This window comes from Bubalus bubalis, chromosome 11 (genome assembly GCF_019923935.1).
Source record: "Bubalus bubalis isolate 160015118507 breed Murrah chromosome 11, NDDB_SH_1, whole genome shotgun sequence".
NCBI classification, from domain to species: domain Eukaryota; kingdom Metazoa; phylum Chordata; class Mammalia; order Artiodactyla; family Bovidae; genus Bubalus; species Bubalus bubalis.
The window spans coordinates 30984908-32056122 of NC_059167.1; the positions used below are offsets into that span (position 1 = coordinate 30984908).

General features: G+C 40.1%; 9 protein-coding genes, 1 long non-coding RNA gene, 1 other non-coding gene and 1 pseudogene across 41 annotated transcripts; 6 read left to right on the top strand and 6 right to left on the bottom strand.

The window, feature by feature from the left end:
* Positions 1–3009: 3009 nt before the first annotated feature.
* Positions 3010–26951, top strand: DHRS7 (dehydrogenase/reductase 7). Its single transcript, XM_006069646.4, has 7 exons — positions 3010–3277; positions 13904–14056; positions 15960–16066; positions 16522–16761; positions 19076–19198; positions 20618–20833; positions 26726–26951. The coding sequence occupies exons 1-7, from the start codon at positions 3145–3147 to the stop codon at positions 26771–26773; spliced, it is 1020 nt and encodes a 339-aa protein (XP_006069708.1). The 5' UTR covers positions 3010–3144; the 3' UTR covers positions 26774–26951.
* On the bottom strand, positions 17167–72957 carry PCNX4 (pecanex 4). 6 transcript variants are annotated; one of them, XM_044924900.2, is made up of 13 exons: positions 72816–72957; positions 72326–72499; positions 58155–58898; positions 52598–52777; positions 51984–52498; positions 51648–51748; positions 51410–51532; positions 48712–49072; positions 46116–46219; positions 42162–43192; positions 41627–41813; positions 34367–34445; positions 17167–21426 (listed from the first exon to the last, which is right to left on the bottom strand). In XM_044924900.2, exons 3-13 carry the CDS (start codon positions 58841–58843, stop codon positions 21392–21394), a joined length of 3405 nt encoding a protein of 1134 aa, XP_044780835.1. In that variant the 5' UTR covers positions 58844–58898; positions 72326–72499; positions 72816–72957; the 3' UTR covers positions 17167–21391. The 6 variants fall into 6 exon arrangements, with proteins under 6 accessions (XP_044780835.1, XP_044780836.1, XP_006069709.2 ...); XM_044924901.2 differs by lacking the exon at positions 17167–21426 and adding an exon at positions 33714–34132; XM_006069647.4 differs by lacking the exon at positions 17167–21426 and having other exon boundaries at positions 33714–34445.
* Positions 72958–113151: 40194 nt separating this feature from the next.
* On the bottom strand, positions 113152–234387 carry LRRC9 (leucine rich repeat containing 9). 6 transcript variants are annotated; one of them, XM_025295428.3, is made up of 33 exons: positions 232674–234385; positions 222869–222949; positions 222386–222604; positions 221194–221334; positions 219851–219914; positions 219411–219481; positions 214492–214674; positions 201076–201231; positions 198280–198476; positions 197233–197364; positions 189020–189196; positions 188573–188690; positions 186344–186476; positions 185003–185125; positions 184281–184396; positions 177866–178078; positions 174069–174188; positions 161058–161249; positions 159760–159885; positions 157361–157495; positions 154664–154841; positions 150660–150880; positions 148252–148374; positions 143218–143348; positions 140029–140137; positions 139009–139148; positions 135955–136091; positions 130933–131150; positions 128763–128831; positions 123849–123932; positions 119115–119259; positions 116908–117076; positions 113152–114454 (listed from the first exon to the last, which is right to left on the bottom strand). In XM_025295428.3, the coding sequence occupies exons 2-33, from the start codon at positions 222914–222916 to the stop codon at positions 114415–114417; spliced, it is 4428 nt and encodes a 1475-aa protein (XP_025151213.2). In that variant the 5' UTR covers positions 222917–222949; positions 232674–234385; the 3' UTR covers positions 113152–114414. The 6 variants fall into 6 exon arrangements, 5 of the variants coding, with proteins under 5 accessions (XP_025151213.2, XP_025151211.2, XP_025151215.2 ...); XM_025295426.3 differs by having other exon boundaries at positions 123849–123989; positions 232674–234384; XM_025295430.3 differs by lacking the exon at positions 189020–189196 and having other exon boundaries at positions 123849–123989; positions 232674–234384.
* A 38573-nt stretch (positions 234388–272960) lies between these two features.
* On the top strand, positions 272961–514226 carry RTN1 (reticulon 1). 2 transcript variants are annotated; one of them, XM_006069649.4, is made up of 9 exons: positions 272961–273503; positions 392544–393317; positions 402993–403736; positions 499629–499836; positions 502342–502480; positions 504036–504105; positions 504612–504658; positions 504744–504802; positions 513432–514226. In XM_006069649.4, the coding sequence occupies exons 1-9, from the start codon at positions 273263–273265 to the stop codon at positions 513472–513474; spliced, it is 2325 nt and encodes a 774-aa protein (XP_006069711.4). In that variant the 5' UTR covers positions 272961–273262; the 3' UTR covers positions 513475–514226. The 2 variants fall into 2 exon arrangements, with proteins under 2 accessions (XP_006069711.4, XP_044780840.1); XM_044924905.1 differs by lacking the exons at positions 272961–273503; positions 392544–393317; positions 402993–403736 and adding an exon at positions 483060–483258.
* On the bottom strand, positions 409462–410607 carry LOC102407284 (annotated as a pseudogene).
* Positions 514227–521417: 7191 nt separating the features above from the next.
* On the top strand, positions 521418–602786 carry CCDC175 (coiled-coil domain containing 175). Of its 3 annotated transcripts, XM_006069654.4 has the most exons (21): positions 521418–524024; positions 525982–526067; positions 527857–527968; positions 532024–532159; positions 535506–535734; positions 550165–550287; positions 553378–553487; positions 557582–557663; positions 560289–560425; positions 562839–562949; positions 564305–564376; positions 565431–565566; positions 566088–566219; positions 571544–571682; positions 574776–574855; positions 580629–580781; positions 584789–584891; positions 588335–588378; positions 590236–590398; positions 601747–601867; positions 602653–602786. In XM_006069654.4, the coding sequence occupies exons 1-20, from the start codon at positions 523847–523849 to the stop codon at positions 601830–601832; spliced, it is 2412 nt and encodes an 803-aa protein (XP_006069716.3). In that variant the 5' UTR covers positions 521418–523846; the 3' UTR covers positions 601833–601867; positions 602653–602786. The 3 variants fall into 3 exon arrangements, with proteins under 3 accessions (XP_006069716.3, XP_025151223.2, XP_044780843.1); XM_025295438.3 differs by lacking the exon at positions 521418–524024 and having other exon boundaries at positions 525522–526351; XM_044924908.2 differs by lacking the exons at positions 521418–524024; positions 562839–562949 and having other exon boundaries at positions 525522–527968.
* Positions 602611–626005, bottom strand: LOC102407940 (JNK1/MAPK8 associated membrane protein). 5 transcript variants are annotated; one of them, XR_328551.4, is made up of 8 exons: positions 625875–626005; positions 623393–623484; positions 622700–622854; positions 612805–613011; positions 610594–610775; positions 609915–610171; positions 604446–604522; positions 603414–603503 (listed from the first exon to the last, which is right to left on the bottom strand). XR_328551.4 is itself a non-coding variant. In XM_006069650.4 (7 exons), the coding sequence occupies exons 1-7, from the start codon at positions 625876–625878 to the stop codon at positions 603285–603287; spliced, it is 936 nt and encodes a 311-aa protein (XP_006069712.3). In that variant the 5' UTR covers positions 625879–626005; the 3' UTR covers positions 602611–603284. The 5 variants fall into 5 exon arrangements, 4 of the variants coding, with proteins under 4 accessions (XP_006069712.3, XP_006069713.3, XP_006069714.3 ...); XM_006069650.4 differs by lacking the exon at positions 609915–610171 and having other exon boundaries at positions 602611–603503; XM_006069651.4 differs by lacking the exon at positions 609915–610171 and having other exon boundaries at positions 602611–603503; positions 623393–623466; positions 625875–625961.
* A 4-nt stretch (positions 626006–626009) lies between these two features.
* L3HYPDH (trans-L-3-hydroxyproline dehydratase) lies at positions 626010–728764 on the top strand. 10 transcript variants are annotated; one of them, XM_045162053.1, is made up of 8 exons: positions 626010–626665; positions 630416–630585; positions 633128–633250; positions 633335–633472; positions 636819–636882; positions 654205–654270; positions 722599–722635; positions 723068–723759. In XM_045162053.1, exons 1-8 carry the CDS (start codon positions 626158–626160, stop codon positions 723072–723074), a joined length of 1113 nt encoding a protein of 370 aa, XP_045017988.1. In that variant the 5' UTR covers positions 626010–626157; the 3' UTR covers positions 723075–723759. The 10 variants fall into 10 exon arrangements, with proteins under 10 accessions (XP_045017988.1, XP_045017987.1, XP_025151224.3 ...); XM_045162052.1 differs by lacking the exons at positions 722599–722635; positions 723068–723759 and adding exons at positions 657820–657977; positions 661557–661736; XM_025295439.3 differs by lacking the exons at positions 722599–722635; positions 723068–723759 and adding an exon at positions 727757–728764.
* GPR135 (G protein-coupled receptor 135) lies at positions 639909–723759 on the top strand. 3 transcript variants are annotated; one of them, XM_045162050.1, is made up of 5 exons: positions 639909–650482; positions 654205–654270; positions 681259–681402; positions 682035–682092; positions 682531–684441. In XM_045162050.1, the coding sequence occupies exon 1, from the start codon at positions 642985–642987 to the stop codon at positions 644473–644475; it is 1491 nt and encodes a 496-aa protein (XP_045017985.1). In that variant the 5' UTR covers positions 639909–642984; the 3' UTR covers positions 644476–650482; positions 654205–654270; positions 681259–681402; positions 682035–682092; positions 682531–684441. The 3 variants fall into 3 exon arrangements, with proteins under 3 accessions (XP_045017985.1, XP_045017986.1, XP_045017984.1); XM_045162051.1 differs by lacking the exon at positions 682035–682092; XM_045162049.1 differs by lacking the exons at positions 681259–681402; positions 682035–682092; positions 682531–684441 and adding an exon at positions 723068–723759.
* Positions 707640–707743, bottom strand: LOC123464740. The gene has a single exon (XR_006639765.1). It is a non-coding gene; the product is annotated as a U6 spliceosomal RNA (small nuclear RNA).
* Positions 713784–896794, bottom strand: DAAM1 (dishevelled associated activator of morphogenesis 1). 3 transcript variants are annotated; one of them, XM_025295436.3, is made up of 26 exons: positions 896679–896794; positions 819901–820119; positions 797801–797890; positions 770835–770906; positions 765232–765326; positions 762977–763310; positions 761922–762032; positions 761704–761807; positions 760483–760549; positions 760145–760262; positions 759368–759506; positions 759020–759078; positions 755733–755920; positions 754954–755253; positions 754539–754646; positions 748341–748370; positions 747181–747287; positions 739921–740005; positions 734683–734789; positions 732799–732887; positions 728763–728931; positions 725499–725606; positions 723549–723609; positions 720612–720743; positions 717959–718129; positions 713784–716497 (listed from the first exon to the last, which is right to left on the bottom strand). In XM_025295436.3, the coding sequence occupies exons 2-26, from the start codon at positions 820081–820083 to the stop codon at positions 716288–716290; spliced, it is 3237 nt and encodes a 1078-aa protein (XP_025151221.2). In that variant the 5' UTR covers positions 820084–820119; positions 896679–896794; the 3' UTR covers positions 713784–716287. The 3 variants fall into 3 exon arrangements, with proteins under 3 accessions (XP_025151221.2, XP_044780841.1, XP_044780842.1); XM_044924906.2 differs by lacking the exon at positions 896679–896794 and adding an exon at positions 896532–896648; XM_044924907.2 differs by lacking the exon at positions 748341–748370.
* Positions 896795–897233: 439 nt separating this feature from the next.
* Positions 897234–902027, top strand: LOC112587811. The gene is made up of 4 exons (XR_006542712.2): positions 897234–897370; positions 899328–899448; positions 900085–900161; positions 901898–902027. It is a non-coding gene; the product is annotated as an uncharacterized LOC112587811 (long non-coding RNA).
* The last annotated feature ends 169188 nt before the right edge of the window (positions 902028–1071215 follow it).

The window sequence follows — 1071215 nt, forward strand, 5'->3', positions numbered from 1 at the left end:
ATCAAGGCAAGTTGGAAGTGGTCAAACACGAGATCCATTGGATCATCCATTGGATCACAGAAAAAGCAAGAGAGTTCCAGAAAAATGTCTATTTCTGCTTTATTGACTATGCCAAAGGCTTTGTGTGAATCACAAAAAACTGTGGAAAATTCTGAAAGAGTTGGGAATACCACACCACCTGAACTGCCTCCTGAGAAATCTGTATGCAGGTCAAGAAGCAACAGTTAGAACTGGACACGGAACAACAGACTGGTTCCAAATTGGGAAAGGAGTACATCAAGGCTGTATATTGTCACCCTGCTTATTTAACTTATATGCAGAGTACATCATGAGAAATGCCAGGCTGGATGAAGCACAAGCTGGAATCAAGATTGCTGGGAGAAATATCAATAACCTCAGATATGCAGATGACACCACACTTACGGCAGAAAGCAAAGAAGAATTAAAGAGCCTCTTGATGAACATAAAAGAGGAGAGTGAAAACATTAAGAAAACTAAGATCATGCCATCTGGTCCCATCACTTCATGACAAATAGATGGGGAACAGTGGAAACAATGAGACTTTATTTTTGGGGGCTCCAGAATCACTATAGATGGTGACTGCAGCCATGAAATTAAAAGACGCTTGCTCCTTGGAAGAAAAACTATGACCAACCTAGACAGCATATTAAAAAGCAGAGACGTTACTATGCCGACAAAGGTCCATCTAGTTAAAGCTATGGTTTTTCCAGTAGTCATATATGGATGTGAGAGCTGGACAATAAAGAAAGCTGAGAGCCAAAGAATTGATGCTTTTGAACTGTGGTGCTGGAGAAGACTCTTGAGAGTCGCCTGGACTGCAAGGAGATCCAACCAGTCCATCTTAAAGGAAATCAGTCCTGGGTGTTCATTGGAAGGGCTGATGCTGAAGCTGGAACTCCAATACTTTGGCCACTTGATGCAAAGAATTGACTCATTGGAAAAGACCCTGATTCTGCCTGATTCTGGGAAGGATTGAAGGCAGGAGAATAAGGGGATGACAGAAGATGAGATGGTTGGATGGCATCACCAACTTGATGGACATGAGTTTGAGCAAGCTCTGGGTGTTGGTGATGGACAGGGACGCCTGGCGTGCTGCAGTGCATGGGGTTGCAAAGAGTCAGACACAACTGAGCAACTGAACTGAATTGAACAGAGTTTAAAATGAGTTGTTTTGTTGTGTAATCATTAGCTTTGGGCTTAAAGAAAAAAAACAAACAAAAACAAAATGTTTTATGTGACTAAGAGAAAGCAATGTAGAAAAAAGTTTGTCCTTTTCTCCTCAAGAGCCCCAAACCCCTTTCTCCTCCTTGGGGCACTGGACTTCTTATCAACCTACCTAAGAGTTGACTCTCTCAAAATGATATTTATAATAGAAATAATAAATAATACTAATTAATTCTAAGAACTACAAAAGAAAAAACAAATATTATTACTGTGTATGAGCCACTGTGCCCTTCACAGGCTTTTTTTTTTTTTTTTCATTTAAATTATATATTCTTCGTGGGTACAGATAAGGAAAAAAATTAGGGTCACTGAGGGCTGGGCTACCTGGACTCCAACCTAGTTGGAGTTGGCTGAAGTCCTCAGACTTCACAAGCTGGAATCAAGATTGCCAGGAGAAATATCAATAACCTCAGATGTGCAGATGACACCACCCTTATGCCAGAAAGTGAAGAGGAACTAAAAAGCCTCTTGATGAAAGTGAAAGTGGAGAGTGAAAAAGTTGGCTTAAAGCTCAACATTCAGAAAACGAAGATCATGGCATCCGGTCCCATCACTTCATGGGAAATAGATGGGGAAACAGTGGAAACAGTGTCAGACTTTATTTTTCTGGGCTCCAAAATCCCTGCAGATGGTGACTGTAGCCATGAAATTAAAAGACACTTACTCCTTGGAAGGAAAGTTATGACCAACCTAGATAGCATATTCAAAAGCAGAGATATTACTTTGCCAACAAAGGTCCATCTAGTCAAGGCTATGGTTTTTCCAGTGGTCATGTATGGATGTGAGAGTTGGACTGTGAAGAAGGCTGAGCGCCGAAGAATTGATGCTTTTGAACTGTGGTGTTGGAGAAGACTTCTTGAGAGTCCCTTGGACTGCAAGGAGATCCAACCAGTCCATTCTGAAGGAGATCAGCCGTGGGATTTCTTTGGAAGGAATGATGCTAAAGCTGAAACTCCAGTACATTGGCCACCTCATGCGAAGAGTTGACTCATTGGAAAAGACTCTGATGCTGGGAGGGATTGGGGGCAGGAGGAGAAGGGGACGACAGAGAATGAGATGGCTGGATGGCATCACTGACTCGATGGACGTGAGTTTGAGTGAACTCCGGGAGTTGGTGATGGACAGGGAGGCCCGGCATGCTGCGATTCATGGGGTCGCGAAGAGTCGGACACGACTGAGCGACTGAACTGAACTGAACTGAAGTCCTCAGAAAAGGCTCCTGGCACTAGGCTCAAGGGCAAGTGTTGCCCAAGCTGCACTTTCCTATTCAACAATCACACTAGAATCACTTGCAAGGTGCTTTCCAAATGTTGGTAGACACAGGGCCAATCCTACTCGTATACTTGGTTAATTTGGTGAGGGAGTGGCGATAGCGCGGGGTGGAAAACAAAACAAAACAAAACAAAACAAAAACACGGGTGGTCTGTTAGGTCCCTGTGGTTAAAGATAAGAAGGGAGAGGAGGAGGCCGAATTCATAGGCTGGAATATTTGTACTCTTCTTGAGCTTCGAAAACTATTTGCATCTCAAAACAACTGTAAAAGAATCGGTCTTGAGATTACAAATGCTGTGACTACCTTACGAATAGGAATATCTCCAAGTGCTTAAGTGACCGACGCCGTTTGTTCCCACTGCAACCTCTTACTGGGCGCCCAGGCGGACAAGACCTGGGCAGCGATCTCCGAGCTGGGCGCCCCACGCCCATCGCGGGCAGAACGGGGGAGGGCTCCCCGAGGCGGGGTTCGGGGCGCGCCTTGCGGCTCCTCCCTCCTGCCTGCTCTCTGGGCTGGCCGGGGCCGCGAGGAGGGCGGTGGTGCGGACGCGAGATCGCTGTCAGGCGGCCTAGGCGCAGTCTGGAGTTGGGGGGTCGGTCTATCTTCCTCCCTTGGAGCAGGGCGCGATGAGCTGGGAGCTGCTGTTCTGGTTGCTGGTGCTCTGCGCGCTGCTGGCGCTCGTGGTGCAGCTACTGCGCTTCCTACGGGCCGACGCGGACCTCACACTGCTGTGGGCCGAGTGGCAGGGGCGACGACCAGGTGAGGACCTGCTGCCGCCTCTCTGCACTGGGAGCCCGGGTTCCGTGCGGTCGGATTTCCGCTGCCCCTGCGTTCCTCCGGGTGGCGTGGAGCTTCCGGGCGGCGAGGCTGCGCCTGTCTCAAGGGCTGTGGTTCGGGGTGGAAGGGGCCGGGGCCTTTTGTCTTCCGTCCTGGTCCCTACGGACTTGCCTTTTACTTGCTGAAGTAAAAGAGCCTTGGAATCGGCGGGAGCGCCTTCAGGTCTCTGAGTTCTCTGCCTGGCTCCCAGGGATTCTGAAGCAGCGTGGGAGGGCAGTACTTGGAGAAACTGTGCGCTTGTAAAGGAGTGTCCTTTTGAGGCTACTTCCTGAAGTTGTTTATCTGCCATCTCTCACTCTACTCAAGAGTAATGAAATGGAATTTGAGATAATACAGTCACCTACAAAGCTGCCTACCCATTGGGATAAAAATAAAGAACTGGATTGGGTGCTTTGCCTGAAGGAAAAGCACATTATTGGCATACTAAAAGACACACACACGTTATTGGCATACTAAAAGACATTCTACCTTTTATCTATGCTCAGCTTAATATTTGATGGTCGTTTACTAAACACATTCTATGTGCTAAGCAGTGCACTAGGTCCTTTTCATTTGTGACTGTTCACCTTTACAATGACTCTTATAAAGTAGGCATTATTAATCTTATTTTCATAATACTCAGAGAAGTTCAGTGGGCTGTCCAGACCTAGGCTTTGGGTCTACAAGGGCCAGCAGGAAGTGGGGTTTCCCTGGACCTAGTTTCCCTGCATGAAAATATCTAAATCTTGTGAGGAGGTTTGCTTGGAAGTGATTAAGTGAAAAAGTGAAAGTGTTAGTTGCTCAGTCGCTTCCAACTCTTTGGGACCTCATGGACTGTAGCCCGTCAGGCTCCTCTGCCCATGGAATTCTCCAGGCAAGAATCCTGCAGTGGGTTGCCCTTCCCTCCTCCAGAGTATCTTCCCAACCCAGGGATCAAACTCCTGATCTGCACTGCAGGCAGATTCTTTACTGTCTGAGCCACCAGAGAAGCCCTGGAAGTGATAACTTTAAAAATGGAGCCAGAGAGGGAAGGGGAGCCCTATCACTTACATGGGGGTGAAAATTGGTTCTTGGGGACTGAAAAAAATCTTAGATGGAAAAATGTTTTATGCCCCTCCTAAGCTCAACCCTAACTGACAAAGTATTATTCCTTAGTATTTAATTTTTCTTGTTTCTTTTCTTGGAGGGGGGTGTAGCACTTACACTGAGTTCACGGAAAATATGTAAAACATGTGCAAGATCAGGGTTACAAAACTATGGCAAATAGATGGCTGTGATTGGCAGACTTTCTCTTGGTCATTGGCCCATCTCAGCAGATGGAATGCATGTACCTGTTGGCTGCTTGGTTGACTTTAGTGTTTGATCTTATTTGTGCTTAGTGTTAACTTGGACTTTGAGAATTACATAAAAATACTTTATATTTTACTGTTCTACAAAAGTTACTCAACTGATGTCAAGTGCTAAAGAGAAAAAACGTTGACAATATCTAGCAGCTAGTTAAATGAAAAGTTATTTTCACATATCAAGCAAAAGTTAAGGTGACTAAAGATAACTGTGAAGAAATTCATTTGGTGTTTTCAGTGTTTTACTTTTGCTGGAAAAATATCAGTTTTGAAGGATTTTTAAACATTTAATTACTTTGCTATTATTATCATGTAGTTATATAATTTGCTGATTTACAAATGTAATATGATACATTACAGTTCATGTAAATACATGTTATTCAGTAAAATAACTTTTGTAAATTTACAGTTGTAAAGTTAAATGTTAATAGCTTTTAAATTTTAATTTAACTTTTAACTTTTCAATTTCACCATGCTTAAACCTGCACTTACTGAAGAATAAACTTTATAGAACTCCTTTTATGTCTAAAGCATAGATACATACATGTAAGGGCTTCCCAGGTGGCACTAGTGGTAAAGAACCTGCCTGCCAATGTCTTGCAGGTTCTATCCCTGGATGGGCAAGATCCTTGGAGGATGATATGGCAACCCACTCCAATATTCTTGCCTGGAGAATCCCATGGACAAAGGAGACTGGCAGGCTATGGTCCATAGGGTCACAAAGAGTTGGATATGACTGAAGCAACTTGGCACGCAGATATATGAAGATACATAAACAGATATGCAGTATATTTGTGAAATTAAAATGTTATAGGGATGTTATTAGGAAAAATGACTAAAAAGACTTCTAGGGGCTCCGGAAGGGGGATATTAGGGGGTGAGAGAGTTGGAAGGGAGGTGAGGGAGATAATGAAATAGAGTTAAAGGAACATGAAGATAGATTCAAGTTCCAAAAACAGCTCAGATTGGAAAGATGGGCAGACTCTATTAAGGTTTAAAAAAAAATTATCCTCTTTTTCATTTTTATGTTGTTGTTGTTCAGTTGTGAAGTCATGTCCAACTCTCTACAACCCCCTGGACTGCAGCATGCTAGGCTTGCCTGCCTTTCACTATTTCCCTGAGTTTGCTTAAATTCATGTCCACTGAATCAGTGATGCCATCCAACATCTCATCCTCTGTTGCCCCCTTCTCCTCTTGCCCTCAATCTTTCCCAGCATCAGGGTCTTTTCCAGTGAATCGGCTCTTTGCATCAAGTGGCCAAAGTATTGGAACTTCAGCTTCAGCATCAGTCCTTCCAGTGAATATTCAGGGTTGATATCTTGTAGGATTGACTGGTTTGACCTCCTTGCAGTCCAAGGGACTCTAACACCACAGTTTGAAAGCATTAATTCTTCAGCACTCAGCCTTCTTTATGGTCCAGCTCTCACACCCAAGCATGACTACTGGAAAAACCATAGCTTTGACTCTATGGACCTCTGTTGGCAAAGCAATGTCTTTGCCAACAAATAGCTTTTCTTCCAAGGAGCAAACATCTTAATTTCATGGCTGCAGTCACTGTCCACAGTGATTTTGGAGCCCAAGAAAATAAAATCTGTCACCGTTTCCACTTTTTCCCCATCTATTTGCCATGAAGTGTCACTTTAAAAAGTTGACAATATACTCACATAAGGCAACTTTTAAAAATACAAAAGGATACATGGTGACAAGTAAAGCTCTCTCTCACCCTTGTCTCCCAGCTGCCCAGTGTGCCTTTTTGGAGGCAACCACCATTTCCTGCCTTTTATGTATCCATCTAGAGATACCTTCTGTGTCTCCAAGCATGTATCTCACATGGTAAAATTTCAGAGTGACTAATTTTAGGTATTGCACATAGATATAGAAAAATCCATAGCACCAGTCCAGAGTAGGAAAAGTCTCAACAGCAGAACATATGTGAGGAAAACAGCTCTTATTTTACAGTGACCTCAATGAGGGTCAACTGTGCAGTGCCAGGAAAGATTAGGCAACCTTGTTGGAGCTGTTTCGTGTCTTATGGAACAAACTGCAAACAACAAAAGATGTTTTCTGAATACCTGCTTGTGTTGGCCTCTGTGCTGGGCACTGGGGACACAGCAGTGACTGAGCCAGCCACTGTCTGGGTCTTCATGGCATGTCCCTTCTGAAAGACAAGGGAAGTGGTTTAGTCAAGTCACCCTACTTGGAGCTGTTTAGACCCCTGGGAATCCTGTATCCTGCTCTGGCCAGCTCCTTTCAATAGAACATTGACCAGTGGGAGCTTGTACAGAGGGTGTGAGAAGAAGGGTGACAAAACCAGATGCCGTGTCATCTGAGGGAAAGTAGCAGAAATTGGAGGTATTTATTTAGCCTTAGAGAAGCAAGAGATGAAAGGACTTAGGGAGGACAGAGCCTTCAAACAGATGAGACACTGTCATGTGCAAGACAGGCCTGATTTATCCTTCCTGATACCACAAGGCAGAACTGCTGCCAGCTGCTGCTGGTCTGTGGAAGTTAAAGGTATCAGTATAAGAAAATTCCTGAAGCCCTTGAATGATTGTGCTCACTGCTCAGTCACTTCAGTCATGCCTGACTCTTTGTGACCCTATGGACTGTAGCCTGCCAAGCTCCGCTGTCCATGGGATTTTCCAGGCAAGAATACTGGAGTGGGAGGTCATACCCTCCTCCAGGGGATCTTCCCAACCCAGGGATAGAACCTGGGTCTCCTGTGTCTTCTGCATCACAGGTGGATTCTTTACCCTGAGCCATCCGGGAAACTCATCTTGAATGATTAGACTTCAGTTCAGTTCAGTCGCTCAGTCGTGTCCGACTCTTTGCGACCTCATGAATCGCAGCACGCCAGGCCTCCCTGTCCATCACCAACTCCCGGAGTTCACCCAGACTCACGTCCATCGAGTCAGTGATACCATCCAGCCATCTCATCCTCTGTTGTCCCCTTCTGCCCCCAATCCCTCCCAGCATCAAGGTCTTTTCCAATGAGTCAACTCTTCGCATGAGGTGGCCAAAGTACTGGAGTTTCAGCTTTAGCATCATTTCCAAAGAAATCCCAGGGCTGATCTCCTTCAGAATGGACTGGTTGGATCTTGCAGTCCAAGGGACTCTCAAGAGTCTTCTCCAACACCACAGTTCAGAAGCATCAATTCTTCGGCGCTCAGCTTTCCTCACAGTCCAACTCTCACATCTATACATGACCACTGGGAAAACCATAGCCTTGACTAATGGACCTTAGTTAGCAAAGTAATGTCTCTGCTTTTGAATATGCTATCTAGGTTGGTCATAACTTTCCTTCCAAGGAGTAAGCGTCTTTTAATTTCATGGCTGCAGTCACCATCTGCAGTGATTTTGGAGCCCCCCAAAATAAAGACTGACACTGTTTCCACTGTTTCCCCACCTATTTCCCATGAAGTGATGGGACCAGATGCCATGATCTTCATTTTCTGAATGTTGAGTTTTAAGCCAACTTTTTCACTCTCCTCTTTCACTTTCATCAAGAGGCTTTTTAGTTCCTCTTCACTTTCTGCATAAGGGTGGTGTCATCTGCATATCTAAGGTGATTGATATTTCTCCCAGTAATCTTGATTCCAGCTTGTGTTTCTTCCAGTCCAGCGTTTCTCATGATGTACTCTGCATATAAGTTAAATAAGCAGGATGACAATATACATCCTTGACATACTCCTTTTCCTATTTGGAACCAGTTGTTCCAAGTCCAGTTCTAACTGTTGCTTCCTGACCTGCATACAAATTTCTCAAGAGGCAGGTCAGGCGGTCTGGTATTCCCATCTCTTTCAGAATTTTTCATGGTTTATTGTGATCCACACAGTCAAAGGCTTTGGCATAGTCAATAAAGCAGAAATAGATGTTTTTCTGGAACTCTCTTGCTTTTTCGATGATCCAGCGGATGTTGGCAATTTGGTCTCTGGTTCCTCTGCCTTTTCTAAAACTAGCTTGAACATCTGGAAGCTCACGGTTCACGTATTGCTGAAGCCTTGGTTGGAGAATTTTGAGCATTACTTTACTAGCGTGTGAGATGAGTGCAATTGTGTGATAGTTCGAGCATTCTTTGGCATTGCCTTTCTTTGGGATTGGAATGAAAACTGACCTTTTCCAGACCTGTGGCCACTGCTGAGTTTTCCAGATTTGCTGGCATATTGAGTGCAGCACTTTCACAGCATCATCTTTCAGGATTTGAAATAGCTCAACTGGAATTCCATCACCTCCACTAGCTTTGCTTGTAGTGATGCTTTCTAAGGCCCACTTGACTTCACATTCCAGGATGTCTGGCTCTAGGTGAGTGACCACACCATCGTGGTTATCTTGGTCATGAAGATCTTTTTTCTACAGTTCTTCTGTGTATTCTTACTATCTGTTCTTAATATCTTCTGCTTCTGTTAGGTCCATACCATTTCTGTCCTTTATTGTGCCCATCTTTGCATGGTATACCAAGGGTATAGCCCTTGGTATCTCTAATTTTCTTGAAGAGATCTCTAGTCTTTCCCATTCTGTTGTTTTCCTCTATTTCTTAGCATTGATCGCTGAGGAAGGCTTTCTTATCTCTTCTTGCTATTCTTTGGAACTCTGCATTCAGATGCTTATATCTTTCCTTTTCTCCTTTGCTTTTCACTTCTCTTCTTTTCGCAGCTATTTGTAAGGCCTCCCCAGACAGCCATTTTGCTTTTTTGCATTTCTTTTCCATGGGGATGGTCTTGATCCCTGTCTCCTGTACAATATCACGAACCTCAGTCCATACTTCATCAGGCATTCTATCTATCAGATATAGTCCCTTAAATCTATTTCTCACTTCCATTGTATAATTGTAAGGGATTTGATTTAAGTCATACCTGAATGGTCTAGTGGTTTTCCCTACTTTCTTCAATTTTAGTCTGAATTTGGCAATAAGGAGTTCATGATCTGAGCCACAGTCAGCTCCTGGTCTTGTTTTTGTTGACTGTATAGAGCTTCTCCATCTTTGGCTGAAAAGAATATAATCAGTCTGATTTCAGTGTTGACTATCTGGTGATGTCCATGTGTAGAGTCTTCTCTTGTGTTGTTGGAAGAGGGTGTTTGCTATGACCAGTGTATTCCTCTTGGCAAAACTCTATTAGTCTTTGCCCAACTTCATTCCATATTCCAAAGCCAAATTTGCCTGTTACTCCAGGTGTTTCTTGACTTCCTACTTTTGCATTCCAGTCCCCTATAAGGAAAAGGACATCCTTTTTGGGTGTTAGTTCTAAAAGGTCTTGTAGGTCTTAATAGAACCATTCAACTTCGGCTTCTTCAGCATTACTGGTTGGGGCACAGACTTGGATTACTGTGATATTGAATGGTTTGCCTTGGAAACGAACAGAGATCATTCTGTTGTTTTTGAGATTGCATCCAAGTACTGCATTTCGGACTCTTTTGTTGACCATGATGGCTACTCCATTTCTTCTGAGGGATTCTTGCCTGCAGTAGTAGATATAATGGTCATCTGAGTTAAATTCATCCATTCCAGTCCATTTCAGTTTGCTGATTCCTAGAATGTCGACATTCACTCTTGCCATCTCTTGTTTGACCACTTCCAATTTGCCTTGATTCATGGACCTGACATTCCAGGTTCCTATGCAATATTGGTCTTTACAGCATCGGACCTTGCTTCTATCACCAGTCACATCCACAGCTGGGTATTCTTTTTGCTTTGGCTCCATCCCTTCATTCTTTCTGGAGTTATTTCTCCACTGATCTCCAGTAGCATATTGGGTACCTACTGACCTGGGGAGTTCCTCTTTCAGTATCCTATCATTTTGCCTTTTCATACTGTTCATGGGTTCTTAAGGCAAGAATACTGAAGTGGTTTGCCATTCCCTTCTCCAGTGGACCACATTCTGTCAGACCTCTCCACCATGACCCGCCCGTCTTGGGTGGCCCCATGGGCATGGCTTAGTTTCACTGAGTTAGACAAGGCTGTGGTCCTAGTGTGATTAGATTGACTAATTTTTTGCGTGGGTGGCTGTGACCAGTGCACTTAGCGCGGCCCAGAGGAGCTACCCCACGTCCGAGGTCAGGGGCGGAAGCGGGGAGGACCGCATGCCCGAGGGGAAGCGGCCAAGAGGAGTTACCCCACGTCCGAGGTCAGGGGCAGTGGCCGAGAGTGCCAGGCTGTGACGGCGCAGGAACGGCGGAGAGGAGCTACCCCACATCCAAGGCCAGGGGCGGTGGCCGGGAGGAGCTACCCTGCATCCAAGGTCAGGGGCGGAGGCCGGGAGGAGCAACCCCACCTCCAAGGATCGGTGGCTTCGCGGGTGCAGGTGGGCCTAGAGGAGCTATTTCACATTCAAGGTCAGAAGGGGTGGCGGTGAGGAGATTCCCCTCCTCCAAGGTAAATAGCAGCGGCTGCGCTTTGCTGGAGTAGCCTTGAAGAGCTACCCCACGTCCAAGGTAGAGAAACCCAAGTAAGACTGTAGGTGTTGCAAGAGGGCATCAGAGGGCAGACACACTGAAACCATACTCACAGAAAACTAGTCAATCTAATCACACTAGGACCACAGCCTTGTCTAACTCTAACTCAATGTCTAACTCAATGATTAGACTTATCCCTCCCAAATGAGCTGGTGCCTCAGAGGTAACTAGATTACTCATCCTGTGAGGGAGTTAAATGGTCAATAGCTTGAGGGGAGAATTCTTAACCTGGGTTGGGGGTTGATCAAACAAGTCAATCCTGAAGGAAATCAACTCTGAATATTCACTGGAAAGACTGATGTTGAAGCTCCAATACTTTGGTCACCTGATGCAAAGAGCCAACTCATTGGAAACGACCCTGATGCTAGGAAAGATTGAGGGCAAGAGGAGAAGGGGGTGACAGAGGATGAGATGGTTCGATGGCATCACTGACTCAACGGACATGAGTTTGAGCAAACTCAGTGAGACAGTGAAGGACAGAGACACTTGGTGTGCTGCAGTCCATGGGGTCGCAAAGAGTCAGAGATAACTTAGCTACTGAACAACAATTTCCCAAAAAATCTGCAGAGTTGTTCAGTTGAGCCTTTCCATAAAAGTGCATCAGATTTAGGAGTTCCCTGGTGGTTTACTGGTTAGAACTCAGAGCTTTGACTACTGTGGCTTGGGTTCAATTCCTGGTCAGGGAACTGAAATCTCACAAGCTAAAAAACAAACAAAATACATAGTGCAATAGATGATAGGAAAGCACTGTAGCCCAGACACAGTATTTGGGATGTTTCTGTCCTTTGTTTAGATATTTACATGAAATCGCTTTCCTGAGGATATTTTCTCGAATGGCTAAGATAGTTGGGTCTACAATATTGACCATATTAAAATGTGGCAGCTTAGGCTAGAGGTCAGACATACCTCGAAAAATATCCTAGCTCTGCCAGGATTCTTGGGTGGAGTCCTTTCTCTAAGCGAGTTTCTGTGCTAGGCACTGAGGACAGAGCAATGAATAAAGGAGACAGGGTCCCAGCCTTAAGGAAATTTACAGTCTAGTGGTGTAAATCAATCTCTGTAAACCTCAGTTTCCTTTCTTGTAAAACTGAGATAATTCCTGTTTCATAAAGTTCTTGTGAAGATTTTAATAAGGTAATATGTTTAAGCACATAGGAAGCAATGGAAAAATGTTAAGCCATTGAAGTTAGTAAACCCATTGACCCTGGCTGGAGAAATTAGAACATTCAATGTTTTGCTGCCAAAATCCATTTGTTAAATAATTTTGCAACAGTTAGAGTTGACATTTTATTATGCACTGAGTCCCCTGGAGGAGGGCATGGCAACCCATTCCAGTGTTCTTATCTTGAAAATCCCACGGACAGAGGAGCCTGGCGGGCTACAGTCCATGGATGGCAACAAGTTGGACATGACTAAAGCAACTTAGCTCACACTCCCACACGTGTGTCAGTCACTGTTCTGAGTGCTTTACATGTTTTAACTCATTTCTCTCAACAATTCTATGAAGGAGGTTTTACTATTAATTCAATTTTCCACTTTTGGAAAGTGAAGGCATTGAGTTCCCACATGGGAGAATTTCACCGCTGTGTGTGACACAGCTGGCACTTGAACCCTGGGAGTTAAAACCACCAGAGCACATACTGACTCACCAACACTTAGACCTGAGAATTGTTTGACTAAAACAGTCAACTGGCTTCCTGATTTTAACTTTTCTGATCCAAAATCAGCAATGTGTATCTTAAATAATACCTTGTCTCCTATTTTTGACAAATAACACATTTTAATAAGGTACACAGGAGCATTGCACTGCCCTGACTCGATGGATTCAGATGGACAGTGGCTATCGTGTGCTGCAGTACAAATAAGTTTTTCGTTGGAGAATAAACCACTTGTCAGTGCTTTATTTCACATTTTTACAATCTTTAACAAGATGATACCTGGCAAGCAGAGTATAACATTTCATCTCGCTCTCATATGTATTTCATCTTGGGTGAACTACTAGATTCTTCTAAGATGAAGGCTCAGGCATTTGGAAAGCTCTTCTACAAAATGACCTTTAGTTAGTTGCTAGGCATCAGATTATGATTGACAAATGGGGAAAACATGACTTCAAAAATTCAGGGTGATTCTACCATACCATAGAGTAGAATTTGGTATACTCAGATTTATCATCAATATCACCAATGTGAGCAATTAGAATAATAGAATAGAAAACTGGATGGAACTATAAGTGATCATCTTATCTGAAGCCCTCATTTATGAATAAGGAAGGTGAGAAAATGAGTCCAGATACTTTCTATCTACTTACCCTTACTTTTCATGATCAAATATGCAGATAAATAGAGCCTTAGAGTCAGACCATGGAGTTGTAAGGCTTACCTTGAAGTAAAGTCTGGAAAACTCTCAAAGAGTCTAGAATACACAAAATAATACAGTTAGTAATAAACTGTTACTAATATGATTTCTAACACTAGGTAGAAAGTGTTTCCTTAAGATATTTAATTTAAAGCATTTTAAAACCACTTTATTGAGGTATGATTGTCATATGAGAAACCGTCCATATTCAAGGTACACAACTAGATGAGTCTGGGGTAAGTATACACCTGTGAGATCATCACCACAATCAGGGCTGTAAACAGGATACTTAAATTTTTAAGTTCCACATATTATGTCTTCATATTGTTTAAAACTATTTTTTTCCTTTGGTCAATCTTTGATTTATGGATGTAACCCATAGCTTATTTTCCCCCCTCAATCCCCACCCCCTTTTCAATAGAATGGGAGCTGACTGATATGGTGGTGTGGGTGACTGGAGCATCAAGTGGGATTGGAGAGGAACTGGCTTACCAGCTGTCCAAACTAGGAGTTTCTCTTGTGCTGTCAGCCAGAAGAGTGCATGAGTTGGAAAGGGTGAAAAGAAAGTGCCTTGGTGAGTAAATCTAAAATACCAGCAGTGCTGCCTAGAAGTAAATCAGAGCCCAGAGTCAAAATTTGGGAATTTTAGAGGGAAGAGGGGGATTTTCATGGGCAGTAGACTCTGGTTCCAAATGCTGAGTGCTTTGATCCAACTCCTTTTCCTTTTGTCACTTCTTAGTTAGCTGACCTGACCTTTTTCTTCTTTTTCTGCCATCTTTCTACCTTTTTTTTTTTTACACTAATTCTTAGCATTAGGGATTGATCATCAGTTCTCTCAAATGCTGGTTTGGATTTTTAGTGACCACATGAATGTCTTACATTTTTATCTTAGACAAAGAACAATTTGGTTCTTATGAATGGCATACATATATGTTACCATAGAAATTTAATTGATATTTTGTTAAAATGTCCAATATTAAAGTCATATGAAATAATATAAGATTTTTGTTGTAAAGGACAAAAAAACAGGAGTGGAATTAAATTTTTTTTCTGCACGTGCTGTGCAGCATGTGGGATCTTAGTTCCCTGACCAGGGATTGAAACAGGGCCCCTGCAGTGGAAGTGTGGAGTCTTAACCACTGGACCACCAGGGAAATCCCAGAGTAGAATTAAGTTTGAGAAATGCAACTTGATATAATATTTTTCATATATACAGGACAATAGTGTTTTTGTTTATCTGTTTGGGTTTTGGTGTAGTTCACAGTAAAAGCAGTCTCAAGTAATACAGTTATTATTTCTCATAGGAAATTTAATATCTACACTGAAATAATTTTGAAATTTCCAGAAGATCTTTTTTTTTTTTTTTTTGTCATCTACTTGTCATTCTTTAAAAATCTTTCTTTCACTTTGCTGATGGAACTAATCACCCAGATATGGAGTTAGCTGATAAGGCCACAAGCCCTCTTTCACGATATTGCTCTTAAAGGCCTCTTGTGTTTTTCCACTGGGCCACTTCTTTTGACGGTTGCTCCTCTGCTGTTGAGACTTGCACGGGAAGAAATGAAGCGTAACAGTGTTTCTTAGCTTGAGTAAGATTGTTTTCCTTTTATCTGTCATATCATGGGTGCAGACTTTTCTATTGCTTTTGGAAAACAGTTAATATTTCACAATTTACTCCTGTGCCCATAAAGCCTTTTCACCTCTTCTCCACTTACTTGTTTTTCTCACCAAAACACAACTTTGTTGCATTTCAGGGCTAGAATTCAAGGAAATTAGTTTGAACTGTTCTTTTGATAACAGAAATAGAGAGGCCATTACAGCCCAATGTGTTTCTTGGTTGGGAATTTCAGAATTGTGTCCTTTTCCTTATTCACCTCCTGGAATCCTTAGCCTCTGAAAGGAATCTTTTCTGTGTCACATGACTGGAAGACCCAAATTCTCATTGATTGTCAGCATAAATTTTTTAAAATTGTGTTTAAAAATCAAGCCGTGAACCTATCATATAACAGATGTATAGAAATAACTCTGTACCTCTAAAGGAACTGATCTAAAATGTTTGCTTTTTTTAGTTTGTAGTATAATCTTGATTGCTTCTAGAGGCTGTTCCAATACTGAAATGGGTAGCCTATCCCTTCTCCAGCAGATCTTCCTGACCCAGGAATCGAACCGGAGTCTCCTGCACTGCAGGTGATCTCTTTACCAACCAAATGAGCTGTCATGGAAGCCTGGTCCAATGTTAGGCTGTATATATTTAAGTAGAAGAGAGGAATTCTGTTTCCTGTGTACCTAGCCAGTTTTTTGTTTGATAAGATGTTGCCCATATCCCTGTCAATCCACTTCTTGGTCCTTAAAGAGAACCTCATCCACAGGGCTTCACCCAGAAATGAGCTCATTGCTAAGTGTGGTTGTAGGGTGGGTGTTAAATGTAATGTGAATAGCACATGACTTCCATATTAATTTTAAGTGTCTTTATTTAGAGAATGGTAATTTGAAAGAAAAAGATATACTCATTTTGCCCCTTGACCTGACTAACAGAAGTTCCCATGAAATGGCTACCAAAGCAGTTCTCCAGGAGTTTGGCAGAGTAAGTAGCATTTTGAGTGCATGAATCTTGCTCTGAAGTAGCTGTAAAAGAGATTCCCATCTGTGGTGCTGTAGGCAAATGGGTTCATGAAGCATCTCACTTCATCTCAAGGGCCCAGCTGGGTCTCTTAATCTCTGAATCTGTGGCTTCATGTATTAATAATTGGAATTTTTCCTACCTTAATAAATTAACTCCTCCATGTACAACAAAAGAAGCTAAAGATTCACTGTGCCTTTTATTTCTGTTACATTATTTTCCATAAAAAGTAACTTAAGGTGGGAATTTAATTCCATAGGTGAATTTTGGTTTTATCTTTTCCATTGCTGACCTCTGGAAATGTACTGTCCTGTTCCATTGATTCATCAAGTTAACAATATAACCAACCATCCCTAGGAATTCCAACAATCCATCTAAGTCATCCCTAAAGTACCCCCTTTCTGATTTTCTTTACTTAGATCGACATTCTGGTCAACAATGGTGGAGTATCCCAGCGTGCTTTGTGTGTGGACACCAGCCTGGATGTCTTCAAGGAGCTAATAGAGCTTAACTACTTAGGGACGGTGTCCTTGACAAAGTGTGTTCTGCCTCACATGATTGAGAGAAAGCAAGGAAAAATTGTTACTGTGAATAGCATGGTGGGAATTATAGCTGCACCCCTTTCTACTGGATACTGTGCCAGCAAACATGCTCTTCGGGTAAGGCTGTCAAAACTTAACTCTGATAGAACTGACCTGAACGTGTGTATGGAACATTTACTGCAAGAGATCATTGGAACTAGGTAGTCATGTTTGGAGACAGAGAGACCTAAGAAGATCTTGGGTAGAAGACTCACCCAGAAGATGCTAAAAAGACTTGAGCCCACATGCCTCTTCCTAATTCTGCACATATGCAATGAGTACCTACACTGTGTCATACACTGCAACATATCCTGGGAGTATAAAGATGATATGATCCCTGCCCTTACTAACTGTATAGTCTAGCTGACATGTCACCCTTTACCTTGTCCTCATTTCTACCACATCTTAATGGCAAATTTGGGGTCTACCCTGTTTCTTCTACACACATTTCAGGATTCTACATACATTTACTTGTCCTTCTCATTTCTGTGACTTTGTTTCCTTCCCCTTTGTTGTTGGTGTTTATTTTACCTGAATTTCTAAATGTACATGCCTGTCAGAAATAGCAACTTCCCACTGGGTAATTAGCCCTGAGTGTCAAATCCCTACTGGGTCTAGCCTTGATTCTGTTTACTCTGACTTCATTAGAAGAAGAAAATCTAGTTAAGGCAGAGTCTAGGAGAAAGTTTAATTTGGCTTGTGTAACTTATGAGATATGAGTACTAGAAATGAATAAATTTTTAATGTTGGCATAAGAATGGATAAGAAGAAACTGTAACTATATACACTATAACATGGAGCAAATTAAATTGTAAGGCCAATAGGAGGAAAATGATTAATAGAGACATGTGATATATAATTAATGCCATTGAAGGTCAGTTTACATAGAATGTTTCACCATTGGAATAATAAGATGCAATAGCTGAATGGTCATCAGTTTCATGAAAATTTGAAGCTTTGGTTCCATAGGATCCTCTTTCTGCTGTGAAGAGCAGACAATTGCAGTGAGTGATGAAACGAAATACTGCACTGATGATTTTCTCATATTTGGTAATAGGGTGTCAGTTGGACAACTCTCAGGCAGGCACATGAGGGAAGGTGGCCACCCCCTCTGTTTGGTACCCAGTATCCCATAAGACATGCAGGATACTTTCAAACACAGTAGAAGTTGTCTGGCCTGCCCTCCAATACTGTTTTGTACTGGATTTGATTGTCTTGATACCACGTGTCAAGTTGAGATCTACTTATACCAGTAGCCGAACACTGAAACCAGGAGTCTCTTTTTGAAGGGCACATTTCCTTCCCTGATACTCAGCAAGCTAGAGAGTGAACTTACTTGTTGAAAAGGCCAGACACTATACTAGATGTGATTTCAAGCAAGGAGAGGTTTTAGTGTCTGGAGTATTGGCTTTCATGGTGTCCTCTCCCCTCTTTTGCTATAGAGGGGCAGAAGGTTAAAGTTCATGCATCCATTTACAAAGCCTTTTTCCTGTCCATCTGAGTCAGGCACTGCATTAGTCTCAGACAGCACAAACCCTCAAAGGCCTTGTGTTTGTTAGGCATCAGCATTAAAGGCTGGTAACTGTTTAATGTTATTGGATCATAAATGAATGTACCTATGTTGGCTGCTTAGGCTTTTCAAAGTTAACTCGGTTTATCACAATGTAGTCTTGGGATATTTCCTGATTTAGGAGAAGCGATGAGGAGAAGTAGATGTTTACTTCCTATTTGGTTTAGAAATAGGCAATATCTTTTAAGTCTAGAGGGTCTAGGTTGTTTTTACAAAAGTCATTGAGTAAGCAATCATATTACATTTTTAACTAGCCGTGTACTCTCTTACTACACCTAAAATAAAAAATTTTTGCTGAAACTAATAGTCTCTTCAGATAGTAATTGAAAAAATGGAACTGTTCCTCTATGCTAGTTTCCTTTAAGTATTAATTCCAACTTGTTCCCTGTTGCCCTACCATCTGTACTTTAGGCCACTTTGAGGGATCATCAAAAGAAATCCAGCCTCAATGATGCTCAGTGAACATGCAACCCTTTTGGAGTGGGGAGCTGGCGACTGGGTATCAGACTCTTCAAGGGTAGTCTCTCACTAATCCGGTGCAAAATCACTGATGGCACAAGCTAAACCACTGCCATCAGGGGGATGAACCACTCATACCTGGCAGGAGTTAAGAATGCCTGTTATAGATTGCCTGTGGTCTTATGTTTAAAAATGCCTCATCTTGTGTAATTACATTCCCTGTCCTTTACTCAGGCATTTCAGAACACATTTTGATAATGTGCTGCTATTGTCCTTCATAAAAAGTAGAAGAAAAGTAATTTTGTACTATTAAACATGAGATATGTGTCTGTATTTATTTATTTATTTATTTTTGTCTATTAGGGATTTTTTAATACCCTCCGAAGTGAACTTACCACCTACCCAGGTATAACAATTTCTAACATTTGCCCGGGACCTGTGCAATCAAATATTGTGAAAAATGCCCTAACTGAAGAAGTCACAAAGGTAAAATTTCTAGTTGGGAAATGATTTGAATGCTTTAGTAGTCATACCCTGGCCTTACATCACTATGCCTCAAGATTTTCATGTTAGAATCTCTTATGAATTATTTACATAACTCAGCATTAGGAAAATTGTTAAGGTTAGTTGATAGTGCTTTGGGATCCAGCTTTAGTAATAGCTAAAGAAATTACTAAGATACTGCTTATAAGTGATCCACTATTATGTGGGCTATCAATATTTTAAAAACCCAGTTTTAATCAATTCACAAATCATAGCAATGTCAAAAGTTCTGTGTGGCTGAATTTTAGTAAATTAAACTTTACTGGGATTTTAAAAGGGATTATGGTGAAGGAACTTAGCAAAAACCCCCCTGTTGAGATGTAATAGTTTTAGGTTGGCCTCACCCAGGCCTGTGCTTCCCTCAGCTCATAGATTACAAGTAATTAATCTACCAAATGAATAATAAATGTCTCATGAAGAATCCAGTATCACTCCATAATATAAAAAACTCTCTAAAGACCATGAAAATTTCCTTCTTCTCCACTAATATTTCTACTGAGATATAAATCTATATGTTTCCATGTAAATGTTTACATATACAACTTATATTTTGCATTTTCTATGGAGGCACTATAGTAAAATAGAATGAGCACAATGTTACAGGAATCAGGGGACCTAGAATATAGAACTGGTTACTACTAAATGGTCTGTGTGAGCACAGATAAAAGTTACTGTATTTCTGGGCCTCAGTTTATTCGTAAAACAGTAGTGGGTTAACTAGAGTAGCAGTTCCAAATTTTTTTGATATCAAAAAACCACTTTTATCTTCTTTCTCTATTTCATCCTCACGGGCTTCATGTTTTATAGAACTTCATTTGCTAAATGTATGTATTAATAATTTGTTTTAAAATTTTTATTATTAAAATGACATAGTTATCATTAAGTACTTTAAGATGGTACAATACTAACTAAAAGTGAATAACTGTTATCTTTTAGTTAGCCTGCACACTTATCTGGTTAAATATATGAATTCCATTAGGTTTTCTGAAATATATAGCTTATGTGTGCATGCTTAGTCAGGTCTGACTCTGCGACCCCATGGACTGAAGCTCACTAGGCTCCTCTGTTCATGTAATTTTCCAGGCAAGATTACTGAGGTGGGTTGCCATTTCCTCCTTCAGGGCATCTTCCAGACCTAGGGATCGAACCCACATCTCTTGCATTGTGCTTTCAATGGCAGGCAGGTCCTGTGCCACCTAGGAAGCCCATAAATAGTTTACAGGCACCCCTTAGTGCCTATGGGGACTCCTGAGGGGCACGCGGTCACAGTAAGGGAATCATTCAACTGGATGTCTCCTAAAAGTTCTGTGAGATACCCTAGATAAATACTTATCACTCACGAATTTTTCAAAATTTTCTTAGTCTACAGGCAGCACTGCAGACCAGTCCTACAAGATGGCAACCAGTCGTTGTGTGCGGCTGACGTTAGTCGCCATGGCCAATGATTTGAAGGAAGTTTGGATTGCTGATCAGCCTTTTTTGCTAATGATCTATTTGTGGCAATATATGCCAACTTTGGCCTGGTGGTTAACCAACAAAGCAGCAAAGAGAAGGATTGAGAACTTCAAGAGTGGTGTGGTAAGTCCAATTTATACATTTCTGAATTCATATCAATCTTGTAGGAAAGCATGAAATTTTCCAATACTTAAAAATTTTCTTACCATCTGCCAATCTCATGATATATTAATAAATACAAAAGATATAAAAAGTTTTCCATCCCCAATGCATATCTGTTGGTTTACTGTAAATTACTACTGGTCTTGGGGAAAGTTTTCTACAAGGTAAAAATTAAATCAAAGATTGCCATTTTTTTCTTCTATGTTGCTGTCTGGCCGGTGTATGTGCCAAAATGCTTTTTCTCCACCATGTCTTCCCACAAACTCCAATGCATCCTGCAAGTCTCTACATTCTGTGTCACCTCCTTGGGTTAATACCTGGCTTCCCCACCCGCCCCATTTCTCCCCAGGACTAGGTGCACGTCAGCCCTCTGTCAAAGCACTTCCACACTATTAAGAGATGTAGTCTCACCTGTAGTACTGGTTCCTTCGACTTTGTTCCAGAAGGTCAGTTTGCACATCTGAAATGTGCCTGTGTTGGTGTTTAGGAAAACTTGCTGATAGCTTATTCTTTCAGCACTCATTTTTCCAGAAAAGTGAGGAACGTTAAATGAACTGGTGAAAAAAGAAGCAAAAACCCAAAAACCCAAACAAAATACTTAAAGAGACTTAAAGGTTATAAAACTTTCAATATGCACTAACATGTTTAAAACTTGAAAAATCAGGAAGAGGGCTATTCATTTTATACTAACCAGTTTGTTTTGGGTCAAAACATTTATAAGTGATTTCATAATGCTGGAACTTGGTACTGTGGGGTGGTTTTAAAGGTAGAGCTTCATCAAATATTGCATCAGAGTCTGAAATTTAGAGGACAGCAGATAAAGTGGCACTGTGCCCAGTGATAGATAAGAGTTGAGGGGAAAGGCCACCTTACTAAAGAGGTGAACCAACATTCTGGTTAAAAGCATGGAGCACGATGCTGGGCTACCTAGGCTGAAATCCCAGCTCTACCCCGTACTCATCATATGATCCCAGGTAGGTTATTTCTCTATATCTCAATCTCCTCATCTATAATACTTTGGCCACCTGATGTGAAGAACTGACTCATTGGAAAAGACCCTGATGCTGGGAAAGACTGAAGGCAGGAGAAGGGGATGACAGAGGATGAGATGGTTGGATGGCATCACCGACTTAATGGACATAAGTTTGAGCAAGCTGGGAATTGGTGATGGACAGGGAAGCCTGGTGTGCTGCAGTCCATGGGGTTGCAAAGAGTCGGACCCGACTGAGTGAACTGACCTGAACTGAACCATCTACAAAATGGAAGATTACTGTTGATAGTAGCACCTAGTCATAGGATTGTTATGGGGATTAAATGAGTTAGTTTGTGGAAAGCTCTTAAAACATACCATGGTGTGTTATACTCATTAAGTATTAGCTGTTACTGCTTTTGTTTTGATGGCAGGAGGATATTTAGCAAACAGACAGTAAAGATTAAAGAATTAAATAATATGGCAGAGGGAGAATGCATTATAGAAATCACTGTTTCCGAGGGGAAAGAAGGATTAGGGGCTAGAGTTTCATTCCCATTGTAGCAGTTGTTCATAAGAAGGTTATTTTGTTTTGTTTACAGAATACCAACAGAATACCTAATGTAAATCTTGGGCTTCCCTAGTGCCTCAGTAAAGAATCCACCTGCCAAAGTGGAAGATGCAGGTTTGATACCTGGGTCAGGAAGATCGCCTGGAGAAGGAAATGGCAACCCACTCCAGTATTCTTGCCTGGGAAATCCCATGGACAGCAGAGCCTGATGGGCTATATACCATGGGGTAACAAAAATTGCCGGGAGCCGGTGAGGCATTCCACTCGTGACAAAGGTCATGAGGAAGGAGGCTCGGCATATGCAAAGGTAGGATCGAGCCAGGAGTCCCCCTGGATATTCTTGAGCATCTACCCCCAAAAAACCAGAGTCTGCCTACTTTATTGCTTTGTGCTCTCACCTCTGACTTTACTGGGGGCTGTCCCCCACCACCATCTCGCTCTCTCTGTCAACGAGTTAACTTACAGCTCCAATTAATAAAGTTCCTGGGCAATTTGGAGTGTTTAAATCCAAACCCCTCAGATAGCTCTCTAACTCGCCTGACAAGTTTACCCGGTCTCCTACAGCTATGCATACGATTTTTTACAGTCTCCCAGCCTCATGGGAAGCTTAAGATATTCAAATAGCTTAGAGCCTCTCAGAGAGTTAGAAACTGTCAGAATAAAACTAGTAAAAGATTTCATTGATGAGCCAATGCTTGCTGCCAAGTTTCCACATCCCCTGAATTGTATCCTTGAATGTGTATTAATATAGTTGGTATGTAGAAAAAATAAGTAGTGGCCTTAGTGTTAGCAACTTTAGACCCTTAAGGTAATAAATTCTTTCCTTTGTTGTAGACCCATTACACATCTGCCCTATAGGGATGCAATTTTATCTAACACCTTCGGAAGATGGCGCCAAACCTTAGAATAATTACTCTTAGAGAAAATAAGTCTTTGTCAAGAGTCATAAAATGTTAATAGGCCTTCTGGCCAGAAGATGATGTAAATCACCTAAACTATTTGTATATGATAAATTTGCAGGAAAGAAACCCTGGTTTTTGATAAGGATCAAAGACTGCTGACTTTGCATCCCCTATTATCCTCTATGTGTAACTTAGGATATAAAAACCCCTGTTGAAAATAAAGCTACTGGCCTTGCTCACCAAAGCTTGGTCTCCCCATGTCATTTTTCTCCTTAACTTCCAGCTGAGTCTCCATCTGGAGCACAGAGGTCCTCTGCGACCATTTATTTGCCTGGGCTTCTAAGACCCACTTGAGAAGGTGTCTAAGGTGGGGCACCTTCCGCTATTCGAGAGGGCGCCTGCGGCCTCCGTGGTCAGAGCTAACCTGGTGTCACAGGTTATATTGATTTTCCGCGTAAACCAAGCTACTCAGCCTCTTTTCTCCACTGAATTTTCCTACTGAGCTATCCTCATTCTATTACTCTTTATATTTTTGATGAATAAATAAATAAATAGTCGCTGACACGGTCTCCCCTTCAAATACCCTGGATCAGCCGGGGCTGGACCCCGGCAAAAAATGTCGGACATGAGTTAGCAACTAAATAGCAGTGTAAATATAGGCATTGCATTACATCTAACATTTGCTAAAAATCATGACTTCTCTCTTCCTACCAACATATTTGAACTATTGCTTATTACATGGTCTCACTGCTTTATCACTTTATGATAAACTGGGCATCCATTCATCTCCCCAAATCATTCTGAGATATATCTTATTCTTTACACAAAACCCTAGAAACTTCAAAAAGTTGTTCATTTTTTTTACTTCTCTCCTCATTGCTCTTTCCTCCCTACTGTTATTTTGTATTGTGTATATTCATCTCCTTATTGAAATTTGTTTGTAAGAATCTCAGTTAAGAGAATGCCACTATTATTCCCAAACTAAACGTTGTTGTTGTTATTCAGTCACTAAGTTGTGTCTGACTCTATGATCTCATGGATTATAGCTCCCCAGGCTTTTCTGTCCTTCACTATCTCCTGGAGTTTGCTCATATCCATGTTCATTGAGTCGGTGGTGCCATCTAACCATCTCATCCTCTGTTGCCCCCTTTTCCTTTTGCTTTCAATATTTCCTAGCATCAGGGTCTTTCCCAATGAGTCAGCTCTTCTCATCAGGTGGCCAAAGTCTTGGAGCTGCAGCCTTAACATCAGTCCTCCCAATGAATATTAAGGGTTGCTTTCCTTCAGGATTGATTGGATTGATCTCCTTGCAGTCCACACGACTCTCAAAAGTCTTCTCCAGCACCACAATTTGAAAGCATCCATTCTTTGGTGTTCAACCTTCTTCATGATCCACTTCTCAAATCCATACATGACTACTGGAAAAACTATGACTTGACTATATGGACCTTTGTTGGCAAAGTGATGTCTCTGCTTTTTAATACATTGTCTAGGTTCATCATAGCTTTCCTTCCAAGGAGCAAGTCTTTTAATTTCATGACTGCAGTCACCGTCCACAGTGATTTTGGAGCCCAAGAAAAGAACATGTGTCAGTGCTTCCACTTTTTCCCCTTCTATTTGCCATGAAGTGATGGGACCAGATCCCATGATCTTAGTTCTTTGAATGCTGATTTTTAGCCAGTTTCTTCACTCTTCTCTTTCACCTTTACCAAGAGGCTCTTTAGTTCCTTTTTACTTTCTGCCATTAGAATGGTATCATCTACATATCTGGGATTGTTGATATTTCTCTCAGCAATCTTGATTTTGGCTAGTGATTCATCCAGCCCAGCATTTTACATGATGTACTCTGCTTAGATGTTAAATAAACAATATACAGCCGTGTTGTACTCCTTCCCCAATTTGGAACCAGGTGTTCAACATCAGTTCTGTTTCGTCTTGACCCACATCCAGCTTTCTCAGGAGACAGGTAAGGTGGTCTCTTAAAGAATTTTCTGCAGTTTGCTGTGATCCACACAAAGGCTTTAGTGTAGTCAGTAAAGCAGAAATAGATGTTTTTCTGGAATTCCCTTGCTTTCTCGATGATAAAACAAATGTTGGCAATTTGATCTCTGGTTCCTCTGCCTCTTTGAAACCCAGCTTGTACATCTGGAAGTTCTTGGTATGCATACTGCTGAAGCCCAGCTTGAAGGATTTTGAGCATACCCTTGCTGGCACATGAAATGAGCACAGTTGTACAGTAGTTTGAACATTCTTTGGCATCGCCAAATGAACCAAGATCATTCTGTTGTTTTCTTGTCATCTCCTGCTTGACCACATTCCATTTACCTTGATTCATGGATCTAACGTTCCAGGTTCCTATACAATATTGTTCTTTACAGCTTTAGACTTTACTTTCACCACCAGACACATCCACAACTGAATGTTGTTCCCACTTTGGCCCAGCCACTTAATTCTTTATGGAGCTATTAGTAATTGCCCTTTGCTCTTCCCCAATAGCATAGTGGACACCCTGTGACCCTGAAATGAAGTGAAGTTGCTCAGTCGTGTCCGACTCTTTGCGACCCCATGGACTGTAGCCTACCAGGCTCCTCCGTCCATGGGATTTTCCAGGCAAGGATACTGGAGTGGGGTGCCATTGCCTTCTCCAGATCTCCCCAACCCAGGGATTGAACCCGGGTCTCCCGCATTGTAGGCAGACGCTTTACTGTCTGAGCCACCAGGGAAGCCTCTGTGACCTTAGGGGGCCCATTTTCTGGTGTCCTATCTTTTTGCCTTTTCATACTGTCCATGAGGTTGTCTAGGCACAAATTTGTTTCTGTTCTTTAGGCTAGGAACAGTATGTCTGGAACTTTGTTTTGATGAATTGTTATTAATTTTAGGCATCAAAAACAATAACATCATTCAATTTTGTGTTATAATTTGCTTTTGTCTTATTTAGTATATATTCTTGAGAGTGGTAAATGGGTATCTTCCCAGATGAAATGTCACCTCTTAAAAATTATTGAATTGCCTTGTTTTACTCTTTAAGCAATATACTAAAAGTTCACAAATGATTTTGGAGTTATCTTTCAAGTATTTTAATTCTAAAGACTCTTTGTATTTATTAAAGCAAGCCAGTGTAGGTATAACATGCTGATCAGAAGAGTAATAGTAGAAATTTCAGCATTTATGAAATGGCATACTCAGATGTTAACAAATGACAGGGAAATAATGTTGCTAAGCCCCTTAGAGATATTTTGCGTAGCTTGAGAATTTTGGCTATGATTTTTATTCCTATTTAAGTATTTTTCCAAGGATTTATAAGGATTCTCCAGTGAATCATAATGATATAGCTCCTCAAAACAGAAGGAATTAATTGTCAAAACCTGGGGTAGAAGAAACTGATTCATGTTTCTGTTATTCTTTTATAGGATGCAGATTCCTCTTATTTTAGAAGCGTGAAAAAAAAACATGACTGAAGGAGTATTTGCATTTTTCAAGCCACTGGAAAGAGAAATGGAAAATACGAAAAACAGTGATCTTCTTACACACTGAAGAATAATTTGTCATTTTATTTCTTAATAGACACAACTTTCCTTTCAATATGTAATAACAAGAATGACAGGAGTCTTTCAATAAATATGTTAACACATATTACATTCCTGGGTAACATACTCTAGTATATATGCTTAAAATCTAGGTTAGCAGAATGCTAACCCAAGAATTACAGTAATCCATTTACCATAAATGCATGGGCTATTATATGAAGCAGAGTGCTGGATAGCGGGCGGATACAAAGAAGTGTCTGAAAAGGTCCTGCCTCCAAGGTGCTTACACTCTCTTGGAAGAATTCACAGGTACAAATGACTGGAATTTGACACCGTAGGTAGGACTCATAGCAGCCATTATTTTTAAAAACCTGTTATATGTCATTTACTGTACTGAGGTGCTTTGTAATTAGTTAATTAACTTATTCCTCATAACAGCCCTCTAAGGTAGGTGGTATTATCCACCTTTGTAGATGAAGAAAGAAATGCCCAAAGCAAGTAGATGCTACTTTCCCAAGGTCACAGAGCTAGTAATGGGTAAAGACTGGGTTAAACTCAGCTCAGGAAGATTCCATTGGTGACTTTCTTTAGTTATTATTGTTAATTTTACTTTAACCTTTAGTGTCTTACAGTAGAAAACATGCATAGGCTACAACAGAAAACCAACAAACGTTCCTTGACTATTTACTATCAAGGGAGAAGAACAGGGGAAGAAAAACATGGTTCTCACTGATAAGTGGTTCACATTTTAGTTATAGACAAGGTTCAGTTCAGTTCAGTCACTCAGTAGTGTCCGACTCTTTGTGATCCCACACACTGCAGCACGCCAGGCTTTCCTGTCCATCACCAATTCCCAGAGCTTGTTCAAACTCATATCCATCAAGTCGGTGATGCCATCCAACCATCTCATCCCCTGTCACCCCTTCTCCTCCTGCCTTCAATCTTTCCCAGCACCAGGGTCTTTTCCAATGAGTCAGTTCTTCGCATCAGGTGGCCAAAGTCCCGGAGCCATCAGTCCTTCCAATGAATATTCAGGACTGATTTCCTTTAGGACTGACTAAATCCTAAGGTTGGATCTCCTAGCAGTCCAAGGGACTCTCAAGGGTCTTCTCCAACACCACGGTTTAAAAGTATCAATTCTTTGGCACCCAGGTTTCTTTATGGTCCAACTCTCACATTCATACATGACTATTGTTGGCAAAGTAATGTTTCTGCTTTTTAATATGCTGTCTAGGTTGGTGAAGAATCTGACTGCAATGCAGGAGACCTGGGTTCAATCCTTGGGATGGGACGATCCCCTGGAGAACGAAATGGCAGCCCACTCTAGTCTTCTTGCCTGGAGAATCCCACGGACAGAGGAGCCTGGCAGGCTACAATCCATGGGGTCACTAGAGTCGGACACAACTTAGCGACTAAACCACCACCACTACTAGGTTGGTCACAACTTTCCTTCCAAGAATCAAGCGTTTTTTAAGTTCATGGCTACAGTCACCATCTGCAATGATTTTGGAGCCCCCCCAAAATAAAGTCTGACACTGTTTCCATTGTTTCCCCATCTATTTGCCATGAAGTAATGGGACCGGATGCCATGATCTTAGTTTTCTGAATGTTGAGTTTTTCACTTTCATCAAGAGGCTCTTTAGTTCTTCTTCACTTTCTGTCATAAGCGTGGTGTCATTTGCATATCTGAGGTTATTGATATTTCTCCCAGAAATCTTGATTAACACCATAAAATAACTGGAATAGTTGTTGGGAGAGGCTGGAAGCCACCCTGGTGGCTACCACTGGGAAATGTGGAAGGTGTAAATGGTAGAGTGACACCATGGAGTACAGCATGGGGTACAACATAAAGCAAGTAAAAGCAATGGAATAAATGCACACATGGCAACATCCTAGAGCACAGTGATGAGTGAAGAAAGCAAATGATGAACTATAACACAATTCTGTTTAGATACACTTAAATTTATGTGCATAGAAGATAGTGCTCATTTTGCCCACAGGGAATCCCAGATAATGGGATTAGACACAGGCTGGAAAACTATGTTTGGTTTATTTAAAGATTTTGAAACACAAGATGGAGAATTTCAGCAGCAACCTGTGTCCATTGATGGATAAAGAAAATGTGGTATATAAATATTGATACAATGCAATAACTCGGCCATTAACAAAATCTTGCCACTTGAGACAACATGGATGGATCTAGAGGGGTATTATGCTAAGTGAAATGTGTCAGACAAAGAAAACTACCACATAATCTCACTTATATGTGTAATCTAAAAAACAAAACAAAACAACAGACACATAGCCACAGACAACAAACAGGTGACTGATGGGAGGGGGCAAAATAGGTGAAGGGGATTCAGAGGTACAAACCTCTAGTTATAAACCCCTGTGGGTTTGTTCCTATTGTCTGTTGTTTTTCTTGGATTTTGATCATGTTGTCTTATCTCCTCAGGTGTTTTATTTTAGATTTTCCAACATAAATATGAAAAATTATAAAAATAATTAAAAGGTCCAGAGAAGATTTATATTTGCTCAGGGTAGTAGCTAGGTACAGTACAAATCCAGGATCACCTTAATCCAGTTTTGAAAAGATTTGGGCTTAGTTGTTCAGTCGTGTCTGACTCTTTGTGACCCAATGGACTGGAGCCCACCAGGCTCCTCTGTCCTTGGGATTTTCCAGGCAATAATACTGGAGTGGGCTGCCATTTCCTTCTCTAGGAGGTCTTCCCGATCCAGAATTGAACCAGGGTCTCCTGCATTGCAGGCAGATTCTTTACCAGGTGAGCTACCAGGGAAGCCCCCTTGACAAGATTGCAAAGATTCAAAATTGATCTATTTTTTTTTTACCCTCCTTCTTTGGAGAGCCCCGGACTCCATCTTTAATGCTTTAACTTAGTAGGAAGTCTGCCAAAAGTGTTAGTTGTCTTCCCAGCCACCTCCTCCTGAATCAGCCAATGTTCCTAGAAGAAAAGCAGCTCAAATGCTGAGCTCAGGTCTTGAAGTTTCATTCTACCTTGGGTCTTGGTGATATAATCCTTCACTGTCTTCTTGATTCACTGATACTTTTGACACAGATTTAAAAATTTTTTGCACAGCTTCCACAGTTCTCTGTGAGAAGTTTGATGTGAATTATGTGTGCACTACTAAAAGTGGAAGTCAGAGAAGCTGGTTTTAGGGCAAGTTCAATAAGGTCAAGCTATTTTGATTGTATCAGATGGAGATAAATGGTTACATACACAGATGCAGTGCTAAGAGAGGCTGAGTACATGTATTTGAACATCATTCATTTATTGATGATATGTAAGGTTTTGGGAGTGAATGCGATTGTCTATGATGAAATGTAGAATAAGAAGAGGTGGCCTGAACCATTTATGAAGAAATTCCAAAATTCAGACAGAGGTCAGACAGAAAAGGAAAAGCAGCAAAAGCGACTGAGGAGTAGTCAGGGAGACAAGAAGAAAATAAAGATCATGTGGTGTCAGGGAAGTCCAAAAGAAATAAAGAAGGTGACTCAAGCAGTTGTCAAAAGTGTCAAGTGCTGCTTAAGAAAGTGAAGTTGCTCAGTCATATCAGACTCTTTGTGACCCCATGGACTGCAGCCTACCAGGATCCTCCGTCCATGGGTTTTTCCCAGGCAAGAATACTGGAGTGGGTTGCCAAATAAGACAGGAACATAAAAGTAACTATAGTGGACCCTTGAACAGTGCTGGGGTTTTAATATGTATATAATTTATAGTAGGCCCTATGTTTCCATGAAAAAGATATCAGACCTGTAGTAGCTTAGCATTTACTAATGAAAAGAATCCATGTACAAGTGAACCTGCACAGTTCAAACCTACGTTGTTCAAGGGTCAACTGTAGTTGGTTTGATAATATGAAAGTAAATAATGACTTTAATAAAAACTTTATTTTGGGGGAACAGTAGAAATGGAACCCAAACAGGAACACTTTGATAAGTGAATGAAGGTGAGAAAACTTGGCCATGAATGAATGGAGACATTGTGGCAGTTTGAGAAGAATCCATGGTAAAGGGAAAGCATGGCATGGCACTATTATAATAGTGTAAATCTTTAAACAACTTAAAATGCCTATTATTTGAGGGATACTCTAATACTCTGTTATTTATATCTATCAAAGTTATATGATCACTAAAACGGATAATTAGTGTTTCTTAATGATATGAGAAAATTTCCGTCAGTGACAAAAAAGATATATACATAATAAATATATGTGTGTGTGTATGTATGTACTGTTGCTGTTTAGTTACTAAGTCGTGTTCAACTTTTGCAACTCCATGGACTGTAGCCCGCCAGACTTCTCTGTCTATATGTATATATATGTATTTTTTTTTCCAGCTAATACATCTCAATTACATAAATCATAAGCCTGAGATCCAAACTCAGATGTAACACCAAATCCCATTTTAATAACTATACTATATTGCTTTCCCCAAGATGACTAACACACAAATCTTGTGAATTCATTAACTGAAATTAGTCCAAAAAAGTATCCTTTAACATTGCTGTACTGAACTGTTCCACATAATAAAGGAATAAGAGTAATAAAAATCTAATTGGTACATTTCAAATAATTTCAGTCTTTACTATAGACAATGTATTATTGTACTCCCAAACCAAGAGGCTACTACAGACTAAATAAAGGGTACTATAGATGAAAATAATAAAGGACAGAATAAAGGTAGAATAAAGGCACAATAAAGGACAGAAACAGTATGGGCCTAACAGAAGCAGAAGATATTAAGAAAAGGTAGCAAGAATACACAGACCAACTATGCAAAAGATATCTTAATGACCCAGATAACCACGATGGTGTGATCACTCACCTAGAGCCAGACATTCTGGAATGCAAAGTCAAGTGGGCCTTAGGAAGCATCACTACAAACAAAGCTAGTAGAGGTGATGGAATTCCAGCTGAGCTATTTCAAATCCTATGATGCTACTGTGAAAGTGCTGCACTGAATATGCCAGCAAATTTGGAAAACTCAGCAACAGCCACAGGACTGGAAAAGGTCAGTTTTCATTCCAATCTCAAAGGCAATGCCAAAGAATGTTCAAACTCCTGCACAATTGCATTCATTTCACATACTAGTAAAGTAATGCTCAAAATTCTCCAAGCTAGGCTTCAACAGTACGTGAACCAAGAACTTCCTGATGTTCAAGCTGGATTTAGAAAGGCAGAGGAACCAGAGATCAAATTGCCACATTCGTTGGATTATAGAAAAAGTAAGAGAATTTCAGGAAAACATCTGCATCTTTGATTACGCTAAAGCCTTTGACTGTGTGGATCTCAACAAACTGTGGAAAATTCTTAAAGAGATGGGAATACCAGACTGCCTTACTTGCATCCTGAGAAATCTGTATGCAGGTCAAGAAGTAACAGCTAGAACCAGACATGGAACAATGGACTGGTTCCAAATTGGGAAAGGAATACGTCAAGGCTGTATATTGTCACCCTGCTTATTTAACTTATATGCCGAGTACATCATACAAAATGCTGGGCTGGATGAAGCACAGCTGGAATCAAGATTGCCAGGAGAAATATCAATAACCTCAGAACTGCAGATGACACCACTCTTATGGCAGAAAGTGAAGAGGAACTAAAGAGCCTCTTGATGAAGGTGAAAGGACAGTGAAAAAGTTGGCTTAAAACTCAACATTCAGAAAACTAAGCTCATGGCATCTGGTCCCATCACTTCATGGCAAATAGATGGGGAAACAACTGAAACAGTGAGAGACTTTATTTTCTTGGGCTCAAAAATCACTGCAGATGGTGACTGCAGCCATGAAATTAAAAAATGCTTGCTCCTTGAAAGAAAAGCTATGACCACCATATTAAAAATATGACAGTATATTAAAAAGCAGAGACATTACTTTGCCAACAAAGGTCCATATAGTCAAAGCTATGGTTTTTCCAGAGTTGGACCATAAAGAAGGGCTGAGTGCCAAAGAATTGATGTTTTTGAACTGTGGTGTTGGAGAAGACTCTTGAGAGTCCCTTGGACTGCAAGGAGATCCAACCAGTCCATCCTAAAGGAAATCAGTCCTGAATATTCATTGGAAGGACTGATGCTGAAGCTGAAGCTCCAATACTTTGGCCATCTGATGTGAAGAGCCAACTCATGAGAAAAGCCCCTAATGCTGGGAAAAACTGAAGGCAGGAGGAGAAGGGGATGACAGAGAATTAGATGGTTGGATGCCATCACCAACTCAATGGACATGAGTTTGAGCAAGCTCTGGGAGTTTTTAAAGGACAGGGAAGCCTGGTATGCTGCAATCCATGGGGTCACAAAGAGTTGGACACGACTAAGAGATTGAACAACAACAGCATAGAGGAAAATAAAGGTGTAGAGAAAATTCATCTCAAATGATGCAGATTCATTATTTATCCTCCTTATAAGTTCCTGTAAAAAGTTCCTAAGCAGCAAAAGAATGAAAATAAAACCCTGATCACATTATGAAAATTTTTCTCTTATCTGTTTTTGGCTTGAGTTCAAACAACTTAAGACAATAGTAACTGGTAGTCGTATTGGGCAAGTCATTCTTCAGAATCAGTATATTCAGTGGAAAAGAAATGCACAATAAGCCAGATCTACAGAATGGCCTCTAACAGTCATAATCAGATTACCTTAATGTTGCTAATTCTGCTAAGTATTCACATGATGAATGGGATGAACCCTTTTCCTTTTAAATATATCAAAAGGATATATGGGAAAAAAATTTAAAAAATTTTTGGAAGAGATTTTATTCAAAGTTTTTAAGGTTTCTGAATTGAAGTATATGAAAAGAAACTGAATAGATTATATGAAAACATTCAGAGCATGTTAAATGTTAAAATAAATAGCACAAAGTTTGAAAATACTATAAAATTTAATATATTTCAAATAAATATATATACATTTTGTAACCTTCAGTAGGATCATTATTACGTAAAAAACACTGATATGTATATCTTTTAAGCATGTAAAAATTACATAGTTGTTGACTACTCTAAGGCAAGTCACTTATCACACATTAAAGAAAGCATTAAAAAATTCATTTTATAATCTTATACAAATGTTTTATATTTACCAAAGCCTACCACAATCCATAGGGCACAAATATTGGCCAACTAATTCTAACTTTTATGTTATACATAAAGTTGTTGTTTTATACCACTAAGTTATCTAAGAAAATCAACTTTATAGAGCTTAGCTTTTCTCAGGCATCTGACTTGTGGGAGGAGAGAGGGAAGTCCAGTGAAGTACAAGGAATCACAATGATAACTTTTCTAGAATGAAAAAATAAACACATCTCATTTGCTCACAATACATTTACAAGTCAAATGGCCTCTAAACCAAATGTATATGGAGAGGTTTTGAAGAATAAATTGGATATCCCAGGGGAGGATCAGCTGCTTGTACTGTAAGGTTTCTTAAAAGTAGTGGATGAGCTTGTATACTATAACGTTCCTCATCATCATTTGTGGCATAAAGCAATTCCCATGAAAGATTGGCCCACTGACCTCTAACAGCTTCAGCATTTAACTTCCCAACATGGATCAATAATTCTTGAAGGGTAAGTACTCTCCCAGTGTAAACTCCCTGTAAAGAAGAAAGGAGGTTGGAGGCAAAGAAAAAGAAGAGAAGATTATATTCAGGCCTTTATTTATAAACTTAGAGAAAAACTCCATTGTAGTTAAGCAAACTTAAATAGAAAGTAGTATATCAAAATGTACACGAGTTGCTTGTCTTCAAAATCAAGAATCACTTCTATTTGGTTGTTCTCCGACTAAGCGTGAAATAAAAAAATTTCCTGACAGACATGTACTCACTTCTTACTTTCTTCTCTATTCCCTCACTCCATGTGGCCTCAGCAAAACGTAAGTCATAAATATTAGTCAGTGAACAATCATCTAATTATTGAGATATATTTCATATTCCAAATAATTTAACGGCCTTTTAGTATATTCAGATATGTATAACTATCTCCACAATTTCTGGATATTTTCAGGACCTCAAAAAGAACTCTGTACTCTTAAGCTCTCACCCTCCTATCCCTAATTCCCCTAGTCATAAGCAACCACTAATGGTTGAGTAGTATTCATGTGTGTGTGTGTGTACATCTTTATCCATTCAGCTGTCAGTGGATATTTAGGTTGCTTCCATGTCTTGGCTATTGGTAAAGAGTGCTGCTATAACACTAGGGTGCATGGATCTTCTTGATTAGAGTTTTTGTCTTCTTTCAGATATATGTCCAGGACTGGGATTATTGGATCATATGGTAACTATTTTTAGCTCTTTAAGGAACTTTTGTATTGCTCTCCATAGTGGCTGTACCTATTTACCTCCCCACCAACAATATAAGAGGGTTCCTTGAACTCTCTACACTCTCTCCAGCATTTACTGTTTGTGGATTTTTTTGATATTCGCTATTTTGACTGGTCTGAGGTGATATCTCATTGCAGTTTTGATTTGTGTTTCTCTAGTAACTGGTGATACTGAACATTTTTCATGTTCCCTGATACCATGAGTATGATGTTAGCTCTGAGTGTCATATGTGGCCTTTATTACGTTGAGGTATGTTCCCTCTATACCCCTACCTTCTGGAAAGTATTTACCATAAATGGATGGTGAATTTCGTCAAAACCCTTTTCTGCATTTATTGAGATTATCAAATATTTTAATTTGTTAATGTAGTGTATCACATTTATTTTTTGTGGATATTAAAGAATCCTTGCATTCCTCAGAAAAATCCCACTTGATCATGGTATATGATCTTCTAAATGTATTGTTGGGATAAGTGGACTAGTATTTCAATGAAAATTTTTACATCTATATTCATCATTGATACTGGCCTGTTTTATTTTTTTGGAGGCTAATTACTTTACAATTCTGTGGTGGTTTTTGCCATACATTGACATGAATCAGCCATGGGTGTACATGTGTTCCCCATCCTGACCCTCCCTCCCACTCCCTTCCCATCCCATCCCTCAGGGTTATCCCAGTGCACCAACCCTGAGCACTTGCCTCATGCATCAAACCTGGACTGGTGATCTATTTCACATATGATAATATTCATGTTTCAATGCTATTCTCTCAAATCATCCCACCCTCACCTTCTCCTACAAAGTCCAATAGTCTGTTCTTTACATCTGTGTCTCGCATATAGGGTCATCATTACCATCTTTCTAAATTCCATATATATGAGTTAATTTACTGTTTTGGTGCTTTTCTTTTTGACTTACTTCACTCTGTATAATAGGTTCCAGTTACATCCACCTCATTAGAACTGATTCAAATGCATTCTTTTTAAACAGTTGAGTAATATTCCATTGTGTATATGTACCACAGCTTTCTTTTTTTTGGTACTACAATTTTCTTATCCATTCATATGCCGATGGACATCTAGGTTGCTTCCATGTCCTGGCTATTGTAAACAGTGCTGCAATGAACATTGGGGGTACACGTGTCTCTTTCAATTCTGGTTTCCTTGGTGTGTATGCCCAGCAGTGGGATTGTGGGTCGTATGGCAGTTCTATTTCCAGTTTTTTAAGAAATCTCCACACAGTTCTCCATAGTGGCTGTACTAGTTTGCATTCCCACCAACAGTGTAAGAGGGTTCTTTTTCTCCGCACCCTCTCCAGCATTTGTTATTTGTAGACTTTTTGATAGCTGCCATGCTGTCCAGCATGAGATGGTACCTCATTGTGGTTTTGATTTGCATTTCTCTGATAATGAGTGATGTTGAGTATCCTCTTTTCATGTGTTAGCCATTGTATCTCTTCTTTGGAGAAATGTCTGTTTAGTTCTTTGGCCCATTTTTGGATTGGGTCACTTATTTTTCTGGAATTGAGCTTCAGGAGTTGCTTGTATATTTTTGAGATTAATTCTTTGTCAGTTGCTTCATTTGCTATTATTTTCTCCCATTCTGAAGGCTAACTTTTCACCTTGCTTATAGTTTCCTTTGTTGTGCAAAAGCATTTAAGATTAATTAGGTCCCATTTGTTTATTTTTGCTTTTATTTCCATTACTCTGGGAGGTGGGTCATAGAGAATCCTGCTATGATTTATGTCAGAGTGTTTTGCATATGTTTTCCTCTAGGAGTTTTATAGTTTCTGGTCTTACATTTAGATCTTTAATCCATTTTTAGTTTATTTTTGTGTATGCTGTTAGAAAGTGTTCTAGTTTCATTCTTCTACAAGTGGTTGACCAGTTTCCCCAGCACCACTTGTTAAAGAGATTGTCTTTTCTCCATTGTATATGCTTGCCTCCTCTGTCAAAGATAAGGTGTCCATAGGTGCGTGGATTTATCTCTGGGCTTTCTATTTTGTTCCATTGATCTATGTTTCTGTCTTTGTGCCAGTACCATACTGTCTTGATGACTGTGGCTTTGTAGTATAGCCTGAGGTCAGGCAGATTGATTCCTCCACTTCCATTCTTCTTTCTCAAGATTGCTTTGGCTATTCGAGGTTTTTTTTAATTCCATAGAAATTGTGAAATTATTTGTTCTAATTCTCTGAAAAATCCCATTGGTAGCTTGATAGGGATTGTATTGAATCTATAGATTGCTTTGGGTAGTATACTCATTTTCACTATATTGATTCTTTCGATTCATGAACATGCTATATTTCTCCATCTATCTGTGTCATCTTTGATTTCTTTCATCAGTGTTTTATAGTTTTGTATAGATAGGTCTTTTGTTTCTTTAGGTAGATTTATTCCTAAGTATTTTATTCTTTTCATTGCAATGGTGAATGGAACTGTTTCCTTAATTTCTGTTTTCCCATTGTTAGTGTATAGGAATGCAAGGGATTTCTGTGTGTTAATTTTATATCCTGCAACTTTACTGTATTCATTGATTAGCTCCAGTAATTTTCTGGTGGAGTCTTTAGGATTTTCTATGCAGAGGATCATGTCATCTGCAAACAGTGAGAGTTTTACTTCTTCTTTTCCAATCTGGATTCCTTTTATTTCTTTTTCTGCCCTGATTGCTGTGGCCAAAACTTCCAAAACTATGTTGAATAGTAGTGGTGAGAGTGGGCATCCTTGTCTTGTTCTGACTTTAGGGGAAATGTTTGCTGTAGGTTTATCATATGTATGGCTTTTATATGTTGAGGTATGTTCCTTCTATGCCCACTTTCTGGAGGGTTTTTATCATAAATGGATGTTGAATTTTTTTTTTTTTTTTTTTTGGATGTTGAATTTTGTCAAAGGCTTTCTCTGTATCTATTGAGATAATCATATGGTTTTTATCTTCTGTTAATGTGGTTTGATTGATTTGTGAATATTGAAGAATCCTTGCATCCCTGGGATAAAGCCCACTTGGTTCATGATGTATGATCTTTTTAATATGTTGTTGGATTCTGTTTGCTAGAATTTTGTTAAGGATTTTTGCATCTATGTTCATCGGTGATATTGGCCTGTAGTTTTCTTTTTTTGTGGCCTCTTTGTCTGGTTTTGGTATTAGGGTGATGGTGGCCTCATAGAATGAGTTTGGAAGTTTACCTTCCTCTGCAATTTTCTGGAAGAGTTTGAGTAGGATAGGTGTTAGCTCTTCTCTAAATTTTTGGCAGGATTCAGCTGTGAAGCCATCTGGTCCTAGGCTTTTGTTTGCTGGAAGATTTCCGATTACTGTTTCGATTTCTGTCCTTGTGGTGGGTCTGTTAAGATTTTCTAATTCTTCCTGGTTCAGTTTTGGAAAGTTATAGTTTTCTAAGAATTTGTCCATTTCTTTGAAGTTGTCCATTTTATTGGCATATAGTTGCCGATAGTAGTGTCTTATGATCCTTTGTATTTCTGTGTTGTCGTGATTTCTCCATTTTCATTTGTAAGTTTGTTGATTTGATTCTTCTCCCTTTGTTTCTTGATGAGTCTGGCTAATGGTTTGTCTGTTTAACTCCTCAAAGAACCAGCTTTTAGTTTTGTTGATTTTTGCTATGGTCTCTTTTGTTTCTTTTGCATTTATTTATGCCCTAATCTTTGTGATTTCTTTCCTTCTACTAACCCTGGGGTTCTTCATTTCTTCCTTTTCTAGTTGCTTTAAGTGTAGAGTTAGGTTATTTTGTTTTCTCTCCTGTTCCTTGAGGTAGGCTTGTATTGCTATGAACCTTCCCCTTAGCACTGCTTTTACTGAATCCCATAGGTTTTGGGTTGTTGTGTTTTCATTTTCATTCGTTTCTATGCATATTTTGATTTCTTCTGTGATTTGTTGGTTATTCAGAAGTGTGTTGTTTAGATCCATATGTTTGTATTTTTAATCGTTTTTTTTTTTTTTTTTCCTGTAGTTGACATCTAATCTGACCACATTGTGAACAGAAAAGATGTTTGAGATGATTTCAATTTTTTTGAATTTACCAAGGTTAGATTTATGGCCCAGGATGTGATCCTGGAGAAGGTTCCGTGTGCACTTGAGAAAAAGGTGAAATTCATTGTTTTAGGGTGAAATGTCCTATAGATATCAATTAGGTCTAATTGGTCCATTGTATTATTTAAAGTTTGTGTTTCCTTGCTAATTTTCTGTTTAGTTGATCTATCCATAGGTGTGAGTGGGGTATTAAAGTCTCCCACTATTATTGTGTTACTGTTAATTTTCCCTTTCATATTTGTTAGCATTTGCCTTACATATTGTGGTGCTCCTATGTTGGGTGCATATGTATTTATAATTGTTATATCTTCTTGGATTGATCCTTTGATCATTATGTAGTGTCCTTCTTTGTCTCTTTTCACGGCCTTTATTTCAAAGTTTATTTTATCTGATATGAGTATTGCTACTCCTGCTTTCTTTTGGTCTCCATTTGCATGAAATATCTTTTTCTAGCCCTTCACTTTAAGTCTGTATGTGTCCCTAGGTTTGAGGTGGGTCTCTTGTAGACAGCATATATAGGGGTCTTGTTTTTGTATCCATTCAGCCACTCTTTGTCTTTTGGTTGGGGCATTCAACCCATTTGCGTTTAAGGTAATTATTGATAAGTATGATCCTATTGTCATTTACTTTGTTGTTTTGGGTTCGAGTTTATAAACCTTTTCTGTGTTTCCTGTCTAGAGAAGATCCTTTAGCATTTGTTGAAGAGCTGGTTTGGTGGTGCTGAATTCTCTGAGCTTTTGCTTATCCGTAAAGCTTTTGATCTCTCCTTCATATGTGAATGAGACCCTTGCTGGGTACAGTAATCTGGTTTGTAAGTTTTTCTCTTTCATCACTTTGAGTATGTCCTGCTATTCCCTTCTGGCTTGAAGAGTTTCTATTGAAAGATCAGCTGTTATCCTTATGGGAATCCCCTTGTGGGTTATTTGTTGCTTTTCCCTTCCTGCTTTTAATATTTGTTGTGTTTGATCTTTGTTAACTTGATTAATATGTCTTGGGGTGTTTCACCTTGGGTTTATCCTCTTTGGGACTCTCTGGGTTTCTTGGACTTGGGTGGCTATTTCCTTCTTCATTTTAGGGAAGTTTTCAACTATTATCTCCTCAAGTATTTTCTCATGGCCTTTCTTTTTGTCGTCTTCTCCTGGGACTCCTATGATTCGAATGTTAGGGCATTTAACATTGTGCCAGAGGTCTCTGAGGTTGTCCTCATTTCTTTTAATTCTTTTTTTCTTTTTTCCTCTCTGCTTCATTTATTTCCACCATTCTATCTTCCACCTCACTTATCCTATCTTCTGCCTCAGTTATTCTACTGTTGGTTCCCTCCAGAGTGCTTTTGATCTGTTACTGCATTATTCATTACTGACTATTTTTTATTTCTTCTAGGTCCTTGTTAAACTTTTCTTGCATCTTCTCAATCCTTGTCTCCAGACTATTTACCTGTAACTCTATTTTGTTTTCAAAATTTTGCATCATTTTTACTATCAATATTCTGAATTCTTTTTCAGTTGGACTCCCTATCTCCTCCTCTTTGGTTTGGTTTGGTGGGATTTGATCATGTTCCTTTACCTGCTGAATATTTCTCTGCCTTTTCATCTTATTTAGGTTGCTGTGTTTGGGGTGGCCTTTCTGTATGCTGGAAGTTTGTGGTTCTTCTTTATTGTGGAGGTTCCTCCTTGTTAAGGTGTCCCAGTCATTACCACTGGAAGAGGGAGAATCTTGTTAAAGACACTTGTAGTTTTGGGTGAGGTCTGGGAGGTTCTGCAGAGCTTCCAAGCCCTCTCCCTATGGAGTCAAGGTGCCTTATCCTTCCAGCGCATTGATGAGGTCACCAACCAGGAATCTAGAGTTTTTATTCTGGCCTGTTTTTTTTTTTTTTTTTTTTTTTTTAATGGTATCTTTGTCTGGTTTGGGTATCAGGTGGTGGCCTCACAGAATGAGCTTAGCAGTGTTCCTTCCTCTGCAATTTTCTGGAAGAGTTTCAGATGGATAGGTGTGACCTCTTCTCTAAATGTTTGACAGAATTTACTTGTGAAGCTATCCGGTCTTGGACTTTTGTTTCTTGTGCATTTTAAAATCATAGTTTCAATCTCAGTTCATAGTTTGTATTTCTGGTTCAGTCTTGGGAGATTGTACCTTTCTAAGAATCTGCCCTTTCTTTTAGGCTGTTGATTATTTATTCTTTTAATTTTTGGTTGTACTGTGTGGCATGTGGGATTTTAGTTCCCCAACCAGGGTCGAACCTGTGCTGCCTACATTGGGAGTATAGAGTCTTAACCACCTGACCAACAGGGAAGTCCCAATATAATCGATATATTTATACCTAGAATGTTATCTACATCACTGAGGTTAAATACTTTATAACTGATTTCTATTCTTTAAGATTTATATACAAAAATGTTTAAGAACACATTTTTAACCTTACCATATTAGGATCATATCCCAGAGAAAACAAGTATGGTTTTTCTTGTAAAACTGCTTCCTTCCACTTTTCATCAGATACCAAACCTATGTACCAGTCACTTTCATATTCTTCAAGGCAGTTAATCAACTCTTTAAAGTCTTCTATTGGACCCAAACTTGCTTTATCGATCATTAGTTTCAGAGTGTACCTTAAAAAATGGAGACACAAAGAATTTTAAGTTTGATCAATATTTTTAAGATATTAAATTACAATCATACATATTTCAGAGAAAAAGAGACATGATAAGAGTTAAAGCAAAAAAATCCAGAAAGCCATACAAAACATAGATGCTCCACATAAAAAAAAAGTAGTATATAATGTTTAAGTGTATTCCTGATATAATCATAGTACATACCAAGCATTTTTTTCTCATTTTTAGGAAAGTGATCATTTTTTAAAATTAAAAATGGAAGAGCATCTCCTTCTAAGTTATTTTTTAAAAAAATCAACATTTTCCCGCCAATATTAAAACTTGTATGTAATCAAAATAAATTACCTGAAAGCTTTCAGGGCTAGTTGGAACAGGTCTGGTTTTTCTGTGAGCCAATCCAAGGCAAGAGACCAAGGCAAAACACCACTGTAAACTCTCAATATATGACCAGGACTAGGAATCATATTGTCTACCCCAAACAAACTAAAGTAACAAGTCATTACTGCATGAACATAAAAGTCTTTTAGAACTCTGTCCTTTGCAATTTCTTCTACTACATTTGAGGCATTTTCTTTTGAAGGAAAACATTTCAACTGCCTTAAAATAAACTGGTACCAGTCTTCTGGAAATAATGAACTCATCTCCTTCATTTTGGAATTAGGCAAACAGTTAGACATCCACTCTTCAGGTAAGCTTAATAAGTGAGAATGAGAACAACTGAACTCCATGAGAGGGATATATGCCATGGCCTCCTGTTTTCCTTTGTCAATGGCAGGGTATCCAAGTGCAACTGCTTGGTAAAGACTCTTTTCAGTGTTTGTAGAATGACTATCAACATTCTGTGATTCTACTGATCCGGGAATAGGCAAATTTATACCTGGCAATACTTTCAACTGATCTTTTTCATCTTTTCCTTTTTTGATAGTTGGCTCTTCACCAAAAACATCATCAGACCAATCATCCAAATTTTCTGAGTTTAAACTATCTGTGTCTTCTGGAGATTCAGTTTGTAGTTCAGTATTCAAAGCAGGCAGGATTATTAGAGATGCTTTTCCTTTATTTTCAGTTTTGTGAACATTCTCCAGCATGCTAGACCTTCTAGAACAGTACTGAACAAGTATCCATACAAGTACTTTAACAAGGTCACATTTAAATTCTTTTAAGTTATCATGAGAATCAATTATGCCAGACAGGACATTCCTGGCATCAGAATAGAGTTTCACAGGCAAAACAGTACAGGGTGTCAAAACATTTCCAAAGTGTTCATTAATGGAACATAGTTTTACATATTCTTCTTGTTCAAAGGCACTTTCAAAAACTTCGTCAACTCTTCGAGCTTCAGCAGTGTGACAGGATGTCTCTTGCAATTCTAACCCCTAAAGAGGAAATTAAAAAGTACTTGAGGTTATGATCACTTCTTACAAAAAGAAAAGTAACCAGTTTTATAACTGTTCATGGACTGCATTCTCATAATAAAAATATGTAAAATGAAAAAAATTATTTAATCTGATAGCTACATCTTAAATCAAACTCAATGACACACTTTATATTGGATAAGAAAATGAAAAATAATGCTGCATTTTTAGACATTATAGAAATTCCAATAGAAATTGGCAAAACAATTTTAATGAGTATGACCATAATTTTAAGACTGTAGGTCAAAATTGAATCACACTTATTAAAAACTTTTTTAAATTATAAAGATTTGGGAAGGAGCAAAATTGGAAATATACAGTATGCACATAATTTTGTATCCTTTCCATTCTACTTTATATAAGAGCATTATTCTACTGTATAGATGTCATAATTTAACCAGTACCCTGTTCAAGTTTTTTAAAATTATAATAACATAAAAATAATAATATAGATTTATGTATTTGATTATTTTCTATCTCCTCCAACTACAATATAAACTCCATAAATCATCTCTCTTTTGGTTACTCCTATATCCTCAGTGCCTAAAGCAGTGTCTGGCACACAGAAGGTATGCAACAAATATATACTGAAAGAATGAATACTTTGAATATATTCCTATATAAATTTTAAACACATTTTGATTACCTCCCTAAAATGAATCACCTGAAGAGGATACATCAGGTCACTCTTTACTATTATTATTGTAATTATTGCTTACTTATTTATACATTTTCTCAAAACTACCAGCGTTTTTAATAAAAGGCAATGCCGGCAGGTTGTACTGTGATCCAGGGAAAGAACATGGAATGTGACATTAGAAACTACTTTTAAATAAGGGCTCTGCTCAGATGCTAGTACACAATCCTGAGTAGGTCACTAACCTCTGAGATTCCTTTTGCTTCTCTTTCAAAGAAAAATAGCCCTGGCATATAGGACTGTGAAGATTAAATTAAGTAATGAAAGTGCTTTGTCAAATTTTTAAAGTGTTACATGGAGCACAAAAGATTATAAAAGGACCTGCATAATTAGATATTTTAAAACCATACCATTTAAAAAATAGAACTAAACTAAGCAATGAAAATATCCTCCATATTTTGCATGATTTTTTGCCTTCTCCTACTTGTGTACATGTTAGACTAGAAAGCTAGTTCTCAAACTTTAGGTGAGTCAGAAACACTGGGAGGCTTGTTAAAACAGACTGCTGGGCACTGACCCAGAGTTTCTGATTCAGTAGGTCTGGGTTGAGGTCTCAAAACTGCATTTCTAATAAGTTCCAAGGAGATGTTAAAATTACTAGTCCCAAGAACTGGATTTTGAGAACCACTGGACTAAAGGAACAGCTTTCTAATCATAGAAATTTTATCCAATCTGCGCTAAGACAAAAAAATTCATTCATTCACTATTCATTCAACAAATACTTAGTAAGGGCCTACTATATGCCAGGCACTGTTCCAGGGGCTTAGGATATAGTCTCCAAATAAAAACAAAGATCCTTGGTCTTGTGACTTTTATGTTAGAAAATTGGGGGGACACAGGTAATCAACAATAAAATTAATAAGTAAATTACACAATTTGTTAGAAGGTATAAGAGCTATAAAAACAGAGAAAAAGTAAAGCAAGCCAGGAGGATTGGTGCAGTCAGGATGGGAATGGGTATACAATTTTAAACAGAATAGTCATAGTAGACCTTACTGAGGTGCCATTTGAGCAAAGCCTTAAAGCTGATGAGAGAGTTAGCTGTGTGGCTACCTGAAAGAAGGGTGTTCCAGGCAGAAGGAACAGCCAGTATGCTAGAGTGGAGTTAGACAGTTAAAGCAGCAGATGAGACAAAATAGAAAACAGGGAGCTTGACCATTTAGGGCCTTGGCTTTTACTCTCAACAAAAGAAGAAATCCTCTGTAGAATTTTGAGTAGAGAGGTGGCATGATCTGACTTAGATTTTAAAGATCGTTCTGGGTGGTAATAGGCTAGTTGTGGGACCAGAAGTAGAAGCAGAGACTCAACTAGGAAGCAATTGCAGTTACCCATGAAAAGGATGAAAGGGGCTGAGGGTGGGGTGGTGAGAAGTAGTGGGATACAGGATGACAAAGGCGGAGCCAATAAGATTTCTTACTGGATTGGATGTGGGGTATAGAAATAAACAAGGAATCAAATATCACTAGACTAAAGCCCAAATGTTTTTGAGCTGAAGGATGGAATTGTCAGCAAGAACTGGGCCAGTCTGATATTAAGAAGTCAAGGAAGAGGGAAGGTACCATCAGAAGAGACTGTCAAGGATTAATCCATGAAACAAGTGAAGAGATCAACTGTGTCAAATGCTTCTGACAGGTCAAATAAGACCAGGTGTAAGAACTGATCATTGGATTAAGCAATCCTCAGTCATTGGAGACCTTGACGTTAGTGGTTTTTCAGTAGCGTAATAGAAAGGGTCAAAAACTAGGGTAATTGAAAAGAAAATGGGAGAAATGAAAATTGGAGACATGATGATAAGCAATTCTAATAAAGCATTTTGCTCTGAAAGGAGAAAAACAGAGTGTTAGCAGGCAAGGGAAGTGGGGTCAAAAGAAGGTTTTTATTAAGTTGAGAATGCTTATATGATATAGGAGTGAAGAAAATATTACTCAGTCACCTTTTTGAGATGCTCAACCAGATAAGGATAAAAAGAATAAGACTGGATAAAAAAGGGGCAAGTATACTTTGTTATTATGCTCTATCATATAGTCAACACTAGTCCATCAATATGTGCATACTGAAATATACTTTAAAAATCCTAGGTGTTTCACAAATAATTAAAAGATACTCTTTCAAAGTGAGCTATTAAGTCTCTGATGTGTGCTTAACAAAAATTTTAACTTGTAAAAGAGATTTCAAATGCACAATGACCTTAATGTTAACACAGCAATAAGTATAGCCACATTCTAGAATCATTATCCATATTAAACGATCCTGAAAACGGCCCAAGTAATGAGACCCAGGTAAGAGGAGACCTAAAACAAATTAGAAAAAAAAGTAAGTAATTGTTCAAGCTTGTTTTATTTTGCCATGTGAATCTTTAAAAAATTGATAAAACACTAGGAACTAATTCATAACTCTTTCTACCCTCTTTTTATGTCAAAAATACAAATGACTATCCATTGCATATCAGGAGAAATTAAGCTTTTTACAGGAACAGTTGGAAGAAAAAACTATAGGTGATAATTAATAAGAATTTAAGAATATATTTTCCATAAAAACAACAATGAGAACCTCTTACATAAAATTCTAAATACATGCTAAATATATTAGGAAAACAAATATATTTTGGACATTTTTATACATGCCTATAAAAGTGATTTGTGCTGTTAAAAACTTACATAAAATGCTACCTACCAGACTCTAATACAAATACTCTTAAAACTTAGTTTTTCTCTTAACATTATGTCTCTGAGATATTTTATTGACTACAAAGCGCATTCACTGTAACAGCACTGAGAATTCATTGTATGAATGTAGCTAAATTTAAATATTCATTTCCCTGGTAATAAACACTTCATGTTTTCCAATTTTTCCCTATTATAAATAATGCTGTATAAATTACTTTGTACAAATCTGTTTGTACTGCTATCAAATAAAAGGCCTGCTTACAAAATTGGCCTTGGAAACTTGTATTTCACTACCCTAACTGATAAACAGTCTCTCTTTGGGCCTAAACTGTTTGTGCAAAGAATACAGTTTATACTGAACACTTGCTTTCCTTTTGGGAGGCTGGAATTTTGGCATGTGGTAGGCAGAGGGGCCTACACGACCACCCCTCAATATAAGGTTTAGGCACTGAGTCTCAAATAAGCTTCCCCAGTAGTCAACATATCACACATACTGTCACAACAAGTTGCTGGGAAATTAAACACGTTCTGTGTAACCCCACTGGGAGAGGATGCCTGGAAGCTTTCCAGTCTTTTCACCCTATGTGATTTTCCTTTGCTGTATTTGTTTTGCATCCTTTTGCTATATTAAATCTTAGCTATGAGCACAACTGTATGCTGAGTCCTATGTGTTCTAGAAAATCATCAAACCTGGGACCCCCAAAACACATATGCAAGAGTTTCTCTAGAACTGGAATCACTGGACCATAAAAGCTAAAACTGGAATCCTTAGGTCATGAGATATGTACATCATTACTACAGACTGTTAAATTTACTCGTCAAGATAGCTGTATGAATTTACACATTCCCTTCCAGCAAGGTTTGAGAGTTCCTATTTCCACTCCATAGCTAACACTTGTTAATACCAGGCCTTTTTTTTTTTTACATTTTGCCAATCAGATGTGTGTGAAATGTTACCTCACTGTTGTCTGTTTGCTTTTTCTCCAGGAAATACTTAAAACACACTTACTGGATGAATATAATTGATTTGATAATAAGGTATAAGGTATTTATTATTTCAGATGTGAGTTTAACCTTACAGGCATTTTAAAAAGTGGCACTGCACTAAATAATAAAAATTAATTGGAACTGGATAAAGTATTTAAAGTGTAGAATATTTCCTATAAGAAAGGAAAATGACTATTCATGAAAAATTTGTATTACAAAAAGTTTTTACTAAATTTTCTCACTTAATAGATAATGTTAAAAACTCAACCCAAGTAAACATAACAATTTCAATTTTAAATTGCTGTTCTTTGCTAGCGGAGTCAGTGTGCTAGGAAGTCACTGGCCATATTTAAACGAAATATGTGGCTAAGGTATATGGCAGGAGACAACGAACTATTGTCATCAGTTTGTACCTTCTCTAAAGCCAACCTTGAGAAATATAAAATAGTTGAACTTACATAGTGTATGATGAAATTAGAAAGCTATCACAAAACTATGATTATAATATTAGTCCATTCTCATCAAAAATCTTGCTAATATTCATACAGCACTTCATTTTGGAAGGCTATGGATCACGGACCAAAGCTTTTATGGTACCTTGCCTCTAGCTTTGTCAGACTGCTGAAGTTGGTAGATAGTAACTAGTAAGACACAGCACACTTCTTTAAGTTATTCAATTTGATACGTAATACTGGTTATAGTAACTAGTAAGACACAAGCACACTTCTTTAAGTTCTTCAATTTGATATATAAAACTGGTTTTCACTCTATGGGCTTAAGCTGTTACTTCTACCTGACATGAACTCATCATAAATTCATGAAAATTTTGGAAAATAAGGTGTTTTCATGCGTCATGGTGGGACTATAACCTGATTTGAGTCAAGAAAATGTTTCTTAAAAATTGTCAAAATTAAGGTGTTAATGAAATTTTCACTCAGTATTTTTATTTTATGACTTTATTTACCTCAAAACAAGAAGATATACTTCTTCATATTTAGTCTGTCTGCCTGCACATCAAAGTGTTAGAATCTGTATAATAGCTGGATCAAAATACTGTTTTTCTGTGTGTTCATTTTCCTATACTTCAAATACATTACTGACGATGTCTTAAGTACAACCCATTCACTTACCTAAACTCCCAGCTGCCATTGCAGACTGCAGCGCAGTGGTTAAACCCGGGACCATCTGGCAATAGTACACTGTATCTGCACACACACAGGCTGTGGTGCCCACTACTCCTGGCCAACTCTGAACAGGTCGAGGAAACCCCACCAAGAACAAAGGAAGGGTAAAGAGGGGGAGTAAGGGAGAAGAGAGTAGTGTAGAAAAAACTATGAAGACCAACACGAATGGAGAGAAGACAATGTTGAGTACACCCAAAGTGGTGGCTGATTTTCTACGTTTTTTCTCTGTCCATGATGCCACAAACACAGTCACAGCAAACTGCAGTTTAGCGATGAACTGAATCAGACGATCACGCATGATACCAACCTGGAGAGATATAAAAATGACTTTTTTATTCTTAAATACTTATCATGAATTTTCAAGATCATATAAGAAACACAATAAATATAATTTTATCATTGCCCCAAGATTTTTGAGAGGATTGCCCTAATGTAAGATTCTCTGTTATAATTTTATTGATTCCCACAATTAGCAAATGAGACTATATTTTTAAAAGTTTAGACTCTCTTAAAAAAAAGTAGTACTAAAGAGAAGTGACAGAGTGCTACATCTATCTTATGGTTGATTAAGCTCTGTGTTACATGCTTGTTAAGTCATAAGAACTAGAAGTAGTAAATAGCTAAGCAACTATACTTAATTTATCCTTATTTTAGAGAATACTTTACAGATTAAGAAATCTTAATCTTAATTATACATCATGCCATACGACAAATCTCAACTGACTGAAATCATACTAAAAATATTTATACAATCATAAAAGTATGTTCTTCAATCAAAACTGAATTAAATCAACAACAGAATGAAATGTGGACATTAAAAGACATATTCCTAAATAAACAACAGGTCAAAGAAGAAATCACAAGATAAATAACAAAACATTTTCAGATGAATGAAACACAAATCAAAACTTGTGACATAGCAAAAATAATCGTCAGAGGGAAATTTATAGTTACAACTGTATATATTAAAAGAACAGAAGTATCTTAAACCAGTAACTTAATCTTCCATCTTAGGACACTAGAGAACAAATAGCAACTAAATCTCAAGTAAGCAGAGGTAGAGAAATAATAAAGACTAGAGTAGAAATTAATAAAATAGAGGATAGAAAAATTATAGATAAAATCAATGAAACCAAAAGCTGCTTTTTGTTTTTTTGAGGAGATCAACAAAATTGACAAACTTTTAGCCAGACTGACCAAGAAAAATACATAGAAGATGTAAATTACTAAAATCAGGAATGAAACAGATAACATTACCAGCAAAAAACTGTTTTTTCTCTTACAGAAAAAAAATAAGAGAATATTATGAAAAACCATATGCCAACAAATTAGGTCACTTAGATAAAACTGACAACTTCTAAGAAAGACATAAATTACCAAAACTGATTCAAGAAAAAACAGAAAATCTGAATATACATATAACAAGTAGAGAAACTGAATTAGTAATTTAAAAGCTTCCCAAAGAGAAAAGCTGATAGCTTCAATACTACAAAATACTACATAGTACAAAATAAGATACATACTGAATACTATAAACATTTAAGAATTATTAATATAGTCAAACAATGTTGAAAAAAACCCACAAAGTCATAAGATCCACACTTCCAATTTTAAAACTACTACAAAGCTAGTATTGTAATCAAGGCAGTGTTGCACTGGCATAAGGACAGATATATAGACGAATGGAAAAGAGAATGAGTGTCTAGAAATGAACCCTTATATTTGTTGCTTGACTTTCAACAAGGTGCCAAGAGAAGTCACTGAGGGAAAAATAGCTTTTTGAATAAATGATACTGAAACCACTGTACATCCATATACAAAAGAATGGATTTGGAAATTTACCTCATAACATATACAAAAATTAATTCCAAGTAGATCACAGAATCAAGTGTAAGAACTGGAAGACACAGTAAATCTTTATGATCTTGAAAGCAGTGTTTATTAGATATGACACCAAAAAAATACAAGCAACAAGAGAAATAAATAGAACTTCATAAAAATTAAAACTTTTTTGCTTCAAAGGACATTATCAAGTAAGCTAAAGAAAACCTACAGAATGGGAGAAAATTTTTCCTGATCATATATCTGTCAAGGAACTTATGCAGAATATATGAAGAACTCTTATTAAACTTAACAGTAAAAAGGCAAATAACCCGGGTAAAAATGGGCAAAGAATTTGAATAGACATTTGCTTCAAAAACATACATAAATGGCCAATAAATATGCATAAAGATGAACCATTAGCATTCAGAGAAATGCACTATCAAAATCACAAAAATAGAGTTCACATTAATGAAAATCCTGTAGTGAAAAAGTAAGACAACTGTTGGGTGTCTTTTGCCAAATGCAAAAGACAACATACTAGATAATTTTGATCATGTGAAATGTCCAGAACCAGAAAGTCCTTGGAGACAGTAGATTAATAGTTGCTGGGGCTGGAGTAGTAGAATGGATGGAGAGTGGAATGGAAATGACTATTAATGTGTATGAGGTTTCTTTCTGGGATGTTGAAAATTATCTAAAATTAGATTGTGGTGATGGCTGCAAAGTTCTGAATATATACCACAGAACCTCAGACTTTAGGTGAATGATTTTATGGTATATGAAATATATCTCATTAAAGAGGTTAAAAAAACATATTCACCAGTAAGAGTTTGATTCCTGTATCCAGGCTTCTGCTCCACCATAGGTCTGTATTGGAGATCAGCAAGTGCACTGCTGATACAATGACTGTCTCCAATAAAGCATTTTCTGTATTTTGCCATACCTGCAGTACACAAATTAACCATTTTACTAGGCAGAATTTGATAATTTAAGTAAACTGCTAAACAAAATCATAATTTGGGAACAGGAACATACTATTAAGTGCATATTAGTATTACCATTCTAAAAGCTCTTGTGAATCCAATGGAGACAGATACAGAGTGAAGCCTTTGTAAGGAACTGTCCAATGAAAGAAATGCTATCATAGCCAAAGGTGACACTAAGACAAAAAAGAGACAAATTTAATGAAGGCAAAATAATCTTTTACCATATTTAATTCTGGCCTGAATTTTTATGAGCAAATTCAAGTAATTAATTAAAAAAGAATAAGCAAACAAACCAAAACATAAAGGAATATCTATATGCAATATAACATTATACAAATACAGGAATTCTGTAATATTTTTGTATACTTCCTAGATATAATGCAAGTTTATTATGTTTTATCTGCCTACCTAGATTTATTAAAATCCGTCTGACAACACCAATCTTCATAAGCTTTGTCTGCTTCTCTAGGAATAAAGTCACAGTTTGCACATCCTTTGGATAGAAAGGGTTCCGGAAAATTCCAAAGATATAGATACTTTGAATTTCTTTAAGTATCCACAGTATTATAAATAATATCATCAAAGTATAGCCAACAACAGCCTGAGGACTGTTTTTGGAAATCTGTGAGAAACTAGCAAAGTGATGCAACAAACCAGTTTCTAAGAGGGCCAAGACTAATACAACGCCGTAGAAAAGGTATTCCCTCCAAGTAAACTGGATTTCTGAACCACTGGATAAAGAATTAGATTTGGTTCCAACTCTGTGTCTGGTCACACTGTGTTTGAAGACAAGAACCATCTCACTTAGGTTAAGACTCAGTAAGAACCCAAGTCCAGTCATGAAAAGAACCACACCAACAGTGCTGGGAATGAAATAAGATGCTACAGCTGTTCCAGCAGAAATGATGAACATTATTAACAACCTGCAGAGGGGGGAAAGAAAAAAAAGATCTGCTTGAAAAGAAAAAAAAATGTTCCTTGAGAATAAATTACACTATCGCTTTAATACTGAAAATAATTACCGTAGGTGAGTTGACATAGATGAGCCTCCAAGGCCGAACTCTAAAACCTGCTCCATTGCCCATAAGAAAAGTGCATCAGGTGGGGGTAGGGTCCCAAGTGCCCAAAAAAAGGGTAAAAATATAAACAAGATGTGTAAAATCTGATTCATCTGTTCTAGAGCTGGCATATTTACCATAAACCTACAATAAAAAGAAAGTATTTAAATCATACAAAACAATAAATAGAAGATCTTTCCAGGAAAAACAATACATACATACATTTTCCCCTACACCCTACCTCCACCCTGAAACAAGAAATACATTTACAAAAAGGTCCTAGTACCAAACTGCAAAAGATCAAAAACACAAACTGTGCTCACTGTCCTTCTCCTATACCAGCAAGTAGTCAATTGTATACAAGTGTAGTACTTAGAAAATATATGTATTAAAATGTGAAAAGAAGGACTAAGTAATGAACTAAATAAAACTGAGTTTAGGGATTTGTAAAACTAAACTGAGCCCATGGCAAAAATACTTCTCCCTTAAATGTTTAAATATGGCTCCAATTACATTGGCTACAATTCCACTAATGAGTTTTTACAGTTTAAAATTTTTTAATTTAAAATTGCAGGCAACTCTAGAAAAGCCAAAGACTTCCTAGGGTTCATACATTAGCAGCTAGCAAAGAGAGAAAGCTCTTCTTTTCCTCCTACTCTTTCCTGTACTGTCTTGCTCCCAGGTCCTAGAATTTCAAGTCAGTATCCTTCAATATCAGAGGTCAGCAACCTGAGGTTATGAACACATCTCTGTGGTTTAGCCTGGGAACTTAACCAGCATATACTATTTCTATTTTGAATAAACAGTGGTACAGATTTGGGAACAGAAACTTGTACAACACAATCTCATTAATGAGTGAAGTCTTCTATCTTAAGTGGAGAAACTGGTTTTTGGTACAGCACTTACCATTAAATTGCTTCAAATAATTTGATAAAAACTTCAAATCACAGAAGAATAAACATTATCTATATGTTGTTAAGTTTTTGGAATAAAGTTAACCAAACACCTTGCCTGGAAACCAACAATGCTGTAGTACTTACAGAGTTCCAAAGACAATTTTCAGAAGAGAAAACTAAATCTCAAAACTTATAGCATAGTAATTGTACTTGAATATCTGAGCTGCTAGGAACCAAAGTCACGCAGAAAGGCAACTTCAGTAATTATCCACTTTAGTCTAAATTAACAGCCCAGAAATAAATGCATAGCAACTACGATAATAATAATGGTATAAATGTGCTTCCTCACACAAATACCAGGATGATGCAAGCTAATGTACTCTGCTTCATAATGTATGTCCTTCAAATTTTTATAAGCAGAGAGAATTAATGAACACAATTAATTAACAATGTGATGCTACATTAGAGGATAATACTTGCTGTAGTGTAGTTTTAAAATAAAATTCATTTCATTCTGAGATAAAAACACGCCAGTAACAAAAAAAGAAAATCAAACCACAAACAATATGCCGTAGAAGGTCAAGGAAAACGTGTAGATTTGTACAGCTATTTTTGTTCTTTTAAAAAAAATACAACAGTTCCCTTGCTAACATATTCAAAGAAAGGATAATTTGTATAAAAATAATGTATACTCGGGAACTATTTACGCAAGTTCTATTCCTGCCCCTTCAATCTGTTTTTGTCCTTAAAGTAAACAACAAGCAATAGTACAGAAGGTATAAATATATCACAAATAAATAAGAACACATAATTGAAGTAACCAAACACTGTGATTACTTTCCTATGTGTATGATTCAGGATAATCAAACAGATGATTAATGTGGTTCTTTTATACAGAAAAATGTTTAAATATTAAAGTTTCTGATAACGTAACAGGAATTTTCTAGAGGAAAAAAAAAAAAAAATCCAAGCCTGCAAGAAAAAAACCTGTTTTTCTAACAACCATAAAAATATTTCAAATTCTGTACACTCACTCACAATCCACGTACCTAGAAAAAGATGTTCTTAATACATAGTGAATAAGATGATATAAATATGTATCATTCATTCAAACAGTTCCTGAGAGTCTATGAATTAAGAATTGTAGGTTTAACATTTGTCTTTAATAAAATGTATAGAAGAAATCATTTAAAAATTATTAATATACAACTATACTAGGTAGAATAAAGGATGAAGAAAGAGAAATTTACTACACTGTATGGCTTATCTCTTAAACTTTAATATTCTCTGAAAGGAAATTAAGATACAACTTGACATATCTGACAACTCTCCAAACTTGAATACACATTTCATATAGTATTTATCTGCAGTTATCTCACCTACAGTGAGATAGTAACTCAATAATTTACATTCTGAAAATAATAATCTTATAAACTTAAAATCTTTTAAAAAGGGTCAAATGTATAAATATACATGTAAACTTGATTTTGTTAACTTCTCAAAATCAAGCAATTAACATAATATATTTTATAGTTAGAAATTCTAGTGGTACTCAGAAATCAATTATAACAGAATTTCCATAAATTCTCTCTTTACATATATGATTAGCTGAATAACTATAAAGCTCTTATAGTGTCCTCTGGTCCATCAATGTAACACAATTAGAAAAGATTAAGAGCTAAGGAACATCAGACATCTAAGAATCAGTCAGTTTCAGTACACAAACTGGCTACACATTTTTAAATGCCTTGTTTTCTTTTAGGCTACCATAACAAAGTAGGATAGACTAGATGGCTCAAACAATAGAAACTTACTTCTCACAGTTCTGGTACATAACAAAGTATCCTAAGACAAGTAGCTCGAACAATAGAAATTGATTTCTCACAGTCTGAGATCAGAATGCCATTATGATTGGGTTCTAATGAGAACTCTCTTTCTGGCTTCAGGAAGCCAATTTCTCACTGCATCCTCATGTGGTAGAAAGAGATGAAACTCTCTAGTGTCTCCACAGGGGCACCAATTCCATTAGGGACTAGGACTACCCCAACTATCTACCTCCCAAAGACCCTCACAAAATATCACTACACTGGGGGGTTAGGGCTTCAACATATGAGTTTTGAAGAGACATACAGTCAGTCTGTAACATCCCACCCCAGTCTCCCAAATTCATGTTCTTCTTATCTGAAAAATATATTCATTCCTTCTCGACAGCCACAAAATTCTTAACTCATTCCAGCATCAACTCTAAAGTCCAAAGTTATATTTAAATATCATCTAAATCATATACAGGTAAGACTTGAGGTATGACTTATCCTGAGGCAAAATCCTCTCCAGTGTGAACCTATGAAACCAGACAAGTCATGTGCTTCCAAAACCCAGTGGTGGGACAGGCAAAAGATGGACATTCCCATTCCCAAAGGGAGAAACAGGAAAGAAAGAAGGGGTGTTTGGTCCTAAAGAAGTCCAACATCTGGCAAGGCAAATTTCATTATATTTAAAGGTTGGAGAATAATCCTCCTTGGTTTCATACTCTGCTGTCCAGGTCCCCAGAGTGGCATGTGACCCAAAGAGCTCTAGGTGTGGGTCCTATGCACTATAGCTCTACAGACCAGTACCAGACCCAACGCTTCCAGCAGAGACCTTCTAGCCTGCTGAAACCTGATAATCTCAGAATCACTTCTGAGGTCACTTTTCTCTCTTCTTAAAGAAAAACACATATTCACAGCCAAATAACTCTAATATCCCTGTCCTGTCAAATTTAAGAAGCTGAACAGCCTTCGTTCATTATATCTTTGTTTCCGTGTTTCTACTCATATAATCCCAGAAACTCATTAAATTCAATGAGTGACAGTCTGGCCACACCTTTGGTGTTCCCTTCAGAATATGTTTTCTCATTTTTTGCAATATGGACAGGCTGACAGTTTCCTAAACCTTCAACCTCTGGTTCCATTTTGCTTAGCAATTCCTACTTCAATTCATCTCTCTTCTTTATATTTTATTATAAGCAGTCAGGAGAAAACAAGCTGTTCATTCAACACTTTGCTTAGATATCTCCTTGGCTATGTGACCTAATTTATTACTCTCAAGTTATACCTTTCACAAAACTTCAGAAAATGGTTCAGCTAAGTTCTTTACAAATTCTTTGCGACTTTCTAACAAGGACTGCCCTTTCCTCTAGTTTCCAATAATCTGTTCTCACTGCTGTCTTAAGAGCTCACCAGAATTGCCTTTAATGTCCATATTTCTAGCACTCACTTCAAAACTCTTCTAGTCTCTACCCATTATCCAGTTCCAAAGCTGCTTCTATACTTTAAGGTATTTGTTATTGGAGTACACCATCTTCTAAAAGAATCTTTAGTGGCTCAAATGGTAAAGAATCTGCCCACATTGCAGGAAACCTGGGTTCAATCCCTGGGTCAGAAAGGTCCCTGGAGAAGGAAATGACAATTCACTCCAGTATTCTTGCCTGGAGAATTCCATGGACAGAGGAGTCTGTCAGGCTACAGTCCATGAGATCAGAGTCGGACATGACTGAGCATCTAACACTTTCACTTTCACCCCAGCTTCCTGGTATCAAAATCTTAGTTAGCTCCTAAAGAAATACTATAGTCTGAATGGCTTAAACAACTGAAATTTATTTCTTACAGATCTTAAAGTCTGAGATCAGAGTGCCACCATGATTAAGGTATGGTGAAAACTCTTTCTGGCTTGCAGGCAGCTGCCTTCTCCCTTTACCTTCATATGTTAAAGGGAGAAATCAGACTCTCTGGTGTCTCTTCCTATAAGGGTACTAATCCCATCCCACTAGGGCCCCACCCTTATTGTCCTAATCAGCTTCCAAAAACTCCATCTCAAAATACCACCACAATGCAGGTTAGGGATTTAACATATGAATGTGCTCAGTCACTCAGTCGTGTCCAACTCTTTGCGACCCCATGAACTGTAGCCCACAAGGCTCCTCTGTCCACGGCATTTTCCAGATAAGAATACTGGAGTCAGTTGCCATTTCCTTCTCCAACATATGAATGGAGGGGCACAAACATTCAGTGGTGCCATAAGTGGTGCCTCTACATTTCTATTGGTGAAAGAGAAAACTACAAACTATAGAAAGAAATGTCAGATTTAGAAAAGGCAAGCAAAAGAGGTCAAATAATTGTGTTTAAAATTGCTATTTTCTCTTTTTCTTCCACAGTAAATTGATTTTGAAAAATCAATTATTTTCTATAGTTACAACAAAATTAAGTAAGTTATTCTACCCATTTTAAATCCATTCAATCTATGTATAACATTTATCAGTATCAATTTTAAATTTCTGTTTCCCCTCACAGGAAAGTTCTCTTTTCACAGGTTTTAGCCAGGCTATGTTACAGATTCATGGCTCCTTATTTAAAGTAAAATACAGGAATTAAACTTTACTTATAAAGGATTTTCTTTTTACTCTTCAATAAGATTTAACTACTGCTTTAGAATGAATGTTAACAAAGATTAGTCCTATGAGATTAATTATCAAAACAACTTATTTCTCAATGGTTTGGTGATTTAATTCATAGATTCTTTTTTTTTTTTAATACTAAGGACATTGCTTAAAAATAAAGAAAGTTATAAAGTGTTTGACAGTTTATTACCTGTGTGCAAGATCTACAGAAACGAAGAAAAAAATATAAACAGGTCTCATAAGAGGAGTGATTTCATAAGCATCCTGGGTTTGGAAAGTTGCAGACTCTGTAGGTGTGTTTACAATTAATGAATATTCTCCTATACACAGCGTCATCCATCCAAAGACAAAGAGTAGAACAGTGCCTCCTGCACTGCCATACAGCAGGGTTATTCTATGCGGGAGCAAATACCATGTTCCAAGACCACACAGTAATCCAGCAAGAACAGAATGAAAAACTGTGTTGGCTGTATGTTTTTTGCCAGGAATCAGAAATCTGATGGTCTCAGCACCAGCACAACCTGTAAACTCATGCTCATCTTCCTCTGCTAAGATGTCTGTGGTTAGCATTCTCTCCACTGTTACTGATTTGTTTCTGGCGTATAAACTTGTGACCTGGATGACAAATGCAGTGAAAAGCATCAGTCCACCTGAAAGTGCTGCTGTGTGATAGTCTTCCAGGATGCCTAATTGGTACAAAAGTGTTCCTATTCCGCCTAAAACCCATGGTACCAAAAAAAGGACAATCTGATGAACATATATGTAAGGAGGGGCACAATAGCCCAGTTTGAGTCGAGGGCCTCCAAGAACAGTCTGTGGAAAGCGCTTCAGGAAGAAGTCCTGTTTGTAATCGTTCAGCAGAGGCACATCTGGACTCATCCTTCTCACTCAGATTATTCTCAAAGTCACTTTCTTTTCTGTAACACAGCAGTCACTAAGAAAAAGAAAAAAAATCACTATTTGAAAACATCATACTTAAAACATAAGGGAGAAAAAAATCCACATTTCCATTAGTTAGTTCCTTAGGGCAGGATTTGTATCTTCACTTCTCTATCTCCTTTCCATTGCCTGACACATACTTGGCACAAAACAAACAGTTGCCAAGTGCTTTTTAAGTGACTATGAAAAAAAAATATTCACTATTAATTTACACAGAACTTAGATAAACTTAGAATTTCTTAAGTAACTCACATTTTGAGATTCTAAGGTCAAAGGCAAGTTCAAAAAGTCAGTACTCTCAACTCAAATCTGCTAGTGGTTTAACCGATTATTTCCCTGAGTGTTTCTGTTGTTTGTTCTTTTATACTTTTCTATTACAAGGGTGAGCAAAGTTTTTCTATAAAGGGTCAAATAGTAAATATTTTAGGCTTTGTGGACCATATGGTCTCTGTTTCAGTGACTCAACCCAGCTGTTGTTGCAGAAAAACAACCATAGATAATATATACATAAGTGGATATTAGTAGTCATGTTTCAATATATCTTTACAGTCTTTACCCAAACAGGCTGTGGGCCAGATGAGCCTGTGGGCCACAGTTTGCCAACCTCTGCTCTATGAAATAAGGATATTCTCTGTAATTCCCTTGAAGTGAAATGGAAATAGAGGGAGAAAATAGAGATACTGTTAGTAGTCGCATCTCTTAACAATTATAGTAAATTAAGGTTTTCTGCTAATTTAAAAAGTCAAATTCTGCTAAAATAGTAGCATTTCAGTAAAAAGCCATTTGCAACTCAACATGTAGTAGAAAGAACTGGAAACCAAAGACTCTAAGGGTCAGTTTACATGCATATTATTACCTAGGTTACCACATGCAAACCACTTCATGACTCAATTCATGGCACAACAATGTGACTGTACAGAGCACCACTGAACTGTACACTTAGAAATGGTGAAGATGGTACATTTTATGTTCTATGTATTTTTACCACACACAAAAAACTTAAAGCCATCTTAAAGTAACTTTTCTTCCCATCAGTTTAAGAGAGTCTTTCTGAAAGTTCCTCCTACCCAACCAGTATCAGCCCTGGAGAGAGCTCTTGGGTCACCATTGAGAATTATGACCTTACAGCACATCTCGGGAAGCTGGGAAGTTCTTTACCCTGTAAACACCTATTGTCTTATATCTTCCAGCTACTGGTCTTAGTTCTGCACAGAAGGTCATAGCTTTTAATCACATCACAGCCCTGCAAGTACTCACAAAATAACAGAACCAGAGGGCCAGAGGGAACCTTATTCGTTGATAGTTTAACCTCAGAAAATGCAGACTGCCTCCTCGCCCTCTGAACGAGCGTATCTCCTGCATACTGATGTCAGTGTACTGTGTTCTGATATGCTTGTTCAGCAGAACCATGGGCAGGTGGGCAAAGATTCTAATTTCAGCTACCTATGGATGATGCTCTCAGATAGGAAAATGAGCTTGGATGACTGGCTTGGGCATTTAAAAGCTGACCCCTCCTTCTCCACTAAGGGAAGTCAGGAACAATGTGAGATGACTTGCCGGGAAAGGAAGCCAGAAATTGAAAATACCTTATAAACTAGATTATCTAGCTGCATGTTACTGCCCATATTCAATTACCTTTTAGTACTTTTGAGTCTTCTGTAAATTTAAATGTTCTCGCCTATTTGGTTGAATATTCTGTGATTATATTCCAAAGAGTGGAATAGTCTAAAGAAGATCTATTGTTGACTTGGAAACTTGGAAAGATGCCCACAATATATTGCAAAGTAAAATAAACACATTGATGATCCCATTTGTAATAGAAAAAAAAAGTATGCACACTTCCAGGTATACATGGTTATTCCACGTGTGTAAGTATACAAACACTAGGCTTCGTTTGTATTTCACATACAACGTTGTGACACCTCTTCAAATTAGCAAATATCCTATAGGACTCTCAACCCATGCCCTGCAAACACATCTTGCGGCCTCTAAGTGGCCATGCTCATACCCTCTCCTTTGAGCAGGTTATCTTCCCCTTCCTTTCATAGTAATCTTAGTCAACTTTCAAGATTCAGTCTAATCCTTTCTGAAATTTTGCAGAGCACTTAGACCAAACTGTGCCTCTCTCCTCTCTGTATACTCAAAACACGGCTTATTTATAATATACTCATCTTGTAGCATGTATCAACTGGGGGCATTTCTTGTATTTACATGTTATCTTTTCAAAAATATTTTTCTCTATTAATAAATTATTTGTGGGTAAGGGCCAAATCTTGAGATACTTCTGAGTCTCTATAATATTTAGTAAAATACCCTGGCACAGAAAGGCATGTAGTACATTAATGGCATAGCTCAACTAAGATGATTAAAACTGAAGAAAATTAAATATTGCTGTTTGAAAGGGAAGTTGGATGTTGTTTATTGTTTCTGAAAACTTCTTCCAGCATATCCTGCCCCATTCAAAATAGTAAACCCATAAACTCTTTATTTCAAGTTTTTAAATGTTTGGAAGTATCTTCATTTACTTCTCTTACGGACTAAATAATGGCATCTAATGATAGTACTACCAGCTCAGAGAAGATTTTGCCTAGAGCAGTGTAGTCTCCCAGTAATACTGGAACAGAATGAGCCTGAAGGAGAAATATGGCTGGGTTTCTTCCACGGAGAAGGGAATGGCCAGAGAATTTTAACACGTCAGAAGTCTTAATTCGCTACATGTCTAATGATATACTTTAATCTCCTTCATTATCAGGAAAGAGGAGTTAGTTCTTACTGGGAGAGAAAAACGGAGGAAGAACAGCAAGCAGGCACAATGGACAAAATAAGGCCGGAGTGATGCTGAAGTGAGGACAGACCAAAAAGTATGAAGAGCACAAGTTCCCTCAAGAAGCCTTAAAGCACGGGGAGGACACTGGGATGGCGCTTTATTTTAAAGGGATATAAAAAGAAAGGCTGAAAGATACAGGACTGTTTGCCCTACAGAATGTTTCTTAAACAGATGTCTATGGTTAAAGAAGTTTGAGAAACTATTATACCAGACTGTCATCTTGAAGAGTCATAATGGATATCAGCAGACCAAAGATTCTGAGACATCTTCGAGTTAAAAACAAAACAAAACACCATTTCAAATCTGCTTAAAATATATCATTTAAGTTTTCCAAACTTATGTGGAAAACTTGGAAATTTGGACCTTGGAACCTATTTTCCCCTTGATATCTAATAACGGATCATGTGTGCAGTGTTTTATAGAAATTGCTTTCAGAAATATTGGCCTGGGCTTCAGTTGGAACCTTAAATATTTAGCCAGGTGGAGTTAAAAAAGATATACCATTTAAAGAAGAATGTCATGAATGAAGGTACACAAGAAAAAATAAATAAATAGAAATTTCATAGGCAGCAAGTACATCAGGTTGTTTTTTTCTCATACCGTAAGAATAAAAGAGTATTACATGACAAATGCTGTAAATTCATTTAGGCAAAAATTATGATAAATTAGTACTGTTTGGCTTTTACTTTATTACAGATCCTGGATTACTTTAAAAACATCTTTGTATGAAACGACAGTTACATTTATATAGACAGATTTTCTAAATCCTAATCTGGATTACTAGCATGAAAAATAGAATCAGATTAAAACTAACTCCCTAAATGAAAATTTGGCACACTCTGAGAGACTGTTAAAGACAGACTAATGTATTTATATGGCTGCTACTTACAATATGTTAAAATGAATAATGGCTCAAGGCTTCAGGGGAAAAAAATGTAAAAGCTGTGAAAAGAGAAGCTAAGGGATAAAGATGGTTGCCACAACAATGATTTAAGCCTTATGCTTTCTTCATATGCTACTCTGAAAGCAGGCCGACAAAACAGCCATAAATAGGTTGCTTTATTTGGAATCTGAGTCACATTTTTTACCTGTTACCCAATAGGAAACAGAGATCAATTTGGCAATGGTACAGATGGGAGTACTTAGTTACCAAAATCTTAACTTTGGTAATCATGCAAGATATCAGCCTGAAAATCCCTTAAAACAAAGAAAGAGATAACAAAAAGTGGCAGTTTGGGGGGATTATTCTGAATTCATAGTTCTCTATATTTGGCAAAAAGAATTCCTAGAAACAGAAGTTTTAGCAATTGCCTGATTTTGGTTAGCAAAGGTTACTTAAAAAAAAAAAAATCTAGCATACTGTTTTTATTGTTGGTTTCATTCACTGAATCCACACATTTATTTTCTACTAGTTTAGAATTTTTTCTTAATGAAAAAGATACTAACATAAGATCTACCCTCTTAGATTTTTAAGTGTACAATGCAGCATTGTTAACTACCAAGGTAATGTTGTACAGTAAGTCTCTAGAACTTATTCATCTTGTGTAACTAAAACTTGCTAAATAGTAACTTTCCATTTATTCCTCCCCCAAGTGCCTGGCATATCATTCTATTCCCTGTTTCTAGGACTTTGACGATTTTAGATACCTTATGTAAGTGGAATCATGTAGTATTTGCCTTTCTGTGACTTGCTTATATAATTTATCATGTCTTTAAGGCTCATCCATGTTGTCACATCTGGCAGGATTTCTTTTTTAGGGCTTATTAATATTCCACTTTATGTACATATCACATGCTCTTTATCCATTCATCAGATGATGGACACTTGGTTTGCCTCCACTTTTTGGCTATTATGAATAATGCTTCAGTAAACAAGAAAGTGCAAATATATTGAAAGACCCTGCTTTCAATTCATTTGGATAAATACCCAGAAATGGAATTACTGGATCACATGGCAGTTCCATTTTTAATTTTTCAAGGACTCTTCATAAAATGTTTTCAGTAGCACTGTACTACTTTTGTGCAATGTGCCATTTTGTATTCCCACTAACAGTGGGAAGGTTCCAATTTCTCCATATCCTCCCCAACACTTGCTATCTTTTTTTTAACAGCTATCCTAACAGGTATGAGGTGATATCCAAGGAGCACTTGTTCACTGTACCTCTACTAAAGTTTTGTTGTACTTTGAGGAACATCAAGTTACAGTAGATCTTTGCTCTCCTATTTTTAACTTCTAAAAGCACTTTTTCATCCCTAAATATTGCTTTTTATAGAATACTATTATTATTTTATGAATATGCTCTATCTCTCTGAGAATATTCATTACATATATGCATATATGTTGTGTGTATAGGTAAATGTCACATATTTTTTGTAATTGCCTCATGTCCTTGGCCTCTTTTCAACTGAAGTATTCATTTTTCTTATTTTAAAAAACTTTTTATATACGAAGGATATTAACTGTGACTTATGTTACGACCCTTTCCCCCCATTATGTTAACTTGCTCTTGAAGCACTGTTAGAAGATGCTGGCAAGGATTAACCATTACATTTTAATAGTTGTTAGACTAAATTCTTCCTTTAACAGAGAAACAGCTAATTGATAAATTAGTACTTTCCACAAATGTAAACACTGTGGACGTTCAAAGTCAGGAGAGGCGGCGGTGAGGAGATACTCCTCGTCCAAGGTAAGGAGCAGCAGCTGTGCTTTGCTGGAGCAGCCGTGAAGATACCCCACGTCCAAGGTAAGAGAAATCCAAGTAAGACGGTCAATCTAATCACACTAGGACCACAGCCTTGTCTAACTCAATGAACTAAGCCATGCCCGTGGGGCCACCCAAGACAGGCAGGTCATGGTGGAGAGGTCTGACAGAATGTGGTCCACTGGAGAAGGGAATGGTGAACCACTTCAGTATTCTTGCCTTGAGAACCCCATGAACAGTATGAAAAGGCAAAATGATAGGATACTGAAAGAGGAACTCCCCAAGTCAGTAGGTGCCCAATATGCTACTGGAGATCAGTGGAGAAATAACTCCAGAAAGAATGAAGGGATGGAGCCAAACCAAAAACAATACCCAGTTGTGGATGTGACTGGTGATAGAAGCAAGGTCCGATGCTGTAAAGACCAATATTGCATAGGAACCTGGAATGTCAGGTCCATGAATCAAGGCAAATTGGAAGTGGTCAAACAAGAGATGGCAGGGTGGGTGAACATCGACATTCTAGGAATCAGCAAACTAAAATGGACTGGAATGGGTGAATTTAACTCAGATGACCATTATATCTACTACTGTGGGCAGGAATCCCTCAGAAGAAATGGAGTAGCCATCATGGTCAACAAAAGAGTCCGAAATGCAGTACTTAGATGCAATCTCAAAAACGACAGAATGATCTCTGTTCATTTCCAAGGCAAGCTATTCAATATCACAGTAATCCAAATCTATGCCCCAACCAGTAACACTGAAGAAGCTGAAGTTGAATGGTTCTATGAAGACCTACAAGACCTTTTAGAACTAACATCCAAAAAAGATGTTCTGTTCAATATAGGGGACTGGAATGCAAAAGTAGGAAGTCAGGAAACACCTGGAGTAACAGGCAAATTTGGCCTTGGAATACGGAATGAAGCAGGGCAAAGGCTAATAGAGTTTTGCCAAGAGAATGCACTGGTGATAGCAAACACCCTCTTCCAACAACACAAGAGAAGTCTCTATACATGGACATCACCAGATGGTTAACACCGAATTAGATTGATTATATTCTTTGCAGCCAAAGATGGAGAAGCTCTATACAGTCAACAAAAACAAGACCAGGAGCTGACTGTGGCTCAGATCATGAACTCATTATTACCAAATTCAGACTTAAACTGAAGAAAGTAGGGAAAACCACTAGACCATTCAGGTATGACCTAAATCAAATCCCTTATGATTATACAGTGGAAGTGAGAAATAGATTTAAGGGCCTAGATCTGATAGATAGAGTGCCTGATGAACTACGGACTGAGGTTCATGACACTGTACAGGAGACAGGGATTAAGACCATCCCAATGGAAAAGAAATGCAAAAAAGCAAAATGGCTGTCTGAAGAGGCCTTACAAATAGCTGTGAAAAGAAGAGAAGTGAAAAGCAAAGGAGAAAAGGAAAGATATAAACATCTGAATGCAGAGTGCCAAAGAATAGCAAGAAGAGATAAGAAAGCCTTCCTCAGCGATCAATGCAAAGTAATAGAGGAAAACAATAGAATGGGAAAGACTAGGGATCTCTTCAAGAAAATTAGAGATACCAAGGGAACATTTCACGCAAAGATGAGCTCAATAAAGGACAGAAATGGTATGGACCTAACAGAAGCAGAAGATATTAAGAAGAGGTGGCAAGAATACACAGAAGAACTGTACAAAAAAGATATTCACGACCCAGATAATCACGATGGTGTGATCACTCACCTAGAGCCAGATATCCTGGAATGTGAAGTCAAGTGGGCCTTAGAAAACATCACTACGAACAAAGCTAGTGGAGATGATGGAATTCCAGTTGAGCTATTCCAAATCCTGAAAGATGATGCTGTGAAAGTGCTGCACTCAATATGCCAGCCAATTTGGAAAACTCAGCAGTGGCCATAGGACTGGAAAAGGTTAGTTTTCATTTCAATCCCAAAGAAAGGCAATGCCAAAGAATGCTCAAACTACCGCACAATTGCACTCATCTCACATGCTAGTACAGTAATGCTCAAAATTCTCCAACCAAGGCTTCAGCAATATGTGAACAGTGAACTTCCAGATGTTCAAGCTGGTTTTAGAAAAAGCAGAGGAACCAGATATCAAATTTCCAACATTTGCTGGATCATGGAAAAAGCAAGAGAGTTCCAGAAAAACATCTATTTCTGCTTTATTGTCTATGCCAAAGCCTTTGTGTGGATCACAATAAACTGTGGAAAATTCTTCAAGAGATGGGAATATCAGACCACCTGACCTGCCTCTAGAGAAATCTGTATGCAGGTCAGGAAGCAACAGTTAGAACTGGACATGGAACAACAGACTGGTTCCAAATAGGAAAAGGAGTTCGTCAAGGCTGTATATTGTCACCCTGCTTATTTACCTTCTATGCAGAGTACATCATGAGAAATCCTGGGCTGGAAGAAACACAAGCTGGAATCAAGATTGCTGGGAGAAATATCAATAACCTCAGCTATGCAGATGACACCACCCTTATGGCAGAAAGTGAAGAGGAACTAAAAAGCCTCTTGATGAAAGTGAAAGTGGAGAGTGAAAAAGTTGGCTTAAAGCTCAACATTCAGAAAATGAAGATCATGGCATCCGGTCCCATCACTTCATGGTAAATGGATGGGGAAACAGTGGAAACAGTGTCAGACTTTATTTTTCTGGGCTCCAAAATCACTGCAGATGGTGACTGCAGCCATGAAATTAAAAGATGCTTACTCCTTGGAAGGAAAGTTATGACCAACCTAGATAGCATGTTCAAAATCAGAGACATTACTTTGCCAACAAAGGTCCGTCTAGTCAAGGCTATGGTTTTTCCAGTGGTCACGTATGGATGTGAGAGTTGGACTGTGAAGAAGGCTGAGTGCCGAACAATTGATGCTTTTGAACTGTGGTGTTGGAGAAGACCCTTGAGAGTCCTTGGACTGCAAGGAGATCCAACCAGTCCATTCTGAAGGAGATCAGCCCTAGGATTTCTTTGGAAGGAATGATGCTAAAGCTGAAACTCCAGTACTTTGGCCACCTCATGCGAAGAGTTGACTCATTGGAAAAGACTCTGATGCTGGGAGGGATTGGGGGCAGGAGGAGAAGGGGATAACAGAGGATGAGATGGCTGGATGGCATCACCGACTCAATGGACGTGAGTTTGAGTGAACTCTGGGAGTTGGTGATGGACAGGGAGGCCTGGCGTGCTTCAATTCATGGGGTCGCAAAGAGTCGGACACGACTAGTGACTGAGCTGAACTGAACTGAAACACTGGAATAACTTTTGATGATCTACAATGTGTTAGGTGATGGTACAAAGACTGCTGTCTGACTCAAAGGAGTTTACAACCAAGTAGAAGAGAGATAATTTTCCTCCCAAATAATTTTTACTGTTAAAAGCAACTCTGGAATTATTTTAATTTTCATTATCAAGAACACAGAGTAAGCAAAGAACAGAAAGTTAGTTTACAAGTAAAAATATTAAAAAAGAATTAAATTTGTCAAGAAGAAGAAATTCCTGTTATATTTTAAAATGCTTACACAAATTTTGTCAATAATGAATAGAATGTGCCCATCCATTTTCCAAAAAAGTATTTTTTTTGAAATTTGAAAGGAGGGGCTTCCCTGGTGATTAAGTGGTGAAGAATCCACCTGCCAGTGGAGACACAGGTTCAATCCCTGGTCTGGAAAGATCCCATATGCTGGGAAGCAACTAAACCTGTACGCCTCAACCATTCAGCCTCTGTTCCAGAGCCCAGAAGCTGCAACTAGTAAGCCCATGTGTGGCAACTACAAAAACCTGGGCACCCTAGAGCTTGTGCTCCACAACAAGAGGAGTCACGGCAATGAGCAGCCTGTGCACCACAACTTGAGAGCTGCCCCAGCTCTCTGCAACTAGAGAAAAGCCTGCGCAGCAAGAAAGACCCAGCACGGCCAAAATAAACAAATTAAATTATTTTTAAAATATGAAAGGAAATATACAAAAGTTCTACATTTCTAAGCATAATCACCTTTACTAATTCGGAAGACAAAAAAATTCATGTTAGGAAAAAGAACTGTACACAGAAAATTATAAGACACTAATGAAAGAAATCAAAGACAACATAAACAGATGGAGAGGTATTTCACGTTCCTGGGTACGAAGAATCAATTTTGTGAAAACGACTATACTACCAAACACAATCTACCGATTCAATGTGATCCCTATCAAATTACCCATGGCATTTTTCACAGAACCAGAACAAAAAATTTCACAATTCATATGGAAACACAAAAGACCCTGAATAGCCAAAGAAGTCTTAAGAAAGAAGAATGCAGTTGGAGGAATCCACCTTCCTGACTTCAGATTATACTACAAAGCTACAGTCATCACGACAGTACGGTACTGGCACAAAAACAGAAATATAGACCAATGGAACAAGATAGAAAGCCCAGAAATAAACCCATGTACTTATGGGTACCTTATTTTTGACAAAGGAGGCAAGAAGATACAATGGGGTGAAGACAGCCTATTAAATAAATGGTACTGGGAAAATTGGACATTTATGTGTAGAAGAATGAAATTAGAACACTTCCTAACACCATACACAAAGATAAACTCAAAATGGATTAATGACCTAAATATAAGGCCAGAAGCTATAAAACTCTTAGAGGAAAACATAGGCAGAACACTTGATGACAGAAATCAAAATAAGATCCTCTATGACCCACCTCCTAGAGTAATGGAAATAAAAACAAAAGTAAACAAGTGGGACCTGATTAAACGTAAAAAGCTTTTGCACAGCAAAGGAAACTATAAGCAAGGTGAAACGACAACCCTTGGAATGGGAGAAAATAATAGCAAATGAAACAACTGACAAAGGACTAATTTCCAAAATATACAAGCAGCTCATACAACTCAATACCAGAAAAACAAACAACCCAATCAAAAAGTGTGAAAAAGACCTAAACAGACATTTCTCCAAAGGAGACATACAGATGGCTAACAAACACAGGAAAAGATGCTCAGCATTGCTCATTGTTAGAGAAATGCAAATCAAAACCACAATGAGATATATCACCTCAAACTGGTCAGAATGGCCATCACCAAAAAGTCTACAAACAATAAATGCTGGAGAGGGTGTGGAGAAAAGGGAATGCTCTTGCACTGTTGGTTGGAATGTAAACTGATACAGCCACTATGGAAGACAGTATGGAGATTCCTTAAAAACTAGGAATAAAATCACCATATGACCCAGCAATCCCACTCCTAGGCATATACCATGAGAAAACCAGGATTAAAAAAGACACACGTATCACATTGTTCACTGAAGCACTATTTACAACAGCTAGAACATGGAAGCAACCTAGACGCCCACTGACAGATGAATGGATAATGAAGTTGTGGTACATATACACAATGGACTATTACTCAGCCATAAAAAGGAATGCATTTGAGTCAGTTCTGATGAGGTGGATGAACCTAGAACCTATTATACAGAGTGAAGTGAGTCAGAAAGAGAAAGATAAATATTGTTTCTAATGCACATATACAGAATCTAGAAAAATGGTTCTGAAGAATTTATTTACAGGGCAACAATGGAGAAACAGACATAGAGAATAGGCTTATGGACATGGGGAGAGGGGAGGAGAGGGTGAGATGTATGGAAAGAGTAACATGGAAACTTACATTACCATATGTAAGATAGATAGCCAAAGGGAATTTGCTGTATGGCTCAGGAAACTCAAACAGAGGCTCAGGGGCTCTGTATCAACCTAGAAGGGTGGGATAGGGAGGGAGATGGGAGGGAGGTTGAAAGGGAGGAGATATATGTATACCTATGGCTGATTCATGTTGAGGTTTGACAGAAAGCAACAAAGTTCTGTAAAGAAATTATCTTTCAATAAAAAAAATAAACTTCATGTTGGGAAAACAAAATGGCCTACATCTAAGAGTTTTTCAATCACACCAAGCTACTGACATATGAAATGGAAGTTTTGGAGGTTTTTTGTGCATGAATTGAGAAACAGAAGGATAAATTTGGAAAAGGGGTTTTCAGAGAAGGGTGGGCCTGAGAGAAATCTACAAATGTCAAAATAGGAGGCTTTTGTTACCTAAGCCAGCATGGCAATGGCAGGTAGGACTACTTGATAAGACAAACACATACAAGAGGGGAAAGTGTCTAAAAGAAAAAGTTCTCACCATCAAGAAAGTGAAAACAAGGCAGGGGTGGGGGTAGGATGAATTGGGAGACTGGGATTCACATATATACACTACTATATATAAAACAGATAACAAATGAGAACCTACTGTATGGCCCAGGGAACTCTGCTCTGTGCTCTGCGGTGACCTACATGGGAAGGAAATCCGAAAAAGAGGAGGCATATGTCTATGTATGGACGATACACTTTGCTGTACAGCAGAAACTGACACAGCAGTATAAAGCAACTATAACCCAACTAAAGAAAAGTAGAATAAAATAAAAAGTAAAAGGTAATGGAAAAAAGGCAAAACCATTCATAGAATGGGAGAAAATTTCTGCAAATTATATATTCATTATGGGACTTGTAGAAAATATAGAAAAATGTCTTACAACTTAATGAAAATACAAATAATTTAAAACTGGCCAAAAGATCTGAATAGACATTTCTCCATAGATAATATACAAATGGCCAACATAAGCATACGAAATGATGTTCAACAACATTACTCATTGGGGAAGTGCAAACCAAAACCACAATGAGATATCTTCAAATCCACTTGACTGGCTATCTAAAAGACAAACAGTAACAAGTACTGCCAAAGTTATAGAGAAATCAGAACACTCAAATGATAATGTAAAATGGTACAGCTGCTTTGGAAACAGTCTGGCAGTTCCTTAAAAGGCTAAACATAGAGTTATCATATTCCACTCCAGTCTTCTTGCCTGCAGAATTCCATGGACAGAAAAGCCTGACAGGCCACAGTCCATGGGGTCTCAACAAGTTGGACACAACTGAGTGACTAACACACACACACACACACACACACACACCATATGACCTAGCAGTTTCATTCCTAGGTACTTACCCATGAGAAAAGAAAACATTAGTCTACACAAGTATTTGTACATGAACATTCATAGAAGAAATATTATTAATAGCCTCAAATGCAAACAACATAAATGGCCATCAACAGATGAAATAAAATGTGATATATCCATAGGTGCATGCCCAGTCGCTTCAGTCGTGTCCGACTCCCTGTGACCCCATGGACTGCAGCCTGCCAAGCTCCTCTGTCCATGGGATTCTTCGGGCAAGAACACTGGAGTGGGTTGCCATTTCCTTCTCCAGATATAGCCATACATTGGAATATTAATAAGACTACAAACAACAGTGAAATACTGATGCACGCTATTAATACAACATGAATGAACCCTAAAAACAGAATGCTAAGTGGAAGAAGCCAATCACAAAAGGCCACATACTGTACAATTCCATTTATATGAAACATCCAGAGCAAATCTATAAGGACAGAAAACAGATTAGGGTTTGCCTAGGGCTGGTGGGGACAGGGAGAATGGCTGCTAAAGGATACAGAGCTTTTGGGGGGCGTGATGAAAATGTTTTAAATTTGAATTGTATGGAATGTGAATTCTAATCTCAATAAAGTTCTTTCTTACAAAAGAAAAAGAAACAGAAAAGGTCCCCCACCTGGTACTTTCTGTGGCAGCTAATAACTAGTAGGCAGTTCTTTAAGTCGGAAATTAAATAAAGTGATGGTCAGGTGTCCAAACAATTAAACGACTAAAATGGCAACATCTGAACTGGCTTTGGATGCTATGATAAAGATGTGAAGATTTGGCATGGGTGATGGTAGACATCCAATAATATAAAGGATGGGCTCTGCTCTAATTGCAGAAATGAGAAAAAAACCCACCTAAGATTATACAGCTGAATAAGAGAAAAAAACAATTCAGAGGCCTGATAAGTAACTTCTGGCGGAGTAGACTTCACTGAAGTAAATGTTGGTCCTTGATAAACACAGGATTGTGGAGAGACAGTGTAGATGGGTGGGGAAAGAGTTGTTCCTATTGAGGAGTCCGTGATTTGACTGATTTAGGGCAAAAGTGGAGAAAAGGAGAAAATTAATACAGTAGTAAGGGCCATAGTTCATAATCTTTAGTTGGATAACAAGCCCATTCCTAAACCAAGACTGAAAGGGCCATTTTCCATTTCCCAAATATCTCTCAAAAATAAAATACTAAAATTCAACAGTCTAAAGAAGCCTTACGAAAGAAAGTTAAAAGCACACCAGACTGATGAACTCTAGAGACAGAGCTCATCTCATGTCTTAAAAAATGCAATCATCACTCTGCACAGGCTTGGAAATTAAGGCGGCCAAGGTGGGTATCAGGGATCTAACGTACCTGGAGTCACCTGAGGGAAGAGGCGAAGCGAAGGCATCCCGGTGAGGGCACTTTCGCAGATATACCCGGGGTGCGCGATCCCGCCGGAAGGCTGCCTGCGGTCCGAACGCCAAGGCAGAGGAACTGTGGCGGCCACGGCAACCAGCTCACCGCGGTGGCGTCGCGACCGGCACCTCGTTTCCATGGCTAACGTCAACTCCAGCAGGCGCCCCCGGGCGCGGAACGGACCTCGGGGGCGGGCCGCGCGCTCGGCTCGTCCCGCCCCTCGGCCTGAGGTTACGTCTGGGCCTCAGCCTGACCAGGCAAGGCCGAGAGTGGGGAGAGGCGCGCTCGGATGGCTCCAGCTCTGGGCCAACGCTCGCGTGATCCGAGACTATGGGACTTGCGTGGGCTCGGGCCTCGCCTAGAGCCCAGAAACGGCGGTGGGGGATCGCGGCTCTAGCTCTGAACTTTCACCCGCGTCGCGCCTCTACGCAAGAGCGTCGTTGCCCTGGTGACGCGACGTTCCTCCGGAGAGTAGAGCGCTCAGGCTGATAGATTTTAAGAGCCGGCGCCATTTTGAGAGCGTGTAGCAGTAAGAGGTCTGACTGACGAGTCTGGGTGTAGAGAGACTTCAGCCGCTCAGGGTCCCGCGACCTACGTTAACCACAGCCGCACTTTGGCCGTCGCCACCCAATACACTGACGGTAATAAATGCGTTTAAGTGATACTTCATACATATACGTGTTCGCTGTTGCCTCTTTATTGCATTTTTCCCCCAAGAGTGGATTTGTGACTGCATTTTAAATACTATGAACCAAAGTACCCATAAGTGAAACATGCCACCAAGGTATCAGTTTATTAATAAAGTCAGCCAAAGTTACCGTTTTCCATCTTTTTAAAAAAGCTATTTTTTAAATAATGGCGGACTATTATTGCTGCTCGGAGAAGGCAATGGCACCCCACTCCAGTACTCTTGCCTGGAAAATCCCATGGACGGAGCGGCCTGGTGGGCTGCCGTCCATGGGGTCGCTAGGAGTCAGACACGACTGAGCGACTTCACTTTCACTTTTCACTTTCATGTATTGGAGAAGGAAATGGCAACCCACTCCAGTGTTCTTGCCTGGAGAATACAAGGGACGGCGGAGCCTGGGGGGCTGCCGTCTATGGGGTCGCACAGAGTCGGACACGACTGAAGTGATGCTGGGAAAGATTGAAGGCAAGAGGAGGAGAGGACAGAAGACGAGATGTTTGGATGGCATCACCAACTCCATGGACATGAGTTTGAACAAGCTTGGGAGTTGGTGATGGATGGGGAAGCCTGGCGTGCTGCAGTCCATGGAGTGGCAAAGTCGGACAGGACTGAGTGACTGAACTGAAAAGAAAGCCAAGGCTAATAAAAAAAAAGATACAAATCTATCCAGAGGAATAGTGTAGTTTATTGAAATCTTGTGGAAGAAATCCCTTTGCAGCATCCATGGCGATAATGAGGTAGAAGTTACTAGGCAGTCAGTGTAGAACTGTGAGGCCTCTGGACTTTTTTTCAATAAACGTCCTGCTCCATTGTCCTGAATTTCTGGAATGTGTCTTTGGTCTGATCAATTATCAACATCCAGATCCAGGGAAAGTGAAAGTCACTCAGTCGTGCTGGACTCTCTGCGACCCCATGGACTGTACCGTCCATGGACTTCTCCAGGCCAGAATACTGGAGTGGGTAGCCAGTTCCCTTCTCCAGGGAACCTTCCCAACCCAGGGATCGGAACCCAGGTCTCCCACATTGCAGGCGGATTCTTCACTAGCTGAGTCACAAGGGAGGGCAGTAATTAGCTTCTGTTCCATATGTGTGAGGGAAAAGCAACTGGTGATTGTTCATCTTAAACCCATACATCTGGTCCATTGTAAAATGGCCAGGAGGCATGAAAAAGAGTGGTGACTTAATCCAAGGATCAGTTAAGTTGCTCAGTCCTGTATGACTCTTTGCTACTCCATGGATTGCAGCACACCAGGCTTCCCCGTCTCTCACGAACTTCCAGAGCTTGCCCAAACTCATGTCCCTTGACTCAGTGATGTCATCCAACCATCTCACCCTCTGTTGTATCTTTCCCATCCTGCCTTAAATCTTTCCCAGCATCAGGGTCTTTTCCAATGAGTCAGTTCTTCTCATCCAAAGTATTGAAGTTTCAGCTTCAGCATCAGTCCTTCCAATGATTATTTAGGACTGATTTCCTTTAGGACTAACTGGTTGGATCTCCTTGCAGTCCAAGCGACTCTCAGGAGTCTTCTCCAACACCACAGCTCAAAAACATCAATTCTTTGGTACGCAGCTTTCTTTATCATCCAACTCTTAACATCCATACATGACTACTGGAAAAACCATAGCTTTGACTATAGGACCTTTGTAGATAAAGTGATGTCTCTGCTTTTTAATATGCTGCCTAGATTGGTCATAGCTTTTCTTCCAAGGAGCAAGCATCTTTTAATTTCATGGCTGCAGTCACCATCTGCAGTGATTTTGGAGCCCCCCCTAAAATAAAGTCTGTCACTGTTTCCATTGTTTCCCCAGTGGAGGATAAAGAGAAGTCACAAAGTTGTTAAGTATCTTGACCTTTAACTTGATTGGTTAGAAATAACATGATTTAAGGAAGGATATAAAAACTACTGTAAGTCTGGCCTTGTGGGGGACTCTTTACCCCATCTCAATGTCGATGCTGAGAGCTTTGTACTTTCTTCCTCTTTAAAAAATCCTATTCACTTGCTACTGTGAGTGTTTGTGGATTTCCTTCTTCAGATCTGAGGGCAAGAACTCAGTTCCCATTTCAATAACATACATACATACTTGCTTTCAAGGATATAATTTGGAAATAGAACTTTTCCTAGTTTGTTTTGAAGAGGAAGTATGTATTTGGTTCATCCCTAATCTTTTACAGTCTTTTGGGGAAGATATAAGTTCAGTCATCATGGGTCATGGTACCACATTAAGCATCTTTGAAGCACATCAGCTACTCCTAGGAAGTCAGTATAGAGGGGTAAAGAGTAGATGCTCTGCAATCCAGAAACCTGAGTTAAAACTACTTGGACCTTGGGCAGGCCACCTCAAAATATGCCCCAGTGTCATATTGATTATTTTGAATTAAAGTTACTAAAGGAGTGGTGGGTGCCAGAGGGACCTTTGAACCTCCTCTCAGTGTCCCTGAAACCAGTAACTAAAGCTCCCATGTGAAAGGTACCCTCCCTGTACTAGAAAGTAGAAAGACATCCTTATCACCTAGAGACAGGCAGAGAAATCTGTATAAACAAAACTTGTTATTTAACTTACTACCTACCTCGAACCCAGAGCTGACTGTGGGTCAGATCATGAACTCCTTATTGCCAAGTTCAGACTTAAATTGAAGAAAGTAGGGAAAACCACTCAACCATTCAGGTATGACCTAAATCAAATCCCTTATGATTATACAGTGGAAGTGACAAGTAGATTCAAGGGATTAGATCTGATAGACAGAGTGCCTGAAAAACTATGGATAGAGGTTTGTGACATTGTACAGAAGGCAGTGATCAAGACCATCCCCAAGAAAAAGAAATGCAAAAACAGAAAATGGTTGTCTGAGGAGGTCTTACAAATAGCTGAGAAAAGAAGAGAAGGGAAAGGCAAAGGAGAAAAGGAAAGATATACCCATATGAATGCAGAGTTCCAAAGAATAGCAAAGAGAGGTAAGAAAGCCTTCCTCAGTGAACAATGCAAAGAAATAAGGAAAAGAAGAAATCTCTTCAAGAAAATTCAAGATACCAAGGTAACATTTCATGCAAAGATGGGCACAATAAAGGCCAGAAATGGTATGGACCTAATAGAAGCATAAGATATTAAGAAGAGGTGGCAAGAATACACAGAAGTATACAAAAAAATCTTCATGACCCAGATAACCATGATGGTGTGATCACTCACCTCGAGCCAGACATCCTGGAATACGAAGTCAAGTGGGCCTTACAAAGCATCACTGTGAGAAAGCTAGTGGAGGTGATGGAATTCCAGTTGAGCTATTTCAAATCCTGAAGGATGATGCTGTGAAAGTGTTGCACTCAATAGGTCCAGCAAATATGGAAAACTCAGCAGTGGCCACAGGACTGGAAAAGTCTTCATTTCAATCTCAAAGAAAGGCAATGCCAAAGAATGTTCAAACTACCACACAATTGCACTCATCTCACATGCTAGCAAAGTAATGCTCAAAATTCTCCAAGCCAGGCTTCAACAGTATGTGAACCATGAACTTCCAGATGTTCAAGCTGGTTTTAGAAAAGGCAGAGGAACCAGAGATCAAATTGCCATCATCTATTGGATCATTGAAAAAGCAAGAGAGTTCCAGAAAAAAGTCTACTTCTGCTTCATTGACTATGCTAAAGCCTTTGATTCTGTGGATCACAACAAACTGTGGAAAATTCTTAAAGAAATGGGAATACCAGACCACCTTATCTGCCTTCTCAGAAATCTATATGCAGGTCAAGAAGCAACAGTTAGAACTGGACATGGAACAAGAGAGTGGTTCCAAATCAGAAAAGGAGTACGTCAAGTCTCCTTTATTGTCACCCTTATTATTTAACTTATATGCAGAGTATATCATGTGAAATGCCGGGCTGGATGTGGTACAAGCTGGAATCAAGATTGCCGGGAGAAATATCAATAACTTCAGATATGCAGATGACACCACCCTTGTGGCAGAAAGTGAAGAAGAACTAAAGAGCCTCTTGATGAAAGTGAAAGAGGAGAGTGAAAAAGTTGTTTTAAAACTCAGCATTCAGAAAACTAAAATCATGGCATTTGGTCCCATCACTTCATGGCAAATAGATTGGGAAGCAATGGAAACAGTGAGAGACTTTATTTTCTTGGGCTCCAAAATCACTGCAAATGGTGACTGCAGCCATGAAATTAAAAGACGCTTGCTCCTTGGAAGAAAAGTTATGACCCACCTAGACAGCATATTAAAATACAGAGACATTACTTTGCCAAAAAAGTTCCATCTAGTCAAAGCTATGGTTTTTCCAGTAGTCATAAATAGATGTGAGAGTTGTTCCATAAAGCTGAGCACCAAAGGATTGATGCTTTTGAATTGTGGTGTCAAAGAAGACTCTTGAGAGTCGCTTGGACTGCAAGGAGATCCAACCAGTTAGTTCTAAAGGAAATCAGTCCTGAATAATCATTGGAAGGACTGATGCTGAAGATGAAGCTCCAATACTTTGGCTACTTGATGTGAAGAGCCGACTCATGAGAAAAGACCCTGATGCTGGGAAAGACTAAAGGCAGGAGGAGAAGGAGATGACAAAGGATGAGATGGTTGGATGGCATCACTGAGTTGATGGACAATTGTCTAGATGCACAAAGGCTGTATTTATAATTCCCATTTTTTGTCACCCAAATTACATATGACCCAAAGTGATGTGGGTTCAATCCCTGGGTTGGAAAGATCCTCTGGAGAAGGAAATGGCAACCCACTCCAGTATTCTTGCCTGGATAATCCCATGGACAGGAGAGCCTAGAGGGCTATAGTACATGTGGTCACAAGGAATCAACATGACTGAAGTGACTCAGCATGTGTGCAACCAGAATGAACATTTTTGTTGTTGAAATACCTGCTCTAGATAGTTGGTGGTTAATTTTTTTCCCAATATATTTGTACATTTTACTTTTTTAGAATAAAATTAGTAAAACTTATGGTACAAGGTCTTTGGTTACTTGTATATATTGATTCAGTATTTGTTGAAATAGTGGATGCTATTTTCCAGAAACAACACTGATTGCTGCAAATACAAAGTCAAATAAAAATTACCCCTGTCCTCAAGGAATTTACCAAAGTATGACTTGGGAAACCAATAAGGACATCAGTAATTACAAAGGGTATGATAAGCGGATATGTACCTGAGCTACAGAAATACAGAAATCATTCTGGGGAAATTGAGATGAATGCAGTTGAGTTTCAAAAGATAAGTAGAAATTAGCTGGATGAAGGTGTGGCAGAGGTGACCCAGGTAGGGATATATTCATGTTTCCATTCAACAAATATTGAGATCATACATAGAGCCAGGTACACAAGTGCTTTATTTAGTCTTTACCTTATGAGGTAGCTTATTGCTTTTTTCATTTTAAATAAGCAATCCAAGCTTCAGAAAAGTAAAATACAGTTAAGATCTGGAACTGGGCACATATGTGCATGTCTCCAAGATCCATATTTTTTCTATTATTCTGCTGATTCACATAAAATGAAACATTAACAATATGGAGCTGCTTCTTTAGCCAGAGAAGATGTTTATCCATATATTATCATGGCATACATTTTTTTGTGTGATGATATTGCCTGTGTAAAGCAGTTTATACCCAAGTCACTCCTCTTGCCTAAAAGTCGGGGGAGGGGGGAAGCTACCACACATAAACCCCTAACTCTTCCCCATTTCCCAGAGATCTCTGACCGTGACCTGACCATGGGTATGAAAAAACCATGCAGGGCTGCAGCACAGGTTAAAGAGAAGGTGAAATGGCCTTGGGAATTATAAAGTTGAACTTTCAGGGCAGACGGATAGAATACTAAAATTTGTTAAAGGGTTGCATTCGGCTAAGAATGGGGTGCAGTGGTAAGGAGACCAAAAAAAAAAATATGATGAACCCAGCTTTGAAACTGGGTGACTACAAAGTCTGACCATAAAGTATTCTAAAGTAAATAATGGATGGGAATGGGCAAATTTAATTCAGATGACCATTATATCTACTACTGTGGTCAAGAATCCCTTAGAAGAAATGGAGTAGCCCTCATAGTCAACAAAAGAGTCTGAAATACAGTACTTGGATGCAATCTCAAAACGACAGAATGATCTCCATTCATTTCCAAGGCAAACCATTCAACATCACAGTGATCCAAGTCTATGCCCCAACTACTAACGCCAAAGAAGATGAAGTTGAACAGTCCTATGAAGACCTACAAGACTTTTTATAGAACTAACAGCAAAAAAGATGTCCTTTTGTCATAGGGGACTGGAATGCAAAAGTAGGAAGTCAAGAGATACCTGGAATAACAGACAAGTTTGGCCATGGAGTACAAAATGAAGTAGGGCAAAGGCTAACAGTTTTGCCAAGAGAATGCACTGGTCATAGCAAACACCCTCTTCCAACAACACACAGACAACTCTGTACAGGGATATCACCAGATGGTCAATACTGAAATCAGTTTGATTATATTCTTTATAGCCAAAGATGGAGAAGCTCTATACAGTCAGCAAAAACAGGACCTGGAGCTCAGATGTTCAGCTCCTTATTGCAAAATTCAGGCTCAAATTGAAAAAAGTAGGGAAAATCACTAGGCAATTCAGATATAACCTAAATCAAATCCATTATGCTTGTGCAGTGGAGGTGACAAACAGATTCAAGGGATTAGATCTGATAGAGTGCATGCAGAACTATGGATGGAGGTTTGTAACATGGTACAGTCGGTGGTGTCCAAAACTATTCCCAAGAAAAATGCAAGAAGACAAAGTGGTTGTCTGAGAAGGCCTTATAAGTAGCTGGGAAGAGAAGCAAAAGGCAAAGGAGAAAGGGAAAGATAATACCCAACTGAATGCAGAGTTCCAGAAAATAGCAAGGAGAGATGAGAAAGCCTTCTTATTGAACAGTGCAAAGACATAAAGGAAAACAATAGAATGGGAAAGACTAGAGATATCTTCAAGAAAATAAGAGATACCAAGGGGACATTTCATGCAAAGATGGGCACAATAAAGGACAAAAATGGTATGGACCTAACATAAGCAGAAGATATTAAGAAGAGGTGGCAAGAATACACAGAAGAACTGTACAAAAAATGTTTTAATGACCTAGATAACCACAATGGTGTGGTCAATCACCTAAGGCTAGACATCCTGGAGTGTGAAGTCAAGTGGACTTTAGGAAGCATTACTATGAACAAAGCTAGTGGAGCTGATGGAATTCCAGCTGAGCTATTTCAAACCCTAAAAGATGATGCTGTGAAAGTGCTGCACTCAATATGCCAGCAAATTCAGATAACTCAGCGGTGGCCACAGATTGAAAAAGGTCAGTTTTCATTCCAATCCCAAAGAAAGGCAATGCCATAGAATGTTCAAATTGCTGTACATTTGCACTCATTTCACATGCTAGCAAGGTCATGCTCAAAATCCTTCAAACTAGGCTTCAGCAGTATTGGATCCAAGAACTTCCAGATGTTCAAGCTGGATTTAGAAAAAGCAAAGGAACCAGAGATCAAATTTCCAACATCCACAGGATCATAGAAAAAGCAAAGGAATTCTGAAAAATATATGCTTCATTGACTATGCTAAAGCCTTTGATTGTGTGGATCACAATAAACTGTGGAAAATTCTTCAAGAGATGGGAATACCAGACCACCTTCCCTGCCTCCTGTATGCAGGTCAAGAAGTAGAACTGGACATGGAACAACAGACTGATTCAAAATTGAGAAAGGAATACATCAAAGCTGTATATTGTCACCCTGCCTATTTAATGTATATGCAGAGTTCATCGTGCAAAATGCCAAGTTGGATGACTGACAACCTGGAATCGTGATTGCCAGGAGAAATATCAACAACCTCAGAAATGCAGATGATACCACTTTAATGGAAGAAAGCAAGAAAGATCTAAAGAGCTTCTTGGTGAAGGTGAAAGAAGAGAGCAAAAAAGCTGGCTTAAAATTCAACATTGAAAAAACGAAGATCATGGCATCTGGTCACATCACTTAATGGTAAAAAAATGGGAAAACGTGGGAACAATGACAGATTTTATTTTCTTGGGCTCAAAAATCACTGTAGATATTGACTGCAGCCACGAAAATAAAAGATGCTTGCTCCTTGGAAGAAAAGCTATGATAAACCTAGGTAGCATATTTAATAGCAGAGACATCACTTTGCTGACAAAGACCCATATAGTCAAAGTTACTGGTTTTCTGGCAGTCATGTAAAGATGTGAGAGCTGGTCCATAAAAAAGGCTGAATGCCAAAGAGTTGATGCTTTGGAACTGTGGTGCTGGAAAAGACTCTTGAGAGTCCCTTGGACTGCAAGGAGATTCAACCAGTCCATTCTAAAGAAAATCAGTCCTAAACATTCATTGGAAGGACTAATGCAGAAGCTGAAGCTCCAATACTCTGGTAACCTGATGGGAAGAGCCGACTTTGGAAAAGACCCTGATGCTGGGAAAGATTGAAGGCCAGAGGAGAAGAGGGCAACAGAGGATGAGATGGTTGGATGGCATCACTGACTCAATGGAAATGAGTTTGAGCAAACTCAGGGAGATAGTGAGGGACAGGGAAGCCTGGTGTGCTGCAGATTAGGGGTTGCAAAGAGTAGCAACTAAATAGCAATAACAACTCAGGTAAAGCACAGAGGAAGATAATCCATTTTGAGACATGTGATTGATAGGCTTATGAGATATGTCTTGTTAGAAACATATGATTGGACTTTGGGAGTGAGGTCATAGAGACAGACACATAGAGATTTGGGAGTATTCTACATTTAAAATAGAGTTGAAATCACAAGATTGGAAGAGAATGCCAAGGTTTGGATATTATTGACTGCAAAGAAAAGCATCAGGAGAGAAGAAGAAAGGGACTATAAAATGATGGATTTCCGTTGAAATTCATCTCATTGGTTTTGTATCACAGATAATGATATGCATGTAAATGTATACAAAGGCTAAGTGAATGGGTTTATGTGATCGGTAGAAATTTTAATGTTCTGGCATATTTACAGGCATGTGGGTTAGGCAACATTAAAGACAGGGAGTAACCAATAGTTAGCTGCAGTTTCCTACTGAAACTTCCTTTGTTCTAGAAAAAAGTCTCAGACCACATAAGTATTTATAAGTAGAATCATCAAATAATATATAATGTAATCATAGCTTTGCCATTAATTGGTTTTATGCTTTGTTATAAAAGACAATGCATTTTAAATTATAGTTCTGAAAATCTTACAGTAATTCTTGTGAGAAGTGTAGGGTGAATAGATAAAATTTCTCAGGTTTTGATTTTGATGAAGAATTTTGAATTTTATTATGCAGTTTTTAAATTTAATTATTTCACATCAGTAACTTCATAGCTTAGATTTTTTAAATTTTAGAACTTTTCAATTAATATTATTTTAAAAAGCTATCACCACTGGAACTTACTTTAGAGTCATTTAAAAAGAGAACAATTTTTGGTAGCCTGAAAAATCACTAAATTGAAGTATTTAAAAGTGTTTTCAAGTTGTTACATTTTGTAGAAGTTTGTGAATATAACTTCACTGAAAGATCAAATTTTAAGAGTAACCAAACTCTGTGTAAATATCGATGGGCATATTTACAATTTTACTCTTTATGAAAATTAAATTACATTCCACATGAATTAATAATGATTTTCCTTAATTTTGGCATATATAATTAAGTGTTGACTGTGCAGATTTCAAAATCTTTATCCCTGGTCTCCTGTATTAAGTTTGGAACATTAGTTAACTTCTTCTATTGACAGTTTTACCAACAATTACAATGTCTTATTAGTAATATTAATTTCTAAAGCTAGAACTGAAGTTGGTAGCCTCAAATAAGTGTCCTTTTCCTGGCATTTGCCTGCTAACTTTTTTGCTTATAAGTGAACCAATTGTTTAGAATTGTGTGAACATTATTTTCAGTTTCCTAGAATGAATGTAGTGTAAGGAAATGCAGTAAATAAATTCTCTGATAAAATTTCCATTTGAAGTTGTAATTAAGTAAGAATGTGACAGTGGGGGAGACTGGGTATAATTTGCGTAAAGGTAATATACCCTCGCATAGTGTCTCCAGACTCATGATACTATTGCTGTTGAATGGAAATGTCCACTGATTAGAATTATTTCCTAGAGCTTGCATTGTGATGCCCTCTTCAGGTTTAAAATATGCCCTCTTCATATTTAAAACATGAAAATTGGAGGTTACTCATTGGAGAAGGCAATGGCAGCCCACTCCAGTACTCTTGCCTGGAAAATCCCATGGACGGAGGAGCCTGGTAGGCTGCAGTCCATGGGGTCGCTAGAGTCGGACACAACTGAGAGACTTCACTTTCACTTTTCACTTTCATGCATTGGAGAAGGAAATGGCAACCCACTCCAGTGTTCTTGCCTGGAGAATCCCAGGACTGGGGAGCCTGGTGGGCTGCCGTCTAAGGGGTCGCACAGAGTCGAACACGACTGAAGTGACTTAGCAGCACAGATAAATAATTTAGGGGAAATGAAACCATATTTGGCAAATACAGTTGTACATCAAATATAAATAACAATATCAACAATAATCAACTTTGGTGGGATGGCATTTTAGAGGTACATATGAAACTTGGCCTTATCAAGCAAAATTTTAAATGCAGTTCCCTTTGATAAAAGTTTTATCTATAGAAATACCTTACAGATATCTTCCTTTACAGATATCTCACCTAAGTATGTAATGATATTTGTACAAAGATGTACTTAGAACATTTGCAATAGCAAAATGCAAAACATTCTTAAATAGGGGATAGTTTTAAATAAATTTAAAAGAATGTACATTTTTGGCATGTCCAACTTCTAAGTAAAATTTTTTAAATTACTGTGATCTTATATAAAAAGTAAATGTATGCATGAGCATGCTTTGTATATACTTACCTTTAATAGACACATAGGAAACTGATAGAATGCAACCTCTAAAGAGGCTAACTGGGGTTTGATAGGAAGGGGACTTTTACTTTTTACCATTACTCTTGTGCTGGTAATATATTTTTAATCAATATGTGTAGCTTTGATAATCTTAATAAAATAGCCAGCAAACAAAAATAAATTGACAATCAAAAATACCCTCCCTCAAACCCATCAAGCTGCTATATAACTAGAAAACTGGCATAGTGGATTTTTGTTTTTATAATAACACTTTTATCCAGAGAATAATTAAAAAATATAGTTACTAGTTTCTGTGAATAAATTACAGCAATGATGCTTTCCTAGGGAGAAAAGCTATATTAGTTTTTAGTGTTATATTACAGTTAAAAGTTACAATAAGTCATTTGGTATACTGGTAAATTTTGAGCTCTGATACCCAGAGACTGCCTAGAATATTGACCATTTTGGTATTATATCAATAGGAATCCTTAAAGTTAGTTCATTTTATGCTAAATGAGAATATTTACTGAATTTATGAATACATGCTCAAGATTATTAGGATTTCTTTATAATGTTAGATATAAAATCCTAATTTTAGTATATACATAAAATATACATATATTAGTGTATACATACAGATATAGATGTAAAATACTTATATATCAAAAGTATATGTTGTATATAACTTATAAAATAAAATACATGGGAATCCTATTTTATTGAACCAGCAATGACTAGGTATTAATGGAAGAAACTTTCATATGTGTTGTCTTTAGCAATATTATTTTAAACATAACAATTTTTAATAAAATTTATGCTAATCATTAAAATATTATTAGATCTGCTTTTTAGGTTCTTGGTTTAAATGAAAACCAAGTGTATAGAAATGAATATAAGAACAATTATTAAAAAATTCTGTCTATAATTTTCAAGCCAAATACTAGATTCATGTTTTTACATAGAAATTTTTCTCCTAAAAGACTTTGTAATTAGTGAGAAATGTCTATGTCAGTAAATAGCAGCATGCAAGAAAGAGATGCATTTACTTGTGGAAATAACCATTTATTAAGGAACAATCATTTTTATTTGTGGTTTTTATATAAAACTAGACTATGGATTTTTTCCTTATAACGTTTTCTCCAGGCAACAATAATGAATAAAATTTTAGAGATAAGCTTTCTTTTAAATGCATATATGCCCTTCCTAACACATGTAGTAAAACCAAGCAAATACTCATACTCTCTACTAAAAAAAATTAAATGAAACATTTTTTTTCCCCTGAATGGCCCAGTTAGTGTAGAGGCATCCACTCTGAATTCCACAATCCAGGATCCCTTGGCCACTTGTTTCTGTATGTTGATATGCCCAAAGTTACATTTACTCTATAAAGACTTCCTTTGTTCATATATGTCTCTTTTCTCCAGTATACCTTTTCTTTAAAATTATAGTACATATTAAAAATACAAACCTGAAGGTAATATGGATTCTTCCAGAAGGAGAATTTATTCCTTTTTCTCCTGATGCATACAGTGAATAGGTTAGCCTTATTAGACTGAACAGTCTTTAAGAACAATGAGGAGGGTCTTGAGCTGGTTTTCTCCTCCTTTCAATTATAGCACCAATATTCCATCCATTACTGTCTCCTCCCAAAGAGTATGACTCCTTCTATTCAGAAATAAAAGCAGCTCTACCTGACAACATTCTGAAATATTTTTCCCTCTTTTCATAACCTCCATTTACTAAAGCAATATTTTCCTTACTCCTAACCAAAGCATGAACTCAATATCTGCTTTCTTCTTCCATGTTGGATAAATGGATGTGGGAACTTTATTACAGATTAAAATAGTGGAAAATTAAGAAAACAGTGCTCTTAGTGTGAAGGGCAAGGCCAGTGATTTTCATGAACTATAGAAAGCATATTTAATCAGAAATAATGAGATCTGAATTATAATTCACTCTCTGTGAGAAACTCAATAACTTGACATTGAACAAGACATATAAACTCTCCAGACTTCACTTTCCTCCTTTTAAGAGACTGGGCTGCATCTCTTAAATTTCCATTTAATTCTGTATTTCTGCTTTTGTGTTATTTATGTGTTAAAAGTCTCATGGTATGGGTGGAAATAAAGACAGGCGATGATAATTTTGTGTGTGCATTTTGTTTTAAGCTATATGAGTTTTGTAGGTAACAATGCTTTAACAAAAGAGCAAGTTTTATTTATTGTTAAGTGGACCTAAGCAAACAGTTATCATTGGAAAACTAAACTAAACTAAATTATCATTGGAAAACTTCATTATTGACCACTTTTCCTGAAAGAGAGATTTCTGTCAATGTTAACATCAGGTAACATGTCACCTTTATCAGAGTTCATTAAGTGCCAACAATTTACTTTCTGAGGAATATCTCTTTAGGGTCAATTAAATAAAAATGTGAAAGCCAGTGTTGTTAGGATTTTTGCCACATAATAGTCCAATTATTTTATGTTTAGCCTCTTTGATTAAAAGCAGTGGTCAAAAGATTTGAAATCCTCAGAGGTGATTTTCAAGAAGGAGAAGTGCTGGAGCTACCCAGGCAGCAATCAGAAACAATTAGGAAAAATTTACCGAATGTTTCATTCTTTCTCTAGGTTGTATTGCAAATTATGTTAAATATTTCAGGCTTATTGCATTTAAAAATAAAGCCTCCAACTAAGCCATTTTCAAGATAGTCAAAAGATATTGCTTAACATTTTCTTATTGCTATAGAAATGAAAAGGGTGATTGTCTATGTTGATTAGCTTGAAGATTGCTTTGGGAAGAATTTGACAGTTCTAGTAACATTCCCATTATAATTTACAATCTATGAAGAAGAATTGAATACTACCTTGAGCGTCAGGAGAGTTTAAAGCTTCCTTTTCATCTGATAATTTTATTCTACTACTTTAACATAAAGAGGGGATCTTTGTCATGTGTATTTTTAATGCATATATAATTTATTTTTATCTTGATTCTTTAAAACTATTCTCAATTAGATCAAGTAGAAAATATGTAGCATAATAAATATACCAGAATTTTTACTGATACCTACTATGTGCAGATCCTTTTTTGTGCTAGTCAGTTTTGCAGATAGAAAGATAGAAAGAAGCACATTTAATGTCAAAGGACTCAACCGTTTAATCAACAGAAAATTCACAAGACCAAAGAACAAACAAAACTTGGAGCCGATTACATTTTGGTCATGATAAGGTGAGTGTGGTTGATACTGTTTCATTTTCTTATACATAAATGCTGAAATAGAATCTATTTCTACCTAATACTATAAACTGTGGGAAGTTAGGAAAGTGGTCCCACAATAATATTTTATGTTTAGAAAGAAAGGTTATAATTGAGTGGAATTATATTACATTTAGAAATGTATAGGAAAATGTTTAAATACCAAGACGACTTACATATTGGAAATGCATAGAAAAATGTTTAAATGCCAAGAAGGGCTACATATTGTCATTTTTTATGGACCTCCTGACTTGAAGGCTGAATTTTTAATTGTGTTAAAATAGTTTAAACCAGTCCAAAATGTACTAGTGTAAAGTGAAAGTCGCTCAGTCGTGTCCAACTCTTTGCGAGCCCATGAATTATATAGTCCATGGAATTCTCCAGGCCAGAATACTGGAATGGGTAGCCTTTCCCTTCTCCAGGGGATCTTCCCAACCCAGGGAAGGAACCCAGGTCTCCCACATTGCAGGCGGATTCTTTACCAGCTGAGCCACAAGGGGTTTCTCTTAAATTAACAAACAAAATAAGATTCAGTGATAGGATTCAATTAAATGGCATTCTCATTCATTTATTCATGAATGCCATTAGTAAACATGTATTATGTGTTTATAAGGTGATAAATGTTAGAGAATTGGTGATACAAAGAAGGATAACAATACCACCCATCACAGCTCCTTCTGGTGAGAGTGCTGGGGTAATGCAGAAGTATAAAAAAAAAATTTGTAAAAAAAAAAAATTAGTGATATTTATCAACACTTCTATAAAAAGTACATAACTTTTAGCTGATTAATACCTTCCTATGGAAAATATTCCAGAGAAGGCAATGGCACCCCACTCCAGTACTCTTGCCTGGAAAATCCCATGGACAGAGGAGCCTGGTAGGCTGCAGTCCATGGGGTCACGAAGAGTCGGGGATGACTGAGTGACTTCACTTTCACTTTTCACTTTCATGCATTGGAGAACGAAATGGCAACCCACTCCAGTGTTCTTGCCTGGAGAATCCCAGGGGTGGGGGAGCCTGGTGGGCTGCCGTCTATGGGGTTGCACAGAGTTGGACACGACTGAAGTGACTTAGCAGCAGCAGCAGCAGTATGGAAAATATTCAACAGAAGAAAAAGGATTTATATCTGTATGTGTTTATTGCATATTTCTTGTGATATAAAATTGGAATCAATTTGAATATTCAAAGGTATGATTAAGAAAATATTTCTCTTTAGTTGAATATAATTCAAACATTAAAATGTTAATTGTGCTCTAATATGGAAAATGCTTAGATTTATAATGTGAAAACAAAAGTTATGTAAAGTGTAATTCTGTAAAAATATACAAGTGAGAAAACACTTGGATTTTTTAAAATGATAGTTGTATTAGCATGGTGGTGTTTTAGATGATCATTTCGATATTTGTTTTGGAAGCACTGTATATTATTTAAAAAATAATTAATACTTTAATGTATAAAAGTATTCCCAAGCTGGAGCCCTTGTGCATTGATGATTGGAATATAAAATGGTGCAGCTGCTGTGGAAAACAATATGGTGGTTCCTCAGAAAAATTAAATTTGGAATTACCATATGATTCAGAAATTCTATTTCTGGGTGTAGTCCCAAAATAATTGAAGACAGGGACTTGAACAGATACTTTTACAATGGTGTTCATAACAGCATTATTTCACAATAGTCAGAAGGTAGAAACAAACCAAATGTCCATCAATAGATGAATGGATAGGCAAAATATGTTCTATAATTAAAATGGAATATTATTACAATGGAATATCAGTTTTGCAAGGTGAAAAGAGTTCTAGATAGATGGTTGTGCAGCACTGTAAGCATACTTAATGCCACTGGCACTGTACAAGTAAATATGGTTCAGATGGTAAATTTTATGTATTTTTCACCACAATTAAAAAATAAAAATGGTTAAAATGGTAAATTTCATGTTGTATATTCTACTACAATGAAAACTTTTTAAGAAGTGGTCTCAAATTATGAATGGATTCCTAGATATGTGTCTGAAGTTGAAAAGAGAGTTAGTTTGTAGAGTTAGTAGATTTAAGAGTACATGACAATAAAAAAATGAAGTGCATAATGTAGTTGGAAAAACAATTTTTAAAATGATCATCACCAAATTCTACTCAGTATTATTCTCAAATTAATGATTTGAAATCTATCCTGCTTATTTGTCATAATTTTCTAAGTGCATATATGTTGGTAGTTTACAAAAATGTAATTGTGAGTCCAAAATGAGCTTTGAATGCTCAGTTACAATTTTAGAGGTGAAAGAGATTCTTGTGTTAGAGGTGAAAAACCAGGGGTACAGAGAACTTAATATCATATAGATAGATAATGACCAACATGACTAGAATGGATGCCTTTACTTTTTGTGCTGTGCTAAGTCACTTCAGTTGTGTCTGATTCTTTACTTTTATTACAATGTTATTTAAACTTTATACTATGTCAAGCAAGCCAGATTCTAATCTTTTTTTAAAAAATTAATCTTATGAAACATTCAATTGTTTATTTTCTACTAGGAAATTCTTACATCAAACATGAATTTCCTATGTGCTGTGTGCTAAGTCACTCCAATCGTGTTTGATGCTTTGCAACCCCATGGACTGTAGCCCACCAGGCTCCTCTGTCCATGGGATTTTCCAGGCAAGAATACTGGAATGGATTGCCATGCCTTCCTCCAGTGGATCTTCCCAACCCAGGGATTGAACCTGAGTCCCTTTTGTCTCCTGCTTTGGCAGGTGGGTTCTTTTTTTTTTTTTTTTTTTTAAACTTTACAATATTGTATTGGTTTTGCCATATATCGAAATGAATCCGCCACAGGTATACATGTGTTCCCCATCTTGAACTCTCCTCCCTCCTCCCTCCCCATACCATCCCTCTGGGTCGTCCCAGTGCACCAGCCCAAAGCATCCAGTATCGTACATCGAACCTGGACTGGTGACTCGTTTTATATATGATATTATACATATTTCAATGCCATTCTCCCAAATCATCCCACCCTCTCCCTCTCCCACAGAGTCCAAAAGACTGTTCTATACATCAATGTCTCTTTTGCTGTCTCGTTACAGGGTTATTGTTACCATCTTTCTAAATTCCATATATATGCGTTAGTATACTGTATTGGTGTTTTTCTTTCTGGCTTACTTCACTCTGTATAATAGGCTCCAGTTTCATCCACCTCATTAGAACTGATTCAAATGTATTCTTTTTAATGGCTGAGTAATACTCCATTGTGTATATGTACCACAGCTTTCTTATCCATTCATCTGCTGATGGACATCTAGGTTGCTTCCATGTCCTGGCTATTATAAACAGTGCTGCGATGAACATTGGGGTACACGTGTCTCTTTCAATTCTGGTTTCCTCAGTGTGTATGCCCAGCAGTGGGATTGCTGGGTCATAGATCAGATCAGTCGCTCAGTCGTGTCTGACTCTTTTCGACCCCATGAATTGCAGCACGCCAGGCCTCCCTGTCCATCACCAACTCCTGGAGTTCACTGAGACTCACATCCATCAAGTCAGTGATGCCATCCAGCCATCTCATCCTCTGTTGTCCCCTTCTCCTCCTGCCCCCAGTCCCTCCCAGTATCAGAGTCTTTTCCAATGAGTCAACTCTTTGCATGAGGTGGCCAAAGTACTGGAGTTTCAGCTTTAGCATCATTCCTTCCAAAGAAATCCCAGGGCTGATCTCCTTCAGAATCGACTGGTTGGATCTCCTTGCAGTCCAAGGGACTCTCAAGAGTCATCTCCAACACCACAGTTCAAAAGCATCAATTCTTTGGCGCTCAGCCTTCTTCACAGTCCAACTCTCACATCCATACATGACCACAGGAAAAACCATAGCCTTGACTAGATGAACCTTTGTTGGCTAAGTAATGTCTCTGCTTTTGAATATGCTATCTAGGTTGGTCATAACTTTCCTTCCAAGGAGCAAGTGTATTTTAATTTCATGGCTGCAGCCACCATCTGTAGTGATTTTGGAGCCCAGAAAAATAAAGTCTGACACTGTTTCCACTGTTTCCCCATCTATTTCCCATGAAGTGATGGGACCGGATGCCATGATCTTCGTTTTCTGAATGTTGAGCTTTAAGCCAACTTTTTCACTCTCCACTTTCACTTTCATCAAGAGGCTTTTTAGTTCCTCTTCACTTTCTGCCATAAGGGTGGTTTCATCTGCATATCTGAGGTTATTGATATTTCTCCCAGCAATCTTGATTCCAGCTTGTGTTTTTTTCAGTCCAGCATTTCTCATGATGTACTCTGCATATAAGTTAAATAAACAGGGTGAAAATATACAGCCTTGATGAACTCCTTTTCCTATTTGGAACCAGTCTGTTGTTCCATGTCCAGTTCTAACTGTTGCTTCCTGACCTGCATACAGATTTCTCAAGAGGCAGATCAGGTGGTCTGGTATTCCCATCTCTTTCAGAATTTTCCACAGTTGATTGTGATCCACACAGTCAAAGGCTTTGGCATAGTCAATAAAGCAGAAATAGATGCTTTTCTGGAACTCTCTTGCTTTTTCGATGATCCAGCGGATATTGGCAATTTGATCTCTGGTTCCTCTGCCTTCTATAAAACCAGCTTGAACATCAGGAAGTTCACGGTTCATATATTGCTGAAGCCTGGCTTGGAGAATTTTGAGCATTACTGTACTAGCGTGTGAGATGAGTGCAATTGTGTGGTAGTTTGAGCATTCTTTGGCATTCTTTACTGGGTCATAAGGCACTTCTATTTCCAGTTTTTTAAGGAATCTCCACACTATTCTCCGTAGTGGCTGTACTAGTTTGCATTCCCACCAACAGTGTAAGAGGGCTCCCTTTTCTCCACACCCTCTCCAGCATTTATTGCTTGTAGACTTTTGGATAGCAGCCATTCTGACTGGTGTGAAATGGTACCTCATAGTGGTTTTGATTTGCATTTCTCTGATAATGAGTGATGTTGAGCATCTTTTCATGTGTTTGTTAGCCATCTGTATGTCTTCTTTGGAGAATTGTCTATTTAGTTCTTTGGCCCATTTTTTGATCGGGTCATTTATTTTTCTGGAATTGAGCTGTAGGAGTTGCTTGTATATTTTTGAGATTAGTTGTTTGTCAGTTGCTTCATTTGCTATTATTTTCTCCCATTCTGAAGGCTGTCTTTTTACCTTGCTTATAGTTTCCTTTGTTGTGCAGAAGCTTTTAAGTTTAATTAGGTCCCATTTGTTTATTTTTGCTTTTATTTCCAATATTCTGGGAGGTGGGTCATAGAGGATCCTGCTGTGATGTATGTCGGAGAGTGTTTTGCCTATGTTCTCCTCTAGGAGTTTTATAGTTTCTGGTCTTACATTTAGATCTTTAATCCATTTTGAGTTTATTTTTGTGTATGGTGTTAGAAAGTGTTCTAGTTTCATTCTTTTACAAGAGGTTGACCAGTTTTCCCAGCACCACTTGTTAAAGAGATTGTCTTTAATCCATTGTATATTCTTGCCTCCTTTGTCAAAGATAAGGTGTCCATATGTGCGTGGACTTATCTCTGGGCTTTCTATTTTGTTCCATTGATCTATATTTCTGTCTTGGTGCCAGTGGGTTCTTTACCACTAGTGCCACCTGGGAAACCCAGGAAATTCTTATATGAGACATGAATTTCCTATGGTATAGCTTAAATCTAAGTCTTTACTTCTGCTTTTGACTTATTCAAGCAATTGTTAACTTCACAACTTTTCGCAAGCGTAGTTCCTTTGATGCTTAGAGAAGATGCATTTCCTTTACTTTTAAAACTAAACTACTTTTTGAACTTTTTTTAGTGCTTCATCTTTTATGAATTGGTGCCCAAATATCCTTTCTACTTCCCTGATAGGAAGAGAGGGAATTATATTTTTCCAAATTACTTTCTTTGTAGGACTCAAAATAGAGACAATATTATCTTCTAGATCTTTTGCATTACGCTCGGGACACTTCTGATTGCAAATGAGAGAAATTGAACCCCCTAAAAGGATTTATTGGACTTCCCTGGTGGCTTAGAAGGTAAAAAATCCTACTTCAATGCAAGAGACCCAGATTTGATCCCTGGCTTGGGAAGAACCCGTGGAGAAGAGAATGGCTACCCACTCCAGTATTCTTGCCTGGAGAATTCCATGGTGAGAGGAGCCTGGTGGACTGCGGTCCATGGAGTCACAAAGAGTCATGCATAACTGAGTGACTTTCACTTTCACTTATTCACTTTCAAAAAGATTTATTGGCTTATGTAATTGAGAAGTCCCAGGGTAGATCTTAAGGAAAGACTGCAACCAGAGACTCAAATACCACTGTCAAGACTTTATCCGTCTCTTGGTTTGCTTTATTTTATTCTTCAAATAGATTTTCTCCTGCTGCTGCTGCTGCTGCTAAGTCACTTCAGTCGTGTCCGACTCTGTGCGACCCCATAGATGGCAGCCCACCAGGCTCCCCCGTTCCTGGGATTTTCCAGGCAAGAACACTGGAGTGGGTTGCCATTTCCTTCTCCAATGCATGAAAGTGAAAAGTGAAAGTAAAGTCGCTCAGTCGTGTCCGATTCTTCACGATCCCATGGACTGCAGCCTACCACGCTCCTCCGTCCATGGGATTTTCCAGACAAGAGTACTGGAGTGGGGATTTTCTCCTAGTGGCAGACAAATACCTTCAGAGGCTTCAGACTCACATCCTCGTGGTTAAGCAATTGTTGTGGAGGAAATAAAGAGCTCTCTCTCACGGTCTGTATCTCAATTTCAGGTCCTGTGTGCCCACCCCTATGATCAGCAGTCCCAGTAGTAACACATAGAGTCAAGGAGCAGTTCCCAAAGGAATCTGAAGAAAGGGGTGGGGGGAAGGAATTACCTGAGTAGACAAAAGGAATAATGCTCATAGTCTACTATACCCACTTTATAGTATGTTCAGTCAGTTCAGTTGCTCAGTCGTGTCCTACTCTTTGCAACCCATGGATTGCAGCACACCAGGGTTCCCTGTCCATCACAAACTCCCAGAGCTTGCTCAAAATCATGTCTATTGAGTCAGTGATGCCATCCAACCATCTCATCCTCTGTCACTCCCTTCTTCTCCTGCCTTTAATCTTTCCCAGCATCAGGGTCTTTTCCAATGAGTAAGTTCTTCACATCAGGTGGCCAAAGTATTAGAGCTTCAGCTTCAGCATCAGTCCTTCCAATGAATGTTGAGAACTGATTTCCTTTAAGGTTGACTGGTTGGATCTTCTTGCAGTCCAAGGGACTCTCAAGAGTCTTCTCCAACACCACAGTTCAAAAGCATCAATTCTTCAATTCTTCAGTGCTCAGCTGTCTTTATGGTCCAACTCTCACATCCATACATATGCTGTGCTTAGTTGCTCAGTCATGTCAGACTCTTTGCAACCCCATGTACGGTAGAGAATTTAAAGTGGTGAATTTAAGGATGATTCCTTTTTCATCTTATTTAATAGATTGAAATTCTAGAGATTATTCTTCTATGCCCTCTCCCCCATTATACTGATATTAAAGGACTTTGCAGTGACCTTCTAATATAACTTATTCAAAACCAGTTCCTGCCTTTATTTTTTATCCTCCATTTTATGCTCTTCCCTAAGATCTACATTTCTTCTTTGCTTTCTTTCTCAATTATCACTGAGTCATATTTGTCTGCTAAAATTTAATATAAACGTTCTTAGCATCTCTTTTCTGGTAATGTTCCTGAATCAGTTAGGAATAGGTTGAACTTCATGTAACAGATAAATCATAGTGACAGTGGTTTAATAAAGTATCAATTTATTTCTCTGCCATATAGAATAGATCTGGGTTTAGGTGTTCCAGGGTTAGTATGGCAGACATTACTTTGCCGACAAAGGTCTGTCTAGTCAAAGCTATGGTTTTTCCAGTAGAAGTGTGTGGATGTGAAAGTTGGACCATAAAGAAAGCTGAATGCTGAAGAATTGATGCTTTTGAACTGTGGTGTTGGGAGAAGACCCTTGAAAATCCCTTAGACAGCAAGGAGATCAAACCAGTCAATCCTAAAGGAAATCAGTCCTGAATATTCATTGGAAGGACTGATGCTGAAGCTGAAACTCCAGTACTTTGGCTACTTGATGCGAAGAGCTGACTCGTTGGAAAAGACCCTGATGCTGGGAAAGATTGAAGCAGGGAGGAGAAGGGGATGACAGAGGATGAGATGGTTGGATAACATTACTGACTCAATGGACATGATTTTGAGCAAGTTCTGGGAGTTGGTGATGGACAGGGAAGCCGGGCGTGCTGCAATCCACGGGGTCACAAAGAGTCAGACATGACTGAGCGATTGAACTGAGCTGCACTGAACATGGGCTGGTGGGTCCATCCATTTTATTATGCCATCCTCCCTATGGTCTTTTCTCTCCTTATCCAGCTAGAGCTCTTCCATCATATTCTTATTCTATACCACAGGATGGACGAAAGGGATACTGTTTTCCTTTTTAAGGAGACTTTCAGGAAGTTTCCATACAACACTAGCCCATGTATGTCACTGGCCAAAACAAATAGTCACCCTTAACGCAGGAGAAGCACTATGCCTCTCTAATAATGAGTTCTTCTACTAAAGGAGAATGACAGAACAGATGCTGAGTGGTAACTAACTGTCTCCTCCACAATTACCACTTCTTCTAAGCTATGTCACTAACTAATTTCTCATCTTTGTAGCTAAGACATAGTTTGGTTTTTGTTCTAGTACTACTTTATAGATTTTTTAGTTCAATTAATTAGTAGAGTAAAACCTTGAAACAAAAAACCCCCAAAATAGTGCTTCTTTTATAATAAAAAATCTTCTTTTTGTAATTATAAAGTTTTTTATTGTATAATTGTACTTATTTCAGTTCCCTGAATAGAGTGGTTAAATTTCCTTACCAAAAATTGCTAATCAGTTTTTTTCAAAATATCATGACTTCATAATGAGTTAAGTTCTCATGAAAGGAAGGCATATTTTGAAATAAACTATATTACTTGTTGATTCTGATATGAAAATAAAATTCAGAAGATCCCTAAGACCTTCCTGAACCCCCAATTTCATGAAGAATGTGTGAAATACAGTGGTAATTTGGCTTAATTATAGTTTTACTCCTACACATAAAGCATCAATAAAATGATAATTAAGAGTTAGTAACATTGTCCAATGGAGAAGGCAATGGCACCCCACTCCAGTACTCTTGCCTGGAAAATCCCATGGACGGAGGAGCCTGGTAGGCTGCAGTCCATGGGGTCGCTAAGAGTCGGACACGACTGAGCGACTTCACTTTGACTTTTCACTTTCATGCATTGGAGGAGGAAGTGGCAGCCCACTCCATTGTTCTAGCCTGGAGAATCCCATGGACAGAGGAGCCTGGTGGGCTGCAGTCCATGGGGTCACACAGAGTCGGACACGACTGAAGCGACTTAGCAGCAGCAGCAGCAGCAACATTGTTCAAAATTTATATTTCAGATTTCTAATTATTTTTTTAAAGGAATAATTTTAAAAATACAGTAAAGTTGCAGAAATAATGTATTTCTTTTCATTCAGCTTCCCCTAATGTTAACATTTTACACAACAGAATAATTGAAACTGAGCAATCAATAATGATACTGTTAACTAACCTACAGACTTGATCAGATTTCACCAGTTTTCCCATTAACGTCGTTTTTCTCGTCCAAAACCCAATCCAGAACCCACATATTACACTTAGTTGTGTCTCCTTAGTTTCATTCAATCTGTGACAGTTCTCCAGTTTTTGTCATTCCACACCCTTGACCTTTTTGAAGAGTTATTGATCCTTTATATATAGACCATCTCTTAGTTTGGGTTTTTCTGATATTTTCTCATGATCAGGTTATATATTTTTGGCAAGAATATCACAGAGCTGATGTTGTACCCTTATTAGTGTATCATATCAGGATATTGACATATCTTATTGTTGGTGATGTTAACTCTGACCACTTAAAGTGGTGTTTACGAGGTTTTTCTACAATAAAGGTTCTATTTTTCTATTTATAATGAAAAAGCATCTTGTGGGGAAATTCTTAGAGACCATTCAAATATACAAATTTGTTCTGCCATCTACTAATTTTAGTATCCATAGATGATTTTTATCAGCAATAATTATTACTGTGGTATTTGGATAGCTTTCAGTATTCTTCACACATTTCAATATGTTTGTTTCCCCCATACCACCAAGCATTTCTGTCTGGAGACACTGACTAGATGTCCTAGAAATTGAAATCATTTCTGACACTATCTTTCTGGAGATGGTATCAGGTGCCACAGGGTAAGGGTGTTCACTTTAAACACCAATTGTTATTTCAGGTTGTTACCTGTGCTTCTGATCCACTGCCTATAAACTGGAGGTTCCCACAACCCTCTCGTCAGGACTGATCAATTTGCGAGAGTGGCTCACAAAACTCAGAAACATTTATGTTCGCCAGTTCATTATGAGAGACATTATAAAGGATACAGATGAAGAGGTACATGGAGTGGGGTCCAGAAGGGTCCCAAACACAGGAGATTCTGTCTCATGGATCTGGGTGGCATCACCCTCCCACCACATGGAAGTGTTTACTAACCTGGAAGCTCATCAAACCCTCATTGTTAAAGCATTGTTGTAGATCTTTAATCTCCAACGCTCACTTGTCTTTCTCTCCCAGAAGTTGCAGATGGATTTGAAAGTTCCAACTCTAACTAATTACTTGGTCTTTCTGGTGACCAGTTCCTAGGTCATCACCTTAAGTTATCTCATTAGTGTAAACTATCCAGGACTCAGCTCCAAGTAATCTGTTAGTATAAACTCTGTGGTGCTCTAAAGGGGCTCTTTATGAATGACAAAAGACACTCCTATTACTCAGGAAGTTCCAAGGGTTTTAGGAGCTTTATGACAGGAGCCAGAGAGAAAGACTAAATATATTTCTTATTATGTCACACAGTCTTTTGAATGCAGGGGAAAATTATATACTCTGATTAGAAACAAACATCTATAAATATGAACCTGATTAGAAATTCTTTTCAACAGTGGGTTGAAAAAATGATTGAAATGCTTTATGGAAGATACAGGAAAAATTGTGTGCAAATGTTAAATTCTGGCATTTTCTGCTTCATCTGAGAAAAACCAGATATATGATTCAGTTATCTCTATCTGGGGAGTCAGTATGATTCTTGATGGGAGCCAGGAACTTCTGTGTTGACTCTTAGTTCTAATCTCACTTTTCTTTTTGTGCAGAATAAAACTTTTTTGTCCATAGCAATGTAAGAAACAAGGAATTAGAATTCCTTAAATTCCCATATCTTTTTTTTTCCATCCATCTGTTGATGGGTACTTAGGTTGTGGAAGCATATTAGCTATTATAAATAATTAGCTATTTATAATAGCTAATTAGAACATATTAGCTATATAAATCGGAGAAGGTGATGGCACCCCACTCCAGTACTCTTGCCTGGAAAATCCCGTGGACAGAGGAGCCTGGTAGGCTGCAGTCCATGGGGTCGCGAAGAGTCGGACATGACTGAGCAACTTCACTTTCACTTTTCACTTTCATGCATTGGAGAAGGAAATGGCAACCCACTCCACTGTTCTTGCCTGGAGAATCCCAGGGACGGGGGAGCCTGGTGGGCTGCCGTCTATGGGGTTGCACAGAGTCGGACACAACTGAAGTGACTTAGCAGCAGCTATATAAATAATGCTGCCTTGAACATTGGGGTGAATATATCCTTTCAAATTAGTATTTTTGTTTTCTTTGGATATATACCCAGTAGTGAAGCTTCTACTTTTAATTCTTTGAGGAAACTCCATACCATTTTCCATAGTGACTACAATTTACAGTCCCAACAACTGTGTACTAGGGTTTCATTTTCTCCATGTCCTCATCTAATTTTTTATATTTAGACTTCCTGATATTGCCATTTTGACAGGTATGAGGTGATATCTTATTGTGATTTTGATTTGCATTTCTCTGATGATTAGTGATATTGAACATTTTTTCATATGTCTTTTGGCTATCCATATGTCTTCTTTGGAAAAATGTCTACCTAGGTTTTTGGCCATATTTTAATTATGTTAGGTTTTTTTTTTTATATTGGAGCTGTTTATATATTTTGGATATTAACCTCTTATTGGTCATATCATTTGCAAATACTTTCTCTAATTTCACAAATTTTTCATTTTGTTGTTTCCTTTGCTGTGCAAAAACTTTAATTAGGCCCCATTTGTTTATTTTTACCTTTATTTCTTTTGTGTTAGGAAACAGATTCAAAAAATATCACTACAATATACATCAGCGTGTTCCACCTTTATTCTCTTCTGGGAGTTTTATGTTTTCAGGTCTTACATTTATGTCTGTAATCAATTTTGAGTTTGTTTGTTTGTTTTTTAATGTGAGGAAATGCCCTAATTTCATTGTTTTACATGTAGCTGTCCAATTGTCCCTGGGCTTCCATCATAGCTTAGTTGGTAAAGAATTTGCCTGCAGTGCAGGAGACCTGGGTTTTATTCCTGGGTTGGAAAGATCCCCTGGAGAAGGAAACAGCAACCCACCCAAGTATTCTTGCCTGGAGAACACCACGATAGAGGAGCCTGGTCGGCTATAGTCCATGGGGTTGCAAGAGTCGGACATAACTTAGCAACTAAAGAGAGTCCAGTTGTCCCAGCACCATTTACTGAAAAGACTATCTTTTCTACACTGTATATTCTTACCTCCTTTGTTGTAAATTAGTTGACCATTGTATGTGGGTTTATTTCTGGGCTCCTTATTCTGTTCCATTGATCTTTGTGTCTGTCTTTATGTCAGTACCATACTGTTTTGATTACTATAGCTTTGTAGTATAGTCTGATCATCTGAAAATTTGATAAGAGATTGTATGTAACTGATTGGTTTCTAAAATGTTGATGTGTACATCTTTTATAAATAGAATAATAAAACTATGATGTCATGAAATAGAAGTGATCCAAGTGATCCAGAGAAGGCAATGGCACCTTACTCCAGTAGTCTTGCCTGGAAAATCCCATGGACGAAGGAGTCTGGTAGGCTGCAGTCCATGAGGTCGCTAAGAGTCGGGCATGACTGAGCGACTTTACTTTCACTTTTCACGTTCATGCATTGGAGAAGGAAATGGCAACCCGCTCCAGTGCTCTTTCCTGGAGAATCCCAGGGACAGAGGAACCTAGTGGGCTGCCGTCTATGGGGTCGCACAGAGTCAGACACGACTGAAGCGACTTAGCAGCAGCAGCAGCAGCAGCAATGTAGCTGGACAGTTTTATTTATATCATTATTTTCTTAGTGTATATCTTCTATTCTCTGCTATAACATTACTCATGTGCTTAATTCTTTAACACATAGGCCATTTAGCTATAGTAAGCTCAATCACATATCCAAACATATAAGCGAATTTATTGGGTTGGCCAGAAAATTAGCTTTTTTCTGTAAGATGGCTCTAGTAGTGCTTGGTTGTCTAATTTCATTCAAAATAATTTTGTTGTTACATTGTATTGTGATAACTGTCATATCATTGTGCATTTAAAAAGGAACTTATTAAAAATTGGTGAATTTTTGTGTAACTATTTTAATATTGAAGATAGAAGGAAAAAAACTAAATTTTTTGACATATTATGCTTCATTATTTCACAAAAGGTAAAAACACAATTGAAACCCTAAAAAAGATTTGTGCAGTGTATGGAGAAAGTACTGTGACTGATCAAATGTGTCAAAAATGAACTTTCATGCCAGAGATTTCTCAGTGGATGCTGCTTCATGGTCAGGTAGACCAGCTGAAGTTGATAGTTATCAAGTTGAGCTATTAACTGAGAACAGTCAATGTTATACAACTCGGAGATAGCCAACATACTCAAAATAGCCAAAGCAAGCACTGGAAATCATTTGTGCCACCTTGGTTATGTTAATCACTTTGATGTTTGGTTTCCACATAAGTTAAATAAAATAAAACCTCTTGACCACATTTCCACAGTGCAATTCTCTACTTAAATGTAATGAAAACATTCCATTTTGAAAACACATGTGACAGGTGATGAAAAGTGGATCCTGTACAATAATGTGAAACAAAAAAATTGTTGGGCATGCAAAATGAACCACCAACAACCACACCAAAGGCTGGTCTTCATCCAAAGAAGTTGATATTGTGTATATGGTGGGATTGAAAGGGAGTCCTGATTATGAGCTCCTTCCAGAAAACCAAACGATTAATTCTAAAAAGTACTGCTCCCGATTAGACTAACTGAAAGCAGCACTCAGTGAAAAGCATCCAGAATTAGTCAACAGAAAATGAATAGTCTTCTATCAGGATACTTCAAGACCACATGTTTCTTTGATGACCAGGCAAAAACTGTTACAACTTGCTGGAGAAGTTCTGATTTCTCTGCTGTGTTCACCAGATACTGCACCTTCAGATTTCCATTTATTTTGGTCTTTACAGAATCCTCTTAATGGAAAAAATTTCAATTCCCTGGAAAACTATAAAAGACACCTGGAACAGTTCTTTGCTCAAAAATATAAAGTTTTAGAAAGATGGAATTATGAAGTTGCCTGAAATATGGCAGAAGATAGTGGAATAAAATGGTGAATATGTTGTTCAATAGGTTCTTGGTGAAAATGAAAAATATGTCTTTTATTTTTATCTAAAAACTAAAGGAAGTTTTTGGCCAACCCAATATATCAGAGGAATAGCATCAATTTTTAAAAACTTTTAAGTTTTTAATATTTTTACATAATTTATACCTTCATTTAGTAGAGTAGATTGATTTTGTTATTTTTCTAAAAGTCATTTTTGTTCTTTCCACCACAAATATCATGAAAAGACTCATAAACATAATAAAATTATAAAATTCAGTGGGAAATAAAACAGTATTTTTTTATTAAAAATAACTGTTTTATTTTATTTATTGAGATCAATAACTGATCTCAAGACAAAATAACTTAAACATTTATGATGTAGCAAGGGAATTCAAGCTTCTTTATAACCAACTGGGCTTCACTGGTGGGTCAGATGGTAAAGAATCTGCCTGCAATGCGGAGACCTGGGTTTGATCCCTGGGTCAGGAAGATCCCCTGGAGAAGGGAATGGCAACCCACTCCAGGATTGCTGCCTGGAGAATTCCATGGACAGAGGATCCTGGGGGGCTACAGTCCATGTGTTCGCAAAAAGTTGTACACCACTAAGCAACACAAACACATACATAAATAACATTACTTTGGATACCAATAATGTGCTTTGTTTTCATCTGATTTTTCCCATCTAGGCTCACAATAGTATTCCGTATTGATTTTTGAATATAATTGAAAATAAATGATCAAAATTATATAGGATTGAATAGTAGAAACAAATACCTCACTTTTTAAAGGTGTTTTTGAGTTTCAAAACATCTAACCACAACCTAAGTTTTTACTTTTGTTTCCTGCATGAAAATAATACTCTTTAAAAAGTAAGCTTGACATTTATTATCTTTAATAGCTTATGATGTTGTCTCTTCTAAGTACTGAAGTGACTGAAATATTCATGTGATATGTACATATTTCCACTCTTCTTACAATATATTGGAAAAAAGTCTGGAAATAGCACTGTATTAAAACAGTTCCATGATACTAGAAAGTCTTCACTCCTTCTGAAGTCTGTTGCAGCTGTTGTCTAAATTCTTGATAATGTCAATATTAGTTAAAACTAAGTCTTAAAAAGAATAAGCAGACATTTAAAACTTTAAATAACAAACTATTAAAGGATGACATTATATGGCTTCATTTTCATAGCCAATCGTTTTGAGAGTTAACAATGGCCTAGCTTGTGAACACTGACAGATATTTGGACTTTAGTTTTACTTAGTTTACCCAGGTCTCCCATTGCAGGCAGATTCTTTACCGTCTGAGCCACCAGGGAAGTTAGAAGTTTTAGTTCTACTTCCATAAATATAAAGATACCTTCATTCAAACCTTAATATAATAATATAGTATGCTTCGGTTTACTATACTTGAAAAATAATAGCACCTACACCTACCTTGAAAAATTATTTAAGCATCATAGTTATTGAAGGAACACACACAAAACGCAATCCAGAAGACAAAAGCACAAATTAATAATCTTGGTCATAAGCAACTTTCAAGGTTATGTCTTCAATTTAGATCACATTCTACACAGGGATCAAGAACATCCCCAAGAAAAAGAAATGCAAAAAAGCAAAATAGCTGTCTGAGGAGGGCTTACAAATAGCTGTGAAAAGAAGAGAAGCGAAAAGCAAGGAGAAAAGGAAAGATATAAACATTTGAATGCAGAGTTCCAAAGAATAGCAAGGAGAGATAAGAAAGCCTTCCTCAGCAATCAATGCAAAGAAATAGAGGAAAACAATAGAATTAGGAAAGACTAGCGATCTCTTCAAGAAAATTAGAGATACCAAGGGAACATTTCATGCAAAGATGGGCTTGATAAAGGATAGAAATGGTATGGACCTAACAGAAGCAGAAAATATTAAGAAGAGTTGGCAAGAATACAAAAAGAACTGTACAAAAAAGATCTTCACGACCCAGATAATCACGATGGTGTGATCACTCACCTAGAGCCAGACATCCTGGAATGTGAAGTCAAGTGGGCCTTAGGAAGTATCACTATGGACAAAGCTAATGTAAGTGATGGAATTCCAGTTGAGCTATTTCAAATCCTGAAAGATGATGCTGTGAAAGTGCTGCCCTCAATATGCCAGCAAATTTGGAAAACTCAGCAGTGGCCACAGGACTGGAAAAGGTCAGTTTTCACTCCAGTCCCAAAGAAAGGCAATGCCAAAGAATGCTCAAACTACCGCACAATTGCACTCATCTCACACACTAGTAAAGTAATGCTCAAAATTCTCCAAGCCAGACTTCAGCAATACGTGAACCGTGAACTTCCTGATGTTCAAGCTGGTTTTAGGAAAGGCAGAGGAACCAGAGATCAAATTGCCAACATCTGTTGGGTCATTGAAAAAGCAAGAGAGTTCCAGAAAAACATCTATTTCTGCTTTATTGACTATGCCAAAGCCTATGACTGTGTGGATCACCACAAACTGTGGAAAATTCTGAAAGAGATGGGAATACCAGGCCACCTGACCTGCCTCTTGAGAAACCTGTATGCAAGGTCAGGAAGCAATGGTTAGAACTTGGCATGGAACAACAGACTGCTTCCAAATAGGAAAAGGAGTACATCAAGGCTGTATATTGTCACCCTGCTTATTTAACTTATATGCAGAGTACCTCATGAGAAACACTGGGCTGGATGAAGCACAAGTGGGAATCAAGATTGCCAGGAGAAATATCAATAACTTTAGATATACAGATGACACCACCTTTATGGCAGAAAGTGAAGAAGAACTAAAGAGCCTCTTGATGAAAGTGAAAGAGGAGAGTGACAAAGTTGGCTTAAAGCTCAATATTCAGAAAACTAAGATCATGGCATCCGGTCCCTGCCAGAGTCCAGCTCCAGCAGCCAGGGAATCAGCCTGAAGGGGTGAGCGGTGTCAGCAGACGATGATGTAGCCTCTGACTCATAGTACAGAACTACATGTTTATTTCAAGCTTCCGGTTTTCTTTTATACTTTGACAAAAGCATTAGGTCAGAGGTTTGACAGTTTTAGTTTCCCCCACCCAGATTTACTGTCTCCAGAAATCATTGTTGCCCTACAAACAGAGTTCCTGTTTCAGCGATTCTCTCAGAATTGGCTTTACTATCTATTATCTGCTTTCTCTTATGTGTCCTATACTTAACTTGTGATTACATTGTAGCTCATGCTACATTCCGCAGTTTATTTCTTATCTTTCTAAATCCTGTTTGCCCCTAGCATCTTAAGATCACTATCTCATAAAAAGGCTTCTCAGTTCAGTTCAGGTCAGTCACACAGTTGTGTCCGACTCTTTGTGACCCCATGAATCGCAGCACGCCAGGCCTCCCTGTCCATCACCAACTCCCGGAGTTCACTCAAACTCACGTCCATCGAGTCGGTGATGCCATCCAGCCATCTCATCCTCTGTCGTGCCCTTCTCCTCCTGCCCCCAATCCCTCCCAGCATCAGAGTCTTTTCCAATGAGTCATCTCGTCGCATCAGGTGGCCAAAGTATTGGAGTTTCAGCTTTAGCATCAGTCCTTCCAAAGAACACCAGGGCTGATCTGAATGGACTGGTTGTGCCTCCTTGCAGTCCAAGGGACTCTCAAGAGTCTTCTCCAACACCACAGTTCAAAAGCATCAATTCTTTGGCGCTTGGCTTTCTTCACAGTCCAACTCTCACATCCATACATGACCACAGGAAAAACCATAGCCTTGACTAGACGAACCTTTGTTGGCAAAGTAATGTCTCTGCTTTTGAATATGCTATCTAGGTTGGTCATAACTTTCCTTCCAAGGAGTAAGTGTCTTTTAATTTCATGGCTGCAGTCACCATCTGTAGTGATTTTGGAGCCCAGAAAAATAAAGTCTGACACTGTTTCCACTGTTTCCACATCTATTTCCCATGAAGTGCTGGGACCAGATGCCATGATCTTCGTTTTCTGAATGTTGAGCTTTAAGCCAATTTTTTTCACTCTACTCTTTCACTTTCATCAAACTACTGCACAATTGCACTCATCTCACACACTAGTAAAGTAATGCTCAAAATTCTCCAAGCCAGACTTCAGCAATACGTGAACCGTGAATTTCCTGATGTTCAAGCTGGTTTTAGAAAAGGCAGAGGAACCAGAGATCAAATTGCCAACATTCGCTGGATCATGGAAAAAGCAAGAGAGTTCCAGAAAAACATCTATTTCTGCTTTATTGACTATGCCAAAGCCTTTGTCTATGTGGATCACCACAAACTGTGGAAAATTCTGAAAGAGATGGGAATACCAGACCACTTAACCTGCCTCTTGAGAAACCTATATGCAGGTCAAGAAGCAACAGTTAGAACTGGACATGGAACAACAGACTGGTTCCAAATAGGAAAAGGAGTACATCAAGGCTGTATATTGTCACCCTGCTTATTTAACTTATATGCAGAGTACATCATGAGACATCCTGGTCTGGAAGAAGCTGGAATCAAGATTGCAGGAAGAAATATCAATAACCTCAGATATGCAGATGAAACCACCCTTATGGCAGAAAGTGAAGAGGAACTAAAAAGCCTCTTGAAAGTGAAAGAGGAGAGTGAAAAAAAGGCTTCTAGCTATTCTTAATTATTCCTAAACTCTAAACTCAGCAAACTTCTTTTGCCATAAATATTTCCCTCACAAACAGGTCTCAGAAAACAATGCTTCACATGGCCTCAAGCTGTGGCCTACGTGCTCATCCTGGGACATTCTTTGTAAAGATCCTTGAACAAATGTCAATGGTTATTTTATAGATTATTTTCTGGGCACAACTGCAGAAGGCTTTGTGCTTTATCATGCTTCTCTCAAGCACCTTAACATTCTTCCCAGCCAACTCAACTGAAGAAAGGAAAGAACAAGCCAGAATCACAAGGCCTAACTCCTTCATCCTGGGACCCTACCTGTGAGATGAGGAGAGGTGGTTGGGGCCGTGCCTCCATTTTGTCAGTAATGCCTAACGTGGCTCCCGACCGGTCCCATCACTTCATGGCAAATAGATGGGGAAACAGTGGCAACAGTGGCTGACTTTATTTTTGGGGGCTCCAAAATCACTGCAGATGGTGACTGCAGCCATGAAATTAAAAGGCACTTACTCCTTGGAAGGAAAGTTATGACCAACCTAGACAGCATATTCAAAAGCAGAGACATTACTTTGTCAGCAAAGGTCTGTCTATTCAAGGCTATGGTTTTTCCAGTGGTCATGTATGGGTGTGAGAGTTGAACTATAAAGAAAGCTGAGTGCAGAAGAATTGAAGCCTTTGAAGTGTGGTGTTGGAGAAGACTCTTTCTTGAGAGTTCCTTGGACTGCAAGGAAATCCAACCAGTCCTGCCTAAAGGAAATCAGTCCTGGGTGTTCATTGGAAGGACTGATGTTGAAGCTGAAACTCTTAATATTATGGCCACCTGATGCGAAGAGCTGACTCATTTGAAAAGACCCTGATGTTGGGCAAGATTGAAGGCAGGAGGAGAAGGGGACGACAGAAGATGAGATGGTTAGATGGCATCACCGACTCAATGAACATGAGTTTGGGTAAACTCTGGGAGTTGATGATGGACAGGGAGGCCTGGCATGCTGTGCTTCACGGGGTCACAAAGAGTCAGACACGACTGAGCGACTGAACTGAACTATACAGTTCTCTTGGCTATATTTCTTTAAAATTGTAAATCATGCATAACTGTCACCTCAGGCACTATAAATCGTTGAAAATAAAAATTTTCATTTACTCTGATCACTAAAACAGGAAAGTATGTCAATACATTTAATAATAGCTTTCTCAAAATGTAGAAAACAAATCTGATTGACTTCCAGCTAACTAAAAAAATATATTCCAAAGTATCCTATCCTACCAGTTGTATATGTTATCTAGATTAGCTTTCTTTTTCAAGTTTTTGTAATTGTACACTTGCACCTTTGCCACTAACTTTAAGTTAGGCCATTTGTTTTTGGAGGATAGAAGTTTGACATAGTGTCCTGAATGCTACAGACCACAGTATTAAATTGCTACAATTATATGAGACGTATATGTTGTAGTTTTACTTGTATGTATCTATGTATGTTTATCTGGTGTTGGGGCCATCGTAAAATATGCTTCAATGGCATATTGACTATTTTGAATTAAAGTTACTTATAAAAATGAGCAATGCAAGAGGGACACATTGACCTCTCCTCTGTTTCTCTGAAGGTAGGAAATAAATTTCCCATGTTAAATGTGCCCTCCTTGTACCCGGAGGCAGAAAGACAGGGAGTTCAGGGCCCACAGCTTGTATAAATAAACCTTGTTACTTCTTTACTAACTTACTATCCAAGTCTAAACTTTGCTTAAATTCCTTACTAATTAAGAACCTAAGCCTGAGTTTGTCCTGTCAAATCCTCAGAAATTTTCATGTAAAAGACATACAAAAACTCCCTGCTCTGGGTTACTCAGAGCATCATTTTATGATCTGTGTGCATGAAATTAAGTTGCTTTTTCTACTGTTATTTCTCGTGTGTAAATTTTATTATTAGTTCAGCCATAAGAACTCAGGAGGCGTAGAAGGGGAAATTTTGCCCTTGTCCCCAAAGACAGTTTTATGTATACATTAAATTCACAGAGTCTCAGAGTTGACAGTACAAATTTCATTCTAAATCCCACATATAAACCATTTAAAAACACCTAAGCTCAATCAAGAGAAGGCAATGGCACCCCACTCCAGTACTCTTGCCTGGAAAATCCCATGGGTGGAGGAACCTGGAAGGCTGCAGTCCATGGGGTCGCTGAGGGTCCGACACGACTGAGCGACTTCACTTTCACTTTTCACTTTCATGCATTGGAGAAGGAGATGGCAACCCACTCCAGTGTTCTTGCCTGGAGAATCCCAGGGACGGGGGAGCCTGGTGGGCTGCCATCTATGGGGTCGCACAGAGTCGGACACGACTGAAGTGACTTAGCAGTAGCAGTAAGCCATAGGAGGAAACAAACTACAAAGCGTCAGATTATTTTCCCTTCTCTATACAAAATTAAAAGGAGGTTTTTCTTAAAATTCTGTGTTGCCATGACGACGACACCTGAACTTAACTTTTCTCAAACCTTGAGCTAACCAATGCGTTTTTCTTATGGAAATGTTTTTCTTAAGCTATGTTAATGAAACTACGTATTTGCTTTAGAATTTGCCTTTCTTCAAAATGGTTCTATCTAACTTTTTTTCTTTTCTCAAACCTTGGGCTGATAATAGTTCAGCAAACCAGTATTCATATCAATTGTTTTATGGCTGGGGTATGACACACCTCTTGCCATCCTATCTTAAAAATGCATATTGTGGGAGAGGGGCCTAGTGAAACTCCCTCAGCCTTGAGCTGTCCCTCTTATCTGATTAATAGCTTTCTAACAGCCATGAAATTAAAAGATGCACACTCCTTGGAAGGAAAGTTATGACCAAACTAGACAGCATATTAAAAAGCAGAGATATTACTTTGCCAACAAAGGTCTGTCTAGCCAAGTTTTTCCAGTAGTCATGCATGGATGTGAAAGTTGGACTATAAAGAAAGCTGAGTGCTGAAGAATTGATGCTTTGGAACTGTGGTGTTGGAGAAGACTCTTGAGAGTCCCTTGGACTGCAAGGAGATCCAACCAGTCCATCCTAAAGGAGATAGTCCTGAGTGTTCATTGAAAGGACTGATGTTGAAGCTGAAACTCCAATACTTTGGCCACCTGATGGGAAGAGCTGACTCATTGGAAAAGACCCTGATGCTGGGAGGGATTGGGGGCAGGAGGAGAAGGGCACGACAGAGGATGAGATGGCTGGATGGCATCACCGACTCAATGGACATGAGTTTGGGTAAACTCCAGGAATTGGTGATGGACAGGGAGGCCTGGCGTGCTGTGGTCCATGGGGTCGCAAAGAGTCGGAAACGACTGAGTGACTGAACTGAACTGAACTGAACAGACATAAAACATCTTGCTAAAGACTAGCAGGGGGGCACCCTTTCTGCCCCCTTCTGATGTCTGTCAGAAATTTTGTCTATCTCTTTTATACTTTATTAAAACTTTATTAAAAGACGCTTGCTCCTTGGAAGAAAATTTATGACCAACCTAGATAGCATATTGAAAAGCAGAGACATTACTTTGCCAACAAAGGTTCATCTAGTCAAGGCTATGGGTTTTCCAGTGGTCATGTATGGGTGCGAGAATTGGACTGGGAAGAAACCTGAGCACCGAAGAATTGATGCTTTTGAACTGTGGTGTTGGAGAAGACTCTTGAGAGCCCCTTGGACTGCAAGGAGATCCAACCAGTCCATTCTAAAGGAGATCAGCCCTGGGTGTTCTTTGGAAGGAATGATGCTGAAGCTGAAACTCCAGTATTTTGGCCACCTCATGAGAAGAGTTGACTCATCGGAAAAGACTCTGATGCTGGGAGGGATTGGGGGCAGGAGAAGAAGGGGACGACAAGAGGATGAGATGGCTGGATGGCATCACTGACTCGATGGATGTGTCTGAGTGAACTCCGGGAGATGGTGATGGACAGGGAGGCCTGGCATGCTGTGATTCATCGGGTCGCAAAGAGTCGGACATGACTGAGCGACTGAACTGAACTGAACTGAAAATTTTGTTACACAAAAGCTCTGAGTGGTCAAGCCTCGTCACTGGCCCTGGATTGAATTCCTCTCCTTTGGAGGCCAAGAATCTTGGCATCTTTCATGGCTCAGCAACAACCTTTCATACCCACTCCAGTATTCTTGGGCTTCCCTTGTGGCTCAGCTGGTAAAGAATCCTGCCTGCAATGTGGAAGACCTGAGTTCGATCCCTGGGTCATAGTTAAAAGAAGATCATCCAAAATTCTAAGTTTTATAGCAGAGTAATTTAAAAAAGTCAGCCAGTTTCTACACCAAAACAAAACAATATTAAATTCATTGACTAACAGAACTCAGACACAAGTGCTTGCTTCTACTCATAAAATTATAATTTACTTCTTTTTATGTAACATTTAATTGGAGCTAAGAGCCTACAGCATGACTAAACAGTAAGATCTAATGTTTTAAAACATTAAACACTTCTCATAGTGTATGATAACTTATGAGTAAATAGTGAAATGACATGTTACTTAAATATAAGGACTATTTTAAAACTAGTCATGAGTGCCTGCAAACACACACACACACACACACACAGCCACACTAAATATTCTATGCAAGGGTATGTTCATAACCATAGTTACTTTTGTGTAAGTAGTAGAAAAATAAAGTAAATAATAAAAGTTCTAGTTAACATTTACAGTCAATCTTCATAAAAGTCAGAAGACTACTTCATAGAAATCAGATCACTTCGACATCTATATACTGTTCAGCAATGCAGTTTCCTTGCCTATAGTTAAAGGGCCCTAATTTTTAGCTTTCCAGATTGTTTGTAGAATTGTCCTTTAATTTAAAACAAATCATTTTATTATGCATTTGACTGCACTCAAACTTATCAAGACATTTGCTAGGGGGTAAAGAACTAATTTTACTGTAGAAATTAAACATTTTCCCTAAGCTAAATACATTGAAAGAAAATGAATAAATAGTTTGCAGTTTCTACACACATTAGGGCTCAACAACAGCTGATTAAACAGCACATTAGGAATGATTACATGCCAGTTCATTTGCAGTAATTGAAAAAGCAATGAATTTAGAGTTGAAAGAATATAGAATTTGGTGTGATATCTTTTCCTGTTAAGGCCTTTTTTTTTTTAAATCTATGAATGGAGACAGTGCACGTTGTATCTACTTCATAAGTTATTAGGATTGTTGTTGTTTGTCGTTTAGTCACTAAACTGTTTTGCAACCCCATGGATTATATAGTCCACCAGGTTCCTTTGTCCATGGGATTTCCCAGGCAAGAATACTGGAGTGAGTTGACATTTCCTTCTCCAGGGGATCTTCCCAACCCAGGGATCAAACCCGAGTCTCCTGCACTGGCAGACAGATTCTTTACCACTGAGCCACTAGGGAAGCCAAAAACATAGACTAGTGGTTTATAAAAATAAGCACTACTTGCTTGTTTTGTTATAATTGGTGGTGAAGTTTATTATGAATAATGCAAAATTTCACAGTTGATTTACTTAAAAAAATCACTTAGAGCAGATCTAAAGCAGATCTGTAAAAACAACTCTCATATTCAATCATATTTTCATTTGTTTTGTTGAATAGGAAGGGGATGAAGTTATATTGCTTTAAGAACTTCACATACCAACAGCTTAACCTGTCTGGGCATTCCTAGGGGAGTATGTTGTATCATCATCTGCTTTCATGGTAGAAAAATCTTCAGAACTACTATGCCAATTATCTTAGTAATCATCCCCTCATTGCTTTCATATGGAATTATTTATTATATATTTAATATTAAAATGTTCTTAAGGTTGAGTCAGTGTCTGTTTCTGTACAGCACCCAGAAATGCCTAAATATGTTTGTTATTATTCTCAGTGTTTGTTACTATTAAGTATTACAAATTTACTTTCAGGAAGAAATTCAGATTAAAATGTTATAATAAAAATATCTCAATTGAACAGTGTGTTCATAAAAAGTCAAATGGTAGATCTCAAATATATTAGAAATGCATAGAAAAAATGGCTAAGGAAAAAAAATTTCAAACATTAAGTGGATGCTGAATAAGATATGTTTTTCTTGCTTTATACTTTTCTACTCTTGTAAATTTTTCTCCAGTGAAAACCTGTTTTTCCCATCCAGTTTATTATTTACAAAGACACTTTTTACTATAAAAGTAGAATATACTGAGCATTTCACTTACACATAATCATGAGAGGAAGAAAAAGCAAATGATGTCAAGTTAGTAGCAAATAATAATGAGCAGATGCTTATCAAACACTAGTGAAAGCAGTTTTCAAAACTAAAGGGTGACAAAGACATCTTCTGGACATCTTAAGAACTGCATAGTTCCTTTTTAAACAAAGGATCTTATTTGTACCTTAGAGTAATAGTTTAAACACCACGCATTAAGAAGGGTAAAATCAATCTGTATTGTTTGAAATTTTAAATATTACATGATTAAGTTACAAACATACAGTATTTAAGAAGACACAAAATTATTGCATGCACATTGGAATTTCTAAAATATCCTTACAACTATTTCCAGATAGATTATAAAATACAAATATTTTAGTAAAAATAATTTATTTTCATGAAAGGAACACTTTAAATAATCTGAAAATTACATGCAATGTTGAACCGCTTCCTGAAAAATTTAAACAGAATACTTCATGAATCATGGAACCTTTTGATATAAAAATATGATTGGCAATTTAATCATTAAAAATAATAAATGTGTTTAATAAATTCAAAACCACATTTGATTGAGATTTGTCCTAGTAGTATGCAATATAATTATTTTAGAAAAATTATTTCCGATGAAATATGAGTCCGTATTTTAAATGTGTCCACTCATTTTGAACATCTGTTTACTTAGCCTACAACTTATTTGTAAAATTATATCACTATGGGCACATTTAATGAATTTTGTATATGAAATAGTATTCTTTTATTCTTGTAGCATGAGTTGCACTCATAGTTAGCCACCTTTAGGAAGTATTATTGATGCCTATGATTTACATCTCTAAATAATTGTTAGGACAAACCCTGTTTAATGCTATTTTTTTTAAAAAAGTATAGTCCTAAAAAAACTAATCTGTAGTTCAACTAACAAAACTCAACCTGATTTAAGAATAGTTGTGTTTGGTAAGAAATGTGTGCTTTAGTTTTAGATAAGCCTAAATGGATAGATAGTCTACAAATGAAAACATACTTATTTCCTAAAATTACCTTTGCTTAGTGTCTTTATATATCAAGTCAAAATGAGATTTTACAACTAAACGCTTCCAGTAACATGACTAAATATTTGATTCTTTGGACTTGATTTTCTGTCACTTGTATCTTTTCAAATTGTTGTATATTTCATGATTTTTCTAACATAGAAAATCAAATGAATAAGGTAACTGTAAAGAAGGTTTAAGAGAGGTGATATTAAATAAAATTCACCAAGGATGATAGAGATTATCTTCATATGGAACTGAAGTGCTTCAGTAACATAAGTAACATGATTATCTTATATATATTTTTTATCACCAACACTGTCTGCTAGTTTTTGCACAACTTCTAAGCGGAAATTGGTTTCTTGGTGTATATTCAGTTCTCCTTAGGCAGTTACATTCGATTTGATCTTGGAAAGTGGCTGCCAGGAATTCTGTCAGAAACAAAATATTTATGAGTTAAACAGTGGTGACAATTCCTTAATGGATCAGCTAACTTAAGGTAATTCTGAAGTAAATAATTTTGGTATTTTATATGTGTACAATTTTAAAAAGACACAAGAGAGAAAAATATCATGAGGATAACTCATTGATATAAAAATATGATATCAACATAAAGTGAAGTGCAAGTCGCTCAGTCATGTCCAACTCTTTGCAACCCCATGGGACTGTAGCCTGCCAGGCTCCTCTGTACATGGAATTCTTCAGGCCAGAATACTGGAGTGAATTGCCATTCCCTTCTCCAGGGGATCTTCCTAACCAGGAATTGAACTGGGGACTCCTGCATTGCAGATTATCAGCTGAGCTACCAGGGAAGCCCGTGATATCAACATAGTATACTCAGTAAATATACTTAGTGAGACATGCCTGATTATAGCAGGGAAGTCAGTACAGCAAGAGCCAGGCTTAATAGGTGTTCCAGAGATTGGCTACAAAGAAGCTGCTAAGTCACTTCAGTCGTGTCCAACTCTGTGCAACCCCACAGACGGTAGCCCACCAGGCTCCCCCGTCCCTGGGATTCTCCAGGCAAGAACACTGGAGTGGGTTGCCATCTCCTTCTCCAATGTGTGAAAGTGAAGTCACTCAGTTGTGTCTGACCCTCAGTGACCCCATGGACTGCAGCCCACCAGGCTCCTCCGTCCATGGGATTTTCCAGGCAAGAGTACTGGAGTGGGGTGCCATTGCCTTCTCTGACAAAGAAGCTAGAGGGCAAATATTAACTGGAAATCTGGGTGGATAGGCTTTGGCAGCAAAGTGAAATCTTAATAAGAATATCAGGTTCTTTGGCCTTCAGCTGGTCTCTAAGGACTAGGATCCAAACCGGAGGAAGGGCAAGTGGGAATTATAAGAAGTCTGAAGAATTTACATAATTCTCAGCCTTTGTGATTTCAGAGTTGAATTTATCTGTTGTTCAAAATATAAGTGAACTGCTTTGCATATTCAGTAAGTAGAAATGACTTGGAAGATAATACAATTAAAAGTGGTTCCCATAGTTGTTTCAATGTTCCCTCACATAAGTACAAGGTGAGCATTATTCTACCTTGAAAGCCATTTCTGTTTGAATTATGATGTATATGCTGGACTTTGAGAAAGATTCAGTGAATGTGAGAGAATAAGCCTTATGCTGACAGTCTTCCCCCAGCTCACAGAGTAAATATATATAGTATATAACAATATTTCCTATTTCTATACATGATTAGCAAATTTGGGAGGTTTTATGATGAGAAGCAGACGCTTTACCGTCTGAGCCACCAGGGAAGTCTATTTCTGCTTTATTGACTATGCCAAAGCCTTTGACTGTGTGGATCACAATAAACTGTGGAAAATTCTTCAAGAGATGGGAATACCAGAACACCTGACCTGCCTCTTGAGAAACCTATATGCAGGTCAGGAAGCTAGAACTGGACATGGAACAACAGACTGGTTTCAAATAGGAAAAGGAGTACATCAAGGCTGTATATTGTCACCCTGCTTATTAAACTTATATGCAGAGTACATCATGAGAAACGCTGGGCTGGAAGAAGCACAAGCTGGAATCAAGATTGCTGGGAGAAATATCAATAACCTCAGATATGCAGATTACATCACCCTTATGGCAGAAAGTGAAGAGGAACTAAAAAGCCTCTTGATGAAAGTGAAAGAGGAGAGTTAAAGTTGGCCTAAAGCTCAACATTCAGATAACGAAGATCATGGCATCTGGTCCCATCACTTCATGGCAGATAGATGGGGAAACAGTGGAAACAGTGTCAGACTTTATTTTTTGGGGCTCCAAAATCACTGCAGATGGTGACTGCAGCCATGAAATTAAAAGACGCTTACTCCTTGGAAGGAAAGTTATGACCAACCTAGATAGCATATTGAAAAGCAGAGACATTACTTTGCCAACAAAGGTCCGTCTAGTCAAGGCTACAGTTTTTCCAGTGGTCACGTATGGATGTGAGAGTTGGACTGTGAAGAAAGATGAGCACCGAAGAATTGAAGCCTTTGAACTGTGGTGTTGGAGAAGACTCTTGAGAGTCCCTTGGACTGCAAGGAGATCCAACCAGTCCATTCTAAAGGAGATCAGTCCTGGGATTTCTTTGGAAGGACTGATGCTAAAGCTGAAACTCCAGTACTTTGGCCACCTCATGCGAAGAGTTGACTCATTGGAAAAGACTTTGATGCTGGGAGGGATTGGGGGCAGGAGGAGAAGGGGACGACAGAGGATGAGATGGCTGGATGGTATCACCGACTCGATGGACATGAGTTTGAGTAAACTCCAGGAGTTGGTGATGGACAGGGAGGCCTGGCATGCTGTGATTCATGGGGTCACAAATAGTCGGACACGACTGAGTGACTGAACTGAACTGATGGTAAGAAGTGATATTAAAACACAGAATAGCTTTACCTTCCCTCGTCCTGGTTGCTGTGGTACATCTGTGCACTTGGAGATGCCATATTCTGGTGCGATAAAAGAGATGGAGAGAGATTTATCCCCCTGAGTTGCCGAAAAGCTATTTCTGCATGGATGCTCCGAGGATTATTTGTTAGAATCCCTGCGTTCTTGGATTTTTTGTCTGAAATTAGGAATTATGAAACAATGAAAGGCATTAATAAAATAAATTAATAAGCTATGGTTGTCCTTCAATTGACTGTATGCTATACACATTTCACAGCATGAATTAAAAATTTTAAATAAAAGTTAAAATTGGAATATATTTCTAGCACTTAAATGCTGTTTAAATTTTTCCGAGTTAGTGAATCAATTTGGCATTTTCTTGGTAATTTTAAAAAATATAAATATCCAGAGCTGTGTGCTGTAAATAAATACATAGATAAAGTGACCATACTTCTCAAGCAAAAATTGGGGTACTATATATACTCAGAAAATAGGAAAGAAATAGGACTTTTCCAGAAAATCCTAAAAAGTAGTTGCACAATGAATCTTAAAGATATATCAGGAAAAAATTATGGAAATGAATCCAGGGTTGAACTAATCCCCAACCCCCACCCCCACCCCCCAGAAAAGATATTGAAGACATTCCTGAAGATGATAGTGATGAAACTATACTCTTAAGGAGGCTAATAACAATTTGGTATACCAGTTTTACTGATAGTTATGTCTTCTGGACAAAAGCATTAAAATTCTCACTATGTAAATCTTAAAGCTATAAGGAAGTATAAGTATAAAGAATAAGTTTAAAAATAACATCTTAGACTAAATTATATTGGATTTTTAAAAATTGAGTTTCTTTTAAGAATAATTGCATAGAGAGATCTACTATTCTTAGTAGGGTTTTAGATCATTTTATCAATTATTGTGATACTCAGTTTTAGAGTTTTGTTGTCTAACAGTAGTCTGAGGCAAAGTGGGATATGCTAAAAAGAATGGAAGAGGTGAGCCCTCAGGGAAACAGTAGTCACTAAGTCATGTCCGACTCTGCATTCCCATGGACTGCAGCATGCCAGGTCCCCCTGTGCCTCGTTATCTCCAGGAGTTTCCCCAAGTTCATGTCCATTGAGTCAGTGATGCTATTTAACCATCTCATCCTCTGCTGCCCTCTTCTCCTTTTGCCTTCAGTCTTTCCCAGTATCAGGGTCTTTTCCAATGAGTCAGCTCTTTGCAATCAGGTGGCCAAAGTATTGGAGCTTCAGCTTCACCATCAGTCCTTCCAATGAGTATTCAGGGTTGATTTCCTTTAGGAACGACTGGTTTGATCTCCTTGCAGTCCAAGATACTCTCAAGAGTCTTCTCCAACACCATAGTTCGAAAGCTCAATTCTTCGGTGCTCAGCCTCCTTTATGGTCTAACTCTTATGTCCATACATGACTACTGTAAAGACCATAGCTTTGACTATACAGACCTTTGTTGGCAAAGTGATATCTCTGCTTTTTAATACACTATCTAATTTTGTCATAGCTTTCCTTCCAAGAAGCAAGGTCTTCTAGCTATCCCCAATTTCATAAAAATGATAGCCAGCCAACATCTGGAATTAGGGAAAAGGCTTCATCTAAGCCTGAATGCAAATGTAATAATAGAATGAACCATTTCCATGCCTTGACATTTTAATATACTCCCTTCCTTTACAGAGCTACCTCTTGAAACACTTCCCTACTAATAGCTTCATGAATATATAAAATAATATTGTGGTTTCAAGGATGAAGTTTGATCTTCTCTTTGTAAGACACATTTTGAGCACCAAGAGTCTGTTGTTATGAATATTTTTAAAACCTCTACTTTTAGCAGAATGCACTACAGGTTTTAGTAGTCATTTGCTATGAAATACACAAAATGGAATAAAAGCTTTGAAAGGAAATGCCACGAAAAATCCAGTAAGTATCACAAAGTTCTAAGTGCAAGCAAATCTTTAACTATTAACTAATAACAACATATTAGTAGTTGAGTAGAACCAAAAAATACAATAGATTCTTTGAAATCAGAATGATCACATGAAACTTGAACACAAATTCACTTTTAGGAAGTGTAAATTTGTAAATTTAAAATAGGCAGTTTTAAGTAGTATTAGAAATCAAAGTGAGATTTTTGTATCAAATGGAGTGTTTTTTTGTTTGTTTGTTTTTTGTTTTACATTCATTCAGAAACTCTCAAAATACCTTCAACTTCAGGAGTTAAAGTGAAGTCAGATCCCAAGTAATGGCTAAATCCACCAGGCAGAATTACATTTGTTATCTTTATGGGAGGAGCTTTCACTTGGCTAAACGATGTACCATCCACAGGAGAGCTGGTAACAGGAATAAACTACATGATAAAAACAAAAGTTAAGAACACCTTGCCTCTAAAACTCAGATCAATAGGCTTAGCCTTACCACAAAGCCCATTTGAAATTCAACTTAAAATTTTTTAGGTCAGAAATTAAATGGTTGCTTTAACTCAGAGTTGGTAGAGAGGCAAAAACAGTGAAATAGACAGCCTTTGGGGTCCTTAACCCCCCATCAGAACCTTATTTTTTATTTTTTTCAGACTGCATTGTACACATCACTACAATTTAGTGTGATGGCACCTCCCCATTCCAAAGGGTCCTAATGTGGTAATATAAAATTAGGAAAATGAGAAATAAGCCTTTCCTCTTTTGTAATATCTTTTTTTCTGAACAGGAGTTTCTGGATGGTAAGAGTTATATCTTCTACATCCTTGTACTCCTCACATTACCTCTTCAATTGTCTTGCAGTTAATTAGTTTTTCAAAAACAAATAAAGTGGGGACTAAGGAAAACATCTGGCTTCCCCAGCAGTGCAGTGGTAAAGAACCCGCCTGTCAATGCAAGAGACATAAGAGGTGCGGGTTCGATCCCTGAGTTGGTGAGATCCCCTGGAGGAGGGCATGGCAACCCACTCTAGTAGTCTTGTCTGAAGAATCCCACGGACCTAGAGGAGCCTGGTAGGCTATAGTCCGTGGGGTCAAAAAGAGTCAGACATGAATGAAATGACTTAACATAAGAAAAGCATCTTACAACAATCACTTTTAGTGAGTGCACTAACCCTCTAAACAGTGTTTACATTTTGTGTTAATTGAGAATTAAAGTGAAAGTGTTAGCTATTTAGTCCAACTCTGTGACCCCATGGACTATAGCCCACCAGCCTCCTCTGTACACAGGATTTCCGAATTAAGAGGTTAAAGAGCTTCAGGAATCAACAAATTAAAAGAGCTCAGGAATCAACAAATGGAGGAGCGGGGTATTATAGACTGGACGCTATTAGTGTCACTAACAGTGTCACTGGACACTTACTAGAAATGTATGCCTGCTCGGTCTTTAGGAAGACTGACCTCGTTTATACTTTAAAAAATATGAATTCTGAATATATGATTCAATTTATTCGAGATATAGGCTTATGCATTTGTGTAAAATTATACATTTCCTTCATATTTCAGTAAATGTAACCAAAATGCAGCTTTGTAATGAGCACTAAGGTATCAGGCCTTTTAGTAAAGCAGATCCCAAATTCCTCAACTAATTCCTTCATTGGAGTTTCTTCCCATCACTAATCCAGAAAACTGTCAAATTTCTTCTGAAACCAAAGCACCAAAATGTTATGGTTTAAAGGGCAACTTTAGATTTCATTTATTCCCTCTTTATTTGCTGTTAGAAAAAAAGAACAACAGCAACTAAAACAAAGGACAATACATTAGAATGAACTGATAACATTTGAAAAGTATTCTATTCTTCTGTCTTCTGAACAGCTAAATGAAATAATCACTCAATTTTGTTCTGGACAGGAAAATAAAAATTATTATTGTATCTTAAAAAATAGATTTATCTGAAATAAAGATTTCAAATACTCCCTTTATTTTACTAATCATATATAAATGAATATTAAAAACATAACTGTAAAATAAAATATATATATATAGGATAAATGGAAAGATATTCTTTCTATTCTTACCTATGGCACTGATTCAAATAGCAAGAATAGGTATCTAGAATCACTGAAAACAAATCATAGTATGCTGCTGCTGCTAAGTTGCTTCAGTCATGTCCGACTCTGTGCGACCCCATAGACGGCAGCCCACCAGGCTCCCCCATCCCTGGGATTCTCCAGGCAAGAACACTGGAGTGGGCTGCCATTTCCTTCTCCGATGCATGAAAGTGAAAAGTGAAAGTGAAGTCGCTCAGTCATGTCCAACCCTCAGCGACCCCATGGACTGCAGCCTTCCAGGCTCTTCCGTCCATGGGATTTTCCAGGCAAGAGTACTGGAGTGGGGTGCCATTGCCTTCTCCGAAATCATAGTATACACTGGGGGAAATGTTAGTTCACTATATGATAAATAGAAAAGAACCAAAAAAGAAAAACTTTTAGTGAAATACACATCCATCAATGACTAAAATTTGAGTTTATGTTTTTTTTTTGCTATATTAAACCAATTAGAAATATATATGGAAACTGATATCTTTGAAGTTGCTCTGAGTGATTTCTTCATATGGAATTTAGTATTTATGAAGTTATATGGAATTTTTTAAATGTTAGCCAGCATTACCTTAAAATAGAATTTATAAAGTTTAATGTTACAATTCATATAGGTCTCTCACTGGAGGCCTCACATATGTGGTATGGTAGACATTATAATGCTACCCCCCACCAAGATGTCCACATCCCAGTCTCCAAAACCTGTGAATGCTTTATGTGGTATAATGGACTGTACAGATATAATTAAATTAAGGATTTTGAGATGGGGAGATTATGCCGTATTAACTAGGTAGGCCCATCACAATCACAAACATCCTTATAACAATGGAGAGAAGATGTTATGATGGAAGCTGAGGCCAAAGTTATGCTATTTGTTGGAAGAGGGCCACAAGCCAAGGGATGCAGATAGCCTCTAGAAGGCTGAAAGGCAAAGGCCAAATTCTCTTGAGGAGCTTCCAGAAGATATTGCAGCCCTGCCAGTACTTGTGCTTTTAGCTCTACAGGACTAATTTTTGGACTTAGGACCTCTAGAAATTTAAGATAATAAATTTGTGTTGTCTGAAGATACTAAAATTGAGGTAATTTGTTACAACAGCAACAAGAAACTAAAGTTTCCTTTAGTTTTTCACTTCTGGAAGGAAGAAGTGACTTGCTCATGGAATATAAGAGAAAGGGAAAGGAAGCTTAAATCTTTGGACTAAATTTTATTTGTTCTCTTTTTAAAGACTAGAAACTGTGACAATAATTTTGGTAGATGACATTTAGATGGTACTCTCAATTGTATCATATAGATTAGTAGCTAACATTGTTTTTCACAAAGCATAGTTCTTAGAAAAACTTTTGTAGATATAACCTGTATATGAACCAATTTCCTTTGCCTAATCTAGATAATCTTTATTAACATTGTACAACTGTAAAAGTTTCACATGTCTCTACAGCTATTTTGATCTATAATAGAATCCCCTTGGTTAATAAAAAAAAAGTCCAGAAAATAATAAGAATTAGATCTATAATCTTTTTATAATCCTTTAAAAGATTTTAAAACATAAAAGTACATGGGCCCACCCATGTTTGGATGAAGGGCCAAGGCCTTTTCTGTAAGGAAGTATCCTTTGCCTGGTATTTTGTCTGATTTATAAAGTCACCACAATTTCCAGTTTGGTTTCATTAAAGTAACAAGAATTCAACAACATATGAAGAAAATTTGAATACAAGAAACTGCCTAGATTTTTAAAAATTTCCCCACATATTTTATCTGACTTTTTATAATTCTCTCCCTTATTTTGCAGGGGTTTTTTTCTCCCAACCTAATTTGATATTATTTGTGTATGTGTGTAGTTGATCTTTATACAGATTCTGCAGAGGATCTCATTTGGTTTTCAAAGAAACATGAAAATAATAATTTAAAATGTGTACTTGTATATCTATTTATTTAAAATAAAAGATTGGCATAAGTTTTTAAAAAAACATAGCCAACTTTTAATAAATCTGTGATTCTATTGCTGAAGGCAGAAATTAGAGAGGAGCCTACTAGTATTAAATGCTAGGAATTGGTTAGTTTGTTTTATAGAGGGAATGGAGAGTGTGGGGTAAGCCAGTGAGATAAGTGAAAGCATCTACAGTAGTCTTATCTCTTTCCTCTTCAATTAACTTTTAAAAGTAATCTTTGTTCACTGACTAATGCCCTTGCTCTCTGGCTTCAACTTACATTAGAGGTTTACTTACATTTCACTGCCCCACCCTAGTCCAGGTCTTCATAATTTCTCTCTTGGATTATCCGAAAAACCTCTTAGTTGATTTTTCTGCCTCTAGGCTTTTCTTCCTTAAACTTTGCAAAGGCACAGCTCTAATAATATTACTTCTTTGCTCAAAAACCATAGCTTTTCTGTGTTAAGTTTAGTCTTTTGAAGATGGCTATGAAAAATCCGGGTGGTCAATGATAGATTGCCAAATGATATGCTTCTGTGGCTTCTTCCCTCTCTAACCTCTTCCCTATCACAGTCAGATATCTTACTAGGGTTCATGGGCAAAAGGCCCAATGCCCATGAACAATAAAACTCTTTCCATTTAGAAGATAGAAAGGGAAAGAGTTTTATTGTTAGTCACAGTTTATAAGAGTGATATGCTACAGTTTCTTAACTTCTAGCAGCACCTGATATACACAGCAAGAGGCACACAGTTTTAAATAACTTGCTCTACATTAAAGTATGTTTTTAGAATAAGGAGCTTTCCTAGTTTCTATGTGTGTGTATGTGCTCTATTCACCAGATCAAGCTGCTTTTGACAATAATCATTAAATACATACTAAAATAGTCTACAGAAGCATCATACACTAGATTTAAACATTTAAGTAAAAATCATGACCTAATGTTCATCTACTACTAATTTATATATTTTAAAAGGAAAAGTGTAAATAATTATTACCGAATTTTTCTTTGCTTGTAGTTCAGAGAAGTGAAATTCAGCTTTTGCCCTGTCATCTGAATTCACAGGAATTCCGTCTAACATCTGTAAGTTAGGCAGTCGAAATATAAGCACGTGGCGATGTAGCATTTTTCTACAAATCTGAATAAAGTTAAAAATAACAATTCATTCCTTAAAAAAGCTCTTTATTTCAAAGATTAACCTTTATAGAAGGATATTTAGCACAGACAGCAAAGATGACAGGTAACAGCTAATATATAGTATTAAATGACACAAATACAAACTCCCTTTTTAAAAGATTTCTCAATTTTCTGTTATGCTAAATGAAGATAAGAGTTTTTTTTTTTTAAACCAAAGCTACCATGTGGAGGTTTAGTTTCTCTGAAGAGTATATGATATTGTTCATTAACTACAGGCAATCCCAACTTATGAATAGGATTATAAAAGTTTATTTATAAGTAATTAGTTTGAAACTTACAATTTCCCATAGGTACTATGCAATTTAATTCAATGCATTTCTGTTGAACTGTATGAATCATCACTTCATAGTGTTAACCTTACAATTTCCCATAGGTACTATGCAATTTAATTCAATGCATTTCTGTTGAACTGTATGAATCATCACTTCATAGTGTTAACCTACTCTAAAATTACTTGCATTTATGCATGAGAAAGTGTGTAAAAGAGTTAACATAGTTAGTTTGAGGCTGTTAACTTTAGAAGGATCTGTTTGCAAGGGTAAGTTTTAACAAGTGTTTGGTACTTGGATTTTGGAAGATTTCCCACCATTCCTTAAGTGATAAAGGTAATTCATTATGCCTAGACTACTTTTACAAACAGTAGGATTCTTGTTCAACCTGCTTTCCTTCTCAGGTCCTGGAATTTTTGTATGTGATAGGCAGAGGGTACCTATGTGACAAGCCTCCAAAAAAAATCCTTGAAATCCATTAAATCTAATGGGATTTCCTGGTCAGAAAATAACATTTGTTATTGGGTGAAGAGTGTACACTGTGTGACTCCCTCATGTGAGGAAAAAAGCATAAGGAAGCTTGCACATGGATTCCTTGACTCTGGTTATGTTTTTTTTCTTCATCACCTGGCTTTGTATCCTCATTATGTCACAGTAATAAACCTTTAGCCATGAGTACGACTATATGCTAAGTCTCATGACTTTTAGCAAATCTTCTAGCAAATCTCTGAATATGGATATGATCTGGGGGACTGACAACACAGATGTATGCAGCACTGTTTGTGATTGAACGAAAGGAAGGAAGGAAGAAATAAACATTATCAAAAGGGAATAAATAATCTATTTTTTTAATGTAGTAGATACATATATGTTAATGAAGAGTGATCTCTAAGTCATAAATTGAGTTTAAAAAATAACCACATTCTAGGCCACAAAGCAAGTTTCATAAAACCAAAGAATGTATAAAATGTCTCTTCTGATTAAAATATAGCAACACTAGAAATAAATGACAAAGAGATAACTAGAAATACATGACAGGTTTGAAATTATCACACTTCAATAATTCACAGTTAAAGAAGAAATCTTTTGTAAAGTAGGTTCTAAGAAATAACTGGGAAAACACTACATATCAAAACTTTTAGGCTGTTGCTAAAGCAGTATTTTGTATCCTAACATTTATTAATTTAGAAGAAATATTAAAAGTTAATGAGTAGGCATTCTACTACTTCCGATTTTTTTAAAGTAATTCCAAGAAACTAAAGATAGAGGGTAGAAATTAATGAACTAAAAAAAGAAAAATTATACTTGATAAAGCCAAAATATGGTTATTTGAAGATATTAGCATGATAGTAAGGCTCATCAAATACGAGAGAAAAAGCAAAAAAAATAATTTAGCTATAAAATAGGTGACAAAACACAGATATAATCAAGATTTTAAAAATTTATGAAAGTGTTATGATGGAAGTACATTTAAAAGTTAGATAAAAGGACAATTTTATGGAAAATGTAAGTTCTCAATATTGAACTTAGTATCTGTTCTTAATGGAGAAGGAAATGGCAACCCACTCCAGTATTCTTGCCTAGAGAATCCTGTGGACGGAGGAGCCTGGTGGGCTGCTATCCATAGGGTCACACAGAGTCAGACATGACTGCAGCGACTTAGCATGCATGCATGCATTGGAGAAGGAAATGGCAACCCACTCCAGTATTCTTACCTGGAGAATCCCAGGGACAGAGGAGCCTGGTGGGCTGCCGTCTATCGGGTCGCATAGAGTCGGACACGACTGAAGTGACTTAGCAGCAGCAGCAGCGTATGTTCTTAAGTATACTGTAGTATATGTTCTTATCAGTTTAATAGAAAATGACAAGATATATATCCAATTCAGTTCAGTTTCTCAGTCATGTCAGAGAATTTGAATAAGTTGTTCAAAGTCTAACTTCAAAAAATATTAAGTTCAGATGGTTTTAGAGATAAGATCTAATTATCCTTCAAGGAACATACAAGTCTTCTTTTATATAAATTAATTCATAGACTAGAAAAAGAGAGGAAGTGGAAGTGAAAGTCACTCAGTCATGTCTGACTCTTTGTGACCCCATGGACTATATAGACCATGGAATTCTCCAGGCCAGAATACTGAAGTGGATAGACAGTTCCCTTCTCCAAGGGATCTTCCCAACCCAGGGATCAAACCAAGGTCTCCTGCATTGCAGGTGGATTCTTTACTAGCCAAGCCACCAGGGAAGCCCAAGAATACTGTAGTGGGTAGCCTATCCCTTCTCCAGGGGGTCTTCCCAACCCAGGAATTGACCCAGGGTCTCCTGCATTGCAGGCCGATTCTTTACCAACTGAGCTACCAGGGAAGTTCAACATATCTCTATGGAAATAAGTAAAATTATTATGATTTTGTTCTCTTATGCTATTCTTTTCAAGTTGATCAATGCTGTTTTGCCTCATAAAATTAATTGGAGAGTTCTTTCTAGCTCAGCTGGTAAAGAATCTGCCTGCAATGGCAGGAGACCCTGGTTTGATTCCTGAGTCAGGAAGATTCCCCTGGAGAAGGGATAGGCTACCCACTCCAGTATTCTTGGGCTTCCCTTGTGGCTCAGCTGGTAAAGAATCCGCCTGCAATGTGGGAGACCTGGGTTCAATCCTTAGGTTGGGAAGATCTCCTGGAGAAGGGAAAGGCTACCCATTCCAGTATTCTGGCCTGGAGAATTCCATGGACTGTATAGTCCATGGGGTCACAAATATGTTACATGAAATTCTAACAAATGAATCCAGTAAAGTATAAAAGATGACCAAGTAATATTCATCCCAGGAATTTAAGGATGGTTTAGCACTATATTCTATTAATTTAATTTGCATATTAACAGATTAAAGATAAACACTATATTACCAATTAGTTAAAATCCAGTGTCCATTCATGATAAGAACAAGTAGCAAACTGGAATTAGAAAGGGACTGCCTTAAAATGCTGAAGGTTATCTACCCATGGCCTATAGCAAACATCATATTTAATAGTGACAATTCAGAAGCATTCTTTGAAGTCAGTAACTATGAGTGTGTTTATTCAATACTGTACTAGACGTCCTAGTCAGTACACTGAGAGGTGTAAAGGAAATAAAACCATATGGATTGGAAAGAAAGATCAGAGTCATTGTTTGCAAATATTATGATTGTCTACAGAGAAAATCCAACAACATTTACAATCCATTAGAATTTAAGAGAGAGTTCAGAAGCTATTTGGATAAAGAGTAATATGCAAAAAATCAGAATTTCTATACTCTAGCAGCAAACAACTAGAAAAATATAAAAAAGATATTGTTTAAAACAGCTATTAAAAGAACAGAAATGAAAAAAAATAAAACAACAGGATGATTAAACTAAAGACGACTAAAACTTTTAGGAGAAAATCACAGACCTTTATTGAAGGACATAAAATAAACGCAGGGATATTTATATTTGTGAATGAGAGGGATGAAAGCTAAAAATATTGGGGGAGACTGCTTACTGTGTTTCTTTCTTGGTGGAAGTAACTCTATGATGCGGCACTACGGCTGTCTCAGTCCCTTCACTCCTCTACTTGGGGAAGTAGAGTGACTTAACTGATAAATCTGGGAAGATTAAACTGGTCATTTAGTTCCTGTCTTTTCTCTTCAGAAAAAGCTTATTGCTTTTGCTCCTGCAGGAGAAGCTCTCCTTCCATGTGGAAAGGCCTCAGTCAAACTATTCCTGCTACTGAGTCATCAGGATTAACTCTGGCAACTGTTGGCAGGGCCATTTGGCTTTGTCAAAATTCTAAACTAAGCAAAACATTCTCACTTCTCTGTCTGCCACTGTCATATTTCTCAATTTGTTCAAATGTTAGGTGAGTAAGGGTGGTTGCTTATTTTATCCCTTCAAAGACTCCAACAGTAAAAGCAGCAAAATTTCCCCAAAATTAATTTAAAAATACAATGCAATTCCAACTTCCAATTAAATTATCAACAAGATTCTCAGATAACTTGAGAAGCTGTTCCCTGAAACTCACAGGAAGTGTAAAGGGCCAAGGATAGCTAAGACAGTGAAGGAAAAAAGAGAGAAGGAGGAAGAGAGGGAAAATTAGAGGTTCCTACTCAACCGGATATCAAGACTTCCTATGAAACTTTAGTAATTAACATAGACTGATATTTGTTATAGGGACTGACAAATAGACCCATGAATACAAAGTAGAACCAAGAAGTAGACCCTGTTGTATATGACAATGACAATTTATATTGTAATCAGTTGGAAGAAGACACTAGTCAATAAATTGTATTTGTCAATAATAAATTGGATAACTTGTCTATGCATGTGGAAACAGATAAAATTAAATATTTTATCACAGTATACAAAAATAAATTATATACAACTATAGATTATATTTAAAGTAAATTAACTGATAAATTAGAAAAATAACACTCACCGGATTGCCATAAACTGTAAGTTCTCTGAGGGAAGATATACCATCAAGTTTTTCCAGTTCTGCCATATCCTATTAAAAATTAAGCAGTAAATTATTATTTGGTTATCCAACATCTTCAAATATATGCTGATTTGAAGTTATAATATGTAGGTGTTGGACTGTAATGAGTTAAATCTTCTGAAATGAGCTTGAGTGACAATATTCTGTATTGTTGATTAAAGATAGATCTGTTTACTATTGATTTCAAATACATGATTGGGTAAAGATGATGTGCCAACATGGAAAACAGGCCATACAGCAGTCCTTGTTAGGAAAGACCATAATTTTTCAGAAGAGTTATGATCTATTCTAAAACTCAGATTGTATTTGGTTAATTCCTAAGAGGACTGACCTAGATGTATGGAAAAGGAGGTGAATTCTAGTCTAAACAATTTCAAAGGTATATATCAAGCACAACCTTAACCAGGAAGGAGCATGTCATGTTGAATGGACTGAATACTGACATATTTTCTGGGAATATTTATGGTAGAAAAACTGTTTCTCTAATTAAATGAGTTGCTTTTGCTACTGAATGGGATCATTTATCATTATTTAACATTGGTGAAAGTTTGCAAATACATTTTAGTTTTTGCAAAATTATTTTTAAAACACTATTGCTGACAAAATTTAGGCAACACAATCAGCTTAAGGTGGTTGCTGCTGCTGCTGCTTAGTCACTTCAGTTGTGTCCAACTCTGTGTGACCCCATAGATGGCAGCCCACCAGGCTTCCCCGTCCCTGGGATTCTCCAGGCAAGAACACTGGAGTGGGGTGCCATTGCCTTCTCCAATGCATGAAAGTGAAAAGTGAAAGTGAAGTCGCTCAGTTGTGTCTGACCCTCAGCGACCCCATGGACTGCAGCCTTCCAGGCTCTTCCATCCATGGGATTTTCCAGGCAAGAGTACCGGAGTGGGGTGCCATTGCCTTCTCCGTAAGGTGGTTGCTAGTTCACAGTAATGAAACGGTTCTTGATATGCTCCTATTCTTATTTGGAATGCCAAGTGGGTTTAGCCAATTAATCGAGTAATTATAAAAAAAATTTACACCTATTTTAGAGAAGGCCCCAAACCATGTGTATCCTTTAAATTATTAGTAAAGCTTGATACTGGATAAAGTCTCAGATTCATATAAGTCTGATTTGACAAATCCTTTGTGTTAGCTCAATTTCTATCACTGGAAAGAGTTCCTATAGGAATGCAAATTTCCTAATTTAGATTTCTTCTAGATAAAGCTTTGAAAGAACCGTTGCCAGCTTTGGCATTCATCTTCTCAGATGAATGTTGTTTGAACCTTGATATATTGATCGTATGTTACTTTCTCTGTATATATATTTCCTAGTTGCTAGGTAGAAAAGGGTACTGCTCAGGCTTTTATATCACTCCAGAAAATCTTCCTGAACTTCAGCAAGTAGAGTCACAAACAAATATTAATCATGTATCTACTATGTACCAGGCACAATGCTATATACTAATACAAATTTGGGCAAGAAAAACTTGGTCCCTGCCCTTGTGGGGCAGTACACAGTTCAGTTTGTCTTCAAGGTTGTCTTAGAGGTATAGGCAGAAATAACAAAATTGGTTCAAGGAGGGCTAACCAATCATCAGCGAAATACTAAGAGAAATGTTAGGATTGTGTATGATTATGTGTATACTTATCTGCATACTATCTCAGAAGAGAGCTTGGGCAGGGCTGATTGGGGCAATGGCCTAATGGAAATAGGCTGAATTATGATCAGGTGAAACAAAGGCAGGAAGCCTTTAGTGGGGAAAGATGAAATATTAAAGCCAAGTCAAAGTTCATTATCAGGAGTTGATTCAAACGTAGGGTAGACCAAGTACAAATGTTAAGTTTAAAGGCCCAGAAGGAGTCTGGGGTTGAGATGCACAAACAGCTCGGACCAACAGCAGTCAGGAACTAAAAAGATCTCTTAGAGGATATCCAGGCAGATTCATGTGGGTTGGTCAGGTTTATAAGTCTAGAAGTAGGGTGAGCATTTCTGCATCCCAGAGTATTTACATGTCATATAAGTGATAAGTAACTCACTAGCAAAATATTCATTGGTGTGTTTGACAGCTTTCTGTTTAGAGGGGTTAAGTCTTGCAAATCTTGTAACAAAACAAAATAATGTTACCTGGATTTTATTATATCCTAGGAAGAGTTTCTCTAGTTTTACCAAAGGTTGTAATTTGCTCAGCTCTCGTAGTCTGTTTTCCTCCAGGTGAAGTGCCAACAGAGAGCTTGGTTTGGCAAAGGCACTATCATTAAATGCTCTGATGCGGTTATGGTCCACTACCAATTCTTGAAGGACTTCTAAGTTGTCAAGCCCTTCAATTTGACTAATTTCATTTCCTGAAAAAAGGTAACTCATGATACGTCAAGTGAGCCCAAACTGAATAAATTAACTATCTTTGTTTAAATATTTTTATCAAATGATTTTTTAAAAGTGAAGTATTAAAAGAACATGTTTCCAAGGAGAAAAATATTAATTTATAGGAAGGTAGCATCATCATCAAATAATACTAGGTAAAATTATTCCTTTATGTGTGAAAGATCAAGATATGATATAGAAAATGTAGTGAATTGACCCAATCTGTCTCTTCAACAGTTAAGTGCTAAAATAGTTGATACTGATAAAAGTAGATGTATAAAAGTGCTGCAGAAGATATGCTTCCTAGCTCATACAACTCAATAACAAGAAAAACAAGCAACCCAATTAAAAAATGGGCAGAAAACCTAAATAGACATTTCTCCAAAGAAGAAATACAGATGGCCAAGAGGCACATGAAAAGATGCTCAATATCACTCATTATTAGAGAAAATGCAATTCATACTACAATGAAGTGCCACCTCATACTGATTAGAATGGCCATCATGAAAAAGTCCACAAATAGCAAATTCTGGAGAGGGTGTGGAGAAAAGGAAACCGTTTATATTACTGGTGGGAATATAAATTGATGCAGACACTGTGGAGAACAGTATGGAACTGCCTCAAAAAACTAAAAATAGAGTTGCCATATTATTCAGCAGTCCCACTCGTAGGAATTTATCTGGAGAAAACAATAAACCAAAAAAGATAACTTTCACTCCAGTGTTCACTGCAGCACTATTTACAAGAGCCATTTCCATTTACAAGACATGGAAACAACGTAAATGTCCATCAACAGATGAATGGATAAAGATGTGGTACATGTATACAATGGAATATTACTCAGCCATAAAAAAGAATGAAATAATTTCATTTGCAACTACATGAATGGACCTAGAGATTATCAGGCTAAGTGAAATAAGTCAAAAAGAGAAAGACAAATACCATATGATATCACTTATATGTGGACTCTTGAGAGTCCCTTGGACTGCAAGGAGATCCAACCAGTCCATTCTAAAGGAGATCAGTTCTGGGTATTCTTTGGAAGGAATGATGCTGAAGCTGAAACTCCAGTACTTTGGCCACCTCATGAGAAGAGCTGACTCATTGGAAAAGACTCTGATGCTGGGAGGGATGAGGGGCAGGAGGAGAAGGGGACGACAGAGGATGAGATGGCTGGATGGCATCACTGACTCGATGGACGTGAGTTTGAGTGAACCCCAGGAGTTGGTGATGGACAAGGAGGCCCGGCGTGCTGCGGTTCATGGGGTCGCAAAGAGTTGGACACGACTGAGCGACTGAACTGAACTGATATGTGGAATCCAAAGTGAAAGTGAAAGTGATAGTCACTCAGTTGTGTCCGACTCTTTGTGACCCCATGGACTATACAGTCCATGGAATTCTCCAGGCCAGAATACTGGAGTGGGTAGTCTATCCCTTCTCCAGGGGATCTTCCCAAACCAGGAATCAAACCAGGGTCTCCTGCATTGCAGGCGGATTCTTTACCAACTGAGCTATGAGGGAAACTCTGTGGAATCTAAAATATGACACAAATGAATCTATATACAAAACAGAAATGACTTAGAGACATATAGAGAACAGACTTGTTGTTGCCAAGGGGGTAGGGGGTGGAGGAAGGATGGACTGGGAGTTTGGGACTAGTATATGCAAACTATTATATATAGAATGGATAACAACAAGGACCTACTATATAGTACAGGAAACTATATTTAATATCCTATGCTAAACCATATTGGAAAAGAATATGAAAAACAATATATATGTATATAAATATATGTATTTATATATATATGTAACTGAATCACTTTGCTGTATACCAGAAACTAACACAACGTTGCAGATCAACTATGCTAAATAAAATGAAAACCAAAAAACAAACAAAAAAAGACCAAAATGTACCAGGAAGTAGTTAAAAAAGAAAAAAAGAAAGATATGCTTCCTGAGTATACTGGATTATTCTAATAAGTATTCAAATAGATATATTAATTATTTATTAAAATAAACTAATTTGTTGCATTACTAATTATGCTGTATTATTAATAAACTAATTTGCTGTATGTTAGTTATACCTTAACCATGCTGTTAATTCCTTCTCAACATATTTTTGAACTGCAATTACATTAAAAAATTAAGAATTTATTACATTTTTTAGAACCTCAATTCTTTCATTATAACCTATGATTTCTCTCTACTGTAGCAATCAATAGTTGTAAGTATAAATAACTTATACAAGAAGAGGAAACTTGAGTTGACTTGACCAAATGCTTTTATTTCTATTAGATTCTCAAATTAGGACAGGGAAAATATTATCATTTTTTAATCATCAGAAAACTGAGAGTCAGAGAAATTGTCTTGCTGAATGACATAAAGGTAGCAACACTAGGCCTAACCTGGACCTTTTACAGTGCCGCTACTACTATGCCATTCAGGCTTTCACCCACCCTTTATCCTCCTTGTTTATTATTGGACTGAATTGTGTCTCCTCATATTTATATGTTGAAGTCCTAGTCCCTAGTCCCTCAGAATGTGACTGTATTTGAGTCTTTAAAGAGGTAACTAATGTTAAATAAATGAGGTCATTAGATGAGCACTAATCCAGTATCACCGGTGTCTGTATGAAGAGGAGATTAGGACATAGACACAGAGGGGAAGACCATGCAAAGATACAGAGTACAATTACAAGTAAAGAAGAGAGGCTGCAGAAGTGACCAACCCTGCTGACATCTTAATCTTGGACTCTGGCCAAGAACTGTGAGGAAATAAATTTTTGTTGTTTAAGTCATCCAGTCTGTGGTACTTTGTTATGGCAGTCCTAGAAAACTAATAAATTACTGAATATGTGATTCCACTTTCTTGGAATTCTTCTCTTTGTAATTTAACATATTTCATAGAATTTAAGATGTCAACAATTGTTAAGATATGTAAATGTTTTGTGTATACTAAGAAAGGGAAAAAAAGCTCAGCTAGATAAACTATGCCATCAATTAAGGTACCACCTGATTTCAAGATTTTAAAATATTAAAGGGGGTGTTTCAGAATGGATGAAATATGGGAAATTTATCTTATTTTATTTTATTCTTTAGAGAAATTGATAACATCATAACCTTCAATAAAATTGAAAAGAATTAAATCACACAATTAAATTGAAACATTACCAGTGCCTTACTTATAAATGAAAAGAAGTCTATTAAGTCAGATTAAGAAAAATGACTCAGTTGTAAATCACTTTCAAAAAATTATGTATTTGGACTGTCATTTTTAATATTTTAAATCCAGTGATATAAAAATCACATGAGATAGCTTTAAGTGTTGAATAATATCTACAGTAGCATGTTTTTGGCCATTATTCACTTTAGAATGCTCATTAAACATATTTAAGAAAGAGAACTCTAAAACAACAATGCTAAATGTGATTTCAGGGATCTTACATATCTATGACTAGCAGAATTTGCCACTCTTTGAAAATTCCCACTTATTTAACTAGATAGTTACATTTTAGATAAATTTAGCTCTTAATCCTTAAGAATCTAATTTGCTTCCCTACAGCCCCACCCTGCCCTTTCCCTCAAGACTTTTCTACCATCTTAGCAAATTTAATCCAGCAGGTGAAATGTAGGTTCATTAACTCTCTGATATATCCTAGCATGACCTTATCTTATTACTGCCCACATTTCTGTACTTCTCTACAGCTTTTGCCCTCTTCTCCCTTTAAACTGACCTTAGAATTTTCTATCTCCTCCTGTTCTGTATCACCTAACTGACCTCTTTACAAACCTTCAAATATGCTCATAACTTCACTAGCTACCATCTCTTACCTATTTTTCAAGGACAAGTTCCTTGAACATGCAGTCTCTAACCTCTATTGTTTTTACTGCCTATCCAATAATTTCCCACACTTCCAAATCTGATACTCTGAAGGTTACCAGTGGTTTCCTTTTTGTTGAATCTAATTGTCTACATCCAATATTCTTTTCACAGGCCTCATTCTTTTCATCATTTGACTTTGGTCAATCACCCATTTTCTCCTGACATCAAGAGTTTGTATTTCTTGGTTTTCTTTCAAAATTTCTTGAATGACTCCTCTGCTGGTTCTTTTTTTCCCAGCCATTGAGAGGTAGTGGGGGGAGTTGTGTCTCTACATGTCTTTTTGGCTTTTCATTCTTTGTTTTTTATCATTATTTCCTAAATAAGCACATATACCATGACTTGACCTATCACCTCCACTGGGATAATTCTAAACTATACATCTCCAGTTCTGATCTGTGGTCCAGTACCACTACTTGAAAAAGTTTCCATTTTTATGTCTCAGAGTGGTCACAACATTATCCTCCCCCTAGCGTTAGAAAAATGTTTGCCAATGTCTTAATGAAAGCATGAAAACATCCTGAACTATTTTTCTCTCCTTGTATATTTAGTCACTAAGTCCTAATATTTACTTCTTTTAAACAACCTTTTGGACTCCCCCTTTACTCACCCTTTCCACTGACACCATGACACCATTCTAGTCCCAGCCCTTATTATGTCATTCATACTGGATAAAAAATGCATGCGCTTTGGTGAGCTAGAATGCAATCTTCTATAGCCCTAGAATATTGCATTTACATTATTTATATAAATAACTCAAGATACACCCATTTGTGATTACTCAAATATTTTTGTCAATGAATCTGTTCTAATAGTGATGCTTATATCTGCTTTCAAAATAGGATGATAATTAAGTCAGTTTTTAATAATAAAGACTTATACATTAATAATGTTGCTACTCACCCTGAAGAAAGAGGAACTTTAAATTTCTTAGTCTGTTAAGTTGTAGTTGAATCAAATTACAAATTCCATTGTAGCCCAAATGAAGAACTTCTAAACTGTTCATTATTGGAGGCAAATTTTCACTGCTTGTTGTATCTCTGAAACACAAATATCAGTTTGGCCCATAAACTTAATTTCAAATTAGCTGTTTGTATAAACATAAAAAGGCAGTTTATTATGCTGCTGCTAAGTCACTTCAGTCGTGTCTGACTCTGTGTGACCCCATAGATGGCAGCCAACCAGGCTCCCGTCCCTGGGATTCTCCAGGCAAGAATACTGGAGTGTGTTGCCATTTCCTTCTCCAGTGCATGCAAGTGAAAAGTGGAAGTAAAGTTGCTTAGTTGTGTCTGACTCTTTGCGACCCCATGGACTGTAGCCCACCAGGCTCCTCCATCCATGGGATTTTCCAGGCAAGAGTACTGGAGTGGGTTGCCATTGCCTTCTCCGAGTTTATTATGTACTTACTATAAGCTGAAGAAAAAGAATGAATTTTCTAATAGAGCAAATTAAGCTATAACATTCTGCCTTTATAATTCATATAATAATCACTTTTTCTTCTTTAAAATCAGTTTTATATGATAAAGAACAAAGAAATACAGAGAGTTACTCAGAATAAAAAGCAACAGCTGGCACAATCAGGCAAGAAAAAGAAAAAAATAGTGACAGACTTTATTTTCTTGGCCTCTAAAATCACTACAGATGGTGACTGCAGCCATGAGATTAAAAGACACTTGCTCCTTGGAAGAAAAGCTATGACAAACCTTGACAGTGTATTAAAAAGTACAGACATTACTCTGTCAACAAAGGTCCATCTAGTCAAAGCTATGGTTTCTCCAGTAGTCATGTACAGATGTGAGAGTTGGACCATAAAGAAGGACAAGCACTGAAGAATTGATGCTTTTTGAACTGTAGTATTGGAGAAGACTCTTGAGAGTCCCTTGGACAGCAAGGAGATCAAATCAGTCAATCCTAAAGGAAATCAATCCTGAATATTCATTGGAAGGGCTGATGCTGAAGCTGAACCTCCAATACTTTGGCCACCTGATGTGAAGAGCTGACTCATTAGAAAAGACCTGATGCTGGGAAAGATTGAAGGCAGGAGGAGAAGGGGACGACAGAGGATGAGATGGTTGGATGGCATCACTGACTCAATGGACATGAGTTTGAGCAAGCTCTGGTAGATGGTGAAGGACAAGGAAGCCTGGTGTGCTGCAGTCCATGGGGCTGAGTGACTGAACAGCAACAACTCTAGATTGGAAAGGAATTAGTAAAACTGTCTTTATTCTCAGATGACATGATCTTGTATTTAGAAATCTGAAGGAATCCACCAACACAACAACAACAAAACAAAACTATCATTGCACCAATAAATTAATTCATGAAGATACAGGGTAAGAGATTAAAATACAAAAATCAATTGAATATCTATACATCTGTAATAACTGAGAATGAAATTAAGACTTTGTTTACAATATTATAAAGCATGATAAAATACTTCCAAAAAAATTAACAAGAGGAATTGAAAATGTATACATAGAAGACTACAAAACATTGCTGAGATAAAGATCTAAATGAATAGAGAAAAATCTCATGTTCACACAGTAGAAGACTATTACTACTAAGACAGTAGTTCTCCCAAAATTGATTAATGAATCAATTCAATCTCTATCAAAGTCTAGTAGGTTTTCTCCCTTTTCTTTTCCTCCAGAAAATAACATCTCATCATAGCATTTATGAGAAAATGCAAACAACCCAGAATACCTATAATAATCTTTGAAAAGAATAAGGTTGGAGGGCTTATCTTTCCTGATTTCAAAACTTATAAAGCTGCAGTAATCAAACCAGTCTGAAACTCGCAAAAGGATAGACTCACAGATCAATGGAATAGAATTAAGAGTCCAGAAATAAACTTCTACAGTTATAGTCAATTGATTTTCAACAAAGTTACCAAGGCTATTCAATTTAGCCCTCACATTTTACTTCACAATATAGACAAAAATAAATTCAAAATGGATTATAGTCTTAAATGTAAGAGAAAAAAATTTCTTGAAGAAATCATGAGAAAATCTTTGTAACCTTAGGTTAGGCAAAGAGTTCTGAGGTACAACAACATCATAATCTGTAAGAGAAAAAGTTGATAGATTGGACTTTATCAAAATTTAAATTCTTTTAAAAGATATCATTTAAGAAAACATAAAGACAAGCCACATGTTTAGAGAAAAATACTTGTAAATCATTTATTTGATAAAGGTGTTGTATCCAGAATATTTGATGAATTTAATAATAAAAACCCAAACAGCATAACTGAAAAATAAGCAAAATATTTAAACAGGCAGTCACCAAATAAGATAAAATAATGGCTAAAAAGCATATGAAAAGCTGCTCAACGTTAGTCATAAGGGAAATGCAAATTAAAACCACACTAAGATACTTCTTTAACTCCATTAGAATGGCTATAATAAAAAATGTAGACAAATGTTGGTGAGGATATGGGGAAATTAGAACCCTCAAAACTTTTTTTGGTAATGGAATTTGGTACAACCACTTTGGAAAAGAGTGTGGCAGTTTTTTAAGAAGTTGACTCAGGAATTTCACACTTAGATGTCTACATTTTTTATTACAGCCATTCTAATGGAGTTGAAGTATCATATTGTGGTTTTAATTTGCGTTTCCCTCATGACTAACGTTGAATTGTACATAAAGGGCAAGTGTTACGGTATGTGAATTGTATCTCAAAACAAACAAACAAAAAAACAACAACCCACAGTTCTTAAACATGCAAGGTTTTTTCATTTACTTTTTTCTTTTTTACAATACGGGTATGAAATGGAAGAAGCAGGGAAAAACAATAACAAAGGAGTATTTTGGTGTCTTTTTATTTACAAAGTTTATTTTTGCTAGGCAGCTATTAAGTATTAAATAAGCTAAATGTATGTTACTACTGGCATTGATATGACTAACCGCTTTTAAAATTCCCAACCAAAATTATTTATAGTTGTAAAAAAAGAATAATACCTGTTTATTTTTGAAGTTCCTTGCTGCCCATAGCCACTTGAAGGCACTTTCTGGTACAGCAGTTGTCTACTGGTCAAGTGAGTCTGAGGTTTTAGTCGGGGTATGATTGATTCAATATGGTTATAGTTTAGGCATAACACCTACAGAAAGAATACATGATTACTCAGCTATTAAAATATGAATGATGCTGTATATATATCTTTGGTTTGAGGTTATCACCATCCTAAAAACTATTAAGATGCTATGGATAAAACTTGGACTATACAACATAATTTAATATATTAGTGTTAACAATGACAAATTTTTATGTCCCAAGTTGTCTGGATTTGACTGTGAAAGTGTATTTTATTATTTGACATGCTGAGAAATGACACCATTTCAGACAAAACAATGAAGACCCTAGAAAGCTGCTCAACTTTCTCAACCTGTACTCCTGACTTCTCCAAGCTTTATTTAGATGAAATAACTCTTTAGTTGGAGAGATTGTTATTTCCCTAAGTTTAAAAGGCCTTAGCCTTAGCAAATGTCTCAAACCTATAGGACAGGAGGCAATGAGGCTGCTTTGAGAACCACAGTGCCCTCCAACTTCACTCATGACAGAGGCAGCTTTCCATCCCATCTCCTATTAGAGAGGAAGATTCACTGCTTATAAGACAATCACATAAAATTGAGGGGCAGGAGGAAAAGGGGACGACAGAGGATGAGATGGCTGGATGGCATCACCGACTCAATGGATGTGAGTTTGAGTGAATTCCGGGAGTTGGTGATGGACAGGGAGGCCTGGCGTGCTGCAATTCATGAGGTCGCAAAGAGTCGGACACGACTGAATGACTGAACTGAACTGAACTGAACTGAAATCACTTTGGGAAGTAATACTTTTTTTCTTGGTGAAAAATTGCTTTAGGAAAAATAATTTCTTTTCTTTAATGACATGAATATACATTTTAGTCTAAAGTAAAGAAGATTACAACCTGCACTGGAAATCTTAAAAGAAAAAAAGAAAATTTGTGAGTGACTCACCTTCACATTAGGCAGATAGATTAATCCACTGAATGAGGTGAGATTATTGTTCTGTAGATTCACATTACACACATTTCTAAACTGGTCAACTGGAATCAAATCCACAGTTCTGAATTGAGACAGAGTAAATACAGTTATAACTTTAATGGGCATATTATATTGGTGAAATCTCTCACATGTAACACCAAAGCCATTTTGAAAAATTTATCTGACAAATTCTATGAAAAATAATTGCCATAGTATAAAATGTATGGATCAAATGATCGGATAAATACATATTTTTGTTGGGTATATGTGTAAGAAAAATGACATAGAATTTCATTGACTTAAGAAATATGTCTATTACCACATAAATAGCACTATCATAAAAGAAACATCCAATTTCTTTATAAATTCACATACGTGCTCATGAAATCATAGTGAAGTTGATACGGTAATCCAAAAGATATTCAGTTGTAAACTGTAGAGGATATATATGAAACAGGTTATTTCTGAAATGCCAGGAAGAGGTTTGGGATGGGAAAGAAAAGGAGAAAGTAGGTAAGGTCTTTGAAAACAGTTTTCTGTGTAATTTCCTGAAAACTTTTATGGCATTCCACCTTATAAGGATGTTTTGGTAATTAGTCAGAATGCTTGATTCCTAGTTGATAGCTTTAAAACTTTTTTACCTTCATTTGAGCTATGAAGAAGAGCATAAAGCTAAATCACCTTGCTCTGATTCCTTCTTTTTAAAGATATATCAGTTTATTTCATTTATTTCTTTTTTAAATTGAGGTATAGTTGATGTACAAATGTATATAAATTTCAGATGTACAACATAGTGATTCACAGTTTTTAAAGATTACACTCCATTCACAGTTATTGTAAGATATTGGCTATATTCCCTTTGCTGTATAATATATTCTTGTGGCTTATTTATTTTATACAGACTATATGTAGCTCAGTCTCCTACCCCTATTTTGCTCCCGCCTTCCCTTTCCCCAATAACCACAGGTTTATTCTCTGTATCTGTGAGTTTTTTTTTGTTGTTGTTATATTCACTAGTTTTATTTTTTAGATCACATACAAGTGATATCATATAGTATTTGTCTTTCTCTGTCTGACTTATTTCACTTAGTGTGATACCCTCCACCTATGTTACTGCAAATGACACAATTCTGTTCTCTTTTGTGGCTGAATACTATTCCATTGTACATATATATACTATATCTTATGTATCATCCGTTTATGGCCATTTAGGCTGCTTGCATATCTTGGCAATTGTAAATAATGCTGCTATGAACATAGGGGTGCATGTATTTTTTTAATTAGTATTTTTCATTTTTTTTTTCCCCAGATGAATGCCTGGGAATAGAATTGCTGGGTCATATGTTAGTTCTGTAAAAATGTCAACTCAGATCTTCTGCCCATTTTTAATCAGGTTTTTTTTTTTTTTTTTACATTGAATTGTATGAACTGTTTATATATTTTGGATATTAACCCCTTGTTGGTCATATAATTTGAAAATAATTTTACATATTCAGTAGGTTGTCTTTTCATTTTGTTGATGGTTTCCTTTGCTGCACAAAAGCCTAACCACATCTTTAAATCCTCAACTCTTAAGTTATAATTATAACATACTTTATCCATTAGTAAGTTGCTTATTCTTTCAACATGTTTTCATTAGTTATTTCCTAAGTGCAGACGATGTGTTTAGAAAGTCTACAAATATGAAAGACACTGTCCATGCACTCAAGAAATGGGAAAAACTATAATAAGAAATACTATAATAAAAAAAGGAAAACTGCCACAATACAGTTAGGCATAACTGAATTTTAGGGAAAGAAAAACCTATTTGGGGAAGTCAGAAATGACTTCACTGGGGAGAAAGATCTTAAAATGAGACTTGGAGAATTTGGGGCATCTGTCAGGCAAGAAAGAGTTCCCGGCAGAGAAACAGCTGCAAGCAAAGGCAGAAACATGAAACAGCATTTTGTGACTGAGATTAAGGAATAGAATATTTTAGAATTTCTGGACTATAAAGAGTTATGGTGCAGTAAAGGTAATGATTACAAGAGATAAAAATGGACTGGCAATGAAAGGGCGTCCCATGTCATACAAAGAGATTTAAAATTTTATTCTCTCTACAGTGGAAAGCCACTGAAAGATGTTGAGAAGGGAAGTGATCTGATAAAACTTGCATTGTAATAGGCAGTATGGATAATAGATGGACTTACAGGTAAGGTTATATGAGACAAAAAACAATAGTTTCTAAAATAGGTAATTCTCCATTCTAGGACAATGGCAATGACTATGGAGAGAAGGTAGAGGGAACTATGACACATACTTAAGACACAGACTCTGGAGAATGTAGTGATTAACTAAAAATGGAGGACAAAGGAGAGAGAGATGTGGACCCTAGATTTTTGGCTTGGGCAACAACAGGAGAATGTTATTTCCTAGATGCTATCTAGGGAGCAAATATTCAAAAGAGGAGCCCAGGTTCAGGCTAAATTAGGGGTTCATCATACATTAAAACTACAGCTGAAGATATCTGCCTATGAAGAGTACAGAATAGAAAAAAGAAGAGAAAAGGATTTATTAACCATTATCATTATCTAACAATAACAACATTCATGAGAACAGCATCAGAGGAATGCTAACAGTGAAAGCCAGATAATGCTGGATTAGAGTGATACAATGTGATGAGCAAACATAGTATGTTCCCATTTAAAAAACTTGGTTATAAAATAAAATAGAAATATAAAGTCTTAGAAAGAGCTTGATTACATTTTTAATCATAATGTGTGATAATAAAAGTTATTAATGCACTTCAAAGATGGAAAAATTAATATGAGATTGTGAAGTAGGGTGGTCGATTTTCTGAATTATTGGCTATATTTGGATAAGACGTATAAATTATAAACCTTACAAAAATAATAATGACTACACATTTAATTATAATATCAAATTGCTATTGTTTAGTCATGTCTAAAACTTGGGACCTTATTGTCCTTGCGACTGCCATGCCCCTCAGTGCATGGGACTGCCCAGGCAAGAATACTGGAGTGGGTTGCCATTTCCTACTCCAAGGGATATCCCTGACTCATGGATTGAACCCACATCTCCTGCTTGGCGAATGGATTGTTTACCACTGAGCTGCCAGGGAAGCCCTCAAATATCAAATAGCATATAATAAAATGATTGTACCTGATGGATGATGAAGTCCAATTTAGTTCTTGCATTTGGGTGAAATTTGGGTGTCCTTGTCGTTCAGCAATCATGTCAGAAGTAAGTCTGCCACCAAACAAATCTTTTGCACACTCAGTCTCTGGTGGTTCCTGTATATGAGGATATTTAGAAAGTGATGTCCTTTCTTACAGATGATTGTGCTGTGCTTAGTCACTCAATTGTGTCTAAGTCTTTGTGACCCCCAAGGACTGTAGCCCATCAGGCTCCTCTGTCCGTGGAATGCTCTAGGCAAGAGTACTGGAGTGGGCTGCCATGCCCTACTCCAGGTTTACAGATGACTAAATGTCTTTAATTCTTTGGTTCCAGGTCAAAATGGAGTGGACTCATTTCTCCCTATTTCATACTAAGTACAGCCAAACCTTCTGGATATTACATATAAAATACACATAGGAAACTGAAAGGTTCAGAGAAGAAGGCAGACCAGCTAAAGACCTTGGGACCTGAGGAATAACACTGTGGTGAGTTCTCTGGTGTGTTACTCTGATAATAATAAGAAACCTTCATCTACTGTTCCTGCTTGGCCATATGGTCAGGCAGGAGAACAATGAAAACCTGACCTGTTAAAATGATGTCCATATGGGGCACAGCCCTATGGAAAATGATGGGTATATTAAAGTAGGGCACATTGATGCCCATCTGAACTCACTTTCAATTTTGGAAGGTGATTGAAATCGACAAGCAGATAGGCCCATATGTTCACTTAAGGTGGCCACCTGGGTCTGTAAAATAGGTGGACATTGGGGGTCTACAGCAATGCAGAGATAGGCTGAATCTAGACATATTCCTCTTGCACCCTCTTAGGTACAAAATGCCAATAAGCACTGTTCCGTCTGCCAGCAAAAGAGACAGAGACTGCAGATGGCTATGTGGCAGATTTCCCTGTGGGAAGGCCCTGAACATAGCTGGCAAGTCAGACTGAGGCTGGTAGCCCTGGGGAGCTACAAATAGGTCCTGACAGGAATAGATCCTGACCCTGGACTGGGATTTGCTTATCCAGTGTAAATGCAAATGCATATATTGGTATGAAAGAGCTGGAACTGAAGATATGACACCAATTTGGACAGTTGATGGTTATTTCTTCAGACCAAGGAACATGCTTTACAGCCCATACTGTGCAACAATGGGCAGGAAACTATCCTTTTCAGAGTAGTAGTTTGATAGAGAATTGGACTGGGCAATTAAAACATTGGTTATCTAAAACGGGGGGGATAGAATCATGACAGTCTGGGGTCTGGCTTACATGTCTTTCTGAGTGTGCTCACACTCAGTGAACATGAGTGGAGCTAAAAGAGTGTCCCCAGTGGATAGATGTCTGTTTTTTGGTGGATCTGGGGGACAGGGGAAGGATGCTGATATGACTATGCACTTCTTACTAAGGAAGGATGATGCTGGTAAAATCATCATACTTTTTCTTTCCTTCTTCCTCACATCACCTCAACTTTCTTTTTCCTACCCGATGCAGTGGTCACAGAACTACACCTGCAATTATAAGTGCTAGAAATAGGGATCATTTTTAAGCAAGAAACTATGCTTTTAAACATTTTGTCAGAATTCCTAAAGGCCCAATGGGGGTAGATTTTACCTTCACTCCATCTGGCAAAATTGGAATTAACAATGAATGTATCTGTATTTGCTGGTAGCAAAAATAGACCACTTGTTTTGCACCTATTATCACCTTGCCCGATCTTAAGCGAGGTGGGCTGAGGGAAGGTATGGTAGACTAGTATCGCTGTCTGCAATCTAGACCAGCACAGTGGCCAAACCTAATGCCCCTTCCAGAGGTGGAAAATATGGGTATAAATAGAAAGGATGGGGAAGAGAAGTTGTGGGTAAAGGAATTAATGAATACGTAATGTAATGAGGGAAAGCCAGTATTATTTATATTACCTCAAAAGAGGCTAGAGCAAGAGTTGATATTGTCTCAGTTCAATTATAGCAGATGCTTGAAAGCATCTGTTTTCTGAGACTACTCCTGTTTTAGGAAACTGACAAAAGTCTCCAATGGAAAGCTGTAAATCTGAGTAGCCTCACCCTGGGAGACATTTCCATGATTATGGACTGTATAATAACTGAATGGGATTATAGCAATATTCCAAAATCTTTTGAATTTATGATCATTTTGCTGTAAAAAGACAAGGGCATGAGCTATGATATTGTGACCTATAACAAGAAACATACATTTGGTCTTTGTCTACTGTTCCTGGCACATAGCTCCTAAAACCCTTGTAATTTCCTGTTCAGCCACTCAGTCATGTCTGGCTCTTTGCAACCCCATGGACTGCAGCATGCCAGGCTTCCCTGTCCTTCATCATCTCCTGGAGCTTGCTCAGACTCATGTCCATTGAGTTAGTGATGCCATCCAACCATCTCATCCTCTCATTTCCTTCTTCTCCTGCCTTCAATCTTTCCCAGCATCAGGGTCTTTTCCAATGAGTCAGTTCTTTGCATCAGGTGGCCAAAGCATTGAAGCTTCAGCTTCAGCATCAATCTTTCCAATGAATATTCAGGATTGAGTTCCTAAAGGATTGACTGGTTTGATCTCCTTGCTGTCCAAGGGACTCTCAAGAGTCTTCTACAATACCATAGTTCAAAAGCATCAGTTCTTTGGTGCTCAGGCTTCTTTATGTTCCAACTCTCACATCTGGGAATCATTTATTATAATATTGTGGTTTTTGTTTTCGATTCCTGAAATAGCTCCAGAACCACCAGGTGAAAGGAGCGTGCTTCCATTCCTAACAAGCCTTTCAACCACACCTGAGTTTATCTTAACAAGATGACTTTTGGAAAGTCCCTGAGAATGGGGACTGGTTGCTGGGAAAACCAACCATGATTAGAAAGTTGGAACTTCCAGTAACATTACCTTACATCCTGGTATGATTATATATCCATGGAGCCCTGGAGACAGAGTGAGACTTAGCTGTCCATGCTTTACCATTAAAAAGTCATGTCACTTCGAATAAGGCATTTAAATTCTCTGGCGTTCTTTGTGTTCATTCACAAAATAAAGCCTTTGGACTATGTTATTTCTAAAGTCAATGTCTATTTACCTCTCAAACACTCTAGGATCATGTTGCCTTCTACCTCCTGCTACATCTACTTTTGGTGGCTTCTTTTCCTCTTTACATTTACTAAATGAAGTTGTTAAAGCCTCACTTAGGTTTACTTTCTCTACTCTCTTTCCTTAGTCAATGGTATATGCTTTTGGTTTTAACTAGGCAACGTTCTTTAAATTACTTCCAAATCTAAACAAATGTAAATTAAATGTCCATATCTGACGTTAGTCCTGTGTTTTCAACTGCCTGTTTGCCATCTCCAATCAGATGATTCACTATCGTATAAAACTTAGTGTGTCCAACACTAATCATCTTATTCCTGAAACTACTTTTCCTCCTATAATATTTCTGTTATGATATCTCTTACTGGCATAGACTCAAGCCTTACAGACCTCTTTTATTCTTTCCTTTCCTCATCTTTCAAATTTAATTGGTTGCCAAGTTCTGTCAATTCTTCCTAGTATTTCTACCTTTCAACTCTCCATTTATAATACTATTTCCCCTTGGTTCATTTCAGTTTCTCAGTACCTCATATCTAGATTAAGCTAATAGTCTCCTATTGGTTTTTTTGTATATTGCTCTAAACACTGCTGTTAAATTTCCTAATATATAATTTTGAATTATGTTATTCCCCTACTCAAAAACTTCAATGCCTTACCATTACCTCTCAATTAAAGTCTAATCTTCATGTCCCATTATCAATTCATATATTCTACCTCATCCTACAAAAATTTTGTGGAGCTTACAGGAGGAATATATAATCAAATAGTAAGATGTAAATAATAGTGGAGATTGAGAATGATGTAAGTTAGAAGAGATCAAGTGTTGGGATAGGGAGAGAGACCATAAGTCCTACAGGGTTTCTGTTACTGAACCACAAATTTGGCTCTGAGCTTTAAGGTAGTCAAAGTGAAAAGGAAAATAGTTAAATAATACTCATTTTCAGCAAGGAGAGCATAACTTTTCTTCAGGGGAAAATGTTTTTCCTACACTTACTTCCAAAAGCACTTTCCGAGGTGGCCCTTCAATTGAGGGCACAGAGCGATGGGAAGGATAATATTCTCAACAACGCCCTGGCGCATGTGCGGTACTAGCTTCAAATGCCTGTTTTAAAAACAACCCTCAGTGAGAACCAACACCTGAACAAAACCAAGTATGCAACATGCTAGAGAAGTGTTCATGTTTGGGGGAGAATACTTTTGATTCTTCATTCTGAGGAGGGTCTTGAAAAAAGCAAGGTTAGAATTAGTAATCTTATCAGAGTACCTCAAAGTTCCAAATAATCATAAACTATCTCTCAATTTTCTAGAAACTTGAAGAGTTTTAAAGTCTGACAGGTGCTAGGCAGTGTTACACAGGGAACTTTCTATTCTCCACACATTTGTTGTGCATGTATCCTATTACACGGAAATCAGAAGCCTTGAATGAACCTGCTTGTTACAGAATTCAAGTTTCCAAATATTGCTTTCATAGTCAATCCTATGTTCTGTGTTATTTTTTAACACAGTAAAAAAAGTTATTTTTTACTAGTAATGTTGACATACCATTCGTTGGTTCAAATATGTTTTTCTTAAATCTTAACTGTATTTTTCCAGGTAACAGGAAGCAGTTTTTAGGCCCAAGAAGATGGTAGGGCTCCAGGGCAGTTTTTCTATCCTGTCTCATAAAATTGTGCTCTTTATTTGTTAGGCATTGGATTCAGTGGGTTTAAATGTAAGCAGTATCTTCCCTTCTGTGCCACCTCATTTAGACAATTAAAAACTGACCAAAGGAGAAAAAATTAAAACCCAGATCTAAAATGTGCTTTAGGGATCAAGATTTTAATAAGCATAGTAAGTTTATGTACTAGTGATAAAGCAACATTCAAAATGACTATGACCTATGGATATATATTAATATGCAGTTTGGACCAAATGCTATGAGTCAACAAAAAACTTACAATTGAGATTCCATCCAAAGCTTTCAGTTCTGGAAGATGAAATATTACAAACAACCGGTAGTTTTCTTGATTCCATACAATAATGTTTCCATACATGTCTAGAATAACCAGGTTGCATAAACCCTGCATAATAAAAATACATTTAATGTGATATACATATATACTCACTCTAACCAGTTTTTTCCCCTTAAGAGTTTAATCAGCCTTGAATTTTAATATTTGAATTACTCTATCATTCCATAGTGATTTGAGATCTTTGGAGTGTACTATTTACAGTACACTTTCAGACTATTGTATAATTTGGTGCAGTATTTCAGTGGTCTATACTATATGATCAGAATCACTTTTTGGATACTGGTGCTAAATGTATTACCCATGATAAAGACTCGTAAAGAACTTAGCAAAGTTTAAAACATATGCTATGTTTATGGAATAACAGTCTATTAAATAGTACATGGCTATTATGTAGTATATGACTTCCCTGGTGGCTCAGATGGTAAAGCATCTTGCTTACAATGTGGGAGACCTGGGTTCGATCCCTGGGTCGGGAAGATCCTCTGAAGGAAATGGCAACCCACTCCAGTACTCTTGCCTGGAAAATCCCATGGATGGAGGAGCCTGGTAGGTTACAGTCCACGGGGTCCCAAAGAGTTGGATACGACTGAGCGACTTCACTTACTTACTTACTTATTATGTAGTATACAAATATGGGCTTCCCAGGTGGCTCAGTGGTAAAAGAATCCACCTGCCAATGCAGGAGGCACAGGAGATGCCAGTTCGATCCCTGGGGGGGAAAGATCCTCCAGAGGAGAAAATGGCAACCCACCCTGGTACTCTTGCCTGGAAAATCCCATGGACAGAGGAGTCTGGTGTGCTACAGTCCATGGGGTCTCAAAGAACTGGACATGACTGAGCACATACATAAGCACATATACAAATATAATAGTGAAATGAAGCAATGAAAAACACAGTCTTCTGATGAGGGATAAAACTGAAGTGCTTCTGCCTGGTAAGGGAGTAGCAGACTTCAATGTGCTTCCTTATTAGATATTTTGATGTGCCTTTGCTGTGAAGGAAGGGCCCTGACTTTTTACCCTGAGGGGGTAAAACTACTTACTCTGTCTATAATGTAAAATGTTTATTATGTAGCTATTGTTGATTAGGTTGACTCTACAGCTCTAGAAGTAGTTGTATTGGGGGAATATGATGAGGATAAGTTTGCAAGCAAGAAAAGATAGGAAATGGATGTAAGTTTTTGGTAGGAGATAAAGTCCTAGCAATGTGGTATCAGCAAAAGGAGAGAGGCCATTGGGAGTCTCAGTGGTAGGAAATGACCTTTGAACTTTAGAAACTATGAAGTCCCACATTACATTTGAAGTAAATCCCTATTCTTTGTTGTAGTAAACTTCCATTTTATTAAAACCTCCAGTAAAATCTGTTATACAGAAACCTCAATATAAGAGGTTTCCTGGGGAGAATTAAAGAAAGCAAAACTGGGCAAAGCAGACATTACTTTGCAAACAAAGGTCCGTCTAGTCAAGGCTATGGTTTTTCCAGTGGTCATGTATGGATGTGAGAGTTGGACTGTGAAGAAAGCTGAGCGCTGAAGAATTGATGCTTTTGAACTGTGGTGTTGGAGAAGACCCTTGGACTTCAAGGAGATCCAACCAGTCCATTCTAAAGGAGATCAGTCCTGGGTGTTCTTTGGAAGGAATGATGCTAAAGCTGAAACTCCAGTACTTTGGCCACGTCATGCGAAGAGTTGACTCATTGGAAAAGACTCTGATGCTGGGAGGGATTGGGGGCAGGAGGAGAAGGGGACAACAGAGGATGAGATGGCTGGATGGCATCACCAACTCAATGGACTTGAGTTTGGGTGAACTCCAGGAGTTGGTGATGGACAGGGAGGCCTGGCATGCTGCGATTCATGGGGTCACAAAGAGTGGGACACAACTGAGCGACTAAACTGAACTGAACTGACCAGAGAGGGTAGAAGCCATAAGTGAGAACCAGAAAGTAGTGAAAGATAATCAAGAACTGCTCTGAGAAGAGGAACTGTTAATGAATCTTATCCCCCAATCAGGTTAGGCGATCCTTGGAAATACTTAAGGAAGGCACAGTTAGAAGTAATGGAGACCGGGTTATTTTATTTGAGGACTAAAATATATTTCTCTGAAGCTATCAACCTGGGGACACTATCAACTATGGTTACACACTCGCATGTTTGTATGTGTACACAAATTGAATGCAGATACATTTTAACAAACCTTGTTTTTCCTGATTTTTATTTTCTTCTTTACATTATTCTATATTTTCCAAATTCTATATAGTGAGCATGTATTACTTTCATAGTATAAATAAATAAAATTTTTAGAAAAATAAAAACATTAGTGCCCCCAGATAGTCACCTTTAAATTGTAGATCTCCTGATTGAGAGCAATATAGTTATTGCTTACGTATAATTCAATTAGTGTAAAAGCTTTTTGTAAACCACTCAGTGAAGTGATTCTGTTGTTCTCAAGAGAAAGGGAATGCAGATGAGGCATGTTATCAAAAGTATGCTTTTCCAAACCAGTGAGGAGATTATTATTTATGCTGAGGCGGGTTAATTTAGTCAGCTTGGAAATGCCTAGAAAAATAAGCAAATTCAAAAAAAGATTCAGACAGCACTTAAAGGTTAATTTAAAAAATAAGCTGCTGGTTGTTTTACTGTTTCTCTTTTTCTAAGTTCAAGTTACTTGACAGATTTTATAGTATTGATCATCATTGTTTTTCCTTTTGTTAAAGAAGAATATAATGTGCATTAAGTCCCAACTAATATATTAAATTCTAATTTTGGATTTCTAAGTAGACTCATTTTTCTTAGATGTTAAGGGAAAGCACTGTGTAGGAATATTGAATTAAGCTTTCAAATAACCTTTTAATGATGTAGTTAATTAAGGTTTTCATCATCACAATAATATAAAGCTCTACACAAAGCTTCAAGTATTCACCAACCCGTACTGTAAAACATTAAGGGTAAGGAACTAGAATACAATGCTCTGCAAAGTATTCCTTACTGTGGCATCATTTGCAGTAAAAAAAAGAACTCTAATTCTACCTTTTTATGTTTAGAAATACTTTAAGACAGAAATGTGACCTCTCACTACAATCTAATCCCTATGTATTAACACAATATATACTGTAGACACTTTGTAACTGTGGATAGGGTGATGCAGTTGAAAGACAAGAACTCTGGAGTCAGAGTTGATTTCAAGTGTAACACTACTAGATTTAGGACCGTAGGTAAATTATGTAGAATTATGTAAACTCTGAGCCTAATTTTCCTCATCCATGAAATGAATATACCTAAATCTACTTCTAAGGGCTATGGAATTAAATAGAGTGATGTTTGAAAAGTATCAGTTCTAACTATTGTCAAATAAATAATGAATACTCAATAAATTTTATTCATGTTCCTCTCTCACATCAGCCTTTATCATGGGACTATGAAATGCTGAAAGTAAATCAATCTGGGGCCAGTTAGGATGTACTATCAAAGCAAAAATCCTCAAATTGGATATTAGGCCTATCTGTGTTTGCGGGGGGGAAAAAAAAAAAAAAAAAGATAAATATCTGTTAAAGTTTAGTAGGGTAGCTTGCCGGGAGCCAGTGTGAGGAACTCTGCCTGTGGCAAAGGTCATGAGGAAGGAGGCTCGGCATATGCAAAGGCAGGATCGAGCCTCAGGAGTCCCCCTGGAAATTCTCAAGCATCTACCCCCAAAACCAGAGTCTGCCTACTTTATTGCTTTGTGCTCTCACCTACACCTCTGACTTTACGGGGGGGCTGTCCTGGGCGTGACAAGAGTGTTTTAGTTCACAACCGTGAGAGGCATGAGATGTTCTAAACTGTCTGAATACAGATTCCTTTGAGCAGTTAAAAGATTGATTAGAAATTGTATTGGTGAAGGGTTTTTCACTTGTTGGGCCAGTGTTTGCTGCTAAGTTTCCATATCACTTACCTGCTGTGTCCCTGGCAGTGTATTGATTAATATAATTGGTGTAAGTAGTAGCTTTAATGTTTGTAACCTTGGACCCTTGAGTTAATTCTTTTTCTTGTTATAGCCCACCACACCTTTGCCCTACAGGAATGCAACTTTATCTAATGCTTTTGGAGGGTGGCGCCTGACTAATCACCTTGAGAGAAAAATAAGTTTTCTGAAGAAAGGGTCTTAAAATGTTAACAGGCCTCCAGGCCAGAAGATGATGCAAATCACCTAAACTTTTGCATATGATAAGTTTGCAGGAAGGAAGCCTGGCTTACTGCATGACTCTACCCCTTCCCCCATTATCCTCTATGGATAACTTAAGGTATAAAAACTACTTTGGAAAATAAAGTGTGGGCCTTGTTCACCGAAGCTTGGTCTCCCCATGTTGTTCTTTCTCTCACCTTCTGGCTGAATTATTCAGCCTCTTTTCTCCACTGAATTTCCTCACTGAGCTATCCTTATTTAACCACTCTTTATATCCTTAATTAACGTTTAATTAAGCAATTGTTTCCTGATCCTCGCCAACGCCGTCCCCGCTTTGAATTCCCTGGATCCACTGGGGCTGGACCCCGGCAGTAGCTATCTTTGAAAAGTGGGTATAGGGAAAAGACAGGTTGAAGGATTCTTCCTTTCAATAAGCATATGCAGGGGAATAAAAAGGAAATGGGTTCTCAGTTGTATATACAAAGCAAAATTAGCACCCTATTGTATGGGAGTGGAAGGCTAGTGATGGTTCTAAACACAGATGCCTGAGCTAAACCTCTCTACACTCTAACTCAGCTGAAATCTATAGAAGAGAGGCCTGTGAATCTGTACATATATTTGATTAGTGGTGATTGCAGCCATGAAATTAAAAGATGCTTACTCCTTGGAAGGAAAGTTATGACCAACCTAGATAGCATATTCAATAGCAGAGATATTACTTTGCCAACAAAGGTCCAGCTAGTCAAGGCTATGGTTTTTCCAGTGGTCACGTATGGATGTGAGAGTTGGACAGTGAAGAAAGTTGAGCACCAAAGAATTGATGCTTTTGAACTGTGGTGCTGGAGAAGACTCTTGAGAGTCCCTTGGACTGCAAGGAGATCCAACCAGTCCATTCTGAAGGAGATCAGTCCTGGGATTTCTTTGGAAGGACTGATGCTAAAGCTGAAACTCCAGTACTTCGGCCACCTCATGCGAAGAGTTGACTCATTGGAAAAGACTCTGATGCTGGGAGGGATTGGGGGCAGGAGGAGAAGGGGACGACAGAGGATGAGATGGCTGGATGGCATCACCGACTGGATGGACGTGAGTTTGGGTGGACTCCAGGAGTTGGTGATGGACAGGGAGGCCTGGCGTGCTTCAATTCATGGGGTCGCAAAGAGTCAGACATGACTGAGCGACTGAACTGAACTGAACTAAGTGATTCTTATGATCAAGCACTTTTTTATAAACTACTGTTAATCACCATTAAAATAAAGTATAACAAATGTTAAACATTCTATTTTTAAAGATAATTAACACTTGTTTTGCATATGTAATTTTTTTAAGTAAAAATTTCTATTTTATGAAAAAGGTAGTACACACAACACATGCTAAAAACAATTCAAAAACAAATAAATTAAGCCTCTTTCCCAGGCTTTGGTTTTCAATTTTTACCTTCTCTCAATGACAACCCTGTTACCAAAATGCACATCCAGAAATATTCTATACCTAGATAAGTATGCTGATATGTGTGTGTGTGTGTGTGTGTGTGTGTGTGTGTATGGCTACTTATCTTTTTCAAAAGTATGCCTCATTCATTCATTTATTAATATATACACAATGGTATAGATCTTGACTACTGCCTAGTTTGTTACATGCTAAGTTTGGTAAGAGATGGTAAACACTGGTTCAGAGATGGGAGGGAAGGCAGAGGAAATGAAAGTCTGCTGGTTGGGTTCATTATATATAGTAACCAACCACAGATCCCACTAAGAGGTGTTTAGAATACTCTGGGCTTAAGAGATGGTAAACACTGGTTCAGAGATGGGAGGGAAGGCAGAGGAAATGAAAGTCCACTGGCACTAGTGGTAAAGAACCTGCCTGCCAATGCAGGAGACGTGAGAGATACAGGTTCTAACCCTGGGTCAGGAGAATCCCCTGGAGGAGGGAAGGCATGACAACCCACTCCGGTATTCTTGCCTGGAGAATCCCAAGGACAGAGGAGCCTGAGGGGCTATAGTTCATAGGGTCACAAAAAGTTGGACACTGCTGAAGTGACTTAGAATATTCTACTCCAAACCTTCTTGGGACTTCTTGGAAGATCTTCCTCTTCAGAAATTCCTTCATTAGTGTTACTCACTTTTTACTCTTCTTAATTAGACATTCATATTTTAAGACTCTAGGATTATCTAACATCTTACCTTCTATCTTTGAGATGCAGTTTCCATCTAATGTGAGCTCTTCCAAGTTAACACACGATTCCAAGCCTTCCATTTTAGTGAGATTATTGTTGCTGAATGAAGCCCATTTCAAATTTTCCAATTTTTCTAAATTTGTGATTTCAAAAAGATGTTGCCCATCTAAATTTAAGGCAGTTATCTGTAGAATGATGCACTTTATATGTTATTTCTGAATCATATCAAAATTCACTGTTATAAGATAAAAAGGCTAATGAAATAATTCAAATGTGGTAATATTAAAAAAAAATTCCTTTAGGAACTAAAGACATGGCAAAGCTCTTAATTTACAGCAAAGTAAAATTTTGATTATTTCTTGAGATTATAACTCAAAGAGGGACTTATATGGTTTTGTAGAAACTGAGCTGTGCCAGTCAGCTTCCCAGTAGTGAAGGACTTGGCTCAGCTGCCGGGAGTGCTATTGGCAGAAAGCCTTCAACTGTCAGTCCCTTCAGGGACAGCATCAGCTGCAGAGAGCAGCCTTGCTCAAGGTCATGCACCTTCCCAGATTGGTACCTACCCAATGATGAAGGGAAAGAAGGGCCTGGCCTTCTCAGCCCAACTTAGGACAGATTTAAAGGGCCATTGTAATTCCAGAACTGCCCACAGGGTCAGCTAAGACTATAACTGAGCCAGCATCATAGCTAAATATCTCTGTATCCTGTAATAAAAACAATGGCACTAATATCTTCCATTTTCAAGGGTCATTTTCTCTTAATTCAGTTTCTACCTTTGGCAAGAGGTTACATGCTGCTTTATGAAGAAGCTGTGGATGTTCCATGACATTTTTTCTTAGCTTTGGGTGAATTCTGACTAGTTCCCCTATTCCCTTGCCAAGATATCTGATTCTTTTTACCTTACCATCCAAACTTTTGACTTGTTCTCTGGCTCTGAGCTTTAAAGTCCTCTTGTTTATTTTGATATATTATCAGAATCTACCCATTGGTTTTGTAGTGTACCTTTATCCTAAATTCCTGTGCTAGAGTGACCACTGTTGAGGTCTCAGTTCAGTTCAGTCACTCAGTCGTGTCCGACTTTTTGTGACCCCACGGACTGCAGCACGCCAGGCTTCCCTGTCCATCATCAACTCCCAGAGCTTGCTCAAACTCATGTCCATCACGTCGGTGATGCCATCCAACCATCTCATCCTCTGTTATTCCCTTCTCCTCCTGCCTTCAATCTTTCCCAGCTTCAGGGTCTTTTCTAACGAGTCAGTTCTTTGCATTAGTGGCCAAAGTACTGGAGTTTCAGCTTCAGTATCAGTCCTTCCAATGAATATTAGGACTGATTTCCTTTAGGACTGACTGGTTGGATCTCCTTGCAGTCCAAGGGACCCTAAAGAGTCTTCTCCAACACCACACTTCAAAAGCATCAATTCTTCAGTGCTCAGCTTTCTTTATAGTTCAACTCTCACATCCATACATGACCACTGGAAAAACCATAGTTTGACTAGATGGACCTTTGTCGGCGAAGTGATTTCTCTGTTTTTTAATATGCTTTCTAGTTTGGTCATAGCTTTTCTTCCAAGGAACAAGTGTCTCTTAATTTCATGGCTGCAGTCACCATCTGCAGTGATTTTGGAGCCCAAGAAAAAATCTTTTACTGTTTCCATTGTTTCCCCATCTATTTACCATGACGTGATGGGACCAGACGCCATGATCTTAGTTTTTTGAATGTTGAGTTTTAAGCCATCTTTTTCACTCTCCTCTTTCACTTTCCTCAAGAGGTTCTTTAGTTCCTTCCTCTTTGCTTTCTGCCATAAGGGTGGTGTCATCTACATATCTGAGGTTATTGATATTTCTCCTGACAATCTTGATTCCAACTTGTTCTTCATTCAGCCCGGCATTTCACATGATGCGCTCTGCATACAAATTAAATTACAGCCTCGACGTACTCTTTTCCCAATTTGGAATCAGTCGGTTGTTCCATATCCAGTTCTAACTGTTGCTTCTTGACCTGAATACAGATTTCTCAGGAGGCAGGTCAGGTGGTCTGGTATTCCCATCTTTTTAAGAATTTTTCACAGTTTGTTGTGATATACACAGTCAAAGGCTTTGGCATAGTCAATAAAGCAAAAGTAGATGTTTTCCTTGAACTCTCTAGCTTTTTCTATGACCCAATGGATGTTGGCAATTCGATCTCCAGTTCCTCTGCCTTTTCCAAATCCAGTTGAACATCTGGAACATTGAGGTCTAGTCCCAATGTCTAGCCCTGTGACACAGCTAGTCACAACTTGACTTCTCTTTCAATTTTAATTTGTCTCTCCTAGTTTTCTGCCCATTACCTATCTGTACCGTCTTTATGAAATAAATGTAGAGGGCAATGGCACCCCACTCCAGTACTCTTGCCTTGAAAATCCCATGGATAGAGGAGCCTGGTAGGCTGCACTCCATGGGGTCGCTAAGAGTTGGACATGACTGAGTGACTTCACTTTCACTTTTCACTTTCATGCACTGGAGAAGGAAATGGCAACCCACTCCAGTGTTCTTGCCTGGAGAATCCCAGGGACAGGGGAGCCTGGTAGGCTGCTGTCTATGGGGTCGCACAGAGTCGGACACGACTGAAGTGACTTAGCAGTAGCAGTATGACATAAAGGGCAAAGCTGACTAAAATCAACTGAACTTAAGATTTTTACATTAAGTTTAATAGAATTGCATTTACCTTCAAGTACCAATTTCCACTCATATGTGAATGTGGTCCTAACTTTGAAGTCTGTGTCAGAATTTTGGCAGAAGGCCATATGCTGAGAATCCGTGGTCTCTCTTCTTTAGTACTAGAATGCCGTAAGAGAGAGAACTAATAAAACAAAAAAACACATGATGAATAAGGAAATATTATGGAAAGGTCCATTTATATATAGTTAAAAGAACTGTCTCTTAGATGGCTGGCCCAATGAGTAATTTTAAAATGTGACATTTTCTATGTCTTAAAGTGTTTTCAGTAACTTGATATACTTTAAATCATATCTCACTCATTTTTTGTTTTATCAGTCATTTAACCATAATATAATAATATTTATAAAACTGTGAAAGGATTATTATAATACAAACACCATGTAATTCATCCATGAAGCCAGTTTAAGAGCTAGAATATTCCTACTACCCTAGAAGCTCCCTGTGTGTCCCATACTAATCTTTTTCCTCCGCTGCTCAGAAGCCATCACTCATCTCAAGTGAATCAGTCAATCCTCTTAAGAAGCAATCAAATAATCTCAAAATTTGTATCTACTATTACTTGTTTTCTTTATAGACCTATGTTTATATCCATAAATAAAATATTAGTCTTACACATATTTGAACTTTGTGAAAACTGAATAATGTTTGTATTCTTCTGTAACTTACTTTTTTGCTCAACACTGTATCTATGAGATTCATCTACACTTCTGCCTGTAGCTGTAGTTTATTCATATGTCATTGTTATATAGTATTTCCTTATCAAAGTCAATGAACACTGAGCTGACTCAAGGGTTTTTTGCTATTATAAACACTGCTGTTATGAATATTCTTGTGCATGACTCTTGGTACACATATGCAAGAGTATCTTTGGAGTATATAACTTGCTGGGTTTAGGGTATGTATATATTCAGCTTTACTAGACAGGGTCAATTTGTTTTCCAAAGTGGTTACATCAGTTGTAATAACTTTTACTTCAAATCTTTGGTAAAACTTGGTATTGTCAAGAATTTTTTTTCCCCCAATAGTGGCCATAAATTGGTAGATCATTAAAGTTTTAATATTTATTTTCTTGAGTATTAATGCGGTAGAGCATCTTTCCTAAGTTGTTTGGCTGTTCTGATTTCCTCTCCAGTGAAGTGTCTGTTTATATCTTTTGCTCATTTTTCTGTTTGATTGGTTGTCTTTTTCCTAATGTATTTTGGATATATAAAGAATTTTGTCTAATTTTATCTACTTTTGTCAATTAGATATGTTGCAAATTTCTTTTCCCGGTATATAGCTTGTCTTTTGACTTTCTACCCTTTGAGGATTAGATGTATTAATTTTAAGACAGACAAATCAAATCTTTTATAGTTTATGCTCTTTATTTCTTACATAATAAATTCTTCCCTAATTCAAGGTTATAATGATAATTTCCAATCTTTTCTTCTAAAATATTTTGGTTTTGCTTTTTGCAGTGAAACCTTAATGCACTTATCCCAGTACCTTTTATTGACTAGACTTCCTAATCTATACGGTCAGCTCTGTGATTTATCACTTTTCCATGTATGTGTGGGTCTACACTGGGTCTTTATATTCTGTTGTGTTGGTCTATTTGTCTAACTCTGCCAAATCCACACTGTCTTACAGGATTTTAGCAAGTTTTGATTCCTGGTAGGGTAAATCCCCAAGTCTTCTTTAGGAGTCAATGATATTTAGATCAACAAAAAAGTTTCTTTTCTTCACTTTAAACAGATCCAAAATTAAACATTAAATTATTAATGGAATTAATTAAAGGAATTAACATTCAAATATTTTACACAAAGTAAATACCTAGATAACTAGAGTGGAGATATTAAGGACATTGAAGCAACTTTAGTTAAAGTAGCATTCTTAATCTGGATAATACAGGTATTTCCCCTTCCCTAAGTTAATAGGTTTTGTTTTTTTCAGCCAGACACATATAATATAAATACTAGGTAAATAAGTCACTAAATGCTTTCTCAAGGTCTCTAGGCTTACCTTATCCATAGAAAGTTGCTTATTTTCATGTAGGCTCTAGAAAGGACTCTGGTGAATTCAGGTTGACTAGGAAAAAAACAGTTACCCTACAGGTATTTTTGAGGTAGTGTCCAGGGATGAGAATCCATAAAACCACTTGGTATTTAAATAGGATACATTTAAGCAGAAAAAAAATTTTCAAGTGATATGATTGTTATATCATATCACTTGAATACGATATCACTTGAATAATATCACTTGTTATATCATATCACTTGTTATAGATGAACTTTTTTATTAGCATGCTAAGAGAGAATATAAAATCTCAATAATGAAATAAGACTATAGGAAATATTATTTGTATATTCTAAATAGAACAAGAAATATTAAACAGTAAAAGCCAACCTGAGTAATCTTTGTTCCAGAAATAAATTTCATAGCTGCTGTTGCTTCTTCTTCAGAAATGAGGACTCCATCTAAATGAGTAAGAGTCTTTAATCTGCCAATAACACTCAGCCTTAATGTGGCTGGCTTGGGAAAAAAAATAAAAGTTAATTTTTACAAAATATTACATAGTGTTATGACATGGAAAGGAGTTTTTCTTCATTCCTTCCCACATAATTCAAATTATGCACCTCCTACTTTATTATATATGTCTAAAAATAAAGAGTTAACTTAATTCTTTAAATAATAGTTGATATTAAATTATATTTAAGAATTAATTTGTTTTGTTTGAAGCTGGATACTTCTACTGTTATGAACGGAAGAAATCCCACTAGCTGTTGAAAAGTGACAGTGATGAAAAGTGTTCAAAGAACTGCAGTGCCTCCTGTTTATCTAGATCAGCAGTTAGCTACCCAGCCAATTGGGTGAGCCAATACAGATCTTCAGCTCTTGACATTTAATTTGGCAGCATGGCTATAGCTCTACTGTGATCAATCAGAAAGTCTGATTTGGAAAAAGAAAAAAATGCTTCAATTTTATGGAGTGAAAAAGGAGAAATACAACAGTATAAACATAGTAATATGGCCAATGTAATAGAAACAATCATGCTTTGGTCTCTTTTTAAAATGTTGAACACGGTCTATATACATTTTTGAAAAGCCAGAAAAGATGCATTCTTGAAATTATAAACTTGGGGCTTATTTTAAATGCTTGGAGATACTCTTCAATATAATCATTGAATATCGAAATTTCTTAGCATGAATCTACATATGTTTGTGATGAGAAAAAACAGTGCTCAAATTTCCTTTGATAGCAGAACATATATAAGACTTTATAATTTAGGTTTATTGGAGAATGTGACAAATTTGTTCCCCCTTTATTAGTATGTTTCTCTCACAGTATAGTATTCTATTATTCTTGGTTACAGTAGGATTCTAGCACACTGAGCTATATATACTATGTTATAAAATTTGAAAACTAAAGGTTTTCAAATGGCAATGACATCTGATACTCTTAAGACCACAATACTCTCAAACTATTAGAGGCTTCAAAAAAAGCTTATGTGAAATTAAAAACTTTTCTATAATAACATTTGATTCAATTGATCAATATATTATATTCAAAGTACAAAATACTTCAAGGAATTCTACTGAGACAAAGACAGTTTGCCTGTTTCTGGGTATTACTGAATAATAGTGAGAAAGCAGCTTTGAAATAAAAGTGATTGTTTGCTTTTTTATAAAATGTCTGTTACATACCTTTTGCCATGGATTATGTCGAATATCAAGAGTGAGAAGGCTTGTGGTATGTTTGCATAACATATTTATTTCATCGCCAGATTTTTTCAATTGATTCCAGCTCAAGTCTAAGTGCTTAAGTTTCATCAGACCTCTAAATCCTTCAAGGGTTATCACATGGTTATGACTTGCATCCAAATATTCAAGGTTATACTGCAACACATACAAACAGAAGTGATGCTAGAAGGATCATGGTTTGTATTTACACAGTTCTTTTTTTTTCTCTCTGATTCTTTAAGTACTTTACATGCTTTTTGATAATCCTTACAGAAAACCTAAACAGTAGCCTATACTGCAGAAATGGCATCAAAGTACCTATTTTCCTGTTAATAAAGAGCTACAGATATTTTATCTCAGTAATTTTCTCTTACTTCTCTCTTCACCCTTGTAACATAGAATAGCAGTATGTGTTTTTACAGATGAGACAGCAAAGAAAAACTAACAAGAAAATTTGTCCCCAACAAAGAATTACACTTCTTATACCTAGGCTTCCAGTTTAAACTCATGGCCTAGTTTAAAAAGGTTCATCTTCAGAAGCAGAAACTAAACCTGTTACATTCTATAATTCCCTTTTTTAAAAGGACAGGGTTTTTCAATAATAATTTTTTTAAAAATATTAAAGTAACACATTCTTGTTGGAGGTCTGGGAAATATACTAAATAAATAAAAAAATAGAAAGCATATATAATTCTGTTGCTCAGAAAGAACCACTGAAAACATTTTTTATTATATGCTTATATATTTTTCTTATATAAAACAAATTTATTACTCTATTATATATAATTTTATGCCCTTCTAACATGTTCACCGGAGAAAGCAATGGCAACCCACTCCAGTACTCTTGCCTGGAAAATCCCATGGACAGGAGGAGCCTGGTAGGCTGCAATCCATGGGGTCACTAAGAGTCGGGCACGACTGAGCGACTTCACTTTCACTTTTCACTTTCATGCATTGGAGAAGGAAATGGCAACCCACTCCAGTGTTCTTGCCTGGAGAATCCCAGGGATGGGGGAGTCTGGTGGGCTGCCGTCTACGGGGTCGCACAGAGTCGGACACGACTGAAGCGACTTAGTAGCAGCAGCAACATGTTCACACATTATTAAATATTATTCAAAATGATTTTTCATGATTGCATAGTATTCTAATATGCAAATTATTAGACTTTTAAAAACATTTTGCTATGGACATTTATGTGACTTCTAATTGTTGGCAACTCTGCAACAAATGTCCATGTTCATAATACTTTAACCGAGAATATTTTCTCAGGAAAGGTTTTTAGAAATAAGATTAATGGTTTTTAAGGATTTCTATATTGTTCAGTTCAGTGCAGTTCAGTTGCTCAGTTGTGTCTGACTCTTTGCGACCCCATGAATTGCAGCACGCCAGGCCTCCTGTCCATCACCAACTCCCGGAGTTCACTCAGACTCACGTCCATTGAGTCGGTGATGCCATCCAGCCATCTCATCCTCTGTCGTCCCCTTCTCCTCCTGCCCCCAATCCCTCCCAGCATCAGAGTCTTTTCCAATGAGTCAACTCTTCGCATGAGGTGGCCAAAGTACTGGAGTTTCAGCTTTAGCATCAGTCCTTCAAAGAAATCCCAGGGCTGATCTCCTTCAGAATGGACTGGTTGGATCTCCTTGCAGTCCAAGGGACTCTCAAGAGTCATCTCCAGCACCACAGTTCAAAAGCATCAATTCTTCAGCACTCAGCTTTCTTCACCGTCCAACTCTCACATCCATACATGACTACTGGAAAAACCATAGCCTTGACTAGACGGACCTTTGTTGGCAAAGTAATGTCTCTGCTTTTGAATATGCTATCTAGATTGGTCATAGCTTTGCTTCCAAGGAGTAACCGTCTTTTAATTTCATGGCTGCAGTCACCATCTGCAGTGATTTTGGAGCCCAAAAAATAAAGTCTGACACTGTTTCCACTGTTTCCCTATCTATTTCCCATGAAGTGATGGGACCAGATGCCATGATCTTCGTTTTCTGAATGTTGAGTTTTAAGCCAACTTTTTCACTCTCCTCTTTCACCTTCATCAAGAGGCTTTTTAGTTCCTCTTCACTTTCTGCCATAAGGGTGGTGTCATCTGCATATCTGAGGTTATTGATATTTCTTCCGGGAATCTTGATTCCAGCTTGTGCTTCTTCCAGCTCAGTGTTTCTCATGATGTACTCTGCACTCGATAAACATTGACAAATAGTTTTAAGGAAGTTTGTATCAGTTTTTCTGTCCAACAATAGGATTTGAGAATGCTCACTCCTTAAATATCCACCAACCTACCTGCCTTATTTTAATTTACATTATTACCAATGAAGTTGCACACCTTTTCCATGTTTGAGATCCCATGGACTGTAGCCCAACAGGTTCCTCTGTCCATGGGATTTCCCAGGTAAGGATACTGGAGTGGGTGCTGTTTCCTTCTCCAGGGGATCTTCCTGACCCAGGGATTGGACCTGGGTCTCTCGCATTGCAGGCAGATGCTTTACTGTATGAGCCACCAGGGAAGCCTGTATCTATACTAGCTATATTTTCACTTGTTGTCTTTCTCATCTTTGGCCATTTATACATTTAGATCTTTATTTTACTTAACTTGTAAGAAGTCTTTAAAACAATTTGCTACTTCTATTCAGTGCAAACAAAATTTTCTTTTAAAGTATATACTAATTCAGACCCAGAACCAGAAAGTGATAAAGAAAACATGAAGAAAATATTTTGCAACATATTTATTAAAAGAAAAATAATATTACTATAAATTAAAAATAAATTTGATTTCTTTATAACTTAAATAATTATTTGAATTCACCATAGAATTAGTTACTGCTATATAATGCATAGCTCATATTGTTGTAATAGCACCTATTACAATGACTCAGGTTTCAAGAGTTGAGTGTTCAGATCAATAAAATCTAAAAAGTTTCTGGAAATTAAATAGTGTTACTGATTGTTATTATAAGTAAGCATAGTAAAAAATATCCTATAATTTACTATCATTATAATTTCTTGAACAAAAGGATATTTGGCAGTAGAAAGTATTAAGGATATAATCTTAGAACAGTCTATTAAATTAAATAAATTTAGATTTATAAAATTTTACTACATGGTCCACCTTTTGCCATTTTTCATCAAAAAATGGTTAAAAACTTGTCCCAAATTCTGACACTTGCATGCTGATTAGCATTTGGGAACAATTCATTATATAAAGATAGCTGTCTTCTTTTCTTGAAAACAGGGGTAGGATCTTTACTTTTTTATATTCCTAGAATATAAAAGAGACTCCATACACTCCATAAATATTCAAGGAATAATATTTTCAGTTTTGCAGGAGAATTTGGCATTTTAGTATTTCTTGCATTTTGGTTTAAATCTTTTGTAAGTTATGGTACAATTCTGCCCAAATTATAAAAATTAAAACTGACAAGACCTCTTTAAAATATTTTAGGGATAATAGTTCAATCTCTAAATGTAGATTAGCTGTCTTGAGGCATTAGAAATATTTTAACACTAAATCTGTCATTGGAAAAGGTAAGACAGAAGTATTATTTCTATAATCTATAAAGTTTCAAAGAGCCATACATATTTGTCTCTCTCTCCTTGGCCAACTCTGACTATGATATAGTTATTTTCAGAGAAAAAAAAAATCTGTTCCTATTTCTTTGGCTTGGATACTCTCCTTTCCTGATAGTTCAGGTGAATGAATGACAGACATACAGCTTTTGATATTTCAATTTTACCTTATGTGGATGTCCTGCTTAGATTTTTAAAAAATCTATAAAAATTATATAATGTATCTCCACCATTTATGAAGCCCAGGTCTTTCATTATATAAACAGTCATAGATTGGGAATTCTGATTCACAAGGCAAAGATAGGGTAATGAACACATAGTAACCATCCGTTTACTTTCTGCAGCCTAGTAGAACCTAATGCCTAGCATACAATAAAGTATAGAAACTCTCCATGTTAGAGACACAGTTAAGGAAAATGATAGTAAAAATGAGATAAGTAAAAGTGAAAAGTAAAAGTGAAAGTCTCTGTCATGTCCAACTCTTTGCTACCCCATGGACTGTGGTCTTCCAGGGTCCTCTGTTCATGGAATTCTCCAGGCCTGAATACTGGAATGGGTAGCCATTTCCTTCTCCAGGGGATCTTCCCAACCTAGAGACTGAACCCAGGTCTTCTGCATTGCAGGCAGATTCTCTACCGTCTGAGCCCCTGGTGGCTCAGCTGGTAAAAAGTGAGATAAACTAAAGGCAAACATAAAAACTTAGAAGATGATAGAAGTAACAGGTGAGTGATTAAATTAGGGCATAGCCTTTTGTGATACAGAGATAAATATAATTAATATTAAACACACATACAAAGTGGATTATTGGAAAATACGTAGGTGGAGGCAGCATAGGTATTCAGTCTCTCTGAATCCCCACATAAAAAGAAAGTAAAAATAAGACCAAAATTTCATGGACAACATTTATAATAAAGCTACATAACAAGGTAGCCCCATAAGTCCCAAAAGAAGTTGGTGGGGATAAACCACCAATAACCACAAGACTACATGGTGTCCATGTCGATGTGAGAGGAAGAAGGAAGCATCAGGGCATCATCTGACAGGCCTGAGCATAAGAGAGCCCCCAAATAGCCAACCAATATTCAGTGGAATATCTGAAGACACACTGAGTGCAGCTGAAAGTGGGAGTTTTGCCTTCTCTGATACCAGATGAGTGCATGAGATCCACAGTAAAAAGGTCTGAAGGGGCTGGACCAGTCTAGCACCTATGAATTTTCAAACTACCCTACCAGGCTCTGGTGAGAACTGAATCCTTCTTGGAGAAGAAACTGCTGGGCTAAGTCAAAATTAAACAGGATAAGGACAAAGGAGGCAAATAAAAGAGAAAGTTCAGACTGAAGTGGAAGAAGGAAATAGAATCAGGAAATCTCAGAAAATAAGTGCTACAACTGTTAACAGTACATATAAACAGCAGAAGAGGGAGATCTGTGAAATTACAAAAGCTTCCCCGACACCCACTTTCATTTTAAAAGTTAAGAAGAATTTCACTGAAAAATGAGCAACAGAAAAGTATTGAGGTAAAATCCCAGACAAAACTAAACAAACTATGCACGCATGAAAGACAGACAGAAATATTGCTGTGAGCAATAAAAGTATATCAGAAAGACATTGCCAAGAAACAGATCATAACCATAAACCTATTATTTCAAAACAAGCAAAAAGATGTTAAGAATGATACAAGATACAAAATAACAATAGAAATCTGGATTAGAAAAACTCAGAAGTGAAGTGAAAGAACCCAGAAGAGAATCTAAAATAAAATAATAAAATCATTTTAGAAGTGAACACTAAACTAGTCAAAGACAAAAGAAGTAAACAACAGACAACACCTTAAGAGAAACAGAAAGTGAAAAAGACGGAAATTTTAAAAAATCAAATCAATTAAAAAATCTAAATGGAGATATAAAAAGGACTCAAGAGAAAGTGACAAATAGTGAAGAAAAGATTCAACATATGGATAATGGGAGTTCCTAAAGAAGAAAACCAAAGCAAGGAAACAAAAATTGCTAAAAACTTTCAGTTAAAAAAAATGATTTTAATATTTATTTTGGAAGAGCATACTGTGAATCTGAAATCTTGACCCAGAACAACCAATGCCAAGACATATTCTTATAATAAAATTACTAGACTTTAATGAAAACAAAAAAACTTCCTTTGGACATCTAGAAGAAAAAAGCCTGTGACTTGTAAGAGAAAACATTATACATTCTCATCAGACTTTTTTACAGCAACACTTTATGCCACAAGAAAATTAAATAACACTTAAGATGCCCAAGAAACAAAATTGTGAGCCAAGGATTTTATACCTAACAAAACTGCCTTTCGGGTATAAAGGACATAGATAAACTATTATCAATATGTAGTAACTTAAGGGATATTGTTCCAAAAGCCTTTCCTGAGGAATCTATAATAGAATATTTTTCTGACAATTAAGATATTTGATACCAATCTAAGGACTGGTGATGAGAATTAAATATACAATTACCAATGAACTAAAAAGTAGAGTGTACAGAGTATAAGGGCTACATGCTCAAAGCAGATATAGTATGATAATTTTAACTTTTTTAAAATAGGGAAGACTGGAAAGAGCACACACAAAATTAAAAAAAAAATAGTTATGGTAACATGCTGATGAGGGTATTAGCTCTATCATTCCAAGACTGTTGTGTGTATAATGGGATAAAACAAATAAATGATTATTAAATATCCTATCACCTTGTAACCTTGAAAATCAGGATTATTGTTGTTTGAAAAAAAGATATAGATATATGTAACAGAGAAAACTCAATATCCCCAAAAAATAACATCATGGCATCCAGTCCCATCACTTCATGGCAAGTAGATGGGGAAAAAATGGCAAAAAATGTTTGGCAAATGTTTCCAAAAAATGGAAACAGTGGCAGATTATATTTTCTTGGGCTCCAAAATCACTGTGGACAGTGACTGCAGTCAGAAATTAAATGACACTTGCTACTTGGAAGAGAAGCTATGAAAAATTTAGACACCATATTAAAAAGCAGAAACATCACTTTGCTGACAAAGGTCCATATAGTCAAAGCTGTGGTTTTTCCAGTAGTCATGTAATGGATGTGAGAGTTGGACCATAAAGAAGGCTGAGCATCAGAGAACTGATGCTTTCAAACTGTGGTGCTGGAGAAGACTCTTGAGAGTCTCTGGACAGAAAGGAGATCAAACCAGTCAATCCTAAAGGAAATCAACCCTGAATATTCATTGGAAGGACTGATGCTGAAGCTGAAGCTCCAATACTCTGGCCACCTGATGGGAAGATCCAACTCTTTGGAAAAGATCCTGATGCTGGGAAAGATTTAGGGCAGGAGGAAAAGGGGATGACAGAGGATAAGATGATTGGATGGCATCACCAACTCAATAGACATGAGTTTTAGCAAACTCTGGGAGATAGTGAAGGATAGGGAAGCCTGGTGTCCTGCAGTTCATGGGGTTGCAAAGAGTCCAACCCGACTTAGCAACTGAACAAAACAACAACAGAGAAAAGGTTGAGGTAGATGAATTCCAGTCTTGAATTGGAAATATCAATATAAATTCATAAGGTTAGTTTTAGTTACACATATGCACATATACCAGCCCCCCTCCCACACACACCTGCCTCACAACAAGTCCTGTCCAATGGAAAGACTTATAAACAGTGACTAACCCAGGTTGTGGTCCTGAAATACCACTTCTCTAAAAGAAACCAGGGGTTCTTGAAGAAATAGTTGACTCCATGTGTGCAGTAGAAAAACACACAAAATGTGTATGGAAAATCATTCATCCTAGGTGGCAAAGAAGCTATCACAGACTACTAGAGTCATGGCTAAAGGATATAACTTTATGATGCTTCCACTGGCTAAGTATGAGAAAATCTGAGCTTCGTCATGATAATAATTGCAATAAATTGAGTATCATCAAATATGTTTAAGTCCCTGCATTCCTAATGACATTAAAACAGAAAAAGAATTGCTCATCTTTGGGAAATTATAAGGAACTAATTCATTATCTTCAAAGTTGGTAAATAAAGGCAAATAATCAAATATCTTTTCTGCATTTTCTATATGAATGGTTCTACTAGGTATCCAAATAATAGATAAGGGGAAATGTCTCTATGTAAAATATTCCAATTAATAAATGAAAAAGAAATGAGAATAAGAATATTGCTATTTCATAATTTTCAATGAATTAATGAATATTTAATGCTGGGCTGGATGAATCACAAGCTGGAATCAAGATTGCCAGGAGAAATATCAATAACCTCAGATATGTAGATGACACCAACCTTATGGCAGAAAGCAAGGAGGAACTAAAGAGCTTCTTGATGAAGGTGAAAGAGAAATGTGAAAAACTGGCTTAAAACTCAATATTCAAAAAACTAATCATGGCATCCAGTCCATGGCATATAGATGGGGAAACAAGGGAAACAGTAAAAGACTTTATTTCTTAGGCTCTAAAATCACTGCAGATGATGACTGCAGCCATGAACTTAAAAGACACTTGTTCCTTGGAAGAAAAGCTATGCCCAGACAGTGCATTAAAAAGCAGAGACATTTTACTCTGTCGACAAAGGTCCGTCCAGTCAAAGCTATGGTTTTTCCAGTAGTCTCATTGTGCAGATGTAAGAGCTGGACCATAAAGAAGGCTGAGTGCTGAAGAATTGATGTTTTTGAACTGTGGTGTTTTGAGAGTCCCTTGGACTGCAAGGAGAACAAAGGAAATCAACCCTGAATATTCATTGGAAGGACTGATGCTGAAGCTGAAGCTCTAATACTTTGGCCACTTGATGGGAAGAGCTGACTCATTGGAAGAGACTGATTCTGGGAAAGAATGAAGGCAGGAGGATAAGGGGACAATGGAGGACGAGATGGTTGGATGGCATCACTGACTCAATGGAGTTGAGTTTGAGCAAGCTCTGGGAAATGGTGAAGGACAGGGAAGCATGGAGTGCTGTAGCCCATGGGCTGGCAAAGAGTCAAACATGACTGAGCAACTGAACAACAATGGATATAGGCTCCTTGAATCAGAAAAGTGACGACTAGACATTATGTGTCTCTTACAGTCTTGCCAGAGGAATGGAATCTGAATCTGATCCAATCTCTGGATCCAGCTGCCAATTTGGAAAAAAAAACTGGTGGGTAGAGGGCATGTAGGGTTGTATCATAAGTAATATATTGGCAGGGTCTAGACTGGGACAGAGAAGGTGATGGCACCCCACTCCAGTACTCTTGCCTGGAAAATCCCATGGACAGAGGAGCCTGGTGTGCTGCAGTCCATGGGGTCGCACAGAGTCAGACACAACTGAAGTGACTTAGCAGCAGCAGCAGTAGACTGTGGGAAATTCTTTGGGTTGGAAGGTGCAAGTTTTTCTACAACTGTTTTACGACGCTGCAACTTCAAGGACTGCAGCCCACTAGACTCCTCTGATCATGGGATTTTCCAGGCAAGAAAACTGGAACAGGTTGCCATTTCCTTCTCCAACAAATAAACAGTGGGGAGTGAAAGAGAATAGAAGGGAAACTTACAAGAAACTTAAAAAGTACAGTACAGTCTAAAAATGGGGGAAACCAAACTGCTGTGCTAGGGATGCACATTTGGGTGTTGGAACTATGGGGGGAAAACAGCAGGGAGAGGATAACTATAGAAGTTAGGATAATGATTTCTTGAAGGAATGGGGCATATATAAGGATTTATGCTCTGGGTGGCAGAGTTTTATTTCTTGACCTGGACGATACTTACAAGCATGTTCACCTCATAAAAATTTATTAAACCATATATTTGTAGTATGTGGTTTTCAGAATCTGTGTTTTATTCTACATATACAGTGTCTCCTCTCTTTGAACACCTGAAGATCCTTATAGTCATTTTTAAAGACTTATTTATATATCAGATTCTTGATGTTTGAGGAGTCTATACCTAGTTCTAAAATTAAAAAATAACACTTGGGCATAAAATCTGTCCAGTTCCCTTACCTGTAAAATGACCATGGTAATAGTTATTCAATAAGTAGGCTGTGTGGCTGTGGTGATGAAAAGAACAACATAACCACACTGCAAAATACACACTGGGCAGCTGGCTAAACTCACTCATTCTGTGTAACTTAAGAGTTTACTCTTTATATTTGTGCCTCAGCAAAATTACAGTGCTTGTTACAACCTTTGGAACTACTAGAAAATCATTAGGAAAAAATTAAACAAAAAATGCCACCAATTAATATATAGTCCTGGGACCTCTATTAAACTATCTTCTTTTCTCAGTTGCATACCAGACCCTACAGGGAATTTTGTTAAAAAGGACTTTGGCCTTACATGTGCCTATCCAGTTTCCTAATATCATTAAAATTCCTAGAAGAAATAAAGGCAGTATGCTTTTTGACATGAGTCTTAGCAATGTGTTTCTAGATATGACTCCTCAAGCAATGTGGACAAAAGCAAAAATAAAGAAATGGGACTACACCAAACTAAAAAGCTCTGCATGGCAAAGGAAACCATCAGCAAAATGAAAAGACAACATACCAAGCTGGAGAAGATATTTGCAAATCATGTATCTGATAAGGGGCTGATATAAATATATATTAAAAACTCATAAAACTCAACAACAAAAAACCAAAAAACCCAATTTAAAAAATAGGCAGAGGAGCTAAATGGTCATTTTTCCAAAGTTATTTTCAGATGGACAACAGGTACATGAAAAGATGTTCATCACTAATTATTAGGGAAATGCAAATCAAAACCACAATGATTTGTTATCAAAAAGGCAAGAAATAACAAGAGAGGATGTAGAGAAAAGTGAACCCTCATGCACTGTTTGTGGGAATGTAAATTGGTGCAGCCAATTTACAGTATGGAAAACAGTATGGAGAGATCTATTTTATATTAAGAATAGAACCACCATCTGATCCAGCTATTCAACTTCTGCGTATTTATCCAAAGAGCATAAAAACATAAATTCAAAATATTGTACCCCTGAGTTCATAGCTGAATTTACAATTGCCAATATACAGAAGCAACCTAAGTGCCCATCAATGGATGAATGTATAAAGGAGATGTGGTATATATATACTATGAAATACTACTGAGACATAAAAAAGATGAAATCTTGCCATTTGCAACAACATGGATGGAGGGTATTATGCTAAGAGAAATAAGTCAGAGAAAGACAAATACTGCATTATATCACATATGTGGAATTAAAAACCCAAATAAAGGAATAAACCAAACCAAATAAAGATAAACACATAGATAAAAGGAACAGAGTAGTGATTACCAGTGGGGAAGTAGGGTGGAGGGAGGGCAAAATGGGTAAAGGTGGTCAACTGCTTGGTGATGGATAGAAACTAAACTTTTGGTGGTGAGCACACTGTAGTGTATACAGAAGTTGAAATATAATAATATTGTACACATGAAACTTATATAGTGTCATAAACCAATGTTACCCCAATTTAATAAAAAAGACTCTGGTTTGCTAAAAGAAAAAAGGAAGGGAGTTTAAATACTAAAATCTAACCTCAGATATGCAGATGACACCACCCTTATGGCAGAAAGTGAAGAGGAACTAAAAAGCCTCTTGATGAAAGTGAAAGTGGAGAGTGAAAAAGTTGGCTTAAAACTCAACATTCAGAAAACTAAGATCATGGCATCTGGTCCCATCACTTCATGGGAAATAGATAGGGAAACAGTGGAAACAGTGTCAGACTTTATTTTTTGGGCTCCAAAATCACTGCAGATGGTGATTGTAGCCATGAAATTAAAAAATGCTTACTCCTTGGAAGGAAAGTTATGACCAACCTAGATAGCATATTCAAAAGCAGAGACATTACTTTGCCAACAAAGGTCTGTCTAGTCAAGGCTATGGTTTTTCCAGTGGTCATGTATGGATGTGAGAGTTGGATGGTGAGGAAAGCTGAGCGCCGAAGAATTGATGCTTTTGAACTGTGGTGTTGGAGAAGACTCTTGAGAGTCCCTTGGACTGCAAGGAGATCCAACCAGTCCATTCTAAAGGAGATCAGCCCTGGGATTTCTTTGGAAGGAATGATGCTAAAGCTGAAACTCCAATACTTTGGCCACCTCATGCGAAGAGTTGACTCATTGGAAAAGACTCTGATGCTAGGAGGGATTGGAGACAGGAGGAGAAGGGGATGACAGAGGATGAGATGGCTGGATGGCATCACCGACTCGATGGTCGTGAGTTTGAGTGAACTCCGGGAGTTGGTGATGGACAGGGAGGCCTGGCATGCTGCAATTCACGGGGTCAAAGAGAGTAGGACACCACTGAGCGACTGAACTGAACTGACTGAAGGCCAATAAACAAAGTAGCAAACTCTCACCATAGTGGGAGAAGTAATGGTGCAAGAGCCTTGAAATGGTTACAAGGAGGTAGAAAATGGGCAAGAGCTGAGATGTATTTTGAATATATCTCATTGGATATATTCTGAAAAGGTATGTTGATGACCTGAGACCTATGGAAACAAAGATGCTGGATTGCAGTTCTGGAACCCGTATGTAATTATTGCTGCTGCTGCTGCTGCTGCTAAGTCGCTTCAGTCATGTCTGACTCTGTGCGACCCCATAGACGGCAGCCCACCATGCTCCCCCGTCCCTGGGATTCTCCAGGCAAGAATACTGGAGTGGGTTGCCATTTCCTTCTCCAATGCATGAAAGTGAAAAGTGAAAGTGAAATCGCTCAGTTGTGTCTGACTCCTAGCGTCCCCATGGACTGCAACCCACCAGGCTCCTCTTTCCATGGGATTTTCCAGGCAAGAGTACTGGGGTGGGGTGCCATTGCCTTCTCCGATGTAATTATTGTTATATGACATATAACAGGGAAAAAAATCCAGATAAGATCCATACCTATGTGTACATGTGTATTACTATATTTGTCCTTTGATTTATAAGAAGGGAAACACAAGTCAAACAAGATCTATGTATTTGAAGTTTGGGTAGAAAGGACAAGACAGAGAGAAAGAGAAATAACCATAAGGATAATGAACAGATGGGAAGAACTGACAACGTTAGCTGTGAAGTGGTAAACCAAAAAGTAAAGAAGAAATAAGGACTCACAAGAAGGAGGAAAAAAAGACTGAGAAAAAATAGCAGAAGAAATTGGAAATGACAGTTTATAAATGACATTTTAAAAACAAGTCTGGAGTAATTTTACATTTATTTTCAAGTAGCTAGAACTCAGATATGATCACAGGTTTATATGTGGTTTGTAAACAGAATCTAAATCTAAGACATATTTTAGACAAAGTAACATACTGTAGTTTTATGTATGCTTTGTTCCTGATTTGGGCTATATATCTTTAATATGGTATAGATGAGGTCATTATTACAAAAATAATTTATCCATTAAATTAATAATTTTATTTTACTTATATAATTGCAAAAAAGTTCTTACCAGGTGGTATACATCATCTAAACAAGTAAATTCATTAAAGCTGATATTAAGTTTTCGAAGTCCTGTTAACTTGGAGAGATCTCTCAATTTACTCAAGCTGTTTCCATGTAGATTCAGACTCTGAAGTAAAATAAAATGTAAATAAAAAGTAAGACAAATTATATTCTAATTATAGCTATTAAATAACATTAAGAAAGAGCCAATAAGAAAAAAATCTAATTTTAAAGGTATAGTCTGTTTTTATAATCTGATTTTACAAGATGAAGTTTATAATAGCAGCATTGGACCTGGTACTTGATTAATTTGATTTTCCACTTGCTGTAAGTTTACTAATAATTGGCATGAAATTCTTCTTAGAAGATGAGTAAGTATTTTGTTGTTATATTCATTAGGGCAGTTCTATTTCTCAGGCTAGCTGGTGAACAATGTAGGCCCTAAAGATTTTGGGTATTGGCTAGGTTGCCTCACAGGAGAGAGGATGGCGAGGATATACCCTGATTACAGGGAACCAAATGAGGGCCCTGGACTAAGGAAGAAAGGCTGAGGGGGTTACAGTGGGAGGATACAATGTCAAAGAAGATACAACGTCAAAGAAGGCGTTGAGAGTGTTTAAGTCTCTGCACCACAAATTGACCCAGATTTTCCCTGCCCATTTGATCCCTGGGCTATATGCAAATGAATGTTACCATATTTTTATATTTAGGGGTGACTCTGATATCTGCATGGGCTTCCCAGGTGGCACTAGTGGGAAAGAACCCACCTGCTATTGCAGGAGACAGAAGAGACGTGGGTTTGATCTCTGGGTGGGGAAGATCCCATGGAGGAGGGCATGGCAACCCAATCCAGTATTGCCTGGAGAATTCCTTGGACAGAGTAGCCTGGCAGGCTATAGTCCATAGGGTCGCAAAGAGTCCTAATGTGGCTCTAACCTCTCATTCTTTCAGTCACAGTCTCATGTATCTTTGTATTCTACACCTATATTCCCACCATCACACACCCTAGATAAGACACTTGGTCTTTCAAAACCATGTGCTTACAGATAAAGTATGCCTCTGCATGGAAGACAAAAACAATGAAATCTTCCATATCCTTCAGAAATTCACACAAACCCACCTCTTTCTGTGGACCTCTCCCAGCAGCTCTAAATGTCTTGTATTTGTTTATATATCTGTCTCCTTCACTAAAATAATACCCTTGGAGCAGGGAAGAAAACATATTCATTGAACACCTAATACTTGCTTCAATGGCTAAAATATAGCAAATTCTCAGTAAATGCTAGATGAATAAATCAGTGCAAAAGCCAGACTTATAACTAACAACTCTAATTTTTAGTATTTAATTGTTCTGTAAGAGAATATAAAATTATATTACTCTAGGCTTTTCATTTCTATATATTTTATTTATTTTTATGGATGTCTTCACAAAACTCAATCTAGTGGGGATAACTAAAAAGAAAATAATACATGTGTACCTTCAATTTCTCTTATAGTAATGGCACAAATAAAGGATAAAAAAGGGTGTGATATCTAAATATCCTCCTTCTAATATCTAGAATTCTTACTGGAAACTGTAGAAAACTTTCTGGCTTTTAAGAAATATAGACAAATTTAAGATGAATTCTTAAATTCTTATGTTATGGGTACTGACCGAATTAATAGTCAGGTGGAGGTCACACTGGCCAAGATATTCCAAAGTCTTAAATTCTTCTCCTTTCTGCTTATCTTACAAACCAAAGATAATAAAAAAGACCTAGCTTCTAGTGCTATTTTTTTACTTTTATTTAATCTCTTTAAATCTATAGGAATACATGTTTTAGAAGCTCAATCCTATCAGAACACTGATTTATTAAACCTTTCCTATTGAGGCTTTATTATAAAAAATATATTACTCAAATATGAAATCTTGACATTATAGTTCAGAAACAATTTCTCCATACTGTCAGCTGGAAGATTGTTCCTGTATTAAGTATATTGCACATTTATGATAAAGATGGTGATACTGCTATCATGCTTTAAAGTTTTACTTCATCTCTGATAATAATTCTCTAAAGTAGACTTTAGATGGATGGCATCACTGACTCAATGGACGTGAGTCTGAGTGAACTCCGGGAGTTGGTGATGGACAGGAAGGCCTGGCGTGCTGCGATTCATGGGGTTGCAAAGAGTCGGACACGACTGAGCGACTGAACTGAACTGAACTGAACTGAAAGTAGACTTAATCTAGACTTGAAGATTTGGTGGATGATGCTAATACAGTTTTACCAAAGCAATTTCATAAACTATCTTAAAAAGATGTTTTGAATATTTTTAGAAGCAGACTGAAAACTGTTGACCTCTTTTATTATTTTAAAATATATGTTTTGCATTCTCTTTCTGCTTCACATAATCATTTGGAAAAAACTGTCATCATCAACAATGGATTTAAAAATGTCAAAATGGAGCCAAGTAATTGACTTTCAAGATAAAAATAATTTCTGAATTTTTATCTGTACCTCAGTTTTCAGTAAATGCATAGAAAGATATGTCAAGTAAGAACACCTTGTCTTAAGTATTGTTATCATTTATCAATTAATATCAATTTGTTTACTCCTTCTGTAGGTTCAAGCAGACAACTCACTTTTTCTGTAAGAACCACTCAGACATTGTTTTAGAACAAATATCCAATGATTGTCTCATATGTGCTAGGTATCGTGCTAGATAATGGCAAAGTTGATGCTGGTCCACACAGTATTTATGAGTAAATTATAAAAAGGCATCCTTACCTCAAGACACCTTTATTTCCAGCTTTTAGAAAACTGTCACAATAGACTGATTTTGTTAGTAAAAGAAATTCCACCACCAGTCATCAGAAAGTTGTTGTAGTAAATATATTACTGTATATTTAAAAGTTGCCCCTTAGATGTGGCCCTTCTGTGCAATGCACACTGCACAGTCTTATATTGTTACCCTCATGCTGGGAATATAAATGACTAAGAACAGCCATAGCCTCTGTCCCTGTGGAATTTATAGTTTAGGAAGGATACAGAGCACATGACAAAGGAATCTTACTTAGATTCTTAATTAGACCTAGAGGTAAGAGAAGGACTTAATGCTTAAGTATAGATCTAAAATGTATGGGAGCTAAGTAAGAGAAACAGGGTCATGTGAAAACATTCTGTGCAGATGAAGTAGCTAGTGTGGAGACTCTGTGTGGCTGCAAACAATACATTTAGGAAACAAAAAGGAGGCTGACTACAGATTGCTACAGGGAGGGTAATAGAGAAGAGCCTGAAAAGACAGGCCTGGGACCAGGTCATATAAAACCTTATAGGCCATATTAAGGACTTTGGTTTTATTTTTAAAACAATGAAAAGCATTTGTGCATTTCATATTGGAGTGGTGAGGGATGACAAATCAGATTTGCACTTGAAAAGACTACTCTGGCTTCAGTATGGAGAATGGGTTGTGGCCTTGCAGCGGAAGTAGGACAAAACCTCTGTTGCATAGCTCTAGTAGGCATGCACCCCCACCCCAACACACACACACACACACACATACACACACACACACACCCCTTGTATTGAGTTATACTTAGCTATATACTGAATGCCATCCAAAGAGCACATTAATAGAATATTATGTGCATGGTGCCTCCTGAAATTGTGTAATAGCCCCATGGAAATATCTAGGTTGGTGATAAAGGGAGTCTGGATAGAATGGTAGCAGATTTGAAATGGACAGACTGAGAGTCAAGATATAGAAGGAAGCTTAATAGCTCAGAATATCTTAATATCTATAGAATTTCCTCACAATACTCACCACAATATGACCATAAACACTAGTCTTGGCAAGGGAAAGTATTGTTTTATCATCCAAACTAATAAGTTTTGGTCTGGGCTTGATCCTGGGATCCATTTTTATAACTTCATCATCAAATTTCAAATCCCGGGACAATACTGATCCTTCTGAATTTTTTTTGCTTTCTTCTAGAATAACATTGTTGAATGAAGAAAATAAAGAGTGAGCCTTGACCTAAAAAATTTATTAAAAACATTGAAAATTTGGTTGCTGTATTTATCATTTTTAAAAATAAGCTATGTAGGAAAGATGAATTAAAACTTTTTCAATTATATAGTAATATCTATGATCATCTGTATCACATTAGGAAATCTATGAGAATAGATTAAAATTGTGGACTAAGAATGGGTGTGTTCATCCCCTCCTCCTGAAAATTCCTTAAAACTGGCAAAAGACATTTAAAAAATAGTTTATAACAGTGGAGAGGGCACCAACAAAAGACTAAAAGTTGTGAGATATAAATTAGAAGGGACTGAACTGACAAATAAGAAGCAGAAATGTAACCTGCAGCCAAAATATATGCAGGAGACAACCACTTCAAAGAGCAGATTCCAAGAAACTTGGTGTTTAGAGTGAACAAGTAAAGCAGCAGGAGGAAGCGCTAGGTAATTATTAGGCACTTAAGTTATCATAAGAATTGTGGATGACTGGGCCAAAACAACATGAACAAACAGAAATGGCTCTACAAAAAACCAAAACGGTCCATAAGAGAATTCTTTTTAAAATCTAGGAGAACAAAACATCTATAAAAGAATAGATGGCTATAGAAAAAAAAAAAGGGTAAGTGCTTCAAAGTCACCATAAAAACGATTAGTGAAGTATGAAATATTCAATAAATGTCCTGAGAAACCAAATGGGTACTACAGCAAATCAAATTAACAGTGTGGAAGCTAATATAGAGGGCATCTTTCACAACAAAGAATTTAAAGATGGAAATGTAAAATACAGAGAAAAAAAAAATTAAAATACATTGGGGGAAACAGTTAGAATGTTCAATGTTTACCAAATAGGAGTTCGAGAGGGCTTAACAGAGAATAGAAGAGAAGTAATGATAAAGGAATTAAGAAAAGGAAACTTCCCAGAGTTAAAGGAAACATTTGATCTTCAGATTAAAACAGCTCATAAAGGGGCAAGCAGGATGATGGAGCTCTTATCTTTGCTGACATCACTTTGTTGTGAAGTCAGTCACAACAGCAGGGACTTGGCCTCTCCACTTCTTGTTATTTCAGTTATTTTGTTTTCTGTTTGTTTGGGTTTCTGTGTCTTTTGCTGAGAGTATATTTGACTGATAGAATCCTCTTCATAACAACATAAAATATAAATGCCCAGAACTATACAAGAAATATAAAAAGAAATGTTTAAGACCCATATAAAGGAAAATATGGGACAGGACTTGAGTAAATGGAATAACGTATCATGTTCCTGGATGAGAGGCCCAATACTACATAGAAGTCAGTTCACCCCAAATTAAATTTAAATTCAATACACTTACAATCAAATCCTAGTAGGACATTTAAATAGAACTTAACAAGATGTTTCAAAATTTAATTTGGAAATGAAAACATTCAAGAATGTGTGCGTGCATGCTAAGTCGCTTCAGTCATGTCCGACTCTGCAACCCAATGGACCATAGCCCGCCAGGCTCCTCTGTCCATGAGATTCTACAAGCAAGAACACTGGAGTGGGTTTCCATGCCCTCCTCATGTTCAAGAATAGCCAAGAAATTTTTAAAAAAATAAGTGGAAGAGAATTTGCCTTATCACATATCCAAACATATCATCCGGTTGTAATAACCAAACAAGATGGTAGGGGTCCAAGATTAGACCAAGAGATCAATGGAACAGAATATAAGGATCTGTATATATTAAAATAATTTTAATAATAAAGATAATATTTCAAAATAGAGTAAAAAAGATTGAAAGCAAACCCACAAAGCTATTAACAGTGGATGCCTTAATGAAAGGGAGTGGGGTAGGATTGAGGTGAAAGCAGATTTTCATGTGTATTCTATATTCTGCAATAAGTTTGAATTTTTTCTAGTGAGACTACAGCTATATACTACTCATGTAATATATTTTCAAAATAAAAAATTTAGGTGTCATAATGATTTTCTTTGAAAATTAAATCCCTCACAGAATAATCATTTTACATTTATATATAGACATACCTCGTTTTGTTGCATTTTACTTTATTGGATTTCTAACAAATTGAAGGTTATCAATCAAGTCTATTGGTGCTATTTTCCAACAGCATTTGCTTACTTCATGTCTCTGTCACATCTGGTAATCCTCATAATATTTCAAAGTTTTTCCCTAAGATTATATTTGTTATGGTGATCTGTGATGTTACTATTGTAATGGTTTTGGGTTGCCACAAACCATGCTCATATAAGACAGTGAACTGTGTTTGGACTACTCCATTGACCAGCCATTTCCCTGCCTCTCTCCCTCTCTTTGGGCCTCCCTATTCCCTGAGATCGGAGAAGGCAATGGCATCCCACTCCAGTACTCTTGCTTGGAAAATTCCATGGATGGAGGAGCCGGTTAGGCTGCAATCCATGGGGTCGCTAAGAGTCGGACACGACTGAGCGACTTCACTTTCACTTTTCACTTTCATGCATTGGAGAAGGAAATGGCAACCCACTCCAGTGTTCTTGCCTGGAGACTCCCAGGGACGGGGAAGCCTGGTGGGCTGCCATCTATGGGGTCACACAGAGCCGGAAACGACTGAAGCGACTTAGCATAGCATTCCCTGAGATAGAACAATCTTAAAATTAAAATTTAGGCAATTAATAACCTTAGAATGGCTTCTCACTGCTCAAGTGAAAGGAAAAGTCACATACCTCTCACTTTAAATCAAAAGCTAGAATGACTGAGTTTAGTGAGGAAGGCATGTTGAACACTGAGACAGGCTGAAAGCTATGCCTCTTGCTCCAGTCAAGTTTTGAATGCAAAGGAGAAGTTTTGAAGAACATTAAAAGTACCACTCCAGTGAACATATGAATGTAAAAAAAGTGCAATAGTCTTATTACTGATATGGAAAATGATTTTGTGCTCTGGATAGAAGATCAAATCAGTCACAATATTCCCTTTAAGTCAAAGCCTAAACCACAGAAAAATCCTCTCTTCAATTCTATGAAGGCTGAGAGAGGTGAGAAAGTTGCAGAAGAAAAGTTTGAAGCTAGCTGAGCCTGGTTCATGAAGTTTAAGGAAAGAAGAGATCTCCATAACATAGAAGAGCAAAGTGAGTCAGCAAGTGCTGATGTAGAAGCTGCAGCAAGATATCCAGAATATCTAGCTAAGATCACTAATAAAGGTAACTACACTAATACATAGATTTTCAATATAGATGAAACAGCACTCTATTAGAAGATGCCATCTAAGATTTTCTATTAAAAGAAGATGCCATCTAGGATTTTCATAGCACTGAAGTCAGTGCTCAGCTTTAGAGATTCAAAGGTCAAGCTGACTCTCTTGTTAGGGGCTCTTTTAGTTGAAGCTAATGCTCATTTACCATTCTGGACACCCTACGGCACTTAAGAATTATGCTAAATCTACTCTACCTGTGATCTATAAATGGGACCAAAAAAGCCTGGATGACAGCACATTTGTTTACAACATGGTTTGCTGAATATTTTAAGACCCCTGTCTAGACCTACTGCTAAGAAAAAAAAAAAAAAGGATTTCTTTTAAAATACTACTGCCTATTGACAATGAACCTGGTTACCCAAGAGCTCTGATGGAGATGTGCAATGAGATTTACATTGCTTTCATGCTTACTAACATAACATTCCTTCTGCAGCCCATGGATCAAGGACTAATTTCTACTTTCTAGTCTTATTATTTAAGAAATACATTTCATAAGGCTATAGTTGCCAGTTTTTAATTCCAATCTCAAAGTAGGGCAGTGCCAAAGAATGTTCAAACTACTGCACAACTGCACTCATTTCACATGCTAGCAAAGTAATGCTCAAAATTCTCCAAGCTAGGCTTCAATAGTATGTGAACTGAGAACTTCCAGATGTTCAAATGGGCTTAGAAAAGGCAGAGGAACCAGAGATCAAATTCCAAATATCCACTGGATCATAGAAAAATCAAGAGGATTCCAGAAAAACATCTACTTCTGCTTCATTGACCATGCTAAAGACTTTGACTGCGTGGGTCACAATAAAATGTAGAAAATTCTTCAAGAGATGGGAATTTCAGGCCACCTGACCTGCCTCCTGTGAAACCTGTATGCAGGTCAAGAAGCAACAGTTAGAACCAGGCACAGAACAACAGACTGGTTCTAAATTGAGCAAGAAGTACGTCAAGGCTACATATTGTCACCCTGCTTATTTAACTTACAGGCAGAGTGCATCATGAGAAATGCCAGGCTGGATGAAGCACAAGCTGGAATCAAGAGTACCAGGAGAAATATCAATCACCTCAGATATGCAGATGACACCACCCTTATGGCAGAAAGCAAAGAGGAACTAAAGAGCCTCTTGATGAAGGTGAAAGAGGACAGTGAAAAAAGCTGGCTTAAAACAACATTCAAAAAACTCATGGCATCTGGTCCCATCACTTCATGGCAAAGACATGTGGACACAATGGAAATAGTGACAGATTTTATTTTCTTGGGCTCCAAAATCACTGCAGATGGTGATTGCAGCCATGAAATTAAAAGATGCTTGTTCCTTGGAAGAAAAGCTATGACAAACCCAGACAGTGTATTAAAAACCAGAGATATCACTTTGATTACAAAGGTCCATCTAATCAAAGCTATGGTTTTCCAGTAGTCATGTATGGATGTGAGAGTTGGACTATAAAGAAAGCTGAGCGCCAAAGAACTGATGCTTTTGAACTGTGGTGTTGGAGAAGACTCTTGAGAGTTCCTTGGACTGCAAGGTGATCAAACTAGTCTATCCTAAAGGAAATCAGTCCTAAATATTCATTGGAAGGACTGATGCTGAAGCTGAAACTCCAATACTTTGGTCACTTGATGTGAAGAGCTGATTCATTAGAAAAGACCTTGATGCTGGGAAAGACTGACGGCAGGAGGAGAAGGGGATGACAGAGGATGAGATGGTTGGACAGCATCACTGACTCAATGGACATGAGTTTGAGTAAGCTCCAGGAGATGGTGAAGGACAGGGAAGCCTGGCATACTGTAGTCCATGGAGTTGCAAAGAGTCGGACACAACTGAGCGACTGAACAACAACAATAGCTGCCATAGATAGAGATTTTCCTGAGGTTATCTGAGCAAAGGAAATTGAAAACTTTTTGGAAAGGATTTACCATCCTATATGTCATTAAGAACATACATGATTCATGGAGAGTTCAAAATATCAACAGTAACAGGAATTTAAGTTAAGACTTCCCTTGTGGCTCAGATGGTAAAGAATCTGCCTGCGAATGCGGGAGACCCGAGTTGGATCCCTGGGTCCGGACAACCCTCTGGAGAAGGAAACAGCAACCCACTCTAGCACTTTGCCTGGAGAATCTCATAGACAGAGGAGCCCAGTGAGCTACAGTCCATGGGGTTGCAAAGAGTCAGACACAACTGAACGACTTCACTTTCTTTCTTTCAAGACTTCAGTGGAGGAAGCATTTGCAGATATAGTGGAAACAGCAACAGAACTAGACATATAGCCCAAGATATGACTGAAATCCTACAATCTCATGATAAAATCTTACAGATGAGGAGTTTCTTCTTACAGATGAGCAAAGAAAATGGTTTCCACTCCTGGTGAAGATGCTGTGAAGATTGTTGAAGTGACAACAAAGGATTTAGGATACTTCATAAACTTAGTTGGTAAAGCAGTGGAAGGATCTGAGAGGACTGACTCCAATTCTGAAAAAAGTTCTGTGGGTAAAATGCTATCAAACAGCACTGCAATGCTACAGATAGGTCATTCATGAAAGGAAAAGACAATACATGCAGCAAACTTCATTGTTACCTTAGTTTAAGAAATTGTCACAGCTACCAGTTATCTTCAGCAACTACCACCTGATTAGTCAGCAGCCATCAACATGGAGTCAAGATCCTCTAGCAGCAAAAAGGTTATGACTCACTGGGCTCAGATGATGATTCACATTTTTTAGCAATAAAGTCTACTGTTTTATGAAGGTATGTATATTTTTTAGACATTTCATACTTAATAGACTACAGTAAGTATAAAGGCAAGTTTTACATGCACTGGGAAACCAAAAATTAGTGTGACTAACTTTATTGCAATATTTACTTTATTGCAGGGTCTGAAACTGAACCCACAATATTTCTGAGGTATGCCTGTACATATAATATAGCATAAACTCGACATAACATTATTAGGCTTCAAATTACTGTTCTGTTCTCATTTAAGGAATTCCAGTTTTAAAAATGCATTCATACCACTGTAATATACTCAAATTCCACGATGTATTCAGGCAAAACAAGGTCATGATCAAAGACAAACCACTTGCACTGCCGAACACTGCAATCACAGTTTCTTTGTCCCATGATAGGATCTAGGATAAAATAAAAATAAAAACAAGCAAAATAAATAAACACTGTTCAAAGTGAAACATAACATACACTTTTCACCCTTACACAGATTAATAAACAACAAACTCAAAATATCATGTTATTGTGGTTTTTTTCTATCTTCCTACCATCCTCGATAATTTCTTAATTCTATCAAGACTAGTCACCCTTTCACTATACAGACTAGTAGGGTTTAGTTTTATTCATATCCTTTTCTTTTTCTTACTTTTTCACTTTTCTAATCAGAATTTGACCATATAGTTTTTGATAAATATATTACTCTAAAACCTTTGTTGTTAAAAGTTGGGTGGGCTCTATCTTTTGAAATACATACAATATATTATACACATATGTGTGTGTATAAAATATAAAAGAAACTTTTACAAAATAAAATATCTATGCACAGAAATATATAACTGTCATTGAAGTAGGGAACAGAAATACAGAAGCTCATTAGTGGCTAGGAACATGGTTTTATAGAAAAGTTTATAAGCTTTGTTAGATAGAGGTTAAATTATAAGCATCTTTATTAAATTAAAATATTCTGTAGTCAGAAAGATGAAAAAAGATTTATTTCATGGCAGACATACTTAGTAAATATTTTCGAGGAATGAACACTGAATTAATCATTGGGTAGTTGGCTTGACTGATGGAGTCGTGATCATGAGCCTGAACACTCTGGCCAAGGAAAACCTTTGTAATCAGGAGGATACCTAATATGAAAAAACAAAACATTTTAATATGAATTCATCTTAACAATTTTCCAATTTTACCTTCCTGACTGGCCCCAGACTTGATTGTATATTTATTCTGTAAAGGTAGGGATCCTAGCTATCCGTATAGCACATAGCACACTGCTTGATCCAAAATAGAGGAGCTCAATAAATATTTGTTGAATAAATAAAATGGTTAAAAAAGAGGATTCCTGTGACTATATTAAGCAAAGCTTTACAGACAAGAAAGAAGGAAATAAGGCAATATTTAACAATATTTTCATGAAGTAATTTAAGAAATTTGTTGTTCTTGTTAACTGGGTAAAAATTCATCCCTGTATCGTCAGTATCTAGCACATAGCACTCAATATGTCTACTGAATGGTGAACATTTCTTTTCCCTTAAATTATTAAGGAACCTTGAAATTCACCAACTTCTAGGAATCTCTAGAGTCACTGAATCCTACGAAGTAACTTGTAATTACTATGCATAAAGTATTCACGTACTTCTTAAAACTATGTACGAGCTATGAGATGTAAATCGGGAGAACCTAACTGTTTTGTCCCTTGAACTGCAAGATCAAACCAGTCAGTCCTAAAGGAAATCAATTTTGAATACTCATTGGAGGGACTGATGCTGAAAAGCTGAAGCTCCAATACTTCGGCCACTTGATGTGAAGAGCCAACTCCCTGAAGACAAGACCCTGAGACTGGGAAAAGGTCTTTTGCCAATTTTAGATTTATAACCAGGTTTTTTTACCATCTTATATTTTGTTAATTAAGGACAAATAAGGCCTGACTTCCCAAGTGCTTTATATGATGATTATTACATAAATGGGCAGAATTCTCTTTTTTCTTTCCAGTGAATTTGGGGTTTGTATGGTGAGTGTGTATAACATACACATATTTTTAGGATACATCTTAATGAACAAAAGCATATTGTGAAAAGTGTTTATTTCATATAAGAGAGATTAAATATGAGTAACAAATGACTCTCATGCTATTGATGTTGCTGATAATAATCACTCAGTAAATATTTGTTGACAGACTAAATAGTAGATCAGAAAGTCATGTATTACCTCACTGGTAAATACTAAATAAAAGGGGTTTCAGAAAACTTCCCAGGTTGATAAAATCAAGCATCAAAAATGTTATGAAAGTAATTAATGAATTTGAAGATTTAGAGCTTAAAAGTTCAGAAACTGTGTATTTATAATACCATGTCTGAAGAGTTCATGCTCAACAGAGTTTTTCTTCTCATCCTTGTACTTTTGCTGTAGTATTTCAATTCTGGGACACTCACATATACTTAGGCTATTAGCAAGAATGACAGCTTCTTTTCTGAGAGGCAGCTATAAAGAAAAAGCAAAGTCTGAGAATTTTTATAAGATTGACAATATTTCAACTTTACTACAGATGGTTTATCATTTTATGTTCATGTGTCTGGGCGAGGAACCTTCAGGTCACTCACTGAAAAGAAGTAGATAATCTTCAGGGACAACTTCATTCCATGAAACCGTTCATGTAACGTATTTTAAATGTATATGCAAATAGATCTATGAAATATAATATTCAGTGGATATTACACTGAAGATTCTTATTTAAATAAACAGCCTAATAATTAGTCTAATAGTCTACATTATTTTCCAGATATATCTGATTGTACTAATGTATGGAAATTTTAGCTTGCATTGTGACTAGAGTTATTTCTTTAAAAGTATTTTATCAGGAATATTCATATTACTTGCTGTGAAAGCAGCTCTTAAAAAAAAAGGAACAATCTGTTTTTATCAGTTAGAAACAACTAGAGCTAAGAGAGATCATATCATCTGTCTAAGACTGAAGCAGAAATTGTAAAGTCATGATTTAGACTCAGGTCTGCTCCTCCTTGTCACTATCTCGGAGTTTTGAAATTACTGGGTTGGCCAAAAAGTTTGTTTGGGTTTTTCTATACCATCTTTATTTTATTGTGGTAAAAAAAAAAATAAGGTAAAAGCTACCGTTTTTAAGTGTATAATTCACTGGTATTAGTATAGTCACAATGTTGTACAACCATCTCCACTATCTATTTCCAGAATTTCATTCCAAACTAAAGCTGTATACTCATTAAACAATAACTCTCCATCCCTCTATCCTCCCCAACTCCTGGAAACGTCTACTTTCTGTCTCTACCAATTTGTCTATTCTAGATACTTTATGTAAGCAGGATCAGACAATATTTGTCCCATAGTGGCTTGTTTCTTTTACTTAATATAATGTTTGCAAGGTTCATCCATGCTACAGCATGTATCAGAATTTCATTTCTTATGACTGAATAATATTCTATTGTATGTATATACCACATTTTATTTATCCATGCATCTGTTAATGGACATTTGAGTTCTTTCGACTTTTTGGCTATTGTGACTAATGATGCTATGAACAAGTATCCAAGAACTTTATCGTGTATATCTTACTAAATCCTCACCACTCTGTGAAGGAGATACTATTATTACCCTCATTTGCCAGAATGGATCAAACAGGCACAGAGAGGTGAAGTCACCCAGCTGGTGAGCAGGAAAGCCAAGATTCAAATGCAGCAATATTTTCAGGTTATGTGTGCCATGATGAGAAAAGGATTAGGAAATACTGCTCTATACTTGTGTACTACAGCTGTCTCATCAAGTGGGTGGAGGACTGAGAAAGGTTGATTGGATGTTTTGGAGCTCATGAGTGATCAAAGATAAAACAGTATCAGTATCAAGGTGGGGAAGATGAAGTAGAGAATAAAGAAATGGTGGTAGTAAAAGTAAAGAGAAAAACAGGATGACAGAAAGTACAGCAGTGTTAAGTGAATGAATTTTTTCAAGATGGAGAAGATCTTAGAGTGTTTAAAACAGATTAAAGAAGTGGATTTCAAGATCACTGACAAAAGGATCACAATATAAAATGTAAGATGCCTAAAAAGATTAAATAGGCAATCATAAAGGTAAAATAATTCATGATTCAACCAACTGTAGATTGAAAATACTTGGGAAAAAAAAAAGAATTTCGGAAAGTTCCAAAAAGCAAAACTTGAGTTTGCCCTGCTTCCACAATTATTTACACAAAATTTGTATTGTATTTACAATTCTTTACATAGCATTTACATTATATTAGGTATTATAAGTAATCTAAAGATGATTTAAAGTATACAGAAGGAAGTATATAGGCTATATGCCAACAGAACACCATTTCATATAAGGGACTTGTGCATCCTTGGATTTTAGTATTTGTGGGAGGTCCCGGAACCAATCCCTCTTGAGTACTGAGGGACTGTACTTTTCAGGATAGCACTAACTTTTTTGTGAAACAGTAGAAGTTTGCTATAAATATAAATGAACGGATTGATAATCAAACTATGGTTAATCAGTGGCAGAGCTTTATTCATCAGGAAGAAAGCATTATTTTGAATAACATTTTATGCTACCTTGCTTGTTTCACTGTCTTTGAATCCTTTTTCAAGTATTTGCAGCAGATGCTTTTTCTTCACTGTAATTTCAGGATCAAAAACATAAAAAAGGCATTCCAGCATCTTTTGATAGCTCCTTAAGAATAATTAAGACAAAAAAAGTTTTAGAATTGATTTCAAAAAAGCCTAGCCATGGGTAGGATGACAATATGCCCTAGCCAGGATATTTCCCATTTATGCTGAGTGTCATTCTTAAATTTCCACTCCTCCTCAGTCTCAAAAAGAGCTTCAGTGTGGATAAACCATGAGGTCATCCTAGTCAGGAAGATGCATTAAAGGAACTATTTACTAACAAGGATATTTTCAATACTGTAAACTTTTAACCAGAAAGACTTTTTGTTGTTGTTGTTACAAAATAAAAGCAGGCTGTTGTAAAAATGTTTCTTATGGAAGTTAGCTTCTTACTCTGAATCATGCATATGTTCATTGTCCAAAAACTTTTGGAATTTCTCTTCAAATTTTAGTCTCAGAATACGGTTATTAACCTTGATGACACGTTTTACTTTCACTCCTGTAATACCATATGTTCTGAAGTCCCACGTACAAAAACGTGATAGAATTAATTCATAGCAGGAATTAAACCTATATGGGAATACAAAATATATACAAAGAAAATAACAGACTTTCCTTAAAATGTTGAGAACACAAAGTTACATATGGAAAAAGTAATAGCCCATATTTTACGTTTCTGCTAAAGATACATGCTGTTTTGTTTCTTATACAATCAATAAAAGAACTGCTAAACTCTGAAGGTGTTACTCGCTCAGTCATGTCAGACTCTTTGAGACCCCATGGACTGTAGCCCGCCAGCCTCTGTCTGTGGAATTCTCCAGGCAAGAATACTGGAGTGGGTTGCCATTCCCTTCTCCAGAGGCTGCCATTCCCAACCCAGGATCGAACCCAGGTTTCCTGTACTGCATGGATTCTTTACCCTCTGAGCCACCAGGGAAGAATAATAGCTCTTTTATTAATAATAATATATTTGTTCTGACTAAAAGATATGGAGCAATCCTCTAATATTGTAATAGTTTCTTTTGGGGGACGTCAGTGAAACTAGACGCTTCTGGCTTGCGCCTTATTGGCTACTCTTTCATGATTTTATTTGCAGCTGCTTTTTTCTCTGACAGACTTCTAAATGTTGGATTGCCCCAGGAATCAGTCTCTGCCTCCCCTCTTGTTTCCATAAACCCTATTAATAGGTGATTTCACTTGGACCTTTGGCAATATATATTTTAAATATATATGTGTATATATATACACACACACATATACACCTATATTTATTATACTAGTAAATTCCAACATTTTATTTTCAGGCGTTACCTTTACCCAACTTAACTGGATATACCCACACTTGAATATCTAACTACCTGCTTGCTATGTTCACTGGAACACGTAATAGGCCTCTCAAATTTAACTCACCCAACACACCTGCCTTTAAACCTGCCCCTCCTGTTTTCCACCTCAGCGTATGGCACCACCATCTAACTAGTGGCTTAGGTTAAAATCCCAGGAATAAATCATGCCTCCACTCTTCCTTACCAATATCCAACTCTTCAGCAAGTCTGTTTGGCTCTATATCTAAAATACATCCTGAATATGACTCTATTTAATCACCACTGCTATTATCCTAGTTAAAATCACCATCACCTCTCAGTTGGACTTTGCCATAGCTTCATAACTAGGGATACAGAAGTGAAAGAGGCAGGAGTCCTGCTCTCATTGACCCTATAATTCCAAGGGAGTTGGACACAAAATAAACAAGACATAATAAAATAAAGAAAATATATAAACTGACAAGTTCTCTGAATAAAAAAAGGTTTGGGGTAAGGAATGAAGCATGGGCTACTTAAGAGAGGTCTTGGGTAAGACCTTTGGAGAAGATATTTGAGCTAAGAATTGAAGGAGAAGTAGGGGCCTGCTATGTGAAGAGCTCAGAAAAAAGTAACTAAGGGCTCATGTGCTCTCTGCTGCCCTCACCTGGTCGTGCTCAAAGTAATTCTGGCCCTGTCTTAACAGTAGCACAGAATTTACATTAATTTGAAATTTAAGATAAGGAGGATCAACCGTATGGTGACTCCAGTGGTAAAAAAAATCTGCCTTCCAGTGCAGGAGCTGCAGGTTTGATCCCTGGGTCAGGAAGATCTCCTGGAGTAGGAAATGGCAACCCACTCCAGTATTCTTGCCTGGAAAATTCCATGGACAGAGGGGCTTGGTGGGCTACAGTGCATGAGGTCACAAAGAGTCAGACATGACTGAACGACTGAGCATGCACGTAACGGTATGGTGACAGATGGAAACTAAATTTTTGGTGGTGAGCACGCTATAATGTATACAAAAGTATAAGTATACTGTTGTACACATGAAACATATAATATTATAAACCAATGTTACTTTAATGAAAAAGAAGTTAAAAATTTTTTTTTTCCAAAGAGAAACAAAGAAAGACAAATCTCAACATCTGGAACACTGGCACAAATGGTGCACACTCCCAGAAAGATCCATCTGATGAAGCAGATGAAAGCCATCACTCTCTTCTCCCACAACATTGTGGAATGGACATTGACAGCGGGAAGTGTTGTAGGAAAGAGCCATTTTGACTCCATGATGGATCTCTTTCTTTGACTTTAACCTTTGTTTTTTATTGCTTGCATGTTCAACGAATGGACAATTACTCACTTCTAGTCTGGTCTTCCAGGAATGCAAGAACCAGAAATGGCATAGGAAACTCTAAGTAGTATGATCCTTTCATAGAGCTTTTCTTTGTCTGAGAATTAATCAGTTGATCCCTTCTTTATATGAAATTCCTAGAGCCTTGGAGACAGAGAACCCTAGTACGAAGAGGACAAGGGCTCTGCTATCTGGGGTCACAGAAGTAAAGCAATTCATTCAATCGTCTGGCCACACTGTGTGCATGGGGAAACATCATTCAGAGGCTGGAATACTGCTGGAGGAGGGAGAACAGACCTATACTGACAGAGAATTAATGAGACTTACAATATCATCAATACCTCATGGAGGATGGTAACTTCTCACAGCTGAATATATGCTACCTGCACTGGGGAGCATGGCAGCACTGCTTTGAGGTAACTGCATTTTAGTCTGAACCTGAAATCCTGAAATCAAGACTCTCTAGGGCTTTGTATAAAATAATATTGAAATCTGCTATACCTTTCCTTCAAAGAGTCCCGTAGATTTAAGGGCAAAATTCAAACTGCCCAGCCTAGCCTGTAAGACCGTTAATGATCATGTCATGTGAAACTACTTGTCATGTGAAACTACTGAGTTCTCGAGATGTGTTAAACTACTTACACACTCTTTCACGTGCTGTTGTTGCCTCTGCATGCAAAGTCCTTCCTCTAATTCTTTGTATAGTTAACGTCTATCTGTCCTTCAAAATTCAGATCAGAGCATCTCCCTCAAGTGCCCCACTTACCACTAACACCTAGGATAGAATGTGACTTACAGTAGAAGCTTAATGGATGACTGCTGAGCAAGTGAACAAATAGAAAAGACTCAAAGATTAAAAAGATTCAGTCTCTATATTCACTGAGTTTATAAACTAACAAAGTGAAAAAGTAATAGGTCAAGTATAAGCAAAATTATAGAGTATAAGAGAGATACAAATCAGTGCTATGAAGATTCAAAAAGAAGAAAGAATAACAATGACTACAGATGATGGGATTGAAAAGAAAATCCCTCACAAAGGGCTGGGGATGTAAGGCATTCTGGGGGAAGGAAGCAAAACAAAGAAAACCACTTACGTGATGGTATACCAGGTATACTCCAAAAGCAGTGGGGCAGGCATGGTTTAGCTGACTCTGAAGCAGTTTGAAAAAGTTTTAAGGTAATTTGGAGACAATACAGTGAAGGACACTGAATGTCAGTGAAGAGTTAGAATGTAATTTGGAAGATAACAAGTTGGTACAAGAGGCTTTTGTTATTTTTAACAGAGTGGTTGGCGTAGGAAGGGAGCATATGGGAAACTAGGTGTCTTTACTGACTGGCTGGTAAACGCTGAGTGCCCACTACAGACAGACACTGTACTAGATGCTGCAATAGTCTGAAGTGAAAGTGTTAATTACTCAGCTGTGTCCGACTCGTTGTGATTTCATGGGCTGCAGCCTGCCAGGCTCCTCTGTCCATGAAATTCGCCAGGCTAGAATACTGCAATAGTCTAAGAGGAAGGTTGTGAGGGCAGGTGATTTTGTTATAAAGAAGAGAATGAATTCAAGAGGCATTATGGAGAGAAGCTGAGGGTCTTGTTTAGACTGATTAGATATGAATATTGAGGAAGAGAATAGAGTCAAGAATGGCTTCAGTGTTTATTGTGCCTCCACGACTAAGACAATGGCAGTACTACAAACAGGAATGGAGGAGTCAGAGGAAAAGGATGATTTGTAGGCAGGATGAGGAAAACAAAAGCACAAAGATTAAGGACTAAAGATTTTTACATTAACTTGTCTAATCCTAGCGGTTGCCTTTTGTGATAGACTTTCACTTTTCTTATTTTACAGGTAACGTTCAGATGGATTAAATAACTGCTTTAAGACTATGCAGATAGAGTGTGAACCTAGGTTTTCTGATTCTAACCCCACTTATTATTTTATTACTTTCTGGCTGAGTTCCCTTTTAAATGTGTTGAGTTTGCCTTGCCAGTTGGACATTGGGCTAGATTCAGCACTGGTGTAAAGGGGAAAAAATTAAGTAATTCTGACAGTGCAGGTGCAGAAGAAATTATCAAGGGAGAGTGTAAAAAGAAAAGTAGGAAGTGTCTAAGTACAAAAAATAACTAGAGAGGTGAGGTTATAAGAAAGGAATTGCTAAAAAGCATCAAAATCTGCAGAGGTTAGGAGAGTGAAGGCCCCTCATTTCACTTGGTGCCCTCACTCATTCAATGAGACCTGAATGTGTGAGCATCCATAGTGGTGATATGCACATAAACTAAGGTATTCAGTTACACAGAGAGATGCCTACAAATGGCATTGAAACATGTAAAATATCATGTATGAAACGAGTTGCCAGTCCAGGTTCGATGCATGATACTGGATGCTTGGGGCTAGTGCACTGGGATGACCCAGAGGGATGGTATGGGGAGGGAGGAGGGAGGAGGGTTCAGGATGGGGAACACATGTGTACCTGTGGCGGATTCATTTTGATATTTGGCAAAACTAATACAATTATGTAAAGTTTAAAAATAAAATAAAATTTAAAAAAATGTTCATTAATATACAAATGATGTACTCGTCTAGCATATGTAGAATGCATATGATTTTAAATGGAGCTTAATAAAATACATTAAAATGAGCTTCAAAATCCTAAACAAGCATTTAATAAATACTGTTAACTTGCTGACTTACACCATATCAAAAACAAATATAAAACAGTATAAAGCAAAAAGTCTAAGTTTCTGTAGCTGCCTAAAACAGGGCAGCATGAAATGTTTATAAAGAAGATTAATTACTAAGTTATTTTATAGACAAAAGTGAACCTGTTAAGTATCTATAAATTGATATGGAGACTTCAATTAGTAGTTATTGATTGAATTATGAATTCAGCTACTCCTATACTAGATTTATAAGGCATGTTCTATCTGTCCCCAGGGAGCTCACAGTCACATATTTTGTTCTATGGTACTTAGAAGTGATTTCTTTACATTGTAAATGCCCTGTATCTATAACGAGGTTAAAAGCTTCTCAACTACAAGGACAGTATCTTTGATGCTTTGGAGTCCCCATTTGATAAATGTTATCTGATGTCAATAGATAACTAAATTGGCAATGTATAGGTAAATAATATGATCTGTAATGAAAATGCTATAGTGGCAACAGTGTACTCAACAGGCAAGTCTCTGTAAAGTTGGGACTTTTTTAAACTGAAAAATAAAGCCCTTTAATTTTATAAAAGAAATGAAGCTAAGAAATATGCAGCGATACACAATTAGAAATCTGCAATGCTCTTGTACTATAAACAAAGGTTTTTTTGGTATAAAACTTTATATTTTCTAGTTTATATTTATATTTATAGTTTATATAAATATCTGTATATTTATAGTTCTATATTCATATTCATAGTTCTTATATTCATCTTTATATTCATATTTTCTTATATTCATATTTATAGTTCTAGCTCTATTCCAGTACTTTTTATTTAAATAGTAAATCATTGGCTCTAAAAATATTACTAACAATCAGTGTTTAAATAAAGTAACTAGCTATGTGCCACACAGAGTAATTTAAAGCATTTGAACAGTTGTTTCTTAATATACGTAAAAGATCAGGGCTAAGGTATTCATCAAGCTTGTAGTATGGTAAAAGTAACCAACAGTCCTTAAAATTCTGCCAACATATATCTGATGGTCTCCTTAAAATGGATCCAGGTTATTCTTATTAAAACCAAGTAAAAATTATTAATGCTTATTAAAAATCCACCAAAGCTATCTAAATTACTATCAGGTTGACACAGTTACCTAAATGGCTTTTTAGTTATCTTGCTTCTACATATTTTTGTAAAAGCTAATCTACTTGTTTTGTAAAGAGCTTACTTTGTGGTAAGTTAAAAAGAAAGAAAGAATGAAAAAACAACTCATGTAGGTTGAGTGAATATAAATGAATGACTGAAGAATGATGCATACATCCTGCAAGAGATACCATTCAATTCCTACACTTGAAAAATCAAGGCCTCCACTTGTTTACATGGAAAGTGGGGTGAGTAACTTTTATATGAAAAGGCATTTTTTATATGAAAAGTGAAAGTGATAGTTGCTCAATCTTGTCCGACTCTTTGTGACCCAAGCACTGTAGCCCGTCAGGCTCCTCTGTCCATGGGGTTCTCCAGGAAAGAATACTGGGGTGGGTTGCCTTCCCTTCTCCAGGGGCTCTTCCCCTACCCAGGCATCCAACCCAGGTCTCCTGCATTGTAGGCAGATTCTTTACCATCTGAGCCACCAGGGAAGCCCACTTTTTATGTTTGTACATAAAAAACAAATTATGTGGTTAAACAAACAGTGATAATCACTGGGCAAGTGGGTGTACTGATACAAAACAAAATATTTTAAAATATTCCTTTTCCCTTGGGCAGAGTGCCTTATACTTTTCCACCAAAGTTCCCCAGGAACCTTCAGTAGCTTTTATTCACAGAAGTGAGTTAGAGCCTCATCTAACAGAATCAGGGGGCTTGGCTTCAAGTGCGTGCATGCTTGCTGCAGTGCTATCACTTCAGTCGTGTCCAACTCTGCAAAGCCATGGACTGTAGCCTGCCAGGCTCCTCTGTCCATGAAATTCTCCAGGCAAGAATACTGGAGTAGGTTGCCGTGCCTTTTTTCAAGGGGATCTTTCCTACCCAGGGATCGAACCCGTGTCTCCCTGCAGCTCCTGCATTGCAGGCAGATACTTTCACAAGTTTCTTTCTAAAAGTTACTGAAGTTTTGCATTTTAGTCCACAAAAATAGGTGTTTGTTTCAACACTGACTGTGAGTAAAACCATCCTCGGGGGTGAAATACCGAGTATTTTAAAAAATACTTGGTATTTTTTAAAGCTATTCTGTAGCTTTAAACATTTCCTGGTTTCTCTCCACAATCCAAGTTTGCAGTATGCTTCTAGAGTTTGAGGGAAATCTTCAGCTCATTCATAGGCTTCTTGATTTTGAGAAAATGATTGCAGAAATGTGAAAGTAGTAATTATGACATTTTTGTGCCAAGGCTCTTTTTTAGGATCATTTTTGAGGGTTGTACCCTCTAGTTGGGCTTCCCCAGTGACTCAGCAGGAGACACAGTTTCAATCCCAGGGTTGGGAAAATCCCATGGAGTAGGAAATGGCAACCCACTCCAGTATTTTTGCCTGGGAAATGCCATGGACCGAGAAACCTGGTGGACTACGCAGTCCATGGGGTTGCAAAGAGTTGGACCCGACTGAGTGCGTGTGCACACACACACATACACACACTCTATAGCTGAAGCAACACAACCACTTTCTTGTTCTACTAGTAGGCCTTGATTCTGAAGTGTAGATGCCTGCTTCTGGCTTCTGTTTTGGGGGGGCTATTCTGTTTTTGTCCAGATGGACTTTTCACCTGAATTCCTAGTTTTTAAGTATCTGCCTTATTTTAAAACTCATAAAGTCTATGTGCACCCTGACTAGCTAGTTCTAGACAACTAGTTTGACTCTGTGGACTCGCAGGAAATACACTATGCAGGATCCTCCAGTGTTTACAACCTGCTGCTGCCAATCCTGCCTTGCCATTCCTTTTCTGCTCTAGATTCTCACCCAGTAGTCAGAAACCAGGGCTATATTCAGTCCAGAAATAAACAGTATAGACATAAAATAAATGCTTGACCATAACTTTTCTAAATTATATTCTGCTCTTGGGCTAAGGGAAATTGAGTAAAAAGTAAAGAATTACTATTAGGATGTTTTCAAGTTAGCTCATGGCAATTGTGTAAACAGAGAAATATATAGGTGTAAAGTAAGTAACTGCCAATTTTCAGTTGATGAATACTCTATATGGAAAGTGTGTTGAAATGGGACATTTTAAGATTTTTATAAGTTGATATTTTGGTCTATGATCCTAAGCACTTAAGATTAGTTTTAAAGCTATAACTAAATTTCAAAAGATTTACCAGTCATCAGATCGAGTGCCTTCTTCAAAGTGGATATTTCCCACTGTCTCCAATTCAATTAACAAAAATGGAATTAAGAAACTATGACTTTTCTTCTTTCGCTTTACTTCAATACGATAAATCGCTTCAATTCTATTTAAGAAAAAAAACAAACGTTAAAATTATCTAAAAATCACAACACTAAAATTCATGATAGCTTCTTCTAAGTTGATGTCAAAATATAAGGCTTTCATCAGTGGATAAAGAAAGCTTGATGTTAACAGTTAAACCAAGTAAAAGACATTCTATTTTTGGCAATTATAATCACCTCAAATTTTGTTAACCTCAGAACAAGTGAACGTTAGAAGACTCCTGGCTTTACCATTTATGATTCTCAGATTTTAGACAAATCACAACATTTTTCTACTGCAATTTCTCAGAAAATAACATTATTGACATTACTTATACCTGAATAGGCCTTTTTGAGGATTATATACAAAATATATGTAAAGCTCTTAGAAAAGAATTTGGCACTGAGGAAGAACTCAGTAAGTATGTTATTATTTTGTTAGTATTATTATAGGGCAAACTAACTTATCCACTTAGTGCCCTCTTAAGTAAAAGGAAACTCACAGTACTTACTAAGTCTTCTTGATTTCTGTTTCTAGTTGATACTCAACCTGAATTTGTTTCTACATATTTCCAGACAACTTTTGTATGTGCTTTGCCCAGTCTCATCTGTTGTGAGTTTCTGCACCAGTAGCAGCTAATGTTAAAAAAAACTAATGTTTTTAGTTTGCAGATACGAGAGTAATGGTGCGACAAGAAGCCACTCAAAGGAAATGCACTGTTTCTAGTAAAGTATTGCCTGTGTAAAAAACTAAATTTAGCTTTGAACCAGAGATGCCCATCTCTCCTAAGAACTGGGCTGGAAACACATTTTGTGTTGTACTTCATACTGTAATTCTTTCCATTCCTGAAGGAGAGAATTGGGCTCAACTAATGACCTAGAACTTTCTTTTTCTTCATGTTTCAAATTTGAACAAGTAGATAATTCATTAAACATACTCATCTAGTTTTTTGTTCCAGAATGTTACCCTTTCATTCAAGGCATTTAGTTTGATCACTATCTTCTGTTGAAGACTTGGTTCTTCTGTGACAGTTTCACAGATTTTTGATTTTTCAAGCTCAGTTACTTTATTGTTATTGGATCTATCATTGTGTCCTTTCCCAGATCCTTTGAGTTCAGTCAGTTCCCGTTCCAACTGTTGAAATCAATGTGCCAGAGAGCAAAATCATTTAGTGGAATCTATTAAACATTTAGTTAACTTAAATTAGTAAAGTAGAAACCTAGATATAAATAAGTCAAACTTCATAAAACCATGGCAAACACATGATTATAACTTTAGTTCAAGTTCAGTCACCCAGTTTCTCTTGCCCAAATGAAAGACAATATTAACTACTTCAAACATAGCAGTCCTCTCAATTGAAAATGAGAAAAGCAAAGAAGTAAATTTTAAAATATTATTGATGAGTTAGCTCCGCTGGTTTTGATACAAAGAAAATACCTAAACTAGAAATAATGTGACTTTTACCACTCCTACTTGTCAATTTTTCAACTATTTTGGTATTCTGGGAAAAATTAACATAAAAATACATAAAAGCATGGGTATAGCGTGCACATTTTTCTCTTTGCCTCAGTCTCCTATATGACTCTGCAAAATAGTTATCAGCATAACTATTGATATTTGGGATTTTTTTTGTTCATAAAGGACTTTTTTGCATTCATTGGTATTTTTAAAATGTATTACATTAAAGTATAAGATTTATCTTTATTATGGAGGTTTTGAACCTTCCCTTAAATTTTGAGCCCAGAGTGAGTGCCTCACTTGCCTTACCCTAACCCCAGTCTTGTAGGATGGATTTCAAGATAAATTGTACTGTACACAGACAGGTGTATACAAATAGACTAATTTGTTAAGTTTCCGTACTCCCTTCTCTGTAATGGCTATATATAGTTGTTAAACAACCAAGTAAGCATATTTTATAAAATTGTCTGTAGTTTATATAACCTATAGCTATTATTTTTCACATATTAATATATCCATTTGCACATGAAAATGGCAGATAAAGAGTGATTTCCATATACTGGTTCTCCTGTGATTTCTTATTCAAATAAATAATTTAAATTATGTTAATGTTTTAACTTTAAGAATATTTTTTGACTATAATTGAATTTAAACTTGTTCATTTCAGAAAGAGTATTAATGTATTTAAAAACTTGGTTTTTAATGGCTACATACCATTCTATCTTAAGAATGAATAATTCTTCCTGTCTTTTTAAATTTAAACATTGAGGTAGTTTCCAGTTTTTATTATTATTAATAGCACAGTGATGAATATTCTTATATATAAGTATTTATCCAAATCTAGTAGTAGATTTACTGGGTCAAAGGCTATGAGCATTTTTAGACTGTTAGTAATATATATGACCCAATTACACTCTCATCAGCGGTGTAATAGTGTCACACCCATCTTCACCAGGTGGGCTTCCCAGGTGGCTCAGAAGTAAAGAATCTGCCTGCCAATGCAGGAGATGCAGAAGGCTCGAGTTCAATCCCTGAGTTGTGAAGATCCCCTGGAGTAGGAAATGACTATCCATTCCAGTATTCTTGCCTGAAAAAATCCCATGGACAGAGGAGCCTAGTGGGCTACAGTCCATGGGGTTGCAAACAGTCAGAAGCGACTGAGCATGCACACATGCATCTTCACCAGGCAGGCTATGACAAATTTATAGGTGAAAATGGTTGCTTGTTGTCTTATTTCATACCCAGAAATTAACAGTCAAACTGAGGTCTTCTTTCAGATGTTTATTAGTCAGTTTTTATTTCTTCTATTGTAAAATGAAAGTTCATGGAATTTGTTCAATTTTTCTATCTGGATATTTCCTTTTTGTTTTGTTTATGAGTACCTTTATCCTAAACAAAATTTTTCAGATTGTCATTTATTATTTATTTTAATTAATGATGCTTTTTAGTACAAAAGCACTTTTTAAAATCTAATCTTAATTCTGTTCTTCATGATTTATAGTGTTTTTCTAGAGTTTATAGTATTTTTCTTATTTGGCAGACTGAGATCAATCAAATATATTAATCTATATATTCTCTGCCTTTTTATGATTTTATTTTTACATTTAATTATTTTTCCCCATTATATTAGCTTTTGGTAAAGTATAAAGTAAGGACTCAATTCTCCTACTCCCAAGTAGTGTGACTATTTTCATAACACTATTGTTTAAATAAAGCATTATTTTCCTATACTTTTTAAATACAATAAATTCTGATACATACAAAATTCTGTTTTGAGGTAATTCTTCATTTTTCAGAGTCCACTTTTAGTAAAGGAAATTCAATTTATTCTAAATAAAAAAGGAACATATAACTACTAAAATATAGCTTGTTATAAAGTTCCCACCACGTTGTATACCTTAATAGTGTTAGTGAAGGAATATTTTAGCTCTTTAGACAAAAAATGAATTTTGAGCACAGCCTGCTGGTATCTAATAAAAATGCAGTGAAATAAGTCTCACAGATCTCTATAACTCAGTGAATTATATTGAATTACCCAGTATTTTTAAAATTCTGTAAATTAATAAGCCTATACGCTTTTTAAATTGCAGACTTCTAAGCACAGAATGAAGCCAAGTTAAGTACCTAGAATCAAAACATTTTCAGGGCAAACTTACTTGAAACTTGGTACTAATGTATACGTATAATTCTATACATATATATAAAATTTAAAAGATAATGCCATCTGCCAGTTTTATTAAGACATGGCTATTGAAATTTTACGATATTATCTTACATTTTTTTTCAAAAAGTTGAATAATTTTATTCGTTCTTCTGGCAACTTCTGTAATTTACATTTTCGATCATTCAGTTTTTCAAGATCTTCATTAAGATGCCTCTGAACAGTTTTTATACGCATATTGTAATACATTATTTTTTTCATTGCTGTGGTCTAAAAGTGAGAAAAAACCCAGAAGGTTAGCTGAAACAAAACATTATAGGTAATTATTAGTGGTATTATATGAGTGTGGTGTGTTTATATAAAAATTTAAAGTTTTACATGCTCAGTTACTAATATTATTAGTTGAAATGATAATGGTTATACAGAATTCTCTACTCAAATTTAATAAGCAAAATATAAAAATCTCAAAGATTTTCTCTGTGGGTAATATTTTAAGTGTGGGGCATATTTACATTTACTTTCAGGATGCCAACATAAAGAGAATATAGATAGAACTCAATTTACAAATATCATTTAGGTAATGCAGCAGTACTACTAAAACTAATGTATTATTTCTATTTGATTAATTGAAAAAATAAATTTAAGATAATAAAAGCAAAGGTAACATTCATTTTTTAAAATCATGTTTAAGAAATAGCATTTCGTGTTTTTTTTTACAAGTTTGTAAAATGATGCTCTAGATGAATTTGTTTTAGATTAAGCAAGTTACTAAACTGTCAATCTAATTCAGTTATCTTGAATTTCTTAATATCAATGGATCATGTAGTTATTAATGCTTATCATGATAAACTGATTAAATCCACCATTAAGAAATACACCAGGCACCAGGAGCTTTGCACGCACAACTAGCTCTCCCCATTTTACGGACTGGAAAGTGGAGGCTCAAGAAATCTTGGAAAGCACTTCAGGTTCTTAAAAGAACAGTGGCCAGCCTGCCTCAGAAACTCCTGTTCTTTCCATGGCACCTGGGAGTTTCCTTGACCTTGAGCTTCTTCCTGTTTGGATTTCTTGATATGGGTGTGGTGGATTCTAAAGACATCATAGTGGTGAACCAGACATGTTCCCAGTACTGCACGGGATTTACAGTTTAGTGGGAGGATATAGATCAAGCCCTGAGCCTTTGGAGTGGGAGCACTGACTCCAAGATCCTAGACTACCAGAAAACTAACCCTCAGGTCAGTTCAGTTCAGTCACTCAGTTGTGTCCAACTCTTTGTGACCCCATGGACTGCAGCAGGCCAGGCTTCCCTGTCCATCACCAACTCCTGGAGTTTACTCAAACTCATATCCATTGAGTCGGTGATGACATCCAACCATCTCATCCTCTGTCGTCCCCTTCTCCTCCTGCCTTCAATCTTTCCCAGCATCAGGGTCTTTTCAAATGAGTCAGCTCTTCACATCAGGTGGCGAAAGTATTGGAGTTTCAGCTTAAGCATCAGTCCTTCCAATGAATATTCAGGACTGATTTCCTTTAGGATGGACTGGTTGGATATCCTTGCGGTCCAAGGGACTCTCAAGAGTCTTCTCTAAAACCACATTTCAAAAGCATCAATTCTTCAGCACTTAGCTTTCCTTATAGTCCAACTCTCATATCCATATATGACTACTGGAAATACCAAAGCTTTGATGAGATGGACCTTTGTTGCCAAAGTAATGTCTCTGATTTTAAATGCTGTCTAGGTTAGTCATGACTTTTCTTCCAAGGAGCAAGCATCATTTAATTTCATGGCTGCAGTCACCATCTGCAGTGATTTTGGAGTTCCCAAAAATAGTCTGTCACAATTTCCAGTGTTTCCCCATCTATTTGCCATGAAGTGATGGGACCAGATGCCATGATCTGAGTCTTCTGAATGTTGAATTTTAAGCCAACTTTTTTACTCTCCTCTTTCACTTTCATCAAGAGGCTCTTTAGTTCTTCTTCACTTTCTGCCATAAGTGTGGTGCCATCTACATATCTGACGCTATTGATATTTCTCCTGGCAATCTTGATTCCAGCTTGTGCTTCATCCAGTCCAGCATTTCTCATGATGTACTCTGGACATAAGTTAAATAAGCAGGGTGACAATATACAGCCTTGACGTACTCCTTTCCCTCTATTGTTCCATGTCCAGAATTTTCCACAGTTTGTTGTGATCCACACAGTCAAAGGCTTTGGCATAGTCAATAAAGCAGTAGGAGATGTTTTTCTGGAACTCTCTCACTTTTTTGATGATCCAACAGATGTTGGCAATTTGATTTCTGGTTCCTCTGCCTTTTCCAAATCCAGCTTGAATCTGGAAGTTCATAGTTCACATACTGTTGAAGCCTGGCTTGGAGAATTTTGAGCATTACTTTGCTAGTGGAACTAACCATCAGTTCAGTTCAGTTCAGTTCAGTCGCTCAGTCGTGTCCAACTCTTTGCAACCCCATGAATCACAGCACACCAGGCCTCCCTGTCCATCATCAACTCCCGGAGTTCACCCAGACTCACGTCCATCGAGTCAGTGATGCCATCCAGCCATCTCATCCTCTGTCGTCCCCTTCTCCTCCTGCCCCCAATCCCTCCCAGCATCAGAGTCTTTTCCAATGAGTCAACTCTTCGCATCAGGTGGCCAAAGTACTGGAGTTTCAGCTTCAGCATCATTCCTTCCAAAGAAATCCCAGGGCTAATCATCTTCAGAACAGACTGGTTGGATCTCCTTGCAGTCCAAGGGACTCTCAAGAGGCATCTCCAACACCACAGTTCAAAAGCATCAATTCTTCGGCACTCAGCGTTCTTCACAGTCCAACTCTCACATCCATACATGACCACAGGAAAAACCATAGCCTTGACTAGACGACTAGGGAGTATCAAATAGTGAGAACTCACACAAAGGAAACCACTTGAATACAAGACCTGGCATCACCCAACCACCAGTTAGCACCCTGTGCAGGACACCTCGTCTAAACAACAAACAAAACAAAAATACAAATGCAATCATCAGCATTTTACCAGTAGTCATGTACAGTTATAAGAGTTGGACTATAAAGAAAGCTGAGCACCGAAGAATTGATGCTTTTGAACTGTGGTGTTGGAGAAGACTCTTGAGAGTCCCTTGGGCACCAAGGAGATCCAACCAGTCCATCCTAAAGGAAATCAGTCCTGAATACTCATTGGAAGGACTGATGCTGAAGCTGAAACTTCAATACTTTGGCTACCTGATGCAAAGAACTGACTCACTAGAAAAGACCCTAATGCTGGGAAAGACTGAAGGCAGAAGGAGAAGGGGCTGACAGGATGAAATGGTTGGATGGGATCACTGACCTGATGGACATGAGTTTGAGTAAGCTCCAGGAGTTGGTGATGGACAGGGAAGCCTGGCGTGCTGCAGTCCATGGGGTCACAAAGAATCAGACATGACTAAGCAGCTGAACTGAACTGAACTGAACTGAATCATCAGCAGACAGGATTACCACCTCAGTCAGCCTTGCCCATCAGAGGAGAAACAAACAAACAAACAAAAACTCAGCACAAATCTCACCCTATATGAAGCTTACACAAACCACTGGACCAACCTTAGGAGGGCAGAAACCAAAAGGAAGAAAGAATTCAACCTTGAAGCCTGCAAAAAGGAGACCTCAAACAATAAGTTAAAAAAAATAATGAAAAGGCAGAGAAAAACTACACAAATGAAGGAACAAACTAGAAACACAGAAGTCCAAATAAATGAAGAGGAAGTAGGCAAACTACCTGAAAAAGAACTCAGAATAATGATAGTAAAGATGATTAAAAACCTTGAAAACAGAATGGAGAAAATGCAAGAATAAATTAACAAAGACCTAGAAGAATTAAAGAATAAACAGAGACAACACAATTACTGAAATTAAAAATACCCTAGAAGGAATCAATAGCAGAATATCTGAAGCAGAAGAATGAATCACTGAGCTGGAAGATTAAATGGTGGAAATAACTTCTGAAGAAAAAAAAGTAAGAAGAATGAAAAGAACTGAGGACAGTCTCAGAGATCTCTGGGACAATATAAACATACCAACATTCTAATTATAGGGGTCCCAGAAGAAGAAAAAAAGAAAGGGTATGAGAACATTTTTTAAGAGATTATAGTTGAAAATTTCCCCAACATGGAAAAGGAAATAGTCAATCAAGTCCAAGAGGCACAAAGATTACCATACAGGATAAACCCAAGGAGAAAAATGCCAAGACACATACTAATCAAACTAACAAAGACTAAACACAAAGAAAGAATATTAAAAGCAGCAAGGGAAAAGCAACCGGTAACATACAAGGGAAACCCCATATGCTTAACAGCTGATCTTTCAGCAGAAACTCTGCAGGCCAGAAGGGAATGGCAGGATATATTTAAAGTACTGAAAGCGAAAAATCTACAGCCCAGATTACTGTACCTAGGAAGGATCTCATTCAAAATTGATGGAGAAATACAAAGCTTTTCAGACAAACAAAAGTTAAAGAGAATTCAGTACCACCAAACCAGCTTTACAACACATATTAAAGGGATTTTATAGTCAAGAAATATAAGAGAAGAAAAAATATCTACAAAATCAACCCCAAATAATTAAGAAAATGGCAATAGGAACATATATATCAATAATTACTTTAAATGTAAATAAGCTAAATGTTCCAAACAAAAGACACAGACTGGCTGAATGAATACAAAAACAAGACCTAAATATATGCGGTCTACAAGAAATCCACTTCAGACCTAAAGACACATATAGACTGAAAGTGAGAGGATAGAAAAATATATTCCATGCATATGGGAAGCAAAAGAAAGCTGGAGTAGCAATCCTCATGTCAGACAAATAGACCCTAAAATAAAGAAGATTACAAGAGGTAAGGGAGGACACTACATAATGATAAGGAATCAATCCAAGAGGAAGACATAATTGTAAATATCTATGCACCCAACATAGGAGTACCTCAGTACATAAGACAAACACTAACAGACATAAAGGAGAAATTGACAATAACACAATAATAGTAGGAGACTTTACCATCCCACTCCACACCAATGGAAAGATCATCAAAACAGAAAATTAATAAGGAAACACAAGTCTTAAATGATACATTACATGAAATGGATCTCACTGATATCTTCAGGACATTCCATCCAAATGCAGAAGAGTACAACTTCTTCTCAAGTGCACATGGAACATTCTCCAGGATAGACCACATCTTGGGTCACAAATCAAACCTCAGTAAATTAAAGAAAACTGAAATCATATCAAGCATCTTCTCTGACCACAATGCTATGAGACTAGAGTCAACTACAAGAAAAAAAACTATAAGAAACACAAACACATGGAGATTAAACAACACGTTTCTAAATAACCAACAGGTTACTGAAGAAATCAAAAGGGAAATCAAAGAATTTCTAGAAACAAATGACAATGAAAAGACAACAATTCAAAACCTATCAGTTCAGTTCAGTTCAGTCACTCAGTCATGTCCAACTCTTTCTGACCCCATGGACTGCATCACGCCAGGTCTCCCTGTTCATCACCAACTCCCGGAGTTTACTCAAACTCATGTCCATTGGGTCAGTGATGCCAATCAACCATCTCAGCCTCTGTCGTTCCCTTCTCCTCCCACCTTCAATCTTTCCCAGCATCAGGGTCTTTTCTAGTAAGTCAGTTCTTTGCATCAGGTGGCCAAAGTATTGGAGTTTCAGCTTCAGTATCAGTCCTTCCAGTGAATTTTTAGGACTGATTTCCTTTAGGATGGACTGGTTTGATCTCCTTGCTGCCCAAGGGACTCTCAAGAGTCTTCTCTAACACCACAGTTCAAAACCATCAATTCTTCAGCACTCAGCTCTTTATAGTCCAATTCTCACATCCATACATGACTACTGGAAAAACCATAGTTTGACTAGATGGACCTTTGTTGGCAAAGTAATATCTCTGCTTTTTAATATGCTGGCTAGGTTGATCACAACTTTTCTTCCAAGGAGCAAACGTATTTTAATTTCATGGCTTCAGTCACCATCTGAAATGATTTTTGAGCCCCCAAAATAAAGTCTGTCACTGTTTCCACTGTTTCCCCATCTATTTGTCATGAAGTAATGGGACCAGATGCCATGATCTTAGTTTTCTGAATGTTGAGTTTCAGGCCTACATTTTTACTCTCCTCTATCACTTTCATCAAGAGGCTCTTTAGTTCTTCTTCACTTTCTGCCATAAGGATGGTGTCATCTGCATATCTGAGGTTATTGATATTTCTCCCGGCGATCTTGATTCCAGCTTGTGCTTCATCCAGCCCAGCATTTCTCCTGATGTCTTCTGCATATAAGTTAAATAAGCAGGGTGACAATACACAGCCTTGACGTACTCCTTTCCCGATTTGGAACCAGTCTGTTGTTCCATGTCCAGTTCTAACTTTTGCTTCCTGACCTGCATACAGATTTCTCAAGAGGCAGGTCAAAACCTATGGGTTGCAGCAAAAGCAGTTCTAAGAAGAAAGTTTATAGCAATACCTCAAGAATCAAGAAAAACATCAAACAGACAACCTAACTTTACACCTAAAACAACTGGAAAAAGAAGAATAAAAAAAAAACCCCAAGATTAGTAGAAGGAAAGAAACATAAAGATCTGAGCAGAAATAAATGAAAAAGAACTGAAAGAAACAATAGTAAAGATTAATAAGACTAAAAGCTGGTTCTTTGAGAAGATAAAATTGACAAACCGTTAGCCAGACTCATCAAGAAAAAAAGAGAGAAGAGTCAAATCAACAAAATTAGAAATGAAAAAGGAGAGGTTACAACAGACAATGCATAAGTACAAAGGATTATATGAGGCTATTATGAACAACTATATGGCAATAAAATGGATAACCTGGAAGAAATGGACAGATTCTTAGAAAAGTTCAATCTTCCAAGAGTGAACCAGGAAGAAACAGAAATTATGAACAACCCAATTACAAGCACTGAAATTGAAGCCTGTGATCAAAAATCTCCCAAAACACAAAAGCCCAGTACGAGATGACTTCACAGGAGAACTCTATCAAACATTTAGAGAAGAGATAATGCCTATCCTTCTCAAGTGAGAGTTTCTCAGTTGTGTCTGACTCTTTGATACAGTCCATGGAATTCTCCAGGCCAGAATACTGGAGTGGGTAGCCTTTCCTTTCTCCAGGGGATCTTCCCAACCCAGGGATCGAACCCAGATCTCTCAGACTGCAGGCAGATTCTTTACTAGCTGAGCCACAAGGGAAGCCCAAAGTTAATACCACCTATTATCATGTCCAACTCTTTGTGAGCCCATGGACATCCATGGAATTCTCTAGGCCAGAATACTGAAGTGGGTAGCCTTTCCCTTCTTCAGGAGACCTTCCCAATCCAGGGATCGAATCCAAGTCTCCCACATTGCAGGTAGATTCTTTACCAGTTGAGCCACAAGGTAAAACTCTCAAAATTTTTCAAAAAAAAAAAAAAAAAACAACAAAAAAACTCTTTAAAAAAATTGCAGAGGAAGGAACACTTTCAAACTCATTCTATGAGGCCATCATCACCCCGATACCAAAATCAAAGACATGAAAAAAGAAAACTACAGGCCAATATCAGTGATAAACACAAATGCAAAAATCCTCAACAAAATCTTAGCAAACAGAATTCAGCAACACATCAAAAAGCTCATACACCATGATCAAGTTGGGTTCATTTCAGGGATGCAAGGATTCTTCAATATATGCAAATCAATCAATGTGATACACCATATTAACAAACTGAAAGATAAAAACCATATGACCATCTGAATAGATGCAGAAAAAGCCTTTGACAAAATTCAGCACCCATTTATGATTAAAACTCTTCAAAAAATTTGCATAGAAGAAACCTACCTCAACATAGTAAAGGCCATATATGATAAGCCCACAGCAAACATTATTCTCAATGGTGAAAAACTGAAAGCATTCCCCCTAAGATCAGGAACAAGACAAGGGTGTACACTTTCACCACTATTATTCAGCATAGTTCTGGAAGTCCTAGCTACAGCAATCAGAGAAGAAAAAGAAATAAAAGGAATCCAGTTCAGAAAAGAAGAAGTAAAGCTCTCACTGCTTGCAGATGACATGATACTGTACATGCTGCTGCTGCTGCTAAGTTGCTTCAGTCGTGTCTGACTCTGTGCGACCCCATAGATGGCAGCCCAACAGGCTCCCCTGCCCCTGGGATTCTCCAGGCAAGAACACTGGAGTGGGTTGCCATTTCCTTCTCCAATGCATGAAAGTGAAAAGTGAAAGTGAAGTCGCTCAGTCATATCCAACTCCTTGTGACCCCATGGACTGCAGCCTACCAGGCTCCTCCATCCATGGGATTTTCCAGGCAAGAGTACCGGAGTGGGGTGCCATTGCCATAGAAAACCCTAAAGATAGTATCAGAAAATTAGTAGAGCTAATCAGTGAATTTAGCAAAGTTGCAGGATACAAAATCAATACACAGAAATCACTTGCATTTCTATATACTAACAATGAAAAATTAGAAAGAGAAATTAAGGAATCAATCCCATTCACCACTGCAACAAAAAGAATTAAATATCTAGGAATAAATTTCCCTAAGGAGAGAAAACAACTGAATACAGAAAATTTTAAGACACTGATGAAAGAAATCAAAGATGACATAAACAGATGGGAGTGATATTCCATGTTCCTGTGTAGGAAGAATCAATATTGTGAAAATGACTATACTACCAAATGCAATCTACAGATTCAATGCGATCCCTATCAAATTACCAACGGCATTTTTCACAGAACTACATAAAAAATTTTCAAAATTCATATGGAAATACAAAAGACCCTGAATAGCCAAAGAAGTCTTGAGAAAGAAGAATGAAGCTGGAGGAATCAACCTTCTTGACTTCAGATTATACTACAAAGCTACAGTCATCAAGACAGTATGGTACTGGCACAAAAACAGAAATATAGACCAATGAAACAGATAGAAAGCCCAGAAATAAACCCATGCACCTGTGGGTACCTTATTTTTGACAAAGGAGGCAAGAATATACAATGGGGCAAAGACAGCCTCTTCAATAAATGGTGCTGGGAAAACTGGACAGCTACATGTAAAAGAATGATATTAGAACACTTCCTAACACCATACACAAAGATAAACTTGAAATGGATTAATGACCTACAGGTAAGGCCAGAAACTATAAAACTCTTAGAGGAAAACATAGGCAGAACACTCAATGACCTAAATCAAAGCAAGATCTTCCATGACCCACCTCCTAGAATAATGGAAATAAAAACAGAAGTAAACAAGTGGGACCTGATTAAATGTAAAAGCTTTTGCACAGCAAAGGAAACTATAAGCAAGACAACGCTCAGAATGGGAGAAAATGACAGCAAATAAAACAACTGACAAAGGATAAATTTCCAAAATATACAAGCAGCTCATACAACTCAATACCAGAAAAACAAACAACCTAATCAAAAAGTGGGAAAAAAGACCTAAACAGACATTTCTCCAAAGAAGACATACAGATGGCTAACAAACACATGAAAAGATAGATGCTCAACATCGCTCATTTTTAGAGAAATGCAATTCAAAACTACAGTGAGATATCTCCTCAAACCAGTCAGAATGGCCATCATCAAAAAGTCTACAAACAATAAATGCTGAAGAGGGTGTGGAGAAAAGGGGACACTCTTGCCCTGTTGGTGGGAATGTAAACTGATATAGCCACTACGGAAGACAGTATGGAGATGCCTTAAAAAATTAGGAATAAAACCACCATATGACTCAGCAATCCCACTCCTAGGCATATACCCTGAGGAAACCAAAACTGAAAAAGACACATGTATCCCATTGTTCACTGCAGCACTATTTACAATAGCTAGAACATGGAAGCAACCTAGATGTCTATTGACAGATGAATGGATAAAGAAGTTGTGGTACATATACACAATGGAATACTACTCAGCCATAAAAAGGAACACATTTGAGTCCGTTCTGATGAGGTGGATGAACACAGAACCTATTATACAGAATGAAGTGACTCAGAAAAAGAAAGATAAATATTGTATTCTAACACATATATACGGAATCTAGAAGAATGATACTGAAGAACTTATTTACAGGGCAGCAATGGGCAAACAGACATAGAGAATAGACTTATGGACATGGGGAGAGGGGAGGAGAGGGTGAGATGAATGAAAAGAGTAACATGGAAACTTACAAATAGATAGCCAATGGGAATTTGCTATATGGCTCAGGAAACTCTTTAACAGGGGCTCTGTATCAACCTAGAGAGGTGGGATGGAGAGGGAGATAGGAGGGAGGTTCAAAAAGGAGGGGAAATATATATACCTATGGCCGATTCATGTTGAAGTTTGACAGAAAACAACAAAATTCTATAAAGCAATTATCCTTCAGTTAAAAAATAAATTAAAAAAGAAAAAAATTTAAAAATACAAAAAAGAAATACACAAAGTAAATGGTGCTTATGAGTTATACTAGTAAAAAGAACTAGCTGAGAAGAAAATAAACAAATCAGGTCATATTATTAATAATATTATTAATATAATATGACCTGGCTTTAACTGTTTACCTGAAATAATGAAGAGATTTTTTTTTATCAGGAAATCTGTACTCAAATAAGTTGGAAGGCTTGTATACTGTTATCTGATTTACTTAGTAGAGAGTAGATAGTCAAGATCCCAACAGAATTATTTGGCATAAAAGATGGAATGGAAACAAATATATGAATGCTGAAAAGGCAAAATAATTCCCTTTCCCACACATGCTATGAAATTCTGAAACTGAAATCATTAAATCCTTGTGTAAAATACAAGGCATTCATAAAATTGGAGCATTTAAGAGTGGGGAAAGCTGTTTTGGGTGATGATTAGCAGATAAAAATTCCTGACCAAGAAGAGCTTGTTTCTTGGGTGCCACTAAGGAAAAAAAAAAAAATCATTAACTAAGGAAATGGCAAATGGTGCTTTTTTTTTTTTTTTGCCTACAAGTAGCAAGTAAAGTCAGGACCTACCTACCCAAGTGACACACCTACCCTACCTTCCCATCCACACCATGCCCTTGGTGATTCATCCAGTCCTCAGCTTGGTACTATCCTTCTGCTTTCAATTCTCATATTTATATCTTCAACCTAGGTGACTCTATTAAACAGACTCATATCTATCTCAGATGTTCAAAAGATTATTCAAACCTTCTGTGCTTAAAATTAGACTGTGATTCTTCCTTCTAAATGTATTCCTCCCATACTCTTCCTTATCTCATCAAATAGCAGCTCCTTTTCCCTCAGTTGCTTGGGCCAGTTGCTCAGAATTATTCTCTACTTTGTTCTTCTACACTTCAAATTCAATCTATCAGCAAATCCAGATGGGTCCCACCTTCTAACTACTACCACAATTTGATTACTTTTTACTACCTCCACTATAGTGTCCTGTATCAAACCATCAACATCTCTCATCCAAGTTTCTGGAACCTAACTGGTCTCCCTGCTTTCACCTTTTCCCTCAAATCCTCTATTCTTAATTTATTATCCAAAAAAAGATCCCTTTGCTTCTCTAGTGGCTCCAGCAGTAAAGAATCTGTCTGTAGTGTGGGAGACCAGGGTTTGATCCCTAGGTTGGGATGATCACCTGCAGAAAGGAATGGCTACCCACTCCAGTATTCTTGCCTGGAGAATTTCATGGCAGGCTACAGTCCATGAGGTCACAGAGTCGGACATGACTGAGTGATTAACACTTTAAAACATAAGGCATCTTGTTTCACCTCCTCTCAAAGTTTTCCAGTGGCCTCATATCACTGAAAGTAAAAGCCAAAGTTCTTACACCATTCTTCAGACTCACATGGTTTGCCCCCCACCCCCCGACCCCGCCACTCCTGTATTCATCTCTTTCTCTCCTCTTTATTTACTCAGCTCCAGCCAGACTAGCCTCCTTGTTGTTCTTAAAATATGAGAGGCATGCTCCTGCTTAAGGTCTTTGTTCTTGCTGATCCCTGAAGAGCTTGCCCCATTACTTCCTCAGTTCTCTGCTCAAATGTTGCCTAAATAAATAATTTCCCAACAATTCTACACAAAAAAGGCAATAGCCCTTCCTCTGCGCCTAACAACAATCTTGTTTCCTTCACCGTGTTGTTCTCCATAGCATTTATCACCATCTGACATACTAGTTTTTTACTCATTTAGTCCTTATTATCTGTCTTCTCTCACTAGAATATAAACTCCATATGGAAGCAGGGGTTTTATCTATTTTGGTCATTTTATTTCTAGTGCCCTGAACTGTGTCTCAATGTCTAATAGGCATTAAATATTTGTTAGATAAATTAATCAGACAAGTAGTTTAATGAAGCACATTCACCCTGCTCACCTTTTAGAAAGTGTGTGATTAAAAAACACATAGATGATAATGGAACTTTCAAAAATATGGTGTCACTGTGAAGTTTTGTAATTATTTTTGACTTAACACTGTTAGAGAAGACATTCCTACCTGACCCTCCAATGACTCTGAACCTCTGCTAGTAGACAATAACTATCTAGCCCTTTGCTCAATATTACAAGACAGCTCACTTCTTAGATTGGGATGGGAGAGAGGATAATCTCAGTTTTGAAAAGAAGAGAGGAAAGAAGGGAACTTGACAATAAATCCTCAGGCTAACAAGAGAAGAGAAACAAGATAAATAGGTAAAGGCATTCTTCATCTGTGTTGAGATAATGGATGAACCACAAGGAAAGGATGGAAGGGCTTTATGTGGGGGCATCCACATGCTTGGCACATTCTAGATACTCATAAACTGTTTATTGAATGGTTAAATAAATGAACAAATGGGACTCAATGGACTGGAAGGAGAAGTAGAAATATAATGTGGAAAGAATATTAATAAACATGGTAAATTCCTATGAACTCTATTCTCAAATTACAAAGCCTTTAGTACCATGTCAAAGTAGCCCCTTTACTGAGAGATTCACCATCAGTGACAGCCCAGGAAAAGCTCTCAAGATTTTGGTCATCTTCAAGATTTTGGACATCTTCAAGATTTTGGCAGTGTGAGTGGATCCACTTATACTTACAGAGAACCCCAAACCATCTTTAACTAGATTAAAATCTACCTAATCCTGGCATACTACCATCAACCATGGGTATTTTCTAATTTTGATATATAATATTCCAAATGAGAGGAAGTTACTTGTTTCATTTCTACTTTGTTTAGGTTTTATTAATTTTCATATATTCTTAGCACTGATGATAATTTTTCAGATTTTCTTCTTTAAGCTTTATATAAATTGTAAATATTTTTCTATTATTTTACCTTCCAGTCTTGTCATCAAAATTGAGGTTCTAGTACTAATATTATTATTATTTATATGCATTAATGTGAAATATCCAGCTCACTGGGCAGAAGGAGAATTGGTGACAACACTGACAAAACACTACCACCTTCCACACGTTGACATGGCCAGAAAGAGGCAGTTCATTACACTGAAGTCACAGATACCTGATTAGGGATACACTTACATCTGCCAGTTCCTTGATCTGCTTTGGTGACACATCAAATGTATCGAGTCTTTGAAGGCAAGGCAAATGATATAACACATGTGTGGAGTAATTACACAGCACACAAACTGGATTGGTTTTATACTGAGGATCATTCAGACATAAATCCTTTAAGTGACGTAGCCTGGTTAAGTTAGTAAGGTCCTAGAACAGTAATAAAGTAATTAATTTCAACTGTCCATTTCTAAAAAAGGCATTTGAATTCTTAAGATCACCCATAACTTAATTAATGCATTTTAATTATGTACCTTAATATGTGGAAGTGATTTAGATGAATAAATGTTATTCTCTAGTGAAAAAGATGCTAAATACTTGAAAAATGGATCAATACTTAAACAGCAGACTCTGTTTCCATGCATTTTAAATGTAAAAGGCCAAAGAGTATTTACTGAATCATGTATTCCACATGAAATCTTGGAGCCCATTTATTCCTTCAGACTCCATTCCCTCTTTGCACACAGCCCCTTTGCCAACAAGTGCCCAGCAGTAACAAGGGTGCAGGTCTCCTACAAGCTTCATCAAACTCCCCGCACCGACCACCACTCTTTTCCTTAGCCTCCAGGTCTGCTATTATAACCAAAGACTTATGGCACCTCTGTTCTATCATAATTACCACTGATATCCTGAGTTTTAGGTTTTCTTTTGGTTTGAGGTTTTCTGTTTCTATAAACTCCATTTCTGCCTATTAAAGGCAACTGAAATCTAGCTTTCTCCTAAGGCCCTCTTTTTCCTCACAGACTCTGGAAGGGTAAGGGTTGTTAATGTAATTACATCTTTTACCTTTAAATTAAAATCATATGGAATACATACATGATTTAGTAAATACTCTTTGGCCTTTTACATTTAAAATGCATGGAAACAGAGTCTGCTGTTTAAGTATTGATCCATTTTTCAAGTATTTAGCATCTTTTTCACTAGAGAATAACATTTATTCATCTAAATAACTTCAACATATTACTTTCCACCAATCTCTAAGACATCCTCACATCTTTCTCAATAATAATATTACTAGGGGGGCCTGGGGTAGGAGGGTATGATGGTAGAGTGGACTTGATGGAATGCAATGCTACTTAGGAGACTCAGAATCAGAACTAAAGGAAATCCAAGGCAAGAATCAGGAGGTTCTAATTTAGAAGATAAAGTACAAATGGAATCAGGAAGCAAGTAATGAAGTCAGGCTGCCAGAATCAACAGTCTAAAGGAGGAGGTGGACAATGTGTGTCCCAGCTATCTATGGACAAGTGAGAACTTGGCTCCCTGGCTGGACCTGAGGCTATGGCTGGGCCCATAGCCCAGGAGTGGCACTAAGCAGTGTTTCTCTAGAAAGGAGACTGCTGGATAGACTTGTGCAGAGAATTATTTGGTCAAATTCTGCAGGGCAAGGAAGGTAAACCACTGATAGTTCTGAAGTATGAAGATACTGTTTTCTGGGTGGCTGGTTTGCATCTGACCATGAGTCTAAGCTATGGTGGGTGTGAACTTTGAAGTCTTACACAGGAATCCTCCACCTACACTCTAAAGTTAGATGACACTGGAGTCTATGAAAGCACAACATCTCACTGAAAATTAGTGGTATGGTACCTGGTACAGATGGAAAAGGGCACACAAATTTTTTCATCACCACCAAGATAGTATCTTTTTAGGGTGACTGGAAAGGTTAGACATAAAAATTCAGAACAGTAGTATTTCAGGAGCATTCCTAGGATGAGAATAGTAACCGTTGCTGTGAGTTATGCTCAATGTTTTTTTGAGAAGTAGCCGCCATTATTGCAGAGAGTCTTTTTAATTTTATGCCATACAGTGAATCTTCACAATAGTCCTATTTAATCCCTTCTTTTGGTGAGGAGACTGAAATAGGTTAACATTATAACAGTGAGACTAATAATAAAATAGCCTATCTATTGAGTGATGTTCAGTCTTTATTCTAAGAACCTTATATTATTATGTCACTTCAGCATCACGTTACCATTGTATTGCGCCGCCCCTGGTTTGTGGCAGGGCTAGAAATGACAGGTCTTCCTGGTTGTGCAGCCTCTGCTCTTCGCCACAAGGCTGCCGTGGCAGGCCAGGGTGAGATAAGCTTCCATATGGCTTCTTGGCAGGGTGATACCTCATCCTCCCAGCATTCTGTTCTTCAGCCTCAACTCATACTCTCTCCCTCGTTCTGCTCCAGACAGAGGATTTCTAGTTTTTTAAATTTGCCACCATCTTTCCACCACCTAGGTCCTGCACACCTTTGCTTGGAATGCTCTTTCCTTAGGTAACTCCTGTTCATGTCTCATTTGTTAGCTTAAATATTACCTACTGAGCAAAACACTGAGCATAACTCACAGCAACTTTTACTATTCTCATCCTAGGAATGTTCCTGAAATACTACTATTCTGAATTTTTATGTCTAACCTTTCCAGTCACCCTAAAAAGATACTATCTTGGTGGTGATGAAAAAATTTGTGTGCCCTTTTCCATCTGTACCAGGTACCATACCACTAATTTTCAGTGAGATGTTGTGCTTTCATAGACTCCAGTGTCATCTAACTTTAGGTAATATTTAAGGTAACAAATGAGTGTAGGTAATATTTAAGTGTATACAGATACACATTTTGAATATATGTTTCATAGCTCCCTCTGATCTTTGTTGCTGTTGTTACTACAAATAAACCCCTTGATTTCCTACCTCCACTTCTTTCTGCATGTGGTTCTTCTCATCTTTGGAATGCCTACTTCCAACTATGTTGTAGAAGATTCTCCCTACATTGCCTGTTGAAATTCTGTCAGCCCTTCAATGTTCACATCAAATATTTCCTCTTTAATTTTACCAATAAAATTAGGTTTTATTTAAATTTTATTTAAATTTCTTTTAAGGTGCTTATAACATTCTGCCTCATGGTAAAGAATCTGCCTGCAATGCGGGAGACCTGGGTTCAATCCCTGGGTCGGGAAGATCCCCTGGAGAAAAGCATGGCAACCCACTCCAGTATTCTTGCCTGGAGAATTCCTGGACAGAACCTTGTGGGCTACAGTCCATGTGGTGATAAAGAGTCAGACACAGCTGAGCAACTTTCACTTCAAACATTCTGCCTCATTCTACAGCTTTTTGGTGTTCTATAATCTTTTTTGAGGAAAAGAATGCCTACTTTAATATCGATCAATTCAGAATTATTTAAATAGTAAATCTGCCCACCTTTCTTCAGTATTACCTAGAGGAAGTGTTTGAATATGTACTTCATTCTGACACTGTCAAAATTATGAATGCTATGTATTTTTACCCACACTATATGCCATAAACACTGTCTTATTTTTTTCTCTCTCATTTATGTACCTCACAAATGTTTACTGAGGTTTATTACAAGTCAAATACTGCTTTAAGTATTGTGGATAGAGCAGTGAATAAAACAGGTGAGTTCCTGTACTCATGGAGCTTGTATTCTAGTAAGCTTTCTGGATAAGTTCCAATAGGAAAAATAGAACAGGGGAAAAATGATGGGAATGCTTCCAGTTGGAAGAGGGAAGTAGGGATTGTTGCTATTTTATCTAAATTAGGCCAGAAAGGCATAGCTAAGAACACAACATTCGAATAAAGTCTGGAAAGAAATGAGATGAGCTATGAGGATATATGTGAGCATGCTGTGCACTTAGTCGCTCAATCGTGTGCAACTCTTGCGACCCGATACACGGTAGCCTGTCAGGCTCCTCTGTCCATGGGATTCTTCAGGCAAGAATATCAGAGTGGGTTGCCATTTCCTTCTCCAGGGGATCTTCCCAACCCAGGTCTCTTGCATTGCAGTCAGGCTCTTTACCAACTGAGCTATGGGGGAAGCCCATGAAGATATATGGGGGAAGAATATTCCAGCAAGTGCAAAGGCTCTAAGGTGACTGTCTTAGATATATTTAAGGAATAGTGAAGAGACCAGAGAGGCTAGAATGATGTAAACAAAGGGGAGAGTGATAGAAGCTGTAGTCAGAGAGACAGTGGGGAAACTAGATTATATAGAATCTGATGGGCCATTGCAAGAAGTGGCTTTTACTCTGAAAGAGATGAGAAACCAAGGACGGGTTTTTGAGCAGAAGTGATTTGATCTGACATATATTTAAAGGGGCAGGATATGTAAAGAACAGACTGAGTATAGTGAAGGGTAAACACAGGGAGAACTGTTAGGAGGGTTTTTTTTTTTTTTCAGTAAAGAAAGAGAAGATGGTGTCTTGAATCAGGCTTAACAGTGATACAGGCGGTTAAAAAATGGTCAGACTCGACATATTCTTAAGGTAGAACCAACAGAATTTGCTGAGGCACTGGATATGGGGCATGGAATGACTAAGGATTTTGGCTTAAGTTATCAGAAGAATAGAGATGCCTTTTAGAGAAATGGAGAAGGCTGCAGGAGATGAAGGTCTGGTGAAGGGAAAATCAGTTTGAGTTAGGATAGGAGATGTCTATCATTATTTTAGGCAAAATAGAGATACCAATTTAGGAGTAATTAGTGGATAAATGTATTTAAAGTTGTAAGATGATTAGAGTGATTAGAGAATGAATGCAGATAGAAATGAGAAAAGATCTTGGACTAACTTGGGACAATCCATTTTTTAGGTGCTAGAAGAGAATGAAAAGCCAGAAAACTGAAGAGGTATAGCCAGAAAGATGGGAGAAAAACTAAGAGAAAGTGGTATCATAAAAACCAACTAAATAGTTATTTTCTTTGGTTTTAATAGTGTCAGATCATTGGGGCCAATTTATCAGATGATGTGAAAATTTGTGGAAGTATTCGGTAGCCCAAAACAATTAAATTATTCTTAAAGAGGGGAATATTTAGCCTATTTTCTTCAATAAGATGGCTCATGATTCAGACTGATAAATAAAAATAAATTATTCCACTTAAACTTACCTTGAAAGAACATATTTGGTTACCAGAAAGGTTTAATCTTTCTAGTTGTTCATTGGGATCAAGACATCGACCTTTAATTTAAAAAAACAAGATGAGAAAAAAATTAAATTTCTTATTTTGCCTCCTATTCATATCTCGCCATGTTTCTGAGTTGTATATGACCATCTTTTCTAACAGTAACGTTGCACAACTAGTAACCACTGATCAATGGGTAGTATTTCCATATCCTTTAACTACAGATTTAGAAATACTTTGTAAAGATATCATACAAAAAGTCTAAAAGAAAGAAATCTAAGACTGTACTTTTTATACCTTTAACTACAGATTTAGAAATACTTTGTAAAGATATCATACAAAAAGTCTAAAAGAAAGAAATCTAAGACTGGACTTTAAAAAATTATTGTAACATTATCTCATATTTCAAATGAAACTGTACATACCAATGCTGCTTATTAGATTTCCAGCAAGGTTGAGATCACTTAAATTCTTCAAAGTTTGCAAGCCCTAAAAAATTTAGGCAACATATAATTTAGAAGAAATCATTAAAATCTACGTTTATAAGTCATCTGAGCAAGCTGGTTAGCTCTCCTGGTGTTTCAAGCACCAGGTGCTGTTTACTTTACAAGCTTAGAACTCAGTGCAGCCTACCTTGTTTTCTGGAATCTGGAGAGAATTACTGAAGGAGAAGGGAACAGGGAGCGGAGTAGAGAGGAAAAGAAGAGGAGGAGGAAAAAGAATACATACAGAACAAGTTATATATAAAACTTCTCCAAACCTCCTTTTTATTTTTAACCCTCAAAGAAGAAATAACATCTTACCTCCCAGACATGGTAGAAGAAATAAAGAAAATTATGCATATGAGGTTCTCTATATGCTATAATATGCTATATATGCATTAGTTCTCAACAATAATTAAACTAGTCATGAATATTTCTTGGACACTGGTTAAGCTCTACAGGAGTCAGTCAGTCAGTTCAGTCGCTCCGTCGTGTCTGACTCATTGTGATCCCATGAATCGCAGCACGCCAGGCCTCCCTGTCCATCACCAACTCCCGGAGTCTGCTCAAATTCATGTCCATTGAGTTGGTGATGCCATCCAGCCATCTCATCCTCTGTCATCCCTTCTCCTCCAGCCCCCAATCCCTCCCAACATCAGGGTCTTTTCCAATGAGTCAACTCTTAGCATGAGGTGGCCAAAGTATTGGAGTTTCAGCTTTAGCATCAGTCCTTCCAATGAACACCCAGGACTGATCTCCTTTAGGATGGACTGGTTGGACCTCTTGCAGTCCAAGGGACTCTCAAGAGTCTTCTCCAACACCACAGTTCACAAGCATCAATTCTTCAGCACTCAGCTTTCTTCACAGTCCAACTCTCACATCCATACATGACTACTGGAAAAACCATAGCCTTGACTAGACGAACCTTTGTTGGCAAAGTAATGTCTCTGCTTTTGAATATGCTATCTAGGTTGGTCATAACTTTCCTTCCAAGGAGTAAGTGTCTTTTAATTTCATGGCTGCAGTCACCATCTGCAGTGATTTTGGAGCCCCCAAAAATAAAGTCAGCCACCGTTTCCACTGTTTCCCCATCTATTTCCCATGAAGTGATGGGACCAGATACCATGATCTTAGTTTTCTGAATGTTGAGCTTTAGGCCAACTTTTTCACTCTCCTCTTTCACTTTCATCAAGAGGCTTTTTAGTTTCTCATCACTTTCTGCCATAAGGGTGGTGTCGTCTGCATATATGACTGACTTTAAATATAAATCACTGAAATTATCTTACCTCAATATATTTAATTGCATTGTGGTTCAGCCAAAGAACCTCCAATCTGGATAATTTCTCTAAATTTTCTATTTTAGAAATTTTATTATAATATAAGTATAGCTTTTCTAAACTTCTGCATTCTTGAAGACCTCCAATTTTCTGTAAAACAAAAAAGAGGAGACTGAATATTTATGTTTTATTAATCCTTTCAATAAGGTACGTTTTAAGTACATTTTTCTTTAAAAATCACATTTTCAGAATAGACTGCAAAATCAATACCCAGAAAAATGAACTGAAATTAAAAAATCATATAATTGCCCTACTTAAATACAACTATTTTCAATTTTCATATTCTCTGCTGCTGCTGCTAAGTCGCTTCAGTCGTGTCTGACTCTGTGCAACCCAACACACGGCAGCCCACCAGGTCCCTGGGATTCTCCAGGCAAGAACACTGGAGTGGGTTGCTATTTCCTTCTCCAATACATGAAAGTGAAAAGTGAAAGGGAAGTCGCTCAGTCATGTCTGAAATTTTAATCAATTTGATACCTATTTTATATGGTTATAATCATAATAACTAGACAATTTTGAGGGATTTTTTTTAAACTTAAAGTCATCTAAAAAAATGTTTTTATAATCTTTCAAATTATAGTATTTACAAAATATTTCATGTTTATAATAATTTTCTTAAAAATAATCTTATATGATTATTTGTTTCAAAATTTTAACTATTACAAATAATATTACAACAAATAAATTTATGTATAGGGTTTTCTGCTTTTAATTACTTCTCTAGGATAAAATCTTAGAATAGGGATTTCTGAGTCAAAAGGTATATACTTATCTCTGGCTCTTGATTTATTTTGCAATATGGCTTTTCAATACAGATGTTATAATTTTCATACAACCAGTAGTGTTAAAATAAACCAGTTTTATTACAAAGCAATACGGGGTATTAGTTGATCTGATTTGATTATTAAAAAGTAGAATGTGTCTATTTTTTCAATTATTTCTATTTTATCCTTTGTATACATCTATTTTTATATTTTGCCCATTTAAATGTTTCTTTTGTTTTACTGGGTAAAGAGTTTAATTCATCATGTATGAATTTATCTGTTTTGATCCATGCCTCAAGCATATACTTCAATGAATTATTTAACGAAGCCAAATAATTTAGTACAAATACTTCATGTAAGGTTATGTTTAGGCTTACCTCTATGCAGCATTCAGCAATCCAAAGTTCTTTAAGCTGTAAACAAGTTTCTAGTCCTGAAATTTCTTTTATATCTTGAGCAACAATTGTGAGACTTGTTAAATTAGGAAATAATGACAATCCAACTATACGAGGATACCCTGAGAAAAACATTTCCAGTTTTGAAGTATCTGATCCTTCTTGTCCAATCATCTCATAAGACAAACCATTGCATAAACACTGTTTTCAAAAAAGAAATTGGGTTATTACCTTTTTAAGATAATAAATTATTTTTGATATTAGAAATTATAAACTGTGTTTTACTGATGACATTTTGACTCACAAGAAGAAAAGCTGTACCGCATACATAGTTTTTCTCTACTTCCACAGATCATAGAAGAAATCTTTAGATAAACTCCAGAGAGAAGTGTAAAAATGTTTCAATTAGTATTCTTACAAATGTAGTTGAAAAGAAATCTGAAAAGAAATCTGGTTTTGACTCACCAGTTCTTTAATTATGTCGTGTTGGTTTACGTTTTCACGTTCAATCATCTTCCATTAAAAATAAAGGTTATAACAATATATCTATTAAGAAAAAGGAAAAGTTGAAGTAAGTACCAGAATCATGCCATATTATGTAAAGGGACCTTAACATTACTTAGGTGGACTTACTCATCTGTGACTTAACATTTTCCAACAGTACATTACCAAGAATGTCTGGACCCCAAGACAGTCCATTCCATCTCTGAAATTTTCTCTTGGAAAGTTATTTTTTTATTCTGAATTTAATTCTGTCTCTCCATAACTCCTCCCCATTCACTGTCATTTTACCTCCTGCATTCAAATAAAACAAGCATAATTTTTCTTCGACATTATGAGCCTTTAATACTTGAAGAACATAATCAGCTCTCATCTATACCTTTATCTTGCCCCAAGTTCATGACTTTTAGTTCTCTTACTAAAAAGATTCTTGTTTTTCTTCCTTGAATCAGTTCCAGTTCATTTTTTCTATGATGTTGTAATGTCCCAAACTGAATACAGTTTTCTAAGTATAGTTAGCAAAGAAAAGAATCCTCAGGACTTAGTAACATACCATAGGCATGGCAATAAATGTTTATTAAAATGAACTAGTCAACTTCTTAATGGTATGAAATACTAAATAACTACATAGCTTCAATAAAATGTAGGCTACTATTTCATTAATTTTTAATATATTCATTATATTGTTCCAGATATATACTATTTAGAAAAATATAGGAATCTGGTCTTAATATGTTATTCAGTCACTCAGATTTGTTTGACTCTTTGTGATCCCATGGACTTCAGGACACCAGGCTTCCCTGTCCTTCACTATCATCCGGAGTTTGCTCAAACTCATGTCCATTGAGTCGGTGATACCATCCAACCTCTCCTCCTCTGTTGCTCCCTTCTCCTCATGTCCTCAGTATTTCCCAGCATCAGGGTCTTTTCCAATGAGTTGGCTCTTTGCATCAGGTGGCCAAAGTATTGGAGTTTCAGCTTCAGCATCAGTCCTTCCAATGAATATTCACAACTGATTTCCTTTAGGTTTGACTGGTTTGATCTCCTTGCTGTCCAAGGGACTCTCAAGAGTCTTCTCCAGCACCACAGTTCGAAAGCATCAATTCTTCAGTGTTCAGCTTTCTTAATGGTCCAACTCTCACATCCATACATGACTACTGGAAAAACCACAGCTTTGACTAGATGGATCTTTGTCGGCAAAGTGCTGTCTCTGCCTTTTAATACACTGTCTAGGTTTGTCATAGCTTTTCTTCCAAGGAGCAAGCATCTTTTAATTTCATGGCTGCAGTAATCGTCCACAGTGATTTTGGAGCCCAAGAAAATAAAATCTGTCACTGTTTCCATTGTTTCCCCATTTGTTTGCCATGAAGTGATAGAACCAGATGCCATGATCTTAGTTTTCTGATTGTTGAGTTTTAAGCCAGCTATTTCACTCTCCTCTTTCACCTTCATCAAGAAGCTCTTTAGTTCATCTTCACTTTCTGCCAATAGGGTGGTGTCATCTGCATATCTGAGGTTATTGATATTTCTCCCAGCAATCTTGATTCCAGCTTGAGTTTAATCCAACCTGGCATTTCTCATGATGTACTCTGCATATAAGTTAAATAAGCAGAATGACAATATACAGCCTTGACACACTCCTTTCCCAATTTTGAATCAATTCATTGTTCCATGTCTGGTTCTCACTGTTGCCTCTTGACTTGCATACAGGTTTCTCAGGAGGCAGGTAACGTAGTCTAGTATTCCCATCTCTTGAAGAATTTTCCAGTTTGTTGTGATCCACACAGTCAAAGACTTCAATGTAGCCAATGAAGCAGAAATAGGTTTTTTTGGAATTCCTTGCTTTCTGTATGATCTAACGGATGTTGGCAATTTGATTTCTGGTTCCTCTGCCCTTTTTAAATCCAGCTTGTTCATCTGGAAGTTCTCAGTTCATGTATTGCTAAATCCTAACTTGAAGGATTTTGAGCATTACCTTGCTAGCATGTGGAAAACTGGAAGGATGTGAAGTCAGAGAAGTACTGTGGGGTGGATTTCTTCTTGAATAAGATGTAAAGCTATATGAGGATTTTGAATGAAAGAATAACACAAGCTGTCTTGGGTTTTGAAAAGGATTGCCCTAGCTACTGTGTTGAAAATAGACTGCAGGGGTTGATGGGAGAAGCAAGGAGATCAGTCAAGGAGCAGTTGTAATAAGGTGAGAAAGGGTGGCAGCTGGAACTGGGTGGTAGTAGTGAAGATGGTGAGCAGTAGTTAGATGCTAGATCTATACTGAAAGTAAGATTGACCATTCCTTCCCTGCTTCCAATTGGCAGCTGTCTCTTTACACTATTCTTGGATAATCCCCAAATATTACAGCATAGGAGTGGGCAGACAAGGGAGCGGGCAGCAAAGAACTACCTGAAGGAGTTTAGATACTCCATCAGAGGCCCATATAGAGATGCAGACTGCAGTCTTTCCTCCTAGGTTTACTTGGATGGCATCCCAAGTAAAGGAGGGCCCCTACATTCTGGTTTAATGTCTGTGAGCACCAAAGGAAAAGCCTGTCTGCCCACCACCACACAAGGGACAAAGCCTGCCTTTAGCACCCCCAGAGTCACCAAACAGTGATCCAAGTTTTCTAGCCTATAGTCTATGCCCAAGATATCTATTAGAGAAGATATTAACTGCTCCCTTCATTATTCACTAAATTATCATATGTAGCTGAGTCTAATTTTGGACTTTCTAATCTGTGCTTTCCGTTAGCTCTATTTATTCCTACAGTATTACCCTGTGTTAATAATTGTGATTTATATTGTAAATTTCTACCTCATTTCTTTTTTTTTGAAATTTCCTGGTTACTCTTTCATATTTATTTTTCCAAGTAATATTTATAATTATTTTGCATTTAGTTTTAAAAATTCACTTGGGACTCTGACTGAGATTAGATTGTAAATAATTTAGGGAGAACTTCCACCTTTCCAGTATTGAATCTTCCTTTAGAACAAGATATAACTAACTCTCCATTTATTCAAGAAGACTATTTTTTCTTTCTTTTTGCAAACTTTTTATTTTATGTTGAAGTATAGTTGATTACAAATGTTATGATAGTTTCAGTTGTAAAGCAAAGCGATTCAGTTATACATATACACGAATCTATTCTTTTTCAAAGACTACTTTTTCTTCAGAGAGAAATATTCATATTTGCGATATCAACCTTTCTTTCACTTCACCTTAACTTCTCTTCACCAGTGCCCTCACTTAAGAAAAACCTTGTTGTAATTCAGTAGTTAATTAGTGAAACATTTAACTTAAAACCCTCAAATTATATAATTTTTATAACTACATCTGAATTATGTGATTATGCATAATTAATAATACATAATTATGGACCTTCCTGGCATTTACAAACCTTCTATGTTTTCTCCAAACTCAAGTAGTCCCAAGGCTTCCAACTTCTGATTCCATCTAGAGGTGAGTGTCCTGATGCCCAGCTTGTACTTACTCTCCTGCACCTGGGAAACCTCTTTTTAGGACCTGTCCATCTAAGAAACTGCAGGTCTTCTCGAGTTTCTCCAGAGAGCCAGAGGCCACCATCTATAGCTTTCATCCTTCAAATCTCAAGCCTTGGATTGATCCAGTCACCTCTGATCTCTGCTCTGGAGTACTGCTGAAAGATTTCACTTGACTGGTTGGTCATGTGAGTTGAAATCACTATGAATGCAATGAGTTGAATCCAACAACAGATATTTTATATTTTCCTCTTCAACTTCCTCTCCTAAGGAGTAGGACTAGAGATACAGACCTGAGATTCACAACATGTGGACTATTTTAAATTTTTACCACTCACCTCAAGTTCTCTCTCTCAGTCAGTAGATGATCTTGTTCCTATTTTCACAGAGAACAATGATGCCATGATGCCATGAGATAGACACTTCTTAAATGCCCATATCTCTTAAAATATATAGCTGACCCTTGAGTAACACAGGTTTGAACTGCACAGGCCCACTTATATGCAGATATTTTCCCACAGTAAATACTACAGTACTACACGGTTCATCATGCGAAATGCTGGACTGGATGAAGCACAAGCTGGAATCAAGATTGCAGGGAGAAATATCAATAACCTCAGATATGCAAATGACACCACCCATGTGACACAAAGCTAAAAGGAACTAAGAGCCTCTTGATGAAAGTGAAATAGGAAGGTGAAAAAGTTGGCTTAAAACTCAACATTCAGAAAACTAGGATCATGGCATCTGGTCCCATCACTTCATGGCAAACAGATGGGGAAACAATGGAAACACTGATGGACTTTATTTTCTTGGGCTCCAAAAATCACTGCAGATGGTGACTGCAGACATGAAATTAAAAGATGCTTGCTCCCTGGAAGAAAAGCTATGACAAATCTAAACTTAAAAAGCAGAGACATTACTTTACTGACAAAGGTCCGTCTAGTCAAAGGTATGGCTTTTCCAGTAGTCATGTATGCTTATGAGAGTTGGACCATTAAAAAAGCTAAGTGCTGAAGAACTGATGCTTTTGAACTGTGGTGTTGGAGAAGACACTTGAGAGTCCCTTGGACTGCAAGGAGATCAAACCAGTCCATCCTAAAGGAAATCAGTCCTGAATATTCATTTGAAGGACTGATGCTGAAGCTGAAGCTCCAATACTTTGGCCACCTGATGTGAAGAACTGATTCACTGGAAAAGACCCTGATGCTGGGAAAGACTGAAGGCAAGAGGAAAAGGGAACGACAGAGGATGAGATGGTTGGATGGCATCACCAACTCGATGGCCATGAATTTGAGCAAGCTCCAAGAGTTAGTGATGGACAGGGAAGCCTGGTGTGCTGCAGTCCATGGGATCACAAAGAGTTGGACACGACTGAGCAACTGAAATGACTGACTGACACAGTCCATGCCTTCCTGAATTTGAGGATAAGGAGAAACAAAGGATAAGCTGGCTGACTATGAATTATATGTGGATTGTTCAAGAGTCAACTGTGTTTATTTCATTTCTGACTCATCTTAGAAAAAATATTCTTTCTCCTGTCCCAAATGAATCCCTTTTCCTGTGTACTCATCCCATTCTCTTCAGACTCTTCAGAATACTGATCTGCCAAATTTTTCTTCTTTTCATTTATTCCCATCTTTCCTTCTCTAGGGTCTCTTTTCTCTTCATACACAAATATTAGGTCATTACTAAAAAAAAAAATTCTCCTATCCTGTATTCAATATTAGCTGATTTTAGATCCCTTTACAAAAAAACTTTTAGATATAAGTCATTAGCACCATATTTGGAGAAGGAAATGGCAACCCACTCCAGTGTTCTTTCCCGGAGAATCCCATGGATGGAGAAGCCTGGTAGGCTTGCAGTCCATGGGGTCGCACAGAGTCAGACACGACTGAGGTGACTTAGCAGCAGCAGCAGCACCATATTAGAGCATTAGCAAACATAGGGAGTAATTAGCAACACTTCAGTACCTCTATTCAGTTCTCAATTTACTGCTGTCTCAGTGGGGATACTTGAGGCAACTGCATCTTCTTTTTCCAGGTCAACACTGGTTTAATGCCAAAGACACTGGACGAGTTTTAGCTTTTAACTTAATTTGACTCTGAGATGAAATCTGACGACGCTGATGACTCTTAAGTTTTCTTCTTTGGTTTGACTTTTTCTCCTTGACTTTTCTCTACTTGATATTTAATGCCTAATTTTCTGATTAATAGTTTCCTTCTTGGTGAAAAATTACTAATTTTTATCTTGCTTTCTTTCTGTGCAATAACCCAACTACCCATATGGAAAGCTCCATCAGAATGTGTCTCAAACTCAGTATGTTCAAAACTGAATCATTATATTTTCCAGCCAACCTGCTTCTCCGAATGCATATTTTCTCTTGGTAAATGATATCATTGTTCTAATTATTCAAGTAAGAAGCCTGGAACTGATGCTCAATCACTCTTTCATTCTTCCCCCCACTTTTGCTCACTTATTAAATCATTTCGCATATATGTACCCTTGAAATATACCTGCTAAATGTCTGTCAAGTTTCTTTGTTCCTCCCCTCTATCCAATTGCTTCTGCCTTGATTCAGGTTTTCATTACTTCAACTTAACTGAAGTTTTCCATATAGTCTCACTTCCTGCCAATCGATCCGCCACACTTCGATGACGCCAATTACTCTGTCATGTCTGACTCTTTGCGACTCCATGGACTGTAGCCTGCCAGGCTCCCCTGTCCATGGGATTCTCCAGGCAAGAATACTGGAGTGGGTTGCCATTATCCTTCTCCAGGTGATCTTTCCAACCCAGAAATCGAACCCACATCTCCTGTGTCTCCTGAATTGCATGCAGATTCTCTACTACTGAGTCACCTGGGAAGCCAGCAACCTCCCAAAATGGAAATTTGCTCACACTACTCCCCTTGCTCTACACATGGACATCACCAGATGGTCAACACTGAAATCAGACTGATTATATTCTTTGCAGCCAAAGATGGAGAAGCTCTATACAGGCAGCAAAAACAAGACCGGGAGAGCTGACTGTGGCTCGGATCATGAACTTCTTATTGCCAAATACAGACTGAAATTGAAGACAATGGAGAAAACCACTAGACCATTCAGGTATGACCTAAATCAAATCCCTTATGACTATACAGTGGAAGTGAGAAATAGATTTAAGGGACTAGATCTGATAGACAGAGTGCCTGATGAACTATGGATGGAGGTTCATGACATTGTACAGGAAACAGGAATCAAGACCATCCCCAAGAAAAAGAAATGCAAAAAAGCATAATGGCTGTCTGAGGAGGCTTACAAATAGCTGCAAAAAGAAGAGAAGTGAAAAGCAAAGGAGAAAAGGAAAGATATACCCATTTGAATGCAGAGTTCCAAAGAATAGGAAGAAGAGATAAGAAAGCTTTCCTCAGCGATCAATGCAAAGAAATAGAGGAAAACAATAGAATGGGAAAGACTAGAGATCTCTTGAAGAAAATTAGAAATACAAAAGGAACATTTCATGCAAAGATGGGCTCAATAAAGGACAGAAATGGTAGGGACCTAACAGAAGCAGAAGATATTAAGAAGAGGTGGCAAGAATACACAGAACTGTAAAAAAAAGATCTTCACGACCAAGATAATCACAATGGTGTGATCACTCACCTAGAGCCAGACATCCTGGAATGTGAAGTCAAGTGGGCCTTAAGAAGCATCACTACGAACAAAGCTAGTGGAGGTGATGGCATTCCAGTTGAGCTATTTCAAATCCTGAAAGACGATGCTGTGAAAGTGTTGCACTCAATATGCCAGCAAATCTGGAAAACACATCAATGGCCATAGGACTGGAAAAGGTTAGTTTTCATTTCAATCCCAAAGAAAGGCAATGTGAAAGAATGCTCAAACTACTGCACAATTGCACTCATCTCACGTGCTAGTAAAGTAATACTCAAAATTCTCCAAGCCAGGCTTCAGCAATACATGAACCATGAACTTCCAGATGTTCAAGCTGGTTTTAGAAGAGGCAGAGGAACCAGAGATCAAATTGCCAACATCCGATGGATCATCAAAAAAGCAAGAGAGTTCCAGAAAAACATCTATTTCTGCTTTATTGACTGTGCCAAAGCCTTTGACTGTGTGGATCACAATAAACTGTGGAAAATTCTGAAAGAGATGGGAATACCAGACCACCTGACCTGCCTCTTGAGAAACCTGTATGCAGGTCAGAAAGCAACAGTTAGAACTGGACATGGAACAACAGACTGGTTCCAAATAGGAAAAGGAGTACGTCAAGGCTGTATATTGTCACCCTGCTTATTTAACTTACATGCAGAGTACATCATGAGCAATGCTGGGCTGGAGGAAGCACAAGCTGGAATCAAAACTGCCAGGAGAAACATCAATAACCTCAGATATGCAGATGACACCACCCTTATGGCAGAAAGTGAAGAACTAAAGAGCCTCTTGATGAAAGTGAAAGAGCAGAGTGAAAAAGCTGGCTTAAAGCTCAACATTCGGAAAACTAAGATCATGGCATATGGTCTTATCACTTCATGGCAAATAGATGGGGAAACAGTGGAAATGGTGGCTGACTTAATTTTTCTGGGCTCCAAAATCACTGCAGATGGTGACTGCAACCATGAAATTAAAAGACACTTACTCCTTGGAAGGAAAGTTATGACCAACCTAGACAGCATATTCAAAAGCAGAGACATTACTTTGTCAACAAAGGTCTGTCTAGTCAAGGCTATGGTTTTTCCAGTGGTCATGTATGGATGTGAGAGTTGGACTATAAAGAAATCTGAGTGCAGAAGAATTGATGCTTTTGAACTGTGGTGTTGGAGAAGACTCTTGAGAGTCCCTTGGACTGCAAGGAAATCCAACCAGTCCATCCTAAAGGAGATCAGTCCTAGGTGTTCATTGAAAGGACTGATGTTGAAGCTGAAACTCCAATACTTTAGCCACCTGATGCAAAGAGCTGATTCATTTTAAAAGACCCTGATGCTGGGAAAGATTGAGGGCAGGAGGAGAAGGGGACGACAAAGGATGAGATGGTTGGATGGCATCACCGACTTGATGGACATGGGTTTGGGTGGACTCCAGGAGTTGGTTATGGACAGGGAGGCCTGGCATGCTGCAGTTTATGGGGTCGCAAAGAGTTGGACACGACTGGGCGACTGAACTGAACTCCCCTTGCAAGGTATTCATGGTGTCCAAACTCTTAACTCCTGCCTACCTTTCAAGCTCATCAACTAAAAATTCCTGACAGCATCCCAGGCTCTGGCCACAACTATAGTTCTCTGAATGACATGGGCTATTTCTATACTTTGGCATATGCTGTTTCCCCTCCCTAACTTTCCCTTGACTTTATGGCATATTCCATATGCCCTTAAAAATTTAAATCAAGGGTCTTCTGTGTGGAGACTTTAATTCTGTCAGTATTATAATCATTCTCCTGCTCATAATTCCAATAAAGGCCAGAATGTGGCACATATACAACACCTATCCTACTGTACTGTGATACTTCCAGGTCTTTGTTCCTTACCAGGTTACATCACTGAATGCAGGAACAATGACCCTATCACAGTGCCTGACACATGCTTGGTATTTGATAACAATTTATTGGATGGTTTGAATTAGTTGTCATGCCACAGGGTCCTATATGTTATAACTTAAAGAAATATTGGGTTGGCTAAAAAGTTCATTTGGGTTTTCCACAAGATGATACCAAAAGCATTTGGCCAACCCAATACCTTAAGTTTTACATGACTGGTCAGAGTAGAACAATAATTAGAGTTCAAAGGACCACGTTTCTGTCTGCCATGAGAGCTGGGGAGAGTGTCATTGTGAAAAAATCAAATTTCTTTTCTACAAACTAGAAGGCCTGTATGGTCAAATTGTTTCCTGCCTTGGGTATAAAGGGATCAGAATCCATCCATTATTACTCATGCGCCAAACAAATGCCCTTCCAGTTCTAGGTGAGCGGTATCAAGGGTGTCCAAGGAGCACTTCGTTCTCTCAGTAAAGGCTGCACAGATGGCTGTGTGCCACCTTCCCTCTCCGTTTCCTCTTCAGCTTTGCCCCGGTAAACCTGACGGCCTCAGATAAAGTCACGTCACTATCTCTCATTATTATCCTCATCTCCACTGCCCCATTACAAGGGTCTTTTGACCTCAACGTTGCTTTTCTCTTGTCTTCCTCCGGGTGTGGCCAGAGAGAGAGGAGAGGGGAGCAAAGATTCCTGGGCTTTGCCTAGAGGTGAGGTACTCCCAAAGGCCACCAGGTTATAGTCACTCACCTTATCCCAGAGACAGGATGGATTCCGGGGCAATTGGAGACAGAGTAGAGTCCACTCCCGCCTCTTAATCCTGGTCTTGCAGCAGCAGGCTGGACACCCTCCCTTTCCTGGGGCCTGGTGTGTACACAACTGCCCGCTGCGGTTACCTAGGAAACCTGCTCTCCGCCTCCCGCGACCTCCGGGTGGGGAGGGGGTGAGAGGGGCGGGGAAAGCGGTGGCTGACCCGTTTCTGGATCACGTGGCGGCAAGCTACAACCAATCAGCAGAGGTAGGGGTCCATCCGGAAGACCCCGCTGGTGCTCCTGGGAAATGGTGGGGAGGAGCGCCCGTCTCCGCGGGTCTTTTGGACTCTGCATGTGTCTTTTCACCCGCCTTCGCCAGATCACAGGCCCGCATGGGAAGTAACGACTTACAGCGGGTACCTAGTCGTTGCCTCTTCCAGTCCCGGCTGTTTCCCACTGAAAATCTTTGATCTTCGGGGTCTGGAAGCCCGGAGCCTCGCTGAACTTGAACCCCAAAGCATGATGCTGTGATGTCACAAGGCGGCCAGACACCCGTATCGGGCCCTGATATCCCCACGCGCCCCTCGGTCCAAACGCCGGCGACCGCCGCTCTCCAGGAATGTACCTGACCGCAGCCGGAAGCCGCTGAGCGCAGAGCAAGCCGAATCGAAGGACAGCGCAGGCCAACCTAACGCCCTAGTGACCTCCAGAGAAGACCTGGACCCTCCAACGGTCTTCTTGTCGTTCGCCGACAGGCTTTTGAGGGTCGTTTAAGCACTCCAAAGTATACTGGTGGCCAAACTTTTACAAAATAAAGTAAAATTTAAAGAGGAAATGGGGGGAACTTTTAAGAGTGGGCAGAGGGCTGAGAAATGAACTTAGGCAATCAAAGTAACTGCTGATCTCATTTCATTCTCTAGATAAGCGCTGTTCCACATGTTAGCCATTCAGCTACAGCCGCGTGAAAGGTAGCTTGTCCGAACTGAGATGTGCTATGAAACACACAATGTGTTTTGAAAACCTAGCATGAAAAATATATGTATTGATCACATGTTGAAATGATAAATAGTTTTCATATATTGGTTTACATGAAAATATTGTATTAAACTACTGGGGTTCTTTTACATTTTAAAAGCAACAATTAGAAAATTTAAATTACCTATGTGATTTCTATTATGTTTCTGTTGGACAGCGCTATTATGTTTTTTGAGGTTATTTGTGTAGAATACTTATGATGTTCAGTTCATGCAAAATAGTGTCTGTAAGTTCTGTTTTCTGTCACCAGGTGGCTGCCTCATTCAATAGACTCTATTTTAAAACTGCGTTCTCATGAAAAATATGAGTGCAGATATTTTACTATATTTTCATTTCAAATATTTTATTGTAATATTGACCGTTTGTAAACATACATAAACATAGAAAAATATAAATTTTACTTACATGTTTTTTATACCTCAGAAATTTCAGTTTGTCATTAACTAAAATTAATTAAAAGATTTGTGGTTTAGGAGTTTTAAAAAAGGACTAGAAAAATCTGATTCATATTATCATCTCTGAAAATCTAATTGAGCAAGATGACCTGACTATAGAGTGTAAAGACTAGATAACAATAGTTTCAATATCTAAATGTTTAGATTAAGCAATTGGATCAGAAATCAAAATCATCAATAGATGAATTCAGTTCAGTTCAGTCTCTCAGTCCTATCCTACTCTTTGCCACCCCATAGACTGCAGCACGTCAGGCTTCCCTGTCCATCACCAACTCCCGGAGCCTACTCAAACTCATGTCCATTGAGTCAGTGGTGCCATCCAACCATCTCATCCTCTGTCATCCCCTTCTCCTCCTGCCTTCAATCTTTCCAGCATCAGGGGCTTTTCCAATGACTTGGTTCTTCGCATCAGATGGCCAAGTATTGGACCTTCAGCTTCAGCATCAGTCCTTCCAATGAATATTCAGGACTGATTTCCTTTAGGATGAACTGGTTGGTTCTCCTTGCTGTCCAAGGGACTCTCAGGAGTCTTCAGCACCACAGTTCGAAAGCATCAATTCTTCGGCACTCAGCTTTGTTTATAGTCCAACTCTTACATCCATATATGACTGCTGGAAAAACCATAGCTTTGACTAGACAGACCTGTGTTGATAAAGTATTGTCTCTGCTTTTTAATATGCTGTCTAGGTTGGTCATAGCTTTTCTACCAAGGATCAAGCGTCTTTTAATTTCATGTCTGCAGTCACCATCTGCAGTGATTTTGGAGCACCAAAAAATAAACTCAGCCAGTATTTCCACTGTTTCCCCATCTATTTGCCATGAAGTTCAGTGGCTGACTTTATTTTTTGGGGCTCCGAAATCACTCCAGATGGTGATTGCAGCCATGAAATTAAAAGATGCTTACTCCTTGGAAGGAAAGTTATGACCAACCTAGACAGTGTATTAAAAAGCAGAGACATTACTTTGTCAACAAAGGTCCATCTATTCAAGGCTATGGTTTTTCCAGTAGTCATGTATGGATGTGAGAGTTGGACTATAAAGAAAGCTGAGCACAGAAGAATTGAAGCTTTTGAACTGCGGTGTTGGAGAAGACTCTTGAGAGTCCCTTGGACTGCAAGGAGATCCAACTGGTCCATCCTAAAGGAAATCAGTCCTGGGTGTTCATTGAAAGGACTGATGTTGAAGCTGAAACTCCAATATTTTGGCCACCTGATGTGAAGAGATGACTCGTTTGAAGAGACCCTGATGTTGGGAAAGATTGAGGGCAGGAGGAGAAGGGGATGACAGAGGATGAGATGGTTGGATGGCATCACCAACTCAATGGACATGAGTTTAGATAAACTCCAGGAGTTGGTGATGGATAGGGAGGCCTGGCGTGCTGTGGTTCATGGGTTCGCAAAGAGTCTGACATAACTGAGCAACTGAACTGAACTGAACTGAACTGATGGCACCAGATGCCATGATGTTAGTTTTCTGAATGTTGAGTTTTAAGCCTACTTTTTTCCCTCTCCTCTTTCCCTTTCATCAAGAGGCTCTTTAGTTCTTTGCTTTCTGCCATAAGGGTGGTGTCATCTGCATATCTGAGGTTATTGGTATTTCTCCCGGCAATCTTGATTTCAGCTTGTGTTTCATCCAGCCCAGCATTTCTCATGATATACTCTGCATATAAGTTAAGTAAGCACGGTGACAGTATACAGCCTTGATGTACTCCTTTCCCAATTTGGAACCAGTATGTTGTTCCATGTCCAGTTCTGTTTCTTCTTGACCTGCATACAGATTTCTCAGGAGACAGGTCGGGTGGTCTGGTATTCCCATCACTTTAAGAATTTTCCACAGTTTGTTATGATCCACACAGTCAGAGGCTTTGGTGTAGTCAATAAAGCAGAAATAGATGTTTTTCTGGAACTCTCTTGCTTTTTCTTTGATCCATCAAATGTTGGCAATTTGATCTCTGGTTCCTCTGCCTCTTCTAAATCCAACTTGAACATCTGGGAGTTCACAGTTCATGGACTGTTGAAGCCTGGCTTGGAGAATTTTGAACATTACTTTGCTAACAAGAGATATGAGTGCAATTGTGCAGTAGTTTGAACATTTTTTGGCATTGCCTTTCTTTGGGATTGGAATGAAAAATTACCTTTTCCAGTCCTGTGGCCACTGCTGAGTTTTCCAGATTTGCTGGCTACTGAGTGCAGCACTTTCACAGCATCATCTTTTAGGATTTGAAATAGCTCAACTGGAATTCTATCACCTCCACTAGCCTTGTTCCTAGTTATGCTTTCTAAGGCCCACTTGACTTTGCATTACAGGATGACTGGCTCTAGGTGGGTGATCACACCATTGTGGTTTTCTGGGTCATGAAGATCTTTTTTGTATAGTTCTTCTGTGTATTCTTACCACTTACCTCTTCTTTGTATCTTCTGCTTCTGTTAGTTCCATACTATTTCTGACATTTATTGTGCTCATAAATGTTCCCTTGGTATCTCTAATTTTCTTGAAGAGATCTCTATAGTCTTTCCCATTCTATTGTTTTCCTCTATTTCTTTGCATTGATCCCTGAGGGAGGCTTTCTTATCTCTCCTTGCTATTCTTTGGAACTCTGCATTCAGATGAGTATATCTTTCCTTTTCTCCTTTGCCTTTCGCTTCTCTTCTTTTCTCAGCTATTTGTAAGGCCTCCTCAGACAACCATTTTCCCTTTTTGCATTTCTTTTTCTTGAGGATGGTCTTGATCACTGCCTCCTGTACCGTGTCACGAACCTCTGTCCATAGTTCTTCAGCACTCTGTCTATCAGATCTAATCCCTTGAATCTATTTGTCACTTCTACTGTATAATCATAAGAGATTTTATTTAGGTCATACCTGAATGGTCTAGTGGTTTCCCTTACTTTCTTCAATTTAAGTCTGAATTTGGCAATAAGGAGTTCATGATCGGAGCCACAGTCACCTCCTGGTCTTGTTTTTGCTGACTATGTAGAGCTTCTTCATCTTTGGCTGCAAAGAATATAATCAATATGATTTCAGTATTGACCATCTGGTTATGTCCATGAGTAGAGTCTTCTCTTGTGTTGTTAGAAGAGGGTGTTCGCTATGACCAGTGCGTTCTCTTGGCAAAACTCTGTTAGCCTTTGACCTGCTTCGTTTTGTACTCTAAGGCCAAATTTGCCTGTTACTCCAGGTATCTCTTGACTTCCTAGTTTTGCATTCCAGTCCCCTATAATGAAAAGGACATCTTTTTTGTGTGTTAGTTCTACAAGGTCTTGTAGGTCTTCATAGAACCATTCAACTTCAGCTTCAGCTTCTTCAGGTGAGTTATGTACATCAAACTTCTCGTTTTGGGAGATACAACTCTTTTGCATAACATAGGGGTTATCTACTTTGGATTGTTAGAAATCTGTGTGGTTTATCTAACCAGTAAAAGATTGGGAGAGAGCTAACAGTTTTCTTTATATTTTATAGATGACTAATTTTAAGAATGTTATTTCTAGGTAAAGGTCAAGGCTTTGGTCAGCAGTTGAGTCACAGTTTACTATATGGCTGTGGACAGGTAACCACTCATAAGTTGCCAAGCTAAAGCCTTTGTCCTGAGCAATTCTTAAAGGAAGAATTGCCTGTTGTTAGCATATTCTGGATGGTATTTGGAGCAAAAGGTGATTACAGTTAAAACCAGAAGAAGAATGCAGAATCAGTGACCATTCTTGTTAATCACCTTTTCTCATTTTAAAGCTTCTTTATGATACAGTTTCATGTGTCTGTACAAGAAATAATAGAAATTGAAGCCATTAAAAGTCAAAATAAAACAGTCTAAGTGAAATAAGACTTTGCTTCATTCATCAGTCTGTTCATAACCCTAGACAAGGGCCAAAACATATAAATTTACATCTATTTATGGATAAAGGAATCTTGAACCTGAAAACAATTGGGAAGATATAGTACCACTGATTATGGCACACTTATCATGTCACCACTTGAATTAAAGAAGAATCATTTAAACAAAATAAAGATGAGTTTATAGACCTAAATAAGAAAATCTTTCTTAACTAAAATCTTTTGAATTGATGGTCAGATTGATTTCCTCCAAAGCCCTATTCTTACTGGTAATAGTGGATATATCTAATTACAATTTGGCTTTGTAATATCTTCAAGTTTAATGCCAGAAAACAAAAAATCTGGAGATTTCAAATGCTGATTTAATTTTTATATTCTTGCTGACATTTGATCCTTATGCAAATGAGTATTTTCCAGTTAATGATTTTTCAGATTATCTGTGAAAATTTGCTGTCACATGTTTGAGCTTGCTATATCATGAAAACATGAAGGTAGCACAATTTAGGATTTACTTTAGCAGTGGAAGAGATGATTATGTGGAAACATAAAGTCATCAGTTGGGGCCCTCTTATTACCAGTGTTTGGTAATGAATATATATGATTCAATTAAAAGGTAAGAGTTGTCCTGAAATAAAATTTTAATTAGACCAACATAATGCTGTTTCTGATGAGTCTATCTAAAAAAGTCATATAATCTCTGTCCATGATTTGTTGATATGTAATTAACGCACAAGCTTTTCTTAAAAGGCAGCTAGAATGGAATTGTAAAAAGGTACTTACTCTGCTTCAGACAACATAACCTCCTTATTTTACCTTCCTCGTTCTGTTTGTATTTAGATTTATGGTAGCAAATTGAAGGACAGTGAATTTAAGAAGAGATGGTCATCTTAATTCACTAGAGAGCTGATCAGCTCTTTGTGTGGGAGAATTCTTTCCTCTGCCTTCTTTCTTTTCAGACATGACTGAGCACACACACACAAACAGGCTCAGAAGGTTGACTGTATCCTCAGCTCACAGCACAGTATCATCATTTGTCCATATAAGGCTCTTATTTTATTTTATATACAGTTCCACTCCCATTCCAATAACAGGCATTAGTTTGATGTTTCTTTTAAAGCTTGAGTTGTGCATCTATCTTCAAAAAACAGGCGGTACTATTTTGTGTGTCTGTATTTTTTATGTAAAAGTTAGTGTGCTATAAATTGTATTTTGTTTCTGTTTCCTTCAGTGCTATTTTAAGATTGATCCTTATTTCTGTATATCCATGTAGTTTGTTGCTGCTGTATTACATTATTCCATTATATACATCTATCATGTTTTTATTTGTTTCCCTAGTGATGGGCATCTAGGTTGACTATAGTAAGCAATGTGATATTGAACATCCTTGTAATTATTTTCTGAAGGACATTTTCTCTGGGATATATGCCAGGAATAGAATTATTGTTTTGCCTTTTGCCTCCAATAATTCTAAATTATTGGACTTCACTAAATACCATCTGAGAACTTTCTAGAATGGCTGGCCCAGATTTCCCTTCCACCAAAAGTGCTTGAGAATTCTCATTCCCCTTTATGGGGAAACACAATTAAACCCCAAATCTCTTGGCAACTCAGAAAACCTCTCCACAGAGGTAGAAAGCAAAGCAAACAGTTTTATTACTAAATAAACATTAAACCAGAATATGATTTGTATCACAGGAAATCCCCCTGCAAAGATGGCAGATGGAAATAAACCTAATCCTTTTATATTGCCAGGCAGATACAAGCCGTCCCCTGCACGCTCTCAGGTGATCAGCGAGGCCTCCGACAAGAGGACGTGACAGCACCGTTTGCCGGTGTTCATCCTACATTCACCTGGTGATTGGAATGGCCATCTGTGTTTGCCAGTGGGCTTTATCCAAAGAGGAAAACTCGTGTCTTTATGAAAGAAGGTAGTTTTGGAGCAAGGCATCTGCTGGAGTTAGCTCTTACTCTCCCACAGAACCTGGGAGATAGGAGTGCTATGAAGAAAGACTCTGTCTTTAATCAAACTTTCCTAAGACTTCCCCGAATCCTCTCTGAAAAGGCCTCACACTTGAGCTTGTTCTTGGCCCTGTAAGACCAATTTTAGCAAGAATCCTGCTGGGTCATCCTAGTGGAAAATCTTCTAACCATGATATCTGATTAAATTCCTCCTTCCGCCCCACCCTTCCCCCAACCTCAATACCTTACCATCCTGGTCTGCCTTCCTTATTAATTTCATAAAATCTTTTTAACCAGAAAACAAGTTATCTGTGATGTTTCCTTTACGTAATTTTTTATCCACAAACCCCTCTTCACCTTTCTTCTTGGCTGTAAATCCCCACCGACCCTTGTTGTATGCAGAATGGAACTCTGTACTCAGGTCTCTCTTCCCCTATTCCAATAGTTCCTGCATAAAATATACCTTCACCACTTTAACTTTTGTCTGGCTTTTGTTTCCTTTCACACTATATTCCTTGATTCCATTTCAAAAAGATGGATCTCAGGTCCTTGAGAAAGACATTCCTGGGTTATAAAGTTGGCAAAAGGCTTAGGTTTTTAAGAGAAACAAAGAATTTGCAATTACAAGTATTCTAAAGAAATGCACTAAAAGAAAAGGGAGAGAGAAGAAGCTCTTTACCATTTTTATAACAGGGAAAATTAAAATTTTCTTCTTTCTGGATTTCTATTTACCCTTACATGCATATATTTGCTGAATGTTTAACGTCTGCCTCTACCACTACCCTTTGAGCTCTGTGAGGGCAAGAATCACATCTCTCTCATTTCCCATTGTGTCCACAGCATCTAGCTTAGTGGCTGTCACACAGCGAGTGCCCAAGAAAGATTTGTAGAATGTATGAATACTAAGTAATGTGCAAAGAGCTTTATATAAATAATCACTTATTTTTATCATTTCGGTTTATTAGGCCTAGAATACCCATAGCATCCTATCTCTCCTACACTTGGGGAAAACAAGAAGTTAATAATTTTGTTTTTGTCCACAAACTTACAGGAAATTCCAAGTTTCCTCCACTTTAAGCAAACTAAATGCTGTATGAACACTGTGATTTATAAAATCCAAATTTATAATAATAGTTTACTCTAAATGTCTAACTCCTTTCTCTGGAATTGTCCCTCCAAAATTCAAGTCCATGTGGAACTTCACAATATGACCCTATTTGGATTTAGATTCTTCATAGATGTAATTAAGATGAGGTTATACTGGCTTTGAGTAACACCTAAATCCGATGACTGTGTCATTGTAAGGATGTCATGTGAAAACACGGACACACAGAGAGAAAATCATGTGAGACAGAAGCAGAGATTAGAGTTATGTAGCTGCAAGCCAAGGAAAGTATCTTGCCTAAAGTTACACATACAGGAAGGGATCCAGAACAGGACTTGACCCAAGATCCAGAAATAATATTAGAGTTGAGGGCAGAGCCAAGTTTGAGTCAGACAGAGACAGAAGGGTATAACTGCCTCCATCTCTTGTTTGAAGCAGGTTAAATCATACTAAAGCCCTCTACACACTAGGACCATCTTGTCTTTCCTAATTCCTATCCTAGTTGGTCCAGCTCATCTCCTTCTATTTCTACCACTAGTGTCTTAGTTCAAGGTGCAGTTTTTTTGTTTTTACTAATAGCCTCTAAATTGTTTTCCAGCCACTCATCTTTGTCTGGGCTTCACTGGTGGCTCAGTGGTGAAGAATCCACCTGCCAATGCAGGAGGTGTGTGTTCCATCCCTGGTGCAGGAAGATTACCTGGAGTAGGAAATAGCAACCCACTCCAGTATTCTCACCTGGGAAGTCCCATGGACAGAAGAGCCTGACTGGCTACAATCCACAGGATTGCAGAGCTGGATACGACTGAGCAACTGAGCATGAACAAGCATGAATCTTTGTCCACTAGCCTATGTTCCTCATCCAGGTTTATGGACTTAAAAAACAGATCTGATAAAATCATGCTTTAATAGATCTCCCACATATCATCCTTTACATGTCTTTTCATTTGTGCATTCAAATATTTATTGAACTTCTCCTGTAAGTCAAGCACTCTTCTAGACACTGCTGCTGCTGCTGCTAAGTAGCCTCAGTCGTGTCCAACTCTGTGCGGCCCCAGAGATGACAGCCCACCAGGCTCCGCCATCCCTGGGGTTCTCCAGGCAAGAACACTGGAGTGGGTTGCCATTTCCTACTCCAATGTGTGAAAGTGAAAAGTGAAAGTGAAGTCGCTCAGTCATGTCCAACTCTTCCCGACCCCATGGACTGCAGCCCACCAGGCTCCTCCATCCATGGGATTTTCCAGGCAAGAGTACTAGAGTGGGGTGCCATTGCCTTCTCCACTTCTAGACACTAGAGACACAGTAAACAAAATAGGTTAAAATATCTATCTTTATGTGACTTGCATTCTAATGGAGAAATGACAAAATATATAGCAAGTTAGCTAGAGATAAGTGCTAAGAAGAGAAGTAAAGAAGAGAAAGGAGGTAAGATATGTATGTGTATGTAATCTCAAATTGGATGTCCAGGGAAGGCCAATATCAGTGGATGATATTTGAGTAATGACTAGAAGGAGGTGAGGCATGAGTCATGATGTCTGGGATACAGTGTTGAATGTGGGGTTTAAAAGAGGATTGTTCTGAGGCTTTGATCTGAGTAATTATAGAAAAGACCTGGCATTTTATGAAATGGGAAAGTGCAAATGAAACAGGTTTTAAGCGTGGGGTGATATTAAAGCATAGACTTGGATATTTTAGGTTTGAGATTCCTATAAGAAATGCAAGTAGAGAAGCTATGTAGAAAGTTGGGCTTGAGTCTGGAGTTCAGGAGAGAGGTCCAGGTTGGAAATACAAATACAGGTGTTATCAGCCTAAAGATGGTATTTAGAGTCATTAGACTGAATTAAATTTCCAAAAGAGTAGGTGTGGGTAGAAAAGATAAGAAGTTGAAGGCCTAAGCTGTGGGACACTTGAATATTTAAGTTAAGGGAGATGAGAAAGAACCACCAAAGACTAAGAATCTTAGCCAAAAAGTGGGAAGAAATAGATCCAAATGACAGAAACTGAGTAATGACAGATCAAGGAAGAGGAAGTCCAAGAATTGAGTCACTGATGCTACCAAAAAGGACAGTTTTTGCAGAGTGGGTTCAAGAAGAATGGAAGGAAAGAAGTTGGAGATCATGCATATTACAGAAAATTCTTTCAAGGAGTTTTGCTATAAAAGGAAGAAGAGAAATGGGGACATAAACTAGAGGAGGAGTAGGGTAAATAAAGATATTTTTCAAGATGGGAGAATAACAGCAATCTTTTATGCTAATGAGAGTGATACAACGGGAATCAAAAAGTATCCAGAAGATAGAGGGAGATGTTGCAGCAATATCTTTGAGGAGTTGAGAGAAGGTGGGTATGCACAGGTAACAGGGTTAGTCCTGGCTAAGAGCCTGGATAGGAGATGGGGTAGAGTGAATTGGTACAGCAGCAGGTAGATATGTACAGATGGTAGTGGAGGTATATAGAAGCCCTCTTCTCACGGTTTCAGTTTTCTCAGTGAAGAGAAAGAAGGTCACCTGAGAGTAAGAACTTGGAAAAGTGTTGAGGTTTGATGAAAGAGGAAAAAGTGTGATGTAATGATCCAGGTGAGTGAGTGGACTAGGACAATGGCATATGATTGCCTAACAGCATTAGTTTTCATGAGTTTAATGATCAGGAATGTAAGTGACTTGTCAGTGTGGTTGTGATTGTTCTCCATCCACGGTCAGCTGTGTGTGTGCTAGCACGGAAGATAAGAGTTGAATTTGGCTAAAGGAAAGTGGGCAGATACCTTGTGAGTGTATTCACAGGAAGGTTGATAGTGATTAATCTTGGAATTAAAGCTGGGTGTGGAAGAAAGTGACTTCATGGAGGACGGTAAAGGGATAAAATTGGTAAGATCTAAATCACTGCAGATGGTGACTGCAGCCATGAAATTAAAAGATGTTTACTCCTTGGAAGAAAAGTTATGACCAACCTAGATAGCATATTCAAAAGCAGAGACATTACTTTGCCAACAAAGGTCCGTCTAGTCAAGGCTATGGTTTTTCCTGTGGTCATGTATGGATGTGAGAGTTGGACTGTGAAGAACGCTGAGTGCCGAAGAATTGATGCTTTTGAACTGTGGTGTTGGAGAAGACTCTTGAGAGTCCCTTGGACTGCAAGGAGATCCAACCAGTCGATTCTGAAGGAGATCAGCCCTGGGATTTCTTTGGAAGGAATGATGCTGAAGCTGAAACTCCAGTACTTTGGCCACCTGATGCGAAGAGTTGACTCCTTGGAAAAGACTCTGATGCTGTGAGGGATTGGGGACAGGAGGAGAAGGGGACGACAGAGGATGAGATGGCTGGATGGCATCACTGACTTGATGGACATGAGTCTGAGTGAACTCCGGGAGTTGGTGATGGACAGGGAGGCCTGGCGTGCTGCGATTCATGGGGTCGCAAAGAGTTGGACACGACTGAGCGACTGAACTGAACTGAATGGATTATGTAAACCAGTGGGGCCACACAAGAAAACCCCAAATTTTTAGCACTTCATATAATACAAGCTCAAATTACCTCTTGCTTCCTCATCCCCAAACCATATTTCAAAGCAATTTTCCCATCTATATCAAACTTATCATTTCCAGAATGCTGCATGGCCTTGTGCCACATTAACCTTTTGTATCCACTAGTTCCTAGGCCTCAAATGCTTTCTCCCCCTTTCTGCCTACCTATCCTACAGATCTATTTCAGCACCTTTGCTCAATACCCCAGGAGAGTAAGCTGTTCTTTCTTCCCCAGCTTTCACCCAGATCTTGGTTATGCTTCCATTACAGATGTAGCACATTTATTTACAGTGAATCTCTTTAACCAGACTGTCATCTTTATGAATCAGGGCTACTTCTCATGCATCCTTGCTTTCCTCTGGACAGGTTTAACAAAGTAGAAATAATGCCTGAATGAATAAATAAGTGAATGTATACCAGCAGAGTAAAGAACTACCACCTCAGTTGAAACCAAAATAGACTGCAAACTTTTGATTGTTTGGAAACCTGTTTATTACAACCTCTCATAGAATGTTTTTAAGATTCTAAGGACTTATCCCAGAGAATACCATTCAGTAGATTTAGACTGAGATTTACAAATTTATGTTTTAAAAAGTTCTCCAGATGCTGTTAGTAATCAGTCATGTTAGATGTTGTTGTTTTAGTCGCTAAGTCAGGTCTGACCCTTTTGAGATCCCATGGACTGTAGCCCACGAGGCTCCTCTGTCCATGGAATTTCCCAGGCAAGAATTCTGAAGCAGATTGCCATTTCCTTCTCCAAGGGATCTCCCCAACCTAGGGATTGAACCCATGTCTCCTGCATTGGCAGGCAAATTTTTACCATTGAGCCACTAGGGAAGACCCATGTTGAGAAACCTTGGCTAGTCAAAAAGATCTAAGCAGAAGCTGATTTGATGATGAAGAAACTAGCTTCTTATCTCTTTATTTTCCTTAGAAAGAAAAAAATACAAGAATCCTTGATAAAAATGTCCATTGTCCCCCTTTTTCACCCCTCAAAACTGGTAAAAAAAACTTAACACCAAGATGATAGTTAATACTAAGAATTGATAGGATAACACTTCTCCCAGGAAAAAATTCCTTTTGTGGCACAATTTTAGGTTTCTGAAAAAATATATATTTTGACAAGAGAGTTTATTGACCTGGAATCTTTCTCATGTTAAATGAAGAAAACCTAATTCAAACCTTTAAGAAAACTAAAAAAAATTGTTGACCTTCACAAGCAACAGGTCGAATGTCCAGGGGTAGGAATAGGTTTAGGCAAAGCTACACATCCAGGATTCATTCAAATGAAAATATGTGGACTCAATCTCTCCATCAATCTAATCTATTTTAATCAGCTTCATTTTTGGAGAGGAGCATCTCCACATAGCACCATCTGCCAGCTTACGGACCCTAATGGAAAGATGGTGCCTTTTTCCTACCTGTTTCAACACAAGTTCTGATATTCAAGCTGATTGGTCTAACTTGGGTCCCCTGCTCAACTACAGTGCTCTGATTGGCCTGGGCTGAGGGGTGGGGTCAGGTCCTTCAGAATCTCAGGTATGCTATAGGAAGAGTGTTGATATTTTGAAGGAAAATTGAGGTGTTCGTACCAGAATGTTGAATGCTGGGAAGGCAAAAACAGATATGCACTGAAGAGTGGCTGCCCTCACAACCTTTATATCACAGATCAGATCAGATCAGTCGCTCAGTCGTGTCCAACTCTTTGCGACCCCATGAATCGCAGCACACCAGGCCTCCCTGTCCATCACCAACTCCCGGAGTTCACTCAGACTCATGTCCATCAAGTCAGTGATGCCATCCAGCCATCTCATCCTCTGTCGTCCCCTTCTCCTCCTGCCCCCAATCAATCCCTCCCAGCATCAGAGTCTTTTCCCAAAGAGTCAACTCTTCACATGAGGTGGCCAAAGTACTGGAGTTTCAGCTTTAGCATCATTCCCTCCAAAGAAATCCCAGGGCTGATCTCCTTCAGAATCGACTGGTTGGATCTCCTTGCAGTCCAAGGGACTCTCAAGAGTCTTCTCCAACACCACAGTTCAAAAGCATCAATTCTTCGGCACTCAGCGTTCTTCACAGTCCAACTCTCACATCCATACATGACCACAGGAAAAACCATAGCCTTGACTAGACGGACCTTTGTTGGCAAAGAAATGTCTCTGCTTTTGAATATGCTATCTAGGTTGGTCATAACTTTCCTTCCAAGGAGTAAGCGTCTTTTAATTTCATGGCTGCAGTCACCATCTGCAGTGATTTTGGATCACAACATGTAGATAAATATTACCCCAGATACCCCAAACCGGGTCTCCTTTGACTTTGTATAGATTTATCCTCATTTCTTTTCCATCTATAGTATTTTACAATAAACTATTTGAGAAGTTAAGAGAACAAATGTGAGAATCCACCCCCCTACCCCACTCCCAGTCTCCCGCAGGAGATTCGCTCCAGATTTCATCCATTTGTGCCCCAGACTAGAGGGAGGCAGCAAATTTACCTAAGTGAATCACCTGAATAGACTCAAACTTTCCCTTGAGTGGGATCTGGCAAGATCTGTTGGGAATAGGGGAAATACAGATAGACAACCACTCTCCTAGTGACTTTCTAGTATTAAAGCTGATATTTTAATCTCCAATTATCTCATGCCTATTTCCCAGTTGGTTCCAAGCTTGGGAAGAAAAGAAAAATATATTATTTATTTCTTCAGTCACTCAGTCGTGTCTGACTCTTTGCGGCACCATGAACTACAACATGCCAGGCCTCCCTGTCCATAACCAACTCCCAGAGTTTACCCAAACCCGTATGTCGGTGATACCATCCAACCATCTCATCCTCCATTGTCCCCTTATCCTACTGCCCTCAATCTTTCCTAGCATCAAGGTCTTTCCCAATGAGTCAGCTCTTCACATCAGGTGGCCAAAGTATTGGAGTTTCAGCTTCAACATCAGTCCTTTCAATGAACACCCAGGACTGATTTCCATTAGGATGGACTGGTTGGATCTCCTTGCAGTCCAAGGGACTCTCAAGAGTCTTCTCCAACACCACAGTTCAAAAGCATCAATTCTTCTGCACTCAGCTTTCTTTATAGTCCAACTCTCATATCCATACATGACCACTGGAAAAACCATAGCCTTGACTAGACAGACCTTTGTTGACAAAGTAATGTCTCTGCTTTTGAATATGCTGTCTAGGTTGGTCATAACTTTCCTTCCAAAGAGTAAGCGTCTTTTAATTTCATGGCTGCAATCACCATCTGCAGTGATTTTGGAGCCCAGAAAAATAAAGTCAGCCACCATTTCCACTGTTTCCCCATCTATTTGCCATGAAGTGATGGGACCAGATGCCATGATCTTAGTTTTCTGAATGTTGAGCCAGCTTTTTCACTCTGCTCTTTCACTTTCATCAAGAGGCTCTTTAGTTCTTCACTTTCTGCCATTAGGGTGGTGTCATCTGCATATCTGAGGCTATTGATATTTCTCTTGGCATCTTGATTCCAGCTTGTGCTTCCTCCAGCCCAGCATTGCTCATGATGTACTCTGCATGTAAGTTAAATAAGCAGGGTGACAATATACAGCCTTGACGTACTCCTTTTCCTATTTGGAACCAGTCTGTTGTTCCATGTCCAGTTCTAACTGTTGCTTTCTGACCTGCATACAGGTTTCTCAAGAGGCAGGTCAGGTGGTCTGATATGCCCATCTCTTTCAGAATTTTCCACAGTTTATTGTGATCCACACAGTCAAAGGCTTTGGCATAGTCAATAAAGCAGAAATAGATGTTTTTCTGGAACTCTCTTGCTTTTTTGATGATCCATCGGATGTTGGCAATTTGATCTCTGGTTCCTCTGCCTCTTCTAAAACCAGCTTGAACATCTGGAAGTTCATGGTTCACGTATTGCTGAAGCCTGGCTGGAGAACTTTGAGCATTACTTTCCTAGCGTATGAGATGAGTACAATTGTGTGGTGGTTTGAGCATTCTTTGGCATTGCCTTTCTTTGGGATTGGAATGAAAACTGACCTTTTCCAGTCCTGTGGCCACTGCTGAGTTTTCCAAATTTACTGACATATTGAGTGCAGCACTTTCACAGCCTCGTCTTTTGGGATTTGAAATAGCTCAACTGGAATTCCATCACCTCCACTAGCTTTGTTCATAGTGATGCTTCCTAAGGCTCACTTGACCTCACATTCCAGGATGTCTGGCTCTAGGGGAGTGTGAGTGATCACACCTTCGTGATTATTGGGTCGTGAAGATCTTTTTTGTACAGTTCTTCTGTGTATTCTTGCCACCTCTTCTTAATATCTTCTGCTTCTGTTAGGTCCCTACCATTTCTATCCTTTATTGAGCCCATCTTTGCACAAAATGTTCCCTTGTTATCTCTAATTTTCTTGAGTACTTTTGTCTAATCCAAATATTTGAAATTTAAAATGAATACTAACACTGATAAAAACAGAGTATTGCATTAGTCAGAATAAGGAGATCTTTTTTCTTATTATTATTTTGGGAAGGTGAAAGTGCACTGCATTGTTACTACAGGCCTACCTCTTAGCCACGTGTACACAAAGATGACAGTATCTTTAGAAATTAGAGCCAGGCTATAGAGAAACTCTTGATTTGCTTTACAAACCATGACTAATGTGCACGTTCATGCAGACAAAAGGTCTTGGAAAGAGATGTAGCACTGCTATTAAATACAGAGAACTCTGAGACAATTACTGGTTGTGGCCAGCACCACTTTGCAGACTACACCAGAATGATCATTATATAAGCCAACCTGCAAACACAACACCTGGTAGAAGCAGAATTTCAATCATACAAATACAAGATAAACACCAAGCTGAGCATTACATTGTAATTAACTTTAAATGACCCTCCACTCAGATCTAGGACCTCAAAAATAAGCCATTCGTGTCCTTGAAAACACTAGTAACATGCAGTAAAAGCCAATAAATATATAATGTTAATGTCTCACATGTGTTTTCATTTGTGTAAGCCTCCTGGTGGCTCAGCGACAAAGAATCTGCCTGTCAGTGCAAGAGGCAAGGGTTCGATCCCTGGGTCGGGAAGATCTGAAGAAAGAAATGGCAACTCACTCCAGTATTCTTAAGTCCCATGGACAGAGGAGCCTGGTAGGCTATAGTCCGTTGGGTCGGCAAAGAGTCAGACACAGTTTGGTGACTAAACAACAACATTTATAGATATATTGAGGAATTTTACCTAAGATAGTGGGTTTTGTATCAGAGTTGTTAAAATTTTTGTGCTTATGAGAACTTGGCCATTTAGTTCACCTTTTATCTTAAAACAGAGTCACATTAAAATCATCCCAGGGACCTCCCAGGCAGTCTAGTGGTTAAGCCTCTGTACTTCCACTGCAGGAGGCACAGGTTTGATCCCTGGTCAGGGAACTAAGATCCCACATACTGATGCCAATCCTGCATGCTATGTGGAAAAAATAAAAAAATGTAGTAAAAAGAAAAATCATCCTAGATACTTTTTATTTAAAAGATATGCTAGCAATCTTCAAGAACCCTATTTACCCCCAAACCTGGCCTAAATCTAAAATGCTATAAACTCTACCTTTTTTTGCCTTTTTTTTAATCTTCAGTGAATATAGCTACTGAACCCTATGCTTAAAAGTTTATATTTTATTATAGATCAATGCAGTTTATTAGAAATAAAATGTGGGTCATATATGTAATTTTACTTTTAAAGTATTTATTTATTTTATTATTAAAATAAAGTTGATTTACAATATTATATTAGTTTCAATTATACAACATAGTGATTCAACATTTTTATAGATTATACTCCATTTAAAGTTATTACAAAATAATGACTGTATTTCCATGTGTTGTACAATATATCCTTGTTGCTTATCTATTTTGTACACAGTTCTTTGTATCTCTTAGTCTCATATGCATATATTTAATTCTAAATGTTCTATTAGCCATAGCAAAAAAGTAAAAAAAAATAGGTAAAGTTAATGTTTTTACAATATTTACTAAATCACATTTATTATCATCAGAAAAATCTTTTTTAAAATTGAAGAATAATATACATACAACATTTTATTAGTTTCAGATGTACAGTGCAATGATCTGATATTTGTATGTATTATGAAAGGATCACCGCAGGAAGTCTAGTTAATATCCATCATCGTACTTAGTTACAGAATATTTTTCTTTTGATGAAAGCTTTTAAGATTTACCCTCATAGCCACTTTTAAATATGCAATGCAGCATTATTAACTACAATTGCCATGCGATGCATTACTTTCTCATTACTTATTTATTTCATAACGAGAAGTGTGTACTTTAGACTCCATTTACCCTTTCACTGCACCTCCCCCCATCCTCCACCTCTGGCAACCCCCAATCTGTTCTCTATATCTTTGCTTAGCATGATGCCTGAAGGTTCAATCCATGTTGTCGCAGATGGCAAGACTTTATTCTTTTTCATGGCTCAATTATATATGTATATTATATACTTCCCTGTTGGCTCAGCAGTAAAGAATCTACCTGCCAATGCAGGAGACACAGGTTTGATATCTGAGTCTGGAACATGGACTGACCTTAGAAAATTGAAAATTCTTAGTAAGAATCTACTATATATATTGAAAATGACCACCACTTAGTATATTCTTACTACTATAGAAGAAAAGGAAATGGATAATAAGGAGGAAACTAATAGTCTTTATTTCAAGAGGGTCTTTGAAAGCTCAATCGGTTTTTGAGGAGATTATCTTAAATACACTCATCACTGTTTGAAAGTGGAGCAAGACATCTTTAGGGTTATATCTGCATGCCAGGTCGCTTCAGTCACGTCCAACTCTTTGTGACCCTATGCACTGGAGCCCACCAGGCTTCCCTGGAGGTCCATGGGATTCTCTGGGCAAGAATACTGGAGTGGGTTGCCATGCCCTTCTCCAGGGGATCTTCCCGATCCAGGGATCGAACCTGTGTCTCTTGTGTGTCCTGCATTGGCAGGTGGGTTCTTTACCACTAGTGCCAGCTGGGAAGCCCAGGGTTATATCTACTTTGATAGAATTAACCAGCAAATTTGTTAATTTACTGGCAAATCTACTGACGTTTAATGTTTCAGAAGATAGAGATGCAAATGGGTTATGTGACCCTAGAATTATAACAGTATGGAGACTCATGGTTGTGTAACCTATGGAACTATGGTTGTGTAACACTCAGAGAGGCTTCTGCCACAGTAGAAAGGTCCCCTCGATCTAGGTTTATAACCAGATCACTTGACGTGACTTTTCTTATTCCAGCTTCCCAATCTTGTATTCTTATGTGCACATATTTAAATGCCTAGTTATTTGAGTTGTCGTGTGTTCAAGAAATGTATTAAATCCAAAATTTCTCTAAATGTGGACTAATTTCTAGATTTAAAATGGGCTAAATGGAGGGAGGACTCTTTCTCCTTTTTTGGCAAGTTTACTTTTTTGCCATTTAATCATTTTCTCTTCCTAAATATCTACAAATATCCAGAAGGAAAGGACCTATGTTTTATTGTTTTTGTGTTTGCCAGACACAACTTTAGTAGAGTATTTGAATAAGCAGATGTTTGATATTTTTAATTAAAATGCTACTGCTGCTCTAAGGCTATGAAATCTAAGGCAAATATCCAAGGATCAAGATTACAGAAATACAAAAAACTCAAAGCCATACTCTTCCTGCTTTTCTTCAAAAAACAGTTTGCCTACTTTCTCAAGATACTTTCTAACAGTTGAAATAAAAATTTTCTCATCCTCCCTCCCACAATCATAGTCTTAACTTCTGATCCAACAAAAAGCATCACTGTTTCTAGAAAATTCTTTAAATTGTGTGGAGACTTGAAGCCTGATGATAAGTAAATGGGTTTCCAGCTGAGGTTTTATGGCACCTTGGAGTGACTTCAATAATCTAAACAGTTACAGCAAAAATCTCAAAATGAATTTACTTTAATTTAATAAATGAATGCTTTAGTAGACAGTTTAGGTTTGTCTAAGAAAGGGCTTCCCTGGTGGCTCAGAGGTTAAAGTGTCTGCCTGGAATGCGGGAGACCTGGCTTGGATCCCTGTGTCGGGAAGATCCCCTGGAGAAGGAAATGGCAACCGACTCCAGTACTCTTGCCTGGAGAATCCCATGGAGGGAGGAGCCTGGTAGGCTACAGTCCATGGGATTGCAAAGAGTCGGACACGACTGAGCGACTTCACTCACTCACTCACTCAAGAAAGGGAAGGAGAGAGGTACCAGCCAGGGGAAATAAAATGTCAAGCAATCAAATAAATGGGAAGGAAACACCATGTCAGTTGGAGTCCTACTGTAGTTTTGCTCACTAGACTGGGTGGCTCTAAGGGGACAGAGTCTCTGTCAGTCTCCTCCTGCCTTCAGGTCTCAGGAGCACACTGGCCACACAGTGGTTATTCAACATGTGTGTTGTGAAATGAAGAACAGCTAAGACTCCCTCTTATTACAGTGGCCCCAGGAAATAATTTCTGAAATGCTGCCAATATTCTTTTACTAACCAAATTGGTTTAGTTAAAATGATATCTGAATAAAAATGATGACTTTAAAGGAATCATAGTTGCTTTTCCCACATCAAACTTTTTAGCAAGTGTAATCATGGTTGCAATTCTCATTTAGAACTATTTCAGCAGCCACTTGATCAGATTCAATGGGAAAACACATGAGAAAAGATTTAAGCCCCTTATGAAGCTGTAGGTCAGCAAATGGGGAAGAGAGGATAAATGAAATGATTGCAGATGATATCTTCAGTTGTATGCATTGCTCCTTCCCCTTGTTCAGTCACTCAGTTGTGTCCGACTCTCTGTGACACCATGGATTACAGCACGCCAGGGTTCCCTGTCCTTCACTATCTCCCAGCATTTGCTCAAACTCATGTCCATTGAGTCAATGATGCCATCCAACCATCTCATCCTCTGTTTCCCCCTTCTCCTCCTGCTTCAGTGTTTTCTAGCATCAGGGTCTTTTCCAATGACTCCACTCTTCACATCAGGTGGCCAAAGTACTGGAGCTTTAGCTTCAGCATCAGTCCTTCCAAAAGCTTTAATTTTTCACTTTTGCTTCTTCCATATTCAGCTGAAGTGATTATTGAATTTATCTGCCAAATCTTGTTTTGAATACCTCAATTTTTTCAGTTGCCATAAAGAATTTTCATAATGGATATTCCATTTAAAGAAAAAAGCTTATTTTAAAAATATTCTCAGATTTTGTTACTAATTTTCTTCCCTTAGGTTTTATTTCTTATTTCAATTTAAACAAGTTGATAATCATTATGAATGTTATTAGAGCCATAAATGTGGTCATGTGGGCCAAAGTCACTTCAGTTGTGTCCTACTCTTTGTGACCCTTTGGACTGTAGCCCACCAGGCTCCTCCATCCATGGAATTCTCCAGGACAGAATACTGGAGTATGTTGCCACCTTCCTCCAGGGGAATTTTCCTGACCCAGGGATTGAACCCATGCCTCTTATGTCTTTTATATTGCTGGCAGATTCTTAATGCTGAGCCACTAGGGAAGCCCCAGAGCCATAAAAACAGAGGCTCAAATGAGAGCTAGGCCGGACATTGATGAGCACTGTTGATGAATAACTGACAGTTATTTCAAATCACAAGTTTCTTGTGTTTCTTTTTTTTTTTTTTTTGCAATAATAATACACTGGATTAATTTGTAGAATTTCCCTGTTTTCTAGAATATCAAAGCATGTTTGCTAGAGAGAGATTTTAATTTAGAACTTTACCACAAAAATATCCTAATTAGAACAGCTATACTCAAACATTTTTGTCTCCTTTATACTGTTAGAAATTATTGAGGACCCCAAAGAACTTTGGACTTCCCTAGCGGCTCAGATGGTAAAGAATCTGCCTACAATGCAGGAGACCTGGGTTTGATCCCTGGGTCGGGAAGATCCCCTGGAGAAGGAAATGGCAACCCATTCCAGTATTCTTGCCTGGGAAATCCCATGAACAGAGGAGACTGATGGGCTACAGTCCATGGAGTTGGACACAACTGAGTGACTAACACACTTTCCGAAGAACTTTTGTTTATGTGCATTATATCAGTTAATATTTACCATTTAATTCAAAATTACAACTCAGAAATTTAAAACATGTTTATTAATTTATTTTAAAAACACAGTTCATGGTAACATAAACATACATTTATGAAATATGATGGTATTTTCTGAAAAAAAGCTTTAGTGAGAAACAAAGCATTGTTTTACATTTTTTAAAAATTATTCAGTGTCTGACATAAGGGAAGATATTTGGATTCTCGTATCTGCTTTTGCAGTTAGTCTGTTACAGAATCTCAGATCATGTAGCTTCTCATTCTCCACAAGAGAATGAGAGTGAAACAACTTAATATTGTTATCAGTTCAGTTTTGACCTCACAAACCCCAAGCATTACTGGCTACACATTGAGAACCACTGGTTTAGAACAATATTTGGCCCATGAATAGAAAAGGTATAATATCCATGGTTGAAAGTAAATAAATGTACAATTCTAAACCTAGATGCTACTCCATTAGTTATTGGGAAACAATCTTAAAATACATTTTAAAATAATTTCTTTGCTATTTAAGTTGCAGAGTTAGAAATTAGTTTTTATTTATTTTTATATTATTTGTTATATTATAGTGTTCATTTATTTATCAGTTGTTATCAGGAGAGGTAAGGGGTAGACTCTAGACACCAGTCTTAGAACATGGATGAGGTAATTTCTTTGCTACTCCATTCTCTTTCTCCTTCGAGTGAGTGAGTGAAAGTTGCTCAGTCATGTCTGACTCTTTTTGACGCCATAGACTATACAGTTCATTAAATTCTCCAGGCCAGAATACTGGAGTGGATAGCCGTTCCCTTCTCCAGGGGATCTTCCCAACCCAAGGATCGAACCTAGGTCTCCCACATTGCAGGCAGATTCTTTACCAGCTGAGCCACCAGGGAAGCCCATTTTCTCCTTTTAGAATGATAATAAATCAGGTTTCTGGGGATTTTAGAAGGCATTTCTTTCATACTGTTTTCTTCTCTCCTGAGTTTGCAAACCTAAAATTGCATCAGCCGAATAGTTACTACTATAAGATGTTATAAGGGAGTGTGGTTTTTTTTGAGGGTTAAATTCTGAAAAATTCCACATAAATGTTTAACATTGTTGAGTGCCAATAATAAAAGGATAGATATACACATGGAGCAGAACTTTAAAAAATAGTCTTCAGAAGTTGTCATTTGTGATATTACAACCAGTTTGTGATATTTCAACCAGTTACCACCGTCATATTGCCTAATGGAGTCAGCTTAAGATTTTGAATTCTAACTTCAGAATTGACTTTGTGAGTTTGGGCCAGTTACTTCACTCCTCTAGGTCTCTAAAGCCTTAGTGTCCTCATTTGTGAAATGGAAATAATAGTGCCTGCATTGCAGAATTCTAATAATTAGAGGGTGTGTGTGTGAAGTCAGAGAGCTTACAGCTATGACTATAAGGATTAAACTCCTATCTCACAGTTTGGGACTGATTTTGATGGACAGCCATGTTGAATTCCATGTGATAACAGGTGGGGGCCGTGGTAAACTTCAGGAGTTGGGAGGCTTTGGTAAACCTTAGCTGAGATGAACCGCAAAGACCCTCTTGAGAGAACATCAAACCAAATGCAAGCAAGATGCAACAATCACATAAGAGAAGTATGCAAATCAGTTACAAAGACAGAAGCCAGAAAGCAGGGTGAATCTAGGGAAGAGAGCAACAGAGTAAGCTGCCACATCATCAGAGAGAAGAGTCAGATCAAGGCCTGGAACTATGAACAAGTAAGGATCTAGAGAGGGTGCAAATAATCTTGAGAGATAAATGTCAGGTCCTGATAGAGATTAGTGAGGGATGAAACCCTTTCAGGTGATGGCCTGGGCAAGTCACACAGCCCAAGTTTGATCTGAAGGACAAAGTGCCCCAATGTTGCCATAGAGAAGAGGGGCAGATGGGGCTTTTATCATGCTTTGAAACAGGTACCAGGTGGACCTGGCCTGGGTGAAGCCTCTCTTCCCCCTTCATTTTATAACAGAAGTGCTATTTCATGTGGAGAGCTCATTCCATACAGAAAAAAGGCTGATTCCACCTAGGGTGATCAGTCTTCCAGGTTTGCCTGAAACTGAGGGGCTTCCCTTGAGCACAGACCCTCAGCTTTAAAGCTGGAAGGATTCCAGGCAAACTGGGACAAGTTGGTCATGCTGCCCTGCATTATAGCCAACCTTCATTCTAAAGGGCTTCCCTTGTGGCTCAGCTGGTAAAGAATCTGCCTGCAATGCGGGGGACCTGGGTTTGATCCCTGGGTTGGGAAGATTCCCTGGAGAAGGGAAAGGCTACCCACTTCAGTATTCTGGCTTGGAGAGTTCCATGGACTATATGGTCCTTGGGGTCGCAAGGGGTCGGACACGACTGAGCGACTTTCACTTTCACTTTCATCCTAAAGGATCTCACTTATCACCCCAAGTCTAGGCAATGGAAGTCCTCTCCAGGGCATTCTTCTCAGAGCTATCAGCAAAGAAGGTTCTATTGCTCCTGGCTGAACTGGATAGTCCAGCGGGTTGGATATTATGTTCTGCCAATGGTCATTTCACCCACTACAGGGAGAATTTCTGTCTAAGAGATAAAAATGAATCCTGATCCCTGATTGTCACCTCAACCAGTGAGCCTGAACTTACAAATTCTCTCTTCTGCACCAGGAGAGACTTAGAACCAGTGAATGGATCTTTGTCTTAATTTTTGGACAACTGGATGTTCTTGGTTGGAATAACCTGGTTTTATCCTTATTGGAAACATGGCCCTCTTCCAAATAATACTTTCAGGATTTCTGTCCTTTGGTTGTTAAGGGCTTCCTATCCCATATCATGTAACTTTGGGTGGTTGGAAGGGCAAAGGATGGGAGTGGTAAATTTGTGGAATAAATTTGTGAAAATGCTGAGTCAGGGCTGAGTTAGGAAAGATGATTCTATAGCTATAATTTTCGAGTTTTAGTGAATATAAAAATAATTTGAGCTGCTTATTTAAATTGCATATTCCTGAGCCTATTTTCAGTGAATCTAACTCAGTAGGTCTGGGGTAGGGCCCAGGAGTAAGCCTATTAAACAATAATGTCAAGTGATTCTGATATAGCTGGTATCTAGAACATACTTTGAGAATTATTCCTCCATAGTATATTCAGAACAATATGCTTGAGGTCAGGGGAAGGACCTTGATATTCTGGGTATACTAGAATAGATGCAAGGTGGACCATCTTTGTGGTTTGTAAATGTCTTTGGGGCCTTTAATGATGCTTGGCTTATTTTTCTTAAGCAGTTCAGTAAGCTTGGAAGTCAGGATGAAGAAATATGGCAGGAAGTATATTTATATATCCCTCCCACGTCTCTCCTGTAATATTCCGCAAACCCCAGAAGTACTACTGACTGTTGGAGCTTGGTGGCCTGCCCCCTGCCATGGAATGTTTTAAGGGAAGATGATTCCAGAGAACTGACCTTTATAGTCTCATATTTGGGCTGATATAGCTCATCAAAGAGCCAGTGTTGCCAGCAGCAATTTCATGTCATATGAGAGAATGGGCCAGAACTCCCTGGAGTTGTGAAAAAAAATCATCCAGAATATGATTACACTTCAATTCAGCATTAAAGAGTGATGTTCCTTAATTGGAGCACTGCCACAGACTGGTTTGGAGGAAGTCTCAGAATACCTGAATTTGTATTCTCAGAGAGATGAACACTCCCATAAGAAGTGGGGCTCCCAGAACCAGGATGGTAGCTTCCATGGTACTCTAAGTGTACTGGAACTTCTGATACTTACTGCATATCTCAGGAACATTTTCCTTGGATGCTGGCTTTTGGACAGAGTCCAGAAAAACCACAGACCTTGTTAAGGAAGCAAAATGCCAGCTATGAGGCAGACCACAAATTATGAGACCTAAAGGGAAAAAATGGGATATATATTACACTCAGGTTTATAGTCTTTTAGAGAAACAGAGTACTTATCATGAATAGATAGTTCTCAAGGTTGGGCTCTTGTGGTTTCAATTCCAGTGGGGGTGTTGAAGTCTGCTGCAGTGTTTGGTTCCTGGGAATGTCATTCTCATAGAACGCAGTGGGCATGGAACTCCATGGAATGCTTTAAGTATGGGGAAACATTGGGTAGAAGTAGATGTGGTCCTTAGTTATCAGTCAAAGTGTACAGTTCCCAAAGCTTCTTAGGTTTGTAGAAGTTGTTGAACTGTAGAATGATCAAGGCAGGTTCTAGGATTGCTCCCTGAAGCAATTCATCCTTTGTTAGGTGGCTCATTGCATCAGAGCTGGATTTTTCCATTCCCTTTCTCCAGTGCTCCGTGTGCTTAGTCACTCAGTCATGTCCAACTCTTTGCTACTCCATGGACTATAGCCTGCCAGGCTCCTCTGTCCATGGGGATTCTCCAGGCAAGAATACTGGAGGGGGTTGCCATGCCCCACTTTTCTCCAGTGGGTGCTTGTACATGGCATAGAGATTTGTCTGCCCAAATTCAAAGAGGAAGTAAAAAGCTAGAATCAGTTTATCCTAAGTGTATTAGTTTAAGATGGTGCCTGAGAAGGCCACCAAGTTAGAGAAAAATTATAGTCACACCTGAGCTGGTATTTAAGGGGCACTGAATCAGCTTTAGTCAGTAGGCACAGTAATATGGACAGAATCACAACTATATCCTATTACATAGCCCAAAAGGACTAACTATTCAGACATTCCTTAAACGCATTATCTAGAGTGGCTTTATTCCAATCCAGACCGAGTGAGCTAGTTGAAATGAGTAACACAATATATAGGAAGAAGTTCATTTTTACAGGACCAAAATAACTTTTAGTCAAATGTATCAGTCTCTACAATGTACTTTCCTAGGAGAACTCCTGGCAGTGGGTCCAGCTGGTCTACCCACCACTAGTTTCTTAGCATTTTGTAACCAAGCAGGGGCATCATTGCCTCTGGCTCTGCATCCATTGCTTTTTATGGTATTTCTTCAGTTTGCAATTATTTCACTTTTTTCTTCATGTCAGAGCACCTACTTAAAATCTTGCTCTGTTTGTGCTATGTATATGTCCTTCTCAAGAGCAGTGTTAAATATACTTCATTTCTGGGTAGTTTTCAGCAGCTCAACTTTCTACAACTGTGTGAAAATGTATCCCATTAGTGGTAGCTGGAATGTGTGTATTGTCAACTAGGCTTTAGGTAAACCACTATTTATAAAGGAATCAAAGTAGTCTTGGGGTTTCACAGGTGGCGCTAGTGGAAAAGAAAGTGAAAAGTGAAAGTGGTAAAGAACCCGCCTTCTAATGCAGGTTAGACATAAGAGATGCAGGTTCGATCGCTTGGTTGGGAAGAGCCCCTGCAGAAGGGCATGGCAACCCACTCCAGTATTCTTGCCTGGAGAATGCCATGGACAGAGGAGCCTGACAGGCTACAGTCCACAGGGTCGCACAGAGTTGGACATGACTGAAGTGACTTAGCACGCACGCAAAGTAGTCTTAAAGAGACACTAAAAGCTTTCCCTTTAGAATAATTTAGAACAATTTACTCAGTGCTGACAATACAATATCAGGCATTGTGCTGAATACAAAACAATAGTATTTATTTTAAAAGTCATTATGCATTAGACACTATGCTAAGCCCTTTCTATTTCTTAAGAATTTTATTTATTTATGGCCACTCTGGGTCTTTGTTGCTTTGTGAGGGCTTTCCTCTAGTTGCAGCGAGCAGGGGCTCCTCTTCCTTGCAGTGGGTGGGCTTCTCATTGCAGTGGCTTCTCTTGCTGCAGAGCACAGGCTCTAGGCGGTTGGGCTTCAGTGGGCTTCACTTGGGCTCAGTAGATGCAACTCATAGGCTCTAGAGCATGGGCTTTGTTGCCCCGTGGCATGTGGAATCTTCCCAGACCTGGGATTGAACCCATGTCCCCTGCATTGGCAGGCAGATTCTTATCCACTGGGCTACCAGAGAATTCCTTAAGTCCTTTATATTATCATGCCATTCAATCTTTACAACAGTCCTGTGGAAGACATACTATCTTTCTAATTTTCCAGATGAGGAACCTGAGGCATAGAGAGTAGCTTACCTAAGGTCTCAGAATTAGCCCATGACAGAGCTGGTATCCAAGCAGCATGACACAGAGCTCATGCTCTTAACCCTACAGGTATGACCCACCTCATGCAACCTTCACCATAGTCTTATGTGTCTACATGCTGATTGCACTTGTATTAGTATCACAGATAACAGAAACTGAGGCTTTGGGGGAGTTATTTCCCTGAGTTGAATAGCTCAGAGAGTCATAATTTGGACCCAGGAAGTCTGATACCACAATGCCCTTCTGCTCTTTCTTGCTATACTATATTGTTGGTAAGTGATGCAATAGATAATCAAATTCTGCTTGACTTCAGAATCCCTAACCAATCCAATCTGGAAAGTCAGTTTCAGGTGGTTTTATTTGTTTGCTCATCTGTTTGTTTTGGATAGATGTGTACTGAGTGGAATAACTATTGTGGACATTTAACATTTAACTCCACTGGAGTTATTGAAGAACTTTTAGAAACAGAACACCTTAAAACACTTTGATGAAAATTCAAGTTGATTATTCATTTGACAATATTGCCTTCCAGAGAGAGAGCATATTAGAATGCCTTTGATAAAGAGCAGTCAGAAAGCTCTTTGATAATTTTGTAATTCTCTGTTTGAAGAATTAGAGTCTAGCAGAGCTGAGAAAAATGTACTATAAAATTAGTGAGTTGGCCAGAAAGTACATTCTTCTTTTTCCATAACATCTTACAGGAAAATCAGAATGAATTTTTTGCCAGCCCAGTATAATAGCAGTCAATTAGAAAAGGCAATGCAAGTTATAAATATTAAGCTTATAAGCAATCTTTCTTCTGAAATCCGACTGTTGCCACCTTCATACTTTGCAGATGACTGCCTTACGCTTAACTGTCTGACATGAATCTCCCTCATCTTCAGCTCAAACTTTTCTTCATCTCCCTTGTAGTCTCTTTTTTCTATCTCTGAAAAAGAATTAGGTTTTCTACATTCTAAGTTTAATCCTTACCCTCAAGGGCTTGCTTGTACCTAGTCCTATGGAGGTCCTATGGAGAGACTAGATTGGTCAGGATTTTTTTCTAGGCTAGATGAAAGCTGACAAAAGTCTAGAAGTGAGTGTGAGCTGTGGACGAAGAGGGAGGCCAATGTATCAGAGGTAAGTATCAAGCATCTGCTGCAAGGAGAGCTTTCAGGAAGGCAGGAACAGACCAGAAAATGATGTTGTTTTGTGTCCAGATAAAATGAATTAGTATTAATACATAGGCAAAGACAAAGAGAGGGGGTGGGTAGTTGCTTCTTTGGGGCAATAGGTATAGGGGGCAAGGAGAACCAGGTGCTGATTCTGTCTTCATCCACTGGCTTCATCAACTATTTCTTGTCCTTCTTGAATCTACAGTCCCCCCCTCTCCATTGCATTCTCCCCCTTAGCCTATATGTTTCTCCTGTCTTTTTTCTAAAAGCCCACACTTTCCTTTAATCCTTTTATTTCTTTAAGCAAGTATCACCTTTCTTCCCTATCCCACCTAGTGGCCAAATTCAATAACCAATTTAGTTATCATTATCATCAGGCTTTTTGGGGGATTAAACATTGTTGAAAGTGCCCACACTTGAAATTACTCCCTTGAGTGTCCTGCCTCCCTCTGTCTTCTTTCTTCTTCTCTGAACTCAAATAAATATTTCTTAAGGATGTGCTCTTGGCCAGTTTCTCATATCTCTATATACTGTCTCCCCCGTCTCGTGGCAGATTCATCCAATCTTATAACTTGGATTATTCCCCCTACCTAGATGACTCCTAACTCTCAATCATCAACTTTGATTTTGGCCTCCTTTTCTTTTCTAACCTCCTTTTCATATTCTAGTAGTCAGCTAGATACCTTCACCTAAGTGTCTCATCTATACTTTAGGTTCTGCTTGGCCAAACATTAACTATTCTTCTACAACCAGCTTTTCTTCCTGTGTTTTAAAATTTCCATTAATGACATTTATGAATTCAGTTCAGTTCAGTTCAATTCAGTCTCTCAGTTGTGTCCAACTCTTTGCGACCCCATGAATCGCAGCACGCCAGGCCTCCCTGTCCATCACCAACTCCCGGAATTCACTCAGACTCATGTCCATCGAGTCAGTGATGCCATCCAGCCATCTCATCCTCGGTCGTCCCCTTCTCCTCCTGCCCCCAATACCTCCTAGCATCAGAGTCTTTTTCAATGAGTTAACTCTTCGCATGAGGTGGCCAAAGTATTGGAGTTTCAGCTTTAGCATCATTCCTTCCAAAGAAATCCCAGGGCTGATCTCCTTCAGAATGGACTGGTTGGATCTCCTTGCAGTCCAAGGGACTCTCAAGAGTCTTCTCCAACACCACAGTTCAAAAGCGTCAATTCTTCGGTGCTCAGGTTTCTTCACAGTCCAACTCTCACATCCATACATGACCACTGGAAAAACCATAGCCTTGACTAGCCGGGCCTTTGTTGGCAAAGTAATGTCTCTGCTTTTGAATATGCTATCTAGGTTGGTCATAACTTTTCCTCCAAGGAGTAAGCATCTTTTAATTTCCTGGCTGCAGTCACCATCTGAAGTGATTTTGGAGCCCCAAAAATTAAAGTCTGACACTGTTTCCACTGTTTCTGCATCTATTTCCCATGAAGTGATGGGACCAGATGCCATGATCTTCATTTTCTGAATGTTGACCTTTAAGCCAACTTTTCCACTCTCCTCTTTCACTTTCATCAAGAGGCTTTTTAGTTCCTCTTCACTTTCTGCCATAAGGGTCGTGTCATCTGCATATCTGAGGCTATTGATATTTCTCCCGGCAATCTTGATTCCAGCTTCTGCTTCTTCCAGCCCAGCGTTTCTCATAATGTACTCTGCATAGAAGTTAAATAAGCAGGGTGACAATATACAGCCTTGACGTACTCCTTTTCCTATTTGGAACCAGTCTGTTGTTCCATGTCCAGTTCTAACTGTTGCTTCCTGACCTGCATACAAATTTCTCAAGAGGCATGTCAGGTGGTCTGGTATTCCCATCTCTTTCAGAATTTTCCACAGTTTATTGTGAATTTACGAATTATCTGTCCCCAAATTCTTTGGACCAATTTTTACTCTTCCTGTATTCAGTCAGGTACCAAGTTCAGTTGACTGAAATATTCCTAGTATTTGTCCCCCCCATTTATATTATTATTTCTTCTTTCTTGGTGCCCTGCATCAAAACTTTAATAGCCTGCTAGTTGGCCTCTTTACCATTAGTTTTCTTCCTCTCAAATCCATTTTAATTGCTGCTGTCTTTTCCTGAATGACATCTATTTATGTCTCATTAAAACTCTTTTTTTAAAAAAAATCCAAAGACTAACCTGGCATCTAGGTCCTTCACAACCTGAGTCCAACCAATTTTTCTATTTTTAATTCCCACTTTACCTACATTTTGGAGAAGGCAATGGCACCCCACTCCAGTACTCTTGCCTGGAAAATCCCATGGACGGAGGGCCTGGTGGGCTGTAGTCCATGGAGTCACTAAGAGTCGGACACGACTGAGGGACTTCACTTTCACTTTGATTTTACCTACATTTAGCTCTAGAAAAATGTACCTAGTCACTCATCTCTGTAAGTGCTCTATCATTGTACTCTTCCATTCCCTGGCTATTTCTTAGATCAGAATGATCTCTATTCATTAGTCCCCCATGTACAAATCCTACAGTTTCCAAAGCCTTGCTCAAATACCTTGCTTCCCATGAAGCTTTTGAGCTATGAGGGAAGCCCTTGATATCTGCACTTGGCAGTAATTTGCCAATCACTTTATCTGAGCCTTTTCCCTCATGCTTATAATCTTCTACTTTGGATTTTGATTTTTCTTGGACACATTTTATTATCTCTATGATTTGATTGTAAACATCTTGAAAAATTGATTCATCTTTATGTTCTCAAAGTCTCTGATGTGAATATTTTAACAGTTTATTAAGACTCACCAAATATCCCCTCTTTATATTTCCCAGTATCCTTTAGACTTTGGGCATATAACCTGTTCTGACCAATATTCTATAAGAAGTTATATGTGGAACTTTCATTATGAGGCATTTTGGAACAGGTGAGAATTCTACACTCTTTCTTCCCTTTTCCCTTTCTATGACAATCTACAGAGCTGTGTGTTCCAAATGGTTTAGTGGTAAGTTGATGGACCATTATAAACATTTTCAAAATCGCAGAGATAGTTTCTGCTACACTGTCACAGTCTGCAAGGCTTGTTGAGCATGTCCATAATTTGCTGAAATATATTCAGCCCTGATAAAGTTAAGAATCTTCCTTTGACTCCAAAGGGCCTGCAGTTGCAATCCTGCGGATTGTTCTCCCTGGGAAGCATGAAGTGTTGGCTCTTCTCTTCCTCTTATCAAAATCTTAGCTTAACTTAGTAAAGCTGTCTGATAATTCACTGTAAGATAGTAATACTGTGAATACTGAGTTACCTTTTGGGGGGATGCTACCATTTATAGCAGTCCTGACCTTCCAAATTTATAAAATAAGAATGTTGAATTTCCAACACCAATGACAAACTAGAGTAGGAGCAACATTTGTCTGCAAGATATTTCTAGTCTCCAAAGTAAAGTTGTACAGGAAACCTTGATTCTGTTGAAGAATTACATTATTCCAGAGTATCATCTAGATGTTTCTGCAGAGTAATTGATTCTCTATATAAGACAGTTGGCCTATTGCTTTTAAAACAGAGCTAAACCCCTTGACTGATATTCTAGGATGTTAGCCTATTTCAAAGGCACAGAGCCCAGTGTTCTCCCTTTTGCTTATTTATTCAAGTAAGTGTTTCTTTTTACTGACTGTGTATAGATATCATAAACCATCTCCACACTAGGGACATCTGTCTGGAACCTTCTACTATCATCAGGAACTTCATGTAGGTTATTTTCCCAGTTATGATGGGCTTATCTTGATTTATCAGTCTCTTATACCTGTAACAAAAGAGGGCTCAGTGAGATAGATGATCGACAATAGGACAGTTCATAAAGCATACAAGCCACAGAGTTGGCATGGTCCTTTTTGCTCTGCGACAATAGTGGTCAAGCTATTATTATATTATAGTGTATGTGGAATTATAAGTCTAGCCTGGCTCTAACCCTTTTGCCTCAATATTCCCCTTAATCCCCTTGGCACTTTCATGTAAACATAAGCTTCTTGGCAAGTACTATTTCAGGCTCCCACTTAGAGTGAATTTCTTGACTAGTTCCTAAATTTGATGAATAAACTTTTTTATGGATAAAGAGCTTCAAGAAAGAAAAGAAATAAAACATTTTCTCCTCAGACCAGGATAACTCCAAAGAATCCCCAGGACTGGGATTTCCTAACATATCTTTCAGGCCCAAAGATGAAGGCATGTCATCTAACAAGACTACAGACCCTTGGAAGATGGGTGATGAAAGATGGTATGACCCTCTTTCCCAAGAGAGGTTGGGGCCACATGAGTAAAGCGAGAGCCTCTTAAATTGGAACTAATCCAATAAAGTATGAGTCACCCACTAATCTGAGGTTGCAGTGTTTACAGTCCAAAGTTAGAAGAAAATGAGTTTTTGGCTAATGCTCATACTGAGCTGTCCAAGGTTCTGACTTTGGCACAGGACATTCCAACCCTTGGGCCTGATGCTGGTGATTTTGCTTTAAATTCTGAATACTTTGGATGTAGTTTCTTACCACTAATCTTGACTATCTGTCTAGTTTACCTTGAGCTTTATTGATCTAGGCTATTGTTAATAACATACTGCATTATTGTTGTTGTTTAGTCGCTAAGTTGTGTCCGATTCTTTTGCAACCTCATGGAATGCAGCCCACCAGGCTCCTCTGTCCATGGGATTTCCCAGGCAATAATAGTGAAGTGGGTTGCCATTTCCTTCTCCAGAGGATCTTACCATCCCAGGGATGGAACTCGAATATCCTGTATTGGCAGTCAAATTCTTTACCAATGAGCCACCAGGGAAGCCCCACAAACTGAAAAATTAATTATACGTTGTCAGGACTTCTAAGCTGGAGAGCATGAGTTATAGAATAAAAAGACTTAGACTTTAATTACAACTGCATTAGCCATGTGATTTTGAAGGAGCCTCTGAAGATATTTCAGAACCTTGGTATTCTCATCATCTCTGAACAATAAAGTATGAAAAATACCTACAACATGAATGTATCTGAAGATATTTCAGAACCTTGGTATTCTCATCATCTCTAAACAATAAAGTATGAAAAATATCTACAACATGAATGTATCTACAAAATACAATGCAAAGAGCATTTTAAAATAGCTGGGAAAAAAACCTGATTGGAAAAGAAAACATGGGGCACAAAAGGCAATTTACAAAATAAGAAAGTCAAATTATCCACAAGATATGTAAAAATTAACTCAAAGTGGACCAAAGACCAGATTATAAGACCTGGAACTATAAAACACTTAGAAAAAAAACATAGCTGTAAAGTTTTTGGCCTTGGTTTAGGCAATCGTTTCTTAGATATGACATCAAAATCACAAGTGACAAAAGATAAAATAGATGAATTGAACTTCATAAACAGTTTTGTCCTGCAAAGGATACCATCAAGAAAGTAAAAAAGACAATCCATAGAATGAAAGAAAAATATTTGCAAATCATATATCTAATAAAGGACTTTTATCCAGATATTTAAATAAGGTTTACAACTCAATATTAAAAGAAAAATAACCCAATTTTTAAATGGGCACAGGATCTGAATAGACATTTCTCCAAAGAACATATACAAGTGGCTGATAATCACATAAGAAGATGCTGAATACCATTAGCTATCAGGGAAATGCAAACTAAAGCCACAATGTGCTACTACTTACTTCACACCCACTAGGATGGCTGTTATAAAAAAGATAACAATTGCTGGCAAGGATGTGGAGAAATTGAAGCACTCAAACACTGATGATGAGATTTTTAAATGGGGCAGTTCATTTGGAAAACATTATGACAGTTCCTCAAGTAATTAAACACAGAGTTCCCATAAGACCCAGCAATTCTAATGCTAGGTATATACCCAAGATAAAAGAAAGCATACCCACAAAAACTTGTACACAAATATTTATAGAAGAATTATTTATAATAATCAAAAAGTAGAAACAACCTAAATGTCTACCAACAGATGGATGGATGAACAAATTGTGTTATATCCATACAGTGGAGCATTATTCATCAATAAAAAGGAATGGAGTGGGGACTTCCCTGGTGGTGTAGTGGCTGAGACACCATGCTCTCAATGCAGGGGGCCTGGGTTTGATCCCTGGTCAGGGAACTAGATTCCACATCCTACTAAGAGTTCCCATGCAGTAACTAAGACTCGTTACAGTCAAAATAAATAAATAAAATATTTTTTAAAAAGGAATGGGGTACTGATATATGTTATAACATGGATGGACTTTGAAAATCTTATGCTAAGGGAAAGAAGCAGTCACAGAAGGGTATTATTCCATTTATATGAAATGTCCTGAATGGGCGAACTTACGGAGACAGAAAGTAGATGAGTGATTGCCAAGGACTGAACACCAGGTGATGGGGGTAGAGAGTGACTGCTAATGGGTAGAAGGGATGTTTTTTTTTAGAGTGATGAAACTGTTTTAAAGTTGATTGTGGTGATGATTGCATAACCATATAAAGATACTTAAAATCATTGAAATATATACTTTAAATTGTACTGTATGCAAATTATATCTCCAAAAATCTGTTATTTTAAAAAATACAAATTATCAAGAAGCACATGAAAAAACTTTAAATTCACTGGTCATTAAATTTAAAAAATCAGTTAGGAGATATCATATATCTTATCAAATTTTGTAAATTAAAAGCATGTATGTGTGTGTATTAAATGAGCTCTGTTTGTAAACTTCAAAGAAACTATTCAAACAGAATTTACCTTTATCATGTATATATTTGCTTCTCAAGCTCAGAATGTTTAAAAGATGCTTTGTGAGTCCAAAGTATGGAGATTTCTAGTTACATATCTCCCAATTTATGTTTTTGCCCAAAGAAATTAGTCTTTGCACTTTTACTCACACGTGCAAATTGAATAAGAAAAAGGAAACCGGGTTCAGTGAAAAGTAATCAACTCTCTTTCTCCCACCCCTATGGGAGAACATTAGAAGCTAAGTAACAGCAGCCACCCCCATGGACAGAAGGAGCCTGGCGTGTTCCCAATGTGCTGTGTGACAGTTGTGAACGCTGGAGTGGTCTTCTGGCGAAAACACAGCTGTCTCGGGCACCAGCCTGTAGCCTCTATAAATCAGTTTCAATATAAACATTCTTTCATCGCAGTAGGAATTGGAGAACTCTTCCTTATCAAAGTCAAGAGCTTTTAGACATTGAGAAAGAGTGAAAACCATGTTGCAAATGAATGGAATGCTCCACAGACAAATTAAGCCTTGAACCAACCCCAGACATCATGATTTCAGAGAAATCTGAGGCTCTAGTGTGAGTCTCATCTTGAACCAAATACTTATCTTACTAAGTCAATGGGGGAGTTTCCACAGTTGCATTCTTCTCTCCTAAAAAGATTCAAAAGTAGAGCCTTGGCTTGGGTGCTAACAGCTTTAAAATTAATTAATCAGAGAAGGCAAATACTTGGCATATGCTGCCTTCACTTGCCTGAGTGTAACTATTGCTGACTTTTCTAGACACTCTATTTTACTGACTGTGAATGTGATCTAAGACTCATTCTCAACACGGTGCCGCAAGCATTCATTACCAATCTATCAATGAGTTCTACTTGCCATTCCTGATGTAAAAAGGCAAATTGAAATATGTGTATATGCCTACATGTGTGTGTTTTACACAACTACTTAGAAGAACTTTTGAAGTATATTTATCTTCATGTAAGGTTTGCCTTTCAGAATATAGAAACTACTAGTAGAAAGAGATCAATAGTCATTCAATATCATTCTTTATCTAATTTGCTTTGAATGCCTGAAGTGGTTACTGTTGACTCTCTGGTCTTTACAAATATAAATACTCAGGCAGAGCTCTAACCTTTATAAGCCATTTTCTAAAAATAATTTGGCATGTGCAATTATATCTTAATAACATGCATTACCTATGTCTACTCATTTACTGCTCCCCCAACTGCAGATGGTGACTGCAGCCATGAAATTAAAAGACGCTTACTCCTTGGAAGGAAAGTTATGACCAACCTAGATAGCATATTCAAAAGCAGAGACATTACTTTGCCAACAAAGGTCCATCTAGTCAAGGCTATGGTTTTTCCTGTGGTCATGTATGGATGTGAGTGTTGGACTGTGAAGAAGGCTGAGCGCCGAAGAATTGATGCTTTTGAACTCTGGTGTTGGAGAAGACTCTTGAGAGTCCCTTGGACTGCAAGGAGATCCAACCAGTCGATTCTGAAGGAGATCAGCCCTGGGATTTCTTTGGAAGGAACGATGCTAAAGCTGAAACTCCAGTACTTTGGCCACGTCATGCGAAGAGTTGACTCATTGGAAAAGACTCTGATGTTGGGAGGGATTGAGGGCAGGAGGAGAAGGGGACGACAGGATGAGATGGCTGGATGACATCACTGACTCGATGGACGTGAGTCTGAATGAACTCCGGGAGTTGGTGATGGACAGGGAGGCCTGGCGTGCTGCGATTCATGGGGTCGCAAAGAGTCGGACACGACTGAGCGACTGAACTGAACTGAAACCCTTTGTAGAAGGTGCTATTAAAATATCCAGATTATAGTTGAGGAAACTTAGGTACAGAACAATTAAATTTCATTTCGAAGCTGGAAAGGACTTCATTTGGTTAAAGTTACTTGTGATGCTCTTTCTGCATATCCCCACACTCCTTTCCCCATGGTATAAGCTTTAGTCTAAGTTAAGAAGCTAGTGTTAAACGCTCTTCACCAGATTCCTTCTTTTGAAACAGTGAACAAAACTTCTCTTCCAAAAAACAATAGCTTAAGACAAAACCTGACAGTTCTTTTGTCTCAACTTTCCTTGCTCTGAATCCTTTAAAAGTGCCAACTCCATTTTCGTCTCAAAAGCATTTTGGAAAAACTCATAACTTAGAGCAACTCTGCAAGCCCTGGAATCCCATTGTTGCCTATGTGTTACGGCCATACATCTTCAAATGAGTCAAGCTTTGTTAGTTCACAGGGGTGCAAATGTAAGATAAATGAAACTGATAGACATTGGTAATTTCAAATCATAGTGTAAACTTGCAAATTTCCTCACCCAAATAGATAACTATTTGTCCACATCCAGAAGTAGAATGTAATGAATAAAGATAGTTGTGAAAATTGCTAAAACTAAACATTGTGAACACCTCTTTTCAGCAGAGCAAAGTAGAATAATTTATCAAAGCAGAATTTCAATTAAATGGTAACTGGAAATGAAATTTTTCAATCAAAATGGAAAATTTCAATTTTCTGTAACAATTAGAATCCGAATATACTTTAACTGACTATTTCTTCCACACATTCTCAATTAGAGTATTGATCAGTATCTGATGAAATATGAAAAAGATTTGGAATCATATCCCCAAACTCCTTATCAATTTAGTTATAAGGAAGTTGTGAGGCTTGCATAGTTTCTTCAGTTTTTTTTAAGTGATGACTCATTGATGTTTGTCAGAGAAACAAAATAACATTCTCCATATAACTCTGTATGTAATTCACTTACCATAAAATTCTCAAATATTCAGTACTTATTGATAACCACTTGATATTAAATCATTAGTTTTCTATATATTTGGCATGTTGTCAATAATGAAATTGTGAGAAATTTCCATCTGGTATTTCTGATGTTCTAAACAATAGATTTGGGAAAAAAACTCACAAATGCCTCCTGATTATGTGAAAGGATTAATCTTCATGGAAAGACAGCAGTGTAATAACTTTTCACCTTAAAGATTTCTTAAGCAGGCTCATTTTTTCCGCACAAAAAGATTTGGAAAACCCTGATGGTTCAGGATAACCAATTTTTTTTTTTGTTTGTTATTGTTGAAGGGGGTAACTTTAAAAAATAGCTTTATTGAGGTAAGATTGACAAACACTGAATCACACATATTTATAGTAAGTGAACTTATGAATTTTGACATATGTACACATCTGTGAAGTTATCACCACAATCGAGCGAATGGACACGTTTATCATAAGTTTTGAAGATAACAATAATGTAGAATATTGGTGATCATCACATCCCCAGGGGTATCTGGCCCTAGAAGGCCATGTATATTCTCTATTGAGTGAACACATTTTCTCTTAATTAGTCACTGAATAGAACAAAGGTTGGGCAGAATTCAGGCTTTTAACTTTCAGCATCTTTGAGGAGTATCTGCATGGTGCTGAAGTTGGCCTTGGAATACATGAAAATTGACATATATGAAATCAGCATGTCTATGGTGGCTTAGCAGTTCCACAAGCCTCATGGAAGCTTGCCCCATTCCCCACCTTTTCTAGAGAAGGAGCAGTGCATGGGCTTATTCCTCCACCCTGTGCGTTATTATTTTTTCCAACCACATCATTTCATAGACAGTTTAGGAACCAATAAAGCACAAGTCTTGTTTGAAAAGATGTATCTAAATATAGGAATAATACATTATAAGCCAAGTCACTTCCTTTCTCTGAGTTTCTGTTTATCTGTCAGGTATCTTCCATCTTATCAGAGAGCTGTAAAGGAAAATGGGGGCGAGGGAAGCAGCAGCAAGCTTCCTGGAATGTCCAACTTCTCTAAGAAAGCAGACTGCACAGACAGCTTATAATCTGTATGGCTTTGGCTCAGGGTTTCTGCAAGGAAACATAAGTTGTTTTTGTCCTGCTCATTGCTATCTTATTCGCCTTCAGTGCTGGTAGTAATGAAGTCTGGTAAGCTTTTTTTCGGAAGCTATCCTGATAGCTCTTTCCTGTACTCCACTATTTTTGGTTCTGTTTTGGAAATAGTTTAAGGATGCAACATTTAACCCCAGCGTTACTGATTCCCTCGTCTCCCATCTGTCAACCCTCACTTCCACCCCTCCCCTCCAAGACCAGTCCCCATCCACAGATGATACTGGTCACCCTCGGAACTGTGTCCTTGATGGCTCCAGTTTCCTTTGACTCGGGTCCCAGGACACCAGTCCGGGTTTAACTTTATGAGTTGGGTGGGCAGCTTGCCTAATCAGTCACGTTTCAGCTAGGGGCTGCTTCTACCTACTCATCCTCTCTGGTTCCTCCCCACCTGAGAGGAAGATTCAAGTAGATTTGGCACATCTCCTAAATCGAGGCCTGCCATTAGCAGGCCGGGGGCTGACGTGTGCAAAGAAGACTCGGACCTAGCAGGCCTTTTTCACCTGCGTAATAACAGGCTTGGGAGTAGCGAGGCGGCCGCGGCGGCGGCGCCAAGAGTAGGAGGAGGAGCGCGGGCAGAGGCCGCTGCGGGGCCGGGAGGAAGAGGAGGGGGAGGAGGAGGAGGAGCTGAAGCGCCGAGAGCGGTAGGCAGCAGCTCGGCCGGAGTTGCAGCAGCAGCGGCGGCGCTCACACCGCAGCTTCCCCAAGCCCCGAGTCCCGGCGGGGGCAGCAGCAGCGAGCGCCCGCCCTCCCACCCAGTCAGTGCACTTCGGCCCCGCCAAGCCGCTGTCGCCGCGCCCGGGAACTGCCAGCCATGGCCGCGCCGCCGGATCCCCGAGACAAGCTGCTGCCGCTGGCCGGCCCCGGGTCCCAGTGGCTCGGGGACCGGGGGGAGGGGGAGGACGAAGCGGTGACGCCGAAAGGAGCCAAGCCCGAGACGCTGGCGGGGGAGCCGGGACCGGGGTTGGGCGCCGGGGTCGCCGAAGCTGCGCCGCGGGAACTGGGCTCGGGCCCCGCCCGGCCGCCGCCCGTTGCCATGGAAACTGCATCCACAGGTAAGGCGGGCGGGCGCCTCTGCCCCGCAAATGGCGTCTGGGACTAGGGTCCCCTTGCCGGCCTCCTTCTCTGCAACTCACCTAGGAACCTACTTTGCGTTCTCTATCTTCAGTACCAACCTTAATCCGTCCCCGCCCCCCCCCCCCCTTCGCCACAGGCGCCTGTAAATATTAAATGACTGGTAGGAACATAAATTTTATTTTTTTCCAAAGGCTCAGAAGAAAACAAAATACTATTGATCCTTTTATTTCGTTATGGTTATTTTTCTGGCTTTCAAAGTTGTCCTCAGAGGCAAACCGCAGCATCCTAGCTGCTGGCGCGCCTGTGTACAAGTTTCTTCCTTGGGACTGGGGGCTGCAGGGCCCGCTTGGCCAGTTGGGACGATTTAGGGGGCGGGGGGCGTGTTTGCTTGCAGGGCTTGCGCCCGCGACAGGGGAAGCTGACGACAGAGCGACCGGCAGGCCCGCTGCCCCTAGACCCGGCTCGATCTAGGGCAGAGATGTGACTTTAACTCTCCCTTTCCTTAACCTCCGAGAGTCGCCACACCCTACTTCCTCCCGTTTCTCTTCCCTTCCTCTAGCTCACCGCACACTAAACTGAAACGCCTTAGGTGTGTTTAATTCCGGAGGGACTGCGAAGCCAGAGGTTGGGAGTTGTGGCGGTCCCCCGCCCAGAATCCTTCTTTTTCAGCTCCCCGATGCTCCCACCTCGAAGGGAGCTTTGGAACTTGGAACCCTAATTTAGAGCGGCCGCTGGCTGCGGTGCTAGAGATTGAGTGACGGTGGATGTAGCTAGGAGGCACAGTTTGCCAGCAGTCTGAACCAGCGAGGGCGTTAGGAAATTGCCCTGGGTTTGTCCTCCCTCCACCTGACTTCACCTTCTGAACTGGATCCCATCGGAGACCTGAGATCATGAAGCATCCTGCCCAAAGGATGCCTGAAACGAGTTTTGGAGTGGGACTGCCGGCTTAGGAACTCTGTGTTTCCAAGGAGCGGGGAGGGCGGGGGGAGGGTGCTGTGTTGTGTAGTTCTCCGAGAAAGCTTTGCCGGGTGGAATGAGAGTTGTGTAGTTTTGGAGATGTAGCTCTTGAAGGCCGAGTGCTAGGTGATCCTGGGGGAGCGGAATGGGGGCAGGACTGGCGTGCTTGTTCTTTGCAGCTGATTTAGGGGAACCCTTTTCTTAAGCCACTGCCTCTCTTAAGGGTCACATGGAGTGCTTTAGGTAGTCTTGATTATGCTTTATACTAAAGATTTGAGCTGAGGAAAGGAGATTTAGGGAATGTTTTGAATAAAACATTCTGAAGGGAAGAGAAAAAGACCATATACAAACAAAAAAGAAAAAAGACAGACTCAAAAGCAAAAAACCCCGTTTGTCCAGTATTAGTTATTATATGGGGAAGGGGAAGATTTCCGACTAAGATCCCAACTTAATCTAAATGAAAACAAAACTTTATAATTGCAAAAGAAGATGGCAAAAACTAATAGAAAAAGGAAGGTACTTTTTGGTTGATTTACCATCAGCATTCTGTGTTGAGAGTGGCTTCTAGTACAGAACCTTTATCCACCGTCATCAAAATAAATCATTTATAAACATTGCCCACCTCTCATTGGTGTGATCAGGGTCAGGTGAACTAAGGAGAGGAGGCTTAGCTTCCTCTCAATAACATACTATCCACTAAAATAGTTGCTGTATATAAAATGCTTAGAACAATTGTGACAAAGTAGGCATTTGCAATTTTTAACATTATTACTGTTATTTTAGAAATAGTTTGTTAAATATACTAGGGATTTCCTATCCTAGGCAACAAATATATTAGTAAAATTAAACATAATGCTGAGTTTGGATGGGAAAAGAATGAAGGGAGGGGGACAAAGCATTAAGTTTGCAATTTATACAGAAAATTTAAAGTTTATTATTGCTGCTTGAAGGAATTTGTCATATATTTATTGGTTATTTAGTGTTTTCAGTTTGCATTCAGTATTCAGTATGGACTGTTATAAGAGGCCTAGATGCCAGAAATGATATCTAAATAAATTACTAGATCTTGAAAAAAAAATAAACAAAATCTGGGCCAGCTTCCTTATCTGTTATTTTAACAGTTCTATTGCAATAAGTAAAGTTAGCAGGTGCATCCTCAACTTAATCAGGGACAAAATCCAGAGGAAGCCTATTAAGCTCATAATTTTACTTTTTTAAAAGAATGATGCTCTTTGGGACTCAAATCAAACTAAGAAGTAACTTAGACGTTGAGTGTGATACATTGTAAACAAATTATGTTTCTTTTTCAAATGGAATTCTAAAATGTAAGACAGACATTCATGTTTTAAAACTTTTTTCCCCTGAAAAAACCACTAATCATGCCATCTGGACAGAAATTCTGTGATTCATTTTTATACATTGATGGTAATTAAAGTTTTTGAAGAAACATTTCTAAAAATATTTCTCTGTGATGTCCTGGAATGAATATATGTTTAAATATCATTAGCATTGCACGATAAAACTCCATCAGTACTGTATTTCCAGGTATTCTTATTGCTTCTGTCCCTTTAGTGGGATGAAAATGTTCTCAACAAAAAGTAACACTTTATTCTAAGGCTACAGTTTTTCATGTCTAAAATTGATAATGGGCATATGATATGTCTGTTGCCAAGGGAACATTTAATGCACCATGTGTAGGCTACAACATGTGAGGTTGTTAATCATGAATCAGTGCCATCATCTAGTAACATTATACAAAGGGTGTTAAGAGCAACTGTTTTGTTTTTTCATGATCAGTTATTTTATTCCTGAAAACTATTCAAAAGGAGCATACAATAACACAAGGATAGAAGAATGGCCCTTTGTTTAAAGGAAGAATTTAAAATGGAACATTTGAACAAAATGCAATGGTAAGATGTTAATTCATTGGCTACTTTAGAAATTAACTCATTGACTGATTCATGCATGGAAGGCAAAATGAATAAGAGAATTGAGAATGGCCTGGAGAAATCAGTCCAGTGTGATGATGTGCTTTAGTGATATTGACCTATAGATAATTTACCTTACATTTCTAGATGATTGCTGAGTTAGGGGTGACAAGGAGAGAGAAAGAGAGAGGGAGGGAGGAAGAGGGACAGAGAAAGAGAAATTTTCCTAGTTTACTTGGACCACAGTACTCATCATTTTCAAATGCTGAATATGATACTCCATTGGAAAAGCTATTCTTAATCTATCATGATTTAAATACCTTTCAGAAATGTTTATATATGCTGTATTTATTCTGTTTAATATCATAAATTGTACCACACATATTACCAATCATATTTTAAAATCCACATAGAGGCTAGATTGACTCTTTTCTTGTGGATATGTTTGATAGATGTGTAAGTATTTTTTATTTGGAGTCATTTCCAGCAATCCTCTTCAGAAGGTATAGATTTTAATCTTCTGTTTTCTTTCATCTTTTAAGAAAACTGCAATTCTGTTGAAATGGGAAGGAACACTGCACTTACTTTTACAGTATTTTACAGAACCTTTAAGAAAATAAGAGTTTCTAACACAATTTATTTCTCTGGGCATAGACTCTGAATATAATCAATGACATTTCTGGCAGTAACTACTGTGCATGTCTTTCATATTGGGAATTCAAATTGGTTAAATTAAAATGTAGAAACACATATGCTAAAAATACATTGATAAATAAACTTGATCAGAGCTTTCAGCATAACTTCCTCTTCATGAACTCACTGTTCCAGAAACCCCATCCTTATCATTGTCCACAAATACAGCATAAACCTTCCTGCTCCCATCTCTTTTTTTTAGGCTGTTCATCTACTTCTGACTTTGAGGATTTGGAAAAGAGTGGATTATTTTGTTTACTATACTGTCTATCTTGCATAGCCTGGATTATGGAAAGTGTTTATTATCTATAAAATGAGAGACCATTGTGATTCAACTCAATTTAGTAAACATTTCCTGAATGCCTCCTTTGTGTAAGGATTTGTACTGAACACAAGTTGTGGTTTCCTAGAACGTGTGCATCTTTCTGTTTCACATTAGTATTTAGTTTAAAAAGGTTTTTTTTTTTTTTTTTTTTTTTTCCGTTTCCTTATTCCCAAGTCACTGGTGGAAGCTTGTTTAGAAGGGTATTATAACAATCTAACCACACTGGCACACAGGCGTGAGTTACTTCTCTGAGGTCAACACTGAATAAATAAATACTAGCATAGGTTGCCCAAAGTGCACAGCTGGGGGAAAATAAAATCCATCGATCTACCTAACTATCTAGCTAATTCTGTCTTTATAGAAATAGCTGGCTGAATAGTACTCAAAGATCCTTGTATTAGTTGGTTGTGCTTTTATTTTAAAGTTAAAGGAAATTATTTCAGTGGTGACTAAGGAAGATTTGGAAAAGGCACTATAAAATATAGACAGCAGTGAAAATAAAAGACCTATTTCAAGAGACTAATATATCACATAGGAATACTCTCTGTGAAAGAACATAGTCGAAAGATGTAAGACAACCGACTTTTATTTAAGTAATATTGGGGGACAAAAAGAACAATGAGAAGAACATGAACTGGAGAGGCTCACTGCTTGTGGAAGATGCTCTCGTGAGTAATGAAAAAAGGAGAGGGAAAAGTTTCTCAATTCATATTTAAGCTATGTTATTTAAAATGGATAGTGATCACGTTGAAATGTATACAAATACTGAACCACTATGTTATGTAACAGGAACTAACATAGTGTTGTAGGTCAGTAATACTTCGAAAACAAACAAACCCATAGAAAAAGAGATCAGATTTGCAGTTGTCAGAGGCTTGGTGGGTGGAGAGAGAACTGGATGAAGTCACTCAAAAGGTACACACTTCCAGATGAGATAAGTAAGTACTCAGGATGTAACGTACAACATGGAAGGTATAATTAACAGTGCTGTATGTTATATATGAAAGTTGTTAAGAGAGTTAATCCTTTAATCTTGTATCTGTGTGAGATAATGGAAGTTCACTATAAGTTATTGTGGTGATCATTTAAAAATAAAGAATTAAACTGGATGTGAGTGAGTGAAAGTCACTCAGTCGTCTCTGATTCTTTGCGACCCCCTGGACTATACAGTCCATGGAATTGTCTAGGCCAGAATACTGGAGTGGGTAGCCTTTCTCTTCTCCAGGGGATCTTCCCAACCCAGGGATCGAACCCAGGTCTCCCACATCACGGGCATATTCTTTACCAGCTGAGCCACAGGGGAAACCCGTTAAAGTGGGTTGTAATTCTTAAGTCGGACAATAGAAAACGTACAGAAAGACCAGAAACCCAGGATAAGTAAACAGCAAGTAAAATCCTGTACCACTACTCTGATAAGCTTGGCTCTTCTGAGCTGACTACTTTGCGTATGGTATAGAATGAGTGCAGTGAGCAGTTTTAATGTCATTCTAGTGTCTCTTGAGAATAAGACTAATTTTAGAAAAGCTGAAGTGGGGAATGATTTTTAAAAAATGAGAAAATGATAGATATTAAAAACTTACTAAGCCAATATATTTGTTGCTGAGTGCTTGTAGATCTAAGAATGCATTATTATGCCAAATATTTTTATAAACACTTAGAAAATAGTAAACATGCTGATTGCCAGCAATTTCCATTGATTCACTAGAAAAATAATGCCTATAAAACATTATTTCTATTTTTCATATTCTGAATCACCAACATATGCACAGCATGTACTATGCCCAGGAACTTTAGAAGTACCCAGCTTACTTTAGAAAGCACACTGTTTATCAAAAAAACAAACAACCCAATCAAAAAAATGGGCAGAAGACCTAAATAGACATTTCTCCAAAGAAGACATACAGATGACCAACAAATACATGATAAGATGCTCAACATCACTAATTATTAGAGAAATGCAAATGAAAACTCCAACAAATACATGATAAGATGCTCAACATCACTAATTATTAGAGAAATGCAAATCAAAACTACAATGTGGTATCATCTCACCCCCATCAAAATGGCCATCATTAAACAATCCACAAGCAATAAATGCTAAAGAGGGAGTAGAGAAAAGAGAACGCTTTGGCACTGTTAATAGGAATGTAAACTGATACAGCCACTAAGGAGAACAGTATGGTGGTTCCTTAAAAAATTAAAAACAGAACTTACCATATGACCTAGCAATCCCACTACTAGGCATATACCCAGAGAAAACTGTAATTCAAAAAGAACATGCACCCCAACGTTTATTGCAACATTATTTACAATAGCCAGGACATGGAAGCAACCTAAATGTCTATCAACTGAGGACTAGATAAAGAAGATATGGCATATATATAGAATGGAATATTATTCAGCCACAAAATTATTAAAATTGGATCATTTGTAGAGACCTGGATGGACCTAGAGACTGTCTTACAGAGTGAAGTAAGTCAGAAAGAGAAAAACAAATGTCATATATTAATGCATATATATGGAATCTAGAAAAATGGTATAGATGGTCTTACCTGCAAAACAGAAATAGAGACACAGAGGTAGAGAACAAACATGGACACCAAGAGGGAAAAGGAGGGGAGTGGGATGAATTGAGAGATTAGGATTGACATATATATACTATTGATACTGTATATAAAAGAGATAACTAATGAGAACCTACTGTATAGCTCAGAGAACTCTATTCAGTGCTCTGTAATGACCTAAATGGAAAGGAAATCCAAAAAAGAGGGGATGTATGTATACGTATAGCTGATTCACTTTGCTTACAGTAGAACCCAACACAACATTGTAAAGCAACTATACTCCAGTAAAAATTAATTGAAAAGAAAGAAAACATGCCGTTTAATTTTGCAAATGGCACAAAGTTTCAAAAGATTGTTGATATGGTAGAGGATATCACTGCTATTTAAAAATCTTGATTTTAATGTTAACCCAAAAGTGAATTCTTTTTACTAAAATAATTTTTTACTCTAATTTAAAAAATTCCTTTTTGGAATAGGAAGCATATGCATGTGATATTAAATTTTAACTGAGTGAAGTAAGACAGAAAAGGAGAAATAGTGTATGACATCCCTTACATGTGAAATCTAAAAAGAAGTGATATGAATGAACTTACAAGACAGAGACTCATAGGCTTAGAGAATGGACTTATGGTTGCTGAGAGGGTGGGGAAGGATGGGGGAAGGAATAGATAGGGAGTTTGGGATGGACATGTACATACTGCTATATTTAAAATGGATAAGCAACAAGTATTATATAGCACATGGAACTCTGCTCAATGTTATGTGGAAGCCTGGATAGGAGAGGTGTTTGGGGGAGAATGGATACATGTGTATGTTGGCTGAATCCCTTTGCTGTTCACTTGAAACTACCACAACATAGTTTGATAATTGTCTCTACTCTAATACAAAATAAAAAGCTTTTTAAAAAATAAAATTTAAAAGGTACAAAAGGGTATACAGAGAAAAGGAAGTCTTCTTCATACTCAGTCTTCCAACCAGCCCTTGTTCCTCTTCAGCAACAACCATTGTTATCAAATTCAGCAAGGGAGCACTGTTAATTCATTCATTATTACACTATTATCGATTGAACTTCTGCTATATTCCATGCATTGTTCTAAGCACTAAGTATATGGTACAGAAAGGGACAAATGAAAGTCTATTTCCAATAAATTGTGTGTGTGTGTGTGTGTTAAGAAAGGAGAGAAGAGGGAAAGGAGACAGAGAACAAAAAATATAGTCAAGGTATGGTAAGTCCTGTGTGTGTGTGTGTGTGTGTGTGTGTGTGCTCAGTCAGTTGTGTCCGACTCTTGGCCACTCCATGGACTGTAGCTTGCTAGGCTCCTCCGTCCATGGACTTTTCCAGGCAAGAATACTGGAGTGGGTTGCCATTCCCTTCTCCAGGGGATCTTTCTGACCCAGGGGTTGAATCCTGGTCTCCCGCATTGCAGGCAGATTCTTTACCACCTGAGCCAGTGATGTAGAGGGAGAATTAAATAAGGTGGACAGTGGAGTAAGCAGATGCATGCAAGGCAGTGAGATTACTGATTGATCTTAGAATCTGGGGAGGAGGAATGAGAACAGAGGACGATGAAGCACAGAGAAAAGATGATATGCGCAGTGTGCTATTTGATATGGAGATTAAGGAGGGAGTACAGTTATTGAGGAGATTGGAAGACTGGGATGGAGTAGGGGACAAGGTCATCAGAAGATTGGGTTCCAGAAAAATGGCAGGCTGGGAGTGGAATGATCACCTAGGTGATTACTGAAATTGCAAAGAACCGTGGCAGAGATTGCAGAGTACAGTGAACCGGTGCTGTTGTGTTTAGGAAAGAACATAGTGTCTTGGGCTTCAAAGTTACAGAATTTTAGAGACGAGGGAAGAAGAGTAGCCTGTAAAATCAAAAATATAAATTTCTGACTATGGGTTCTGCAAATTCTGCTTAATTTGTTCAGAGTGTATGAGATACAACCTAAAATAGTTCATTGTGAGGGATGGAAACTTTGAGGACTGTAATTAACTAAATATGAGCTAGTGGTATGGTGAAATTACTAAAATATCTTATGTAATTTGAGGTAATATTAATAGAAAGTCTTGGGTACACATTATATGAGGTAGTAGTTCTCCTGGATTCTGCCCTAGGCAGGCCAAATGTGGAGTGTTATACTAAGTGATGGGTGCCATGGTTTATAGAAACTGTAGTATGGTGAGAGAAAGGTGACTAAATTGGTGTGGCTTCTGGGGGAAAAAATTGCTGTTTGAGAAATGATTGAAAAAATTAAGAATTTTTAGCCAGAATAAGAGAATGAAAGGAGATATGAGTATTAAATTCAAACACTAGAAGAAATCTTATGAAGCAAATAAAGACTTGACTGAGGTGATACTACAAGGCAGAATTGGGACTAGCAGGTAAATCAGAGAAACACGTTTCAACTTAATGAAGGAGAAAGTTCTGATAATTAGAATTGCTCAGAAAAAGAGATGGATTACCTCTCAGTTACTGATATTTAAGAACAAATGAGGTTGCTGTTTACTGGAGGAGACTTAGAATGGAAAGTGTTATACCAAGATCTTTATTCCTTCATAAGAGAAAGCAATACCCCTGACCTTACCTGTGATTGTTAAAGAAGGCATATTGCTTAAGAGTGAATAGCATACAAATGAAATCAGAAACAGTGCTTATTGCAAAAACCACAGCTAACTTCAAATTGACTTCCTAAAAAATGTACTTTCCATGGAAGGCCACTCTTCTTCAGGGAATCTAGAAAAATGGTACTGATAAACCTATTTGTAAGGCAGGAATAGAGACACATAGACAACTGACTTGTGGACACAGTAGGGGAAGTAGAGGGTGTGACAAATTGAGAGAGTGGCATTGCTGTATATGCACTACCATGTGTAACTTAGCTCGTGGGAAGCTGCTATGTAACACAGGAAGCTCAGCTTGGTGCTCTGTGATGACCTAGAGGAATGGGATGAAGGGGTGGGAGGCAAACTCAAGAGGGAGGGGAAGCATGTATACTCATGGCTGATTCGTGTTGTCATACAGTAGAAACTAACACAGCATTGTAAAGCAATTATCCTCCAATTTAAAAAAGAATTCTATAAAAAAATTCTTCTCTAATTCTCCGTTGTTGAGACAAGCTCCATAATGTAACATACTTGCTTCTTGAAAACAACAGTTTTATATAATTAACAGTTATTACCTTAAATGCAAAACATGCTATCTGCAAGCATCTGTTTTATTCTTTTCTCCTGAACTGTACTTTTCATTTTTTACTACAGACTCTAATTCCATAAATATTTAATATATTCTAAAATGTTTGGGGAATTCATTAATTAATGTCTTATCATAAAAAGCATCATATGATTCTGTCCTTAGTCCTCTGTCTCACTACTGTACATTTATGCCAGATTATTCATTGTAAAAGTGTATTTGCTAAGCTGCCTAATGATTTACGTTTTTAGCTGGAACAGTTCTGCATTCTAACTTCCATGTCCAGTCCCCAAGTGGAATTTTTAATTCATCTACTACATGAGATTGTTATAAAACCAGTTATAGAACAAATTCTTGCTTCCTGAATATGGGGAATTTGTTGAATATCTCACATCCTTAAAAGTAGCTAGGATTTTGCTTTATGCATAGCAAGTCTTCATTTTTTTATAAACAAGTCCTGGGCAACAGAAAATGTGTATTCAAATGATTGCTGATCCAGTTGTCATGCATAAGAGTAAACAGCAATGTCCTATCTCCCTTTTGGCATGGATTGTTCAATGAATCCCAAAAAATCAGTGCTTCTTAAAATGTGGTCTGTAGAATTCCTGCTTTCAAAATAACACAAAGTGATTCACAGACTTCACCTCGGGGAAACAAGCCTGCCAAATGCATGTCAAAACTTTAAGAAACACTAATATATTGACTCTCCTCTCCTTCTGACTTACTAGCTCAGCATTTTTCTAGGAGCTGTGGGGAATAGAGGAACATGAGCTATGTCTTCTCTATTCCTCCAAGCTTACTATCTAGATGGGAGATGTGACTAATCCACATAAAACAAAGGTAAACAACTCAAGCAAGAGTCAAGTCTGGTCCTTGGATGGATGCTACAAGCTATAAGCGCTGTAGGAATGTCATAATTTTATGAGTTACAGGGTACCTGGTGTCTTGAAAGAGGTAGAATGTGCCTTATGCCTAAAGGATGGATAGAATAGAAATAAGCAGAAGTGGCAGAAAGGCAGTTTTATGTGAGGGGAGAGACATGGGTGGTGACTTAGAGATGAGCAATGACTAGGGTATCTTAACCTGCCTGTTTGGGTGCGGGGAGACAGATTCTGGAGGAAAGATGTTTAAGGCTATTCAGGACTTTAGACTCCTTTTATATGGATTCTGGGGCATTTGAAGGTTTATATTTGGGGGAAGTAATACATTCAGCCTTCTGTATCCTTTGGTTTCAGAAGGGCCGACTGTACTATACCATATTATATAAGGGACTTGAGCATCCATGGATATTGATAAATGCACAGGGTCCTGGAACCAATTCCCAGTGAATGCTGAGGAATGACTGTAGAAAGCTAGGTTAGGAAGATTAAATGTTATGCATAGATGATGAACTCAATGGGGGTGATCTAAAACCTGCAATTTTGCTGAAAGAAGGTTGACCAACAACGTCAGTTTCGGAGCCTGGAATAAAAGTTTCGGATCCTGAAATAAATAACCATGAGAATAAAGAGGAAGGTACCTGGAAAGAAAGAGGAGGAAAGTTGAGCACTTCATCAGAATATTCCATAGGACTTTGTGACTGACAGGACAAGGAGGATGAAGGGAGGAATGAATCAACTCTAAGGTTCTGTGCCTATGGCTGGGAGAATGACAGCTAAAGAGGGGTGGGAGGGGGAACTGGTCAGAGAGATGAGGATAATACATTCATTTTTGTCATATGGGGCTCAGAATGAAGAAAAGCCATTTGAATGGAAGTTTCCACTTGGCAATGTATATTAAGGAATGGATTTTGGAGATGATAACAGGATTATAGATACAGGTTTAGAAAATTGAAAGAGAAGCCATAGAATAATTTTGTTTTTTGAGATTGTGTAGGATGAGGGCTTCCCTGGTAGTTCAACTGGTAAAGATCCCATCTGCAATGCAGGAGACCTGGGTTCGATTCCTAGTCAGGAAGATTCCCTGGAGAAGGAAATGGCAACCCACTCCAGGATCCTTACCTGGACAATCCCATGGACAGAGAAGCCTGGTGGGCTACAGTCCATGGGCTTGCGAAGAGGCGAACACACCTGAGCGACTAAAGAACAAAGGGCCAAGAAGAGAACGTGTGCTCCTTGTCTCATACTAGCTGAGTGGCGTTAAGGCTGCCTCAGCCTCAGGTTCTGTATGTGTGGTCCTAGGTCTTGCAGAGTGCTTGGCAATCAGATGGTAATTACCCTCATTATTATAGTATCAAAGAAGCCAAGATGGCATGGTATAGAATGAGCCTTGACTGAGAAGACAGATTTGTCTTGGCTTTGGTCTCTAGTATCATGTCAATGTGGGCAAATCTGCTTTATGTCTCAGTTTCTTCTATATAAAATGGACTTGATACCATTGTCCTGGCTACCTTGTGGTTGTGAAGATAAAATGAGATAACCTGAGGAAGTACATGCAAATTGCAAATTACCGGACATCTGAGGGGCTTCCCAGGTGGCGCTAGTTAAAGAACTCATCTGCCAATGCAGGAGGCATAAGAGATGCAGATTCGATCCCTGGTTCAGGAAGATCCCCTGGAGGAGGAAATGGCAACCCACTCCAGTATTCTTGCCTGGAGAATCCCATGGACAGAGGAGCATGGCAGGCTACAGCCCATAGGGTGGCAAAGAGTTGGACACGACTGAAGTGACTTAGCACGCAGGCGTACATCTGTAAGGAAGTACTAACAGGAAGCCTGATCAGTGCTGTCAGATGCAGGAGAGCAGTCTAGGAGAATAAAGATTGAGAAAAAATCATGTCACCTCAGCCCCAGGTGTTTTAATAGAAAATACTGCTGCACTTAGCTGAACCTCAGCCAAGTCTCAGTGGGGAATGGCAGGAGAGCGAGGAAGAACGGTGCTGGCCAGAAGTAGGTTCTGGCATCCACACTGAAAATGTGTGGATTTGGAGTGGCGACCCACCCCATTCTTCACATCCTAAAGAGTGAACTGTGCCTCGAGCAGGGCTGATACATGTCCACGGGGGCCAGCTGAGTGGAGGATAGGAAGCTGGGTCTATTCTGAATCTCCTGCTCAGCAGATGGGTAGTGAATGCAGGGAGCTACCCCAGGTATGCCTGGGGGCCTGGAAGGCTGCTTCTCTCACAGAGAGGCCATCACAGTGAAAGCCAGCCCCCGCACCTCACCCTCACCTCAGCCCCTGATGTTAAATTAATTGGCCCTGTGGGCAAGCGAAGGTACTTGCAGGCTAATCTTACAGCTCTATAGGTTTAAAAGTCTTCCGTAAATAGATGAACACTTCTGGAAAGATGGAGTAGACAGTTTTTCCTTATCCCTCTTGCTAAGTACAGCCAAAAACTCTGGACATTATATATGTAGGATAAATATAAAAAGACTGTAGTGAAAGTAGCATTCTTGTAAGACATTAACCTAGATGAAAACCTATCTGTACTAGAGCAAGAGAGAGAAGCTAGGTAAGGGGGATGGTAGCTAAAACTTGGAATGACAGAACTTGAGAATGCAGAGGACCCTCAGCTAAAATAAACACTTAAAAAGTGGAAATTTGACAGGGATAGTTATAAAATCTTGTGGTAGGATTCTTTAACTATATGAATAGAATAGGAGGGTCATGGTGAAATTGCAACATATAAATAAAAAATAGAGGAGGTTTATTTAACCAAAAGTTAACTCTCAGTGGGGCAAGCCAGCTTCCCCCCTAGGTGAAGAACTGTTAATCTTGTTAAATCAAGGTTAACCCAGAACCAGGAGCTGAGAGTTGACCATACCTGGGGCTGGGCAGAGTCCTGAATGTACTGAGAGCTCCAGAGCAGAGATGGTGGCAGAAACATGGACTCTGGTTGAAAGAACTGAGGATTTGCAGTCTGCACAAGAGAAGATAGGGTGGGTTATGATCAGTTCAGTTCAGTTCAGTTCAGTCGCTCAGTCGTGTCCGACTCTTTGTGACCCCACGAATCGCAGCACGCCAGGCCTCCCTGTCCATCACCAACTCCCGGAGTTCACTCAGACTCACATCCATCGAGTCAGTGATGCCATCCAGCCATCTCATCCTCTGTTGTCCCCTTCTCCTCCTGTCCCCAATCCCTCCCAGCATCAGAGTCTTTTCCAATGAGTCAACTCTTCGCATGAGGTGGCCAAAGTACTGGAGTTTCAGCTTTAGCATCATTCCTTCCAAAGAAATCCCAGGGCTGATCTCCTTCAGAATGGACTGGTTGGATCTGCTTGCAGTCCAAGGGACTCTCAAGAGTCTTCTCCAACACCACAGTTCAAAAGCATCAATTCTTCGGTGCTCAGCCTTCTTCACAGTCCAACTCTCACATCCATACATAACCACAGGAAAAACCATAGCCTTGACTAGACGAACCTTTGTTGGCAAAGTAATGTCTCTGCTTTTGAATATGCTATCTAGGTTGGACATAACTTCTAAAAATACATAAAGAGTTGTCAAGTGGCATAGAGACTGGGTGTGTTCTATATGACTCTGGAGGATGGAGCTGTGGTCAACCAGAAGTTAAATGTGAAAAATGAAAATAGCCTGGATTGCCTCATATGGTGGTGAGTTTCCTATCACTGGAGGTGTGTAAGCAAAGTTGGGCTGGTCATTTATATAACAGAGGAGGTATAATAGACAGTATACATTAGATTATTAATTTTGTATCTTTTCAGAATCACAGATTCCTGTTGGAGAATCTGATAAAAACTTTGGAATCTCTGCTCAGGAAAGTGCACTTACAAATACCATTTGGGGCACAAATTCTGGGATTTTTCTGGAGACCTTTTATGGATGGGGTAATTAAATAACTTCCTATTCTTAAAAAATCAGTAATTCCAGATACTCTCATGTAGATCACTGTTTATACAGCAGCAGTAGTTTCATGGTTTAATAAAATCTCATTTAATCATCCATTTATTTATTCAACAAATATTTATTAAGCATTTAGTATGTGTGTGTGTGTTTGGATACATATACACACACAAAGTATGTAGCTGAATGAAAGTGAAAGTATTAGTCGCTCAGTTGCGTCCCACTCTCTGAGACCTCATGGACCAGAGCCCTCCAGGCTCCTCTGTCCATGGAATACTCCGGGCAATAATACTGGAGTGAGTAGCCATTTCCTTCTCTAGGAGATCTTCTCAACCCAGGGGTCGAACCCATGTCTCCTGCTTTGCAGGCAGATTCTTTACCATCTGAGCCACCAGGAAAGCCCATGTAGTTGAATAGTGATACCTATGTACATAACCAGAATATAAAAATTAATGCAATAATTACAGCGTAGTCTATTATGAAGAGTCTAAATTAAGAAGAAGTCTGCATTCCATAAATTCCATTTTGTTAGTTTCAGAAATGTGCTGTAACTGAATTTGTGACTCTCAAAGGGTTACTGAGCCATGTTCTTTCCAAACTGGCCCTGGTGAAGTTGGAGAGAGTGTGGACTTGGAGACACCAAGCTGGATACCCATCTCAGCTCTTCCAATGGCCTATGATAGCTAGTCTCAACCCCTATGGGAAGGGCTAAATGGTGGGTCTGTATGATTCTCCAGCATCCAGATAGTGATGTATCATTTGTCTATTCACTGTTTCTATGTACATGGTGCACATCTGTGTATACTTTAGTCATTACTAAAGTTTTTAGAACCAGCTTTACTGATTATAGGAGATCCTGGGGTTGGGGTAGAGAAAGGTGTTGATTCTCTCTCTGATAATCTCCATCAGCCATCTAAATAAACAAACAAACAACACTTTCTCAACTTGATATAAAATATGTATTTTAAAAAAACTACTACTTTTGTTATTTACAAATGAACACATCATCAAAGTAAAAACAAGGTGCTCCCTGTACAAATGGAGCTTCAAAGTACTGTCACCTGACTTCTGCTCCAGCCAGCCTGTAGCCCCTAACATCATCATATGTAGAAATTTTGGAGATACTACTATGGATCACACTATTAATTTGTTTGGCAAACCTTTTATTGTAGATAGTACAAGGTAAATTGCAACCCAGCAGGTTTACATTATCAGCATTGAATTTGAGTGTTTATTTTTTTAAAAATTGAATCCATGGCCTTAAGAGATGTGTTCCTCTTTTCTTTTTTACCATAAATATGAGAAAGGATAAACACCTAGTATTGTTTCCTGGAAGTTGTATAACATTTTAAAGGCCAAGCAGTTCCTGTTTATAATTTGTATGTTTGCATATCAGAAGTCTCAGAAGTAAGAATTGGTTTCATTTCTATGAATAGTGTAGAGCAGTTTAAAAATGATTTTCTTTAAAGAGAGGTAATGTACCTATCCTGAAAGTAAACATACATTGAGTAGGGACGATTACCAGTGGCCTGTCAAGGCCATCTGTGTGACTTTTTTTTTTTTTTTTTAAAGTGTAGTCATCTTCTCTGTGCTCAGCAGTTATCTAACCATTGTAATAACTCTCAAGAACATTGGTTCCTGAAAGGAATTTTTGTCAATCTGTTAAAAAAGCTCCTCTATCCAGCTGGATGGGGGGCATCAAGGTCAACCTTTAACTGTATCACTTAACACTTAATTAACTATGCTTGCACTGTGATGGTTCATGTGAAGATATCTTTTGGATATTGGATTTAAGTTGACATGCTGCACTGTATAATCACATTATTATGAATCTTTAAAACATAATTTTTAGTTCATAAAAGGCAGGGTTGGTATATCAGTTGATTACAAGAGCCTAGACCTTCTTTTTCTATGAAGGTCTCTGTCTTTCAAGGAAAAAATATAAGTAAAATGGGACCTAATTTAGTTGATTTTCTTAGTTAAGTGGGAAGAGTCAACTCTATAGCCTTGTTTTAAAATTGTAAAAACAATAATAAAACAATGTTTGCAAGAGAAAACATTTATTCCTGATCTCACTTTCTCTCTCTTTTTAAAAAATCTCACCCTCTCTGGACAACTCTTAGTGCCAATTTCATATGGTGGTTTGAGGATTCAATAAGCTAATGCTTGTAGTTCTTGACATACAGTAGTGACTGTATAAATGTTTGTGGTTCTTATTATTGGTATTAATTTCCTATCAATTTTATTTATTTGCATAATAATCAGCAACCTCCCTTAAGTACTTAAGAATGGATGAAACACTGATGTTCTTTATGGAGTGATCCTCTTTTTATAAATTGGATTCTGACCAAGGCCAAAGCTGCATCTCTGGCTCCCAAGTCTCGTGCTCTGTCTACTGTACCAAATTTCCTTTCTGCCTTTGAAAGATAGCATAAGGAAAAAAACACTGTTTTACAAGACAGCAAAGCCAGGACATGGAATTCAGCTCTATCTGCAGGGAGAGAAGAAAATAATAGGAGTCTCAGCTGGATAAACTGAAGAGACAGGAGGAGAGATGGAGGTGGAGAAGAAAGGGGGCATTGGGGTCTGAGGAGGGATGGTGATGGAGGAAGGAAGCTTGACCCCTGGAATGGACACAAATAGACAAAGGGGAGAGGTGTTGAGAAGACATGGAAAGGGAGAGAGGTAAGGAACAAAGAAATACATAGAGGGAGGAAGCCCCTTGGAGGAAGCAAAAAATATGTCTGTATTTCTATTTCTATCTCTATCTCTATATAAAGGAATGGATTTGTAAAAAAGGAAAAGAGAAGTGGGTAAGAAAAGCTTTCCTAAAATCTGGAGTCTGGAGTGAGACCAGGTTCTTGGCTTTACTTCCATTTGAAATTGTAATTTGCATTTGTAAGATTACTTAGTTTCTTAAACCTCCAGTGAGTTTTTTAACTGGGGTGACCCTGGCAGGCCTCTGTGGCTCTGGGGTAGGAGTTGTTCTCAAGGTGTTCTGTACGGGGCTGCCCAGAGCTTTCTCACCCCAGGCTGGATGAAATCAGGCAGTGGCCTGAGTCAGGCCTGTGGGCCAAATGTTCCTTTCTCTGTCTGGGGGTTTTCCAAAGGATTCACATTAACTTTATCTAAATGGAGAAGAATTTAGCTCAGGGCTTTCCCTTAGATGAAAGAGATTATTTATAAACTTTTCCACCATCCCCCCATGCTATCATCCCTAGCAAAGGGTCAAGTACATCAATGTCCGAATTTCATTGTTTGATGGTTTATTTTTTCCTTTGATTACATAAAATGGGCTTGAGATCATAGTACTGTATTGGGATCATAGCACATTTTCTATAAGCTTTCAGAGTTCACAGAATCAATGACTATTCTTAGACATTAGAAGTAGGATATGAATCTTTTGGGTATAAAAAGATTCATGTGAGTAATATTAAATCAATTACAGTATAAATTCATGCTCCTATCTCTATGAGTTATAAGAATAATCAGCAAAAAAATTGTCATATGTCAAGGCAATGGCACCCCACTCCAGTTCTTTTGCCTACAAAATCCCATGGACGGAGGAGCCTGGTAGGCTGCAGTCCATGGGGTCGCTAAGAGTCGGACACGACTGACCGACTACACTTTTACTTTTCACTTTCATGCATTGGAGAAGGAAATGGCAACCCACTCCAGTGTTCTTGCCTGGAGAATCCCAGGGACGGGAAGCCTGGTGGGCTGCCGTCTATGGGGTCGCACAGAGTCGGACACGACTGAAGCGACTTAGCAGCAGCAGCATCATAGCATTTTTAATTTCTCTTAAAAACTCTAGGGTGCTAAATTAAAAAATAAAAACAATTCTTGACAGTTATGATTAAAACTATCCAATGATAAATGAATTCTGTTGACATTAAAAAATTAATTGGATGGATGTCCTTGATAAGGTGTCCAGTTATCCTGAGAATTTACATAATAAAATGCAGCAGTTTGCCCTGAGATTAGTTTGACACAATTGCCATTAACAGCTCCTCCTTAGCACCTGGCAACTCACCTGGCAGCTCTGCCCCCAAGAAGGGGATGATACATGGAGGGGCAGACCATTACAAGCTGGGTCTTCATTTGCTATTAGTACTAAGAATAATAGTGGTGGATTAATTTTTTATTAGTTTGTGGAGAGCAAGACATTACAGTCTTTCCAATTCAACTCTAGTCTCTTAACGTCTGAGCAGTTACTAGAGATGAAAGAGGCTCCAGTGAAATGGAACTTAAAAGCAGGTTTGGGCCTGGTGAAAAATTTATTTCAGGAGCCCCTGGCGAAGATGGCCTGGCTAAAAGTCTTCATATGGGATTTGTAAATGAGTTCAGGCACTGAGCCCACTTCCTGACTGCTGGGCTGGATAATCTGTGCCAGCTTCCTCCATCTCTACTCGACCCTGCATGTGTGTGTTTCTGTCTCTTATATGGCAGGAAAAGTCTGGGGTTCAGGAGTTAGAATTCAAAGGGAGTGTAGCATGAAGTAGGGTTTTTTCCATCCCTGAGGTTTCAAGAAGAGACTGCATAATCACTTATCAGAGATGTTTAAAAGTAGGCTTATTTTCAATGAGTGAAATGTTGAACTACGCTACTTCCAATAATCTTTTTATTCCTTTTGTCTCAGGATTCCATGGTTTTACAATAAAATCAGGTGAGTGTTATGTACTAAGTCCTATGAAAGACGTTGTTAGGACACCTATATTTTGAATACTGGGGATCTAGACCTTTAGCTAAAATTTGTATGAGCCCCTATAAGCAAACCAAAACTCTAACAGTCTAAATTAGCAAGTAAATTTAACACAAAAATACTTTTGGCTTATTATTTTTATGGCATGCTCAGGTAAAATATCATTAGTTAATAAAATAGAAACACTGATTAATCATTATGTTCTGTAAACTACTATTGCTGGCAAAAATATTTTATACCATAGTGCTCATGAGGGACAACAGCAAAGAGATAGGAGCTAATTATTCATTATTATACACTCACACGCCAGGTATTATGCTAAGTGCTGTGGGTAGAGCATTAAAAAACCTCTTTCTTCAAGAAACTTGTAGTCTAATGAAAGAGCTAAATAAAGCATCAATTATATTTTATTGTGAAATATGGTAGAAGGACGTACATGTTGCTATGCCAGGCATCTTAACAGAAGGGAAGGTTAAAAGAAGATTTTTAGTGGAAGTGGTTCTGGAACTGAGATTTAAAAGATAAGAAATTAGCAAGATGAGGCATGGGGAAGACTATTCAGAGAGAACAACTCGGCTTAAAACTATGTTTCTCCCTTCTTGCTTTTTCAAAGAGGAATCTTTTGTGTGTAGGGTTTTTCTTTTGCCTCTCAGATTCTAGATTTCTAGAACAATGATGAAGGGATGCAGAGCTGTTTGTTTTATTACCATTTGTCTTTAAACCTCTGGATGATTCCTGACTCATAAGCAAAATCAGTCTGTGCAAAGTGGCTGCTTCTCTGAGAGTGCATATGGCCCTCAGAATTGGACAGACTTTGCATCTCAAGCAGGTATGCAGACACTTGGCTAAGGGTCAAGGGCACTTAGAGCCAGACTAGACAAAATCAATTTTCTCCAGTAGTAAGCCTTTTAAAACACTGTTTTTTTGTTTGTTTGTTTGTTTTTTTATTAAAAAATAAATGGCTGCATTGAGGAATAAATTTACATGCCATTTTCAAAATTGAGACTTTAAATAAACTTCCTGCATCATATACCTAGGCTTTATCGGCAGGCCCTTGGCATGCACAATTGCTCTTCTTTGTCTGTTGTGCTTACTTAGTTGGAAATATTTGAGAACTAGTAGGTAGAAAGGTGTCTGGGTAGGTGCTCTGGGGTGAGTACTGAGAACCTCAGAAGCAAGGTAGCAGATGAGTGTTATACGTGTGGGTGTACGTGCGTTTGTGTTGACGTGTGTGTGTGCATGCAATGACTCATCCATATGGGTGCTGAGATGAGAGGAATGCTGTGATAAAGACTGCTGGGACTGGTGAGTGATGTCTGCTGTAGGTGAAAAGTGGGAAGGAAGAGAAGCAAATTTGGGCCAGAATTTATGCTTTAGATCATTTCATTTCTCCTTCCTCACAAAAGCACCAGTGAACCTGGAAGGTTAGGGGAAATGTCACAGTCCTGGTGCTGGTTCTTTCTTTGCATCATCCTTATTATGCAGTATCACTGAGCTTCTGTTATGTCCCAGTCTGGCCCATTGTCACCCACCCCAGGGCTGTTACTACAGAGTTCTGTGGATTTTTTCTTTTTTTGCACTTGTCCAAGGTCAGATTTTTTAATGTATAGCCTTTGTTAATGGTATGTTTATAGTTCCAGCTACTGTTCCTAATCTACTATAGTGGAGGTATGTATGATGCTGGAATTTAAAAGATGTTTTTTTCTCCTCCCTTATGTCCTCTTTAGAATTGTCCATAGCAGCTGCCTGAACTAGCTTCTTTTTTTCTGGATCTTGAAGGATGTCATGAGCTGGAAAACTGTGTGGGGTGGGGGGTGGTGGGGGGAAGACCCCCCAGGGAGGAGGTCCAAGGAGTACAAAAGAATAGAATTGTAAAGCTGTCATGATGGGTTAATGACAAGTGGTTCAAGGTGTGCCTAGACCCTCCTCGTGAAGGGAAGGGAGAATGGAATGGAGGGTAGGACTGGACTCTGAGAAGCTTGAAGCTATTGGATGGCATACTAAGAACTGTAGATTTTTTTCTCTTGACAGTAGAGAGTCATTTGAGGTTTTTTCAGTGAGGTAGGATCTCTCTTAGCTTGGTGTTGCGAAAGCACTTGGGCAATGTGGAAGGTTGAAACGGGAGCAGGTGAGGGGTGGGAGGTGAATTGAGAGGCTTCCACAGCAGTCTGATGAGACATGGTGAGGCAGAAACTGGCAGTGGAGAGCAAGAGGGGTTGGGATGGAGAGACTTTATTTGAAGTACAGATATGACTTGGAGAATAATTTCTGTTTCTGGCTTGGACATGTTGGTGCATGGTGATACTGTTAAGTGAAATGTGGATACAGGAAGAGAAAATCAATGTAAAACACTTTCAAAGATAATAGCACTCCATTGTAAATGTAATATATTAATATTAAAATCATATATCAATTAAGGTATCACATTAGGAATCACAAAGCAAGTGGTTTTATAAACACTATAAAACTGCAAAGTATGAACACTTAGAATTTTTGATTTCTAATTGATGCAGGGAATCTACAATGTCAAGTTCATGTTTAAGGTGATTACATTTCACTTTGGTTATAGATTTTACTTTATTAGGGCTTTAAGATGTGGAGAAACATTGACTAGTTTTACTGATTGAATGTAACTGGACTCACAGTTCTTTCTCATAATCTAATTATCTAGCATCCATAAAAAGTAACTGAAACTGCTAAGTCTTAATTAGAGAACAAATTAAAGTTTGACAGCCTCTAATAAGATGCAAAAAGAAAATGCCTTGATTATATCTTAACCCATTTGATAATTTATTAAAACATCAGAAGAGGATTCATTATTTAATTTCTCCCTGTTATCATCTTTTAAAAAATATTATTTCCAATTGTGATAAAACGCACATAGTATTTACCATCTTAGCCACTTTTAAGTGTGCAGCTCAGTGGTATTAAGCACATCACACTGCTGTGCAGCCATGACTACCATCTCTCTGCAGAGCTCACTGCATGCATTAAACACTAGCTCCCTATTCCTTCCTACCCCAGTCCCTGGCAACCACCATTTTACTTTCTGTCTCCATAAATTTGACTATTCTAGGAGGACTGATTACTTTTTGAGCAAGAGAAAATAGTTTTTCTATAACCTGTTATTGGTTGCTTGGGTTGGCTCACATGTTACTGATTCATGATCAGAATAACCTTTGAGAGGTTTTACAGCATCACAGTGCATTGGTAAGAAAGTAGCGCATGGGTGATCTTTGGACACGTCCTTTAGATGCTGCCCAGTCTCTATCAGAATCAGCAGTCTGATTATGGTCTGCCAGGTAGGGAGCATATGCCAGACATTATGCCAGTCTGAGAGCACAGTGTCTGGAGTAGCTTTGCCCAAGTTTGAATCCTGGTCTGCCATTTTCTAATTGTTGGACAAGTTGATTGACCCAGGGAGTCTCAGTTTCCTCATCTATAAATCAGTAAAACATGGCTTATAGTGTTGTGAGGTTTCAGTGAATTGTTATATATAAAAGCATTTAGAAGAGCCTGGCATGCTGTAAGCATTTAATCAGTGTCAACTACTATAATTTCTCAGGTGCGCTTTTACTCCAAGTACCTTATGTTGTCCATCTGAGCTGACCAAGGACATGACTGAACCGTGATCATGGAATATTTCAAAACCTGCAGGATTTCCCTGGTGGTCTAGTAGTTAAGACTCTGTGGTTCTAATGCAGGCGTCATGGGTTCGATCCCTGGTTGGGGAACTAAGATCTCAGGTGCCATATGGCCAAAAAGAAAAAAGACCTTACCATGGTGTTTTTAAAATCAGCTACAACTGGGATGTGAAATAAAGTCATGGTTGGTAAAATTTCTGGGGTTCAACTTTGGGCCCAATATATGTCTCCAGTTTTGATAATAGAAATATGAAGTGTGAACATGGTGACTCACAACGCTGAATATGCTGTGTATTATTCAAAAAGATTGTGAATCAAAGCATTGTATACTAGAAGGGTTGCTCAGGCTCCTCCATGTCACAACAGAAACTGAGCAGGAGGTAGATGATGGCCCTGTGTAAGGATTTCCTCCTTTACATTAGCTGGAATTGACTGCTCTAGTTGAAAAATCAAGAGTTCCCCATCCTCTCTTCCCACTGCAGCTTGACAACTTCTTTCTCATTCCACATTCTCAAATGAAAACAGGGTTATTCTTTCCTCAAGAATAGAGGTTTTGACATTTACTTACTCCCAATGTTTTCTGACAGACTTGAGGTAAGCGAGGATTGTATCAGCAGCTCTGTGTTCAGAAACCTGGGGATAACAACTCACTCACAAGTATCTGGTTTATTTTTCATGTTTGGAAACTTAATGTTCCCTGAAACCTCACTGTTATATCTCCATGGACTAGAACAATACTTGGCATATAAGAGTTTTCAAAACATGTATATTGAATGAAAGATTGAATACATGAATGAATGGCTGGATTTCTTTGGTGAAGCCCTGGGGAGATTACTGGGAGACATCTGGAAGCAAAAGAAGTCTAAGCCCTAAAACTTCCAGGTTCTCCATTTAGTTCTTCCCTGTTGAGAAAGTGTCATGTGCTTCTTCACTGCACCTTGCTTATTTTACTTTTGTATTTTTCTGCTTTAAAGCATATTTTTCTACATAATAATCACAAACTCTTTTGTGGCTCAGACAGTAAAGAATTTGCCAGCAATGCAGGAGACCCAGGATCAGTCCCTGGGCCAGGAAGATCCCCTGGAGAAGGGCATGGCAGCCCACTGTAGTATTCTTGCCTGGAGAATTCCATGGACAGAGGAGCCCGGTGGGCTACAGCCCATGGAGTCGCAGAGTCAGACATGACTGAGTGACTAACACTTTCACTTTTTTTCAGTAAGAGCACTATTACAATCTTGTTTTTATTCCCTTTCCATCTTGTAAACTGTATTTATGAGATCTGTGTAATTGTACCTGTGAGAACACCCACAATCTTTCCTTGTTCTTCTGCCCAGACGGGACTCTCTCCTCCATTGCTGAACCAGTCTGTGTTCTTGCAGAGGCAGGGAGCACGGGTGTCCCAGGAGGATGCTGGGATTCTCAGAGCAGCTTTTTTCATGGAGCAAATTAAGGACAAACACAAATCGTTTTGGGATTTCGACCTAAATCTTAACCCATTTATTTTCTTAAAATAAATCTCTTTTTTTTTTTCTCCTAGTGCCTTTAAAATATTTGCAAAAAAGCACTATTCTCTAATTGTTACTTTTCAAATTGAAGACTTTGAGAATAAATGACACTGGTAGCAAAACTCCAGTGGCCATCTAATATATAAACATTTTATGAGGTTTATCTGGCCATTCACAGGGCATAGATTCTACAAGTTTTGTATTATTTCTGTTGTCTTACTTTAGTGAAGTTAAAGTGTTAGTTGCTCAGTCGTGTCTGACTCTTAGCAGCCCTGTGGACTGAACCCCTCTGGGCTCCTCTGTCCATGGAATTCTCCAGGCAAGAACACTGGAGTGGATTGCCATGCTCTTCTCCAAGTATCTTCCTGACCCAGGGATCAAACCCAGGTCTCCTGCATTGCAGGCAGATTCTTTACTGTCAGAGCTACCGGGAAGTTGCAGTCAAAATTTCCTTTCTTTTTTCAATTTGTTTTAGCTTCTGTTTTAAAAGGTATACAGTTACACTTGCTTAGCAGATATTATTAACAGGTATTTAAGTTAGAATAACAATAATAGCTATAGTTTATGAAACATCATTCATGAGTCAGACTGATTCTGTGATTTAACTTGATACCATTTAATCTTTCAAAAAGATTTGATTTACATATAGAGATGTGATTTACATATAGAAAAGCAAACAGATGTTATTTGTACAGTTTGGTGTATGCATATCCATGTAACTATCACCCAAATCAAGAAAGAATATTTCCATCATTCAGGAAGGCTCTTTCATGCCACTTTCCTCAGTCAATCCCCCCATTCTCAGAGGCAACCATTATTCTGGTTTCTATTACCACAGAATAGTTTTGCCTGTCTTTGAATATTTATTAAGGGAATAATTCTCTGTTGGCCTTTTTTACAAAAGTTATGACCAACTAGATAGCATATTCAAAAGCAGAGACATTACTTTGCCAACAAAGGTTTGTCTAGTCAAGGCTATGGTTTTCCCAGTGGTCATGTATGGTTGTGAGTGTTGGACTGTGAAGAAGGCTGAGCGCCGAAGAATTGATGCTTTTGAACTGTGGTGTTGGAGAAGACTCTTGAGAGTCCCTTGGACTGCAAGGAGATCCAACCAGTCCATTCTGAAGGAGATCAGCCCTGGGATTTCTTTGGAAGGAATGATGCTAAAGCTGAAACTCCAGTACTTTGGCCACCTCATGTGAAGAGTTGCTTCATTGGAAAAGACTCTGATGCTGCGAGGGATTGGGGGCAGGAGGAGAAGGGGATGACGAGGATGAGATGGCTGGATGGCATCACCGACTCAATGGATGTGAGTCTCAGTGAACTCCGGGAGTTGGTGATGGACAGGGAGGCCTGGCGTGCTGTGATTCGTGGGGTCGCAAAGAGTTGGACACGACTGAGCGACTGAACTGAACTGAAGATGCTTTTGAGATTCATCCATGTTATTTTCTGTGTGGAGAGTTATTTTTTTGTATCATTGTGCAATAGCCTACAATATGAATGTGTTACATTTTTTTACCACTCACTTGTCCATGGTCTTTTGGGTTCTCCCATTATTTTTTGGCTATTATGAATAAAGCTGCTGTGAACATTCTTGAAACATCATTTTCTGGATCTATGGAAACATTTCTCCTGAGTATTTACCTAGGAGTGCATCCTACCAGGCCTATATGCCTCTGTTTAAGTTTTATTAGAAATTCCTAACAGTTTTCCAAGATACATGTATCATTTGCACGCCTACTACCAATACATGAAAGTTTCAGTTATTCCACATCCTCAGCACTGCTTGTTATCGTCAGATTCTTTAATTTCAGACATTCTAGTGAATGTGTGATGGAATCTCACTGTGGGGTTTTTTTTTTCCAGCTGAGATGTATCAAGATATAATTTACATATAAAATGCACTCACTTTAAGTGTATAGCTTGATGAGTATTAAAAAGTAAGTAAATTGAAAGTGGAGAGGAGAGAGTGCATTTTATAGCTCTTCTGGACTCTATTTCATGTAAACCTCACAACTTCCTGAAGTCAGTAAATGCAGTTATTATTTTAATGATGGAAAAATGTAGTCAGTGGTTAGGTGAGCTCAGCAACATTCAATATTGCTGTCAATAAAGGTCTACTGGGGTCCAAGTCTCCTGGTGATGAGGATGGATCCATCCTAAAGTGAAATCAGAAGGAGCAACCATATCAAATGAGGTGCAATGCAGGCAGAAGGTTCCAAAGTCTAAAAGTGGAAGAGTTTGGAAATGATTCTGGATAACTGTCTTGAATAGTTTGAGAGAGAGAAAAAAAAGATGGAAAGAAAGAATAATTACAGAATACTAGGAATTCAGATAATTTTAGAACAGAAAGGAAAGGTTAAGTTTACAAGGCAGGAAAAAGCCAATTCGTTTTTTCTGTGTGTTTAACAAAAAAAACAGATTCTCAATTATTCTTTGTAGAAATGAAAATTCTACAAAGGAAATGCATTGCCTAAAATAGAGAGTCCCTTGGGCTGCAAGATCAAACCAGTCAATGCCAAAGTAAATTGGTCCTGAATATTCATTGGAAGGACTGATGCTGAAGCTGAAGCTCCAATGTTTTGGCCACCTGATGTGAAAAACTCATTGGTAAAGACCCTAATACCGTGAAAGATTGAGGGCAAAAGGAGAAGAGGGTAGCAGAGGATGAGATGGTTAGATAGCATCACTGAATCAATGGACATGGCAAACTCCAGGACATAGTGAAGGACAGGGAAGCCTGGCATGCTGCAGTCCATGGGGTCACAAAGAGTTAGCAACCAAACAACAATGTATTAGAAAAAAAGCTGAGTTTTCCCTATAGGTTAAACTGAATTTGTTAAACTTTTTCACCTTAATTTATGTGTCAGAATTATAAAGGTTGAGTCACTTTGGATATATTTCCACTAATTTTCTTACAAGTATGTGAAAGTGAAAGTTGCTCAGTCGTCTTCGACTCTTTGTGAGCCTATGGACTGTACAGTCCATGAAATTCTCCAGGCCAGAATACTGGAGTGTGTAGCCTTTCCCTTCTCCAGGGGATCTTCTCAACCCGGGGATTGAACCCAGGTCTCCCACATTGCAGGCGGATTCTTTACCAGCTGAGCCTCAAGGGAAGCTCATATAAGTAAGTATGTAGATTAATACTTTGGAAAACCACAATACATTTTGCTAACGGTCTGAATGTTTGCTTTTTTTTTCACACCTGTAAGACCAAAGTAAAACAATGTTTTAGAAAGTGCCAAAGGATAACTGCCAGTTAATCTGTTTTCCTTAGGAGAGTTGGATTTAGGTGGAGGGAGGAAGATTATCAACTCTGTGTAGTTCTCTTGGTTTTTTGACAGGTTATAAAAAGTAAGCTGGCTTTACTTTGAAATAGCAATAATTACAGCAAGAGTGAAAGGAACTCATAATGTATTTTATGAGCTGGAGCTAAAGAGAAACTAATATGTGTTTTAAACATTCTTAGAGGAAGAACAGGGTTCCTATAATGAAAGTATTTTTGTAGTAGTAAATACATAGATTGGTGATATTTAGTATAAACCTAGTTACATCTGCTTGTATTTGTTAGGAACAAGAAAAAAATGATCGAAAGCAAAAAAACACAAAGTATTATCTATTCAAATTAATTCACTTGATCATCTAATTCTATTGATCATTTTCAGTCTTTCTTTTTGATTCATAATGTGGAATTTCAATGAGAAATCTGGAAGATTTTGCCAGTAAAAAATAGACTTCTCTTAATTTTTTAATGTTGTCAGATGCTGTTTTCTTATTAAGCTTTAATAATATGTGCTACTGCTGTTTAGTCACTAAGTCCTATCAGACTCTTTGCCCTTGGTAATGTATACTACACTGCAAAGTCAGTGGAAAGGGCTAAATAAACAAAACTGGACCACTGGAGAAGGAAATAGCAATGTTTGAGATAAGCAGAGATAGATTTATAGGAGATTTTCTAGGTCAGAAGCACAGCTGTACTTTAATGATCTCAATATCCTCAATCATACCTGTCTGTGATGGCCAAACTACTACATGTGATTTTTTTCCTGTGTATGGATCCAGAATGGCTGTAAGCATGTTGGTTGGTAAGCTTGTGGTGGTATTGCTGACCGGGAGCTGTAGCTCTCTGTCCTGCCCAGCATCACTAGAGAGGATTGCATATCACTAGCCTGGGAAAAGATCAAAATTCAATATTTTGAAGTATAGTTTCTACTGAATGCATAATGCTTTTGCATCAGTGTTAGGTCAAAAAATCATAAGTTGAACCATTCTAAATTAAGGACCACTTACACATACAAAAAAATCAGTGAAAAATTTTGATTGAAATGAGTATATCTCTATTCAAGTATTTCTGATGGTTTTTCAGAGGAACTTGACAACTTTCCTTCTTCTGTATGTTCTATATATTTCTATATATCTTCACTTTTTGCTTCTCTCTTTCCCATTTAGTATACATTTTGGGTTAATTTGCCTAATGCTCTCCTATGGTTGTGTCATCCCGGGTTTCTTATTTCTGTGGCCCACCTTTACCTAAGTCCAAATCCTTATCTTCTTCCAAGCCAGCTTCTGCCCCCTCCTTTCCAATTGTATCACCTCCTTCTCCCCAACACACCCCTTTTGCTCTGGATGTCCTGGACTCCTTGTCTTTCCTCAATGAGGAATTTAACTTTCCTCCCTCCACCCCTTTGTTCATACACTTTTCTGTCTGGGCCCAGCTGTTTCCTGCCTCAGGCCCTCCAGGTTTCCCAGGTAACTTCATTCCTGTCCTGTGCTCTGCCCAGAAGTTGAGCATTGGGAGGCACCTGGAAATCCCGAGTCTGGAAAGTGAGGCCTCAGCTTGGAGCTTGATTCTGTGAGTCTGGTCTGGTTCAGAGAGGCCTGGCTTCTACTTAGCTGCTACATTTTCTTGCCTTCCTTCAGACTTGCAGGTTTCCCTGATAGCTCAGTTGGTAAAGAATCCACCTGCAATGCAGGAGACCCTGGTTTGATTCCTGGGTGGGGAAGATCTGCTGGAGAAGGGATAGGCTACCCACTCCAATATTGTTGGGCTTCCCTTGTGGCCCAGCTGGCAAAAAATCCACCTGCAATGCGGGAGATCTGGGTTCGATATCTGGGTTGGGAAGATCCCCTGGAGAAGGGGAAGGCTACACACTCCAGTATTCTGGCCTGGAGAATTCCATGCACTATACAGTCCATAGGGTTGCAAAGAGTCGGACATGACTGAGCGACTTCCACTTTAGGCTTGCAAGGGGCTCAGGAAGGGCTGCTCCTTAGACTCTAGCTCTTGGGGCTGAGAGAGATTTGGGGCTAGGAGGGAGTACAGATGGACCTCTTGTTTTTATATGTTAAACCTGTGCTGTGAACCTCTATTTGCACTCTTGCCCCTGGCTCTGCAGATGTTAGAGGAGGACCTGCTCCTGACTCTAGCAGTTTCTAAACTTTTTCCTGACCTTGAGCAACTAATTTTATTTATAAAAATGGAGATAATATTTTTAGAGAGGACAACAGAAGGGATTTCTGTCTACAGGTAACCATTAAACAATGTGAGAGATTAAGGGAGCCAAGCCTCTGAGCAGTCATATATCCACGTATAATTTATAAGGGTTCCTCTGAATCCTGGATTACTCCCTGTCCATTATTGCTTAGCAATGGATTCAGCCCACCTCGGATCCATCTAGTACTGTGGTATTTACTATTGAAAAAATCCATCTATAAGTAGACTCTGGTAGTTCAAACCTGTGTTGCTCAGGGGTCAACTGTGGCTTATTACTATTGTATCCTATACTATAATGGGCTTCCCTAATAGCTCAGTTGGTAAAGAATCAGCCTGCAATGCGGGAGACCTGGGTTTGATCCTTGGGTTGGGAAGATCCCCTGGAGAAGGGAAAGGCTTCCCACTCCAGTATTCTGGCCTGGAGAATTCTATGGACTGTATAGTCCATGGGGTTGCAAGAGTCAGACGCGACTAAGCGACTTTCACTTTCACTTTCATACCTATAATTGTGCCTGGTACAGAGTAGATGCTCAATAAATATTGAATGAAATAATAACATTTTTTTCTTTTAAAAATAGTTGTGTTGAGGAATAATTGAAATATAATAAACTCTACATCAGTTCCGTTCAGTTGCTCAGTCGTGACTGACTCTTTGTGACCCCATTTAATGCAGCACGTCAGACCTCCCTGTCCATCACCAGCTCTCGGCATTTACCCAAACTCATGTCCATTGAGTCAGTGATGCCATCTAACCATCTCATCCTCTGTCATCCCCTTCTCCTCCTGCCTTCAATCTTTCCCAACATCAGGGTCTTTAAAAATGAGTCAGCTCTTCGCATCAGGTGGCCAAAGTATTGGAGTTTCAGCTTTACCATCAATCCTTCCAGTGAACACCCAGGACTGATTTCCTTTAGGATGGACTGGTTGGATCTCCTTGCAGTCCAAGGGACTCTCAAGAGACTTCTCCAGCACCACAGTCAAAAGCATCAATTTTTCTGCACTCAGCTTTCTTTATAGTCCAACTTTCACATCCATACATGACCACTGGAAAAACCATAGCCTTGACTGGATGGACCTTTGTTGACAAAGTAATGTCTCTGCTTTTGAATATGCTGTCTAGGTTGGTCATAACTTTCCTTCCAAGGAGTAAGTGTCTTTTAATTTCATGGCTGCAATCACCATCTGCAGTGATTTTGGAGCCCCCCAAAATAAAGTCAGCCACTGTTTCCACTGTTTCCCCATCTATTTGCCATGAAGTGATGGGACCAAAGGTATAATGAGTTTGACATATTCATAAGCCTGTATAACCATCAGTACCAACAAAGTAATGAACATTCCCACACCCAAAAGTTTCCTGGGACTTCTTTGTAATCTATCCTTTCTACTCCCACACCTGCTTTCTGTTAGTATACTATTTCATATTTCCTAGAACTTTCTATAAATGCAGTTTTACAGAATGTACTTTTTTGGTAGCTTTTTTCACTTAAAGTAGTTATAAAATTCATTCATATTGTTTGTATAAATATTTCATTCCTTTCTACTGCTGAGTCCATGTATGGATGCACAATTTGTTTATTCATTTACTTTTTGATAGCCTTTTGAATGTTTCCAGTTTTTGGCTGCTATAAATAAAGCTGCTGTGAACATTATGAACAGGTCTTCATATGGATGGAGTAGTAGTAGTGTTAGTTGCTCAGTAGTGTCCCACTCTTTGTGACCCCATGGACTGTAGCCTGCCAGGCTCCTCTGTCAGTGGGATTCTCCAGGCAAGAATACTGGAGTGGATTGCCATTCCTTTCTCCAGAGTATCTTCCCAACCCAGGGATAGAACTTGGGTCTCCTGCATTGCGAGCAGATTCTTTGCCATTTAAGCTACAGGGAAGATCATATGGATGTAAGCTTTCATTTCTTTTGGGTAAATACCTTAGAGTAGACTGGCTGACTCATAAAGTAGGTACAGTTTTTGAGTTTCTGATAAACTGAGAAACTTGTTTTTCCAAGGTGACTGCACCATTTTGCATTCCCACAACACATATGTGAGAGTTCCAGTTCCTTCATGTCCCCACGAACACATGGTGGTGTCAGTCTTTTTAATTTTGGCCATTGTAACAGGTATTTCATTGTGCTTTTAACATGAATTTTCCAAATGACTCATGATATTGAACATCTTTTCTGTGCTTATTTGCCATCTTTATATCTTCTTTGGTGAAGTACTCAGGGCTTTGCTCAAGTTGTTGTTAGATTTCCCCCCTTGTTATTAAGTGTATTTTATATATTCTGCACACAGTTCCTATATCAGATATGGTTTGGTTCTCTCAGTCTGTGGCTTTATATTTTTTTCATTAACAGTCTTTTTGAAGAGCAGAAGTATTTATTTTTATCAACTCTAATTTATCAGTTTGCTCTTTTATGGGTTATGTCTTTTTTGGATCTTGTTGTTGTATATAGAAATATTTGCTTAACCCCAGGTGACAAAAGTTTTCTTTTGTTTTATCTTCTGGAAGTTTTATAATTTCATGTTTTATCTATAGGTTTGTGATTGATTTTGAGTTAGTTTTTGTATATGGTGGAGAAGGAAATGGCAACCCACTCCAGTGTTCTTGCCTGGAGAATCCCAGGGATGGTGGAGCCTGATGGGCTGCTGTCTTTGGGGTTGCACAGAGTTGGACATGACTGAAGTGACTTAGCAGCAGCAGCAGCAAAGTATAGATAGAGGACTTTCCTTTTTTATGCACGTGGATATCCAATCTTTCTGGCAATATTTGTTGAAAGACTCTTTCTCTGCTAAACTGCTTTTATTGAAAATAAGCTGTTCATATGTGTGTAGAATCTGCTTCTGGGTTCTCTATTCTATGCCATTGACCTGTTTTTCTATCTTTAAGTTAATACTGCAATCTCTTGATTTATTGTAGATTAATAATGTTTTGAAATTCGGTAGTGTTTGTCCTCCAAGTTGGTTTGTCTTAATGAAATGATTTTTAAAACAAAGGAAAATTCTGAAATATTGTGTAAAAGAATCTTGCAGTGTTTCAGAGCCAGCATTTGCTTTGGAGATAAACATGTCTGCATGACCTTTCATATTGTCTGTGCACTGAATAAATGGAAGTTACCATATTATTTACCAGCATGCATGTTCTCTAAAACTAATGTGTAAATCATGTCATTAAACTTTTCACTATTATTTAATGCATTCCTATAATTAAATTTTTATAGCACCAATTTAAATACTTGTTAATCACCATGAGATAGTCAGTATTTATTATATTTTTTAATTCTGTCCCTCTTAGACTCATATTTCCAATTTAATCTATGTGGATATGAATGTCTCATTTTCAGCTAAATCTCTGAGTTATGATCCATTTCTCTAGGTTTGTAGATTCTGCTTCTTGGAAAATATTTGTTCAGGCTTCAGTTTGGCAGTTACCCAGATGCGTCTTATCATTCATTCTTCTCCTGAGGCCCTTTGTCATATTCTCCGGAAATGCTCTGTGTGCCTCGATTATAAGGACTCTTCCTAGTGTGTCATCTCTGTAGAGCACAGTTCTCATTGGCTCTGTGTAGTTCTTTTCTTGACTCCCTGTGCTCTAAGAGGAGTGCGAGGAAAAGTGAAGAAGTGGAGTCAATGACCAGTTATGGGCTCTAGGAATTCACAGATAAAAAATGAGAAGAAAGATAAATAAGCCATGTATACCTTATTAGAGGTACTTGCAAATAATTCATAAATTATTAATAAACCTAAAATTATTCATAAATAAATTGAAGAGTAACTATAATTATCTTTATATGAGCTATCAGGCTTTTAAATCTTTATGAAAATATAAATTTAATTATTTATATTTGTGAATAAATATAATGACTTTTCAGATCCTTACAACTCTAATTTCAGATTGTAATTTTCCCATCTCTGCTCTTCAGGTGCTTGGCATATACTGTGAATCTCAGAAACCTGTGATCTTGAGCTAAGTCAGATTTACCAGGGTGTACAGGGATCATCAGTGTTAACATGGGGAAAATACGGCCTCAAAAAGCCTCGACTTAGAGAGGCATCTTCTGTCGGGTCAGGGGTGAATAAGTCAGAGTGTTGGTTAGGTTGAGTTAGTGTGGCTCTTCTTTCAAGTGTAGGGAAAGAAAATTGGATTTTTTCTAGTATCAAGAGGGTAGCCAAAATTTGACATTTTTTTCTTTTGATTTATAACCCTACTTTTAGCTTTAAACTGATACTCATTGGGAAATTGATCTAAAATATACTTGTATTGTGTGTGTGTGTGTGTGTGTGTGTGTGTCTGAATTGGTCCAGGACACAGAGCTGAGAGCTCTCAGGGTTGTTTCTATGTCTTCCATTTTTATTATTAATAATAATAATAACAGATAATAATTATTTAGCCCTTACTACATAGCAGCCCCTGTTCTAAGGGCCTTATATATATGTTAACTCATTTGTTCATTGCAACCATGCTGTGAGCTAAGGCCATTACTATCTTTATTTTACAGAAAACTGATATACAGAGAGATTAAGCACTTGCTGAGGTCACACAGCTAGTTAGGGACAGAGCTGCTGTTCAAACACCAGTGACCTGGCTCTGAATTAGGAAGGTGCTCAGAGATGATCTGGTGCAGTCCTCTGACCTTAAAGACACAGAAAAGGAGACAGGAGAAGGGTGACTGATTTGCTCAGAGGCACAGGCTCTCCAGCAGGCAGAGCTGAGGTTTGTCCTCGGGTACCTGTCACCCTCTCCTGGGTTCTTTCCCACGATGCTGCCCCCTCTCCCCTCTGTCATCCAGCTATAGTCACTGTCCTTTGGGCTCTGCGGGCCACACTCAGCATTTTGCCTTAGTGCTGCCTGGGCCAGAGAACTCCCTGAGTTCCTTGGCTCCATGAGCAGACTCCAGGGGTAAAGGAATTGGGTTGGTCTCCTTGCTGCTTGCCGTTTGATCATTTCCTTACAGTATACACCCAGAGAGTCAGCACAAATCATCTTTAATGTTGGCATTAAAGATCTTGGGCCACTTTAAAATTCAGACTCAGATCTGATGTAGCCAGAATTGCTTTCCAGCCTGCATTATCCACATTGATCCAGATTCTCTCTAATGACTTCAGGAAGGCATCGTAACAGCAGAGTGCTTCTGACAGGCAGACAACTGAACCAGCAGAGAGGGCCTCACACTTGCTCATTCTGTGGCTGACCAGATTGGGTGACTGCGTTCCAGTTAAATTCCTTTTAGAATTTACTCTGTTGTTACAAGAAAAATCACACTTAGGGCATGTGCCAAAAATACCTGGGTTTATCTGACATAGAAAACTCCTCAAAAACCAGTGCCCAATGATACAGTTTATGTTCTTGGGGGCAGAAGTCAATCTTGCTATTTGCCAAATAGTTTTGGTTTTCCTCTGGGCACATCCTTGTCCCCTGGAAGCTAGATGTGGCTGTGTGATTTGCTTGGTCAATGAAACAAAAGTGTTGTGTGCCTCTTCAGGGTGGAAATTTTAAGAGCCAAGATGTACTTCACCACATGTTATTCAGGTTATTCATCCTGCTTCCTGGGGGCACAGAGCTGGAGCCTCCCTCTGCCTGTTGGTGGGTGAGACTGCAGAGTACAGCCAACCTGCCTAAACGAGCAGCATGAGCAAGAAAAGAAATGTATTGTTCTGTACCCCCTCATTCACATGTCTGTTTGTGTATTTGTTTTTTTCATATTGCAGTAACTGTAGATTTATGGGCTTCCCTCGTGGCTCAGACATCTGCCACAATGTAGGAGACCCAGGTTTGATCCCTGAGTCGGGAAGACCCCCTGAAGAAGGGAATGGCTACCCACTCCAGAAGCCTTGCCTGGAGAATTCCATGGACAGAGGAGCCTGGTGGGCTATGCAGAGAGTCAGACATGACTGAGCAACTAACACTTTCATTTTCATAGATTTATAGGAAGTTACAAGAACAGTACCAAGCGTTTCCTTGTACCCTTCACTCAGTTTTCCCTGATGGTTCCATCTTAATGTAGCCATGAAGTGTTGCTTTAAGTCACTGAGATTTTGCGGTTACATCAGCATTATCTAATCTCATTCAGAGTTTTCTTTCTAATCTCATTAGATAGTTTTCTTTTCCTTTTTTTTTTAAAAAATGCACACCTTAATTGCAAGCACATAAAAATCTTGTTTCTTCTCTTTTACCAAATGGAGTGTTTTGTTGTGTATTGTAGTTACTCATGTATATTTTTATTCTCCTTCTGCCAGATCACAAGATCCCTAAGAGAACACATCTAATTTATTTTTGAACCCCTCCCAAACAGCACTGTGTCTTTACAAGGCACTCAGATGTTCATTAGTGATTGAATGAGGGATTGCTATGTGGTTGCTAGCCTCTTGAGTAGAAAGAATGGGAAATAAGAAGCTCATTTTAGGGCCAAAAAAAGACCAAATATCCTGAAGTTCATCATTAACTGGCTGTGTCAATACAGAGCTATGAGGTCAAACAGAGATATGGTGAAAGGCAGAGAGGCTGAAAAATATAATATTTGGCAGAAGTGGAGTAAGCAGACATAAGGCATTTACCATCCAGCTTTACTTCATTAACATAAGATTGTGTATCGTACCTTTTATATGCTATCTTGCTTCCTTATTACTTATAGATGTTCAGTGCTTCAGAAAACTGATTTGTGACTCTATGTCTCTTTAGAGCCAAGATTTTCATACTGAAATCATAATACTTCGCTCTCCCCCACTGTTAGATTTTTATAACCATCTACCTTTGGGCCATGGGGGTGAAAAATCACCTGTCAGTTGCAAGCAGCAGTGCCTTTACTCTTGTGGTGTAGCAACAAGCAGCTGTCCAGGTGTTCTATGATGAGGACCCTTCTGTAGCTGCATCTGTAGAAAGTCGTTGCCTGAGATCTAAACTGGGAGATAATTAGACCACTGACATCTGGTTTTGAGGCAGTTTGCAGTTACTCTGCTGCTGGTATGTAAATGGATGTTCTGCAGCCTTCCTTCCAGGCCACATAATAGCTGCTCTTCTTCACCAAACTCTTCTTTCAGGCCTCTATTATCATCTCCCCTCTGCGCTCTTGTCCAGTGCCTGCCACAAGGTGGGCACAAGAAATCAGCACAGCACTTCAGGGAAAGTCAGAACACAACCCTTGCCTTCTGCTTAGGTATTACAGCCAGTCTCTTTCTCTTTTCTCATGATACACTTAACCCAGTACTTCAGTATTGCAAAAATGATTAGATCTTTGGATAAACTTGATCACGTATGTTTAATTCCAGCTACTCACACCGGTATTCTGGCCTGGAGAATTCCATGGACAGAGGAGCCTGGTGAGCTACAGTCCATGGAATCACAAAGAGTGGGACACGACTGAGCGACTTTCACTCTTACTTTCTTCTTTATTTATTTATTTTTATGTGGACCATTTTTAAAGTCTTTATTGAGTTTTTACAGTGTTGCTTCTGTTTTCTGGTGTTTTTTGGAGGATGGCGTTTGCCCGAAAGTGTGTGAGATCTTAGCTCCCTGATCAGGGATCAAACCTGCATCCCTTGCATTGGGAGCATGGAGTCTTAATCACTGGACCTCCAGGGAAGTCCCTAGCTTTCCTTTTAGAATAAAAACCAGGGGCAAATATTTGAAGATCTTCAGGAAGTGATGGCAGAGATGCATGGAAAGAATTCCCATGTCAGGAGAAATGATTCTGAATTGTTAAAGATGTAAAATTGTATTTGCCAAGCTACATCCCAGTGTGAGGCAAGCAAAAGTAAGCAAGTCTTCCCTGAACTCATTTCCTGGGAGGGAAGTGGGATGGCAATTTATTTTGGTCCTACATGGCTCATTAAACATGGAAGTCTCCTGTTCATTTGCTTGTATGGGGGAACTTGAATTATATATCACAGATGAGTGGAAGCAAACCATACATAGGCTGCAACTTCTGGGAATATGTCTTATAGAAAAATCTGAAATGAGAAGACTTGTCTGAAATGCAGATATATTCAGAGGGAAAGTACAAGGAAGTTTGAGTACAGAGGGGTAGAGAAGAACCCCATGTGGCATCAGACAGGCCTGTTCTGGGTCACTTGGTTGGCTGATCAGAGCCTTTTGTTGAAAGCAAGGTAGAGGCTGGTTTGAGAAGCCGAGCTTATTATTTGTGAAGGAGGGGCAATGACGAAGGATTTCTCCTGGGACAAGGCTGCCTGATTTATTTTCAGTTACAGATGAATAGTCCTTGAAGCTGATGTAAAGAGTTATGGAGTCTATTGTTTTCTCAGTAATGTTTCCATGACTAGTTGCTAGGATTGAGTGTGAGCCAAGTGTGGGCTGATGAGTGACTTGGTGGGCAAAATAAAATGGTCTGCCTAGGTTGCTATGGCAGCCAACAGGAGGGCAAGTCCAGTAGAAAATGAACTCAAGTGATGCAAAGAAGAAAACTGCAGTAAGAACCACACACATACATGTTCTCGTTGGCTGTAAACCCATTTATTGCCTCCAAACTTTTGCTTGGCCAGGTGCTTCTTATCAGCCAGGTATACTAGCTGTACCACTACTTCCTCAGAGGGGCCCTCCCTGACCACCCCCCGTAAATACCACGCCCCACTTCCCAACCCTCCCTGTCAGTCAAGTCCGTTTTATTTTCTCCTTTGGACTCATCGCTAGCTGCTTTTGTGTTTTTGCTTATTCGTTTATTGTCCTTAGAATCTAGTCACTGTGAAAGCAGGGGCCTGTCCTTCCTCCATGGTATCCTCAGAGCCAGGCATGGACCCTAGCACAGAGCAGGAGCTCAGTAAACATTTGTTAGCTAAAAAACTGTGCGCTGCTTATGTGGAAGCCTTACGTTTTATTCATCTCTGTGTTTTGAATTTCTAGCTTAGAAGCATTTCTTGAGCAAGTGTGGGCCACTATAGAGAGACTATCCCTGGATCTTTGTCTTCTTTGTCACTTGTCTCCAGGAGTCATTAGCCATTGCAAAGTCTGGAAGGGGCTTCCATTGAGCAGCTCAGAATTATGGTTACATGGCTGGACTGGGATCGGAAACATGGAGGTGAAAAAGACACAGCTTGCTAGAAGACAGAACAAAAATTGCTGACAGTTGTGAAATGATGACTATGTGCCAGCCACTGTGCTCTACATTTTATATACATTTAATCTTTTAATCCCACAACTATATAGAGAGGTACGTTCTATTATTATACCCATTTTACAGGTGAGGAAGCTGAGGCACAGAGAGCCTAAGTAACTTACCAAAGGTCACTGGTTGTTCAGTGGTGGAGTCAATATTCAAATGTACATCATAGGATCATGTTGAGAACCAACTGAGACAATTAGTTAAAAGTGTTTAGTTTGTGCTCATAAATGTGTGTTCTCTCATTTTCCACTCTCCTTCTCTCTTCTTTTTGGTGCTTTTCTGATCTCCTGATATATGGTTTAGTGCTTTTTAATCAACTTTTTAAAAAAATCTGCCTGGTGGGGAAATACAGTAAGTGTACTATGATATGTTTAATAGTATAAAACATACAGATACCAAGAGAAAATCCAGTACTAAACAATGAAATGTATGAACCATGATATTGGAAATGGGTACCACAAACTGTTCCACCATGCCTGGAATGAGTAGCATGTGATGAGATTATAGGCTTCTGGTCTGAATTCAATTGCTAAATAGCTTTATGACAGTGGGCATGCCATTTAGCCTCTGCAGACCTCTGGTTTATCTTCTGTAGAACTGAGGGTGAGATGGGGCACTGAGGCAGTAAAACTCCAAAATTCTCTTTACTTTTAAGAGCACATGATGACATTGTTTTAAGGCCTTTTGTGCTTTGTATGCACTCCTGGTTTGATGACTGCTGGCCTGAGCTGTGGTGAGCTGTGCCCTTGGAGGCCAGAAGCCCAGATGTGCCATGGCTGTATTTTTCTCACACTGTGGGCTGCATAGCAGGCAGTGAGACTTTGAAAAATCAGAGAACACATTTTAAACTATTCTATTATTATTTTACAACAACTTTCTCTGTGCTAGAGCATCTTTTTGGATACTCCAGGTTTTTAATAGTAGGGAAAGCTAGGAGGAGAACAAGAGCAGTGTTTGTCTAAAATGTATTAGGGCTGGCAAGCAAGGGTGACATATCAGAGAGCCAGAGGTCAAGTTTAAGAGCATTAGCTAACATCCTCAACAGGAGATGTGGGAGCAGTGTTCTCCTCAGGGAGCATTTGGCAATGTCTGGGGACATTTTTTTTATTGGAATATAATTGCTTCACAATGTTGTGCCAGCCACTGGCACACAGCAAAGTGAACCGGCCGTACCATATATCCCCTCCATCTTGAGCCTCCTTCCCACCCCTCTTCCTGCCACCCGTCAGGCCATCACAGAGCACCCAGCTGAGCTCCCTGTACTACACAGCAGCCTCCCACCAGCCATCTATTTTACGCATGGTATGTATATATGTCAATGCTCTTCTCTCAGTTTGTTCCACCTTCTCCTTCCCTTGCTGTGTCTGTGAGTCTGTTCTCTGTGTCTCTTATTACTGCCCTGCAAATTAGGTTCATCAGTACCATTTTTATAGATTCCATATATATATGTGTGTGTTATAAATATATGAGATTTGTTTTTCTATTTCTAACTTACTTCACTCTGTATGACAGACGCTAGGTTCATCCACATCATTACAAATGACCCAATTTCATTCCTTTATATGGCTGAGTAATATTGCATTGTATATATGTACCACATCTTCTTTATCCATTCATCTGTTGATGGACTTAGGAGACATTTTTGATTGACATGACCCAGGGAAGCTTTGGAATCTAGTGGGTAGAAACTGGGGATGTTGCTAACCATTTTAAACTAACACAGGATGGCCCTTCACAATGGAGAATTATCCAGTCCAAAATGTCAATATTGCTGAGATTAAGAAACCCTAAACTAAGACAGGATAGCAGGTAAAGGGTCACATCTACAAAATCTAAGATCAGATATCAGGATACAGGCAAGCAAACTGAACAACAGCAGGGCATGCAGCTCAAGGCGGGAGGTCTGGGCCACAAAGCTTTGGGAACCTGGCTAAGGATTAGGATTTTGGACAGACATCTGGACATAGGCACAGGGCACCAGCAGAATGAAACTTCTAATGTGCCATCTGCTTTCTGAAACAGAAACCTCTTAATTATTGTAAGGAACTTCCTGATACTGGCTTCCTTGCTTGGGGTCAAACCTGGCATCAAGAAATAGGCATAATTCTAGCATCTGGTCCTCACTTCAGCTATTTGAGATAGACATGGTCAGTATTATTTTATTATCTCCACTTCACTGCTGGGTCCTCTGAGGCTGAGAAGGGTTAAGTGATTCCCCTGTATTACCAGTAAGTAAATGACAGAGTCTTTAGACTTCAAGTCTGGTACTTGTTTGAGGAGGGTAGAGGTCAAAGTTGAATCACGTGGCTGGAGCAGGGAGGCAGAAAGTTAGGCTGTGGGTAGTTTTGAGCCCTTCCCCATCTAAGCTGGAAGATGGGAAGGAAGTGCTCTTAGAAAGACTGTGTGGTTTAGGCTCAGATTTTAGCACATAGGAAGTTTGTCACCTTTTATTGAACAGTCTCATTAATGAAATCAGGAATTTTATACATTATGATCATTCTAATAATGCCTTGAATTTGGGGATCTACACTTCTCAGTTGGTGAGTATAAAAATTAAAGAGTAGAATGCAATACAGTTGCTTTTTCAGCTAGTTGCTTGCCAGAAGTTCTTATTGCTGCAGTTCCTAAAACTGTATTTTGAAAAAAAATCAGCTAGTTCAGGTTAAAGGGAAGAAGGACTTGAGCAAGGGAGCTGTCACTGCATCTTTGTGCAAGGGGTGTATTTCCCGAATAACAGATTTCAGGAGTCACCACATATACAGGCATCTGCATGGTAAATACTATACAACATCTTACTTTTCTAGAAAATCACGTTCTGGGCAATTTTCTTGGTTTTGAGGTAAGGGGTGAACTCTCCTCCTCCTATAAACTTTTAATTTTTGTTAGGGTATAGTTGATTTACAATTTTGTGTTAGTTTCAGGTGTACAGCAAAGTGAATCAGTTATACATATATCTTGTCTTTTTAAGATTCTCTTCCTCTGTAGGCCATTACAGAGTATTGAGTAGAGTCCCTTTGTTTATACAGTAGATCCTTATTAGTTATCCATTTTATGTATGGTAATGTTTATATGTCAGTCCCAATCTCCCAGTTTATCCCTCCCCTCCACCCAGTAATTACCATATATTTGTTTTCCTCATCTGTAATTCTATTTCTATTTTGTAGGTAAGTTAATTTGTACCCTTTTTTAGATTCTCATATAAGCTATATCATATGATATTTGTCTTAGTTTGTCTGACTGAATGTCACTCAGTGTGACAATTTCTAGGTCCATTCATGTTGCTGCAAATGGCATTATTTCATTTTTTTATATAGCTGAGTAATATTCCATTATATATGTATGTATGTATGTATGTATGTGTATATCTAGGGGCTTCCCAAAGTGGCTCAGCAGTAAAGAATCTGCCTGCAATGCAGGAAACATGGGTGTGATCCCTGGGTCAGGAAGATCCCCTGGAGGAGGGCATGGCAACCCACTACAGTATTCTTGCCTGGAGAATTCTTTGGACAGAGAAGCCTGGCGGGCTATAGTCCATAGGGTCACAAAGAGTCGGACTTGACTGAAGCGACATACCATGTACACATGTGTATATATATATATAAATAATGTATATATATGTTATATATGTATATATACCGCATCTTCTTTACCATTCATCTGCTGCTGCTGCTAAGTCACTTCAGTTGTGTCCGACTCGGTGCGACCCCATAGACGGCAGCCCACCAGGCTCCCCTGTCCCTGGGATTCTCCAGGCAAGAACACTGGAGTGGGTTGCCATTTCCTTCTCCAATGCATGAAAGTGAAAAGTGAAAGTGAAGTCGCTCAGTCGTGTCCGACTCTTCGCGACCCCATGAACTACCAGGCTCCTCCGTCCATGAAATTTTCCAGGCAAGAGTACTGGAGTGGGGTGCCATTGCCTTCTCCGTACCATTCATCTAACCCCCCTATAAACTTAAACCATCAATATAGGGGTCACAGAATCCAGAAAATAAAGCTGAAATATCAATAGAAGTCCATGGACCCTCCCTCAAAACGTGTTTATTTTACAAAGCCTTCTCCATTTCCTTCTCCAGGGGGTCTTTCCGACCCAGGGATGGAACCTGTGTCTCCCGCATTGCAGGCAGATTCCTTCCTCTCTGAGCCACCAGGGAAGTCCCTTCTGTATAAGAAGAACAAGCAAAATGAAGACAATAAAGAAAATCATAGAATGAAAGAAAATATTTTCAATCATTTTTCCAAGGTTGATGTTTATTACCTAAAACATAATATGAGTACTCACGAATCTAAAAGAACTAAATTGATAATGAATAAATAGGCGTAGTAGTTATCATCTGTTGAATGTTTATTACATCCCAGATGTTGGGTTTAGCATTTTAAGAACATTATTTCACTTGATTCTTAAGCGACACTACAGAGATGAGTATTGTTATTATGCCTGTTTGGCATATATGGAACATTAAGCTTAGAGAAGGTAAATAATTATTGAAAATGACATAAAAGAAAAAGCCCAGCAAACCGTTTTTTGAAAACTGTTTAACTCCTAGTAAAGAGATGAAAATTAGGCCCTAGTTTGCATCTATTCAACTTGCAGAAATAGAGGAGATGTTGAAATGTGCTGCTGACAAAGCTGTGGGTACTTAGGTACACGCTCCAGCACCAGCACTGTGGATGAGGCGTGGGAATGCCTCTACTACTAAACCAGCAGTTCCACTCTTCAGAAGTTTTCTTACAGAAAAACAAATCAAAGGGAGAATAACCTTGTAGATAGACAGATGTTTTAGTGTTAGCAATCGTCCATTAATACGGAAGTGGTTGAGGGCATTGAGGCATATTTATTGAGAGGGCAGCACGCCTGTCTTTACAAACAATACACATGGAGACCATCTTCTTTAGGACTCCGCCTTTGTCAGGACAATGGGATGCACGTCTATTTTGACAGATAGTTGGAGGAGAATATAGGACAACTTGATTTTTTAAGAAATTGATCCACGTGCACCTTTTTCCTGCCTTAAAACAAGTGGAGCCTCTCCCCACCTTGAAGCATCATCTTGGTTAGATCATCCTGCATATAGTCTCATGATACCTTTTATTTTTTTCTTCACAGTTCTTATCACCATTTGCAATTACGTTTTCATTTTTATTACTACTAGTTTGTTAATGTCTATTTCACTAAACATTAAATAGAGGTCCTGTGAGGACAGGGACTAACTATCACTTTTGTAACCCCTACTCTTGGCTGAGTGCCTGTCACATATAGGCACTTACTAACAATTTCCTAATTAAGTGGGTACTTACATATTAGGACTTGAGCTCTATGTTTGACTATTCCCTTCAAAGCAGAAACATTTCTTATCATGCCCCCTCCTGTTTTCTAGTAAATTTACCACATATATTTATTTATTTTATCATGCTGAGATCTGCCATTAAAACATACATAAAACAACCCTTATTGGGCTTCCCTGGTGGCTCAGATGGTAAAGAATCTTCCTGCAATGCAGGAGGCAGTCCAGGGCATTGCAAAGAGTTGGACTTTCACTATTGGTACTGAGTATTTTATAACTTAATCTTTCACAATATCTTTTTGTATGACTTCCCTTCCCCCTCCACCAGATCTTAATCTTATCCTGGGTATTAGTCAAAACCTAGTTTGAATATTCCATCTCAAAACTCATTTCTGTATGCAATAAATGTTTATTAAGCCCTTACTTTGTCTCAAGCATTATGTGAGATGCTGGAGACAGAGAGCTAAATATGATTTCATCCTGATTTCCTAGAAGTTCCTTGGGGATTGGCAAGGCAGACAGTGAGCAGCATTACCGTGTGGTCAGCTCTGTAGCAATAGGGAAGTGGACGAGATGCTATTGGAGATGGGTGAGGATGCAGAGCAACTTCCTGGGGACTGGCTATTTTGTTCTTTGCAAAAACTCTGAAATGGCATTAATTACTTGAGAACCTGTTGTATTTACTTGCATGTTTAGGGGCCTGTGTATTTGCACTCCTTTCTCTAAAATGATCCGTATAGCATTAAAGATAATCATGAAAGAAATAGGAGACAAGGATCATACATTAAGCATCAGAGAGAAATTGGGCTTCTGTTTTTTAGGGGAGATTGGGTGAAATAAGAGATGTGAGGATTAATCAGGGAAGTACATGGAGGGACTTCATATCTGTCTAAGGACAGGTGGCATAAGTGACTGCACAGTGCTAGGAACAAGGGACACTACTCGCTGAAGTAGTGCTCTGAGGAAAGGCATGGAGGTGGGAATTGTTAAACAGCAGAGAAAATTGAGAGCAGGTTACCTGGGCAGCTAGAGAAGGATACAGGTAGACAAAGGTCCTGGGGTCCTTCCACACCTGAGAATCAGCATTAAGGAAATGAGGAAAAAAGGGGGGAATCTAAGGAGGAGGTAGGGTACTGAACAATTTGACTGCAGGATGCAGGCCGGGAAAGGAGGAGTGTGTGAAATCAGTATGGGATGGGAGAAGGGCTGAGTGGTGGAGAACTTGGCGGGGAAGGAGAGCCACCACGAAGCACCTTTGTGTTCCCTGGAGGACACAAAGTTGCTAAGTGTCCATAGATACCTTCTGCAGAAGTCCTGGCTCAGTAGGCATTGGTTGGTGGACCAGGAGCTAGTGGAGAGAGTGAGACTCGAGGGTGATGACAGTACAGATTCCCATCTAAGAATCTTGGCCTGAAGAGACTGAGATAGAGAGGCCTTGGCAACTTCAGGGGTATGTAAGGTTTAGGAGGGGATTTTTGAAGTCAGGCAAGAGATTTAAGTGTGAGAGGGAGAAAGGAGGAGCAATGCAGTGCCGTCCCCAAGGGAGAAGCAGGGACGGCTCCTGTGGAGTGGAGGGAGGCTTTCACTTGTATTGGGGGACCCCAAGGACTCTTCTTTAGTTATCCCAGAGCTCTTGCCCTCAGAAGGCGAGATCCAAGAGAGAAAATTCTGTTTCAGGTCGTGGAATGGAACTTTACCCAGTGCAGGGTAAAGAATAAACATTTTTAAGAGGAGCATCGGTGCCTGTGACGGTGACCTTAAAGAAAAAAGCTCTCTGAGAAGAAATCATTTTTCAGAGTAAATATGAACTGTCTTGCTTTAAGTGGTTGCATCTCAGCAGTAATTTATTACATGCCCTGTGTGGAGTAAATGAAAAATACACAAGGCTTTTGAGTCTTGAGCGATATAAAACAGCTTGGACATCCTATTGTGAGAGATATACAAGCTTGGCCTTAAATGTTACTATTGCTGCTGTTTTAACAAAGTAGCTGATTCTGACTATTGCAGAGCAAAAATTTCAAAAGTACTGTATGTGAGAAAATCACACAGATGTTAAATCAGGATAACTTTTCCTCTTCAGGATAAAAATCATCCCAGAGAGAACTTGGCTGCCATTCTAAACTGTGGACTTTCTAAATTTATTTTGTTGTTTGGGTTGCTTGTTGTTAGCCTAAAATCATTGAGTTTGCTTTATGTGGATAAATGAATAAGACCCTTCAGAGAATAATTTTTTAGCATTTCCAATCAGGGTTTTCCCAAAGAATACTTTGAAGTAGGGCCCAATCTAGCTTGCTAGATTATAACTCTGTAGATGCGCTGATGTACTATTGTTTGAAAAAATGAGTTAATGGGTTTAAAAGTATGAGATGGAGTGGACTTGTGAGAAGTTGATTTAGCTAGTCCTTTCCGTAGTCTTTCTCTACATTGAACTGGTGGCTCTTTCCAGAGAAGTTGTGACTTTATGTCTTTATAGCCTATGCTTTCAGATGTGGGGCAGGTGCCAGGCTGCTGCACAGCGAGGACCCCATGAACACCTGCCCTGGCTCCAATAGGACAAGGCTTACTTTGGCCCCTCACTACCACTCCAGTATTCAGTCAGCTAGAGATCAGGCTTTCTGTTTGCTTCTCTACAGTGGCTCTTGTTGATGCCCAGCTTTTGGGCTCTGGGTCTATTATCTGCCATGATGTGTATATATGTACATGTGTGTGTGTATATATATATAAAATACAGTAAGAGCCTTAATTGACCTCTCTGGATTTTTTTCCCTTGGGTGCCTAGCCCTGGGTTATCTGTGGAGGGCTTCAGCTAATGTGCACGATCTGTCTTTTTCCCTTCACTTTACCCTCTTCATCCTGCCTGGAATGTGGACATGATATCTAAGGGTACAGCAGCCATTATGTCTGTATGAGGGAGAGTCCACATTTTAAAGAGACTTTATAGAAGGAGTCTGGACCTTTTATGAGTCCCAGCCTGGGACTGTCCTACACCTAGGGTTCTTTTAAGAAAATTATACCCAGAAGTAGGATATCTGATAACTTGTAGTTGAATGCATATAGTTGAATATACATGTAGTTGAATGCTCAACTGTTTAATCTCCTCATCAACTCTCAGTTCAGTCAGTTCAGTTTAGTCGCTCAGTCGTGTCTGACTCTTTGTGACCCCATGAATCGCAGCACGCCAGGCCTCCCTGTCCATCACCAACTCCCGGAGTTCACTGAGACTCACGTCCATTGAGTCAGTGATGCCATCCAGCCATCTCATCCTCTGTCGTCCCCTTCTCCTCCTGCCCCCAGTCCCTCCCAGCATCAGAGTCTTTTCCAATGAGTCAACTCTTCTTATGAGGTGGCCAAAGTACTGGAGTTTCAGCTTTAGCATCATTCCTTCCAAAGAAATCCCAGGGCTGATCTCCTTCAGAATGGACTGGTTGGATCTGCTTGCAGTCCAAGGGACTCTCAAGAGTCTTCTCCAACACCACAGTTCAAAAGCGTCAATTCTTCTGCGCTCAGCCTTCTTCACAGTCAAACTCTCACATCCATACATGACCACTGGAAAAACCATAGCCTTGACTAGACGGACCTTTGTTGGCAAAGTAATGTCTCTGCTTGTGAATATGCTATCTAGGTTGGTCATAACTTTCCTTCCAAGGAGTAAGCTCTAGCAGTGGTCTTTAAACCTTTTTTGATCGAGACATCTATCAATAAAATTTTTGAACATGTATATATATATATTAATTTGTATTTTTATTTATTTATAAACTATCTACATGTACTTATATGTTAGACATAGAGGAAAATGGATAAGTTAAAGACAAAATACATGTATTTTGTATTTGATTTTTATTAATGATACTTTTTTTTTACTTTTAATACTGAACAACATGATTGCAATTTAATATGCTTTCAAAGTTTCTGAAAATCTAAGTCTAACACCTTCTGATGGAATGATCTGAAGATCTGTCTTCAAGGCTATTTTAGTTGTATGCTTGGTTTTATTAACTCTCAAGTCTGAAAAAGATACTTTACAAAGGCATGCATTTCCTAAAGGAATAAGTAGATTATTGGTTGAACTTACTACATCCAGATACTCAATTTTCAGTTCCATCCCTCAATAATGCAAAGGTTTTTTTTTTTTTTTTATATTGAATTTGGCCAATAAACCTCCATCTTTTATAATAATTTCCCTGCAAAACTAATTAGAAGTGATGCTCTGTATACTTTTCACAGTTGGCTTCAAAACCTATTGACAGAAAGTCTTCAGGTGGAAGATTTATAGATGGATTGGAAAATTCCGTTTCCAATTTAATGTGTGCAGGAATGAGAGTTTTTATATATGACACACATCATTTTCAGCAAAAATTACCTGATAATGGAATCATTTCCAATTATTCATTTTCAGTATGCTCCCTTCAGGGGTTGTCTCATTTGAAAAGCCATTATTTCCTCCCTTGTGGTTAAAATGCCACCTTTATGATGAAGGGAGAGTTTATGTGTCTACTTAGTACTGCATTGCAGAAGGCTTTTGTCATATCAGGAGATGTCAGCAAATTTAGAGACTTGTCTTTTTTGTGAGATAAAAATGGATAACTAAAAGTTCAATAAATCTTTTTTTTTTTACATTGAGATAATGTGCAAACCTTGATTAGATGTAAAAGTTTTTCTTGGTCACTATCCATCTCATTGCAAATTATTGAAAGACTGTGTTGTATTTCATTGCATTGTTTTTGTAATTTTAAGTAGTCAGTTCTGCTATAAAGCTTATATGAAAATGTGAGTTTGTTCCAATGCAATGGACATATTTGGGATTACTTTGAGCATAACACAACTTTGTGTTTGCTTATGCACAGTTTCATCCACAAGAAATAGTGTGTGAATCTGGGTGAATACAGAAAATCGCTGAATCAGGACACATGTACACACACCTACTCTCAAATGTTTATTAGCTGCCTCAGTTTACCGTGTTGTGTGTTATGAGATGAGTCATACCTGTTCACATCTGGTGTTATAAAACTTTCCATCCAATTTCAGATAACCCTCCTTCACCACTACACAACGACCCACAAGCTGCAACACAAACCTTCAGGCCTTTTTCAAGGGTCTTAGCCATTTAAGACAGGTAAAACTGTGTTTCTGATTTTATTAAAATTTTATCTCCTTAAAAAAAAAAAAGCTCAGTTGGTAAAGAATTCGCCTGCAATGCAGGAGACCCTGGTTCAATTCCTGGGTCAGAAAGATTTGCTGGAGAAGAGATAGGCTACCCACTCCAGCTTCCCTTGGGGCTCAGCTGGTGAAGAATCTGCCTGCAGTGTGGGAGACCTGGGTTTGCTCCCTGGGTTGGGAAGATCCCCTGGAGAAGGGAAAGGCTGCCCACTCCAGTATTCTGGCCTGGAGAATTCCACGGACTGTATACTTCATGGGGTTGCAAAGAGTTGGCCATGACTGAGCAACTTTCACTTTAACTTAAAAAAAAAAAACAACAACTGGTATTGACCAAGGTTTTAAGTGCTTTGCTTTCACTCCATTGTCTTCATAAGCACTGTGATTTTTGTTGCAATTTTGCGTAGTGTGGTGCTGTGATTATCAAGATTGCATGTCATGTTATAACAGAACTGACTATACACTGATGAGCTCTAGTAGCAATTTTTACAATCCTGGCTTTAACTTTTTTTGTAGCAATAGTTTGTTTTTGTTTTTAAGATTGTTTCAGTAATTAACTTTTTATTTATTTATTTTTTTAATTTAATTTTATTTTTAAACTTTACATAATTGTATTAGTTTTGCCAAATATCAAAATGAATGATTCAGGAATGGGTTTCACAGTGAGATGGTATCACTGCAACCTTCCTTCCTTTCCCCTTTCCTAACAAAAGAAGTATTTATAGTGATTCCAATTTAATAGGTCTAGGATGGGACCTGCCCTTGGGCAGTTAAAAAAAAAAAATACCCAGTTAATTCTACTGAGCAGTTTGAGTTGAGAATCACTGCTTCATACATCACCAGAAGCAACTTTGTGTATTTTATCCTTCAAACAGATACTAGTAAATACCATAAGCTTAGGTATGTTGAAACCCCAGGACTTGCATCCAACTGTGTAGTAACCTCCCACATTGTGTAATTTGTACTAATACACATCTCTTCAAATATACAGCAATTTCTAAAAATTGCATTTCTTCCTTTCTTTTTGCCACAACACAGTTTGTGGGATCTTAGCTTCCCAACCAGGGATCAAACCCAGGCCCCTGGCAGTGAAAGCTCAAAATACCAACCACTGGACCACCAGGGAAATCCCACAGCAATATTTTTAATGCATCTTGCAACACCATTTTCTGAGTTGAAGCACATATAACATTAAGTAACGCTGAAAAAACTGAAATGGTTACCTCCATGTTTGGAATGCTCAGGTTTTAAAATGTCTCGCGAATTGTGGTGACTTGACACCAGCAAGCATTACCTATTACCTCAAGAATTATTACTTGTAATGAGGTTCATCTTTACTGATGGTGGATATTGATCCATATTTCAATTAATAAGAAAATGAATTCTTGTGGTTAGATCTGATTAAATTGTCACTGATTTTAGCTTATAATGTGGCTGGTTTGTCAGACTACTTTCAGGTCACTTGTTTGTGTATTTGCACCATTACTGATTACTATCGGTCTGTGGTTTCTTTGCTGAAACCCTTTCTAGCCGTTGTCCATACTGTACGTGCATGCTCAGTCGCTTCTGTTATGTCCGACTCTGTGCGACCCTATGGACTGTAGCCTGCCAGGCTCCTCTGTCCATGGGGCTCTCTAAGGCTAGAATACTCAAGTGGGTTGCTATGCCCTCCTCCAGGGGATCTTCCCGACCCAAGGACTGAACCCGCTGCGTCTCCTGCATCTTCTGCACCACAAGCGGATTCTTTTCCTGCTGAGCTACCCGGGAAGCCCATCCGTATTGTGTTAGCTCAATAAAACAAGGTAGCATAATCTACACATATTCTTAACTGAGTACTCATAGATAGTAATGTTATAACATTCTAAAAGCCCACCAGTGATTGAGGAGCTTAGCCTCTTCCCTTGGGAATCTCTGTGTTCTGTGTGACACGGAATCACCAAAACTATAGATCAAGTGAGGGAGGCAGTGTCAATCCATATATTATATATTAATAAAGTTAAATTATATTTTCAGTAAAGCTTACATATCTGTATATTCTAATATATTTTTCTGGTGTCACAATGGATTGGCTTGTGTGCCTCTCTTTGTCTCTTGTAGTGGCAGGTGGATTCTTTACCCCTAGTGCCACCAGGGAAGCCCCAGGTGGTTCCTCTCTTTGGAAACCACCGAGTACAACCAAAATTTAGGCTCCTGTAGAGAAATATGGGCTTCCCAGGTGGCGCTAGTAGTAAAGAATCTGCCTGCCAATGCAGGCGGTGCAAGAGATGGAGGTTTGATCCCTGAGTCGGGAAGATTCCCTGGAGAAGGAAATGGCAACCCACTCCAGTATTCTTGCCTGGAAAAATCCCATGCACAGAGGAGCCTGGTGGGGGTACAGTCATGGGATTGCAAAGAGTTGGACATGACTGAGCACACAGCACACATTTTGAGTTTTGGAGAAATACAAGGGTCTCTGTCTTCAGGCCTCTGCCAGCCGTTCCAGCTGTAGTCTGGATCAATGCCAGGTTCACACTTGATCCTTCAGCATCAGTAAAGTGTTAACTTCTCTACACATACCATGTTTGGCTGCCATGGAAACCTCTCCTGACTCTTCCTCCCCACTGATTTTGCAAAGGGCCCATAAGTATATGTCTAATACTCCAGGTAGACGTTGTTTTAAAATATTTTTTATACTTCTCCCCAAAACCTGGAGCTCCTTGATGTGAGGAACTGAATGTGGAGAACTGTGAGGGGTTGGAGATTCTATCCTGCTTGCCACCTAACAAGCTAGTCTGCCATAGTTCCATGGAAGCTGACAGAGGAGTGGGGACTCCTGGGTCAGGGACAGAGGACATACTTACTCACCGTGTTGCAGGCACCATGAGCTTTATGTTTGAGTCAGTTCCTTGCCTGCAAATCCCGAATCCCACGGGAGTGATGCAGAGCAGCCCAGGTGGGTGCTGCACACATGGTGGGCTTGTCACAGTCCAGGAACTCTAGCTTAGGGAATCTTCCAATCTCCTAAGGCAGCAATCCCCAACTTTTTTGGCACCAGGAATCAGTTCCATGGAAGACAATTTTTCCATGGACCAGGGTTGGGGAGGTATGGTTTCAGGATGATTCAAACACATTACGTTTATTGTGCACTTTATTTCTATTATTATTATTGCATCAGCTGCACCTCACATCTTTAGGCATTAGATCCCGGATGTTGGGGACCCCTGTTCTAAGGGCCCGCCAGCAAACCTGCTCCACAAAAGTCTCCCAAGGGAGACTTCTTCATGTCCTGGATGGGAAACAGACCTGCCCCTGCCTGGGAGGGAGACTCTCCCTATTTTCCAAGGCTCTTTGCTACAAAGACATTCTTGAAAGGATAGTCAAGACCTCATTATAAGACACACGGAATTACGAAGGGACTCATGGAGAATTATCTCCCAATATGAATCTTCTTTTTTCTGGCAGCTAACACAGGGTTGGGAGCATAGTGGGTACTCAATAAATGCTTGTTGTTGAAGAATGAGTGAAAGCAGCTGGAAGTTTTTAAACAGTCTTTGAGAGGAAATGAAAAAGCCCCTGTTTGAGAAAGATTCTTTCTAAAATCCTTGGACAGGGACCAATTTCTTTAAAAATTTCAAAAAAAAAAAAAAAAAAAAAAAGGGCATGAAAATCAGCCTGTAACACTCTTACTACCTTATGAGGAGCCTCTGGGTCCTCTGCTGTGCCCTCTACACTGAGGCAGTCCTCAGCCCTCATTCAGCTACTCTGTGGGGTGGACCCAAAGTAGGGAGGCCTTTATAGGAAAATCTCCAACCCAACTGCCAGCCAGCCTGTGAAGTTCTGTTCTTTCCTTTCCACTGGATACGTTAGAGCTAAGTACTGAATACTGATGCTCACAATAAGGAAAGACAATTAGCAGATTCATTAGTTAGGCTCCTGTTTACCCTTCTATCCCACTAAGCCATTAATTTGTATAATTATGGCCTTTTGCTTTGACTTAGTGATATTGGAATAAGAAAGTGTTTGCTAAACCTGACTCCCTGGTATAAAATGTTGGGACATTCCAACATGCTTGTCAAGAATGAAAACAAACTTTTATTTATTGTGAGTAAGAATAATTAATAATGTATTTCAGGGTACATTGAAGTGGCAGGCCTCATAGGCTTCAAATACAACATTTATTCTTCCTTCCTTACCCTTTTCCAATCTGCTTTGTGGGGCTGGTTCTTCCTTGCTGTTTTGGATGAATGCTAGGGTGATTCCATAACTTTTCTGGTCACTCTGGGAAAACAAAACGTCCTCAGCTACCTCAAGTGGCAAAAACATAGTCACATATTTCCGTCAAAATGTCATATCCTTATAAACTTCTTCCTAGTTCATTTAAAGTTAAAACTTTTCTCTACCACAAGGCTATATAGTCAATAGTCAAGGCTATTCTGTGTGGAAGCCTGCAGTAGAAGAGAGGGGGCCAGTTAGCTTTTTTGTTAATTCAGTCAGGTCCAGGCACAGCTCGTGACCTTCCAGGGTAAAAGTGTGGCTGCAGAGACGAAGGGTTAAGACAGATTTTGCTTGAAGGGCAATGATGTAAAAGCCAGTTGACTTCCTCTGTGTGTGGCAGGTGTTTAAAGCTTTTATGGAGCATTGTGGATTCTTTGTGTAGATCACCCCCATCCCTAAAGATCTCTCATCTGCAGTTCTTTTGCATTTCTAGTGAATTTCCACATCCTAAGGACCAACTCTGGCCTCTTTTTGCCTAAGTCTCCTAGCAGCTCTAGGCTGACCTCTGGGGCTGGATCCAAGACAGCCTCATGTCAACTTTCCTTTGGCCATAGTGGAAGACTGCATTTACTTCCCAAATTTAGCTCTGCACTCTGCAGACACGTACCTGCTCACTGGCCACCAACCCACAGTGCTTCAGTCACTAGAACATGTATTAAACTTGGATATGTTCTCCAGGAAGACCATCTCATTTGACTTGAGATCACACCTTCAATGAAATATTCCTTCCAGCTGCTAACTCTTTTAGTCTCTCCAGCTTTAACACTTTATCATGTTGCAGCCACACTTTTACCCTGGAAGGTCACGAGCTGTTTTTTACAAAGCTGGTTTTCTTATTTCCTTTGTAATATGGAAGTACTAGCTACCTATTTTGTTCTCAGCCTTTTGGAGCCTCAGCCAAATCTGAGATAAAAAATCTAATTTAAAAATTTAGCTTTAGAAGAACTTATTTATAGGGCAGCAATGGAAAAACAGGCATAGAGAATAGACTTATGGACATGGAGAGAGGGGAGGAGAGGGTGAGATGTATGGGAAGAGTAACATGGAAACTTGTATTACCATATGTTAAATAGATAGCCAATGGGAATTTGCTGTATGGCTCAGGAAACTCGTTAACAGGGGCTCTGTATCAACCAAGAGGAGTGGGATGGGGAGGGAGACCGGAGGGAGGCTCAAAAGGGAGGAAAAATAAATAAATTAGACCCTTAAAAAAAATTTAACTTTGAGAGGTAAAATATAAAAATTTACTGCCGTTTATGTTAATTCAGTTTTTTCCTGTTGGATTATAATCAGACTTTTAAAAAATAAAAATGATATCTCCACAGATCAACTTTGAGGAGAAAATGTTTGATAATGAGAAGAGAAAGAAATGTAATTTTATGGGCTATGATTCATAACTTTATTAAATCAAACATGTATTTGTTTGTCATTCATATCATCCATAGCAAACTTCCTCTGATATCCATTTTATGAAACCCACTCAAATAAGATTCAGTTCAGTCAGCAAAATGAAAGATATTATGCATTCTTTATCTTTATTTTGTGCTCTTTTCTTTCAGGGTGTTCTTTGATGTCATTTGGGAAGTATCTGATAATGTAGAATTCATAATGTCTCCTTTAATTTTAAAATTTTGGAGGTATCATCTTGGTAACCTAACTGATAAAGAATAAAGACTTTCACAGAAGAAACTTTCTGGACAATATATTTAGGTCAAAATTTTGTTTTGTCGTAATTAAGGTTTATGACACTGTGTAGGCCTTCTAGGAAAAGACTCATTTATAGATGTGATTAATCTGAGCATTCAGTGTTTAGTTCTTAGTTGTTTAGGATCCTAAGTTTTCATCCTTTGCTGTAAATCAGGGCCCTGTGGTGGAGCAGGTGGGCGGCCACAGTTTAAGCTCAATCAGAATGTTCAGTGAGAGACCTGGTCTCTCATAGCGAGCTTCTTAGGTGGTTCACACTGCGGACCTCCCTCTTCCCTTACCTTGCTTAAGCCTGTGAGCTTGTATGCCAGAAACTGTTTTGGAATTTGGGGACAGAGCAGTGAAGAATAAAAATCCTTGCTGTTACGGAGTTTACATTCTAGTGGGGATGGGGTAGCACAATAAACTAACAGTATCAGAGTGTGTAAGTATCAGAAAGGAAAATGACCAGAGTAAGGAGATAGAGACTAGGACTTGGGGTGCTGTTTCAGATGGAGTGATCAAGAAAGGTGTTCCTGTGGAAGGGATCTTTGAATAAATGAGACTATACATGAAGAGATATAGCATGTTTGAAGACAGATCATGACATATATCTAAAATGCATATATATGCTGCTGCTGCTGCTAAGTCGCTTCAGTCGTGTCCGACTCTGTGTGACCCCATAGACGGCAGCCCACCAGGCTCCCCCGTCCCTGGGATTCTCCAGGCAAGAACACTGGAGTGGGTTGCCATTTCCTTCTCCAATGCATGAAAGTGAAAAGTGAAAGTGAAAGTGAAGTCGTATCCGACTCTTAGCGACCCCTTGGACTGCAGCCTACCAGGCTCCTCCATCCATGGGATATTCCAGGCAAGAGTACTGGAGTGGGGTGCCATTGCCTTCTCCGATGCAGATATATAAATATATCTAATATCTGTACTTAGATATTAGATAAAATTCTACTATTATCAGTAATTCACGAGTAGCACATGAAAAAGTCTCTCATAATATATTTTAAGTTAGTGTTTAGCAAACTTCTGAGGCATTAACATGCTGTTCCACCTTATGTAGCATTTCCCAGGTGTATTTGAGTATGGAAACATTTCACAATTCTCTTGTGTTCTAAAGAAATCGATCTGGGAAATGGTGTCTGTACATAATGCATCATGAACAACTGAAGTTTTTGAAGTAACTGATAATGTTACTAATGTTGAATGAAATCTGTAAAAAAGGGAGGGTATTTTTTCTCTTTGGTCCCATTTATTTACTGGAAATATCAATAACCTCAGATATGCAGATGACACCACCCTTATGGCAGAAAGTGAAGAGAAACATAAGAACCTCTTGATGAAAGTGAAAGAGGAAAGTGAAAAAGGTGGATTAAAACTCAACATTCAAAAAATTAAGATGATGGCATCTGGTCCCATCACTTCATGACAAATAGATGGGGAAACAATGGAAACAGTGACAGACTTTATTTTCTTGGGCTCCAAAATCACTGCAGATGGTGACTGCAGCCATGAAATTAAAAGACACTTGCTCCTTGGAAGAAAAGCTATGACCGACCTACACAGCATATTAAAATAGAGACATTACTTTGCCGGCAAAGGTCCATCTGGTCAAAGCTATGATTTTTCCAGTAGTCGTGTATGGATGTGGGTTTGATCCCTGAGTTAGGAAGATCCCCTGGAGGAGGGCATGGCAACCTACTCCAGTATTCTTGCCTGGAGAATCCGCATGGACAGAGGAGCCCAGTGGGCTACAGTCCATGCAGTTGCCAAGAATCAGACATGACTGAGTGACTAAGCACAGCGCATGTATGGATGTGAGAGTTGGACCATAAAGAAAGTTGAGTGCTGAAGAATTGATGCTTTTGAACTGTGGTGTTGGAGAAGACTCTTGAGAGTCCCTTGGACTGCAAGGAAATCAAACCATTCAATTCTAAAGGAAATCAGTCCTGAATATTCATTGGAAGGACTGATGCTGAAGCTGAAATTCTAATACTTTGGCCCCCTGATGCAAAGAACTGACTCACTGGAAAAGACCCTGATGCTGGGAAAGATAGAAGGTGGGAGGAGAAGGGGACGAAAGAGGATGATATGGTTGGATGGCATCACCAACTCAATGGACAAGAGCTTGAGTAAACTCTGGGAGTTGGTGATGGACAGGGAAGCCTGGTGTGCTGCAGTCCATGGGGTCGCAAAGAGGTCAGACCCGACTGAGCGACTAAATTGAACAGCAAAGAAGGAGACTTCTGGATTTACCTAAGAATTGTCATCACTGGGGGCACTTAACAGGTTTTGCTCTCCCAGCATCTGACCATAACCTAAACCAAAATCTCACTTGCTAAAATGACAGCTAATTTAAGTTGTATTACCAGGTCTTTTTTCTTTGTCCAGAATGATGTCTCCATCTCGCTAAGATAGATTACTTTTGCAAAGAGGAGAAGTGGAGTTGGGAAATTACAGGTGACATTTAATTCTCTCAGCTTTCACTGCTGGAAAAAAAAAAAAAAAAGAATCTACACAGACACCCACCATCCTCTTGTTGAAACTGATAAAGATAACATGCCATTTACTCTGGGATAAACGCACAGGCCAGGCAGAAAATAGCTGTCTATCTAAGTGAAATCACAAGGACAGGATGCTCCTATTCTCATTTGACTAAAAACAGCTGGACAGAGGACACCTGTAATCAGAGTCCCCGGGAACTGTGACTCTGGCAGTTTGCCTGCTGCCCATTGAAGGGAGAGGGAGGTCAGTTCCGTCCAGTTTCCCTGTGCTGTGTGTGACTTGCCTCTACCCTAAAGGATGTTACCAGGGAGTGAACCCCTTTACAAGCTCATAATTCAATCCAGATGGGAAAAGTTTCCAGACCTTTCCGTAAGTTTTCATCCTCCAGGAAGGGAATGTGTATCTCAGGGAATGAATGGCCTATTTCCCTCAAAGGCCAGGTCTCCACAGTCAAAGCAAAGAATTAGGGCAACTATCCAGATAATTCAGGCCACCCAAATCTACTCTGGCCTGAATCATTCAAGTTAAAAAGCAACTTTCTTTGCAGAGGCTGGCCCCTCATATAATTCAGAGGGCTCAAGAGCCCACAGCATTTTCTGCCCTGGGAAATCAGCAACATCGACTTCCCCAGACAAGCAAGAAGTGCGAGTATTAATGTGACCCACTTCTGTCTCCTGGTTCTTTCTGCCTGGATACATCATATTTTGCTTTCCAGTCTAAATAGCACTTTCCTTTCCTGAGCTGCACTACCTGTGACCTGAGGGAGAAATAACAGTAAATAACAGGTGAGTTAGTAAGCAGGCAGGTGGTTTGGGCCTCTTGACTTGGAGCCTCAGAAATCTGAGGCTCCAGGATTCTATGTTTTGTTGTCTGTATTGGATAGAGACTGCCATTTTTACACTGAGAGTTTTATATATTTATTTATATATGATTATTCATTTTGTTGTTGTTTAGTTGCTGAGTCATGTCCGTCTCTTTGCAACCCCATGGACTATAGCCCACCAGGCTCCTCTGTCCACGGGATTTCCCAGGCAAGAATACTGGAGTATGTTGCCATTTCCTTCTCTGTGAGATCTTCCTGACCCAGGGATCAAACCTACATCTCCTGCATTGGAAGGTGGATTCTTTATACCTCTGAGCCACTAGGGAAGGCCGATTATTCATTTATTTAAACAATATTTTGGGATCACAAAGGTGGTCTCACAGGATTCAAATTCCTCTCATTGTGGGTAACTCTTATCTTGTGCTTACTGTGGTCATATCGTGCCAAAGGGTTTTTTCTCAGTTTTCCTGCTTCACTCTCAGCTTGCAGCAGGCACTGTGCGTCCACTCCATAGAAGGAATCTCTCTTTGCTTCTCTGTCTCCCCAACCAATAGACCTTTTTTTTCTTATTAATGGAGCCAAGCTTGTAGTAGTACAGGTGGGAATTCTCCTTGTGCAGCTTTGGTTTTAAGCAGGCCCTCTGTGCTTAAAATAAGGCTTTCTCGGTGTTCTTATTTCTGTCCCTCTTCAGCTGTCAAACTCTGCCTCGTATTTCTGGCAGTTCCTGAGAAGAATACAGTCCTCTCCCTCAACCACCCCTGCCCATGACAGCTGACCTCTGCGTCGTCTTGGTATAGGATCCTGGTCCCCAGTGGTCTTCCTGCCCTTCTAACCAGGGGCAGAGGGCTCTTATTTCTACCCTCCTCCAGAGGCAATAGAGTTTTGCTTGAGTCCTGGCAGTGGGAAACCTTCCTGTCCCCTTCCCCAGTGAGGTAAGGTATTTGTTTGCAGGAAAGAAGAATCTGTTGAAGTGGTTGTGTTTTATGTCTGCCCCACACTGGCAGGCAGTTACCATCTGCAAATCTGTGTCACCAAGTGAGGCTTCCATGGTCTCCTGCCCTTTTCAAGTCTTTCTTGTGAGCACTCTGTGGAGATCTATGGAGAAGAATGTTAAGTCCCTCCATGTCTGAAGCTCCTAGTTATTGAAAATTTATGCACTAGCCTACATTCAACCTCCACAAATTTGCTAAAACTCTAGCTTATTTATTCTTTTATAGTGTTCATTTCTTCTTCCCATGCTCTGTCAAAAGTAAAAGAGTTTGTGCATCCTGTATCTCCTTGGGGAGGACTTGACCCTCTTGAAATTCAACTCAGTTCATTGACTTATAACCTATGCTTTCTGATGGCCTTGAGAAAATTGATGACTTTGTAGATTATCCAAAATGTTCTCAGTGTTAGGATGGTAGTGATGTTTGCTTGAAGCTTTCTTCCTAAGAAGCAGCAGCATTTGCTTCTTGATGATTATTATGATGAGTCTGGCTCACCAACTCAGTCTCATTCCATAGGCATTTTATTTTTGTTCAGACTGAATGTGCCGCCCTTGGCCTCTTTCATGAGTGCTATTAGGAGAGAACTTTTAATTCTTCTGTGTCATCTCAGATTGTGAGGTAATACCCCAAGTTGTATAAAGCAGATTATGTGTTTAGAGTAATAGTACATTTGTTTATGCTGTCAAGTCATGATTCAGTTGACCTCATTGGAAAGAATTATTACATTTTTAGAAAATTCAGATACATCAGTAGCTTAAAATGTTTGGGAATTGTTTTTCAAGTGATCTTGGCAAATCATTGGCTGTTATTGGGGAGCTGAGGATGCTTTGCTGTTGTCATTTTGAGTCACTTTTTAAGTCCTCAGTATTTGAAATGCTTCATCTGTACAGTTATTAATTTCAACATTGTTGAAGACAGAATAATGCCCCCCTCCTTCAAAGTTGTCTATGTCCTAATTCCTAAAATCTGTAAATATGTAGCTCGTACCCCTTGTAGCTCAGTTGGTAAAGAATCTGCCTGCAATGCAGGAGACCTGAGTTCAATTCCTAGGTCAGAAAGATCCCCTGGAGAAGGAAATGGCAACCCACTCCAGTATTCTCATCTAGGAAATCCCATGGACAGAGGAGCCTGGTGGGCTACAGTCCATGGGGTTGCAAAAGTTGGACATGACTTAGCGACTAAACTACCACCTTCAAAGTTGTCCATGTCCTAATTCCTAAAACCTGTAAACATGTTACCATATATAACAAAAGGGACTTTCCAATGTGATTAAGTTAAGGACATTAAAAATGGGGAGATTATCCAGGTGGGCCCAGTGTAATCACAAAAGTCCTGATAAGAGAGAGGCAAGAGGATCAGAGTCAAAGAAGGAGATGTGATGATGGAAACAGGGTCATAATCAGAGAGGGAGATGGAAGATGCTGCCCACTATGAAGATGGAGTATGGGGCCATAGGCTGAGGAAAATAGGCAGCCCCGTCCTGAAGGTAGAAGACGAGGAAGCTGGTTCTTTCCTAGAGCCTCCAGAGAGAACCTTTCCCTGCCGGTATCTTGATTTAGAGACTTTGACCTGCATAACTGTAAGGTAATAAATTCATGTTGTTTAAGCCACTAAGTTTGCGGTAATTTGTTACAGCAGTAATAGAAAGTCCATATAAATTTTGAAAAGCTAACATCCAATTTGCCGTCATAGCATGAGAAAATAAATTACCCAATGGGTGTGACCTCCTTTTTTGGCTATGCCATGCAGCGTGTGGGATCTTAGTTCCCTGACCTGAGATTGATTGAACCCAGGCTCCTTGCAGTGGATGTGTGGAGGTGTAACCCCTGGACTGCAAGGGAAGTCCCCTGGATGTGACCATTTTAAAGACTATCAGTCAAGTGAACATTTAGTTGGTAATCTTGAAATGGGTCCTTTATAATATCACTTAAAAAGTTGTAATGAATTTTGTCGTATGATTTTAGCAGCTATAAATTAATGCTAAATGATCCATTTTAACAGAAGGAGGAGAGTCATTTTAAGAGTCATTATTTTTAGTGGCCTCTCCTGGGAAAGTGGATACTAAACCCTTTATTCCAGAGATTTACTATGATGCCCTGTCTTATCATGGATAATAAAAGATGACATCCTATTTTTATAATGGAGAACATATTTTGTTTTTTTCTGACTTAATATTTAATACACTGTCTCTTCACTTTAGTTGTGATGGCCGTGATGAGTTATGCCCTCCCTCAAAGCTGAGCCATTATCATTTGTAGTAGCAACAATAACAATAACAATAACATTATCATTTGTAGTAGCAAAAATAACAATGCTGCTGCTGCTATGTTGCTTCAGTCATGTCCAACTCTATGCGACCCCAGAGACGGCAGCCCACCAGGCTCCCCCATCCCTGGGATTCTCCAGGCAAGAACACTGGAGTGGGTTGCCATTTCCTTCTCCAATGCATGAAAGTGAAAAGTGAAAGTGAAGTTGCTCAGTCGTGTCCGACTCTCAGCGACCTCATGGACTGCAGCCTACCAGGCTCCTCCGTCCATGGGATTTTCCAGGCAAGAGTACTGGAGTGGGTTGCCATTGCTTTCTCCGAACAACAACAATAATGATAATAATAATAGGTTTCTATTTATTATAAGCCATATACTCTGTTAGGCACTTACATTTATCTCATATAATCTTTATAACTTTAGCAGTAAGTTTTCTTGTCCCTATTTTACAGGTAATTGAAGCTCAGGAGCCTGATGTAACTTGTCCAGTGTCATACTGGACATTGGAAGAGCTAGATTTGAATTAAAGGACATGTGCTTCCCGATTGTCATCACTATACAAAACCCTGCTCCTCAACAGTGTTAACAGGGACAGCACTAGGCAAAAATAATGAAAAGGCAGAATTTTATCTTTAATATGCCTCCAGTGCCTCCGCTCCCCTGTAAGGAATGTCTAATGTCTTAAAGCAAAGAAATGGCTCTAATCATGGGCAGATAGTTGGCAGCATTCAGACCTTATCTCTATGGTTATGCCACATAGGTAGCCACCAGTCTTGCTATGCCGAGAAGTATCCCGGGTTGTTATTCTCACGAAATAGTAGGTTCTGGTTACTGGCTGCACAATGGACTTTTGAATAGCCAAAAAGAAAGGTCTCTTTACAGCTTCAAAGGAGGGAAGACTGCCGGATGTTGCACAACCTTATCTGAATCAGAATCCACTGGTTCCCACTGTAATGCCTTGCAATGTTGATGTTTAAATGGCACAGCAGGCTGCGTTACCAGTACAAATAGTCCTTTTGAATTAGGGAACCCAAGGGGATTTCCCCCATAGTAGTATATCACTGTCATATATTCTCTGTGCTTATAGAAGTTGTTCAGAAAATGGTGCAGAGTAGTGGTGATGAAGATTTATTTCATGTTTAGCGATAATTTGTTACACAGAATAAGAATTTCAAATGGTTTGTCCATAATCACTAAATCTTCTGAATAGTTATCTGTGGAAGCCAAAAACCAAAAGTTATTCCAAAAAATGATGGGCAGGGGGAGATGTTCAAAGAATTCAAGCAATTGCCTTAGAATGGGATGGAGTTATTCATAGATTACAATGATTTTCATTGAGTTCCTTTACAAATTTAACACATCTGAAACTTTACTCTTTCATTCAGACATTATCTTGGACAAGGCACTGTTCTAGGCATAGAAGATATGAAGATGGACAGGATAAAATCACTGTCCCCCAGGAGCCCACATTCTAGTGCATGAAGGAGGTCAGTAAATTGACAGTGAGAAATAATGTGATGGATGCAACCAGAGAATGATTTCTTTGGAGAGAACTAGGAGGAGTAACTAGTAGTGTTTAAAGATGCTGGGGGAAAATTTCTTTGTAAGGGAGGTAAAACCTAAGCTGAATGTTGAAGAATGAGTAGTTAAACAGTGAGACCAGGCTGAGGTGGGAGTTTCTATAAAGGTACAGAGACATGAAACAGCATAAGATGTTCTTGTGGCTACGAGAACTGATGTAAGGTTAGGGTATAAGGTGATACAGGGACGTGCCAAGTTAGCAAGAGACAGGACATTATTAAACTCCTGTGTGTTTTGCCAAGAAATACGGGTATTTCCTGTAAGCACTGGGGACACTGAAGTTTTCAACAACAATAAAAAATGACACGAACAGCGCATTATTGATCCACAGTATTGCCTATAATATCCAACTTAACACGTCACAGGGTTGTTGGTTTCGTGTCTCATTCTTCTTTATCTGTCCCTCACATAGTATTTGGGACATAGTTTGTGATTCTACATGATTTTTGGATTGATGTGGATTATTTAACAATTATATTTATTCAGTTCAGTTCAGTCGCTCAGTTGTGTTGGACTCTTTGCAACCCGATGGACTGCAGCACACCAGGCTTCCCTGTCCATCACCAACTCCCGGAGCCTGATCAAACTCATGTCCATTGAGTTGGTGATGACATCCAACCATCTCATCCTCTGTCATCCCCTTCTCCTCCCACCTTCAATGTTTCCCAGGATCAGGATCTTTTCCAAGGAGTCAGTTCTTCACATAAGGTGGCCAAAGTATTGGAATTTCAGCTTCAGCATCAGTCCTTCCAATGAATATTCAGGACTGATTTCCTTTAGGACTGACTGGTTTGATCTCCTTGCAGTCCAAGGGACTCTCAAGAATCTTCTCCAACACCACAGTTCAAAAGCTTCAATTCTTCGGTGCTCAGCTTTCTTTATAGTCCAACTCTCACATCCAAACATGACTACTGGAAAAACCATAGCTTTGACTAAATGGACTTTTGTTGGCACAGTGATGTCTCTGCTTTTTGAAATGTTCTCTAGGTTGGTCATAGCTTTTCTTCTAAGGACCAAGTATCTTTTAATTTCATGGCTGCAGTCACCATCTGCAGTGATTTTGGAGCCCCCAAAAATAAAGTCTCTCACTGTTCCATTATTATCCCATCTATTTGCCATGAAGTGACGAGACCGGATGCCATGATCTTAGTTTTCTGAATGTTGAGCTTTAAGCCTACTTTTTCACTCTCCTCTTTCCTTTTATCAAGAGGCTCTTTAGTTCTTCAATTTCTGCCATAAGGGTGGTGTCATCTGCAAATCTGAGGTTATTGATATTTCTCTTGGCAATCTTGATTCCAGCTAGTGCTTCATCCAGCCTGGCATTTTGCATGATGAACTCTGCATATAAGTTAAATAAGCAGGGTGACAATATACAGCCTTGAAGTACGCCTTTCCCCATTTGGAACCGGTCTGTGGTTCCATGTCCAGTTCTAACTGTTTCTTGACCTGCATACAGATTTCTCAGGAGGAAGGTCAGAGATGGTCTGGTCATTCCCATTTCTTTAAGAATTTTCCATAGTTTGTTGTGATCCACATAGTCAAAGGCCTTGGTGTAGTCAATAAAGCAGAAGTAGATTTTTTTTGGAACTTTCATGCTTTTTTGATGATCCAGCCAATGTTGGCAATTTGATCTCTGGTTCCTCTGCCTTTTCTAAATCCAGCTTGAATATCTGGAAGTTCACAGTTCATATACTGTTGAAGCCTGGCTTGGAGAATTTTGAGCATTACTTTGCTAGTGTGTGAGATGAGTGCAATTGTGCTGTAGTTTGAACTTTCTTTGGCATTGCCTTTCTTAGGGATTGGAATGAAAACTGACCTTTTCCAGTCCTGTGACCACTGCTGAGTTTTCCAAATTTGCTGGCATATTGAGTGCAGCACTTTCACAGCATCATCTTTTAGGATTTGAAATAGCTCAATTGGAATTCCGTCACCCCCACTAGCTTTCTTCATAGTGATGCTTCCTAAGGCCCACTTGACTTCGCATTCCAGGATATCTGACTCTAGGTGAGTGATCACACCATCGTGGTTATCTGGGTCATGAAGATCTTTTTTGTATACTTCTTCTGTATATTCTTGCCACCTCTTCTTAATATCTTCTGCTTCTGTTAGGTCCATACCATTTTTGTCCTTAATTGTGCCCATTTTTGCATGAAATGTTCCCTTGGTATCTCTAATTTTCTTGAAGAGATCTCTAATCTTTCCCATTCTATTGTTTTCCTGTATTTCTTTGCATTGATCCCTGAGGGAGGCTTTATCTCTCCTTGCTATTCTTTGGAACTCTGCATTCAGATGGGTATATCTTTCCTTTTCTCCTTTGCCTTTCACTTTTCTTTTCTCAGCTATTTGTAAGGCCTCCTCAGACAACCATCTTGCCTTTTTGCATTTCTTTTTCTTGGGGATGGTCTTGATCACTGCCTCCTGTACAATGTCATGAACCTCCATCCATAGTTCATCAGGCACTCTGTCTTTCAGATCTAATCCCTTGAATCTATTTGTCACTTCCACTGTATAATCGTAAGGGATTTTATTTAGGTCATACCTGAATGGTCTAGTGGTTTTCCCTACTTTCTTCAATTTAAGTCTGAATTTGGCAATAAGGAGTTTATGATCTGAGCCACAGTCAGCTCCTGGTCTTGTATTTGCTGACTGAATAGAGCTTCTCCATGTTTGGCTGCAAGGAATATAATCAATCTGATTTCAGTATTGAACCTCTGGTGATGTCCATGTGTAGAGTCTTCTCTTGTGTTGTTGGAAGAGGGTGTTTGCTATGACCAGTGTGTTCTCTTGGCAAAACTCTGTTAGCCTTTGACCTGCTTCATTTTATACTCCAAGGCCAAATTTGTCTGTTATTCCAGGTATCTCTTGACTTCCTATTTTTGCATTCTGGTCCCCTATAATGAAAAGGACATCTTTTGGGGGTGTTAGTTCTAAAAGGTCTTGTAGGTCTTCATAAAACCATTCAACTTCAGCTTCTTCAGCGTCACTGGTTGGGGCATAGACTTGGATTACTGTGATATTGAATGGTTTGCTTTGGAAATGAACAGAGATCATTCCATTATTTTTGAGATTGCATCCAAGTACTGCATTTCAGACTCTTTTGTTGATTATGATGGCTACTCCATTTCTTCTAAGGGATCTTGCCCATAGTAGTAGATATAATGGTCGTCTGAGTTAAATTCACCCATTCTAGTCATTCTAGTTCACTTATTCCTAAAATGTTGATGTTCACTCTTGCCATCTCCTGATTGACACTTCCAATTTGCCTAGATTCATGGACCTAACATTCCAGGTTCCTATGCAATATTGTTCTTTACATCATTAGACTTTACTTCCATCACCAGTCAAATCCACAATTTGGTGTTGTTTTTGCTTTGGTCTGTTTCTTCATTCTTTCTGGAGTTATTTCTCCACTGATCTCCAGTAGCATATTGGACACCTACCGATCTGGGAAGTTCATCTTCCAGTGTCCTATCTTTTTGCCTTTGCATACTGTTCGTAGGTTCTTAAGGCAAGAATACTGAAGTGGTTTGCCATTCCCTTCTCCAGTGGACCACATTCTGTCAGACCTCTCCACCATGACCCGTCTGTCTTGGGTGGCCCTAGATGGCATGGCTCATAGTTCTGTTGAGTTAGACCAAGGTTGTGGTCCATATGGTCTTTTCTTTTTCCCAAGTATATATTATGTTCCTGAGTAGAACTCCTACTGAGGCATTGGAATGAAAACAAACACATCTTCAGTGACATTAATTAGCAACAATTACATGTACATGCAACTAAACCTTTCAGTCCACATAAACTATGTGCTGTATATATACCACCAAATATCAGTGTCCTGGTTTGGGCCTTTATCTTTTAGGGAACACTCTAATGAGATGTTTGTTTCAAAACTCTGCAAGTGAATGCATCTTCTTAAGCATTGGGAAGTTATTCACAGTAGACTACATAGATGAACACTAACAGATAATGCAAACAGACAGATTTTATGTACTGGAACAAGTTCAGAATTCTAGCTAAGTTTACCATTGTCTGTAACAGGGGTCCTCAACCTCTGGGCCATGGACCAGTACCTCCTATCGGATCAGTGGTGGCATTAGATTAGAAATAAAGTATACAATAAATGTAGTGGACTTGAATCATCCTGAAACTATCCCCCCCCAACCCCTGGTCCATGGGAAAAATTGTCTGCCATGAAATTGATCCCTAGTGCCAAAAAGATTAGGGACCGCTGATCTATAACATTTATTTATAAATCAGATTATTTCTAAACAGTTCAAAAAGCAAATCATTCTCTCATTAATTGGCCATAGGGTAAACCCCCCACACTGGCTATGCTATGACTTAAAAAAAAAAAAATTAAATGTCATTAAATGAAAACAATTTAGTCTAATTCCAGTTTGTCCTATCAAAAATTAAAATTAGTCACTGAATATTGAAATTAGCCAGAGTTTGAACTTTAGTTGGTACACACACAAACATACACACAATATGGAATTATTTTCATGTAGAACTCAGCAGATGGGATTGAGGCTGTTAGACTGGGGTCGGTTTAAACGAACAAATGGAAATGATTTGGTAGATCATAGAAGACTGATTATTTTACCCATAAAGGACAAACTGTGGTAAAGGTCAGAATGAAGAACTGCCGGGTTTCCCGCAGTATTCATTCTTTTCTTCCCTCGTAGTGGAAGACATTTTAGCTGGACGTGTGGCTGCCCAGACAAAGACTACATATCTCAGTCTTTGTTGTGGCTAAATGTGACTATACAGCCATCTTCTGATCAATAGAATGGGACTATGAGTGGTATTTGCTACAGTTACTGACACCCTTGAATCAATTCCTATCAAGAGTCGTTCTCGGCAATAGAAGAAGACTGAGATCATTTCAGAAGCAAAGGAAAGCTTTATTCTTTGATCAAAGAGTAGAGAAGTGGGAGCTGTGCTCTGGAGTCCACGCTCTCACAACAGGCCGTGGATGAGGCCACTGTATAGAGTTCTTGTCAGCGGGTGGGGAACAGAGTCCTTACAGGGGGGCTGCAGCTACGCTGCTCAAGTTCCAGATCGCAATGCTGGGCACAGTGTCTTCACAGGAGCTGGAGCTCGTGTCCTGGAGTTGAGGTATAAGCACAGTCATGTTGCACCAGGAACCCTGGTCTGAAGTGCTGGGGGCCCATGGCATCCTCTGAGCAAGGAAAACTAAATGAAGCACAAAGGAAAAGAAAATTGAAAAGGTTAGACTTTATTTTATTACTCAGATTCTATTTTTGTTTCCTAGGACTTGTTAATAGACTTTGCCAGTGGGACTATCTCTCAATTGTGCCCTTAAAAATATACCCCTTCTTTCCTCTTTTTCTCTCTTGCTCATCCTTCATCCAGGAACGTGGGCTTGGTAGTAAGTCACCTTCACCACACAGATGACACCACATCCTAGATAGACAGGGCAACAAGATTAAAAGAACCTGGGTCCCAACACCATGAAGCTGCTATATTGATCCTGGACTAAGCCATTGTTATTTTGAATCTTTTTTATAACAACCAAAACTTTGTATTACTACATCTGTGAAGCAGTAGGAACATGTATCACTCAAGTGCCTTTGTGTTGCAGATCTAGACTGTCAATCTAGTCTGTCTAGATTGTCAGAACAATATATCAATGTCAATGTCAGAACAAATCAATCTAGACTGTCAGAACAATAAGGAAGTCTTTTGACTGATGAAACTGGAAGCTAGAGGTAGGCAGGCTTCGGTTCAGTTCAGTTGCTCAGTCATGTCTGACTCTTTGCGATCCCATGGACTACAGCACACCAGGCTTCCCTGTCCATCACCAACTCCCGGAGCTTGCTCAGACTCATGCCCATTGAGTCAGTGATGCCATCCAAGGATCTCATCCTCTATCATCCCCTCTTCCTCCCTCCTTCAATCTTTCCCAGCAACAGAGTCTTTTCCAATGAGTCAGTTCTTTGCATCAGGTGGCCAAAGTATTGGAGTTTCAGCTTCAGCATCAGTCCTTCCCATTTAGTGGTGATTTAATACCATGGCTTATAATACTTTCAGGGCTGTGATGCTTTTGTCCATAATTCTTTCCATCTGTCTTCTTCTGTAAGCCAACAAGATATTGCTAGCAGTTCTTAGGTCTACATGTATTTGTTAACATCCAAAAGTGGAATGGGATGCAGTGGGATGAGAAGAGCTTCTTGTTCCTCCATCATTGAACAAAGGAATGGAGTTTCATTTTGACTGGGAAAATTTTAGGTTACATGTCTATATCTGAGTTAGTCACTGTGGCCATGGTAATTCTATATACCTATTGACTTATCTTTGAGTTATGAAGAACTGTGGTATACCATTCTGGGTAGCTTCAGTCATTGAGCATCTGTGAGCCTGGAGGAAGGGTCAGTCTAACTCAGGACTCTGGTTGCCGGTCAGTGCTGTTCTGGGGAGGCATCTAGACAATATCCACTACTAAAGGTGGGCAGACCTAAGGAGAGCGAGGGGCACTTGCGTGGCTTGGAGTGGGGCACAAACCTTGTGGTGGTGGTGTTCAGTCGCTAAGTCGTTTCTGACTCTTTGTAACCCCATGAACTGCAACATGCCAGACCTCCTTGGCCTTCATTATCTTCTGGAGTTTGCTCAAACTCCTGTCCACTGAGTCAGTGATGCCATTCAACTATCTCATCCTCTGTTGCCCCCTTGCCCACTTGTCTTCAACCTGTCCCAGCATCAGGGTCTTTTTCAAGGGTCTTTGCATCAAAGTACTGGAGCTTCAGCTTCAGTGTCATCCTTCCAGTGAATATTGGGTTGATTTCCTTTAGGATTGACTGGTTGTATAAAGTTGGGTGGGGCTCCTACAGAATGTGTTTGCAACTTATGATCAGGATTTTGTTTATAACATGGGCATTTGGGCTGAGTCTAAAGCAGGGCTCAAAGAAGGTGATTTTTGAGTGTAGCACACCAGCAAGTGTAAATCAATATAATGACCCCCTAAGAAATTCTAAGGGAATGAATGTCTGGGTAGATTTTTTTATCTTATTACTCTGTGTGGTGTTTGTATAATCCTGAAAAAGTAGTGGTGTTTTTGTAAATTCCCTGTTAAAAGGTCCTGGGCACAGGGAATAAAACTTATGTGATTAAAAACATACCCACACACTTACATACAGTAATCAGTCTCTTACTAGATTTCTAAAGTTAGGAATTGATTTTTGTTGTTGATGTTGCTCTTGCTTTGATTGTGGCCTAAATTATCCAGATAGTTGACACAACCATCTACTTTTTCTTGGCTGAATAGACATGAAATGGAGCCTGCTGCTTCTGTACTTAAGAAAGAAGGGTTGCATTTATAGTTTAACCCACCTTTGATTCTAAGAGCAGGTGAAAGTAAAGGTGGAGAGATAATTTACATGTCCTGAACCTGTCACTTGGCAGGAGGAGTAAAACTGAGAAGTCAGGTTTCTGTAGGGAAAGAGATCTTAGGAATATTTACAAAAGAAGACAAGATAACAACTGCCTTAGTTTCACCAGGAAATTTAAACTAGAATCAACAACACTGTTTATGGTTCAGTTCTGAAAAGAGGAATTGAAATCCCCCATTTCATGCTTCTTATATAAATACCTGAAGCTTACCTGATTAAATATGTTCAGTTCTCCATTTGGTTTTCATGTTTACTTACACTTGTACACACATACACGCAAATATATATGTGTGTGTGTGTATAGATAGATAGATGGATCTTACTTCAGAGATATTTTTTCTCCTCAGGTTTAACTGATAGTCTTTTATGTTTTCACTGTTGAAGAGTATAACTTACTTAGAGTTACTTGGAGAGGAGCGTCTCTGATCTATATAGCCTTAACTCTACTTCCAGGAGAAGATGGTAGAGTGAAGTCAGTCACAGAATCTCCCTCTCCCAAAAGCCAGCGGCATTCAAAAAGATCAAATACAATTAAAAACCAGCAAAAGGTATGACCCCATTGACCATAGCCTTCTAGGCTCTTCCATCCATGGAATTCTCCAGGCAAACATGTTGTTCAGTTGCTAAGTCACATATGACTATTTGAGACCCCATGAGCTGCAGCACACCAGGCTGCCGTGTCCTTCACCATCTTCTGGAGTTTGCTCAGACTCATGCCCATTGAGTTTGTGATGCCATCCAACCATCTCATCCTCTGTCGTCCCCTTCTCCTCCTGCCCTCTGTCTTTCCCAGCATCAGGGTCTTTTCCAATGAGTCGGCTCTTCATTTCTGGTAGCCAAAGTATTGGAGCTTCAACTTCAGCATTAGTTCTTCCAATTAATATTCAGGGTTGATTTCCTTTAGGATTGACTGGTTTGATACTGGAGTGTAAGCCATTCCCTTCTCCAGGGGATCGAACCCGGGTCTCCTACATTGGCAGGCAGATTCTTTACCATCTGAGCCATCAGGGAAGCCCCCAAAATATGCTGTCTGCCATCATATAAAGGCAGAGGTACAGCTCCCTATGGGGCTTCCCTGATGGCTCGGTGGTAAAGAACACACCTGCCAATACAAGAGATGCGGGTTCGATCCCTGGGTAGGGAAGATTCTCTGGAGAAGGAAATGGCAACCCACTCCAGTGTTCTTTCCCTGGAAATCCTATGGACAGGGGAGCCTGGCTACAGTCCATGGGGTCACAAAAGAGCCTGAAACTACTTAGTGACTAAAATAACAGCTTCCTACAGTGTAACAGCTGGGGAAAAAGAAGCACAAGACTCCAGGAAACTTCATGTCTCCTAATTTCATTCCTTTACTTCCCAGTCCCCCTGAGGGAATAGAATGTGAATGGACTAAGTCCTAAGAAGTCTCTCTAATACTCTTCAGTTTACTTAGAAGCCCCAAGAGAAAATTTGAAAAGCCCTCTCTACGCCGTCAGTGTCTCACCAAAGAGAGAAAACACATCAAGACAAACCTTTATGAAACCGATCAGGTGGAAGAAAAGCTGAGAGGGAAAGAGGAGTGACTGTAATTACCCTGAGCAAATTATCTCCAGCATTAACAGTGATTTAGCCAACTGGAGGATGAAGGGTAAAGTAAATACGGAAAGCAGGAGGGCAGAGGAACAGGTATATGGAGGGTCCCGTTATTAGACCACAGGAGATACTAATGTGGCCAGAATGCTTTTCTTTGGCCTCTGTTAGCTGGGAAGAGAGTGGGATCCACTATTGGGAAAAAGAAGGTGATGCTGAGAAGGTAGATACTGGGTCTAACTGAAGTTTCCTTGGCTCTGCCTTTTTGGTAAACTGTGAAAAAGTATAATGTCCCTTGGCATAGGGTGAATTAGAAAGTGTACCCCCAGATGTTAGTTCTTTATTTATTCTGAGCAGAGATTTGAAAGCAGCAGGCAGGTCAACTAGCCAAACTTCCGATAGGCCCAGCTGAACTCACTCCTGGATAGAAACTGAACTTCATAAATCTCTGGCTGAAAATAAAAGGAGAAGATGAAGAGGGGTCAGATAATATGGAGGAGAGCCAAGACACAATTATATTTTCTTGACAGAGGACTGTTCAGGTTCAACATGAGCAAGGTGAAAGCAAATGCAAGGAAACTACACAAGGGAAAAGAAGAAGAAAACAAAGGAGAGTTGAATAGAATACCAACATGAGGGGGAGAATTTGTTCTGGAAGCACACTAGCTGTGAAATGGAAACATGTGATCTAAATGTTGCTTTTTTGTATAAAGAACTTTTAAAAGCTTGAATTCAATGAAAAGGGAAACGAAGACAAGTTGATACAGCTACAGAATGAGATAAGGAAATGTCAGAGTCAAAAGGAAATTGAGGGGCTGAAACCTTGCTGTTATCCCAGTGACAAATAATTTGAAAACAGTTGACAGAAGACAGTCATGGATAAAACCTGCAATAATGACATAGAGGGAAGGTTTGAAATAGTCAGTAGTTGTAAGCTCAGCTCAGTTCAGTTCAGTCGCTCAGTCGTGTCCGACTCTTTGCGACCCCATGAATTGCAGCACGCCAGGCCTCCCTGTCCATCACCAACTCCTGGAGTTCACTCAGACTCACGTCCATCGAGTTGGTGATGCCATAGTAGTTGTAAAGGGAAAGATACAGATTTAAATATTGGTAGTATGATTTAAACACTGCCAAGGAAAATTGATAAACCAAGTTAGAAATAGTACAAAAGGATCAGAAAAAATACTAAAAGAAAGCACCACTCTCCCAATTCTGAAATAACTGGTTCTCTAAATCAAAAGAACATACTGTGTTCCAGTAAAAATTGATACAGAAACATCAATGCCATTACATACATTCTCTGATTAAACTTTGAAGCTAGAGAATGAATTCTGCAAGCGTCTTCTTCATGCATAAAAACAAATCACCTATAAGTAGGAAAAATCAGACTCATCTCATAATTCTCCAAGGCAGTAATCAAAGCCAAGGGAAAGTGGAGCAAAGTGTGCAAAGTTTTGAAGAAAAAGAGTGATTTGAGAATTTAATGTAATTATTAGTTTAAAATTTAATTATAAAACAGCAAAAAAGAAAATCTATTGTAGCCACTCAGAAATAACTACTATTAATTTTTTTCACATTCCTATTACTTTTTCCTAAGTGTGTATGTGTATCAGACATAATGAATGACTATGTTGTTATCATTTAAAATAATATGATAGCTGGTAAGTTAAATGTTACAAGACACATATCTGGACTCTAAGTTTAGTATGTGTATCATCCCAGTTTCCATTTTATAATTTATGTATGTACCTATAAAAACATACAACCTTTTTGTGTTTTCTTTTATGTATATAAATAGTATGACTCTGTATGCATCATTTTCAACTTGATTCATTTTTTAACAATTTTAGATCAATCTTCATTAACACTGTTAATGTTCCTTATTCTTTTTAACTTACATATTTTCTTATATTGTTATAGATATTTAAATTGTTTCTAATTGTCTTAGTTTAACAAATAAAGTGGCATTAGACATCCTTAGGTGTCTATGCACAAATGTGACCGTTTCGCTAGGGTAAATATTAGAATTTCTGAGTTGGCAGGTTTGGTATATTTTTAGTGTGTTCCAAGCATGTTACCCAGCCAAATTGTTGTTGAAGTCCAAGGCCAACAGGGTATTTTCAAACATGCAAGAACTCCAGCGTATACTTTGTAGAGAAACATCCATTTCAACCAGGATATCAAACTTACTTGCATAAGTTTCCAAAGTGTTCTCTTATAATTTGCTTTGTTTTCCTTGGTTAAATTTCTTAAAGGATAAAAAGCATATGGTCTTTTAACATATGCCAATATGTACTTGATACAATTCAATTTTTTTAAAAAAATGAACAAGCAACTTTTAGCAAAATAGGAATCAATAACCATTTTCTTAACATTGGTTTTTAAAAAAGGCATACAGCGTTAAAAATTTTTTCTCATTAAAATCATGAGCAAATTCTATTTATCCTTATTACTTAGCATTTCCCTGCTTTGAAATGCATTTAGATCAAAGAAAGAAATAGGGAAAATACTTTATAGCAAGAAAACCAGAGAGAATCAAGCTAAAAAACTGCAAATATTACCAGAATATGGTAAGCTCACTCATTACATAATTGTTAAAGACATAAGTAATAGAAAATATAAAGGATGAAGAGATGCTATTATAATAATAACCAAATTATAAAAAATATATAGGAAAAAATTAACAATATTACATAATATGCAAAAGCCTGGTATAAAATTAACATCAAAAACCTACCAGATGACATATGAGAAGACTTATGTAAATTTGTACCTTATTCTTGAACTGGAAAACTCTAAAAGATGCTGCTGCTACTGCTGCTAAGTTGCTTCAGTCGTGTCCAACTCTGTGCGACCCCATAGACGGCAGCCCACCAGGCTCTGCCGTCCCTGGGATTCTCCAGGCAAGAACACTGGAGTGGGTCACCATTTCCTTCTCCAATGCATGAAAGTGAAAAGGGAAAGTGAAGTCACTCAGTTGTGTCTGACTCTTCGCAACCCCATGGACTGCTGCCTACCAGGCTCCTCTATCCATGGGATTTTCCAGGCAGGAGTACTGGAGTGGGTTGCCATAATTTTCCTTAAATCTCTAAATAAATACTAGATATCAAGATATCCATTTTGGAATTTGAAAAAATCATAATCAAGTCCATCTGGAAAAATAAATCTGTAAGAAGCCAGATTACAGGCAGAGGGGAATGATAACCAGTCAAAATCAGATGGAGCTCTAATAACCAAAACTGTTTAGAGCTGAAAAATAGAGAAGTGGAAATGTATACAAATTCTAGAAGTAAACTCAAATTCATATTAACTTTTGGTATTAAAAAATGAAGTACTTGAAATTAATATAATACAAAATATTATAAATGGCCAATTTGCTTAGCTAACACAGAGAAAAAAGAAAAGTTAAAAAAAAAAATAGAGAACTAGGGGACTTCCCTGGTGGTCCAGTGGTTGGGACTTTGCCTGCCAAAGCAGGGGGTGCGAGTTCCATCTCTGGTTGGGGAGCTAAAATCCCACATGCCTCCAGCCAGAAAGCAAAACATGAAACAAAAGCAATATTGTGACAAATTCAACGAAGACTTTAAAGATAGTCCACATCAAAAAAAGTACTTTAAAAAATAGAGAACTGGACAAAGAATATAAACAGGAATTTCACAGAAAAATAAATGTGAATGGCAAACAAACATGAAAAACAAGCAAATGCTGTGATGATATCCTTCATAATAAAAATGAGATGCTACTTTTAATGCAATTAATGGCATGCTTTTGGCATTTGCTAACCCTCAGTGTTGGCCAGGGTGAGTGGAAGCAAGAAATCTCATGCTGTGGGTGGGTGTGCAGGTTAGTGCATTATTTTTAAGGAAATAATTGTCAATATTCTTAACAGAAAAAAAAATTGCATAAACCTTTCACTTTAGCAGCCCCATTGCTAGAAATTTACCCTCTGGATAAATTTGCAAAAATATATGTTTATGTGTACAAGGATGTTTATTGAGCACTTATTATCCTTCAATAATATTGAAATGTTGTTACTATAAAATGCTGAGAAAAAATTAAATATTCACTGATGGGGTCAGGTTAGAAAAATTAGAGTATATTGATTGTAGAGAATGAGGCAGATCTATAATCACACATGTGGAAAGAGCTCTGAGATGAATTATTTGATGAAAAAAGAAAGCAGTGGGAAAGATCACATGTAGCATAATCCTTCTGTGCAAATAAAGAGTAAGAGGTTTTGACACAGGTATAGGGATAGGAAAAGAAATAGAGATTGTTTAGGCTAATCAAAGTGTATAGGAATTTCCTGAGGGGCACACAAGAATATACAATGATGGAGTATCAGAAGGGGAGGAAGCGTTTTCTTTCCATCTGATGTCTTTGTTCTGTTTGCATTTTTAACTATGGTCTGGGCTCCCATAGTTTAAAGGGTTAAACAAATTACAGGGCCTACACCAACTCCTCTTTCTCCCTGTGAAGGGAGTACACGTCTACCACATTCATGGCCTTTTCTTTAGTTCTGACTTCAGTGGCAGGTGAGAGCTACATAGAAGAGAGATCAGGCTTTACTTCTGTTACTAACACTAGCGGTCACTGATATTTACTGAGTGCTGATTGTTTTGAGCACTTCCCAGACACAGTCTTCAGTTCCTGCACGCATGGACCCATGAGGCTGGTACTATTTTCCTGTCCATTTGACAAAAGAATTCTACCATTTAGGACCATGTGAATGGACCTGGAAGACATTATGCTGAGTGAAGGAAGTCAGAGAAGGACAAATGCCATAAAATTTCTCTCACATGAGGTATCTGAAATAGTCAAAGGTAAAGAAGGAGACAATGGAATGATGGTTACCAGGGGTAGGGGGAGGGAGACATGGGGAGTTGTTTTTCAATGGGTATAAAGTTACAATTGTACAAGAAGAGTAAGTTCCAGAAATCTGCTGTATAAAACAGTTAATAATATGATATTGTGGACTTAAAAATTTGTTAGGAGGATGTGTGCTAAATCACTTCAGTTGTGTCCTCCATGAACTGTAGCCCACCAGGCTTCTCTGTCCATGGGATTCTCCAGGCAAGAATACTAGAATGGGTTGCCATGCCCTCCTCCAGGGGATCTTCCCAACCCATTGACAGGCAAATTCTTTATTACTAGTGTTATGAGGGTAGATTTCACATTAACTGTTCTTACCACAAAAACAAAAGCAAATGAAAAAGGAGCACAGGAAACTTGTGGAGGTGATAGATATATTTATTACTTGGATTGTGGTGATGATAATACAAGTATATACATTTGTCCAAACTCAGCAAATTGTAAACATTAATTATGTACAATGTTTCTTTACCAATTATACATAAATAAAGCTGGGGGGGTGGTGAAAAACAAACCTTAGTCTTCTGAAGATTACAGACATGTAGTTACTTGCCCAGGTGTTCACCGACCTAACAAACTCAGGTCAAAAGTTCAAACCCTGATGTGCTTAACCTCAGCTAGAGCTTTCGACATTATTACACTTCCTCTGTTGCACTCTTCAGAGGACGGCTCAGCTCCAGGGTGAGTCAAACAGAGTTCCCTGGCCCCAGGAAAACCACCATTTATGACTTCTTTTTCTTGATGGGGATGTTTTTCAGGTTCCAAATACTGACTCAGATGGACTTTGGGAAATGCAGCTCCTTTATAAGCAGAGGACCATCTGCACTCAATGCTCTTTGCAATAATATATGTACAGCGGGATTTTCTTAGGTACTTTTCTGTCCCTTGTCTGTTTTCTCCAAATAATTCCTGATTGCTCAGTTTTACAGTTGTCAGGACCACTTTTGGCTCTTCAAATCTATATTTTTGGAATTACTCATTTTGCTTTAGTTCAGTTACTGAGTTCTGATATGATAACTCTTGGAGCTAAACACAGTCCCAGGCAAGTTACTATTTTTCTCTCATAATGGTTGTGTTGCTCAGACAGCAAAGGTGAAATAATTGGCCAGGGGTTTGTGCTGATGATAGAGTTTTAGCTTACATATTCATCAAACTCTTTGAACAGAAATTAAAGGGGAATTTTCCACAGGTTATACATTTTTGCCTTGTTGTGTTCTTGCCTCTTCTTTATCTTACAGTCTTACCCTTTCTCATAATTCTTTTCTGCCCTTCCCTAAAATCTAGATGCTGAAAGGGACCTTGACAAGACCAGTTGTAATCTTCCCTATAAATAGTTATAGTGGTGATGATGATGATAATAATAATAATACCATTTGGGTGCCCATTATGGATCATGCATTGTTGCAAGTAATTTACATCCAGTATCATTTTTTCTATGTAAAAGATAGAGAAACAGAGGCCTATTCTTCTGCTACTGTAATCCTAATTATAACTGCCCTTTACTGACTACTGTGAGGTGGGTCTATTCATTCCATTTTATAGATACGTAAAAGGTCTAAAACGTTGCACCCAAAGTCACATAATAGAAAGTAGTGTCACTGGAATTCAAACCTAGCCTCTCTGAGTGCAAACCCTTTTTTCTTTCCATGGACTTCTGTTCAAGATACAATTTCATATTAGACACACAAATTGGTTTTAGTAAAGTCTAGCAGGATGCCGGTCTTTTTCTCTGTTGCCTATGATCCTCACTGGGCCATTGACCTTGGTGAATTATTGATGGAATCTTGCCCCTTCCAGGGGCTTCCCTGAAATCTCAGTTGGTTAAGAATCTGCCTGCAATGCAGGAGACCTGGGTACAATCTCTGGATTGGGAAGATCTCGTGGAGAAGGGAAAGGCTGCCCACTCCAGTGTTCTGGCCTGGAGAATTCCACGGACTGTATAGTCCATGGGGTCGCAAAGAGTCAGACAGGACCGAGCGACTTTCACTTTCACTGCCCCTTCTAGATAATGAGGCAAAGGGCTTCTTTCTTCATCATCCTTTTCACGGATTAAAGGGAACATTTTGGACTTTATGGCCAATGAAAGAACATTCAGGAAAGATTTTTAAAAGAAAGATGAAAGGACTGCTTCCGTGGGTGACCCAATGTTGCCCATACCTGCTGGATCTTAAGAACTCACTCTTATGTACGCTTTCCTAAAAGACACCATTAAGAGCGCCTACCTACCTTGGAGTTGAACAACATCAGACTGACCTTCATAGATGAGTGTAAGGGTTGAAGTGTCATGTATTGGGAAAAATAGAGGATGTAAAGAGAAGGCCAGTTCAAATTCCAGTTTTACCACTTGAGAAGTGTCTGACTTTAAGCAAGTTACTTAACTTTTTCAGATTTAGTTTCTTTGTTTGTATACTGTGAATAATAATAATTATAGCATAGAGTGTGTGATGGCAACTAAATAATAAAGTATGCAAAGTTTTCTTCACATGAAGATATTTGTCATTTGATATGGAAGCCAGATTAATTCTGAGAGACATGTTGATTTACTTAAATAAGTTTCCAAACAGATGGGAGAGAAACAAACGTACTTAGGTAGAGACAAAGCACCAGATGACAAAATTTTATCTTGGCACTTAGATTTTATGTGTTTTACTTTTGTTATAATTTTTCATATGGGTTTTAGCAATGCCCTGTGTCATTAGGTACTAAAATTAACTCTTATAATGCAAGATGAGACTGTTTTAAGAAAAAGAAAAATGAATTTAGTGTTGCAGGAAGAATTAAGTGAAACAGCTTGAGCACTGATCAGTTTTATTGATTAGATTAATATAATGGAAAGCACATAATTTGTAATGGAAAAGGTGTTGAAGGCAGTACCTCTTGCATTAAGGCTGGTAAAAACTCAGACATCTAGAATATGAGCCAACATATTTTCAATTATAAGACACAGAAAACTTTCTGTTTTAAGCAGTTACTGAAAGTAAGGTTAACTCTGGATCAAGGTTTACAGGGTCATTGGATCAGTGAAAATAGGTAAAATTGGAAACAAAAAGTGACAATCAGTAACCAGAAATATATTTTTATATTTATTTTTAGTTGGAGGTTAATTACAATATTCTGATGGCTTTTGCAATGTAACAGCATAAATTGGCATTAGGTATACATATAGCCCCTCCCTCTTGAGTCCCCCTCCCACCCCCCTCCACATCCCATCCCTCTAGGTTGTCATAGAACTCTGGGCTTTGGGTTCCCTGTGTTATACATCATATATCCAGCTCCCACTGGCTGTCTAGTTTACATACGGTGATGTTTCTGTTTCAATGCTGTTCTCTCAGATCATAACACCCTCTCCTTCCCCCATGTATCCAAAATGTCTGTGTCTCCTTTGGTGCCCTGCAAGTAGGATCATCAATACTATGTTTCTAAATTACATATATGCATTAATATACAGTATTTGTCTTTCTCTTTCTGACTTACTTCACAATGTATAATGGGCTCTAGGTTCATCCACTTTATTAGAACTGACTCAAATGCATTTCTTTTTATAGCTGAGTAATATAAATGGGAATCTTCCTGAATCTAAGACTTTCTTTTACTAAATGTATCAATTAAAATAGAATCATAAGTCCAAGAAGTTTACCAGTTCCCATTCCAATTTCTTTCCTGTTTTTCTTACATTATATGCCCTAGTGGTTACAGGATCAAAAGTATCACTAATTACTTACTCTTCAGCCACTAAGAGTCACTTAACTACCCCAGAAATAAGAATTTGCATTTTGTATACAGTTCTTTTTATGAAAACAAATGAAAAAAGAGGGAATAACATGTTTCACTTCTGTTCAGTCGCTCAGTTGTGTCTGACTCTTTGCAACCCCATGAACCGCAGCACACCATGCTTCCCTGTCCATCATCAACTCCCGGAGTTTACCCAAACTCATATCCATTGAGTCGATGATGCCATCCATCCGTCTCATCCTCTGTTGTCTTCTCCTCCTCCTGCCCTCAATCTTTCCCAGCATCAGGGTCTTTTCGAATGAGTCAGTTCTTCACATCAGGTGACCAAAGTATTGGAGTTTCAGCTTCAACATCAGTCCTTCCAATGAATATTCAGGACTGTTCTCCTTTAGGATGGACTGGTTGGATCTCCTTGCAGTCCAAGGGACTCTCAAGAGTCTTCTCCAACACCACAGTTCAAAAGCTTCAATTCTTTGGTGCTCAGCTTTCTTTATAGTCCAACTCTCACATCCATACATGACCACTGGAAAAACCATAGCCTTGACTAGACAGACCTTTGTTGACAAAGTAATGTCTCTGCTTTATAATATGCTGTCTAGGTTGGTCATGACTTTCCTTCCAAGGAGTAAGCGTCTTTTAATTTCATGGCTACAATCACCATCTGCAGAGATTTTGGAGCCCCAAAATAAAGTCTGTCACTGTTACCACTGTTTCCCCATCTATTTGCCATGAAGTGATGGAACCGGATGCCATGATCTTAGTTTTCTGAATGTTGAGCTTTAAGCCAACTTTTTCACTCTCCTCTTCCACTTTCATCAAGAGGCTGTTTAGTTCTTCTTCTCTTTCTACCATAAGGGTGGTGTCATCTGCATATCTGAGGTTATTGATATTTCTCCCAGCAATCTCGATTCCAGTTTGTGCTTCTTCCAGTCCAGCATTTCTCATGATGTACTCTGCATATAAATTAAATAAGTAGGGTGACAATATACAGCCTTGACATACTCCTTTTCCTATTTGGAACCAGTCTATTGTTCCATGTCCAGTTCTAACTGTTGCTTCCTGATCTGCATACAGGTTTCTCAAGAGGGCAGGTCAGGTGGTCTGGTATGCCCGTCTCTTTCATAATTTTCCACAGTTTATTGTGATCCACACAGTCAAAGGCTTTGACATAGTCAATAAAGCAGAAATAGATGTTTTTCTGGAAGTCTTTTGCTTTTTTGATGATCCAGCAGATGTTGGCAATTTGATCTCTGGTTCCTCTGCCTTTTCTAAAATCAGCTTGAACATCTGGAAGTTCACGGTTCACATACTGCTGAAGCCTGGCTTGGAGAATTTTGAGCATTACTTTACTAGCGTGTGAGATGAGTGCAATTGTTTCACAAAAGCGAATTTTCAGTATGGAAAATAAACACTGCTAAAGTTCCTTTCCAAAAGGCTTGAGCAAAGTGTACTTCCAAAATATATCCTAGTAACATTTTCCCCACAATACACAAAACCCAAAAGACGTAACAACAAAGATTCACAGGTTTGACCACGTGTAAACTGAAATTTCTGTACAGCCAAAGATACCATAATTAACGTTGAAAACAGTGAGAATGGAGATTTTTGAAACTATATATATATATAAAGATGAGGTCAATAATCAAAACATATTAAGAGTTTCAACACAGTAATATAAAAAACATGAATGATCTAATAAAAATATACAAAGGATATGAAGAGTCATTGCACAGAGGAAGAAATGACAAATAGCCAATAAACATTTGTAAAGATTCATACCTTTGTTGGAAACCAGGAAAATGCACACTCAAACCTTGAAGTATGTATTTTTTTGGCTACCAGATTGGAAAACTTTAACATAAGATTTTATTTTGTTCATTTTTCCATTTATTTGTCTATACCACACTGTGTTTATTGCTAGAGATTTATAATATATTTTGCTAGCCGGTGAGGAAAATGCCCCTTCATAATCTCTTCCCTTGTGTGTTTCTCAAAGGAAGGAACAATATCCTTGGCTGTGGCCCTCAGTGATACCCCTGTGTTATCAGGTGTCACTAGCCACACACTCTTCCCTCCTTTGTTACAGGGAAAGCAGGTTTTGTCTCATGTTTCCATTGCATCTGTGATTTTGACTCTGGAGACTGTTCCTTCAGTGTTCTCAAGAAGAAACCCCAATGTCCAAACCCTTTTCTCAGTTGTGTTTTTTTGTTGAAAATTAGAAGGCTGTGAGAGAGGAAGCGAAGCATATCTGACATCACACAGCTTTGACCACCTCACCTACTGCTCCTTTCTTCCCCTTTTCCACATCCCCAGTCATCTCACCCTCCACCCCTTGGAAGAGTCAGGCATTAGCATTCCTCAGCACACCCAGCCTCCTGGGGAATGTAATCCAGGCATCAGTCTAGCTGCTGACCCTGTGGGATGTGGCCCCACAGGGTCAGTTTCTTGCCTGGTTCGCTCTCTGTGCCCCACTTCATCCAGAATTTCAGTGAGTGTATTTGTCTCCATCTTATTGCACATGCAGTGGAAATTTGGACATATATGTGATTGACAGAAACACATATACATAGACATGTAGGGATGGCAACACAGCATAGGGAGCACGAGATAGATCTGGATTAGAAACTTAACTATTGTGTGTTCTTCAACAGTGTTCTTCACCTCTCTCTGTCTTGCTTTCTTCACCTCTACAATCAGATGGACAGAGCTTTCCTTATGTGGTTGTTGAGGGGCAAAAATACAATGGTATATGCAAAGTGTGTCAGATGCTTAGCACAGCACAGGGGTGATGGTAGTTGGGGCCACTGTAGCCATCTCTGAACCGTCACTTAACATAGCCCACAGGTAGACTTGGCTCTAACCATTCCCACCTCCCCTTTGTGGATGATGTTCAAACACCCATTCTCCTCAGCAAAAGAGGGAAGCTCACAGATGAGTCAGGAAAGAGAAAAACTGCATGGACAAATAACTTGCAATTCGACAACATTCCATAGCAGCCACTTGAAAAAGGTGTTGGTGAAGTGCATGCCTCTTCTTGTAGTAAAAAGGCAGCTAAAATGAAGGCCTCAGCCTGAAAAACAGACCATTATGGCCTCTTAGGAAATCAGAATTACATATTATTCTGCCTCATCCATTTGGTTGCATTTTGCGTCTTAATAATTAATTTAGGTAAGAGATTTGGGATAAAAGGCTGACAACGCCTTTCCATTTCTGCAGTAATGTGCAGTGAAGTTTTAGTGCTTAAAGATGGCTCTAGCTCTTTTAACCCAGGGGGGAAATTGCACTCTCTAAACTAACAGAGCTATTTAATCTTTTCAACTTTAATTCTTGCTCCTGGCTGCTATTCATTATAAATAAGAGTATAAAACCAGGGGATTATAACACAAATATGCTTTCTCCTTCCCATACATAGATTTATTGGATAGTATTTCTGGGTACCGGTTTTCCAAAAACAGTACCTGTATGACCCACCTTTCTGTACTGAGAATCTATATATTCTTATCATATCTTCCCAAAATGTCTATCTTTATAAAGAGATATTTCAAAAACTATCTGTTCTTTTTTTTAAGTAATTCTTATGATGAAGGTGAAAGAGGAGAGTGAAAAAGTTGGCTTAAAGCTCAACAAACTAAGATCATGGCATCCTGTTCCATCACTTCATGGCAAATAGATGGGGAAACAGTGGTAACAGTGACAAACTTTATTTTTTTGGGCTCCAAAATCACTGAAGATGGTGACTGCAGCCATGAAATTAAAAGATGCTTACTCCTTGGAAGGAAAGTTATGACCAACCTAGACAGCATATTGAAAAGCAGAGACATTACTTTGTTGACAAAGGTCCGTCTAGTCAAGGCTCTGGTTTTTCCTGTGGTCATGTATGGATGTGAGAGTTGGACTGTGAAGAAAGCTGAGCACCGAAGAATTGATGCTTTTGAACTGTAGTGTTGGAGAAGACTCAAGAGAGAGTCCCTTGGACTGCAAGGAGTTTCAACCAGTCCATCCTAAAGGACTGAATATTCATTGTAAGGACTGATTTTGAAGCTGAAACTCCAGTACTTTGGCCACGTGATGCGAAGAGCTGACTCATTTGAAAAGACTCTGATGCTGAGAGGGATTGGGGGCAGGAGGAGAAGGGGACAGTAGAGGATGAGATGGTTGGATGGCATCACCGCCTCAATGGACACGAGTTTGGGTAAACTCTGGGAGTTGGTGATAGACAGGGAGGCCTGGCGTGCTGCAGTCCATGGGGTCACAGAGAGTCAGACATGACTGAGCGACTGAACTAAACTGAACTATCTAACCTAATCACTTCAATGTTTTTATAATTTTAATCAAGTCAGGCATCCAAGGAACTCAATGAAGAAAAGTAAATTTTAAATGATAGGCACGTAATAAATTCTTATAATTTGTAAATACCTTAACAGCAATTCGGAGAAGGCGATGGCACCCCACTCCAGTACTCTTGCCTGGAAAATCCCATGGATGGAGCAGCCTGGTAGGCTGCAGTCCATGGGGTCATGAAGAGTTGGACACGATTGAGCGACTTCACTTTCACTTTTCACTTTCATGCATTGGAGAAGGAAATGGCAACCCATTCCAGTGTTCTTGCCTGGAGAATCCCAGGGACGGGGGAGCCTGGTGGGCTTCCGTCTATGGGGTCGCACAGAGTCGGACACAACTGAAGTGACTTAGCAGCAGCAGCAGTAACAGCAATTAATTAAAACTGGATGGGGAAAAGGTACATGAAAAGTATCCATAGTTATTTGGAAGGAAATCAAATAGTGATCAGAATAGAATATTTCGTTCACAACAGGTGATGTGAACCATGTCAGAAGATGGGGCTGGGTTTTGAAATAACATTCAGTAGGAAAAGCAGAGGCTCAAAATTATATCCTGATTATAACTAAGTAAAACCAGCATATATAGTAACAACAATTGGAACAGAACAGTAACAAGAACATAAACACTAACAAGAACATGAACAGTTGATGACTGAAATGCTGGAGATTTTTGTTTTGTAAAGATATTAAAGAATACCATCGAGTGATTAAAAAAGAAGTAAAATGGTCCACGAGGTCACTCTGATTTTTGTCCTGGTCTACTCTGAAAAAATAGGAAGGAGATGGCTGAGTGATTAAGAACCGGGGCTCTGGTGTCAATGAGACCTGGATTCAGATGCCCTACATTGTCCATGTAACCTTGGTCCAAATATTTACATTTTCTTATCTGTATGGGGAGGATAAGACACCAGTTCCACAGGGTTGTTGTGGGACTGAATGAGATGACAGAAGTAAAAGGAGCTTTGTACATTCTGCTCATCATTATGATATACTTTGTACTTATTGTATATCATTCTATTAATTCTGCTTTCCTTGCAGGTGCCATGCCTGGGAGTAGCATCCAATAATAGTGCTATAAGGAAAAGGGTATCTGAAATCAGCATCTGTGAGGCTTTCCTTCTACTTCTGAATCAAATGCTTCCATCTCTAACACTGTATCTATTGCTGTTACAAGTTGCAAGTAAAGTGAATAAATATTTGTGGAACTACTGGTTTTCCGACACCTTCCTGTATTTACCTTGCTCTCTATGATATAATTGGATTTCACTGCTGCCAAAATGAGTTTATGTTGTGTTGATTCACAGTCTCTTCTGTCCTTTACTTGCTAGAAGCAGTGAAAAGAAGCAAATAGAAATGGAGATGCCTTTACATAGTTAAAAGAAAGTGGGAGAAAAGAAAATCTGGTGAAGTGTCTGTGTGGTAGACCTTGGTTCTCTACTTTCCATAGCTTCTTTGCTCAGTTAAAATGGTTTGGGTCCAAATTTTCTCTCAAGTTTGGTAACCACCAGCTTTGATTACCTTCTGGGGATTGGCACCATAAGGTAACAGTTGCTTCTGTTATGATTTTTCTTCCCCCAGACTTCCTTTTGATTTCACGACAGTTGGATATAAATCCAAGATGACATGCAGTTTTATTTGTAGGGGCTTCCTTGGTGGCTCAGACACTAAAGAATCTACCTGCAGTGCAGGAGACCCAGGTTCAATCCCTGGATTGGAGAGATCTGGAGAGGGGAATGGTTACCCATTCTAGTATTCTTGCCTGGACAATTCCATTAACAGAGGAGCCTGGCAGGCTGTAGTCCATGGCGTCACAAAGACTCTATTAGTAAACTCTCTTAATTTATTGAATTTATTTGTTTTTATGGTTATGTACATGCTAAGGAAGCTAGGTTTCAGGACAAGCATTGCATCTCCTCTCCAGACCTGGGGACAAAATCTGGCACCCCTTGTCCACCATTGATAGCACCTGCAAAGACTTCCTTCACAGCACAAAGCACAGTCTCTTCTGTCAATTGGCTCAGCCTCCAGTAGTGTGGAAGCTCCCTGAGGACAAGGATCATGTGTTTTTACCTTTATCCCTAGTACTTACGCAGTGCATGGCAAAAGAGTGGTGAATGAAGGACCAAGGCCAGAATGTACAAGAAATACCAATTAGTGCAGGATTATCCACAAATTCTTTTCTCTCAAACCCTGCCCTGTTATTAACTAGTGATGTAATCCTTGCTGAATCATTTAACATCTTTGCCTTAGTGTTCTCCTCTGAGATTTCAGGGTGGAGGTAGAGGGAAGAAGAAAAACAATGAGGTTGTGAGCAATCATTAAAGAAGTTGGCATTATATAGACAATTTAAAAATGCATGCACAGAGCTAGATTGGGTTCTCTGAAAGACGTCAGGCAAATTCTCAGAATCACTAAGCAGACTGGTTAGAATTTGCCAAGACACCATGAAAATGCCCCCAGAGGAACCTATCAGGAGGAGGATCTGATTTTCCTTACATGGTTGAAACCTTTTTCTGTTCTGGGTTGTTCAGAATAAAATTGTGCGGAACCGGTATCTCTTTTGCTGGATCCTATTCTTCAGTCTTCACCAGAAATGTAGGTTTGGTTCCTTGGAATTCTGTCTTCCCTCTCTGCAGCCTTCTTTATGACCTCAATCACAACCATGGCTCCACTTAGCAATATTAAGTTTCCTGTGTTCATTTCTCTAGCCTAGTGGACAGCTACACTTATATGTTTTTCAGGCAATTTAAACTCAGTGGGCCCCAATAAAATTTAATTTCTGTCTTCCCAAGCCTCTTTCTACCCTTCATATGTGGGAAAGTTGTAATATAGTCCATCCAGTCAGCCACACCCATAACTCAGGAATCACTTCAAATCCTCTTAGCTTGCAAACCCAGTGCATATCAGATAACTGTTGATTTCTCTTCCTTTAACGTCTCCTACCCTCTATTCCCACTGCTACTGCCCTAATTCTAGTGTTTATTACCACAGACCTGGGCTACTGCTGTATCTTTTATTCTTTTCAATTTTCCTCCAGTTACCATACTCACCTGTTATTCATCTGTCTACTTTCTCCACTTCCAGAGTAACTTCCTGAAATCTGGTCAGATCTCTCTTGCTTAAGACCCTTCAGTGACTCCCTATAGCTACAGCATAGTCTCTGAGGTCCTTTAAGGCATGCGAGGGCCTCCCTAACTTGACCCTGCCCACTCACTCCAATCTTGTAACCTATGTTCCTATACTTCCAATCTGTTCATGGTGTCTTTGGAGGCCTGCCTCTTATGGTCTTTGTGCCTTGCTTCTGGGACTCCCTCTGCCCTAATGCCCTTATTACTAGTCTTTTTGGTGAAGTGAAAGTTCCTCAGTCATGTCCCACTCTTTGCGACCCCATGGACTATACAGTCCATGGGATTCTCCAGGCCAGAATACTGGAGTGGGTTGCCATTTCCTTCTCCAGGGGATCTTCCCAAGCCAGGGATCGAATCCAGGTCTCCTGCATTGCTGGCAGATTCTTTACCAGCTGAGCCACAAGGGAAGCCAAAGAATACTAGAGTGGTAGCCTATCCCTTCTCCAGCGAATTTTCCTGACCCAGGAAGTGAACCGGGGTCTCCTGCATTACAGGCAGATTCTTCACCAACTGAGCTATCAAGGAAGACTTTTTGGTAAGCACATGCTAATATTTCAAGAGTCACTGCTCTTCTGATAGACCTGACCATCCTTCTTTGTGTATGCCTGCTGTATGCTGGACAAACAAACCTGTGTAATATTTTATTTGACTTATTTGTTTACAAACTTCCCTTGCTCAGATAGACTAGGAGCTCCTGAAAGAATTGTGATATATTTGTTATTTTATTCCACTGTCTGGCACAGAGCAAAGCAGACAGTGGGCAGTGCACAAATACTGGATAAATGCATGAAAAAGTATGGTCTCAGTCTCTCCTAACTTACTGTAACTTGGAAAAATCATTTAGTCCAGCAAACAGTGCTTCTTTATCTTAAAAAATTTTGTGTTTAAAATATCAGTAGCACAAGATTTTCTGAGAATTTTTTTTAAAGGCTGCTCATTCATTAATATATGGCTTGAACAACCATCATGAGCAAAAACATACATAATCCCTACTGTCATAGAGCATATGATCTAGTTAGAGAGAAAATAAAATAATCATAAAAATAAATGTAAAATTACAACTGTGATCAGTGCTTCAAAACAGAGCCTCGTGGGGATGGAGAGTCTATGATAAAAGGAGTGACCTGGTCAGAGAAATCAGGGAAGACTTCCTGGAGGAAGCGATGAGTAAGCAGAAATCTGGATGAGGAGGAGCTTTCAGGTGAAGAGGGAGGAAAATTTTCCAGGTGGAGAACATTAAAACATAGCATGTCTGAGGAACTGAAAGGAAGTTGGTATTCTTGGGATGCAGAGAGTAAGGGGTGAATGTGGAGCGGGAAACAGGCAAGTGGAGGCTGCATAGTACAGCCCTGTTTGGGCACAAAAACGTTAATTGTCCTAGTCTTGCCTTTCTTTCATCTTTGATTTCTAAAGACTTAGAAAAAAACTGAAGGAAAAAGATCATTCTCTTTTGCCGAAGATGTAGTGTCAATCTCATTAGACACCTGCGCCTTCCCCGTGAAAGGGAGGACATCCTTTTGTTCCTAAGGGTATTCCAGAAAAAGGGCACAAGTCTCTGAGATTCAGAGTCCAGATTTAAAGCATCCTTCAGCAAAAAAACGCCATTATTGTCTTTATTCTGAAAAGTGATAGTTAAGTGACACCAAGTTAATGGCCAAAGGGAAGAAAGAGCTATTGGTAGGTAACCGGTCACAAGAGAAGGGCATTTAGACGACAACGCCACTGGATTGGCACTAACTTAAAAATGACTGAAGTGGGATGTGGTCTCATTCTTGCAGCTTTAACAAGCTTTCTTTCCAACTAATGAGTAACTACTGTTGGGGAAAGAGGAAACACTGAGGGTAAAAAACCAGTGGACCATGATCAAAGACTAACAAACAGAGAAAGTAAGCTGCCTCCCCATGATTTTAGAGTATGCCTCCAAACCAGGAGAAGATGCCTGATGCATCATGCTCTCGACGATGATGTATAGTGTCTGCTGTCCTCGGATAACGTGGCAGCAGACATAGGGGGTACCAGCTGGAGAGTCCGCATGCTTCCCTATGGCATGGGCAGAATTCTGACACCAAGGTTCCCTTGCTCACGGACCACGTTTACTGACACCTTCAGTTTTCTTAGATGAGAGATGTGCCACCCCGAGATGAATGCTGTCAGCCATGGCAGATGGATTATTTTCAGTTTGGAAGCTATAACTCAGTAAATAATGTAGGATATCTGTGGGAGTTTCTGAGTGCCGATTAATCTCCCTCATTCCCCTGAGTTCTGAACCAATCCAGTCAGATTCGAGTCTACATGGTTACCTTATTTCTGAAAAACCTGGCTTGGAGGCCACAGCCTGGATCTGTGATGATAAAATGGGTTTCTTATTCCTTCGTCCTCTTGAAGTGAATTTTGCATCCAGTCCCCAGCCGAGGTTCCTACTAGATGAAGGAGAGGAGTCACATGCAGCTCCAAAGGAGTATCAGAGAGGGTGAGAGGCAGGCCCAGGGTCGACTCTGGATTGAAGATCCTTGGCTCCATGCTGCAGAGGAATGGTCAGCCTCTTTTCTTGGGCAGGGCAAATGAGGCAGAGAGACAGGTTTTAGGGGGTGTATCTCCCTCCCCAAAACCCCAAACTTCCAAAATGAAGGAAGTCCCTATTTTATGGACATGTCCTGAAATGACAAGAAAGGAAGAACAATGGCTTAGCAATGTTTTTCTCACAAGTGTTGGTGCAAAGTATTTATTCTTCAAGACACAGTAGCTTTAGACTGCAAACTAGAAAGGAAGTGACAGAAATGAACTAAATTAGATGATAATGTGGTATCTTATTGAAACAAATTTTATCTAATTTTTAAATTATTAGATAGTATTTATATTGATTGATCTCTGCAACTTCCAGTTTAGATATTCTTCTCCTTGGTTGTGAGAGGAATGTTTTAGACTTAGAATAGCTTCCCTTCTTTATTTCAGTTATTAGAAACAACTTACTATTCAATGAATGCATGGTCTTTTTTTTAAATTTAAATTTATTTATTTTAATTGGAGGCTAATTACTTTACAATATTGTATTGGTTTTGCCATAAAATGAGGCTACCAGTCCACCATTTTCATTGCCTATTTTTGGGATGTATAAAAATATGCATTGATATAGAGGACCTTGATTTTTTTCACATAAAATATAGAATACAAGGTGCTTTATTGTTGGTCTGGAGATGCATCATCTGGTATTTCAGTTCATTTTCTGTTGCAGTGTGTTCTTAACCTCATGGTACCTCAATTCCTCATCTGTAAAGTAGGAATAATGAATAATACTTAGCTTGTGGGGTTATTATAAGGACTGAGTGAGTTGATAACCAGTAGAAGATTTAGAACATGGTCCAGCCCCAGATAAGTAGAATATTGTCCCACCTAGGAAGGGAGGTGGGAAATGTAGTCCCTGGCTGGGCAACTACATCCCAGCAACACCTGTACAGTGTGCACGGGAGGCACGAGCAGGTGGACAGGCAGCCATTGTTGCTGTAGCTCTGAAGGAGGTTTCTGTTTGTTATGGCAACATTTCCACCTGAAATGTTCTTTTAGTAAAGTAACAGAGAAGTGGTTACTTGGCCATCTTTTCCTTTTCAAATAATGAGGAAAAGGTAGTGCTTTAATTGTCAAGAATACTTTTCGAGAAGTGACTTCCACTCATGTGGGATATCTGTGCATGTTTTGTGAGCTGGGTCTTGGTGGTGGTAAAACATTGTGACCAGATTTATGCACATCGATTGTAGTTTGTTCAAGAAGGGAACATTAAAAAAAAAAAATATATATATATATATACACACACACACACACATATATATATATATGTATATATGTATTCGATTCCAAATGAAAATTACTTGAATGTCATTGACTCCACATGTCTTCATTTGAGGTCTTTGTAGGGGAAAAAAAAAACCAAAGTAAAGAATTGGATTAGTTCATAATAGTCCAATTTTGATCAGTGTAGAGAGAGACTGCCAAATAGCTTTTTTCTCAGTCAGATTTTTGGCTTGAATTATGTGTCTAATTACTTTGGCTCTCAAGTTTGCCCATGTTGACACAGCTAAAACAGTAGGTGACATAGTTAAAACTGCAGATGTTGAAAGAAATCAACCCTTCAGAGCCAAATTATAATTATCTGTACAGTGTTTTATAGATTATAAATCACTTTCACACTTTATTGAGTTGATTCCACAGTCTACCAAGTGGGATGCAGAATGCTTTGGGGGGAAGTTCAGCAATTTTTAAAGTCAATTTAGTAAGAAACCCACATTCTTCGTCATAGAACAGTCAAGTGCTGTGCTGTCATTAACTTGGTGCTTGCGTTATAGTTTAATTCTGCTACTTAAGGCATATACGCTTCATGGAAGTTTACCTGAGAGTTCACTAAAGATACTCTTTTACCCATAGTGTGGACACTAGCCCAAGATTTGTAAATCTGATAGTCTAGTTAGCAAAAATGCAGGTTTATCCCAATATTTTAATAATAAATAAGAGTAGTTTTCCTTTATTAATACAAAAGAAAGGCAGAGGTAGATAAAACCTTCAGATAATCTTAGATCCTTATTTTAGTCACCATGTTCCATCCTATTAATGATTTTTTTTTTTTCCTGAAAGTGTCAGGAATGAAGTATTAGAGGATGAACTGAATATTCATGTCTTTTCCTATCTCTTGTCCTTTTCTGTCATCTTCTCTTGGCTAAGATAATGAGATGGTCTAAGCAGGGTAGAAGGAGGAAGAGAGACCTTTAATGAAAAGCCAAGATAAATCAGCCCCTGAATACCTGAGAAATGACAATGCTCCCGCCTACTTTTAACTTTGTGGGTTTGTCTCATTTTGTCTTAGGTACAGAGATAAGAGTTGGCAACTCAGGAGGGGACCCTGCAGTGTCTTCAGGTTACTCTCCACTTAATGGAAAATGTACTTCTGATACTCTATTATTGAAAAAAAATATCTTTCATGAGATATGTATTTGAAGTCTTAATCCAAAATTGAGAATATTTCTATCTGTGGTGGTGATGGTGCTTTAGTTGCTAAGTCACGTCCGATTCTTGAGACCCCATGGCCTGTAGCCTGCCAGTCTCCTCTGTCCATGAAATTTTCCAGGCAAGAATACTGGAGTGGGTAGCCATTTCCTTCTCCAGGAGGTATTTCCAACCCATAGATCAAACCCAGGTCTCCTGCATTGCAGGTGGATTCTTTACCTACTGAGCCACCAGGGAAGTCCTGTTTATATCTGTAAATGAATATTAGTGGTTTAAAGTGAGTTCTCATTTATTTGTTAGAAATTAACTTTTTGCATCAGAAGATGCATAATAGTTATATGATGATTCCTTATTTATTGGAACAACTACAGTAAATTACATGATATAGACTATATTTAGTTTTTTCTGAATTAGATTTAATAAGATTGTTTTTACTATTATAAGAAATAAATGATGAGAATTTTTCTTCTGGTATAACTAGGTATTTTAGCAGTTTATAACTAATGAGATAGAATACCCATATGTCTCGTAGATTTACACTTTATTGTTTTGGGAGTTCTTACCTAAGAAGCCACTTAAAATACTTAAGGAAACAATAATGTACTTAAAGCCTAATTTATGAATTCCTGAAAGGTAAGGAATTAATTAACAAATTTGCTATTATAGTAATTTACAGCCAACCATCTGAAATGCATTGCTTTGAAAGTTTACTGTAACATCATTCATTAGAAACAGAATGCAGTATGAGTTGGTCATAACTTGAGCCTCCTCAAAGTGAAAGAAAGTGAAAGTCACTCGGTCATGTCCGACTCTTTGTGACCCCATGGACTATATAGTCCATGGAATTCTCCAGCCCAGAATACTGGATATGGGCAGCCTTTCCCTTCTCCAGGGGATCTTCCCAAGCCAGGGATCAAATCCAGGTCTCCCATATTGCAGGTGGATTTTTTTACCAGCTGAGCCACAAGGGAAGCCGAAGAATACTGGAGTGGGTAGCCTATCCGTTCTCCAATGGATTTCCCAACCCAGGAATCAAACCGGGGTCTCCTGCATTGCAGGCAGATTCTGCCAGCTGAGCTGTCAGGGAAGCCTAATGAACCTCCTCAAAGGGAGTGCAGTTGCTGATTCACTGAAGAGCTCCATTTACCTAGAGTTTATTCACAGGGATCCCAGAGACATAACCACTGCATTTCATAAGTAATACATCTTTTTGTTTTTTTCTAAGCCCTAAATTTTCCATCTCTAAGATGCCAAAAAACTCGCTTATTGACTAATAAGAATATTATTAGTACGTTATCCACATTCTTTGAGAACTTGAGATGTTCAGTAATGAAGGATAGGCCTGTGTCTCAGTCTCGCTCATCTTAGGGGATGAGTCACAGTCTGGCAGCTTCCTTGAGCAGAAAACTATAACTTTAAAGATGCACAGTCAGAGTTGTGTGATTTAGCATCATGTTCTAAGGAATCAGCCAGCAGCAAAGATTTCCTCTTGGTGTACTTTTTTTTCCCCCTTAAATTTTGGAGAAGGAGAGGAAGGAATTAAGACTGTCAGGAACTTAGTTTGCTGCTAAGTCACTTTAGTCGTGTCCAACTCTGTGCGACCCCATAGACAGCAGCCCACCAGGCTCCCCCGTCCCTAGGATTCTCCAGGCAAGAACACTGGAGTGGGTTGCCATTTCCTTCTCCAATGCATGAAAGTGAAAAGTGAAAGTGAAGTCGCTCAGTCGTGTCTGACTCTTCGCTACCCCATGGACGGCAGCCTACCAGGCTCCTCCATCCATGGGATTTTCCACGCAAGAGTACTGGAGTGGGGTGCCATTGCCTTCTCTGGAAACTTAGTTTGGAGAGATGTAAATTGTTATTTTGACCTTCTTTTGCTTCTTTGGTAGCATTCTAATTACCTAATAAAGCAATGAGAACATTGAAGGCAGTTATATGTCCTTGTTGGTAAGTTGAACAATGGAATTAGCATATAATGAACAAGTTTGTAAATGAAAGTGACTGAAGAGTCAAAGAAAAATCTATGAGGTATAACAACACGCAGATTTAAGAACATCTCAGGATCATTCAGGGCTTCTCAGATGGCTCAGTGGTGAAGAATCTATCTGCTAAGCAGGAGACATGGGTTCAATCCCTAGACTGGAAGATCCCTTGGAGAAAAGAATGGCAACCCACGCCAATATTTTTGCCTGGGAAACCCCATGGATGGAGGAACCTGGTGGGCTACAGTCCATGGGCTTGCAAAGAGTTGGACACTCAGAGAGACTGAGCATGCATGCATATATGATATAAAAACCAAAAGATTTGTTAAATGTCCTGTAGTTTAAAGCATTAGTTGACTAACTAAAAAAAATTTTTTCAGCATTCATGTCCTCAGCTTCCACATATAAAAAGTAATTTCAGTACTATTGTCTTCAAATGTTCTATTCATATTTTATGAATTTTTTAGTCTATATATTCTCAGAAGTAATTACAAAAGGCAATAGCAATAAATAATGTGTGGCATACTCCAGCCTAAAATAAAATGGTTCTTCAACAATTTAAATGTAGATATTTCTTCCCATTGTGTTTTTTATTGTCTCGTAATTTTAAAAAGCACAGTGCAAAAATGACATGAATTCACCCATATATGAGTAATTCTTCTGAGAATATCTTGTCATATCCACAAGAAGCATAATTGGAATTGCATATGATCCTTTTTATTTACTAATAAGGATAACTGAACAAGTATTTCAGTGAACATTTCACCAGATGGGAGAAGTTACCCCATTCCACTGCTTATTTGAAATTTAGAGTGAGAATATTCACAGTAAAAGAATAATCTTTATGACCTCCATCAACAGCTTGGCATTTTATTATGAAATATTCTCATGGCTGAAGATACAGCATTCTGTTGCTAAAGTGCCTTGCACACTGCCATTTGTATGCAGCATGTGGGCGTTTAATAAATACTAGTTGATGATAAGACCTAATTTAGGCATGACATTTTATGAATACGTATGATTCACATACCTCTGTGGTGCTCACAGATGCACTTGGGTTTTAATTGTATAAAAGTTAAGGAGCCACTGGTACCTTACAAAGCAATGCCCGCCCTTTTAGCACAGCTCAGATTGGTGGGTTTACCAACAACTCTTACTTATTATTAGTCCACCTGCTGAAGACTCCTATAGAAGCCTGTAGGTTTTTTGACTACAGCTGGTTCCCTGCTTCTACCCAACCATTTCTCAAATAATGGACCAAAATATCAGCTGGAGAATGAGAATGTAAATGGGTTGTCACTTGCATTGGCTATTAGAGAAATAATTCACAATATAGATTCTGTGATGATGGATGATTTCAATATAGGAAGGAATTCGTGTCACTACCCAATGCTTAAAATATTCAAGGCTGCAAGCCTTTTGGGAAACAAACCTGATTTGAAATTTTAAATATTTATTTTCATTTCTGAATACCTGCTAATCACTATTAATTTCCATGAATTTCTAACTTATTAAAATAAAGATATGTATGTATCATATACATACATACGTACATAAACTTGACCATAACATTAATATTTTAGTTGATAAATTCTGGGAAAGAACCATAAAAATGAGTAGGGTTCTGAAACTATTGAACTGGCCTTAATACAAACCTGATATTTTTCTAGATCCCAACTGTCTAAATAAAAGGAAATCATGCATTTATCATTGCAATTCCAAGTCCTATGTTGTTTTTGGGTTTTGGTTTATGTGTTCTATTTTATTCCCCATATGTGGCATGTACTCCACATGACAATCTTTTTCTTAATACTCAAACTTTCCCATGGCTTTGCTTATTCTGTGTTCTCTGCCTGAGGAGGGTGGGGCTGCTATCTCCTCCTGTTGCCATCCTATCCATCCACCTAAACACCAACTCCTCTGGAATGCTCCTTCATGTTCCACAACTCAGAAAGGACCGCTTTGTCCTCTGTGTTCCCATGGCACGTTGTCCTTCCTGTGTCTTCTGGTCATACCTTTCATCACAGCTGTATCCAATGTACTGCACCAGGCTATGTCTTACCTTGTATCATGAGACCTGCTTATTGATGCAGTGCCCTTTGCAGATGGGATTCCAGCGACCAAATGATGGATCAAAACAGAATCTTTTTCCCCCACAAACCAGCTAAGAGGTGCTTAGGCATTTGATGTTGTCAGAGATTGTGTAGACGGTTATGTGATAAAGCCAAAGAGAAGTAATACTTTTTATTTTAATTCTGTTTATTTTTAATCTTAAGCAAAACAAAATCTGCATGGCCTCTCCTATAAGACTGCATCTCAGCATTCTACTTTCTCAGCTTCTTGCACAATGGGACAGATTCTGCATGGAGCAGGGCTTGCTCCTTCTGGGTTCCCAGAACAGTTCTCATCAATTATTTTGGAATTCTAGTGGCAAAACAGTCGTTGCTGGGGAAAGTAGCCATGAAATTTTTTTTTTCATTTATAATGAGGTTTAGTGGTGAATCTTTTCATATTCATATTCATAAGGAACCTCAGAAATGCTGTGTATTGATAACTGACTTTATTCAGGTGCCAAATCAAAAAGCATCTTTCTTAAAGTGTGTATGTTAATAGTATCTTGAAAAACACCCTAATGGAAATTGAAGTGCAGAATAACATGACGTCATGTAAAAGACTTTCCGGCTATTACTGTTTCCATTTATCATTCGCTAAATACCCATGGGCTTCCCTGGTGGGTCAGAGGTTAAAGCGTCTGCCTGCAATGTGGGAGACCTGGGTTCAATCCCTGGGTTGGGAAGATCCCCTGGAGAAGGAAATGGCAACCCACTCCAGTATTCTTGCCTGGAGAATCCCATGGACAGAGGAGCCTGGTGGGCTACAGTCCACGGGGTTGCAAAGAGTCAGACATGGCTGAGCTACTTCACTTTCACTTTCACTTTCACTTTCAAATACCCATGACTTCCATGGTGGCTCCATGGTAAAGAATCTGCCTGCCAATGCAGGATATGCGGGTTTGATCCCTGGGTTGGGAAGATCCCCTGGAGAAGGAAATGGCAACCCACTCCAGTATTCTTGCCTGGGAAATCCCATGGACAGAGGAGCCTGGCAGGCTACAGTCCTTGAGGTCACAAGAGAGTTGGACATGGCTTAGTGACTACACAACAACAACAAATAGCCTACAGAGAACTTCATTCTCTTTAGTAGTTTGCTGCTGCTGCTGCTGCTAAGTCGCTTCAGTCGTGTCCGACTCTGTGCGATCCCATAGACAGCAACCCACCAGGCTCCCCTGTCTCTGGGATTCTCCAGGCAAGAACGCTGGAGTGGGTTGCCATTTCCTTCTCCAATGCAGGAAAGTGAGAAGTGAAAGTGAAGTCACTCAGTCGTGTCTGACTCCTAGCGACCCCATGGACAGCAGCCTACCAGGCTCCTCCGCCCATGGGATTTTCCAGGCAAGAGTACTGGAGTGGATGCCATTGCCTTCTCCTGTATCAGCTCAAACTGCTATAACAAAATACCATAACATGGGAGGCTTATAAACAACAGAAATTTATTTCTCCCATTTCTGAAGCCTGGAAGTCTAAGACCAGGATGACAGCTCTGGTGAGGGCTGTCTTCTGGGTTGTAGAATTCTTGCTGGGTTGCCACGTGGTGGAGAGCAGAGAGCAGCAAGCAGCAAGCTCTCTGGTGACTCTTGCAAGGGCACTGATCCCATTCATGAGGGCTTCACTCTTATGACCCTGTTTAATCCTAATTACTTCCCCAAAGCTCTGCTCCCTCATACCATCACATTGAGGGGTAGAATTTCAGCATATAAATTTGGGAGGACACCATCTATAACAGTAATGAATACTTAAAAAAAAAATTGGAACCACCTAAGTTCCAATTCTTCTTCAGCTGTTTATAAAGTAATCAACTTACTATGGTTTGTCCAAGACACTCCCAGTTTTAGCACTGAAAGCCCTACACCCTGGAAAACCCCCTAGTCCTTGGCAAACTAAGATGATTATGACCCTAGAAATCTGGTGTCATGTTCAAGACATGTACTTGCTCTATTCTCAGTTTTCCCATCTATAAAATGAGGATAACAATAGTGCCTGCCCCACAGGATTGTTAAAAAGTTAATATATGTAAAGCTTATATATATGCTTAGCACACAGGAATGTTAAATAAATCCAGCTATCACCATCCTTATAATTAGCTAGTATAATGTCTTTGAAACAATGAGACGCACAGAATTAAATCAAAAGAGGTGAAGAGAACCATATTAATGTGTTAGTGAAAAAGCTCAAGGCCCTGATACAGTCATTTCATGGGTAAGACTCCTCTGCCTCATCCCTGAGCTGTTGATAGAGTAGAAGTCTGGGTAGGGGATGAGGGTGATGAGATGTGTAGCCCTCTAAACACAGTCCAGCCTATGGGCAAAGATGACAGAAATAGACCAGGTCAATGGCAATGATGCATCCATCATTCTAAGGCAGAGCTACACATCGGTTACCTCTAGTGGTCCAGCCTTGTGAGGGCAGGACAGGTAATCTAAATCCTGATTGTAGTCATTGGACCATGACCACATTTTTGAAGAGCTGTATTAAAAGATCACAGTTGTTTTGATGTCCTATTTTTGTGTTTCCAAAGGAAAGATTTCTTTGTTAACCTAGTCATTCAGTAAGAGTTACTGAACTCTTATTAAGTGCTAACTACTATGCTAAGGATGCAGAGACAGAAGGACCATTCATATCTTCTTCTTTTTTTTTAATTTAATTTAATTTTATTTTTAAACTTTACATAATTGTATTAGTATCTCACAGTCTAGTGTGACTGTAAGTTGGTAGATAGTCATTTGATACAATTTGTCACTGGCTGGTTTACTGATGTACGTGGCTTTTCACGTGAACTTGACAACCATAGCACATCCAGAGAGATCAGGTACTCTGGTAATGGACTTATCCTAGGGTTTTATGCAAGTGTATAGTAGTTGCACGTTGGCAAATATAGTATTAGCCCATGGGTAGGAGTAAGAAGAACAAAGCAGTTGAAATATCGAGGGGAAAAATTCAAGGATTCCATATGTTTCAACAAAAGAAGACAAAAAAATTCATATTGCCTCTTCTCATTCTGTAGGTCTCAGCCTAAGTGTCACCGTCTAAGAGTGACCTGAACATCTTTTCTAAAGTCACTTATCCTTCCCCACTGATAACCTTTTATTTTTTCTCTTATCCAGTTGTTTGTTTCCTCCAGAGCACTTGTTATAAGAGTTACTTTGCTTGTCTGCTGTATTAGTTAGGGTATAGGCTGAGTTTCTATAACAAAGAGATACAAAAACAGAGTAACTCAAACAAGTTCAAAGTTTATTTCTCTCTTATTTGACAGTCCAGAGGCAGGTAAACAGTCAGGTGAGGGTCTGTTCCAGGGCTCCCAATTCCTTCTGTCTCCTTGCCTATCTTCTCCACGCCTGTTGCCTTCATCACTGTTAAAGTCAGCCCAAAAGAGACCTTGTTCATGGACTGGGTCATGAGAAGGGCAAAGGAAGTGAAGGGCAACCAACTTTTTTTTTTTTTTTTTTTTTTTGGCTGAGTCAGGTCTTAGTTGAGGCACTTGGGATCTTTCCTTGCTAAGCACAGGCTTCTATCTAGTTGCAATGTGTGGGCTCAGTAGTGCGGCTCCTGGGCTCAGTTGCCCTGCAGCACGTGAGATCTTAGTTCCCTGATGAGGGATGGAAGTCACATCCCCTGCACTGGAAAGCATATTCTTAACCACTGGAGCCCCAGGGAAGTCCCAACCAGCTCCATCTTGAAGCACGTGATCTAGAGGCACACACCTCACTTGTGTTCACTTCATGGTCTACACCTAGAGGGAGGTTGGAAAGGTAGTCTTTAGCTAGGTGGCCATATGCTAAAATTGCTTGAGGGGGGTCTATTGCAAAGAGGAGAGGGACAGAATAAACACTGGGGGTCAATTAAAAGTCTTTGCCATGCCAGCATAGTTGTGTTGCTTGCTGTTTGTTTCTGTCCTTTGTGGAGCCAGAGACTATATATCTGTCTTATTCACTGTTATTTCCCCAGAAATTGGAGTAAGTGCCTAGCATATAGTAGGCACTCAGTATATATTGAATGAATGTAGTTAAACAACTAAACACTGAAAAACACCATTTGTTATATCATAATTGGGTTTGGCTTTTCATAATTCTCATAGTACTACTAAATAGTTATTTTAGAATGTTCATGTGGTTGTTGATTGGCATGATCTAACATGGTGACTGGCAGGCATATAACAAGTATTCAACAAATGCTATTTTCTTCCATTATTTTTAGTTAAGAAGAAAGGATTTATGTTTAGAATACAAATATATTTCAAGAAATAGCATTGAAATAATCTTGACATTCAGAGAAGAAATATGAAACATTAAATAATTAACCTTAAAGGATATCATTTTCAAAAATTAGGTCTCTGTAGGCTTATCTGACAAACAATGACCAATAGCCAACCGGCAATTGGCTAGCCATGTTTTAACTATTGGTTTCTTCTTAAAATATAAGTGAATCTTATTGGCATCTGACTACCAACTTCGAGGTAAATAAAAAATACGTTGAATAAAATAATTGAATTGGAGCAAAAATAATAAAAACAAAGATAGAATAGGGGATATATTGACTCTGGCCTATTCCTACACACCAAGGAAAAGGAAAGCTTGATTCTGTGTTTTCTTTCCAGTTGCTTTTTTCAAGAACCATTTATTTTGAAAACAACTTTGTGTTAAGGGACAGAAAATTTCAGCTGATTGTTAACCAAATTAAAAAAAAAATTTAATGAGATTGATTTTTGTTTGTGGCCCCATCTGTTAATTTAATCCTTAAATAGAACAAAATATAGTTCTTAGGAGTCATGATTAGAAGGCTTCAAACAGCAAATGTAGGAGATAATGTCCTGCAGGTTATTTTTAGGAGTTTTTTTTAAAAACCATGAAAATTTAATGCTCATATTGAATTATTGACATAGTAATTGGCCACTGGTTCCTCTTCCAGGATACATTTGGTTTTGGCTTATGCTCTCATTTTATGAAATCTTATAGAACAAAGAAATGTAAGCAGGCTCTGCAAGCTCTTATTTATTTATGATTTTATCCAGACCATTTTAACTGTTCACATACTAGCTTAGTTAGGAAGTCTATACTTTGGTCCTCAAACCTGACAGATTGATTTCAGACTACTCAGAAAAGATAAATGTAACATAGTGTCCACTGCTACGTATTCCAGAATATGTAGAAATTCAAATAACTATCTGAATATATTTGACTGAACATCGAAGCATCAAAGCTTAGCCTATGCAAATCCCCCACATCCTTCAAGACTGAGCTCAAATCCCTTCATTTCTGTGAAACTTCCCTAGCCAGGCACTTCTGTATTAAAGGACTTTCCTTTGAACTGCACCTTCTCTGGTCTCTTTGAGAGCTGTGTTATCTTGAGCCTAGAACTCCAGGCTATACTTAAATTCTTCTAGTCCTAGTGAATGTTCACTATTTTTTCTTGGCATCTGCTGAAACCACTCTCTCTCTCAGTGTTTGTGTAATTCTATATTTTAAAAATGTTGTAGTCATCATGTAATATTGCTTTTATAATTTTTTTTAATCACAAATTCATTTGACATTGACTCCCAAACCTGTATGCTGCCATCGCGGAAGCTATTACTGGACTAATTGTTCTAAAACAATCACTGGATCCTTGTTTCCTGTGATCACTACGAAGCCCTCACACTGGCTTCATAATCCCAGCCACCCCTTCTGGCCCGAGTTCCCACTGCTTCCCAAGCGCTCCTGTTGGAGTTGGGATTCTTTCCTACTCATTACTTCATCTTTGCCTTTGCTATTATTTTTTGCTCCCCAAATAACTTCCTATTGGTTTTCTCTGCCTTTCTAAAATCATATGTGTTTTCAAATCCCCAGTGTAAGTTTCACTTTGCTCACAATAGCCATCCTTCTCCAAATTCCCAAAAGCACAGTGCATTTTTGTTGATCATCATGCACATAGCTTATACTAGAGAAGTATGATATTTTAGTTATCCCCTTCAAATGTGCAGTTGATTGAAATGTTGCATTATGTCAGAAATTATGTGTTTTAGAATTATTGTTTATTATTTATTGTTCTTTTTCTTCTTGGAGATAGAAAATGGGAAGAAAAGAAATCTTGATATAATTTTCTGACTGAGCATTCACACCACTTGGATCAATACTCCCAAACTCTGGCACATCAATGGCTGAGTTACTGTCTTGCTTGAAACACACAGTTTACTTTGACCCATAGCTCAGATAGTTCAGAGGAGCAGAATGAATGCTATTGTTGATGAAGGACACTAATCTTTCTTTTCTTTCTCCGTGATTAGTAGAGCTACCTCTGGGCTCCATTTTCTATTACACCTTAATAGAATAAATGTTCTACATACGTTTTGATTGTGACTGCATATGAGTGTGTTTGTGAGTGTGTTCAAGTCAAATGATTTGCCTTTAAATCTACATTGATACAGCCTGAATTTCAGGTTTATGTTAGTCGCCACATGTCATCATTCCAGTACTCTTGCCTGGAGAATCCCATGGACGGAGGAGCCTGGTGGGCTGCAGTCCATGGGGTCACTAAGAGTCGGACAGGACTGAAGCGATTTAGCAGCAGCAGCAGCCACATGTCATTCACCTGTTTCTATTCTTATAACCTGCTTTCCACATGAGATTATGTTTAAAATTAGGGACAAATTAAATTTCAGATATTCCAGAACATAGGAGCTAGATTTGGAAAACTTGAGGAAGAAGTTTACAATCTGTATAAACACAGAGTGGTAGCTAATGATAATCATGTTATCAGGTCTGACCTCCAAAACGGTCTTCCTAACCAGTGTTGCTCACGACAATAGAACGACTTGAGCTTTCATTTAGGAAGCGAAGGAAAGCTTTATTTGATAAAGAATGGAGGGGTGGGCGCTCCCACTCCAGAGCGCATGCTCTCCTTAACAGGCTATGGGCAGGGCTCTTTTAAAGGGCTCTCAACAGCCGGGAGAGGGAAAGCGGGGGAGCTCTCCCAGCTGGGGCGCGCCCAGCGTCTCTGCTCACGGCCCGCTGCCGCCATCTTGAATTACGTGCTGTGCGCAGCGCTTCTGCACGTGGCACAGCTACCTGGGGTGTTGGCACAGACCTGTCGCACTGGGAGCTTTGATCTGAAGGTCCGTCCGATGTATAGGCCTCTGCCTGTGGCAACAATGAGCAAATGAAACTAGACTAAGCATAAAGGTAAAGAAAAAAGGTTAAACTTTATTACCCAGATTCTATTCTTATTTCCTAGGAATTGTTAGTGGGCTTTGTTAGTGACAAAACCATTCAGTCTCCTTTAATCCTCACATTCTTGTCTGGAGAATCCCATGGGCAGAGGAGCCTGGCGGGCTACTGTCCATGCGGTTGCAGAGCCGGACACAACTGAGTGTGCGCGTGCGTACACACACACACACACACACACACACACAAGCAGGCAATTTGAATATTAGTTTTTGTTATCTTCCTTTTGCAAATGGAGAAAGAGGTTTCCTGAGAATTTAATGACTTATTAAAGGTCAGCAACTTGATGGAGAGGGAACGCCTCTCACACCTGTGACTTTTCAGTCATAGAATGCCACACTGAAAGCATGCTCACCCAACACACCACACCATATCTTGCTCCCCCATACAGCCTGCTCTGTCATGTCAGGCCACAATACAGCACAGCACAGCCCATGTCATGCCGCACCAGGGCATGCTGTGCCGTACTTCAAAGACACCATGTCATGTCCTGTCCCATGCCATCTTTCTAACAGAATCATCCATCAGTCATCCTTTTTTGTCCTTCCTTATGTGCCTTCCAAGGCATATCACTTTACATAACTTTGTTTTATCTATTTTTTTTATTTTTTGTGGTTTCTTGGTTTTGTTTTTATTTATATATATATTTTTAATTTTTGTTGAAATATAGTTGATCTTAAATGTTGTTAGTTTCAGATATACAGCAAAGTGAATCATTTATGTATATACATATATCGATTCTTTTTGATTCTTTTCCCATATAGGCTATTACAGAGTATTGAGCCGAGTTCCCTGTACTTTACAATAGGTCCTTAGTAGTTATCTACTTTATATATGGTTGTGTGTCTATGTGAGGAGGGAATATCAACATACTCCAGTATCCTTGCCTGGAAAAATCCCAGGGGCAGAGAAGCCTAGTGGGCTACAGTCCATGGGGTCACAAAGAGTTGGACATGACTGAAGTGACAGAGCATGCATGCATGCAGTGTGTATATGTCCATGACACTGTTTTCGATGCCAGTGACCTGTGTTCAGTTCTCAACACTGGCACAAAATCCAAGACTTTCAGCAGAGAATGCACGTCTCAGGCATAGGTCTGTGTCTACCAGATGAAGGACATTTGTTGCGTTTTTTCAGTCAAGACACAGTATGGGCTGATGGTATCCTTACAAAGTTGTTTGGACATAGATTCCCCTTTATAAAACACATTCTAATGAGACACCCTAATTCTAGCTGTATCTTGATCTTATGGATTATTCCAGACTGAAGTAAATTTGTTTCCTAGTAGCCTCTTCAGTCTGTTTTAAACGCTGGAAGCAGGTCATAGGCAATTATGAAAATTCTTTGCATCTGACTTTAATGTCAGTCAAACTTATGAAATACACTCAGTGCTGTGGCTAAAAGTACAATTTGAAATTATGCATTATTAAAAAAATTTTATATACCCATATATTTTAATTGGCTACAAATGCTACATGAATAGTACAGGGCAGGAAATGTAAACATTTGTGAATAAAAATAGAAAGTTTAAGTCAAGGGAATCAAAACTGTGAAGGGAAATTGTCTCTTGTAGTCAGGTCTGGGTCAGATTCTTAGAGGGACAGTCACAAACTATTGTTCATCCCCTGGTTGTAACCAGTATGATGAATCTGGAAACATATGCATTGATGTATTCCATAAGTATTTACCAAACAAAACCTATGTGCCAGAAAGTGTGCTTAGCATGAGAGAAACAGTGAGGCACAAGGTACAGTTCATGTGTCTTAGGAGCTTCCAGGGTGAGGAAAACAAAACATGTGAAAGGGGGAATGAAGAAGGTTCTAACCTGAGCCATGGGAACTAAAGAGGGGACACACCTGCTTCACATCTGGATGTCTGTCCTGTGGAAGAAGGAAGCTGGGTTGGGGGTTCGCATCACAGTTGTGCAACAGTACTACTATCTTCCCACATTGTGTTCTTTTTCTTCATTTTTAAATGAAATTGAAATTTTAAAGAGTAATACATTCATTTGGTTGGAAGAAGAAAATAAATTTTTAAAAGAAGTGCATGATGAAAAATCTCCCTTCCACTTCTGTTACTCTCTATTCTGTCCCACTTCCATGGCTAATAATTAGTTTCTTGAGTATTTTCCCAGTGTTTCTTTATGAAGATACAAGCAAATATAAGCATATGTTCTTGTTTCCCCCTTTGCTTACATGAAAGTTAGCATTTTATATATCTGTGTCCATATAGTTGTATCTATAACACATAGTCTGTATCTTACTTTTTCTCTTAATCATTTTTATCTGAAAATATTTCCATATCAGAACATGGAGATAATTTTCATTCTTTTGTGCAACCACTCAGTATATGTGTTGAAATATATAGTTTGTTTAACCAGGCCCTGATAGTGAATATTTGAGCTGATTCTAACTTTTGTTATTTCATGCTATGATGAATAACTATGTTCATATTCATTTTATGCATGTGTAGGTATGTCTACAGAATAATTTCTGTAAGTTAGATTGCCAGTTCAAAGAGTAAATGCATTTGCACTTTGGACAGGCATTGCCAAATTGCCATCTGTAGGGATTATATCATATTCGACTCCTATCAGACTCCTCTCAGTGAGTGAGTGAGTGTTTTCCTTCAGCCCTACCAAATGTGTATTGCCAAACTTTTTTGAATTTTTCCCTGTTTGATAAGGGAGAAATGTCATTTTGGGGTTGTTTTAATTTGCACTTTTATGCTGCAGGATCATTTATATTGCTCTTTCTATGAAAAGCATTTATTTTTACCTTTTGTTCACTATGTGAACAAATGAATTGATAGTCTTATTCTTCTTGATTTCTAGGAACTGTATAGATTAGGGAGGTTATGTGTTGTATTGTTTTCTGACTATTTGAGTTGTTTGTTCCCACTAATAGATTCTGAAGACAAACCTTGGACTAAAGGCTGGAAGCAGCAGTGGAGAATCAAGTTCAATTCTAAAAATAATAATGAGCCCTTAATGTGTATCAGGCATGATTCTTAGTGCTTTGATTCCGCTGTCTCACTTAGTTTTCACAACAATTCTATGAAGTGATAGTATTAACAGATAAGATGGAAGCACAAAGGCATTAGAAAATCTGCCACACAACTAGTTAATGTTGGGAGTCTGTATTAAAAGTCATGCATGTGACCCTGGACCTAGGCTCTTAACTAAAAACACTAATTAATTAATAATTTGGTTTTCATAGCAAACAGTGAGATCCTATGATTGGAAATATTCAAACTAAAGCTGGAAGATGGCCGATCCTGAATCTCGTGGATGAGATCCTGGGATTGGGAGGGGATTTAATTTGATAACTTCAAAGAACCCTTCCAGGTCTTCTTTTCTGAAAATGCCATGCTGCTGCTGCTGCTGCTAAGTCGCTTCAGTTGTGTCCGACTCTGTGCGACCCCACAGATGGCAGCCCACCAGGCTCCCCCGTCCCTGGGATTCTCCAGGCAAGAACACTGGAGCAGGTTGCCAGTTCCTTCTCCAATGCATGAAAGTGAAAAGTGAAAGTGAAGTCTCTCAGTCGTGTCCGACCCTCAGTGACCCCATGGACTGCAGCCCACCAGGCTCCTCCGTCCATGGGAGTTTCCAGGCAAGAGTACTGGAGTGGGGTGAAAATGCCATACCTGACCGGAAAGATGAATCAGAATATATGACATGCCAGGGCTCCATATGGGACCTTCTTCTTCCAATTACCATCCATCAGACACTGCCACTCCCCAGCATTGCTGCCACAAGCAGCAAGGGGGCCCCAAACTTCCAGTTACAAAGAATGTCTTCATAGTGAGTTTTTGTGGCACTAGGTTTCTAAGCCTATGTATATAGGGAAATGTCCTCCACTTTCGTTCTTTGCATATGGTAAGTGTTCCACAGATCTTTTTTATTGAATTAATGCATGATTGATGGTAAAGCTCATTCCAGAACTCTTGAATGTGACTCAATCCGGTAGTAATATGAAGGTAGTTGTACATTTAGTGATTACTGAGCACATACTATGTGCAAAGCACAGTGCTAAGGGACTCAGAGTCATGAAGAAATATAAGACATGGTTCTGAACCACTATAGAGAAAAGGATAACTGGTGACAAAGGCAGAAAAGCTGGTGAATCCCAAACAAATGGTCATGGCTTTGGAGTGGAGAGGAAGGAGAAAGCATTGAGGAGTGGGGTGGTGGGAGGAGACTGCCTACAGGAGGTGTGGAATCACCAGAAGCTTTATTTGGATTTAAGGAGGCGTGAAGGAGGCTTCCAGTTGAGGAAGGGGGCTTGCACAGAAGCATAGAAGTTGAGTATCTTATTCAACTTCTGGGCTTGAACAGGTGTGTTTCTTGAACAGACTCAGAAATAAAACCACAAAGGCAGACTCACTGATGATGTTCCTGAATTCTAAGCCAAAGGATGGGCAAAGATGCTCACCAAAGGCTTTGGAATAGAGAAGTGACATGGTGAAAGTGATGTTTTAGGGAGGCGAATGTGTCAGCTGTGTGCAAGGTGGCACAAGGAAGAGGCGGGGCGGAAGCTGTAGAACACTGAGGAAACCGTCACACCGATTCAAGTAGAAGGTGATGAGGGTCCAGCTGGGAAGGTGGCCATGGATGGGAAGTAAAGGAGAAAGGTCATGTAAGGTCAATTATCAGGATTAACTAGATGATTCTGTGTTGGGGGGAGGAAGCAAAAGAACTCACCATTAAAGTGTAAACAGAAATTTATAGTACACATTTTTTTCTTTCACTATTGTCAATGTACACACAGTGTTAAGGACATGTGACCAAGAATGGTTATTTTTCTATTTGGAAATCAGAGAGCACAGTTCTTCAACAAATAATATAAAGGTTGGGATAACTCTTTTTTTGTTGTTCCAGCGGTAATTCTTTGCATGGTGAAGTAACTCAGAGCTTTTTCTGCGTTGAAAACATTAAAAGTGGAATATATCTAAATTAAGTGGGTAGATTAGATAATGGTGATGGTTGTATAATTCTGTGGATATACAAAAATTGCTGAGTTGTATATTTTAAGAGTGAATTTTATGGTTTGTGAATTATAAATCAGTAAGGTTTTTTTTGTTGTTTGTTTGTTTGTTTGTTTTAAAGGCAATGGGAAGTCTAGGAAGGGTTTTAAGGACTTTTTCTAAGATCTAAGTAAATTATAAATAAATGTTTCTTCCCTCCCCAGAAAAGATTGTCCCCACCCAAGAAGGCCGCAGAATCACTTTTACACCTTTGAACACAAAAATGTTCAAAGCAAAAAAAATGTCCCCATACTTTGAAGCTCATCAGAACTTGTGCTCCATTGCATTTCAGGACTTGGCAGCGTTATGCTAAGACCCTGTGGAGAACTCAGAGAAACTTAGGCAGTGGTTTGCTGCTGGGCTAGTTGTTTTCCTCTTACAGAATTTTCTGCTAAAGGGATAACTCTGCAAGGCAGTGCAAGCCCTGGCTCTTCATAGTGGAGGAAAAACCCAAAACTTGCTGAATCATTTTTTTATTAAACATTAATTTTGCAGTTCCGACAGCTGAATCTGTTATTCTGACAGGCAAACTTTAAATAAGGCAGTGAGTTGGGGAAAGGAAGAGTAGTTACTCATATTCTTAAAGTCCAAGCATGTCATCAGCATTGACTTTGTGTCTTTTGCTAGGAAATGCGAGTTCATCTTCTCCTTTTTACTTGATTAACTAATCACATAGATACATTTTTTAAAGAATGGATGTCCCTGGATTTCTCAGCACCCATTTGTCATGTTAAATCACAGGGTACTTCATTGTAGAAGAAGAATGCTTTCTAGGTGACATAGAAGCTCCTGGTACCTCCCTGGCATATCCATCCCTCAGAGATGACTGTTGTCAGACGTGTCACAGCCTCCATACTGTGGGCCTGCTGATTTCTTAGCATTTAGAAAAGATGGGTGGGAGTTTCAGGGGAAAAGCCTTACCGCCTACGCTCTGTGCGGGCTACTACCATCCATCACATGGGCAGTCTAAGGGCAAATGATTCTTGGAAAAGTGAATGCAGATTCACCCTAGGTCACTTGTTTCTGGTCTGTAATTTTTGAATTTTAACATGCATCTCTCATCCTACTCCCACTGTCATTCCAGGTTTTCATATGCCCCCCGCCTAAAATATCTCTCAAATTAATGGGACTATATACCTATACCTCTTAGTGTTGGCTCTATTTAAACAATAATTGGTGTTTTTGTTTTGTTTTTATTTTTAAAAGATGTTTCTCTAATTGAGCACATCTACCTCTGTGCTCAGAAAACCTTTTCATATAAACTATTCTTTGTTTCTGGCATTTTCTATGTTTCCATTTCAGAGCAGTAAGAGGGTCTTTATGAGTTACAGGAGAATCATCTTAAACCACTGTGGACTTGTCTCTACCCTGAGGAGTAAGAATGAGCTCAGTCTACAAGAGAGAAACCTCATCTGTTGGCACGGAACATTCTCCTGCTTTTTCTATTGTTTTTGTAAATTTCAGCATTTCATACTTGTTAGGCATTACCAGGCATTACCAATTCCTCACAGGATCCATCAGTTGCATCACTCTCTTGGGACTTCAGGATCTAAGGCAGACCCCAGAGGGCAACATGAGTGTGGACTGGCTATATTTAATTCCTTTTGGCCCAAAAGACCCTGATCACATGTCAGTAGATAGGATGAAGTACCAAATGGATGGATGGTATATATTGCAAATTCTGGTGTCCTCCCTGCAAAACAGAGGTAATTATAAAGCCTACAGCTCTCATTTACTGTGTGTACTATGTGCCAGGAAAGGAGCTAAGTGCATTATCTCATTTAATCCCTGTAACAGCCCAGTAACATGGGAACTATCTTTGCCCCATTTTAAAACTGAATAAACAAGGCTCCATGGAATTCTCCAGGCCAGAATACTCAAGTGTGTAGCCGGTCGTCCCTTCTCCAGGAGATTTTCCCAAACCTAGGTCTCCCGCATTGCAGGCGGATTCTTTACCAGCTGAGTCACCAGGCAGCCCCAAACAAGGCTTAGAGAAGCTACCTTGCCCAGAGTCTCACAACTGATACTAGCAAAGTCAGAAAACAAACCTAGGCTGTAGGCTAGCAATTGAATGTGCTTGATTCAGTAGGAATGAATCGTTTCCTTGAGAAAAGTCAAATACTAAGTCATTATTCCTTAGTATTGCTGCTGCTGCTGAGTCACTTCAGTGGTGTCTGACTCTGTGCAACCCCATAGACGGCAGCCCACCAGGCTGCCCCGTCCCTGGGATTCTCCAGGCAAGAATACTGGAGTGGGTTGCCATTTCCTTCTCCAATGCATGAAAGTGAAAGTGAAGTCACGACCCTCAGCGACCCCATGGACTGCAGCCTACCAGGCTCCTCCATCCATGGGATTTTCAAGGCAAGAGTACTGGAGTGGGGTGCCATTGCCTTCTCAGTATTGCTAGAGAAATTAAAAAAAAAAAAACACCCACCATTTAGGAGACTACTAAATTTATCTAGCTCATGATTAGTGTTTCTGATCTAGGACATCAGTGTATTCAAAAGCCTGATTTTATCAGCACATACGATTTCATGGCAGCTAATTTAGCTTATTTTCTTGCTTTCTTCCACTTAGCTTTTGACTAGAGATAGTGACTTGGGATCCTTCAACTTTCCTAAAAAAATTACTTGTAAGATGGAAATTTGAAAATCAATCCCATTTTAAATTTGCTGTGCCCTGCTCTCCAGCCACCTCTTGAAGGAGCACGTGTATGTCTACACATTAACTGTATATGTGCATCTGCCTTCATGCAAATCCAGTTTCTTGATGGCCAAGGAAACAGCCAGAGAATGGGAAAGGCAGATGTTCCCAGGAATCCTTGGTTATATAAAGAAAGTAGTAATTTCTAGTCTAGACAAGGAAAGCCTTTTTGTTTAGTGGATTTGTATCTAACAATGTAACAATATTGGTTCCTGCCTGGGGCAACTGGCTGATGCGCTCTGCCTCAGTCCACACAGCTGCCAGCTCTGCAGGAAGCACTGACAAGGATTAATTGGCTTTCCTGAGCCTTGAGGCTCAGCTCTGCTTCCCAGTTCCAAGGATCCCTCAGGACTCTGCTCTCACATAATTTATTGTCTAGAAGGACTTTCTATTTTCGAGAGTTCTATCCAATAGGCCCTATGTAATGTATACACATTTTCAAATTCTTTGAACCTTGAGAATCTTTTAGGATATTTAGCTCAATTTACATAGGACAAGAGGTAGGACATGACCACATTCAAAGTATTTAGATTATTTGTTGATTTTATGAGGGTTTTGACATGGTCCCATTTAAAATGTGTGATTTACACAAATGATTTTGTCCCTCTTCCTCTATCTGGTAGTATTTGTTGAGTGTGACATCCTTTCAATTTTATGCTGGGTTTTCTGGGCAAGAGGAAGCTAGTAAGATGAGAATTTCAGGAGTGGGAGTTCTTCCCAATTATTGATTCTATCTATAGTCTCTCTAGTAATGTTGATGTGATCCAGAGTTTATCCCCTCAATTATTACTATATGTCTGGGAAGCCCCTATTCTCTGTGGTATCACCTTCAGGAAAATTATGTTGATTCTGCTGTACAGGTAAAGAAGAACTAAAGGAAGTTGTGTCCCACTATGGTGAAGCCAATTGATATAAAAATCATAGACAGTTGGAAGAGTCTTCTGCTGTTGTCCTATCCAACTTTCCACCAAATGCTGGTTCCTGCCTAGATGGATACTGGGCCTCTTTCCATCTGCCTGCCACCGGGATCATAATAGTCTTGTTCCCAAGATGCAGCTCCAGCCCATTGTTGGATAACTTGAATTCTAGACAGTTTTTTCATATAAGAGATTTAAAAAATCCTCTTTGTAACTTCTCATCAATTAGTCTTAGTTTGTTACCGGGGTCCAGCCCCGGTGGATCCAGGGAATTCGAAGCAGGGACGGCATCAGCGAACTGGATACAATAGCTTTAATTAAATATTAATTAGAGATATAAAGAGTAATAGAATAAGGATAGCTCAGTGAGAAAATTCAGTGCAGAAAAGAGGCTGAATAACTTGGTTTACATGGAAAGCTAATAAAATTCCAAGGCAAAGAATTTACATCACCTACGTAGGCCGCAGGCATCCTCCCATTCTCCTGAAGGAGAGGAGACGCTAAGGCCTCCGGGTCAGATCTTAGAAGCCCAGGCATAATTAGTAGGCTTGACGAGCCTCCACACTCCAGATGGGATTCAGCCAGGTGAGAGAAAGAACGACATGGGGAGACTAAGTTTCAGTGAACAAAGCCCACACTTTATTTTCCAAAGTAGTTTTTATATCTTAAGCTGTGCATAGAGGATAATGGGGGAAGGGGTAGAGTCAGCAGTAAGCCAGGCTTTCTTCTTGCAAACTTATCATATTCAAAAGTTTAGGTGATTTACATCATCTTCTGGCCAAGAGGCCTGTTAACATTTTATGACCCTTTCTTCAGAAAACTTATTTTTCTCTAAAGGTGATTATTCTAAAGTCAGGCGCCACCCTCCGAAAGCATTAGATAAAGCTGCATTCCTATAGGGCAAAGGTATGGTGGGCTATAACAAGAAAATAATTAACTCAAGGGTCCAAGATTACAAACATTAAAGCTACTACTTACATTCCTATACACCAATTATATTAATCAATACACTGCCAGGGACACAGTAGGTAAGGGATATGGAAACTTAGCAGCAAACATTGGCCCAACAAGTGAAAAACCCTTCACCAATACAATTTCTAATCAATCTTTTAACTGCTCAAAGGAATCTGTATTTAGACAGTTTAGAACATCTCATGCCTCTCACAGTTGGGAGGCTGTGAACAATCACATGTGGCTGGAAGAACCTGTTCAGGCACGCTAGAGGACTTCCAAAGGAGTTTGTAGGTTGAAACACTCTTGTCACGCCCAGGACCTTTATCAACTGGAGCTGTAAGTTAACTCTTTTTCAGAGAGAGGTGGTAGGGGACAGCCCCCCGTAAAGTCAGAGGTGTAGGTAAGAGCACAAAGCAGTAAAGTAGGCAGACTCTGGTTTTGGGGGTAGATGCTTGAGAATTTCCAGGAGGACTCCTAAGGCTCCATCCCGCCTTTGCGTATGCCGAGCCTCCTTCCTCGTGACCTTTGCCACGGGCGGAGTTCTTCATGCTGGCTCCCGGCAGTTTGTTCTGAGTAGTTGCATAGAACATCTACTCGTTGATTGATTGATTAACTGGTCTATTCATTCATTTATTCATTTTTTGGGGTGCCTACTATGTACAATATATTGTACAAGAACATGAGTCTCAAACTCTAGGAGCTGACAGGTTAGCAGGCGATAACATAGACATATCAAAGTCATGTATTGTACATGTGACACAAGCAGTATAACTAAGTGCTATGGGAAAGGAAGGGGAGAACAATATGAAGGGGTCAGGTCTTGACAGATGTGGTCAGCAGACTCATTTTGGTGATGGTTTAGTAGCTAAGTCATATTTGACCCTTGCAACCCCGTGCACCTCTGTCCGTGGATTTCCCAGACAAGAACACTGGAGTGGGCAGCCATTCCCTTCTCCAGGGAATATTCCTGAGCCAGGGATTGAACCCGGTTCTCCTGCATTGCAGGCGGAGTCTTTACTGACTGAGCTACCAAGGAAGCACATGGCTTGAAGTTAAAAGGTGGAGATTTGGATGTGGAGATTATAAATATTAGGTGTTAGAGAAGTCATGGGTAGTTTGTATTAACCAGAGCTCAGCATTTGAAGTGGAGAGTGTAAGACAGGGCTAAAAAGGGTGGTAGAATGAGTGTGAGATAGTAAAGGGCTTTGTATGCCTAGAGTGGAGGGTAAGAACAGTGGAGTCAGAGCTGTGAGGCCAGGTGACATTCACATCGTCTCAAATGACAGGCTGCAGGGTTTAAGGATTATCCAGTGAGGCAAAGCAGAGCCCTGGGGCCAGTTGCTAAACAGGTGACAGTTGTGTTTAGTGTGATGACTAGTGGCAGAAGACTGTGGGCTAGAGGGTTATGTAACATGCCAGATACGGGTGATAAGGGTCAGAAGCCATGTGGTGGCCCCTGCAATAGAAGTACTGACTGAGAGTTGAATGATAATGATTTGACAGCCCTGAAAGCTATCTACTGTGTCTTCCCCTGGAGAGCATCTTCTCCCCACTTCCACACACCTCCAGACTATTTACATCTAGCAGCAAACCCCTCCTTACTTTCTGGTGAACAATTGCTTATTAACACATGGAATCTTTCCAGGTAATTGTGGTAGAGAATATCAGGATCCAAATGTCTGTCGTGAAATAGCTGAGAATTGATTTCCCTGCCTCTAATGTGGTCTACATTATCAGTTCAGTTCAGTTGAGTCGCTCAGTCGTGTCTGACTCTTTGCAACCACATGGACTGCAGCATGCTAAGCCCCCCAGTCCATCACCAGCTCCCAGAGCTTTGTTAAACTCATGTCCATCGAGTTGGTGATGCCATCCAACCATCTCATCGTCTGTCATCCCCTTCTCCTGCTCTCAATCTTTCCCAGCATCAGGGTCTTTTCCAATGAGTCAGTTCTTTGCATCAGGTGGCCACAGTATTGGAGTTTCAGCTTCAGCATCAGTCCTTCCAATGAATATTCAGGACTGATTTCCTTTAGGATTGACTGGTTTGACCTCCTTGCAGTCCAAGGGACTCTCAAGAGTCTTCTCCAACACCACAGTTCAAAAGCATCAATTCTTCAGCACTCAGCTTTCTTTATGGTCCAACTCTCACATTCATACATGACTACTGGAAAAACCATAGCTTTGACTATATGGACAGAGTTCTGACAATACTTGGTCCACTGGAGAAGGGAATGGCAAACCACTTCAGTATTCTTGCCTTGAGAAGGCAAACCACTCCCTCATCTTGCCTTCTCAAGGCAAAAATGCTGACATGGTTTGCCATTCCCTTCTCCAGTAGACCACGTTTTGTCAGAACTCTCCACCATGACCTGTCTGTCTTGGGTGGCCCTACACAGCATGGCTTATAGTTTTTTTGAGTTAGACAAGGCTGTGATCCAAGTCTACATATAGGCTAAGCTCATATCACAAAAGAAGCTTTAAATATCCTTTAGGATAAAGGTGTGTGTGTGCACACATCGATTTAAATTTAATAGCTTTTTCTTTAGTGTTCTATGTGTGTGGTAGGGAATAAGACCTGTCATTATTACCATTCCTTTTGTTATTGAGTTTGTTTTTATCTAGCTGGAAAAGCAGAGGTACCATATATGAAGGAAGTATATCTAGAAGACTATCTGAAATGAACAGATTTAAATTGGTCTGTTGCTCACAAAATTAGGCTATTTGTTGAATAAAGTGAATGTCGTTAGCAATTTAGGGGAATGTTCCCACGTGTCTTCTCACACATTCTGTTATTTATGCTTTATTCTAAACTTTAAAGTTACTTTCTTTAATTTTTCAAATATTTATTAAGTACTGGGCTCCAAAATCACTACAGATGGTGACTGCAGCCATGAAATTAAAAGATGCTTACTCCTTGGAAGGAAAGTTATGACCAACCTAGATAGCATATTCAAAAGCAGAGACATTACTTTGCCAACAAAGGTCCGGCTAGTCAAGGCTATGGTTTTTCCTGTGGTCATGTATGGATGTGAGAGTTGGACTGTGAAGAAGGCTGAGTGCCGAAGAATTGATGCTTTTGAACTGTGGTGTTGGAGAAGACTCTTGAGAGTCCCTTGGACTGCAAGGAGATCCAACCAGTCCGTTCTGAAGGAGATCAGCCCTGGGATTTCTTTGGAAGGAATGATGCTAAAGCTGAAACTCCAGTACTTTGGCCACCTCATGTGAAGAGTTGACTCATTGGAAAAGACTCTGATTCTGGGAGGGATTGGGGGCAGGAGGAGAAGGGGACGACAGAGGATGAGATGGCTGGATGGCATCACTGACTCGATGGACGTGAGTCTGAGTGAACTCCGGGAGTTGGTGATGGACAGGGAGGCCTGGCGTGCTGCGATTCATGGGCTCGCAAAGAGTCGGACACGACTGAGTGGCTGAACTGACTGGCTGACTGACTGATCCTCTAGGATTGCTTTGATGACTAAATGAGTCAATATTAATGAAAGCTTGGCACTATGTCTGACACATAGCAAGCAGTTAAGTATTAGGTAGTAATATTACTACTACTGTTACTACTAATAGTTACTGTTAACTACTTTCATGAGTTGGTGGCCTAATCTGTAATATTCTTTAAATGTATGTTAAGGGTTGAGTGTGTGTGTATGTGTGATCTCTTGAGAGTGTGGGGCTTAATTTAGCACATTAAAGAATCAGGTGAAACCCTACTTATGAGCAAGTGACAAGGTCTCAATAAATGTTAGTTTCTTCCCCTTTGACAATATTTTACAGCATAGAAAAATAATAAAGGTTTTCTTTCTTCTCCTTGCTATTAATGAACATTTTGGCTGGTTTATAAATAAATGAAGGCCAGGTGAAAACATTCTGTAGACTCAACCTTGGAAACTTGCTTTGCCCTTGGCACCTCCAGTAGAACCAAGAAATTCTCAGTGGGTCATTTTGAATATACTGGAAGGCAAATAACCTCAGTTATTGGTGGGTAACTGAGGAGAAAAACAAAATGAGGGGAAAACCAGAGAAGGGAAGCACTCTGTTAAGGTGATACCACTTTGGGATGAGGCCAGCAGAAAACTAGGATTTTCTTTCTCTGAGTACCTTTAACAAGAGAAGAGATGGCATCAATCCAGGTAGAACAGGAGTCCCTGAATGAAAGGACTGGACCAGAGAGTTTGTGAGCCTTCTCCAAGCTCACTGAGCAGCCCTTCTCCCCAGTGGACTATCCTATTGTTGTATTTACAAAGCTGAATTAACTTATATTTCCACATCTGTTTAAAGAGTCACTAGTGCCTTAGATACAAAGAAGTGTTCTGTTGACTAATACCAAGTAAGAACCAGTCACTGCATATTAAAGTAGTAGATTTTGAGAATCGATTTTCTAGTTCTCTGGGGTCTGTCTCCAACTTCTGTGGATGTGGCAGCTCATGCAGTCTGCTGCCAGAAAAATACCAGTGCTGGGGGCTATGCTGGAGACGAGGAAAAACAACATGAGAGTGGTCTGAGGGAACTCTGAGGCCTTGAGGAGAAAGGATGTGGTGCCTGCACAGGCTGGGGCGGGTGGTGGGTTAGGCAGGTGCAGAAATGAAGCCAGGCTCCCCCTCACTCTCTACTGCTGTTTTGATTCATAGGTGCATCGGATGTCTCCAGGGCCATGGATCATACCTTTTCAACAGTGGCAAAGGATGGGGAAGGAGTGTGTTATACATCTCTGATTTCTGACATCTATTATCCACCTCGGGAGGATGCTACGTATTTCACTGGAATTCTTCAGAAAGAAAACGGCCACATCGCTGCCTCAGAGAGCCCTGAGGAGTTGCGTCCCCCTGGACCCTCCTTACCAGATGTGCCTGGGACGGAGCCTCGTGGCTTATTTAGTTCTGATTCTGGAATAGAAATGACTCCAGCAGAGTCCGCTGAAGTGAACAAGATCTTAGCAGACCCCCTGGACCAGATGAAAGCAGAAGCCTATAAATACATCGACATAACTAGGCCAGAGGAGGTGAGATATCAGGAGCAATGTCACCCCAAGTTGGAAGAGAAAGACTTGGACTTTAAGAATAAGGACACTGAAATCTCAGTAAGGTCTGAAGAGACCCGTGAGGCTGAGAAACCAATTCCCGTGGAGGGGAAAATCCTCAAGGACCATTTATTTGAAGAATCAACCTTTGCGCCGTATGTAGACGATATCGCTGAAGAACAGCGCAGTGCCCCTCTGATGGCTGCCCCTGTCAAGATCACGCTGACTGAGATCGAGCCTTCTATTGAAACTGCTACCCCAGAGAAGACCCCCGAGAAGCAAGATATCTGCCTGAAGCCGAGTCCTGACACAGTCCCCACGGTCACCGTCTCAGAGCCTGAAGACGACAGCCCAGGATCCATCACTCCTCCGTCTTCTGGAACAGGTGAGTGGAAATCTGAACTTTAAGGACTGAAGATTTGCATTCAAAATACTTCCATCTCAATTTAACTGATTTAATTAACATGTAACATTTTCAGTCTTGTGCCCATTGTACAAAGGTTGACATCTGGGGTTTTTTAAAAAAGTCCTATCAGATTTGCTTTGTAAAATATTTCTTTCTTTATTTGAGGGGAGAAGTAAAAATGACACACTGGCCACATTAGAACCCTCCTGTAGCTCTGCTGTTCAGAGTAGAGGGAGGTGCTGCCAGGTTCCAGGTTAGCTCTTTTCCCTGCCCCCTGGGCATCTTAGCTGTTCTCTTCAGACCAGTTGGACCACCTTGGACAGCGCATGTTACATCCTTGGCTCCAGCTCCGAGTCTGTATGTACAGTGAAGGGTGATAGGGCGGACCTTAGGGTCTGGGGGCTGGGCAGTGAGAGGAAGCCTAAACAAGGGGTGCACCTCCCTCCCCCTTCAGTCTCAACACGGTCCTTTTCATCTTTTCAGCTGATTGAAGTTCTGCTTACAGTTTCATTTTTTAAACCAACAATTCTATTTGGTTAGAAGTTTTAATACTTCAGAATTCACTAGGCTGTGATCTTTTTCAGCTTGAACCTGCTACTCTGACTCAAGGCAGAGTGTTGTTAGACCACATCAATACATCTTCACAAGCACAAAGGGGACCTCCCGGACCTGAGTGAAAGTCCAGAGTGGTAGCCAGAGTTTCCCCACCGCACCCCGTGCCACCCCTTCGCAGGAGGTGGGAGCGGAGCCTTTGCGTCTCTTCTGCTCTCAGATGCTTGGGGGCGTTAGGATAAAGACAGGGAGAGATCTTGAATCTCCCCCTACCTCAAATGGCTGGAATTCTGACCCTATCCCCACAGTAATTTACAAACCTCTTTTATTTACAAAAAGTAACCTTCAGAACCTCAGGTAAAAGAGCTTGTACTGAACTCTTAAAACAGATCTAAACCCTTCTGATTAAAGAGTGATTGCTCTAAATCCTGATGAAGCAGTCAGTTCAAGTGTGAGAACAGAGCAGGTATTTAACAGAGGTCCCTCCTGTCTTGTTTCCCTGAAGATTTTGGAATCCATTCCTCCCTTCCCCTGACCTTACCTCAGACTCATTCAACTGTAAACTCTTAAAGATTCACTGCACCCAGTTCCTGATTTTCAAATTCATTCATTTGCTCAACACACACTTTCTACACACTTTCTTTTAGTCAGGCACTTGAATAAGCACTGGTGATGTTGGAGTTGAAAAGCAAACAAAAATCAGTCTCTGCCTTCCAGTGGGACAGATGACCAGGGAAATAGTCACATTCCAGTGTGACTTATCCCAGCTGACAGCTGGAGGTAGGGACATAACTGAGTCTCAAAGCCTCCTTGTGATCCTTCTGGCCACGCAGGTAAAACCCTTCTATTAATATTATCCCATGACATAAAGATACTGACACTCTGAAGATAACTACATTATCAGCTATGTTTCAGAGCTCTAGGGTTGTCTGGTGATGATTACAGAAGAACTTTGGCCAGTCTTTGGGAAGGGTGAAATGCCCCTGCTCCTTCAGGTCTATTTACATGGCCACATGGCTTATGTGAAAATTACAGTTTATGAAGCTGGAGATAAAGACTTGATGTGTGCATGTGTGCATGCGAAGTCACTTAAGTCATGTCCAACTCTGTGCGACCCTGTGGACTGTAGCCCACCAAGCTCCTCTGTCCATGGGATTCTCCAGGCAAGAATACTGGAGTGGGTTGCCATGCCCTCCTCCAGGGAATCTTCCCAACCCAGGGACTGAACCAGTGTCTCTAACATCCCCTGCATTGGCAGGTGGATTCATTACCACTGAACCACATAGGAAGTCCAAAGACTTGATATAGGGTTCATTAATTATGAAGGATTTTTTTTTCCTTTAGTTGTCATGACTCAGGTTCTGGAGCATCTTAAAGAGAAGACAAAATCAGATTTGGCTTTCATGATCTTTGAGTTTTATGATCTATTGGTGCCCGTTTGACACAATGGGATAGGACAGTGGTTTTCTCTGCAATTACTCCAAGTAAACATTCTAAGTAAGGTTTATTCCAGAAAGAGAAAGTCCTTGTCCTATTACACAATTGTCTCTGATGGTCAGCTCCCCTCTCCACACACCCCCCACACCATAACACCCGAGTCATACGACAACACATAAGAATAACAAAACAATACATAAGAATTAACAAAAGAGATAGGAGGAGTCAGCTTGTCATTGAGGCTTTTCTTATTCTTTTTATCCTAAAGTGAAAGTGAAAGTCTCTCAGTCATGTCTGACTCTATGCAACTCCCTGGACTATACAATCCGTGGAATTCTCCAGGCCAGAATACTGGAGTGGGTAGTCTTTCCCTTCTCCAGGGGATCTTCCTACCCACAGATTGAACCCAGGTCTCCTGCATTGCAAGTGGATTCTTTACGAGCTGAGCCAAAAGGTTACCTTAACCCCCTTCTCATCTTGTGAGCCCCTGGTACTATGAGACCCTATGCCCATAGACACTGGAGGATTTGGGCTTTATTTCATCTCTTGGGTCTCAATTCTGTCTGCCATTTCCAGTGCTAACTGGTAAGACAAACACCAATAATTACATATAATCTTACATAGAAACTGAGGAAAAAGCAATCATCCTAAACAAAAGGAATTCAGTTTATCACTTTAATAAATATGGGAATTATCAACTAACTCTGGGGAATAATTCTAATTATGTGAATCATGAATCAGGAGAAGTTATAATTTAGAAAGGTTTTAGCTACAGACCCTTAATCTTAATCAAGGAGTCTAATATACTTTCTTCAATTCCAATACATTATTCCATTTTGCAGTTTTCTCCAATGTACTTAATTATTGTCATCATATTAAATAACATACCCTGAGGTATGGAGGTAAAAATTCTTACAACTCAAATATTGGAAGTGTCTTCTAAGTAAAGATCAGTCATGAATACAAGCGAAATGTTTTAGGAAAATACAGTAAGTGCCCTGAGGCACCAGAACACTGATCTGTCGGCAGCATGCTGTTTCTGATACGCATACCTAGAAGTATATTATGGTGGTCATGGATGTTCTTTGAGGTGTTATCTTCAGAAAAGATAATCAATAATCAAGAGGCTATGATAAAACCACCCATGTCCCTTAAGAAGAAATAGCAATACAAAGTAAATCAATTCAAACTCTTTGAAAACTACTGTTGCTATTTATTTCCTTGCATCGATGAGGTCTGTGATTCTCCTACCTACTTTGCAAATTTATTCTTTTATTCAAAATGCTTACTGAGTGACTTCTATATGTCAGACATGTGCTAGACACCAGACACATTGCAGTATACAAGGTGTATAAAGTCCCTGCCCTCATAGAGCTTACTGCTAGTGAGAGACGTCAGTAAAAGGAAGCACATAAATAGTGTAATTTCATGGAGTGTGAACACTGTAAACAGTGATAGAATGTTGGGTGTGAGAAGGTCAAGGATGGCCTCTGTGACCTGAGATCTGTAATCTATGATCTGAAATCTAAATGAGAAGAAGACCACAATTCAAAGAGAGGGATTAACAGGGACCCCAGGTTTAGAGGTCAACTAATGCACAGGCCTCAAGGCTCTATTATTTGGGAACTGAAAGATGATACAAAGGAGCAGGGGAGAAGGATGAGACAGAACACAATTGGAGAAGTAGACAGGGCCTAGAGCATTCAAGGCTTCGCATGCAAGAGCAAAGAATTTGAATTTTGTTCCAAACGCATTGGGAAACCATTGGATAATTTTAATCTGGGAAAGAATGCCATTCATTCATTGTTTCACTTAACAAACATGTAATGACCATTTACTCCATGTCAAGCATTGCTTAATCGCTGCTCTGGCTATAGTGGTGAAACCTAAGATTCCTGCATGCCTGGAGTTTGCATTTTAATTGACAAGACTTACATACAAATAAATAAATGATATACTATCAGGTTGTTATAATGCTTATGAAGAATGATAAAGCAAGGTAGAGTGTAAGAGAGTGATGGGGGCAGACATGAGGAAATGCTTTTCCTTGCCAGTGGTTTTCAGCAGAGACCTGAATGGGGTGAGGGAACAAGCCATGGAGACACAGGGAAGAGGTGCCAGGCTGAGCTGACAGCCAGTGCAGAGGCCCAGAGAACGTCCTGAGTGTTGTAGGAGCAGCTGGAAAGTCAATGTGGCTGCAGTGGGGAGAAGGAAGGGAAGAGTAGCAGGATCAGATTTGTGTTTCTAAAAGATCCTTCTGGATGACAAGTGGAGAATGAGCTGGGAACAAAGGGAAGGGCTGAATGTCAGCACTGCTCATGGTTGGACCCTGGCATCTGTGACTTGATAGACTGGCCCATGTTCACCTTCCTTTTTTTCCCTTCTAAATGAAAGCATCGTAATTAGTAGCAGCAGCAAACATAATCTTCCCATGCTGGTTGGTTCTAACCTTCACAGTTTCTATATTCTGTTTAATTATCAATGACTGTCTAGCTTTGCTGTGTCAGTCTTATGCTGTGCTAAGTTGTGTCTGACTCTTTGCAACCCAATGGGCTGTAGCCCGCCAGGCTCCTCTGTCCATGGGATTCTCCAGGCAAGAATACTGGAGTGGGTTGCCATGGCCTCCTCTAGGGGATTTCCCTGACTCAGGGATCAAATCCACATCTCTTAAGTCTCTGTGTGTAGCAGGCAGTTCTTTACTACTAGTGCCACCTGGGAAGCCCAGTGTCAGTCTTGACATAAACCTGTAAGTTTTTAACAAGGGTAGGAAAACCTCTGTTTTGTTCTAAAATTTCCCCTGATTTCTCCTAGCACTTTGTTAAACTTTTAGTTCACTTTTAGAATGGAGGGTAATGTCTACAATATCTACTGAGTCCCATTTCACTCATAAGAAAGATGATTTTTTTTGAAAGTAGTACTTTTACTTGCCCAACATGAAACTTACCAGACCTTTTCCTCCCATACTCCACTGGTACCATCCTTGTGTGTTAGTCGCTCAGTTGTGTCCAAATCTTTGCAACTCCATGGGTTGTGGCCCTGCCAGGCTCATTTGTTCATGGAATTCTCCAGATAACAATCCTGGAGTGGGTAGCCATTCCCCTCTCCAGGGGATCTTCCTGACCCAGGGATCAAACCCCGGTCTCCTGCATTGCAGGCAAATTCTTTACTGTCTGAGCCACTGGGGAAGTCCCTACCATTCTTACCTTTGAGTAAATAAACCAACATCCTCAAGCCTTATTTTCTGAATGCTCTAACATAGTGGTTTTCAGCTGGAGAGAGGGTTGCCAGGTAAAAATATCAATATTTCCTAGGACACACTTATGCTAAAAAAAAGTTCATTGTTTATCAAACAGTCCTAGTTAACTACGTATCCTGTATCTTTACTTGCTAAATCTGTCAACCCTAACTGGATGTGATCTTTAGAATCACCTTTGGAGTTATAAAACGCTGATGCCTGGGCCCCCTCAAGACTTAACTTCTACTAAGTCAAAGTTTCTGAGGGCAGTTTTGAGCCACACACCACTCAAAATCAGTGAGGAGAAGGAAGGGAAGAACTGCAGGATCAGATTTATGTTTACATAACTCAGAAACAGTTTCACTACTGTTCTGGGACTTCCCCAGCCGTCTAGTAGTTAAAAATCTGCCTTCCAATTCAGGGGACATGTGTCCAATCCCTAGTCAGGGAACTAAGATGCCACATGCCACGAGGCCACTAAGCCCATACACTGTACACTGAGCCAGTGCCACGACTAAGCCTGGATGCTGCAACTAAGACCTAATGCAGTCAAATAGATTAATTAATTAAAAAAACATAAACAAAGCAAGACCAAACACCCAAAAGTCACCCTTAGGAAAAAAAAAAAAGAACCATTGTTTTAACAATTTGAGCTAATTCTCGCGTGAGCTCTGTTTGTTGAGTACATCCTGTGTGCCAGGCACTGTACCTGGTACTGGGGGTATGATATGGGTTGTTTCACTTTTTTGACTGTTACAGACAATGCTGTTATGAACACAGTGTATAAATTTTTGTGTGGACATAGGTTTTCAATTCTCTACTTATGAGAGGAATTTCTGATTTATATGGAACTCTAAACAGTTGAGGAACTGCCAGACTAGTTTCCAAAGCCACTGTATCATTTTATGTCCACACCAGCAGTGGCTGAGTGTTCCAGTTTCTCAACATCCTCTTCAACACTTAACTACTCTCTGACTTTTTGATTCTAGGAATCCTAGTGGGTACGAAGTGGTAACTCATTGGTTTCGCTTTGTACTTCTCTAGTGAATTATGATGTTGAGCATATTTCTGTATGCTTTTCTGTCATGTGTAAATACTCTTTGGAGAAATGTCTATTCAGATTATTTGCCTATTTTTAACTGGGTTGTCTTTTTATAATTGAATTGTAATAATTTTTAATAGACTTTAGATATAAGTCCCTTATAAGGTATATGATTTGTAACCCATTCTCTGGATTGTCTTTCCACTTTCTTGATGTTTTCCTCTAAAGCACAAAAATGTCTAATATTGATGAATTCCAATTTGTGTATTTTTATTTTGTTGCTTATGTTTTTGATGTCATGTCTAAGAAACCACTATCTAATCGAAGGTCATAAAAATTCACTTCTGTGTTTTCTTCTAAAGTTTCTGATTTTAGTGCTTACATTTAGATTGAATCCATGTAGAGTTACTTTTTCATATGACATGAGGTAGGGGTTCAGCTTCATTCTTTTGCATGTGGTTATCTAGCTCATTTTTCCTCTTCTCATTTTCTGAAATATAATTTGTCCTATCTCTGACCCCCACCCACTTTTTGAACAGATGTGGGCTGATATAGTGAGAGATGCATGAAACATAAAGACTTGAGTTCAAATTTAAGCCAAGTCATTTCTAACCATGAGGCTATATCATTCAGGGTCCTGCAGGAAACAAAAGTGACACACTCAAAAGTTGTAACTGAAGAGGGTTTAAATAAATGGCTATTTACAAATGTAAAGACATTTAAAGACAGTTAAAAGAACCAACAAAAAATGGTAAAGCACCCAAGGACTGGCAACATTAAGGATCTGTTAGTACCCTGGACCCAAAGCAGGAAGGGGAAGGAACAGCATTCCCAAAGCCTGGAGCTTCAGAAACAGCAAGAGGTATAAGTACCCCAACATTCTCTATCTTCCATCTCTTCTGTGATTGCTTGGCTGAAACCAACCAGAAATCAGAGAGGAAGGAATTCCAGGTAATATCTTCTATGTAGGTCAGCCTCTCAGAACAGAGAACAGGACAGAGAAAGATGGGAATAAGTCCAAGGAGGCAAAGATGGAAAAACCAGTACAGTGATCTTGGACAAGTCACTTGACCTGTTGCCACTAGACTCTAAGCCCCGTATGTGAAGTGCCTGTAACCCAGAAAATGCTCCACAAGAGCAGCGGCATTGCCGCTGCTAGTGATAGTGCCTGGAGGTGCAGGCTGTTCCTTCATTCACATGGCCTCTGCTTCCTATCTTCTTCCTCCTTCTTCCACCCTATCCTTGCAAATTAATGTGATTTTTACACTTTCATGCTGTTTAAAATCACATGTGCACAACTTACTAAGGAACTAACTTCTATAAAAATAGAGTTAAGGATCATGCAGTAAATCTTTTTACACATAAACTGTGCGTGAGATAATGAGGTTCTTGTTGTTTTAAGTTACTGAAAAAAAAAACAACATAAATCATATCACTTCTCTACTCAAAATCCTCCAATGGCATCTTATTTCACTCAGAATAAAAGCCTGATGAGATCCTACATGATGACCCCACTTCCTTGAATGCATTTTACCTCCTTTCCTATTTACCTATTTTCCTGCCCCCTTACTCACTTTGCCCTAGACATGGCTGCCTTCTTTTGATACCTAGAACATTGCAGCTCCCACCTCCAGACCTTTGTACTGTCTGTTCCCTCTGCTTAGCATGTGTTTCCTCTGGATATCTTCATGAATCACTTGCTCACCTTCTCAAGTGTTGAATATAGATTACCTTCTCAATGAAACCTGTCTTGACTACCCTATTTAAAATTACAAACTCATCCCCATCCTGTCACAGTCCCCCTGATCCCTTTACTCTATTTTTTTTCCATAGCACTTAACATCTTCTAACATACTATATACTTTTTTTACTACATGCATTATTTGTGTATTATATTCTTCTCCCACTAGAATATAAGCAGAGATTTTGTTTCCTGTTTCATTCACTAATACATCCTAAGTGCCTATAAGGGAGCCTAACACATAAAAGACTGTCAATAAATAATAGATGAATGAATGACACATGGATAAAGGATAAAATCATTTCAACTTTTAGAGAATTAGACAAATCTAAACTGTTTTATTCATTGGGGTTCACCCATAGTCCTAAAGTGACAAATTACTTAGCCATTGATAGTCTACCCTTTACCCTCCCAGTGACCTCAAAGCTTTGTAGAAATGACAAGTAGTTCTTGCTTACAAAAGGGCCAGAAATCACTGTCTAGGATATTCTGACATAAGGCCCTGTTGTATTGGCAAGGGGAAAACTGAGCTCTTGAAAACTGTTGTCATGGCCATCCCAAGTAATTTCAGCTGAGAGAGAAATATCAGTAAGATTGCTCATGAGGTTTGGGGGCCATCTGAATATACATCAGACACTTACCCAGAGGATGTGACTATTGGGTTTTGTTCTCAAGAGGAGGTGAAGAGATGACAAAAGAATGACAGTGGACTCTACCATTAGAAGCCCTGCGGGATTGTGCAGTATGGTAGTCTGCACAGCCAGCTTAGTGGAACTGGCAAAAAATTATTCCTTATATTGCTTTACTTTGTTACACTTTTCACTAAAAAAGAATAAATGTATTGATTCTTATGGAAAATGTGAAGGTTGGAAAGCATGTTGAACATAAGGATCCAAATTAGCTTTCTTTGTCTTACTGAAGCAGGGGACATGGACAGGAGTTCATGGACAAGGAGTTATTACAGATTTGTTGACACTGGTGGGCCAAATTAGAGGGTTATATATATCAGACTGGGGCTTCCCAGGTGGCGCTAGTGGCAAAGAACAGGCCTACCAACTGCAGGAGACATAATAGACTTGGGCTTGATCCCTGGGTTGGGAAGATCCCCAAAGGAGGGCCTGGCAACCCACTCCAGTATTCTTGCCTGAAGAATCCCATGGACAGAGGAGCCTGGCAGGTAGGTGACAGTCCATAGGGTTGCAAAGACTGGACATGATTGAAGCGACTTAGCACACAAGCATACATCGGATTATCTGATGAAATCTGTGATACTAGAAAACTTCCCTGAGAGGCAGATTAGAAATTAAAACCATGACTTCTAGAATCTTTCCCATATTGAAACAGAAAAATCAGCCAGGTGCTACTGCTAAGAAATTGTTGCGTTATTTTTAAAAATAGCTAAATTAAGATATAGGTATATGAAACACTGATTAACTGGGCCATAACAGTAATTAACCTTTTAGTTCAGGTGGCCTTTCTAGCATAGCCCTGGAAACAGACTATTTTGGGGGCGAATAAGATATGTGTTTTTTAAGCAAGGAGAAAATATCTCCCCTAATGGAATTTTGTTTTATTTCTTCTCTCCCTGTTCATCTGTCTGTCCTTGTGTGTGCCTCTTTGGCGTTTCTTCGCTCTGTGGGACGACAGAACCGTCTGCTGCAGAATCCCAGGGGAAATGCGGCATCTCCGAGGATGAGCTGATCACTGCCATTAAGGAAGCAAAGGGGTTATCCTACGAGACAACGGAGAGCCCACGGCCAGCGGGCCAGAGGGCCGAGAGGCCCGAGGCCAAGGCCAGGTCTGGGCTGCCCACCATCCCCAGTCCCCTGGACCACGAGGCCAGCAGCGCGGAGTCAGGGGACTCAGAGATAGAGCTGGTGTCCGAGGACCCGCTGGCCGCTGAGGACGCGCTGCCCTCGGGTTACGTGACCTTTGGTCACGTGGGCGGCCCGCCGCCATCGCCGGCCTCGCCATCGATCCAGTATAGCCTCCTGAGGGAGGAGCGTGAGGCCGAGCTGGACAGCGAGCTCATCATCGAGTCGTGCGACGCCTCCTCCGCCTCAGAGGAGAGCCCCAAACGGGAGCAGGATTCCCCGCCGATGAAACCAGGTGCCCTAGACGCCATCCGGGAGGAGCCGGGCGCCCGGGCCGAGGAGCGCACCCCCAGCCGGCGGGGCCTGGCAGAGCAGGAGCCCTTCCTCAGTTTCCCCTCAGCTGCCCCGCGAGCCGGCCCTGAGCTGCCCTCCGGAGACCCCGCCCCCGCCCCCGCCCCCGAGGGGCCCACCGCGCCACGGACAACGAGTTCCGACCAAAGCTCCGAGGCCACAAAGGCCCCCGGGCTTCGGGGGCCTGGCGTCATGCCCCCTCTGCTGTTTCTCAATAAGCAAAAAGGTAAAGTGACAGCGTTCTTGATTCACGTAGGTTGTCTGCTTACAGTTCTCCCCCTGGGTGTGCCGAGATACTCAACAGAGGGGCGTTGGTCTGGCTCAGCCCTGTAGTCAGGTCCTGATTGGTCAAACAGTTGGCCAAGAACCATTCCAAAAAGAGTGGGGAGAAGAGAGGATTCCGATTCTTAGCTGGGACTTCCATGGCAAAGCTAAGCCTGGCCCAACCCTAGCATCTCCAATAATCAGTTTTGTGGACACTCCAAGATCTCCTGAATGGAGTGAATGTGTCCCTCCTTTCATTCCAGGACTGGATTTCCTCACTTGGGATGGGATGGGGTTTGTTATTGTCTAAGGCTCATTTCCAGCTTCCCACTCCCTCAGTGATGGAGTGGGCTTACAGTCCCTCTAGGTGCTGAAAGCCAGCATTAGCACTTCCATTTTGCCAACCAAAAGTTCTTCTTAAATGGACCAAGAGGATCTCAGTGCCATCCTTTCTCTTACCAAAACAAAGCAATCACAACAACAGAGTTTCTTGTCCCGCAGTAAGACCTAAGGTGACTAATTTTAAAGTCACTTTTTACTTAGAATTATTTTAATCTGGCCATTATATTTTCCCTATGAGAGATCTTAAGTTGAATGAAGTCTTCAAATTCAGAAAAAATGGAAGTCATTAGTCTTTTGGGCTTTCTTACCCCCAAGTCATCCTCTACACCAGGTTGCAGCTGTGTTATGGAATTCAGGAAGGGAATTAAAGTCAGGTGAACAGTAATAAATTAGGCACTGCACAGTCTAGTTAATGGGGCTACATTAAAGGTACACAATCTCTCCCCAGATCCTGGGGAGAACTTGTAAACAAATCCTAAAAGCACAGCTCTGTTCAAGGTCCCCTCTCCCCCATCTCCTCTGCTTTGTGTGTGTGTTTGTGGGGGTTTTTTAGAAGTATTTTTCTTTTTCGGGATAAATGATTCTGAGGGTAACACCCTCATTCCTGTTTATATGCTAACTTCAATGTTAGTAGCAATTAAAGTGCCTCATATAAAAATAGAGGACAAAATCTTTCTCATTATAGATTGGAAGCTCGCTTCTAAATTCTTTAAAATGAACACATTGCAAAGGGGGAAACAGGAGGAATGTAATGAAAAGATAACCCTGCTGCATGGTTACTGGTGGCCTAGACACGTGGCATCACGTGGGGGCTGACATAATTGACTCCTGATATCCCAAATAACTCATCCCTGAGAGTTTAAAGTATATTTAGTGTGTGCAATAGGGAGGCTCTTCTGTGACAGACTTTGCAGTGGAAATGTGTATTTGTTGCATGAATATTAGAACTAATTTGGATTCTTTTGCCACCACTCTGACTGTGGTGGGACAGGGCCCTGCAGCTTTCAGGGAGCTTTAAGCAGAAACTCTTGAGTCATTCAGAGTATGGGTTCATATCACTGTACTGTAACAGGCATGTATTTCCATTTTATCTCCTAATTAGCATCCCCATAGTGAAATGGTCACATGTGCACGGTGCTGCTCGAATATATTTATCCTCCAAAGTAAGGAAATCTGAAGTCTAATAAAGAGAGAATGGTATTGTGCAGACCCATTCCCCTCATTAGTATATTTGAGAGACAAGTACCGCAGCAGGACTGGCCGAGCGACCAAACGTCCAATAAAGAGCTAAGGCGATGGAAAAGTACTGCTGTGAATGCAAAGGCTTCAGAGCATATTTTACAGCTGATTCTGGTACAATTCTAATCTCTGTGCAAGTTGCCCCATATGGCTTGGACTCTCTGCTGCCACGTTAGACATTAGAAAGGAGAAAGTGGCAGTCTTTTCAAATGATTAAGGCATACCATGGTGAATAGCCTCTGCTCTCCTCCGCACTGAGGGAGTCTTTGAAATCCAGTCTCCCACTGAAACTCGGCGCTCTCAGCCTCATTATCTATGAAGAGAGTCTGAAAGGTTGTTCTGAGGCAGCCGAGCGCTGGCGGTGCTGCGCAGATGACTCGGTGCTGCCAGCAGGTTATTGGAGCCCTGGGGTTCTTCTGGTCTCACCTGCTCCACCTCAGCGGGTGGGAGAAGCAGCCTCCCTCAGGCTGTTCTTAATCACCGTCTGTGGACAGGAGGGTTGCACTCAAGTCATGTGCGACTCCCCACAGCAGTGGGGTCAGGTCAGCTTCTGTGGTTTCCTCAAGCCTCTGGCAGTGTAAATGCATTCAGGTTCATATATTCACAAGTACGCTCTTCTCCCTGGCTTTGAAGTTATCCTGCTAATGCTGGTGCTGGGCTAAGTTTTGGGAAGGTCCAGAAATATTTAGAATGAGGTTTGGCAAATATCTGACGACATCATAGCACATACTGTCAAGGAACACTGGGCTTTATTTACTGGCATGTGCTTGTCCTGATACGGTCTATTTATGGAGCTTTCTTTCCTTTCGGAGACCTCTGCTGCTGTTGCGCTGAAGACCAGATGTACTTCATCATATTCCAGTTTCCCTTCTCTGTGCACCCCCTGAGCTCCTGCTCCCCTGTTATTTTGCTTCCCCACACCCTCAAGGATGGCCTCTCAAGAACATGACAGGATAGATAAATTTTCACTGTTGCAAGGTTGACCCTTTAGGAATGTCTTAGTTGAAAACAAATGAAAAATTCTCAATAAAACACTAATACCCAATGTGACTCATCAGGGTGGGAGTGCAGTATATTTCCACCTATTTGATTGCAGAATCTTTTATTAGAGCGTGGTGTAGGCTTCATCATCTACGGAGCATTCTTTGAGAAGTAGTGGTCTCTGGGTACTCACTTCCATTCCCAGCATTCTGATTACTTTTCCTTGCAGTTCAAAAGCATAGTATCAGACCAGCCACCAGGACGTCACGTGGGAGCCTGTTAGAAATGTCAAGCTCCTTCCCAGACCTACATACTGATTAGAATCTGCATTTTACCAAGATGTCCAAGTGATTCCTATTCATGCTAAGGCTTGAGAAGCAATGCTTTAGACCATGGAAGTCAGTATTAACATTCTGACCTGAAACTGTTCTGAAGAACGTCACTAACAACAACCAAAAGACCTCTTTTCAGTCTCATCTTTCTTGTTCTCCTGGGTACTTTAATGTTGTACTGCTGAACAGTCCTTAAAACACTAGTGAGAAAATAATATATGTTCAAAATAAATAAGAAATGGTGCAAAATAAAAAGTTTAAGTTCTCCTGATCCAACCTTACATTTCTAAGTCTTAGAGATAACTGCAGGCTTCTGTTTTGTTGTTCTTATTGCTTTCAGAAATTTTCTTTGTGTATTTTGGTATACATGGGTTTTTATTGCACAAGTGATATCATATTGAACAGACTATTTTAACTTACTTCTTTTAGCAGTAAAATCAGGGACACCACTAGCTCACATGGAGACTGTTCTCTTCTCAAAACTGTCCTCCTTTATCTCCCTGATGTTTCTCCTTCTTGGTTATCCCCTCAGTCTCTGACCTTTCCCCCAATCTCTTTTGCTACCTTCCTTCTGATTCCTTTGTTTGACCTGAGTCCTTTCCCTGTCTTCCTTCTTCCCTCATTTTCTTGCTCTCATCCACACAGATTTTCAGCCACTGCCTCATGTGTAGCACCTCCCAGGCTTTGGAGAAGTCTTTCATTCTGGGCTCCAAGTCCATTTCCTCACTCTTTAGTGAACATCCTATAGACTACCCGCCTCCACCTCCCATTTAGTACATTGATGTCCTTTGTCAAAATCGGCTCCTTTCCTTCTTCTACTCCCTTCCTGAGTGAATGAAGGGATATCATTCAGGCTTCACTCTGGTATGGATATTCAGATCAGGTCTGGATCTGAGTAAAGGCTGAGTAAAGACTCAGTGGCCTGAGACCAAGTTAGAGGAAGAACCTGATTGTAAAACTTCAGTGGAAGTGTTGGCAGTAGTATTTGGCTATACAATTAACCATATTATCCAGGATGCTCTTAATATTTGAAAAATTATCAAAAACAAAGTACAAAATGTAAAAAAATAACTATTTGGAACTTTCAATAGGGCATCCAGTGATCCCAGTTTGAGAAATACTGGTTTAAGCCAGTGGTTCCCAAAGCATCCCAAAGCCTCAGCACGGGGTACCTCATAGTCTCCTGGAGTGCTGACTGAAAATGCAGATTCCTGTTTGGCCCCTGCCCTAGAACTGCAACATCAGGATGAACATAAACGTGCACTTTTAATAAGCATGCTAAAGAGAATTTTTTCTGTAAGCAGATGAGCTAAGCAGCCCAACCTGTAGTGAAAAATACCTTGGTGAGCGTGCCCTGGGCATATGGTGTTTTTTAATGAGAGAGAGTGAGGGGCACTCGGCTGTTTCCATCCCATCCCGTGCCCTGGGAGGCAGGCCTCTGTACCTTCTCTCTGCAGGCACCAGCTGCAGCAGCTGGAGCTTGCAGGGCTTAGCCCTCTGTAGTGGGGAAAAGCTTATCTCCTTAGGGGAGTGATTTGCAAGAAGACTCCCAGATGGAGGTCTTCTCAAAAAGACCTAGCATTTATGATGTTTATTATTACTTTTCATTGTTATTAATATACTAGATAGTGCTTCTGTCCTAAAATATTTTGGAGAGAACCAGAATAAGTGTGACCCATTTACTTTTCTTCCTGTAATTCCTTTTTTTAAAAAGTTAATATACTTTAGTCCCATATTTATTTGCTTCCATGAAAATGAATTAGTAAAATAGGCCATAAAGATTCTTGGACAGGATCTTTCTTTCACAATGCAGGTTTCATAATTGGTCCAAAGACTTATGTCCCTAATATTACAGCCACTTCCCCCATGCCAGATTTCAACAAGATGGACCAGAAACTGCTGGATAAAGTCTGGCTTCTGTGAGGATGTATGCAGTGTAAATATTTAGATGGAGACATTGAACCTTCCATTTTAGACTATTCAAAGCTATTAAGTTACTTTTATGAGATGCTGCCCAGTGATAGAAGGTATTCTCCTGGTTTAGCAGCACAGAATGAGGCTGCCAATAGGCAGTTCACCTTATTGGTTTTTCCTTCTGCAACAGTCACAAGGTTAGCATTGTCCCAGATTGCATATTGATCTGCTTTTTAAATCGTGGCTTCAGGACCTTGAAGAGATTTGCTCCAAATCTTGGTGACCCAGCACTTAAACTGTTTCTAGGGACAGATATTTTTGACACTTCACCTACAGGATGTATATATAGATCCAAAATTATTGTTGTAATATTTTGATGCCAAGTCCTTCAGACACAATGAACCCAACTCCCTAGTAAATTTTGCCTGGGCACAGAGTGGGGCATCATTTCAGTTCAGTCACTCAGTCATGTCCGACACTTTGGGACCCCATGGACTGCAGCACACCAGGCCTCCCCGTCCATCACCAACTCCCGGAGTTTATACAGACCCACGTTCATTGAGTTGGTGATGCCATCCAACCATCTCATCCTCTGTTGTCCCCTTCTCCTCCTGCTTTCAATGTTTCCTAGCATCAGGGTCTTTTCAAATCTGTCAGTTCTTTGCATCAGGTGGCCAAAGTGTTGGAGCTTCAGCTTCAGCATCAGTCCTTCCAATGAATATTCAGGACTGATTTCCTTTAGAATGGACTGGTTGGATCTCCTTGCAGTCCAAGGGACTCTCAAGAGTCTTCTCCAACACCACAGTTCAAAAGCATCAATTCTTCAATGCTCAGCTTTCTTTATAGTCCAACTCACATCTATATATGACTATTGGAAAAACCACATCTTTGACAAGATGGACCTTTGTTGGCAAAGTAATGTCTCTGCTTTTTTTTTTCAGATATTTGAAATACAACTTTATTCTGATTCTAAACAAAAAGGAATGGAAATGACAGTAGCAAACAAGATCCCACCTCTCAATATTGTCATGTGACTATAGCAGTCTTATATTTGAAACTCAAGGAGGAAACAATTGTGTTCCAAACCACCTAAATATTCAGGTCCAAAAAATGAAAGTTTTTTTTTTTTTAAACTGCCACATTCACTCCAAAGCCCATCCATCTCCTTCAGCATCCAAAGATTAAGCACATGCTCTGCTTAGCTATATAATAAAGTGGCAAACACGCCGCACCACTGACATCACAGGACAGTTGCCTATGAAACTAGACTTCTGATGCTGGGCCCCAGCTTCACTTTCTCACAGGTCATCATCTTCATCCGGGAGAGCAGTTGTCTGAGTAGCCTCTAAATCATGCTCATACTGTGCTGCCAAGGCTGGGTCCATGACCACCTCTGGTGGGGCAAGAGCAGACACGGCGACAAACTCCAAGTTAGGGTCTCCAGTCAGTTTTCTAGCAAGCCAGAGGAAGGGCTTTTCAAAGCTGAAGTTACTTTTGGCAGAAATGTCATAGTTCTGGAGATTCTTCTTTCGGTGGAAGACAATTGACTTTGCCTTAACCTTTCTGTCCTTAATATCCACTTTGTTGCCACACAACACAATTGGGATGTTCTCACACACTCATACCAGTTCCCTATTGCCAGTTAGGCACATTCTTGTAAGTAACTCTCGATGTTACGTCAAACATACTAGCACACTGAGCTTGTATATAATAGCCATCTCTCAGTCCACCAAATTTCTCCTGACCAGCTGTACCCCATACATTGAACTTAATAGGTCCTCTGTTGGTATGGAACATAAGAGGATGGACCTCAACACCCAAGGTAGCTACATACTTCTCAAATTCACCAGTCAGATGACGCTTCACCAGTCAGATGGCTTTTCCAGTACCACCATCACCAACCAAAAAAAGTTTGAACTGAACTTGGGGTTCTCCATGGGCAGCCATTTTGCGATATTACTTCCAGAAGCATCTCCACGCCCATCTGACTGAGCTGTCTCTGCTTTTTAATATGCTCTCTAGGTTGGTCTTAACTTTTCTTCCAAAGAGCAAGCGTCTTTAATTTCATGGCTGCAGTCACCATCTGCAGTGATTTTGGAGCCCCCCAAAATAAAAGTCTGTCACTGAGTGGGGCATAGATAAGCCCCTTAAGATGGATCCAAGTCCAACTTGCCTGTAGAGATAAGAGTTCACAGATGGCATATGTTCTGGTGCCTCTGAGAAATAATGACCCTATTTAGATGGTGATCCTGATTCTCTATCTAGTCCCTTTATCCTTCACATAAATCATCTTTGCTTACCGATGCAGTCATGGAGATTGGATACTATAATCCACGTACATCTAATTTTCAGCATCAAGACTCCAGAGGAGTCCCCACTCCTTTCAAATGCTAACTTCACTTTCCTCTAAATCTGGGTGGGGCACTCACAGTTATGGTCTCTGCTTCTGAATCCTACCTTTGTAACCCCACAAAACACTGCTGTAATACAGATAACATAAATTTTACCCAAGGTTATGCCAGCGCCACCAAAGGAAGACCTAATCAATTCAATTCATTCTTCCTTCCTTTGTTTCAGTCAATATGGTATACTGCCTGTCTGATGCAGGCAATATAGTGATGACCAAGGCAGACATGAATGCACCAATTGCAGGGCTTCATTTGGGTGGGTGAGGGGCTGACATTAAATAGAAATCAACAGAATGATGTGTTCTCGTGAGAGAGTACTTGGTGGTAGTGGAACTTGGATCAGAAGGTCAGAGAGGAGGAACTAAGGAATCAACTATGGCAAGACATCATTTTAAAACATTCTGGACAACAGACAATGCAAAAGCTACAGGCAAGAAAGTTCTGGGAGTGTTCTAGAAACTGAAAAAAAATGTCTCCATGGTTAGAGTTGTTTTGTTGTTGTTGTCGTCGTTGGTTTCCCTGGTGGCTCAGTGGTAAAGAATCTGCCTGCAGTGCAGGAGATACAGGTTCAGTCCCTAGGTTGGGAAGGGCCGTGGAGAAGGAGATGGCAACCCACTCTGGTATTCTTGCCTGGGAAATCCAATGAACAAAGGAGCCTGGAGGATATAGCCCATGGGGTCTCAAAAGAGTTGGACCTGATTTAGTGACTAAACAACAGCAACAAGGTTGGCAGTGCCTTTTCATGCCCAGGCCACAGTGCAAAGTTTGGTCTTTATCATGATATGACAGGGAGAGGGAAGTAGCAATGAAAATAAAGAAGAATGGCTGAATTTTAAGTTTATTTTGAAGATTGTCTTAATTGGACTTACTGATACAGTGGATTGGTATTTGGGGTGACTTTATTCCCACATCTCTCAAATTATATTTCAGTTTTTGTCACCATAATTATTATAAATAGATGCAAAAATATTTATAATAGGAAAAATACCCTAAGCCTCAATGCAGTTTCTTTATTCACTGAAGCCAATTTTTTTATGTCTACTATGGGAAAATCATCCATTTGGGTAATGCTGGCTCTGAAATATTCTCTCCCAGGCTGAGCTGTGTATCTAGTATATTTTTATGGCCAAGCATTGCGGGGTATAATAGTTATTAACGTGTTTTGGTGACAGTGATGTTTGAGTGGCTGAGACCGGAGCTGGAATAAGGGTCAAATATGGTACCTATGGAAGTTAAATAGGACATAGGGTGAGGTAGGCAGGGATGGGGGACAGCAAGTTGGTTCTTTAAAAAGAGTTAGGTATAATTTTGGCGAGGGCCAGGAACTCACAAAAGCTTCAGAAAGTCTAAAGTGAAATTCCAAATATGGATCAAAATTATACTAACAAGCAAAGATGGTAGCTCGCCAGAAAGCAGAGGATAAAGTCAGAGAAAAGGTAGTTTAAGGCAAACACTCAAACTGGGGTCTGAAGTGGGAACAAGTATATCACTGGCCCTAGTGAACTTCAGCTCAAGCCTGCAGTTGATTATTGTTATTTGTGATTACTCAGTGCTTCCTGAGTCAGCCTTATCTCTTTAATGGTCCTTTTGGCTTTTAAATGACCTAGGGGTCCTCTTCTGCCAAGGAAAGCCTTGATCCAGGACTCTTTCTCTCTTCTTGTGGAAACTGAGGGCATGTGGCAGGGAGAGTGGATTAGGGACTCAGTGGAGACATTTGTTTTTCTAGACAGTGTTTCTCAAAGTGCAGTTGGGGACCATTGACATCATAAACTGTTTGATAAAATACAGATTCCTAGGCTCACCTCCAGGATCTCCTAAGAATGGGCTGAGGAATCTGCTTCATTAGGTGGCTCCCCAGTAAATCCTAGGCACACCAGAATTTGAGAACTATCGTTCCAGGGACTGTGTTGAGGCTGACCTCTCAAAGCCCTCAGAGTTATCTTTGTCAGGTTTTTTTCTCTTAAGTGTCCCATCTTTTTCAGGGCCTGGGCCAGAATCCTGCCAGGCAGGTTTTCTGATTGAGCTTGCTGCTGCTGCTGCTAAGTCACTTCAGTTGTGTCTGACTCTGTGCGACCCCATAGACAGCAGCCCACCAGGCTCCCCCGTCCCTGGGATTCTCCAAGCAAGAACACTGGAGTGTGTTGCCATTGCCATTTCCTTCTCCAATGCATGAAAGTGAAAAGTGAAAGTGAAGTCACTCAGTCGTGTCTGACTCTTCGCGACCCCACGGATGGCAGCCTACCAGGTTCCTCCGCCCATGGGATTTTCCAGGCAAGAGTACTGGAGTGGGTTGCCATTGCCTTCTCTTGATTGAGCTTAGGTGTTTTTAAATGGTTTATATGTGGGATTTAGAATGAAATTTGTACTGTCAACTCTGAGACTTCCACCTCCTTATAGGAGAAGTGGAGGGGGGATAGTGTGAGCACAACCTGGACTTACAGGCTTATTCTGGAGGTGCTACTGCTATCTTCCCACCCCACAGAGGCTCCAGAACAAAGATGTGCAAAGGGCGGGCAGGGACACAGCTAGCTAACAGTTATTGTTCCCAGTAGTTTGGGGCCTTCTGGTGATTTTGGAGGGAGAGCAATGAGCAGTCCTGAGAAGAGATCTTAGTTCCCTCCCCAGGAATTAAACCTGGGTGGCCTGGATGAAAACCAAGAATCCTAACCACTAGACCACCAGGGACCAGAGGCTAGAAGCAAAGTGGCCCTGGCTCTTGCCTCTATTTGAAAGCAAGAATGTTTCAAGGAGGCAAACACTAAACGCAGGTACTACATTTATTATTAGAGACACAGCACAATGTATGAAAGAGCACACAGGAAAACAGTTTATCCAACTCAGGAGCAGGGCAGAGATACACACCCAGAGAGAGTGCGGACACCGAGGAGCTCAGGAATCAGACACTAGGCGGAGACACACACTGGAGAGGAGTGTGGGTGTCCTGAGTGAGGAGGACCGCGGTACAGAGGGACGTAAATCACTTACATAGGAAAGTCCTTCCGTGTCTTTGTTTCCCTTTGGCCCATTATCTTGTTTCCTTCTTCATACTGCTGGTCCATGGACCCTCCCCAAGATGCGTGTGCAACTTTTTGCCAAGATGGATCCCACCGCAGAGGCCTATGAGTGCATGTCCACGTTTATTATGGGGTGGGGTCCCCTCCCTTTTCAACCCCCAAGAAGCCTTCTGCGCTTGTGCAGACAGGGAAGTCTTCCTTGACCTCAGGAGTGGATACCTTTTCTCTTTGCTTTAGCAGAGCTCAGCTTTTACCACTAGCTTTGTCCTTGGAGGGTCTGGGTGAGAACAAAGCTTGAATTTTACTCCACTTAACAGATACCAGGTGTCCAGCCCAGAGGCCCACTGTCTCCTACCTCACTGGGCCAGAGGAGTTCTCCAAATGGCCTCTGCCCATAGCTTAGAAAATTCATGGGAGAGGGAGAAAGCCTCAGCCTGGGGTTGAACAGTATGCTTCCAGTGACAAATGAAGTAGCAAGCTTAATCTTCTTACACAGATCAAAAATTTCACTACCACTGATAAATAATTCAGCTCAAACCTGCATACTCTGGTAAACACAGCATTCTGATTTAACTCTTCTGGCTGGTACCTCTTTTACAACTCAGCTGAACACTGAAATCTTGGGAGATTTCTCTAAATGCAAAGCACTTACAAAAGCAGAATATGTGTTCCAAAGCTATCTTTTTTTTTTTTTTGCTCTCAAATTCACTTTTGTTTACCTCCCCCTAACATCTGTAGGAAATTTGATGCTATATCTAAAAACGCAGAAAAAGCCAAGTAAAGCCGGGAATGGCTTTCATATTGATTTTCCCCACTCACTGTAAATGTCTGTTGCCATCCAGTGGTTGTGATGAAAATATCCAACCTCTACTTTTTAACCTCATCTGAAGCCACTAGGATTTGAAATTACACGTTTCAAATTTACAGAGTTCCTGGGTTAGGATGTAAGAAAATGTATCTTTCAGTGATTTTCCAGTGTCCATGTGACTGCACCGTTGGTATAGGGATTGATCATTTAAATTGTCATCCATATTTTCCTTGAAATAAGCACGAGGACAGAGGTCAAAAAAAATTCCTAAAAGGGTAACCTGGTTTGTACCAGAATTAATTTTAAGTTAGCCATTTTGCCTGTGCCCAAAAATATAATATCATATAGGATTCATGAATCAAAGTTTCATACTAACTGGAGTTTTTTGATCAACACCCTCCTTTTATATTGAAGTCAGATTTGAGGTACAATCAGTTGTTCTCGGTGATGTTGCAGGGGTAAAAGAACCAAAATTTGAGATAAGGTCTCCTGGCTCTGATCCAGTGCCCTTTTCCAACTAAATTGATTTCCAGGTAGTTGACTTGTTTGTAAGTAAACCTAAATGCTTCTGTATGTGAGGTGGCTTTATAATTTGGAGATTAAGATTTAATATCTTAAACATATACTGCTGTAAATAGTTTTATAATGGTGCATGAAGCACAGTTAGATCAAGTGGTAGTGTGGTCAATGATGTGGAAATTCAGTCCAGTCACCTGCAGAGGATTTAATTTTTTTTTTAATTTTTAAATTTTAGGTTAGCCAAGTGACGGTCAAATCACTTTACATAGAGTCACAGTTTTCTCAAATGTTAGACAAATAAAATCATAAATAACTTGGTTCTAGATATGAGTAGAATGGCCTCAGTGTTGATGTGTCCTTTTTATTTTCTCTCTCTTCCCTTTGTTGGGGTCCACATTTTAAAGCCCTTTCTTATTCTGAAAACAGAATCTTGAAATTTTGAGTAGATTTTATTTATCCCACAAGTCTGTGCTCTACTTCAGTTAGTTCAGTCTCTCAGTCATGTCCGACTCTTTGCGACCCCATGAATCGCAGCATGCCAGGTCTCCTTGTCCATCACCAACTCCCGGAGTTCACTCAGACTCACATCCATCGAGTCAGTGATGCCATCCAGCCATCTCATCCTCTGTCGCCCCCTTCTCTTCCTGCCCCCAATCCCTCCCGGCATCAGAGTCTTTTCCAATGAGTCAACTCTTCGCATGAGGTGGCCAAAGTACTGGAGTTTCAGCTTCAGCATCATTCCTTCCAAAGAAATCCCAGGGCTGATCTCCTTTAGAATGGACTGGTTGGATCTCCTTGCAGTCCAAGGGACTCTCAGGAGTCTTCTGCAACACCACAGTTCAAAAGCATCAATTCTTCGGCACTCAGCCTTCTTCACAGTCCAACTCTCACATCCATACATGACCACAGGAAAAACCATAGCCTTGACTAGACGGACCTTTGTTGGCAAAGTAATGTCTCTGCTTTTGAATATGCTGTCTAGGTTGGTCATAACTTTCCTTCCAAGGAGTAAGCGTCTTTTAATTTCATGGCTGCAGTCACCATCTGCAGTGATTTTGGAGCTCCCAAAAATAAAGTCTGACACTGTTTCCACTGTTTCCCCATCTATTTCCCATGAAGTGATGGGACCGGATGCCATGATCTTCGTTTTCTGAATGTTGAGCTTTAAGCCAACTTTTTCACTCTCCTCTTTCACTCTCATCAAGAGGCTTTTTAGTTCCTCTTCACTTTCTGCCATAAGGGTCGTGTCATCTGCATATCTGAGGTTATTGATATTTCTCCCAGCAATCTTGATTCCAGCTTGTGTTTCTTCCAGTCCAGAGTTTCTCATGATGTACTCTGCATATAAGTTAAATAAGCAGGATGACAATATACAGCCTTGACGTACTCCTTTTCCTATTTGAAACCAGTCTGTTGTTCCATGTCCAGTTCTAACTGTTGCTTCCTGACCTGCATACAGATTTCTCAAGAGGCAAGTCAGGTGGTCTGGTATTCCCATCACTTTCAGAATTTTCCACAGTTTATTGTGATCCACACAGTCAAGGGCTTTGGCATAGTCAATAAAGCAGAAATAGATGTTTTTCTGGAACTCTCTTGCTTTTTCCATGATCCAGCGGATGTGCTCTACTTACAAAGCCAAAAATCCTGGCTTTCACTTTGACTTCTAAACCCCTAGTTCCTGTGTAGACCACATCTTTCCCTCAGATCCTGTTCAGTTCAGTTCAGTTCAGTCACTCAGTCGTGTCTGACTCTTTGCAACCCCATGGACTGCAGCACACGAGGCCTCCCTGTCTATCACCAGCTCCCAGAGTTTACTCAAACTCATATCCATTGAGTCAGTGATGCCATCCAACCATCTCATCCTCTGTCATCCCCTTCTCCTCCCACTTTCAATCTTTCCCAGCATCAGGGTCTTTTCCAGTGAGTTAATTCTTTGCATCAGGTGGCCAAAGTATTGGAGTTTCAGCTTCAGCATCAGTACAGCAGAGACTAATGCCCTGGAGATTGATGGCAAAGTCCTCTTTTATATTTCAGCTATACTGTTCATCTGTCAAATCTGGACTGATTTGCCTCTAAGATGAGGCAGAAGATCGTTCACTTGAACTGTAAGTTTTATCTCCCTTTTGCATATTTGTTCTTGTGATTTATAAATGCTCATTTTGTAACGGGTAAAGATGGATCAGTTTCCACCAAATTGATACTTCCTCTTCAATCGTTTGCTTTCCTGGAGGCTCAGCTGGTAAAGAATCCACCTACAATGCAGGAGACACCGGTTCCATTCCTGGGTTGGGATGATCCCCTGGAGAAGGGAACAACTACCCACTCCAGTATTCTGGCTTGGAAAATTCCGTGTACTGTATAGTCCATGGGGTCTCAAAGAGTCAGACCCGACTAAGTGACTTTCACTTTCACTTCACTTCCATAGTGTAGCGTCATTGCTGGGTAAGACTGTTTAGTCAGCCCCTGCATTTTCTAGCCCTCTTTGCATGTAGATGAAGCTAAACACCTGATTGTTATCAGTGGGATGTAATTGGAAGTGATGTGGGTCACATCTGGGGCAAGGTGGCTAAGATGTAGTTGTGCCTTTTCTTCCTTCAGGCTGTGAGGGATAACAAAAGGGAAGGCGCCTGGGCCTCTGAATGACTGCTTGGAGGGAAGCTGCCTGCTAATGAACACACATATTGCTCTATTAAGTTAGCCCCAAAACAGATTTCTCCCATGGTAAGGGTTGTTACCATAGCCAGCCTCATCTTGACTAGTATGGTAACTCATGATGTAAAGCTGAGGTTAAGAAAGAAGATCTACAGTTAGAACGTATGTTGGACCATATGTCCCACAGTTGTAGAAGTTTTATGTTTTGCCTCTCCTTCTCTCTACCTTTCTCCTTTGTACTCTCCTTTGCTGATGCTAATTGATCCTACTGTTAGAAATGCTGGTGAGGTTAACTCTGAGCAAATTAGAAAATAACACTCTTGTCCTCAAGATGTTCTGTTGCTACTTATCTAAATATTGTCATAAAACTGAACAAATCTTTAATAACCACAAGGTGAATAGTTCATGTTCTCTGGAGTTCTGAAAAGCAAGAAGCAGCCCTGCTGGTGACCCTCAGGTCCACTAGAACAGAAGCATAGAAAGTTTCTGTGAGACAGAACACCGGGAGAACTGAAGAAGTCCCACTGATAGGGAAGGCCCAAGGCAGGATCTTGGGGTCCTCTACCTCCCACATCTGGTGTATCCCTGACCTGCAGCTACTCAAGACCCCCCACTTTGGAACCCAGTGCTCCTGAGATCACCTGCTTCCCTTTCAGAAATGCATTTTCTGTATCCTGTTTCCCTGGAGTCCCTGATACTCTCCATTTCCTAGAGTGCACTATAGAGGTAATGTAACAAACCAGTTCTTTTTGTGTGTGTGTTAGCGAGCTACTGTGTGATCCCTTCTATGTAACAGATCTGAGGGAATGAACCACCCGAGGGTAGAGCTGGTCTACTCTGGAGAGTCGTTTTCTCAGTCCAAGACTCTGTTCTCAATACTAAGTGTTCTGAAACACAAATGTATCTGAATCTGATATAAACCAGAATGCCCATTTCCAGTTTACCTGGAGATGTGTCAGGAGAATTCCACCCCAATGTGGAGATAAGCTCATTGTTGCCTGGTGGGCATAGAATTGGGGCAAGAAAAGTAGATTGTTTCATTGAAAATTTCCACCATACTTTGGCAGCCTGTGAACTGTTCTGGTCTCTAAGAACTTGGGTCCTTAACTAGAATCAGAGCAGCTATTCCCTGCTGCTGCTGCTAAGTCACTTCAGTCATGTCCGACTCTGTGCAACCCCATAGGTGGCAGCCCACCAGGCTTCCCCGTCCCTGGGATTTTCCAGGCAAGAACACTGGAGTGGGTTGCCATTTCCTTCTCCAATGCATGAAAATGAAAAGTGAAAGTGAAGTCGCTCAGTCGTGTCTGACTCTAGCGACCCCATGGACTGCAGCCTGCCAGGCTCTTCCATCCATGGGATTTTCCAGCCAAGAGTACTAGAGTGGGGTGCCATTGCCTTCTCCGAGCTATTCCCTGTGCCTGTGCCTAAAGTGTTTCCCGCCTGGTGGCCCCTTATCTAGAGTACCTTTCTCCAAACTCTGTATTGTTTTAACTGCGTATCATGAACCAGCTGGGTTTGGATCCTGGTTCTACCATTTGTTACTAGCTGTGATTTTCAGCAGTTACCCTGTCTGCACTTAGATTTTTTCACTTGTTCTAAATGGAGAATAGTACCAGCATCACAGGATTCTTGTGATAAGTAATTTAGATGATTTAAGTTATTACCCTCTCATTTTATTACTATTTAAATATTTATGTTAATAATAACCATACAGTGAGTGGAGCTTTGGAAGAATCTAGTCCAGCTACTCATTTAGTACAAAAATTCTTTCATAATATTTCAAATATCTTACAGGTTATCTCTATATGCTGCGGTTTGGCTGTTTTCCAGTGATTAATATGAAGTTGACTTGATCTCACTAATAAGCTCATTCCTAAGCATATTGTTGAATGGGTTGCCCATAGGGAGGTTTCTTAAAGCCCACAGACCCAACTGATCATCTTTTTGAGTAGTTTTTTTTTTCCCAAGATACATATGCTTAGGCCCTACTCTAAATATCCCAGAGTATAATCTTTGAGTGTTACATATGTCGATGAGTACTTTCAATGTCCCTTGGGTGATTTAACATGTCTATCTAGGGTTTACTGCTGCTGCGTTAACTCCATCCATGGTGTATGGGCTCCCAATAGTCTCATTTGTTGTCTCTCCCTAGGCTCCAGTATTCTGTATTTAGTTTGTTTGAGTTAGGCCATACTTTAGTAAGGAACCCTCAAATCTCAACGGCTTATCTCAACAGATGTTTATTTCTAGCTCATATAAAATCTTATGCTCATTGATGGGAGCTCTTTTTTTATCCAATTACAAGGGATCCAAGCTTCCTCCCTCCCATGCCACTGAATATCAACATTTAGCTTCCCAGGTTTCCACCCCAGGGGAAGAGAGCTGGAGGGGCACATTAGCTCTTCAAAGCTTCCTCCTGGAAATGAAACATGTCACTTTTGCTTATGGTCCATTGGCCAGAATTAGTAATGTGACTCTCCCCTGATGCATGGGACACTGTGGAAACTGGATGAGCATCAAGTCTTTATCACAGACCTCTTGTGTAATTATCTCTTACTGTAGATCTTCATAGTACTTATCATTACCCAGTATATTAAATATGCATTTTTATTGTTTATTTCTTGTTCTTACCACATAGATCTTAAGCTCTTTGAGATTACATACTTTCTTTCAGTGCTCTATTTCCAGTGCCTACAATTGCACCTGATAAGTTTTTAAGAGACTCAATAAACATTTGGTGACTAAATGAGCAGTGACTCTAGACACACAGATGAAGCCCCAGAAGTATATTATGGGATTTTATTGTATGTCAGTGTGTTTTATAGATTGTACTCTTTTCTAAGAGCTCATTTAAATGTTATTGAATCCAGTGAAAGATTAAAGAATAATAGGCTAATTAAGAAGAGAACATTGCTTGTGAATCCCCACTTACTCATGAAGGGCATCTACCTCTTGGCTGCACTCTCCTAGAGTGATCAGCCCAGGAAAGGGCAAATGGAGTCAGCAAAGAAAGATGCTTTCTGAGGTTCCGCTGATAAAGCCAATAATAGATTTGAGTTGACAAAGCAGAAGGTGACATCACTGTAGGCCACTGTTCAGCTTTTCTTTGCTGAGCCTATGGAATTTGTGCAAGACTAGTCTGTTGAAACTTTATAACCCTCATAAAATGGGAAAACTTTCCGCAGTAAATGCTTCTTGTTGTTTTGAATACAGCACAACCCAATTAAAAATAAGGTTTGTTATTAAAGTTGTATTACATAGTGATTAAGGCATGAGCTCTGGAATCAGACAGCTTTGGGTTTGAACCCTAGTCTACCACTTGCTGGCTTAAAACTTCTGAGGTTTCATCTGTAAAATATGGCTAGTAATTCCTACTCTCTTGAATTGTAATGAAATGTAAATTGAATACATTGAAACTGTTTTTAAAGAGCTTAGGCTAGTAGAAGACCTGGCACATTGTAAATGGAAGCAGTTATTATCACATTTCATGATTTGATCACGTTTTCTGTACAGGCAGGCTGCCATCGTAATGGTGGTTATGAAGGGTAAGGCAGCACAGATGGGCTCCCCTTGGTAGATCACCCCTTGGCCTTCCAAGGCTGTCTGTATGGCAGGCCTCCAGATCATAGCCACAGTAGCCTGGCCATGCACCTGAGCTCCATCAGCATCTTGCCCTCCTTCTGTGCACTCAGCATTTCTGTTATCCAGAATGCAGAAGATCCAAGTGGACTGCTTCATCACCATTTGATGCTCTCCTGTCACACCTCACCTCATCAGTATTTAGCTTAAGCTCCCAACTCTGGTCCAATCAGATTTCTGTCAACACAGAATGACCAGGCAGTAGCAGCTTAAACAGAAATAACCATTAAGACTATTTTCCATTACAGGGCTTCCCTATAGCTCAAATGGTAAAGAATCTTCCTGCAATGCAAGAGACCAGGGTTCAATCCCTGGGTTGGGAAGGTCCTCTGGAGAAAGGAATGGCAATCCACTCCAGTATTCTTGCCTGGAGAAGTCCATGGACAGACAAGCCTGACAGGTTGCAGTCCGTGGGGTCGCAGAGTCGGACACGACTGAGCAACTAGCCCGCGCACACAATGAACACACATATACTTTCCTTTAAAAGGGACTGAATTCATGGCAGACTTGGAATGTTACAGATGCCTCTTCCTCATTTCTCAAAGCATGACTCTACACAAAAAAGATTCACCCCTCTGATTTGTTTGTATGGGAAACTATATTTGAAATAACATTGGGGGCAAGGTTTAGCAACCTTCTCACCATTATAAACATGAAATCTCCCCTTTAGAGTTAGACAGACAAATCCTTGAGGGTTTCTTATATAAAATGCTTCAGATAATGGCCATTTCTTTCAAAAATCACTTCCTTTTTTTTTTTTTATATGCTTTCAGTTATCCTAAGTGGGGAGGAAACTTTGACATTCTTCCACTCCAGGGCAGTCTCTTGTCTGCCTGGTCCCCTAGAAGCAGGCAGACTGGCATCAGGCAGGGGCAGGATTTGTGCAGTATTTCTGTCCCCATCTAGGGAGGTTTCTTACAATATCTTGCTTACTTGGTAAATTTTGCTTTATCTTCTTTGTCCAACATTTTCATGATTTCAAAAATAATTGTTCATTAGCCCACTCCAGAAATCCACACAGGGTATTTCACAATAATATTTAAGCACTGACAAAGTGCTTAAAATAGTATGTATTTTAATCATTCTTTAAAGGAGACAAGATTAGGGTTGACCCTTCAAATACTTAATTCTTACCTCTGATTTGAATGAGCACTCATGCTTCTATTTTTTTCAAGATATTTAAAATAGATTATTATAGAAAATTTCAAAGATACATTGGAGAGAATAGTATAATGAATTTCCAAATATAGAGCTACAAAATTTAACAGTACCATTTTTATCATGTTTCACCTAATTTGGGGGGAGCATTTGAAAATTAAGTCTCAGCCACCAATATGTTTCCTCTCCTAAATACTTCAGTGTGCTCTCTAAAACTAGGAACTCGTCTTATGTAACCACAGGACCACTGTTACATCTAATGCCCAGTTCATATTTAAATTTCTTAAGAATCCTCTGCCTTTTTTCAGTTGGTCACTTTTAATTAGCCAATGAACAAATATCCCTCTTCTATTTTTCAGTTATACTAACTGTAATAAGAACATGAAACAGTGGAAACTTCCCTTGGTTAGTGTTTTATATGATGATTAGATATATTTTCTTTTTTCCCAATATTTAATATGAAAATTTTCAAGCATACAGACTAATAATACAGAACAATTGAAATAATTCTTCAGCGCGTACCTGTTTACATGGTCTTATTTTAAATTCTTTCCCTACCTTTTTATTGTGACTGGGACTTGATAGTCTTTATACCTCAGATTCAGTGAGAAAGTGAGTATTCTGTGACTCCTTTTTAGGTGGAAGCCTTACATAATGTTTGTAAAGCAGATGGATAATATGCTGATTACTTTGCATGGTTTATAAATCTTGAGGGTATCTTCTTCTCCAACTGGGTAGCCTATGCCAACCTATAAATATTCTTAAGCCTGGCTTTCAGTTGGCAGTGTTTTTCTGGGGCATCCCCAGAGAGCCAGGTGCTGTGTGCTGTTGACAGCGGCATCACCATTGCGGGTTAAGTGAGAAAAGAACAAGCCACCCCATCTAATACTGAAGCAATTGGAACAGGCAGTGTGTTTACACCTTATGCAGTGTCAGTTGTATTTCAACAGTATCCAAAAATATCATGGAAAGGTACTTAGAAAAGAGAAAAACAAATCTGGTTTTTAAAATGTCTATCTGAGGGTTGCTGCTGTTGCTATGGAGATCAGAGAAGCAGATTTTCACAGCTTTACCACACTGAGCTTGCTTTTGAACAGATTCATGAGACTTGTGAGCTTTTTTTGCTCCTATTCTAGGTGGTTTTGTTAGACATAACCTTGCCTGAATAACATTAACATACCGCTTGTGTGAAAGCACGTTAGATGCTAATGCTTGGAGTTGTTTTTAGCAGAACAGTTTAACAATACCAGATTCATTTTTCATCTGCATGTTTTTAAATAGACTCATTCTCCTAATCAGCGTTAACATAGAGCTCAGCTTGGAGCATAAGGAAATGTTAGTTTAATATTTTAGTGCCATCTGCTGTAAGTTTCATGGCATTCTACCCCATCTGGTTTATTTGCAGCTATTCCTCCCCTCCTTTTTTTTAGTCTTAGTAGAACGCAGCAAATCTCTTTCCAAATCTTTTGTAATATTTGGCCCTGTTCCTTCCTACTGATCACTGGCTGAGGCTTTCGTCAGAGGAATATGTTCCCTTGGCTCTGGGTGTTCATTTCCTGAAGACTTCCGTTTCGATTTAGTGGGATATGCGTGTGCATGCTTTCATATATGTGTGATAATGATCAAGCAGTTAACATATTCCTAGACCTCTTTGCTTTATCTCAAATGATAGTTTGTTGATGGGTGAATATTTGTAAATTCAGCAGCATCACTAGGTAAATAATTATTGAAAGCCTATTAACATGCCAGGCTTTTTCCTAGGCACAGTGGGGGTCAGGGGGAGAGTGGCAAACAAAGCAGATGCCCTGCTCCCGTGGAGTTCAGTTAGTGGAGGAGTCTAACAATATACAAGGAAACACATACTATAGTATCACATATTATAGTATAGTGGTAAGTGCTGTGAATTAAAAAATAAAGCAGGCTAAGGGGAGCTGCTTTAAATAGGATGGTCAAAGATAGATGATAGAATTAAAATATTGTAATGAACACCTCTAACCTTAAGGTCACTAACAAGGACAACAAATGTGCCCTTCAACCCTGTGCCTTGAGGGTCTTGTTAAAGTCAACTTATTGTTAATCAGTTATCTTTTAACATTAAGCAGAAACATTACACAGATGAAAAATCTGTCCTTTAAGAGCTGTCAGACAGTTTGTGCTGTTGCTCTGGAACTTGGTGGACCTAGGATTTGATTTAGGTGAGCTGTAATTCAGCACGTGATTAGAGCTCCCATATGTGTCTAATTCTCTGCTAGGTTCTGTGGGGACACCTGAGGACTTTAAGTCAGAACCTACTCTCCAGAAGTAGCTTTTAAGTGAATATTCCACTAACCCTCAACCCATCCAGGGGTTAGAATAAATACAAATGGAAATGTAAATAATAGCACCAGGTATCGTTATGATTAATTCTCACCACAAATGCTGTCAGTTTTAAGTTCAATATTGGGTGTCAGAGGAGGGAAAAGTGTGAAGATATCCAGTGCACTTCTCTGTACCTACCCTCTTTAAAGATCGGTTTGCACCAAAGCATTGAGCACATGGAGATTGCTAATATTCCTGTCATTAGAAACAAAGGATTTTCTCAATTACGTAATTAGAGCTATGAACAACCAGGTGGATTCCGGTGTGCGTATTCTATATGTTTGCTCACACATGTTAATCTACTAACACGTTCAAGTGCGCATTCATTCATTCAAGAATCAAATCTCTGGCACCTACTGCATGGTTGCGACGGGGCTGTGTCTGGACAAAGATAATAAGATAACAGTCTTTGCCCATGAGGCATTTGTAAGGACAGACAAATACACAAATTAATGCAATAAAGTGTTATAGGAATAATAAAAGCCATGCCTTTCCTAGCTCTCTCTATGTTACTGATTTACATTGCCATGATTGAGATGTTGTATGAGTACTCTGACCTTACTGGCCTGATTTTCCGATATCTTAAAAAATCTGGGGCACGGAAAAGTATTAGTAGAATAATGATTCCTATCCCTTTCTTACCTTGAGGAGAAAGATTGAATTGTCTGAAGTGATGACAGCATTTGTTTTGGCTTACTGTGAAATGAGCCACATAAACAGAATCGTTGATTCAATAGCTTGAATACCATCACTAGATGCTGTAGTGAAAGTACAGCAGTGGGAGTTGAACAAAGGGTAAAAATGTATTTTCTCTCTGTTTTTCTGTTTATACAGTGTACTTAAAGTCACTGGCTAACTTCAGAGACCCATTAGCCTTCTGTATAATTAGATAAAAATGCTTACCTCAGTAGAGGCTGATCCCAGGGTAGCTGCAAAGTGAGGTGGGTTGGTGCTGTGTTCATTCCTAAGGATTCACAGCTCCTCTGCCCTATGCCTGGGCGCTTGTGGTAGGCTGCATGAAAGCAAAAGTAAAATTGATTTTGGGAACAGGGGGAAGCTGTTGAATGTCTAATTTATCCTCCACTCTCTGGGGTGCTTTTAATAAGCTTTTTCTGTGTATAAAGGAGAATTTAAAGTCCATTCTATTACCCTTACTGTATATAAAATTTTCATCCAGTTGAGTTCTACTTTTCAAAGCCAAGGAAGTGTTTGTTCGGCTAACTAAAAACTATAAATGCTGCTTTTTGCTGAGTGTTTATATTGATGGTCCAGCTTTCTGATTACTCACTTCTCCTCCTATCCCCCGATCCAATATGCTCAGTTGGCATCAAAATGGTATTTTTATGGTCTTTGGTGCAACCTTTGTGAGAGGTGGATTTTTCCTCCTAATCTTTGTGTCAGGGAAAGTCAGTAGTAGCAGCAGCTGCAGAAGGTCAAACTCCAGGAATAACATTGGCTCTTTCCAGATGCTTTTCTCTTCTCTCTTCCCTCTCACTAACTGGCAGCTTGATTTTTTCTGTAATTTCCTTTTAGCTTCCCCGATGGTGTGGTGATAAAGAATTCGCCTGTTAATGCAGGAGATGTGGAGACCCAGGCTCAATCCCTGGGCCTAGAAGATTCCCTGGAGTAGGAAATGGCAACCCTCTCCCATATTCTTGCCTGGAAAATTCCGTGGGGTTACAAAAAGTAGCAGACAACTCAGCACACAGACATAATTTCCTTTACTTCTGTGCTGTCTACACAGGACAATTCTGAATTCAAAAAAGAAAAACCTGGCCATCACTTTATTCTGTTGTAGGGTCATCCTGTCAATGGAAACAAGGACTAGTGTGTAGATGCTATTGACTCGAGGCCTTTGGAGTTCTAAAAGCTGACTTTTAGGTGCCAGCAGGTTTTCAAAGGTCTGACTATTTCTTCCCCTGATTGTGCCCACTGTTTTTTCATTCCGTCTTCACAAAGGCATAAGGAGTAGTTTGCTGAGTGGGAACATTGTTAAATATTGGATGGGATTTTTGAGTAATGTTGTTTAATCTCAATAGATCTCTGAACCTCACAGAAATTTGACTATTTGAAGGTTGTTCATAAAAGGATTAGAATTCTTGAATTTTTATGATGGGACCATGATATGGTCTGAATATTTGTGTTCCTCTCCAAAATAAATTCCTATGTTGAAATACTAATTCCCAAAGATTATGAGGTGAAGTTTTTGAGAAATGTTTAAGAAACCATTGCCTATCCAAAGTCATGAAGATTTACCTTTGTGTTTTCTTCTAAGAGTTTTATATTTTTGGCTCTTACATTTAAGTCTTTGATGCATTTTGAGTTAATTTTTTATTTAATGTGAGATAGGAGTTCATTCTTTTGTATGTGGATATCCAGTGGAGGTGATGAAATTCCAAATGAGCTATTTCAAATCCTAAAAGATTATTGCTGTGAAAGTACTTCACTCAATATGCAAGCAAATTTGGAAAACTCAGCAGTGGCCACAGGACTGGAAAAGGTCAGATTTTGTTCCAATCCCAAAGAGAGGTCAAAGAATGTTCAAACTGCCATACAGTTGTGCTCATTTCACATGCTAGCAAGGTAATGCTCAAAATCCTTCAAGCTAGGCTTAATAGTACATGAACTGAGAACTTCCAGATGTACAAGCTAGATTTAGAAAAGGCAGAGGAACCAGAGATCAAATTGCCAACATTCACTGAATCACAGAAAAAACAAGGGAATTAAAAAAAAATCTACTTTTGCTTCATTGACTATGCTAAAGCCATTTACTATGTGAAAATACTACTGTATTTCCACAGCAAACTGTGGAAAATTCTTCAAGAGATGGGAATACCAGACCACATTACCTGCCTCCTGAGAAACCTATATACAGGACAAGAAGCAACAGACTGGGCATGGAACAACAGGCTGGTTCAAAATAGGGAAAAGAGTACGTCAAGTCTGTACTGCATATTGCCACCCTGCTTATTTAACTTGTACGCAAAGTACATCATGCGAAATGCTGGGGTAGATGGCTCAGAAGCTGGAATCAAGATTGCTGGGAGAAATATTAACAACCTCAGATATGCAGATGATACCACTCTAATGGCAGAAAGTGAAGAAAAACTAAAGAGCCTCTTGATGATGGTGAAAGAGGAGAGTGAAAAAGCCATCTTAAAGCTCAGCATTTAAAAAACGAAAATCATGTCATCCAGTCCCATTACTTCATGACAGATAGATGGGGGAAAAGTGGAAACAATGATAGATTTTCTTTTGAGGGGCTCCAAAATCACTGTGGATAGTGACTGGAGCCATGAAATTAAAAGACACTTGCTCCTTGGAAGAAAAGCTATGACCAACCTAGACAGCATATTAAAAAGCAGAGATATTACTTTGCCCACAAAGATCCTTCTAGTCAAAGCTATGGTTTTTCCAGTAGTCATGTATGGTTGTGAGAGTTGGACCATAAAGAAGGCTGAGTGCCAAAGAATTGATGTTTTCCAATTGTGCTGGAGAAGACTCTTGAGAGTCCCTTGGACAGCAAGATCAAACTAGTCAATCTTAAAGGAAATCAACTCTGAATATTCATTGGAAGGACTGATGCTGAAGTGGAAGCTACAATACTTTGGCCACCTGATGCAAAGAGCCAACTCATTGGAAAAGACCCTAATGCTGGGAAAGATTGAGGACAGGAGGAGAAGGGGGCAGCAGAGGATTAAAAGGTTGGACGGTAAAGCTTTTGTCTACAATGCAGGAGACCTGGGTTTGATCCCTGGGTTGGGAAGATCCACTGGAGAAGGAAATGGCAATCCACTCCAGTACTATTGCCTGGAACATCCCATGGACAGAGGAGCCTGGTAGGCTATAGTCCATGGGGTCGCAAAGAGTCGGACATGACTGAGCAACTTCACTTTCACTAGCATCACTGACTTAATCAATAGACATGAGTTTGGACAAAGTCTGGGATATAGTGAAGGACAGGGAAGCCTGGCATGCTACTGTTCATAGGGTCGCAAAGAGTTGGACACAACTTACTGACTGAACAACAGCATCCAGTTGTTCAGGAATCATTTGTTAAAAAGACAGTTTTCCTTTGAAACATCTTCTTATCCTTGTCAGAAAACAATTGAAAACTTCCCTGGTGGTACAGTGGATAAGACTCTGCCTGCCAATGCAGAGGACATGGGTTCAATTCCTGGGCCAGGAAAATTCCATATGCCACAGAGCAACTAAGCCCATGCACCGCAGCTACTGAGGCTGCATGCTGTAACTACTGAAGACCATGGACCTGGAGCTTGTGCTCCTCAACAAGGGAAGCCACCGCAGTGAAAATCCCAAGCACTACAACTAAGAATAGCCCCTACTCAGCACACTAGATAAACCCTGCTCACAGCAACAAAGATCCAGTGCAGCAACGAAGATCCAGCGCAACTAAAAATAAATTTAAAAATTATTTTAAAAGAACAGTTGACCATAAATGTGGGACTTTATTTCTAGATTATCAGTTCTATCCCATCAATCTATATTTCTAGCCTTATGCTAGTACCATACTATTTTGATTAATGTAGCTCTGGATAGGGCTTCCCTGGTGGCTTAGACGGTAAAAAATCTGCCTGCAAAGTGGGAGACATGGATTTGATCCCTGGGTTGGGAAGATCTCTGGGAGGAGAGCATGGCAACCCACTCCAGTATTCTTGCCTGGAGAATCCCCATGAACAGAGGAGCCTGGTGGGCTACAGTCCATGGGGTCTCAAAGAGTCAGATATGACTGAGCCACAAAGCATTGCACAGCTCTGTCTAAGTGAAATCTAGAAGTGTAAGCCTTCTAACCTTTTCTTTTTCAATATTGGTTTAGCTGTTCTGGGTCCTTTGCATTTCCATATGAGTTTTAGAGTCAACTGAAAAGCAGAAATTGATAAAGGTTGCTTGGATTTTGATAGGGATCCCTTGATAGGGATTGTGTTGAATTTGTAGTTTGGAGAATATTGCCATGTTAACAATATTAAGACTTTTAGTTCATGAACATGGGCTATCTTTCCATTTAATTATAATGGAAAATAACTGTTAACAATTTAATTTCAACAATTGTCAATAATTTAACAATTTAGTTTCAACAATTAAATTGTTTTTTAATTATCTTTGCATAAATCTTGCACTTATTTTATTAACTTTATCCCTAATTACTTTATTCTTTTGATGCTTAGTATAGCACCACTCAGTTTTTAAATATAATTTTATTGAAACACAGCATACTGAATTGCTTACATATTGTCTTTGGCTTTTTTGCTACAAGGGCAGAGAGGAGAGGTTGCCACTGAGACCATGTGACCCACAAAGTCTAAAGTATGTACTCTTTGGTCCTTTACAGAAGAAGTTTGCTAATCTTTGTCTTAGAATATAATCCAGTTTTGGAAAATGCCACTTCTCTTCTTTTTCTCTCTCAGAGATGGTATGTGGTAAAATGGAAGAAAACTCAGAGCTCTTTTATTTAATGTGTGTGTGCGTGTGCTCAGTTGCTCATACAAATTATATTAGATGGGAGGAGTTGTGGGGTTAGTGAGAGCTGGGTCCAGTACTGAGCCATCACTTTCTATTTGGTCTCTCTGAAATTCTGTCTCTCCTTGAAATTTTAGTATGCTTTTCTTAAGAGGGCAGACAGTGACTTACTAATGTCATATGTTATAGCATATGTCAAGAACTGGGCCCGGAACTCTGTAAACTGCTACCCTTTTGTCTGTTTTCATTTCCAGTGATTGGAAGTTAAATTCTTGTGTGTGTGTCTGTGTGTGTACTCAGTTGCTCAGTTGTGTCCGACTCTTTGCAATCCCATGAACTGTACAGGGATGGGACAGGCTCCTCTGTCCACAGGATTATACAGGCAAGTATACTGGGATAGGTTGCCATTTCCTCCTCCAAGCAATCTTCCCAAGCCTGGAATCGAACCTGCATCTCTTGCATCTCCTGCATTGGCAAGTGGATTCTTTACCACTGTGCCACCCGGGAAGCCCGTTAAATTCTTTCCAGGAGATATAAGTTAAAAGTTGTTTTCTCCCTATTTCCCTCAGTACATTCTTAATACCAGCTTGCTGGATGCACCTTTATTACTTAGTAAACGATTTTCTTCTTTTTCGTAAAAACTCAAGTGCAGAAAAATATGCTGGTTACTCAGTATTTAGGTGATTTTGGAACAAATTTTGTTTTCCACTTAAGAAAAAGATGTTACCTCCATTTCTTAGGTAATGACATTCTAACCTGGTTCATACACATATAGAACACTTTTATATTAGCCGCAATGAGATGGAAAACAGCTGTGAGACACCAAAAGCATATTGCCTGTGGTGTCTATTTTGTTGATATCAATGACAACAGGCTTCCAGCTGGAGAAGACTCAAATGGGTTTCTACTTGCTCCTTTATTTGAATCTACTCTAGAAAAACACTGACTGTACCAAAACAGATAAAAATATTACTCAGCAACTCTGGTTGTACAGGTATTAATAAAATAGACTACAACTCACCACTAAAAGTTTCAGAATGCTCCAGAAGCGTGGTTATCTGGAAACAATGATTATCTGAGAAACAAATCTTAAATCTAGTGTTTACAGAAAGATAGAGGACTTTCCTCAGTCACAGTATATTTTTAGCTTGATTCTTAATGCTTTACAAAAAGTAAGTGTTGTAATCTATTAATAAAATGACAGACTACTGTCATAAAATTATGACTACTCATTCTTTCAGTGGGATGTAATACTAGAAATTATCACTGTTGAGATGACATTATCTTTTTCTGGAGCCTCCATTTTTTTAAACTTGAATGATCAAAGATCTCAGAGAATTTCTGGGTTGGAGGGATCTAAAAGTTTATGATTCTTAGTGACAGGAAACTCACTGCTTCCAAGCTTACTTTCCATCTTTAGCCAGTTCTTATTAATATATTTATCTCATATGTTGATGATATTTATTGTGGTTGGAACTTTGGGTAGAAGTACTAGACCTTGCATTTTATTCCTGCTAAACATGATCTTGTTAGGTTAACCCCGTATTTCTAGTCTGTCAAGATTTGAGAATATTGTTTCACTCAGTGCTGAAGAATTGATGCTTTTGAACTGTGGTATTGGAGAAGACTCTTGAAAGTCCCTTGGACTGCAAGGAGATCCAACCAGTCCATCCTAAAGGAAATCAGTCCTGAATATTCATTGGAAGGACTGATGCTGAAGCTGAAAGTCCAATACTTTGGCCACATGATGCGAAGAACTGTCTCATTGGAAAAGACACTGATGCTGGGAAAGATTGAAGGTGAGAGGAGAAGGGGATGACAGAGAACTAGATGGTTGGACGGCATCACAGACTCAATGGACATGAGTCTGAATAAACTCCAGGAGTTGGTGGTAGACAGGGAGCCTGGCATGCTGCAGTCCATGGGGTCGCAAAGAGTCAGACATGACTGAGCGACTGAACAGAACTGAACTGAGCTTTCATTCAGTGCATTTGCCATCTCTGCCAGTTTTTACATTATCTGTAGGTATGATCCCTAGCTTCCTACTTAACATGGATGGAAGGTTTGGGAGCCCAAATTCTATGATGGGCTATTAGAATATTTTTCAGGTTTAAGTTCAATTCTGTAAGCATTTATTCAGCATTTGCTTGGTAATAAACAGTACTCTCAGTTGAGAACTCAATGATAAGGAAGATAGGATGGTGCGTGCATGTGTACTCTGTCAGTCATGTCCGACTCTTTGTGACCTAATCGACTGCAGCCCACCAGGCTCTTTTGTCCATGGAACTTTCCAGGCAAGAATATTAGAATGGGCTGCCAGTTCCTTCTCCAGTAAATCTTCCCAATCCAGGGATCAAATCCACATCTCCTGCATTGGCAGGCAGATTCTTTACCACTGAGCCACCTGGGAAGCCTGACAGGATGGTAGTCTCAAGAAAATCATCACTATATATAGAGGGAAAGACATCTATACAGATAACCACAGTGTACAGTAATGAATAGAATAACAAAGATATGAACATGGAACACAGAGGAGAAGCCAGTAATTACATGGGGAAATTAATGATGTGTACCAAGATGAGATGATATTTGAACTAATCTTGAAAGAGGATGAGGTGTTTTTGAGAGGAAGGGAGGAGGAGAGTCTGATGGCTATTCATTAGTTAGCATTTATTCACAGCAAAACAAAATGTTGTTTTTCTGAGAACTCTTCCCCTGGGGAACAAGTAGACCAGAAAAAATGAGAATCTACCACGTAACCTAATGAAACCAACGTAACCTAAACTCGAGATTATCCAGTGGTTACTTCACAGCATTACAGCAGTCATATGCTTTGAGAATAAGCAGTTTCGTTTTAAAAGTTTCTAGATCATGTATTCCCTGCTCTTTGCCTATTGAGGTTGATGAAGAAGGTCTTACTGATGTAATATTTCTTAGACCTAGGGTCTAGGAGCCTGGAATAGGAAATCCTGAAAAATTGTTTCTTCATCATCTGTCCTTATTGATCTGAATCTCTGCTTTGTGACAGACCCATCCATCTTGGAGGAGCGACTCTTGTCTAGATTACATCCTTTGACTGTTAGGTTATAGTAGCTTCCAGCTTCTTCAGTGAGTATTTAGACCCCTGAGAATCACAGGGGGGGTTCCATACCTTTGTAGAAATTCAGAAATTTGTTGCTAACAGAATGTGAATTTGTCACTAGGCCTTCTGGCCCTGATCCCAGGATCAGTTCATGTAGCTGTAGTCAACTGCATTTTCCATTAATTCAGCAAGAGATTTTCTCCTTTAAAAAAATGAAACAAAATTACAGTAGTCTCTCATCTTTCACAACAAGACCTAAGAATACACACACAGGCACACACAACTTGTCCCTTTATTAAGTTATGCTATTGACCTTTTAAGTGATATCTTGGCCCTGGGAATGAGCCATCTGAAGACACCACAGTAATTCTGCTGTGGGCCAAGTCATTCATTTAGTTGGAAGTGACCATGCATTTAGCAATGCTCCTGAAGCTTTAAAAGCAAAGTCATTCTACTTGCGGCCTCAGCATAAAGGCACATGACCTTGTCCTCTGCCAGGCAGGTAAATGCAGGTATTAAATTGCTGTTGACAGTGGAAAAATCGAGAAGTTTAAAACTTAGCTAAATTGTTGGAAACTTCGCTGAATATTTGCTCTGACATCAACTTCACCGGCTAAATCTGTAAATCTCCAGGGAAGCCAAGAATAAAATGAGAGCCCTAAGAAGTAAAATTTTCAAACCACATTAAATTTCTAGTAGCTTGATATTCTTTGTAGATTTTATCATCATTTTAAATTACAGATTTATTCCTGTATTAATTCACTAATGAGCATATCCCTGATAGAGTATAAGCTCTAGAAGGGCGTAAACGTTGTTTTATTTGTCATTGTTGATATGTTTACCACCCAGCACAGTGTCTTCCTTGACCTGAAGGAGCTTGAGATCCAGTAGAAGAAAAGTCACGGTACCTAGTTGCTGCTTCTGCCTTTGCCTTCTGAATCCATAGTCTGGCACCCTTTTTGGTTCTGCATGCATAAGCCTAGAGCTGAATGTTCCTGGAGAGTAGTACCCCTAGTGAAGGTTGTTAAGACAAAGTGAATGCTCAGAAGACTCTTCTTGGTGATCCCTTTCCTCCTTGTCAACTCCTATTCGAAGGCAAAAGTGAAAGCAGCATTTATAGACAACATGTCTAGGATGAGAAATAGTGGATGTAACTCGCATGTATTTTCTATCAAACTCTTCTTTGTCAGTTAAACAATAGGGAATTGCACTATGCATACAGTCATTCTTTTTACTCATTCAATAAACATTATTAAATGTCTGTTATTTACAAGCCTTGTACTATGTTCCAAATGAAAATAATGAGTAAATAAAATCATGAAAAACATATTATCATTTCCTTTCAGGGGGTTCCCTCCTAGGCTGGGGGATAGTGTATTGGTGGATATCAAACTGGAAGGTCGACCAGGGTGGCTCAAAGAATTTACCTGCTTGAAGGAAGTGTACATGGTAGAAACTGAGAGTGCCTCTGGGTGCCATTTCACCACTATTTGGTCACCCTTTGGTTCTTCCACATAAAAAAAGCTTAAGATTACCACTCCCCTGCCCGCCCCATGTCATCATTCTAATGTGTGGTCAGTATATATAAGATTTTGGGCCAAGTCAACATATCATTTGAATATTTTTATAGACTCAATCTGTAAAGTGCTAGAATTTTTCTGATACTGCTAGGTAAGTGGATAGATAGATTCTATACAGTTAAATAGAGCCTGTGCTGAAATAATGAAATGTAGGAATCAATAAAGTCAGAAAAGTAAAAGATTATTCTTAATTTATGTGGACAAAGCAGATGGTAAATTCTTTTGTCACTCCCTAAATCCATGAATTCTCTAACTTCCTCTAGTTTATAACAAATAAATCCCAGAGCTCAGTGGTTTACAACAATAGTTTTTCTTCTGCATGTTATATCACAATTTGGCTCTGCTTCAAGGCTATGGTTTCTCCAGTAGTCATGTATGGATGTGAGAGTTGGACTATAAGGAAAGCTGAGCACCGAAGAATTGATGCTTTTGAACTGTGGTGTTGAGAAGACTCTTGAGAGTCCCTTGGACTGCAAGGAGATCCAGCCAGTCCATCCTAAAAGAGATCTGGCCTGGGTGTTCATTGGAAGGACTGATGTTGAAGCTGAAACTCCAATACTTTGGCCACCTGATGCGAAGAGCTGACTCATTTGAAAAGACCCTGATGCTGGGAAAGATTGAGGGCAGGAGGAGAAGGGGATGACAGAGGATGAGGTGGTTAGATGGCATCACCGACTCCATGAACATGGGTTTGGGTGAACTCCGGGAGTTGGTGATGGACAGGAAGGCCTGGTGTGCTGCGGTTCATGGAGTCACAAAGAGTCAGACACGACTGAGCAACTGAACTGAACTGAACTGAAACTTTGGTGGGCTCACCTCCATGTGCTTTTCCATTTTGGAACCCAGGTTAAAAGAGACATACTGTTCTCCTGGTGTAAGGATGAATGAAGCAAGAGGGCCCCAGCCCAGCCACACTTCACATGAAGTTTCTGCTCAGATGTGGAAGATGAATGTTCTCTCACATACCATTAGCTGAAGTATGCCATATTACCAAGTCTGAAGTCAATGGTTGGATAAGCAAGATGAAAGAAAGGAGAAACAAATAATGTACTGAACAAATAATTACAGACTATGAATCAGCATTAAAACTGTAGTCAGAGTCCTTGGACTTTCTGGCATTCAGCTACATTGCTATAAAAAATAATGTTCTGTTTTGAAAATAACTGAAATTAAAAACCTTTTAGTTCAATGTATACTGGGGAGATTTGTGCGGCTTTAACTTATATATAGTGCTAAACATGAAACCTTAAAAGAAACATTACTGTATCAGATCCTTTTGATGCATATGGCAAAACTTTTGGCTTAAGTTCTTTCATAGTTACTAGGACTGATAGTTTTGTAACAAAGCAGAACCCTTCTGATGGGCCTTTAGGGAAAAACTAGGATGACCACCAAAGAACCCTCCCAAGATATAATATGCAATTTAAGTAAATACATAAGCTGGATAGTGTCACTGTTGCCCTAAATAAGTAAAAATGGAAGGATCTAAGAAACCATTTGTGTTTTGAGCATTATTTGAATAATGTTAACGTCAGTGACCATTGTTGACATTAGAATAAAATACTTTCTTGAAATGTATAATTAAGGAATTTAATAAGTTTAAGTCAACATTAATCAAATTTCTGACTAGAAAATGCAGAAATGTCCCATTTCAAACTAAACATTGCAGACAAGTCATCTGTAGGTCATTTCAACAAATGCAGCAATATTAATAATACAGTCATTTCAAATGAAGGATTTAATTTAAGGTCTAAGAAAATATATTGCTTCTAATAGTCTAATTAGACTATTGCATATTATTTAAGGTATTTTTAATATACTGTTGCTGCGTCAGAGTGAACAAATTAATCCGATCAGGTCTGAAGACATAAGACACTTTCTGATAAACAATGATAAATGTTGACTGAGCCTACGACTTTCAAAGAGCATACAAATGGATTTAATATGTCTGTGAGAGTGAACAAGCTAAATCTTTTTTTAATCTGGAAACCTCAGTTTCTGCTTAGGCACATAAAATGATTGGCTATTGGTATATGGCAGTATTTTTCTATTCATGATGAATGTAGGGAATGCACTCCTCAAATGCAGAAATACAGATTAATCATGTTCTTTAATATGATTATATGGATACTTATCAATCAGTGAAAGGCTCCTCTCTGATTTTGTGTTATTTGATTTTACCTCTTCTTTCTGCTGACTCACTCCCATTCCCTTGTCCTTCTCATCATCCATTCTAAAGGTACTAATATATATCCTTGGGTTTGTGTGTATAAACTAGATGTTTGGTATACGTGTTTTGAAATTTAAAAAGTGATGCTGTGCTATTATTCTCATTTTGTTTCTTATATATTCTACTTTAACTGTGTTACATGTGCAACTAGTTAATTTTTTCCAACTACTGCATCATATCTCATTGTGTACTTCTGTCAGAGTTCACTTCTGCATTCATTCCTTGCTCCCTGGTGATGGACTCCTAGGTGGCTTCCAATCCCCCACTGCCATTCATACACAACACTAATGTAAGTATCCCACATGTGTCTTCTTGTAAACCTATGGCAGAATTTCTATAGTCTATACGTACTATGAAGGGTTTGCTACTTCATTAGGTATTTGTATATCTCAATTCATGGGGTTGTCAAGGCAAGAATACTGAAATGGTTTGCCATTCCCTCCTACAGAACTAAAGAAGCCTCTTGGTGAAAGTGCAAGAGGAGAGTGAAAAAGTTGGCTTAAAACTCAACATTCAAAAAACTAAGATCATGCCATCCAGTCCCATCACTTCATGGCAAATAGATGGGGAAACAGTGGAAACAGTGACAGACTATTTTCCTTGGGCTCCAAAATCATTGCAGGTGGTGATTGTAGCCATGAAATTCAGCTCAGTTAAGGTATCATTGAACTGAAACTCATTGAATTTCATTGAATTCATTCAGTTGAATTCAGTGAGTATCATTGAATGGAAATTCAATTCAGTTCAGATATCAGCCATGATACCTCAGTTCAGTTCAATTCAGTTCAGTCACTCAGTCATGTTCAACTCTTTGTGACCCAATGGGTTGCAGCACGCCAGGCTTCCCTGTCCATCACCAACTCCCAGAGCTTGTTCAAACTCATGTCCATTGAGTCAGTGATGCCATCCAACCATCTCATCTTATCCTCTGTCATCCCCTTCTCCTCCTGCCTTCAATCTTTCCCAGCATCAGGGTCTTTTCAAATAAGTTGGTTCTTCACTTCAGGTGGCCAAAGTATTGGAGCTTCAGCTTCAAAATCAGTCTTTCCAAATAATGTTCAGGACTGATTTCCTTTAGGATGGACTGGTTTGATCTCCTTGCAGTCCAAGGGACTCTTAAGAGTCTTCTCCAACACCACAATTCAAAGGCATCAATTGTTTGGCACTCAGTTTTTTTTATGGTCCAATTCTCACATCCATACATGACTACTGGAAAAAACATATCTTTGACTACTCAGGCATGGAAAGGTTTAATTTCCTCTTCCTCTCCCCTCTATTCTTGCTAACATTTGGTATTATCTGAATTTCTAATTCTGATGAATCTGGCAGAAATAAAAGGCTCTTTCTTTTTCTTAATTACAAGTGTGGTTGAGCATCTCTTTATGTACTTGTTAGCTGTTCAGGCTTCCTTATATGTGAATTGGCTAGTTATATTTGATTTTCCATCTTTTTCTTATTTATTCTCTTACTGGTTTAGACCTTCTAGTTAGTTACCTATTTGTTAACTCTATTGTGCAGTTTGTTGAGCAAAAATTCTTATTTTAATGTAGTCAGATTTTCATATTTTTCACCTTGTGGTTTCTGCTTTTTGGTTAAAACACATTTTCAAGGCACAAAGTTATTTTATTGCATTATCTTTTACTATCTAGATTTACATTTAATTACTTATCCATTTGTAGTTTAAATATACTATGAGTTAAGAATCTAGCATTCTGTACTTCATGTGTAATGAGTTGATTTTCTCAGCAGAATTTATTGGACAGTTTATCCTACTCCTCAGAACCCATGGTACTACCTTTATCATATATCAAGTTTAAATCTGTGGTTCTGTTCATGAACTCTTGATTCTCTTCCATTGGTTTAATTTTCCATTCTTGTGTCAAAACATTTGTTTTATGGCCATTATAGTTGACTTAGTTTTGATGGTTCTTTATTCTTACATATAAGTTTTATAATAAATTTTTTAGGTTGCTCTAAAATCATACTGGAATTTTTATTAGAATTGAATTGAACTCATGTATTCAACTAGGAGAAAATTGACACTTTATAATCTTAAGTTTTTCATTCATGCACAGAATATGTACCTCCACTTACTTGAGTCTTTTGTTTGTTTATTTATTGGATTTTCAATGGAGTCTAAAATTTTTCTACATAAGGATCTTGTACCTTTTAGGCTAATTCCAGTATTTTCCATTGCTGTTGTAAATTCAACAGTGTATTTTTTGTTGGCTGTTGTTGGTATAGAGGAATGCTCTGTGTATATACCCATGTGTGTGTGTGTGTGTGTGTGTGTGTGTGTTGGTTACTCAGTCGTGTCCGACTCTTTGCCACCCCATGGACTGTAGCCCACCTGGCTCCTCTGTCCTTGGGGTTCTTCAGGCAAGAATACTGGAGTGGGTTGCCATATATACATATATATTTTATATCTGACACGTTTGCCAAACTCACGTGCTAGTTCCATATCATGTCTGTTGAATCTTATGGAATTTCTATATAGGGGATCAAAATTGTCTTATGCTTAATCATACAAGGAATGCATTTAAACTTTCTCCATTAAGTATGATGTCTATAATTTCTACATACAGTTATAACAAAGAAATTTGTACGAGACAGCAAAAGAGACACTGATGTATAGATCAGTCTTATGGACTCTGTGGGAGAGGGAGAGGGTGGGAAGATTTGGGAGAATGGCATTGAAACATGTAAAATATCATGTATGAAATGAGTTGCCAGTCCAGGTTCGATGCACGATACTGGATGCTTGGGGCTGGTGCACTGGGACGACCCAGAGGGATGGAATGGGGAGGGAGGAGGGAAGAGGGTTCAGGATGGGGAACACATGTATACCTGTGGCGGATTCATTTTGGCAAATCTAATACAGTTATGTAAAGTTTAAAAACAAAATAAAATTAAAAAAAAAAAAAAAAAGAGAAAAAAAAAAAAAAAGAGAAAAAAAAAAAAAAAAGAAATTTCCTTTGATTCCTACTTCTCCAATATTTTTTAGTCATAAATAGGAATTTAAATTTTTTATCCACATCTACTAAGATTATCATGTGATTTTTCTCTTTTGGTCAATTAATGTAGTACATTTAAACTGATAGATTTTCTAAAGTTAAACAGTCTTACATTCCTAAAATAAACTCTGGTTTGATTACTGTTTTATATAGCATTTTAATATCTGTTGGTTAGCTAAGATTTGTAAATTTGATATTCATGTCAGTATTAGCAGTTGCTAACACTTTCAGGGGTCCCCAGTCTCCAGGCTGTGGACTGGTACCTCCTGTAAGATCAGTGGTGGCATTAGATTAGAACTAAAGTGCACTGTCAATGCAGTGTCCTTGAATCATCCTGAAAACACTGTCCCCACACACGACCATGGTCCACGGAAAACTCCTCTTCCTTGAAACCAGTCCCTAGAGCCCAAAACGTTGGTGATCTCTGACTTACAGGATATTTACTTTAGGATGTTTATAGGATATTTACTTATAGGATTTTTATAGGATATTTGTTATATATAGGATATAGGATATTTACTTATTTATAGTGTATTTCATACCAGGCACTGACCAAGGACTTTGACACACTCACAGCTTACAACATATATACTAATTCTTGTCATTTTCATTTTACTGATGAAGAGACTAAGACACAAGGAAGTCAAGTAACATTCCCAAGGCCGCACAGCTAGTCAATGGTGAAGCTGCAGTTGGAGCTCAGAGAGCCTGACCCTGGAATCCCTGTACCTACATGCTGTGCTTTACTGCCTCTCATAAATGACTGGAGCCTGCAGTCCTTTCTCTTGTACTGCCCTCACTCATTCCATTTTGGAATCAAGATTGTACTTGCAACATAAAATTATGTGGATAGTTTTCCTTCTTTGTTTCTGAAACAACTTGCATGAAATAAGCATCATCTAATCTTTGAAAGTATGATAGAAATGAAATGTAAAGCCACCTGGAATCTGTGAGTTTCTTTTATGGAGGAAGTCTTTGATTACTATTTCAGTTTCTTTGAACACTATTGTTTAGTGTGAAATTTTGTCTCCTTTTTGTACTAATTTTTACTGTATTTCCCCTAAATATATGCATTTTATTCTAGTTTCCATATAACTGACACATAGTTGCCTGTAGTATTATTTTGTGATCTGTGTTTGTAGCTATTTCGTCTTTGTCATGTTACATTTTATTGATTTTCTTCTTCTTTCTCCTTTTCTTGATCAGTCCAGTCTGTTTTACTAATCTTTTCAAATAAGCAGATTTTGGTTTTTCATCTTCCCCATTTTTGTTATTTTCTTCTCTATTTATTGATTTATTTTCATATTATTTCCTTCTCACTTGTTTCTTTGGATTTCTTTCTATTGCTCTTCTAACACTTGAGTTGAAAAATACAACTCATTTATTTTTAGTGCCTTGTTTTCTGACTAATATATTTAAAACTCTCACAAATTTTGACATGTGTTTTTCACTATCATTCAGATGTAATTTTTTATAGTTTCCCTATGATTTTTAATTTTATTACATTTTGGTTAATCTTGAACGTCTATAATGTTGATTATTTGAGATTTATTAAGGTTTTCATTGTGCCCTGCAAGTAGTTTATTTTTGTAAATGTTTCATGTATGCTTAAAGAAAACAAAATATCTATTCTGTATTGCATATAAAGTTCTCTATTAGTTTGAGCTAAATTGTGATATTTAAATCTTATAAATTTTTGTTAATATTTTGTGTGCTTGATCTATGAGCTTCTGGTCAGGGTTCATTATTCTATGCAGCTTTGATTTTTGATTAATCATTTTACCCCATAGTTTGATCAGTTATGTTTTATTTATTTTTGAGATTCTAGCTTGCGCCCCTCATAGTAAGCCTGCTGCTGCTGCTAAGTCGCTTCAGTCGTGTCCGACTCTCTGCGACCCCATAGACAACAGCCCACCAGGCTCCCCCGTCCCTGGGATTCTCCAGGCAAGAACACTGGAGTGGGTTGCCATTTCCTTCTCCAATGAATAAAAGTGAAAAGTGAAATTGAAGACACTCAGTCGTGTCCAACTCTTCGTGACCCCATGGACTGCAGCCCACCAGGCTCCTCCGTCCATGGGATTTTCCAGGCAAGAGTACTGGAGTGGGGTGCCATTGTCTTCTCTGATAGTAAGCCTAGGGAGTGGCAAAGAGAGTGTTCTTCAGAGTAGAAGGTCTCTGCTGTTATGGTCTGGGCTTGATGTTGCCTCCTGCCCCACCAGCTCACCACTGACCGCCTCTACCCATCACTCAACCAGAGCACCCCCAAATGCCTTTACCTTTCTGGGAGCCTCTCTGTCTCTTCACCCTACGGGGTGGCAGAATGCTCCAGTGCCACTCTGAGAGCGGGTACTGCTGTTTTTCTGCCTCCAGTGATCTACCCCAGGGCAGTAAGGGGAGAAGAAAACTAGGACGCTCCATTCCAGTCTTTCCCCTGTGGCTGCCTGTCCTCTCACTCTGGACTCCTATCTGCTGTGCACACTGGCACCCAAACACTACTCTCCTTGAAAGGATTTCTCAGTCTGTATATGAGTTTCCAAGATCCATTACTCCTTTTCCTTTCTCTGCATCTCCAGCATTGGGTTTGGGAGAGAGAAAAGGAGCCAGTATAAGTTCACAATCTTATTAGGCTACTTTGTGTTGTGTAACCAGTAATTTGCATATCTAACTATAATTTGGTTCATAATGTTGAGAACTTGGCAGTGAACACTGAATATTGTAGAAGGTAGAAGAATATAACAGATTTTTCTTTTCAACCTGAAGCTTTGAGATTCTAAGTCACCATATGGCAAATTCTCAGTTTTGTAATTGATGTACTTTAATATTTTTGCACCATGCAAATCTTCAGAATTATTTTCAGAAGCTTGCAAATAATATTTCTTGAAAAAGATATTTAGTTATCCTCTGTCATATGAAATATCTTGTGATTCAATTCCAACTCTCAAAAGAAGTGTGCTGTACATAAGTTAGTACACACACATTCACATATGTTATTTTTCCTTCCGTTCTTATGGTGTTTGCTAATCTTTTATGTCCACTGAGAGTGATTTTTCCCTTCTTCCCACTTGAACTATGGCTCTCATTGTTTCCAGATAGGTAATTTAATTGTCATTCTAGCATTACCTTTGTTGAGAGTTGACTATGATTGATAATTTATTGAAACAAAAAATAAATCCTGATTTAAAAAACAAAATAGTGACTGGCCAACTGAGGAATAAGAGCTGAATAACAAAACACCTGAATGAAGAATGCAAATGCAGGTGAAGGCCCTATGCTGAAAGACGGTATTTAGAATGAGAGTAAGATTTCATAACCAAATGGACCATTTGCTTTGAGATGCATCTCCTTTAAACCAAACTGCTGCTGCTGCTAAGTCGCTTCACTCGTGTCCGACTCTCTGCCACCCCATAGACGGCAGCCCACGAGGCTCCCCTGTCCCTGGGATTCTCCAGGCAAGAACACTGGAGTGGGTTGCCATTTCCTTCTCCAATTCATGAAAGTGAAAAGTGAAAGTGAAGTCGCTGAGTCTTGTCCAACTCTTAGTGACCCCATGGACTGCGGCCCACCAGGCTCCTCCATCCATGGGATTTTCCAGGCAAGAGTGCTAGAGTGGGGTGCCATTGCCTTCTCCAAACCAAACTGAGATGTACACAAAAGTGAAGGAACTAAAAACTCAGTCTGGTTCTGAGCATCTTCTGAATGCATCAGAAATCATCTTTGGGTGTGTATTGTGAAGCAAACTGATTTCCTTTTTTGGCAGAACTTGCCTATTGTAGTATGACTAGCCTTGCCTTGGATTCACAGGGATTCTTTTATTGCATACATTTTTCTATAGTAGCATTGTCTGAATGCACTATAAGCAAAAGTAAGGCACAGGGAGAGAACAGCTTTGGGCAACAGCATCTGTATCAAATTGGGCTACTAGAATTAAAGCAACCTAGATGTCCATCAGCAGATGAATGGATAAGAAAGCTGTGGTACATATACACAATGGAGTATTACTCAGCCATTAAAAAGAATACATTTGAATCAGTTCTAATGAGGTGGATGAAACTGGAGCCTATTATACAGAGTTAAGTAAGCCAGAAAGAAAAACACCAATACAGTATACTAACGCATATATATGGAATTTAGAAAGATGGTAACAATAACCCTGTGTACGAGACAGCAAAAGAGACACTGATGTATAGAACAGTCTTATGGACTCTGTGGGAGGGGGAGAGGGTGGGAAGATTTGGGAGAATGGCATTGAAACATGTATAACATCATGTATGAAACGATTTGTCAGTCCAGGTTCGATGCATGATACTGGATGCTTGGGGCTAGTGCACTGGGATGACCCAGAAGGATGGTATGGGGAGGGAGGAGGGAGGAGGGTTCAGGATGGGGAACACATGTATACCTGTGGCGGATTCATTTTGATATTTGGCAAAACTAATACAATTTTGTAAAGTTTAAAAATAAAATAAAATTTTAAAAAAAAAGCATACTTTGTGCAAAAAGAGTTAAAACCAGGACCCATAGTCAATTAAATGAACATAGAAATGTGCATTAGTAGTCTAGTAAATGGGTATTGCACTAACTGTTCTCTTTACCTAGCATGTTCTCTGTTCCTGGTTTTTCTATGATTGTTTCTATCTTTTTATTCTGTTCTCAGCCTACATGACATTTCCTCACAGAAGACTTCTGTAACCACTAAATCTAAAGTAGCCACCGGGTTAGTTGCTTGTACATTATTCTATTTTAGTTCTTCCTCTAAAGTAGATTTACTAAGGTCCCGTCTCTCTATATTTAAAAGGTATTTTATACAGAACACCCTGATTTTCAGATAGTGGCAGAATCCTATTCTAAAGACAATTTTATAATCCTTAAATATTAATAATGGGAAGAAATTTAGAAAATCCCTATTAGCCCTCTTCTATTTAAAAATGAGGAGAACCAACACAAAGATGTTAAGTGAGTTTCCAAATAACTCCAACTGAGTTATAGCAAAGGCAGGAACAGTTATATATTAATAAAACACTGGTTACATTTTCTGAGGAAAGTTTGGTGACGGAGTTAAACTCTTACCAGGCTTTAGAAGACATCCAGAATGGTTTGAGGGACTCTCAGTCTAAGACGACAGAGCAAGCAATTGTGTCCACCTTCCTCCCATTTTTCCATTGAGATGACAGAAAATATTTTTTAAATTATTCATTTATATAAGCATTGGAAAATATGAACTAGTAAACTCAGTGGACAAGAAGTTTGAAGAATTTCTGAAAAACAGAAAGCAGATCAGATTGGATTGGCAAAGAAATTGCAGAGGAAACCATAATCCAGACACCGGCTCTCGGTGCAGTTCATCCCAAGAAAACCCAGAAAGGCCCCCAGCTTAACAGATACCGCAGCAGGCGGGGCTGGGGAACCTCTCTGTGTGCGTAGGCATGAGTGAGACAGCAGGGCTCACCACATAGGACTGGTAGGGCTTGAGACCTTTGGCTAAAGCTAGAGAACACTTTCCGGAGAAGGCAATGGCACCCCACTCCAGTACTCTTGCCTGGAAAATCCCATGGATGGAGGAGCCTGGTAGGCTGCAGTCCATGGGGTCGCTAAGAGTCGGACAAGACTCAGCAACTTCACTTTCACTTTTCACTTTCATGCATTGGAGAAGGAAATGGGAACCCCTCCAGTGTTCTTGCCTGGAGAGTCCCAGGGATGGGGAAGCCTGGTGGGCTGCCGTTTATGGGGTCACACAGAGTCAGACACAACTGAAGTGACTTAGCATAGCATAGCATAGCATAGAGATCTTTTATTTTAACATTTTAAAAATTAATTTATTTCTTTTAGTTGGAAGATAATTACTTTACAATATTGTGGTGGTTTTGGCCATACACTTTCTAAGGAAAGCACTCCTTCCTGCTAGGGAAGGCGCCTTAAAAGAGAACTCTGGTTTCCAGGAGAAGAAACTCCAGACCTCCACAAAAGATATAGAGGGAGAAGAAAAGAGAGGATAGGCATTTCTTTCCACAAACACTAAACACTTCCTTTCCCAAACTGTAGCCCTCTTGCTCTGGTAATTGTGAGCTCTGGGTGTATGAGCTTGTTTTCCTGCACACATACCTAATAGCAGTGCTTCTTAACCATTCTCCACATTAAAATACCTGAAGAGCTTTAAGAAAATACTAATGCCTAAGCCCCACTGCTAATTTAATTGGCCTGAGGCAGGGCCTGGACATCTGCACTATTAAAAATATCTTTTATGATGCTAAGATGTACTTAAGGTTGAGAATTATTTCCTTACTGGAGAATCTTAACTATTATCAATGGGAAAAGGTGTCTATCAATAGCATATAAGCTATCTTATCAATTGTGTCCTTCGTTCACAAGGTAAGAATCACAATCAAGATCACCAGATTTTGATGAATTGAAAATTTCATATGTTACACCTCAATAAAGCTGTTTTTAAAAAGATAAAAAGGAAAAGAAGTCACTAGTGAGAGTGTTCAGGACACACTACCCTAACATATGGTATCATGGCATGCTAAATATTTCAAACTGAAAGGATTTGAGAAATGGTGTTTATAGGAAGGACTTTCTGACTTTCCGCTGAAGCCAGTCATAAGACCCTAATGTGAGAGGTACCTTATCCATACCTAGAGGTGAGGAGCATCTTTATCTTCAAAGACAAAGGGACACAGAGAGGAATCTGAATGAACAGGCCTTGCTAAGTGACCCTCAGTTTATACTTACTTCATACTCTTTTCCCTATCATATCTTTCCATGACTTTCCACTCTTTAAGAAACCTAATATAAAAATACTCAGGTCTAACCATTTCTTTGAGTCTTCATTTCCTTATGAAGACTTCCTGTAACGTAAAACTTAGATTAAATAAGTTTGTATGCTTTTCTCCTGTCTTTGTCTGTTTAATTTTCAAGCCCAGCCAGAAACTCTAAGAAGGTTGAGGAAGTCTTTTTCCTCCCCTCCACCAGATTTTGAGAAAAACCAACAACATAAAAGGAAACCAAGATGGGAAACAAATTTTAAAAAGACAATTACTCATTTTAAAAAGACAAATGAGTAACTGGCCAAAAGGAAATAGAGATAAATCAAAGAAAATGGGTGGAAGGGGTGAAAGAATCTTTTAAAAACTCTAATTAGTATCCTTACAGTGATTAGAGAAAAGTACTTTAACCACAAAATGAAAACAATCTCTGTGAGTGAAGGACAAAGGAGAATGAGTTCCTTGAAATTATGAATATGATGTTTAAAAATCCAGTGGATTAACTTGAACAGTAGAATGATAGATAAGGCTAAAGACCAACCTGATGATCTGAAGTTGATATCAAAGAACTCTCCCAGAGAGTAAAACAAAACACTTAAAATCACCAAAAATGCAAAAGACCTGGAGCCTACATAAGGAAGCCCATCATCTAATCAGAGTTTCAGAACAATGGAAAGGAGGAAGCAATAATAACCAAAATACTAATAATAACAGAAAAAGAACATTTCCTTGAGCTTTAGAAAGATATGAATCTTCAAGCTGAAAATCTCTACCTAGTATGGGGAGAATGGAAGGAGATGCATAGCTAGATATAATCTGATGAAATTTTAGAACTGTAAGGATAAAAATACTTTTTAATATGCCAGAGTGGGGAAATTGAAGGAAGAATAGAGAATGAAGAATAAAGAATGAAGGAATGAAAATCGGTCAGATATTCTATTTCTTATCAGCAGCACTGTACACGAGAAGACAGAGGAACAGTAATTTGAGATTTGTGTGGAGGAATGATATTGAGTCTAGACTTCTACACTCACTCACCCAAACTATTATTCATGTAAAACAGCAAAATCAAGATATTTTCTGACTTGCAGACTTTGAAGGTTTTGCCGTTCAAATAACTCAGATGACCATTATATCTACTACTGTGGGCAAGAATCCCTTTTAAGAAATGGAGTAGCCATCACAGTTAAACAAAAGAGTCCGAAATGCACACTTGGATGTGATCTCAAAAGAGACACAGATGTATATAACAGTCTTTTAGACTCTGTGGGAGAAGGCGAGGGTGGGATGATTTAAGAGAATAGCATTGAAACATGTATATTGTCATATGTGAAACAGATCGCCAGTCCAGGTTCGATGCATGGGACAGGGTGCTCAGGGCTGGTGTACTGGGATGACCCAGAGGGATGGTATGGGGAGGGAGGTGGGAGGGGGGTTCAAGATGGGGAACACATGTATACCCATGGTTGATTCATGTCATTGTATGGCAAAAACACTACAATATTGTAAAGTAATTAGCCTCCAATTAAATAAAACTTAAAAAAAGGAATGATCTCTGTTCGTTTCCAAGACAAACCATTCAATATCACAGTAATCCAAGTCTGTGCCCTGATCAGTAATGCTGAAGAAGCTGAAGTTGAATGGTTCTATGAAGACCTACAAGGCCTTCTAGAACTAGCACTCAAAAAACATGTCCTTTTCATTAATAGGGACTGGAAAGCAAAAGTAGGAAGTCAAGAGATACCTGGAGTAACAGGCAAATTTGGCCTTAGAATACAGAATGAAGCAGGGCAAAGACTAACAGAGTTTTGCCAAGAGAATGCACTGCTCATAGCAAACACCCTCTTCCAACAACATAAGAGAAGACTACACATGAATATCATCAGATGATCAACACCAAAATCAGATTGATTATATTCTTTGCAGCCAAAGATGGAAAAGCTCTATACAGTCAGCAAAAACAAGACCAGGAGCTGACTGTGGCTCAGATCATGAACTCCTTATTGCCAACTTCAGACTGAAATTGAAAAAAGTAGGGAAAACCACTAGACCATTCAGGTATGATCTAAATCAAATCCCTTACAACTATACAGTGGAAGTGACAAGTGGATTCAAGAGATTAGATCTGATAGACAGAGTGCCTGAAGAACTATGGATGGAGGTTTGTGACACTGTACAGAAGGCAGTGATCAAGACCATCCCCAAGAAAAAGAAACGCAAAAAGGCAACATGGTTGTCTGAGGAGGCCTTACAAATAGCTGAGAAAAGAAGAGAGCAAAAGGAAAAGGAGAAAAGGAAAGATATACCCATTTGAATGCAGAGTTCCAAAGAACAGCAAGGAGGGATAAGAAAGCCTTCCTCAGTGATCACTGCAAAGAAATAGAGGAAAACAATAAAATGGGAAAAACTAGAAATCTCTTCAAGAAAATTAGAGATACCAAGGGAACTTTTCATGCAAAGATGGCACAATAAAGGACAGCAATGATATGGACCTAACAGAAGCAGAAGATATTAAGAAGAGGTGGCAAGAATACACAGAAGAACTATACCAAAAAGATCTTCATGACCCAGATAATCATGATGATGTGATCACTCACCTAGAGCCAGACATCCTGGAATGCAAAGTCAAGAGGGCCTTAGGAAGCATCACTATGAACAAAGCTAGTGGAGGTGATGGAATCCCAGTTGAGCTATTTTAAATCCTAAAAGATGATTCTTTGAAAGTGCTGCACTCAATATGTCAGCAAATTTGGAAAACTCAGAAGTGGCCACAGGACTGGAAAAGGTCATTTTTCATTCCAATGCCAAAGAATGCTGAAACTGCCACACAATTGTAGTCATCTCACATGCTAGCAAAGTAATGCTCAAAGTTCTTCAAGCTAGGCTTCAACAGTACATGAACTGTGAACTTCCAGATGTTCAAGCTGGATTTGGAAAAGACAGAGGAACCAGAGATCAAATTGCCAATATCCATTGAACCATTGAAAAAGCAAGAGTTCCAGAAAAGCATCTACTTTTTCTTTATTGACTATGCCAAAGCCTTTGACTGTGTAAATCACAACAAACTGTGAAAAATTCTTCAAGAGATGGGAATACCAGACCACCTGACCTGCCTTCTGAGAAATCTATATGCAGGTCAAGAAGCAATAGTTAGAACTGGACATGGAACAACAGACTGATTCCAAATCAGGTAAGGAGTATGTCAAGGCTATATATTGTCACCCTGGTTATTTAACTTATATGCAGAGTACCTCATGAGAAATGCTGGACTGAATGAAGCACAAGCTGGATTCAAGATTTCCAGGGAAAATATCAATAACCTCAGATATGCAGATGACACCACCCTTATGGCAGAAAGCGAAGAAGAACTAAACCTCTTGATGAAAGTGAAAGAGAATGAAGAAGTTGGCTTAAAACTCAACATTCAGAAAACTAAGATCATGGCATCTTGTTCCATCACTTCATGGCAAATACATGTGGAAACAGTGACAGACTTTATTTTGGGGGCTCCAAAATCACTGCAGATGATGACTGCGGCCATCAAAATTAAAAGATGCTTGCTCCTAGGAAGAAAAGTTGTGACCAACATAGACAGCACATTAAAAAGCAGGGACATTACTTTGCCAACAAAGATCCATCTAGTCAAAGCTATGGTTTTTCCATTAGTCATGTATGGATGTGAGAAATAAAGAAAGCTGAGCGCTTGAAGAATTGATGCTTTTGAATTGTGATGTTGGAGAAGACTCTTGAGAGTCCCTTGGACTGCAAGGAGATCCAACCAGTCCATCCTAAAGGAGATCAGTCCTGAATATTCACTGGAAGGACTGATGCTGAAGCTGAAACTCCAATACTTTGGCCACCTGGTGCGAAGAACTGACTCATTGAAAAGACCCTGAGATGCTGGGAACGATTGAAGGCAGGAGGAGAAGGGGATGACAGAGGATGAGATGGTTGGATAGCATCACTGACTCAATGGACATTCTGCTGCTGCTGCTAAGTCGCTTCAGTCGTGTCTGACTCTGTGCGACCCCATAGACAGCAGCCCACCAGGCTCTCACATCCCTGGGATTCTCCAGGCAAGAATACTGGAGTGGGTTGCCATTTCCTTCTCCAATGCATGAAAGTGAAAAGTGAAATTGAAGATGCTCAGTCGTGTCCAACTCTTAGTGATCCCATGGACCGCAACCTACCAGGCTTCTCCATCCATGGGATTTTCCAGGCAGGAGTACTGGAGTGGGTTGCCATTGCCTTCTCACCAATGGACATGAGTCTGAGTAAATTCCAGGAGTTGGTGATATACAGGGAGGCCTGGTGTGCTGCAATCCATGTGGTCACAAAGAGTCGGACACAACTGAGCGACTGAACTGAACTGAACTGAACCCCATGTTAAAAAAACATTCTCAAAGAGAAAACCTTGACAAAATAAAAGTAAATTCAAGGAAGTGGATGGTGCAAAATATAGAGAAGACTGGTACCTGAATATGAACTATAAAAGCAAAGAAAGTTGAAAAGAAGTTAGTAGAAAATGTACTGAATTTTTAACAATTGAAGCTTTTTCCTGTTGAGCAGTGGGAGGTTTCGTGATATGGATCACATGCCCTTTCTTTGAATCTAAATACATCACTTATTTCTATATAAATATTAAATTTCTGTAAAACAATAACTCTATACATATACCATAAATTTTGTTATCTACTCCATGGATAAGGCAGAGAAATTCCTAATTATAGCTCTTTAAAAGAATGTACATTTTATAAACCTTGGTATCAGAAATAAGTGAAAAATCTGTAACTGGAAAGGAAATTAGTAGTGAAAGTACATCAAGTTTTTTAATTTTTTTAGTAACATACCACTTTTAATTAATAAATCAAGAAATAGTTGCAAAAAAAGTTCATTTAAATAAATCATAGTAACCACTATAAGTGTAAATACCAGAAACTAAGTAAGAACCCATTGGAATGAGGAAGACTTGAAATTGTTTTAAAAAAAAAAAAAAAAAAAAGCCTTGTTCTAATTAAAACTCAAAGTCTTTCTCAGTTGTATGATTATACAATTGCAAACTAAATATTCATGCTATATATCTTAGTTGATTCATTACAAAGCTTTAAATTCAGAAGTTTTCTGAGTCTATAAAGTCAATTACTAAAATTATTACTTTTGAGAAACTAGCTCAAAGCACAGTACTTGATAATAAGGATTACACAAAGGCTATCAAAGCACTGGGGTACTACTCATAGTAAAAAAGTCGGCTTTGAGAAGAATGGAAAATCAAAGAACGAATTAGATGGGTCATCTGTTCTCTTTCATGGCATACAAAAGCCAAAAACACTTTTCTTACTATTAAGGTCAACTACCTGAAACCAGATTAAGGAAATAAAGAGTAATTCTAAAGCAAGAGAAAGGAGCCCTTCAAGGAACCAGTTATTGAGCTAGAGTATCTAATCTTTCAGGAAGTAGAAATGAATAAACAGATTTGAAACTTGGCTCTCCTGGTTTGAGGAACAAAAGAAGTTTTCACAAGTTGTGGTTAGACCCATCATTTGCAACATTCAGTCCTACAGTGAGTGGATCTTAGGAGAATATATCAGTATATCATAGTGTTTGGGACCTGACCAAAGACATCCTCTAACCATGCTTCTTTCAATTTCCAGAAGAAAGTTAAGAAAGAGAGAGAGAAGTCCTAGTCTTAAATGCTTAATAAATTGACAAAGATTTATATTGAATCTGAAAGAAAAAAAAGTGTTAGTCACTCAGTTGTGTTTGACTCTGCGACCCCATGGACTGTAGCCTGCCAGTCTCCTCTGTCCATGGAATTCTCCAGGCAAGAATACTGGAATGGGTAGCCATTTCCTTCTCCAGGGAAACTTCCCGACCCAGGGATCAAACCCAGGTCTCCTGCATTGCAGGCAGTTTCTTTACCGTCTGAGCCATCAAGGAAGCCCTATATTGAATCTACATAATTTGAAATCTGAAAGATATGTTTTCTATCTCAACCATATTATAAATGTGCAGTTTTTCACTTCCCCTATCCAAGGATAATTTGGAAACACTTAGATTAAAAAAGTTATAGTGTTAAGTTATGAAAATTAATACCATCTTGTACATTTTAAAACTGATTAATGTATTTATTCAGTGAAAGAAAGCAAAAGGTGGATGCCAATTAGAAATTTTTAATAGAAACAGAACATAAGATTGAGTTTGGAATAAGCCTCAGTGTAAAACCCAGAGAATGCCTTTGTAAGAGAGAATGGAGTTGACAGATTCATACATCAACCACAGAATGAATGTCAAATATTTTGTTTGACTTTTTAAATATTAATCAAGAACCAAAATGTTACTTCTCTAGCTGTAAAGCTATAAATCAAATTTCTACTCTTTTTTCTTGCCTATATCTCTAAATGCTGAATAAAACCACAAGATTTCTATCAGGCAAATTAGTGCAGCATGGATTAGAAATCACAGTTTCTAGAAGTGGACTTCAGTGGGACTAAATGTGCTCTCCTATGTCACTTTAATTATGGATTATGAACTCAGAAATTATCCACTCGTATCTCAAAGCATCTTTAAAGACTCTTGAGCTGTATACTCTCTGAATGCAGTTGACTTTGCTCCATGGAAACATAGAGTTGTGTTTTTCTCCAATGTAGAGTATCAAGCACTACTCATTGGAAACTATGAGTTACTTTAACAGTTGTAAAATTTCATCATTCAAAACACTGTAGTCAAAACACTGCTGTTTCAGTTGGTTTAATACACACTTATTAAGTACCTACCTTTGCCAAGTTCTGAGAATGCAAAGATGATTATGATCCATTCCATGCCCTCCAGCACTTCAGGGCAGAGAGAGGTACAAATAAGCAAGGCAGTAGAAATGTTAGGAGTCCCTCTATAGAAATATCTATTCATGCCTGTACATCAGCAACAGATACAGCGAATGGCATAATATTGGATGCATAGTAGATTTTGGTTGAATAAACAAAATATGAGAATATACGAAGAAATTGTGATGCCTCTGAAGAAGGGAAACAAGAAGCACTGAACCTTAAGCTAAGTTTTAGAAAATGTGTACCTTGCATAGAGATGAAATAGATGAAAGGAGACTATTTGAAGAGAAGAGTATGTGGAAAGTCCCAAAGGGAGGAAATAGCATGTGGGTTCAAAGAACCAGATTAGCAGTTTTCCTGGATTGCTGGATGTCAGTGGTGAAGGCATGAGAGAGGAAGTTGGGCAGGTGGGAAGGTGCCTGAACAGGTAGGGCATGCTAAGCAGACTTCTGTCTTCTTAAAGAGAAGTGCCATGATCCAATTTACATTTTAGAAAGATTTCTCCATGAGGATAGATTGGTAACCAAGAGGATAGTTAGAAGATCATAACAAAAATCCCAGAGGGGTGATGAGTGTTTAAAACCATCAGATGGACTTGAGAGGTTTGGAAAGTAGAAATAAAGGTGTGAGAGTGGACGCAAAGGGGGAAAGAACAAGGAATCTGAGGCGATCCTTGTGTTCTGATTTGGTTGTTTGTGTGAACAGGAGTGCTGGTAACCAGAGCACAGCCTGAGAAGAAGGTGATGCAGGAAGGATGGGCTCATAGATGCTTGTGAGACCTTCATATGTACAAATTAAGAATTGTTCCTGCCCATGGTTAGCATTTGATGAATGGGTACTTGTGGAATTCCGCAAAGTGATTCGTGTGTGTGTGTGTGTTCTTTTTCAGATTCTTTTCCATTATAAGTTATTACAAGATACTGAATACAGTTCCTTGTGTTATATAGTAGGTCCTTATTATTTATCTGTTTTATGCTTAGTAGGGTTTATCTATTAATCCCAAACTTCTAATTTATCCGTTACTGTCCCTTTTCTTGGGCTTCCCTGGTGGCTCAGATGGCGAAGAACCTGCTTGCAATGCAGGAGACACAAGTTCTATCCCTGGGTATGGAAGATCCCTGGAGAAGGGAATGGCAACCCACTCCAGTATTGTTGCCTGGAGAATTCCATGGACTGAGAAGCCTGGCAGGCTACAATCCATGGGGTCACAAAGAATCAGACACAACTGAGCTACTAACACAACAACAATATCCCTTTTCTTAACCTTTATCCAAAAGAATCTTAAAATGCAGTTCAAAGCACAAAATAGTCTGTATGTTTTGCTTGGTCTTGAAGCTGGGAAATGTAAATGTTTCTCTAACTGGTATGGAGGGGTAGAGGGTTTATTTTTATGAAATTAGTAAGTATTTAGCAAGAGTTAATTTGTTTTGGAGGGGTTTATGGCTTCTTTTGAAAAAGAGAAAAAAACAAAATAGGAAGTCTCCCATTTATTTATTCAGGAGCAAAGCTTTTAGGATGCAGTAGCCAAAAGCTATATTACTAACTTGATTGTTGGAAGAGAAGTGCTGCTCAGCTGCCATGGTGATAGGTACCATGGAAATAGACACACTTTGTCAGATGTATTGTAAATGCTTTGGGGTATGAGGGCAGCGGCTGCAGCAAACATGTTATTGTGTTACATTGTGGAGGTTGTACAATGTAAGAGGCTTATTTAGAGTCTGCTGATAAGTGTGACCTGGATTTAAAAGAAGCATTCTTTTAAAAAAAATAATGAACAAAAACAAACTGCAACCTATTAGACCTAAAATGAAATGAGAGCAATTTGCAAGGCTCACAGCCATCTTTTATGAGAAAAAGCAGGTTGGTGTGGAAGCTTCAGAAAATTATATGATATTCCAAAGAGCTGTAAACTTTGAAGTGTCTGTGGGAGGAGGTGATAGGCAGCATGTGAATAATTTAAATCCATAAATATTCCTCAGACTTTAGCTAAGCAGTTCAGCTTTTCCTCATTGGCCAGTGCAGCATTAGTTTTCATTAACAATAATGTGAATTTATTAACAGTGATTACTAGTATTAATATCCGTTTTGTGTCCTGCTTGTTTTTTGCTTTTCAGCCTCCTTTAACAACCCTAAAGGTACAAATGACTGGTACCATAAGCACGACCATTCCATAATGGGGAAAACTAAGGCACAGAGAAGAAACAAAGACCTCCTAGTCTCAAGTGACAGACAGAGTCGGAGTTTGAACTGAGGAAAGCTAGAGTCCCAACCATCAACTTATTTACAAACATCTCAACAGTGGTAAACAAAACCTAAGTCAAAGGGCGTATGGGCTCTCATCATGGCCATTTAATAGGTAATGTGACTCAGGAGTGAGCACTGTACTGCCGTTTCATTTTGGAGCAGCTACACAGCCCTCACACTTAAGAGGGAAATCCAGGATACTTCCCTGATTCACACCCAGGCCACACTTACAATTATACTAGCTTGTGTTACTCGATACAGTCGAGAGAGGAATGCTATTGGCCTTTTTCTACTAGGTTCTTCCCTGTCCTCAGTCCTTCCCAAATACATTATCCCTCACAATCCAGTCTCTCACTTTCCAAATCCTAGGACACAGGATCCAAATGCTGTTCTTTACTTTTCAAATGCATTATTAGACTCAAGAACAAATAGATTTAGAAATTAAAACTTTAGATCTATGGTTATGTTTCTTAAACCTATACATTCAGAAGAAGAACCTGAGGAGCATGTTAAAAAAAGCGCAGATTCCCTGACCCCCATTCTGACTCAGGAGGCCATATTTTAACAAGCTCTTGTGATGCTTCTGAAGCAGGTGGTTTGCATATTGCCCTTTAGACACCAAGAAGCAGCTTGTCAGTCTGTTAGAGCCTCGTCCATACCTGTGGTCCTAAGCCTAATGGAAGGAGTGGGGAGGTTATGGAGGTGGCGTTAGTGAGAAGGGAGTCCTGGGCCTCAGTGCCTGGGAGCCCAGCAAGGAGTCTTCTGCTCTTGAGGTCCCAGCATACACTGTGGCCCAGACTGGATTCGTCTACGTGTGAGAAAAAAAAAAGCAACAAACTTTGGGTCTTCACAGAGGAAGAAGCATGGGAAAGAAAAACAGACGGCACACGGCAATCTGTAATCTGAGTAATGGGTTCCTGAGTCAGTGAGGGCGTAAGAGTTGAAATCAGTTTTCTTCTCTCAGATATTGGACACCTGAAGATAAATTAAACAAAGACCAGGCCCCAGGCTTTTAGAGAAATGAAACGTTTTGTAACGTGTTGGTGCTTCCTTCTTATTGTTAGGAAGGCCTGGCCAGAGTAGCTGAAATAATGGAGCTGGGCAACTTGAACATTAAAATGCAGTCCTTGAATAAAACTTTGGAGAAAAGACCCCTTTTCTCATCCCCTGTGTACCCCCACCACAGCCCTTAAGCTTTGGCAGCCTTTCAAATCCTTTCTGAGCCCACAGCAGGACTTGTCGCCTTGGCTTGTTTTCTGGGACTTATATGATACCCTTGTTTTCTTCTTGGGAATTCAAGCAAAGCTTCTATCTCTGGCTGCAGCAGTGGTAGTCATTGTTGTAAATAGCTTGGACTAATTTATCTTTCTAAAATGCTTAGAATAGCATTCAGATGCCAAGATATTTGGAGTGGGGAAAAGAATGTTATTTTTATAAGAAATACTATTTTAGGGAATTGTTCTAACATTAAAAGACAGAAATGGGCCATATGGTTTGTCAGGAAATATCCTTGCAAAGCTAAAATCCGTGTTACTGCCCACATGAGTAGGGTAGTTAGCCATTTTCCCACTTTCTCTTAAATCAGATCATGATTCCTGAGTTATAGCCATCTCTCAAAACTAGAAGGATGCATGAGCTTGGCCAAGTGCTTTGAACTGAGTCAAGGGAAAGCTAACACAGGCCTCATTTGTTTCCATCTACCTATGGAAGCCAGGTCCATATCTTCCTTGGGCTGAGTAATTATGACCATTTGTATCTCCTTCCACAGAGCCAGATTGTTTGATAGTTTCATTTTAGTGATTAAAAACTCCAGTGATAATGTCAGCCAATTGTTTCCTTTTCTTTCACATCATGCTCTAGCCACTTAATGAAGTATTTGACCCCTTGAGCTACATTTCAAACTATAAATCTCTCCTCATGCCTCCTAAAAAAAATAATGAGTTTTTTTTAGTTTCTTTATTTCCTGCTTTTATCCCCAAATGATAACCACCATTTCCTCCATGACCAGAGTGATGAGGTACTGTCAACCCTGGAAAAAGATATCCTGAATAACCTTCAAGGAAAATCAAATGAAGAGAGCCTTTGGTTCTTTAGATGTTCAAAATCTGAGAAAAATCAACCTGATGTTTTTTAAATTCAGAAATGTGGCAACTATGAGTACATCAAATCAGCATAACTTAAATATTGGCATCTCTAGGTATGTTCTTTATAGAAGGACTCAAAAGACTGGGACTCTGGGGAAAGGGGCCAGGAAGCACAACAGAAGGAAGAAAGACCAAGACCTAAAGACAACCTGGAGGTATCAGCCAGCCCCTACCCTCAGAGACACGCGCATGAGGGCAGAGGGGTGAGGAACATGTGACAACCTGGAGGTGTCAGCCAGCCCCTACCCTCAGAGACATGCAGATGAGGGCAGAGGGGTGAGGAACGTGTGACAACCTGGACGTAACAGCCAGCCCCTACCCTCAGAGACACGTGCATGAGGGCAGTGGGGTGAGGAACGTGTGACAACCTGGAGGTGTCAGCCAGCCCCTACCCTCAGAGACACGCAGATGAGGGCAGAGGGGTGAGGAACGTGTGACAACCTGGAGGTAATATCCAGCCCCTACCCTCAGAGACACGCGCATGAGGGCAGAGGGGTGAGGAACGTGTGACAACCTGGAGGTGTCAGCCAGCCCCTACCCTCAGAAACGCGCATGAGGGCAGTGGGGTGAGGAACGTGTATAGATTGGTGGGGTCTGCCTTCCTAAATAAGGCACAATAAATATGGTGAGTCTGTTCCTGTCATCCTAATTCATAATGCCTTTTCAATGCTCACCTTACTTAGAGAATTTAGCCTATGTTTCATGCATTTAAGAGCTAGCAGTCCACTGGGTATTTTTAGTGCTTAAAAATGACCTGAGAAACCTGTTAAAATGCAAATTTGTGGGTTCCATCCCTATCAGTTCTGACTTGGTTAATCAGGGGTGGATCCAGAAATTTTCAATTTTAGTGAACATACTAGTTGATTTTAAAGCTAGTCAACAGGGCTACACTGCCGTACCATCTGCTACTTTTTATCTTCCTCTTTCACAGTCCTGCCTCCTTTCTTACATTCTTCCAACACACACCATAGTTGTGCATGTGTCCTTTGCTCTCAGAATTCTTTTTCAGTCATCGATTATCTAGGTACCCACTTAAGCTTCAGCTTCTGTCTTGGGTTTCTCACAGAGTCTCATTATTGTTTCTTTGCGTCAAACTGTTTCTCTCTCAGGCCATAATACTGATAATTAATTGAAGTTGTTCCCTTATTGCTGCCACAGCAATTATAAATTACGATGATATTCTCAAGGTGATTTATATACCACAAAAAATAAACAGTGTTTGCTTTATGCACAGAACCTTCTGAGGACCTGGTGTATAATACATTGACTCATTAATCTGTACAGTCCATGTGCAAAAACTAGATAGAACTACTCCTTCCACTTTCCAGTTGAAGGCAACAGGTCAGAAGTACATATTCCAGTGTCAATTTTTTCTATTAATCTTGACTTAGAAAATTCATGTAGCAGATATTTATAGACTACTATATGTCCAGCTGCTGTCTATGGGGTCGCACAGTGTTGGACATGACTGAAGAGACTTAGCATATGTCAGGCGTTATGCTAGGTACGAATGATACAGTGATGATCCTGCCCTCATGAATCTTACAGTCTAGTTGAGAAGCAGAGAGGAAGACAAAGGGAATTATGAGCACATATATGGTGGCACTTAATGGAGTATTAAGGGCTTCCCATGTGGTGCTAGTGGTACAGAACCCACGTGCCTATGCAGGAGATGTAAGACACGCGGGTTTGATCCCTGAGTCAGGAAGATATCCTGGAGGGGGGCTTGGCAACCCAGGTATGCATGCCTGGAGAATCCTATGGACAGAGGAGCCTAGAGGGCTACAAGTCCATAGGGTCACAAAGAGTAGGACACGACTGAAGCAACTTAGTATGCATGCATGCAACCCAATATTGAATAGAGGGGCAGGGCTATCAAGGAGACTGAAAGTTAAATTGGACTAGAGGTTGAATATGTTGACACTAGATCATGTCCTTGATGGTTGGTTTCATTTAAAACAAAATTCTAAAATTTATTTTCTTGTGGTTTTATCTTAATTATAAAATTTCAATAGAAAATAGGTTATAAAAATAAGCCAGGGTGTTGGAATTGGACCTTCTGACTTTAAATCTGAGCTCCACCCCTTATATGTTGTATGACTCTGGACAAATTAGTTTATCTTTCCAAATCTTAGGGTTTTAATGTATGAAGCAGAATTAATGATCCCTAAACCACACGTTAGCATAGTAATGCTCAAAATTCTCCAAGGCAGGCTTCAACAATACATGAACCAAGAACTTCCAGATGTTCAAGCTGGATTTAGAAAAGGCAGAGGAACCAAAGATCAAATTGCCAACATCCATTGAACCATAGAAAAAGCAAGAAAATTCCAGCAAAACATCTGCTTTATTGACTAAGCCAAAGCCTTTGACTGTGTGGATCACAACAAACTGTGGAAAATTCTTAATGAGATGGGAATACCAGACCACCCGACCTGCCTCCTGAGAAATCTGTGTACAGGTCAAGAAGCAACAGTTAGGACTGGACATGGAACATCAGACTGCTTCCAAATCGGGAAAGGAGTAAGTCAAGGCTGCATATTGTCACGCTGCTTATTTAACTTATATGCAGAGTACATCATGCGAAATGCCGGGCTGGATGAAGCACAAGCTGGAATCAGGATTGCCAGGAGAAGTAGCAATAACCTCAGATATGCAGATGACACCACCCTTATGACAGAAAGTGAAGAAGAACTAAAGAGCCTCTTGATGAAATTGAAAGAGGAGAGTGAAAGAGTTGACTTAAAACTCAACATTCAGAAAACTAACATCATGGCATCTGGTCCCATCACTTCATGGCAAATAGATGGGGAAACAATGGAAACAGTGAGAGACTTTATTTATGGGGGCTCCAAAATCACTGCAGATGGTGACTGCAGCCATGAAATTAAAAGACACTTCCTCCTTGGAAGAAAAGCTATGACCAACCTAGACAGCATATTAAAAAGCAGAGAGATTACTTGGCCAACAAAAGTCCATCTAGTCAAAGCTAGGTTTTTCCAGTAGTCATATATGGATATGAAAGTTGGACTATAAAGAAAGCTGAGTGCTGAAGAATTGATGCTTTTGAAGTGTGGTGCTGGAGAAGACTCTTGTGAGTCCCTTGGACTGCAGGGAGATCAAGTCAATCCTAAAGGAAATCAGTCCTGAATGTTCATTGGAAGGACTGATTCTGAAGCTGAAACTCCAATACTTTGGCCACTTGATGTGAAGAACTGACTCATTTGAAAAGACCCTGATGCTGGAAAGGATTGAAGGCAGGAGAAGAAGGGGACAACAGAGGATGAAATGGCTGGATGGCATCACTGATTCAATGGACATGAGTTTTAGCAAGCTCCAGGAGTTGGTTATGCACAGGGAAGCCTGGTATGCTGCAGTCCATGGGGTCACAAAGAGTTAGACATGACTGAGCAACTGAACTGAACTGATAGACTTCTTTCAGCATGGAAAGAACTTTTTTCAGTATGAAAGATGAAAATCTTTCAATATGTTGAATACTACACAAACACATGTACATACTCTCACACACTCCCTATATGCTTGGGTTTTCTTTGATGTGCTTTGTTAAATCATTTGGTAGTAATCCCCTTGTAAAAAGAATTTTTAGGGACTGGCAATTTTTAGCTGTCATTAAAGTATCTCTTCATCTCTCCCGCTCTGTGCTCCTTAGTCTATAACTAGAAACCAAGCATTTGAAAGAAACTGTGATCTCATCTGCATTGCAATTACTTCATTACATTTCTGTCTTCTAATTTTTGATAACCCATCTGTGCCTTACTCATCGTTGTTTTCTAGCACTTGTACATGACTGGAACACTGAGCACTCAAAATCTGTGGCTCAGACAGTAAAGAATCTGCCTGCAATGCAGGAGATTTAGGTTCGATCCCTGGTTCAGGTAGATCCCCGGAGAAGCGAATGGCTACCCACTTCAGTATTCTTGCCTGGAGAATTCCATAAACAGAGGAGCCTGGTGGGCTACAGTCCATGGGGTCACAACGAGTGAGACATAACTGAGCAACTAACCCTTTCACTTTAACTTTGGCTTTGAACTTCCTGGTTGGGCAAAAAAGTCAAAGCAAAAAGATATTCTTTGTATTCATTCATTCAAGAAATTATCTGTTAAATAATTATCACTATCTAATATAATTTATTTGAGAAGTGTTACACACACCATGATATTAATTTGGAAAATAATTTGTCACATAGTGTGTCCTCTTTGTGGATTATATGAAACTCAAAGCATCATAGCAGGAAGAAAATAATTCTTGGAGTACAGCAATGTTTTAAAGTAACATCCTTTAAGGTCCTGTACTTGCTTTGTTCAACCCAAGGCAACTTGTTAGCACTTTGCTTTCCTCTAAGGAATGACTTTGTGTTGAGGTGTTCTGAAAGTGAAAGTGTTAGTTGCTCAGTCATGTCCAACTCTTTGCAACCCCATGGCTCAGGTGTTCTAATTTCACCCTCTTCCGAATTCCCCCTATCTGCTGGCTGTTGACCACCATAAGCGCTGGCCTATTTACGTATGTGTGGCGAGAAGTGGTATCCTTCTTCTGCTGATGAAGCTGAGCTCAGGAAAGTCTGAAGTAGTCAGACTAGTAAATGGAGAGACAGAACTCTTTCCACTGCCATTGCTGCATCTGGACCAGACTAGATTCATATCCTGAAGCCCAGAGAGAAAATGAGCCTGACTTTAGAGACTGTGAAAGTCACTTAGTCATGTCCGACTCTTTGTGACCCCACGGACTATACAGTCCATGGAATTCTCCAGGCAGTGTTCTGGAGTGGGTAGCCTTTCCCTTCTTGAGGGGATCTTCCCAACCCAAGGATCAAACCCAGGTCTCCTGCATTGCAGGTGGACTCTTTACCAGCTGAGCCACGCAGGAAGCCCAAAATTAGAGACTGCCAAAATTCATGCCTCCAGCTAATCCCCGCAGCCTCAGGCTGTCTGGTGTCTGCTTCAGGAAGGAGAAAGGCAGGAGCTAGATGTCAATATCTGAGCTTTCTTAGTTTCATTCTGTGGGCAGAAAAAAACTTTAAACACATATTATCCTCCCCTTTCACTGAATTCTGAGCCCAAGTCCAGCTCCAGACATACTGGGGAAGCTCAAAACTGCCCCTTACCCTGAGATTGGCCTTTTCAGCTTCAGAAACTCGAGACCCTTTGTTTTGCCCGGCCCCTGGCCTCTCCGGTGCAGACAGTATGTGGCTGTTAGGAAATGTCAGTGTGTGGTACAGTGTCCTGAATCACAGCTGGCATTCTGAAGCCAGGCAGACCTGGGTCTGTACCTGACTGCTGCGTATGGCTTCTGGGATGGAGTCAAGTTCCCTAATCCGAGTCATACTTCCCTTCTGGTGGAATGGATGTATTAGCAGCCCTTCTTCATAAATCTGTGGTGAGGATTAAATGAGAGAATCCGTGTAAAACACTTAGCCCAGTGTCTATCACCTGTATATGTTAATAAATGTGTGCTCTGATATGGTTTTTATTCTTTTAAGTGTGGAGTGTTTTTCTCTACTCTTTGATTCATATCTGAGTCACATATAATCTTCATTCCATGTTATCTGACAATTGCAAACAAAGGAATAAGGAGGATTTTTTTCATAAATTCCTGGTGGTTTATCTTAAACTAATGGAATTTTAAAATGGGAAGTTAAAAATCCTTCTCCACAAATCTGGTAATACTATATGAAGAAGGATGTTTAAATAGGGAAGACTTTGACATTTTCTCCTTTCCTTCTCACAAGTTTGATTCTATGACATGTATCTTTGCAAGACAAACATTTCTTTAAAAACTTGAATAACAACCTTCTCTCCTCCCCATGTACTCTTCTGTCAACTCCCAAACAGCCATTGTACACTTCTGTAGAGTCCACCACCTTGAAGACGGTAGGATGGAGTGGTGTGTGCTCATTGTCATCGTAATGAAGGCACTGCTATTCAGTCTGTGTTTTGGTCTGGGTTAGAAGTCCTCAAGGAATGGTGTGCAAGTATAACCTGCCCAGTTTTTCTTTATTTTCATGGCAATTGCTTAAGAAGATTTGATTAATAATCACATTAATAGGAACATTCTAAGGAAACCACTACTTGATTATACAGCAAAACATGTTCTGAAATCTCTTAAAATACACATACAAAATGTGCTAGACATTTATGATAATAGGATGTTGTTTACCTTTTTTTGCATATGATAGCTTAGTATATAAACACTTGTTTAGCATATTGTTGCTGTTTAGTCGCTAGATTGTATCTGACTCTTTTGTGACCCCATGGACTGTAGGCTCTTCTGACCACAGGATTTTCGAGGCTAGAATACTGGAGTGGGTTGCCATTTCCTCCTCCAGGGGATCTTCCTGACCCAGGGATCAAATCCACATCTCCTTCATTGGCAGGTGAGCCACCTAGGAAGCATATCCTAGCACATATCTTTTTTATCTTCTAGCAAATGAACGGGCTGAAAGATGGCTGTACGCCTGCTCTCATGGAGGTATTGAAACATATTGCTGAAGGAGATTGGGCCAAACATGCCAGAGTTCTTTCACTTCAAGTTTAACATTAGATATCAGTTTTCCTGAATTATCTTTAAGTAACTGTCTCTAACCATTAAGACTTTTAAAAACCATCCATACCTTGAACACTAGAGTAAAAGAAAAATAAGAATATAATTTGAGCACAGCTCTATCATTATTTTATACCCAAAGAGTAAGTCTGTGCTAAGAACACTGAAGTTGAATCAAGAAGTGGCTCTAGCTCTGTTGCTGAGACCAGGAGTCCTGTGAGCAGACACATCTGTCTAGATCTCCAGTTAACCAACTGCAAAAGCATTCCTACAGGGTCAATGGACAACAACTGAGTGGTTCTAAGTGTCTTTTAATACTCACCTCGCATGAGTTTTTAGTCTGGGACTTGCTATCACCATTATTTTGAAGGAATGAATGTCTTTCTGGTCTCTGGGACTTCTAGAGTCACTGTAACACAGACAATATCTCACACATTAAAAAAAAAGAGAGAGGTTACTCTCTCCATTTGTCTCACCCGCTCTTTCCCTCGCCTGTGCCCACAGTCTGTTCTCTATGTCTGCATCTCCACCGCTGCCCTCTCACTACCATCATAACCAGGAATGTTCTAATTCATTCTCCGTATTGTGCATGATAAGTTGCTTCAGTATGTCCAATTCTTTTTGACCTTATGCGCTGCAGCCCGCCAGGCTCCTCTGTCTATGGGATTCTCCAGGCAAGAATCCTAGAGTAGGTTGCCATGTCCTCCTCCAGGGGATCTTCTCAACCCAGGGATCAAACCCTCATATCTACATCTCCTGCATTGCCGGGCAGGTTCTTTACCACTAGCACCACCTGGGAAGCCCATTCTCTCAACAATTATTCCTGTTGATTAATTCAATACAGGCTGGTGCTGAGGTTTAGTTTTGGCATGTGGAATTTGAATCTGTGCTGAGACATGGACTGGCAATCTTACATACACAGGGAAAGAAATGGCTGAGGTGAAAGATCTAACATAGCAACATCTTTGCTTTATTTTGTTTTTGTAAAGGAACATTCTGATTTTTCCAGGCAAATGCTGATGCCCAAATTTACTCTAAGGAAATTGTCAAGGCCTGGAAGGGAAATCTGGAGCATGCTAGATGAGGTTGTGACAGAGAAGAGTGCACGTACTGACCACTCTAAAATGTGGTTGGCCCGCTGTGGTAGATGCCAGTCATTTTAAACCCTCCTCTCTCATGCTCTCTCACTACTGTGGAACCTATAAAAACATACAGTGACATATAGCTATATGACACGCACATATAATTTTTCCAGAATGCCTTGCACATAGGGGAAAATATATAAGCTGTTTGAGAGCCTGGCTTTTTTTTTTTTTTTTTTGGTCAATATAGCTATTACTATCTTCCTACTATTTTATCTCCCCCTCTTAGGCTTAATAGCAAAATGCAGTTGATTTCACAAAGCAATTGAAGGGATGAATAGAAATACAAATTATTAAACACGTACCAGACATGGGGTGGGAGGTGGGGAGGGAGTTTCAAGGGTGGGGAACATGTGTATACCTATGGCTGATTCATGTTGATGTATGGCAGAAGGCAACATAATACTGTAAAGCAATTATCCTTTAAAAATAAAATTTAAAAAGAAGTTAAATAATTACTGTTAGCTAGGAGTGGAGAGCTGTTCATATTCTAGGAAGCATATTCTTCCAGTCTTAGTGTTTTTATTCCTTTGAGCTCCTATGGTTGTGTGCCTTAGAATTTTCTGTTTCTGTCCTAACATTTCTCCACAAGAGCTGGCTATTCTTGTCCTTTGTCTGCTTACTTTTTTCCTAATACAAGGCCTCCTCTGAAATTCCAAACCTAAATAGTGAGACTGGTTTTGTGAATTTGCTTCTTGCTGAGAAAAAAAATTCAGTGCTGCTTCAGCAGCTTCCTTCAACACACTTTCAGATTAGTATTTTTTTTTATTTTTTTCTAGGTATGTTAGGAGTGGTTTACAAAATTGCAACTGTTTGCACAAATTTACTCCTGTGCTGTAAATGTTTAATGAGATCATTATTTTAAATCCAACTGGACCTTGTTCACTATTTCATGTTCAGCAGAGGAATTTTTTTTTTTTTTTTTTTTTTTGTCAGTTGTGGGGAGACTTTGGGCTTCCTTGGTGGCTCAGTGGTAAAGAATCCACCTGCAGTGCAGGAGACACAGGAGAGCTGGGTTCGATCCCTGGGTCAGGAAGCTCCCCCAAAGAAGGAAATGGCAACCCACTCCAGTATTCTGGCTTGGAAAATCCCATGGACAGAGAGCCTAATGGGCTATAGTCCATAGGGTCGAAAAGAGTCAAACATGACTGAGCATGTACTGGGGACTTTATGTTGCTGCTGCTGCTGCTGCTGCTACTAAGTTGCTTCAGTCGTGTCCAAGTCTGTGCGACCCCATAGATGGCAGCCCACCAGGCTCCCCCGTCCCTGGGATTCTCCAGGCAAGAACACTGGAGTGGGTTCCCATTTCCTTCTCCAATGCATGAAAGTGAAAAGTGAAAGTGAAGTCGCTCAGTCGTGTCTGACTCTTTGCAACCCCATGGACTGCATGCAGCCTACCAGGCTCCTCTGCCCATGGGATTTTCCAGGCAAGAGTACTGGAGTGGGTTGCCATTGCCTTCTCCAGGACTTTATGTTAATAAGGCACTATTGCAGAATCATCAGTTCAGTTCAGTTGCTCAGTCGTGTCCGACTCTTTGCGACCCCATGAATCGCAGCACGCCAGGCCTCCCTGTCCATCACCAATTCCCGGAGTTCACTCAGACTCTTGTCCATCGAGTCAGTGATGCCATCCAGCCATCTCATCCTCTGTCATCCCCTTCTCCTCCTGCCCCCAATCCCTCCCAGCATCACAGTCTTTTCCAATGAGTCAACTCTTCGCATGAAGTGGCCAAAGTACTGGAGTTTCAGCTTCAGCATCAGTCCTTCCAAAGAACACCCAGGGCTGATCTCCTTCAGAATGGACTGGTTGGATCTCCTTGCAGTCCAAGGGACTCTCAAGAGTCTTCTGCAACACCACAGTTCAAAAGCATCAATTCTTTGGCTCTCAGTTTTCTTCACAGTCCAACTCCCACATCCATACATGACCACTGGAAAAACCATAGCCTTGACTAGCCGGACCTTTGTTGGCAAAGTAATGTCTCTGCTTTTGAATATGCTATCTAGGTTGGTCATAACTTTCCTTCCAAGGAGTAAGCGTCTTTTAATTTCATGGCTGCAGTCACCATCTGCAGTGATTAGTAGGTCCCTTTTATGATGATTTATTGAGAATGTTTCTTTTTACCTTGAATGTATAAGACAGATTTTTGTAATACCAAACCATTCATTTAGTTATTCTATTTGCTGTGGTTTTCTGTCAAAATGGTCAATAATGACCTTCAAAGAAAATATCTAAGTCATTAATGGTGAGAGGAATAAGCAGAAAATGGAAACATAATGTAGTGTTGCTCTTCACTGATACAAAGAATCTGTAAAATGAAGACGGGAACCAGGAAAAAGTACAACAGTGCTAACCCTGTCAGTGAGCGTATCCATAGGAATGCTTTTACCTGCAGTGACAGAAAATCCAACTAGCATCAGTGTGGACTGTAAGGACATTTACTGCTTACTTAATAAAAAGTTTAGAGGTAGGAGATTCCAGAGACACAAGTGGCTCAACAGACCTACAATGTCCGGGCACCGGGCTTGCTCCAGTTATCGTGGCCTTCTCCTCATGACTTCAGGATGACTTCAATAGTTCCAAGCTTCATGGCCTCACAGTAAGTGGGGGCAATCAGAGTGACAAAAGAGTTTACTCTGCTTTTCATCAAGGGAAAAAACCTTTCACAGAAGCTCTCCAATAGACTTTTCTTTATATCTCATTGGCTAAAACCGGACTACATTGCCACCCCTATGGGCAAGGCAATCTGGAAAGAGTATATGTGCATGTCATATAGCTATATGCCACTATATGTTTTTATAGGCTCTGTAGTAATAGGAGAACATGAGAGAGGAGGGTTTAAAATGACTATGGCATCTACCAGGGTGGGCCAACCACATTTTAGTGTGTTCAGTACATGCACTCTTCTCTGTCACAACCTCATCTAGCATGCTCCAAATTTCCCTTTCAGGCCTTGTCAGTTTCCTTAGAGTAAATTTGGCCATCAGTATTTGCCTGGAAAAATCAAAATGTTCCTTTACAAAAACAAAATAACACAAAGATGTTATTATAGTAGATATTTCACCTCAGCCATTTCTTTCACTGTATATGCAAGATTACCAGTTCATGTCCCAGCACAGATTCAAAGTCCACATGCCAAAACTAAACCTCAGCACCAGCCTGTATTGATTAATCAGCAGAATAAAAGGGAATGGGCTTCCCAGGTGGTGCTAGTGGTAAAGAACCCACCTGGCAGTGCTGGAGATATAGAAACTAGGGTTCAGTCCCTAAGTGGAGAGGATCCCCTGGAGGAGGACATGGCAGCCTACTCTAGGATTCTTGCCTGGAGAATCCCATAGACAGAGGAGCCTGACAGGCTACAGTCCATAAGGTTGCAAAGATTAGGACATGACTGAAGCAACTTATCATGCACAATAAAGAGAATAAATTAGGACACTCCTGGTTATGATGGTAGTGAGAAGAAGGACATTGTGGAAGACCCTAATATCTGTGATTGGCAGTTTTATTTTAAAAGTAATTAATGGAACTTGTGGCATAGATCTGTTTCTGCCCACTCACTTCCTCTAAGCACAATTAAAAACCCTGGAAATAATGCAAGGGACAACCAAAGGAGAATTCTAAAGGGTGGTAAGGAGGCAAACTAGTTTGGAACCCCAGGACTGGAAGGACAATACAGAGGCAGAACATCTTATATTCCACCCCCCCCCCCAACAGAAGACCACTCATACCTAGTGTTATCTGATCCTCAACTTGGCAATAAAAGGAAGCCCAGGTAGGTTCATTTCTCCCTCAGGTCCAGTGGGACTTTTTCTGAAAACACCAGGCTAGCCTGGCAAAGCTGGCAAAGTAAGGTCAATCAGGAGCCCTGCCAATAATAAGCATCTAGGGGAAACACTCTCCTTCCCTTCCAGGCCAGAAGCTCCCCATCTCTGCCAAGAGAAACTGAGGCAGGTGGGCAGAGTCGGCAGGAGGAGTCCAGCTGCAGCAAGTGGCCTAGTTCTGGAAGCCTCATTGCTGTGTGGGATTGAGATTTTTTCTCCCATGCCAGCAGATACCAGGGCAGCTGGGAGGCACCATTTGGGGGATCCCATCAGACCACTTCCCTACTGAGAGACACTGGTTGGCACAGTCTGGTGAAACCTCCTCTGCTGTCTCTGGCAGGACCAGCAGATACCAGTGGGAACCCCAGTGGCAGCAGAAAAACAAAATAGACCAAAACAGACTGCACAGGTTCTAAAAGTTAAACTGCCTTTAGAGCTATAGTTAACAAAACTTGATCAAGGCTCAAGACCCATATGCTAAACCTAAACAAGAGTACCTGCCTACTAAAAGACTTAAATAGGAAACAAAGTCTCCTGACATAAATACACCAAATGCCTAGGATACAATAGAATATCATCCATCATACCAAGAATGAAGATAATCACAGTTTCAGAAAAAACAAGTAACTGATGCCAATGCCAAGATAAATCATGCTGGAATTGTCTAGAAAGGATTTTAAAGGAAACATCAGAAAAATGCTTCAAAAATCAATTACAAATGCTCTTGAAACAAAACAAAAATAAAAAATCTTAGCAAAGAAATAGAATTCATAAAATAACCAAATAGAAGTGCTAGTACTAAAAAAATTATAGAAAATTTTCAAAAATTACTGGATAGCTTAATGCTAGAGTGGAGATGACCTAGAATAGAATCAGTGAATCTGAAGACAGAACAATTAGAGTTCACCTCATCTGAACAATAAAAAGAAAATATACTGGAATAAATCATATGAACAGAGCCTTAGGGACCAGTTGAGAAATAACAAAAGATCCATGGTTTGTATTATCAGAGTCCCAAAAAGAGAGGAAAAGGAGGGAGACTGAAAGAACATTTGAAAAACTCATGGCTGAAAACTAACCGTACTTGACAAAATACCAGCCTCAAGATTCAAGAAGCTGAGCAATCTTCCAAAAGGATAAACCCTCCAAACCTATGTCGACACATCATAATTAAACTTTTGAAAACTGAATACAAAATCCTGAAAACAATTAGAGCGAAATGACATATCAATATGGGAACAGCAATTCAAATGACAGCAAATTTCTCACCTAAAATTGTGGAAGTCGTAAGTGGTACAATATTTTATTTTAAACTGCTGCAAGATAATTGTCAACTATAAATTCTGTACCCAGTTAAACTATGCTTCAGAAATAAAGGGAAAATAAAGACATTCCACCCTGGAAAGGGAATGGCAACTGACTCTAATATTTTTGCCCAGAGAATTCCTTGGACAGAGGAGCCTGGAAGGCTATGTGGTCCATGGGGTTGCAAAGAGTCTGACACAACTGACCAACTAACACACACACACACACACACACACACATAAAGGCATTCCAGATAAAGAAGAAAGCCCTAAATCCTCTGTGCTCTGCAGATTCATCTCTCTTACCCTACCCCTTGCAACCACATTGTCTCCATGGTTTTGCTTTTTCCAGAATGTCATATGTGTGCATGTATGCTAAGTCATTTCAGTTGTGTCTGACTCTTTGCAACCCTATGGATTGTAGCCCACCTCCTCTGTTCATGGGGATTCTCCAGGCAAGAATATTGGAGTGGGTTGCCATGCCCTCCTCCAGGGGATCTTCCCGATCCAGGGATCAAACCCACATCTCTTATGTCTCCTACTTTGGCAGGCAGGTTCTTTACCATTAGCGCCACTTGGGAAGTCCAGAATGTCATATACTTGGACTCATATAGCATGTCGCCTTTTCATATCACCTTCTTTCCCTTAGAGGTGTGCATTCAAGTTTCTTCTTTGTCTTTTCGTGGCTTGATATCTTTTTACTACTGAATAATATTTTGTTTTCTGAATGTACCACAGTTTATATTTATCCATTCACCTGCTGAAGGTCATCTTGGTTACTTTCAAGTTTTGGCAACTTGCTACAAACATTTGTGTGCTGGTTTTTGTATGGAGACAAGTTTTAAATTCCTTTGGATAAATACCAAGAAGCACAATTGCTGTATCATATGATAAGAATGTGTTTCATTTTGTAAGAAACTGCCAAACTGTCTTAAAAGTAGCTGCAGCATTTTGTATTCCCACCAGCAGTGAACAGGAGTTCCATGGTTTCACATCCTTGCCAGCATTTGATATTGTCATTGTTCTGGATTTTGGCTATTCTATTAGGAATACAGTGATGGCATAAAATTTTAATATTCTATGTTGCTGCTGCTGCTGCTGCTAAGTCGCTTCAGTCGTGTCCGACTCTGTGCGACTCCATAGACGGCAGCCCACCAGACTCCTCTGTCCTTGGGATTCTCCAGGCAAGAACACTGGAGTGGGTTGCCATTTCCTTCTCCAATGTGTGAAAGTGAAAAGTGAAAGTGAATTCGCTCAGTTGTGTCCGACTCCTAGCAACCCCATGGACTGCAGCCTACCAGGCTCCTCCATCCATGGGATTTTCCAGGCAAGAGTACTGGAGTGGGGTGCCATTGCCTTCCCACTGGTAAACTGGATATTGGAGTTAAAGTTTTTAATGACTATTATGAATATATGAAACAAGATGGAAACTTTAGAGAAATGGAATTTATAAAAACAAAATCAAGTAAATTTCCTAGAACTGGAAATTAAAATTCTGAAATTAAAACTTAATTGGCTACATTTTATAGGTCTTTGGACGTAGAAGAAAACAATTAGTGAACTCAGAGAGCTCAATAAGAAATATTCAAAATGTATCACAACAAACTGTGGAAAATTCTTCAAGAGACGGGAATACCAGACCACTTGACCTGCCTCTTGAGAAACCTGTATGCAGGTCAAGAAGCAACAGTTCGAACTGGACATGGAACAACAGACTGGTTCTAAATCAGGAAAGCAGTACGTCAAGGCTCCATACTGTCACCCTGTTTATTTAACTTATATGCAGAGTATATCATGCGAAATGCCAGGCTGGATAAAGCACAAGCTGGAATCAAGATTGCCAGGAGAAATATCAATAACCTCAGATACGCAGATGATACCACCCTTATGGCAGAAAGCGAAGAAGAGCCTCTTGACGAAAATGAAAGAGGAGAGTGAAAAAGCTGACATAAAACTCAGCATTCAGAAAACTAAGATTATAGCATCTGGTCCCATCACTTCATGGCAAATAGATAGGGAAACAATGGAAAGAGTGAGAGACTTTATTTTGGGGGGCTCCAAAATCACTGCAGATGGTGACTGCAGCCATGAAATTTAAAAGATGCTTGCTCCTTGGTAGAAAAGCTGTGACCAGTCTAGACAACATATTAAAAAGCAGAGATGTTGCCGACAAAGGTCCATCCTCTGATTCCTCTGCCTTTTCTAAAACCAGCTTGAACATATGGAAGTTCACGGTTCACGTATTATTGAAGCCTGACTTGGAGAATTTTGAGCATTACTTTACTAGCGTGTGAGATGAGTGCAATTGTGCGGTAGTTTGAGCATTCTTTGGCATCGCCTTTCTTTGGGATTGGAATGAAAACTGACCTTTTCCAGTCCTATGGCCACTGCTGAGTTTTCCAAATTGGCTGGCATATTGAGTGCAGCACTTTCACAGCATCATCTTTCAGGATTTGAAAGAGCTCAACTGGAATTTCATCACCTCCACTAGCTTTGTTTGTAGTGATGCTTTCTAAGGCCCACTTGACTTCACATTCCAGGATGTCTGGCTCTAGGTCAGTGATCACACCATCGTGATTATCTGGGTCATGAAGATCTTTTTTGTACAGTTCTTCTGTGTATTCTTGCCACCTCTTCTTAATATCTTCTGCTTCCATTAGGTCCATACCATTTCTGTCCTTTATCGAGCCCATCTTTGCTGTAGTGTTTAGAGGGTATTTAATACTTTCAGTGAAGTATTAGAAAAGAAGAAAGACTGACAATAATCTAAGCTTTTGTTTTAAGGAGCTAATAAAGGAAGTCAAAGCTATGGTTTTTCCAGTAGTCACATACAGATGTGAGGGTTGAACCATAAAGAAGACTGAGTGCCGAAGAATTAATGCTTTCAAACTCTGGTCTGAAGAAGACTCTTGAGAGTCCCTTAGACAGCAAAGAGATCAAACCAGTCAATCCTAAAGGAAATCAACCCTGAATATTCATCAGAAGGACTGATGCTGAAGCTGAGGATCCAATCCTTTGGCCACCTGATGAGAAGAACCAGCTCATTGGAAAAGACCCTGTTGTTGGAAAAGATTGAAGGCAAAAGGAGAAGGAGATGACAGAGGATTAGATGGTTGGATGGCATTACTGACCCAGTGGACATGAGTTGAGCAAACTCCGGGAGATAGTAAAGGACCAGGATGCCTGGCATGCTGCAGTCCATGGTGTTGGTCGCAAAGTTGGACATAGTTTAGCGAACGAACAATAAATGAAGAGCAAATGAAAGTAAAGTAAGATAATGATTATAATACAAGAATAAAACAACATGTTCTCTATACACAACAAATATGTTCTCTATATACAACAGAGAAAAGGCAATAGAGTAAAATTTTATTCTTTAAAACTAATTCATTATATTGAAAAATCTCCAACAAAATGATCAAGAAAGAGAGAAAAGGCTTAAAATACCATAAATGAGAAAGGAAATATGACTATGACTCCTCTAGATTATTAAAAAATTAAAAAGTGATATTATGAGTAACATGCCAATAAATTTGACAATATGTTTTAAATGGATAAATTAATCTGGAAAAAACTGACCAAAATTGTTATAAGCAGAAATTAAAAAATCAGAATAATCCTACACTATTAAAGAAATCTGTAGTTAAAGATCATCTCACAAATAAAACTTCAGGCCCAAATGGGTTCCCTGGTGAATTCTTGCAAACATTCCGAAATGAAATAATACCATCTTATATAAACTCCTTTGGAAAATATTAGAGGGATTAACACTTTCCAACTCTTTCGTGTCGCCAGTTTAACCCTGATGCAAAAACTTAAGAAAATACTATAAGAAAATAAAGAAGAGGACAATATATCTCATGAATATAGATAATAAAATTCTACTCAAAATATTAACAAACTGAATCCAAATTAGAGCAACAATATATAAAAAGCAACAATATATATATGAAGTTTATTCTAGGAATGCAAGTTTGCTCTAACACTCAAAATTTAATCCATGTAATGTATATATTAATAAAATTAAGGGAAAGCCCATGTGATCATCTCACTAGGCTCAGTAAAAGCATTTGATAAAATTCGGTATCTATTCATGACAAAAATTCTCAGAAAATTGGTACCAGAGGGAATTTTCTTATTCTGATAATGGATAGCTAAAAAATTCACAGCTTGTATCATGTTTAATGGTGAAATTTTGAGCACATTTTCCCCCTTAATTAAAAAAAAAGACAGGATAGTCCCTGTTAACTAGAAGTCCTAGCCAATGCAGTAAGTTAAGGTAAAGAAATGAAATATAAAGATTGGAAAGGAAGAGATAAAGCCATCTTTATTCAGAAAAGATATTCTTATGTATGCATAAAATTCAAAAGAATCTACAAATAAAATTAATAAGTAAATCTAGCAAGGTCACTATTACAAAAATTAATTAATCTGGTATAGCTTTCCCCCTTTCTACTTAGAACATTTCTGTCAGTATGTTTTAGGATTTTTTTTTGAAAACATCCTTTGGCTATCTTTTTCATTCATCATGAGAGCTTTCATCTTTTTTTAGTTGGCATTATTTAGATATATTTAGAAGTATTTTAATGCTTTATTTTGTGCTTTCAATTTACTAGTTATTTTCTTTGCTTCTCATTTTTTCTTTGCCTAATTTCTGTTTGATTAATTACCTTGCTTGTACATTTTATTCTTGTAGAAGTTATGTATTCTAATTATTTTTAGTGGAGACCATTAAATATTTAGCATATAAATATGACATTTTCATAGTCTAAATATCTCTATCCTCCTGAACAATACTTAGGATCTTAGAATGCTCTTGCTCTTATCCCTGCTTTCTACCTATGTCCTATTTTGTCCACTGTTTTACTTTCATCTTTCATTTATAACCCTTTCATTTAGTTAACCATTACTGATCTTTATGCTCAGCATTCTTTCATGCATATCACTTTTACCTTTTAACTGAATTTAGATTCAATTTTATTCTTTCTGGAGTACCATTTTTGGTATATTTTTCTGCAGAGTCTGCCATTAGGAAATTCTCTCATTTCTTATTTTTTTTTAAAATGCCTGTATTAGTCTTTCTGTGTATATAATTCTAGATGATGGCTATTCTCCTTCACCACTTTGAGAATATTATTTCATTGTCTTCTAGCTTCTATTAATGAAAAGATTGCTGTTCATCTCATTTGTCTGTTATTTATATCTGCTTTTAAAATCTCTCCTTTGTTTTGATGCCCTGCAATTTCACTATGATGTGAGTCAAGGTATGGATTTCTTACTTGTCTTGCTTGGGGCTGGAATTTATGTCTTTTGTCAGTTCTGGATAACTGGATAACCATGAGGGTGTGGCCACTCATCTAGAGCCAGACATCCTGGACCGTGAAGACAAGTGGGCCTTAGGAAACACTACTACGAACAAAGCTAGTGGAAGTGATAGAATTACAGCTGAGCTATTTCAGATCCCAAAACATGATGCTGTTAAAGTGCTGCACTCAATATGCCAGCAAATTTGGAAAACTCAGTAAGTAGCCACAGGACTGGAAAAGGTCAGTTTTCATTCCAATCCCAAAGAAGGGCAATGCCAAAGAATGTTCTAACTACCACACAATTGTGGTCATTTCATATGCTAGCAAGATTATTGGAGAAGGCAATGTCAACCCACTCTAGTACTCTTGCCTGGAAAATCCCATGGACGGAGGAGCCTGGTAGGCTGCATGCAGTCCATGGGGTTGCAAAGAGTCAGACATGACTGAGCAACTTCACTTTCACGTTTCACTTTCGTGCATTGGAGAAGGAAATGGCAACCCACTCCAGTGTTCTTGCCTGGAGAATCCCAGGGACGGGGGAGTCTGGTGGGCTGCCGTCTATGGGGTCGCACAGAGTCGGACATGACTGAAGCAACTTAGCAGCAGCAGCAGCAGCAAGATTATACTAAAAATCCTTCAAGCTAGGCTTCAGCAATACGTGAACCAAGAACTTGCAGATGTACAAGCTAGATTTAGAAAAGGAAGAGGAACCATAGATCAAATTGCCAACATCCATTGGATCATAGAAAAAGCAAGAGAATTGCAGAAAAACATCTGTTTCGATGACTATGCTAAAGCCTTTGACTGTGTGAATCACAACAAACTGTGGACAAAAGAGATGGGAATAACAGATCACTTTACCTGCCTCCTGAGAAACCTGTATGCAGGTCAAGAAGCAATAGAACTGGTCATGGAACAATGGACTGGTTCAAAATTGGGAAAGGATTATGACAAGGCTATATATTGTCACCCTGCTTATTAAACTTCTGTGCAGAGTACATCTTGTGAAATGCCAGGCTGGTTGAATCACAAGCTGAAATCAAGATTGCTGAAAGAAATATCAACAACCTCAGATGTGCAGATGATATCACCCTAATGGCAGAGGTGAAAAGGAACTTAGCCTCTTAAAGAGAGTGAAAGAAGAGAGTGAGAAGTCTGGCTTGAAAATCAACATTCAGAAAACTAAAATCATGGCAGCTGGTCCCATCACTTCATGGCAAATAGAACAGGAAAAAGTGGAAACAGTGACAGACTTTATTTTCTTGGGCTCCAAAATCACTGCAGACAGTGCCTGCAGCCATTAAATTAAGACACTCCTTGGAAGGAAAGCTATGACAAACCTGAGCAGCATATTTAAAAGCAGAGACATCACGTTGCCAACAAAGGTCCATATAGTCAAAGGTATGATTTTTCCAATAGTCATGTATGGATGTGAGAATTGGACCATAAAAAAAGCTGAGTGCCGAACAATTGATGCTTTTGAATTGTGGTGTTGGAGAAGACTCTTGAGAGTCCCTTGGACTACAAGGAGATCAAACCAATCCTAAAGGAAACCAACCCTGAATACCCTAAATATTCATTGGAAGGACTGATGCTGACATTAAAGCTCCAGTACGTTGGCCACCTAATGAGAAGGGCTGACTCACTGGAAAAGACCTTGATGCTGGAAATGATTGAAGGCAAAAGGAGCAGGAGGCAACAGAGGATAAGCTGGTTAGATAGCATCACCGACTCAATGGACATGAATTTGAGCAAACTCCGGGAGATAGTAAAGGACAAGGAAGTCTGGTGTGCTGCAGTTTATGAGGTTGCAGAGTCAGACATGACTTAGTGACTGCACAGCAAGAGTCGATTCTGAAAACTTCTCAGCCAAATTTGGATAAATTATGCCACTTCCCATGTTACTCCCCTGCTTAAAATCCTGCTGGGTCTCCCTCATCTATTGACAGTATTACTACTCAGGGCTGTCACAGTCTGGCTCTACACATTTCTGAAATTAAGTTTCCACTTCTGTCTGCCAGGAAAGCCCATCACTCAAACTGCTGATACATTTCTTACTCATAACTTAGCTTAATTGTCACCTATTCTCTGAAGCCTTTCCTGAAACCTCTGCCCCCAAGAACTCTGTGTACCCCTGGTTTCCTGTTCACACAATCCACTGATTGCATTTATCTATTTATATGTAAATTTCCCTCCAATAAACTCAAGTCCCAGTGGGCAGTTCCCTTTGTATTTACAGAGACAGGCACTTAGTGTGGGCTCTATAAATAGTTGTAGATTGAATGAGTGAATGAATAAAGAAAATGAAAGTAAATACTGTCTACCTCATAGGGATCTTGTAACAACTAAATATCAGTTCATACCACAAGATAAAGCACCTGGAAAATAACAACTGCTAATCTCTTATTTGAATTGAAGACAGTTCATGCAGTATTTTGGTACAGTGGGTTATGTACCAAATTGGTTTTTCCTTTAAATTTCCTTATTCCATATGGCATAGAACATAGTTCTTAGTGTTCTTCGATTATAATGAAGTATTTTTTTTGGTTTTGTGCCTTTTCTTTCAATTGCTGCACTTCTGAGCCTAAAAAAACCAGGGAGTGCTATGAGAATGCTTGATATAGTTTACTAGCTGTTACATTCTGTTCTGAAAATTGAGTTCATCTGTGAATACTCTTCTCCCATACATGTTAATGGCTTTCTCCTTTCTTCCCTTAGGTGTCTACTCTAATTTTACCACAAGTTAGGCCTTCACAGACTCTCATTATAAAATAGCAAATGTCCACCCACATCCTTTTCTATCCTCTTTTACCTGCTTTATTTTCCCCAGTACACTCCTCCACAAGTGAAATATATACAGTATTTACCTCTTTTATTATCTTCTGCTCCTCCCATACACACTGGCATATAACTTCTTAAGGGCAGGAACTTTGCTTTATGCTTAGAGCAGTATCTGGAATATAGTAGGTGCTTGGTACGTGTTCCTTAAATAAGTGTATCAATGCAGGTGCCATTGAGTCTCATCAGTATAAATCCTGATGCTATAGTAGACAAACACTATATGGCTACTCTGGACGTGGTAGCCTTCAACATTCATCTAGATCTGGGATGAGGTTACAAAACTTGGCTCCTTTGCTTTTCCCTATAATAGACTAATGCACGATTTCATCCTGAAAACTAAAGAAATCACTTCCCTTCCTGGCAGTACCTAAACCGAGTTCTAAGCTGGCTGCATACAAAGCCCGTCTGTTCTCTCCTGGTTTAAAGACAGAGGCAGTTCCTGCCCGTTTTCACCAAGCTTTATTTTGCTTTCTGTTTTCTTTCACTGCTAAAGGACAATTTACATATCTTTTCTACCCATTCTATCGTTTTGACCTTGCCAAGAGCTTTCAATTAATACTTTGTGTGCACTTGTGCAAAGAAAGCACCCATTTGCAATGTCTATGGGAAACAAATTCTTATTACTTCATAGAAACAAACGTCTAAATCTGTAATTCATGTGTATATTATGAGAGAGGTTCAGATGATAAATGACTTGTTGAAAGCCACAGAACTAAAGTTTGTGACACAAGTGGATATAACACCCACATCGCCTGTCAAGTTTGTACTCTTCTGCCTGATTTTCCTTTAATAAGATCATTTGTGCTTCTCCTAAGCAGCTGGGCATTAATAGAAAACCCTCAATTCTTACTAGTGCGCATCTCTGTCTGTGACATCAGACATCTTACCTCCTCAGTCTTCAGCTGTCAAACTGTTGTATTGATTTTTCGGGTGCCATCAAGCTCCTCTTTCCAGGTTTAGCATGACTGAAAAGAATGTGGTCTTTCAGCTAAGCTGACGTTCCAAGGTCAGCTTTGTGGCCAGTGAAAATTCATGGCCTAAGGATTCTGACACAACTACCCGACACCTGAGGGAGAGCTTGCCTCTGCCTACTCGTCCTTGCTAGGGACATGCTGCTGCTCAGTACTGACTGTCAGAGCCACACACTGGCTCCAGTAATGTGACTGTGAACACTCACCGTTCAAGATACCTGGGGCACCTTCTGTGTTAAGGCTAATGCCTGGGGCTATCATTGGACAGGCAGTGCCTCCTAGTGGCCAAGGCTCCAAAGGTTTCCAGCTGAAAAGTGGCCAGGACAGCAATAACCCACCTGGCAACCCTTTCTCTCTCCTTCTGAGTCTTGTCTCTACCTTTTTGCAGTGTGTCCAGCTCCACATCATGCAGTGAGAATTCATCATCAGGTCCCAATCTTTTCAGTATTTTGCTGACTGAATTCCCAATCATGACCATGATGATGAAAAAATTGTGGGAGGACAGTAGGAAGTATAAATATAACAAAGTCACTAACACCTCCAGAGCAAGTCAGTTTGAAAAGTGCTTTGTAATCATGTGGTCACTGTTCCTCCTTCTCATCAGCCAAATGGGAGCTCTGACAACCCCACTCTTCTAGGAGACTTATGATGCCCAGAAGTGCCGAATCATCCTGCTGAAGTCATTCTTCTTAAACTTCCTTAAGAATAATTCCAGATGTGTTACAGAGATATGCAGAGGCTTAGCTGGTTTCTCTGGAAGCTTTTATTCTAAAAGGAACATGCATGATTCTAAGGATCATATTTTAAAGTGTATATGCTTCATAAAATGAAAGGTAAATCATTTCCAGAAGCGTAACCTTGAGATTAGGTCCTTAGGCTCTTGCTGGCACAGCATGTACAAATGCATATTTGGGTCTGGGAAGGAATGCATCTGGGAGCTGCAGAGGAATTATGGAGGCTCCACTTCTCCATGAGGGAGAGAAATTCTATACAATGGATAAGGCCATGCTACAACAAATGGAAGTGGGAGCTCTTCCTTCTATAAACCCCTTTGGTCCCCAAGGAATCTTTGTCTTCATGCTACGTCTTGTCTCCTCAAGGGTCCCTTCTACCAGGACTTTCCCCAGAAAATGCCTAAATTCCAGTCATTTCTCTGTGCTATTTCTACCTTTTCCTCATCAAAACATACCTATCCCCTGTCCATTCTCTCAACTGCCTTGGAAAGTAATCTGATAAAGCATTCATGCTAAAATTTGAAAAGTGGGTCACCACCCACTGCTGACAAAAGTCTGTATGGTCAAAGCTATGGTTTTTCCAGTAGTCATGTACAGATGTGAGAGTTGGACCATGAAGAAGGCTGAGCAAAAAAAAAAATTGATGCTTTTGAACTGTGGTGTTGGAGAAGACTCTTGAGAGTCTCTTGGACAGCAAGGAGATCAAAGCAGTCAATCCTGAAGGAAATCAATCCTGAATATTCATTGGAAGGACTGGTGCTGAAGCTGAAGCTCCAATACTTTGGCCACCTGATGCGAAGAGCTGACTCATTGGAAAAGACCCTGATGCTGGGAAAGATTGAAGGCAGGAGGAGAAGGGGGTAACAGAAGATGAGATGGTTGAATGGCATCACTGATTCATTGGACACAAGTTTGAGCAAACACTGGGAGATAGTGAAGGACAGGGAAGCCTGGTGTGCATCAGTCCATGGGGTCACAAACAGTCAGACACAACTGAGTAACTGAACAACAACACATTGTTCTGCTCCTCCAATTGACATGCACATTGTAAGTGGGGACACCTGAAACTCTTGAATCACTGGGCTTGGAAATCAACTTTATCTCCCGAATTATGCATACCACTCACATCCATCATCCCCTAACACTCAACCCCAAATATGACGTTGTTGAGGAAGCAGGCCCTTTGCTTCCTGATCTCTGTTTGGAAGTCCCCACGACTGACCACTCTCGGTGTGTCACTATAGTGACTAATTACTCCATGTGCCAGAGTCCAGAGGCTTTGATCCCAACCTACTGGCACCACATTCAGACATTGTCGAATATTCATTCAACCCACAAACAGAGCTGAGAAGAGACACTAAACCTCCAGGGTTTCTTTGCAATGATTGCGGCTTGCCAGGAAAGGTTTTGGATAGCCATGGGCTGTTCCAAAAGAGGGAAAGACTGTTAATTGTCTGGAAGATGTCAAGCAATTAAAGTGTGGCCAGAATGTAAAGAATTGGAGGCTGGGTGGGGGGAGGTGAATGAGCGTTGCGGACATTTAGGGGATATAATGCTGAAAGCCTGAGGTTTGTACTGCCATCGTCAAGTTCTTGGGTTTCTAAGACATTTCTAGAAAATGCACCATGCCAGTAAGACCCAGAAACAGCCCGCGTGTTCTGCTCTCATTCCTACCCTTGGCCCTTTCTCCTCCTTCTCTCAAACTTCCCACCCCTGGTCAGCTTTTGCACCTCCCGGGTGAGACTGGCTTTAAACATCTCCAGGGCAGCGAGCCTCTGCTCTGGAGTCTAGTGGCATCCGCATCACCGGGCGCGCAGGCTGATCCGCACCGCACCGCGCTGATTCGCTGCCGCGGAGACTGCGGCGCCCGCGCCGCGCCCGCCCCTCGTGGTGCACGCCGGCTGGTGCAGCCTCAGTCTGTCTGCAGCCGCGGCCACCGGGAGCAGCGCTGCAGCCGGGGCACCGACGCCTGAGTGCCCGCTCAGCGCCCCCGAGGACAGCAACGGCGAGCCCTCAAAGCGCGCACGATGCAGGCCACCGCCGATTCCACCAAGATGGATTGTGTTTGGAGCAACTGGAAAAGTCAGGGTATTCTCTTTATTTCAGTAGTGCATGCCTGCGGCGCACGGGAACCCGGGACCCGGAATCAGCCATTGTGCATCATTTCACCTGTGGGACCTATGCATGCTTTATACCCAAGAGCTTTCTGTTGCGGGGGGAGTAAACTTGTTATGTCAAAAATCAGAGTGGATGGTGTTTGGTTTTTTGTTTTTGTTTTTTACTTTTCCCATCTTAAAAAAAAAAAAAAATCCCCCACCCCCACCCCTTTGTTTTCTTGTTGTCAGGCTACTGTTTTAAATAATGCATTTTTGCCTCCTCCTGGAGCTCTTTTGGGTTCCGCTAAACGTTCAGTATTTATTTAATCTCTTCTTATTCCCGGAGTTAAAATGCTTCCTTATTGTTCCATGTATCCCAGTACATTTAATTTGTATCTGAAGATTGAAATCTAGTAGAACCGTTAACTGAGTGGGCTCTAGTGCATCCTTTTAAGAGGGACACACCCATTTTAGGGTTATTATTTGTGGTCACACAAAGGAAACTGGAAATGCAGAACAGCTCTCAAAATCCTGAAAATATGATGGCGTAGACACATATTAGGATGATTCACTTTGAAATATTTCGGGTTTTTTTGTCTGTCATTGGGGTAACTTGTAACTACTGTTCATTAATAATGGGTATATCTGGAACAAATGGAGGGAAATTAAAAAACAGTGCCAGTCGCCCTCTGATATAACAGATTTATTTTGAAACAGTCCATATTAGCACTGGGTGTGGCCACCCTCCAGCCTCGCTTGGATTGCTTTTCAGCCATTTTTATCCAGCCTCATACTTCACACATCTCCATCTCGCCTTTGTTGCATTAAGATTCTCTCCTTCACCTTGCTCAGTTTGAGATTACTAGGAGAAAGGGAGATTTTGCAAGAATGAATTATGTGTTGTAAACTTGGATGTTTGTAATATGAAGTGTCTTTTAATGTTTAACAAATGGTTCTGAAGAAGGTGCGTTTGACTTAACCTGCAGGGTTGCAGCGTCCCTCAGGGGACCAAGAATACTCTGGAGCAGAAGCTGATTAAAAAAAAAAAAAAAAAAGGGCACCTTTCTCTTGTAATATTGTATCACAAAAAGAATGGGATGCCCCATAGAGTTTTTCTGTGGTAAATTTTTTAAGCAAGGAAAAAGTAAACATGAACCTCAGAATTAAGAGCATATTTCCTCTGCCTCTTATTTGTTAGTTGGGTGGCAGAGACATAAAATGCAATCGTCTAGTTCAAATTATTTGGATCTATTGGAAATACAACTGTCAAAAGTGAATAAATGGACCTAATAAATTTAAAAGCCAGGAAACAAGAAATGTATGGCCATTCAGGGGCATCCTTTTAGAGAATGATGGTAACTACATGACCTGGCATATGTTTTATACAGAAGACAGCTGTGAAAATTCTTGGTAACATTTCATTCTTGCTACATGTTTTGACTCATCTAGTTTATTCCAAATACACACTCAATGGATATCTGTGGCTTGATAGAATACCAAGTTTAGTTGGATATAAAGTTGGTTTTTTAAGATTATTCTTACAGATTTCCTCTATTCTTACCAAAAGTAGGTAGCAGAAGTGTCAAATTTTATAATATGTGTAAGATCTGAGATACTGTTTCATCATAATCCTATGTGTTTTGCCTCTGTTGACATTTTCACTGGGGGGTTAAAAATATGAACATTTATAATCAGAAAACAACACAAAATGCTGTAATTTGTCCATTAAAGACTGTCATTTTCATTTGCAGTGTACAGCTGTTTATGAAGATTAATGCAGGATCATTGAGGGTCTTTTATACTCTGTGACCTTTGGTAATCTTCAGTACCATTGATTTCCTTTTGTCAGATAGAACAAAGCCATTATCCTGAAAATTGACTGATAACTGGGTGGGTGGGTTTATAGGCATAAAAGAGAAATTATAAGTAAATTATTCCTGTTTCTCCCCACTAGGAGAACTTTCATCTAAATTAAAATCTACAATAAGATTCTTGTTTAGTATTTTAAGTGTATCTTCATTTTAGTTCTCTAATTATATATAAAAAAAGCTCTTCTTAACACTGGCTGCATATTAGTATCACCTGGGAAGCTTTAAAAAAACACAAAGGCTGCCTGTGCCCCACCCCTAGAGGTTCTGATTCCATTGAGCCAAGCATCAGTATTTTTCAAAAGCTCTCACATGAGTTTAACACATAATCGGGGTTGAAACCACTCATGTGTAATAATTCTTAGCCCAATCCATAGACCAGCACGTCTAGTATACAAATGATGAAATGGGTTTGATACAAGAGCAGCTGTGAATGTAGTTAAAAGAAGTCAGTATAACATTGGGGATAATGTCCTCCAGAAATAGTGAGAAGTGAAGGTTTTGCTTGGAAAAGGGAATAAAGGGAGCCCCCAGGCTGCTTCCATATTATTAAACAATTCCACAGAGAAATTGTAGTTCATTAGGTATGTCAGGAAGACTCTACTGAAACTAATACGATGTGTCCTAAAAACTATAGTATACATGCAAAAGGAAGCTTATATTTATTTTATTAATATATATGATTTTAGCTGTAGACAAGAATGTTTAAAGAGAGACTAAATTCCACATTATACTACATTACACAGATTCTGCTTCCATTAAAAAAAATGATACTCATACCCAATTTATTGATAAACCAAAGCCCAATCTTCTCAGTGAAGATGACATAAGACAATAACCTAATAATATGTGGCAATAAACCTGGGATTCTTCAGATTACTAGTTATTACTGTTAAATATTAACATTTATTGGGCACTTTTACTATTTTACTCGTATCATTGCAGTTAATCTTCATGAATCCTATGATGTGTGAGTTTTATTATTATCCCATTTTAGAAGTGATGAACTGAGGCTTCTTGCCAGCGCACACAGCTGGTAATGCCAGAGGCCAAATTCAAGCCGAGGCTGTCTGACTCCAAAGCCCTTTGATTCTTCTACTCTACCATCTGCCTCCAAAGTAGATGGCTTCTTCCTCAATGGTTTTTCTAAAAATGTAAAGAATTATCTAGGGAGTAGGGGCATGCTAAAACCCCCTCCCATTTACATACTTTTCATTTTGCCAAACATCTTCTCATTTGAGCTTTTCAGTTTACTCTTGAACAACATGAGGCTCAAAGAGGTTATGTGACTTGCCCAAAGTTTTTCATTAAGTGACAAGTGGGGTAATGAAAAGGTGACTGTGACCGAAAATCCTGAACTCTTCCCATCTCACATACTGCCTCTTTCACTAATGCTGAGTTTCAGAAAGTGAACTCTCCTTTACCCCTTCCAAGATATTTTCACACAGCTTATCTCTTTAAAGACAAAGCACTGTTGAGCAGTTGAGTCGGTGATTTTGATCAATTTACACCATTGTTGTCATCATCATCATCATGAACTCATCGTTAAAAATTCTCCATCATTATTATCCATGTGTTGGTCATTGTCCTAAACTTTTGTTACAGATCTTAATCTCATATCTTTCTGAGATTATTATTTTACTCTCACTTCCCTGGTGGCTCAGACGGTAAAGAATCTGCCTGCAGTGCAGGAAACCCGGGTTCGATCCCTGGGTTGGGAAGATCCCCTGGAGAAAGGAATGGCTACCCACTCCAGTATTCTTGCCTGGAGAATTCCATGCACAAAAGAGCCTGGCAGGCTACAGTCCATGGGTCACAAAGAGTCGGATACAACTGAGCAACTAACACAACAACATTTTATAGAGGAGGAAATGGGGTTTTAAGGTTGAGATGGCTAGTAATTTGTGCTAGGACTTAATGAGTCCCAAATGCAGAGCAGTCTGCTCTTTTGACCACTCTACTATACTACCTGAATCCAAATGGCACTGTGGCAGGGGAACAAAGTTTGACCAAACCACTCATTCATATCATTTCACTTGTACTCTAAAGATTGCTTTTTTTTGTTTCCCAAGTATCACTGCTTTTGACAGTTTCATGGGCAGGACACTTGGATGTGGGAAGTTGAGACTAATAGCTCCCACTTACTGTATGTGGCAGCATTTTGTACTTACAGATTCCCCTAAAATACTGTAAAAGAGTGAAGGGTGACACACCTTCCAGAGAATATAATCTCACATATTTCTCATTTTGTTAGAAAATAAAGTATTTTGAAAACTATGCTGACCTATAGTTCTCTGTGAAAACAGTGTTGAGGGTAGTCTGTTCTCAAAGGTGCTAGTTCAGAATGACCACGCCTCCCCAAATACAGAGGAAATGTCTGTTTTAGCCATAGGAATTGAATTGTATGCTTGTATTTTGAAAATGGCATTTAATAAAGACAATTTTACATACAAACATAAAGATAGACCAGTCCCAATCATTCAGCATTTTATTTAGGTTCAGTATTATTAGAACACTTGTGCAAACTTTACAGCATAAATAATTTCATTTTCAAATTCTCTCTCTCAGATTCTAAAGAGATCTAGTGGGGAAACTTTCTTAGCTGATGATCTAGTGATTTGTTTTTAATGAAAGAAAACACATTATACAGATAATATACCAAACGTAGGTAGTTATTACCTCACTGAAAAATAAAATTCTCCTTTTTCACAATGTATTATCACTTTCAAGAGAGTTTTTTAAAGGAATATTTCAAAATTTGGGAGAAAATAGTGGCTTTTTTGGTTTTCTAAAAATAATACATGTGCATTATGAAAATTTCCATTTCAACAAAGAGAGTTTCAAATGAAAGCCACAAATCACCCAAAGCCCTTCCATCTAGGGTTGATTAATGTTAATATTTGTTGAATATCTTCCAATATCTATATACCATATAAAATGAATCTAGAGGACTAGGTAGAGAACAAAAGCAGTTTTTATTAAATAAGATTGTACATATCTTAAAAAGTATCTGAAATAATTTAATGTCAGGAAGAAACTGACATGAAAGAATTGCTCGACTTCAAATACATGTTTCTTTGTGTTATGAGCTATTCCTTACTAAAATTAAGAAAAAAACTATGATAAGCATCAATGGGGTAGACTCATTTTTTAATTACATGTTTTGGCTTTAGACTGTATAGATGGACTCTCTGCAGTGTGTTTTTTTTTTTTTTTAAAGGAAGATCCAAAAAAATAAAAAAATAAAAGGAAGATCCACCATGGGTAAGAAAGGTTGACAAAAATTCCAGTCTAAATCTACATCTTCAAATCTATGGGTTTTCTCATATTTCCATGAATTAATATTTCTTTCATTAAAAAATAATAATTTCCCTGATACTTCATCACCAACACATTATGATTAGTATATATTAGTAGGGGTTGTGGATGAAGTCTTCTGTCATAATCAGCAGGCCCTTCCTTCATTTTTTAAAAATTTCTCTCCTTGCCTCCTTCCCTCCCACTTTTTTCTTATAGTATTTGAAATGATGTTCTTTACTCAGTTCTTTTTCATCTTTAGGAAAATTAATATATTCAGGAACAGAAATCTGTGAAGTAATTGACCTATTTTTAAGTTCACTTAAAATAGAATTCTAAAATCCACAGAAAGCTAATTAAATTTGCATCACCACTAAATTTCCCATCCTTCTCAACCTGTTCCCTAAGTTGTGTGCATACTTGACCATGTGTTAATATTTACATTTGTCTCTTTTCCAGTTCCATGACTACCTTATAATTAAGCTCACAATTTGAAAACTAAGAACTTGACATTAACAATTTTTTAAAAACCATCTTCTGCCTATATTATGGATAATAATAACTATATTAAAACATGAAATTATAATTGTATTCTAACTTCGTATATTTCAAATAAAATAAGATTGTTAGGAGTTTTAGAACATAGAAGTATAGAGTTCTATTTCCCCCAAATGTTTGAGCTATGAAGTTAAATCTGAGCAATTATTGTATTGTTTCACAAGAGGAAATCCTTTTCTTATGTTGACAAAGGCAGAAAATAATTCAAGCCTTACTTACAGGTTCTTTGACCAAACTGGTGTTTAATGTTTAGAATTTATTATACGCATGTTTAGTTGCTCAGTCGTATCCACCTCTGCTTCCCTGTGGACTGTAGGCTGCTAGGGTGCTCTGCCCATGGGATTTCCAGGCGAGAACACTGGAATGAGTTACCATTTCCCCCCTCCAGGAGATCTTCCCAACCCAGGGACTGAACCCAGGTCTCCTGCGTGTCCTACGTTGGCAGGTGGATTCTTTACCACTGAGCCACCTGGGAAGCCCCAGAATTTATTACAGTTAGACCCATTTCACAGTGGGCATAGTTCAAATGTAGTCATATCTTAAGTTCGGCCTTCAGAATCATTTCACCAAACTGCAGACCAAATCTAGTGGTAATGGAGGTCAGGAACGCATAATGTTTTATTGAATTGAACAAAAGTACAGTGAGAGATTATTCCTTTCCCTTGTCATATCTTTTCAGTTCAAGAAATATTTTAGCCATTATAGTTTTTGTCAAGTTTTTAAAATATATTGTTTAAAAAAAAAAGAACCAACAGCAGTCTTCCTCCATGGTTCTCTTCTATTCCAATACAATGATGGATTTTAATAAAGGTATGGCTCAGACTAAAGATTTTGTGACTAATTATGACTGATGACAAACCAACCAATGAACCGTTTTGTATTTTGATCAAGTCAGAAGGCTTATTAAAGAAAGAGAAAGCACACAAAGACATTCATTATTCAATCTCCTGAAAATTTTTCTGTGTGCTTCCCTCAACTACCATGTCCCCAAGGCCTATCGTTCTCTCCACGTGACCATATCTCTTCCTTTAATCCCAAATGAGCCCATTTGCTGGAGGTTTAGCAGGAGGAGCTGACCACCTCATCTTAAATACTGGGCCCTTCTGTTTCATTTCCTGGCCAGGCCTACTCTACCCAGGTGACAATGGCCTAAGCAGCATTGTGTTAACTTTACAGCATGGAATGTGACCCTTTAGAAGCTTTAGGGCTTCCCTGGTGGCTCAAATGGTAAAGAACTCACCTGCAACATGGAAGACCTGGGTTCAATCCCTGGGCTGGGAAGACTCTGGAGGAGGGCATGGCAACCCATTCCAGTATTCCTGCCTGGAGAATCCCCATGGACAGAGGAACCTGGTGGGCTGCAGTCCATGGGGTCACAAAGAATCAGACATGACTGAGCAATGAAGTACAGCACAGCAACTGGTTCATTTCCTGGCCAGGCTTATTCTACCAAGATGACAATGGCCAAAGCATCACTGTGTTAACTTTATAGCATGGAATGTGACCCTAGTAGTTAGGAATCACATTCAGCTGCTAAGTCCAGGAAAATGATAAATCTTACATGAACATAAAAGTAGTTTACATTACCAATCTAATCTGAAGGGTAGTCGTTAGAAGAATGTTTGCTTTTGTGTCCCATGGAAGAAAAGTCCCAGAGATTGTCGCTAGCTGTGGCTTTGGTGGTAAAATCCTTCACTTCCCATTGTTCTGCCAAAGCTGATTAGAGTAGGTCACATCTGTGTGGGTTAAATGCTGTGCTCTTTTACTGTCTATATGGAGCACCAGGCTTAATGTATCTTTCCTTTCAAAACATCCACTGAATTACTTAACTGTCTACAAATAATGTTGGCATTTTTCTCTTGACAGTCATTTTGACTGCATTTAAAAGATGTGAAGGAAGGACCTAGAAAATGAAATCACTGCAGGAATCTTATCTGCAAAAATCTTTTAGCAATTTCCCCTCTGAATTCAGGGCTCCTGCATTACCTTTTTAAATTTTACTTTATGTAGAAGACTGTTTCATGGCAAATGAAACTCATGGATTAGTTTACCAGACAGTGTCATCTTTGAGGGTCTCTATGTATGTTTAAAGTATTTTCTTACATCTATTTCCATTATGTTTCTCTAGTTTAATGGCAAAATGAGGGAATAAAGTAGGAAAAGTTACTACTGTTTCTTCTTGTTAACTTTTTGTGGTGATATTTTGTTTACCTAACAAAAATCAGAGTAATGGGCTTTTTAAAAGATATTTTTATTATAATCATTAGGTTTTTCTTGGTCACTCCATATGGCCTTCAGGATCTTAGTTCCCCAACAAAGGTTCAAACATCATGCCCACTGCAGTGGATGTGTGGAGTCCCAACCACTGGCCACCAAGGAAGTCCCATAATCACGGCTTTAGACACTGAGTTATAAAGAACTGAGGTTTTTTAGCCTTGTAATCCTTTCCACAAGGTAGTCAATTATTGGAAGCTTGCTAAAAAGTAAATATAAAAGTCAGGTGAAAGTGAAAGTTAGTCGCATAGTCGTATCCAACTCTGCAATCCAGTAGACTGTAGCCTGCCCAGCTCCTCTGTCAGTGGGATTCTCCAGGCAAGAGTACTGGAGTGGGTTGCCACTTCCTTCTTGAGGGGATCTTCCTGACCCAGGGATCGAACCTGGGTCTCCTGCGTTGCAGGCAGATTCTTTAGCAACTGAGCCACTATATCGTTTTTCAACAGTTCTTTTGTTGAAATGCTGATGTCATTTGTGAACAGGAATCTCACACATTTTATGATCTTGCCTTTTAAAAAGTAGCACTAACTTGTCACATAGCAAGTGGTGCAGTGCTACGTGAAATCTTTTCTAGACCAAGATGAAATATAAATAAACACATTTAAGAATATGGTGCAATAATGCAGATAATTGTGCACAATTTATTGCTATTTATATTATCTACATTTTGCCTTATAAATAGAATATGAATAGCTGCACCACTGCCTTTTCAGTTCATACATTTTTAATATACTTTGAATACTGGCATTACTATTAGATCATTTAATTTTACATTTAAATGTTTTGCACTTAAATATTTTACATTTAAAATAAGGTGCCAATCCAAAAAACTTAGGACTGCTGCAAAAAGGTTTTCTCCCTAGAAATTTGACATTGAATTTTATTTCCATTTAGCTATTAATTCAAACCTTGGATCACTTCTGTTTTATTGTTCTTTTCTTGCCCAGATTATGGAAATGAGGGTAGCACTGATTTCAGCCTTTGAGATTAGGATTCTTCAAATCCTCCAGTCCACCCCTGACTGAATTAGTTCTAAGTCAGCTTCAGGAAGGCTGCAGTGTGAGCTCCCGCCTGTGGTTTGGGGACCAAGATGAATTCACTAAGCCCTGTCTGTTTATTAGATTGATAGAAGTCACTGATCTCCCATTTCGTTTCATTGCTCCTTGATATTTAGCAAAGTGATTTTTATAATTGGCAAAGCAATACAATAATTTACCTGTCTTAGTGAATGTGCACTTAGCTGTTTAAACTCTCACCTAGCCTTCCTGTATTAGGAGGATATTGAAGGAAGAGACAAGCTATTTATTACTGTATCCAAAGGCTACGTGTGATCATTTGCTGCAATTACAGAGATGCTTATTTCTTTTCTTACTTGGACTCTAAGGAAACTTTATTCAAATATGGATTTTTCTGGACCAGGTACTATAAAGCTTCCTACACAAGTTTACATAACTCTAAGCAAAATTAAAATGTGAAAAATTGGCATTTATACAGCAACTGTGGAACACAGAGATTCTCTTCTGTGATCACACTTTTTCACTTCCTACCCTTCCCACTGAATCCTCAGAACTTCAGGCTGTTTGCTGGCTTTCCTGATACACACAGCCCTTGCTACTCTCCCACCACATAAGTTCCCAAAGATCTTCACTGCTCGTCATTCCCAGCCTGAGCCCAAGGTGGTTCATTTCACTTCTGTCCTCTTGGATCTTTGACTCCTCTAACCATGCCCCTGTGCCAGCTCACAAATCTGGTCCAGCCCGATCATCCACAGATCACAGTGCTCAACCTCTAACCCTGTTGACTGGATGCATAGAGATCCTTGACTCTAACCAAACCCTCGTACTTCCTGGAAGTTCTTTATTAATTTGTTTTTGAGTCCTTACTGTATTTTTCTAGATCAGTTCTGTCCAACAGAAATATAATGTGAGCCACACATGTCATTAAAAATTTTCTAGTAGTCACATTAAAAAGCAAAAAGTAACAGGAAAAATCAATTTTGATAATATACTATATTTAATCCAGCATACCTAGAGTATAAACTTTTCAACAACAAAAGATCACTATAAAAATGATTAATGAGATATTTTTATGTCTTTTTTATACTGTCTGAAATCTGACATGTACTTTACACTTGCAATGTATTTTAATTGAGACTAGCCACATTTCAAGTATTCAGTAACTACTATGGCTTATCACTGCTGTATTGAACAATGCAGGTCTGGACCTCTCCCAATCTCTTTAAGCCCTGCTTCTATCCTCCTCAGTCTCAAGAGGACCTCAGGACTCATTTCCCAAAGAGTAAATCCACCTTGAGCCACTTGATGATGTTCTCTTTCCTCCTCAGTATATATGTAGCCACGCCCATCCTTTAACAAAATGTTCCTCCATCTTCATCCAGCCTTTCCTGCTTCTTCCTTCTTTGAGAAGAAAATGCTGTGACAGAGCCCATCCTTTCCCTGCTTTTCTTTCACTTTGCTCAAACAAATATCTCCTCGTTCCAGGATCTCATCTCTCCCCTTTCCACTAACATTCCCAAGTTTACTTAACCTTGAAATTTGCTTATTGCTGCTCCCTGAACTACCATTCTCTTTACCATCTTCTTTACTACTTTGAACTTCCCTCCACTTACTCAACCCTTTGTGATAGAGCTTCCATCCTCACTCTGTGCCAGTTATGGGTGACTGCCAAGTCTCCAAAACCAGGGGTCCTTTCTCATTTCCTTCATTGCATCTGTAACATCCCACACTGTAGCCTACCCCTTTCTTCTGGAAGTTTCCTTCTTCTTGACTGCCATAACCAACACTCTTGAGGGACCCTTTCTAATACCTAGACAGGACTTCTTTTTTTTTTTTTTTTTAATTTATTTTAAGTGGAGGCTAATTACTTTACAATATTGTAGTGGTTCTTGCCATACATGACATGAATCAGCCATGGGTGCACATGTGTCCCCAATCCCGAACCCCCCTCCCACCTCCCTCCCCATCCCATCCCTCAAGGTCGTCCCAGTGCACTGGCCCTGAGCACCCTAGACAGGACTTCTTTTACAGCTTTATTCAATCCTTTGAGTAAAGAATGAATTATAGGTCATCCTCTATTATACCCCTTAGTCTCTCCTCTCTTGGAGGTTTCCTGTAGTCTCATGGCTTGAATCATCATTTCCACTCAGAATACATCCAAATGTAAATATTCAGCCTTCTTATCTAAGAGGGACTTCCCTGGTGGCTCAGACGGCAAAGCATCTGCCTACAACGCAGGAGAACTGGGTTCGAGCCCTGGGTCAGGGAGATCCCCTGGAGAAGAAAATGGCAACCCATTCCAGTACTCTTGCCTGGAAAATCCCATGGATGGAGGAGCCTGGCAGACTACAGTCCATGGAGTCACAAAGAGTCGGACACGACTGAGCAACTTCACTTTCTTTCTTCTTTCTTATCTAAATGTCAGCCCAGCACTTCCACTTGTCTGCTCTGTATAACCATCGGAATATCACATGGATATTAATGTCCATTTTAGCTCAGGGCTACTGTGACAAACCTATGAAAAGAAATCATTTTATTTCCAAGCCTCTAAAAAATTACTGTGTTGTGTGTAGTTGCCAGTGTCATTTCATCTGTGATCCCTGTCCCATCTCTGCCCCAGGCTGTGTCACAATGCCCTGCCTGATGTCATCACAGCGGAACCTGGAGATATAAAAACAAGTGTCAGCTTTTTGCCAAACCAGTTTCCCCTAAGATTTCCTATTTTTGTCACTAATCATTCTATCACCCAGCTTTGAAATATTGCTTTCCCCCTTAATTAGTTCTTCCTCCTTTCTCCCACAGCTAATTAGTCACCATTCTTGTCAACTAATCCTTCATAATATTTCCCTTTATTCACCCGTCTCCTTAACAAACTGTTCACTACATCCCCAAACCATCCCCCATCCCCTTTCATCAGTCCCAGTACTGTCCCTTTCTTGAACTCGGCTTTTGCCACTGCTGACTACACAGGATATATTGGCACTGATGCAGCATTTTTAAAAAATGAATGTTCAGTCTTCCCAGCTAGGTCTTAAGTCCCTTAAAAGCAGGAACAGAATGTTATGATCTCTTCATGCCTGTGCTTACTAAATAACAGATGACCAGTAACTATGTGCTGTTGATAATGATTTTATTTCCCTTAAAGAGAAAAATCACCTTAAATATCTAGTTCTGGAAGCAGATTTAAATGTAATCAAGTGGTCCCAAATTAATTTAGCATACTTTGGGGAACAGTTAACTTCCAACCACGTAACAGAACAGAAGCAACTGTTCTGAAAAACACATCGAACTTAGCGTTTGATCTTGCTTCTCCTGTTAACTAGTTAGTATGTTGTTGTTGTTGTTTAGTTACTAAGTCGTGTCCTATTCTTTGTGACTCAGTGGACTGTAATCTGCCGGGTCCCTCAATCCATGGGATTTCCCAGGTAAGAATACTGGATTGCGTTGCTATTTCCTTCTCCAGGGGATCTTCCCCACCCAGGGATCGAACCTGAGTCTCCTGTATCAGCAGGCAGACTCTACTACTGAGACACCAGGGAAGCCCCAGCTAGTCAGTATATGAGCTTCTTCAGTTCCCTCACCTATTATATGCCTGTATAATGAAGTTTATCGTGAGGTTTAAATGAAGTAATGTGTGAAAGGGCTTTGACTATTTCAGAATTTGTGTAAATAGAGACTCATGTCACAAAATACCCAGAATCAACCTCTCCTTGATGTTTTAAGATAAACTTTTGTTAACCTCCCAGTTAGAAACCTCCAGCAATTTTAAAAGTTGGTTGAAGGACCTGTTGTGTAATTACCCTACACCAAACTAATGTTACTTCATGCTAAGTCACTTCAGTAGTGTACGACTCTGCGGCCCTATGGACTGTAGCCTGCTGGGCTCCTCTGTCCATGGGATTCTCCAAGCAAGAAAACTGAAATGGGTTGCCATTTATTCCTCCAGGGGATCTTCCCCACTCAGGGATCGAACTGGGTCTCTTATGTCTCCTGCACTGGCCCGCAGATTCTTTATCCATAGCACCACCTGGGAAGCCCAGTTACTTAGTTAACAGTTAGTGTTCTCTGCCATGCTGCTTCTAGTAGGTCCCTTCCTGGTGCCTGCCATTCTCAGGCTGTTTGAACAGGGGTCCAGAGAGTCAGAAGGCTTTTCTAGAGGCCACCATCATTTTTAACAGGTGTTATGCAATTCATTAAGTGGAAATTCACTTGAAAAAGCAAATTCTATCTCCTCTTTGCCCGAAAACTACCTGCAGGGTCCCCAGTGCCCCTTTACATCATCTCAGGGGTGGGTGAGCCTACCATCCCTAGCACTGTGTGCTCCCATAGCACAGATCATGCTGTCTTACAATGTGTTTGCCTCTAAATCTGTCTGTCATGGAAATCGGTGGGCATCGTAAAACAGAAGATTACAATTTATTTATTTACATGTAAGTTTTCTTTTTTAAAACAGTTTATTTATTTCGATACCCCTGCACCTAGCACAAAGCATGGCACTTGGTTCTTGCTCAATAAATACTGAATAAATGAACAAACGTGGAAGCGGTAACACTGCTGGTAATGCTGATCTTTTAGTCTCCTTTTTGGTCTCCTTCCCCTTTCCTGAACTTAGCATGTAAACAATAGGAGGCTCCTAGCTCCCTGGGGGCTAGACTTAGACTCCTAGGCTTATCTCAGTTTGTTGTCTCCCCAGCCACTCAAACAGGGGGAGCTGGGCTTCTTTGGAGATTTCCTTCTTCTCCCATTTTTGTGATCTACCCTCAGGGGCGCAGGAGTTTCTTGTGTCATATCTTAAAAAGATCCTTCTTCTCTGCCCAAAAAGGATTATTATTTCGGTGCTCTGTTCTCAACAGCTGTTCTGAAATGAAAATCATTTAGTGAACTCATTCAAATTTTTTGTTAATGACATATCCCCTTCTAGGTCTTTGCATTAAAAAAAAAAAAAAAAGACACCAAATGCTTTGACGATTAAAAGGATTACTCCAAATAAATGAATTTCTAATAGTGAAATGTCAATGTGACTGGGGCTGGGGATTGGGGCTGGGGAAAGAGAGAGACTTTGGAGCAGCAATGCCTTCACTTTGTCCAAGAAACTCCTGTGTAGAACTGGCACCATTCAAAATAGACGGGGAGGGGTGGGGGCTGGGGGCGGATCTTTGTTTCACCCCAAAACATGCGTGTGATCTCTCCTTCCTACACTGCAGAAGTGTTCTAGGAGGAAGGGAACATATTTTTTCCCTAACAAAATGGCTGACTATTGTAATCTTTGTGAGTTAATGTCATTGGTAGACCAAGCAGTGGTGAATGGGGAATAGATAGAGGTGAGTGACAGATCAGTTCAGAAGTAAATTCTCTCTCCAGCTTCAGACTACTGGAGTGTCCTCAGCCTGTTATAAAAGATCCCCCCTCCCACTTTAAGCCCTTGATCTGATGTACTCTCCACCAGCCTGAGTTAGTCTGGTTCAAGAGTTGATACTTTGCAACATTCCTCGTATCCTCTCCACAGCCTGGGGTTGTCACTAGGCTGTGTGACCTTTCCAGTACTGTCTCTCAGCTAGTCATGTACCAGAGTATGATGGGAGCAGTTCCCTGCTTTCTTCAATCTAGTCACCTTTGTTTTCCGTTGAGCTGATGACTGGTGCCTTAAACCGGGTGCCCCCACTTACGCTGCACGTGAAGCTGGTAGTGTAAGCAACGGGCGCTTTCATTTGGTTGTAAGATGGGAATTTCATGTCTTATTTTCTTTTTCTGAGAATTTGTGTAATATTCTATACAAGCCATTTTTTGTGACAACATAGATAGACCTTGAGGGCCTTCTGCTAAAAGAGTTAAGTCACACGAAGACAGACAAACACTGTAGGATCCCACTTACGTGTGGAATCTGAAGAAGCTGAATTCATAGAAGCAGAATAGAAGGCTGGTTACTGGAGTTAGGGGGAAGGGGCATTAGGGAGATGTTGATCAAAGGGTATAAACCTGCAACTAGCAGATAAAGAAGTCTGATGGATCTAACGCACAGCAAAGTAAACATAGTCAACAATACTGTATTACAGACTTCAAAGTTGCTGGATCTTACATGTTCTTAACAGAAAAAAAGAAATAACTTTGTGAGGTGACAGAGGTGTTAACTGGTGCTGTGTCGTTGTTGTTCAGTTGCTCAGGTGTGACTCTTTGCTACCCCGTGGACTGTGGCACACCAGGCTTCCCCATCCTTTACTATCTCTCAGAGTTTGCTCAAACTCATGTTCATTGAGTCAGTGATGCCCTCCAACCATCTCATCCTCTGTTGCCCCCTTCTCCTCCTGCCTTCAGTTGCTATACTGCAATATATAAATATATCCAGTCAGCATGTTGTACACCTTAAACTCACACAATGTTATGTCAATTGTATCTCCCAAAAAAAAGAAACCGTATGTTACTTGCCTAATTGGAGAACAAATTTGCATACATTCTTGAGTAAGTCTTCTATACTTTTTTCATAATCTAGTGACTGAAATATTCAAAATATTTCCATTTTGTGTCATATTTGAAGCACCATGGCTTTATTCTTTTGAAATAATTTTTTGTTTCTAAGTTGAAAGAGAGAAATAACTGAATGATAGGTACAATGTAGATTTTAAAATTTATATTCCAGGTTTTTAAGTCACAAGAATGTAAGCAAACAAATCATACGATACAAAACAGTTTAACCCAAATGTCAGCTCCAGGGATTCTTGAGATAGCTACTGACTACTAATGTTTGGTTTTACTCATTTTAGAGGTAGACCATATCTCTATTCAGAAGCCTTTGGCATTGCCTGGAGTCTCCCAGACCAGCTGACATGCTTCTGAGGCTCCACTTCTGCTTTCATTGTTAGTGCCCCTTCATGCTGAGTCACGACAGTCATGACATGCGTATGACTGACGTGCTCATCTCCGGGCCACTATTGAGACATTGAGTTGTAAGCAGGGCATCAAGATGCATGCCATCAATGCCATCCAAAGGAAGAGAACAGGTACTTCAGAGCGCTCTGAATTTTTAGTCTTGTTTCAAAGGCATATAACTGATGCCCACAGTTGTAACCCACTGAGATTTGTCCATGGAGATATTGTCACTGGAGGTTCAACAGCCTTTTCTTATCTGTGAATTTCCCAATTGACCTCAGGGATGGAAAAGATGCTTCCAAAGCAAAACGGGAGGATGGGAAGCGCCCTAGGAGTAGTGCTGTGTGTGCTCACCTGTGTCTAGGAAGCCAAGAGCTGGGGAAAACCTGTAGCGGCCGTGGCTTTGTGGAGCGAGCCGCGGCAGCTCCCTGGAGGCCCTGCCCATGTTGAGTGCTCTGTGTGAATGTGCGTGTCTCCTCCCACAGCTATTGACCTGCTGTACTGGCGGGACATCAAGCAGACGGGGATAGTGTTTGGGAGCTTCCTGCTGCTGCTCTTCTCCCTGACGCAGTTCAGCGTTGTGAGCGTCGTGGCCTACCTGGCGCTCGCTGCGCTCTCAGCCACCATCAGTTTCCGCATCTACAAGTCTGTTTTACAAGCTGTGCAGAAAACCGACGAGGGTCACCCTTTCAAGTGAGTGCGCAACCCGACCAGCCCTTGCCCCACCTCTCACGTGGCTCTTTCCTCGGCCTCTGTTTCACTGCCTGTGCACTTTGGGTCCTGCTTCTTTTGACCTTTTAACAGGCCTCTTAGAGTCTCCTTTAACGCTGTCTTTTAATACCAAATATTTCTGTTAAATTTCTAAAGCAGACTCATCCCTAGTCTAATGCTTACTGCTTTATTGAGCCTTTAAAACTTTAATCACTTCTAATTAAATGTTAAATATTTATCTTTAATATACATTTCTATAATTTATATAATATAAATCCTTGTGGGCAAATTTATGAAATGTGAAAACATTTAATTTATATTTGATATTAACTTTGTATTTAATTACTTCTCATAGTAATCATAATTCATTTATATGCAAACAGCGTTTTATGATTTAAAGTGTTTCAACAATTATTCTCCCAACTCTGTGATGAAGGCAGAACATTATAATCCCTTTTCACAGATGCAAAAACAGAGGCTCTAAGAAGTAAAGTGACTTGCTCAAAGTAAATAGCACAGAGCCAGGACCAGGGTGTTTGGATTTTTATTTCTGTGCTCTTTTCAGAAGTTTAATGTCAAAGGGCCAAATTCTGTGGGATGTAAAGTTCATCCCTCAGAATCTGTATAGTATTATGTACTCACAATTGAATAGTATTATATACCCTCTTCTGTATTTTAATACAGGGGAAATCTGACTCGAATGAGCACTGAGGAGGAGGATTTCTTTAAGGCAGTATATTAAGAGGATATATGAAATGTGGCAGAGGGAGATAGCGCTGCCAGCTGCATGCTCCCCAACTCCACCCCAGTTTACTCCAGATTCTAGTTTGTAAGCCGTGGTGTTTTAGCACTGACCATCAGTCATACCATCACCTGCTGCAGGCCCTGCTGCAGGTGTCCTCACCTCCTATAACTGAGGGATATTTCTGCATCCTGGATGAGACCTATAGATACTGCTGCATAACGGCTTCTGAGCCAACCTCAGTGATTCCCTGGAGATGCCTCTGAATCCTCCCTGGTTCAGCCTCATCAGCCAGCTGAATCAAGGTCTCAGGGCACCAGGCTCTTAAAAGAAGGAAAAGATGCCAGGGCCTTGTCGACAAAAGGCAAAAAGCCGTGTTTCACACATCACTTCCTAGCCTCTGGTTCCTGCGCTCATTGTCAAACACAGTTACAGTCTAATCATCCTCTTGGGATGTATTTGGCCTTCTTCTAATGCAGAGTTAATGGGTCTTCTGGGCTATAACTTGGTTGCCTTCCCAAAGGTGGGAAGAAGTGGAGTGTCATCTTACCAGGGTGAATACTATACCTACTTCAGTGACCCTCGCCTGTGACCAGTATCCACACCTTTAGAGTCCTGTCCTGCTCCAGCCTCTATCCTTAGCCATACAAGAGAGGTTGGCTTCTCCCACGTTCTTGGATCCAGGACTGTCAAATTACACTGGGGATTTACCTCTCACTTGACTTATTTCTTCTGTAAATATCCAGTTGTAGGACCAAGAGTCAAACTGTAATTAGCTCAACTACTTTATCTTCCATTTGGATACACATTTAAAACCTAAACGTTCCTTTGGCATAATTGTTTCTATCAATAAAAGGAATGTCTAACTCAGGATACATTTTGAATCAAAACATATCAGCTAGACAAATCCGCTTTTCTGATTATTTTTCTAAAAAGCCCAACATAAAAATTCTCAATCCTCAGAGTTAGGTGAGCACTGTTAGAACTCTAGAACTAGACAACATGGCAGACAGAAGGAAGGAGAAAGAGATGATGGGTCTCGTTGGCGGCCAGGGGTGGGGGTGAGGGGCAGGGAGCACGGTGGTTATGGTCAAAGCAGGAGGATCGATTGACCTTTATAGATTCGTAGAGCCTGGGTTATCTACCCAAGAGTTCAAATTAACCCTTTGAACAAATGGAAAATGCAGTTACTAAAAACAACACTCTTACTAGAACCAGTGAGCATTCTAGTATGTCCCAGGTCACTTGTGTTTTCAGAGCTCTCTAGAATAAAACCTAAAAGTACTTTCCAGAATTTAAATATGAAATCTTAGAGATTTGATGAGAAATAGTAATTGGCAGCTAAGATTTTGAGATATCTCAATTATTTAAAAAGAAAATTCATGCAGCCGAGAAGAAATAAGGACTTTTCACAATTGCTCAGTGAGCCAGATATACAGAGAATTCAGCAAGTGAACTGATTTGGGACTGACTTTTCTCTGGTCCTCGCCAGTTGCTCTGAATTATCAGCTCACACTATCACGTTGCCTGTGAGAGACAGAAGCAGCCACATTGCCCCACTGAGTGCCGTGATTCCTGTGTTCCCCGGTGAACTAACTGTGGGTGTGGATGTGGTGCCCTGCAGCCTTCTGACTGGTGTAAATCCTTCAGGATGACCTGACTGTGGTCCTCAGGGTTGGAGAAGGGAAGCAGCTGTTTCAGGATTCCCTCTGATGGAGTTCTCTGTGGGGATGCTCTGTTGACAGGGCCTACTTGGAGCTTGAGATCACCCTGTCTCAGGAGCAGATTCAGAAGTACACAGACTGCCTGCAATTCTACGTGAACAACACGCTCAAAGAACTGAGGAGGCTCTTTCTTGTCCAGGACCTGGTGGATTCCTTAAAAGTATGAGTGCTTAAGCCGTTTCATTTGACAGTCTTGAGTTTTGTTTTCCCTAAAGGTACACATAATGTTATAAACTTCCACATGATGGAGAATAAAATAAGTGCTAATTATATTCTCCTGCTGTCACTTCAGTCGTGTCTGACTCTGTGCAACCCCATAGACAGCAGCCTACCAGGCTCCTCCGTCCATGGGATTTTCCAGGCAAGAGTACTGGAGTGGGGTGCCATTGCCTTCTCCAATTATATTCTAGGGTCTGAAAATGTCCAGCTGTACAGCTCATCCAGTCTAATGTCATCATCTTACAGATGCTGAAACTATGGTTCAGAGAGGTTAAGACACTTGCCTGAGGTTGCCCAGTGAGTCACTGACAGAGCTGGGACCAAACCCAGGTTACATAGCTTCTAGTTTTGTGCTACTTACAGTACCCCAGGCTGCTTCTTGTTCCCATTTTCAATTCCTCAATTTCCTAAAATTATTTTTAAAATAAACATCTAGTTTAGGGAATGTGAAAAATACACATGCTTTTTCTTAGAAAGAAACACTATACTCTGCTAATAATAAGGACCTGTGGGCTGTGAGAATGAGCCCCTGAAGTGTAGAGGAGGGGCACCTGGGTGTTATTCCTGGTTCCATCATTGAACTCACTGGGCTTCTTGGAACAAACTGCTAGGACCACCACATGGCTTATAGGGAAAACCAAAGTCAATCAGTCATGACTCAACAGGGCCATGAGCAGAGGGGTGGGAGCCCAGGCAAGGATTCTGTCAGTTCTCCCTTCTCCCAGAGCACTGGGAGGGATCTGTACCATGGGCTGCTCCTTAATGAGGAAGAAAGAGCAGAAGGAAAGTGAGTGATGAGTCCTTGATGCTCAAGCTGCTTTACTGGAATAACATCTTGGCAAATAATGACTAAAAAAAGAGAGCAGGGAGATTAAAATTACTTAACCTTAGAGCTTTTAAGGGAACATGTCTACTTAAATTTGTAATGTGAAAATTGTGGGCTAGAATAGGGATCAGCAAACCTTATCTATTATATAAAGGGCCACGTGGTAAATATTTTAGGCTTTGTGGGCTACACAGTCTTTGTTGTAGCTACTCAACTTTGTCACTATAGCAGAAAAGCAGCTGAAGACAATACAGAAATGAATAACTGTGGCTGTGTGCTAACATTGTTTATGAATACTGAACACTGAATTTCGTATCATTTGCACGTTATACAAAATGTCATTTTTGTTTTAACTTTATTCAACCATGCAAAATTCATTCTTAACTTGTGGGCCTATATGAAAACAGGTCAAGGCCAGTTTTCTGATCCCCGCCCTAGTTTATTATTTCACTGAGTCCCTCAAATCTTACAAGGAAATCCACAGGATTCTGAGACACGTAAAGACTGGATCCTCTTTCAGTAATTGTGTGACAAGCTTTAAATGCTCTTATACTTCCTATTGAAACCATGATGTCGTTTGCCTCAAATTTTAATCTAAACAAATCAATGAAATGAGACTCTTATCTGTCATAATGGGTTTAGAAGCTCTGATCATCATTTCATTTGTTAGTTTGCAGTCCTAATGTGGCTCCTGACTTATGTTGGCGCTCTCTTCAACGGCCTGACCCTGCTGCTCATGGGTAAGGACAGCCAAGTGTGTTATGTCTCCTTCACATACTCTGTGAGCATCTCCCTAGGCTGTTAGCTTGCTTGGATGCATTCCTAGCAACAAATTCCAGATTTTCTGAGTGCAGAGCATTTCCCTGACCATCATAGTTCAATTAAAGAGCATAATATATCAATATATTACACAGTAAAAATGAATTTCTTAAAGTTTTTTTCTTTTTCTTTAATCATAACTGGTTTTATCTGGCTTCAAATATATATCTGCTTCAATGGTGTTATGTATTGAAGATCATTTTTATCTTAGGAGGTCATTCTCTCATTCCAGAATTAATGACTTAATATTTGTGAAGGTCTCAGCATTTTTTTGTTTTCCTTATGAACTAGCTCTGCCATCTTTTAGCTAGAATGCTGGCTACTGAAAATAATGTCATTATATCACATAACTATATAAAAATGTATCTATAAGATTGTTCCTACATACAGCTCTCAATTTTAATACTATATCTGTTTTTCATCCCAGCTGTGGTTTCAATGTTTACTCTACCTGTAGTGTATGTTAAGCACCAGGTAAGTTCTATGTGATGTCAAACATGCATGTTAAGTTTTGACCTTGTGAACTGTGGATGTGCTCATGATTTCTTCCTCTTTGTAGGCACAGATTGACCAATATCTGGGACTTGTGAGGACTCACATAAATGCTGTTGTGGCAAAGTAAGTTGCATAGTGCAATTTATAAAAAGGAGAGACTGCCTTAGGCAGGCATTTGACTGGATTAGATAGGAGTAATAAGAGGATAATAAAGTAATAGACTGATTTATGATCATTCACTTCTTTGAGTCATATGTTCATACCCTTACCAAATATATTATTTCAGAAGTAAAGTATAAATTTTTAAAACTTCCAATTAAATAAAACTTTCAGTGGTTTATTTCAGGTATCATGAAATGAATTTTAATAAATGAATGATATTAATGTCTGTCTGGGGACTGGCTCATGTTCAAGAATAAGATGGATTGGAGGAAGGAAAAAAGCCTGATTCAGAAAAGTAAAATTAAATTTTAGTAAATTAATCAAAATAAAAGTGTTAGCATTTTCAATTTTAAAATAATAAATATCATTAAATTTTAAACCATTGAAATTATTTTTAAAACAAAACATTTTTTAATCTTGAGAACTTTTATTACCTTTTAGATTACACCATTTAAATTCAATATGTGTGTGTGTTTGCCTATTTTATTAATACCATTGCTTTTTAAACCTGAGTCTTAAATAGACTCTACTTTATGGATATTTTATATATTAGGAGATAATGATTCCAGTTATAAAAGTATTTACAGTTAATATAGTCATTAACTTAGTAGTTTTCCCTAATTCTTAAATTAGTGTTTTTAGATACATCTTCATCTAAAATGAAGTTTTTCTGTTGTTATTATTACTCAAGATTTTGTTTTAATTAAAAGCTGACCTTAGCTTTGACTACAAATACACGTCTGAAAAATACTAGAGTTTCTCTCCAGGAATCCTAGAATCATGTGGCTAGACCTAGATGATAGTAGAATTAAATGCAAGTATTTTAGATGGTCAAAGATATACAGAGAAAAACAGATAAGAAAAAAGCAAGCGCTTTAAAGTTCCTCTGCTATTTGATTTGTGTGTCATCAGTTGCAGTTCTCTCCTGAAGTTTAGAAAGATTTTTGTTTTTATTATGTATTGTTTATATTCTTCCTCTTAAATTCATGGTGAATTTGGATTCAGACATTTCAAAATGCCTGAAATTATCAGCTTAACACATATGCAATGAATACCTAGTGAAAATCAGCATATTGAAGACAAATATTTATTACTTTGTAATAGGAAATGACAGCATGGTATAACATGAGATTTAGTATTTGCCAAACCAGGGGAACCTGTTAAAAATATGAATTCCCAGATTCTACAACAAACTTATGGAAATAAAATTCCTGGGATAAGGGACCCATAATCTATATTTTAATGAACTTCCTAGGTGTATTTAAATTCTGGCAGTTAGAACTGTGTTCAGGAATGACAGCAAAGAACACCAGAATAGGAGCTTGGAAACTGGAAGACAGAAGTTCTAGGCCTCAGCTGTTCAGTACTTAGTCTGAGAATCTTAAACAAATCACATCTCTTAATTTTTTATTGATTAGTTGCTTGCTTCAAAAAAAAAAAAAAAGACATTATTTTCCAGGCATTTCATTAACAGGTACAGAGAGTATAAAGATGAATAAGATGATCCCACCTAGCAGAGCTCTTAGCCTATGGGTACAGACAAAACTGTAAAGAAATAACCATAAGACAATATAAGAATGACAGTAGAATTGTGTAAAATATTAAGGTGAGAGAGATACGGAAACTACTGTTCTTACCTGGGGGATAATGGAAAGCCACTAAAAAAAGGGCCCTCACTAGCATGGCTGGGTTCTGTTGAGGACTTCCGTCTGTGTCCTCACATGGCAGAAGTTGATGGAAACTCTCTGGGTTCTCTTTTATAGGGCACTAATCCCATCCATGAAGGCTCCATTCTCATGACCTAATCACCTTCCAAAAGCCCCGCCTCCTAATACTAACATATTGGGGATTAGGTTTCAGTATATAAATTTGGGGGTGTTGGGTGATGGGGTGCAGCAGGACATAAACATTCAGTCTATAGCAGCCCTGAAGGATGGTAAACACTCATCAGGTGGATGATGAGGGGAAAGACACTGCGAGAAGAAATAACACAGGTAGAGGCAGAAGCATGAAAACGTAGGTCAGGGTCAGGGAGCAGTGAGGCAACCAGTGTGTCTAAAGCTTAAATGAATGAAAAGATGAGCTAGAAAGGGCCTAGAAAGAGAAGCTGGGGCCACGTATAGCATGCTGTACGGAGTTAGGACTCAACAGGACATAGCCTGCCCTTGATGTTCCTATGCAGGAGATTTGTATTTTGCACAGATTACTATGGCAGTCTAGTGGGAGGAGAATTGGAAAGTGAGATGTGGTAATTAGCAAGGAGGCTGTTGAATTCAAACAAAAGTGGTAGGGATATAAGCCTGTTAAAATAGAAGGGAAGGAGAGATGGCAGAAACTAAAATGTATGAACATATGTATATAATATGGTTGGCTAAATTAAAATTGGAAATCAATGCTCTGAACAGGAATAGAAAGGAAGCTAAGGACAAAAAGAGAAACTGAGTGGGGCTTCCCTGGTGGTCCAGTAGCTAAGACTTCAAGCTTGCAATGCAGGGGGTCTAGGTTCAATTCCTGGTCAGGGAACTAGATCCCACGTGCTATAGCTAAAGATCCCGTATGCCATAATGAAGATTGAAGATCATGCATGCCACAACTAAGACCTCGTGCAGCCAAATAAATAAGCAGGAATAAAATATTTTTTTAAAAATTTAGAAAAAGAGAAACTGGATAAGTTACGTAAACAGCAGTTCTCCAAGAGAATCTGTTTTGCCTGACACTAAATTTTGAAGGATATTTCTTAGTGGAGTCTTACTTCTAAGATTTCTTCAACCTCTGAAATTCTGATTACATGTTAGAAGAACTGACACCATTTTAGTGAAACCGTTAAAAACAGGAACTTTGGAATCAAATAGACTAGCTTGAGTCCATTTCTGGTATTTTTTAGCTATATGAATTCATTATAAATGTTATTTGACTCCCTGAGTTTGTTTCTTTATCTATACATTGGAAAGATAATGTCTGTAAGGTATTCTTACTTGGACATAGGGAGGACTCAATAAATATTCAGTGATCATAATCATGATCATCCTACTCCCACTGCTTAGAGATCAGTTCATGGTGAGTGTGGAGGACAGTCCCAGACTAGGCAGGAAACCTTGGTGCCCCTCCAACGCCTATGCTGAGTGAATGATAACCCTGTCCAGGTCATTTAACCTCCCTGTGTCTCAGTTTTCCACCTCTAAAATGGGGCTGCGTGCATGCTAAGTCAGTTCATTCGTGTCCAATTCCTTGCAACCCCATGGACTATATATAGCCCACCAGGCTCCTTTGTCCATGGGATTCTCTTGGCAACAATACTGGAGTGGGTTGCCATGCCCTCCTCCAGGGGATCTTTCCGACCCAGGGATCAAACTCGAGTCTCTTACATCTCCTGCATTGGCAAGTGGGTTCTTTACCACTAATGTCATCTGGGGAGCCCCTAAGTGGGGATAATAACACCTAACAACACTTTCTTAGTATTTCATTGAGGTACTTAGAAAGTCTTCCTGGTGTCCTTGAGGAGAAAATGGAGATGTACAGTCCAGATTATAGCACAATTGGTAGAGTTCCAGAATGTTGAAATAGTAGACCCTTTGGAGGTTCATTAGTCCAATGAAAATCCATCCAGGGCGAGGTGTAGTAATGTGACACAGGGCTCTGCCCTTGACTCCATGACTTTCCATACCAGTGTTTCACATGACTATGTGAAGACAAATCAAGTATACTCATCAGAGTTCTAGGTGACACATAGCTTGGAGCAAAAGCACATTCAGAAGACAGCAAGTTCAAGATTCAAAATGAATTAAGTGATCTTGAGTAATGTAGAATGCGAAACTGAAGTTAATAAAATGAAATTGACAGGGAAAGCAAAGTCCTATATTTAGATTTTTTTAAGTCAACTTTTGCATATACAGAATGGAAGGAGGGGCAGATGCAATACAGTACAACAGTAGTGTGTGTGAAAAATATCTGGGGGGGTGAGTGATAAATAGATTAATTGATCACAGCCAAATATGAATCAGTAATGTACGGAGGCATATTTTTTAAAATATATGCAAGTTTAGATGTTATTAATAGAAGTATATGTCAAAATCAAAAGAGGCTATAGTTGTTTCATATCCCATATTGTCGTTCCATAGATGTGTTAAATTTCAGAGTTGAACATTTTAAGAGCTGCAATTATACACTGAAGTCATGTCCGAAAGATGACTGGGTATTGAAGTATTGGAAATATGACAGTAATGTGAGTGACAACCAAACTTTACTGGAGATGATTATTCTGGAAAAGAGATAACTTGAAAAGAACACATTTGGAGGTCTAACATTGTGAGAGAAGTAATCATTCTCTTTTTGTCTAAAGAGCTATGAATGGAAAGGCCAGAAGTTCTGAGATTTGAATGAAACATGAGGGGAAACAGTACCAATTAGAGTTGTTCAACAATGAAGCCATTTGCCCTGTGAAACAGTAAGCTCACTGACACCCATTCAAGTCTTCACATAAAAGTTAGTTGACCACTGTCACAGATACGGTTTAAAGGACTTCTGCAATGGGAGAAAAGTAGAATTAGTTAACGCTTAGTCTACTGTGATATTCTAAAAGCATTTCAAAACTAATACATATATGTTATACTTTGGAGAAGACCAGACCTAAGGTGTCTCTATTGAAATGTTTCACATTCTCTGCTGCATTATCATTTTCTGCCTCTTCTGGCTCATTTCCACAATCATAATCTCTCCAGTCTTTCCATCCTTGCTGGCTCTAATGCTTCTCTCCCTACCTCACTGCAGTCAGGCCTGCACCCTGAGCACTTAAGTTGCTCTTTGTCAGGGTCCTAGTGACCTTCATATTGCTAAATCCTGCAGTCATCACTCCATCCTCAACCTTCTCAACCTCTCAGACACTCTTTATGATTACTGCCATTTTTGTTGAGCACTCTCCTTGACTCTTGGCATGGCTTGAGTCTCAGCTGCTTTCTCGCAGTGTCTTCTCTTGGCTCTTCCTTCTCTGGTTCACCCTTCATCCCTAGTGGCCTCAAAGATTATCTCTATGTCAAAGACTCCAAAATGTGTGTCTCCACAAGCTTAGTTTTTTAAAAAGTCCACTTTACAAATATAGAATGTGAGGAGGAGGAGGTGGAGATGAGATAGGATACAACAGTAGTATGTATAAAAAATACATGGAGGTTTTCTAATTTGTCACAGCCAAATATGAGTCATTTATGTGTTTGAGACATTTTTTTAAAAAATCAATGCAAGTCTCAGTCAGTTCAATCACTCAGTTGTGTACGACTCTTTGCGACCCCATGAACCGCAGCATGCCAGGCCTTCCTGTCCATCACCAACTCCCGGAGTCCACCGAAACCCATGTCCATTGAGTCAGTGATGCCATACAACCACCCCATCCTCTGTCATCCCCTTCTCCTCCTGCCTTCAATCTTTCCCAGCATCAGGGTCTTTTCAAATGAGTCAGTTCTTCGCATCAGGTGGCCAAAGTATAGGAGTTTCAGCTTCAGCATCAGTCATTCCAATGAATATTCACAACTGATTTCCTTTAGGACGGACTGGTTGGATCTCCTTGAAGTCCAAGGGACTCTCAAGAGTCTTCTCCAATACCACAGTTTAAAAGCATCAATTCTTCAGTGCTCAGCCTTTATGGTCCCAACTCTCACATCCATACGTGACTACTGGAAAAACCATAGCTTTGACTAGATGGACCTTTGTTGGCAAAGTAATGTCTCTGCTTTTTAATATGCTATCTAGGTTTGTCATAGCTTTTCTTCCAAGGAGCAAGTGTCTTTTAATTTCATGGCTGCAGTGACCATCTGCAGTGATTTTAGAGCCCAAGAAAATTAAGTCTCTATTTCCATTGTTTCCCTATCTATTTGCCATGAAGTGATGGGACCAGATGCCATGATCTTAGTTTTCTGAATGTTGAGTTTTAAGCCAGGTTTTCACTCTCCTCTTTCACTTTCATCAAGATGCTCCTTAGTTCCTCTTTGCTTTCTGTCATAAGGTGGTAAGGTTATTGATATTTCTTCTGGCAATCTTGATTCCAGTTTGTGCTTCATCTAGCCTGGCATTTTGCATGATGTACTCTGCATATAAGTTAAATAAGTAGGGTGACAATATACAGCCTTGACGTACTCCTTTCCCAATTTGGAACCAGTCCATTGTTCCATGTCTGGTTCTAACTTGCTTCTTGATCTGCATACAGATTTCTCAGGAAGCAGGACAGGTGGTCTGGTATTTCCATCTCTTTCAGAATTTTCCACAGTTTGTTGTGATCCACATAGTCAAAGGCTTTGGTATAGTCAGTAAAACAGAAGTAGATGTTTTTCTGGAACTCTCTTGCTTTTTCAATGATCCAGCGAATGTTGGCAACTTGATCTCTGATTCCTCTGCATTTTCTAAATCCAGCTTGAACATTTGGAAGCTCTCGGTTCACGTACTGTTGAAGCCTCACTTGAAGAATTTTGAGCATTACTTTGCTAATGTGTGAGATGAGTGTAATTGTACAGTAGTTTGAGCATTCTTTGGCATTGCCTTTCTTTGGGATTGAAATGAAAACTGACCTTTTCCAGTCCTGTGGCCACTGCTGAGTTTTCCAAATTTGCTGGCTGATTGAGGGCAGCATTTTAACAGCATCATCTTTTAGGATTTGAAATAACTCAACTGGAGTTCCATTACCTCCACTAGCTTTGTTCATAGTTATGCTTTCTAAGGCCCAGTTAACTTAATCTGCTTACCTGATGTTATCTCTCAAATGTCCCATAGACATTTCAGATTCAGCGTGGCCAAACAGATCTTGCAGTTTCAGCCCAGAATTTATTCTTACTTCAGTTGCCACACCATCTTTGTAAATGGCATTATTATTCACCTGGTTGCTCAGGCCCAAAACTAAAGCATCTTCCTTGATTACTGTCAATCTTTCCCCTGCCCACACATTCAACCCATCAGCTTGGCAGATGGGTCCTGTCTGCTCCATCCCCTCACTGGATACCCAGAGTGAGCACTTTACTCCACTGGCAAGGCTTCATTCCACATAACCCAGACCATTGCCATTCAGCACCTAGACTGCTATAGTTGTCCTCCATCCATTATTGCTCTGTTTCCCCACTTTTTTCACATAACCACCATCATGATCTTCTTTGATCACATCATTCCTTTGCCTACAATTCATCAGTGGCTTCCCAGCCACAGAATAGAATCTAAATTCCTTTTACCGCCTGCAAGTTTCAACACCATCTGGTTACCTCCTGCCTCTCAGACCTTCTCGCCTCACTCCCCAAGCACACTGGTCTCATCCTTGACTCCTAAGCTTGTCCTCACTTTTTGGCCTCTGTACTCCCTGCTTCGTCTTCCTGAAACACTTCAACCCAGTGGCCCCTTCTTATCCTGAAGACATCTATTTCTCACATGAGGGGACTTAAAGTAAGCATCTCCCACCTAATGGAAATCAACCCTGAATATTCATTGGAAGGACTGATGCTGAAGCTGAAGCTCCAATAGTTTGGCCATCACCGACTCATTGGAAAAGACCCTGATGCTGGGAAAGATTGAAGGCAGCAGGAGAAGGGGGCAACAGAGGATGAGATGGTTGGAGGGCATCACCAAGTCAATGGTCATGAGTTTAAGCAAACTCTGGGAGATGGTGAAAGAGAGGGAAGCCTGGTGTCCTACAGTCCATGGGAGTCAGGCATGACTGAGTGACTGAACAACATCTCTCAACTATCACCACTGCTCCCTCATTACCTATCATTCCATCTTGTTTGTTTTTTTTTTTAATAGCATTTGTCACAATATGTACTTCTCTGGTTTGTCTACTTGTTTATTTCTGGCTCCTCAACCCCTAGGAGAATGAAAGCTCCATGAGAGCAGGACCTTCTCCCTTCTGATCACTGAATTCCAGCATCTGCAAGGGTGCATGACACAGAGGAAGGTCTCAGTCAAACTCTGCATGGGGAGCTCATTAAGCTTTGATTTAATGACGCAAAATGCTTCCAGTATAAACCTACCTAAAATAATACTGCCATTCTGCGAGAATCACAGAACTTTAGGGGCATTAGAAATACCTAATTTGCACCCGGTAAATGCTCTAGGACCAGGAAGGCTCATTAGCTTCCAGATGGCACACAGCTAATTAGTAGAGAGCTTAAACTAGAACTCAGTTTTCTTCATTCCAGTTCTAGCAGTTTCTGCTGAGGGTGACCATATGTTTCTTCACCTGGAACCATCCCTGTTCATGCCTATTGTCCTGGTATAGTTAATAACAGCACTGTCTTTCTCTTTCAGAAGTGTCCCAGGCTGAGTGATAAATGGTCACCTACGTATATCACAGCTTCTATAAATCTGAAATAAATCAACATCTTTGTCTACCTAAAAAGTTATAATTTAAGAAATATGGCTTCCTGGGGTCATTCACTATCTAATTATACTTCCTTATTGCATAGAAATGCATTTATAGACACTCATACATAAAAATTATGGTATTTTTTGGAATATTAAGCTATTTGGTCACTTAGCTAATTAAAGCAATGACACATAGTGATGTCATAAGATGATTTCATTAATAATACTTGTGATTTACCACCATCTGATATTGTCTTTTTAGGATTCAGGCTAAAATCCCAGGCGCTAAAAGGCACACTGAGTAAGTGGATACCCCACCGGGGACTGAACACCAAGAGGAATGTCTGAAGTGGTAACAGCTCTGTCTTACATGTTACTGCAAATTGATTGTTTCTCCCCCCCAGTACCATAATCTTAGAGACAAACTTTAAAACAGCTGTTTTTAGGCTGTTTCTGTACCCTTAGGATATTTGAGTCACTTGTGTCAAGCACTAAAGTATAGCGAAAAGTGTATTAGATGTGGTTTTTAATTTTGTGTTGCTAAAAAAAAAAGTGCATGATGGTGAGAACCCAAGTTATCTTTCCTTCGTCGGTGTTCTTCTCTCTGCAATGCTTCTGTAGCTTCTCATGTTCCCTGTGGCTAGGCCTTTCCTGCCCAGTGCACTGATGCAATAGTGGAAATCGCTTCTATGTCCTTGGGTTGTTGGTTGGATTAATCTTAAATAACAATATATAGACTTGTAAACCGATGTTTAAGTGTTTTTCCAACACACACAACATAAAAATGAAAACAAGTCGACCGTACTTAATCAGTTTTGTATAACTTAAAATAATTAAATAAATGAATAAACCCAAAAACAAACATGCAGTACTTTTGTTGTGTGAGACTGATGGGCTGATTTACATGTATGGCAACTAAAAAGTACCAGCATGTTAACTTTATTACAATTTGTATTACTTTCTCTGTAGTTCCTAATGGACTTAATTATGGATTCTGGATATTTGCACTTATGTACTTGATACTGAATGCATAAATAAATGTTACTAAGTGTAGAAACTTCTCCCTCTCTTCTCGTGATCGCACCAGAAAACTCAATACTCTAAGAAATAGCATCTGTGGATGTGCCAGACAGGCTGAGACCAAGTACTCGCTTTGCTCCTGTTTCCAGAATCCACATAGTCCAACTCCAGCCTAGTATATGGCTCATTTGGGTTATTAGTAGAAATCACTGGAGACTGGTAAAACTGGAAAACATTCTTCATATTGTACTTGGTGGGGCTTATGTAGATAATTTAAATGGTTTTTTTAAAAACTTGAACGTGATATAAATCCTCCCATAAACTTCTTATAATAACATGCAACACAATACTGGCATAAAACAATTATAATTGCTATGAACTCTCTGTTTTGGTAATTATTTATTGAGCATCTACTGTACTTGATACTGAGTGCCTAGTGCTCAGAACAGGGTGGTGAATAAGAGAGACAATAAGTCCTGCCCTCACCAAGCTGAGTCTTTGCGGTTATTTACTGCTCTTTGCAGAAGTCCAGTTGCCTGTGTTATGTCACCGTTAAAGTCAAAGTCAAAGATGCTGGGGTAGAAGGGGGGATGAAAGTAGTAGTAGTGGGAGAAATAAAAATGGGGAGAAAAGGATGGTTACTTACAAAAAGCTGCCTTTGAGCAGTTCTGGACTTGTGTTCAATAAGCACTCGTGGAGTTACCCTTCTGTGCAAAATATTGTGACGACCACACAGTCAATTAACTTGACACTGCCAACAGCCAAGACTGGGGGAGATGGGAGGAGGTTATGTGGAAATGCTCACTAAGTCAAAAGCAGCTGAAATAACAGCTGCAATATAAAACTAGAGCAAACAGGATTCTCAGAGGTGGACTTTGGGGCTGGGTTCTGATCTGGCTTTTTCCAGAGGGAGACGGTTCATCCCAGTATGAAGAAAGAACATGGACTAAGATGCTGAGACATGGGGGCACGTGCAGAGAACAGTGAGTAATACGCTGTAAGGAGCTTGAGTGGCAATGTAGGGCCAGGTAAGGCTGAAAGGGTGGGTTGAACCCATGCTAAAAAGAAACTTGAATGTTAAGGAGTTTGTGTTCTGTTTCTTCGATCTCAGAGAGTCAGATAGACACAGTGAGTGTGCATGATACTAGAGATTAGAAGAATATAGGAGATAATTGTGATATAACTAACAGGTGACGCATGCCAGAGCTTCTGCTAAGACAATGACAGTGACAATAGAAAGGATATATTCACCTGTCCTGATCCTCTGTACCAGCTCAACATGCCTAGCACCCGCTGTGCACAGAGGAGCCACTCAGAGAGATGACATGGAGGGGATGGGATTGGAGATGGTGACTGATTACATGTGGAAGTTCAAGACCAAGGCTAACCCTGAAAGTAAGCGCCTCCTTAAATTCTGCACCCTAGGCAGCTTGCCTGCATCGCCCTAGCCCCAGCTCTGTTAAAGACTAGCTGATCAGGAGAGTGCAATACCATTTTTCAGGTTATAAAGCCCAGAAGAGCTCATCTGGGGAAGGAAAATAATAAACTTGGTATGAGACCTGCTTTTTTCATGGTTACTAGATAGAGGAAAATCCCATGGCTGGAGAAGCCTGGTGGGCTGCAGTCCATGGGGTCTCTAAGAGTCAGGCACGACTGAGTGACTTCACTTTCACTTTTCACTTTCATGCATTGGAGAAGGAAATGTCAACCCACTCCAGTGTTCTTGCCTGGAGAATCCCAGTTTTGACGGGGGAGCCTGGTGGGCTGCCGTCTAAGGGGTCGCACAGAGTCGGACACGACTGAAGCGACTTAGCAGCAGCAGCAGCAGATAGAGGAGAGGATTGTGTGTGTGTGTGTGTGTGTGTGTGTGTGTTTCAGTGTCCAACCTCTGAGACAGAGTTTCTTCTAAACAGCTTTATTGTGTCAAATTAACCTTCAGAGTCTGCTTTTGCAGTATTTTCCTCCCTCCTGAGAGCCCAGAATTCCTTTCATAAGCAGCTGCTTATTCAGAGGATCTAATGAGGAATTCTGTTTGCTAGCAGTGGTGAAGACAGTTTCCTGAAGAAACTCCAGCCTGACAAGATGATAGGTATGGACGTAGAATTCAACAGGTGGACAACACAGGGCACAATGATCCTGCTTTATAAATATCAATATCAAATGATATTGGAGATGATGGAAATAATGTGAGGACCCAATGACCAGGCAACAAGCAGACCAAGAATAGAGCCCTCAGGGGCCCAGAGTGAGTGAGGTTATCCTGAAAGCTGTGAACAATAGAAAATTCTTAGGACCTAAACACAAGTTAAGCAAGAAGCGGGTGAGTAGGTGAAGAAGCCATGGTGTTTTATAGATCATTTCAGGAAAAAAGGAAGTAGGATAGCTCATATTTTCTCTGCTCTTTCCCCACCTATATCAGTTTCCTAGCATTACCCTAACAAAGTACCAACACCTGGGTGGCTTAAAATGACAGAAATGTATTGTGTCACAGTTCTGAAGGCTACAGGTCCAAAACCATGGTGCTGGCAGGGCCGCACTCTCTCTGATAGCTCTAGGAGAGGATTCTCCCTTGCCTCGTCTAGCTTCTGGTGGTTGCCAACAGTCCACGGCATTCCTTGGCTTGTAGATGCATCACCCCAGGCCCAGGGCATCTTCTCACTGAGTGTCTTCACATCACCTTCCCTCTGTGCCCAAATCTCCCCTTTCTATTAGGATACCCAGTCACATGGATTAGGGCCCCCGCGTGACCTCATTTTAACTTCATTGCTCTGTAAAGATCCTATTTGCAAATAAGCTAACATTTTGAGATATTGGGGTTTGGTACTTCAACATAGGTTTTGTTGGGGACACAATTCAACTCTTATGCCTCCCTAAGCATGATAGTGGGCCTTACAACACTGTGAAGGCTTTTCCTTCTGGGCAGAGCCCAGACCTGTTTCCCCAGTTGATTCTCACTATAGGGCATTACTACTGAGAAGTAGTGGAACAGCTCCTCCCTTACCTGAGTGCCCCTGAGTATAGCTGGGTGCTGAGCCTTACTTCACTACCATGGAGTTCCAGTAGCTGTCCCATTGTCACTGACTAGGGCAACTTCAGGCACCCGAACTTTAGCACTCCCTTCTGGAGAAGGGAAAGGCTACCCACTCCAGTATTCCTGCCTGGAAAATTCCATGGACAGAGGAGCCTGGCGGGTTGCAAAGAGTCAGACACGACCAAGCAACTAACACTTTCACTATTTTTTTTTTTTCTTTTCTAAGTATGGGAAGTAGGTGGGGGATACAGGAGCTCCCACTGCAGTTTGGTATCAGCTAGTGTGCCTGGAGAATCCCAGGGACGGGGGAGCCTGGTGGGCTGCCGTCTATGGGGTCGCACAGAGTTGGACACGACTGAAGCGACTTAGCAGCAGCAGCAGCAGCAGTGTGGTTGTGGTTAAGGCGCAATAAACAAGCTCTGTAGATCTGGGCAGAGAGTCAGTTTGCCTTCCCACTCCAGCCTTCTTATCTAGTGCTTTATATTGGCAGCAATCTCAAGCTCCTCACTATGATTTTTTCTTTAAAATTTTTTAGTTCAGTACATTCGACATTACAGAATTAATTTGGCGGGCCACATTTTCTTTGGTGAGTAAATTGAGATGAATTATTTTGTATCCTGTGTACCAGTTACCTTTTAAAAGAATTCTGCTGGAGTTAGTTCTCTCTGGTTGCTCCCCAATATGCCGAAGGGAGGTTTTCAAGTAGAAATGAAAGCACACTATATGACAACATGAGAAAAGTATATAAAAATCCAAGTAAGCATGGACAGTCCTCTGCTGCTACCTTTCTAAAAGAGGATACCACCTGAAACATCAGTGACTTAAGCTAATAATAGTAATTTAAAAAATAAGACATTCTTGCTAAATATGGCTTTGGTTGATTCTGGCCCAATTTAATTTCTGACTACTCTGCAGATGCTCACTTGAAAAACACCGAGTGCCATAATCGATAATGATATTCTGCTGCTGCTGCTGCAGCTGTTAAGTCACTCAGTCATGTCAAACTCTCTGTGACCCTATGGACTGTAGCCCACCAGGCTCCTTTGTCCATGGGATTCCCAGGGCAAGAATACTGGAGTGGGTTGCCATTTCCTTCTCCACAGGATCTTCCCAACCTAGGGATCGAACCTGCGTATCCTGCTTGGCAAGCATGTTCTTTACCAGTGAGTCACCTGGGAAGCCAGGTGACTTACCCAGCCCCAACCCCTGCCCTGGTTACAGAGCCACAGCACAACGCGAGCACAGCAAACAGTGCCCTAGTTCTGGAGTCAGAAGGACGGCTTTGCTGTTGTCCAACGTTAAGGGCCTAACCCAAGGTTATCCCCAAGGTCACTGAAGCTTTCGTCTTAGTGTGATTTTCTGAAAAATAGGGTAATCATTATAATCACCCCAAAGAGTTATGATAAAGATTAAATAAGGCACAGAAACAGTTACAAAATGTACATTTTCTCAAACATACTGCTTTGCAGGTGTGCTTCAAAACCTACTCTTCTTTCTCTGCCTTCAAGTCCATTTTCTTAAAAACAGGGGCCATATCTTGTGCATGAAAGTGAAAAAGTGAAAGGTGCTCAGTCGTGTCTGACTCTTGGTGACCCCATGGACTATACGTCCATGGAATTCTCCAGACCAGAATACTGTAGTGGGTAGCCCTTCCCTTCTCTAGGGTATCTTCCCAACCCAGGGATCAAACCCAGGTCTCCTGCATTGCAGGCAGATTGTTTACCAGCTGAGCCACAAGGGAAGTCCAAGAATCCTGGAGTGGGTAGCCTATCCCTTCTCCAGCGGCTCTTTCTGACCCAGGAATTGAACTGGGGTCTCCTGCATTGCAGGTGAATTCTTTACCAATTTAGTCAAAGCACTAATTAGAGTGTTTGGTATAAACGCTCATTACATGCTAGCTGGAGTCATCAGAGAAACTGAACTTTTAGGGAAAACAGAGAAAAAGGAAGATCTCAGGAGAGTAGACAGCTGACTTCTCTGGATTCCTACCCTTATCTCTCCCCTTCCTCCTTTTATTTCTCTTCCCTCTTTTGCCTTGTCTCTCTCTGACCTCTTTTTTCTTCCACTAAGAGACTAATTAAAGAAGCCTGGCTCCTTCTCACCACTAGTGTCTCCCTTCCCCAAAGAGGCCTTCCCTGGTGCCACCTATGGGTTTCTTTATATAAGTTCAGTGCCCAGCTCGATGCCCAGAACACAGCCTGCACATCCCAAACATGTAAACCAATGAGTCCGATGCCAACACATGCGGCCACACCTTTCTCTGGTAACCTGACAAGCATCTTTCTCTGCAAAGCCTCAGAATCCTCCCTAACTGAGCACTCCAGGCAGTCACTCATATCAAGCAGAAATAACATGGATATAAAGCCAATTCCCCATCTCTGGGCCAGCAATTGTTGATTTAATTGCAGTAATTATCACTAAGGGTTGAATGACCAAGAGGTTTAAGGAAGGCAAGGGTTGCGAAAGGACATTAACATTTGTATTTCAGAAGAAATGTTTCTTATTTTCCATTTAGTAGAAATAAAAGATGGGAAATAGCATGTACTCTGTGCTAAGCACATTGTTATTTACTTAAGCTTCATAATCCCAGGATGTAAAATTCAATTTTACAGATGAAGAATGGAGATTAAGAGGTAAACTACCTAAACCAATCTAAAACCACCAGCAAATGATGCAATGAGTATTTGACTCAAATCTATTTAGCCCCAAGAAATTGCTGATGATGGATAAAAACAAGTATTCAAGAGACAAAGTTGAAAAGGAGGGCCCTTATGAGGTGTTGTTACAAACAGTGGCATGGTCTGCCCCTCCTTGGAGATGCTCTGCTGTCCTTGTTTGGCATAACTTCATCAGGGACACTAATCCCATCTGTTTGCTTCTCTAACCATCTGGCATTACCTAGGGGACACGGTCTTCCTGCCATTTCACCACAAATGACTGTGTGATAGAATTGCTGTAGCTGAGAATTGCAGCCTGATCACAAGACAGGTACTTTAGAAGCTGTGCAAAGCCCAGGGGTTATGGAATCTTTGCCTAACATGCAAGCATCTTGCAAACTAGGCATAAAGCCAATACAAAACCCATATGAAGGCTTAAATGGGGGAAATCCTACTGGTACCAATGAGCAAAGATCAAGCCCCCCTTTCTATTCAATGCTAAAAGCTTCACTGATTCCTTTACAACCCCTAGGAAAGGCCCACCCAGCCAGCTGTTTGGACCTAATGTTTGGGTTAGTTTGGACCTCATGTTGGGGTTAGTTTGGAGAATGTATGTGTCTGACATTCCTTGGGTAACTGTCCAGCTGTTCTGAAGCCTCTTCTCTCCTGCCACCTGCACAGAAGCTGGAAACTCAGATACCCCTTGTCCTAACCTCCCTTTGATGGGCAGCCAGTGTGTAGGACTCTGGCCAGATTTCCTTCCCTGATGGAAGAGGAGAGGGAGGGGCTTCCACAGGTGGATCCTTTCCACTCTTTCCCACTTCGTACAAGGGCATGACGTCCGGGGTTGCAGTAGCCATCTGTGACCATAACGCAATAAGCCTAAAGGTGAAACACAACATGCCAAAAGGTGGCAGGGCATTAAGATAAATCCTACTGATCAACCTTGATGCGCAGACAGGGCCATGTGCCTGTGTTGTTGTTATTCAGTTGCTAAGTTGTGTCCGGCTCTTTGCAACCCCATGGACTGCAGCATGCCAGGCTTCCCTGACCTTCACCATCTTCTGGACCTTGCTCAAACTCATGTCCATCGAGTCGGTAATGCCATCCAACCATCTCATCCTCTGTCGTCCCCTTCTCCTGCCTTCAATCTTTCCCAGCATCAGGCTTTTTCCATTGAGTTAGTTCTTCGCATCAGGTAACCAAAGTATTGGAGGTTCAGCTTCAGCATCAGTCCTTTCCATGAATATTCAGGACTGATTTCCTTTAGGATTGACTGGTTTGATCTCCTTGATGTCCAAGGAACTCTCAAGAGTCTTCTGCAACACCACAGATCAAAAGCATCAATTCTTTGGCACTGAGCCTTCTTTATGGCCCAACTCTCACAACTGTCCATGACTACTGGAAAAACCATAACTGACTATATGGACCTAATATGGGCACATACCCTTTCATGGATCACAGCCTTGTTGTGGCAAAGGGCTTGCATAATTCAATGAAGCTCTGAGCCATGCTGTGCAGGGCCATCCAAAATGAACAGGTCATAGTGAAGAGTTCTGACAAAACATGGGCCACTGGAGGAGGGAATGCAAACCACTCCAGTATTCTTACCACAAGAACCCCATGGACTGTATGTACCCACATTAGCCCTGTATTTGTTATCATTAGGGTCAGAGTAAGGAAGACAGACTCTATTTTCTTGAATTTTTACTCCTCAGGAGGATTTGAGCATAGTCCAGTATTGAACCATCAGAGATCCTTAAATTCTGAGCAGAGCAAAGCATTGAAACATGCAACCACTTCCTATACATGAGATGTTTAACCAAGACTGGGACCTTGACCTGGTTTAGCCCAGGGTCTAGAAACACAACCAAGAAGTTGAGGTTTTCCCTAGAGGTACCAGATTTATGCAGAGGCAGGAACAAGAGCGTGTCATCATCAAATACCATATAAACCTCAAATACTGTAGGAACTGCAAGTATACCAGAATACAGGATCATCAACACTCCTGTGCAAATTAGGGGTCAAACTCATGCAGCAGCTGGATTCTTTCATGACCCTGTCAGCAACAGGGGAAGCAGAAGCAAACCTGCTTATCATAACTAAAAAAATAAATGTCAGCATGGGACTGGGGTATTCTAATGTGCTGTTCTGCTCCTGAGTTAAAGTCTGCCTGAAAAATATTGACTGGAAAAGAGAAGTATCTGTTTATGTCACCAGAGAAAAACAGGAGAGAAGTCGGGCCTGACTTCTGGCCCGGTGAACACCATCTATGGCTACTGAAGGATAAGAATGCTTCTTCATGCTCTCAACTATTTTAAGTTTGTGTATTTTCTTTTTAAAAAAGCTTTTTTTTAAATAATAATAAAATGCTTTACTGTCTTTTGTAATTACAAAGGTATGCAACGCCCCCTCAGGGATTGGCCTCACTCATAGACAGTGGAGAACAATGTGATCCAAAAGAAGTGATAAGTAGGAAGAATATTCTGGTGACAGCAAAAAGGTTGGCTTAGGGTGGTCCAGTCAGGATAGTTCAAGCAGAGGAATTTACCACAGGAAATTTGCTACAAGGGCTATAGAAACCAGAGGGAAGGAACATAAAGGAGATCCCAGAGACCAGAAAGCTGCTGCAAATCTGGTCCATGCCCACATGCCTGCACTGACTGATACACAGCTGGAGACTGCTAGAGGCACTGATTCCCACTCTTGCCACCTCGGGAGCCGCCAAAGTTGCTGGGACACAGTCGATTGCGGTGGCCTGAAACTGCCACTCCAGGGGATGAATAGATGGCTTCTCTGCCAGCTAATCTCCCAACGGTGTCTGCAAGCAGCCAACAAGTGTGTTTGAGGAATGTGGTTTCTAGACATCTTCCGCCTGACACACAGAGAAAAACACAGAAGGGCAGGGATAGATCTGAATGTCAAATCTTGCAGAAGGGACCCAGGAGGGAGGCCAGGATGTGGGTCTCCATGGAGGAAGGAGGCCTGGATTCTGGAGCTAGCTCTGCTGTTGATGTGCTGTGTCCTCTCCAAGGCAGTATAGCACAATGATCCAGGACATACATATACTCTGTGTCCTCATAAGCAAAGTGGGGAATAACACCCACCCCAAAGGATGGTTATGAGGGTTAAATAGGATAATGTAGGTAAGGCAGGACAAGGCCTGCAAGATAGTTCCATTCAACAAGATAGTTGTTATGTTATTTTCCCTATAATTTCAATTTCAATTTCAATCTGTAAAGAAAAGTGAAGAAGGAGGGGGTTAAATCATCTTTGCTACTCTCTAACCAGCCAGAGGAAAGAGGAACTAACAGTTACTCTCAATCTGAGCCTGTGCAGGGCTGGATTTTAGAGACACAGAGAAAAATTAATAATACCCCTGCCTTGAAAGAGCTCACAGTTGGATGAGAAAGCAGAAGAAATTCACTGATTCAAGGTAAAATGTGCTCAGGGTAGAAGGTCTGCAGGGAAAGGTCTTGAAGGATACAGTGATGGGTTTTGTAGCATAATGGAAGGATTTACACAGGCGCCACTTTAAACTCAAAATGATTATCTGTGACCCTGGGCAATTCACTTAGTCATCCCTGCCTCAGTTTCTTTGTCTGTTTAAGTGGAGATTATAAAAGAACTTTCCTTACATAGCCGTTGTGAACATTAAGGGAGCTGTACATAAAGCTCCTCCCTTTAGTACCTAGCACTGAAATGCGCTCAAACATGATCAGATTCCCCCCAGGCGGTGAGAAGGGCACAAGTGTTCAGCTACAAGGCCTGAACTAGAGAAATGGAAATGCAAAGAGGAAATGACGGCTAAAGAGGATATCATAGCTACAAGATCCCTTAATTATTGTGGATAAAGTTAGAGAAACTGGCTAGGCACCCACCCCAGGTGAGAGGCACGAGCTGGCGCACTGCCTCAGCGTCCGCGTTGCCCGTGGCAACCGGCAGTCCTTGCCTCTGGCCTGGTCGAAAATGCGCAAGAGCAGTAAGATGGCTCTGAGCTCCTGGTCCCCGGAGCTGGGGTTAGGCAGCAAGAAGGCGCTGCCGGTGGCCGCCGTCTCCACCGGCCCCTCCCTGGAATTATGCACCTTCCCCTCCACGCTGGGCTCCTCGGTCGCGACCGACGCTCTTGAGCAGCTCCTTGTTGTGGGTGAGCGGCCCGTGGGCTCTCGGAGGGACATCTCGGAAGTGGTGCTTAGAGAGCATGAAGCGGAAACCCTAGAGGGAACCTTCTCCAGCTGGTTGTGGGGGAGATGGGCGACAGAGTGGGACCCGAGGCTCAGCTCACACTAGTAGCTGGTGACAAATCCCAGACAAATCCTGAACTCCCAGGCTATTGCCATTTCCTTGTAATTAGAATGCCCAACTGCATTTAGGCTATGTGTTTAATTTCACTTCGTCTCTTTCTTGCTTTTTCTTGGCAAGTTAACTTTCTCCAACACTTAGTCATGGCAAACTGGAGACTTGAACTGGTAAATCAGAAAGTGAGTGTTCAAGAAGCTCCTGTTGCCTTAGGCAAGGAACTGTGTATTAAGCACAAATACTTTTTCTGCTAACAATTTCTGGACCGTCAGAAAATTTGTCATAGGAGAAAGCTTCATTATGCTTTCTTGCCCTAAGTGTGAGTTATAAAATATGTAGCTATCCAGTCCAGTTGCAAGTGGGAACGTGCTTGTACTCATTCATTCCATAGAAGAATTGAAAGGAGATAATAAAGGACAGGAAGTCTGGCGTGCTGCAGTTCATGGGGTCACCAAGATTCAGGCATGACTTATCAACTGAACAACAGCAATAGCAAGCCAAGCATGCCTGTCCCTCCCTAACACACACTTGCTTGGAACCTCAGGAACTGGTTTTCACTCGGTTTGAGAACTTAGTCCATTAAGAGAATCCAAGTTCCCTGGAACGGAGGGCAGAAAACAGCATTTCTTCTGGGAGGTGAGGATGGCCACTCAGGGCATGGACTCTGGAGTCACACGCCTTGTGTCTGAATCCAGACTCAATCAGTGATAGGCTCTGTCACCTAAAGCACATCACATAACCTCAAGTCTTAGATCTCTCACTTGTGAAATGGGAAGCATCATGGAGTTATAGCAATCAATTTAGATTATACAAACATGTGAAAAATTAAGCTTATCAAACTCATGCCACACATGAGGATGCAGGCCTGGAATCTGTTTAGACAGGATTTGTATAATGCAATGGTGCCAGAGCCAAGGTGAGTGGAGTTTCCTCTGTTGGCTCTCCTCTTCCTTTTTTCTTTTCCTTCTTCTCTGTCTGCATGTGTCTTGTCTTCCTTACTTGTGCGAACATTTTCCAAACCTCTCTTCTCGTGTGTTTTCATCTTACAGTATGTGAGAGAAAGGTAATATCTTTTATATGGCAGTGAATGAAAGGGGTTAAAAACTCTTATCTAACTCACACCTACCGGTTTCATAAATATTTACTCTCACCCCATGATCAAAATACTGGCACAGAAGTGAAAATGACATGATGGATTTTTAAAGAATTAAGTGTTTTTTTGTAAAATATTACATTTAGGATATATATGTATGTGTGTACATATATATATATATATATATATATACACACACACACATGAGGAGAGCATGGCAACTCACTCCAGTATTCTTGCCTGGAGAATCCCCATGGATGGAGGAGCCTGGCAGGCTACAGTCCATGGGGTCACAAAGAGTCAGACATGACTGAAGCAACTCAGTAGCTATATATATATACAAATATATATATGAAGACTTTCTTAAGCCCACATTATGGGCATGTTATATTTATCCCTTTCATAAAATATTTATTGAATTATTGAATTTTTTGTCCTATACTATACAGATTCCTTCTTTCTACCATGAATTATACAAAGGTGGAAACTTAAGAGGAGGCTGACCTCAAGAAACATGAAGTATATCCCTAAATTTGTACACTGTAAAATAAGAAATAATAAGTACAAAAGAGATTCATAGTATTTACTATAAAAATTAAGAGTTAGAAGATGTAATTCTCAACTGATTAAGCATTTGAGCTAGACCTTTAAGGGTTAAATAGGATTTGGATAGATAAGTAAGAGATCTTAATTTTCTGATTTTTTTTTTTAGAACAATCACTGCAAAGTGACTATTTTAAATGCAATGAAGAAGCTAAGAACTTTCTTAAGGACGTTGCTATCGCTGTTAAGAAATTGGTATTGTATTACCTATAAGAGCTACTTTTTCAATCTTCCACTTACTTCTTCATCAAACTTTAATTTAGTACCAACTCTGTTCAACGTACTTCAGTAGATGAATAAGGAAAATATTTGCCCTGAATGAAAATTTTTCTCAGTTTACTAACATTTGCACCAGTGTGGATCAGCCGTGGATTGCTGCCCGTTTCCCAGGCAGAGCACCGAGTTAAGGCCCTGTGCTATGCAGGAGGGCAAGACTGCTCAAGAGAAGAGGCCCTGGTGATAACAGAGCTCAGTTAAGAGTGAGTCACGTGCCATCAATATGTGAACATTGCTTAAAACCAGCAAACAACCTCTGGGATAAACTGCATGCATAGTGCCAATTTCCCCAAGTCTCTATAAGCAATTCCTCACAAAACTGGTGAAAGATTGTTCGGGACTTACTCCATTAACATAGTGCTTTTCAATGAAAGCAAACAGGTTCTCTTTCAGTTATGCTAACTGGGCCCCATCAAAGTAATATTTAAAGACTTTCCTTTTGAAATGTCACAACCATGTCTATTTGGCCTTGGCCCTGAATGATATTTCAGAAAGGTGACATCCCATTTGATTTAAAAATATTGAGTAAAAATCTCCTACATATCAAATATCTTAAAATGTAGAAATATGGCTATAAAATAAATGAGTCGAGTCTACAGATTGCTGAAAAAAGTTAATCTTGTTACTTTGTATTTTTATGAAATTATATGTATTTGTACATGTATACTACAGAATTAGATTTTATAATCCCAGTAAATTAAGTACATATATGTAAACACTGAGAGTTTGTGTGTGTGGTACTGCGTTGTGATCCTGTGGAAACCTTTTCCTCGTTTTGTTCTTTTATTAAAATGTTATGTCTTTCTCCAGGATTTGAAAAGTTTAAAGTATTTATTTTGGCTTATTAAAGTATTTAGCATGTCTCCATATACCATATGATCTGTGAAATCCCTTAAATAGAGATAAATCCTCTCATTTTTTATGGTAACATTTTCACTATAATAAAAGCATCGTGTGTTCACTCTGGAAAAGTTAAGGAAAAATAGACAAGCAAAAGGAAGAAAGGATAAAAAACATCATGATCCCACCCTAAAATAATCATGATTAACTCTTTGATGGATGTCTTTCCTACTTTCAGGATATAGATGATGCCTGTATTGAATTTTATTTTTTACCAGAAAAATGATCATACTAAATATACAGTTAGGCAACCTGCTTTTTATGATTCATAAAATATAATGGCACTTTTTCAGATCGTAAAGAACTATACCCACTACCACCATTTATTTGAAACAGTTTATCTGTTATTTCCACTATCAGATTATCAATTTTTTAAATGTTTTTCCTTTTTTTAAAATAGTCCCACATATATATCCCCACCTGACTATTTGTTTGGATTTTTAGGTAGATATTAGAAAACTATCATTCTTTTTATACCTAAGCATGCTTTTACAGTCATGTTCCCGTTTATTAAGGAGATTTTTCTCAATGTCACTCTTTTTTAGGAGTCTTTCCTAAAACAGAACACACACATAGTGAAAAAATAATTTCTGAGTAGAAGAAATTAAAAGATAAATGAAGAAAGATACCTTAAAATCTGATTGGAGAACAATTATTTCCCACTTTCTATTCCAAATAAAAATGACAGCAAAAGATGTTTACTGAAAAGCAAATTTTGATGTCTGAAAACATTTGTGGGCATTGTTTAGGAAATCAATCTCATTATTTTAATGTCTTAACTTTTTAAATATGTAACTTACATTTTCAGGAAGAAATGAGAAAGTCCACAATAGATCTTCTGGAAATTGAAAGCATGGAACTCAGCAGATTATATTTTGTATTGGAAACTCTTCCCAGTAGTGTTAGCAGAGAACTGGAAGGTACTTTGAGTTTATTAACTGTAGAAATGTAGTTTATTTTATAAGGCAGTAATCTAGTACTTGTAGCAAGATGAGTTGAATAGTTATTCCATATCAAAAAATAGCCAGAAAGAGTATACAAGACACATACAGTGAGATCCATAATATGTTTCCCTTTTAAGTGGGATAACATATATGACTTGAATTTATATAATTATTATAAATAGACTAAAGTCAATATTTGTCCTTTTGTGACTGGCTTATTTCACTTGGCATGTCTTTAAGGGTAATTCACGTTGTAGCATATGCCAGAATTTCTTTTACAGATGAACAATATTCCATTGTATGTATAAACCATGGTTTGTTTATCCATTCATCCATCAACAGACCCTTGCATTATTTCCATTTTTTAGCTATTGTAAATTATGTAGTTACAAAATAATAAAAATAACAATTATAATAGTAAATAACTGTGCTGTTACAAACGTGTGCTTATATCCATTGTATCAAGTGTGCAAATATCTATCCAAGTCTCTCCTTCCAACTCTTTGGGTAGAAATGTAGAAGGGAATTGCTGGATTGTATGGTAATACAGTAATTTTGTGTTTAATTTTCCAAGAAGCTGTCATATTGTTTTCCACAGTGACTGCACCATTTTACCTTCATTTGCACAATGCAAAAGCATTCCAATTTTTCTACATTCTTGCCAGCACTTGCTATTTTCTGTTTTTGTTTTAAATAACAGCCACTCTACTGGATAAGAATTGCTGTCTCTTGTGGTTTTGATTTGCACTTCCCTAATGATTAGTGATGCTGAGCATCTTTTCATGTGCTTATTGGCCATTGGTATATCTTCTTTGGGAAAATGTCTGTTCATTTCCTTTGCCCATTTCTTAATTAGGTTATTTGCTTCATTATTGTTGAGCTGTGGGAATTCTTCATACATTCAGGATGTTAACCCCTTTTCAGATGTATAATTTGCAAGGATTTTGTCCCTTTTGATGGGCTACTTTATCACTCTTGTTGATAATGACTTTTGATACACAAAGGTTTTTAATTTTGACATAGTCCAGTTTATCTATCCTTTCACTTGTTGCCTGTGCTTTTGGTGTCATATCCAAGAAATCATGGCTAAATCCAATGTTAGGAAGATTTCACCTGTTTTCTTCTAAGCATTTTATAGTTTTAGCTCTTATATTTAGGCCTTTAATCCATAGTGAGTTAAATTTTGTATTCGTTGTAAGATCAGACTCCAACTTTATTTTTCCAGCTGCCAGGAGTGTTGGCTGAAGCTCATAGCTCAGTTCCTCTGCAGGAATTGTCCTTGACAAAGAGAAGGGCTTCAGTCCAGGTTACAGCCCTCCCCTAGGGCTGCCCACATTCAGTGAGTGCTCCCCAGGGGAGCGCAAGGCTCTGCCTGTCTCCGTCTCTGTAGATACCTCTCAAGTGCCACTGCAGCTTTAAAACTCATTATCATTTAAACCCTCCACCCTTCTGCAACTCTTATCTCCTCAGAGGAGATGTTCCCCAGCTCTATACAAATTTAAAAATTTGTTTCCTAGGCAGCTCAACCTAAAACAGTGGTCTAAATAAACTGAAAAAAAAAAAAAAAAAAGATTTTTAAAGTAGCTGTTCCAGTTATCCATTTATTGCCTTGCAGCTCCGAATCTACCTTCATTGTCTGCTCTGTCATAAGGGAGTTGGGTCCTGTAAGTTTCTCCCTTTGCCAGCGGGCCCAGTGTTAAGCTTTGTTAGTACAGGGCACTGGAGGGACACTAGAGGAAGAAGGGGTTCTCTTCGTGTTCCAGTGTGCTCGGCTTGGCCAGCTCTTGCAGTGCAGGTAACTTCTCCCAGCAGCGTGCAGCAGCCCTCGGTGCCCGGAAGTTCCCACCCATATGCCTCGGGCAGCTTCATGGTGGATTGCTACCTGTGCGGCACCTCCCTGTGAAGCTTCTCTGGCACTGTTTGCAGTGAGTTCTGAAGTGTAGCAATTCCCTGTGGGCAGGTCTCCCCAGTTTCCCCAGAAGCCATATTTCTAGTAAGTTCTGCCAACCCAGCTTTTCATGAAGTTCTTTGCCATCCAATGATCCACAGCCCTCTTCAGTGGGATCTGGATCTTGGGACTGGAGGTGCTGCTTCCTACAAGGCACTCTATCTTGGCCTCTGGGATAGTGCTGCTCCTTGTGCTGGGTATTGCTGAATTCTTTAGAGTCCTCTTTGTGCGTGCTGTGCTAAATTGCTTCAGTCGAGTCTGTCTCTTTGCAACCCCATGGAATGTAGCCCACTCGGCTACCCTGTCCATGGGATTCTCCAGGCAAGAATACTGGAATGGGTAGCCTTTCTCTTCTCCAGGGTATCTTCCCAACCCAGGGATCAAACCCAGGTCTCCTGCATTGCAGGCAGATTATTTACCAACCGAGCTAATTCTCTGATACAGTTAATAATTCCTGATGTTAAAATTTCCCTATTCAATATGAGATTTCTATCTCCCAATTAGACTCTAAATGATATAGTCAGTTATGAAACAATATGTTCAGTTGGTTGGCAGGGAAAATCCAACAAACTCCTACATGCTGATAAAAAATAAAACTTAAAAGAATCTGTGCTCAAAACAGAATTAAGAATGTTTTTGTTTTATTTTCTTTTGATGGCTTTTTTTTTTTAACTATCCAGTTACTTTTATAAGCAAGACAAATATTTTAGCAGGGAAAAGAAATACTGTGCTAGTTTATAAGGTCTTTGATACACATGAAATACTTAACCAAATAAATTTAATTGGCCTTGTATTATAAAGCTTTTCAACTCAACGTATGGTCCTTGGATCAGTAGCATCAACCTCACCTGGGAGCTTGTTACAAAATGCAGAATCTCTAGGTCCTCCTCAGACCTACTATATCAAATTCTATATTTCAACAATACCCCCCAGGTGATATATATGCATATTCAAGACATAAAGTTTGAGAAGCCCTGCTACAATGGGCAATTTAACTTATAACCTATGAAAAAAATAATCTAGTTCTCTCAGGGGAGCTACCAGTTTCTAGGGAATTTGTTGCATAGAAATGCATAGCCCAATACTCATTTTTAAACAACAGTTCAAAAATTCATGCATTTTCACCATCTATCTCTCAAGCACAGAGGTGATCCTTTGAAGTCTTCTGTGATTTAAGGCTTATGTGATTACACAGATATGTTATTTATCAATGGATAATTTAGTTTTTTAACACACTGTCTTCCCCAGAAAGCAGAGCCAGAAGCAGTGGCTTTTGCACTTTTATTTATTTATTTATTTTTAATTTCAATACTCTATTTATTTATTTGGCTGCTCCAGGTCTTAGTTGTGGGACTCAGGATCTTCCATCTTCATTGTGGCATTGAGGATCTTTTTTACTTTCTGCATGCGGGATCTAGTTCCCTGACCATGGTGGAACCCAGGCCCCCTGCATTGGGAGCATGGAGTCTTAGCCACTAGACCGCCAGGGAAGTCCCTGCACTATTAATTTATTAGGACATACAGTCCAGGTGGATGAGAGTGGGATAAGGAACCAAAGCAGGAAGAAGGGAGAGCTAATATGGAGGCAATATGATGCTGACTACTGGTGACAGCAACTAGTTAAGTATGAGAATATCCCAGGACACAGTGGTACCCCTTCTCAGGAACACCCAGGCAGTCCACTGGTGCATGCTTGCCACATCTCCCAAACTTTGTGTTACACGTACATGGGGGGTGTGAGTATCTGAAGATGTCCCATAGTAGAGGTGACAGGAAAGTCCTAGATAGCTGAGAAGTGGATAGGACAGGCAGGAATCAGGAGCTGTCAGACTACACCAGTCTAAAGTTGTGCAGAGCTCATAGAAAGCTGGTCACTGACCATAGCAGCAGCTAAAATTAGGGATATAATTGATAGGTGAGATTGAGAGGGTCCAAAGGGGTGAGGGAGAGGTGTGTGATCCAGAACATACTTAAAAGAATATTTCAAAGAAAGACATAATTTGTTTATGACTTGAAAGGTCAGTATCTACAATTGTGCAGTTTCTCAAATAATTGAGTAACATTTCTTCCACTTACTTTTAAGAATGTGTCAGGGATGCACGCAGAGTGAATCTTGTTGAGATGAGTGAACTACACACAAAAATTACAAGGATAAATGATGAAATCGAGTTTCTAAAGAAGAAAATACTCCATCTGCAAACAGATAATACAACTCTAGGGTAGGTATTTTTGTTTGTTTGTTTGTTTGTTTGAAGGAGTCAGGTTCTGGGGATAAAGTGGGAAATTTTTCCTAAGGGATTTGTCCTCTGGTCTGATCTTCCCTGTAGCTCAGTCAATAAAGAATCTACCTGCAAGGCAGGAGACCTGGATTCAATTCCTGGATCAGGAGGACATGGCAACCCACTTCAGTATTCTTGCCTTGGAAAATCCCAATGGACAGAGAAGCCTGGCAGGCTAGAGTCCATGGGGTCACACAGAATTGGACACGAATTATCGACTGAACCACCTCTGAACTGGTGCCGGGCAAGTTAAGAGGCGGAGATAACTTGTAGAAGATGACTGGGCTGATGAGGGATGTGTGATAGCTTCAGAGAGCTGGGAAGAAAGCAGAAAATCTTCGACCACCATAGCCAGGAGACTGTAGGATTTCAGAAGGAATTCAGCTTCCCACAGTAACTACACACAACTTACCGTGTGTAAGTCACACACTGCCTCGAACCCCAGCTCCAAAGGTAGAAACACAGTGACTTTCATTTCATTTTTAGTAAAATTAAGTTTACAAGCCTCAACCACCAAAGCAAGAAATCTTGCTGGGTATTGTGTTGCAAGTATAATATCAAACCAGGTATACTGTAGCTAGATTAGTTCTTTAAAGACATTCAGGTATAGTCTTCTGGAGGGCTGAGGATCAGAGAAGGCAATGGCACCCCACTCCAGTACTCTTACCTGGAAAATCCCATGGATGGAGGAGCCTGGTGGGCTGCAGTTCATGGTGTCGCTAAGAGTCGGACACGACTGAGCGACTTCATTCACTTCTCACTTTCATGCATTGGAGAAGGAAATGGCAACCCACTCCAGTGTTCTTGCCTGGAGAGAATCCCAGGGACGGGGGAGCCTGGTGGGCTACCGTCTATGGGGTTGCACAGAGTCGGACACGACTGAAGCGACTTAGCAGCAGCAGCAGCAGTAGCAGGGCTGAGGATGGGATTGATCCTAGATATTTATTACCTGCAATTAAATGGAAGCTGACACCTGTTAGTTTCATTTGTTTATTCTTCAGCTGTATTATTAGCACTTCCCCCTCTGTGGGCTTCATCTTTTCCATCTGTAAAATGAAGATTATGAATCTTGATTTACCCAGTCCATGAAGGAAGAGATATTCTGAAAGAAAAAACAATAAAATCCTGAAGAATATCTCAGCTCTATGAGTAAATTTGCAAGAGTAATGTATAAATGTCAGACTTCCAGTTTGTGAGAGTAAGAAATACTCAAAGAGCCCTCATTATAGTGAAAAAGTCTTCTTGGGAAGGTAAAATATTCAGAAGGTTGCTTTGGTGCAAAAGATATCAGAGCATCAGGAATTAGGTGGGATCTCAAGGCCCAGGGACAGTTTTCTCGGGACACCTATTTTGGAAGATGCTCCATGAAAAAGAAAGGTCATGACCACGTAAGTCTGAGAAAGACTGCATACACTAATCCCTCTTGGAGATTCACAATGCATATTTATGCATGGTGAATACTAGCCACAATTACCGGAGACCACAGACTATCAATTTCTAAACTACTAACAAGGAAGCTAATGCCCAGGCTGAAATACTCCGATCAATTGGCCAGCACATCACACCCCTATGGACCAGTGACTCTCAAACTTGAGTGTACATTAGCATCACCTGGAGTGCTTTTTAAAACACAATTTACTGGGACATCCACCACAGATTTCTGATTCAGTAGGTCTAGGGAATGAGGGCAAGAATTTCCATTTTTAACAAGTTCCTAGATGCTGCTGCTGGTCCTGACCACGTTTTGAGAATCACTGCCCTAGAGAAATCTTCATGGAAAGCCAAATTACAAGTGAACATAACATGGGTTGCCTGATGAACCAGCATCACCAAGCTACAGTCAATTATTGCATCCATTTTTGGAAGAAAGATGTACATCAAGGTGCCCGCACTCTCTGACAGGCTGGTCCTCCCCTGGACAGTCCTCAAAAACTGGACACATGCAAGCTCTTCAGGGGTGGGGGAAGGGGATTTCCTCAGGTCCTGAGAATTTGGGAGACCAACCCATCTCAATGTACCTAGTCAGGTGTATTGATTTGATATGTTTCGCTTTGCTTCCTTACGGCTACTCAATCCTTAGTTTGCTTCATTCTTAGCAGGCTTTCTCTACTAAACCTACAAAATACCCATTATTTGACACCATCTAACCTGGGATTCTTTCAATTGCCTTTCTGTGGTGGAGTTAATTCTGGAAAATAAACTTACCAACAACCTGTTTCTATTTTCCCGAGCCTTTGCACACAATCCCCCTGAACTTAAGTGTTTAGCTTTGGAGATTAGAAGAAAGTCTTTACATTGCAGGAGATTTGAAAAAAGGAAAACAGAGAAATGGCATCACTGTTCTTCCTCCAAATCTTTTATTGTCATTCCTGGGGCAGATGTTTCTCACAATCTTAGGGTCTCCTTCAGGTAGGAGTGGCCAGCAATGAATATGTAAGGTTAACCTCTCCTCTTGAACTCAGATTCGGCAATGGCTGTGAGAAGATAGGGCTTCACAGGTGACTCAGTGGTAAAGAATTTGTCTGAGATGCAGAAGACACAAGAGATGCCATGGGTTCAATCCTTGGGTCAGGAAGATCCCCTGGAGGAGGGCATGGCAACCCACTCCAGTGTTCTTGCCTTGGAGAATCCCATGGACAGAGGAGCCTGGCAGGCTACAGTCCATAGGGTCACACAGAGTCTGACATGACTGAAGCGACTGAGTACACACGAATGTGAGGAGTTAAGAGAGTTTAAATTAGATTTTAAGCACCCTCCGAACCATGAAGACAGACTCAGATCCCTCTTCCCCAATTCCTGTCTTCAGAGGGGGATTAGGTTTCTCCTGGACATTCTATGTAGGGCAATGGCATCAGAAGGTGACTAGAAGAGTGGTGGGATGTTTGTCTATCTTTGGCTTAAGTATGTATCTCACGATGATAAGGTAGTCATGGCAAAGTTACATATCACACCTTGTGTCTAGCGAGATTCCACTTGCCTGTTCAAAACAGTATTTGAATCATTGTAAGCTTTAAACCAAAATATCCCATAGTAACTCCCTGGTATATGAAGATGGCTGGGGTGACGCAGGACCCCAAGACACTTTGGCAGTGATAAACAGTTGCAAGATGGATACCGTGTTTCCATCAGTCCTTCGTCTCAACCAAGTATAGGCCAGTACAAATACACCTCTAAAATAAGTGTCCCTTAATTTTCCCTCTTTATGGTGGTTCATCTCATCAAACAGACTTTAAATTTCTTTCTGGAAAAAGCCATTCTTTTTATGCCAAGGATTCTTTTTCTCTAGTGAAAGGCAAGAGGAGCTAGCGAAGCATTATGGAAAGATTGTCCTGTCACTCAACCACGCAATGAAAGAAAAAGCCACTACCACTATTTACATCAATGAGACTTATACCAAAATTAACTGGGAGAAGAAAGAACTAGAATTGCAGAAAACATACATTCAAGAAATAGAGGGGCAAATAGAAAGAGAAAGAGCAGAATATTTGAAGAAAAAAGAAAAACTGAATCAAGAGGTAAGTGGTATGATTTTTTTTTAAATAGAGAATTGTACAGAATTGAAGCAGGATATGAGAAATAACGTATTTGCCCTTGAAGATAGCAAGCGTTCCCATGGTGTCTTCTGCCGGAATAGAGCAGAGGCTCCAGGACACTGGAGCCCGTGGGGGAGATTGATTTGTACCACGATCTCAGTTCATGGGAAAGAATACGAGTGATAATGATGGCAACACTGGGGTGGCCCCTTGCTTATATGCAGCCCTATAGGAAGTAGGAATTTGCTTCTGTGTCGTTTGGTTGTCTTTGACAGTTCTGAGGCCCTGTTTCTGTGGATAGGATCAGTGAGTTCAGCTCTGCTGGAACTGATGTGGAAACTTGGCCTCTACGCGCTGTCACCGAATTGAATCTTGGAAACAGAGTTTTGGGTGAAGTAGAAAAGAATAGATTTATTGTTTTGCCAACAAAAGGTAACCACAGTGGGCTGATGCCCTCCAAATCATGTATCCTAAGCCAGTGAGGGGGGAGTCTTATAGACAAGGGAAGGATTGCAGACAAGGATCAGGATGCACACGGGGGTCTACATTCCTTCAATCCAGAGGTCGTCTGGCCTGGCATAAGGCAGTCTTGTGATGGCTTCTGTGATTCTCAAGGTAATGGAACTGTGACCTTCTCTCTGAAATGAAAAATGCTTCAACAAGTAGTTAATTATACCCATGGAAAAGAAATGCAAAAAAGCCAAATGGCTGTCTGGGGAGGCCTTACAAAGAGCTGTGAAAAGAAGAGAAGTGAAAAGCAAAGGAGAAAAGGAAAGATATAAGCATCTGAATACAGAGTTCCAAAGAATAGCAAGAAGAGATAAGAAAGCCTTCCTCAGCGATCAATACAAAGAAATAGAGGAAAACAACAGAATGGGAAAGATTAGAGATCTCTTCAAGAAAATCAGAGATACCAAGGGAACATTTCACGCAAAGATGGGCTCGATAAAGGACAGAAATGGTATGGACCTTACAGAAGCAGAAGATATTAAGAAGAGGTGGCAAGAATACACAGAAGAACTGTACAAAAAAGATCTTCATGACCCAGATAATCACGATGGTGTGATCACTGACCTAGAGCCAGACATCCTGGAATGTGAAGTCAAGTGGGCCTTAGAAAGCATCACTATGAACAAAGCTAGTGGAGGTGATGGAATTCCAGCTGAGCTATTCCAAATCCTGAAAGATGATACTGTGAAAGTGCTGCACTCAATATGCCAGCCAATTTGGAAAACTCAGCAGTGGCCACAGGACTGGAAAAGGTCAGTTTTCATTCCAATCCCAAAGAAAGGCAATGCCAAAGAATGCTCAAACTACTGCACAATTGCACTCATCTCACACGCTAGTAAAGTAATGCTCAAAATTCTCCAAGCCGGGCTTCAGCAATACGTGAACCGTGAACTTCCTGATGTTCAAGCTGGTTTTAGAAAAGGCAGAGGAACCAGAGACCAAATTGCCAACATCTGCTGGATCATGGAAAAAGCAACAGAGTTCCATAAAAACATCTATTTCTGCTTTATTGACTATGCCAAAGCCTTTGACTGTGTGGATCACAATAAACTGTGGAAAATTCTGAAAGAGATGGGAATACCAGACCACCTGATCTGCCTCTTGAGAAATCTGTATGCAGGTCAGGAAGCAACAGTTCGAACTGGACATGGAACAACAGACTGGTTCCAAATAGGAAAAGGAGTACAGCAAGACTGTATATTGTCACCCTGCTTATTTAACTTATATGCAGAGTACATCATGAGAAATGCTGGGCTGGAAGAAGCACAAGCTGGAATCAAGATTGCCAGGAGAAATATCAATAACCTCAGATATGCAGATGACACCACCCTTATGGCAGAAGGTGAAGAGGAACTACAAACCTCTTGATAAAGGTGAAAGAGGAGAGTGAAAAAGTTGGCTTAAAACTCAACATTCAGAAAATGAAGATCATGGCATCCGGTCCCACCACTTCATGGGAAATAGAGGGGGAAACAGTGGAAACAGTGTCAGACTTTATTTTTCTGGGCTCCAAAATCAGTGCAGATGGTGACTGCAGCCATGAAATTAAAAGATGCTTACTCCTTGGAAGGAAAGTTATGACCAACCTAGACAGCACACTCATAAGCAGAGACATTACTTTGCCAACAAAGGTCCGTCTAGTCAGGCTATGGTTTTTCCAGTTGTCATGTATGGATGTGAGAGTTGGACTGTGAAGAAGGCTGAGCGCCGAAGAATTGATGTTTTTGAACTGTGGTGTTGGAGAAGACTCTTGAGAGTCCCTTGGACTGCAAGGAGATACAACCAGTCCATTCTGAAGGAGATCAGTCCTGGGATTTCTTTGGAAGGAATGATGCTAAAGCTGAAACTCCAGTACTTTGGCCACCTCATGTAAAGAGTTGATTCATTGGAAAACACTCTGATGCTGGGAGGGACTGCAGGCAGGAGCAGAAGGGGATGACAGAGGATGAGATGGCTGGATGGCATCACTGACTCGATGGACGTGAGTCTGAGTGAACTCCGGGAGTTGGTGATGGACAGGGAGGCCTGGCGTGCTGCAATTCATGGGGTCGCAAAGAGTGGGACACGACTGAGCGACTGAATTGAACTGAACTGAACTTGATGTAAGAGCTCAAAGATACTGTTATGTTTATCTCTTGAGGAATCACATCCTTGCCTCAAGGCTGCACTATTGTTTCCTGACTGCTCCTCCCTTGTTCCTGCATCTCCTCCCTTCCTTGATACAGCAACTGTTTGAACTGCCCTTTGGAACCCAGGGAGGGTCATGGAAGCTGTTGAGTTCAATTCAGTTCAGTCGCTCACTCATGTCCAACTCTTTGTGACCCCATGGACTGCAGCACACCAGGCTCCCCTGTCCATCACCAACTCACAGAGCTTGCTCAAACTCATGTCCATTGAGTCGGTGATGCCATCCAAACATATTCTCTTCCCATTCTTCTCCTGCCTTCAATCATTCCTAGCATCATGGTCTTTTCCAGTGAGTCACTTCTTTACATCAGGTGGCCAAAGAATTGGAACTTCAGCTTCAGCATCAGTTCAGTTCAGTTCAGTCTCTCAGTCATGTCTGAATCTTTGCGACCCCATGGACTGCAGCATGCCAGGCCTCCCTGTCCATCACCAACTCTCGGAGTTTACTCAAACTCATGTCGATTGAGTCAGTGATGCCATCCAACCATCTCATCCTCTGTCCTTCCCTTTTCCTCCCACCTTCGATCTTTCTCAGCATCAGGGTCTTTTCAAATGAGTCAGTTCTTCACATCAGATGGCCAAAATATTGGAGTTTCAGCTTCAGCATCAGTGAATATTCAGGACAGAGTTCTTTTAGGATGGACTGGTTGGATCTCCTTGCAGTCCAAGGGACTCTCAAGAGTCTTCTCCAACACCACAGTTCAGAAGCATCGATTCTTGAGAGCTCAGCTTTATTTATAGTCCAACTCTCACATCCATACATAACTACTGGAAAAACCATAGCTTTGATTAGACAGACCTTTGTTGGCAAAGTAATGTCTCTGCTTTTTAATATGCTGTCTAGGTTGGTCATAACTTTCCTTCCAAGGAGTAAGCGTCTTTTAATTTCATGGCTGCAGTCACCATCTGCAGTGATTTTGGAGCCCCCCAAAATAAAGTCTCTCACTGTTTCCACTGTTTCCCCATCTATTTGCCATGAAGTGATGGAACTGGATGCCATGATCTTAGTTTTCCGAAAGTTGAGCTATAAGCCAACTTTTTCACTCTCCTCTTTCACTTTCATCAAAAGGCTCTTTAGTTCTTCTTCACTTTCTGCCATGAGAGTGGTGTCATCTGCATATCTGAGGTTATTGATATTTCTCCCAGCAATCTTGATTCCAGATTGTGCTTCATCCAGCCCAGCATTTCTCATGATGTACTCTGCATATAAAATAATAAGCAGGGTGACAATATACATTCTTGACATACTCCCTTTCCTATTTGGAACCAGTCCCTTGTTCCTTGTGTAGTTCTGACTCTTGCTTCCTGACCTGCATATAGATTTCTCAAGAGGCAGGTCAGGTGGTCTGGTATTCCCATCTCTTTCAGAATTTTCCAGTTTACTGTGATCCACACAGTCAAAGGCTTTGGCATAGTCAATAGAGCAGAAATAGATGTTTTTTCTTGAACTCTCTTGCTTTTTTGATGATCTAGTGGGTGTTGGCAATTTGATCTGTTTTCTCTGCCTTTTCTAAATCCAGCTTTAACATCTGGAAATTCAGAGTTTACATACTGTTGAAGCCTGCCTTGGAGAATTTTCAGCATTACTTTACTAGCGTGTGAGATGAGTGCAATTGTACAGTACTTTGAGAATTCTTTGGTGTTGCCTTTCTTTGGGATTGGAATGAAAACTGACCTTTTCCAGTCCTGTGGCCACTGCTGAGTTTTCCAAATTGGCTGGCATATTGAGTGCAGCACTTTCACAGCATCCTCTTTTAGAATTTGGAATAATTCAACTGAAATTCCATCACCTCCACTAGTTTTGTTCATAGTGATGCTTCCTAAGACCCACTTGACTTTGCATTCCAGGATGTCTGGCTCTAGGTGAGTGATCACACCATCATGATTATCTGGGTCATGAAGATCTTTTTTGTACAGTTCTGTGTATTCTTGCCACCTCTTCTTAATATCTTCTGCTTCTGTTGGGTCCATACCATTTCTATCCTCTATTATGCCCATCTTTGCATGAAATGTTCCCTTGGTATCTCTAATTTTCTTGAAGAGATGGCTAGTCTTTCCCATTCTATTATTATCCTCTATTCTTTGCATTGATCCCGAGGAAGGCTTTCTTATCTCTCCTTTCTATTCTTTGAAACTGTGCATTCAAATGGGTATTTCCTTCCTTTTCTCCTTTGCCTTTCACTTCTCTTCTTTTCTCAGCTATTTGTAAGGCCTCCTCAGACAACCATTTTGCCTTTTGCATTTCTTTTTCTTGGGGATGGTCTTGATCACTGCTTCCTGTACAATGTCATGAACCTCCATCCATTGTTCTTCTGGTACTCTGTCTATCAGATCTAATCCCTTGAATCTATTTGTTATTTGCACTGTATAATCATAATTGATTTGATTTAGGTCATACCTGAATGGCCTAGTGGTTTTCCCTACTTTCTTCAATTTAAGAGTGAACTTGGCAATAAGGAGTTCATGATCTGAGCCACAGTCAGTTCCCCGTCTTGTTTTTTTTTTTTTTTTTTTTTTTTTTGCTGACTGTATAGAATGTCTCCATCTTTGGCTGCAAAGAATATAATCAACCTGATTTCAGAATTGACCATCTGGTAATGTCCATGTGTAGAGTTTTCTCTTGTGTTGTTGGAAGAGGGTGTTTGCTATGACCACTGCATTCTCTTGGCAAAACCCTTTTAGCCTTTGACCTGCTTCATTCTGTACACCAAGGCCAAGTTTGCCTTGTTACTCCAGGTATTTCTTGACTTTCTACTTTTGCATTCCATTTCCCTATAATGAAAAGGACATCTTTTGGGGGGGTTAGTTCTAGAAGGTCATGTAGGTCTTCATAGAACCGTTCAACTTCAGCTTCTTCAGCATTACTGGTCAGGGCATAGACTTGAATTACTGTGATATTGATTGGTTTGCCTTGGAAATGAACAGAAATCATTCTGTCATTTTTGAGACTGCATCTAAGTACTGCATTTCAGACTCTTTTGTTGAATATTTTGGCTACTCCATTTCTTCTAAGGGATTCTTGCCTACAATACTAGATACAATGGTCATCTGAGTTAAATTCACCCATTCCAGTCCATTTTAGTTTGCTGATTCCTAAAATGTCAATGTTCACTCTTGCCATCTCCTGTTTGACCACTTCTAATTTGCTTTGATTCATGGACCTAACATTCCAGGTTCCTATGCAACATTGCTCTTTACAGCATCGGACTTTACTTCTATCACCAGTCACATCCACAACTGGGTGTTGTTTTTGCTTTGGCTCCATCTCTTCATTCTTTCTGGACTTATTTCTCCACAGATTTCTAGTAGCATATTGGAAACCTACCAACCTGGGGAGTTCATCTTTCAGTGTCCTATCTTTTTGCCTTTTCATACTGTTCATGGGGTTCTCAAGGCAAGAATACTGAAGTGGTTTGCCATTCCCTTCTCCAGTGAACAATGTTTTGTCAGAACTCTTCACCATGACCCGTCTGTCTTGGGTGGCCCTACACAGCATGGCTCCTAGTTTCACTGAGTTAGACAAGGCTGTGATCCGTGTGATCAGATTGGTTAGTTTTCTGTGATTGTGGTTTGCAGTCTGTCTGCCTTCTGATGGAGAAGGATAAGAGGCTTATGGAAGCTTCCTGATGGGAGAGACTGACTGAGGGGGAAACAGAAAACACAAACAGTCTTGTTCTCATGGGCAGGGCCATGCTCAGTAAATCTTTAATCCAATTTTCTGTTGATGGGTGGAGCTGTGTTCCCTCCCTGTTATTTCAGATCAGATCAATCACTCATTGCACTCTTTGAGATCCCATAAATCACAGCACGCCAGGCCTCCCTGTCCATCACCAACTGCCAGACTTCACTCAGACTCATGTCCATCGAGTCAGTGATGCCATCCAGCCATCTTATCCTCTGTCATCCCCTTCTCCTCCTGCCCCCAATCCCTCCCAGCATCAGAGTCTTTTCCAATGAATCAACTCTTCACATGAGGTGGCCAAAGTACTGGAGTTTCAGCTTTAGCATCATTCCTTCCAAAGAAATCCCAGGGCTGATCTCCTTCAGAATGGACTGGTTGGATCTTGCAGTCCAAGGGACTCTCAAGAGACTTCTCCAACACCACATTTCAAAAGCATCAATTCTTCGGCGCTCAGCCTTCTTCACAGTCCAACTCTCACATCCATACATGACCACTGGAAAAACCATAGCCTGACTAGACGGACCTTTGTTAGCAAAGTAATGTCTCTGCTTTTGAATATGCTATCTAGGTTGGTCATAACTTTCCTTCCAAGGAGTAAGTGTCTTTTAATTTCATGGCTGCAGTCACCATCTGCACTGATTTTGGAGCCCAGAAAAATAAAGTCTGACACTGTTTCCACTGTTTCCCCATCTATTTCCCATGAAGTGATGGGACCGGATGCCATGATCTTCGTTTTCTGAATGTTGAGCTTTAAGCCAACTTTTTCACTCTCCACTTTCACTTTCATCAAGAGGCTTTTGAGTTCCTCTTCACTTTCTGCCATAAGGGTGGTGTCATCTGCATATCTGAGGTTATTGATATTTCTCCTGGCAATCTTGATTCCAGCTTGTGCTTCTTCCAGCCCAGCATTTCTCATGATGTACTCTGCATATAAGTTAAATAAACAGGGTGACAATATACAGCCTTGACGTACTCCTTTTCCTATTTGGAACCAGTCTGTTGTTCCATGTCCAGTTCGAACTGTTGCTTCCTGACCTGCATACAGATTTCTCAAGAGGCAGATCAGGTGGTCTGGTATTCCCATCTCTTTCAGAATTTTCCACAGTTTATTGTGATCCACACAGTCAAAGGCTTTGGCATAGTCAATAAAGCAGAAATAGATGTTTTTATGGAACTCTGTTGCTTTTTCCATGACCCAGCAGATGTTGGCAATTTGGTCTCTGGTTCCTCTGCCTTTTCTAAAACCAGCTTGAACATCAGAAAGTTCACGGTTCATATATTGCTGAAGCCCAGCTTGGAGAATTTTGAGCAGTACTTTACTAGCGTGTGAGATGAGTGCAATTGTGCAGTAGTTTGAGCATTCTTTGGCATTGCCTTTCTTTGGGATTGGAATGAAAACTGACCTTTTCCAGTCCTGTGGCCACTGCTGAGTTTTCCAAATTGGCTGGCATATTGAGTGCAGCACTTTCACAGCATCATCTTTCAGGATTTGGAATAGCTCAACTGGAATTCTATCACATCCACTAGCTTTGTTCGTAGTGATGCTTTCTAAGGCCCACTTGACTTCACATTCCAGGATGTCTGGCTCTAGGTCAGTGATCACACCATCGTGATTATCTGGGTCATGAAGATCTTTTTTGTACAGTTCTTCTGTGTATTCTTGCCACCTCTTCTTAATACCTTCTGCTTCTGTAAGGTCCATACCATTTCTGTCCTTTAACGAGCCCATTTTTGCATGAAATGTTCCTTTGGTGTCTTTGATATTCTTGAAGAGATCTCTAGTCTTTCCCGTTCTGTTGTGTTCCTCTATTTCTTTGCAATGATATCTGAGGAAGGCTTTCTTATCTCTTCTTGCTATTCTTTGGAACTCTGCATTCAGATGTTTATATCTTTCCTTTTCTCCTTTGCTTTTTGCTTCTCTTCTTTTCACAGCTATTTGTAAGGCCTCCCCAGACAGCCATTTTACTTTTTTGCATTTCTTTTCCATGGGGATGGTCTTGATCCCTGTCTCCTGTACAATGTCACGAACCTCATTCCATAGTTCATCAGGCACTCTATCTATCAGATCTAGGCCCTTAAATCTATTTCTCACTTCCACTGTATAATCATAAGGGATTTGATTTAGGTCATACCTGAATGGTCTAGTGGTTTTCCCTACTTTCTTCAATTTCAGTCTGAATTTGGCAATAAGGAGTTCATGGTCCGAGCCACAGTCAGCTCCTGGTCTTGTTTTTGCTGACTGTATAGAGCTTCTCCATCTTTGGCTGCAAAGAATATAATCAATCTGACTTCGGTGTTGACCATCTGGTGATGTCCATGTGTAGAGTCTTCTCTTGTGTTGTTGGAAGAGGGTGTTTGTTATGACCAGTGCATTTTCTTGGCAAAACTCTATTAGTCTTTGCCCTGCTTCATTCCATATTCCAAGGCCAAATTTGCCTGTTACTCCAGGTGTTTCTTGACTTCCTACTTTTGCATTCCAGTCCCCTATAATGAAAAGGACATCTTTTTTAGTTGTTAATTCTAAAAGGTCTTGTAGGTCTTCATAGAACCGTTCAACTTCAGCTTCTTCAGCATTACTGGTTGGGGCATAGACTTGGATTACTGTGATATTGAATGGTTTGCCTTGGAAATGAACAGAGATCATTCTGTCATTTTTGAGATTGCATCCAAGTACTGCATTTCGGACTCTTTTGTTGACCATGATGGCTACTCCATTTCTTCTGTTATTTACCTGGGTCCAAACTATTGTGCCATTAATGAAGATAATGGCCTTCAAAAGGTCCCATGCATGCACTGGTACACTCAATGCCCCCAACCCTGCAGCAGGCAACTGCTGACACATGCCTCCACGGGAGATTCCTGGACACTCCCGGGCAAGTCTCAGTCAGTCTCTTGTGGGGTCTCTGCTCCTTTCTCCTGGGCAGTGGTGCACACAAGGTTCTGTTTGTGCCCTCCAAGAGTCTATTTCCTCAGTCTTGTGTAAGTTCTGGCAGCTCTATGGTGGGGTTAATGAGCAACCTCCTTCAAGAGGGCTTATGCCATACTCAAGTCTGCTGCACCCAGAGCCCCTGCCTCTGCAGCATTCCACTGCTGACCCATACCTCCATAGGAGACACTCAAACATAGTTCTGTCTCAGTCTCCGTGGGGTCTCTGGATCCTGGTGCACACAAGGTTGGTTTGAGCCCTCTGAGCCTCTCTGGAGGGTATGTGGTTTGATTCTAAACATGATTTCACCCCTCCTACCATCTTGCTGGGGCTTCTCCTTTGCCCTTGGATGTGGGATATCTCCTCAAAGTCACTCTAGTGCTGCATGGCTGTTTTGGGTGAGGGGTGGGGATTTTCAGAAATTTGGTCACTGCCCGCTTTCTGGCTTTTTATGGTCAGCTTTCAAGTTGTCATGGCACTTGTGGGTGTGTCATTTAGCATATGCTAATATATTACAATGAGCCTATAAAGAGGCTCGAGGTCAACTGAAAGTCAAAGTTTCTGCCATCCTGGGCCTATCCAGTTTAACCAGTTTTTGTAGTATCCTGTTTTTCTCCATGGCTTTGTCCCCTGCCCTCTTCGTTCTTATCTCAATTTGGTTCTGTGATTGTTTCAGTGATGTGTGCAAAGTTGCTTCAGTTGTGTCTGATTCTTTGTGACCCTATGGACCATAGCCCTCCAGCCTCCTCTGTCCATGGGATACTCCAGTTATGAGTACTGGAGTGGGTTGCCATGCCCTCCTCCTGGCATCTTCCTAACTCAGGGATCGAACCCACAACTCTTACATCTCCTGCATTAGCAGGCAAGTTCTTTGCCACTAGCACCACCTTTTTTCATGATAAGACTGTTCATAAGTTCCAGTTAGGTCTGAGAGTTTTTATCCTTTAGAGCACACCTATGTCTTCAGAAACAGTTTTGCACTAAAACCATGGATTTTTTTTTTTTTTTAAGTGTAAATAGCTCAGTCTTAGTCATCCTCAGAACAGGTGCTTTTGTGAAGTCATTGACAAGGGGTCCCTTGGGCAGTCTGCAACCACTACCCAGAATTTGTAAAACGTCAAGCTCCATGGACCTTTTCAGGGGATGAAGCCATTGTTAGCCTGCACTACAGTGCTGAGTCAACTGAAATCCGTGGCTCCTGTCATTGGGCTAGACCTTGCTTGGATTTATTGTTATTACAGTGAAATGGTGTCAGAATAATAAGAACCAAAAGCGGTGTTTCCTCTTTTCTTTCTCTACCCACAACAACGCTGAGAGGACTTCATTTCACCCAGTTTCCAGCCCTCTGCTTGACTCTGAGCAGTCCAGAACTCCCACACTGGAGGGGTTCACTGAAGTTACAGGGGTAAAAAGAGGGATGTGTCTGCATGGGCACAGCTTGAGGGATGATGTGCAGGGCAGTGTAGGTGGGGAGTGGGGAAAGCCTTCTCTCTCTTTTTTTTTTTTTACTTCTGCTGGGGCTGAAACAATGGTCAGTGGTGGCCTGAGTACTACTGACATTTGCCCACCAGAAGGAAGACTCCACCAGGCAGAGATTTTGTCTGTCTTTTTGTTGCTGAATTCTAGCACCATGATGGGTGCCTGGCATACCTTGCGTGTAGTAGGCACTCTATAATATTACTGTATTGAATGATTGAGTTTCTAACTTCATTTTAAGCCCTCGAGAGAAGTTTCCACCCTCTCCCAACCCTTCCTATTCTTTAATATAAAGAATATAATATATTATATATAATATATATTTTACATAAAATGTTAAAAAGGAAGCCCAGAGGGACTTCAGATTGAGAATTTGAGAACATGATAGGTTCTCCTTCCCTTTGTGGATAGTGTTTCTCAGTCAAAAGCACTACTTAAACGAATAAGTGTGGCTTTACAAAAACAGGTAGTGGCTGGATTTGGCCAACAGGTAGTAGTTTGCCTACCCTTGGTCTAGTGCCCTGGGAGAAAAGGAAACGCATTAGAGTACTCAGATGCAAATAGCAAAAGCCTTGACTCAAACTTGCTTAAATAGTAAGGGCATTTATCATCTTACACAGTAGGAATTCCCAAGGTAGGGCAGACTCCAGAACTAGCTAATTCAGTGGCTCATCCCTCTTCCATCTTTCATTTTAAGGCTGGTTTCCCTCATCATCACAAGATGCCTGCCAGTGACAACTGGACTATATGCTTCCATATTCACATAGAAGAAGAAAACCTTTCCCAACCAGGGACATAAGTCTTCTTGCCAGGTTAAGATAGTGCCCACCCCAGAATACTAATGGATCCTAAGGGAATGCATGTACTAGTGGGCTAGACCAGCTAGGGTGGATATTAAGGAGTCTACCACTGATGCTCACTAAATGCACATCATATGCCATGGTAACAGCTTGTTAATTTCCTTTATTTCCAGTGAGAAAGGAAAACCTGTTTATAGCTGTCAGAGTCTTCAAACCTGTAAGGTCTCCTCTAACACAAAACAGAATTGTTTTTGCTAATATTATTTCTTTAATTGCAAGACTTTGGGAGAAGATTTAAGCAAAAGAATGAGGACAGAATATCAATTTTCAACAAAATTTATTATCACCAAGTTTCATTTAATGCACCTGTGCCCTAGTGCAGAGATAATTGATAATGACCACATTCATTCAGAGTAGCCACTTTGAGTGAATTGGCTGAGACTGATGGAAAACCACACCACTGTATATTTTCATTAATTCTTTCATACAAAGTTAAATATGCTTTCTCAGGCCTTACTACTCACTTGCCTTGCTCTTGATAATTCATCTTACCAACAAATCCATGATGTGTTTGATTTTGATAAGAAGGTGACTCATTTAAGTAGGATCTGACAGGTAATCACAATATGTTTGATCTTAGTAAAATTGTTATTTATCTTGTTAATGAAAATAGTCAATAAACAAAATCTATAATAAGAACAGAAAAGAGTTTTATTTGAGCCTAAGAACTAGTTCAGAAACCATCTTCCCAGATTACTCCAAGGAGCTGTTCTGGAGAAGCAGGGTTTTCAGCACAGTTTTATATCTTGTCAGAACAAAGACAACTGAACAAGTCAGAGTTACCTTTCTTCAACGTTCTGAAAAAGAAAGAACATACCAGCACCTGGGAAGGGAGTCTTATCATCAGAGGAGTAACAGCTACTTAGCATCCCAGGAAGAGGGACATTTAATCTTTATTTTTAACACGGATTTTCTTTACTTATTAATGTTTCCTTTTCTTAAATAGTTACAGCTGATGTAGAATGCAGGTATGATAGACCACGAAAAGGCTATTTTAGTTAGCATAAAATTCAGGTTAGCTGATGTATATAAGCCAGAGTGACTTCCTTATATCTCAATATGTGAAAATTTATCAGTCCCCAACAGGTTGGTGACCCCTCTCTATGGGTCCTTTGCCAGTGTCGCAAATGCCAGTCAAATGAAACAGGGTTCGGTATAGCAAATCAGGAACTCAGTTCATTAAGGAACAGAGGAACAGAGAAGAGAGAGCTTGTGCCCTAAATACACCATCTTCCTGAAGGAAGGAGAGTAAACGAATTCTGAGGAGTAGGAGTTAGCAGTCATCAGGGCTCTAGGAAAGGGGCAGAAATTTATAGAACCAGGGCAGCTGGAGCATGCGCCGTCTTTCATGCTTCCTCGCACAGGGCTTGAGTTGCGCCTGCTGCTACTGCTGCTTCTAAGTCGCTTCAGTCGTGTCCGACTCTGTGCAACCCCATAGACGGCAGCCCACCAGGCTCCCCGTTCCTGGGATTCTCCAGGCAAGAACACTGGAGTGGGTTGCCATTTCCTTCTCCAGTGCATGAAAGTGGAAAGTGAAAGTGAAGTCTCTCAGTCCTGTCCGACTCTTAGTGACCCCATGGACTGCAGCCCACCAGGCTCCTCCGTCCATGGGATATTCCAGGCAAGAGTACTGGAGTGGGTGCCAGTGCCTTCTCCTGAGTTGTGCCTGCTGCTGCTGCTGCTGCTGCTGCGTCGCTTCAGTCGTGTCCGACTCTGTGCGACCCCGTAGACGGCAGCCCACCAGGCTCCCCTGTCCCTGGGATTCTCCAGGCAAGAACACTGGAGTGGGCTTCCTACAGAGTACAAATACCCTGTTTGGGCAGAGATCTTAACATGGTAAAGAAGCAAAGTTAACTTTCCGACACCTCAAGGTCTATGTGCACAGGAAGGGCATTCCTGTGGTCAAGACACACAGCCAGTTCAGGGCATTTGACCACTGAATATCTCTTAAGGCATAGCCACAAAGCATTTCTGCCAAATACCAGGTGCTTTTGAAACAGAGACAAATCAAAGTAAGGATCTTTTAGTTCTTGGAGCTGGTATGGGTGACACAATGGTAAGTTGTTCAGGGCTGTGAGCTGCCGTACCTTCAATAATTTTGGTTTTGGTCTGTCTTATTCCTCATTAAATAATGTGAATTTAAATTTCTGAACAATTCCTAATTCCTTCCTTTGCTCTCCTAATGTGCTGTAAATCTGTTTTTTTTATTTTATATATTGTTGTATTTTACCAGTAAATTTTTTTATGTTTTACTAGTAAATTTTAGAACAAAAGCTACTTTTATAATTTGCTTTTAATGATCATTGTTTTTTTGTGACTTTAAATTTACTAGTTCAACATTTTATAATTACAGTTCGGTCTTTGTGATTTGTTATTTTTCCTTTGATGCTTCAAAATAAGCCCAAACCTGGTTGTTTTAACTTGATAAAATACTTAGGTTAAATATGGTATGAAAGTGAAGTCGCTCAGTTGTATCCGACTCTTTGCGACACCATGGACTATAGCCTATCAGGCTCCTCTGTCCATGGGATTTTCCAGGCAAGAGTGCTGGAGTGGATTGCCATTTCCTTCTCCAGGGGATCTTCCTGAGCCAGGAATCGAACCTTGGTCTCCCTCATTGTAGGCAGACGCTTTACCATCTGAGCCACCAGGGAAGCCCAAATATGGTATATGTAAATATGAATTAGGTTGGCAAAAATTTTTTAAAGGATTTCCTAAGCTTTGTTGTCATCTTAAGCTTTCTGATTGGTTTATTATGTTTATTAATACAGATTGAAGAATATAAAAAACTCTGTGAACTTAAGAGAAAGGAAACTTACGCAAAGAAGAAAGAACTGGATAAATTAAGGCTTACAATGACAAAAATGAGAGAAACTGTTACTACGAGCACAGTGGTAAGAAAAAATAAAAACTGGTTTTTCATGTCTGACCCCAGGCTTCTCAATATACACTGCCTTAAATATAGCAGGAGTTTTTTTTAAAAAGGAGTTGATTTTCATTCATCTTCATGCCATTCTGGGGAGAATGTTTTGAGCATGTTAGCGTTTTCTGACATATTATTTAAAGTGTCATAGTGCAGTTATGTTTTCTTCAGGAGTATGATGAAAAGAAGTAAGTTTGGAATTCCTTAGGTATAAATTGCATTTAATGGACTTCCCAACCCAGAAATTGAACCCAGGTCTCCCTCACTGCAGGCAGATGCTTTACTGACTGAGCTACGCATGAAGTCCCTTTAATAGGCCAAAGTACTATAAAGCTGGTTTTAAAAAACACATACAGAACTGACCAAATGCATACAGAACCTTATGTGATGTTTCCGTGAGATTGCTTTATTCTGTATAACAAAGTGAATAACCATGGACAGGTTCCTTATTTCTGAGTATGTGATAATCAAACAGAATTTGGGCTCTCCATTTATACTGAGTACAAGAACATTAATATGCACTTTTACTTTTAAAAATTGATAACATTGAAAAAGCCAGTACTGTGATAGTACTTTAAAATGAGAGTTATCCTCATTTTAAAGATGAGCAAACTGATCTTATGGAGGTGACTATAGTTGACGGTGTCAGTGTTGATACTACTTCTATGTTAATTAAAATAGAAACACCTATAATCTATCATAATTGGTTGAATTAATGAATCTTTAGTGATTTCTTCTATCTGTTTGAATTGTTGTTGTTTAGTCACTAAGTCATGTCTGATTCTTTGTGACCCTATGGACTGTGGCCCACCTGGTTCCTCTGTCCATGGGATTTTCCAGGCAAGAATACTGGAGTGGGTTGCCATTTACTGCTCTAGGGGACCTTTCCCATCCAGGGATCGAACCCGGGTCTCAGCCTCTGCAGGCAGATTCTTTACCGACTGAGCTATGAGGAAAACCCAGTGTCTCTGTACCTCCCCGCAATCCAACACCCCACCACACCTTACCAGTGGAGAAGAGTGTTTAAAGCACAATGGCAGTATCACAGGGGCTTCCCAGGTGGCTCAGTGGTAAAGAACTAGCCTGCTAATTCAGGATACGCAGGTTTGATCCCTGGGTCAGTTAGATCCCCTGGAGTAGAAAATGGCAACCCCCTCCAGTATTCATGCCTGGAAAATTCCACGGACAGAGGAGCCTGGCAGGCTACAGTTCATGGGGTCTCAAAAGAGTCAGACATGACTGAGCATGAGCTTCAGATACATATCAGAGAAACCTGCATCTGAATCTTGGCTTTACTAACCCAGAGTTTCCTCATCTATAATATGGAGGTCATAGGACTGCCTACTTAGAGGACTTTTGTGGAGAAGGAATGAGGTCATGCCTATAAAGCTTTTAGCTGAGTGCTTTGTATTTGGTAAAGTTTATTGTGGTTGATGCTGTTATTTCCTGAGATTAGAAAACAACATTTTGGCCACAAACTTGAGACTACTGGGAATTTCAGGTTCACCTTCATGTTGGTTCACCTTTGGTTTAGAAAACTCTGCAACCAGGTCAAGCTAATGTGATTCTGGCAGAAAAGAAGAACAGTGTATGATTGATTCTCAAGGTGCCCTACAGTCCAGGGTGGAGAGGTTAAAGGGCTAGAGGCAATGAAGATCAGGCTGGACCAGCCTTGGGCATATAGTCACTAATGATGATCAGTCAGAGTCCCTTGGACAATCTACTGATTTTTGATGGCAGTTCTAGGATTTCAAACTCCTGTTAACTCTGGAACTATAGTCCACAAGTCCAGTCATATGAGTGCTTTAGAGAAAAAAAGGAGTTTGGGGAGCTTTCACTCACCTGTCTCACCTGACATGACTGAGAGTGCCTCTACACCACTGACATGTGTTCTCTGACCCCACACTGGTGTGCAGGATTGGGGGAAGTTAAATGATCTGCCCAGGGTAACTCTATGCAGAGAGCAAAGGAATCTGTTTGACTAGCTTTCCTCTCAGCTCCACTTTCCCTCACAGGTGGAAATGCAGATCTAAGCTCCAATAAATTTGCCTTCCCTTTTCTTTTACTAAAACTGTGTTATAAAAATATCTGTTTCACTATGAATTTTCTTCATTCATAGTTCTTTCTTTTAATTATGCTAACATTTTTTCATCATACCAAGTTTTTCCATTTCCAAAATGCTGATTAAGTATTAAGAAAAAATCTTCAGCATGAACATAGCTATCAAATAAGGCAAAAGACCCGATTTGTTTTGATTTTTAAAATAATACTCATTCCAGTATCCTGGAATAACATTTTGAAAATAATTATTAAAATGTATATTTAATTTTTAAAATGGTAGTAAAGATGAATTCATGTCTTTTTTTTTTCACTTAATGGATATGTTTTTATTTTATTTTTTTAAATTTAATTTAATTTTTTAACTTTACAATATTGTATTGGTTTTGCCATATATCAAAATGAATCCACCACAGGTATACATGTGTTCCCCATCCTGAACCCTTCTCCCTCCTCCCTCCCCATACCATCCCTCTGGGTCGTCCCAGTGCACCAGCCCCAAGCATCCAGTATCGTGCATTGAACCTGGACTGGCGACTCATTTCATATATGATATTATACATGTTTCAATGCCATTCTCCCAAATCATCCCACCCTCTCCCTCTCCCACAGAGTCCAAAAGACTGTTCTATACATCAGTGTCTCTTTTGCTGTCTCGTACACAGGGTTATTGTTACCATCTTTCTAAATTCCATATATATGCATTAGTATACTGTATTGGTGTTTTTCTTTCTGGCTTACTTCATGTCTTTAAAGTTTTTTTTTTTTGATAGTTTTTACATTCCTATTGCTATAATTCATTTCTCTCCCTCTCAAATTTTGTTTTCTTTTCTGATGATTTCAGAATTATTTCTGTCTCAGTTTGTTTTATAAAGAAACAAGAAATATAATGATCGATTTTTAAAGGCACCCCAAGTATAAAAGATGAACGGATGATACATGAATATTTAGTGAATTCAACTGCTGTCATGAGTCATTTGATGACTTATTGAATTTTCAACAGGTTCTTAGTGATCACAATTTAGAATTAGCACGACTACAGGAATCAGTAAGAGAGTGGGAACACAAGATTGAAGAAATGAAGAAATCTTGTAAGATCCTGGAGGATAAAATGTAAGGATAATACTTTCTTTTCACTGAAGCATTTCTACATATGATGTTACTTTCATTATAAAATATTTTCTAATATTAGAAGAAAATTATGTTCTCTTAGTTTACTAAAGTTTCTGTGATTTTCAGCTTTATAGAACCATATCTTCATTTTGAAATTAACCAGTTTTTCAGATGATTAGGAGAAACAATTGAGGAAGATGTGTTTAATTTAGGAAGAGGGAGGGATTTGGGGGTATGGATTATCCTCATTTCAGTTCCTTACTCCCTATAAACAAATATGCCCCTGGAGAAAGGCACTGCCGTAATGCTACAAACTCACCTGACCATGCTGTTACAATTGTTGTTTATAGTCAAAGGGGACTTGCAGAACTTGAGAAAATACAGGGACGCCTCAAGGCAAAACTTTTACCCAAGGAACGGAAACCAGAAACATAAGAAAATATTCCTTCCATTTCAAAGGTCACAGTCTTTGCTTCCTTCTATGATTCTCTTTATCTACATGCTGTGTTGTCTTCTTGGTGAGCCCGTGGCTAAGCATGGCCAATCTAAACACTCTGAGTTTACCTGGCACAGATTCATCTACTTTAGAGACTGATTGACTAACAGATTCTCCCAGGAGAATTCCCAGGTTTCCCAACAAATACTGTTTAGCTCAGCTCTGGACAGGAAGGTGGGGTCTTTCAATATAAATATGGCTTCTGGGCTTACCCCTAGGGTTTGCTGACAGTTTAAAAGACAAACTGTGGTCTAAACAGTTTCCAAAAAAGACATGTAATTTCACATATAGAATCCTATTATAATATGACTCTTTTCTACGTAGATTTGAATGTATTGCACTTAAAGTTGTATCTCTAAAATAACAATTGCACCACAATGCTACTCTACCATCAACAGTCCAAAAAATAGGCAATAATCTCTATACTCAGTACTAGATTTAAAAACAGAAAGCTCAAGTAACACAACAATTAAAAATCAGAATAAAAAAATCTTTCTCTTTGACAAAGTTAGTTTTAGTTGATATCTATTTCTTAAACACCAGGCAGAGAATCATCTTGGAATTTACAGATTAACTCTTGAAATGATTTCTAGGGGTTATCATTAAAAGCCTTGCTGCTACACTGATGAAAGTTTTTAAATTTATAAGCAGTCTTCATGTTAGCTAACTAGTTTTAAAAGTGTGTTCCAGAAGGAAATGGGGGGCTTCCCTGATTGGCTCAGTGGTAAAGAGTCCACCTGCCAGTGCAAGAGACACAGGTTCGATCTCTGGTCTGGGAAGATCCCACAGGCCGTGGAGTAACTAAGCCCATGCACCACATCTATTGAGCCTGTGCTTAGAGCTCGGGCTCTGTAACTACCGAGCTCAGATGCTGCAGTTACTGAAGTATGTGTGTCCTAGAGCCCATGTTCTGAAACAGAAGAAGCCACCACGGTGAGAACCTGGCGTATCACAGCTGGAGAAGCCCCTGCTCACTGTAACCGGAGAAGAGCCCACAGAGCAACAAAGACCCAGCACAGTCAAAAATAAATAAATAAAGTAAATAAAAATTTTTTAAAAAAGAAGGAAATGGGGATTCATGTGGCTCACCTTTTTTAAAAAAAAAAATTCCAGTTTTTTAAGAGTTTTCATGTAGAATCTCACTGAGAAAAAGTGCTTTTGACTAATTTGGTGATTGAGGATATTTACCTCCCCCCTTTTTATTAATTAAACTTTACTTTTTCCTCTTTATTACTTGGCAAATTAAAAGAAAATTCTCTGTATTTTTATTTTCTCACTTAGTTCCTTTTTTCTAACTTTGGTGGTAGAGAGAAGCAGCTCAGTTCTTGTTGGGTGAATTTAAAGAATCAAAATGTTATTTTCATAATATCTATAAGATTTTTTAAATTAAACAAGAAACTAAATAATTTGCATAGGTTATCTTCTTAATGATCTATAAGTCATAATTCCCCGTGTCCCCTCCACCATGAATTCTTTAACTTAAAAGCTCACCATCTATTTTGAGGTCAAAATATTGAGAAAAAAACAAAAATTACTAAATTCCAAGTTTAAATTAAATATGTAGAATTTTAATTAAATTTAATTTAAATTATGGGGACAGTTAAGAGTACCTAAAATTTACCACAAGTCCACGGGAGGCATTGCTAGTTTAATCCTTCTTCTTTGTTATTATTAATATCCAGAATGATGGATTGGCATAATAAAAGGCAAATCAGTACCTATCTTTCTAAATTGCTATGACCTTTCTTTGTCATTGAGCTGGTTATCAGCACATGGGAACTGAGAGATTAGAAACTAAATATTGTACGTAAATGACATCCAATTTGTGACCCAAAGCACATACTTGCCATTATAGTGCAGGAGGCTGTAACAATTATAGATGCTTTTTTTTCTTTAAAGTGCTGAAGTGGTTTCAAAATTGTCAAGGTTACCAATGATTTTCATCCTGCCAAATTTCAGTGATCTGGTCCAAAGTTTTTGAATTCTTAATAGAATTTGACACAGATGCTTACTTTCATCTTCTTGAAATGGTTTCTTCATTTGGCTTCCCAAACATCACCTTCTCTTATTTCATTTACCACACTGCTCCTTCTCAGGACCCTATACTTGTTCCATTTCTTCCTTCTGTCTCTAAATTTTGGACTTCTCAGCCATTCACTACCCTCTATTCTGTATCATACTCTCCCTACATGACTTCATTCAGTCTCATTCTTTCTGTACCCCCAATGACTTCCGTATTTATATATTCAGCCCTGACCTCTAAATGCATACAGTCTGCAGCTTATTTGACCTTTTACTTGGAAAGTTGAAGTGATAGTTTCTCAGTTATGTCTGACTTTCTGCGATCCCATGGACTGTAGCCCATCAGGATCCTCTGTCCATGGAATTCTCCAGGCAAGCATACTGGAGTGGGTTGCCATTTCTATTCCAGGGATCTTCCTGACTCAGAGATCAAACCCAGTTCTCCCACATTGTGGGCAGATTCTTTACCATCTGAACCACCACACTTGAAGGATATCTCAAATATACATGTCCCAAACAGAATTCCTAATTTCCCATCTCCTTGAAATAGCTCTTCCGTTAGTCTTCCATATCACTGTTTACCTAATTACTCCAGCCAAAAAACTAGAAGTCATCCACCATTCCAGTTTTCCTCACTACCTTACCCTAACCCAACTAGGTATCTAACCTAACCTAACCCTAATCCAGCTCTAACTCAAGCCAAATCCAAAGGCTTGACCTATTGCCTTCATCTTCAAAATATATCCTGAGTCCAACTACTTCTCACCAGCTCCACCACTAAGCCTCAGTCTGAGCCACCAGTATCTCTTCTGGACCCTTGCCAGAGACTCTACATAGTCTGTCTTCCTGTGCTTTTGTCGTTCTCTACTAAGTAGCCAGAGTCATCTTTACAAGATGTGAATCAGCTCCTGTCATTCCTTTCCTTAAAAAGTTCTCCCCTGATTTCCTTCAAAATAAAATCTAAGACCCTATGTGATCTGGGCTGTGTCTGTCTCTTCAGCCTTCTCAAACTCCTGTCTTCATCTAATACACCAGGCATGTTCCTGTCCAGGTTATTATCACCTGCTGTTCTTTCTAGATGAAAAGCTCTTCCTTAAGGTCTTCACATACCTGGCTCCTTCTCATCCTTCAGATCTTTCACAGATTATTCCAAGAGTTGTTCCCTAATCACCTGTCTACACTACCATCATCATTCTCAGGATTTCGCTATACTTTACCCTACTTTGCAGTTTTTGGATCATTTAACACTATCTGAAATACATATTTTTTGATAACTTGCTTCTATTCTGCATACTTCACTAGAGTATGATTTCCATGATGGTAGAGACTTTGCCTGTGCTGTATCTCCACTATCTATATCATGTTCAGAGTGTAGGTATTCAAAAATTGCTTCTTAATGTATAAATAAATATTAATACATCATATTAAGAATAAAATTTTTGTTTATTTTAATGAATAGTAAATAAATATGTTGTATAGGGAGATGGGGACTGGAAGTTTCTGATATCATAAGTAAATGTGGTTTTTCTGGAAAACATGTCCTAATAAGGATTTATTTGGTTTCCTTTGTTCATAGGCTTTTTTTTAAGAATAACAGGGAAAAACTGGATGAGTCATCAAATTTTGAAAAAAGTGAATTACTGCTGAAGATAAAACAGGTAGGAAGATAGAAATGATGGCTTTAAGATTATAATTAATTTTTAGTTAACATTTTAAGTATGTGTGAAAATGTGAAATTTTCTCAAGATAGTATTATTTTCATTAATAATAATCATAATCATTCACAGTAACTGATTTAAAGATTTGATCAAAAAGCTGGAAGAAAATAGTGAAAATCACCTAAGCTGAGCATAAAAAAAAAGTTTTGTTTTTTTTTTAAATGAGGATAGTTTAAGAGACCTCTGGGACAGCATCAGTGTGCTCTAATATTCAGATTATAGGGGTCCCAGAAAGAGAAGAGAGAGAAAGGGGCAGAGAACATAACTGAACAAATAATAGCTGAAAATTACCCTAACCTGAGAAAGAAAATAGATATCTAAGTCCAGGAAGCACAGAAATTCCCAAACAAGATGAACCCAAAGAGGACTACACCAAGACACATTGTAATGAAAATGGCAAAAAAATAAAGATAAAGAGAGACTCTTAAAAGCAGCAAAAGAAAAACAACCGGTGTATACAAGGGAACTCTAAGAAAACTATCAGCTGATATTTTAGCAGAAGCTTTCTAGGCCAGAAAAAAAGTGGAATGATAAATTTAAAGTGATGAAAGATAAAACATACACCCAGTTCTCTACCTGGCAAGGCTGTCTTCAGATTTTAATGAAAGATGAAGAGTTTTCTAGATAAGCGAAAGCTGAAAGAGTTTAGCAGTACTAAACCTACTTTACAAGAGATGTTAAAGGGACCTCTCTAAATAGAAAAGACCATAGCTAGAAATATGAAAATTACGAAAGGAAAAATTTCACTGGTAAAGGCAAGCATAGAGTAAAGGTAAACCACTTAGAAAGCTAGTGCGAAGGTCAAAATATAAATGCAGTAAAATCATCTATCAACAATAAGTAGTTAAGTTATACAAAAAACAAAAAGATGGACAATATGACATCAGAAATATTAAATGTGTAGGGGTAGTAAAAATGCAGAGTTGTTAGAATATGTTCAAACTTAAGATCATTAACTTCAGTTCAGTTCAGTTCAGTCACTCAATTGTGTCTGACTCTTTGCGACCCCATGAACCGCAGCACGCCAGGCCTCCCTGTCCATCACCAACTCCTGGAGTCCACCCAAACTCATGTCCATTGAGTCAGTGATGCCATCCAACCATCTCATCTTCTGTCGTCCCCTTCTTCTCCTGTCCTCAATCTTTCCCAGTATCAGGGTCTTTTCAAATGAGTCAGCTCTTCGCATCAGGTGGCCAAAGTATTGGAGTTTCAGCTTCAAGATCAGTCCTTCCAATGAACACCCAGGACTGATCTCCTTTAGGATGGACTGGTTGGATCTCCTTGCAGTCCAAGGGACTCTCAAGTCTTCTCCAACACCACAGTTCAAAAGCATCAATTCTTGAGAGCTCAGCTTTCTTTATAGTCCAACTCTCACATCCATACATGACTACTGGAAAAAGGGAATGGTTACCCACTTCAGTATTCTTGCCTGGAGAATTCCATGGACGAGGAACCTAGCAGGCTACAATCCATGGGATTGTATGAGTGAGTGACTGACCATGCTTGTTAGCTTTTAATTCACTTTTTTCAGAGAGTGAAGCTCTTTGGGATCCCGCACTAAAGTGGTGGAAGGTTTTATCAGGCTTAACATCTGGATGAGCTCTGTTTACTTTTGTCCCTCGTGTCAAGTAAGAGAACCAAACCTCAGTTTCCAAATGATTTCTTCTATATTAATAAATGTCCTCAGAGTAAAAGGACTTTCCTGGTGGCTCAGTCACAAAGAATCTGCCTGAGTGCTGGAGACTGCCTGCAGTGCAGGAGATGTGGGTTCAATCCCTGGGTCAGGAAGATCCCCTGGAGAAGGTAACCCACTCCAGTATTCTTGCCTGGGAAGTCCAATGGACAGAGGAGCCTGGTGGGCTGCAGGCCATGGGGTTGCAAAAGGTGGACACGACTTAGTGACTAAACCACAACCACCAATATCAGAATAAAAGTTTTCAGTGCTAGGTTTACCAATCTGGATTTTTGCTTTTTTATAGAATTAGGCCTACTAACCTCATTATCTTATTCTGCAACACATTTAAGATCCCTTTTCATCCTGCTGTTTCAGTGATCCTTAGCTCACTATTCCTTCCTAACTTTCTTACCTCATTTGAAGCCATTCAGTAGAGACATCCAAGCACTAAGTTCTTACCTCATTCAGAAAACTAATGTTTACTGTCTTTTGTCCTTGAATAGAAATATTTAAGAAAGGGTAAGCATAATATCTACTCAAAGAGGTTTTGAGCAAGAGTTCCTACTGATGTTATGTTTTTTTCCCCCTGGTATAGTTTATCTTCTGGGAAAAGGACATACAGATCTTGCTGAATGATCCTACTTTATTAATTCTTATTTCAATATGAATTATTATTTTTTGGCTTCTCATCAGTGTTTATTACCTTTCTATACATTTGTCATATTTGAGGCCCCAAGTGTACAATTAATATCTGATGTAGAATTAAATCACTCAACATTTAAGGCATAGTCTTATATGGGTGTTAAGTAATATGCCCAGTGCTCTAGTGAGTCGCCCGTCAAAGAAACCATGACACAAATCCTCTACTTCAATTCTTTTTTTTTCCCTAGATGGCTGAAAAGTTACACAAATGTCGTTTAGAGAACAAAGCTCTACGAGAGAAGTTGCATACAGTTTCCAGACAATATAAGATTGTCTTAAATGAAGAGGATAAAGTTTTCATGCAGAAACGGAAAATTTATTCTGAGTATGTTTCTATCCATGACCTATACGTGACTCAACACTATAGTTATGGGTTGCATCTCCATTTAAGCTTATCCTAGTTTTAAAATCTATTGACAACAATGAAATACTCTTTATCCAGTCATAAATATGCCCCGAATTTGCCTGTATACATACTGAATAATGCTTTCCTCATATGGGTCAGATCAAATCCATAAAGAGCAAACCTATTATTTTTACTTCTACATCAGATTCTTGAAAGAATAACCGTGTTTTTACTCCATAAGATTGCCTAGAGAAACTAAGGTCTGCTGTCAGAAACTGGCTCTGCACTTAAATTTCCTATCTCAGAAAAAGGTCTGGTCATTGACATAATCCCCTAACCCAGAGACTGGGAAATTATTCAAGGAAACGCCTATATTTTACCAGGAAGCACCAGTGTTTGTCAGTTCCACCTCCCAGATATTTCTCGGATATATCCTGTCCTCCTATCTAATTCCACTGTTTTCACCCCCTGTTAGCCTCTTCGCTTTGGTTTGCCTCTCAGAAGTTCTTCCCACTTTCTGTTTTACCACCCCTAACTTATCTATCTCCCTCTCACCAGAATGGTCCCTATGAAACATCCCTCTGAGGTCATTCCTTTCATTAGTCATTGCATTGTTATCACCTGGGTACACACCACTTTGTCCCACTGAGCTATGACAGATCAGCGCAGTTGCTCCATCTTAGCACTATATCCTCAGCATCTTGTCCATTGCTTAGCAGGTAATGGGCATTCACCAGCGTTTTCCTAATGAATTATATAAGTAATAATCCATTACTACACTTAAAATGAAGTCACATGGAAGTGTAATTATGGCGTCCAGGCCCACTTATGTGAAGCTGAATTTATGGTCATTGTTGTAGCATTTATGAAACAGTTACTACAATCATTTTATCTCATCCAATTGAATAGACTACTAAGAAGGATATGGTTAGTATTATTTGGGCAATAACTTCCTTAGATCAATACTAAGTTATCAGTTTGAATCATAAAATGTTCTGGTGACAAAGAATTGTAGCCCTGAAACATTTACTACTGTTATTGGTATTTGTCCTCTTCAGCTTGGGCTGCCATAACAAATTACCATAGATGGGGAGATTTAAATGACAGAAATTTATTTCTCATAGTTCTGGAGACTGGACATCTGGGTGCCAGCATGGCCAGATTCTGGTGAGAACTCTCTTCCTAACTTGCATAAAGAAGATGGTCAACCATCTTCTTGCTGTGTCCTCACAGAAGGGAGATAGAGAGACAGAGCTGTCTGGTATCTCTGCTTACAAGGGCACTAATCTCACCATAAGGACTCTACCCTCATGACCTCATATAGATCTAATCTCTTCCCAAAGGCCCCATCTTCAAATACCATTTCACTGGGGCCTAGGGCTTCAAAATATGAATTTGTAGGAGGACACAATTCAGTCCATAGACGTTTTGAAGAAGATGAGATGCTTAGATAAAGTACTTCCTGTTATAGGCATGTGCCTCCTATCAATGTCTGGAAATTTGAACAAAATCATAAACTTTCCATTATTCACTTTGTGCTGCTGCTGCTGCTAAGTCACTTCAGTCGTGTCCGACTCTGTGAGACCCCATAGACAGCAGCCCACCAGGCTTCCCCGTCCCTGGGATTCTCCAGGCAAGAACACTGGAGTGGGTTGCCATTTCCTTCTCCAATGCATGAAAGTGAAAAGTGAAAGTGAAGTCACTCAGTCGTGTCCAACTCTTCGCGACCCCATGGACTGTAGCCTATCAGGCTCCTCCGCCCATGGGATTTTCCAGGCAAGAGTACTGGAGTGGGTTGCCATTGCCTTCTCCATTCACTCTGTAAGTTAGGGACAAAAAAATAATCACTTTTCATAGTATTTCTCATGGGTGCTGCTCACTGGCTTCGGCACTTTACATTTCATTTAAATTCTTATAACCAGTGAGATAGGTATTATGGTCCCCATTTTATGGATAGCAAAACTGAGGCTCATCCATAGGTGAAGTGCCTTTTCAAGATCGCACTGCTAGGAAGAGGTAGACCTCTATCTAAAGTTAGTCCGATTGATTCCTTCACATTTTCCAAAATAAAATACCAGAATTGAAAAATTCATTAAAAGAGACACATCCACTCAGAAAGGCAAAGTGCTATTGAACTATTCTTATGGTTTTATAGTTACTATTACAATTAATGTTCTTTTCATGGCTTGAAGATTTTCATAAATTTAGAGTTAGCCACTACTGGGAAAAAAACTTTGTTTCTATTTTTTACTAATTTATCTGGTAAATAGTTCCTGAATTGAAATTTTCAAACTACATTTTGAGTTCTTGGTTTTGATTGCATATTTTCTTATGCTAAGGAGTTAAAAATGATTTCAACGTTCAACATATGATAACTATTTTTTCATGGTAGAAATCAAAAACAACTGGCATTTATAGCTCAGAAAGAAAACTTCCTATCAAAAAGAAAAGTAGACATCAAAAATATGGAAGAAGGACTTATTACTCTCAGTGAGCTTCATCGGTATGTTTATTGCCTTTGAACATTTTAATCTTCATTCCTCTGCATTTATTTCTTAATAAATGGTAACAAACCTATAAAATTTGGAATATCCTATAGAAAAGGAGGTTCATAATTGGCTATCTCTTGTTTTACAGTCCAGAAAGGTCATTATCATTGAATCTTTCAATGAAAGGATAGACAGGTGCTGAGTTCTACATAAGCTGCTTCTAATACCTACGTTAGAGTCTCCACATTCCCCTCTACCCCAGATCCACAAGCACATCTTTCATTCTTAATTACTGCTACTGCTGCTAAGTCGCTTCAGTCATGTCCAACTCTGTGCGACCCCATAGACAGCAGCCCACCAGGCTCCCCTGTCCCTGGGATTCTCAAGGCAAGAACACTGGAGTGGGTTCCATTTCCTTCTCCAATGCATGAAAGTGAAGAGTAAAAGTGAAGTCGCTCAGTCGTGTCCAACTCTTAGCGACCCCATGGACTGCAGCCTACCAGGCTCCTCCATCCATGGGATTTTCCAGGCAAGAGTACTGGAGTGGGGTGCCATATTTACTACTTATCCCTAATTCCAGAATATATATTGGCTTTCTAAGTTATGGGAGAAAGTGAAATTTACAGTCGCTCAGTCGTGTCCAACTCTTGAGTTCCCATGGACTATAGCCTGCCAGGCTCCTCTGTCCATGGGATTTCCCAGTCAAGAATACTGGAGTGGGTTGCCATTTCCTTCTCCAGGGGATCTTCCTTGACCCAGGGATTGAACCTGAGACTCCCCACTGCAGGTAGGTTCTTTATTATCTGAACTACAGGGAAGCCCCCTATACCTGTGACTAATGTCTAAATTATACATTGCAGCAAATCAGAACTCAGTCTAAAATCCAGTTCCTCGCCAATTTGTTGACCTAAACCCTTCCTATGTCATAGGGTTATTTCCCTTCATGTCCTCTGTATGCAGTAAGTTTGCCTTAGTCCCAAGCTTCCTGATTAGCTGCTCCTTTCCTCTGTGTGTTTGCAAATGATGATGTCTTTTCCTTGGTGAGATATTACTTCCATGTTCCTCCCTCTATTAAATATTATTCTTTAATAACCTGTCCACAACTGCCTCACCAAAATCTGTTCTTCCTTATTCTTGGCTTCAAAACTTGCAAAATCAGTTTGCACTGGCCAAAAAAAATTGTAATTGTCTTTCTATTAGTCTGGCACTAAAATCTTTAGTTGTGCTGGTTTGTTTGTCTCCCAGTTAGATGGTAGCCTTATTGTGCTACCACAATAAGGGTGCATTATTTTGAAGAATTATACATTGTCTATTATACATTTAACAGCTCCCATAAATGCAAAATCCAATATGTTTTTCTTATTTTTAGAGCAACAAAGGAAGTATATCGGAAACAAATAAAAATCCTGAATGAGAACATGGAAAGAGAAACTCAGAGATGGTAAAAAAAAAAAAAAAAAAGCTATTTATATCATAAGTACTGTATGTTGTCTTAATTAACAGTAACCCAAAGTTGGAAAAAATAAGAGTGCTTGTTGGTTGCTAGAGTCCGTGGAACTTATTTCCCACAAAATTAAATTGTGTGAGTTCTCTTGGCTCTAGATGTGTTTGTTAGTTTGATATTTTGTTCATTGAACAGAAACAAAGTTTTTCATTCCAACATGTGAAGTCACCAGAGTATACTTGTCAAGATTTGTGACAATGAGTCTTACTCAGCCAGGTGCCTATGTGGACCAGTAAGGAAGGTGATGTGAAGGTACAGAGGAGAGTGGTTAAGGCACACAGTCTCAGCAGATGGACTACTTTGGTTGTTTTGCCTCTTGTTAGCTCTATGACCAGGGCTGAGTTATTTAATATCTGTCTGCTCCCATCCCTATAAAGTGAGGAATTATAGTAGTACCCACCTTGTAAGATAGCGTGAATGATAAATGAGATGATCTATGTGAAGTATATAGCCCAGTGCCCAGCACCTAGAAAACACCCACAGAAACTTAGATATATTTTATTGTTGTTGTCATTGTTATTATACTATTTATAAGACTCTAGTTGCACATTTTTACTCTTCTCTAGTTATCTTTTTTATGTTGTGGTGGAGAGAAAAATTCGAGAATTCAGAAGCTTGAGATTTCTTACTAGCACTTTGAGTGATTTAGATAATTCCTTTACTGTTTCTGTCTGGGACTCCTCTTTCTTCACCCACCCTGGAGCCTTCCCCATTTCTATCCTTTTCTAGAGGCGGTAAGCTATCAAGTGTGGTTTGTCCACTGTCCCGCTGTATGTACTCACACAACTTCCCGTGAAGCAGCTTGCGGAGATGGCATTTGGGCCGTTAATGTTTTGTCTTATTTTTTCAGCTAATGTGCCTAGTCTGCATCATCAATAGCACAGATAATTTTGTATGATCATAATACGATTTGTTTTGTTTTGAATTCTTTCATCTTTTCAATGAACTGTGATGTCAATTTGACGATAACTCTTTTTGTTCTCATCTCCAGTATTATAACTCAGTGGAAAATAGCTTGTTTGCGAAAAAAACATGCACGTTGGGTCAAAAATATAAAAGATGAAATAAAAAAACTTATAGATAAAATTCAAGAAGCTGAAAATAGGCGCAGTGAATTAATAGAAGAGGTAAAGAAACCCAAGGAGCTTGTGTTCACTCCCTATATTGATTGCATATCAGTAACTCTTCAGTATTTCATTACGCTTTACCTTATTGCTGATTTCATGTCTAGAGTAAATTATGTAACTTTCTTAAGAAATGTATCCATTTGCTATGTATTAACTGTAGGAATTTAGCAAAGTAGAAATTCTCTCCAGAATATGATTTTGAAGTATGTAACTGAAACTTGAGGACAGTGTTTAGGAAAACTCTCTAAAAATAAAGGGACTAAACATCATTTATTTATTTATGCTCTGCCTACCCTCCAGCCCCTACTAGTTCCATGCCCAATTTCCTAATGTCATTTACACATGTTGTTTGGTGACGAAATTAATCTCTGAAGGGAAAAAACATCCCTCCCTCCCCAGTAGTTACTGAGACAAATAAGCCAAATGTCATGCAAAAAGGTATTAATTTATCTGACTGTTTGCAAGTATTAATACTGACTGCTACAAGACAGATGATAAATTCTCATTTTTCCCCTAATTAGACCAGTATTAGAGAACACGATATCAACGAGTTTTTGGCAAAGATTGAACAACTTACATTAGAATTAAAACAAGAGGAGGATGCATTTGTTATCAAAGAACGAAAGTTAATTCAAGAATTAAGCAAGTTTGAAGTAAGTTTTATTTTATATCTAAGAACAATTTTATGTGGCTGTATGAAGGGGAGGGTATATTTCATGCTATTCAGTTAGTGAAAGTGAAAGTCGCTCAGTCGTATCTGACTCTTTGCGACCCTATGGACTATACAGTCCATGGAATTCTCCAGGCCAGAATACTGGAGTGGGTAGCCTTTCCCTTCTCCAGGGTATCTCCCAAACTATTCAGTTAAATGTAAAGTAAATCTTCTAGTTTGAACAGGACTACAATTAAATTCTGAATATTTCTTCTTTTCCTAAAAAAGAAATAGAGCAACAAGAAATATTTTTTTAGTTAAAAAAAATCACACACTCCAAGTTATGTAGAAGTGCTGGCAAAAATCCATGGAGATAAGGTAGAGTGTTGGAGAAAATCATGTGGAGGAGACAGTGGGGGAGAGGAATGAAGGGTGAGGGAGACCAAGAAGGGCAATCTCAGAGGTTCTCCTTAAAGAGAGGGCATGGTACTGACCTGGAAACTGCCAGGGGCTGCCCTGGCACAGAATAGAACATGGATGCTGGAGAGAAAGACTCGCAGGGCAGAGAGTGGAAACACAACAGAAAACAAAAACCTTTTCAAGGTGCTGGTGTTACCTTGACAGGCAAGGGCATGTTTTTTGGAGACCACCATTAATAAAGTAGCTGAGAAGTAAAGAGATGGTAATAGGAGGCTTCCTGAACTTAATTCAGTTTGAAGAGAGGGAAAAAGGCCTGGCTACCCTAAAGAGGAGCTTAATTTGAAGGCAGCAGCGCCTTGCTGTAGCAAGGGAATAGGCAGTCCTTACATTTCAAAGTTTAGATCTTCCCCTGATCCAAGCCCACTCTCCGCCCTCCACCACGGCCACACACACCCTGCCATGTCCTGCAGAAACCCTCTGCAGATAACTGGTCCCAGGAAAAGTCAATTCTAGAAGCAGATAAATCTTTTGCATAAAAATACTATGAGAAAAACAGGTGAAGGGGGAATGAAACTTTCATAAAATTGTTCTGGAACAGTTGAAAACTATGATTCAACATTCATCTGTGAATTCAGAAAAAACTTCATAGAGGTGCCAAGGAAGATTAGGAGTATGGAAATACAGGAACTCAGGGAAGAGACGTCAGAAGGGGATGGCCAGAAATAGCAAGAGGGGAAATGGAAACTGGCACAACTCAGGGAACAAACAAGGGGAAAAAAGCATTGCACAAACGCATACAAAATTAGAAGGAACAGAAGGAAGAAGCCGCAAGGTGGAAGGCATTTCTCCATTGGCCGGAGCATGTCTAGGTGCTCGGTATCCTTCTAAATCTTGAAAAACAGAAATTTATAAAAGGGAGGGGTGGGAAACAGATAAAGAGCTTTGTCCTTATGAAACATTCCATTAGGGTGGGGGGGGGGTGTCTGAAAATAAACAGTAGAACATGTGATATTTTCAATGGCAATAAATGCTATAGAGAAAATAAAAATAGGAAAGTAGACTAGGGCGAGTATATATAATGCAGTCTATGTGCCCTTTTAAACAGGGAGTCAGAGAAGGGCACAGCCCTGAAGGATATGAGGAAGTGTGATGTGCAGACATCTGGAGAAGGTGGCTCCAGGCAGAGGACATGCTGAGCCTGAAGGTTCTGAGACTAGACTTTCTATTTGAGGGATGACGGGGAGGCAGCGTGGCTGCAGCAGAATGGGGGAGAGTGCCAGCCGGGCGGGGACTCATCTTCTAGAAGCAGATGCTGACATGGAGTTAGGAGTTCAAAGGTTTATTAGGGTGTAATGCCTATGAAAGGACTAGCCAGGGGCCACTATGTAGGCTGCAAACTCTCTCTAGGGAGCTCCAAAGCCAGGATTGTCCGTAGGAAGAGGCCTGCCTTGGACAGAAATGGCCTCACCCTGTACCATCTCCTTGCTCACACAATTAGTTGGAGGCCACTGAAGAGCTTGGTCTTGGCTAGATAGCCAAGGTCACGCTGAAGGAGCCAACCACCCGGGAGGCTGTCAGCTAGCTCCTTTCCTTGTCATAGGTCAGTGAATTCTTCCTTGAGGGGAGATCTAAAAGGGGCAACTCCAGGCCTGCCCCTCATTGTAGGTCCTCATGGATACATTGTCTTTTGCTCTGCATGGGCTGGGAAGCCATTGGAAGGTTCTGAGTGAATATTATTTATTCTGAAATAATATGGCTTTCACTTAAATAGGATCACTCTAGGTGCTATATTCAACAGAATTTAGGAAAGCAGTGGTGGATACAGGAAGACCAATTAGGAAGTGAGATCAATATGCCAAGTAGCTTGACTTAGAATGATAACTGAGGGGTGGTCAGAGGTAGTCATCATCTCAGATGATTTTTGAAACAGAGATGACAGAATTTACCCATCATACTTAATGCTAAACCAATGAGGACAGTCAGGAGTAAGACGACACCATTTGACATTGCATTCAAGCTTATACAATGAAATAAGGCAAAACAAGTAAATTAGAAGTGGAAGACTGCAGATAAGAAAATTTCTGCAGATAATCTGTTTGCCAGGCTATGTGCCCCCTGCAGGGCTGTGTCCACCTGTGCCTCATTTACACAAAGACATGGACAGATGGCAGCCTGGATGCTACTATTATAAATCCCTTTTCCTTTTGAAAATCATCATCAATAACCCCAGGCACATTGGAATCCCATTTCTGCCTTTAGTTCAATTGGCATGAGGAGCCCAAAATTGAGAGGCAGTAACCTAAGATTTCGGAGAAGGCAATGGCACCCCCCTCCAGTACCCTTTTGCCTGGAAAATCCCATGGACGGAGGAGCCTGGTGGGTTCCAGTCCATGGGGTCGCTAAGAGTCGGACACGACTGAGTGACTTCACTTTCACTTTTCACTTTCATGCATTGGAAAAAGAAATGGCAACCCACTCCAGTGTTCTTGCCTGGAGAATCCCAGGGACAGGGGAGCCTGGTGTGCTGTCGTCTATGGGGTTGTACAGAGTCGGACACGACTGAAGTGACTTAGCAGCAGCAGCAGCAACCTCAGATTTTGGTTTATGGGAGTATTATTGTACCCTTGGTGGGATCATTCTCACCGGCAGTAAGACCTCTGGATGGACAGAGCCCAAATTCACAGGGAGGGAAAGCGAAATCAGTAGGTTTCATAGTGAGTCTTTCATCACTGGGCTACATATGCACATGGCTCAGGACACAGGGAAGCTGAGGAAGGATTTGAATGATCTGAAGAAGCTGCCCACCTCCAAGAAGCCGAGCCAGCAGGCAAACACCCCCTTGCCTGAGCTGCAGCAGCACCTGGTACCCAGTCCTCTCTCCAAGCATAAAACAAGAGCATGGTTTCTTGTTAGGGTGGTGCTGGCTGCCTAACCCTTGTGCAGGCATGGGAATGAATTAAAGTATGCACATACGTCCTTATGTGAGGAAGGCAGCCATTGTTAGGCCATTCTTTTTTTAGAGAACATAGTATAGGTAATACATGATTGAGTTTCTGAACAGTGCAGTCTGGAGAAATTTACTCCTGATTCTACATTGTAATAATTTTATATTGTGGTGTTTTATGTTGTTTTTATCTTTCTGTGTTATTCATAAGAATTCTAATGACAATATGGAAGGGGACCTATCAGGCCATTAAATCACTGTATTATTATAATTGGGGCAAGCAAGGTGCTCTATCAAAAAGAGGCCAAAATACAGTGAACATAAGCAAGATGTGCACTGAAGGGTTAACAGTCCTCTGTCTTTTATTGGGAAATTGATTTTGGCTTAACTTTCTGGCTCCTTCCCCTGGTAACCTGATAAAGATGGATTCTCAGTGGTATTATCAGGCAACATTGCTTGTGCAGAACAACACTTTATTGGTGTGCTGCATCTTGACCAGGAGAATAACTAATGGGAAACCAGAGCATTGGGCTTTCCTGGATTTGGTGCCTCTTTTAAAAGGGCATGTCCCTGGTATGGACCTGGAAGGTATGCCCAAGAGATGTTGGCTCCAATTTGAACATGAGGCTTCTAAGCCAGGGAGGACTTCACATCCACCCCTGTGGGACTCTTTCTCTTGGGCTGAGTTATCACCTTGGTGGGGTCAATGGACATTAGCCTCAGGTTGGCTGTGTTGAAAGGGCGCCTCCTGTTGGGGAGACAGGCCTGATGTTGCTGGCATTGAGGTTTCTTTTAAATTATGTGTATGTTCAACTTAGATAAAAATAAAAAATAAAAGTAAACTGGGTCAGGTGTGGCCTGTTTAAATCTTAAGAGTCTTAGTATCTAGTTAAGAACCCCTGACATGGTCATTACAGAAGAGAGATTTTTATTTCTCTTCCTGGTACAGGCTGAAGGGAGGGGGTTGAGGGCTGGAAAGGCAGCTCTGCCATCCTCAGCATGAGGCTAACATCTGCGGGTACAAGTGTCCATTCTCATCCTCTTCCAGCAAGGGGAAAGAGGAAGGACCCAAGAGCCGTATACTTCTTCCTGTTTTAGGGGCAGGACCCAGAAATGGCATACCCCACTTCTGCTCACAGACTCACTGGTCACACCTATCTGGGAGGAAAGCTGAGAAATCACTCTCGTTGGCAGCATCTGCTCAGCTAAAACTCAGTGGTCCTGACAGGACAGGAGAGTGGATGGTACATGTCAGCTGGCTATTTTTGCCTTAGTCATTAGTTTAAGTCCACCCTGACTTTCTAGGAGAGACTCAACTATATTCCATTTGAAACTATATAAGACCTGAGTTTGAATAAGTAAGCAAGCATGTTCATGTTTTGCTTTGGGCACTTTTAACCCATGTATTGTATTATATCCATTTGTTTCTACCCCCTCCCCACTTCTTACTTACATCCACATTTCTTAGAGCTGGCATATATTTTTTTTACTGTGCTTGTGCTTAGTCACTCAGTTGTGTCTGACTCTTTGCGACTCCATGGATTGTAGCACCCCAGGTTTCTCTGTCCATGGGATTCTCCAGGCAAGAATACTGGAGTGGGTTGCCATGCCCTCCTCCAGGTTTCATTATGTATGATCAATCAAAAGAAAGTTTCTCAAATAGTTTTAGGGCACATATAAGGTAACAGCAATAGAACCATAGCAGTCAAGCTGTAGAACTGAAAGGATCTTTGGAGAGCCTAGCGAATTTATCTCCTAACATTATAGATTGCCAGAGAGTCAGTGAGTCAGCCAACAAATATTTATTAAATATCTAGTGTGTGCCAGATATCTTTCTATGCAATTTAGGATAAGAAATGTCCAAGACAGAAGTTTCCACATCAATGAACTTACCTTCTACTCTAGAATATTGTGTGAATTCTCCATACTCATACCTCACAATCAGCTTTCTGTCTTTCAAGCAAAGATTCGCTGAAGAAGCACAAATTAGCAAAGAAAAGGAAGTTGAGTTAGACAAGTGTCTTCCACAGCTTCAGGTGGCAGAAGAGGAATTCACAGACAAAAACAGAAAATTTCAAAATCTCATTGAAACTGTTACAGGTAGATATGAAGTACTTAGTAATTGACTTCAAGCCCAGGTACGGATTTCACAGTTGTCTGCTAACACAAGGTGGGCCATTCATCACAAGCCAATGGTGAAATTCTCTCAAGCTTTTTCCATCATCTTTAATTCTCCATTCTCTACTTTTTGCCTCTTCTAGTTTCCTCTTCTCCACACCACAATCTTACTGTTAATTCTTGTCAAATTTTTCTTCTTCTCTTTTAAACACTATTTAAAACAAAGAATTAGTAACAACTATATTATATAGTTTCTGTCTGTACTTGGTAAAGGTATAACCAATTTCTTTACCTTCTACCATGTGGAAAATTTTTTATGTTTCTTAACATAAGTTTACAAATTATATCTTTTTCCAGCTATGACTAACCGTTTATCAAGTAGGTACTCCTTAGATTTTTTCGCTAATCTAACCCTAAGGCAGAGATAGATACGAACTTGTCTCAGATCTGGGGGCTTCATACAGGATATGAAATGTGTCTGAAAGCATGTTTTGTGTTTTAGTGCATGGCACAACCATGTGTGTGTTTAATATAAAAAACAATTATTCTCCCCCAAAAGTTGGCTGTGGTCATCTAAACCTGAATGCAAAAGTTCAGATCTAGAACAATCCTAGAGGTGTGACTCTTGTCTTGAATCTGGGGAGTGAAGGGTCATTAGCCAAGAATTCAGGTTTTTAAGCAGGACAACTTCCAGCATTTCTATCTTCTAGATGATAGAAGAAATGCTATTGCAATCAGGAGGCCAGGACCAAAATTACAGAAAGTACTGGAATGGGAATAAAAAGTGTGCACTGTGGTGGGACTGATAAGCTGGCAAAGATGACTATGGGGATAGCAATTAAAACGGTGTATCAAAACAGGGCAGGCACATGGAAGCCCATATGCTGCAATGTGAAACAGATATTCAAAGTGAATAGTGGTAATTGTCACAGAGGGTGGATTTTTAAGAATATAAGAATAAGAATAAATGCCTAGGTAACTGGTCTGGTTCCCAGTCCTCAGTTGGTTTCCACTTTTGCCAGGTTTTCATTTGGTTAACCCAGTTAAGTTTCCTTCATCTTTTACCACTTGTAGCAAGACTTACAATGTGTATATATTCTGTTGCCAGATATCTACTTCTCCAACCTCCATCCCTTCTTGCACTGGGTGGAGCATGTAAGAAACACTATGAGTATAAAAGTAAGCAATATATTGCAGTATACTGCAAGGACTGATTCTCTTAAGTCAAAACAAAGGGGTAAAACACTGAAGAAAGTAGAAGGGAAGGCAGGAGAAAAGAAGGAAAGGGGTCAGAAGAGCAATGTGCTCCAGATAGTAGGAACTAAACCTTTTAGTCCCTTACTCATAAATAGGATTAGATAGTCAAAAATCACCAGACATCTCAGGAAAAAACTCCAACATGAATGACAGAAACTAAAGCAGACAGAAAGAGAATTTGGTAGAAACATGGACAACACAAAGAACATAATATGGATTCTCAGGGAGTACATATTCTCTCTATATTATTATATATAATGCATATATATTCTCTATTTATTGCAGAGAATATATATTCTTTCTATTATAGAGAATATATCTTAAAGGTGTATTCTTAGAGAAATAAAATAAGATATTGCATTTATGAAAAAACAAGATGCTTAAAAGAACAGAGAACATGAAAGAGTTAGTAGAAATAAAAAATGTAACAACTAAAATTTTAAAATTCAATAAGAGGATTATAAAAAAGTTAAGAAGATTTCTCCAAAAATAGAAAAAAAAACAAGGAGATAACAGGATAAAGTTTAAGGAAATTATAAAACTATTCTGAGATGTCAAATATCTAACTAACAGGAAAGACAGAGAAAAATGGAAAGTATAAATTTATCAATAAAATATTACAAAAATATTTCTCAGAATTGGACAATATGAATTTCCTATTTCAAAGTGCCTATCAGATTCCCAGTACAATATATGAAAGAAAAGACACTAAGCCACATCACTGGATTTCAGGAGGAAAAAAAAAAAAGAAGATTGTAAAGGTTTCTAGAGAGAAAAAGAAGATTTTACACAAAAGATTAGGTACCAGAATGGTTTCAGACTTCTTAGCATCAATATAATAGTAGAATTTAGAAGACATTACCTTCAAAATTTTGAGAGAAAAAAATTTCCTACATTAGATACCCATCCGAACTATCAGTCAACTAGAGATGTAGGATAGAGATATATTTAGATATATAAGATCTCATCTACTATGTCTCAGGAAGCTACACAAAATTTGCTTCAACAAATAGAAGAAATAAATTAAGAGAAAGAAGAGTTTCAAAAAGCAGGAGGTCTAACATGAGAGAGATGCCAGGGGAAGTCTCAGGAGGTCAGCTTTGCAGTAGGACTCAAGAAAAACGCACAGAAGACAGTGGGGGAGGGCAGAAGAATGGAACTGATGGACTACCTAACGTGTCTGACCACATGGGAAGTAATTTTCAGAAAGATTTTACAATGCTATTATAGATTTTGGTGTGAATCAATGATATATACATGGAAAACTAAGCATTATTTTTTAAAAAGTGAGGTGATTTTTAACTCCAGGAAAAACAAACAAAAACTATACAAGAAAAGAAATATAGTCATACTGTACCATTTGTCTCATCAGTGAATAAACTTTGCACTATCATAATGATCCAAACAGTTGGAATTCATTTGAACAAAATCTGTAATTAATGAGGAGGTTAGAGGAAGCAAACGTGGAGGCTGTGAGTGTTCACAGGAGATGTGACCATAGGAGTGTCTATGTCCTCCTCAACTGTATCAGGAAGTAAGTAGGAAAAAAGTTAAGAAAGGAAACAAAAAAAAAATTTATGAAGAAAAAATTTTTCAGAAAGAAAATTTTGAAGGAAGAGGAAAAAGTAAAATTGAGTTAAAAATGGTTGATTCTGAAGAGTCAAACACAGGGGTGGAAACAGCACTGAGGAGCACCTGACTTCTGATTTTGATCATAAGCCTTAAAATAGTATTCGGCTTTTAAAACCAGGCATATGTCTTATTTCCTTTTATTTAAATAACATTGTGAGTAGTTATTTTTTCTCTCTTTCTTTATAGCACAAAAAAATGAACAAAATTTACTGAATAATAATATTTCTCAATTTACAAGAGACTTTATACAATACATTAACAACACGGTAAAGTATAAATATATTCATTCTTTTTTCATTTCATCAGAATATTGGTATATGTAGACAATGGTACTTACCTAGTGCCACTAGAGTTTTCAAGAAAGTCACATTGTTTAAACTTACCCTATTAAACCAATGTTTTGAAATTTTTAGTCACAGCATACACACTTGTATATAGATACACATGTGTGTATATATATATATATATATGTGTGTGTATATATACGTATATATATGTGTTCAGTTCAGTAGCTCAGTGGAGTCTGACTGTTTGTGATCCCATGGACTGCAGCACACCAGGAGTGCCAATTCCCGAAGCCTGCTCAAACTCATGTCCATTGAGTCGGTGAGGCCATCCAATGATCTCACCCTCTGTCATCCCCTTCTCCTGCCTTCAATCTTTCCCAGCATCAGGGTATTTTCCAATGAGTCAGTTCTTCACATCAGGTGGCCAAAGTATTGGAGTTTCAGCTTCAGCATCAGTCCTTCCAATGAATATTCAGGACTGATTTCCTTTAGGATTGACTTGTTTTGATCTCCTTGCAGTCCAAGGGACTCTCAAGAGTCTTATCCAACAGTTCAAAATCATCAATTCTTCGGCACTCAGCTTTCTTTATAGTCCAACTCTCACATCTGTATATGACTACTGGAAAAACCATAGCTTTGACTAGATGGAACTTTGTTGGCAAAGTAATGTCTCTGCCTTTTAATATGCTGTCTAGGTTGGTCGTAGCTTTTCTTACAGGGACCAAATGTCCTTTAATTTCATGGCTGCAGTCACCATCTGCAGTAATTTTGGAGCCCCCCTAAAATTAAGTCTCTCACTATTTCCATTGTTTCCCCATCTATTTGCTATGAAGTGATAGGACCGGATGCCATGATCTTCGTTTTCTGAATGTTGAGCTTTAAGCCAACTTTTTCACTCTCCCCTTTCACTTTCATCAAGAGGCTCTTTAGTTCTTTGCTTTCTGCCATAATGGTGGTGTCTTCTGCATATCTGAGGTTATGAGGTTATTGATATTTCTCCCAGAAATCTTGATTCCAGCTTGCATGATCCAGCATATTGCATGATGTACTCTGCATATAAGTTAAATAAGCAGGGTGACAATGTACAGCCTTGACGTACTCCTTCCCCAATTTGGAACCAGCCCCTTGTTCTATGTCTAGTTCTAACTGCTGCTTCTTGACCTGCATACATATTTCTCAGGAGGCATGTAAGGTGGTCTGATATTACCATCTCTTTAAGAATTTTTCAGTTTGTTGTGACCCACACCAAGGTTTAGCGTAATCAATAGAGCAAAAGTAGATGTTTTTCTGGAACTCTCTTCCTTTTTGTATTATCCAATGGTTGTTGGCAATTTGATCTCTGGTCCCGCTGCCTTTTCTAAATCCAGTTTGAACATCTGAAAGTTCACGGTTCATGTACTGTTGAAGCCTGGCTTGGAGAATTTTGAGCATTACTTAGCTAGCATGTGAGATGAGTGCAATTGTGTGGTAGTTTGAGCATTCTTTGGCATTGCCTTTCTTAGGGATTGGAATGAAAACTGACCTTTTCCAGTCCTGTGGCTACTGCTGAGTTTTCCAAATTTGCTGGCGTATTGAGTGCAGCACTTTCACAGCATCATCTTTGAAGATTTGAAATAGCTCAACTGGAATTCCATCACCTCCACTAGCTTTGTTCATAGTGATGCTTCCTAAGGCCCACTTGACTTCGCATTCCAGGATGTCTGGCTCTAGGTGAGTGATCACACCATCGTGGTTATCTGGGTCATGAAGATCTGTTTTGTATAGTTCTTCTGTGTATTCTTGCCACCTCTTTTTAATATATTCTGCTTCTGTTAGGTCCATACCATTTCTGTTCTTTTTTGTGCCCATCTTTGCATGAAATGTTCCCTTGGTATCTCTAATTTTCTTGAAGAGATCTCTAGTCTTTCCCATTCTATTGTTTTCCTCTATTTTTTTTGCATTGATTGCTGAGGAAGGTTTTCTTATCTTTCCTTGCTATTCTTTGGAACTTTGGATTCAAATGGATATATCTTTCCTTTTCTCCTTTGCCTTTCATTTTCTCTTCTTTTCTCAGCTATTTGTAAGGCCTCCTCAGACAACCATTTTGCCTTTTTGCATTTCTTTTTCTTGGGGATGGTCTTGATCACTGCCTCCTGTACAATGTCATGAACCTCCATCCATAGTTCATCAGGCACTCTGTCTACTAGATCTAATCCCTTGAGTTTGTTATTAACATGGTATAATCATAAGGGATTTGATTTAGGTCATACCTGAATGGTCTAGTGGTTTTCCCTACTTTCTTCAATTTAAGTCTGAATTTGGCAATAAGGAATTCTTGATCTGAGCCACAGTCAACTCCCGGTCTTGTTTTTGCTGACTGTATTGAGCTTCTCCATCTTTGGCTGCAAAGAATATAATCATCTGATTTCAGTGTTGACCATCTGGTGATGTCCATGTGTAGAGTCTTCTCTTGTGTTGTTGGAAGAGGGTGTTTGCTATGACCAGTGTGTTCTCTTGGCCAAACTCTTTTAGCCTTTGCCCTCTTCATTTTGTACTGCAAGGCCAAATTTGCCTGTTACTCCAGGTATCTCTTGACTTCCTACTTTTGCATTCCAGTCCCCTATGATGAAAAGGACATCCTTTTTGGCTGTTAATTCTAGAAAGTCTTATAGGTCTTCAATGAATAGTTCAGCTTCAGCTTCTTCAGCATTACTGGTTGGGGCATAGACTTGGATTACTGTGATATTGAATGGTATGCCTTGGAAACAGACAGAGATCATTCTGTCATTTTTGAGAATGCACCCAAGTACTGCATTTCGGACTTTTTTATTGACTATGATGGCTACTCCATTTCTTCTAAGGGATTCTTGCCCACAGTATTAGATACAATGGTCATCTGAATTAAATTCACCCATTCAAGTCCATTTTAATTCAGTTCAGTTCAGTCCAGTCACTCAGTCGTGTCCGTCTTTTTGCGACCCCTTGGACTGCAGCATGCCAGGCTTCCCTGTCCATCACCAACTCCCAGAGCCTGCTCAAACTCATGTCCATTGAGTTGGTGATGCCATCCAACCATCTCATCCTCTGTCATCCCCTTCTCCTCCTGCCTTCAATCTTTCCCAGCATCAGGGTCTTTTCCAATGAGCCAGTTCACTGATTCCTAAAATGTTGATCTTCACTCTTGCCATCTCCTGCTTGACCACTTCCAATTTACCTTGATTCATGGACCTAACATTCCAGGTTCCTATGCAATATTGTTCTTTAAAACTTTGGACTTTACTGCCATCACCAGTTACATCCACAACTGGGCATTGTTTTCACTTTGGCTCCATCTCTTCATTCTTTCTGGAGTTATTTCTCTACTCTTCTACAGTAGCATATTGGACACCTACCGACCTGGGGAGTTCATCTTTCAGTGTCATATCTTTTTGTCTTTTCATACTGTTCATGGAGTTGTCGCATGAAGTTGTCAGAGCAAGAATACTGAAGTGGTTTGCCATTGCCTTCTCCAGTGGACCACATTTTGTCAGTACTCTCCACCATGACCCGTCCATCTTAGGTGGCCCTACATGGCATGACTCATAGTTTCATTGAGTTAGATGAGGCTGTGGTCCATGTGATCAGTTTGATTAGCTTTCTGTGATTTTGGTTTTCATTCTGTCTATCCTCTGAAGGATAAGGATAAGAGGCTTCCTGATGGGAGAGACTGACTGTGGGGGAAACTGGGTCTTATTCTGATGGGTGGGGCCATGCTCAGTACAAATTTAATTCAATTTTCTGTTGATGGACGGAACTGTGTTCCCTCCCTGTTGTTTGACCTGAAACCAAACAATGGCGGGGGTAGTGAAGATAATGGAGACTCCTTCAAAAGGTCCTGTGCACACACTGCCACACTCAGTGCCCCCGACCCTGAAGCAGGCCATCACCTACCCACGCCTCTGCTGGAGACATATATATATATACATATATATGTATGTGGATGGAGGAGCCTGGTGGGCTGCAGTCCATGGGGTCGCGAAGAGTCGGACATGACTTAGCGACTTCAATTTCACTTTTCACTTTCATGCATTGGAGAAGGAAATGGCAACCCACTCCAGTGTTCTTGCCTGGAGAATCCCAGGGACAGTGGAGGCTGGTGGGCTGCCATCTATGGGGTTGCACAGAGTCAGATACGACTAACGTGACTTAGCAGCAGCAGCAGCATACATATATACACGTGTGTGTGTATGTGTAGAGGGAGAGAGATCAGCTTTAGAAGAGATTAACATGTAACCTGTTACCACTGAAAAATCACTCACTGGGGGAGGGTTCATTTTCCTTACTTAAAAGGTGTCATGCATGCTAAATTGCAATAATTGTGTTCGACAATTTTGTGACCCAAGGAATGTAGCCCGCCAGGCTCCTCTGTCCATGGAGATTCTCCAGAAAGAATACTGGAGTGGGTTGCCATGCCCTTCTCCAGGGGATCTTCCTGACCCAAGGATTGAACCCACATCTCCTGTGCCTCCTGCATTGCAGGCAGATTCTTTGTCACTGAGCACCTGGGAAGCCCTATTTAAAAAGTAGAGATTGGATTATGCTTTGTAAGCTTCTTTTCATATCTGTTATTCTGGTAAATTCCTATGAAGACAAGGATAATGGGCAAAGGTTGTAGGGATTAGGAGAGTGAATGAAACAGGAGCAGGTAAGTGGATGTTTACTACCTTCTAACATTTTATAATCAATAGTGATAAACATATGTATGTGCAGTTGATTAAACATAAAATGTATTCTTTGATATCAAAAGTAACTTTTAATGTGTTATTGAAATAGAAAAATATGAAGGGGAAATTTACAAGTATACTATATATTTGAGCTTCTCCATCGGCTCAGCGGTAAAGAATCTGCCTACCAATGCAGGAGACACAGGAGATTCGGGTTCAGTCCCTGGATTGGGAGGATCCCCTGCAGAAGGAAATGGCAACCTACTCCAGTATATGGTGTAGGAAATTCCATGGACAGAGGAGCCTGGTGGGCTACAGTCAATGGGATTGCAAAAAAGTCAGACACCATTAGTGACTAAACAACCAGCAGAACAGCATATTATATATATAATTCTATTTTCCTAATAGGATGCTGCTGGGGCAATTATACAATATACAAAGATTATGTGATTTATAACAGTATAATAATCTAAAACTGACTAGAGAATTCAGAAAAATCCATAAAGTAATATTCTTTGAGAAATAGCAAATATCAAATCCTCCCTGAAAAAACCTCAATAAATTCTACTCCCTTCCTCCTCATTTTGCCAGGCAATTCTTTATATATCAAGATATATTCTATTTTGTGAAGTTGTCTCAATAGCTTGACTTTAGCTCTGAACTTGGGATCCGTAGACTTGCTTCCCAGAGTCCATTAGCTTTGGAGTTAAAAGTTTTTCAAGGGAAGATGTTCATAGCCTCTGCTGATGGTCATGGAATTACAGTCGGCCCTTTAGCAATATGGGTTTGAATTGCATGTGTCCATATATTTGTGAATTATTTTTTTCAATGAATGCACTACACGGTCTGTGGTTGGTTCAATCAGGAGATGTGAAACTGGAAATAGAGTACCAATTGTAAAGTTATACCCAGATTTGTGACTGGGCAGGGGTTGGTGCCCCTCACTCCCTCATTGTTCAAGGGTCAGCTGTAATTAGAACTCTTCTCTGAATGTGGTGCAGGCAGCTTAATACACTGGTGCCCTGCTAGTTGAACTCTATAAGGTAATTGTGGATTTTATATTTGAGCAGAAGAAAGTGAAGCAGGAGTTGAAACAGTTAAGAGAGCATGAAAGCTATAAAACCAAAGCTCATTTTGAAATTCTAAAAAGCTTAGAAAATGAAATCTATTTACATGACCTAAAAACAGATGCTTTGATCCTGGAAAATAAAAGATTAAAAGAGGTAAGTTCAAGAGCACTTTACTTTGTACGATGGTCATGGTTGATTTCCATATCTGTACTAGTTATGATAGAAAAGGAGAGAATAACTCTTGAAACTTTCTAAGTGAAACTTAAAGTACACAGAGAGAAGTGCCCACATCATACACAGCTTAATTAACACATTGAATAACCAACACCTAGATCAAGAAACAAAGCATCCATCAACAGAATCCAGATACTGTCTTCTATGTCTTCTGTGGGCCTTCCTGTCATTGACCTTCCCATGATATACTATATCATATACTATACTCTCCCACAATATGCTATACTGATTTTTAACACTATAGATGAGTTCTGCCTGTTTTTGAACATTATATGTATGGAATGATACAGTACATATTATTTTGCCCAAAATTATGCTTCCCAGGTTTCTTCTTCTTATTGAGTGAAGTTATGGTTCATTCATTCTCAGTTCTGTATTTTACTGTTTGTATGTATTGTATTCCATTGTATGACTATACTATAGTTTATACACTCTGCTGTTGCTGGGGGTTTGGAGAGTTTCTAATTTGGACTACTACCATGAAAATTCTATTACGTGTATTTTGATGAATGTAGTTACGTATTTCTTTTGGGTGAACAGCTCAAGTGGCATTCTAGAGCCATAGAGGGTCAAATGGTCACCCTAGTGCACAGGGGCGGAGAAGGCAGTGGCACCCCACTCCAGTGTTCTTGCCTGGAAAATCCCATGGGCGGAGGAGCCTGGTGGGCTGCAGTCCATGGGGTCGCTAAGAGTTGGACACGACTGAGCAACTTCACTTTCACTTTTCACTTTCATGCATTGGAGAAGGAAATGGCAACCCACTCCAGTGTTCTTGCCTGGAGAATCCCAGGGACAGAGGAGCCTGGTGGGCTGCCGTCTCTGGGGTCACACAGAGTTGGACACATCTGAAGTGACGCAGCAGCATTGCACAGGGGCGGTCTCCCAAGGACATGACACTAACTGCCACTCCCGTCTGTAGTGTAAGAGAGCGTAGTTATTCCTGATTCTGAGCAAAATTCAGCCTTTTTCAATTTAATCATTCTGGAGGGTGTGTAGAGGTGACCCACTGTGGTTTTAATTTGCATTTTTCTGATGATTCAGGAAATGATTTGTATGTTGTTTGCTACACTTGGAGACCCTCTTTGTGAGGTATATGTTCAGTCTTGTGCCCATTTTATTTATTTTTTAATTTTTTAATTTTATTTTTTAACTTTACAATATTGTATTGGTTTTGCCATATATTAAAATGAATCCACCACAGGTACACATGTGTTCCCCATCCTGAACCCTCCTCCCTCCTCCCTCCCCATACCATCCCTCTGGGTCGTCCCAGTGCACTAGCCCAAAGCATCCAGTATTGTGCATCGAACCTGGACTGGCGACTCGTTTCATATATGATATTATACATGTTTCAATGCCATTCTCCCAAATCACCCCACCCTCTCCCTCTCTCACAGAGTCCAAAAGACTGTTCTATACATCAGTGTCTCTTTTGCTGTCTCGTTACAGGGTTATTGTTACCATCTTTCTAAATTCCATATATATGCGTTAGTATACTGTATTGGTGTTTTTCTTTCTGGCTTACTTCACTCTGTATAATAGGCTCCAGTTTCATCCACCTCATTAGAACAGATTCAAATGTATTCTTTTTAGTGGCTGAGTAATACTCCATTGTGTATATGTACCACAGCTTTCTTATCCATTCATCTGCTGATGGACATCTAGGTTGCTTCCATGTCCTGGCTATTATAAACAGTGCTGCGATGAACATTGGGGTACACGTGTCTCTTTCCCTTCTGGTTTCCTCAGTGTGTATGCCCAGCAGTGGGACTGCTGGATCATAAAGCAGTCCTATTTCCAGTTTTTTAAGGAATCTCCACACTGTTCTCCATAGTGGCTGTACTAGTTTGCATTCCCACCAACAGTGTAAGAGGGTTCCCTTTTCTCCACACCCTCTCCAGCATTTATTGCTTGTAGACTTTTGCGCAGCCATTCTGACTGGCGTGAAATGGTACCTCATAGTGGTTTTGATTTGCATTTCTCTGATAATGAGTGATGTTGAGCATCTTTTCATGTGTTTGTTAGCCATTTTAAAAGTTAGATTGTTTCAGATTGATTATAGTTCTTTTTATAGCAAAGGAATTTGTTCATCCAACCCTTAAATTGAAAGTCTCAATCTCAAAAGATTAAGTTTTGCTTATTTATACTGAAGATTTACTTCTTTGAGTCTGTCACTCAGTAGTAACCCTGTAGTGTGACTTTGGGCAGTCCTACAGCACTAAGACTCTAAATGGCAACAATTATCTATGTAATATCATGTGTTTTTCGGTATAATTAAATGACATAGAGATATGAGTCTACTTTGAAAAGGCAGATGTGCTCCACAGAGCCCAGGTGCCATTTGCAGTAACCCACACACATCCAACATCTTCATCCTTCTAACCTTGTAAGAAATTCCATCCACCTATGAAACATTCCACAAGACTGTCTTCCTATCAAGATGATGTAGATTATTTATTAATTTAGTTGGAATTTTCATTGCTATTTTGGTAATGGGTGACCAAATGGATGACTATATGAAACATTGATTCTAAAAGTTCTGTTTTGGATTCAAGGTCCATCTACTAGGCCCTGGATGACCCTATGCTTATATCTTATTCATTCATCACTCTTTGTTTTGATGATCTCATCCCTTCATTCAACAAACATTTTCAGCATCACTGAGTCCCAAGTTCTAGGGATGAAACAGTGAATACAAATATGGGTAAGACACTAGCCCAAAACCCTTAGAGAGCTCACGGTCTGGTTGGGGAGACAGGTATACAAATGTATAATTACAATTTGGTTGTTAAGTGTGACAATCCACCCAGGGCACATATACATAGTCACCCAGAGCACGAGCATTTAATCACACCAGGTGAGGAGCTCCAGGAAGAAATCTGACCTGGTGCCGTTAGCACAGAGGTAGGATTTACACCTGGGAGATAGTGAGATTCCTTGAGGACAGTTAATGAGAACAGTGAGGTGTGAACAGAGTTCGGAAGAAAGATAGTTTTGAAAGAGGAAACAGTAGAAGTAGAGACCAAAAGGGGACTAAAAGACCGAAAAGGGGACTAATAGAGAGTTACAGGAAGCCTGAACTACACAAGTCTATAAACAGTGGGCCATGTTCAAAGAGAGCAAGAAGGATGACTTGGATTTGGCTTATGATAGTTTTCACTTAGATTTACTACAAAACCTGCCAGCAAGCTGTGCAAAGACTGACCCAGGGTAAGGCTGCAGGACAGCCCCTCTGGAACACCCTCATGAACAGCCCTGTGGAACAGGTCCATGTCTTCTCCTAGGGCACTGGGACCATTTCTAAGATTTTTATCAGTAGTTTCTAGTGTTTGACAACTTCTCTCTCGAAACTGAGCCAGTGCCTACTTTATGTCCCAAAGCCCACATTTTCAGAGTTGCCCGACTTTGGAGTCCCTGAGCGCTGGGTGGTTGGACCAGAAAGCCGTGTCTGATATCCAAGCCACTGTTGTCACTGCCAGCCAACCCGATGAAACGTCCAACTAGAGTGAGCAATCCCACAGGGTCTCCCGGCTTGGTAACTCATCTCTCTGCGGTCCTATGAACACCTCCAGTGAGGCAGTGTTGCTGCCTTGTAGCATATACTGAACACACATTTTGCCAAAAGGAACATTTTTTTCCTGTGGACACAGTGCATTTAGGCAGCATACCTTTTCGTTCATTTTTGTGGCAAATTCAGCATATCATGTTTATTTGGGTGACGTTGAAATGCTTTCTAGGAAGCAAGGTCCTTTATTTCCCTCCCCAGGATGTTAACTTAGCAAGGGCTGTGCTTACCACTGTCGCCTTGGCAGCTAGAATGATGGGACACAGAGGAGGGATCAATAGATGTCTGCTAAGCGACTACACAGATAATGAACCTACTATAATTCCACAGCTTAAAGCAACCATACACCTTTAATTTCCAGTATATTGCATACCTAAAGGACAACATAGAGCAATACGAAAGGGGAGAAGAAGACCTCGTGCGCTCCTCAAGTGACCTGTCTTGTCAGCTGACAGATCTTCAGAGTAAGTAATGTGTCATGAGTCACCTTTTACATATGAAAAAATAAAGTTCTGTTTTGTTGAAATCAATGTTACTGGTTTGATATAATAAAATGTACCCATCTTAAGTTAAATGAGTTTTGACAGGTGTACATATCACCAGAACCACTACAAGAAAGATACAGAACATTTTTGTCATTGAAAAGCATCCCTTGTGTCTCTTTATGGTTGATTTCCCAGTCTGCTTCCAATTCCCAGAAACCACTGAAGGACAGTGCCTCTGTCCTTAAGGACTGGGTATAATGGGATGATAGAACATGTACTGTTTTGTACCTGGCTCCTTTTACTCAGAAGACTTTTTAAAGATCCATCTATGTTGCTGCATATATCCTTGTTTGTTTTTTTATAGCTGTATAGTGAAAGTGTGTTAGTCGCTCAGTCATGTATGACTCTTTGCGACCCCAGGAACTGTAGCCTGCCAGCCTCCTCTATCCATGGAATTCTCCATGCAAGAATATTGGAGTGGGTTGCCATTCCCTTCACCAAGGGATCTACCTGACTCAGGGATCAAACCTGGGTCTCCTACATTGCAAGGCAGATTCTTTACCATCTGAGCTACCAGGGAAGTAGCTGTATGGTAGTGGTCCTTTAAATGGATGTACCATATTTTGTTTAATCCCTTCACTAGCTGAGGAACATTTGGATTGTTTCCATTTGGGGGTTACTATTTGTGTTTTTGAGAATATTTATTTCAGTTTCTCTTGGGTAAATACAAAGGAGGGGAACCATTGGATTTATAAGAAATGGCCTGTTTGCTAAAGTAGTTGTACAGACTTATCATCCTAATAGCAATGGGATACTCCACATCCTCTCCAGCACTTAAAATTGTCAAAACACTTAAAATTGTTGTCATTTTAACCATTTACTAGCTATGAAATCGGAGAAGGCAATGACACTCCACTTCAGGACTCCTGCCTGGAAAATCCCATGGACGGAGGAGCCTGGTAGGCTGCAGTCATGGGGTCACTGAGGGTCGGACACGACTGAGCGACTTCACTTTCACTTTCCACTTTCATGCATTGGAGAAGGAAATGGCAACCCACTCCAGTGTGCTTGCCTGGAGAATCCCAGGGACGGGGGAACCTGGTGGGCCGCTGTCTATGGGGTCGCACAGAGTCGGACACGACTGAAGCGACTTAGCAGCAGCAGCAGCAGCTATGAAATGGCATTTCCTCTTGATTAAGATTTTCTGTTGACTAAGGTTAAGTATCTTCTCATGTGTTTTTTGGCCACTTACATATCATTTTTTATGTTATGTTGTTGACAAATTATCTGTTACAACATAACAAGCATTGCAGATTACTTGGCTTACAAATTGTCAGTTTGGTTAGAACTTAGTGGAGGCAACTCCTGCCTGTTCTACTTCACATCAGCTGGGGCACCTTGATGGCTGAGGGATAATTCAGCAGCTGGGGACTGGAGTTCTCTGCAGACCCGCTCACTCATGTGTCTGGTGTCGATGCTGGCTCTCAGCTGAATTCTGGGGAGACTGCTAACCAGAACACCTCTGTGTGGCCTCTCCATACGTGCAGCTGCTTGACCTGCTGTGTTTCAAAAGCTAACATTCCAAGAAAACAAAGTAGAAGTTCATGGCATTGTGACTTGACCTTAAAAGTCAGTGCCACATGTCTTTCCAAATATTTTGCCCTTTGCTTTGTGTTCTTTGTGTTTCCTATTGAGTTAAAATATTTATATAGTCTGGAAATGAGTCCTTTTTAAGTCTAAGGCTTGACTTTTCATTTACTTAATGGTGCCCTAGAAAAAAGTTTAAAATTTTCTTTTGAGCAAAGTCTGCTTTATCTAGTTTGTCTTTTTAGCATTAGTATGTTTTGTGTCCTTTTTTGTCTAAGCCTAGTTCTCAGAGTTTTTCCTATGTTTTCTCTATTAGTTTTTCAGTTCAGTTCAGTTCAGTCGCTCAGGTGTGTCCAGCTCTTTGTGACCCCATGGACTGCAGCACGCCAGGCCTCCCTGTCCATCACCAACTAGTTTTTTAGCTTTAATGTCTAGATCCCTTTAACCAGGGATGAAAGTTAACTCTTTCATGTGGTATGAGGTAGGGTTGAAATATAATGGTTTTCTCTTATGCATATTCAGTTGTTCCAGCACCATTTTTGAAAAGACTTTCCTTCTAGCATTGTATTACTCAATGACTTTTTTAAAAAATCACTTTTATGAATCTGTTCCTTTATTCTAAGTATCTGAATTTATACCAACATCACACTGTCCTGATTGCTATAGTTTCATATTCAATCTGTAATATCATGTAATGTTAGTTCTTCTCATTTGTGCTTCTCTGTTAGAATCATTTTGGCTATTTTAGATATTTTGATTTCCATATAAGCTTTAGAATTAGCTTATTAATCTACACACAAGCGTACCCCTGCTCAGATCTTAATTGAGTTTGTGTTGAATCTATAAATCAATCTGAGGAGAATTTACATCTTAACAAAGTGAAGACTTCCAATCCAAGAATACAGTGTATACGTCCATTTATTTAGAACTTACTTAATTTTTCTCAGCAAGATTTCACAGCTGTTAGTAAAGTTTCAGAGGTCCACAAGAACATCCTCAATCCCAGTGATTAGCTGGAAGGATTCACAGGACTCAGACATTGTTATGCTTGATGGTTATTGTCTGTTACAAGGATACTGAGTAAAATCAGGGAAGGGAAAAGGGCTTGGTGGAAACTAGGTGCAAGCCTGCAGGTGGCCTCTCCCAGTGGAGTTACAGTAGAGTTACACCCCAGTGGCATGCATTTAACTCCCCCAGCAGTGGTGTGTGACACATGCAAACTGGTGCCAGGTAGGGGAGCTCACAGGGTTGGGTGTCCAGGGTATTTATTGGAGGGGGTCCGTCACATGGGCATGCAGTGCCGTTGTGAGTGACCTCAGCGACTCAAGCAGCTACTGAGATGCTCAGGTGGTGTTTCTCCTTTACAAGGTTAGTGCAGAAAATTGCACTGATTGACTTTGGAATGTCAAACCAATCTTCCACTCCTGCGATAAGATCCACTTATTCAAAAGCTGTTACTGTTTTCATATATTGCTGGATTTGATTTGTTAATCTTTGAACAGATTTCTGTGTCTGTGTGCAAGCCTGTCTTGCTCAGCTTGCACCCCTCCAGGAGAGCCCAGTGACCGGAGGAGAGCTCCCTTCTTTTAGGTGTCACCGTTCCATGTTGCCCATTCTCCAGTATCTGAAAACTGGATATTGCAGCAAACTTATTTGTTTTATATATTTAGTCCCATTTTCTCCTTTTTTTTACAGTGGCAGGGCAAGTGTTAGTCTGACATTTCAGAAGTAAAAACTTATAGATAAAAATGGTTTTTGAAAAACAAATAGCATTACTTGAATAAAATGTTCAAATTATTTCAGTAACCTTTGCATTTTAAAAATCTTTAATTTAGCACAATATTCGGATTTGTGGGCTGAATTTTGGACTACACTTAAGGTGAGCTTTTTTATGTTGCCTTCATAAGTATCATATTTCTAAGATATCTACCTACCTAATAAGTGTGTGTGTAAGGAAGGAAGACAGAGCTCATGTGATCATCACATCCTAAAATGTGTTCTTTGTGTTGTCACAAATCAAATGTCAACTGAATCAGTTTTAAAGATTTTATTGGCTTTCTGCAGTCAGTCAGTCAGTTCAGTCGCTCAGTCGTGTCCGACTCTTTGCAACCCCATGAATCGCAGCATGCCAGGCCTCCCTGTCTATCACCAACTCCCGGAGTTCACTCAGACTCAAGTTCATCGAGTCAGTGATTCCATTCAGCCATCTCATCCTCTGTCGTCCCCTTCTTCTCCTACCCCCAATCCCTCCCAGCATCAGAGTCTTTTCCAATGAGTCAACTCTTCGCATGAGGTGGCCAAAGTACTGGAGTTTCAGCTTTAGCATCATTCCTTCCAAAGAAATCCCAGGGCTGATCTCCTTCAGAATGGACTGGTTGGATCTCCTTGCAGTCTAAGGGACTCTCAAGAGTCTTCTCCAACACCACAGTTCAAAACCATCAATTCTTTGGCACTCAGCCTTCTTCACAGTCCAACTCTCACATCCATACATGACCACTGTGCAACACCTCACAAATCAGGCAGCATTTTAGCTAGCAGACAGGAAGAAGCTCTGGGGATCTGTACAAAATGAAAGACTTTTATAGGCAGAGGGAGCAAGAACAAGGAAGTCATTCCAGGCAAAAATGGCAGGTTCCATATTGCAAGGCCACTTCCCTTTCGGGGATGGCAGGGATCGACCAGACAGATTACCTATTTAGTGCTGATCAGCTAATTCCTGATGGACTGGTTAAGATTCCATTTCTAAGAGAACTGAAACTAAGTCTCTCAGTTTGGTGACGTGGGATTTAGTGTAAGTGACTCCATTTTGGGCCTGTTGTCTTATTCTTAAGAATATAAAATGTCATTATGAAATCTTCATCCTTTGGGAAGCTATCTTCCCACTCTACCACTTCAGCTAAAGTGGGAATGACATTTTTATTTCCAAGCATAAACGGAAGACAGATTATTTTAGGACAAATTTGTCAGTTCTGCACTCTCTCTTTCCTCCACATTTTACCAGCTATGCACCATCTCCATCTCTCCCTGCTTTAGAAGCAGGTAGACTAGAATATAGATCCTGGTTCTGCTACTTTCTAAGTAACTAAAGATTACCTGTGATCCTTGTTTAACCCTTAAACAGAGGCTAAGACAAGTGCTAGTAATGCCTTTTTTAGATGAAGCAACTGAGACTCAGACAATTGAAGTGACTTGCCCAAGACCAGACTGTAGCCCTCCAGGCTCCTCTGTCCATTGAAATCTCCAGGCAAGAATACAGAGTGGGTGGCCATTCCCTTCTCCAGGAGATCTTCCCAACGCATGGACTGAACTCAGGTCTTCTGCATTGCAGGACCATGTGAGCCACCAGGGAAGCCCACTGATGAACTTTCGGGGATTTAAAGCTCGGACCTCCCTGACTGCAAGCTTCTTTCTCTTAAGCTGCAAGCCGCACTGAGTCTCCTCTGCAGTTGTGTGGTGCTCCTAAGATGAGCTGCTTTTTTATGCCGCCACCACTACCCTACCCAGTTAGAATTTTGAGTTTAGTGAGCATTCTATTAAATCTCATTTGTTAATTCACTTTTCTAACATCCTTTACAGAACTTTGTGAATTTTCTGTGTAAGACACTTACTTTACACAACTAGTACCAATATTGTGTGTGTATTTTTGTCTTGTGCATGACTCACTTGTACAAGATGTTTTTTTTTTATTTTGTTGCTATTTATATTCACATACCCCCAAATGCTATTTTTTTTTAAGGAACTGATAGAAAGTGGTAATGAGACCTTGAGAGAAATAAAAAATCTGATAGGCAAGCTGTGTGAAAGAGATGAAAAAATCGAGCAAATCAGTATTTTGCTTCAATCAGACCTTGATGAGATGCGTAGTCTTATGGAAAAGGAATCGGAGACAGACTTTCTCAGTAAGTAACATCTCAAGAACTTTCTGCTATTTTACTGTCACCGGTGACATCAAAAATAGCCCCCCAAAAGAATGCCAACCAATAATTTAGTTATCTGCAATAATCTATTCCCAATAATATCACATATGTTCACTGAATGTTGATTCTCATTTGTGGGATTGAATATGGCAATGTAGCAGTGTTGGGCAAGCCTCCTTTTTTATCTTAGTGAGTCTCCTAAATAACTGAATCTCAACTTCTTTCCGATTTTTAAAAATACTCCTCCCCCCAAATCTTTTTAAATTCTTTTACATGCTTCCTTATCTTTTAAAATAAAATATTGAACATCATTTTGCCCTGTCTTCCTGAGCTGAGTTTAGCATTAGAAACAGGAAGTATTGCCTTCTCTGAAAGTCTAATGATGCTTTCTGGGTCTTCTGAGATGTTAACACATCGATTATAACACAGCTGACTCAAGAACAAGCAACCCAGTCTTTTCAGAGGAAGATCAACTTTCATCCTCAGTCCCTACTCTAGAGTCGTGTTAGACGCCAGGGCCACAGAACTGTCCATACCAGGACTCCAGTGAGAAGCAGAGGTGAATCCTTGGCCAGTACACTCCAGGGATCCCAGCACTGGAATCCCTTGAAAAGGTGGGATGGTGGAGGTAGAGGGCGCTGTCAGAAGGAAGGAGAATAGAGCATAGGGGAGAGATGGAGAGGTGAAATGAAAATGGTATCATCTGACAAGTATACAGATCTATTAGAGGTTATTAAGATTTAAGAGCATCATCATTAGATAAGCCATACTAAAGGTGAGTTGTAAAAAATAAAACAAGTGAAATAAAAGTAAAATGAAAGAAAGCGGCACAATTAAAGACATCTAGATATTTGGTTAAAAAAAAAAAAAACAAAAACCCAGTGTTCTGAAGGTGTTGCTTGATAAAAGAAATAATGTTTTAGCAGCCACTAAGGAATTTTGTGGGTGAATCTTCTTATCAACCAAAAAGTTGTGTTTTTCATCATGTTCCACCTTGATGATACTTATTATGTGCATGCTCAGTGGTTTCAGTCATGTCAGACTCTTTGTGATCCTATGGACTGAAGCCCGCCAGGCTGCTCTGTCTGTGGGATTTCTCATGCAAGAATACTGGCGCGGGTTGCCATTTCCTCCTCCAGGGGATCTTCCTGACCCAGGGACTGAACCCAAGCCTCTTGCACTGCAGGCAGATTCTTTACCCCTGAATCACCAGGGAAGCCCCTATACTTATTATATCTTATTGCACAAAGAGTCTTTGTGTATCTTGCTTAACTCTGCATTTTCTTTGCTAGGTCAGGCCATCCCTAGTAACTGTAGATCAAGTCGACTTTTAAGAGCTAAATAGTTTCTTCAATTGTGCTGTTTTCACTTGAGAAAATCTTCCCTTTTTGTCTGAAACCTGATGGAATCTTTACATTGGAGAAAATTTAAATGTACTATATTGAAAAGCTAAACCCACTGAAAAACTAATACTATATTCCCCTTTTCTGGTACTTTGAGAACTGATAACCTATTGAAAGTGGAGGATTGCAGCATGGAAATAATGGAAGGCCCCCAAATGAGAACAAGCTGAGGCGTAAAGCTTGGCAGAACAAGGGAGTCGGTGTCATCATCACTTGCTTTGGGCAGATTCAGAGGCAGGCAGGGGAGTGGGGGAGGTTCAGTGTTGAGGGTGGGAAAGGAAAGCTTCAGGTGTTCTGACTGGAGGTTGTTGGCATTGCTGGCAACAGGCTGACTAGAAGCTGGATAGCCTACGTGATAGATTAGTGAGCATATTTGGCTCTTCTCTGGTTGGTCCCAAGTTAGAAGAAGGGTTATAAAGAAGGGAAGTTGGCAGTCATTGATCAAATTATGTCTATTCTGGGCTAATTGCATATATGGTCAATTCATGGGTCTGTTGTCATGTATGGTCTGGCCATTGTCAGTTTGTATATTCCATTTTTCAGCATGGATTTTAATTTTTACTTCCATTTCAAGATATCGTGTCCAGAAGAGAGTAATAGTAATAGTTGCTTTGTGTGAAAACCAACCCAAATAAAATATAAATAATGGGCTTCCCTGGTGGCTTAGCTGGTAAAGACCCTGCCTGCCAGTGCAGGAGATGCACGAGACATGGGTTCAATCCCTGGGTGGAAAGATCCCCTGGAGAAAAAAATGACAACCCACTCCAGTAATCTTGCCTGGAAAATTCCCCAGACAGAAGAGCCTGGCAGGCTACAGTCCATGCGGTCACAGAGTCGGACGCAACTGCACACACATGCACGATGGGTCAATCCAGTATGTGGCATTTATTTTTATATCATCCAAATGGTACAGTCATTTCATTAAAATTTAACTTCATTTGATAGGCAATCAGTATACGTGACTCTTAAGCTGTGCTTATTCTAGGCAACTGGAACAAGTTCCAGTTAATATTAATTATGAAATATTGCAAGTATGAAAAGCATAAAAGTCACACACACACATATACACACCATCAGGCAAAAATTTTAACATTTTTGCTATGTTATGGTATTCCCGCCACACAGAACAAGAACATAATTGTTGTTGTCCAGTTGCTCAATTGTGTCTGACTCTGCAACCCCAGGGACTGCAGCATGCCAGGCTTCCCTGTCCACCACCAACTCCCAGAGCTCGCCCAAACTCATGTCTATCAAGTTGGCTATGCCATCCAGTGATCTTATCCTCTTTCATCCTCTTCTTCTTCTGCCTCCAATCTTTCCCAGCATCAGGGTCTTTTCCAATGAGTCAGTTCTTCACATCAGGTGGCCAAAGTATTGGAGTCTCAGCTTCAACATCAGTCCTTCCAATGAATATTCAGGACTGATTTCCTTTAGGATGGACTGGTTTGATCTCCTTGCAGTCCAAGGGACTCTCAAGAGTCTTCTCCAGCACCACAGTTCAAAAGCATCAATTTTTCGGCGCTCAACTTCTTTATAGTCCAACTCTCACATCCATACATGACTACTGGAAAAATTTAGTTATCTTTTAAAATTTCTGTCTGATATTGTACACATCATTATATATATTTATAGTGTATAAGTAAACTGGGGCACATGATACAAACTCAAGAGAGTTTGGAGAGCACTCACCTCAGTTTCCGATGCTCACAGTTTTTGCTCAGGTTGTCATTATAACCAAACCACAAACTGTAAGGAAAGTTTGTTGTAGTCTGATGAAAACTTTAGAGAAATCGAAGCTGGGGGCTTTTAGTTTTAAACTCCTCCCCTATTCTCAGTTGCTGCCTGTGTTCCTAGATATCAACAATGGTGTGGAGATTCCTGAGCAAGTCTTATTGTCTACAACAAGGGTCACTAAACTACGACCAAGGGGCCAAACCTGCTTCCCTCCTATATTTGTAGGGCTCAGAGCTAAGAATGGTTTTTGTATTTTCAAATGGTTAGAAAAAATCAAAAGGATAATATTGGCCAGTACCAGATTCAATAACCTTAGATATGTAGATGACACCACCCCTTGGCAGAAAGAAAAACTAAAGAGCCTCTTGATGAAGGTGAAAGAGGAGAGTGAAAAACCTGGGTTAAAATTCAACATTCCAAAAACTAAAATCATACCATCTGGTCCCATCACTTCATGCCATATAGATGAGGAAACAGTGGAAACAGTGACAAACTTTACTTTCTTGGGTTCCAAAATCACTGCAGATGGTGACTGCAGCCATGAAATTAAAAGATGCTTGCTCCTTGGAAGAAAAGTTATGACCAACCCAGACAGCATATTAAAAAGCAGAGACGTTGCTTTGCCAACAAAGGTCCGTCTAGTCAAGGCTATGGTTTCCCCAGAAGTCATGTATGGATGTGAGAGTTGGACCATTGCTGATTCATGGCGATGTATGGCAAAAAACCATTACAATATTGTAAAGTAATTAGCCTCCAATTAAAACAAATTAATTTTAAAAAAGAAGAAGGCCGAGCACCTAAGAACTGATGCTTTCAAATTGTGATGCTGGTGAAGACTCTTGAGAGTTCCTTGGACAGCAAGGAGATCAAACCTGTCAATCCTAAAGGAAAACAACCCTAAATATTCATTGAAAGGCGTGAAGCTGAAGCTGAAGCTGCAATACTTTGGCCACCTGATGCAAAGAGCTGACTCACTGGAAAAGACCCTGATGCTTGAAAAGATAGAAGGCGGGAGGCGAAGGAGATTATAGAGAATGAGATGGTTGGATGGCATCACTGACTTGATGGACATGAGTTTGAGCAAGCTCCGAGAGTTGGTGATGGACAGGGAAGCCTGGCGTGCTGCAGTCCAAGGGGTTGCAAAGAGTCAGACATGACTGAATGACTGAACACCACGACCAACTAGAAAGTTATATGAAATTCAAATTTCTATATGCAGAGATAAAGTTTTATTCAATCCCAGCCCTGCTCATACCTTCACACATTCATTTAGCTGCATTTGTGCTACAACAACAGACACTGTGACAGGGACCCCATGACTCACCCCACCTAAAGTATTTACTGTTTAGGCGAACAGTAGATAAACAGTAGATGTTTGCCAAACTCTGTAAGGTACCTTTTCCTTTGCTCACTCATGGAGTGGGTGCGCTTTCTTGGCAACATGGCAAACCCTAAGGATCATATCCACTGAGACAAATAGAGAATAAGGGATGCGATGATTTCTTTGTTCTAGACCATTCAGTGATGAACAAGCTCTGTTATATGATGCCTATTCTGGAAAAATTTAAATGTTCTCCTTTTGTGGTTGGAAATGAAAAGAATATCACTAAATTTTATGAGAAAAAAACATATATTTCTACTGAATATATTTTCAGTCAATAGATTTTTGAATGGAGGAATTTCAGTGTAAAAAGCCAGTACTGTTTGCAGCCACTGAAATGTTCCTAATTGGGCATACTGATACTTGAAATTCCTCCTGTTTTTAGGGTTGCATCCACATTTCACTATTAACTCTAAACTGAATTCCAGAAGTATTTACTGAAGCCTATTTTGTGCCAAGTACCATGTTAGGCTCTAGTGTTATAGTGGTCAATGAAAACAGATATAATCCCCACCAAATAGAACTCATAATCTAGCACAAAAGTCTGCAAATATTAAAGGGCCATAGTATTTTTTCAGCTTTGTCACGCATGAGGTCTCTGTAGCATCTACTCAGGTCTGCCATCATTAGCAGAATTGTGCCTGCAGTTTGCCAACCCCTGACACAGTGGGAGAACCAAGAATGTATTAAGCAAATGTGTGTAAAGTCTCATGTCATATGGATTTTACAGGTGGGGCGTGAGAACCATGAGAGAACCTGAGAGGGAGAGAGACTTGACCTGGTTAAGGAATTGGGAGAGAGGTCTCTAGAGAACTGGAAATGGAGATGAGCTGTAAAGGAGGATCTCTTGATTCTCCAACTCCACTTGTTTCTGCTCCTAGAGGACTGGTACCACGTGGGCTTTGGAGGAAGGTGGACCTGGGATCAAATTTCAACTCTGCTTCTTAACACATTATTTAACCTCCATTCTTTAGTTGCTCCAAGTAGCTCAGTGGTAAAAAGAATCCACCTGCAATGAAGGAGACACAGGTTTAATCCCTAGGTAAGGAAGATCTGAAGAAGGAAATGGCAAGCCACTTCAGTATTCTTGCCTGGGAAATCCCATGCACAGAGGAGCCTGGCAGGCTACAGTCCATGGGGTCTGAAAGAGCTGGACACAGCTTAGTGACTAAACAATGCAACAGGAGTAGTAATAAATGATGCCTCAGACGCAAATTAGGCACTAATATTTCTGAAGTCTTCTTACCTCCTGAGGAGATAATCAGATCAGATCAGTCGCTCAGTCGTGTCCGACTCTTTGTGACCCCATGAATCTCAGCACGCCAGGCCTCCCTGTCCATCACCAACTTCCTGAGTTCACTCAGACTCACGTCCTTCGGGTCAGTGATGCCATCCAGCCATCTCATCCTCTGTCGTCCCCTTCTCCTCCTGCCCCCAATCCCTCCCAGCATCAGAGTCTTTTCCAATGAGTCAACTCTTTGCATGAGGTGGCCAAAGTACTGGAGTTTCAGCTTTAGCATCATTCCTTCCAAAGAAATCCCAGGGCTGATCTCCTTCAGAATGGACTGGTTGGATCTCCTTGCAGTCCAAGGGACTCTCAAGAGTCTTCTCCAACACCACAGTTCAAAAGCATCAATTCTTTGGCGCTCAGCCTTCTTCACAGTCCAACTCTCACATCCATACATGTCCACAGGAAAAACCATAGCCTTGACTAGATGAACCTTTGTTGGCAAAGTAATGTCTCTGCTTTTGAACATGCTATCTAGGTTGGTCATAACTTTCCTTCCAAGGAGTAAGGGTCTTTTAATTTCACGGCTGCAGTCACCATCTGCAGTGATTTTAGAGCCCAGAAAAATAAAGTCTGACACTGTTTCCACTGTTTCCCCATCTATTTCCCATGAAGTGGTGGGACTGGATGCCATGATCTTTGTTTTCTGAATGCTGAGCTTTAAGCCAACTTTTTCACTCTCCACTTTCACTTTCATCAAGAGGCTTTTGAGTTCCTCTTCACTTTCTGCCATAAGGGTGGTGTCATCTGCATATCTGAGGTTATTGATATTTCTCCCATCAATCTTGATTCCAGTTTGTGTTTCTTCCAGTCCAGCGTTTCTCATGATGTACTCTGCATATAAGTTAAATAAACAGGGTGACAATATACAGCCTTGACGTACTCCTTTTCCTATTTGGAACCAGTCTGTTGTTCCATGTCCAGTTCTAACTGTTGCTTCCTGACCTGCATACAGATTTCTCAAGAGGCAGATCAGGTGGTCTGGTATTCTCATATCTTTCAGAATTTTCCACAGTTTATTGTGATCCACACAGTCAAAGGCTTTGGCATAGTCAATAAAGCAGAAATAGATGTTTTTCTGGAACTCTCTTGCTTTTTCTATGATCCAGCGGATGTTGGCAATTTGATCTCTGGTTCCTCTGCCTTTTATAAAACCAGCTTGAACATCAGGAAGTTCACGGTTCACCTATTGCTGAAGCCCGGCTTGGAGAATTTTGAGCAGTACTTTACTAGCGTGTGAGATGAGTGCAATTGTGCGGTAGTTTGAGCATTCTTTGGCATTGCCTTTCTTTGGGATTGGAATGAAAACTGACATTTTCCAGTCCTGTGGCCACTGCTGAGTTTTCCAAATTTGCTGGCATATTGAGTGCAGCACTTTCACAGCATCCTCTTTCAGGATTTGGAATAGCTCAACTGGAATTCTATCACGTCCACTAGCTTTGTTCGTAGTGATGCTTTCTAAGGCCCACTTGACTTCACATTCCAGGATGTCTGGCTCTAGGTCAGTGATCACACCATCGTGATTATCTTGGTCGTGAAGATCTTTTTTGTACAGTTCTGTGTATTCTTGCCATCTCTTCTTAATATCTTCTGCTTCTGTTAGGTCCATACTGTTTCTGTCCTTTATCGAGCTCATCTTTGCATGAAATATTCCTTTGGTATCTCTGATTTTCTTGAAGAGATCCCTAATCTTTCCCATTCTGTTGTTTTCCTCTATTTCTTTGCATTGATCGCTAAAGAAGGCTTTCTTATCTCTTCTTGCTATTCTTTGGAACTCTGCATTCAGATGTTTGTATCTTTCCTTTTCTCCTTTGCCTTTTGCTTCTCTTCTTTTCACAGCTATTTGTAAGGCCTCCCCAGACAGCCATTTTGCTTTTTTGCATTTCTTTTCTATGGGAATGGTCTTGATCCCTGTCTCCTGTACAATGTCACGAACCTCATTCCATAGTTCATCAGGCACTCTATCTATCAGATCTAGGCCCTTAAATCTATTTCTCACTTCCACTGTATAATCATAAGGGATTTGATTTAGGTCATACCTGAATGGTCTGGTGGTTTTCCCTTCTTTCTTCAATTTCAGTCTGAATTTGGCAATAAGGAGTTCATGGTCTGAGCCACAGTCAGCTCCTGGTCTTTTTTTTGCTGACTGTATAGAGCTTCTCCATCTTTGGCTGCAAAGAATATAATCAATCTGACTTCGGTGTTGACCATCTGGTGATGTCCATGTGTAGAGTCTTCTCTTGTGTTGTTGGAAGAGGGTGTTTGTTATGACCAGTGCATTTTCTTGGCAAAACTCTATTAGTCTTTGCCCTGCTTCATTCGGTATTCCAAGGCCACATTTGCCTGTTACTCCAGGTGTTTCTTGACTTCCTACTTTTGCATTCCAGTCCCCTATAATGAAAAGGACATCTTTTTGGGTGTTAGTTTTAACAGGTTTTGTAGGTCTTCATAGAACTGTTCAACTTTAGCTTCTTCAGCATTACTGGTTGGGGCATAGACTTGGATTACTGTGATATTGAATGGTTTGCCTTGGAAATGAACAGACATCATTCTGTCATTTTTGAGATTGCATCCAAGTACTGCATATCGGACTCTTTTGTTGACCATGATGGCTACTCCATTTCTTCTGAGGGATTCCTGCCCGCAGTAGTAGATATAATGGTCATCTGAGTTAAATTCACCCATTCCAGTCCATTTCAGTTTGCTGATTCCTAGAATGTCGACCGCCATTCACTCTTGCCATCTCTTGTTTGACCACTTCCAATTTGCCTTGATTCATGGACCTGACATTCCAGGTTCCTATGCAATATTTCTTTTTACAGCATCGGACCTTGCTTCTACCACCAGTCACATCCACAGCTGGGTATTGTTTTTGCTTTGGCTCCATCCCTTCATTCTTTCTGGAGTTATTTCTCCACTGATCTCCAGGAGCATATTAGGCACCTACTGATCTGGGGAGTTTCTCTTTCAGTATCCTATCATTTTGCCTTTTCATACTGTTCATGGGGTTCTCAAGGCAAGAATACTGAAGTGGTTTGCCATTCCCTTCTCCAGTGGACCACATTCTGTCAGATCTCTCCACCATGACCCGCCCATCTTGGGTTGCCCCACGGGCATGGCTTAGTTTCATTGAGTTAGACAAGGCTGTGGTCTTCTGTGAGTAGATTGACTAGTTTTCTGTGAGTATGGTTTCAGTGTGTTTGCCCTCTGTTGCCCTCTTGCAACACCTACCGTCTTACTTGGGTTTCTCTTACCTTGGGCGTGGGGTATCTCTTCACGGCTGCTCCAGCAAAGCGCAGCCATTGCTCCTTACCTTGGACGAGGGGTATCTCCTCACCGCCGTCCTTCCTGACCTTCAATGTGGGATAGCTCCTCTAGGCCCTCCTGCGCCTGCGCAGCCACGGCTCCTTGGACGTGGGGTTGGTCCTCCCGGCCAGGAGATAATAGGCCCCTTGAATTACTCTGAGCTACCAGCTCTTGGATATTTTGTATCCAACGGCTTCTGTCACTGGTGGACTTCTAGAGAAGCCCTTGATCTCTTCCAGCTTAACAGCCCTCTCCTGCACCCTCTTCTGGACACAGTGTATCACTGCAGCCCTGCCGGGTCTGGCGTGCTCCTAGTCCCAGTACTAGCTGTATTAGCATACTGAATACCTTTGAGCCTGGCACTAGACCATGCCTGCAAGCTTAGTCGCTCAGTTAAGTCCCACTCTTTGCGACCCCATGGACTGTAGCCTGTCCTCTGTCCATGGGATTCTCCAGGCAAGAATACTGAAGTGGGTTGCTATGCCCTCCTCCGGAAGATCTTCCCAACCCAGGGATGGAACCCGTCTCCTGCGTTGGCAGGCAGATTCTTTTACCACTGAGCCACCTGGGAAACCCACTAGAGCATGTGGCTAGTTACTAAATTGAACACGACTCGGTCCCTGAACCTCAAAGCATATACATTGTGAGAAACAGACAAGTGAAGAGATGATTAGACTACAGTGGATTCTTCCAAGTCAGTAGCAATGGAGGGTAAAGAGACACCTCTGTTCTTTGGGGTGTTGAGAGTACATGGGATGTCTTCCTGAAGGAGCAGTAGACATAGACTGGCCAGGGAACAGTAATGATGTGGCTGAGTAGAGATCTGCCGGAGGTCCTGGTTGGCAAGCATGAGGGATAGGCTTGGCAGAAATGTGAAATGCCAGACTTCATCCTGAAAATTAAAATCATTACTTTTTGCTTTCTTATAAATTAAATAAATTTTTGGTGTATAGCAAACCTAATTAACCTGCAAAGATTACTTTTAAAGAAGTATTAAAAATAATTTTGTTTTAAAATTCAAAAAAAATCCCTGAGTATTATACCATATAGTATAATTTAGATAACAGATAAACAATTTGTGTACTAATCAACTTGATATGTGCTCTACAGAAGACTTTTTTAGGCCAAGAGATATTTTTAGATAAAGATAAAAAAATTTATGCTTTGTTAGTTATCTTTTTGTGATTGTGATCAAAAGGACTTGATATAATTATGTTTTGATCTCTTAGTTCTGGAAACGAACCTGGTTATTGAAGCAGAATCAAATTTTCAGTAAGAAATACTTAAAAATGTACTTCACTCAGAAATTTTCTAAAGCTGTCTTGGAAAAATTAAGATCTGAGCTAAGAAGAGTTTAGATCTTAGTTTTCAAACATTAGCATCACCTAGGGGAAGTTTTGGAGAAGGCAATGGCACCCCACTCCAGTACTCTTGCCTGGAAAATCCCAGGGACAGGGGAGCCTGGTGGGCCGCCGTCTATGGGGTCGCACCGAGTCGGACACGACTGAAGCGACTTAGCAGCAGCAGCAGGGGAAGTTTAAAATTTCCTCTGCTCAGCCAGACCAATTCACCACGAGTCTTGGGGGTGAGACCAACGAGTATTTTTAGAATTCTCTCTAGCTGGCTCCATTGTGTAGCCAAGTATGGAAAACCATCAGTTTTAGACAAATATATTAACAGTGTAATTGTTAAATTTATCAACTGACCTAAATTAAGAAAATTTTAGCTTTTAAATTACCTGTCCGGTGATGAGCAAAGTAACTACCATACACTGCAGCGGCGAGATCTAAGACAAAACTGTGTATTTTCACTGACTTATAACAAATTAACCTGAGCAACCATAGCTACTACAAATTATCCCATCTTGTTCATAAGGAAGCAAATTAAAAATGCAAATATGTATTAAGTATTTCTGAAATCCTTTGCACTTGAGGACTTGTATTACTTGCATGATTTCTCCTTTTGCATGCACATTTTTCTGCTAGAAGAGGACATTGGAGGGGAAGATAATTATTCAAATGACTCCAAATGTAGTGAGACAAGATAGCCCTGGTAATCAGTTGCATGATCCCCCAGCACCATGCCCACCCCTCCACACCCCACCCTCTGCTCATTATACAACTGTCCAATTGAGGATTCTTGGGGCAATTTAAAGTTGTAACTACCTAAACTTATGTAAGATACACATAGAATTTTTACATTTGATTTATTCCTATAGAAAAGAAGAAAAAGAGTCCTGTTAACGTAATCCGCTTCCCAGCAGTAAAATGTACTATGAAAAAAACATCAACGAAGAAAAGCTAACAAAATACTGGATACAACTGCCGTGAATTCAAAAGGTACAAAACTACAGAAAATGAGTGCACGTTCTTTCATATTTTACAACTGTCAATGGGAGTCTTAAAAGTTTGAGATTTAACAACTCTCACCAAGGAGGACAATCAGGAAATAATCTTCTAAATAATATAAACGGATAAACTAGGTCAGATTATTAAGTGCAAAAATCTTATTTTGCTTCCATGGTTGCAACCATGAGTCTCCTGAAGGCTTTACAGCATAAAAATCACAGCACACATTACCAACCACCGGAAAACCATTGGCTTCCTAGGTGGCGCTAATGGTAAAGAACCTGCCTGCCAGTGCAGTAGACTAAGAGACATGGGTTCCATCCTTGGGTTGGGAAGATGCCCTGGAGAAGGAAATGGAAGCTCACTCCAGTATTCTTGCCTGGAGAACCCCATGGACAGAGGAGCCTGGCGGGGTATAGTCCATAGGATTACACCAAGGGGGACACGACTGAAGCGACTTAGCACAGGAAAACTACGTACTGTATACACTCCTCTGGATTTTGTTAAACCTAAGAAGCCATCAATTGAGATGTCATAATGTGACAAAAATTATGTCTTGAGATTTATAAAATATGGTATGTGTGTTTATCCTTCAAAAATGAGAGAAATGAGGTATACTCTTCAAAAATGAGCAAGTATGTGAGTATTCATGTTTATTCATTTAGGAAAGAGAACATTTTGAATTATTTCCACAACTAGTGTGGCAAACACAATTAAATGCCAGACATTTGAGATTTTTTTGTAATTAAGCTTTTTATTATTGTTTTTCTTTACAGGAATAGGAATAACCTGAGGATATCTTCAACCAAACTACCTAAAAACAAAAGACCTGTTATATAAATTATGCTTTATTTTTGTAATAGATCAAAATACTGTATTGGTGAAAATAAATAGATAGCAAACATAGAAATAAAGTATGTTGTTTTGTTATCCGACCCCACAAATACGCTTGACTTTATAATTCAGTATATTTGAAAAACAAAGTGAAACATAAAAGGCATGCACAATTATGCCGATGTTAAGGACTTCAGATTATACTTAATAGATTTTCTTAATAAAAATAGGAACATCACACATTGCTAGGTACACAGAAACATGATTTTGCTCTAAAGAACAGCTAAATTGTTGCAAGAGGTAAGTGCTTCCTAACAGGCCTCCAGGAATATAACAGAGTGCTGTAAGCGTGCAGTGTGTTATATACATAATGGAGAATCATGGTATTTTGCATTTTCCTTGAAACCATAAATTCTGTTGAATTGAAAAAAGAAAACAAACAACAAACTCCCCAAAACATCAGATGTACTGACAATCATATTCCCTTGTATGACGGAAGAGTACTAATACATTTTTTTATTTTACTTTTTTTTTAAATTAAGAACACTTCTTAGGTTTTTTTGGCATTTTACATTCAGTGTCCGTTGGCTCCTTCTGAGAGTATCCGTGAAGGCTCAGTAAATTTTGCAGTGAACAAGTAAAAAAGGGCTGGTGTGGGTACCAATGCCAAAAGCGGTAAATCTTGCTCGAGTTTATCCACTCTGGAAATGGAGATGATCCCATAGGCATGGAGTAGCCAGTGGCTGAAGAGAACAATGAGTCTTTTCTTTCTGACCAGAAGATCATAGCAGTTCTATAAAATTTTGTAAAAGAAAGAAGAGAGAGATACAGATTATTGGGCTAAATCAACTAGATAATTTATTTGAAATGTATTATTTTCACATAAAATCATAACCTCAGAATCACAGGGACATAGGAAATCACCCAGTCTTGCTACTATAGTTTACAGATGAGGAAGCTCAGGCCTCCTATGTTCAGCACGCCAGTGGCCATGACGAGACAGGAGCCCACGTTTCTAGGTTCTGGTCTACACCCCCCATTCAACCCTGGAAACACTATGGCTGCTTCTGAAAAATCTGAACTGGAAGCGAACTCCACATTTCATGCCTTCTTTCTGCACTGGTCCACAGCATCTGAATCTACAGATGGGAAGCAGGCGGTATATACACCCAATTTCTAGCATCCCTAGAATCAGCTGCCTGGATACTTAGAAGGGAGCAGAAATGACAGGTGACTACCCTGACTTCCCTTTAACCTTTAATATCACTCTATAATATACAGAAATTGGAAGGACCAAATTATTATAAAAGTAATATCTAATTGTGCTAATAAACACACTAAAATACAATTTGCAACTGGCTAGTTAACTTTCCCTCATTAAATGGCTCATCAGCTTGGTTCTATGTAAAATAAAGAATTTATGTTTCCCTTAAAATACTGTTAATAAGGTTCAACATTTCAATAATCAAATATTTTCTATGTGGATAAATGATGTGAAATGATTTTTTTCTCTAACATGCTGGAGAGTTAAGCCTGATTAATTTCCCAAGCAAATACAGTCTAGGATACAACTTTTTACAAACTGATGAGCCAAAAGCTACTGAGTGACCCTGTTTAGCCAAGGATTACTAAAGCAATCAGCTGTAACATATTGTATCATATATGCTACTGTCTATTCAATAGTCAAATCTATTAAAAAAACAAAACAAACTCTTTAACAAAAAAGACATCCTACCTCTATTTCAGAAGCCGACATGTACACAGCCAGAGTAACCAAAGATAATACTAATATAATGTATGGGAAGGCATAGTCTGAAAGACAAACATTGGTATTATGCTGAAAATTAAAATTTCTGAATAATCAAAAAATTCAAACAGTATAATTCTTTTCCTAGACAAAAACCTTCTCAACCGATCCTGTGAGAGATGAAAGCCCTAATGCTCTAAGACAGGGGTCCGCAAACTTTTTCTGTAAAGGGCCAGATAGTGGCTTTGTGGGTCATACAGTCTCTGTCTCAGTCACCTAACTCCACAGCTGCAGTGGGAAAGCAGCCAGGTCATATGTAATGAATAGATGTGTCTATATTCAGTAAAATTAACTTTATAAGTTTGAAAGTTATGACATATAAGTTATTCAGACAATAAAATTCAAATTTTATCTAATTGTCACATGTCAAGAAATACTACTTCTCTTTTGATCTCCATCTGTTGGGGGCCAGAGTGAGGCACTCCGCCCGTGGCAAAGGTCATGAGGAAGGAGGCTCGACATACACAAAGGCAGGATCAAGCCTCAGGAGTCCCCCTGGAAATCCTCGAGCATCTACCCCCATAACCACAGCCTGCCTGCTTTACTACTTTGTGCTCCCACCTACACCTCTGACTTTACGGGGGGCTGTCCCCCACCACCTCTTTCGGAGAAGGAGTTAACCTAGAGCTCCAGTTAATAAAAACTCCTGGGCGTGACAAGAGTGTTTTAACCTACAAATTCCTCTGAAGGTTCTCTAGCCTGCCTGACAGGCTTGTCCGGCCACATGTGATTGCTCACAGCCTCCCAACTGTGAGAGGCAAGAGATGCTTTAAACCTTCTAAAAACAGGTTCCTTAGAAAAGTTAGAAAACTATTAGTATAAGTATAATGGGCTGATTAGAAATTGTATTGGTGAAAGGTTTTTCATTTGTTGAGCCAATGTTTGTTGCTAAGTCTCCACATCCCCTGCCCTTACACACATTAATGAATATATAGAAGAAATAAGTATTAACCTTTGATATTAATCACATTAGACCTTAGGCTAAGTAAATTCTTTCCTTAACTAAAACCCACTACACCCTCACCCTATAGGAATGTAACTTTATTTGGGTGGCGTCTGTTTTAAGAATAATCACCCCTGGAGAAATAAGTGTCCTGGTTGACTGACCGCTGTCACAAGGAGAGGGTCATAAATTGTCAGCAGGCCCCCTAGCCAGAAGATGATGTAACACCCCTAAGACCTCTGTATACATTTGTATGAAGCACCTGACTTTGATAAAAGTCAGGATTGCTGACCCCGCGTGACTTTTGCATAACATCTCAGTATATAAAAGTAGACCATGGAAAATAAAGAATGGGGATCAGTTTCTCGAAATACTGGTCTCCCCATATCGCTCTCTCTCTCACTCTGGCTGAGTTTCCATCTGGAGTGCGGAACCCGCCATGCTTACTAATTATGCCCGGGCTTCTAAGATCCGACCGGGGAGGCCTCAGTGTCTCCTCTCCTTCGGGAGAATGGAAGGACGCCTGCGGCCTACGTAAGTGGTGCAAACTTTTTGTCTTGGAAGTTTTATTGGCCTCCCGCGTAAACCAAGCTACTCAGCCTCTTTTCTCCACTGAATTTTCCTACTGAGCTATCCTCATTCTATTACTCTTTATATCTCTAATTAATATCTAATTGAAGCTATTGTATCCTGATCCTCGCCGACGCTGTCCCTGCTTCGAATACCCTGGATCAGCCGGGGCCGGACCCCGGCATCCACCTCCTGCCCCCGCCAACACTTAAAAGATGTAAAACTATCCTTGGCCTACTTTGAAGACCCTTGCCTTAAGGCTTCCACTGATGTAAAAAATTGACCTCTCTCCTATACATACTAGCTATGTATCAAATTTGGGAGAATTGGGAAACTAATCACTCAGTTTTTGATGTTTTGTGGTCCAGATTGGGGAACTTCAGTTAAGAAAGGCTATTATATATAAGAGTAATTCGGCTTTAATTAAAAGGTCATATGCCAATAAGCCTCAAAGGCTAAATGGATCATTCAGTGCTCTTAATGACAAACTTCTAGACATTTCTACTTCAAATATAGTACAGTAAAATAATACTTTAAGTAAATTTACTTTAAAATGCCACTTTTCTTTTAAAATGTTTTAAACATATACAGCTCACTAAAACAAATAGACAAATTGAAAAAAATCTTGAATTATTTTTATGCAATTATTTTAAAACAATTAACTTCAGTTACTATTAGGTTGGTGCAAAAGTAATTATAGTCTTGCATTGTTGAACTTTGCTGTTTGATATTAGAATACCTTCTTAAATAAATGTAGTTATGTTACACATCATTTTAATGTGCATTTCTCACTTTTTCTTGCTAATGACTTATTACTTGCTGTGTATTTTGTATTTATTTTAGTTTATGGAAATGATGTCAGACAAAAAGCAAATTCGAGCGATTTTCTTATTTGAGTTCAAAATGGGTCATAAAGCAGCGGAGACAACGTGCAACATCAACAATGCATCTGGCCCAGGAACTGCTAACAAACGTGCAGTGCAGTGGTCAGTTCAAGGTTTGCGAAGGAGACGAGAGTCTTGAGGAGGAGGAGCATAGTGGCCAGCCATTGAAGCTGACAACAATTGAGAGCCATCATCAAAGCTGATCCTCTTAAAACTACATGAGAAGTTGCCTAAGAGCTCAGTGTCAACCATTCTATGGTTGTTTCACATTTGAAACAAATTGGAAAGGTGAAAAAGCTTGATAAGTGGGTGCCTCTTGGGCTGACTGCAAATCAAAAAAATCATCATTTTGAAGTGTTGTCTTCTCTTATTCTACCGAACAACAAACAATTTCTCGATCAGATTGTGACATGCAATGAAAAGTGGATTTTATACAACAAACTGCGACAATCAGCTCAGTGGCTGGACTGAGAAGCAGCTCCAAAACACTTCCCAAAGCCAAACTGGCACCAAAAAAAGGTCATGGTCACTGTTTGGTGGCCTGCTGCCCATCTGATTCATTACAGCTTTCTGAATCCTGGTGAAACCATTCCATCTGAGAAGCATGCTCAGCAAATCGATGAGATGCACCGAAAACTGCAAGCCTGCAGCCAGCATTGGTCAATATAAAGGGCCCCGTTCTTCGTTACAATGCCTGACCACAGGTCTGACAAACAGTGCTTCAGAAGTTTAATGAATTGGGCTACAAAGTTTTGCCTCATCCACCATATTCACCTGACCTCTCACCAACCACCTACCACTTCAAGCATCTCGAGAACTTTTTGCAGAGAAAATGCTTACACAACCAGGAGGCAGAAAATGCTTTCCAAGAGTTCATTGAGTCCTGAAGCATGGATTTTTATGCTACAGAAATAAACAAACCTATTTCTTCTTGGAAAATATGTGCTGAATGTAATGGTTCCTATTTTGATTAATAAAGATGTATCTGAGCCTAGTTATAATGATTTAAAATTCATGGTCCAAAACTGCAATTACTTTTGTACCAAACTAATAAAACTACTCATTTCTCTGTAATGCAGTAGAACCCATTTGGAACACGGTCAGAAACTGAAATATCTATACAAGCCTGATTCCAACTTACTAAATAAATGAATGACTTGTTTGACATTTAGAACCTTTTACTGCCTGAACTGGTTAGGTCCTAACCCACCATTCAAGAAAATCCCAATTAACTTATAAATAGCTAAACAATGTTACTAATGATACAAATTTAAGACCTTGTAGTAAAAAGGATAAAGAGGAAATTTCCAGCATGGCCCAAACTTTGGGGAGCAGAGGGAGGTTCTGGGCTCAAAGTAGGATTTAGAATTGTTCTTATTCTAGGGTTGAAGACAATATAAGATTTTAAGCAACTAGGTCTGAGAATAGTGCCTAAAAATCTGCATTTTAGTTCTGCAGGTGGTTCAGAGGCAGATCACACTTCAAAATGGGCTTCAATAATACTTCCAATCAAGTAAGTTTGTCACTGACATCTTCCTAATTACTCCGAGTGTCTCTTTCCCTAGACCCTGGTATCCTGAGCTACCAGAAGCCTCTTGTTGCTCTACTTTGCTCAAGCTTGCTATATTCTCTTGTCATGAACTAAATGTCTGTGTCCCCCCAAATTCTTATGTTGAAATCCTAACCCTCAATGTGATGGTATAAGTAGGTAGAGGGCCTTTGGGATGATTGGGTCATGTGGGTGAAGCTCTCAAGAATGGGATTAGTGCTCTTATAAAAAAGACCTCAGAGAACTCTCCCCTTTTCTGCCATGTGAGGACTCTGAAAGAAGACAGCCATTGATGAACCAAGAGACAAGTCCTCATCAGACTCCAAATCTGCTGGTGCCTTGCTCTTGGACCTCATAGTCTCCAGAACTGCAAGAAGTCAGTCACTGTTGTTTGTAAGCCACCCAGTCTATGGTATTCTTTTATAGCAGCCGGAACTAGGACACCCCTACAAACCAAAAATTATCTCTCTTTCAACATCATAAAATTGAGTTGTTATGATACCCTCTAGGGCTGATCTCAGCAGACTGCATAAGTTTATCGTTAGTACACATAAACAATAACTCCTTGATCCTCCCTTGATGAATGTGCTCTGGGTGGAGGCTTGTTAACAAAATTATCTAAAGACATTCAGTGTGGGAAAAGGCATTTTTCAATATAGGCAGCTACAAGACAGGAAGCAATGCTATATGGCAGTCTCCTTAGGTTAACTTCCCAACCTCTCCCTGCTTTCCACCACTTTCCTCTCTCCCCCATTTCACAACAAAGAAGTTCTCTACAGTAGAAGCAGCTGCTGTGCAGGACACAGGGATCTGAGGGCTGACAATTCTTATATCTTTACAGCTAGTCAGCTCTCCCAGGTTTGTCCAGTATAAATAACTACCTGTGCTCTTTTGGATATTCCATGAATACCAACCTATTTGCTTCTTCTAACATTCATGATTCATGCAATCACTAGTTACTAAGTTAGAAATTTCCTTTATTGTATTCTCCTCCCAATCCCTCAACCCCTGTATTAGTTTCCCAGCTTAGTTAACTCTGTCTTTGAAATTGTTCTTCACTCCTGGTGTTTCTCTGCTAGGTCACACAGTCAGGCTCGGTTTCTGGCAGTGATCTCTTAACTGATGCCCCAGGGTCTCTTCCCAGCCAATCCACCTTCCACACTGCTACCAAGTTATCTTTCTTCAATGCAAATCTAGTCATGTCACTCTTCCTCCTGAAATCCTTTTAAGAGCAGGTCCCAAGAATAACAACTTCAAATGCTTACACAGGTCAGTTAGGAGAATAAAATTATAGGTTTTCAAACACCATGCAGGCCAAAGGAAACAATATATCTGTCAAATCAGAATATGAGGGTTAAAGACCCCTAACTAGCCCCCAATTTTCTCTTCCCTTGGCCTTCCTCTCAGCTCCACCCTCACTTTGAACCAAATGCATTACTAAGCTACAGTACTTGCACAGTGATGTCATCTTCCCAGTTCCTTCAGGTCAGAAGCTTGTCCTCTGCACCCTGGCAAGCTCCATACACAGATGGTATCCAACCTCCTTGCAATGTTCAATGTCACACGTTCAAAAAGCACCACTCTATGTTCTCAGCTACTTAGTATAGCTTTCCTAGTAGCATGTGAGCTCTTTAACACCAACTTTCATTCTTCTTTTGAGTCACAGATCAGTCTAAATGGTTGCTGAATACATGAATGAATGGATACGCTAAAATAAAAAAAAATACACTGAGGATTTTTTTTACTGCTTCTAGTTTTTAAAAAAAAAAAAACAAAAAAAACAAAAAAACCCCAGAAAACTAAGACCTAACTTGATGGTAAACATCATATGATATCAAGAGTTATTTCTATTTGTAATATGTAAAAACCAGTTTTTGTGTCATTTACGCTTAGATTTTAAAAAACCTTCCTATGAGGTTGTGAGCTTCAAATACAAACTATCTTCTAAACAAGTTAGTTTTGATTAAGAATGATGATGTGTTTTAGCAAAAACATACGGTATGGCTTATGTTCAAGGATAAAAACAAAACAAAACTACTTTAAAGAACAAGGTCCAATAGTATACTCAGAGCAAATATTGTTTATCACATATAATAAATATATTTCATTAATGTTACCCATCAAACTTACATAAAAGGCCTCCACCAACTGCCTGAAGCACGGTTAAAATTGGGAAGAAGTAAAGTGCAGCATAAATACTTTTAAATCGATCCGACTTCCCTAACCCACAGGCAATCTTTTTTACCAGAAGAGGTCGGAGCAGCATCATTAATATCAAGCAGAATGCATAATAGATAAATACAATGGTGTATCTGGGAAATAAAATAGAAAATTGTTACATCACAAATATGTTTTAAAATGTCCTTTTATCACTGATCATTTTAAAATCAAAGATCCTGAAAAAGGTTTAAAAAGTCTACTGGTCAAATATTCAGATTGGTAAAGGGTTGGCCAGAAAGACTTTCATATATTGCTATAAAGAGCATGCTGGTTCCCTTCTTGTAGGCAGTTGGAAATGTGTATCAAAAATCATAAGATGTTTTTATCTTTAATCCAGAAAGTTTACTTGTAGAAATTAATCAAAGGGAAACAATCAGATATACACAAAAACCCAATGAACAAGCATTTTTACTGAATCACATGATAAAGAAAACCCAGGAAGAAAATATTCAACAATTGGAAAGTGGTTAAATTTTAGACTATATTTATGCTGGACTACTATGCAGACATTAAAAATCCAATTATGAAAGAAACGTTAACAACAAAACTGTGCCTCATACATTAAATGACGACAGATTATAAATGGCATGTGAATAATATAACTTTAACACTCTTTTAAAAAAATACATACATACATACAGAAATGCAACTGGTCAGTTGCATTTTTAGCAGTGATCATCTTAAGAAATGGAATTATAGATTTTTTATCTGGGGTATGTTTTTTCTGTTTTCCAAATGTCCTATAATGTAATTTTTAAAAATCACAAAAAAAGTTGTAAAAAGATACTCTATCAGCAGATTATAGTTTCTAACTCTTTATGTTGAATAATGGAATTTCTGTACATATATTTCTAACTTCCTTTTCATGAGGATTTAAAATTATTTTTACTAACTTACACTCAAACCCTCTCCTGTGCAGAGGAAAGTCGAGGGAAGCAAAAGAGTTGTCCCAAATTACTGACCACATGCCTGTTCACACAGCTCAGTGACCCAGGACCCCTGTGCTCTCATGATGCTTTCAGGCCCAGCCCTGTACTGTACTGCATTATTTCAAGCCTGACCTCTTTGAGGATGTGTTTTTTTTCTCTTGTTAGGCCTCCTCCTATCAACATCAAAACAAAGTAAAATCTGTCTATTCCTTAAGAGCTCCAAAAAGTTTATTATTTTAATCAGTTTATATAAATTATATATCTGACTGTCTCTATATATAATTTTATATATATAAGGAATAAATAATTTACAGGACTTAAAAGGTAGGCAGGCAGTTAGAAAAGGTTCTCATATCTCTATATCTGGATCTTATTTTTAGATCTCATTTTTTGAAAATTATCTTTTTACATACGTGCATTTTTTTGGACACTTTGCACAAAAAGGTCTGCTTTGTTCAGCATATTACATAATGGTAAATTTCTACAATTATGAGAATATAAATACCAGACTCTTCTATTGTACCTTTACTGAGAAAAACACATCAAAATGAACACCAACAATTCACAGAAATTCTAAAAATGTAGTCTGAGATAGTATTATACAAAATCTGATTAATTTGATATAAAAAAAAACATTCTGGTGAAAGTTACATGTATTTGGGGGGGGCAGGGAGAAAGAACATTAACCCAAGTACTCTAATAATAATGCCAGCTACTTGGACGTGCTTCCTATATGTAAGGAGCACTTATTTAATCCTCACGGTCACCTTACAGGGTATCCTTCTTCCCATTTTTACCAATGGGAAGGTCAAGGTTACAAGAGATTCTTAACATGTTCAAATTAACAGCTAACAGGCTTGGGATTCAAACTCCACAGCCCACATTATTTCCTATAAGTCAGATACTGCCTCTCTGTTGTATATCAAAAAGGTTTTCCTTATAACCCTTTTTAAGAAACATATAGTTTATTTTAGAATTGCTTAGATACTTCAACATCAACACTAAAATACTTTCACTTCTATTATACTAAGATGTACTTCTATTTCCTCCTATCAGACTATCACTTTAGAAAAGAAAATAATTTATGTTTATCTTCCCTAGTGCCTAGGAGCCACTTCACAAGGCTCAATCTGCTGAAATGAATGAAATCCACAATCACGGTTTTTAAAAAATGGCCTTAATAAACACTTACAACGGGTAGACAGCTTCATGAGTGCAGTGCAGTGTGGTCACGTAGTCTGGACTTGGGTTGTAAAGCATGGTGTACCAATCAGAAAGCATCAGTACTCGACAGGAACGGATATAAAGCACACCAACTGGCTCGCTCACAAGTAAGGTGACGAGAGCTGCCACAGTGCATTCAAACAACGCAGTAATGTGCTGGAAAAGGGCACTGGAGCTGAGAAAACAAAGGACGGACAATAACCAGAGAATTCTCCACGTGTAACTGGCTTTTAATAAAACCTCTTTATGCTTCAAAATATGGATTCTAAAAAGAAGTTGTAACTGATCAATCCTGAAACAAAAAAATCTTCTACATAGGTAAGAAAAGCAAAGAACATACAAAAACTACATGGGAAGAATTTAACTTTGTTTACTAAAAAGGGATAAATACTTATCCCAGATAACAATGTGCCTATATTGTCTAAATGTGTAGAAGAGCAGAAATTGGATCTACTTTTATATTCAATATCTCTCCAAACTATTAAAAATGTCTTAAAAGTTATCTATGCATCATTTTAAATTATTTTAAACATTAAAAGTACATAAAAGATTATATGTAATATATATTAATTAAAAATATAATAAACATTGTAAGCTCACCACCTAACCCAATAACTAGAACATTAACAACTTATATCTACTTGTTCCTCCCCATTCCATATTCCTGTCTCTCCCCTAGAAATAACCATTATATTAAATTGCCTTTATCAGTTTTGCTAAACAGTTTTTATTCCATCTGTATTTATACTTCCAAATCACTATTTAGTTTTGCTTATTTTTTAACATGATAAAGAGATATAACCTTTCTCAGATTTTTTTTTCCACTCACACAGAATTACATTTCTAAGATTCATTTATAGCCCTGCTTATAGCTGAAGTTCAGTCATGTTCGTTGCTTTATAATATTCTACTTGTGATCTTTCTATTATTTATCTATCCTTCTTTGTTAGTAAAGTATGTTGCAAATGTCTTCCTATCAGTTTATGGGTTGAATTGTCATTTTTCTTTGTGATGTCTTTTTATGAACAAATGTTCTGAATTTTAATATAGTTGGCTTTATCAAATTTTAAATTTCTGGTCAACAGATTCTCACTCTAAGAAAAATATTATCTTGTATTTTCTTCTAAAAGTTTTAAGGTTTTGCTTTTCATGCTTTGATCTTTAATACATATAGAAGAGATTTCTGTGTTTAAGTTAGAATGTAACTTTAGCTTTTCCCATTTGAATATCCAACTGTCCAGGAGCAGCATTTTATTGAAGAGTTAACTCTTTTCCCCTCATTAAGCTGCCATGCCACCCCTGCCATACAAAGTTCCCTATATAACTAGTCTGCTTTTAGGTTCTCCGTTTCATTCCTGGGGTTCACTTATCTATCCCTGAGACAAAGAACGATAGTAATTTCCTGATATTACATATATTCTTCTACTTTTTCAGTGGTTTTGGTCACTCTTGGGACTTTGAACTTCCATATAAATTATAGAACTAGCTTGTCAAGTTCTAATATATAAATCCAATGTAGCTTAGCTACCTTGGTCTTGGCTACCTTACAGAACTGTGATTCTATAAATGAAATATAAGGAAGGAACTGATTTTGTATACTTATAGCCAGCCTCTTAAACTCTCATCATTTATAATATCTAGTCTATAGATGCTTTTGAGTTTTCTCCTTGAACAATGTTTCAGTTATCTACCACTGCATAGCAAACTACCCTAAAACTTAATGGCTTAAATTGAAGAAAGTAGGAAAAACCAGTAGACCATTCAGGTATAACCTAAATTAAATACCTTATGATTATACAGTGGAAGTGAGAAATAGATTTAAGGGCCTAGATCTGATAGATAGAGTGCCTCATGAACTATGGAATGAGGTTTGTGACGTTGTACAGGAGACAGGGATCAAGAACATCCCCATGGAAAAGAAATGCAAAGAAGCAAAATGGCTGTCTGGGGAGGCCTTCCAAATAGCTGTGAAAAGAAGAGAAGCAAAAAGCAAAGGAGAAAAGGAAAGATATAAGCATCTGAATGCAGAGTTCCAAAGAATAGCAAGAAGACATAAGAAAGCCTTCCTCGGTGATCAATGCAAAGAAATAGAGGAAAACAGCAGAATGGGAAAGACTAGAGATCTCTTCAAGAAAATTAGAGATACCAAGGGTACATTTCATGCAAAGATGGGCTCAATAAAGGACAAAAATGGTTTGGACCTAACAGAAGCAGAAGATATTAAGAAGAGGTGGCAAGAATACACAGAAGAACTGTATAAAAAAGATCTTCACGACCCAGATAATCACAATGGTGTGATCACTGACCTAGAGCCAGACATCCTGGAATGTGAAGTCACGTGGGCCTTAGAAAGCATCACTACGAACAAAGCTAGTGGAGGTGATGGAATTCCCGTTGAGCTACTTCTAATCCTGAAAGATGATGCTGTGAAAGTGCTGCACTCAATATGCCAGCAAATTTGGAAAACTCAGCAGTGGCCACAGGACTGGAAAAGGTCAGTTTTCATTCCAATCCCAAAGAAAGGCAATGCCAAAGAATGCTCAAACTACCACACAATTGCACTCATCTCACATGCTAGTAAAGTAATGCTCAAGATTCTCCAAGCCAGGCTTCAGCAATAGGTGAACCGTGAACTTCCTGATGTTCAAGCTGGTTTTAGAAAAGGCAGAGGAACCAGAGATCAAATTGCCAACATCCGCTGGATCATGGAAAAAGCAAGAGAGTTCCAGAAAAACATCTATTTCTGCTTTATTGACTATGCCAAAGCCTTTGACTGTGTGGATCACAATAAACTGTGGAAAATTCTGAAAGAGATGGGAATACCAGACCACCTGACTTGCCTCTTGAGAAATCTGTATGCAGGTCAGGAAGCAACAGTTCGAACTGGACATGGAACAACAGACTGGTTCCAAATAGGAAAAGGGGTACGTCAAGGCTGTATATTGTCACCCTGCTTATTTAACTTATATGCAGAGTACATCATCAGAAACGCTGGACTGGAAGAAACACAAGCTGGAATCAAGATTGCTGGGGGAAATATCAATAACCTCAGATATGCAGATGACACCACCCTTATGGCAGAAAGTGAAGAGGAACTAAAAAGCCTCTTGATGAAGGTGAAAGAGGAAGAGTGAAAAAGTCGGCTTAAAGCTCAACATTCAGAAAACGAAGATCTGGTCCCATCACTTCATGGGAAATAGATGGGGAAACAGTGGAAACAGTGTCAGACTTTATATTTCTGGGCTCCAAAATCAGTGCAGATGGTGACTGCAGCCATGAAATTAAAAGACACTTACTCCTTGGAAGGAAAGTTATGACCAACCTAGATAGCATATTCAAAAGCAGAGACATTACTTTGCCAACAAAGGTTCGTCTAGTCAAGGCTATGGTTTTTCCAGTGGTCATGTATGGATGTGAGAGTTGGACTGTGAAGAAGGCTGAGTGCCGAAGAATTGATGCTTTTGAACTGTGGTGTTGGAGAAGACTCTTGAGAGTTCCTTGGACTGCAAGGAGATCCAACCAGTCCATCCTAAAGGAGATCAGTCCTGGGTGTTCTTTGGAAGGAATGATGCTAAAGCTGAAACTCCAGTACTTTGGCCACCTCATGGGAAGAGTTGACTCATTGGAAAAGACTCTGATGCTGGGAGGGATTGGGGGCAGGAGGAGAAGGGGACGACAGAGGATGAGATGGCTGGATGGCATCACTGACTCGATGGACGTGAGTCTGAGTGAACTCCGGGAGTTGGTGATGGACAGGGAGGCCTGGTGTGCTGCGATTCATGGGGTGGCAAAGAGTTGGACACGACTGAGCGACTGAAGTGAACTGAACTGATTCTGTGGTTTGACTGGGCTCAACTGAAATAATGAAAAGCAAGTTCACAGAATTTTTCCTAGGAATCAAAACACATTCCAAGCAGAATAAATAAAAAGAAATTCACACCAATACACATTATACTTAAGCTTCAGAACACCAAAGATAAAAGAGCTGGTGGTGAGCAGCGCCCATGTGCTGACAGCTGACAGCCAGCACCTATTCCACCATGAGTTACTCACTTTGCACACCACAGCCGAGTCCAGCCTTGAGATGAGTACATCCCAACTCAACATCATGTGGAACAGAAAGAAAGGACTACCCAGCTACTGTTGGCAATTAGCCTTAGGCAACCCAACCCTACTGCGTGCTGTGGCTCCAGCTCAGGGTGGGTTTGCTTATTTTCTGAAAGAGAAGAGTTCTCAAAGATCCACCCCACCCCACCCCATTCCTGTGAGACCAGCAGTGTCTTCCATAGCGTGTCTCTTCCAGACTTTAGGTATTCCATGCAAGATCATCACTGAAGCTCCTAATGAGCCCAAGGTGTTGGAAGCAGAACTCCTAAGCCGTTTTACACAGATGAAGACCAAGTACGTAAATAAATGTGTACACTTTCATATTATAGAACCCATCTTTTGCTTCTTTATAGAATTCATATTTTTGGAGGCAAAATCCGAACCTTATCAATTCTTGACATGACTTTAGTAACGTTCTTACTGGCTTTCTACTCATCATCAGATCAGATCAGATCAGTCGCTCAGTCGTGTCCGACTCTTTGCAACCCCATGAATCGCAGCACACCAGGCCTCCCTGTCCATCACCAACTCCCGGAGTTCACTCAGACTCATGTCCATCGAGTCAGTGATGCCATCCAGCCATCTCATCCTCTGTCGTCCCCTTCTCCTCCTGCCCCCAATCCCTCCCAGCATCAGAGTCTTTTCCAATGAGTCAACTCTTCCCATGAGGTGGCCAAAGTACTGGAGTTTCAGCTTTAGCATCATTCCTTCCAAAGAACACCCAGGACTGATCTCCTTTAGGATGGACTGGTTGGATCTCCTTGCAGTCCAAGGAACTCTCAAGAGTCTTCTCCAACACCACAGTTCAAAAGCATCAATTCTTCGGCACTCAGCCTTCTTCACAGTCCAACTCTCACATCCATACATGACCACTGGAAAAACCATAGCCTTGACTAGACGAACCTTTGTTGGCAAAGTAATGTCTCTGCTTTTGAATATGCTATCTAGGTTGGTCATAACTTTCCTTCCAAGGAGTAAGCGTCTTTTAATTTCATGGCTGCAGTCACCATCTGCACTGATTTTGGAGCCCAGAAATATAAAGTCTGACACTGTTTCCACTGTTTCCCCATCTATTTCCCATGAAGTGATGGGACTGGATGCCATGATCTTCGTTTTCTGAATGTTGAGCTTTAAGCCAACTTTTTCACTCTCCACTTTCACTTTCATCAAGAGGCTTTTGAGTTCCTCTTCACTTTCTGCCATAAGGGTGGTGTCATCTGCATATCTGAGGTTATTGATATTTCTTCCGGCAATCTTGATTCCAGCTTGTGTTTCTTCCAGTCCAGCGTTTCTCATGATGTACTCTGCATATAAGTTAAATAAACAGGGTGACAATATACAGCCTTGACGAACTCCTTTTCCTATTTGGAACCAGTCTGTTGTTCCATGCCCAGTTTGAACTGTTGCTTCCTGATCTGCATACAGATTTCTCAAGAGGCAAGTCAGGTGGTCTGGTATTCCCATCTCTTTCAGAATTTTCCACAGTTGATTGTGATCCACACAGTCAAAGGCTTTGGCATAGTCAATAAAGCAGAAATAGATGTTTTTCTGGAACTCTCTTGCTTTTTCCATGATCCAGCGGATGTTGGTAATTTGATCTCTGGTTCCTCTGCCTTTTCTAAAACCAGCTTGAACATCAGGAAGTTCACGGTTCACCTATTGCTGAAGCCTGGCTTGGAGAATCTTGAGCATTACTTTACTAGCGTGTGAGATGAGTGCAATTGTGTGGTGGTATGAGCATTCTTTGGCATTGCCTTTCTTTGGGATTGGAATGAAAACTGACCTTTTCCAATCCTGTGGCCACTGCTGAGTTTTCCAAATTTGCTGGCATATTAAGTGCAGCACTTTCACAGCATCATCTTTCAGGATTTGGAATAGCTCAACTGGAATTCCATCACCTCCACTAGCTTTGTTCGTAGTGATGCTTTCTAAGGCCCACTTGACTTCACATTCCGGGATGTCTGGCTCTAGGTCAGTGATCACACCATCGTGAATATCTGGGTCGTGAAGATCTTTTTTGTACAGTTCTTCTGTGTATTCTTGCCATCTCTTAATATCTTCTACTCATCATACTCTCTTTCAATCCATCTTCAGTCAACTATGTAATCTTTTACAAAATGGAATCTGCTTCTAAAACTCCCCTTATTAATCTACTTCGGTGAGTCCCATCTGCCTTTCAGAAAAAATACTTCCTGCCAGCCTTATCTCCCATACTACCTGGCCTTACAAAGCTGCTTGTTTTCTCACTGCTTCACTCATCGGCATGCGCCATGCTTCACCTCAAAACACATGTCACCCACCTGGCAAATGGTGTATCCTTTAAGATCAGATCTGGGGTTATCCCAGGTCCTAGGAATATTTCCTAAGACTCTCCCAGCCCCAGATCTCTTTATATCTTGGTCTTACTCAGTCCCTATTTCTCAAAGCACCCTCAGCTCTCATTTCTTATACTGTGCTCTCTCTTGCCTCTAGATTTTTGCACGTTTTTCCTGCTGATAAACTCTCCCTTCAATTTCTCTCAAAAACGACTCATTTTTCAAAGTTCAGTTTAAAATCAGTTTTTCCTCCTGTGACATCACCCTATTCCCTCTCTAAGCTAGCCTTAAAACTATGCACATGCCTCTACCCGAGACCCTCACAAACTCTGTGACGGTTTGCTTACCTCATCCACTGGGCTGTGAGCATCCACACTAGTCATTTCTGAATCCCACAACCTAGTACAGAGCCTGGCACACCGCAAACATCCCTAAAGATTGTTGCATGGATACATTTGGAAAACAAATTACAAAAGAAGCACAACTTCTGGCTTCATTACATAAAAAATGCATTTTCTGCGTATCTCTGCCCTGGCCTCAAAGAAAAACAAATTTAACACTAAACTCTGGGAAAAGCAAACAGGCCAGAAAGGGAAGTTTTGATTAGAGGCTAGCCTATGTTTCTGAACTGTGGTGCTGGAAAAAGCTCTTCAGAGTCCCTTGGACAACAAGGAGATCAAACCAGTCCATCCGAAAGGAAATCAGCCCTGAATATTCATTGGAAGGACTGATGCTGAAGCTGAAGCTCCAATACTTTGGCTACCTGATGCAAAGAATGGACTCAATGGAAAAGACTTTGATGCTGGGAAAGACTGAAGGCAGGAGAAGTGGATGACAGATGATGAGATGGTTGGATGGTATCACCAACTCAATGGACATGAGTTTGAGCAAGCTGCGGGAGTTGGTGATGGACAGGGAAAGCTGGCGTGCTGCAATCCATGGGGTCGCAAAAGAATCAGACACAACTGAGCGACTGAACTGAACTATGCATTCTCAGTGGGCACTAGGACTCCCAAGGAAATAAGAATTGACCCTTGAGTATAAAATAATATTACACTTCTGATATATAAAACACATATATACATACACTATATAAATCAATAAACAGTACATCTGTGATACTAAAATTTCATGGGGTAGTTGACTCATTGGAAAAGACCCTGATGCTGGGAGAGATTGGGGGCAGGAGGAGAAGGGAACAACAGAGGATGAGATGCCTGGATGGCATCACCGACTCGATGCACATGAGTTTGGGTGAACTCTGAGAGTTGGTGATGGACAGGGAGGCCTGGCGTGCTGTGATTCATGGGGTTGCAAAGAGTCGGACACGACTGAGCAACTGAACTGAACTGAGGTGAAATTAGGGGGAAAAAGTATCTTAAAAAGCTCTTTACGGAGGAAAGAATGAAAAAATTTGAGAAACATGAGTCTAGTCTAAGACAGGTAGGCCCCTGCTTCCTTGATTCTAAGTACAATGTCTCAGGAAAACATAAGAGATGGCCCTTGTATTTCTCGCTACCAACTTCTTAGGTAAAACATAGTTATGCAAACTCCTTTTTAAGCCCACCTCCTTTCCTGTCTAAGCACTGATCATATCTCGGCTTTATCCCCAAGCCAAAGCTCTACCTTCTGCTCTAACATTCTCTCAAACCATATCTGATGTTTTAGTTCAAATGTATTTGGTGAGGTACATGCATTAACCCCACCTCTTCTCCATTCCAAGCTATAAAGTTCCAAATGAGCAATTATTTAACTTGAGCTCTGTTAATCACATTTCTTTTCTCACCTTCATCTCTCATCATTCTACAACAGAAACTAAAAGAGGGATGAGAGCTGCTTTAAAAAAAATTTAATGGCTTCTTTTCTGAAAAATAATGAATGCTTTTCCAATGTAAATAATCAATGTGGACTTATCTGGTAGGTCCAGAAAAGTACTGATTCTACTTCCATCTGACCATCCTCTCCACTTCCGTTCCTATCACTGGAGTCTAGCCGTCATTACTTTTTGGACAACAGCTTTCTAGTATGTCTTATCTCTAATCTGCCCTCCACAGAAGTTGTCTTCTTAAAACATATACCCAAGATACTCTTTTTCCAAACAAAAACCTTCACCAATAAATCATTCATTGGCAAATACCTAGTATCTATCATGTGCCAGCAACTATGCTGGTCTCTGCAGAGTCCATAGATAACAATGGCGACGACCACTGCCCTCATGGAGCCTATAATCAGGGGTGGGAGACAACATGAAATGAGGAGACAAACATAACTGCAAATTGTGTTGAGTGCTAAACACAAAGCAACAACCACAAAATAACAGTGCTTTTAAAAAAGAAAAATAATGAAGACAGGTCTACTTTAGATTGGGCCAGCGAAGGCTTCTCTAAGGAGGCGTGATTTAAACTGAGATTGCAAGGGGGAAAAGCTGCTAGGTCAAAAGGTGCAGGGAGAAGAGAGTATTTCAGGCAGAGAAGAGTTTGGGGAAAGGGACAGGACCTAAAGCAGGAAAGATGCGGAGATGTTAAGAGGAACCAACAGTCAGGATGGCTGAAATGTACTACGGTAGAATTTGGTTCCTCACTCCCAGTGGAATAAGGTTCAGATCATTACCAAGAACTTTCACGTTCTGGCCTCGGCCCCTTTCTCACCCTCCTTTTTATTACCTTTCTCTCATGTGCTATCCACACTTTGAACACCCAACTACTCCCATTCCCACCCATAAGTGGTCACATGATGTTTCATACTTCTATGCCAGTGTTCACACTGTTGCCTCTGCCTGAAATGTTCCTTTTTTGATGTGTTTCAGGTGACACCGGGCACGATTTCATCTCTTTCATTCTCTGTGACTCCAGACCATTTAGTTTATAAAGCTTTTATACACTTTTTGATTCTATACTTTCAAGACTGATATGTATTATAAGTAGTTGTGTATGTATTTGTCTTCTCTATAAGATTAGGGCTATCAACCACATGACTTATTTTTGTATCTCTTCTTCTGATCTTCTAAACATCAAACACAATGCTCAGTAGGTTTTTGTGGATTTTAGTATAAGTTTTCATAATTAGGTTGCAGCCATAACACTTAAACTACATTATACTCGATTACTAGTATTAAACTGCAAAGATTTTTGTTTTAAAACAATAAACAGTTTGTAATCACAGCCAATTCTTTGCAAAAAATCAATAAAGATAATTAAGAAATAAAAATTAAGTAAAATATTCCTCCAGCTTCACTCAGAGTAAAACAAAGGACATTTCCCTTAATATTTACTGAGGCATGCTCTAGCAGTTTTATGGCCATAGTCAAAAGTAATCAGCAGATAAAAGAAAAACAAGCCTGCCACTTGTAAAATAACAGAGGTATATTACTTGATTAGGTCTTCTAAATGACAACTATTCCAACATCAGTGCATTCAGATACATTTAGAGAACAGTGCTAACCTCTTTTTCCCTGAGTACCATTCAATGAAGAACCAATGTAAAACAAGAGGGAGCATAGCCATAAAGCCAAGATAGAGCCAATCATAAAGTTCTGGAGACTCTGTGCAAGGCTGACAGTATTTCTGTGCATTTGTTCTCTGCCCTCTTGGACACACCTACAATATATAAGAACAGTATTTTATGTACAGATATTATTTTAGAACATTAACACCCTCCCAAAATTGTTCACTAAGATGTCACATTTCAGTTTAAACATGTGTTTACATGTGCATCTTTTAAAGATAAAAGAGAAAACATAAATAAAATTTTAAAAGTTTAAATTGTATTTGTTATACCTGCATAATAGTTACTAAAAATAGTTGACTAAGTTACATGAAAATCTAGTCATTAACCCCATATAAAAACTGTAGAGAAATGCTCTGGAGTTGTAATGTTAAATTTTTGTCCAAGTCACTTTTCTATATTAATAAAAATTAGAAATTATTAAATTATCCATTAAAAAATACTTAGTAACTGTGACTGTCACAAAGATGTATTATAGACAATATGACAACACAAATGAGAATTTTATTAATGCCTCCATATTCTTTTTTAGGTTGAAATACACTGAAGAAAAAAGTTATTCTGCATGTCCCAATATTTCAGAAGCAAACAGATTTTACAAATGAAATATCATACCAAGTTAAGACTTACCCCACATTCTCCATATATTTCAGTTGAGCCATTTTTAAATAACAGGGTCTTCCCACAATAAAGTCCAAGGCATGCTGGTTGAATATCGACAGCTTTTTAAAAACAAATGCCAGTATAGTAACATCTTTTGTGATTATAAAAAATTAGGTAATAACAGCTGAAACAGTTGGCAGAAATTATCTCAACACAGTTTCAAGGAAAAAAATATGCATTAGACAAAAGTCTTGATGCAGGTATTTAGTTCTCCTTTTACACTGTGACGCTACTGAAGATTCCATGGAACCTTGTTGCTAATGCTGTTCCTGAAGATCAAGGTCTACAGCAAGGCAGACTCTGCCCAGGACTCAGAGCCTAGCCTGGAATGTCTCCAATGCTCCAGCCAGTCACTCACCTTGACTGGATGGTCTAGACTTTTGAATTTCCCCCCCTTTTTTTTTTTAAACTAGAGGATTAATAGAGGATTTCTGCCCCAAAAGAACATTAAGTCATGCCTTAAAACACATGAAAATTATCATCACCTCCCTTCATGACAGAACACATTTTAATGCCAGAAAAGCAGAAAGGACACAATTTCAGAATAAAAGGACTTTAAGGTAAATAAATTCACTTTATAAGAAGCCTAGTATCCTAACTTTGATCATTTTTGTAGAGGACAGGTGAAAATTTCATCAAGGCTGTCACTGGGCCTCTGACCAGTACTTAGGAAGCACTGCCTTAGAATCAACCCTCCGATCTCAAGCCTTAGACAACATACAAAGCAGCTCTTTTTAACCAAAAACTCAGGGCTGATTGCCTTTGACCTCACCTAGAGGGAAAAGTTATCATCAAAGGAATTTTTTTCATCAGTGACATCTGATTCCCTTCAATCACTGATTTGTTCACTCAATAAACATGCATTAAGTGTGATTCCACCGGTGAGAGACCCGGATAGATCCACAGCGGAACACGACAGAGGCCATACCCTCAAAGAACCCACACCCTACTGTGGAATAAGTCCTGGTCAAACATGAATTTGGGAAATTAAGCTTTTCCTGAAAAATCATTTCCCAAATTCTTCATGAATTCACAATCTAGAGACTGCCTGATCCACAATACTTTCTTCTATCAAATTGGAGTAGATTCTTCTTTCTCCTTGTGCTGTTGAGAAAAATAGAAATAGCACAGACTAAAATGCCTCAAGTTTAATATGTTCACCTTTGTCAAATTTCTGACTTAAAAAAAAAAAAAAACCCATAGGCTTCTTTACCTTGGCATTTAAAACTTTTTTCACTATCGCAGTCACTTCTTTTCATTTATTATTTATGTATTTATATTTATTTATTATTTTTGGCTGCCCTGGGTCCTCGCTGCTGCTCTCTGGCTTGCCGCGAGCTTCTTCCTTGTTGCGGCCTCTCCTTGCCAAGCACTGGGCTCTAGAGCCCTGGCTCAGCAGTTGCGGTGCAGGGGCTTAGTTGCTCTGGGGCATGTAGGATAGTCTCAGACCAGAGACTGAACCCCTGTGCCCTGAATTGGCTGGCAGATTCGTAACCACTGGACCACTAGGAAAGCTCAGCACTTATTTTTAAATCAACTGTAATCATAAACTAATAGACTAAAATTAACAGACCAAAAACTAATAGACCAAAGCGAGTTGTTTCAGATTTTTTGAGAACGCAGAAGTTAAAAAATTGGAAACTTCTTCTATACCAATTTTGCATCTAACAGTTGCTTAATAAATACATGACTGTAAATAATCTACGATTTCTCAAAACCAAAGACCTGAAAATCAGCAATGATAAATTGAAAGCAAAAGCTTATTGTTTAGTCGCTCAGTCGTTTCCGACAGTTTTGCGACCCCAAAGACTGTAACCTGCCAGGATCCTCTGTCCATGGGATTGCCCAGACAAGAATACTGGGGTGGGTTGCCATTTCCTTCTCCAATAAGCAAAAGCTTACTGTCCACTAAGAAAAAAACCAAACAACCCTACCTCCCACTGTCCGCTCACTTTCCCCTTTTATTTCCTATAGTAAAGGAGATCTGAATTTTTAACTGTTTTGCAACCTTCATGGTCCTTTGGGAACGGCCCCCAAAACTTACGTTTGATGCTGAAGCAAGACACAACAGTAAAGCAGCATTAATTTCTGCTTTCTTTACTGTTTTCCTGCACTTAACGCTTGCCCTTTAAATTGTCAAGTTAACCCTCAGGAATATTAAACAAAGGGACTGAAAAAAGGAATTGAGGTGACATTTTGAATAAACAAAGGCCTGGCCTTTCCCGCGTACGCAGCCGGCCTTCTCTTTGCAGTCGGTTCCCCAGTTCGGTTTGCCTGGGGCAGAGACTATCCCCATCCCACCTCGGTCCGGCCAAAAACGCGTGGGAACAAAGGACAAGGACTCGCCGCTATCCGGAGGCCACCCGCTGGAGCCGAGCGCAAAGCTGGCAGCGTAGGGTAGAGGCAGGGACTAAGATAAACGCTTCCCAGGACCTTGGCGACCACTCACCCATCAGCAGCTTGTAGGTTTCCTTGGAGAGACTCGCAGATTAGCAGACCAAGCCACGGCGCCCGGACGTCCGGGCCAAAGCGCCCTCGACGGCTCCGCCTCCTGGTAACCCGGGCGACCGCTCCGAAGCCCCGCCCCTCCTCGCGCTTCCGGGTCTCGGCTCGGAGGCCCGGCCCCCTGAGCCGGGGAGGCGGCCTGTGTTTTTATCGCGGACAGAGCGGGTGGGTTCGCAGCGTGAAGCGCGTGTCTGCGTGGAGGTAGAGTTCTCTCCCGGAGGCAGACTATGGCGGGCCCGCTGACTGTGCCCTGGATGCCTCCACATGACCCGGGGACGCCGGCGCTGTCGGTGGTGGACATGCACACAGGCGGCGAGCCCCTGCGCATTGTGCTGGCGGGGTGTCCGGAGGTGGTCGGCCCCACGCTGCTGGCCAAGCGGCGCTACATGCGCCAGCACCTTGACCATGTGCGGCGACGGCTCATGTTCGAACCCCGGGGGCACCGGGACATGTACGGAGCTGTGCTGGTGCCGAGCGAGCTGCCCGACGCGCACCTGGGCGTCCTGTTCCTGAACAACGAGGGCTACAGTTCTATGTGCGGCCACGCTGTGCTGGCGCTGGGCCGCTTTGCGCTCGACTTCGGGCTGGTGCCGGCGCCCCCGTCCGACGCCCAAGAGGCCCTGGTCAACATCCATTGCCCGTGTGGGCTGGTGGCCGCTTTCGTGGAGTGCGAGGGCGGCCGCAGTCGCGGCCCGGTGCGCTTCCACAGTGTCCCGGCCTTCGTGCTGGCCACAGGTAACCGGCAGGACCCTTCCGGCCCTGCAGCCGGGGACCCAACTAATTACACTAACTGTCTCTGTGGGCTAGAGCCCACGAGCGCAACTAACCCACCCCACAAGCTTTTACAATCAAACAGAAGGTAATTCTAAATCCCTGCAAATGTATGTCAGCATCTTAGCCTTGTGAATTTGTGTGGTGCATGCAATTTGGGGCTTCTCTAGTGGCTCAGCAGTAGAGAATCCACCTGCCAGTGCTGAAGACAGGAAGCTAGGTTGGGAAGATCCCCTGGAGAAGGTAATGGCAGCTCACGCCGGTATTTTTGTCTGGGAAATCCCATGGACAGAGAAGCCTGGCAGGCTGCAGTCCATGGAGTCGCAAAGAGTGGGGCACGACTTAGCCATTCAACAACAATACTCATATTGACTATCTCGCTGACGTGTCCATCTGTTATTTGGGGAGAGCCTCGAGGAGTACAGAATTACGTGTTTCCCTTACTCAACGCTTCGTTCCCCTCTCTCAGGCATTCCAGAAGATTTTGCAGTTGGATAAAGCAGGGTCCACTAGGATCAAGGAAAGTGCAAAGAGCAACCACGTACCAGGCTCCAGGATGGCTCAGAATATGCTTGCTGAGCACGTTATCGACCCCTGACAAGTTAGTAAACACAGGTTGCTGGAGCTCATCTGTAAAAAGTGTCTTCCCCACTTCTTGGGGGAAGAATTAAATCTTTTCAAGAATATACAGCTGTTGCTGCTCTTACTTTTTAATAACAGGAAAAAGTGTCTGGGTCCAAATCCTGACTTCTTTTTAAAGCTATGCAGCCTGATTCGCTTTCCATTCCTACTGTGTCTTCATTTTTATCTCAGTTGAGTGTTTTTGAGGATTTTGTATACGTGAATGCAAGGTACCTAGAAGTTTAAAAAATGACTTAGCAGCAGCAGCAGAGATACAAAGACTGCAGAATATTTCAGGTTGCTAGTTCTCTAGGAGTGCAGAGCCTTGAAAAGGTTTTGGTGGGTTCTCTAGTACAGAGCCTGTATGTCATGCTAAACAATGTAATTATAATGCTTACAAAGAGGGAGATCCTTAAAAATCCTATCAGTGAAGGCTGAATTCTATCAGAGGAGGCTTTAGTAGTCTGACTAGAACTGAGCTGGGTGCTAATTTAGTCAGTACAGGTATAGAGTTATCACTCCTTTTCTTCAAAGACTTCAAGCCATGCAAATCATTCTGTTAATTTAATCTTGAGCCTCTGGATGGATTGGGGTTCCCAATTAACCTGTTTATGAATGTTATGAACCATGCAGTAGTAGCCCAGGCGTTTGAGAGTCTTAGAACAGCCTCAGGCAACTGAAACACACAAGTTGGTAAAAGAATGCCACTGGGAAAACTGATTATCATTTGCCCAGAAGAAATGGTGTCACATCGGATTGGGAGGGCACATAAGGGAGATGAGAATTTATGTTAGGGTTGCATCTTTAAAAACCTCAACTGTTAACTGGCTTGGTTACCTGACTCCTCCCGCCTGCCCCCAAACGCCAGGCCACCCCAGCAGCGGATTAGAAGCACTCTAGGTTTTGTGGGAAATGACAGCTGGCAGCAGGATCACCAGCTGTGTACATCATAGTTGGGGGTTGGTTAGGGTGGGAGCAGCCAATACGACCAGCACAGTAGTTCCTGAAAGCATCCTTGTGTGACCATAAAATAATCCGTGGGCATTTATGGTCACTTTGAGTCATTAAGAAAATGAAATCCTTAAATTATCTACTTTGAAAGTTGCTTAAAAGGCAGACTGATAGTGTTCAAGATCGTTGCTCTGCCCCTTCCCATCTCTGTAACCTTGTGGAAGGAATTCCATGCCTCAGTGTCATCTATAAAGAGAGGATAACAATAGTCCCCACCTCAGAGTTGCTGAGTTCATTGCTACGCCACCCAGCTAAAGTGAAAACTAATTTTCATCACTGTATTTAAGTACTAGAACAGTATGCAGTCAGTGAATGTTTGTTGAGTAAATAAATGAAACTCAGAGCAGAATATGTTCATTGGTCCTTGTAAGAGCCCTATTCCTGCTGGAAGTTAAACTTTGGGCTTTCATATTGATATTTATTGCATTCCTAATCTGCCAAGCATTCCCCACGCATTATCACATGAAATTCTCAAAACAATCCTCTTCGGAAGGAAACAGTTCCATTTTTTACATGAGGACTCCAAAGCCACACTTAGCTTTCCCCATTCTGGCAGTCCCTCATTTCCATCTATTTCCTCAGTCTCCTCTCATTAAACCTGCTTTGCACGTTGCATCAACATCAAGATAAAGCATTTTTCTCTTTTGCTGTTAAGTTCCACTGGCATGTTTTACTCTTGATTATAAATTTGCTCTGACACATTATGTGTTAAAAGGATTCTGTGATTCTGCTCTGAAACTGATAGCTCCCTGGTGTCTTTGTATGAATCACTGTGCAGAGCAAGGAGTATAAGAACTATTTTACTTTTCACAACTTAATTTCTAAATCGAGACCCCTTTACACTGTTGGTTGACTTTGCCTCATCCTTCCATGGGCCCTTTTCTGATATATGTGTGAGCAAAGGTTTCTTAAAAGTTCCATCTTGGAGACAAGGGCCTTAACCACTTGCATAGTTAACCAGGGAAACATCATCTACCCCATCCAGTGGCCCCTGCCCAGTGGCCCCTGCCCCTGTCTCCTCTCCCTCTTCCTGTGGCTATCTCTGCCACATCCCTTAGCCTCCTCACTGTGCCATGGGAAAGACCACACAGGTCTGCAGTCAGCACCTTCAGTCTCTTTTCTTGGCCTAGAGGAAATTTCTCTACTGACCAGGAGGACTATTCTCCCTTTGGGACACTCCTTTGCCAACATATCTTCTCCTGAGGTTTCCATGAACCAAAAACAGAAAGACCTGCTTTCTCCCCTGCTGTATGCCTCCCCCAGAGGCAGTGATCATTAAGCCTATTTGACTTAGGGAGGAGAAAGAGAAGAAAATGCAAAGAAAGGTCAACAGTTTTAATGTTCCCAAATATCACCAGCCCCATTCCTTTGGAAATACAAATTCAGGATTTCAAACAACTGCAGTTCAGGTGAAATTTGGGGTATGTTAGGGACTTAAAATACCGAAATAAAAACCCTGATGCAAAATGATACTGTAAAGGCCACTGATTCTATAATGGCTTTATTCTGGATATTTGCCTGCAGGTTACTTCCTTGAGATGAAAATTTCTAGATAAATAAGTATCTAAAACTTGGATAGAAAAATGTTTTTGTTTTTGTTTTTGTTTTCCATTTTGTTTTGATGTTATAGCTGAAGAAAACCAGTTTGTGAATAGGATCCCAAATCCTCACTGTTTTAAACTGCTCCCAATAGTATGAGAGGGACCTACATTTTCCTTCATAGTTTTCACACATTCATATCCCAGAGTTTCCTCTCTCTCTGCTTCAATGATGTTTTCTAGAAAAGATCCTCAGAATGGTTAACAAAATATGTAAGTATGATTTAGGAAAAACATGGCATTCAGATGTTCTAAAACTTATGTGAACCTCATTGAAGTTAAAAATAGAAAGATGTACTTAGCTAAAGGTCTGTTATTATTTACTTGATGCACATTCATTTTCAAAATTGATTTTTGCTGCATTCCTAAGATAGGAAAAAGTACTCTTCACCCCCCACCCATAAATATACATGAATTGAAAATGATGTGAATTTTATTGCTGAAATACTAAAAACAAACTCATTTTCAAACACATCTCTTTTAGATCTCCTGGTGGATGTTCCTGGTCATGGGAAGGTGGTGGTGGACGTTGCCTATGGTGGTGCATTTTATGCATTTGTCAGTGCTGAAAAGTTAGGACTCGATGTTTGTTCTGCAAAGACAAGGGACCTCGTGGCTGCAGCAAGTGCAGTGACAGAGGCAGTGAAGGCTCAGGTCAGTACCGACGCTGCCGCCACAGCTGATGGCCTCCCCTGTGACATGGAGGAGATACAAATGACATGTCTACAGAAATTAAATATCTCTACATTTAGATCACTAGTCGTACTAAGAATAGGGTGCCGGTTGTAATCTTAAACTCTAGAGCAAGACTACCTGGGTGTTGTGGATTTGCCATTTGTAACTTGTGTAACCTTGAACAAGTCACATTGCCTCCATGTGCCTCAGTTTTCCGATCTGTAAATGGAAATTATGAAATTGGTGCTTCATAGGGAGTTGTAAGTCAGTACGTGTAAAGGACTTAGAATAGTGCCTTCACCACAGTAAATGTTCAACAAATGACAACTGTTAACTTTAAGAATAAGTAATAATATAATTTGTGGTTATTTAAACAAATAGAAAATAGATAATATTACACTTTGAAATGCTTTAGATATACGTGGTCATTCTGCACAACTTGAAAATAGTGAATGTCAAATATAGCTGACAAAATAGATTTCATTAAATCTGATCAGAATGTCTCTTATTTCACAGAGAATATTAATTCCTAGTTAGTGAATTTTTTTTCTATATTGCTGAGAAGTAATAACTCCAAGTAATAACTCAAGTAACTCCAGTTTGACTTGGGAAAACTGTTGTTATAAAATCAGTTTAGATAATAAGTAATTCTAGAATATTCTTTCACTTCTAGCACAAGTCTGACATTTTACCTAATTGGGACCTGTATATAAAACTCATATACATACTTGAATGTTTTAGCATATGAAAATTTAATTATCATTCTAAGTAAAAAATAACTTAGGAAAGATAGAATCTGGAATACTTCTACTAATAATTATTTAAGGCCTATTTAATATATCTGAGGCTTTAATTTAACATAGTAACCTATAACTTTATAACCTAAATGGCAAAATGAAAATATATCTATAAACCCTGTTCTAAATTATCATTTTTCCAGGACTTCCAATACAAATATGGAGAATTATTTTATCATGAAAACTTCTGAAACTCTGGACTTATATCTGTTTTCTGTTCCACTAAGCAGACAGCTAATAGTTTGAGTTAACAATTTGACACAAAATAATTTGACCTTATTTTTTAATAAAATCAAGAGGAAAAGGCATTGTTTTCTTAATAAAAGGAGGAAGTTTGAACGTCTCATTAAAGCTAGAACATCTCACTAAGGTGGTAAGGGATGGACTTTGAGGGAGGAAGGGTTCTGAGGAAAATATGAGAAGTTCTGTCGGTGATGAAGCAGGCAGTAGGTCTACTTTGTGTGAATTGCTGACCACTTGGGAGCCTGGTGGGCTGCCATCCATGGGGTTGCACAGGGTCGGACATGACTGAAGCGACTTAGCAGCAGCAGCAGCAGCAGCATCCTGCTTATGCAGATTTAGGCAAAGGCCATTTGGGAGGGAAGGGGGCTAAAGTAGATGTAGTATAAATTTGTCCTTATCCTTTTAACAAACATTTACCAAGGACTTATTGTATGTCAGATACTATGTTAGATGCTGGCGACCAGAGGAAGAACAAACCCCACCACCTTCAAGAGCTCAGTCTAGTGGGGGCAGCATCCCTGTGTGTGGTGTGATGTGATGGTGCTATCATGGAGCGGGGCATGGGGGCTTTAAGGGGATGGAGAACAAAGGTCCAATATGCAGGCTTCTTGAACTGGGTTATAGATGGACTCCTTGGATTTTAAGACTCCAATCTCTTCAACTGCTTTAAATGATAGGTAAGTGCTAGGGGAATGTACTAACCATCGGGATACAGTAGAAGTAAGATTATAGTCATCTTGGCCAGGCTAACAGACGTTACAGAAATCCAGAAGTTAAACAACCAGACCTCCTAAGAAGAATAGGAAGCATTGCACATTTGAGCCAGACCTAGCTTTACTGCTCATGTGACTTAGCTGCCCTGCCATTGCCTGCTTCTGTGTGTACCTGCTGCTTCAGTCTGTTATAATAAGCCTTTTTTGCCCCATCCAGTTGCTTCTCTTAACCTAAGATCTTCTGCAACCTTATACTTTTTGCTTGCTCATGGCCTCTTACAGTTCTTGTGTTTATCAGTGATATTAATTTCAGCTCTAGATACTCATTGCTTAACTTTGCTGCATTATCCTCTTCAAGTTCCTTAGGGTGAGATAAGGATAGCCTTTCTCTTCCTGTTTGAGCAGCCATGGCTGGCCTGTGAATTGACTGTCCTGGGGTCAATGCTGAGGTCAGTGCTTCAAAGAGTGCATATGTTTGGGGGTTAAGTATATAAAATACAGCTGTTCCTTTAGTAGAGGATATGTGCAGGATGACCTCCTTAGAAAGGGCTCAAAGTGTAAGAATCATAACTTCCAACAAAAGTATCTTTATTCATCTAGAAAAATGCGTAATTTCTAATATCAATATTTAGTGTTGTGACCCAAAAAATATTTTTTAAAATGATAAATATGGATAAATTATATCTGAGAGTACCCCATATCTGTTATTTAAAAGATAGATTTGAATGAAAATATTTATTTTACATGTGGTGGTTATTTTATTTACAGTTTAAAATTAATCATCCTGACAGCGAAGACCTTGCTTTTCTATATGGAACTATATTAACAGATGGAAAAGACACTTACAATGAGGAACCAACCACCAATATCTGTGTGTTTGCAGATGAACAGGTATTAAAGCTGGGATTTTTAGACACAGCCAGGTAATATGGAACTAGAACACTGTGAACACTATCTTCATTTATTCTGAAACAGGTTGACAGAAGTCCTACCGGCTCAGGAGTGACAGCCCGAATTGCCCTTCAGTATCACAAAGGACTTCTAGAACTGAACCAGACCAGAGCCTTTAAAAGCAGTGCAACTGGCTCAGTATTCACAGGGAAGGCTGTGAGGGTGAGTGGTACCTGTAGCTTCTTGTCTGTAAATATCTTACTTTTGATTCTGGAGACCTGAGTTGGATGTTAGATAAGTTTTTTCATTAAGCTCTTAGAAGAGGACTGAAAAAGGACTGACAAAGGACACAGGACTGAAAAAACTTCTGTTCAACTAGGATATTGGTTTTCAAAGTATGGAAAGGACCTTGGGGGTCCTATCCATGGGTCCACAAGGTCAAAGCTGTATTCATAATAATATTGAGATGTTGCTTGCTCTTCACTTTCATCATTTCACAAATGTACAGTGAAATTTCCCGGGAGCTACATGGTATGTGATATCTTAACTGATTGAATGCAGAAGCAAAAATGAGAATTTAGCTGCCTTTAGTTAAGCCAGACATTAAAGAGGTTTGTGAAAATGTAAAAAATGCCATGTTTCCCATTACATTTTTTGTTGTTGGCAGCTGTAGCTATTTTCACAAAAATTTGTTTATTACAACATGCAACAGATTGATTATTTATAAATGAATTAATGAACAAATATGTTTACTTTCCAATATAGAAAATATTAATTGATATAACCTAAAATACTCTTTGAGGTCCATATTCATTTTAGGATTGTTTGTTCTGGTTCTGTAAAAAATGGCCTAGTATTTTGATAGAGATTGCATTAAATCTGTACATTACTTTGGGTGCTATGGCCATTTTAATAATATTGTGTTTTCCAGTCCAAGAGCATGGAATATTTTTTTGTTTCTTTACATCATCTTCAGTTTCTTTAATCCATGTGTTATGGCTTTCAGTATATAGGTCTTTCACCTCCTTGGTTAAGTTTATTCCTAGGTATTTTTTGACCCAGTTTTAAATGAGATTTTTTTTTTTTTTTACTTTTTCTGATATTTCATTATTAGTGTATAGAAATGTGACAAATTTCTGTATATTAATCTTATATCCTGCAACTTAGAACTTTATTAGTGCCAATAGTTTTAGGGTGGAGACTTTAGGGTTCTCTATATAGAGTATCATGTCATCTGCAAATAGTGACAGCTTAGCTCTTCCTTCCCAATTTGGATATATATTTTTTTCATATGTGATTGCTATGGCTAAGATTTCTGATACTAGGTTAAACATAAGTGGCATAAATGGGCAACCTTGTCTTGTTTCTGAATTTATCAGAAAGGCTTTCAGCTTTTCACCATTGAGTATTATATTGGCTGCAGGTTTGTCATAAGTGGTCCTTATTCTGTTGAGATATGTTCTCACTATACCCACTTTGATGAACATTTTAATTATGAATGGATGTTTAATATTCTGGGATGCTTTTTCTGCATCTATTGAGATGATTATGTGGTTTTTGTCTTTCCTTTTGTTAATGTAGTGTATCACATTGATTGATTTGTGTATGTTGAACCATCCTTGTGACCCTGGTATAAATCCAACATTGTCATGGTATATGATCTTTTTTTTTTGTATTGTTGGATTGGTTTGTTGAGGATTTTGGCCACTATATTCATCAAAGATATTTACCCGAATTTTCTACTTTTTTAGTGTCTTGGTCTGGTTTTTCTATTAAGGTAATGGCTGGTGATATCCTCAAATCTTAGGGTATAAAGGGATCCTGAGACCAAAATGTTTGAGAACCATTAAACTAGGTTTTGGATTTTTTTTTGTTTTTATTCTATAAGAATATTCCATTTTATATAGTAAGATGTGAAAGTGCTGAAAAGTTGTGGAAAGTAGAGTTCTTATTAACATAGTGCTAAGTATCTTCAGTCATGTCCAACCCTTTGAGACCCCATGGACTTTAGCCCACCAGAGTCCTCTGTCCATAGGATTCTCCAGGCAAGAATACTGGAGTGGGTTGCCATTTCCTTCTCCGGGGGATCTCGCCAACCCAGGGATCCAACCCAGGTCTCTTAAGTCTCCTGCATTGGCAACTGAGTTTTTACCACTAGTGCCACCTGGGTACCCCATATTAATATAATATAATCAAATTTTAAATGTGCTAGCAGAGCTAATTAATGAATTTACTCATAATAGTAAGTGAAATCTACTATAGTATGATTAAATTTGCATCTGATAAATTAATATACTCACAAAGAGTCCTTTAATATAGCAAATAATTTATCCTAATAAAGATTTTAAATCTAATATAGTGGTTTTAAAGTTTTGTTTTTCTGAATACCGAATTTTTTTTAAGTTAGGGATTTCTACACAATACAGTAATCTTAATGGAATACCATATTATATGCAGAAATTTGAACTACAGTGTCTTCAAGTCTGAGATTTAAGATAAAATAGTAATTGTCAACATTTATTTGGTGGTTCACTACGTGTTAATTTCTAAGCTCAGCACTGCATATATACCATCTCATGTAATTCTCACAAGAATCCTATGAAAATTTAGAGTTTAGATACTTTGCTAGAGGTCAAACAGACAGCAGAGCCAAGCTATGAAGATGGGTCCCTCTCAGCAGACCCTGTACTATTAAACACCATATTTTCTTGCTCTTAGGCAAAACATTTGATGCAGATGGCAGTTTCACCCATGTGAGAAGGAACTCTATTCTCAACCACCCAAATCTTCATCCCTACCATGCTTATCTGTGCCTCTCCCAAGTCTAACACTGTCCACTAAACTTATTTCAAGATGATTGTCCCAGAGATACCTCAACTCATTAAAATGTTCTTCCTTCCTAAATATGTTCTTTCCTATCTCATTCCCCATCTTGGTTAATGGTGGCACAGCTGCACTTCCAGGCTAGACACCGTGGTCATATTTAACTCATCTCTCTTCTCACCACCTGTGTACATCAGCCCCCAGGTCTATCAATTCTGCCTCCAAAGTATCTCTATATTTTGTTCTGCATTCTCACTAAAAACTGCCCTCCTGTCTCTAGATTTAATTGATGAAATAAAGTTGCCTCTTAACAGGTTGCTGGGTTTCTAGTCTCTCTCTTCCCTAATTAGTTCCCCACTTTACAGCTAATCTAAAAACATGAATACAGTCACTTCCCTTAAAAGCTTCCCAATTGCCCATATGATCACTGTACTCAGTTGCATCCAACTCTTTTCGATGCTATGAACTAAAGCCCACCAGGCTCCTCTGTTCATGGGATTCTCCAGGCAAGAATACTGGAGTGGGTTGCCATGCCCTCCTCCAAGGGATCTTCCTGACCCAGGGATCGAACCCACATCTCCTGCGTCTCCTGTACTGCAGGAGATTCTTTACCACTGAGCCACCGGGGAGGCCCACTTAACTCTTGGATTCTCTTTAAAATGATAAAATTTGAGAATACAACTTTTAGGCTAGGTAAACTATGCGGGCAATACCTTGATATTCTCCTTTCATCATCTTTTCTCAGGAAGCAAAATGTGGTGATTTTAAAGCTGTCATAGTGGAAGTATCCGGACAAGCGCATTACACAGGTACTGCAAGTTTTATGGTAGAAGGTGATGACCCACTGAGGGATGGATTTCTTCTCAAATAACTTCTATGGCTCATAAGGGCTTTCTTTTCCTAGAAATTGTTATCATTACTTATTTTCCTCTGAGTTATGTGGAAAACTATAAATCCAAATTGTACACATAAACCAGCTGAGATTCTAAAATACTGTGGCTAAATATAAAGTCATTTTTCCTCAGTTTGTACATGTATATTGATATAACTATCACTTACAGAATATAAAGTATCCAAAATGCAGAATACTTTGCTAATTATTAACACATCAGGTAAAATTAAAACCTTAGTTCTTCTTACTTACTTAGTTCTTATTACTCTGTGGTAGTCACTGTGATATTTTGTTTTAAATGCTCTAAGCTTGAATTGTAGCCCTCACAACAATGGGTCTTACAAGTTCATTATTTTAGTCTTCCAGTTTTTACATAAAATCATGCCCCCTCTCTGGAGAAGGAAATGGCAATCCACTCCAGTATGCTTGCTGGGAAGATTCCACACACAGGGAGGCCTGGTGGGCTTCAGACTGTGGGGTCGCAAAGAGTCAGACATGACTGAGCACACAGTACCTGCCCTCTCTCTAAGCACGATGCAAGGGAGATATATTATTATAAAGTCCTCAACACTTAGCAGTCATAAACTGGGAAGGAGCAGGGTGGTCAGCTTCTTTGGGTGGAAGTTGTTGTAGCTGCTGCTGGGATGTCCTCTAAGCTGCAAAGACCAGCTCCTATCCCCATGAACTTGAGAGAAGACCAAGAATCAGGCTTCTGATTATCATTAAGGCTCTTATAAAAGTGGTTGTTTATTGCAATTATTTAAGTATAGGTATACAGTCGGAGTCAATCAGTGAACCTCTATAGTGGGGCAAATCTCATACTCTACCAACTCCATGCTAGGTAATTTAAAACATGAAAGAAATGTTAACTGTTGGCATTCTTGCTAGTTAATTGTCTGTGAGTCTGTTAAAAAAATAACATTTGATTATTATCAATCATTATAAAATGAAATAATAAAAATTAATCAACATGTGATTCTTTTAATATTCAGTAAACTTTTTTTGAGATAAGTAGTAGTATTTCTTTTTCTTAGCATACAGTGAAGTAATTAATTCATTTCAACTGGCTCTGTCATCCAGCAAGTCTGTACACATCCCGTTGTTAGGTCTGTGATTGAATTATCTCTCTAAAATGAAGACTGTAAAGTTAATGTTCTTGATTTCCTTATTAAATGCACAAAAACTAATGTTTTCCACTCATTATCTCTTAAAATTTGTAGTAAAGAATTCATTTACCTCCAAAAAAAACCACTAAATATGACCAAGAAATTTTCTACAGATTAAAGAGATTTTCTTTACTTTTTTTTTTGGCCAGAGAAACATTTTTTTCTTTTTTTGAAAGTATTTATTTTTTAATTGAAGGATAATTGCTTTACAGAATTGTGTTGGTTTCTGCCAAACATCTATATGAATCAGCCAAAGGCATACATATGTCCTCCCTCGCCCGTTACACTTTTGAAAAATAGAAACAGAACCACTATTTTCTCTCTAAATTTCACAAGTCACATTAATTAAAAAAAAAATGCAGACTGACATTTAGTAGGTTTTACTAGTGTTTCAAAATTCTCTACAGACAGTGCACCTTCTGATCAGCTGCACCCTGGCTAGCACTCCCTCTGCCTGTCCCTGGTATACCACTGTGTTTATCTCATTTATGAATATGAGAGAAATGGAAGTCAGATGTGTTAAATTACTCTCTTAAGGTCACATTTGGGGCTTCCCTGGTGGCTCCCTGGTAAAGAACCCGCCTTCCAATGCAGGAGACATGGGTTCGATCCCTGGGTCAGGAGGATCCCCTGGAGAGCGAAATGGCAACCCACTCCAGTATTCTCGCCTGGGTGGCAAAGAGTCAGGCGTGACTTAGCAACTAAACAACAACAACAAGGTCACATTTGGGGCTGTCATTCTAGCTCTGCTGACTCCAGGTCCAGTATTTTCCTGCTACACTTCCTCCACTTCTGAGACAGGACAGCCAGAACTTGTTTTACGATATAGTACTTTAAACAAAAATATTCTGTTTCCTAAACATTGAAAAATTAATACTGCCTAAATATTCCTAAATTCTAATCCTAACCAGAGCCAAACCCTTGGAATAATATTCATTCCTTCTGTATTTCACCATGCCTTCCGCAGAGTCAAAACCACTAGGGAAATCAACAGCTATTCCTCTTGCTTCCATGTGTCTAATCAGTCATGAAGCCATATTGATTCTGCCTTCTAAATACTGTTCACTTCTCTCCCTTCCCATCCTTGCTAAGGGGCCTGCCTCATCACTAAGCTTTTTCAAGCAACCTCCTTCCTGTCACTGGTTCCTTCCTCTAAGCTATTACCAAGTATCATCATAACAAAATGAAACAAACACCCTTTGTCCACCTTCTCTCTTCAGCCTGCTGTCTGTCACCCTTTTCCCTTCCTTTTGTAGTCAAGCTTCTAGATTCCTTACTCCCTTCTTAATAATATATTTTTTCATCTTCCATTTGCTACTCAACTATTACAGTCTGGTTTTGACTTGATTACTCATTGGAAGCTATGCTTGATCTAACCTAGATTTAATGGTCACCCACGGGTTTATATGTTAAAAAGCAGATTCATTACTTTGCCTACAAAGGTCCGTGTAGTCAAAGCTATGGTGTTTCCAGTAATCATGTACAGATGTGAGAGCTGTACAATAAAAAAGGCTGAGCACCAAAGAATTGATACTTTTGAACTGTGATGTTGGAGAAGACTCTTGAGAGTCCCTTGGACAGCAAGGAGATCAAACCAGTCTATCCTAAAGGAAATTGTCCTGAATATTCATTGGAAGAACGGATGCTGAAGCTGAAGCTCCAATACTTTGGCCACGTGATGCAAAGAGCTGACTCATTGGTAAAGACCCTGATGCTGGGCAAGATTGAAGGCGGAAGGAGAAAGGGATGACAGAGGATGAGATGGTTGGATGGACCACTGACTTAATGGACATGAGTTTGAGCAAACGCTGGGAGATGGTGAAGGACAGGGAAGCCTGGTGTCCTGTAGTCCATGGGGTCGCAAAGAGTCAGACATGACTGAGCGACTGAACAACAAGGGTTTACTTAATCCATGGTGGATGCTGGTGCTTGCTTCTGGCAGGCACGTGTGGTACATTTTGGAGCAGGAACCTCTATACCCTTGGTGCAGAGCTCCAGGGAATAGGAGCCAGGAACTTGGGTTCTAGCCTCGGCTTCTTGTTTGTGCTCTTTCGACCCATCTGCTGATGCTCTGAGGTGGATGTCTATGGATTTGGTCAGCACCATTCCTTTCCCCTTCTTTTATCAACAACACTCTCCTTTTCCTTTGGGAAACTATCCATCCCCAGCATGTAGCCTTGCTGAGGCTGCCAGGCAAGGGTACTCCAGTCAGACTCTCCCCACTAAGACCTGGGATCTTGCGAGAAATGACATAAGGTCTGAAAAATGGTTGAAGCAGACTTATTCCTGTAGATCCCTAAAGAGATGGTTCTCAGTTCCTCTACCCGTAGAGTTGCCCTGACTTCTTGTGCTCTTGGGGTTAGCTATTAAGGACTATCCTTTTGAACTGCCCCCATCCTTCTGGCCAATTCTGTTTTTGCTTAAATGAGACAGAAACCTCATTGTATTGCTTATATCCAAAGACCCCAATCCAGACATGAATCCTTAAAATCTCTTCCCCTCCTTCACTGTAAATGCTTAGTTCAGACTTGTTATTTCTCTCCTGGGCTATTACAGTGCCTTTTCTTAACTGGTCTCCCAGTTGCTAGACTCTTCCTATAGTCATTATATGTTTAAACATCTATGACATTGTAATATATATGTGTTTGCCTAAAACCGTAAGGTTCTTTGGGCTAGGATCCTGGTTTCTGAAAACCTAGTACAGAGAAGGTTTTCAAAAGAAAACAGAAGTAATCTATTATATATTTTTGATTTAGTTCCGTGGTTTTCAGCTGAGGTTGGCCCCCTCACCCTCTTCCCCGACATTTTGCAATGTCTGAAGACATGTTTAGTTGTCACTACTGCCGTCCCACAGGTAGCGACTAGGGATACTGTTAAACATCCTACGATGCATAGGGTAGCCTCCACAAGAAAGAACTATCTGGCTCAAAATGTCAATAATGCCGAGACCAAGAAAGCGAGTCTTATTTTACCACCCTGCTGTGCTGTGTTAGCTGCTCATTTGTGTCCAGTTCTTTGCGATCCCATGGACTGTAGCCTGCCAGGCTTCTCTGTCTGTGGGGATTCTCCAGGCAAGAATACTGGAGTGCGTTGCCATGTCCTCCTCCAGAGGATCTTCCCAACTCAGGGATTGAACCCAAGTCTCCCGCATTGCAGGCAGATTCTTTAACATCGGAGCCACCAGGGAAGCCCTTTTACCACCTTAAATGAACTTTATTTTATACTGTAAATTTCCAGTAGGATTTCTTTCCCCACCCAAATGAGCACCCAAAACACTAATATTGTTGATACTGAGACCTGAAAGTATACTAATCATTCTTTAGATCAGTGTTTCTCAAACTTGCATCAGAATCACTAGCAGGGCTGGTAGCTGGGCTCCATCTGCAGAGTCTCAGATTCAGTAGATTTGCGGTAGGGCCTGAGAATCTGCATTTCTAACAAGTTCCCAGGTCATGCCAGTGCTGCTGGTCCAGGGTCCACACTTTGCAGACCACTGCTTTAGAGAACCTAAGGGTTTATTACACTTTCCCCCGTAAGATGCCATGCCCAGAAACTTGAGATGCAAGCTTCCCTGAGCAAGCACACCCTTCCTGTTCCTGAAATCTTCCTGCCAGATACCTGGAGCTGCATCTGTGGCAACTCCAGCACCTAAACTCAAAACATATCACCTTCCAGAGAACTGACAAAGACTGAAAGCAGGGCAAGGAAGCAGCGACTCTCCCCTCTTCCCTGAGATGTGAGACAGTAACGGTCCTGAGGGCCAGGCCCTTGAAAGCAAGGTGACATCCCTTCTCCAGGATCCGCATCCTAGCTCCTCAGAGCACCTGTATCAGAATCACACTGAGGACTTAGATTCATGGGCCCGTCCTCAGTAACCCTGGGAGTCAGCCAGTGACTGCATTTTAATAAGCTTACTACATCAGTGGTTCTCAAAGCCTGGCCTTGGACCAGCATTATCATACACCCAGTAACTTGTTAGAAATGCACATTTTCAGACAGGACCCCATACCTACTGAATCTGAACCCCTGAAGTTGGACCCAGTCACTTGTATTTTAACAAGCCTTCCAAGTCAGCAGTCCCCAACCTGTTTGGCACCAGGGACCGGTTTCCTGGAAGACAATTTTCTCACAAACAGAGCTGGGTGAGGCAATGGTTTAGGTTTCACCCCCTGCTCACCTCCTGCTGTGCAGTCTGGTTCGAACAGGCCAGGGACCCCTACCGGTCTGTGGCCTGGGGGTTGGAGACCCCTGCTCTAGGTGACTCTTGCCTGCTCAAGTTTGAGAAAATCTGGTTTAAGTCTTACTGCTCCCTCATGTTTAAGATCTCCGAATTTAGACTGTTTTCCACTTCAGGTTCTAGATTCCTTTCCTACTTGTAGATGGCATAAGCACCCACAGGAAGCAACCAACCCCCTCTCCCCTCCCTACCTCTCTGTAGAACATGTATATGGAACCAGAGAGTGTGAGAGTGAACCCCTTTTGAATTTGGCCATCTAATATGAGGGCCACTCCCGTTTTAATCTGGCCGGGCAATGGTCCCCAGGAACTCCACCTGGCATTCTCTGAAGCCTACCCACCCTGGCCGCGAAACCGTAGGGAGAAGTGATGTCCTGGACACGCTTTTCTAAGGGTTCTCGGCCCGCGGCCCGCCCCGCGCTCCTGCGTAAACACGCGGTTCCCTTGACAACGCCTGGAACGCACGTCAAAGGCTCGGAGAGTCTCGGGCGACGGTCACCCCTCCGGCCGAGCGCGACCCCCGGCAGAGGCCTCTGGGCCCGGCCCCGAGCCACCTCGGGCTTGCGGCCTCCTCCCCTGGTGCGGGATGAGCAGACCTGCGGCCGCCGCGGGGCCCCATGGAGGAGCAGCCGCCGCCGCCGCTGGTCCGCCCGCCAGTGAGCACGGCCTTATCGGGCAGCCCACACCCCGGCGCCCCCTCCCCGGCCGGCACGCCTGGTGGGACTTCCTCCGCGGCGACGGCGGTGGCCGTGCTCTCCTTCAGCACCGCGGCGGCCGCGGCGCTGGGGAACCGGAGCGACGTGAGCGGGGCCGACAGCACTGGCGCCGCGGCTGGCGGAGGCCTCGGCGGGCGCGGGGCGGCGGGGAGGCCACCGCTGGGCCCCGAGGCGGCGCCGCTGCTGTCGCACGGGGCGGCGGTGGCGGCCCAGGCGCTGGTCCTCCTGCTCATCTTCCTGCTGTCTAGCCTGGGCAACTGCGCGGTAATGGGGACCATCGTGAAGCACCGGCAGCTCCGCACGGTCACCAACGCCTTCATCCTGTCCTTGTCCCTGTCGGATCTGCTCACGGCGCTGCTCTGCCTGCCCGCCGCCTTCCTGGACCTCTTCACGCCTCCTGGGGGCCCGGCGCCCGCCGCCGCCGCCGCCGCCGCCGCCGCGGGGCCCTGGAGCGGCTTCTGCGCGGCCAGCCGCTTTTTCAGCTCGTGCTTCGGCATCGTGTCCACGCTTAGCGTGGCCCTCATCTCGCTGGACCGCTACTGCGCCATCGTGCGGCCGCCGCGGGAGAAGATCGGGCGCCGCCGCGCGCTGCAGCTGCTGGCAGGCGCCTGGCTGGCGGCTCTGGGCTTCTCCTTGCCCTGGGAGCTGCTCCTCGCGCCCCGGGAGGCCCCGGCGGCGGCGCAGAGCTTCCATCGCTGCCTTTACCGGACGTCTCCGGACCCCGCGCAGCTGGGCGCGGCGTACAGCGTGGGGTTGGTGGTGGCCTGTTATCTGCTGCCCTTCCTACTCATGTGCTTTTGCCACTACCACATCTGCAAGACCGTGCGCCTGTCGGACGTGCGCGTGCGGCCCCTGACCACTTACGCGCGCGTGCTGCGCTTCTTCAGCGACGTGCGCACGGCCACCACCGTGCTCATCATGATCGTCTCCGTCATCTGCTGCTGGGGGCCCTACTGCTTCTTGGTGCTGCTGGCCGCCGCCCGGCGGGCCCAGGCCGCACAGTCTCCCTCTCTCCTTAACGTGGTGGCCGTCTGGCTGACCTGGGCCAACGGGGCCATCAACCCTGTCATCTATGCCGTTCGCAATCCCAACATTTCGATGCTCCTAGGGCGCAACCGGGAAGAGGGTTACAGGACTAGGAACGTGGACTCTTTCCTGCCCAACCAGGGCTGGGCTCTGCAGGCTGGAACCCTCAATCCCCTTCGAAACCGCTGTACCAACCGCCTGGGGGCCTGGAGCACGATGTCCTCTTCCAACCCGACCAGCGGGGTGGCAGGGGATATGGCCATGTGGGCTCGCAAAAATCCTGTTGTGCTTTTCTGCCGGGAGGGACCACCAGACCCTGTGACAGCAGCAGCGAAACAATCTGAATCCGGGGATACCAGCCTCTAAGGAGGGCTGGGATGCATAGCCTATGAAGGCAGATTTCCACCCTCTTCAATTAACTAACGGAGAGAATCGTGCATTTCATAAAGCCAAACGTTTAAAAAAGAGACAGAGGGGAAGGCTTACCCCTTCCCTCCAAACAACGTAACAAGACAATGTCCTTTCCTTCATAAGTGCCAAAAGGAATGTAAAATGCAAAAATTAAAACGATCTTGCATTGCACAACCAAGCATTGTGAACTGTCAGTGCCCAAAATGACAAAAATAAAATTCACAATTACTGGAAAGCTCATATTACAGGAGTCACACTGTGAAACAAACCAAAAAACTCATTGAATGCGACTGGTATTCATATACATAGAGTTCCAGAAAAGAATGAAGACCTTAAGAACTGCTTGAAGGCCCCTCTAAATCACCAGCATTCAGAGGAACTTCAGATTTCTAGAACCTGCACCTCTGACACATGCCTAGGGTGCTTAGGTTAGGAGTAGAAATTTTTATCTGGCTTTACACACTTTGGTGCATTTCCTTCCCACCCCCACCCCATAATCTTTGTAGAAAATTTTAAATTCATATCCCATTTAAAACCATTTTAGGATTTTGAAGGTGGTTTATTACTATAAAATTCAACTGTTTGAGGGGCAAACAGAAGTATGAACATAAAGAAATGTGGCTAATTTTTAAAGTATTTTGAGATTATATTTAGACATTAGTGTGCAGCATCAACCCTCCTGCCCCAAAATATTTGTCTGGGAATCTTTGAGACTTTGACCTTACTCTAACCTGCTACTTTTGTTTCTAATGATTTAGAGGTACCACTCTCAGAAAGCTTTCACATTCTTAAATGATTTTCACAGTAGAAAGTCTTTGCATTTGAAGTAAATTTGATTTTTGGATGCAGCCAAAAATGTAATTTAAAGTCAGGTTGATTGAATCATGTGAATAATGCATATATATATAATAGGAGAACTCTATGAAGTTATTGGCTTAGCTATCCTATGGAGTTTTCAACTAATCAAAAATGATTCCAAAGAGGAATTCAAGAAATATTTTGAGAAGTGGATGCATTCTTGGAATGAGCATAAAGCTCTCCAAGAAGATTGACATGTTCTCCTACATTTGGAAGTTTGGGTATGTTTGTTTAAAAAAAAAGTTCCTTTATAGACATGACATCTAAAATAATGTGATCTTTATTCGAAAGGAGAATGCCTGTGAGATTATTATATGTAATAGAGTATTCATAACTTAAGCATAAAGTCAGAGAGGTACCTTAATCACACTGGAAATACCTTCAGAAAGGTGCAAAACAAAGATTTTTTAAGAAAAAATTCAGAGCACGATTCAGAATTTGTATGGGTGAAATTTCTCTTATTAAATGCCACTGTACATAGAATCATTTGCTCAGAATTTTGAAAGATGTTTTTTGTGTTTTCACTGTTTCTTCCATCTTACTCCTCTTTTCTTCTGTGTTTCACAGCCTTAATTGAATAAGTACTTTAAACTAGACATGAAATGTAAGCTCTCCTATAAAGATTTTAATGTGAAATGGCCATCTTTTTTTCCTTGTAAAGTATTTAAACATTTTTGTTAGTATTTAATTTTGTGTGTGTGACAGATGGGTATATGTCATCATTTTGTAATCAAAGATGGAAATATATGATTCTTGTCAGAACTAAAGATGTTTTAATGTTTTTCCCTTTCTCAAGGCATAATGCAACCAGAAGTTTATGAATTATCTGTATATATCTTCCTACACTAAGTGTAGTAAAGAGTAAATGAGATCATCTCTCCTCTTTAGTACTTACTATAACAGTCAGTGCAGCTGAACTCACGTTTAATAGGTATATCCTGTTAAAGGCAGAAAAAAAAAACAGTCATGTATTTTTCACACTGTGAGAAAATGGAAGTCATGTCTGGTATTTAGAGGAAAAAGATAAAATCTTCCAATTAGGAAATTGAAATTCAAGAACTGTGAATAGAGGCAGAAAAAGAGAAATCTTAGGGGAAGGAGCAAACATGTTGCAAAATAAGGTATTGCCTAGGAAGAAGAATTGAAGGAAGGGATTTAAAAATAAACATAGCATGAGATAAACCTGCTTCATGAGTGAAGACGGACATCCATGAGACTGGGGACTCTAGGGTGGTGGCATGAAGGACTGTAAGCAGAGAAGGAATTCCCACCCTAACTCTTGGTAGGCAGGCATAGGAAGTTTTAGGAAGGGGATGGCTTCAGAAGGAGATTGTTCTGTTAGTGGTTCTAAGAGGAATTGTGGGTAAGAATGGAGAGAGAGAGAAAATTGCTAATATGTTCCTGAAGAATTTACAGTGTTATGTTTGTTTTTAAATTTGAGGTTATTCAACTGGTCAGTGATAGAACTAGGACCTGAACCTCAGAGCTCCATATTCCCTTCTCTGTTCTCTATCGCCCCCACAAAGATCCATCAACAGAGACACTGAGGAAGAGAAGCTGTGGTACTGTCCTCATCACCAACACCATGATCATCATCACCATCTACTGGTTTTATTTTGTATGTCGTGTAGAACAACTTCCTGGAGTGCTAAGGATACTAAAGGGTAGAAATCACATTACCTGCCTTAAGAGGGCATCCAGCCTGATTGAGGACTTTGTGCTTTATAAAAATTGGTCATAATCAGTACTCTTTAGTTTATCTGTGAGAAAGAAAGGGTGCAGCATTTTTAGAAGTGGTTATCAAAGAGAGGAGATGGATTTGGAAGCAAAGACATGTCGATAAAGTCCAAGAGCCATCCGGTCCAGCCGTAGATACTTGGAGACAAAAATTAGTGCCTTGAATAAAAGATGTGAAAGAATGACCTGCATATTTAAAACTTAGACCTTTCCTCATGACTCTGTGGAAAAAGGAGAAAGAGGAGCTTTGCAATATTGGCATGTATTAAATATTGCTTAGACATAAGGCCAGAATATAATTCTTCATATCTCATTGTGTTCACAGCTCAAGTATTTCATTTAAATTGCAATAACAAGTCATACTTAGCATAGTACATGCATTAGCTCATTTAATCTTCAAAACAACCTTCTAAGTAGGGGAGGGGTGTTATTATTATCACACAACCCATTTTACAGATGAAAATACTGAAGCACACATGGGCTTTGTCTAAGATCACACAGGAAGTAAGTGCTAGATTTATCCCTAGCAGACAGGTGCCAGAAGTCTCATCTTAACCACTAAACAGTACTGTTTCTCTAATTTGTAAAAGATAATGAAAAACCTGGGAAAGAGCCCAGGAAGATAAAAACAGGACTTCCCAGATGGCGCTAGTGGTAAAGAATCTGCCTGTCAATGTAGGAGACATAAGAGACTTGGGTTCGATCCCTGAGTTGGGAAAGTCCCCTGGAGGAGAGCATGGCAACCCACTCCAGTGTTCTTGCCTGGAGACTTCCACGGACACAGGAGCCCGGTAGGCTACAGTTCATAGGGTTGCAAAGAATTGTACACAACTGAAGAGACTTAGCACAGTACAGATAAAAACAATTATCAAAGTAATGGGAAATAGATATCATAAAATTTAAAAGAAAGTATTTGTTTAATTTGGGGAACAGCTATATAAGATGTGTGTTTTAAAAATATATGGACAGATTTTGAGCAGTTATTTTCTCATATAAACCCCAGTCCTGGATGACTCCAATCATTGGCCTTCTCCATTCCTGTTCCAGGGTGACTGGGCACAGCTGGAGAAAATTAAGAGTCAGATCAGTTAGTTCCCTCTGCACCTAGAACCCATAGTCTTGCCTGACCCTTCTGCCCTACCCAGCAATCTGAATTTCTTCTCATCAGCTCACTCTTTCTGCCCACTTTAGTGACCCTTCAAACTTTCTCTGCTCAAACTTTTAACCAGTTCTTACTTTTTGGAAGATCAGTTTTGCTCCTACTTCTTGAAGAAAATAGAAGCCATCAGATACAGATATCTTCATATTTTAGCCATCAAAGGAAACACACTAGACTGAATTGACACCAGTTCTCAGCTCTGTCTTTCTAATAGTAAATAGTCTGGTCTCCTCACCAACCTCATGCTGTTAATCGGCTCCTTTTTGTGGTATCCTTTTGTGGTAGCCTTTCCTGCTGAACCAAATCCTTTCTGAGTTCTTAAGCATTCTCACTTAAAAGGAAAAAACAAAACCTTTCCAGGTTATCCATGTCGTTTCTCTCGCTCCGCTCCTGCCCTTCAACTAAACTTGTCAAAAGAATTGCCTTCATTTTTACAGATCTAGATCCTAGTCCATAAGGTTTATGGTGCAAGAAAGTCAGTTTTATGCAACTCAGTTTTCCCAAATCCCCATTCTTTCAGATGGCAGAAACTTAAGATGGGTTTAAATAAGCCCAGGCCCTATGGACTTTTCTAGAACCAAGGCCCAGTGAATGTCAGTCTTCAGTGGTCATCTGTATTGCATCTGCTGAAGTACCCATCCATGTGTCTCTGGTCACATCCATAGAAGGTTGTGTGAATTATCCCTACTCAATTCGAGAGATTAACAAAGGTCCGTCTAGTCAAAGCTATGGTTTTTCCAGTAGTCATGTATGGATGTGAGAGTTGGACTATACAGAAAGCTGAGCACCGAAGAATTGATGCTTTTGAACTGTGGTTTTGGAGAAGACTCTTGAGAGTCCCTTGGACTGCAACAAAGATCCAACCTGTCCATCCTAAAGGAAATCAGTCCTGAATATTCATTAGCAGGACTGATGTCTAGGCTGAAACTTCAAATACTTTGGCCACCTGAAGTGAAGAACTGACTCATTGGGAAAGACCCTGATGCTGGAAAAGATTGAAGGCAGGAGAAGAAGGGATGATAGAGGATGATTTGGTTGGAGGGCATTACGAACTCAGTGGACATGAGTTTGAGTAAACTCCAGGAGTTGGTGATGGACAGGGAGGCCTGGTGTGCTGCAGTCCAGGGAGTCGCAAAGAGTCAAACACGACTGAGCGACTGAACTGAATATGAGAGAACACAGCTCTCAAGTTAGCCAACTTTAGAGCCCTTCTTTGGACACAAAGATTATTACTCCATCTCAGCACCAACAGAGGGCTGTGACAACCCCTATAATGCTATCTCAGGCTGGTTTTTTTTTAATTGATTTTTAATATTTTTGAGGAGCCCTGTGACTCGAAACTTTTTAGTATCATTGGGTCAATAAATCAAAATGATAAATAAAGTATATGTTGGAGGTTCTACTTATGAAATGGCAGTGAGGAGCCCTGTGACCTGCTCTTCAGTGAAACAAGTGTAGCTGGTGAAAATTATTTAAAAAGCAACCATTTGAAGTCTTTGGATTGTCATAAGAGCAAAACGATGGATAACAGTCAGATTCATTTCATCTGCCTTCACTAATTAAATTCATTTTAAGACTTGCATGTCCTCCAAGCAACATATAGCCTAAGATGTTGGCCCAAGTTATTTTCCAGGAACTTGGAGTCAGCTGCATCTAGTTTGAGCTGAGCTGATTAAGATTGGATAGGACCCCCAGCCCTCCAACTGGGCATGCTCCAGTGTCCTCTCTGTAACCTTTTGATGTCAGATGGCTGAAAACTCCACCCTCAGATGATGCTAAGCACCTACACGTTTGAACTGCAGACGCCTGTAGCTTGGTTACACCTGTCTTAGTTACAGCCAGTTACTGCGCCTTTTCCCAATGACCTTTCCCACTCTCCCCACACCTCAGACTGCCCAACGTCTTTATTCCTTATCCTATGAGCACCCGCGCCCTTGCCTTTGGGGAGGCGGATTTGAGATTCCTTCATCCATCTCGCTTGACAGCTGTGGGAATGAACCTCTTTGCTACACAACTCAGTGTCTCAGCATTTTGCTTGCTGTAAGTTGGGCAAGATGAACCTGGTTCATTAACAACAGCATGTAGCAAATGAAGAAATGTTTATGCAAGAAAATCCACTATAACTCAGTAAGAACAGCTACAGTGGGTAGAACTTGAATTATAACCCACTCCTTCTCCCAGCTCACTGCGACAGAGACTCCGTTTCAGGTGAGTACAGCCAAGACCCCAGGGCTCCCGCTTTCCCCAGTTCCCAGTCCAGCGCTGCGGTAGCTTCTTGGGAGGAGCAGGTGACAAGAACTTCTCATCTTTCCAGCTACATGTTGCAGAGACTAAATCCCAAGTGCTGCAGCCATAGTGATTGGGAGTTCTCTTCTAGCTGGTCCCCATTCACAGGGTGGTTCTTAGCCTCGGGGCAGCGTGCTGGGAATATTGGCGCGTGATTGTCCTCAGCCAGCTTGTTGATAGAGCAGAGGCTCTGTGCTAGAAAAGACTAGGAAGCTGAGAAGATTAGAGGCTACTGTCTCCGCTACTGCCCTGCTCCTATAGAGGGGTATAACTCCAAAAGAGGCAGGTACCCCCGAAGAAGTAACCCACTCTTTTCCCCAGCTTCAGAGCAGCGGTCAGTGTTCTGATCAGTGGTATGGACAGGCCTTTAAGCAGAGAGTCCGGAAGCTCTCGCTAAGGAACTAACTTTACTTGAAACAGAGTGTGAGGAAGTTCAAGTTTAAGAGCATTCTCAGAAACAGTGCATTTTTGTGTAAACAAAATTTGAGGGCCTGGTATCTTCTTGAGCATTACAAACTAAGCCTTAGGTCAGCTAGTTTACCAGAGAGAATCAGGGAAAGATATGTAAAAAATGTGTCATTTGAGCAATTCCACTGCTCAATTTATAAAAATATTCACAAATATCGACAGATTTAGAGATGATTTTCACTGTGTTATCACTGAGAATAACCAAAACACCCAATGATAACTGGTTAATAAATGATATGTTTATACAAAGAAATATAGTCATTATGAATTGTTTTGTGCACATTTAATAAGTTGGGAAAATCCTCATAATTTTAACTGAAGCAAAATTTAGAACTGAATGCTCAGTGTAACCCTACTTTTTTAATGAATGCACACACAGGAAAAGACTAGATATAAACATATCACAGTGTTAACAGTGGTGGTATTTCTGTTCCAAGGGCTTCCCAGGTGGTGCTAGTGGTAAAGAACCCACCTGCTAATGCAGGAGACTTAAGAGATGTGGGGTTCAATTCCTGGGTCGGGAAGATCCTCTGGAGTAGGGCATGGCAATCCACCCCAGTATTCTTGCCTGGAGAATCCCATGGACAGAAGACCCTGGCAGGCTAAGTCCATAGAGTTGCAAAGAGTCAGACACAACTGAAGTGACTTAGCACACATGGACTGTAGCCCACCAGGCTCCTCCGTCCATGGGATTTCCCAGGCAAGGATATTGGAGTATGTTGTCATAGCCTTTTCCAGGGGATCTTCCCAACCCAGGGATTGAACTCATGTCTCTTAGTCTCCTGCATTGGCAAGTGGATTCTTTACTGCTGAGCTACCAGGGAAGCCCATGTACTCCAGTTATCCCCTTCTTAAAAGAACAACAATCATATTGCAATAGGGTCCACAGAAATGGGAGGGACCTAACAGAAGCAAAAGATATTAAGAAGAGGTGGCAAGAATACACAGAAGAACTGTACAAAAAAGATCTTCACGACCAAGATAATCACGATGGTGTGATCACTCACCTAGAGCCAGACATCCTGGAATGTGAAGTCAAGTGGGCCTTAGGAAGCATCACTACGAACAAAGCTAGTGGAGGTGATGGAATTCCAGTTGCACTATTTCAAATCCTAAAAGATGATGCTGTGAAAGTGCTGCACTCAATATGCCAGCAAATCTGGAAAATTCAGCAGTGGCCACAGGACTGGAAAAGGTCAGTTTTCCTTTCAATCCCAAAGAAAGGCAATGCCAAAGAATGCTCAAACTACTGCACAATTGCACTCATCTCACATGCTAGTAAAGTAATCCTCAAAATTCTCCAAGTCAGGCTTCAGCAATATGGGAACTGTGAACTTCCAAATGTTCAAGCTGAATTTAGAAAAGGCAGAGGAACCAGAGATCAAATTGCCAACATCTGCTGGATCATGGAAAAAGCAAGAGAGTTCCATAAAAAACATCTATTTCTGCTTTATTGACTATGCCAAAGCCTTTGACTGTGTGGATCATAATCAACTGTGGAAAATTCTGAAAGAGATGGGAATACCAGACCACCTGACTTGCCTCTTGAGAAACCTGTATGCAGGTCAGAAAGCAACAGTTAGAACTGGACATCCAACCATCTCATCTTCTGTTGTCCCCTTCTCCTCCTGCCCTCAATCTTTCCCAGCATCAGGGTCTTTTCAAATGAGTCAGTTCTTCACATCAGACGGCCAAAGTATTGGAGTTTCAGTTTCAGCATCAGTCCTTCTAATGAATATTCAGGAGTGATTTCCTTTAGGATGGACTGGTTGGATCTCCTTGCAGTCCAAGGGACTCTCAAGAGTCTTCTCCAACAGCACAGTTCAAAAGCATCAGTTCTTCAGTGCTCAGCTTTCTTTTAGTCCAACTCTCACATCCATACATGACTACTGGAAAAACCATAGCCTTGACTAGATGGACCTTTGTTGACAAAGTAATGTCTCTGCTTTTTAATATGCTATCTAGTTTGGTCATAACTTTTCTTCCAAGGAGCAAGCATCTTTTAATTTCATGGCTGCAGTCACCATCTGCAGTTATTTTGGAGCCCAAAAAAATAAAGTCTGCCACTGTTTCCTCTGTTTCCCCATCTCTTTGCCATGAAGTGGTGGGACCGGATGCCATGATCTTAGCTTTCTGAATGTTGAGCTTTAAGCCAGCTTTTTCACTCTCCTCTTTCACTTTCATCAAGAGGCTCTTTAGTTCTTCTTCACTTTCTGCCATAAGGGTGATGTCATCTGCATATCTGAGGTTATTGATATTTCTCCCAGAAATCCTTATTCCAGATTGTGCTTCATCCAGCCTGGCATTTTGCATGATATACTCTGCATGTAAGTTAAATAAGCAGGGTGACAATGTACAGCCTTGATGTACTCCCTTCCCAATTTGGAACCAGTGTGTTGTTCCATGTCCAGTTCTAACTTGCTTCTTGACCTACATACAGATTTCTCAGGAGGCAGGTAAGGTGGTCTGGTAGTCTTATTTCTTTAAGAATTTTCCAGTTTGTTGTGATCCACACAGTCACAGGCTTTGGTGTAGTCAGTAAGGCAGAAGTAGATTTTTTTTTTTCTGGAATTCTCTTGCTTTTTCTATGATCCAGCCGATGTTGGCAATTTGATCTCTAGTTCCTCTGCCTTTTCTAAATTCAGCTTGAACATTTGGAAGTTCATGGTTCACGTACTGTTGAAGCCTGGCTTGGAGAATTTTGAGCACTACTTTGCTAGCGTGTAAGATGAGTGCAATTGTGCAATAGTTTGAACATTCTTTGGCGTTGCCTTTCTTTGTGATTGGAATGAACAACTGACATTATCTTGTCCTGTGGCCACTGCTGAATTTTCCAAATTTGCTGACATATTGAGTGCAGCATTTTAACAGCGTCATCTTTTAGGATTTGAAATAGCTCAACTGGAATTCCATCACCTCCACTAGCTTTGTTCATAGTGATATTTCCTAAGGCCCACTTGACTTAAAATTCCAGGATATCTAGGTGAGTGATCCAGCCATAATGAATAAAGCTGCTCGAATCATCCCTGAGCAAATTTTTATGTGCACATATGTTTCCAACTTATTTGGGTAAATACTAAGGAGTATGAATCCTGAATTGTATGATTAGAGTATGTTTAGTAAGAATCTGTCAAACTCTCTTCCAAAACGGCTCTATCATTTTGTATTCCCACCAGCAATCGGTGAGAGTTCCTGTTGCTCCACATCCTCGTCAGTGTTTGGGGTTCTGACCCTTCTAACAGGTATGTGCTTATCTTGTTGTCTTAGTTTGCTTTCCCCTGATGATCAGTGATGTATAGTGTCTTCTCATGTGCTAATTTGCCATCTGGATATCTTCTTTGTGTCTGTTCAGATCTTTGGTCTAGTTTTTTAACAAATGAGTTATCCATTTTTCTTATTGACTTTTAAGTCCTTTGTGTATTTTGAATAATAGTCCTTAATCATGTCTTTTGCATATATTTTCTCCTCATTTATGGTTCGTCTTTTACCTTGATCCTTTCAAGATTTTTAAGAAACGCGTTAATCTGATGGCTTTCAGATTATGGTGAAAAGATAGACTTGCTGTTATTATTAGGAATATTATCCATTTCTAAGGGGGCATCTTGGAAGTTGGGTGGGGATTTGGGTGTCACAATGTCCGTAACACTTATTGAGCAGTGTCCAGGAATGCTAACTGTCCCGCAAAACACAAGAATACTGCCTTGGGAAGATTTATTCCACATCCCACATAATTATCAAGTATTCCATCAAACATTGAAATAGCTGACAAGTCTATGAATCATTGTGTAATTTTATAACTTGAATCCACTCTTCATAGAAATAGTTTTTCAACATGGTTTCACATATTCTAAAAAGTTTAACTACAACTATTTTATATATAAAAGTGTATATTTATGTTAGATTTTTATCAAGCAGTATTCACCATTTTTAAAAGTTTCATCACAATTGGCTATACTTCTGGAGGTAATGAGTTGTGAAGAAAACACTAGTGTATCTGTCTACACCTGTAACTGGTAGCCCCTGATTCTGCATTTGGCTGTAAGTGTGTAACTACGTCACTGTTTACTTTTCAATAAACTACTGGCCACGCAATAACATAGGTGAATGCTTGACATTTTGCCAAAAGAAAGAATCTGATATCAAAGAGTACATACTAGAGGACTCCGTATAAAGTTATAAAATAGAAAAAATAAATTGTAGCAATAAATAGAATTTTTAGTTCTTAGAGTCTCCACATGTTCACTCACTGTGTCCACCTTTTAAGTTCTGAATCATTATGATAGGTGCTTTTTAAAGTTCTTATCTGCTGTTTCAATCAGCTGGGCTATACAAAAGTCTGTGTCGTTTGGTTTAATTTGCCCTGAATTATGGTTGGTATTTCTCTCTCTTTTTTTTTTTCCCTTGTCTAGTTATCTTAAATTATATTGACATTGAGATAGTACATTGTAAACAATGAAAACTTTGTTTTCCTTTGAAGGACATTTTACTTAAATTATCAGGGGTCCTTTAGATCCTTTCAGACTTGGTTTTTAATGTTTGAGCTAGTCTTCTTTAGTTGTGGCCTTAGTCCTAGGATATGACTCTTATTTGTGCACCTGATTTTCATTGGCAAGTTATAGTCTCGCTGTTGTCTTGAATGCCCAATATGCTCCATGAAATCTCTCCATCTCTGGTTTGCCTATAGCTCCAACATCATCCAGTCTAGTATGATTTCAAATATCTGCATTCATTCATCTCCAGTTTTACCATAGTCACCCTCTCCTAGGGCTCCTGGCAATTTTTTTCTACATATTTACACCCCAGTTCTATAACAAAGATCTATGGACGAATCCCTGTGCTGACTTCTGTCTCCCTCCATCACATCCTTTTTCTCTATTCTCTGGCTTGCTAATTCATTATTCCACCTGTATTTCACTGCAGTGGACCCTTGGGTGTCGGGGACTGTCAGATAAAGGTACTTTCTTTTCTGCCCCGGTACCTCTGAGTCAGGTCTGGGCTACTGGCCTGGGCCCCTGAAAATATAACACCATAGGAGGAATTCTAAGCTGTGTGTCTGAGTAGTTCAACTGAATTTTCCTCATTTTTTTTTTAAATGTATGTTAGTCTTACCTTTTAATCATAGTTATATTATCATTTGCTCTCTTGGATTCAGATAGTTTTTTATATCCTTATCTGTTTATCCTCTCCACATGAGTGAAGGAGTAGAGGATAATTCTATATCATAACACTCTTGTCCCTGAATATTCCTCCTTCAGCTAAATCTCCCTATATACTGGTGAAGAAAGCACAAGCCACCAGAATCTAACAGTTGTTAATCATGTATGTTCACGAAGTTGAGCTGGCTGATCCGGATGGCTAGAACCTCTCCCTCAAAGCACGTGTGTTTGCTAAGTCACTTCAGTTATGTCCGACTCTTTGCGACCCTATGTACTTGTAGCCCTCTAGGATCCTCTGTCCATGGGATTCTCCAGGCAAGAATACTGGAGTGGGTTGCCATGCCCTCCTTCAGGGGATCTTCCCAACCCAGGGGCTGAACCCATGTCTCATGTTTCCTGCATTAGCAGGGTTCCCACTAAGTGGTCCAGTTGAAAAGTCAACAGTTGTCAGTCACCTTGTTTTCTTGCCAAAGAATCTAACAGTCAATTTAACTTAAAAAAAAAAAAAAAAAGCTGTTAACCTTTGTTAACTGCTTTACCTTTAGCTACAAGGACTGTAGACAAGCCGAGGGGAGACAGCAGAGGTCGCCGTGCCCCGTTAGTCATTCAGTGCCTGCTGACCTCCGCTTGCCAGGGCTTCACCAGAAATACATACATTCCTGGAAGCACTACTATAGATGCTCCCACTGCAAACGAGGAAAAACTTAAGACAACATTCTACCTGTGATTTGAATGACTGAAGTTCTATTAACTCCCCACAAGGAGGCTCTATTATCAAGTACAATTCTCAAAGAGGAAAAGGATCAACCATTTTAAAAGGGTCACAGCATGGTACATTTAAGTGCTTTAACATTCTTGTTCACAGTTTGGTTCTCATAAAAATACAGTAGCATCTTAGCGCTATTTAAGTTAAGTTAGTGCAAAGTTGAGGCAAATGGATCATGTGTTAGTTAATGTTAGTTATTTCCAACTCTTTGCAACCCCATGGACTGTAGCCTGCCAGGCTCCTCGGGCTTGGAATTCTCCAGGCAAGAATACTGGAGCGAGTAGCCATTCCCTTCTCCAGATCTTTCCAACCCAAGGATCAAGCTCAGGTCTTTTGTATTGCAGGCAGATTCTTTACTGTCTGAGCCACCAGAAAAGCCCTGGTTATGTAATGTATTACACTCATAATTTAAATTAAGCTGAGGGCATAGAGTAAAACTGTGTGTTTGTGGGATAGAGAAGGTTAAAGGGTGGTAATTATTTTTTAAAACTATATACAAATTTAAAACAATTTCCTTATGCTTCAGTTATTACATTTTCTCCAGCAGTTGTCACATAGGTTCAACTTTGGCTTTCTAAGTCAAGTAAGAAAGATTATTAATCTTTGGCTAAAATTCTTTCCGTTTATAAGGCAACACTATTACCTGTTTGGTAGCACACAGGGCTGTGGCATTATATCATTCTTTAAAACTGAAGCAGTGATTACTTCTTATTGGATGATGTAATCTCTTAAAATATTGGTAATTATAAATGGCCAAAAAGTTAGTTGATGTATTTAATCAGAAATGTAGACTAAATGATTATTTATACAATGAATATCTGTGTCAACATAGGATGTTAAAACTAGATGTATGGTTTAACATTATACAGTGTTGCAACATTTTTTGCCTCCTAATTCTCTGAAAAAAGAACTTATAAGTAAGACTAATGCTGCTGCTGCTGCTGCTGCGTCACTTCAGTTGTGTCCGACTCTGTTCGACCCCATAGATGGCAGCCCACCAGGCTCCCCCATCCCTGGGACTCTCCAGGTAAGAACACTGGAGTGGGTTGCCATTTCCTTCTCCAATGCATGAAAGTGAAAAGTGAAAGTGAAGTTGCTCAGTCGTGTCCGACTCTTAGCGACCCCATGGACTGCAGCCTACCAGGCTCCTCCGTCCATGGGATTTTCCAGGCAAGAGTACTGGAGTGGGGTGCCATGTTCAAATCATTCATTTAATAAATTATTAAATCATTTATTTCATAACATGTGTTGATTAAGTGTCAGGGCAACTGAGAGACAGGTTTCTTTATGTGGAAAATAGAATGAGGCTTCTAATTTGGGAGTTCTAGTCTTCTAAGACTTTATCCTTTAGAGTGAGATTTTGAATTTAGTTAGAATTAACTAGAGTCTCTGCTAGGTCCTCTGCTTACATCACTTATTTCATATTTGTGGGCCAGATATTGCTATTCCCATTCCACAGATGAAGAGACTGAGATTCAAAGAAACAACTTATTCAAGATCACATAGAATCAGAACAACTAGAATCAGAAGTACTGGAACCCCCAGCAGGAGTGGGGGAAGGTAGGGATGAGGTATGGGAGGCAGGGTGATGTGAAATGAGCATACCCTCTCATCTGAGAGCTCTGAAAGCTGTGATTTATCTCTATTAGCATGCCTCCCTCATCTTCATCAGGCTCTCTGCTGCCAGATGCAGCTTGACTTTTTTTTTTCCAGTTTGAGTTTCAGCATCAATATTATATTTGAAATGTAAGAGTGAAATTGACATCTGTGATAACTTGTTAAATGATGACTGGGTGCCCAGGCAACCAGCTCCTGACTCTCCGTCCTCTCTTCCTAAGGGTCAGGACTGTGCGTGGCCCCTCTGATGATAGAGTAAACCTTCGGGCCATGTCTCAGGGCAGCCTGAGCCAGGTGGTCAGGGACTAACAGACTCACGCATGTCCCTGTGCGCCTGGAGGAACCTGGTTTCCTTGAAGATGCTCAGGCTGCCTGATGAACTCCCCACTTCCCTCGTTGAGCACACCCAGCCTGACTGCTGCCGCTGCTGCTAAGTCGCCCCAGTCGTGTCCGACTCTGTGCGACCCCATAGACGACAGCCTACCAGGCTCCCCTATCCCTGGGATTCTCCAGGCAAGAACACTGGAGTGGGTTGCCATTTCCTTCTAGAATGGAGTAAACCTTCGTGGCTGGGGAGCCCCTCCAGTCGTCCCCGCAGGAAGGACAAGAGGCTGCATTAAAGCTTGCTTCTATTGCTTTTACCTTGTAGGCAGACCCACCTCTTGAGAGGAAAGCAATTCTCTTAGTTCTCTGGAAATGGAAAGGGAATCTTACAGTCTTATGTTAAGGCTAAAACAGATTGACCTCAGATTATCCATACAGACTGCCTCTGGGAACTGGGATTGGTCAGTTCCTCTTACGAGTGATGCACAATCAGACAAGGGCTGGATGGGAATGTTTTTCAGTTGTGGATTCTTTTTCTTAATTTTGTGAGACCCACAACAGAACAACACTCCTCCACCCCCAGACATTAATAAATACTAAAGTCGGGTCAATTCAGGGCTTCCTGACTAAAAATGTAAAACATGAGAGGCGGAATAGCAAATGTGGTCGTGTGTAAAGGTTCTATTGTCTTTTACTGAACATTCTCTGAGTATCTCCTCAATTTCTTCCTGTGACATACTTTGAAGGGAGAAAGGAAGGGAGGGGAAGAAATCTCTTCCTAAAGAAGATAAAGGGAAGAAAGAAGAGGGGCCTGACAAGGGAGGGAAGGGGATAACAAGTTCTTCACAAAGGAAAGAGAGAAAGAAGTTGGCTGCAATTATAGTGTGTCAGATGAGCAACAAAAATATTAGTCTAAAATATTTACTGAGCATCTACTATGTGCCACACTCTCAGTTAGACTCCAGGTGAAAGCAGGGGAACAAACAATTGTTTTGTCTTACAGAGCAGGTAGATTGAGAGAAGCACAAAATCTGTTTAAAGTAGGTTGCTAATAACTTCTTAGTTCATTCTGTTTTACTCTATTACTCTCATCCCCCATAGCTTTGTCCATGTTGTTCATTTTGCTCAGTTGCTAAGTTGTGTCTGACTCTTTGCAACCCCATGGACTGTAGCATGCCAGACTCCTCTGTCCTCCACTGTCTCCTGGAGTTTGCTCAAATTCATGTCCACTGAGTCAGTGATGCTATCTAACCATCTCATCCTCTGCCACCCTCTTCTCCTGTTACCTTCAATCTTTCCCAGCATCAGGGTCTTTTTCATAAACCTAAGTAAATAGAAATGAATTTACTCTGGACTATTAGGATATAACATTGCATAAATTTTTTTTTCCAATTTAACTTTCTTTTTGCTTTCCTAATTGAGGTAATGTTTTTGTATTCCTTCATGTCTGCATATTTTAAAAGAGCTGATAAAAATATATTTGTTCCCAGTTAGGCTAGTTAATCAGCCTATTTACAAAAATTTTCCTGAGCAACATGCAGAGTGAAAAAAGCCAGTCAAGAGTGGATTTTGTTTTATATCAGTAACTGGAATAGATGTCAGACAAAACCTGAAATTAAACATAGTGTTGGATTTAGCATGAAGCAGATTAACAGTCTATCAAGAAAATAAGAAATCAAGTACTCTTGTGTACCAAAGCGTTTAAGTCAATAACAGAGGTAAACTTGAGATCAGTGCTGCCATAAGTTCTACATTATAGATTCCAGATTGGTCTTTGCTTTGCAGCCAAAAACACTGATGAACTTTGTATCTGCAACTTACCTTTTAAATGATCAAACTGCAGGTGGAAGACAGCAGGAGGCAGCGTTGCTGTTACACAGTAGAGAGGGAAAGAATAAACCTTGTTTCAACTGGTCCCCTGGGCATCTTTTAGTATTCTCCCGCCTAACTTGGCAGTAAAGAGGAAGTGCTCTGAGGGGAGCATAGTGAGCAGGGATTTCGCTTACACAGTAATGAAGGTCTGAGTCACCTGAGTACGTAAGCCATCTAGATTAGCAGAAGTTCTAGCCAAGGGAGAGGGGGATTTGAGATGTGTTAGAGGAAGAAGATGCTGAATATTCACTGCAGCTCTGAGATCAACTGCTATAGTGGGATCACCCCACTAATGTTTATCCCATAAGTTTCCCAAGGGAAAGAGATCAACCAGAATTGCATGGAAGCTGTACCCCTATGGAACAAATGCTTTATACAAACCAACTGATTCCACTCCGTGGTGGGGGTGAACCGTGGTGGATGCTGTGACACCATGTCCAGATACCCGTTTCTAGACCAAATCACTCATTTCTTTAGCTGGCAGATGTGTTACCTATTGATGGTTCATAACTAATCCCTCCCCAAGATGAAAGGAATTGCTTTACCCAGGATATGCCCACTCCCAGGAGTAGCCTATATCCAACGCCTGGTCAATTTCGTTGTTCCGTGCTAAGTCGTGTCCGACTCTGCGACCCGGTGGACTATAGCACGCCAGGCTCCTCCGTGCTTCACCGTCTCCCGGCAGTGTCTATTGAGTCGGTGATGCTATCACGTCTCAAATTCATGCCTGTTGAGTCGGTGATGCTGTCTAACCACCTCATCCTCTGCCACCCCTTTCTTGTTTTGCCTTCAGTCTCTCCCAGCATCTGGTCAATATAAGGGTACAAAAATCCAGGCTTCTTACCTTAATTTGGGACAGCTCTGAAGGACCATCCCAGCTCTCAAGCTTCTGTGGGTTCTGCTGAGGCCATTCCTGAAATTTCATCACAGTTCAACTTCTTTCATCCATCCTGCTTCCTTAATGCCTCACAATTTTTACTTCTGAGAACAAAAATGTATTCATACTATACTATACAATAAACTTCCTACATAATGAATTTCTTTCCTGGGAAATATGATGTAACCTTTCCCTAATAACTATTTTTCTTATTTTTGACGCCTTTTCCATTTTGAGTTTTTCCTTATTGGAATAGACACTTATTATGGATTTGACTTCTCTGCTTGTCATGTTTTGCCAAGCACACCATCTGCTCATTTACTGAATGTCCAGTTATTATCAAGTTAAGCCAAATAATATTACTTCTAAGAAAATTCAATTTACAATGAAAGAAGTAAGACAGTTGACTAATATTCATGGAATTTGCTAGTCTTGTGACCACCCCAAACAACTGGCTTTATGAAATATTGGAGTTATTTTTTTTCTGTTCATTTGTTATTGAAGTGTAAATGGTTTGCAATGTTGTGTTAATTTAAGGTGTACAACAAACTGATTCAATTATACATATGTGTATATACATAATATATTTCAAATTCTTTTCCCTTATAGGCTATTAAAAATATTGAGTATAGTTCCCTGGGTTATATAGTAGGTCCTTGTTAATTATCTATCTTATATAGCAGTGAGTATATGTTAATCCAGACTCCTAATTTATCCCCCTTACTTTCCTCTTTGGTAACAATAAGTTTGTTTCTATGTTTGTGGGTCTAATTGTGCCTTGTAAATGTTTGTTTGTATCACTTTTTTTAGATTCCACATATAAGCAATATCATATTTGTCTTTGTCTGGCTTACTTCACTTAGTATGATCTCTAGGTCTATCCATGTTGCTACAAATGGCATCATCTTATACTTTTTGTGACTGAGTCATATTCCATTATATGAATACGTACCACATCTTTCTTCATCTGTCAATAGATATTTAGGTTGTTTGCATGTCTTGGCTGTTGTAAAGAGTGCTGCAATGACCCTAATAACTATTTTAAACACTTGTGGAAAAGCATATGTTTGTGACAGATTTTTATCAAAAATATGCTAGAAATATATTATGGTTGAGTTTAACTAGTTTAGCAAACCTTAGTAAAACAAGTGTTACGGTTTAACAAGAGAACAATATTTGGTAATTAGTTCTAAATCACTAGGAACGCATTCTAAACATTGCTATTTTAAAGTTGTGTTTTGATAAGTATTAATATATGTTCAGTCAAATCAAATAAACTGCTTTAGTTCTTTTCATAGTATTTGAAACTAATAAACACCAATATGATAGTGATCTCACTTTTCAAAATTTTTGATTTATCAAAAATTTTAGCTAAGCTTTGTAGTCATGAAACACATTTCTAGGCCTAAGGTTATACTGTTAAACCTCCTACTTTCCATTTGTGTGCTGGGCTAAGTTGCTTCAGTCCTGTCCGACTCTTTGCAACCCTGTGGACTGTAGCCCGCAAGGCTCCTCCATCCATGGGGATTCTCTGGGCAGGAATACTGGAGTGGCTTGCCGTGTCCTCCTCCAGGGCATCTTCCCCACCCAGGGTAGAACCAGGGTCTCTCACATCTCCTGCGTTGTCAGGCAGGTTCTTTACTGCTAGCGCTACCTGGCTTCCCTGGTGGCTCAGATGCTTTCAGTAGTTGGTTTAATTTGTCTAATTCCTTAAAAATGTTGTTGAAAGTTTATTTCTCTAAATGAAAGCTTTTATGTTAGATGACTTAAGCTTCATTTCACAACCACTTTGAAATTAACAAGGCCTGAGATATAGTAAATAAGTAACATTGTAAAAGCTTTACAGCATCTTTGTTTTAACAGCTTTGATATTATCATTTATACACCATATGATTCACTCTTTAATGTATACAATTTAGCGGGTTATGGTATATTCATAAACTTGTGCAACCATTATCACTAGCTGACTTTAGAACTTTTCATCACCTTCAAAAGAAACCCCACACCCATTAGCAGTCACTCCTTGCTTCTCTCTCTTCCAGCTTTTGGCAACCACTAACCTCCTTTGTCTGTGGATTGGCCTATCATGGACATTCCATTTTTATGGAATCATACAACATGAGTTTTGTTGTTTTTAATTTGGTGATTGGGTTTTTCACTTAGCATATCTTCAAAAAAATTATTTTATTGAAGTATATTTTATTTACTGTGAATTTCTACTATATAGCAAGGTGATTCAGTTATACATATATAAACATTCTTTTTCATATTCTTCCCCATTATGATTTATCACAGTATGTTGAACCTAGTTTCCTATACTATATGGTAGGACCTTGTTGTTTCTCCACTCTATATGTAATAATTTGCATCTGCTGATCCCCAACTCCCTGTCCATCCCTCCCCTACCACCCTCTTCCTTGGCCACCACAAGTCTGGTCTCTATGTCTGTGAGTCTATTTCTGTTTCATAGATAAGTTCATTTGTGTCATATTTTAATATTTGTCTTTAGTATTTGTCTTTCTCTTTCTGACTTCACTTAGTCTGATAACCTCTAGGTCCATCCATGTTGCTGCAAAAGACATTATTTCACTCTTTTTATGGCTGAGTAGTATTCCACTGTATCCATGTGTGATACCTTCTTTATCCATACATCTGTCTATAGACATTTAGGTTCTTTCCATGTCTTGGCTGCTGTAAATAGTACTGCAGTGAATATTGGGGTGAATGTATCTTTTTGAATTTGAATGACAGTGTTGTCTGGATATATGCCCAGGAGTGGGTCTGCAGGATCATATGAAAGCTCTACTTTTAGTTTTTTGAGGAGCCTCCATACTGTTTTCCATAGTGCCTGCACCAATTTACATTCCCACAATGGTATAGGAGGGTTCGCTTTTCTCTACACCTTCTCCAGTTTTTCAAATGATGGTTATTCTAACTGGTGTGAGGCGGTACGTCTTTGTAGTTCTGATTAACATTTTTCTAATGATTAGCAATGTTGAACATCTTTTTATATGCTTGTTGGCCATCTGTATGTCTTCTTTGGAGAAACATATTTAAGTCGCCTGCCTGTTTTTTTGTTTGTTTGGGTTGTTTGCTTTTTTCTTGAGCTCTATGAACTGTCTGTGTATTTTAGAAACTGAGCCCTTGTCGATCCCATCATTTGCAAATATTTTCTCCAGTCTGAAGGTTGTCTTTCGATTTTACTTGTGTTTTCCTTTGTTGTTCAAAAGCTTGTATTTCACTTAGCATTTGTTGCTGTTGTTCAGTTGCTAAGCCGTGTCCAGCCCTTTGTGACCCCATGGGCTGTAGCACACCAGGCTTCCCTGTCATCCACTGTCTCTGAGAGTCTGTCCATTGAGTTGGTGATGCTATCTAACTGTCTCATCCTCTGCCACTCCCTTCTCCTTTTGCCTTAAATCTTTCCCAGCATCAGGGTCTTTTCCAATGAATTGGCTTTTTGCATCAGGTGGCTGAAGTATCAGGACTTCACCTTATTTTCAAGCTTTATCCATGTTATAACATGTCAGTACTTCATTCTTTTTATTGCTTTCCCCTTTTATTGCTGAATAACATTCCATTGTATGGATATTCCATATTTTGTTCATTCATCAGCTAATGAACGGGTTGTGTTGTTTTGTTCCCACTTTTTAGCTATTATGAACAATGCTATTATTCATGTTATGAGTTTTATGTGGATATATGTTTTAGTTTCTCTTAAGTATACACCTTGGAGTGAAATGTTGGTTATACAGTAACTCTGTTTAGTACTTTGAAGAACTGCTAAATTTTTCCAAAGTGCTGTGCCATTTTCTATTTTCATCAGCAGTGTGTGAGGGTTTTGGTTTCTCCATGTTCTCCCCTACACTTGTTATGGAGTATTATTTTAAATATCAGCCACCTAGTCAGCATGAAGTGGTATCTCAGTGTGGTTTCGATTTGCATTTCCCTGGTGGTTAATAACGGTCCTGTGAAAGATAATGAAGGAAAAAAAAATGGATGTTTAACTCGGAAAAAGGAAGATTTTGGCAGGAGAGCCTAATAGCTGTCTTTAAGTGTTGGAATAGAGAGACAGAATTTTATTTATTTACAGATGGACAGAGAGGTGATGTAAAATAGTGAAATTTAGCTCTGTGTAAATGCAAAGTCTAATGAACAGATTGAACAGGGAAACTGTAGGTCCCCATTCCCTAGGGATGTTCAAGCAGATGGTGTAGAAGGATTCTGTAAGGGCTACTCGAATATGCTATGGTTTGTAAACCTGTGTGCAAATTCACAAAGTGTGTCGTGGTTATTTTTTTAAACCATACATGGATAATCTTGGCAAGAACATTGTTTCAAGTCAAGTTGTTGTTGTTCAGTTGCCCAGTCGTGTCCGGCTCTTTGCAACCCCATGGACTGCAGCATGCCAGGCCTCCCTGTCCCTCACCAACTCCTGAAGTTTGCCCAAATTCACGTCCATTGCATCAGTGATGCCATCCAGCCACCTCATCCTCTGTCGCTCTCTTCTTTCCTCCATCTTTCCCAGCGTCAGGGACTTTCCCAATGAGTGGGTTATTTGATCAGATGACCAAAATACTGGAGCTTCAGCTTCAGCATCAGTCCTTCCAATGAGTATTCAGGGTTGATTTCTCTCAAGATTGACTGGGCTGATCTCCTTGGTGTCCAAGGGACTCTTAGGAGTCTTCTGCAGCACCACAGTTTGAAGGGATCAATTCTTTGGTGCTCTGCCTTCTTTCAGTACAGCTCTCACAACTGTACATGACTACTGGGAAAACAATAGTGCTGATTATGCATGCATTTGTTGGCAAAGTGTTATCTTTGCTTTTTAACACACTGTCTAGGCTTATCATAGCTTTCCTTCCAAGGAGCAAGCATCTTTTGATTTCGTGGCTGCAGTCACTGTCCACAGTGATTTTGGAGCCCAAGAAAATAGAATCTATCATTCTATTTTTTTCCCAACTATTTGCTGTGAAGTGATAGGACCATATGCCATGATCTTAGATTTTTGAATGTTGAATTTTAAGCCAGCTTTTTCACTCTCCTCTTTCACCCTCATGAAGACGCTCTTCAGTTCCTCTTCACTTTTTGCCATTAGAGTGGTATGATCTTCATAGCTGAGATTGTTGATATTTCTCCTGGCAGTCTTGATTCCAGCTTGTGCTTCATACAGCCTGGCATTTTGCATGATGTATTCTGCATATTAAGTTAAATAAGCAGGGTGATGATATACAGCCTTGAAGTACTCCTTTCCCAATTTTGAACCAGTCCATTGTTCCATGTCAGGTTCTAACTACTGCTTGTTGACCTCATACAGGTTTTTCAGGAGGCGGGTAAGGTGGTCTGGTATTCCCATCTCTTGAAGAATTTTCCACAGTTTATTGTGATCCACACAGTCAAAGGCTTTGGCATAGTATATGAAGCCAAAGTAGATGTTTTTCTGGAATTCCCTTGTTTTTTCTGTGACCCAATGGATGTTGGCAATTTGATCTCTGGTTCCTGTGCCTTTTCTAAATCCAGCTTGTACATCTGGAAGTTCTTAGTTCATGTACTGTTGAAGCCTAGCTTGAAGGATTTTGAGCATCACCCTGCTAGCATGGAAAGTGAGTGCAACTGCCTGATAGTTTGAACATTCTTCAGCACTGCCTTTCTTTGGAATTGAGATGAAAACTGACATTTTCCTGTCCTCTGGTCATTGCTGAGTTTTCCAAATTTGCTGACAGATTGAGTGCAACACTTTGACAGTATTATCTATTTGAAATAGTTCAGCTGAAATTTAATCACCTCCACTAGCCTTGTTTATAGTAATGCTTCCTAAGGCCCACTTGACTTCAGACTCCAGGATGACATATTCTAGGTGAGTGACCACACCATCATGGTTATCTGGGTTACTGTGACTGTTTTGTATAATTCTTCCGTGTATTTTTGCTGCCTCTTTTTAATCTCTTCTGCTTCTATTAGGTCCTTACTGTTTCTGTCCTTTATCGCACCCTTCCTTGCATGAAGTGTTCCCTTGATATCTCCAATTCTCTTGAAATCTCTAGTCTTTCCCATCCTGTTGTTTTCCTCTACTTCTTTGCACTGTTCATTTCAGGCCTTCTTATCTCTCCTTGCTATTCTCTGGAACTCTCTGTTCAGTTGGGTATATCTTTCCCTTTCTGCCTTCCTTTTTGCTTTTCTTTTTTCCTTAGCTATGTGTAAAGCCTACTCAGATAACCACTTTGCCCTATTGCATTTATTTTTCTTTGGGGATAGTTTTGTCACTGACTCCTGAATAATGTTATGAAACCTGTCCATAGTTCTCCAGGCACTCTGTTTCCTAAATCTAATCCCTGAACCTACTCATCACCTCCACTGTATAATCATAAGGAATTTGATTTAGGTCATACCTGAATAGCCTAGTGGTTTTCCCAACTTTCATCGATTTAATCCTGAATTTTGCAATAAGGAGCTCATGATCTGAGCCACAGTCAGTTAGAAGTCTTGTTTTTGCTGACTGTATAGAGTTTCATCATTTTCGGCTGCCAAAGAATGTAAACAATCTGATTACAGTATTGACCATTTGGTGTAGTCCATGTGTAGATGTCTCTTATGTTGTTGGGAAATGGTGTTTGCTATGACCAGTATGTTCTATTGACATAGTTTGTGGTATGTGTACTTGTGTGTGTGTATACATGTGTGTATGTATATATCTCAGTAACTACTTGTTATTGAAGCTCCAGTACTTTGGCCATCTGATGTGACGAGCTGACTGGAAAAGCCCCTGATGCTGGGAAAGACTGAAGCAGGAGGAGAAGGGGATGACAGAGGATGAGATGGTTGGATGGCCTCACTGACATGAGTTTGAGCAAACTCTGGGAGATGGTGGACAGGGAAGCCTGGAGTGCCATAGTCCATGGGGTCACAAAGAGTCAGACTTGACTGAGCAACTGAATAACAATTACTTGTGGAATGAATGAATGGTGATGGTTCATGGAAAAGGGATTGAAGTCAGAGAACATAAAACTGCCTCCAAAATATGAAACAGAGAAAGAAGAGAAGTGTATGGACAGCTCTAGATAAATCTACTGTGATTTGTTTGACTCCTGGTTTTCCAAAATGGAAATATAGAAAAGCCAGAATGCTGAGCTGAAATCACACAGAAGCTGAAACAAATTATATACTTAATAAACTTCCTGAAAGAATTCCTAAAATGTGCTTGTTTACTAGCAGAGTTCAAAAAATGTAGTCATTATAGGGGATCCAACATCTTGCTATGGGAGCCTACTGGTTTTTTGTAAGCTTTAAAGTACACAGTCAATGTACAGTTTATTCAAATCTTGCCTTCAAAATGATATTTCAATCAATTTATAAGAGAAAGTTCTTGATCTCTTATTTCTCTTTTCTTCCTATTTTAAACTTTTTAATTTATTTATTTTTTCATTGAAGGATAATTGCTTTACAGAATTGTGTTGGTTTCTGCCAAACATCAACATGAATCAGCCATAGGTGTACATATGTTGTGATCTCCCACCCACCTCCCTCCTCATCCCACCCTTCTAGGTTGATACAGAGCCCCTGTTTGAGTTTCCTGGGTCATACAGCAAATTCCCATTGGCTATCTATTTTACATATGGTAATATATGTTTCCATGTTACTCTCTCCATATATCCAACCTCTCCTCCCTGCCCACCCATGTCCATAAGTCTGTTCTCTATGTCTGTGTCTCCATTGCTATCCTGCAAATAATTTCATCAGTACCGTCTTTCTAGATTCCATATATATGCGTTAGTATACAGTATTTGTTTTTCTCTTTCTGACTTACTTCACTCTGTATATTAGGCTCTAGGTTCATCCACCTCAGTAGAACTGACTCAAAATGGGTTCATTTTTATGGCTGAATAATATTCCATTGTATATACACACCACACCTTCCTTATCCATTCATCTGTCAATGGACATCTAGGTTGCTTCCATGTAGCTCTTATAAATAGTACTGCAATGAATTTTGGGGTACATGTATCTTTTACAGTTTTGGTTTCTTAAAGGTATATGCCTAGTAGTGGAATTGCTGGGCCATATAGTGGTTTTATTCCCAGTTTTTTAAGGACTCTCTATACTGTCTTCCATAGTGACTGTATCAGTTTACATTCCCACCAACAGTGCAAGAGGGTTCCCTTTTCTCCACACCCTCTCCAGCATTTATTGTTTCTACATTTTTTTTTGATGATGGCCATTCTGACCAGTATGAGGTAACTACTATCTCATGGTTTTGATTTGCATTTCTCTAATATTGAGTGATGTTGAGCATCTTTTCATGTGTTTGTTGGCCATCTGTATGTCTTCTTTGGAGAAATGTCTATTTAGGTCTTTTTCCCACTTTTTGATTGGGTTGTTTGTTTTTCTACTATTGACTTGTATGAGCTGCTTGTATATTTTGGAAATTAATCCTTTGTCAGTTGTTTCATTTGCTATTATTTTCTCCCATTCTGAGTGTTGTCTTTTCACCTTTTTATAGTTTCCTTTGCTGTGAAAAAGCTTTTAAGTTTAATTAGGTCCCACTTGTTTATTTTCATTTTTATTTCCATTACTCTAGAAGGTGGATCATGGAGGATCTTGCTGTGATTTATGTCATAGTGTTCTGCCTATGTTTTCCTCGAATTTAGGAAGTGTTCTAATTTCATTCTTTTACATGTAGCTGTCCAGTTTTCCCAGCACCATTTATTGAAGAGGCATTTTTTGCCCCATTGTATATTCTTGCCTCCTTCATAAAAAATAAGGTGCAAAGGTACGTGGGTTTATCTCTGGGCTTTCTATCTTGTTTTACCAGTCTATATTTCTGTTTTTGTGACAGTACCATACTGTCTTGATGGAGAAGGAAATGGCAACCCACTCCAGTATTCTTGCTTGGAGAATCCTATGGACCGAGAAGCCTGGCAGGCTATAGTCTATGGGGTTGCAAGAGTTGGACACAACTTAGTGACTAAAGAGAGAGATACTGTCTTGATGACTCTAGCTTTGTAGTATAGTCAGAAGCTAGGAAGGTTAACTTCCTCCAGCTCCATTATTCTTAAGATTTCTTTGGCTATTTGGGGTCTTTTGTGTTTCCATGTGACTTGTGAAATTTTTGTTCTAGTTCTGTGGAAAATGTCATTGGTAATTTGATAGGGATTGCATTGAATCTTTAGATTGCATTTGGTAGTATAGTCATGTTCACAATATTGATTCTTCCAACCCAGGAATGGAATCTCTCTCCATCTGTTTATGTCATCTTTGATTTCTTTCATCAGTGTCTTATAGTTTCCTATATACAGTTCTTTTGTCTCCTTAGGTAGATTTATTCCTAAATATTTTCTTCTTTTTGTTGCAATGGTGAATGGGATTGATTCCTTAATTTCTCTTTCTGGTTTTTCATTGTTAGTATATAGGAATGCAAGTGATTTCTGTGTATTGATTTTGTATCCTGCAACTTTGCTAAATTCACTGATTAGCTCTAGTAATTTTCTGATAGTATCTCTAGGGTTTTGTATGTACAGTATCATGTCATCTGCAGTGAATTTTACTTCTTCTTTTCTGACCTGGGTTCCTTTTATTTATTTTTCTTCTCTGCTGTAGCTAGGACTTCCAAAACTATATTGAATAATAGTGTTGAGAGTGGAAATCCTTGTCTTGTTCCTGATCTTAGAGGGAATGCTTTCAGTTTTTCACCATTGAGAATAATGTTTGCTTTGTGTTTATCATATTTGGCCTTTGCTATGTTGAGGTAGTTTTCTTCTATGCCCATTTCTTGAAGAATTTTTATCATAAATGGGTGCTGAATTTTGTCAAAGGCTTTTTCTACATCTATTGAGATTGTCATATGGTTTTTATCTTTCAATTTGTTAACATGGTGTATCATATTGATTTGTGTATATTGACAATGAATCCTTGCATCCCTGGGATAAACCCAATTGATTGTGGTGATCTTTTTAATGTGTTGTTGAATTCTGTTTGCTAGAATTTTGCTTAGGGTTTTTGCATCTATATTCATCAGTGATATTGGCCTCTGATTTTCTTTTTTTGTGTGTTGTTTTTATCTGGTTTTAATATCAGGGTGATGGTGGCCTCATAGAATGAGTTTGGAAGTGCTCCTTCCTCTGAAATTTTTTGCAAGTGTTTTAGAAGGATAGGAATTAGCGCTTCTCTAAATGTTTGATAAAATACACCTGTGAAGCCATCTGGCCCTGGGCTTTTGTTTTTTGGCAAATTTTTATCAGTTTTGATTTCAGTGCTTATAACTGGGTTGTTCATGATTTCTATTTCTTCCTGGTTTAGTCTTGGAAGATTGAACTTTTCTAAGAATCTGTCCATTTCTTGCAGGCTATCCATTTTATTGCCATATAAAGTGTGAAAGTCGCTCAGTTGTGTCCAACTCTTTGTGACCCCATGGACTATACAGTTCATGGAGTTCTCCAGGTCAGAATACTGGAGTGGGTAGCCTTTTCCTTCTCCAGGGGATCTTCCCAACCCAGGGGTTGAACCTAGGTCTCCTGCATTGCAGGTGGATTCTTTACCAGCAGAGTCACAAGGGAATAGTTGCTCATAATAGTCTCTTATAATCCTTTGTATTTCTGTGTTGTCTGTTGTAACATCTCCTTTATCATTTTCAGTTTTGTTGATTTGATTCTTCTCTCTCTCTATCTTGATGAGTCTGGCTGAAAGTTTACTAATTTCATTTACCTTCTCAAAGAACCAGCTTTTAGTTTTATTAAACTTTACTATTATTTCTTTCATTTCTTTTTCATTTATTTCTGCTCTGATCTTTATGATTTCTTTCCTTCTGCTAACTTTGGGGGTTTTATGTTATTCTTTTTCCAGTTGTTTTAGGTGTTAAGTCAATGTTTTTCTTACCTACCTTTTGATGAGGTAGAGTTGTATTGCTGTAGACCTCCCTTATAGAACTGCTTTTGCTACATCCCATAGGTTTTGAGTTGTGTTTTCATTTTCATTTATTTCTAGGAATTTTTTTTATTTCCCTTTTGATTTCTTCAGTAACCCATTCATTATTTGGAAACATCATTTAATCTCCATGTGTTTGTGGGTTTTATAGTTTTTTCTTCTTCTAATTGATATCTAGTCTCGTAGTCTTGTGGTCAGAAAAGATGCTTGCTACAGTTTCAGTTTTCTTAAATTTACTGAGGTTTGATTTGTGACCCAAAATGTGCTCTATCCTGGAGAATGTTCCACGTGCACTTGAGAAAAAAGTGTATTCTTCTGCAGTTGGATGGAACGTCCTGAAGATATCAAGGAGATCCATCTGGTCTAATGTGTTATTTAAGGCCTCTGTTTCCTTGTTAATTTTCTGTTTTGATGATCTGTCCATTGGTGTAAGTGGGGTGTCAAAGCCCCCTACTACTATTGTGTTACTGTCACTTTCTCCTTTTATGTCTGTTAGTGTTTGTCTTATGTATTGAGGAGCTCCTATGTTGGGTGTATAAATGTTTACAATTGTTATATCTTCATCTTGGATTTATCCCTTGATCATTATAGAGTGTCCTTCCTTATCTCTTGTAATATTCTTTATTTTAAGGTCTATTTTGTCTGATATGAAGATTGCTGCTCTGGCCTTCTTTTGATTCCTATTTGCATAGAATATATTTTTCCATCCTCTCACTTTCAGTTTATATGTGTCTTTAGTGGATCTCTTGTAGACAGTATACGTATGGGTTTGTTTTTGTATCCATTCAGACAGTTTGTGTCTTTTGGTTGGAGCATTTAATCCATTTGCATTTAAAGTAATTATTGATATATATGTTCCTAGTGCCATTTTCTTAATTGCATGGGGTTTGTTTATATATGTCTTTTTCTTCTCTTGTATTTACTGTCTATATAGGTCCTTTTAACATTTGTTGTAAAGCTGGTTTGGTGGCACTGAAGTCTCTTAATTTTGCTTGTCTGTAGAGCTTTTGATTTCTCCATCAATTTTGAATGAGATCCTTGCTGGGTAGAGTAATCTTTGTCGTAGATTTTCCCCTTTCCGTACTTTAAATATATCCTGCCATTCCCTTCTGGCCTGCAGAGTTTCTGCTGAAAGATCAGCTGTTAAATGTATGGGGTTTCTTGTGTATGTTACTTGTTACTTTTCCCTTGCTGCTTTTAATATTCTTTCTCTGTGTTTAATTTTTGTTAGTTTGATTAGTATGTGTCTTGGCATGTTTCTCCTTGGGTTTATCCTGTATAGTACTCTCTGAACTTCTTGGACTTGATTGGCTATTTCCTTTCCTATGTTGGGAAAATTTTCCACTATGATCTCTTCAAAAATTTTCTCATACCATTTCTTTTTCTCTTCTTCTAGAACCCCTATAATTAGAATGTTTGTGTTTAATATTGTCCCAGAGGTCTCTGAGATTATCCTCAATTCTTTTCATTCTTTTTACTTTATACTGCTCTTCAGTGGTTATTTCCACCATTCTATCTTCCAGCTCACTTATCCATTCTTCTGCCTTGGATATTCTGCTATTGATTCCCTCTGCTGCTACTGCTGCTAAGTCGCTTCAGTCGTGTCCGACTCTGTGCAACCCCATAGATGGCAGCCCACCAGGCTCCACTGTCCCTGGGATTCTCCAGGCAAGAACACTGGAGTGGGTTGCCATTTCCTTCTCCAATGCATGAAAGTGAAAAGTGACAGTGAAGTCGCTCAGTTGCGAGCCCATGGACTGCATCCTACCAGGCTCCTCCATCCATGGGATTTTCCAGGCAAGAGTACTGGAGTGGGGTGCCATTGCCTTCTCCATTGATTTCCTCTAGAGTATTTAAAGTTTCAGTAATTGTGTTGTTTGTCTCTATTTATTTATTCCAGGTCTTTGTTAAATGTGTTTATTGATTCTTGCATTTTCTCCATTCTATTTTTGAGGTCTTTGGATCATTTTTACTATCATTACTCTGAATTCTTTTACAGGTAGTTTGCCTATATCCTTCATTTATTTGGACTTGTGTGTCTCTAGGTTGTTCCTTCATTTACACAATATTTCTCTGCCTTTTTTTTTTTTTTAATGTACTGTGTTTGAGGTCTCCTTTTCTTAGGCTTCAAGGTTGAATTCTTTCTTCCCTTTGGTTTTTGCCCTCAGTGGGTATGGTTGGTCCAGTTTTGTGGTTGGACCAGTTTTGTGGTCCAACTTTTTTTGTGGTCCAGTTTTGTGTAGGATGTGACTTGTGCTTGCGTTCTGGTGGCAGGAAGTAAGTTTTTCTTTTTCCTTCTCTGATGGGCATGTCTGTGTGAGGTTGTAGTCCTGTCTGCTGATGATTGGGTTTGTATTTTTGTCTTGTTTGTTGTTTGGATGAGGCATCCTGCACAGTATGCTGCTGGCAATTGGGTGATGCCAAGTCTTGTATATAGATGGTTGCCTGTGTGGGAGTTCTCACTAATTAATACTTCCTAGGGTTAGGAATTCTCTGGTAGTCTAGGGTCTTGGCATCAGCGCTCCCACTCCAAAGGCTCAGAGTTTGATCTTGAGTTTTGCATAGTACTATGTATTCTTTTCCAGTGGTCAGGTATTCCTGCCTGCTCTCAGCTGGTGTTCTGCAAAATCTTCTGTGTCTGACGGTGTATTCCTGATGTATCCATGAAGAGAGATGTACTCCATGTTCACCTACTCTTCCTCCATCTTGTTCTCCACTATTTCTCTTTTCTTCCTTTGATAGCTGTATGGTATTTGAAGTCATGATATAGCAAGTTAAGGTACTAATTTCCTGTTGCTGCTGTAACAAATTACCACAAATGTTGTGCCTTAAGATAGCATACATTTGTTCTTAAACTTTAGAGATCTAAAGTCTGAAATGAGTCTTGGCGCACTGAAATAAAGGTGTTGACAGGGCTGATTGCTTCTAGAGGTTTCACAAAAGAATCCATTTCTTACCTCTTCCAGCTCTAGATCAGATCAGATCAGTCACTCAGTCGTGTCCAACTCTTTGTGACCCCATGAATTGCAGCACGCCAGGCCTCCCTGTCCATCACCAACTCCTGGAGTGCACTGAGACTCACATCCATCCAATCAGTGATGCCATCCAGCCATCTCATCCTCTGTCATCCCCTTCTCCTCTTGCCCCCAATCCCTCCCAGCATCAGAGTCTTTTCCAATGAGTCAACTCTTCACATGAGGTGGCCAAAGTACTGAAGTTTCAGCTTTAGCATCATTCCTTCCAAAGAAATCCCAGGGCTGATCTCCTTCAGAATGGACTGGTTGGATCTCCTTGCAGTCCAAGGGACTTTCAAGAGTCTTCTCCAACACCACAGTTCAAAAGCATCAATTCTTCGGCACTCAGCCTTCTTCACAGTCCAACTCTCACATCCATACATGACCACAGGAAAAACCATAGCCTTGACTAGATGGACCTTTGTTGGCAAAGTAATGTCTCTGCTTTTGAATATGCTATCTAGGTTGGTCATAACTTTCCTTCCAAGGAGTAAGCATCTTTTAATTTCATGGCTGCAGTCACCATCGGCAGTGATTTTGGAGCCCAAAAAAATAAAGTCTGACACTGTTTCCCCATCTATCTCCCATGAAGTGATGAGACCGGATGCCATGATCTTCGTTTTCTGAATGTTGAGCTTTAAGCCAACTTTTTCACTCTCCACTTTCATCAATAGGCTTTTGAGTTCCTCTTCACTTTCTGCCATAAGGGTGGTGTCATCTATATATCTAAGGTTATTGATATTTCTCCTGGCAATCTTGATTCCAGTTTGTGTTTCTTCCAGTCCAGAGTTTCTCATGATATACTCCGCATATAAGTTAAATAAGCAGGGTGCCAATATGCAGCCTTGACGTACTCCTTTTCCTATTTGGAACCAGTCTGTTGTTCCATGTCCAGTTCTAACTGTTGCTTCCTGACCTACATACAGATTTCTCAAGAGGCAGATCAGGTGGTCTGGTATTCCCATCTCTTTCAGAATTTTCCACAGTTTATTGTGATCCACACAGTCAAAGGCTTTGGCATAGTCAATAAAGCAGAAATAGATGTTTTTCTGGAACTCTCTTCCTTTTCCCATGATCCAGCGGATGTTGGCAATTTGATCTCTGGTTCCTCTGCCTTTTCTAAAACCAGCTTGAACATCAGGAAGTTCACGGTTCACGTATTGCTGAAGCCTGGCTTGGAGAATTTTGAGTATTACTTTACTAACATGTGAGATGAGTGCAATTGTGCGGTAGTTTGAGCATTCTTTGGCATTGCCTTTCTTTGGGACTGGAATGAAACTGACCTTTTCCAGTCCTGTGGCCACTGCTGAGTTTTCCAAATTTGCTGGCATACTGAGTGCAGCACTTTCACAGAATCAGCTTTCAGGATTTGGAATAGCTCAACTGGAATTCCATCACCTCCACTAGCTTTGTTCGTAGTGATGCTTTCTAAGGCCCACTTGACTTCACATTCCAGGATGTCTGGCTCTAGGTCAGTGATCACACCATCGTGATTATCTTGGTCGTGAAGATCTTTTTTGTACAGTTCTTCTGTGTATTCTTGCCGTCTCTTCTTAATATCTTCTGCTTCTGTTAGGTCCATACCATTTCTGTCCTTTATCGAGCGCATCTTTGCATGAAATGTTCCTTTGGTATCTCTGATTTTCTTGAAGAGATCTCTAGTCTTTCCCATTCTGTTGTTTTCCTCTATTTCTTTGCATTGATCGCTAAGGAAGGCTTTCTTATCTCTTCTTGCTATTCTTTGGAACTCTGCATTCAGATGTTTATATCTTTCCTTTTCTCCTTTGTTTTTCACTTCTCTTCTTTTCACAGCTATTTGTAAGGCCTCCCCAGACAGCCATTTTGCTTTTTTGCATTTCTTTTCCATGGGGATGGTCTTGATCCCTGTCTCCTGTACAATGTCACGAACCTCATTCCATAGCTCATCAGGCACTTTATCTATCAGATCTAGGCCCTTAAATCTATTTCTCACTTCCACTGTATAATCATAAGGGATTTGATTTAGGTCATACCTGAACGGTCTAGTGGTTTTCCCTACTTTCTTCAATTTAAGTCTGAAGGCTTCCAGTATTTGCTGGTTTACAGCCACCTCATTCCAATCTTTGCTTCCATCACCACATTGCCTTTTCTCTCTGACCTCTTTCCTCTCTTTTGTAAAAACTCTTGTGATTACATTAGGTACACCTGGATAATCTAGAATCACCTCATCTTAAAATCATTGTTAATCATATCTGCAAATTCCCTTTTTCCGTGTAAGGTTAACATTCAGGGGATTAGGACATGAACCTCTTTGGGGAAGCATAATTCAGCCTACCATTTTATAGAGTATGCATTTGTAAAATAATACAGCTTAATTCATATTTGTAATTAGGTAAGTACATGCCACACCAACCAACTAGACAACTTATCTTCTTGATATTATTTAATCTCTTGCTTACTTTCACTGTCTTATCACCTGAATACTTAGCAGTTAAGAGAAGATGTGAACTTAAAAGCAAGAGGTCAGTTTCCAGCACAGAATCCTGTGTTGATTCATGGTATCTGCTCAAGTAAGTGCTTTTGACTCCATTGAAAAGGAGGAAAGTTGAGTGTAACCTGGTATCTGGCATTTTCCTGAGAGGCATCATGACCACTTCTTGAGTAATAACGTGAATCCGCTCTAAACAGGGTAAAACCACTGGCAAGTGACATCCAAGTCATAGCTGTGGGGTTATGTCTAAAAAACTGCCGACTATCATGCAGTTCTATGAAATAAAAGAACCTGTGTGCCTTTTACCCAATTTCTCCCAATAGTAACGTTTTACAGAACAATATTACAACCAGCATATTGATGCTGATACAGTTAAGATAGGAGACATTTCTATAACCCTCAGAATCCTTCCTGTTGCCCTTTTGATGCCACATCCTTAATCCCTGGCAAATGGCTCTATGTTCTCCATTTCTGGAAGCCTGTCATTGTAAGAGTGCTACACAAACGGAATCATACAGAATGTAACCTTCGGGACTGGCTTTCTTCTCATAGCATAATTCTCTGGAAATTGATCTAGGTTGTTTTATATATTAAAAATTTGTTCCTTTTGAGTGCCAGGGAGTATCCTCTAGTATGGTTCCAAACTTGGCTTGGTTAACCATTCATCTGTTGATATCTTGGTTGTTTCCATTTGAGGACTATTACAAATGGAGCTCATGTGAACTGAACACTTGTGTACAACCTTGTGTGTAAATTTAAGTTGTCGCTTAAATTCACGAATGCAATTATTGAATTGTTTAATTGTTGCACATTTAGTTTTTTAAGAAACTGCCAAGTTAGTTTCCAGAGTAGTTGCACCAATTTTTATTCCCATGAGGAGGGTATGAGTGATCTTGTTTCTTGCTGTACTTGCCAGTATTTGGTGTTCTGATAGGTGTGCAGTGATACCTCATGGTTTTCACCTGAATTTCCTTAATGGTTAGTGATGGTGAGCATCTTTGAATATGCTTATTTTAGCAGCTGTCTTCGGAGCATGCTTGGTGTCACTATGAGGTGGACATGACAGATAAGAGAGCTAGGTTCAGGCCCCCCTCCTCTGCTTCTGCCAAAGCTGCTCCATTTTTTTAAAAAAACTCATTTTATTTATTGGGCTTTTAAGCAAGATTTTATTTAAATAAGGTTTCCTTTGTTAAAGAAAAAAAGTGTGAAATCAACTTACTTCATCGATTTTACTGATTATTTTGTAGAAAATAACTTGACGTCCCACTATCCTAGATAAAAATTAAATTCAGAATTAGAAATAAATTTGTTCAAACACATAAAATATATTCAGAAGCCAACCATTTAAGCCAATTTGTGCTCTTTTTGAACTTTCTAGTGAATCATTGCAAGCTAACACTAATTTTTAAAAATGAAAATTGTGTCTTTCACTAATTTAAAAAAGGCTAAAACATCTCTCATTAATAGTTTGGAAGACAATTTCCTTTCCTGCAGGACCAGCACATTAATTATCTTTCTACTGTCAGGCAGGAAGGGCACTAGTATGGAAGAATGAAAAGTGAAGGCTCTCCTAGTTTGGTTGTAATATCTTGGATGAAATAGACTTATAACACCTAACGATGGTGGCAAATGCATGCAAAATGTTGGCATGTGGTCTGATTTTGTGATTCTATAGATTTGTTCTTAGAAAATAAAACATCCCAGGGAGTGTGAGTCATGCGCACTGTATTCTTCTGGAGGAAAGATTCTCTGGACATAGTATATTTTAGCCTTACTTTGCATATTCAGGTCCTCTTGCTTTTTCCTCAAGGGCAGATCTCTTTTGAGCAAGGCCAAAAAACTTGTCATGTTAAAACAAACAAAAAGCACAAAAACAGGGCTCTCCCTGCCCCACTTTTCCTAGTAATTTCACAGCCCTGTCGTGGGAGGGTCAGAGTTGGCCTTCCTGGAGGGAGGCACAAGAGGGCATTATGTAGCCGGCTGATGCGAATTGGCAGGAACTCGGCTGGCCTCAGTGAGGCCATGTGAGGTGACAGGCTGCACTGGACAGAGGCCAGAATGAGCTGCATCCTCCTGGAGGATGGAGAGACAGAGGTCACTCCATCCCCACTCCTGGGGAGCAGCACGACCTCCCCAACCACTGTGGGAGGCAACTGAGTCTCTTGGCTGCCTATCCACGTGCATGTGAATGGCTCTCTGGAGGAAGAGGAACTGGCCACAGTGGAGCATTTTTCTCTCATGTCATCATCCACCCTGATCCTTCTGCTGGGAAATCTGTGAAAAGTCAAGGATAGGCCTGGTGAAAAGAAAATTGAAACAAAACGCATTCATGCATCTTTCTTCTGTGCACGTACCTTCCCCAAATACTGAGGTCCCCATGGCTCTATTTGAGGGCCGCACACATGGTGGTCAGAAGGCTCTCTGGAGAAGTTCCATGCCGTTGGCTTGGTTTTCCTTGTCTCTGTGTGTGGTAGAAGGAATTAGTTGAGGGGTGGGAATAGTCTCTCTTGGAATAATGTTTTATGATCCCACTGGACCTTGCATTCTCTAGCACAAGTTAAATGTTGAGTGCTTGCATCAGGGTAGAACAGAGGCCTGTTGGCTACTACACTTTGGGAAAAACTGCAACCTCAGCTCATGCCTCATTGGATTCTCCTGCCCAGGCCCAGTCAGAACCCCAGCAAAACGGGAAGGTGGAAACTGGGTGCTGGCCAATTCTACCTTTCCCATGAAAAAGGCAATGGTGTTCCCACCAAACTGACTTTAGCACCAGCCAGAGGACCCGGGACTGGCAAAGCATTCATTCTTTTTCCGAGAAAGTAGAAGGCCCTAGTGTGTAAGAAAATGTGAGACTTGAGCCCATCCCCAAATACCTTTGGAATCAAGGCAGTTACAGTACCTGTCTGGTCCTGGCCTTTCCAAGTAAATGTGGTTGTAAGTTTTAGCATAAGAGCATTGTTATTCTTAAGTAGTACACTATCAATTTCTGTCTTGATTTCAAAATAATCTGCATGTATCAACAGTCAGAAGCGAGATACTTTGAAAAGAATGTATTTCAAAGTATTTGAAAAATACTTTGAAAAGAAAAAAACTGAGAATGAGCTTTTATAAATATTATCTCATTTAATTTTCATAACCATCTGTCAGGAAGGTACTATTACAGGCTCCAGTTTACATACGTGGGAACTGAGGGCTGTTAAGCTTGAATGATTTTTCCCAGAGTCACAAACAGCAAGATGAAGTGATGGAAACTGAATATGGAGTTGGCTCCAGCAGGCTCAAGTTTAACCTTTCAGTAGCACCACCAAGAAGCACGCCGGAAAGGGTTACGAGGGCTCATGGGAGAGACACCAACAGACTAGAGGTGGGTGAGCGTGGGGGCTGAGACTGGGAGAATTCTCCTAGGACTCAGCACCTTCCTCAGTCCTGAAGGATGGAAAGAAGTTAGAAAGGCAAGAAGGGTCAGAGGTGGGAAATATTAACCAGAAAGGGAAAGGGGATGTTTAAGTGCTCAAAGGCCAAGGGGATCACAGCCAGGCATAGGAATGCAGAGTGGTACTGTACACGTGGACCCTTGAATTCTGGTTGGACTGAGGTGGGCAGAAGTCGAGATGAGAATTAAAACAGCAGAGCTTTCTAATGCATGCCAGAGAGCATTTCATTTTGAAGGTTAGGGGTTTCAAAGAATTTTAAGCAGAGGTCAGGGTGGTAAGCTTTGCATTTCAGAAAGACCACTGTTAGTTTAGGGAATCTGCAGGGAATGAGAGCCCAGGGTTTGGCAGCAGGGTCAAATGTGAGACATAGGACTAGTTCGGTGAAAAGTGAAACTGTTAGTCACTCAATCCTGTCAGACTCTTTGCGAGCCCATGGACTGCAGCCCGCCAGGCTCCTCTGTCCATGGGATTCTCCAGGCAAGAATACTGGAGTGGGTAGGCATTCCCTTCTCCAAGGGATCTTCCCAACCCAAAGATCAAATCTGGGTCTCCTGCATTGCAGGTGAATTCTTTACCATCTGAGCCGCAAGACTAGTTAGGAGACAGTGCTTGATAATCCGGTAAGAAACGAGGGCACAGGTGAAGAGTGGCCAATGGGGATGGAGAGGAGGGGATGGATTTGAGAGCTGTTACAGTGAGGGGGAGGACTGACTGAGTGGGGAGAGTGAAGGACAGGGAGTATAGGGAGTGTTCATGGTGAAATTACACATATCATTATGATGTGGTGGGGCAGGGGAAAAGGGAGCAGGGCTGGGAAGGAGGTGGAGAAGGGTAATGAGAGCGACTTAGAACCTCATAGAGTTTGAAGTAACAATGGGACATCCAGATAAATGTTCCAGTAGAGAGAGAGGATTGGCTAAATGAGTCTATGGCTCTAGAGAGAGGCTTGGGATGGGGAAATAGGTTTTATATTTTAACCCCCCTGTAGTATTTGAGGCTCTGGGGTTGTGCCAGTTTTCCTCTCTTGATCCAAATTCACTCCCTCTGCTCATTTTCAGATGCTGAAGTTGGGGCTCTGCAAACCACGTTTCTGTTTCACCAGTTGCCTTTTCTGCAGGCTTTGCCACCAGAGGGCAGCTGTGGGGCTGAGAAGGGAGAGCTGAGGCTCCCTTCTTCACTCCAGCAGTTGCAATTCATGCCAGGAGTTGTCCGGCCAGTGTACAGTTTTTCTAACACTTGCGGAACCAGCTTCCTGTTGCTCGCCTGGAGGCATTCCAGCCCCCAGCTCTGACCCCTTCCCATGGTCCAAGTCCCACCTTATGGGGCCTCTCCTCTAAATGCTACCTCTTCCTTTTGTACTTTCAGTCCTAGAGGTAGAATTTCTTCCTGCTATACCCTTAGAGTTCTCTTTTCACCCTTTCAGTTAACTAGTTAACAACTTTATGCCTAGTTAACAATTTTATATATTAATGTATCTCAGTTAAAGTAACCGATGTGGTTCTGTCTCCTCACTGGACCCTGACTTTGTAGGTGAATATGGGGAAACCCTAGGAAAGTGTGGAGGGTAATGAAGAGAGCTTTGCAAAGGACCCTGGGGCCACCTATATTTAAGGGCTGCCAGCCCTTAAGGACTGGACCAGGGAGATGCTGGAGAACCCAGAAGATTCTGTGTCTAAAGTCAACAAGGAAAGAGAGAACATTCAGACTAGAGAGAGAATTATTAATGGGGCAAGGTTCCTGAGAAGGTGGAGGGAGTAGGCTTTTTCCTGGAAAGGAAAGGAAAGCAATGAAGGCGAGTGAAGGGCAGATGGGGAGGTCATGGACTGAGAGTGCAGGATGTGGAGAGGAGGTTTGCAATAGCCTTTGAAGAGGATGGAAGAGAGGGCCAGGGGTTTCCTGGGGGACAGTGCCGAGGGTCAGTGGGAGGGGGCAGTCAGAGAACAGGATGTTGACGTGATTCTAATCCACATCACTGTGTGTGTGTGTGCTGTTAGGACATAGCAGCCTTTTGTAGGGTGTTGACAGTGAGATTAACTCAAGGGAAGGAGTTTGCGCCAGGTGCTCATGAGACGTGGGGTACGAGCATGAGGGGGATTACGTGAAGCACCCTGGGCCGTGGCTGGCTAGAAAACGAAGTGAAGCTCACGGGGACTGAGGTACAAAACCACACAACTCTGTTTGAGCATGTGAGCGTGTGCATAGGGTTGAACTCTCTTTAAAGCCATAAAAGGAAAAGTTTCCAAATATACTCTGGCCAGGCAGAAGAAAATCCCCCACAGAGACGGGACACTAGTTTTAATAAAACGTGGTGGTTCATTTTTAGTTCCAACCTAATTTACAAATTACCCAAGTCAAACAGCTTATAAATCTGCATACTTAAAGTCCTTATTTATTTAGGAAAGGAGCTGTTTTTGAGAAGTAGTGTAATAAAAAGCTTAGAAAACTTTAGAACACCTCAAATATGAAGAACCAGGGATATTGTTGGAATGAACACTGCTTTTTCTTTTACTATTTAAACTTTCTTGTGGCTGAGATCAAGTCTGATAAGCACTTTAACTTGGGCAAATAACGACAGTAATAAAATACTATGTCACTGCAAAATATATGAAATGCCTGGGCTTCCGAACTTTTCCAATAATTTTCTTGTAAATGCATTTGTATGGGGATAGTTTCCCCCTAGGACAGACTATAATTTAAAGAGCTTGAATTCACTACAGCCCAATAAATTACTATTTCCCCTTAATGTTGGCAACTAGTGATTTATTTTAGTCAAATTGCAGACCTCACTAGGCATGCTTTACTGTAAAGGAGGACTTTTTAGTGTCTTATTTGGAGGAAGCATAAAAGCTATTAAATTCATAAATTAATTTGCCCATGAATTCCTAGTTTGCTCTGATTTGTAGACTGTTTTGTTCAAAAATACTTGCATTATACACAAGCAACTAAAATATACAACTATTAGTAATTCTTACATTCTTAGAACCTTGTTATTGCTAAATATCTTCAAATGTGTCTTTTTCACTTTTGCAATCCTGATTATGGAAAGCTATTTCTATCATTTATATCTGAGACTCACTTTTTCATTGACACAAAATCTATTTGAATGCTTCTCTTATCACAGGTTTATCTAAGAAGGGCATAGGAAAAATATTTAAGCTGAAATAGGTGTAGTTTTCTTTCATTCAGTCATAGAGGCATTTGAGAATAAAATGTATCCAGAAAAATGTATGAAAAGGTGAATGTAGTATAAAATGATGGAATACTAAACGGTTTAGGGTAGCGGGGATCCAATGCCATGAAGCACAGCTACGCCATCACCTGGAGAGTATGAGTATTGCTGCACTGGGGACCACGGTGGTGAACAGTGTAGAGATCTTCACACACCTGACAGAAAAGAAATCACTTACTAGGAAAAACACAAGTTCGACAAATAGATGTTCAACTTATAGCTCAGCCACTAACTAGCTTTTGACTTTGGTCAGCTTTAACTTAATCACCATTTATTTGTCTGAAAATTAGAGACAAAGGATCTCACAAGGATCTCTCAAGGTCCTTGTGAAAAACCATTGGGATTACAGGTGTTGAGTGCTAGCAGCTGGAAAACCTGAGGGCACAGTGGCCTCCTGTCTTTCTGGGTCCTACCCTCCTCTAGCCTCAGGTTCTGACCAAATGAATCTGGGGAGACATGGAGTAAGATTTTGCTAGAAATTAAAAGGCACATGTCACCAACAGACCACCATCCTTTGACTGACTGCAAACTTTCAAATGTGGAACTATTTATATTTTGAAGACCTGATGCAAAATGTGTGATGGAGAAAAGTTTGTTCTAGAAATTGTCTCCTTAAAAGGGACAGTGGATGGCACTGGCGATTCCTCCACCACTGCCTTGTCACAGAAGCCCCCCAAGAATCGTCACTCTAATTTGGAAGCATGACTGAAAATGCAGACTTAAAATGCAGTTGGAATAATCAGGAAAGTTGGACACTCTATAACCACCTGGTTATAGAGGAGGCATAGAGGAGAAAATCTCTTGTCAAAAATAGCTTGGCTTAATGGCTCCTTTGTTACCATATCCTTTCCAAGGACTAGCAGTGTGATTATTTCATCTGACTGTTTCTCAAAACCATCAAAAAATCAATCCCAGTTGCACCATTGGTTGACCTTCTCCACAGCAGCTGTTCATTCTTCTGTTTCTCATCAATTTGAGTCTTTGCAGAGCTTGACAGCTGGAAAGGATTTTCCTGTTAGTAACCTCCTTGGGCATGTGAGACAGGTTTCATCCATCTCTCCTCAGTTCTTGTCCTTCTTGATGGCAATTTCAACCCTCCTGTGAAGGTCTGCCACCCACAGTGCTCCCCACATTCTTGGCAGGTACTGATACCTCCAGAATCTCTCGCCTGGACCCTTTCATGATTAGTCCCCATTTCTACTTGTCTGCTCAACACCTTCACACTCGTGTCTCACAGGTGCCTTGAACCTCTCTGAGCCAAAGCTGAACTTATCTTTTCTCTTAACCGTTGTTCCTTGTTAATGACATCACTATTCTCTTGGGTATAGGCTTAAAAGCTTCAGCCTCTCTTTTGCCTTCAAAATTTAAGCAGTTTCTGTGTTCTATATAGTCTGCCTTTATAGAAAGACTTTCAAATAGACTCCTCACTTAAATGTTTATGCTTTCTGCTTTATCTCAGACCCTTTTTACCTTCTCCCAGGACTCCTGCAATAGCCTTCTGAAGAGCAGCCCAACTTAATCCCATTCCACAGGCTCTTGACAACACTCAGCTCTAATGTTGGTGCTCCCCTACACCAGCATCTTTGTGATTCCTTACTGCCTAGAGATCTAACATTCAACTTCTCATTGCCCACATGAAGTCTCTATGCATTATGAGTCCAACTTACTTTCTGCTCCCTTATCTCTACTTGTATTCCAACCAAACCACATGAAACCAGCTTTTTATTGATCACTTACTATGTTTTAGATACAATGATAAACGTTTAAAAATACTTCATTTAATCCATGTACTGTATGATGATGTTACTTTGTCCATATTACAAATGAGGAAATTGAGATTGCCTAAAGTGTTACAGTTAGTGAGGAGCAGTGAGAAAATTTAAATCTGAACTCCCCAAATAGACCCTGTCCTTTCTTGTCTTTCTATAAATCAGAGGTGAGTTATTACTCAATTCTTGTCTTGGCCAGAGAATTATGTAGTGATATTGGTAACAAAGTGGACTCTTTCCTGTGTGCATGGACACAGCATTAACCAGTATCTTCCCCTCTGTTCATTAGTTATGAAATCTGAGGGTGTTCAACATGGAAAAGCACTCAAAATGATGGAACCTAGCAATCTGACTCCATAGAAAATGTATGAAAACACAAGTTCATACAAAACCGTGTGCAGTATTCTTCATAACAGCCGAAATGTGGAAAGAGTTCAATGTCTGTCAACCGATGAATGGATAAGCAAAATAGGTGTATCAATACTTGAGTTCCTCAGAAATAGAAAGGAATGAAATTCTGATACATACTATAACATGGATGGACTCTGAAAATATGCTAAGTAAAAGAAGCCAGTCATGGAGGACTGTATATTGTATAATTCCATTTACAGAAAACGTCAAGAACAGGCAAATCCATAAACACAGAGTTGATTAGTGGTTGCCTAGGGCTGGAGGGGAGAGAATGAGGGGAAATAGGGAGTGACAGTTAAAGGGTGTGGGGTTTCTTTTTGGAGTAATGAAAATATTCTAAAATTGATTATGGTGATGGTTACACCATCTAGCAGATATACTAAAAGCCTTTGAGTTGTACACTTCAACTGAGTGAATTATGTTGTGTGAATTACATTTCAATAATGCTATTATTTTTAAAGGCTGCTAAATGATATCAAAGATTATTATGGAATTAAGAGATATGCTAGTCAATTTTTACATAAGGTATTAAAAATTCTGTATGGAAAAGAAATTCAATACTTAAATAGGCAACTACCAAACTTTCTTATTCTTGAAATGGATTATAAGGAAGCATAAGAGATGAAAGGGAAAAGGTATTTGGTTCTTTGCACAGAGCCCTAGGATCTTTTACTTTGAGCAAAGATTATGCTTTGGTTTAGATCAGACAGGAAATACATTTTCAAAAATACTTTTTACTCTTCTATACTTGAAAAGGCAAAAATGAATATTTTACCATTTGGATAATGATGAACTTTTATTTTTAGCTTTGGTATTTTAATTTTAAAAGGCGCTTAACACAAATGAGCATTTTTACCCAGCTAGATATGTGTTTTAACACAGTTTTAAACTTATCTAAGAATATTTAACAACTGAGCTATACATGGAAGCTATTAAAAAGAAAAAAAAAACCCAGCTGTGGTGTTAATGACTATTGCGTACTCCCAGCCAACTGAGATTTGACAGAACATTGGACTCCAGAAGCCCTATAAGTGAATAACATGGGAAATAGTTATAAATAGGAAGAGTATCAGATATTCGCCAAAACACACAGATTCTGGTGTGACCACACAGAAAGGAGTAGGAACAGCATCAGAGTTTCTGACAAGCTGAGCCTTGGACACACAGACAGCAATAAAGATATTATGTTCTCCTGAGCAGATGTTAGGGGCTAGCTCAGTCCTCTTCTCTTCCTTGGCTCCTTTCCAGCTCCCCAGAAGGGAAAGCCAAGCGTGGGAAGATGAAATGGGGGACTTGGGTTCTGTTGCTGGCCTCCCTGTATTCTTAAAAGCCCAGACACTAGAGCTGGAATCGCAGGGCCCATCCACGTGCTGCAGACATGCTGAAAGAGTCTAGGGGCCTGGAGGACCCCGGGCCAACGTGCTCACAGCACAGTGGTTTTGTCCTGCCCACCATCCTGGCGATGGTGCCTGTGGCCCTTTGAGTTTCTCCCAACAATCTTATTTATACTCCAGCTCTGCTGAGGTTCTCATCGTTTCCAAACACACTTGATCTGATACTGCTGCGTCTGGGCACATACCATTCCATTTAGTCAGAATTTCCCTCTTCTTCGTCTGCAAACCTCCTACTCATCCTTTCAAACTCACCTTTTCTGTGGAGCCTCCTCAGCTCCCTTAAGCAAAATTCGTCATCTCCACCTCTGTGCTCCCAAAGCTCGCTCCATCACAGCCCTTAGACCGAGCATCATTCTCCCTCCCCAGACAGTCAGTGTCTCAAATACCAGGGTTACATCTATATTTTACAGTATTTATCACTTTGCTTGTCTGGCATATAGTTAGTGCTTAATAAATGTTGTTGAATTCCACTAGATTGAGACTCTGATATGCAGTCTGAGAATAGAGATGAGTAAACCAGCTGCCTGGCTCAGAAGGAGCTACATGTGTGTGTTTAATGTTGAGAGATTACTAAGCTGAATAGCCAAAGCCAGAGGACCAACTGCCTCTCGTGGGAATATTCTGGGTATCAGGAGGAGAGAGAGAGTTGTTCGAATCATACTATAGTGAGCGTATCAGTTTGCCAGGATTGCCACAACCAAGTCCTATAGACTACAGTCACTTAAACGACAGAACCAGTTTTTCCTTCTGATTTTAGAGGTCAGGAGTCTGAGACCCCAGCAGACTCATTTCATTCTGAGGCCTCTTCCAGGCAGCTGTCTTCTCTCTCCGTCTTCATGCCTTTTCTCCATGTGCACCTGTGTCCTAATCGCCTCTTCTTACCAATCATATTGGATTAGGGCCCACCTTAGTGACTTCATCTAACCTCAGTTACCTCTTACTCTTTAGAGATCGTATTTTCAAAGACAGTCTGAGGTGCCAGGGATGGGGTCTCCCACATACGAATTTTCTTGTTGCTCAGTCCCTTAGTCATATCTGAATCTTTGTGACCCCCATGGACTGCAGGATGCCAGGCTTCCCTGTCCATCACCATCTCCTGGAGCTTGCTCAAACTCATGTCCATTGAGTTGTGATGCCATCCAACCATCTCATCCTCTGTCATCCCCTTGTCCTCCTGCCTTCAATCTTTCCCAGCAGCAGGGTCTTTTCCAATGAGTCGGTTCTTCGCATCAGGTGGCCAAAGGATTGGAGCTTCAGCTTCAGCATTAGTCCTTCCAATGAATATTCAGGGTTGATTGCCTTTAGGATTGACTGGTTGGATCTCCTGGTTGTCCAAGGGACTCCCATGAATTTTGAAGGGATGCAATTCAGCCCACAGTTGTGGGTAACCACCTACTTTGCCTGAGGTTAAGGTGTGCCTGTACTTCAGATCTGCAAACTCTTTTTATCTCCTTTGAACTTGAATTCAGATCTAAGTAGTGTTGACAGAGACCCTTCAAGCACACACTGAGATGGTAATTGGAACTGGCAAATGGGAAGCCTGGATGCTAATGCAGACTTTCTCCTCAGTGTTGTCCAGGCTGAGGTGCTTTGCCTCAGAGCTCTTTCCTGGGATGGCGGGAGGCACCTGTGCTCTGACTCTATCACAGCCTTTATTTCACAAGCTGCTTTTATGCCAGAGGGTTGTGCTCTCACCAGTGTTTGCCAGCATTTGCTCTCATTTCTTTCTGGTGAGCACTGCTCAGCACCAAACCAGCTTAGTGCTCAGGAATGAGGCTGGAGGAGGAAAGATGACCTGATAAGCTACCTCTGTAATAGTTAAAGACACTGAGCCCTAGGGGTGGACCGAAAGGTAGGTAAGTTGGAGTAGCACATCATTCAAGGATAGGTCTCTCTTTTAATGTAGAGCAGAGGTCCCCAACGCCCAGACCACAGACCGCACCACACAGCAGGAGGTAAGTGGCAGGCGAGCAAGTGAAGCTTCATCCGTATTTGCAGCTGCTCCTCATCACTTACATGACCAGCTGGGCTGCGCCTCCTGTCAGTTCAGCGGCAGCAGAGTATATGTAACGCACTTGAATCATCCTCAAGCCCTCTACCCCTGCCCTCCGCCTTTGGTCGATGGAAAAATCGCCTTCTGTGAAACTGGTCCCTGGTACCAAAAACATCGGGCCCTCTGATACAGAGCAAAAGAATCATTATACTATTGTGAAGCTGCTCGGAATGGATTCCTCTTGGAAAGAGCAATACTGGAATGATTTCCTGAGATAAGTTTGTGTTTATACGGTTGGCCCTCCAGAGATGATCTTCCCCTCCTTTAGTTAAATATTTCTCCAAGTGAGGTGCCAGGCCACTGATGGTAGACTCACATCGGGATCGTAACCAAACAGTTTCCTCTGTACCTCATGATGACTGAATTGGGATCCCTGGGTGGATGTAGGAAATTCTAATTTTGCCAAGGTTATTCTTACCCAAACATGTGCGAACCACTGATTAACTGCCTGGAAATGTAGGAGAGGCACTGCCAGGTGAGTGGTTCTGCTTGGCTTGTGGCCTTTTGATCCATTCAGCCTTCCTATGGGTGTGGTTCACAGAGAGACTCAGACAGACTGACAGTCACAAAGTCCAGGTACCAAGGCCCCAGCTCCTGAATCACACTCTGGGACTCTGCCCACAGCTCCAGTTGATCTCTCTTCCTTATCCCCCTATTCTTTGAAGTCACAGCTTGGATCATTCCTCATTTAAAAAAAGAAAAGTGTCTGAAAGTTTCCTAATCCTGAAATGACTCAATATTGGCGGTAGAAGGGAACTATCACACCCAGCCTCTGGGAACGTTAACTGGTACGATTTCTTCCAGAGGGCATTTTGGCAGTGTGCAGTGAGAAACTCTGAATTCTATTTACAGAAATGAATCCCAAGGGCAAACGGAGAGATTCTGTCAAAGACTATATACAAGAATATTCATCAGAGCCTTATTTGTGCTGGTGACGCATGTTCAACAGATAGGAAACTTGTCAAAAAACTTGTTGTAAAATTAAAATATTAAGTAATAATTTGAAATTCTATTGTCACAAAATACCTAACAGGTTGGAAAATACATTTGATTATGTTTTTTTAAAGTAGGGCAAACATCTCTCCACGTATATAATTCCAATTCTCCTGCCCCCTGCCATACACACACACACACACACACAAAATTGTCTAGCTCCATCTGAAAAGAAATATACATAGTTGTTAAAAATGATTATCAGGGGCTTTCACAGGTAGATAAGAGGGCAGGAACCCTGAGGATTCCATCACCCAAGGACTCCATAAACTTACGTTAATCTATTGCTATCATCTGCACTTGAGCTGAGAGCAGTGAGCGGGAGTGAACAGAAACTTGGATTTGGGGTGGAGGTGAAAGCAGGCAGCTGGAAAGCAAAACACTCAGGGCAGCAGCTCTCAAACCTCCGTGTGCAACATGATCACCTGGGGAGCCGGTTAAAATGCAGAAATTCACCACTCATAGAAATTTCTGTGTAGGAGATAGGGCTTAGTAATTTTCATTTTAATAAGCCCCTGCTGTAATTTTGCTGCAGGTGACCTGAGGGTAGTAGCACCTAGAGGAAGTATAAGCCAGAGGGAGGGCCCCAGAGGAGATCTAGGGAAGCAAAGGGTGCTGGGAAGCTAGGGTGAGGGGTAAAGAAAGAGGTGTCAGGTTTCAGCAAGTTCCTTTCCGTACCATATGAACCAGGGCTACTCACTGTAGTGTCAGGACCCTTAGGATAGTCTGAAAGCCCTTTGTAGGATAACTTTTAGGGTACAGTTATCATTTTAAATACGATTTCCAATGGAAAATATGTTTCAAGTTTTAAAAACGAACTTCCATCTGAACTTTTGGAATTCAATTTGTTCCTGTCCTGAGGACTCTCTATTCCAACCGCCATTGCCATAAACCTCTCAACCCTGATACAGCTCTTTAGATGCCCTTCAATTGTTCACATTGCTTTTTAGCTCATTTATAAAAATAGAAAAGAGGAGAAATCTATTTTTGACCAAAAAACCCCCCACAAAAACCAGATATTCACTGCTAAACATAAGATTACGTTTTATCTCAAGCCAAAAAACTGAGTTAGGTTTGAGCCTCTGTTTTTCTTTTTTCACAAGGAGCTTTAGATTTTTGCCTTTTTGGAAAGTGATAGTGTGAAGAATAGGGAGGAATGTAGCTTAAAAATTCAGATCAACTTCTTTAGATTTGGTCTTGAATTTGAAAGAGTCCCTTAAAATTTTATAAATTTCAGATTCAATAGCTCTAAAGAAGAAATTATTGAGCAAATCTCTTTTGACAGGCATGGAGGAGGAAATAAGAAGAACTGCCAACATTGAATGTGTATACAAAGAATGTGCTGTCGTAGTTTGCTGGTTATAATAAGTTGTTTAAAGGAAAGTTCAGACGTGATTTGGAAGTAAGTTTGAAAGAGTTGGCAGCGGGGTGCGTTGGGGTGGCAGTTGTTCCCATCTGTCTTGACTGTGTACAGATGATGGTGAGATTAAAGGGGCTCCTAAGGTGCCACCCTCTCCTCATTTTTTTTTGCAATTTATTTTTTTATTTTTTAAATATAAATTTATTTATTTAAATTGGAGGCTAATTACTTTACAATATTGCATTGGTTTTTGCCATACATCAACATGAATCCGCCACGGGTGTACACGTGTTCCCCATCCTGAGCCCCCCTCCCACCTCCCTCCCTATACCATCCCTCCGGGTCATCCCAGTGCACCAGCCCCGAGCATCCTGTATCATGCATCAAACCTGGACTGGTGATTCGTTTCACATATGATATTCATTTGTAAAATGTGCTGTGTTCAGTCGCTCAGTCCTGTTCCAGTCTTTTTGGCCCCATGAACTGTAGCCCTCTAGGCTCTTCTGCCCACAGAATTTCCCAATCAAGAATACTGGAGCGGGTTGCTAGTTCCTACTCCAGGGGATATCCCAGGGATAGACCCCTGGTCTCCTGTATTGGCAGGTAGATCTTTTATCACTAGCACAACCTGGGAAGCCCCCATTTGCAAAATAAAAATTATAGGCCCCAAGAACTGAGCTAGGTGGTCACAATTTAAACTATCAAGGACAAAGCGTGCTTAGATGAGACTTTGCAAACTTTACAAGCAAAATTTTTGGTTCAAACAGTCCTTTTGCTAAGGCAGAAGCAGAGTCTGGCCCCTCAGTCCTTTGAACATCCCAGATTAGACATTTGTAGGATCCTTCAGTTCCAAGCAGCAGAATCTGACTCTGGCCCATTCTCAGAATTGCTGGGAAAGCTGAAGAGCTAAGCTTCAGAAAGGACTAGAAGCTCCTGGGTTCTGGACAGCAAGAGCTAATGGCAATCTCTTCAGGGCCTGTCACTGGAACCGGGTTTGGCGTTCCTCAGCTCTGTGTGCCTTGCTTGGGCCACATGTCCGTTCTTTGATTTAGGAGTGTGGGAACCTTCTGACTGACCCCACACTGATGGAAGAGGACGGTTAGCAGTGGAGAGAGGAGGTGACGGTAGGAAACTGAACCTTGCGTGTCCGCTACAGTAGCCCCTGATGCCTCCCCAGCCTCCAGATGCCAGGATTACTGTTCTGCCATCAGAAAATTCCCGCTTGCAACAGTGAGTCAAAATGGCCTCAAGCTCTGTTCTAGTTTCAATGTTTAATCTCAGAGAATAACATCATCAACATAGAAATGAAAAAAAGTATTAGGTGGGCAATTCAGTGTCTTTGGCAAATTTTTAAGATTGAATATTTGTAAAGTCTCAGACTTTTTGGTCATATTATGTTTGAATTTTGTGTGCCCTTGGGTAAATTTTTCTTACTTTTCCTGAGCCTCAGTTTCCTCCTCTGTAAAATATGAGTCACTGGGTTTTTATTGGGTTGTTTTATGACAAATGCTTATTGTAGTGCCTAGCCTTATTAAATGATACTTATTATTCTAAAATGAAATTGCCTCTGAAATGTTAATCATGCAAATTTATACAGCCATATTTTAATGAGTTCATTTTCATAAATTCATTAAAACTTGGAGATAGGGTAAACAGATAGTTCTTGATTCTCAACAACCAAGCCCAAAGGGACTAAGGAAGTGAATGGTAGCAATTCACTGATTCACTAAAGCTGCAGATTTGAGGTCTATGAGCACAGACATGCCAGAGGGATTATGTCCAGGTACACAGCTGGTATTTATATTTGACAGCAACTGAGGCAACATGATGGAAATATTACAAATCCTCACCCCAAGACTCACCTGGCTTTTCCTGAAAAGGTTTCCTCCCCAGTGCCTTCCACATAGTGGCATGGATACCATATTTCTATAGAATATTATAGAATCCAAATCCCATACATCCTCTGTCCTTTGGCAAATGGGAGAGGTTGCTGTGACTCTTTGAAACATCATTGTGATGACTAAACCGCAGGTGTGTTCCAGGCCAACACTGCATCTTGGGAGTTACGAAACCACACGCTTCCGGCAGCAGCTCGCTAAAGGATTTTAAAACAAAGAGGGGCTGAAGTCTGGGGAGAGAATTCCACTCACTTAGTTCATCACAAGCACCTTATTAGGAATGGGAAATGGGGAAAGGAACTGCTTCTAATGCAGATTTACAAATTATCCTGGTGTGACCAGAATTATGTCAGAGAAAGAGAGAGGGATTCCGGCCCCTCCACCGAACACACTTCCTTCCCGTGGAGAGTGTGAGTTGGAAAGTTTCCCCTTCCCTCTCACAAACGCTCATGTTCAAAAGCTCAGTGTTAACCCTCCACGCTGCCTTCTTGAGCTCATAGAAGAAACAGGTGATTCAGCACCTCTAGTCTCCTTGGGGGGCCATGGAAACCCAAGAAATACTAAGACCAAGTAGGAATCGGTATGAGATAACTCATTTCTGCAGCTCGCAGGCCCATGGGGATGGACAGCTTTGTGAACTTTCTGCACATGTGGCCAAACCCCTTGCTCAGCTAGAGGAGATTTCAATCAACAAGCTTATCTGCACTTAATGGAACCGTGTCCAAATTTGTCACCAGGCCATGTTCGAAGGAACAAGCAGTTGGTTGAAGTCATTTCGGATGCAGGAAATCCTGTGTTTACTACCTAGGAAATGCTACATAAAGGTTGGGATTTTTTTCCCCTTGTAATGCTCTTTCAAACTGAAATTTTGCAGCAGGGCCACCACTGATAAGAAGAACATGGCTTGGGAAATGACCATATGGTGATAGTCAATCATACACAATAGGCCTTACTTCTTTGTCCCCATCCTGGTTCTCAAAGTAGGTTGATACAGTTGTTCCCTTCAGGGAGTCCGGTCACTTACAGTGAATGTCTTGAGTGCCCATGCCTTCAGGGAGGTGTTGCCATCTCCCTGTTGTCATTCAGTCGCTAAGTCGTGTCCGACTCTTTTTAACCCCGTGGACTGCACTGCACCAGGCTCCCCTGTCCCTCTCTATTTCCTGGAGTTTGCTCAGACTCATGTCCATTGAGTTGATGGTGCTATCTAACCATCTCATCCTGAATGTGTCTAAAAGGATGTAGGAGAGAAATGCCTTGAAAATACTGAACTCATCTATAGACGTAATGATGGAGAGAGACAATAAGAATCACAATCTCAGTTGATCCAACTAAATCAGCTAAATGGACACAAAGCAGGCCTTTTCTGAAGTCACCAGGTTATGCAGTGATGCCCATACTTGTGACTAAAGAGCTTCCTCTAGTCAAAAGATCAAAGGCTGCAGACAAAGTCTGATGGACATTACACAGCACGGCAAAGACATGTGGTTGTATATCTACAGAAAAAAGATACCAACAGAAGACAGAGATAGGGCACCCAGAAAAGAGCTGAGTAGATGTAGGGTCATCAGAATGTATTCAGCACTCCCCAAGAATCCAGTGTCCCCAAGTATTACAGTCTTACCATCAAGGCTGTAACTAGAGTGAGCAAGAGTTCCTCTTTTAATTAACTTAGCTGTGAGACATTCCTTTAGATTACTAATTTTGTTTTCTTTCAGTTTATTTTGTGCTTTTCTCATTGTTTAAACTTTCAGTTAATTTTTAGTCATTTCTCTCGTTAAGAAATGAAAGTATCAACATATGTAACTTTGCCTTTGAATTTGGGCTGTATTCTATATATTGTAGCTGTATTTTTTAGATAACAATGTATATACTCATTATTTTATAGAGTCACCACATTTAGCAAGTAACATATCAAACTCTGCAGTTAAATTTCAATTTCAGATAAACAACAGATAAATTTTTTGGTGTAAATGTGTCTGAAATATTGCATGGGACATACTTAGACTAAAAAATTATTATCTGAAATTATAATTTAATTGGGTATCCTGTATTTTATCTGGCAACCCTATTTTAAACAGATCTTAGATGTAGTTTTGGTTAACTTTTGACCCAGTATTTCTTGGAAAATCTTCTCCCCAAATGATGGTGATATTTTTTGTTTAAACCTTTATTATTAAGTTCTGCTCTTTTTGTGCATGTATGACTTAATTTTAGGAACATACGTATAGATGGGTGGGTGTCAACTGGGAGAGATGTTACTCCCCAGGGGACCCTTAGCAGTATCTGGAGACATTTTTGGTTGTCACAACTTGGGAAGGTAGAGGCCAGAGCCAATGCTAAATATCCTACAATGCACACAATAGTCCCTACAGCAAAGATTTATTTTGTAGAAAATGTATTGGTAATTGCCTCATCAGTTGCGTTAGTCACATTATCTCAGTTTTTTGCATATTTGATCTATTAAAGAGAATGGTATATTGAAGTCAGTCACTCAACTCAACACACACCGTGAGATCCTCTAGTATGTCAGACCTTGTTCCAGGTGCTGGGAATCCTCAGTGAACAAAGCAGCGTAATATCACTGACTTCATGGAGCTTTTATTTTAATGGGTGGGGTTGGAGCAGGAGACATAAAAAAAATAGTATGTAAAATATGTGATAAGTGTTATGAAGGAGAGCAGAGAACATGGATGGTTGCTGGGATATGTGTGGATTGTAATCGTAAATTGAGTGGCAAGAAGGTTACATTAGAAGAAAAACCTCAGGGAATTCCACGGCGGTCCAGTAGTTAGAACTCCACATCTTTATTGCCTGGGCCTGGGTTCAATCCCTGGTCAGGGAACTAAGATCCTGCAAGCCATATGACATAGCCGAAAAAAAAAGAAAATTACTCTCAAGAAGATGACAGAGAAAGTGATGTGGTAGCTTAGGGAAGAGTGTTTTAGGCAAAGGAAACAAATGTGCAAAGACTCTGATGTAGGTCAGCATTTGGCATGTTCAAGACAGAAGAGGAAGCAAAGGGAGAAAGAGGGAAAGTTAACAGGGACAGATGAGGTCAGAGGGGTGATGGAGCCGGGCTGGCATCCAGAGCATTTAGGACCAAAGATACTGTTGTGAGAACTGCTGCATTTATTCTAAGTGAGATAGCTAGGCAGGGCTTCAGCAGACTGCAGCGATTTTACATACACCTTGAAAACATCACTTTATTGCGTTGGGAATAGATTATGGGGGGAAAAGGCTGAAACAGAGAGACTAGTTAGGAGGCCATTGCCATAGTCCAGAGGAGAGATGACGGTGCTTTGTTGCTGGTGAGGGTGGGTAACAGTGGAAATTGTAAGAACTGATTGAATCCATGAGGCACACCAACACATTGCTGGAAGGCACGCGATATGGTACAACCCCTCTGAGGGGAATTTAACGATCTTTAATAAAATGACCTGGGTGTTCTCTTCAACCTGGTGATCCCATTTCTAGGAATTTATACTGGAAATAAACCTCCAACAATAATTAATAGAGAAGCACAAGGTTATTTATTGCAATGATATGTATATAACTGGAAAATTTTGGAGATTGGTTGAATAAACTATGTTTAATCAGGGGCTTCCCAGGTGGTGCTAAATAATCAACCTGCCAAGGCAGGAGACATAAGAGATGCGGGTTTGATCCCTGGCTCAGGAAGATCCCCTGGAGGAGGGCATGGCAACCCACTCCAGTATTCTTGCTTGAAGAATCCCATGGACAGAGGAGTCTGGAAGGGTACAGTTCATACAGTTGCTGAGTTGGACATGACTAAAGCAACTTAATACACACACACACACACACATTCAGTACACACAATGGAATACAATGCAGCTGTGAACATTAATGAAGTTGAAGATCTGCGTGAATCAATATGGAGTAATTTCCAGCAGATTTTAAGTGTAAAAGGCTCACTGCAAAAGAGCATACTACCTTTTGTGCAAAAAAGAAGGAAAAATAAGTGAACACTTACATTTATCATTATAAAAGAAAATGTTCAAGTTGAGTACCTACAACTTTGTTGTTGTTGTTGTTCAGTCGCTCAGTCATGTCCGACAGTTGCAACCCCAAGGACTGCAACATGCAGGCTTCCCTGTCCTCCTCCATCTCCTGGAGTTTGCTCAAACTCAGGTCCATTGAGTCACTGATATCATCCAACCATCTCTTTCAGTGTCATTCTCTTCTCCTGCCTTCAGTCTTTCCCAGCACGGGGGTCTTTTCCAGTGAGTCAGCTCTTTGCATCAGATGGCCAAAGTACTGGAATTTCAGCGTTAGCATCAGTCCTTCTGATGAGTATTCTGGGTTGATTTCCTTTAGGATTGACTGGTTTGATCTCCTTTGCAGTCCAATGACTCTCAAGAGTCTTCTCCAGCACCGCAGTTCAAAAGCTTCAATTACTTGGTGCTCAGCCTTCTTTATGGTCCAACTCTCCTGTCCATACATGACTACTAGAAAAACCATAGCTTTGACTAATTGGACCTTTGTCAGCAAAGTGATGTCTCTGCTTTTTATTATGCTGTCTAGGTTCATCATAGCTTTTCTTCCAAGGAGCAAGTGTCTTTTAATTTCATGGTTGCAGTCACTGTCTGCAGTGATTTTGGAACCCCCAAAAATAAAGTCTCTAACTGTTTCCATTGTTTCCCCATATATTTGTCATGAAGTGATGGGACTGGATGGCATGATCTTAGTTTTTTGAATGTTGAATTTTAAGCCAGCTTCTTTTTCACTCTCCTCTTTCATTTTCATCAAGAGGCTCTTTACTTCCTCTGTGCTTTCTGCCATTATGGTGGTATCATCTGCATATCTGAGGTTATTGATACTTCTCCCAAAACACTTGACTCCCACTTGTGCTTCATCCAGCCGTATGTTTTGTATGATGTACACTCTGCATATAAATTAAATAAGCAGGGTGACAGCATACAGCCTCGATGTACATATTACCCAATTTTGAAACCAGTCTTTTGTTCCATGTCTGATTCTAACTGCTGCTTCTTGACTTGCATAGAGGTTTCTCAAGAGGCAGGTAAGGTGGTCTGGTATTCCCATCTCTTTTAGAATTTTCTACAGTTTGTTGTGATCCACACAATCAAAGGCTTTACCATACTCAATAAAGCAGAAGTTTTTCTGGAACTCTCTTGTTTTTTCGATGATCCAGTGGATGTTGGCAATTTGCTCTCTGGCTCCTCCCTTTTCTAAATCCAGCTTGTATATCTAGAAGTTCTCCTTTCACATCCTGCTGAAACCTAACTTGAAGGATCATGAGCATTACCTTGCTAGCATGTGAAAAACTGCAGTTGTGCAGTAGTATGAACATTCTTTGTCATTACCCTTCTTTGGGATTGAAATGAAAACTGACCTTTTCTAGTCCTGTGGCTACTGCTGACTTTTCCAAATTTGCTGGCATATTGAGGGCAGCACTTTAACAGATTCATCTTTTAGGATTTAAAATAACTCAGCTGGAATTCCATGATCTCCACTAGCTTTGTTTATACTAATGCTTCCTAACACCCACTTGACTACACACTCCAGGATGTCTGGCTCTAGGTTAGTGACCACACCATCGTGGTTATCCGGGTCATTAAGATCTTTTTTGTATAGTTCTTCTGTGTATTCTGGGGCTTCCCTGGTGGCTCAGAGGTTAAAGCATCTGCCTCCAATGCGGGAGACCTGGGTTCGATCCCTGGGTTGGGAAGATCCCCTGGAGAAGGAAATGGCAACCCACTCCAGTACCCTTGCCTGGAGAATCCCATGGACGGAGGAGCCTGGTAGGCTACAGTCCATGGGGTCGCAAAGAGTCAGACATGACTGAGCGACTTCACTTTCACTTTCACTTTCTGTGTATTCTTGCCACCTCTTCTTAATCTCTTCTGCTTCTGTTAAGTCCTTAGCATTTCTGACCTTTATTGTGCCCATCTTTGAATGAAATGTTGCCTTGGTTTCTCTGATTTTCTTGAAGAGATCTGTAGTCTTTCCCATTCTATTGTTTCCCTCTATTTCTTTGCATTGATCACTGAGGAAGGCTGTCTTACCTCTCCTTGCTATTCTTTGGAACTCTGCATTCAGACAGGTATATCTTTCCTTTTCTCCTGTGCCTTTCACTTCTCTTCTTTTCTCAGCTATTTGTAAGGCTTCCTCAGACAACCATTTTGCCTTGTTGCATTTCTTTTTCTTGGGGTTGGTTTTGGTCACTGCTTCCTACGATGTTATGAACCTCCATCCATAGTTGTTCAGGTACTCTTTTAGATCTAATCTCTAATCCATTTGTCACTTCCACTGTATAATCATAAGGGATTTGATTCAGGTCATACTTGAATGGCCTAGTAGTTTTCCCTACTTTCTTCAATTTAAGTCTGAATTTGGCAATAAGGAGCTGATGATCTGAGCCACAGTCAGCTCCTGGTCTTGTTTTTGCTGACTGTATAGAGCTTCTCCATCTTCGGCTGCAAAGAATATAATCAATCTGATTTCGGTGTTGACCATCTGGTGATGTCCATGTGTAGAGTCATCTCTTGTGTTGTTGGAAGAGGGTGTTTCCTATGACCAGTGCATTCTCTTGGCAAATCTCTATTTGCCTTTGCCCTGCTTCAGTTTGTACTCTAAGGCCAGACTTGCCTGTTTCTCCAGGTGTCTCTGACTTCCTACTTTTGCATTCCAGTCCCCTATGATGAAAAGTGAAAAGTGAAAATGAAGTCATTCAGTTGTGTCTGACTCTTTGCGACCCCGTGGAGTGTAGCCTACCAAGCTCCTCCCACCATGGATTCTGCAGGCAAGAATACTGGAGTGGGTCACCATTTCCTTCTCCAGGATCTTTCTGACCCAGGGATCAAACCCGGGTCTCCCCCATTGCAGGCAGATGCTTTAACCTCTGAGCCACCAAGGACATCTTTTTTTGGGTTTTAGTTCTAGAAGGTCTTGTAGGTCTTAGAACCATTCAGCTTCTTTGGCATTAGTGGTTGGGACATACACTTGGTTTACTGTGATGCTGAATCATTTCCTTTGTCAGTGAATCGAGATCACCCTGTTGTTTTTGAGATTGCACCCAAGTACTGCATTTCAGACTCTTTTGTAGACTATGAGAATTATTCCATTTCTTTTAAGAGATTCTTTCCCACAATAGTAGATATAATGGCCATCTGAACTAAGTTCATCCATTCCTATTCATTTTAGTTCACTGATTCCTAAAATGTCGTTCACTCTTGCTGTCTCCTGTTTGACCACATCCCATTTATCTTCAATCATGGATCAAACATTCCAGGTTCCTATGCAATATTGTTCTTTATAGCATTGGACTTTACTTTCACTACCAGACACATCCACAACCAGACATCATTTCCACTGAGTGTTAGAGTTGAGTACCTACAACTTCAGAGTTGAGTGAAAGGGACACAGGAGAGTCTATGTATATCTTTTTCATAGAGTTTTGACTTTGAAAGTATGTTAGTTGACTGCATATGGATGCTTGGGGCTGGTGCACTGGGACGACCCAGAGGGATGGTATGGGGAGGGAGGAGAAAGGAGGGTTCAGGATGGGGAACACATGTATACCTGTGGCAGATTCATTTCGATATTTGGTAAAACTAATACAATATTGTAAAGTTTAAAAATAAAATAAAAAATAAAAAAAAAACACATAAAATTAGTAAGATTAAGAGGGGGACAAAACCTAACCAAAACTGAAAGAAAATGGAAACAAATAAAACTAGTATATTTCATGGAGAAGGAAATGGCAACCCACTCCAGTGTTCTTGCCTGGAGAATCCCAAGGACAGCGGAGCCTGGTGGGCTTCCATCCATAGGATCGCACAGAGTCGCACACGACTGAAGCGACTTAGCAGCAGCAGCAGCAGCAGCAGTAGCAGTGTATTTCAAAACATTACTATAACCTGGTGGCTCACATGGTAAAGAATCTGCCTGCAATGTAGAGAACAGATTCAATTCCTGGGTCAGGAAGATCACCTGGAGGAGGGAAGGCTACAGTCCATGGAGTTGCAGAGTTGGACAGGACTGAGTGACTAATATGTAACACTTACAAAAGAGGGAGGAAAAAAGAGCCAATCCAAGTAATTTTATGCAGACATTTTTCAATTATCTTTCTCAGTCTGGAAGAGAGCAGAATGTTGGGAGGGGAAGTAGAAGAGAAAAGTGTATACAAATTCTGTGCTCTTTAGTAGATTAGTTTTCAGTAGTGTTGTGTAAGGAGCAATTCAGAAGCTCTTTTATATTCAGTATAGGAGTGAGCAAATGAGTAAATGTATTGATATGGTTAGGACTTGGAGTTCTCACCCTGGAAGGAAAGACATACAGATACAGAAGAGGAGACAAGGAGGACCCTGTGGGATAGAGTAATTTGAGGAATTGGTGTGAGTTATCATTTCTAAAACATCTTATGGGTATATTCGTTTTGGTGCACATGTGTATTTCTGTGCTTCTCTGGTGGCTCAGACAGTGAAGAATCTGTCTGCAATACAGGAGTCCTGGGTTCAATCCCTGGGTTGGGAAGATCCCCTGGAGGAGAGTATGGCAGCCCACTCCAGTATTCTTGCCTGGAGAATCCCCATGGACAGAGGAGCCTGGCAGGCTACAGTCCATGGGGTCGCACAGAGTCGGACTAGACTGAGTGACTAAGCGTAGCACATATTTCTGTGTATGTGTGTTATATGGAAATATACATGTATATGTTTCCTCACTATGTGGAAAGGGTCAAGAAGCAAAATAAATCTTGATCTCTAATAATATGCCCACTGAAAGGCATCAAAAGTCCTTGGAGAAATGTCTTACTCCAAGGCTGAGGCAGGGTAGGTACAAGATAAACCTGGAGACTTTGATTTTGTTAGAAAATCACAATGTTTTTAAAAAATATGATATGTTACAAGGACACAGGAGCAAGCTTGAGAGGGCTCTTTCTGGTCAAATCTAGAACAATCTGAGCATAAAATAATTACTGAGAAAACAAGACTTTATGAGCCCATATTAATCATACATTAACAGTGGAAGAGGTAGGTGGGATCTTGCTTACAGTAGAACATTGGGACCAACTGGTAAATGCAGAGAGAATGTTGGAACTGAACTATATCATTACTTTGTAATTATTATAAAGATTGTTTCAGCCAAAAACCAGTGATGGATGCTAAACCTATGGGGATATTTTGGTGAGGAGCAGCAATGGCACCCCACTCCAGTACTCGTGCCTGGAAAATCCCATGGACGGAGGAGCCTGGAAGGCCGCAGTCCATGGGGTCGCTGAGGGTCAGACACGACTGAGCGACTTCACTTTCACTTTTCACCTTCATGCATTGGAGAAGGAAATGGCAACCCACTTCAGTATTCTTGCCTGGAGAATCCCAGGGACGGGGGAGCCTGGTGGGCTGCCGTCCATTGGGTCACACAGAGTCGGACACGACTGAAGCGACTTAGCAGCAGCAGCAGCAGACTGCTTATTAATTCGAAAAAGAACAAAACCCTGTAATTAATTACACAGAGAAGAAATTGGGTGACACCTTGACTGGGTGATCAGAACTTATGTCACCTATGAGGGACGGACAAAAGTGTTTTGAGATGTGATTTCTTGATACCATGTGTGGTGTCTTCCAGCTGAGAATATATGACCTAATTCTCAAAAAAAGTGAAAACCATGAAAGAAGTAGGTTGTGGGGGGGGTGGTGGTACTTGTTTTCCTTGGCTTATGGCCCCCTTCCATCTTCAAAGGCAAAAGTCACACTACCTCTACTCCTGTTCTCACACCTTCTCTGATCCTCCTGCATCTTTCTTATAAGGACCCTTATAAGATTACACTGGGCCCACCTAGATGATGCAGGACAGACTTCCTATCTCAGGATCCGTAATCACATCGCCACAGCCCTATTTGCCATGTAAGGTAACATATTACATATTCACAGTTTCTGGGGACTAAACAGGGTCATCTTTGTGGTGGCCATTCTCCATCCACAGGACTAGTGTTAAAAAATGTCAATGTCATGAAAGACAAAGGCTGATAAGAGGCTAAAGAGATATGACAACTAAATGCAATATCTGAATCTTGGACTAGATCCTTTTCTGGAGGGGTGACATGATGTAAAGGGCATTCATTCTTATGTCAGCTGACAAAATTGGAACATGGATGGTTGATCAGACACACATATCAGTATAAATTTATAAAGCTGATAAATGTGAAGTAATTTATGAATGTAGCCCTGTTCTTAGGAAATGCATACTGCAGTGTTCAGGAATTAAGGGCCATGATACATGCAATTGGGATTTCCTTGGTGACTCAGACTGTAAAGAATCTGTTTGTAATGCAGGAGAGCTGGGTTCGATCCCTGGGTTGGGAAGATCCCCTGGAGGAGGGCATGGCAACCCACTCTAGTATTCTTGCCTGGAGAATCCCCGTGGACAGAGGAGCCTGGCAGGCTACAGTCCATGGGGTTGCAAAGAGTCTAAGCATAGCACACATACATGCAATTTACCCTCAAATCATTCAGGGAAAAAAAAAATACATGTGCACACATACATACAAGAACAAGAGAACAAATGAAGCAAATGGGGTGAGATGTTAATAGTAAGTGAATCTGGGAAAAGGGGATAGGATGTTCATGATATTTTAATTTTTGCAGTTTTTTTTTAAGTTTGAAATTATTTCCAAAATAAAGTTAAAAAAAAATCATTTATCCAACCTGCCACTTAGTCCTAAACTGCTGGCTCCATCCCTAATGGGATGGATGGCCATTTTCTAGAGATTTGAATGCCTCTAAGGATGGGTGGACTCAGTGTCTTATGAGGCAGCTTGTCCAGTTGCTGTTCGTTTAAGGAGTTGGGAGCGTCTCTACAGGTTAGGGTGGCTCAGTGGTAAAGAACCCGCCTGCCAACTCAAGAGCCTCAGGAGACGCTGGTTCAATCTCTGGGTCCAGAAGATCCCCTGAAGGAGGACATGTCAACCCACTCATGTATTCTTGTCTGGAGAATCCTATGGACAGAGGAGCCTGGTCTACAGTCCATGGGGTCACAAAGTTGTACATGACTGAGCGACTTAGTCAGGTTAGGAGAAGTGAAATCAGTGTGCAGGTGATTTTCACCCACGGTTGCAGCCCTGCCTTCTAAGGAAATAGAGAATAAATCTCTCTCCTCAAGTGTGTGAGGCCCACTGCCGTGTCTCCATAATTTGTGAGCTAAAAGGTTCTTGTCAGTGGATGCCTCTGAGAGTTTTGAAGCCTCCTCACTGGGAAGCGTTTTGATTGCCTCTAAAATGCAGCGTCCGCTCAAACAGCGCCATCCAGCTGTGGCCACCCCGTGACGAGAGCAGGAGGCCCATCCAGTGAGTTAGATTTGTTCCCTCCTCCTCTTCCAACTTCACTCTGTCCAGGTCACTGAAATCTGTACAGGGAAAAGCCGTGCCAGGGGCATGCATTGATTTTATGACTAAATCAATGCATGCAGTTTCATGCAGCTCCCATGGAGCTCTGAGGATCCGCGTTACCACGGTTGCCTGGAAAACAAAAGGAAACCCAGGAATGAGCCGCTCTGCTCCTGAAACGTAATCTGCTCTAAGCAACTGTGTGACTGTTGGATATGCCATCGGGACAGTGTGTTTAGTGCTAGTCAGTGGGCTGCAGTGATGCCCTGGCACCCAGAGACCTCTGAGGCAGAACCATGGCACCCTTTGATGGAAAGCTGTAGAACTGCTCTGCCCAGCTCCCAAAAAGGGAAGTGAAGGTACTATGGAAGTCTGCGAGGGTCCCAGTTCATGTACGCCAGAAACAGACAACTCAAGAGTGAGCAGGTTCCAGTGTGCCGCATAGAAATCAGGACAAGGAAGCTGGGGAACAGTCATCTGTGGGGAGGATTTTAATGCTCTGATTTTCATGGGGATATTCCCAGGAGTGGTCAGGGTCATCTGCACCGCATGCTCGTGAGGGCAAGTCTATGCCAGTTGCCCTGGAAGCATCATTTCTCCAGATTGCGTAGTGGAGACTCCTTCCCCTTTGCGTTAATCCTTCAGCAGCACCCCAGTGAAACAGGGCCGGCCTGACCTCTCCTAGCAGTGCCCCTAGCCAACTCGGAAGTCCAAGCTCTTGGTGTGAACTCACCAGCCATAAAAATGTCAGGTCACTAAACAGCTGGTGCATTTCAGGGTCAAATATCTCACATTCAAGGCGATAGGAGAGGACTGTTTTTCTGCAAAAGGCTTTTAAGACAATTCCAAATAATGAGGTCTTTGTGATGGTGGAGTAACTAATGAGGGAAGGAAGAGAGAGGGAGGGAGGGAGCGAGGGGGAAAGGCAGGCCCTTCCTGTGTGCCTTCCAATGACAGTCAACCTGCAGAAACTCTCAGTCTGGAAATCCTAAAAGTTTATCATCTGAACTGCCCAAGGGTGACTAGCTCACTAGTGACCAACCCTGCCTTTGTCTCTGCCTCCTCTCCTCCAGTGCCGCCCCCCAGATAAAGCAAAGAGCTGAGACAAGGACAGCAAGGTCCTATTGGTCTAAGAGTTAATCCTGAGTTTTTAGAGGCTGGGCTGAAGTCTCAAAGGGTTTTTTTGTATTTTTTTTTTTTTTTTTTTAATACGCCCAGATGTGAATAAACTGGGAAGTCAAAGAGCATCCTTAGTTAACAGAGTTTTAGTCAAGTGGGTGTGTGCGAGAAAGGAGGGCAGCCTCAGCGGGCTTGGTAGGGAAGTGTCTGGCCAGGCGTACACGAGCTTTTCTCTTTTAAGTTAATTTTTATTGGAGTATAGCTGCTTTACAATATTGTTAGTTTCTGCTCTGCAGCAAAATGCGTCAGCCATACATATCCATAAATCCCCTCCCTTTTGGACTTCTTTCCTATTCCGGTCACCACAGAGCACTGAGTAGCGTTCCTTGTGCTATACAGCAGGTTCTCGTTAATTACCTCTTTTATACATAGTGATGTATATGTATCAGTCTCAAATCTCTCAGCTCATCCCACCACCCTCCCCTTTTCCCTCTTGGTGTCCATGTTTGTTCTCTACATCTGTGTCTGTATTTCTGCTTTGCAAATAAGATCATCTATACCATTTTATTAGATTCCAAAAATATGAACCGCTTCATGAATTTCTGTTATCATCCTTTCCCAGGTCCATGATAATCTTCTCTTTATCATTCCTATTTTAGTATATGCACTGCTGAAGGGGCAGGACTTTTCTGCCTTGAGGCATCTGGTAGACACCTCCTCCTCCCTGCTGCCCTGTCTCCTGAGTCATTGCCGGCACCACAATCACCTCCTCTCTTGGCACTCGTCCTATCCCTGCGTCAGGGTGGCCCCTCAATCTCACTTGACTTAGGAAAGTATTTTTACATTGGAAGTGAGATGGGAGGATGGGGGTAAGGACGCTAAGAGATGCTCACCATTGATGGGGGGATTGCAGCTTCCTTTGCCACAGGAATGTCCACACATGACCATAAAGGGTGTAAATTAAGTGGGAGATGGTAAGATCAATATGGAACTATTGCCTTTCTTCTTCCTCCCAATGAAAGAAACCACAGGCAGAGAAGCAGAGAGAACACATGCTTTATTTAAATGGCATGGGAAATTTTTTTTTTTCCCATAAAAAACACAAACATACCCAGGTTTGATTAAAATAACGATCTCCATTGTCAGAACCCCTTAGTGTACAATCTCGTGTTCATGCTGTTTGTTTGATACCATGGAAACACACAGCTGATTGCAGTAGACAAAAGCATGTCAGGGAAGAGGCCAAAGGTTAGATCTGATGTTTTCCCTACAAGACAAATAAAAAGTAATTGCTCTTTGCTATGTAAAACATACCATTTCTGTCCTTTATTGTGCTCATCTTTGCATGAAATGTTCCCTTGGTATCTCTAATTTTCTTGAAGAGATCTCTAGTCTTTCCCATTCTGTTGTTTTCCTCTATTTCTTTGCATTGATCACTGAGGAAAGCTTTCTTATCTCTCCTTGCTATTCTTTGGAACTCTGCATTCAGATGCTTATATCTTTCCTTTTCTCCTTTGCTTTTTGCTTCTCTTCTTTTCACAGCTATTTGGAAGGCCTCCCCAGACAGCCATTTTGCTTTTTTGCATTTCTTTTCCATGGGGATGGTCTTGATCCCTGTCTCCTGTACAATGTCACGAACCTCATTCCATAGTTCATCAGGCACTCTATCTATCAGATCTAGTCCCTTAAATCACTTCCACTGTATAATCATAAGGGATTTGATTTAGGTCATACCTGAATGGTCTAGTGGTTTTCCCTACTTTCTTCAATTTAAGTCTGAATTTGGCAATAAGGAGTTCATGATCTGAGCCATAGTCAGCTCCTGGTCTTGTTTTTGCTGACTGTATAGAGCTTCTCCATCTTTGGCTGCAAAGAATATAATCAGTCTGATTTCGGTGTTGACCATCTGGTGATGTCCATGTGTAGAGTCTTCTCTTGTGTTGTTGGAAGAGGGTGTTTGCTATGACCAGTGCGTTCTCTTGGCAAAACTCTATTAGACTTTGCCCTGCTTCATTCTGTACTCCAAGGTCAAATTTGACTGTTACCCCAGGTATTTCTTGACTTCCTACTTTTGCATTCCAGTCCCCTATAATGAAAAGGACATCTTTTTTGGGTGTTAGTTCTAAAAGGTCTTGTAGGTCTTCATAGAACCATTCAACTTCAGCTTCTTCAGTGTTACTGGTTGGGGCACAGACTTGGATTACTGTGCTATTGAATGGTTTGCCTTGGAAACGAACAGAGATCATTCTGTCGTTTTTGAGACTGCATCCAAGTACTGCATTTTGGACTCTCTTGTTGACCATGATGGCTACTCCATTTCTTCTAAGGGATTCCTGCCCACAGTAGTAGATATAATGGTCATCTGAGTTAAATTCACCCATTCCAGTCCATTTTAGTTCGCTGATTCCTAGAATGTTAACGTTCACTCTTGCCATCTCCTGTTTGACCACTTCCAATTTGCCTTGATTCATGGACCTGACATTCCAGGTTCCTATGCAATATTCCTCTTTACAGCATCGGACCTTGCTTCTATCACCAGTCACATCCACAGCTGGGTATTCTTTTTGCTTTGGCTCCATCCGTTCATTCTTTCTGGAGTTATTTCTCCACTGATCTCCAGTAGCATATTGGGCACCTACTGACCTGGGGAGTTCCTCTTTCAGTATCCTATCATTTTGCCTTTTCATACTGTTCATGGGGTTCTCAAGGCAAGAATACTGAAGTGGTTTGCTATTCCCTTCTCCAGTGGACCACATTCTGTCAGACCTCTCCACCACGACCCGCCTGTCTTCAGTGGCCCCACACGGAATGGCTTGGTTTCATTAAGTTAGACAAGGCTGTGGTCTGTGTGATCAGATTGACTATTTTCTGTGATTATGGTTTCATTGTGTCTGCCCTCTGATGCCCTCTTGCAACACCTACCATCTTACTTGGGTTTCTCTTACTTTGAACATGGGGTATCTCTTCACGGCTGCTCCAGCAAAGTGCAGCCACTGCTTCTTACCTTGGACGAGGGGTATCTCCTCACGGCTGCCCCTCCTGACCTTGAACGTGGAGTAGCTCCTCTCGGCCCTCCTAGGCCCACGCAGCCGCTGCTCCTTGGACGTGGGGTTGCTCCTCTCGGCCTCCACCCCTGACCTTGGGCGTGGGGTAGCTCCTCTCGGCCACCACCCCTGACCTTGGGCGTGGGGTAGCTCCTCTTGGCCGCCACCCCTGACCTCGGAGGTGATAATTAGAGATACCAAGGGAACATTTCATGCCAAGATGGGCTCAATAAAGGACAGAAATGGTATGGACCTAACAGAAGCAGAAGATATTAAGAGGAGGTGGCAAGAATACACAGAACTGTACAAAAAAGATCTTCACAACCAAGATAATCACGATGGTGTGGTCACTCACCTAGAGCCAGACATCCTGGAATGTGAAGTCAAGTGGGCCTTAGGAAGCATCACTATGAACAAAGCTAGTGGAGGTGATGGAATTCCAGTTGAACTATTTCAAATCCTAAAAGATGATGCTGTGAAAGTGCCACACTCAATATGCCAGTAAATTTGGAAAACTCAGCAGTGGCCCAGGACTGGAAAAGGTCAGTTTTCATTCCAATGCCAAAGAAAGGCAATGCCAAATAATGCTCAAACTACCACACAATTGCACTCATCTCACACTCTAGTAAAGTAATGCTCAAAATTCTCCAAGACAGGCTACAGCAATATGTGAACCGTGAACTTCCAGATGTTCAAGCTGGTTTTAGAAATGGCAGAGGTACCAGATATCAAATTGCCAACATTTTTTGGATCATTGAAAAAGCAAAAGAGTTCCAGAAAAACATCTACTTCTGCTTTATTGACTATGCCAAAGCCTTTGTGTGGATCACAATAAACTGGAAAATTCTGAAAGAGATGGGAATATCAGACCATCTGACTGGCCTCTTGAGAAACCTATATGCAGGTCAGGAAGCAACAGTTAGAACTGGACATGGAACAACAGACTGGTTCCAAATAGGAAAAGGAGTACGTCAAGGCTGTATATTGTCACCGTGCTTATTTAACTTATATGCAGAATACATCATGAGAAACGCTGGGTTGGAAGAAGCACAAGCTGGCATCAAGATTGCCAGGAGAAATATCAATAACCTCAGATATGCAGATGACACCACCCTTATGGCAGAAAGTGAAGAGGAACTCAAAAGCCTCTTGATGAAGGTGAAAGAGGAGAGTGGAAAAGTTGGCTTAAAGCTCAACATTCAGAAAACTAAGATCATGGCATCTGGTCCCATCACTTCATGGGAAATAGATGGGTAAACAGTGGAAACAGTGGCAGACTTTATTTTTTGGGCTCCACAATCACTGCAGATGGTGACTGCAGCCATGAAATTAAAAGATGCTTACTCCTTGGAAGGAAAATTATGACCAACCTAGATAGCATATTCAAAAGCAGAGACATACTTTGCCAACAAAGGTCTGTCTAGTCAAGGCTATGGTGTTTCCAGTGGTCATGTATGGATGTGAGAGTTGGACTGTGAAGAAAGCTGAGCGCCAAAGAACTGATGCTTTTGAACTGTGGTGTTGGAGAAGACTCTTGAGAGTCCCTTGGACTGAAGGAGATCCAACCAGTCAATTCTAAAGGAAATCAGTCCTGGGTGTTCACTGGAAGGACTGGTGCTAAAGCTGAAACTCCAATACCTTGGCCACCTCATGCGAAGAGTTTACTCATTGGAAAAGACCCTGATGCTGGGAGGGACTGGGGGCAGGAGGAGAAGGGGACGACAGAGGATGAGATGGCTGGATGGCATCACTGACTCGATGGACATGAGTTTGAGTGAACTCCGGGAGTTGGTGATGGACAGGGAGGCCTGGCGTGCTGCAATTCATGGGGTGGCAAAGAGTTGGACACGACTGAGCAACTGAACTGAACTGAACTGATGGAAAACATGAAACTCCTTTTACATTTCCTTCCTTCCGGGATTCCAAGCTTTCTCCAAGATAAAGAATTTATAGATGTTAAGCCATTTCTTTATTATGAACTCAAAAGGCTTTAGACTTCAGTAGAGTTCCCAGTAACTGAGGGCACAGGGATATAGAGACATAAACCTAAATATATAGACCTAATGGAGAAAATGAGCACTGAACTCAGTATAATGGTTCATGAATGACCCTGATGCAAGAACCCTTTCAGTCTCTCCATACATAGTCCCATGGTTCCTGAAGTTAGTGCTTATGGAACCAAATGGTATCAAGTAGCTGTTAAACCTTGGGAGGACTTAACTTAGGTTTTCCATATGATAGGAAACAGGTGGTGTTTGTTATTTTTTTTAAAAAGTCACAGAAAATTCCCTTTCAGAACTTAATCTATTAAATAATTGTGTCCAAACTAGTCTTCCCTGGTGGCTCAGATGGTAAAGCGTCTGCCTGCAATGCGGGAGACCTGGGTTCGATCCTTGGGTTGGGAAGATCTCCTGGAGAAGGAAACGGCAACCCACTCCAGTACTCTTGCCTGGAGAATCCCACAGACGGAGGAGCTTGGTAGGCTACAGTCCATGGGGTCACAAAGAGTTGGATATGACTGAGCGACTTCACTTTCAAACTAGTTTATTAAAGATTATCCACATTAAGTTATAGAAAAAGGGCAGAATCCTGGAGGGTTTGAATAGCTTCATCCCCTGACAGAAGCACATTTTCCCTCGGGATGATTTTCTGGGGAAAACTGAAGACATACAAGTAGGCATAATGATCTCAAAGTTTCAGGCTTTCCCCTGTTTCTATCAATAGCCCAGGGCAGCTGAGGGTCTAGGTGGTTCTGTATGTAGCTCCACACTCAAATGTGTAAAGAGGAAATGGTATATTCCATTTGTAGGGAGGAATATAAAATTTCCCTACCATGGAGAAGGATCTCTCCCATCTGAATACCAGTGCAAAAGAACAAAAAACGTTTGAATATTATGCAGTATCCAGGAGCTAAATAAAAAGATAGTAATTATAAGAATAGCATGAGTCCATTCCCAAGATCAGAAGTGCTTGGATTCTCAAGCAACCACTACTAGGATAATTTGTTTTCAGCTTGATTTTACATTGGGTAGAGGATAGCCAGGAAGCCAAAGTGACATGGGGCCAAGAGAGAGTCCCAGTTTTCAGAGGATATAATGCACATTCCTTCTTCTGTACAGGTGACTCTTCCCATATTGACCAATATGATAAATTAATTTTTTTAAAGGAAATGCTTCAAAATGAAAAAGACTGATTCCAGAGATTAGAGATTCTTTTGTATACCTCCAGTTGAATAATTTTACCAGTAGTTCAGACGGTAAAGCGTCTGCCTGCAATGCAGGAGACCCGGGTTTGATCCCTGGGAGGGGAAGATTCTCTGGAGAAGGAAATGGCAACCCACTCCAGTACTCTTGCCTGGAAAATCCCACAGACAGAGGAGCATGGTGAGCCACAGTCCATGGGGTTGCAGAGTCGGACACGACTGAGCGACTTCACTTTCACTATGAAACTGTTTAACTCATACAGAGTTACACAAAAAGGTTAATTTCAGAAAGAGGTTGTATCTGGTGGTCTGTGGATGTGTTGAATGCTGCCCCAGCAGAAAACTATACTTTTCAAGGTCCAGTATGAACAAGTTTGTATTATTCCTAATTAACCAACAACTTGCAATATTTAAATTTAATGGTGCAAACTGCAAAGAAGTTTGTTTTAATAACTCAAAGCATATACATACACGTAATGAATTCATTTCTTTATTGCATATTGCTATTTAAAAAAAATGTACAGTCTCATAACACATACAACATTTTTTTCTTGGTACTATAACAGTCTTGCACCTAAAGACTAAGTGGTTCCAACTACTAAACTTGTAAGATACAAGACATATAATTAAGTTTACAAATTATAATGCTTTGTCTTTTTGGCATTAATTTAAAAAAACAAACAAAAACTTTTGAAATACACACCCAAGAGAGAAAAAGGGGCTACTTACACCAGCACCAATCTAAAAAGTAGGAGTTTTTTTTTTCTTTTTTTCCAACAATGGCACATGGAATGACCTGCACACAGCTTTCGGGGAAAGAAAGGAAAAATGGAAATGGCAAAGGAGGCCGACCAGGATGGCCGTATCAAAACGAGGATGATTACAAAGGGCGAGAGGAACATGCTGCACAAACTTGCTCCTTTATGTGACTCTCTCCACTTGCCCATTCCTTAAACTGTAAAACAAAGCCATTTTCAAAAGGCAGTCCCAAACTCAAGCCAGATCAAATTTCTCCTGCTCTAAATAGAAAAGAATATATATAGAGGCACTTTAGTTAAGGAATAGACAAACCCCACTAGCGTACCCCACTTCTCCTCACCGCCAAGCTTTTTTGAGCGAAGTCTCAGTCTGCATCTTCGACACAGTATACGAGCAGACTTTGATACCTAGGAGCCGGGGAACGCGACGTCTACTATATACTTGTGACTGTTTTATTTGCTAGTCATTTACTTCTGTGTAATATGTAGAAAGTCGCTAAGTTTGCAATGAGGGGGAAGAACGTAAAACCACGGCTCTTGCCAACTCTTAGAGCACGATTTCACAGCTTTGATGAAGTGCAGAGACCCTGCCCTCTGCACTAAGCATTACAGTTTATACAAATTATTTTTAAATAGCACGATTCCTATACAGCACACACATTGGTATTCTGTTTGCCCCTTAACTGTCCCCGTTACAGCTTAAGCTCCCTGGGGGCAGGGGCTCTGTCTTGCTTACCACTGTAGCCCTACAATGCCTGGCACATAGTAGGTGTTTCAATAAATATTCGTTAATTGACTGAAACTCAATTTAGTGCGTAAATAATGTTCTAGTGCAATAGGACAAACTACTCTCCACAGGAAACCCAACCACAACAGGATTGATGGAAAGAAAATAGAGAACTTTAGCTCCCCTCCCCTACTACAAATAAATAAAGCAAAGCAAAAAAAAAAAAAAAAAAAGTAACAGTCCTCTGTATATATCATATAATTTAAGGATATTAAGAGTTGGTAGGTTAATGGTAAGCATCTATATTTTATTTTCTAATGTTCATTGTTTTTATTCATTTCTCCCTGAGAGCTTTATCTTTTGGACTGAAATTTTACAGGTAGTGTTACTGACACACAATTTAAAATGACAACATATAAACAGCAAACCACTTCAAACATACTTAGAGATAAATAGATCTTGGCATCTCTGGTGGTGGTGGTGACATTTTGTGCATTCACTAAGTGTTCTTTAGTTCAGAAACATTTACAGAAGATGCAGCTTGTCCTACAGAACAGAAAATACCAAAAAAAAAAAAAAGGCACCCCATAAATTTTTTAAAAAATTGTTTTTATCCTTTCAAAGAATTCTTTCTTTTAGGTCTTGGGTGGGAAATTTGAAAGTTTATAGTTCTATACTGTTAGGAAAACAAGCACATTATGGTAATTTTGTTCTTTAACAAGAGCATGGATTGCATTTAGATAAATAGTGTTCTTTCCAAAAGCAATGTAAAGAAATTATCATGAGTGCTTGGCAGGTAACTCGATGAAATTAGGGAGGGAAACTGATGTCCAGGTTTTAAACATATAAAAGAACTCTGATTGACACTCTACAAAATTCAGATTGTGTGCAAGATGTTCTCCATAAACATTTACAGACTGCATCCCCACACCAACGTCAGAAACGCTAAGCTGGTCCTGTCAATTACTGATGCAACGCACCAGCATCGTACTTGTCAACTATCAAAAACCATTTGAAATCTATATTTTTCCAACACCAGTTTCACCAATGAAAATAATTTCAAAGTATATCAAGTTTGGAAACCATAAAATATTTCTCAAGCTATATTTATTTATTTTTTGTTTTTCTTTTTACTCTAGGGAATGTCTCCATATCTCTTTCAGGAGACAGTATTGTGCTTCTGAACAGTCATGGTGTTCGGGGAAAGAAGATGAACCACACTCAATATGAATGCATACACAAAGGGTTCTGAGCACATACATAGACATAGATTGTTTTTTCTTTTTTAACCAAACATAGGTCTCCAGACAACACTCAGACTTCTATATACATTTCTTAATATATACACACACATACATACACACACGTTCACACATTCACTCACAGATGAAAGGAGAAATTGCCACTGTTTGGATTGCAAGGCAGTGTAATGAAAAGTTCTAGTCACTTCAAAGGGCTGCTAATGAGCTTTCTAAAAAAGTATTCAAGGGAAATTAGAAGTTAAGTTTTGTGACCGGTCTCTCCCGGCTGCTGTCCGTCATCTGGTTGGTGATGCGCTTGCGATTCCGTTTCAGTTTGGAAAGGTCTTTGTCAAACACTTCTCCTGAGCGTAAAGCAGAAACCAGGTCATCAAACTCTCCGCCTTCTTCACTGTTCTCTTTTGCTTTCCTCATTTTCCGTTCCCTTTCACGTTGTTCTTTGAGCTGCAACATGGAAAGCAACCGCTTAGAGAAGACAGTACTGCATTTTGGATCCAGTGGAGACGACACTGTGGATGGCAGTGCTGCAGTGACGCCATGTCTGTCAGCAGCTGCCGATCCCTTGGCGGTCACGAGCGGGTGACTGGGATGTGAGGGGCTCGTAGAAACAAGGAGCAATGAAGAAAATGACCACCACTTTGTAATTAGACTCTCACTGTCTAGAATCTGGGTAAACCTCATGATATTCTAATTAAAAATACTGGTTTCTTTGATGGTATAGACAGATGAAAGCAAATGCTCATCAGGCCACATTCCTGACATCAAAGGCTTATTAGTCTCTCTCTACCATGGATGCCTAGAACCCACTATGCAAGAGTTACAATTACTAAGATCCAAATAATATGCATACCTTATATAAAATGTATATATTCAGATAAAAAGGGAAAAATAATCCTTAATTCTACCAAGAAATAACCATTATGAACCTTCTGGGGGTATATCTCACCACTATCAACACTTACTTTACACAAAAATATTTCATGTGGAAACCATTCTGTAAGCTTTCTCACATGAGAAAGACATGACTTTTGAGGACTGCATAAATAGTCCATTATGTAGCTATTACATCATTTAGATTACTTTGCCAACAAAGGTCTGTTTAGTCAAAGCTTTGGATTTTCCAGTAGTCATGTATGGATGTGAGAGTTGGACTATAAAGAAAGCTGAGTGCTGAAGAATTGATGCTTTTGAACTGTGGTGTTGGATCAGACTCTTGACGGTAAGGAGACTGGACTGTAAGGAGATCCAACCAGTCCATCTTAAAGGAAATCAGTCCTGAATATTCACTGGAAGGAACGATGCTGAAACTCCAATATTTGGCCACCTGATGTGAAGAACTGATTCATTTGAAAAGACCTTGATGCTGGGAAAGATTGAAGGTGGGAGGAGAAGGGGACAACAGAGGATGAGGTGGTTGGATGGCATCACTGACTCAATGGACATGAGTTTGAGTAAACTCTGGGAGTTGGTGATGGACAGGGAGGCCTGGTGTGCTGCAGTCCATGGGGTCACAAAGAGTCAGACACGACTGAGTGACTGAACCATACTGAACGGAACATGATTTAGAACCAGTGCCCAGTTGGTAAACGTTTATAATAAAGCCCTAACCTGGGACAGCCTAAAGAGTGCTGTTCTCTTTGTGGAAATGTAGAATTATTTCTTTAGAAGGACTTCTAAGAGGTGGAACTCCAGATCAAAGGATGTGAATATATTTTTTTAGGCTTTGCATATAGACTGCCACATTGCTGAAGAGAAACTTTCTACTGACTAAACTCCCAGTAGCATTCTAGAGAGGGCTTTGATGCCCTCCTCCTTGCCAGCACATCGGAGTGCTTCCTAAAAACCAAGCGGATGCAGCAGGAGAACTTCCAGGAAGTGGGGCTGGCCCATCACCTGCCCTCTTACCTGAGCCTCCATGCGAGCTCGGCGCTCCTCCTCCTCCTTCTTCTTTCTCATGTTTTCATTCTCTTGTTTGGCTTCTGACACAGCCTGAAGAAACTGATCAAAAATGCCAAAGAACTCATCTGGTTGTATTTTTCCAGCCTCTTCCCCAAAGTGTTTCACTGCTTTAGTAAACTGGGAAAAAGAAGGTTTTAAGAAGTTCAGTGTTTCAAGAAAATGCCATGATCACATAAATATCAATCTCTCTTAAGGGGCTGAAGCTCCAATTGAGTCAAATATAACTCGCTGGATTTACCTTTGGCTGCTAAACATATCTAATCATTTCTAAAGGAAAAAATTTAATACTCCAGCATCTTGGGAAACCATTTATTCTTGTCCACCTCATTTCAGCGTAACATCTATGATTACATCCTATGACTTCTTATTAACTAAACAGTAGTAAAAAAACAAGAGAGCAGAATACCAGAGGACAGAGTGCTCAGGACATAAAACTAATAGCAAACTCAGCAGGGGTAAGGAAACTTACCCCTTTAACTTTTCTTTGAAGTAGTTTAATATTTATTGATGCCATATGGTTAATATCAAAATCAGCTGCTTTTCCTAATCATAAATAATGCTGGTATTACTCTATTTCCTGGGCCTCAATTAGAAAACAATCACCGATTACGGAATCATTGAGGCAACCCAAAATTCAGGACTGAGAATACAATTTTATTCCAAAACCTTTGTTTTAGTGCCCTCTTCAAGGCACATCTTTTAGAAACAGCTAAAATGCAAAATATTAAGGGATAATTTTAAAAAATTAAATTAAAAAATATATACAGTAATGAAACAGCACGGCCAGTCTTTAACATTACCATTTTTAGCTCTTTTGGTGCTTATCTTCATAATTCAAGATAGTATGCTTTCAAGTGTCTTAGCGTTATTTTGGCCATCCAAATACTGTTTGGTGCCAGTCAAGTTGTTTTTAAGAACTAGACCTCCTTCTGTAAGGATCTCATGCTATTAAGCCTAAGCTGCAAAGGATGGTGTTTCTAGCTTCAAGGTCAAATGAATTCTCACTCCTTATGCCTTATCAACTACTAAAAAATTTCCAGCTCTTTCATTTTCTTCATAGTTAGAAACTCTTAGGTTGGGGAGGACTGCATAAATACTTCACGGTCTAATTGCTTTTATCTTTCTTGCATTGCTTGCCTTTAATATATTAAGTTTTTCTGATGTTTTGGCAATACTACCTACATAAAGGAAATATTTTCAACATTTATTCTTAAGTAAAACAATTTTCAGTTATACATATATTTCATATCTTTAAATTTATGATAATATTCACTTTTAACGGAGGCATTCTCGATCTTTTACTTATTTGGAGCTATTGTATTAGAAACTAAGCTCTTTAGGGAAAAATACAACATTCTTCACACACCACACACAGTGCTTTAGCTTGCTTCATGATTTTTACAAGCTAATTTCTAAAAGTTCTGGTATGAACAAAACAGCAACAGATAGCCTACAACTGCGTTTCAAAAGCATTGAAGTTCATGCACTTCAAGCCATCCTGAATGATCTTTTTATCTAGGAATTCTAGTGATGATGAAGTCATGTATATTTTGGTCTTGGAAATCTGAAGAAAACTCGTCCCAGATTAAAGTTCCCACACTAAAATTTTTAAAAAAGTAGGGTGTGTATAAATAAAAAATTAACTATTCACTGGATTCTTAGGAAAATGTCTGAGCCCTTGAAATAGGTACTGTACTGTCTGCTTTGGGGTGGGGGCCATCACAGTGGAGGCTGCTAACACCAGTTCACTGGTTTCCGTCAGGGGGTATCAGGTAACAGCAGTCATTCAAACATATATCTTGTCTTCTGTTTATTATTTAATAACATTGGAGGTGGGGTTTCATGCTGAAATGAGCCAGTGTATCTTAACACAGTCTGCTTCTGAACTTCAACCAGTGTGCGTGCATACTTCCATACAAAATCATCCATATCTACAACTGAAAAATGAGCTTCATTACTCAAGTTTCAAGCAAAGAGTGTTGTCACAGCTGAAAAATGGGCACTGTGGACGAGCTCAGTAGGGTGGGTGGGCAGCTGCTTGCTGTCATTTATTAACAAGAAGAGGATGAGAGCATGTGCACGGGAATATGAATGTGTGCGAATTCTGGAAAAGGAAATAACTAGAGAGAGACTGTGAGATGGGGTAGTGGGATTTTAAGGTGTTGGGTATTTGTCAATGAAAACTTTTCCTTTACAGGAAAACAAGATTTTGTAATAGCAAAATTCATTTTAAAAGTCCTATTTATACCTTTTGTGACGAGGCTGTGAATTAAAGTGCCTATCATTTAGTAAGCTCTTCTCGAGATTTAAAGAGGGAACACCCTGCTCTCCTGCCTCTTATCTGCTCGTGTAAGGAGAGCATCTTACACGTTTCTGAAGCACAAGGCCTCGGCCCAGTAATAACCAAGAAAAAGCTGTCCCAGTATTCACTGGTTTAACACCGTTCAGATACTCCAAGGTCTGACTAACCTAAAGAGACGCAGGCCAGTTAGAAAGTGTGTGTTTCAACTGATCACCGTCCTAGAAATCAAAGAGTAATTGTAATACCTGAGAGTACCAGCCCTGTCAAGCAATACTCAGTGCGCAAGGGAAAACTTACCAAGTCTTTGGCTTCTGCTAGAAGATCTTCAACATCAGAGAAGCTGAAGCTGGCTACAGTGATGAACTGACTGACGACAGACACAAACTTATCTCCGGGCTGTGAGGGCTGAGACTTCTGATACTCCAGCTCCTTAAACACAGGGAATTGGTAATGTCAACGCAGGCTTCAGATGCAGACGCACCTTGTTTCATTTCCCTTATGTCTCAAATTTAATAAAAGTCAGAACGGCAAACACATCAAAACTACTGCAGAAACATCTTAATGATAGTTCATGTCCTGCTCTGCTTCTGCCCACCCTGCCAGAGTCATGCCCATGTGTGCAAACACATTTGCAAAATGCAATTTAACCGGTCATCCGGTGTGGTTTTTGTATACTGGCTTTAGAATGTAAGCAGATTAACATTTGGATAAAATTCATATAAGTTAAATAATGGAGAGCAAGTTGGATTAAAAGGGTTTGTGACTGAAAGCAAGAGAATTTGTAGATATTCTGTGCTCAGAACTCTGGTGTCTTGATTTTTTTCCCCTTTTTTCTGTACCTGCCAAGTCTACTTATTTCCCAAGCTGTGATATCTAGGTCAGTAGAATTTCAGCTATGGCGTTTGGCACCATAATGCCATTTTTCTTCTCATCCATACCATTCAGGTTTTGTGAACAGTCAGGTAGAGGTATTAGTGTTGTGTTAATTAGCCATCCTCTCCATTACCATGGTGATGAACACAGCTTATTCAAATTTCATTTCAATAATAACTTAAACCATTGCCAGATGCATTCTCCTATTTCATTCCACAAAACCTCTATGAGTGTTCAATTACTATGCCAATTGTATTGACACATAAATTGAGGTTCAGAGGCATTCTTTGCTCAAAGTCAAGTAGCTGATAAGTGATACAGCCAAAATTTGAACTCAACCTCTAACTCCAGGGTCTCAGTAACAACTTTTCTGTGTATCTATTGACTTACTCTGGATCTCTATTTTCTTCCATACCTGCTATGGCAGAGAGTCTAACAAGCAGGAGAGTAGAGGTCACAAGCTAGGGGTTGATTCAGCTCAACCACTGACTTGGTTTTTATCCATGGCAAGTAGCCTGGGCCTTAGTTTCTTCACTCATAAAAGGAGGGCAATATACATATTACCAGGGGAATCAAGTGAAATAAAAGTGGAAACTTTTATGGAACTTGCTCTGATTAAAAGAAATTGCCACGATTCTAGTCCTTGGGTTGGTAAGGGTGAGGTGCAGAGATGTGAAAGCAATTTTAACGTGTTTCATGAATGTATAATTTCATGAGAATTCCACCTTTGGTATCTTTCCAACAGTACAACTGACTTGTGCAAAGCACAGTTGGGACACATGAATATGTGGATGGTTAAAGTCTGCCCCCCAATATTTCCTCCCTCTTAACATTTAAGCTGCCGGGGGTAGGGGGAAGCTGCTGTAGGCCGTTTCCTATGAAGAGTGTGTTACAGTGTACCTGACCCAGGGGCTAGAGAGATTTCAGCAAAATGACCTTTAATAAATCCCTCAAACACACAACTTCCTTGGGACCCCCGTCTTATGCCTTGTTCTGAACTAGCTCAGATGCAGGGCTCAGAGCATCCATTATCAGACTTTAGGGCTGTCATAGCTGCCATGCTAGTCTCAAGAAAGCTTTCCACTGGGAGGAAATACAGCAGAATGAAGGCTATAAACAAGCTCTGTCCCAAACCGCCCTTACCCTGTTTGACCTGTGAAAGCCGAGGACCATGTGCCACGCTCCTTCATAGTCTCCCAGCCACAGGGCTGGGAAAACAGTGCACTCAGTTCATCTCCTGCACTTTGTAAACAGCGGCCTACCCACCACGTCTTTCTTCTCCCTCCCCCCAAAAAAGGGAAAAAAAGAAAACCTCACATGCTCCTTAATTTATTAAAAACAGAAAAGATTAGCATCGTGACTTTAATTTGTATCAGAGCTTCTTAATGATGCCAACTACTTTCTATGGCAGTTTTACAAGCCGGAGGAGGGTCCTTTTGGTGTTACCGGTAAGTTGATCTGTGGGGCACCTTCCCGAGCTGCCTGTAAACCAGCCTCCTGCACCAAGGGTCAGGCCAGAGCCCCGTCTGCTCTTGGGAGCGAGGCTTCCACCCTAATCTGTCTCCATCTTGGTGACAGCCCCCGTGTGGTACCCACGGGGCGCTGCGCCCTCAAATCAGGGTTAAGGCCACTGGCTCCTCTTCCTCCAGCACTCTGACCTGCTTTCCTTCCATGGAGCCCAGGCTTAGGTCATCTTGTAGACTTGGGACAGCCTCCCTCCTCTGTACCTAAGCTCACTCTCCCTCCTTCTAAGCCGCAGCTCGAAGTTCATCTCATCTAGAAGAGATACTTCCTCTCAAACACGCCAGCTATTCCCTAAGGCCCAGGCTAACCTAAATCACCACCTTCCTTTGAAAGGCACCTTTGTCATCACTTTACAGGAGGTAAACCGGACTGACTGCTCCTGGCCACTGTAACATGTGGAGGGCAAGCATTCTGAGTCATCGTGATCCCCTTGCCTTGAGAATGGACTGTACCCTCAAAGTGCTCAATGCATTCTCCCCAAAGGGTCAATGCAAAGATGACAAGAAGTTCCACTGCTCTACTGAGAGTGAACATTTATGAAGAGAAAAGGAGCACTGAGTAGACCTTGAAGAGTCTCTAGCCCAACCCACTGTCACAAGTCCTACGTCACAGATAGGAAAGTGGTAGAACTCTGGGTCCGATGTCCCAGCTCCCGTGATGCCTGCTGCTGTGTCACCAGGCTAAACACAGTCTGCCTTTGCTTCTCTGTTTTTGCATTTTATTTTTAATAGTAAATGTTTATCCCGAGCATACCAGCATGCCAAGGAAACTGGCAACTCCTCCCCTGGACACCAGTAATGACAAGACTGGGAATTAGAACAAGAAACAGATACTCACCATCTCTACTGCTTTCAGGCCACTTCTCAACGTGCTTATTTCTTTGTCCAGCTCAGTCATGCTGTTGTAAATGGCAGCATTTTAGTAACTAACATGGGACTTATACTTGTGAATTAAATGTACAGTGAGTTTAAATATTTCATTCTTGGTCATCCACACTATTTTAAGTGTTTAAAATTTTTAAATTAAAATTCATTTTAAATGCTTAAAATTCTCTTCAGCATTCAGATCTCACAGAAAGACAGCAACATTTTAAACTTATATGGGATTATGTTTCTTGTTTTCCATAGCCAGCAGGTATGAGAGGGAGAGATAGATTTATGTATATTGGATAAAAAGAACAGAATAGAAATATGATGTTTTAATCTCACAAAAATCTCACTTAAGCAAATTACGGTATGTAGAAATAAATTTCTTGCCATGTGTGACTTCCTTTGGACAAGGGAAAGAAAGAGCTGAGGTACAAGCATGTGTGTGCTGTGCTCATCATTACTGTATTGCTTTTCAAGAAAACTCTGATAGTATGAGGGCTTCCCATGTGGCTCAGCCGGTAAAGAATCTGCCTGCAATATGGGAGACCTGGGTTCGATCCCTGGGTTGGGAAGATCCCCTGGAGAAGGGAAAGACTACCCACTCTAGTATTCTGGCCTGGAGAATTCCATGGACTGTATAGTCCTTGGGGTCGCAAAGAGTCAGACGTGACTGAGTGACTTTCACTTTCACTGATAGTATGAATACTACAAGGTGATAGCCTACATTTCAATCAAAAATGATTTTTCTTAAAGTTTCACTAACTAGTTTTCATTTTTGTTGTTGTTTTTTAAAATGAAGTTTCCTAGACTTTTCTCATAACGCTTTTTATTTGATGGCTTTAAACATTAGAGATTATAACCATTCTCACAGAGAATTCACATGTAAACAAATTCGCCAATACTTCATTTACCTTCACATTTTAACTGCATGCCTTACATCATGGTACATTTCTCCCAAACTCTACAGAGGAAAAAAATTAGGCTGCTCATCAGATTTTTCAAAATGACTGCAAAAAGATGCAGTTTAAAGTTTTTTTTTTTTTTTTAAGGGGGGAGAGGAGCTGAGTGCAATAGGAAGAGCAGCAACGAAAACTGCATGCCCCTCAAGAGGTCTCTGAAAAGTGGTGTGAAGTTTATGGGGAAAACCTGGCGTCTTTCCACTTTATTTGTATTCCTTCATTTGCATAAAGACTGCTTTTCATTAAAAGGCTGCTTGGTTTCTGGGAGTGTATGCACCTGGGAAAATTGATACTAGCAACGCCCTGACCTGCAGCACTTCTATTTGCTTAACGACATATCATCATATTCTCATTTAACTAAGGGTGCTCCCACCTGTATTTTAAGAGAACCACCCCTTCCAACTAGTGAAACCACATTTCTTCCCTGTATCTTCATAACTCAGAAAATTAGGTTTTGCAGAAGTTAAAAACTGTATCCAGGAGTATTCCAAAACAGCTAGAAAAACTATACACAACATAAGCTCACAGTATATGTTCAACAATACCTTGAACAACACCGGTGTGAACTGGGAGGGTCACTTATACAAAATTTTTTTCCCAGTAATTATGGACTAAGTGATTTGTGGCTGACTGATTCCTCAGATGTGGAACCATGGATATGGAGGAACTCGTATAGGAAGGGTCAATTATAAAGTTATATGTTGGATTTTCAAACTGTGCGTGGGAGTTAGGGAGTGTGTTGGCACCCTTAACTCCCTTCTGCAAGAGTTAATCATATATTCAAAATTATGTAATACATCTGGGTGACTTGGAAATGATTCAAACTACGTCAGGGGAAAGCTCAAGTATACTATTCAGGGGAAAACAAGACAGAAGGACCCTCTTAAGGTAACACTAACTATCTCAATGGCTAAAGCAAGGGATTTGAAAAGCTGAAATGATTCACTGTTAGTACTTACTTTACTTTTGCTGCTTGAGGAATGTCCCGCAGCTCCTCATTTAGATTGAGAACCTTGGGGTATTTATTTTCCACAATAGTGATGAGATAGTGCAAAAGTGTAATGTTCCTACAGTTAGAGGAGAGAGTATTAAACATGGTTGATATCGGCATATGATTTGCATATTCAAGTGTCTGATTCCAAAAGAAAGCTATATCCTGCATTACTTTCAAAATTTGGAGGTTCCTGTAAAGCAGGAATTCAAGAGAAAGGGATAAGAGGAGAGTATTTATGGGATTTACATAAATAGATGTCAAAAGAGGCACACATCTTCTGAAACGGAAGGGCAGGGGATGAGAATTACATTTTTGGCCCGTAATGAGGATGCTTCCAAATCTGGGTGATGCGATGAGTGATGAAAATGAGTCTGAACCATTGCCAATGGGGACATCCCCTCACAGCGTATCCACCCAAAGATGAGACCTGCCCTGGCAGTTCAGAACAAAGCAGGGTCGGGTGGGGAGTGAGGGATGTCTATCTAATGTACCAAAGAGGACATTAAGTTAATTTTTAAGTCTGAGAGTACAGAGCAGCGACCCACAGATGGGAATCACTGAGAATTCTCATTTAAGGTTTCTTTGGTCTGGGGGATAACATTTTCCCCTTTTGTCTCGTTTGTTTTTCTCTTTCCCCCTCTGACCTCATCTGTTTTGCTGCTGCAGCAAAGGGTGGCTGGAAAGTTAGGAAGCCCCCCCATTTCAGGGCAGGGCCTGGAACTGGGCCAGGACTATGCCATCATGGGTATGATATCCTCGCAGCCTAATTTTAGCAACACTTCAGCTCCTAACTGCATAACTGGCTCCCTCTTCAGTGTTGACAGGGCTGAACCCTGACTGACCTGGGCTGAAAAGGCAGGCATCTGATAACTGTATCCATGAGGCCACGCCATAGGAGTCTGGTCCCCTTGTCCCCGACTCCAATGCACACTACAATCACGTGAACCCCAGATGCCTGGGCCAACCTGGGATTCATCAGTTGGAATGAAGTGGGAGCCAGGCTGAGTATTTTTTAAAACTTCCCATTGAGTCTAACAGCCAAGATCAAGAACCACTTAGTCTGTTGAAAGTTACCATAATTAGGAGGACACAAATACATTGCTTAAAAACCATTTCCATAATTTTTAGGCAGTTTGCTAATTCACAAGGCTAAGTCACAACAGTCTCCCCAGCAACTAAAGTGAAGCAAAGTTGGCAAACAATTTTTTCCATATCAATGCAAACCATTTCTGGTTACCCTTGTAGCTTCCTAGAAGTCAATGCAATCCTATTCCTCTGAGATAACTGGCTCACGTGGAAAAAAATTTCCCCTTATTTTTCTTGCTCTCAATAATTAGAGAACCATTGTTCAGCAAAGTAAAACAGTAGCTAATAGTTCTGGTCACTTATTTTGCAGATGTTCAGCTGTATTTTTCCATTTCAATTTTGCCATTCACAGAATCTATGTGTCTGCCATGTGCTGGTTGCATGAGGGGCAAATTCCAGAGCCCATCATGAGAAAGACTAATGCTGTTTTCCTTCATTATTTCAGAGAAATAAATGTATTTAATTAATCATATATACTTTTTGTGTGGAGAAAGACTTAAAACTAGATCAGTTTCTATATTTGTCTGTTATCCAAATAACACCTGATTTGAATGAATATACATTCTTGAATAATAAAAACCATAACCAGACATCTCACATTGGATTATTCTCTGGTCATTACCATAAACAAGCCTATAATGCAGAGTGAAGAGGGAAAAGAAAAAGATCAGAAATGGTTTTGTTTATTAATGTTTTGAAAAGGCTAATTGTGTACTTAGCCTTTTTATATTTTTATATTAACTAGTAGATAATCATGTAGTAAGTGCCAGGTTATCAGTAAGTTGGAAGGGTGGGGTGCACAGGGTATTAAGGGCATGTTATGTGTGCACACACCTGCGTGTGGAGAGGTCCTCCACCTGTGACTGGTGGTGAGGGTTTTCTTCTGCCCCAACCTATAAGCTCAGGGGAAGAGAACTCCCTTCCTTAAAAGATGGCTGCCCTTTCACATGCAAGTAAGATGCTGCAGTTATCTACTACAACTTTCAAATAAAATCTGCCTATTGGTAGAGGAAAGCTGTGGGCAGACCACCAGAACAGTTGTCAAATACCTGTAAGGCCAAACAGGCTGTGACCTCAGACAAGCTAAATGAGACACCTGACCCTGACCCTTTCCTCTGTTTCTTTATCTGACAACAGGTGATACAGCACTTGGCCTGGGGACTTCACAGGCTATTGTGACAACCACATGTGAAACGGCTCTGACAGGATCGAGTGCTTACATTAAAAATGAGGTGGTGGTGACAGAATCTATCAGCTGCCCTTTGTTCATCTATTTCTACACAATGTAAAAATAAGGCTTAGCTCTACAACTAAACACACTGCTTATTTCTTATAGGATGGATTTAAGGTTGCCATTATGCTATGCTTCACTAACCCTATAGAAAATACAGAGTAAAAAGCTCACTGGTTGGGAATAATTAGGGTGAAGAGAAGTATTTCTAAAAAGAATTCAGGTTACAGAGACGTTTACCTTAGAAACGATTCCTTCCAAGACAGTGAGAACCTTAGAGAACTACAGTTCTCAGAGAAGCTCGAGTTAATATGCCTAATGCCTTAAAACGCACTTTCTAGGAAGCATTTTAATGAGTCTTGGGATGAGCAGCTGAACACCAACAGCCAGAACGCATGTATACCCTCATCTTTTCATATAGCTGCTTGCTTCCAGGTACTAAGGAAAACACAATCTAAAAAGCCAGCAAGCCTCACATTCTATCCTCAGCTGCTAGTTTATCTTTGTGGAGAAGTAGCAATTAGGAGAGGTCATGAGGAGACTATTAGGATGCTGGTAATGTTCTGTTTCTTGATCTGGTCACTACTTACACAGATCTGTTCAATTTGTGAAACCTCATCTAGCTGTGTATTTCCAGTGTGTGAACTTGCCTTTCAAATATTACATGATACAAATGTTTACCTGAGAAAACCCAAAACACAAAAAACTTGGACTAGATGATATCCTTGTGGAATGAAAATAAAGGATAACTGGCCCAGTGGGAACTTGGGATTTGCGTGGTCCTGAGGTAAGAGAGGATCAGTGTCAGAGGAGGACGAGAAGGAGAAAGTGCAGACCAGACACTTGAGTGTCAGGAGGCCCAGAGTTACAAAGCTGAGCCCTGACCTATGTGCTCAGGTTCTCCATACTTACTTGTCAATACTGGATTTGGTGTCGGCAATCTTATTTAGGCTGGATATCTTGAATCCATACGCATTGCCTCTTTGGCCTTTATTCATGTAATTTCCAAACGCCAAAACCACTTCCAGCAACTGCTTCAGGGCACCACTCCTAAACACCTCTTCTGAGCCAGAACGAATTGCTTCAAAACAATATACACAAAACTATTACAACCAAGACTTTTCAGTGATACTCATCCTAAATCCACATACCCGGTAACAGATACCAGAGATGTAAGATGGGGTCATTAGATTATCTGGGAGCACTTTCTGAATACCTATACCAGAAGCAAGACACGAGGGGGCCAGGAGAGTCAGCTCAGGTTGTTCAAGAGACCCAGAGGCAGCTGCACAATCCCAGCCTTTCTTTTTCCTGGTTGACTCACTGACCGTAAGTAGTTGGGAATACATAGAGCGTCGATTGCATTTTCCACATTCCTTTGCAGACCCTTTCTTGCCTGGTGTGAGTCAGATCACAGGACTATTGACCAGTTTCACCAGTAGAAAAACTGGGCACACATGTGACATGCCACAGCTGGCAGGTGTCATCAGGGCCCCAAGGCCAGCCTGCACTCTGTGCTGGGCTCATAAGTCGCCCACATTTCAAACAGCTAAAAATTGAACAGCCTCAAAATCAAACCACCTACCAGCCTCAAATAAATCTTCCTTTAGAAAAATCCAGTAAGATTCAAATCAACAAAATTAGAAATAAAAATGGAGAGATCACAACAGACAACACAGAAATACAAAGGATCATAAGAGACTACTATCAGCAGCTATATGCCAATAAAATGGACAACTTGGAAGAAATGGACAAATTCTTAGAAAAGTACAACTTTCCAAAACTGAACCAGGAAGAAATGGACACTCTTAACAGACCCATTACAAGCACGGAAATTGAAACTGTAATCGGAAATCTTCCAGCAAACAAAAGCCTAGGACCAGATGGCTTCACAGCTGAATTCTACCAAAAATTTAGAGAAGAGCTAACACCTATCCTACTCAAACTCTTCCAGAAAATTGCAGAGGAAGGTAAACTTCCAAACCCATTCTATGAGGCCACCATCACCCTAATACCAAAACCCAACAAAGATGCCACAAAAAAGAAAACTACAGGCCAATATCACTGATGAACATAGATGCAAAAATCCTTAACAAAACTCTAGCAAACAGAATCCAACAACATATTAAAAAGATCATACATTGTGACCAAGTGGGCTTTATCCCAGGGATGCAAGGATTCTTCAATATCCACAAATCAATCAATGTAATACACCATATTAACAAATTGAAAAATAAAAACCATATGATTATCTCAATAGATGCAGAGAAAGCCTATGACAAAATTCAATATCCATTTATGATAAAAAAAAAACCCTCCAGAAAGCAGGAATAGAAGGAACATACCTCAACATAATAAAAGCTATATATGACAAACCCACAGCAAACATTATCCTCAAAGGTGAAAAACTGAAAGCATTTCCCCTAAAGGCAGGAACAAGACAAGGGTGCCCACTCTCACCACTACTATTCAACATAGTTTTGGAAGTTTTGGCCACAGCAATCAGAGCAGAAAAAGAAATAAAAGGAACCCAGATTGGAAAAGAAGAAGTAAAACTCTCACTGTTTGCAGATGACATGATCCTCTACATAGAAAACCCTAACCTAATGACTCCACCAGAAAATTACTAGAGCTAATTAATGAATATAGTAAAGTTGCAGGATAAAAAAATCAACACACAGAAATCCCTTGCATTCTTATACACTAACAATGAGAAAACAGAAAGAGAAATTAAGGAAACAATTCCGTTCACCATTGCAATGAAAAGAATAAAATACTTAGGACTATATCTACCTAAAGAAACAAAAGACCTATATATAGAAAACTATAAAACACTGGTGAAAGAAATCAAAGAGGCCACTAATAGATGGAGAAATATACCGTGTTCATGGATTGGAAGAATCAATATAGCGAAAATGAGTATACTACCCAAAGCAATCTATAGATTCAATGCAATCCCTATCAAGCTACCAACGGTATTTTTCATAGAACTAGATCAAATAATTTCACAATTTGTATGGAAATACAAAAAACCTTGAATATCCAAAGCAATCTTGAGAAAAAAGAATGGAACTGGAGGAATCAACCTGCCTGACTTCAGGCTCTACTAAAAAGTCACAGTCATCAAGACAGTATGGTACTGGCACAAAGACAGAAATATGGATCAATGGAACAAAATAAAAGCCCAGAGATAAATCCATGCACCTATGGTCACCTTATCTTCGACAAAGGAGGCAAGAATATACAATGGAGAAAAGACAATCTCTTTAACAAGTGGTGCTGGGAAAACTGGTCAACCACTTGTAAAAGAATGAAACTAGAACACTTCCTAACACCATACACAAAAATAAACTCAAAATGGATTAAAGAAATATAAGACCAGAAACTATAAAACTCCTAAAGGAGAACATAGGCAAAACATTCTCCGACATAAATCACAGCAGGATCCACTATGACCCACCTCCCAGAATATTGGAAATAAAAGCAAAAATAAACAAATGAGACCTAATTAAACCTAAAAGATTTTGCACAATGAAGGAAACTATAAGCAAGGTGAAAAGACATCCTTCAGAATGGGAGAAAATAATAGCAAACGAAGCAACTGACAAAGAATTAATCTCAAAAATATACAAGCAACTCCTGCAGCTCAATTCCAGAAAAATAAATGACCCAATCAAAAAATAAGCCAAAAAACTAAACAGACATTTCTCCAAAGAAGACATACAGATGGCTAACAAACACATGAAAAGATGTTCAACATCACTCATTATTAGAGAAATGTAAATCAAAACCACAATGAGGTACCATTTTACGCCAGTCAGAATGGCTGCTATCCAAAATTCTACAAGCAATAAATACTGGAGAGGGTGTGGAGAAAAGGGAACCCTCTTACACTGTTGGTGGGAATGCAAACTAGTACAGCCACTATGGAGAACAGTATGGAGATTCCTTAAAAAAGTGGAAATAGAACTGCCATATGACCCAGCAATCCCACTGCTGGGCATACACACCGAGGAAACCAGAATTGAAAGAGACACGTGTACCCCAATGTTCATCGCAGCACTGTTTATAATAGCCAGGACATGGAAGCAACCTAGATGTCCATCAGTGGACAAATGGATAAGAAAGCTGTGGTACATATACACAATGGAGTATTACTCAGCCATTAAAAGGAATACATTTGAATCAGTTCTAATGAGGTGGATGAAACTGGAGCCTGTTATACAGAGTGAAGTAAGCCAGAAAGAAAGACACCAATACAGTATACTAACACATATATATGAAATTTAGAAACATGGTAACGATAACCCTGTATGAGAGACAGCAAAAGAGACACAGATGTATAGAACAGTCTTTTGGACTCTGTGGGAGAGGGCAAGGGTAGGATGGTTTGGGAGAATGGCATTGAAACATGTATATTATCATATGTGAAATGGATTGCCAGTCCAGGTTCGATGCATGATACAGGGTGCTCGGGGCTGGTGCACTGGGATGACCCAGAGGGATGGGATGGGGAGGGAGGTGGGAGGGGGGGTTCAGGATGGGGAATACATGTACACCCGTGGTGGATTCATGCCGACGTATGGCAAAACCAATACAATCTTGTAAAGTAATTAGCCTCCAAAAATAAATTAATTAAAAAAAAAAAAGAAAAATCCAGTAAGGCCCCATTGTAAGAAAGATAACTGTAGGTTTGGTGTCAGTAGCAATCAAATTCCTCACCAATACCCAGACAGCAAAAGCCCAGGGGTTGTGCGTGAGCTCCAGAACTCAGGCTAGGCCAGCAAGCTGAATGAAGACCTTAAGTAATTATCTGCCAGAATTCCAACAGATTTCAAGGGAAAAAAAAATTACCAAAGGGATTCTATTGACTATATGCACTTGCATTGCACTTGTACATGAGCACTTGGGATGAACAGTATTTCCATTCTGAGGGACTTGACTTTACCTTCTACTTTGGGTTTCACTTCTGCTACACGCTCTGCGAACTTCTTTTTGAAGTACAGCGATTGCAGTCTTTGTTGATAATGATTAATTCTGCAAGAGCAAGCATCCACTAATGAACACTTAATACACCTATGTTCCCTCAAAGGTGACAGTACCTTGGAGCACCTGTGCTGCCTTCCCCCCTTCTCCTCCCTCCTCCCCGCCTAGACAGTTCCTCTCTGGGACAGAAGCACAGGGCCGGAGCCCAACCATGCCTGCAGAACCCACTTCCCACTGCCCTACAGGGCGTGTTCCAGCAAGGGCAGCAGGTCCTTAGCTCCGATCAGCTTAGGCAGTTGCTAAAAGAAACTGGGAGCTAACTGCTCTTGACTGAAGCCCCTTTCTCTTCCTCAGAGTCCCAGCAGCTCTTGAGAACAGAAAAGAGATAAAAAGGAATGAAAATGTAAAGACTCCCCTCTGCTGCTGCAAATAAGAGGCTGATGCCTGCCCTCCTCCTGTCCTGCCTCACTTTCTACAAAGTTTGTCTTTGGCAGAACTGTAGGGTAAAACTTGTGTCCAGGCTTCTTTCCTAACACCGTCTCTCCCCACACCTTCCTCTTTCTTCACAGCTGGCTCCCTATCTGTGCCCCTCAAAACTGGAAAGCTCTGCTTTCCAGGAGAGCAACTAGCACCTAGAGATAACAGGGAACTGGCCTCTGACTGCCACCAGGACAGGCTGCCTGGTGTTTCTGAGTGGGTGAGAGTGGGCACTTCTGCCAGACCTGAAATCACTGCTTGATCTGCTCTTCAGTGGAAACTTCAGTTTAGGAGGACCAGGGATCAGCTCTCATCCAAAACTATGCCATATAATCAGACAGATGCAGCCCAGGTTCTGTTCTTATTCAGTGACCTTGAACAGGAACCTTAACTCCTCCATTAGTTGGCAGAAAATATTTCCCTGCCTGACAGCCCTCCTGGGAGTGCTGATAGAAGGATTAAGATGCATGCAAAGACCTAGACAGTTACTAAGTGGCAGCTACTGCGGTCATATATTTGTCCACACGAAGGGACAAATGCACACCTGTCAAAATTTCAAAATCATCCTTTATTCTACAGTAGTATATGAAATGGCAAGTTGAGATGAAACAAAAATAAGTTCAGACACAGCAGAAATGTAGAGTGAGAGGCATGTTTACCTTGACCACCACGTAGGCCATCGGCACTCAGGGGAGGCACTCTGTCCTGAGGTTGACTGCGAGTTTCAAGACCACTGGTTCTTGCCTAATGCAGAATCAATTCGCTAGGCCTGGGATGGCAAATCTACTCAGCTCACATGCCAAATTCAATTACGGGGCAGAGGCTGCTGTGCGGCTTTCTGGAGAAGGGCTGAGAAAGCTTGCCAAGGCTCCGTGGGAAGAGTGCCATGATTGATTAGTGATGTCTGCATGTGTCATGATTTGACATCTAGGCCCTGGCTATTTTGTTATGTGGGCTCCAGGCTGTTACCTTTGAGTCTGTCCACTGTTTTCTATTTTACAACAACCTTGAGATGTTGAAGTACAAGGAAGAGTGAGCTAGAATCCCAAGAGATCAAAATGGTAAGAAGGATGATGCTGACTGGAACCAGGAAAAGTTATGACTTGATTAGGTCAAAGTACATGAGTCAGAGGCCCAGAGATAGAGATGATTGTGAAGAAACCTTGACCCTGGCTTACCCATGGGCAAGAAGGCACAAAAACAGAACAGTCAAGTTCCACACAACTCAGATTTGAGGAGATTTGGGGGATTTAAAAAGACTTCAAGTTAAGCCAGGTTAATTGGCCCAGATAATTCAACAGGAATCAAAAGTTTCACTTCCTTAGAAAGGCCAGGGGCGTCTTTGCTTTCGAAACATTTTCAAACTCACCTGCTCATCTCAAAAAGGAATCTGTCAGCCTTGGCCATCCGATCCAGTTCATGTTTATGTTCTTCCAACAGGTCAATATCACTTTTTTCAGGAACAAATTTCAAGAGCTAGAAAGTACACACAAATATTAAAACTGAGGTTTATAATTTAAATTCTTGTCCTAATTTTTCACCCTTTCAGTTAAATTTGTCCCATGATGAAAATTTAATTTTTAATTTATAAGCTCTCCTCATAGGTGACTATTACGATACAATAGAAGTGATAAAATCTTTCCATTTAGGTGGCCAAAAGGTACAAACTTCCAGTTACAAGATAAACCGGTACTGGGGGTATAATGTACAACGTGATGGTTATAATTAACACTGCTTCTTGATATATATGAAAGCTATTAACAGAGTAAATCCTGAAAGTTCTCATCACAAAGGAAGAAAAACTGTTGCTTTAAAAATATTTTATCTATAAGAAATGACAGGTGCTAACTTAACAGTATGGAAACCATTTCAAATTTGTTAGTCAAACTATTATGCCATACACCTTAAATTTATAGTGATGTATATTTCAATCAAAATGGGGGCGAAAACTTTTCTATTTTTACTTGAAAGTAGTTAAACTGGTGTAAGATTCATTTCTTGTACCTATCTATTCTTTAATGCATCTCAGTCACAATTGAGAAGTTCTTTCCCAGACCTACTTTACAGAGACCATTAGAGGGACCTTAGAGATGCAATACTGGAGATTAGGCCACTTCCCCAGCATTATAAAACAAGTGCATATGATCTTCAGAAATAGAACTTGGGTCTTGACTTCCAGCTGTCTTTTTTTTTTTCTTCTATACATCATGCTGGAATGAGTAATTCTATGTGTATTTTCCAATCAATTTGCTTATTTCTTGGGCTCATCTAATTCCATCTCCTTGTCTGCTCTATGTAGAGCTGGGTGAGAAGGACACAGAAGGACTTAAAGTTTTTGATTCCACATTTTATTTGGGAGGAAGAAATGAGCATGGAATGTAGAAGAGATAGCAATAATACTTCAAGTTGAAAAAGCACTTCTGTATGTGTCTAATTTCCTTTAAAAGCACAAACGTGTATGTGTATGCCCAGGCCTGTGTGTGTGTGTGTGTGTGCTATTTTCTAGATCAAATATTCTTGGACTTTAAAAGAAAAAATTTACACTGAGCCTCTGGGCCCCAAGGTCCTCCCCATAACTCAGTGCTGGCACTGGGTTGTCCACTTAGCAGACTTTCAAATGTTTGTTGGGTTTAACTAAAGGACCTTAGAAAAGGCAGTCAGTCGGGGTACCACCAGCAGAGAAAGAGAAATGGAACTACAGGGAAGAAGATGAATGACGTGAGGTTGGAAATATATTCCAGGCAGAGTGCTTATCTGGGGTCTGGAATGGGCTGAGGTCTGGAATGGGCAGCGTAGCATTTATAAAGGAGGAAGAGCAGCTGTAATGGCAGTGGGGGAGGGTAGAGGTGGGGGAGGGCAGGGAGGAGCAAGGCCTTCATAGGAAATTCAGTCTTTATTTTGAAGGCATGGGATGTAACATAAAATCTTAAGTAGGGGAATGAGTTTGCACTTTAATAAGATCACTTTGCCTGCAGAATGGAGAAAATCAGAAAGGATCAGAAGTATTGGGGGTTGTTATTAGACTGTTGATGCAGTAATCTAGTGGTGTCCTGGAATAGGTGGTGGACAGGTTCTAGAGCTATTGGGGGTGGGGGGGTGGGGTTTGAACTGGCCTGACTTGTTGATTCTGGTAAATGAGGGTCAAAAGGATGTGATCTAGGCAAGGAGGTACATAGAGTAGAACAGGGAGAAGGTTGGAGGAGGGTGGGTGAAGAGAAGATGAATTTAGTGTTTGAAATACTGACAGAAGAACAAAGCAGTGATTTCTAGTAGTGTGTGTGCTCAGTTGCTAAGTCATGCCTGACTCTTCGCAATCCCATGGACTGTAGCCCACCAGGCTCCTCTGTCCATGGGATCTTCCAGGCAAGAATACTGGAGTGGATTGCCATTTCCTTCTCCAGGGCATCTTCCAGACACCGGGATTGAACCCGCATCTCCTGCATTGGCAGGAGGATTCTTTACCACTGAGCCACCTGGGAAGCCTGTGATTTTAATAGGCAGGTGGACAAATGGTCTGAAATTCCAAAGAAATCTGGAAGAAAAAGCTCTGGTGTGGGTTACAACAGGCACAGATGTGAGTAAGGTAACCAGGGGTTCCATAAAGTAAAGAAAAGCAGGCCTTGAGAGAAGCTTGCATTGATGGGATGAGGATGAGAAGAAGAGTGACCTTCACAAGAGGCAGTGGAGGGACCCGTGTGGAGTTACAGGGCCAGTGAAAGAGGCGTTCCATGTGGGCCAAGCGGCTGTCACTGTGATACCCACCAGTACATCAAGGAAGATAAGGACTGCAAAGTGTCTCCTGGCTCTGGCAACAAGGAAGTACAAATCCTCAGTGAGAACAGCTTTAGGGAGGCGAGGAAAAGTGAACAGGCTTTCGAGAACTGAGTGTGTCGAAAGAGAGAGAGCACAGTAGCAAATGGGGATAGGCGGTCTTAAGAGGTCTGTGTGTGTGAAGGGCTGGGACTTGAGCAAGTTACATGTTGAAAGGGCAAGGTGGACGACCACGAGGAGAGGGGCAGGGTCCTTTGACTGGAAGGAAAGGATAGGCCAGACCAGAGGCCAGGGGTTCCCTCTCCCCTCACAGGGTGGAGGGAGGAGAGGTAGAAGTAGACGCCAGGGAGTCCATAGGTTTGGCGGCCTGCGAGCGTCTAGGCACGGGTGTTCCCTTGTTCCAGTGGTGGCACTGGATGGGACACATGTCTTCTTATGCTTCCTCCATGCAGGAGGGAAGGTGTTAGGGCGAAGGAAGGAAGGAGCAAGGGGGAGCACAAGGCTTGTTATTTCCCCCCGAGTTTGGATTTTTACCTTTTGGAATTCAGTTCTAGTATCAGGGATCCCCCATACCTGCCTGCTGAGTCCACAGACCCCTGTTCGGGATAACACAGATGTTCTCTCTCTCTCTCGTTATTCACAAGGGCAACAGTGAGAGGCTGAGACTAAAGGCCTGGGCCTTCTCAAGGTAGAGTTGAGACCAGACAGTGTATGGACAGTTTTGAAAAGAATGAAGAGTCAGACAAACATCTGGTGATGAGGAGAAAGGTGTGCATCCCAAGAAAGAGGAGTGACCTCATCTGAGATCTGATCTCAGCAGCTAAAAGCAGCAGGAGAGGAGGGGATGAACTTGGCTCAGATGCAGACCATATTGAGTCGTAAAGGATGCTGTGATCAGGCACAGGAAGGAGGGTTAGAGTGAGCAGGAAAAGAAAGAGCCTGGGAGATGAGCAGAGAGCACGACACTCAGAGCTCTCAGGAGAGCTGGGTCAGAAGTATCCCACTTGGCCAGAGTCTGCTTCAGTAGACTTCTTTTTTCCCTTGTATTTATCTGAAGTACATTCTATTTGCACTACAAGCTCTTTTGGCAAGCTTTAGAAATCCTTTCCCTCAAGGAGGAATTTTGCTGGATGCAATTTCACAGTAAACAGATCTGGTGGAATTTTAAACATACAACCTTGTCGACAGAGGCTGAAGACCTAACGACAAAAGTGCCTTCTGCCTAGTTCTTCACGCTGGGTGAAGCAGTTTCTGGTGCCAGCATTTGCAAAGCAGGGTCAGCTGGGGGCCGGGGAGGGACAGAGGGCAGTGGAGCTCCACCCTCAGGGGCAGAGGCTCTGTTTTGAGTGTTCTGAGAGCGAGAGGAGAGTGAGGAGAGGAGCTGCAAAATGCTCGAAAAAGGAATTTTCAGTTTAGGAATAGTTTGAAACTATTTATGCACAGAGCATCCTAACAGACTTGGAAACATAGTCATTAACTATTTTGGGAACTAAATCAAACCTTAAAAGGACAGCAGAAAAAGTTTTTCCACTGCTGAGTGTGAGCGTTTTCACCCCGGATGGCTGCAGCTGCAGAGGTTTCAGGGAGGGGCGGGCCCACAGAGGTGTGCCTTCACTCCTCCCACCTCGTGGCTGAGGCCTTGGGGGAAATCAGTGAGAACAGGACAGGAGGCACATGCAAACAGGCGCTCCGGCTGGAGCAGCCCACAGCCACGGGATCCCTGTTAGTGGAGCGAAACAGCCTTTTCCCTTGCTCCTGGGAGCTGAGCACACCTAGAGGTGACACCTCAGGCTCAGCCGGGAATCGTGATCACCTGTGTCCACCCATGACCTCAGGTGGACCTGGCTCTAAGAAACAGGTGGGGCCTTGTGACCAAACTCTCTCAAAATGTGATTCTGCGGCAGGACAATGAGACAAGGAGACAGAGCAGGATTAGATCATGCAGAGACATTCCCACAAAGCACAGGAAAATTTAGGCGCAGACCAAGAGATAGGTAACAATCCCTGGGGTTATCTACCAGCACAATATTACCAACAGTATCATTTGGAAGATAAATGAACCAAGCTGCTGACAACACACAACACAGCTGGAGTGGCTGCACAGTGGTTATGGAAATACTGCATCAAGAGAGGCTAGGGCACCACATCTGACCTGTTGCTGGCCATAAAAAATTACAAATTATCTCCAGATCTCACGGACGAGGATGTATACTGACTGTGTTTAAGACTACCCTACACTTGCTAGCCCTGGCATTTGAATTTACTGACATTTACAACACAAGAAGAGTCCAATACAATTTACGAAGACAAAACCCAGCCCCAAGAAGTGCACACCCTGCCTTATGACACACACGAGTGCTGATGACAGCGCCAGGGGGTTGACAGTGGCTTTTGTGGTTGTGGGAATGGCAAGCCAAGACCAAGACACAAATGTGTCAGGGATTAAGCAGTGATTCAGTTTCTGCAGTGCAGGCTGTGATCTCACACTGCTGAGATTCTCAGTATTCTGGTGAAACAGACACTTTCTACTAAAGCTAGTAGATTTATGTGACCTGCTGAGGAGTAACAACTTGATGGCAGCAGCATGAGACAGACTCTGGCATCGAGGGTCCTAGGCATTGAACACACTCAGGACCATAATTCTCACCCATCATTTTGAGGAACAAGGGGAGGAGCAAGTCCTAGAGCCTTCTAACAGAGCCAAGTGGAACCTTGGCCTAACCTCCTCCACTGAGAGGTGAGGAAATTGTGTACTAACCACAACCAGGTCTCCTTAGTATTCCTTCCCCACTGAGTCTGGCGTAACCTGTGCTCTGAGTGTTACCCGGCAGCTCACCTGTTCCAACATGTCCTTGGGCAGATCCTCCTGCTCATCCATGGTTAGAATTGCTCGTTTGATTTCATCGTTGGATAATTTCAACCTGGAGAAAGAATGTTTTAATTTGTTGTGACTACTCAAGCTGATATTGTTAATAATTTAATATAAGATAACTCATTTTGCTACGCCAGTTGCCAACCTACAGGTACCATTTTTCTCAAAATCTCTCAGTGAAAGCTTATTTCTTGACCATGTTGCACCTAAAAATAGTATTTTGAAATGGCTTTAACATTCTTTCTGGGCTTTGTAATGCTCTGCTGACACCGAGAACAAAGCTGTTATGTTCTACCATTTAGTTTCCTTAAGCAAGGGATTGGAGATGAGAAGTAGGGAAAACACCCACACACAACTATTTAATACATAGTATTTACAGATTGTAGGTCAAAGAGGAAAATTAACTTTTTAACTTGATTATGTGTCAGGAGTGTTTAAGGTTTGCTCTCAAATTAAAAATGCGTGTTGAGAATGTTATTGTTAAAAAATTGAATAGTTGATATGCAAAATAACATAGCTGAGGCGTGTTTATATATGTTAGTTCATTTTGGATTCGAAATAACTGTGAAGATTTTTTTTTAATAGAGGGAGAAACTGAGGCTCATAATGGCTGAGTGATTTGCCCAAGGTCAAATGCATACAAAGGCACAATATCTAACACAAACCCAACACTGTTGATTGCTAATCCCAAATTCTTTTAACAAATAATGCTTATCTAGTGAATATCTCATAGGGAAGGATTTAAGCAAAAACTCAAATCCAATTTCTGTTTTCCTGTCTACCATTAATTCCTATGATTTACTGATTTATATGAAGGATTTATGTCTTGATTATGGCAGGACAACAAAGTGTTGAATGTGAAAAAAGATGAAATTAAAACATGCTTGTAAAAATATGTTTTTATTAGATATAACCAAAAGTCTTAACTGGGGCAAAAAATCTTAATCAGATTATTAGCTGTTACAAAGGGTCATTCTTTTGTCCTGCTTATAAGCATCAGATCCAGACTTATTTAAAAATTCTTACTTCCTTATAAGCTACCACTAAGGTCTCATATTAACATTATTTGATTCATTCTTCTTGTTTATGATCTTCAAGAAGAATCACATTTAGGACAGAGGATAAAGACATAAACACACAAATATAGAGCAAGGAATATAGCCTTCATGTGTAACATCTGAAGGAAGGGGCTCTGGCATCAGACAGGTTGTAATCATGTCTTGGCCCTGACACTTCCTGGCCAGTGTGACCTTGGAAAATTTTTTTTCTTTAGCCCCAGTTGCTTCATCTATACAACAGAGATAATAACAACTATATTTTTTAAAAAAGGATATTTTTGTGTGTGTAAAGTGAAATAGCACATGCAAAGAGGTTAGCACAGTGTCTCACTATAGAAAGGGCACAATGAACTATGTATATTCTGCAAGGCAGATTTTTCTACTCAGGGGAAAAAAAGCAGCAATACTTATGTAACATTAATATTCAAGTGCAGCTATTTGATCAATAAGTAGGCTTATCATGAAACTTCCCAAAGTGCTCTCAGAGCCATTATTTCACTAGAGTTTTCCTCTCTGTCTATAGCACCCATTAGGGCCCAGGAGTATTAAAAAAGAAGTCATGGTGCTTATTTTAAAGGTGCTTATGTTTGAGATGGTTGGATGGCATCACTGACTCAATGGACACAAGTTTGAGCAAACTCCAGGAGAAGGTGAAGGACAGGGAAGCCTGGCTTGTTGCAGTCCATGGAGTGGCAAAGAGTTGGACATGATTGAGCGACTGAAACAAATGTTTGGGAAAATCAGATGATAGGCAGAAACACTCCACACAAAGGTTACCTATGCTGTCCCAAGAGGGCTGGATGAGTGCACAGGTGGCCACAGAGCCCATGAAGAGGAAAGGACCTGGGCAAGACACAGCTCATTCTGGACATCTCTCGCCTGTCCTTTTCTCTAGATTTTGAGATGATCTTGTTAAATGCATCCATCCTGCCATCGATACTGCATGTTGTTTCATGCACCAATAAGTAGGCCAAGAGGAAGGAATCAGATTGGGGAATCCTACTGTATAAATACTACTCTATTTCGTGCTTTCGAAACCAACTAGAGCACCTAGGCAACACGCCAATTTGTCCATGTTCTAGAACAAGACCTGTTCTCTTCCCTAGTCCAAGTTGTAGCACCATCATAACTCCTGGGCCATGGACAGAGACTCTGGACCAGACAGACTTCTCCAGGTTGATTTGGTCTGGAGACAATCATTTGCCATGAATATGGTCACTAGAACATCATGATGTAAAACCACCCATCTTAAACGGCACAAATAAGTTTATTTGGCATGGGTGAAACATACAACAGGGGAAAACTCTATCCCGGCTCAAGATCTCCATCACATGGGCCCTGGGTAGCCCTAGATTTCAGGACACTAAAGACTCTTGAGTCAAGTGAGGGCAAAGACCATGGTGTAGCCAGCAAGGCCAAAGAAGCAGGATGAGGTAAGGCTGAAACTGCCATGAATGAAAACCAGCGGGCTGTGGAAACATCTAAAATTATGAGAAAAGCTCCACTTATTTAAAAAAAGATTAGTTCTGTGTCCTTTTCACACCAAGTGGGAGAACCACTTTATAGTGTCTTTCTGCTGAGTCCTTCTGTTTTCCATGTAAGAGAAAAGGAGTTGAACATCAGAGTGAGAACAATACTTGACGTATCAGATTTGCATTTCATTAGCTCCCCATATGGAGTGCAGAACTTCTTGCTTTTGAAATTGTATATATTTATGATGTTCAACCCCCTGAGGCTGTCTGGACTAAACACTGGCACTAATTCATAACAATTTTGGTTTCTCTTAATGTGGCCCACAAAGAGACTTGAGACTTTAATGGCTAGTACTTAAGAAAATCTGCCTGTCAACATCCTGTCTTGCACGTGGCCTGTGGGGGCTGACAAAGCAGCCGTACCTTTGGGGAAAGAGGAGAGGGGTCCGCGGCCCTCTGGGAGGCTTCTCTAGGTTGCCAAAGAGTTCTTAGTATCGTCTGTCATCCACCAAATGAGCCGCTAATCTCGGTAATTGAAGGACCCTACCAATCCTAAACTTTTAATGGCCTTGAGAGCTTGGCAGTGTTCTGGCGTGCAGGAGGGTGGCAACTTGTGAGACACCCACTGCAACCTGCTATGCAAGGCAGGAAACAAACTGGCCATTTAAAACCAGTATTTAACTCCACCTTGCTCCACTCAAGTATTTCAAAAATTCGCCAAGAGACCTGGAACATCCAGGCACAATTAAACTAAGTTAAGGATGGGTGGCTAGATCAGTCTGAGCTCTGTTTCAGTGGATTTAAGCCAAATCCCTCCACTTTAAAGTAGCTTTTTGTGGTTTACTACACCCTAGCTGTCATGTTACATGAGCATCTGGAAAAAAAAAAAAATGGCAGAACACTTCATAAAAGTGTATTTTAGGGGGTTCATTTTGCAATATAAGCCAGCTTCCGAGATTCTTTTTTTTTTTTTTTTTTCTTTTTGAAAGGAGAGGAGAGGTATGCTTAGGGAATAAAGGCGAGAGAATTGTAAGTCGCCACGTGTCACCTATACACACACAGCAGAGAAGCTGGCTGACTCTGCCGGGGGCCTGAGGAACACTTCTCCGGCATACCAAGTCCATTCCACTCACTTCTCAGGTCTGTGACAGGTAGGATTTGTGGTGGCCTGAAGCACCCCATCTTCCAGACAGCCTCTTTCTGGGTGCTGAGAGACCTTGGCCTCTCACGCTATGAGCACATGCGCTTTCTCCCCTGCTTGGACCCTGCGATGAGGCGGGCTTTCCTTCCAGTTGACCTTTTTGGCTCCAAGTGAGGCCGTGGAACCTATGCCTGGCCAAATGGTCCATGAACTTCTGCAGTGTGTGGGTAAGGAAGAGTTTTTCAAGATAACCAAACACTGCAGACATGTGCACATTACAATACCGCCCACAGAATATGCCACGGGCTTTCGCTGTGGTGGAATCTGGTATAATGACTGCATTGCTGGAAATTAAATTCCCAGTCAGCAAGAAAAGACACAGGGAGAGGGTCGCCAGACTTTGGGAACGCAATAAGCAGAAAAGAAGAAAGGCAGTACGTGTGGAAAGGCAGGAGATCTTGACATCAGCTTGGAAACACTCCTACTCGTCCCTAGGTACAAAGTCAGTCTCCAAATGCTAGTGACAGTTTCTCTCTCCAGTCCCTCCCTCATCAGGTCTTAGCTGAGCAACAAAAAGAGCTTCCTGTCTGATGGCAGCCTGTGCCTTCGGCTCTTGACCCCTTCCAACCTATCCTGCAAACCCATGAGATCGAACTCAAAACCTTACTGAGACAGTGCTCTTCTCTGGAGCAAAAGGCTCTGGATCCCCTGGGAATATAATTGGTCCACTGACTGAGCAGCTGCCACGTGCAGGCACTCTGTTAGTGCTTCTCGCACGCTGGGTTCTCATTCTTACAAACCTACTACTTTCATTACCTCCATTCTACAGACTGACTCTGGGTGGACTCAGGTTGTTACAAAAGCACCAGACCTGGATCTCAGATGCTCCTGCCTGACCTAATTTAATCCAAGTGAGAGACAGCAACCACAGAGCTCTCTCTACAGCTCTGCTTGAATGCTCGCCACCTCCCCCTCCTCTCCACCCCCCACTGCCTTTGCTCCTGCTGTATGTACCCTTGGAACTGCCTCCCACCCGCCCCCCAACCCAAGGCCCACTTTCTCAGGAAAACCCTGCTGCTGTCCCCTCTCCCCTTGGCTGGGGGCTCCCCATCTCCTTCCTGCCAGACCAGTCTAAGGCCTGCATTGTTCACAAGTCATCTTGCCTGTGGCATTTTTCTTCTCCAATTAGCCATGTGCTGCCAAAGGCAACAGTGCAATTGTAAGTCTTGGGACATCCCAGGGCATCCAGCACAGCGCCAGGCAATTAAACACCCCAAAGTGACAACTCGAAGACAAAAAGCATCAAAGCACCAAAAGCATCGTTCCCATCCTTGAAGCCCCTTGCTCCTTTTGTGTGTAGTCATGCATCGCCGATGAAAAGGAAGAGTGAAAGCAAGGTAAATTGCTGAGTGGTTAAACAACTAAATAAAAAACAAATTAGTTCTGCTTCATTTCTTTTACCTTTAGCTGTCCTGTGCTTTCCTGAAGAGAGTAAAACTATTGAGCACTGAGCAGAAAAGCATGCGGTCCTGACTCCTCTGTGGCATAGAAGCTTTTAGACCCTGATCAATAAGGCCCAATTACCATAAGGGTAAATTGGTCTCAAAATCAGCTTGTCACACATAATACATTTTCAATATTATGTGCTCATTGTAATATTTATTCATTAAATTGGATATTAACAGATAATTTAATAGACACAAGACAAGTTCTTAGAATACTAGAGAATTTATGCATATTCACATTCTAAGTCACCTTAGCCTTTGACATTTTTGATGTAACAAGGGAATGATATACGACAAATATGAAACAATCCCTCCAATAATGGGATGGGAAATTTGCTAGAAAGAGTTGTAACCTTATCTATAACTACTGTAATTACCCTCGGTGGCATCTTGTACTGAGAATGATCTGTCTACGAGGAACTGGGTCACAGTTAGAGCTCTTAAATACTATAAAAATTCAGAGTGATGGCTCTCTTTGCCAAGTTGTTTTTAAAGGGCTCTTCTATACTGCAAAAGCACAAAATAGAGGGGGATGTTCTAGGGTTTAAAAACAGACTCTCTCTAAATTTTCATATAATTTTGCTACTAAGTAACAATGTTACTTGTATAAAGAAGTTGTAACAAAACAAATTGTACAGTCTATAGAAAAAAAGTATGTAGACCTTCAAAACTATCTTAGATAGTGTCTTTCTGGACTTCCCTGGTGGCTCAGATGGTAAAGCGTCTGTCTACAATGCGGGAGACCCAGGTTCAATCCCTGGGTTGGGAAGATCTCCCAGAGAAGGAAATGGCAACCCATTCCAGTATTCTTGCCTGGAAAATCCCATGGATGAAGGAATCTGGTAGGCTACAGTTCATGGGGTCGCAAAGAGTAGGACACGACTGAGCGACTTCACTCACATCACTCTTCTGAACACAGGTGGGGATAAACACAGGGCATGGCCATTTACACAGCTTCTAGCCAGAGGCAGAAAACTAAGTGCAAATAGGATGTTTCGCATTACCTTACTAGTTGTATTAAAACTCAGGGGGGTCTTACCAAGCTTCAATTTCTCTTTCTCTAAAAGAAACATTTTCTCCCTAAAGTAATATACATCTGGCTATCAATCAAGCTTCTATGTTGCAAACCAAGCAGCAGTGCTTTGTGTTAAATTTACTCTAAGACTTGTGTGAAAAATAAGAACTACTACTTTCCACCTTCACTCTTCCTGAAAGAGAAGTCACCCTGCACCAGCCTCCATACAGATTCAACATTCTTTCCAGAGTGTAACCAATGTGACTTAGATTGTACAGAATGCCCCAAACTTCAGGGTTCTTTACATTCTCCTTCAACTTGTCAATATTAGGTATCTCTGCCTAATGTGAAAGTCCTTTTTAGAGAAAAGATTCAGAAAAGCTACTTGAAATGCCCAAGACCAGCTAACACATTCCCTGAAGCTATTTATAATAGGATTCCAGGCTCCCAAATTTCCTTTCTTTTTTTCAAGCTCTAGGACCATGATGGTTCATCAATTATGAAAAATACTTTTGAACAGGGCTGAACTGGATAGCATTTTACTGAGGTTTATTGACATATTTTTAGTCATAAAAATGTTCACAAAGAACATGAAATAATATAATCTGAAGTATAAAAGGGTGACTTAAGAAGCAAAATGAAACAAAGAGGCTTCATGGTGGGTGCTGAGTCTGTGACAGTGTTACTTCAATGGCCAAAGTATTAATAGCTCGAAAGCCAAGAAGTATAAATAACAGTAAAGTCCATTTCACAGGCTTGCTGGAATAACCAAGCAAAACATTGATTTGAGATGGTCTGCTTTTTAAAATTTAGGAGTCTGTGGAAATTAAACCCCAAGAAAGTAGGCACCAGCTCTGACATATTCCATGAGGGAAAGTAAACACTAAGAGTCCTCTTCACCTTGGACAGAAGAAACTCGGAGAGCTGACCCTCAGTGGAGTCCAGGTAAAAGAACGAGCCCAACCATGTGGTTTGGGGCCACATGATAGAAAAGCTGGTCCTACCAGAAATGTTGAGACAACATCAACAATACCTCGAGAGAAGGATGTTGCAATTCTGAGCTCTCCGACCATCGATCACCGAAAGCTCTCTGACTTTAAGTTTGGAGCCCAGTGTGTCATCAATGGCATCTGCTTCTTTCTATAAAGAGCAGGAAAGAAATCCATCAAAGTCAAACAGGGACATTCCGACTTCAGACACACAGTTTTCCTTTATATTTGCTGTTTACACGTACACACGCACACACGCACAGCTGAGATGGTGAGGGGAATGGAGGTGGGTGGTGGGACTGAAACAAAGGCTAAAATCTAGTTGACAAGAAAAGCTGACCACCCACATTTGAAAAAGCATTATTTGGAAGAACAAAGTGCTTCTAAGTTGAAGATGCATAAATTATCAATGAGCGCTACCCTCCTTTTGTCCCCCAAATCCCAGTGGAGAGCAGACAGAAGGACTGTCACTATGAATCAAGCTCAGCTGAGGCGTGCCACTGCCGGTCCAGCCATCTGCAGGGCCCATTCAGCCCAGCACCATTTGCATCCCGAATACTCAGAAAGCTGAACAATAAAACCTCCCAAACGTCTTCATGTGCAATAGGAAGCTCCCAGGCCCAGATGCTACCTTTCATTACCCTGGAGCCTGATGGACAACAGGGAGTGTGCAGTTCAGGCATTAGTTCAATTTACTTCAATCAACAATAAAACACTACCTGCACACTCTGCTGCTGTACAGAGAGTTGTAAGCAAGGAGGGCCATAATTTATGGTGGAAAAGGCATAAGGCAATTATACATACAATACCTTTTGGGTAAACAGAGCGTCAAGGTAAAAACAGACTGATTTGATATACAGCGAGTCTGATTTTATGAAAGGTCGGGATCAATTTAAAAAATAGATCATGGCATTTAAAAAATGTAAGGAAACCAAACAGTTCTGGAACTGGATAATGGTTTAGGAAACAAAGGCAATATGGAGTCTATATTAAGAGGCAACATGTGACCAAATTTTAACTATTTCATATTGTGCAGAGATTTCAGGCATACCTCTAAATATTCAGTGAAGAGTTGAAACCCAATGTGGAATTAACTAGACATTGCATTACCCTATCAGAAAAAAACCCAGGAAAACCAAGACATTTTGCGCTATAGTGAGCCAAGGAGTTATATTAAGCAAGGTGGGGATTTTAGCTCACTTACCTGCTTGGAGTTACTGTTCACAAAGAAATCCTACAGCCATGGCAGAGGCATGGAAAAGGCAAATAAGATACATGCAGTTCAGAAATCACAGCAACACACAGGAAAGTCAAGGAAACGAGTGACATCGGGTAAGAGGTAATTTATGCCCCAGGAGCAGCAATGAGAGGTGATGAAGACGCGAGTCTGGCTGAAGATACACTGACAAACAGGGTACTAATAAGCATTCAGGTTCAAGAGAGAAGATAGCAGGTGCTATACACAATTTTCAATGGTGGCAAATCAAAATCAGATACGAAAGGACTTAAAACACCCCCAAAAGAGTTCAAGTTGGGGAAGGAAAAAAATCCTCTTTGAAAGGACCACTGGGTTCCATGTATTTAACATGACAACTGAAGCAGAAAATATGGATCAATTCCATCAACTTGAGAAACTACTACCAGCAAAAAAATTTTTTTTTGAGTGGATAATCTGTCTTCTTGTGTCATGAGGAAGAATGAAGAAAAGAAAAAAGACAAGTTCAACAACATAGGTCAGTAAAACCAACCCTCAGTACAGCTTGAAAGTCCAAACAATGCCTGTGCGTACTCTGAGAGAGATGAGGAAAAAGACAGAATTTCCAATTAAGAGACAATAAGTGATTCATGGGCTACAGAGCCATTGGTGGTCCTGTCCCCATTGCCTCAGGACTGTTGTTCATGAGACAAGGGCGACAGTCTTTGTTTAAAATAGTTCATAGAAAAGATCTGGAGTGAAGAAGAGGAAGAGGTAGTTGACATGTTATGAGAAAGTCACAGCTTTCTTTGCGTACTTTTGCCATGATGGCATGAATAAAGCTTCGGTGTGCAAAATACACCCCAGCTTTCGGGCCAACTGCTTGCACGACCAGCATTTACTCAGCAGATTCCTGAAGGCCTCACTGGTCCTGGCAGCACTGCCAAGGCCAGTTTCACACAGATGAGCTGTTTCACATCGTTCTTCGAATGTGAAACAACACGTATCCTCCCCTGGCTCCACCCATACAAGGAGGGATTACTCTTCTGGAATGGCATTTAAAAAAATAAATTGATAACCACACGAAGCCTTTCTTTCCTCTGATGTCACAGTTTTATTTTGTTCCTGTTGTAACTGTCAAGTTTTTTACCCTGAAACTCCTCAGGACTCTTTCCCTGTAAAAGCAGTTTCTCTTTTCAAGAGCAGAAAAAACTCTAGTGTAGTGAACTCCATGAGGTCATCTTACCCTACTTTTCATTCTTAAAGAGACAAGTTGCAAGCTGGATTTAGACACCACTCTCCCTGTCTGGCCTTCAAAGAAGAAACTTGTATGAAGGCCTCTGTAACTCATTCTCCCCAAGTTGCCAGTGTCAAGAAATTAAGACCTCTGACCTCTACTGTAGTGGGCTACAGAACCAGGCCTCTAGCATTTGCTAGGGATGTGACTTGGGGCTCAGTTTCACTATCTGTACAATGAAGTAAACAACTGGATTACTATTGTGAGGATTAAATGTGATAACGAAGATACGGTATTTTGTACAGTACCTGTCACATTTTTATGAGCTCAACACTTGGAAGCTGTCATACATTACAATTATTATACCTTTCAAGACAATGATCAAGTCCATTTCTTTGGCCATTGCTCTGCTTCTTAGTTGAGCTGAAGCACAGTTGGTCAAGATCTCCTGTTTATAACCAGCAGTAGCACTAAGTATAACCATTAATAGTGAAGTAATTTATCTTATCTTTTGCAAGGTGAGGATGAGGAATGCCATGGGAGAGTTTGGCTAATTGGAGGTCTTGAGATTCCCCCTTTTTAAGAGTCCTTTAATCATCACATTGTAAATAAAATCACAAAGTTTCTTAGATGGAAAATGTTAAAAATAATTATGTTTCCAGGCTTATTTCAAATAAGTTAATATTCTCTTTGAAACTAAATGATTCACTAATTGGTTTGGACCAAACATGACAGGACTGTCTACATTTGGCTCCACCCAACAGGATGCCTGATTTTTCCAGATGATTTTTGGTACAGGGATTAGGATTTGGAAAATAAATAGGAAATCAGAGCTTGTATTTTCAGGAACCAGTGCTGATAAATTCCTATAGGTAGGGTTTCACCATGTAATAATGACTCACCATTTTATAGACAAAGACAACTTTTACATGAATGGTTCTTAATCTTTTTGAGGTTGAGATCCCTTTGTAATTCTGATAAAAGCTAGAGATCCCTCTCCAGAGAAATGCATGCATTAATATTTAAATAAAACCCTGTTTTTGATTAACTCTTACCATGTTGTCCAGCTATAGAACTTCTACCGTCTACTGTGGAACTAAGAAAAACCACTATTTACAGTTTTTACCTTCTGCCTTCATGTACCATGGCTAAAGATCAAGCTTATTGAATCACTGTCCTAAATCATATAATTGTTCAATGTTAGAAACTAGAGATACAGAATAACAAAATATGTAAAAAGAATAAAAAAGGAAATTTCTTTGCCCATCCATAAGATAAATCAGAAGATACCACGGAATATTCCAAATGGGACCCCAAGAATGACTCCAACAACTTGTATATTACATGTTAGGAGGAGAGTCAGATTCTAAGCCTAGGAAAGTGGTTATCTTTTGATCTCTGTCAGAGCAGAAGGCTTTGAAATACTATGTGCTGATAATAGAACTATGAAGAAGGGGTGTCCCCAGGCAGAGTGAAGAAGAGGAATGGAGACAGCCAGTTGCTCATTTGTTGTGACAGAAATACGTCTTCCTTTAGATGTAGTAACTCCAGTTCATTTTCACTCTACCAACTGCATAGATAGGGAGATTGAATTTATAACATCTCAAGATGAAAATTTCCCACAAAATGAAGATAAATAGTTCAAATGTATCTGAAATAGTGCTAATATGCAATGTGCTACATTATGTGTTAAAATAAGTCTTTTGTGGCTGGCTTAGAAATCATGTGTAACACAGTTTCAGGGAGGAAAAGAGGTTCTGAGATTTAGGACGCTGACTTTTAAATGAACTTCTGGAATGTGAGCAGGAAAATAACTGCATGCTATTAAATTCCATTTCGTGTAGTACATAAGCTTACATATTCAGTTCTGCACACCTTTGATATTTACACTGGAAAGAAAAAAATCCTGAATAGAAGTGGTCTTGTTCTTAAAACTAGAGTTAAAGACAGTATAAATATCTGTTCAGTTTTTAATGACTCAATATTTCTCATATCAACAGGGCATACCTTGTGTGTGTGTGTGTACATTTATATATATAAAATCTCTCCTAAATGGCATTAATCAGTGTTCACCTAAATTATAATAATCTGAAGCTTAAATTTTTTTTTCAAAATCTTACTCTGTGTAGTGTTCCTGTTACATGTACACAGACAATGGTATTCATGTACTCTTTGCCTCTCTGAGAAATTTACGTGGTCACATAACTGGCTGAAATCCTGAGAGCTTGGTCAGGGTTATATAGCTCTGGAGGGAAGAAAGAGAAGATATTACAGGAAAAAAAAAAAAAGGTTCCCAGTGTTCATTTGGGAGTAGAAAAGAGAGCAGTTTCAGTGTGATAACAATTATATAGAGCATCGCCAAGATTAAAATGAAAATGTACAGGTTTTTGATGCTGCCATTAGTTGCAAGATTAGGGGACATAATGACAGAAACCCTGTTTCCTTTATCCTGTGTGCTCCTAACTAGACTGCTTTCATCTTTCAATTTTCTGTCTTTCAACATTCAATAAATTCAGTGGAATGGTTGAAATTACCTTCACTTGGGAAACACATTTATTGTTTAAAAATTCCAATCTCATATTCTTATACCAAGAGGAGAAACATAACTTGAATCAGCTGAGGAAGTGTGCTGAGAATTTTCTCCGGGAAGCACTCTGGGAAATGTCACAAATGATTCTACTTACCAGTCTATGACTTAGTGTTAACTGCAACTGAAACGTTCTGGTCTAGCCTGACTGGCATGACTACTGATTACTTAAACAGCAATTGGTTGCTAGGAGACAATTACCCAATTGCTAGGCTTTCTGCAACCCTGTCTCTTGGAGCTCTTGAGAGCTGTCCACATATTTGTCCCAGAGCATTTTGGCAGCATCCTTCTGCACCTTCTGTTGAAAGGCAGTTAATTATGAGTCTTGTAAACTTGGGTCTTTCAACCACCTGCCTTCACAGTAAATGCGATCCACAAGCTCAGACTTGAATAGCATCATCTGAATAGATGCTGTTTTCTCTTCCTTTTATTTACTTCTCTAAGTTCTCAAACCTTCATCTTAGGCAACCAGAATGGACCAGTATTAATGACTGAAACTAAAGTAGGGGAATCAATGTAATGTGCGATGAAGTCAGAAGAGTATTTGAATCTACTGGAAACTGGCTAAAATGTCCTAAAGAGTCCAGAATAACCTTCCTGGGATAGCAGAGAGAGAGTGTGTGTGAGAGAGAAGGAAGAGGCCTGTCGGGACCATTCTGCAGTGAGTCTGGTGCAAGTACCAGCCATGCAAGAGCTCTCAACACATCCTTTGTTTGGCCCTTGAAAGATAAGGTATCTTGCTTTCAAGTGGACAACGTCCTATCTTCTTTTTCTTCATTTTCCTTTATTTGGCATGCATGACATTGCACAAGTGCCTTCATACTTTTGTGGAGGCCAGGCTGAGAGCTCCTATTTTGGAGCTGTCATGGCAGGCAACCCCCTGCATTTTTGTACTTTATTAAAATAGCATAAAGGGTACCACAAGGAAGTGTTCCCTCTCCTAAGGGAAAATATTCTAGCTAAAAGACATACTACTTTTCCTTCTCAATTTTAGTTTCATCAAAGGCCATTTTGAAAAAGAAAACCCTCAGATGTTGTTTCTCTCCAGCCTCAGTCCCTATTCTCCCTCAGGGCTTGGCAGTTCTGTTCTGAGACACTCTTGGGAACCAGGCCAAGCCTCAGCAGACTAGGAAGTCTGCTGCTTGTCTGAGGATGCTCCACCCTGGGCGTGATTCATGCAGGAGGTAAGGCCCTCCGGGTAAAGCCTGAGGAAAGCCCCTGCACAGACTCCTGGCCTCTGCCTCTTCCTGTTTAAGATGCAGTCTGTGCTCCTCCTCAGCCTTTCTCTCCCCCAGTTACTCTTAAGAGCTTTTTTCCTTATGCTCTGGGACTCACTTTTCCCCTTCCCAGGTCTCCCATTGACTAAGACCCCACTCTACCTTTTCCTTGTTTTTCTGAGACTCTGGGCACCAAGCCACTTGGCTGTGAACTCTACTAAGATGTCCTCTGGAGGAGTGAAAGGTACCACACAGATGTGACCAGGGCTCACGACATGATGCTGCCTACTCGGCCACATCAAATCGCACGTTCTCACGACCATCACATCGCTCACTTTTCAGAAGTGCCTCGGGTCCTGTTTGTCCCACTGCCATCTCCACAGTTGCTCAGCCTTCAGGGCCCCGTTTCTGAATTGATCATGTTCTGACAGAGTAAAAACTTCCCGCTAGGTTCTATCAAGCTGCCGACTTCCAGTCACTTCTCATTGCCCAGACTTTTGAAGATTCCTTCTACTCAACAGCCCTATCACAATGTCCTTCTGTATAGCACAGGAAGCATATTCAATACCCTGTTGCAAACCATAATGGAAAGGAATATGAAAAAGAATAAATATATGCATAACTGAGTCACTCTGCTGTACAGTAGAAATAAAACACAATATCGTTAAAAAAAAGAAAACAAAAATGTCCTAAAAATAAAAAAGGCAGTCCACTTCTGATAATAACCCCTTGAGATACATATGTATAACTAAAACAGCTTCAGAAATGAACACTGGGAGGTAACACTACAAGTTAGGTAATTCTTCTACTAATATCTTCACCTGGCGACCCCTCTGACTAAGCACAAGTGACAAGAAGACACAGACTCCTTCCACCAGTGGAGACAAGGTTGTAGACACACACCAGAGTATGATTCTCTCCAACAAGGAGCTTGTATGCCTTCAACATGCACACACATGCACACGTGCATGCACACACACACACAGGCACCTAGTCACACATGCAGCCCCAAGTGTTATGCTATTTGCAGGAACATTTCAGGGTAGACCAAACGGCCTAGACTTAAGATGCCCATCACAGTATGGTTAAGGCAGATGGCCCAGGGATCATGCACAAGAACATGAACTTCTTAACTGTTTCAGCATCTGGAGGGCACAAGCTCTTACCTGTTGTCTTTGATAAGCAGAGAAAGTTCTTTCCAGGTCTTCAAGATCTAGAACTTTGAAGACTTTTGTATCATCAATCTCGGTCCATACTGTTCCTTCCAGTTTGTTCTGCAAACATCAAGTTAATAAGTGCTGGGGTTTATAGTTAGACACAAAAAGAACAGATGCAGTTATTTTTTTTAAAAGTGCTGCTCTCCCAATTTTTTCGCTTACCAGATGCTCAGAATGAGCTGGCTTTAAATAACATGTCATTTATTTCAGAAGCTTTATCACTTAAATATCTGAGCTAGTAAGAACCCCGAGTCTATGTGAGAAAATGAAACCATTGGAGAGACAGGGCTGTCTCCCTGTTTGGGACAACACGGTAGGCTGCTAATGCAGTCCAGGAGATGGCAAATGTGAACAAACGGCTTACCTCAGGCAGCTTAGACCAGTTGAAGGATTTCAGGGCATTTGTGGGCTGAGGAATGTTCTTCTTCTTGAGTGCCAGACCCAGGGGGGCACCAGGAGGTGGCATGATTCCCCCCAAGGGAGGAGGCCCTGGGGGAGGAGGGGGGCCTCCTGGGGGGAGGGGAGGAGGCGGAGGAGGACCCATTCCACCTGGCAGAGGTGGGGGTGGTGGGGGAGGGAGGAGAGACCCTGGCACAGAGGAAGGAAAGGGTCCCCCGGGGGCTCCAGGTGAGGATACACCTGGGAGTGAAGCACAGACAGCCCTCTGAAAAATAAAAATAGGAAAAGGCAAGATCAATGGGAGAAGTAAATTCACCGGACGATTGTGAGAGTCTGAAACGCTGCCTAACATGTATGTTATAGAGAAACTCACACATCTGAGATTGTGGGCTTTAAGGGGCAGTTGAGCCGAATGGACTTGTACATGGTGCTCTATGCCTCTCACTACTGGTACCATCCTCCAGTTTGATTTTCACGATAACAAGTTTTCATTTTAAGAAGCTAATGTGATTTCCTCATTCTTGTGAGAGGATCTGCATTGGAGAACGAACACCCTCAACCATCTCTGCTAATGTGCAGGGTCAGCAGAGGCAGCAGGTTGTACAACCAATGTGATGGGTCAGGAGAAGGTTCAGGCTCTCTTCCTGCCCACAGAGCTGACTACGTAAGGACGGGGCTCCGGGCTGAGTGAGGCGTCAGCAGCTGCCCAGCCATGGAGACCTGGCCCTGGGCCGGTGGCCTTACCCTGCTGAGCTCGTGCAGCTGGGCCGTGAGGTCCGCCACCTGCTGCTTCACTTGCTTGTGCTCGGTGGTCTCTTTTTCCAGTTTCTCTTTCATTTTATTTAAGGTCTGCATCATCTCTTCCTTCTCCTGGGTCTTGGCATCACATTCTCGCTCTTTCTTTTCCAACTTCTGTTGTAACTCATTGTGCTCTACACAGGAAAACCATTGGACATGAAAATGGTATACTCTTCAAAGCTGAAGCATTTTTCTCCAAACAGAAAATTGACTGAGGTTGACTGGGAGGCTCTTTATTAGGCAAATATCATTCCTCTTCTCCATCGAAGGGAGCAACTCATGGGCTCAATGGTGCTCGTGCTTAGGGGGCTTTGCACGAACAACTTTATCAAATGCATCTGTAAAAGGTGGAAGAGGCCCTCCAGTGACAGTGTCAAAGGGGGGACACAAGCACGGGCAGCTGTCTGCGGAGATGAACACGGCCTGCTTGGTATTTAATTCAGAATTCCGTCCTAGAAATGGCCCTTTAGTCACCCTATGGAAAGTGACTATTAATAGGACTTCTTTTCACAACTTAAAAATGGGAACGAGAGAAGGCCAGTGTTCATTAGCTAGGTTTGCTGGCTCAGGTCCAACTAGTGGAGGGGCTGAAAGGGAGGATCCTGCTCTGGGAGGAAGTGCGGCTGCCAGACCCAAGGTTTGTCCCAATGTGAAGCCATTGCTCCCACTCCCCTCGAGGGCCCTTTGGACTTGAAGTGCTGTATACTCTGGCACAACAATTATTAAAATTTGGGAAGGCAAATTTTATCATCTCAGCATTAAACACCTTCAGGGCAGGATTACCTGCTGAGCATGAGAACCATAAGAGAAGAAAAATTTTAGCTGTTAGCTGTGGCCCCACTGACTCCCCCAGTCCTGCTATAATGGAACAATGCATCCCCTTTTGCATAATGTTCGCTTACGCTGCCAACACACCTGCTGCCTCTAGCACTGACAAGAGTGATGCTCTTCGGAAAAGAGGACGAATGAGGTTTAGGCTGCACATTTTTATTTCAAATACTTGGTCCCAATCCCTAGTCTTTTTATATCAATAAATCCACTAGAGATAGAACCCACTGGGACAGAGCTATACAGAGTTGGGCTCTGTTTCTGAATTTGATAACACATTTAAATACCTGCTTTCTCTCTGTCTCTTACTTCCTCTCTTCTGAGTCCTCCAAAGTCCGAGTTTGCAGAGAAGGGTTCAAGTCACTAAACTCCTTGGATTTTACCAGCCTTGGAGTTAAGATAACCATCAACCTATGTCTACCACTCTACGGATGCTTCCCTGACTTCTTCAGCAACATCTAAAAACTACCCCACTGTATCTCCCTTTCCTTCTTCTATTTCCAGTTCATTCCTCTTTGACAACTGTTTAAGACCTGACTTCCTATCACTGGTCACTGCTGCTGCTGCTGCTGCTAAGTCACTTCAGTCGTCACTAGCCTTTGACAAATCTGACCAAGCCTCAGAACCACTTGAGAGACTTTAACATTTCAGAACCCCCAGATCCCATTCCAGGAGTCTATTCTATAGATAAGGGACAGGGCTTAGGAACTTTCCTCTGACTGACCTTGGCCATTTCCTCTAGTACCACCTCAACTGCTTAAATCCTACAAAACTTTCTACCATTTATTGGTGGTGGTTTAATTGCTAAGTCATGTCCAAGTCTTCAGATGCCATGGACAGTAGACAGCCAGGCTCCTCTGTCCATGGAATTTTCCAGGCAAGAATACTAGAGTCAGTTCTCATTTCCTTCTCCAGGGGATCTTCCTGACCCAGAGATCAAACCCATGTCTCCTGCATTGTAGATGGTCTCCTGCATTGCAACTGTATGTTTTACTGCAGAGCCATCAGGGAAGCCCTCTACCATTTTTTAGGCAAGTAATAAATGCCAGGCTCTATGCTAAAGTCCTTGTATTTTTCATTTAATCTTCACAACAACCCTATTAGGTTCAAGCTTGACTTTGCAGAGATAGACTGGAAGAGTAAAGGACTTAGCCTACTCACATAGTAGTCAGGGGCAGTCTGAGACTCAGACCCAGAGCTCAGTATAGCACTTGACCTGGCAGCCATTCAGGACATTCCTGCTACATGAATGACTCCCAGGCTTATGTCCTAAGTACTCTCTTCAACTCACACACCTTAGTCTTCAGGCTTCAGGGTATATCCCCAAAACATCACTCATTCATTGACCATCTTCTCTGGTGTAACTCTCTCTTTACCCTACAAGTTAGGGTAAACTAGTGTCTCTATTCTTTCTGTAGCAGTTTCTGGAATTAATTTATAAAAATGTATGTGCAACCTCACTTATTTAAGACCAATCTGAATTCATGAGGAACCCATAATATAATAGAACTTCATATTCTGTATTTTCCAGTACCAGTGGTGAGACTGCTTTTCTGCTCAATGGACAAAATGTGATATGAGGAAAGGAAATGCTTCAGCATCTTGTGGACTAGCTTTTCAACACACTGACTATCGGGGCGAGTGCCACTGCATGTCACTGGTGAGAACGCGCCACTTGGGTAGGGAGAAGGGAGTGTGCCAGCATAAGGAAGCGCAGTGGCCAGGAGTATGACCGTTTTCTCAAAGGGTCCAACTTTAACTTGCTAATTTTGAAGGAGGAGAAAAGTTCCATCCATTCTGTGAGTTGTTGTCATGGTGATGGGCATGACCCCCAAGTTACTTGATGCTAAGTGTTGATATCAAAGACATATTGAGACACTCATCAATAGCTGGCCTGTTAACATTTCATAACATGTATGTCTACAATGGTCAGTGATTTTCTGCATGATTTCTCTTTTTATAACTGGTGCCAAATTAAGGTCAACTGGAGAACTGGACTGCTGAAACCAAGTGGCTTGAACTTTGCTTTTAAAATTCTGGGTAATCCCTAGGTGTCCCTTATTATATTCTTAAAATCCAGTGTGCTTTAAAGAGCAGTTATGAGGAAGGTTGGCATGAACGGTAGTTAAGAAAATCTGAATTAATGAATACTGAACAGCACATGCTTAAAAAAATGCAGATCATTATAATAAAAGGATAAAATATTGAGGAATCAACATGACAACCAAGATAGTCTGATTCAAGAAAAACTAGGCACTGCCCTTAAGACATGATGGTGGGAAAAGGCTGTTTATGCACCAATGTCAATAAGAAGCATCAGTGCAAATTTCTAAAATATACAGTAAGGAGAGCTGTCCAATAACCAGTAACACAACCTTTTTTCTTGTCAGGACCTCATCATTTACCTTTTCTCATTTTTTCTGCTTGTTCTTTCCACTGCTTAACTTCATTTTCATTAACCAACCTGTATAATAGTTAAAGGAGCATTCATTACAAAAAGCACAAAAGACCGACTGCTAAATGCATGCTCTCTAGGTACAAAAATTGTTTAACACAAAGCAAGTCCTCAGCATGCTTGAGACCCATTTTAAATCCAGAGGTTACACATATATATTACATGTATACATATAGGAACTCATCATATCTGACCTCCAGAACACTTTAGTTCTCCCAACTGCTATTTTGAAGTAAGATAAAACAAATGTCTTACATTGTTGCTGTTATCTCAAGGGCAGCAAAAAGAAGCAACTTACATCCTGACGACATTCTTGATATTAAAGTTTTCCAAAGGTGTGGAGTCAGGGTCTTGACCTTTGTCATTCTGAATAACTATTTGCTGTATAATTCTATCTAGGAGTAGCCAGTACTGAACTGTGTTGCCACTTCTCTTGTCTAAAAAAGAAAAGAACAGTGGAAATACTTCAAGTGGTTTCAAAACTTTAATGAATATTTTTCAACAGGGGTCACCCACCAGAGTCACAGAACCAGACAGATGTTTACTACCCTTCCCAAATATCTGAAATCTGACACTCAATGATCACTGATCATTTACATGATTGAGAGGTACTTTTTAATCCCCTTGTACATGTGTTGTAAGGCATATATTTATTTATAAAATCAAAGCGAGGTATAATTCATTTTATTCCAAGAGCTTTACAGCACCCCTTAAACTGTGCAACAACTTTGCTGTTGTTTAGTCACTAAGTCATGTCTGACTCTATGGAGACTCTATGGAGACCCCATGGACTGTAGCCCACCAGGCTCCTCTCCCAGGCAAGAATACTGGAATGGGTTGCCATTTCCTTCTCCAGGGGATCTTTTGATCCAGGGATCGAACCCGTGTCTCCTGCATCGGTAGGCCAGTTCTTTACCACTGAGCCACCAAGGAAGCCTGCAGACACACTGGGCTGTCACAAAACCGAGGTTTGGAATCCCTGGTGTGCACCCAACCTAAGCCACACTGTTCAGATGACAGAGACCTCTGAATGATGTCCCAACATTCACAAACACATGTAATCACAAACACTCACAAGGCATTTGGAGGCAGTGGTGCAAGATGGACATGAAGTGAGGGTAAGCTTCACTATGGGTGAGCCTCTTCCTGGTCAGCTCAAACATCTGAGTAGCACTTTTTGTGTCTATGTGAACCTGTTTCATATAAAAAAGAAGTCTAAATCAGGCATTCAAGTTCTTCAATTCCTACAAGGTAAGGTAAGCAAATCCAAGGTAAATAGAACCTAATCCTGCCACTTAGGTAGCAAAACAGAAATGTGATTTTGCTCTTACATTACACAACTCTATGACACACGTTACAACAGGGAAATTTGTGAGCTGCGAGTCAAAACAGAATAATTGTAAGTATACGTACCAGTTCAAATCTTTTGGCAAATTCTAGCTCATCTTCATTTCGGAGCATTTCAAAAAAATCTAAATGCCTGAAAGACAAAGACAATTTACTAAAAGTAGAACATCCTATAAACACAGGCACATAGGAATCAGGACATAAATACTAAGACCTTTCCTAAAATTTCAGAGATATCTCTAAAAGAAGTATCACAACAGAATTAAAATGCCTTCCCTTAACTATGTGCTACGGAAAAAAGACATCATTTATCTGAAATGAGATCATTACAAGAGACAAATCTAAAAGCTTAGGAGGCCTGGCACGTAGAAGACAATTCATAAAAGTTTGCAATCCAAAAGCAACCAAATCCAGATTCTACTCACAGAATCTCTTCATGGAAAAATAAGTCCATATAAGTAACTTGCTTGACCACTGAATTAAAGATTACAAAGCAATGGTCATGCCTTTCACTTATTCATACAAATATTTACTGAGCCCCTAACTACTGATACTGGGAATGATTAGTTCTGTGGAGACAAATACATGCAGGTAAAGGGAGTAGAGAATGATGGAGGTACAGTAAGGTAAAGAATGTGAATACAGTGACTGGAAAAGATCTCGCTGTGCAGGAACAAGCAATTTGGACATCTGTGGGACAATCTTTTAATGCTGAGGAAACAGCAGGTGCAAATGCCCTGTGGCAAGTCTACATGATCATAGACTATTAAGAAAAGAAGCATGGTGGCGTGCATGAATGAGGGAGAAGAGTGGTAGAAGGAAAGATCTGAAAACTTGTAGGCTATGTTAGAAATCGTAAAATTTGCAGACAAGCAAAGGAATAGGGAAATGGATATTAACATTCACAGAATGTCTATCAAAGATGCCATGTGATTCCACATGTTTTACAGTAACATTTCATAAGAGCCCTTAAAGATGGTGTCATCATCATCATCACTATTTCTTCAGCTATAGGAACAGTAAGGTTCACAAAAATTGAGTAACTTGATCAGAACACATAGCAAGTAGGCAGCAGCACTAGGATATGGATTCCCGTTTAATCTCGAAACCTACACTAAGTTCTCTACACAATCTGCTGCTTCTTTCATGCAGAAAGTCTTACTAATAAAAACATCATTACCTGGTCTAACATTCTGGTACAAGTTCCTTAGGTCACAAGTAGTTCAGACTGGCACTACACACATGGAAAACACATGAGCTATCTCCTGTCGTAACAGTGTGACTTACCTATCTAATGTTGAATTTTCATGTTCCCTTAATTTATCTATTACAGGCTGAATTCCCAACATTAGAAATTCATAGCGAAGATGAAGTCTAAAGTCCAAACTTTCCTGAAAGTAGAAGGGTGATGGAATACATTTTTAAGCTCTTTAGAGAACATACTTGTAAGTATTTTTTAATTGTTCTTTAATAATATGTTTTAGATTGTGACAGAAGGCTCTTACCACTCCTGCGCCTTGGCTTAGCACTGCATTAATGAAGGACATGATGGCAGTCTTAAGACTCACTTCATCTCGATACCGCCCCGTGCTCTTGTCCAAGTCATTAATTAACGTCTACCAAGGATACAAATACGAAAACAAAGGACTGAATAGTTACTACCTTACTCTAAAACCTTGTGTTGAGTCAAAATTACATTGATCCATAGAAAGCTACCTTTTCCCCTTAAGATTAGTCCCAAAAACTCTACTTTCAAAATTCTTACATCATATATGTTTATACATACATGTGTACAAAGTATTAACACAAAAGGTTGTGCTTCATTAATTTGACTTGCTTTTTCTGAGTATAAAAAACGTGGTGACATAATTTCACTGTTTATATTGATCCTAAATCAAGACTGGCAATCTGTAAAATTTTCAGAGAACACCCATTTAGTGGATTGAAAAGTGTATTATATAATGTGTAGAAAGGAGGGAGGGCTACATTTTTAAATTCAGTGCAACAGTCTTCCCTTCTCCACAAGGGATGTGTTCTAACATCCCCAGTGGATGTCTGAAGCCATGGGTAGTACTGAACCCTATGTATTCTCCTATATAGACTTTGTTTTTTTCCTCCATTAACAGCTGGGTGGTGTATAAATTGTGGGTATTCTGGACAAAGGGATGATTCACATCCTGGAAGGGACGGAGCAGGATGGCATGAGATTTCATCACATTACTCACAACAGCTGCACAATTTAAAACTTATGAATTGTTTATTTCTAGACGTTTCCATTTAATACTTTCAAACAGCAGTTGATCACGGGCCATTAGCACTGTGGAAAGCAAAACTGCAGGTAAGAGGGGAGGACTACTGGAAATCCACAACCCCATATGACCAACTACAGAAAGAATATTCTACTCTTTACCCAAGAGGAAGGAAATACTTGAAGCCACATATGAATGCTCACCACAGGGGGAGATTTCAAGTTAGGCACCCTCCCCACCACCACCACCCATAGGCCAGGAAAGGCACCTGTCATGAGGCAGGAATGAAGATGTGGCATGGCAGCACCCACCTGAAAGCGGGTTCTCTCGCTGGCATACTTCTGGTAGTGCAGCATGGCCTGCAGAACCTTCTTGTGGCCCCCGGGAACCAGGCACACAGCGCCCAAGATTTCCAGCACGGCCACCTTCGTCTTAATGTTCTCTGTGCTCAGACTCTGAGCAATAACATTAATACTCTCAGAATGAGCCAGGACATGAGCCCGACCTTGAGAGTTGTTCATTAGCGCCTTTATACATCCAATGAGAGAGGTATGTATTCGAGACTCTGAGGTCTCGTAGTCCATGGTCTTTAGAAAGTTGAGAATACATGACAGGCCATCCAAGTCAATGAATCTGGTCACAAACCTGTCATGAGAAGAGGGTTAAAGTGCATCAGACCTAAGTCTCTTTGGAATTCTTTAATAGCCCTTAAGAGAAAAGTTTAGGGGGGTGGTGGTCAGGAGAAAATAAGAAGATGCAGTTCCTAAAGTAACAGAAGGCTTACATTGATGAAGTCTTCTTAATTGGAGGCCTCTTCCTTGGCACAGACCCAATGGTCAGGTCTAACCAGAAGTGTGAAAAAAATCTCCATTTGAGTTAGAAAAGATCTTAGTTGATATAAACAACCAATTAACAGACCTTATAACCATAGGAAACGAGGAACAAGAAGACACTCAGATATCTGCCTTAGGTTAAAGTCATCTGCTGATCCTGTGTTAGGATAGCATCCAGTCTCCAGGCACGTTTAAGTGTTGACCACTGACTCAAGCATGCCCCACACCAATGAAAATCAAAAGCATCCCTGAACTCCAGGGTATTTACTTGCCAAATGATAGTCTATTTTCCTAAGGTTTCATAGCAAAGCCCTCCTTTAGTATGACATGTTATATGGAATCCCAATATATAAAACAAATAAAAGCAATACTTGATTACTATATACTAATATTTTTAAAGTCAATCAATGAGAATAATTCACAAGGTACATCTGCAGGTTAAGCCTTTTGAAAAGTTCAAAGTAACAAAACCTAGATTACTCCAGCAATTTCCAAACTTATTTAGCCTTGGGCATCCACTAACATCTCAGAATTTGGAACACATATACAGAGGAAAACAGTTAGAATAGGCTAGAAAACTTCTGTCATACAACTGTATATAATTTTTGAGAAATCAGAAGATTTTTCTTATAATTTTATAGTCAAATATAGGGAATCTTTATTTTCCAGTCATTTCATCCAACCATGTGACCAAGATCTAGCCAAGCTAGATCTTGTTCTAATGAAATGCACCTGTAAGCACCCCATATCCTACCAAACCTTAAAGGCGTTAATAAAGGTGTGGGAGGCGTACAGTAGATGATAATCCATCTTTTATAACAGTTTTACTGAGCAATAACTCACATGCCATAAAATCCATACTTTCAAAATTATAATTCAGTGATTTTTAATATATTCACAGGGTTGTACAACCATGGTCATTATCTGATTTTGGAACATTTTAATTACCCCTAATCAACCCTAGAAGAACATTTCCCTCTCTTCCTAACCCCAGGCAACCACTTATCTTTTTGTCTCTATGGATTGGCTTTTTTGGGATATTTCATATAAACAGAATCATACAATATGTGGCCCTTTGTGTCTGGCTTCTTTCACTTTGCATAAATATTTTCAAGGCCCATCCATGTTGTAGCATGCATCAGTACTCCACTACTTTTTATGGCTGAAAAGTATTCCATTATATAGATATATCACATTTTACTTATGAATTCATCAGTTGATAGAATTTGGATAGCTTCCATTTCTGGCTATTATAAATAATGCTGAAATTCACATATAAGGTTTTAGGGGACATATTTTTACTTCCCTTGGCTATATATCAAGAAGGTGCAACACTGTTTGGTTCATATGGCAACACAATGTTTAATATTCTGAGGAACTGTCTAGCTGTTTTCTAAAGTGGTTGCACCATTTTATATTCCCACCATCAATGAATGAGGGTTACAATTTCTCCACATCTGTACCAACACTTGTTAGTCTGCCATTTTTAACTTCAGCCATCTTCATGCCTGTCTACATCTTTTTTAATTGAAGAAAAATAATTTAGTGAATGTTCAATGTGTAAGGTCTTTCATCCATGGTTTAATTACATGTTTTTATTTTAAGACTACCCCAAAAGTTTGGCTGTTGCAGAAAAATTAAGAAAAAGGAAGGGAAAAAAGAAAAGAGGAAGAAAGTAGAAAAGAAGAAAAAGAAAAGAGACAAGCAGTACATGCTGCCTAGCAAAACATTACCTCATTGGTTTCGTCCTTAGTGCTGTCTTCAAACTCTCTATAGTTTTACTTCTCTCTTCCTCCTCTTCTTTCTCTAAAGCCAGGAGAGATTTTCTCTATGCAAAGAAAATTATAAAGTAACTTCTTTAAATTATATGTTTTAATTATGGCACAAGCAAAACAAGCCCACAGAGTACATGCTACTATCACTTTTAATACAAACAATCAAATGAGACTATGACTGAGATTTACTATAAGCCAGCATGTAGAGCAAAAGCACCAAGAATTCCACAAATTCATTGTACAAGTTAGTTCTTTCGAATTTAAATAAAGTTTTAAGAAAGTGTTGAGAAATCTTAGTAGAGATTAAGCTTTCCAAACACTTATATAACTAACTATTCTATAACTACACTCTGATGAAGATATTACTATTTATACTTGATAGAAAGATTAGACTTGTAGTTAAATATAACATTCTGACAATGAGATAATATTATTGCACTATCAAACAGAAGCAGGCAGCAATCTTCCCATGCTCTCTCTCTCATTCCTCAGCCAAAAAGTGTAATCTTTTACACTTTCTGTTACATCAAATTATTTTTAAGAAGAATGATTCAATTTGACTTGACACAAAGATAGACAATTCCTTCAGAGTAAATGCTCAAGTTTTAGAAATGATTCAACATCATTTGGAAATCAGGGTATAGACAGAGTGTGTGTGTGTTCTCTTCCTACCCAGGACTAGAGCAGTACTTTTCAAACTTTAACAAGGATACAAATTTCCTGGGGAAGCTAAATGCAGGTCCTGATTTGGCATATCTGAGGTGAAGCCAAAGATGCTGAGCTCCTTACGGAGTTGATGCTGCAGTCTATAGACCTCACTTTAAAGAAGAAGGCCCTAGGAAGCAGAGCTCAGTTGATATCACAAGGTCATGAAAGCTAGTAAGATTCACAGACTTGTTAAAAAGTTGTTTTCATTCCTTTTACCTCATGGTCACCTACGTGTACTAAAAGTTGTTGTTGTTGAGTCACTAAGTGGTGTTCAATTCTTTGCAACCCTATGGACTGTAGCCCAGAAGACTCCTCCGTCTATGGAATTCACCAGGCAAGAATACTGGAGTGAGTTGCCATTTCCTCCTCCAGGGGATCTTCCTGACCCAGGTATCGAACCCGCATCTTCTGCATTGGCAGGTGAATTCTTTATCACTGAGCCACCAGGAAAGCCTGGTACTAAAAGTATCCCAAGGCTTAAGGCCCTAGGTACCTCCACCCACAGAACCACAGGTCCCTTGCCTTCTTCCTACTTTTAACATGTGCTTGTCCAGTCTCAGTGTTTTTACCTGTTACCTATTCTGATAAAATGCGTGGTTGGGGAACAGACTGGGATATTGAAGAAAACATTTGGCTCTTATTCATATGTCTCAATGGTACAGTCTCTCCCTTTCTTCCAGGACCACACATCATCAAGGGGTGACTTTACTTAATTTTTTCACGTTAACAGTACAAGCATTAAGTAACTAAATGTTAACTAAAACCTAAATTTGACTTCACACTTAGGAGGGTAAAGCTCAAAGCAAACATATATCAGTATCATTCATAGCAACTGAAATAAAAATCAGTAAAGTCTTGTTTTGTATACTTGAATTATTTCTGCTAAAGCTGTCCTCTTGTTAGAGATGTGCCCTGACAGCTGTCACCAGAGGATGGCGGGGGAAGAGGCTGTGTGTGCAAATAGCCAATGAATTTCTTCATCGCTCCGTGAGACCCATATCCTGGAAAATTTAGCACAAATCTAGCCAAGTACGTTTAATCTCCTGTGGCACAGCTGAATTTGTTTAGACTCTCAAGCAATCACTTTGAATCCGCAGTCCAGGATCAAGACTTTTATGAACATTTCTTGTTCCTAAGCTTAGTCACCCAAACCTCCCAAATTAAAGACTAAATACATTTCTTATTGTGGTTCATTAATACCAAATAAAGATGCACATATTTATCCTTTTAACAATCTTGGGGAAGGGGGAACCTCCAAATAAAGGCAGACTACATTAAGTCTCTCCCTAGAGGAGTTGGGAGTTTTATGAAAAGAAATTTAAATTAGAATTTCCTTTCCCAATATAAGAACTATTACTTTCCTCTCAAAACAGAAGACATTATCCTCTTTTCTGTGCATAGTACAAGTGGAGTTGAATCTAAGATTGTTTATTGTATTGAGAAAATCGATTCTATGTAGATGAACCTGATATTCTAAAGTGACTTTTCAAAATAAAATAATTTATATGAAGTTTCTCAAGTTTTCAAGCTTCACATTTATGGAGAAGTCTAAATTTGCAGTTTTTCATAGAAAAGGGGGATATGCTTACATTTCCTAAGATGACTGCTACGCCAAACAGCCAGGATGCACCTTGGCATACACTGGACAGGGCTCCGGTGGCCTCCTTGGCTGCGCGAACCACTTACTAAATCTCTGCTCATTTGAGGGGCAGGCAAAGGACAGAGTGCGTCCTAGCAGAGGCTCCTCTGGTCAAAGCTGCTGAGGTTTACACTGGAACATGCAGGGCAGAGAGAGATGTACAAACCAAGCACAGAAACCATCCCTGGCTGGGAAAGTCTGGAAGTAAGCTTCTTTTTGAAACGTTTCACTGGTGTGAAATCAATAAGCCAACCCGCTAAGCACACAGAACTTCATCACCTCACATCCTTGCTCCCTGACAGTGCATACAGAAGCCACACACCAAGAAAGTCCAGGCCCTTCTGGAACACGCTCTCCTTTTATTAAACTGTTTTTCACTCTTTAAAAGCCAACAGATCACTCAGGGGTCCTTTAAAGAACAAAGAATTCTTGTTACGAGGCTTCCATAAAGTAACTGCACTTGTTCCACAGAGGGCTTCACAGACCAGTAAGTGCTGCGGTTCTCAACTTGGACTGTTTATCAGACTCTGCAGATGCCTGTCCCCACCTCAGAAAAGCTGGGAGGTGGGGAGTGGGTGGGATTTCCACAGTGATAAAGGATTTTAAAAACCTAGTTAGTGAGAGGCAAGCTGGAAAGGAGTCTTTGAGCTGATAGGCTTGACTGATAGGCTTAAATTCCCTACCACTTCCAAATGAGATGACCTTGGACAAGGTAACCTTTCTGAGTCTCAGACTCCTTATCTATAAGTAGCACTTAGAGCAGGAGGTGCTTGTAAGGATTTAGAACAGCATGTAAAGTGCCTGTTAGTCTGCCTGTCACATGGCGCACGCTAAATAGCAGCAGCCGCTGCTGGTGCTGAAGACAATGGATGATGATGATGTGGATAAACACCCCTTCAACAATTCCCAAAGCAGAGCCAGAGAGCTTAGCTGCCAAGCCAGGAGGAGTCATATGCCTTTCCAAGTCCCCAGGGATGATGTCTCAGAATTTCCGTTGTGAGGAATTCTCCAGAGAGGTTAGCAAGACCTTTAAGGAGGTGGTGGCCACTTAATAGGGTGAGAAAAACAGAAAACTCAGCAAAGGGTTTCTGGTCTCATCAGACCTCCTTGCTCCTTTATAGATGCAGAAGTGTTAAGGCCTGATTATTTCATCAATTGTTATAATGCCTTTACCCTTAACCCTGAAAAGATGCTAGCTTTGTTCTTCAAGGAGCAGAAGAAAGCTTTGCGAGGTGTTTAATGCATTTGTCGTCGTTTAGTTGCTAAGTCTGACTCTTTGCAACCCCCCATGGAGCCTGCCAGGCTCCTCTGTCCTTCACTGTCTCCCAGAGTTTGCTCACACTCATGTCCATAAAGAAGAGCAAAGTCACTAACATTTAAGGGCCTGGAGATACTCTCGGAGAGGGCTTTAGACTAGGAAGCAAGTATAATTGAAATGTAGATGATGTGTGAATGTAGCAAAAGGTAGTCCAAGGATCTGGATGAAGGAAAGGGAGGCTCTTGAAGAAGTGCTACAAACTGGCACATTGGGGACCTTGTAGTACAGGAAATAAGCCAGGCCAACTGCAGACAAGGCGTGGAGTAAGTCACTAAAGGACAGATTAACCGAACTGCCCTAAAATTTGAAGAAAGGAAAAAACCCAGTTATTTTGTACTTCTCTACTCACAGAAGTGAATACGTTAACAAAGGAGCAACTTTCCACGTTAGACATCAAATAAGGCTGACTTAATTAGAAAGAGAGACATTCTGCCTGACAGCTCTTTTTTTCCCCTAACAGCCAAGAACAAGATTTCAGAAATAACCTTTACGTGCAGGAAATGCAAATGGCTCTGGGTTATTATTGCTCAGGCGGATGGAGAGAAAATCCCCGAAGGCCCTCACAAGCCTCATGTTCTGTTAACACATTCATATGAATGCTGAGATCACTCTTTTCTCATCATTGTGTAGAATGCCTGGTGGAAGGATTTGGTGGTTACTTTCTGTTCTTTTCTGCTGTGCTTTTAGAGAAACCCTTGGGGCAAAAAGCTTATGCAGTTTCTTCTATAATTTATACAGCTCTGTTCACATGTGCCAGGCTGTTTATTTTGTTCATGGTGTGACAGCAGAAGAAGCCTCATCAAAGGAAAAGCTAGAAAAGAGGAAGTTACAAAAAGTCAAGGCCTCTGAAAGTTTAGCAGAAGTGTGAATGATTCACATAGTCTAGTCAGTTTTTAACTTTTTAAGCAGCAGCAAGTATTAGACAATCTAGAATGTTTGCTCTAAATGATAAGAAATGAATTCTCCCCAAGGACCCTGGGGACAGGAGGAAAGGGAGAGGTAGAGAGAATACCATGGAAGCTGTCAGCTGCTTGAATGTAGTAAACTCAAAGCTGAACCTGACAGATACACTCTTAAAATCAGAAGTGTGCCCACAGAGGCAAAGACTGCTCTGCTGTGGGAAACCTCCAACTTTTATCAACATGGACAGGATTTAAGCTATTAAGACTCAAATGCTGATGATGTGCTTTCTGCTGTGTATCTTTGCTGGATCCCTCAAGCAGCTCAAAACTGTGACATCGCAGAGATATTCATGTGACTGGAATGTGCATTTTAGACATTGAGAACACCTTTTTAGCAATTACTAAATCAAAAATCCACCTACCAAAGATTTCCCAAGGACATCTCAGCATTATTACTATTACGCCTTTTCATTAAACCACCTATTTCATAAACTTTTTTTTTTTTTATTATTTATATGAGTAAAAGAATATTTCGGTACCCTATAAGACCAGGAACCCAAGAAAGCCCTCAGTTTTTTTTTAAAAAAAAAGGGGAGGGGAAAGAGAACAGTGAAGGGATAGTTTCATTGTACTATTTCTAAATGGTATTAGCATTTAGAATGGTGTTGCCCTATCCAAGTTCCACATGATTGATAAGACCAGTTGCAAGTTAAAGCTGAACAGAAGCCAGATTTGTGATACATTTCCTCCAGTAACATTAAACTCACTTATATTTTAGTATGTGCTGATTTTACGTAAAACATACTGAAAAATAATCATTTTGCCAAGTATCACTCCTGCCTCCCCTTTCTCCCGCAACACTGAACATTTGGAATGGACTCTGGAGAGATAATGATATTTGGTAGTTCTTACTTAAGTGAATTTATTATGCAACTGCATGCTTTGTACTAAACTTGCATTGTAAACTGCGTCAGAGAACAGAAAGGATACCTACAGCAGCCATGGAATTGAGTTGATCAATGTAGAACTCAGGCCAACTTGTTGCTCCCTTGTTTTCTTCCTGGTCCTAAAGAGACAGACAAAAAAAAAAAAAAAGTGATATACCACCAGATACACACAATGGTCACAAAAACATCTGACTCCCAGAGCCTCTAGACAATGGCCCACACAAACCATTAGAAGACACGGAGATGTAAGATATTTGTCTTATGTCCCTTTGACCAGGGTGGTACTCCTGATCAAATCTCCACAGATCGTGCTGAAGTCAGAATTAGGTGGACAAAGGCACGTTTTCTGAACCAGGGAGCAAGGGGAGATGAAATGAGAACTTAGCCACATGTGGTTAAGATGATGCTGTTTTCCTTCAGGGGAGCAGTAACATTGGGAAGGGGACTGTGTTTGTTGCAAGGACAAAGGACCTCTAGGTTCTGTGTGGCGCTAAAGACACTACTGCCAGATTACATGTCTGGATGAAACTCACAAAAGAGGGGAAGTTGTCTTTAAAAATGACCATGGGATTTGGCCAGTTGTTAACTAGACTTTTGCAGTTGGTTTATTCAGGCTCCAGCAGACAGTAAATATTTTGAAGAAGGGTCTCATTTGATGTGACCAAAACGAGGTACTGCTTCAGATGAGGAGGTAAAATAAAGCTCAACATCAGATGGAAGGCAACAAAATGAACACACATTAGTCCCAGGTCCAGCCCTTGTGCCGTGACAGCTTGTGAGTTTGAGAAAATTTAATGGAAAAAAATATCTGAGCTGAAGAGAACTGAAACCCAAGGAATTCAGGAACTGATTCCTAAATCGCTGCATCTTACAAACCAGGGTGACTTGAAGTCAGCACCAGAGTCCCTAGGGCTTCCGTGGATGGAAGATCTTTGTCAATCTGAGCCCACACCTTCCCCCCAAATCAGGTGACTGTGGCCTCTGTCCCCTCAGAGCCTCAAGTCCACTTGAAGATGGCCTTGTGGTGAGAGATTTCCATGCAAACCTGTATGGGTCTAAGTCATTTGTGTGACAAAACAAACCTGAAGGGGAAAATTCCAGCTCTTCACTAGAGCACCTTAGTACACTTGATACCTCTTGTTTCCATGGAGAAGTGCTGGTCTAGGCACACAGAGCTGTACTGGACAATGAAGTAGCTACTACTACTTACTGTGTCTGGATCCCCATCCTTGGAATAATGGCTTCAAGGTAGGGCTATTCATTTCAGGCCTATACTTTACTTAAAAGAAAAGAAACAAACTTTCTCTAAACAAATCTTTCTAGGCAGGTCTACTCTGGTGAGATAAAAGCAACAATTTCAAAACTCTTCTTTAAGTAGTCACAAGAAGAGGGCAAAGTAACTGTTGCTCACAGTGCCTTAAAGGCTGGTAGTAACTGATATCCAAACTCAGGGAGTTGCATGAATTTCATGTGGAGATTGAACAAGCCAGATGATGGGGACAAAGGCTATAGCAGAGGCTTTGAAGTTGGACTGGATTTCACTTTCATGGCTTTTAAAAGCTAAGGAAATTTGATGAGCTTTTAGAACAGCCCCTGATTATTATTTAACATGTTAATAAAATAGCTACAATGGGAGTATAAATGCTGAACCCTTCTCTCCTCTTAAAATGATGTATTAAAGTTAGCAAAACCCTACTGCTACCAAGGTATTCAGCAAGCCAAAACCCACAGTGATATTCAATGGTATTTGAACCTATAAAATGAAATAGAAGGCGCCAGATCTTTCTATTGCCTCAAACTAGGGCAAATTTCCAAAACTACAACAAAATCACGTCCCATGTCTGGGGTCCCATGACAGACTGTTGTAAGTTTAACGTTCATGGTTACAGAAGAGAGATCATTTTAGAAGCTTAAGATTAATACACAGAGAAAACTCTCTATACTTTGAAAATGCTTTTAAAATAATTGTAATGGATTAAGAGTAGATCTAGATTCTGCAGTCAAAATTAGGGGAAGAAAGCTTCATTTTATTTTACATGCCTCAGTGCTGAGAAAATCAAATGAGCTAACTATGTCAAAGTTTCTCGTAAAAATACAAAGTGTTATCACTATATCCCCAGCAGGGATATAGTGATTCTCAGAGTCCTTCATTTTAGCAATGCATCTTCAGTTTCCCCTGTGTAATTCCCTGGTGCTCTACAGACGTGTGCGCTACAGTAGCCAAGACAAACTCATACCTGTGAACCAAATCTCCCCCTCCCTTGTGTGGCTGCTGGAGTCTCCAGTGATACAGAGACACAGGCCAGAAGGAGCTGAATTTAATTTTTCTCCGAGGTCCCCTAAAGAGCACTGGGCATGAAGACTTGCCAAAGGGGAGACTTTCTCCTAAGAAGTCCATGAAAGGGATCACTGATGGAAGGGTAACTTGTATAATATTCTTGGAAGGAAACTGAGTTCTATGCATTACCAACCTCTAACACATATTATTCTTTGGGCCATCTGTTTTGGTTCTGTAAAACAAGTGGAAAAATACACAAGCCTGTACAAACTGTATCACTGTATTTGTAACGGAAGCAGCAGCAACATCCTAACACATAGAGAGCTTCTTCCCATGCATCAGACACTGTGCCAAGCACTGCGACCTTCATTTAATCTACCCTGTGAGGTAGCTGTCATCACACTCATTTTGCTGAGGAGGAAACAGAGGCAAAGGGAGTACAGACGAGTTGCTAAAGGTCGTCCTGCTGGAAATTCAGAGGCAGTGCGAAGAATCGTGACAACCTCTTTTCCTAAAACGAGACCTCAGATTAATCACAAGCAATACATACTGAGTGCAAAGCTGCTCTTTCACTCTTCACCACTTCACTGTAAGAGACTCAAATATGATTAGCAGATAAAAATGAGTTCACCTGTCCCTAAACCTTAGTGCTACTTTTTGCTACATTCAACATTTCTGATATTATTCTAAGGTCTGATGTCTTACCCGGGCTACCTCTGAATCTTCTCTCCAGGCTTTCTGTGGGAACTCTTTTGCTCCTCTGTCAACACCTCATTTATCTTTATATCTGTGCATGCAGACAACACTAAGAAGCTTTTCCCTAACCTGTTATCCTGTCTGTTATTCACTGCATGTTACAGTCTGTCTTCATGGAGACTTCTCAAGAGCTGCTGAAGATGAGCCCATGGCACTGACCACCTGTAGACACTGAAATTATAAACAAAACCATCCCTAAACGATATACATCTAACCCTACTTTTGGCTACCTACTTCACTGATTCCATTAGAAATTTTCTAATGGAAAATAAGCAAAAATATTGCCTTCATTCTATTCTTTAAAAACACTGCTTTCCCCCTCTCTTTTAAAACAGATAGTAGGTAACTCTTAAAGACACTTAGAGAAGATTGTCCTATGCAAATACAAGTTGTAGCAATCACATTAAATGCTCTTTTTATCCTACAAACAGAATGGATAATTCACATTAATATCCAGTTTTGTTTCCTCTTGAAAACATAATAAACATTTAAGTTATATGTCTATCTTTAGAAGGTCTATTAGATAATCTATTAGATATTGAATTATTATAAACATTTTATGTTCTTAAATTCTACACTGATAATCAGTTTCTGAGAATATTTGCAAACATCACTTATATTCGGAGAGATGGTATGGTGGAAAAATGACCAGATAGGCCATGCAAAGATGAGATTCAAGAACTTACTTGTTGGTTTATTCAATTAGCACCTACCACTAAGTTTGAAGATCTTTGGGTCTTGTTTTTCTTCTGTTCAAATTAAGAGGTGAGATTAGACTTTTCAAAGCACCTACAAGCTCTAAGATTCTACATGACTCTAATAGTGAGATGTTATGTGAAACATCATTTGTTACTATTAATATATTTAGAGTGCTCAATTTCTAAAGTCAATAATTTAAAAAATTATGTTGTTCAGTGACTCAGTTAACCTTTAACTTGCAACAGCTGCTTCCTTTCTAAGGTAATTAGAGGGGGGAAATCTCAACATTAATTATTTTATTATATCTCTAATCCAACGCATCCTATTTCCTTGGCTTGATAAGCATCAATAAGAGTGTATTCATGGACAAAATTTCCTGCTGGATGGACACTCTGCCTTTGCTTTCAACCTGCAATAAATGCAGCTTTAACCTCTTTTCTTGGTTTTCCATTTTGCGCCCACAATCTCAAATTCTAAACAAACTCTTCACTAGAAGAGGGAACTTGTACAGTGCAAAGGACCTTCAAGAATATTGAATTTTTCTTTTTTCTTCTTTTGTTTATAAATCAGGCTCTAATTAACTAACTCATTTAAAAGGTAAAGAAATACATAGTCTATTTCTAACCTCACTTCATTTCCAACCGGCACATTTTTTTTTCACTCCATATTGCTGGTCGGTGGCTATTAAAAATAAAAAAAATTCAAGAGATCCTCCCCCACCCTCTTTAAATGCTCAACAGTGCATTTGCTTTTCTCAGTACCATTTTGCCCATAAGAATAAAATCTGCATTATTTATTTGTTGTCTCTCACTTCACTGTCATTTCTTTCTCAATCCAAGCTGATTGTACTCCACTTCTACAACCATCAACAGACAGGCATTTGAATCCTCACTCACTCACTACCTTAAACGACTTTTGGCAGGAAAGGTAAGTAATTTCTGTGTGTGACTCAGCTTTAGTTTCCTTTTCTGTAAAAGTGGTGCCTACCTGATAGGGTCATTGTAAGGATTTAATAAGTTAATGAAAAAGTGAAAGTGAAAGTCACTCAGTCATGTCCAACTCTTTGCCACCACAAGGGACTGTACAGTCCATGGAATTCTCCAGGCCGGAATACTGGAGTGGGCAGCTGTTCTCCTGGAAGCTCTCCTCCAGGAGATCTTCTCCAGGGGAAGGTCTTCTCTAGGGGATCTTCCCAACCCAGGGACTGAACCCCAGTCTCCCACACTGCAGATGGATTCTTTACCAGCTGAGCCACCAGGGAAGCCCAAGAATACTGGAGTGGGTAGCCTATCCCTTCTCCAGCAGATCTTCCCAACCCAGGAATCGAACCAGGGTCTCCTGTATTGCAGGCGGGTTCTTCAGCAGCTGAGCTACCAGGGAAGAGCTCTGGGAACCAGACACACAGAAATGTTCAATGTATGTTAGCTAGGATGATAATGCTAATATACTGTTTCAGGATCTCTAGCTATGGCCATTCTAAGTCCCTGTTACTAGGGCTACAAAAATTTGTAGCAGTTTGAACATAAATTTTGACAGTAATTGTTCATATTTAAAACACACATAGTCTTTGACTCTGTAAGTCTATTCAGAAATTTAGCCTATGATTACACTTGCACAAATACATATTACAAAGATTTGTTTCACTCCAGAACTGTTTGAATCAGCAAATAAAGTTAACAAGTATATGAAAGGGAAGTGGTTGAATAAACTACTTTGTAGCAGTAGCAAAGAATTAAGTAGAGTTGACCAAGTAGGGACTTCCCTGATGGTCCAGCAGTTAAAACTTCACGTTCCAATACATGAGGGTGGGGGTTCAACCCCTGGTCAGACAGCTAAGATCCCACACACCTTGTGGCCAAAAATAAAAACCCAGAACATAAAATATAGACAATATTGTAACAAATTGCATAAAGACTTTAAAAACAGGTCCCCATCGGAAACAAACAAACAAACAAACAAACAAAAACAAGTATATTATGGAGGGAAAAGTGATTCAAAATATGACCTCCAATCTATAGAAAAAATATATACACTACACACAAACATTTCTGGAAACAGACATAATAAAATGTAACAACGGCTACCCCTGGCTAGCAGGGTAGTAGAAAAAGTCTTTTATTTATAAACTTGTGTACAATTCACTTTCATTTTACTAAGAACAAGGGCTATTTTCACAATTAAAATAGGAGTTTGAAAGCATCCGTTTGAAAGTTCTGTTAGGACAAGAGCTCTGCTTTTTCTAATGTTCTGTGTTACATGAACTATATCCAGTCAAGACTGTGCAACATTTGGGGTGTTGCATCTCCATCACCAGGGCACCCTTCTACTCCCTACAGAAAATTATTTTACAACATTTCTCTAATTATTTCTTCTTACTGGATTTTCTGTTTCAATTAATCCTAATATCAGCTACAGACAAAGAAATTGTGTGATCTGGGATAAGGTTTGTGTACCTGAAGCATGCTAACATGTTCTAAAATTTCCACACTTATTATGTTGCAATTTCTTGGTAGTATCAGAAGTCTTTAGTGATATAAATGGGTCTCAAAGTGCAGTTTAAGTATTAAGTCTTAATGTAAAGAATATTTCTTTCGAAATTACCACAGGACAAATATTTAATAGGATCAATTAACAATATGTAAGAACTGTATTGTTTTTTCTTTAAGATGCTCTTAGAAGGCCCAAAATAGGCTGTGCAAAGGTCAATCAATTGTAAAGGACACACTCTGCGGTTGTTCCCTAGACCACAAATCACAGACTGGAGCAACATGCACTTGGCCAACTAAAGCCATAAATCTCCATTCAGTTACAAACCCATGAGGTTCTTGGATAATACTTGGTAGGAAAGAAAGACACTCACCATTTAGATTGGCTACAAATCTTCTAGTGATACACAATAGTACCATCAACTGAAAAACAGTAGTGCTATGCTGCTGCTGCAAGTCACTTCAGTCATGTCCGACTCTGTGCGAACCCACAGACGGCAGCCCACCAGGCTCCCCCTGTCCCTGGGATTCTCCAGGCAAGAACACTGGAGTGAGTTGCCATTTCCCTCTCCAATGCATGAAAGTGGAAAGTGAAAGGGAAGTCGCTCAGTCATGTCCAACTCTTAGCGACCCCATGGACTACAGCCTACCAGGCTCCTCCATCCATGGGATTTTCCAGGCAAGAGTACTGGAGTGGGATGCCATTGCCTTCTCCGAGTGCTATATTAAGGTTTAACTAAATGAATCTCAATAGCAGAAAGGTACTGCTTCATATGATACAAAGTAAACTTCATTCTGACAATGTTCATTACAGGACAAAGGCAACTAAATACTAATAAAACCTGTTCCGCTTTTAAAGAAAATGCTATTAGAAAACATGTTCACTATGATCGTACAGTTTCAAGAAATTCTATCCCTTGTTAATGATCAAAATAGTCACCTGTTGCACTGAATTGTCATTCCTATTCTGGATTTAATGGGCTCAGCCCCATAGACTAATCAATACAACAGCTGTTAAATAAATTCACTCTATACCTAAAATTTTTATAGAATTCTAGGCAGAAAGGGCCAGAGAGGTCAAAATTTTATTCTTTAGGTGTGTCTCCATGGTGTGTGGCATCTATTAAACTCAAATGAATGATACCAATATGGGTGAGAGGAAGAGCAGGTAGGATGGAAGAGGGGAAAATATTTTGTGGACAGCCTTGCTAATACTTTCTGCTATCTGGATGAAGCACAAGCTGGAATCAAGATTGCTGAGAGAAATATCAATAACCTCAGATATGCAGATGACACCACCCTGATGGCAGAAAGTAAAGAGGAATTAAAGAGCCTCTTGATGAAGGTGAAACAGGAGAGTGCAAAAGCTGGCTTAAAACTCAACATTCAAAAAACAAAGATCATGGCATCCAGCCCCATCACTTCATGGCAAATAGATGGGGAAATAATGGAAACAGTGACTGACTTTATTCTGGGGGGCTCCAAAATCCCTGCAGATGGTGACTGCAGCCATGAAATTAAAAGACACTTGCTCCTTGGAAGAAAAGCTATGACAAATCTAGACTGCATATTAAAAAGCAGGGACATTACCTTGCTGACAAAGATCCATCTAGTCAAAACTATGTTTTTTCCAGGAGTCATGTACAGATGTGAGAGCTGGACCATAAAGAAGGCTAAGTGCCAAAGAATCGATCCTTTTGAACTGTGGTGTTGGAGAAGACTCTTGAGAGTCCCTTGGACTGCAAGGAGATCAAACAAGTCAATCCTAAAGGAAATCAGTCCTGAATATTTATTGTAGGGACTGATATTGGGCTGAAGCTCCAATACTTTGGCCATCTGATACAAAGAGCCAACTCACTGGAAAAGACCCTGATGCTGGGAAAGTTTGAAGGCAGGAAGAGAAGGGGATGACAGAGGATGAGATGGTTGAATGGCATCACCGACTCAATGGATACGAGTTTGAGCAAGCTCTGGGAGATGGTGAAGGACAGAAAAGCTTGGTGTGCTGCAGTCCATAGGGCTGCAAAGATTCAGACACAACTGAGTGAGTGAACAACAACAATCTTTCCCTTCTAACTCAACAATACTAGTATAATTAGTATCTTCTTAAAAGATGGCCATGATGAAGTATGGAACAGCCAGCCTTTTCTGTAAAGGGCCAGATCATACATATTTTAGGCTTGTAGACCACACAGTCTGTTGCAACTACTCGATTCAACTCTGCCTTTGCACACGCAAAAGCAGCGATTGTGGTAGTGGTTTGGTCACTAAGTCGTGTCCAGCTCTTTGTGACCCTGTGGACTGTAGCCTGCCAGGCTCCTCTGTCCATGGGATTTCCCAGGCAAGAATACTGGAGTGGGTTGCCATTTCCCCCTCCAGGGAATCTTCCTGACCCAGGGATTGAACCCATGTCTCCTGCTTGGCAGGCGTCCCAGGTGGCTCAGTGGTAAAGAAAGCAGCTATAGATAACACTTAAAGAGAGTGGGCCCTGCCATGTCTCAGTAACACTTCATTTACAAAAACAGGCTATTGGCCAGATCTGACCCACAGGCCATGGTTTGCCAACCTCTGTGCTAGATTAAGCTCGACTCTCAAGAGGGTGGGAGTACATCAAAATTCTCAAAATTCTTACTTGATCACCAACTGTTTTCCAAGCTTTCTCCTCTCCTCAAAGCCACTCTATGTCCAGTAAACCCCAGTTTAAGTTCGGATGAGCACATAAACTGTATGGGATTTCCCCAGTAATGTGCATTTTTGCAAGAGATGGAACAGACTCTGAAAAGTCTACGTTCTTACCAAGCTTGCTGCTTCCTGAAATCTCATTTTTTAAAAATAGCACAGAATCATTAGGTCTTTTAAATCCTGATATTTGCCTCCAACTCCTTCCCTCTTGCTCTTCTTTCATCAGGAAAAGAAAACCCAGTAGGTCCACAAACTTGCATTCCTGAGACAGTTGCTTTACTCAGTCCTTCCAACCCTCACCTCTGACCCCTAGCAGTGGGCTGAAACTATATCCTATGTCTGAAGTTTGCCAAACTCAGGCAGTTGGTTTCAAAAAGTAATTCCTATGTTGTCACAGTTCAAGAGAGTCATGTGGTTCCTGGGACTGCCAACCCTGGTTACATTTTTTGGCCATGGCCACAATTACACATCAAACATAACTGCTGCCAAAATCCGGCTGGGCCCACACAAGAACGATTACAGAACAGCAGCTTCTTCATCTGCCAGGAAATCCAACACCTCCTCCTGAGCCTCAGAATGTCAGTCATTTTCTAGAAAGACTGGAGGCTGTCTGGCCATAGCAGGAGCTTTCATATTTAGCATTTAGAATCACAGCAGAAGAGCAAACGTTCTTCTTCACTTCTCCTCATGCTATAAAACATCTGCATGTTTGTAAGGCAAGCCATCACGTAATTATATAGCTATGTCTTTGACCCTGGAGACACCCTAGTTTGAGTTTCTCCTCACAAGGATTCCTTACAGAAGGTCACCAGCAGGTGATTGATCATGTGTTCTCTGAGAGAAGGCTTCGAGGGCCCAGTGTTGTTTGGAGCCAGCATTCTCACTGACTGTCAGAAAACTCACCTCATTCTGAACTGGCAGGTGTCTCTTTGTAACTCCAAGAACTTGTTGGCCTTAGTTTTGCCCTTGGGAACTATACAGACTAAGTCTAATTTCTCCTATGAGCAATAACCCAGCAAATATTTAATTGATTCAAAAAAAAAGCTATTATGTCCTCCCAGAGTCATCTCCTAACCAGGCCAAAAGTTCTCCAGTGACTGAACAGCAAACATTTATCTTCCTCAATTCAGGAAAAAAAAAAAAAAAAATCTCAAAATTTCCATACGCTCATCACACTCTCATGTCTGCTACTTGGAAAAATAACTCCAATATAAGCCGTCTGAATTCCTATGAAAGGAATGTGCTTGTCAGTGATGCTCAACTCTACACAGTCTCTACTGAGAGGGCATCTGAGATAGATATCAGAGCAGAATGAACGTCTCTGCACGAGGAAAGAGAACAAGTTCTTGCTTTCCTGATGGGCCACAACAAGTGACATTTTTGATTTAGAATAAAAGATACATGAAACAAAGGTAAACATGGACAGTCTGTATTTTATCAAGCACACATACTTTAACAAAGTTTGCCATAAACTCAATAGTAAAATCAGTTTTCTTCTTATAAGACTGAGGACATGTCATCTCTAAAACATAACAGAAATGAAGTAGGACCCAGGCTCACTGATGACACATATGCTCCTTTCCTGTACCTCCACCTCTTCAAACATCATAGGAACTTCTTCCATGTATGAAGCCTGACACCTCTTCTGACCTGAGTTCCACTTCTTCCCTTGCTCTAGTGGATGCAGGTATCAAGTTCAGTAAAACTGATAGACAAGGCATGTTTTCCCAGACAGGGCTAGACACTATCATATCATGTACTCATTTAAAATATGAATAAAGATCTCAGATTACTTAAAGTAAGGTAGCCCCCTATCAGTTCTATGTTTAAAATTCTGTATTGACAAAGGATAATTTTTTTAAAGTAAAATGGCGTGATTTCGGCATGACTCAAGTCAAAGATTTTGTTGAACTCATGAGTAAATGAGAGAGAAACAGTAAGATGTTAGAACAGGTTCAAAAGAAAATTTGTTAGCAAAGATATATAGACATTAATTTACAAACAGATGCAAAAATAGTCAATAGGGCAATAAGCAACGACATTAGACACAAGACATTTCAATGGACAGGAACATTTGCACTGTGATCAGTTTTGTTTTTTTTTTTCCCCCAAAGACAATCTGCAGGTTTGTTAAATAGCTCAAAAATAGTGAAAAGTGAAGATTACTCTGAAGAGTGCTATAGACAGAACATTCCGAATTTTTTTTTTCCTGGCATTTCAATGAAACCACAATTTAGCAAAATAAAAGATGACTAGCACTTCCTGGTTGAAGAGGACACAGTCTACAAAGGTGTAATGTGGAAACCAAGCTGTATGACTAACACCCGCACCAGACTCATCAGATCTAAATTACACAAATGCTTGTGTGTGCATGCTCAGTCGCACCCTATGGACCGTAACCTGCCAGACTCCTCTGTTCATGGGATTCTCCAGGCAATAATGGAGTGGGTTGCCATTTCCTTCTCCAGGGGATCTTCCTGACCCAGGGATCGAACCTGCATCCCTTACATCTCTTGCATTGGCAGGCAGGTTCTTCAACACTCTTGCTACCTGGGAAGCCCAAAGCTTTTGCTAAAGAACACCTACCCCATCCTTACCAATTCACTTCACTTCAATTCTGCCTGCTTCCACTGCCTTGTCTAGTCTGTGTGGCATGGTTTCTATTTATGCATCTCTGAGACTGATTTGAAACCACTGAGACTATTCTACTTTACCCTCCCCCCCCATTATATCCACAGATGCACCTGGTTCTCTATCCTCCCCAGAAATTTGCTGGCCAAATAGCTGGGACACTTCTTTTATACACACACACACATATACACACAATTAATTATTTGGCTACACTGGTCTTAGTTGCAGCACATGGGATCTTTAGTTGCAGCATGCGAGATCTAATCCCCTGACTAGGGACTAAACTAGGGACCCGTGCATTGGGAGCACAGAGTCTTGGCCACTGGACCACCAGTGAAGTCCCCTGGAATATGTCTAAGAAATTTTTTTCACTCCTCACCAAAAAAAAGTGGTCAACTCAGTGAGTTTAGACCCACTCCCCAACTCCCACCCCCAGCCAGAAAGAAAACTACACTTGACCACTATTCAAAAAAAAAAAAAGAAGAAATCAGGCTTGTGCTACTTCTCAGCCAGCTATCACTTTTATTCTCTCCAAAATTAAGAGTGCCACTTTAAAGACCTCTAGTCTCTCTCTGGGAACAGCAGCGATGAAACAAAGAGTAACAGTGTGACTTCAACAGTAAGGAGACCAGCTGCATTTCTCAAACAACTCAGGGGCCCAATCTGTTCCAACACCCTCTTCTTTCCTGAAAAAGTCTTGGCTGACCTTACAGAACTGAAATCTTACAAGTCACATGCTACAGGATCCTTAGGGAAAATGCTTTTCGTGTGTTAATATAGCTGAGAAAATAGCCACAATCCTCACCTAGAACTAGAAGCTGAGACTTTACAGCCCATTTTCCAAACTATGAGATATTTATTTCATTTATTTTAACAAGTCACTTTTTTGGCAAAGTACTTCATGGCATGGAAAATGACTGGAGCCTAAACATCTCAATCAGTGTAAATCCAACATCTGAAGCCAATTTTAGATGACAATTTCCCTTCATTTTCATGGCATAGAAAAAGAAAAAGGCTCCAATTATTATTTTCAGAAATGACACATGTCCCTGCTGCCTATGACACAAAGGTGTGCAATGACTTAAAACAAATTACTTCTATGTAGCTTGTTAAGAGCAGAGTCTTTGACCCACATTTCATCTGGGAGTGCTATAGACCCAGGTACGACTTAGTCCAGCTGGTTGGTAAATTAACATGTTTGGACACACACCACTGGACCCTCATGCAGTGTGGAAATCCAATCAGTGGTGTCAGTGGCCTTTGTTGCCTCACATCTTGCTACCAGATTTGCTACCAGACCAGCCTTTCAGAATGCTGTAAAGCAGGTTTTGATGTTCTGTAACCTGCTCTTGGGAAAACAATCAAAGTGTGTTTATGATTTGCAGTATAACACTTAACACGAGACCATAAAGAGAGGACTTTGGAAAATAGTAATTAAACTATGAAGAGAACTGGGGGAAACAGTGAGCCCATAAAGGCATGTTCCATGCAGGGAAGCATTCTCAGGATGCCTGTGAGAAATGCTACGGCAGGGTTAACTGTCCCCTGGAAGGGAGAGTCGTAACTGTATTTCTGATTTTAAGTCATCACTGACTCTTTAATTCAGAATACAACTGAATTAATAACGGCAATTTTGGCAAAGAAAGAGAAAGGCATCCATCGGAAGATGTCACCGTCTCAGAAATGCCTAAATGTGAGGATGTGGGCAAACAGAGCTTAGAAACTGAGGAAACGTAAACCGCCTTTCCTTACATATGGGGCAGATGGAAGGGTGGCATCCTAAGGCCGCTCCAGTCAAGGCCGTTCCACAGTGCGCTGAGGAGTAACAAGAGAATCTAAGACACTAACTTAACGCTGGTATTCTTCAGTAGGCTTTCTACCGCGACCCATTTCTTGTTCCACACATTACTCAGTTTCTGGAGCGTAAGAATCTGGAGAACCCCACACAGAAGTTATTAGCGGCACATTCTAGCTTACACTGGAAGCTCAAAGCTTATTCCTACTTCTCAAGGAGAAGAAGCTCTGAAATGCACCAACCATAACATGGATTCAATAACATTAGGTCTGCTAGAGCTATTAGTGAAAAGAATGAAATATATATATACGTGTGTGTGTGTGTGTGTATGTATGTGTGTGTGTGTATATATATATATATATATATATATATAGGAAAAACTCAAGTAAAGTGGCTTTTTTCCTTCTTTGATCTCTCATCCAAAGTTGATACTTTCTTCTACTGATGTCTTTCCTAAACCTGTCTCCTGGAGCTGGTGAAGTCAGGCTGACTTGGGGTGGTGTTTTATGTAAGTAAGTGTCATAGGACCTAGAGAATCTGAAGAGAACCAGGGAGAGACCCAAGGGAAAGAAGCATGGTAGGTGACACTTATGTACAACCATAATCTAGGCACAACAGGATCCTTCAAGAGCAAGAAGGGTATATAACTATTACACATGCTACATTCTCCCATCATGTGTCATGGCAGACAGTGCTAATCAATTACCACACTATTTGTATTGAGGTTATTTATAACCTCCAAATGCTTCTCAAAGCCCTCTGGGCTTCAATCCCTCGTTGTTTATACAGTTGGTAATTAAGATAAATCTTTTTGCCATCTCTGCTTGGAGTTATTCACAGTGAACTCCATTAACCAGGGAAGGAAGCCACAGTCCAGAGGAAAACTGACACAGAGGAGGTATGTTGGTCTGGACTGTCTCATGAGCTACATGTCCCTGGGCTGGTGATAACCAGAACAGGACGCTAGTTCTGGATTCTCATGTGTGAGATGTAGCGATACTCCTTTCCAGAGATGCAGTGATTGCTGAGAACACTCGTTCAGGGTGCAATTCTATACCTGCAGATTGCACAATTTTGGAAATGCAATGGACCAATGCCTATGTGCTTCAACACAGAGGCAAGGGGCTCAAAGGGTCTCACAGAGTTGCATTTAGAACCCTGGTTCCACAATGGTACTGTTGACAAGTATTCTATGACAAAGAGTGAGAGCTCCAAGACTGTCAGGTATTCCAAACTCTGCAATCAACACATGATGGAATTTGTCCTGCAGCTGAGCTGTCAAAAGGAATCTGCTTAACAATTGAGATTTGGAAGCCAAAGATAGCTGCTCTCTGGTAGCTGAGAACAACTGCTCTCCCAAGATCTCCATTCAAACCCACAGCTCCAAGTCTCTTCCACTGGAGCAGAAGCAAGAGTGTTCTTCCCACAGCACAGCACAGATGCAGGCGTGACAAGTACGGAGTGAAAGCTGTGGGGCTTGCTTCTCTAGCCCCCGTTCCAGAGGGGAAGATGGAACTCCACAGGACACACAACCCCCACACTCCCCATGACTCCATGTTAATTGGTTTGTCCAACCAAGACACCTTACTTTGTCTCAGCTATATGTTGCCTATTTATTTTCACTGTTGTTTGAAAGATGGTAAGTGAATGCAAAACACAGGATCATTCTCTCCCTCTGTCTACCACCCTGGTGTTCTCTAATCAGAGGGGAAGCAAGGCCTTGCATGAAGGGTGTTCCTCACTGAAGAAATGCAAGTAGGAGGAAGCACAAAAGAGAGATGGTATCCACAGAGCAGATACATATTCACTGTTTTCACAAGGCTGCAAAGGACAAAGCAGAGTGAAGAATCATAGACTGAAGAACCAGCAATCTCCAAACCCGTGAACTGACTTACTTGTATATGGAAACCACCTCAGACTGTAGGCAGGGAGGATAGACAAACATCGAGTTACCCATCGCAATTTCTCAGTATCTGAAGGAATTGTGGAGTACAAGAAAGGGGAGAGGCTTTTATAATTTGTATAGAGAGATGTCCCAGAAAAGGGTGCTCTGGTTAGAAGAAAAGAAAGAGACCAGTCGTGTGCTTTCCCAGCCACCGTGCCTGTTTGTGCAGACGTGCTGGTTTTGCACCTGCACTTCAGTCACCCGCCAGGGAACTGGCGGAGGCCTCAGAGGAACTTCCTGTGCTTGATGATGGCATACATCAGTCAAGAGCTGGCTAAAGATGGAAACACAGCTTCCCTGGGTCTGGACCTGAGGGTGCAAAGAGGTCTAGAGGAGAGGAAGAGTGAACCACACACAGAGCGGTTTCCTTTGTAGTCAAACCAAATAAACAGAACGCTGAGGGAATGGGCCATTTTTAGGTACTTGTAACATTTTGTACTTTGGTCCAGCTTTATGGCTATTTGAGTGGAATGCTTTCAATTCTCTAAACTTTGGGTTTTTATTTTTTTTTTTAATTTTATTTTATTTTTAAACTTTACAATATTGTATTAGTTTTGCCAAATATCGAAATGAATCCGCCACAGATGTACATGTGTTCCCCATCCTGAACCCTCCACCCTCCACCCTCCTCCCTCCCCATACCATCCCTCTGGGTCGTCCCAGTGCACCAGCCCCAAGCATCCAGTATCGTGCGTCGAACCTGGACTGGCGACTCGTTTCATACATAATATTATACATGTTTCAATGCCATTCTCCCAAATCTTCCCACCCTCTCCCTCTCCCACAGAGTCCAAAAGACTGTTCTATACATCAGTGTCTCTTTTGCTGTCTCGTACACAGGGTTATTGTTACCATCTTTCTATGGGTTTTTATTTTTTAAATGAAATGTTTACTTTCTACTCCAGGAATTTGTACTTTAATTTGATTTGCTAAGCTATACGAGAGAAAACTGAAGAACTTTAATGACAGTATCTTGTACCCAAAACATTCAAACTTATGTAAAGTGATTGATCAGGGCATACAAACACTAGTTCCACCCCCTCCAACAATACCAAGCCCTTGGATGGTTGAAGACTAATTTGCTGCAGGTAGAAACTATTACAAGCACCTTGGAGAGCAATTAAGGTGAAAATGTTCAAACCAAACAACACAGTAATTACATGTCTAGGTGCCTACCCTAGAGAAATTTTTGAACATATACATAAGGATGTTTGCTGCAATTTTCTTTTTAAATAATGAAAACTTGGAAACAGATATTATTTAAAGAGGGATAAAAATAATTAAGCTGCAGCATGTTCATATAATGAAACATTATATGGCAGTTAAAATGAAGACATACTATATATTGTCAATGGATATATACATTCAGAGAAAGAAATATATATATGGGCAAAGGAAAACATATCACCTTCAGAATAGAGGTCACCTTTGGGTTTCAACAATGTTTATCATGTTTTCTTTCTTTCTTAAAAATCCATGGTATTAAAAAAGTTAGCATTTGTTAAATGCAGGTGTTTATTATATATGTTTTTGCATATAAAAACATTTCACACACACACAAGAATAATTAACCAGGATAAACTAGTTTATCACATGACTGAGGAAAAAGTTATTAGAAGTTTGCTAGTTTTCATTCTTTAGAAATTTTAGAGAATGTCAATTTATTGGAAGCCAGAAAGTCCACCCTGGTAATTAAGTTTAAGACTTCTAACAATAACAGCCACTGTGGTAAACAGTATGGAGGCTTTTCAAAACACTAAAAATAGAACTACCGTATCAGCCAGCAACTCCATTCTTGGGGATATATCCAAAAGAACCAAACACACTAATTCAAAAAGATACATGCACCTCAATGTTCATGGCAACATTATTTATAATTTCTAAGATATGGAAACAACCCAAGTGTCCATCAACAGATGAACAGATAAAGAAGATGTGGTATACACACAACAGAATACTACTCATTCATAAAAAATAATGAAAATTTGCTATTTGCAACAACATGGATAGAACTTGCAGGGCATTACGCTAAAGTGAAATAAGTCAAACAGAGAAAGACAAATACTGTATGGTATCACTTACATGTGGAATCTAAAAAACACAACAATCTAGTAAATATAACAAAAAAGAAGCAGACTCACAGATACACAGAACAAACTAGTGGTTACCAGTGGGGAGAGGGAAGGGATAGGGACCAGGCTGGGAGGAGATTTAGAGGTACAAACTACTATGTATAAAATAAATTACAAGGATATACTGTATATCCCAGGGAATATAGCCAATATTTTATAATAACTATAAATGGAGTATAACCTTTAAGAATTCTGAATCATTACATTGTACACTTGTAACTTCTGCAGTATTACACATCAACTGTACTTCAATAAAAAGACTCCTAATAGTAACGGTATCTGCTATTTGTTGAAACATTCTTTTATTATTTCCTCAACACTGACATTTTGTTTTATTACCTTAGTTTCAGAAATCATACAGCTAGAACACACTATTAGATTATAATGCTGCAACTTTGAACAAATTTTGCTACTGAGCAAAGAACTTGTAAATCCAGTTCATTTTGACCTAATAAGTTACTCATTTGTGAATACTGACTCGTTTAATGGAACCTCTTGATGTTGTGTACTACAAAGGGACTTTCTCCCATTGCAAAAATAACAGTTGCAATGTTGTCATCTACAAGTATTCTTTAATTGTTTTATGTTGAAAACTGAAGATATTTACTAACCACTTGCCTTTGGCAATCCACTCCATTACTATTGCCTGGAAAATCCCATGGACTGAGAAGCCTGGTAGGCTACAGTCCATGGGGTTGCAAAGAGTCAGACACGACTGAGCGACTTCACTTCACTTGCCTTTTCTAGGCCACAAAGAAGGAAGCTTAATTTTATTTAACAACACAGCTTGACCCACATACATGTCCACTCCCCAGAACCTAAGTAGTGTTCACGATTGCTTGCCAGGCAAGCCCAATGATGTGAGCATCTCCACTGGTTACCCAAGGTCAGCAGGGACTGAGTGCTGCAGTGGCATGTGGGTGAAAGTAAGAAGGAAGTGGAGTGGAATTTGACTTCCTTTTCACCTCCATCATTCAAGACATAAATTAAGGATGCTCCTGAAATCAGATTCAGGGTTCTACTCAGAAGTTAAGGGACAGCCCCATTGATCAGTAAGGCAAAAAATCCCTAGAACGTCTTAATTAAATGGGGACCCTCTTTAACAATTTCTAACACTCACAATAAAGACTTTCTTGGTCTCTTCCCTTATCTTCACAATGCACCCTCCTACCTTATTATCTCTACCTTGAAATGTCCTGTGAGAAACTAAGGGAGAGGCGCTGTTCTAAGAAACCCAGGTATCGTTATTTATGAATATGGACCTGAATCCCTGGCTAGCATGAGTGTGAACGAACAGAAACTCAGTCCATACCATTATTTCAATTACTATCACCATCACTGACATTATCAGTGATAACATTAACATTGCCATGCCCCAAGTTCTCTGACAACTTCAAAACCGTATTTTCTCAATTTTCACAACAATTTTATGAATTTGACCTCATTGTATAGAGAGGAGAGAAATGAGCTGTTAAGAAATATGCCCCAAGTCACACAGCTAGCTAATAAGTGGGGTACCCTTCCTTCTCAGATTACCCTTTAGATGGACTTTAACTATGCAAAGTCTTTCTTACAGTTATTACTTGGCTTCTATTAATGAGGGAAAAAACAGAGTCAGTCACACTATGCTGAAGTTTAGAACAACTGTGAGGGACAAAATTTAGGAAACCTTCAGGCAGATCCATTAATGGAAAAACTGTTGGAGCCAATCCACCCCAAGGGAGGCGGGGAGTCCTCTCACTGGTAGTATCTCTAGACTGAAAAACAGAGAACTCTACAGAACTGGAGGGCTACACCCCAACAGAAGAATCCATAAACTGTTCACTCACTTCACCAAGTACCAAAGAAGAAAGATAGATATGCTTTGGTTCATTCTATGGTCAAGCTTGTTCTCCACTTCTTCATTGAGCTGAGTCAATGTTAATGACAACACAAACTTTGCGTTCAGGACCATCTGGACAGCCCACAGCAGGAGTGGTAGCAGGCACAGCTAGAATGATAGAACTGGTAACACTGGAGGAAAAACGGCACCCAAATGATATTATTAGACAAAGATTATAGGAAGAGGAGATAAGTAAATCCTCGTGAACCACCTGCCTTTGACAGGGATACAACTTTGGTTTAAGGGCTGCCAGAGACGGAGAATCCATGACTTTTGGACTCCAATTCTAAAAACTGGTGTTCATTTTGATAGCATTGGCTTTTGTAACAGAAAGAAAATAAAGACAGAAAATGGGGCATTGGCCATGAGATTATGCTACTTAGGGGAGAAAGGGCCATGAGAAACAGTTTCCCTTCAGCAGACTTCTCGGCAGAAAGCTGAGGCCATCTCATCAGGACCAAGAGTCACCATGCTTTCAGTCACTGCTTAAAGAGATAAATGGTATTGAAAAATTCTGGGTGGTTTACAGATTCACCTTTGTTTTAATCCTCCCAAGGAAGAGTAAATAAATAAAGGGCCCTTGAGCTAAAGATAAAAAAAAAAAATGCCAGAGTTGTCTTGACAACACAAGCACTGGTTATACTTTAAATGATATTTATTTTTCCTCCTAATTTCAAAGAGAAATATGAAGTGGCTTTGCAATGTTCAAGTTGTCTAGGCTGAGCCAACTGCCTACAGGCTTCAGGGAGGGCAAGCCACAAGAGACTCTTATGGGGAAGATGTGCAGGGTGGCAGTGAAGCAGAGGCCATTTTGTAGTTTATAGGCACTGTCCTTACCAGCTGGCTCACCTCATTGGTGTGAATCAGTAGGCAGGTATACAACTGCTCCACCTTCCCCTGGATCCTCCTCCAGCTTCTCCTTGGCCAGGGGTGTATGTGTGTTTGTATGAGTGCGCACGCGCATGTGGGTGTTGAACTCCATGACTAATGGCTCAGGCTTCTGCAGGACACCCAGTCCAGGGTCAGCCAGTGGGACCTGCCACATGAGTCAGTCTGTCCCTGTGGACTCCAGCCTGTCCTTGTTCCCTTCTCTTTACATCCACCCTCCCTCCCAATTGCCTGCTCCAAGGACATAAAGCTCCAGCATTAGAAGCAAAGACAGTAGCTTTACAGGAAGTGCTTAGCTAGTTTCTGTGATTACATTAAGGGTTGATCTCTTTGCATGTGATTTCCCTCAGCATGTGTTTTCCTCAGCAGCCTTGCTTTTCTGACTGAAACCTGACAAACTATACATGTTTTTTAAAAAGAGAAATTCTATTTTTACCATCAAAAAAAAAAAACAAAACAAAAAACCCTTATCCCAAGGTAGGAGTGAGAATAATGACTATTAGTACATTTGGGAAATATTTGTATAAAGAAAAAAATAAATCAAAATAAACCACCCATAATCCCACCAAACAACAGTTTCTGTCTGTCTACTTCTATAGATATAGAAAGTTTCTTTTGCATATTTTTGATGGTACCAATTACAGTTTTATTTCTCTTGTTAAACCTTCATTTCATTCTGAGCAATTTCCCAGGTCTTCAAAATTTCTTTGAAAGCATGACTTTTCAGTGGCAGCAAGATAATGTTATGGTTTCATCCTATAATATAATCATCTCCCTCTACGTTGTTGACCATCACTGGCTTTCAGAGACAACACTGCAAAGAACACCCCACACATAGTTCTTGGCCTGTATCTTTCTTTCATCACTACCATGAGATCAACTCCTGGAAGATGCATGTTCCAGACTCTGGATACATATTATCAAATTATTTTGGCCACCATCTTTAGATCTATCAGCATCTCATACTTAGGCCAATGTTCAAAACATTTATTAACAGTATAACCTGGGTATCAGTGAATTGGAACTAATAATACAATGTGGGAACAGAGTCCTGCTGTCCCCTACCTGTCTTGCCAGGAGTTAGCCCTCGAGTCCCTGAATCATGAAGGAAGACTGGTTGGCCCTTGCGGGGAAGGTCAGATTGTCAGGAGAGTTTTTATTGGGAGGGCTTGAGGCAGCTGCTCTTTACCAACTAGAACTGGCCATATTGTGACAGACACCACAGTTTCACTGCTATGGACACTGCGTGAATAGCCTGAGTTGGTGTTTTCACTTGACCTCTCTGGGTTGAATAAACCTCAGTTATTTCAATCTTCCCCTCAGTGTCTTCATTTTTCTAAAGCTTAAGCCTCTCCATTGATTTCCTAACAAGCTCTAGAAACTGTGTTTAGTAAAGATCAGATTACCCAACAGTCTAAACTTGACCTTTTAGGCACTGGCAGAACGGACAAAGAACAAAGTACAAGTGAAGAGGGAAACTGTACAGTGTGTGTGAACATAGCTCAGCTGTTGGAAAAGGAGCCCGTTCTAGATGATGGGATGAAAGCATGACATCAGCTCCCTTGCTGGCATAGCCCTGGAAGTGGTCACGGTGATGAAGGACCTGTGTCTCCATCACACACGAACACCCCAAGGCTTGGAGGCTCCTTCCTCTGTGCCCTAGAGTCTGCTTACCTTAGAATGGAGCTTATGGAAAGACCTGGCAGTTATTTGAATTCATCTGCTTCTACCTGGACCATCCACTCCAGCAAGGAAATCTGACTTGTTTAATCACGTTCAGCATCTAGCCAATATTCTGCCCCAGATACTCAGTACACATCAGGGTGACACACAAACCAACTAGCCCTTTGCCAACTGCACTGCTTCACTGGCTGAAACACCAGATCTGCAAAGCTTGTTGTTTTTTCACTGCTTCAGTCTGGAATTAAACACGCATCCTCACCTCTCACAGCCCGGGAATATGTAAACAAGGCAGGGAGTTTCAGAACCTAGTGATACCCACTCTCCTCCAGTTACTGTGCTTCCCTCATGTATTCTCAGAGAAGCAGAGTCAGAAAAACAGGCCAGTCTTATTTCTGATCATTTTTAAGTCTGCCACATTCTGTAACCTCTTAGCACTTAGGACCACAAAGCTCAACTGGAATCCATTATCAGGGTGAAAACTCAAAGGTAGGAGACCAAACCAGGTATTTCTAAAGAAGTCCAGAAACAGTTACAGATACCTAGTTTTCTCTCTCTCCCAAATCTCCGACATCTAGCAAAGTGGGCACCTGAAAACCTAAGGCTCATTCTGCTGAATATTCAAATAATTACGGTAAAGAAGGACCATGTTAGTCGCTCAGTTGTGTCCAACTTTGGGACCCCATGGACTGTAGCCCATCAGGCTCCTCCTCCAGGCAAGAATACTGGAGTGGGTTACCATTTCCTTCTCCAGAGAAGAGGAGACCTAACTTATCCCTCTTTGCTTTCCATCAGGAGACTGGCAACAACCAGACCATTAACATATCAACATTCCACTTCCTTGCTGTACAGCTGGTTTGTTTGACAGTCCTGTAGAATACTGATGGTTCCTTTGTCTTTAATTCCACTACTAGCATGTTCCCTTAAATCCCTGTTTTGATCAAACCACTTCCTCCTTGTGCTCTGAATGCATCTGAAAGATCCTTATGACCATTCACAATGCATTGCTTTTTTTGTGTATGTGGTAAAGGAGAATTCCTTCTTGTGGAGCAGACTGGGGAAGTGATCCAATAAGGATATGCAAACCAAATAAAGGAAGTGAATGAAAGGTACCAGGAGAATTCTCAGCCACTTTTCCTTGATGTCTTCTGAACATGCCTAGCACCAGATCAGCACTTCCCACAAAGCTGAAAGGCTCAACTGCAGCCAAGTTAGACAAGGTTCTTGAGTGATTTAATTAAACCAGAGTCAAACAAACTCAGCAACACAGCAAAAACTCACCTTCTCCAAAGCAGACCTCAAAAGATACAGAAATGTAATATGGAGAATCCAGAGCCATTTACTTAAGCCTTGGCTTAGGGATCAGAAATGCATGGAGGAAACATTAGGTGCAGTCGTCAAATTCTGATCTTTGCCTCAAATATCTGATGTTACTACAGCTCACAGCTTCTAATTCCATCCACGGACTTTGTGAACTCTGAAGCTCGTGGAGAGGGAAAAAGCATTTTCTGGACACTTTGAAGGACTGGTTAAGTGACACAAGTACTGCAACTGCTCCTGTGAAGAAGTGTGACTCAAGAAGATTTCTGCCTGGGCTGGTAAGACTGCTGTCGCCATAAGACAGTGTGTATACCATCTTAGTTTCTCCTCTCTGAAGACCTTACTCCTTACTTTTCCCAGGCTTTAAAAATCATGTTAACAATAAGCAAATACAGCATGGCCAGATGCCTTTCGTGGTCAGATGGTTCATTGTTTAAAAAGCTTCAGTTTAAAATCCAAAAGATTGTTAACAGATGCAGTTTCTGGCCGAAGACTGGGAAAAACCTCACTTAAACAAAAGAGCATGTTGTGATTGGAACTAAAAAGGGAATTACCTTTAAAGATAAGAACCACAAACATTTCCTATTTGAAAATACCCCCAGCTCCACCAACAGAGCCTTTCCTTGGACCTTTCGTAAAAGTTAAAAAAAATTGACAGTGGACTGCTGCATACGACAAACCACGGCTGACCAAACCCCTCTAGTCATTTTTACAGATTTGTATGGACTTTCAACAAGGCCGCAACATCCATCTCTTGCTCTCCCCCCGGATTACTTAATTAGGCAAAATTCCAATTAATTTCTTTCCAATTCTTTTAGCCCCAGGAACACTTTTGCAGCTTTCGTTTTGGCTCTGGAAATGGGTTTTCAACCAGAGGACTCGGATAAAGCTGTTTGAGAAATGAACACAGAGCTTGATAAGCAGATAGCCACTGCTGGGACTCAAGTCTCTATTGGATGGAAAAGAGCCACTTGGCCGAGGAAGGCCAGGCCCCATCTTCAGTTCCCAGTGCCGTTTGTCTCCACAACTGCTGTGCACTTTTATGCAGAAAGCCTGCGTTTCCCCAGCTCTGTTTCTGTTGGCGCTCGTGGGCCCTTACTCTATGGCTTCACTATGTGTGAGAACATCTATGATGCTCTGAGTTCTAATCTTGAAAGATGGAAAGTCTGAAGGGGCCATGGGGGTGTAGCTTTCCCTTGGCCTGAGAAATGGATGTGGTCAGGCTTGCTGGTGACAAGTCTGATTTGAAAAGGCTATACCCAAGAGATGGTCCAAGGAAAACAGTCTGTTCTTGGTGGTAAGGATGGCCACTGTGGGCTCCCTTCTGAGAATGGGCAACCCATTTTGAAGGAAGCAAGGTTCTCTGAAGAGGGCCAAGCATCGGGCCTTTTTCTTGCAAAGGGTTTTGTGTTCTCCTATTCTGTTATTTCTCTATTTATTACAGGGTACCAAAAGGTCAGTTGTAGACCCAAAGCACAGCATAGTTTTAACAGTCTGAGAAGCTCTAATCAATAAAATCCTCAGTCAAGCCATTTTAAAGTTGCGCAGATCTATAAACTCCCAGGATTCTCCAAAGAGTTAAGATGGCTTTTCCACTCAGTCACACTATTGCTAAGTCATAAAGGGAATCCAAGCTGCTGGAATGAAGCTAACCGGAAAACTGCTTTCCCAAAGATCTGCACAATTGGGCCAGGTACTCGCAGGAATAACCCATCCGTCAGGAAATGGGATTCTGAGGCCAGTGGCCACATCTACATCCACTCGCCTACAAAAAGCCAACCCCACCACGCACATAGGAGACAAGGTCTGAAAGAGGATTTGATAGGCCAGGAAATTGAAAAATGAGCAGCAGCTGTGAGGCCGAGGTCGTTTCTATCCTCCAGGGCTTGCCGTTTCTAATCTAAGGGGCAGTAGTTTCCATGATTAACTTTCAATTGCCGTCAAGGGTGTAATAAAATCTGGGAAAGAAGAAAACTTTCCCTTCGGTAAGCTGCTCCCATTCTCCTGCCCCTTCCTCTCCTCTAATGCATATTCTCAATCCCACTTCACATTGTTTCCTAATTTTGAGAAAAAAATCTGTGCTCGTTTGAGCCAAAATAGACAATGTCCTCTGTGTACTCAGGCACTTAAGGATTTTTCTTTCTCAGTTGTAGGGGCCAGGTCTTGAAGGCAGCTGCCTGAAAAGTTGTCTTGTTTTCAAGACCATTCAACATTATTACTATCAGAACCGAGCACATTTTAATTTTCATTAAAAAATTTTTCCATTTAAAATCTCTTTCCTGAGCGACGACCCATCAGTTTGCCAGAAGAGAGGTCTTCCCATTGGTAAGATGTTCACAGAGAGAAAGAAGAGGACACACTCATTCACAAACACATCTTACTGGTTACCACTGCATTAGGAACCCTTAATGCTTGACATGATCTAAGTGGCTCAGAAGTTATCTTAAGAGGCTACAGTTGGACACATCTCTCAGCAAAGACCCTTGGAACAAAATCCCACATGTAGTTTTATCAATTACAATAGTTCACATGGAAAATCAAATGTGCTTTACTTTGTTTGAGAGGTAGGTATAAACCCAACAACTCAGTGGTTCATTCATCATACCTTCACTTCCAGGTATCAGATGCTGGTGTTACAAGGGTTATAAAGCCTGGTAAGAGAGGAATACAGGAAGGTTCACTGCTGGAGAGACGCTCCCAGGACGGGGCATGCCAATTACACAAGGCAGCGTGGTGCGGGGGTGGGAACCAGGGGGGCAAATGGAGGTCCTCCAATGCATCCTAATCCACTAAGGAAAGGTTTCCCTGGCTGATACTGTGTCTTCTCAAGATACTGGATTGTTATAGCTTGTTCCAGTTTCTTTGCTTCCAGAGGTGAGTAATCCAGCACCCACTCTGGTTGGAGAGGTATCGTTTCCCTTAGGAACCAGCCCTGCCCTTTCTGCTTCCCTGTCTTGATGTAAGTCTCCCCTAGAACAGATAGGAAAGTGGCAAAAACTGGCCATGAACACAAGTGGTTCCAAAAATGGGTGAGAGAACAGTCGCAGAATCTGCCACCGTGTTTGAAAGATGGCAGGTTGAGCTTTACTGTGGGAGATACAGTCCATGGGTGGTGCCTAGTGCCACGGAGGCTAGAGAAGAGAGTTAAGTACTTTCTCTACCCCATGAATTCCTTTCTCTCCTCCTCCAAAGGTACCAGAATCCCCAGCTTTTACGTGCAGATGACCACCCAGAATAAGACAGCATTCCTGGCAGGGGGGTGTGGCCATGTAGCTAACAGTGGGATGTGAGGGAACTCAGGTCTGGGACTCCCGATGTGGCCCTAAGAGTGGGGGTGGGGAGCTGCGCCTTCCCCGTTTCCTCCAGCCCCAGTTTGGAACCTGAAATGGATGGACAGCCACTTCATACCACGAGGACAAGGCCACATCTTAGAGATGGTCAAATGGCAAGTTGTTCGAAGGTAGTCCCAGAGAGCGGGGAAAACTGCAGCTGTGAAACCACAATGCTGGTCCTCACCTACCTACATACAAACTTTCATGTAAAGGGCAAGTTTTGGAAAAACACGTCAACCTTCTGTGAGCTGATGTTATTTAGGGGTCTCATACACAAGGTTATGAATAATGGTGTGAGGTGAGGGGGTTGCAATGAAGTGTTGATAAAATCAACATCCGAGGAGCTGGCCCTTTACCACATGTAGTGCTAAGGCCACAACTGGGCACATTCAATCTGGTTTTTACATTATAAAGAACTGCCTGAAGTCTGGTGGTGAAATGGGAGAGCAAAGTTCATCAAAACAATGATAATTTTCCAGTTAACCATAATCATCATGAATATCTTACCTTTTTCTTGCTACAGTATATCTGCCATTTTTTCTCTGCTGGAAGTGCAAACATGGCTTCCCTGTGTTTGTCTGTGAGGTCAAGTTCATCCTGAGAAGACAAATAATAATAATTATTTTACAAATTAACCGTTATTCCTATAAGGGAAGTTTTATCAGCATCACCAGAGTGAGAAAACAAAGCCAACACGTATTCAAATGAACTTACGAAAGACCAAGAAGCTGCTAAGTGCCAGTGTCTGTTACCAGCATTAAGAAAGCAGGTCCCTGGCCTTGGGCTGGGCACCCAGTGCAGCCCTACACTTACCGAAGGGTGGGGAAAGCAGGCTGGGCACGGACAGAGTTGTCCTGGACCAATGTGTACTGCTACAGAGGGCCCATAGAACATTAAAGGTCTTTAAAGCTCCAGAGTTTGGAAGGATTTACTCATTTTACAGATGAAGGACTGGTAAGGATGGCCCTACAAACACTGACAACTGGGATGGGCCCTGAGGGACATAATGAGATGGGCAGAAGAAGAAAACCACGGGTTGGGATGTGGTAATGAATTAGAGTATCTAGGGGACACTGACCAGCTTAGCTGAAGCACTGGTTTATGCAAAGAACCATCAGATAAAAGCTTTGGGAGGTAAGGAGTGACTCTGTGGACAATCTTCAAGGCCAGATTAAGGAGTTTATTTTCTTGACCAAGAAGAGCCAGTGAAGGTTCTGAGAAAGGGAGTGACATCTGTATCATCAATATTTATTCAGTACTTCAAATGTCAAGCACCGTGCAGTCATTTTCTCATTTAGCTCTCATAATAACCCTGAGTTCCACTCATGATCACACCCACCTTGTATTAATAATACTTGTTGTAATACAGCTGGGGGAAGTTTTGGCAGAAGGTTGAGTAAGCAACCTGCTCAAAGACCACATATGCCTGGTAAATGATGGGGCTTGGAGTTTAAGCCTAGAGCTGTCTGACTCCTGAGCCCAGACTCTCAGTCTCTCAGATCAGTGTCTGGAAACATTAATTTTATAGTGGTGTGCAGCGTAGATTGAACACTGAGGGAAGGCAATTTATGAACATCTATAACTAATGAACAACAATGAGATAATGACTATAAAGTGCAGAGGGAACAGTTCTTGGCATTTAATAACTCATTCCATGGTCAACATTATTATTGGTATTGAGCACCTGGTACAATTTTATTCCTATAGGGAAGTTGAATCTAGTTAAGAGCGGGAGATTGATGGGTGTGAGACATATTAAATTACTATAAATTAAGGCACAATAATAAGGTTCAGCTAACTGAGGCATATAATGCAGCTCTACCACTCGTGGGGCTCCCATCTTACAGTTCTGCCTCTGCTGGATCATCAAGTGCTATCATTACTTCCTTGAAAAAAAGCTCACATTTTCCCTTTGTTTTGTTTCCAGTGAAGCCACCCAAACTTATGCCGTAATCACCTCTGCCTTGGCTCTGGCACCAGCCTCCCCAGTTCCTTCTCACCCTTCTGATCCTTGCTACATCATGACCACTGACGCGTTACGCCAGTGATCCTCAGACTTGAGTGAGCAATGGAATCACCTGGAAGGTTCCTTACATCACTGATTGCCCAGTGTTGAGGACTGAGAAAGTGGGAGGAAGTACAAAATGTCATTAGTTTCACACTGCCTGCAAAATTAATTATACATCCCTCAGCCAGTCTTTTGAGGTCTTCCATTTATAACCCCAACTTAATTGCCAGGCTTATTTCTCATTATCCCTTTTGCCCTGATCTTGTTAACCCCTGCACCTCCAGGGCCTAGACACACAAGGTCTGATACATGCTGGCTGCCTGGGAAAATTCATCTCATTAAGCCTCTGTTTCCTCATCTCCAGGATGGGCCTATCATTTCAGGGCTCTGTGAGGATTTGCAACATCAACTCAGGTAGTAATGCCTGGCACAGGGAGGGGCAAATGTACTGTGGTTAGTTCTCTCATCTTTAAAAAAGATGCTATTTTCTTTTAAGAGCAAGGTAAGCGGTTAAGTCACTAAAACACACACTCAGACACTAACCACTAGAAACTAGTTAAGAATTTCAACAATGTAAAACCAAGGAAGGAATAAAAAATATTTACAGAAAATTCCATTATAAGGGAACATGTTAAAAATGTTAAAATTTTGTTATGCAACTGTTATATACATATATGAAATAATTATTTTTTCCCCTTTCTTCCCTTTTTAATTTCCTGTAAGTTATACCTGTTCTCATCTACTGATGAATAGGAGGATATGGCAACATAAAGCACTTCCCAACAATTAGGGTTTTCTTGGGGAGGGATTGTGGAGTCAGGTCAGTTATTCAAATAGCTCAATAATATGGTGCTTAGTTTGGGGAAAAGGGTTGTGATTTGTGAGAGAAAAGTGAAAGTGAAACTCGCTCAGTCATGTTTGAGACTCCATACAATCCATGGAATTCAGCAGGCCAGAATACAAGAGTGGGTAGCCATTCCCTTCTCCAGAGGATCTTCCCAAACCAGGGATCGAACCCAGGTCTCCCACATTGGAGGTGGATTCTTTCCCAGCTGAGCCACAACAGAAACTCAAGAATACTGGGGTGGGTAGCCTATCCCTTTTCCAGGGGATCTGCCCGACCTAGGAATCAGATTGGGGTCTCCTACATTGCAGGTGGATTCTTTACCAGTTGAGCTACATGGGAAGCCCTGATTTGTGAGAGAACAGTGCTATTAATATTGTATCCTTTACTACACTGCATTACTGTTTTTCCTAACTGAGCAGAGGTGTGAAGAAACATGTGAATCCTAAAAACCTCGAAACTCACAGCAAAAAGTATTAATATTACTATATTTTGCTGTTAGAGTTAGAAAACTTCTGCTTCTGCTGAGACACAAATGACCAATTTTGAATTGAGAAGACATGGTTGAATTAGAACTTTAGAGCAGATGGCTTCATGCAAGGAGAGAATTTCCATAAAATAATTAAAAATTGCTATAGGCCCTCTAGGCTTCCCAGGTGACTCACCGGGTAAAGAATTTGCCTGCCAATGCAGGAGATGCAGGTTTGATCCCTGGGTCGGGTGGATCCCCTAGAGGAAGAAAGGGCAACCCACTCCAGTATTCTTGCCTGGGAAATCCCATGGACAGAGGAGCCTGGCGGGCTACAGTCCATGGGGTCACACAGAGTAAGACACAACTGAGCATGCACACACTTAGGCCCTCTGGATGTAATGTGGGATTACAGTAAGACAATAGGAAGGAATACATGGATAGTGGTAATGGTAACAGCTAACAATTCGGACACGACTGAGCGACTTCACTTTCACTTTTCACTTTCGTGCATTGGAGAAGGAAATGGCAACCCACTCCAGTGTTCTTGCCTGGAGAATCCCAGGGACGGGGGAGCCTGGTGGCTGCTGTCTGTGGGATCACACAGAGTAGGACACGACTGAAGTGACTTAGCATAGCATAGCATAACAATTACTGAGCACTTTCTGTGTGCTTAGTAGCAATGTTTTTATGGATTAATTTAGTTTATCCTCATAATAATCCTATAAAGTGGGTAGTAGTATCCCACTTTCCAGGAAACTGAAACAGACAGATTCAATAGCCTGTTCAAGGTAACACAGCTAGTAAATGGTGGAGGAGGAACTTGAGGCTAGACTGTCTGGTTCCAGATCCCATGTCCTTAACCACTAGCCTGTTCATTCTGTTGATCACTCAACAGGTGGGGAGAACCATGACACTGACGTCAGTAGGAAAAACACACTGTTGAGCTGCACTGGCGGCCCACTGGGTCTGCTGAGTGTCTATTTACACAAAGAGGGAGACTTTGTTGTCAGATACCCCTGAGTTCCAGGTCTGGCTGTTATGGATTATGTAACATTCAAGCATCTACTAAATTTAGGCATTTTAGGTGCAGGGAATAGAAAGGTATCACAGAGCTCATATGCTTGAAGGGGCAGAATAGAAATCAAATAATCACAGGATCCCAGGGACGAGCACACAGAGTTGAGCTGCCAGAGGCCATTTGCTACGGGGAGTCATGGGGCAGGGAAGGCTGTGATTGAAGTGAGACCTGAGAAATGAATAGAAATTAAATAGGTCAAAAGCATCACAGACAGTGAACAGCAGCCTTGCAGGCAGGCCACTGTGAACGTTCGTCTTTATCATAAGAGCAATCAGAGGTCACTGGCAAATCTGAGCAAGGAGGGGTGACATGGATTAAATAATAATTGGGAGTGCCTAGGCACAATGCCCAGAGTGTAATGAGACCCCCACCCCTCCATTCCAAAAGTTTCTTTGCTCTGACTCACTCTGGTTTAATAATATGGCTTGAAACAAGCCTGCAAGATTGGAAGAGACTATCACACAGCCTTAGAGATCAATCAACACCTACTCCATGTCCTACCCATTCCAGGACCATGGCCAGACATTACAAAGGATGCAAAGATGAATAACAGACCCCAATTGCATGGAATTTAGATTCCAGTTAGGAAGACGAGATGATAGAAGGCTTCAACAATTCTTCTTCTTCTCAGGATAAAGTCCAAATTCCTTAGCTGGTAGGTAGGGCCCTTCATGATACGGCCTTTGCTGACTTGCCCCACCTCACCTCCTCCTCCCCCAGCAGCCAACTTTCAGCACTTGGGATCACAAGTTGCCCATTTCTGAAACCTTTTTCCAAACAGTCCTTCCCACCATATCTAAGAATGAGTCCCATTTATCTAAGCTTTGGAGGCTTCCCTGATAGCTCAGTTGGTAAAGAATCTGCCTGCAATGCAGGAGACCCCGGCTAGACTCCTGGGTCGGAAGATCCTCTGGAGAAGGGAAAGGCTACCCTACAGTATTCTTGAGCTTCCCTTGTGGCTCAGCTGGTAAAGAATCCGCCTGCAATGCAGGAGACCTGGGTTCGATCCCTGGATTGGGAAGATCCCCTAGAGAAGGGAAAGGTTATCCACTCCAGTATTCTGGCTTTTACAAGGTATCTAAGCTTTTACAAGCTATCTAAGCTTTTACAAGGGATCAGTTGTCCCCCAGGCAGCCTACCTGACTTACCTTGGTGGGTGGGGGTACCCCTCTCTGCTCTCCCACTAACCTTTTGGCATTAATCACATTGCTGCAGTTATCACACTTGCATTAATCACAATCACATTGGCATGTCTGACTCCCTTCCTAGACTCATCTCCAGACAGCAGGAATGAAATTTGTTTTATTTATCTTTGCATTAGTTGCCAGGACCCAAAACAATATCTGATATATAGTTGGACTGAAGAAAAAACTAAGGTGAGGGCAGGTGGGTATCTGAAAAGGAGGGAGAGGGGTTATTATGGGACATAGCAAAGATCAATGCATTTCAATAATTCAAACCCATCCTCCCTTCCTTTTTTTTTTTTTGCAGTAAGATGGTGGCACTAATGGTAAAGAACTCGCCTGCCAGTGCAGGAGACATAAGAGATTTTAGCCTGGTGGGCTACAGTCCATAGGGTCGCAAACAGTCGGAAGCGACTTAGCACCCATGTACGCAGAGTAAACAATTTTTGTTTTGGCAAAGGTATACATTGAAGTTTTTTGCACTTTAACCTTTAGAAACTGATTGTACCATTTTACTCTCCCACCAGCAACATATAGCAGTTTGGGTTACTCCACATCCTCACAAACATTTGGTACTATATCTTTAAAATTTTAGTCATCCTAGGGCTTTCCATGGAGAAGGCAATGGCACCCCACACCAGTACTCTTTCCTGGAAAATCCCATGGACGGAGGAGCCTGGTGGGCTGCAGTCCACGGGGTCGCTAAGAGTCAGACACGACTGGGTGACTTCACTTTCACTTTTCACTTTCATGCACTGGAGAAGGAAATGGCAACCCACTCCAGTGTTCTTGCCTGGAGAATCCCAGGGACGGCGGAGCGTGGTGGGCTGCCGTCTATGAGGTTGCACAGAGTCGGAGACGACTGAAGCGCCTTAGCAGCAGCAGCAGGGCTTTCCAGGTGCTGCAAGTGGTAAAGAACCTGCTTGCAAACCCAGGAGACATAAGAGATGCAGGTTAGATTCCTGAGTCAGGAAGATCCCCTGAAGAAGGGAATGGTTACTCACTCCAGTATTCTTGCCTGGAGAATCCCATGGACAGAGGAGCCTGGTGGGCTATAGTCCACGGGGTCACATAGAGTCAGATACCACTGAAGTGACAGCACAACTTACGTGAAGTGGTACCTCAATGCAGTTATAATTTGCATTTTCCTGATGACACCTGATGCTGAGTATGCCTTGTGACAAGTTCACATGACATTCACACATATTCTTTTTTGATATATCTATTCAAATCTTTTGCCCTCTTATGGGTTGCCTGTCTTATTGTTGCAAAACATGTCCTTTGGCAGAGGTATGTACTGCTAGTATTTTGCCTTACCTGTGCCTTTTTATTTTGTTAAGTCTATTTTGATCACTAAGCATTTTTTATGCAATACAACTTCATAATATTTTTTCTTTTATTAAAGTTAGTGCTTTTTATTTTCTGTAAGAAATCTTTGCAAGCTGCAGATAAAACAAAACAAAACTCTATGGTTTCTTATGGAAGCTGCAACCCACTCCAGTACTCTTGCCTAGAAAATCCCGTGGATGGAGGAGCCTGGTGCAGGCTACTGTCCATGGGGTTGCAAAGAGTCGGACACGACTGAGCGATTTCACTTCACTTCAGCTTTAGCTTTACCTCCTATGTCTGAATCTATACTCTATTTCACAGACACTACTCCTGGGGTCGTTCTTTGGTTACAAAAGGGATGGACTGCTTTTGGCTACTTTCTTTTTCAGCTACTTGCACTCATTTAGATACCCTGCTAGGCAAGCTGGGGAATGAAAACACAATTGATGAAAGGAGGAAAAAGAACAGAGTATAAACTAATTTGAAATTATCTCATACATTAGTTTCTTCAAAATTACTTCAAAGTAATATTATAAGAGATTTTTCATTTTGATAATTCAAATACTGAAAGAGGCAATCATGGAAAACAAAACAATTAGGATCACAGCATCTCAGATAGTATCTCTTTACATGAATTTTTAAAGAAAAAAAAGTCAATCTATGGAAGTAGAAAGGAGATCAGTGGTTGCTTGGGGCCAGAGGCAGCAACAGAGATTAACTGCAAATGGACCCAAGAGGAGATAAGGTGATGAAATTATTCTAGAGCTGGATTGTGGTGATGACTGCAAAACTATATAAATTTACTAAAATGCATTGACCTGTACACTTACAAGGGGTCAATTCTACAGCATGTAAGTTATATCTCAATCAAGTTCTTAAAAAACAAAAATCAAGCCTGGTTGATGGAGCCCCAGGAAAACAAAAAATTTCAGAATAGAGAAAATGGGCCGAGTGTACATAGTAAGGGAAGATCATTCTGGTTGAACAGTTAACTAAAACAAGGAATCTATTTAGAAAAGAAACATTGGGAAAAAATGTATGAAGAGGCAGGAAAGGGAAAAAGTGAACCTCTTTAGAGTAAGTGGTTCAATTTGAGAAATGTTACAACTTAAATACAGTTTCTGTTTGAAACCATGATCACTTCCATGAAATATTCTTGTCCTTCCCTTGAAAAGTATGTAGGCTCCAGTAGTATGTATTCCATTTAGACCAAGAGTTGGGCAATGTTTCCCCCAATGTCCCTTAAAATTAAATTAGGTGATAGGTTAATATAACAATTTAAGTCCTGAAGAAACTTTTCAGTGTTTTTTGTTTCTCCTGAGTAGTGATCTAGAGAAGAGTACTGGCCTTCTGTGGGTTAATAGTCAGGTTTTTCACTTGTTCAATAGTCCTATCCAACTATTTGAGACCCCATGGACTACAGCACTCCAGGCTTCCCCTCCTTCACTATCTCCCGGAGTTTGCTCAAACTCAAGTCCATCGAGTCAGTGATGCCATCCAACCATCTCATCCTTTGTCGCCCCCCCCTTTTCATCTCCTCTTCCCCTCAATCTTTTTCACTAAGATTAACAAACAAATGTATTTAGCACAACCCCAAGAAACATCCTGGTTGCTTCTAGATCACCTTCTAACCTCTCACCTTACTCTCCCCACCCCCAATTTTTGCAATCTGGCTATGTCAGATATTGTTTTGAGGGCTGGCAATTAATCCAAAGATAAACAGAATAAATTTAGTTCCTGTTACTATACCTTAGACTGAGATGGCCTAGCTCCTTTCATTGGCCAAATAATTTTATTTTTTCCATATTATTCCTTCTTGGATAGGGCTTTAAAAGTTAAAGGAAAATGATTTAGTGAATGGTAAAGAAAGAAACATCTGCACCAAGAATCATTTTTCTCCACAGAAAGTGCAAGTTTCTTAAAAATGGAAACCAACAAAGGCTTTTCTTCTGTGGGAAGATACCAATTATGTTTTTCATATCTTTATAAAACACTTATTTCCTATATTTTTATTAGCTTGGGGAAAACATAATAATTAGACATTTTTTTTATTAAGAAGAAAAGAATGCTGAAGGAGGTCCAGCTGTGGGAACTAAAGTTCTGGCTTCATCTCTCACAAAGCATGTTATAAACCCCACTTGGAAAGATTCTGCACAAAGAAACCCCACCAGTTCTACATTCTAGAGTAAGCAGGCAACTCTATAGAAAAATCTATATAAATCAGAAAACAATTGGCATAGCGCAAATAAATCTAAGGAAATGGATTGATTCACTAGATAAAGCAAAGGAAGGAATTTTGAAATAATATACAATAAGGGTTTTGAATGAGTTGAAAAGCTCTTTTCAGAGATGTGAGTGAGGCTAAAATATGGAATTATTTATAAACCTTCAATGCTGTATTTAAAGGACTTATTTTTTGAACATCTACCAAGTCAATAGATTTCGGTGAGCCAACAAGTGAGTTTTCAGCTAACAGAAATCTCTAATGAAGGAATTCAGGATTCCTATTTCTGATGAGTTAAGCTAACTCTATATCACACAGAAGTAGGAAGACACATGTTGAATGCTGTGGGAAACAGAGATTAAAAACACGAAGAGAGGGAGAGCTAAGACAGGTCCTTGGGGTTACCCTGCCAATCAACCCACTGTTTTGTGTATGTTTCTGTTTTGGGGTTGTTTGGCTTTGGTTTTTAAATGGTCCTTGACAAGGTAATCATCCATTTGACTCAATGCACAGAGCTCACAGTATTTTTTAACACTATATTATTCACACAAGGGTAACTTTTCTTCTTCAAATTAAAAACACCAGGTATTTACCCATAGCAAACAGGCCCAAGTTACCCATCCTGACCCCACCCACCAAAAGTCTCCCATATGTCCAGCAGGCAGCAACCCCCTGGTTCACCTCACATAAACCCAACAGCAGCAGTGCCTTCTCTGGGTTTAGCCCTCTCCCTCATCCACCCTCATCTCCCACGTCTAACCTTATCTCCCACCCCACAACTCAACACTACCACATACAAGACAAATCCTCTTGGAGGGACAAATGGTCAGGCCTGAAGTCACATGACACAGAATAAGTACCACATAAAGCGGAAAGGGCCAGACAAAGTGGACAGAGGACTGAAGGGTGGCACTTTAACAGCAGCAAAATTAGACTTCTATAAATGTATGGAGAAAATGTACCTTTCAGCTGCAGTAATTCATTAAATTTATGAACATCCATCCTTCCCACAACAAATAGCCACCACATCCACAAGTCATGAAATGCCATCACAGCTCTTAAAATTTAACCACCATGACCTTGAGAACAGTATTTTATTTTCTTAGGGGTGGTTGGAAACCTGAAAGTTAGATAAGCCCTTTGTTGGTTTAAATAGAGGAGTGTTCAGTGAATTATTACCTGTCCCTAACCAGTCAAGACAGACATAAATGGAAAACAACAGGGAGTGTTAAATCCCCAAAGAGATGTGTACACACAGAGAATAAACCTTAAAGGTTTTCAGCCTGTGAGATTTCTGCCAACGTTCTCAGTCATTACAGAAAATACCACAATATGACTCACCACCACCTACACAATAATGTTCTCTGTGTCTGACAGATGTGTTTTCATTTGACATATAAAAATAATAACTGAGAAACCCCACAAGCAAAGGCTGACTAATAGAAATAATTTTTAGTTTCTTACAACCCACGGTTAATTGTTTTACACTATTTTCTTTCCTACTCTGAATAGCAGGCAATGCAAACTATATCCAGTTTGCTAGACAAAAGTCTGCTGCGAAACCTGTAGGCTTCTTATTTGGCTTCTTTGTGTTATTTCAAGTAGAAACTCATTAGACTAACTAACTTTTAATTAGTCTGCATCACCAGCAGTTTTCCAATAATCTAAAGGAAATCACCTTATTCTAAATATATGCTGAAATCAACTCCCAACAGCAATCCAGCCACCCAAATGTCCAATTTTTATATTTATAATCTAGTACAACTTCTGTTGACAAGGCTTAATTGCGAGATTTCTAAGCAGTGTTTTCCTGATTGAATGGAGGGACTTTGTCTCCTGAGACACCAAGTCAGCTTCTAGAGTAAGAGATAAGAAAGGTCCTGTGGGCAAGTGTGAAGCCAAGTTACACACGCGTCCCTCTTCAGCAACACCAGCACTGCTCTCCCCCAGGCCTCTCCGACCTGCTTAGACTTGTTAAGCAGCTCAGCTGGCGCTTCTAAGTTTTAGTTGGGTCAAAAGATATCTAGCACAATGAGTCTCCTCCCACACTGCAGCTATTTACTTATTCTACCATGTAATATAGGGTGGAGAGACTGCCAAGGATGGAAAATATTTCTTAGACAAGAATGCTGAAGCTCCAATACTTTGGCCACCTGATGAGAAGAACTGACTCACTAGAAAAGACCCTGATGCTGGGAAAGATTGAAGGCAGGAGGAGAAGGGGACGACGGAGGATGAGATGGTTGGATGGCATCACTGACTCAATGGACATGAGTTTCAGCAAACTCAGGGAGATAGTGAAGGACAGGGAAACCTGGAGTGCTGCAGTTCATAGGGTCATAAAGAGTCGGACACAACTGAATAACAACAACATCCTCAGCCTTTTAACCTGCTATCCTTCAGTGCTCCCATGGTAACTGACATCCAAATGAAGAAGAGTAGAGAGACTGACAAAAGGTGGACATGGACGCAGGAAGAGTACAGGAACCAGCCCAAACCTATCACAACTACTTCAAGAATAATTCAGAATAGGAATCCAACTGTTGGATGATTCAGCCATCATTAATTCATACATGCACACATACATTTATTCAAATCTTCCTGAGCATATCATGTATAAACCTTCAGTAGTGAGTTATTCATCCAGGCCACAAGCATTTACTGACCATAGACTCGGGACCAGGCACTGCTCAAGGCCCTGGGGATCTTGAGTGAAAATGCCAGATTCGATGCCTGTGCCCTTCTGCTCTCTGACGTTGTAAAGGTGCATGCTCACAGGGATTTAACATGAGTGTCCATAGGTGAATAAACTAAATTGATTGTTTAAAAGATGGCAAAGGACTTGCTTTTTTCTTCTATACCCAAGAAATGTCCATCTTTCCTGAAAACAATGCAAGTATACATTCTAAATAACCTTCGTTTGGTTCAGTTTAGTTCTTAAATATTACATTGTATAATGAAATAAACAGCTAGCAGCTGTAGGATGTTTCCAGTGGATTTAGTTAACATTAGACAAGAGGTGGAAAATTCCAACTTTTTTAGGAATTTGGTTTTCTAAAATATATGTTATATATATATATATATTTTTTTTTTTCCTTCCTCCCTTTATCCATGAGCCAGAAAATTGTAACTAAAAGATGTAACTGGTACTGAGCTCCTCCAACACAAATCAAGAAACACTTTGAAATTCCAGAGGAACTGCACGTGGAAAAGCAGGGGACTTCAAGCCTAGCAGATAAAAAGAGTTGGGGACAGTTTAGAATTGCAATTCATGATCCATATATTGGGCATTCACCTCCCGCAGGGTGTGTGATATATGTTTTATGAGAGCAAATGGTATTTAAATGACTCCCAGTGTATCAATATATATCCGTGAGTACCTTTATTTGTACAAACTACCAGATTGTTCTAGCCATTACTGAAACACATTTTCAAAATTACACTTGAAAGCTTACCTAAACCATACCACTTATGGAGATCAAATTATCCTCCCTGTCTTTAAAACCTATACTGGTCTGGATGGGGACATGTAAAGATTTGGCAAGTAGCGCAGTTTGCTGACTGTGTAATTCACACATGGCAGCCTGAGGATTAAGTTAAATAATCAGATTTTAAATTGAAGCCAAAAGCTAAGTAGATACATACCTCTCAACATCTCTTTAAGACTCAGGGTAATGAAAATCATCAAGGCCAAGGGGACTCATAACCATTTTCTCAATAACATTATTAGTTCAGAGATGGTTTTGCAGAATTTGTATTAAAATAAAGTTTTCATGATTTTTTCCTCCATCTCTCCCTGAGCCCCCATCCGCATTTCAGTCCCTGCTCTAAATTAAGAAGCACCCACAAATAAATGGATTGATAACAAAGTACCTAACACAGAGTAAAAAATGTAAATTTAACAACTTGAATAAAAGGACATTTGGAATGGTCCTGATGAGATAAAATATACATTTAGGACTAGAAGGAATAAAATGGTTTATGGTTTTATCTTAAGCTTTTCTGTATTTGTTTAGTGAATCAGAAGACAAGCCAAAAACTTTGAAGACCATCTTGACCGTCTCACTATCTCTAAGCAGACAGGACCTCAAAGAAATGTATACTGTCCATTGAAATGAAGATCTACTGCCAATCCTACTAGATTTCTGGATGTATTGCAAAGTTCAATTCAAAAGCACAGCATATATAAGCAAGCAAAACCCCCTATATCAACATCCCCTATATCACAAACCATCAGTTCTTCTCAGGCCCTAAATAATTTGTTTATAAAGTTCTAGATTTAGGATCATTTTTTGCTCATCTTTAAATTGACTATATACTGGCAATAGTTCACATCTATCCCACAGCACTTTTAGCACTGAACCCATTTAAGCCCATATTTACATTCCCACTTCCTTTTGTGATATACTGCACATTCTCATACTGTTCCAACATTTCTTTGTGAACTCATCAAGTTAATTTCTTCAAAAATACCACAGTATCAAGGGAATATCTACTCTATTTTTTTTCTTCTCTGTCAATTAACCATGTCCTTTACATGAACAGAATTTTCTCTTTTGAGTTTTATAAGTTTGTCAATTGAAAAGAATTTTTAAACTCATGGCAATTGAACAATTTTGATATCAATTCCTTCATTAGACTACGATTTTTGGCTTTCAGACAACTGAACACTTTAAGACTATTTCAGATATAGCTTTGAAGTCTTTGTGCAGTCTGAGTTCTTAATTACCAAGCAATCCTTTACACCAGAGATCCCCAATCTCCAGAATCTAAAGTCTGATGATCTGAAGTAGAGCTGATGTAATAATAATAAAGTGCACAATATATGTAATGTACTTGAATCATCCCAAAACCATCCCACCGTCCACCCCCCACCCAATCTGTGGAAAAACTGTCTTCCCTGAAACTGGTCCCTGGTGCCAAAAAAGTTGGGGACTCCAATTAATGTATAAGGTTTACACTCCAATTAAGAAACAACAGATGACAACTATGACTTCCCAAACTGGCTTAAATCTCAACATTCAAAAAACTAAGATCATGGCATCTGGTCCCATCACTTCATGGCAAATAGACAGGGGAACAATGGAAACAATGAGAGAGTTTATTTTTTTGGACTCCAAAATCACTGCAGATGGTGACTCTATCCATGAAATTAAAAGACACTTGCTTCTTGGAAGAAAAGCTATGACCAACCTAAAAAGGAGAGACAGTACTTTGCCAACTATATGGACAAAGGTCCATCTAGTCAAAGCTATGGTTTTCCCAGTAGTCATGTATGGATGTGAGAGTTGGACCATAAAGAAAGCTGAGCGCTAAAGAATTGATGCTTTTGAACTGTGGTGTTGGAGAAGACTCTTGAGAGTCCCTAGGACTGCAAGGAGATCCAACCAGTCAATCCTGAAGGAAATCAGTCCTGAATATTCATTGGAAGGACTGATGCTGAAGTTGAAGCTCCAATACTTTGGCCACCTGATGCGAGGAACTGACTCACTGTTAAAGACCCTGATGCTGGGAAAGACTGAAGGCAGGAGAAGTGGGCAACAGAGGATAAGATGGTTGGATGTCACCATCAACTCAATAGAAATGAGTTTAAGCAAACTCCGGGAGATAGTGAAGGACAGGGAAACCTGGTGTGCTGCAGTCCATGGGGCCATAAAGAGTTGGACATGACTGAGCAAGTGAATAACAACAAAAAGAGCAAAATCTGTACACTGGTCTATCATAAGACTAACCTGGATTCCTGTAGCTCTTTTCATACCAAAGTGACTTCAGAACATAATGAAAAATGAAGAGTTTACTGATGTATGTTCCCAAGGGAATTCATCTGGCACAGTTTGCCTTGACTGTGAATTCATCTAATTCTGATACATCAACTAAATCCTGTCTTACTATCTTCATTTCTCAAAGTCTATGCTGGTTACTAATGTTGAGAGTGTCCTCAGGACCTCATAACAATAAAACTGACCTATAGTAAGTGATTATATTTATGAGCATACAAATCTTCTCATTATCGACCAACACTATCTTCCCGTTGAGGTATTAACTTTTGTTGACAATCCTCAATTATATAAATGGTGATCATTAATGAATTTCTTAATTAGTTTCTTTCAAATGTTTTTTATATTTCCTGGAAGGCATAACACTTAAATGATACTACACAACTACACTTTTTTAATAGCACTTTTGGAAATCAGTTCTTAAAAAAAAAAAAAAAGCAACAACTGTATATTGGCCATCTAAAGACAGTTTTCCACTTGTATCCAACATAACCTTTTTTATCTTAAAGATCTAAAGATAGAATGTAAATATACCAAAATGGGAATTCCAAAAAGTGACTTTTGGCAAACTAAAAGTAGAGTTATTTAAGTCAGACTGCCATGCCACCCACCCCCAACCCACAGATAGAGTTGGGATTGGAAATGAATTACACAGGAAGAACCTCACCCTGACAATGGGTCACCCAGTAACTCCCAGTGGGGAGAGGGAACACTGCCACTTGGGATGGGCCACAAACTCCAGCAGCACTATTCAGTAATTGCAGCACCTAGAAACACCCCCTCACATTTCCACCACCTCCAAGTGGTGGAGTATTAAGTTGAGAGCAACACTTGCACCATTTTTATTGAGAATGGTGAAATGCACAGGTGTTAGGATAGATGGCTCTAGTGGTAAAGAATCCACCTGTCAATGCAGGAGATGCAAGAGATGCGGGTTCAATCCCTGGGTTGGAAAGATCCCCTAGAGTAGGAAATGGCAACCCAATCTAGTATTCTTGCCTGGAAAATTCTGTGGACAGAGGAGCCTGGAGAGCTACAGTTCATGGGGTCACAGAGTCAGATATGACTGACCACCCACACACACGCACATAGCACTGTATAACAAATTATCCCAGAATATTAGACACATTGGTCAAATAAATGGAAGACTAAATACTGAATCTGAAAGAAGGCAGGTTAACAGAAAACAGTATAAATAGAATTGGTAACAAGTCAGGCTTAGGAAAACTTGGGTCTATACTGCTTATTACTTCCAACCATCTATCACAATGATGTACTCTCTTAGAAAGGAAAGTTTTCCTCTGGTCAGTTAACTGATTCCAAGGATACTTTGAAAATCATGACCAGACTTATCATAAACTTGGTTTCTCATCTATTAATAAAACCTCACCCAGGAAAAGCAGATGTATATTCTGATGTTTCACAAGGCAAGAGAACTGAGGGAATCTATGAGGAGATGTCATTTCTAATATAACCGCTGCTGTGAAATATTCTGCGGGATACCCTCAGCCCATCAACCCTTGGTATATTCAGGAGTCATATATTTGAACAGAAAACCCGAAGGGGGCTATAGTAAATTCTCTTTCCATTTCAAAAGTCAAGTAGCCACAGGAGATATGCATTGAAACAAGCCATCTCACCTCAACAGTTGGACTCAAAGGAAAACATATTCAAAATCTACCCAAGGAGACATGACACATTTTGCTAAAACTTACTTACACCTCACAGAGACTGCAATGAACAAGGGTTATTATTGTAAATATAACCAGATAGCAAAATGTTTTGATGTACTTTAGTGTATTTCATTGAGAAAACCTGTAAGAAAGCAAGGGTACCGTCCTTTAGTTCAAATAAGAATCTGAGAATATAAAAGAACACAACTGTCTCTCTTCATCCCTTTTTCCTGGCTCTCAGAACCCCAATCCACCCAGGCTCTTATTTCACACACCATCTATGCTGAACTTTCAATTTCTTGAGTCTTCCACATATTCTCTCTCACCTCACAGCCCTATACATGCTATTTTCACTGTCTGTAACACACTTTCCTCTCCTCTTTGCCTGCATAATTCCTTCTTTTCAAGTCTAACATTAAATATCACTTCCTCCAGGAATGCTTCCAAGATCCTTCCAAGCCAGGTACCTGTGAGGCTTGGGGGTAGGTGTCAGTAAGCAGCATCCTTGTTCCCCAACAAGAATGGAATTAAGTAACAGCTAGGTTAAGAGCTCAAGCAGATGGGAGATCAAAAAACACCTCCCTTTTTGTTCCTGAAAGCTGGGTTGGAGAACCCAACTTTCATCTGCAGATGTGGGCTTGCTGGGATTTCAATGCTGAGTTAGACACATAGCCACCAGTCATGGAGATAACTGGACAATTTCAGAACTCCCCAAGGGGGTTCAATCCTATGAAATTTATAGCACCAAGGGTCACAGAACGTGTGCTTTCTGAAAGCAGGTTAAGTTGCAGAGAATTTGCATAAGGGAGAGAAACGAAGCTATGAATTTTCCAAAGAAGGGTTGGAAGGAAAGCCGAGAATGTTACTTCCCAGAAAGAGAGCCAAGGGTAATGGAAATGGAACCTGTGAGTCAACTCTCACCTTGTGAAAAAAGGGGGAATAAAGGTTCTTCGTCAAGAAAATGTCCTGCTGGAGCGGCCCCTCTCAGAGCCCTCAGTCACAATGGATAAGAGAGCGTCTTCTGTTGCCTGTTTCCCCTGCTGGACCTTCAGCCCCACAAAGTCAAGAAGGACCAGTGGCCTCAGGGCCTGGCACAGAGCAGGCAATTAACACACATGCGCGCGCGCGCGCACACACACACACATACACACCCCCCAAAGGAATTGATCTGTCAATTAATAACACATTCTTCTGTTTATCCCAAAGGAAATCTTCCACTGCTAATGCTAAGACAGAAAAAGTTACATGGACAAAGACTGCGTACAGTGCTATGCCCCCTACCACTCTTCAAACATGCTGGTGGGGATAATCTAAGACCTAAAAACCCTGTCGAAAAGACAAGACTTTAGCTGAATCTTATTTTCTGGGAAGAGTGCTGAGTCTCAGATTGGTTACATTCTTGATTTGTGACTGAGACATAGGACAAAGCAGAAGTAGAGGAGTGGGGGAAATGGGGGCAGTAATATGGAAAAAGGATTGATGCTCAAAGACATAAAATATGTGGTTAGCGGAGATAACACTGATTCTCAATATTTTATTTTTAAATATCCCAAATAATTTCAAAATTGTTGGCAGGAAGACTATTTCTATTTGGCAATTCACCCAAATGCACACACACATTCCCAGGCTACCCGTCCTCAGCTCTTCAGGAGCAACAGAACAGCTTCAAAATCAGCTGGTCAATTGGAAGGGAGTAGAAAACAGCAAGAATTGGTGAAGGTGAAGAAAACTTAGAACTCTCACACACTGCTGGTGGAAATGTAAAATGGTGCAGTGTAGTCAACTTGGAAAACAGTTTGGAAGTTCCTCAAAAGTTATACACAGTGTTATACATGACTCAGAAATCTCACTCTCAGGTATACACCTATTAAGAACTGAAACTATATTTCCACACCAAAAAAAACTTGCAAATTAAAGTTTAGAGCAGCAATACTCATAAAAGCTGAAGACTGGCAACAACCCAACTGTTCATCAACAATGAATGGATAAACAAAATGTGGTATGTCCATACAACAGAATATTGTTCAACAATAACAAGAAATGAAGTATTGATACATGTTACAACTTGGATAAACCTTGAAAAGATTATGCTAAGTGAAAGGAACCAGTCACAAAGGACCACATAATATATGATTCTATTTACAGAAAATGACCAGAACAGGCAAAGTCATAGAAACAGAGTAGATTAGTGGCTCCCTGGGGATACTAGGGTTGAGGGGAAGTGACAAGTAATGACTAATGGGTAAGGGAGTCGCTTTAGGGGTGAGAAAATGTCCTAAAATGTACTGATGGGGGCATTATTTTATGAATATACCAAAAGTCAGTGAATTATACACTTTACACAGGTGAATTACTGGGCTCGCCAAAAAGTTCATTTGGGTTTTTCTCTAGGATCTTATGGAAAAACCAAAACGAACTTTTTGGCCAACCCAATATATGGTATGTCAATTGTACCTCCACAAAGCTGTTATTAAAAATGGGGTGGGAGGTGGGGAGTGTGTGCACAGAGTATGGGCCTGGGACCTCCAGAAACCACTACATCCTGAAACTGGAATGCTCTTGCAGCTTGACTATACACTGTTAAGAGTATGAGGCACTGCTCAGGGCCCACATTCTTTAAAGATTCATGTGGTCGACCTCCCATCCAGGCTTGCTTTATTTATGAGATGATAAGGTTGCTGTAAGCAATTCTGAAAGCAACCTTTTTGGTATCACTTTTAAATACATCAAATGAGTGACTCATCAGAAGATGCAAAGGAAACTAGCTCACAATGACAGGCTCTGATGAGATGCTTTCCATCAGATAGAGGCAGAATGGCCTGCAAGTTAGGACCAACACTGGTGCGTGCACAGCAGGCAGATCAGCTTTCAAAAAAAGGAAAAACCTGGGATATTTGCCTGGGGTGATGTGCCCAGAACATAGCTGAATTATCTTCCATCCTTCTTGCTATACTAGGATGTGGGGTATGAAGCACCCATGAATAGGCAGCAGTCTTTTTGTAAAAAAAAAAAGTTGTCTTCTTTAATCTGTGCACCAACACATCAGAAAGATGGCATTATCCCCATCTATGGCATTTTACAGGCAAGGAAATAAACCCAAATTCCAACAGAAACCATCTCAAAGGAATTTACCCTACATTGCAGCATGCTCCGCCTCCCCACGTGGCCATCCTCTTCTGTGCATGGACATAGGCAGAACTGCTCCTGCAACTACTCAAGAGAACCTGGGCAGAGGTTCCCAGTGGCTCTGAGCCCACCTTCCTTGCCCCAGGACACCTTTGGCAGTTGGATGGATTTGTGGGCTAAGTCCCTAAGTCAAGAGTAGACAAAAATCCATCCATCACTCGCCAGGACAGATACAAACCTCAGGATAATTTGTTTTCCAATGGTTTTGGCTTAAAGTTCTGGTTTGGCATTGGTTTTTTAACAACTAACAGCTGTAGGCAATTTTCACACAGAATAAAGACATCAATAAGGCTGAGAGTGGAATTTTCTCCCTTATGAATACAGAACAATGAGCTGTCTTCAAGATGTACATGGAGCTGCCACCACACAGGCTCTGGCTTGGGTCTCATTTGGGGAGGCTGACAGATATAATTGAAAGGACCACGGAGGCAGGTGCCCCGAGGGGACTAGCTCTGTCCACCAGCTTCTCTACCACTGAGGAGGCCTTTGTCTATCAGCAACATCTGTTGACTTTGGTTTTAAAATACTTCAACTGGGAAATAATGCCAAGACCATCAATGCATCATTATTGCCTTTCATGACAGCCATGATGATACATGATTCACTGCCCATCCCTGGGAAAGGACGGCGTCCCTCCACCCATCCCAATGACCTCAGGCTCGGCCATGTGATTTGTGGTGTCAGTCCCTACAGAAGGATGATATGTCCTTGCCCCTATGAATTCGGGAGTGGTAATGTGATCTGTGTAGGCCAAGGGAACGTGTGCTGAAGTGACACATGTCATTTCCAAGCATAAGCTTAGAGCCTGAGAAGTTCACCATGTCTCTCTTTCCTCTGCCACCAGGCCTGAGCCTTGATCTTGAGTAGACAATGGCACAGTGCAGAACCACAGCTGATCCACAGCAGACATGCAGCATCAATGATAGAGAGGCCACTGAGGTTTTGCTATCACAGGATAAACCAGCTGCAGATGACCAAGACACCCATTAACGCTGAACCCTTCCACTACTCTTTTCACTTTTAATCCCTCCTGACCACTCACCTCTGCCAAGAGGTCTTCCCTGACCACCCTCCTCATCCATCATGTCCTATATCCCACAACAGTCACACATAACCTATGCAGAGGTGTGTGTGCTTCTTGCCTTGGTGCATTATACCTCTCAATTGAACTATGGAAACTGGCAGCAATTTGGGAGCAGGTTCTAATTTTCCATTTTGAACCTCCTCACTAATATGTAGAACAGAGTTCTGTGTGCAGTGGAAATGGGAGAAGGTAGAGATTCCTGATGGAGAAGGCAATGGCACCCCACTCCAATACTCTTGCCTGGAAAATCTCATGGACAGAGGAGCCTGGTGGGCTGCAGTCCATGGGGTCGCTAAGAGTCAGACATGACTGAGCAACTTCACTTTCACTTTTCACTTTTATGCATTGGAGAAGGAAATGGCAACCCACTCCAATGTTCTTGCCTGAAGAATCCCAGGGACGGGGGAGCCTGGTGGGCTGCCATCTATGAGGTCGCACAGAGTCGGACATGACTGAAGCGACTTGGCAGCAGAGATTCCTGAAACACTCCAAAATATTCAACATCCTCAACTGTAAACATGCTGCCAGGCATCACCTCTTTCTTTTCCCAACCAAGTTTGGTAATCAGCTCATTAATCCACTCAGGAGGCCAGAACTCAAACATCAGTTTCATAGTATTAATACTCGCCCTTCTTGGTTTATCTCATAAGAGAAGCTTATAGGTGAATTTTGGTTCATCAAAGCTGGAGTGACACAAGAGTTCAGTTGCTATCCCTGGAGGGCAGTGACACAGCCTACGATGTAAGACACGTAAAATGATAGCGGTCCCTAGTATCTGCTGAACAATATAAATGGTTTGATTAGAACTAACTCCATTACAAAATGTCAGATGCGATCAAAGAAGGATAGAGTCTCATGTAATATTCATTGAGTGCCTAGGAAGGGGCAGGTACTGGGCCATTCCCACTCTGCGTGATTCTCATTTAAACGTTACATCAAACCTAGCAAGTGTTTTTTCCCTTCCACTTTCCAGAATATAGGCTCAGAAAAGTCATAAGCTTTTTCCCTACTGATACAGATAATAAAGTCAGAGCAGTAATGTGAGCCAAAGTCTTCCTAATGTCCATGCCAGTGCCCCTGACCATACCATAATATCCTCTGAAATGCAGACTGGAAAGAAACACTACTTTGCAGATGCTTGAGAAGCTAAGTTGCAGAGAACACCTTTATCTCTTGATGAGTGGGCCCTACATAGATACATCTCTCACTTCAGTATAGTGGATTTTAAAATATGATAGCATCTATAAAAAGTTTCCCACAACAGTTATTATTGCAATCCCATCATTAGGCTAAATAATGATACTCTACTTAAGTAATAATGTCTTTCATCCAAGGATCAAGGACATGAGAGACAGTGTGACTAACTTTTTAAAAGACACTAATACTACACACTGGGAGTGGCAGGAAGCGTGAGGGAATCCCAGGAGGTGTCAGATGAAGGAAATATTTGTGCATACAAGCATCTCAGGCTGGGACAGGAGGAACTAGAAAGGGCAACTTAGGAGGCAGTAGGGCTGTATATTTGAAGAACTAAAGATCTAAATCTCTCCATTTAAGCACCAGCAAACCCTCTGAGGCAGTGATGCTACCCTTCTTCCTTCTCCTCTACAGGCTCAGTGCTGACAGGAGGGGCACAGAGGGGGGCTGTTTCACCAAAGATAAGGCAAGACTGTGTCCAACCAAACTGTCCACATCCTCTCCCCTTCCTCCGGCTCCCAACCACCCCTGGGATGAAGACTGAGACTCACCACGAGTTCACTGAACATGACATCCAGCTCCTCCACAGGGGGCATGGGTAACGCAGGCTCCATGGTCTGAAGCGCAAAGTTGCTATCATTTCGCAGCCGATATGTGATTTCTGGGTGATCATTGTTTCGGAAACAGCAGAAGATGAATGAAATCCCCCGTCCACCTCTCTTCCTTGGGGCCATAGCTGAATTCTGTTTTATTTCTTGACTGATTAAACTCTGCCAAAAGAAGATATAACAGAGTTAAGACTACAAAACTGGATTATATATGTATATATTTCAAGACAGACCAATTCACCAAAGAGCCCCATGTACTGAAGGCAAAGTCAAAAGGAGCTGACGGCTGGAGACAACGTCCACAGGACATAGAGGACAAGCCCAGGAGGGTCTGGGGGGCCAGCTGAGCAGAGAGCACATGTCCTTCTAGTCACACGTTGAATGTTTCCTATGACCCACTGCTGAGCAAACAGTACCACCCCAGCCACCCTACGCCCCAGCATTTGCTCCAATCACACTGGGTCTTGACCATGCTTTGCACATCACCTGCTCTTTCCTGCCAACCCATACCAGTATTGTTAACCCCTGCAGGAATGACCTTCTCTTCCTTGCCACCTAGAAGATTTCTTACTCATCCTGTAGGGTTTGACTGCAATTTCTCCTTTACCATCCTCAAGTAGAATTAATAATACATATGCTAAGGCACATCTACCTATTCCAGCTCTTGTCACAGTCTAAGTTCCTCAGCAGTGTGTCTTCAAGTTAGACCAGGATAACTAAAAGCGGGAGGGAGGGACTCTGCGTTAAGCAACTTGGTGGCCCTAGTGCTCCACGCAGCACCAGGAAGACAGAAGGCGCTTGGTTAATGTTTATTGTGTTGAATAAATTCATAACAAATGGGGAGTGACTTAACATGAGCTAGGAGGGTCAGAGATTTCCAAACAGAAAAGATCAAATAAGTTCACTGATAGAGAGATGGCTGACTAAATTATAGTATACTCACATAAGAGAATCTAACACACTCACTAAAAAGAATGAGGCATCTATGCACATAGATATGAAAAAAAAATGCTCAAGATGCTATGTGATGTATATGCTACATACTACAGGATTGCATATTTTACAGCACTTATAAATACATGTAAGAAATGTTATCGGCAGTAACCTCCAAAATAAAAAGAGGGGATTGGAGAACTACCTTTCACTTCATATCCTTTCAAATTTGAATTTTTACCATAAAAACACTGCAGAATTTTAATCACTACACAGTCTTTTTTAAGCCACAATTATGTGTATGATCCTAGAAAAATTTCTAAGTTATATTGTCAAGTGAAGAAAAGCAACTCAAAGAAAAATGTGTATAACATGTCCCATAATGTCTTTTTAAAATGATATTACACAAAAACCTACATAGCAAAAGGCCTGGAAAAATACACAGTAATTTCCTAACTCTGAGAGATGAGAGGGATGCTGAATAGGCAAGAATGGAAACATACTTTCTGTGAGAGAGAGAGATATATATATGTGTGTTTGTGTGTATATATATATACACACATATATACACACATTTATGATGAGAGCATATTCATGTATAACTGCAGTAGACTTTCAATTTTTAAAGAGAGATGGGGTTGAAAGGGGAAAAAAAGGTGGACTATGAATTGACCCTTGATGAGCTGGAAAGGCAGAGGAGGAGAGCTACATCTGTGCCGGGAAGATGTGGAGAACACAGGCATGGAGTCCAGGGAGGAGCCACAGGGAGTGAAAGCACAGAGGAGGGCTGGTGTGGAGAAGCCGCAGCCCAGGCTAAGAGTCTGGATTTACCCCATGAGCAATTTCGAGTCATACTTAAATGCCCCACCCACCCTACTCTACTTTCGTGGAAAAAAAAAAAAAGTAGAGAAAGCAGATGTGGTTGGGTCTTGATGACTCTCATAGTTCAAAGCTGTGGGCAGGTGACCTTGCTGGAGAAGCTATAGTGACCGCTGAGCACCAGAGAGTACACTGCAGATGATCAGACAATGTATTCACGTCCCCGACCAGAAAGAAATTCAGCACTGCTGAGACACAGAGCTAACACTACTGCTGAGACACAGAGCAGGCACTTCTCAAGATGGGAGAAAAACCTGAGGGTGAGGCAGAGGCCAGCAACTATCCTCTCAAATGATTTCTAGGAGCAGCTCCATAGCAACAGGATCAGAGCTGTGTCACACGCCACCCTCCCCACCCCTGAGTGAATTTAAAACCAATGGGAAGAAGCTATAAGGAGACATAAGGAAGAATTTTCCAATGTCTATGGTTGCGGTAGGATGGAAGTGAGGAGTCCCTGGCTCCACTGTCTTCAGACTAGAGTTCAGTTCAGTTCAGTCGCTCAATCGTGTCCGACTCTTTGCGACCCCATGAACCGCAGCACGACAAGCCTCCCTGTCCATCACCAACTCCCCGAGTCCACCCAAACCCATGTCCATTGAGTCCGTGATGCCATCCAACCATCTCATCCTCTGTCGTCCCCTTCTCCTCCTGCCCTCAATCTTTCCCAGCATCAGGGTCTTTTCCAATGAGTCAGCTCTTTGCATCAGGTGGCCAAAATATTGGAGTTTCAGTTTCAAAATCAGTCCTGCCGATGAACACCCAGGACTGATCTCCTTTAGAATGGACTGGTTGGATCTCCTTGCAGTCCAAGGGGACTCTTCAAAGACTCTTCTCCAACACCACAGTTCAAAAGCATCAATTCTTTGGTGCTCAGCCCTCTTTATGGTCCAACTCTCACATCCATACATGACCACTGGAAAAACCATACCCTTGACTAGACGGACCTTTGTTGGCAAAGTAATATCTCTGCTTTTTATTTTTTTTTTATTTAACTTTACAATATTGTATTGGTTTTGCCATATATCAAAATGAATCTGCCACAGGTATACATGTGTTCCCCATCCTGAACCCTCCTCCCTCCTCCCTCCCCATACCATCCCTCCGGGTCATCCCAGTGCACCAGCCCCAAGCATCCAGTATTGTGCATCGAACCTGGACTGGTGACTTGTTTCATATATGATATTATACATATTTCAATGCCATTCTCCCAAGTCATCTCACCCTCTCCCTCTCCCACAGAGTTCAAAAGACTGTTCTATACATCAGTGTCTCTTTTGCTGTCTCGTACACAGGGTTATTGTTACCATCTTTCTAAATTCCATATATATGCGTTAGTATACTGTATTGGTGTTTTTCTTTCTGGCTTACTTCACTCTGTATAATAGGCTCCAGTTTCATCCACCTCATTAGAACTGATTCAAATGTATTCTTTTTAATGGCTGAGTAATACTCCATTGTGTATATGTACCACTGCTTTCTTATCCATTCATCTGCTGATGGACATCTAGGTTGCTTCCGTGCCCGGGCTATTATAAACAGTGCTGCGATGAACACTGGGGTACACGTGTCTCTTTCAATTCTGGTTTCCTCAGTGTGTATGCCCAGCAGTGGGGTTGCTGGATCATAAGGCAGTTCTATTTCCAGTTTTTTAAGGAATCTCCACAGTTCTCCATAGTGGCTGTACTAGTTTGCATTCCCACCAACAGTGTAAGAGGGTTCCCTTTTCTCCACATCCTCTCCAGCATTTATTGCTTGTAGACTTTTGGATCGCAGCCATTCTGACTGGTATGAAATGGTACCTCATAGTGGTTTTGATTTGCATTTCTCTGATAATGAGTGATGTTGAGCATCTTTTCATGTGTTTGTCAGCCTTCTGTATGTCTTCTTTGGAGAAATGTCTGTTTAGTTCTTTGGCCCATTTTTTGATTGGGTCATTTATTTTTCTGGAATTGAGCTGTAGGAGTTGCTTGTATATTTTTGAGATTAGTTGTTTGTTGCTTCATTTGCTATTATTTTCTCCCATTCTGAAGGCTGTCTTTTTACCTTGCTTATAGTTTCCTTTGTTGTGCAGAAGCTTTTAAGTTTAATTAGGTCCCATTTGTTTATTTTTGCTTTTATTTCCAATATTCTGGGAGGTGGGTCATAGAGGATCCTGCTGTGATGTATGTCAGAGAGTGTTTTGCCTATGTTCTCCTCTAGGAGTTTTATAGTTTCTGGTCTTATGTTTAGGTCTTTAATCATTTTTGAGTTTATTTTTGTGTATGGTGTTAGAAAGTGCTCTAGTTTCATTCTTTTACAAGTGGTTGACCAGTTTTCCCAGCACCACTTGTTAAAGAAATTGTCTTTAATCCATTGTATATTCTTGCCTCCTTTGTCAAAGATAAGGTGTCCATATGTGCGTGGATTTATCTCTGGGCTTTCTTCTCTGCTTTTTAATATGCTATCTAGGTTGGTCATAACTTTCCTTCCAAGAAGTAAGCGTCTTTTAATTTCATGGCTGCAGTCACCATCTGCAGTGATTCTGGAGCCCAGAAAAATAAAGTCTGACACTGTTTCCCCATCTATTTTCCCATGAAGTGATGGGACCGGATGCCATAATCTTCGTTTTTTGAATGTTGAGCTTTAAGCCAACTTTTTCACTCTCCTCTTTCATTTTCGTCAAGAGGCTTTTTAGTTCTTCTTCTCTTTCTGCCATAAGGGTGGTGTCATCTGCATATCTGAGGTTATTGATATTTCTCCCGGCAATCTTGATTCCAGCTTGTGCTTCCTCCAGCCCAGCGTTTCTCTTGATGTACTCTGCATATAAGTTAAATAAGCAGGGTGACAATATACAGCCTTGATATACTCCTTTTCCTATTTGGACTAGAGTTACCTGTTAGAAATGCCTAAAGGGTAAGGTACCCCAACTCTCAGATGGGAGAGGGGAGAGAAATCAGAGATTTTCAGTAGGTATTGATTTGAGCTTCTCACTCCAGCTTCAATTTCAGCAGTTCTGCTTTTAACCTTTTGGATATTGACATATTATCTTATAAAAACATCCTGTGGCTACTCACTGCAATTATAAGAACATGTAAAGGTCACACAACAGCCTCCAAGGGGCATTACAATCTGGCTTCTGACCACCCCTCCCCTGACCCCGTCATGTAGAGCTCTTTGTATGAGTCATTGCACTTCAACTATGCTGGCCATGCTGACTCCTGCCTTGGGGCCTTTGTATCAGCCTTGAACCTTTGTATCAACCCTTGAACCATATCCTTGACAAGCATGTTCTGGCCACACCTATGCATGGCTGATTCTTCTCATCATTAAGGCCTCAGCATGATTTCACTTTCTCAGGAAGCCAACCCAACCACTGTATCTGCCACAGTCCTGTGCAATGCTCCCATCACTCTCTGTCTCTTTACCCTGTCTGAAGACCTTCAGGGCAAGTATCACCATTTCAAATTATCCTATGTGGTTATTTCATGGGGCAGGGCCTTGCACATATTGTTCACTGCTGTGCCCTCAGTACATAATACTACATGGGACACATGGATATGTCTCACATATTTAACTAGAAGAACAGTCAACTTTTACATAAAATTTCATTTAAACAAAGGACATTATTTAAAAAAAAAAAATGTTTAGACTATGAGACATGCAGATGCAAGTCAAGGAGTCCTGAAGCTGTATCTGTAAGATTTAAATTAAAAAAAAAGAAATGTATCCATACATTATTTACACAATTAAAAATAAAAGTGTACACACAAAAAACCAGAAGCAAATGTGTTGACATTTAACAATGGTTAATTCTGCATAATGAAGAAAGGGATGAACTTTGTTCTTGTCCAACTTATGGACTTATGGTGTCTCTTCCAAATTACAGAATCCAATTCCAGAATCTGTCACCAGCTTTTCTTGATTGTGTCATTAATACAATGATGCAAACTTGGCTGAAAATTTTCACCAATAACTATGATTTGAAAACACTTCTAGAGAAACCCTCCACTCACTTAAGGGATAGTGGCCTCCAAAAGCTAGCAACTGGAAGTCTCTGAGTTGGGAAGGGAGAAAAGAGGTTAAGAGCAAAGTATCTGTCACAGAGCCTATATGATGACCTAATAAAGACCTTGCCGAGATACCTAATATTTCATTCTGTTGAAGCAGACATCTCCTGGCTTAGGGAGTACCTGTACAAGGTCCTATGAGCCATATGTAGTACCTTGGATTCCCTTGGTAAACGTGTATTAGTATCTACTATATACCAGGCATGACAGTAGGTACCTAAGGATACAGAAGGGAAGCGGTGATTAGGAGCTTCTAATCCCGTGGGAGAGAGATCTTGAGGGTGCTTAGCTGCTCAGTCATGTACAACTCTGCGACCCATGGACTACAGCCCACTAGGCTTCTCTGTCCATGGGATTCTCCGGGCAAGAATACTGGAGTGGGTTGCCATGCCCTCCTCCAGGGGATCTTCCTGACACAGGGATTGAACCCACATCTGTGTCTCCTGCACTGCAGGCGGATTGTTTACCCACAGAGCCATTGAGGAAGCCCCGAGAGAGAGCAGTGCTCCAATTAATTATAACAAAATTAATATGACATATCATATAGTACATGCTATGTAATAAAGCATGAACACTGTAGGGGAGAAATTGGTCCCTGATGCTTGTGGGGAATTTTGACAGATATCAGAAAGCAGAGCATTTAGACAGACTGAACAGTGCCAAGAAAAGCATGAGTTGGGAAGGGGCAAGGAGTACACAGGAAGTGAGGGGTGGTACATACAGCACAGGTATAACATCTTCTGAGAGCTGAGCCCTGGAGGGCTCAAAACCCACCAATGGCTCCCAACACCATTCTAAATTGGCTTTCAGTGCACCATCAAATCCAAATCCAACTCACTGCTTCTGTTTTTTTTTTTACTTCCTTAAAAGTATCCTAGGGACTTTCCTGGTGATCCAGTGATTAAGACTCCATGCTTCCAACACAGGGGGTGTGGGTTTGATCCCTGGTCAGGGAACTAAGATCCCACATGCAAAAAAAAAATTAAAAGCATAAAAAAATAAGATAAAAAGTATGCTACACTTAGCCAACAGATAGCTTTCCATGCCCCATAAACATCTCGCCCTCCCATTTTCTTCTATCCAGGTGGTTCACTCACTTCCTCTGCCCTTCCCTTTGTCGACTGTATCCCCAGGCTGACAGTACCAGTCCTGAGAGCACTCAGTGCAGGTAGCCTCATCCACTGCTGGTGGTAGACGAAATCTGGTTCAACATTTCCAAGGGCAATTTACCAAGGACTTAGAATGGTCACAATTTTTGACTGAGAGTTTCTACTTTTGGAAATATATTCTAAGGATATATTCAAAGATACAATCAAAGGTGTTTTCACAAAAATTATCTCAAACCATGATCTTTAAGAGCAAATAAACAAGGGCATAGAATAGATGCTAGTGATAGAGAACTATGTGAAGAGTAAACAAGTTATGGTACAACTAGTTGGTAGACCACAATCCAGTCCTTTGCAACAGAATATTTACTACAAGGATGTATCATACAGCACAGGGGATATAGCCAATATTTTATAAAAACTATGAAAGGAATATAATCTATAAAAATTCTGAATCACTGTTATATACCACTTGCAAATCAACTATAACTTAAAAAATTAAAAAGTATATTTAATGACATGCAAATCCTTAGAATATATGAAATAAAGAATAAGTAGGTATACACCGTCTCATTTATGTACAAAAAAGAACTATACAGGAGCAGGGGGCAAGGACAAGAGAAATACACCAAATATGAGCTGCAGTTAGCGCATGTCAGCTGTGTGGATTACTCTTAAAAAACCCAAAAAGTCTTGTATTCTCCAGTTGTTCTCAAAATTAAGATATACTACTTTCATAATTGATAAAACAGGATAAGATTTTTTTAAACCACTTTATATGACTATTAATGTGACAGAGGAGGGGAGTATGTGTATACAAAAATGTTCCCATCAAAAACTTCTAAGTTATGGTGATCTACATACCCGCTTCTCAAACTATCTGTGGTGAAGGATGGTGTTCTCGTCTGTTACAAACATATTTTTGTAAAATATGGTACAATATTTCAGCAATGTCAAACTGCTCTAAGGCTCCCTCAAAGTGTGCAATTCTTGCACTTTGTTAACCAGCACGGGTAGGCAGCAATGGTACTGATGTACACCAGGAGATGGGAAATAAGACTTACTAAACTGTAAGTGTTCATGTTTGTCTCTTGTGTGTGTCTTCAGGGTAGGAATCACATCCCATTCAAGTGTCCTACATACCCTACCACTCCCAGTCCATAAACTGAAGGCTCTTCGGAGGCTCCTGTCCAGGTCTGACTATACACACATGTGTGTATGAGGGACTGTGGGACGCAGTGTCCAGGCTATTCAGAGACAAGGTTAAGAAACAAAAGCAGGTGAAGACCAACTCATGAAGGGCCACAGGACCAGGCTCAGCCCTCAAGTTCACTGGCAGGCAGTCTTGCTAACCTACCCATTTGAACACAGTCTTGGCCCTGTTAGCATTTTGAGATCTCCATGATAGACAGTCAACAGGTAAGGTAATTTGTGGTCTGGGTCTTTCTTTCCCCACTGAAAAGTCAACTCCATAGGGGAAAGTGCCCATGGCGTGTGCTGCACCTCACATGGGTAGGAGGGCAACCACTGTATTTGAGAAATGAATAAAGAGGGCAGTTACTTTACTTGAGCATTTTACAAGTTGTTTCACTTAAACCTAAATTATGTCAATAATACATTCTGGCGATATTGAAAAGGGGCGCAGAGGAAACATTAAGATCTAAAAAAAGTCCATCCAAAGCATTTTTCAAGTTAAAAAAAAATGCCAATAGTTCTATAAACAAAAGAATATTAAGGAGTCTTGGCTAGTTTCTAAGATGAGTAATAAGATATAGAGCCCATTACATCTAAGGGCCTAACTGAAGTCATTTTAATAAGGACAAATACTGCCTTTGATAGGTGATTTGTGTTTAAAAGTCTCAGTAAAGCCCAAAGACCAAGTTTTTATGCTGGCTCCTCTGTGGAAGGAAAAAGGGATGAAAGTAAGAGAAAATGCCTTTAGGGAGCTTATTTGATTTGAACGAAGCAGGGGGGGAAAAATCAAGTGAAGTAAAACATAATTACTAATTTTGATTAGTATTATAGGGGATGCCAGAAGAAAATGAAAGAAAATGGTGGTGATGGTGTTGGTGGGAGGGGACAGCTACTTTAGCAACTGTGATCTGAGAGGGGGCATTTAAACTGAGGCCTGATGGATAAATGGGACCAGCTCTGCGGTGTGTCAGGGAAGAGGACTCCAGGCTGCAAGAGTGTGAGCAGATACCCTGGGCAGGTGGAGACCTTGGCACATTTGAGTCAAGAAGGAAGATAAGTGGGGCTGGAGCATAGTGGGTAACAGGAGTGCCATTGAGAGAGACTAGGCTGCAGAGGGCAGGGGCCCAGACCGTAGGGCTTCATACACTGGAGTCAGGGGTCTGGGATTTTTCTCAGCACATCATAAATCCGACTTGTCACTTAGTTCTGCAGTGTCTCCTGGATGTGGTCCAACTTCCTGGGCTGGACCACAGGACCCTCCATGGCCTGCCATTGCCTCCTCTATTTCTACCTCTCCTCCCACATTCTGAACGCTGTGCACCCCACGCCCAGCCCACTGTCCACAGCAGCAGTTTCACCTCCAAGCCCATCCCTCCACAGTCCCATTAGCCTAGGTGTTCTCTTCCTTACCTATTCTCCACTTAACAGTCAAGATCTAATCCAGTACTGCTGCTTTTATGAGTCTTAAATGTCCCAGAGGCGATCACACATTTCTTTACACACCCCCAGCATCATATACATAGTTGAGTCTTTTTTTGGGTTGCTTTTTTAAAAAATACATGTCTGTTTCCCCCATGAAACTATGAGATCCTGAAGACAGGGACCAAGCTTCATTCAGTCCCTGGCACACAGTATATTCGCAATGTTTGCCGAATGCAAAAGCACAAATGCCTAAGTGAACAGATGGTCTCCTCTCTGAACTTCAGTAGGGTGCGACTGGGTGTTCTTCCCACAGTTGCCTCTAGATCTGCTTTTCACCACTGCCAAAGTATTTGAAGGCAATCAGATCACCAAGTGCTTTTTAGCTACTTGTCAAGATTTTTGATGCTGACAGTAGCCCCACAAACAGACTTCATCCTCGGGGGGAGGTGTTTACAGCTTCCTTAGAGTGAGAAATTTCTCTCTGGCTGAACTAACTGGTACTTGATTTTTCTCCCCATCCTCAAGTAAACTCCACTGGAAACAGACCTGCTGATAGAATCTTACAGACATTTTCCACACTCCTTACTTTCAGTGAACACTTTGCCCAAGATGTATGCACTTACTCAGCTCTCATACATGAACCTCCTCAACAGGCCAGACTCATTGTGAGGTGTTCAAGAAATAGATGAAAAACCCTCAGAGATCAGGGAGGTCACACCTAGTTGGGACATTTAGAGAGCAGTGAAGTTGGTTTTTCTGTCTACTGAAGAGAAAATGTGCAGTTAATGAAACCAGGGACCTGTGTTTGTACATCTTGGCCCCCTTTTAATCAGATCAGCCTGAGGGAAAGGACTAATTCCACCATTTCAGCTGGGCCCTCAACCAGAACACATCTTCTCCTCTAAGCTTCTGGCACTGCTGCAGAGGGGAAGAGGGCACTTCTGGGACATCCAATGCGCAATCCATCTATAACATTACAGATGACTATTGCTATGCCATGCACAAGGAAGCAATTAAAAAGCTACTTAAGATTCTGGAGCAGGTGCATTTTGCTTAGCAAAGAATCAGAAATGCAATCCATCTGTGGCCTAGCTCAGAGTCATTTGTACTGTTCTTTACCCAAACAAACAAATCTCTCTATGTGATAACAGACAAAAAATGAGGGCCAAATTTTCAGGAATGTTGATGATGATTAAGATGACTGAAAAAAACAAAACCACTAGAGAACAAAAACAGTCCACAAGAAAACCCCCTTCAGTAGTTTTCCTTTGATAATGCCAAGTCACAATACATACGTAACATGGAAAGTTTGTTTTCCACAAAGCTGCACACAGACAGTACCCAACATATGGGCGGAACTGGAAGGTCATGTTGACAAATAGATTTACACGGATACATACATCATTCTGGGCTTCCCCGGTGGCTCAGATGGTAAAGAATCTGCCTGCAATGTGGGAGATGCAGGGTCAATCTCTGGGTCGGGAAGATCCCCTGGAGAAGGGAATGGCAACGCACTGCAGTACTTTTGCCTAAAGAATTCCATGGACAGAGGAGCCTGGTGAACTGCAGTCCACAAGGTCACAAAGAATCAGACACGACTGAGCAACTAATACTTTCACACTTTCATACGTCACTCTAACTGGCTCATCAGGTACACGTGCCACACATGTATAAGATGGCTGAGGCTGCCACTGGCTAAGTTACCAACGTTTTCCTCTCATCAAAGTGGTTACAAGGGAAATAGCTTACCTGCTCAAGGAAGGGAAAAAAGGAGATGGCGAGCTCCTGTCTTCCATCAACTTGGTTAAACAGTTGCGAGTGTCTGCATGCACACATGAAGCGCAGTGGGGACTATGTATTTGAGCCCCATGTCTATTATTTTAATCAAGATGGACAGTATTTCACATTTAATTCTCCAATTATTCTTTCCCCAATAAAATATTGTCATTGTTTATTACAAATGGTTTCTGGAATTTCAGAAACAATGTCACAGGCATAAAAAGAAGGACAAGAAAAAAAGAAATTATGCCCCAAGAGCATTTTAAAGAGAAAAGTTAAGAAAACCCTCAGTTTTAATCATCGAACCTATTATTTTCAGAGCTGCAGTTTACCTCACATTTTGCAGAGGGCCCTAACATATGACTTGGGTTTCAGCAACATGTTAATGTTAACCTAAATTCTCTTATCAACAAGAATGTGAAGGGGAAAAATGGCTTTGCTTCTTTCCTTGGCCATCTCTCTCCCCTCTCACATTCCTCATGTCTGGTTTCATTTCCCAAGAACACCAGATGCCAAGTACTATTTGGAGCTTTAAAAAATAATGAGAGGCAGTCTAAAGGTTGTAGGAGAAACCTTTGAAAGAGAATGTGTTTTCCCTGTAAGTTTCAACATCCTCTGCACCAGGAAACGGAAAGGGTGTTTCTAGTGTGTCCAATGGAGGGACAGCCCTTCCCACACACTTGGTCCCAAAAGGGTGTTCTAATAGGCCACTTCTTGGATGGCTCCTGGAAATTCACCCAGCATTCAGTCCTCTCAACCCAGTGACTTTTCTGAGACAAGAGAAGAACAATGAGGGCACCCCACCATGGATGGAGAAACCAAAATCCAAACATTCAAATAAGGCACAGGGACCCTGAAAACCCTCCCTGCCCACTGCGTAAGCAGGGCAGCAAAAGCCCAGCACACTCCCTCCTCTACGTTTGCCTGCATCAGTGTAGGTGTTGGGGTGGCGGAGGGCAGTAGTAATTGCAAAGTGGAAGCCAGAACCAGTCCCCTTCCTTCCCTACTTCCTCCTGAGATAAGGGAGGAAGGAACCCAAGTGAAGTCCATGCACACCCTCAAGCAGACCAAGCTTCAACCAGCACATAATTAACAACCTTATTCCAGGCCCAAGCCATGGACTCCTGCCAGAAAACCACCCCTCCTCGTGTAAAGAGCAAAGGGAAGGACCTCCAGGTCTTCACCCTGAAGAGCTGGCAGTAACTACTCTGTCATGACTCAATACTTTAACCATGGGTTAGAGCATAAATCCCTAAAGCCCATATAACACATATCTCAAGCTAGGAAGTTTGTGCTGTTCACGTGACAGAAACTAGTCTGGAAGCCAGGACATCTCGTCTAGATCATCTGGGAGAAGAGCCAAACCAAGTGTCATAAGAGCTCCCCATCAAACAAAGCACAGCCTCGGCGGAGGGCCTGTGCCCGTGGGCCTGCTGACCTGTTGCTAGTCTGTGAGTAGAGTCAATAAACAAATTTAAATCCAAGCTGTAAGAAATGCAAATCATTTTCACCCTTGAGTTTCTATCTCCCTGCCTCTCAGGGACCCACTTAGAGTCTATAAAGACAAATTTAAATGTAGGGGTTATACACAAGAAGCTACAACTCAACAGCCAGCTTTATCACATCAAAGCTCTCTACTATGCCATGAGGCCAAGTTTTGCTTTCAGTGAATATGTAAAAGAATGCAACTTTCCTAAATCACCTAGCAGCTCTTTCAGCAACAGTATGACAGTAAGCTATCACAGTTGCCAGAAAAGAGTACTTGTGCATTTCAGGACACCCGCAATCACCTGTTGTCTATATGCTCTGGTCCTCTGCTGATCCAATTGAAATAACCCCCAAGGGTCAGAGTCCTCACCACTACAGGTCAATCTTGTTATTTAGTTGCTCAGTCATGTCCAACTCTTTGAGACCCCATGGACTGTAGCCCGCCAGGCTCCTCTGTTCATGGAATTTCCCAGGCAAGAATACTGGAGTCGGTTACCATTTTCTTCTCCAGGGTGATCTTTCTGACCTAAGGATTGAACCAGCATCTCCTGCATTGGCAGGTGGTTTCTTTACTGATGAGCCACCAGGGAAGCCCCACAGGTCAATAAAGAACCTCTTAATGTGTCTCCCCATTGAAATGACCATACTTTAGGTAGTTATGGTTTCAGACTTTCTCAAACAAGTAGCCAACCCTTTGGTGCCATCTACACAGAAAATGCAAATGATGTTAAAAAGACACCGTCCTAAAAGAACAACAGTACTAGGCATTTTTGGAAACAATGGAAATAATTCCAATAAATTCTGAGAGAGAAGAGGGTGGATAGATATATACAGTTGACTCTTGGACAACGAAGGGGTGAGGGGCTCTGATCCTCCACACTGTCGAAATTCTAAGCATTATTTACAGTTGGCCCTCTGTATACTCGGCTCCCCTGCATCCACGGTTCTGCACACGAGCATCCAACTAACTGCGGATCATCTAACACTGTAGTATTTACTGCTAAAACAACTCCATGGCCAAGTGGACCTGCGCAGTTCAAACCTGTGTTGTCTGAGGGTCAACTGCACTTGGTTTGAACAATTATGTTTTCCAAATCTTCAAGCCAAGTTTTATGTGATTTAGAGAGGATAAACTAGGGGTACTCTAAGCCAAGAATTCATGACACATCCTCCCAGTAATGTTAAGTCCTTTTCCCCAGTGAAGCTATAAGATGTGGTCCTCTGGAAAAGTGACTATTGCTACTGACCCTCATAGCCCCAAACCAGACGCTGTTCAATCTCACTCCTTCTCAAACTATATTTACCATCAAGGCCAAGTGTGGGTATAATTTTTATTTCTACATAAGCCTCCATGGAAAACAACTTCTCTTGGCATCGTAGGGAAACTACAGGTCTCTGGACTAAAAATTAAGAAATAAAAACTCGCCTAAAGGGTTTACATGTTTTCATGTTTCCTGAAAGCAAATTTTAAACCTCACTGAACACATTTCATCTTTTCATGTTCTTCTAACTACTTTTATGCCAAGATCACATGTGCAACAAGAGGAAATAAAACAAAACACCATGCAGAACAAAAGTTCTTGGTTAAAATTAGCCTCACTCTCTGGTAACTATTAAGAAACTCTCATCTTTTTCAAGGTAAATGTAGCTTTTGAGTTAGGGGAAAACAGATGAGCAGATACAATATGACAGGCAGCCGTGGAGTCACGACCTGGGTTCAGATACCCACTTAGACACATGTTTTGGCGAGTGACTTCAAAACAGACTTCAGCATTCTGAAGCCCTCTATAAATGTTTGATGGATTTTAAATGGACATCACAAAAGGAAGTGAGAACTACATTAAAAAGTTGGAAGGTGGGTTTATATTTGTTAGCTAGTGTTTGGTGGAACTATGTTAACCAGACTCCTCTCCCTGCCATTCCTGTGTGTATCAGCAGAACGAATTCCTGGAATGAGACGGATTTAATCTCTATAGGGCAGCTGTCACCACTGAATCAAGCGCTCTGCAGGTTAGTCAGCTTATCTGCAAATTGTGGGAAAGTCTCTGAGGGTTTGAGGGCAGCGTAGAAAAGGCATTTAAAAAATTAGCCTTCTTGTATATTTTGAAGCACTCAACAGGTTTAATATTTCAATCTAACCACGTACACAAAAGTTACCACACAGCACACCCAGCTGAGTCACCGCAACGACGCTGACATTTACAACACTGACCTGATTCCTCTTCACATTTTCTTCAATCACTGATCTCATCTATTTATTATTCTACTTGCGACATCTGAAGGCAGCCTGTCCGCCCAGGAAGGTCATTGTGAACCGGTCACCAAGGTAGAAAACCTACTGCAAGCACCTGGGGCCACTGGCTTTCCCAGTGTTGCCTCAGAAAGAACACTCTGAACAAGTGTGAACACAGCCACAGTTTGCCATTATAGGTGTGAAAAATGTTTAAGGAAAGCTAAGTACACAGTGATTCTTGGGTTCCAAATTACAGTGTGGTGAGCTCTTTACTAGATAGATGCTGAGTCTCTCCACACCCCTGCTGCTCTGAGGGGCTCAGTTTGGGCCAGGCCAGCACCACACCTATGCTCGGGCTGTTCCTAATGAGTCCTGCTCATGATGAGGAGACAGCACCCACCCAGAAACAACGAATCAGATGATGGAACTGTATTATGAAAACTGAAACTCCCTTCAAAAGAAGTACCCTACCCTTCATAAAAATTCTACCTTTAAATTTTACATAATAATTCTTCAAGAGAGGTTTATGGAAAGATGATCGTAAAAGCTTCCATGGAAGGCAAGTTCAGGGGTAGAAAGAAGGTAGTAAAGAGGCACTCTGGCCTCCAAGTGTTCAGGTCTTGTGTGGTTCTGGTGTGTGTGTGTGTGCATGTGTGTGTTAGTCACTCAATTGTGTCCAATTGTTTGCAAGCCCCTGGGCTGTAGTCTGCCAGGCTCTTCCATCCATGGGATTTCCCAGGCAAGAACACTGGACTGGGTTGCCATTTCCTTTTCCAGGGGATCTTCCCAACCCAGGGAATGAACCTGGGTCTCCTGCACTGCAGGCAGATTCTTTACCATCTGAGCCACCAGGGAAGCCTGGCTCTGGTGAGTGCTGTTCTTAAATCAGAACTGCCCAGCCCTTTGAGAGACACGCATGCTTCTAATGATGAGAAGTAAAGGCAGGAATTTCATGTCAGCCTATGAAACTAATGTTCAAAGACACAGTACTCAAAACACCTAGAGAAAAAAAGCTTTGACATAGGATTTCCCCAGTCTCCTTTCATGATAGGAAACTCCATAAGCACTTAGATGTACAACCTTCCAAAATCAGAACAAACATTTTTTATAACTGGGGTGGGAACAAGGCAGATGAGGGAGAAGACCAGTTTGGGGGGGAAAAAAAAAGGCAATAAAAAACCCTCTGCCCATCAATGGGCCATCTAATAATCAGAGAAGGGGGAAATCAATTGTATCACGATCTGGCAATTACTATTGTTGTTTCTAATGCACTTGCCCATTGATCCACAACTAAGAATTTCTAGATTCCATCAGTTCATTTCAGTTCAGTCGCTCAGTCATGTCCAACTCTTTGCAACTCCATGGACTGCCCCAATGCACCTAGATTCCACATGTAGGAATTAACCTACTGACATACTTACACACGACAGAGAAATATTAACAAGAATGTTCACTATAACATTATGACAAAAAGAAAACAGGGTTCATTACTTATAATAGAGAATATCTAATGTCCTTCAATGGAGAAGGCAATGGCACCCCACTCCAGTACTCTTGCCTGGAAAATCCCATTGACGGAGGAGCCTGGTAGGCTGCAGTCCATGGGGTCGCTAAGAGTCGGACACGACTGAGCAACTTCACTTTCACTTTTCTCTTTTCATGCACTGGAGAAGGAAATGGCGACCCACTCCAATATTCTTGCCAGAGAATCCCAGGGACGATGGAGCCTGGTGGGCTGCCATCTATGGGGTCGCACAGAGTCGGACACAACTGAAGCGACTTAGCATAGCATAGCATAGCAATGTCCTTCAAAGGGAGATTGTTTCAATAAATGATGGGGCATCCACAGTATAAATCACTGGTTCTCATACTCTGATACCCAGGCTTTATACTATACCAATCATATGAAACTCTCCAGTACTGGGGGCTTGGGTAATTTTTCAAATTTCACAGGTAATTCCAATGTGCAGGCAATTTTGAGAACTAGTATTATAGAATCTGGCTGCCCTTGTAGCTCAGACAGCGAAGAATCTGCCTGCAATGCAGGAGACCTGGGTTTGGTCCCTGGGTAAGGAAGAGCCCCTGGAGAAGGAAATGGCAACCCACACCAGTATTCTTGCCTAGAGAATTCCATGGACAGACCATGGGGTCACAAAGAGTCGGACATGACTGAGCAACTAATGCACACATTACAGAATCTTATGCCTGGTTTCAAAGAATATGCCAAGTCCACAGATACTGACCGGGAAATATCTAACTTATTCAGAGTGGGGAAAAAAGAAATTATGTTGAAAAATACACATACATCACCATTTATGTCAAAACTGTGTTTGTGGCTACACATAAGCACACATATACACACACACATACCCCTGTAACTCTATATATGTGAATGCATAGAAATGCTTCCAGAATTGGAAGTATTAAAGTCACTAAAGTATTTTGCCAAATGCTTGGCATATGGAAGATGCTCAATAAATGGTGGTTATTACTTTCACATATGTCCAAGCTTGGGGAAGCCTACTGGAATAGTTTCACATGGATAATGAACTCATAAATGCATCATGCAAATTCAAGTTTTCTATTGAAAGTAGAAAGTCTGCAAGACTTCTCAATAAAACTCCATCAAAATTTTAAGTATATACCTGAATAACTTGTTAATAGTTATACCTATTGTTTTATTAAAAATTACAGCTTGCTTTCTGCATACCTTCAACCCATGCCCCAAAATGAGACAGCTTCATTGTCAACATTATATTGATTTGGAGTCGTTCTATGTCAGCCAACAAATCTGAAAATGTCAATGTAAATGCTAGATGCAACCTTGATGAACACATAGAAAAAGAATATTCCCAAGCCTGCAAACACCAGCTATAGGAATAATAACGTTACAAATTAAAAAAAAAAAAAAAAAAAAAAGTTTTGCTATCAATTCTGCAGACTGCAAGAGGAAACTGGAGAATTTCTGGTTCACTAAAGTCATTATGTTGAAACTTCATTTGGTCACAGGGCTGGTTAGAAGAGAGGGTGGGAAGTTCTATTCTTTGTTCCTTTTATTTGCCTCTGTTTCAGTTATACTTCTATTGTAGACTGGAAATCACAAGGTATCACAAATAGAGCCAGGAGACTTCAGAAGGAAGAAAGCTTAGTACTTGGTATGTTTTTAAGATGCAATCACGTATACTTTAAATTTTTTTTTAAAAGGTAATAAATTCAGTACAATTTTCAAAATTCTTCTCTACTTTTAGGTACTTTGAAAAGGTATACATATTCCATATTTACTTGGGTGCCGAATGTTTGGCTACAACAACTTTAAAGTTGGTTTCTGGAAATATTCTCTCAAGGACATGTTTCTGAGGTTCCACTTTTAAAAGGTGAAATGGCTGGGGTCCTCCTTAGTGATCAATAAAAAATGGAATCACACTGCTTGTAGAACCAAATGAAAACATGGTGACTGTATGAATGTATAAGGTAAGAGATGGTCTTTCCAGGACCACATTAAGATTTCATCAAGGAATGTTATGAAACTGAGGTCTGTATGCTGACAACAGTCCTATAAGATAAGATTATATTTCCTGGTCACACTTTCCAAAAGTGTATGTCATTGAAACCTGAGTTCTTCAAATATCACTAAATATTATTCATTGCAAACAGCTGGAAAGAAAATAAATCATTCTCAAGAACAGCAAAATGATCACCAGTATACTAGTATCATTCCCAGGGAAATAAAGTTACCATTACTTTGGAAGCAAATGCCTACTAGTAAAAGTGAAAGTAAAATGGATTTTTCTGAGGTCATTAGAAGACACTAAAATGTAAGCGTGCACAGCTCATAGACAATGATGACAAGGTCTGAACAAATCAGCATGTCAATATGACATGCCTATCAAGCTTTGGGAAAATAGCAAAGAGAAAAGACAATTATTCTGATATCTGTTAATAGGCTGCTCTGGCAACTGAGTTCCAAGTCACTTCCAGAAATCTCAGCTGGCCTTGGAGAACTGGATAATGATGCCATTTCTGGGTGCTAAGAAGCCATCCAAAAGCAGAGCCTTGAAGAAGTACAAAGACAAGGTACACGCTCTCAGAAAAACAGTGTTTTCCTTTCAATATGTACTTCAAAACAGTCTAACCTGTACACAAAGCAATGAAGAGAGACCTTGAGGATGAGGGAAAAGGTAAAGTGAGAGCTAAGTGGGAATATACCAAGGACACAAGAGCACAGGTGTTGAGTGAGTGAACTGATAAATACATATTATTTCTTTTCATTAAAACCAAGCTAACAGTCAACCCAAATAGAAATTACCAGCAGCTACAATAGACTGTGTCTTCTTATTGGTGATTTCTCTCTGTGTGATAAACATCCTTGGAAAGCTATGCACATAGCCAAATAAACAATTCTGAAACTGTAGGAGTCAAACAAATAGTGAGGAAGGATCCTTATTAAATTTTCATCATTAGTTACTATACATGGGTGACCACATTCCTGATTTAAACCCAGGCCAAAAAAAAGTTCTCCTACCATCATCAAAAGGAAAGTGTGAAGGAAGCTGATACTATCCAATATGCCCTCTCCACCCAACTCTAATTTTCTACATAATTAGGTGAAAGTAGTAATTGTTTTATTGGGTAATTTAAGAAGACTAGACACTAAAGGCAATGGCACCCCACTCCAATACTCTTGCTTGGAAAATCCCATGGATGGAAGAGCCTGGTAGGCTGCAGTCTATGGGGTCGCTCAGAGTCGGACACAACTGAGCAACTTCACTTTCACTTTTATGCATTGGAGGAGGAAATTGCAACCCACTCCAGTATTCTTGCCTGGAGAATCCCAGGGACGGGGGAGCCTGGTGGGCTGCCGTGTCAGGAGTCGCACAGAGTCGGACACGACTGAGGTGACTTAGCAGCAGCAGCCGCAGACACTAAAGAGACTGCTTCTCTTGCAAAGTTTGTTCTCAATGAAATAACAAGACTGTTTTAAATTGTTACTTCATCTCAAGTACCAAGCCTGGAGTAGTTGGACTGAGGTTAATATTTGGACTTCATATTCTGTAAAACAATACTAAACAGCCAAAAGATATCAAATGGTTAAATATGGGAAGCTATCACTAAAAGACTGCTTGAAAGATTTAGAGTGCCTCTCAGTGTAATGAAATACAGCCATTAAAAAGAATGAGCCATCTTTCTGATGTTCAGAGGTATAAAATATATTAAATTAAAAGTCCAATTTGCATAATAACTATGGTATATCATAAACACAGGAAGGCTATGCTTATTTAAACATGCACATGAAAAAATAGCAGATACAAAAGCCAATAAAGAGTAGCTCTTTGGAGAATAAAATGAAGATTGGAGGAGGGCTTGCTTGTATTTGAAAAGTGAAGGTCACTCAGTCGTGTCTGACTCTTTGTGACCCCATGGACTATACAGTCCATAGAATTCTCCAGGCCAGAATACTGGAGTGGGCAGCCGTTTGCTTCTTCAGGGGATCTTCCCAACCCAGGGATCGAATCCAGGTCTCCCGCATTGTAGGCAGATTCTTCACCAGCTGAGCCACTAGGGAAGCCCTTGCATTTAGTTCCTTCTATTTTATTTATTTATTTTAGCATGGACTTGGACTACTTTTTTGCCTTAATTATCCAGCTGTTTCTGAAACTTTAGCAATATTTGTTTGTAACCAGTCTTTTTAAAAATTAAATAACTCTCATTTATCAACCCTCTTTAACATGCCAGGCACTTTCAATGCCCTTTACATTCATTCATTATCTTGGTTAATCAAAGAGATAAGCCATTAGTCCTTAAGTGTCTCTTTTTGTCCTTCTGGGACCACAGTTCAGTTCAGTTCACTCCCTCAGTCGTGTCCAACTCTGCGACCCCACAGATTGCAGAACGCCAGACTACCCTGTCCATCACCAACTCCCGGAGCTTGCTCAAACTCATTTCCATTAAGTCGGTGATGCCATGTCCCCTTCTCCTGACTTCAATCTTTCCCAGCATGGGTCGTTTCCAATGAATCAGTTTTTAGCATCAGGTGGCCAAAATACTGGAGTTTCAGCTTCAGCATCAGTCCTTCCAACAAATATTCAGGACTGATTTCCTTCAGGATGGACTGGCTGGATCTCCTTGCCATTGAAGGGACTCCCAAGAGTCTTCTCCAACACTACAGTTCAAAAGCATCAGTGCTTCAGTGCTCAGCTTTCTTTATAGTCCAACTCTCACACACATACATGACTACTGGAAAAACCATAGCTTTCACTAGATAGACCTTTGTTGGCAAAGAAATATCTCTGCTTTTTAATATTCTGTCTAGGTTAGTAATCATTTTTCTTCCAAGGAGCAAGTGTCTTTTAATTTCATGGCTGCAGTCACCATCTGCAGTGACTTTGGAGCTCAAAAAAAATAAAGTTTGTCACTCTTTCCACTGCTTCCCAATCTATTTGCCACGAAGTGATGGGACTGGATGCCATGATCTTAGTTTTCTGAATGTTGAGCTTTAAGCCAACTTTTTCACTCTCCTCTTTCACTTTCATCAAGAGGCTCTTTAGTTCTTCTTCACTTTCTGCCATCGGGGTGGTGTCATCTGCATATCTGTGATTATTGATATTTCTCCTAGCAATCTTGATTCCAGCTTGTCATTCCTCCAGCCCAGCATCTCTCATGATGTACTCTGCATATAAGTTAAATAAGCAGGGTGACAAAATCCTTGATGTACTCTTTTCCCAATTTGGAACCAGTCTGTTGTTCCATGTCCAGTTCTAACCATTGCTTCCTGACCTGCATACAGATTTCTCAGGAGGCAGGTCAGGTGGTCTGGTATTCCCACCTCTTTCAGAATTTTCCACAGTTGATTGTGATCCACACAAAGGCTTTGGCGTAGTCAATAAAGCAGAAGTAGATGTTTTTCTGGAGCTCTCTATTTTGATGATCTAACGTTTGTTGGCAATTTGATCTCTGGTTCCTCTTCCTTTTCTAAGACCAGCTTGAACATCTGGAAGTTCACAGTTCATGTACTGTTGAAGCCTGCCTTGGAGAATTTTGAGCATTACTTTGCTAGCATGTGAAATGAGTGCAACTGTGCAGTAGTTTGAGCATTCTTTGGCATTGCCTTTCTTTGGGATTGAAAGGAAAACTGACTGTTTCCAGTCCTGTGGTCACTGCTGAGTTTTCCAAATTTGCTGGCATATTGAGTGCAGCACTTTCACAGCATCATCTTTTAGGATTTGAGATAGCTCAACTGGAATTCCATCACCTCCGCTAGCTTTGTTCATAGTGATGCTTCCTAAGGCCCACTTGACTTCACATTCCAGGATGTCTGGCTCTAGGTGAGTGACCACACCATCGTGGTTATCTGGGTCATGATGATCTTTTTGTATAGTTCTGTGTATTCTTGCCACTTCTTCTTAATATCTTCTGCTTCTGTTAGGTCCATACCATTTCTGTCCTTTTTTGTGCCCATCTTTGCATGAAATGTTCCCTTGGTATCTCCAATTTTCTTGAAGAGATCTCTAGTCTTTCCCATTCTATTGTTTGGGACCACAGCCCATTGTCGATGAATATCTATGCTCTGGCCCTGGCTCACAGAATGCTTTCATTTCTGCACTTTTTCACTTTACCACACCCACCCCTACAATTGTTAGTTCTCCAAATGAAAACAATCTGTTCAACTGTAAAACACCAATATGAACAATGACTTTTTTCCTTTAAACTTATAATTAATTTAGAATGGTGGGGGGAGTGAAGGGGAAACTATCAAAGAGAAGACTGTATCTCATCACCATAGCAACAGAATGCATAGCTGTTCACTGTTCACTTTTACCAAAATTGTATAATTGAGAATCTTCTTAAAGATTTTTTTATTTATAATCTTAAAGATTTTCTGTATTTGGTTTTGTTTTGTTTTTTTTTTGTTTTTTTTTTTTTTGCTACAAAAGTAAATATTGCTACCTTTATCTTTAGAACATATACTCCCTAGGCAGCAGGTCCAGAAACATTATATAAAAAACTAAAAGTGTCTAATTAAGGAATTTTTTGTGAGGTATTTATTGGCAAGTTTGACCCAAAAGGAAAGAATTTGCTTAGTAATCCAAAACCCCACCTCCTAAAGCTCAGTTCTCAAACTATCGAAAGAGCAGTACAGTGTATCCTGTTACAGTCATGGCTTCTGACCAACCTTAAATAAGCAAGCAAATACAGTAATGGAGAGAATAAATTGCAAAAGGGCACCAATGGAAGCATAAGAGCCAATCCCCAAAAGATGAAGGCAAACATTGATAAGTTTTTAAAGAAAGATAAGAAAATTATTGCCAAAACAAGAGGTTGTTGGTATTTAGTGCTAAGTCGTGTCCAATTCCCTTTAGACCCCATGGACTGTAAGACTGCCAGGTCGCTCTGTCCATTGGACCTCCCAGGCAAGAAGACAGGAGGCAGTACAACACTAAAAGAGATCTAAAAATAGTCCAGAAAGTTAGGCTTAACATTTCAAGGGAGCATTCAATATACTTGAAGACAAGACAGAAAAACATCCAACCCTTACTTACACATGATTGCTACATATATGCCATCACCTTTCCCCTGCACTCAATGCCTTTTTTTTTCCCCTCCTAAAATCATCACTTACCTTACCTTATATTACTCTCCATTCCGTGAAAATTATCCACCAAGACAGTCTGTTTTTGTTAGATCTCCCTCCTACTCATCAGCAGTAACCAGAGCTGTGGCCAGTGCTCCTGCTAACCTGGCTACTGGCTCCTCCGTGGTTCCTCCCCTTCCACCGCCCCACCTCACTGGGAGGTGGCAAGTGTAAGGGAAGAGCCAATTCATTTGTGGAAAAACATGCTGGTTAACAACCATACTTGCTCATACTGGAACAGTCATAGGACAGAGATGGCCATAGATAATCAACCTATACACACACACACACGTTAAACTGGTTTTGCCTCATAGACAATTCACAGGCAGTCAAGACTCACCCCCTCCCCACACAGGTACACACCAACCCCAAATTCACAATTCTACATGTGTGATCACTTATACATTTTCATCCATTCATTCATGGGCCAACGATGTGCCCAATTCCCTGTTGTGGGTTGGGATATGAGCGTGAACAAAGCAGATGTGGACCTTGCCCTCGCACAGCTGGTCCACTGGCACCTGACCCCTGGCTGTTCGAGCCATTGCCACATTTCGGACTCTGGCTCAGAGAAGACAGGTGGGGAGTGAGTGGAGGGAGGGGTCAGTTGGTCAGCCTATCTTCAGGACAAATATTTTGCTTGCTTCAAATAGCAATTCACTTTTACTGGAAACTTTCATGTTTCCTGAAATATGGAGCACCCAGGAGAGGAGGGAGTAGGAAGTAGAGGGTGATATGTATGTTCCTGAGGAACAGAAGACAAAGAGCTAGCCCTGGAGGGCTAATGTTCAGAACTTCAAATAAGATCCTGGACTCCCACTTTCCCCCAAGAAAGATTAACTGCTGCGGGAATCACACTACCCACAACTACAAAAATACATCAAACTGAGAAAATTAAATTCCTGGTGAGGTGAGCCCTACTAACCACCCCACCTTGCTCCAGACAATACTGCAGGAAGAGGAAACCCAAGCCACGTTCAGGGGTCTTGCTGAGATGCAGAGTCAAAGCTGGGGGAGGTTGAGACAACTAGAGCTCTGGAAATCTGCCAAGGGGTCCTGTCAAAGCTTCAGCTGAGGACTGCTTTGCACATGGACCTAGGATCCACACAGGGCTGCGAATGATTTGCATTCCCATCAGCCTCACAAGACAGAGCTCAGACTACCTAAAACACCAGGGGGAGTCACCAAAATGGTCCTAGGCTCAGGCTGCTCTGGAAAAAGCTTGACAGCAACCTTAAAAGGGTCAATGAGGAACTTAACTGTGTGCCAGAACAAAGGCCAACACTCTTCAAAGGAAGCCCTTCAGGCAGGCAGAAATTGATACCAGACAGAAATGTGGATCTGCACAGAGCAACGAAGAAGCTGGAAATGGACAGCCTGGGGGCAAATAGAAAACCAGACGCTGCCTCAGAGTTTCCAGAGCTACTTACCAGGAGGATGTGCTTTTATAGAAATCCACTGATGATACCAATGGGGTCAGAAGGTCAGGATCAAAGCAGTCCCCAAGTTGCTACTTACTGCCGTGGTTCAGTCACTAGGTCATGTCTGACCCTTTGTAACCCTATGGATAGCACATCAGGCTCCCCAGTTCTTCACTATCTCCTGGACTTTGCTCAAATTCATGCCACTGAGTCAGTGATCTTTCTCATCCTCTCCCACCCCCTTCTCCTTCTGCCTTCAATCTTACTCAGCATCAAGGTATTTTCCAATGAGTCAGTTCTTCACATCAGATGGCCAAAGTATTGGAGCTTCTGCATCAGCACTCATCTCACATGCTAGTAAAGTAATGCTCAAAATTCTCCAAGCCAGGCTTCAGCAATATGTGAACCGTGAACTTCCTGATGTTCAAGCTGGTTTTAGAAAAGGAAGAGGAACCAGAGATCAAATTGCCCACATCCGCTGGATCATGGAAAAAGTAAGAGAGTTCAAGAAAAACATCTATTTCTGCTTTATTGACTATGCCAAAGCCTTTGACTGTGTGGATCACAATAAACTGTGGAAAATTCTGAAAGAGATGGGAATACCAGAACACCTGATCTGCCTCTTGAGAAATCTGTATGCAGGTCAGGAAGCAACAGTTAGAACTGGACATGGAACAACAGACTGGTTCCAAATAGGAAAAGGAGTACGTCAAGGCTGTATATTGTCACCCTGTTTATTTAACTTATATGCAGAGTACATCATGAGAAACGCTGGACTGGAAGAAGCACAAGCTGGAATCAAGATTGCCGGGAGAAATATCAATCACCTCAAATATGCAGAAGACACCACCCTTATGGCAGAAAGTGAAGAGGAACTAAAAAGCCTCTTGATGAAAGTGAAGGTGGAGAGTGAAAAAGTTGGCTTAAAGCTCAACGTTCAGAAAAAGAAGATCATGGCATCCGGTCCCATCATGTCATGGAAAATAGATGGGGAAACAGTGAAAACAGTGTCAGACTTTATTTTTTGGAGCTCCAAAATCACTGCAGATGGTGACTGCAGCCATGAAATTAAAAGACACTTACTCCTTGGAAGGAAAGTTATGACCAACCTAGATAGCATATTCAAAAGCAGAGACATTACTTTGCCAACAAAGGTTCGTCTAGTCAAGGCTATGGTTTTTCCTGTGGTCATGTATGGATGTGAGAGTTGGACGGTGAAGAAGGCTGAGCGCCGAAGAACTAATGCTTTTGAACTGTGGTGTTGGAGAAGACTCTTGAGAGTCCCTTGGACTGCAAGGAGATCCAACCAGTCCATTCTGAAGGAGATCAGCCCTGGGATTTCTTTGGAAGGAATGATGCTAAAGCTGAAACTCCAGTACGTTGGCCACCTCATGCGAAGAGTTGACTCATTGGAAAAGACTCTGATGCTGGGAGGGATTGGGGGCAGGAGGAGAAGGGGACGACAGAGGATGAGATGGCTGGATGGCATCACTGACTTGATGGACGTGAGTCTGAGTGAACTCCGGGAGTTGGTGATGGAGAGGGAGGCCTGGCGTGCTGCAATTCATGGGGTCGCAAAGAGTCGGACACGACTGAGCGACTAAACTGAACTGAACTGAATGAATATTCAGGACTGATTTCCTGTAGGATTGACTGGTTTGATCTTACTGTCCAATGGACTCTCAAGAGACTTCTCCAGCACAGTTTGAAAGCATCAGCTCTTCAGTGCTCAGCCTTCTTTATGGTCCAACGCTCATATCCATACATGACAAGAGTACTGCTGACTATTTCTAACCTCAGTCATGCTCCTGATGCTCTCAGGCCATGATGTCCTAAGGATGAAACTCTACCTTGAACCATCCTCACCTTAATGACTGTGAAAGTGCTTTGGAAATTTTAAAGATTCATCAAATAATGACTGAGTGCTTTCTATGTACCTTTCTAAGCCAAACCCTATATGTCTGGGCCTCAGTTTGCTCATCATAAAATAAAGCTAATAATAGTAGCCAGGCTGCAGGGTTGATGCTTGAATTAAATAGGTAAATATATACGTAAAGTACAAAGAATAATGTCTGGCCATGCTGCTGCCAAGTCGCTTCAGTAGTGTCCAACCCTGTATGACCCCATAGACGGCAGCCCACCAGGCTCCCCCGTCCCTGGGATTTTCCAGGCAAGAGTACTGGAGTGGGGTGCCATTGCCTTCTCCGATGTCTGGCCATAGAAAGTCCTTACAGATGTATTTTTATGACCATTATTATCACTGGTATTATACTGTACTGCTACTACTAATGAACGTTATTAGGCATATGATGATGAAAGGGGTTAATTCGGTTCTTGACCTCCTAGTTTATATTTGAGCTGTGTCATAAGGAAAACAATGTTCTGGAGAAAATATGTTAAAAATTTTGCCTGAAAAAAACTATGAAGATAGCTGAGGTGCGGTGGCAGTGGGGGTAAGGGGGGAGATACTAGTAAGAAGGGAGACCTAGGCCTAATCCCAGCACTGCCACTTAGGTAACTTGTGACTCTGGTTATTTAGCCTGTTGGAGCCTTAGTGAGAAAGCGAAGTCGCTCAGTCGTGTCCGACTCTTTGCGACCCCATGGACTGTAGCCTACCAGGCTTCTCCGTCCATGGGATTCTCCAGTCAAGAATACTGGAGTGGGTTACCATTTCCTTCTCCAGGGGATCTTCCCGACCCAGGGATCGAACCCGGGTCTCCCACACTGGAGGCAGACACTTTAACCTCTGAGCCACCAGGGAAGACTGGAGCCTTAGATAATCCTTAAAGAGCTAGGATAACAATCTTTAAGATCACTTCCAGTTCTAGCATCTGAGGAAGTAAACCAGAGGATCCACTTTAGATGCACATTTTTCCTGCCTTTTGAGCAATTTAATCCTCAGTGTCAAATCCTAACATAGAAAATAATTAATTCTAAGAAAGGGACGTTTATGATTTAATAAAGAAGAAAGAAAAAAGAAGCTCTAGACCTAGGATTTATAGCCTGCACATAACTCCCAAACCAAGAACCAAGACCACCTGATTCATTCCTCTAAAAATGAGGAGGACTTCCCTGGTGGTCCAGTGGTTAAGAATCCACCTACTAGTGCAGGGGACCTGGGTTCGATCCTTGGTCTGGGAAGATCCCACATGCCGCAGAGTAACTAAGCCCAAGTCCCCCAACTACTGTAACCCACACCCAGAGCTGTGCTCCGAAATAAGAGAAGCCACCACCAATGAGAAGCCCTGCACCTGAATGGAACAGTACCCCTACTCACAGCAACTAGAAAAAGCCTGGGTGCAGGAGCAAAGACCCCATGCAACCAAAAATTAATTTTAAAAATAAAAAATAAAAATGGGAAGGAGTGCAACAGCCCACTGTTTCTACCCATTGCTGGGTAAGCCATCATTTTGATCTTTGAGAAGTCAAAGAATATACCTAAAGGAAGCAAAGAACTCTTCCTTCTGGTTCTAATATTTGAATTGGCTCCAATGAAACAGAGAAGTCACTCTCCTGTTTACAGTTCCACAATTAAGAAGAAACATGGCAGTACACTGTGAAGTGAAGTGTTAGCCATTCAGTTGTGTCCGACTCTTTGGGACCCCGTGGACTGCAGGCTCCTCTGTCCATGAAATTCTACAGGCAAGAATACTAGAGTAGGTTCCCATTCCCTTCTGCAGGGGATCTCCCCGACTCAGGGATCGAACCCGGGTCTCCTGCATTGAGGGCAGATTCTTTATCATCTAAGCCACCAGGCAAACCCTGATGGTACACTGTAGAAGTTCCTTATGCTAAGAAAATAAGAAGAAATATGTAAATAGCCAGCTTCTTCTATCCACTATTTGCCACAGTTGGTACCCAGTATGTACCACAACTGATACACTATAGACTACAAACACAAAAGCTCCCACAAAATTAACTAGGTCAAATTTTACAAAACACAGATAATTTTAGCCATGTGTCAGAAATAAGTGTTTTCCTTATTGGTAAATGCCATTCAAGAAAAGGTTACACTGGAAGAAAGGAAGTGGTAGAACCCTAAGAGAATGAATCTATGGCTGGTCTTCCAAAGTAACACACAACAGCATATGGGTGTGCATGCACACACATGCACACAGAGTACTATTTGAGAGTACACTGTGTCTGTCTTTGGGACCTCTGATCACTAACCCTAAGGGGCATGTCTCTAACCTATCTGCCCACTTTGCACATCTTTGGGAAGGGCTTAATCTCCTCCCCAGGTGATTTTAATGCAGTAATCAACAAGTGGTCCTGTCTCTTCTGCACCCATTAATGCAGTAATCAACAAGTGGTCCTGTCTCTTCTGCACCCATAGAGAGGTGGGCACATGGCATTGGCTTGGCCAGTTAAGGCACTCCACCCCCAGGACTGAGTGACTGATCTAGGATGGGCACACAACACAAAGAAGACCAAAGGTCTTTATATGGATGGATGCTGTAGAGGAGACGACTGCTCTTTCCTAGAATCACAAGATAAAAGGACCACATACACCTGCAATTTACACTAGCTGCTTTTTCCACCACGTGTTAGAAAGTGCCCAAAAACAAAGGCAGCATAGACAAAAGCAGAAATGAGAGAACAGGACAAGGGGGCTAGGGAGAGAAGGAGGGTTTAATGACATTGAACTACTAGATCCAGCTGAGCCTCAAGTCAAATGTCCCTTGACCTTTTGCATCATTCAATGAAGCTCCCGCCTCATTCCCTGAGGCCGATTTAAGTGGGATTTCTGTCCCTTAACAATGCAAAGAACACCGATTGCTGCTCCACTTGACTAAATAAAATGGAAACTGCCAATTGCTAAGTGCCCCCAAAGTGTGAGAGATCACGTGAGACATCAACATGCATCATTTCAGCTCATTTTTATGGCCATGCTAGGAAGCAGGTATCACAGTTTTAGATACCAAGAACATCCAGAAAACTAGGAGACATCAGAAAGGGTTTAAACCCTGTCTCACGTCAGCCAATTCTCTTTCTACGTACAACACCCCCTCAAACCACAAACTCTTTCAAGCATTACTATTGTCCAAGAATCAACCTAATATAATAGTCAACCTAACAATCAAGTCACAAATCCAAACACAAATGTCTCATTTTACAAAAGGCTCCAAAGAATTTGCTGCTCACAAATCAGTATGACTAAGGTAACACCTCTTTCCTCCAAGGGCTCCTATTTTAGAAACAAATTTTGCAAGAATGACTTTCTAGGAATCTTAAATAAGTCTATGAGGGACTTGTTCCTTGAAGCTGGGAAAGTGTACAGTCTAGTGCTGACAAGACACAGTTACTAGAATATAAAGGTCATCACCATTGCTAGCAGGGGACATTCACAAGTCACCAGCACTATTTCCCTTTCTCAAGTAGGCCACAACCCCATTTCAGCCATTCACCTCGACCTCTGTAGCTAGCAGAAGAGTCGGAGAGAGAAACTGCATGCCAGAGAAGCAATATAACAAGTTCAAGGAGAAAAAAAAAAAAAAGCATGAGGCAAAATTTAAGTCAAGTGTAACGTATGAAAAGTCCACCATTGAGCCTGCAAAAGAAAATGTCACAGGGAAAGGTATCAAAGCCGTTGCACACAGTGGGAAAGAAGAGACTGCACAAAGTGGAAAAGGCCAGGGCTGTAAGTAAAATATAGTGTCCTGCACTGGGTAGAAAATTCATTTAGTTCTCTCTCTCGCTCTCTTTCTACCTAGAAAAAGAACTATCAAGGCAATAAGGAAACTGTGTTTAAATATTAGGCATCCCTACATGATATTTTACTTATATTATTAAGATACACTTGATTGTATTCATCTATAATACATAACACACTTACATATTACTGTGTATGAATTATTTTTCTTGTCCTAATTACATATGCAGTATCAAATTTTCAGAGTTAGTTGCACTGACCCTCTTGTCTTTTCCTCCCAGTCTCTCTAGATTCATTATTTAATCTATTAACAACTTATATTTTCCAATATTTTATTCTTATATCTAAACTATCCCTCATGCTATAATGAATGTATTTTCACTTTATTAGGCTTTATCATTACAGGGTAATAATCCTTGATGTCTTAACATTTGGAAATTTCTATTATTAAATTAGTGGTGATTTGAGGAAAACTGTTTTCTGGGTGGGGGAAGAGTTGCTTTGTATTTTGTTTCTTGTTTTGGGGAGGTTTCTTGATCTTCAACACTACACTCTTGACAAATGGACATATTCATACTTATGATGAATAAAGTGAAGTAAATTAAAAAAAAACAAAACCTATTAGGCTTACTCTTGCATGATTTGGGTGGAACAGGTAAGACCTTGAGGCCCTTACTTGGGTAATAGTCAATGGTCCTAATTATAGGTTGGATTACTTATTTCATAGAACCACAAAAAATCTTAAGTGTTAAAACCATAGGGTGTAACCCTCCTTTATAACATGTAATACATTCTCCTTAGTAATTTACAGTCTGCTAAGTACGTGAATCAGAGAAGGCAATGGCACCCCACTCCAGTACTCTTGCCTGGAAAATCCCATGGATGGAGGAGCCTGGTTGGCTGCAGTCCACGGGGTCGCTAAGAGTCAGACACGACTGAGCGACTTCACTTTCAGTTTTCACTTTCACGCACTGGAGAAGGAAATGGCAACCCACTCCAGTGTTCTTGCCTGGAGAATCCCAGGGACGGGGGAGCCTGGTGGGCTGCTGTCTATGGGGTCACACAGAGTCGGACACAACTGAGGCGACTTAGCAGCAGCAGCAGCAACTACGTGAATATACACAGTATCATTTGATTTTCCCAACAAATTCTTCCTGAAAGAAGGAGAGGCATAGGCAATCATATATTATCTTTATATCTACTTTACAGTTGAGAAACTTCTTTGAGCATTAACGGAACCTCCACAAAGTCAAAACAGTCCTAAGCAGCAGAGCAGGGACTGGAATTTGGGCTTCCTTTCCCCCAATACTCTGCACTGCCATCCTGCCCATCCTACAATCATCTCAGAAAGAGTCGCCTGAGGCTTTCACTGAAAGGCTCTGACGGAAGAAACATCATTTAAATTATGTGTGAAATAGATGATGACTATGTGTCATCAAACACTTGATGTTTTAGAGGGTAATACACTGTACACCCAGGAAGTGTCTAGATGAGCAAAAATCATACAAATGTAAATATTCCAGTGTTTTCTTGGGTCAACTACAGCTTTACTCCCTCTTCCATTAAGAAGCTATCTGTCAGAGGTTATATGAAAAGGATTAGGAATACAAAATTGAACAAGCCATCTTCTGTGCCTTTTAGAAGTCAAGTAGATAAAAAGGAGAGGGTGCCCTGCAGATGTGCATGGAGAACACAGGGGAAGGATAAACTATACCCATGACTGTCTGGACAAGACAGGAGACAATGAGAGAAACCACACTTGGTTCCAGGCATTCCAAAGCTTATAGTCTAACAGAAGAGACCCTCATGAACACAGCAAAAAACACAGCACTAGATATAACTGCCACAAAAGAGATATTAAGTATTTCAGAGATTCAGAGGACCTTAAGGGCACTTCCAATTAGAATGACCTCAGAAATTTTTGAAACAGATGAAATATGAATGGGCCTTCAGAGCACTGTTACATCTTAGCAGAACAGAAGGAAGGGGCCTCAAACACCAGCTGCCTGCTCCCTGTGGAGAGGCATCCTGAGAAGCTCTGGGTTCTATGTGGGGCTATGACAGCCATCTAGCTGTGGACATGGGTGCTGCTGGGCTCCTTGGAGCTTTCTCTCATTCACAAGGTCATAAAGGCATCTCGTAAGACAGATGGACAAAATTGATAAAAGACAACAACCAAGACACTCATCTTATGGGCCTAATGAACCTGAGCCATTAGGTAAGAACATCCATGAATTACTTGTGCTTCCACTATTTCTCTCTACGTAGCCTTCATGCTTACTGATGGAAAGATCTCAACATAAAGAACAAATATCCTACTCTGCAAAATTGTCAACTATATCCTCACAAGTCATTCCAAATAAATCATTTAGTTCTGAAGGAGAAGCAAGTTGTAAATGTATCATCTAAAAACACTCTAACAGCTTCAAAGGGATATATGAGCTTCACTGATACTTCCAGTTCTAGCAACACTGGAGCTAGCATATGTGCTCAACTAAAAATCACCCCAGAGTATGAAAGAGACTTGGGAGATCATCTTCATTTTATAGATACTGAGGCTTTAGGAGATTAAATGACTTCCTCAAGGCCACAGTCATTTAAGACACAGCAATTTAAGTAGACTCAATGAATGATTCTAAATAGACTCCTCATAAACAGACAGCCTGACCTAGCAAATGAATCTCAAAATCCTGTATGACTGTTTTTTTACCAAAATTAAAAACAAACTAAAAATCTATATAAATATTCCTGGTTTATAATGATGCTGTTTTAAACACTGTTTGAAATTTCATCAAGATCTGTATACTCTAATCAGTAGAATGAGTCAACTTGGGTTGCATTCTTTTAAACATTTTCAGTCAAAGAAGAAAACTAGAAACCTAGCTCCAGAGGCAAAGTATGTGGCATATCATTTGTGAATCTGTGATCCTTCAAATAACTGAACGAGCCTGTTCAGAGACACTTCCCACTGACCAGCTGGTTCCTGCTCTGGGGAGCCCTGTGGGAAGAAGGGACTAAGAGCTCAGCCATGTGGTGGTGTCTTATTAGAGACTGTGTCAATCCTGATACAAAATGTTTGATAGATGCAAGTTTTCTAAAGTATGCTTGATGGCATTTAGGTATCTTTGAGTTTATTCCTCCTTCAGAAGAAAAGCACATAAAGTGCTCCATAATTTCAGATCAACCCATTCCCTACATTTGCTGCATTAGCCTAAACTAAATCCTGTATTGGCTAAGCTTTGCCAAGCGTAGTCAAAACAAACTTTTTCAACTTCTAATTCTTATCAATATATCTCCTGGTATTTCCACTGCCAATGCTAGATCAGTAGCTAACTTTTCTGTTATAACAGTCTCTAACATGTATTCCACCGCATACATATGGGATGTCTCTGGGAACGTTCTTATCATGCTTTGGATAATTTTCACTACATATTTCCTTCTAGCATAACAGGAATAGATGTTCACATGTTCCTAGTTGTAACTAGGAACTCAGCTGAACTAAGCTTCTGATTAAAATAGCTACTCTTCAAACCCCACACTCTTTCACATAACATTGCAGAACGTGTAGGTTAGAACCAATGGACTCTACATGTATGAAGGGCAAACTGCAGCCCTGCAGTTTGTGGTACCCCTCCCCTCAACAACATTTTTTGTAAATAAAGTTTTATTGGGTCACTGTCACAACCATGTCTACAGACTGGCTATGGCTGCTTTCTGAGTGGTTGTCAGGGAGGTATTTTGGTCCCCCAAATCTAGAACATTTATTAACACCTTATAGAAAAAGTTTGTTGACCTCTGGTCTATACTAAGCACAAAAAACAGAATTTGGGGAAGGTTTTCAAAAACATTTATATTAAAAATAAATTAATTCATTAGTTTACAAAGCATATGGTGACAACCTCTGGGAACTGCTGCTGGAGACCCATCAATGAACCAAGAAGATGTGGCTCCCATCTTCATGGAGATCATATTCTAGTAAGAGGGGACAAACATAACTCCTCTAATTTCAGATAGATAAGATATTTCGAGAGAGTGGCCAAGGATTCTGAAAGGGGAGTGAATCTTTAGAAGATGCAAAGTCATGAAGATGACAGCTGAGATGTCACTGGAACTGATATCTGAATGATGAAAATAAACCAGCCATCCAAGAATCTAAAGAAAGACTGTCCAAGCTGAGAGAACAGCAGAGGCTGGAGGGGAGGAAATACTAAGCTGCTTGAGAAACAAAAAGGTGGCGGATGTACCTGCAGCAGCGTAGACTAGAGAAAGAAGCACAAGGAAGGGTCAAAGTGTTCAGCAGGTGCCAGGCCACGTGCGAGGAGTAAGGAGTAAAATCATGTTTCTAAGAAATGCCCACCTTCAGATCCTTAGCTACTAAAAAGCACAACTAGACAGAAAACTAATCATAGTGTAAGGATCACTTTGGCAACTCCATTTTGCCATAACGTCTTTCTTCTGATCTGCCGAAAATTACCTGAAGTTTCAAATGTCAAGCAACTCAAGAAAGAACACTTTGTTAGAGGCAGTTTCTGCTAAGGAAGTGATTATTCACTCCCTGCAAAAAAAAAAGTCAAAACTGACTGCCTTCCTCATTGTAAAGATCATTTTATGTCATTTAAAATGGGACTTTTTTGAAGAAAGGGAATTTCCCAGTATTAAGCGTAATTAAGCCTATTTCCCCCCATTGGATGAAATGAGTTCTGTCGCCTTGACAGCTCTGCATACCAACCGTGTGCATGTCCCAACAGAAAGCTGTCAAAGCAGTTGGCTGGTCTGGACAAAAAGCAATATTCCTCAAAACTCTGCAAAGCTGTACCATGTGGCTTGGTTTACCATCTCCAAACTAAATGGAGGGCTGTTTCAAAGGCAGAGAATTTCAATATGCTGGTGCTGCGGCTGCTGCTGTCACTTCCGTCATGTCCAACTCAGTGTGACCCTCTGGACTGCTGCCCGCCAGGCTCCTCTGCCCAGGGCATTCTCTAGGCAAGAGTACTGGGGTGGGTTGCCATGCTCTCCTCAATATGCTGGTGAACAGCCACCAAATCAGTCTACTTTGTCAATGGCCTTTCCCTTCCAATTTTGTGGAGTTACTTATGAATCTGAAAAGACAACTTTCTACTTTTAGATCCAAAAATAAAAGAAATCAAGGGCATTCGGAAGAAAGGTCAAGTCAGAGGTGCTCTGATAAAACCATGACTTTCAACCAACAATGTAAATTTAGGAAGAAATGAGTAGTTATAAAATATTCTAGAGGTATGAGATCCAACTGTGTTTTCTTAAGACTTGACAATGCACAGATCTGCAGTACAGGCTCTCCTCATGGTGAATGCAATGAGGTGACAGGTATGGATGTTTATAAGCACACCTGAACAGGCTATCAAAGAACAATAGTGAAACGTATGCAGAAGCATGGGGCTTTGCTGCTGGCTCAGCAGTAAAGAATCTGCCTGCAATGCAGGAAACCTAGGTTCAGTCCCTGGGTTGGGAAGATCCCCTGGAGAAGAAAATGGCAACCCACTCCAGTATTCTTATCTGGGAAATCGCATGGACAGAGGAGCCTCATGGGCTACAGTCTATGGGGTCACAAGAGTCAGACATGACTTCGTGACTAAACCATACCCACACACACGGTGCAGAAGCGTAAACCTTCAGCAGCACTGCTGAGAACAGCCAGCACACAGCTTCCCAAAGGCATTAACTTGCAATTAGTTTCCTCCCCTGTAAAGTGGGGCTAAAACAGTGCTAACCTTCAGTCTGGTACAGTCTTTACCAAATGCTCAATAAACAGTATATTTATCAAATATGCCAATCACTTCACATGCCTTATATCACCGAATACTCATTAAGCCCAGAAGTTGATCCTTCTGTGCCACATTTGCAACTGATTAGAAAAGGCTCAGAAGAGTCGCATAAGTTGCCCAGATATAATCAGCTAGTAAACAGTAGCACCTAGACTCGAAGCTGGCTAGCTCTAAAGTCTGTGCTCTTAAACCCAAATTGCATATTGGTGGTTTGTTCACACACTTGCTTAGACCCACTTGCTGTTGACTGATAATATAGCAGTAGCTACGGTTTGTTAAGCACTTAGCTATATGTCAGTCACTGAGTTCTTCTAATGGGCTCTCTCATCAAGTCCTAACTACAAGCCTGTGACGGGGTTTTATTATAGGCACTATTTTTCAGCGAGGATCTGGGGCTCAGGGATCAAGTATACTGCTCAAGGTCACACGGCTAATAAACAGCACAACTGGCCATTTGAACTCTGGCTGTCTGGCTCCAGAGCCAAATTCTTAACCACTGGACCAAACAGCATCCTTAAAAAAATAATGTTTTAAAATGTAGTTTTATTAATTGCCAAATAGCTGGGCATGCTATTAACACAGTACTTTCATTCCCAAGCAGCAGTAACCTGATGCAGTTTGCCATGATCCCACCAAACCTACTCTTTCTCCAACACCAAGGCCAGAAGTCCGTTGCCATTTTTCATCATTTTCACTTGCACATAAATAAGAAGATGGTAAAATAATTCCTGAGCTTACATTTCCATCAAAAGTGGGAAAACAGAGTACAGTGTGCCACATGTCCAAAGACAAATGAGAGACAAGTGGAAAGGAATATTCTTGTGTTTAATATGCAAAACGGATGACTGTTTTCCTTCCTGTGCTGAGTTACATCACCCACCTGCTAGAAACATTTGAATTTGATCCATCTTAAGGCTCAGCAGTAAAGAATCCGTCTGCCAGTGCAGGAGATGCAGGTTCCAACCCTGGGTCAGGAAGATCCCCTGGAGAAGGAAATGGCAACCCACTCCAGTCTTCCTGCCTGGGAAATCCCACGAACAGAGGAGCCTGGCTACAATCCAGGGGGTCGCAAAGAGCCAGACACGACTCTGCGACTAAACAACAACAAACAGCAATGTCTACATCATTGCAAGCAGCAAAAGGCATGCTGATAGTGTACAGCTGCTCCAAAGAGAAAGCTTTTTAATTCTGACAACAGGATGATGAAAGGAGTCCCACACGCCATAGAATTCAAATGGTCAATTTGTTTAAGATCTTTTTTGTTTTTTAAGTGTTTAATTTGCTTGGATAGAAAGAAATTCAGGCACAGGCAGAGGCTCCATGTTACCCTGTGGAGACTACTGCCTCCCTGGGTAAGGACCCCTGTTTGTAACAAAAGGCCTCTAAGCATCTTTGTTCCCCAAACCACCACAACCATGACCACCACGACCACGACCACCACCCTGCTTGCTCAGCTGCAATGTCTGTATCCAGTTACACCAGTCTCTGTGCCACCCTAGTCAGACTTCCAGTTGGCAAAAGCTCCATGAGTCAAGTCCCACTAAGGTCACCTCTGGGGACCATTTGTAAGTAAGTAGCAAAAGGCCCACCCAGATACCATTATTCCACAGAGAAACAGTGGACTTGTCATGTGGCTTGCCTCATCTGCATCACAGCTGAAATTCCTTTTGTAAGGGCAAGAGAGCTAATAACAGGCCTTAAATTTAAAATCAACTAAGGTTTACACCAGTAAGTAGACAGTGCTAAATTTACCCCATCACTGTCCCATTCTTTCAAACATTCTACTAGTAAAATGGGTGTTGGTGGGAAAAATTTACTTGACATTCTTTGCAACCCACTGAACTATTTATAGGAAGGACAATAGCCCAGGCCACCCACCAAGATGGAAACACCATCCAGAACGATGGTTTCTCTGAAGGGCCTTCTGAGAGCTTGCTAAGAAGCGAAGCTGACCCACAGGGCAGCGGGAGTCTCCTTCCTTTGAATTTCAATCAAGCAGCATATCAAGCAAGTTTTATGCAACCTATTTACTTTTGCCAAGTTGTTAGGACTATACTGTTGACCACCTGTTACATGGTAAGTGGAGAAACATTTCAACTGTCTTTACTTCAAAACTGAGAGCAGAATGAATACACAAAGGGCCCAGAGAGATTACAAATAAATCAGGGTCTTCCTTTTAATCTTATTTGCATATTTTAAATCTTGGTTTTATGTCTCTTTAAGAACCATGTGAAGTGAGTTTTTAAATCAAACTCAAAAAAACCCAAACGGTAAGTGATACTCTGGTGTCAGGAAGATCTCCTTCAAACAATCTACTGAGCATCCCCTGCTCAGTGAAAATCAGGAGTGTCTTTGGCAAACGTGCTAAATCAATACCTTCTACTGCTGGTGTGTAAGGTTGGACAAAGTGACCTACACAGAGAAAACACCCACAGAAGACATCTTCCAATTCGGTCCACTAAGCTTCTAAGTTTCAATGAAATGAAGTGAAGTGGCTCAGTCATGTCCAACTCTTTGCGACCCTATGGACTGTAGCCTACAAGGCTCCTCTGTCCATGGAATTTTCCAGGCAAGAGTACTGGAGTGGTTTGCCATTTTCTTCTCCAGGTGATCTTCCCCACCCAGGGATCGAACCTGGGTCTCCCGCATTGCAGCAGATGCTTTACTGTGTGAGCCACCAGGGAAGCTTGCTGGCTAATCAGAACTACAAATATTCAGTCAAACCTTTAAAAAAGTAATCCATTAGACTACTTTGCTACATTTTCTAAATATCATATCAGTGTAAAAGAAAATCAGTGGAAAAATCAAGGTGTTTGAGAACTCAAGGGGAAAAGAGAAAACATTCATTCTACCCATGGATGGCCCCTGGAGAAATAAATTACTTGAAACTAGAGGTAAATCTGAAACAAAGTAACCTTTTGATCTACAAGGCTTGGGGGCCAGTAGAAGGGAAGAGGCAGGCAAGGGAGGACACACGGTTTATTCATACTGCAGACTGACAGGCGTACAGAGTGTGCTGGCCTCCAGGTGGTTCTGGGCAAAGAAGAATAAGGAAAAGCCATCAGGCACAGTACACATAAATATGAACCCGACCCTGGGGGAAAAAATCTGAGTAATGAAGCCCAAATATAGGCGTAAAATCTAAAAATAACTCTTCTGCTTCTACAGAGCTATTTCCCTTTTAGCATCCATTTGAAATGTGTGGGAAGACAAAACAGCTTGAGTTAAGTGAATTTCCAGATATCATCAAGTGATGCTCTAAACCATTTTCAGCCAATAGTAAAAATGCAATTTCCCCTTCCTTTAGTTTTCTCTTCTTAAGTAGAGGAGGGAGACAAAGAACAATAGTGGGCAAGAATGTCATTTCTGAAGGCTATGAGAAGCTGATTATCTCTAGGTAAAATATCTTAAAATTCAACTTATGTCATGGGAAACCATTAGATCCTTGGAATTGTGTCAGAACCACTGTAATTTTTTTTTTTCCATAAAGAATGATGAATGGAGGATGACAGAATGTTGACACTGTAATTACATTTTCCTATCATGCCACAAATTTAAAAGATTTCAGTATCACTGCCAGGGTGTTTTCTCTCCCTCAAGATTAAAATAAAATGAAGAATATGGTAAGAAAGACCAACGTATGGGCCAAAATATGTTGTAATCCTAGCATTTCTTCAAAAAATATTTAAGGGGTATCTATGAGTAACCAGGCTCTAGGCTTCATGCTGCTCCCAGATGATGTAAACCTTTTCCCCAATGGAGGTAGAAACAGTCTTACTTCTTTTTCCATACTGCTTAAAATTCTATAACTACAATGGCAACGCAAAAGAGAAAAATAAACAGAGTACCAAAGGATCCCACTACAGTATATAAGAGGGCCTGCCTTAGGAGCAGTGAGGAACACTTAGTCCATATCCTGGGTGTGCAGTGGTGTCCAGCAGTGAAGATCCTTTCCTCTTTAATCTTTCTCAACTTCTGCTTCTCTTGTTAATAAAAGAAGGGAGGTGTAACCCATGCTGGTAGATATACAGACAGAGCATGTTCAGTGGCCCCCCTAATTTCAGAGAACTGAGAATCCTGCTGAAATCTACTGTTCTTTTTGCCGGTCTAGCATATTGATTTTACAGGGAATGATCCACCCCTATTCCTTAAACCCTTGGTGTCTTGCCTCCACCTCGCCAACTCTGCCAAAAATGTGACCATGCTGAGCAAAGATTTAAAGTAAGCCAAGTAGACTTTCTCCCTGGAATTCTAAATCTCCAGAGCCATCTGTGCTTTCCAGCTACCCCATATTCTTCTGGCAAATTCTTTTTGCTTAAGTTTAGCTTCTCTTGCTTGCAATCAAAATACTTCTGATGCATAGCCTAAAAGGACAAGAACAAAGAAACAGCCGCTTTGGTACTCCTTGATGCCTCCTCTAGGATCTTGTAGGGCTGTAGCAGTGCTTAGTCGCTCAGTCGTGTCCAGCTCTTTGTGACCCCATGGACTGTAGTCTGCCCAGGCTCCTCTGTCCATGGAATTCTCCAGGCAAGAATACTGGAGCGGGTAGCCATTCCCTTCTCCAGGGGAATCTTCCCCACCCAGGGATCAAACCCAGTTCTCCTGCAATGCAGGCAGATTCTTTACCATCTGAGCCACCAGGGAAGCCTCTCTATGATCTTACAGAGGTACAAACCAAGTCAGCCAAGAGAATAACATACAAGAAAGCAGACATCAGTTCAATCCCCCTCCACTTAGTTGAATGTTCCAGGAAACAGTAGTCTATCACCAGATGGATTCTAGCAGAAAATGTCCTTCACCTCATTCGCAAACTATTTTAAAATAATAAATGGTACCAAGTTGACCTTTCAAATGCAAAAAGAAAAAAAAAATCACCCTCACACAACAAAAACACATTTTGAGCATATGTTCCATTAGATTCTCAGCAGTTGTTCTTAGTTGCCCCAATGTCTTTAGGTTTGAGTTTCTTGACACATAAACAGGAGGACTCAATGAGTATAAACATCAATCCACAGATATACATGGGCTATGTATCACTCTTTTAGTAGCAAAATCTTACACTTTATAACACTGTGAAAAATTATTCTGTGTACTCTTTCTCCTTTGATCTTTATAAGCCCCTCTAAGCAGACAGGGAAGCCAGGCACCAAAATACTCATTTCATCCAAGGGGAAATTAAATCAGAACTCCCCAGATTTGGAGCTAGTGTTGACAAAGCCGACCCAAGAACAGACTAAAATCAAGATTCCTGCTCAACAAACCCAGCATTCTGCTGCATCCAGAATCCTACAACCATATTGCACTTAGTTCCAGGGGTCCTCACTGCCTAATGGAATAAATGGGGCCACGTACACAGAGCCCAAGTCCTATTTTGTGTTAGAGGCAAGAACATTGTTTCATCAGTGATGCCTCACTAACCACATTCATTTTTTGGCTTCACCAAGAGAACTATTAATTATCACTAATAGAGTCATAGTAAGTACTGTTGGAAGCAATAATGAGTGTGGTGCATGGGAAACCATGTATCAATAATAAACCAGTTCATTGTTCAAAACTAGACGAACTTATTTTCAATTTAGAATGTTCAATTTCAGCAGATTTAAATATTAACATTAAATTAAAACAAAAAAACCACATTGAGCAAGTCTGCTCCAGAGTTAATCAATCAGTCAATCATTGTTTAAGTATCAATAGTATAAGTACTTATAAGTAAAGTACAGGTGAGAAAATATATTGCCTTTGCCTTTCAAGAGCTTTAAATTTAGTTATGTTCCATGACATTTAGAGAAGAGAGCCAGCAATTCTCTGACTTCCTAGATTGTTCTGTCTCCTGCCAGTAGCTTCTGGAAAAACAAAATCTCAGGAGGAGAAGCCTGTGAAACTCAAATCAGACGCTTAAAACAAGAAATGAAGTCAAGACAATACTTTTTGCTGTGGTTCAATGATTGGCAATGGATGTTATTCTGGAAAATCTGTGTTTTCAAAACAAATAACTACATCTGTAGCAGGAACCACTCTTGAGTCCAAACACAATCCATGGCTAACACTCAGGCGAGGTAACTATATACATTTGGAGCAAGGTAGTTAAGAACAAATAAAGGCACGGCTAAATGCAGTTATCATAGTCCCTGAGGCAAAGGAGCGGGCACCAAAGGAATACTAGAAAGGAAGGATTCTGAGAACAAGAAGCCAGAGTAAGTAAGGACTGGATAAATAAAACTGCATGACGGGCAAGTTCATGTTCAAACCAAACCTTATATTTATATGTACATGAACCTATAAAAGACATTGGCACTAAGTCTTAGGTAGATCTAAGATCCAGTTCTGGGGAGCAGAAATTCCAATTCCCTAGACTTTAGTTTTACTCTTGGAGGAAATATTACATAGCAGTCTGCATACAAACTTACTGTGGGCTAAAAAAGAAGCCAATGAACAGCCAACCTGCTATGACAGTGGATATGTTATCTCTACAATGTCTAACGGAGTAGACATTAGCCACACGTGGCTAACGAGGATCTGAAATGTGGTAGTGATGGTGCCTCCATCCAAATTACAACTAAACTCCTCTCCCAACTCAGGCCAAGTGTGTGACGCTGAAGAGAAATTTAACAGACTCCACTACCACCCCAATCACCAGCCTATCTTCAGAAACTTTCTGGGTGAAGTTGTGTGAGTTTGGTGGGGTGTTTTGTTCTAGTTGCTGTTTTAAATAATTTTTTCCTGCAGGCTGGAAAAACTTACTCCATAACACTTTCCAGTTTCTGGCATGAGCCCCTGTGGAGACCACCAACATCCTAGGAGCACCCTGGTCCTTGTTCTCTGCTGTCCTCTGGAACAACCAAGAGCACAGAGAATGCTTCTTACAGCATATCAAGAAGCAGCTTTCTATTTTCTCCTTTGTGAAAGGTCACTCATTCTTTGTCTTTTGTTATGATTCACACCTGTTTATAAACAGCCACATACAGCTGGTCGCTACCTTACTGGACATCATGAGTGAGTGAAGTCACTCAGTCGTGTCCGACTCTTTGCGACCCCGTGGACTGTAGCCCACCAGGCTCCTCTGTCCATGGGATTCTCCAGGCAAGAATACTGGAGTGGGTTGCCATTTCCTTCTCCAGGGGATCTTCCCAACCCAGGGATTGAACCCAGGTCTCCTCCATTGCAGGCAGATGCTTTAACATCTGAACCACCAGGGAAGCCCCACTGGACATCATACAACATGCTTATTTAGAAGAAAATCAGATCTTCCACTGGTAACTCCAGATATAAGCCACAATGACACAGTCAGAATCCCATCAAAGGTGAAAAATGTCACAAAGAGATAAAAGGATGATGTTTTGTGGATAAGTTGTAAGGCAGATAAATCCACTACACTGCTGAAGATGAAAGTAACTGTATGAAGTGTTATGGTGGCTGATGGTTGATCAATCCTTACTGCCTTAAAAATTGGTCAGACACATTCACAGGGAGCTGGTCCTGAGGCCTGGCATGTCACACAGGCTGCCTCTCTGGGTATACTGTGTTTAGTAACAAAAAAAGGCACATATATGGATTAGGAAGAACTCAGCTCTCCACTCCTACCTGCATGAGAAATAGCCTTTTTCAGACAGTTCTCTTTATCCCAAGACCAGGTCAAACACAATGTCAGATGAACAAATGTATAGCAAAGGTCTGTTTTAAAATTTTTTTTAACTGCTGGTAACTCCTATTTGGGGGATTTGGGAAAGGCATTATGAACTCTCAATCCAGTCAAAGTACAGGCTGGTCAAAAAAAAGTCAAAAGAAATATATATATATATATATATAGTATATATTTAGAATTCAACTCTTTATAGCTCCAGTTGAAGCCATTAGGCCAGATACATTAATTACTACAGAAATTACAAAATGGGCTAGCCAATAGATAATACATCAACAGTTACTTTAACATTAAAATATTCTAAGGCTTCATGGAGATGTGAAATTGACCCTTGAAATCAATGTAGTTTAAAAAAACTTTTTTTGCCCATCAATGATATATAGGCTTAATAAAATGGGTAGACAGTTTGCATGGGTATAGTCAATAGAAAGAAAGATAGCACTAAGTCGTGTCTGACTCCTGAGATCCCATGAACTCTAGCCCAACAGGCTCCTCTGTCTATGGGATTTTCCAGGCAAGAATACTGGAGTGGGTAGCCATTTCCTTCTCAAGGGGAACTTCCCACCCCAGGAATTGAACCCAGGTCTCCCACATTGCAGGCAGATGCTTTAGCAACTGAGCTATGCAGGAAGCATAATCAATAGACAGCGGTCCAAAATCATATACCCACACATATACACATATATACATAATCCAATCTCATTTTAATGGAAACAAGATGCTGATTTGACAGAGGTAATACAGGTCGTTGTAAGAACATGCCTGAGATGGACAATTTTTACTGGAGAGGAGAAAAGAACATGGGGTCCTGTCCTGATGTGCGCAAGGCATTTCAGGGAGGGACTCTGGGAAGTCAAAAGAAGTTTGGCTAGACAGTGAATGATCAAGGACGAGAGGCCTTAGAGACAACACTTACCTGCTAGACACTACCTATGTGTAGTGACCCCCACCCACAAGCAGAGTGAAAGGTACACAACTAGGGTGTCAATGAAAATCTGGACGGAATCTACCCTGTAACCATCATGCATAAAGTTCTGCTCTGCAAGAAGATAAATGTGGGAGATGGGATGGGTAGCTATTATTTGAGCCTGCGCCGTGCCATCCCCCCACCCACTAGATTCCTATTTGAGTTACTTGAATAAAAGAAATACATCCTTTTCTGGAGGAAAAAAATCAGGGGAATGTGAAAAAGGCAGTCATAAGGGGCAAGTCTTCTCTGTTACAGTTTGGTTTCAGCAGGCAAAATAATCTGGTTGCTTCCTGTCAATATATGACCAAAAGTAACCAACAGTGGCCAGAAGACCGTGGGAGCCGTCAGATCTACGTACCAGAATCTAGAGATAGTATTCCTTGGTATTCCCTTGTCTGCCTACTCCCAAGTCTGCCACATGGGGCAAAGGAGCTGGGATCCTGTCTTTGGCTGGTGTACTGGGCCATTTTCAAGATCTTCAGACTTACCTGCGCACTGCCCTGGTGGATTATGGAAGGTCTTGTTATCCTGAGCTCAGATACGGCAAATGCAAACACCATTGCCTGGTGCAGGCCAGTAACAACCCTGAGAGGCTGCCGCTGACAGAACGCACAGGCAGGGGCAGGCCTTCCAGTGGCCCAAGCCAGGTGACTAGCATCCAGTCATCACTTCTTTTCCAAATATCGATTCAACAAACCTTGACTCAGCTCTTGTGTGACACTCTGGTGGAGAACAGTACAGAGGAATCCCCAAGAGAAAAAATTTTATAGAGACCATTCTGGGCACAGACCAAGTAAGTACATGTTCTCGTGGAATTGTTAATAACTCAGGGGTCCTCTATGTTCGTTTGAACCTTCCATGTCTGGTGAGGAAAAGACATATTTCATTTTTTCTCCTCAGGGAGAATTAAAGCAGGAAAGTAAAATTCCTGGTAATGTCATATCCAGTCAAACAGGAAGGTTTGTAGGCTCTGGGCTGAAAGGTTTCCATAGCTACACTCGGCCAATCTGAAAATAATTTATTTGATTTTTATTGGTTTCATTTCCTCCAGTGTTACTATTCAGCTCCCTACTCCCACGGCCCCCAAGACAAGAGGAAACATTAAGTAAACACAACAAAAACACCGTGCTTAAGAAACACCTGAGGTGTGAAAAACTGGAACCTTCATTCACTGCTGGTGGGAATATAAAATGGTACAGCCACTTGGAAAATAGTTTGGCAGTTCCTCAAAATACAAGCATAGACTCTTCATATGACCCAGCGATTCCATACTGAGGTATTTACCCAAGAGAACTAAAAACATATGTTCACACAAAAATGTGTACATGAATAATGACAGAAACATTATTCATAACAACCACAGAATGAAAACAATCTAAATGGCCACGAATAAACAAAATGTGGTGTATCCATAAAATGGACTATTATTTGGTAACAAAAAAGGAGTACTGATATAAGCTATGACACGAATGAAGTCTTAAAAAACATTAAAATGAAAGAAGCCAGTCACACAAGATCACATACTGTACGACCTCATTCATATTAAATGTCCAGAACAAGACAATCCATACAGACAGAAAGCAAATCCATGGCTTTCTGGGATGAAGATGGCAGGGATGGGGCGAGGAGTGGAGAGGGTACACGAATAACTGCTGATGCCTATGGAGTCCCTTTTTGGAGAGTTGAAAATTTTCTAAACTAGGATTAGATTGTGGTGATGGTTATACTACTCTGTGGATAAATAATGAACTGTGAAAAAAAAACAATTAACTGTACTCTAAAAGAAACAGTTTATATATGTGAAATGTATCTCAGTAAAACTGAGGAAAGAAGGGAGGGAGGGAGGCAAGGAAGGAATGAAAGATATTAGACCTGAAATGAAATGTCTTACCTGGAATGGTAATTCTTCCTCTCAGGGTATTTTTAACTTTCAACTCTTGCCATAACCTTAGTCTCCTAAGGAAGGAGAAGGAGCAGAGAGAGGAGGATGAGGAGAGGAAGAGAGAGGCAGAGGGGGAATAGAATGGGAGGAGAGGAGAAGAGAAAAAAATCCCCTACTTCCCCCATCAGTAATACCTTACAAAACTATGACACATTATCAAACCCAGGAAATTGACACTGACACAGTGCAGTTCACAGATATTACTCATTTCTAGGGATGCCTTTAAAAAACAGCTCCAGGATAATAATCCTTGACGTTTCATTCCTACTCTTTTCACCTGAAACAGCAGTCACTCTGGTTCTGATTACAACAAGCTAATCAATAATTCCAGTGACGCAGATATGAGCAGTGGATATTTTAACACTTCTGAGATTCCAATTTGCCTTGGGAAGAAAATGAAGTTACCATTAGTGAACTGTCTCCGCCAAAGCACATTAACTTTGTCTAAACCTTGAGGGCCCTTCAAACTCATCATGTTGCTCAACAAGCTCCTTCCCACCTCACAAAGGAAACTGGTAAGCCTCTAGAACATTGCTGATGAGCTATGATAACTAAAGTTCCTCCACAGAGTCTTCCCTTAGGCAGTTCAAGAACTTGCAGTTAGCCATCCTAACTTATTCTGAAAGAAAACAGACATGCTAAATGGCTGATGGATGAGAAGGACATACCTCCTGTGAAAGACAGCAGATAGCTTCAGTTTTCTGACCTACGAGGCTTTCACTGTTTGTTTCCTTCCTCCTTCCTTTTACATCCGAACTCTGAACTTTACTGTTGTGGTTTAGTCACTCAGTCATGTCTGACTCTCTGCAACCCCAAGGCTCCTCCGTCCATGGATTTTCCAGGCAAGAATACTGGAGTGAGTTCCTATTTCCTTTTCCAGGGGATCTTCCCAACCCAGGGATCAAACCCACACCTCCTGCACTGCAGGCAGATTCTTTACCACTGAGTCACCAGGGAGTAAAAAGTGAGCGGGTCCAGAGAAAGCCATTTCAGTTTCTCAGTATCAGATCTGTTTAAACATATGGGAAGACAAGAGGTTGAAACCACTAACTGAAGTGAAACGGTCGGCTTTGCAACAGTTATCAGAAAAGCAACTCTGCTCAGGAGATGACCTTCCCAAGGAGGGCGAGGCAGCGAGCTGCCCGTCAGAAGTCTGTGGAAGCAGCCAAGCCACAAGAGTCTGAAGGGAAACACTGAACACCCCCCACAGGCATGGGACTGAGATCCATTCAGTGCCCTCTACAAAGTGTCACCAGACACGTGCTCCAGAAATTCTAGATCACCTGCAGCCTCAAAGGGGTAAGGTAAACTGAGGTAGTTGCCAAATTCAGACTTAAATCGAAGAAAGTAGGGAAAGCCACTAGACCATTCAGGTGTGACCTAAATCAAATTCCTTATGATTATACAGTGGAATGAGAAATAGATTAAAGGGACTAGATCTGATAGAATGCCTGATGAACTACGGACGGAGGTTCTTGACACTGTACAAGAGACAGGGATCAAGACCATCCCCAAGAAAAAGAAATGGAAAGAAGCTAAATGGCTGTCTGGGGAGGCCTTACAAATAACTGTGAAAAGAAGGGAAGCAAAAAGCAAAGGAGAAAAGGAAAGATATACCCATATGAATGCAGAGTTCCAAAAAATAGCAAAGAGAGATAAGAAAGCCTTCCTCAGCGATCAATGCAAAGAAATAGAGGAAAACAATAGAATGGGAAAGACTAGAGATCTCTTCAAGAAAATCAGAGATACCAAGGGAACATTTCCTGCAAAGATGGGCACAATAAAGGACAGAAATGCTATGGACCCAACAGAAGCAGAAGATATTAAGAAGAGGTAGTAAGAATACATATAAGAACTGTACAAAAAAGATCTTCACAACCCAGATAATCATGATGCTTTGATCACTCACCTAGTGCCAGACATCCTGGAATGTGAAGTCAAGTGGGCCTTAGGAAGCATCACTACAAACAAAGCTAGTGGAGGTGATGGAATTCCAGTTGAGCTATTTCAAATCCTGAAAGATGATGCTGTGAAAGTGCGGCACTCAATATGCCAGCAAATACGGAAAACTCAGCAGAGGCCACAGGACTGGAAAAGGTCAGTTTTCATTCCAGTCCCAAAGAAAGGTAATGCCAAAGAATGCTCAAACTACCGCATAATTGCACTCATCTCACACGCTAGTAAAGTAATGCTCAAAATTCTCCAAGCTAAGCTTCAGCAATACGTGAACCATGAACTTCCAGATATTCAAGCTGGTTTTAGAAAAGGCAGAGGAACCAGAGATCAAATTGCCAACATCTGCTGGATCATAGAAAAAGCAAGAGAATTCCAAAAAAACATCTGCTTTATTGACTACGAAAAAGCCTTTGATAGTGTGGATCACAATAAACTGTGGAAAATTCTGAAAGAGATGGGAATACCAGACCACCTGACCTGCCTCTTGAGAAACCTGTATGCAGGTCAGGAAGCAACAGTTAGAACTGGACATGGAAACAACAGACTGGTTCCAAATCAGGAAAGGAGTACGTCAAGGCTGTATACTGTCACCCTGCTTATTTAACTTATATGCGGAGTACATCATAAGAAATGCTGGGCTGGAAGAAGCACAAGCTGGAATCAAGATTGCTGGGAGAAATATCAATAACCTCAGATATGTAGATGATACCACCCTTATGGCAGAAAGTGAAGAACTAAAGAGCCTCTTGATGAAAATGAAAGACAAGAGTGAAAAAGTTGGCTTAAAGCTCGACATTCAGAAAACTAAGATCACAGCATCCGGTCCCACCACTTCATGGCAAATAGATGGAGAAACAGTGAAAACAGTGGCAGACTTTATTTTGGGGGGCACCAAAGTCACTGCAGATGGTGACTGCAGCCATGAAATTAAAAGACGCTTACCCCTTGGAAGGAAAGCTATGACCAACCTAAAATGCAGAGACATTACTATGCCGACAAAGGTCCGTCTAGTCAAAGCTATGGTTTTTCCAGTGGTCATGAATGGATGTGACAGTTGGACCATAAAGAAAGCTGAGTGCCAAAGAATTGATGCTTTTGAACTGTGGTGTTGGAGAAGACTCTTGAGAGTCCCTTGAACTGCAAGGAGATCCAACCAGTCCATCCTAAAGGAAATCAGTCCTGAATATTCATTGGAAGGACTGTTGAAGCTGAAACTCCAATACTTTGGCCACCTCATGCGAAGAGTTGACTCACTGGAAAAAGACTCTGACGCTGGGAGGGACTGGGGGCAGGAGGAAAAGGGGACAACAGAGGATGAGATGGCTGGATGGCATCACCGACTCAAATGACATGAGTTTGAGTAAACTCCGGGAGTTGGTGATGGACATGGAGGCCTGGTGTGCTGCAGTCCATTGGGTCACAAAGAGTCGGACTCGATTGAGAGACTGAACTGAACTGAACTGAAACTGAGGTAAGCAAGTCCTAGAAACCAATGAGTTTTACAGGGACATTTGAGGCAAAAAGAAAAAGATAGCCCAAACAAGGTATGTTAAGTATCCTATTTGGCCGATATCTTGATGGCATGTTGATTTGTCCTCTGATAGACAGGAAAATCTAGGAAGGAGACAAGAGAGTCTGCTTAGACAGTGGTTAAATTCAGGACAAGGTAAATCATGCCACAAACTCAGCTTGGGGAAGGGACACAACACAGGGAAAAAGAGAAGAGAAACTGTCTTCTGCCTAGAGCATCACTTGTTACTGTTTCAAATAAAATTAAGCTTTAAAAAAAGCTTCATCATCCCTCCACCCACCCCAAACTAACAAATACATACACCACATAACCTTTTATTCAGGGTGGAAACAGATTTCAGGCCCCTGGTAACACTGTAAACAATTTTTCTTTCCACTTAAGTATGCGCTGCACTCAGAGTTGGCAGTGGTGTCAGCTTACCTCCTCCACCGTCTTATGAACAGGACAAGGGGATGAAGAAAGAGTGGCCAACAAGCTGGACAACACTGGTCCTTATCCTGGCTCCAGTTTTAACCAAAAGGATAACCTCGAAATACTGTGTAAAATGGGCATGTAGGATTATCAGTCATTTTCAATTTTAAAAAGCTGTGAAACCCTTTATCTGAATGAAATCTCATGGAGAACCCCAATATACAGAAGAGTTTGAAGTAGACAGGCTGGTTAAAGCTGGAAGGTGTGTGAGGCAGTAGGGTGGGGGATGGGGGGTGTCTCTTGAGGCACCTCCTGGAAATGGGACTCCACAGCACTCAGAATGGAAACCACTGAAGAGGTCCCTTAAAACAAAAATTAAATCCTACTTAACTTAAACTAAAACTAAGAAAAAAAGACAAAATAGTATAGAATAATGATTTTTAATGCTTAACTCTTGGTGGTAGAGACTGCGGGCAGTAGGTGGAGGGTGGGAATTATCACAAGGAGCCTTTCATTCATAAGCATGTAAATGTTTTGTATAAATATGCATGCCCATTTCTCCAAATGGATTTATATATTGTGATTAATGAAATTCATTGATGGTGTCACTGAATTGTCATGTGGTAATCTATAATTATTTTAATTAAAAAGAAATCATATTGGGAACCACTGCTAAAAAGAAAGCAACAACATTCCTCTTGAATTAAACAATATATATAAGTAAATTTCCTTTAAAAAATTTACAGTGGCCCTTTTATAAAGATTCTACTACGTACAATGCCAAACTCGTTAGAATTCCTTGCCTATTAGCTGTAGCTATTAGAATGTTGCTTTGAGATGGATTCTGAAGCCATGTCCAGGCTGCATAGGAAAGAAATGTCACATTAGATAAGCACTGGATAAACACTCTCCGCCATAATTGTGGACAGTGAGGAAGTGGGGGAAGGGATGTGTATTCGACATCTGGGGCTGTCAGATAACCATCTAGGATGTGATGGTAGTGGAGACCTGAGTTCTAACTCTGATTCTGTCATTACACTAAATTTATTAGTATGCAAATTACTCATTCCGAGTTTCAGTTTTGCCAGATTCTGACTTGTGATGCAGGACACTCAGGGTCAACTCAGATAGTGAATGTTACACACCTTTCAAAGCCACTGGAGACAAAACTGTCACAGAAATGGTGAGCTAATCCAAACCTCTGCATTTCACATATCTGAAATTGAAGGAAATGAAACCCAAGAGACTGTCAGCCAAAGTGACACAGTAGATAGCAGGCTAAAGAAACTGCATTCCCTCACTAGAGAGTTTTCTATAACGTGACTCATAATGTATGGTTTGAAATTTTGATTTAAGATCTGTATTAGTTCTCTTTGGGACAATTGATAATTTCAAGGTTTTCTGTCTGAGATTATTTTTAAAACTTCTCACTTCAAAAAAGTTCATGCTGCCAACTAGATGATTATACTAAAAAAAAAAAAATTACAGCATTATTATTATAACATGGACCTACATTTTGTCACTTAAGTATTAAACACTAGGAATTAAAATGTTCTTCAACAGAGCAAGACAACAAATATATTTGAAAATCTAAGTAAACACAAACCAAATAACAACTGTTTCCCAATCTCAGTAGAAAATTAATGACATTATCTGTTAAAGTTTGACCCACTTAGGACTAGCCTCTTTAAAAAAATGAAACCTACATAGAAAGTTACAAAATGTGAGTCCATCAATTATATAGTCCACCCAAAAATTTTTTAAGAGGAATTAACAGGGAATGGCTGAATCAGAAGATAACAGAGTAATCTTTTATATTTTAAATCATTTTTTTGTGAATTCATAAAATATGGAACTTTTTATCATTAACTAGAAAAGTATGTTTGAATAATTTTAGCCTAGGATTTTACCAGGCAAAGACTAAAAGACTATAAACTCTATTCTGTTTCGTATTAAAGATTTTTCACAAGACTTTACCATTGCAAATCAATGAAATATTATAGAAAATTAAGGCAAAACATCTCAAGGTCCATTTACATTAGAGGTGCCATTTGTCCACAGAATGTGGGAATGCACTGTCTGATTCTTTACTTAGAAAGGCATTTGGTACTCTCGGAAATTCTGTTCATCAGTCAATTTATAATGAATCAAGTGAAAGTGAAAGTCACTGTCGTGTCTGACTCTTTACAACCCATGGACTATACACAGTCCATGGAATTCTTCATGCCAGGATACTGGAGTGGGTTGCCTTTCCCTTCTCCAGAGGATCTTCCCAACCCAGGGATCAGAACCCAGGTCTCCCACATTGCAAGTGGATTCTTTACCAGCAAAGCCACAAAGGAAGTCCAAGAATACTGGAGTGGGTAGCTGAGCCCTTCTCCATGGGATCTTCCCCACCCAGGAATCAAACCGGGGTTTCCTATATAGAAGGCAGATTCTTTACCAACTGAGATATCAGGGAAGGCCTCACCACTTGTGATCTGAATGGTGCCTGCTGCTGCTAAGTCGCTTCAGTCGTGTCCGAATCTGCGCAACTCCTGATGGCAGCCCACCAGGCTCCCCTGTCCCTGGGATTGTCCAGGCAAGAACACTGGAGTGGGTTGCCATTTCCTTCTCCAATGCATGAAAGTGAAAAGTGAAAGTGAAGTTGCTCAGTCATGTCTGACTCTTAGCGAACCCCATGGACTGCAGCCTACTAGGCTCCTCCATCCATGGGATTTCCCAGGCAAGGGTACTGGAATGGTGCCTAGGAACTAACAGATCAGCTGGGGAGAAATATCTTGTTCTAGGCTAGGAAGATAAGAATTGATGACTCAGAGAGAAGAATGCAGAAGTGACCTTCTCACCTGGATCGTGGTCCTTATTCCAGAGAATACTTTCATAATAACCTCTGCACCTGGCTTCCCATGTGGCGCTAGCAGTAAAGAACCTACCTACCAATGAAGAGATGCAGGTTTGATTCTTGGGTCAGGAAGATCCCCCAGAGTAGGAAATGACAACCCATTCCAGTATTCTAGCCTGGAGGATCCCATGGACAGAGGAGCTGGGTGGGCTGTTGTGGTCCATAGGGTCACAAACAGTCGGACATGACTGACGAAACCTCTCCACCACTGGATCAAACTATGTCTCCCAAACAAATACACAAGGACTATCTGCCAACACCTTACCAGAAAGTTCCACATTTTGCATTTTGTTTGCTACTTCTTGAACAAGGACAGCCAGCCATAGTGTCTCAAAGTACAGTTCCAGAAAAAATATGTCAACAGAAACATGATAATTCTGAATAAAGTGGTCTTCTGTAAAGCATGCTGGAAAACACTGCCTTATATTCTATTATGGTTGCCATAACTATCTAAAATTAATTTCAAAACACAAACCTCTTTCTCAATGCTTGGAAGATTTGTTGGTTTTTGTTCTTTCTGTTTAAATTAGAACAAACCTGAAGTGCTTAAAGTAGGAGAAAAGTTACATCCCCACAATATTGATTTATGATATATTGACACAAAGACAATCAGACTGTGCTGAGTACAGCATTATCATAATATTAGTACTGCATAGGCAACGCCTTAAAATTTTTAGCTAAGTACTTGAGTATCTGCTTTGAGATACCATTTATAAACAAAAAGAACTGGGTATAACATTTCCTTTATCATATAAACCATTCTAATATAAACTTCTGCCTCTTTCCTCATAATATTTGGATTATTTCATTGTTCTACCTCCTATTTTTCCAAACATCTTCAGTCCAATGGAAAAAAACTTATCATCATCTCCCTGTTCACTCTGCCTCCAGAAAAACCTTCTGTAGCAGTCTCACTATCAGCAGAAAAATCACTTAAACCAAGTTTCAGGAAATGCAAATTGGCCATAAGATGGCAGGAGTTGACCTAAGGTTTCCCTCCAGATAATGAGGAAAGGGCTTGTTAACATAATTAATTATGCAAATCTGTAGCCAGAGACCCTTAAAGTCATTTTAAAATGTGCCTGGAGACCTCATAACTTTTCTGCTAAGGGGTTCCATGACTATTTATACATTTGTGAAAAGTCTGGTAACTTCATATTTGCATTGCTAATTAATCTCTTTATGATCCATTTAAAACACTGGGATTCAAATAAATAAAAGGGCAAATAACCATTTGAGAAAGGAAAAATACAAATAGCCTAGAGAAAATGGTTCTATTTTAACAAATTTTGGGGCTTCCCTGGTGGCTCAGACAGTAAAGAATCTGCCTGCAAAGCAGGAGACCTGGGTTCAATCTCTGGGTCAGGAAGATCCCCTGGAGAAGGGAACGGCTACCTACTCCAGTTATTCTTGCCTGGAGAATTTTATGGAAAGAGGAGCCTGGCAGGCTACAGTCCATGGAGTGGCAAAAGAGTCGGACACAACTGAGCAACTAACACAACAAATTTTGTAATGTAAATTAAAATACAATGTGATAGCATTTATCGGTTGTTGAATCACGGATAATTGTAAGATAATAGTATTTACACCACAGACATGAAATGAAAGATGTTTTAGTGTCAACTGATTCAGTGTCAACTGGCAAAACCTTTCTTGAGAACAATTTTGCAGTACTTAACAAAAAATTTTAAAATTATATACCTTTTGATCCATTTATTTCATTTCTAATAAATATATTCAAAGACAATAGTGTGAAAAAGAAAAAAGATGTTCATAACAGCTTTTAATGGGAAATATTAGGAAAATGATTACCCTATACTGCACATAAAATGGAAATAAATACTGTCATCTAAGTTTATTAGATGAATAAATTCATTCATTTGAATATTCATCTGAATACTCATTGGAAGGACTGATGCTGAAGCTCTAATACTTTGGCCACCTGATGCGAAGAGCTGACTCATTGGAAAAGATCCTGATGCTGGGAAAGATTGAAGGCAGGAGGAGAAGGGGATGACAAAGGACAAGATGGTTGGATGGCATCACCGACTCAATGGACATGAGTTTGAGCAAGCTCCGGGAGACAGTGATAGACAGAGCAGTCTGGTGTGCTGCAGTCCATGGGGCTGCAAAGAATCGGACAGAACTGAGTGACTGAACAATTGCAAAGTTTATTAAAAGTTTTAATCATCTCTCACTTATTAGGATGGCTATTCAAAAAAACAAATATTTCAAAGATGTACACTCTTGGTGGTGGGAATGTAAAATGGTAGAGCTGCTACAGAAGAGAGTATGACAGTTTCTCAAAATATTAAAAATAGAACTACCATATGAATCAGGCTCTGGTTATATCCCACCTTTGGGTTATATCCAAAAAAATTGAAAGCATGGTTTCAAACTGATACTTGCAGACCCATGTTCACAGCAACGTTATTTACAATAGCCAAAAGTTGGGAGCAACCCAAATGTCCACCAATGGGCAAATGGATAAACAAAATATGGTATATAGATGCCCTGAAGTATTACATAGCTTTAAAGGAGGGCATGTGGCCAGATGCTACAAAATGAGAGAAGCTTGAGGACCTTATGCTAAGTGAAATAAGTCAGCCATAAGAAGACAAATACTGTGATTCCACTTATACAAGGCATCTAAAGTAGTCAACTCATAGACAAAGAGTACAGAATGATGGTTACCAGGGGCTGGGGGAGAGGCAAAGGGGAGTTGTTTAATTGGTATAGAGTTTCAGTTCTGCAAGGTGAAAAAGTTCTGGAGATCTGTTCCATAACAATGTAAATATACTGAACACTACTAAACTGTGTGTTTTTAAAATGGTGAAGATCGCTTCTTGGCCTTTTGGCTAAAAGCAAGTGTAAAAATGGTTAAGATGGTAAATTTTATATGTGTTTTCTTACCACAATAAAAATTTTTTAATAACATGAGAAATGCTTTGACAACATTTAGTTGGAAGAAGAATGTAAAACAGGACATATAATATATAATCAGAAATATTTTTAAAAGTACATAAAGATACTTTCCCATAATATTAACATTACTTGCCTTTATAAGATTGTTCTTTTTTTTATACTTTGCTATATTTTCTCATTTTTCACATGGTAACCTGTATTAAAATGTTTAACCTGTATTAATTTTACAATCAAAAAATAACCTTTGACTTAATAGTCTGGAATAGCCTTGAAAATTCCCCATGCTGTACAGGACATTTGTCAAAGAAGGGACTCCTGTTCAGAAAAAAATCAAAATTCAGAAATGGTCAAAAGAGATTACTGCTTATCTTTTCAGTGGAGTGTCATTTGTGGTCTAGCAGGTCCTCCAGGGATTATCTTTGACTTTCTTTTCCTTCTAACTAGGCCAATGATTCTCAAAAAGGTGGCTTGGGAAGCCCAGAGAGCATTCAGATCTTGCCAGGATGTTTATAAGTTCAAAAATATTTTCATGATAATATTAAGATATCATTTGCCATTTTGTCTCTCATTCTCTCAACAAGTATACCATGGAATTTTTCAAAAGTTTCAGCACCCAAGATGAAGTCATCAGTCAGATAATATGAATTAGGTTTCATCGTTGTTTTTTTTTTAATGAAAGAACAAAATGTTTCACTTCTGATTTCCAATTTAATTTGTATATTAAACAAATTTTCTTGGAGTCTTCAATATTTAATAGGATCAAAGCATCCTGAAATGAAAAGTCCAAGAATGTGCTGGGTCAGACAATTTCACAACTCTGTAGAGGTAGGAATTAACTTGTAAAAAACACACAACAATGTATGACTTTTATCTATAAGGAAGCAAATGGATTTTGTCTGGCAGAGATACAACTGATTTACGTAAATGTATAAAGGAAAACATTTGGAAGGAATGATGCTAAAGCTGAAACTGCAGTACTTTGCCCACCTCATGCGAAGAGTTGACTCATTGGAAAAGACTCTGATGCTGGGAGGGATTGGGGGCAGGAGAAGGGGACGACAGAGGATGAGATGGCTGGATGGCATCACTGACTCGATGGACATGAACTCCGGGAGTTGGTGATGGACAGGGAGGCTTGGCGTGCTGTGATTCATGGGGTCGCAAAGAGTCGGACACGACTGAGCGACTGAACTGAACTGATAAAGGAAAACATTACATTGTATAGCCCTTTAGAATATCAATAAGTTTTGCATCCACAAGCAAATTCATTTCAGCATTTCTGATTGTGGCTAGATAAAATTCTTTGAACTAGTCTTGACAGCTTACTGATTCCTTCACTAATCAATAAGCTAAATACAAATTGTTGACATGTTTATTTTATAACTAAGAATCTTCTTTTTAAACTAATTATTCTTTAACATCAACTATCTACAAACACATCAGTTTCTGAATTACAGGCCATAAGACTAACAAAACCAGAGAGTTTAATAATTAATAACATTCTAAAACAGAAAGCACCAGATTCAGATGGATTCACAAGTGAATTCTACCAAATATTTAGGGGAAAAATCATACATATTCTCTGCAATCTCTTTCGGAAGATATACAAACAAGGAATATTTTCTAACTCTTTTTATGAGACCAGCATTACGCTGTTAGCAAAACTAGACAAAAACATTGCAAGGAAACTATAAACCAATGCTGCTTAGGAACGTAACATGAAATCCTCAACAACATATTAACAAACTGAATCCAACAAAAATGTAGAATTATACACCAAAAGGAAGCGAGATTTATCCCAGGTAAGCAAATCACGTGATAATATTAACAGATGCAGAAAAAGTATTTGGTAAAGTTCAATAAGGCAATGGCACCCCACTCCAGTACTCTTGCCTGGAAAATCCTATGGATGGAGGAGCCTGGTAGGCTGCAGTCCATGGGGTCGTTGAGAGTCGGATATGACCGAGCGACTTCACTTTCACTTTTCACTTTCATGCATTGGAGAAGGAAATGGCAACCCACTCCAGTGTTCTTGCCTGGAGAATCCCAGGGACGGGGGAGCCTGGCAGGCTGCCGTCTATGGGGTCGCACAGAGTCGGACACAACTGCAGTGACTTAGCAATACCCATTTATGATTAAAAACTTCCAGTGAACAAGGCATAGAGAACTTTCTCGACTTAATAAAAAAAAAAAAAAATCTACAAAAAACCTCCAAGATACAAGGTTAATAGTAAAAGTCAACTGCTTTCTTGTATACCAACAATAAATGAGTGGAAGATGAAATTAACAACATGACACAACTTAGCACTCCAGAAATGAAATACTTCCGTATAAACCTAACAGAACATGTACAAGATCTATAGGCAGAAACTGCAAAAGCCTAGTGAATCAAACGAGAGAACTAAGTAAATGGAGAGTTATTCCATGTTCAAGGGTAAGACAATATCGTCAAGATGCCAGTTCTTCCTAACTTGCCACCCCCATGTGTTTACATACTGCCTATGGCTGCTTTTCTGACAACAATGAGTTGAATAGTTGTCAGGACCAGCATGGCCTACCAAGACTAAAATATTTAATATCTAGCCCTTTAGAGAAAAAGTTTAATATCCCCCATGCTAAACTGTTATGCTCTCAATCAAGCTTTTTTTATCAGTACTTCTCTCAACCCAATTCTATTTTTTCCTTCAAAATAAAATTTAAACTGGAAAGCCTCTTCTACTTTCCTTCAATGGTAGTCATATAAAGTTATTGTCTTAAAACAATATTAAGTGTTGCAGTTTTTAAAATAGAATATTCCAATGGTTAGGATTTAAAATATATATCACCTTCTTTGAGGCCACAGGACACACCTCTGGAGAGCGTACAGATATGAAATAACTAGCAAAGTCCTATTATAGAAAAGCAATTATTTTGTGATCAGCACAATTTTAATAATCTGGTTATTTTCCAAAACTCAAAACTGAAACATCTTCTTCCTTAAAAAAATTTTTTTTTCTTTTATGGAAGCTAAATTCTATTGAACAAAAAACACTCAGGCTAAAGGACTACTAAATAAATCTAAGTATCACTTAGTGCATCTGTATGTGATATATTTTTCACAAGAATTTAAACACTAATTCACTCTGAGTATGTAACTCTTAGACTCCTCTCAATAATAAGAATTTGAAAAACCTAACATACTTGCTTTACTCTCAGATATATCTCTAAATACCTGTACACACATGGACAATAAACCATAACGGATGCATTCTGTTTACCAACTGAGCTTTTACCAAATAGTTTACATTCTAGTAAACAACATGTTTGCATTCTTCTTACCAAATGAGCTTTTCTACCTCTAGGGACAAGAGAGGTCCATGGTATCGATTATTTTCATCTTAACTAACTTAAAGGAAACAGGGGAAATAGAGGTATTTTGCCATGAGGTCCAGACTGTAGAAAATGCTATAGGACAAATAATCCAGTTCTCCTCACAAGTAAACTGCAAGGAAAAATACTACCTGAGATTTAAAGAGGCTTACGGGACATTTTTTTTAAAAAATTGCAGTGTATGAACCTTACTGGAATCCTGAGTTCAATAAACTTTTTAAAAAGTTAACAGTAAATTTGAAAACTGATGACATGTTTTGTAACTTTAAAGGTATAATATAAATTATTTTAGATACAATAAGAGATTTTAGTTATGTTTTTAAAAGAGAGTCCTGATTTTTTTTGATGTAAACTAAACACTAAAATATTTATAGATGAGATTATAAAATGTCTAGAATTTACTTTAAAATAATCGCAGAGTTGATAAAAAGTAATTGGAGGTAGAAAGATTAAACATGAACTGATAACTGATGTAACAGCTCCATATAAATATACCTATAATATACAGGTTTAATATATTAAACCTATATTAATCATTCTTTGCATTTGGATTTTTGTGTAGGAAATTTTAATAACAAATTTTTTTTGATTGTCATTTTCATTCTACTTGAAACAAGAAAAGTAGTAATGGAAAGCAATAAGTTTGAGGGGGAGATATTTTTAAAAGATGGGGTAGGTGGGAGGGGGGCAGTGGGAGAGGTCCTAAAGCATACCTTGTGAAATATCATTCATTTTGGGATTTTGGATTTTTCACCTTAATAATCATCAGCAATATACTTGCATAATTTCTGTTATCTGGTATGAAAGGCAGAACTTGAAATGATGCCCCATAATCTTTAGAGGTTGAGTGGAACCTATGAAAATGATGAGCTATCAATCCTATGATTATGTTACATTATATGGTCAAAGATTGATTATATTGGGTGGGCCTGACCAATTCAGGTGAGACCATAAAATCAGCCCTTTCTCTGGCTGATGGCAGAAAAGAAGTGACCTAGAAGAAGAAACTAAATATCCTCTTGTGAACTTCCGATGTAGGCCATGGAAATGTAGGTCTCTAGCTAGGAGCTAAAAGCAGGCAGTTCCTGGCCAGCAGTTAGTTTTCAGTCCTTACGTGCTTATGACTCTTTGTGACCCCACGGACTGTAGCCCTCCATGCTCTTCTGTCCATGGGTTTCTCCAGGCAAGAATACTGGAGTGGGTTGCCATTTCCTACTCCAGGGGATCTTCCTGACCCAGGGAGTGAACCTGCATCTCCTGTGTCTCCTGCATTGGCAGGCAGATTCTTTACCATTAGCGCCTCCTGGGAAGCCCTCAGTCCTACAGACACAAGGTAATAAATTCTGCATCCTGAATATTCATTAGAAGGACTGATGCTGAAGCTGAAGCTCCAATACTTTGGCCACCTCCAATACAAAAAGCCAACTCTTTGGAAAAGACCCTGATACTGGGAAAGACTGATGGCAAGAGGAGAAGGGGTGGCAGAGGATAAGATGGTTGTATGTCATCACTGACTCAATGAACATGAGTTTGAGCAAACTCTGGAAGACAGTGAAAGACAGGGAAGCCTGGCATGCGGCAGTTCATGGGGTCTCAAAGATTCAGACATGACTTAGCAACTAACCAACAACAACTACCACCAGACAGCTTGGAGGAATCCCCTGAGCCCCAGATGAGAACTGTGGCTTTGGCTGACACATTAGTTTTAGCCTGATGAGACTGCGAGCAGAGAATCCTGGCCACAGCATGCCTAGACTTCTGACCTGGTGGGGTTTTAAGCCGCTAAATTTGTGGTAGTTCATTATGCAGCAATAAAACTAATGTGTCTGGAAAACCATAGTATACCCAAATAGAACCTAAGTCTACCTCTACACGAGTTTTTGATCCCAATGGCATCAAATGAGTACCTCAATATTCAGCAATTTAACTTTTAATGCAGTATTTCTCAAATGATCATGAATCCAAATTTGAGAAACCCTGAGTTACATAACCCGTTATAAATGAAATATTCCTTTCCAACATACACAGTATTACAGACAAGATTATATACTTGAGTACTTTTTACCGTGTGACAGCTTCTACAGCAGAAACATTCTGCAAAATAATGGAACAGAACAAGTTTAAAGCAAATTGCAACTAAGCCAAAATCTTAGCTTATCATCACACAGGTATAAAATTTTGCAAACCTGTCTAACCCTTCATGCCCTAGCTCACAATTAACAGGGATGAGAAAAATATGAGCCATATTTCATTACAAAAAAATGTCATTGTAACAAAGTTTCCCACGGTTCAGGTGGTCCTGAGGAATGATCCCAGTTATTCTTTGTCCATGTTATCTATTTAGAGAAAAAATTGAGGTGTACATGGAGAAAGAGAAAAGTAAGGCCAAGATATTATCCCCAAGGTCTAAATTCTAAGGTTTTACTTAGTCTGATTCTTTTTAGTCTTTTTTTATATATAACAGCTTTATTTTGATATAATTCACACACCATAAAATTCATTCATTTAAAGAGTTGAGGGTTTTTGTATAATTATAAACTGTGTAACCATTATAAATAATTTTAGAACATTTTCATCAACCCTAAAAAAAAAAGCTGTATTCTGCCTTTTTTTTTAACTGCCATTCTTTCTTTAATATCATGTCATGCTAACAAATTTTTTTCTAATATAAAGCATGGCCATCTGAGACTCAAAATTGGCATTTAGGAGAGAAAAGAGCTGAGGATAAAAGATTGGATCTGCAGGAATAACATACTGGAAAAACTGATTTGAGATTGTAGAGCACTGCTTCCTATAACTGATGCTGGTTACATTCCTTTGAAAATGTGGACATGATCCAAATAAGCAAAACATGAAATTACTTGCCCAGTGGAAGCAAAGAATCTTTCATTGGGGAGAGTCTTCACCTATTGCACAACGTAATTTTTTTTATTTCAGAAGCTGAAGACAGAGGATAATCTGAGCTTTATTTAGTAAAACAAGAGTTCTGCATTCCAAAGGGGGAAAGCTGGGATATAAAACAGCATTCTGATATGTTCACATCCAGTATCAAAACATTCTTTACCTGCCAAATGAATAAACAAATGATGCTTTAAAGGGACACTTCCATAGCTTATGAGATAGGCCATACAAGGCTCAGGTACAATATTTTCTCCTTAAACTTATTCACTTGCCTCTGCTATGCTAGATAGATATTTGGATCTAATCTGATTATTCTAAGTAAAATGCAAGTAAAATGAGCCATTTTACTGTATTGCCCACCTTTGATAGTTTACAATGCAGGACTTTAAAGTCCTGAATGATGGCCCATAGCATAAGCCAAGGAAGGAAACCTGCAACAAACAAATTTGCCTCAATTTTATGAAGCCAGAGACGAGTCTGACAGGAACCTGAGTTTAACTTTGCTGCAAAATATCTAGATGCCGTCTGGAATCTAGATTTTTCTAGAACAGAGGCTAATAAGAGCTTTTACTCCCACTCTACCACCCAGTTTATCCAAGGGCACTCATGGTATTGGCCATTGGGTGCTTTTTGTCTCCTTTGCTTTAAAAAAAAAAAAAAAAAGATTAACATGCATATTCAATCACCCCAGGGAAGCATCTTGAAAAGGAGAGATTAACTTTCACAAGTTATCTCAGTACAGTCTACCAAAATATAAAAAACTCGAATTCAGTTCACTTTAGTCGCTCAGTTGTGTCCGACTCTTTGCGACCCCATGAATTGCAGCACGCCAGGCCTCCCTGTCCATCACTCACTCCTGGAGTTCACCCAAACTCTTGTGCGTGGAGTCGGTGATACGATCCAGCCAACTCAATCTCTGTCTCCTTCTCCTCCTGCCCCCAATCCCTCCCAGCATCAAGGTCTTTTCCAATGAGTCATGCGAAGGCATGAGGTGGCCAAAGTATTGGAGTTTCAGCTTCAGCATCAGTCCTTCCAATGAACACCCAGGACTGATCTCCTTTAGGATGGACTGGTTGGATCTCCTTGCAGTCCAAGGGACTCTCAAGAGTCTTCTCCAACACCACAGTTCAAAAGCATCAATTCTTCGGCACTCAGCTTTCTTCACAGCCCAACTCTCACATCCATACATGACCACAGGAAAAACCATAGCCTTAACTAGACGGAGCTTTGTTGGCAAAGTAATATCTCTGCTTTTTAATATGCTATCTAGGTTGGTCATAACTTTCCTTCCAAGGAGTAAGCGTCTTTTAATTTCATGGCTGCAGTCACCATCTACAGTGATTTTGGAGCCCAAAAAAATAAAGTCTAACACTGTTTCCACTGTTTGGCCATCTATTTCCCATGAAGTGATGGGACCAGATGCCATGATCTTAGTTTTCTGAATGTTGAGCTTTAAGCCAACTTTTTCACTCTCCTCTTTCACTTTCATTAGGTTCCATGTATTAGGTAATGCACACTATACCACACATAAAAGACTTATCCTTTTCATAAATTCAAAGTTGTAGAAAACAAAATATTCATATCAAAACAGATACACACAAAAAAATGAAAAAAGAGCAGTGCATTTAACCACCCAGCCATCCAGGCCAGCACACCTTTGCAACTATAACCACATTTCCCAAACACAAGTTTTGTGTTCGTAGCAGTTTTCAGTCCTGGCTAAATATCAGAATTACCATGGGAGCTTTAAGAATCCTGAAGATTGGGCCCAAATCCTAAATTTACTGAATGAGAATCCCTGGGCATCTCATTAAAAAAAAAAAAATACAGTTTTAAAGGTTACATTCCATTTACAGTTATTACAAAATACTGGCTATATTCCCCATGTTGTACACACATCCTTGCAGCCTGTCTTATACCCAATAGTTTGTACCTAATACCCCCCCACCTTTATATTGCCCCTCTATCCCTCTCCCCACTGGTAATCACTTGTTTGTTTTCTACGAGTCTTGCTTCTTTTTTGTTATATTTAGTAGTTGTATTTTTTACAGTCCACAAATAAGTGATATGATAGAATATCTTTCTCTGACTTATTTGACTTAGCATACTACTGTCTTCCAAGTCATCCATGTTGCTGCAAATGGCAAGTTTTCTTTTTTATAGTTAAGTAGTATTCCATTATATATATACACATCTTCTTTATCCGTGTCCAGCTGTTGATGGACACTTAGGTAGCTTCTCTACATTGGCAGTTCTAAACAATGCTGCTACAAACACTGGGGTACATGTATCTTTTCAAATGAGTGTCTTTGATTTTTTCAGATATATACCCAGGGGTGGAATTTCTGGGTCATATAGTAGTTCTCTTTGTTTTTTTGAGAAACGTCCATACAGTTTTCCACAGTGGCTGCATCAATTCACATTCCCACTAACAGTGTACGAGAGTTCCTTCTTCTCCATATCCTCACCAACATTTGCTTTTGTGGTCTTTTTGATGACAGCCATTCTGAAGGATGAGAGGTGATATCAAGGCATTTCTTTAAACCACCGTGGAGAATTATGATTCCCAACCAGGATACAGAACCAACAGTGTTTAGGAAGAGGCATGGATCCCTTTAGAAGTCCTGCCTACCCCTCTAAGAAGAGACTTGATGGTTTATGTTTTAACTGAAACTGTGTGCTTCCCTAAGCATTATCGCTGGATTAGTTGCTCAAGGACTGAGCTTGGATTGGTTAATTAAAACTTCACAACACTCTCCCTCTGTACACTGAAACTTGGCCAATGTTTTTCTGGGAGGCAAGGCAAGTTTAAGTGTTGCCAAAGCCCGTTTTTGAGTCAAGTTTGACAAACATTCTTTTTTGAGGGAGAGGAAAAAAGAGGGGTGGGGGATATCAGCCTGCTGCTAGTTCCTTTCATAGCTCTTCCCTGACTGCTGATTTGAGATAAACTGTTATTTTTTAAAAACTTTATTTTTTTTTTTAAAGCATCTTGGTCTTTGACTTTTTCTTTCCCCAAAGCCTCATCGTCTTCATCCACAGATCACTTTACTGATCCACCAACACAAGCTATGTATTACAGAGTTGTTTGCGCTCCAGTTCTGGTGGGCTTGCCCTGACCCAGCATCAGTGCCTCAGAGCCCCCTGTTGTGACCAAGGACATGTCCTTAAACTATGGCTGGCCTCCCAGGCAGTAGTCATGGAAGAATGAAGAAGCGACCTCGAAGGGTCTGATTCACTGACCTTTTTACGCTGTTTTAACCAACTACCCCCACTCCTGAAAAAAAACAGCACGGTAGCTCAGTTTCCCAGATGAATTCTGATTTATCCTTAAATATCCAAGCCTGGTCCAATGTTTAAAATTCCCAAGCCATCCAAAATCTGCCAACTGACTCTCAACCAGACACAGTTTTGCTCCCCAGGGTACATTTGACAACATCTGAAGACATTTTTGGTGTCATAACTGGGGGAAAAGTTGCTACTAGTGAGTAGAGGCCCAGGACACTAATGAACATCCTTCACACACAGGACAGCCCCCAACAACAAAGAAGGATCCTGCCTAAAATGCCAATAGTGCTGAGATTAATCGGAGAAGGCAATGGCACCCCATTCCAGTACTCTTGCCTGGAAAATCCCATGGACGGAGGAGCCTGGTAGGCTGCAGTCCATGGGGGCGCTACAAGTCGGACATGACTGAGTGACTTCACTTTCACTTTTCACTTTCATGCATTGGAGAAGGAAATGGCTACCCACTCCAGTGTTCTTGCCTGGAGAATCCCAGGGACGGGGGAGCCTGGTGGGCTGCCGTCTATGGGGTCACACATAGTCGGACATGACTGAAGTGACTTAGCAGCAGCAGCAGCTGAGATAAGAAACCCTGGATTGGGTCATTTGCCGGCCCACTGCTGGATAAATGGTCGAAGAGCCTCTTACTGCAATTTAATTTGGTTTAAAATAGGGATTGAAAACTCAAATGCCTTCAGGGTCCAAGGAGGTTAAAAAGTATCACATAAACTAAGTGGTTGTGTATGAGGCACTAGGGTTTGGTGAGGTCAGTGACAAATCAGAATATAAATGTTAACTAAAGTCATTCCATTTTTAAAAATAACGCTGTGCTGGCCAAATAAAATATGACTGTTGGCTGCATCCATACTGTGTGCCAATGGTGGTAATCAAATTCTAGTTCAAAGAGATGATCGACTTAAAGAGAACTTGATGGTCACTCAAAGATACCACAGTCTTGCCTCATCCCTTATTATGGAATTTCCTAAGCCCCCAGCCTGGGGAAGACTAGAGGCTGCTCAGTTAAGGAGATTAGACTAGAGATCAGACCTCGAGGGTTTAGCTTCCAGCCAAGAAGAGGGTTTCAGAAACATTGCGCTAAGGACAGGGACTAAGGTTGGAAACTCTGAAAGTAAGAAAACAGAGGTCCCCCTCGCTGATCTCCATTCTAGGGGAACCCAATGGACATTATATCAACATCACACAACACCATGTGAGGTCATTATGTTAGGATTAATTCGTTTTCATAAAATTTTAGAATTTTCACATTGTTTCACAGATGAGGAAATAAGAGGCCCAGGAAAGTTTAAAGGAACTACCAAGATTACCCAAAACTGAACCTAAAATCAAATGGTGTTTCTTTTTCCTCTGTGCAATTGCCAAGCAGCAACCAAAAGTAGAAGAGATTTCATTCAAGGTGTCAAACGTGTTTCTAAACTCGAAACCAACATAAAGAAGTTAGACATAGGTGTTAAACTTTCTCAGCATCATCTCCTTTCCCTATTAGAAAAATCATTAATCCTTTTGCCCGCAAGCCATCATTTTAATATCTCTTTTCCCTGTAATGGAAGTATTTAAAGCAGGTTAAATCATTCCAGCCCTCCTTTCAGATCAAATTGGAGAGAGGACAGCCAAGTCAGCAATTCGAGTACAAGAAGGAAGCCCCAATCTCAACAACCCCGTGTGGATGCGTGCTTTCTGCTGGAGGAATTCCTGACCTGAGGAGACAGTATAAACAAAGGCAATCCAGAGGGAAACAAATGATAAGATAAGTAAAGCCCAATAACTCCCTCTATCCTCCCTTCCACCTACTTCCCCCAACTTGTTCCATCAGAAAAACAATCTGAGCTTGGGAGAATTACAACATAAGCCATCTCTTCTCTGCTGCCACACATCTCTTCTCTGCTGCCACACATCTCTTCTCTGCTCCTACTTAATTCTAAGTAGGAGATTAAGGGGCAAGACCCTTTATAAGGTCGGTGAATGTGTCTCCCCTGGTATGGAACCTGGCCACAGAGGATCACGGTCTCCCTTAGCCCACAGGGAAGCTGTGAGAGAAAAACCGGCAAAGAAGTAGGTCACTGGTCCTTCAGACTCAAATTACAATCCAAGGAGTATAGTAGAAAAAGGTGGCGTACGGAAGAAAGGTAGCTTCAGTCACAGTCTGAAAAGAAACTGGGTCAAACTAAAAAAAAAAAACAAAACATGCACACACACATATATTCCTTGACAGAAACTAAGAAAATGTGAGCCAAGGAGCCTCGTGCCACAGCTCCTATAACTGTAGCAGCAAACGTCACCTCCTCAATGAATGTCAAGCCCTAAATGCGTCACAGAGGTTTTCTGCTGCTGCTGCTGCTGCTAAGTCGCTTCAGTCGTGTCTGACTTAGTGTGACCCCATAGACGGCAGCCCACCAGGCTCCCCTGTCCCTGGGATTCCCCAGGCAAGAATACTGGACCAATCCAATTTCTACTCTTGATTTTAAAATACAAAAATATAATAAAAGGCCTTTGATTCAACATTCTGAGGATACAATGCAGCCTTAGCTACTGGCCTCAATTCCAGCAACATTCATTCCAGACTCTCTCTGACTTTAAGTCTGAATGACCACTGAGTGCTGAGCAGGGAAAGGAGCACCTCTAATGCAAACAAGGTTGCCACACACAGATGGAACGGGAGCAGAAATGTTATTGTTTCTTTTCCCACCATCATCCTAAATCAAACAGCCACCACTAATACGGAGTAACTGTAGCAGCATTTATTTTTTAATTCCTAAATCCTTTACCTTGACCCAAACCATATATTACATTTTCTATATCCACCATTTCACTAACTTTCAAGAATCAGAGAATGCACCAATGACCTCTAAATGGTCTAACTTGTCCATTTCATTTCCTTTTCACAATAAGTTTTGTAGTAAATTCTCAAGATTTAGAAGAGTCCCTAGTCTAACCCTTTGTCACAGAACTAGGTACTAAATTAACTTGTGTCTAGACATCTCACTGCTCAGTTTTACCAAAACTCTATGCAACAAATATAAATTTGAGCCTAGACGCATGTGAACAATCTAGTTAACCAGGTGAATGATTCTGGCCATGATCCTTCACTCTTGTTCCAGGGTACAAATCTGCAAAAGCTTTATGGGGGAAGAGCGAAGCCCAGAAAGGGCACCAAAGCACGCGCTAATGACTGTGGTCACACCCTGAAGAAAGGGAAAAGAGGATGGCTGCGTTTTAGGAAGCTGCCCCTATTCCTGACCCTCCTCACAGGAGGACACCTGTCAGAAGCAGAAACATAGTTCCTTGGCAAACTGTCAGTGAAGCCCTGCCTCTAACTTATAGGGTCTGAAAAACACTAAAACCCTCATCAGTTCATTTTCTAATATGGCACCATCTTCGCCCTTAGTGATGAGGGCTATATGCTGATATATCCACAGGGTCTATCCACTGTCTAGTCTCCTTTGTGACCAGGAGCACAAAGAATTAAAAAAAAAAAAAGTTCCTAGGATTACAGGTGCAGTTGGTGGCTCCAAGACCAGGCAAAACTAACTCATGCCCTTGACCTGGCTTGTACATCACTAACAAAATGAGCTTAGCCAGTAAGCCAGAATATGAGAACTTATCTCAAAAAACAGAAGATGGGCATCTGCATTGCCCAGATAATACCCAAAGCTCAGATCTAGACTATCTACACTTGGAAATCTAAATTCAGACACTCCATCAGATGGGCAATGTTTGCCAATCATACAGGAGGTTTGTTTCCTACCCCCCGCCCTCAGAAATAAAGATGACAAAGACCAGTTTAATAGGTGACCCTAATTGTGTGCCCAGCAGAAACGGGAACCTTCAACTCTGATCCTGGTGCAATTTATGGAACAGAAAGAGCTCGGGCTATTAGTAAAGGTGAATGACATACTTAGGAAACCTAACAAGATGAATTTAAAAAATTCTTCTGAAATTAATGTCTGTTGAATGAATATTATGTTTGAGCAGCTTAAGGGCTAACAAGCCTTTTGTTTTCATTTTCCTTTCCTGGCAATATGCTGTTAGGGCCTAACTTCCCTATTATTTTCCTAAATGACACAATTTGTGTTTTATTCAATAGTCTTCATTAAATATTGTCAACGTGGCAAAATATCCAGTGTTAAGCCAGAAGTAAAAGATCTATTGTAAGTCAGGAAATCACACCAACATTGGAAATTGAACTTACTTCCCTAGTTTTTCCACATTTAATTCACAATAGTGGCTATGGTTTAAAAGAACTGCAATTGTATATTTGGCACCAAATTTGCTCCACTGTAAAAATAAGCCTCTTTTCTAAGGTGAGGGTTCGGAAAAAGGCTTATTTTAATATCTAAGCATGTGTGCTAAGTTGCTTCGGTCATGCCTGACTCTGTGACCCCATGGGCTGTAGTCCGCCAGGCTCCTCTGTCCATGGGATTCTCCAGGCAAGAATACTGGACTGGGTTGCCATGCCCTCCAGGGGATCTTCCTGACCCAGGGACTGAACCCTTATGTCTCCTGCACTAGCAAGCGGGTTCTTTACCACTAGCACCACCTGGGAAACCCATCTAAGGATAACCAACATTAGATGACACGTTTGACTACTGCTCAAGTTTTCATTATTTTCTTTTCAAAAGAGCTTTCACCATAAATATTAAAAGACAACAGGGAGTTGGGAAGCTAAGAAATTAAGGGAGTCTTAAATCTCAAAACAGGTTTCTGTGGCCCTGCTCTGAGTGAGAAGGGCTTTCTTCAGATAAAAGATTCAACCCACTGAAAAGTTATCACAGTTAACAAGAGGGTTTAACGCACATAGATTCAGAGATGGCAGGTAAAAGCATTTCCTTTTTCAAGTAATTTGCCAATCATTCACCAAGCAAAAAGGAGAGAGTTCAAAAATTCTTATCATTCAAATACACCAATGAATACCCAACATTCCTAATCTCATGTAACATTTTTTGTTCCAGAAAATCAGACTCTAAGAAACTTTTAAGTCAATAAGCAGTTTTAGTCTCAATGGACCTTACTTACTCCACACTGTTTCTAAATCAAAAGACACAAAGGAAGTTGTGACTCCTCCTACTCAGTGGAGAGAAAACCCGAGGCAAGGCAATAATGTGTGTGCGAGTGTTCGTGCAAGGGGGGACGGGTGGAGGTAAAGAATTAGAAGCCTGGGTCCCTAATCGGGTCTGGCAGTTACTAGCTGTGTGAGTTCAGTGAGTTTGTGAACTTCTTCATGCCTCAGTTTCCTCAACTATAACACGGTGATAACAGTACCTACCCCCTACAGCTGTGAAAGAGGCCATGGTAAAGCTCAAGAAAAGTATTAGGAAAGGCCTGACCCCAGCTTAGCACCTCACATTGCTTGACTGTTAGTATCACATTAGCTGTGACTATTTTTGGCTGTGTGGTCAGACTGAGAGCTCTTAAGGAGGAAGGTGCCACAGATGGTTGTGAAAATGGAGGGCGAGGCAGGGAAGGCTTCCCAGAAGCTGGAACTGAGAGGGCAAGGAGAATTCAGATGCTCAGATGAGGAGAGCCATCATTGCAGAAAGTCATAGACGGGATAAAAGCCAGGAGTACTTAAACATCCACAGGGACAATAAGCTCACCAAGGCTGAGGGTGTATTTGGTGACCTCAGATTAATGGGCAGGGGTGGGACAGGCTCTATGTGCTCGTTGGTATGTGCCTAGGATTTAATCAAATCATTTTTAGACATGTGTACCGTGAATGCAAACTCATTCCAAAATGCTTATTTCTCTGTTTTTGGAACAGTGGAGATGCCAGAAAATACAAAGGTAAACACTTTTTTTTTTTTTTTTGCTGCGGAAATAGTCTGCTAGAGTGGAATGTAGGTCACCCAGATCCACTTGCATCTCATCTTCATCTGTCCCTCTTTCAGTGGGGCCACGGAGTGGCAGCTTGAACGAAGGGAGAAGAGGGGCACTTCAGATCCATCCTTCAACTCCAATCTCTATCAACCCCTCAACCACTCCAAGCACATCCTTCAAGAGAGGTATCCTTGGACAGCCAGCCCCAGCCTGCCCCACCAACCTACAGACACAGTCCTCCTTACAAGTTCTGAAATATTACCGATGCAGCAGTTGCCTCTAAACTGTGCCCTCAAATAGACCAAACCACTATGATCTGATGCTCTAAGTGTTTAAGATACATATACTCACTTAAAAGATTCCCTCCATTACCAAGTTAGACATTTTGATACCAAAATAAGTGACAGGAGCCCACGTTCCTTATCCAAAGGAAAAAAAACCCACAAAACAGAAGGATTTTTGTTTTGACTGGGGCCACCTCTAGAAATTAAACAAGTTTGCTATCCTAAATGGGCAAAGTTGCTTTGTTTCCTGCAATACTAGAATAGACTTAACACTTAGAAATACCAGGGGCATGACGCGAAGCCAGGGAGGGCCCCCACAGAAGTTACCACCTCTGTGATTATTTCCTGAACCAAACACGTAAGGCTATCAATGGTAACAAGTTTTGTTGGAAAAGCTTGTTTCCCCTGATCCAACAGCTGTAAGTTTTTAAGTAATTTCACAGAAGACCTCAAGATTCTCAAGCCAAAGCCACTCTTTATACAATCCCCCAAATATTTACAAAATGAAACACTTTCAGTCTTAACTATGTTTTATTTGTAAACACCTTATTTGTTCTGATGACCACAGTATCAACAGTAAAAGCAGCCTTTTAAACAAAGTAGCTCAAATAAAACCACACACAGAGAGACACACCAATTCTTAACACCCAGAGGCGTGTCCACAAAGCAAGAAAGTCAAGATTCAAATTCCTTGGCACCTCCTCACTGAGCTCCTGTAAGCACCACCCAAGGACATGGCCCACTGCAACCTCTTTACTATCACATCTCCTCACTCATTTACACTTCTGAAAACCCACAGAATGCAAATTACTGGACGATAACTGAATGCTACAAATATTGGGCAAATGTCTTTACCCTGTTCTCCTCTCATATCAGCAGTCTGAATAACTTACCCTGTTTATAGAATAACCCCACCCCAGATGAGAGACCTATTGTCCATCTTTCTACCCAATGGTGCTTCTGGGGGGTCACTCATGGCCTAGTAGAAGTCTCAGGTATCTTTGCCTTGGTCTCTCTCCCTATCCTCCTGTTGTACACCTCCTGGGAAAGTTATCTGGGCCAAGGACAGTACAACAGAGAGAAATTGAGAAATGTCTGATGTGGGGTAATAAGAAGTGTATTAAGAATTATGGGGGTGGGAGGTAGTCTGTGAAAGAATATATCCCAAAAGCAAACAGTTACAATTCAATTATTTCAAACACTTGGAAGGCCTTTTATGCCTCAAGTCACATGCTGCACAGGAGTTCTGGTTTACGCTGAGATGAAACTGCTTGACAGAAAACTAAGGACTGTTACAATTGGTGACAAAACTATCAGTGGAAAGAATATAGATCTTGGATCTCCAATCATGTGTCTACTAGGTAGTAGTGATTCTACAAATACTTATAAAACACCTGCCAATGGCCAAACACTGCTTTAATTGCTGGACAGGCAGGGATAGATTAGACAAAGACTCTGCTCTCAAAAGACCCTCTGAGTGGGAAAAACCCACAAACGGTGGGATTGTTAACAGCATTACAGGGAATCAAGAAGTGAGATAATTGAAGGCAATTGTAGTTTGTAGTGAAATATCAGTGCAGCGAAATTTCTGATACTCTTTCCTCATGGGGATGTAACCACCTACTTAAAACAAGATGATGAATGTCAACTGCCTGGCACACAGCATCCCCAAGCATTTACCTGCACATGAATGCACATGCATTGATGCTAACAGATATACACATACCCCTTAATTGCAATATCTGTGATAATACACTTCCGTATGAAATGAAAGCAGAAGGTAAGCAAAATGTATAGCTCAATTACTCTTAATGCAATTAAATTACCAATAACTGCATTCAACGAGAATCTAAAAAGTCAAAACCTAAACAATTCTACAATAAAAAGATAAACAGATGTCCAGGTACTGGGATAATAGTAATAACAGTAGAACTAATATTATAAATACTGATATAGCTGCTTTGCCCACTTTGAAGGACTACCATGAGACCCAGGCTATTTTGCTATACAAGTAGGGCTCAGATATTAACCTGATGTCACAGTGTCAAAAGCTGGGCTTAAATTCTCATCTTCAGATTTCTTTGAAAAAAATAAAAGACGACGAACAACTCCTTCTTAGAGTCACAAGACTTTATACTGAAATCAACTTTAGGAAACACTCTATGCTGCTTTCCCCAGGTCAACAATGACTGAGGTCCCCAGAGGCAGAGGGTTCACCCCAGAATGGGGAAGCCAGTAATGCCAGAGCAGGACACAGGCTTCCTAGATCCCAATCCTCTCAAGGATCTGAATCCTCTAGGCAGGCTTTTAGATTTCATTAGAAACACATGGGATAGCAGTGACTTCCAGAACTCAATTTCAGCCATTACTTGTCCTTAGAATTGCACTTAGGGCAAATTGAGGACCTTTACTGGTAGCCAGGGAGCTCTCTTCACGCATGACAGAGAACTCCCTCCTTGAGAAAGCTGTTCCCAACACTATTACATATGTTATTAGGAAAATGAAGCAGCTAGCGTGAAAGAGGAAAGAGATCTTTTGGTTCTAATTTTCGGAGTCTGCCTTAGGACAAAGGCTCTTAACAGCTTTTTCTGGGGATGGAGCTGGAGAGACCAGGTATGGGCTTGACAGAGGGAAAGGGGTCTAAAAATTGTATTCAAGCTATTTACAGGGAATGGAGAGAGCCCAGGACTGTGAAACCGGTGACCAGGAGAGAGCAGCTGGGCCCAGGGCGAGCATCTGACCACACCTACTGGCCACGCCCTCCCAGCTGCCCGCAGGGCCACGACGAATTGAAACAGCAGTGGGAGCAGTTAAGATTCCGACGGCAGGAGTCGCCATGGCAACAGGATTCATCTTGCAGGCAAACTCCGCTTCTATTCACCAGGTCCTTCCCGAGCCTCGGGAAACTACTAGCTTAACGGGAGCAAAACGGTCATGGGTGGCATTTACTCTTAATGCTCTCCTTGAGCATCCTGGAGATGGGGGGCGAAGGGTGAGGGGCTCGGTAGTGAACGACGGTTGGAGTGTATTCGATTCCTGGGTCCACTAAAATATTTTATAGGCACGAGAGGCAGAATACCCCAATCGCAGGCTGAGAGCAACTTGAGAACAGAGCCTTTAGCAAAGGTTTGATGAATGAGTAAGAGAAAGGATAAGGGTGCTAGGGAGAGGAAGTCCAGAGGACTTTATTATATAGAGTTCTTGGGCTTCGGACACGTCTCCATGCGGATCACTAGCAGTTGGATTTTCACCACTAGCTGGGAAAACCGATTACCCAGCCCTTCTGTTCCACTGCGACTCGTATCGTTCGATTATTCAACTCTCCCCACCGCTTTACCACGGCCCAGCCAGAGCTCCGGGCAGACTCTTCGTCCTAGCTCAAGTGCTCCTGGTCGAGGGAGCCATCAGTGCAAGGGGCACCAAGGTGTGCCCTACCCAAAGGGACGGGGGGCTGGATCGCCCTGTGGCGCCTCGAACCCGGTCCGCAGGCTGCGTAGCCTCCCCTCGCCGCTGTCCGCAAACACCCCTCGCTCCTTCCGCAACGTGGGTTTCCCTTCCTCTTCCTCGTTTGAGACCTTGAGCTTCCAACTTCGCCTAAATTACAGTCACCCCATCCCTTTCCAATGAGTCTTGAGGCGAGGGTACCCGGGATAGCGAGGGTTCTGCTGGGACGCGAACGAGTAAATGAGTCCCGCCTCCTCGGTTACCACTCTAACAAGCCTACCTCGGGATTCTCCTTCCAGAGCCTCCCGGGCCAGCAACTCCCTACAGTAGCAGTGCCCGCAGCACCCAGCAGAGGCCAAGAGCCCCAGAGCCCCAGCGTGTCATCGGCAAGGCGGCCAGTGGTACCCTGCTGGCTCTCTTGGCATCCAAGCGCCTCAGAAAAAAAGAAGGGAGGCAACTCCGTCCTCGGGGAGCCTTCCCCCGGGCTCGCCTTGCTTTGAGCCGTGCTTGCAGCCATTTTCCCAAACCCAGCTTGGCAGCTGGGAGCTGTCTAGGTCCTGTTCCCACCCAGACCCAACCTGAAGGACGGGTTTAATATTTACCTACTAGCCCGGGAGCTCCGGGAAGGCAGCGGGAGGGCGCGCTGCGAACCCAGCACCGGGCCGCGAAGAAGCGCGCCCACCCCCGCGCCACCGCGCGGTGCCTCTTAATGAATGAGTGCGGAGGGCGACGCGGCACGTCCCCCTTACCTGAGCAGCCCCTGCATGCTGAAAAGGCGGCTCTGTGCTCCGGGTACAATGGGATCCGGTTAAACAGTTTCCTTCACAGCCGCTCGTAGGTTACCAACTCGCAGGTGACATCACCCTCTCCTCGCCTGATAGGATACAATGTGGCGCCCACTGCGCATGGACTCCCGGGCCGGACCCGTGTACTCCTGGGAATCGTAGTTCACACTCCACAAGCAGAGCCTGGATAGCTACGCTCCTGAGGTTCTGGAAACTACACTTCCCAACAAACTCCGGACCCTCTTCGTCCCCGCCCCTATTCCCGCCCACTCCGGGACCCGCCCCCTCCCCGCCCTCCAGCCTTGCTGTAGAAGCGGTGGTCGCTCAGGAGCCGAGTTGCGGACTGCGCGGGCAAGAGTTGGGGGGGAAGCTCCCTGAGGTCGTGTCCTTTGACTTGACCTCCTCTAGGCCCCGTGCGGTCTCTGAGGGACCTGCGGGGTTCAGGCTACTGCACATCAGCCAGGCAACTCTGATCAACCCAGCTCTATTGGCCCCAGCTGGGAAGAGATTAAGCCTTTCACTGTCTTCCCTCTGCGCAGCAACTAATGAATAGGACACTCTGGTTTCTGGGTTAAATGCGGTCCTGGAATTCCCCAAGTCCCGGACGATGAAGGACGCTGACCCCGAAGGAAAGAAATCTCCTCGTGCCCCACTTGGTACAAATCACCTGCCTTCTCTTTCCTTCTCCCATTTAACGGAGTCAGGGTGACCAGCCAGAACTCGGGGAACAGCTTAGTCGGTTGAGCTGACAGAATAACGCAGGGTGTCAGTAATACAAAAATGCAGTGTAACAGACTAGATAGTCGCCGCAGCCCTCCGTCAGGGAGGCTGCTGCTACTGCAGAGATAATACTATCGCGCAGCCATGCTTTTGTTCTTCTCTGCAGCAGACTTCCCGCTCTCATGGCTCTGAATTCGCAGGAAGACAACATCCTTGCCTGGAGTTTTAATAAATAACACATATGTATACATGTACTCTTAAATGCACACACTTTCCCCTCAATTTATATACCATACTCTTCAAATTTTTGTATGACTTCAGCCAAACAACACATCATGCTGTTCAGGAATTACTGTGATATTAATAACCTATATGTTTAATTAAAAGTAAGCAAAAGGTATGTAGAATTCTGAACCTTCAGGAAATTTTTATTTTTAATATATATTTTTTCCCATGGCACTTTACATTACTCATTGATCACCAAACGTTATGAAAAATTAACATTGAGAGCAAATCTCTAGGTGTCTTTTTAAATGAAAAAAAAAAAAAATCAATACATCCAGTTATTCCAGTTGTAAAGGTAAATTGTAATGACATTCAATATCTTAGTCACATTTAAGGATTAGTTCACACCTCTGTTTCCACTAGCAGAATGTCTAGAAGACCACAGTTTGTGGGGAGAACAAAAAAAAATTTCACAAAATTTCAAAACAATTCTCCACCTAATTGTTGGTGAAAGTCTTATCACTCTTATTTTCTCATATCATTGTGCAAGAATAATGGGGTTCAAGAGAAAAATATTCATGGAACTAATTGAGAATCTCAGGAAAGAGAAATGTTTTGTTTTTCTGAGGGAGAGATTCTAGCACTAAATTTTGATTTTTCTTTTAACAAGCCAATTTCTTACACCAGACACATTTTTCTCCACTGAAGGAAGATGCCTTTGAGTATTGCTCTCCTGTTCTGAGCTATTCCACCCATTCCAAATATTGTTTTAAATGGAACCTAGACAATACAAATGTTCCATTGGCCAACAGATCAAGAGTACAATCAGTGATATTCTAGCTAATGGGTAGACTTAATGTGTTGAAGTTCATTGTGGGGAAATATTCAGAAAGAAACTTGACCTGGGATGATTCTTAAAGCTCTCCCAATCTTGTCACCGTGTAAAGCTTTTAGATGGAAATATAATCATTGAGCCTGAAATTTATTGAGTCAAATTGGATGTGGAGATTCTTTATAAGGCAAGACTTAGCCTTACAGAATAAAGTCTATTACAGTATTGAGATATACTCTGAGGAGTAACTCTACAGGGTAAATCACCCTTCAGCAAGTTCTCTTTGGTCTTCAGTAATGAAGGAGAGGATGAAGTCTGCCTGAAGAAAAAATTCCATTCTCTGTAGCAATTAATATTATAGGGATGTGCTGTATTACATATATCATTTTTCTATGTAAAGGACATCGTACACACTAGATTATAAGCACAGAAATGTGTGGATATACACGTGAGATGCCCTTACTATTAAATAGATATAGATAATAAATACTGAAAGCAAGCCATTGTGTTTGGAAGCATTTTGCTATGTGTGATGAATTTGAACTGATCCCTGCACACTATTTCATTGGTAACCAGGGGAAACAAAGAGGGCTCTTCAGCATCAGAAATGCAATCTGTGGATCTGGAACCAGAGGAAGCGTAATAGCATCTATGCAGACAGAAAGGAAACCCACCCCCTGCCCCAACACACACACACATTCACATAAACTCATTGTGTGTGTTTGTATTTCTTTCTAGATTAAATAGTCTCATCAGCCATCAGAAACACCCACTCTGTATAGCTTAATTTATGCTCTCAAATGATTTTTTTTAACTTTTTTCTTTTCTTTTTAAAGGACTGCTATTATTCCAGAATGATCTTATGAAAGGCTGCGTCTTGTCCAATAATCATTACCTATTAATTAAGAACCCACAGGACCATGGAGAATAGATTTAATTGACCATCTACAGAAGAAGGTAAGGGAAAGGCACCGTGGTATGTTTTGCTCATCATTCAAAATATTTTCTCTCAGTAATGGTTACAAGGTTTTATTCTAGATGCTGGGTTTTAGATAAGGGAGGAAGTGAGATATCAACAGAGAAAGAATTTGAAGTTTGTAGCCCTGCATGTGTTTTCACACAATAGCTTGGTGTTTTGCAACAATTGAGGTTGTGTACTAAAAGTCCAGGTTTGGGATCTTGCCATTTTGCCACTTTTGAGCTACTTGACTTTATTTCATGTTGCTATTTTCTCTGAGTTTCAGTTTCCTTATTTTTCAAATGGAGCTAATGGTAAACTTACTTCACAACGTTTTTTTTTAGCGATTAGGTAAGACAGATAAAAACACTTTTCAAATTGAAAAGAACTATACAAATTCCAGTTCTTGTTATTATTTGCAATTTTCTCCTGACGGTTATCTCAGAAATGTCAGCCCTAATTATGGAACAAGTTAATAAGAACCTAGTTAATTATTAGAAATTATACAGTGTGCACATATTATTTCAGTAATTTGCAAGTTGGCAAAATGTTCTTTGAGTAAAAAAATGTGAAATCCACATTAAATAGCGCTAGCCCTCAGCTTGCTTTCTTACACACACCTTGTCCTTACACAGCATCCAGCTAACTTCTGTATGCCAGGTCGTCTTCCCCGAACTTCCCAGCCAGGAGAAGCACTGCTGGGAGACCGAAGGTAGGAGGAAGGGAGAATACAGGGTGTTTCGTTACCACCACAAAGTTGCACTTGGGTGATATTTCTGGCAGCTGCAGCAGCATTTTCCACTTTGGACTGGTTCACCGTGGTTCCAGCTTCTTCCAGGTCACTGTGCCTTTGTTAATGCCATCTTCTCCAATTGTACCTCCAGCCTACTGGTGGGGGTAGCTTCCTGCTGTTGCTAATCTTGTTGCCTGTTTGTCTTCTCAGACCTTCTATCACCAGTGTGACCAATTCCCTGTACTGTATTATCTGTTTTAAATGCTTAGAATGGTTTTTGTTTTTGTGGTGGAACACAACTCATATACTCATATCTTAGTTTAAGTTCTTTTAGGGACAGGCAACAGAAACTTGCAAACAGGCCAGTTTGCAAAATAATGAAGGTATTAAGATGTATTCAAAGGATTGGACAACCAAGGTTCCACCAAGAGCAGGAGCCAGACCAGCTCTGGGAACCCGAACAGTGGTGGTTTTGGACCTTCTCTCCAGAGCACTGCTCTAATAGCCCCCAATCTCTGTGTCTCTTTGTTCCAGTTTTCAAATTGCTGAGAAAAACTGGTTGCCCTGTCTCAGAGCGACTGTCCCAGACTTAATTATCTACAGCAGTAATTCTTCAAGGAGGGCCCCAGATCAGCAGCATTAATGTCACCCGAGCATTTGTTAGAAATGCAAATACTAGTGCCCCACCCACAGATCTACTGAAAAAGAAACTGTAGGGCTGGGCCCCACAGTCTGTGTTTTGATACCAATGGCAACCCACTCCAGTGTTCTTGCCTGGAGAATCCCAGGGACGGGGGAGCCTGGTGGGCTGCAGTCTATGGGGTCGCACATAGTCGGAAACGACTAAAGCGACTTAGCAGCAGCAGTAGCAAGCCTATTCTGACACTCAATGACAGTTTTCAAGCCATTTGTCTATAGCAAAGATTACAAGATCGTGTGGCTCAGATGTGATTACTCAGGGCCTATCCCTGTGTGTCTGGGAGTCTTCCCAGAGAGGAAGCAGTGTTGTGAACTTGGCTGCCACCCCTAAGAGGCGTCAGGGGAAGCTGGTAAATCTGTCAAGATCTTAAGGGTAAATTTTGGTTCTTCCTGAGGGAGAGGACTTTGTAGCATTCTGAACCAACTTAAATCAATTTAGTCACTGCAGAGGCATTTGAAAAAGATTCGTTTCACTCTGAGAATTCAGAAAAGCTGAAAAACCAGCACTGGGGCAGGACAAGGGGGATGGAATCTTATAAAAAATCTAAGAATACTAACAATAACATCAGACCACAGTAACAGAAGATATGAAAATAGTTCCAGTCACTCAAATTCTCTCCACTGCAGTCTCATCTGAACAGTTCCTGGGAATTCAGAAACAAAAACTGTTGTTTGACTCTCTTAGCTGCAATCCCTGTATCACCTTCTTTATAACTGGTTTACCCTTAGTACATCTATGAGACCTTCACTTTTCAATTCTGTACCACTGGCCCCATGTGGTGTTTAAATTTATATTAATTAAAATTAAATAAAATGTAAGCGATCAGTTCCTCAGTCACAATAGTCACATTTCAAGCAATGAAGTCACACATGGCTAATGGATATCATATTGGACGCTTCGGAAACAGAGCATTCTCATCATTTCAAAAAGTCCTATTGGACACCACTGCCCTAGACTTTTACCCCACGAATTTTCAGATCATGCTGAAATCTACCCTTCCCCCCATCTTTTCCAGGTCAAATTCCAGGCAGAAAGAAAGAATGAAAAAGTGAAAGAGAAGGGGACAAAAATCTGATTGTTCCAGTTCACCATTATAAGCCACATCATAGTATATATCACTGCCCACCATGAAAAAGGCATTTGGCAGAACAGAAAAATGGCCAAAAATCTTGAATAGGCACCACACACAACTGCCCCCTTCCCAACATCCAAATGGTCAATAAACATATGAAAAGATACTCAAATTAATTACCCACCAGGGAAATATAAAGACCACAATGGGATGCTACTGCAGATTCATCAGATTGGTTAAAATTAAAAGCACTAATTATATTAAGGATTGGCAAAGATGAGAAGCAATTTAAATCTCACATAGCCAGTGAAAGTATACATTTGTATAACTGCTTTGAAAAACTCTTTGTTAATAATCACCAAGAGTGAACACTCACATACTTGATATACCCCAGCAATCCACTCCTAGAAATATACCCAACAGAATTGCTTATATACATACGTTCATAAAAAGACACATATTTCAATATTCACAGCAATGCTATTCAGCCCATGGTTGCTATGCAATATTTGGGATATACTTATATTAAAAATATTCTTCATTGTTTGCCTGAAATTCAAATTTAACTGAGAGTTCTGCATTTTTATTTGCCAAATCTGGCAATCCCACTATATAATCTCAAACTAGAAACAGCACACTTGTTCACCAAATGTAGAATGCATAAATACATTGTGGCACAGACACATAACTAATACTATGTAACCGGAGTCAGCAAACTTTTTGTGTAAATGGCTGCATAGTAAATACTTTTCAGGCTTTGTGGGCTATATGATCTCTGTTACAACTACCCAACTCTGCCACTGTAGCTTGACAGCAGCCATAGATGTAAATTGAAGAGCATAGCTGTATTTCAATAAAACTTTATTTACAACAACAGTCAGCTGGCCTGTAAGAAATAATAGTTTTACAGGCTCTCCAGAAATGATAGTGAATGAGTCCTGTCTCCATGTAAGAATATGAATGAACCTCACAAAATTAACACTGAGTCAAAGAGCATATATTGTATGATTACATTTACATAAAATTCAAAAACAGGTACAACTAATAGTGGTGTTAGAGATGAAATAGTAGTACTTTCAGGAGATAGTAAGAGGAAAGAGTATGAAGAAAGTCTCTGGGATGTTGGTAGTGCTCAAAATTTTTCTGAGTTATACGAGTATTTCATTTTGTGAAAATTCACCATACTGTACACTTACAATTTGTGTGTGTTTGTATATGTGCATTATATGAAAATAAAATATTAATACTTATATAAATTAAAAACTAGGCCAAATTATCTCAACATCATGCCCATAAGAAATTATTTTACGAATTCTGGTACCCATGTTTTTTGCTTGTCCCTAATTACAACAGGAATTCATGTTCTTTGTAGAGACTTTTTAAAATATTGCTACTTAAGGTGATAAAATCTCCCATAGGCCTACAAACTAGTGAGAAAGATGAACATTTCTCTCCCTTGCCCTTCTTCTCTTTCAAAGTCAGGGTCATTTTATTTTACAATTGGCTTACTTTATTTAAAAAATTATACCTTGGGCATTCTCTATGTCATTGATTTTTTATGTTTTATCATGTGAAAGTAACCATTTTTATTGAATTAATCATCTGTTATAGAATAAATCATTTCCAATTTTTTTATATTATCAGTAACTGTGATGTACCTAATAGTTCAGTTGTACCCATCCATGATTAAATCTTTAGGAGTAGATATACAGCATAGGAGGATATAAAGACTTTTCATGCTTTTGATGCCAAACTGACCAGATACATGTTGTTATTATTTGTTGATATTATGGTTGATATATCCTATGAGCCCACATAGTTCTGGTAACCTCTCTGAAAGACCTCAATCATATCCTGAAATCAATTTAAACTCTTTGAGACAAAGTCTAATCATGCTAATTGGGTGGTTGAAGGAACTTCCATAGGAATGAATGTCCAAGGGAAAGGGAAGTACTTCTGTGTTCACAGTTAACTGACCTCTAGGATTTGCTAGGTGTATTCATTTGCTCAAGATACATAAGTGAGTACCACAGACTGGGTGGCTTAAACAACAAAAATGCATTGTCCCAGTTCTAGAGGCTAGAAGTTTAAAATCAAGGTGTGAGAGGTTTAGCTCCCTCTGAGAACTGTGGGCTCCAAAATCACTGTAGATGGTGACTGCAGCCATGAAATTAAAAGACGCTTACTCTTTGGAAGGAGAGTTATGACCAATCTAGACAGCATATTAAAAAGCGGAAACATTACTTTGTCAAAAAGGTCCATCTAGTCAAGACTATGGTTTTTCCAGCGGTCATGTATGGATGTGAGAGTTGGACTGTGAAGAAAGCTGAGCACTGAAGAATTGATGCTTTTGAACTGTGGTATTGAAGACTCTTGAGAGTCCCTTGGACTGCAAGGAGATCCAACTAGTCCATCCTAAAGGAGATCAGTCCTGGGTATTCATCGGAAGGATTGATTTTGAAGCTGAAACTCCAATACTTTGGCCACCTGATGCAAAGAGCTGACTCGTTTGAAAAGACCCTGATGCTAGGAAAGATTGAGGGCAAAAGGAGAAGGGGACGACAGAGGATGAGATGGTTGGATGGCCTAACCGACTCAATGGACATGGGTTTGGGTGAACTCCGGGAGTTGGTGATGGACAGGGAGGCCTGGCATGCTGCAGTTCATGGGGTCACAAAGAGTCGGACACGACTGAGTGACTGAACTGAATTGAACTGAGAACTGTGAGGGGGAGGATCTATTCCAGGCCTCTCTCCTTGGCTTGTAGATGGCCATCTTCTCCCCATGCTTCTTCATTTCATCTTTCTCTATGTGTGTCTGCCCCTGTGTCCAAATTTCTCCTTTTCCTAAAGACACCAGTCATATTGGATTATGGGGTTACTCTGATAAACTCTCTTTAGCTTGATTACTTCTGTAAAGACCTTACTTATACATGAGGCCACATGCTAAGGTACTGGGGGTTAGGATTTCAACACAAGAATTTTTTTTCCCTTTGAGGTGGGAAATGGGAGAACACAATTCAACACTTAACACTAGGTAAACCAAAATAAGAGAAAACTGGCATTATCAACCTCAATTCTAATGTTATACCCCAGTGTGCTTCCTAGATGGTACTGCTGCTGCTGCTAAGTCACTTCAGTCGTGTCCGACTCTGTGCGACCCCATAGATGGCAGCCCATCAGGCTCCTCTGTTCCTGGGATTCTCCAGGCAAGAACACTGGAGTGGGTTGCCATTTCCTTCTCCAGTGCGTGAAAGTGAAAAGTGAAAGTGAAGTCGCTCAGTCGTGTCCGACTCTTAGAGACCCCATGGACTGCAGCCTACCAGGCTCCTCCGCCCATGGGATTTTCCAGGCAAGAGTACTGCAGTGGGGTGCCATTGCCTTCTCAGCTAGACGGTACTAGTGGTAAAGAAACCCCCTGCCAATGCAGGAGATGTGAGACACAGGTTCAGTCGCTGAGTGAGGAAGATCCCCTGGGGGAGGAAATGGTAACCTACTCCATTATTCTTGCCTGGAGAATCCCATGGACAGAGGAGCCTGGCAGACTACGGTCCATAGGGTCACAAAGAGTCGGACATGACTGAAGCGACTTAGCACTTAGCACACACATGTTATAGTCACATAAATTTTAAAACAGTTGAACACCTGATTAGGCAATACAGATAGGATCAAAACCCTGAAGACAGCAAACTGAAACTCCTCAAATAATAGAAACAGAAAATACAGAGTGGTTCCTGCATCACGTGTGGAAGACTTGATATTGACTCTTTCTAGCTTTGAAGGCTGACATCTTGCCTCCAGGTACCCAGTCCTGTCACTTTTGATCAAGAATTCTCAGATGAAAATTCACGGACTTTCCACTGGTAAAAATTATCTCGCCATACACTTTAGACAAACCAGCCCGAGTTAGCTTTCAAAATATCCCCTACTGAGTGTGTCATACAATTTTCATTTTCTTTTTGTCTTTAAACATCAAATCTCTGCATGGGCTCTTAAATGGGCAGTTCAAGTGTGGCAAATTCTGATCTAAAAGATGGGCTGGGTGTTGTTTGGAGAGAAAGAATTCTGTTTACTTTTATTGGTTTTGTAACTTTCCTCATTGGGAATTATCCTGGCAGATACATTCTTCTTTGTAGCTGAAATACTACAGCTTGCAGGATTTATGTAAGAGCCTTGTTTCACAGCAGGTTGTGCTGGCACTTAGGCACTGGATTTGGAGATTAGGGACGACTTTAGTCCTGTATTACATGAGAACCTTGTGATGTGGAATTTCTCATGGAAAGCCACACTTCAATACAATATGTCACGGCATATTATCTTTGTGAGAGTATTTTCTCTTCACCAAGCTGTGATTGTAACCTTTTCTCTTGGGTTGTCTGTGCCCTCTCTCTGTGTCTCAAGCTCCTAAGATAATATTTGGGGTTGTCAGAAGACCAGCCACCCAGTTAAAGGGAGGAAAGGAGATATTGGAATGCTTTATTCTGGCTTTGCTTTCCTGCAAGTGACAGGTTTTCTTCTCTGGGATTTATGTTATTGTTTCAGAAAATTATACTTATTTGAACCTAAACATAGTTAAAGCAAGTAAAATATGACCCTGTTACTTTTCAGTTGTATAACAGTGATTCTGAATAACCATATAATCTCCCTCATATGCATGTTAACTATGTTGGAAACTCTTTCACCTCTGACTACAAACCCACTAGTTTTGCAAGCCAAGTAGCTTTGAGTAAGGTCAATGCGAGGATGGGAACTTCCAAAGAAAACCCAGATGTCTCAGAGATGAATGTAGGATTTAAACTAAGGTTTTTTTGTGCCCCTAATATACTAGTCCAGAGTCGGACACGACTGAGCGACTTCACTTTCACTTTTCACTTTCATGCATTGGAGAAGGACATGGCAACCCACTCCAGTATTCTTGCCTGGAGAATCCCAGGGACGGGGAGCCTGGTGGGCTGCCATCTCAGGGGTCGCACAGAGTCGGACACGACTGAAGTGACTTAGCAGCAGCAGCAATACACTAGTCCAAGATACCCCACTAGATACCCCACGTCCAAGGTAAGAGAAACCCAAGTAAGATGATAGGTGTTGCAAGAGGGCATCAGAGGGCAGACACACTGAAACCATAATCACAGAAAACTAGTCAATCTAATCACATGGAACACAGCCTTGTCTAACTCAGTGAAACTAAGCCATGCTGTGTGGGGCCGCCCAAGACGGGCGGGTCACGATGGAGAGGTCTGACAGAATGTGGTCCACTGGAGAAGGGAAACAAACCACTTCCGTATTCTTGCCTTGAGAACCCCATGAACAGTATGAAAAGGCAAAATGATAGGATACTGAAAGAGGAACTCCCCGGGTCCGTACGTGCCCAATATGGTACCGGAGATCAGTGGAGAAATAACTCCAGAAAGAATGAAGGGATGGAGCCAAAGCAAAAACAATACCCAGTTGTGGATGTGACTGGTGATAGAAGCAAGGTCTGATGCTGTAAAGAGCATATTGCATAGGAACCTGGAATGTCAGGTCCATGCATCAAGGCAAATTGGAAGTGGTCAAACAGGACATGGCAAGAGTGAGCATCAACATTCTGGGAATCAGCAAACTAAAATGGACTGGAATGGGTGAATTTAACTCAGATGACCATTATATCTACTGCTGTAGGCAGGAATCCCTTAGAAGAAATGGAGTAGCCATCATGGTCAACAAAAGAGTCCGAAATGCAGTACTTGGATGCAATCTCAAAAACGACAGAATGATCTCTGTTCGTTTCCAAGGCAAACCATTCAATATCACAGTAATCCAAGTCTATGCCCCAACCAGTAATGCTGAAGAAGCTGAAGTTGAACAGTTCTATGAGGACCTACAAGATCTTTTAGAACTAATACCCAAAAAAGATGTCCTTTTCAGTATAGGGGACTGGAATGCAAAAGTAGAAAGTCAAGGAACACCTGGAGTAACAGGCAAATTTGGCCTTGGAATACAGAATGAAGCAGGGCAAAGGGTAATAGAGTTTTGCCAAGAGAACACACTGGTCATAGCAAACACCCTCTTCCAACAACACAAAAGAAGACTCTACACATGGACATCACCAGATGGTCAATACCAAAATCAGACTGATTATATTCTTTGCAGCCAAAGATGGTGAAGCTCTATACAGTCAGCAAAAACAAGACCAGTAGCTGACTGTGGCTCAAATCATGAACTCCTTATTGCCAAATTCAGACTTAAATTGAAGAAAGTAGGGAAAACCACTAGACCATTCAGGTATGACCTAAATCAAATCCCCTATGATTATACAGTGGAAGTGAGAAATAGGTTTAAGGGACTAGATCTGATAGATAGAGTGCATGATGAACTATGGACGGAGGTTCATGACATTGTACAGGAGACAGGGATCAAGACCATCCCCATGGAAAAGAAATGCAAAAAAGCAAAATGGCTGTCTGGGGAGGCCTTACAAATAGCTGTGAAAAGAAGAGAAGCGAAAAGCAAAGGAGAAAAGGAAAGATATAAGCATCTGAATGCAGAGTTCCAAAGAATAGCAAGGAGAGATAAGAAAGCTTTCCTCAGTGATCAATGCAAAGAAATAGAGGAAAACAACAGAATGGGAAAGACTAGAGATCTCTTCAAGAAAATTAGAGATACCAAGGGAACATTTCATGCAACGATGGGCTCGATAAAGGACAGAAATGGTATGGACCCAATAGAAGCAGAAGATATTAAGAAGAGATGGCAAGAATACACAGAAGAACTGTACAAAAAAGATCTTCACGACCCAGATAATCATGATGATGTGATCACTCACCTAGAGCCAGACATCCTGGAATGTGAAGTCAAGTGGGCCTTAGAAAGCATCACTATGAACAAAGCTAGTGGAGGTGATGGAATTCCAGTTGAGCTATTTCAAATCCTGAAAGATGATGCTGTGAAAGTGCTGCACTCAATATGCCAACAAATTTGGAAAACTCAGCAGTGGACACAGGACTGGAAAAGGTCAGTTTTCCTTTCAATCCCAAAGAAAGGCAATGCCAAAGAATGCTCAAACTACCGCACAATTGCACTCATCTCACACTAGTTAAGTAATGCTCAAAATTCTCCAAGCCAGGCTTCAGCAATACGTGAACCGTGAACTTCCTGATGTTCAAGCTCGTTTTAGAAAAGGCAGAGGAACCAGAGATCAAATTACCAACATCCGCTGGATCATCAAAAAAGCAAGAGAGTTCCAGAAAAACATCTATTTCTGCTTTATTGACTATGCCAAAGCCTTTGACTGTGTGGATCACAATTAACTGTGGGAAATTCTGAAAGAGATGGGAATACCAGACCACCTGACCTGCCTCTTGAGAAACCTGTATGCAGGTCAGGAAGCAACAGTTAGAACTGGACATGGAACAACAGACTGGTTCCAAATAGGAAAAGGAGTATGTCAAGGCTGTATATTGTCACCCTGCTTATTTAACTTGTATGCAGAGTACATCATGAGAAATGCTGGGCTGGAAGAAGCACGAGCTGGAATCAAGATTGCTGGGAGAAATATCAATAACCTCAGATATGCAGATGATACCACCCTTATGGCAGAAAGTGAAGAGGACCTAAACAGCCTCTTGATGAAAGTGAAAGAGGAGAGTGAAAAGGTTGGCTTAAAGCTCAACATTCAGAAAACGAAGGTCATGGCACCTGGTCCCATCACTTCATGGGAAGTAGATGGGCAAACAGTGGAAGCAGTATCAGACTTTATTTTTTGGGGCTCCAAAGTCACTGCAGATGGTGATTGCAGCCATGAAATTAAAAGACGCTTACTCCTTGGAAGGAAAGTTTTGACCAACCTAGATAACAAAAGTCCGTCTAGTCAAGGCTATGGTTTTTCTAGTGGTCATGTATGGATGTGAGAGTTGGACTGAAGAAAGCTGAGTGCTGAAGAATTGATGCTTTTGAACTGTGGTGTTGAAGAAGACTCTTGAGAGTCCCTTGTACTGCAAAGAGATCCAACCAGTCCATTCTAAAGGAGATCAGTCCTGGGTATTCATTGGAAGGACTGATTCTGAAGCTGTAACTCTAGTACTTTGGCCACCTCATGCGAAGAGTTGACTCATTGGAAAAGACTCTGATACTGGGAGGGATTGGGGGCAGAAGGAGAAGGGGACAACAGAGGATGAGATGGCTGAATGGCATCACCGACTCGATGGACATGAGTTTGAGTGAACTCTGGGAGTTGGTGATGGACAGGGAGGCCTGGCGTGCTGCAATTCATGGGGTTGCAAAGAGTCGGACATGACTGAGCAACTGAACTGAACTGAATAGATTAGTCTCAGATCCCTATGATGTTCATATCATTCAGGAAGCCTTTTCACTATGCACAGCCCAATTTTAAATGTGCAGGTGAAGAATCCCTGCTCCACGCAGAATCTACATTGGTGGTGCAGAGGAGTCCATGGCACTGCCTCACAAAAACCCATTGTGAAATTTCAGGAATTTTATGAGACAGTTGTTAAGCATACTTAATATTAAAAGTTGAAGTACATAAAATTACAGTTACATAAATTATATTGATAACCCATTACTGAGTAATTGTTATATTTTATTATTATCTGATCTTGAGGTTCCACCTGAATCTGAATTGCTGAAATACTACATCATGGTTTACTTCTACAGATCTTTTCCCAACTCCATGTTCAGTGACATCATACTGGGGGTTGAAGTCAGTCATGGTGGAGTAGTTACATCAGGGAAAGCTGCAAATGCTACAAAGTAGGGCTTACCCTGCCCATCCAGCTATTGAAGAGTTACTGGCATCTTCCTCCCCCTACATTTGTTGCAGAAGAACCATCTTCTAACTGCTATGCAGTTTTATATTTTTCTCTCCTCACTTCATTCCACTGTTGGGTCCTAGAAGTGGAATACATGGGTCATCACACTCAACTTGGACCGAAGTGTGGCGTCAGATCCTGAGCTGAGTAGAGCCCATTTCCTGATTGGCTGAGCAGGGAGCTGAGCAGTTTTGCTCAAGGAGCAAAGCAGGGAGCTGAGCAGTTTTGCTCAGAGAGCAAAGCGGGGAGCTGAGCAGTTTTGCTCAGAGAGCAAAGCGGGGAGCTGAGCAGTTTTCCTCCAACAGGAAAGAGGAAGTTGGTGATAGGGTTAGTAGCGGGGTAGTGGTTTTAAACCAGGAAGAGAAGGAAGTCAACTTGGCACTATTGTAGGTATCACAGCAAATGCAGAGAAAACTGTAGAATAACGACATCAGCATTGATGCTGCATCACTGTGCAGCAGCCTAGCACAAAGTCCAAATACTGTCTTTAAAAAAATTCTCACAAGTCTACAAAATAATGATAAAAATAATCTTTAAAAAAACAACTTGGAGAGTTTTTTATAAAATTAATTTTTCATAAAAGAACAGTTCTTTATTCAGGGATCATAGGTTAATATATCAAGATAATAAAAAGAACTCTATTAGAAGCATGAGGCTATTATCTGATATATATACAACATATATATATAACATATATAATGTTTATCTTATGAGTTATTTTGTCCCAAAAGTCCATTCTGTACCCATTTTTACCTGCTTATATTAGAAAGTACTTTTAAAGAATAACAAATTAATGTTATAAATGGTGATCAGGTTTCCAGGCTAGACCAAAAAGCATATATTTCCCAGTATTCTGGTAGTTGAGTCATAGCATTCATCTTGAAAGCCTGAAGTCTGAATGGTAGGGAAAAGGGTAGTCTTAGGAGGGATAAAGAAAGGCAAAAAAGAAGGAAAAAACATGTCTTTTCCTTCTCCAGAGCCAATGGATGGTGCACTAGGAAAATCAGAACTAGTTAAATTTGTTCCCTCACCCTTCTTCATGCCTTGCTCTCATAGAATCTGATATCCCTTCTCACTGGCTCCCATTCCCATATATTCTGCATTCTCCACCATGGTACACCCAAAGGTCTGTCTGAACTGCTAAAATGCTCCAACTGTCAAACACAACTTGCTCCTTCCTTCCTAGTCATAACCCATCATCCATTTTCCAGCACAGCTGGTCTCAAGTATCATTGGACAAGTTTACACAAATGTGTAAATGGTTGAGAGTCCCTAATTTTCCAGAACCATGTGAATTTTTAGGAGTGGATTTTGAAAACATAAGTTACTTCTAATTGGCAGTATATTGTGAAATATAAAAAACAAACACAAACTATAAAAAACCAAGAGAGTAAGAGTCAGTGGAAGAGTGTTGGAGTGGGCAGGAACAGAGCACAGAGCACACTGCAAGCTTGTTGCTTAATCCTTTAAAATGTGTTTGTGATTTTCACAAATTCCTCCCTTTGACCTACAGATTTTCCTGAACTGGCCAAACTTGGATTTGAACTAATCCTTGTTCTGGTAATTACCCACTGGTACAAGCAGCCCCAGAATAACAAATGTTCCAAGATAAAATGTTACAATTCTCTACATTTTTTTCAGATTCATACTTGAAAAACTTCACATTCCCCACAAGGGTTTTTTATGGGAACTATGGTGTTTTCAGCCATAGAAGGGGGATGGTATGAGTTTGTGTGTGATGCACACATGTGTGCTGGAGTAGGCTGCAGATGTGTGCAGATGGATGCATACACAAACTGTTTATCATTTTGCAAGAAGACTTCAATATATATTGATAATTAAACATGCAACAGCTTCTAGCCTTGCTCAGTTTAGGAGACATCTTCATCAGCTCTAACATCCAAACTCATATCTATAATTCCTTCTGTCCAGCTATTCCCTTCTCAGACCACAATCTTCTTGCTGTGCTTACTATGTATATTCTATTTACAATTATAATCTCATTGCTGTTTTTTCCTAGTTAAAAGTATACCTAACCCCATGCTCTGCAAAAAACAGGTCTCTTCTGGTCTTGAATTGCCTTTCAATCTAATATTCAGAGTTAACCATCTCCATCGATTCCCATTCTAAATCAGCCATACTGATTAGCAATAAATGCTCACCAGTTAGCTAAAGTTGTTCATCTACTGATATAAACCTAAACACGAATGAACCACCACAAATGATAAACAACCACCAGGTGTAAACAGTAGAAGGGAGCTTGCACAGATCGTGGGCACTGTGGGTCAGATCTTTGTCCTGCGTCCACAGTGGGTGAGGAGCCACACAAAACACAAAGCAACGTGGTCTCTGACCTGAAGAACTGAGAAATGAAAATAATAAGAGTGCTTCTCTCTTTTCACAACAGGGAACCTCACCAGAGAAAGGGGGAAAACCTCAGTCATTTGAGCAAAAGTCAGAGATAAGTGTTTTTGAAATGGAAATTATACTTCTGTTTGGGCTGGGTCAAAAGGTTATAGAATAACTACTTGTCATTTATATTTTCATCTAGGCTGCACCTGCTTACTTTTTCAATCTAGAAAACGGTTGTCTGATAGAAATATTACATGAGCCACATATGTACTTTAAGATGTTCTGCTGCTGCTGCTGCTAAGTCACTTCAGTCGTGTCCGACTCTGTGCAACCCCATAGACGGCAGCCCACCAGGCCCCTCCTCCAATGCATGAAAGTGAAAAGTGAAAGAGAAGTCGCTCAGTCGTGTCCAACTCTTAGCGACCCCATGGACTGCAGCCTACCAGGCTCCTCCGTCATTGGGATTTTCCAGGCAAGAGTACTGGAGTGGGGTGCCATTGCCTTCTCCCTTAAGATGTTCTAGTATCCACATTAAAAAAGTACAAAGAAACAGGTGAAGCAAATATTAATGATATATTTTTAACCAAATGTATTAAAAATATTGAGCTTCTCCAATGTCTCAGTGGGTAAAGAATCTGCTTGCAATGCAAGAAACACATGAGATATTTGTTCAACTCCTGGGTTGGGAAGATCCCCTGGAGAAGGAAATGGCAAGCCACTCCAGTATTCTTGCCTGAAAATCCCATGGACAGAGGAGCCTGGCAGGCTATAGTCAAAAGGGTCGCAAAGACTCAGACATGACTAAATGACTGAGCACAAGCACGATTCGAAATATCTTTTCAACAGATAATCAAATAAAAAGTATTATTAATTGGATAGCTTATATCCTTTTTTTTTTTTCACACTAAGTCTTCAAAACCACTGTGTTTTACATAGACAACACACCCCAACTCAGGACAGCCACATTTCAAGTGCTCAATAGCACACGTGTCCAGTGGCTACCTACCAGACAATGCAGGACTAGAACATTCCACTCCAGAGGAAGGGACACTTCACTTCCTGGTTCTATTTCCACCTCCTACAATCAGAACTTAGTTGGAGGCAGGAAAGGAATAGAGCAAATCATTTCTGAAGTTTTTCGAGGAGCAGTTTAGCAATGCTTGTTATCATCCCAAGATATTTAGGGATTGAAAAGCATCCTTGGTTAAAAGCAGACTCTCTTTGTGATGCATCAGAAGAATTCCCTGCATTCTAGGGAGTCTGATTTATGGTGCTGCAGTCTCACCACCCAGAGGCCTGGCCCTGCCTTTTTGCTCAGTCTCCTCCGTGGTTTGGGTTGAGAGGAATTCCCTGATCCATATTATCTTTCCTATCTGGGACTACCCAAAGATAATTCACCCTGGAAGCATTTCCTTCTGTCTCTGGTCTTCTTTAAAATGCCAAGGCTCTGTCTCTAAGGGACTGTGACTGATATCAACAGCTTCCATCTCTCTGATGTTTGGACCATTCAAAGCAATCTCAAAGATGCTGTGGTGCCTTATCCTCACCTACCTTTGTTAGGACTGACACTTGGAATCCACATTTCTGAAAAAAAAATCACACTGGCTTTGTGATTAGTCTCTGGCAAATGTTTTCAAATCTTAAGGTGCATGGGAAGCTTTGAGGGTGTTTGTTTCTGTTGATGCCAGGGCTCCTTGTCTTGACGGTCAGGTCTGTGCAGAGCTCCATTTTATCAACCGGAAGCACTACAAGTAATTCTGAATCACGTGGCTTGGTGCTCCAAAGTTTTGAAACACTGGACGGTATTTGAGCCCAGGTTGGCTCAGATGGTAAAAGCATCTGCCTACAATGCTGGAGACCCAAGTTCAATCCCTGGGTCAGGTAGATACCCTGGAGAAGGAAATGGCAACCCACTCCAGTACTCTTGCCTGGAAAATCCCATGGATGGAGGATCCTGGTAGGCTACAGTCCGTGGGGTTGCAAAGAGTCGGACACGACTGAGCGACTTCACTTCACCTCACTTTGCTGTACATGGAGGTCTCTGCTCTGTGTACTTAGTCGTACCACATCAAGAGGTAAGGCAATCAATCACTTGCATCTTCATATGAAATTATATAGCAAATCCTTTTTGCCCATCGGGTTTCCCCAGCAGCATAAAATTCTGTGTCCTGGGGAAAGGAGCTGCTTGACAGGGTGTTTTTTTTTTCCTTCCCCAAGACAATAAAAGGGATATACAAAAGCTAAATAAAAATTGAATATAACCTAAGGTGAGACTAGGTTTGCCACTGACTTACTTTTCTTCCCTATCCTTGCTAAGCTTTTTTCTTTTATTAATTTCATTACTTGATTAGTAAGGCTTTCTTTACATGTGAAAATACATATTAAAATGAAAGGAAAGTTACCCACAGATCCATCATTCGAAAATGTTTGCTTCTTTTTCACAAAACAAATTCCTAAATAAATATGAATTCTGTTTGTATCTGCCTTTTCTCCGTCCATCTTAACCTTATAATTCATTTTAAGTTTTAAAATGTCGTCATCCATATTGTTTTTAATGATAGTTTCTTCTCTAGTATGCCCTAATTTCATCAACCCTCTATATTGGAAGTTTCACTTTTTTTTTTCTTAATAGAGTTTATTTTTTAGAACAGTTTTAGATTCACAGTTAAATTCAGAGGAAGGATTCCCAAATATCCCCACGCCCACACATGCATAGCCTCTCCATTATCAACATTCCTCCCAGTGGTGCATTTGTTACAACTGATGAAACCACTTTGACACATAATAACCACTCAAAGTCCATAGTTTACAGTAGGCTTCACACTTGCAATTGCATACTCCTTAGGTTTGGGCACATGTATAATAACATGTGGGAGAAGGCAATGGCATCCCACTCCAGTACTCTTGCCTGGAGAATCCCATGGATGGGGGAGCCTGGTGGGCTGCAGTCCATGGGGTCTCTAAGAGACACGACTGAGCGACTTCACTTTCACTTTTCACTTTCCTGCATTGGAGAAGGAAATGGCAACCCACTCCAGTGTTCTTGCCTGGAGAATCCCAGGGGCGGGGGAGCCTGGTGGGCTGACATCTATGGGGTCGCACAGAGTCGGACACGACTGAAGCGACTTAGCAGCAGCAGCAGCATGATAACGTGTGTTCACTATTACAGGTATCATAGAGAGTGGTTTCACTGCCCTAAAAATCCTCTATGCCCTCCTATTCATCCTTCTCTCCCCCAGTCTCTAGCAACACCTGATCTTTTTTACTGTCTCCACAGTTTTGATTTTTCCAAATGTCATATAATTGGAGTCATACATTATGTAGCCTTTCAGGTTTTTATTTCTCCTCCTCCTTCCTCCCCTTTTTTCTTTTCACAAAACTACAGTAAAGATTCTTTATATCCTTCTTTTGGGGAGAAGGGCTTGAATTGTTAATAAATGAAAACATAGAAGGAGAAACTAATACCCATTTTCCACTATCCAGAATTAACTACTATTTAATGGTTCAATATATTATTTCCCAGCCTTTCTGCATATATAAATACCTGAAAAATATACAAACATTCTTCTTTTTTGTAAAAAAGATGAGACTGTTCTAAGTAAAATGAAAAGCCCCTCTGGCTATCACTTTCTAATCTGGTCCCTTCCTTCCTTTGCAGATGAAATAACCATGATGAGTTTGGTGCGTATTGTAATCCATTTTTATACATAACTTATACATCTAAAAGGGCTTCCCTGGCAGTGCAGGAGATGTAGATTTGATCCCTGGGTCAGGAAGGTGCCCTGGAGGTGGAAATGGCAATCCACTCTAGTACTCTTGCCTGGAAAATTCCACGGACAGAGGAACCTGGAGGGCTACAGTTTGTGGGGTTGCAAAAGAGTCAGACATGACATAGTAACTAAACAATAACTATTTATCTAAAACAATCTAGTAATATCTTGTTGTGCACTTATACATAAATAATATTGCCCTGCATGTATTATCCTGAAGTTTATTTTTCTCAGGCAGAAATAAATATTTGATATCTGTTCCCATGTTGTTGTTTAGTCGCTAAGTAAGTTGTGTCAGATTCTTTTGTGACCCCATGGATTGTAGCGCACCAGGCTCCTCTGTCCATGGAATTTCCCAGGCAAGAATATTGGGAAAAGATTTTAATGACCCAGATAATCACAATGGTGTGGTTACTCACCTAGAGCCAGACATCCTGGAGTGTGAAGTCAAGTGGGCCTTAGGAAGCCTTGTTATGAACAAAGCTAGTAGAGGTGATTGAATTTCAGATGAGCTACTTAAAATCATAAGAGATGATGCTGTTAAAGTGCTGCACTCAATATGTTAGCAAATTTGGAAGACTCAGCAGTGGCCACAGGACTGAAAAAGGTCAGTTTTCATTCCAATCCCAAAGAAGGGCAATGCCAAAGAATGTTCAAACTACAATGCAATTGTGCTTATTTCACATATTAGCAAGGTAATGCTCAAAATCCTTCAAGCCAGGCTTCAACAGTATGTGAACTGAGAACTTCCAGATGTACAAGCTGGATTTAGAAAAGGCAGAGAGGAATCAGAGATCAAATTGCCAGTATCCATTGGATCATAGGCAAAAGAATTCCAGAAAAACATCTACTTCTGCTTTATTTACTATGCTAAAGCCTTTGACTGTGTGGATCACAACAAACTGTGGAAAACTCTTAAAGAGATGGGAATACAAGACCACCTTACCTACCTCCTGAGTAACCTGTATGTAGGTTAAGAAGCAACAGTTCAAACCAGACATGGAATGACTAGTTCAAAATTGGGAAAGGAGTATGTCAAGGCTGTGTATTGTCACCCTGCTTATTTAACTTATATGCAGAGAACATCATGCAAAATGCCGGCTGCCTAAATCACAATCTGCAATCAAGATTGCTGGGAGCAATATCAACAACCTCAGATATGTAGATGATACCACCCTAATAGCAGAAAGCAAACAGGAACTAAACAGCCTTTTGATGAAGATGAAAGAGGAGAGTGAAAAATCTGGGTTAAAACTCAACATTCAAAAAACTAAGATCATAACATCCAGTCCTGTCACTTCATGGCAAGTAGATGGGGAATAAATGGAAACAGTGAGACTTTATTTTCTTGGGCTCCGAAATCACTGCAGATGGTGACTGCAGCCGTGAAATCAAAAGATTCTTGCTCCATGAAAGAACAGCTATAACCTAGACAGCTTATTAAAAAAGCAGAGACATCACTTTGCTGACAAAGGTCTGTCTAGTCAAAGCTATGGTTTTTCCAGTAGTCATGTATGGATGTGAGAATTGGATCATAAAGAAAGCTGAGAGCAGAAAAACTGATGGTTTCAAAGTGTGGTGCTGGAGAAGACTCTTGAGAGTCCCTTGGACTACAAGGAGAACCAACCAGTCCATCCTAAAGGAAATCAACCCTGAATATTCATTGGAAGAACTGATGCTGAAGCTCCAATACTGTGATCACCCAATGAGAAGAGCTGACTCATTGGAAAAGACCCTGATAATGGAAAAGATTGAAGGGAGAGGGGAAGTGGGCAACAGAAGATGAAATGGTTGATGGCATCACTGACTCAATGGACATGAGTTTGAGCAAACTACAAGAGATAATGAAGGAGAGGGAAGCCTGGTGTGCTGCAGCCCATGGGGTCTCCAAAAGTCAGACGTGACTTAGTGAATGAACGACACAACAATCATGACCTCACTATCTCTTATCTGTTCCCTATGTACAGAAACTTAGACTCGTCCCACCTCTTTGTTTTTGTTTACCTGTTTCTCTTGGTGGATGTGTATCTTTTTCTCTAGGTTAAACACTGAAAAGTAGAATCACTGGGTCATAGTATAACATATATATTTTTTAGAGACAGTGTCAAATTTGTCTTCCAAAGTGGGTATACCAAGTTAGCTTCCTATCAGCAACACATATCTGTATTTTCAGAAACTTGACAACATATAACATTAGAAAAATTTTTAAATTTTGGGTTTCATGAATGAAAACCAGTACACAGTTTTGAATTCTCAGGGAAGTAGTGAGATTAAGCATCTTTTCAATGTTTATTAGCTAAACATATACTTATGTTTGACTGTTTGATTATATTCTCAGGGACAATTCCTATCTGGTCAAAGACTATATTTTAAAGCTTTTGGAACATATTTTCAAATTTTCAGATAAAATTTTTGTAACTATTTATATTCTTGTCAAAACCATGATAAAATATCCATTTTACACACTGCCAAAACTGGACTATTCATTTTAATATTTGCCAGTCAAACAAAAAGTATACCTTGTTTTAATTTTTCTTTTTTTTACTGGCAAAGTTGAATATTTTTTCTTTTTAAAAAATAAAATCATATTTATTTTATAGATCAGAGTTTAGGACTTTAGTCAACTTTTATACTGAATTTTGTTTTTTCTATGAACCCACTAGTATATAATTTACAGATATCTCCTCATTTTTATATCTCTTTTAACTTTATGGTAATTTATTTATATTCACATATTTTTAATATTTTAAGTATTTAAATATGAACATATTTTCATTATATTTTCTGCTTTCTCTTTTAAGTAATAGCTTTAATTTCTAATCTCAAAATTCATGTCAGTATGGAAAATTGTTAAAGTGGAAATAAATTAAAAGAAGAAAGTAAAATCCATGTAATTTTACCACCTAGAGATAAGAATTATTATTTGAAGTATAGCCCTCCAGATTATCTCTATGCATATATAACATGAGCATAATTTTTAAAAAGAATAATATAGAACACACCATTGTCATTTTAAAAATTTAAATGACATTAAATATTCTTAATAATTATAAATTATAATGCTGTAAGGTATTACGTTTGAGATGTACCCTCAGAAGGAAATGGCAACCCACTGCAGTGCTCTTGCCTGGAGAATCCCATGGACAGAGGAGCCTGATGGGCTACAGTCCATGGGGTCACAAAGAGCCAGACACGACTGAAGCAAACTAGCAGGCATGCACCCTCAGCTATTTAGCCAATCTTCTATCTTTAAATATTTAGATTGTTTCCAAATTACTTTCAAAAGAGATTCTCTCTGTTTCCTTCACAGGATAAGCAATCTTTCCCATACAGTCCCTTTTCAAGGGGAGAAGGCATACTCTTTCCACAAGCATCAGTTTATTCTAGGACTGAAGATGCACATTATTCTGCTACACAAGATTATTATACTTTCTTCCCTTTAGGCTCAGACTTGCTCATGGAAATCCTAATCAGTAAGGTAAACGTGAGGGCTGCCCCACATGCTCTCCAGACCTCGGTTAGCAGGGTCCTGGCCATCTACCTGAACCGTGGCTCTAGACATGTACACTGCCAAGCAATCTGCACAGTCATAAGTGCTTGTCAGCATAGATATGGCTTGTCCATTGGACCATTAGGCCTAGGGATCAAAGCACATGGGATCTGCACCTTTCCATAAACCTGCTGAACACGTGATTCAGGGATAATGTTCTAGACCCGTGGTCCTCCAACTTCATACACATCAGAATCACCTGAAGGCACTTGTTAAAATAGAGGTGGTTGGACCCTGCTCCCACAGTTTCTGGCTCAGTAGGTCTCTGAGGGGACCTGAGAATTTGCATTTCTGACAAGTTCCCTCTCAGGTGATGTGGATGCTGCTGGCCTGGGGACCACACTTTGAGAAGCAACATTAGGCTCGCTGTCTCTCCAAACCATCACACTGCAGACACTTCCCTACTTAAACCCCTTTTATGGTTTCCTTCTGTCTACAGGACAAAGTCCAGACTGCTTGGCAAAGCACACGCCTCCTTTATGATCTGGCCCTGAGCTGTTCCCTCTCCAGATTCTCTCTTCATATGTGGCCCAGCTCTCCACCCCAGGAAGCTGACTGGGGTGGACTCTGTCAGTAGGGCTGTGCCTCCGTACCTTCTGGCCTAACAGGAGACTGGAGGGTGGGAAGAGAAGGTCACAGCGCTCTCTCCCTGGGTTTCTTCCCTCCAAGGTTTGTCAGTGACTCCATTCCTCCACCCAAAGTCCACACCGACTGGGCTCCTTCCGACAGCTGCAGTTCTCACTGAGTTCTGGTTAGTTTTCCTGCCAGCGGACCGTTAGGCCCAGGGGTCATAATGAATTCCAGCTGTGGTTGGTCCCAGGGGAGCTTCGCCTTCCCTTGGGGTTCCTTTAACGTCACACACACTCCTGCAGACAATTTCTCTGTCACGTTCTCTTTTGTTACCCTCTTTTGATTACTCCTTCTCTTTTCTGCTGAGACTGGCTGATTCAGACCTGCGTTTTACTTTCCAGTCTCATTTCCCACTAACCTCCTTCGAGGTATGCACTGACCACACACTCCCCAAATACCATGTCCTTCACAAATCCTTGCTTGTCCCTCTGGCTGGTAAGTCTCTTTACCTTTCTCTATGTAGAAAACTCATCCTTTAATCCATAAATCGAATGTCATTTTCTTCATAAAGCTGTTCCCTTCTCATTCAGACCTACCCCAAGTTTCTGAGACTTTTAAAATATATACAGATATATCGAGACATAAACATTACATACCATAACATTCATTCATTTAAAGTGTATAGTTCAGTGGCTTTTAGAATATTCCTAGAGTTATGCACCCATCACCACAACCTGATTTCAGAACATCTCAACATCCCTGAAAGAACCCCTGTGCACATAAGAAGTCACCCCCTCACTCCTCTCAGCCCACTACTTTCTTTCTCTGTAGCTTTTCCTATTCTGGACATTTCATATAAATGGAATCATACAGTAAATGATCTTGGGTGGATATCAAAGGGGAGAGGGAAAGGGGGAGAGACAAATAGAGATATGGAGTTAATATACACATATAAACTAAGCACTGAAGATGTACTGTATAGCATAAGAAATTATAACCACTATTTTGTAATAACCAGTAAGAAGTATAATCTGCAAAGATACTGAATCACTATGCTATACACCTGAGACTAACATAGTATTATAAATCAGCTGTACTTCAATAAATTTTTAAAATATGTAGAAAATAACACAAAAAGAACCACATCTCAATCATAAATGAGGAATCTTTTTTTTTTTGACCCTGAATAACAAAGGATAAAATAAAGTAACATGAAGCAAAAAAATTTTTTTCTGGTGAGGCACAGGATTTTTATTGTCTAGGCGGATTACACTTAAAGAATGATCCTTCTTGTTTTAGGTAAAGGCATTAATTATTTAAAAAAAAATAAGAAAGAGCAAGACCATCAAAATTGAACAATTATTACTAAGAATTTTTTTAACACAGTTCATAGCTTATTTTTAGACTCAAGTATTAAAAAATAAAGCAAATAAAATTCAGTTTCCAGCTTTTGACCTTCAAATTCATTCTAGCATTCATTTTCTCACTAAAAATATGTGGTGCTTTGAGTTCTCTTCTGAATGAATTACAGTATCTTACTGATTCCCTCATTATCAGTGACTTCAATAAAACTTTTCATATGTGTTTATATTTGTGTCAGTTATTATTTCTCTTGTAAAAATAATTCTTTAACAGATGAGACATTAGGATCAGAGTCTCAAAACTTTTTGCCACATGATTTTCTGACCAACACCTCTTACAGGATGGGAGATAGTAATTTGCCTTTTTAGACTGAAGAATAGGAATTAAATGTTTTCACTCTGAGAACAGCAACCCCTTTACCCTTAGGGTATCATCATCTATCTCCAAGTCAGCTGTTTTGGGTATTAGACACAATTCCAGTACGGACTTTTATGAAGTAAGTTACTCTGCTTTGTCCGTATTAAAAGTCAGATTGTTTTATTTTTTCTCTGCTGTTTTCTCTACATCTCAGCTACCTTGATCTCGCTTTCAAGATTTTCACTTCTAAGGGCTTTTTTTGCTTTTGTTGTTCTTTTTTTTTTTTTTTTTTAATAGCATTCTGTTCTTGTTTTATGGGTACGATATCTTCCCTCATCTTGATGAAGATATTAATATTGATTTTTAAAAGAGTTCTCCTTATCTTATTTTCATTTACTCAAAGCATTGTCTTGTGGTTTTTGGTTGGTTGTTTTTAGTTCTGGGTTCAGTCTTTCATTTTCATGTTAGTTTTCCTCAGAGAGTGGCACTCCCTGACTACATAGTTCTGAAAGTAGGAACTAGAAAAGTGCCCTTCTTCCTTCCTCATCCCCCTCTTCTAACACACCCTCTCCACTCTCCCCAACCCCCAAACCTTCTTTTCTTTCAAGATTCAACTTAAGCATTGCCTCCTTTTGGAAATGGTTCTGGTGTCCTGTTCTGCCCCATTACTACTTTCCCATACTCCTAGACCACCCCACCTAGACTGGGGGCAATTTGGCTCCCAATCTTAGTGCAGTTGTACATGGCAAGCAGTTGTAGAAAGAATAAATGTATGAATCTCATCTCCAATACATACTTGATAGGCATTACTTCATTTTGAGATGAGATTTGTTGTTGTTTAGTGGCTAAGTTGTATCCAACTCTTTTGTGATCCCATGTGCTATAGCCCACCAGGCTCCATCACCATGGGATTTCCCAGGCAAGAATACTAGAGTGGGTTGCCAATTTCCTTCTCCAAGGGATCTTCCTGACCCAGGGATTGAACCTGCATCTCTTGCATTGGCAGGTGGATTCTTTACCACTGAGCCACCGAGGAAGCGCATGGCTTCTTTTAATCTTCATGATAACTCTGTGCCATTCTTCTCTTCTCATGATTCTTTAAAATTGTGAAAAAATGAGAGGACTGACAACAGATAAGATGTTCAGCAAATGAACATATTTGCAAGCAAAAAGAATAGCCTTCATATTGCCATGTAGGTTTAAAGCAGAGAAGTAAATGGTGGTGGAGTGAGATTAACAAGGAAGAAGGAAGGCCTAATATGTACCTGGAACTGTGCTAGGCAAGCATTTGTATACTTCAGACTATTTCTCAAAACAATACAGTGATTTATAGACAGGAAGCCGAGGCTCAGAGAGACTAAGTAATTTGCCCCAAATCAAACATCTACTATTTAAAATCAGGCCTCTCTGGTCCCTCTCAGCGTGTCTCTGGAGGAATCCAGACAGGAAGGATCCTGGCTTTGGTGGAGCTTTTGGTACACTGATGGACGCGCCCTGCCCCAGCCCACTCAACTCCCTGGTGTCCACCCTCAGTGCGCTTCAGTTCAGTTCAGTTGCTCAGTCGTGTCCGACTCTTTGCGACCCCATGAATCGCAGCACGCCAGGCCTCCCTGTCCATCACCAACTCCCAGAGTTCACCCAGACTCACGTCCATCGAGTCAGTGATGCCATCCAGCCATCTCATCCTCTGTTGTCCCCTTCTCCTCCTGCCCCCAATCCCTCCCAGCATCAGAGTCTTTTCCAATGAATCAACTCTTCGCATGAGGTGGCCAAAGTACTGGAGTTTCAGCTTTTGCATCATTCTTTCCAAAGAAATCCCAGGGCTGATCTCCTTCAGAATGGACTGGTTGGATCTCCTTGCAGTCCAAGGGACTCTCAAGAGTCTTCTCCAACACCACACTTAAAAAGCATCAGTTCTTTGGCGCTTGGCCTTCATAGTCCAACTCTCGCATCCATACATGACCACAGGAAAAACCATAGCCTTGACTAGACGAACCTTTGTTGGCAAAGTAATGTCTCTGCTTTTGAATATGCTATCTAGGTTGGTCATAACTTTCCTTCCAAGGAGTAAGCATCTTTTAATTTCATGGCTGCAGTCACCATCTGCAGTGATTTGGGAGCCCAAAAAAATAAAGTCTGACACTTTCCACTGTTTCCCCATCTATTTCCCATGAAATGATGGGACCAGATGCCATGACCTTCGTTTTCTGAATGTTGAGCTTTAAGCCAACTTTTTCACTCTCCACTTTCACTTTCATCAAGAGGCTTTTTAGTTCCTCTTCACTTTCTGCCATAAGGGTGGTATCATCTGCGTATCTGAGGTTATTGATATTTCTCCCGGCAATCTTGGTTCCAGCTTGTGCTTCTTCCAGTCCAGCGTTTCTCATGATGTACTCTGCATATAAGTTAAATAAGCAGGGTGACAATATACAGCCTTGACATACTCCTTTTCCTATTTGGAACCAGTCTGTTGTTCCATGCCCAGTTCTAACTGTTGCTTCCTGACTTGCATACAAACTTCTCAAGAGGCAGATCAGGTGGTCTGGTATTCCCATCTCTTTCAGAATTTCCCACAGTTGATTGTGATCCACACAGTCAAAGGCTTTGGCATAGTCAATAAAGCAGAAATAGATGTTTTTCTGGAACTCTCTTGCTTTTCCCATGATCCAGCAGATGTTGGCAATTTGATCTCTGGTTCCTCTGCCTTTTCTAAAACCAGCTTGAACATCAGGAAGTTCACGGTTCACGTATTGCTGAAGCCTGGCTTGGAGAATTTTGAGCATTACTTTACTAGCATGTGAGATGAGTGCAATTGTGCGGTAGTTAGAGCATTCTTTGGGATTGGAATGAAAACTGACCTTTTCCAGTCCTGTGTCCACTGCTGAGTTTTCCAAATTTGCTGGCATATTGAGTGCAGCACTTTCACAGCATCATCTTTCAGGATTTGAAATAGCTCAACTGGAATTCCATCACCTCCACTAGCTTTGTTCATAGTGATGCTTTCTAAGGCCCACTTGATTTCACATTCCAGGATGTCTGGCTCTAGGTCAATGACTACATCATCGTGATTATCTGGGTCGTGAAGATCTTTTTTGTACAGTTCTTCTGTGTATTCTTGCCATGTCTTCTTAGTATCTCCTGCTTCTGTTAGGTCCAAACCATTTCTGTCCTTTATCGAGCCCATCTTTGCATGAAATGTTCCCTTGGTATCTCTAATTTTTAGAAGGTTGCTGTGATTTTGGACTGAAGCTTTCAACAGAGCCAGGCAAGCAGCCTTACTAACTCACTTGTAACCAAAAGCCTTGATTGGGTTTCCTGTGTCCAGCCTCGTGAATCCCTGAACTGCTCAGGGCATAATGCCTTATAAATGTCAACTTTGTGTTTATCAAAACAATTCTTAGTTATAGCAATCAATAGGACATACCCTTCTTTTACTAATGGCTGCATTAAATGGCATCTGTCCCTTTGTTTAAGAAATCACATTTTACTTGTCTGCCAATGGACCGAAATGAAAAGAGCATTCGCAGCAGCTTTTTAACTGCTGCTCTTTTTCTTTGGGGCTTAGTGCTAAAAAGATGAGATGAACAGAATGGGACTCCTGGTTTCCTCGCATTTTCCACCCTTACATAGGCACTGACCACATAACTAATAAAGGAGCTTTTCAGACCTAAATGGCGTATGTAGTACTTCAGACATACAGGAAAGTTCCAGGACTCTATTCCACAAGCCATTTCTCCACTTAGTAGGGTTAAATAACTCGCCCAACAGAAGTGATTGAGCCCAGGGGGCTGACAAAATGGAGCATTTGTGTTATGGGTCATCATTTTTTGTATTTTTTTATTTCCAGATCACTGGATTTAGGTCCAGTCTAGTTTGGGTAGGTCCAGGGCCAGATGACACAGTGATAATCTTCATTAGCAAAGCAATATTGTGTATTTTTCCCACATCTGATTAATGGATTATTTCCTTATGCATATTATAACTTTCTCCATGTTTTTTAAGCCATTAATCATTTAATCTTTCCTTCAGGCATGCAACCAGACCTTATTTTTGTGCTTCTTAGGAGTGTTCTTTCAACAAAGTAAGTCATAAAAGATAAGATGTATCCATTCTCTTTTCAATTTGTGGATATAAGCCACCATAAAGCATTCTGACTGCATAAAGAAAGGAACTGTGTACAAAGCAAGAGTTATTAATGTATTACTTCCCCTGGGCACATTTGCCAACCAAAATACTAAGCTCCTTTTAAAGAAATGCTTGGGAATTATTAGTTTACCACTCAGTTAAAGGTTTATGTGTGTAAAAATATTCCCACCAAGCTTAATGTGCCTGGTAATGTAATGTCATGTGTAGTCTTTTCAAAAGGGATATTTTGGGGACTGCAGTTTCTCCTGTGGGGTTGTGACCTAATTTTTCTTAATCACTGGAATGCCACAAAAGCGAGCTCTTAGTGTGTAGGCCAGACTTGAATACAACTGTCAGTGTGTCTTTATGGTGAAATTGTAAATGCCCAAATGGAATAGTTTCTATTTATCACTTTTCTGTTTAAACATGTTGCCCATGTTTGCTACAAAAATAGATGAAATAAACCAAAATGCTTATTTAAATCCAAATAAGAAGGAAATGGCAACCCACTCCAGTACTCTCGCCTGAAAAATCCCATGGGTGGAGGAACCCGATAGGCTACAGTCCACGGGGTCGCAAAGAATGCGACACGACTGAGCGACTTCGCTTTCTTTCTTTCTAAAAATCATTGGCTCAATTTGTTCACCATAAGTGATCAGAGTGTTCATTCTAGCTTCGCTTCTTTCTTCTCTTCTGCTCCCTTCCTTTTTGCTTTGAACGCAACACTTGAAAAATCAGCTGTCCTTTTTTGGTATAGAATTGGAAGCCACGCCCCCATCCCACCCCCTGCACCAGCAAGGTTCCGGCGAGCTTGTGGCTGAGCAAGGCGGGCCTGACCCCATCTGTGCTCCTGGCGGAGCTGGACAAACACCGCTCACAATGGAGCAGCTGTCGCAGACCAACCCCTTTCCTTCCCAGCTGAGCGAGCAGGGCGCTGAGTCTCACTAACTGCACTGGACATCGACTTTATTTTTCTCTAAAAGGGCAGGTGGCCGTAATGGAGCCTGTCTCCAGCCCACCCTTTTCCGCTTCGCTTGCCCATTTGCAAGCAGAAAGGTAGTCACTTGAGGCTTTGGAGGTGAAATCTGATACAAGGGCAAGCAGGGAAATCTTAGACAAGAAACAAAGCCGTTTGAGAACGGCATCAGCCCAGCACTTTGATTTTGTGTTTGCCTCTTAAATGCTAGTTACTATAGCAACCATGAGCAACAGATAGGAAGGTGAAAATGGAACCAGTCAGTGGCTTTTCAGGAGCAGTGTGTATCACACTTTCTTTTTGAGATTTGCTTGCACTGAATGTTAAGTCAAGGATACCTACTTTAATTAATGGTTAAATTGGAATAGAAAATGAATCATAATTAGCCACTTGACACTGATCATCTGAAGCCTCACATTAAGATTTCCAGTATTCCAATTTTCTGCCAGATGTAAAAGTATGCATATTATAAAGCTAATCAGGAAGAAAGTCTCAGAAGCCCACTTTAAGGCTTATTAATACTGTTATTTATTCTGATTCAAAAGCCCAGTGTCAGATTTATCCGGTTAAATTTACATTACAGAAACAGGGGATTCCCTGGTGGCTCAGTGGTAAAGAATTTGCCTACCAATGCAGGAAATACAGGTTTGATCCCTGGTTGGGGAAGATCCCACATACTGCGGGTCCACTAGGCACATGCTTCACAACTACTGAGCCTGTGCTCTAGAGCCTGAGAACCGCAACTTCTGAGCTATGTGCCACATACTACTGAAGCCTGATTGCTCTAGAGCCTGTGTTCTACAACAAAAGAAGCCACTGCGGTGAGAAGCCCATGCACTGCAGCTAGAGAGTAGCTCCTGCTCACTGCAACCAAAGAAAAGCCTGGTCAGAAGTGAAGACCCAGCATAGCCAAATAAATAAAGTTATTTAAAGATAAATGATAAAAGAATTGATAGCAATTTCCCTTCTCTGTCTTAAATCATTAGATGAGCATTTTCCAAGGTCATTAGACATGGCAAAGATTTATGCATATGAACCTCAGAGTCTCACACAGAAGTAAGAAAGACACTTTAAAAACTGAAGACCAACCTGCACAACTTTATGGTAATATTTCTCTGTTTTATAATCTATTTTCTCTTCAGTGGGCTCCATGTTGTCTAAACAGCCATTACAAATTCTTACTCCCCTTATACTGAATTACCAGCTTTATAGTCAGAGGTGAAATTTTGCTTTGGTAAAGGCTGCACTGTAAAACCAAACAACACAGAGGCTTACAAAAGATCTCCTTGAGCTTACCAGAAAAGCAAAAAAGTAAAACCATTTCTCTGCTCCTGATGGAAATGATTATCAATTCAAGATTACCCACAGAGAAGCCTCTCTCCAAGATGCATGGAAAAGTTTCCAGAACATAATCTAATAACAGCAAAATAAATAGAAACACTAAATTAATAGTCTGACAAACCCATGGCTCACATCACTGATGGAAATTTGGAGTGCTGACAATGTGCAGGTTTTTCCTGTGACCCAGAGCCTGATAAGAGTACATACCCAACCTAGGTGATATCATATGGAGGTGTGGAATGTCACTGTGCTTTTCCATGCGGAAAAAGTGATGTACAGAAAAGGGATATGGCTCATCCAAGGTTACCTTGCACAGGGGTGAGTTTATTAGGGACTCAAGCATCCTGCTGTTCAGCTGAGGCTTGGCCTTCTAATTCATTGCCTTTTCTAGCACCTAAGCTCTCTTTTCACCATGAAGCTTTATTACGCATTCCTTAAATCTCATGGAGTGGCAACCTACTCCAGTATACTTGCCTGGAAAATCTCATGGACAGAGGAGCCTGGCAGGCTATAATCCATGGGGTGGCAAAGAATTGGACATGACTGAGCACACACACACATAAATCTCATGGAGCCTTGTGTGGTGATCAGAAAATAATTATTTTAACAATGATTTTTAAAGTGCATGCCAATAATGCATGTTCATTCATTATAGAAAAACTGAAACTATAGTCAGGAGAAATGAAGGAAGTAAAACCAACTGTAATTCTATCACTTGCATTTTAGACACTCACACATTATCCTTTTAGACATTTTCCTTGGCATATAGTATACATATAATAAATACATATAATATACATATAATAAATATCTAGTCTCAATTTTACCAAAATAGGATTGTATAGTACATAGTTTTATAATTTGCCCCACATGTAGATTGCTAACATATAAATCTGTTAATAAAAATTTTTCTACAACTTCATTTTTAATGACTAAAGAGTGTTCTATTACATAGAATTCCATAATTGTGAACTTTATGGGTTGGGCATTTATTTTTTTTCCTTACTTTAAATGAATTTTCTAATGAGAAATTTTATTAAGTAGAAACATTGAAAAATATGGGGGTGAACATTTTTATAATTAATATTTGTACATATTCTTAATTACACATGCATAATTATTAGTTGATCAGTATTAGTCTAATGGAGCTTTCAAACCCAGCAACTTAGAGATCACATGCACCATAAAAGCATGATTCCTCCTGAAGAATTCATATCCTACCTCCCTAAGGCACTGCTGCTGCTGCTGCTGCTGCTGCTAAGTCGCTTCAGTCGTGTCTGACTCTGTGCGACCGCATAGACGGCAGCCCACCAGGCTCCCCCGTCCCTGGGATTCTCCAGGCAAGAACACTGGAGTGGGTTGCCATTTCCTTCTCCAGTGCATGAAAGTGAAAAGTGAAAGTGAAGTTGCTCAGTCGTGTCTGACTCAGCGACCCCATGGACTGCAGCCTACCAGGTTCCTCCGTCCATGGGATTTTCCAGGCAAGAGCACTGGAGTGGGGTGCCATTGCCTTCTTCCCCTAAGGCACTACACAAATACTAATTGGTGAAAGTGACCTTAAACTTTATAGTCATTTTTACCTTGGCAATATAGGTAGGTAGGATTTTAGCATTGGGGAGAGAGGAGAGATGATGAAAGTTGAAAACTCTGATTAAATACAGATTCTTCATTAGTGGAAGAGCTCAGTGTCATCCCATATGACAAATTTTGAACAGAAATGTTCTCTAAATGCCAAAGTGATAGAAACTATTAATACTATCCGTGCAAAGGGACAAATTGCGGGAAATAAACTGTGAAAGTCAGATTATCTTCTAAGAAGCCACATGGAGAAAGAAAGCTCCTGATGACAGAATCCCATCAGCCAGCAGATCAGCCTTGAAATATGAACTTTCATGGGATATCATGAATCTTTCTAGGAACTGCAAATCTCCTTGATCTTTCTGCCTGCAGTGTTTTGGAGATGTTTACAGTAAAACTGTAACCTAAGACTTGCCTTTCAGGAAAAGAATAACTGGTAATCCGATCCTAGAAAGCTTTCTGCACATTTTTTTTTTTTTTTTAATAGTCAGCAAGTGGAAGGATTTCCCTCCCACCATGGCCCACAGAGGGAAAGGGGATGGGAACCTAATAAGTTCTCAGTTGTTTCTATGAGCCTGGTGCTATGCTAAATACTCAATGTGCATCATCTCATTAATCCTCCAAACAACTTCAATAGTGACTCATTATTATTCCACTTCATATATGATTCAGAGATTAAAAAATTTATCCCCAATCATATAGTTGGCTAGTGGCAAAGACTAAATTCGTGCATACTTCTGCCAAACTACAAATCATATGCCTTTTCTACCACACTTGCATATTTTTAAAAAGTATTTACCATGTCTCACCCAGATCTTTGCAATAAAGCTCAGGGAGTTTGATGAGTGTGGTCTTGGAAGTCAAAGTCTGACTGGAGCCAGTGTCCTGAATCTTTGCTTAGATAGATCTCTTCTCAGATATACTGAAAATAGAACTTAATCCAACATGTCCCTTTGGAAGAGAAATAAGATTTGTGTATAAAGAACACCAGTTCACAATTTTAAAACTTTTAAAATCTGCAACTATTAAAAAAATCCCACTACCTTGACTTTTTAAAACTCAACTTTATGTTTGTCCCAGTGAGTTCTTTTATAGCTGCACATTAAAAACAAATAGTAAAACAGGCTCTGGGGCTGGTTTTGAATTGTGTTCAACAAGAAACTGACACACGTTTTCAAAGCTGCCTTCTGCTTTCTTTAAAGTCTTTTAAGGAAGTAATTTATATATAACTGAAGCTTAGAAAAGGTTGTGGTTATTTATATACTTTTGGATTCCCAAATTACCAACAATACCTAAAGACAGAAAGATTATTCTCTGTAAAGAGAAGACAAAATGAAATAAAAAATCAAAGCTTTCTTCTTATAGTCTGTTTGGGTTTTTGAGGGAATAATTCATGGTGGTAGGTGAAAAAGCAATTCTTTCTGAGGTCTACATAAGCTTATCTAAGCATATTCATATTTGAAAGGCTGAGACTAACCAGTCAGAAAAAAGTGGATTAGAAGTTATATGAGAAAATGGAGAGGCATTCTGTCGAAGATGGGGTATGCAGGTGTCTCTCCTGGTCACCTGTCACAGAGAAGTAGACAGCCATGGAAAGGGCCAGGGAGAACTCTATTTCATTCTCTTTCTTTTCATACTGAATTTAACATGCTCCTCTTTTACAATGTAACATTAATATGAGCTATTTAATCAGCTATGTTTTCATAATCCATAGTTAAGGAAAAATTTTGAAATGGAGTGGGGAAATAAGAATGGCGGTATTTTATATCTTTTACTTTACAAGGTTCTTGGTGAGGGTGCTGGGGTGTGAAACCTAAGAGGGATTTTAATAAGAGTTTGTGCAATAGAGGACAACTTGGAGAAGCTCAATACAGAGAGTGTGGTGAAGACGGCAGGCCCAGGGCTAAAAAGGAGGCAAAAGGGCAGTGAAAAGAAGCTTCCACTTACTCAAATAAAATGTGCTAGGTCTCTAGGGCCAGAGGTCCAGCAACCCCCCACTTTGCCTGCTGCTATAAAATACTTCACCCTAGCATCAACTCTTTTATACCTGTAAAAAAGGTAGAAAAAAATCATGAAGAGTATTTATTTTTGAAGTATGAAAGCAAGATTAAAGACAGATGAACAAGACATAGCAAATGCTGGTTACATACAAGGTATTGTTGATGTTAGAACTGCAAGGTAACTGGGATTTAAAAAAATTAAATGGAAGCACATTTTCCTTTAAGTGTAAATATGTAAATATTTAGTGTAAATTTGCTGGGTTCATTTTTATAAAATGAGCAAATGGAATGAATGACATCCCAATTTGCCTGAAATATCCAGGAAATATAATTGAGACCCAAATCAGTTTATATAGACCTAATGTATTTAAATAATTACTTTAATTCTTCCTTTACTTTAAATGTTAGATCAGGCCCATGCATTATTTTGGAGTTTCTTAACCCTATTCTACATATGGTTTTATTACAAATACCTAGTAGGTATCTGTGCTTAGAAAACTCCTCTATCCTTCTAATGTACAATGTTATTAACAAGTAAAAGTCTGATATGAGTTGTATGTATGAATGAGATCAAACCACTTGAGGGATGATCATCTATTCCTCTGTTGGTGACAATCCCTCAGCCTGGGGCAAGAAAATGATCAACATCATCAAATATTTATTTGATACCTTTAGGAGTGTTGTTTCTGCACTGGGCTCCATGCTTGCTCTCTTCTGGTGGTGAAAGAGAGTTGAAACTTCAATTCCCCAAAGAAATTCTAAGAATTCACTTGTGTACTGAGCTCTAAAAATGAGTATTTTTACATATTTACATCTCTTAGTAAGTAAGTATAAGTCACTTACACTGGAGCCAAATCATAAGAGTCTAAATCCTTAAAAGCACCAAGAGAAGGTAGACTTGTTCTTTTAAACTAAATATCATGTGATTGAGAGCTTTTAGACTATGATTTTTTTTTTTTTAAGTAGAGTGGAGAAGAGTGTTTGTGCTTAAGGGAAGCAATCAGGACTTTGGATAGACTACTTGTAGTTTCAATTTGATATAGATATACATACATTTGAGTTTTCCCTGGTGGTTCAGCAGGTAAAGAATCCACCTGCAAAGCAGGAGTCACAAGAGACGCAGGTTTGATCCTTGGGTTGGGAAGATCTCCTGGAGGAGGGCATGGCAACCAACTCCAGCATTTGTGCCTAGAGAATCCTATGGACAGAGGAGACTGGAGGGCTACAGTCCATAGGGTCACAAAAACTTAGACATGACTGAAGTAACTGAGCATGCACACATACATACACATTTGAACATACATAAATATATGTACTATATTTTACCATTAGCTGGTTCTGTTGTAGTTATCAGTATTTTAATTTGGGGGGGATATTCTTAGAGTCATTAAAAAATAGTGTTATTTTCATATTATTTTCATCAGCAATTTACAATGACACATCTTCACTAGGCTAAGTGAAATCCCAATACTTGGGTCTTTTCTTCATAAGAATAGTTTATTTTAGTATGTTTGTCTCCCTCTGATTGTGAGATAGATATTGGTGCCTTGGAATTGTTTAACCATGGTAGCATGGGACCAGATGAGAAGGGAGAGAGCCTAGAAGGAAATGTACCTCCAGAAAGAGTGCCAACACTGAGAGGTAGACCTTGCAGTAGGGCCTGGCAGGAAATCCAGAAATCATAACCTAGAGCAGCAGTCTTCAAACATGAGTATTCATGAAAACCACTAGGACAGCTAGTTATAAATATGGAATTTTGGACCCCATAGCTAGAAGTTCTGATGCAGTGGAGTTTGTTGTTCCTGTTGCTGTTCAGTCACTCAGTTGTGTCTGGCTCTTTCTGACCCCTTGGACTACAGCATGCCAGGCTTCCCTGTCCTTCATTGTCTCCCTGAGATTGCTCAAACTCATGTCCATTGAGTTGATGATGCCATCCAACCATCTCACCCTCTGTCACTCCCTTCTCTTCCTGCACTTAACCTTTCCCAGCATCAGAGCCTTTTCCAAAGAATCAGCTCTTCGCATCAGGTGGCCAAAGTATTGGAGCTTCAGCTTCAGCATCAGTCCTTCCAATGAATATTCAGGGTTGATTTTCTGTAGGATGGACTAGTTTGATCTCCTTGCTGTCCAAGAGACTCTGAAGAGTCTTCTTCAGCACTACAGTTTGAAAGCATTAATTCTTTGGTGCTCAGCCTCCTTTATGGTCCAACTCTCACTTTGGTTCATGGCTACTGGAATAACCATAGCTTTGACTATATGGACCTTTGTCAGCGAAGTGTTGTCTCTGCTTTTTAATATCCTGTCTAGGTTTGTTATAGCTTCCAACGAGCAAGCATCTTTTAATTTCATGGCTTTTAATTTCAGTGGGGTTAGGTGTGTTAAAATAAATGATATTTTAAAACAATACTCCTGTATAATTCTGCTTCAGATGACCTGTGGATCATACTTTGAGAAACACTGATCTTGGTGGGGGGGGTGGTTGAAAAATGGGTAACAGGTGATAGTCAGGGAGAGTAACTGGCAGCAGGAATGTTGCATCCTGGGAGTGGGCTGCCATGGAAGATGAATAGAGACTCGGCTGAGGAATTCAGACACAGAAAGTATTCTGAGAGTGAAATGGCAAGCGGTGGTAGTAGGAAAGTCCCAAAGATTCCATTTCCCAACTGAGACAAGTCTCTAGCCTTTGGAAGGAGGCCTATTAAGGATAAGGCTTTACTGTATCCTGGAGGGCAGGTGTTCAGGCCAAGGGAACAAGATTCCCATCTGACCTAGGGCAACAGGAGGAGACTGGGACTTGTGAAAAAAAAACTCTAATGAGTTGAATGTGTCCCTCAAAAAAGATATTTTGAAGTCTCAGTCTCCAGTGCCTCTGAACATGACCTTTCTTGGAAACAGGGTTTTTACAGAAGTAATCATGTTAAAATGAGGTCATTAGGGTGGGCTTTAATCCAACATAGCTGGTGTTATAAAAAGGGGAAATTTGGACAGAGAGACAGAAACTCACATAAAGAGGATGATGTGAAGGCCAGTGACTAGGGTAGTGCCTCTGCAAGCTAGGACTGCTGGCAAATGTCAGAAGCTACAAGAGTCAGGGGGGATTCTCTGCTAGAGGTGTCAGAGGAGTCAGCACCCTGACATCGAACTTCTAGCCCCCTCAAACTTCAGGTACTTTGTTACGGCAGCCCTGGAACATTAACACAACGCTCATACACCTTCCCATCCCCATCGCCACTACCCTGGCTGCAGCCGCGTGGCCATCTGCAGCCTGGCTGCCTCCAGCAGCTTACTGGTGAAGCCCTCCTCTCCAACTTTGCTTCTCTTCCCTTGACTCTGGCCAGAGCAATCTTTCTAAACACAAACCTATCAGTTCATTTGCTTGCTTCAAACACATTGGCTTCCCTTTTAGGATAGAGTTCCAACCTCACATCATGTCTAATAGCCTTCTTTGTCTGGCCCTGGCCATTTCCCCATCATCATATCTTGTGATTTACTCTGTTTTTCTTACCCTTTGCCCACTCTAAGCTCCAAAACTAACACTTAGTTCTTAGAATATGTTGTCATTTCTTTCCTTTTAGGCTCTGTAGATACTGAATCCTCTGCTTTGGACTCTTTGCCCTGCCTCTTTTGTCATGCTCCAGGACCTATCTTCTTGGATATCATTCCTGTGACACTTGGGTTTGATGTTCTTCTCAGTATCCATAGCACCAATTGGTACCCTCATCAGAGCACTTACAGTACTTGGATGTCACTGACTTCTTACTTGTTAATGCTTGACCCACTAAATGTAAGTTCCATGAGGGCAAGGACAAGACCAGTGGTGGCTTCAGAATTTCCATTATGAGAGGATTTGAATGGCAATCTGGTTTTAAGAAGAGCTAGGAATTTATTTGGGGTAGGGTAGAAGGGCTAATTTAGGATGTGGAGTGTCTAAAGTCTTCCCAAACTATTCATTGTATTGCCTTTGGCAGGCTTTATGCTTATCTGGTTCACTAATGTGCCTGGCACATAATAGATACTCAAATATGTTGAATAAATGAACAACTGACTGAATATGTGGGAAGACCCATGATTATTTCTTGTGCTCAAGGTCAGAGCCAGATGTACTGAATCTCAAATGGAACTAAAACATCTTAAAATCCTTCCTATCTAAGGTCAGGATTGGTTGCCAGTGGCTCAAGCTGTTGGAAGAGGAAAAATGCTGGAAAAGGCTGCCTGGTCATTCCATCCTCAGTTCCTTTGGGAAAGGCTGCCTAGTCATTCCATTCTCAGTTCCTCCAGCTTGCTGCTCATCAAAAGTGCAGCTCTCATTATCAACTCCTCACCAGCTGCTTCCTTCTTTTACAGCAAAATTAAAGGGCACCATTTCTCCAAGGTCAATGGTGTATGTAAGAATCATTTTGCTGATCTCTAAAAATACCACACAGCAGCCATCCTCTTATATTTTTATTGAATGGGCATGGCCATTCAAGATCCCATACAATTTTGTCCCTTTAGGGACGCTGGGCTGGAAGAAGCACAAGCTGGAATCAAGATTGCCGGGAGAAATGTCAATAACCTCAGATATGCAGATGACACCACCCTTATGGCAGAAAGTGAAGAGGAACTAAAAAGCCTCTTGATGAAGGTGAAAGAGGAGAGTGAAAAAGTTGGCTTAAAGCTCAACATTCAGAAAACGAAGATCATGGCATCTGGTCCCATCACTTCATGGGAAATAGATGGGGAAACAGTGGAAACAGTGGCAGACTTTTATTTTTTTGGGCTCCCAAATCACTGCAGATGGTGACTGCAGCCATGAAATTAAAAGACGCTTACTCCTTGGAAGGAAAGTTATGACCAACCTAGATAGCATATTCAAAAGCAGAGACATTACTTTGCCAACAAAGGTCCGTCTAGTCAAGGCTATGGTTTTTCCAATGGTCAGGTATGGATGTGAGAGTTGGACTGTGAAGAAGGCTGAGTGCCGAAGAATTGATGCTTTTGAACTGTGGTGTTGGAGAAGATTCTTGCGAGTCCCTTGGACTGCAAGGATCCAACCAGTCCATTCTGAAGGAGATCAGCCCTGGGATTTCTTTGGAAGGAATGATGCTAAAGCTGAAACTCCAGTACTTTGGCCACCTCATGCGAAGAGTTGACTCATTGGAAAAGACTGTGATGCTGGGAGGGATTGGGGGCAGGAGGAGAAGGGGACGACCGAGGATGAGATGGCTGGATGGCATCACTGACTCGATGGACGTGAGTCTGGGTGAACTCTGGGAGTTGGTGATGGACAGGGAGGCCTGGCGTGCTGTGATTCATGGGGTCGCAGAGTCGGACACGACTGAGCGACTGAACTTAACTGAACCGAACAGCTGTATTTAAAAGTGACATTAAAATAGAAAGAGATAACACAAAAAGTACTAGAAATGATAAATGAATTCCACAAGGTAGTAGGATACAAGACTAACATGTAGAAATAAGTTGCATTTTTTACACTAACAATGAACTTTCAGAAAAGGAATGTAAACAAGCAATCTCTTTTAAAATCATATCAAAAAATACTTAGGAATAAAACTGACCAAGGAAGGGAAAAACTTATATGCTGAGAATTATAAAACACTAATAAAGGAAATTGAAGATGATTCAAAGAACTGGAAAGATAGCCCATGCTCTTGGATTGGAAGAATTAATATTGTTAAAATGGCCATACTACCCAAAGCAATCTACAGATTTAATGTGATCTCTATCAAACTACCCATGACTTTTTTCCCACAGAACTGAACCAAATAATCCTAAAATCTACACAGAACCATAAAAAACCCAGAATTTCTAAAGAAATCCTGAGGGAAAATAACAAAGCAGGAATCATAACCCGCCTAGACTTCAGACAATACCACAAAGCTACAGTAACCAAAACAGCATGATATTGGCACAAAATCAGACTTATGAATCGATGGAACAGAATAGAGAAGCCAGAAATAAACACACACACCTATGGAGAATTAAACTTGGACAAAGGAGGCAAGAATATGCAATGGAGAAAAGACAGTCTCTTCAGCCAGTGGTGTTGGGAAAGCTGGACAGCTACATGTAAGTCAACGAAGTTAGAACATATTCTCATCCCATATACAAAAATAGACTTAAAATGGCTTAAATATAAGTTCTGATACCATAAAACTCCTAGAAGAGAACATAAGTAAAACATTCTAAGGCATATATCATACCAATGTTTTCTTAGGTTAGTCTCCCAAAGCTATAGAAATAAAAGCAAAAACAAACAAATGGAACCTAATCAGACTTACAAACTTTTGTACAGCAAAGGAAACCACAAAGAAAATGAAGAGACAAACTACAGATTGGGAGAAAATATTTGCAAACAATGCGACTGACAAGAGCTTAATTTCCAAAATGTACAAACAGCTCATACACTCAATAGCAAAAAAACAAACCACCCAATCTAGAAATGGGCAGAAGACCCAGACATTCCTCCTAAGAAGACATACATATGGCCAATAAGCACACAAAAAGATGCTCAACATCACTAATTATTAGAGAAATGCAAATCAAAACTACAATGAGGTATAACCTCATAGCAGTAAAAAGTCTACAAATAACAAATGCTGGAGAGAGTGTGGAGAAAAGGGAACTCTCCTACATTGTTGGTGGGAATGTAAACTGGTGCAGCCATTATGGAAAAGAGTATGGAGATTCCTCAAAAAACTAAAAATAGAGTTGCCATGCTGCTGCTGCTGCTGCTGCTAAGTCGCTTCAGCTGTGTCCAACGCTGTGTGACCCCATAGACAGCAGCCCACCAGGCTCCCCCATCCCTGGGATTCTCCAGGCAAGAACACTGGAGTGAGTAGCCATTTCCTTCTCCAATGCATGAAAGTGAAAAGTGAAAGTGAAGTCGCTCAGTCGTGTCCAACTCTTCATGACCCCATGGACTGCAGCCTACCAGGCTCCTCCGTCCATGAGATTTTCCAGGCAAGAGTACTGGACTGGGGTGGTGTTGCAATATGATCTAGCAATTCCACTCTTGGGTATATGTCTGGACAAAGCTATAATTCAAAAAGATCCATGCACCCCTATGTTCTATTCACAATAGCTAAGACATAGAAACAACCTAAATGTCTACCAACAGGTAAGTGGATAAAAAAGATGTGGTATACAATTGAATATTACTCAGCTATAAAAAAGAATGAGATAATGCCATCTACATCAACATGGATGGACCTAGAGATGATTGTACTAAGTGAAGTCAGTCAGAAAAAGAAAGACAAATTCCACGTAATATCACTTACACAAATGAACTTATCTACAAAACATCCTCACAGATACAGAGAAGAGACGTGTGATTGCCAAGGGAGTGGAGGAGGGATGGCTTGGGGGTTTGGGATTAGCAGATGCAAAATATTATATATTGAATGGAAAAACAATAATGTTCTACTGTATAGCACAGGGAATTGTATTCAATATTCTGTGATAAATCATAATGGAAAAGAATATGAAAAAGGATGTACATATATGTATAACTGAATCACTCTGCTGTACAGCAGAAACTAACACAACATTGTAAATCAACTATGCTTCGATAAAATAGAAAAAATAGAAATGGATAGGGAGAAGAAACGTAACTGAATGTTGGGCAGTGGAGGCAAACTTTGGAGGAAGACTATATACTGAGCTTGAAGAGACCTTGTAAGAATCCCGACAATCACACTGTTAGACAGCCAACAGTTATTTAATTACTGAGTATCTTCAGGGAGTACTGTTCTAGAAGCTAAGGAGACATGGAAAGGGGGCCAGAACTTCCATGTGTGCATTGTGTGAATTCTATGTATGGACAATAGAACATTCATGTGCAGCTAACGCTTCATTTCTGTGATACCTATTTGCTAGAGGACTAGAATGGAGGAAGAAACCAGCAGTCATGTAATGTAGATTTTCTACCTTTATCTTTTCTAGGCTACACTCTGAGCCAAAAAGGCAACTTGGCTTCACTTCAAGTAGGAACCAAGAAGGATAATAGCTCGGAATGAGAGTGGTTGGGGTTGAGAAGAATTCTGAGAGTATCTAGGCCCTATGAGAAGAAAACCATGATCAGTTAGTGATGTTTGCTAATTAATGTGGTGGGGGGAGAAGAGAGACACCATATATTTACATAAAATTTCCATCCCTGTTCTAGGTCATTGGCAGATATCTGAGTATCCTCTGGAGCTTTCAGTTTCAACTTCCTAACTGTAAGCTGGAAGTTTGCACTTCTAGACATTCTTTTAATAAGATGGTAGATTTTGTCTTCTAGGTTGAAAAATAAGAGATTCAATTAAAAGTGCCCACAGATACTTAACCTGCTTCAATAAGATTGCTCATTAATAATCAAAGAAATTAAAACAAGCTAAAACTACTCTTTTAAAACCCTATTAAATTATAAAGATTAAAGAAAAAATAAAATTCAGGAAAATATGCACTCTTATACTACACTGAACAGAATGCAGTTTGATGTAACCTTTCTGAAAAGTCATTAGAGAATATATAATCAAGAGCCCAAGATGTTCAGATCCCTATACTCAGTGATTTTAACACCCCAAATTTATATTAATCAGTTAGCTACAAGTGTCTCTTTAAAGATTAATGCTAGTGATTGCAGCCATGAAATTAAAAGACGCTTACTCCTTGGCAGGAAAGTTATGACCAACCTAGATAGCATATTAAAAAGCAGAGGCATTACTTTGCCAAGAAAGTTCCATCTAGTCAAGGCTATGGTTTTTCCAGTGGTCATGTATGGACGTGAGAGTCGGACTATAAAGAAAGCTGAGTGCCAAGAAATTGGTGGTGTTGGAGAAGACTCTTGAGAGTCCCTTGGACTGCAAGGAGATCTAAGCAGTCCATCCTAAAGGAGATCAGTCCTGGGTGTTCATTTGAAGGACTGATATTGAAGCTGAAACTCCAGTACTTTGGCCACCTGATGGGAAGAACTGACTCATTTGAAAAGACCCTGATGCTGGGAAAGATTGAAGGCAGTGGGAGAAGGGGACAACAGAGGATGAGATGGTTGGATGGCATCACCGACTCAATGGCACCACCAAACTCATGAGTTTGGGTAGGCTCCTGGAGTTGGTGATGGACAGGGAGGCCTGGTGTGCTGTAGTTCTGCTGCTGCTGCTGCTGCTAAGTCGCTCCAGTCATGTCCCACTCTGTGCGACTGCATAGACGGCAGCCCACCAGGCTCCCCCATCCCTGGGATTCTTCAGGCAAGAACACTGGAGTGGGTTGCCATTTCCTTCTCCAATGCATGAAAGTGAAAAGTGAAAGTGAAGTCACTCAGTCGTGTCTGACTCTTAGTGACCCCATGGACTGCAGTCCACCAGGCCCCTCCATCCATGGGATTTTCCAGGCAAGAGTACTGGAGTGGGGTGCCATTGCCTTCTCTGGTGCTGTAGTTCATAGGGTTGCAAAGAGTTGGAAACAACTGAGCAACTGAACTGAATTAATCAGCATGGTTTTAAACAGCAAAAAGTTTAAAATAACCTAAATAATGAACTATGGTGTTGGAGAAGACTCTTGAGAGTCCCTTGGACTGCAAGGAGATCCAACCAGTCCATTCTGAAGGAGATCAGCCCTGGGATTTCTTTGGAAGGAATGATGCTGAAGCTGAAACTCCAGTACTTTGGCTACCTCATGCGACGAGTTGACTCATTGGAAAAGACTCTGATGCTGGGAGGGATTGGGGACAAGAGGAGAAGGGGACAACAGAGGATGAGATGGCTGGATGGCATCACTGACTCGATGGACGTGAGTCTCAGTGAACTCCGGGAGTTGGTGATGGACAGGGAGGCCTGGCGTGCTGGGATTCATGGGGTCGCAAAGAGTCGGACATGACTGAGCGACTGATCTGATCTGATCTGATCTAACAAGGTGGGATTGATTAAATAAATAATGTTAAGTACATTAAATGTAATAAAACTGGAGCCACCCCAAATCCTCACTGATTACTAAATGCATGCTACAAACCACTATATATAGTATAATTATAAATCACTGAAAACATTTTTTCCTCCTTGTTGTTGTTCAGTTGCTAAGTCATGTCCAACTCTGCGACCCCATGGACTGCAGCATGCCAGGATTCCCTGTCCTTCACTATCTCCCTTAATATTGTGTATTACTACAATTAATAATGTGTCACAAGCACACATACACATAAGACTGAAAGGTGATACACCAAATGTCAAGAGTCATGATTTTTGGACTTATGGGTGAATTTCAATCATTTATATTTTTCTGTGCTTTCCAAACCTTTTTCACACTGAAATGTAAAACACAGAAAGAAGAGAATTGCTTCTTAAAAATTTACTGTCTAAGTTACCTCTGGGTGGTCTTGGTCTAGCCAATCTAATCTTCAGCCAGAACCCAATAGAATTCTCTATCATAGTTTGTTACTTTGGCAAGTATCATACAAAGCATGATACAAATTATCCCCCCACCCTTCCCTATAGACAAAGAGATTGAAACATTTGTGTGAAAGAGAGGACATAAATAATTAGGGTAAAGTCAGGCTGCAAGTCATTGGTAAGACCTTAAAGAAAATTCACGACTCCAGTTTCCCAGCCTCACACTTAAATCTCTCCCAAACACTCTGTGCCATTGTTCAGACCCATTTGGTTGTCACATGCCTGCTAATCAGTTAGAATTCAGTCTTTACAGAATTGGATCAGAATTAAAAGTTTTGTTTTTTTTTTCTTTTGTCTCAGCTACTGCTGAAGTCTTCTCTGAGGCCTCCAAACTAAATAGCTTTGTAACCTCAAAGAGCCTTTCTGTTTTTGTGACTACAGGGTGGAAGTGTTTCACGTAGCCATTCTTTCCCAGGCAGCATCAATGTTAACTTTATTAACATGTAAATAGATGTCGATTTATTATGTAATATTTATCATTGGCATTTGTAATTTTAAGGTAATAGATACTTCTAGTTCTAGATATTGTAATATTGTTATCTCACTTGTTACTGTAAATGAAAATGACAAAAGAACTTTTTTTTTTTAAATCCAAGCAACACAATTAATTCCATCAAATTGGTAGCATTCTTTAAGGGGTATAGACGCACCCTATTTGTGATGTAACACAGGAGGATAAAGTAGGCCTAGAAGCACAAAGAAATCTGTCCATTCTTTGATTTAATCTCCAACTTGCTCATAACTCAAATTATTTTTTTCACTTTCTCAGAGACCCAGTGTCTCAACTGTAAAACAGAATAATTTATGGCCTTCACTTGAAACACAGGGTTGAGGTAGGCGGCCCACTCAAAGTGGAGATTAGTTCAAAGTGATACATTTACCCTACAAGTTCCATTGGCTTCTTAAAGAAGCATTTCAAATAATAAGATCTTATTAAACTACTTTCATATTTGATTAAAAGTAATACTAATATACCTTATATTTACATGGAATGTTTTTTATGAAATAATATGGTAAAGTAAAAATGAATTCTCAGTTAAATGTGTCAAATATAAACTTCTAAATAGCCTTTTTTAGGTATTTAATATATAAAATAACTATTTAATATAAACAGTGCAGGTGTATTTTATATGAACTTGAATTATCTGCATTAAAATAGCATAAAATAAAAATAAAGTTTTCTTTAACGCACAGAACTTGAGGTGAGAGTCCCTAAATTGAAAATATAGTACGAATCAGATGACTTCCAAACTGGTGGGCCCATTGGGTTATTGATACTTCATGCTAACCATTTTGGAAAACAGAAATATATGCTCTCTCTCATCAGAACTAACCCTGAAAACAGAGGTCTTGAAATAAATATGAGCCCTGAATTAATCAAAGTGTCTGGGCCTCTATCCTTTGCATAGTGCACTCCTGTTTTTTACATTAAAGCAATTATGGGATGTCAGCATTTACTACCTTGAATGTCTTTCATTTTGATTTTGTATTTAGATTAAAAAAAAGTTAGATCAGACAATGTCAGATTTTGAAGCCAGTTAGAAACACTGTCTGTATTTGCGGGAACACCTAATACCTGGCCTTCAGTGTTCAAAGCCATAGTGAGACTCCTATACCTTCCATCAAGGAAGTTCAGTTAAGTTCAGTTCAGTTCAATTCAGGTGCTGAGTCATGTCCGACTCTTTGCGACCCCATGAATCGCAGCACGCCAGGCCTCCCTGTCCATCACCAACTCCCGGAGTTCACTCAGACTCACGTCCATCGAGTCAGTGAGGCCATCCAGCCATCTCATCCTTTGTCGTCCCCTTCTCCTCCTGCCTCCAATCCCTCCCAGCATCAGAGTCTTTTCCAATGAGTCAACTCTTCGCATGAGGTGGCCAAAGTACTGGAGTTTCAGCTTCAGCATCATTCCTTCCAAAGAAATCCCAGGGCTGATCTCCTTCAGAATGGTCTAGTTGGATCTCCTTGCAGTCCAAGGGACTCTCAAGAGTCTTCTCCAACACCACAGTTCAAAAGCATCAATTCTTCAGCGCTTGGCCTTCTTCACAGTCCAACTCTCACATCCATACATGACCATTGGAAAAACCATAGCCTTGACTAGACGGACCTTTGTTGGCAAAGTAATGTCTCTGCTTTTGAATATGCTATCTAGGTTGATCATAACTTTCCTTCCAAGGAGTAAGTGTCTTTTAATTATGTCTCTGCTTTTGAATATGCTATCTAGGTTGGTCATAACTTTCCTTCCAAGGAGTAAGCGTCTTTTAATTTCATGGCTGAAGTCACCATCTGCAGTGATTTGGGAGTCCAAAAAAATAACGTCTGACACTGTTTCCACTGTTTCCCCATCTATTTCCCATGAAGTGATGGGACCAGATGTCATGATCTTCATTTTCTGAATGTTGAGCTTTAAGCCAACTTTTTCACTCTCTACTTAAACTTTCATCAAGAGGGCTTTTTAGTTCCTCTTCACTTTCTACCATAAGTGTGGTGTCATCTGCATATCTGAGGTGATTGACATTTCTCCCGGCAATCTTGATTCCAGCTTGTGCTTCTTCCAGTCCAGCGTTTCTCATGATGTACTCTGCATATAAGTTAAACAAGCAGGGTGACAATATACAGCCTTGACATACTCCTTTTCCTATTTGGAACCAGTCTGTTGTTCCATGTCCAGTTCGAACTGTTGCTTCCTGACCTGCATGCAAATTTCTCGAGAGGCAGGTCAGGTGGTCTGATATTCCTATCTCTTTCAGAATTTTCCACAGTTTATTGTTATCCACACAGTCAAAGGCTTTGGCATAGTCAATAAAGCAGAAATAGATGTTTTTCTGGAACTCTCTTGCTTTTTCCATGATCCAGCGGATGTGAGCAATTTGATCTCTGGTTCCTCTGCCTTTTCTAAAACCAGCTTGAACATCAGGAAGTTCATGGTTCATGTATTGCTGAAGCCTGGCTTGGACAATTTTGAGCATTACTTTACTAGCGTGTGAGATGAGTGCAATTGTGCAGTAGTTTGAGCATTCTTTGGCACAGTCAGAAGTAGTTGATCCCTAATCCCAAACAGGCTCTGACGCAAAATTACATTGGCCTCACTGCTCGATTTACACTGTGCTAATAGCTTTTTAATGGCTAAATCCAAAGATCTATATTTGGACCTCTTTTGCTTGGCTTCCCTGTATTATTTGTTTCTTGAAACCCTTCCCTTTGCTTCCCAAATACAACTGTCTACAGTTCTTTTACCACTCAGCACTCTGCTTCTGTCTTCTGCTTGTTCCTCCTTTTCTGCCCATAAATGCTGGTATTTCACAGGGTTTTAGCTATTGGTCTTATTCTCTTCTAACTCTATAAACTCCCTGCATGATTGCAACTGTTCTCTTGATTTTAGCTTCCATCCACACAGTCATGACGCCTACCTAAGACTATCTTTAGGTCTGCACAACTAATTAAATAGTCTCAGGCATCCAAGTTGAAGTCATTATCTCCACTCTCCTCATCAACTTGTTCTTGGCCATTTTATCTTCCTATATTCCATCTTTCATCTGGGTCATCACCCAGGCTTCAAGCTAGAAGACAAAACCAACCCCAGTAACTCCTTCTCCCTAACCTCTTACTATCCTGTTTCTCATTCATCATCAATAATTCCATTACAAAACTATATTTTAAATTTTATTCCTCTTCTCCATTTTCATTGCTACCATATTAACCAGGCTTCCTTGTGTCCTTCTCAGCCTGCTGCAATAGTAACTTAAACTCTATCCTTGCCACTAGTCTCTTCCTCTACATAGGTCACACCCCATGCCACTGCCAGAGTGAGTTTTCTAAAAAACATGGCTGCTCATGCTTTAAAACTTCCATTGGCTCTTTGATCAATAGAAGTGTTTGAATAATGGGTTTCTTTAATAGAGAGTTAATATTGCATAATGATTGAGAGTCCAGATTCAGGAGTCAGGCATAGTTTGACTCAGGAGTTTAATATCTGAGTGTCTTGGGCACTGTCTCTAAGCTTTAGTTTTGGCACTGCCTAACCAAATGAGTTTCAGAAGTAAAAGATGATTTCCAAATGAATGAAATTAACTGAAAGCTGCAGTGATTTTTCTTGCATGAGTACCCACCCTTTTCAGTCACAATATGTACTCATTTCCAAAAGGCTGATCAAGATTAGAAATGTTCATATATTTGGTTATAACCTTTACAAGGGCTTAGCTATTTCTCAGAGGATTGCAAGCACTTATTGAGACTCTAGCTCATCTTTCTTTACTTCACTCCCCCCTAAATTTCTTGCACATAGCTCTGTAGTCATAAATCATTTGGAATATCCCAGACCTGGACTCTCCAGTGCTGGAGATCATCATCTGAACATAATTCTCAAATCTCCGGATGCCACTCTGCATATTCCAATCCTGTATTACTTTGGCCTCTTCTTTGATGTTCAAAAGTTGGTGTCCTCACATGTACATTCTCAATGACCCCTTGTTTTCATTTTTGGAGAGAGATTTCTTAATGTAGACCATTTCTTTTTCAGCCCTTTTTATTTCTAAAATATTCTGAGGCATCCACAGTTCTGGCATAATCTTTCAATGAACTTAAATTAGAATCATAAAACAGCAGAGCTAGCAGGGGTCTTAAGAGACCATCTGATCTAGCCCTTTGCCCTTTAGGAGCTGTCTTAGCCTTTTCTCTTTGGGGTAAATTGAATGATTGATTTGTTTTTGTCACACCTGAGAGGCATGAATTTAGTGTGTAAAAGGGTTTAAACTAGTTTAAGATGGGATGGGTTTGGTCAAAGAAAAGGCCATACTCTTTTTGTCAAAGGAAATGGATGTTGGGAGGAGGTGAGCATATATCACTGAGTCTGAACAACAAGTCTCCCCAGGGTGGACTGGAATTCCAGTGGTTCATGATCCTGTCAAGATCAAGTGGTAGAAAGAAATGGGCTCCAGATTTCCTCCACTGCAACTAAAACTTACAGACACTCGTCAGTGCTAAAATGAGAAATATTAGGACCTTCGTTTTCTCTCATATAAATTATTATACAGGAAGGGAAATAAAGATTATTGATCATTGGGTTACAACTTCAAAAGGAACAGGTGCTCTGTGGAGAAATCAGTTTGGTTTTGTGTGGGAAAACAGGCCATCCTGGGAGCAACGGTGATAATACCTGCTAAGCCACTGGGTAACAGAAAGCAAACTCGTTAGCCATATGGGATCAGTCAAGGGAATCTGATTGTTTTGTAAAGGTCCTGGTGTCAGTCCAGGACTATTTGATAGGGTCTCTGGTACCTGAGGTCTTTTATGTGTTTCTTGCACATTTACTATCTGCTTGAGCCTGTGTTTTTGGAGTTAATTTATTTCACATGTTATTAGACCTGGAGGAAACCTTACAGATTATCAGGTTTCTTGGTGGCCAGTTCATGTGCACTCAGGGGCCAGGTACTAATGTACATGTGTGTGCTGCTAGGCATTGGTGAGAGAGGGTGGTGGGGACTAGGGTGAATGGGAGAGCGGAATACATACCAACCCTGCCCTCAGCACACAAACACTATGCCTGTCAAAGAATATACGGGGCCAGACCTGACCCATGGACCACAACTTTGCTAAGTCTCTAACCTCCTCATTTTGTAGAAGAGGAAACTGAGGCTCCCTGGATGATTGACGGCAAAACTATGTATAGAATCTGAGTCTCTGTTTCCTAATCCAATGGTTTGGGGGCAATATGTTCCTAGTCGTGCAAGAAATGCCATATCACCAAGAAATGCCATTACTTGATGTGGCTGGAGTGCGGGCTTCAGAATGAGAGGAAGGGAAGTGATAGGAAATGGGGCTGGACCATGAGGAACATCCTCTGCCATTCCAATGAAATGAGACTCAATCTTGCAAAAATAGAAATCAAAACCCAAATTTTGGGGAGCTGCAAAGTTACAGTACAACAACTTATTCTTGAGAAAATGCTCCAAGGAGGGGGCACACCTTCCATGTGGGAGAACCCCAGAGAATGTGGCGGGCAAAGTCACAGGAGGCCAGTGTTTGGAGATGTTTTCTGCTCTTCAAAGACTTTGCTCAGCCCTCCAGGCCAGAGCTCAGCTCAGTTACATCGGAGGAGCTGAGTCAGACACAGCCATTGCACAAGTAGTCTCCCTTGTTATAGAGTTGGGCAGAAGTGTTGCTGGGAGATGAGAGGATCCGTGATCACATTCTTGAAATTCAAAGCAAATAACTTTAAAGATTATTGGTTCTTTAGGAGGTGATCTGTCTAAATTACTTACCGACCAGAGATAAAAATTCTCCTAAATTCATTTCCTAAGACCCTTATTATCTGAAGTCTTTCTGTTGCCATCCTAAAGTCATGTTCTCGTTTTAGCAATCACTTTACTCCAAAAAGTTATAAAATACAGAGATGCATAAATTGCATAAATCACAACTTTTCCTCTTAGTGTTCCTGTCTTATAGTTTCGAAGGGAAGAAAGCATGAAGGCTCATGGTGAAGTGACTGAAGAGTCTCATCAGGTCCAGTCCTGGGTGAAGGGACAGCCTTCTCAGCACTAGATTCCTCCTTCAATGCTTAAAGTGTGTCATCTCTTTGTTCTTTATCCCCTGTAGGAAGACATCTCTGAGGAATGGGGGGAGATGCTCATCACCCCTATAGGCAGCATCATGAGACATAATATGTGTTTGGAAACTTCAGTGTTTAATTAGCTTCAAAGAAATGATGAGATTTCTGGGCCATCACATACCAAAAAATGCAGCTTTCTGGGAGATTACAGGTTATTTTTTCTCCTCTATAAAAAGTTATGATGAGAATAAAATGTACTCTAAATTTGCTGAATTTAAACCTGCTATCAGCACTCTTTCTGCACAGGACATGTTATTTGGCTTTTGGGGGACCTCCTATATATTGATCTCTGTATAGACAGTACTCAACTTATGATCTTTCAATTTTATGACGGTGCAAAAGCAATATGCATTCAGGAGAAAGTGTCCTTCGAATTTTCAATTTTGATCTTTTCCTGGGCTAGTGATATTCAGTACAATTCTGTCTCCTGATGCTGGGCTGTGGCAGCTCCCAGGCAGCTGTGCCAACCTGGGGGTAAACAACCTACAACCATTCTGTATTTCACTTTCAGTACAGTATTCAATAAATTACATGAGGTATTCAACACTTTAATCTAAAATAAGCTTTTTGTCAGATGATTTTGCTCAACTATAGGCTAATTGTTCTGAGCATGTTTAAGGTAAGCAAATCTGTGCTATGATATTCAGTAGGTTAGATGTATTAATATAAAGGCATTTTCGACTTAAGATTTTTCAACTTAAAATGGACTTATTGGGATATAACCTCATTGTATTTTGAGAAAGATCCATATTAACCCAATGTGTGAGATTCTGTGTCTTTACTTCTTTCTCTAATCTGGGTGAGACTTTACTGTCCATCATTTTAAGCTCTCCCTTGCTAATTTGCTGGCCAGTCTGTCTGTAGTTACACCAAGTGAATGAATGCCTGCTAACTGGAGGCCACACACCATGGAAGAACTTCCTATAAACTAGAGGGATATACAGACCAACCATCAGAATTACCAAGCCAGAACCCTGGGATACAGTCTATGCATGGATATGAGTGCTTCTAAAAAATCTCAGTGCGATTCTGACACAAACTCTGATGAAGAACCTCTGCTCCTACCAAAACCTCATGCTGGCTCATCTAGCGATCTGTCTTTTCTGTGATTGCATCAGGCAGCTGAGAAGTGCAGGGGAAATATCACATAACATGCTGATGATTATCACTACAGTTTCATGATCGCCAGCCTCAACTGGGAGCTCAACACTGCTCATGCATCCTGCCAAGTTTCCCTTGACTGATCCACCTGCTCTCCATGGTTACCACTTCAAAGCTTCCAGACTCTTTGGCTTCTCTTCTCAGTTTTAGCAGATTATTTTGCCTCTGATGTGGGAAATTCACAATGTATTTGCAATGAATTTACAAACCTACCTATATCTGTGCCCATTCTTTTGTTGCAAAGGAGGAGGAATCTTTTCTCCTGACCAAAGCTAATCCTTTTCCATGTCCTCTGGGTCTCATCCCTTCCCACCTGTCCTAATAGACAGGAAGTGGAATTCAACTGACAATTTTTTTCATTATCCCCTAGACTTCTTGGAGTGCTTTACACAGGTGGCCACTCTGTCCTTCTTGAGCTACTCTTTCCCTTAGCCTTTGTAACACTACACACTCTCAGTTTCTTCTGTACCTCACTCTCTCTCCCCCATGTTGTCTTTACTGGCTTTTCCTATTTAACTTTTAAATGTTGAAGGTCCTCAGGGATGTACCATACCATTTTGTGTTCCACTCACCATTTCCTTCAAGTCTCCATCTTTGTAGTGTGTGTGTATGTGTATATATGTGTGTGTGTGTTCAACCATAGGAGCTCAAGTGTGCAAAAGTATAATACAACTTTTCAAAGACATTTCTCATGTTTTTATTCTTGCCGGTGGTGGTAACTCAGACACTTTGGCTCAGGGTTTCTCACCCTCAATGCTACTCACATTTGGAGCAGGATAATTTCTTATTGGGAGAGCTATTCTGTGTATTATAAGATAAGACGTTTAGCAGCATCCCTGGCCTCTGCCAACTGGATGCCAGTAGGTGCATCCCCTCCTGCTCTGTACCAATCAGAAAACATCTCCAGACATCTTCAAATGTCTCTTAAGGAACAAATTAACTCCTGATTGAGAAGCACAGCATTGAGGGGTCCATAACCATTTCCTATTTCATCTCTCTCCCCTTCTCCTTCTGATCTCCACAGGAGCCATCAGAGACTCTGGGGGATGTATATATATAATCTTGGAATTGAGAGAGAAACACTGGGCTACAATCACCTTTTTGCTAGCATCCACTGTTGATGTAACTCAAAGACTCATCTCAATAGGCTCACCTCAGGGCTGTTGCTCTGCTGGGTTCGGCGTCCTACCCTGTGGACAAGGCTCCAGCCTCAGCTCTGGCTGGGGTCCATTGAGTTTCTGAAATTCAGCAGCATTTTATATAACATCTCTGACTCCGGCCACCCACCCCATAACCTCTAGTGTGAGAATCCTCCCTCCTTTCCGCCCCCCGCAGTCCTGTGCTTTAGTCCTCTCTGAGCTCACTCTGTCCGTCCTTCAGGTGCTGCAGCTACAAAAGGAGACCGCAGGTGCCATGTGCGTGACAACGGGTCTGCCTCACATCCCTTTTCTCCTGCACCTGCCCTGTCCTTCCCCTTCTACTGGGGCTACTCCACATGGGTCCCAGGAAGGCTGCTTCCTGCCAGCACTCCAGACAGGACACAGGGCACACGTCCCCTCCTGTCTTGTCTTCGAACATCTTTCTGGGGGTTTCCATCACTCCCTTCCCTCCTGGGGATGTGGACCCAGAGGCAGCAGCATTAAGCGGCCCTTTTACAAAGACCTTCATCATTCACTTCCTCTAAGTCTTTTCATCCCCCACATCTCTCTAGCTTCCTCCCTCAAATGTTCTTATTTTTTCTTTGTGTTTCAGGGAAAGGACACTGAACTTTATCACATAAACACATGTTCTGAGCACTTCATGTTCTTTTCCTTCTGGAGCTCAAGAAAACTTTTTGTTTTCTGCTTTTGAATCTGCCTCTGTCAAAGGCTGAAGAAACTATTTTTAAAATTCAATACAGGCTTTTGAGCCTACAACTTGATTCTTTTGTTCTTCCTGATATTTTTGGTGCTGGGGCAATGAGTCTCAACATTAATGCTCAGTAGGGCTTCCCTGGTGACTCAGTTGGTAAAGAATCTGCCTGCAGTGCAGGAGATCTGGGTTCAATCCCTGGGTTGGGAAGATCCCCTGGAGATGTGAAGGTTACCCAGTCCAGTATCCTGGAGAATTCCATGGACAGAGGAGCCTGGTGGGCTACAGTCCATGGGATCACAAAGAGTTGGACAAGACTGAGCAACTTTCACTAACATTCAGTATAAGTGATAGAAGGATTGGAGAATAAAAAGAAATGACCAAGAAAAGAGATAAAAAACATTATTCCCACTACACGTCAGCTTTTTTAACCTTTGCACTTCACTTGGTAAAAAGCCTTTTGCAGGGCTCATCTCCTTGGAGGTGGAGGATTCTACTACCTATCGCTGGCCTTGAATGGGACATGCAGGGCTATAAAGACCTGACTACCATCCCCTTTCTCCAAACTTTGGAGTGGATCAGCTGTAAGATAGTTTGAGTCATCAGGAATCAGCTTTGCTTGGTATCACTGGTACAGACACGTCAGTCTACGTGGACATAAGCAACAAAAACTTTGAAGGGAGTGTAACGTGTGTATGTGCGCTTGAGAAGTTACTGGCAATGCCTGGTTGTATCACTGCCAGTAACGGTCATTCGTGTTTTCCCCTATAATTCTATTCAGCTTCATTCTGGACTCATTCAAATAGGAAGCCGACGCGATGTCTACCAAAAAATCATTTTAATCTCCAAGTCCCATAAAACAATATCAGACACTCGTATAACTCATTTTCCTGGAATGAAGGTTGTAGCAACTAAAGGGCTTCCAATTTTATTTTTAGAAACTAATTCATGCATTTTACATAGAATGAAATCTCGTTCCTTTCTGTGACAGCTGGGGAGCTGTTTCAAATCTCAGCCAGTGGGTAAAGGACAATTTGTTTCTGATCTAGATTTTCGCTTTGAAGAGCCCATCGGCTCAATTAGTAAGACAAATTCTGTTTTTGTTTCCTTGAGAAGCCATAATCTATACAGTCTCTGCCCGGCAATCTGACAGAAAATGAATTGTGATAAAATAGATTTTATATTACAAGTCAGCCTGACATGGAGCCAAGAGACTAGTCCTGAAGAGTGACAATCACTCTTACTTCATTGCAGAGCCAAAAGTACTTTGCAGCCCCTGCTCGCAGTGCTTCTTTATGGAATCCCCAAGCCTTTGCAGATCCATATGCAACCTTTCAAGATAATCTATACCTCAGCTGGTTCCTAAACCTCAAAATTACTGCCCACAGACAAAAGCGTAATTTAGAAAAGAAACTCTCATAAAAATACACAGATGAAATATAGGTTGAAAATGGTGTATAATTACTGGTATGTTACTGATCATTACTGATACATTAGGAGTTTGCTCTGATTAAAGAGGTAATAAATCTTCAAGGAATTATATAATTTCTAAAAGGCAGAGTGACAGTTAATGATGGATTTCAGTGTCCCACTGGGAAAAACTAAAAAGTACATTTATGTGGGAGGTACATTTTTTTTAGTTTCTCGAAAGACAGGATAAACATCAACTATCATTTTTGGTTTGAATGTGGAGATTGAATAACAAGTAAATCTTTGGTAAACCCCTTGCAATCTGGAATTGGCTCAGAAAAAACAGGCAGGAGAATTCAGAAAAGCCACAAGATGAGGGCCATTGGCTGATAGATGACAACCCCCAAAGTATAACTGCTGAAGAGGTTTATGTGCAAACCTCTAACCACTTGAATTAACTGATTGGCCCTCAGCATATGCTACCGATTGATCCTTTGTACCCTGCCTGGTGACTGCTTCTGAAATTATCATTGTTTTTAGGTTTATGTTTATTATTTCTCCCAGCTTTTTATTTTGAAAACTTCAAACCTACAGAAATGGTGAAAGAATAGTAGGATACCATTCACCCAGATTCATTAATTGCTAACATTTTACCACATTTGTGATAGATTTGTGTTCTTTGTGCACATCTCCCCCAGTTATTTGCAACCCTATATATGTCTTTAACAACAAGGACATTCTTCCACATAAACAACCATAATACCAAGATCACACTAGGAAATTTAACATGGTTACAAAAATATTATCTGGGACTTCCCTGGGCCAAATCCTGCTACCTTTTTACACGTGAGCTATGAATCCGCCTGCCAGTGCAGGGGACATCGGTTCAATTCCTGGCTGGGAAGATTCCACATGCCTCAGGGCAACTAAGCCTGTGCATGCCACAACTACTGAAGCCCCAGTGCCCTTGAACCTGCTCCCTTCAATGAGAGAAGCCATGGCAATGAGAAACCCGTGCACAGCAACTAGAGAGTAGCCTGCTCACCGCAACTAGAGGAACCCAAGCACAGTGACACAGACCTGGCGCAGCCGAAAATAAGTAAATAAACAAACATATTATCTGATTACACAGAACATACTAACATTTTCCAAATTTTCCCTAAATGTCCTTTATAGCATTTTTTTCCTGATTTAGGTCCAATTAAGAATAATGTCCCACATCCAGTTGTCTAATGTTTTTTGTTGCCTTAAATCAAGAACGAGGGTCAGCATTTTCTGTAAAAGATCATATATAAATACAAATATTTATGTATATGTAACGTGATAATAAAATAATAATACAAACATAAATATAAATATTTTAGGCTTTACAGGTCATACTGTTTCATTCCCACTAGTCAACTCATTGTAGAACTAAAATAGCCATAGGCAATATGTAAAGGAAAGAATGTGGCTGTTTTCATAAAACCTATTTGTGGGTGCCAAAATTTTAAATTCATATAATACTCACATGAACAAAATATTCTTTTTTTTCTTTTGTTTTTTTTTCCAACCATTTAAAAGTATACAAGCCATTCATAGCTCACATGTAAAAAGGTAGCAGGATTTGGCCCAGGGACCATAATTTGCTGACCCCCATATTTAGAACAATCTTCTATCTTTATTTTTTAAGCAAACATTTTATTGAAGCATGTGGAAATCTATACAATTTTAAGTGTATTGCTTCATAATTTTTCACAAAGTGAACACACTCAATAAAACTCAGAGTGATGAATACCTGTGACTTTTTAAAAATTTATTTTTTAAAATTAATTTTATTGGCATATTGTTATTTTTCAATGTGGTCTTAGTTTATACTGCAAAGCAAAATGAATCAGCCAACACATACATATATCCTCTCCCTTTTGGACTTCCTTCCCATTCAGGTCACCACAGTGCATTAAGCAGAGTCCCCTGTGCTATACAGCATGTTCTCATTAATTATTTTATACATGGTATCAATAGTGTATGTGTGTTAATTCCAGTCTCCCAATTGCTCCCATCTCCTCTTTCCACCTTGGTATCCATCTATTTGTTCTCTACATTTGTGTCTCTATTTTCGCTTTGCAAATAAGATCATCTATACCATTTTTCTGTGAAATCTGTTTTCAACCCACAGTATAGGAGAAAATACTTGGAAATGAAGCAACTGACAAAGGATTAATCTCCAAAATATACAAGTAGTTCAATATCAAAAAACCAAACAACCCAATGGAAAAATGGACTGAAGACCTAAACAGACATTTCTCCAAAGACTGACAGATGGCCAACAAACACATGAAAAGATGCTCAACATCACTGATTAGTAGAGAAATGCAAATCAAAACTACAATGAGATATTACCTCACACCGGTCAGAATGGCCATCATCAAAAAATCTACAAACAATAAATGCTGGAGAGGATGGGGAAAAGAGGAAATCCTCTTGAACTGTTGGTGAGAGTGTAAACTGATACGGCCTCTATGGAGAAGAGTATGGAGGTTCCTTAAAAAACTAAAAATAGATCTACCACATGACCCAGCAATCCCACTTCTGGGCATATACCCAGAGAAAAACATAATTCAAAAAGATCCATACACCTCAACATTCATAGCAACACTATTTACAATAGCCAGGATATGGAAGCAGCCTAAATGATCTGTGACTTCACTGGTGCCACATAAATTGACCTAGGGGTGGTTAGTATCAAAACTATGTGCCCAACTATACATTCCTCCTAAAAATGTATTTGACTGTTACCAGAGTCTTTACCCCGTGTCTACACAGCAAGGAGACTTGCAGTGAACCACATGTTTCAGTTTTGACAATAATTGTCCCATTTGGAGCCATTTCAGCAGGCACGATAGCTCCGCTAATTTCCATTGACTGCTTCACCCTCTCTTCCCTGGCTCTCTTCCAGCTAGCTCTATGTCTCACCTCAGAGGGTACCTAGGCAGGAAAGTACTATTTTAAGAATGAGCTCAACAAAGGGTAGAGATCAGATCAGCACAACCCACAGTCTGTCAGGTCTGGGCTAAGTGAAGCTCACCTTTATCAGCCAACCTCCTGTGAAGATTTAGGAGCATGTCACAGTCTGGCTGGAGGGAAATCATCATTTGTGACAGTTAACTGGCTGACGGAACCACTAAGCAGTTATTGTGTCCTGTTTGCTACATTTTATTTACCGTGGGTTGCAAAAGTCTCTCGGCTTCTTAAAAACAGAACTTGAAAAGGCTCCTTTAGACATGGAAATGGTCATGAGTGGCTCACAGGATCTCCTTCTAAAACACAAATAAGCTGCCTCACAAGTTCCCTCTGGTGGGTTCCAGATTTCCTATTTACGCCAGGCATTTGAAGTCTATTTACAGTATTTCTAGGGATTATTCTCAGTGTGAAGTGGGGATTAATGCATTCTTTTAGGACACAGAGCCTAGGTCAGTCTTCAGCTTCTCTGAAGACAGAAGAATTGCCTGGACGGCTGTTTAGGAAACGTGTCTTAATTTGATACTTGTACAAATACATGACGGTCCAGCCTTGAGCCTCAGCACGTGGGCTCAGTTACCCAGTTTTACAGGAGCAAATCTGTTTGCAGAAGCTTAATCCCAGGGCTACATCCACTGCAGAACTTTAATAATCTCCTAGGGAATCTCACACTCACATTCCAAAATAAAGACTGCATTTGAGCGCTCCGACATCAACACTAAAGAATTGAATAGGCTAGGGGGCCAGTTTCACTCTTGAGGTTCTCAAGTTCTTCCTTGTTTTCTACTCTAAGACCTAATTTTATGTTAATCTCTAGCACCCCACCCCCACCACCTCTGTCAGCTATTTTCATTTGGCTGAATGCATTTAATTATTAAGCTCTTCAATTTCATTAAAATTTTTTCTTTCACATTCCAAATAATAAAATGGCACAATTCAACTAAGCACCATGGCAGACAATCTGTAACAAAGAAAAGAAACCCATCAGACACTATGTATTAGGGAATTCCAGGTTGGGAAGAAAAAAAAAAAGATGTGATGAATTCTGGTAGCTTTTTTGTCTTAGGTTTATTTATCACAAAGCAACTTAAGAAATGATCAGCTTTCTTCTTTTTATTTATGAAAGGACAGGGTTGTGGTTGTTAAGTAAATCCCATTCTCTGGCTTTCCCACTTAGCTCATGTTTCCAGCTCAAAGCATCATAAATAACCAATGAAGAAGAAAAAAAAATTACTGCCTAAACGTTAGGAGACAATTTCCATAAACATTCCCATTAAAAATGCATGATTGGTATGAACACTTAATTTTAGTCAGCGCAGTTTCTGTGTTTTGCTGTGGTCATATTTTTTTTTTTTGCATTGTCTGTCTTAACTATTTAACTTTGAAGCCCACTAAAGATGAAAAATGGGCATTTATGGAGCAGGCACATATGGCTTTAGCGGTTCAGTTGCTGACCTGGCATTTCCCCCTGTGTAGCATCAGCCATTGTGTTCTCAGCAATGAGCTTTAACCAGCAAAAGAATCTCAAACCTGAGAGGTGGTGGAGAGTAGAGGAGCGGCAGATGTCCAGTGATGGTACAGAAACTGACTGTATTATTTCTTTTGCCCGTAAATAAACTAACACACAGGCTTCCCAGGTGGCGATAGTGGTAAGAGACTCGGGTTCGATCTCTGGGTTGGGAAAATCCTCTAGAGGAGGGCATGGCAACACACTCCAGTATTCTTACCTAAAGAATCCCGTGAACACAGGAGCCTAGCAGGCTCCATAAAGTCCATAGGGTCGCAAAGAGTCGGACGTAACTGAAGCCACTTGGCACGCATGCACAAACTAACACACAACCAACTGCTCCTTCTACCCTGCCTATGTGAATTCTAGAGTTGTGCAACATTTTGCCCGAGATGCTCACTGAGATTACTGAGCTTTCTAAGTCAGAGTCTAGTAAACTAGACGCAGTGTTCACACAGTGATTTTCATTTCATGGAAAACAAATAAGAGCCTTAGCATGACACACAGAAGGACGTAGAACAGGCTACTCATTACTATTATTGCTGTTGCTGTTTAAGCCAGCTAAGGAGCTTCTGGTTAATTAGTATTTTTTGTCATAACATACTAGTAAATATCCTGAAATGCAGATTGTGAAAAGTTAAAGTTGGGAATATAAGCAATATAAGTCTCCCTTTTTTTTTTTTTTTTTTTTTTTTTTTGCTTGGCTATCAAACTTTTGTTAAGTGTGGGTAGGCTGCTGAGGTTTCTGTGGGAAATGTCATGTTGGCCTTGGGAGGATTGCAAGGCTCAAGTTGGGCGTAATCTGGGATCTTGGAGTCTGGAGCTGTTTGGCCGCCTGGGAAGAAGTGTTGAGAAAAGTCCCCTTTATTTCCACAGGGAAGGGGCCATGCCAAGACTTATTTTCTTTGCCTTCCAGCACCAAAAGTGTAAGGGCTTGAGATATTTCAAGCCAAACAAGTAAATGTGGTGAAGAAAACATGGCCGTGAAAGGCTAAGGATAAAGAAAGACCCCACAGTTAGATAGGAAGCAATAAGTTTAGTGTCTCTGAGGAGAAAAGATCCAGGAGAATCTAGGTAGATTGGGGCCAGAATTTTAAAACAGAAATTCTGATCAGTTTATGAATAAAGTTCTTCTTCCAGAGTATATTCCAAATTTTTTAAGGGTTGAGGTCCTTTGCTTCTCTATGTCTTCCACATGAAACTTTCAGCAAGGAACCTTCCTCATTGTAATGGTTCAATACATCTATGGACTCTTATGCTACTTATAAAATACCCTTTTTGTGTTTTGCCTCTGTGTATATTTTGAATACAGGCTTCTATGGTAGCTTAGTTGTAAAACCCGCCTGCCAGTGCAGGAGACATGGGTTTGATTCCTGAGTTGTGAAGATCCCCTGGAGAAGGACATGGCAACCCACTCTAGTCTTCTTGCCTGGGAAATCCCATGGACAGAGGAGCCTGGTGGGCTATAGTCCATGGGGTCGCAGAGTCAGACACAGCTTAGTGACTAAACAACAAGATATTTTGACTGAGATGATAAACTTTGAAGCTTAGCTAAGTCACATTCTGTTCTGTAAAAGATGCCTATGAATTAAATGTAAAATGAGTTTAGAAATAGCCACACCTAGTTTCTGTCCTTGGAGAAGGCAATGGCACCCCACTCCAGTACTCTTGCCTGGAAAATCCCATGGATGGAGGAGTCTGGTAGGCTGCAGTCCATGGGGTCACTGAGTCGGACACGACTGAGCGACTTCACTTTCACTTTCCACTTTCATGCATTGGAGAAGGAAATGGCAACCCACTCCAGTGTTCTTGCCTGGAGAATCCCAGGGATGGGGGAGCCTGGTGGGCTGCCGTCTATGGGGTCGCACAGATTGGGACATGGCTGAAGCAATTTAGCAGCAGCAGCAGCAGCAGCAGTTTGTCCTGAGACAGGAACCTTTCTGATCTGAAAAGTTTGGAGAAGCAATATTGCCACCTTCTGGTAGATATGTGTCATATTTCTTTCCCACTGATGTCACTCCTGCCCCTTCATAGTTTGTATTTATGTTGATAAAGGTTTAATTTGCTTTAAAGTTTTGCCAACTTAAAACCAAGTCTAAGTAATATCTTAGATAAGACAGGTGAATATTAAAGGCCTGTAAATAAGGCCCTTGACTTGGAGAAGGTTATGATTTTGATACTAAAGAAAATCTTACTCCAGGCCCACTGTGATGTCAGTTTTAAGACCTACTATATTACTGGGGTATTCTTATAGACCTTTAGCATGACTAAGAATGTTCTGGCATTAGGGCTAGGGATTATGGGAGTGGGTAAAGGGAGACTATGATGAAAAATTCACAGACAAGTTTAGTAGTCACGAAAAAAAAGGTGGTCAGCCTGCCTAAGTGGTGAAGAGGTGAACAAGACTTTCCACACTGTGTTTTCAGATTTTCCACAGCTGTGTTTGCAGCTCATCTTACTTGGGGTTAAATATTTTCAGATACAGGAGTAATTGTGACTGTAACTATAAATTCCAGGAGATAGTTCCCTGGAACCTCATGTGGACTCAAAGCTTCCATTGGAGTTAGGCATATAGCTGGTATCAACAAGTTTCAGTTTCCTGAATGAATGACTGTGAAAATACCTTTTCTTCTATAATTCATCTCTGAAATACTCTGCTGGCACTCTGAAATACTGCTGGAAGAGCAAACAGCTAATTTTTCTAATCTTTCTTATCGATTCTCCAATCCAAACCCAATGGCAAATCATAAGGATAGACAAAGTGCTTCTAAATTGATCCTATTCATTTATCTTCTTCTTGATCCATTTAAGGAAATACTGAAGATGTTGGAATAAGCATACGAGACTAATATCTTTTCAAGGAAATGCTGCAACCACTGGGGATTATTTGCCTATAGAAATATATGCACTTTTGACTAGGTTGTTTTATAATTCGGCAGAGATGAAAGTTAACTTGTAGAAAACTGAGGGCAATGCAAATATGTCAATAAACATACACATAAATTTTGTCCAGGGGAGGGTTAATTGACTTTCTTCCTCTCTCCCTAAAAAAGCACCAGTTTTTTGTTTCCATTTGCAAATTATTTTCAATATTCCTGGATTATCTTCCAGTGTTATCAATGTTTAACTTCTAAAATCCAATAGAAAGCTGAGTGCTGAAGAATTGATGCTTTCGAATTGTGGTGCTGGAGAAGACTCTTGAGAGTCCCTTGGACTGCAAGGAAATCAAACCAGTCAATCCTAATGGAAATCAACCCTGAATATTCATTGGAAGGACTGATGTTGAAGCTGAAGCTCCAATACTTTGGCCACCTGATGCGAAGAGCTGACTCATTGGAAAAGACCCTGATGCTGGAAAAGATTGAAGGCAAAAGGAGAAAGGGGCTTCAGAGGATGAGATGATTAGATAGCATCACCAACTCAATGAACATGAGTTTGAGCAAACTCTGGGAGATGGTGAACGACAGGGGAGTCAGGTGTGCTGCAGTCCATGGGGTCACAAAGAGCCAGATGACTTAGTGACTGAACAACAATATCCAATAGAGGGCATGAAAGGAATTGTTTGGCTTACTATTTGAAGACAGGATTTGAAGAGTGAAATGGAAAAGCACATGGATTATATATTGCAATTTTTACACAGGGCCATCTTTAAATACCAACCTGAACTATATTGCAACTTTACTTTTTCTTATTTCCTATCTACATCCTTCATTTAACATAAATACTTGTCTCATGGCTCTAGAATTAGATCTATTATATTTATAAAGCACAGATGAAATCATTAAGTAAAATATCAACGATTTAGAATGGATAAACAACAAAGACCTACTGTATAGCAAAGGCAAATATATTCATATCCTGTGATAAACTATAATGAAAATAATATGAAAAAGAATATATACACGAATAAATGAATCACTTTGATATACAGCTGAAATTAACACAATATTGTAAATCAACTATACTTTAATAAAACTAAAATGTATAAATCAGTAATTTGTATTCAGATCTATTAGAGACATATGAGAAAAATATACAAAACGTTAGTCCACGATGCCATGGTATTCACAAGAAGCAAAGCACCATCTTCTGGTGGAAACTGTCCTTTAGAATACTGCACTATGCCCAGGGTCCCTAAACTCAGAACTCCTGTCCTGAAATGCAGCCAATGGTGCACAGGCCTCCTTCTGTGTCCATCTGTGTCATACCTATGCAATCTGGGAGCAAGGAGAACTGATGCAAATGTGCTGATGCTCATGCCGCTTGCTAGGTCATAATAATAAAGCCCTTGGTCTCTGATCCAGGAATATCATGTTTATTTGTTTGTTTTTTTTTTACCCGCACCCACAAAATTGTGACAGGCTAACTTGTTATATTTTAAGTAAGCTACACTCTCAGAATCTTCACAGTTCTTGACACTATATAAAAGCACCTTTACCACAGGTTCAATACTTTTTTTTTCCTTAGCCCAGATGCTTGCCTGGTGAAATCAACAATGACCAAGGAAACAAGCAGGTGGCTTGATCAGGATCACCGAGCTAGTTCCAAGCTGAGTCTAGAACCCTGTACTCATGACTTCTAGCCCTCTGCTCTTTTTGTCAGGCTGTGGCACTTGGCTAAACATTCCAGGCAAAGAATATACAAAGAGAACATAATTTTATCAGAATAGTTAGACAATACACCTTGCAAAAGAAACGCTTTCTATTGGGCCATTGGATCTTGAACCAAGTCATCCTTAAGCCAAATTCTCTAGTAGTTTTCCCATGTAAAGATTTACAGACTGCATCATTTTCACAGACATCATTTTCAGCATCATTTTCACAGACAATTTGAGTTTATGGAGTGTCTAACGATACACAGCATGTATGAAGGAAACAGAGTAGAAACTACATTGCCAACAAGTCTTGGGACAGATGGACGCGCTAAGCTGGTGCATAAGTGAGGAATTCTGCACAGGAATATCAGGTCACGGTAATCACAGATAGCCATTGGAGGGACTGCATGAGACAGGCTAGATAATATTTGGGGCAGATTGTAGCGGTGGGGCAAAACTGGGAGAGAAATACGAGAAGTAATTTCATCCAAAATATTATTGCCTTATAAGTTGTTCAGTGCCTCTTGGTCAGTGAAAGAAAAACTTAAAGGCTTGGAAGTAAAAACAGCTGGAAAGCATTAAACAATCATCATGAGTTAGCGGACAAAGGAAGCAAGAGGTTGGGATAGAGTCTCAAAAGCAAAGAACACTTGATTTTAAGTCCTATTTGGAAACTTGGCTTGGTTTTGAACATTGTTCCCACTTAGGCTGGGCTTCCCAGGTGGCTCAGTAGTAATGAATCCATCTGCCAATGCAGGAGACACAGGTTCAATCCCTGGGTCGGAAAGATCCCCTGGAGAGGAAAATGGCGACCCACTCCAATATTCTTGCCTGGGAAATCCCATGGACAGAGGAGCCTGGAAGCCTACAATCATGGGGTCACAAAGAATCAGACGCAATTTAGCGACTGAACACACATGTCTACTTAAATATCAGAGTTCCAGTCAATAAAATACATGCATATTCTTTAGTTTTTTTTTTTAACTTTACAATATTGTATTGGTTTTGCCATATATATTTTGGCTTAGAGTGCTGCTATACCAGTAACAACCCTGGGAGAACAAAGAGAGTCCTTTCTTAGTTTACAATAGTTAATTTAACAGACAGCTTTAGGGTAGAGCCTGAGCAGACACAGAGAGGACAAATGGTGCAAAGTAATTTCTGTCCTTAAATAGCTTACAATTCAGTAGGAGAAACAGACAAATAACTAAAGTAGAGTGAGCTATGTGTAATGATACGAATATGCAAGAGAAGGTCATAGGAGCATTAATTCTGTCCTGAGGTAGAGAGTAATGAAAAGGTTCCCAGAAAGATGACATCTATGTCATTGATAGACTCTTTGGTTCATTCTTTTTTTTTTTTTTTTTTGTTCATTCTTTTAATATGAAACAAAATGATCTGGTTCCCCTATTAAAGTGTGTCCTTCTTATATAAACAAATAAAATGGGTGTTGTGTTTCTTCGTCCCAATACATGGAGAACTAATTTAGAGGCCATCATAAGTTGTCTAGCCTGTGGAAATGTTTTCCAGCTAGACAGAGATATAGATCAGATCCTTTATGCAGCTGGTGTCAGAATTACTGAATGACTGTGCAATAAGAGATTCCTGATTTTGTCATAACTATGCTGAGGACCAGTTCACTCATTCACTCCAGGTCTGAGCTGAGCTGAATAGACTAGCCACTGAAGACCTGGTGACAGCGAAGAAGTGCAACATCTTTTGGACCTAAAGGCTCACATCGTGACAACCTCTCAGACTGAGGCCAAATGCTAATTTGGAGCATTTAACACAGGAATGTAGCAGTTGCTTGCTTTTCTTGTCATTTTAGTCAGCCCAATTTCATCTACTAGGTTCTTTGTGGCAACGTTTAGTATTTTCATGACAGTCTCCCTCTGGTTTTTAGGAGGGTCAAAATGCTGGACAAAATGCTCACACACTTGGAAGAAGTGTGAAGTGAAGACATGAGTGAAGACACACTCATGTCTTCAAAGTTCTTTTACTTTTTCCTACAGAGTTTAAACATAGCAGGGACCTTTTTTTCCCCTCTTTAACTTCCTTCATCATTTTTTGTTCCAAAAGAGAGGCTTTGTCTATTTAGTGTTAAAGGTTGACTGGTTCTTCTGAGATTGTAAGGCTACTAGGGGAAGGCAGGGAAAAGTATTTCAAGTGGAGGAAATAGGAGGCACATAAATATAAGGAAGTTTGAAAGAATGAGGCATTCACTATCACAGGAGAACAGTGTGCAAGGAGAAGAAGAATGGGAAGCAGGCAAGCGAGAGAGGCAGGGACAGGAGGGGAATTTGAAAGCTATTTAAAAAGGGAAAGTAAATGTTATTTCATAAAAGAATTGACTTCAGGATAAATAATGGGCAGGTAGAAAAAGATGACCATCAGATTTCTGATTTCAGTGAGCTGTTCACTGGAGAAACCATAAGAAAGAAGGAACATGGGAGGATGTACGGGTTTGAGAGACTAGTACAAGCCTGACATTATTGTAGAATGTCTGCTGCTGCTGCTAAGTTGCTTCAGTTGTGTCCAACTCTGTGCAACCCCATAGACGGCAGCCCACCAGGCTCCTCCGTCCTTGGGATTCTCCAGGAAAGAACACTGGAGTGGGTTGCCATTTCCTTCTCCAATGCATGAAAGTGAAAGTGAAGTTGCTCAGTCATGTCCGACTCTTATCGACCCCATGGACTGCAGCCTACCAGGCTCCTCCATTCATGGGATTTGGTACATATACACAATGGAGTACTACTCAGCCATTAAAAAGAACACATTTGAATCAGTTCTAATGAGGTGGATGAAACTGGAGCCTATTATACAGAGTGAAGTAAGCCAGAAAGAAAAACACCAATACAGTATACTAACGCATATATATGGAATTTAGAAAGATGGTAACAATAACCCTGTGTACGAGACAGCAAAAGAGACACTGATGTATAGAACAGTCTTATGGACTCTGTGGGAGAGGGAGAGGGTGGGAAGATTTGGGAGAATGGCATTGAAACATGTGTAATATCATGTATGAAACGAGTTGCCAGTCCAGGTTCGATGCACGATACTGTGTGCTTGGGGCTGGTGCAATGGGATGACCCAGAGGGATGGTTTGGGGAGGGAGGAGGGAGGAGGGTTCAGGATGGGGAGCGTATGTATACCTGTGGCGGATTCGTTTTGATGTTTGGCAAAACTAATACAGTGTTTCAGGTTTAAAAATAAAATAAAAAAAAAGAGTACTGGAGTGGGTTGCCATTGCCTTCTCCATTGTAGAATGTCTAGTTGAAGATATTTGGAGGAAAGGAGATGCAGATCTGAAATTGGGAATGGAACTTTGATAATAGATAATCAATGGAAAACCTTAGCAGTAGAGAACATAGGAAGAGATACTCTCAGCCAATGAACTAAACGTCGATATCTTTTCCATCCATAGTCTCTACCTTTGGCAGAGGTGTGAAAGTGAAAGTAGCTCAGGCATGTCCAACTCTTTGCTACCCCATGAACTATACAGTCCTTGGAATTCTTCAGGCCAGAATACCAGAGTGGGTAGCCTTTCTCTTCTCAAGGGGATCTTCCCAACCTAGGGATCAAACCCAAATCAAACCCAAAGGGATCCCACGTTGCAGGCAGATTCTTTACCAGCTGAGCCACAAGGGAAGCCCAAGAATACTGGAGTGGGTAGCCTATCCCCTCTGCAGGGGATCTTCCCAGCCCAGGAATCGAACTGGGCCTCCTGCAATCCAAGCGGATTCTTTACCAACTGAGCTATCATGGAAGCTGTGTGTCTACCGTTAATTCACCATTCACTCGACAAACACTTTTTGAGACCCCATTGTCTTAGGCATTGTGCCAAGCAAGAGTGATCGTAGGGTGAACAGGACACACAAGTCTCTGTCTCACGTGCTCCAATTCTAGCTCATGAATGGGCAGCAGGAAGAGCATACGCAGCAGCGCTTAGGCAGGACAAAACCCCTGATGTGCTTTACAAACTTCAACATGAAATGAAGTTGGAGAGGCAAGCAAGGCCCCATCCTGTGGGGCCTTCTAGGTTATGGTAAAGAGAACAGAGTTCTCCCTAAATCTCTGAGGATTTGTAACCAGACCGTATCAACATCTGATTTATCATGTCCCACTCCCAGCCACAGTGGATTGGGTTGGGAGCGGGATCCATTCTGAGGCTGAGAAAGCCTAGTGAGAAAAAGATCAGCTGGATCAATCAGGACTCTTTCCTTCAAGAGCTAGTGTTGATCAACATGGAGGAAATGTGGTAATTGACAGTGGTTGCTGACCTGAAAAAGTGTTACAAGATAGAGAAAGGAAAATGATGGCCTGTGAGAGAACATTACACGATAAAGAAAAATGATGGCCTGTGTGCAAACTGTACCTCCTGAGCAAGCAGAAATCTTAATGTATCATAAGTGATGTGGTGGAGGAAACCAGAGCACACCCTGTTCTTTCATTCCATTCAGAGACCTTTGCCCTTTATTTCCCCGTACATGCGTATCATTGAATAACTCTACCCTGTCTGAACCTACTTTTGTGAATCTCTCTCTCTTCTAATTGAAAAGGTTCAATCAAGACACCCAGAAGAGCAGGTGAAGAGAGAAGAGGACAGGGTTCATTATTTTATCCTTTGAGGCCCTGCCAGCAAGTTACTTGTACACATTATTATTGTAGTACTTAAGTATAGATTAGATTATACTTGCATATTTGTATGCCTCTCTCGTTATTTGCATGTCTTATTCATCTTTGCATGTACAGCACTGATCATTATGCCTTGTGCATTAGTGGGTACCTGCAAAACCTTGTTGAATTGAACTGAGGAAGGAACCTTGAAAAATAGTTGAAGGTTGAACTCAGTTGGAGGAAGGGTGGGATAAGTCCACAGAACAGATTTAGAAAAAGGACCTACAGCAGTAGACGGGGGACTAGAAAGATGTGGTGCCTCAAAGGACAATGTGGGTATCATAAAAAGGTGTGATCAAGTGACCCAGGGCTTTGCAGAGTTTAAAAATAATGAAGGTACAGGGCCTTCCTGGTAGTCCAGTACTTAAGAACCCACTTACAAAGAAGGGGATGTAGGTTTGATCCCTGATTTGGGAACTAAGATCCCACAGGCTCTCAAGCCATGTACCACAGCTATTGAGCCGTGTGCTGCAATGCATGACACGATGAAGATCCTGCGTGCTGAGACTAAGGCTGAATGCAATGAAATAAATAAACAAATATTTTTAAAAGTGAGGGTGCAAATGAGCACCAAATGGGTTTACCAACAGTTTTATCACAAAGATAGAAGTAAAGATCATACTGTTACCTGCTGAGGAGGCTAAGTCAGCTTGACTTAGCATATACTGATCTGGTTGATTTCCTACAATCAGATATTATAAACTTTCATTCCTATATCACAGTGAACCAAAGGATAAATCCTTGGTCATTGAAGAGATATATAATGTTTTCTATCCTAAACAAATAAAACATTAAAGCTTCAACACACTCCAGTTGAAATATATACTTATACTTTTTTTAAAAAGTAAGAACAGTAATTTGGTCTCTCACTTCACAAAATAGAAATCTGAAATTTCTCCTCATAGTATGAAGACATCAACCTGTTAAGTGCAGTGTTACACATAAAGTTTCATTTAGAGAGTTGTGTAAATGACTTACCTCTTATGTGACACATCAGAAGGGAATTTCTAAAATATGCAAATCAAAGTGTTTAATCATGTATGGTTCAAATAGAAGGCAGCCTCAGATTTTCATATTAAGTAGGGTTTGCATTATTTTGCGTGCTCTAGATTAATATTACATATAGTATACTTTGATTAAACTTCATAATTCTAAAGTGGACTAGAGGCAAATGATAGCTACTTAAAATAGTTTTTCCAGGTGACTTAACCTTCATTAGAAGAGACTAAGCTAGGAGATTAGTCTGCTAGTTATTTGAGTCACTTAGTCATGTGTGCTTTACATGTCACAGTGACTGTCTTATACTCCTGGCGACCCCTCTCGGCCCAGAGAGCCATTCGATGATAGCTCTATCAGATCACACAGGTTTGCGTTTAAAAAAATTTTTTCTCTCTTCCTCCCCTCACCTTTCTGTGCTGTCTGAATCTACTCAGTTTCCTTTTTAACTATGCATAGTTTCCTTCTGAATGCCATCAGAGTTCTGGGGGAGAAAGTTCTGGAGATGGACAGTCTTTGGGCAGAAGACTGAACTCTGGACGTTGAAAAACATCGAGACCCTGACTTTCTGTGTTTGCTGCAGACTTCCACCTCCACCTTAAGGCAGGTGTGGCTGTGTCTGAATGCAGGAGGGGCTCTGTAGCTGTGATCTCACTCCAGGATCACCACCTATAATGGGTCTCTTCTCTTGGACCATATTGGAGTCTGACTTTTCAGCTTTTAGTTGTCTGCTTGCCTTGCTTTCTCTTCTCCTTCACCGTCAGTCTCTACAGCCTCTGCAGAACTGCAGTTTTGGGTACCCTTTCTTCTCTTTTATGGTTTTGCTATCTTTGGGGGCTTTGCATCCCAAACATGATTCTGTTAAATTTTCTTTTTCTAATGTTAGAGACATTACTTTGCCAACAAAGTTCCGTCTAGTCAAGGCTATGGTTTTTCCAGTGGTCATGTATGGATGTGAGAGTTGGACTATAAAGAAAGCTGAGTGCAGAAGAATTGATGCTTTTGAACTGTGGTGTTAGAGAAGACTCTTGAGAGTCCCTTGGACTGCAAGGAGATCCAACCAGTCCATCCTAAAGGAGATCAGTCCTGGGTGTTCATTGGAAGGACTGATGTTGAAGCTGAAACTCCAATATTTTGGCCACCTAATTCGAAGAGCTGACTCATTGGAAAAGACCCTGATGTTAGGAAAGATTGTGGGTAGGAGGAGAAGGGGAACGACAGAGGATGAGATGGCTGGATGGCATCACTGACTTGATGGACATGGGTTTGAGTGAGCTCTGGGAGTTGGTGATGGACAGGGAGGCCTGGCGTGCTGCGGTTCATGGGGTCGCAAAAAGTCGGACGCGACTGAGCGACTGAACTGAATTGAGTGTTAAAACGCTCAAGCACTTGGGTTCCTGTTAAGACACCCTGAACTTATGACAGGTGCTTTTTTCCCCTGAAGTTTGTGCTGTGAGACAAATGGCCCTCAGCCATCAGCGTCCTTTGCAGAAGGTTCAGGTCTGTCCTGTTTGTGTTCTGCTTGGCCTTTGGTGTTTTCCTACGTTGCTCTATCTCACATCCTGTGGATAAGTAGAAGTGCTCTATTTTACCTCATTTGGGTAAGAAGTAGCAGTCTCCCATGGCTACCTTTTGTTACTAGATAGATAAGGTGCCCAACTTCACACCTTCAGAAAGTTTTCCCCTTTCTTTTTGCAACAAGAAGAAGACTTTTGTCTTTCTTAGTTTTTTTTTTTTTTTTTTTTTTTTTGGTCTCTTCATAAGCCAGGCTAAAAGACAAAGAATCTTCCACTATTTCAGTGGACCCCTATAGCCTGGTTTAGGAGTTGAAGTTGAATGAGAGTGATGGAGGTGACCTTTGCAGTCAACTTCCTTCTCCTGTCCCCACAGAAAAATCTGACACTATGGTCCACTGCTATTAGTATTTCAGTAATTTTTGCCGTGAAAAGCAATCCGTTGCCTGGTTGCGTGCAGTGTTAAGGAGAATATTACCACGAGGAAGATTCAAACTGACCTGCAATTTGAAAGAACTCAGTAGAGAGGAAGATCAGAAGACAGCAGAGTCCTACCAAAGGGTCCCTTCCCCAGGCATCAACTTGATCTAGCAGTTAACAACTTCCTACCCCACCACACAGCAATGATCTCTTGTGCACGTAGATATTTTTCTTACCATGACTACTACTACTACATGGATGACTTTGGGAGGTTTAATGGAGATTGTGGAGTGGGAAATACAATTTCTCCAGCCACTCCTTAGTACCATGATTGAAACTTTTAACCATCTGCCAAGATTTTGGCACCTATCCCCTCTTTGAGTGTGCTCCCACAATCATCATTGTTCACATGGATGTCCATACAACTCCTTGATGTCTTTGTTCCTTGACACCCTCATCTCCAGTGACCCTGTTCACTCTCCCCAGCCACCCCACCCATGCACTTGCCTACAAGATTCTGATGAGGTGATAGAGCCCCTGATCACCCCTTATCATCTCCTAAACACTCCCTCATTCTCTTTATCTTTCCTCCTTCGCTCTCCAGTCTTCTTTCAAATCTTGCTTCAGTTCCTCTACACTGTGTTGCTTGCCAGCTCAAGGCAACACTTGAGAGAACAGTTACATTTTCGCCTCCTGAAATATTTCCTCCCTCCAAGCTGGATCCTAGCTATTTATCCAGCTTCTGCTTACTCATCCATTAGGTTCTAGCTTCAGCAATTCTCTCAGGAAAGCCTTCACTGACACAAATGAGAGAGTGAGGTCTCCCTGTTTTACATTGTGAAGGCACTGGACATTGTCCACTGTAACATATCTCACAACTTTGATGAATTAGTTCTACAGCATAGTGTCTGGCAGACAGCACATGCAGCAAATTGTTGTTGAATGAGCAAATGAATGAATGAAGAATCTGAAAGAGGGAATTCAAGTTTTCTTTTTTAAACATTAATACAGCCTATCACCTTTATTCAAATTTCACTAGTTTTATACGCACTTTGTGTGCGTGTTTAATTCTATTCAACTTTATCACGTTTAGATTTGCGTGGCTGCTGCTGCAATGAAGATAATGAATAGTTTCATCAAAAGGATCCCTCATGCCATCTTGCAAGGCCAAAGTCATTTTCCTTGCTCCATTACTCCTTTCTAACCATTGGTGACTGCTAATCTATTCTTGATTATCTACTTTTGTCATTTCAAGAATGGCTATATAAATGCAAACTTTTGAGATTTTTTTTTTTTCCACAAAGCTTGATTGTTTTTCATTCCATCCAAGTTGTTATGCTTACCAATAGGTTTTTTTAAATTGCTTAGTAGTATTCTGTGGTATCGATGCACCATATTTTGTTTAATTATTTACCTGTTGGAGAAATGTAGTTTTTTTCTGGGTTTTGGCTAATACAAATAAAGGTGCAATGAACATTCATGTATAGGTTTGGTGTAAATGTAACTTTTAATTTATCTAGGATAATCGCCTTAAAGTGAAATTGCTGAATCAGATGGTAAACACATATTTAGTTTTTTTTTTTTTTTTTAAAGAAACTGCTTGCTGCTGCTGCTGCTAAGTCGCTTCAGTCATGTCCGACTCTGTGCGACCCCATAGACGGCAGCCCACCAGGCTTCCCCATCCCTGGGATTCTCCAGGCAAGAACACTGGAGTGGGTTGCCATTTCCTTCTCCAATGCATGCAAGTGAAAAGTGAAAGTGAAGTCACTCAGTCGTGTCCGACTCTTCACGACCCCATGGACTGCAGCCTACCAGGCTCCTCTGCCCATGGGGTTTTCCAGGCAAGAGTACTGGAGTGGGGTGCCATTGCTTTCTCCCAAAGAAACTGCTTAGTTACCCGTATATATATAGTTGATATTTTGCTTAATCTTGCTAGTGGTAGTGTGGTGGTGGTACTGGTTTAGTCACTAAGTCCTGTCCAACTCTTGAGAATTCATGGAGTGTAACCTGCAAGGCTCCTCTGTCCATGGGATTTCCCAGGCAAGAATACTGGAGTGAATTGCCATTTCCTTCTCCAGGGGATCTTCCCAAACGAGGGATCAAACCCAGGTCTCCTGCATTGTAGGCAGATTCTTTACCAACTGAGCCACAGGGAAGTTAATATTCTATAAAAATAAAATTGTACCATATGCAGTCCTCTGGGACTTACTTTTTTCACTCAGCATTAAATTACCAAGGTTTCTCCATGTTCCAAATAGGAAAAGAAGTACGTCAAGGCTGTATATTGTCACCCTACTTATTGAACTTATATGCAGAGTACATCATGAGAAATTCTGGGCTGGAGGAAGCACAAGCTGAAATCAAGGTTGCCGGGAGAAATATCAATAACCTCAGATATGCAGATGACACCACCCTTATGGCAGAAAGTGAAGAAGAACTAAAGAGCCTCTTGATGAAAGTGAAAGAGGAGAGTGAAAAAGTTGGCCTAAAGCTCAACATTCAGAAAACAAAGATCATGGCATCCGGTCCCATCACTTTATGGCAAATAGATAGGGAAACAGTGGCTGACTTTACTTTTCTGCGCTTCAAAATCACTGCAGATGGTGATTGCAGTCCTGAAATTAAACGACGCTTACTCCTTGGAAGGAAAGTTATGACCAACCTAGATAGCATATTCAAAAGCAGAGACATTACTTTGTCAACAAAGGTCCATCTAGTCAAGGCTATGGTTTTTCCTGTGGTCATGTATGGATGTGGGAGTCAGACTGTAAAGAAAGCTGAGTGCAGAAGAATTGATGCTTTTGAACTGTGGTGTTGGAGAAGACTCTTGAGAGTCCCTTGGACTGCAAGGAGATCCAGCCAGTCCATCCTAAAGGAGATCAGTCCTGGGTGTTCATTGGAATGACTGATGTTGAAGCTGAAACTCCAGTACTTTGGCCACCTGATGCGAAGAGCTGACTCATTGGAAAAGACCCTGATGCTGGGAAAGACTGAGGGCAGGAGGAGAAGGGGACGACAGAGGATGAGATGGTTGGATGGCATCACTGACTCAATGGACATGGGTTTGGGTGTTGGTGATGGATAGGAGGCCTGACGTGCTGCAGTTCATGGAGTCACAAAGAGTTGGGCACGACTGAGCGACTGAACTGATCTGAACTCCACATTTTTACATATAGCCATAATTCATTCATTTTCATTGCTGTATAAATATTTCCCTCTTTGACTATATTACATTATCTAATCAATTGTGGAAAATGTTGCACCATTTTGTGGAAAAAAATGCACCATTTTTGAATAAGGTGTTTATATGCAAAAGTTTCTTTGGGCATATTCCTAGGAATGGTGTTGCTGAGTGCTAAGAAATTTGAATGTTTAAATTTTCAATTCAGTTCAGTTGCTCAGTCGTATCCGACTCTTTGTGACCCCATGAATCGCAGCATGCCAGGCCTCCCTGTCCATCACCAACCCCTGGAGTTCACTCCAACTCATGTCGATCGAGTCAGTGATACCATCCAGCCATCTCATCCTCTGTCGTCCCCTTCTCCTCCTGCCCCCAATCCCTCCCAGCATCACAGTCTTTTCCAATGAGTCAACTCTTCACATGAGATGGCCAAAGTACTGGAATTTCAGCTTCAGCATCATTCCCTCCAAAGAAATCCCAGGGCTGATCTCCTTTAGGATGGACTGGTTGGATCTCCTTGCAGTCCAAGGGACTCTCAAGAGTCTTCTCCAACACCACAGTTCAAAAGCATCAATTCTTTGGCGCTCAGCCTTCTTCACAGCCCAACTCTCACATCTATACATGACCACAGGAAAAACCATAGCCTTGACTAGACGGACCTTTGTTGGCAAAGTAATGTCTCTGTTTTTGAATGTGCTATCTAGGTTGGTCATAACCTTCCTTCCAAGAAGTAAGCGTCTTTTAATTTCATGGCTGCAGTTACCATCTACAGTGATTTTGGAGCCCAAAAAAATAAAGTCTGACACTGTTTCCACTGTTTCCCCATCTATTTCCCACGAAGTGATGGGACCGGATGCCATGATCTTCGTTTTCTGAATGTTGAGCTTTAAGCCAACTTTTTCACTCTCCACTTTCACTTTCATCAAGAAGCTTTTTAGTTCCTCTTCACTTTCTGCCATAAGGGTGGTGTCATCTCCATATCTGAGGTTATTGATATTTCTCCCAGCAATCTTGATTCCAGCTTGTGTTTCTTCCAGTCCAGCGTTTCTCATGATGTACTCTGCATATAAGTTAAATAAGCAGGGTGATAATATACAGCCTTGATGTACTCCTTTTCCTATTTGGAACCAGTCTGTTGTTACATGTCCAATTCTAACTGTTGCTTCCTGATCTGCATACAGATTTCTCAAGAGGCAGGTCAGGTGGTCTGGTATTCCCATCTCTTTCAGAATTTAAATTTTAGAAAAGATGAAAAACCATATTAGTTTTCTAGGCTTAAAAAGTTTACTGGCTTAAAAAAATAGTTCTGACCTCTGACATTTTGGAGTCCAGAAGTCTAAAATCAAGGCCTCAGCAGTGTTAGTTTCTTCTAGAGGATAAGATGGAAAAATCTGTTTCATGCCTCTCTGCCAACTTCTGGTGGTTGCCAGCAATCAGCATTCCTTGGCTGGTAGAAACATCACTCCAATCTCTGTCTCCATCTTTACATGGCATTATCTTCTATATGTGTTGGGGATTCTTTATGGAACAAAAATCTCGAGGTGGTAGAAGCCATATGACTTAGAAACAGGTCAGTGGGGCTGGAGGACACACCATACAGTGTGCCATGGCTTACAGAAAGTGTTCACATTGTCTCAAACGGTTCTTAAATCCCTGCTGTGCTATATACATTAACTTTATTTCTATGGTTAAAAGCTGGAAATTTTCTAGAGCTGGGGTTGGAACCTAGGTTTTCAGAGCCCAGATCTGCGTTTTTTCTAAGTTGGATAATGTTCATGAAACTTAGACCTGTCCTGCTGAATTGCCATCTGGATATTTTGATGTGTGAAATATTGGGCAATAATAACTATTTAAAATAGATTTTGCCCATTTCCCACCTTTGATTAGAAACCTAACTCTCCTTTGACTCTATTTGCTGACAATTCTGACTCTATCTGCTGACATACTACACACCCTTTAAGTTAATGAAGGGACTTGAAACCGACATGGTACCAGGGAGAGGACAGACCTTTAGAGAGCTGAGTTTTCCTGCTGGAAGGCCTTGTGTTCTCAGATTTTCCAAGGATGGTACTTCTACATTTTCTCACCAAGGACTTGATTTATCTCATAGCTTTTGCCAAATGTGTGATTCATCTGGTACTTCCTGAATTTTGGTGCCAGGTAAGTGAGGAACAAACCCAATTGCCAACCTTGAAGAACTTCTCAAGTTTCATACAGCACCAGCTTTTAGATGATCAGGTTTCATTGGTTCAGTGAATTTCTGCCCTTGTTCGTTAAAATATATCACTTAAACATATTTTTCAAATTACTGTAGATTGCAGCATACAGTTTCAAATTGTTAAATGAGGCTAACAAAATACGCAAACACTTCAGAAGTCTGCAGAAAATACCTCTGGTTTCCTCTACTTTAGAGATGGTGACAAATTAGTGTGATGATAGAACACTAGGGTAGTAGAAGGAGCTCGTGGTTAGTTGTTTCCCATCTGGCTTTGGGTTTAGGCATTTATTGCTTCAAAAAGAAATCATTGGAAAGGACACTCTGTTCACTTACTTGCTTTCACTGTACAGAAAGCAGAGAAACTTCTATTAATAGAATTTATATGATGTTCCCTTAGGAACAACTGAAATTTTTATATGGTTAACCATGGCATCAAGTGGTTTGAAAATCAAGGAGAGAGTCCTTCCCTCCCTCTTTGGTTCTCTGCTGTTTTGTTATGATTTTCTTCATCCTAGTACTTCTATTTTGGAATTTCACTGGGACTTTGAAGGGACAGGAAACCAAAGCTTTGCCTAGTTTATCTTAAACATGACGTTTATCTTTTTATAAAAGAAATTTATTTATTTATTACTTTTGGCTGTGCTGGGTCTTTGTTGCTGCAGGCAAGCTTTCGCCAGTTGCAGTGAGTGGGGGGCTGCTCTCTAGCTGTGGTGCGTGGGCTCCTCAATATGCTGGCTTCTCTTGTTGCAGAGCACAGGCTCTAGGGTACACAAGTTTAGTTGCCCCACGGTATGTGGAATCTTCCCAGACCAGGGATTGAACCCGTGTTCTCTGCATTGACAGGTGGATTCTTAACCATTGGCCCACCAGGGAAGTCCGAAGACATTTATCTTTAAAATAACTTTAAATAACATATTGATACTTTTATTTTGAGTCCCATCGATTTACCCAGTATTTCAAGCCTTCTCTGTATAACTGGGACATTAAGAACCTCTATCATCCTTGATCTTTCCTCCCCACTTTCCTCTTCCAACTGTTGGAAGTGATGCCTTTTTATTGATAATACATAGGTTTAAATTTTTAATTTTATGTTAAAAGTCTCCACAGATGTTCACATCATTTGGAAAGGAAACATAAAGAAGCAAATGACTGGTGAAGTGAAGAGACTAGATTGTCAGTTACCCTGAGCTGGTTGTTGTTGTTGTTGTTTTTTTCCCCCTCAGTTGTTTCTACTTGCTGCTTCTTTTTCCCATTGCCTGGTTATTTTCTTTTCATCTTTCTGGTCTGAGCTGAACTGTATTTCTTCAAGATAGCCATTTCTAACAGCAAATTTTAATTTTGATCCCTGCTCTCATAGTAACTATTCTCCCTTAGGGCACCCACCACGTGTTGTCATTATATGTTTGCTTGTGAAGAAAGCTGAGCACCGAAGAATCAATGCCTTTGAAATGTGGTGTTGGAGAAGACTCTTGAGAGTCCCTTGGACTGCAAGGAGATCCAACCAGTCCATCCTAAAGGAGACCAGTCCTGAGTGTTCATTGGAAGGACTGATGCTAAAGCTGAAACTCCAGTACTTTGGCCACCTCATGCGAAGAGTTGACTCCTTGGAAAAGACCCTGATGCTCAGAGGGATTGGGGACAGGAGGAGAAGGGGACGACAGAGGATGAGATGGCTGGATGGCATCACTGACTCGATGGACGTGAGTTTGGGTGAACTCCAGGAGTTGGTGGACAGGGAGGCCTGGCATGCTGCAATTCATGGGGTCGCAAAGAGTCGGACATGACTGAGCGACTGAACTGAACTGAACTGGAGTTCAGTTTTCTCTGTCCCTCCCCCTAGACCGTAAGCTCCACAAGACACAAATCCTGTGTCTGTTCACCATTGTAAACCTAGTGCCTAGCTTAGTGTCTGGTATCCAAAAAGTATGTTTGAATGAATGACTGAAAACTGAGACCTGAAATACTAACGGCACTAAGCTGGTTTGGGGTTGATGTTGAGAATATTACAACTGATGCAACAATGCCTACTCCATCCCCTTGGTCATCATGTCACAGCAATACAGACTGGGGAATTGGCCTCTACTTCCAGGATACATACAAATTAGTCTAAGCTGCGCTATTAATCCCACATCCCTTGTCACAGATGACATGCTTTCAGTGCCAGTTACTTGTTCAGCAGCAGAGAGGCCCTGACCTTAATTGGCCCAAACAAATTGAGAGGAAGAAATGTTGCTTCCTAGCTGGTGAAAAACATTTACTCTCCCATCAGCCAGAAGAGAAAAAGGAAGCATGTTGTCACATTATATTCATACTAGCAGCCATTTTATACCTATGATGGTTTATATAATTTTTTACATGTACAACATATATTTACTCTGTGACATTTTCCTCATTGAAGATAATTTTAAATAGATTTACATGTGTCAATATTTTATGAAAAATAAATACCTCTTAGAAGAATTTAGATAATACCTATAATATGCATGATTTGATGCTGAATATCCACTCTTCTTCCCTTCAAACATCATTTTTTTGAAAAGTAACATAAAAATAAAGATTGCTGCATTATTCACATATCCTGTGTTTTACAAATTTTAATTCCATTTGTTCTTTTCTCAATCATATATGGTAGTGGTATTCGCTGCTGTTTTTTTGAATGGGTAGAGTATCCATTTTCTATTTCTTAACAGTGATATTTAGGCCTTCTTTCTCTGATTCTTTAAGAAAATCCTTCATGCAAAGTTTAAATAGTAACTGAGGATCTGGTCCAGAAAAGTGGTGAGAATTATAGATCTCTCTAATTTTGAAAGCCTGAGGGATGAGTCTATCCAAGTGCTTATCATGATTTCCATGAGAAGGGTGTGTGAATAACCATCCTGGCAACTCGGGATGACCATGGAGGCTATCTGCAAATTCCACCTGCTGCCAAAACACTGAACTGGCTCTCAGGTCCACACAGGTCTTTACAGCAAGCTGTGGTCCAATTTTGTCAGCTTCAGCCTCTAAAGTTCTACTGTATGGTCTATCAAAAATATACTTCTATACTTTAAACTAGATCTGCTGGCCCCATGGTGCCAAACTATTCCAAGAACAAATGGCCCAAATCATGGTAAGAAAAATCAGACCTAGGAAATCTAATAAGTGAGCCAAGCTAGCCTTTTCTGCAGCATCCCTAAGTATTGCACATGCTAGTTCAGGGCCAAGAGGGATGGAAAGAGGCTGTGAATGTCACAGCAGAGCACAAAGAACCTGGGTCTTTGATGATATCATGAGATACCACAACAGCAAGTTCTGATACCTGACCTGGCTCAGAGAAGCAGGGAGAGAAAGAATGTTCCCAACAGAGGGAACTGGTGAAGAAGGGCCACATATCTGAGAAACAGAAAGAAGACTGTTGTGTCTGGATTATTAACCTGTGGAAGAGTTTCCTGAGATAAATCTAGAAGGATGAGGAGGGATCAAGTCATACATAAGCTTGTAGTCATACTAAGTACCAGTTAAGAACTCAATCACTGGAATTGAGCAAATTCCAACTCTCCAATTTCCAGCTAGGTAACCTTGGGAAAGCAGCTTAATCTCGTCTTTAAACCTCAGTTTGGAAAAGGAGTACTTCAAGGCTATATATTATCACCCTGCTTATTTAACTTATATGCAGAGTACATCATGAGAAACGCTGGACTGGAAGAAACACAAGCTGGAATCAAGATTGCTGGGAGAAATATCAATAACCTCAGATATGCAGATGACACCACCCTTATGGCAGAAAGTGAAGAGGAACTAAAAAGCTTCTTGATGAAAGTGAAAGTGGAGAGTGAAAAAGTTGGCTTAAAGCTCAACATTCAGAAAACGAAGATCATGGCATCCGGTCCCATCACTTCGTGGGAAATAGATGGGTAAACAGTGGAAACAGTGTCAGACTTTATTTTTTGGGGCTCCAAAATCACTGCAGATGGTCACTGCAGCCATGAAATTAAACGATGCTTACTTCTTGGAAGGAAAGTTATGACCAACCTAGATAGCATATTCAAAAACAGAGACATTACTTTGCCAACAAAGGTCCGTCTAGTCAAGGCTATGGTTTTTCCTGTGGTCATGTATGGATGTGAGAGTTGGGCTGTGAAGAAGGCTGAGCACCAAAGAATTGATGCTTTTGAACTGTGGTGTTGGAGAAGACTCTTGAGAGTCCCTTGGACTGCAAGGAGATCCAACCAGTCCATCCTAAAGGAGATCAGCCCTGGGATTTCTTTGGAAGGAATGATGCTAAAGCTGAAACTCCAGTGCTTTGGCCACCTCATGTGAAAAGTTGACTCATTGGAAAAGACTGTGATGCTGGGAGGGATTGGGGGCAGGAGGAGAAGGGGACGACAGAGGATGAGATGGCTGCATGGCATCACTGACTCGATGGATGTAAGTCTGAGTGAACTCCGGGAGTTGGTGATGGACAGGGAGGCCTGGCATGCTGCGATTCATGCGGTCGCAGAGTCGGACACGACTGTGTGACTGAACTGAACTGTCCTCTCTTATAAGTGAATGGCAACATATAAGGTTTTCCATAGTGTTCTTAGGAAGAGTAAATAAAATATTGCAAAAAATTTAGGAGCTTAATAAATGTGCCAAATAAATGAAATAAAAAACAACTACAGTTATTGCTTTGGGGCAGAATTTATGTGTTAGTCACTTAGTCATGTCCGACTCTCTGTGGTCCCATAGACTGTAGCCTGCCAGGCTCCTCTGCTCATGGAATTCTCCAGAAAAGAAGACTGGAGTGGGTTGCCATTCCTTTCTCCAGGGGATCTTTCTGACTCAGGGATCAAACCCAGATCTCCTGCAATGCAGGCAGATTTATTACCATCTGAGCCACTAGGGAAGCCCATAGAATTTATGTGAGATTATGATATTAACTATCATAATTTGGGGCACTAAGTGTAAACAGAGAAAATCGTAATAAATTTCTATTTTACAAAGTTCCTTTAAATGGTTACTAGCGCCATGGGGATGGATGAAAATTGGAAAGAGAAAAAACAATCAGATACTAGACGACATCTAAAGATCAAAGGCCAGTCACTTTTCTCCCACTTCCGGGTGCTGCCTTGTGTGGTGTTAGCTTTCTTCCAAGGCTAAATTGTTCTGCAGCCTCAGAATAGCTCCCAATAGTTTCTGAGGCTACAGGACTCTTTTCCACAATGAAAAAGGAGGGTAGGTCTATTATTTTCTCAGGGAAAGGGGAGGCTTTTCCCTCTGAGGTCCCTGGTAAAAAGCTCTTCTTTCATTGTCTGGTGTTGGGCCACATGCCTATCCCTGAGTTAAAATTTGGTGAACCTTGTTTGAGTGAACTCCAGGAGTTGGCGATGGACAAGGAGGCCTGGCATGCTACAGTCCATGGGGTTGCAAAGAGTCGGACACGACTGAGTGACTGAACTGAACTGAACGCTCAGTTTTTTCAGTTGTCATGTTTGGATGTGAGAATTGGACCATAAAGAAGGCTGAGCACCGAAGAATTGATACTTTTGAACTGTGGTGTTGGACAAGACTCTTGAGAGCCCCTTGGACAGTGAGATCTAACTGGTCAATTCTAAAGGAAATCAATCCTGAATATTCATTAGAAGGACTGATGCTGAAGCTGAAGCTCCAATACTTTGGCCACCTGATATGAAGAGCTGATTCACTGTAAAAGACCCTAATGCTGGGAAAGATTGAAGGCAGGAGGAGAAGGGGATGACAGAGACAAGATGGTTGGATGCCATCACCAACTCAGTGGACATGTGTTTGAGCAAGCTCTGGGAGATGGTGAAGGAGAAAGAAGCCTGGCGTGCTGCAGTCCATGGGGTTTCAAAGAGTCAGACAGGACTGACTGACTGAACAACAACAACAGAATGGGATTATGGTGCTTAATCTGAACCATGTACAATGCACATAAATGTTAAGAATGAAATCCAATTCTCCATTGCACATTAGTTGTGAGCCTGAAGCTTGAATATCTTGATTCAATACTGATTCAGTTATCAAAACAAAGCAGTATTAGACTTTTCTGGTGGTCCAGTGGTCAAGAATCCACCTTCCAATTCATGGGACATGGGTTTGATCCCTGGTTCAGGAAGATACCACATGTCTCAGGGCAACAATGTCCCTGCATCACACCTACTGAGCCGGTAAGTCCTAGGGCCAAGGTATGTGAAGGGTTCCAGAATCCCATGTGTGCTGTGGAATGCTATGAGAGAGACCCCTATGTAGGCTATTCAGGAGGTGAGGTGGGGGCGGGTCCTAGCATGGGTGAGGAACTTGACTTTGGAAGGGAGGCATGCCTCCTCCATTGTGATGGGAAGAGAAGAAAATGAAGTTGGTCATGTAAAGTTGAGGAGTTATCTCCTGGTGATTTATATTTTATCTAAACAAGGAGGTAACTGCTGTTGAGAGATGAGGGAGAAAGGGATTTGGAGGTTTGAGGAGCTTGGACAAGGTTTGAGATGAGAATGAGATGATCAGAGAAACTGAGTAGGATTCTTGGGTGATGGTACCTTTGCATGAGAAACTAGAGATCTTGAATTTATAGAGGGGCAGATTTTCCTGGTTATATGATTTTCTTCAGCAATATTCATTTGCCCATGTTCAGGAACGGGGAAGTCGAAGAGTTAGTCATCCCAGGTCATTTAGGTAGGGTCTAATGAAAGGATGAAGGGTCAGTAGGATTAGGAGACTAAATAAGAAGAAAGATTGAAATGAAGGACCCTGGAATCTAAGCTTGAAACTCAGAAAGTGAAAACAAGGAGAAATTAGAGAGCTAATTGATGGAGGTCTCAGTGGTTAAAAAACAGTTGCAATGGTAGTGATTTGTGAGCAAGCAGGAAGGATGTGCAAGAGGATACGAAGAAAGCAAAAATACTTAAGTTACTGGTTTTGGTGGTACAGAAGTCTCAGCTATTGACTGTACTCTGTGCACGGCTCTTACAGTGACTGGCTCAAGTGAGACGGTGGCAAAGGTTCATTGGACATGTGGAAATTCAGAAAACACCTGCTTGCTCCAGGGGCATCTTTGGATGCGAAGTCCCTCAAGAGGATGGGAGGAGACAGAGACAAAGATTTCAAGTGCCCATGACTGAGGCTGACTCTGAACAGCATAACAATAAAGGAAAGATCACTGACTCCAAACTCCAGAGAACTGAGTTTTCATCCCATCATGGTCATTGACTATCTGAGTAACTTTGGGCAAGGAGCTTAATGCCTCCAGGTGTTCATTTGCTCATAGAACACTTAGGAGTGATGATCCCTAAAGTTCCATCCAGATGTAAATATATTACTGTTCCAAGATTTCACTTTAACAGTCTGCTGGGATTGAGTAAATCATACTCTTCTCTCAAGTTCTGAGCAGATTAAGAAATCAATATAGGAATAAGAAACCAAAATAACAGCATGATTACTGGTAAAGCCAGACTGGAGAATGTAGCTTGGACCAGGAGCCAAGAGATCATTTTTACCTAGTGCCTTGGACTGCATTTTCCCACCTGGTCCTGGCAGAGTAACTGGGCAAACTTTGGCTTTTGCCTGTAAGGACAGGTCCTTTCTTCCTTAGTGGGCTCACAACATGGAGGGGAGGTGGGCACCAGCAGAGCGAACAAGAGACCACATGTGGACAATGGTTGCTGCCCAACAGGGGGCAGGTCTGTTCATTTGTTTTGATCACTTTCCTCCCTGGAAAGCATGAATAGAGGACACGAGGGTGAAAGGTTTCTTTCCAACACCAATTTAGTGCAATTGCCTCTTTTATCATGTGAGGGGAAAAGAAGAAAACGTTTCCCCCTTTATAACACATGGATTAACAACCAAAATTACAGTTTTAAGTTACATCTATGCAGTTGTACATATGTATAAAAAATATGCAGAGTTAACATGGAAAAAAGTTTCTTGAATGATGCTAGGGTTCCAAGAACATTCTTCTATAGTTTTCCAAATGTTCCATGTGGAACTTGGAGTTAAGTCAGACTTATGAGGTTTCTAAGCAACATAACTAGAGACAATAAACAGGGCTTGAGTCACTATAAAATAAATAGCTCTCCTGTCTTCCTAGATTTACCCAGGTCAGCCGAGGCGTGGATTTCATATCTGTGACCCACTCTGGTGATATTAACAACTGCAACAAGCATGATAAAAAGCAGGCTGCAAGCCAGTGAGAAAAATATAATGAATGTTCAGTCACAGCTCTCGGGCCACCACTTCCCTTACATGGTATTCTGTTGAGCTGACATCCTTATTACTCCCGATTCTGAGATTTTAGTAGGGGGATGCTGGAAAACAACTAGCTGAATGGACCACAAATCCCAGAACAATGGCAGCTACCTCTGTACAATGTGGGGTGTTGCCCAGGCCCTGCCTTGCTCATAGAAGTCAGCAGACTCTTTCAAGGTGACCACAGAGGGATGTCAGGAAAGTTCTATTTTTCCTTTAAACTTATTCCCTATTGATATTTCTAGAAGTCCACCATCAGATGGTGATGTTGACAGGAGGTTAAAACACTGTTGGAGGAATACTAGTTTCTTTTTTTTATTATTATTATTTTTTTTACTTTACAATATTGTATTGGTTTTGCCATACATCAACATGCCTCCACCACGGGTGTACATGTGTTCCCAATCCTGAACCCCCCTCCAACCTCCCTCCCCATACCATCCCTCTGGGTCATCCCAGTGCACCAGCCCCAAGCTTCCTGTATCCTGCATCGAACCTGGACGGGCGATTCATGGAATACTAGTTTCAATTTGAGTTTGTTATGTGGAGGAAGTTACATACTAAGTTGTTAATTTCTAAAACTTTAGTGTGAATTCACCTTGGCAATTCAAATGGGTATATCTTTCCTTTTCTCCTTTGCATTTCACTTTTCTTCTTTTCTCAGCTGTTTATAAGGCCTCCTCAGACAACCATTTTGCCTTTTTGCATTTCTTTTTCTTGGGGATGGTCTTGATCACTGCCTCCTGTACAATGTCACGATCCTCCCTCCATAGTTCTTCAGGCACTCTGTCTATCAGATTTAATCCATTGAATCTATTTGTCACTTCCACTGTTTAATCATAAGGGATTTGATTTAGGTCATATCTGAATGATGACACCACCCTTATGGCAGAAAGTGAAGAGGAACTCAAAAGCCTCTTGATGAGTGTGAAAGTGGAGAGTGAAAAAGTTGGCTCAAAGCTCAACATTCAGAAAACGAAGATCATGGCATCCGGTCCCATCACTTCATGGGAAATAGATGGGGAAACAGTGGAAACAGTGTCAGACTTTATTTTTGGGGGCTCCAAAATCACTGAAGATGGTGACTGCAGCCATGAAATTAAAAGACGCTTACTCCTTGGAAGGAAAGTTATGACCAACCTAGATAGCATATTGAAAAGCAGAGACATTACTTTGCCAACAAAGGTTAGTTTAGTCAAGACTATGGTTTTTCCTGTGGTCATGTATGGATGTGAGAGTTGGACTGTGAAGAAGGCTGAGAGCTAAAGAATTGATGCTTTTGAAGTGTGGTGTTGGAGAAGACTCTTGAGAGTCCCTTGGACTGCAAGGAGATCCAACCAGTCCATTCTAAAGGAGATCAGTCCTGGGTGTTCATTGGAAAGACTGGTGCTAAAGCTGAAATTCCAGTACTTTGGCCATCTCATGCGAAGAGTTGACTCATTGGAAAAGACTCTGATGCTGGAAGGGATTAGGGGCAGGAGGAGAAGAGGACAACAGAGGATGAGATGGCTGGATGGCATCACCAACTTGATGGACATGAATTTGAGTGAACTCCGGGAGTTGGTGATGGACAGGGAGGCCTGGTGTGCTGCAATTCATGGGGTTGCAAAGAGTTGGACACGACTGAGTGACTGAACTGAACTGAACAGTCTAGTGGTTTTCCCTACTTTCTTCAATTTCAGTCTGATTTTGGCAATAAGGAGTTCATGATTTGAGCCGCAGTCAGCTCCTGGTCTTGTTTTTGCTGACTGTATAGAGCTTCTCCATCTTTGGCTGCAAAGAATATAATCAATCTGATTTCAGTATTGACCATCCGGTGATATCCATGTGTAGAGTCTATTCTTGTGTTGTTGGAAGAGGGTGTTCGCTATTACCAGTGTGTTCTCTTGTCAAAACTCTGTTAGCCTTTGTCCTGCTGCATGCTGTACTCCAAGGCAAAACTTGCCTGTTACTTCAGGCATTTCGTGACTTCCTACTTTTGCATTCCAGTTGCCTATAATGAAAAGGACATCTTTTTTGAGTGTTAGTTCTAGAAGATCTTGTAGGTCTTCAAGAACCCTTCAACTTCTTCAGCATTACTGGTTGGGTCATAGACTTGGATTACTGTGATGTTGAATGGTTTACCTTGGAAATGAATAGAGATCATTCTGTTGTTTTTGAGATTGTAGCCAAGTACTGCATTTTTAATTCTTTTGTTGACTGTGATGGCTACTCCATTTTTTTTAAGGGATTCTTGCCCACAGTAGTAGATACAATGGTCATCTGAGTTAAATTTACCCATTCCAGTCCATTTTAGTTCACTGACTCCTAAAATGTCGATGTTCACTCTTGCCATCTCTTGATTGACCACTTCCAATTTGCCTTGATATATGGACCTAACATTCCAGGTTCCTATGCAATATTGGTCTTTACAGCATCAGACTTGACCTCCATCACCAGTCTCATCCACAACTGGGTGTTGTTCCTATTTTGGCTCTGTTTCTTCATTCTTACTGGAGTTATTTCTCCACTGATCTCCAGTAGCAATAGTGACTCAAGCCCTGTTTACTGTCTCTGGTTATGTTGCTTAGAAACCTCATAAAACAGCAAGGGGAGATAAGAAAGCCTTCCTCAGAGATCAGTGCCAAGAAACAGAGGAAAACAATAGAATGAGAAAGACTAGAGATCTCTTCAAGAATATTAGAGCTACCAAGGGAACATTTCATGCAAAGGTGGGCACAATTAAGGATAGAAATGGTATGGACCTAACAGAAGCAGAAGACATTAAGAAGAGGTGGCAAGAATACACAGAAGAACTATACAAAAAAGATTTTCATGACACAGATAATCATGATGGTGTGATCACTCACTTAGAGTGATCCTGGAATGTGAAGTCAAGTGGGCCTTAGGAAGCATTACTATGAACAAAGCTAGTGGAGGTGATGGAATTCCAGTTGAGCTATTTCAAATCCTAAAAGATGATGCTGTGAAAGTGCTGCACTCAATATGCCAGCAAATTTGGAAAACTCAGCAGTGGCCACATGACTGGAAATGGTCAGTTTTCATTCCAACCTCAAAGAAAGGCAATGCCAAAGAATGTTCAAACTACTGCACAATTGCATTCATCTCACATGCTAGCAAAGTAATGTTCAAAATTCTCCAAGCCAGGCTTCAACAGAAGTGAACTGTGAACTTCCAGATGTTCACAAGCTGGATTTAGAAAAGACAGAGGAACCAGAGATCAAATTCCCAACATCAGTTGGATCATTGAAAAAGCAAGAGAGTTCCAGAAAAACATCTACTTCTGCTTTATTGACTATGCCAAAGCCCATGACTTCCATGACAAACTGTGGGAAATTCTTCAAGAGATGGAAATACCAGGGGGAGGAGCCAAGATGGCGGAGGAGTAGGACGGGGAGAACACTTTCTCCCCCACAAATTCATCAAAAGAGCATTTAAACATCGAGTAAATTCCACAAAACAACTTCCGAATGCCGGCAGAGGACATCAGGCACCCAGAAAAGCAGCCCAACTCTTCAAAAGGAGGTAGGAAAAAATATAAAGACAAAAAAAGAGACAAAAGAGGGAGGGACGGAGTTCCGTCCCGGGAAGGGAGTCTTAAAAAGAGAGAAGTTTCCAAACACCAGGAAACCCTCTCACTGCCGAATCTGTGCCGAGCTTTGGAAGCACAGAGGGCAACATAAAAGGGAGGGGAAAAAAAAAAAAAAAAAAAATAAACAATTAAAAATCGCGGATTGTGAGCCCTACGGGAACTCCCCCAGCGGAGAAGCAGCGCAGACGCCTGCACACGGCATTAGCAAGCGGGGGCTGGGCAGGGAAGTGCGGCGCGGGCTGTGTCCCTTAGAGTAAGAATCGGGCCGAATGTCCTGAGCGCTATCTGAGCGAAATAATTTGGGCTAGCAAACCAGACTGTGGGATATCTACCACGCGAAAGCCAGCCCTAACCTAAGACACCGCCAGGCCCGCGCACAGAACAAAGGACTGAACAGAGATAGCCGGCTGCAGACCTCCCCCTCCGGTGACAGGCAACCAGAGCCGGAAGGGGGCAATCGCAGCCCCAGAGAGACACTATCTATAAAACTGTAAGCAGGCTTCTTTGCTAACTAAAACTTCTTGGGGGTCTGGACGGTCAACATCTGCCTGAGAAGGTGCGCCGGTTTTACACCCAGATAACCGAGTGGCGGGGAGGCGATAAGTCGCAGCATTGGCGCCCGCCAAGCACCTCATCGCCTGAGCTGCTCGACCTGGGAAGAACACAAAACGCAGGCCCAACCGAGTCTGCGCCTCTGAGGACTACCCGAGTGCCTGAACCTGAGCGGCTTGGACCTGGGAGCTCAGTCCAGGGCCAGCCTCTGATTGTTCCCGGCGGAACAACCTAGAGCCCAAGCAGTGTGGGCAGGGAGGTTACACGCGCCGTGAGCGGGGGCAGACCCAGTGTGGCCGAGGCACTTCGAGCGCACGCCAGTGTTATCTGTTTGCAGCATCCCTCCCTCCCTCCCCACAGCGCGGCTGAACAAGTGAGCCTAAATTAAAAAAAAAAAAAAAAAAAAAAATAGGGTCCTCCACCGTCCCCTTTGTGTCAGGGCGGGAACCAGACACTGAAGAGACCAGCAAACAGAAGAAGCTCTAACAGAGGGAAACGCCTTGGAAGCTACAGGCCATAGATTAAAACCCTGTGGTTACTACGGATTACATAGGAAGGGGCCTATAGATCTTGAGAAATATAAGTCGGACTAAGGAACTGCCAAAAATGAACTGAACCCACAATACTCACAACAAAACCAGAGAAAGACCTAGATATATTTTACTATTTTTACGATCAATCTTTCTTTCTTTCTTTTTTTTTTTAATTAAAAAAAAAATTTTTTTAAGTCCTCTATTGTCCTTTAATTTTCACTTTTATAACTATTACTTTGCAAAAAAAAAAAAAAAAGACCCTATTTTTTTTTTTTTCTTCTTCAGCAAACTTCATATATATATTTTATAATTTTTTGACCGTGGTTTTTTTTTTTTTTTTTCTTTTTTCTTTTTCTTCTTTTCTTTAACATTGCATTTTGAAATTCCAAACTCTACTCTAGATTTTTAATTTTAGCCTTTTGATATATGTTATCAATTTTGTACCTATAGTTTTTTTCATAATTGCTGTGACTTTTTTTTTTTTCCTCTGTTTCTTTCTCTTCTTCTTTTATATAACATCGTATATCTGCAATTCCAAACTCTACTCAAGATTTTTAATTTATGCTTTTTGGTATTTGATATCAATTTTGTACCTGTATTTTCTTTATAATTTTTGCGACATTGTTTTTGTTGGTTTGTTTGTTTTCTCTCTTTATTTTTCTTCTTCTTCTTTTTTTTTTTTTTTTTTTTTTTTTTTTTTTAACGTTGTATTTTTGAAATTCCAAACTCTACTCTGGATTTTTAATTTTTGCTGTTTGGTATTAGTTATCAATTTTGTACCTGTAGTTTCTTTATTACTTTCACGACCTTGTTTGTTTTTCTTTGTTCGTTTTTTCTCTCTTTCTTTTCCTTCTCCTTTTCATTAACATCGCATTTTTGAAATTCCAAACTCTACTCTAATTTCTAATTTTTGTTTTTATGTATTTGTTACCAATTTTGTACCTTTAAGAACCCAATCTTCAGGACCCATTTTTCACTAGTGTACGAGATTACTGGCTTGACTGCTCTCTCCCCCTTTGGACTCTCCATTTTCTCCACCAGGTCACCTGTATCTCCTCCCTAACCCCTCTCTACTCTACCCAACTCTGTGAATTTCTGTGTGTTCCAGACGGTGGAGAACACTTAAGGAACTGATTACTGGCTGGATCTGTCTCCCGCCTTTTCATTTCCCCCTTTTATCCTTCTGGCCACCTCTGTCTCCTGCCTCCTTCTTCTCTTCCCTGTATAACTCCGTGAACATCTCTGAGTGGTCCAGTTGTGGAGTGCACATAAGGAAGTGACTACTGGCTAGCCCACTCTCTCCACTATTGATTCCACCTCATCTCATTTGGGTCACCTCTAACTCCCTCCTCCCTCTTCTCTTCTCCATGTAACGCTGTGAACCTCTCTGAGTGACCCTCACAGTAGAGAAACTTTTCATCTTTAACGTAGATGTTTTATCAGTGGTGCTGTATAGAAGGAGAAGTTTTGAAACTACTGTAAAATTAAGACCGATAACTGGAAGTAGGAGGCTTAAGTCCAATCCCTGACTCCAGGGAACTCCTGACTCCAAGGAACATTAATTGACAGGAGCTCATCAAACGCCTCCATACCGACACTGAAACCAAGCACCACACAAGGGCCAACAAGTTCCAGGGAAAGACATAACAAGCAAATTCTCCAGCAACAAAGGAACACAGCCCTGAGCTTCAAGATACAGGCTGCCCAAAGTCACCCCAAAACCATAGACATCTCATAACTCATTACTGGACATTTCATTACACTCCAGAGAGAAGAAATACAGCTCCATCCACCAGAACATCGACACAAGCTTCCCTAACCAGGAAACCTTGACAAGCCACCTGTACAAACCCACACACAGCGAGGAAACGCCACAATAAAGAGAACTCCACAAACTGCCAGAATACAGAAAGGACACCCCAAACTCAGCAATTTAAACAAGATGAAGAGACAGAGGAATAGCCAGCAGATAAAGGAACAGGATAAATGCCCACCAAACCAAACCAAAGAGGAAGAGATAGGGAATCTACCTGATAAAGAATTCCGAATAATGATAGTGAAATTGATCCAAAATCTTGAAATTAAAATGGAATCACAGATAAATAGCCTGGAGGCAAGGATTGAGAAGATGCAAGAAAGGTTTAACAAGGACTTAGAAGAAATAAAAAAGAGTCAATATATAATGAATAATGCAATAAGTGAAATTAAAAACACTCTGGAGGCAACAAATAGTAGAATAACAGAGGCAGAAGATAGGATTAGTGAATTAGAAGATAGAATGGTAGAAATAAATGAATCAGAGAGGATAAAAGAAAAACGAATTAAAAGAAATGAGGACAATCTCAGAGACCTCCAGGACAATATTAAACGCTACAACATTCGAATCATAGGGGTCCCAGAAGAAGAAGACAAAAAGAAAGACCATGAGAAAATACTTGAGGAGATAATAGTTGAAAACTTCCCTAAAATGGGGAAGGAAATAATCACCCAAGTCCAAGAAACCCAGAGAGTCCCAAATAGGATAACCCAAGGCGAAACACCCCAAGACACATAGTAATCAAATTAACAAAGATCAAACACAAAGAACAAATATTAAAAGCAGCAAGGGAAAAACAACAAATAACACACAAGGGAATTCCCATAAGGATAACAGCTGATCTTTCAATAGAAACTCTTCAAGCCAGGAGGGAATGGCAAGACATACTTAAAATGATGAAAGAAAATAATCTACAGCCCAGATTATTGTACCCAGCAAGGATCTCATTCAAGTATGAAGGAGAAATCAAAAGCTTTTCAGACAAGCAAAAGCTGAGAGAATTCTGCACCACCAAACCAGCTCTCCAACAAATACTAAAGGATATTCTCTAGACAGGAAACACAAAAATTGTGTATAAATTCGAACCCAAAACAATAAAGTAAATGGCAACGGGGTCATACTTATCAGTAATTACCTTAAACGTAAATGGGTTGAATGCCCCAACCAAAAGACAAAGACTGGCTGAATGGATACAAAAACAAGACCCCTGCATATGTTGTCTACAAGAGACCCACCTCAAAACAGGGGACACATACAGACTGAAAGTGAAGGGCTGGAAAAAGATTTTCCATGCGAATAGGGACCAAAAGAAAGCAGGAGTAGCAATACTCATATCAGATAAAATAGACTTTAAAACAAAGACTGTGAAAAGAGACAAAGATGGTCACTACATAATGATCAAAGGATCAATCCAAGAAGAAGATATAACAATTATAAATATATATGCACCCAACACGGGAGCACCGCAGTATGTAAGACAAATGCTAACAAGTATGAAAGAAGAAATTAACAATAACACAATAATAGTGGGAGACTTTAATACCCCACTCACACCTATGGATAGATCAACTAAACAGAAAATTAACAAGGAAACACAAACTTTAAACGATACAATAGACCAGTTAGACCTAATTGATATCTATAGGACATTTCATCCCAAAACAATGAATTTCACCTTCTTCTCAAGCGCACATGGAACCTTCTCCAGGATAGATCACATCCTGGGCCATAAAGCTAGCCTTGGTAAATTCAAAAAAATAGAAATCATTCCAAGCATCTTTTCTGACCACAATGCAGTAAGATTAGATCTCAATTACAGGAGAAAAACTATTAAAAAATCCAACATATGGAGGCTGAACAACACGCTGCTGAATAACCAACAAATCACAGAAGAAATCAAAAAAGAAATCAAAATTTGCATAGAAACGAATGAAAATGAAAACACAACAACCCAAAACCTGTGGGACACGGTAAAAGCAGTCCTAAGGGGAAAGTTCATAGCAATACAGGCACACCTCAAGAAACAAGAAAAAAGTCAAATAAATAACCTAACTCTACACCTAAAGCAACTAGAAAAGGAAGAGATGAAGAACCCCAGGGTTAGTAGAAGGAAAGAAATCTTAAAAATTAGAGCAGAAATAAATGCAAAAGAAACAAAAGAGACCATAGCAAAAATCAACAAAACCAAAAGCTGGTTCTTTGAAAGGATAAATAAAATTGACAAACCATTAGCCAGACTCATCAAGAAACAAAGGGAGAAAAATCAAATCAATAAAATTAGAAATGAAAATGGAGAGATCACAACAGACAACACAGAAATACAAAGGATCATAAGAGACTACTATCAACAATTATATGCCAATAAAATGGACAACGTGGAAGAAATGGACAAATTCTTAGAAAAGTACAACTTTCCAAAACTCAATCAGGAAGAAATAGAAAATCTTAACAGACCCATCACAAGCACGGAAATTGAAACTGTAATCAAAAATCTTCCAGCAAACAAAAGCCCAGGTCCAGACGGCTTCACAGCTGAATTCTACCAAAAATTTAGAGAAGAGCTAACACCTATCCTGCTCAAACTCTTCCAGAAAATTGCAGAGGATGGTAAACTTCCAAACTCATTCTATGAGGCCACCATCACCCTAATACCAAAACCTGACAAAGATCCCACAAAAAAAAGAAACTACAGGCCAATATCACTGATGAACATAGATGCAAAAATCCTTAACAAAATTCTAGCAATCAGAATCCAACAACACATTAAAAAGATCATACACCATGACCAAGTGGGCTTTATCCCAGGGATGCAAGGATTCTTCAATATCCGCAAATCAATCAATGTAATACACCACATTAACAAATTGAAAAATAAAAACCATATGATTATCTCAATAGATGCAGAGAAAGCCTTTGACAAAATTCAACATCCATTTATGATCAAAACTCTCCAGAAAGCAGGAATAGAAGGAACCTACCTCAACATAATCAAAGCTATATATGACAAACCCACAGCAAACATTATCCTCAATGGTGAAAAACTGAAAGCATTTCCTCTAAAGTCAGGAACAAGACAAGGGTGCCCACTTTCACCATTACTATTCAACATAGTTTTGGAAGTTTTGGCCACAGCAATCAGAGCAGAAAAAGAAATAAAAGGAATCCAAATTGGAAAAGAAGAAGTAAAGCTCTCACTGTTTGCAGATGACATGATCCTCTACATAGAAAACCCTAAAGACTCCACCAGAAAATTACTAGAACTAATCAATGACTATAGTAAAGTTGCAGGATATAAAATCAACACACAGAAATCCCTTGCATTCCTATACACTAATAATGAGAAAACAGAAAGAGAAATTAAGGAAACAATTCCATTCACCATTGCAACGGAAAGAATAAAATACTTAGGAATATATCTACCTAAAGAATCTAAAGACCTATATATAGAAAACTATAAAACACTGGTGAAAGAAATCAAAGAGGACACTAACAGATGGAGAAATATACCATGTTCATGGATTGGAAGAATCAATGTAGTGAAAATGAGTATACTACCCAAAGCAATCTATAGATTCAATGCAATCCCTATCAAACTACCAACAGCATTCTTCACAGAGCTAGAACAAATAATTTCACAATTTGTATGGAAAAACAAAAAACCTCGAATAGCCAAAGCGATCTTGAGAAAGAAGAATGGAACTGGAGGAATCAACCTACCTGACTTCAGGCTCTACTACAAAACCACAGTTATCAAGACAGTATGGTACTGGCACAAAGACAGAAATATAGATCAATGGAACAAAATAGAAAGCCCAGAGATAAATCCACGCACATATGGACACCTTATCTTCGACAAAGGAGGCAAGAATATACAATGGATTAAAGACAATCTCTTTAACAAGTGGTGCTGGGAACTCTGGTCAACCACTTGTAAAAGAATGAAACTAGAACACTTTCTAACACCATACACAAAAATAAACTCAAAATGGATTAAAGATCTAAACGTAAGACCAGAAACTATAAAACTCCTAGAGGAGAACATAGGCAAAACACTCTCTGACATACATCACAGCAGGATCCTCTATGACCCACCTCCCAGAATATTGGAAATAAAAGCAAAAATAAACAAATGGGACCTAATTAACCTTAAAAGCTTCTGCACATCAAAGGAAACTATTAGCAAGGTGAAAAGACAGCCTTCAGAATGGGAGAAGATAATAGCAAATGAAGCAACTGACAAACAACTAATCTCGAGAATATACAAGCAACTCCTACAGCTCAACTCCAGAAAAATAAATGACCCAATCAAAAAATGGGCCAAAGAACTAAATAGACATTTCTCCAAAGAAGACATAAAGATGGCTAACAAACACATGAAAAGATGCTCAACATCACTCATTATCAGAGAAATGCAAATCAAAACCACTATGAGGTACCATTTCACACCAGTCAGAATGGCTGCAATCCAAAAGTCTACAAGTAATAAATGCTGGAGAGGGTGTGGAGAAAAGGGAACCCTCTTACACTGTTGGTGGGAATGCAAACTAGTGCAGCCACTATGGAGAACAGTGTGGAGATTCCTTAAAAAACTGGAAATAGACATGCCTTATGATCCAGCAATCCCACTGCTGGGCATACACACTGAGAAAACCAGAAGGGAAAGAGACACGAGTACCCCAATGTTCATCGCAGCACTGTTTATAATAGCCAGGACATGGAAGCAACCTAGATGTCCATCAGCAGATGAATGGATAAGAAAGCTGTGGTACATATACACAATGGAGTATTATTCAGCCATTAAAAAGAATACATTTGAATCAGTTCTAATGAGGTGGATGAAACTGGAGCCTATTATACAGAGTGAAGTAAGCCAGAAAGAAAAACACCAATACAGTATACTAACGCATATATATGGAATTTAGAAAGATGGTAACAATAACCCTGTAACGAGACAGCAAAAGAGACACTGATGTATAGAACAGTCTTATGGACTCTATGGGAGAGGGAGAGGGTGGGAAGATTTGGGAGAATGGCATTGAAACATGTAAATATCATGTATGAAATGAGTTGCCAGTCCAGGTTCGATGCACGATACTGGATGCTTGGGGCTGGTGCACTGGGACGACCCAGAGGGATGGAATGGGGAGGGAGGAGGGAGGAGGGTTCAGGATGGGGAACACATGTATACCTGTGGCGGATTCATTTTGATATTTGGCAAATCTAATACAGTTATGTAAAGTTTAAAAATAAAATAAAATAAAAAAAAAAAAAAAAAAAAAAAAAAAAAAAGAGATGGAAATACCAGACTACCTATCCTGCCTCCTGAGAAATCTGTATGTAGGTGAAGAAGCAATAGTTAAAACTGGACATGGAACAATAGACTGGTTCCAAATCAGGAAAGGAGTACATCAAGGCTGTATACTGTTACCCTGTTTATTTAACTTATATGCAGAGTACATCATGTGAAATATTGGACTGGATGAAGCACAAGCTGGCATCAAGATTGCCGAGAGAAATATCAATAACCTCAGATATGCAGATGACACCACCCTGACAGCAGAAAGTGAAGAACTAAAAGCCTCTTGATGAATGTGAAAGAGGAGAGCAAAAAAGCTGGCTTAAAACTCAACATTCAGAAAATGAAGATCACAGTATCTGGTCCCATCACTTCATGGCTAATGGATGGGGAAACAATGGAAACCACGACAGACCTTGTTTTGAGGGGCTCCAAAATCACTGCAGATGGTGACTGCAGCCACGAAATTAAAAGATGTTTGCTCCTTGGAAGTAAAGTTATGACCAACCTAGACAGCTTATTAAAAAGCAGAGACATTACTTTGCCAACAAAGGTGTGTCTAGTCAAGGCTATGGTTTTTCCTGTAGTCATGTATGGACCTGAGAGTTGGACTATAAAGAAAGGTGAATGCCAAGGAATTGATGCTTTTGAACTGTGGTGTTGGAGAAGACTCTTGAAAGTCCCTTGGACAGCAAGGAGATCCAACCAGTCCATCCTAAAGGAAATCAGTCCTGAATATTCATGGAAGGACTGATGCTGAAGCTGAAACTCCATTACTTTGGCCACCCATTGTGAAGGACTGACTCATTTGCAAAGACCCTGATGCTGGGAAAGATTGAAGGCAGAAGAGAAGGGAATGACAGAGGATGAGATGGTTGGATGGCATCACTGACTCAATGGACATGAGTTTGAGTAAACTCCGGGAGTTGGAGATGGACAGGGAAGCCTGGGGTACTGCAGTCCATGGGGTCGCAAAGATGGGACATGACTGAGCAACTGAACTGAACTGAACCTTGGCAAACCCTATCCCATAGGATAACTAGCCAAGAGCAGGATCCCTAAGAAAGGGGGAGGAAAACATTTATTTTGAGTGGCTGGGGCATGGGAATGGTTGAGGGTAATGAGGTGCAGGGCTAAGGAATGACAGCCCTGAGGAAGGAAGCCCCAGGGAAATCAGGAGATGGGTGCTGTTCAGTCTAAGTCACTTCAGTAGTGTCTGACTCTTTGCGATCCTATGGACTGTAGCCCACCAGGCTCCTCTGTCCATGGGATTATCCAGGCAAGAATACTGGAGTGGATTATCATGCCCTCCTCCAGGGGATCTTCCCGACCCAGGGATCGAACCCATGTCTCTTATGTCTTCTGCATTGAAAAGTGGGTTCTTTAACACTAGTGCCACCTGGGAAGTCCCAGAAGATGAGTACCAACCAGATAAGGGAAGTGGTGCCGGTTGAGCAGAAAGGAGGACATCAGTGATTGCCTCTACTTTTCTCAGTCTCCGTGTAAAGTTAGCAGAGCTCACTGCAAAGGCCCAGAAGAGCACCACGCCCACCTGTGTCAGGGATGGACAGTTGGCAGCTTTGCTCTGTCTTTCAGCACCTGGCCCCACCTCAACATCAGTGCTGGCCTCAGTACTGTTCAGGGGCTCAGATTAAACACACACACAGAGACTCACAAAGCAATGACCACGAGAAAAAGTGAAATAGAAATAACAATGATCCCAACTTAAGTCTTATTGTAAACTAGAAGCTACCTCGTATACCAGGCAGCAGATGTGCCAACAGACGTTGATTGATTCCAGAACCAAAGTATGCATTGTCCTTTTTCACTAAAATCAATGCGTGGCCCTCCTTGGGACTCCCTTCTGATCACAACTTGAGGAACTTCCTCTTTGATCTTGTTCTACAAAGTGAAGGGCTGCCACATGGAGAGAACAGAGAGGCCTGGGACACTGGAAAACACCAGTTAAATGGAGCTCAAGGAATTAGAATTCTCAAGGAATTATCCAAAAAGTTGGATAATTTTTTTGGTAGTTTTAAAAGAAACTACAAAGGAACCTTGATACACGGATTTGAACATTTCAAAAAATGTTCCCAGGGCGAGTAAATATCTGGTGTGAACGAGTAGATGACTGTGCAACAGGATTTCTGTGGAGTTGAAGCCATGAGCCCCATTCTCCCTCAAGACTCCTCTCCAGGCGGTGTTCCTGGCTCTGCAGAGACACTGAGGCAGCAACAGAGCCAGGCCAGTCCCGTGAGTGCCCTGGGACATGACTCAGAGGCCACGTGAGATTTAGAATTATTGTTAATTCTATGAAATTCCTTGACATATTACATAGCATATATAATATTAAATTCCTTAAAATGAAAAGGAATTTTAAAAAGTCATCATGCTCTGCTTACTGAGGAAGGAAAATGGCTCACTGGGTCTAATGATTTTATAAAGTATTCTCCAGCTTTTTATATAAAGTCATGAGAGACAGAGAGGGAGAGAGAAAGAATTCACTATCATTTCTTTTTTTTTTTTTTTTTTTTAACAAATCAGTTCTTTAAAAAAATTTTTTTTTATTTATTTAGTTAGTTTTGGCTGTGCTGTGTCTCTTCATTCTGAAACAGGGCTTTTCTCTAGTTGCGGCGAGCAGGGGCTACTCTCTAGTTGAGGTGTGTGGGCTTCTCACTGCGGTGGCCTCTCCTGTCGCAAAGCACAGGCTGTAGGGCTTCAGTAGTTGCGGTTTGTGGTACAGGGGCTTACTTGCTCCGTGGCATGTGGAATCCTCCAGGACCAGGGACTGAACCCATATCTTCTGAATTGAAAATCAGATTCTTTATCACTGAGCCACAAGGGAAGCCTCCGCTAGTATTTTCTAAAACCTCCTTCAGTTAACCCTGAAGTAACCATGATATTCTATTCTCCAATATTCTATTGGAGAATTCTCCAATATTCTATTCTCCAAACACTTCAGCTAATTGTGGTTTTACTGTACAAATCAAACACAATTTCTTTTGTTCAACTTAGCCTGGCTGCCTCACATGCAGGATGTATTCATTTCTAGAACACTAGGAAGTCTCAGGAGACTACGTGGGCAGGCTGCAGAGAGAAAATTGGTGGTGTTGAATTTCGATGTTACTAAATTTTCTGAGTTATTTAATCTCATCTCTGAAATAGGCAAATCATCACTCTCTTTGGATGACTCATACAGGAAATCAAACCACTTTGCTTCAGCTCAGTTTGTATTTTCCTCAATTTAATTATCTTAGTCACATGGAGTCCTACTCCCAGACCAGTCTCTGTTGTGTGTGTTAGTTGTTCAGTCGTGTCTGATTCTTTGCAACCCCATGGACTGTAGCTTGCCAGACTCCTCTGTCCATGGGATTCTCCAGGCAAGAATACTAGAGTGGGTAGCCATTCCCTTCTCTGGGGGATCCTCCTGACCCAGGGATCAAACCCACGTCTCCAGCATTGCAGGCGGATTCTTTACCATCTGAGCCACCAGGGAAGCCCAGCCTCTGTCGTAGTATTTGATTAACATGATCATTGACAAAAAGGGTCCCGGATGTGCTGCAGAGTTTTCTGTTAGATTCCAGGTTTCTCGGAGGACACAGATGGGTTTGAACCAAGTATTTGGGGTTGATTTCCATTTCTTTTTATTTTGAAAACTTTGTACATTTATTTATACATACTTAAAGTTTATTAGGGAAGTAGGAAGAGGACCTCCAGATACTGGCAGAAATTATGGTAGCTTAATTAGGTGAAATATTTATTTATGCTTCACCCCCTGAATTGTTTCTCTCCCACATTTGATGTTACTAAGACCTACTGGAAGTCCAGCCTAGGAATCTTTGAATCTTTTTATTGTAGAAAGCACAAACACCAAAACATTTTCCTATTTTTCACAAAACTTCAAGTCCATTAATAAGATGATACTGGGTGTCCAGAAAGAAAGAGAGAAGAGAGAGAATGTTCTTGAGAGAGCATGGGGAGACTACTGGGGATTGGGAAGGAGCAGGAAAGAGTCCTGGGGACTGGCAAGGATGAAGGACTGGTTATCCTGCACATTCCTCTCTGCCCATCTGTGGTGGAGTTGCAAGGGGACTGGTTGTGACTTCCAAAAATGGGTACAGGGGAAGCAGCCTCAACTGGGTATGGCTGTGCACCCAGGGGAGGCAGGCCCCAGAGGGAAGACCAAGATTTAAGGCCCTACATGTGGCCCAGCAATCCCACTATTGGGCATATACCCTACAGGAAACTGTAATTCAAAAAGACACATGCACCCCAATGCTCATTGAAACACTATTTACAATAGCCAGGACATGGAAGCAACCTAAATGTCCATCAACAGATGGATGGATAAAGAAGATGTGGTACATATAAACGATGGAGTATTATTCAGCCATAAAAAGGAACGAAATTAAGTCATTTGTAGAGACATGGATGGACCTAGAGACTGTTATAGAGTGGAGTAAGTCAGAAAAACAAATATCAAGTATTAAATCATGTATGTGGAATCTAGAAAAATGGTATAGATGAAACTATTTGCAGGGCAGGAATAGAGATGCAGTCATAGAGAATGAATGTGTGGACATGTTGGGGGAGGGGAGACGGAGGGTGGGATGAATTGGGAGATTGGGATTGACATATATACCCTACCTTGTGTGAAATAGATGACTAGCGGGAACCTGCTGTATAGCGCACACTATACACTCTGCACTCACCTCGGTGCTCTGTGATGACCAAGAGTGGTAGGATGTGGGAGGCGGAAGGGTGGTTCAAGAGGGAGGGGATATATACATATGTATAACTGATTCACTTCATTGTAGAGCGGAAACCAACACAACACGGTAAAGCAACTGAACCCCAGTTTAAAAAAGTAAAAAAAAATTTAAAGACTTTGCATTGTTGACACAGGTTGTGGAGAAGGTGAAGAGCGAAGGGATCTCCCTGCTAGTCCCCCTTTCATTCCTGGGCCCTGGCTCTTATCACCTCCCTCAGCCCTTCTCTGTGGAGAGCCTTCTACTTATAGGGATCTTCTTCTGCCTTAATGGCCAGCTCAAGTCTTATCTCCTCTGCTAAGTCTGTTCCGTCCACTTATTCTGCTCCTCCTCAGAACTGCTCCCACACTTATAGATTGCCCCACAGAGAAGCGTCTGATGATCAATGCTTCAATCAGTGACTGAAACATTGATTCAATGATCAATCAGTCCTAAAGTCTTCTCTCATTCCTTCATTGAACAGGTACTGAACTCCTGGTATGCGTGTCTGTTCTAGGTACTAGGGAGACCACTGTGTCCACCAGGATCAGGACCCTGCCTTCATGGTACTCCCATTCCAGCGGGGAAGAGACAGAATGACCATTCCTGCTCTTGAGTGTGCGTCAGGCTCTTGCCTCGATCTAATGAAAAGTCACAAGGAGAAAAGAGTTACAGACACTCAGGTGAGCACAGTTCTCAGACCACTCTTGAAGACGTGGTACATTGCAAGCCCTTCAGAACACACTGGAATATCTGGGCGTTCTTGGTAATTAATTAAGGAAGATGGTCCACAGATGTCAAGTAGGATCTATAAGCCCTGAATCTCAGGCACAGTGAGATCTCAGACATATTTTTTTTTTCTGTCTTAAAATCTGTATTTTCTGATTGTCATTAAAGACATATGCATGTAAATATTGACTTTTGATATGTTTCTGGTGACCTCAGAGTTGAGTTTAGAATTCTCCTACAACTCAGTAAAAAGGCTGGTAGCATTTCCAAGGTGCTCATAGAGCAGACACCTCACAAAGAGTGTCTTTATTTCTCCAACCTGAATGTATCTAGTGGCTAAAGGACTTTTTTTTTTCACTCAGGAGTCAGGAGTTGGCATATCCATTATGGTTAAATATTTTCTCAGGCCTTAGTAAGATACTGGTTTGAAAATTTGGCTTTCCTGCCAATAGAAAAAGAAAACATAGAAGTAAATTAAGAGTGGGTGGTCTTTTTCCAAATTACTTGCATTGTCAAAAAAAAAATTCCCCACAATATTGAAAGCCAAACATGTCCCTGGAGAGGGTCTTGGATCCACAAGGAATAGTGAAGAGAGAGCAGCAAATTGATGGTTCCCAAGAAAAGCAATTATCTTACATTCTGTATTAGAATCACTAGTTCAGACCACTACTTAGGAACCAGTGTTCCTGCTGATTATCATTTTGTGAGGCAGAGACATCAACTGTGGAATTGGGAATTGTCTTACTCATTTTCTTACAATGATGTGCCAATAGTAAAGAAAAGTCTGGAAGAAGCAGGGTATTTGGAAAGAGATATTTGTAATCATTTACATGGAAACAAAAATTAGGGGTCTCAAATAGACCCCTGAGGGATACCAGATGTTACCAGCAATTGAGAGGAAACCTGGCTGGCTGTGTATGTGAAATAGATCTCTCCTTGTCAATGCCATTCTTGGCAACTGAGGATTCAGAAAGGAAAATTAGGGCTTTCAGAGCTTTGCCTACAAGTTGGCATGCAGTATTTTGTTTTAAAAAAGGGAGAGGGAACTAAAATATAAAAAAAAACTCTCTTTTCCACTGTGCCAGCATTTTCTATGGCAGAAAGTTTCCTACTAAGGAAATAAAGCTAAGATGGACATCCCATTCCAAAAAAAGAAAAAATAACTGCATAAGTCTAACTGCAAAAAAAAAAAAAAAAAAAAGGTTTCTATCCTTTCTTGAAAAGCTGAACCCAAATAAACTGCATCTTTCAGTCATTGTCAGATACCAGATGAAAAGATCATAGTAGAATGGCAAGGATGATTGTTTGATGCCAATTTTATTCCAACTTTACAAAATATGTGATGTTTTACAACCACATTTGGGGATCTTCATGCTTCCTTTGACTCTATGTAAATGAAACCATATTAGAGAATTCATGGGACCCTCATTTTTAGAGGGTCATATGTTTTTAGGTTTTCTCTGTGACATGAACATTTGACTTGAAGGAGTACACTTTTCATAATTTTGTTTCTCCAATTATATATATTAAAATAAATCTATTAAAATGTATATTAAATTAAGATTTATATTAATAAATTAAGGTTTTATTAATGAATAAATTAAATTAATATTTATATTATAAATATATATTTATTATAAATATAATTATATATAATATATATAAAATAATATATATTTATAAACATATATAAATATATATTTATTAATATAAATAGTAATTTAATTTATTCATTAATAAAAACCTTAATTTATTAATATAAATCTTAATTTAATATACATTTTAATAGATTTAAGATAATCTATTTTATATAATATAACATTATTATATACTATAAAAATAGATTCAGTTGAGTTCAGTTCAGTCTCTCAGTCGTGTCTGACTCTTTGCGACTCCATGAATCACAGCACACCAGGCCTCCCTATCCATCACCAACTCCTGGAGTTCACTCAAACTCATGTCCATCGAGTCCGTGATGTCATCCAGCCATCTCATCCTCTGTCGTCCCCTTCTCCTCCTGCCCCCAATTCCTCCCAGCATCAGGGTCTTTTCCAATGAGTCAACTCTTTGCATGAGGTGGCCAAAGTATTGGAGTTTCAGCTTTAGCATCAGTCCTTCCAATGGACACCCAGGCCTGATCACCTTTAGGATGGACTGGTTAGATCTCCTTGCAGTCCAAGGGACTCTCAAGAGTCTTCTCCAACACCACAGTTCAAAAGCATCAATTCTTCGGTGCTCAGCTTTCTTCGCAGTTCAAATTTCACATCCACACATGACCACTGGAAAAACAATAGCCTTGACTAGATGGACCTTTGTTGGCAAAGTAATGTCTCTGGTTTTTTTTTGGTTTGTTTGTTTTATATTTTATTTTATTATTATTATTATTTTTTAAATTTTATTTTATTTTTAAACTTTACATAATTGTATTAGTTTTGCCAAATATCAAAATGAATGCTATCTGGGTTGGTCATAACTTTCCTTCCAAGGAGTAAGCGTCTTTTAATGTCATGGCTGCAATCACCATCTGCAGTGATATTGGAGCCCCCCAAAATAAAATCTGACACTGTTTCCACTGTTTCCCCATCTATTTCCCATGAAGTGATGGGACCAGATGTCATGATCTTTGTTTTCTGAATGTTGAGCTTTGTGCCAACTTTTTCACTCTCCACTTTCACTTTCATCAAGAGGCTTTTTAGTTCCTCTTCACTTTCTGCCATAAGGGTGGTGTCATCTGCATATCTGAGGTTATTGATATTTCTCCCAGCAATCTTGATTCCAGCTTGTATTTCTTCCAGTCCAGCGTTTCTCATGATGTACTATGCATATAAGTTAAATAAGCAGGGTGACAATATACAGCCTTGACATACTCCTTTTCCTATTTGGAACCAGTCTGTTCTGACTGTTGCTTCCTGACCTGCATATAGGTTTCTCAAGAGGCAGGTCAGGTGGTCTGGTATTCCCATCTCTTTCAGAATTTTCCACAGTTTATTGTGATCCACACAGTCAAAGGCTTTGTGGCCGAGAGGAGCTACCCCATGTCCAAGGAGCAGCAGCTGTGCGGGCACAGGAGGGCCAAGAGGAGCTACTCCACGTTCAAGGTCAGGAGGGGCGGCCGTGAGGAGATACCCCTCGTCCAAGGTAAGGAGTAGCGGCTGCGCTTTGCTGGAGCAGCTGTGAAGAGATACCCCAGGTCCAAGGTAAGAGAAACCCAAGTAAGACAGTAGGTATTGCAAGAGGGCATCAGAGGGCAGACACACTGAAACCATAATCACAGAAAACTAGTTAATCTGATCACACAGACCACAGCCTTGTCTAACTCAATGAAACTTAAGCCATGCCATGTGGGGCCACCCGAGACGGATGGGTCATGGTGGAGAGGTCTGACAGAATGTGGTCCACTGGAGAAGGGAATGGCAAACCACTTCAGTATTCTTGCCTTGAGAACCCCATGAACAGTATGAAAAGGCAAAATGATAGGATACTAAAAGGGGAATTCCCCGAGTCAGTAAGTGCCCAATATGCTACTGGAGATCAGTGGAGAAATAACTCCAGAAAAGAATGAAGGGATGGAGCCAAACCAAAAACAATAGCCAGTTGTGGATGTGACTGGTGATAGAAGCAAGGTCCAATGCTGTAAAGAGAAATATTGCATAGGAACCTGGAATGTCAGGTCCATGAATCAAGGCAAATTGGAAGTGGTCAAACAAGAGATGGCAAGAGTAAATGTCGACATTCTGGGAATCAGTGAACTAAAATGGACTGGAATGAGTGAATTTAACTCAGATGACCATTATATCTACTACTGTAGGCAGGAATCCCTTAGAAGAAATGGAGTAGCCATCATGGTTAATAAAAGAGTCCGAAATGCAGTACTTGGATGCAATCTCAAAAACAACAGAATGATCTCTGTTCGTTCCCAAAGCAAACCATTCAATATCATGGTAATCCAAGCCTATGCCCCAACCAGTAACGCTGAAGAAGCTGAAGTTGAACGGTTCTATGAAGACCTACAAGACCTTTTAGAACTAACACCCAAAAAAGATGTCCTTCTCATTATAGGGGACTGGAATGCAAAAGTAGGAAGTCAAGAAACACCTGGAGCAATAGGCAAATTTGGCCTTGGAGTACAGAATGAAGCAGGGCAAAGACTAATAGAGCTTTGCCAAGAGAACACACTGGTCATAGCAAACACCCTCTTCCAACAACACAAGAAAAATAGATTATATATAATCTATTTAAATAGATTTGACATAAATATAATTAGATTTAATTAATATAAATCTTAATTTAATATATTTATTAATATAAATCTTAATTTATTAATATAAATCTTTAAGGATATATAAGATTTCATCCCTTGATAGAGACAGAAATGGAGGTATTACAGGTTTCTGTTTAAGCAGAATGAATGATAGGGTTGATGCTGCTGCTGCTACTGCTGCAAAGTTGCTTCAGTCGTGTCCGACTCTGTGTGACCCCATAGACGGCAGCCCACCAGGCCCCGCCGTCCCTGGGATTCTCCAGGCAAGAACACTGGAGTGGGTTGCCATTTCCCCTTCCAATGCATGAAAGTGAAAAGTGAAAGTGAAGTCGCTCAGTCATGTCCGACTCTTAGCGACCCCATGGACTGCAGCCTACCAGGCTCCTCTGTCCATGGGATTTTCCAGGCAAGAGTACTGGAGTGGGGTGCCATTGCCTTCTCCCAGGGTTGATGCAGTGGAGTCCAAGAAAGGCCAGCCCTTCTGGAATATGCCACTCCTGTCCCAGCAAAATACTTTCTTGGAAGATCTTGTCACGCTTCTGTCTCTGTTGGACGGCATGACTGTGTCATAATCTTAGTAGATTCCCCACAGATGCTCCTCTTTTTTCAGCCAAAAGCCATCATTTAATTTTGCTCTGTTAATGACTGAGAACTAATTTCCAAAATCTGAACTAGACAATAATAAAAACTAGAACAAGACCAGATGATATTAACTGAAAACAGTATGAGTCACAGAGTACAAAGGTGATTTAAGTTTTGTGAATTCACAGACCCCCAAAGAGAAAACAAACACATCATTTTCTTGGGGAAAAAGAGGCAGAAGGAGAAAATTTTGCATTGTTTTAATTATTTACTACTATGAAGCAGTGGTTTTCAACTATTTGGGGATTGCTAACATCCCACAAATAAGGCAACTTCCAAGACAGTCTGGTTAACAACAGAACTTACTGTCTCCAAAACATAATATAAACCATTAATTTCTATATGTTGCTCAATACATGTTCACAGCAGCTAATAAAATAACCGTCTGGGCAAACAATAAAATGCTTGTGTGTGACAAAGTTTTCTCCAGGGACTTGTTTGGTCATTTGAAGCTTGTCCCTACCTGACACTGCTAATGAGCCTTCCATCCCTGCATTGTGCTTTTGTGGGCCAAGGCGGATGCTCACCTGGTTATTAAGGCCAAGTATCACCACAGTGCATACTAAATTAAGAAATCATATTTTATTTTTAATCTTTCCTTCAAATCATTATTTGTGACCAATATGAGAAAATCTGTGATTCTCCCCGCTTCCAATTTCAAATCTTTTTTGCTTTTTAAAAAATGTATTTATTTTTTAATTGAAGGATAATTGCTTTACAAAATTTTGTTGTTTTCTGTCAAACCTCAGCATGAATCAGCCATAGTATACCTATACCCCCTCCCTCTCGATCCTCTCTCCCATCTTGCTTCTAAGCAATTGGTCAAAAGTAAACTGTATACATTTATAAAACCATTAAATTATTCTTCCTCTATCATTTGTGGTCTTTTTATGAAGTCTTGCTTTTGTGAACAGGTTGTAAAACAGGCACAGGGCAGACTCTGAACCAGATTCCATCGTTTATTATATACTACAGGCAGGGCTAGAAGACATGCCAAAATTAAATAAATAATTAAATAAAATAATGATCATCTCCAAACCAGTTGGCAAGACATTAACTTAGGAATCTATACAATAAGTTTCACTATCCTAAAAACAAGTCAGGTGAGAGCATCTGTCTCCTTCTGCACTTCCTGGTTACCATTTTTTAAATCTTAAATGCCATTTTATCCCATCTGCCTGATCATGTTGCAGGACTAAACTGATGGGCCTGAAGTTGGGGCCTGTGAAGGAAAGCTGTGCCTGGGAAACTGACCTCTCATTTCCTCATCTCACAGCGAACACTGGAAAACGTGCTGGGGTTGTTTGCATCTGTTACTTGCTCCTGGTGAACAGGTTGTGTTCAGAGCAGTTGGAAGCAGGTACAGAATGGTGGGAGTGGGGGTGAGCAGAGGGATGAAGAGAAATTTCCTGGGCCTGGTGGAATCCTCTCTCACTGCTGATGCTAATCCTTGTGGGAATCTGGGAAGCTGTATATTTGTTTGAGAGCAGGTTATGTCTCTGGCTTTGTGTAACCACCTCCATACATTTCTGTATGCTTTACCATTAAAACACTTTGCATGTTTTAACTGGGTCAGTTGGAATTTTCAGTTGGATGAAGAAGCCATAGGTACCATCCTAGTTCCCAAGAAAAAATCTCAAAGCACTACAGTTTGTATGAGATAATCTACATTAGCCTCCATATCCTGTGGTTTGACCCTAAGTTCTGAAGTGTAATTGAATTGGCTTATACCTGTATGTTGGAGAAGGAAATGGCAACCCACTCCAGTACTCTTGCCTGGAAAATCCCATAGATGGAGGATCCTGGTAGGCTACAGTCCATGGGGTCGCAAAGAGTTGGACACGACTGAGTGACTTCACTTTCATACCTGTATGTACCATGTGAATAATTTTTCAACTAGAGAAAGACCACATGCAGCACCAAAGATCCAGCACAGCAAACGATAAAGAAATAAATAAATAAAATTAGGTTTAAAAATTAAAACAAAGTTTGTAGAGAGTATTGTGCTAAAAGAACAAAAAAAACTACGCAGTTAAAGTAAACCACCATAAAATGCATTTTCATAAAGGGAGTTAATACTATATTTTTTAAGGCCCATGGAGATGAGCCAAAGTTAGTAAAGTGTATAACCAACGGACACAAAACTGAGAAGACTCGAATGATGTAGGCAGTGAAGGTATCTGCAAAAGCAGGTAGGGGAACCTTCTCTGCCACGTGTGGAAAATCCACAGGGAGGTCTTTGTTAACTCCAGATCACTTCTAAACATTGGCAGTGATGATCTTGCTTTAATGCCAGCTCTAAAGATGTTTCACTTAAAACAAAAAAAGATGCTTCACGTGAAATCAGCTAAAATATAGAGTCTGAAGCAATCCTTATGAATAAGGGCACCATTTATACTGGAGTCCAATTTATTTGACCTGTTGATTATAACTGAGGGATTATTGCTTCTGAGGAAGGTCTTATCTTAATGAAAGAAAATATCAATTTGTATGTTTTGTATTCTCAGATTTAAAGGGAGTGCATTTGGGATTGAAAAAAACACTTGAAGAACAGATTTCTAGCTATTAATGGATTATCTTAGGGCAAACTTTAGGCCACACATTTTTTTAAAAGTCAAAACCAAAGAAATATCTCGTTTATTGGGTGATAGAAAGCTACATCCCCCTTTGATCTGTTCCTACAAGAAAGACTGTCAAATTGTTTTACAAATAGACTTGCTCAGCAGATTAGTATATGGGAATACATCCTAAGAAATAGATAAATCATCACATGGAGAGAAAGGGGTAGTACGAAATGGTTGCCAAAGAAAACTGTTGTGTTGGATCTGGTGGAGTGAAGACAGGAACCCGTCTTGCCCCATAGCATAGCTTCCAGCTCTGGTCTGATGCCTTAGACCAGAAAGAGGATCCCAGGTACATATGATGTCATCAAAGGGTCTCTCTGCCAAGGGAAGATGCAGACTCAAATCATTTAGCCGAAACCTTAGAAGGAAATGTGAACTTATTTTGTACCTCCAAATTGGCAAAATGGGACCTAACGGTTGTCATTTTTTACAAATAAGGAGATGAAATTTGCTAAGTACACATACAAAGAAGATGCTGAGATAAAATGCTATAAAATGAGATGGACTGGTGTAATAAAAGTCACGAATGATTAAGATTAGGAAAAAAACCCTCAATAATTATAAAAATAAAACAATAAGATTAAAAATACAGAGGCTATAAATTGCAATAAAAATAATTAGCTTAAGGAATATTCCAGATAGCATTTTATCATATATCCTTCTAGATTCTCCATAAGAAACAGGGTAACACCATATTATTGTTGCTTACAAGTTGTTTAACTTAAATTTTACCTGGTATATATTTTTACACCAATACATATAGATCTACATCATCTCTTTTAAAGGCTGTAGAGGATTCTACGGAGAAGGCAATGGCACCCCACTCCAGTACTCTTGCCTGGAAAATCCCATGGATGGAGGAGCCTGGAAGGCTGCAGTCCATGGGGTGGCTGAGGGTCAGACACGACTGAGTGACTTCACTTTCACTTTTCACTTTCATGCATTGGAGAAGGAAATGGCAACCCACTCCAGTGTTCTTGCCTGGAGAATCCCAGGGATGGTGGAGCCTGGTGGGCTGCCGTCTATGGGGTCGCACAGAGTCGGACACGACTGAAGTGACTCAGCAGCAGCAGCAGCAGCAGAGGATTCTATCGTATGCTGTAGTGACATATTTCACGTTCTGATTGTGGGGGTCTAATGTGACAGCTGAGACCATGATAGTGAACAGGAGTCTGGGAAATTTCCCTTACAGATGCTTTCCTCTCTTACTGTTAAAAAAAAAAAAAAAAAAGCAACCAAAACCATATACATATTCAGAGTTAAGATAATGAGAATTTTCATCAATTAAAAGATAGTTTTGTGATTCAGGTCATCAGAAACCTGACAGAAGAATATTCTAATTTTTTAGAATTGTCTCTGTGTTAGAGAAACAGTTGAGCCAATGTTAGTTTGAACAACTCCTCTCTTCCTGAGTCTTAAAATGAAATATATATGAAAGAGAGATAATGCCCCTACATCTTCTGATATAACAGCTTTGAACTAGGATAAAAAGCTATCAATTTTGGTGGACAGAAACCTGGGGAGACACTATAAATGATGCAAGCTCTGGATACCCTGGGGCTGTTGCACTCAGTATTACTTTTATCTTATTGGATGAAATTCTGAGCAAACTTTTCCTTCTAGATCATTCTTAGTTGAAAAGCTTATGGACTTATTATTATTATAGGGTGACCTATGACTCAGGAGGCGAAAAACACATTCATCTGAAGGGAAACATCTGAATCCATGGAAGTCTTTCTCTGAGTCAGGAGTGAGAGGGTTTGGAGGGGTGGGGAATATTACTGGAAATGGCTTGTAGCTTTCATTTTGTTCTAAAAAGAACAAAATTAGAATTATGTCCCTTCTTAAATGTTGATGGTAGAAAGACATTAAAACAGTTGAATTATTCAGTGGGTCTTAAGAAAACTGAAACAGGCTGGATGCATCATAATTTACCCAGCCAGTTCTTTACAGATAGACACGTAGTTTTTTTCTGGCTCTTTTTAGTTTCTTGGTTTGCGAACACCCTTGTACATATATCTTGTCACATTTATTTGATTACACCCTTATGGTAATTGGGCTTCCCTTGTGGCTCAGCTGGTAGGAGACCTGGGTTCAATCCCTGTGTTGGGAAGATACCCTGGAGAAGGGAACGGCTACCCACTCCAGTGTTCTGGCCTTGAGAATTCCATGGACTGTATAGTCCATGGGATTTCAAAGAGCTGGACATGACTGAGTGACTTTCACTTTCACTTTATGGTAATTGCCTTAAAATGCAATTGTTGAGTACGAGTTTATACAACTTTAAGGTTTTTGATAAGTTGTCTGCCAAAAGATAGTAATTGATTCCTCCACAAAAGCATATGATGATAGTTATTTTCTTAATGATACTGTCACCAATATTGCATATTACCATTATAATGAAAAATAGTTTAAAAATTTGTCTAATCTGAAATGTGAAAAATGATATATCCCTTTCTTAAGATTAGTCTGAGAACAAAGATCATTATTATATTAGCATTTATTTAGGACTTACTGTGTGGCCAACCACTGTGATAATCTAGCATCTTATTTTCTCAGAATAGTGCAATGAAGTAGGTGCTATTAATTTATAAATCTCTGTTTGTGTCTTTTGCCTATTTGGGAAAAGGTGTAGAAATATGCTATAAACAGTAAGGAAATCAACCCTTTCCTTATAATCTCCTTTTCTGAGGGATGTGTCTTCACTGGTATTTCTATTGGCCAAAATAATTGATAAATCAGAAAGCATGGGGAAACCCTGAAATCAAATACAAACAGAAACAAATGGACCTCAGCATGTGTCAAAATGATAACCACACAGAACAGAAATAATTAATCCAAGTGACTTTTGAATATAGGGCTTTGACATACACCCTTAGTGGAATATATTTCAAGGACAAAAAGGACTATAAAGAAATATTAAACATTACTTAATAGTAGTAGAGGTAGTGAGGTAGTCATTCTGAAATTATTTGTGCATACTTTAGAATTGAGCAAATGAGGATAGACAGATAAACAGGCTGATATTGATATTGCTGGGAATTAGGCTCTTACCAAAAGATTAAGGTGATACAAACATACAGTGGGTCAAGGAGATGAAGGATCTTGTGGTATTGGATTGGAATTGGAAGTGTGAGTATGATTCAGATGTAGTACCTGCCTCTCTAAGCAACCTCCAGACTTGTAAACATGCTCCAACAGGAATCTGGCTGCATAAATCAATTGCATGGTCCCCAAGAAATGCCTATTCTTTCATGCCTTTCAGATGTGGCTTCAGGGGTTGGTGGGCAAGAAATTGCACCTCCCTGAACTAGAAGTCTTAGACACTAGGGAGTTTCTCTTGGAGCCAAATCAGGGACTTGGTTCATCACCAGGACAGGTTATCTTCAGGATCCCCAACCAAAAGGACTTGATTACTTCTGTGGAAATGATGATCATGCTGTGTTCCCTCTATCTTCCTTTTCTGTTCCAAATCTATCACTGTGGGTAGGAATAGAACTTTTCTTAGACTCTAGGTGATCATACAAAAAGGAGGCATATAATGGAGAGAACTTCCCATTGCTGGTGGCTTAGAGGGTAAAGCGTCTACCTGCAATGTGGAAGACCTGGGTTCGATCCCTTGGTTGGGAAGATCCTCTGGAGAAGGAAATGGCAACCCACTCCAGTACTCCTGCCTGGAAAATCCCATGGACAGAGAAGCTTGGTAGGCTATAGTCCATGGGGTCCCAAAGAGTCAGACAAGACTTAGTGACATGGCTGAATGACTTCACTTTCACTTTCCCATTGCCAAGAGATCCTGGACTATGAACTTGATGATATCTTGGATGGGACTTTGGATATCTTGGATGGGGATTTGCATAAACTGAGTGTAGCAGTGCATGCATGGATTTTTTGAAGGAGGTGGCCATTATCTTCATTACCTCCAAGATAGTTTGGGCTCAGGTCAAATAACAGGGAGGGAACACAGCCCCACTCATCAACAGAAAATTGGATTAGAGAGTTACCCAGCATGACCCCACCCATCAGAATAAGACCTACTTTTCCCCTCAGCCCCTCAGTCAGTCTCTCCCAGCAGGAAGCTTCCATAAGCCTCTTATCCTTCTCCATCAGAGGGCAGACAGACTGAAAACCATAATCACAGAAAACTAACAGTCTGATCACATGGACCGCAGCCTTATCTAACTCAATGAAATTATAAGCCATGCCATGGACACCCAATTTGATCGGGTCATGGTGGAGATTTCTGAAAAAATCTGCTCCATAGGAGAAAGGAATGACAAACCACTTCAGATTCTTGCTTGAGAACACCATGACAGTATGAAAAGGCAAAAAGATAGGACACTGAAAGAGGAACTCCCCAGGTCAGTAGGTGCCCAACATGCTACTGGAGGTCAGAGGAGAACTAACTCCAGGAAGAATGAACAAACAGAGACAAAGAAAAAGAACACCCAGTTGTGGATGTGACTGGTGATGGAAGACAAGTCCAATGCTGTAAAGAGCAATATCGCATAGGAACTGGGAATGTTAGGTCCATGTATCAACACAAATTGAAAGTGGTCAAGCAGGAGATGGAAAGAGTGAGCATCAACATTTTAGGAGTCAGTGAACTAAAATGGACTGGAATGGGTGAATTTAACTCAGATGACCATTATATCTACTACTGTGGGCAAGAATTCCTTAGAAGAAATGGAGTAGCCATCATAGTCAACAAGAGTCCTAAATGCAGTTGCTGCTGCTAAGTCACTTCAGTCGTGTCCGACTCTGTGCGACCCCATAGACGGCAGCCCATCAGGCCCCACCGTCCCTGGGATTCTCCAGGCAAGAACACTGGAGCGGGTTGCCATTTCCTTCTCCAATGCATGAAAGTGAAAAGTGAAAGTGAAGTCATTCAGTCGTGTCTGTCCCTCAGCCACCCCATGGACTGCAGCCTACCAGGCTCCTCCATCCATGGGATTTTCCAGGCAAGAGTACTGGAGTGGGGTGCCATTGCCTTCTCCTAAATGCTCTCAAAAATGACAGAATGATCTCTGTTCGATTCCAAGGCAAGCCATTCAATATCACAGTAATCCAAGTCTATGCCCCAATCAATAATGCTGAAGAAGCTGAAGTTTAACTGTTCTACGAAGACCTACAAGACCTTCTAGCTGCTGCTGCTAAGTCACTTCATCGCGTCTGACTCTGTGCGACCCCATAGACGGCAGCCCACCAGGCTCCACCGTCCCTGGGATTCTCCAGGCAAGAACACTGGAGCGGGTTGCCATTTCCTTCTCCACCTTATAGAACTAACACCAAAAAAAAGATGTCCTTTTCCTTATAGTGGACTGGAATGCAAAAGTAGGAAGTCAAGAAATACCTGGAGCAACAGGCAAGTTTGGCCTTGGTGTACAAAATGAAGCAGGTCAAAGTCTAATAGAGTTTTGCCAAGAAAATGCATTGGTCAGAGCAAACATCCTCTTCCAACAACACAAGAGAAGACTATACACATGGACATCACCAGATGGTCAACACTGAAATCAGACTGATTATATTCTTTGCAGCTAAAGATGGAGAGGCTCTATACAGTCAGCAAAAACAAGACCAGGAGCTGACTGTGGCTCAGACCATGAACTCCTTATTGCCAAATTCAGACTGAAATTGAAGAAAGTAGGGAAAACCACTAGACCATTCAGGTATGACCTAAATCAAATCCCCTATGATTATACAGTGGAAGTGAGAAATAGATTTAAGGGACTAGATCTGATAGATAGAGTGCCTGATGAACTATGGACGGAGGTTCATGACATTGTACAGGAGACAGGGATCAAGACCATCCCCATGGAAAAGAAATGCAAAAAAGCAAAATGGCTGTTGGAGGAGGCCTTACAAATAGCTGTGAAAAGAAGAATTGATGCTTTTGAACTGTGGTGTTGGAGAAGACCCTTGAGAGTCCTTTGGACTGCAAGGAGATCCAACCAGTCGATTCTGAAGGAGATCAGCCCTGGGATTTCTTTGGAAGGAATGATGCTAAAGCTGAAACTCCAGTACTTTGGCCACCTCATGCGAAGAGTTGACTCTTTGTAAAAGACTCTGATGCTGGGAGGGATTGGGGGCAGGAGGAGAAGGGGATGACAGAGGATGAGATGGCTGGATGGCATCACTGACTCGATGGACGTGAGTCTGGGTGAGCTTCGGGAGTTGGTGATGGACAGGGAGGCCTGGCGTGCTGCAATTCATGGGGTCGCAAAGAGTTGGACACGACTGAGCGACTGAACTGAACTGAACTATCTTTTTTTAAACCTTCATAACATGAAGTTTACTATTTTAACCATTTTTAAGTGTAAAATTCAGTAGCATTAAGGACTGGATGAAGCACAAGCTGGAATCAAGATTGCCGGGAGAAATATCAATAACCTCAGATACGCAGGTGACACCACCCTTATGGCAGAAAGTGAAGAGGAACTAAAAAGCCTCTTGATGAAAGTGAAGGAGGAGAGTGAAAAAGTTGGCTTAAAGCTTAACATTCAGAAAACAAAGATCATGGCATCCGGTTGCATCACTTCATGGCAAATAGATGGGGAAACAGTGGAAACAGCGGCTGACTTTATTTTTCTGGGCTCCAAAATCACTGCAGATGGTGACTGCAGCCATGAAATTAAAAGACGCTTACTCCTTGGAAGGAAAGTTATGACCAACCCAGATAGCATATTAGAAAGCAGAGATATTACTTTGCCAACAAAGGTCCGTCTAGTCAAGGCTATGGCTTATCCAGTGGTCATGTATGGATGTGAGAGTTGGACTATAAAGAAAGCTGAGAGCCGAAGAATTGATGCTTTTGAACTGTGGTGTTGGATAAGACTCCTGAGAGTCTCTTGGACTGCAAGGAGATCCAACTGGTCCATCCTAAAGGAGATCAGTCCTGAGTGTTCATTGGAAGGACTGATGCTGAACTGAAACCCCAATACTTTGGCCACTTGATGCGAAGAGCTGACTCATTTGAAAAGACCCTGATGCTGGGAAAGATTGAAGGTAGGAGGAGAAGGGGACGATAGAGGATGAGATGGTTAGATGGCATCACCGACTCAATGGACATGAATTTGGGTAAATTCCGGGGGTTTGGTGATGGACAGGGAGGCCCGGTGTGCTGTGGTTCATGGGGTCACAAAGAGTTGGACACGACTGAGCAACTGAACTGAACTGAAGGACATTCACAATTATGTATAATCATCATCACTCTCAACTTCCAAAAATTTTTTGTCAACCCAAATAGAAACTGTATATCCATTAAACAATAATACTCCATTTCTCCCACCCTATCCCTGCACCTGGTAACTTCTATTATATTAATATTTTCTGTCTTTATCAATTTCTCTATTTTAGATACTTCATATAAGTAGAATCATACGATATGTACCTGGCTTGTTTTACTTGGCATATTCATTCAAAGTTCAGCCATGTGGTAGCATGTACCAGAATTTTTTTATATTTGTAATATTATATTTTTTATATTTGTAATGTGTAATATTCCTTTGTATGTGTATATCACATTTTGTTTATCCATTCATTTGTTGATATACCCTTCAGTTGTTTCTCCTTTTTGACAGTTGCAAAGAAAAAAAAAATGCTGCTGCTGAACATTGATGTGCAACCATCTGTTTGAGTTGTTGCTATTTAGTTGTGGCTGACTTTTTTGTGACCCCATCGACTGTAGCCCGCCAGGCTCCTCTACCCATGGAATTTCCCTGGCAAAAATACTGGAGTGGGTTGCCATTTCCTTCTCCAGGGTTTATTCCTGACCCAAGGATTGAAGCTGTGTCTTCTGCATTGGCAGGCAGATTCCTTACCACTGAGCCACCTGGGAAGCCCCATCTGTTTGAGTCCCTGCTTTCAATTCCTTTGGGTTTTCACCTAGGAGTGAATTATTGGATCATATGGTAATTCTATTTTTAAATTACTTTCCACAGTAGCTGTACCATTTCACATTCCCACCAGCAATGCACAAGAGATTTAATTTTTTTACATCCTAACCAACACTTGTCTTTCATTTTTTAAAAATAATAGCCATTCTAATGGATATGGAATGGTATCTCATTGTGATTTTGATTTGCATTACTACGTGAACCGTGAACTTCCTGATGTTCAAGCTGGTTTTAGAAAAGGCAGAGGAACCAGAGATCAAATTGCCAACATCCGCTGGATCATGGAAAAAGCAAGACAGTTCCAGAAAAACATCTATTTCTGCTTTATTGACTATGCCAAAGCCTTTCACTGTGTGGATCACAAGAAACTGTGGGAAATTCTGAAAGAGATGGGAATACCAGACCACCTGATCTGCCTCTTGAGAAATTTGTATGCAGGTCAGGAAGCAACAGTTAGAACTGGACATGGAACAACAGACTGGTTCCAAATAGGAAAAGGGGTACGTCAAGGCTGTATATTGTCACCCTGCTTATTTAACTTATATGCAGAGTACATCATGAGAAATGCGGGACTGGAAGAAACACAAGCTGGAATCGAGATTGCCGGGAGAAATATCAATAACCTCAGATATGCAGATGACACCACCCTTATGGCAGAAAGTGAAGAGGAACTAAAGAGCCTCTTGATAAAGTGAAAGTGGAGAGTGAAAAAGTTGGCTTAAAGCTCAACATTCAGAAAACGAAGATCATGGCATCCGGTCCCATCACTTCATGGGAAATAGATGGGGAAACAGTGGAAACAGTGTCAGACTTTATTTTTCTGGGCTCCAAAATCACTGCAGATGGTGACTGCAGCCATGAAATTAAAAGACGCTTACTCCTTGGAAGGAAAGTTATGACCAACCTAGATAGCATATTCAAAAGCAGAGACATTACTTTGCCAACAAAGGTCCGTCTAGTCAAGGCCATGATTTTTCCAGTAGTCATGTATGGGTGTGAGAGTTGGACTATAAGAAAGCTGAGCGCAGAAGAATTGATGCTTTTTAAGTGTGGTGTTGGAGAAGACTCTTGAGAGTCCCTTGGACTGCAAGGAGATCCAACCAGTCCATTCTGAAGGAGATCAGCCCTGGGATTTCTTTGGAAGGAATGATGCTAAAGCTGAAACTCCAGTGCTTTGGCCACCTCATGTGAAAAGTTGACTCATTGGAAAAGACTGTGATGCTGGGAGGGATTGGGGGCAGGAGGAGAAGGGGACGACCGAGGATGAGATGGCTGGATGGCATCACTGACTCGATAGACGTGAGTCTGGGTGAACTTCGGGAGTTGGTGATGGACAGGGAGGCCTGGCGTGCTGCGATTCATGGGGTCACAAAGAGTCAGACACGACTGAGCAACTGATCTGATCTGATCTGATCTGATGATTAACGATGTTGAATATCTTTTTATGTGCTTTCTAGCCATTTGTATACCTTCTTTGGAAAAGCATCAAATTCATTGTCCATTTTTAAATTAGAGTTTTTGTTTTTTGGTTGTTGAACGTTGGTCTTTTGTTGTCTCTATTGTTTTGTATTTTCCAGAATGTCATACAGTTGGAATGATATAGTATGCAGTCTTTTCAGATTGGCTTCTTTCACTTAGCAATATATAAATATAGTTCCCCTATGTCTTAAACAGCTTGATAACTAATTTCTTTGTAATGCTGAATAACATTCCATTGTATAAGTTTATCACAGTTTGATACATGGACCTATTGGTTGCTTCTAAGTTTTGGCAATTATGAGTGAAAGTGAAAGTTGCTCAGCCATGTCTGACTCTTTGTGACCCCATGGACTATGCAGTTCATGGAATTCTCCAGGCCAGAATACTGGAGTGGGTAGCCATTCCCTTCTCCAGTGAACCTTCCTCACCTAGGAATCAAACCGGGGTCCCCCTGCATTGCAGGTGGATTCTTTACCAGCTGAGCTACCAGGGAAGCCCAGTAAATCTGTAATAAACACTTGTATGCAGGTTTTTGTATGGACACAAGTTTTCAATTAACTTAGTTAAATAGCAAGGAACATAACTGCTGGATCATATGGTAAGAGTCTGTTTATATGTATATGAAAATGTCAAATTGTCTTCCAAAGTGGTGATCATTTTGCATTCCCACCAGTAATGCATGAGAGTTCCTATTGCTCCACATCCTTACCAGCATTTGGTATTGTCAGTGACCATTCTAATAGGTATGTAAGTGGTATCTCATAGTTGTTTTAATTTTCAATTCTCTGATGACACATGATGAAAATTCTTTGATATGCTTACTTGATATCTGTATAGCTTTGGTGAGGTGTTTGAGTCTTTGGCTAGTTTTAAACTGTTTTAAATTGAGTTTTTCATTTTCTTGTTTTTGAATTTTAAGAATTCTTTCTATATTTTGGGTACTAGTTCTTTAACAGATATGTGTTTTGCAAAGCTTTTCTCTAAGTGTAGCTTGCCTTTTCATTCTCTTAACAGTGTCTTTTGGAGAACACAAGTTTTTCATTATACTGAAGTCCAATTTAATTTTTTTCATGGGTTATATATAAAAAGTCATCACCAAACCCAAGGTCAAATAGATTTTCTCACAATCTCTTTTTTAAATTTGAGGTAATATTGCTTTATAACATTAGGTAAGTTTCATCTATACATTATATTTTGACTTCTGTATATACTATTGTGTGTTAATTATCAGAAAATCAGTTTCCACTTGCTACCATACATTTAACCCTCTTTATCTGTTTCACTCTACTTCTTTTTCCCTCTAGTAACCACTCCTCTGTTCTCTGTATCTATTGTTTTTTGTTTTGGCTGTGTCTCATGACTTGCAGGATCTTAGTTTCCCAATCAGGGATTGAACCTGGGTCCATAGCACTGAAAGAAACCACTAAGTCCTAGTCACTGGGCCACCAGGGAATTCCCTCTATGTGTTGTTTTTGTTCCTTTAGCTTGTTTTTATATCTATACATGAATGAAATCACATAGTATTTGTCTTTCTGCATCTTACTTTACTTGGCAAAATACCCTTAAAGTCCATCCATGTTTTCTCAAATGGCAAGATTTCATCTTTTTTTTTTTATGGCAGAGCAGTATTATATTGTGTGTGTATGTTTGTGCTATACTTACTTGCTTAGTTGTGTCCAATTCTGTGCAACCCCACGGACTGCAGCCCGCCAGTCTCCTCTGTTCATGGGGATTCTCCAGGCAAGAATGCTGGAGTGGGTTGCCATGCCCTCCTCCAGGGGATTTTCCCAACCCAGGCATCGAACCCAGATCTCCTGTATTGCAGGTGGATTCTTTACCGACTGAGTCACCAGAGAAGCTGTGTATGTGTATATGTAAATGGGACATCAGTTCAGTTCAGTCACTCAGTCGTGTCCAACTCTTTGTGACCCCATGAACCGCAGCATGCCAGGCCTCTCTGTCCATCACCAACTCCCGGAGTCCACCCAAACCCATGTCTACTGAGTCCATGATGCCATCCAACCATCTCATCCTCCGTCATCCCCTTCTCCTCCTGCCCTCAATCTTTCCGAGCATCAGGGTCTTTTCAAATAAATCAGTTCTTCACATCAGGTGGCCAAAGTGTTGGAGTTTCAGCTTCAGTATCAGTCCTTCCAATGAACACTCAGGACTGATCTCCTTTAGGATGGACTGGCTGGATCTCCTTGCAGTCCAAGAGACTCTCAGGAGTCTTCTCCAACACCACAGTTCAAAAGCATCAATTCTTCTGCGCTCAGCTTTCTTTATAGTCCAATTCTCACATCCATACATGACCACTGGATAAACCATAGCCTTCACTAGACAGACCTTTGTTGGCAAAGTAATATCTCTGCTTTTGAATATGCTGCCTAGGTTGGTCATAACTTTCCTTCCAAGGAGTAAGTATCTTTTAATTTCATGACTGCAGTCACCATCTGCAGTGATTTTGGAGCCCCCAAAAATAAAGTCAGCCACTGTTTCCCCATCTATTTGCCATGAAGTGATGCAACCGGATGCCATGAACTTTGTTTTCTGAATGTTGAGCTTTAAGCCAACTTTTCACCCTCCTCTTTCACTTTGATCAAGAGGCTCTTTAGTTCTTCTTCACTTTCTGCCGTAAGGGTGGTATCATCTGCATATCTGAGGTTATTGATATTTCTCCTGGCAATCTTGATCCCAGCTTGTGCTTCCTCCAGCCCAGCGTTTCTCATGATGTACTCTGCATAGAAGTTAAATAAGTAGGGTGACAATATACAGCCTTGATATACTCCTTTTCCTATTTGGAACCAATCTGTTGTTCCATGTCCAGTTCTAACTGTTGCTTCATGACCTGCATACAGATTTCTCAAGAGGCAGGTCAGGTGGTCTGGTATTCCCATCTCTTTCAGAATTTTCCACAGTTCATTGTGATCCACACAGTCAAAGGCTATGGCATAGTCAAAGGGATATATATATATATATATATATATGTATGTATATATATATATGTATGTATATATATATATATATTTTTGTCTTTATCCATATATAGACACATAAATGACTTTATATATTTATCCATTCATCTGTTGGTGGGCATTTAGGTAGTGTCCATGTCTTATGAGTCAAGATTTTTAACTGTATTATTTATTTAATATATATAGCATTTTACTTGGCAAGAGAGAGATTAAGGTTGTCAATTCACTGAACTTGAGACAGGGAGGTTACTCTGGATGGTGAGAGTAGGCAAAATTTCACAAGGTTTCTTATATGTGAAAGACGGTGGCAGTAAAGTTAGTATCAGAGGGAAATTCAAAGATGCTATCTGCTCACTTTGAGGATTGAGGGAGAGGCATGAGCCAAGGAATGCAGACAACCTCCATAAATTGGAAAGGCAAGGAAACAGATTTTCCCCTAGTAATGCAGTCCTGTCAAAACATTGACTTCACCTGATGGGGCCCAGTTTGAATATATGACCTCCAAACTTGTAATCATATATTTGTGCTAATTAAACCACTGAGGCTGAGGTAAACTGTGGCCATAGGAAACCAGTACACTGTGATTGAAGAAGGGGGACTATTTATAAAACTAGCCCCTCCCAAGGTTCCAGAGAGAATTATGATGTTGACAAGAGATTACTCAAAGGATTCTAAATCACCACTCCGATGCTGAAGGAGTATTGTCTAAGCACACCATGAAAAATGAAGATAAAGAAAAATTTTCAAAAGGTAGGACTGCTTTAAGGTATTCTATTTGAGTGGAGGACTTTCCAGGTGGTGCTAGCGGTAAAAGAACACACCTGCCAATTCAGGAGACATAAAAGACATGGGTTCGATCCTTGGGCTGGGAAGATCCCCTGGAGGAGGGCATGGCAACCCACTCCAGTATTCTTGTCTGGAGAATCCCAAGGACAGAGGAGCTTGGCGGGCTACAGTCAATAGGGGCACACAGAGTCAGACATGACTGGAGCAACTTAGTACATGCACACACACATTTGAGTTGAAGCTTGGCCTGACAAGCTCTAGCCTACTCTTGGTGAAGACTTCCTGGGGAGTTGTTTTCTCTAATGGTGTAATAAGAGATTTTTGACATTCAGTTGAGTTCAGTTCAGTTCCTCAGTCATGTCCGACTCTTTGCCACCCCATGGACTGCAGCACGCTAGGCTTCCCTGTCCATCACCAACTCCCAGAGCTTACTCAAACTCATGTCCATTGAGTTGGTGATGCCATCCGACCATTTCATCTTCTGTTGTCCCCTTCTCCTCCTGCCTTCAATCTTTCCCAGTATCAGGGTCTTTTCAAATGAGTCAGTTCTTTGCTGACCTATGTACTGGACTTTCAGCTTCAGCATCAGTCCTTCCAATGAATAATCAGGACTCATTTCCTTTAGGATGGACTGGTTGGACCTCCTTGCAGTCTCAAGAGTCTTTTCCAACACCACAGTTGAAAACCATCAATTCTTTGGTGCTCAGCTTCCTTATAAGAGTCCAATTCTTATAGTCCAACTCTATAGCTTCCTTATAGTCCATAAATGACTACTGGAGAAAATCATAGCTTTGACTAGATGGACCTTTGTTGGCAAAGTGATGTCTCTGCTTTTTAATATGCTGGCTAAATTGGTCATAGCTTTTCTTCCAAGGAGCAAGCATCATTTAATTTCAATGGCTGCAATCACTATCTGCAGTGATTTTGGAGTCCCCCAAAATAAAGTCTCTCACTATTTCCATTCTTTCCCCATCTATTTGCCATGAATTGATGGGACCAGATGCCATAATCTTAGTTTTCTGAATGTTAAGTTTTAAGCCAATGTTTGACTCTGCTCTTTCACTTTCATCAAGAGGCTCTTTAGTTCTTTGCTTTCTGCCATCAGGGTGGTGTCACCTGAGTATCTGAGGTTACTAATATTTCTCCTGGCAATCTTGATTCCAGCTTGTGCTTCATCCAACCTGGCATTTTGCATGATGTACTCTGAATATAAGTTAAATAAGCAGGGTGATAGTATACAGCTTTGATGTACTCCTTTCCCGATTTGGAACCAGTCTGCTGTTCCATGTCCAGTTCTAACTGCTGCTTCTTGACCTGCATACAGATTTTTCAGGCAGCAGGTAAGGTGGTCTGGTATTCCCATCTCTTGAAGAACTTTCCACAGTTTGTTGTGATCCACAGAACCAAAGGTTTTGGCATAGTCAACAAAGCATTGTTTTTCTGGAACTCTCTTGCTTTTTCAATGATCCAGTGGATTTTGCCAATTTGATCTCTTGTTCCTCTGCCTTTTCTAAATCCAGCTTGAACATCTGGAAGTTCACAGTTCACGTACTGTTGAGGACTGGCTTGGAGGATTTTGAGTATTAATTTCCTAGCATATGAGATGAGTGCAATTGTGTGGTAGTTTGAGCATTCTTTGGCATTGCCTTTCTTTGGGATTGGAAGGAAAAGTGGCCTTTCAAATTCATGGGGCCACTGCTGAGTTTTCCAAGTTTGCTGGCATATTGAGTGCAGCACTTTCACAGCATCATCTTTCAGGATTTGAAAGAGCTCAACTGGAATTCCATCACCTCGACTAGCTTTGTTCGTAGTGATGCTTCCTAAGGCCCAGTTGACCTCAGATTTCAGGACATCTGGCTCTAGGCGAATAATCACACTATTGTGATTTTTTGGATTGTAAAAATCCTTTTTGTATAGTTTTTCTGTGTATTCTTGCCATCTCTTCTTAATATCTTCTGCTTCTGTTAGGTCCACACCATTTCTGTCCTTTATTGTGCCCATCTTTGCATGAAATATTCCCTTAGTATCTCTAATTTTCTTGAAGAGATCTCTGGTCTTTCCCATTCTATTGTTTTCCTCTATTTCTTTGCATTGATCACTGAGGAAGGCTTTTCTTATCTCTCCTTGCTATTCTTTGAAACTCTGCATTCAAATGGGTATATCTTTCCTTTTCTCCTTTGCCTTTCACTTCTCTTCTTTTCTCAGCTATTTTTAAGGCCCTGTCAGACGCCTATTTTGCCTTTTTGCATTTCTTTTTCTTGGGGATGGTCTTGATCAATGCCTCCTGTACACTGTCACAAACCTCAATCCATTGTTTTTCGGGCACTCTGTCTTTCAGACCTAAACCCTTGAATCTATTTGTCACTTCCACTGTACAATCATAAGGGATTTGATTTAGGTCATACCTGAATGGTCTAGTGGTTTTCCCTACTTTCTTCAACTTAGGTCTGAATTTGGCAGTAAGGAGTTCATCATCTGAGTCACAGTCAGCTTCTGGTCTTGTTTTTGCTTATTGTGTAGAAATTCTCCATCTTTGACTACAAAGAATATAATCAATCTGATTTTGGTATCCTTCTGGTGATGTCCATGTGTAGAGTCTTCTCTTGTTTTGTTGGAAGAGGGTTTTGCTATGACCAGTGTGTTCTCTTGCTAAAACTTCATTTTGTACTCCAAGGCCAAATTTGAGTGTTACTCCAGGTATCTCTTGATTTCCTACTTTTGCATTTCAGTCCCCTATGACGTAAAGGACATCTTTTTTTGATGTTAGTTCTAGAAGGTCTTGTAGGTCTTCAAAGAACAGTTAAACTTCAGCTTCTTAAGCATTACTGGTCTGGGCATAGACTTGGACATTACTGAATCCATTTTCATTTTTCATACTCTCATGGTAAACCTTAGAATTAATTTATAATATAAAATATGAACAAAAACGAATCTGATAGATGGTACTTAGCACAGGTCCCTTTCTCCTGAAATCTAATAATATTCTTTAGTTTAAACATAGACCAGTAAACAATAACATCATGCCAAAATTTGGAAGAAAATTAAAGTTCCCACTTTTATTGTTTTAACATAAGTTGAACTATCTGTACACAGAGAGATTAAATTTACTATCCTTTGAAGAATGTTTATCTATGTATCTATCATCTATTTCTACAGTAGTGCACTTAATATTTTAAAGTATTTACTCCAACTGGTATACTGACTTCATATTTAATACTTAAGGAAGTGTTTTTAACTGTTATGACTATGACATTTTGGTAATACAAGGCTACTTTTTAGTTTGTAAATCAAACAATAACAAAGTTATCCCAAAGTTCTGGGGGCTTATACTATTGAGATCTGATTCAGTTTCTGATGGAAGAGATTGGTAGGGAGGTAGGTTTAATCTGATGGGACTACTAAATAAAAATGAAGGATATTTACAAGGAATTTCTCTGAGAAGCAAGACAATCATTTGGCTGAATTGTTTTAATATTAAGTGCCAGAACTCATTGAGATAATGGTTATCTTTCTACTTAAAAGGTAGTTTTTATTCCTTCCTACTGAGCAGCACAGAGGAACAGAAAATGAGGATTAGAAAAAGAGACCTCTGGGTAAATAATCCACCCAAATCCATCTGGATTGGGCAAACTAAGTAATAATACATATTTTCAAGCATACAATAATTATTTCCCTAAGAATAAGCTGTATTGGACTCATCTGCCTCTAACCGCCAGCATATGAGTGATTAAATTGTGGTATTGGAAAAACTCTCCTCCCTTACTCTTGTTAACTAACATCCTCAGAAACAGAAAATTTCCCATGATTTTTCACAGTCCAGGATATTTCATGTCAGGATAAAACTGGAGTTCCAATTTCATTTTGCTGTGATTATTTTGGGATTGTTTACTTTTGTATATTTGTTTCAATATAAGATTGCTATCTTTCTTTATTGGGAAGAGACCCTTTTAGTTTGTTTGGTTTTGTTTTGTGGAGAAGACATTTTTTATTAAAGCAATCTGACCTCCTGTGTTTCTCATTACACTGGTCTTTAGCTTTTTAATAGAGCCGGTTGCTTCTTAAGCCTCTAGGTATGTACTGCTCATTGGTTTTATATGCTACTGCATGATGGGAGCAAAGATATTTCAGGCTTTGGAGACAGACATTCAGGAAGCATTGAAACTTTCCTTTTTGGATGCTGAAACAAATTTAATGGAAACCTATGTCAACATAACTTCAGAAGAACTTGAGATCTTTTTGCAGGTAAGAGATAAAAGGAGAGTCATAAATTTGCCAATAGTGTTTAAGAGAGATGTAGATAGAAGATTTTAAAGAAAGCCTTTCTCTGTGTTTTACTTAAATAGCACTAGTTTTCTGTCATCTGGAGATGGAAAAAAAAGACAAGCATTTTTAGCAATAAGAGATATAAAGAAAACAGAACAGTATAAGAATGTAAAGGGATAAGACCAATACAGATAAGAGGAAAAATTACAGAGCAGATATCACAAGGCTATAGGAACTATATTGATTATGCCCAAACCTTTGACTGTATGGATCACAATAAACTGTGGAAAATTCTGAAAGAGATGGGAATATCAGACCACCTGACCTGCCTCTTGAGAAACCTATATGCAGGTCAGAAAGCAATAGTTAGAACTGGACATGGAACAACAGACTGGTTCCAAATAGGAAAAGGAGTACGTCAAGGCTGTATATTGTCACCCTACTTATTTAACTTATATGCAGAGTACATCATGAGAAATGCTGGGCTGGATGAAGCACAAGCTGGAATCAAGATTGCCAGGAGAAATATCAATAACCTCAGATATGCAGATATCTTATGGCAGAAATATCAATAACCTCAGATATGCAGATACCTTATGGCAGAAAGTGAAGAAGAACTAAAGAGCCTCTTGATGAAAGTGAAAGTGGAGAGTGAAAAAGTTGGTTTAGCTCAACATTCAGAAAACGAAGATCATGGCATCTGGTCCCATCACTTCATGGGAAATAGATGGGGAAACAGTGGCTGACTTTATATTTTGGGGCTCCAAAATCACTGCAGATGGTGACTGCAGCCATGAAATTCAAAGACACTTACTCCTTGGAAGGAAAGTTATGACCAACCTAGATAACATATTAAAAAGCAGAGACATTACTTTGTCAATAAAGGTCCATCTAGTCAAGGCTATGGTTTTTGCAGTGGTCATGTATGGATATGAGAGTTGGACTTTAAAGAAAGCTGAGCACCGAAGAATTGATGCTTTTGAAGTGTGGTGTTGGAGAAGACTCTTGAGAGTCCCTTGGACTGCAAGGAGATCCAGCCAGTCCATCCTAAAGGAGATCAGTCCTGGGTGATCATTGGAAGGACTGATGCTGAAGCTGAAACTCCAATACTTTGGCCACCTGATGCGAAAAGCTGACTCATTTGCAAAAACCCTGATGCTGGGAAAGATTGAGGGCAGGAGGAGAAGGGGATGACAGAGGATGAGATAGTTGGATGGCATCACGGACTCAGTGGACATGGGTTTGGGTTGACTCTGGGAGTTGGTGATGGACAGGGAGGCCAGGCGTGCTGTGGTTCACGGGGTTGCAAAGAGTCAGACACAACTGAGCAACTGAACTGACTGATAGGAACTATATAAGATATGCTGAAATGCTGAAGATCAGGAAAGAAAAACTAGTGTTGGACTAACTCTACCACTGATAACAATTATAAAAGAAAGCATAAATTACAGAGAGAACAGAAAACAGTGGTGTAAGCAAATGAGGCAGAACCCAAAAGGACAGGGCCATTTAAAGAAAGCACGAGGGACTTCCCTGGTGGTCCAATGGTTGATACTTCATCTTCCAATACAGAAGGTGTGGGTTCCATCCCTGGTTGGGGAGCTAAGCTCCTACATGCTTCGTGGCTGACAAACCAGAACATGAACAACAGAAACAATACTGTAACAAATTCAATACAGATTTTAAAATGGTCCACATTAAAAAAATCCTTTAAAAAATAAAATAAGGCATGTGAGCTGAGTTCCACTGTTACTTGTCCTTTCCTCTGTGGGGACTCCCCTATTAACCCAGCATGGTGAGGGGCAACAAGCCCTAGCAGAAAGCTGTAATTTTACAGGGTTGAAGCGTCAAAAAGTCAGAGCTCGAGGACGCTTACTAGTAGTTGGAATTTGAGGGCAAAATCACAAAGAGGAGATATCTTCAGAGTGAGAAAGCCCCCAAATTCTAAATCTGCTATGAATTCCTCTCAAACTATTGGTCCACTTCTAAACTGTGCATGTTCAGACCAAGACCTCAGAAGAGCAACTGAAAGCAGCATCTGTGATTCTAAAGAACCATGCAGAGACTTTAGCAGGGCTCTGATGCTGGAGAGACAGAAATTAGAATTCCAGGCTCAGCAAGTTAGATGGATTCAGTAAATGCCCAGGCCCATTGAGATACCAGAAACAACACACCTTAGAAGTCACCCTGAAACTAGAGCAAGCCCTAACCAAGTTTGAAAATAACTCTCAGCAGGGCAAGGGTGATCTGCTGGTATTCTATCTGCCTGCAAAACAAAACCTGGAACCATCTATTAGGCAACATAGCAACATCCAGAGTCTCTACAAGTTTTCATGTACAATGGCCAGAATCCAATTAAAAATTAGGAAGTATAATTAAATGTAGAAACAACTGACTGGAAACTAAGTGAAACTACAGTCATTAGAAAGAGACTCATCTATAATTTGATATGAAGTTGTGATCTAAAGACCTTTAAATGTGTGGTTAATAATTTAAGAAAATCAAGGAAAGGATAGAGGATTTCAGGAAATGTCTGGAATTCCTTTTTTTTTAATTTAAATTTACTTATTTTAATTAGAGGCTAATTACTTTACAATATTGTATTGGGTTTGCCATACATCAACATGAATCCGCCACGGGTGTACACGTGTTCCCCATCCTGAACCCCCCTGCCACCTCCCTCCCCATACCATCCCTCTGGGTCATCCCAGTGCACCAGCCCCAAGCATCCTGTATCATGCATCGAACCTGGACTGGCGATTCATTTCTTATATGATATTATACATGTTTCAATGCCATTCTCCCAAATCATCCCCCACCTCCCTCTCCCACAGAGTCCAAAAGACTGTTCTATACATCTGTGTCTCTTTTGCTGTCTCGCATACAGGGTTATCGTTACCATCTTTCTAAATTCGCATTTAAAAGAGCATCAGAACAATATCAGAGAGATGGAAAACAGATTAGTGGTTACCAGAGGTTAGGGATAGAAGGCAGTGGTAGTACATGCGACCGAAAACAGGGAGCATGAGGAAGACCTTTGTGTTTTGTTGACAGAATAGCTCTAAATGTTGACTGTGGTGGTGACTATATAAGTCATTTTGTGCTTTTTAACAATAGCAGCTTTAATGAGGTTTTACACAATTCACTTATTTAAAGTTTACAATTCAATGGTTTTTAGTATATTCAGAGTTGTGTAAGCATTGTTTTATGCTATTTTTTCCCTGTGCTGTCAGAGTTATGCAGATTTTTTTTATAGAACACTGAAAGAAAACCAACCTTTCTTCCCTCTTCTCCTATCCTCTTTATCCCTCTCTCCCTCCTCCTTCCTTCCCTCCCTCCTTCCCTTTTTATTTTCTTCTTTCCTTTGCCTCTCCCCAATCCTGCCTCCTCCTTTCCTCTCTTTCTTCCTTTGATAACTATTATATATGTCTGTCTGCTGCTGCTGCTAAGTCGCTTCAGTTGTGTCCGACTCTGTGCGACCCCACAGACGGCAGCATCTGTCTAGCTGATGTTTAATGAATGATGCTGATGTTTAATGAATGATGCTGAGTTTGAAGTACCTTTGGGATTTTTGTGTGAAAGCAGCATTCATCTCCACGCAGATTGCCCTGATTTTTCTTTTGAGCTTTCAGCATGTGTGTGTATAGACATATAAATATATATATATATATATATATTTTTCAGTTTCTTCTCCCTTATAGGTTATTATAAAACATTGAGTATCATTTCCTGTGCTATACTGTTTCTTTAGCAATCAATATAACTTTTAAATGTCTTTTAGAAATTCTCCACAAATCAGATTTCTCTATGCTTCTTGCCATAACATAACATAAATGTTATGTTTCATTATTTTGTTTTGTATAATTTTCTTGCTGTTGTTCAGTCGCTCAGTCATGTCCAACTCCTTGCGACCCCATGGACTGAAGCACACCAGTGTACAATTTTAGTGTTATTTTAATGGAATTTTAGGTGAACAGGCAAGAATAAAGAGTCCATTCCATTGCTTTAATACACAGATAGCCCTAATGTGGTCTCTATGCCTTTCTTTGTATGTGTATGTGTGTTAGTCTTTCAGTTGTGTCTGACTCTTTGCCACCCCATGGACTCTAGCACACCAGGCTCCTCTGTCCATGACGATTTTCCAGGCAAAAATACTGGAGTGCATTGCCATTTCCTTCTCCGGGGGATCTTCCTGACACAGAGATTGAACCCAGGTCTCCTGCATTTCAGGAAGATTCTTTACCATCTAAGCCACCAGGGAAGATATATACTGTGTACAAATTATTATGGTGCCTGCCTAAATTTCTGAAATAATCAGAAATCCATACATTCCTTCCTATAGATTCACTCAAGGACGTGGCCATAATTAAAATTTGACAATCTGTCCTCACTTGACAACCATTTGCATGGTCGATTGCTTTCTCCCTCTTGGTAACTATCTTCACGTGGCTTCCAAGATCTCACATTCTAATTTTGATTTTCCACCTAATTTTTATTAGTTGTTGCTAGTTGTCTTTGCTGGTTCCTTTGAAGGACTCCTGGGCTCAGTCTTCAGACCTTTCCTGTTTTCTATTTCAACTCATTTCCTTTAAATTCCAGTAACTCATAAATTTATATTTTCAGCTTAGGCCTTTCTCACAAACTCCATATTATATAACCATTTGCCTATTTTAAATCGCTTGCATATTTGAAACATATATACACACAAGATTGCAGAGTAGAAGGATGTATGCTCATAGTCTCCTGTGAGCACTCCAAATTTACAACACGCCACTGAACAATCATCAAAAGGAGAATGTTGGATCCCACCAAAAAAAGATACTCCACATCCAAGGGCAAAAGAGAAGCCCCATAAAGATGGTAGGAGGAGCAAAATCACATTTAGAATCAAACCCCATACCCTCCAGAGATGCTCAGAGGGCTCAAACAAAATCTTGTGTGCACTAGGACCCAGAGACCCCATAGAGACTGAGCCAGAACTGCCTTTGAGTGTTTGAGTGTCTCCTGTGGAGGTACGGGTCAGCAGTGGCCTGCTGCAGGGGCACTGGGCACAGCAGACCTGGGTCACACAGCATGTGGCATAAGCCCTCTTGGAGGAGGTTGCCATAAACCCCACCATAGAGCCACAGAGCAGATGAACCACAAACTGCAGAACAATTATACCAAATAAATTCTTGCACTGTTAAGAAAGTTCTAGGACCCACAACAGATTTCCCAATCTGGGGATCTGGCAAAGGGACTGAGAACCTCCAGGGAATTTGAGTTTGGAGGCCAGTGGGATTTTATTACAGAGCATACACAAGATTGGGGAAACAGACTCTTGGAGGGCACAAACAAAACCTTGGGTGCACCAGGACCCAGGAGAAAGGAGTAGTGACCCCACAAGAGACTGACTCAGACTTGCCTGTGAGCGTCCAGGAGTCTCTGGCAGAGGTGTGGGTCGGGGAAGGCCTTGGCAGTGAACACCGGGTTGTGTATGTGACTGGTGATGGAAGTAAAATTGGATGCTGTAAAGAACAATATTGCATGGGAACCTGGAATGTTAGGACCATGAATCAGGGTAAATTGAAAGTGGTCAAACAGGAGATGGCAAGAGTGAACATTGACATTCTAGGACTCAGCAAACTAAAATGGACTGAAATGGGTGAATTTAATTCAGATGACCATTATACCTACTACTGTGGGCAAGAATCCCTAGAAGAAATGGAGTAGCCATCATAGTCAACAAAAGAGACTGAAATGCAATACTTGGATGCAATCTCAAAACCAAGAGAATCATCTCTGCTTGTTTCCAAGGCAAACCATTCAATATCACAGTAATCCAAAACTATGCCCCAAACAGTAATGCTGAAGAAGCTGAAGTTGAACTGTTCTGTGAAGACCTATAAGACCTTCTAGAACTAACACCCAAAAAAGATGTCCTTTTCATCATAGGGGACTGGAATGCAAAAGTAGGAAGTCAAGAAACACCTGGAGTAACAGGTAAATGTGGCCTTGAAGTACAGAATGAAGCAGGGCAAAGGCTAATATAGAGTTTTGCCAAGAAAACACACTGATCATAGCAAACACCCTCTTCCAACAACACAAGAGAAGACTCTACATATGGACATCACCAGATGGTCAATACCGAAATCAGAAGATGATATTCTTTGCAGTCGAAGATGGAGAAGCTCTATACAATCAGCAAAAACAAGACCAGGAACTTACTGTGGCTCAGATGATGAACTCCTTATTGCAAAATTGCAGAAAGTAGGGAAAACCCCTAGACAATTCAAGTATGACCTAAATCAAACCCCTTATGATTATACAGTGGAAGTGACAAATAGATTCAAGGGTTTAGATCTGAAAGACAGAGTTGTCTGAAGAACTATGAATTGAGGTTCATGACATTGCATAGGAGGCACTGATCAAGACCATCCCCAAGAAAAAGAAATGCAAAAGGCAAAATGGTTGTCTGAGGAGGTGTTACAAATAGCTGAGAAAAGAAGAGAAGGTAAAGGCAAAGGAGAGAAGGAAAGCTATACCCATTTGAATGCAGAGTTCCAAAGAATAGCAAGGAGATAAGAAAAGACTTCCTCAGTGATCAATGCAAAGAAATAGAGGAAAGCAATAGAATGGGAAAGACTAGAGATCTCTTCTAGAGATACCAAGGGAATATTCCATGCAAAGATGGGCACAATAAAGGACAGAATGGTGTGGACCTAGCAGAGGCAGAGGATATTAAGAAGAGGTAGCAAGAATACACAGAAGAATTATACAAAAAAGATCTTCATGACCCAGATAACCACAATGATGTGATCACTCACCTAGAGCCAGACATCCTGGAATGCGAAGTCAAGTGGGCCTTAGGAAGCATCACTATGAACAAAGCTAGTGGAGGTGATGGAATTCCAGTTGAGCTATTTCAAATCCTAAAACATGATACTGTGAAAGTGCGGCACTCAATATGCCAGCAAATTTGGAAAACTCAGCAGTGGTTCCAGGAATGGAAAAGGTCAGTTTTCATTCCAATCCCAAAGAAAGGCAATGCCATAGAATGTTCAGACTACTTCACAATTGTACTCATCTCACATGCTAACCAAGTAGTACTCAAAATTCTCCAAGCCAGTCTTCAACAGAAAGTGAACTGTGAACTTCCAGATGTTCAAGCTGGATTTAGAAAAGGCAGAGGAACCAGAGGTCAAATTGCCAACATTTTTTGGATCATTGAAAAAGCAAGAGAGTTCCAGAAAAACATCTACTTCTGCTTTATTGACTATGCCAAACCCTTTGACTGTGTGGATCATGATAAACTGTGCTGAATTCTTCAAGAGATGGGCATACCAGACCATGGTACCTGCCTCCTGAGAAATCTGTATGCAGGTCAAGAAGCAACAGTTAGAACTGGACATGGAACAACAGACTGGTTCCAAATAGGAAAAGGAGTACTGTATACTGTCACCCTGCTTATTTAACTTATATGCAGAGTACATCATGAGAAACACTGGGCTGGAGGAAGCACAAGTTGGAATCAAGATTGCTGGGAAAAATATCAGTAACTTCAGATATGCAGATGACACCATCTTGATGGCAGAAAGTGAAGAAGAACTAAAGAGCCTCTTGATCAAAGTGAAAGAGGAGAGTGAAAAAGTTGGTTTAAAACTCAACATTCAGAAAACTAAGATCATGGCATCTGGTCCCATCACTTCATGGAAAATAGATGGAGAAACTATGGTAATAGTGAGAGACTTTATTTTGGGGGGCTCCAAAATCACTGGAGATGATGATTGCAGCCATGAAATTAAAAGATGCTTGTTCCTTGGAAGAAAAGCTATGACCAACCTAGACAAGCAAATTAAAAAACAGAGACATTACTTTGCCAACTAAGGTCCATCTAGTCAATACTATGGTTTTTCCAGTAGTCATGTATGGATATGAGAGTTGGATTATAAGGAAAGCTGAGCTCCGAAAAATTGATGCTGTTGAACTGTGGTGTTGGACAAGATCCTTGAGAGTCCCTTGGACTGCAAGGAGATCCAACCAGTTCATCCTAAAGGAAATCAGTCCTGAATATTCATTGGAAGGACTGATGCTGAAGCTGAAACTCCAATACTTTGGCCACCTGATGGGAAGAACTGACTCATTTGAAAAGCCTCTGGTGCTGGAAAAGATTGAAGGCAGGAGGAGAGAGGACAGCAGAGGATGAAAGGGTTGGATGGCATCACCAACTTGATGGACATGAGTTTGAGCAAACTCTGGGAATTGGTGATTGACAGGGAAGCCTGGCATGCTGCAGTCCATGGGGTTGCAGAGTTGGACACCACTGAGCCACTGAATTGAACTAGTTTGAAATCTCCACTTGAATGTATAGCAAACTACTTAGATTCATCGTTTCCAAAAATGATCACCGTCCTTTTCCTTTCAAAAGAAAAATCTGCCACCACCCTCAACCATCACGTGAGAGCTCTCAGAGTCATCTTTGTCTATGCTCTTTCTAGACTTAGCTTTAGTTTCTCGGAAAATCCTGCTGGCTGGGGCTTCAGAAACATGCTCCCCATCACCACTGCTGTCGCTGGTCTCACTAAGCCAAAATCTGGTTGGGCTTTTCTGGAGCATCCTGAGTTCTGCAGTATTCTCCTAATAGATCTCTTGGCTTCAACTTTGCTCTCTACACCCCCTTTTAAATACAGCAGCCCAAGTAATCCTTTTGGTGTCTTTCTGGTATCTAAGTCACTTTCTCTGCTCATTGTCTTCCAGCGATCCTTTCCATTGCATTCAGATGAAAACTAAACTTCTTTGATCTTACAGAATCCAGTGCTCCTCCTTTGCTTCCTCTCTTACTTCCTCTTCTATTATTCTGTCCTCAACCTTTCTCTAGCTTGATGTTTCTAGAATATTCCAGGGTCTTACCTTAAGGCTTTTACCCTTGATCTGGTTATTTCCCCTGCTGGGAATACTCTTTCCTCCAATACTTGTTTGGCTAACTTTCTCACTGCCTTCAAGTCCTTGTTCTATCTTATTTTCTTGATGAGATTTTCCCTGATTATACCCCTCCAACACATCCATTCCACTTTGTTCTCCTTATCTCTTATCACTTCTCAACATGTTATAGAATGATTGTGTTTGCCTCCCCCTGCTAGAGTCTAAATTCCACAATGGTAGGTTTTTTTCGTACACTGTTTCAAGGGAAAGGTCAGGTCATACATTTCATCAAATTAATGCTTGTCTTTTTTGTTTGAACTTGTAGATACTGAGTTTGTCTATAAAACATGGAATAATCCCCGTAAGAAATGGAGCTATTTATTTTAGTTGGGATTTTAGGAATTCGTTTTCATTTGTGACATCTACATTAAGCACAATAGGTGAGTAAGGTGCTTTGTTTTTAGTTTAATTTAGTTTTATTTTTTAAATTTAGGAGGTCAGTAATTTAAATTTTTATCATAGCATGGAACTTTGTCTACATGAGTCATAACCCTTCAACCTGCAAATTCAGAGCCTGCTTTTATTTTTAAGATGATGTTTCATCAGTACACGTAGCTTCCCCTTTATTTTCTATCTTTAAATCATTTGTCCTTTCCATAACAAGTTCTATGTTCCCATTCTCTTTAATGGGTGGTCTTGGCAATGGCATTTCCACCTAGTCTTCCAACACTACTGGTGAGATAAAAAACAAAGCCAGATCCAGCCAGATTTTCCAGGATTTCTGATAAACTATGATGTCCACAATTTCTCTGGAATTCAGCTATACTGTAGCTAGAGAACTTTGTAACTTAAAAACAAAACATTACAAAGTCAGCATAGATTTCTGCTGAAATTTAGACAATTCTAAGATAGTTTATTATCAACCAAGAGCCATTAGGATTTACAAAAAAAAAAAAAAAAAAAGCATAGCTTAAGATAGCTGTAGCCAAAGACCCTCAGGATATTCCTGGAAAATACCACCTTAGACTGCAAAGACCTCGGGCACTGTCATGGAATTTTCCTTCTCATGGGAATAGAGAAGATTAATAAGTGATGACCATGATCCTCAAGTATGGCATACTCAGATCTATTTTCCCTTACTAAAAATAGGATGTGTATTTGCAGTTATGGAGACTAATGCCTGCAAATTTCCAGCAAAATGATATTTGTTTTGGAAGTCTTAGTTGCATATTATATTTCAATAAAAGAATTAAGATCTTGCATTTTATGGGTCCACATGAGGTCAGAGTGTTGGGACTAGATGTTACCATGACCTCTGGTTTCTGTCCTGAGGGGAAAATCCATAGTTCTCACTTTTCTGGTCATTTCCTTAGGAAAAATTCCTGGATGTAAAATGACTGCATAATATGCTTCTCTTAAAAGCTGTGTGTGCTGCTGGGAGTATCTCTTATAAGAAAACATCAACAACAAAACATCAAAAGTGCATCAAAAGTAATACTGAGCAGATATTAAATTTGTCTCTTATCATCCATCAGGTTATGGGTTAATTGCGCCCAGAACTCCTATGGGCCAGATGTTCTGTGTCTTCTATTCTTTACTGGGGATCCCTCTAACTATCATATTCCTGCAATCTGTGAGTAATGCATTATTACAACCACTTTCAGAATTTGAGAAATATCTTCAGAATATGGAAATGAAAGAGGTAAAGTCTACCAAATGATTTTTTTACATGTGCTTAGGTTCATAACCTTAAGTAGAATAAACACACAACACATTACATTCTTGTTAAACACATGCTAAAAGTGTATACACACACACACACACACGTATATGTAGTTATATGTCTGGTATGTGCTTGCTCTATTTTTTTATGGAATTCCTAGATCAATAAATGGTATTCAGACCAATATAACTATATAGTGTTTTATTTTTCTTCAGAAAAAAGGAGTAATATTCCAAAGAACATTGTAGAATAATATAGTATAAATGCAACTTCACAACCATGATCTTGTTTAATTCCCTAAACTACCTTCTGAAGTAAGTATGGTATAAAACCTAACATATGGGTTTTCTAGAGGAAAGAATCAACTTAAATTTTTCTGATCTTAGGTTCTGAGCTCTTTTCTGTCCACAATACATTTGTCAGCACTGCTATGGGCAAGGAATTAATATTATTTTATTTAAATTTAATTTAATGTTAATTTATTTATAAGGGCTTTAATTTATTTATATATGTTATATAAACAAATATGCCTATAATTAAAGGAGACTGTTTGGAAAACTGTTAGTCAAATTTGTGTTGAGTTGGGGCATATGAGACAAAGAGAGATGACATGGATGGATAGTCCATTCCTAATAGTCCAGGTGTCCCAGAAAAAGAGATGCTGAGAGGATAAGGACAGGTAAATTGTTTGCTCTTATTGCCTTGAGGAATTCCTGTGACTCAGGCTGCACTTTAGCAGTGATCCCTAACACCTAACTTACCCAATTTAAGGAGACAACTGAGGCAGCATGCTCTTTTCTCTTCCTCTCGGGACTCACATCCACTGGCTTAAGAGTAATAACTAAAAGGTCAGTTTGTTGTCTAAACAGGCCTGGTCAAAGCCAGCTACCCCAGGCCTTCTTAGCAAAGAGCAGTGCCAGTAAGAGCAGGCCCTGGCTGGTGTTTCTCCCACTAGACTCAAGGAAGTAGAGTTCAGAGAAAGAAACTCCTGGAAAATCATTCAACCACCTATCCCAGAGTGGTGGTGATGACTATTCTTGGACTTGACCCCTTCCTACCAGAAATTCTTTCTTAGAGGTGAATTCTGGGAGAAATGGACAAAGAGGCAAGAGCTTTGAGCATTCCTTAGGGACCAAAAATCTTATGTGGAATAGTTTGACCAGAGAAGTTTCTTTCCCCTTCAAGGAAGATCAGACAGCATCTGGAAAGATTTTGCCCATTTTCTTTTTCCTGGAGCCATGTTACCAATCCTTGTAATTATATCTAAGATCAAGGATTTGGCCATATCAGAGATTTGAGATTGCTTAAAAGTTGCTTTTCAAAACCTACATAGAGCTAAAGTTGGACCTTGTAATATGCTTACAGACATGTCTAAACAAACTCATCAGTCACTCAAATGCACCAAATAATAGATAAAATTATATCAGTGATATAGAATGCTCTGAGCTTATTATCACTGTACAAAGTTAAACAAAAGGAGCTATTAACAGTAATTCTACAGAAAATGAAACCTTCAATATCAATCTTCCCCTTTTCTGAAAGCTCTTTAAATGGTTCCAAAAGACACATTAAAAGTCAGCTATCTATTTCTTCCACTTTCCTCTAACTCTGCTGTATTCTGCTTTGGGTATTTTATACAGGTTAGAGTATCTCCAAAGTTGATAACGAGTGTCTGTTTCCAAATTTTTGGAGAAACAAGAAATGTAAAAATTTTTATAACATCAGCTTTATAACCTACCAAATTTAGAAAGTACTACAAATCCCACAATTTATAAAATTAGTGTAATCATTGCACTAAGCATATAATATGTGTTAAAATTTAAGGAAATATTTACAAGGTGTTCCAGGAACATAATAATAAAAATATGTAAAGTTCTTAGCACAGGGTCTGTCCAGTATGAGGTACTCTATAAGTAAAAGTTTAAAACATATTATTTCTAATATTGTTTTACTTGTCTGTCTCTCTCCTCTCCCTCCCAAAACTATAACCTCTGTGTGTACCAACTGTCTAATTTTTACCTTGTATCTTGAGTATCTCCCATGGTACTAATAGGAAACACTCAAAAAAGGCTTGTTGAATGAATTTTAATTATACCATAAAAGACATTTAATCAATTAATATGATGTAGAACTACATAAATGGATTATCCCATTTTTAGATGGGAAAATACTTTCTCTAACAATTTAAGGTGTTGGACTATCTCTTATCAGAATAAGATTATTTTATTTGCTTAAAAAACTTAATGTCCTGAGCTTCCATTTGGTGATTGTCCATCCTACACTCTTGCAGAGCCATTTTGCAGTAAGGACCCAGAACTAGAGGTGAGAGTAAGCAGGTTGCAAAGCAAAAGAACACTTTAGTCTAAGACCTAGGGAGGGCAGGAAGACAGGGATTGTTTTACATCAAAGTCACAAAAAGTGCAATGCATGAAGAGAGAAAACAGAAGAAATAAAAGATTAGCAACAGAGATTCATGAGAAAGATGATGATTCAGTTGATGGAGCTGGAATGTACTGCTGGATGCAAAGGAAACCTGCAAGTCAGAGTACAGTAGAACATGCTGGGTCAGGAAAGGATTTGTAAGAGAAAGTGGCAACTGAATCGACTATAGCTCTCTGATTGCTATTAGGCTGATGTTAACATCTTCCTTCCTTCCTCCCTCCCTCTTCTCCCTTCCACTCCTCTCTTCTTCTTACTTTCTTGATTTGTTTTTTTCTTTTCTTTAGACACAAATTAGAACTTGTGAGCTCCTCTTTTTCTTGGTAACTGGACTTTCTGTTTTCATCCTGCTACCACCATTACTTTTCATGAAAATGGAGGGCTGGACTTACAATGAAGGATTATATTTTGCATTCATCTCTTTAAGTACCATTGGCTTTGGTGACTACATAATAGGTAAGTCAATTGATATTAATCTTAGAACTGTATTATCATTCATAGCCACAGCATCAATAAAATTTGAAGTAAATGTATAACCAGGAAGATAGCATATATCTTACAGGACTTAGAGGCCAAAGATGTTTTAAAATTTTCAACCACCTGACAATCCACAAAAAAGTCCCAAATAAATGCTTTCCATCAAACTTTCTCCTTTGTTTGGGCCACAGAGTACACTAATTATGGGAAAATGGAACAGAAGAATTCTTACAAAGTATGTTACCACTTACACAAGCATTTAAAGCTCGTGTGATGGAAACAGTAGGTACAAAGGATGAATTCTATGCAACATGCGTTTAGTATATTTTCCAGTAGGTAAGTTCACTTTCAAATTGCATATGGAAGAAACAAAGACCCTTCCAGATATTAAATAATCACGTACATACCTAAATTTCAACCATAAAATATCCAAGAAGTCTTTTGTATAAAGGCTTATTCTATATGGCCTTTTCATGTTTGTAACTTCCTTAAAGGAGCAAAGCAAATCTTCAGACTATATATTTTGGGAAACTTTTCCACTGTTCTTGGCTCACTTCTGCCCCAAATTAGCATCATCATATCAGGCATCATTCTTATTATTAACATATTTTTAAACTTAGCCCAAAGAACACAGGTATAGCACCCCATTATGCATGCATGTGGGGCTTCCCTAGTGGCTCAGCAGTAAAGAATCTGCCTGCAATGCAAGAGATGTGGATTCGAACCTTGGGTTGGGAAGATTCCCTGGAGGAGGGCATGGCTACCCACTCCAGTATTCTTGCCTGGGGAATTCCATGGACAGAGGACCCTGGTGGACTGCAGTTCATGGAGTCACAAAGAGTCAGACATGACTGAGCAACTAACATAAGGAGAGAGATAAATTTAGCAGTCACGGAGTGAAAAATAATTAATAGTTCAGGAAGAATACTTATAACTCTTTCAGCTCTAATGTTTACCTATTTCTGATTCAGATCAGATCAGATCAGATCAGTCGCTCAGTCGTGTCCGACTCTTTGTGACCCCATGAATCGCAGCACGCCAGGCCTCCCTGTCCATCACCAACTCCTGGAGTTCACCCAGACTCACGTCCATCGAGTCAGTGATGCCATCCAGCCATCTCATCCTCTGTTGTCCCCTTCTCCTCTTGCCCCTAATCCCTCCCAGCATCAGAGTCTTCTCCAGTGAGTCAACTCTTCGCATGAGGTGGCCAAAGTACTGGAGTTTCAGCTTTAGCATCATTCCTTCCAAAGAAATCCCAGGGCTGATCTCCTTCAGAATGGACTGGTTGGATCTCCTTGCAGTCCAAGGGACTCTCAAGAGTCTTCTCCAACACCACAGTTCAACAGCATCAATTCTTCAGCGCTCAGCCTTTTTCACAGTCCAACTCTCACATCCATACATGATCACAGGAAAAACCATAGCCTTGACTAGACGAACCTTTGTTGGCAAATATTTCTGATTAAGTTACCAAAAAGGACATGTATAGACATTTGGGGGTTTTGTTTTTTAATCACTAGGTCCCAGAAGTGAAATAATCTGTAGCAGTCACTTTATTTAGAAAGGCAATACTGAAAAAGAACATAGTATGTGTGGTATATATGGTATTGGATCAGAAATAGAAGCAATTATGCTGAAGACTGCATTGTGCTGGCCCTCCTACAATGCCAGTATTTTGGAAAAATTTGGAATGGTGGGGAGTGGGAAAATTATTTGGCTGAGTGATCTTTTTTTGAGGGGTTGGCACATTTGGATTCCAATCCATCCTGCGAACCCACCCTGCCATTTAAAGAATGAATAATTTCACTTTGTGTCTGCAATTCCCCACCTTCTCTGGCAGGTCTGCCATGCCCATATACAGCCAGCTCAGGTATGAAAGATGCCACATCTCTCCGCTCACTTATGAAAAGTTTATTCCTCTATGCTGCTGCTGCTGCTGCTGCTAAGTCGCTTCAGTCATGTCCGACTCTGTGCGATCCCATAGATGGCAGCCTACCAGGCTTCCCCGTCCCTGGGATTCTCCAGGCAAGAACACTGGAGTGGGTTGCCATTTCCTTCTCCATGCATGAAAGTGAAAATTGAAAGTGAAGTTGTTCAGTCGTGTCCGACTCCTAGCGACCCCATGGACTGCAGCCTACCAGGCTCCTCCGTCCATGGGATTTTCCAGGCAAGAGTACTGGAGTGGGTTGCCATTGCCTTCTCTGTTATTCCTCTCTAGAATTTAGCTAATCAAGGTTTCTTGCAGCCATTGCTTTTCTCTGGGATCACTGAAAATGATTTTCATTTTGTTTGTTCTCTTTTTCACTATGGAGTAGGAAACTTGTATCCTCTCATTACCTAGCTGGGGGGCTTCTCTGGTAGCTCACTGGTAAAGAATTCACCTGCTAATGCAGGAGATGTGCATTCAATCCCTGGGTCATAAAGATCCCCTGGAGGAGGAAATGGCAACCCACTCCAGTATTCTTGCCTGGGAAATCACATGGACACCTGGCGGGCTATAGTCCATGGGGTCATAAAAGAGTCGGACATGATTTAACGACTAAACAATAATTACCTAGCTGGAATGGGGACTTCATAGATGTTTTAGTATAAATTTGAGGGAGTTGGGTAAGGGACTCCAATTAATGGGCCATTAAACTGGAAAACAAAGTCTTTTCAACATTCATCTTGGTCAGTGAAATTATGCTGTCTTTCATAAAGTTAAGTTTGCTAAATGTATGCCACAGGTTTACATTTTAGTCTCTTCCTTGTCCTAAAATAATCTTAAGTACAGTTAAAATGTGTTCTTTTGCTCAATAGTCATACTTTATCATGTGCTCCTTGGCAGTTTTTATTGAAGGACATATTTTCTTCATTAGCAAAACCCAGAATGCCACCAAAGTTCATATGATTATTTACATTTTGATATAAAATATTAAAGGATATTGAGAAAAAAATAGCATAGAGATTAGGGGCATACTGCCAATGTTTATTGAGGCTCAATATAGTGTGAGATGCTGGGAATAATTGAAGGCAGGAAGAGAAGGGGATGACAGAGGATGAGATGGTTGGATGGCATCACTGACTCAATGGACATGAGTTTGAGCAAACTCCAGGAGTTGGTGATGGACAGGGAGGCCTTGGCGTGTTGCTGTCCATGGTGTTGCAAAGAGCCAGACATGACTGATAGTGTGAGATGGTTGTTGGGATTATGCATATTCTTTGTGTTTCTAATTATTTCAAATTGATTTTCACAATAAAAAGTTACAAAATATCTGGTATATGTGTAGCCATAAAGAATAAACCAATGGCTGCCGCTGCCCCCGCCGCCGCCAAGTTGCTTCAGTCGTGTCCGACTCTGTGCGACCCCACGGACTGCAGCCTACCAGGCTTCTCTGTCCATGGGATTCTCCAGGCAAGAACACTGGAGTGGGTTGCCATTTCCTTCTCCAAAACCAATGGCAGAGTAGGAATATATATTTGTGAATGATACATTAAACAAAATTTGAGTTTCTAAAAGTTTTTTTTATATCTTATGCTTATTTTTAGAAATTTCCTACAGCAAGTGAAAGAAATGATCCAATTAACATACATGTATCCCAAACTCTTATGCACATCTGTATCTGTATTCCAATCCATCCTGTAACATGTTCAGAATCCATCTTAATATATTTCCACACTTTTCAAACCATACATAGAAGTAGAGCATTTTTTTAACCTTCATGTAATAGATATGTTACAAAACATTTACTGTAAATTAAAATGTGTAACTATAATTCCATATTCTGTTGAATATGATATTCATTTCAGAAATTCTACTTTTTAGTTTCCAGTTGGTCTTTAACAATTGGTGGTTAGAATTTAAAAGTTGACTTTTTATGGGTTTACACTACTGTGATATAGTTTACAAGGAGAAGATTGGAAGCAAAAGTTGTGCTTGAATAATTTAAATGTGATTTCCTTTTGCCTTTAGGTATAAATCCTTCTAAGAATTATTCAAATATTTACGTGGCAATAGTAACACTTTGGTGTACCTTTGGTATTACTTGGATGGCTCTTTTTTTTGATTTGCTTTCAAAAAATTTGGAAAAAACTAAAATAAATCTTACTTGCAATACGTTATGGCAAAGAGAAAGAAAGTTTTCTGGGAAAAGATCGTATTTCTGGCCTTCTCTGCGAAGATAATCAAAGAGTATCTCAAACTTTTCTTTTTTTAAAATAGTGGGACAAGGTGATAAAAGAGAATAAGCATTTTTTTTCCATTAACCTGCCATATGGATCACATTCACAGTGAAGCTTTGAAATTCATATTTTATTTTGAATTGTATTAAATAACTAATTGAAAACACACAATTTTAACTGTTCTCATTGAACCTTTCATTTTCAAAGGCTTTCAGTATGCAACATTTGATATATACCAAATGACTTACACAATCACGCAAGTTAAAAAGTATAATAAATTTCCATGAATCCACCATATAACTTGTGAAGTAGAATTAATGACAACCCAATTGAAACTACTTGTGTGAAGCTCCCCAATACCATCCTCTTGGCTCCTCAGAGGCAACAATTATTTCGACCCATGTTAATACATGATTACCACGTTATTTTTTAAAGTAGTTACTCAATTTAGGCTCACACCAGAAGTGCATGTGAGTTTTCATTATTCTGTATTTTCACTTAAACTTGATATTGTCAGATTTAAAATTGTTACCCATATAATGGGTAAAGAATGTGATCTCATTGTAGTTTTGATTTGTTTATTCCTGATTACCATAGAGGCTGAGTACTTTATATTTCTGGCTATTGTTGTTTTTTTCTTTTGTAAATTGCCTCTTCATGACTTTTGCTCACTTTTTTTTACTGGGTTACTTGTCTTCTATTTAGTAATTTGCAAGAGTTACTTTATTTTTAATAAACTCTGAATACTAATCTATTTTCAGTTATATTTATTGTAGACATCATATCCAATTTGTTGTTCATCTTTCCACTTTTTATGGCATATTTTGATCAACAGAAGTTCTTAATTAAAATGTAGTTTATCTTTTCTAATACTATTTCCCATTTTGTTTAAAGATATTTTCTGATTAATATATTTAACCAAATTAATTGAGAACCTAACCATAAATGACTGCCCTGTAAATGACTGTGAGAAATATGATATAGTCACTGTCTTAATGGAAATTAGACATCAGCTAACATAAGGTGCAGAATAATGAACGCCTGTTGTGTGCCATTCACTGTGGCAAATGTTTTGAATAACTAAAACATATTGAGAATTTATATGCAAATTATTTGCATTCCTCATTTTCTCTAATCCTGACAAAATCTTAGAAGTGGGTAAGTAATAACATTTCACAAATGAAGCAATAATCTATGATAATTTACCCAAGTCACTCAGCAACTAAGATGCTGAACATAGTTCATTTAAGCATTGTAATATCCCCAAGTCATCTTTCATATATTGTAAGAAAAACATAAAATAATCCAAATCTAGCATTTACATTTTGAAGACTTGTTAAGTACAGAGCATTGATTTATATCTTCTGGTGTTCATGCATTATTTATACAGATAAATGAGTACCATAATCAGGATCAAATTGCTTTGAGATCAAAGAAGGAAAAGCCTAGGTTATGACTGAAGAAAATTGGAATCAGCATCCACGAGAAGGCAGCTGTGATATGAGTCTGAATCACCTGAAGACTCTTGTAGGTGAATCAAGCTGGGATGGTTGGGGTAAAGAGATAGGACTTGATAGTGCCCAGAAGATGGAGGTCTGAAAAGATAATAGTAGGGCAAGAGATTAGGTTGAGGACACAAGCAGTTTTTGTGTCTACAAAATGGAGCCGCATTGTGGGTGGAAGGAGGATACATCTGGGACTTAAGACAGTGGATGGATAATGCTGAATTGAAAGAGATTAGGAGAGGAAAAACTCTGAAAGTTTTGTGATGCTTAGAGTCTGTTAATCACAAGGACAAAGTTTCTTGGTGTTTGCTAATGAATGGATGTAGTTATATTGGGGAACAGGAACTTCAATTACATAGGCTCAAAATGTGTACTCAGGTGTGAAAGTCTTAAAAGATGAGTCACTGCCCAATATTGTGCAAACAATGAGTCACTGTCCAGTATTGTGCCAAGAGAAGAAGTCAAGACCTTAATTTTTTGGTATAACTACTTAATTAAGGGATCTGGCCAGAAAAGATCAACTACAGTTTGGAGATTTCTCCCCCTTGGGTAGGGAGTAGCTTTGGCATAGAGTTATAAATACTTCAGGTAAAGTCCTTATACACCTGTGAAGATTGGGAGTGGTGGCTGTCTTGTCGAATACACAGATACCAACACAAAGAGTCAAGGAAAGTTAAAAAAAAAAAAATGGGGAAATAGTTCCCAAACAAAATTACAAGATCAATAATCAGAAACTAATGAAATGGGCATATATGACTTATCTGACAGAGAATTTAAGATAGCTATTACAAAGATGTGTTCTACAAGATCAGGAGAACAAACTGACAAAGTGAAAACTTCAACAGAAATAGAAATATAAACAAGTCCCAAACAGAAATAATGGAGCTAAATAAAATAATAGAAATGAAAAAATTCACTGGAGTTCAACAACAGATTCAACAATAAGCAGAATTAAGTATTAAAAAAACTTGAAAGCCAGTCATTGGAACTTATCTAGTCAAAGAAGCAAAAGAAAAAAAAATAAGGAAAAATAATGTAGAAAGCTTAAGGAGAATATGGGACACCACCAAACAGATGAATAGATACACTATGGGAGTTCTGGAGGCAGAAGAGAGAGAGAAAAAGAGGCAGAAATCTTATTCAAAGAAATAACAGCTGAAGATTTCTTAAATCTGGGAAGGAAATGTACATCCAGATCCATGAACCCCACAGAATTTGAATATGATGAATCCAAAGTAATCTACACCTAGACGCTTAATAATCAAATTGTCAAAAGTCAAAGACAAAAAAGTTTCTTTCTTGCTTTTTTGAGGCAGTTATCTAATAAAAACATTACCACTGACATACATCTTAGAAATATATGGAAGAAATTTGTGAATTTTGTTTGGAAGGATGGGCAAGAGAGATTCAAGAGCAGAACTGTATATAAAGAAAAGTACATTCCAATTTATCCCATTGTTTTGAATTTAGAAAAAATCATCCTTAATAGGTATATAATCATTTTTTGTGTGTAATGAGAATGCCTACGTGTGTGTGTGTGTTAGTTGCTCATTTGTGTTTAACTTTTTGTGACCCCATGGACTGCAACCTGCCAGGCCCCTCCATCCATGGAATTCTCCAGGCAAGAATACTGTAGTGAACTGCCATTCCCTTCTCCAGGGGATCTTCCTGACCCAGGGATCAAACCCAGGTCTCCTGCATTGCAGGCAGACTCTTTACTGTCTGAGCCACAAGACCTACTCTCAAAGAGAGAATTTAGGAAGCAGCAGGAGAAAAGCAATTTGTCACATACAAGGGAACCTCCATAAGATCATCAGCAGTTTTCTCAGCAGAAACATTACAGAAAGGACTGAGATGATATATCCAAAGTGCTGAAAGAAAAAAAAAAAAAAGCTGTCAACCAAGAATATTATATATACCTGGCAAAATTGTCCTTCAAAAGTGAATGAGAGATAAAATCTTTCTCAGACCAAAAAATGCTGAGGGAGTTCATCCCCCCTAGATCTGCTTTAGCTCAATAGCAAGTTAAAAACATCCTATTTTTTAAAATGGGCCAAGGACTTGAATAAATATTTCCCCGAAGAAGACATGCAAATTACCAAAATTTGAAAAGATGCTCAAAATTACTAAATGTAAATTAAAAATCCATACATGTTAGGATGGTTATTATAAAAAATATAACATTAGCAAAGATATGGAGAAATTGGAACCTTTTTTACACTCTTGGTATGAAAGCAAAATATTGCAGCCTCTGTGTAAAATATAAAGTTTCCTCAAGAAACTGAAAATATAAACATATGATTCAGTAATCCCACCTCTGGAGATTTATCCAAAAGAATTGAAATCAGGATCTCAAAGAGATTTTTTACTCCCAAGTTCACTGCAGCATTATTCACAGCAGCTAAGATGTGGAAATAACCTAAATGTCAATGATGGATGGATATATAAAGAAAATGTGATTCGTATAAATAGAATATTTTTCAGCCTTAAAAACAATTCTGCCATATGTGACAATATGAACAAACCTTAATGGCATCATGCTAAGTGAAATAAGCCAGTTACAGAAGGACAGATACTGCATGATTCCACTCATATGAGATATCTAAAGTAGTCAAACACACGAAAACAGAGAGCAGAATGGTGATTGCCCAAGACTGGAGGGGAAATAGTGAGTTGTTATTCAATGGGTATATAAAGATTTAGTTGTAGAACATGATTTAATTCTAGACATCTACTAAACAGCATTGAGCCTTTGGTTAACAATACTGCACCTTACACTTAAATTTCTGTTGAGAGTAGATCTCATATTAAATATTTTTACCACCATGATTCCATAACTAAACTACATATATCATTAGAGGCATTTATTTGAGAACCAGAAACTATACCTCTCTCTCTCTTTAGTCACTAAGTCATGTCTGACTCTTGCAACCCCATGGACTGTAGCTTGCCAGGCTCCTCTGTCCATGGGATTCTCCAGGTAAGAATACTGAAGTGGGTTGCCATTTCCTCTTCCAGGGGATAATCCTGACCCAGGTATCGAATCTGGTCTCCTGCACTGCAGGCAGATTTTTACCAAAGCTACATAAAGCAATAGAGTTACAAATCAAGCAAACTTTTCAGAATGAAGAATGGAATAATTAAAACAGAATAAAGGAAAGAGAGCAAGGTTGAAGAAGATAATACCAATAAATAAATATCAGTTGTATTTCTAAATGCTAACAATGAAAAATCTCAAAAGAAATTAAGAAAACAATTTCCTTTACAATTTCAGGAACAAGAATAAAATAATTGGGACCAAATTTAATCAAGAAAGTTCAAGATTTGCACACTGAAAGCTACAAAACGTTAATAAAAAAACAAGACCTAAATAAGTAGAGAGATTTATGTTTATATGTTGAAGACAATGTTGTAAGATTGAAAATAGTCTTAAAATTGATCTACAGATTCAATCTATACATTTTCTTGTGAAAATTTCAACTACTTTTTTTTTTTTTTTTGCAGAAATTAACCAGCTAATAGTAAAATTTATGTGGAAATTTAAGGAACTTTATGATAAAAACTCTCCAGAAAGCAGGAATAGAAGGAACATACCTCAACATAATAAAAGCTATATATGACTAACCCACAGCAAACATTATCCTCAATGGTGAAAAATTGAAAGCATTTCCCCTAAAGTTAGGAACAAGACAAGGGTGCCCACTTCCACCACTACTATTCAACATAGTTTTGGAAGTTTTGGCCACAGCAATCAGAGCAGAAAAAGAAATAAAAGGAATCCAAGTTGGAAAAGAAGTAAAACTCTCACTGTTTGCAGATGGCATGATCCTCTATATAGAAAACCCTAAAGACTCCACCAGAAAATTACTAGAGCTAATCAATGAATATAGTCAAGTTGCAGGATATAAAATCAACACACAGAAATCCCTTGCATTCCTATACACTAATAATGAGAAAATAGAGAAATTAAGGAAACAAGTCCATTCACCATTGCAATGAAAAGAATAAAATACTTAGAAATATATCTATCTAAAGAAACTAAAGACCTATATACAGAAAACCATAAAACACTGGTGAAAGAAATCAAAGAGGACACTAATAGATGGACAAATATACCATGTTCATGAATTGGAAGAATGAATATAGTGAAAATGAGTATACTACCCAAAGCAATCTATAGATTCAATGCAATCCCTATCAAGCTACCAATGGTATTTTTCACAGAGCTAGAACAAATAATTTCACAATTTGTATGGAAATACAAAAAAACCTCGAATAGCCAAAGCAATCTTGAGAAAGAAGAATGGAACTGGAGGAATCAACCTGCCTGACTTCAGACTCTACTACAAAGCCACAGTCATCAAGACAGTATGGTACTGACACAAAGACAGAAATATAGATCAGTGGAACAAAATAGAAAGCCCAGAGATAAATCCACCCACCTATGGACACTTTATCTTTGACAAAGGAGGCAAGAATATACAATGGAGAAAAGACAATCTCTTTAACAAGTGGTGCTGGGAAAACTGGTCAACCACTTGTAAAAGAATGAAACTAGAACACTTTCTAACACCATACACAAAAATAAACTCAAAATGGATTAAAGATCTAAACGTAAGACCAGAAACTATAAAACTCCTAGAGGAGAACATAGGCAAAACACTCTCCGACATAAATCACAGCAGGATCCTCTATGACCCACCTCCCAGAATATTGGAAATAAAAGCAAAAATAAACAAACGGGACCTAATTAAACTTAAAAGCTTCTGCACAACAAAGGAAACTATAAGCAAGGTGAAAAGACAGCCTTCAGAATGGGAGAAAATAATAGCAAATGAAGCAACTGACAAACAACTAATCTCAAAAATATACAAGCAACTCCTGTAGCTCAATTCCAGAAAAATAAATGACCCAATCAAAAAATGGGCCAAAGAACTAAATAGACATTTCTCCAAAGAAGACATACAGATGTCTAACAAACACATGAAAAGATGCTCAGCATCACTCACTATCAGAGAAATGCAAATCAAAACCACAATGAGGTACCATTTCACGCCAGTCAGAATGGCTGCTATCCAAAAGTCTACAAGCAATAAATGCTGGAGAGGGTGTGGAGAAAAGGGAACCATCTTACACTGTTGGTGGGAATGCAAACTAGTACAGCCACTATGGAGAACAGTGTGGAGATTCCTTAAAAAACTGGAAATAGAACTGCCTTATGACCCAGCAATCCCATTGCTGGGCATACACACTGAGGAAACCAGAATTGAAAGAGACATGTGTACCCCAGTGTTCATCACAGCACTGTTTATAATAGCCAGGACATGGAAGCAACCTAGATGTCCATCAGCAGATGAATGGATAAGAAAGCTGTGGTATATATACACAATGGAGTATTACTCAGCCATTAAAAGAATACATTTGAATCAGTTCTAATGAGGTGGATGAAACTGGAGCCTATTATACAGAGTGAAGTAAGCCAGAAAGAAAAACACCAATACAGTATACTAACAGTATACAGTATATATATGGAATTTAGAAAGATGGTAACAATAACCTTGTATGCGAGACAGCAAAAGAGACACAGATGTATAGAACAGTCTTTTGGACTCTGTGGGAGAGGGAGAGGGTGGGATGATTTGGGAGAATGGCATTGAAACATGTATAAGATCATATATGAAACGAATCGCCAGTCCAAGTTCGGTGCATGATACTGGTTGCTTGGGGCTCGTGCACTGGGACGACCCAGAGGGATGGCAGAGGGACGGGGGGTTTGGGATGGGGAACTCGTGTATACCTGTGGCGGATTCATGTTGATGTATGGCAAAACCAGTACAATATTGTAAAGTAATTAACCTCCAACTAAAATAAATAAATTTATATTAAAAAAAAAGTGTTTGAGGACTCACTATATCTGGATAAAAAATTACAAATTTACAGCAATGGTACCCACACAGGATAGATACATAGATCAACAGAAGTGAGAATGGAGACATAAATTGACCACAGATGAATGGGTTTACTTTTTAAAGTTTTGATACATATTTTCTAGAGTAGTTTTAAGTTTACAGAAAAATTGCACAGAGAATAGAGTACAGAGAGTTTCCAGATACCACTTATCTCACTGCACAGTTTTCCCTATTATTAACATCTTGCGTTAGTGTGGTACAACTGTTAAGATCAATGAACCTGTATTTATACCTTTTACTATTTAACATCTGTGGTTCACATTAGGGTTCATTCTTTGAATTGTACCCTCTTCAGTGGTCAATTTTAAGTGATTTAATACTTTCTATATATTCCAAACATTTTACATTATTATTTTTGCAGTCTAAAACCAAAGACAATTTCTAAGTTAGTATAAAATGATTTAGGACATCTAAAGTATAAATTCTAAAGAGCTGACTTTGAAAGACTATGACTACCATAACGAATAAGTTTGCAAACAAAAATGTGAGCAATTTCCAGTGAATATCTCCTTCACATCCAGGCAGATTCCTTAATTATTATACAAAATCAAATTCTTTTAGTTGGTTTTACAATTTCTTCACCTCTTTCAATAAGCAGCCAAAAATTAATGTTCTACATGTCTTTCTTTTGACATGAGACCTAGCCAATTATAATGCTTAGAAATATTAATTCATTTGAAATTGATAATTAACTATAAACATTTCAGAATATTTTACACAATTTATCATAGCTTCTAGCTTGGTTTCCAGATTATGGAGAAATATATAAAGAAATATATATATATTTATAAAGAAACTATTAATATAAGGAATTGGCTTACAAGACTCTGGAGCCTGATAAGTCCCATGATCTGCTGTCAGGAAGCTAAAGACCCGTAAGAGCCAGTGGCATAGTTTCAGTCTGAGTCAGAAAGTCTAAGAACCTGGAGAGTCAATATCCCAGTTCAAAACCAGTCAAAGAGAGAGAACAAACCCCTCCCCTCCCCGCATTTTATTCTATTCAGGCCTGCAACAGATTGGATCAGGTCCATTCACATCGGGGAAAGCAGGTTGCTTCACCCAGTCTACTCATTCAAACATTAATCTCATTTAGAAACTCCTTCACAGGCACACTTAGAAAAATGTTCAGCTAGGTAAACATTGATATATAGGTGCTGGGAGCCGGCGGTGAGGAGCTCCACTCGTGGCAAAGGTCATGAGGAAGGAGGCTTGGCATACGCAAAGGCGGGATCGAGCCTCAGGAGTCCCCCTGGAAATTCTCGAGCATCTACCCCCAAAACCAAAGTCTGCCTACTTTCTGCTTTGTGCTCTCACCTACACCTCTGACTTTATGGGGGGCTGTCCCCCACTACCTCTCTCTGAAAAAAAGAGTTAACTTACAGCTCCAGTTAATCAAGTTCCTGGGTGTGATAGTGTTTCAACCTACAAACTCCTTTGGAAGTCCTCTAGCCTGCCTGAATAGGTTTTTCCGGCCACATGTGATTGCTCAGAGCCTCCCAACTGTGAGAGGCATGAGATGTTTTAAACTGTCTAAATACAGACTCCTTTGAGCAGTTAAAAGATTGATTAGAAATTGTATTGGTGAAGGGTTTTTTCACTTGTTGGGCCAATGTTTGCTGCTAAGTCTCCATATCCCTTACCTGCTGTGTCCCTGGCAGTGTATTGATTAATATGATTGGTGTAAGTAGTAGCTTTAATGTTTGTAACCTTGGACTCTTGAGTTAATTCTTTTTCTTGTTATAGCCCACCACACCTTTGCCCTATAGGAATGCAACTTTAATGCTTTTGGAGGGTGGCACCTGACTAATCACCTTTAGAGAAAAATAAGTTTTCTGAAGAAAGGGTCTTAAAATGTTAATAGGCCTCCGGGCCAGAAGATGATGCAAATCACCTAAACTTTTGCATATGATAAGTTTGCAGGAAGAAAGCCTGGCTTACTGCATGACTCTACCGTTTCCCCCATTATCCTCTATGCATAACTTAAGGTATAAGAACTACTTTGGAAAATAAAGTGCGGGCCTTGTTCACTGAAGCTTGGTCTCCCCATGTCGTTCTTTCTCTCACCTTCTGGCTGAATTATTCAGCCTCTTTTCTCCACTGAATTTCCTCACTGAGCTATCCTTATTTAACCACTCTTTATATCTTTAATTAACATTTAAATAAACTGTTTTTTCCTGATTGCCGATGCCGTCTCCCCTTCGAATTCCCTGGATCCACTGGGGCTGGACCCTCGAATATAGGTACCCCATGTGTCAGCCGAGTTGACACATACAATATTACCCACCACTGTTTCCATCTGAAAATGACCTATTAAAAGTGGTTCATTTCTATAAACCCTTAACATTTCAATGAAGTTGCATAGAAGCCTCTATTAGTCACTTATAGGAATGTATTCATGTACTTTATGAGGTAAATATAGTTATTTTCCTCATTTTACTGACATGGAAATTAAGGATAAGTAGCTTCCCAGTCGGAGAAGGCAATGGCACCCTACTCCAGTACTCTTGCCTGGAAAATCCCATGGGCAGAGGAGCCTGGTAGGCTGCAGTTCATGGGGTCGCACAGAGTTGGACACGACTGAAGCGACTTAGCAGCAGCAGCAGCTTTCCCAGTTGGGCTTCTTCCCTGGTGGCTCAGATGGTAAAGAATCAGCCTACAATGCAGGATACCAGGGTTTGATCCCTGGGTGGGGGAGATCCCCTGGAGAAGGGAATGGCTAACCACTCCAGTATTCTGTCCTGGAGAATTCCATGGACAGAGGAGCCTAGTGGACTACAGTCCATGGGGTCAGAACAGAGTCAGACATGATTAAGCAACACACACACACCTTTCCCAGTTAGTAAATGATAGGATTGTGGTTCAAATTCTAATCTATTTAACATAAGAGATATCAACCTTAATCAAACCACCCTAACTGGAGTATGGAAGGCATATTTGAGGGCTATGTATTAGAGGCCAGAAGAGAATCACAAGACTGTGGCAGTGTAGATGAAGATCTTAGAATTATTCTAGTGCTTTTATGAAGGAAAACCAAAAGACTAGGTGGCATTTATCTATCTATCTATCTATCTATCTTTGGTGGGAGAGGTTGGAGTGGTATGAATAAAGAATGCAAGGAGTCAAGAATGACTGAGGTTTCCAGCTTTCGAGCTGGGGGTAACTTCTACTCCAACTACCCATGTGATCACATTTGAGCCTCGTTAAGGCTCAGACTGAAGAACAGATTGAATTTGCCCAGGATAGGAGACATAAAGGGTTTTGAAATGAGTGTCTTTTATTGGTTCATAGAAACCACACACAGTGCAACTGAGAAGTGGACAGTCTTGGTCGTAACAAATTTTCCTTTCTCTCCCAAGGGGGTAGACAAATAACTGGGTCTTGCCAGGATGCTATCATCAACATACTGAGTTGAGTTTGTAACAGAGGGAACTATGGGAGGGATCAGCGTTAAGAAGTACTTCCCCTGGGACTTCCCTGGTGGTCCAGTGGTTAGGAATCTGCCTGCCAATGTAGGAAACACGGGTTTGAGTCCTGGTCTGGGAAGATTCCACATGCCACAGGGCAACTCCCATAGCATGTGCTCTGGAGCCCTTGCTCATATGAGAAGCCACTGCGATGAGAAGCCTATGCGCTGCACTTAGGGAGTAGCCCCCACTAGCTGAAAATAGAGAAAGCCCATGGGAAGCAACGAAGGCCCAGCGTAGCCAAAAATAAATAAAAATTTAACAAAAGAAGTGCTTCCCTGTTTTATTATCTCTGTACATATGGCTGGGAACAGGAGAAGAAACATGGTGCCTACTGACATTTGCCAGTCCTATAATTAATTCTGATTGAAAAATTCATTGACTTCCTTTTGAGATATTCATTAATTGTTACTATGTTAATACAACAAACAAGCTTTTTTTTTCTTTCTAAAAAAAGCATATCCTCATTATTGGGAGTATGACATCATTGAGACACATTAAATTTGGCTAAGGCCCTTTAGCTAAGTACAAGAACCCCACACTGGCCAAGATGCTCTGGATAAAGTTCATTACTTAACCAACCAGCTTATGAAGGCAAAGCACCTCCTTCTACTTTATTAAATGTTATCTGCAATGATGACTTTAGCTTTTGAGGTATTTTTTCTTATCAGTGAAGGCCTGCCAATACCCTAGAGAAAATACTAGACAAGAAGGCTGAGTTTGGAAGGGAATCCTTAAATTAAAATTTAGATCTTTCTTGGCTAAATGTTCCAGTATATTTTAAATTCAGCTATAGAGCTATGCATCTAGACCATTTTTAAAGGGCTTTAGAGACATGGGCCCCTTCTATTTTTGGAGGCTCTTAATTTATTAAAGAAATTAAAAATGCCAAAATAGTTATAATACTTGAAGAATAATGTGAATACAGTTAATAACTTAATACTTTTAATACAGAAATATAGTGCAACATAATTATGCTATTTAAAATATAAACATTTCCCAAAGATATATTCATAATTCATGATGGAGTTGGACTCTCATTTATGGGACACAGCATAAAAATGTAGGATGAAAGTCACTCTTTCTATGTGTTCAGTGAACCCCATTTGGAGACCAATATTTGAGGCCCTTCACAAATGTGGATCTCAAATAAATGGTATGAGATCCTCAATTGGATAGAGCTGAGCCAACTTACTTGACCCAAGAAAATACTTCACAAATAGACCTCAGACTAAGTTGGCAAGTGATGATACTATTTGTGAGACATTCCTGTCCCCTCTCATCATTTATCCTTCTGAGAAACATTTTTAGTAGCATATTTTCAGTATTTATCAAACCAGTTCAGTCAGTTCAGTCGCTCAGTCATGTCTGACTCTTTGTGACCCCATGGGCTGCAGCATGCCAGGCCATCACCAACTCCTGGAGCTTGCTCAAACTCACGCCCATTGAGTTGGTGATGCCATCCAACCATCTCATCCTCTGTTGCCTGCTTCTCTTCCTGCCTTCAATTTTTCCCAGCATCAGGATCTTTTCCAATAAGTTAGTTCTATGCATCAGATGGCCAAAGTATTGGAGTTTCAGCTTCAGCATTAGTCCTTCCAATGAATATTGAGAACTGATTTCCTGGTTGCATATCCTTGCAGTCCAAGGGACTCTCAAGAGTCTTCTCAAACACCACAGTTCAAAAGCATCAATTCTTTGGCGCTAAGCTTTCTTTATATAGTGCAATTCTCACATCCATACATGACTACTGGAAAAACCATAGCCTTGACTAGATGGACCTTTGTTGGCAAAGTAATGTCTCTGCTTTTTAATATGCTGTCTAGATTGGTCATAGCTTTTCTTCCAAGGAGCAAGCGTCTTATAATTTCATGGCTGCAGTCACCATCTGCAGTGATTGTGGAGCCCCCCAAAATAAAGTCTGTCACTGTTTCCATTGTTTCCCCATCTACTTGCCATGAAGTGATGGGACCAGATGCCATGATCTTAGCTTTCTGAACGTTGAGTTAAGCCAACTTTTTCACTTTTCTCTTTCACTTTCAAGAGGCTTTTTAGTTCTTCATTTTCTGCCACAAGGGTAGTGTCATCTGCTTATCTGAGGTTATTGATATTTCCCCGAGCAATCTTATTTCCAGCTTGTGCTTCATCCAGCCCAGCGTTTCTCATGCTGTACTCTGCACATAAGTTAAATAAGCAGGGTGACAAGATACAGCTTTGACGTACTCCTTTCCCAATTTGGAACCAGTCTGTTGTTCCATGGCCAGTGTTGCTTCTTGACCTGCATACAGATTTCTTGGGAGGCAGGTCAGGTGGTCTGGTAATCTCATCTATTTAAGAATTTTCCACAGTTTGTTGAGATACACACAGTCAAAGGCTTTGGCATAGTCAATAAAGCAGAAATAGATGTGCTTCTGGAACTCTCTTGTTGTTTCGATGATCCAACGGATGTTGGCAATTTGAGCTCTGGTTCCTCTGCCTTTTCTAAATCCAGCTTGAACATCTGGAAGTTTGCGGTTCACATACCGTTGAAGCCTGGCCTGGAGAATTTTGAGCATTATTTTGCTAGTGTGTGAGATGAGTGCAATTGTGCAGTAGAAAAAAACATTCTTTGGCATTGCCTTTCTTTGGAATTGGAATGAAAACTGACCTTTTCCAGTCCAGTGGCCACTGCTGAGTTTTCCAAATTTTCTGACATATTGAGTGCAGCACTTTCACAGCATCATCTTTTAGGATTTGAAATAGCTCAACTGGAATTCCATCACCTCCAGCAGCTTTGTTTGTAGTGAGGCCCACTTGACTTCACTTTCCAGGGTGTCTGGCTCTAGGTGAGTGATCACACCATCATGGTTATTCAGGTCATTGAAATCTTTTTTGTATAGGAAGTCAAGAGATACATGCAGTAACCTTTTATATATTCTTGCCACCTCTTCTTAATATCTTCTGCCTCTCTTAGGTCCATACCATTTCTGTCCTTTATTGTGCCCACCTCTGCATGAAATGTTCCCTTGGTATCTTTAATTTTCTTAAAGAGATTGAAAAAACTAGAAGTCTTTTCCATTCTATTGCTTTCCTCTATTTCTTTGTATTGATCATTGAGGAAGTCTTTCTTATCCCTCCTTGCTGTTCTTTGGAACTCTGCATTCAAATGGGTATATCTTTCCTTTTCTCCTTTGCCTTTCACTTCTCTTCTTTTCTCAGCTATTTGTAACACCTCCTCAGACAACCATTTTGCCTTTTGCATTTCCTTTTCTTGGGGATGCTCTTGATCATTGCCTCCTATACAATGTCACGAGCCTCCATCCATAGTTTTTCAGGGACTCTGTCTATCAGATATAATCCCTTGAATCTATTTGTCACTTCTACTGTATTCCCTGGTGGCTCAGATGGTAAAGCGTCTGCCTGCAGTGCAGGAGACCCCGGTTTGATCCCTGGTTTGATGCCCTGAAGAAGGAAATGGCAACCCACTCCAGTACTCTTGTCTGGAAAATCCCATGGACTGAGAGGCTTCTCCGAGCCTGGTAGGCTACAGTCCATGGGGTCACAAAGAGTCAGACATGACTGAGCGACTTCACTTTCACTGTATAATCATAAGGGATTTGATTTAGGTCATACCTGAATGGTCTAGTGGTTTTCCGTACTTTCTTCAATTTAAGTCTGAATTTGGCAGTAAGGAGTTCATCATCTGAGCCATGGTCAGCTCCTGGTCTTGCTTTTGCTGACTGTATAGAGCTTCTCCATCTTTGACTGCAAAGAATATAATCAATCCGATTTTGGTATTGATCATCTGGTGATGTCCATGTGTAGAGTCTTCTCTTGTGTTGTTGGAAGAGGGTGTTTTCTATGACTAGTGTGTTTTCTTGGCAAAACTCTGTTAATCTTTGACCTGCTTCATTTTGTACTCCAAGGCCAAATTTGCCTGTTACTCCAGGTAGCTCTTGACTTCCTATTTTTGCATTCCAGTCCCCTATCATGAAAAGGACATCTTTTTTGGGTGTTAGTTCTAGAAGGTCTTGTAGGTCTTCACAGAACAGTTCAACTTCAGCCCCTTCAGCTTTACTGTTTGGGGCATAGACTTGGATTACTGTGATATTGAATGGTTTGCCTTGGAAACAAGCAGAGATAATTCTGTAATTTTTTTAGATTGCACCCAAGTACTGCATTTTGGACTCTTATTGACTATGAGGGCTACTCCATTTCTTCTAAGGGATTCTTGACCACAGTAGTAGATATAATGGTCATCAGAGTTAAATTCACCCATTCCAGTCCATTTTCGGAGAAGGCAATGGCACCCCAGTCCAGTACTCTTGCCTGGAAAATCCCATGGATGGAGGAGCCTGGTAGGCTGTAGTCCATGGGGTCGCTAAGAGTCGGACACGACTGAGCGACTTCCCTTTCACTTTTCACTTTCATGCACTGGAGAAGGAAATGGCAACCCACTCCAGTGTTCTTGCCTGGAGAATCCCAGAAATGGGGGAGCCTGGTGCGCTTCCGTCTATGGGGTCACACAGAGTCAGACACGACTGAAGCGACTTAGCAGCAGCAGCAGCAGCAGCAGTCCATTTTAGTTCGCTGATTCCTAAAATGTTCATTCTTGCTATTTGACCACTTCCAATTTACCTTGATTCATGGCCCTAACATTCCAGGTTCCTATGCAATATTGCTTTTTACAGCACTGGACTTGACTTCCATCACCAGTCACATCCACAACTGGGCATTGTTTTCGCTTTGGTTTCATGTCTTCATTCTTTCTGGAGTTATTTCTCCACTCTTCTCCAGTAGCATATGGGCACCTACTGACCTGGGGAGTTCATCTTTTAGTTCATACCCTTTTGCCTTTCATACTGTCATGGCGTTCTCAAGGCAAGAATGCTGAAGTGGTTTGCCATTCCTTTCTCCAGTGGAACAGATTTTGTCAGAACTCTCCACCATGACCCATCCTTCTTGGGTGGCCCTACATGGCATGGCTCATAGTTTCATTGAGTTAGACAAGGCTGTGGTCCATGTGATCAGTTTGATTAGTTTTCCGTGACTGTGGTTTTCGTTCTTTCTGCCCTTTGAGGGATAAGGATAAGAGGCTTATGGAAGCTTCCTGATGGGAAAGACTAACTTTGGGGAAACTGGGTCTTTTTCTGATGGGTGGGCCCATGCTGGGTAAATCTTTAAACCAATTTTCTGTTGATGGGTGGGGCTGTGTTCTCTCCCTGTTGTTTGACCTGAAACCAAACTATGGTGGAGGTAATGAAGAAAATGGCAACCTCCTTCAAAAGGTCCCATGAACACACTGCCATACGCAGTACCCCTGACCCTGCAGCAGGGCATCACTGACTCATGCTTTCACCAGGGACTCCTGTACACTCACAGGGAAGTCTGGGTCAGTTTCTTGTGGGGTCACTGTTCCTTTCTCCTGTGTCCTGGTGTGTACAGGGATGTTTGTGTCCTCCACGAGTCTGTTTCCCCAGTCCCATGTAAGTTTTGGAGACTCGATGGTGGTGTTAATGGTGACCTCCTCCAAGAGGGCTTATGCAACAACCAGGTCTGCTGCATCCAGAGCCCCTGCCCCTGTGCAGGCCACTGCTGATCCATACCTCTGCAGGAAACACTCAAACACTCAAAGGCAGGTCTGGCTCAGTCTCTGTGGGGTCTCTTGGTGCACACAAGGTTTTGTTTGAGCCCTTTGAGCATCTCTGGCAGGTATGGGGTTTGATTCTAAATGTGATTGTGCCCCTCCTACCATCTTGCTGGGGCTTCTCCTTTGCCCTTGGACGTGGGGTATCTTTTTTTGATGGGATCCAACATTCTCTTTTGATTGTTGTTCAGCAGCGAGTTGTAAATTTGGAGTTCTCACAGGAGATGGGTGCATGTCCTTCTACTCTGCCATCTTGTAGGTTTATCAAACCAGTCAATCCTAAAGGAAATCAGTCCTGAATATTCGTTGAAAGGGCTGATGCTGAAGCTGAAACTCCAATACTTTGGCCACCTGATGCGAAGAACTGACTCATTGGAAAAGACCCTGATACTGGGAAAGATTGAAGGCAGGAGGAGAAGGGGACGACAGCAGATAAGAAGGTTGGATGGCATTACCTAGTCGATGCACATGAGTTTGAGCAAGCTCTGGGAGTTGGTGATGGACAGGAACCCTGGCATGCTGCAGTCCGTGGAGTGGCTAAGAGTCAGACACAACTGAGTGACTGAACTGAATTTTTGGTGTTTGTAACTGAGGAAGTTGTATAATTCAGCTCTTTGTGGGAATGACCGAGAGAACTTTATTTTTCATAGGAATTTCTTTTGATTCATAACAGAATCCCAGCTACAGAACCTCTGCAACAGGGTCACCTGGGTTCTGGAGTCACATAGTTGTGGGGTGAAGTTCATCTCTGCCATGACTCATTAAGTGACCTTGAGAAATTACCAACCTCCCTGAACCTGTATCTCAACTGTAAAATGGGGATAGTAATAGTCCTATTTCACAGGGTGGTCTGAAGATGAAATAATGACTTGTTGCAAGTAAAGGATATTCCCTAGCATCTAACCAGTACTCAAGAAATGTTAGCCACAGTTACTGTTATTCATTTTCCAAGTAACAGAGCTCCATATAGAAGATACCAAAAAACATTCAAAACAAAGTTTTTTTCATTAGTTTTTGATATTTAAAATTTTTCAGATGTTTTAGTTATTTAAAAAATTTTAATATTTGTATACATTATCATTTTGTGACTGTAAATACATCTCCAAATTACTTATTTAAACTTATTTTAAAGAGGACCAGAGATACTAAGTGATGAAATCTGTTATTTTGGTACTACTCATGTAGTACCAAACTTGGTCTCCAGATGTCAGTATGAACTCAACTGATTGAGGTAGTTATTCTCAAAGAGGATGGTTACAAATAATATTGCAAATATACAATAACCATTCTTCAATTTTAGAAGTAGAATGGACAGATCAGCTTCTTTGAATTCAGAATACACTGTAATTAAAATACGCATCAAGTGCATGAATCTGAAAGTACTATTATAAGAAAGTTGGACAGGGCTCAGACAGAAAAGAATCCAACTGCAATGCAGACCTGGGTTCGATCCCTGGGTCGGGAAGATTCCCTGGAGGAGGAATCCAGTATTCTTTCCTGGAGAATCCCATGGACAGAGGAGCGTGACAGGCTATAGGCCCTGGGGTCGCAAAGAGTCGGACACGACTGAAGCGACTTGGCACAGATGCATGTACTAAGGGATGGGCTCTTTGCCCATAGGAAGTAGCAGCTACTACAACCCTAAAGGAAGCTGAAAAATAAATGTTAGGCCAGCCAGTCACTAAATGGACTTCACACCAGGGTCAGGCTTTAGTAAGTTCTAAGGAAACAGAATGGCTATCTTCTCGAAGGTTGATTCAAGTTCAGGTTATGCTTTTAGAAAACCCAGTAGTTACTATAAAGCCTGTCACACACTAAATTCTTCCACTCTGCTACCCACAGAAATGAAGCCCCTGGCATGTGACTGTACAGAAATCATATATGCTATCTAGTCCAGTAGTCCTGATCTGGAAAGTGAGCTTTTCCCAAATGCCAGAGAGAAATGGTTCACAGCCTGGAGCAGTTTTATCAGAGAAGAGGAGAGGTCGGCAGGATACACAGTAACCTCACAAGCCTATGTCATAGAAACAAGAAGTCTCCCCCCAGGGACTTTTGCCCAAAGGGCAAAGCTGATGGCCTTCACCCACGCCTTAAAAATCAGGACAGGGAAGATCTTAAATGTTTACACAAGACTTCCAGCAGGCGTATGCCATTCTACACACACATGGGGCTATTTGAAAGAAAAGAGATAAGTTTACTATAGAGAATAAACAGATGAAACCCGGTTTAAGCATACTGATGCTCTTAGAAGCAGTACAGCTCCAAAAACCTGTTTTTGTAATGGCAGTGATTCATTACAGGGGTCACCAAAAGGGGGATGGGGAAGTAAGAAAGGGAAACAACAGGCTTCCCAGGTGGCGCTGCTGCTGCTGCTGCTGCTAAGTAGCTTCAGTCGTGTCTGACTCTGTGCGACCCCATAGACAGCAGCCCACCAGGCTCCCCCGACCCTGGGATTCTCCAGGCAAGAACACTGGAGTGGGGTGCCATTTCCTTCTCCAATGCATGAAAGTGAAAAGTGGAAGTGAAATCACGCAGTCGTGTACGACTCTTCACGACCCCATGGACTGCAGCCTACCAGGCTCCTCCGACCATGGGATTTTCCAGGCAAGAGTACTGGAGTGGGGTGCCATTGCCTTCTCCGCCCAGGTGGCGCTAGTAGTAAAGAACCCGCTTGCAAATGCAGAAAGGGAAACAAGGTGTACAAAACTGCCAAAAAGGTGGCCCTAGAACTAGGAACTTGGCCACTACTACTCACACCTCGAAAGCCAGATCCATCCAATTATTCCCCAGTCCACATAAAGGAAGGATTAGACAAAGCCCAAAGAGGGGGCTTCTGCAGAGACTGAGGAGGTCAGATGTGGCTAGTTAATGAACGTGGGGAATATTGATCTCCCCAAACTGCAGTTTGTCAAGCTATCAGGGAGGCTCATCAAGGAGCTCACCATAGGAGGGAAGCCCTATGTAACTGGTTAGTTGAGGTCATGGTAACTCCTGACATGAAAAGTACAGTCAGATAGTTGAGACTTGCCCCATCTACACAATGAACAACCCCAACACCAGACCCACCGTAGGCCCTCAGAGAATTCTCATTCAGACCAGAGGGACATACGCTGGGGAAGACTGGTGGATTGATTTCACATGCCAAAGATACCAGGCAATTTCAGTTATCTCTTGGTACTAGTAGACAAATTTGAGTGGACAGAAGCATTCCCTGCTAGAACTGGAGTGGCAGCTGAAGTGGCTAAGGTTTTACTAAGACATATTTCCCAGTCTGGGGTTCCCAGGATCCCTACAAGCAGGAGTGGTCCAGCATTGGTGTCTCAAGTCAAAAGGGGATAATGAGTGCCCTGAGCATAAAATGGACTTGGTGCTCAGCCTGGAGACCCTAGCCACTGGGGAAAGTAGAGAGATCCAGTCAGACCTTGAAATGGGCCATCACCAAGCAATGTCAGGACACTCAATAAAATTGAATTCAGTTGCTTCCCATTGCCCTGTTCTGCATGTAGTTAGCCCCAAGGGATAAGTGCAGCGCACTTGAACTCCTTATGGTAGACCCATTCCCTAAGCCTGAGAAAAAGAACACTTTAATCCCCTTGAAACAGAACAACTCAAATATGCCCTTCAGTTAGAAGCAACCACGAAAGCCCTCATGGAATATGGTAACCAGGTATGGCCCACACCCTCTGACCTGGCCATGCACCCATTCCGGCCACGAGACTGGGTGAACCTGAAAACCTGGAAAACCAGCAGCCCACGAGATCCGCTCACTCCTAAGAGGCTGAACCCTACTTGGTGACCCCAACCACCTGTTCTACCCTGGAGTTGCAGGGGTCACTCTGTGGGTACAACATACTTGAGTGAAGAGACCCCCGAGCCCCAACCCCCAGAAAGACAACCTGGGGCAACCCCTCCCAACCCACCCCCACCGACTACTGGTGTGAATTTCTCTCTGACCTGAAACTTCTCTTCTGAAAACAACAAAAATGTGACCAGGGCCACTGAGGCCAGGGCAGTGATCCTCGACAGCAGGGCACACTGGTGCCTTCAGGCAAAAGATGCCTTCATTTTTAGGAGGAATTTGACAACGTGACCATTATTTTCTTGCTAATACATGGGCCAAGCATCTAAACTTGTCTGGTGTCCTTCGTCTTCAAAAAGTTAACCATTGATGGTCACTCAGGGATAAAACAGCTTGGGCTGAGGCCTGGTGACCATCACATACATCTAAAGGCAGCTGGGGAGAAGCTCTGCTCCTCTGGTTGGGGTTCTGACGTCGCCCAAATGCAGCAGGAAGTCAGACCTGCGCCCCGCAGCACCCTCAAGAATGAGGAGCAGGACAAGAGGCAGAGGAGGGACTTCTCACCAGCAAAGCCCATTAACAATTTCTCAGAAAGTAGAGAGTCTGGAAAATAAAATGAAATCTAACCTTTTTTTCCTTTTTCCTTGGTGTTACCTCTAGTTTCACTTGCTCATGGGGTGCTGTGTGTGCACAGGCCTCGTACCTGGCCCTTCAGACCAGAGCTCTTGCTGTGAACTGGCTCTGCTCCTGGGCAAGAACTAAAGCTCTGTGCACCACACTGCGAGCTGGAGCCTGGACAGCACAGCCGTGCTCACCTGTGGGAACTCCGCCCCCTTCGCCTGCTGATGAGACCCCTCAGAAGCCGCCCCTCCCACCACCAGGGCGAGCACATGCTCTAGGGAATAAAACTTTCTTTTGCTTCCGAACCGAACTCCCCAAGGAGAAATGCTAGGCTGGCTGGGCATTACTCGTCAGTCACAGATCCGTGAATAGGTAGGTCTGGGGACACCTACCACCACTGCTTTCCATTCTGAGAAGCTAAATATACAGACAGTGACCAAATCACTTAGGGCAATAGAACTCTGACCCACAACCTCTGCAGCAACCAGCCCAGAGTAGTCAGGCTTTGACCAATGACTGCTAACTACCCTAATGTTCCACCTACTTTCAACTCAGGATCAATCAGAGTAAACCAAACATGTTCTCCCCAAAGCAATCACAGGAGATGCCTTGCTTCTAATTAGGCTGCCTCCACCTCTCATGCCTACAGTCTTCAATCAGAGCACACCTGAAGTCTTCACCTCTTTTTTTCAGTGTAAAGCTTCTCCATTTCACTTGCCTGCCTTTGAGACTCTGCCAAGCACAAGTAATGCTGGATGAGTCCCTTGCTCCAGTAAACTCTAGATAAACCACTCTTGCTCGTTCTGTCGTTGTGTTATTTGCTCAGTCTTTGTGACCCCATGGACTGTAGCCCACCAGGCTCCTCTGTCCATGGAATTCTTCAGGCAAGAATACTGGAGTGGATTGCTGTTCCCTTCACCAGGGGATCTTCCCAACCCAGGGATAGAACCTGGGTCTCCCACATTGCAGACAGATTCTTTACCGTCTGAGCCACTAGGGGAGCATCCCTGTTTGTTCTGAGTGGTCTTCATTTATTTCCACAATTCTTATTGGTTAGGCAAGAGATTGATTTTTTGAGTAGAAACAAACAAGCGTGTTTAGGTGCCAGGCATTCTGGCAGCCATTAAGGAGCTGTCTGGAAAACACAGCAGCCCAGCCCCTGGGGGATGCTGTGGAAAGTTGCAGCCCCTCCCAAAGATGCAGGGGAGGGATGGAAGAGGGAAGCTCTGGTGGAAGAGGAGATCCTTTATTCCCTCTCATCTTGGTATCCATGCTACCTGGGCATCTGTTCCCTGGCTCACTACCAGACAAATTTGCTTGTTGTACCATAATCGCATTCTTGTTATGACCAAGTAGGCAGGAGAACAATAGGCCTTTATAAACGTTTCTGAAACCAGAAGACAGAAGTTTGTTGTCCTCTCTCCCTCTATATCTTATCTGTAAAAACCTTCCAAAACAAAAAGGAGAGGGCTGCAGGGCTCCTCTCTGTCCTTTCAGCCCCCAATCCTGGGAATCTGCTTGAGCAACGAGGCCTCCCGTGGGCATCTGGTCAGATCTGACGCATGTGCCTCAGTCCACTTGGCTGCTATAACAAAATACCACGGATGTGGAGAGGCAGGTTTATAAACAAAACACCAGAGATTTATTTCTCACAATTCTGGAGGCTGGAAGGCTGAGCCAGGGTGGCAGCATGGTCAGGTGAGGGCCTTCTTCCTGATTTGTAGCCGGCACCTTCTTGCTGTGTCCTCATAAGGCCGAAGTATTCCTGACCCTTTTGAATTGCTGCCCAACAAGGCTTCTCCTGGCTAGCGTTACTCAAGCCAATAGAATAAGACCAGATTTGGTTTCAGAAGTAAAGGAAAGCTTCTTGGATCAAAGAATGGAGAGGTGCCAGATTGTAGAAAGGGAAGCCCACTTTCAGAGCACAGGCTCAGCGGCTCAGCTCCAGTACACAGGCCCATCTGGACGTACCATGGGCAGGGCTGCTTGATAGGGATCTGGCAGTGGGGAGGGGAAGGGGCGGAGTTCTCCTGGGGTCTGCACAGCTGTGCTGCTCAGGCTCCAGCTTGAAGTGCCCAGAGCAGCGCATCTGTCTGCACACTGCCCATGGAGTTAAGGTGTTGGTGCAGCCGTTTTGTGCTAGGAACTCTGGTCTGAAGTGCTAGGTGCAAGGCCTCTGCACGCAGCACCCTGTAGGGACATGAAACTAGACTAAGCACAAAAGAAGAGGTTAGAGCTTATCCCCTACATTACATTTTATTTTCCCCAGGGTTCCCAGTGGGTTCCCAGAATCCCAGAAGGGGCTGAGGTTCTCTTTTATAAGAGCACTAATCCCAAAGTAATCACCTCCTCAAGGCCTCCCTTACTAATACCCTCACCTTTGGAAGATAGGAACTTCAACATATGAATTTGGGGGAGGGCACAAATATTCAGACCACAGTATCATGATTACAAAGGTCATGGTTTTTAAGCAAGGCCAACGACCATGGTTGTGATACTGCACCAAGCCCTAAATAGAACATTAGGCACAATGTGGGCCAAGAAACCCAAATAAAATCTTACTGAACTCTGGAGCATTTGGGATACCCACTGGTAGCTCAGCTGGTAAAGAATCCGCCTGCAGTAGGAGACCCTGGTTCAATTCTTGGGTTGGGAAGTTCCCCTGCAGAAGGGATAGGCTACCCACTCCAGTATTCTTGGGCTTCCCTGGGGCTCAGATGGTAAAGACTCTGCCTGCAGTGTGAGAGACCTGGGTTTGATCCCTGGGTTGGAAAGATCCACTGGAGGAGGGCATGGCAACCCACTCCAGTATTCTTGCCTGGATAATCCCATGGACAGAGGCGCTTTGCGGGCTGCATTCTATAGGGTCACAAAGAGTTGGACAAGACTGAGCAACTAAACACAACACTGCCTCTTTCATCATCAGTCATTCCTTTGGGGTGGCAGAAGTGGACTGACTCTAATCTAAGTTCTCTTCTGGGCAAAAGGAACCCAGATTCCAGTAGAGGGGCTTCTGAGACCTATATGAGAACCAGCCTTGCAGGAAGCACAGGAGGCCTTGAGGAGTTTCCTCAAGCAATTCTGAAATGCAGTTTTCAGTCATTCTGTTTTTGACTCAGAGGACTTGTAGGCTCAGAGGACTTGTAGCCATAGGACTAAGATGAATAGCTCTAATCTCTAAATATGGTTGAATTTCCTTCTTCCCAGGACCTCTGTCCAGTGTCTTTGGGGTGGCTTTCTCTTCCTCTTCGGATGATTTCCAAATGTCTTCTATCCTTAAACTTGCTCTGGCTCTTCTAAGAATTTTTATAGGTCCAACATTCATCTTTACATTAGATTTTTTATGTCTTTGACCCACAAAGTCAGGGATGGATGCCCTGGAAAATATGATCCATAGCCAGAAACTAATTTTCCCAAGAGCTTCTGTGTTCCCTGCAGAGCAAGCTGTCTGTGAACAGCTACACTCTCACTATGCTTATTTTATTTCACTTTTGATTCAGAGTCTTAAAGTCATCATCTTTGCTCCCACGCATCAAGTTCAATAGTGTGTCAGGTAGGTCTGCATCTTTTTGATTAGCCTCTATAACAACATACTGTACAATGAGGAACCTAATATTAACTGCATCACCCCAATCACTGCCTTCCATTCAGCTTCATGGTTGTCACCCTTCATTATATAAATAGAGAATCTAGTTCTTTTGTAGCAGTGTCAGGGTCAACTCTAAGGGAGCAAAATTCCCTTTCCCTAAAAGACCACTTTTGTTATCTGTATGAGATTCCTCCCTCCCCAAATTCTCAGGGGGGTGTCTGAGCAATTAGAGCATTCCATGGAAATTTGTATAAGGCCAACTTCTCTCCTAGGGTGCCAACTGGTAGGGTAGCAGTTTTAAATAATTTATACCTTATCTGGAGGGACCATGTCAGCTACCTAGTGGTAGGTTCATACATTCCATTAGAGAGTAAGGAGCAACTTAGTTGCACAGAAATAAACACCCTGAATTTTGACTTGGTTTGCTGTCCTTTCTCTGTTATGCCACTGTCAACATTTAGTACTTTATCCTCCATAAAAGTGTCACACATCGCCACCTCTGCCAAAGGAACCAACCTCCCAGTTAAAGAAATAAATCAATGGACTCACTTCTATAGGATGAGCTTATATCTCACATATCCTAGTCAAGAGCAGCTGATCTGTTGAATGTGTGACCGCACACGTACCTGAAGATTCTAGCTGGAAACAGGTATTTTCCAAAGTTGTCCTGTCAATGCAATGTGTGTTCTGAACTCAAAACCTAATGCTCATTAAAAAACAATCCAATTAACAATGAGCATAAGACCTAGACCTTTTTCCAAAGAAGACATAATAGGCACATAAAAAGATGCTCAACGTCATTAAGCATCAGAGAAATGCAAACTAAAACCACAAGGTATCACCTCACGCCTGTCAGAATGGCTATCATAAAAAAAAAAAACCCACAGATAACAAATGTTGGAGAAGAGGAAACCCTCGCAAAATGACAGTGAGAATGTAAATTGGAGCAGCCACTATTGAAAACAGTATGAAGGCTTATCAGAAAACTGAAAATAGAATTATCCTATGACCCAGCAATTCTCCTGAGCATATATCCCCCAAAAGCCAAAAACACTGATTCAAAAAGATACAGGCACCCCAGCAGCATTGTTTACAGTTGCCAAGTATGGAAGAACCTAAGTGTCCATAACAAGACTAATGGGTAAAGATGTGCTCTTTCTCTCTCTCTTTGCTGCTAAGTCACTTCAGTCGTGTCCGACTCTGTGCGACCCCATAGACGGCAGCCCACCAGGCTCCCCCGTCCCTGGGATTCTCCAGGCAAGAACACTGGAGTGGGTTGCCATTTCCTTCTCCAATGCATGAAAGTGAAAAGTGAAAGTGAAGTCGCTCAGTCGAGTCCGACTCTTAGCGTCCCCATGGACTGCAGCCCAACAGGCTCCTCTGTCCATGGGATTTTCCAGGCAAGAGCATTGGAGTGGGGTGCTATTGCCTTCTCCATCTCTCTCTTTATATATATATATATTTTATACTATACATATATTTTACTACCCAGTCATAAAAATGAATGAAATTTTTCCATTTACAATATGTATGGACTTGGAGGGTATTATGCTAAGTGAGATTAAGTAGATAGACACATATAATGGAATCTAAAAATGACAACAAACTAGTGAATGTATTAATAACAAAAAAAGGAATTCACAGATATAGAGAACAAAGTAATGGTGACTAGTGGTTACCAGTATTGGGAACAAACTAGTGGTTACTAATGGGGAGAGGGAAGGTGAAAGGGGCCAGATATAGCTAAGGGATTAGGACTAGAGGTTACTAATGGGGAGAAGGAAGGTGGAAGGGGCCAGATATGGCTAAGGGATTAGGAAGTACAAGCTATTATGTATAAAATAAGTAGGCTACAAGGATATATTGTACAACACAAGGAATATGGCCAATATTTTATAACAGCTATAAATGGAATATAACCTTTACAATTGTGAATTATTATATTGTACACCTAAAACTTGGGCTTTCCCAGTGGCTCAGCAGTAAAGAATCCGCTTGCAGTGCAGGGAACATAGGAGATGTGAGTTCGATCCCTGGATTAGGAAGATCCCTGGAGAAGGGAATGGCAACCTACTCCAGTATTCTTGCCTGGAGAATCCCAAGGACACAGGTCTACAGTCCATAGGGGTCACAAAGAGCTGGACACGACTGAGGTGACTTAGCATGCATGCATACACATCTGAAACTTATTCTCAGCCAACTCACGCATTTTTCCCTTTTCACTCAGTA

Coding starts and splice junctions, on each gene's coding strand:
- DHRS7 (XM_006069646.4), top strand. CDS start 3,145: ATGAGCTGGGAGCTGCTGTTCTGGTTGCTGGTGCTCTGCGCGCTGCTG. Junction 14,057..15,959: donor GGTGAAAAGAAAGTGCCTTG/GTGAGTAAATCT, acceptor GTCTTTATTTAG/AGAATGGTAATTTGAAAGAA. Junction 19,199..20,617: donor TAACTGAAGAAGTCACAAAG/GTAAAATTTCTA, acceptor AAATTTTCTTAG/TCTACAGGCAGCACTGCAGA.
- LRRC9 (XM_025295426.3), bottom strand. CDS start 222,916: ATGATTGAACGTGAAAACGTAAACCAACACGACATAATTAAAGAACTG. Junction 174,189..177,865: donor GTGTTTATGGTCATATTGTG/GTGAGTATTGTG, acceptor ATTTTACTTCAG/AGTCTGAATCTACATGGAAA. Junction 136,092..139,008: donor GGAACTTCAAAAATAAACAG/GTATTATTCTTT, acceptor TTTGTGTTTCAG/AGATACAACAAGCAGTGAAA.
- PCNX4 (XM_006069647.4), bottom strand. CDS start 58,843: ATGAGTCCAGATGTGCCTCTGCTGAACGATTACAAACAGGACTTCTTC. Junction 49,073..51,409: donor CAGGAATCAAACTCTTACTG/GTGAATATGTTT, acceptor ATATCTCTCCAG/GTTGGTATCATGCGTGATCG. Junction 46,220..48,711: donor AATGGCAGCTGGGAGTTTAG/GTAAGTGAATGG, acceptor AATTTGTTTTAG/GTCTCCTCTTACCTGGGTCT.
- L3HYPDH (XM_045162052.1), top strand. CDS start 626,158: ATGGCGGGCCCGCTGACTGTGCCCTGGATGCCTCCACATGACCCGGGG. Junction 626,666..630,415: donor GGCCTTCGTGCTGGCCACAG/GTAACCGGCAGG, acceptor CATCTCTTTTAG/ATCTCCTGGTGGATGTTCCT. Junction 654,271..657,819: donor GGTTCTGACCCTTCTAACAG/GTATGTGCTTAT, acceptor AACATTATACAG/TGTTGCAACATTTTTTGCCT.
- GPR135 (XM_045162049.1), top strand. CDS start 642,985: ATGGAGGAGCAGCCGCCGCCGCCGCTGGTCCGCCCGCCAGTGAGCACG.
- RTN1 (XM_006069649.4), top strand. CDS start 273,263: ATGGCCGCGCCGCCGGATCCCCGAGACAAGCTGCTGCCGCTGGCCGGC. Junction 504,106..504,611: donor CCTGACCCTGCTGCTCATGG/GTAAGGACAGCC, acceptor TTTTCATCCCAG/CTGTGGTTTCAATGTTTACT. Junction 504,803..513,431: donor ATAAATGCTGTTGTGGCAAA/GTAAGTTGCATA, acceptor TTGTCTTTTTAG/GATTCAGGCTAAAATCCCAG.
- DAAM1 (XM_025295436.3), bottom strand. CDS start 820,083: ATGGCCCCAAGGAAGAGAGGTGGACGGGGGATTTCATTCATCTTCTGC. Junction 740,006..747,180: donor TGCAACATCCTTCTCTCGAG/GTATTGTTGATG, acceptor TTCTTTCTCCAG/GTTGAAATTATCCAACGATG. Junction 732,888..734,682: donor TTCCTTTTTGAGATGAGCAG/GTGAGTTTGAAA, acceptor TTGCTCTTGCAG/AATTAATCATTATCAACAAA.
- CCDC175 (XM_006069654.4), top strand. CDS start 523,847: ATGCGCAAGAGCAGTAAGATGGCTCTGAGCTCCTGGTCCCCGGAGCTG. Junction 565,567..566,087: donor GCAGTGAATTAATAGAAGAG/GTAAAGAAACCC, acceptor TCCCCTAATTAG/ACCAGTATTAGAGAACACGA. Junction 588,379..590,235: donor AATTTTGGACTACACTTAAG/GTGAGCTTTTTT, acceptor TTTTTTTTTAAG/GAACTGATAGAAAGTGGTAA.
- LOC102407940 (XM_006069650.4), bottom strand. Junction 613,012..622,699: donor TGGTACTCAGGGAAAAAGAG/GTTAGCACTGTT, acceptor TTGTTTTCTCAG/CTCCAGTGCCCTTTTCCAGC. Junction 604,523..610,593: donor AGTTGGTGGAGGCCTTTTAT/GTAAGTTTGATG, acceptor TTTGTCTTTCAG/ACTATGCCTTCCCATACATT.